Below are 1,153,433 nucleotides of genomic sequence, written 5' to 3'. Positions count from 1 at the left end.
GCAGGGCAGCCCAACAACTCAATAGCATACTGGGAAAGTTCTGGTCAGTGGTCTGTTCTTATGACCCAGTAGGTCAGTGGATCGTCAGCTGGAAAGCTCTCCATCTCTGTTTTGGCCCCGAGGTAATCATCAATCATGTGATGCAGATGCTGCCGATGGGATGTGGAAGCTGACAGAGTGCAGAGGATAAAATCTCTTTAGGACATGTTAATGAGGATTTTATTTAAGTTTTTCCTGACTCCAGTAGGTTACAGTGTCATCGAAAACGTTGTTTTGAGTCTTCTGTTGGTCAAGAGAGGAGCGTCAGAGAAGCCGTCCGCCTAAGGGAGGCATTTCAGATTTTTTTTAGTCCTTGTCGCCCAGAGCTGTCAGCTTCCACATCCCATTGGCAGCATCTGCATCACATGGTGGACGATTAACATGTCCACAAGAGATTTTATCTTCTGCACTCTCTGTGTGGATGGGAAGAGTTCTGCGACCTTCCCCTTATAACAGTGGTCAAGGAGGGTTGCCAACCAGTAATCATCCTTCTCCTTCATGCCACATATTCTTGGGTCCTTTTGCAGGCTTTGAAGCATGAGGTTGCCCATGCACCTCAAATTTACCAAGGCTTGAGAAGCAGACTCCTTTGGAACACTCAGGACGACAGCATCTGGAACTTTCTCCTCCCAGCCACGTACTACTTCCAAGGGTTCTTCGGTTGGAAAGCCATAGCTTACATATTGAAGAATGTCTTCCTCTTTTTCGAAGCCTATGAAAGTGCCAGAATCCTCCTCCTCATCCTCATCCCCTCTCTCCTCCTGTGTGTTCTGTGACTTAGTAATAAACAATACACAACAAAAAACAGATCAGCCCTTGATGGGTTAGTAAGTAATCACAGTCTTACAGCAGGCAATTGAACATAAATAGACCTAGTTTAATCAGTAATACATATGAAAGATGTGAAGTAGATAAAAAAAGGAATAAACAGCTTTACAGTTTCACAAAGGATCCATGGAGCAATGAAGGAGGAGTTGACAGCATTAGTGATGGACGAACTTCCGACGGGACGTTTCGCGAACGCGAAACGCGAACGGACACAAACGTTCGCGAAAACGACCGTTCGCCGCGGGCTCCATTGACTTCAATGGGAGGCGAATTTCGCAAACCTTTAGGTCGAATTTGCGGCCACGGGGTAATTATTAGGGGGTAGCACGTAGTCCCACCACCTGGACAATAGCATAATACATGTATGAGGTGAATTTGGGATCGATAACTACAAGCATTTTTTTTTTATTTGGGAAATTGTTCTGACAATTCAGGACTATGGAGCTAATGAAGGCAATGGAGGAGAGGGAAGGTCAGGGACCAGGGTAGGCAAACAAGAGGGTGCAGGAGATACAGAGCACTGACAGCAGCACCGTAATACAGAGCACTGACATCAGCACCGTGACATACAGCGCTGACAGCAGCTCCGTGACATACAGCGCTGACAGCAGCTCCGTGACATACAGCGCTGACAGCAGCTCCGTGACATACAGCGCTGACAGCAGCTCCGTGACATACAGCGCTGACAGCAGCTCCGTGACATACAGCGCTGACAGCAGCACCGTGACATACAGCGCTGACAGCAGCTCCGTGACATACAGCGCTGACAGCAGCTCCGTGACATACAGCGCTGACAGCAGCTCCGTGACATACAGCACTGACAGCAGCTCCGTGACATACAGCGCTGACAGCAGCTCCGTGACATACAGCGCTGACAGCAGCACCGTGACATACAGCGCTGACAGCAGCTCCGTGACATACAGCGCTGACAGCAGCTCCGTGACATACAGCGCTGACAGCAGCTCCGTGACATACAGCGCTGACAGCAGCTCCGTGACATACAGCGCTGACAGCAGCTCCGTGACATACAGCGCTGACAGCAGCTCCGTGACATACAGCGCTGACAGCAGCTCCGTGACATACAGCGCTGACAGCAGCTCCGTGACATACAGCGCTGACAGCAGCTCCGTGACATACAGCGCTGACAGCAGCTCCGTGACATACAGCGCTGACAGCAGCACCGTAAGCAGCCCCAGGAGGAAGTCAGCACAGCACAGGGATGGTGTGATCCCCTCATAATAAGAACCCCCAGGAGGAAGTCAGCACAGCACAGGGATGGTGGGAGCCCCTCATAATAAGAACACCCAGGAGGAAGTCAGCACAGCACAGGGATGGTGGGAACCCCTCATAATAAGCAGCCCCAGTAGAAATATGACACCGCTCAACCTCTTCAAAGAGGAGGGTAGGGGCATATAGTACGGTGTGCTTTTTTGGGTCAGGGAAGTGAGCCAAATGAATTAAGAAGGTCTGTGTGCTTGATTCCAAAAATTGTTTATAGACATATACATGGTCTACTGATCACATGTGTTGAATTCCTCCGAGATCCATGCCTCATTCATTTTTAGAAATGTGAGGTAGTTAACACTGTGGTGAGCTAGGCGAGTACGCTTATCGGTCACAATCCCCCCTGCTGCGCTGAACGTCCTTTCGGACAGGACACTGGATGAGGGGCAAGCCAACAGTTCGATTGCAAATTGGGCAAGCTCTGGCCAGAGGTCAAGCCTGCCCACCCAGTAGTCTAGGGGTTCATCACTCCTCAGAGCGTCCACATCGGCCGTTAACCCAATGTAGTCGGACACCTGACGGTCTAGGCGTTCCCTGATGCTGGATCCGGATGACACCTGTCGATGGGTCGGCTGAAAGAATGACCTCATATCCGAAGTCACCAACACATCTTCAAACCGGCCTCTTCTTGCAGGCGCTGTTGGATTGGTACCCGCAAATCCTTCTCTGGGAGTGGGAATTGCTCCTCTGCCAGCGCACGCAAAAGCAGAATGCAGCATTTCTCGAAGCAAGGCCTGGAAGTGCTGCATTCTGACAGCCCTCTGCGACGGCGGTAACATTTCCGCCATTTTGTGTTTGTACCGGGGGTCTAAGTACGTTGCCACCCAGTACTGGTCCTTGACCCTCATGCTTTTTATACGGGGGTCCCTATTAAAACACTGGAGCATGAAGGCCCCCATTTGCACTAAAGTGGAAGCGGTGTGGTGGCCTGGCTCCTGCTCATCATCCAGGATAATGTCGTCCTCTTCATTCTCCTCTCCCCATCCTCGCACAACAGGGATCCCAGAAAGGTTTAAAGCATGCTCTTCTTGCTCCTGCTCATCCGCCCCGGCACCATCCTCCTCTGACTCCTCATCAGACTCCTGTTGTTGACTTGTCTCAGATAGAGTAGCCCCCCCTGGGAATTCATCCAGCATTGCGACTTCCTCATCTTCCCGCTCCTGCTCCTCCACAGCCTGATCAATGACACGACGCAATGCACGCTCCAGAAAGAAGGCATAAGGTACCATGTCACTGATGGCGCCATGGCTGCGACTGACCAGTTTGGTGATCTCCTCAAATGGCCGCAGAAGTCTGCATGTGTCGCGCATGAGCAGCCACTGGCGCGGTGAAAAAAAACCCAGCTCCCCAGAACCGTTTCTTTCGCAGAGTTCATACAGGTAGACGTTAACTGCACGTTTCTGCTGGAGCAGCCTATCAAGCATATAGAAGGTTGAGTTCCATCGCGTCGGGCAATCGCAAATAAGACGTCTGACCGGCAGATGGTGTCGCCGCTGAATGTCAGCAAGGCGAGCCATGGCCGTGTAAGATCTTCTGAAATGGGCCGAGATTTTCCTTGCCTGCCGCAAGATGTCCTGGACCCCAGGGTATTTGACAAGGAATCGCTGCACGACCAAGTTTAAGACGTGTGCCATGCACGGCACGTGCGTGATTTTGCCCTGTTTCAATGCGCTAAGCAGATTGGCACCGTTGTCACACACCACTTTACCAACTGTCAAATTGAGCGGTGTTAGCCACTCATCTGCCTGTGAACGCAAAGCTGAAAGGAGTGCCGGGCCAGTGTGGCTCTTTGCTTCCAGGCACAACAGACGCAGCACGGCATGGCAACGTCTCACCTGGCATGTGGAATAGGTTCTGGGGAGCTTGGGCGGTGCAGTGGAAGAGACGCTAGCAGCGGAAAAGGAGGAGGCAGCTGAGGAGGAGAGGGAGGAGGATGGAGTAGGAGGAGGAGAAGAAGAGTCAGGCCTGCATGCAATCCGTGGCGGTAAAACCAAATCTACACGGGTGCCACGGGTTACATGCTTGACGGCCGTCAGAAGGTTCACCCAGTGGGCAGTAAAACTGATATACCTTCCCTGCCCGTGTTTGCTAGACCACGTGTCTGTGGTCAGATGTATCTTGGCACCGACACTGTGTGCCAGAGATACATTCACTTGCCGCTGAACATGGCCATATAGCTCTGGGATGCCCTTCTCTGAGAAATACTTCCTTCCTGGGACCTTCCATTGTGGTGTTCCAATGGCCACAAATTTGCGAAAGGCCTCCGAGTCCACCAGTTTATATGGCAGTAGTTGGCGGGCTATGAGTTCTGACAAGCCAGCCGCCAACCGTTGGGCAAGAGGGTTATCCGGCGTCATCATTTTTTTACGCTCAAACATTAGGCCCACGGAAGCCTGCCTTTTTGCAGAAAAATGTGAGCTTGGCGTGATGGAAGGTGGAGTGGAGGACAATTGTGAGGAGAGAGGAGAAGGAGAAGTAGAAGACGAGGCTGGACGGTGAGAGCCTGCAGTGTGGCTTTGTGTGTTCCGTTGCTCCCACTGGGCTCGGTGATGGCTGCTCATGTGCCTTCTTAAGGCGGTCGTCCCTAGGTGAGTATTGGGCTTACCGCGACTAACGCGTTGACTGCAAAGATTGCAGATGGCAACGCTATTGTCAGCAGCGGACACGTTAAAAAAAGCCCACACTGCGGAGCCATGTGCCGGTGTCCTGGGAGCGCCAGATGTGACCGTACATGGTCGATGACTCGCTCCTGATACATTTGCAGTCTGCTTTGTCCCTGCTGTGCAATGTAAGTCATTGCTGCTTCTCCTCCCTATCTGCTGGTCCATATCTCCCTCTGAACTCCCCTCCTCTTCCTCTCTTGTGGGCACCCACGTGACATCACTAGACACGTCATCATCAACGTCACCTTCCCCACCGCTATAAGTAGAGTAGGCAGCAACACCGGGGACCAACCTCCTCCTTGGGCTGATCTGGGTACTGGCGTCAGACTGCTGAGTAGCGCTTGTTGCTACCTCCTCTTCCTGATCCAATACCAAGAGTGGCTGCGCATCAGAAATGTCCTCTTGATATGGATCGGAAAATAATTCCAGTGACTCAAGCGGAAGGTATGTGGTGGTGGTGGTGGTGGTCGTGTTGTTGGTGGTAGTGTCTTTGGGGGTGCACATAGCAGAGAGTGAAGAAGAGGGTGCAGATCGAGAGGATGAGGAGGGTGCAGAAGAGTAAGGCTGAGCGAGCCACTCAACCAAGTCTGGTGCATCCTTTAAAGTAATTGAACGCACCTTCTGCAACTTCCCACTTTGGCTCAAGCCTGTTGCTCCTGCCCTACCCCTACCACCCCTGCGGAAGGGCCTGCCTCTTCCTCTGCATGTCATTTTTTAAATGACCCTGTGACAAAACTCTTAGTCCCTATACCGCTGAAGGACTGCTGCAGTATAGGTGAGCGGTCAGCAGTGGTGCACGTCAACCCTATCTATTGTGGACCGATAGCGGTCCTTACAGAACAGCAGACTGTACCGCACTCAAGCCTATGTACCGTAGCACCCTATACCAAGTTACCAGTCCTTATAAGAACTTTTGTGGACCAAGCAGGTTGTGTATTAGTGTTTAGCAGACTGTACGTCAGTCCCTATACCGCTGAAGGACTGCTGCAGTATAGGGCAGCGGTCAGCAGTGGTGCACGTCAACCCTATCTATTGTGGACCGATAGCGGTCCTTACAGAACAGCAGACTGTACCGCACTCAAGCCTATGTACCGTAGCACCCTATACCAAGTTACCAGTCCTTATAAGAACTTTTGTGGACCAAGCAGGTTGTGTATTAGTGTTTAGCAGACTGTACGTCAGTCCCTATACCGCTGAAGGACTGCTGCAGTATAGGGCAGCGGTCAGCAGTGGTGCACGTCAACCCTATCTATTGTGGACCGATAGCGGTCCTTACAGAACAGCAGACTGTACCGCACTCAAGCCTATGTACCGTAGCACCCTATACCAAGTTACCAGTCCTTATAAGAACTTTTGTGGAACAAGCAGGTTGTGTGTTAGTGATTAGCAGACTGTACGTCAGTCCCTATACCGCTGAAGGACTGCTGCAGTATAGGTGAGCGGTCAGCAGTGGTGCACGTCAACCCTATCTATTGTGGACCGATAGCGGTCCTTACAGAACAGCAGACTGTACCGCACTCAAGCCTATGTACCGTAGCACCCTATACCAAGTTACCAGTCCTTATAAGAACTTTTGTGGACCAAGCAGGTTGTGTATTAGTGTTTAGCAGACTGTACGTCAGTCCCTATACCGCTGAAGGACTGCTGCAGTATAGGGCAGCGGTCAGCAGTGGTGCACGTCAACCCTATCTATTGTGGACCGATAGCGGTCCTTACAGAACAGCAGACTGTACCGCACTCAAGCCTATGTACCGTAGCACCCTATACCAAGTTACCAGTCCTTATAAGAACTTTTGTGGACCAAGCAGGTTGTGTATTAGTGTTTAGCAGACTGTACGTCAGTCCCTATACCGCTGAAGGACTGCTGCAGTATAGGGCAGCGGTCAGCAGTGGTGCACGTCAACCCTATCTATTGTGGACCGATAGCGGTCCTTACAGAACAGCAGACTGTACCGCACTCAAGCCTATGTACCGTAGCACCCTATACCAAGTTACCAGTCCTTATAAGAACTTTTGTGGACCAAGCAGGTTGTGTATTAGTGTTTAGCAGACTGTACGTCAGTCCCTATACCGCTGAAGGACTGCTGCAGTATAGGGCAGCGGTCAGCAGTGGTGCACGTCAACCCTATCTATTGTGGACCGATAGCGGTCCTTACAGAACAGCAGACTGTACCGCACTCAAGCCTATGTACCGTAGCACCCTATACCAAGTTACCAGTCCTTATAAGAACTTTTGTGGAACAAGCAGGTTGTGTGTTAGTGATTAGCAGACTGTACGTCAGTCCCTATACCAATGAAGGACTGCTGCAGTATAGGGCAGCGGTCAGCAGTAGTGCACGGCAACCCTATGTATTGTGGACCGATAGCGGTCCTTACAGAACAGCAGACTGTAACGCACTCAGGCCTATGTACCGTAGCACCCTATACCAAGTTACCAGTCCTTATAAGAACTTTTGTGGACCAAGCAGGTTGTGTGTTAGTGATTAGCAGACTGTACGTCAGTCCCTATACCAATGAAGGACTGCTGCAGTATAGGGCAGCGGTCAGCAGTAGTGCACGGCAACCCTATGTATTGTGGACCGATAGCGGTCCTTACAGAACAGCAGACTGTACTGCACTCAGGCCTATGTACCGTAGCACCCTATACCAAGTTACCAGTCCTTATAAAAACTTTTGTGGACCAAGCAGGTTGTGTGTTAGTGTTTAGCAGACTGTGCGTCAGTCCCTATACCGCTGAAGGACTGCTGCAGTATAGGGCAGCGGTCAGCAGTAGTGCACGGCAACCCTATGTATTGTGGACCGATAGCGGTCCTTACAGAACAGCAGACTGTAACGCACTCAGGCCTATGTACCGTAGCACCCTATACCAAGTTACCAGTCCTTATAAGAACTTTTGTGGACCAAGCAGGTTGTGTGTTAGTGATTAGCAGACTGTACGTCAGTCCCTATACCAATGAAGGACTGCTGCAGTATAGGGCAGCGGTCAGCAGTAGTGCACGGCAACCCTATGTATTGTGGACCGATAGCGGTCCTTACAGAACAGCAGACTGTACTGCACTCAGGCCTATGTACCGTAGCACCCTATACCAAGTTACCAGTCCTTATAAGAACTTTTGTGGACCAAGCAGGTTGTGTGTTAGTGATTAGCAGACTGTACGTCAGTCCCTATACCAATGAAGGACTGCTGCAGTATAGGGCAGCGGTCAGCAGTAGTGCACGGCAACCCTATGTATTGTGGACCGATAGCGGTCCTTACAGAACAGCAGACTGTACTGCACTCAGGCCTATGTACCGTAGCACCCTATACCAAGTTACCAGTCCTTATAAGAACTTTTGTGGACCAAGCAGGTTGTGTATTAGTGTTTAGCAGACTGTGCGTCAGTCCCTATACCGCTGAAGGACTGCTGCAGTATAGGGCAGCGGTCAGCAGTAGTGCACGGCAACCCTATGTATTGTGGACCGATAGCGGTCCTTACAGAACAGCAGACTGTACCGCACCCAAGCCTATGTACCGTAGCACCCTAGACAGACCAAGTTACCAGTCCTGATAAAGAGCTTTGTGGAACAAGTGAGTTGTGAATGATTAGCAGACTGCAGCAGAAGGGCAGCAGTCAAGTATAATATTCTTTCTATATTTGGAAGAAAGAATATTATACGTGTACAAGCCTATTACCGTACCACTGATACCAGTCCTGAAAAGAACCTTTGTGGAACTAATAGTAACAGCAAGTCTTTAAAATTATCCTCACTGCCTGACACACTGCTTCCTGCCTGTCCCTATACAAATTGGCAAAAAAGAGTAGGCTGGAACGATTAGCTGGAACAGCTCTTTTGTGGACCTGATAGTAACAGCTAATGATGATGATGATGATGATGATGAAGAAAGACTAATCTGGCTGAGCTGTCCCTAAAATAGCAGCATACAGCGCTCTGTCCCTTTATCTAAACTGACAAAAGAAACTCAGGCTGCTGACCTAACACCTATACCAGTCCTGAAAAGAACTTTTGTGTACCAAATAGCTAGCGTTTTCTCTGTCCCTACTCCACACAGGATCCTTTCCCTACAGTGACAGAAGAAAGAATGTAAAATGGCCACCGGATCGGGTGTATTTATAGGTTAGGGGGAATGTCCAAGTGTCCATGAGCTGTCATGTCTCAATTGGTTGTCCTGTAACACATGATAAACGTGTCACGAAAGGTTAAAGTTCTTGTATACATTAAACACGTAAGTCCGCCGGGGCGAACGACGGAAAAAGGCGTTCGAACCCGCGGACGGCGAAAGTCGGAAATTCGCCGCGAAACGACCGCCGGGCGAACCGTTCGGCCATCACTAGACAGCATTGGGGTTTATAAAAAAACCTGGGCAGCATGGGGGGGGGGGGGGGGCAAAAAAAAATCCTTTTTTATCTACCTCACATAACTCCCTGTTTGACAACAGGATTGTTCTTTCATATGTATTACTGATTAAATTAGGACTATTTACGTTCAATTGCCTGCTGTAAGACTGATTACTTACTAGACATGTGCAGAGTAAAATATTTCGTTTCGGAATTTCGTTTTCGTCTGAAAACTTAATTTATTTAGTTACTCCCGAAATTCGTTTTTATTTATTTCATTTTTCGTTCAAAAATTGCATTCGTCCGAAAATCCACATGAATCACGGTCGAATCTGTCTTTGAAGGCTTATGGTGTCTGTCGAATGTATAAAGAAGATTCGACGGAGCTAGTATATAGCATACTTTAGAACCCTATTAAAGTCTATGGGACTCCAACGTTCAAAATCTAAAGTGCTCATTTTAAAGGCTAATTTGCAAGTTACTGTCCTAAAAAGTGTTTGGGGACCCGGGTCCTGCCCCAGGGGACATGGATCAATGCAAAAAAAAGTTTTAAAAACGGCCGTTTTTTCGGGAGCAGTGATTTTAATAATGATTAAAGTGAAACAATAAAAGTGTAATATTCCTTTAAATTTCGTAGGGGGGGGTTGTCTATAGTATGCCTGTGAAGGGGCGCATGTTTCTGGTGCTTAGAATTGTCCCTGCACAAAGTGTCATTTATGCAGGAAAAAAAGTCCTTTAAAATCACTCGCAGCTATAATGAATTGTCGGCTCCCGTAATACAGAGAACACTCATTGAAAGTCATTGATAAAAAAATAAATAAATAAATAAAAAAAAAAAAAAGCGTGGGGGTCCCCCAAATTCAATTACCAGGCCCTTCAGGTCTGGTATGGATATTAAGGGGAACCCTGCCTCAAATTTAAGAAAAAATTTGACGTGGGGTTCCCCCTAAATATCCATAACCAGACCCTTCAGGTCTGGTATGGATATTAAGGGGAACCCCGCGTCAAATTTAAAAAAAAATTGACGTGGGGTTCCCCCTAAAAATCCATACCAGACCCTTTATCCGAGCACGCAACCTGGCAGGCCGCAGGAAAAGAGGGGGGGGACGAGAGAGCGGCCCCCCCTCCCTCCTGAACCGTACCAGGCCACATGCCCTCAACATTGGGAGGATGCTTTGGGGGTCTGTGACCCCTCAAAGCACCTTGTCCCCATGTTGATGAGGACAAGGGCCTCATCCCCACAACCCTGGCCGGTGGTTGTGGAGGTCTGCGGGCGGGGGGCTTATCAGAATCTGGAAGCCCCCTTTAACAAGGGGACCCCCAGATCCCGGCCCCCCCCCTGTTTGAAATGGTAAGGGGGTACAAAAGTACCCCTACCATTTCACAAAGAAAGTGTAAAAAATGTTTAAATAAAACAAACACACTTTTGAAAAATTCCTTTATTAAAAATAAAAAAATAAAAAAAAGATTCCAGCGGCGGTAATCCACTCTTGCTATCCATCGACGGACGGTCATATCTCCAGCGATGTCTCATGTCATCCAGCGCAGCGCAGCATCCTTCTTCTGTCTCCGTGGAGGAGACACTACAGACATTCCGGCGGCTGACGTTTGTTATATACGGAGGGCGGGGCCACCCGTCACCTGACCCCGCCCCCCTCTGACGCAAGGGGAAACCCGGGGTTCCCCGTGACGTAGGGGTGACCCCGCCCCCCTCTGATGTAACGGAAACCTGCCTGTGTTACATCAGAGGGGTGCGGGTCACCCCTACGTCACAGGGAACCCCGGGTTTCCCCTTGCGTCAGAGGGGGGCGGGGTCAGGTGACGGGTGGCCCCGCCCTCCGTATATAACAAACGTCAGCCGCCGGAATGCCTGTAGTGTCTCCTCCACGGAGACAGAAGAAGGATGCTGCGCTGCGCTGGATGATATTAGACATCGCTGGAGATATGACCGTCCGTCGATGGATAGCAAGAGTGGATTACCGCCGCTGGAATCTTTTTTTTATTTTTTTATTTTTAATAAAGGAATTTTTCAAAAGTGTGTTTGTTTTATTTAAACATTTTTTACACTTTCTTTGTGAAATGGTAGGGGTACTTTTGTACCCCCTTACCATTTCAAACAGGGGGGGGGCCGGGATCTGGGGGTCCCCTTATTAAAGGGGGCTTCCAGATTCTGATAAGCCCCCCGCCCGCAGACCTCCACAACCACCGGCCAGGGTTGTGGGGATGAGGCCCTTGTCCTCATCAACATGGGGACAAGGTGCTTTGAGGGGTCACAGACCCCCAAAGCATCCTCCCAATGTTGAGGGCATGTGGCCTGGTACGGTTCAGGAGGGAGGGGGGGCCGCTCTCTCGTCCCCCCCTCTTTTCCTGCGGCCTGCCAGGTTGCGTGCTCGGATAAAGGGTCTGGTATGGATTTTTAGGGGGAACCCCACGTCAATTTTTTTTTAAATTTGACGCGGGGTTCCCCTTAATATCCATACCAGACCTGAAGGGTCTGGTTATGGATATTTAGGGGGAACCCCACGTCAAATTTTTTCTTAAATTTGAGGCAGGGTTCCCCTTAATATCCATACCAGACCTGAAGGGCCTGGTAATTGAATTTGGGGGACCCCCACGCTTTTTTTTTTTTTATTTATTTATTTATTTTTTTTATCAATGACTTTCAATGAGTGTTCTCTGTATTACGGAGCCGACAATTCATAATAGCTGCGAGTGATTTTAAAGGACTTTTTTTCCTGCATAAATGACACTTTGTGCAGGGACAATTCTAAGCACGGGAAACATGCGCCCCTTCACAGGCATACTATAGACAACCCCCCCCTACGAAATTTAAAGGAATATTACACTTTTATTGTTTCACTTTAATCATTATTAAAATCACTGCTCCCGAAAAAACGGCCGTTTTTAAAACTTTTTTTTGCATTGATACATGTCCCCTGGGGCAGGACCCGGGTCCCCAAACACTTTTTAGGACAGTATCTTGCAGAATCTTTTCTCTCTGTCAAATCTTTTTTCTCTGTCGAATATTTTCTCTATATAATCTTGGACTAATAGAGGTAAGGTTAGGCACATTCGAACACAGGTTCTATAGACACAGATTGTTGTCAGAGTCACGTCGAATCTCCTATTCTATATCGAACTGTTGTAACAATGAAAACGAAAATAAAGCATTTATTTATGTCGGATCTTTCGTTTTTCGGATTTTGTGCTTTCGTTATCGTTTGTCAAAACGAAAACGAAAATAGCTGAAATTCGGACGAAAATGCATTCGGACGAAAACGAATGCACATGTCTATTACTTACTAACCCATTGAGCGCTGGTCTGTTTGTTTTGTTGTGTACTGTTTATCATACCTTCCAGCGATGGTTGCCATCCAGCTGCACTGTGTTTAGACCCAATGCCATTAACTATGCTCTCTTCCCCTCATCCACATATGGCCATGTTTTAGTGCTGGTCTCACTTGTTGTATACCTGTGACATAGGAATGATGGTGTCTGGATAAAGTGGGCCTTGATAGGAAAGGAAGTCTTCCTCTTCCTCCTGCTGCTCTGCCTCCAGTGCTCTGTCTGTAATGCCACGCAGAGTCTGCTCCAGCAGGAACACAACAGGGATTGTGTCACAGATGCATGCACTGTCATGGCATTGTGAACGAAATATATCATCCCTGTCCATGCTTTCCAGACCATGAGTCAGCAGTAAGGTGGATTTTATGGCTGACTGCCTTGCCCAATGATGGCAGAACATTCCCTTTCACATGATGGCCGAGAGATGCAACGGCCTTACGTGAAAAGTAGTAGCGACTGGGAACCTGCCATTGTGGTACAACACATTGCGTAAATTCACGAAAGGGGGTAGAATCCACCAGGCTGAAAGGTAGAAGTTGGAGAGCCAACAGCTTTGACAAGCTTGCCTTTAGACACTGGGCATGTGGGGGGCAGGGACTGTATTTTTTTTCCGCTGCAGCAGATGGGGCAATTTACAGTCTACAGCTGGTGGACTGCTGCTGGCAGATGTGCTGCTAGGACCTGGGACACCCTGTGCTATACCATCATCCCTGTCAGTGGAGGCTTCTGAGAGATAATGACTCAGTATAGCAGGGGCAGACTGAAGTCAGTAAGGAGGAGGAGGAGGGACAGATTTGTGCCCCTTTTGTGTGGCTTTTAGGTGCGTGTGGTTGGACGTTAAATGCCTTGTTAAGTATGTGGTACCCAAATGGTTGGTGTTTTTGCCACGTTTGATGTGCCTGAGACAAGATTTTCAGATAGCAACAGTGTGATCTGCTGCAGATGTGCTGAAAAAGGCCCAGACAGCTGAACTCTGGGGAGTGGGCCGAGCAATAAGCTGCAGAATGTGATGGAATAGGGTGTCTGCTCTCTACTCTTTCTTAATGTCGGCACCCTTGCGATTGTGATGCCTCACCTTCAGTTTCCTCCTCTGCTCTATCTGGCACCCAAGTCGCATCAGTGACCTCATCATCATCATAATCTCCATCCATCTTCATCATTACCACTGGAGACAACTTGGCAATACGCTGCAGATTTGGCAACATGAATGCCAATTTGTCTACCAGTGTTCCTTCCTCTCTCTAGGCTCATGTTCCTGTCATTCTCAAACTCAGAACCAACATCTGAATTCAGTAATGGCTGGGCATCTTCAAGGAACAAGTGGTCAAATAACTCAGCTGACTCCTCAATGGCTGATGTTGGGGCTATGGCAGGAATAAATGTGGACAAGGAGGCAGGTTTATCCACTCTGGCAACTGCAGGGGACTACACACTTGTCTCTGCTTGTGTAACAGAGGATGAGGATGATGAGGAAGGTTTAATAAGCCAGCCCACCACCTCCTCTGCATGGTGTGGCTGGATAGCATTGGCAAACTCACTAAACAGAGGAAATGATGCCCTTCCTGAGGACTGACCACCACGTCCACCTTTTCTTGTGAACACATTTGTTGCTGGCCCCCTTAGAGTGCCAAGGGACGAATGTCTGCCTCTCGTTGTTGTACTCCCAGACATTATTTGGAGGGAGGAGGCAATGCTTATGAGCAAATGTAAAGAAGAAGTTGAAATCTGTACATAGATGCACTTTAATCAATGTAAAATGGTGTTTGGTGCACTATAATTTGAGTACTCATACTACACTGACACAATCCATGGATACACTATAATATACTGCAATATAATGCGCCGAATGTACAGTGATGCACAGAACTATATGGTGTTAAACTGGCAGTAATGCACAAAAAAGTATATGACGTTAAACTGGCAGTAAACCACACAGAATTATATGGCGTTAAACTGGCAGTAACACACAGAACTATATGGCATTAAACTGGCAGTAACGTACACAGAACTATATGGTGTTAAACTGACAGTAATGCGCAGAACTATATTGCATTAAACTGGCAGTAACACACACAAAACTATATGATGTTAAACTGGCAGTAAACCACACAGAATTATATGGCATTAAACTGGCAGTAACACACAGAACTATATGGCGTTAAACTGGCAGTAACACACACAGAACTATATGGTGTTAAACTGGCAGTAAACCACACAGAACTATATGACGTTAAACTGGCAGTAATGCACAGAACTATATGGCGTTAAACTGGCAGTAACACACTCAGAACTATATGGTGATAAACTGGAAGTAACGCACAGAACTATATGGCATTAAACTGGCAGTAACTCCCAAAACTATTTGGAGTTAAACTGGCAGCAACGCACACAGAACTATATGGTGTTAAACTGCCAATAACGCACACAAAACTATATGGCGTTAAACTGACAGCAATGCACACAGAACTATATGGCATTAAACTGGCAGTAACGCACGCAGAAGTAAATGGCGTTAAACTGGCAGTAAGGCACAAAACTATATGGTGTTAAGCTGTCAGTAATGCACACAGAACTATATGCAGTTAAACTGGCAGTAACACACATAGAACTATATGGTGTTAAACTGGCAGTAACGCATACAAAACTATATGGCGTTAAACTGACAGTAATGCACACAGGACTATATGGCGTTAAACTGGCAGTAACGCAAAAAATGATATGGCGTTAAACTGGCAGTAACGCACACAGAACTATATGATGTTAAACTGGCAGTAACGCACATATCTATATGGCGTTAAACTGGCAATAACACACACAAAACGATATGAAGTTAAACTGGCAGTAATGCACACAAACTATATGGCGTTAAACTGGCAGCAACGCACACAGGACTATATGGCGTTAAACTGTCAGTAATGCATACAGAACTATATGGCGTTAAACTGGCAGTAATGCACACAGAACTATATAGCATTAAACTGGCAGTAACGCACACTGAACTATATGTTGTTAAACATGCAGTAATGCACACAGAAGTAAATGGCTTTAAACTGGCAGTAACACACAAAACCTATATAGTGTTAAACTGGCAGTAATGCACACAGAACTATATGACGTTAAACTGGCAGTAACATACACAAAACTATATGGCTTTAAACTGGCAGTAACGCAATCAAATAGGCAGTGTTCCACTGAACTGTCCCTACTCTAGCTATACACTAATATAAAGATTACTGACACTCACTACACTGAAACTACCTGAGCTGTCCCTACTCTAGCTACACACTATGTAAAGCTGAATGATGGTCCTCCTTACTACACTAATACTATAACTAGACTGACACTTAACTAATATTCCACACTGACAATTGAAGCAAAATAGTACAGTATAGCACACTAACTAACTAATAGCACTGAACAAAGCCCTGTTCTATCTCTCTCCATGGCAAAATAACACTGAAAATGGCTTATAAGAATATGTTTATACTGTGGGGCAGGAATGAGCCATGATAGGATATAGTCATGATGACAGTGTCCAATCATGACTCTGACAGTGCTCTGTGCCCTGATTGGCTGAAGCTTTCACTGCTTCAGCCAATCAGTGCTTGCAATGCACTGTTCAGCACCGCAGTGCATTGTGGTCGGTACCTCTTATCAAGTATTGGATGTCATGGATCAATCAAACAGTGGGAGGGGTGCATAGACACAAATCCATCCTAGATAAAGGGAGACATGTCTTGGAGAAACAGGAAAATTGTTTCTGCTGAGGGTGTCGACAAAGCCACGGGTCTATCCACCCTACCTCCTCTATAAATTTCAGTAATGCCATTTGACAATTGCCCAGAGCTGTAGTGGGTGTGGGGCGTTTGTCTTATTCTTGGTTAAGATAGCAGTTTAGGTCTCCCGCTAAAGGTAGGGGAATCTCAGGGTTGCCCAGCTGGCATGTCGAAGCACTCTCAAAAGGGTGGCACAACATACATAAATGCAAGTATACACTTCAGTTGGAAAATATGACCCAGTATAATGACATTGTCCCACATTATCAATCAGTTTGTCATACTCCTAATAATCCAATGCACGGTGTACCAAAACACTCATCCTTCTTGAATAGGAGGTGTGTAGAGTGGTATGCCCATCCCACCCAAGACAAATTTAAACAGGACACAGTGTCTGGCACCAAATGGGTCTCCCGAAGTGCACAAATGGTGGTAAGTGCTTTTGGATAGCTGTAGAGATCATTTTTCACTCAAGAGGGCTTTGGACCCCTAATATTTCAAGAAACAATAGGTACAATGTTTATAGGGAAGCTGTTCAATGGGACAATGGATGGTGGGATACAATCCTGACCATGCATTGCAAGAGCACAGCAATGGACCGATCCTCAGGACCAAGGGGTTGGCATATCTCATAGAGCAATGGTAAGTGCTGGTATTTGAGATTGTGACATAGGGTATCGCATAAGGAATCCCTTATGACATGAAGTGAAGTAGCATACTCTGGAACAGTAAGAACACAAAACAGAAATGTAAACACAGGATTGTAGCAGAAAAACAGGGCTCTCTCTATCCAATGGGATAGACTGGATCAATTGGACTTCTTTGAACATAGTCCCTTTGAGCCAACAGTGAAGTAGTAAAAAAACAAAAAGAAAACCTGTAATCCAGAAAACAAAGTTATCACGGGGTCACAAAGGTTGACCTGTCTCATCCTCCACATTGGTTGCACTGGACTAACAACCATTTTTGTATAAAGTTTGTAACCGTAAGTAAATAAAGTGTTAAGGAAACATTTCGCTCTTATGTATCATGATATGACATGGACTTCCAGCCGATGTTGAGAAGTGACAAAGATGACAGGGATAAAGCTCTCTCATCCTTTGTAGACTTGAACAGGACACAACGTCAGTCCTCTTCTGCTGCCTCTCATCTGGCTTGCCAAAGGGTGTTTTCATTGGTATCCAGCCATGAGTATGCCTCTGCCACCGATTCAAAATAATGCGCCTGATCTCTGGCTATTATGCAAAGTTTGGCCGGGGAACGGCATGGGGTGCATAGCTTGAAGTTGCTGTAGTCTCTTTTTGACATCAGCGAAGCAGGTTCTGTGGCATTATACTTCTGCTGAGAAATCAAGGTAGAAGGATATTCTGGACCCGTTATATTGGATATTTCTACACTCCGGTCACAAAGGTTGACCCGTCTCATCCTCCACATTGGTTGCACTGGACTAACAACCATATTTGTATAAAGTTTGTAACAGTAAGTAAATAAAGTGTTAAGGAAACATTTCGCTCTTATGTATCATGATGTGACATGGACTTCCAGCCGATGTTGAGAAGTAACAAAGATGACAGAGATAAAGCTCTCTCATCCTTTGTAGACTTGAACAGGACACAACGTCAGTCCTCTTCTGCTGCCTCTCATCTGGCTTGCCAAAGGGTGTTTTCATTGGTATCCAGCCATGAGTATGCCTCTGCCACCGATTCAAAAAAGTGCACCTGACCTCTGGCTATTATGCAAAGTTTGACCGGGAACAGCATGGGGTACATAACTTGAAGTTGCTGTAGTCTCTTTTTGACATCAGCGAAGCGGGTTCTGTGACATTATGCTTCTGCCGAGAAGTCAGGGTAGAAGGATATTCTGGACCCGTTTTATATTTCTACACTCCACCGCTAAATGAAGGATAATTTCCTTGTCTTTGTAGTTAAGCAATTTAGAAAGGAGTCTGCGAGGGAGATACCAGTGTGGAGGCGGTACTCTGTGTGCACATTCCACCGAGTATAGGGGAGTGAACACCTCCTTACCACAGATCTCTACCAGCCAGCGCTCCACAAACTCTGTGGGATCCCTGCCCTCTGCCTTTTCTGGGAGCCCAACAATTTGGGAATTATTAGGTCCGAGGTGATTTTCAATATCCTCAGCTTTCAGCTCATTTGCATTGGCGAGCCTCGCTGTTAACTGGGTCTCTCTTATAAATCTATGTCTTCCAACTCACTAATGCGTTCCTCAGGTGCTGTTGTTCAATCTTTCATTTTTTGGAGATCATGGCAGATCAGCCCCATTTCCTCCCTTAACCTTTCAAAGTGTTCCTTTAAAGTGGAAAAAATTGCAAAAGTTGAGCCAAAACCCAAATATACTACCTACACGATAAAAAATATAATATAATAAATAAAAATAAATATAAATTATTCTAAATCACTTTACGTACAAAATAAGTGAATAAAATAACATAAATTGTAATTCATCAAATTAAGAAGAAAAAGTAAACAAAGTTCATAAAGAGGTCCTCTGTCGCAATTCTTTCCAGGACACCACGGTGACTCCACTCAAAACAGCAAACAAGTGCCCATCACCGAGAAGTGAGTATGCTTACCAGATGGAAGCTTAATCAAAAGCCTTGTATTCAAATCATCTGTGTCCTTCTCCTTATAGTTTGCGCTCATAGATCAGCTAACCCAAATGAATGGCAGCGTTCCCATAAACATATCCCTTGTTCAGCGATCCAAAAAAATGCTAACAGTGGCTCCAAAGAAAAGAGGAAACCCACATAGTATAACACCATTTGGATAATTTATTTAAAACGTGAATATTACACTTACATGGACATCCATTCAGATACAGCATAAAACAATAGAAAGCCGGCCGGCATTCAGAAGCCCGTCCTCCCCAGTGACGCCACCACGTTGCACACCTCAGTGTGAAAGCACTCGGGCTTTTACATTGGGATTGCAGTTGCGGCTTCTTTCAGGCGCTTTACAGGCACTTTTTTTTAAAGCTAAAGCGCCTGAAAAATGCCCCAGTGTGAAAGGGATTTCAGTGTGAAAGCACTCGGGCTTTCACATTGGGATTGCAGATGAGGCTTCTTTACAGGTGATTTTTTTAATGCTAAAGCGCCTGAATAACTCCTGAAAAATGCCCCAGTGTGAAAGGGGTCTAAGGATCTATTATAAATTTCAAAGGGGACCCCAGACAAAGAAAAAAAATTCAACCCCCCCCCCCCCATAATCCTTATCTAAACATTATGCAGGCATGCCACCTGTCCAGTCAGGAAAGGGTTCCCCTAAACAATACCAAGATGCGTGTCTTTAACAAGTAGAGTGTATCTTGTCAGGGGGGTTCCCCCCTATCAAGATGCATATTCCCCATATTGACAGGTACAAGGTCATCATTCTCAAATCCCTGACCCAGTACCTCTGAGGATCTGTGTGTGTGTGTGTGGGGGGGGGGGGGGTTTCTTATCAGGATCTGGAAGCCTTGTATAAAAGGGGCCCCAGATATCTGGCTACCCCCACATGAAAAAGTTAGGAGTACATAGAGCCCCTTGTTACTCATTAACAACAAAAAACAACAATATATGTAACTGAAACCCACAAGGGTTCTGTTGCATCACGTATGGTCCACGTCAGGCTCTCCTCTCGCCTACATGTTACATCACGATCATGTGACTTCATCAGGGAAAACCCCTTTGTAACCCGTAGGCGAGAGGAGAGGCTGACGTGTTTTGGATGTGATGCGATAGGATGCTCGTGGGTTTCAGTTTCACAACGATGTATGCTAGTTTTTACTACTTAACCACTTCAGCCCCGGAGCAATTAACAGCCTAAGGACCAGGGGTCTTTTTACAATTTCGCACTGCACTGCTTTAACTGGTAATTGCGCGATCATGCAATGTTGTACCCAAACGAAATTTGCGTCCTTTTCTTCCCACAAATAGAGCTTTCTTTTGATGGTATTTGATTGCCTCTGCGATTTTTATTTTTTGCGATATAAATGGAAAAAGACCGAAAATTTTGAGAAAAAATGATATTTTCTACTTTTTGTTATAAGAAAAATCGAATAAACTCAATTTTAGTCATACATTTAGGGCAAAATTTATTCAGCCACATGTCTTTAGTAAAAAAAATGTCAATAAGCGTATATTTATTGGTTTGCGCAAAAGTTATAGCGTCTACAAACTAGAGCACATTTTCTGGAATTTACACAGCTTTTAATTTACGACTGCCTATCTCATTTCTTGAGGTGCTAAAATGGCAGGGCAGTACAAACCCCCCCCCCCCAAATGACCCCATTTTGGAAAGTAGACACCGCAAGGAAGTTGTGGAGAGGCATGTTGAGCCCATTGAATATTTTTTTTTTTGTCCCAAGTGATTGAATAATGACACAAAAAAAAAAAAGTTTACAAAAAGTTGTCACTGCCTTCAGGATTTCTAAGGGTGCAAATTTTTGATTTCACTCCTCACTACCTATCACAGTTTTGAAGGCCATAAAATGCCAAAATAACACAAAACCCCCCCCAAATTACCCCATTTTCGAAAGTAGACACCCCAAGTGATTGAATAATGACACAAAAAAAAAAATAAGTTTACAAAAAGTTGTCACTAAATGATATATTGCTCACACATGCCATAGTTATATGTGGAATTGCACCCCAAAATATATTCTGCTGCTTCTCCTGAGTACGAGGATACCACATATGTGGGACTTTTTGGGAGTCTAGCTGCGTACGGTACCCCGAAAACCAATCACTGCCTTCAGGGTTTCTAAGGGTGCACATTTTTGATTTCACTCCTCACTACCTATCACAGTTTCGAAGGCCATAAAATGCCAAAATAGCACAAACCCCCCCCCCCAAATGACCCCATTTTGGAAAGTAGACACCCCAAGCTATTTACTGAGAGGCATGTTGAATCCATGAAATATTTTATATTTTGCCACAAGTTGCAGGAATTTTACAATTTTTTTTTTTTTGCACAAAGTTGTCACTAAATGATATATTGCTCACACATGCTATGGGCATAAATCAAATTACACCCCAAAATAAATTCTGCTGCTTCTCCCGAGTACGGGGATACCACATGTTGCAGACTTTTTGGGAGCCTAGCCACGTACGGGACCCCGAAAACCAAGCACTGCCTTCCGGATTTAAATATAAAATGCTACCAAAAAAAACTGTTAGCGATCGCAGGGATCGGGCCTGACTCTGCGATCGCTGCAGTTATGTGTTTAGTGTTTTGTAAGTGACAGTGATCGATCGATACTGCACTTGGGTGGGCTGGGCAGAGGGGCAAAACGCAGGTGCCAGCAGGTATCTGGGCTGATCCCGCTAACAATGCATTTTTTTGGAACCCTAAACTGCTGGGGACGCTAGTATAGATCTGATCAGATCAGATATTGATCTGTTCAGATTCTATACCACTACAGGAGGTTTATGCTTTGCGTGTGGGTGTTAGCGGTACTGGCACTAACCTAGCGCTGCCTGGGGCTACGCAGACCCTGACCGTAAAACCTAATTGATATCACCCGCCGGGTTATCAGGGGGTTAAACCTTTATTGGGTAATAAATGGTGGGTGCCCTGATGCTATAAAAAGCAAACTAACCAGAGTCACCCGTAACACTTATACGGTGATCACTGGTGAAAGGGTTAACTAGAGGCAATCAGGGGGTTCAAATTTTTATTAGGTAGTATATGGGGATCCCTAGCACTATATAAAAACCTGACGGGGAACCTAAATAACTAACTGGATAACCAGCGTCACCAGTGACACTTATACTGTGATCGCTGGTGAAAGGGTTAACTAGAGGCAATCAGGGGGTTCAAATTTTTATTAGTTAGTATATGGGGATCCCTGGCACTATATAAAAACCTGACGGGGAACCTAAATAACTAACTGGATAACCAGCGTCACCAGTGACACTTATACTGTGATCGCTGGTGAAAGGGTTAACTAGGGGCAATCAGGGGGTTAAAACCATTATTGGGTAGTATATGGGGGTACCTAGCGCTATAAAAACCTGGAGGTGAACCTAAAAAAATGACTAGCTACCTAGCGACACTAGTGACACTAATGCAGCGATCAGAAAAATGATCGCTTAGTGACACTGGCAAAAGGGGGTGAAAGGGTTAACTAGGGGCATTCAGGGGGTTAAAACCATTATTGGGTAGTATATCGGGGTACCTAGCGCTATAAAAACCTGGCGGTGAACCTAAAAAAAAACTAGCTACCTAGCGACACTAGCGACACTAATGCAGCGTTCAGAAAAATGATCGCTTAGTGACACTGGCAAAAGGGGGTGAAAGGGTTAACTAGGGGCAATCAGGGGGTTAAAACCATTATTGGGTAGTATATCGGGGTACCTAGCGCTATAAAAACCTGGCAGTGAACCTAAAAAAATAACTAGCTACCTAGCGACACTAGCGACACTAATGCAGCGATCAGAAAAATTATCACTTAGTGACACTGGCAAAAGGGGGTGAAAGGGTTAACTCTAGGGGCAATCAGGGGGTTAAACCTTTATTGGGGGGTGGTAGGGGGCTATCCTGGACCTAACACTAACTGCCCTGACAGTGTTTACTTTTACAACTGACACTGTGACTGGGGGGGGGGGGGGGTGATGGGGGATCGGGGGGGGGTTGTGTGCCTGTGTGTGCCTACATGTCAGTGTAGTGTTGGTGCACACTTACTTTCTGTCTTCTCCTCGTAGTCCGGTCAAAAAGACCGCCCGAGGAGAATGACATCACTTCCTCCCTGCCTGTGTATACAATACACAGTGGGAGGAAGCTTCTCATTCGCCAGGAGCGATCGAGAGGGGATGGCCAGAAACCAACGGCCATCTATTCATCCCGGATTGCTCCTGAAATGAAACAGACTGCCGTATCCAGCGGGAGGGGGTCCGATCGGACCCCCCACCCGCTGGAAGGCAAGCACGTACATGTACGTGCTTGTGCCTGCCGGTGCCATTGTAATGACCTACATTGGCAATACGGCGGTCCTTAAGTGGTTAAAGAGGAGTTCATCAGAGCAGTTACACATACTTTACCTATCCTAGAATCCAACAATGTTGGCACCCCAGCCAATGTTTCCACTGACTCTTGGATTGGAGATTTCACAAATTTCTCACTACTAATTTAAAACATAATTAAAATGATTCTGAACACACTCCTAAATTTGTAAAGATGTTTTTCTTCAGTAACAATGTTTATACAGTAAATTGTATCTATAGGCATATTCTGCATGATATGCTTATCTAGTACAGAACTTTTATGCCGCGTACACATGATCGGATTTCTCGTCGGAAGAAGATATGATGACTTTTCCGACAGGATTCCGCTCAAGTTTGCCTTGCACACACAAGGTCACGCAAAAGTTTGCTGAAATTACGACCGTCAACGCGGTGACGTACAACACTACAACAAGCCAAGAAAATTAAGTTCAATGCTTACGAGCATGCGTCGAATTGTTTCCGAACGTGCGTAGGAATTTTGCATGTCTGAATTGCCACAGACGATCACATTTTCGGATAGGAACTTTTCCCGACCGAAAAATTGAGAGCATGCTCTCAATCTTTTGCTGCCTGGAATTCATCCAGCAAAAGACCAATGGAGCATACACACGGTCGCATTTTCCGATGAAAAACTCTCATCGGTCTTTTGCAAGCCAAAATTCCGATCGTGTGTAAGTGGCATTAAGTGTATAGCTAGTGGGAAATTGTATTTATTTATTCAAAGTAAACTTAAATAAATGTAGACAAACCCTTGTGAATTGTTAGAACATTTTGAAAATTTTCAATTGGATACAATGGCTGCTTCAATAACTAAAAATAATGAATACTACCAGCAGAGTTTTTTGTTTAGCTGCAATGCCTCATAGTTTCAAATTTGATATATATTGGTTGAAAAAGATGGAGTTTGTGTTTACTGAGGTAGATGAGATGTAATGTTTTTCATTTGGTAATGTATTTTTTTCCCACTATCAATAGCTCTGATAACATATGGTAAATAGGATGACATTTTGCATTTTCCAGGGCTGTATAGCAAAGGTCATAGCAGTTAATATCCCAAACAGGACACACTCATAAAACTCCTGTAAAGCGCTCTGATCTCCAAAACTAAAACTATAGTTGTGATTAAAAGTGTGCTTTTTTAGTGTTTTTTTTCAAAGTGCATTTATTTACCAATTTTTGCAATGAAGTCTGCAGAGCGATCAGTACATTGCAGGTGTGATGTACAAGTGCTTGCAATGTTTTCCCCAGCTTCAGGTCCCTACAGGGGTACAGATGTGCTGGAGCAAGTGCAGCTTGAACTAAAGAGCAGGTAGAGGAAAGAGGGATTGCCAGCACAATCTGTATTATTCCAAGAAGAAGATAGGATTTGTAATGTAATGCAAACAATCCCAGGTTTAACTGACAAAAATGTGTGGTTGAAATGATGCACAACAGCAGTGTTAAATTCTAATCATTTAACTTTCTGGCAGACAAATTAGGCAAATCAAATGGGGGGGGGGGGGGGGGTGGTAGAGGATGCTGTATGCGTACATGCCTCATGTCACACTCCAAATATGGGTGTGATATCAAACATAATCTTTTAAAATAAATATACAACATATTGTCTATGTCTATTGCAGAAGACAACTAATAATTTAACCTCTATATACTGGAAACATTTTTTTTTTATATTAGTAATGCCAGTGATCAGTGACTTATAGTGGGACTGAAATCTGACACTAACTCCTTCCCAGCCAATGTAATTAGTACAGTGACGGTGTATAGTAGGGATGAGCTTCGAGTTCGAGTCGAACTTATGTTCGACTCGAACATTGCCTGTTCACCGAACAGTGAACAATTCGGGCTGTTCGCAGCAAATTCTAAAAGCCGCGGAACACCCTGTACAAGTCTATGGGAGAAATATAAAGTGCTAATTTTAAAGACTTATATGCAAGTCCTGGGTCCTACCCCAGGGGACATGTATCAATGCAAAAAAAAGTTCTAAAAACATAAGATGTTTTTTCTGGAGCAATGATTTTAATAATGCTTAAAGTGAAACAATAAAAGTGTAATATTCCTTTAAATTTCGTACCTGGGGGTGTGTATAGTATGCCTGTGAAAGGGGGGCATGTTTCTCATGCTTAGAACTGTCCCTGCACAAAGTGTAATTTCTGCAGGATAAAAAGTCATTTAAAATCACTCGCGGCTATAATGAATTGTCGGTCATTGAAAGTCATTGATAAAAAAAAAAAGGCCCTTTGGGTCTGGTATGGATATTAAGGGGAACCCCGCGTCAAATTAAAAAAAAAGTGATGTGGGAGTCCCCCCAAATATCCATACCAGACCCTTTATCCAAGCACGCAACCTGCCAGGCCTCAGGAAAAGAGGGTTTGGATGAGAGAGCGTCCCCCCTCCTGAACCATACCAGGCCACATGCCCTCAACATTGGGAGGATGCTTTGGGGTCCCCCCCAAAGCACCTTGTCTCCATGTTGATGAGGACAAGGGCCTCATCCCAACAACCCTGGCCGGTGGTTGTGGGGGTCTGCGGGCAGGGGGCTTATCAGAATATGGAAGCCCCCTTTTAAAAGGGGACCTCCAGATCCCGCCCCCCCGTTTGAAATGGTAAGGGGGTACAAAAGTACCTGCTAGCTTGGCGATGGGGACCTAGACTATATGACAACTTCAGAGTCATGTTAAGACATAAGTGTTATTATATTATATGTATAATCCCACAGCACCTTTGTAAAAAAAAAAACCTCACATTTACATTTCAGGCAAGAGGTATATTGTGTTTCTAACATATTTTGTATGTTTGTTTGTTTTTTTTTACTCATATTGGAGCTGATGTAAGATCAAGAGATGGGCTGAACTGATTTGGTGTTTTTTTTACTAGGGGAGTTTTTTTTTTCTTTACTTCTAGTTTCTGCATGGAAAATAGAGGACTGAAGGCAGGTAGATAAGGAGAAAGGATGGCAGACTGGTAAGTTGCACCTAAGCCCTTCAATTTTGGCACCACCTCCAGTGGTTTAGAAAAGGGGTAGGTAGCTTAAGGGCATAGAGGACGCTTTCATCCTTTCCACCATTCATTCAATCCCATAAGTCTAGTCTTGTGGACTGTTTTTTGGGGGGGAGGGAGACTATTTTTTTCTTTTAATCTAAATATTTTAGAAACCATAATTACAGCACATTAAAAAATAAAGACAAATCTGTATAATTGCATAGTGACAGATCAATGGTAGTTTGGATAATATTAACAAATGTCTGCTGACTGAAAACCAAGCTGATCTAAATCCTAAACTTGGTGGAACATGAAATTCTTCTTTATCTGTGAGAATAGTATTGCAACTGCAACATTACTTTTATCTCTGATGTTTGCTGCCACATCTGAAGTAATTGCAGTTAAAATATCTTATTATGTTTTGAATGCCTGAAGAATCAATTTATTCCTTTGGTCTGACACACTGCACCATGGTCAGTAAGAGTTATTAGACACTATGTGAATCTAACCTCATGTTCCTTTCTACTGCTGAATTTAATTCCTGATGTGGAGGTCTTGCAGAGTTACTTAATGTGTGGTTAATAATATAATGGAAAAGCTTTTATGTGGCTCAGAAAACCAGAGGGTTGTTTAATTGCTTGTCTTCCTAATGGAAACAGTGTAGGATTTAATAATTTACATTTTCATATCTCACAGTAAGTAAGAAAAGTAAAATTTGAGATTTTCAAGATAACATGCAACCTAAAGTATACAGTTCATAAAACTTGACATAAAATGATCAACATCAGAGAATCCTTGCATAATAAGTCACTACTTTAAGAATAGTTTAAGTTTTGAAAATGTTATTGTATTTTTCCATAAGAAAAATAACTCTCAATTTATATTAAAAGAGAACTATGATCATTTTTTGGCCATACTTTTCTTATGGGTCAAAGGAGTTCAAGGTTAGAGCCGCTGTCAACTGACATCAGAGACCCACCCCAGCGTTTAATGGTTTCCGACCATATTGTTGGGATCCACCCAGTTGACTGATTGACAGCTGGCTCAGTGTGCAGCTGGAGCCATCTGTGTCCAGCCCCGTATTCCAGAGAGCACCGGAGGGGCAGAGCATAGAGGAGTGACTGATAGTCACTGCTATCTGCTCTGAGAAGACCGAGAACTGAGTGATCAGTGGTTATGTGATTTTCTCAGTTCTTGGTCTTAGAGCTGATATGGGACAGTTGAAGCATCACACCAATGCTACAGCATAGAGGTGAGTGTGTGTGTGTGTGTGTTTTTTTTTTACTTAAAAGTGAGAAACCCCACAGTTACATTTGCCTTGCACACCTTTTCCAGAACAGCTTATTCAAAGGTGGTGCTGGGTACTTTTTGGGATAAGGGAAAGCGATAGAATCCCTGTAAGGATTTATTTTTCTTATTTTTTATTGTGGCCCACATTAAGGAAGCTTCCATAAACTGAGAATCTGGAGTCTAGCAAAATATTTTTTGTGTTTTCAAAAAATGGGAAAGGGATGGAAATGCTTTCAAGTCATTATTACTGTCTGTGTCTCCCCTTCCTGGTCATAACTACTCCTATTTCGTGTCCTGTTCCTACAGGAAGTGAGCTCCTACAGGAAGGTGCTTCAATAGCAAAATTGGCAACAGTATTTATTCCTCCGAATTCTATCCACGTTTTAACCACCTCAATACAGGACACTTAAACCCCCTTCCTTCCCAGACCAATTTTCAGCTTTCAGTGCTCACTCACTTTGAATGACAATTACTCAGTCATGCTACACTGTAACCAAATGAATTTTTTATCATTTTGTTCACACAAATAGAGCTTTCTTTTGATGGTATTTATTCACCACTTGATTTATTATTTTTTGTAATATAAGCGAAAAAAGAGCGAATATTTTGAAAAAAAAACAAAATTTTCTACTTTCTCTTTTAAAAGAAACCAAAAAAATCTAATTTTGGCGAAAATTTAAGCCAAAATGTATTCTACTACATGTCTTTGGTAAAAAAAAATCCTGATAAGTGTATGATCATTGGTTTGTGTGAAAGTTTTAGAGCCTACAAGCCATGCTATGCATTATTGAAAATGTATCAATCCTAATGCACTGATGGCCTATCTCAGTTCTTGAGGCCCTAAAATGTCAGGACAGTACAATAACCCCCCAAATGACCCCTTTTTGGAAAGAAGACAGTCTGCGGTATTTAGTAAGAGGCATAGTGAATTTTTTAAAGTTGCAATTTTTCCCCCACAATGCTTTGGAAAATTAAGAAATATATATTTTTTTCTTCACTAAATTATCATATTTACAAGATATTTCTCACACATGGTGCAGGCATAATTGCAATTACACCCCAAAATACATTCTGCTATTCGTCCTGAGTATGGAGATACCCCATGTGTCAGACTTTTCCACAGCCTAGCAACATACAGAGGCCCAACATCCATATAGCACCATCAGGCGTTCTAAAGGCATAAATTAGACATTTCATTTCCTGAGTACCTATCACATTTTTGAAGGCCCTGGAGCACCAGGACAATGGAATTACCCACAAAGTGACCCCATTTTGGAAAGAAAACAACCCAATGTATATTTTGTGAGGCATAATGAGTCTTTTGAACATGTAATTTCTTTCCACAAGTTTTTGGAAAATGTGGAAAGAAAATAAAAAACAATTTTTTTCTCACAAAGTTGTCAATTTAGAAGATCTTTCTAACACATAACATGTACATAGCCAAAATGACACCCCAAAATACATTCTGCTACTCGTCCTGAGTATGGCGATACCCCATGTGTCAGACTTTTCCACAGCCTGGCCACATACAGAAGCCCAACATACAAGTACCACCTTCAGGCTTCTAACATATAGCATGTACACACCAAGAATTACACCCCAAAATACATTCTGCTGAGCAAAGGGTAAAAAAAAGGCTCACCTGTGAATTTAGCAGGCAGGGACACCGTTCCAGAGCAGTCAAATCATTTTCTAGACAGCCAAAGGAAATGTTCAGGAATTGTCCAGGCAGCAGACAGATATGGAAAATTATGAACATGGTTCAGTACAGTCCAAGGTTTAGCAGGCAGTTCAGGCATAGGCATGTCCAGTTCAGGGGGCAGGCAAAGGCAGGGCCAGTTCAGATGGCAGCAGGTGGCACTTTGTACATTGGGCCTTGGTCAGGTAAGACCCGAGGACAGGGGTAGAGGCTTCCTTCTACCCAAATCTCTACGAAGCCTCCGAGTCTCCAGACCCTAATCCGAGAAAACGAAAAACCTGGAGAAAAATGTTTTCTCCACTTGGAAAACTTTTTCTGGAGCCCCTCACATGTGAGACCCCTGTGCTGTACAGTGGCAGGACAAATGATCAGTTCAGGAGGCAGGCAAAAAGAATGGTCATTTAACAGGCCGAGGTCAATTCATGTTGAAGGCAGAAACATGTTTGGCAGAAGCATAGTCATTTAACAGTCCGGGTCATACACAGAAATGGCAGAAAGTGGAAACTGGAAAGAAATCATCTTCACTTTACTAATAGTGTAGTAAAGTATGATAGCTTCGATAGCAAGTTCCAATGCAGAGGTCTGGCTGGGAGGGACAGTCTGGACAGTAGTATCGGGTGTCGCGGCAAATTCCTCTACTTGTACACACACAACATTTTTTGGGGGGTTTGCGACCTGTTTGGGTAGGAGGGAGGATGTCAGGAAAGTGCCTTTCATGGAGTCTGGATACTGCATCAGAGCGAATTAGTTGAGTGGGTTGGCCATGGGGATAGACAAGGGCTGTGATAACATCTTCTTGGAATCTTAGATAGGTCAGGGAACTTTGGGTGCTCTTAGAAAAAATAATATATGAATTGAAAATGGGCAGTTGCATCAAGTAACGGCGACTTTCTTGTACCAAAACAGTGATCTCCTGGTGGCCAAGTAGGGCCGCATCATCTGGTCATTCATATCCACCTCCCCATGTATAAGTTATACTCGTGGATACATTTTGGCTTCTGGATGGGGCCTTTTCTTCTCTGCAGTTCCAGCAAGGTGTCATTGTGTATTGTAGAAAGGATGTAGACATCTCTTTTTTTATCTCTCCACTTCACCGCTAGTACCTCGTCAGTCTGCATACTGGCCATTTCACCCTGTTTTAATTTCTTGGTGACCAATATCTGTGGGAAGCCTTTGCGGTTGGTCCGTGCTGTCCCACAGGCCACAGTTTGCTTTAGGTACAGATGGCGGAAAAGTGGGAGACTTGTGTGGAAATTGTCTACATATAGGTGGTAACCTTTCCCAAGCAATGGTTGGATCAGCTGCCAGACAATTTTGCCACTTGTTCCCATGTAGATAGGGCATCCAGGGGGGTTTAGCTGTCGGTCTTTTCCCTCATAAATTATAAAGTCATATGTGTAGCCTGTGGCCCTGTCACACGTCTTATAAAATTTTACCCCACGTCTGGCTCTTTTACTGGGCATGTATTGTTGTATTCCAAGTCGCCCAGTGAAGTGTAATAGAGATTCATCCACACAAATATTTTTATCAGGGGTAAACATCTGCTTGAAACTGGAGGAAAAAAAATTGATTAGGGGCCGAATTTTGAATAATTTATCGTAACTGGGATGATTTCGAGGGAGGCATTGGGCATTGTTATTGAAATGTAAAAATCTCATGATCATCTCTTAACGGTTTCTGGGCATAATTGATGAATAGACCGGCATGTGGTGGATAGGTTGGGTAGACCAGTAGGAATGGACTTCATTTTTTTTGTTAGCCCCATGTTGAGGGTTAGGCCAAGGAAAATTTTATATTCTTCCACGGTGAGGGGTTTCCAAAAAAAAGGATGGGCATAGGAAGAACTTGGATTGTTGGCTATATGTTGGCTGGCATATAGATTACATTGCTCAACAATGTCGGTTAGGAGATCATTGGTGAAAAATAAATGAAAATAATAAAGTGGGGTTACATTTTCCGTCTGTATCTGAGGGCCTGGCTGGGATGTAAAAAGGGGAATTTCAGGTTCTACTGACGTATTGAGGAACCAAGTTGGATACAGTAGAACATCTGGAAGGCTAGTATGGGCACTGCCTCGTTGATGGGATGCTCCGTTGCTAGCATCTGGCCTATCTTCAAGGAAGGTTGCAGAACTGCTGGTGGATGCCTGCCTATCCTGGAGTGCTGCGCTGCTGGTGGATGCCTGCATATCATCCTGGAGTGGTGCGCTGCTGTTGGATGTCTGCGCCTGCTCATTTCTCCCGTTTCTCCTTGTTAGGATTCTATCTTCCACAGTTTCCATCTCGGAGCCACTGCTTTCCACTGGCTCATAATCGCTATCCGAGTCTGATGGAGAGAGTTCCCCGCTACTCTCGTCCGACATACTCTGGAGTATCTGGAAAGCCTCCTCTGCGCTGTACGACCTTTTAGTCATGTTGACGGCAGATGTCAGATGGCGGACGGGAGATGTCTGATGGCGGGCGGGAGATGTCAGGTGGCGGGCGTCAGTTGTGTCTGATGGCGGGAGTCAGTTGTGCCTGATGGCGGGCGTCAGTTGTGTCTGATGGCGGGCGTCAGATGTGCCTGATGGCGGGCGTCAGATGTGCCTGATGGCGGACGGCAGATGTGCCAGATGTTGGCGGGAGGCAAATGTGTGATGGCGGGTGTCAGATGTGCCTTATGATGGTGGGCAGATGCGCCTGGTGATGGCAGTCAGATGCGCCTGGTGATCGCGGTCAGATGCTCCTGGTGATGGCGGTCAGATGCGCCTGGTGATGGCGGTCAGATGCGCATGGTGATGGCCGCCAGATGCGCCTGGTGATGGCGCTCAGATGCGCCTAGTGATGGCGGTCAGATGCGGCAGGTGATGGCGGTCAGATGCGGCAGGTGATGGCGGTCAGATGCGGCAGGTGATGGCGTTCAGATGCGGCAGGTGATGGCGGCAGATGCGCCTGGTGATGGCGGGCAGATGCGCCTGGTGATGGCGGTCAGATGCGCCTGGTGATGGCGGCCAGATGCGCCTGGTGATGGCGGTCAGATGCGGCTGGTGATGGCGATCAGATGCGCCTGGTGATGGCGGTCAGATGCGGCTGGTGATGGCGATCAGATGCGGCTGGTGATGGCGGCAGATGCGCCTGGTGATGGCGGGCGGCTGATGTGTCAGATGGCGGGCTGATGTGCCCACTGTTGGCGGACAGATGCGCTGTTCTGTATGAGAGGTGTTTTTGGGGACACTGTGTTTTTGGGGACACTGTGTGTTTTGGGGGACACTGTGTGTTTTGGGGGACACTGTGTTTTGGGGGACACTAGCTGGGTGATCAGTGGGTAAACAGCAGACAAACAGTTATAAACTCACTGATCTTCCCGGCTGAAGCACAGATCTCTCTTCCTCTCCTCACTGACAGGTTCTGTGTGAGGAGAGGAAGAGATGAGAGCAGTTACAACCGCTCTCTATTTACATTACATGACGACTGTGATTGGACACAGTCGTCATGTGATCAGGAGGGCCAATCACATGGCCCTCCTGTTGTATACTGCTCTGCAGTCTCCGGGGGTCTCAGGCAGATCGGGATCGTGCCGCTGCGCGGGCACGTGGCAGCGTGATCACCTGTTATCTGCCACCCATCCCCCTTTGTTTACCTTACAATGGCTGGGATTAGACACAGCCATCGTGCGGATCAGGAAGGCAAATTACATTGCCCTCCTGCCGATCCAAAATGCGGCATGTGCGGGGGACACGCGCGCATCGGGATTGCGCAGCTGCGTGGGAGGACGCTCGCGCGATCCCTCTACTTTGACAGGACGTTCAGGAATGTCTTGTCAGAGGTAGAGAGCTCCCACCCGGCCGTTTATATGCAGTGGCCGGGTGGGAAGTGGTTAAAAGACAAAAAAAAGTTTGGAGTTGGGTTTTTGAGGTCAGTGGTACAAATGTACATACTACATTCTAAAAGTATTTTTAGTGTTTTCTAATTTGATAATAAATCTCTGTTTATCAAGGAAAAGAAGGGAAACACTTTTTTGGAAGGAAAGGTTTCATGTTTAAGGCATGAAAAAGTTAACATCTGGATTACAAAACTAATTTACTAGGAGAGAAAGACAATTTGGGGTTTTAGGAATGATTTAGCTTTTTGCCTGCCAGAAGCAGAAAAGCTGCTTTTTGTGTGGTCTGCATTGCTTCTGTTACATTATAGAAGCACTGCTGGACTAAAGAAAAACGATATTTTATTAGAAAATAATGTATTGATTTAAAATGATAATTTTATGTTTACTGTAGGTAAAGCTTCAATTAAAATTATGTGTACACAAGCTCAGTACAGAACTGCAGTCTGTATCATCCAGAATGACACACATAGAGACCAAGATGGGGGAATATGCAGCAACTATTAATGACTTGGTGGATGCTAATGACAGCAAAGAGGATGGAGGTGATCAAGGCTAAAATGGCAGACATAGAGGACAGATCCAGAAGAAATAATGTAAAAACAAGGTGGGTCCCTGAATCTGTCCAACAGCGGGACCTACGCAAGTATTTCACCCAGCTATTCAACACAGTGATATGTCTGCCTTAGACCTCACAGTGGATAGAATTCACTGATTACCCAAACCTATCTCTCTGACAAAATCACCTAGAGATGTCATTTTGAGAGTGCATTTTTACCACACTAAGGAACGCTTAATGGCGGTATCCAGACAAATCCCCTCTCCATACTCTAACCTACAGTTTTTTGCCGACTTACGCTCCAAAAGTGCAGGAACCTGAATAACGTCACAAAAGTACTCAAGAACCATAAGCTAAACTATAAATGGGGTATATAAAGAAGCATTTATGGACAGAATCTAGAGACAGAGTATTGCATCCACATCCCTAAAAGTTAGCAAGTAAAATCAATTTGAAGGGAACAGATAAAAGCCTGTCCCTTAATAATAATTTGGACTTTTAAAGATGCATATGTCTGTCATGAGGCAAGCAAAACCTAAAAGGATATTTGAAAAATTTATTTATTACAAAAACTATACAAGTTAAAACGATATTAGTCATGAAACAGATGACCGAAACTGATACTCATGATGGGAAGGCTGAACAGGTGTTTGGGTATACAGAGCACTTGGTGCGTTTCACAGTTAGAATTACTGCTTCTTCAGGGCTGTTTCCCATGCGTCTGTATAGTTCAAGTTACAGAAATATTTGACATTAGTATCAACAAAAAATTGTTATACAAACACTGTAACAATATATATAACGCTTACCCAAATAGTCTGACATTGATCGTGTTACAGCATCGAGGGGAGCAGACAGCACTTTGCTATAAGGAGGCGATGTCAGAGTCACCTAGATGGTCTTGTGGATGCTGAACCATGTATGCGGGTAAGAAAGATCTAAAATATAGTGATATATATGTAGTAAGGTGCACTAGCAATCTAGGTTAGAACATCTAAGAATAGCTGAGTACCTCCTAAGTGCGGTTATATATATAGTAGGTTATTTGGGCATCCTATAAACAGGGTTTACACAATGATAAGCTTCATATATATAGAGTAAAGACTAATAATGGGCTTGGAATGAAAAAAGGTAGACATAATAAAGGAAGAGCTATAACTTGCTCTTACGGTGGATAATCATAATTATTACATAAGCCTAATGGCCAGAGCCCCCCATACATTCATGAAAACCTAAGATATATATAGGCAATGATACACATTCATTAAAATAGGGCCATGTATAATATACTAAATATCCAGTCCTAAGCTATAAATGGGGATTCCTGACGAAGCTCATTGTAACCAAGGATGGAACAGAGCATGTGATAGATTCAGTCCCTAAAGGCATGGCCCTGTTAAACGCATGGGGCATTGTTCCTGAATCCAGGACACAACCCCGTCAAAGTTGTAACCATACCAGAGCTGACCCTAAATGGCGCACAGTGATCAATTAGAATGCCCATACTCATACATAACCTGGTTAAGGGTACTGTTCACCCACAATCCTGCCCGCTTGGGAGGATTTCCCTCTGATCTGAACTTTTTTTTTTCCCCTTCTACATTTCTGAGTGAGTGGCTATGATCCACACCCAACCACTGTTTTCTGCTGATATTTGGCTACTTGCCACTGTTATCTTATTTTACTGTTACTGACCATTACAATAATGCACACTGACCTTTCTGACACACACTGACCATTACACTGATGCACACTGACTTCCTACCTGACACACACTAACCATTACACTGACCTACCTGACCCACACTGACCTACCAGATCATTATACTGACCCACACTGACCATTACACTGACGCACACTGACATACCTGACACACACAGATCCACACTGACCTACCTGACCTACCTGACCCACATTGACCTACCTGACCATTACACTGACCTTCCTGACCATTACACTGACCTACCTGACACACACTGTCTATTACACTGACTCATGCTGACCTACCATACACACAATGGCCAATACACTGACCTACCTGACCATTACACTGACCTACCTGACCCATACTGACCTATGTGACACACACTGACCATTACACTGACCTACCCGAACATTACACTGACCTACCTGACACACACTGACCTACCTGATACACACTGACCATTACACTGACCTACCTGACTCACACTGACCATTACACTGACCTACCTGACCATTACACTGACCTACCTGACACACACTGACCTACCTGGCACATACTCACCATTACACTGACCTACCGGACCTACCTGACCATTACACTGACATGCCTAACCCACACTGACCTACCTGACATGCACTGACCTACCTGACCATTACACTTACCTATCTGATGCACACTGACCTACCTGACGCACACTAAAAAGGGCTAACATCTTAAGAGAATTGAAGTACCTCAAAGCCAATATTGTTTTACTCCAAGAGACGCACATCTCTCAGGATTCAAATCTTAAAATCTGGTCAAGTGACTATCCAGTATGGTACTATGGGGACTCTCCAACCAAACGAGCTAAGGGGGTCGCTATAGGATTTTCAAGAGGAATAAAGTTCACCCCTGAAGAGAGAATAGTGGACCCAGAAGGAGTTATATAAAGAAATTTACGACCTGGAACAAAGTCATAAAAATACAGGAGATCATGGTGCAGAACTGGAAATTATTACAAAGAGAGAGGAATTAAAAGATGTTATTGAACAGGAAAATATAGCTCCTTTTTATCGGCTCAAGAAACAGAGGTACCAATGGGGAGATACGTTGAGTAAATATCTATCCAAAATATTAAAAAAGAAAATCAGGGCCAACTTTATTGAAAGTATACAAACCGGTAACAGGGAAAAGGTTTACTCAACCCCAGATATTGCCCGGGCTTTTCAAGAGTATTATGGGAAATTATACTCGATAAACCAAAAACATACCCCAGATAAGGTAAAAAAGAAGTTAGATAACACTAGAGCACTATTAAACGAAATTAGCCTGAAAAGAATACCTCCGGACAAATTTTTCCCCCTAGAGGATCCCATAACGGAAGCGGAGATAGTTAAAATTTTAAAAGAGTCACCAGCTGGGAAAAGTCCAGATCCCAACGGGCTGTTGACCGCATATTATAAAAAGTTTAGCTGCATTTTAGTGCCCAAAATGTGCTCGTATATGAACGGGATAGGCGTTGACTGGAAAATACGATGGGAAGCGCTAGAGGCCGTGATTACTATCATCCCCAAGGAAGGAAAGGACCTTTCATTGTGTTCTAGTTACCGGCCCATCTCCTTATTGAACGCCAACATGAAGTTGTTCGCAAAGATATTAGCTAACAGAATGAAGACGGTAATGAACGATCTGGTGCATACAGATCAAGTGGGCTTTATCCCAGGTAGGGAAGGTAGGGGTAATGGCATTAGAACCCTTCTGCAACAACATTTTATTTCTCTGCTGAATAATATCAAAACTTACTTAAATAATATAGCCTCCAGACAAAGGTTCTGGATTGGTAGGATAAACAGATTTAAAATGATAATCCTACCCAAAATATTATATAAAATGCAAATGCTACCAATCTCAATCCCTGATATATATTTAAAAAAAAGAAAATACGCTATTACGTAGGTTTATTTGGCAGAACAAAAAGCCACATATGAGTTTGGCGTTACTTACAAGAGATAAGGCACAAGGGGGCTTGGGGGTACTGGACATTAAAACTTATCACAACTCAATCCTTATGGCACGGGTGGTTGAATGGGTAAAAATAAATAAATTGGAAAGCTTGATCAGTAAAGTTAGTATCAGGAAAGTGATATGGATTCCGACATACATAAGAGATTTAGATGGACACACTCACATGATTACACGGACAGCTATGGCAATGTGGGACAGGGTACACAAAAGGGAAAAATGGGAGTATAATTCCCCACTGATACCACTAAGAGATACCCATTATTTTGCACCAGGGAAAGAGGTTTTTTGGAAGGTGGATTAAAAAAAAAGACGCACAATTAAAAGATATTATAAGCAATGGTAAAATATGCACTTTACAGGACTTGACTAATAAATAAGATGTTTTGGATATAAATAGGTGGAGGTATGCACAGTTGAAACACTTTGTGAAGTCCCTCCCCCAACCGATCAGGTTAGAGGACAGCCTGCTTCCACGAGAGCGGCTGTGCTTGGCTTCAGATGGCAGGAGAGGGATTTCGAGGGTTTACAAAATTTTGAATGGATTAAAAATATTGGGGCCCCCAACATTTATTAAAAAATGAGAGGAAGAGATGGGAACAGGAGGCATGGAGGCAGTTGTTTGTTAAATATTACGGATGATACATGCTATATCACCAGATTGTAGCTTGTTGGAAATTAATTTGAGAATTTGTTTTGCATGAAGTTTAAATGTTTTTAAAAATAATCTTAATAAAGAAATGGAAAAAAAAGGATAAAAATTAGCTGGGATAGGGGGCAACCCTGAGTTCCCCCCAGGCCTATCATTACAAGGCCCAGCTCGCGGCCCACGCAACTCGCACGCACGGGCACAACACTTTTTCCACAGTGGTACTTTCCTACCCTACCCAGCAGTTTCCACTAAACTGGCAGAGTACAACATTCCCTTTTAAAAAATACCTATAACTGTGGCATTTTTTTGACATGACCAAGCCTACCTCTCTTTGGCATAGAGACTACAGACCCTTTGAACTACTATGTAACAATGAAGAACCCCAAAGTCACTTGATCCCCACTGCCTATGCTCTCCTACTCTCAAAGCACAATGTTAAAGAGGACAAAATATTAAAACAATGGGAATCTGAACTGTTCATCGATCTAACCCCTACTGAATGGGAAGGTATATTCACCCACACTCATGAAAGGCTACATTAATGTCTCGACACAGGAGAATAGATACAAACTATTCTCCAAGTGGAATAGGACACCAGACAAGACCTACAACTTCCACCCCACTGTTCCTCCAACCTGCTGGAGATGCAATGTGGCAAGAGGCATCCTACTTCACATATGGTAGGAGTGCCCTCTCATCCAACCATTTTGGAGAGAAATCCATTGCTTAATCTCCCACATCACCACATACAACAACTGCACAATACTTGCTCCATCATTCCCCCGTGTCCTACTCTTCATATAAAAAATCCCTTATGCTACACCCTATCAATGCGGCGAACTTGTGTGTCCCGGTACTTTGGAGGACCACTGTACCTCCCACGGCAAATAAATGTATCCAACGGGTGGACAGAATTGCAGAAATGGAAAAACACATCTGCCAAGCGAATGATAATCCAACCAAATTTAATAACACATGGGCCTGCTGGCTACAATTCACCCCCCCCCCATTATGAGCAGGTTCCACAGACCACTCATCGAGCACCTTTGCCCCTTCAAATACCTCCTTTTAGAGCTGAACGCTTCCACTTAACACTGAACTAGGCGTTCCCCTCCGGTCCCTAACCCGACACAAACCTGGCCTCCACTGAGCCCAAGTGGAAGCACAAAGCTGAACAGTCACTGGATACCCCTCCCCTCTTACCCCTAGATAATTCAGCTCCTTCACGGGGTTATATGGTGGACCCTAATATGCCGTCCATGTCTACATAACATATCAAATCTCCATTGGTCCCCACCCATTCACAGCGAGGTCCCTATAGGGGTGAATGGTACCTGGGCTGGCCTTCGACGGTATATACATAACCACCGTTTATACCCCGAATCTCACAACCATCACAATCCTTCCACACAGAGTTGCGCTGGCCTCCTCAAACACTACTCTCACCACTCAAGATGCATTGTACTTCTCCAGAAACAGAGGCTCCTTAGTATTTTGCAACACCTGGTCTGAAATACAAATGTATTTTCTGTTTAGTTTGATGCAACCTATGTTGACCTATGTTCTCCTTCCAGAAAATATGTGAGTAAGATGATGCATTGTACTAGCCTCCTTACTATCTGCACTTCTATGTTTATATGTATATTGTACTTTATCTGTTAATCTGACAAACTTCAATAAAAAGTTATTGGAAAAAAAAAACATTTAGGACCAAATTGAACAAACTTGCTCAAGCTGAACTGCCATGGACAGGACGGTTAGCAGCCTTTAAGATGCAAATATTACCACAACTACTGTATCTATTTAGGACTCTACCAATCCCAATACCCAATTCTTATTTTAGCTTCCTAAAACCAATACTAAATAAATACCTTTGGCAGGGCAAGAGGGCCATATGTGCATTTAGCAGATGAATTAAACATAGAAAGGCAGGCGGAGTGGGTCATGAACATTTGCAAGATTATTATTTTGCGCCGATATTAGCGCAACTACAACACTGGTTACTTCCAAACTCCAATGCCCTATGGGTTTAATTGGAACAAACTCAGATTCCCAGAAGGAACTTACATGATGTTTTTACTAAGTGCACCTCATAATACCTCTCTTGATAACAAACTAGCACCACCCACCCTAGCATCCCTACGCTTCTGAGTTCATCTTTGCAAATAACAACAGTGGAGCGGTAACGTAACACTTTTAAAACTCCCCAGTCCCCATATCTGCACTTTCCCAACTCATCCCGTTAACCTTAATATATGGAAGGAGAAAGGGATTACTCACTTATAAGATATATTGGAAGGCCGATTTCTTAAATCTTTCAGAACCTTACAAAGAGAATACATTCTACCCCCCAAAGAACAATATAAAATACATGCAAATAGCTAAAAAGAATACACAACTCCAGCCAACACTCCCTGCGAAAATAACCCAATACTATCAACAACCCCCAATCTTACACTAATCATCTACTCCTGCCTACAAGAAAAAGACATCTGCATTAAATCCCAATCAATGATTGCTTGGGAATAGGGAAAGAATACCTGGCGCAACATTGGAAGAAAACGTTACATCTCATTTACACCTCCCCTAAGAGTGAAAATTTCTGGGAACTGCATAAAAAAATACTACTGCCCTGGTACTTGATACCACACCGCATATCTAAGATTTACCCCAATGCCTCCTCAGAATGCTGAGAATCTGTGGTTCTTCTGGCACATTAATTCACATCCTGTCCAAAATTTTGCCTACTATGGACTCAGGTAGAGAGAATAATATCTAAAATTATAGGTTTTAACCAAGCATTATCCACATGCATGGCAATCCTATCCCTACAATTGAACTCTATCCCACAGAACTGAAATATGCCATTTACTAATAGCAACACGTTTAACCATACTCAGACACTGGAAAGAAACAAAACCCCCAGAAATTGCAGAGATGAGCCAAACAACTCACCCACAGCACTTACGAGGTCCTCTTCTCATCAACCACGGCGAATTTTGAAACAATTTTGCAGAACTGAGCTCCCTGGTTCAAATGATACTCAGATAGAGTTATTTTCTGAACTTTTTAGTTCATGTCTATAAAGCATAGTCTGACCTAATAAATAGGGTCCCTATCCCCAAGACTTGCATGGTCTTATAATATCTCAGGGATAACCAATAACACTCTGACTGGAATGTTGAGGTAAAGTTAAGTTTTGTATTTTGTTTATTTTCTTTTCTTTTCTGTTTGTGGTCAATACCCTCTGTATACAACTTGAATTGCTGGAACATTACAGACAGGGAATGACTCAGGCCTAGTGCTCACCCACTGTGACACATAGAGAAAGATCATAAGTGGTTGAACTGATAGCCATCCTCCCCTATAATTGGAGGAACAATCACTTTACTTTCCTTGTTAACAACAATTTAAAAATTGTATATAATCAGAAATGTGTCATGGATTGAATGTGACCACAATATAAGTTAAGTTTTACGGTACCTTGTCTGATTTTCCTTCTGTAAACTGTAAAATTCAATAAAACTATTTAGCATAAAATTATTTTATTTGTAATTCTTTATTATAATTACATCCATTGCTGTAGCTTTTACTTGAAACCCCACCTGGTTATTCCATATGGGAGCAAACAGCACCTCTTCAACATCCTCAATCCTCTGAGGACCACCTACGCTGGAAAATAAGGAGGGGAGTCCCAGCCATGGTGCGAGGAACTAGGGGAGGTGACTCCCAAAGATGCTTTGCTTAGATCATTAATGGTAATATAAAATTAGTTTGTAACATCTAATAAGGTGAATGATGTAACAAAAGTGTTATATTCACCTTGTTTGTCTTGGTGGCCATTGCCACTGAGACAGAATATGCTGGGAAACCCAAAGCTTTAAAGAACAAAATGTGCAGGTAGATCTTCTAATGTGGACACCTGTTCTGGTGACAACTGTATTCCTGTTGACTCTGCAAGTCAGGAATTGAATCCAAAATTCCCCCAGCAGGAAAACAGCAAAACAATAAACTGACAGGGGTTTTATCCATTGCCTACCCCCCCCCCCCCCCCCCAAAAAAAAAGTTTTCCCTATACCTAGAATTTATTATTATGAAACTAAGCTATTATATAGAAATGTGACAATGACCCTTTATTTTTCTACAAAAAGAATAAAAGTATTGTCAAATAAAAAGAAATGTGAGGATGACATATTATATAATATTGTGAAACTGAGCTAAATGCAGTAATGAGCAGGTCTAATATAATGTGATGTAAGCTAGTATATAAAAAAACTTTTGTATTGTAATATTACATCAAGCTGATGCAATATGACTATAACATATATAGTCATGTTATACCGTGATAATTATTTTTTAATGTAACACTGAGCTGGTATATGATAAAATGGCACTGAACTGGTGTATAACAATATGGCATAGAGATGGTATATGGTAATGTGATCACATGGCTGGCACAGATATAAACTTGATGCAGCATTTTTTTCAGGAAAAGTAAATAATTTAGTAAATAATTTAGCCCTCGAAAAATTGAATTTTCTGACTCCAGTGCATAAGATTTTATTTAGTCAGAAAAATAATGTAAGCATTTCAGGAAATTAAGCTAAAAGCTGTATTTGCTGCTTGGCCAGAGCAATAAGTAGCAGCCTGCTTAACATGCTGATGGATGATTAAAAGGCTTGACTCCGGAGACATATGAAAAGGTCTGTTGATTATCACCATAAATGAATACATAAAATCAAGCATTTAGTTCACTGATAGAAGATATGCTGCAGCTAATTATTAATTGTAAGTACACAGATCTGTCTAATGTTCTATATGCCAAGTCAGTAGTAAATGTGAATGGAATATCATTACCATGCTCTTGCTCTGCAGTAGAGAAGGTCTACATACTTTTTCATTTAAAAACAATGCTGTTGTGATTACAGTTCATTATGCATGAGTGATAGGCCTCGCTCATATGTCCACACACAAGAAAAAAAGCAAAAAAGAAGAAATTGAAATGCACTTTATATTGAATTATCATTACAACACCGCAGCTGGAGAAAATAAATTAACCTTTTGGCTCTGACAGCTCTTTCAGGCTGTACATATAAAACCAAGTTCTATGTTGATATTATGCCCATGCAGAAGAATTGTAAAGAAGAGAATAAAACATTTTGGAAAATCCTCTTTTCTGTCAAAATGTAATTTTATTTAATTTCTATTTAATTTTCATTTTAACTCCCTTGCTGGCAAGTTACTATAAAAATTTGGATGTTCTGTTAACTACTAAAATCAGGATGTTCAAGCCTTAGGAGCATGTAGAAACATCAAGCAATGTCAGCAAGTTGCTGTGCTTTTCTCATAATTAGAGATTTCAATGATATTAAAGTGATTGTAAAAGTAAAAAAAAAATGTCTATACTTACCTGCTCTGTGCAATCGAATTGCACAGAGCAGCCACGAACCTCCTCTTCTCTGGTCCCCTGCTGGTGCTCCTGGCCCCTCCCCTCTGTCCAGTGCCCCCATGGGAAGCTGCTTCCCATGGGGGCACTCATGCTGCTTGCACCCAAGCCCTGGTGCTGTGTCCATTGACACAGACAGAAGGACTTGGGCACTCCCCCCACTCCCTCATCACTGGCTTTGATTGACAGCACTGGGAACCAATTGCTTCTGGTGCCTCAGCAAAGCCAGTGAGACTGGGAAGTGAGGGGCGAGAACAGCTGCAGATGTGCAGGGCGTTAAATCGAACGAGGACTCTTTTTAAGTAAAAGGAGGGGGGATGCTGACACCTAAACATGTTTTACCTTGATGCAAGAAATGCATTGAAAAAAGGCTTGTTTTTTTTTTTTTTTGCTTTTCCCAAAAAATGCCATCTTCTGGAATTGGAGGAATTTGGGAAATGCGTCAGTTGGAGACTGTGTTTGACGTCATCGCAGCTGGCTGGACAGGTGACACTGCGACTGGTTTGTTTTTAAAGCTTGATTTCTTTGTCTCAATGTAAGTGTATTTTTAATGTTTCTAATAAATACACCTTACTGGTTCACGCTATGAGGCTTCTCCCTATCTTTTATATACTGCTGTTGTGGACAATACACTATTTTTTTGCACAAGCACTTTATTGCTTTTCATCTGACATTTGGTTTTGTCAGATGTATTTTTAGGTTGTTTATTACACCATTTTGAACAGCGCACCATTTTTTATTATTTCCACTTAATCCCCATTTTCAGGTTGCAGCAGTTCAAGTGTGATTTATTATTTGTTTTTAGTATTGTGATTTAGTAACTATGAGCTTTATATGAGTTTTACCTTTTTTGTGCTTATTTGTGTTTGTTTTATGTTTCCATATATCAAATTTTTATATACATTTGGTTGTTATGCCATATAAAGTTTCCCTGGGAGGTTTGATATGGTACACAATGTAGAATAGGGATGTTGGCAATATGTAGCTTTGCATAAGACCCAGTATCAGTTTTAAACCTGTGTGTCATTTTTATCACTTTGTGTCCCCTTCTGCTAATAGGAACATGAAGTGAGGGAAAATCTTTCCACTTCCAGTCCAATTGACAGATATCAATCAGAACAATCAGTGAGGCAAAATCCTCCCAATAAAATATAGATGCAAATTTAAAAAAAAAGTCTAGTAAAGTGTTACTTATTTAACATCTCTGTTAGGTTTTAATGGTTTTCTGGGTCCCATGTCCATTGATACTCTATCCAGGTCACATGTGGCAGACAGAACGGAAAGTGAGAGAGATCTCTTCATTAGCTTACAGACATGATTTACCTAATAAACATTTTGTCTAAACTAGACAAAGACAGCATTTAAAATTAAAGTAAAGAGTTTTCAGAGTGCTGGGTCCCAAGGTGCAATATGCGCTATAGTATCATAGTGTGCTGTGACCATATATGTATAGTGTTTTTCATAGCAATAATAGTGCAAAAACAGTTTTCCCTTCCACATAGAAGGTGTAGTGTGGGGAGATTAAGCTCTTGTGGTAAATGTGTTTGTAAGTGAGATCTCATCAGTCCGAACTGTATTTTAAAAGGCTTGGCAGCCCACTTTTATTGAAAAAAGGCAAAGCAAAGTCCAACACAGCGAATGATTCACATAAAGTTTCCCAAATAGGTATTTTTCCAGCTTTATCAGTACAACAGATAGCTGAAAATGGTAGCCCACCTGGCAATGCTTCAGCAGCACCCCTGTTCTTAGCACTGGTCTCCCAGCCCACTGGTTCTTCAGATACACTTAGACACAGCACCTCACTCATCCCCTGGCAGGAGCACACCACTATCTTCACAAAACAGTTGTATCCCTGAGCTAGCCTCAAGCTTGACTTATAACAACCCTGCACAGCAGTGTACTCACATAGGCTTCAGGCATCCAGTAAAATCCGGACACAGGATTGAAAGTTAAGCCCTGCCCAAGATACTTTGGAACCCTCAAGCTTCAGGTCCTAATTTGTACATACCAAACCCGGAGAAAGCTTAAAGCATAGCATATCATATCATAACAAACACTCTGGAGCTTTGCATTGAGCCTTACTGCTAATCCTATGTGATTTCTATCTTTATAACCTAATCTTACATTTGGCAGGGTCTTGTACTGTCACAAAGGTAAGGAGTTAACCATGTATTTGACTAGCTTCAATCTGTCAATAGCTGGACTTTCGCTATTTAAATTATAAGTTGCCTGGCTGGTCTGAAACAGTTGGGTGAACAGGAAGTGACTTAGCAGTGAGAGGATCTAACAGAAAATGATAAGGGACCATTTGACTTTTGGGAGAGACCAGAGATGATCAGGTTGAGTAGCCATTACCATATATTCTGACCAAGCGAGGGCTCCTTGCCCTTTTAAACAACCATGGATCAGCCATTAGAACTTTTTGCCAATTAAAGTTAAAGCACATTGTTTTATGTATATGGTGCAGATTGTTCCATTTGAATGCAGTGTTTGGGTGGCTAGAATCACCCTTTCACATTTACAGATTGCCCTATCACCCATTTTTATATCTCATTTTATGTAAATGCTTACACTGTACTTTCTTTGAATATAACTGTACAGCCTGAGACAAATAATTAGCAAAGCAAAACATGTAGTCAAAGTATGCCCTCTGTTTTATAGAAGATTGATGATTGGCTGTTATTTGGTATACTGTAGCCTGGAACTGTGTCACAGAAAGGGAGCAAACTGTAACCTATACGCTATAAAAAGCTGTATAAAGACTAGAACAGTGGTTCTTCCTCACATTAAAAAATCCCTCCAAAATTTTAGGTATAAATAATACCTGAAGTCATTCCTTCTTTAACAAATTACGCAGCATATTATTTGATATGATAACACTGTCACTTGTGCAATATGTGATGCCACAAATAATTGTATTAGGGATTGTATCATTTCACTTCATATTTGTCAGGGCTGGGCTCAGCCCTTCTTTCTCTGAGCTGGCCCCTCAGCTGTCGGCTAGTTGCCAGCTCCTATCTCTCCACAGTGACTCACCTGTTGATGATATTCTGCTCGTCAGACCTGCCTACAAAAGCAGTCCAGTCCAGATGATCTCTGTCTTTGCCTTGGTCACATCTCTAGAGATTCTCTCCTGTGTTCCTGTTAAAGACTTGCTTGACTGACATTCCTTCTGTCTCCAGATCTAGCTTGCTGTTCTACTACACTGTTATCTGGCTCCCTGACATATTGGCTTGTCTGACTATCCATTCCGGTTCCTGAACTCTGGCTATGTTTTGACTACGTTTGCTCTGTTTACCTTTTTTTATTATTATTAAACAAGTGTGATTTAACCACTTAAGCCCCGGACCAATTTGAAGCCAAAGGACCAAGCCCCTTTCTGCGATTCGGCCCTGCGTCATTTTAACTGACAATTACACGGTCATGCGACATGGCTCCCAAACAAAATTGGCGTCCTTTTTTTACCATAAATAGAGCTTTCTTTTGGTGGTATTTGATCACCTCTGCGGTTTTTATTTTATTTTTTGCGCTATAAACAAAAATAGAGCGACAATTTTGAAAAAAATGCAATATTTTTTACTTTTTGCTATAATAAATATCCCCGGAAAATATATAAAAACACATATTTTTTCCTCAGTTTTGGCCAATACGTATTCTTCTACAAATTGTTGGTAAAAAATCACAATTAGCGATTATTGATTGGTTTGTGCAAAAGTTATTGCATTTACAAAATAGGGGATAGTTTTATAGCATTTTTATAAAAAAATGTTTTACTAGTAATGGCGGCGATGAGCGATTTTTATTGGGACTGCAACATTATGGCGGACACATCGGACATTTTTGACACATTTTTGGGATCATTGTCATTTATACAGCAATCAGTGCTTTTTAAATGCACTGATTCCTGTGTAAATGACACTGGCAGTGAAGGAGTTAACCACTAGGGGGCAGTGTAGGTGTTATGTATGACGTTATGCGTTTTTTTATTGTAGGGGGCATGGCCTGGCATGTGACGTCACTGATCATCTTTCCCTATAAAAGGGAACAGGCGATCGGTGACAGCCACAGTAGGAAGCACGGCGAGAGGTTTTTTACACAGACCTCTCCTTATTCTTCAGCTCTGTGACCTGATCGCGGGACACCAGTGGCGATCAGGTCCGCTGGTTCCGCGGCCACGGTCACGGAGCTCAGGACCGGGTTGAGAGCGCCCCGTCGGTGGCGCATTCCCGACCCACAGCTGGGCACTTAAAAAGCAACATACAGGTACGTGCTTGTGCCCAGCCGTGCCATTCTGCCGAAGTACATCAGCGTGAGGTGGTCCTTAAGTGGTTAACTGTACTTCTGTCTCAGTCTGGTATATAATTTTTGACAGTAGACGAAGGCCATGAATTCAGAAATGCAGTCAATCCACTTGTTGGTAATACTTTCTCAAGATTGAATGAGCAGGATCACCACATGGATCAGTTTGCCATGGTGTTACAAATGCTCCTGAGTCACACAGAACACCTCACTGTGGCTGCTTCGGTACAACCTGTGTTGTAGTCCATCCCTGCTGCTGCTCTAGTCTCTATGCAGGCACCTGCCTCAAGTATTGCCTCTATAAGAGGTATGTCTGATTCCGCTCTGCTTCCCCAGCAATTCGGGGGCAATCCAGTCAAAAGAGGTTTCCTCAACGAGGTTGAGATATACTTTGAGATGCTGCCCCAGGTGTTTCCCATGGATAGAAGCAAAGTAGATTTTGTGATATCTTTGCTTTCTAAGAGAGCCTTGGTCTGGGCAAACCCTCTATGGGAGACGCAAAAACCTGTTGTCTTGAGTTACCCAGAGTTTGTGGTTTCTTTTAAAGGAGTATTTGATGTTCCTGCATGCTCCGCTTCTGCTGCCAAATGCCTCTTGTCCATCAAACAGAGTATGAGAACTAGGAGCAAGAAGAGGGGGTAAGGTCGCGCTATGGAGCAATTAGATATAGTTCTGGTAAGAGCGGCCTCTATTAGATTTCTACCCAATATGGGTGGAACAATAAAATGAAATAAGAGGGAAAAATAGACTTGGCGCTATACCATTTTAGACTCAAAATAAATAAATAATTAGAATTTGCATCGATTTTCCAGCGTGCTGGTAAATAATAAAAATTAATAAATGAAAATAAAAGAATAATGGTGAAAAACTCTCCGTGTGATGCCTAACAGCAATCTGTAGTAATTATTCTTATATATATGCTTTTCAATAAATATAAATAAACCATAAAAATCAATAAGCCATAGTAAACTAATAAAACATGCAATTCCTAAAAAAATTAAAGTGCAAGTGCCAGTGAAAAAATTTGTGCCAGTGTTTGAATGCACAAAAATCAATTACAAAATAACAAAATAAATGTCCAATCAATTATCTGTTTTGCATATCATATGTCCATTAGTGCACATATTAAATATCATGTGGCGAAAAGTCCATGAATAAATGAAATAAAAATATAAATAAAGCAGGTGAACAAAACCTGGGAAGTTATAAAAATTGAATGATGAATATTGAAACGGAAAAAAATGTGATAAAAATTGATTATGAAATTGATGATAAAAAATTGTGAAAAAACTGTGAAAAAATTGTGAAAAAAATGGAAAGTCAGACAAACCTGACAAACCTGATTTCTTTTTATGAAGAGGTAAGTAAAACCTTGGACAGAGACATGGAGGTGGACGTGGTATACTTGGATTTTGCAAAAGTGTTCGATACAGTTGTGCACACACGGCTCATGTGTAAGGTAAAGTCTACAGGTTTGGAAATATCAGTTTGTAAATGGATGGAAGACCGAATTCAGAGACTAGTGGTTAATGATTCTTACTCTGAATGGTCTAAGGTTATCTTACCTTACTTTTTAATATCTTTATAAATGATATTGGGTCTGGGATCAAAAGTAACATTTCCATCTTTGCAAATGACACCAAGCTATGCAGTGGAATAACGTACTTACAGGATGTCTCCAATTTACAAGCCGACCTCAATTGGGCAACTATGTGGCAGATGAGGTTTAATGTTGATAAATGTAAAGTTATGCACTTGGGGGCTAAGAATATGCATGCGTCATACATACTAGGGGGAGTAAAACTGGGGGAATCCATAATGGAGAAGGATCTGTGTGTTTTGGTAGATCATAAGCTTAATGATAACATGCAATGCCAAGCTGCTGTTTCCAAAGCAAGCAAAGTCCTTTCTTGTATTAAGAGAGGTATGAACTCCAGATAGAGAGATATCATTTTGCCCCTGTTCAAATCATTATTAAGATCTCATCTATGAATATGCAGTTCAGTTTTGGGCACTAGTTCTCAAAAAGGGTATCGGGAAACTGGAGAAAGTGCAGAGAAGGGCAACCAATCTGATTAGAGGCATGGAGGAGCTCAGCTATGAGGAAAGGTTAGAGGAACTGAATTAATTCACTCTTGAGAAGAGGAGAATAAGGGGGATATCATCAACATGTTCAAATATATAAGGGGTTCATATAGTGAACTTGGTGTTGAGTTATCCACTTTACGGTCAACACAGAGGACACAGGGGAAACTCATTACGTCTAGAGGAAAAGAGATGTCATCTCCAAATATGGAAAGGTTTCTTCACAGTTAGCCCTTGTACACATGGTTGGAGATTCCGACGGAATGTTTCCTATCGGACCGTTTTGTCGGATATTCCGACTGTGTGTGGTCTGCATCAGACTGTTTCCGTCGGAATATCCGACGGACCAAGTTTTCCAACTTGCCGGTAAAATTTTCCGACAAAATGCTCCTATCGGACATACTCTGATTATGTGTAGCCTACTCCGACGGACAAAGTGCCACGCATGCTCAAATCAAATTCCTAGACCAAAGCTATTGGCTACTAGCCTGAACGTAGTCCCGTCGTAACTAAATAACATCATCACGTTATGTACAATCAGATTTTCCATCAACTTAGTCTGACCGTGTGTATGCAACCTAATTTCCGGACCTCTGCGGGAATTAATCAGTCGGAATTACTCAGACGAATTTGGTTGTCGGAATCTCTGACCGTGTGTACAAGGGCTAAGAGTTGTGAAAATGTGGAATATACTCCCACCAGAGGTGGTTCTGGCTAGCTCAGTAGATTGCTTTAAGAAAGGTCTGGGTACTTTCCTAAATTTACATAATATTACTGGGTACTAACATTTATAAGTTAAATTGATCCAGGGAAAATCTGATTGCCTCTCGGGGGGATCAGGAAGAACATTTTTTCCCCTGCTGTAGCAAATTGGAGCATGGTCTGCTGTTTTTTTTGCCTTCCTCTGGATCAACTGTGGGTATAGCATTGGGTATATTGGATTGTACGATATTTTTTATTTTATTTTTTATTTTTTTTATAGTTGAACTGGATGGACGTGTGTCTAACTATGTAACTATTTAAGTGCAAATTCCATTATGAACAGGTTCAATTCCTGGGTTATGTCATTTCCACTGCTGGTTTTTTGATGGACCCAGAGAAACCTTCAGCAGTCCTACAGTGGCCCCAACCCATGGGTTTATGTCTTCTGCAGTATTTTCTTGGCTTTGCCAGCTATTATCGGACATTTATTTGTAACTTCTCATCTCTGGTCAAGCCCTTGACTGATATGACCAGAAAGGACGGTAATCCACAGTGTTGGTCTCCATAGTCCATTAAAGAGAAAGTAAACCCTGATGGGTTTACTTCCTCTTTGTCTCCCTGAAAGGGTAAAGCATAATGGGCTACTATGCATCACATAGTAGCCCATTATATGTCACTTACCTGACACAGGAGCCTGCAATGTCACCGCTGTCCCCTCTAGCACTGAGCCTCCATCTTCTTCCGGATATCGCTGCTTTGGCCTCTCACAGCGCCGGAGCAGCGATGACGTCACTCCCGCCCATGGTCACGGGAGCCGCGACTAATGGTATATCGCCATTAGTAGCGGCTTGCTCAGTGCACCTGCGCACCGATGTCTACGGCGCATGCGCCTGTCTTATTGTAAATATCTTCTAAACCGTGTAGGTTTACGAGATATTTCTTGGACCTACAGGTAAGCCTTAATCTAGGCTTACCTGTAGGTCAAAGTAGTTTGTAAGGGTTTACAATCACTTTAAAGGCCTTTGAGAGTCTCAAGGCTGACTTTGTTTCTGCTTCTGTGTTGGCACATCTTGATCCTATGTTACCTTTTATCCTTGAGGTTGATGCTTCTGAGACTGGAGTTGGCGCCCTTCTGTCTCAACGTCCTACCTCTGAGTGCTATGCATTCTTGTGGCTACTTTTCCAAGAAATTGTCACCTGCAGAGTGCAATTACAAGATTGGTGACAGAGAGCTGTTAGCGATCATTTTAGCTCTGAAAGAATGGAGACATCTCCACGAAGGTACCACCGTGTCGGTTCTCATTTTTACTGACCAAAGAATGTCACATTCATGTCTGAGGCTAAACACCTCTCTCCCAGAAGGGCGCAATGGGCTCTTTTCTTGTCAAGTTTAAATTACATTGTCTCAGAATTTAAGGGCTGATGCTTTGTCACGACAATTTTCCTCCACTTCCAAGATGGAGTTGGTTCCAGCTCCTGTGATTCCTCCTGATTGTATTCTGGCTACAGTTCTCACCAGTCTCACTTCTCCTTTGGGTAACTAAATTCTTGCTGCTTAGGTCCATGTTCCTCCTGAGAAACCTCGTGACCGCTGCTTTGTCCCAGAGAGTCTTCATACTGCCATGCTCCAGACTTACCATTCTCCCAAGGCTGCTGGCCACCCTGGGAAGAATCAACTCTTTTGGGCCATTTCCCAAAAATTTTGGTGGCTTAGTCTACGTGCTGATGTAACTGCCTTTGTTCTGTGTGTGCTCAGAGTAAGACTCCACGACACCTTCCAGTGGGCCTCCTACAACCCATACCCAATGGAGAGAGGACCTGGATCCACCTGGCTATGGATTTCATTGTGGAGTTACCCAACTCCCAGGGTAATGCAGTTATCCTTAAGGTGGTTGACCGGTTCTCGAAAATGTCTCATTGTATTCCACTTAAGAAGTTGCCCACTTCTAAGGAACCGGCTTCTATATTTGCTCAGGAGATCTTTCGCTTACATGGGCTATCCAAAGTGATTGTCTGGGACAGGGGTAGGCAGTTTGTGTCCCGGTTCTGGTGAGCCTTTGTGCGCAGTTGGGAATTCAGCTTGCTTTCTCCTATGTGTATCACCCGCAGTCTAATGGGGCTGCAGAATGAGCAAATCAGTCCTGGGAGCAATTCCTACGTTGCTATATTTCTGACCATCATAACAACTTGTCAGACCTTTTACCATGGCGAGAGTTCGCTCACAATAGTGTCTTGAATTCTACTTCCCTATTGTCCCGGTTTATGGAGAACTATGGTTTCCAACCTTCCATGTTGCCTGACTCACTTGTTCCGCAGAGTATTCCTGCTTTAGAAGGGCATCTCAGTGGTCTTCGTTCCACTTGAGCACAAGTCCAGGAGGCTTTGCGACATGCTAATGATAGGTACAGACTCCATGCAGAATGCAGACACATGTCTGCGCCTTCTTACCGGTTTGGGGACAGGGTCTGGCTATCATCTTGCAACCTCCGACATCTTGCTCCCTCTCTGCAGTTTGCACCTCAGTTTACTGGGTCTTTCCATATTCTTTGCAGGATTACCTCAGTGGCTTACACATTAGACCTTCATTCTAATATGCAAATGTATTTCATGTCTCCTTACTAAAACCTTTGGTCTGAAAACACTTTACCCCCTCAGTGCCTCATCCTCACCCTGTACAGGTTGAGAATCATGAGGCCTATGAAGTACAGTCCATTAATGACAAGCATAAGTTCCCTGAGTGCATACAGTACCTGGTGCATTGGAAAGGGTACGATCCGGAGGAATGCTCTTGGGTCTCATTTTCAGACATACATGCCCCTGTCCTCCTCCGTGATTTCCATAGACATTTTCCCCTCAAGCATGGTGGTCCTCCGAGGGGGAGGGGTCATTGAGGAGGGGGTACTGTCAGGGTTGGGCTCAGCCTTTCCTTCTCTGAGCTGGCCCCTCATTTGTCGGCTATGTCTCCACAGTGACCCACCTGTTGAGGATATCCTGCTCATCAATACTGCCTACTTAACTGTCCAGTCCAGATGATCTCTGTCTTCATCTTGGTCACATCTCCCATGTTCCTGTTAAAGATTTGCTTGGCTGACATTCCTTCTGGCTCCAGAGCCTGCTGGGGGTTCAGCTATGCTTTTCTCTGGCTCCCTGATGTTTTGGCTTGCCTGACTATCCATTCCAGTTCCTGAACTCTGGCTATATTTTGACTACGTTTACTCTGTTTACCTTTTTTATTATTATTATTAAACAAGTGTTATTTAACTGTACTTCTGTCTCAGTCTGACGCATGGTTTTTGACATTATCACTGAATAAAGGATATAGCCACTAAAGCAACATGGTTTTAACCTCATGTTATAATCCTTCATTGCCATGCTTTTTACTGCTGTAACAGTATTGAATGTAGAATAAACATTACACGTACAAAAAGGTCACAATGCACTTAATCCACCTGTATACTGCCCATTTTCCTAAATTTGGGCAGAAGTTGCACCAACTCACAGCAAAGGATAAACCAGGAAGAAAATTGCATGCAAATTTCATTCATTTAGTCTTTCACGCCTTATACATCGTGTATTCAGGCAAAACTTTGCATAAACATTTATTCATGGCTCACTTTGGCACTTAAGCAACGTAAGTAAATGAAGTAGCTTCCGTGTCCTATGCTCACACAGAAGGGATGCACACTATTGATCCATATTTCCTGGCAGTGATCTATCACTAGGAAACCAAGTTAAATCATTGTCGTTGAGAAGAGGCATTACTAATTAGCTGACATCTCCAAATAGCTCTTCAGCTGAATTAATTCTTGCACTTAGATTCCATGTTTTATTAATGTTGTAGTCCAATTTGCAATAAAGTCAGTGTGTAATGAGGGCTTATACATTTAATATTGATTGTAATACCAGCTGGTGACAGTTTTATGGTGCTTCAAAGACAGTAGAACAAGTCATAAATACAATGTATGAAGAGAGGGGTGTGTAATAGGTAGCATTATTTAGGTGAACAAAATTAGGGACTTTAAAGATTATAATACATATTACTTGTAACAGATGAAAAAAAAATGTCAGTTTTGTAGGGATAAATATGAATATTCTGCACTCAGCATTCATATATATATATATATATATATATATATATATATATATATATATATATATATATATATAAAGTGTTATATAAATTTCACACCTACAAATGAATTTTAAACAAAAGGAAAGACCCAGCGTTAGGTTTTGTTTCACACCTGTCTCACTGTCTTGTTCCCTTTCTCTATGTAAATAACAGTATAACATTTTGTTACTCTGTTAACAATTTTGAGACTCGCTACTATACATCACAGGCAATATTGTTTTGTGATCTAACAGTAAAAAAAGTTACAGCAAAGCTCTAAAAAATAAGTTTTTTATCTGTACTTGCAATAATACTCAGTAAAACATGCATTTTACTGCACAGCAACTCATGATCCCCAATGCTGTACAGTCATTCTGATTGGTACTCCAATGTATGGTACCCCAATGGCTCTATGTGTTTTTTATGTGATTTGTATGAGAATGGGCAGGAGAGTTTACTACAGACATGTGCAGAATGAAAAAAATTGTTTTGTATCATTTCGATTCATAATTTGGACATTTTTAACGTTTCCCCTTAGACATTTTAATAAATCACTGCTCCTAGCTGAATTACATTTTTAAACTTTTTTTCTTCTTTGGTACATGTTCCCTAAGACAGCACTACAACCCCCTTCCCCCTATGCTATTTTTTAATACCCCTTGCCTATTAGCCTAGGAAAGGGGCATTTATAACTTGACAGATTTGGCTCCCATTAAGTTCAATAGGGTCCGGGTTTGTTATCCAAACTTCTTTGAAGTTTGTCAAACCCTGTTTAAACTGAACCCAGGGCATCCCTAGCAATATTGAGACAATTTAATTTGCAGAGGAAATCTCTTCTCAATAAATTATAGAAAAACATATCACTTAAAAGATATGCTGCTGAAGTACTTAATGGGCCAATTTGTACTGGCAGCAGTTTTGTCTCTTGGAGTAAAGTTGGCTACACACATATAGATTTATCAGATTCTTCCATCCACATGACACAGCACAGATTGCTAAACCTCCCACAGTGGTTATTATATTTTTAGAGTCGATCCCATCGACTGTCAAAGTCTGATCTGTTCTGATGACGATTTTCCACGCAGCTCCTTAAATTATTAATTCGAATGATATAAGGTGGAAGGAGGCTGGCAGGGCCACCTACTGATTGTAAAAAGAAAAAAATTGCGCTGGACAAAGAAAAAGCAACTTATAGCAGTAACACCACGTGATATACACACCAATACCAATAAAAATCAAAAAAAGGGCTGCACTTATGAAAATAATGAGTTAATTAAATAAATTGAATGAATTAAATAAATACACTAAAAATGAATCAATTCATAATGTAAACCGTAAATTAATGAATAAGATATCTTGTGAATCAAGAATAAATTACTGATACTAATGAACATTAATACCAATATTAATAAACAGTGAATGAATAGATGTCAAATACTGTGAATCAAAAAATGACAAAAATAGGGAAAAGTTATTCATAAAAATAATCATAAAAAAATGAATTGAGGCCCCCATATGGTAAAGGTTTTCAATGCGCTCGGCCGGACTGCCGCACCCCCTCCGGATATGCTTAGGGCACATATTTCGTTATTCCAAAGGAAGGGAAGGACCCGGCGGAGTGCGGCAGTTACCGGCCGATCTCATTGCTAAACGTGGATTTAAAACTTTTCACTAAAATATTGGCCTCCCGTCTACAATCGCACTTACATCAGCTGGTACATTTGGACCAAGTAGGGTTTATCCCCTCGCGTGAAGCGAGAGATAACGTAATCAAAGTATTAAACTTGGTACACTTTTCCAACCAAACAAAATCCCTGAGTGTCTTTTTAAGTACGGATGCAGAAAAGGCATTTGACTGAGTCAATTGGAGATTTATGTTCGCGGTATTAAGACACATGGGGGTGGGAGAGGGTATGCTACGGTGGATTGCTGGGATATATGCCTCCCCACAGGCTTTAGTGAAGGTTAATGGAGTTTTTTTCAGAACCATTTAAGATCTCAAATGGAACCCACCAGGGCTGCCCTCTCTCACCCCTATTGTTTGTCCTTTCATTAGAACCACTATTGAATAAAATCCGACAAAACCCGGATATCCAGGGACTCCAAATAGGGGGGCATAACTACAAAATATCAGCATATGCGGACGACCTTTTGTTTTCCCTATCCAGACCACACATCTCCTTACCAAACCTTATGGAGGAAATTGTAAGATATGGGGAAATATCAAATCTAAAAATAAATTATATAAAATCGGAGGCAATGGGGGTAGCTCTGCCCATAGGGGTACAACAGACTATACGGCCTAATTATAGCTTTAAATGGGTGAATGTAGCACTTAAGTATTTAGGTACATATATACCAGATAAGATGGAAAAGACTTTTACAGTAAATTTCCCCCGTTACTACAGGAAATTCGGGTACTATTCGACAAATGGAAACAGGGATTACACTCGTGGTTTGCCAGATGTAATATTATAAAAATGAACATACTGCCAAAACTGTTATATCTATTTCAGACCTTACCTATAGATATTCCAACACCTTTTTACCGCCAGATAGATACTCTTTTCACTAAATTTATATGGGCAAACAAACGACCAAGGATCAATAGAAACATCATGAGAGCTCCTAAACATTACGGCGGCCTGGCAGTACCAGATATGTTTAAATATTATCAGGCAGTACACATTGGCAGAGTGATAGACTGGTGTAGACATACATAATCTAAATTATGGACAGAAATAGAACAAAAATGCATTTCAATACCCCTACGCAGAGCAATCTGGTGTTATACAACATTACCAGAATTGCTTAAAAAACACCCACTTATAGGTCCAACGTTGCGGATAGGGGCTAAGATCTGTCGAAATCCTCAATTCTCTACAACAAATTCACCACTATTTCCCATTCTGGGTAACCCTAGTTTTTTACCGGGAATGGAACCAGGAGCATTTCAGGGACTTATAGAAAGGGGCTATACGCAAGCATCGCACTTTCTACAATTGGAAACATGGCCTTCGATCGCCACATTGACGCAACAAGGAGGTCGATATGAAATACATTTTTGGGAGGCATTACAGTTGCGCCTTTTTTTTCAAACATTAGGACCGGCGACGAACTATCAAAGACAACTGACAAAGTTTGAGATATATTTTGAGGAGAAAGAGCCCCTTTCACAGGTAATCTCTAAGATATATGAATTGCTGAATGCCCCTCAGAAGGTTTTAAAATGCCTGGAATTGAGAAATGGGAGAAAGACCTGGGAAAGACTTTTTCACCCACACAACGGCAGAAGATTATATATCTGGCATTGAACTCATCGATCTGTTCGCGGACTCAGGAATCTAATTATAAGATATTGACACAGTGGTATTATACCCCGTCAAAACTCTGTAAGTTCTTTCCAGAGGCTTCTGACCGTTGTTGGCGGTGTAAAAAGGAATGGGGGACTTTGATGCATATATTTTGGCAATGCCCTAAGATAAGACAATATTGGCTAGAAGTACAAAAGATCTCTCAAAAATTTACATCATACCAGATCCCAGAAGACCCGGCCTTTTTTTTGCTTCACTGCACAGAAATACCTTTACAAACATATAGGAAATCGGTGATATGCCATCTAGTTAATGCAGCTAAGGTAGGAATTGCACTCAGATGGAAAGACCCCAGACCACCTTCAATTGCAATGTGGCTAAATAGAGTAAGAAATGTAGGTGCCATAGAGGACTTAGTTCTCTCTGCCCAAGATAGAAAGGATCAATATGATGAAACTTGGAGATCTTGGAACTCATTTATGAATTCTGAGGAAGGGAAGAATCTGATGGGGAACATAGCAGAGGAGTGAGTCCGCACGTACTTGAATGCGTTTGAACCCCCCTATGGGGGCTGGGAAGTACTTGTCTCTTGTGGGGGGGTGGGGGTGAGGGGATAGAGGAGAGGGAGAGGAGGAGGGAGGAGGGAGGGGTGGGGGATGGGAGTAAATAATAATAATATTTTTTTTTTTTTTTCCGTTAGTTGGGGCAATGGGAAAATAGATAAAAGATGAGGGAAGTCTGGGGGAGTTATAACCGGGGGAAATAAGAATTTTAATGGATAAGAATGGAATAGATAGATAATATATATAAATTGGAATATGCAATGTGTAAATGAAATAATTTGGTTTTATTTATATAAAAGAAGAGGAAAATGGAATATGCTCTATAGGATATAAGATATATCTATGTGAGAAATGAATGTCTTTGTTGCTCCCTGTAATTGTTGTTCCACCCCTCTGGACTTATGTGATATAAATAAAGAAAGTTTAAAAAAAAAAAAAAATGAATTGAAGAAAAAATTGTCCACATAGAAGTAAAAAATAAAATAAAAAATATATAAATAAATAAATAAATTGTAAATGAAAATGATCAGTCCACAGTCCATGAGGAAGTCAAGTGACGGCTTGAAAATCTTTCCACATTAAAGTGACTTATGCTGAAAAGATCCCACTCCCAAGTGAAATGCACACATACCAGCTGTGAAAGCTTAAACGCATATGACCATAACCCGGCCGGGACCTTTTCCTCAGAGTATTCTCTCCAAACGATCCAATCACCAAACGATCCAATCGGCTACTCCTCTGTAAAGGTCTCCCAGCCCTACTCATTCAGCTCTCCACTGGTACCAATGGTGTGGCAAAGGGTAGATGAGTATTTACTCAAAAGAATAAAAAATTGAGCAATCATAGGTAAAACCCATAGGTATTTTATTTAGGCATAGTAAACACTGCAGCGTATATACAAAAAAACTTTAAAATTGACATAAAAATGTAGCTGGCCGGCTACAAAACACACGCCCATGCTAATAAACAGACGGATGTAGCGCGCGGTGACGTCAACATGCCACTCCTCCCTCTGATTGAATCTTAGCTGGTTCTTCAGGAACCGAGTGAAAGAAAAAAGAACAGCTGTAAATTACAAACTGTATTACCCCATACACACGAGCGGAAATTCCCCCAGCAAAAGTCCAATGTGAGCTTTTGGTCGGAAATTCCAACCATGTGTATGCTCCATCGGACTTTTGCTGGCAGAATTCCCACCAGCAAAAGATTGAGAGCAGGTTCTCTATTTTTCGGTCGGAAAAAGTTCCTAACGGAAATTCCCATCATCTGTACAAATTCTGATGCGCAAAATTCCTATGCATGCTCGGAAACAATTTGACGCATGCTCAGAAGCATTGAACTTTCTTGGCTCGTCGTAGTGTTGTACGTCACCGCGTTCTTGATGGTCGAAAGTTCAGAGAACTTTTGTGTGACCGTGTGTATGCAAGCTAAGCTTGAGCAGAATTCCATCAGAAAAACCATCCAAGTTTTTTCAGATGGAAAATCCACTCGTATGTACGGGGTATAAAAGTAGGCAAAACTGTGACCAAGCAGCGTAGTATAAACAAAGTCTAATGGCAAATTGTTAAACATTTTATGGAATAGCATCCATATAGATATGTCATTATCTTCCAAAATGGAAAAAGCACAAAACATATATACATACAATAATAAAAACAATCCCTGTGGTTGTTCAGGGAAGGGGAGGTTCCCAGTAGATCATCTAATAGTTGTTGACATTGATACTGATATCCAATGGATTTACAGCAGCTTGTTATTATAGAGACTGCAATGACGCAGTATATTCAGATTGCATTCTCTAATGCATTGATGTCTCAGTACAGTCATATTAATTAGAGAGTAAGTGATTCAAATTACGAAGTAGGTATTAGGTGAGTATGTTATGAGGAATCATATAGTAATGTTGCTTAAAATCTAAATATTCGTTCCAAAAGATTGGAAATAGTAGATGGAAAGATGGGAGATGGTAAGAAAGTAATTTCTTATGGCTTAAGGCGACATTTCCTGCTAGGACTGATAATTAACAATTTATGATAGTTGGTATTGAGAGATAGAGACAGAGATTAATGAGGAAAATAGCTGAAAGTAGTTATGGCACGATAATAATGTTGATTTTACCTCTATGAGTTTATTCTATAGTAGTGTAGATAGTTCAGCCTTCCTCATATAAATACCATGTTTCCAACAGTCTCTCATATAGATTGTCCAAGTTATTCAAACTTTATGGAACACCAGGTGAATATATCTTAGATGCAAATGAGTGAGAAGGGAGCAAGTCAAATGAGATAGAGTAGCAGTATTGTGATACTTAATATCGAAATTGAGTGATACAAATGGTGACACATATTGAATTGTGTCAACATTTGACAATAGGGATACTCACCTAATACCTACTTTGTCATTGGAATCACTTGCTCTCTAATTAATGTGACTGCACTGAGACTCCAATGCATTACAGCATCCAATCTGAATATACTGCGTCATTGCAGTCTCTATAATAACAAGCTGCTATAAATCCATTGGATATCAGTATCAATGTCAACTATACATTATTAGATGATCTGCTGGGAACTTCTCTTTCCCTGAACAGCCACCGGGATTGTTTTTATTATTGTATGTATATATGTTTTGTGCTTTTTCCATTTTGGAAGGTATTCACATATCTATATGGATGTCATTCCGTACAATTTGTAACAATTTTTTTTATTAAACTCTGTTTATACTATGCTGCCTGGTCATATTTTTACCTACTTTTACATTTTGTAATTTACAGCTGTTTTTGTCTTTCATTTGGTTGCTGCTCTGGCATAGATCACACCTAATTGGTGAGTCAGCGAGTAATTAACTCTTCACACTTTGGGTATTATTTACCCATTTCTTTATATTCAGTTCTTCAGGAACCAACCTAAATTATCCAACTACAGCTGAATATTACCTTGCCATTCAAATCCCTCAGCTCATTTCTGGAGTCTAGAGTTAGATTAGCAGTTGTACAGCTTGTACTGCCTCCAAAGCCACAGGAAAGGTAACTATTAACTGCTTGCCAACTGTATACTGTACATCTTCTCTCCGGGTCATTGGCGTGTATGCGTGCAGCCTGCTGCTATTTAATACAGCGGGAGCTGATCTACGGGCACAGCAGACTCGATGTCTGCTGGTACCCACCAATCATTGGGCTGAGAGTCAGAACACCAATCTGCCTTTGTAATCAAGGCAGATTGCCGTTCTGTCAGTAGGAAAAGGCATTGATCCTGTGTCCCTGCAAAGCAGGAACATGGATCAGTGCCTTCCCATAGTAAAAGCACCTCACCCACTGTGAGAGAACACATTGTTAGGCACACAGTTAACTCTTTGATTGTCCCTGATGTTAACCACTTCCCAGCCAGTGTCATTAGTACAGTGATAGTGACTATTTTTAGCACTGATCACTGCATTAGTGTCACTGATCCCCAAACAGTGTCAGCTAGGTGTCCGTTTGGTCTGGCACAATATCAAAGTCCCTTTATAAGACCCTGAAAGCCGCCATTACTAGTAAAAAAAAATTTTTTTATAAAAATTCCATAAAATATTCCATAGTTTGTAGACACTATAACCTTTGCATAAACCAACCAATATACGATTATTGGGATTTTTTTTTTCCAAAAATACGTAGCAGAATACATATTGGCCTAAATTTATGAAGAAATTAATTTTTTTTATTTTATTTATTTATTTATTTTTTAATTCTCAGTCTTTTTTGTTTATAGCGCCAAAAAAATCATGATCAAATACCACCAAAAGAAAGCTCTATTTGGGGGAAAGAAAGACATACATTTTATTTGGGTACAGCATTACACGAAAGCTATGATGGTTTTTCCGATGGGATTCCACTCAAGCTTGTCTTGCATACACAAAGTCACACCAAATTCCGACCATCAAGAACGCGGTGACGTACAAGACGACTAGAAAAAGGAAGTTCAATAGCCACTGTGCCACCCTTTGGGCTCCTTCTGCTAATCTCATGTTTATCTCGTGTTAGTCGAAGTTTGGTGAGAGATGATTCGCGCTTTCCAGAATCGTGCTTTTTCAGATCTTTTTACTGCTGTTCAGTTTGTGCTTGTGGGTTTGTATCCATCTTTCAGTGCATGTAGTCAGTTCGTATCTGTTTTTCAGTGCGTTCTTGTCCGCTCATTACTGATTTTCAGCTTGCGCTTCACAGACCTTGCTGTTCTTCAGTGCGTTCTGTTAGTTTATTATGACCAACTTCAAACTGCCCTTTTGTCTTCTGTGTCTGCTGTGATTTCCATCTTTGATTTTGATGTGAATTTTTCTAAATAAAAGAAGGCAATTTTTCAAGAGTGCGGCTGTCCAGAATCAGTTCCTGTTTATTAGTTCGTTCTGACCAGTGGACCGTTTTGAAGCCATGTCGTGGTTATGCACTCGTCGCAGAGTTTGTGCTGTGTGGGGGCTTGGTGTTGGGGTTCTTGCTTTGACCCAAGCCCAGTCCATGAACAGGGTGGGGAGGAGTTCATGGACCAAGAATTGGGACCAATTCTCTCATATGCCTTTGCTGCGTGAGATCCAGGAGAATAACCCTGATGATTTCAGAAAATATCTCCAGATGACAGACCCCTTTTTCACCATCTGTTGGCTTTGCTCACCCCTTATATTACGAGTCAGGACACCTGCATTCGGCAAGCCATCACTCCGGAGCAGAGGCTCGTTGCCACATTGCTGTACTTGGCGACAGGGAGAAGTCAAGTTCTCAACAGGCATCTCCCCCCAGGCTCTGGGGATCATTATTCCAGAGAATGAATGACTCATTGTCCAGACCTAAATTGGTGGAGTAGGACCTAGTTCCGGCATGTTTGGCAGCCCAGAAAACGTAGACGTGTCCCACTATCCACACCACTGTTTTGTTGGAATATGAAAAAGAAAATTCACAATGTTAGCAAATCAGGACATACATATAATTTATACCTGCTACTATCCCAGCGACCTATCTTCATTCATTTATCTTCCGGGAAACCCAAAAATTCTGCTGTAGTGGCCGCCCCTATTCTAAATGAATGGGAAGAAAAGCTGAAGCCCAAGAGGTTAAGGCATTTCAAGCATGAGGCCAAAACAGCTGAAAATTGGTACCTGGACAAGGAAGACGTGTCTTGGTGAATAAAAAATGAACCATCAGCAACAGGTCTGACTGACGTGTATCTAGATACGTATAATACCGGAAAAATCGCTGGATTAGTAGAACTGGACAAAGAAAAACATTGACCCTTACCTACTGGACACGAATTAGACCTACAAAGGAAGAGATTAACCGACTAATTTTTTAACATCACATGAGAACTACGAAGATAACAAGATAGGATAAGGACTTCCGATTTACGGCCGTAAACTCTCCAATCCTGAGGGCTCCAAAAAAGGCGACTGAGAAGGCAGCTCTGAACAGGAGCAGCTCAAACTTAGAGGAACATACTGACTGCAAAGCTTCTAAAAGGTCCAAAAGCAATTTGACAGAGATGGTGCGCCTATTATCTCGGGAAGGTTTTGACCTCCTGAAACCTTTCAGAGTTTGACTAACCTGAAAGGAAGAAGTTAGGGATGGAGAACCCGTGAACTTTAGAAAGAAAGACACTCCCGCTAAAATCTTACTCACAGATTCCAGACTAAGTTCTGATTGTATCAAGAAAGACAAAAATGCTAATGCCATGTAAGAGGACACGTTCAATTCATCCAAACCTAAATTTCTGCAAAAGGCACACCATCTCAACCATGAAAGCTTATAGTCTGACCATGTCTTCTTAGACACAGAATTTCTGAGGTTGGAAAGTATCAGTTCCAAATTAAGCCCCAAAGGAAATCTGGGCAAGGAGTTCCATTCTGATCTGCTGTTGGCGCCAAGTCCCGAAACTTCTCAAACTGTGAACGAGATAAAGCATCAGCAATGTTATTACTTATCCCAGCTATTTGTTCATCCTTTAACCATATGTTAAAACCAGTGGTGGCTGGTGACGTTTTTAGATGGGGGGGCGCCAGACCCCGCCCATCATGACGACGCCCATTATTTTTGGCCCCTCCCACTTCTCATAAACCACGCCCCTTATGTAATCCACCTAATCCGTCCCCTGTATTCCACTTCCTTCCACCCATAGTGTCACGAGTATACAGCTCAGATCACAGGACAGAGTATACAGCCCCAGAATCACAGGACAGATTATATATCTGGATAAAATATTGAAAATGTCAATGTTTAAACCAACTGTTAAAGAATGCAATAAAAGTACCATGAATCAGTGATTTTTTTTTTACAACAGCAAACAAACTTTATTGTACAACAAACAACAAAAAGACTCATGCTCGGTTCACACAGGGGCGACTCAGATCCGACTTCAGGTCGCCCCTAGTCGCCTCAGGTCAGACAACATTTAAAAATCAATGTAAGTGAATAAGAGCGCCCCGACTTCAGAAAAGGTTCCTGTACTACTTCAATCCGACTTGTAGGCGACTGGTACCCATTGATTTCAATGGAGGTCGCCTCCAAGTCGGATCTCCGTCTATACGGAGGCGACTCTGACAGAATTATCAGCTCTCAAGAGGGAACTCCATGCCAAATTTATGAAAAAAAATTGGGGTGGGTTCCCTCTCCGAGAGCATACTATGCCCTTAGGTCTGGTATGGATTCTAAGGGGAACCCCCTACGCCGAAAAAATGGTATGGGGTCCCCCCAGATCCATACCAGACTCTTATCCGAGCACGCTACCCGGCCGGCCAGGAAAGGGGTGGGGGACGAGCGAGCGCCCCCCCCCCCCTCCTGAGCCGTACCAGGCCGTGTGCCCTCAACATGTTGATGAGGACAATGGCCTCTTCCGACAACCCTGCCCGTTGGTTGTCGGGATCTGCGGGGAGGGGGCTTATCGGAATCCGGAGCCCCCTTTAATAAGGGGGCCCCCGGATACCGGCCCCCCACCCTATGTGAATGAGTATGGGGTACAATGTACCCCTACCCATTCACCTGTGGAAAAAAGTAAAAATAAAACACAACACAGGGTTAAAATAGTTTATTGCACAGCTCCGGGGGTCTTCCGTCTTCGGGAGTCTTTTCGCCGGACTCCTCTGCTATCTTCTGCTCTTTTGCTAGCTCTTTTGCTAGCGGAGGAGCCCGACTTTCTTCTTCACCGCTGCCCTCTTCTTCCAACTTCGGGGGTCTTGTCCCCCTCTTCGGTTCTTCTTGCCGGGCCACCGCATCTTCTTCCAGCTCTTTTACTAGCGGTGGCCCGGTCTTCTGTCGCTGCCGTCGCCACTGCCGCCTTCCGTTCTTCTTCTTCTTCTTCTTCTGGAGATGTTGACTCAACGCTCTCTCCGGCCGCAATGCCAGGGAAGCGGTGCGCGGCGACTTATATAGGGACAAGGGGCGGGGTCACCGGTTGATGTCACATGGTGACCCCGCCCCCTTACGATGTCACAGTCCCAGCATCCTCCGGGACAAAACCCAGTTTAAAAAGGTAGAGAATGCTTCAAAATAAAAACAAGACCATGAGAACCCCATTGGAAGACATTTATCAAAGTAAAATTGACCAATAAATTGAAAACCCAGTGAATTGAAGCCTTGAGGATGGACAGGGAGAAGGCGAAAGGCAGATTTAATGTTGGCCTTAGCCAATAAAGAACCTTGACCAAACTTCCTTAACAGAAATAAGGCTTCATCGAATGAAGAATATTCCACTGGGGCTTCCACATCGGAGACTTCATCGTTTAAAGATGAGTCCAAAGGATAAGAAAGGTGGTGTATCATATGAAAGCAGCCACTTTCTTTTTTTTTTAGGAACTATTCCCAGCGGAGACAACTGAAAATTTTGAAATGGAGAAGAGGAAAAGGGGCCTGCAATCTTGCCTTTCGCTAACTCTTTGGATACTTTTTCTTGAACTACCGAAGCATAAGTATCTGCTGATTTCAAATTTTGCACCATAGTGCAACCTGCCCCTTTAACCACTTGCTTACTGGGCACTTAAACCCCCCTCCTGCCCAGACCAATTTTCAGCTTTCAGCGCTGATGCACTTTGAATGACAATTGCGCGGGCATACAACAATGTACCCAAATGAAATTTTTATCATTTTTTTCCCACAAATAGAGCTTTCTTTTGGTGGTATTTAAATACAGCTGGGATTTTATTTTTTTGCTAAACAAACAAAAAAAGATGCAAAAAAAAAAAATCATGTTTAATAGTTTGTTATAAAATTTTGCAAACAGGTCATTTTTCTCCTTCATTGAAGTGCGCTGATGAGGCGGCACTGATAGGCTGCATTGGTGGGCACTGATAGGCTGCATTGGTGGGCACTGATAGGCTGCATTGGTGGGCACTGATAGGCATAGTTAAGGCGGCACTAATAGGCACAGATAAGGTGGCACCGATAGGCACAGATAAGGCAGTACTGATGGGCACAGATAAGGCGACACTGATGAGCAAAGATGGGCACAGATAAGATAGCACAGATGGGTGGCACGGATGGGTGGCACTAAGGGGCACTGATAGGTACCACTGATAGATGGGACTGATGGGCACTGATAGGTGGCACTGATAGGTGGCTCTGATAGGTGGCACTGCTGGGCACTGATGGGTGGCACTGATGGGCACTGATGGGCACTGGTAGATGACACTGATGGGCATGGATATGTGGCACTGGGGTGCAGCACCGTTGTTGAGGCAGATTGTGGGCACTGAGGGGTGGCACTGTGAGCACTGCTGGGTGGCACTGTGGGCACTGCTGGGTGGCACTGACGGGGGGCACTTATTTTTTAATGAGGTGGCACTGGCAAGGGGCAGGTGGGCACTGGCAGGGCTGGCCGTGATCGCCCCTCAGGGGGCGCGCAGGCCGCTCGTGCACAGGATGACGTCAATAGACGTAGTCCCGGCAAAGGAGGTCCGCGCTGTAGCCGTCATTCGGCTATAGCGCGGGTCTCAAGTGGTTAAATGCCGGGACCAAAAAAACATTCTTGAAGCCTTCAATTAGTAATTATATAAAAATCAAATAAATGGTGTTGCGCTACCTCATAAAATCTAATTATACTACAATCTCTTATACTAAAAAAATAAAGCAGTTGTGCTACCAAAAATGTAATTTCTGCCTATTAAGTAGGTAAAATATACCTTAAATTAAACAGTTATATATTATACAGTATATCAAAATAGTTCCAACTATATAAAGTGCCTTAAACAAATGCAATCGTGAATGATCGAATATATGAATATAAAGTGTCCAGTGCTTAAATTAAATAGCAGCAATAAATATCAAAGTGTCTTGTGCATCCAAAACATCTATAAAAGTAATTCAATCAAAGGACTGTGTACATTCCAAACGTGGCACACACCATGCAAAATCAACAAAAAGAAACAACCAATAAAGAAAATAGCTCAAAAAAATTAAAGTCTATGTTGTGAACTTGGAGTGAGTAAAGTGACCAGTGATTGATTCAGTGCTTCTCCAAAAGGGTTGCCAGAAAACGTGTCTAATCCTTATTCTGAGTGTTTCCATAGCACATCAGGTGAAATGGCCCCTTACCTTACTGCTGTAAGGTAAACAGCAGAACAGCCCAATAAAGAAAATTCAGGGACTGTATCCCCCTTTCCTAGCAGGTAAGTGCTGGCCCCCACGGTTGGTATTTTCCACACAGATCTTTTTGTATCTGCAATTTGTTAGGAATTTGCATTGTCCTTCATTAAAGGCAAAGCAAAAACCTTTACGAAGTACACTCTGAGGATTGATAATCTAAGGTAATGTAAGGAGTGAACTGAGGTCTCGGTGGTAACATAAGATTTAACCACAAGCCCACATCCTTAGACCCCCAGTGTAACGAAGGATGTACTGCTAGTTTTTGTCAGAAGTTTTCATCATATGTAAACCATGCAGATCTGACGAAATGGCGAAAGGCTTCTGCAATTATATCCAGATGTTGAAATAGACCTGAACATTTTCCAGGGAAACGTTCGCCCATAACTGCAGCATAAATGCAGAATGCTTGCAACCAATTCTGGAAGGTTTTAGGTATAGCCCTTTTTCTATCCTCCTCAGACCTGTCCCCTGGCTGTTTGCCAGTTTTATACAAAAATTATTTTGAAGCAGGTAACAAAGATAGTATATCAAGGAATTCGCCCCTCCAAATCATATCCCTTACTACCTTAGGCAAATGAAAGCCCAACAGGGACAATACACATGGAAGGGGCTCTTTAAAAGAAGATTCCCCGGCCATTAAAGCCGTGGGTCTGAGGGGCAAGGGAGAGTTAACCGACATTGAGGGGTTAATGGCTTTAGGGCAAGAAAACACATCTTTATCCTGAGTGGATTCATTCAAATCTTGCCATATAGAACCAACTTCATTCGCATAATCTGGAAATTGTATATTATCTGTAGCACCATAAGAATGTGCCCCTGAATGTATAATATCCATATCATTATAAACTGTATTATCAGCACCAGTGACCTGTGCCCTCTGACATAATTTAGCAGCAACATTATTCTGCTGCACTTGTTCTGCACCAATAGGCTGTGCTCTTGAATTTGTTTTAGTATTCATTCTTTGAAAACCATTCCCTGCAACAGAGACCTGTGCTCCTTGTGTTTTCATAATAACATCATCATCAGCACCACTAACATGTGCCCATTTGAATTGTTGTAAAACATTATATAAAGCATCAACCAAACATGAGAATTCAGAAGCATGAGACACCACACATTTCTCACCTTCACTAACATTTGGGAGCTGCTCACTCAATACCTCAGCTGAAGACTGAGTAGCGCTGTTCCGCCTCAGGCGAGGTGCACTCTGTAGTGTTAAATCATTAGCTCTCTCACCGCCTGTCAGCTGAGGAGAAGCAGTTAGTCTCTGATGTTTCTTCTTTTGTCCTGGCTGCTGTCTTGTCCTGCCCCCGGCTGGGGCCGACATTTTTTGTGTTGTAGGGGGAGTTATCTGATGTGGAGCCGAGCCGCTCTCCTCCCCAAGGCACCACAATAGCCACTCCTCGCCGTCTCTACTCTCCGCCTTCTCTAACAGGCGGCATAGGAGAGACTCACAGCTGCCCGGGGAATGGCGCAGGAGCTGAGCTGTGCTGTGGTCCGGTCCAAGCGGTCTGTGGGAACACAGCTCCAGGCACTTTTATAGGCTCACTCAGCGCTGGCTTCAGCAACCGCCAAAATGTACCAATCAGCTGTTCTATTAACTTGACCAATCCCATGGCTGTTGCTGCCCAGGGGGGAAACTGCAGTGACCAATGGCAACCTGCAAAATAAAAGAGAGCAAAGCAGACTGCTGATCCCCCTTTGAGCTATCCCATGTTGGTCCAGCATATTGCTATGACCTTTCATTCTATGTATTTAATGTTTGCTAATGTATTGTATTTCTTTCCTCATTCCCTAATTACCATGATTGTAATATGCTGCGAATGTCCCCATTTATCCTCATGCATGCTGTAATCTTTTAATGCTCCTTTTTTGCCCTACATGCATATTTGCCTTCACTAACCTCCCCAGCATGCTATCCTGGGCCCATACACACCTATAGCCTAGTCACTTAACAATGTATTTTGTCAGCTCCATAGTAGTGCTTTACCCTAAACATCCCTAAATGTGTATAATATTATTGTTGTCCTTAAATTCAGGCAGTGTGCCAGCAATTTTTTTTGGCTCTCAAACTCATTTAGAACCCCTCCCCCCCTAAAATGTTTACAACGGGCCATGGGGGGGGGGGGGGGTGGAATCTGATAAGTAGACCCTATCCTTTTGCCTTTAAATACTCCTTAAAATAAATGTTATACGGATGTTGGCCAAGAATGTTTGTGTCTAATCTGCTTGCAATGTTTATGTGCAAAATTACATTTTTTTCTTCTTGTTTGACTCCACAGTTTCCTTCAATGCCACAGGAATGGCAGACTGTGGCCTCCCACTTTGCTCATCGTTGGGACTTTCCCAACTGCGGAGGGGCAATCGATGGGAGCACGTCCACATCATCCTACCACCCCACTCAGGGTCATACTATTTTAACTATAAGGGGTTTTATAGTATTGTGTTAATGGTGGTGGTGTCGGCGACATATGAGTTCCTCTATGTGGACATGGGGAAGCATGGTCGGATGTTGGATGGTGGAGTCTTTGCCCAGACCAAGTGCTATGGACGTCTCCAGAGTGGTGGCTTGGGATTGCCACCTACGGAAGAGAATGTTGGAGGACTACATTTGTTTTTATCGCTGATGAAGCATTTGGCCTGGTTAATGACATGGTGAGGCCATTCCCCCCAGAGGACCCTCATCCCGCAGAAGAGGATTTTTAATTACAGGCTGGCTAGAGCCAGAAGAATCGTGGAGAATACCTTTGGAATAATTGATAGCCGTTTCTGCCTATTTCTTATGTCAATTAACATGCCGGAGTACAAACTTAAGCACATTGTTTTATCCTGCTGCATACTGCACAACTTTTTAAAGCAAAATTCACCTGGTTCATGAGAATCCAATGACGGCCCTGGAAGCTGACCGTCCTGGATTGCCCCCCCCAAAGCGCCTGTGAAGTGCGGCAAAAATATGTGGAATATTTTATGGGTAGGGGGGCCATTGCTATGCCAGCTAATTTTTAAATATTTTCCAAAAAAATAAATAAATTGATATGATAAAAGCTTGATTTTGATTTACTGCGTGTGTTTCTTTTATCTGTCTCCTAGGTTATCCTAGTGCACTTGTAGTAGGACAGTTTGTTTGTTAGTAGGCAGGTACATTTAAAAAATACAAGGTCAAATTAACAAGGGACACCCACACCAATCTCCTTGAGCTTTAAAAATACAAGATAATAATATTGTTGTGGAAACTTGACACACAAAAAAAAAATTATGGAGATGACTAGAAACAAATTTAAAAATAATCCAAAAAAAATTCTAAACATTATTATGGAGATCTGGCTTAAAAAAAGAAAAGAAAAAAAAAAAGATTATTCATGAGATCACGAGAAATAATAAAGAAATACGTTTTTTGAAAACTGTGTGAATATGAGCAGCAAAACAAGAGAATGCTGCAAGAGACTACAATACATTGGTAAAAGCATATTTATTATTGATGAGATGAATAACAGGGTAAAAAATATGCATGATAATGATAAATTCCATTGAATAATTAATCTGTACAATCATACTGAAAGATACAAAAAAATCTGTAAATAACCGGATAATAGACAAGAATACAAGAATACAATAGACAATCATCATGTCTGTTATCCAGTTATTTACAGATTTTTTTGTATCTTTCAGTATGATTGTACATATGAATTATTCTATGAAATTTTTCATTATCATGCATATTTCTTACCCTGTTATTCATTTTGTCAATAATAAATATGCTTTTACTAATCCATTGTATTCTCTTTCAGCTACGCGCTTCATGTAAAGTTCCAACTTTTCGTCCTCTCTCCCCCTTTTTATTGCCAAAAATAGACCTATTTAGGTCACTGCCTCATATAAAGTCTCAAAAACACAACAATTTTTTCTTGCATCTAAATGACATTTATAATTCAACTGTTACTCACTGGCTCATTTCTATCCCTGTAGGAGACGTGTCTCATATAAACTTTATATTAACTTTTTACCTTTTTTTTTTTTTTTTTTATTTGCGTTGCACTGCCCTTTATGTTTAATATTTAAGGTTGTTTGAAATTTACCTTTAAGTGTTCAGCTGGCAATACTACATTTGAGATTGCAAGTATTTTTTAAGTTTAATTGTGCTGAATGACATGTCTGATCCATTGGACAACCTTACCTTGTATTTTACTTCTTGTGAACCTTGAACTCTGCTTCCTCTATGAACTTTCTGATTGAAGCCATGTCTCTGTACTTCATGTTTGCGAGATTATTGTGCTCTCTCCAGCTGATGCCTTGCTCCTTTATGTACCTGCAGCTGTCCTTATATTTGCTACCATTTGTCATCGACCCTTGGCATGTTCATCAACTAAACTTACTTGTGATCCCATCGAGTTTTGTACTCGATACTGCCATTGGCTTGTTCATTGGAAGTTTGAGGGCCATGGCCTGACATTGCCATACAGAAAAACTCAACTCCACCATCAGGACCAGATAGACCCCACGCCTTGGGTGCGCCTGCATCCTCTGCTAAGCAGGTCTGTTTGTGTATTAATCCAACTGACTACTATTGACCCCTCAGCTGCTACAGTCACTGGCCTCTGATCCTGACTCCAGACCATGACACCTTGGCTGTTCAGATGAACTTTGGCCACTGGTCATAATTGGATAGTGACGTCACTGCTATCTCTGGCCCTTTGCTTAAAAGAACAGGGTTCCCAGTGATGTTAGAAAGCCAAGGGGAGAACAGACACTAGACTCCCTCCTTTCCTGGCCAGCCAGGTCTGGTATGGATTTTTAGGAGGACTGCATGCATTTTTTGTAAAATCAAACCAGATTTAGTGGGGGACCTTGTGCATTTTTTTGTCTACAAAAAGTGCTGCAGAAAGACTGACATTTACAAAAGAAAAAAGTTTTCAAATTGCCAGTAAAGCACTTTGACATCTGTCATTGACAGCTTCTTTGTTTTAAGAAAAAAACAGCAACAATATCCCACTAAAGCCCCCCTAAAACAATGCTCCTGGTTGAATGTATTTTTTTTCCCTTTTTTTTTGCATTGGTAAATGTTTTCAAGGGCAGTGCTTACCCTCCACATGTTATTTTTTGACACTCCCTTCCCTATTAGCCCAGAAAATTGCCATTTTTTAATACCTAGATTTGTCTCACTTTGATTTCAATGGAGTTTGGACTAAGCCTCCAAACTTCTTTGAAGTTTCCTTAGCTTCCCCTAGACCTTATGTACATTTAACCCTCACTGAAGGGGTAGATTTCGTCAAATTCCTGGAGTTGGGCTTGGGGGTCTGTGCATTAATAATTTTCTTTGTGAAATTCTCAATGAATACAGTCCTAGTATGGACTTTTGGTGGTCCCACACTGTTTGTGGTTCTAAAGGTGGTGGTTCCAAAGGCAAAAGTTTTTTTTTTACTTAATGCATTCTCTGCATTAAGGTAAAAAAAAAAGAAACTTCTGTATGCAGCCCCAGACCCCACCCCTTTTTACTTACCTGAGCCTGATCTCGGGCCAGTGATATATACTAGAGCAGAGGCTCTCTCCCTCCTCCTTGGATCAGATACAGCAGTGAGAGCCATTGGCTTCTGCTGCTGTCAATCACAGCCAGTAAGCAGGAAGTAGGGGCAGGGCCGAGCTTCGCTCTGTGTGTCAATGGCAGCTTGCTATAGGAACAATCAATGGGGGGGAGCAGCCAGGCGCTCTGGCGGGGGACCCCTGAAGATGATAATCAGGGCTGCTCTTTGAATGCTCTTTGAAATACAACTGACATGTTTGCAATCTTTATTTAAAAAATCAAGCATTTGCATTCACTTTTAAATCCATACCAGACTTGAAGGGCCTGGTACCTGGAAATCCTCGACTGACAGCTGAATGTGCTGGGCAGGGATAAGTCACTGGTTGTTAAAATGCTGGTAGGTACCCACTCATTAACAAATGGAAGCCCTGGGCAGGAAGCTGCACATTTAGCAGCGGTAGTAATAAGCTGCTAAATGTTTCACTTTCTGAGGCAGCTATAGGTCCAGCTCAGTTGAACTTCATGCACTTTGTACACAGTACAGAGTTCCCCCATATAGTATTTCCTCTTTTGGTCAAAAGTTTTATGTTCAATATCTTTTATTTTAGTAATAAAAGTCAGAATTACAAGCTTACATAAAATGTACAATATCCAGAAATAAGTACAAATGGTACAAAACCAGGCATGCCAATATGTACAGTCAGTGGTGTATTTAGGTTTTTGTGCTGCCCTAGGCCTGACTAAACTCGCGCACCCCCTAATTTAAATATGACCCACCCCTTCCTGTCAAGGGCACACTGCTTCCTTTTTAAGACCCACCCTGTCATGTGGGAAGAGGACAGAGGGACGCCGTGGGAAGAGGACAGAGGGATGCCGAGGGATGAGGACAGAAAGGGACATTGTAGCGGTCAATAAGGCCTAGAGGATAGGAGGTTAGGCACTTCCTATTGGCTCAGTCCCTAGGAGCAGTAATTGATAATGGCCAACAGGCCTTCTTACGAGACTTGGCAAAACCACAACAGTGATCCATCTGGCTGGACGTTCACTCACTCTGGGTTGCCCGGGGTGACTCTAGTCAGTAGTGTAGCATGTGTGTACCATGGCCATGGCTTGATGTTTCTCCCTCTCTGCTGGTGCGAGTAAAACGTGGCTCTCTCTCTGATGGTACGGTTACAGCGTGGATCCCTTTTTGGTGGTGCGGTTACAGCATGGCTCCCTCTCTGCTGGAGCAGTTACAGCGTGGCCCCCTCCCTGGTGGTGCAGTTTCAGTGTGGCTCCCTCTCTGGTAGTACAGATACAGTGTGGCTCCCCTTTTGGTGTTGCAGTTACAGCGTGGCTCCTTCTCTAGTGTTGAGGGTACAACGTGACTTCCTCTATGGTGGTGCGCTTACAGCATGGCTCCCTCTCTGGTGGTGCAGTTACAGCGTGGCTCCCTCTCTGGTGGTGTGGTAACAGGCGTGGCTACCTCTCGGCTGGTGCGGTTACAGCGTGTCTCTCTCTCTCTGATTGTGCAGTTACAGAGTGGCTTCCTCTCTGGTGGTGCAAGTACAACGTGGCTCCCTCTCTGGTGGTGCAGTTACAGTGCGGCTCTGATGGGGTGGGATGACTGCACCCACTACAACTGTTTCCTGGTGTCACTCAGGTGTGGGCCACCCCCTGAACCCCCATAGTAATGCCATTGGATTTAGATGTACTTTTCTGATGGCAACCCTGCGTGCAGGAGCCGGGAGGAGGACGTGGGTGCTTTTTTCTTGCGGAGGGGTGGCTATTTTGTTTCTCCCCCACAAAGTGCCGCCCTAGGCCTGGGCCTTGTCGGCTTAGGCCAAAATACAGCACTGTGTACAGTTAGGGCCAGAACAAGGGGTGGGCAAGAGCATGGCTGTCCTAGGCACTGTGGTATCATAAGAGATTGTGAGACACCATGAGGAGTTTAGGGGAGGGAATTTGTGTTATCAGGTTTAATTTGGGGGGGGTGACATGGGGAAAGAAATGTTCTAGCAGGGGACATTTCTGCAGGGAGATTTGTGCTTGGAGAGGACATTTGAGGGGTAGAAGATTTGTGCTAGAAGGAGGAAGTTTTTGGGGGGGTGGGTTTGTGCCAAAGGGTGCAGATTTGTACTGGGAGAAAAGGGGGATTTATGCTTATTAATTCTGCCATTTTCACCCTGGGCTCAAGAAGACCTTGTCACGGCACTGTGTTCAGTAATCATAAAGATTAGAAGTACATAGCATCAGTTCCCAGGAAAAAAAAGTATATAATATCAATGGTTAATGGCCTTAGTTATGTCCCATTATTCCTGGTTTCTAAAAAATTTACCCCTCAATGAATTTTGACCTGTAGGTAATAAAATAACAAAAAGTACAAGGGAGTGATAGAAAAGAAAAGGCAGAAAGAAGTAGAAAAGAAAAGGACCTGGAAGTTTTGATAAAAATGCAATATAGTTGCACATACAATGTATTTACGAGGCTCACAGTTCCTTGCCTTTAGTGATAGAATTCTTTCTCCACTGTTTGAATGTTTTTTAACTCTTTTGATCAAACATTCTTAAGGCTATTTTCTCTTCTCTCAAATGTTAAGGAATGTTAATTCTTTCTGAGAAAGACGACAAACAGAAACTGACATTTCACACATTTTACAAATCTTATGGAGGGAGATTTATTAAAACTGAAGTACTTAGAAACTGGTGCACCTGCGGATGGTAGCCAATCAGCTCCTAAACTTCAGCTTGTTCAATTAAAGGGTAACTCTATTTTCATGGGAATAAAAAAATAGTAAATAATAAAAAAAATAATAATACAGCATATACAATTGCAACACAAGTCATATTGTTATTTAATGTTTTCAAAATTACCTTTTCTGTTCAATCTACAGCTCTGTAATTTTCTGTAAAATGCAATGCAATATGGTTAGCTGGAGGTTTTCTGCACACAGATGTTGTACAGAACACCCTTCAGAAATGTAATTTCCTGCTTGTGTGATTGGCTTACTGATTTCCCCAGAAGTCTGCACTAAGATACAAGTCAGATTTTGAGTATCCCCTGCAACAAAAATGTAATTTTGGTGAGATATTCCAAAGGGAATTCATGTCTAAAGGGTTGCAGACCATGCAATTTTCCTCATTAGAGCCCTGCAGGCACAGCAGCTGGTTAGTTATTATAAAATCACTGCCATACAGATTCATTATGCACATGTACACAGACAAACAAACAGCTGTTTCTTCAGAATAACAAAATGTAGGAATCTACAACAAAGTTTGTTAAAAATCCTTGCAATGTACACAGATCACCCAGAGCAGAATGTTTTTGTTTTTTCTTAACAAAACTGGAGTCACTCTTAAAGCTTTGACAATAAAACCTTAAAGTTGATTGGTTTCTATGCAGAGCTGCACCAGATTGTGCATGCTCTAATTTTAGTAAATCCCCCTTAACGGTGTTATTTGTGACGCAGGAAAATGCTGAGACGCTCACAAAGAAATTTTTGCATATATAGATCCCTAAAAGTTCACACAATCAAAATCTTTCTTTTAACTGGGAAATTGGCCTTGTTTCCCGACCCCCAAGAAAGTTGGGTATAGTTGTATCTTGAGCAGTTGCAGTAACCAAGGGCCATTATGTCACTGCTCTGACCAGTGATCAGGAAGCCAGAGCATCTTGCTCTGCATAATGGCACTGTGTGGCGGCAGCTTTGACAAACAAGAATTGTTTGTCAAATTTACTTAAATTGGAGACCCCAAAACAACTGTACAATTCTTGTTTGTCAAAGCTGCTGCCACACAGTGTCTTTTAACAGAGCAAGATGCTCTGGCTTCCTGATCACTGGTCAGAGCAGTGACGTAATGCCCCTTAGTTACTGCAACTGCTCAAGAAACAACTGTACCCTTTCCAAGCCAGGCTGGCTTTCCCAGGGCTTTCCACAGGCGTAAGAGAGCATCAAGCTGGGGAACATAGATCCCATTCATGATCATCCCTTTGCGTCTCTCACGATATGTAAATACAAATTAGATGTGAAAAAAGGTTTAAAGCAATGACACATTCTAATACGATTATTTACAATAAGGTAATCCTTTTTGCATGTTTATCCATAAAAGCATTGATAAGAATATACAATCCCATTAAATTAAACTGGGCTAAAGTAAATTACACAAACCAAACATATTGCTTTGGTTGGAGTTCTACTTTAGTTAACATTGACTATTTTAACTTAATATCACTCATTTTCACACAGTAGGAATTATGCATGAACATTTCCAGCTGCAGAAAAGGGAACATAAAATCGGAGCAGAAAATAGAAGCTGCTTGATCAGAGAAAAAAAAATATACTGAAAGCAACTCTGGTTGTTTCTGATCATTTTCAGATTCTCAGTTGTAATGCCATTCTGCACACTCCTATTAAAAGACCACTCTATATAAATTGTAAATAGTCCTCTGATTTATATTGTTGGTGCATTTCTTGATTAGTTTTTACAGTTGCTGTGCAGCGCAGTCTGCTTATATATGCAAATGTATTCAAATGACTGACATCCTGCTAAACGACACAATTCTCATTACAACTATTCATTTATGACAAAACTGCTATGCCTCACCATCACTGATCTCCTAACTGGTTAAGTCATGGAATTTGCACAGATGCTGTCTGAATGTTAAAAATATACAGAACAGCAGGAAACCTACTGGAATGACAAAAGAAGAAACATATCGCTGTTTTACAGCCACCAAAGAACGCCAAACTACTAAAAATGTAATTTATTTTAATTGATGATACATATCTATGCATATTTCTCAAACTATATTGCTTTTATGTACATTCTAATTTTTTTTAAGTAACAAAATAATTTCTATTAAAAAAAGCTTAAAACATTAGTTTGCATTGAATTCTACAAACTGCCTTAAAAAAAAAACCTCCTGGGATAGTTTAGAAATAAAAACATAAAAACAAGTAAAACGCATACTTGATAACGGAAAGGCCATATTGTGATTGGTTATTTGTAGATTTTCTTGTTTCCCTATTCCCTGTAAACTCCAGCTTTAGAAGGCAGTAATCAATGTTCAAAAGGTAACTTTATGTTTAACAAAAAAGTTATATTTGCAGACTACGCCCTGGTAGAGTGCTTTTTGCATTCATGGCATTTTAAAATAATTTATTCACATTAGATTTGAAGTTACTGATCGGAACCAAGGTTATGGGATTAGAGTTTCAGGGTTATAGGAATAGGAAGGCCCTTGGTCATTGTCCAACTGTTAGTTCACTAACTTATGGTTCCCGTTAGCAGTCTTACAGGACTGCGAGCTGTGGAAGGGCAGGGCGTCCGTGTCAATGGGGGTCAGTCTGCCCTGGGTGCCACAGATTCAGGGAGGGGGGGGGGGTGTTATGCCAATGTACTCATCTTCCCCTCCTTTGGTCCTCCTCCTCCAGCGGCCTCTGTAAGAAGATCCTGCCTCCTATAATACACACTGGAATTGTTCTGCCTATCACTGGAGTCTATGAGGCGGGACCTTCTTACAGCAGCTGCTGGAGGAGGAGAACCGAGGGAGGGGAGGATGGGCATGCTGGCATGACCCACCCTCCCACCCCTGGGTAAAAGCCTTATTTTAGTGGTTGTTCACGAGACACCGACACAAAAATAGTAACTATAGGGTTGCCACCATTTGTTCAAGTCAAACCCGAACATTTTGGCAGCACACAACATTTTTTTTTTACAGTAAAAACTATACATATATTTTGCAAATAAATAACATTTATAACAATATGAAGTTTAGCACAAGAGTCCCTCTTTACAGCTGAATCCACAGAGTTCCCCTTTTAAGTCTGAATCTGAAGTGTTCCTCTTTTACATCAGAATACTCAGAGTTACCCTTTTACATATGAATTTCCAGAGTTCCCCTTTTACATCTGAATCCGCAGACTTTCCCTTTTACATCTGAATCTGCAGAGTTTCCCTTTTACATTGGAATCCGCAGAGTTCTCCTTTTACATCAGAATCTGCAGTGTTCCCCTTTTACAAAGGAATCCACAGAGTGCCCCTTTTACAAAGGAATCTGTAGAGTTTCCATTTTACATCTGAACTCACAGAGTTCCCTTGCACTGTAAGGGAGAACTCTGGGGACTCTAACATAAGGGATGCTCTGGGAACCCTGATTTATGGGGGAAAACTGAGAACTCTGATGTACCGAGAGGACTCTGATGTAAGAGCGAACACTGTGGCCTCTGGTGTAAAGAGGAACTCTAATATAAGGGGTACTCTGAGAACCCTGATTTACCTTAGTGTACTCACTCAGAGGAAGGATAGAGAAGGGGGGATACTTCAGTCATAGACAGGGATGGATGGTGAGCTCACTCCAGATGTATCTGAGGCTGCTAGACTTCAAATCTCCAGAGGATAGAAGAGGTTGTTTCAGATCCCCAGATCCAGATCTCGATCCTGTTGACTCAATGGGTTAATAGCCTCAATAGGCTGCGGTCTTTTTGTTTCCCAGTGCTTGGTAGAATATGCCAACCTATACTGGTTATCCGTCTTATGGCCTTATGATGGCCCCTATTTCTTAATTTTTTCTTAATCATTTCTTTCTCAATATATTAATATTGGATTTTTGATTTGACTTACATACCGTATATACTCGAGTATAGGCCGACCCGAATATAAGCCGAGGCCCCCAATTTACCCCCAAAAAAACTGGCAAACTTATTGACTCGTGTATAAGCCGAGGGTAAGACATGCCTGTCCATCCCTGTGTGTGTGTCCGTCCATCCCTGTGTGTCCGTCCATCCCTGTGTGTCCGTCCATCCCTGTGTGTCCGTCCATCCATCCCTGTGTGTGTGTGTGTCCATCCATCCATCCATCCCTGTGTGTGTGTGTCTCCATCCATCCATCCATCCATCCCTGTGTGTGTGTGTCTCCATCCATCCATCCATCCCTGTGTGTGTGTGTATCCATCCGTGTGTGTGTGTGTGTGTGTGTGTGTGTGTGTGTGTGTGTGTGTCCAGCCTACCTGTGTCCCGAGCCTTTGTCCCGAGCCTCCGTCCCGTGCCTTGCCTCCTTGCCTCCGTGCCTCGCCGCCGTGCCTTGCCTCCGTCCCGTCCCGTGCCGTGCCTTGCCTTGCCTCCGTCCCGTGCCCTCTTCGTCGGCGCCTCGGCGGCCATTGTAAAATTCAAAAGCTGCGCCGCCGCCTTCGCCTGTGATAGGCGGAACACTGAATTTCCCAGCAGCCTGTGTTCCGCCTATCACGTACATCGTATCATCCTCGTCCGTAGTACGAGGATGATACGATGTCCGTGATAGGCGGAACACAGGCTGCTGGGAAATTCAGTGTTCCGCCTATCACAGGCGAAGGCGGAGCCGGAGGCGCGGCTTTTGAATCCTAGAATGGCCGCTGTCTGTCTGCTCGACACGCTGATCGAGCGGGCAGACAGCGATGACTCGAGTATAAGCCGAGGGGGGCACTTTCAGCCTCAAAAAAGAGGCTGAAAATCTCGGCTTATACTCGAGTATATACGGTATATTTTTTGTTTTTGTTTTTGTTTTGTTTTTCATTTTACATATGAAAGATTTTTCAGTTAATTTTGCTTCAATATTTTTTCTTGATTTTTCAACGAATTTAAATGCAGTTTCCATAATGTTACCATTTCTCAATTTTTTTTATCTATTATATTTCAGTTTGGAATCTTCCTTAATAATCCCATCCAGGATTATTAGGATTTAGTTTTTGTTAGGGCTAAAATATACTCCTTCTATCTCATACCCTTGTATTTGGTAACTGGCTTTTCTTATCCTCTGGGATAGTTCCCTGCGTTCCCCAATTGCTACCCTCAAATAGTTAATATTAATAGCGGACAACTGATAGTAACCAATGTATCCTTGGAGGTTGATTTTTTCTCCCCCCAACAATCAGGTTATATGGACACATATATTTAACCTAATGTATTTGATATCTAGTATGATCTTCTGTCCCTCACGATCTTGTCATTCATTTTCTTTTTATCTTCTTCTATCACCCCCTTTCCCGAAGGTAGGTTCACCCAAATATTGCTCAGGACTATCAGATATTATATTTCACAAATTCATAATCTCATGGCCCCCTTAAATATATTATCTCTGAATGTAAATGGGCCCCATTATCCTTAAAAATGTACCAAAGCTTTCTGCTCCTTTTCTACTATGAAGGCACACATTTTATGCCGTTGAGAAACACATTTTACAACTCAATCCAATCCTAAATTCTTTAGTGCACTATATCCACATGTATTTACAGCCTCCACTGCAACCAAACAGTGTGGTGTACTTATTGCCTCCATTGCAATATGCCTTTCACAACTTTAAAAGAGCTTAAGGATCCAGAGGGTAGACACTTAATCCCTAGAGGTAATTTAACAGGTTCTGCTGTTACAATAGTATCCTATTATGCCCCTATTAAAAGACCTATATCATTCCATTCACATCTTTTGCAGGTGGAGGAAACCCACAAAATAGGCATAGTAATTATATTTGGAGATTCGAACCAGATCTTCCTGTCCTTCTAATGCCGCGTACACACAATCAAACTATCTGGCGGAAAAGACCGGGCCACCGCTAGTAAAAGAGCTGGAAGACGGAGCCAAGGCCCGGCAAGAAGAACTAAAGAGGGGGACAAGACCCCGAAGAGGGGGATAAGACCCCCGAAGTCGGAAGAAGACCCCGGGTGGTGGCAACGAAGAAGAAAGCTGGGCTCCTCCAATAGTAAAAGAGCTAGTAATAGAGCAGAAGATAGCGGAGGAGTCCGGCGAGAAGACCACCCCAAGACAGAAGAAGACCCCCGGAGCTGTGCAATAAATAATTTTAAAACCTTGTGTGTTGTGTTTTATTTAAATTTTTTTCACAGGTGAATGGGTAGGGGTACATTGTACCCCATACTCATTCACATAGGGTGGGGGGCCGGTATCTGGGGGCCCCCTTATTAAAGGGGGCTCCTGGATTCCGATAAGCCCCCCGCCCACAAACCCCGTCAACCAACGGCCAGGGTTGTCGGGAAGAGGCCCTTGTCCTCATCAACATGGGGACAAGGTGCTTTGGGGTGGGGGGGCCGCTCAGGACGGGGGGGCGCTCGCTCATCCCCACTCCCTTTCCTGACCGGCCAGGTAGCGTGCTCGGATAAGGGTCTGATATGGACCTGGGGGGGGACCCCCGCGCCGTTTTTTTGGCGTAGGGCTTCCCCTTTAAGTCCATACCAGGTGACGGGGTCAGCAACGTGTCAATCTCGCGGCGACATTTACTTCCTTCGCTAGTCCCAGCTACCTGGGGCCACGCTCAAAATGAACTGACTTTTCTCCGTGCGAGAAAGTCTGTTCATTTCAAAAGTATGGCGGACTCCCTAGTGCTCCGGAAAAGTCCAGTGTGAAGGCAGGTCCACTCGTTTGGAAATTTGGAGGACTTTCCAGCGGTTTGTCCGCCAGACATAGTCTGATCATGTGTACGCGGCATTAGACAAATCTCCAAAATCCCAATTGAACACTCCCAATAAATATTCCTTTTCACAACTCATTGCGAAACACAATCTAGTAGACTCATGGCGGGAATTGAACCTTATCAAGTGACAATATACACAATATTCATATCTACACAATTCAGTCTAACGAATTGACCATGTGTTCTTAGATCTACATTGTATGGGAAGGATTTCATCACTCTATTCTCAATTGCTTACTAAACCTGATGCATCTCCACTCTCTTATGTGGCCAAATGGGAAAATTATCTATGTCATACTATTGATACAGCAGAATGGTCTGAAATACAGTGGTGTGAAAAAGTGTTTGCCCCCTTCCTCATTTCCTGTTCCTTTGCATGTTTGTCACACTTAAGTGTTTCGGAACATCAAACCAATTTAAACAATAGTCAAGGACAACACAAGTAAACACAAAATGCAATTTGTAAATGAAGGTGTTTAATATTAAAGGTGAAAAAAAATCCAAACCATCATGGCCCTGTGTGAAAAAGTGATTGCCCCCCTTGTTAAAACATACTATAACTGTGGTTGTCCACACCTGAGTTCAATTTCTCTAGCCACACCCAGGCCTGATTATTGCCACACCTGTTCACAATCAAGGCATCACTTAAATAGGAGCTGCTTGACACAGTAAGGTCCACCAGAAGATCCTTAAAAGCTACACATCATGCCGAGACCCAAAGAAATTCAGGAACAATTGAGGAAGAAAGTAATTGAGATCTATCAGTCTGGAAAGGGTTATAAAGCCTTTTCCAAAGCTTTGGGAATCCAGCGAACCACAGTGAGAGCCATTATCCACAAATGGCGAAGACATGGAACAGTGGTGAACCTTCCCAGGAGTGGCCGGCCACCCAAAATTACCCCAAGAGCGCAGCGACAACTCATCCAAGAGGTCACAAAAGACCCCACAACAACGTCCAAGGAACTGCAGGCCTCACTTGCCTCAGTTAAGGTCAGCGTTCATGCCTCCACCATCAGGAAAAGACTGGGCAAAAATGGCCTGCATGGCAGAGTTCCAAGGAGAAAACCACTGCTGAGCAAAAAGAACATCAAAGCTCGTCTCAATTTCTCCACAACACATCTTGATGATCCCCAAGACTTTTGGGACAACATTCTGTGGACCGATAAGACAAAAGTGGAACTCTTTGGAAGGTGTGTGTCCAAGTATATCTGGCGTAGAAGGAACACTGCATTTCATAAAAAGAACATTATACCAACAGTAAAATATGGTGGTGGTAGTGTGATGGTCTGGGGCTGTTTTGCTGCTTCAGGACCTGGAAGACTTGCCGTGATAAAAGGAACTATGAATTCTGCTGTCTACCAAGAGATCCTGAAGGAGAATGTCCGACCATCTGTTCGTGTACTCAAGCTGAAACGAACTTGGGTTCTGCAGCAGGACAATGATCCTAAACACACCAGCAAGTCCACCACCGAATGGCTGAAGAAAAACAAAATGAAGACTTTGGAGTGGCCTAGCCAAAGTCCTGACCTGAATCCTATTGAGATGTTGTGGTATGACCTTAAAAAGGCCGTTCATGCTCGAAAACCCTCTAATGTAACTGAATTAGGACAATTCTGCAAAGATGAGTGTGCCAAAATTCCTCCAGGACGCTGTAAAAGCCTCATTGCACGTTATCGCAAACGCTTGGTTGCAGTTGTTGCTGCTAAGGGTGGCCCAACCAGTTATTAGGTTTAGGGGGCAATCACTTTTTCACACAGGGCCATGATGGTTTGGATTTTTTTTCACCTTTAATAATAAACACCTTCATTTACAAATTGCATTTTGTGTTTACTTGTGTTGTCCTTGACTATTGTTTAAATTGGTTTGATGTTCCGAAACACTTAAGTGTGACAAACATGCAAAGGAACAGGAAATGAGGAAGGGGGCAAACACTTTTTCACACCACTGTATGGTCCATAACAAAATCTTTCTCACGGAATGTAACAGCTGTTGAGACTGCATAAAAAGTACTCACACGATGGTTCCACCTAGAATCTCTAAATATATTCCGGATCATTTGGCTTCCTGTTTTTGTGGCTGTTCAGAGCTGGGTTTACATTTATACATATGGTGGAAAAGTCCAGTGGTACAAGAATTTTGGAAAACAATTTTCATGCCTACCTCGGCAATGTTCAAGAGCACTATTACACCTGACCCAGCATTGGCCTTTGAAACTTAAGACCGTAATTTCTACAACAAAAACAGTTTCAATTATTAATACAGCTCTTAATAGCTAAACAGACTATAGTTAAAGCTTGGAAAACACCCATGAAACAAACTCTGTTGCATGCAAAGATGGAAGCTTTAGATAAAAACAGTCTAAAAAGGTTTAATAATCTATGGAAACCATGGATGAAACTGCTTGCCACCAGACTTTGAAGAACAAGTACTTTTACCATAGTAAATGAGGATTTAATGTGTAGATATATCATTACCTTCTGGGAGTAACCTACCTTTGGGGACCTCTTATCCCTCCCTCTTCCTACTTGTTTTCTTTCCTCTCCTTGTTTTAAACCCCTTCCCCTCCTTATTTTTCAAATTAGCTTTTTAATGCAGGTAAACTCCACTATAGTTGGTTGATATACCATAATATTATGTTGATAATAGGCCCCTAATCTGTGGTAGATTAACCATAATGTTCCACTATTTAAAAGAGCACCAAACATATTAGCGACTCTACATAAATGTATATATAAAAGGTAGATTCTTGTTTAGATAGATGACTTAATTTATTGCATTGTTCTCTTTACTCATTACATTCAATGTTTTCTGATAATCTTTAATAACATACTTGAACAATGGCTCTAAAGTAAATAACAGGGACAAATAACCAAAAAAAACAAACACATTTGGCTCTTTAACCGCTTAAGGACCGACTCACGCCGATATATGTCGGCAGAATGGCACGGCTGGGCACAAGCACATACAGGTACATTACCCTTTAAGTGCCCAGCCATGGGTTGCGCGCGCCGCCGGCGGCGCACTCGTGACCCGGTCCTGAGCTCCGTGACCGTGGAAGCATGACCCACAGACCCAATAACCGCCGGTGTCCCGCGATCGGGTCACAGAGCTGAAGAACGAGGAGAGGTAAGTGTAAACAAACCTCTCCTCGTGCTTCCTAGTGAGCCTGTCACTAATCGTCTGTTCCCTGTCATAGGACGATCAGTGACGTCACACACCAAGCCACGCCCCCCTACAGTAAAAAAACACACACACTTAATCCCTACACTGCCCTCTAGTGGTTAACCCCTTCCCTGCCAGTGACATTATTACAGTAATCAGTGCATTTTTAATCGCACTGATCGCTATATTCATGCCAATGGTCCCAAAAATGTGTCAAAATTGTCTGACGTGTCCGTCATAATGTTGCAGTCACCGCCATTGCTAGTAAAAAGAAAATTATTAATAGAAATGCCATAAAACTATCCCCTATTTTATATAGGCTATAACTTTTGCGCAAACCAATCAACAAACACTTGTACATTTTTTTTACCAAAAATATGTAGAAGAATTCATGTCGGCCTAAACTGAGGAAAAAAAATTATTTTTTATATTTTTGGGGGATATTTATTATAGCAAAAAAATTGGTATAGCAAAATTCAAAATTGTCGCTCTATTTTTGTTTATAGCGCAAAAAATAAAAACCGCAGAGGGGATCATATACCACCAAAAGAAAGCTCTATTTGTGGAAAAAAAGGACGCCAATTTAGTTTGGGAGCCATGTCGTACGACCGCGCAATTGTCAGTCAAAGCGACGCAGTGCCGAATTGCAAAAAGGGGCTTGGTCCTTTAACTGCAAAATGGTTCGGGGGCCTAAGTGGTTAAAAATGCAAGTACATAAAAATACCAATTGATTCCAAATAGAAATCTAGTAAGCTCCTAACTCCTGTAATGACTAGACAATACTGCTTCTGCTGCAAATCCTAAGCAGTGTTATCAGCACTGAGTTCTGCCCTGCTATACTACAGATCCCCCATGTAATAAAGATGAAGAGAGGGGAAGGTGCTTAGAAGTCAAAATTAAAAAGTTAGCCTTCTACAGTGACAATACAGCACCTTCTTAGAGACAGTACACAATGTCACTTCCATCCTTGGACAGAAAGTGCACTACAGGATCACTATGTGAAAATAAAGGGAAAAAAAGACGGAAAAACCTAATGCAGCTACCACCTCGAAGGACTGATAAACTATAAAATATTAAATGTTTGTCCTTGGGTTTAGATACAATTTAACAGCTTCAGCCCCGGAAGCTTCCTGATCAGAGCACTTTTTAAATTTGGCATTGCGTCAATTTAACTGACAATTGAGCTTTCATGCAATGCTGTACCCAAACAAAATTAGCGTCCTTCTTTTCCCACAAACAGAGCTTGCTTTTGATGGTACTTGATCACCTCGGACAGATTGGACACTTTTGACACATTTTTGGGACCATTGACTATTTTATATTTGGGATTGGGACCATTGGCATTGCTATAAAAATGCACTGATTACTGTGTAAATGTCACTGGTAGGGAAGGGGTAAACACTAGGGGGCGATCAAGGGGTTAACTGTGTTCCCTAGTTACTGTTTATGTATGGGGATGGGACTGACTGGGGGAGGAGATGTATCGCTGTTCCTACTTAGTAGGAACAAACAATGTCTCCTCTCCCCTGACAGAACAGGGATTTGTGTGTTTACACACACAAATCCCTGTGCTGACTCTCATGCCCGCGATCACCTCCTGGCGGCTCTTAAAGGGGAAAACATACCCATACAGGGTTTCGTCCAGGTGTGCCGTTCTGCTGACGTATATCGGTGTCGGCAAGTGGTTAAACTGTATCTAAACCCAAGGACAGAAATGTATTATATAAGACATAGCATCAGATTTTTTTTTTTTTTTTTAAGAGCATGTATGCTAGGCAGGGATGAACTTCAGGTTCAGGTCAACCATGGGTTAGACCTAAACCAAGCTGTTTGCAGTTAGTCAAATTGACAATCCAAATGGCCAGATTTGGTCAGTTGGTTCACTTATGGAACAATCAGCTGGTGCAGCCAGAAATCATTAATTTAGTGGCAGTATTGCTATTGACACTAAATGATAACTTTTGGGTCAGCAGCCAGCACAGCTGATGTCATTGTCTCAATATGACCATATTTGACCAGTGATGTCAGCCCACTTCAGACTACCACTACCACCAAGCCAGAGATATAAGGAAGAAGCCTTTTTTACTGTCAACATGAATACAGGTGCCTTACTGGGAGGCCTCCTCAAGGCAACTTCACAATGCTGAGGGTATGTATCTTGAATAGAATGCAAATCTAATATCTTCACACTGTCCAGTGATGCATATCCAGAAACAGTCACAATAAGTGAAGTCCCAATGACCTATGTACCCAACTGCTCATCTCCCAACATAAATGACAGCTCCCCAGCCAGGTGCTGAATTTCAATAAAGCAGCTTGCTATGCTAGTTGACATCATTGACCATATGTGGCTAATGACATCACTCTGGATCCCTTGGCCACTTTGTTTACAAACAGAAGCCAAATTTTTTTTTTTTTTTATGTTAGTTCTACTAGAGTACATTCTACAGGTGCATAACTTCACATGCAGGTTTAAGGCTTCCCCTAAGCATTTTATTTTTTAAGGAATTGTGTGATTTAATGTTGCCCTTCAGGCCTTTATTAAAAGGGCTTCTCCCTTCTAAACAGAATTTTTATTTTGCCTTGGTACATCCTCTAGGGTGGTGCCCAGCTACCCTTGCCCTTTGTTTGATTTTGGGAGGTCCCCATGCTATTTTTTAAACAATTAAAAACAAGCCAGCAGGAAAATGTAATTTAGCAGCAAATATTTTTTTCTACAAATGTCACGATTGCTTGTGTACATCTTACAGATGTGCCACTTCACAGGCAGGTGTAAGGCATTCCCAAGCATGTTATTTAGTGTATTTTTATTGTTGCCCATTAAGTCGCATTAAAAAACCTGCTCCCCACTAAATGATATTTATTTATTTTTGCAGTCCCCCATTGCAGTGTTCACCTACCCATGCCCCTATTTAAGAAAAGCTTGCACCTTGGCTATGGAGAATATGGAGAAAAATTACAAGATACAGCTCCTATAGGCTTCAGTGGGATTTGCGTCCTGTGTTCATCATTTACAGATTTGAGGCTGGGTTCACAAATCATCCTGCAAACCACACGCAAGACAGTTTGCTTATCATTAATGCATATATTGTATTACTTCTTGCAGATATCAAAGTTCTACCCCTGAGAATAATGTCTTCTCTTAGGATGGAGTTATCTTTATTCAGATACTTTACAGGCAGAGCATCTATCTTCTGGACTGAGAGGCTGGTTCAAAGATGACACAATAATGTAAATCCTGGTTCCTGTGTAATTCTTTTCTGTCTTCACAATTGTCTGACCCAGATCAGTCCTGCTGTAGCCTATCCCCTTAAGACTACAAAGTTACAATGTTGCAGTCTGATTACTGAGGAAGAGGATACTGAGAAAATGCTACCTCCTATCTGCAACAGATTGATGACACCAGCTCAGTCTAGGTTAAGTCACTGGGCTGGAGCTAAGAGATTTTTACAAGATTGTCTTTTGTCTTTGAGATTTACCAAAACCATGTAGTGCAAGGACCTGCCTGATTGCATACACATTGAAACGCCTAAGGTTTGACCTCATATTATATGGTTTTGGTAAATCTGAAGGAAAAAATCAGCTTTAAATGGGCCTTTAAAAATAACAGCCATCACTATGTAAGACTGTCATGTTATGCCACGTACACACGATCAGACTTTCCGGCAGACTTGGTCCGACGGACTGGAATCCATCGAACAATTCGATCGTGCATGGGCTCCAGCGGACTATTTCTTCCAAAAAGTCAGACGGACCTAGAAATCAAACATGTTATGCCACGTACACACGACCAGACTTTTCGAGGGATTAAGTCCGACAGACTTTCGAAGGAGTTCTGACAGAGTTCTGGCAGAATTCTGACGGACTTTCCGAATGAGTGGACTTGGCCACACACAATCACACCAAACTCCAACGGATTCGAACGTGATGACGTACGACTCGACTCGAATAAGGAAGTTCATAGCCAGTAGCCAATAGCTGCACTAGCGTCGGTTTTAGTCCGTCAGAATAGCATACACACGAGCGAATTTCTCGGTAGGAACTGGGTCCGGCAGAGTTCTGGCCGAAAAATTTGAAGCATGTTTCATTTCTAAAGTCTGTCAGACTTTTGCGAATCAAAAGTCCGTTGCAGCCCACACACGATCGAATAGTCTGCTGGAATCATTCCGTCAGACTTTGGATGTTGAAAAGTCCGGTCCTGTGTACGGGGCTTTACAAGTCTGTACGTTTGTCTGTGTGCTAGTCCGGCGGACCAAAAATGACGCATGTTCTGAAGCAAGTACAAGACTTAAGCGCACGGTCTGGTAAAACTAGCGTTCGTATTGAAGCTAGCACATTCCTCATGCTGCTAATTCTGTGATCTTTTAATAAAGTGCATTCTTTTCTTGTTTATAATGCTAGAAGAATGAAGTTGTTTTGCTGCTTATATTCACACAGAGTTCTCACAAACTTCTTTCTTCACTATTTATCCTCATCTCATGACTAATATTCTAATTTTTAAAAGCCACATCTCCATAAATAATGTTTACAAATCATTTTAGACTCATCTTTTAGAATTTTAGACTTCAACAAAATATATTTTCCAATTTTTCAAAAAAATAAAAAAAATTCTAGTGATTTACATTTTCATTTTTTTGGGCGTTTCAAGTTACCACAATAACATTATTATGTCCTATTTTTTTTATGAACCTTAATGAGGTTGTTGTCCCTTGTTAATTTGATATAAGGGGATTATTTACAAAAGGCAAATTTATTTAGCACTACAACTGCAAAGTGCACTCGAAATTGCACTGATAGAGCACTTGGAAGTACATTTGAGTGGATCTGAGGGGCACATGCAAGGAAAAAAAATAACTTATAAATTTTAGCTGCACATGATTGGATGATAAAATCAGCAGAGCTTCCACTCATTTCAGATATATCCCTCAGATTTACAGTGACTGCACTTCCAAGTGCACTTGCAATGCCATTTCAAGTGCACTTTGCACTTGTAGTGCGAAATGAATTTGCCTTTTGTAAATAACCCCCATAGTCTTTTTGACATGTACCTGCTTACTCACAAAAAAACTGTTCTTTTTGAATAAAAACACATAGTAAATTTGTTTTTGAAAATAAAATTTCTATTTATTATGGTTAACAAAATAAAGAGGAAGGCAACACTGGAGACACTTTTGGAATTTGCAAAGCCTTTTGTCCCCCAGGGCACACATCAACTCAGTGGCCAACAAAATTGGGATCTTGCGGAGTCAATATAATAGGGAGCACAATCTGGTCCAGGACTCCCAGAGATCAGGGACAGCAGCAGATAACATCTATGTCCCCAGGCTGTGGTACTACCACAGCCTGCGTTTTCTGTCAGACCAGACTGAAGCCAGACAATCACTTCTGATTCTTCTGTGCAGCCTTTGCTCCATGCGGCCCTGCAGCCTTCCCTCCATGCTTCTCTGCAGCCTTCCTTGGAGGCTGTGCCTCTGTTGGTGTACAGGTGGCGGCAGGAGGGGGAGGAGGAGGAGGAGGAGTAGGGGCTTCATTATAAATGAGAGGTTTCTGCAAGCTCGCCCCTCAAACCCTTCTGAAGGGCCTCAGAAAAAAGCCCCTCACATAGGAGGCGTTTGCCCTTCTCCAGCTCCATCAACCTCGTGGCCAAATATGTACCACAGGCCTCTTCAGCATTGGGGGGTAGTGAGGAACTGGCTGGCTTCCCGAATGAGGGCAAGTGATTCCTCTTTAGTTCTTGTCATCTTCCTGGGCCTTCTGGTAGGAAGGTGGAGGATAGGCAGCTAGCATTCTGTGAGGCTCCTACTGGGCCCAGCCTCCTCCTGCCTGCCACTGGTCCCGGCCTCCTCCTTTCTACCACTGGACATGGCCTCCTCCTGACTGAGCTCATCCTGTGTAGAAAAAAGGGACATAGTTGTATTTTTTGCTTCATCAACCACACACAATTTTCAGCTTATGACTTGCAAATTGAATTTTAAACAAATAGAAAAGGCTATCATTTTGACCCCAGCATTTTTCAAGCTGTTCACCAATATTTTAACAACATTTTTGGCCACTACTGTCTAGTAATATTTATACATAATAATTTTTGGGATTAAATTATTTATTTGTAAGCAATTCAAACATTTTAGTTTACATAATATTAGAACAATCAATATTTCCCACCAAAAAATATACCTGGCTCCAGCTGGGCGCATCCACTTCTTCAAGGGTGGAAGGGCCCAGTTCTTCCTGGGATGCCTCAGCAGGGGTGGAGGGAAGGGTGGAGGGAAGGGTCAAAAGTGATTGCCTCGCTTCAGTCGGGTCATCGAGAAAACTGAGTTTGTTGTAGTACCACAGCTTGGGGACATAAACCTTATCTGCTGCTGCTCTTGATTTGAGGGACTTCTGTTTCTTGTGCTTCCGCCTATACATATTTGTCAGGGAATTAGTAGACCAGACTGTGTGGACTGCAAAGAGGAAACCAGAAATAGGGATGGCCTTGCGGTTCGCAGCAAATTTTGCTTGTTCGTGATTCGCCAAACCGGCGGACTTCTGGTGCTGTTCGCGCGGCGGACATATGCGTTTACATTGTGAAGAACTTTGAACTATGGGGTACAGGACAGCCAATTGAGACATTTCAGCACATGGGCAATTGGACATACCCCCTACCTTATAAATAGACCTGATCTGGTGGCCATTTTACATTCTGTCTTTTGTCAGTGTAGGGACAGGACGCTGTGTGGAGCAGGGACAGTCAGTTTAATCACTAGCTATTACTATTAGGTCCACAAAAGTCCTTTTAAGGACTGGTATAGGTGTACAGTATATAGGGTTGTAATACACTTAGAATGTACTTTCTTTCAAATATACAAAGTATATTCTGGTGCACTGCTGCTGACTGCTGTGCTGCTGAGTGCACTGCTGACCGATTCTGCAGCTGTCTTTTGTCAGTGTAGGGAAAGGATGCTGTGTGGAGCAGGGACAGTCAGTTTAATCACTAGCTATTACTATTCGATCCACAAAGGTCCTTTTAAGGACTGGTATAGGTGTACAGTATATAGGGTTGTACATGTATAATCTACTTTCTTTCAAATATAGAAAGTATATTTTGTTGCACTGCTGACGGCTGTGCTGCTGAGTGCTGACCGATTCTGCAGCTGTCTTTTATCAGTGTAGGGACTCAGGGACAGTTTGGTGTTTGGAGCAGGGACAGTCTGCAAATCACTAGCTACTAGGTCCACAAAGGTCCTTTTAAGGACTGGTATAGGTGTACATTATATAGGGTTGTACACGTATAATATAATTTCTTTCAAATATAGAAAGCATATTATAGTGCACTGCACTGCTGTGCTGCTGACCGATTCTGCAGCTGTCGTTTCTCAGTGTAGGGAGGGACAGTTTGGTGTTTGGAGCAGGGACAGTCTACAATTCACTAGCTACTAGCTAGCTACTATTAGGTCCACAAAGGTCGTTTTAAGGACTGGTATAGGTGTACAGTATATAGGGTTGTACACATGTAATATACTTTCTTTCAAATATAGAAAGCATATTATACTTGACTGCTCAGCTGAGTGCTGCCCGATTCTGCAGCTGTCTTTTATCAGTGTAGGGACTCAGGGACAGTCTGCAAATCATTAGCTACTAGGTCCACAAAGGTCCTTTTAAGGACTGGCATAGGTGTACAGTATATAGGGTTGTACACGTATAATATACTTTCTTTCAAATATAGAAAGCATATTATAGTGCACTGCCTGCAGTGCTGCTGACCGATTCTGCAGCTGTTGTTTCTCAGTGTAGGCAGGGACAAGTGGTGTTTGGAGCAGGGACAGTCTGCAATTCACTAGCTACTAGCTAGCTACTATTAGGTCCACAAAGGTCCTTTTAAGGACTAGTATAGGTGTACTATTTGGTGTGCAGTATATAGGGGTGTAGTACATGTATAAAATAATGTGTCTGCTGAGCGGTTCTGCAGCGATACTACAAAGAGTGACAAACGCAATTAAAAAAAAGTATTATAACTGGTGTGATAGACCAGTGGCCCCCCCAAAATGACCGATTGAAGAGGGGTGTTATATACCTTCTTCCACATACATACTGCACTTCTCTAGAGACTTTTTCCACAGGGTCATTTAAAAAATGACAGGCAGGGGAAGAGGCAGGCCCTTCCCCAGGGGTGGTAGGGGTAGGGCAGGAGCAACAGGCTTGAGCCAAAGTGGGAAATTGCAGAAGGTGCGTTCGATTATGTCAAAGAATGCACCAGACTTGGTTGAGTGGCTCACTCAGCCTTACTCTTCTCCACCCTCCTCATCCTCTCGATCTGCACGCTCTTCTTCACTCTCTGCTGTGTGCACCCCCAAAGACACTACCACCAACACCACCACCATATACCCTCAGCTTGAGTCACAGGAATTATTTTCTGATCCATCAAAAGACATTGCTGATGCGCAGCCACTCTTGGCATTGGATCAGGAAGAGGAGGTAGCAACAACCGCCACTCAGCAGTCTGACAACAGTACCCAGATCAGCCCAAGGAGGAGGTTGGTCCCCGGTGTTGCTGCCTACTCCGAGATCCCTAATTATAGTGGTGGGGAAGGTGACATTGATGATGACGTGTCTAGTGATGTGACGTGGGTGCCCAGAAGAAAGGAAGAGGTGGGGAGTTCAGACGAAGATATGGACCGGCACATGGCTTCGCAGTGTGGGCTTTTTTTAATATGTCTGCTGCTGACAATAGTGTTGCCATCTGCAATCTTTGCAGTCAACGCATAAGTCACAGTAAGCCCAACACTCACCAAGGGACGACCGCCTTAAGAAGGCACATTAGGTGCCATCACCGAGCCCAGTGGGAGCAACGGAACCCACAAAGCCACACTCCAGGCTCTCATCGTCCAGCCTCGTCTTCTACTTCTCCTTCTCCTCTCTCCTCACAATTGTCCTCCACTCCACCTTCCATCATGCCGTCCTCACGTTTTTCTGGAAAAAGGCAGGCTTCTATCGGCCTAATGTTCGAGCATAAAAAAATTATGACGCCGGATAACCCTCTTGCCCAACGGTTGACGGCTGGCTTGTCAGAACTGATAGCCCGCCAACTACTGCCATATAAACTGGTGGACTCGAGGGCCTTTCGAAAATTTGTGGCCATTGGAACACCACAATGGAAGGTCCCAGGAAGGAAGTATTTTTCACAGAAGGGCATCCCAGAGCTATATGGCCATGTTCAGCGGCAAGTGAATGTATCTCTGGCACACAGTGTCGGTGCCAAGATACATCTGATCACAGACATGTGGTCTAGCAAATATGGGCAGGGAAGGTATATAACTTTTACTGCCCACTGGGTGAACCTTCTGAACCTTCTGACGGCTGTCAAGCATGTAACCTGTGGCACCCGTGTAGATTTGGTTTTACCGCCACGGATTGCATGCAGGCCTGGCTCTTCTTCTCCTCCTCCTACTCCATCCTCCTCCCTCTCCTCCTCAGCTGACTCCTCCTTTTCTGCTGCTAGCGTCTCTTCCGCTGCGCCGCCCAAGATCCCCAGAACCTATTCGACATGCCAGGTGAGACGTTGCCATGCTGTGCTGCGTCTGTTGTGCCTGGAAGCCAAGAGCCACACTGGCCCCGCACTCCTTTCAGCTTTGCGTTCACAGGCACATCAGTAGCTAACACCGCTCAATTTGACAATTGGTAAAGTGGTGTGTGACAACGGTGCCAATCTGCTTAGCACATTGAAACAGGGCAAAATTACACACGTGCCATGCATGGCACACACCTTAAACTTGGTCGTGCAGCGATTCATTTTCAAATATCCTGGGGTCCAGGACATCTTGCAGCAGGCAAGTAAAATCTCGGGCCATTTCAGAAGATCTTACACGGCCATGGCTTGCCTTGCTGACATTCAGCGGCGACACAATCTGCCGGTCAGACGTCTTATTTGCGATTGCCCGATGGAACTCAACCTTCTATATGCTTGATAGGCTGCTCCAGCAGAAACATGCAGTTAACGACTACCTGTATGAACTCTGCAGCAGAACAGGTTCTGGGGAGCTTGTTTTTTTTCACCGCGCCAGTGGCTGCTCATGTGCGATGCATGCAGACTTCTGTGGTCACTTGATGAGATCACCAAACTGGTCAGTCGCAGCCATGGCACCATCAGTGACATCGTACCTTATGCCTTCTTTATGGAGCATGTATTGCATCGTGTCATTGATCAAGCCATGGAGGAGCAGGAGCAGGAAGATGAGGAAGTCGCAATGCTGGATGAATTCCCAGGGGGGCTACTCTATCTGAGACACGTCAACAACAGAAGTCTGAAAAGGAGTCAGAGGAGGATGGTGTCGGGGCGGATGTGGAGGAGCAAGAAGAGCATGCTTTAAACCTTTCTGGGATCCCTGTTGTTGTGTGTGGATGGGGAGAGGAGAACGAGGAGGACGACATTATCCGGGATGAGGAGCAGGAGCCAGGCCACCACACTACTTCCAATTTAGTGCAAATGGGAGCCTTCATGCTCCAGTGTTTTAACAGGGACCCCCGTATAAAAAGCATAAAGGTCAAAGACCAGTACTGGGTGGCAATGTACTTAGACCCCGGTACAAACACAAAATGGCGGAAGTGTTACCACCATCACAGAGGGCTATCAGAATGGAGCACTTACAGGCCTTGCTTCGAGAAATGCTGCATTCTGCTTTTGCGTGCGCTGGCAGAGGAGGAATTTCCACTTCCAGAGAAAGAGTTGCAGTTACCAATCCAACAGCGCCTGCAAGAAGAGGGCGGTTTGAAGATGTGTTGGTGAATTCTGATAAGAGGTCATTCTTTCAGCCGACCCATCGACAGGTCTCATCCGGATCCAGCATCAGGGAACGCCTAGACTGAAAGGTGTCTGACTACATCGGGTTAATGGCCGATGTGGACTCTCTGAGAAGTGATAAACCCCTGGACTACTGGGTGGGCAGGCTTGACCTCTGGCCAGAGCTTGCCCAATTTGCAATGGAACTGTTGGCTTGCCCCTCACCTAGTGTCCTGTCCGAAAGGACTTCAGCGCAGCAGGGGGGATCGTGAACGATAAGTGCACTCGCCTAGCTCACGAAAGTGTTGCCTACCTCACATTTATAAAAATGAATGAAGCATGGATCTCGGAGGAATTCAACACATGTGATCAGTAGACCATGTATATGCATAACTCTATAAACAATTTATTTAATCTAGCACACGGACCTTTTTTCTACCTTTGGCTCACTTTCTTGTACAAAAAAAGCACACCGTACTATGTGCCCATACCCTCCTGTTTGAAGAGGTTGAGCGGTGTCATATTTTTGGGTCCCGCAGTGAGTTGCTGGTTCAGTGCTGGTGTCAGTTCTCTCTATCTCGGTGCTGGTGTGATGTCAGTACTCTTTCTATCATGGTGCTGGTGTGGTGCTCTCTTTCTCGGGGGTGGTGTCAGTGCTCTCTGTCTCGGTGCTGGTGTCAGTGCTCTCTATCACGGTGCTGGTGTCAGTGCTCTCTATCACGGTGCTGGTGTCAGTGCTCTCTATCATGGTGATGGTGTCAGTGCTCTCTATCTCGGTGCTGGGGTCAGTGCTCTCTATCACAGTGCTGGTGTCAGTGCTCTCTATCACGGTGCTGGGGTCAGTGCTCTCTGTCATGGTGCTGGTGTCAGTGCTCTCTATCTCGGTGCTGGTGTGATGTCAGTGCTCTCTATCATGGTGCTGGTGTCAGTGCTCTCTCGCTATCTCGGTGCTGGTGTCAGTGCTCCCAATCACGGTGCTGGTGTCAGTGCTCTCTATCCCGGTGCTGGTGTCAGTGCTCTCTATCACGGTGCTGGTGTCAGTGCTCTCTATCTCAGTGCCGGTGTGGTGTCAGTGCTCTCTATAACGGTACTGGTGTCAGTGCTCTCTATCACGGTGCTGGTGTCAGTGCTCTCTATCACAGAGCTGGTGTCAGTGCTCTCTATCACAGAGCTGGTGTCGGTGCTCAGTCTCTATCCCTGTGCTGGTTTCAGACAGTGAGGGAGATAGCAGCGGAGAAGCCAATCAGCAGGCAGTGCCAGCACCATGGCTGAGGATCAGCACTGGACTGGCACCTCCGGACCACCGCAGTGGAGCCCTGCATAGGTGGGGTAAGGGCCAGCCAGAGGGAGGGCTCAAGCATAGGTTGGCACACTGGGACACTGGCACAGGACTGCGCTGCCCTGACTGTGGCACTGATCATGTCCTGCACCCTCTTCATAGCCTGCCCTGATCTTGCCTCTCCTCCATGGCCTTCATGCGCTCCTGAATTGTCAAAATTTCACAGATAAAAAAAGAATGCTTGTCGTTGTCGATCCCAGATTCACTTAATACTTTTGTTATGTCAGTGTCCATGTTGTGGGACTATGTGTGCACAGCTAGTAAGTATTTTGTGGCTGAAAATATGACCTTGAGGTTTTTAAGGTTCGCCTGCCACTAAAGTCAATGGGGTCCGCCGCGAACTGCAACTTTTGGCTGCGTTCGCAAAACTTCCCGTCGGAAGTTCGTCCATCACTAACCAGAAACACATGTAAGTGAATAATAATAATAATGGTGTTTATTTAAATAGGTGACAAGTAAGTGAATATAACAGTGCACAACCAACCCAAACCCGCAAACAATAATATATACAAATAATGAGAAATACCAGAATCGTATCAAAAGCCAGGCCGAGGTCATACACAGGGGGGTCTGCAGATGGGTAAGGATGGGAAAACAACAGGACATGGTGAGGACGAATGGATGGGCTGCAGAGGAGGGATCCAAAGCAAACCGGAGGGACAGGTCCAGGATGGGATTGGAATAGATCAGGTCAGGTCAGATGAAGGCTCAATGTCAGGATCCAGGGAGCGAGATACCAAGGCAAGCATGTGTGGGCCTGCCGGGTATTTATAAGACTGCAGTAATTGTCCTCAGGTAACACCTGAGAGCAGGAAGTGTTGCCTGTTCCATCCGCTGGTGGACACCAGTACTGCGGCCCAATGATGACATAACACCAGCAGGGAAAGTCTCTCCTGACAGTTACAAACTGCCAGGAGACCTCTGCTGGTGGACCTCAGTACTGCACGCCAAATGGTGGACGGACCCTTTCCTGACAGTACCTCCCCCTCAAAAGGAGTGGCCTCCAGACGCTCCAACTGGCTGAAATTGTCCATAGTCTATGGCGTCAAGTAGAACATTGGATGGGGGTATGTCAGGCTGGGCAAAAGGCTCTTCAGGCAGGGCATCAGGTACATCAGGGCAGACAGCGGGCTCCGGGTCATCGAGCTGGGCAGTAGGCTCCGGGTCATCAGGCTGGGCAGCAGGCTCCGGGACCTTAGGCTGAACAGCGAGTACCGTAAGCGCAGGCTGGATCACAGGCACCGGCTCAGCAAGCTGGGTAACGCGTCCCAGTTCAGCGAGCTGGACAACGGGCACTGGTCCAGCAAGCTGAATAACGGGCACTGGCTTAACAGGCTGGGTGATGGACTCTGGTTTAGAAGACTGGGTAGTGGGCACCGGTTCCGCAGACTGGGTAGTGGGAACCGGTTCCACAGACTGGTTAATGGGCACCAGCTCCACAGACTGGGTAACGGGCGCCAAAACTTCAGGCTGAGACATGTGATGCATTTTCCCACCCTTCTCTCTTCCTTGTGCAGTGGGAGTATATACATAAAGATTATCAGGAACTAGCGTGGAGGAAAGCCCCGGAAACCCCAAACATTCAGATCCAGGAGGAGATCCAGGAGGAGATTTAAGGCCACCAACATGGCCTTTGAAGAAATGGTGGAGATGGTGGATATCTTGAGGAGGGAGAACTATGATGGCAAAAATGTTCCGTACTCCCGATCCAATTTGCTGAAGCACCAAATAATGTCCTCAGTTTTGGGGTAGGGCGGCCTAAAAACCAATTAAGAAAGCGCTGGTCTGACCTTAAAACGAGGGAGTTGGATCAGTTAGGAAGAATCAAGAAGGTGCTTAATTAAAGTAAGTACTTGTTGTTTGTTCTTATTCTGATACTTAACATGCATGCTGATCCATGTACTTTTCTTTATACTATTCCGTTTATATGATCGTTCGTAAATATTGTTTGTTTGCCAATACATACAATGTCTGTAAATATCGTTTGTTTGCCAATACATACAATTTATTTAGCTAGTACAAGGTTATGCCTGCATTTTGGTCTGGATAATTTCTCTTATTAAGTTTATGATATTGTTGTGTAGATGTCTTTTAAACTAGAATGATTTTAAAACCTGATTCAGTATAATGTAAGGAGGGGACACAGCAACTGTTTCTGGACTCAGTTTCAGTGTCTGAAACCCCAGTTTAAGGTAATCTATTTATTCCTGCATATTTCTGAATACATATTTTTTCTTAAATATCTTATATTTGGGGGATGTTCTGGTTGTGGAAGGGCAATTTTCCACCGACAGCACCCGAAGATTAATTGGGTAGATCATGGCCTGGAATGGGCACATTGATGAGATGCGCAATCAGATAGACAGGATGAGAACTTGGCTGGACACCATGCAGCAGGAAATGAAGAACATGATCAATGTTTTGGGGAAAATCTAATCCCTTTTTCCCTAAAACCTAATTGATCATGTTCTTAATTTCCTTTGTAAATGAGAACATTGTTCTTTTTTTATATTTTAACTATTTTAAACGCCAAATTTTGAAGATGCACATGGTGTGTCAACATGTGCTATCTGCCATCAGGGGATCTCAATGTATGCGTTTTGTGTTTGCAACCCCTTCCTCATAATGCTAGTAGGTGAGAGGAAGGGATTGCACCCAAAAAACACATCCATTGATCCCCCATGATGGGAGATAGCACATTTAGACTCCCAATTTGTGTGTATCTTCAAAATTTGGCTTTGACATGTTGAACTTTGTAAGTTCCAGAGTTGGGTATGTTTTATAAAAATAAAAAAAAACATGTTTTAGAATACAAATTAAAAAAAAATAAAAAAAATGTAAAAAATATTGTTTACCAAAAAAAAATTTTTTTTTATATTGAGTAAAAAAATATAAAACCCACAAAAAAAACATTCAATGACGTTTAAAAAAAAAAAAGGCACGTTTGAATATGCACACAGTAACAAAAATTTTAAACGACAACAATGTGTGCGGCTTCTTCTTTCAATGCTCAATACCAGTTTTGTAATTCATTTTGTGCTTTCAGTGACAAAGGGGCTTATTTACTAAAGGGAAATCCACTTGGCACTACAAGTGCACTAGGAGAACCTAGGAGACAGCCAAAAAGGAAAGCGAACAAGAAGAAAAACTCGAGATTTTATTATAAAAAAAGTTTTTTTTATTAATCGAAATGTTAAATATGTTCTGGCATTGCAATGCCCGCCTACCATTAACATAATTTACATATCTGTCCCGCACTTGACGGGCAGTTTGGGGGGCCAAACCAGTACGGCCAGTATCCAGGCCTGTGAGTACAGATTCTGCAAGTCCGGCCTCAGGCCCAACTGAAGTAAGATATGTTTGAGAATGTTTGTGTAAAAAATTATGGAGTATGCAACAGCATAGGATTATGTGATTGATTTTATAGTCCGCCATATTGATGGCTGAGAGAAACAAATGGAAGCGGCTGGCCATTATCCTGAAGGTATTCTCCACAACTCTTCTGGCGCTGGCCAGCTGGTAGTTAAAACCCCTCCTCTCCGGGGTGAGGGTCCTTTGGGGGAACTGCTTCATCAGGTGCTCGCTTAGACCGAAGGCTTCATATGCGATGAAAGCAAAGGGGAGTCCCTCAATGTTCTCGGCATCAAGTGGCAATCCCAGGCTACCAGTCTGGAGACACTGGCAGAACTCCGTCTGAGCGAAGACTCCTTCATCCGACATCCGGCCGTTCTTCCCCACGTCCACGTACATAAACTCATATTGCGCCGACACCACCGCCATCAACACTACACTATAGAACCCCTTGCAATTGAAGTAGTAAGACCCCGAATGGGGTGGTGGCACAATGTGAACATGCTTCCCGTTGATCGCCCCTTCACAGTTGGGAGAGCCCCAACGGTCAGTGAACTGGAATGCCACAGTATGCCATTCCTGTGTCATGGAAGGAAACTGTGGAGTCAAACAAGAAAAATTATAAAAGAATTATAAGCACTTTTAAACCTAACTTTGCAAGTAGATTACACAAAAACATTTTTGCATAACAGCAGTGTAACATTTTTTAGAAGTAGTATTTAAAAAAAATATATAAGGCCCACTTATCAGATTCCTCATCCCCTCTGATGGCCCATTTAAAAAATTGTATGGGGGGTGGGGGAGGGTTCTAAATGATTTTAAGACCATACATTACACCTGAAGACATTTGAGGGGGTGGGGGGGTTCTAAATGATTTTAAGACCACGCATTACACTTGAGGACATTTGAGGGGGTGGGGGAGGGCTCTAAATGATTTTAAGACCACACATTACACTTAAAAACATTTGAGGGGGTGGGGGAGGGTTCTAAATGATTTTAAGACCACACATTACACTTGAAGACATTTGAGGGGGTGGTTCGGTGAAAACAGTACAATGGAGCTGACAATATACATTGTTAAAGGGGCTAGGCTATAGGTGTATATGGGCCCAGGATTGCATGCTGGGGAGGTTAGTGAAGGCAAATATGCATGTAGGTCACAAAAGGAGTATAAAAAAACATGCATGTATGAAGATAAAGGGGACATTCACAGAAGATTACAATCATGGTAATTAGGTAATGATGAAATGAATACAAGACATTAGCAAACATTAAATACATATAATGTAATGTTAAAGGATGAAACTTACCTTAATATAGTCCTTCTGCAGGAAATAAATAATGGCAGAACAGGTCTCTGGGATAATGATCCCCAGAGCCTGGGGGGAGATGCCTGTCGTGAACTTGAGGTCCTGAAGGCTTCTCTCTGTCACTAAGTACCGCAATTTGGCAACTAGCCTCTGCTCCGGAGTGATGGCTTGCCGCATGCAGGTATCCTGCCTGCTGACATAAGGGGTCAGCAAAGCCAGCAGACGGTGAAAAACAGGGTCCACCATCCTGAGATAATTCCTGAAATCCTCAGGATTATTCTCCCGGATCTCACGAAACAAAGGCATATGTGATAATTGGTCACGCCGGCGCAGCCAATTGTTTGTCCATGAACTCCTCCTTGCCCTGTTCATGGGCTGGGCTCTGGTCAAAGTATTAACCCCAACACTAAGCATCCACACAGCACGGACTCAAGAATAAGTACGTCCATGCACCATGGCTTTCAAAACGGTCGGCTGGTAAAACAAACAAACTTATCCGAAAGCACTGAAGAACAGCAAGGCCTGTGAAGAGCAACCTGAAGAACAGGAATGAGCAGACCATAATGGCCTGATATACAGGTATGAACTGACCAACACGCACTGAAAACCAGATAAAACCTTACAAGCACAAACTGAACCACAGAAAACGATCGAAATAAGCTGAAGTCTGAAAAGCGTGAATGGTCTCTAACCAAACTTCTACTAACATGAGATAAAGACGAGATTAGCAGAAGGAGCCCAAAGGGTGGCGTACTGGGGCTTGAACTTCCTTTTTCTAGTCCCGACGTACAGCTGTACGTGCCGTACCTCACCACGTTCGAAACCGAACAGACTTTTGGAGTGATCGTGTGTGGCCAAGTCCGTTTGTTTAAAAAGTTTGACCTCTGCTGCAAAGTCCATCGGAAAGACTGTTGGACCTAGTCCGTCGGAAAGTCTGATCGTGTGTATGCGGCATTAGTCTACATCAGGCTTTAGAAAGGAAAGAATTCCTTAAATCACTTTGCTATAGAAACCTCACAACCCAGAAGTGTTGCCAGGAGTCATGAGGCCACCCCAACTCACCAGTACTCAGAAGGACCAACAACTCTTTGCTAGCTCTGATCCAGGAAAAAGTTCTCAGCTTAGATACTGTATGCAGCCCTGGCACATACGAAATGGCTGTTGTCATCTCTTTGCTTTTGCCTCTGACAGGCTATTTATTTAAGAAGCATTTGTGACTGCATTTTAATCTTGTTCTAATAAATTGGTTTATTTTATTTAATGCAGAATATTGTTGCACCCTTTTCTTCTTATATATTTATTAACACAGATCAGTAAAATTAAAAGGTCCACTTTAAAGTTTAAACATTTTCATATTTATGTTATAATACTAACAAAATAAATAAATCCTGTGAATATTACAGTAAATCACAGGCAAATACATACTGTTAGATATACTTAAGCCTTTCTTTGTATCTTTGGAAGTCTATGTCTGCTAACCAACACAGAAGAAGATTTATATACATATTACACTGGGGTAATCCATACACCCTAATGAACTATGGAATACTTACAGCGTCTTTCCTGCAATATCATAAAATCCCTTCAGATATTATTAATTTCCTCAAAAAAGCTAGGAATCACTAAAAGTTTTCATTAATTGACATAATGTAATTTAAATAAATTATACACCTCTCTGTGATCACTTAACATGAACTGCTGACATCTTGTCTTTGCTCTGTGAGGTGTATAAATCATCCTTCCACATTCATTTATTGTGTAACAGAGATAATAAAAAGCAAGGTCAACTAGAGTTAAAAAAGCATAGTGGGAAGATGTATATGGCATGTCCAGACGAGACCAGGATGTGACAGTTAAGCTGCTGAGCTCAAGCTATGCTGAATATTAATATTATATCTTGCTGATTAATCAGCGCTGCTGAGTTCAAAACGGGGCCAACATGATCTAACAACACGTATTGCACTTAAAAGCATTTGCAAGACATTTTTTACGCCTTTGACAGTGTTTATTTTGAGTGTCCAAACTTTGTTCCAACCATTCTTGCTCTGTGCCCCAAACATGGTTCCACCCTCCCACTACTTAGCAAAATTTACAAGAGTTATTAAGTAAAATGTCATGTTTCATTACCTTGAATTTTTAGGCTACCAATATACTGCAGCATCAGAGAGACAAGAAGTTATATTTATGCAGCCCAGGCCGATGACCCTTTAAGGGGTAGGAGCCCTAGAGACACACCCACTTATCCCAAATTAGTGAGAGAAATTAGGAAGGAGGACACTCGGTTTGAGAAGATGAACAAAGACTTTACCACTGCTGCAAGACTTACCCAAAATTGTGCTTAGATAGAAAAGATGTTTCCTGAGGAAGATAACAGTGAATCTGTCTTCAAGTCAGGCTCTGGAACATCATTGGATACTATAAATGAAGTCATAAAAGTAATACAGATGGATTCTACCTGTAAAGCCAATCAGAAGACTTCAGGAGGCCAGAGGAAAAGTGTTAATTGGGAGCAGAAGTCCACAACAGATGGAATTGGAATATTATGGAGGCTGGGGAAGATAGAGAAAGTGTTACAGCAAGGAGAGGTGGCCTGCTACTGTGCCTCAGTGAAGTCAAGGTAGAGCAAGCTACCTAATGTTTTACTGGAAACAGACTCAAAAAAAGAGACAGACTCCAAGCTCTTGGCAAAGCTATGGGCCTGGATACTGCTTATCCAGATGAACCCATTTCACCTTCCATTCTGGTAGCAGATGAGAAGATTACATTCTGGCAAAATGTTTGATTCTGGCAGATACTTTAACATCACTAGAACAAACTCACTGTCCAGCTAATGAGATGGCAAGAGTTGTTCTCCAAGATTGATTTCAACATGGGGTATGTAAAGAGTACTCAGCATCTCATATGCTAACAGTTAAATCATCCCTTTAGACAAAGGTCATGGCGGATTCCATTAGGACTGAAAAAAAGTAGGCTCATCTGAGAGCCTATATTCTTCTCCAATAGTAGTAATCCAAAAGAAGAATGGCTCGATAAAAATGTGCATTGATTACAACACTCCTAATCAAAGAACTATCCCAGATCAGTATACCATCCCACCAATAGAAGATGTACTCCAATGCCTGTCTGTAGACAAATGGTTTAGTGTACTGGATTTTAAGGAACAGATACTACCAGATCCCAGTGCTTCCTGAAGTCTGTCTTCATCAGCGCAATAGGTTTCAACAGAAAACCACAAGGTTTAACTATGGCCCCATGACATTCCAATGACTGATGGAGTAATCTGCAGGAGATATGAACATGCAAAGTCAAGATCCAATGGAGTTGATTTGTATTACAGGAATTGAGTCATAAAAAAAATGTAATTTTAAGGGGGGGTCCCCACACAAAATGCACAAGAAACTTAGAATCCCTATGATGTCACTAACTAACTATGGTTGGTCGGTTGGTTGTTTTTTCAGTTGCCAGGCACTGTTTATCACTGGAGGAAGTTAATGAGAATGGATTTACATGGATTTTATGTTTTATTAAAAGACTTATCCAACAGCGGCATTGTGTTTTTTTACTGTTTTTATTTTTTTTGTGAATGAATCGTTGTTATGGGGGGGGGGGCAGTATTCAGGGGCACCCTTAATGTTAAAAGGGAATTTTGTTAATCCCCCCTCGCAGACCCCCAAAGCATTCAAACCTAGATTGTGGAGAGAAACCCTTGTTCTCATCAACATGGAACATGGTGTTTTGCCTAGGGGATAAGGTACCCCCAATGTTGAGGGCCTGGCAAAGCACCTAGTCTGACATGCTTATGAGTCAGGCTCGAAGACCAGTTGCTATAGCAGTAGCAGGACTTCCACCAACCAGGTACACAGGCACGCACCCTGGCGAATGACCCGAGGTGCGAAGCCTAAGTACTAACCAGTGTTCACCAGAGTTCCTGATGGTGGAGATGGATTTTGCTCCATGTTAGTACTAGGTTGCAGTCCTCAGAATCAGCCCACCAGGAGGTGAGAAAACCGGGGTCCAGAAATTGATAAGCAGGTAAGGATCCAAAAGAAGCACAGTCACTAAAACAAGCCAAAGGTCAATATCTAGTAGTTTCATGTTGGGATCAGGCAGAAGCATAGTCAAGGAACAAGCCAAAAGTCGATAACGAGTAGTAGCAAAGTTTGGACGGCAGCAGGAAAGACATGAGGAAGATACTGGCTGAAGAGAGCACAATAATCTGGCAAACAGAAAGTGCAGAGCCATGGCTTAAATCAGGAAGTCCATGTAAGGAGCAAAGAGTTCAAGGTTAAGCAGAAGTCAAGGCACAAGGCAGAATTACCCAATGGATCAGACAGGATGCTGTCCAGCATCTCAGGTAGCTCATTGTCAGACCCAGCAGAGGTCCCAGGTTCAAGTTCAAGTCTTCCCATAGCCCCTGAGTTGGCGAGGACAAGGATCTCTTCCTCACAATCCTGTCCCTATTGTTTTGAAAGCATATGGGAGGGGTTTACTAGAATCTGGAAGCTCCCTTTAAAAAAAAAAAAGATACAGCTACCCCTACATGAATGAGTAATTCCACGTACACACGACCGGACTTTTCGAGGGACAAGGTCCGACAGACTTTTGACGGAGTTCTGATGGACTTTCCAAATGAATGGATTTGGCCACACACAATCACACCAAAGTCAGACGGATTTGAACGTGATGACGTACGACTGGACTAGAATAAGGAAGTTCATAGCCAGTAGCCAATAGCTGCCCTCGCGTCGGTTTTTGTCCTTCGGACTAGCATACACACGAGCGGATTTCTCGGTAGGAACTGGGTCCGGCGGAGTTCTGGCGGAAAAATTTGAAACATGTTCCATTTCTAAAGTCTGTCAGACTTTTGCAAATCAAAGTCCGCTGCAGCCCACACACGATCGAATGGTCTGCCGGAATTGTTCTGTCAGACTTTTGATGTTGAAAAGTCTGGTCGTGTGTACGTGGCATTAGAAGTATATAGTACCCCTACTTAGACACAAAAAAGTAACCCAGAGTAAAGATAGCAAAATTCATATTTTGGCAGTGATGTCATCGCCGCTATCCCCGCTTCTTTGTTTATGTAGCCAGGGATTCACGATCATGTAATGACTGGGATGGTACCAATGGATTGGTATAGAACCATATGCCCATATTTAACCTTCAATACATTCCTGCCCAAGCCAATTTTCAGATTTCTGCGACGTCGCTGTTCAAATGACAATTGCGTGGTCATGCTACTCTGTACCCAAACAGAATTTTTATAATTTTGTTACCATAAATAGAGCTTTCATTTGGTGGTATTTGAGCACCTCTGCGTTTTTTATTTTTTGCAAAACAAATAAAAAAAGACAGAAAATTCTGAAAAAAAATAAAAGTTTTGCTTTTGTTTCTGTTATAAAATTTGTAAATAAGTATGTTTTCTCCTTCACTGATGGGCACTAATAAGGTGGCACCGATGAGGTGGCACCAACAACCGGGCACTGACAGGCATCGACGATGGGCACTGATATGTGGCACTAATGGACACTGGTAGGTGTCACTGATGGGTGGCACTGGTGGGCATAGATAGGCACTGATGAGCACACATGGGTGGCACTGGTGGGCACTGATATGCAACACTGATGGGCAATTAAAGGCTGAAAAGATGGGCACTTATGGGTGCCACTGATAGGTGACACTGCTGGGCACTGATGGGCACTGATAGAGGGCACTGCTGGGAAATTCTGGGCATTGATATGTGGCACTGATGGGCACTGATACACGGCACTGTTAGGCATCCCTGGAGGCATTGGCAGTGGTAGGCACTGTGAGTGGGCACTGATTGGCAGCTGCCTGGGCATTGATTAGCAGCTGCCTTGGCACTGATTGACATTTCCCTAGTGGTCTAGGGGGGCATACCTGGTGGTCCAGTGTGAATGGCCATCCTGGTGGTCCTGGGCAGGATCTGAGGGGGGCTGCGCTTATAAACAATCAGCACACACCCAGTCAGGAGAGCCACCAATCGGCTCTCCTCTACTTGCGTCTATCAAACGTGAGTGAGGAAAAGCTGTCGGAGGCTCTTTACCAAGATCAGTGTAGCGTTGTGTCAGACTGATACACCGCACCACCAATCGGCACGATGCGCGCCCCCACAGGCGCGCGGCAGCTGTTATCCTGCAGGACATCATATGACGCCCAGTCGGGATAACCGAACCACCGCCCGGCCGTCATTCTGCTAAAAGCTGGGTGGGAATTGGTTAAAAAGGGATCAAAGTCTTTACCAAGTAACTGTAGACCTGTTAGCTTAACTTCTATAGATGGGAAGATACTGGAGAGTTTAATAAAACGCCACATAGACGAGTTCTTTCTGGAAAAAAATATTTTAAGCAACAGACTGCATGGATTCAAGACAGAAGTTGTCAAACAAATCTGATATATTTTTATGAGGAGGTAAATAAAACCTTGGACAGAGGGGTGGCTGTAGATATGGTATTCTTGGATTTTGCAAAAGCGTTTGACACAGTTCCCCACACACGACTAATGTTTTAGGTAAAGTCTATAGGCTTGGGAAGATCAATTTGTAAATGGATAGAAAACTGGATAAAGAAACAAATTCAGAGAGTAGTGGTTAATGATTCTTACTCTGAATAGACTAAGGTTATCAGTGGTGTACCCCAAGGTTCAGTGTTGGGATCCTTACTTTTTAAAATCTTTATAAATGATATAGGGTCTGGGAATAAAAGTACAATTTCTGTTTTTGCAGATAACACCAAGCTATGCAGTGGAATACATCCTTACAAGATGGCTCCAATTTACAAGCTGACCTCAATGTACTGTCTAATTGGGCAAGTTTCAAATGAGGTTCAATGTTGATAAATGTAAAGTTATGCGCTCTATAATAGCATGCAATTCTAAGCTGCAGTTTCCAAAGTGAGCAAAGTCTTTTTTTGTATTAAGTGATGTATGGACTCCAAAGAGTGAGATATCAGTTTGCCACTGTACAAATCATTAGTAAGACCACACCTGGAATATGTAGTTCAGTTTTGGGCACCGGTTCTCAAAAAAGGATATCGGAGTACTGGAGAAAGTGCAGGGATGGGCAACCAAACTGATAAGAGGCCTGGTGGAGCTCAGCTATGAGGAAAGATTAGAGGAACTAAATTTATTCTCTCTCGAAAAGAGGAGATTAAGGGAGGGTTTCATCAACATGTACCAATACATAAGTGGTCCATATAGTAAACTTGGTGTTGGGTTATTCACTTTAGGATCATCACAGAGGACAAGGGGGCACTCTTTACATTTATAGAGGAAACAAGATTTCATCTCCAAATACGGAAAGCTTACTTCACAGTAAGAGCTGTGAAAATGTGGAATAGATTCCCTCCAGAGATGGTTCTGGCCAGCTCAGTAGATTGCTTTAAAAAAAAGTCTAGATTCTTTCCTAAATGTACATAATATAACTGGGTACTGACATTTAAAGGTAAAGTTGATCCAGGGAAACTCTGATTGCCTCTTGGGGGATCAGGAAGGAATGTTTTTCTCCTGCTGAAGCAAATTGGATCATGCTTTGCTGAGGTTTTTTGCCTTCCTCTGGATCAACTGTGGGTGAAGGATTGTGTATATGGGAATGTACATTTTTGCAGTGGTGATACTTAAAGTGTTGGCATACCTTACTTGCTGACCATCAGTTTGAATAAAATTACATTTCTTACTGGTGTGCTGGTCAGTGATTGATTTCAGGGTGGGTCATCACAGGTAGTGATGGACGAACTTCCGACGGGACTCTTCGCGAACGCGATCCGCGAACGGACCCTATTCACTTTAATGACAGGCAATCCTTAAAAACCTCCAGGTAATATTTTCAGCCACAAAATACTTACTAGCTGTGCACACATAATCCCACAACATGGACACTGACATGCCAGAAGTATTAAGTGAATCTGGGATCGACAACGACAAGCATTCTTTTTTTATCTATGACATTTTGTTAATTCAGGAGCGCATGAAGGCCATGTAAGAGAGGCAAGGTCAGGCCAGGCTATGAAGGGGGAGCAGGAGATGATCAGTGCCACAGTCAGGGCAGCGCAGTCCTGTCCCAGTGTCGCAGTGTACCAACCTGTGCTTGAGCCCCTGACCCCTCCCTCTGCCCGGCCCTTACCCCCACCTATTCAGGGCCCCACTGCGGTGGTCCGGAGGTGCCAGTCCAGTGCTGATCCTCAGCCCTGGTGCTGGCACTGCCTGCTGATTGGCTTCTCTGCTGCTATCTCCCTCACTGTTTGACACCAGCACTGAGATAGAACACTGACACCAGCACCGCGATAGAGACTGAGCACTGACACCAGCACCGAGATAGAGAGCACTGACACCAGCACCGTGATAGAGAGCACTGACACCAGCAACGAGATAGAGAGCACTGACACCAGCACCAGGATAGAGAGCACTGACACCAGCAACGAGATAGAGAGCACTGACACCAGCACCAGGATAGAGAGCACTGACACCAGCACAATGATAGAGAGCACTGACACCTGTCGGCCTAGGCATTCCCTGATGCTGGATGACACCTGTCGATGGGTCAGCTGATAGAATGATCTCATATCGGAAGTGACCAGCACATCTTCAAACCGCCCTCTTCTTGCAGGTGCTGTTGGATTGGTAACTGCAACTCTTTCTCTGGGAGTGAGAATTCCTCTGCTAGCGCACACAAAAGCAGAATGCAGCATTTCTCTAAGCAAGGCCTGTAAGTGCTCCATTCTGACAGCCCTCTGTGATGGTGGTAATATTTCCGCCATTTTGTGTTTGAACTGGGGGTCTAAGTGCGTTGCCACCCAGTACTGGTCCTTGACCTTTATGCTTTTTATACGGGGTCCCTGTTAAAACACTGGAGCACGAAGGCCCCCATTTGCACTACACTGGAAGCGTTGTGGTGGCCTGGCTCCTGTTCAGCATCCAGGATAATGTCGTCCTCCTCGTTCTCCTCTCCCCATCCACGCACAACAACAGGGATCCCAGAAAGGTTTTAAGCATGCTCTTCTTGCTCCTCCTCATCCGCCTCGGCACCATCCTCCTCTGACTCCTCTTCAGACTCCTGTTGTTGACGTGTCTCAGATAGAGTAGCCCCCCCTGGGAATTCATCCAGCATTGCGACTTCCTCATCTTCCTGCTCCTGCTCCTCCACGACTTGATCAATGACACAATGCAATGCACGCTCCATAAAGAAGGCATAAGGTACCATGTTACTGATGGCTCCATGGCTGCGACTAACCAGTTTGGTGATCTCATCAAATGGCCGCAGAAGTCTGCATGTGTCGCGCATGAGCAGCCACTGGCGCGGTGAAAAAAAACAAAGCTCCCAGAACCTGTTCTGCCGCAGAGTTCGTAGAGGTAGTCGTTAACTGCATGTTTCTGCTGGAGCAGCTTATCAAGCATATAGAAGGTTGAGTTCCATCGCGTCGGGCAATCGCAAAAAGACATCTGACCGGCAGATTGTGCACCGCTGAATGTCAGCAAGGCGAGCCATGGCCGTGTAAGATCTTCTGAAATGTGCCGAGATTTTCCTTACCTGGCGCAAGATGTCCTGGACCCCAAGGTATTTGACAACGAATCACTGCACCACCAAGTTTAAGTCGTGTGTCATGCATGGCATGTGTGTAATTTTGCCCTGTTTCAATGCGCTAAGCAGATTGGCACCGTTGTCACAAACCACTTTACCAACTGTCAAATTGAGTGGTGTTAGCCATTGATCTGTCTGTAAACGCAAAGCTGAAAGGAGTGCAGGGCCAGTGTGGCTCTTGGCTTCCAGGCACAACAGACGCAGCACAGCATGGCAAAGTCTCAACTGGCATGTCGAATAGGTTCTGGGGATCTTGGGCGGCGCAGCTGAAGAGACGCTAGCAGCGGAAAAGGAGGAGTCAGCCGAGGAGGAGAGGGAGGAGAGAGTAGGAGGAGGAGAAGAAAAGCCAGGCCTGAATGCAATCCGTGGCAGTAAAACCAAATCTACACGGGTGCCACGGGTTACATGCTTAACGGTCGTCAGAAGGTTCACCCAGTGGGCAGTAAAAGTTATATACCTTCCCTGCCCATGTTTGCTAGACCACGTGTCTGTGGTCAGATGTATCTTGGCACTGACACTGTGTGCCAGAGATACATTCACTTTCCACTGAACATGGCCATATAGCTCTGGGATGCCCTTCTGTGAGAAATACTTCCTTCCTGGGACCTTCCATTGTGGTGTGTTCCAATGGGCACAAATTTTCGAAAGGCCTCTAGGTCCACCAGTTTATATGGCAGTAGTTGGCGGGCTAACAGTTCTGACAAGCCAGCGGGCAACCATTGGGCAAGAGGGTTATCATTTTTTTTTTTTTTTTTAAACTTAATGTTTATTGAGATTACTGAGAGAAAAAAAAGAAGTACATAGACATCACCAAATGGGCATATCCCGGTGTAAGTATAAACAGAGATGATAATAAATGCAAGGTATTCAAACAATCATAAAGGAATGAAGAAAGAAAAGTAAAGATAGGGGGGGGGGGAAAGGTAGAGGGGCACAGTTACATACGTGACTAGGGTTAGTCAGTTATCGCCGAACAAAAAAAGCAAGTAAGTCCTTAATAAGATATAGACGATGGGTATGATCATAGTATAGGAGCACTCCTCGGATTAGTAATCCAGAGCTCCCAGGATTTGCGAAAACGACTTGTGGAGTGGTTAGCTTTGGCAAAATAATGTTCCATCTGAAAGTTCTGGTTAAGGATTTGAATGACTTCTTCCAATGTGGGGGGGAGGGCTGTTTTCCATCTTCTCGCAATTGCGAGTCTGGCTGCAATAAGTATGTGGGTAACCGGAGTGCGAAGGTGGTTAGGCCAGGCAGGGATGTGAAGTCCTAGTAGAAGATCCAATGGGGATAGAGAAAGGGTTACTCCAGAGAGTGAGAGAATTAAGCTCTTAACTTTGTCCCAGTAGTTTCTCAATAGAGGGCATTCCCACCAGACATGTAGTAAGGAACCGATCTGGTCGCAGTTCCTCCAACACTTGGGCGAGGTGTTCAAGTATATTTTGGCAAGTCTTTCAGGGGTAAAATACCATTTATGAAATAGCTTCTGTGTGGATTCCCAGTGATTGATGCAGCGGGATAAACGTAGTGGAAGTAGAAGGGCTTTCTGCCATTGTAGCTGCGTCGGTGGCTGGTCTGTAAGGGGAGACCAGTATTGCATGCTGGAGGAAAGAAGATCCGAGTGAGGTTCGGTAAGGAGTTTGTATATCACCGAGATCCCTTTGCTTTTGGGAGTTTCAAGATTATAATGCGTGAGTAAGGGAAGCGTCAGAGTGTCCAAGGATGAGTAACGCATTTTGGAGAGCATAGACCTGATCCTTAGGTAGAGGAAGAAGGTTTGTTTGGGCAGTTCGTATTGTTCCATGAGACATGTAAAGGTTTTCAAGGTGGAGCCTTCAAAAAGCGATCCAAGGTAAGTTAGGCCTCGGTTTGTCCATTCTGAGAGGGGTAGGTCCGGGGAGAGAAGTTGAAGTGCATCAAGGGGTAGTTTAGGCAAGGTCTCCACCGAGATCCCATTCGTTGATTGTATTAACGCTGACCATGTTTTCCTGGAGGCCGTGATGGTATCAAGTGGGTAGCGCAGGGGAGGGAGCTTAAGCCAGGTGGCTGCAAGCAGAAGCTTAGCGTTCGTGTCCAGTATGGTTGATTCGATCTGTTTCCAGTTTGAATGACGATTATCCGACCACCAAGTTTTCAGTTGGTCTAGAATGGAGGCTCGGTAGTAGGCCTGGACATTGGGTGCCCCTAGCCCTCCAGAATGAACTGGAGTCAGGACTATAGACTTCTTTACTCTAGGACGTCTCTGCTGCCAGATGAAACCGTTAAGAATCCCTTGAAGTTTTTTGAGTTGGTGTTGCGTCATAGGGAGGGGTATGGTTCGAAAAAAATATAGGATATGAGGCAGCAGATACATTTTAGCCTGAGCTATCCTTCCAGCCCAGGAGGCCGGGAGTCGGCTCAGGTCTTTGATGAGGCTAGTAAGTTTGCCCACGAGGTCTTCGAGATTGGTTCTAAGTAGTAGTCGACTAGGGGATGTCAAATGAATTCCCAAGTAGGGGAGAAAAGAGTTCGGGGCCCAGGCAAAGGGGAAGGTGGAGGAGATTGATTTTGACGTATGCGGGTCCAAACCAAGGTTCAGCATGAGGGATTTGCTATGATTCAGTTTATACCTGGATATTCTACTGAATTGATCTAAAACTGCGTGCACCGCAGGAAGCGAGGAGAGGGGGTCAGTCAGCGCTATGATTACATCATCGGCGTAGAGGCCAATTTTGTGATCAGTATCTCCGATTTTTATTCCAGATATCTTTGGGTCTGATCTTATCTTCTGTGCTAACGGCTCCATCACTAGGGCGAAAATCAGTGGGGATAGTGGACACCCTTGTCTGGTGCCGTTGGTGATTTGGAAAGGTTGGGAGACTACTCCCGATGTCCAGATGCGTGCCGAGGGGTGGGAGTATAAGCCCATTATCGCTTTATGAAATGTGCCAGACACTCCAAATTTGTGGAGGACTGCCTCCATATAGGGCCAGTATACCCTGTCGAACGCCTTCTCTGCGTCTAATGCCAGAAGCAGAGAAGGCGTTCCAGTATGCTCCGTCCACTGTATCAAGTCGATAAACCTTCTAGTACCGTCGGATGTCTGCCTGCCAGGCACAAATCCAACTTGATCAGGATGTATGAGTTGGGGAATAACAGAAGATAGTCGTTGTGCGAGTAATTTAGCATACAGTTTTGTGTCTGTGTTGAGAAGGGAGATAGGGCGGTAGTTGCCTGGATTGTCCGGGGGTTTACCTGGTTTGGGGATGGTGACTATCAAGGCATCGAGGGATTCTTTCGGCAGTATTCCTGTGGTGGCAAACTGATTGTACATGTCACATAAATGGGGGACTAATAGTTGGGAAAACCGCTTGTAATATTCACTAGGAAGTCCGTCGGGGCCTGGAGCCTTATGTAGTGGGAGGTTTTGGATCAATTTGTGGATCTCGGAGTGTGTAAAAGGAACTTCCAATTGTTTGAGTTGTGTCGGGGATAGAGAGGGGAGGGAGATAGAGGATAAGAAATTGGCAATGTCGTGTTGGGAGGGGGGTGGAAGCGGGTCTGAGCCTGACAGATTGTACAGTTTCGTATAAAAATGTCCAAATTCATTTGCAATATCTAGCGGGTTAGTCATGCGTCTGCCCTGGGAGTTAGTGAGGTGTGTGATTTTTTTGTTAGCTAATTGCTTCTTAAAGTGTCTAGCCATATAGGCCCCTGGTTTATTGGCTGCTGAGTATGTCAGCTGGCGTAGTCTTTTAATGTAGTAGTCGAAGTTTTTACGAAGGTGGTCACTAAGCTGGAGTCGGAGGTTTTTGAGTTCCGAGGAGACGGCCTTCGATGGGGATTTCTTGTTGGTGAATTCTAGGGACCTGATTTTAGTCAGGAGGGATTCTGTCATGCGTGAGTGATTTTTCTTTGCCTGGGAGCCAAGTTTAATAAAAAGACCTCGTAGGCAAGCCTTATGTGCATTCCATACTATCGAGTGATCAGAAACTGAGTTGACATTTTGTTGGAAATAAGTCTCAATCTCGGATCGTATTGCAGTTTCAGAGTTAGGATCGTTAAGGAGGGAGGCGTTGAGCCTCCATACTGTGTGTTTGGGTGTTTGAGAAGGGGAAGCCAATTTAATCGTGACCGGAGCGTGGTCAGACCACGATATCGTGCCTATGTGGGAGGATTCAATAGACTGTAGTATATGTTTGTCTGCGATAAATAAATCGATACGAGAGTAAGACTGGTGGGGAGGGGAAAAGAAGGTGTAATCTCTCTCCAAATCATGCATGCATCTCCAACCGTCATATAAGTCCTCACGTTGGAGGAGAGAGGCCAAGGCTGAGGGCCTGCATCTTGAGAAACTGGTAGTGTCTAGCGTATGGTCAATAATTTCATTAAAGTCCCCGCAGATTAGCAGAGGGGAAGATCTGTAAGGTGCTATTTTGGAGAGGAGGGTGGAATAAAACTTTCTCTGGGCGCCATTAGGGGCATAGATATTGACCAGAGTGAGAGGGCGACCGTCAAAGGTGGCTGAGAGGATGATGAACCTGCCATCTTCATCGCATTCACAGTGGTGTAGCGTGAAGTTAACGCTAGCGCTCACAGCAATCATAACTCCCCTCTTCTTTTTCGGGGCGTTAGCGAAGAAGCAGTGGGGGTATTTCTTGTTGCTACACTGGGGTGGTTTGGATTTAGAGAAGTGTGTCTCTTGGACGCAAAGGATATCCGCATGATGACCCAGTGCTTCCTTCCATAGTAGATTACGCTTAAAAGGAGAATTGAGGCCTTTAACATTTAGTGAGGTGATCGTGAGAGACATGATAAGCCTTTGGCCAGGGAGATGCAAGCAAGCAGAGAGAGACCACACCAACCAATGAACACCAAGCAAAAAGAACAGAGAGGTTGAGTAGGCAAAAAAAAGAAAACAATCACAAATAAAAAGAATAAAGATGTCAATGAACTGGTATATAACAAGATATAACAACGTATAACAGTGAGAAATATCACAAAAAATATGTGCGCAGCACACTAATAACCTGGGGGTTGGAGGGAAGAAACAGAAGGTATAGTGCCCAGGCTGGATATGACAGCTCTAGGGGAACTGGGATATTAGCATAGTCAGGTCTTTTCTGCCATTTTGGTCGCGGCACGTCTGGTGGGTCCAGAGGGTGGGCCGGAGGAGTTAGACTGATCCGTGCCTCCCGGGGGAAGAGGGAGGAAGCCCCAATTGGTCAATTTTTTATATCCATCTTTCGGGTTAAGGATTGGAACAATTTTCTGCTGATGGGTGACCAGTAGTTTGGTAGGGAAGCCCCATTTGTATGTTATGTTTTTCTGTTGGAGGATGGAGGTTACCGGGGAGAAGGCCCTACGCATCTCCATTGTGGCCGGTGACAGGTCAGTGAAGAGCTTAATGGAAGCGTAAGGGGCCGGTAAGGACTTCAGGTTTCGCGCGGAAGAGAGTATTTGTTCCTTGACCTGGAAGAAATGTATACGGGCCAGAACATCTCTGGGGACGTCATCTGGGAGACGTGATGGTTTTGCAATTCTATGGGCCCGATCTATGATCATGTCTCGTGCGGTCAGGCGAGGAAGTAAGGACGAGATGAGTTGTTGTAAATATGGGGTCAGGTCGCATGGCATGACTGATTCAGGAATGCCTCTAAATTTGATATTATTTCGTCTGGATCGGTCTTCCAAATCGGCCAGTTTCATTTTTATGTGTCGGAGTTCTTCCGTATGGTGGTCCTGCACATCTAGCATTTCATTGTGTGCTTTAGAGTATTCCTGAAGATTTTCTTCAAGAGCGTCAGTGCGTTCCTCAATGCAGTCAATGCGGTCATGCATCTGGGAAATGGAGATCTGTAACTCCCTGTGCAGGTCTTGCTGCAATGTAAGAAGCATATTCTTCAATGTGGATTCAGACACTGTGCTGTCTGAGGCAGGCATGGCCGCCAATGAGGGGGTAGAGTGAGAAGTATGTGTCCCGGCCACAACTGCAGACCAAAGCTGCTTTTTGGCATGTGGAGCTTTGTTTGGGGAATGTGCTGGGGAGGTAGCCAGTCTCTTACCTCTGTCAGCCATGAGGTCACCTGGGGGCTCCACTGGGGGAGGAAGAGTGTCCATGATGTCCCTGCAAGCATCCGGAGCGTCCTCCTGTGCTGAGTGCAGTGCAGTGTGATGGCCCAGCGAGGCCGCGGAGGCAGCGTGCTGCGTGTTGAGAAGGTCGGCGCCATCTTGGGCCTTCTGCATAGCGGCGGCTGTCGGATAAAAATCCGTTAAGCGGCGGGGTTTGGGCGGATTATACCGCGATTTCGACATGCCCCGTTCGTCCCTGCTCCTTCCCCGCTCCGGTGGTGTGGACTGGGGAGAGGAGAGTCGCTTCGTGTTGCCGGTATCCAGGCCGTGGAGCGGAGCTCGGATCTCAGGTAGCCATCCCGGTCCGCAGCAGGCCACGCCCCCGAGGGTTATCATTTTTTTACGCTCAAAACATTTGGCCCATGGAAGCCTGCCTTTTTCCAGAAAAACGTGAGGACGGCATGATAGAAGGCTGGTTGGAGGACAATTCTAAGGAGAAGGAGAAGTAGAAGAGGCTGGACGGTGAGAGCCTGGAGTGTGGCCTTGTGGGTTCCGTTGCTCCCACTGGGCTCCGTGATTGCAGCTCATGTGCCTTCTTAAGGTGGTCGTCCCTAGGAGAGCGTTGGGCTTACCGCGACTTATGCGTTGACTGCAAAGGCTGCAGATGGCAACACTATTGTCAGCAGCGGACACGTTAAAAAAAAAAAGCCCACACTGGGGAGCCATGTGCCAGCGTCCTGGGAGCGCCAGATGTGACCGTACATGGTTGATGCCTTGCTCCTGATACATTAGCAGTCTGGTTTGTCCCTCCTGTGCAATGTAAGTTCCGCCTGCTTCTTCCTCCCTATCTGCTGGTCCATCTCTCCCTCTGAACTCCCCTCCTCTTCCTCTCTTGTGGGCACCCACGTGACATCACTAGACATGTCATCATCTACGTCACCTTCCCCACCGCTATAATTAGAGATCTCGGAGTAGGCAGCAACATCGGGGACCAACCTCCTTGGGCTGATCTGGGTACTGTCATCAGACTGCTGAGTGGCGGTTGTTGCTACCTCCTCTTCCTGATCCAATGTCAAGCATTTGAAATGTCTTGTGATAGATCGTAAAATATATGGTGGTGGTGGTGTTGGTGGTAGTGTCTTTGGGGTTGCACACAGCAGAGAGTGAAGAGGGTGCAGATCGAGAGGATGAGGAGGGTGCAGAAGAGTAAGGCTGAGTGAGCCACTCAACCAAGTCTGGTGCGTCCTTTGACGTAATCAAACGCACCTTCTGCAATTTGCCACTTTGGCTCAAGCCTGTTGCTCCTGCCCTACCCCCGCGGAAGGGCCTGCCTTTTCCTCTGCCTGTCATTTTTTAAATGACCCTGTGACAAAAGTCTCTAGAGAAGTGCAATATATATGTGGAAGAAGGTATATAACACCTCGCTTCAATCTGTCGTTTTGGGGGGCCACTGGTCTATCACACCAGTTATAATACTTTTTTCTAATTGCGTTTGTCACTCTTTGTAGTATCGCTGCAGAACCGCTCAGCAGTCACAATGCTGCATGGTGGAAATGCACTATACTCTGCTTTCTATAATTGAAAGTATTTTATACATGTACTACACCCCTATATACTGCACACCAAATAGTACACCTATACCAGTCCTTAAAAGGACCTTTGTGGACCTAATAGTAGCTAGCTAGTAGCTAGTGAATTGCAGACTGTCCCTGCTCCAAACACCAAACTCTCCCTCCCTACACTGAGAAACAACAGCTGCAGAATCGGTCAGCAGCACTGCATTCAGTGCACTGTCATATGCTTTCTATATTTGAAATAAAGTATATTATAAGTGTATTACAACCCTATATACTGTACACCTATACCAGTCCTTAAAAGGACCTAGTGAATAGAGATGGCCTTGCGGTTTGCCCGGCGGTTGGTTTGCAGCAAATTTTGCGTGTTCACGATTCGCCAAACCGATGGACTTCTGGCACTGTTCGCACGGCAGACATATGCGTTTACATTGTGAAAGAACTTTTACCCATGATGACACATCCATCATGAGGTACAGGATAGCCAATTGAGACATTTCAGCACATGGACAATTGGACATCCCCCTACCTTATAAATAGACCTGATCTGATGGCCATTTTACATTCTGTCTTTTGTCAGTGTAGGGGGAGTGTCAGGTCACCTTGAGGCGAGGTGACAGATGAACACCGTAGGGATCAGGAGTGCACCGCAAGGTTGTGGACCCTACGGCTGACTGCTGCGGATGGGAGACAGATCCCACTGGGGTTAGAGCGTAAGATTCCCTGGGGCGCGGAGTCTAAGAGCCAGCAGGTGTTCACCAGCGCCTCTAGTGGTGAGGATGGACTTGGCTGCAACTGGCTCCAGGTCGCGACCCCCAGGGTCCCCCAGCTCACACCCACAGTAGGCAACAGGAGGACAGGGATAGTGAGGGACAAAGCCAAGGTTGGGGCCACAAGCAGACAGGAATAGTCAGGGACACGCCAAAAGGTCAGGATCACAGGCAAACAGGGATAGTCAAGGATACGCCAAGGTCGGTAACGGAACAACAGAAGAGCACACGGCAGGAAACAGGAAGCTAACACACAAAGGTTGATCAGCAGCGTTGGCCTGCAGTGCACAGGTTAATATAGAGCTCCCTGATAGGAGCTAGGGTGGAGCCATGCCAGAGGATGGATTACAAAAGCAGACAGGTGAGGGTCGGCTGGTCTCTAGATGAACACATGGGAACAGGTAAGCAGACAAACTATTGCATAACCATGACAGTACCCTCCCTCTTACGAGGCCTCCCCCTCCCCCGCCTGGGTCCAGGCTTGAAGGGAAACTCCAGATGGAACCTCCTGAACAGACTAGGAGCAAAGACCTCAGATGCAGTGATCCAAGACCTCTCCTCAGGGCCAAACCCTTTCCAATGTACGAGGTACTGAAGAATGCCTTTACGGAGACGGGAATCCAAAACTTGACTAACCTCGTATTTTAGATTATCCTCAGACTGGAACCGAGGTAGGGAGAGGATGAGAGGACTTGAGGACTAAAGGCTTCTGAGGAATGGGTAAGGGCATGAGAAGATCAGGAGCCTGAGCAAGGTTCCCCAGAACCTTAAAGATGAGCTGGGCATCCATAGCAGGACCACCAGACTGGGCAGAGGTCAGTGGATCCCTGAGGTCAGGTTGGTTAGAAAGTGACATGTCACAAGAGTCAAGCTGGATAGCTGAAACACAAACAGAATCCAGAGAGCCCTGAGAAAAAGATTGAAAACCCCTCCTGGCCGAATGAGGTATTCTATCCAAAGGATGGATTGAGCCTCTTAAACGGGTTTGAACGGACATAGTAGCAGTAGGGTGAGGCCAGGTCACAGAAGGTCCTGAACAAGAAGCAGGAAGCTCATTGGGCATGGGCTGGACTGGCATAACTGGTGCAGAGGCCGACTGAATAGTATTGTCAGGTGTAGCGACCATCTCAATCGTATTACAGGGCAAAGCAACTGTGGAACTTGCAAGTTAGCCTGGCTGTGAGTCCAAGGGAGATTAGGGACAGGCAAAGGTAAATGGTAATGCGAACTGGAGTGAATGATCAACTCAGGTTCATAGGTGGGCCTCTCATCCAGAGTACCACATGACCTAGAGTGCATCAGTCCGACTATTGCAGGACGCATCCCAGAGATCGCTATATACAGCGGGAAGAGCAAAAGATACTGGGATGGTGGTAACAGGAAGTTTCTCCTTTGGGGTACCCTTGAGTAGGCAGGAAGAGGAACAGGAGGAACCCCAAGCCAGTATCTGTCCAGCAGACCAGCCAACGTGTGGAGAATGGAGCCGTAACCAAGGAAGACCTAATATGATAGGAGATGAAGCCTTAGGTAAGACAAGGAAGGATATCCACTCCTGGTGGAGTGTCCCTACTGACATCTTAACAGGAAGAGTCTGGAAGCGGATAGGGCCCCCTGGGAGAACAGTGCCATCAATCGCCATGACCACCAACGGCATTGTAAGGGGCAAAAGGGTAAATCTCATGGAGGATGCAGTTTCCCAATCCATGAAATTGGCAGCGGCTCCGGAATCCAGATGTGCTGAGACCGAACGAGAGGAAGCACCGTCATGAAGCAACACAGAAAGGAGAAGACGAGAAGGTGAAGGTGATATTTCAGGGTCTAACTCCACCTTCCAGATGTATTAGCCTTGAGCGTTTTTTTCGGACGAAGAGAACAAATGCAACGGAAATGACCTTTGGCCCCACAATAGAGGCATAGGCCCAGAGTTCTGCGCCTAGCGTGTTCTTCGGGAGATAACAAAGTCCAGCCCAACTGCATAGGTTCCTCGGTAGGCAGGGGGTGCTCCTCGGATCGAAGAGAAGGGACTGGGAGCTCAGGCTGCCTAAAGAACGGGGAGTGCTGGCATCTTTTTTCCAGGGCCCTCTCCTGAAAGCGAATATCGATCTGGTTACACAAGGTGATGACACTGTCCAGATCAGCAGGAAGGGATCTTCCTGCTAATTCATCCTTCACTCTATCAGAGAGGCCATGTAAAAAGGTTGCAACTAGGGCCTCATTATTCCAGCTCAATTCAGCTGTGAGGATACGGAACTGAAGAGCATACTGTCCCACAGACGCGGACTCTTGACGGAGACGTAAAAGAGCGCTAGCCGCTGAGGAGACACGACCCGGTTCCTCGAAGATATTCTAAAAAAGTTTCAAGAAATCAGACAGGCTAAAACCCACTGGATCATTCAGTTCCCACAGAGGGGCAGCCCAAGCTAGCGCCTCGCCAGACAGGAGAGATATGATATATGCTACTTTTGCCTGATCGGACAGGAAGTTTTGGGACTGAAGCTCAAAATGAATTATGCACTGGCTAAGGAACCCCCTGCAAGCCTTGGAGTCCCCAGAGAAACGGGACGGAGCTGGCAGTAATAATGCATGCGTGGATGCGACTGGTGCGATAGGTGCAGCTGCTGACTGTACTTGAGGCTGCAGGTTCGGGGTTCCCAAGGAAGCCTGTAGCTGCTTGAAGCGGGAAGCCAGATCTTGAAGGAATCGCATCACCTGGGTCTGATGCGATTCTTGGGTCTCAAGTCTGCGAACTAAGCCCTGCAACGGATCGACTGTAGGAAGCGGCACGTCAGCCGGGTCCATGGCTGATCAAACTGTCAGGTCACCCTGAGGCGAGGTGACAGATGCACACCGTAGGGATCAGGAGTGCACCGCAAGGTTGTGGACCCTACGGCTGACTGCTGCGGATGGGAGACAGATCCCACTGGGGTTAGAGCATTCCCTGGGGCGCGGAGTCTAAGAGCCAGCAGGTGTTCACCAGCGCCTCTAGTGGTGAGGATGGACTTGGCTGCAACTAGCTCCAGGTCGCGACCCCCAGGGTTTTCCAGCTCACACCCACAGTAGGCAACAGGAGGATAGGGATAGTGAGGGACAAAGCCAAGGTCGGGACCACAAGCAGACAGAAATAGTCAGGGACACGCCAAAAGGTCAGGATCACAGGCAAACAGGGATAGTGAAGGACAAGCCAAGGTCGGTAACGGAACAACAGAAGAGCACACGGCAGGTAACAGTAAGCTAATACACAAAGGTTGATCAGCAGCATTGGCCTGCAGTGGACAGGTTAATATAGAGCTCCCTGATAGGAGCTAGGGTGGAGCCATGCCAGAGGATGGATTACAAAAGCAGACAGGTGAGGGTCGGCTGGTCTCTAGATGAACACATGGGAACAGGTAAGCAGACAAACTATTGCATAACCATGACAGGGAGCTTGCTGTGTGGAGCAGGGACAGACTGTAGTGACACAAATCACTAGCTATTAGGTCCACAAAAGTCCTTTTAAGGACTGGTATAGGTGTACAATATATTGGGTTCTGGTGCACTGCTGCTGACTGTTGTACTTCTGATTGCTGAGTGCACTGCTGACCGATTCTGCAGCTGTCTTTTATCAGTGTAGGGACTGAGGGACAGTCTGCAAATCACTAGCTACTAGGTCCACAAAGGTCCTTTTAAGGACTGGTATAGGTGTACATTATATAGGGTTCTGGTGCACTGTTGCTGACTGCTGTGCTGCTGATTGCTGAGTGCACTGTTGACCGATTCTGCAGCTGTCTTTTGTCAGTGTAGGGACAGGACGCTGTGTGGAGCAGGGACAGTTGGTTTAATCACTAGCTATTACTATTAGGTCCACAAAGGTCCTTTTAAGAACTGGTATAGGTGTACAGTATATATAGGGTTGTACACATGTAATATACTTTCTTTCAAATATAGAAAGCCTATTATACTTGACTGCTGAGCTGAGTGCTGCCCGATTCTGCAGCTGTCTTTTATCAGTGTAGGGACTCAGGAACAGTCTGCAAATCATTAGCTACTAGGTCCACAAAGGTCCTTTTAAGGACTGGTATAGGTGTACAGTATATAGGGTTGTACACGTATAATATACTTTCTTTCAAATATAGAAAGAATATTATAGTGCACTGCCTGCAGTGCTGCTGACCGATTCTGCAGCTGTCGTTTCTCAGTGTAGGGAGGGACAGTTTGGTGTTTAGAGCATGGACAGTCTGCAATTCTCTAGCTACTAGCTAGCTACTATTAGGTCCACAAAGGGGTGTAATACCCGTATAAAATACTTCCAAATTGTCAGGGAACTCACCGTGTGAATGTCCGTCCCCGTGTAGCAGCAGTTTATTTTCGTTCCAAGGGCCATGCGCGGTGTCCCCGTTAGAGGCGAACGAGTTCCGGAACGAGCGGATGCATGCTCATGCCAATACAATCACGTGGACGCACTCGCACCAACCGAACGTATGTGCGTACTCACGCACACACTACCACGTCCATCAATCCTGGCACATCTAACCATATATAAACAGGGTCCTGACCTGATACCAGTGCTGGATCATCTTCAGCTTGTCCCTGAGATACCTGATCGTTGTTTGTACCTGTGACCTTGTTCCTGATTACTCGGCTTGCTCGACTATTCTTTTGGATCATCCCTGCTTACTACTTCCTGGATTATTACTGACCTCGGGTTGGACTTCCTACTTCGGCTTGCTTCCTGATTTTGTACCTCACTGCCAGCACGTTACCAGACCAGCCAGTTGCCAACCTTGCTTGTTCCTGACGTGCAGTGTTTTCCTCATACCTGTTTGGCTTCCTCTGAATACCTCCGGTGACCAGTCTACTCCTCTTCCTCCGTGAGGATCCAGTGTCTTCAAGCCTTCATCTTCAAATCCGCAGGCACCTGCACCCTTTTGCTGCCTCATCAACACTCCCTGTCCCCACTTCCAGGGGTGTTGAGACCGGAACCGTGCAAGAGGCCACCCCCAGCAGTCTGACTCTGTAAGGTACGTGACACAAATATAGAAAGCATAGTATAGTGCATTTCCACTGTGCAGCATTGTGAATTCTTCACTCTCTGCTGTGTGCACTCCCAAAGACACTACCACCAACACCACCACCACCATATACCCTCCGCTTGAGTCACAGGAATTATTTTCCGATCCATCACAAGACATTGCCGATGCGCAGCCACTCTTGGCATTGGATCAGGAAGAGGAGGTAGCAACAACCACCACTCAGCAGTCTCACGACAGTACCCAGATCAGCCCAAGGAGGAAGTTGGTCCCTGGTGTTGCTGCCTACTCTGAGATCTCTAATTATAGTGGTGGGGAAGGTGACATCTATGATGACGTGTCTAGTGATGTCACGTGGGTGCCCACAAGATCTCTGTGCTGGTGTCAGTGCTCTCTATCACGGTGCTGGTGTCAGTGCTCTATACCACGGTGCTGGTGTCAGTGCTCTCTATCACGGTGCTGGTGTCAGTGATCTCTATCTCAGTGTTGGCGTCAGTGCTCTCTATCACGGTGCTGGTGTCAGTGCTCTCTATCTCGGTGCTGGTGTCAGTGCTCTCTATCTCGGTGCTGGTGTCAGTGCTCAGTCTCTATCGCAGTGCTGGTTTCAGACAGTGAGGGAGATAGCAGCGGAGAAGCCAATCAGCAGGCAGTGCCAGCACCATGGCTGAGGATCAGAACTGGACTGGCACCTCCAGACCACCGCAGTGGAGCCCTGCATAGGTGGGGGTAAGGGCCGGGCAGAGGGAGGGGCTCAAGCACAGGTTGGCACACTGGGACATTGGCACAGGACTGCGCTGCCCTGACTGTGGCACTGATCATCTCCTGCACCCCCTTCATAGCCTGGCCTGACCTTACCTCTCCTCCATGGCCTTCATGCGATCCGAAATTGTCAAAATTTCACAGATAAAAAAAGAATGCTTGTCGTTGTCGATGCCAGATTCACTTAATACTTTTGTTATGTCAGTTTCCATGTTGTGGGACTATGTGTGCACAGCTAGTAAGTATTTAAGTATTTTGTGGCTGAAAATATGACCTGTAGGTTTTTAAGGTTCGCCTGCCATTAAAGTCAATGGGGTCCGCCGCAAACTTTGCGGTTCGTGAACTTTTGGCCGTGTTCCCGAAACGTCCCGTCGGAAGTTCGTCCATAACTACTAGTGAATTGCAGACTGTCCCTGACTCTCTGCTCCAAACACCAAACTGTCCCTCCCTACACTGAGAAAAGACAGCTGCAGAATCGGTCAGCACTGCAGTGCACTATAATATGCTTTCTATATTTGAGAGAAAGTATATTATAAGTGTATTACAACTTTATATACCGTACACCTATACTATTAAAAGGACTTTTGTGGTCCTAATAGTAATAGCTAGTGATTAGACTGACTGTCCCTGCTCCACACAGCGTCCTTTCCCTACACTGACAAAAGGCAGAATGTAAAATGGCTGCCAGATCAGGTCTATTTAAAAGTTAGGGGGTATGTCCATGTGCTGAAATGTCTCAATTGGCTATCCTGTACTCCATGATGGATGTGTCATGGGTCAAAGTTCTTCACAATGTAAACGAATATGTCCGCTGCGAACAGTTCCAGAAGTCCACCGGTTTGGCGAATCGCGAATGAGCAAAGTTCGCCGCGAACCGGCTGCCGGGCGAACCGCAAGGCCATCCCTAATCACAGGGACATTGAGGAAAAAAGCAACAATCCAACCACTCCATAGAAAGGAAGTTCTACATTTAATTAGAAAAAATAGTGCAGTGCCTAAATTGTTCTGAGTATGCTACATTTACGATGGGATGATGTTTGATTGGTTACAATAAGTTCAATGTACTTCATTGTTTTACATAATTGCTGGTTACCAATGTAAAAATGCCTTTGAAAAGTGATCCACCACAGATCCCTTTTCAGAGGTATGGCAAAAGCTACAACAGCAAGTGAATTCCTGTGCATTGTCCCTGAGAGATATACAAGTTGCTAGGTGATTCAGCAATTCACTCAAAATTACAATACCAGTTTAGGGTGGCTGACCCATTAACTAAAATAAACACAATTTTTCAGAACTGGTAAATAAAATGTATAGCACTTAGAAATCTATTTTCAGGTCCCTGATTAGTGTGTAAAAACTGAAAATGTCCCCACCCCTTTAGACAAATAGTAAATCCTGAAAGAAAACTTGTCAGACGTGACAAAGCTCTGCTTCTGTTTCTAAGAAATCAACTGTTCAGTTTCAATGACCAGCTGAAGTATGCTGATGCTACTAATAGAGTGAATGTATCTAAATCCTTTAACGTGCACATTGACAAATTACTGTAACAAGAAATGCTTTTCTTGCTGTACTGCCCAATTACCAGTATATTGACATGTCCTTTGTGTAAATATAAGACATTACAAGAGTAGGCACAACCAGGCAATTAATCACAATAAGAATTACAGTGGATGCAGCACAGCAGGTTTAGAAATCTAACCAGTTGGCCTCAATCGAGAGTGGAAGAGCTCTTGAACCAGCTAAAAAATATATTCAGAGGTAATACTTCAAGATGTTAGCATTCTGAGAAAATATCCTAAAATTCTGAAATATTTCAGTATAATGACTAATTACTTCACTGAAGTGATTGGATAGCATTGAGTAGCTGGTTACATAGAATTTCTGGACATATCAAGCTGCATCCATGCACCTGGCAGTTAGTAAATGTCTCAAAGCTGTAGAAACAATAGAAACGGCAGCATCTCAGATCAATTTATAGCAAATATGAGATACACACACAAAGAGAAATACATTAAAACAATGCACAAATTCCCCAGAACCAGCTCTTGCTAGTGAGCACATAACACTTATGCCGCGTACACACACATCGGACTTTCGGGCAGACTTGGTCCAGAGGACCAGAGTCCGTCGGACAATTCGATCATGTGTGGGCTCCAGCTGACTTTTTCTTCCCCAAAGTCTGGCGGACCTAGAAATAAAACATGTTTAAACCTTCCCACTTTTATATTTTATATTTTTCAGTATGGGAAGAAGGCAAACAGAGGTAGTGTGATGCTTTGGGCAATGTGACGACTGGAAACCTTGGGTCCTGCCATTCATGTGGATGTTACTTTGACAAGCACCTACTACCTAAACATTGTTGCTGACCAAGTACACTACTTCAAGGAAACGGTATATCCCTGATGCTAGTGGCCTTTTTCAGTGGGAAAATGTACCCTGCCATACTGCTAAAATGGTTCAAGAACAGTTAGAGGAACACAACAAAGAGTTTGTAGTGTTGACATGGCCTCCAAAATCTTCAGATCTCAATCCAATTGAACATCTGTGGGATGTGCTGAAAAAACAGGTCCAATTCACGGAGACCCCACCTTGCAACATACAGGACTTAAAGGATCTGCTACTGATGGATTGATGCCAGATACCACCGTATACCTTCAAAGACCTAGTGAGATCCATGCCCCAAAAGTTCAGGGGTGTTTTAGCTGGAAATGGGGGACCTACTCAATAATAGGTAGGTGATCATAAAGTTATCGCTGATCACTGTATATAGTAATACCTATACTGAGATCAGGTTTACCTGGAGACAGACACATTTTCTTTTACATAGTTGCATAGTTAGTCAGGTTGAAAAAATAGTCCATTTGTTCAACCAATAAAAAGGGGGGGGGGGGGGTCATACAATCCCATATACACAATCCTATGCCCACAATTGATCCAGAGGAAGGAAAAAACCCAGATCCAATTTGCTCCAGCAGGGGGGAAAAAATCCTTCCTGATCCCCCGAAATGCAATCGGATATTCCCTAGATCAATTTTACCTATAAACGTTAGTATCCACTTATATTATATACATTTAGGAAATAATCCAGGCCTTTTTTTGAAGCAATCTACTGAGCTGGACAGAACCAGCTCTTGAGGGAGACCAGATGGTATGAGAGCAGGTAGTATGCGTATGAGAATAATGCAGAGGGTATTACTGCAGATGCAATCTTTGGGAGAGGGCTTGGAAAGTGTGGGAGTTAAGAATACATGTTCCTTTTTACACGCTTACATATTCTCTCTGTTAGACCCCTGATACCTCAGATGCCATCAAATACCAGGGACAGAAAATTCCTGATCTGCCTCTTAAGCAGTCCTACACAGACTGGAAGTATAACCTGGAACTTCTCAGTGCTGAGTACTTGTGGGATCTTTGCATGCAAGAAGGCCAGTGATTGGGAAAGTGTGAAGTTGACTGGCAACAGAAGAACCAAGACAGTTGAGGGGGTGTTAAAAAAAAGTGGCCAAAAACAGTCTACACTGTACATGTGCTTGTATGTCTGCCTTTGTTTCCAGCCACTTTCCTTTTCTGACTATAGGATTTAAAACACTGTCCCCTCTCACAGCTCCCGCACACCGGCCTCTAAAACCAGCCTTTACAGCGGCGATTTCACCCGAAAACCTTCAGGCAGCCTCCCCCATCACACCGGCTCCACGATGGACCGATTCGTGGAAAAATCCGGGCCGCGATCGTATGCGGCCGCCACCGCGCGGCAGGCCTCGCCGCAAATCGAGGCCCCGGCTTCGGCCTACCCGGCTCCGGCCTGCGCGGCCCCACCGGAGGACACAGCACAGCGTATGGAGGTAGGCGATCACACAGCAGGCCAGACAGCATCAAGAGACACACCATCCCCACAGTCTCCTGCTCATCCATGCCTGGCTGGCCATGTTACACCTCTTCACACGCAGCAACCCCTGCTACCTCCACCATTACAGGACTGTAATACTGAACTACTGGCACAGGCTGTGGCTGCTCTCCTCTCCCCTATGATAGCTGCCTCAGTGGAAAAAGCCATCAGTACAGGCATACAGAAATTTCAAGCCCAACTAGGGGAACACACTTCTAGGTTAAATGAGGCTGAAAATCGCATCACCAACTTGGAGGAAGAACTCTATCAGACGCAGTCCCTGGAACAAGCCCAGGACAGAACCAATAAATATATCCTGGAAAAGCTCGACGACCTCGAAAATAGATCCAGGAGAAGCAACCTGCGATTTGTGGGCATTCCTGAATCGCTGCCCCAGTCTACCTTGTCGGACCTTTGTTCGCGCCGCATCCCTGAGGCTCTGGGTCTCGGGGGGCCCTACACAGTGGAACGAGCACACCGTGTGGGAGCTTTCAACGCCAAACGCAAATCCCCGCGCCCGATTATAGCTAAATATCTCAATTACTCAGACAAGACCTCTATTTTGCAGCAGTACCGACAATCCAGATCTCTTCAGCTTGATGGGACCAAAATCTTAATCTTTGCCGACTACTCGGTGGACGTCTCCAAGAAACGAAAGTCTTTCCAGCATATCTGCATGGAACTCCACCAACGTCAAATGAAATTCACCCTGGCATTCCCGGCGATTCTGCGGATCAAAGCACCTAACGGCGAACAACTCTCGTTTCATGACCCTGATGAGGCGACCCGCTTCCTAAAATCATTACGCTCTGGCCTACACCTCAGCCCCACACCCAAGGCAGCTCCAGTCAACCGAGCCCTGGACCAAAGAAGCCCACGGAAAGACTCTCCCAAGCGTTTCAGGGCTGCGGGCCCTGCCCAGCTCACCCAAACCCCACGTTGAAGGGCTTGGATACCCTACAGGTTTTCTTTTTCACCTCTCTCCCGGACTTTAGGCTCTACGCCAACCCTTCTCTCGCCTGGATGAAGTGACCCGTTATGAACTGTTCCCCTCCTGGGCCGTTCACACTTCTCAGGTAGTATTGGGGTAAAGTAAGGGCTCTTTGAGCCATCCCGCTCTATCACTTATTCCTCCACACACACTGTACAGTTCCTCATCTCGGATGAATGTTTTCATGTTCTCCTGGTTCAATTGTTTATTATTTTACTTTTCTCCATTGTTCCACTGCTCGCATTTAATATTGCTTGTATTGCCGTTTACGAATTTGCAACTCCTTTTCCCCTGGGGTCTCATCTGTGCAGATCGCCAGGCACATCCTAGATCCGGCCTGGATTGATGGCTCACCCCCCCATTCCTCTTCTGTAGGGCAGTAGTACCTGCATTAATCATGGGGCTTGGTTATGGGAGCTGATCTACACAGTGACCCCCATGCGGAAAAAAGTGAAGTTAATGATTGTTTATGTTTGCTCGCACTACCTGGCATTTACACCCTCCCCCCCCCCTCCTACTCCACCCTCTTTTCCTCCTCGCTATGCCTACTCCTATGCAGTCCCAACTCGCTCAGCAGGACATGTTAGCCCTCCACTATTTACTGTCATCTTCCTTGCAGCTCTCTAGGCTGACCGCAATAAAGATTTCACTACGAACCTGTTGTGTCTCCTTTGACGATCCATCATGCTTCAGATAGTATCATGGAACGTGAAAGGGCTCCGTTCCCCATCAAAAAGATTGAAGGTACTGAGGCACCTTAAAAGGCTTAAAACAGATATAGCGTTGCTTCAGGAAACCCATCTCTCTTCAGCCGACTTTGTCCGGATGAAGAAGCTATGGGTGGGTGATGTAGCTGGCTCTGAAGCCGTTGGCCGTAAGGCGGGAGTACTTATCCTCATTAACAAGACTCTCCCCTGTCAGATCTTATCTACTGACACAGATCAACAGGGCAGACTCCTCTCTCTCCGGGTCCGCATAGGATCCAAAGAGCTTGTTATATCCAATATATACGCCCCGAACAACCCTACAAAACAATTTTTTAGCACGTTAACTAGTTGGCTCCTGCGTTCCCCTCACCTTCCACAAATTGCAGGGGGCGATTTCAACTCCGTTTTTCACCCGGTTGACGACAGGTCCTCGTCTCCACGCTCAGCCACACCCCCAGCCTCTACTAACCCCACGAGCCTGGCGTCGACGATAGGTTCCCTCCACCTTCACGACATCTGGCGATTACACCACCCGACCGACCGTGAGTTTTCCTTTTACTCCCACCCGCACAATGTATTCACTAGAATCGACTACATCTTTTGTACGAACGACCTGATACCCTTGCTCCCTGAAGCGGACATTCATGACATAGCTATATCAGACCACGCACCCATCTCGGCGACCCTGAAAACCCCAGACGTACACCCCAACCCTAACATATGGCGCTTTCCATCCTACCTTCAACACAATTCAGACTTTCAGTCATACATGGAGAAGGAGTGGGCAATTTATACACAGACCAATGCGATACACACTGATAGCCCCAACTTGTTTTGGGATGCTGGTAAAGCATTTCTCCGGGGACGCATTATTTCTTATGCATCCTCATTTAAAAAACACGCCCTTCACAATTACAAAACTTCCAGCTCCAGATTGCATCAAGCCCAACGAGAACTCTACACTAATGACTCTCCCGAAAACCGGACGGCTTGGCACTCACCAAAAAAACATACCTTGACGCTTCTTTGCACAAATTCGGCAACAAAGCTGGCAAACTTCTTGCCAGACTTTGCAAAGGACCCTACCGCCCGACGGTCATTCCATCCATTCGCGACACGGACGGTCGCGTTGCAACCACCCAGAAGGGCATAACCGCAGCAATGCTACGATACTACTCTGCCCTCTACTCGGCAGACCCTATTGACCAGCGCACGGCACGAGACTTCCTCTGTAAAGTCGAGTTGACCCGAATATCCTCCGACCAACTCAATGAGTTGAATGCCCCCATCTCCCCTTCGGAAATTTCCTCCACAATTCGGACCCTAGCCTCCTCCAAAGCCCCCGGCCCTGATGGCCTGACAGGCGAATTCTATAAATCTCTAGGTCACTTGCTGACTCCGACTCTCGCTACAGTCTACCAATGCATCTGGTCTGGCGGTACTTATCTACCCTCCGGCAACCAAGCGATTATCAAACTGCTAGAAAAAAAAGGGAAAGACCCTGGGTCGTACAGACCCATTTCGCTCCTAAATCTTGATGTCAAGATCCTTTCTAAAATAGTAGCCAACCGCCTAGCCAATATCATCCCCTTCCTGATTCATTCCGCCCAATCAGGTTTTGTTAAGGGTAGAAGAGCAACTATTAATATCAGGAAGGTGATGATAGCACTGGAACACGCTAGATGTAACCCTAAAAGTGATATGGCCATTATTACCCTTGATGCCGAAAAGGCTTTCGACAATGTTAACTTTGAATGGCTGTCCATGGTTTTGGGTGAGATGGGCTTCTCGGGCCCATTTCTTCACTTAATCAGCGCTATGTATACCTCCCCAGCAGCTAGGCTTGTTGCCGCAGGCCTCCTATCTGACGAATTTTGCCTGCATAAAGGAACCAGACAGGGCTGCCCTCTATCCCCTCTCCTTTTTAACATTGCTATTGAGCCACTTTCTAGGTACTTATCAACTGTAGCCCCCTTACATGGGATCAAAATAGGGTCTCACGAACTAAGAACGTCTCCCTTTGCAGATGATGTTCTTGTTTTCTCTGCCGACCCGTCCGCTGACATGCCCACGATCAAAGATACTTTTGACCAATTCAGAAAATGCTCGGGATTGCGTATAAATTACTCCAAAAGCAAGATACTCCCCTTGGGCTCCCACCCACATCCAATATGGGCGCAAAACTAAATTTTTACAATAGCAAAAATGCATATTACATACTTGGGCATAAAAATAGGGAGACTACCCTCTTCTCTCTACCACCTGAACTACCCTCCCCTCTTTGCCAAAATTATGCATGAATTTGAAAACTGGATGGATCTGCCTCTGTCGCTTCTGGGAAGGTGCCATTTAGTTAAAATGGTCAGTTTCGCAAGCCTATTATACCCCCTTCAGACGATCCCACTAGAATCCCCAAAGAATATTGGTTGCATGCTTACTCATGTTTAAGTCAGAACATACCACCAAGGGGTAAAACACACTTACCTTATAACAGATTCAACTTTCTGGCTAGCAGAAGTCAATCTTTTCACAAGCTTAGAGAATGCTCCTTTAATTAGGAACCTGTGACTTCACAGCTAAGTGCCAAAACAGACACCATTCTATCTAAATCTAAAGGCCTGTTACCCCAACATTTGATATTCCTAATATGTGTCTGTTGTACTATGTACTTGTGTTAAGAAAAGTATCCTGTTCTGTTTGCAGTTCTTCCTTTCAGTGAAATATCTGGATATCCTGCCTTCTATTTTAAACTGAACAGCCTATTTAGTTTTCCAGCACAGCTTGTCTGTCCTCCAGTGGTCAAGACTTGTGCAGATACCCCACCCCTTATTTTGTGAAGATTCTCACAATTCTGTGAGTTCTGTGACAAATATTCACTATGTCCTGTGAGAAGGTTCTGACGTGTCAAACATTTCACAGAGCCCGCCTTCTGAACTACAGAGGTGCTGAGATTCAGTAGGTGGAGTCAGTATAGAAATCACTGCTTGCAGGCAGCAAGGTATCATGGGATATGTAGTCCTTAGAAATTGAAACTGAACAGCAGAAGGGAAGCCGCAAAGCGTGTAGGGAATCCTGAAAGTTGTGAAAAGAGATGGCCAGCAGAGATTTCTGCAAGTAAGTAAGCTTATATTGAATTGCCAGTAATAACTATTGTTTGTATTGTCATTGCAATGCAGATGTTATAAAATTAAAGTGTATGCTGTGACCATTGAACTCCTGTTAGTATAATGACTGCAGCTGATGATCAATGTATTCTGACAGCACTGCTGCCAGAACAGAATGTCCCAGTGAGATAGATCCTCCATTCACCTTGTTTGTATGGTTGGAGGAAACTTTATTCTTTCTCTCTCAGTCTGCTGGCTGAACAAAAATAAATAAATCATCTAGATTAGCTTGAGAGTTTCTTCAGACCTTCTTCAGAAAATACAACATTCCTGACCCTCTAATTCAAAGGCTGTACTTTTATTTTTAAAGATGATGTTTGTTATTTTTGCTTGTAATAAAAGCACACTTATACAATAAAGTACCTATTAAAAACGAATACAACATGTATACTGTTTTGTATCAGCAATTTATAATATACTTAGTGGAGCCATACAGAACATGCATGCAGTGGGGGTTATTTACAAAAGACAAATCCACTTTGCACTGAAAGTGCACTTGGAGGTGCAGTCGCTCTAAATCTAAGCGGTAGATCTGAAATGAGGGGAAGTTCTGCTCATTTTATCATCCAATCATGTGCAAGCTAAAATGCTGTTTTTTATTTTCCTTGCATGTCCCCCTTGGATCTACAGAGACTTTACTTCCAACTGTACTTTCAGTGCACTTCCAAGTGCACTTGCAGTCCAAAGTGGATTTGCCTTTAGTAGATAACCCCCAATGTGTACATCGTCACAGGTTTGATCAAAATAAATAATACTAAAAGGGTTGTGGTCCACATACCCAGTAAGGGGAGATTGGGTCCAAGGGCTTTATATTTCATCAAAGCATTTTGGGGAGCCCGTAGTGGTGTACATACTACGTTGATATAGAAGAAGAACAGACTTAAAGTGATTTTATTTTCTATTAAAATTACAAGCATGTTATACCTGCTCTGTGGAATGGTTTTGCACAGTAGAGCCCAGATGCCCCTCTTCTTGGGTCCCTGACTGGAGCTCCTGGTCCCTCTTTCCTGATGAGTGCCCCCACACCAAGCAGTTGCTATGGGAGCAGCCGAGCCAAGCTGCAGCTCCTTTTCTCTCCCGATTGGCTGTTGTGTCTCAGCCAATTAGAGAGGAGAGTCCTAGATGGCCGAGTCACTCATGGACATTGCTGGATAAAGATGGGGCTCAGGTATGTAATAGGAGGGCTGGGGTGGGGCTGCTGCACACAGAAGGCTTTTTATTCTAATGCATAGAATGCATTAAGATAATAAAACATTCTGACTATGCAACCACTTTAATTAGTTGTTTCCATTCCAGTAGAGTTAGAGGAAAGCTTCCCAGGTAATTGGGATATTATTTTTGCTTAGAAATAGAGTCATCTCAATAGTTTTTTTAGTATGTGAGCTAACCCCAAGCTGCTCCACCAAACCTAATAAACATGGCTTCACTTTATGCATCAATGATCTGGAACAAATATTCAACAAGTAATATCAGAGCACCAGAATTGTACAATGCCAAAAACTGCTTTCCAAGCAAGAAATGAAGAATGATAGCCAGGCAACTGGAATTTTTACTAGACACACTGATGGTTACTGGACACACTGATGGTTGTTCCATTCTTCTACACAATCAAGACCATGGGTCAAGCCACCCACTGTGCTAAGTTGGCCCTATTATGTGATTCCTGTTCTATACCTCCATATGTGTGGCTTCCTGCACTGTCCACAATTTACCGGCAAGACTGACCTGACAGCGCCCTCCCAATGCATTCCATGTTTGGCCAGAGATGATTCTATGGTTATTTGATGTTCTATGGTTATTTGATATGAATATCATTATCTCTTGAAGAAATGAACATTGCTTCACGAAACGCATTCACATTTTTGACATTGCCTGCTCATCTTTATGTACTTAGAATGCTGTTATACAGTACTTTTTGTATACAAAGTGTATGTTTCCTTTAGTATGCTATTGTATTTTATTAAGCTGTTTTTAATGTTAATATATTGAATGTGAATAAAAATTAAAATTTTTTTACTACTGTGTTGTTTATTTTGGCATATCTCCTTTATAGTCCCATGGGCATGTTTCACTTATGAGAGCTCTCATTTATTTAGGGACTGAGCTGCACCTACATCCATGCACTTTGGCTTTTTATATTTTCTTTTCTAAGGAAGTCACACACAATTTTTTAATTTAATTGATGTGCGATTTGATCAATTAGATAGCTATAACTTCCCCTCCAAATTATTTACACTCAATTTAATTTGTATTTTAGAAAATATATTGATTAGGCCAGGGCAGAAAATTACTGATCGTTTTGCATCAACCTTCAACGCTAAGATGATTTGTTCATGAATTGGATCGTATTTCAATCAATCAGATTATGAAATGACATGGTAGAATCAGAGATACAATCAATAACTTATAATCAAATCTTAATCATCAATCAAAATTAACTTCCTCATGTGTGGCATATCAATTGAATGGGTTGCTGACTAAAGATAGACAATTCATCTAGAAAGAGATTGATCAGAAAAGAAACCAATAGCCAATATTAGGACTGAATGAAGGAATATGGGAATCATATAACATATAACAATTAAAAAGAAAACATATTTTCATTCCTACATCATTTTATCTGAACATTTTAGCCATATATAAGTTTCTCAGGATGGATAAAACATTTCTGATCCTGCTTATCAACATCCCTTTTCCTTCAACTGTCAACATTTGCCAGGAAGCTATAATTAATATACCTAGGATTTCTATATCAGTCATTGAACCGCTTCTTGTCATAATTATCTGAGCATGTTTTGACAATTTTTGAACTATTTTGATACTAGCCTGAATGCTGTGAAAGGATTGACAATGTAGGAGCAGACAGCTAGATTAATGAATCAAAGTGATTTATAAAGATAGCTTATTGACAAGTTTTAGCATCTGAAGACATTTAACTAACTACATTTCTTCATACATGCAATACTTCTATTTAGGTAGTTTACAAATCTACATTTTTACGAAGAGCCTGATCTACTTCTGTTCTCTGTGTACCTTCTTTTTTATTTACTTGTAAGGTATTTTTCACTGCTAATGGGTAAAGTCAGTATAGTGTTACTGCTACAAATCCAACCGCACACATTTCAAACACTTAGTCATTTTGAAAGAAGCTCCCAGGCAAACAAGACCTTAGTAAACACTGAGAACAGTTCATGTTTCTGCCAGATATGATACTTTATAGGGTGATAGAAAAACATCTGATGATAATAAATAATTTGCTATTGATTGCCTATCTTTCAAGTCTAGCAGAGCTGCAGAGAAGTAACCCCATAGTTGCAATATTAAAATATATACCATCTTTTCTTGCTTAACCCATTTGTAGTTAGAGTACTTTATTGTTTGTATCTAAAAGAGGGTTCAGGTCAAAATACAGAATTTGCTAACATATGCTGTGTCAACAGCTCGTTATGTCTGTTTACTTCTTTGTTTCTGCAAACACAATTTGACAGAAAAAAATATAAAGATTTTGGGCCTGTATGAGCAGCAATTGTCTCTCTACAATATACCTGCAAGAATTTGTGTTATGGATTAAACACTTTTGAAAACAAGTGTTTTCACAGTGTTTAGTTATTTCATACAGATCAAATAACTAGGGACATATTTTGATATGCCTGTGCATAGAAACCAACCACTTGCTGTTCATACCTCTGGCCTGTAGATGTCACTATTTACAGTTGTTACATGTTATACTTTCAATAATCTTACAAGTTTTTTCCAGTTCCTGTTTCTGTGATTATATACTCATCCCAACTTTTTGATATGGGAATGAGGGACACTTATTGGCAAAAGTGTGTAGATATAGGACACACACCGTGACCCATCCCCCCCCCCCCCCCCCTTAAAGGAAAATTGTACAAAACAATTACTGATTAAACCTACAAGTGCTTTTTCTAACCATAAGAAAATTATTCTGGACAGCTGCACATCCTATAATCCTTTTTTGAAGCTTCATATTACAAGTGGTTGATAGATGGAGCAATTGACAAAGAGGTAGATGCATTTTGTGCAAATGTTAGCGCTTATTCATGACTAAGCGCTAACATTTGTGCGAAATGCATCTACCTCTTTGTTCCCTGCTCCATCTGTCAACCAGTTGTAATATGAAGCTTCAATAAAAAGGATTCTTGAATGTGCAGCCAGAATCATTTTCTTATGTTACACAGCATGCAAGCTGGGCTAGCACCTGACTAGTGTGTGTGGGGATTTACCAGAGACTCACTCACAGATTTTTTTTGCTTTTTTACCACTACTTTTCCTTTATTTTGGCTTTTGGAATTTACAAATGCAGCAATTTAAAAACTGGACAAATGGTTTAGCACTGGAAAACACTTTTTGATAGATGAGTAGTGCATTTTAGATACAATTATATAGATCACACCAAAATGAAGGATAAATGAGGAGGAAAGAGGGACAGAGGGACTTTGTTATGAATGAGGGACAGTCCCTCAAAATCAAGCACAGTTGGGAGCTTTGCTCATGGAGTCCTAAACATGTTCATAAAGCACTCTATAACTACTTTGCCCAGACTGTTGGGAACAATTCTGTTGTAACCCAAGAACCACACAGAAGAAACTACTATAGAGCAACAAATGCATGTAGATCTGAGTGGAACCTGTCCTGCAAAACTGCAGGGTCATGGCAATCTTCTTATAGCCTAGGCCATCTTTATGTAGAGCAAGGGTAAGCAACCTCGGCCCTCCAGCTGTGGTGACACTACAAATCCCATCATATTTCTGCCTCTAGGAATCATGTGTGTTTGATGTGTGCTTAATTTAAGGGTCTTGCAATGTATCATGGGTCTTGTAGTTTTAAAACAGCTGGAGGGCCGAGTTTGCCTAAACCTGCTTTAGAGCAACAATTCTTTTTTCAGATCCTCAGAGAGTTCTTTGCCATGAGGTGCCATGTGGAACTCCCAGTGACCAGTATGAGAGATTGAGAGCGATATAACCAAATTTAACACACCTGATCCCACCCCCACTCACACCTGAGACCTTGTAACACTAATGAGTCACATGACAACGGGGAGGGAAAATGGCTAATTGGGCTCAATTTGCACATTTTCACTTAGGGGTGAACTCACTTTTGTTGCCAGCCGTTTAGACATTAATGGCTGTGTGTTAAGTTATTTTGAATGAACAGCAAATGTAAACAGTTATACAAACTGTACACTCACTACTTTACATTGTAGCAAAGTGTCATTTCTTCATAGTTGTCACATGAAAAGAAAAATATATACAAAAATGTGAGGGGTGTACTCACTTTTTTGAGATACTGTATATATATATATATATATATATATATATATATATATATATATATATATATATATATATATACATATATACAGTATATATATAAATATATGTGTGTGTGTATATTTTTTGGTATAATGTTCAATATAAAACATTTCCTTTTAAATTCTAAATAAACATATAAAAAAGAAACTACCATCCATACCATAGCATACACATGGTCGGACAAAGTTGTCGGAAAATCTGATTGTACATAACATGATGACGTTATTTCATTACGACAGGACTACGTTCAGGCTAGTAGTCAATAGCTTTGGTCTAGGAATTTGATCTGAGCATGCGTGGCACTTTGTCCGTTGGAGTAGGCTACACATGATCGGAGTATGTCCGATCGGAGCATTCCAACTTGCCAGTAAAATTTATTTAAAATACTTTTTTTCCTGCACAAATGACACTTTGTGCAGGGACAGTTCTAAGCACCAGAAACATGCGCCCCTTCACAAGCATACTATAGATACCCCCCAGCTACGAAACTTAAAGGAATATTACACTTTTATTGTTTCACTTTAATCATTATTAAAATCACTGCTCCTGAAAAAACGGCCGTTTTTAAAACTTTTTTTGCATTGATCCATGTCCCCTGGGGCAGGACCCGGGCCCCCAAACACTTTTTAGGACAGTAACTTGCATATTACCCTTTAAAATAAGCACTTTAGATTGTGAATGTTCGAGTCCCATAGACTTTAATAGGGTTCTAAAGTTCACACGAAGTTTAGGTCTGTTCGCAGGTTCTGGTGCGAACCGAACAGGGGGGTGTTTGGCTCATCCCTACTAGTGACATAATGATTCGCACACAGGAACCAACAAAGACCACAGATGAGTGTGCTGCTTAAATATCCCCTGGACTCCTCCCATAAATTCAGGCCACCATACTGGCCTTCTTATATATACCATTGATCCAAGTGGTTATACTGGGATGATGTCAGCAGTGATTCCAATATTGTGTTTCGCAAGGGGTGCACTCACTTGTGAGATACTGTATATATATATATATATATATATATATATATATATATATATATTTATATATATATATATATATATATATATATATATATATATATATATATACATACATACACTTTTTTTTTTTAAGATAACGTTTCTGGAGTGTTTAAAGGCTGTGATGAAACAAAATCTGTGTGCTGAAAGACTTTTTGTATTCACTTGTTATGTTTAATTAAAGTACCCTCTAATCAAGAAGAAAATGAATCTCTCATTTGTAATCCAAGTATGAATTCCTGACATAAATTAGTGTTGACGTTCAGGCTTTTTCCTAGATATTTTCCTAGATATTGCTGGAGTGATTTTTGATGGCATCATTTGCATTCCTAAATTAGAAAACAGTTTTCAAAAATACCCAGGCATACAGTATATTCCTGTCATTTTATGGGATACATATGTAGCAGTCACCTGTGGGTAATCTCTGAAACCCTACAGCAATTTGCATATTTCTTAAGCATTAAGTTTTGTTTTCTGTACCCCCTGTTGCCCTTGGAAACAGCCCCACCATTTACATGAAGTTGACAGAATAATGCAAGTTTTGCTTCACTGAGCACAATCTGCAGATAGCACGCAGTCTCTGTTTGAGTTTAATACAACTGGTTATTAAAAAATAAAAATCTAACCAAGTAAAGCAATTAAAAAGCAGCCATATATCAGAAAGTGACAGTAGTTGTATTTGGCTTCTGCTTATACACAGCAGATTCTTAAACAATGTGCATAAGTACAAACACAAATTTTCTTCATGTTATAGCATTTTTCTGTGTAATTTATATATTTCAAGAAGCCAAAGGGTTGTTACATATGCAAATTATATTACTGTTACAGATACGACTACATGAATCACAGAAATTAATCATATGAATTACAGTATATTGTATAAAATATAGAATGGAAAATATTGGCATTTCTTTACTAAAGAAATAGAGACTGCTTACCCAACAAAGTGAATGTACTTTGAAAAGTATATGTTAACAAAGTGAATGTTAGTATGTAAGGTGAACTTGTATTCATTTTGACTATGCAATCATATGTGAAGGAAATAAAAACACAGTTTCAAAGCACAGTTTCATCATATTCATTAACATTCACTAACATTCCACTTAGCAAAAAAAGAAAATCACTATGCTAGGTGAACAGCCTCTAATTTTTAGTAATTAAACCTCAGTATGTTGAAATGACATCTAAGTGCTCCTGTATGAAGTCTCAACAAGTCTAACATTTAGGTGTCCGTTTAGTATATTTTGATATTTTACATCTCTCGAGTTCTCTGCTCTTCTCTGAGATATTTGTTCTCACCCATGTGGCAGTTTAATATATCATGTAGATCACTTCTCCCACTGAGAATAGAAGTGATCTACAAACGCTCTGAGAACCCTGAACGGCTTCTGTTTCTGTAATCTCACAATAGCTCAGGAGATTTCAGTATCAGAATCCCAAAGTGAAATACGAAGCACTCCACATACACTGCACATATTAAGTTAATAATAAAGATATAATCCCCCTACCCAATAAACAGACACCCCATAACTGTAAAACATTCTAATTAATACATAACATATGTGCATATTTATGCGAATGGTGTATTCTGAAATGATAGTACCCTATTTGTCATGCAGATATGCACCATTCATATAAAAACAATAAATATATATATTAAATAGTTCAAAGTAATTAAAAAAAAGCATAACAATAAAAATATTAAATTAACAATTAAAATAATAATAAATAAATACATAATAATAATAAATATATATATATATATATATATATATATATATATATATATATGTGTGTGTGTGTGTGTGTGTGTGTGTGTGTGTGTGTGTGTGTGTAAAGTATATATGGCGTTTTTCACACAGGCGTATTAACATATACACTTATGCAAACGCAGTGTGTACTGGACTCATCTGATGCTCTGAATTTTACAGCCACCTTGCGTTATCAGCGATGCATCATCTGCGCAGCTGTCAAAATTACAGCATCAGTTGTACTTCTGTAGCCACAACACTGCCTTTATATATATGCCTATATATATGTGTATATCTGTGTGAGTGTATGTGTGTGTGCGTGTATATATATATATATATATATATATATATATATATATATATATATATATATATATATATATATATATATATATATATACAGTGGTGTGAAAAAGTGTTTGCCCCCTTCCTCATTTCCTGTTCCTTTGCATGTTTGTCACACTTACGTGTTTCGGAACATCAAACCAATTTAAACAATAGTCAAGGACAACACAAGTAAACACAAAATGCAATTTGTAAATGAAGGTGTTTATTATTAAAGGTGAAAAAAAATCCAAACCATCATGGCCCTGTGTGAAAAAGTGATTGCCCCCCTTGTTAAAACATACTATAACTGTGGTTGTCCACACCTGAGTTCAATTTCTCTAGCCACACCCAGGCCTGATTATTGCCACACCTGTTCACAATCAAGGCATCACTTAAATAGGAGCTGCTTGACACAGTAAGGTCCACCAGAAGATCCTTAAAAGCTACACATCATGCCGAGACTCAAAGAAATTCAGGAACAATTGAGAAAGAAAGTAATTGAGATCTATCAGTCTGGAAAGGGTTATAAAGCCATTTCCAAAGCTTTGGGAATCCAGCGAACCACAGTGAGAGCCATTATCCACAAATGGCGAAGACATGGAACAGTGGTGAACCTTCCCAGGAGTGGCCGGCCGCCCAAAATTACCCCAAGAGCGCAGCGACGACTCATCCAAGAGGTCACAAAAGACCCCACAACAACGTCCAAGGAACTGCAGGCCTCACTTGCCTCAGTTAAGGTCAGCGTTCATGCCTCCACCATCAGGAAAAGACTGGGCAAAAATGGCCTGCATGGCAGAGTTCCAAGGAGAAAACCACTGCTGAGCAAAAAGAACATCAAAGCTCGTCTCAATTTCTCCACAACACATCTTGATGATCCCCAAGACTTTTGGGACAACATTCTGTGGACCGATGAGACAAAAGTGGAACTCTTTGGAAGGTGTGTGTCCAAGTATATCTGGCGTAGAAGGAACACTGCATTTCATAAAAAGAACATTATACCAACAGTAAAATATGGTGGTGGTAGTGTGATGGTCTGGGGCTGTTTTGCTGCTTCAGGACCTGGAAGACTTGCCGTGATAAAAGGAACTATGAATTCTGCTGTCTACCAAGAGATCCTGAAGGAGAATGTCCAACCATCTGTTCGTGTACTCAAGCTGAAACGAACTTGGGTTCTGCAGCAGGACAATGATCCTAAACACACCAGCAAGTCCACCACCGAATGGCTGAAGAAAAACAAAATGAAGACTTTGGAGTGGCCTAGCCAAAGTCCTGACCTGAATCCTATTGAGATGTTGTAGTATGACCTTAAAAAGGCCGTTCATGCTCGAAAACCCTCTAATGTAACTGAATTAGGACAATTCTGCAAAGATGAGTGGGCCAAAATTCATCCAGGACGCTGTAAAAGCCTCATTGCACGTTATCGCAAACGCTTGGTTGCAGTTGTTTCTGCTAAGGGTGGCCCAACCAGTTATTAGGTTTAGGGGGCAATCACTTTTTCACACAGGGCCATGATGGTTTGGATTTTTTTCACCTTTAATAATAAACACCTTCATTTACAAATTGCATTTTGTGTTTACTTGTGTTGTCCTTGACTATTGTTTAAATTGGTTTGATGTTCCGAAACACTTAAGTGTGACAAACATGCAAAGGAACAGGAAATGAGGAAGGGGGCAAACACTTTTTCACACCACTGTATATATATATATATATATATATATATATATATATATATATATATATATATATATATATTAGGGGTGCAACAGATCGTCACTGATCCGTGATTCGAATGGGTCACCTTGTTCGGATCGGCACACGCAGCGATCCGCGGTCTCGGCCTTAGGAAAGGTCGCGGCTTCGGCCTAGCTCTGGAGCGGCAGCTATCTTGGTGCACCCATCAGCCGTTTACGATTTGATCACTCTGTCAAATGATGGAGCGATCACTTGTAAACAAACGTCGGTTCCTCTCTCCCTTCTGTAAAGTGGAGGGGAGAGATCTGATAGAAGCAGCGCTGTGGGCTGGATCTGTAGTGTCCACAGCGCTGCTCTGTAACAATTGCAGTCACAGTCATCCCTCCATACTCTGCCAATACTCTGCAATTCACTGCCAATACCGTGCCAATAGTCTGCCATACCCTGTCAATACTCTGCCATACCCTGCCAATAGTGCTATACCGTGCCAATACCCTGCCAATACTCTGCAATGCCCTGCCATGCCCTGCCAATAACGTGCCAATACTCTGCCAATACCGTGCCAATACTCTGCCAATACTGTGCCAATACCCTGCCAATACCGTGCCAATACTCTGCCAATACCGTGCCAATACTCCGCCAATACCGTGCCAATACTCTGCCATACCCTGCCAATACTGCCATACCCTGCCATACCCTGCCAATACCCTGCCAATAACGTGCCAATACTCTGCCAATACTCTGCCATACCATGCCAATAGTCTGCCATACCCTGTCAATACTCTGCCATACCCTGCCAATACTGCCATACCCTGCCAATACCCTGCCAATAACGTGGCAATACTCTGCCAATACTCTGACAATACTCTGCCATACCGTGCCAATACTCTGCCATACCCTGTCAATACTCTGCCATACCCTGCCAATACTGCCATACCGTGCCAATACCCTGCCAATACTCTGCAATACCCTGCCAATAACGTGCCAATACTCTGCCAATACCGTGTCAATACTCTGCCAATACCGTGCCAATACCGTGCCAATACTCTGCCAATACTCTGCCAATACTCTGCCAATACCGTGCCAATACTCCACCAATACCGTGCCAATACTCTGCCAATCCTCTGCCATATCCTGCCAATACTGCCATACCGTGCCAATACCCTGCCAATACTCTGCAATACCCTGCCATACCCAGCCAATACCCAGCCATACTCGGTAATACCCAGCCATACTCAGCGATACCCAGTCATGCTCAGCCAATTATTATTTGCCGATCCGAAAAATGATCCAATCCATGACTCTGATCCCAGGAACGATCCGTTCCGTGAGTTTTTTGAAAATATATATACACACACAAATATAAATATATACACACACAGATATATATATATATCTGTATGTGTATATATATATATATATATATATATATATATATATATACACATATAAATATATGTGTGTGTGTGTGTGTGTGTGTGTGTGTGTATATATATATATATATATATACATATATATACATATATATATAATCTCTGTGTGTAATTGTATAGTTAATGTATTTGTAACCTGCTGTTGGTGTATTTTTCACTGCAGTTAAGAAAGTTTTTACTTTCATTTTTGGCCACGGGAGAAGGAAGAAGCTATTCTCTGGCAGAGATCTCCTGATATCTCCACCTCTGGGCTGGAGAAGCCAGAAAGGAGAACTTGAAAGAGAAGCACAGAGATAAAGTGGCATCTCTGTTTACTAAACATGCAGTTTCTGTTGCAGTCAATGCAGCCATTCTGTGTTCTGAGATGAGAAGAGAAAAAATTGTTCTCCAGCACTCATCTCGGAATATTAAACCTGCAATGCTCTGAGATAAGCAGAGATCATCCTGATCTCAGCTTATCACAGTTTACTAAACGGACACCTTAGAACCTCATAAAGGAAACTTCTTCTATCTCATTTTAGTCAGCTCAATCCTCTATTATTTGTGTCTTACATGCTCCCCTCCGAATATCCATTAAAGATGCTAGAAAATACTATACTATACATACTAGAAAATATTATACTATATAGATAATTTATATTCTGATGCGCTTTTTGATGGGAATAAAATCACCATTTCCATTTAAGTCTTTGCTACTTAAAAAGCTTGGCTATGGTAGTGTTGATTGCAAACATGGACCCCATTTTGGCTTTAAAGTGCATCAGTAAATTTTCATATCTCCCACTCAGCAGAGCAACTGAAAGGGAAATTGGTAATGTAATTGAATGTAAATTGGTAATAACACATTTTAAGGTGCAGTATAGGGATGGCCTTTGCGGTTTGTCCGGTGGTCGGTTGGCGGTGAATTTTGCGTGTTCGCGATTCGCCAAACCGGCAGACTTCTTGCACTGTTCGCATGGTGGACATATGCGTTTACATTATGAAAGAACTTTGACCCATGATGACACATCCATCATGGGGTACAGGAGAGCCAACTGAGACATTTCAGCACATAGACAATTGGACATTCCCCCTACCTTATAAATAGACCTGATCTGGCGGCCATTTTACATTCTGTCTTTTGTCAGTGTAGGGAGAGGTTGCTGTGTAGAGCAGGGACAGACTGTAGTGACACAAATCACTAGCTATTAGGTCCACAGTAGTCTTTTTAAGGACTGGTATAGGTGTACAGTATATAGGGTTCTGGTGCACTGCTGCTGATTGCTGTGCTGGTGATTGCTGAGTGCACTGCTGACCGATTCTGCAGCTGTCTTTTGTCAGTGTAGAGACAGGACGCTGTGTGGAGCAGGGACAGTCACTTTAATCACTAGCTATTACTATTAGGTCCACAAAGGTCCTTTTAAGGACTGGTATAGGTGTACAGTATATAGGGTTCTGGTGCACTGCTGCTGACTGCTGTGCTGCTGATTGCTGAGTGCACTGCTGACTGATTCTGCAGCTGTCTTTTGTCAGTGTAGGGACAGGACGCTCTGTGGAGCAGGGACAGTCAGTTTAATCACTAGCTATTACTATTAGGTCCATAAAGGTCCTTTTAAGGACTGGTATAGGTGTACAGTATATAGGGTTCTACACATATACCTTCTTTCAAGCCTATTATACTTGACTGCTGACCGATTCTGCAGCTGTCTTTTATCAGTGTAGAGACTGAGGGACAGTCTGCAAATCACTAGCTACTATTAGGTCCACAGAGGTCCTTTTAAGGTCTGGTATAGGTGTACTATTTGGTGTGCAGTATATAGGGGTGTAATACACGTATAAAATACTTGCACATATAGAAAGCATAGTATAGTGCATTTCCACTGTGCTGCATTGTGACTGCTGAGCGGTTCTGCAGCGATACTACAAAGAGTAACAAACGCAATTAAAAAAAAAGTATTATAACTGGTGTGATAGACCAGTGGTCCCCAAAAACGACAGATTGAAGAGGGGTGTTATATCGCTTCTTCCACATACATACTGCACTTCTCTAGAGACTTTTGTCACAGGGTCATTTAAAAAATGCTGGTGTGGTGTCAGTGCTCTCTATCATGGTGCTGGTGTGGCGTCAGTGCTCTCTATCTCGGTGCTGGTGTTGTCTCAGTGCTCTCTATCATGGTGCTGGTGTGGTGTCAGTTCTCTCTATCTCGGTGCTGGTCTCAGTGCTCTCTATCACAGTGCTGGTGTGTGTCAGTTCTCTCTAACTCGGTGCTGGTCTCAGTGCTCTCTATCACGGTGCTGGTGTCAGTGCTCTCTATCTCGGTGCTGGTGTCAGTGCTCTCTATCACGGTGCTGGTGTCAGTGCTCTCTATCTCGGTGCTGGTGTCGTCTCAGTGCTCTCTATCATGGTGCTGGGGTGGTGTCAGTGCTCTCTATCTCGGCGCTGGTCTCAGTGCTCTCTATCATGGTGCTGGTGTGGTGTCAGTGCTCTCTATCTCGGGGCTGGTGTCAGTGCTCTCTATCACGGTGCTGGTCTCAGTGCTCTCTCTCTATCTTGGTGCTGGTGTCAGCGCTCTCTATCACGGTGCTGGTGTCAGTGCTCTCTATCATGGTGCTGGTGTCAGTGCTTTCTATCTTGGTGCTGGTGTCAGTGCTCAGTCTCTATCACGGTGCTGGTTTCAGTGAGGGAGATAGCAGTGGAGAAGCCAATCAGCAGGCAGTGCCAGCACCATGGCTGAGGATCAGCACTGGACTGGCACCTCCGGACCACCGCAGGGGAGCCCTGCATAGGTGGGGGTAAGGGCCGGGCAGAGGGAGGGGCTCAAGCACAGGTTGGCACACTGGGACACTGGCACAGGACTGCGCTGCCCTGACTGTGGCACTGATCATCTCCTGCACCCCCTTCATAGCCTGGCCTGACCTTGCCTCTCCTCCATTGCCTTCATGCGCTCCTGAATTGTAAAAATGTCACAGATAAAAAAAGAATGCTTGTCGTTGTTGATCCCAGATTCACTTAATAATTTTGTTACGTCAGTGTCCATGTTGTGGGACTATGTGTGCACAGCTAGTAAGTATTTTGTGGCTGAAAATATGACCAGGAGTTTTTTAAGCTTCGCCTGCCATTAAAGTCAATGGGGTCCGCCGCAAACTTTGCGGTTCGCAAACTTTTGGCCGCGTTCACGGTTCGCATTCGCGAAACATCCCGTCGGAAGTTCATCCATCACTAGTGCAGTACTTTGCAGATTATTTCACTATTGTTTAATGTTTCTTAGGGTATAACAGTAAAATACCCAAAAAGAAAATTGTCTAATTTTTGCTGTATGTTGTTTGGATTTGTTATAGTGCAAACCCACTAATTTTGCTTTGAAACCAGATTCAGCATACTTTAGCCCTAATTCATACTACTGAAAATGTGCTAACATTATTTCTTTTTACTTAAAAATATTTTTTAAGACTGCCAAAGGACTGATGTCTGATGCTGACAGGTTCTGCAACATCCCCAGTTCCAACAAAGAGATGCCATAAGTTGTATTATTTACCTACTCCTATCTCCAGCTTGGAGAGCTGGTTTATCAGTCCTTAGGACATGTAGTAAGGTCCCAGGCCTTCTTTGATCTAACGAGAAGCTCCAGGGCCAGGGATAGTTGACATCCTTCATAGTGAGAAAACTTTTCCGTGGAAGGGAGTTTAATAAGACACATGGCCCCTCATTAAGATTAGAATAAAAGAGGTTTAACCTTAGACTGTGTAGAGGGTTCTTTACTGTAAAAGCAGCAAGGATGTTGAATTCCCTTCCACAGGTGGTGGTTTCAGCGGGGAGCATTGATTTTCAAAAAACAATTAGATAAGCACCTGAATGACCACAACATACAGGGATATACAATGTAATACTGACATATAATCACACACATAGGTTGGACTTGATGGATTAGTGCCTGTTTTCAACCTCACCTACTATGTAACTATGTAACTATGGTGGGTGCAGTGTAGTTAACGGCATTGGGCATCAGACACTTCTTGAATGCAAAAGAACATTTATTTCACCTAACAAACTTTTTGGGGGAGACAGGGGTAGGGCCAGGACACCCTTAGGTAGTTGCAAGATTAACTGGCAGACTCTGAGACTTCAATAGGAGGACAGCCATGCAGGCAAAGGCATCCAGCAAGATACCATATCTGCAGGTGTAGGAATGCTGTCTCCTACGGCAACAGTTTTTAACAGTTCCTAACACAAACGCAACAGTTATTTCACTTTCACTGCAATCGCACCTTGTATTTCTTCAGCCCATTAAGCTCCCAGTCTCTCACTAGACCCACTGATTCACTGCCCCTGAATCCCTTGAGCTCCTCCAATCTTTACGGTGGTATCTCCCTCAAGTGTCACCCCTGCCTTTCTGCTGAGTCTCTAGCTTGGCACTCAAGATACCTCTCAAGCTTCACTCCACAGGCCTGCTCGGTCCCTGGCTTGACACACAAGGCTGTTGTGTAAGCGTTACCTCCACTGGCTGGGTCCCTGGCTTGATACCCACTGACGTTTCCCAGTTCTTCATTGTCCCTGATTGGTGAGAATGCTGCTCTGTTATTTGCTTCAGTTACTCACTGCGGTCCCTGGTAAACAGGCAGATAGTCCCTTACTGGGGAAAGCTTCCCCTCTACCTCCGACCATGACAGGTTCTCTGACCGGCAGAACCATCACTTTTGGTTGGACTTCAAGCTGCATGCCCAACCCTGCACTGCTCTCTTACTTCTAGATAGGCCCTCAGACAGCCTAGCAGCCAGATGTGCCTGGGATAGGCCCCATCTCTGGACTAGAAGCCGGGCAATACAAAACACGTCCACCTAGACAGCTGTCTAGGTGACACAGAACATAGATCACCTGACTCCACCCAAATATATAGGTTCTCCCAGCATTGGCTGAGATACCCCATATACCCATAACCTGACTTTCCGTTGCCCTTCACATATCTAGTACCACCAAGTACCTAGCCACCTAGAGGTAGAAGAGAAAAGTGCAGCAAGGCCAAACTTAGGAATAAATCAATAGATCTCTAACAATCAACCAGGAAAATTATTCCTGGCAAGTAAATTTGTGAGGAGCAACCCTGCCTAATCTCTAGGGTGCTACAGGACATGGGCCAGTGATGTCACAGGGAATCTTGGGAAGATACCTCCGTACATTTTCTTGCACATTTAAAACTATTCCTTACCTAAGATTCCACAAAAAAGTAAATTGTAGAGTCTTTGATCTTTGAAGAATGTATATAAATTAATACAAAAACAATTTTTCATAAATGGAATCTGTCTGAAAAATACAGGTTCTGCACTATGGATTAAGAGCTCACAATTGGTTCTAAAAAAGAAGCTACTGTTCTTTAAAGATACAATGTCAATGTAAACCCTCCCAGCCATGTACTGTATATTCGACAGTCCATACTCCTCTACCACCTCATTACTGCAAAAATTTAGCCTGTGCAAGCTCTAGTGTTGAATGGTGTCATATGTGCAATGGTCACATGCTCCCCTATACATAGATGCCCGACTACTGTAAGTTAGAACAATGGAGAAATGTTTCCTACAAAAGCATGAATGTGGCAAGGAGAGGTGTGGATATAGGCGTATGCATGGCTTGGGAGTGGAGTGATCAGTAGACACTGTCAATTTGCTCTGAATGAAGAAAACATTTGCAAACAGCACTTCACATTAAAATGCACCATCTCTTGTTAGTAAAACCAGTAAGATATATTTACTTAGGGTAAATAGACTGTTCACTTTGCAAGGAAATCTTCCCCAGAGTTTAGTGTGATGAAATTTAACTTTGCAAGAATACCCAATTACGGTCAAGAAAAAAAAAATCAGAATTTTTGCTTGCACATGGTTAGATGAAGGAAGTCAGCAGGGCTTCCCCTCATTCACTAAGCTCTGGGGCACATTTCCTTAAACAGTCTATTTGTCTCTAGTAAATCAATATCAGTGAATATGCAATAAATGTCAGGGTATCCAGGTCCCAGGCTGGAAACTGTGTCTCTTTTCCCTGGCAGTTTTGTTATTCTGTTTCCCTCACTCAAGCCAGGCTTTAAAGATCAGACTGAATCCAGTATTTTTCTTTCTGCTTTATATTGAAGGATAAGTACCTTGGAATTAGCCCTTGTCCAATAAAGAATAGTGCATGGCAGGAATTCAAAGTCAGCTCTGGGAAAAAAAAAAAAAGCATTAATAGAATATGTGCTTTCTTTGTTTGATCAATGTTCTCCTCGGTGCACACTGCATGCTTGCTTAGTGAAATGAGCAAAACTACATTACTGTCAACATCATCATAGCTAATCACCAAGGAAATGACTTTATGAATTCTTCTAATTCACTTTTCTCTCCATTCCCCAAGTGACAGGATTAGTGATCACATAAGCTTAGTTCTGACAACGATTCCTCCCTCAAAAGATTAAACACATTTGTCTTGCAATAAATGTGCATGACTTCAGAATTTGGATGCAAGAAATATCACCAGAATGGTCAGTTGGAATCCATATTGCCTGAAAGGCACACCTTTTACGAAACTGTTTCACTGTCAGTCATTTTTGAAACTGCTAGTCTGTTTAGATATTGGAAATGTAGAACTGAATCAGACAGTTTGAGCTTTCAGCATAATTTAGTTAAAAAATATAATGTTACATAAAGCCAAAAATATTTGGCTGCACCATCTGGCAAAAGTGTCTAGATCACAATACTGGCTGAAAATAATTACAAATGTTTTGGAAAAATGTAATAATTCCCATGTATTTCAACTGTATTTAGATGTTTGTCTTGAGTTTATTTAACAACTAAATCTGCCAATACCATAATCCCAATATCCTGGGCTGATGCTGATCAAGGTACATTAAACCTTGAGGAGCAGATTCCTGAGGAGAATCTAAAGCAAAGCTTCACATTTACCTTCTGGAGCCCTGCTGATTTCAGGGTAAGGGGAATAAGCTGCAAGCGGTTAAGAGGGGGGTGAAAACTTTGACACTTCTCAATTCTGATTTGGAAGTAGTTCAAAACAAGCTTACTGAATGTCAAAAACAGATTAAACGCAAGGGGCTAAAGTAATTGCCAAACAAACGACTTGTATAGCGCTACCTATTCAAACTGAATTGCCTCAGAGTGCTTTCTTGCCACCGGTGTCTGTCTGCAGCTTTTATGTGGTCCTTTAACCTGTAGGATCCCAACACACTTGCAACATTGACATACACATACAGCCACTTTTTTTGGATAGGGTCTAATTAACCTACCAGCATGTCTTTGCAGTGAGGGAGGAACCCAGAGTACCTGGAGGAAACCCATGCAGGCACAGGGAGAACATGAAAAATCCAGGCAGATTGTGTCATGGTTGGGATTTGAACCAGCAGCCCTATTGCTGCTAGGTGAAAGTGCTAACCACTACACCACTGTGCTGCCTAATTTTATAGTGTATGGTCTACAACGTGTACAGCGGTAACCGGGTCTCTTTAACCAGCGAACCAATTAATAAACAGTTTGTCTATATGTCTGCTAACTCAATGACTTTTCTTTTCTTGCTTGGAAATATTTAAGCAATAGTTTCCAGCTTGTCTACCCACTTTGTACGTTGAGTAGTTTGCATCAAAATAAATTTCCGCTAAGAGCTATAAAACCTAAAATGTAAGTCCTTTTAAATCAAGTGCATTAACACAAAATGAAAAATATGTACATTTTATGTAGTATTAATCTTATGCTTCTCTTTTAACATGCAAAATGTGTTTAAAATGGGTCTGTTTAAAAAGGAAATACATTGTATTGTTTTGGAGTGATATATATGATATATTGTTTGCTTGCTTTTATTCAGGGAATGGAATAATAAATCCATCTCTTATGAAGTGGATATTTAGTTATTGGTGTTTCTTTATTAAATAATTTGATATCTTTATTCAACAGAACATAAAGCATAACTAGAATTTTGTTTAATGGGACATATAGATAATCTGTCACTCCTTCCCATATTCAGTTACCTATGTACCCTTTTATAAATAAAATAGGAAAAATGTTTTTAACTTTCTATTTTACAAGGCATTGTGTTTCTCTTGTTTCAAAATTAAATAGGCAGGTGATAAAAGTATTCAATCTTCTAATATAGCAGGGAACAATAATAAATATTGGTGCCTTACAGAACATCTACAAAGCATAGCATGGAAAATAGGATTAAACAATAACTATTGAAAGACAAGTTGCTGTATTAACCCCTTGCAGACCGCCTAATGTACATGTATACTGTGGCAGGTCTGCTCTACTGCGCAAAATCACATACCAGTATATCATTTCATGCAACAGCCAATGGGTGGTGTGCACGTGCCGCCGGAGGCGCAACCGCGCACTGATTGGATAGAGGGGAGGAGCCAATCAGTGGGTTCAGTGGACCTGATGTCCACTGACCTACCGCGATCGTTCCTGAGAGAGGCAGAACAGTGGTCTACCTATGTTAACAAGGCAGATCACCTTTCTGTCAGGGGAGAAGACAGAGATCTTGTGTTCCTGCTAAGCAGGAACATGGATCTCTGTCTTCACCCAGTCAGAGCAACCCCCACACAGTTAGCACCTCCTAGGGACACATTTAACCCTTTGATCACCCCTGATGTTAATCCCTTCCCTGCATGCATATTTGTAGCACTGATCACTGTAATAAAGTCACTAATCTCCAAAAAAGTGTCAAAAGTGTCAGTTAGGTATCTGATCTGTCTGCCGCAATGTCACAAGGCCACTAAAAATTGCTGATTGCCACCAGTACTTGCAAATAAAATAAAAATGGCATTAAAATATCCCATTGTTTGTAGACACGTTAATGTTTGCGCAAACCAATTTTTACCAAAAATATGTAGCAGAATACATATTGGCCTAAATTGATGAAAAAATACGATTTTTTCAAATTGTTTTATTGGATGTGTTTAATAGCAAAAAGTTAAAAATATATTTTTTTTTTTTTTTTTTAAATTGTCTCTCTTTTTCTGTTTATAGAGCAAAAAATAAAAACCACAGAGGTGATCAATTTCCACCAAAAGAAAGCTCTATTTGTGGGAAAATAAAGACATCAATTTTGTTTAGGTACAGTGTCACACGACCGTGCAATAGTCAGTAAGTATAACGCAGTGACGTATCGCAAAAAATAGCCTGGTCATTAAGGGAGTAAAACCTTCAGGGGCCAAAGTGGTTAAAGAATAGAAATTGTTCCCTTAGTTGGCTAATAAGACAAGGCCATGTTCACTTTATCCAATCACTCGCAAACCATTTTTTTTTTAATTGCCTTACACATGCTTGAATATTCAAAGCTTATATTCAGCTTATTTGCTAAATGATCAGCCTCTGTTACTTAAAGCGGTTGTATACCCACACGTCTAAAAAAAAAAAAAAAGAAAAAAAAAAATCCTGCAAGGCAAAGGCATAATGAGCTAGTATGCACCGCATACTAGCTCATTATGAAATACTTGCCTTAGATTAAAGCCCCTGCATTGCAGCCCAGTCTACACCGAGGGAGCTGACATCTTGCCAGTGGCGTTTCTCCCGGGTTCTCGGCTCCAGGGCTGTGAGTGGCCGGAGCCGCTATGATGTCACTCCTGTGCATGTGCACGGGAGCCATCTTACCGGCAAGGTCCGGCAGCATCTGCCGGACCTTCAGCCGGCATTCAGAGCACCTGTGCCACTGACATCAGCGGCTGCATGCAAAGGGAATATCTTCTAAACCATGCAGGTTTAGGATATATTAATTTTACCTACAGGTAAGCCTTATTACAGTACACGTTTACCTGTAGGTAAAAATAACATATTAGGGTATACACCACTTTAAGTGAATCAACCCTACTGCTCTGGAAATCAGAGTGCCCCTAAAGCAGGACGATTGGGTTGTAACTATTATTATTATTTTTATTAGAGAAAATAAGGTATAAGTAAGGGGAATCTGTTAGAAGGACCAAAATAAACTCCTGCATGAAGCAACTATCTGCAATAGCCTTCATGACCCTACAGAAACAGTCACATCATAAACTATTCTCACTGGCAAAGTCCATCATTTCCTGTGCAGAATTTCATCCACCCTATCTCCTGTTTTTAAATATTGGCCAGCAGTAGCAGCTAGTGTTTCAAATTTTGGGGGGGCTCAAACAGACTGAAAAATTCTGAAAAACACTGAAAAAAACCCCATCAATTGTAGCCTCACTGTGTCCATCAAATGCAGCCACTGTGCCCATCAAATGCAGCCACTGTGCCCGTCAAATGCAGCCATTGTGTCCATCAAATGCAGCTACTGTGCCCATCAAATGCAGCCACTGTGACCCCAGCACCTTCCCTCGTCTGCCCACCTGCTTGCTCGCTGTCTGACCGGCACTTACCCCATCTTGGTGGCGGGTCAGGCAGCAGGTGATGGCAGCGAGCTGTGGGAAGGACAGTGGATCAGGTGGTAGCTCCTGTGTCCTCCATGCTTCCTGCATGCTTTTCCTCCCGCTAGGCATCCAATAGGAGCGCCTGTCCTTTCATGCCAATCAGATGATGGGTATGGTGACCGTGCTTCCCGATTGGTGGAGAGGAGGTTCAGTTTTAGAAAAGTGAATATTAATTTGCTTTTCTAACACACCTGGGTGTGCTCCGAGTGCAATGCTCTGTGCTCCGAGTCTACCTTATTTTGAAGCCTATTAGAGCCTATGGCTCTAATCAGGTGCTTAAAAAATACAGCTCCGCCACTGTAATTCAGGTGCCCGGTGTTCTAAAGGGGGCCAGATGTCTGAATGGGGGTGGCCACGGCAGCCATGGATAGATTCATGCTATACATGAATCTATCCATTAAGCATATAAGGGGTTGCCTGGAGAGAGGGGGCGGCGCCCGGGCTGCCCTAATGGACAGGCCTCCACTATATGGTCATTAAAGTTACCTATTATAGCAAAATGTCACCAGAAATGTGTAAAGTTGGATCCCCTTTAAGTGGAAAGCTCAAACACTGGAAGGTTCAGAGTGTTACCTGTCAAATTGGCCTAAGATTTTGCAGTGACAGGAGCTTATGAGAGGTAACCCCTAGGTGCTTACAATTCATACCTATATTATTGCATCCCCACAGACAGTCTCTGTAAAGAAGGCAAAGGAACCTCCTTTAAAGACATTATTGTCAGACTTTTCTGATAATCATCCAATGTTCGTGGGTTGTCCTGGATTATTGCCTCAAGCATGAACTATACCCTAATAGCTAAGATGACAACCAAGCAACCAGCATTTTTAGAAGAAAGTCAGCAGTGATAGTTGATATATTACTTATGACAAGTTTCCTTTTAATCAAGGGGGAATATGGATATCTCCTATCTCCCAATAGGGACATCAACAAGGGAAGGTGAGCATGGGGACTATTACGGGGCACATAAGGTATTTTTGTACATAAGAAATTAATGTCAGAACAATATATCATATTTAAAAAGACAATTTATTCAAAAAAGGACATATAAAAATATTTTTTTTTAATAAATTGTCTTTTTAAATATGATATATTGTTCTGACATTAATTTCTTATGTACAAAAATACCTTATGTGCCCCGTAATAGTCCCCATGCTCACCTTCCCTTGTTGATGCCCCTATTGGGAGATAGGAGATATCCATATTCCCCCTTGATTTAAACTAGTGGGATGAGGGTGCACACATATAGTTATACAACTACTATATCTCTAAGCTATTCCTTTTTTCCAAGTTTCCTTTTAAGTATTATGCCGCGTACACACAAGCAAACAATCGGGTGGAAAAGTCCGGCAAACTCAAGTCCGCCGGACAATCCCCCCGTGTGTAGCCTCCGGCATACTTTTTTGACCCGAAAGTACGGCAGACTTAGAAAGTAGTTTTGCACTCCAATCCTCCCCCCAGACTCGCATTTCGGCGGACAATCCGGCCGTGCGTATGCCAGTCCGCCGTACTTTTGAAATGAAAGGACTTTTCCCGCCCGGAGAAAAGTCCGCTCTTTTCGAGCGGGTCTCCAGGTAGGCGGGGCCAGCGAAGGAGACGTTGCTGGCCCCGCCACCTGGTATGGACTTAAAGGGGAACCCCCACGCCGAAAAAATCGGCGTGGAGGTTCCCCCCAGGTCTACATCAGACCCTTGTCCCAGCACGCTACCCGGCCGGCCAGGAAAGGGGGGACGAGCGAGCGCCCCCCCTCCTGAGCCGTACCAGGCCGTGTGCCCTCAACATGGGGGGTGCCTTGGGGAAGGGGGGGCTGGGCGGCCCCCCCACCCCAAAGCACCTTGTCCCCATGTTGATGAGGACAAGGGCCTCTTCCCGACAACCCTGGCCGCTGGTTGTCGGGGTCTGCGGACGGGGGCTTATCGGAATCCGGGGGCCCCCTTATTAAGCCCCAGCCCCCCACCCTATGTGAATGAGTATGGGGTACAATGTACCCCTACCCATTCACCTGCAAAAAAAGTACAAAAAAAACACAACACAGGGTAAAAATCGCTTATTGCACAGCTCCGGGGGTCTTCCGTCTTTGGGGGTCTTCTCGCCGGACTCCTCCGCTATCTTTTGCTAGCTCTTTTGCTAGCGGAGGAGCCCGGCTTTCTTCCTCACCGTCGGCCTCTTCTTCTGACTTCGGGGGTCTTGTCCCCCTCTTCTGGGGTCTTGTCACCCTCTTCGGTTCTTCTGCCGGTCTTCTGTCACCGCTGTCGTCGCCACCGCCGCCGCCGCCTTCTGTCACAGTCCCAGAGGATGCTGGGACTGTGACACCATAATAGGCGGGGACATCATCCGGTGATGTCCCTATATAAGTCGCCGTGCATCGCGTCGGAGCCATTGTGAGCGAAGGATGCGATGAGTCAACATCTGAAGAGAAGAACAGAAGGCCAGAAGGCGGCGGCGGTGGCAGCGACAACAGCGGCGACAGAAGACCGGGCCACCGCCTGTAAAAGAGCTACAAGAAGGTGCGGTGGCCCGGCAGAAGAACCGAAGAGGAGGACAAGACCCCAGAAGAGGGGGACAAGACCCCCGAAGTCGGAAGAAGAGGCCGACGGCGAGGAAGAAAGCCGGGCTCCTCCGCTAGCAAAAGAGCTAGCAGAAGATAGCGGAGGAGTCCGGCGAGAAGACCCCTGAATACGGAAGACCCCCGGAGCTGTGCAATAAACGATTTTTACCCTGTGTTGTGTTTTTTTTGTACTTTTTTTCGCAGGTGAATGGGTAGGGGTACATTGTACCCCATACTCATTCACATAGGGTGGGGGGCCGGTATCCGGAGGCCCCCTTATTAAAGGGGGCTCCCGGATTCCGATAAGCCCCCCGCCCACAGACCCCGACAACCAACGGCCAGGGTTGTCGGGAAGAGGCCCTTGTCCTCATCAACATGGGGACAAGGTGCTTTGGGGTGGGGGGGCCGCCCAGCCCCCCCTTCCCCAAGGCACCCCCCCATGTTGAGGGCACGCGGCCTGGTATGGCTCGGGGGGGGGGGGGGGCGCTTTCTCCTCCCCCTCTTTCCTGGCCGGCCGGGTAGCGTGCTCGGACAAGGGTCTGATGTGGACCTGGGGGGAACCCCCACGCCGATTTTTCGGCGTTGGGGTTCCCCTTTAAGCCTTACCAGGTGGCGGGGCCAGCGACGTCTCCTTCGCTGGCCCCGCCTACCTGGAGACCCGCTCGAAATGAGCGGACTTTCCTCCGCGTGTGTGGGGGCGAGTCCGTTCATTTCAAAAGTACGGCGGATAGTACGGCGGACTTAGTACGCCGTATTAGTCCGCTGAAAAAGGGCCGTGTGTGGGCAAGTAGCCCGTTCAGAAAGTCGGACGGACAGTCTGGCGAGAAGTCCGCCAGACTAAGTCCGTCGGATAGTCCGCTACGTGTGTACGCGGCATTATACAAATTTTTTTAAATGCCAGAGATTTGGTGGTGACATTCATGTTCTATTTTGAAAAACATGGCTAGAAAGCATTAATCATGTCTTTAGTGTATTTTCTTCTCCTGCACTGCATTTTATTGAATTCACTTTTAAATATCCTTTTTTGGACTATAGACGAATATTCATGGTTCATTTCTGGAAATGATATCACAATGCACTTTTAAATATTTTTTTATATATATTATAGGCTTACATTTCTGTCTGAATAATACCTATAGTCTTCCATCTCAGCCAAACCTGGTTTACAATGGAAACTGTGGCTACTGTCTCCAGTGGTCTGCTTAATCTTTTACTCCATTGAGTTCAAATAACACACTTGCCCCTAGATATTTTTGATATTTTTGTTTTCTACATGCCGAGATGACATTGATCACGCACAAGACTGATGGAGGAGAAAAATCCTATTAGAATTGTGCTTCATAAAAAGAAACATGCTGTCTGTTCCCTAAGGCTGTGAACTGAACCTCATAAACTTTCAATTTCATGAAGCAGGAAGGGGCCAAGGCCAAGCAACCATCACAAGATGAATTTTCTCTAACACTGTAGATTGATTCATGTGGAATGTCAAGTATTTCCTATTAGTAGTATAAAAGGCCAAAGGTGTTGCTTGTCACTTGTGCATAATTGATCCTTATTTACTTGGCACGTTTGCTTGCTATACAGATACTGTTTGAAGGTCTGCTCCACATTAAACCATATATTTGCTGGCTGCCTTGTATATCCATCTTTTATTGTTTTGTAGGGTGGCTGCCAATAAAAGAAAAGGTTTACTGAGTAACACTTCAGAATCATAGTGTAATGCTGTGAAAATTTAGATAATAGCTAAGGATAGTGGCTGGCAAAAGAAATACAGAAAGTCAGTATTGTTTCAGCTAAAATGTTGTCTTTCTGGTCAAATTTTAAAACATTTAGAACATCAAATGCATTTATTTCATTTGATTATTTTGCACCAACAAATTTTACAAAGATTTACAGACTATCAAGAACTATTCAAAATGTGGTGTAGTACATATTTGCTATTTTTAAATATGAAATCAAGATATTTTTTTAATTGCTCCTTTTTTTACTAGGGGAAAGATAACAAGCAATTTCACCTACCTTATCTCATACTCCCGGGTAAACCCTCTCCTTTTCCTGGCACTGAAAAAGTCATTGTGTTGGCATACAATGCTCATTTGTATTTAATGCAACAACTACATCAATATCAGTATTCAGTAGAGATATACTCTTCAGACAGTAGATGGCAGTGTTTATAAGTGTGCAGCTGCTCTATGGTAAACTCTATGTCTTTTCTCTGTGTAATAAAGTTTCCTGTTTTTGTTTGTTATGAAACAGCAGATGAACACACAAGGACTGTGTACTGTCTGTTCTGTAAGGCTATATACTGCATTTTGTAACAGGTTATGGGCCCAGGCATAGCCCAGAGAAAAGCTGAGAACTCAGGCATAACACAGGAATAGCCAGCTACAGCAGAGATGTGCAAGATACAGCAGCAACAGAAAGAACAAGGGCAAGTTTATGGATGAATATAAGCGTAAAACAGAAAGCATTACCAGTGACAGTGCTTCTGATGGAGAGTCTGCTTTACAGATGAAAAATAAGAATAAAAACAGTAACATGCAACAAGAAACACAGGAATGTTTTGTGGGCAAGAAACAAGGTGATTTTAAAGCAAATTGCAGAATCTGGAAAGCTGGAAGGCAAAAACAAACAAAACTACAAAAGGCCAAACATGTGAAGGAAGAATCTGATTGTGCTTCAGATAATAGATATGTTTTTCAATCCAAAAGTACCACTTCATCTTTACAGGCATGGTGTGTTGTTTCAGGAGCTACTAGTCACATGAGAAATGACAGAAATTTCTTTATTCACATTAACCAGAGTAAAAAGAAACAAACATCACAGCTAATGGGCCAATAATGGAATCAGAAGGAATATGAGATGGTTTTCTTTACTGTCCTATTTCCCAGAGTGTCACCAGAAAGATACTTGTGAAACATGTCCTCTATGTCCCTACTTGTGAAACTTATCTTTTTTCAGTGAAGAACTTCACAAAACAAGGCAATGTATTGACCTTCCAAGATGACAGTTAAACATCATAAAAGGGGATATCTTATTTGCAAAGGCTAAAATTAAAGATGAACTGTATCAGCTGAACTGCAATGAGGTTTGTAACGACACCCCGAGTATGAAAGGGGTTAAAGCCGTTTAAGACATTCCATTTCCAAACACAAAGACAGCTACCCAACACTCCGATCAGCCGAACAAGAAACCCATACGAATAATTCAAGTACGAGACGAGGCTCTGTCTTGAGGGTCAAACAGGAATGAATTTTTATTTTGAGATCTCACACAAATATATACAGCAGGATGAAAGTACAACCTCTCACCAGAAACCTAAGTAACATGAGCTAATTATCTAATCCTTTAGACAGCCTAGGTGACACAGAGATATGACCTTTAGGACAGACTTCACGTCTCCTAGCTCACCAACTATACAATACACATTATCATATATCTCAATACAGAACTCCTTCATACAATTGCAGGGTTAATTAGCCCAGACAGCAATGGCTGAAAGAAAAGCCACACTAGACTCATTTACATGATAGCAGACACAGACAGAGACAGGTGGCTGGAATGGACATCAGCATCTCCTAACAGTATTTGTCCCGGCATTATGAATCAGCCACTATTCCTAATATGGCAGATACAGGGTTCATTATATTCTTGGTCCCCCTGCACCCAAAAGTGACTCCCGTCACAAGGTGGTTAATGTTCACACTTTAAACAGTATAGAAAGATGAAGACAGCATATATACAAATAAAACATATGTAGGGAGATTTTATTCATCTCTGTGTATCATCTGAGGCTGTTCACTTCACTGGGTATATGTGAGGGTTTACATCCACTTTAAGTCTTTGAGAAACATTAGGAGAGCTTCCCTGGCCTGCCTGTATTGCCTCCTCCCACTGGTCCTCCTCAAATGAGCCATTGCCAATAGACCAGAAACTCTCCACCTTGAGAGGATAGCCATCAAGAAAGTGAACTAAAAGCATAGCATAGCTTTGTGAAATTAACCCCCCAGTGGTGTTTTGCATCATACTGAAGTTTGGGGTATGAGACTGACTCCATATAGTTGCATCTCCTTGGGCCCTTACTGCATGCTGCAACTGTAGATAGTAGACCAACATAGATTGAAGCAAACTAAGTTGGTTTTGCAAGTCAGTGAAGGTCTTTAGTGAGTCATTCACAAAAATTTGGCATAAATGTATAATTTGGAATTTCCCCAATTTATGACTATTTGCACAATCTTTACAGTCCAAACTGTTATTTATTTTTTCGTTTTGGATGGGGGAGATAGAACATGTGTCATGTTTGTGATAGTTGTGTCCCTGCTAACTTTTTTTTCTTATTTTAATAAGTTTTTATTGTCAATAACATGCAAAATTACATCACAAATACGAAGGTGAACAATAAATGTCAAGTGTGACATAAAACTGATGTCGGTTACAGAGATCTTTGGATTACACATACAATAACTGTTAATAATAGACTGTTAATCTTATCACTCCCCCAGGAGTATATCTCACTGGTGACTTTGAATCAAAGGTGTTTATCTGCTCTTAATTGATAGCAATTGGTCAATCAGCCTCTATGTCTACAGTCTATGCTTATGTTGTTAAGCAGTCAAGGTACTGTCTATCCTAGGTCTCTGAATAACCTTTCCATGACAGTAAAGATAATCATAAATCATATGGTGCACTAAAGCCCCATACACACTATCAGATTTTCTGCTGAGTTTTTCCTTTAGAAAAATTAGATTTACCAAAACCATATAATATGAGGTCAAACCTTAGGAGTTTCAGTTTGTATGCAATAAGGCAGGCCCTTGCACTACATGGTTCTGGTAAATGTGAAGGAAAAAATCAGCAGAAAATCTGATAGTGTGTATGGGCCATAAGAGGTAGTGCATTTTTAAGGAAGGAAGAATAGTCTGAAAGCAGAGAGGAAAGAAAGAAGGCAGAGATATCAAGGAAATTAGCCAGCCCCTCATGATCCCTCTCCTGAGTCTCTTTCTATATTAATTTGAAATTCCTATATAGGATGCCCAGGGTTCCCATGTTGCCTTGAACTGAGCAGCTGAGTCCGTCAGAGAGCTGACCATTTTATCTTGTGTCATCACCCAAGAAATTTTTCGTTGGCTGCTGCCACGGAGACGTTCAGTTGTTTCCAGGCTCATGCAATGGTAAGTTTTGCTCCAAAAAGAAAAAAGAAAATTAAATTCTGGATGGCTTTGGTGGTTTTAGAGACAGGGGCATTTAGTAATGCTATGCAGAGATCTTTGGGGACCTGACATCCAGTAACCTTGCGTATCATGTGAAACAATCTGTTCCAGAATCCTTTGATTCTCGGGCAGTCCCACCATATGTGAATCATGGACCTTGAAAGAGTTCAGCCTCTAAAGCATTGAGTAGAGGCAGAAGGGAACATTTTAGCTAACTTGGATTGGACTAAGTATCACCTAGTTAACACTTTAAGATTTGCTTCAATCAGGGCAGTTTTGTGCATACCTTTGTAAGATCAGAGAAAGTTTATATTCCCTTTTAGTTGGGTTCATCTCCCTCCAAGCGTCTGCCAGCCCACATTGAAAGATTAATTTGGCCAAATTGAGGCTCCTTTTGGGTGGGTGGGTGGGTGAGTTGAGAGCCTGGTGGTCTAGGTTTATCCAACCCCTGATCTAGAGCTGTGTTTGAATCACTCTCCAGAGGTCACACCACTCACCACCCGCTGATGCGCTTTGAGGGGACCAACCCCTTTTCTTCGAAGCAGAGGGGTTGGTCCCCTCGAAACGTGTCAGAGGGTAGTGAGTGGTGCGACCTCTGGAGAGTCCAATTCATCTAGTATCCGATGCTGCTATTTGATGACTACTTGTACGGTCTTACTGCAAGATTTTATACGATCGTTTGTGAGCAGTTTTCTGTTTTATTTCTTCAATAAACACGTACCTAAAGGGTAATGCACAAGGCCGATGCACCCTCTCTTTTTCTCTTCTCTTTTTAAGCAAGGGAATGTCTGGGATAAGGTCCCTGATAAAGTCCTGAACTGCAAGTGTCACGTCTGTGACGGACTCCGGGAGACCCCTTAAACAAAATGTATACCTTCGAGATCTGTTGTCGAGATCATCAGTTCAAGATAGAGCTTTTTTTTGTGTCTAATTGATCCTAGAGAACTTGGATATGATCTGAGTTCTGGTTAATCCTAGCTACTGTGGAGTCCAGTTTATGTTCCATTGCTTCCATTCCATCTCTTAGGTTCTGGACATCTGCCTTTATATCCCCAGTAATTTTAGCTGCCATAATGGAGAGACCTTTGTCTAGTAGTTCTGACGGTTTATGGAATATTAATCAGTGTGTCCTAGCTGATAAGTCCTGGCTGCTGGGAGGAGGCCGGATAGGCCTCAGCAGATGCCATGGGGGAAAGCATATAATCCTCCAGAGTGTGCCCTATGAGTGACGCTGTGGAGGCTGGGGAAGGTGTCACTGTGTGAAGGTTACTCACGGATGGGCCCGGAGGTGCTTGTAGTGAATCCAGGATCAATGGAAGAGAAAGTTCTTCCTCCATTTCTGCACATGTTTGTGCCTTGGCCACCATCTTGGATATGAGCAGATCCTGTTCTGGGTCGAATCGCGGCCGCAAAAACCTTCCGGGAACTTTTTTGCATGTTCCGGCTCCCGGGGGTTCCCCAATGTTGCAGCGTGGCCTTAGTCTGTCCTGCTAGCCACAGGCTGCTGTGAGGTATTTTCCCCAACTTCCTATTTAGTCTGACAATCAGAAAATAGACAGAAAGTGGGGAGATTTTACTTTTCGTAGTGTCCTGTCAAATACATGGGACAGAATAGATAAAAATAATGAGTACACAAACAACAATAACAAGACATTTAACATTGACTGACTAATTATTTTCAAGCATTGATGCATACTGTGGGCCATAGATAAGAGGGAGGTGGGCACAAACCTGACCAGAGGGTCAATTTCATGGGCATCAGGTCAAGCAACCAGAGGTTATAACTTTCAGTATATCTCTTGCATAGTGCTCCAGGTCTTGACTCCGGTGCCCACCATGTTTTTTTGTTTCCTGTGGCTGTTCAACAGGTTACTTTTGACCAGACACATTTTTCTATACATGAGGAGGGAGATCTAAAACAGGGCACACACTATCAAGCCATTCCTCCTCAGCATTACCACCCCCATGCTTTCCTGCTAGCAAGAGAAGCTGAAGAGACAGCCATCAGCCATGTCACCATCCACAAGGGAAAATTATTCTGTGTGTGTATGTATATACTGTATGTTTGTGTATGCAGTGTTTGTGTGTGTGTGTGTGTATGTGTGTGTGTGTGTATGCGTGTAATTGTGTATGTGTATACAGTGTATATGGGTATTACAGTGTGTTTTATGTGTGCATACACGGTATATGGGTATTACAGTGTGTTTGTATGTGTGTATATACATTTTGTACAGTGTGTATATATGTGTGTATATGCAGTGTGTGTGTGAATAGGGGATGCTGCTGTGCTATGGGCTAAGGGGTGGTGGTAAAAAAAATCAGTTCCTATGATCTCTACATTACATACATATAACACTTGCACTTTGTACATTAGATACACCTGACCCCTACACTCTCTACAATAGATACATTTAGCCCCTGCACTCGTCACAGGACATACTACTGACAACTGCACTCTGTACATTACATATTTCTGATCCTGCACGCTGTATGCAGATACACGTTTTAGGCTCCTCCCACAATTTTGCCATATGCACAATTCTCCTCTGGGTGCCACTAAATCCTAAAATATGAGGGCGTTGAACCCCCAGGAAAAAAAAAAAATATCTATGGCCCTGCCATACTGATGCTGTTAAACTTGGTCTAGGCATTTAAGCTCCTAAAAACTCTTGTCACAAAAAAATGAAACTTCAGTTTCACAAAGCAATTCTCGAGTCAATGTTTTAAATAAAAAATGAAAACAGCATATCTGGCTGCAAAATTTACCTCCTCTCTGACACTGGCCCCCATAATACATAATCTCCACCACAAGATGTCCTCAGTCTTCCAGGTTGAATGACACTGAGCTGTGAGTTCAGTATAATAACGCAGAGTGTGGCATTGACATAATAATGATATATAAAATAAAAAAATAAAGTCCATTGTCCTCTGCTTCATTGAGGACCACCCAGTGCTGGCCTTAAAACACATAGAAAAGGTACGTTAAAAAAACAATAATAATAATTAAATAAAATACACGCATGGAGGTTGAGGGAAGGGAGACTCCAGGAATGCCCCCAATGGGGCAAAAAGTTAGGTTTAAAGCTTAATGACAAATTTAATTCATGAATTTTGATAGTGAATTCTAACAGAAAACAGTCAATTCGTTCTGAAGGGTCTTTTTTTTTTTTAGTTTGGAAAGAACTGTGGGGAAAAAAAATGATTTTACTTTTCAAGAATATAATAATCATATCAAAACAGCACAGTAATCGAGAGCACAATCAGTATCCTCTCAAATGTTTTCACAAATACCATATGCATCAATAAAAATATGCTGGAATTTTTAAAGGCAGGTTTATACAATTGTTAAATGCCTGCTACATTGTCTGCATGTGCTTCTATTTTCTTGCTGTTTTCTGTGCTACTCTTTTTATAATCCCCTTGAGAGGTTTTGATTCTCATCGAGTGCAGAATCCAAAAAAAATACACATTTTTCTGACAGTTCACACAGCACTTTGGCCACAGAGGATCAGTCATCCTAAAAATTTATATGTGTTGGTTTTGATCTTTTCAAAAGGTGTGCTGCCTGACTGTAAACACAGCTTTCTGCGCAATAAATGGCTTTTCTGTCAAGACACAGCACAAGGCTGTATATAAATCGCCCAATTTCAGCTCTGAAGGCACCAGCCAATATATAGGCATCAGTTTTGTACTGCATTGTGTTGGTTAACTTGTTTTGCAGTGTTTCACCTATGTAAAATTTTACGTACAATTTAGCTCTAAAAAATGTAATACTAGTAATTTGTTTCAAACAATAAAGGTATTAATATAATACAATAATTATTACTATTATGTAATTCAGCCGGTACTACCTAGGCACAAACATAACATGCACATCATACTTAACCACTTCCTTACTGGGCACTTAAACCCCCCTCCTGCCCAGACCAATCTTCAGCTTTCAGCGCTGTCGCACTTTGAATGACAATTGTGCGGTCCTGCAACACTGTTCACACAAATAGAGCTTTCTTTTGGTGGTATTTAATCACCATTAGTTTTTTTATTTTTTGCTAAACAAACAAAAAAACTGAAATTTTGGAAAAAGAAAACAAAAAACATGTTTCAAAGTTTGTTATAAAATTTTGCAAACGGGTTATTTTTCTCCTTCATTGATATTCGCTGGTGAGGCTGCACTGATGTGCACTGATGGGCTGCACTGATGGGCACAGATAAGGCGACACTGATAGGCACAGATAAGATGGCACTGATGGGTGGCACTGACAGATGACACTGATGGGCACTGATGGGCAATGATAGATGGCACTGATGGGCACTGGTAGGTGGTATTGATAGGCAACACTGGTAATGATGCACTGATTTATAGGCGGCACTGCCTTAGTGTGAAACGCGTCAGCTGTTAGCATCTTTCTCTGTGATGTCATTTGCAGTGTCCTAAATATTATTTGAATAAAGCATAGTTTTAGCATTGGAGTGCAGCCGTCCAGAGTTCTGTCATAATCCACATTATCTGCATGCTGTGGCTCGCACCTGGATCCCTTCACCTGGAGCATTTATCTCTGAGTTCCCAGGACCTGCCTTTGAGCGGTGGTGTATATCTCAATGCCTTAGAAATACTTCACTTAGGCTTCATGCACACTGGAGCTCATAAATGGCAATTTTTTGGAATTTGGTTTTTTTTTTTTTAAAAGCCCATAAACTCCACTCTATGTTATCCTATGTGTCCATGCTCACATGGACGTTGTTTGATGTTTATCAGCAATGGATCTGTTTTCTGAACGCCATAAAATCGCATTCAGGAGCCAGACACCGGTAAAAGGTGTTAAACGAGGGTTAACGCTGTAAAAAGGGCATTAAGCCTCGTTCGGCGTTTCTCTGCCTCTATTCAAAATCAATGGTTTCCTATGGGAGCCCATTGATTTGAAGTAGCACCAGAAGTCAGATCATCATGATCTGGCTTGTGGTGCGACTTGTGTACTGAGGATGAAGGGGAACTCCGCCAAAATGAAACAAAATTGGCGTGAGGTTCCCCCCTTGGACGGTACCAGACCCCTCGGTCTGGTATGGATTTTAATGGGAGCCCTCTTCACTGAAAAAATGGCGTGGGGTCCCCCCAAAAATCCATACCAGACCCTTATGCGAGCACACAGCCCGGATGGTCAGGAAAGGGAGTGGGGACGAGCGAGCGAACCCCTCCTGAACCATACCAGGTCGCATGCCCTTAACATGGGGGGTAGATGCTTTGGGTCGGGGGGCATGCGGCCTGGTACGGTTCGGGGGGGGGGGGGGGCGCTCGCTCATCCCCATCCCATTTCCGGACCGGCCGGGCTGCATGTTCGGATAAGGGTCTGATATGTATTTTGGGGAGAACCCCCACGCCTTTTTTTCAGTGTAGGGTGTTCCCCTTAAAATCCATACCAGACCGAGGGGTCTGGTATTATCCGAGGGGGGGAACCCCATGCCAATTTTTTTTTTCATTTTGGTGGGTTTCCCTTTCATCCTCAGTACACAAGTCGCACCGCAAGTCGGATCATGATGATCTGGTGCGACTTCTATTCAAATCAATGGGCTCCCATAGGGAACCATCGATTTTGAATAGAGGCAGAGAAATGCCGAACGAGGCTTAATGCTCTGTTTACAGCGTTAACCCTCGTTTAACACCTTTTACCGGTGTCTGGCGTTTCCAGTACAGCTCTTGAATGTGATTTTATGGCGTTCAGAAAACAGCCCATAAACTCCAATTCTGATAAACATCAAACAACGTCCATGTGTGCATGGACACATAGGATAAGATAGAGTGGAGTTTATGGGCTTTTAAAAAAAATGCCCAAACTCCAAAAAAAAGGCAGTTTATGAGCTCCAGTGTGCATGGAGCCTAAATGTGTGCTTGCACAGAAACTGCAGTATTTTTAAAAATGTTATAATGCATGCAGGCTTATCAAAATGCAAGGGAGGAACACAAGAAAATAGGTACTTTAAAACTAGACCCAGTGGGGTTGATTTACTAAAACTGGAGAATGCTAAATCTGGTGCAGCTGTGCATGGTAGCCAATCAACTTCTAACTTCAGCTTGTTCAATTAAAGTGGTTGTAAATGCTTGAGGCTGCATTCACATTTCAAGGCGGGCATTCTTACCACGATTTTTACAGCATTGTTGCCGCGATTTTGTACAGGTCACCAATGTAAAAAGCAGAAAAACGCCTGTAATCTGCCCCAAAGAAGCTCATGTTCTTTTTTGAGCTTAAGCCCTGGTTCACATCAATGGCACCATCCTAATTGGTGCGATGCCGCATCTGCAGCACTGCACTGATTTCAAAGAATTGTTTCTGTACTACTTTTTGCAGTTTTGGGCTGGGATTTATATCGCCTGAAGTGGCTGAACTTGGGACTGACATGCGGAAGTGAAATTGGCTTCATTCCCTCAGCTCAGTGTGAACCTGGGTTTAGGGCACTTTCGCACTGGGTTGTTGGGGATGTCGGCAGCAAAGCGCCGTTATTTTTAGTGGCACTTTTCAGCCACTAGCGGGGTGCTTTTAACCCCCCCTAGCATCTGAAAAAGGGTTAAAAGTAGCAGGCGATTTGGCGGTGCTGCCCATTGATTTCAATGGGCAGGAGCGCTTTAGGAGTGGTGTATACACAGCTCCTATAGCGCCTAAAAGATGCGGCTTGCAGGACCATTTTTTAGCATCCTGTCAGTGCACCACTCCAGTGTGAAAGCACCAAGGCTTTCACACTGGAGTGACAAGAGAGGCACTTTTCAGGCGCTTTGTAGGTGCTATTTTTAGCGTTATAGCTCCTGTAAAACACCTCAATGCGAAAGTAGCCTAAGGTACTTTTCAGGAGTTTTGCGTCAGGTGACAAATGCTCAGATGTGAACAGGTGCCATTGAGATGAATGGGATTTTGCTTGTTGGGTGTTTTTCAGACTCTTTTGGGCATTTTACACGTGTTTTATGAGCTGAAAATGCTCAGGTGGGAATGAAACCAGTCTGCAGCTCCCCCCTCAGCCTACCCCTAATACTTTCCTAAGCCCTATCTATCCTCTCCCATGTCTCTCCATAGTGATTGGCTGAGATGCAGGAGCAGAAGTCATTGGCTCCCAGCTGCTGTCAATCACAGCCAGCAAGGTGGGAGCAGGGGCCAGAGCGGGAGCCAGGGCTGAACTGTGCTTTCTGTGTCTTATGAATTCTGGATGGACCTTCTGCACACTGCTATACACTCTTTCCAGCAAACTATGCAATGAAAAACAGGGATATTTAGTTCACACATATTGCAATACATGTTTAAGCTGGCCAACTGCAACAAAGTAATCCCTCTTCTGGTCAGTCCTACACTGCTGTGTCACTGCAAATGCTACGGTGGGCACCATGCCAACATGGGGCATAAAGACTTTTCTCTGTGTCTTATGGGCACAAGTGCCCCCACAGCAAATGGCTTGCAATGGTGGCACTCGGCAAGTGGGAGGGACCCAGAGCGCTGGTGGGGGACCTGAGAAGAGGAGGACCGGGGCTGTTCTGTACAAAACCATTACACAGAGCAGGTAAGTATGACATGTTTGTTTGTTTTTTTAATAAAAAATTTTTTATTTACCATCACGTTAAGCTTTGACAAAAGAAAAATAAATAAATACTGGAAGCAGACTGGTTTCTATACAGAACTGCACCAGATTTTGCACTCTCTGGTTTTAGTAAATCAATCCCAATATTTTTATTATGGAGCTTTAAATTAATATTAAAATTAAGTTAATTAATTAACTTAATTAAAATTAATTAAAATTAATATTATGAAGCTTTAGGTGTCTATGTGTACGTGACTTCTGATCTCTGTCTGTATTTTCATGTTCTAATACAAAGTTATTTTTCTAAGGATAATTTGTAGCACTTTGTTTCACTCTTGGCAGCAACTCTGGACTATGTTCATTTTGGTCAATCAGGAGAAGAGGAGAGGTCATTTTACACATGCATTGTGATTTGTTGTTTAGCATTACTTATTTCATAATTTGGCAGCTTTTTTTCCATAAGAAATAAAATAAGAGAAACAGTTTGATTGTGCTACAGCTGTAGCGAAGTTGAAGAATTTAAAACAATCTACTAGCCAGAATGAAAGAGATAACAGTAATAGCAGAAATATAGGCCTCATTCACACAGGGAGTACAATAGCGTAGTGTTCCATGCACCCCTGTGCACGCAATCCTATCCAGGTCAATTTGCACACAGTGGCATCATGGAAAAAGCCACTGCTCCCAATTTGACTTGTGCGGGTGCGGGTTCCTATTACAAGGAATGTAAACATCCCTTGTAAAAAAAAAAGCATGACAGGTCCTCTTAAATATGAGATCTGTGATCAAAAAGACCTAAGATCTCATATTTGGACTTAAATGCAATAAAAAAAAAATTGTCATTTGAAAAAATGACATTGAAAAAATGTGCCTTTAAGACGTATGGGCAGAAGTGACGTTTTGACGTCGCTACCGCCCTGCTATGGTATGGAGACGGGTGGATGCCATCTTACCTTCACTCGTCTCCATACCCAGCCATGGATAAGACCACGATTAGTGAACTAGCTATTACTGCTACAGAAGAACTGTGTGTTTATCAGGTGCCTAGACCTCTTGAATGTACACAAGTTGCAGGATATGTAGCTGTAGTTCTTACTGCAGTTTACTGTCCATGTTCTGTCCTTGTTCTGATCTTTAAATAGACCTTCTGGTGCCAAATCAGGAATTGGGCATGTGCATCCATGGGCATGCTGGTCATGTAGTGTGCCTATACACATGCGGATGCACATGATTCTAGGCCTACGGTCGCATGCAGGATTGTGTGCATGGTTAGTCCATTGTATCAAGGCAGTATGCTGACATAGGCCATGTGTGTACCCCACATCTTTTCTTTGCTCCTAAAGAAGAGCAATTGGGGCGAAAAAGGAAGGTACATATGTGAGCCCAAGGAGGGCGGCTGCTAGGTGAACCTCTCACGTTGTTTTGTATAGGATAAACACAAGTTTACTTTAAAGGCTAGGTCAACTAAATTGAACTTTTTAAGAGATATAAAAATATCAAAGTCCTTTTGTCCTTAATATGTTACTAAACCCAGGACCCTGTATTCACTATATCTGGTCTCCCATAGTACACAGAACATGGAAATGCAATTATTTTAGTAAATATATACTGCTAAATACCTTTTCTCATCAGCAGTATATAGCAGTCTTGTGATTTCTATCAGTGTCCGACCCAGCATTGGTTAAGGCTGGGTTCACATCTAAGCTGCATGCGGCTCACAGCAGGGGTCCGGTGTGTCCCCGTTCGCCATTTCAGACCCAAACCTTTTGGCTGAATTGGACCTGAAACAGACCAAAAGACGCACAGGACCCGGTACAAATTCGCATCTGAGCCACAGCAGAGATATGTGAACTGGCTCCATAGAGAGCCAGTCACAATCTCCTGCTATTGCGAAATGGATGCGGGGAACCCGCATCCAATTGGCACTAGTGTGAACCCAGCCTAAAGCTTGTAGGATGAGTTTTCATTCTCCTCTGACTGTCCTATGAGGCTGCAGGACCCCTGACCCTCTGTGCTGGTTGGCCCTGTGCTGATCACATACACCCTCCCAAAACGAAAAAAATAAATAAAAACTCTCTAGCAGTACACACCAAACTGAGCATGTTCAGAGTGCCTCACAGGGCTCTATTCTATCAACAGGGGGATTGGGGACAGAAATAGAAGGGGAGGATCAGAGGAGACAGGATCAACTGCCTTTTTACACAATGCAGTGGATTAACCCCTTAGGTTCCACAGTGAGTATAACACGCATGCTTTACTGCAAATACAGATTGATTTTACTGTTGTGGGTTTAGTAACACTTTAAAATTGTATTTCAGGAAAGGGTTAACCATGTAGTCACATTGCTAAAGAACTCTTTTTTATGGATGTCCTCAGCTAAACCACCAAAAATCTTATCTCCAACTCAGACAAGCTGTTTTCATTAAAGTGTCTTCAAACACCAGACATTTTTTTGGGCTGCTTAATATTTACAATACCCCAATCCATCTTTTGTTCACTTGTGTAATAAACTATCATCCCTTATTCCAAACCCAATGACTTCACGATTTTGAAATGTTCACCTTGCGGCATTTAAGATCTACCTCCACAGCACTTTGGTAATTTTTTAGCCTTGTTATTTATGACAAGTGCTTATAAAAGTTAAATATGTGGAACAAAGCCTTGAGGTTATGCAGAAGGCCACGGCCTGTGCTCAGAATGCTCAATGTGCGTTCTGGATTTCCTAATGGCCCTTGCAGTGCTTTTATTGCTGTTTTAACTTTACATTTAAAACACATTCCTTGTATTCTTTTCCCTCGCATTATGAAAGCCAGCACACATTTTTTTTAAAGTCAGTTTGAATTGTTCTGGTTAAATCATTTTCCAGCTGTGTTTAATCCCACATAATACTATTTTTGCCTCAACTGTTCTTCTGCAAAGTTTACTGTGTAGACCTGCCAGGGGTGTGTGCTCATAGGACTGTGAATATAAAATAACCAATCTCCTGTATAACCACCATGATAACTTGGTACACAGCCAACTTCATTGACCTGACTGCATCATCAACTGCTCAGGCTTATACAATGCTTATCATATAATTCAAGTGTCCTTCCATATTTACAAAGGTCATTTATGATAGCGAAAAAACTGCAGTCGCGTACTATGCAAAAATGGAAGCATTTTCAGGCTTGCATTAGTTGCTATCTGGAGACTGAAGGTGGCTAACAGGTTGGAGACATGCTTTTGATCATTTTGTCCTGTTGCTGTATGAGTGTGTTTTTACCTATACTGGAAAACAAAAAATACATTTTAGGGATGACTAAATAAGATTTTTTTTAATTTTACAGTATATAATGTTCTTATTTTACCATTAGGCAAAAAAAGTACCTATAGACAGACTGGGTGTGGGCAACAGGCTTCTCGTGATCTACCTGTTGATAGCAACCATGTGGCTTGTAGATTGTTACTTCACCATCATGGGTATTGCTAGCATTGGGCACCAGTTTACATATCCCGCATATTTTGCCTGGTGCCCCAGATACCAAAAGAACTGCAATCTATGTTCACTGGTGCTATGGCTGCCGCACATGCTGCTTCTGGGCAGCCACAGTTCTATACATGCACAAGGAGGGCAGCATTAAACAGGGTGCAGTCTGTCATGGCACTCCTACTTAGGATCATCACCCTCCTGCTTTCCCATGATCAGGCGCATGATCAGGGGAATCCGCGTAAAAAAAAATGATGTGGGGATCCCCCCAAATATCTATTCCAGAACCTTTAGGTCTGGTGTGGATTTTAAGGGGAACTCCACAACAATTTTTTTTTTAAAAATGGTGTGGAGTTCCCTCTAAAAATCCATACCAGACCCTTTATCCGAGCATGCAACCTTGCTGGCCACAAGAAAAGAGGGGGGACGAGAGAGTGCCCCCCCTCCTGAACCGTACCAGGCCACATGCCCTCAACATTGGGAGGATGCTTTGGGGGTCTGTAACCCCTCAAAGCACATTGTCCCCATGTTGATGAGGACAAGGGCCTCATCCCCACAACCCTGGCTGGTGGTTGTGGGGGTCTGCAAGCGGGTGGCTTATCAGAATCTGGAAGCCCCCTTTAACAAGGGGACCCTCAGATCCTGCCCCCCCATTTGAAATGGTAAGACGGTACAAAAGTACCCCTACCATTTCACAAAGAAAGTGTAAAAGAATGTTAAAAAAAAGACACACACACCAAAAAGTCCTTTATTAAAAATAAAAAAAATAAAAAGATTCCAGCGGTGGTAATCCACTCTTGCTATCCAGCGACGGATGGCTGATCTGATCCAGTGACGGGTGGTCTCTCCCTCCAGCACAGCGCTTCCATCCTCTGTCTCCACTGGCGGAGACACTGCGGGGACACTGCGGAGATCCCGGCAGCCTGACATTTCTTATATGAGGAGGGTGGGGCCACCCGTCACCTGACCCTGCCCCCCTCTGATGCAAGTGGGAAAGCCTGGCTTCCCCAATGACGTGTGGGTGACCCCGCCCACCTCTGATGTAACGGAAACCTGCCAGTTTTTCTCACTTGCGTCAGAGGGGGGGCAGGGTCAGGTGACGGATGGCCCCACCCTCCTCATATAAGAAATGTCAGGCTGCCAGGATCCCCACAGTGCCTCCGCCAGTGGAGACAGAGCAAGGATGCGCTGCGCTGGAGGGAGAGATCACCCGTCGCTGGATCAGATCAGCCATCGCTGGACCACAGAGAGATGATCATCCATCACTGGATAGCAAGACTGGATTACCACCGCTGGAATATTTTTAAATTTTTTTACATTTTTAATAAACTACTTTTTCAACGGTGTGTGTGTCTTTTTTAACATTCTTTTACACTTTCTTTGTGAAATGGTAGAGGTACTTTTGTACCCCCTTACCATTTCAAACAGGGGGGGAACTGGGGGCCCCCTTGTTAAAGGGGGCTTTCACATTCTGATAAGCCCCCCACCCGCAGACCCCCACAACCGCCGGCCAGGGTTGTGGGCATGAGGCCCTTGTCCTCATCAATAGGGATGAGCTCAGTGTTCGATTCAAATGCATGTTCGACTCGAACATCGATCATTCGTCTGTTCAGCGAATTCAGAAATTCGTGTGGCACAAATGGTCCACAATGCACAACGCCATTGCAGTACATTGCTGGCCCATGATTGGCTAAGCATGCACTGTGACCCCGCATGCTTGGCAAATCAGAGCGCCGGCAGCGAGGAGAGCCATTTATAGCTCAGGGGTTTAGTACACGCCCCCACACTATATAAGGCCGCCAACACGGCGGCCTTGAGTAGTGTGTTGGCGTGTAGGGAAAGAGCTAGATAGACAGGGACAGTGTGTTCTTTTCTCAGTTATCTGCAGGAGTTAGTGGGTGTTGTGTGCCTCCAGCGCAGTATACACCTGTATCTACCCTTTATTGCTGTTGCTCTCTAATACAGCCATCTGCAGGAGTTAGTGGGTGTTGTGTGCCTCCAGCGCAGTATACACCTTTATTGCTGTTGTTCTCTAATACAGCCATCTGCAGGAGTTAGTGGGTGTTGTGTGCCTCCAGCGCAGTATACACCTGTATCTACCCTTTATTGCTGGTGTTCTCTAATACAGGCATCTGCAGGAGTTAAAGTGGGTGTTGTGTGCCTCCAGCACAGTATACACCTGAAGATACCCCTTATTGCTGGTGTTGTCTGTTGCATAGCTTGCATATTAGCCTTTAAAAGTAGCACTTTTGATTTTGAACGTTCGAGTCCCATAGACTTTAATAGGGTTCTAAAGTTCGTACGAATTTTAGGTCCGTTCGAAGGTTCTGGTACGAACCGAACTGGTGGGGTGTTTGATTCATCCCTACTCATCAACATGGGGACAAGGTGCTTTGAGGGATCACAGACCCCCAAAGCATCCTCCCAATGTTGAGGGCATGTGGCCTAGTACGGTTCAGGAGGGGGGGGCGCTCTCTTGTCCCCCCCTTTTCCCGCGGCCTGTCAGGTTGCATGCTGGTCTGGTATGGATTTTTAGGGGGAACTCCACGGCATTTTTTTTTATTTGGCATGGAGTCCCCCTTAAAATCCATACCAGACCTGAAGGGCCTGGTAATTGAATTTGGGGGAATCCCACGCTTTTTTTTTTTTATCAATGACTTTCAATGACTGTTCTCTGTATTACGGGGAGATGACAATTCATTATAGCTGCGAGTGATTTTAAATGACTTTTTTCCCTGCAGAAATGACACTTTGTGCAGGGACAGTTCTAAGCACGGGAAACATGTGCCCCATTACAGGCATACTATAGACACCCCCCAGGTACGAAATTTAAAGGAATATTACACTTTTATTGTTTCACTTTAAGGATTATTAAAATCATTGCTCCCGAAAAAACTGCAGTTTTTAAAACTTTTTTTTGCATTGATACATGTCCCCTGGGGCAGGACCCAAGTCCCCAAACACTTTTTAGGACAATAACTTGCATATTAGCCTTTAAAATTAGCACTTTAGATTTTGAACGTTCGAGTCCCATGGACTTTAATAGGGTTCTAAAGTTCACATGAAGTTTAGGTCTGTTCGCAGGTTCTTGTGCAAACCGAACCGGGGGGTATTCGGCTCAACCTTACTCCTGACCAATGTACTCTGTGCATTACATACTCCTGACTCCTCCACTTTGCAGGGATTTACTGTAAATGTGTAATAAACAATCTGTATGTTACAGATTTCTGACCCCTGTACTCAGTACAATGCATACTCTTGACACCTGTACTTTTTACATTACATACTCCTGACCTATGCATTCTGTATATACCCCCTACATCAGGAGGGCCTTGCTAGGTTATCACCTAAAAAAAACATGCTGAACTCCAATAATCTTTGATCCCTTTCTTGTTGTTCCACCTCTCAAGAGTTGGACACCCCAGCTATAAAACAAACCAATTCAGTTCCTTAGATGTTGGATGTCAAAGTGAGAACAGCAATTCTAGCACAAGAGCTCCTGTTTAACTCTAAGCTGATGAACTGTAAAAGCTTTTAAACCATTACCTATGGAGATTTTTGGGTACCATAGTTTTTTGGGTTTTTTTTTGCGATATCACGGACTCACCCAATTTGAACTACTTTATATCCAGGCCAATTCTAACACTTCAATCCATATGTAGACAAGAACCCCCAAATGTAATATATAATTTTTTTTAGCAGAGGCCCTATAGAACAAAATGATGGGTGTTGCAATTTTATGCCACACAGTATTTGCCCATCGTTTTTTCAAATACATTTGTAGCACTAACCCCCAAAGGAGCTGCTGAATTTTTCTGGGCTTACCGATTACCTCCCTCAGCTCGTACTCGTTGTTCTTGTATAGGGGTTCCCGGGGTTGATGACCCAGTAACTGCAGAGACCGACACTTGAATTCCTTGTTAGGATTTTTATTTTGCATAAAACAGTTGAACAAACTCAGTCTCTAAGTTGGGAATAGAGGGCATCAGGGTAAAGTTTAGCTCAGGTGCTTGGAACTGCCGACTTCAATAAAAGTTTCTCTCTCTGTACACAATCCAGGGAATAGCCACACGCAACTGGATTCTTTAACTGTTGGATAAATCCTAAAGTTTGGGTTTAGCAGCCAACAGGTAATTCTAGCTTTTCAAAGTCTCTCACACAGACTTGGTTTGAAACTTTAGTTATAACTGGAAGGATAGAAGTAGGAACCTTTCTTACTGTACCAGAATCTTTCATCCGGCCTGGCGATACTGTAAGAATTGTGGATTAATTCAATGTCCATGGCAGCTCAGCTTCCAGGCTCTTACCGAGCAGCCAGCCTTGTGTGTGGCTCTCTTACTGAAGAGTCCTCCCCTGGTCGTGTGTAGAGTTGCTGGGCCTCTCCAAACCCGAGATGGCACTGGAACACCTCAGAATCCTCCTTCCAGTTACTGCACCTCGAACTAGCCAGTTCTGAGGCTTGGAAATGGATGGATCCGCACCCCAGGCCATGAGGGCCCCTGGGGGCTGGTCAGGAGGACCAGGACCATGGAATCAGCAACAACTTCTGGACCGGAACCCAGAACGTACTCGTTAGGAGTACCGGCGCTACACTTTTTTTTGGAAAAATACACTTTATTTAATAAAAAAATAAAAAAACACACAATATTTAGTAATTTTATAATTTTTTTTAGTATAATGTGAAAGATGATGTTGCGCCGAGTAGATAGATACCTAACATGTCATGCTTTAAAATTGGGTCTGCCAGTTGAATGGCGACAAACTATGGTGATTAAAATTCTCCATAGGTGTCGCTTTAAACACCTTTACAGGTTACCAGTTTAGAGTTACACAGGAGGTCTAGAATTAATGCTCTCTCTCTGACATTCATGACAATACCTCACATGTGTCGTGCACCGTGCAATCACCGTTTACATGTGCGTGGGAGTAACGTATGCATTCGCATTTGTGCCTAAGCACAGGGGGGCGGGGGTTCTTAAAAAAAATATTTATATTATTATTATTTATTTTTTACAAAACTTTCTTTTTTATACATTTTTTTTGGATTCACTTTTTTTCTATCACAAGGTATGAACAACATCATTTGTGACAGCATCCTCTTTATGGAGAGAACAGGGGTCTATTAGACCCCAAATCTCTCACCTGGCCTCCAGTGCAGCTGATCAGACACAGATTGGTCTGATCGGCTGCTTTCCTGGCTGCTAACGGCTAGGTAAACAAAGAGGCGGAATCAGAAGTGGTGACATACTCAAGTGGCAGTGGTGAGAGGAGGGTGGGACCCCCTTCCACCACCCGCAGAAGTGATCAAGTGGCTATTTAATCACTTAAATCACTTTTGCTTTAAAGGGAATCGCCAGGTTAAAATTTTCAAACTGGAATGATGCCTGTAGGTGCAGGCATCATCCCTGTATAACCGCTGCAACCAGAGGATGTCCATGGAAGTCCTACAGGCTGGAAGTAGTTAAGACTTGGCATGTTTCATGTCTATTTACTCAGCATAACTGTATATCTTATATTTTACCAAAAAAATAGTCGTATACTGTCTGTGCTTGCACTAAAATTAATTTTATTATATTTTTTCCTTAACATTTGCATTTAATAAACAGTTGCACAAATATCATGTAACATAAAAATATGCAACTATCATCTTTTTATTCTACAGGGCCTCTGCTTTCATAAAATGTATAATGTTCTGGGGATTTAAGTAATTTTATTGCCAAAAATGAAGATTTTTACAAGTGTGCAAAAAATGCTAAAAGTTTCTCTAGAGTTGAACTGGTTAAATAGATGATCTCCACTAAATCTTGGTACTGACGTATATAAACTACACAAGTAAGGTACTGACTAAATGCAACTAACCACAGATCTTAGGTATAGCTAGCAATACAGTTTAATAATTTATTTATTTATGTTATTTGTGCAGAATTAATTTAAAGCCCATAACCATTATGCACCACCTAAACTCATTGTTATTTCAACTTCACCTTTCACTAATGCATTTTGTCAAAAACTTCACTGACATAACCCAGTTTTCAGCAAAATATTGAGGCAATGAAAACTCTCACATCTTAAAACGAGGAACAGAACTCTGGAAGCTTTGCCGAAAAAAGGCAGGCAGTTGGCAAAGAAATAATCATCAGTACTGTCCGTTGTTGCACTATAGATGATCTTTCCCCTATTACCGAGTTACAATGCCCTGTACTGCCCTGCATCTCTGTGTGGAGGGAGCCATATAGATAAAGGCAGGGCTTTGCTTATTTATGTTAGAGCCTCCAGCAAGGAGAACAGTGAGCAGAACAATAGAGACATCACAGGATTTCCCTCCAATTCCCAAGACTAGCAGTAAGAGATAGCAGTTCCTTAGGTCTCACTATGCAAATATACAGTGGTAGCGGTATCCCCGTACAGGCTGCTGAGAATTGTGGAATGTCTGTCACCCTGCCCATCTCTGCATTCATTCTCAGGTACTCCAAGACATAAAGCAGTCAGTGAACTTTTTTTTTTGTTTGTTTATTGAGGGGTATAACTTGGATGGGGATGGGAGATATGGAATTCCCAGCTTAGATCAATATAACAGCAATTGGTTTTGGGACAACTATGTACACCCCCTGTATACACACCTTGAACTTTCTCCTGCAAAAACTTGATTGAAGCTCATCACTCCTCACTCCACCAGCACATCACTTGCTGCAGACTTTTACTCCTTGTCACCTCCAGCACTTCACTTGGTTCCCCAGGAACAGCTAGCACTAATTGTTGGTTAGGCCTGACACTGACTGAGACAGGCCTTAGCAAATGCCCTTTGCAGGCTCGGACCACGGTGTCAGAAACCATAAAATCAGACCGAGACAGAAGTACAGTTAAATCACACTTGTTTAATAATAAAAATAAAAAGAACAAACATAGACAAAACATAGCCAAAGTTCAGTAACCAGAATGGATAGTCAGCCAAGCCAGAAGTCAGGGAACAATGTAGTGGAACAGCAAGCAGGATCTGGAGCCAGAAAGGATGTCAGCAAAGCAAGTCTTTAAACAGGAACGCAGGAGAGTGTCTCTGATGTTGACCAAGGCGAAGGCAGAGATCCTCTGGACTGGACGGCTTAAGTAGGCAGGACTGATGAGCAGGATATCATCAACAGCTGTGAGAGTAACTGTGGTGAGATAAGAGCTGGCAATTAGCTGACAGCTGAGCAGCCAGTTCAAAGCAGGAAGGGCTGAGCCCAGCCCTGACACACAGGCCCCAATGTTGTAGCAGAAAAGTCATTGTGTTAGCTGCCCTACTATGGCTACTGATCCCAGTAAGCCCTATTCAGGCCCTACCAGCCCTCCTGACTTCAGCTGTCTCTTTCCACTGCCCCTTCTACCACAGTCCACACATCTGGTTCTGCACCCATCTCTGACTACAAGCTCCCTGTTCTCTCAAGTGTGCCTCACCAGTCCTCCTGACTGTGCTTCACTCACCAGCCCTCTTGGCTGAGACTGGTTGTCCTCCCTGGAGTCTCTTAGCAGTGCTCCCTCCCGCTGTCTTCTCATTGCTGTCTCTTGTGTCTTGGTCCAGGACCTCTTCATGTGTTCCTGAAAGTGGTCTCAACTGCACCAGAGCCAAGGCCCAAGGTCACACCCCCAGACTGGGGAGCTCCCTCAAAGCCCCCACGACAGCTTCCATGCCCTCTCACTCCAGCTCTTTCACCCGACAACTCCTCCCCAGCTGGGCTGAACCTGGGTATTTAAAGAGGCCCCCTAAGCATCCAGGTTGGGGATTGGTCAGGGCTCCCTAAACCACCCCAGGCAGCTCCACCTCTCCTCTCTTTCCAGAGCTTTCCAGCAATCTCTATAAAGAAGATGGCTGTCCCAGTGATGCTGCCAGTGAGTCACCAGCTGCTACCCTGAGCCACCCCCAGCCCAGATCAGATCAAAACAAACAGTCCTGGCTGCCAGCCAGGCCTGTCTAAATTTACCTGTCCTACAAATAATCCTACCTCTAGCACCTACCTACCGAGAGGGTACTACACAGCTATTAAGGTTTTTGCCACTGGAATATCTTGGCTCCTTGATATACTGGGATGTGCACTGCTAATTTTCAGGAGGAATCCTAGACAAAATGTATTTCTTTCTCAGGATACTGCTTAGGGAAAATTCGAATTTGCAATATTCCACATTACATAGCAAATCTAGCTTTTTAAAGCTGATAAATGTCTTAAAAACAAACAAAAAAACAGAAGCCTAAAAGAGTTACAACAGAAAAACACCAAGTAGTCCATTTTGGTGTCAATTTTGTTTTAAATCTTAGTATAGATCTGTGTTTATCCCTAGCATGTTTGAAACCACACAAAAGTCAGTACCCACAATACAAACTCATAAACAGATATTTGCAGGTGACCAGGTAAAGTATGTGTAGGCCCACTGAGAACATATTGTGTCAGTTGCACTTCAAGCTCCCAGCCACATTGGAACAGTATCTGTTACAAACAATAGTTTTAGTGTTGTGCTTAGCCATTCACAAAGCACGCCCGTAGCATCTTCACAGACTGTGCTTTTGTTCCAACAGCTTTACAAAATAGTTAAAAAATCACTGCGCCCAGAATTGGACTTTAAATGTAAGCTTTGAATCAATTGTCTCTGAATACCAACAGCCAAACATTCAAGGCAGACTAATCTCAGCAAAATAATGTGATTGCCCAGTTTGGAGCTTTTATACATTTTTTGTCCTCAAAATGATTACTTCTATCATTTGGGCATGCATGCCATAAAAAAAAATAATAATAATTAAAGTAAGTAAAAATCAAAGTTTGCAAATGTTTCTGTATTTGAAACTGCAGTGTGAAATGGCAAATACGCGATACATGTGGACAAGATATGGGATAATTGCTAGCGTAGTAGGGAATAGGATGGCAGATGTTTGATATTTCTAAACTGAATGATAAGAATAATAATTGCTAGCATTATTAGATTAAGTACTTTAAAGGCACAAGTCCCACTAAAAGGGTAACTCCCCTTTCCTGGGGAAAAAAAAATAAATCAAGAAAAAATTATATCGCGCATATAATTGTGACACTAATCATTTTGTAATTGAATGCTATTAAAAATCGCCTTTCCTTTTCAATCTGCAGCATGTAATTTTCTGAGAATACATTGCAATATGGCTACCTAGAGTTTTCTGTACACAGAATGTGTACTGACCACGCCCCAGAAACATAATTTCCTGCTTGTGATTGGCTCACCAATTTTTCCAGAAGTCTGCCTAAGATACAAGTCAAATTTAAGGCATCCCTTGCAACAAAAATGCAATTTTTTGAGAGATACTTTCAATAGGAACACGTCTAAAGGGATGCAGGCCCAGCAGATTTCCTCATTAGAGCCCTGCAGCTGCCACACCTGACATTTAATTAGAAAAGCACTCCCATTAGACTTAATCAGTACAGAGGCACAGAGAAACACACATGGATTTCTTCAGAATAACCAAAGGTAGGAATCTGCAACAAAGTTTGTTATAATCCTTACAATGTACATAGATCACCCAAAAGGGGAATGTTTTTTTCTCAACAAAAGAGGAATGTAGACTTTAACTAATACATAGCGGTATATTTTCACCCCTACCTACTTTCTATATTTGTTTTTTTAATGAAAGTTCTACCTTAATTATAGAACTCAAATTCCCAAAAAGTTGGGACACTGTGTAAAATTTACATAAAAACAGAATGCAATGATTAGCAAAGCTCATAAACCCATATTTTATTCACAATTAAAAATAGAATACATACAAATATTTAAACTGACCAAGTAAAAGCTGACAAAGTGCAACCCCAATTCCAACCCCAATTCCAAAAAAGTTGGGACGGGCCCAGGGTGACATTAACAACACTCTGTAAATGTCTGGGGACTAAGGAGACCAGTTGCTTGAGTTTTGGAAGAGAAACATTCTATTCTTGCCTGAGCATATGCTACTCTAAAACCTGGATATATCTTTCAGCATTGTTGTCTTTCCAGAATTGCAAGCTGCCTATTCCATATGCACCAATGCACCCCATGCCATCAGAGAGATGCATACTTTTGAACAGAGTGCTGATAACAAGTCAAAAGGCCCCTTTCCTCTTTAGTCTGAAGGACGTAGCACCTATGGTTGCCAAAAATAATGTCAAATTTCGATTCATCTAACCACAGAACAGTTTTCCACTTTGCAACAGATTATTTTATATGCACTTTGGCCCGACATTTGTGGATCATGTTCAGATATGTTTTGTATGTTGCATGATAGAACTTGCATTTTTGGATGGCATGGCGAACTACATTCACAGACTGTGATTTTTGGAAGTATTCCTCATGCAGTGAAGTCCATTGCAGGAATCAGGCCTGTTTTTAAATCAGTGCCATCTGAGGGCCTGAAGATCATGGCATCCAATATTGTGTTTCAGCCTTGTCCCTTGCGCACAGGGATTTCTCCAGATTCTTGAAATCTTTTTGGTGATATTATGAACAGTAGATGATGATATATTTAAATTGTTTGCAATTTTATGTTGAGGAACATTATTTTGAAATTGTTTGACAATTTTTAGACGCAGCTTTAAAGAGTGGCGAAACTCTGCCCATTGTTACCTCTGAGACACTCTGACTCACTTAGATGCTCTTTTTATACCCATTCAGGTTACTGACCCATTTCCAAATAACCCAATTAGTTGCAAAATGTTCTGCGAGCTTTTCCTTGTTAGTATCACTTACTTTGACAGCTTTTGGTTGTCCTGCCCCAACTATTTTGCTGCCATTAATTTAAAAATGACTTTATTTTTTTAATAAAATGGTACATTTTCTCAGTTTAAACAGTTGGTATGTTTTCTATTGTGAATAAAATATTGGTATATGAGATTTCTCTAATCCTAACTTTTTTGTAATTGGGGTTGTAAGTTTTTTTTTTTTTTTAGATGATTATTTTACATACTATATAACAACTGTAAAATCAGCACTAGCATTAGAAATATGTAAAATATTTTTGTACTTTGAGATGACTGAGGTTTAATATGAATGTGGATGTGGACTTCAATACTTGAAATGACATTGACCATAAACAGATAATGCAATAATTACAATAAGTATTTTTGACTTGACTTGTTGCATACTTGTCTTGGATAAGTGCCTCAGAAACTATTGAAATCAGTGTTGCATGGTAGCCGGGCAACTAGCATTTTCAGAAAACAGATAGCAGTGGTAGCTTTTATATATCTCTCAGCACAGGTTTTCCATATAAAAATAACTTTTGGCTCAACTTTTTGGCGTTCAGTATTCACTGATTAAGTAAACAAGGTGGCAGATTTTTAAACATGCATAAAGCCAAAACTAAAAGAACAGGAATAGGTTTTGTTTTGTTTTTGCTGTTTGTGTTTCATCAGGGAGATTTTCCTTGACCAGGGTAGATCAGAGGTTACCAGGTACTTATAACCTGGTATACTTACCCCAACTCCACCTTTCTCTAACTCTAAAAATAAATTACACAAAAAGTGGAGGTAAATAAACACCAGGCCTTTTATTACAAACAATATACAAAATAAATAACAAAAACATAACATTACAGTTCAAATGGTACAATATAAGTAAACTTGTGTCTGTTGCACCAATTAGCTAAGGTATGCCCTCAGCCGTAAAATACCACCTCTGGGACTATCCCAGCTGACCTCAGACAATTACCAGTGTACAACTACCTGGCTGACTAGACTAAATGGAGGACACCATACTGAAGATGGGTATGGGCATCAAAATAGTTAAGTGGGAAGAACGAGGAAGGGGAAATGTGCCTGTGTGCATGAGCCCTATCTGTGTACTTGTTTAGGGGCTGAAAATACACATATTTGAGGTGAAGGATAAGCATCATAGATAGACAGATTTCAGTTTCAATAGCTGTTAGCAATAACCATTTCTATGTTGCTCTAATTAAATGTTTTCTTTAACTAAAAAAAAAAAAAAAAATGATGGCATTTGCTCTGCAACAGATAGCAACTGACTTAAATGATAAATATTCTTTTTGACCACTTGGGGGCACTGTTTCCATTGTAAATGGTTTGTAAAGAGCAAAATGTTTTCCTATCACAATATATTTTATCTGAGTTTTGCCACAACTTTCATTCAAATTGGGTAATCGGTTGAAAATATAATTATATTATTTCCCTTACTAGATGTGTTTATTTAGCTCGACTGCATTTCTTATTCTGCCCTCAATTCATGTATGGAGAAAGTTCATCAGAATAATGTTTTCTCCTATAAAAATGCTCATCTTAACTAGTTAACCCATGTAGTTCTGCAGAATATTAAGTTTTTTCCCCTTAAAACTGTACTATAAAATTAGCCTATATAATAATGTTTGAGCATTAGACGTTCATTTGTGTTTGCCTTTGATGGTGTAATTTACTGTAGGCTATTCAGATTCTATTATATGTCCCCTCTCCATTGGATACCCAAAAATTCTGCTCTTGATAATAATAATAATAATAATAATAATAATAATAATAATAATAATAATAATAATAATAATAATAATTTAATCAAAAAAGAGAAATTGAATTTCAATGATGGAGTACATATAGGCAACTTTGGCAAACTCATATCATTGATTATTTAAGCATAACTTTAGATTTTCATTGCTGGGCAGACTTTCATAACCTGTGCAGCATCTAGTTATTGAGGTCCACTGAATTAGTAGTGGTTAGTGAATTAGAATTAAAACCAAGAGAAATAATGAATTGAAAAATATTTTTTTTTCTTTTGAATATATGCATCCAAATGTGTCCAGTCTGCATACAACTCATGAATCGTAATGGCCTAGATTATGATACTGCATTTTTTCTCCACAGGTCACATATACTGTGGTGGGGATCCCATTTGTATCTACAGTACTTGCAGGGTGTGCAGGGTTTTTGAGCAAATGTTTTCTCCACCCACTGTGATTTCACGTTCCTGATAAAGAATCTTAATATTATAGTACAGCTTCTGCATGACTGAAAATGACCCATAGCTAGAACCAAAGAGATCCGTTAGTACAACTTCATTTGTAACTAGTATGCTCTGTTGATCCCATAGTAGTGTAAAATCAAAGTAGGTCATAAACAGGCAAATTTGTTACCAAAACCAATGGGTGGTGGATCTGCAGTGAGCATTGTTTTTTTTTTTTTGTAATGCTAAAGATGACAGTAAAATTAGTAAATTAACAAAGTAAATTACATATGTCTCTTGTATACAGATGTTGCGCCCTCCTCCTTAGGCTGCTAGTCTAAATTTCGTTTTTCACTTCACTGCAGTCAGAGGAGCAGTAATCTTTTGTTTTCCTCTGGCCAGAGTTTCTTGGCTGGATGTTTGATTTTTCCCACCTGAATATAGTGCAGGGAAAGTCAAATGTCCATTATGAATATTCCTCAGCCAATCCCTGGAAGGAAGCATCCAGAAGGGAGATAATAAAAGTTTGGGAGGCCTTTCCAGAGTGTTTTTCCTCTGCTAGGAAGTTTCTAGGGATGAGCCGACCCCCCCCTCGGTTCACACCAGAACTTTCGAACGGACCCCAAATTCGTACGAACGTTAGAACCCCATTGAAGTCTATGGGACTTGAACGTTCGAAATTAAAAGTGTTAATTTTAACGGCTAATATGCAAGATACTGTCCTAAAAAGGGTTTGGGGACCTGGCTCCTGCCCCATGGGACATGGGTCAATGCAAAAAAAAGTTTTAAAAATGTCCGTTTTGGTGGGAACACTGATTGTAATGACGATTAAAGTGAAAAAAAGTGAAATATTCCTTTAAATATCGTGCCTGGGGGTGTCTGTAGTATGCCTGTGAAGTGCCACGTGTTTCCCGTGTTTAGAACAGTCCCTGCACAAAATGACATTTAATGGAAATAACATCATTTAAAACTGCTTGCGGTTTTAATGTTATATCTGGTTCCTGCAATATGGTTGAAAATCATTGAGAAAAATGGCATGGGTAGCCCTCCCTGCCCATTACCAGCCCCTTTGGGTCTTGTACGCATATTAAGGGGAGCCCCATACCCATATTAAAAAAAGGAAATACGTGTGGCCCCCAGGCCCTATATACTCAGAACAGCAGTATACAGGCGGTGCAAACAAGACAGGGACTGTGTAGGTTTGTTGTGTTAAGTTGAATCTGTTTGTAATTTTCAACTGGTACATTTTTAAAGTGTAGCTCCAGTCAAAAAAACTATTTTTAAGCTTTTTGGAAAACATAGGAAAGGGTTATCACCCCTGTATAATTTGTTTTGCTGTCTGTCTTTTTCAGAGCACGCAGACAGCACGCACAATCTCCTACCGCTGACTGCAAGCTCTATTTAAAACGAGCAAGATAGTTAGCTATATAGGTGGATATAGCGGTGTATACTGCGTTCAGAGCATGCAGACAGCACGCACAATCTCCTAACACTGACTGAAAGCTCTATTTAAAACGAGCAAGATAGTTAGCTATATAGGTGGATATAGCGGTGTATACTGCGTTCAGAGCACGCAGACAGCACGCACAATCTCCTAACACTGACTGAAAGCTCTATTTCAAACGAGCAAGATAGTTAGCTATATAGGTGGATATAGCGGTGTATACTGGGTTCAGAGCATGCAGACAGCAGACACAAGCTCCTACCCCTGACTGCAAGCTCTATTTAAAACGAGCAAGATAGTTAGCTATATAGGTGGATATAGCAGTGTATACTGTGTTCAGAGCACGCAGGCAGCACGCACAATCTCCTAACACTGACTGAAAGCTCTATTTAAAACGAGCAAGATAGTTAGCTATATAGGTTGATATAGCGGTGTATACTGGGTTCAGAGCACGCAGACAGCACACACAAGCTCCTACCGCTGACTGCAAGCTCTATTTAAAACGAGCAAGATAGTTAGCTATATAGGTTGTATATAGCGGTGTATACTGCGTTCAGAGCACGCAGACAGCACACACAATCTCCTAACACTGACTGAAAGCTCTATTTAAAACGAGCAAGATAGTTAGCTATATAGGTGGATATAGTGGTGTATACTGCGTTCAGAGCATGCAGACAGCACGCACAATCTCCTAACACTGACTGCAAGCTCTATTTAAAACGAGCTAGATAGTTAGCTATATAGGTGGATATAGCGGTGTATACTGGGTTCAGAGCACGCAGACAGCACGCACAAGCTCCTACCACTGACTGCAAGCTCTATTTAAAACGTGCAAGATAGTTAGCTATATAGGTGGATATAGCGGTGTATACTGCGTTCAGAGCACGCAGACAGCACGCACAATCTCCTAACACTGATTGAAAGCTCTATTTAAAACGAGCAAGATAGTTAGCTATATAGGTGGATATAGCAGTGTATACTGGGTTCAGAGCATGCAGACAGCACGCACAAGCCCCTACCGCTGACTGCAAGCTCTATTATAAAAGATAGATATATCGCTAGCTATATAGGTGAATATAGCAGTGTATACTGCGGTCAGGGCACGCAGACAACAACCACTACAGAAGAGCAAGAACGAAAAATCGTCCGATAACGATTGGTGTATACTGTGTTGAAGGTACACAGAACACCCACTAACTGCTACAGATGCCAACACACTACACAAGGCTGCCGTGCTGGCGGCCTTATATAGTGTGGGGCGTGTACTACACAGCCTGAGCTATGATTGGCCCCATGCATCCTGCCTGTGGCCAATCATGGCTCTCCTATTTAAAACGAGCAAGATAGTTAGCTATATAGGTTGTATATAGCGGTGTATACTGCGTTCAGAGCACGCAGACAGCACGCACAATCTCCTAACACTGATTGAAAGCTCTATTTAAAACGAGCAAGATAGTTAGCTATATAGGTGGATATAGCAGTGTATACTGGGTTCAGAGCATGCAGACAGCACGCACAAGCTCCTACCGCTGACTGCAAGCTCTATTATAAAAGATAGATATATCGCTAGCTATATAGGTGAATATAGCAGTGTATACTGCGGTCAGGGCACGCAGACAACAACCACTACAGAAGAGCAAGAACGAAAAATCGTCCGATAACGATTGGTGTATACTGTGTTGAAGGTACACAGAACACCCACTAACTGCTACAGATGCCAACACACTACACAAGGCTGCCGTGCTGGCGGCCTTATATAGTGTGGGGCGTGTACTACACAGCCTAAGCTATGATTGGCCCCATGCATCCTGCCTGTGGCCAATCATGGCTCTCCTCGCTGCCGGCGCTGTGATTGGCCAAGCATGCGGGGTCACAGTGCATGCTTGGCCAATCATGAGCCAGCAATGCACTGCGCCATCGCAGTGCATTGTGGGCCGTGAGCGCCACACGAATTTGGCGCGAACGGCCCATAACATTCTGAATTCGCCGAACGGGCGAACAGCCAATGTTCGAGTTGAACGTATGTTCGAATCGAACACGAAGCTCATCCCTAGAAGTTTCTAGTTCTCCTGGAGCTGCTGTCCCCAGGAGAGAGCTAGTGAGAAAAGAAAATGCAGTCTGGGCCTCAGCAGGTGCTAGGCTGAGAATCTGGAGAATATTTCTAAAGGATTCTTCCTGGAGGGCACTATCCTGAAGGCCTGGTCTGGTGAAGGTTTTTTTTATCTCCCTCATTAATGATCTACCTGTGGAAGCTGGGTAGCAGACAGCTTCTGAGACATCGTGAGTCAGACCTGATTTTGGGACTTTAGTGCTTGCCTGCTCAGTAGCAGCTGGTGTTCCGTTTTTTTTTTTGGGGGGGCAAGCAAAAACCCCTACCCATCCCGCCAGCCCCATTTGCCAGCCCCGCTCCCTCTGCACTGTCAGCAGCCCCGCTCGCCAGCCCTGCTCGCTAGCCCCCCTCCTCCGCCAGCCCAGCACTTACCCCATCCAGGTCCTGGGCGGCTTCAGCTGCTTCCCCGACTTCTCCTTCTTGCCAATCTGGTCGCTTCTCCTACTGGCTAATCTGGTCTCAAGACCCGCAACCTGAGAAGCGGGAAAACAATAGCGAATGTTGTTTCACTATTTTCAAAAGTGGGTAGGCTTAGGGTGCAGTGCTCTGTGCCCTGAGCCCACCCTTTTTTAAGCCAGTCAGAGCCTCCGGCTCTAATCAAGTGCTTCAGGAAAAAAAAAAACATAGAACTCTATGCATCCGGCACCCTGCATGGGCTGCAGCTGTGCCTGTTACATATATATATATATATATATATATATATATATATATATATATATATATACATATATATATATATATATATATATATATTTTTTTTTTTTTTTTTTATAAACGAAATTCGAATTTCAGAAGCCATTGTAATTGAAAAAAATAATTTATGCTCTTCATAAAGATGGCCTAGGCTATAAGAAGATTGGCAAGACCCTGAAACTGAGCTGCAGCCAAGACCATACAGCTGTTTAACAGGACAGGTACCACTCAGAACAGGCCTTTCCATGGTCGACCAAAGAAGTTGAGTGCACTTGCTCAGCGTCATATCCAGAGGTTATCTTTGGGAAATAGATATATAAGTGCTGCCAGCATTGCTGCAGAGGTTGGAGGGGTGGAGGGTCAGCCTGTCAATGCTCAGACCATACGCCGCACTCTGCATTAAATTGGTCTGCATGGCTGTCGTCCCAGAAGGAAGCCTCTTCTAAAGAAGATGCACAAGAAAGCCTGCAAACAGTTTGCTGAAGATAAGACATGGATTACTGTCCTGTGGTCTGATTACACCAAGAAAAACTTATTTGGTTCAGATGGTGTCAAGTGTGTGGCGGCGACCAGGTGAGGAGTACAAAGACAAGTGTGTCTTACCTACAATCAAGCATGGTGGTGGGAGTGTCTTGGTCTGAAGCTGCATGAGTGCTGCCGGCACTAGGGAGCTACAGTTCATTGAGGGAACCATGAATGCAAACATGTACTGTGACAGAGCATGATCCCCTCCCTTCGGAGGCTGGGCCGCAGGGCAGTACCCCAACATGATAACGACCCCAAACACACCTCCAAGATGAACACTGCCATGCTAAAAAAGCTGAGGGTTAAGGTGATAGACTGGCCAAGCATGTCTCCAGACCTCAACCCTATTGTAAATCTGTGGGGCATCCTCAAACGCAAGGTGGAGGAGTACAAGGTCTCTAACATATTTACAAAATTGGGGGGTGTACTCACTTTTGTGAGATACTGTATGTGATTCTGCTCCTAGGGGGTGCGCGCACCACCAGTGGACCACTTCTCCTGTGCGTAATCACAGCTGATCTGTGGGTGCTGGGCCATGGATGTCTACCAGCACTCGCTGATCCTCGGGCAGAGACATAGAAAGGAGCTCTGCCTGTGTAAACAAGGCAGAGTTCCGTTCTGACAGAGGAAAGATGATAGATTTTGTGTCCCTGAATAAAATCCATCCCTTCCCTTAGTAAAAGCAGCACATATAGTACACAAAAACCCTGGCTAGGCCCACAGTTGACCCTTTGATCGCCCTAGAAGTTTATTCATTCCAAGCCAGTGTTATTAGTACAGTGAAATGGCATATTTTTACTGCTGATCACTGTATTAGTGTCACTGGTTCCCGCAAAGTGTCCAAAAGTGTTAGTGTCCGATTGTCCACCACAATAAGGCAGTTTGGCTATAAGTCATTGGTTACCGCCATTACTAGTATTAAAAAAAAAAATAATTAAAAATTTCAGTATATATACCATAGTTTGTTGACACTATTTTTTGGCGCAAACCAATTAATATACGCTTATTGGTAATTTTTTACCAAAAACATGTAGCAGAATACATACTGGCCTAAGTTTTTGAAGAAATTAGATTTTTTTTACATTTTTATATTGGATGTGTTTTATAGCAGAAAGATAAAATATATATATATTTTTTGCAAAATAGTCTTTTGTTTATAGCATAAAAACTAAAAATTCAGTGGTGATCAAATACCACCAAAAGGAAGCACTATTTGTGGGAAAAAAAATGACATCAATTTAATTTGGGTACAGCACTGCATGACCGCGTCATTGGCTCACACTGCTGTCAATTACAGCCACTGAGTTAATTAGGAGAGAGAGGGGGCAGGTCCAAACAACAGCTCCATGTGTGAATGGACAGGCGGAGTCGTGGCTCGGGAACAAGCCTGCTTAGGTGCCCCCATTGCAAGCTGCTTTCCCTGGGGGCACTTGGCAGGAGGGAGGCTCCAGGAGTACCGGTGGGGAACCAGAGAAGAAAAGATTCTGACTAAGTTTGTAAATTATCCAATACCTCAAAGGTCATCTTGATAAGATCAATTTACAAAACAAGGCCAAATAGATATTTCAATTAAATTCAAGAGCCTCATACAGACTCTATAAAGGCTTCTCTTTGCACCTTTCATTAACTGACCCTATAATGCTCTTTAAGAAGTAGAACACTACCACAATAGGCAAAATGAGATCAATATGTATAGTGGAATAGTGTATTATAGGGTTCATATAAAAGCAATATTGATATGAAAATAATATCATATACCTTAAGCATATTCAATGTGCTTGCCATTTTAATAAATATGAAAATTATTTAGAGAAATACTTAAATAATAGAGGGAGACAATGTAGATATAAGCATACAGCCATAAAAAGCCCTCCAACATATTAAAATGCAAATTCTCTGCCAGAAAATAAAGGGTGGGTGGATTTGGAGAGGCATCTGTAAGAAGAAAACAAACTGAAGAAGAATTGCATCAAATACATAGCGCCGAAAGGAGCTGGATGTGATGACATTACATGTATAATAATGCACGCTACCTGACACAGCATTCATGGTGACAAACATCATCACAGTGACTTGCGTCCATCTGGTAGAGAGGGTATAAATAGTACATAGGCTCCAAGAGACAAGGTATTTGGCTGTTTATATCTGCAAAATACACTTTACAATTGATGGAGCCACAAAATACTGAAGCATGTAGGGTTGGGTTATGTGAAGCACTTTAAATATTTGTAGCCCACCATAGTCCTATCTTCCCTCTTAGAACACACACAGCCAGGCACATGGAATTTTCATCCTCAGGCTCAGAGAACAGTCTAGGGGTTCTTTTGGGTTTTTATTGAAAAGATAAACTGGGGTGGGGAAGGGAGCATGGGATACCCTGAAAACTGTAGAACTGAAGGACTTCTCAATTACTGACTGCACTGCATAAATCTGAATGTCCCACAGGATCTCTATGCTTTTGATGACCTGTACTCCTTCCAGAGTTAAAAAGATACACACAGTCACATTCCTTCAACATTTACAATCATCTACTCACTTAGCCAGTGGGTAGGATCACTGGTTGCCTCCTCCCAATATCCACCAGGCTCTTCCTAGTGAAGGAGCTGTAGATTCACACCTCCATAAGACAGCTGGACTCTTTCCCACAACTTCCACCTGGCTCTCTCCAGTGAGCTTCCTCCAACCGAACTTGATCCCTGGACACAGATCTATGGATAGCCCCCCCAGCTACATCTAGCTGGGACCTTGGTATTTTCCTCAAGGCTTCCTCCAGGATCCTGCACAGGGGTCTCTTCCTGCAGGACTAGACCCAGGAACCCTGCACTTGCTGTTCAGTCCTCAGACAATTTTTTGGGCTTTCTCATGACCTTCTGGGCAGTCAGTTAGAGCCAAAGTATGTCCCTTAGTAAATAATAGGAGCAATTTTCAAAGGAGCTCAGGAACTCTAATGAAGAGTATCTACAGGGATGATATATATTTGCTCTATTGGTTTGGAAAAAGTTAGAATAGCTCAGATCCAGATTTAAATAAAGGGAGAGGCTGTGTCTCTGCCAGAAATAAGAGAATATTATTGCACGGTTGCCATCAAAGGTTGGCACACAGAGAGGTATATGAGATGAAGATGAGTTATACATGGACAATGTATTTACACACTAATATGTAGACCACCACCTGACAACTCACAGTAATGTAGAGCAATACAGCAGTATGTACAGCACTGCAAAGCGCTGTGTAGCACAACCGCAAACTGTCAGCTTTTCCTATCTACATCAACAAAAAGCTGCTTTTTGTATGGAGTTCAAAATCCAGAAAGTGCATTAATGACAGTTGGTTGCTATGGCAGTAGACAGCTGCTATAGTTCACTAGATCGGCAAACCACGAAAAAACCTGGGTTTGCCTCTAACTGAGTTAACTAATTAATCATCTATTAACCTCACCCTGAAGCTAATCCCTGCTCCAAATCACTCCCTGACACAGCTCTATATATTAATTGCAGTATTATTCTCTCTACCCTAACTCGCGTTTGTTGTTTCAGATTCACACTTGACTGAGCCCTCTTTTTCATACCTCATATCTAAAATTTCTGTTTTTGCCCCCTCACGTTGACTTGCACAAATGTTTTGAAATACAACTGTAGCACTATCCTCGCAGGAGCAGCTATTAGTTTTGGGTCCTCTGCACTCTATAGCCCTAGACACTTGTCTGGTAACTTAAAGCAGATGTACAGGTTGGACTTGATGGAAGTGTGTCTTTTTTCAACCTCACCAACTATGTAACTATGTATGTAACTATGTAACTATGTACAAAGATTGCACACACCAACCTTTTTGGAAGATAAGCAGACTTTATTGGCAGACCAAAATTAGAATATTACAAAGCAGATTGGTGTGTCAGTGTCAACGCATGTAAACAGTACAACACAAATACAATGCAATAAACTCAGATACCTCTTAGGGCCAAACTCAGTATGTACTGCAGTATTAAGAGAGTAAACAGTAGTTATCCAAATGACAGAATACACCCCAAGTGACAAACACAAACAGAGGTAATTACAAACAGGGGTGATTACAAATAGTCACTTGAGAGCTCTCAGACAAGGTGCTAGCCCTATGCCCAGTTTCTCCAGGCTGACATAACTGCATTTGGGCTGTGCAGGACAAGCAGAATACGATTTTGGACCACCCCATGCATCTTTCTATCCTAGGAAAGGTGGATTGGGAGTCAGGACTAAGGATGAGCCGAACACCCCCCTGTTCGGTTCGCACCAGAACCTGCGAACAGACCTAAACTTAGTGCGAACTTTAGAACCCTATTAAAGTATATGAGACTCGAACGTTCACAATCTAAAGTGCTAATTTTAAAGGCTAATATGCAAGTTACTGTCCTAAAAAGTGTTTGGGGACCCGGGTCCTGCCCCAGGGGACATGGATCAATGCAAAAAAAAGTTTTAAAAGCGGCAGTTTTTTCAGGAGCAGTGATTTTAATAATGATTAAAGTGAAACAATAAAAGTGTAATATTCCTTTAAATTTCGTAGCTGGGGGGTATCTATAGTATGCCTGTGAAGGGGCGCATGTTTCTGGTGCTTAGAACTGTCCCTGCACAAAGTGTCATTTCGCAAGAAAAAAAAGTATTTTAAAATCACTTTCCATTGTCGGCTCCCGTAATACAGAGAACACTCAATGAGTGTTCTCTGTATTAGCCGACAATTTATTCATTGATAAAAAAAAAAAGCTTGGGGGTTCCCCTAAAATCAATTACCAGGCCCTTCAGGTCTGGTATGGATATTAAGGGGAACCCCGTGTCAAAATTTAAATTTTTTTTTTTACGTGGGGGTCCCCCTAAAAATCCATACCAGACCCTTTATCCGAGCATGCAACCTGGCAGGCTGCAGGAAAAGAGGGGGGAAGAGAGAACGCCCCCCCTCCTGAACCGTACCAGGCCACATGCCCTCAACATTGGGAGGATGCTTTGGGGGTCTGTGACCCCTCAAAGCACCATGTCCCCATGTTGATGGGGACAAGGGCCTCATCCCCACAACCCTGGCCGGTGGTTGTGGGGGTCTGCGGGTGGGGGGCTTATCAGAATCTGGAAGCCCCCTTTAACAAGGGGACCCCCAGATCCCACCCCCCTGTTTGAAATGGTAAGGGGGTACAAAAGTACCCCTACCATTTCACAAAGAAAGTGTAAAAATGGTTAAATAAAACAATACACTTATTAAAAATAAAAATAAATAAAAAAAAGATTCCAGCGGTGGTAATCCACTCTTGCTATCCAGTAACGGATGATCATCTCTCCGGGGGCGAGTGATGGCTGATCTGATCCAGCGACGGGGGTTCTCTCAGTCCAGCGCTGTCCATACATGCATTCGTCTTCTGTCTCCACTGCGGAGACACTGCGGGGATCCCAGCGCTGACGTTTCTTATATTAGGAGGGCGGGGCCACCCATCACCTGACCCCGCCCCCTCTGACGCTGGTAAGGGAAGCCATGGGGTTCCCCAGTGACGTATGGGTGACCCCGCCCCCCTCTGATGTAATGCATAAATGAATTGTTGGCTCCCCTTAATACAGAGAACAGTCATTGAAAAAAAAAAGCGTGGGGTTCCCCCAAATTCAATTACCAGGCCCTTCAGGTCCGGTATAGATATTAAGGGTAACCCCGTGTCAAATTAAAAAAAAAATGACATGGGGTTCCCCCAAATACCCATGCCAGACCCTTTCATACCACCCCAGTGTTTCCTTTAGTCACGCCCAGCAAAAAAAAAAACTATTTCTCATAGGGGGTAATCAAGGGGAGATCTCTGCATGATCTTTTTGCCTATAGGCAGCAATAATATAAAAATAAAAAAATAAAAAATGTATATATCCTAATACTACGTTAATTATCTTCTTTCATGGGAGCCTTGGATACTGGGAAGCCACGCATTCTCTCTGATCAGTCCTGCTGTTTTTAAACGAATATTCTGTTATACTTACACAGCACTCTATTTGGTTATGTAAGTATAAACAGAGAAAATAACATATTACTATTTTTTGTCTACTATGTTTCTGTTCTAATATCCTGTCATTTATATCCTTCACTAGAATTATACTTCATGCTTTATCTCCATCCCTGAAGAAGGAGATCACATTAGCTCTGAAATGTGTAGGGTGATTAACTCTGTAGCTGATCATACCTTGTATAGGTGATTTGCTTCATTGTACTGTATAATGTTGTGTATAAATCTATTTTTACATGGTTTTATATCAATTCAATGGATACATAAAATTGTTCTTATTCTATCTTATTGTTGTACGTGCCTCTAAAGTCCACCACCAGGGGTCTTTCTGTTTTCTGTAGTTTCTATATTGGATGTGGTGTCATGGTTATGCAGTAATCTTTCTCTGTTTGCTTACCTCCCCTCATGTGTTCAGACTAAGAGGCCAGCCACTTTCACCTGGTGGTTTTTATAACCTCTCCTCTAAGCATGGCTCCACCCCAGGCCCTATCAGGGAACCCTATATTAACCTGTGCACTGTAACCCAGCGGTGCTGATCAACCATTGTGTATCATTGTGTGTTTGGCTTCCTGATTCCTGCTTGCCATGACCTCTACGTTTGTCTCTGTTACCGACCTTGGCGTGTTCTCAACAATTCCTGTCTGCTTGGGACCTTGACCTTTTGGCATGTCCCCGACCATCCCTGTCTGCCTGTGACCCTAAACCTTTGGCGTGTACTCTGTTGTTCCTGTCTGCTAGTTGCCCTGACCTCTGCCTTATCCCCTTACTATCCTTGTCGTCCCAGCCTGCTGCTTCCTTCTTCTGTAGTCTACTGTGAGCTTGAGCTGTGAGACCCTAGGGGCCGCGACCTGGAGCCAGACTGCAGCGAAGTCCATCCTCACCACTGGAGGCTCTAGCGAACACCTGCTGGCTCTTAGACTCCGCGCCCTGGGGAATCCATGCTCCAGCTCCCATTGGGATCTGGGTTAGTGATCCTGTAGACCTGTGACCTGAATCTCCCTGGGTACAATCCGTAGCAGTCAGTCCTAAGATCCACTACCTAGCGGTGCACTTCCGACTCCTACGGAGTGCATCTGTCAGCTGGTCTCAGTTGACCTGACATGTGGCACAACAATTCTACACAGCATTGCAGTTCTATATTTTATCGTCAACACCTTCAGTCATATATTCTCACCTACACACACACACACACACACACACACACACACACACACACACACACACATATATATATATATATATATATATACGTTTTTTATGGTGGTTTTTTTATTTTTGTATTCTGCTACTTGGACACATTTTTCGATTATATTTCTGCTTGAATGCAACATTACTGCACAACACTTTTATGACTGAATCGGTGCACTTTATGGACTTTCAGATGCTATCTGAAAGGGTTTGGACACTATATACATATTAATATGTGGGTTTTTTTTTTTTGCACTGTATACGTTTTTTGTGATCAAGGGTAATGTTTATGGCTGATTCACTTATGGTGTATATACATATATTTTCATAGTAACCATTATTTGGTCACACTAGATTAATTACACATATATCAATCGATAATATTGGAGAAAGGAACTACAAGGGATCACCGGTATGAGAGTGGTGCAATCTGCTTAGTGGGTTACACTGTGCACCTGTCCACCTGCACCTACTCTGAGGTTATTGTGCCCCTGTCCACCCACACCTATTCTGAGGCACTACCCCCATAGGGGTTCCTTTCAAGCACCTAGGTGTGGATGATAGGTGCTAGGGTTTTACACCTGCTTTACTGTGTACCCTTACATCTGCGGCCTTTAGCCATTTTTTTGTGTTTTCTAATGCAGGTAGCGCCACTGACCCAACTTTTGCTGTGTTTTTTTTTTTTTTTTTCAGGTAAGTTCCACATAATTTGCTAATATCCGATGCATACTAACACATTATGGCTTTATCTTGCAGGCTGCAAAAAAATAAATACACACACAGTGGTTTACTACAGCTTTAAGCCCCCTACACATGGGCCAATTGTCAGATGGCATTGGCTTTTTCAATATAAACCAGCTGACATTCAGCCCAGGTGTACTGCAGCCGTTCCGACAGAAGCCAGACATTCAGCCAGCTTCTCTCAAAGGAGCATGACCTAAACAGGTCTGCCGATCGACTCCAAATCAGCATCAATGACTGAGAGTACTGACCGGAGTGTTCTATCAGAACTTTATAGAACAGCAGAGGATATCGCTGTACTAACATTGAATTGTTAGTGCAGCGGCTCCAACCTGAGCTGTCAGTTTGGTTTTTTTTTTGTTCACCCTGCTGGGTTGAATGAAAATAAACTAGCAGTGTGTACTAGGCTTTCCTTTTGCCTAGGTAGTCTCTTTTTTCCATCTCCCCAGGACAATGTCTGTCCTGCTAAGAAATGTCCATTTTCTCTCCACTGTTTGGACATGGTTCCTGCTGTGAGAGTTTACCTAACGGAACAAATTCCTTTTGGTCACTTCTCACGGGTTTCTTATTCTACTAGAGTCAAATGGATTAGGCAAGTCTGCGTTCAAGCCTTTGCATTGAGGGTAAAAGGTTCTACCAGGGGCGGACTGAACATTGGGCCACTCGGGCACTGCCCGAGGGCCCCCTTGCCACTAGGGGGCCCCATCAAGGTTGCCAGCTTCAGTAAAACCAGGGTCAGTATGTAAAAACTTTTTTTTACATCTGTCTCTGAAATATCCCTTACGAACATCCTTTTGGTCTAAAAATCCAGAGATTATAGCTGCCCCACCTCTCCAGTACCTTCTCAGACAATAGAAACATGTCTGTGTATACTGAGTGATTGTATACTGTGTGTGTGTATACTGCGTGGCCCCATAACCTCTGATTGCCTGGGGGCCCCATAATCTTCTATTGCCTGGGGGCCCCATGAGTTGTCAGTCCACCCCTGGGTTCTACCCTTTCCTGTTAAGGTCCTCTCTACCAGCTTCATAAAGGTCTCTTGGATTTTTCAGCACCAGGCATCTGTTTTACTAAATGAATAGGCTCATATAAATAAGGACCTTTTGTAACAGATGGACATTTTTTCATCCTAACAATGCAACTATGCAACTATAGCATATGTAATTCATTTGTAGGGCATGTATTAGGGCATCATTATTTTTTTAATTGTATAGTACAGTACATACAGTACTTGCAAATTTCCTTGTTTTCATTATTTTATACTCTCATATGCAAATGAAAAGATCAAAAAGCCATTTGCGAAGATTTTGTTAAAAAATTTAGCAGTTCTGTTATTGAAGGAAATTTTTATAGAAATACATTAACTTGAAGGCATTTGTAATAAAGTTTCAGTAAGCAAATTATTCCATTAAAATACTAGAGTGACAAAGGTGAATATTGCTTGTTTAATATATCTGTCTCGTGGAGAGAAATATTTTAAGTTTGACAGATCCAAGATTATAATGGGCACAATAGATGTAGAAAATAAAACTTTGGTAACATGAATTCTCAAAGCTTGGGTTTTTAATAACCACAGTTAATGTCATCTTGATCAGATCAATCTATATAAAAGCATTTGATTTAGAGTTTGCTCCTTAGCTTAATGCTTAGATCACTGTATCAATTGAATCATTTGCTATTCTATCATGTTTTTTAGATTTACAGTAGACAGTTTCCAGTATAGCTCCAGGCAGCACTCTAACGTGAATTGCTATAGCTTTTCCCTTCAGATGGATCCAAGGTGCTATGGGTTTTTACTGAAATGTAACAGTGATCAAGGAGTATGTCAAATAATACTGAAACAATGCTAAAAATGACAACATATCATGTAGTTTGTACTTTGCCCACAATTCTTTTTATCTTACTTGATACTAAGAATACTTTTTTTGCAGGAAGGTAAGGAAAGAAATATGGAAAACACTCACTAAAGGCCCGTACACACTGACTATTTGAAAACAAACATGGAAATTAGCTGTTTTAGGGCAACATCCGACTTTTTCGGTTTTCATCTGACAAATGTTGGATGTGCGAACAGACAAACTTTTCGACAACGTAAGTCCGATGGAGCAAAGTCCGATCGCGTGTACAGAAAACCACCGGATTTTACAAACTCACATGCTCAGAACCAATGCAAAAGATCAGACAACGATACAGAAGTTGACCAAAGGTGGCGGTAAAGAGCAGAAAAAACACGTGATTTGGTGAAAGCTGGCTGAAAAAGTCAGACAGGTAGCCAGGGCAGAACTTAGGGTGGTGGGGGCCCCTGGGCTTGAGTCACTTTCAGGCCCTACCTTCTATGCATTACCGCATTTATCGGCGTATAACACGTGTCAGAGTATAACACGCATCACAAGTTTAGCAGGGAAGTTTAAGGAAAAAACTTACATTTAAATGCCCATCAATGCAGCCTTATCAGTGTCCATCTGCAGCCTTGTCCATCCATCTGCTGCCTTGTCCAGTGTCATTGCAGCCTTGTCAGTGTAGCCTTGTCATTTGCAGCCTTGCCCCAGAGTCCTGTGTATCTCGGCGGCTCTTGGGTCCTCTCGGTGGCTCTCAGCAGCTCTCGGGTCCTCTCTGCGGCTCTCGGGTCCTCGGGAGCTGAGAATAGCCGAGTGTACTTGGATCGACTCACAGTCACGCTCAGTCCCTATGTTATGTCCATCATAGGGCATGACTGTGAGCAGAGCTGAGCCAAGTACACTCGGGTATGTATCTCGGCAGGGCACCCAGGGCCCCCTATTGGGCGGGGCCCATGGGCTTGAGCCCAGTCAAGCCAAATGGTAAGTCCAGCCCACTGCTGTCAATCTCACTGACTTTGATTGACAGCAATGAGAGCCAATGGCACCCACTTCTGTGTCTAAGCTAATCAGGAGGGAGAGGCCCGAACAGATGAGCCTCTCGTTCAACATTGCTGGATTGAGATGAGGCTCAGGTAAGTATGAGGGGGCTGAGGGGAGGATTCTACACACAGAAGGTTTTTTTTATCTTAATGCATAGAATGCATTAAGATGAAAATACCTTCTGCCTTTAGAACCACTTTAACCATTTCAGCCCCGGAAGATTTGGCTGCTCTATGACCAGGTCATTTTGTTTGCAATACGGCACTGCGTCGCTTTAACTGACAATTGCATGGTCGTGTGATGCTGTACCCAAACAAAATTGAGGTCCTTTTTTTCCCACAAATAGAGATTTCTTTTGTGGTATTTGATCACCTCTGGAAAAAGGAAATTAAGGCCTGGTGTGACCCCTCTGACAACTCCATCCCTAATAGTGCACAAAAAAATAGCCCTGGGACTATAGATGAGGTGAGAGAGGTTTAGCCAATGTTCACAGTGAACACTGAGACAAAGTCAATTTATTTATTTCAAAATGTTATGTAACAGAGTGGCAGCAACAATGATTGTGAGTTACCCGGCATAATAGCCAATGCACACAACAACACAGATGAAAGTAAATGTACAAAGATTTATTACAAGTGTTATACACTACATCAATGAGCAACAATAAAACTTAGAAGTTGCTAGGTCAGTAAATACACATACACAATAAGAAGATAAATAAAATGTACATACATATAAACAGGGAAGTATGTAAACATAATGCAGACATCAATAATACCCAGCATGTACCAGCATAAAACAAGCATCAATAAAGCCCTATGCATTTCACGAGACCCTGCTCGCTTCTTCAGGGGCAGATGCATGAATGTTGTATCTGCAATGTAAATGATAAGATCAATAGATGTATATTGTTGATAGATGGGGGCAGATGGAATGATTGGCAAGAGAGATCTGAAACAGAGACCTCATAAGGATGTCAAAACACCAGAGGATTTATTGAACACTATTAACATGCATCGGTAGTGGTGGTGGAGTGACTTGTTTCACACTCTAGTGCCTAATTATATGGGCCCTATGATTAAGTACAATGGTTTAAAACGGGGCAAAGTGCTCTACTATTAATGCTTAGACATGTGCATTTGTTTTCACCTGAATGCATTTTCGTCCGAATTTCAGGTATTTGCGTTATCGTTTTAACAAACGATAACGAAAGTGCAGAATCCGAAAAATGAAAGATCCGACATAAACAAATGCTTTATTTTTGTTTTCATTGTGACAACAGTTTGATACAGATAGGAGATTCAACTTGATGCTGACAATAACAATATGTGTCTATTGAACCTGTGGTCGAATGTGCCTAACCTTAACTCTATGAGTCCAGGATTATTCTACATAGAGATAAAAGAACATAGAGATAAAAGATTCAACATAGAGAGAAAAGATTGTAACCAAAGAGGAGGAGCAGTAAAATAGCTAGAACTAAGTACACACGTACAGCCAACTTACTTTCACTTACGATTGCTAGCAGAGAGACACACACACTGAATCATTTCAGAAGACAGTCAATCTTAGCTGGTCCGTTTGTCAGAGAACCTGAATTATTTAGAAATTAAGCATAAGCACAGCAGCAGAACAATAGTGAAGCAAGCTACAGTTCAACTCAACTTTTTCATAGTAATCTGCTGCTATTGTGTTAGTGTTGTGAACTTGATAGTGATACTAGTGTTGCTAGTGTTGTGATAGCCTCAGAGGCTGCCCGTGTTGTTGGGGGGGATTTATTATTATAGATTCTATATTATAGATTGAGATTCTGTATACCCTATCCCGTTACCTGTCTGATCAGTGATCACTATCACCTGTCCATTTTCTGTTTGAACTATATACATTCAGCATGAACGACAAATATTCTACAAAAGCAGCGAAAAACATACAAACGTCAATTCTTTGGCTTATGGTGTTTGTCGAAAGATCTAAGAAGATTTGACGGAGCAGCTAAACTATACGGAGTCATACAGATTTGACCTTAATTAATTTGGATTTTCGGATGAATGCAATTTTTAACGGAAAAAACTAAATAAATGCATTTTTCGGACGAAAACAAAATTCCGAAAAAAAATATTTCAGTGTGCACCTGTCTATTAATGCTGATGTGTGCTATTTACTTTGAATAAATCCGTGTTTGGATATCACTCTGCAAGCCTGTTCTTTTTTTCAAATGGGGCATTTCCAGCTGGGCAAAGTAATCTGGCAGTGTACTAGAATATGAAAGGGGGTCTTTATACAGAGAAAAGTGACAAGTTCACTTTATTGCCAGCCCTTGTAGCTGCCTATACGTATCTCTCTTTGGCTCCCCCTTCTCTCCATTCAGCCTAGGGAGCTAAGTTGTTTAGTTTGTACTTTCGGGTATGAGTGAACATATAACTCACACCCATGACAGTAGTGGTTCATCTTGGAACTTACACACTGGTTCCTCTTCTTACTCCTATGGGAAAATAGAGCAACAAGCAGTAAAGCAGCTGCAGGTGGCAACTCTTTAGTGAACCTGTTTCTTTTCCCGGTATGCCCAATTCCTGCTAAATATTTTTCAAACCATTCGTTGGAGTATAGAACCATTGCTGTCTGTTTCCCAATTTAGGAGATTTTCTCTTAATTCCTAAGCAATTGATCATTGATAAAGAAGAAGTAAACTTCCTCTGCAAACTTTTACCCATAGGTAAGCCTATAATAAGGCTTACGTATAGGTATTAAAAATATCTCCTTAACCTATACAGTTTAGGAGATATTTCCAGTGCATGCAGCCAGTGACATCACTAGTGCATGTTCTCTGAAGGAACGGCCCAAGGGTGCTGTTCCTTCTGAACCCATGCCGTGAATGGCGGTGCATTCGCGTGTCATCATGGCTCCGGCCAATCACAGTGCCAGAGCCCGCAAACCTGGAAGAAGCTCCAGGAAAGATGTCGGCCGTGACAGTGGTGTGGGGACCAATGCAACAACTTCGTTTTAAAGAGGAATTTCAGTCTGCTCACATAATTTGTAATAAAAACATCTTTGCCATTCTGAAGCTTCCTATCAACCACTTTGCATGTAATTGTATATATACTCAGTGGTTGCCCGTGCACTGTGGATGCACAGGCACCGCCCCCCCCCCCCATCCATGACGGGGATGAGAGGGGGTGGTACATTTTGAAGCACCTGATTAAAGCCAGAGGCTCTAATAGACTTCAAAATAGAGTGGGATTAAGGTGCAATTGTATGACGATAGCAATTCATTTTCACTATTTTCACACTAACCTTCCTCCCAATCAGAAGGCAGGGTGTCAGACCTGTTTCCTGATTGGCCAAAGCACCAGGTCACCCTATTGGATGCCTGACACTTAGGAAGAGGAGCGGAGGACACCCACTCGCCACCGCTCTTGTGCACTGGCTTAGAGAGGAGCTGCTGCCTGCCTGCGGTAAGTGTTAGGGGGGTCTGTCAGAGCTGCACATGCATGGGGGGTTGGGGGTGCTGCTAGAGCTGCGAGCCCCTTGAGTGGAGGGGTCACTGTGCACAATGGCTACATAAACTGGGCACAAGTGGCTGCATATACTGGGTGCAAGTGGCTGCATTTGATGGGCACAAGTGGCTGCATTTGATGGGCACAAGTGGCTGCATATACTGGACACAAGTGGCTGCATTTGATGGGCACAAGTAACTGCATATACTGGGCACAAGAGGCTGCATATACTGGGCACAAGTGGCTGCATTTGACAGGCACAATTGGCTGCATATACTGGGCGCAAGTTGCTGCATTTGACGGGCACAAATGGCTGCATTTGATGGGCACAAGTGACTGCATATACTGGGCACAAGAGGCTGCATTTACTGGACACAAGTGGCTGTATTTGACGGGCACAAGTGGCTGCATTTGACAGGCACAATTGGCTCCATATACTGGACACAATTGGCTGCATATACGGGGCACAAGTGGCTGCATATGATGGGCACAAGTGGCTACATATACTGGGTACAAGTGATTGCATTTGACGGGCACAGGTGACTGCATTTGATGGTCACAAGTGGCTACATTTGACGGGCACAGTGGCTGCATATGATGGGCACAGTGACTGTATTTTGTGGGCACAATGGCTGAATATGCTGGGCACAGTGGCTGCATATGCTGGGCACAGTGGCTGAATATGATGGGCACAGTGGCTGCATTTGCTGGGCACAGTGGCTGCATTTGCTGGGCACAGTGGTTGCAATTGTTGGCACAGTGGTTGCATTTGATGGGCAAAGTGGCTGAATTTGATAGGCACAGTGAGGCTGCAATTTATGTTTTTTTTTTAAAGTATTTTTCAAAAAATTTCAGTTTGTTTGCAAATTCCAAAAATTACTGTGATTCTGTACTTGCCAGATATGCTTCAGAAATCTCCCTCCATTGAGTCTAACCATTTTAATTGGATTTACACAGACACACAGAGGCACACCTCCAGCTCTGCAGCTCTCATTGGCCCCCTTATGACTCACCCCTCCTTCCTTCCTGGCTAACTCTCACGAGAGTTAGAGAGAGCTGTGAATGATGTCATAAGCCTAGGCTTTTTACCAGACAAGAAACAGGAAGTGGGCTGTATAAGGTATTTACTGTATAAGGTATTTACTGGCAGAATTTTTTTGTTTTTACTATTGTTTTTACTATCCAAAGTTAAACCAACAAGGGCAGAGGTTTTAATAGATGGAAAGTAAAAAAAATGACTGAAGTTCTGCTTTAAAGCGGTAGTAAACCCGCACATTTATTTTTATTTTTTTAAACCTGCAAAGCAAAAGGCATAATGAGCTAGTATGCACCGCATACTAGCTCATTATGAAATACTTACCTTAGAACGAGGCCCCGACATCTGGCCCGATCCACGCCGAGGGAGCTGAGATGCTCCCTCGGCGTTTCTTCCGGGTATCGCGGCTCCGGCGCTGAGAGTGGCCGGAGCCGCGATATCGTCACTCCCGCGCATGCGCGCGGGAGATTTCATTCCGGCCGGCCGGCCACTGCCGGATTTTCAGGCCGAGAACCCCCTTGTGCGCATACCGAGGGGAATATCTCCTAAACCGTACAGGTTTAGGAGATATTTTTTTTTACCTACAGGTAAGCCTTATTATAGGCTTTCCTGTAGGTAAAAGTTAAAAAACTGAGTATACAACCACTTTAAGGTAAGTATTTCATAATGACCTAGTATGGGGGGGGGGGGGAGGGGGGTTTCAGAGCTTTACAGCCTCTTTAAAAAGGAGTACAAAGTAGCAAAGAATAAAAATACATCTAGTAAAGTGAGGAAGATTAGCACCCTGAGTTCCTGTCCAAGGCATGAGTAACAAGAGGGTATTACAGTATTTAGAACTTGACAGAAAAAAAATCACCAAAGTTCACCAAAATAAAAGTAACTTTTAAAAGCTGACAGGGGTTCTTACCTTACCAATGCCCCTTTCACACTGGGGCAGGGGGCGTGTCGGCAGTAAAGTGCCACTATTTTTTGCCGGCACCTTACCATCAATTTTGTGTTGCTATTCGGCCGTTAGCAGGGCGCTTTCACCTCCGCTAGCGGCAGCAGCACTTTGCCGGTGGTATAGCCGTGCTGCCTATTGATTTCAATGGGCAGGAGTGGTATACACACCACTCCTTCGCCGCTCCAAAGATGCTGCTTGCAGGACTTTTTTAGTGTCCTGCCAGCGCACCGCTCCAGTGTGAAAGCCCTCTGGCTTTTACATTGGAGACACAGGAGCTGCTTTTTTAGAGCACTTTGCAGGTGCTGTTTTTAGCTCTGTAGCGCCTGCAAAGCGCCCCAGTGTGAAAGGGGTCTTATACTACCTACAACTTACAAGCTTGGCTTGCTTTGGATGTAAGTATTAGGCCATTTTTACACGGCGACACTTGTAAACTGTAAAACACTAAGTGCTTTTCAGGCGCTTTTGAAGCGCTTTCCTTTCATTTCAATGGAAAGGGGTGTTTTTTCAACAACCTGCCAGCTCACTGCCCCAGTGTGAAAGCATTCATTGATTTTAATGAAAATAGATTTTCGTGAGCTTTTCAGGCACCTTTTTTTAGCACGAATGCATCTGAAAAGCACCTCAGTGTGAAAGGGGTCTTACTGTTTTCACTAAAGACTGTCATACAGACGCAACTCTAAAAAAAAATTACAGGGTTTTGTGGCCTCGGTCTGTACAATTCATCTTTCAGTTCAATGACAATACAACCGTAAAGTATATGCAAATCAATTCCTTAAAGTGTCACTAAACCCACATCATAAAACACTATCAATAAATGCTGTATTACATGCTGTTCATACTCACAATGAGATTTGTTGTCTGTATTTTGCCAAAAACCTGGTTGGTCCTGCTGTTGTCTATCTCCACCTTCTGTTCGTGTCTCCAATTCAGCTAGTGATTTTGCAGCTGTGGTGGCAACTCTGTACATGCTCAGTTTTCAGTGAATTTCTATGCTGAGCATTTCCTCCCAATCATATCTGAGCAGCCCATGTGACTACAAAGTCTCCCATGTGGGTGTATACACAGTGGTAAATGACAGCTCACCCTCTCCCTCTTCCTCCCTGTCCACTAACCAACTAAGCACAATGGGGGCAGGATATTACATGTAGATTCATGGAGGCTTCATCTCCCTATGCCATGACGCAGCCTGTGACTGGCAGAAATCCACCATGCCATGTTATTTTCCAGCAATAATTGAAATTTGATTTCAAATATATATTTGTATATGCTCTATACCTGCATGAACTGTCACCAACACCTCAAGCCATCATTTCAGCACAGCAGTGGCACCTGTTTCTTTTTTGGCCATCAGCGACTACTTCCTGCCTCTTGGACTGGGACCACACTGACTGGGGTTTAGCAGCCCCTTGTGGGGGAACCTCCCTGTGGTTCTCTGTTGGTCACCCCCTGCCTGGAAATCTCCAAGCTGGCATCACGCAGGACAGTAGCACATCATTTCCCCTTCTCTTGCTTTTTAATGTGGGTGCAGAAATATCTTAAGCTCTCAAGCAATAATTTTTGACATACCTTCAGTCATGGTCACAATCCTTTATACCCCCGAAGAAGAGTATTATCTATTCTAAACTTGAAACGTTGAGTCTTTTTTGTTTGTATAACCACATACAATGGAATCATGTATGAACCTTATGTATTGCATGTTTATTTTTTGACCAGATTTTGTGCATCCTGTATACCCACTTGTTGATCTTGATTTTGTATTCTCACCTGTCTACCTTAAGACTACAGTATGTTCATCTACTACCGCCTTTAAATAAATCTCTAATGCCATGTACACACGGTCGGACATTCCGACCACAGAATCCATCTGATTTTTTCCAACGGATTTTGACCGAAATTTGTGTTGCATACACACGGTCGGACAAAGTTGTTGGAGAATCTGATTGCTCGGAATGCGGTGACGTTCCTTTCGTACGACGGGACTACGTAGAGGCCAGTAGGCAATAGCTTTCGTCTCGTAAGTTTTTCTGAGCATGCGTGGCACTTTGTTCATCGTAATTCTCTACAAACGATCGGAAAAAGTCAGAACGGATTTTTTTGTCGGAAAATTTTAGATCCAGCTCTTAAAGTCCGATAGAGCCCATACACGATTGGATTTTCCAACAACATAATCCGATCGGACTTTTTCCATCAGAATTTCCGACTGTGTGTACAGGGCATTATACTCATACCTACGCCTTTACTTTTTAGAGTAGTTTACCTTTTAAAGTCCCACCAGAGGAATAACTTTTCCAGTATACATATTCATTGGGATGTGCATAAATTTTACTCTTTGGGGTCAAACCAGCACCATCCTCCTATCCCTACAATATATATTTGCATGACAATTTAAAACAGTTTAATGATATGAATTCTTTATTTTTACTCTGTATCACAAAGGTTATTTTTTTTCCATTTAATTTTGAACATGTGACCAGCAGCAGAGGACTAGAAGCTCCTCCTGCTTATGTTTCCCTGCATACAGGCTGAGAACGATTTGGGTCATGTGACAGCTGTATATCGATTAGGAAAAAGGTACTTAGATTTTTTTTTATTATTATAAAAATAATTACAGTGGACAGGAAGTGGCTGCAAAGAGGCTGCAGAAAATGAACAGCACTGAAAGACAGCAACAGATTAAAAAAGGTGAAAACAATACTTTATTTAAAGGCAATTGTTTATGATGCATAATATTTTGGGAATCTAGATGTCATTCAGTTAGCATTTACATCTAATTTAATGTGAAAAAACCCAAATTGGTAATGTGAAAAACCTAAATTGGCCTCAAAATGGAAAATATACAGTAGTTTGAAATGACATGTTGGAAAATCATTCTCTCTGGACATATTTTGCTCAGATGGATTGATGAGAATAGATATCTGTACTCTGTAATGATCTGCGTAATATGCTGGTGTTAAATGAATATGGGAGATAAACTAATATATTAGTCCTCCATGGGAACAATTTGATGATAGTGTAGATCATTTAGAAACATTCTACGAATATCCCAAAAGCATTCACAACTTTACATCTTGCACACGAAACACAGTAGTTGATCATTTTCTTTTCCTTGCTCATAACCCTTTGCAGAAAGGGTTTTAAATCATATGCATGCAGTCTCAAAGCCTCCAAAGCAGAAAACAAAAGACTGAAGCCTTCTGCGATCTAGCTGGCATCTTGAAGATTTTGTCATTTGTCACTGAGTAAAGAACAGAATGGAGTACTTTTAAAGACATCCTCCTTAAAGATTTGCTATTTTCATAATCTGCCTCACAAGAAAAGTAATTGTACAACCAACATATTTTTCATTTTACTTTTAAAAGAGTAAGCAAGAGTTAAAGTCATCGTAAACCTTAGTTTTTTTTAAAATAACAAACATACCATACTTACCTCCACTGTGCAGGTCATTTTGCACAGTGTGGCCCCGATCATCGTCTTCTGGGGTCCACCGACGGCGCTCGGGGCTCCTCCCTGCATCGGTGAACCCCCTGGGAGAGGCGGTCTCCCGAGGGGTTACCTTGCGGGCATGCTCCCGAGTCCAGCATTTGCATGCATAGACACAGAATGCCGGACTTGCCCCCCCCCCGGTGCCCGCGTCATTGGATTTGATTGACAACAATGGGAGCCAATGGCTGCACTGCTATCAATCTATCCAATCTAGAGCCGAGAACCCCCCAACACGTTTCTGCCGAGGGAGTGAAGGGGTCAGGTGAGTAAAACGGGGGGGGGGGGGGGCGGTCACTGTCAGAAGTTTTTATATCTTAATCCATAGGATGGATTAAGGTGAAAAAACATGAGGGTTTACAACCCCTTTAAAATCCCTATCAGGTTATTATTTACTGGAGCCGACAAGGCTGCATACATATGGGCAAAGCTCCATCTACTTTTGATCAGAGGACCAGAGCAAAGCTATAAAGTGTTGCCTGCACAAGAGCCCATTTCCCTTTTCTCCTCACAGAACTCACAACCAGTGTAAAGTAGAGAAACCCTTACTATCAGGGCCAAAACTAGGGGAGGGTAGGGGAGTCATCTGCCCCAGGTGCGACATTGAGGGGGGCGCCACAGCTGGTACCAATCCTCCTGCTTCTCCACCTTTACCTTCCGTTCAAAGACCGCTGCACTCATCGCCCTTCTCTGGTCCCCCTCCCCCGCAGCGCTCACCTGTCTGCTGCAGCAGGGAATCTAGATGGAGAGCAGGGGAAGGAAAATACAGAAGAACAACTGCAGAGGAAGGTTATGTTACAACTGTGTGTGGCTGCCTGTCTTGCCGACTTCTGAGGATCATGTCTTCATTCAGCCCACACTGCACAACTCGCCAGGAAGAGGAGGTGAGCGCTGTGGGTGGGGGCAACAGGGATGCAAGGGCGACTAGAGGTGCATAGGGGGGAATAGAGGAGCACAGGTACCATAGGAGCATGGGGGCAGAGGAGCACATGGGGGACCAGAGGAGCATGTGGGGGACCAGAGGAGCACAGGAGGGACCAGGGTAGCATGTGGGGGACCAAAGGAGCATGGTGGGAATAGAGAATCATAGGGACCAGAGGAGCATGGGGGAAACCAGAGGAGCATGTGGGGGACCAGAGGAGCACAGGGGGACCTGCAGAGCATGTGGGGGACTAGAGGAGCATGGGGAGAACAGAGGAGCACATGAACCAGAGGAGCATGGAAAGGACCATAGGTGCATGTGGGGGACCAGAGTAGCATGTGGGGAACCAGAGGAGCACAGGGGGGCCAGTGGAGCATGTGTGGACCAGAGGAGCATAGGGGGAATAGAGAAGCACAGGTGACCTGAGGAGCACATTGGGCACCAGAGAAGCACATTGGGCAACAGAGGAGCACAGGGAGGACTAGCAGAGCATTTGGGGGACCAAAGGAGCATAAGGGGAGAACAGAGGAGCCGGGGACCAGTGAATCATGGGGGGACCAGAGGAGCACATGGGGACCAGCGGAGCATGTGGAGGACCAGAGGAGCATGAGGAAAACAGAGAAGCACAGGGACCAGAGGAGCATGGGGGACCAGAGGCGTACATGGGGGACCAGAGGAGTATGAAGGGGACCAGAGGAGCACAGAGGGGACAGCAGAGCTTGTGGGGAGAGGCAGAGGAGCATGGGGGGACCAGAGGAACACATTGGGGCCAGAGGAGCATGAGGGGGACCAGAGGAGCACAGAGGGGACCAGCGAAGCATGTGGGGGACCAGAGGAGCATGGGAGGGACCAGAGGAGGATGGGGGAATAGAGGAGCAGGGGAGACCAGAGGAGCATTTGGGGACCAGAAGTGTACAGGTGGGACCAGATGAGCATGGGGGATAGAGGAGCATGTGGGGGACCAGAGGAGCATGTGGGGGACCAGAGGAGCATGTAGGGGACCAGAGGAGCAGGGGTGAACAAAGGAGGATGTGGAGGTCCAGAGGAGCACAGGGGGGACCAGAGGAACACAGGGGGAACCAGAGGAGCATGTGGTGGAACAGAGGAGCATGTGGGGGACCAAAGGAGCACAGGGGGACCAGAGGAGGATGGAGGGTACCAGAGTAGCAGGGGGTACCAGAGAAGCACAGGAGTACAGAGAAACAGGGAAGCAGAGGGGGAACAGAGGAACGGGGGAACAGAGGAGCATGAGGCACCAGAGGAACATGTGTGGGGCCAGAGGAGCACAGGGGGACCATAAGGAGCATGGGGGGAGGTGACAGACAGCTGACTCAACAGCTATGGCCTGGGAGTTTCTCACTTTCAAGCCTAATCTTGCCCCGTTATGGGGGCACCAAACTCATTTTCCACTGTGTAAAAGAATGTCTAGCTTTGAAACTGCTTACCACCTTTTGGTGGTTGCCCACACATGTTCCCCCTTTGTTGTAGTACAGTCCCTGACCTTGGATGCTAGAGGCTCCAAAAAGGCAGGGAACCTCTTCTGTGGATCTTTTGGGGTGAAAAACTGTGGTCTTCAGTCCCACATACAGTAGTGCAACCAGGGCTATCTTCCTTGGAAGTGCTCTCCTTGTCTGAAGTTTTCCCAGCCTACCTTTCAAAAAGTGAGCGGATCAATGGAGCCATGCCACAGAATTTCCAAGACAAGTATGCTTTCTTGTTGTTTGGAGTTTGTCTGTTATGTCCTCAGAAGTTGTGTGTTATGTCTCCTCTGTGTTTCACTGTGTGCATTCCAACTGCCATTGCAGAATGAAAAAGGAAGTGAATACATTTCAGGGAATGATGCATCTCTCTGAGCATGTGAAGTGGACAGAGCTCACACTATAGTCATCCTGGATTTAGACAGTCACTGCCCTTGTGGCCATCTTGGGTGTGGGCAAACTCTGCCCAGGATCCATCTTGGAAACGGGTGATAAGAACAGGTTGGCCCGGAGGCGAGGATAAGCAAATGAATGGAGAAAATTATTTTCAAAAACCAGTGGCTTTACAGATATGGTGTCTGTATGTATCAGTACACCCCGTAGGAGCTGCTGAGTATTATTGTCCTTCTGTCACCCTGCCCCAGTCAGGCACACACTTGACAATCATCCAGAGACATGAAAGCAGTCCTTGCAGTTTGCTTTTGTATTTTATTGAGGGAGATTGAACTTGGTTAGGCATGAGATGCCCATGGAATCAAAACATCAATGATTGAGACTTTTTATACATCCTGTATATACAAATCTTCTTTTCTCCTCCTGCTCATCACTTCCTCTCTTTCCTTCTCCAGACTAGCTAGCACCTTAGGCCTGACACTGGCTCAGCCAGACCTAAAGCAAATGCCCTTTACAGGCAGGGACCGTGGGCCCCTATGGTGTAGTAAATAGAAAAGTCACAGTGCTAGCTGCCCCGGTGGCTACTGCTCCCAGCACCACCTCTTCAGGCACTGACAGCCCTCCTGGCTGCAGCTGCCTCGCTCCACTGCCCATGACAACACCATCCTCCAGGCAGGCTCTGCACCCACCCCTGGGGAGCGCCCTCAAAGGCCTGACAGCCTAAGACTCCATCTCAATTCTTCCACCCGATACAGTGCCCCCTTAGCTAGGCTGATCCTGTGTATTTAAGGAGGCCTGTCCCCTTCCAATCCAAGTTGGGGATTGGTCAGGCTTTCCTATAATACCCCAGGTGGCTCCACCTCCCCTCCAGCCTCTCTTTCCAGAAAACACTGGCATAATCTAGAAAGAAGTAGGGGGTCCTAGTAATGCCACCTGTGAGTCACCCAGCACTACTCTAAGCCCCTACCAACCCATATCACAAAATACACCCAGGTTTGACTACCAGACAAGCCTGGAAATTGACCTGTCCTAGCACATTAGGGGGTGCTACACATAGGCTAAAATTTGCAAGCTAACATGCCTGTAGATGCAAACACCACATTAACGGCCATTTACTATTACCACTAGTACAATATATACAGTATATATATATATATATATATATATATATATATATATATATATATATATATATATACAGTAGCTCACATTTTTGTCAATATTTTATTATATCTTTTCATGTGACAACAGATGACACTTTGCTACAATGTAAAGTAGTGAGTGTACAGCTTGTATAACAGTGTAAATCTGCTGTTCCCTCAAAATAACGTAACACACAGCCATTAATGTCTAAACCACTGGCAACAAAAGTGAGCACACCCCTAAGTGAAAATTTCCAAATTGGGCCCAAAGTGTCCATATTTTGTGTGGCCACCATTATTTTGGTGCCTTAACCCTCTTGGGCATGGCACTCATCAGAGCTTCACAGGTTGCCAATGGAGTCCTCTTCCACTCCTCCATGATGACATCACAGAGCTGGTGGATGTTAGAGACCTTGCGCTCCTCCACCTTCCATTTGACTGTTTGCAAGCTTTCTTGTGCATCATCTTTAGAAGAGGTTTCCTTCTGGGATGACAGCCATACAGATCAATTTGATGCAGTGTGCAGCATATGGTCTGAGCACTGACAGGCTGACCCCCCACCCCTTCAACCTCTGCAACAATCCTGGCAGCACTCATATGTATATTTCCCAAAGACAACCTCTGGATATGATGCTGAGCACATGCACTCAACTTCTTTGGTCTACCATGGTGAGGCCTATTCTGAGTGGAACCTGTCCTGTTAAGACAGGAGTATGGTCTTGGGTACCGTGCTGCAGCTCAGTTTCAAGGTCTTGACAATCTGCTTATAGCCTAGGCTATATTCATGTAGTGCAACAATTATTTTTCAGATCCTCAGAGAGTTCGTTGCAATGAGGTGCCATGGTGAACTTCCAGTGACCAGTATGAGAGAGCGAGAGCGATAACACCAAATTTAACACACCTGCTCCCCATTCACAAATGAAACCTTGGAACAATAATGAGTCACATGACATCGGGGGAGGGAAAAATTACTAATTGGGCCCAATTTGGACATTTTTACTTAAGGGTGTACTCACTTTTGTTGCCAGTGGTTTAGACATTAATGGCTGTGTGTTGAGTTATTTTGAGGGGACAGCACATTTACACTGTTGTAAAGTAGGTACTCCTGCGCTAAAAGGAATTTGTAATATATTTGAACGATAGGTGCTGCATACACCGTAAGGACCAAACTCGTGTCCAAATATGTGTATAGTTGTAAAAAGGGGGAATGGTGTTGCGCTTCTAACAAAATATTGTATATATTTTTCTTATAATAGATTATTAAAATATTTGACTATACTTCAAACTAGCAAACGTCCATCAGCGTCATCAATAAAGTGCCAAAGAGCAGATGGAATAATATCCTGAATTGAATAGCATATATGTTAAAAAAGAATATAAAACATATATCAAACATGTGCGATGCTGCATAAAAAATAAAATATAAAGTGTCACTGCAAGTGATTCTAAAACTGTGCAACATATACAAAAAGTGAATGGTTCATAAAGGTGACTTATTTTAACATAGAAAAAATTAAGATTATGTAAATATAAATGAAAAACGAATAAATAAATAAATAAAATGCTTTTAACAGACTGAGTGTAACAAGTCTTAGTGCAATATTGGATGTTATTCCTTGGTTCAAAGTGCAACAATGGTGCAGGTGTGCAAGTGTTTCGCAGGAACAATGTGTGCTACTATCTTGACATTTGGTGATACTGTGCCTTTAAGTGCAAAAAAGGTTAAATCTTCAGTGTCACTGACACCCGTGGTTAAAATGAATGATTACCTTACTGCTGTAAGGTAAACAGCATGTAGTGAGATATTATAAGGGTAGGGGGGTCCCTTCGGATCGATCCTTTCCTAGGCGTTCGTACACTATATGGAGTGAAGCCAGGGGGGAAGGAGGGATGGTCCTTTCCCTTTTTCTCTCTTTCCACTAGGCGTTTAAATGTCTTGGATCACTCAAATCATTAAGGTGCTCGATTAAAAAAAGATGAAGAAAAGGCCCACCATGGTGTAGTATTTTGAAAAGGGTATACAGTTTTATTTAGATATAGTCATAAAAACTCACATTTTCTTATGCAAGCAGAGCGGTGTAAAAACGAGCGCCGAGCTCGTGTCTGGGCGTCTATTCCGGTGTCTGATTTGCCTCTGGTCTCCTACGCGTTACGTCACAACACACGTGACTTCAACTGGGATGAGGCTTATGGGCAATGTAGTGTATTTAAATAGGCTCAGCTAATTCCGTCTTTTCGCGGCCATTTTCTTGTGGATCATGTATAAACCAATGGAGCGGCCATATTCCTGTAGACCATATGCAAACCAATGTAACAACCATTTCTTTGTGGTTCACATTATGGGCTACAATCGCGGCCATTTTCTTGTGTATTTCTCGTTCATGCAAGTATGTTGCAATGCCAGGGAAGAAAACTTCCGGTCTGAATGTCTAACAATACTTTCGGTGTCAGCAGAGTATGTTACGCTGTCAGTGGAGAAACACACATAGCCGCAATAATAATTTATAATGAATGGGTTATGTTAGACTATGTAGCCAGATGATGTTATTTCCAAGCGCGGCATTTTAATAATATTCTCAGGGGGGTGACAGAGACCGCAATAATCTACAAATTTATTTATTAAAAAAATATTTAAAAAATTCTAAAAATATATATAGTAAAGTAAATTTATATTATTATCATAATTCGAGTCAACGTTCATATTTGTGTTTGTATAGATATGTTTACACTTATATGTATATACATAAAAATACAGATATACATACACATAGAGATACCCAAACTCAGGGGTTCCAAATATATAAATATTAGAGAGGTTAGAAAAAATTATTACAAATATTTTAAAAAATTATTTTAAAACATTAGGAATATTAAATATTTTAAAAAAAATATTAAAAATTAATTTATTAATTTAGAAAAAAATATTAAATAAATAGATAGACTCCGGAAGCGACGTTCAGGCAGGGGGGCATGAACAATCAATAAAAACAAATAATCATATTAAATATTAATATCGAGAACATTTAGAGAATTACTTAAAAATCGTTAATAAAACAGTTGAGGTCAAATTCTATATTTAACCCACGGGGGGTAAGTGTATCAAGAGTAAAAATCCATTTTGATTCCATCTGGCTGAGGGTCCTAACCTTGTGTCCCCCTCGCCAATGTTTTTTGTACGGCTCAATACCCCAGAATTTCAAGTGTGTGGGGTCCTTCCTATGATGTGTTGTGAAGTGTTTAGAAACACTGTGCTTATCAAAGCCTTTTATAATATTTTGTATGTGTTCCTTAATCCTAATTCTGAGAGTTCTTTTCGTGCGACCGATATATTGTAAGCCGCAGCTACATTCCAGTGCATAGACTGCACCTTCTGTGTTGCAGCAGATAAAGTCACTGATCTCGTATGAATTTCCAGTGCTAGTAGATGTGAACTCGAATATTTTTTGTGCTGGCTTCTTCGTTTTCTCACAAGCAAAACAACGTTTGCATGGGTAAAAACCCTTCCCTGTGAAGAAGGTGAAGCCATTAGTTGGAGAATCTGGTAAATTTTTCACTATTTTATCTCTTAGTGTCGGGGCACGTTTATAGATACATTTCGGTAGAGAAGGAAGAATAGGTTTCAGATGTATATCATTAAGTAAAATGTGCCAGTGTTTCTTGACAATATTCTCAACCTTTTTATGTTGCGCATTGTAATCCAAGATAATAGCTACATTATTGGGCTTCCCATCTATTTTACTTTTATCCTTAATTAACTCTTTGCGATCCATTTCGCTCACTTCACGGATTCTGTCTTCAATATGGTTAATCTTGTAGCCTTTTTCTATGAATCTATTATCTATTACCTTGGCTTGGTCGAGGAACATCTCTTTTTTGCTACAGTTCCTTCGTAATCGCAAAAGTTGCCCTTTTAGTATGTTCCATAACCAGTTAAGGTGGTGGCAACTCATCATGGGTAGATAGCTGTTTCTATTGACGTTTTTAAAGTGCGTTTTAGTGCTCAAGATATTTTCATCTTGTGTGATATCTAAATCTAGGAAGGTTACCTGTTTCTGGCTAATATCCCATGTAAGGGTTATGTTACGGTCATTTATGTTTAATTTTTCCAAAAAGCTAACAAGGCCTTCTTCTTCTCCTTTCCATATGATAAAGATATCATCAATATATCTTTTGAACACTACTAGCTCAATAGGTGTATTTGTAAACACTGTTTCTTCTTCCCATTTTGCCATAAACAGGCCAGCTACACTGGGTGCAAATTTTGCACCCATTGCTACGCCCGTTTTCTGATGGTAATAGTTCCGGTTATGCCAAAAGTAACTATTCTTGAGACAGAAGTCCAAACATTTGATTAAATATTTCCTTTGTGAGCATGGTAATTCAGAGTGTTTCCTTAAGCCCCATTTGGTAGCTTCACATGCTTGATGGTGGTAGATAATCGTGTATAGTGAGGACTAGTGATGGACGAACTTCCGACGGGACGTTTCGCGAACGCGAAATGCGAACGGACCCAAACGTTCGCGAAACCGACCGTTCGCCGCGGGCCCCATTGACTTCAATGGGAGGCGAACTTTGCAAACCTTCATGTCGAATTTGCGGCCACGTGGTAATTATTAGGGGGTAAAACGTAGTCCCACCATCTGGACAATGACATAATACATGTATGAGGTGAATTTGGGATCGATAACTACAAGCATTTTTATTTTATTTGGGAAATTGTTCTAACAATTCAGGACTATGGAGCTAATGAAGGCAATGGAGGAGAGGGAAGGTCAGGGACCAGGGTAGGCAAAGAAGAGGGTGCAGGAGATGATCACCAGCAGCGTGACATACCGGAATGACACATGCACCGTGATAGAGGCATCTGACAGCAGCACCGTAATACAGAGCACTGACAGCAGCACCGTGACATACAGCGCTGACAGCAGCACCGTGACATACAGCGCTGACAGCAGCACCGTGACATACAGCGCTGACAGCAGCACCGTGACATACAGCGCTGACAGCAGCACCGTGACATACAGCGCTGACAGCAGCACCGTGACATACAGCGCTGACAGCAGCACCGTGACATACAGCGCTGACAGCAGCACCGTGACATACAGCGCTGACAGCAGCACCGTGACATACAGCGCTGACAGCAGCACCGTGACATACAGCACTGACAGCAGCACCGTAAGCAGCCCCAGGAGGAAGTCAGCACAGCACAGGGATGGTGTGATCCCCTCATAATAAGAACCCCCAGGAGGAAGTCAGCACAGCACAGGGATAGTGTGATCCCTTCATAATAAGAACCCCCAGGAGGAAGTCAGCACAGCACAGGGATATCATAAGCAGCCCCAGTAGAAATATGACACCGCTCAACCTCTTCAAAGAGGAGGGTAGGGGCATATAGTACGGTGTGCTTTTTTGGGTCAAGGAAGTGAGCCAAATGAATTAAGAAGGTCTGTGTGCTTGATTAAAAAAATAGTTTATAGACATATACATGGTCTACTGGTCACATGTGTTGAATTCCTCCGAGATCCATGCCTCATTCATTTTTAGAAATGTGAGGTAGTTAACACTGTGGTGAGCTAGGCGAGTACGCTTATCGGTCACAATCCCCCCTGCTGCGCTGAACGTCCTTTCGGACAGGACACTGGATGAGGGGCAAGCCAACAGTTCGATTGCAAATTGGGCAAGCTCTGGCCAGAGGTCAAGCCTGCCCACCCAGTAGTCTAGGGGTTCATCACTCCTCAGAGCGTCCACATCGGCCGTTAACCCAATGTAGTCGGACACCTGACGGTCTAGGCGTTCCCTGATGCTGGATCCGGATGACACCTGTCGATGGGTCGGCTGAAAGAATGACCTCATATCCGAAGTCACCAACACATCTTCAAACCGGCCTCTTCTTGCAGGCGCTGTTGGATTGGTACCCGCAAATCCTTCTCTGGGAGTGGGAATTGCTCCTCTGCCAGCGCACGCAAAAGCAGAATGCAGCATTTCTCGAAGCAAGGCCTGGAAGTGCTGCATTCTGACAGCCCTCTGCGACGGCGGTAACATTTCCGCCATTTTGTGTTTGTACCGGGGGTCTAAGTACGTTGCCACCCAGTACTGGTCCTTGACCCTCATGCTTTTTATACGGGGGTCCCTATTAAAACACTGGAGCATGAAGGCCCCCATTTGCACTAAAGTGGAAGCGGTGTGGTGGCCTGGCTCCTGCTCATCATCCAGGATAATGTCGTCCTCTTCATTCTCCTCTCCCCATCCTCGCACAACAGGGATCCCAGAAAGGTTTAAAGCATGCTCTTCTTGCTCCTGCTCATCCGCCCCGGCACCATCCTCCTCTGACTCCTCATCAGACTCCTGTTGTTGACTTGTCTCAGATAGAGTAGCCCCCCCTGGGAATTCATCCAGCATTGCGACTTCCTCATCTTCCCGCTCCTGCTCCTCCACAGCCTGATCAATGACACGACGCAATGCACGCTCCAGAAAGAAGGCATAAGGTACCATGTCACTGATGGCGCCATGGCTGCGACTGACCAGTTTGGTGATCTCCTCAAATGGCCGCAGAAGTCTGCATGTGTCGCGCATGAGCAGCCACTGGCGCGGTGAAAAAAAACCCAGCTCCCCAGAACCGTTTCTTTCGCAGAGTTCATACAGGTAGACGTTAACTGCACGTTTCTGCTGGAGCAGCCTATCAAGCATATAGAAGGTTGAGTTCCATCGCGTCGGGCAATCGCAAATAAGACGTCTGACCGGCAGATGGTGTCGCCGCTGAATGTCAGCAAGGCGAGCCATGGCCGTGTAAGATCTTCTGAAATGGGCCGAGATTTTCCTTGCCTGCCGCAAGATGTCCTGGACCCCAGGGTATTTGACAAGGAATCGCTGCACGACCAAGTTTAAGACGTGTGCCATGCACGGCACGTGCGTGATTTTGCCCTGTTTCAATGCGCTAAGCAGATTGGCACCGTTGTCACACACCACTTTACCAACTGTCAAATTGAGCGGTGTTAGCCACTCATCTGCCTGTGAACGCAAAGCTGAAAGGAGTGCCGGGCCAGTGTGGCTCTTTGCTTCCAGGCACAACAGACGCAGCACGGCATGGCAACGTCTCACCTGGCATGTGGAATAGGTTCTGGGGAGCTTGGGCGGTGCAGTGGAAGAGACGCTAGCAGCGGAAAAGGAGGAGGCAGCTGAGGAGGAGAGGGAGGAGGATGGAGTAGGAGGAGGAGAAGAAGAGTCAGGCCTGCATGCAATCCGTGGCGGTAAAACCAAATCTACACGGGTGCCACGGGTTACATGCTTGACGGCCGTCAGAAGGTTCACCCAGTGGGCAGTAAAACTGATATACCTTCCCTGCCCGTGTTTGCTAGACCACGTGTCTGTGGTCAGATGTATCTTGGCACCGACACTGTGTGCCAGAGATACATTCACTTGCCGCTGAACATGGCCATATAGCTCTGGGATGCCCTTCTCTGAGAAATACTTCCTTCCTGGGACCTTCCATTGTGGTGTTCCAATGGCCACAAATTTGCGAAAGGCCTCCGAGTCCACCAGTTTATATGGCAGTAGTTGGCGGGCTATGAGTTCTGACAAGCCAGCCGCCAACCGTTGGGCAAGAGGGTTATCCGGCATCATCATTTTTTTACGCTCAAACATTAGGCCCACGGAAGCCTGCCTTTTTGCAGAAAAATGTGAGCTTGGCGTGATGGAAGGTGGAGTGGAGGACAATTGTGAGGAGAGAGGAGAAGGAGAAGTAGAAGACGAGGCTGGACGGTGAGAGCCTGCAGTGTGGCTTTGTGTGTTCCGTTGCTCCCACTGGGCTCGGTGATGGCTGCTCATGTGCCTTCTTAAGGCGGTCGTCCCTAGGTGAGTATTGGGCTTACCGCGACTAACGCGTTGACTGCAAAGATTGCAGATGGCAACGCTATTGTCAGCAGCGGACACGTTAAAAAAAGCCCACACTGCGGAGCCATGTGCCGGTGTCCTGGGAGCGCCAGATGTGACCGTACATGGTCGATGACTCGCTCCTGATACATTTGCAGTCTGCTTTGTCCCTGCTGTGCAATGTAAGTCATTGCTGCTTCTCCTCCCTATCTGCTGGTCCATATCTCCCTCTGAACTCCCCTCCTCTTCCTCTCTTGTGGGCACCCACGTGACATCACTAGACACGTCATCATCAACGTCACCTTCCCCACCGCTATAAGTAGAGATCTCGGAGTAGGCAGCAACACCGGGGACCAACCTCCTCCTTGGGCTGATCTGGGTACTGGCGTCAGACTGCTGAGTAGCGCTTGTTGCTACCTCCTCTTCCTGATCCAATACCAAGAGTGGCTGCGCATCAGAAATGTCCTCTTGATATGGATCGGAAAATAATTCCAGTGACTCAAGCGGAAGGTATGTGGTGGTGGTGGTGGTGGTCGTGTTGTTGGTGGTAGTGTCTTTGGGGGTGCACATAGCAGAGAGTGAAGAAGAGGGTGCAGATCGAGAGGATGAGGAGGGTGCAGAAGAGTAAGGCTGAGCGAGCCACTCAACCAAGTCTGGTGCATCCTTTAAAGTAATTGAACGCACCTTCTGCAACTTCCCACTTTGGCTCAAGCCTGTTGCTCCTGCCCTACCCCTACCACCCCTGCGGAAGGGCCTGCCTCTTCCTCTGCATGTCATTTTTTAAATGACCCTGTGACAAAACTCTTAGTCCCTATACCGCTGAAGGACTGCTGCAGTATAGGTGAGCGGTCAGCAGTGGTGCACGTCAACCCTATCTATTGTGGACCGATAGCGGTCCTTACAGAACAGCAGACTGTACCGCACTCAAGCCTATGTACCGTAGCACCCTATACCAAGTTACCAGTCCTTATAAGAACTTTTGTGGAACAAGCAGGTTGTGTGTTAGTGATTAGCAGACTGTACGTCAGTCCCTATACCGCTGAAGGACTGCTGCAGTATAGGGCAGCGGTCAGCAGTGGTGCACGTCAACCCTATCTATTGTGGACCGATAGCGGTCCTTACAGAACAGCAGACTGTACCGCACTCAAGCCTATGTACCGTAGCACCCTATACCAAGTTACCAGTCCTTATAAGAACTTTTGTGGACCAAGCAGGTTGTGTATTAGTGTTTAGCAGACTGTACGTCAGTCCCTATACCGCTGAAGGACTGCTGCAGTATAGGTGAGCGGTCAGCAGTGGTGCACGTCAACCCTATCTATTGTGGACCGATAGCGGTCCTTACAGAACAGCAGACTGTACCGCACTCAAGCCTATGTACCGTAGCACCCTATACCAAGTTACCAGTCCTTATAAGAACTTTTGTGGACCAAGCAGGTTGTGTATTAGTGTTTAGCAGACTGTACGTCAGTCCCTATACCGCTGAAGGACTGCTGCAGTATAGGTGAGCGGTCAGCAGTGGTGCACGTCAACCCTATCTATTGTGGACCGATAGCGGTCCTTACAGAACAGCAGACTGTACCGCACTCAAGCCTATGTACCGTAGCACCCTATACCAAGTTACCAGTCCTTATAAGAACTTTTGTGGACCAAGCAGGTTGTGTATTAGTGTTTAGCAGACTGTACGTCAGTCCCTATACCGCTGAAGGACTGCTGCAGTATAGGTGAGCGGTCAGCAGTGGTGCACGTCAACCCTATCTATTGTGGACCGATAGCGGTCCTTACAGAACAGCAGACTGTACCGCACTCAAGCCTATGTACCGTAGCACCCTATACCAAGTTACCAGTCCTTATAAGAACTTTTGTGGACCAAGCAGGTTGTGTATTAGTGTTTAGCAGACTGTACGTCAGTCCCTATACCGCTGAAGGACTGCTGCAGTATAGGTGAGCGGTCAGCAGTGGTGCACGTCAACCCTATCTATTGTGGACCGATAGCGGTCCTTACAGAACAGCAGACTGTACCGCACTCAAGCCTATGTACCGTAGCACCCTATACCAAGTTACCAGTCCTTATAAGAACTTTTGTGGACCAAGCAGGTTGTGTATTAGTGTTTAGCAGACTGTACGTCAGTCCCTATACCGCTGAAGGACTGCTGCAGTATAGGGCAGCGGTCAGCAGTGGTGCACGTCAACCCTATCTATTGTGGACCGATAGCGGTCCTTACAGAACAGCAGACTGTACCGCACTCAAGCCTATGTACCGTAGCACCCTATACCAAGTTACCAGTCCTTATAAGAACTTTTGTGGAACAAGCAGGTTGTGTGTTAGTGATTAGCAGACTGTACGTCAGTCCCTATACCGCTGAAGGACTGCTGCAGTATAGGGCAGCGGTCAGCAGTGGTGCACGTCAACCCTATCTATTGTGGACCGATAGCGGTCCTTACAGAACAGCAGACTGTACCGCACTCAAGCCTATGTACCGTAGCACCCTATACCAAGTTACCAGTCCTTATAAGAACTTTTGTGGAACAAGCAGGTTGTGTGTTAGTGATTAGCAGACTGTACGTCAGTCCCTATACCGCTGAAGGACTGCTGCAGTATAGGGCAGCGGTCAGCAGTGGTGCACGTCAACCCTATCTATTGTGGACCGATAGCGGTCCTTACAGAACAGCAGACTGTACCGCACTCAAGCCTATGTACCGTAGCACCCTATACCAAGTTACCAGTCCTTATAAGAACTTTTGTGGAACAAGTGAGTTGTGAATGTTTAGCAGACTGCAGCAGAAGGGCAGCAGTCAAGTATAATATCCTTTCTATATTTGGAAGAAAGAATATTATACATGTACAAGCCTATTACTGTACCACTGATACCAGTCCTGAAAAGAACCTTTGTGGAACTAATAATAACAGCAAGTCTTTAAAATTACCCTCACTGCCTGACAACACTGCTTCCTTCCTGTCCCTATACAAATTGGCAAAAAAAGAGAACGATTAGTGGTTACTGGAACAGCTCTTTTGTGGACCTTGATAGTAACAGCTAATGATGATGATGATGATGATGATGATGAAAGACTAATCTGGCTGTCCCTGTAGCATACACCGTCCTTTCCCTTTCTCTAAACTAACAAAAGACACTCAGGCTGCTGCAAGAATCAGCAGCACAGCAAACCTATCAACACCTAACACCTATACCAGTCCTGAAAAGAACTTTTGTGTACCAAATAGCTAGTGGTTTATCTCTCCCTACTCCACACAGGAACCTGTCCCTATCTTAACAGAAGAAAGAATGTAAAATGGCCACCGGATCGGGTGTATTTATAGGTTAGGGGGAATGTACAAGTGTCCATGTGCTGTCATGTCTCAATTGGCTGTCCTGTATCACATGATAAACGTGTCACCAAAGGTTAAAGTTCTTGTATACATTAAACACGTAAGTCCGCCGCGGCGAACGACGGAAAAAGGCGTTCGAACGTGCGGACCGCGAATGTCGGAAATTCGCCGCGAAACGACCGCCGGGCGAACCGTTCGGCCATCACTAGTGAGGACACATCGGCCGTTGCTAAGGTCCATGGTCCTTCATGATTAGGTAGATCCTCTAGGATTTGTAGTATCTGTTTCGTGTCCCCTAGGTATGCCTTAGTCCTTTTAACTGTAGGTTGCAAAAAATTATCAATATAAGCACCCATTCTTGCGGTGAGAGAGTCTATTCCATTAACAATCGGTCTATATGGAGGATTCTCTTTATTTTTGTGGATTTTTGGAAGAGAGTAGATCACAGGGGTGCGGCATGCCTCTGGGATAAGATATTGGGCTTCTTTCTTGTTTAATATATTTTTCTTTAGGCCAAGATGTACAACTAGTTTGAGTTATTTTCTACATTTAAAAACCGGATTACTTAAAAGTTTAAGGTAGGTATCTGTATCGTTGAGAAGGTTTTCCATTCCATCGTTGTATTGTTTTTTGGATAAAATAACGATCCCTCCACCCTTGTCAGCGTGGCGTATTACAATATCCTTTCTTTTACTCAGTTTTTTGATGCCGCATCTCATGAATTTTGGTTCTTCTTGCTTCTTAATTTTTTGTGATTTTAGATCTTCAACTATGGTTTTCTTAAAAACATCTATAAATTTATTGTTACTAATCTGGGGGTTAAAAAACAGATTTGTTCCTCAGTATGCTATGTATTATTCCTTGTTCGGTCATATTGGTCCGAGTCTTGATTGGGTTACTTGCAATATATTTTTTGATATTAAGGTTTCTAACATATTTTTGAATACCTATATAGGTCTGGAATATATCCAGATTCCTAATAGGGGCATATTTCAGGCCTTTGTCAAGTACACCAATTTCTTCTGTTGTTAGTGGTATTCCACTTAGGTTAAAAATTCCTTCTCCTTTTATTCTCTTTTTCTCTTGTTCTCTCTTTCCTCCTCTTCTGCCTCTTTTCTTCCTGGACTTCTTCTTATTTCTCTGGGTTCTTCCGTCTGTCTTGGGCTCCTTCTTATTTCCCTCTGTTCTTCCATCCGTCTCGGTGGATAGTGTTCTGCTCCTCTGCCTAAAAAAAACCTATTGTCTTCAGGTTCTGGGTAGTAGGTCTGGAAGTATCTATCGTCTCTTTCTTCTTCTGGATAGTCCCGTAATGGGGCATAGTAATTATGGGTAGGTATATGGTATATGAACGGCTATAGGCCTGTGATGGGCCATGCAAACGTTGTTTTGCTTGTGAGAAAACAAAGAAGCCAGCACAAAAAATATTTGAGTTCACATCTACTAGCACTGGAAATTCATACGAGATCAGCGACTTTATCTGCTGCAACACAGAAGGTGCAGTCTATGCACTGGAATGTAGCTGCGGCTTACAATATATCGGTCGCACGAAAAGAACTCTCAGAATTAGGATTAAGGAACACATACAAAATATTATAAAAGGCTTTGATAAGCACAGTGTTTCTAAACACTTCACAACACATCATAGGAAGGACCCCACACACATGAAATTCTGGGGTATTGAGCCGTACAAAAAACATTGGCGAGGGGGACACAAGGTTAGGACCCTCAGCCAGATGGAATCAAAATGGATTTTTACTCTTGATAAATGAGTTGATGGGTTAAATTTAGAATTTGACCTCAACTGTTTTATTAACGATTTTTAAGTAATTCTCTAAATGTTCTCGATATTAATATTTATTATGATTATTTGTTTTTATTGATTGTTCATGCCCCCCTGCCTGAACGTCTCTTCCGGAGTCTGTATCTATTTATTTAATATTTTTTCTAAATTAATAAATGAATTTTTAATATTTTTTTTAAATATTTAATATTCCTAATGTTTTAAAATAATTTTTTAAAATATTTGTAATAATTTTTTCTAACCTCTCTAATATTTATATATTTGGAACCCCTGAGTTTGGGTATCTCTATGTGTATGTATATCTGTATTTTTATGTATATACATATAAGTGTAAACATATCTATACAAACACAAATATGAACGTTGACTCGAATTATGATAATAATATAAATTTACTTTACTATATATATTTTTATAATTTTTTAAATATTTTTTTAATAAATAAATTTGTAGATTATTGCAGTCTCTGTCACCCCCCTGAGAATATTATTAAAATGCCGCGCTTGGAAATAACATCATCTGGCTACATAGTCTAACATAACCCATTCATTATAAATTATTATTGCGGCTATGTGTGTTTCTCCACTGACAGCGTAACATACTCTGCTGACACCGAAAGTATTGTTAGACATTCAGACCGGAAGTTTTCTTCCCTGGCATTGCAACATACTTGCATGAACGAGAAATACACAAGAAAATGGCCGCGATTGTAGCCCATAATGTGAACCACAAAGAAATGGTTGTTACATTGGTTTGCATATGGTCTACAGGAATATGGCCGCTCCATTGGTTTATACATGATCCACAAGAAAATGCACTACATTGCCCATAAGCCTCATCCCAGTTGAAGTCACGTGTGTTGTGACGTAACGCGTAGGAGACCAGAGGCAAATCAGACACCGGAATAGACGCCCAGACACGAGCTCGGTGCTCGTTTTTACACCGCTCTGCTTGCATAAGAAAATGTGAGTTTTTATGACTATATCTAAATAAAACTGTATACCCTTTTCAAAATACTACACCAAGAAAGGACCATCCCTCCTCCCCCCCCCCCCCCTGGCTTCACTCCATATAGTGTACGAACGCCTAGGAAAGGATCGATCCGAAGGGACCCCTTCCCCTTATAATATCTCGCTACATGCTGTTTACCTTACAGCAGTAAGGTAATCATTCATTTTAACCACGGGTGTCAGTGACACTGAAGATTTAACCTTTTTTTGCACTTAAAGGCACAGTATCACCAAATGTCAAGATAGTAGCACACAGTGTTCCTGCGAACCACTTGCACACCTGCACTTTGGACCAAGGAATAACATCCAATATTGCACTAAGACTTGTTACACTCAGTCTGTTAAAAGCATTTTATTTATTTATTTATTCGTTTTTCATTTATATTTACATAATCTTAATTTTTTCTATGTTAAAATAAGTCACCTTTATGAACCATTCACTTTTTGTATATGTTGCACAGTTTTAGAATCACTTGCAGTGACACTTTATATTTTATTTTTTATGCAGCATCGCACATGTTTGATATATGTTTTATATTCTTTTTTAACATATATGCTATTCAATTCAGGATATTACTCCATCTGCACTTTTGCACTTTATTGATGACGCCGATGGACGTTTGCTAGTTTGAAGTATAGTCAAATATTTTAATAATCTATTATAAGAAAAATATATACAAAATTTTGTTAGGAGCGCAACACCATTCCCCCTTTTTACAACAGCACATTTACACTGTTATACAAGCTGTACACACACTGCTTTACATTGTAGTAAAGTGTAATTTCTTCTGTGTTGTCACGTGAAAAGATAGTATAAAATATTTACAAAAATGTGATGGGTGTACTCACCTTTGCGAGATACTGTATATATATATATATATATATATATATATATATATATATATATACCTCCTAACTTTTGAACTTCAGAATGCGGGCAAAGTTTTAATGGTGGAAGGGGCTTAAGTGGTGTAGTTAAACAAAACCCAGCTCTCTCATCTATCACAAATGCCCCCCCCACCCAGCTCTCTCATCAATGCCTCCACCCTAGTGTTCTCAGCAACCTCCCCAGCTCTCTCACCAATGCTCCCCATCCTCTCTTACTAATGCCCCCCAGATCTCTCACCAATGCCCCCACCCTAGTGTTCTCAGCAACCCCCCCCAGCTCTCTCACAAATTCCCCCCTCCTCTCTTAACAATGTCCCCCAGCTCTCTCACCAACTCCACCCTCCTCTCTTACAAATGACCCTCCCCCTGCTCTCTTAGAAATGCAGAATGGTAGGTGCTTTTTTTTTTTTTTAAGCACAGTCCCGTTGGCATCTCAGTGTCAGGACTGTAGCATGGCTCCTGAGGAGGAGTTTCACAGCACTTCACCAGCTTCATGCCACAGATGGGGAAAGCCCTGATAGGTGGGAAAAGACACCTCCAGCATCCCCAATGTGGGCAGTTGTGGTGCCGGGACCCAGGGCACCCACCATAAAATGTGGGCCATGTTCCCCCTGGGTGCCTGGCGCAAACACACAGAAGCAGGTGGAGCGATTCTGTGTGACAAAGAGTTCCACTTACCTTCCACAAGCCGCTGAGAGCCGGCATCATGGCTGCTGGCAGACAGGATTGGGGCATCTGGTACACGGGATCAGGGCCGCTGGCACACAGGATCGGGCCACTGGCAGACAGGATTGGAGCAGCTGAGAGCTGGCATAGGCACTGCTGAGAGGCAGGTTCAGGAGCTGAAGACAGGGGCAAAACTGAGAGGCCTGAAAATGATGTCATCGGTGGCTAGGACGCCGGCGGTCCTAAACAACGGTGACTGCATTGAGGAGGGAGGGAGCCGAGATTGTGACCAGATCTTCTCCTTGGGACTTACTTTAAATCCCTGGACAGTCCTGCAGAATCTGGGATGGTTGGGAGGTATATATATATATATATATATATATATATATATATATATATATATAGCACCCTCCTAGATAGGTGCTAGGCTAGGCTGCGTGTGATTATTTTGGTCTGTTCTGTGTGTAGCACCCCTTAGTGTAGTGTGCTAGGTATTGTACATAGATCTTCTGTAGTGTAGGTAAATTGTTTGGCTTGGCTGGCAGCCAAGCTTGTGGGTTTTGAATCTGGCCTTTGAGGAACAGTGTCTCTGTAGAACAGCTTAGAACAATCAGAGATGCTGCTGCGGGCAAGAACACCTGTGATTTTCAGCAGAAGAAGCCAAGTATAGATTGAAAAGTCTTCTCTGGATCTATATGTTAACAAATGTAAACATATAAACAATAAATTCTAATAAATGTCCTTTCTACTTTCTCCACTCTTGGCTTCCGCATATTCTTTCAAGGTGTTTTTTCCCAATTCCTGTGTCAAAATGGTTCACTGTTACAAAACCTGTTCTGTATCTCAAAGTTCTAAGAGTTTGCATTCAGATGCAAGTTTGTGCTTTGCATTTTTTTGATTATATATTTTTTACTTTATTGTCAACAAATTGTGTAAGCTGCTATTTACTTTAAGGTTCCAAGGGTTCAAACATGGGAGTGATTGGAATGTTTTAAGTTCATGCATAGGAATATACCAAATCTGCAATTGCCTTCTTTTACCTGGGATGTCCCTGCAAATACTGTATGGTCAAACACTTCCAGATGGTGGGTATGTTTCATCCCTCCCAAACATTAGGAATTGTATGTGGGTAGTATTAGATTCTAGTTGCCAGTTTTTCTCTCTCCACCCAGCCCCCAGACTCCTCCGCCACTGTCATCAGTGAACAGGGGAGACCAGGAGGCATCATAGTTCAGGATGGAAGGTGGGAGGAGGAACTGGCCAAATTAACTTTTTAAGTTAAACCACAGGTGATTGTTTGCTAAGACACAGAGTGGTCCTAAGCAACTAATTACCAGCTTGCTAACATGAAAAGTCAATCTGCCAGCTCTCATCCTCTGCCCAGAACTGTGCTGCCTTTCAGTCTCTGCTGTGTACACCGGTAGGGCACTGCTGTGAGAGGGAAGGGGAAGCAAATGTTACTGCTATAGGGGAAAGGGAAGGGGGCAGAGGCAGAGGACACCACTGTGTGTGTAGGGGATGATGTAAAAAGGGGCAGAGGACACTGTTATGGGACCCTTTACATCACCCCCTATTCCAGAATCCTACATTCTGAGCACAACACACTCCTGAACCCTGCATTCTGAGTGCAACACACTCATGAACCCTGCATTCTGAGCCAACACACTCTTGAAACCTGCATTCTGAGTGCAACACACTCCTGAACCAGGCATTCTGAGCGCAATGCACTCCTGAACCCTACATTCTGAACGCAACACACTCCTCATCCCAGCATTCTGAGTAAAACACACTCTAAAACCGGGCATTCTGAGTACAACGCACTCCTTAACCTTGCATTCTGAGCATAATGCAATCCTGAACCCTACACTCTGGGCACAGAGCACTCCTGAGCCCTGCATTCTGAGCACAACGCACTCTTGAACCCTGCATTCTAAGCAGAACACATTTCTGAACTCTGCATTCTGAGTGCAGCGTACTCCTGAACCCCTGCATTCTGAGCACAGAACAATCGTGAGTTCTGCATTCTGAGCATAATGCACTCCTTACATGGCATTCTGAGTGTAATGCACTGAGAACCCTGGATTCTCTGCATAACGCACTCCTAAACCCTGCACTCTCTTGTAATACTTATATTATTTATGCCCGGTGATCTTTGACTCCATCAGTGTTGTTCAAGTAGATATCCATCTCTCGAAGGTTGCCTACCTTCATTGTGTTAGATGATCGATGACTTGGGTTCCTCTGCCATTGGAAATTTGTGGTAGATAGGAGCATTCATGCAGCAGTGCCAGCACAGGTACCTCAGGATTTGGGCCTTCAAGGAGAGGGAGCATTACTGGTTGCCTAATGTTTTTCATCAAAGTTATAGGGGAAAAATTGCAAGTTTCATCCTGTCATCACATAGGGAGCAAAGATGCACACTCAGGAACAGGTATGGCAGAGGAACCTCTTAATGTTCTTTTCCAGAGAGTGGTAGGATTCTCATGTGAAGCCAAAGTAGCTTGCATCATCTAATTGGTGAAAGGAGGGGCAGCAAGGGTGGTGGCTACCTAAATGAGGCTTTAAAGTCATTCTTTAATATGAATTGCACAGGCCTGGCTATTGGCAGTAGATACAAGCAGTGCCTAAACTATAGGATCTTTGATTATATAGGATCAATGGTGGATGTGGACACCCTTATGCCGCGTACATACGGTCGGATTTTCCGACGGGAAATGTTTGATGGGAGCTTGTTGTCGGAAATTGCGACCGCGTGTAGGCCCCATCGGACATTTTCCATTGGAATTTCCGACAAACAAAATTTGAAATCTGGACAACAAAATCCGTTCTTGTAAATTCGGATCGTGTGTACACAATTCCAACACACAAAGTTCCACGCATGCTCTGAATCAAGTAGAAGAGCCACACTGGCTATTGAACTTCATTTTTCTTGGCTCGTCATCATTTTTGTATGTCACCGCGTTCTTGACATTCTGAATTTTGTGTGACTATGTGTATGTAAGACAAGTTTGGGCCAACATCCGTCAGGAAAAAATCCATGGATTTTGTTGTCGGAATGTGTAATCGTGTGTACGAGGCATTAGAATGGATGATCTCCCTGACATTTAGGTGTCCAGGGTGAACCAATGACCTGAACAAACAATTAACGCAGTGAGTGGTTTTGTGACAGAAAAAAATGATCTGCCTGTCCCCAGACACAGAGATTTTAGAAATACTGTCTATGCAGTATGTAGACTATTCTTTTGATTTAACAGCAAAAAGTAAACACTTTTTTTGTAGTTTTCATCCACAGATAAACAGGAATGTAGTTAAGCCAATGTTGTCTGCAAGAGAGTGTAGAAATAAAACAAATGCTTTGTGTAACATTACTTCTATTGCAACCTCAAAATATAAAATGTATTTTGTTCCTCCAAACTTAATAGCGATGTGGTTTAGGTAGCGTGGACTAAAGGAAATTGTAGAAATGTTACATACTGTATATTGTGTGTAGCATAACACTTCCGTTTTAATCAAGAAGACATAAACTTTATATTTCTTATGGTCCTACAAAGCTATTTGGAGAGTGTGTTTAGACAAATAAGCCTTCATGAAATTGTGGAAATGCTACATATGTTGAGTGTGGCCTAATAAATCTATTTTAATCGGAAAAAAAGAAAGTCCAGTTTTTGTTTTCACCTCCAAAGCTAAATAGGGAATTGATTTGGGTATTGAGCCATACAAGAAATTGTATAAATACTGCTGATAGTAGCATATTAATTCTGTTTAAATTAGAAGAGCTAAATAGGGATACAGTTTAACCAATAAAGCCTATCATAAATAATACCTATGCAGTGTTTACAATATTCCTTCCCTTTTAAAGTGTGAAAAAAATATGTTATTGTATATATTTGAAAGGAAGGGCTGCATTCATTGTGCCAAATAAAAATGTGGCTTACTCAACTGCTGAAATGCTGCCTATGTAGTCTGTGAAATATTTTTTTCCCCTTTTCTGTGACATACAGTATATAAATTAGATTGTAATTATTTTTGATGAAAAGTTGCATAATGTGTGTCCCTTGCAAAATGCATCCCATGCTAACTGCGTCAGTGCTGATTGTGAAGTCTGCATGATATTTCTGCCCTTTGTCTCATAAAAAAATTTTTTACTTTAAATTGTATTTCATGATAAAACCTGCCTTGTGTCTACCTCTGATGATATGCAGTGTGCCTTGTCTCTGAAACGATATACAGTACTTTCATTTTAATTTCTTGCATGGGAATAACAGATTCATCTCTCCCACTTCCATTGCGCCTATTAAAACTGCCTTCATGATGTGGAGGGTGTCTATGAAATAAGGCAGGGAGGCTGGCATACCTCAAATTAAAGAGATGCTGGCAGAGATGTTGGCTAAGGTTGAAGTATTGCTGAAAACAGACATTGCGGCAGTTAGATCAGACATTGGGCAGGTTCTTGGTCAAGTAGAAGAAATGGAGGAAAGACTGTATATATATGACCAAAGGTTGGAGGAAATGAACGAACAGATGAAGTCCCTTCAGAAAGTAAATAGATCTCTCCTATATAAAATGGAGGATCAAGAAAATCGAGGCTGACATAAAAATGTATGCATAAGAGGACTACCAGAGTAGTATAAACCTGATGAATTAGCAAAGGTGATGCAGGAACTGTTTAACCCTATGCTGGGGAAAGAAACAGAAGAAATATTGAAAATCGAAAGAGTTCACAGGATCACAAGGTATCAAATCCAGGGGGGTTGATAATCCAAAAGATGTAATAATTAGGTTCCATTGCTCAGGCTCCTGCAGGGTGGAGGACCTCAAGGGAGGGGGGGTGTTGGAGTGGTAGGGAGGAGGGGGGATTGAATTGGGGCTTCCGTTTTATTTTATTTTTTTCTCTTTCTCTTTTCCTCCTGTGCCCTTAGAATCTCTATGCGGGGAGGGGGAGAGAGAGGTCTGACAGCCGTTCCCTACAAGGAATTATGGCTACATTAAACTTAGTAACATATAATGTAAGAGGCCTAAACACCCCTGGTAAAAAGTATAAGGTGAATAAATAGTTATACTATTATGGAGCGAATGCGGCTTGTCTTCAGGAAGCACATATTACACATGCTTCAGGGAGTAGGCTGTCCTCTGTGCTTTTCCCTGCGTGGTTCTATGGGGACTCAACATCAAGTCGCTCATGAGGGGTGGCTATAGGATTTGATAAAATTACAGTGTTTGTGGTAGGGGAGCTGCTAGCAGACCCGGAGGGAAGATTCCTCTTTATAAAGGGGAAATTATTCAAAATGGAATGTACTTTGGCAAATATTTACTCCCCAAACAGAGAAGCAGATAGGTTTCTGAGAAAAATTCTGAAAAACTGATGGAATTCAAAGAAGAGAAACTGATAATTACAGATTTTAATATGTGTATAGATCCATGGCTAGACACCATGGGGGATAAAGAGGTTATTTTCAGAGCACCAACTAGTGGATGTTAGGGGGATTAGACACCCAGAAGCTCGGGACTATACATTTTATTCTTCAGTGCATGGGTCATTCTCAAGAATTGATTATGTATTAATAGAACATCAACTGCTGCCCTCTCTTAAAAATGCTGACATTAAAACCATCACTCTATCTCAGGGATATGCAATTAGTGGACCTCCAGCTCTGGTAGAACTACAACTCCCAGTAGGCATAGCAAGACTCTGACAGCTACAAGCATGAGACCCAGAGGCACAAGCATGATGGGACTTGTAGTTTTGCAACAGCTGGAGGTCCACTAATTGCATATCCCTGCTCTATCTGATCATGCCTCAGTAGTGGCTTAATTAGAAGTTATAGCAGGCCCCCCTACAGGGAGGTTGTGGAAACTTAACAACTCTTTGATCCAGGACTCTGAGGTAAATAGGACAATAAAGCAGGAGTTGGAAGATTTTTTATCCATTAACGATACACCGGAAATCTCAAGGGTTACTATGTGAGAATCACACAAAGCTTATATAATGGATATATTAATAAGTATTGGAGAACAGAAAAAAAAAAGAAAATTGAAAGAAGATTAATACCCTTCTCAGAGAGATACATGAGTTAGAACAACAGGCGAGACCCAAGGGCATTCCAGAGGAGTTAACAGAAAAAAAAGAAGAACTGGCAGCATTAGTAGAGCAGGGGAATAACTAGCCTTCCATATAGTTGATAAAGAGATATATCAGTGGGGCAACAAACCTGGGAAATCGTTAGCGAGGGCAATAGGGGACAAAAAGAATCTTTCATACCTAAATTAAAAAATGACAAAGGAGAAATAATGAACTCATCCCCTGAAATAGCGAAGGCTTTTCATTTATATTATAGTCGGCTGTATAATGTGAGACAAAAAGAAGAAAATAGGGGGAGTAGGGAAGAAATTCAAGAGTACTTGTGGGGCCTAGACCTTCCAATATTGCCTAAAGAGGAGTTGAAGTAACTAGAGGTCCCAATTACGCAGGAGGACGTATTAAAATCTATAAAAAATATGGCCCCGGGAAAGAGTCCGGGCCCCGACTGGTACTCTATTTTTGTACAATAAAAGGTTCCAAAAATGATTGAACCCCACATTATGCGATTACCTGAATGCATTGGCAGAGGGGGAAAACTTACAGGAAAAGTCACTGCTGGCCTATATAACATTTATTTTGAAGAAGGGTAAGGATCCAGTGGCACCTGAGAGCTATAGACCAATATTACTGTGTTAAATACGGACATAAAGGTTTTCACAAATATAATTGCAGGAAGACTAAAACCATTACTGCCAAGATGGATTTATAGCGACCAGGTGGGGTTTGTGACAACTGTCTCAAGTCCCTGTTTCTCATACATGAGGTAAGTGGAGCCCCGGTCATACTACTGCAGGTAGATGCCGAAAAGGCTTTTGACAGACTGGGGCTTCATGTTAGGAACCCTAAGTCACCTAGGTATTGGGGAAAGGATGATGCAATGGATATCTGCATTTTCTTATCATCCAATAGTTAAAATTAAAATAAACTGAAGTCCCCCCCCCCCCCCCCGGAACTGTTTATTGGTACAAGGCAGGGATGTCCCCTCTCACCAATCTTATTGCAATGGAACCCCTGCTAGCTGTGATTTTGAAAAAATGCAGATATCAGGGATGTAGCGGATGACATTTTGGACAAAGTGTCATTCGATTGTAAATTTAGTTTTTGCCTCAGAACGGTAATGGGGTTCTGAGGGTTAATTATGTAGGTTAACTTTGACATCAGTTTGACTGGGCTGTGTTAGAGTTCTGCCTGGTCATGTGTACAGTGAGGTGCACATGAAAGGCCAGAACCAGGCCTGGTTGGACGTTTTGGGTATCAACTTTCTCTGAGCCAATCAGTGGGTGTGCAGGGCCCTGCTGAGTAGTCTGGTGAGGGGTATTTAAGATGTTGAGGTCACATGTTACGTGTGGTTTGTTCGTGAGGCCCGAGTGGTCTGTTCCTGTTTCTAGAGCGGGGTATCCCCGTGAGGGGTCCCGGTCACAGGAACGTTCGTTGCTCCGCAACATGCTTTGGGTGACTAACCCCAATAGACCCGCCTGGTCTGGGGTAAGGATCCGTCTGTTCCCGAGTCTCGGAACTGGCTGGTTTTCGAGGTGTCCGGGTGTGCTCTCGGCTTGGAGGGGCACCGCAGCTCATGTAGGCGACCGGGGGAGGACTCTTCGGAGGAGGGCCAACAAGCTGGCTTCCTGAGAAGTGCCTGGTTACTGAGTTGTGAAGGACACTGACGAATTCACGTTTTTTCCAGTACTACCAAGGAGACAGAGAATGTTCCAGGTACTGAGGAAAAAGGTTCCTGTTCACTTTCAGTTACAACTTGTTCAAGGCCAAAGATTTCACAAGTTCTGAGACAAAGTGCTGATTGCCATAATCTCTAGCTAGAGGTTTGTTCAGCTTTGAAGTGCCCAGCTGCGAGTGGCTACTCTCTGGGTGGTACTAGAGACTTTTTATATCTGCAGTTCAAGGAGCCTGAGTTTTTTCATCCTTGCCCTCTGTTCCCATATGAGACTGTATTGTTGGATGTTACCCCTGCAAATAAAAACCTTTCAAAAGGACTTTATTGGTGTCAGCGTCCAAATTTGTTGGGTATCAACCCTGAGAAACCCTAGACATGGAAGAACAAGCCAAGTGGAGGTAACCGGTAAGCCCAAAAAGTTAAGGCCGCCCTGCAAAGGGTTATGGCCGCTACACGTGGGGGCTCGCAGTCCGGGATTCTCAGTTACCTCGCAGGGCCATGAAACAGAGGGTGAAGAATGTTTTTTTGAACTGCGCCATAAAGATTAGCACCATTTTGGAGAGACTTTCACTGAGGTGCGTAAGCATGGGAGGAGCCTGTACCGAAAGCCAGCGAAATTACACAGGAGCCATCACCCAGTGGGAGGAGGCTAGGCTGATCTATTCTATGTCGCACATGCAGCCAGCACCTGGACCCAGGATGCCTACAGTGAGGGGTCCAGTGAACGTGCAAATGCCTGGTACAGTGATCACAGATACAGGCATTCGGTTGCTGCCGCAGGGGCCGTTTGTCCTGTGCAACATCGGGGAAGTTGAGGCCCTCGGGATGTTGTGCAGGAAGTGTGATGGGTTGGTCACAAACCCTTGGCCGTTCTCGAGATGTCTGAAGTGTGGCGATTATGTGTTCAGGGTCGAGCAGCTTACCGTGCAACCCGGGCCTTCCGATACAATTGGGTCATGGGCATTTCCACGGAGGAGTCTGTTGGGTATGCCTCAGTGTCGTCTTTTGGGGCCCAGACTGCCAAGAGGGATCCTACTCCTTCTGAAGCTTCGGAGACCCTCACAGAGGTTGAGGACGTAACCCCACGCAAGAAGGTCACCGCCGCAGCATCGGTCGCCCAAGCAGAGGAGCAAAGCAGCAAATCCCGCCACCGCAGAGGCAGGCCTGCCTCCTGTACCCCTAGGCCAGATATCTGGGGGAAAGTTTTCAAGTGCAAGCCTCGGGGAACTGCAAGTGCTGCTATGGGAAACTACTTACCTGCAGGAGATTCCTCGCCTGACTCGCCGGTTGAGACCAGCTCTGACGAGGGAGATGACTGGTACTTCGAGCCGAAGTTGCCATGAGTAAAAGGTTTTAAACTTTTAAAGCTTTTTAGTTGAACTAAACTGTTGCTGGTGCATGGACACTGCCCGAGAATGACGAGGTCATCAGGCCCCTGAGACTTTTATAGACGGGTGGCAACAGAGTATGGACTTGACCTCTCTTGTGTTCTTCGGGGAAGTCATGGACATTGTGAAAGAAGTGACATACAGAGGATGTTCGGGACCACTCAAGGATCTCAAAGTCACTGCGGAAGACATCTTTCACATGGAAAATGTTGAACGGATTTCAGGGCTGTTTGTTGCATTGGAGCTATGGTCAGCACACCTATAGTGACAAAGTTGTGATATGCAGGCTCGATAAAGAGAGTGCCATATATTTCATCACCATCATTGATGCACAGGGAAAAGATCTAACTTTGCCTGATCCAAGGTTTTATTGGTGAACTGTTCCTAGAGTCAAGTCTTTGAAAAATTTTGCAGAAAAGAAAAAGAATTTCTTTGTGTCTTCAGTTTTTCCAGTGTTTTCTGCAAGTTACAAGGACTGGGGGTAATTAGGCAGGTGGTTACTACAGGAACATGCACATCAAGTTCTACAGGCTTTTTAGCCCACCGTGCTCTGTTTATTGATAGACTTGTAGTTACAGCGGCTCTGACCACCAGGTGGCGTGAGTCGGCAGGAAAGGAACAGTAATAGGCAAGAACTTCTTCTCTCACAAGTCGTTAGAAAATGTTAGCGAGAAATTTCATGTGTCTATGAAGGAGGACGTTCCATTGTATTAACAATGGAATTTCACCCTTCAAGGCAAAATGTATAGTGTACAGTGTTGTCTTTTTGAATTGTGTTTTCTTTCAGGATGCATCGAGATCGACTGTCAAGCTCATCGGCGGTGGGTGGGTTTTGTCAATTAGCTGGGTGGTATATGTACAGCATTGAATGTGTTATTGTGAAAAACGTTGATGTTTGAATATGATTTCCTTTCCTTCCTTTCTCCAACACCCAAAGAAAAAAAAAACTCAGGCACTGCATAGTTTTTTTAGGATAGGATTTTTGCCCTGGTTGTTGCCTAGACGATGGGGACATCGTCTAAATAACTGGGGGGATGTGTTGTGGATGAAATTTTGGACAAAGTGTCATTCGATTGTAAATTTAGTTTTTGCCTCAGAACGGTAATGGGGTTCTGAGGGTTAATTATGTAGGTTAACTTTGACATCAAAGTTAACCAAAGTTTGGCTGGGCTGTGTTACAGTTCTGCTTGGTCATGTGTACAGTGAGGTGCACATGACAGGCCAGAAGCAGGCCTGGTTGGATGTTTTGGGTATCAACTTCCTGGGAGCCAATTAATAGGTGTGCCAGGCCCGCTGAGGAGTCTGGGGAGGGGTACTTAGGATGTTGAAGTCACGTGTTACGTGTGGTTTGTTCGTGAGGCCCGAGTGGTCTGTTCCTGTTTCTAGACCAAGGTAGCCTTGCGAGGGGTCCTGGTCATGGGAGCGTTCGTCGCTATGGAACATGGTTCAGGTGACTAACCCCAATAGACCCGCCTGGTCTGGGGGTAAGGATCCATCTGTTCCTGAGTCTCGGAACTGGCTGGTCCGAGGCGCAGTAACTGAGGGAGGATTCAAGGCGCCCGGGTGTGCTCTCGGCTTGGAGGGGCACTGCAGCTCGTGTAGGTGACCAGGGGAGGACTCTTCGGAGGAGGGCCAACAAGCTGGCATCCTGAGAAGTGCTTGGTTGCTGAGTTGTGAAGGACACTGGCGAATTCACGCTTTTTCCAGTACTACCAAAGAGACAGAGAAAGTTCCAGGTATTGAGGAAAAAGGTTCCTGTTCACTTTCCTTTACAACTTGTTTAAGGCCAAAGATTTCACAAGTTCTGAGACAAAGTGCTGATTGCCATAATCTCTGGCTAGAGGTTTGTTCAGCTTTGAAGTGCCCAGCTGCAAGTGGCTACTCTCTGGGTGGTACTAGAGACTTTGTTATATCTGCAGTTCAAGGCGCCTGAGTTTCTTCACCCTTGCCCTCTGTTCCCATACAAGACTGTTTTGTTGGATGTTACCCCTGCAAATAAAAACCTTTCAAAAGGACTTTATTGGTGTCAGCATCAAAAGTTGTTGGGTATCAACCCTGTGAACCGCTAGACGTGGAAGAACAAGCCAAACGGAGGTAACCAGTAAGCCCAAAAAGTTAAGGCTGCCCTGCAAAGGGTTATGGCCACTACACGGGATAGGGAGTATAAGGTAGCTGCATACGCAGTTGATGTGCTATTTTATATCTCCAACCCCAGGATAACAATACCAAATGTACTAAAGGAACTGGGCAGATACGGGAAATTAACAAATTTTCAAATCAATATATCAAAGTCAGAGATATTAAACATAACCACTCCAAAGGAGGAACAGAAGGCAATTCAACCGAAATTCCTCTTTGTATGGCGTAAAAAGGAACTTGGATACTTAGGAATAAAACTGACAGCATCATTGGCAACTTTATACACAGCTAATTATATCCCTATGTTGAATAAGGTTAAAGAACAACTCAACTACTTGAGACATAAACCTCTCTCATGGTTAGGGAATAGTGATGGCCGAACGGTTCGCCCGGCGGTCGTTTCGCGGCGAATTTCCGACATTCGCGGTCCGCACGTTCGAACGCCTTTTTCCGTCGTTCGCCGCGGCGGACTTACGTGTTTAATGTATGCAAGAACTTTAACCTTTGGTGACACGTTTATCATGTGATACAGGACAGCCAATTGAGACATGACAGCACATGGACACTTGTACATTCCCCCTAACCTATAAATACACCCGATCCGGTGGCCATTTTACATTCTTTCTTCTGTTACGATAGGGACAGGTTCCTGTGTGGAGTAGGGAGAGATAAACCACTAGCTATTTGGTACACAAAAGTTCTTTTCAGGACTGGTATAGGTGTTAGGTGTTGATAGGTTTGCTGTGCTGCTGATTCTTGCAGCAGCCTGAGTGTCTTTTGTTAGTTTAGAGAAAGGGAAAGGACGGTGTATGCTACAGGGACAGCCAGATTAGTCTTTCATCATCATCATCATCATCATCATCATTAGCTGTTACTATCAAGGTCCACAAAAGAGCTGTTCCAGTAACCACTAATCGTTCTCTTTTTTTGCCAATTTGTATAGGGACAGGAAGGAAGCAGTGTTGTCAGGCAGTGAGGGTAATTTTAAAGACTTGCTGTTATTATTAGTTCCACAAAGGTTCTTTTCAGGACTGGTATCAGTGGTACAGTAATAGGCTTGTACATGTATAATATTCTTTCTTCCAAATATAGAAAGGATATTATACTTGACTGCTGCCCTTCTGCTGCAGTCTGCTAAACATTCACAACTCACTTGTTCCACAAAAGTTCTTATAAGGACTGGTAACTTGGTATAGGGTGCTACGGTACATAGGCTTGAGTGCGGTACAGTCTGCTGTTCTGTAAGGACCGCTATCGGTCCACAATAGATAGGGTTGACGTGCACCACTGCTGACCGCTCACCTATACTGCAGCAGTCCTTCAGCGGTATAGGGACTGACGTACAGTCTGCTAATCACTAACACACAACCTGCTTGTTCCACAAAAGTTCTTATAAGGACTGGTAACTTGGTATAGGGTGCTACGGTACATAGGCTTGAGTGCGGTACAGTCTGCTGTTCTGTAAGGACCGCTATCGGTCCACAATAGATAGGGTTGACGTGCACCACTGCTGACCGCTGCCCTATACTGCAGCAGTCCTTCAGCGGTATAGGGACTGACGTACAGTCTGCTAAACACTAATACACAACCTGCTTGGTCCACAAAAGTTCTTATAAGGACTGGTAACTTGGTATAGGGTGCTACGGTACATAGGCTTGAGTGCGGTACAGTCTGCTGTTCTGTAAGGACCGCTATCGGTCCACAATAGATAGGGTTGACGTGCACCACTGCTGACCGCTGCCCTATACTGCAGCAGTCCTTCAGCGGTATAGGGACTGACGTACAGTCTGCTAATCACTAACACACAACCTGCTTGTTCCACAAAAGTTCTTATAAGGACTGGTAACTTGGTATAGGGTGCTACGGTACATAGGCTTGAGTGCGGTACAGTCTGCTGTTCTGTAAGGACCGCTATCGGTCCACAATAGATAGGGTTGACGTGCACCACTGCTGACCGCTGCCCTATACTGCAGCAGTCCTTCAGCGGTATAGGGACTGACGTACAGTCTGCTAAACACTAATACACAACCTGCTTGGTCCACAAAAGTTCTTATAAGGACTGGTAACTTGGTATAGGGTGCTACGGTACATAGGCTTGAGTGCGGTACAGTCTGCTGTTCTGTAAGGACCGCTATAGGTCCACAATAGATAGGGTTGACGTGCACCACTGCTGACCGCTCACCTATACTGCAGCAGTCCTTCAGCGGTATAGGGACTGACGTACAGTCTGCTAATCACTAACACACAACCTGCTTGTTCCACAAAAGTTCTTATAAGGACTGGTAACTTGGTATAGGGTGCTACGGTACATAGGCTTGAGTGCGGTACAGTCTGCTGTTCTGTAAGGACCGCTATCGGTCCACAATAGATAGGGTTGACGTGCACCACTGCTGACCGCTGCCCTATACTGCAGCAGTCCTTCAGCGGTATAGGGACTGACGTACAGTCTGCTAATCACTAACACACAACCTGCTTGTTCCACAAAAGTTCTTATAAGGACTGGTAACTTGGTATAGGGTGCTACGGTACATAGGCTTGAGTGCGGTACAGTCTGCTGTTCTGTAAGGACCGCTATCGGTCCACAATAGATAGGGTTGACGTGCACCACTGCTGACCGCTGCCCTATACTGCAGCAGTCCTTCAGCGGTATAGGGACTGACGTACAGTCTGCTAAACACTAATACACAACCTGCTTGGTCCACAAAAGTTCTTATAAGGACTGGTAACTTGGTATAGGGTGCTACGGTACATAGGCTTGAGTGCGGTACAGTCTGCTGTTCTGTAAGGACCGCTATAGGTCCACAATAGATAGGGTTGACGTGCACCACTGCTGACCGCTCACCTATACTGCAGCAGTCCTTCAGCGGTATAGGGACTGACGTACAGTCTGCTAATCACTAACACACAACCTGCTTGTTCCACAAAAGTTCTTATAAGGACTGGTAACTTGGTATAGGGTGCTACGGTACATAGGCTTGAGTGCGGTACAGTCTGCTGTTCTGTAAGGACCGCTATCGGTCCACAATAGATAGGGTTGACGTGCACCACTGCTGACCGCTGCCCTATACTGCAGCAGTCCTTCAGCGGTATAGGGACTGACGTACAGTCTGCTAATCACTAACACACAACCTGCTTGTTCCACAAAAGTTCTTATAAGGACTGGTAACTTGGTATAGGGTGCTACGGTACATAGGCTTGAGTGCGGTACAGTCTGCTGTTCTGTAAGGACCGCTATCGGTCCACAATAGATAGGGTTGACGTGCACCACTGCTGACCGCTGCCCTATACTGCAGCAGTCCTTCAGCGGTATAGGGACTGACGTACAGTCTGCTAAACACTAATACACAACCTGCTTGGTCCACAAAAGTTCTTATAAGGACTGGTAACTTGGTATAGGGTGCTACGGTACATAGGCTTGAGTGCGGTACAGTCTGCTGTTCTGTAAGGACCGCTATAGGTCCACAATAGATAGGGTTGACGTGCACCACTGCTGACCGCTCACCTATACTGCAGCAGTCCTTCAGCGGTATAGGGACTGACGTACAGTCTGCTAATCACTAACACACAACCTGCTTGTTCCACAAAAGTTCTTATAAGGACTGGTAACTTGGTATAGGGTGCTACGGTACATAGGCTTGAGTGCGGTACAGTCTGCTGTTCTGTAAGGACCGCTATCGGTCCACAATAGATAGGGTTGACGTGCACCACTGCTGACCGCTGCCCTATACTGCAGCAGTCCTTCAGCGGTATAGGGACTGACGTACAGTCTGCTAATCACTAACACACAACCTGCTTGTTCCACAAAAGTTCTTATAAGGACTGGTAACTTGGTATAGGGTGCTACGGTACATAGGCTTGAGTGCGGTACAGTCTGCTGTTCTGTAAGGACCGCTATCGGTCCACAATAGATAGGGTTGACGTGCACCACTGCTGACCGCTGCCCTATACTGCAGCAGTCCTTCAGCGGTATAGGGACTGACGTACAGTCTGCTAAACACTAACACACAACCTGCTTGGTCCACAAAAGTTCTTATAAGGACTGGTAACTTGGTATAGGGTGCTACGGTACATAGGCTTGAGTGCGGTACAGTCTGCTGTTCTGTAAGGACCGCTATCGGTCCACAATAGATAGGGTTGACGTGCACCACTGCTGACCGCTGCCCTATACTGCAGCAGTCCTTCAGCGGTATAGGGACTGACGTACAGTCTGCTAAACACTAACACACAACCTGCTTGGTCCACAAAAGTTCTTATAAGGACTGGTAACTTGGTATAGGGTGCTACGGTACATAGGCTTGAGTGCGGTACAGTCTGCTGTTCTGTAAGGACCGCTATCGGTCCACAATAGATAGGGTTGACGTGCACCACTGCTGACCGCTGCCCTATACTGCAGCAGTCCTTCAGCGGTATAGGGACTGACGTACAGTCTGCTAATCACTAACACACAACCTGCTTGTTCCACAAAAGTTCTTATAAGGACTGGTAACTTGGTATAGGGTGCTACGGTACATAGGCTTGAGTGCGGTACAGTCTGCTGTTCTGTAAGGACCGCTATCGGTCCACAATAGATAGGGTTGACGTGCACCACTGCTGACCGCTGCCCTATACTGCAGCAGTCCTTCAGCGGTATAGGGACTGACGTACAGTCTGCTAAACACTAATACACAACCTGCTTGGTCCACAAAAGTTCTTATAAGGACTGGTAACTTGGTATAGGGTGCTACGGTACATAGGCTTGAGTGCGGTACAGTCTGCTGTTCTGTAAGGACCGCTATCGGTCCACAATAGATAGGGTTGACGTGCACCACTGCTGACCGCTCACCTATACTGCAGCAGTCCTTCAGCGGTATAGGGACTGACGTACAGTCTGCTAATCACTAACACACAACCTGCTTGTTCCACAAAAGTTCTTATAAGGACTGGTAACTTGGTATAGGGTGCTACGGTACATAGGCTTGAGTGCGGTACAGTCTGCTGTTCTGTAAGGGCCGCTATCGGTCCACAATAGATAGGGTTGACGTGCACCACTGCTGACCGCTGCCCTATACTGCAGCAGTCCTTCATCGGTATAGGGACTGACGTACAGTCTGCTAAACACTAATACACAACCTGCTTGGTCCACAAAAGTTCTTATAAGGACTGGTAACTTGGTATAGGGTGCTACGGTACATAGGCTTGAGTGCGGTACAGTCTGCTGTTCTGTAAGGACCGCTATCGGTCCACAATAGATAGGGTTGACGTGCACCACTGCTGACCGCTCACCTATACTGCAGCAGTCCTTCAGCGGTATAGGGACTGACGTACAGTCTGCTAATCACTAACACACAACCTGCTTGTTCCACAAAAGTTCTTATAAGGACTGGTAACTTGGTATAGGGTGCTACGGTACATAGGCTTGAGTGCGGTACAGTCTGCTGTTCTGTAAGGACCGCTATAGGTCCACAATAGATAGGGTTGACGTGCACCACTGCTGACCGCTCACCTATACTGCAGCAGTCCTTCAGCGGTATAGGGACTGACGTACAGTCTGCTAATCACTAACACACAACCTGCTTGTTCCACAAAAGTTCTTATAAGGACTGGTAACTTGGTATAGGGTGCTACGGTACATAGGCTTGAGTGCGGTACAGTCTGCTGTTCTGTAAGGACCGCTATCGGTCCACAATAGATAGGGTTGACGTGCACCACTGCTGACCGCTGCCCTATACTGCAGCAGTCCTTCATCGGTATAGGGACTAAGAGTTTTGTCACAGGGTCATTTAAAAAATGACAGGCAGAGGAAGAGGCAGGCCCTTCCGCAGGGGTGGTAGGGGTAGGGCAGGAGCAACAGGCTTGAGCCAAAGTGGGAAGTTGCAGAAGGTGCGTTCAATTACTTTAAAGGATGCACCAGACTTGGTTGAGTGGCTCGCTCAGCCTTACTCTTCTGCACCCTCCTCATCCTCTCGATCTGCACCCTCTTCTTCACTCTCTGCTATGTGCACCCCCAAAGACACTACCACCAACAACACGACCACCACCACCACCACCACATACCTTCCGCTTGAGTCACTGGAATTATTTTCCGATCCATATCAAGAGGACATTTCTGATGCGCAGCCACTCTTGGTATTGGATCAGGAAGAGGAGGTAGCAACAAGCGCTACTCAGCAGTCTGACGCCAGTACCCAGATCAGCCCAAGGAGGAGGTTGGTCCCCGGTGTTGCTGCCTACTCCGAGATCTCTACTTATAGCGGTGGGGAAGGTGACGTTGATGATGACGTGTCTAGTGATGTCACGTGGGTGCCCACAAGAGAGGAAGAGGAGGGGAGTTCAGAGGGAGATATGGACCAGCAGATAGGGAGGAGAAGCAGCAATGACTTACATTGCACAGCAGGGACAAAGCAGACTGCAAATGTATCAGGAGCGAGTCATCGACCATGTACGGTCACATCTGGCGCTCCCAGGACACCGGCACATGGCTCCGCAGTGTGGGCTTTTTTTAACGTGTCCGCTGCTGACAATAGCGTTGCCATCTGCAATCTTTGCAGTCAACGCGTTAGTCGCGGTAAGCCCAATACTCACCTAGGGACGACCGCCTTAAGAAGGCACATGAGCAGCCATCACCGAGCCCAGTGGGAGCAACGGAACACACAAAGCCACACTGCAGGCTCTCACCGTCCAGCCTCGTCTTCTACTTCTCCTTCTCCTCTCTCCTCACAATTGTCCTCCACTCCACCTTCCATCACGCCAAGCTCACATTTTTCTGCAAAAAGGCAGGCTTCCGTGGGCCTAATGTTTGAGCGTAAAAAAATGATGACGCCGGATAACCCTCTTGCCCAACGGTTGGCGGCTGGCTTGTCAGAACTCATAGCCCGCCAACTACTGCCATATAAACTGGTGGACTCGGAGGCCTTTCGCAAATTTGTGGCCATTGGAACACCACAATGGAAGGTCCCAGGAAGGAAGTATTTCTCAGAGAAGGGCATCCCAGAGCTATATGGCCATGTTCAGCGGCAAGTGAATGTATCTCTGGCACACAGTGTCGGTGCCAAGATACATCTGACCACAGACACGTGGTCTAGCAAACACGGGCAGGGAAGGTATATCAGTTTTACTGCCCACTGGGTGAACCTTCTGACGGCCGTCAAGCATGTAACCCGTGGCACCCGTGTAGATTTGGTTTTACCGCCACGGATTGCATGCAGGCCTGACTCTTCTTCTCCTCCTCCTACTCCATCCTCCTCCCTCTCCTCCTCAGCTGCCTCCTCCTTTTCCGCTGCTAGCGTCTCTTCCACTGCACCGCCCAAGCTCCCCAGAACCTATTCCACATGCCAGGTGAGACGTTGCCATGCCGTGCTGCGTCTGTTGTGCCTGGAAGCAAAGAGCCACACTGGCCCGGCACTCCTTTCAGCTTTGCGTTCACAGGCAGATGAGTGGCTAACACCGCTCAATTTGACAGTTGGTAAAGTGGTGTGTGACAACGGTGCCAATCTGCTTAGCGCATTGAAACAGGGCAAAATCACGCACGTGCCGTGCATGGCACACGTCTTAAACTTGGTCGTGCAGCGATTCCTTGTCAAATACCCTGGGGTCCAGGACATCTTGCGGCAGGCAAGGAAAATCTCGGCCCATTTCAGAAGATCTTACACGGCCATGGCTCGCCTTGCTGACATTCAGCGGCGACACCATCTGCCGGTCAGACGTCTTATTTGCGATTGCCCGACGCGATGGAACTCAACCTTCTATATGCTTGATAGGCTGCTCCAGCAGAAACGTGCAGTTAACGTCTACCTGTATGAACTCTGCGAAAGAAACGGTTCTGGGGAGCTGGGTTTTTTTTCACCGCGCCAGTGGCTGCTCATGCGCGACACATGCAGACTTCTGCGGCCATTTGAGGAGATCACCAAACTGGTCAGTCGCAGCCATGGCGCCATCAGTGACATGGTACCTTATGCCTTCTTTCTGGAGCGTGCATTGCGTCGTGTCATTGATCAGGCTGTGGAGGAGCAGGAGCGGGAAGATGAGGAAGTCGCAATGCTGGATGAATTCCCAGGGGGGGCTACTCTATCTGAGACAAGTCAACAACAGGAGTCTGATGAGGAGTCAGAGGAGGATGGTGCCGGGGCGGATGAGCAGGAGCAAGAAGAGCATGCTTTAAACCTTTCTGGGATCCCTGTTGTGCGAGGATGGGGAGAGGAGAATGAAGAGGACGACATTATCCTGGATGATGAGCAGGAGCCAGGCCACCACACCGCTTCCACTTTAGTGCAAATGGGGGCCTTCATGCTCCAGTGTTTTAATAGGGACCCCCGTATAAAAAGCATGAGGGTCAAGGACCAGTACTGGGTGGCAACGTACTTAGACCCCCGGTACAAACACAAAATGGCGGAAATGTTACCGCCGTCGCAGAGGGCTGTCAGAATGCAGCACTTCCAGGCCTTGCTTCGAGAAATGCTGCATTCTGCTTTTGCGTGCGCTGGCAGAGGAGCAATTCCCACTCCCAGAGAAGGATTTGCGGGTACCAATCCAACAGCGCCTGCAAGAAGAGGCCGGTTTGAAGATGTGTTGGTGACTTCGGATATGAGGTCATTCTTTCAGCCGACCCATCGACAGGTGTCATCCGGATCCAGCATCAGGGAACGCCTAGACCGTCAGGTGTCCGACTACATTGGGTTAACGGCCGATGTGGACGCTCTGAGGAGTGATGAACCCCTAGACTACTGGGTGGGCAGGCTTGACCTCTGGCCAGAGCTTGCCCAATTTGCAATCGAACTGTTGGCTTGCCCCTCATCCAGTGTCCTGTCCGAAAGGACGTTCAGCGCAGCAGGGGGGATTGTGACCGATAAGCGTACTCGCCTAGCTCACCACAGTGTTAACTACCTCACATTTCTAAAAATGAATGAGGCATGGATCTCGGAGGAATTCAACACATGTGACCAGTAGACCATGTATATGTCTATAAACTATTTTTTTAATCAAGCACACAGACCTTCTTAATTCATTTGGCTCACTTCCTTGACCCAAAAAAGCACACCGTACTATATGCCCCTACCCTCCTCTTTGAAGAGGTTGAGCGGTGTCATATTTCTACTGGGGCTGCTTATGATATCCCTGTGCTGTGCTGACTTCCTCCTGGGGGTTCTTATTATGAAGGGATCACACTATCCCTGTGCTGTGCTGACTTCCTCCTGGGGGTTCTTATTATGAGGGGATCACACCATCCCTGTGCTGTGCTGACTTCCTCCTGGGGCTGCTTACGGTGCTGCTGTCAGTGCTGTATGTCACGGTGCTGCTGTCAGCGCTGTATGTCACGGTGCTGCTGTCAGCGCTGTATGTCACGGTGCTGCTGTCAGCGCTGTATGTCACGGTGCTGCTGTCAGCGCTGTATGTCACGGTGCTGCTGTCAGCGCTGTATGTCACGGTGCTGCTGTCAGCGCTGTATGTCACGGTGCTGCTGTCAGCGCTGTATGTCACGGTGCTGCTGTCAGCGCTGTATGTCACGGTGCTGCTGTCAGCGCTGTATGTCACGGTGCTGCTGTCAGCGCTGTATGTCACGGTGCTGCTGTCAGCGCTGTATGTCACGGTGCTGCTGTCAGCGCTGTATGTCACGGTGCTGCTGTCAGTGCTCTGTATTACGGTGCTGCTGTCAGATGCCTCTATCACGGTGCATGTGTCATTCCGGTATGTCACGCTGCTGGTGATCATCTCCTGCACCCTCTTCTTTGCCTACCCTGGTCCCTGACCTTCCCTCTCCTCCATTGCCTTCATTAGCTCCATAGTCCTGAATTGTTAGAACAATTTCCCAAATAAAATAAAAATGCTTGTAGTTATCGATCCCAAATTCACCTCATACATGTATTATGTCATTGTCCAGATGGTGGGACTACGTTTTACCCCCTAATAATTACCACGTGGCCGCAAATTCGACATGAAGGTTTGCAAAGTTCGCCTCCCATTGAAGTCAATGGGGCCCGCGGCGAACGTTCGGTTTCGCGAACGTTTGGGTCCGTTCGCATTTCGCGTTCGCGAAACGTCCCGTCGGAAGTTCGTCCATCACTATTAGGGAATAGGGAGAATAAATGCATTAAAAATGAATATTCTGCCAAAGTTATTATACATATGTAGCACTGGCACCTGACGAGCAGGCACTATGGTTTTTGAAAAGTTAATTTGCCTGAAGCCACAGTTGGGTTTCGGGACTATTTCTCCAAATTTCTGGTTTCAGTACCAGTCCAGCTGGGTTGCACTGGGTTCTCATTGACCGCAGGTGTCACTGTCACTGCCGGCAAGAGTAGAAACGCATTCTAGCTGGGTGCATTGAATGCCACTATTCTCTCTGAACCAGCCCAGTGGGAGTATTTTCCTGCTGTGCATTCTGGGGGGTGGTATTTAAGGTACCGACGCCATGTTGGTGGGGGGTACTTTTTCTGCCCGTTTGCTTCTGGCGGTCCTCCTGACCCAGCCCCATGGCCCTCCTGGCCTGGGGTGCGAAACTATGCATCCTGAGTCTCTGGGCCGGCTGGCTAGAGGCGACGCAACTGCAGGGACAGGCCCGAGTGATCCAAGGGTGGCCCGTGCCATCTCATCTGAAGGGAGAGGCCCAGAAACTGAAGAACCTCAGGGGAGGACTCTTTCAGGAGAAGACCCTGCGCAAGGACGCAACCTGGATCAACACTCATATGGTATCGCCGGCTTGGCTGAGAGAACCTGGTACCGTATGTCAGTTCTTAAATTTTATCCACATCCCTCAGTAACGCTCAAGTGTATTTCACAAGTCTGTGGCAGAGACTTTGTTGAGCATCGCACCGCCTGCTAGGCCCAGTAAGAGAGGTCTATCCGGGGATTGATAAATCCAGTTGTGAAACTCTGGATTTTCTCTAAAGACTTCCATTTTGCAATCTAAGTGCCTGAACTCACTCCTAACCCTCTACCCTCTATTTAGAGACTTTGCTTTGTTCTAAATATATAACCCAAAAGAGGATTCCGTGTCAGTTTCCACATTCTTTGGACCATCTACCACGGGAACCCCAAGACAGAGAAGCAACCAAATGAGGTAAGCCCAAATAATACCAGCAGCTCCTTCGGGGGTTAGTGCTACACATATTCCAAATGATCCCAATAAGAGTCCCACATGAATACTTTGGGAAATTAAGAGCTATAGTGTTAAAATATATATATGGAGGCACAAGCATCCTAGAATTTCATATTCAGCACTTGTAAAGGGAAAAAAGATAGGGGGTTAGTAACACTGAATTTCAAGAAATATTATCAGGGAATTATTATTTCATGGATAGCAGAATGGACACCAGTGTTAGTCATCTTACTTTAAAAAAAGTAATTAGTTAAGTTACAAATTACTTCTCCCAAAAAGTAATTGCATTAGTAACTCGGTTACTACATTGGAAAAGTAATTAGTTACTCAGCAAAGTAACTGTGACAGGGGTGGCAGCGGTGGTATTTGAGGGGGTGGCAACGGTGGTACTTGAGGGATGGCAGCGGTGGTACTTGGGGGGGTGGCAGTGGTGTTGGTGTACTTGGGGGGTGGCAGTGGTGGTGGTGGTGTACAGTACTTGGGGGAGTGGCAGCGGTGGTGTACTTGGGGGGGTGGCAGGCAGCGGTGGTACTTGGGGGGGTGGCAGCAGTGGTGGTGCCATCCTCTCCCACCACCACCTCTGCCTCTTACTGATCCCATCCCCCATCACCATTGATCTCATCCCTACCGTATCCCCCCATCACCTCTGTTGTAGAAGTGATGATGGGTGGGTAGGGATGGGATCAGTAAGAAGCAGAGGTGGTGTAGGACTTGGGATGGATCGATTGCACTGCAATTCAAATTGTTAGACAGTCACTTACTTGAATGCCTCCAGAGATGCCTTTTCTCATTGGGAGAGAGAGAGACCCTCCCCTTCACTCGATTGATGTCAGCTGGTCAGCTGACTTCATTTTTCAGTGTCCGCCCCGCCTCCCTACATTCGCTCTCTCTGGATAGGTGGGGCGGGATGGGGTGGTCCAGACAGTCTCTCTGAGTCTCAGCCTCTTCTCAGTTCAGCGGGTGAAAGCTCCCCTCCCCGCGGCGTAATGAACGGCTAGGCAGTGCGGCCATGGCGGGCCTCCCGTGCGGTAGATGTAATTGCGGTAATGCCGCCCGAGTAATGGGAACTGAGTTACCATGAGGGGAAGTTAGATTACTCATTACCCTCTAAAGTAACTCTGTTAAATAACTCAGTTTATTTTAACTGAGTTACTTACATCACTGATGGACACATAATAGGGAGGGGAAAGGTTGGGTGGATATTGAAATGGCTTAAAGTAAAGTAGATTTAGGGAAGATGGTGTAGATCCCACGACAATATTGCGAACTAGCGAGTAACACAAATTCACTAACTAAAAATATTTTTAGGATATGGGATGGACTGAGTAAATTTGAATAGAAAAAACGAAAGGGGCTATGGACTTTATAGGCACAATCACAAATAATTGGTTAAAAAATAATTTTATTCATACATATATCAGAGAAAATATTTAACATAGCATTAAAAAACATAGACAGTTATTATAGTTATATGGACTGAGTAAATTGTATCACTGGCAAAGCAATGCACCCTTAATTTCTTTGTTAGACACAAATTATTTTAAACCTGGGAAAAAGGACTAAAAGTAAAAGAGATTGCTGCTCACAGGTGCAATAGGTAACACTCAAATGTTGCTTCTGTGAGGTGGGGTGCAGGCTCTGCCACTGCAGCATAAAACTTGGAACAGAGAATCTTCGGATGGGCAGCACACCCACACAGAAAGTAAAGTATAGTCTTTATTGAAGCATAAATATTAAAATCACTGGATGGGTACAGGCAGGGGAAATGCAGGTAGGTTGGGAAAGAGGACTATATATACTTTACCAGATGGGCAAGAAAAGAGGAAATATTAGATGTGATGAAAGGGAATAGATTATGCACATTCACTGAAATTACACAAAAATGGGGGACCAGGACCATTAGATAGATGGAGATATACACAAATACAACACTTTGCACAAACACTTCCACAACCACTGCAGGGAAAAGGAAACATGAGGTTAATAGAGAAATTGTTTTCTTTCCCTCGGTGCTTAGAGCAGAGTATATTCAAAATATATAAATATTGATAGAGGAAACAGAACCTAAATACCCACCCTATTTGAAAATGGGAGGAGAAAATAGGTGCCTTACGGGATGAGGAACATGGGTGAAGCTTTTAAGGCTAGCTTGTTTTTTCCTATAGTGATGTTAAGACAACAGAAATGTGATACAAATTATTAGTAAGGTGGTATGTTACCCCAAAAAGAGCACAGAAAATGAGTGCAGCGGCCCCCTCAACCTGCCGGAGAGGATGTGATGCCCTAGGGACCTTTGCACACCTATTGTGGGAATGCGCAAAGATCCAGCCTTACTGGGAGAGAATTCTAGGTAGAATCTATCAAATAACAGGGGAACATATCCAGAGAGATCCTTGGAAAAGCTTGTTCCATGATACGGACCAAACAGTTGCTCAATATAAGAACACCTTAATTCCACATCTCCTAAATGCAGCCAAAAGCCTGATTCCAAGATTATGGAGAACTCCCAAAGCCCCTTCTATGAAGGAATGGGCAGTAAAGATAGATTGGTTGAGATCAATAGAAGAAACAATACACACAATTGAGGACTCCGTAGAAGTAAGCTTTTAGCGCTGACACACTTTGAATGACAATTGCGCGGTCATACAACACTGTACCCAAATTAGCTTTTTATCATTTTTTTCCCCACAAATAGTGCTTTCTTTTCGTGGTATTTAATCACAGCTGGGATTTTTATTTTTTGCTAAACAAACAAAAAAAATGGAAATTTTTGAAAAAAATAAATCATGTTTAATAGTTTGTTATACAATTTTGCAAACAGGTAATTTTTCTCCTTTATTGATATGGGCTGATGAGGCTGCACTGGTGGGCTCTGATAGGCTGCGCTGGTGGGCACTGATAGGCACAGTTAAGGCGGCACTGAAGGGGACAGATAAGGCGGTACTGATTGGCACAGATAAGGTGGCACTGATGGCCACTGATAAGATGGCACTGATGGGCCCTGATGGGTAGCACCAATGGGTGGCATGGATGGGTGGCACAGATGGGTGGCATGGATAGGTGGCACTGATGTGCAGCATTGTTGTTGAGGCACTGATCGTGGGCACTGATAGATGGCACTGTGGGCACTGATGGGTGGCGCTGGTGGGCACTGGTAGGTGGCACTGTTGCCTATTGCTAGGTGGCACTGGCAGGGGGCACAGGTGGGCACTGAGGATCTGGCGGCAGCTTGCCGTGATCGCTACTGATGTCCCTCTTAAGGCCGCCAGTGTTCGGCTTTTGTTTTCTCCTCACGCTGTCAGTGCGAGGAGAAAAAATAGCAGATTATCAGCTCTGTTGACTGACATCTGATCACGTGGTAAGGGGTTGGGATCCAGCGAGTCTCATAGACTCACTGATCACAGAGCGCGCCACGCAGCTCTGCAGGGAGCTCGCCACGCAGCCCTGCAGGGGGCACGCAGGCCACCCGGGCACGGGAGGACATCAATAGACGTACTTCCGGCAAAGCAGGTCTGCGCTGTAGCCGTTATTTGGCTATAGCGTGGATCTGAAGTAGTTAAAAAATCAGTAGAATATATTGAGGCTTAGGGGAATTGGGGGAAATAGGAGAGGACAGAGCTCAAGAAGAGGCTAGAGTATATAATAGGATTTGTAAGAGGGAAAAAATGCCCTAGAGAGATACGGAGGGGGTGGGGAGAGAGAGAGGTGGGGGGCGGGGTGGTAGGGTTTTTTTATTTATTTCATTTATGGGAGGTGAGGACGTTGGGTTTATATATATTTAAGTAAAAATTAAATGATATAGTGATGAGGCTGAACGGTGGAGACACCTATTTTGTAATGACATTGTTTACCCTGTAAAATCTATATTAATAAAAAGACAATATGCAAAAAATAAATAAAACATGTTGTCTCTTGTATCAAACATAATACACTGTCATTTTTATTTCTCGATTAAAGCCTAAATTCCCCTTTTGAGAAAAAAAAATGCACATTTTTTTGCAGGTAAAAGGAGCCCGCAGAGCATTGCACCCACTATCAGCAGATCGTGAGTGCAATGTCTGGCTTCTGCAGACTCTCAGGATAGCTGTCTGCCCATACCCCTGATATGGGCAGGCAGTTACTTGAAAGTAGGAAGATCAATGAAGTACAAGGACATTCACCAGCACCCTCGTAGAGAGCACTACACCGTCAGTCGCAATGGCTGGCGCTACTTTAAGGTTAATGCAGACACAGGAAAAAGTGGCAATGAGTCTCAGCAACCATCTGAATGAGCCCTTAGCCTTGAAAATGGGCAGAATCGATTTTGAAGATTCACTCTCCATTTACAATAAGTGGCGGTTCACACTACCGCAACCTGGGATCCGACTTGTCAGACCTCAAGTCGCCCCAAGTCGCTTGACATCGGAAATTCCATTGAAGTGAATGAGAGCCATCTTAATGTACACTACTGAAGTCGCTCCGACTTCAGAAAAGGTTCCTGTACTACTTTAATCCGACTTCTAGGCGACTTGTACCCATAGAATTCAATGGAAGTCGCCGCCAAAGTCGCATCATGTCTTAACTGAAGCAACAATACAGGAAGAGAAAATTGTTTTCTCAGGCAAACCCCTCCCTCCCCCTTCCCTCCCACAGAGCTGATTGTTGTTTGATTAGCCACTGGAAAGTCGCCTGTCCTGGAGGCGACTTGAAGTCACCTTGGAAGTCGCCCCAAGTCGCCTTGTAAGTCGAGCTGTGGTGCTCGCTCAGGTCGCGTCCAGGTCGCCTCGCAAAGTCGTGTTGCCTCTGTGTGAACCGGCACTAAGGTTTAATTTAAAGTTTGCATTTTTCAGAATTTAGGATGAGTTTGTCAAAGGGCCCATAAACTGAAATTTTCTCAACACTAGCAATAAATGCCTGTACCATTAATTACCAATAGTACAATGTTTACATTGGCAGTAGTAACCTTTTTACGAACTTGTTCATGTAATGTATATTCACAAATGTGTGCATGATGGCCATTTGCAGTGGAATGTGCATACAAGATACTGCAAACGATAACACCATGTGGGACAGACTCATAGCAGCAGTACCACCCACTTTGTGGCATACAAACATTTTCCAGAATGCTGGCATTTTCAGAAGGTCAGCAGGTGTTGCTTTCTGTAGAGGCAAACCTAATGATGCATTCATTGAAAACTAAATGCCTGACCACCTTGACCCTAATGATGGCGCATCATAAATTAGCATTCATATTGAGTGTTGTCCACCGTGTACAGACAGCCTAATCATCTGTTCAACATGCATGAGATATATCCAACATTTCATGGCGTCAGGCAAAACACACATCCGTGTTAGATAGTGTGACATGTAAGTAAAAGGGTTCATTATCCTTCCTGCAAAGGCAATAGTAAGTTTTGTATCACAAATTTACTGTATTTTCTGGAATGCTGAACATTGTACACATGTAATAAACATGAAAGAATATTTAGGCAAACCGGAGAATTTTGCATATCTTTTGGTTTTGCCTAAATAATTCCATATATACCCTTCTGATGTTCAAAGATTCCAGCAATTCAGGATCAGTTAATCATGATTACTAAACTCTATGATTGCCTACATATTGCAAAAGTATGTACAAATGTATTAAGGCTGGGTTCACACCTATGCGAATTGGATGCTTGTTTTCCAGCATCCAATTCGCATAGAAGGAGAATGTGACTGGCTCTTTATGGAGCCAGTTCACATAACTCCGCAGCAGGTCTGGTGTATTTTGCAGGAAAAACGTGTGCCTTTTTTGGTCTATTTTCAGGTCTGAATTCAGCCCAAAATTCGGGCTGAAATCAGACCTGAAACAGTGAACCAGCATGCCACAGACCCCTGTTGTGCGACGTATGCAGCAATGAGGTGAACCCAGCCTTAGACTATTCAAAAATGCTCTGTTTACCTAGTTTGCCAGTTGGATTTATGTGTAAATTGATTACATGCTAACTGTTAAGTTGGCCTAGGAAATGTTTGTAATAACCCTTTTGGCAATGGTAGTTGTCTGGCTATCATGCAAACCCTCTTTCTTTGATACATAGGTGGGAGATTTATTAAAATTTGAGTGTGCAAAATCTGGTAAAGCTTTACATAGAAACCAATCAGATTCTAGGTTTTATTGTTGAAGCTTAATTGAACAAGCTGAAGATAGAAGCTGATTGACTACCATGCAAAGCAGCATCAAATTCCGAGTGCTCCAGTTTCAGTAAATCTCCACCCTTGGTTTACCAATCTGGAACAAGTATGCAGATAAGGGCTTCTGACTATATTATCATACGGGTAAATTTGGCAAGCGACTAGTGGTGGTCAGCATTGCGTATTTGGTTCAGATTTTGACAGGCAGTATTAGTATTTAATGATTCAATAAGGGTAACAAAAAACAGGCTAGGACTCAATCAAACACCCCATCTTGGTATGGTAATACATAATTATAAAATTGTAAATATGTTACTTACAAAATAATTTTATTGAATTAAATTAAAAGAAAGACACAATTTCTAAAAATTCTTGGTAAAGGGGTTAAAGACAATCAACCACAGACACCACAATTTTTTTCCCAATTGAGTGTACCCTGATCTTATATCTATCATAGGGTGCTAGAAAAGTTCTGTAGCCAAGAGAGCAGTGCTTGTTTTTTCTGGTTTGTTCAGGGTTTCATAGACTGGGGGTTTGATTGCTTCCCCCTGCCTCTGGGAGAAGCTTCTGGCCAATCCTTGGATAGGAGTGTCCAGAAGGTGGATAGGGAGGTGATAAAGAGTATTAAGTCCATAAGAAATGGTTCTCTCTCCCCAGGAGGCTGCTGACCCTCTGGGGTAGCCTGTGTACTGTGTAGCTATTCTTGAAGCCCCAGCTGTGTCAGGCTGAAGGCTTGGAGTTATCTCCCTGAGGAGCTGGCTGTGGGACTTCACCATATTGGTCAAGTCTGGAGAAGGATTGTCTCCCTCACTGGATTTAGTTAAGCGTAAGCTGTGCAATTGTTCTGGGGACTTTTGAGTAATGACAGCTCTCATAGGGTTTCAGAGTACTGGCCATTTCCCTATTCTCAGTAGAATCCCGGAGTGTGAGCCTGGAGAAGAGTATCCCCCTGTTTACTATACAGTATTTTGGAGTATCTCATGCCTTATCCCCTTTGTTTAATGTTTTTAGAGCAATACATTTTAAGAAAAAGAAATCCCCAAGACTGAATAAAACGCAAAACACTCATCAAAATATCAAATAAAGTTTAACAATCACAAACACAAAAAAACGAGGTTGCAGCACATAAGGTTTCCAACTTTACAACATAAAAAAACGAATTAATTTTTATAATACGTGACAATACATTTGAAATCACCTGTGAACATTGTATGAAATGTATTAATCATATAAGGTATAATAAACATGAATGTATCCCAACAAATGTCCTTGAACACAATCAATATATCTATCTAAGCTGTATATCTAGAGCCAATGTTTAATAGCATTTGTTAGTTATAAAATATCTAAGGACATGCCTGTGATTTTTTATATGTTTTGTTAATTTTCAGTTCTGCATCATGTGATGGGAAAGTTGGCATAGTATAATCTGCGCAGCACAGGAAACATGTTGTGTTCATTAGGGATCAGCAAATTTGCTCAGGTTAGATTAGCGAGGGGTTTGTCAAATTATGCTTGAAATATACAAACCACAAATTTTATAGCAAACCTCACTAAAGTCTATGCTGGGTAAATCTCAACACTAAATTCTGTCAATTTTTGAGGCTAATAAGCAAGTTATTTTTCGCTAAAAAGGGTAATCAGGAGTTAGGCACTGCCAATACCAAATTTTAATATGACTTTGATACACTTTTCAATTACATGCTTGGGAGATTCCCTTAAGCTGCTTGCAGTCTTATGGAAGATCACAAATTTCACAGGCAACGCAAGCCACACCATATTCTGGAATCACCTTTTTAGGATGTGTAAATCATTTTGTACTTTTACATTTAGCACCCTGCTTTCATTTGAGTGAGCTTGTACAAAGGATTTTTAGGTAATTTTTAACTGGGGCACTGGAATTTCTATCCAGCAGTAATAGGCCTTCTAATAGTAGAAGTAGCAACCATTACAGAACATAGGAAAATTTATAGTTAAAAATAAATAAAGCTAAAGCCCTCAACTTTGAACAGATGGCCAGTGGCACAACAATTTAATTATATAGTTTGTTAACTTGTTTTTACCTTACCAAAATTTAAAATAGTGCACAAATATACTTTAAACCACAACTACACATTCCCCAGAATCCCCCACATGGTGATTGGGCTGTAAATAGCAGAGACCAGCCTAGTTGGCAATTCCTCTGCTGAACTTGAATAGTCTTTTTCCTCTCAGGCACCCAGCATTATAAGCTAGAACACTGGAGTTATAGCTGGGGGGGGGGGGGGGGGGGGTGGATTTTGGTCATAGACTACCTGGGGGGTAGGGCAGGTAGCAGCAAAAATAAAATGCAGAATCATATGGCTATAGGCTGCCTGCCCTTCCAAAAATAAGAACCATTAAAAAAAAAATAACAGACAAGCCTTCAAAAAAACGTAGAGGTGCTGCTACATGGAAGTAATAAGTGCTGAGCATTACGAATGTGACCTATTCCTACTCTTCCTCTTCTTCCACCTCTGCTCCTCTTTGCCTTGGGACATTTCATCAAAATACACTATTTCAATGAAAAGTATTACAGAGGAAAGGCTTGAAATCATTCCTGAGAGTTAGTGAAGCTTTTTTCAACTATTCTGTGCCTGTGCTCTATTGATAAAAAATAGCCACTCAATACCTGGGGACAATAGAATTTTATTGAACATGACGTTTCATGTTTATTGGCTGTGTATTGTAATGATTACCTGTTTGCTGCAAGTGTATTATTAAAACTACCTACTTTTTTGCCTGTGTAATATCACAATTGCCTGCTTATTTTTACCAACTGCCTGTTTTTTGCCCACACAATGTCATAGTTACTACTCACAGTAATTGTAGAAATTGCTTATTTGTTGCTACTGTAACATATTGTCACAATTGCCAACTTCTTGCCCATGTATTATAACAATTGCCCATTTGCTGCCCAGATATTGTCAAAATTGCCTATTTGTAGCCTACATATTGTCATTATTGTCTGTTTATAGCCCACATACAGTATTTTACCATTTGCCAATATATTATCAGCCGTGCCATTTTTTTGCCATTGAACTGTCAAGTCAGTGCTGAATTTTTAGAGGACCATAATGCTGTCTGTTTCTGCTAGCTGTTTCAGTAATGCCCAAATCTGGGCCACAGAAACAAATACCCTTGCCCTGGTTTCCCCTTCCCAACATACACATATAAGATTTAGTCACTTGTTTTGTCTAGAAAGATAGAAATTAACATTAATTCATTACTCCTCACTTCCGTAACCTTTCTCACAGATGCACCACTGGTCCAACACCCAGATTGCAAGCATTTGTGCTGCAAGTTTGAAAATGACTGCTAAGCTATTCCTAGACATGCCAGGCTTCACAAGTTTGTTGCTCAATTGCAGCAGGTCTGCATTATATGACTGCAGATCAACTTTATTTGCAAACATTCTGCCAGTCTGCTGCAAGTTCTGGTTCAGTTATGTTGTGAAATAGTCATCCCACCACAGGGGTCACTGTGACTTGCAGAACTCTTGTTGTAGACTCATCACTGCAACTTTTCTCTTGCTAGAGACTTGCTTCACACATGTGCTTCAAATTGGAACTACAACTTGTGCTTCAAGTGCTCTGCAAGTGTACAACTTGCCAGTGAAAGTGTGCAGCAAGTTAACAGACTTACAATTCAACACTGCCACAAATTTGTGATAAGTTATCCTTGCTATCCGGGCAAATCAGGCCACAGACCGCTGACGTCCTTTAATAAGTAGTGGGTTCTGAGGCATAGTGGGTTCAAAATGGTGAAAGTCATTTGGCGCCAGACACTTCTTGGATGCAAAAGAGGTTTTATTTTATTTTAACAGTTCCTTTTTATATTTTGCAAGTGAAAGAGGGTTAGGGCCAGGACACCCTTAAGTAGTTGCAATTTCAATAGGCAGACACTGAGTCTTCAGTAGGAAGATAGCCGTACAAGGAAAGGTCCCAGCAAGGTGCCACTTCTGCACATGCAGGTTTGCTGTCTCCTATGGCACCAGTATTTAACAGTTCCTAATGCAAAGTTCAACAGTTCTCGTAACTTCTCTACAATGTCCACTTGTAGCTCTTCAGCTCCTTGGGCTCCTAGTCTCTCACTGGACTCTCTGATTCACTGACTCTAAATCCCGGGAGCACCTCAGTCGTTACCCACACTTCCCTGCTGGGTCCCTAGCTTGGAACCTCAGATACCTTTCAAGCTTAACCCCTGCTAACCGGCTTGGTCCCTGGCTTGACACACGAGGCTGCTTTGCAAGCCTCACCTCTGCTGGTTAGGTCCCTGACTTGATCACCACCTGTTTCCCGATTCTCCACCGTGCCCATTCAGAGAGAATGTTGCTACGGTAATTGCTTCAGTTACTCACTACGGTCCCTGGTAAAGGTGGTTGGTCCCTTAGTTGCGACAGCTTCCCTTCTACCCCCGGCCGGCAGAACCATGACTTTTAGTTGGACTGCAGCCCTCAATCCCAACCCTACGCTGCCCTCTTACTTCTGGATAGGCCCTCACACAGCCTGTTAGTCAGATGCCCCCGGGATAGGCCTGATCTCTGGCCTAGAAGCCCAGGGCAGATGACACATGTCCACCCAGACGGCAGTCCGGGTGACACAGAACATAGATCTCCTGACTCCACTCTAATAAATAGGTTCTCCCAGCAGGCTAAGGGATTCAAGAAAACCCCTGCCCATTGGCTGAGATATTCCGTATACCCATAACTTGACATTAAAATGTCCTTCTCACATCTAATGCCACCAAGTGCCCAGCCACCTAGTGGCAGAAGAGAAAAGTACAACAAGGCCAAATTTAGGTTGAAATTATTAGATCTCTAACAACTATCTACAGTAGCTACCCCTGAATGGAAATTTTTGAGGAGCTCCCTGACTAAGCCCCAGGGTGCTATGCTTGTCTTTACCACTCCTTAGGTCACAGATTCTATGACATTATCACATGCAATTCAGGACCTACAGTCCTATATTGTACATGAGGTTGGTGAGGACCAGCCCACATCCTGGGACACTAGAAGAGAGCAGGTTGCCAGTGGAGAATAAAAAAGTATTTCTGCTTGGGGTATCACAGGGCACATGGAAGCATATTTTAAAAGATTGGTCCTTTTTTTTCTATATGTATTTTACCTAAAAAAAAAGTGCCTCGTGGAGAAAGTAGAAACTAATTTCAGCAAAATTCTGGTAAATGTTAATGTTTCAGTGAAATCAATTTAATTGAAATCACTCCACTCATTCCTACTCTCCTCCCTTCCCTTGGTGCAAAGGACACTGACTTATGGATCTATTATCGTAGGTACCAGCAGTGGAAATCTTACATGGCTAGTCTGGTATTTATGGGTTTCAGTTATGTCTCCCCTTGGAGACTGCTTTTATGACATTGCTAAACATACATTTTCTGTAGTGAATAGGTTAATAATGTTTAATTAAAATCCCTTTGGCAGGAGTTAGATCTAAGAATCATGAACATGACTTCAGCATGTACCATGAACATCTGGTGTGAGGCTGCAGGATTCCTTTCCAAATACTACACTTCTGATACATTCTTTTGATGGAAAAAATATGTTAAAACTGAAATCCAGAGACAGAAAGAGTGGTCCTGTGGGATTTAAGGCTTTTTATTTAAGACTTTCCTTGAAAAGAGTGTGCTTCTCTTACTGCAGAATGTCTGTAATGAAAACCATTGCTCATTATCGCACATACTTCTCTTCAACACAATGCATTTTTTCATTGGATTAAAGGGTTGGAAAAAAAAACCCACCAGGATAACTAATGGAAGATGTTATACATAAAAATAATGCAATGCATTTGTAACTGCCGCAGTGAGAGAATTAAACCTTGTATTTAAAAGTGTGCACAGATAATAAATAATAACTTTTTTCATGTTTTTTTAATACAAGGTCTCTAAATGGAAGGCCTATTTGTTCACAAAGTAAGACTGAACTGTTTATGTTAATGTGTATACCATATATAATTGTCAGAGGCTATTGAACTGTTCTCAGATAATTCCATTAAGAAAATGAAGAAGTTGATTTAATCTAATTCTCCAGCCTTGTTAATAACCCTAGAAACTATCACTTTCATTCATTGAAAACCTTTTTTTTTAACTTTCCATATAGCAGAAAATGTATTTTAATCACAAAGCTAAAGTTTCTCACCTATGTCCAGCTTGAAAAGTTCACAAAAAAAATGATCTCATGAAGGAAAAGAACCTCCTGTATCAAGAACTGCGTTACTAGACAGAGCCATAAAATTTGGCACCAAATGGTTTGCCTGAAACAGCTTGTACACAAAAAATATGAACAATGTTTGCTGCTTAGACCTGTGTTTTTGTTAAAGTATTATAAGCAGTTTTCAAGTAAGTCCACTATGCTGACCAAAAGGCCCGATTGCTGTGAAAAGTTGTCAGGTTTTGTGAAAAATGCCCTTTTCAATATGTACCAAAGCTGTTCCTCAGTTCCTACTTATAAAAACATGTTACCATGAAAAAATAGCCTTCCATTGATTTCTCATATTTTGGGGACCCTTCAAAGACTCATTTAATATTTGTGTGGCTTTACAGAAAAGATAATACACTTGTAACACCCTCTTAGTTAGGGTAATGCTTAATGCTGCGTACACACGATCAAATTGTCCGGCGGAATTGGTCCGGCAAACAATCCGGCAAACAATCCGCCGGACTTTATAACGAATGGACTTGGCCACACACGGACGCTCCAAAAGTCCGGCGATTTCTAACGTGATGGCGTACAGCACGTACGACGGGACTAGAAAAAGGAAGTTCAATAGCCAGTAGCCAATAGCTTTCTTCTCGTACTTGCTTCAGAGCATGCGTCATTCTTAGTCCGCTGGACTAGCACACTGACAAATGGATTGCCGGCTGAAAGCCAAGTCCGGCGGACAAATTTTGAATCAAAACTACTTTCTAAGTCCGCCGGACTTTACGATGAAAAAGTCCGCTGGCGCCCACACACGATCGAATTGTCCGGCGTACTGTGGTCCGGCGGACTGAGTCCACCGGACAATTCGATCGTGTGTATGCGGCATAATAGGTTAGTTTAGTTTGGCTCCGCTGTAGTCAGTGGAGCAGTGGTTGATTAGTTTAGCCTGCTTAATGTTTTACAGGCTGCTATTCTGATTATTCTCACCTGTATTCTAGAGTGTTCTAAATTCACTTGGGGAGGAAGGAGATAGAGGCAGCTTGGATATTTATGTGGATCCAGCCAACCCCTTGGGTGGTGTACCCAGTAGGTAACCGGAGAGCCAATAAATAGTCAGAGGCAAGGAGCACGAGGGGAATGGGTCCTAGGTTCAGTTCTGCAAGAGGAGACCCTGCCTAGGGGCCTCTGCCCCTGAAGCAGTCCCCTGGAATGCTGTTTGAGGGTCATCAAGGTCCCAGTTCTAGAAAAGTTGGGAGGCCTATGTCAAGCCTGGTTGGGGGTTCTGGTCTAGAAAACTCACTGAAGTGTACACAGCGAAAGTTTGAGGAGAGGTTCTAGCTGTCCTGTTCTATTGTGAGTTTTATTTCTTCCTGAAGAGTGTGTGGGGGATTTTAGGAGGAGGCAACTGATGATGCTGTGGCATTGTGAGTACTGACCTAAGTTCAGACCCCTAGTGACTGTGTGCAAATCTCTGTCCCCAATGAAGGCACCAGTCATTATAAAGTCAGGAGTAAATCATTTGGGAATTCTATCTTATCTGCTTCACCCATCTTGTTACCTAGTGAGGTATCAGAAGGAGCAGTGTCTTCTAGAAATTCATAGTTCTTTTGGGGTATTCCATGCTCCCCCCATCCAAGTTCCATCTGGAATAAAGATATAAAAAGACATTACCTGGAATGTTGTCGGGCCAGATAGAGAGAAGAGAATGCTTTGTGCCTTGCTGAGTTTTCACAAAATTTGTGGAAGGAATCTGTGCATCATCAGCAGCTCCTTAGGGGGTGTCCTACCTACTTCTTTGGACAGACACATTCAGGAAAGTTTTAAATTAATAGTAAAGAAAAAATAAATAAACCAAAGACAACCATAAAATGTACAGTATATCAGGTAATAATTATGCTCCCCTTTGCAGGCTATGGATCCAGCTCTAACCCCTCCTGCCCTCTGTTTCTCTAAAACCTGCTGTCACTATAATGGTTGTGGCATAGGCCATACTAGGTCCCACATCAGCTCACATTATGACTGTCCTTTAGATTAACAGAATAACTATTCAGCCCTATAAGCTACCCCCTCTTCCCACTTATCCCACTGTTTCTTTCTTCTATCATTTAGTCACTGTATGATCTTCCCATCCCAAGTTACTTTAGTAACTGTATGGCATAAACAGGATATGCATAGTATTGCAACAGTTGTGTGCTTCATTAGTTGTGAACAGTCAAGGGGCCTGTGTAAGGCTAACTTCCCCCTCATTTATCCACTGGCCAAATAAGAATACTTATTACCTGTGTATCAAATGACAACTAGATAGAATTGAGCAGGTCTTTAACACGTTAGAAGGGGATCCCCGTACATATCTGAGCTACATCTAGTATAAATGTCAGCTGTACAGCCTGCACGAATTGAAAGTACATCCCTGTGCTAAAACATGGAGAGAACAGTGGCAGCATAGTGGGGAAGCTTTTCAGGTCACATCTTAAAGAAAAGATGCAAATTTATCGTTATTGTCTTAGAACAAAGACAGGCAGATCATTCATTGGTTATGGAAATAAGGGATCTATTCACATTCACTGAAATCAGTGTCTTGCCAAAACTGACACCACATTTTGCCATTTTGCCCTATTCAGTGCCCTATGCACTGTGGCAATCTAGATAACATTCAATTAATTTTATGTTAAAAGAACACCATCTATAATTTGATATATAGCCATATACATTACATTTTGTAGAATGTGAGATTTACCATTGTTTGAATCGTGCCTGGTTATTCACAGATCCACACTATAATGTCACTTCTTCCATTGAATTCCATTAAGTTCAGCAGTACCAATCAGTATTGTAATTTTGAAATCGATTATAGGTCACTTTTTGGTAGTACAACTAAAACTCATCTATATAATTTAGTCCCTAAGTCTTTAAAATAAATTACATATAAACTCTCCCAAAGCAGAAAAATAGTTAAAACCTTTGAATACGATAAAAAGCAGCACCTCGGTGGGTAGCTGTATTAGAGATACATGACACCCTTTTCTTCTGAATACTATTTAAATGACTGCTTATTATCTAATTTAATTGCAGAAAACCATGTGCCACTGTACAGGAGAGCAATCAAATTAACATACTTTGTAACCGTGATCAGAGATAGGGATTCATTTCAGCAGTATCTCTAACTAAGGAATGTAAATCACTGTCATTGCAGATTTTGTTAATCTACCTTTAGAGAATATTACATGACTGCTTATTTTTAAAGAGACAACGCAATTGCATATGTGCCACGGACAAAGTGGCAGGTATGCTCAGAATAAATTACTAGACAAAAGCTATTGGCTACTGGCCTCTTTATAGTCCTGTCATACGTGGTTTACGTCACCTTGTTCTGAATGATAGGATTTTCCGACAACTTGTATGCAAGTTTGAGGCCAAAATCCATCAGAAAAAATCAGACAGATTTTGTAGTCAGAATGTCCAACCGTGTGTATAGGGCATTAGCCTCTGTCATGGTTGTCCCTATGTTTTATAATGGATTAAATAGAAGATTTAACCCTTTCTAAGTCTGATATAATACTTAATTATGTGATTCCTTACTCCTGATATTAACTTGAGCTCTCTGTCACCTAAATATCTCTCACACTCTACTGTGCTTGAAATATATAAAAAAAAAAAAAAAACTGTGCATATGTGGGAATTTATTTATGCCAACTGGGAGATTCCATGTGCATAAGTTAAACCAAAGCATATAAAAACATATATTTCTTTTATTTGAACAAAGAATAAATATGTGTGACTCATGGACAAACCAGTCAAAATCTATGAATTAAAACAATAATCTCAAAATTAAGGTAGTGGATTGCATTCTCAAATAACATAATATTGGTCTACCTGTTTCACGGACACTGCCACTTCTTCAGGACCAAGGATGCTAATTCATCAGACTTAATAATCAAAAATGTATAATATAATTCCAAATGTTCATACAAAAAGAAAACCCCATATAAATCAAATACTTAATCAAATAAATAAAAATAAACCTATCCCACACATTAGGGAAATAAAAACTTATCATCAAAATGCAACGGTTGGGAAGGGCAAGCCAATAATTAATGATGGCAGCTGCAGAAAAATGCCTGTGCTCCATTTCCCTACAAGAAGAGCTGCATGGCGCACACGCATGCGCAGATATGCGAATGACGGTGCACGTGCACGCAGGGGGATGTGTGCACATACATTGTGACAGTTCTTGGAGCCAGAATCGACATTTAAAGGCGACTGATGCCCAGGTTCAATTCTGTCTGGTCTACAGCGTTTCCTGTGACACCTGCTACCTGTTATTCCAGAAAACCTGCTCCAACAGACTCTTGGCTTGTTCCTGACTTCTCCTGCTATATGCTTGCATCCGATCCGGCTTGTACTTGACTCCGCTTCTGCCTCTCCCCTGGTTACCTCGCTGCCAGCCTGTTACCAACCCGGCTTGTACCCTGACTCCACTCCAGCCACCACATCTTTTCCTGATCTTCCCGTTTGTGTATAACACGGCTTGCCTTACTGTCTGATCCTCTCTCCAGCCTGCCAGCTGTTCAGCTCAGCCTTCTCGCTGAAATCTCTCCACGGCATCATCGGAAGTTCTGACCAGCCTCTACATCAGCGATCCTGCCAAGCACTTGTGCCACTCTGCACTCCCGAGCTCCTTGTCTGCTCTATCAGGGGTTCTCCAGTCAGAGGTGTAAGAGAGGCCTCTTCCTCTTCATAAGGGGCTCTACAACCAGGTACGTAACAGTGACATATATGTGAAACTCACAAGTTTCACATATATGCAGCTGTTACATGCCACTTTTTTTTTTTATTATTACAAATGCTTTTATTAGGAGTTTAAGGAAAACAAACAAGTCTAAGGCTACATGCATACTGAAGTTCATAAACGTAAATTTTTGGGAGTTTTGCCATTTTTTTTAACAGCCCATAAACTCCCCTCCATGTTATCCTATGTGTCCATGCACACATGGACATTTTTGGATGTTTACCAGTAGTGGAGTTTATGGGCTGTTGTCTGAATGCCCTACAATAGCATTCAGGAGCTGATTTTCTGACCACAAAAAAAAAAAGTAAAAACTTTAAACGTGCATAAACTGCGTTTTTTGTGATGTCGGAGCTTAAAAAATAAAATAAAAATCCTGTGCATACAGGAAGCAAAGTTTGACCTCCCATCCTCCCCTTTTGGGCACACTACCTCCCCTCTTGCTGCACACACATCTGATGAGTCTTGTGCAAAATGGCAAAGGACATTTGACAGTCAAAGCTCATTGCTGCAGTGCAAATGCACCCTGCAGTTTGGGACTCACCCTTGACATGGGAACTGTTTATCCAAAAGGGACAACTGGAATGAGATCTACCGCAGCCTAACAAAGAAATGGGTTGAAATGAGCAATAGGCAGAAGATAGATTTAAGTAAGTACATATGTGTGCATGAATGTAATGTTTTTCTGTGTATGTTGTATATAGTTGCAAAAATGCTTAATAAGTTCCTTTTTTTTCTCAGGCTTTGCAGTCTCGATGGCAGTCATTAGCAGACCCAAAAAAGGAGGGAAGTGAAAGATAAGCACCTTCAAATATTAGGCCGCACTCCTTAGCAGAAGAGCTTTTGGAGTCAAGAGCGTAAGTCATTTTTATTGCAGGGAGGGGCCAGTGGGGTGAGGTAGCATTGGCATTGAGTGTATTTTTATGTAACATTGTTAACAATTTTTTTTTTAATATTACATGTCCATGTGCATTTTTTTTAAATATTTTTTTTAAATATTTTTTTAACATTTTAAATAATCAACTAATATTTTAAAATTTTTCAAACCAATAATTTTTTTACATTTGTTAAAATTAAGTCAATTCAAAATAAAAAAAATAAATAAAAAAAATGTAAAATTAAATTTTCAATTTATTCGATTTTTGTAGGGCTTTATTTTGTAAATTTTACAAAATCATATGTAATTTTTTTACCCCAAAAAAAAAAAAAAAACATCAATTTTTTTAAATAACTAAAATGTTGTTTTTCTTAAAACTGTTTTAGTTACTGTAGTCACAACATTTCTGTTATCTTTATTAGAACCACATCCAACTGGAATGCTGATACAGAGGCATATGAAGAAGATGATCAGAGAGAAGGAAGTGTTGCACAGGCGACTGTTTCCCCAAATCTTTGCACATTGTCCCCACTGTCAGAAGTTGGTAGTATGGATCTGGCAAATGAGCAGGTATATTTCTTATTGTAATCATATCTATCTATCTATCTATCTATCTATCTATCTATCTATCTATCTATCTATCTATCCATCTATCTATTATCTGCTTTGTACTTCATAGGAAACTCCAGTTCTCAATGCACACTCTTCCAGAGGACAACAGCAACCAAACAGAACAATGCATTATACAGCTGATTTCTGATTTGAATAAACAGAAAGTGATGTGTTCATGGACCACAGTCATCCTTGTGTGACTTTCTGTGGCAGACTATTCATGCTGCTTTCAGATCTTGATGCTGAATGGGAGAAGCAGTACATGGAGAACATGTACACATATGTGTTGGCCTGTAGGGTGGCGCAAAGGAGTGGAATGCCAACACCACCCATTTTAGTTTCTCCATTTGTCAACATCTCAAGCACTGCTTCTCCTGTTCAATCAACTAGTGTTTCCAATTCTGAAATAGTGCCTGCTCCCTCTTCCACTGCTCCTCCTGGTCCACCAATGTACAGTGGGGATCAAAAGTTTGGATATCCCAGGTAAAAATGTGTATTAATGTGCATAACGAAGCCAAGGAAAGATGTAAATTTCTCCAAATGGCATCAAATTACAGATTAGACATTCTTATAATATGTCAAAAAAGTCAGATTTTATTTCCATCATTTACACTTTCAAAATTACAGAAAACAAAAAAATGGCATCTGCAAAAGTTAGGGCACCCTGCAGAGTTAATATCTTGTACTGCCCCCTTTGGCAAGTATCACAGCTTGTAAACGCTTTTTGTAGCCAGCCAAGAGTCTTTCAATTCTTGTTTGAGGTATCTTTGCCCATTCTTCCTTACAAAAGTGTTCCAGTTCTTTGAGATTTCTGGGCTGTCTGTCACGCACTGCTCTTTTAAGGTCTATCCATATATTTTCAATAATGTTGAGGTCAGGAGATTGTGAAGGCCATGGCAAAACCTTCAGTTTATGCCTCTTGATGTAATCCCCCGTGGATTTTGAGGTGTGTTTAGGATCATTATCCATTTGTAGAAGCCATCCTCTCTTTAAATTCAGCTTTTTCACAGATGGCATTAAGTTACCATCCAAAATTTGCTGAAATTTTATTGAATCCATTTTTCCTTCTACTCATGAAATGTTCCCTGTGCCACTGGCTGCAATACAACCCAAAAGCATGATTGATCCACCCCCATGCTTAACAGTTGGACAGAGGTTCTTTTCATTAAATTCTGTGCCCTTTCTTCTCCAAACGTACCTTTGCTCATTCCGGCCAAAAAGTTCTATTTTAACCTCATCGGTCCACAGAACTTGTTTCCAAAATGCCTCAGGCTTGTCTATATGTTCATTTGCAAAGTTCAAACGCTGATTTTTGTGGTGAGGACGTAAAAGAGGTTTTCTTCTGATGACTCTTCCATAAAGACCATATTTGTCTCTTTATAGTGGAATAGTGTACCACAACTCCAGTGTCTGCCAGATCTTTCTGGAGGGATCGTGCAGTCAAACGTGGGTTTTGAATTGCTTTTCTCACAATCCTGCGAGCTGTTCGGATATTTTTCTTGGTCTTCCAGATCTTGCTTTAACTTCCACTGTTCCTGATGACTGCCATTTCTTAATTACCGGTACATTCTGAACAGAGAATATTGACATCTGAAAACGCTTTGCTATCTTCTTATAGCCTTCTCCAGCTTTGTGAGCGTCAACTATTTTCAGTTTCAGTTTTCTAGACAACTGCTCAGAAGAACCCATGGTGCTGATTGTTGGGGCAAGGTCAGATGAGTCTGGCCATTTAAAACCTTTGAGATTGACATCACCTGGTCTTCGCAGACCATGATTGAGAACAATCCATGACATTGGCAGGTCTCAGCTTTGCAAAGGGGTCAGTGCATGCTATAAATTCTGCAGGGTGCCCAAACTTTTGCAGACGGCATTTTTTTGTTTTCTGTAATTTGTGTAATAAAGTGTAAATGATGGAAATAAAATCTAACTTTTTGACATATTATAAGAATGTCTAATCTGTAATTTGATGCCATTTGGAGATTTATCCATCTTTCCTTGGCTTTGTTATGCACATTAATACACATTTTTACCTGGGGTGCCCAAACTTTCAATCCCCACTGTACCACTCCACCAATGTGGCAAGTCCCTCCTCCACTGCTCCTACTGGGCAACCCATGTACCACTCCTCCAACGTGCCAAGTCAGCCCTGACACTGGTCAAGGTTCCCCTTCTGCCTACTCATACAATGTGCCCCGTCTCTCCTTCTACTTACAAAAGTGCCTCCTCCAAGCATGCCACCCCCACCTCAACACCAGGGACATTGATTTATCACCACTGATCCCTCCAATTCACCGTGCCAGGAATCCCAGTGTGAATATCCTGTTCATGAATAATTATTATTTTTTTGAGTAAAATTGTGTTTTTTGAACATGTCACCCATTTTATCAACATTAGATAAAAAGTTTTTGGCCAGTTGATGGTCAGTTGTTATACTGGCTAACTGGTTTGACCTCTTTTTTTTTTTTTTTAAGTTATTGAATTACACTTATTAAAGAAGTAATTTGTTAGCATCATACTGTTTGCTTGTATTATTTTCCATTACCAAATAAAAAAAATTGCCATTTTTTTGCAACATGGACTGCTGCAGACGTTGCCAGAAACATGATCACTGGCAAAATAAGGAAATGTTAAAAAAAGAAGCTAAAAGATCAGAACTTTATTGAGATGTAAACAACTTTATTTATATTTACTCAACTTTGTTGAAATTAAAAAAAAAATTTAATATTTTTAATCCATGAGAACACTCAAGATAAGTGTCAAATAAAAGGCTAGTATCAAGAAAAATTAAACTAGACATATTGGTTTTGCCAGGCCAAACTACCAGCAGGGGAAACAAAAAAATTGGCAAACTGCTTTCTGATGTTCATAATTCTAGCAGTGCTGCTCAAGTCCATGAATTGAATATCATGTGCTGGGTTTGAGGGTGCAGGTTCTGTGGAGACTCTCTTGTTGACAATTAAAAAGTTATGCAGCACGCAGAATGCTAGGATGACTTTTATAGCATTCTTCACATCAAGCTGAGTGGCGGAGAGAAGTACATGCCACTTTGCTGTACGTACTCCAAAAGCGCAGTCCACAACACGTTTGGCTCGGCTTAGTCTATAGTTATAAATTCTTTGCCGTTAAGTAGGGATGAGCCGAACACCCCCCTGTTCGGTTCACACCAGAACCTGCGAACAGACCTAAACTTCGTGTGAACTTTAGAACCCTATTAAAGTCTATGGGACTCGAACGTTCACAATCTAAAGTGCTCATTTTAAAGGGTAATATGCAGGTTACTGTCCTAAAAAGTGTTTGGGGACCTGGGTCCTGCCCCAGGGGACATGGATCAATGCAAAAAAAAGTTTTAAAAACGGCCGTTTTTTCAGGAGCAGTGATTTTAATAATGATTAAAGTGAAACAATAAAAGTGTAATATTCCTTTAAATTTCGTAGCTGGGGGGTATCTATAGTATGCCTGTGAAGGGGCGCATGTTTCTGCTGCTTAGAACTGTCCCTGCACAAAGTGTCATTTGTGCAGGAAAAAAAGTCTTTTAAAATCACTTGCGGCTATTGTCGGGTCCCGTAATACAGAGAACACTCAATGACTGTTCTCTGCATTAGCCGACAATTCATTCATTCATTGATAAAAAAAAAAAAAAAAAAAAGCGTGGGGGTTCCCCTAAATTCAATTACCAGGCCCTTCAGGTCTGACATGGATATTAAGGGGAACCCCATGCCAAATTAAAAAAAAAATTGATGTGGGGGTCCCCCTAAATATCCATAACCAGACCCTTCAGGTCTGGTTATGGGTGACCACGCCCCCTCTGATGTAACGCAGGTTTCCTGCGTTACATCAGAGGGGGCGGGGTCACCCACACGTCACTGGGGAACCCCTGGCTTCCCTCTCCAGCGTCAGAGGGGCGGGTCAGGCGACGGGTGGCCCCGCCCTCCTAATATAAGAAACGTCAGCGCTGGGCTCTCTGCAGTGTCTCCGGAGTGGAGACAGAAGAAGGATGTATGGACAGTGCTGGACTGAGAGATCCCCCGTCGCTGGATATGATCATCCATCGCTGGACCCCGGAGACCCGTCGCTGGATAGCAAGAGTGGATTAGCACCACTGGAATCTTTTTTTTATTTTTTTTATTTTTAATAAAGGAATTTTTCAAAAGTGTGTTTGTCTTATTTAACCATTTTGACACTTTCTTTGTGAAATGGTAGGGGTACTTTTGTACCCCTTTACCATTTCAAACAGGGGGGGGCGGGATCTGGGGGTCCCCTTGTTAAAGGGGGCTTCCAGATTCTGATAAGCCCCCTGCCCGCAGACCCTCACAACCAACGGCCAGGGTTGTGAGGATGAGGCCCTTGTCCTCATCAACATGGGGACAAGGTGCTTTGAGGGGTCACAGACCCCCAAAGCATCCTCCCAATGTTGAGGGTATGTGGCCTGGTACGGTTCAGGAGGGAGGGGGGGCCGCTCTCTCGTCCCCCCCCTCTTTTCCTGCGGCCTGCCAGGTTGCGTGCTCGGATAAAGGGTCTGGTATGGATTTTTAGGGGGACCCCCACGTAAATTTTTTTTAAATTTGATGCGAGGTTCCCCTTAATATCCATATCAGACCTGAAGGGTCTGGTTATGGATATTTAGGGGGACCCCCACGTCAATTTTTTTTTTTCATTTGACACGGGGTTCCCCTTAATATCCATGTCAGACCTGAAGGGCCTGGTAATTGAATTTAGGGGAACCCCCACGCTTTTTTTTTTTTTTTTATCAATGAATGAATGAATTGTCGGCTAATGCAGAGAACAGTTATTGAGTGTTCTCTGTATTACGGGACCGACAATAGCTGCAAGTGATTTTAAAAGACATTTTTTCCTGCACAAATGACACTTTGTGCAGGGACAGTTCTAAGCAGCAGAAACATGCGCCCCTTCACAGGCATACTATAGATACCCCCCAGCTACAAAATTTAAAGGAATATTACACTTTTATTGTTTCACTTTAATCATTATTAAAATCACTGCTCCTGAAAAAACGGCCGTTTTTAAAACTTTTTTTGCATTGATCCATGTCCCCTGGGGCAGGACCCGGGTCCCCAAACACTTTTTAGGACAGTAACCTGCATATTACCCTTTAAAATTAGCACTTTAGATTTCTCCCATAGACTTGTATAGGGTGTTCCGGCTTTTCGAATTTGCTGCGAACAGCCCAAATTGTTCACTGTTCGCTGAACAGGCGAACAGGCAATGTTCGAGTAGAACATGAGTTCGACTCGAACCCGAAGCTCATCCCTACCATTAAGTAAGTCCATTTCCACTATATGGGTGCATTAAATGTTCTGCTAAGACAAAAGCTTCATCGGCTACCATCACAAGTGGAAGACTGGGCTCTGTAGTGCCCAGAAGTGGCCTACAAGAAGGAATCCCTATCCGTCTTTCCTGTATCTGATGACCCAATGCAGACTCCTGGAATATTCGGGCATCCCCCTGACTCCTGTAGGCCCCCACATCAACAAATGTGAAGCGCGAATTTGCATCCACCAATGCCGTAAGTACAACTGAAAAGTACTTTTTACAGTTTAAATAACGCGAACCGTGTTTTTTTCACTTGGACATGCATTTCCATCCAGAGCTCCTATGCCGTTTGGAAACTGTGTCTTTTCCTAAAATTCCTTAGCCTCCTCTTGGTGTAATTTAAAAAAAAAAATGCCCAAAAACACTGGAACTAAAAAATGCACATAAAAGAGATTAACAAATGCTGATAAAAGCGCATTTTTCAAGCAGCGTTTTTCTGCCAGCAATCTGACATCCAGAAAGAGTTTTCTAGCGTTCATGGAGCCTTACAACATTGAGGCAATCAAAACAGTGATGAGTACAGACATATTTATTTATAGTTTTTCTAAAGCAGAAAATGCCTCTCATAATGCAACATGATAATTAAGGAACTAAAACAGACTTAAAGTAAATAAGGAGAGAACAAGAAAAAAAAGAAAAACACACAAAGAAGAGAACAAGGAAAAAAAAAAACAGTAACCCTATGTTCAGGATAAATTAGGTACTGTCAGAGGTTTAATTGCAGAATCACCAATATATCTAGGCAAGAATATTCCAGCCTCTATAATGTAACAAGTTAATAATATATGACCAGGCAGACCATTTGTGGTTGAATATGTGTATGGTATCCATAACTGTAAAGTGGATCCTTTCCATCATTCTGACCAATTACATGTGTTGCATAACTTGAGACCAGAGAACTGAAGGGGATCTCCAGTTTAGGGCTATTAGACAGTGGATAGCATTAAATAAGGTATGAACTAACCTCTGGTCAGGGGGGTGGGACCTCAGGTAGATCAGCAAAGAACAAGCATATGGGAAAAGCGAGAGTGGTAATAGACCCTGTAATACAGGCTACAACTGAGGAGGCTTGTTTCCAGAGGGGTTTAATGGCCTTACAGCTCCAAAAAATGTGGAGGTGAGTATCTCTGTCTGTGCATCCCCTAAAACAGTTGTCTGGTACCGATGTGTACATTATATGAGGCCTGACAGGGGTATAGTGCCAATGGGTATGTAGCTTGACAACTGTTTCCTTGACCGCAATAGATTTAGTTCCCTTGTGCATGTTGGACAGCAATTCCTGCCAATCATCCGCAGAGTACTCCTGGCCAGTTTCAGCCTTCCTCTGTAATATGGGTGATGATTTGGAAAGAAGACCCCATCCATTATATACTAATAACATGGTGCCATGGTCCCTAGAGGCACTGTTGCACATCTGCTCAAACACCGTGGCAGAACTCCCAGCATCCTACATGCCACCTTTTTGAGGGTAAAGTGTTACTTTTTCTCTCCCCAATGTGTAGCATAGGTTTATTAATATTACTTGGATTAAATATTTTTGTATCTCCTTGATTTATATTTTAATTTTGTATGTACATTTGGAATTTTATTGTATCATTTTTGTTTTAGAGCTTGTACATTTGTGATGATCAGATCTGATGAAATAGCGTCCTTGGTCCTGAATAGGCAGCAGTATCTGGAATACCCATAGACCAATGTTACATAATTCTAAGATGCAATCTACTCCGTCTGCCTTAATTTTGAGATCATTGATTTAAATTCATAGATTTTTAGTCACATTTTTATTGATTCTGTGTTCAATAAGAGCTTCTGTCACTGGAGAGCAGACCGTATTTGTTTCAGAAAAGGTATGTATAGCAATTTCTTCTATATAAAAAAATATACCGTATATAAAATAGTGTCCATATTCAAAAAATGTACATATCAAAAATTAATAAATCAAAAATACATTGTGAAAAATTGGTGAAAATCCAAAGAACTTAGAATCACCATAAATCCTTCACCAAAGTGATGAAGTGAGAGTTTCACACCATTATAGAATGAGGTTCACCAGATTGTATAGATTTCAATCGCATATGAAATGAATCTTGCTTAAAGCAGATGATAATCCAAAACTCTGCTCAGATCTTTGCAGATTAAGGATAGATAATAGCTCTCTCAAGATGTAGAGATAAAATCAACACAGAGCCTCCAATAGTGTAAAAACCTCTAAGGTAGCAGTTTTAATGAAAAAAGTACTGCTCTTACATCAAAGTTAAAAATAATTGTCTTTTTGTTACATGCCGGGGGCCTGTGTGCTGCATCTCAAACCTCTCCTTGCCCGCACTCACAGATCGCACTCTCAGCATCAAGATCCAGTTCCCAGGTGGCCATGTCACTAACACGCTTTGTCACATCCGACTTCATCACAGGGGGCATGACTAAGTCAGAAGTGACAAAACGCGTTAGTTGCATGGCTACATAGCACTGGATCTTGACACTGAGAGTGTGATCTGTGAGTGCCGGCAAGGAGAGGTTTGAGATGCAGCATGCAGGCACCGGGCATGTAACAAAAAGACAATTATTTTTAACTTTGATGTAAGAGCATTACTTTTTTCATTAAAACTGCTATCTTAGAAGTTTTTACACTATTGGAAGCTCTGTGTTAGCTCTCTCTACATGTAGAGATAAAATTATCATTTAATTTCAGTCTGGAAAGATCTGAGCGGAGTTTTGGATTGTCATCTGCTTTAAGCAAGATTCATTGCATATGCAATTGAAATCTATACAATTTGGTGAGCCTCATTCTATAAGGGTGGTTGCAGAACTGGCACTTGATCACTTTGGTGAAGGATTTATGGTGATTCTAAGTTCTTTGGATTTGCACCAGTTTTTCACAATGGATTTTTGATTTATTCATTTTTTTGATATGGACATTTTTGGAATATGGACACTATTTTATATACTCTTTTCACATATTTTGCATATTGTCATACTGAGCCTAAGCAGGAATTTCAGATGGCATTCAAGCAATTGTGGGAATGTAATGTGTATGTATAGCCAAACTCCTTTTTTTGTTTGGAACACTTTTGTGTTTATTTTTTACTGTTCCAATTGGGAGAGTTCCCTTAACTTCCTTTCCAATAGACAGAGTAAGAAGTGAGAGAAAGTCACTATAAAGGGATGGTAATTCCCTTCTTGGATATTTATTAACTAAACAGGTTTAACTATGTATTTGTATCAATGTTTTCACTTAATATTCACACAACTTTCACTATTTGAAAAACTGGTTGAACAGTGTGTGAAAATTCTATAAATCATAGATAAAAAACGATAAACAGGCAATCATGCAGTTTATTGGAGAAAAAATATAATAGGGGAAATTACTAGCAGCATATTTTTAAAGCAGTGAATGTGACATTCACCAAACATACATACAGTAAAACAGTAAATCAATTACTCAAATTTAAAAAATATAAGCAGAAGGTACACCTGCAGTGACTTTTGCAGAATATCACATTGTTTTTAAATACAGTTTGCTACCAAAAAAGCTGCTTAAAAATAAGTTTTATCAAATTAGTATGTCTTTTCTGACTTTGGTAAAGTCGTTTTCAAATTTTACCATTTTCCTGCCAGTGTTCCTTTTAAATTCATCTGTATAAAAGATTAGCATTATGTTTGATTACCTAATTCATTCTTTACAGTTGAAATTTTTCCAAATCTATTATTATTCCCTTCCATAAAGCATGAATCTGACTAACTCAAGGCTTGTACAGGTAAATAAAAGGCAGAAAAAAGAAAAAAAGAAAAACACATGTACATCTTTGAAATGTCTCTAAACAAAATGTTATCAGGCTTGCCATGGCCTCCAAAATCAGTGTACCATTTTTCCAGCGTATAATGGAAATCATATTTTATTCAGCCCCAGTAAATTGGAACCTGTCTGAAGTATATCTCTAAAGGTCCCTTTGGGAGAAATGTTTTGTTTTATTCTTGTGGTACAATTTCCGCTAATGTTTTCCAGTAGTTTGAAGAAAAGTCTTGATGCTTTGCCATGGTAAAAGTATGTATTAAATCGGTTGTAAAGTTATAATAATTTTTTTCTTAAAATAATGAACATGGTAAATTTACTTGCTCTGCGCAATGGTATTGCACAACGTGGCCCCAAACCTCCTTTTCTAGGGTCCTCCGCCAGCGCTCTACAATCCTCCTCTTCTCTGAGTGCTCCCATAGCAAGCCGCTTGCTATGGGGGCACTCACATGGGCTTGTTCCCGAGCCTGCCTGTGTGTGTGCACAGACACACACAGTATGGCTCAGCCTGCCCCCTGTTCCCTCCTCACAGGCATTGATTCACAGCAGGAGGAGCCAATGGCTGCCACTGCTATCTCTGAGCCTACGAAGAAGTGAGAGAAAAAACAAGCGCTTCTGCAGGCAGGCACAGGGCTGGATCAAAAGAGGAACTGGGTAAGCATTTAAAGTAGGAGGGGGGCAATTGAGAACGGATCATGAAAGATGTTTTACCTTAATGCAGAGAATGCATTATGTAAAAAAAATGCATGCATTTAGAACCATTTTAAATTCTCACATTACATTAATTTCTTTCAGTCAACTCACCTAAGAAACAATTCAGATCACATTTATGAATCTATGCATATAAATGTGACAGTGGCTTCTTTTTATGAAGCTGAATGAGCACATAAAGCAACTTTAAGGGCCGTTCCAAATAATATCAATGTATTAATATAACCTTTATGTTTGTTTTTTATATAAATACCCTGATTTTTGTTTTACAAATAAACATTTACTACATGACAATGGATTTTTAAAGCAATCTGTGTTACCTAAAAAATATGGCATATCACAAGTATTTCCTTTTCAGACATGTTGTCCTTCACTAAATCCTCAGACAGAGCTGTCCAATAAGGCACATTTCTGCATGTCAGGAGGGAACGCACACAAAACTGCAGGATGCTACGGCACTGCCTTTCCATGCATTGCGATTAAAAAAAAAGGGCTGCCCTACCCACAAAATGCACAGATCTGAGCAGAGCCTACAGGTGGCCATAGATGGACCAGAATTCAGCCGGTTCAGCAGTGTCCTGATCAGCCATACCATCCCAGACACACCAGTGCAGTGTTCTGATCAAGCACACTAGTGCAGTCATTGTAATTCAGCCACATCTGCCCCAGTGTTTCCATTACAGCATTATGGCATCACCAGAGCTAGCCATATCCAAAAAAACTTTACACAAGTAAGAAGGCCTTTCAACTCATCAGCATGACAGAACCCATTTAATGTCATACTCAGGAGGAGTAGCAGAATATATTTTGGGTGTAATTCTATGTAAATGTCCATGCTGTGTGTTAGAAATAACTTATAAATTGACAACTGTGTGTAAAATTTGTTTTCATTTTGTTTCCACATTTTTCAAAAGCCTGTGCCAAAAAAATGACATATTCAAAAGGCTACTAGAAAATACTTTGGGGTGTTTGCTTTCCGAAATGTGGTCTTTGTGTGGGTGTTTCCACTTTCTTGGTGCTCCAGAGCCTTTAAAAATGTGATAGCTAGTCATGAAATTATATGTGTGATTTATGCTCTTTGAAAGCCCAAAGGTGCTTCTTGGATTTTGGGCCTCTCTGTGTGGCTAGGCTGTGAAAAAGTCTCACTCATGTGATATCGTCATACTCAGGAGGAGTAGCAGAATGTGTTTTGGGGTGTAATTCTTAGTATGTCCATGCTATGTTAGAAATATCTTATATATTGACAACTTTGTGTCAATGTCCACATTTTCCAAAAACTTGTGGCAAAAAACGACATGTTCAAAAGACAAATTATACCTCATAGAAAATCCCTTGGGGTGTTTTCTTTCCAAAACTAGGTCATTTTGTGGGTATTTCCACTGCCTTGGTGGTCCAGGGCCTTAAAAAATGTGATAGGTATTCTGGAAATGAGATCTGTAATTTATGTGTAATTTATGCACCTTGAAAGCCCAAAGGTGCTCCTTGGATTTTGGGTCCCTCTATGCATCTAGGCAGTAAAAAAAGTCTCCCATGTGGTATCTCCTTATTTGGGAAGGGTAGCAGAATGTGTTTTGGGGTGTAATTGCAAGTATGCCTGTGCTGTGTGTAAGAAATAAATTGTTAAAATTAACATTTTGTGAAAAAAAATACAAATTTAATTTAATTTCTTCATTATCCAAAGTACTGTATGAAGAAAATACAACTTCAAAACGTTCACCATACCTCTTACAAAATACCTTAAGAAGTCTACTTTGCAAAAAGGGGTAATTCTTAGACATGTGCAGAGTAAAATATTTCGTTTCGGAATTTCGTTTTCGTCCGAAAACTTAATTTATTTAGTTACTCCCGAAAATCGTTTTTATTTATTTCGTTTTCGTGCAAAAATTCATCCGAAAATCCACATGAATTACGTTCGAATCTGTCTTGGAAGAACAATTCACCTGACCCCGCCCCCCTCTGACGCAAGGGGAAACCCGGGGTTCCCTGTGACGTAGGGGTGACCCGCACCCCTCTGATGTAACACAGGCAGGTTTCCGTTACATCAGAGGGGGGGCGGGGTCACCCATACGTCACGGGGAACCCCGGGTTTCCCCTTGCGTCAGAGGGGGGCGGGGTCAGGTGACGGGTGGCCCCGCCCTCCGTATATAAGAAACGTCAGCCGCCAGAATGCCTGTAGTGTCTCCGTGGAGGAGACAGAAGACAGGATCGCTGCGCTGGAAGAGATGAGACATCGCTGGAGAGATGACCGTCCGTCGCTGGATAGCAAGAGTGGATTACCGCCGATGGAATCTTTTTTTTATTTTTTTATTTTTAATAAAGGAATTTTTCAAAAGTGTGTTTGTTTTATTTAACCATTTTTTACACTTTCTTTGTGAAATGGTAGGGGTACTTTTGTACCCCCTTACCATTTCAAACAGGGGGGGGCCGGGATCTGGGGGTCCCCTTGTTAAAGGGGGCTTCCAGATTCTGATAAGCCCCCCGCCCGCAGACCTCCACAACCACCGGCCAGGGTTGTGGGGATGAGGCCCTTGTCCTCATCAACATGGGGGCAAGGTGCTTTGAGGGGTCACAGACCCCCAAAGCATCCTCCCAATGTTGAGGGCATGTGGCCTGGTATGGTTCAGGAGGGAGGGGGCCGCTCTCTCGTCCCCCCCTCTTTTCCTGCGGCCTGCCAGGTTGCGTGCTCGGATAAAGGGTCTGGTATGGATTTTTAGGGGGAACCCCACGTCAATTTTTTTTTAAATTTGATGCGGGGTTCCCCTTAATATCCATACCAGACCTGAAGGGTCTGGTTATGGATATTTAGGGGGAACCCCACGTCAAATTTTTTCTTAAATTTGAGGCAGGGTTCCCCTTAATATCCATACCAGACCTGAAGGGCCTGGTAATTGAATTTGGGGGACCCCCACGCTTTTTTTATTTATTTATTTTTTTATCAATGACTTTCAATGAGTGTTCTCTGTATTACGGAGCCGACAATTCATTATAGCTGCGAGTGATTTTAAAGGACTTTTTTTCCTGCATAAATGACACTTTGTGCAGGGACAATTCTAAGCACGGGAAACATGCGCCCCTTCACAGGCATACTATAGACAACCCCCCCTACGAAATTTAAAGGAATATTACACTTTTATTGTTTCACTTTAATCATTATTAAAATCACTGCTCCCGAAAAAACGGCCGTTTTTAAAACTTTTTTTTGCATTGATACATGTCCCCTGGGGCAGGACCCAATCTCCTATTCTATATCGAACTGTTGTAACAACGAAAACGAACGAAAATAAAGCATTTATTTATGTCGGATTTTCGTTTTTCGGATTTTGTGCTTTCGTTATCGTTTGTCAAAACGAAAACGAAAATAGCTGAAATTTGGACGAAAATGCGTTCGGACGAAAACGAATGCACATGTCTAGTAATTCTGGGCATATTTTTACTGCCCTGGCATTTTAGGGCCTCAATATATTAGACAGTCAGTACATTAGGACTGATTAATTTTCAAGTATATGTACTTTACACAGACTAAATAAAATACAGTGATTTGGGCTAATTTGCCAAATAAGTGTAGCAGATTAAACTTTGGCCTAAATGTAAAGAAAGATTACTTGCTAAAACAGAAACTAAGACATTTTTTTCAACATTTTCTGTACATTTTCATTTATATAACAAAAAATAAAAACAAACTAGTGGTGATCAAATATCACCAAAAGAAAGCTCTATCTATTTAAAAAAAAAATAATACAAATTTTAATTTGGATATAGTGTTGCATGCCTGAGTATTTGTTATTCAAAGTGTAGCAGCGCTGAATTCTGAAAGTTGGCCTGGGCAGAGGGTGAAAGTGTCCAAAATTGAAGTGGAATCAGCACTTTCAGTATATGTTATACTTTCCTACAAGCCTACTATTGCAAAATCTTAATTGTGATGTCTAAATGGCTCTGTGCAGTATCTGGTCCAAATCTTTAGGATTCTTCAGAGTTGTACCACCTCATCCAAGTCATGACCTCATCTTGTCAGGCTGTGGCTAGGCTTTAAATTGAGTTGAATGTAAGCTTTTATGTGGTGGATACATCAAGCTGGCTGAAAAGTATTGCAGGCAGCATAAATGGAGCAAGATAACCTATACTGAAAGCACTGAAGGGTCAGAGGTGGGGCAGAAGGGGATAAGTTCCACAAATGCTTTAAAATGTCCTGTCATATTTTCAAGTGTATTTGTGAAGACTGCTAAGGGTAAAGCCATTATAATCATTGCTCCAGTAATCTCAAGCAGTTAAAAGAACAATAACAGTTATAAACTGTCCCTTCAAGTATTGCTTATTTTAAGTGACATATATGTCTAGTTGATACGTGGTAACCACAGTATTTAATGTCACTTTCCGAGGTAGCAACTGCTGATAAATTAGAACAATCTGAAATTGCAGTGCAGACAATATAATTATGAAGCTCTGATTGTTATGAATCCAGATAGTGCTTTCCTGGGAAAGTAGAATACTATCCATCAAAAAAACTGTCATCTTTCATGCTGTACTTTTAGCTGTGGCATATAATGCAACATTTAGGGTTTACATTCTAAGCTTGTTTCAGTCATTTACTTTTGAATTGTGGCAAAACCTAATGTGCTTTTATATAAATGCACCTATAAAATGCTAATTCTATTCCAGTATATTAAAAAGACTCATTCAGGGCACAGGGACAGACTCTAACGTACTTGTGCTCACTGTCCCTATACTTATCAGTTGTTCTGTTGCCCTGCAATTCTAACCTGGTATAGTCCCAATGCCGGATGATGTCAAAGCTTACACTGGATTAAAGGTTAATTTCCTTACTTAAAGTGTTTGTAACCTTACACTATCATTCACTGCCAGCCCCTCTCTTTTATGTCTTTTATGCAGCCATAACATACTGTGTAAGTGTTTGTTAAAAATTAAGCCTCTAAATACCTTTTTTCAGATATCTTTAGGCCGGTCACATGATTCCCGGGCGCTCTATTCCTTCAATCTATGGGCAACAGCGGGAGGGGCCGAGATCACCCTCTGATGTCAGCCTGGGAGGTCACGTGACCGCTGTGCTGGCTGCTCAGCCCCTCCTGCTGTAGCCCTTAGATTCGGGAGGACAGCGGCCGGGTGTCACATGATCAGCCTGAAGATACCTGAAAAAAGGGTATTTAGAGGCTTTGTTTTCAGCAAACACTTACACAGTATGTTATGGCTGCATAAAAGAGAGGGGCTGGCAGTGAAGTTTCCAAAAGTTTACTTTACTACTAACAGTGGCGGGAGGGGGGGTGGAGGCGGCTCTCACACACACATACACACACACACATACACACACGAGTTGATAGGCAGGGAGAGGGGGAGAGATGTGATCAGCGGATGGCAGAGGCACGTAAACTGACCACGGTAATTAGGGCTCAGCAACCCTGATTACCGTGGTCAGCATACAGTTGGGGACACAGGAGCAGGCAGGATCAACCAGGCTACATGTAAAAATCTGTATTTTTTTGCTAGAAAATTACAAAGAACCCCCAAACATTATATGTATTTTTTAGCAGAGACTCTGGAGAATAAAATGGTGATCATTGCCATTTGTTACATCACACGGTATGTGCGCAGTGATTTTTCAAACACAGTTTTTTGTTTTTTTTTAATCCACTTTAATGAATTTTAATGCAAAAAAACCTGCAATAAACAACTAATTTTTGAAACATATAAAAGATTATAGCCACGCTCACCCTTTGTGCTTCAGCATTCCTTTATTATATATATTTTTTTTTGCTAGCAAATTGTTCATTTTTAACGATACGTTTACTTTCGTATGGCTCGGTGGAGTCATTTTTTAGCACTTAAAACCATTTGGTTGAATAAAAATTAATTTGTTCAAACTTTACTACACGATTTGGCGCACTTTTATTTTTGTTTTTATGGTGATATGATGCTTCGAGGCTTTTGAGAGGACCAGAACGGACTTGGTGACTACGCGATATTCGAAGGTGTGGGTGTCTTCCGGCTTCCTGTATCGAAACTCCTACGTATTCGCAGCCGCGCAGACCGGCTCACGAGAGGATCCGAGCTGATTCGGTGATTGCGGGATATCTGAAGGAGTGGGTCGTTTTTCCGGCTTTCCGCATCGAACCGTCTAGGTGTCCGTATCTGCGTATACCGACTGGTGATCTGGTAAGCCTCCATTCATTACTGATTTACAGCGGTGAAGGGTCCACGTGGTCAAGCACTATTTTTGTTTGAACAAACAGGATCAACTACACTTTTGTTGTTTATTCACATGGGACATCATTTACACTGTGTAGCACTATTATACACTTTTGAATTTTTCACTTTTTTTAAATGTATTGGAACATTTGAGTTACAGACAAATGTTTTTTATTTGATAAACTGATTTTTGAAAATACTTTTCACTAATGATTTTCACTCCATTTTGATTCACAATATTTAGATTCTCATTATTTAGGCTTTTTACCTAAACTCACAAATTTTTGTATTAAGTCACATTTATATTTAGAGGTTAAGCACTACACTTTTATCTTTACTCTTTTATATAAAAGATGATGTTACACCGAGTAAATAGATACCTAATATGTCATGCTTTAAAATTGAGCTCAATCACAGAATGGCGCCAAACTATGATACTTAAAAATCTTGATAGGCAGCGCTTTCAATTTTTTTACAGGTTACCAGTTTAGAGTTACAGAGGAGGTCTAACACTAGAATTAGTGCTCTTGCTCTGATGTTTGCAGCAATATCTCACATGTGTTGGGAAAGTACCGTTTACATATGCGGTTGTGACATAAGTATGTGTTTGAATATGTGTGGGAGCACGAGGGGAGGGAGGTGCTTTAATTTTTTTAATTTATTAATTTATTTATTACACTGTCCCTTTTCATTTTTCTTTTTTTGATCTATTGTATTCCTATCACAAGAAATGTAAACATCCTCTTCTGGAGGGGTTATGATAAATGGCCCTCACCAAACAGGATATTGCGCTAAACCTGTAGGTAACTAAGAGAACCAGAACCTTTGCTAAGTGTAAGCCCTTGTACACACGGTCAGATATTCCAATGGAAAATGTCTGATCGGACCCTGTTGTCGGATAATCCGACAGTGTGTGGGGTCCATCGGAATTTTTCCGTCGGAATATCCGATGGACCAAGTTTGAGAGCTTGGCTATAAAATTTTCCGACAACATGATCGGATGCGAGTCAGTTCCGATCGTGTGTAGCCTAGTCCGACGGACAAGGTGCCATGCATGCTCAGAATAAATTCTGAGACGGAAGTGCTCGGTCAGGTAAAACTACCGCTCGTAATCGATTTAGCACATTCGTCGTGCTGCAATGTTAAAAATTCTTTAATGCAGAGCATTCTCTTTTTCTTTACAATGCTACAAGAATGAAGTTGTTTTGCTGCTCATATTCACACACACTTCTCCCAAACTTATTTCTTTATTCTTTTTCCTAATTTCATGACTACAATATTTTAATTCGTCACATCTCCCCAATCATTTTTTTTTGGTTTTAAATTTGGTGGTTGTTTTTTTTAATCAATATCTCCTTTTTTGACAGTTTGCTCATCTTCGCAATTTTGTTGGTGTGTTTTGTATGTCAACTTACCACAACACCATTATTATCTTTTTATTTTATTGTTTTCTTTTTTAATCTAGAGGAGGTTGTTTGGTGTTAGTGCCCCTTGTTATTAATTTGACTTTGTATTTTTGAAATGTACCTGCCTACTCACAAATAAACTGTCCTTTTTTAAGTAAAACACATAGGCAAGTATTTCTTGACCCAAAAAAAAACTTTATTTATGTGTCAAAAAAATAAACAGGAAGGCAACACTGGAGAAACTGATAATAATTTGAAAATGCAAAATTGGTGGCCTGAGGAGTACATATCTCAGGGAGAGCAGTCTGGTCCAGAAGTCCAAGAGATAAGGAAGAGCAGATGCCATCTATGTCCCCAGGCTGTGGTCCTACAAGAGGCTGCATCTTCTGTCAGACCAGACTGAACCCAGGCCATCACTCTATGGTCTTTCTTAGGCACTTCCCTCCAGGCTTCCTTACAGGCTCTGTCTCGGCTCCTGTAGTTTTGGCAGGAGGAGGAGGGCGATGGTCGACCTCCCGGCTGGCACTTGCCACAGCCTCCTCCCAGCTGAGGTCTTCCTGTGTATGAAAATGGGACACAGTTTTATTTTTTTGGTCATCAATCACACAATCTTGTGCTTGTGACTGTTGCAAATTGAATGTTAACAAATAGAACAGACTATCATTCTGAGCCCAGCATTTTTCATTCTTGTCCCAATAATTTTTGGTCATTACTGTCTATTGATATGTAAACCACTTTGTTAAATCACAACTTACTGATCAAAAATAATATCTAGTTAACATCATTAAATGTACGACAAGAAATATGTTCAACAATGCTATACATGTCTCAAGCTGGGCCCCTCCACATGTTGCTGCCTGGAAGGTCCAGGTTGGACGTTGGAAGCCTCAGCTGGGGGTGAAGGAAGCCTTGAAGGAAGATGGTAGAGTGATGGCCTGGGTTCCCCCTGGTCTGCCAGAAAATGCAGCCTCTCGTAGTACACCATCCTGGGGATATAAATGGCATCTGGATCTCCTGATCTCAGGGAATTCTGGAACTTCTTGCGCTCCCTCAGATATGTACTCCTCAGGGCACCAACTTTGGCCTTCACATAGGTCATGTCTGCCATGGGGACCATGGTCTTTACAAAACCAAGCAGTTTCTCCAGCGCTGCCTTCCTCTTTCTTAGGTCCTTAGAAAAGGGGTTGTTCATCTGCCACAGGCAGGGCAGCTCCCTGAGTAGATCAATGAATAGCCCCATAAAATTAGATTTCTGGAAGGGATCCATCTTGTCTGCAAGACACAACACAAGACAAACCTTAATAATAATGTCATGCTAAACTCTCCTAATCTTGTCCCGACATAGGCCTATATAGAAGCAGTATAGGCTAGTGATGTACCAAGTTAAAATTGTACCTTCGTGTGAACGATCGGCGCGTCAGCGCCTCAACTCTGCTCGCAGATCGTACGTACGACACACGCGTGTTGCGTTTTATATACAGTGCGCATGCGTGAAACTCCGCCTGCCCCTGACGTTCTTTCTAGACTATTCCCCACCCCTTCTTTTTCAGCACACTGGGGAGAGCACATGGCGGAGACACAGCAGGTGCGAACTAATAATTCCACTAACGAGGAGGAGGACGAGGAAAGCCCACAGCCAGAAACGTCCCGATCCCAGAGGAGAAGATTTAAGGCCTCAAATATGTCTTTTGGAGAGATGTTGGAGATGGTGGACATATTGAAGAGGAACGACTATGATGGGAAGTATGGACCTTACCCAAACCCAAATATCAGAAAGGCCAAGATCATGACTAAAATTGTGAAGATTCTTCAGAAGAATTTTGGGGTATGACGATGCAAGGATCAACTGAGAAAACGCTGGTCAGAACTGAAACTGAGGGAGCATGATCAGTACAGAAGGATCAAGCGAGTTCTTCAAAAAAGTAATTTGTCTTGTGTTCATATTATTATTATTATGCTTGCATACTGCTCCATGTGCTTTGATTTAATGTTGTACAGTTTAAAATGGCCACTTTCGCATTCATGGGTTCAATCGTTCGTTAGCCCACTCCAAAACAATGTTTTGCCAACTTGCACTTGACTACATTTGTTCACACAACAGGTAAGTAAAATTCCAGCTTTAGAAAGTGTCAAAAATAATGTTTTCACCTTTGAACTCTGCCAAAAAAACACAATTGTACGACACTTCCAAGCAATGTTTCATATTCCTATTTCTGCCCTCTGTATGCTAAGTATTCCTTTTTTACATTCTCATAGGGGAGAGAAGGCTCGGGACGTCTGAGGACACCAGGGACCCTACACCTCCCAAAGAAGGGGAAATATCAACACCAGAAGCAGAGGAGGAGGAATATGGAGAGATTGTCGAAATTGGCAAAATTGTCACCATAACAGGTGAGTGTTGGAGACCACAGCTTCAGGTAAGCTAATCAATGTATGGCTGCATATTGATAATACACGGTGTGTTTTTTTTAGTTTTTAGTTTTTTTTTTAGCAGAAGAATTGCATTTTACCAGTGAAAGTGCCCAGATCCTCATTGAGGAGATAATGGGGTGCAATCGCGATTTAGAGAATATACAGAAGAACATCATTGATGTTTTGGGGAGAGTCTGAAACACCCCAAACTAGCTAGCATTGATTTTATATTTTTAGAAAAGCCAGATTTGGAAGATGCACACAGTGTGTCAACATGTGCTATCTCCCATCATGGGGGATCAATGTATGTGTTTTGTGGATGCAACCCCTTCCTTGCTACTAAAGTGGCTGAGATGAAGGGGTTGCATCCCCAAAACACGTACATTGATACCCCATGATGGGAGATAGCACATGTTGACATTAGGCATGGGATCAGGAGGAAACTGGCCACTTTTTCATTCTCAATTTGTGTGCATCTTCTAAATTTGGCTTTTCCAGGGGTGACACCCCATCCGATGAAGGCAATATCAGCACAGTTTGTACATACTCATGTCTGATATTGTCTTCACTTTTCAAAGTTGAACTTTGTAAGTTCCTGTGTTCTGTATGTTATGGTTTGATACATACCTGTTTACACAAAAACACCAAGTTATAAAAATGTTACCCAAAATAATGTTTTCTATACACCAAATATGTTGATTTGTTGTAAAAACCCTTTTCTAAACGCACATGTGAATGTGCTTTGAGTAAAAAGTAAAATTATCAACAATGTGTTGCTTGCTTTTTCAATGTGCAAAAGCAGTATTGGTAGTAAAGTTGTTGTTTTCTGTGGCAATGGGTGTTATTTACTAAAGGCAACTCCACTTTGCACTCCAAGTGCAGTTTCAGGTGCACTTTTGCAGTGCACTTGTAGTACATAGTGGATTTGCCTTTAGTAAATAACACCCACAGTGATGTTTAAATTTCCCCAATCACGCCATTTTCATGACCCCATATATTTCTACCATGGTGCTGAAAATGAGCAATATTTTTGTCAGTAATGCACTACATACATTATCAACAAAAACAAGGTGTGTGTGTAGCAGACCCACAACATAATAAGATTATCTGAAGAGGAGACTGTCACCTCATCTTGCTCTGAACTTGGGTTCACACCAAAAACACCTAGGAGACACCTAAAACAAAGCCAAGCAGTAAATAAAAACAAACATTATTGGAGTTTCAAAGAAAAGTTTATTAAAAAAATGCCTCTCAGACATTGTCTGGCATATCAATGGCCTCCCTACCCACAAAGTACTCCATGTATTGGTTTCTGACCTCGCGGGTGCTTTGGGGGGCAAGCCAGGATGAGCAGCTTCAAGGGCCATGAGGTTCACATTTTTCATCAAGTCTACATCAGGGCCAACAGATGCCACATAGTTTACGGAATGTTTTTTCATAAAATTGAGCAGAACGCAGCAGGCAAGCACAATATGATTTAGTTTATATTCTGCCATGTGTATTGGCGTCAAAAATAGGCGGAACCGGCTTGCCATTATCCCAAAAGTGTTCTCCACTACTCTACTAGCTCTGGCCAGCCGCACATTAAAGATCCTCTGATCCAGGGTGAGGATCCTCATCGGGAAAGGCCGCATCAGGTGGTTTGCCAGAGCAAATGCCTCATCCGTGACGAAAACGAACGGGAGTCCTTCTACATTCTCCTCTGGAGGTGGCAAGCCCAGACTGCCACTCTGGAGACACCAGTAGAATTCTGTCTGCGTGAACACTCCACCATCCGACATACGGCCATTTTTCCACACGTCCACATACAGGAAGTCATACGTTGCTGACACCACTGCCAACATCACGATACTATTATACCCCTTGTAATTATAATAGTAGGACCCCGAGTTGGGGGGTGGGATAATGCGAACGTGTTTCCCATCAATTGCACCTCCACAATTGGGAAAGTCCCAACGGCTGGCAAAGTGGGAGGCCACAGTCTGCCATTCCTGTAGCATTGAAGGAATCTGTGGAGTGAAACAAGAAAAAAAAAATTGTAATTTTGCACATCAACATAGCAAGCAGATTAGATACAAACATTTTTGGACAATATCAGTATAACATTTTTGGAAATGAGTATTTAAAGCCTAAAGTATAAGGTCCCCTTATCAGATTCCTCACCCCCCCCCCCCACCCCATCTGATGGCCCATTGCAAAAATAAGGGGGGATGTTTTAGACAGGCAACCCTCTCAACTTCATTGAGAGCTGAATGCAGAAATAATGTGTGATACTTTGGCCAGTCCCTCCTTACTTACACTATTGGCAGCCCACCGGACATGTAAGAAGTGTCATAATACAAAAAAAAGGAACAACTGGAAGCACATTTTGACATTCTGCTATTACCTATCAAGATAATAATAGGAGAGAAAAAAACAACTTGTGAATTCATCCATAAATGACCAGAAAAAAGGTAGGTATAGTGCGTATTGGGTTTGGCAAAGTCAGCAGATAGAGGATTGCTATCAGCTGACCTAGCAGTTGGGGGGAGTTTGGCCCAACCAAAAAAAAATTCTGGCACTCTGCATGAATTTAAGCACACACATAACATTTGTACACATTTTAGGGGGTGTTTAGGGGAAAGCAATACTATGGAGCTGACAAAATACAATGCTAAGTGACTAGGCTATAGGTTTATGGCCCCAGAACAGCATGGGGAAGTTAGTGAAGGCAAATGTGCATGAAGGACAAAAAAGGAACTTGAAAAGCTTCCAGCATGCATGAGGACAAAGGGGCACAGCATATCAATTAGAGAATGTTGCAATCATGGTAATTAGGGAATGAGGAAAGAAATACAACACATTAGCAAACATTAAATACATAGAATGTGATGTTAAAGGAGAAAACGTCCCTTCATATAGTCCTTCTGCAGGACCTGTATGATGGCAGAACAGGTCTCTGGAATAATGATTCCAAGAGCCTGGGGGGAGATGCCTGTCGAGAACTTCAGGTCCTGAAGACTTCTCCCTGTCGCCAAGTAGCGCAATGTGGTGATGAGCCTCTGCTCCGGAGTGATGGCTTGCTGCATGCAGGTATCCTGCCTGCTGATATAAGGGGACAGCAAAGCCAGCAGATGGTGAAAAATGGGGTCCGTCATCCGGAGATAATTCCTGAAATCATCAGGATTATTCTCCCGGATCTCACGAAGCAAAGGCATGTGCAAGAACTGGTCACACTGGAGAAACCAATTCTTGGTCCTTGAACTCCTCCTTGCCCTGTTCATGGACCGTGCTTGTGTCAAAGCTAAAAGCCCAACACCAAGCCCCTGCACAGCACGAACTCTACGAAGAGTACATATACGAAACATGGCTTGAAAACAGTCGGCTGGTCAGAACGGACAACAGAAGGCACCAATAAACAGCAAGGCCTGAAAGAACGAACTGAAAACCAGAAACGAGCAGACAATAAGCAATGAAAATCAAAGTGTACTATATACCAAGATATAGTCCAAAATGACCAACAAATGCTAACTGACTACACGCACTGATATAAGTAGATACGCACCGACAAGCACAAACTGAAGAGCAGTAACGATCTGAAGCACAAATCTGAAAAGCACGAATCGTCTCTAACCAAACTTCTACTAACACGCGATAAACACGAGATCAGCAGAAGGAGCCCAAAGGGTGCCGGACGTGGTGCTGAACACCACTTCCAGACAACTTCCGGACTAAATCCGTCAGAATTAATCTGACGGATTTGGTTGTCAGAATGTCCGACCATGTGTACAAGGGCTAAGAATGGGTTTGATAATAAGATTAGCAGTGCCTCCACCAAGGACAGGGCCTCTGTGAGAAGATAAGATTCCCTTCTTGGGAAGCTAACAGGTAATATAAACAAAGTAATTGAGAGATGAAGAAATACTGTAGCCAGCTTATAACATTGTTAGAATCCGAGAACACATTAACAACATAAAAAATGGATTTAATAAAGATAGTGTATCAAGGCATTTTAGGGACTAACATAAAAAAGATTTATCGGTCATAATTATATAGACAAAATTAAAGGTCATTGGAGGGGGGGAAATAAGAAGAAAAAAAGTCTCACAAAATGAGACAAAATGTTTTTTTTTGCTTAATATCCTCCAACCCGAAGGGTAATTATAATTGGACCATGACGGGTGAAAATATAAGAAAATGTATCCATTCATTTGATCTGAGGAATATGAGGGTAAATGGTGGAAGTCTAGTTGTGAGTTCATAAGAAAGAGATACAATAAATTGGGTTATTAACACTGCAAATACAGATCCAAATGGAAATTCCACTTTATATGATCCCCGAGACCAACCAAAAATGGCCACTAGTTAAGTGGCTGGATTAGTCAGGTCACCACATGCTATATAAAGATAGGAAGTGTAGCAAAATGGCGCCACTCCAGATGACGTATTGATAATGAAATGCATAGGGTGGAACTTCTAGCATCTTTGCGTCACTTCTGGTTTGAGGCAGTGGAATGTGAATCGTCCCGGCTTCCTGGTTTTTAAGATGTTTTAAACATACAGAGAGGATGTGAGTATTTTCTTTTAACTGTGTGCACTCAAACAAACTTTTGGAAAATGGTATTCTATGGGAGCATCTTTTTTCTGCATGTGGGTAACACGGATGAACATTTAAAAGAGTAAAGCACAGAGTGGTCTCTAAAGGTTTGGATCTGGATACTGCAGCACAGTGGCAAACACTGTGAACATGAAATACCCCTTCGAGGGGATGAGTATTTCCGGTGAGTGCAATACCTATAGGGGGCACCATAAGAAACAACAGCACAAAGGACACAATTGAAGATCTCCTGTCACTTTCTGCATAAAGATTTTGTGTTTACAAAAGGACTGTATATCAACTGTTTCACAAAAGCTATATATATATATATATATATATATATATATATATATATATATATATATATATATATATATATATATATAGTCACTGGTTAGAGTGTGTCATTGGAGCACTCAGATCCCTGTTACAGGATTGTGTGTTTTTTAGAACAATGCCGCACCTACTCTTTCAATTCGTTCAGCCTATAACATTAACCAAAAGTTTATATATACACACAAGTATAGGAATAATATGAGCTTCATATATTAAAATGTTAATAATAGTACATACATCCAATGTACAACTATGTAATATCAACAGAGCCTAACAAGAATCCTGGAGGAAATGTGCACACTGCACACAAACCTGGGTATATATAGTTATTAATAGTGATACCTCCAGATGAATGTTGCATCATAGTCCAGTTACAGGGACCCTAAGGATGGTCATGATGCAGCATCTGTCTTGGTGTCCAAGACCTGAAGACAGAATCAGTGATAATGGGGAGACCCTCCAGTCATTGTCTAACCTTTCCTTGGAATCAGGGGCGGATCCAGAGTCTAATCTCGGGAGGGGCACTGCTATAAAATATGTTTTTTGGGGGGCAATTTATATGGGAAATGGCTGGTATTGGCGCTTCAATCATTACGGCACCATGGTTGTTATGGTGTCAGGATGATTGAAGCGCATTATTTCTATTAATACATTGTAATATAAAATTAAATGGTTCAACTCACCATATTGCAGAATCAGTGGGAGCCCTGAGGATGTCACTTGCCATGTCGCCTGCCACCAAATGTGGATTGTCACTTGTCACCAAATGCGGATTGTTACTTGCCACGTCACCTGCCACACATTGCGGATTGTCACTTGCCACGTAGCCTGCCACACATTGCAGATTGCCACTTGCCACGTCACCTGCCACACATTGCGGATTGTGACTTGCCACGTCACCTGCCACACATTGCGGATTGTCACTTGCCACGTCGCCTGCCACCAGATGCGGATTGCCACGTAGCCTGCCACACATTGCGGATTGCCACTTGCCACGTCACCTGCCACACATTGCGGATTGTCACTTGCCACGTTGCCTGACCCACATTGCGGATTGCCACTTGCCACGTCACCTGCCACACATTGGGGATTGTCACTTGCCACGTCACCTGCCACACATTGCGGATTGTCACTTGCCACGTTGCCTGCCACACATTGCGGATTGCCACTTGCCACGTCACCTGCCACACATTGCGGATTGTCACTTGCCACGTTGCCTGCCACACATTGCGGATTGCCACTTGCCACGTAGCCTGCCACACATTGCGGATTGTCACTTGCCACGTCACCTGCCACACATTGCGGATTGCCACGTCACCTGCCACACATTGCGGATTGTCACTTGCCACGTCACCTGCCACACATTGCGGATTGTCACTTGCCACGTCACCTGCCACACATTGCGGATTGTCACTTGCCACGTCACCTGCCACACATTGCGGATTGCCACTTGCCACGTAGTCTGCCACACATTGTGGATTGCCACTTGCCACGTAGTCTGCCACACATTGCGGATTGCCACTTGCCACGTAGCCTGCCACACACTGCGGATTGTCACCTACTGGTGGTCTTTTGTTGGGTCCCAGAGTGAAGATAGGCAGCAGAGAGATGATGCAATCTCTCTGCTGCACACAGCTTCCTACACAGTGAGGGTGGAACTGGAGGGATGCAGGGCAGTGAGAGATGATGTCATCTCCCTGCTCCCCTGCCTGCTGGCTTCCTGATTGGCCAGCAGCCCTCCTAAGCCGCCCAGCTGACCCCCCCCTCACCCGTCCACTCAGCGCGGGTACCCGCGGAACCGACCGCGATTGGACCCGCGGAACCGGCGCGCGGGTACCCGCGGAACCGGCCGCGATTGGACCCGCGGAACCGGCCCGCGGGTACCCGCGGAACCGGCCGCGATTGGACCCGCGGAACCGGCCGCGATTGGACCCACGGAACCGGCCGTGCTGTCATTAGCTGGCGGTATTCTCGGAGGGGGCAATTGACCCGTTGCCCCCCCCCTGGATCCGCCCCTGCTTGGAATGCAGATTTGCACCAGCAGAAACCAAGGTGTGTCTTAGTCCTTAGTAGCTTCTAATCTGTCATGCAATCAAACCTCTAACTAACAAGTGGCCATCAAATGCCTAACCTGCCCTATACTGGTGATTGATCCCTAAGCTTAAACTAGCTATAGATTCCCAGACCAGAATGGACAGTGTTACTTAACTACTTGCCAACCGACTCATGCTAGTATATATCAGCAAAGTGCCATGGGTGCGCAAAACATTGTACTTGAACATCACTCCATCACCATGGGAGCATGCCTGCGGGTCCCATGGACTTGATGTCTGCTGATGGCTCCCGATTGTGGCATGGAGGGGCAGAACGAGGAGATGCCTATGTAAACTAGGCATTTCCATGTTCTGCCTAGCAACATGACAGGGATCTACTGCTCCCAATGATTGGAAACAGTGATCTCTGTCATGTTCTAGTAAGTCCATCCCCACTACAGTTAGAACATACTGAGGGAACACACTTAAAGGGGAGGGCCACCCTGAAAAACAAAAAAATGTTAAAAATTACAAAAAATCTAAAAAAAAAAAAATGAAAAAAAATTTTTTTTTTTACTTACCAGAAATGCCTGTTGCTAGGCACTTTCTCCTAATCTTCCTCTTCCTCCTCCGCGGAGATCTTCTGTCTTCTGTCTTCGTCGCGGCGTCTTCTGGGTAATGAGTCACGCTGTGTTCTGGGAACTGTGTGTTCCAGAACACAGCGCGTCCCATTCAGAAAGCGCTGCGGGACTCGCGCATGCGCAGTAGCTGCGGGACTCGCGCATGCGCAGTAGGAAACGGGCAGTGAAGCCATAAGGCTCCGCTGCCTGTTTCCCTTACAAGGGATGGCGGCGCCGGGACCCGAGAGCCGAGGGACGGGTCGGCCTCGGGCGGCCGACATCGCGGGCGCCCTGGACAGGTGAGTGTGTTTATTAAGTCAGCAGCTGCAGTGTTTGCAGCTGCTGACTTTTTTTTTTTTTTTTATAACCGGCCCTCCACTTTAACCCCTTGATTGCTCCCTATTGTTTAATCCCTTCCCTGCCAGTGACATTTACACAGTAAGTGCATTTTTATAGCACTGATCGCTGTATAAATGCCAATTGTTCCAAAATAGGGTCAAAAGTGTTCGATCTGTCTGCTGCAATGTTGTAGTCCCATTGAAATTCGCAGATCGCCACCAATATTAACAAAAAAAATTAATATGAAAAAAGCCATAAATCTATTCCCTATTTTGTAGACATGATAACTTTTGCACAAACCAATCAATATACACTTATTGCGATTTTTTTACCAAAAATATATAGAAGAATACATATTGGCCTAAAAAAAAAAAATGTTATACCTTTTCTTGGGATATTTATTATAGCAGAAAGTAAAAAATATTGCTTTATTTTCAAAATTGTCTTTCTTTTTTGGTTTACAGCGCAAAAAATAAAAACCGCAGAGGTGATCAAATACCACCAAAAGAAAGCTCTATTTGTGGGAAAGAAAGGACGTCAATTTTGTTTGGGTACAACTTCGCATGACTATGCAATTGTCAGTTAAAGCGACACAGTGCCATACCACAAAAAAGGACTTGGTCAGGAAGGGGGTAAATCCTTCCGGGGCTGAAGTGGTTAAAAGTGGTCAATTTTTTTTGAGTACAACTTCGCACGACTGCGCAATTTTCAGTTAAAGCAGCACAGTGCCATATCGCAAAAAAGGTCAGGAAGGGGGTAAATCCTTCTGGGCCTGAAGTGGTTAAAATAATAAGAGCTGCTTATAAACTCTATTGCAATAAACAGGTTCATCTACTAGCATATAGCAACATACAGCAAGGTGACCAGTACATATGCATATTGTATCACAGACGTAGTAATCTGGTATAGTGTATGTAAGATAACAACAAGGTCACAACAAATATACACTACTTCTGTCACCAATGTGTAAATATATACAGTATCTCACAAAAGTGAGTACACCCCTCAAATTTTTGTAAAAAAATTATTATATCTTTTGATGTGACAACACTGAAGAAATTACACTTTGCTACAATGTAAAGTAAGGAGTGTACAGCTTGTATAACAGTGTGAATTTGCTGTCCCCTCAAAATAACTCACACAGCCATTAATGTCTATACCACTGGCAACAAAAAGGGAATATACCCCTAGGTGAAAATGTCCAAATTGGACCCAATTAGCCATTTTCCCTCCCCGGCGTCATGTGACTCATTAGTGTTACAAGGCCTCGGGTGTGAATGGGGAGCAGGTGTGTTAAATTTGGTGTTATCGCTCTCACTCATACTGGTCACTAGAAGTTCAACATGGCACCTCATGGAAAATAACTCTCTGAGGATTCTATGCGTCATGCATTGATGATAAGCAGCGCAGCTATTTTAAAATACAGACAGAGAGGGTGGAAGATCCCTACACAAGCAATATAGCAGTCTAGAATTTATACACAGAAAATTGGTATGGCCACTGACAAAATATAACAACAAAATACATACAAGCAAATATTACTAATAAAAATGAGCTAAAGCATTGGTGGTAGGTTGACGGGATCTGTTCAGTTATTTCTGTAATTGAAACCTGATTAAAAGTTGAATGTGCCATGTGTGTTGCTATGGCCAGCATGACGGTATACAAAGAACAAGTTTCAATCCCAGTTAGTCCACAGCTACCCAGTTATAGCCACAATCAAAATGAATTCAGTCACTTTTTTTGGGTAGCAGCTTTTTTTTTTTTTTTTTTTTACAATGTAACTCTTCAATGGTACTTTTAATTAAATCAGCCTGAGGAACTGATAATCACCAGCTAATTTATTTAATTTATTGTGGAAATGTTTTGTTTACAGGACATAAAATACAAATTTTCATTAAGCTAGAAATAAATAAAAGACGAAATAATAATTGCACTATATATCTAAGATTTTGTCCTTATTTAACTGGAAATCCTCTGTGGAGTTTTTAACCTTCAACACTAAAGCCTCTCTGTCGGACTTTCCTTCTTTATGTGTTGTGAAATATCACTAACCATACCACACATTTGAACCCTTGGTGGACCCATCCATATTTCCATGTGATTTGGCATTTTTCCAGAAGAGGATTTTTCCCATTGTAAAAAAATAAATGCCAATCAAAATAAGGGCTCATTTGTACTTGCCTCCCCTCTGAAAAGCAAATCTGGTTCGGTGGGGGTACATTTGCAAAGCAAAGCATCATAGATGCAAAATGTGTACAACCCTCTACAGCTTCTGTGTTAGCTTAGGGAAAGAGGGCAGGTGGGTGGGGGTGGTGAAATCACAGTTCAGCCACCTATTTTTACTGCCACGGGCAATAGGTGCCCTAAAACACAAGAAAACTATTGTACATGAAATGAAAGTGGTTGTAAAGTCAGAAGGTTTTTAGGCATTCTATGCATTAAGAGAAAAAAACCTGTGTGCAGCAGCCGCCCTCCAGCGTCCCCTAATACTTACCTGAGCCCTTTATTCTCTCCTCCCAGTACAAATCACCAATATATATTCAAATCATAGAGTGCTTCATAGTACACAAATCTGGCAGGGATTTGCATATGAAATAGCTGTGGGCATGGTGTAGCAGGGGCAGAGCCTACACATGACTCTGGGACTACAGTATAAACGAAGGACAGTCCCACACAATCAGGGACTATTGGGAATTATGTAGAATACCAGAAAAGAGGACCCTTACCTACCTAATCCCTTGCACCCTGGCAGCAGATGCTCAGCTCTTCTCCACGATGCTCCAAATTGTGGGCATTCCCTCGGCATCCTCACATACAATACAGAGCTGTTGGCGCTACATTGTGCTTGATGACATCAGAGTGCCTGCGATTGCTGGAGCCCCTTAGAGATGAAACTGCAGAGGCTGGTCTTATAGTAGGGAGGGTGCCTGCGGGAACAAGGGATTAGGTAAGTAAAAAAAATTGCAAATAAAGAAAAAATAATATAGCTTGTACAATTGTGATACAACTCATATTGTAATTGAATGTTATTAAAAATTACCTTCCACAATCTGCAGCCGCTGAAATTTTCTGAAAATGCAATGCAATTTGGCTACATGGAGTTGTTCTGTACACAAAATGTGTACAGGATGTCCCCCAGAAACATAATTTCCTGCTTGTGATTGGCTCACTGATTTTCCCAGAAGTCTGCACTAAGATACAAGTCAGATTTCAGACATCCCCCGCAACCAAAATTTAATTTTTGGTGAGATATTCCCAATAGGAACACGTCTAAAGGGATGCAGGCCCAGCAGATTACCTCATTAGTGCCTTGCAGCTGCCACAGCTGACTGATAATTATGAACCACTCCCATTAGATTCACTTACGACATGTACACAGACAAACACACAGGGAAGTCTTCAGAATAACAAAAGGTAGGAATTTGCAACAAAGGTTGTTATAATCCTTGCAAAGTACATAGATCACCCAGAGGGGAATGTTTTTTTTTTCTCAACAAAAGTGAAGTTAAACTTTACGTAAGCATGTACAATGCTGTAAAAACAGCCTATGCCTTTCGGACATTCGTCTTTAGTCGTGGCTTTTCTCTACTCTGGTACATTGGAGGTATCGGCAGCCTTGAGGTCTGAGCACCGGAGCTGTTAAGTGGGAAGGTTGTAGCCCCTACACAGATGTTTTCCCTTGATTTAACTCTTGCAGTCAGGGACCGTCGCCAAGGAATTTTTTGGCTTTTCATGGTTCAGTTTTAAAACAATAGGACAGAAAGTGTGACACTGACAGGATTGCCAGTTTAATGTAAAAACCATGATAAAAGGAAAGAAATGCAGTCACCAGATCTAAGGACTGGTAGCTGCAATGTGTAAAAGTCTCACACATGTGGTATCGCCGTACTTGGGAGTAAGAGCAGAATGTGTTTTGGGGCGTAATTTGTGGTATGCCACAGCATATGCATACCACAGGCATTGAGCTTTTATTTCTCTGCCTAAAAGCTTGAAGAAGCTTGTGTTTTCTTGTGCTCTTTTGCATGTTTTTATTGAGCTTTTTCAAGTTTTTTGGAGCATAAGAGTTTTTTCCATAAACCCTTCCCTCAGCAAATTTTTTCTTTTTTAATGTGTGTTTTTTCAAGCTTTTTTGTGCTCCTTCACACTTTTTCGCACATATTTTGCCATGTGAAAAAACGAGTGGCAAATGCTGCAAAAAAACATGTAACCCACAAACCGCCAACGTGTCCCATAAGCCACATATAGCACAGCCCATTTAAATCAGCAGGCTGCCCTATGCGTGTCACAGGAAAAACGAGACACAAAACAATCGCTCCCACTATGCTAGATGTGAATGGGGCCTGAATATGAAATTGGTGCGATAACACCAGAACAACAAGGCTCCACTCAAATCTGTGTGTTTCCTTGCATCTAAGAAATGTGCTGCACCAAAAATCGCAGTAGAAAAATGCACCAAGCTCTGCTCTTAAAAAAAGTTCTGAAGCTTCATTGGGGCGATTGCTGTGTGTAGGGCAGTCCATTCAGATGGGTGGGCTACCCTATGTGTGATGAGTGAAAATGCTCCAAAACACCTCCCCCTCACTAAAAAACAAAAACGCATGTGGGAATGCGAGTTCCTGCTATGCATAGTTATGAACGGGGTTTGACAGCTGAGTATGTCTGTCCACTCCCTTCTATGTACTTGTATAAAGATCGCCATACACTATGCAATCTGTATATTAGGTATTTAGAGAGAAGGGTGATCACTGATTGTTGTTCATTTAAAAAACGTGCACCTTGGAAAGGTGGATGATGCAGGGTGTGTGCTAATGAGGTCAGCTGGTCAACTCCTTCCTGTGTCATAACCTAAAGTCTGTAAGGAAGTAAGACAGAAGCAATAGATACGTTTGGAATCATGGATGGAGGACAGTAAGGTACATGTCTGTATATTTTATGGAATGCTTTGATATTTTTGCAAAAAACTACATGAATGCTATATTGGTGCATAGGGGGGCTGGCTTTAGAAGAAAAAAAAGGTGAACTTAGCCGTTAAGGTGAAAAACCACAAGGGTTTACAACCCTTTTAATACCACTCTACTTTTACCCATACAGTCAATATTTGGAATCTGTGCTAATATTCATGCCCAAAATGCCCATGCACCAGTATTGTGGATGGAGCTGAGTGAGATGTCACTAGTACTGCTTGGCAGCAGGCCTGTAATCTTAGTAAATAAGGCTCTATTTGTACCATCTTACATCCTGTCAAATTGTTTTGCTGCGGCTAATAAAATACCAGAAAATCAAAGCCGTGCCAGTAGCCGCTTTACTCATATTTTGTTTCCTGAATAAAAGAAACAACAGAACACATTTTCCTTTCACAGCGAAAAAAACATTGTAACATCCTATTAGCACATCCCCTATCTTTCTTTTGTTTATGTTTTGAAAGTCCTGTTAGCTATTCTTTGTGCTGTAGTAGTGAATATGTTAACACCTTGTAAATAAAATTCTTAGAGTTAATTATAACACCGGTGTAATGCTTTGTGAGAGCTAACGGATGTGCTTAAAAAGCCCCCACAGACTATTTATTTCTTTGGTTTATTCTCTACAATGAACTTTTGATTAAAAATCACAGTCTATGGAATCGATGGCTCCCACTAATTATAATGTGTTCTTCTCCAGCTACTCCATAAAAAAAATTTTCGTTAACTATTTGAGCCCCTAGAGCCCTGCCTACACCCCACTTCCTCACTTTGCTCCAATGGGCTCAGAATGGATTTCCCAATTTAGAGATGTGCAATTTCAGTCAGTACTAACATATTATAGTTTTTGTTTTGTAGGTTTTAATTAGGAAGAAATGGGGAAGGATTAGGAAAGAATGCATTTTGCTGTAATTATTCCCCGCACAACGTTTGCATAATTAGTACAGTTATAATTGTTCAGCACAATTATATTTTACTTAATATATAATCAGCAAAATCTTCTAACTGCAAGAATACCGCGTAAATGTGACTGTGATGACATTTAATATGTAATGGTATATCTCAAAGTTAAAGTTCACTTTACAAATTAGAAGAACTTTTTTTTGTTCTTGACGTTGCATTGTAATTTCATTTAATTGCATTTCGTAAATGTGACAGTTAAAATGATTGTAAACGATCACCTTGTAAAACAACCCATTCAGTTTAAAATAAAAATTAAAGGCAAAACATTTTTGTATAGATATAAAAAAAAATTATAAATACCCTTTTTTTTATTTTTTTTAGAAATGATCTCATTCCCTCTGTTCTCAGCTGCATAAGAGTTGAGGAAAGGAGAAGCAGTGGTACACTGGGCTTCCCAGTGAATGGATGTGCAGTGGGGGCGTGTCAGGACAAGTCTGATCGTTGGAGGAGAGTACACTAAGTTCCCAGTATAGCTAGAGAACTGAGCATGGTGTGCTCGCCTGCTGAGTGTGATCAGTTTTTAATAGGAAAGGAGGGGGGAGCAGGAACACCAGGCATTTCACATATAGGAACCAATAAAAAGTATACTTTCTCATACAAGTACATGGTACAGCAGGCACATATCAGAAATAAGAAGTGTTAGGGTAACAGTTTTTTTACATTCAACCAGCAGACTGAATGAATTACTGATTTGGTTTCTTCATTCAAACACTCATTGTGGATAAGGGAATCCTTCCAATGAGTTATAGTATCCTGACTGTGGGGAGACTTTCCAGCCATCAGAACACATCGATCAACTCTGCCAGCTATAGTCGGTTCCTGCCCACACATAGATTGAAATTGGATTGGTCCCTGATGAAAAGGCAGAATTTCATGATTTAGATGATCAAGTCAGGTTTGTGTCAACTGGAAAAAAAATTGACAATGACCCTCTTAAGTTGGCCATAGATGAGTTAATGTTGTCATTCAATCAGAGAGTTGAATGAAAAAAGCTGACTTGAATCGAATGCCTGGATTGGGGAATCTTCCCACCAAGGTTTGCATTCTGACAGTGGGGAGGCTCGATTGCTTTTCAGAGGAGCAGTAGTATATCTGCACATGTGAATACATCCATACACAGTGCATTACTGTACTGGGCATTAAAGGACATAATAACATATGTTAGCACACAATTTACTAAGATTGAAGCATACAACATTTGTAGCAGCCGTGAATGGCATCCAATTGGTTTATGGCTTTAATTTTCAAAGCTTACCAGAACAAGTTGAAGCTGGAAACCAATTGGCTACCAAGCCTGGCTGGTTCAGATTTTGTCTGCTCCAGTTTTAGTAAATTGCCCCCCCCCCTCTTAGAATGCACAGGTGCAAGGCAATATTGAAAGTTTCCCATTCTGTTGATTTGAATAGCACCCCTAAGGTAATGCATCTTAATGTAGCACCCCCTAACCCCCAGAGGCAAGTGGAGTACCCCCAGAGACAGGAAAGGCTAGCTGAAAGGTGGGCAATATGTAACAATTGGGTACCAGTCACTTTAACCGCTTGCCGACCAGCCGCCGCCATTATACTGCAGCAGGTCGGCTCATCCCCGCGAATCGGCGTAACTATACGTCGGTCCCTTTAACAGCTATAGCAGGCGTGTGTATGCACCCGCTGCACAGCAGGGGAGTTGATGTGTGTGGCCGGCAGCCCCAATGCCCCCCCGCCACCTGCAATCACTCAACAGAGAGCCAGAACGGGGATCCCTCAATGTAAACAAACAGATCCCCATTCTGACAGGGAAGTACAGAGTGATCTCTATTCCTAGTGATTAGGAACAGCGATCTATCTGTATTCCCAGTCAGTCCCCTCCCCCACAGTTAGAAACACCTCCCAGGGAAAACATTTAACCCCTTGATCACCACTAGCATTAACCCCTTGATCACCACTAGTGTTAATCCCTTCCCTGCCAGTGTCATTTATACGGTAATCAGTGCATTTTTATAGCACTGTTCGCTGTATAAAGTGTCAAAAGTGTGCTGTCTATTTGCCTTCACTAACCTCCCCAGCATGCTTTCCTGGGCCCATATACACCTATAGCCTAGTCCCATTGTATATCGTCAGCTCCATTATACTGCTTTCCCCGAAACACATCCTAAAATGTGTCCAAATGTTATGTGTGTCCTTAAATTCATTTATAACCCTCCCCCACCCCCCAAAATGTGTCCAAATATTGTGTTTCCTTAAATTCAGGCAGAGTGCTGGAGTTTTTTTTTTTTGCCTCAAACCCTCCTCCTCCCCCCGCATACAATTTTATCAATGGGCCATCAGAGGGGGTGAGGAATCTGATAAGTGGGCCTTATATTTTTGTCTTTTAAAATACTTTAAAATACTTTAAAATACTTTTTTTTGTGTAATCTGCTTGCAATGTTATGTGCAAAAGTACTTATATTTGTTTTCTTGTTTGACTCCACAGTTTCCTTCAATGCCACAGGAATGGCAGACTATGGCCTCCCATTTTGCTGACTGTTGGGACTTTCCCAACTGTGGAGGGCCTATAGATGGGAAGCATGTCCACATTGTGCCACCACCCCATTCGGGGTCTTACTATTATAACTATAAAGGGTTTGATAGTGTAGTGTTAATGGCGGTGGTGTCGGCACACTATGAGTTCCTCTATGTGGACGTGGGGAAGAATTTCCGGATGGAGGATGGAGGAGTCTTTGCCCAGACAGAGTTTTGCCAGTGTCTCCAGACTGATGGCCTGGCATTGCCAACTGATGCAGGATAACATGAAAGGACTCCCCTTTGTCTTTATAGCAGATGAAGCCTTCAGTCTGGGCAAGCACCTGATGAGGTCATTCCCCCAAAGGACCCTTAACTAGCGGCTGGCCAGAGCGAGAAGAGTAGTTGAAAATACCTTTGGGATAATGGCCAGCCGGTTCTGCCTGTTTCTGACAGCAATCCATATAGCGGACTACAAAATCAACCATATCATCCTTTGCTGCTGCATCCTGTACAATTATTTAAGGAAAAATTCCCTGAATTATCTAGCCTCAGTTGGGCCTGAGGCCACACTTATTACTGACAATTCACTGACGGGCCTGGATACTGGCTATACTGGATTGGAACCCTGAAGCGCCCTTGAAGTTCGGGAGAAATATGTTAATTATTTTATGGGTAGGGGGGCCATTCCAATACCAGACAATGTCTAAAAATTTTAGTAATAAAAACATTTTTTCAGATAAAATGTAAAATTTTCTTTATTGCTTGCTTTTCTTTTTGGCTATCTCCTAGGTTCTCCTAGTGCACTTGTTATGCCAAGTTGATTTTCCTTTAGTAAACAAGCCCCATTGTCACAGTAAACACAAAATTACTTACAAAACTGGTATTGTGCATTGAAATAAGAAGCCACACATTATTGTATTTCAAAATGTTTACTCTGTGCACAATCACACATGTGCATTTAGAAAATTTGTTAACATTTTTATTTTTTTTCACAATATTTTTAGTTTTTTATATTTTTTTCTCAATATATATATATATATATATATATATATATATATATATATATATATATATTTTTTTTTTTTTTTACAAACAGGCATGTTTTAAAACATAACATACACAACTTAAAAGTTCAACGTATAAAAACTGAAGGCAATATCAGACATTATAGTGTCAAAAATGTCTTGATATTGCTGTAAATCTGATGGGGTAATGCCACCCCTGTAAAAGCCACATTTTAAAGATACACACAAATTGGGAGTCCAAATGGGTAATGTCAACATGTGCTATCGCTCATCATGGTGGCTCAGTGGACGTGTTTTGGGGTGCAACCCCTTCCTCTCACCTGCTAGAGTTATGAGGAAGGGGTTGCTCCCACAAAACGCGTGCATTGAGATCCCCTGATGGCAGATAGCACATGTTGACACACCATGTGCATCTTCAAAATTTGGCTCTTAAAATGTACACTAAAAAACTTTTTGGGGGAATATAAAAAGAAAACTAAAACATGTTTGGATTCGAGGGAGAAAGGCATTACATTCTCCCCAAAACATCGATCATATTCTTCATTTCCTGTTGCATAAAGTTAAGTCGATTTCTCATCGCGTCTATTTCCCATTCCAGGTCATAATTTGTTGGATGAGTTCTTGGCAGCTTCCTCTTCCACAACCAGCACATCACGTAAAATTGTTGAAAAAACATGTATTTAGAAATATGCAGGCATACATAGATTACCTTAAGCTGGGGTGTCAGACACTCCCCTAGTGGGGTGCCCATCTTGCCCACTTCCTCCCCTCTCCTTCCTCCAGATCTTCGGGGGGGCTTGGGCTAATTTGCCAATCAGATTGGCAAGGTCGGGGTCTTTGGTATCCTCTGACTGTTGTCTGAGTCTTTTCTCCCCTATGAGAATGAAAAAAAAGGTATAGTTAGCACACAGATATTTGAGTCCAGAAATAGGAATATGAAGGGGTGTACAACTGTCTGTTTGGGAAAAGATCCAAGTTGAAGACATGATTAAAATTCACTTTTTACCAAGCTGGAATGCTTACCTTTTTTGGCCAAGTTTCACAGATGGAGACACCCCAAGTATCCACTGGAGCCCCTGTGTGGGTTACCCTAAAAAATGTGCTCCGGTGTCCCACACTAGTGCTCCTGAGTCCAGATGTGTAAACAGCTGCTGAGTGTCCTCTCCTTACATTCTACTGAATCAAGTTCATTCATTCAAATTTCAAAGACATCTAGACAACAATGTCCTAAACTTCTTTTAATAGGACAAATTAGCATGACCAAAATGTAGGTATAACCCTGTACCAGCTAAATATATCATATTTATTGGCAAACAAATGATGTTTCCTACAAACGATGTTTTCTACGGTCAATTACTGTGCCCACGAAGATGAAAGTAGCAATTAGCACTGAGCAGCATGCAAGTTAATAATCATAATAGGAACACACGACAAGTACTTACTTTTTTGAAGCACCTTCTTTATTTTTCGATACTGATCCGGCTCCCTCAGTTTTATGTCGGACCAGCGCTTCCTTAATTGGTCTTTGGACTGTCGTACCCCAAACTTGTGCTCCAGAGTGTTCACAACAGTCGTTATGATCTGCGCAAGATCTCCACCATCTCCACCATTTCATCAAAGGCCATGTTGGTGGCCTTAAATCTCCTCCTCCTGGATCCGGACATTTGGGGCTCCGGGCTTTCCTCTTCGCTAGTGGAATAATTTCCAACCACCTGTGTCTCCACCATGTTGCTCCTACTGTGTACCGAAGAGAGAAGGGGAGGGGAATATTTGTGAAAAAGAATGTCAGGGGCGAGCGACGTGGGTGGAGTTTGACACATGCACAGTGTGTATAAAGCTAACACGCATTTGTCGTACGTACAATCTGTGTGTGTGTAGGATGAACTAACGGAAGTGGCAAGCCTGCTAAACTAAGGTAAAATTTGAACTTGGCCCATCACAGTGGCCTATACTGCTTCAAGATTGAGGCGTATAATGGGATAAGATTATGAGTTGTTTAGGATGACATTGGTGTTTTTGTCTTATCAAGCTAACACGCATCTGTCGTACGTACAATCTGTGTGTGTGTAGGATGAACTAACGGAAGTGGCAAGCCTGCTAAACTAAGGTAAAATTTGAACTTGGCTCATCACAGTGGCCTATACTCCTTCAAGTTGGAGGCCTATATTGGGATAAGATTATGAGAGTTTAGGTTGACATTAGTGTTTTTGTCTTGTGTATTGTCTTAAGGAAAAAATTTATCAGTTTAAGAACCCAGAATTTCTGTCTAGTTTTATTGATAAGTACAGGGAGATGTGGAATCTGTGGGAGGTAAAAAAGTTTATATTACAATAAACAAGTAAGGAAGGCAATGCTGGAGACACTTATTTGTGAAGACTCGGGTCCCCGAAGCAAACATGACATTTTTGGAAACAAAATTTGGATCTTGATGAACATGTATACGAAGGAGCACAATAAGATCCAGGTTTCATGAGCTGAAAATTGTGTGTGATTGATGAAGCAAAAACTACAACTATGTCCCTTTTTTTAAACACAGGATGAGCTCAGCCAGGAGGAGGGCCTGGAAAGCATCAGCCAGGAGGAGGCTGTGCCCGGGGGCAGCCAGGAGAAGGCTGTGCCCAGTGTCAGCCAGGAGGTGGCTGGGCCCAGTAGGAGCCTAAACCAATCCCAGTTGCCTCCCTTCTGCCTTACCACCAAAAGGCAGGAAGGGGAAAATTACAGAGGAGGCAGCACTGGGCCTCATTAGGGAAGCCAAACATTTCCTCAGGAGCCCCCCCCCCCCCCCCCCCAATGCTGAAGAGGCCTATGGCTGCTATCTAGCCACCAGGCTGCTGGAATTGGAGAAGGGATTTATTTATGATGCCCTTCAGAAGGGGTTGAGGGGCCAGCTGACTGATCACAGCCACATACGTGAGCTTGCCCAGCCTCCTCCTCCTCCTCCTGTCAAAGTCATCTACCAGAGCCACAGCCTCCAAGGAAGGCTGCAGGGAAGGCTGCAGGGAAGAGAAGAAAGTGATGGCCTGGGTTCAGTCTGGTCTGACAGAAGACACAAGCTGTACTAGTACCACAAACTAGGGTCAGATATGTCATCTGCTGCTGGTCCTGATCTCTGGGATTCCTGGATCAGATTGTGCTCCCTATTATATGGAATCCTCAAGCTACCAATTTTCTTTTCCACAGACTTGTTGATGTGTGCCATGGGGACAAAAGGCTTTGCAAATTTCAAAAGTTTGTCCAGCGTTGACTTCCTCTTTATTTTGTTACCCAGAATAAATGGATATTTTCTTTTCACAAAATACTTTCCTACATGTTTTTCTTCAAAAAGGACAGTTTGTTTGTGAGTAGGCAGGTACATTTAAAAAAGACCATGTCTAATTAATAAGGGACACCAACCTCCTTGAGGTTAATAAAAAATATAAGATAATAATGTTATTATGGTAACTTGACACTCCAAACAAAAAATTATATGGAGATCACTAGAAAATAATTCATAAGTCATTGTAAAATAAATCTTGATGAAATAAAAAAATATAAAAGACGAGTATAAAAAATAATTGTAAACATTATTATAGAGATCAGGCTTTTAAAAATTAGAATATTAGTCATGAAATAAACAATAAACAATGAAGAAAGAAGTTTGTGAGAACTCTGTGTGAATATGAGCAGCAAAACAATTTAATTCTTCCAGCATTCTAAAGAAGAAAAGAATGTGCTGCATTAAAAGATCTCCCGAATTAGCAGTATAAGTAATGTGCTAGGTCCAATACAAACACTAGTTTTACCACACAAGCGCTTCCGTCTCATACTTGCTTCAGAGCATGCATCGTTTTTGGTCCATCGAAACAGCATACAGATGAACGGTTTTCCTGATAGGAATTGGTTCCATCAGAAAGATTTAAAACATGTTCTATTTCTAGGTCCATCAGAATTTTCGTTAAAAAAGTCAGATGAGGCATATGCACGATTGGAATATACAATGAAAAGGTTCTGTCTGACTTTTTTTGTCGGACATTCCGTTCGTGTGTACGCAGCATAAGTCTCCTACTGGTTGGCTAGAGGAAACATAAATATTCATAACTCAGTATTACTGTCGAATCTCACACTATTACCAGAGGAATCAGTGACACCTACTGGCAGTAGAGAGAAACCACAGCTACGCTGAGTTTAGGGCAGTATTTCTTAAACTTTTTTCATTCAAGGCACCCTTTAACCACTTCAGCCCCGGAAGATTTGGCTACTGAATGACCGGGACATTTTTTTCAATTCACCACTGCGTCACTTTAGGTAACAATTGCACGGTTGTGCAACACTGCACCCAAACAAAAGTGATGTCCTTTTTTTCCCACAAATAGAGCTTTCTTTTGGTGGTATTTGATCGCCTCTGCGTTTTTTATTTTTTGCGCCATAAACAAAAAATGAGCAACAATTTAAACAAAAAAAACATAATATTTTGTACTTTTTGCTATAATAAATATCCCCCCTTTTTTTTTTAAAAACAAAAACACATTTTTTTCTCAGTTTAGGCCAATATGTATTCTTCTACATATTTTGGGTTAAAAAATTTGCAGTAAGTGTATATTGATTGGTTTGCGCAAAAGTAATAGCGTCTACAAAATAGAGGATAGATTTATAGTATTTTTATTATTACCGTATATACTCGAGTATAAGCCGAGATTTTCAGCCTCTTTTTTGAGGCTGAAAGTGCCCCCCTCGGCTTATACTCGAGTCATCGCTGTCTGCCCGCTCGATCAGCGTGTCGAGCAGACAGACAGCGGCCATTCTATTCAAAAGCCGCGCCTCCGGCTCCGCCTTCGCCTGTGATAGGCGGAACACTGAATTTCCCAGCAGCCTGTGTTCCGCCTATCACGGACATCGTATCATCCTCGTACTACGGACGAGGATGATACGACGTCTGTGATAGGCGGAACACAGGCTGCTGGGAAATTCAGTGTTCCGCCTATCACAGGCGAAGGCGGCGGCGCAGCTTTTGAATTTTACAATGGCCGCCGACGAAGAGGGCACGGGACGGAGGCAAGGCAAGGCACGGCACGGCACGGGACGGGACGGGACGGGGGCAAGGCAAGGCACGACACGGGACGGATGCAAGGCAAGGCACGGCACGGGACGGAGGCAAGGAGGCAAGGCACGGGACGGAGGCTCGGGACAAAGGTAGGCTGGACACACACACACACACACACACACACACACACACACACACACACACACACACACGGATGGATGGAGACACACACAGGGATGGATGGATGGATGGATGGAGACACACACACACAGGGATGGATGGATGGATGGATGGAGACACACACACACAGGGATGGATGGATGGATGGATGGAGACACACACACACAGGGATGGATGGATGGATGGACACACACACACACAGGGATGGATGGACGGACACACAGGGATGGACGGACACACAGGGATGGACGGACACACAGGGATGGACGGACACACACACAGGGATGGACAGGCATGTCTCACCCTCGGCTTATACACGAGTCAATAAGTTTGCCAGTTTTTTTGGGGGTAAATTGGGGGCCTCGGCTTATATTCGGGTCGGCCTATACTCGAGTATATACGGTACTTATTTTTTTATTAATGGCGGCAATCTGCGATTCTTATTGGGACTGTGACATTATGGTGGACACATCGGACACTTTTACACATTTTTGGGACCATTGGCATTTATACAGCGATCAGTGCTATAAAAATGCACTGATTACTGTATAATGCCGCGTACACACGGTCGAACTGTTTGACGTACTTAGTCCGTTGAAACACACTTCAGCGGACAATCCGCTCGTGTGTGGGCTTCAGCTGACTTTTTCAGCGTGCAGTCCGGAGTACAAAGAATTTCGGTTTTTCCAAAAGTCTGTCCGTCGTACTTTGGTTTCAGCGGACAATACGGTCGTCAGTATGCTAGTCCGACGGACTAAGAATGGCGCATGCCCAGAAAGGATTTACAGGGCTTTGCTGTGTCTTGGACTTCCTATTTCTAGTCCCGTCGTACGTGCTGTACGTCATCGCGCAAGCTTTCGTCGGACTGTTTATGTATCCGTGTGTGGTCAAGTCCGTTCAGTGGAAAGTACGCCGGATTGTCGGTCGGCTTGTATGACGGACTAAGTACGTCAAACAGTTCGACCGTGTGTACGCGGCAGAAATGTCACTGGCAGGGAAGGGGTTAATACTAGGGGGTGATCAAGGGGTTAACTGTGTTCCTATGTGTGTTTCTAACTGTAGGGGGAAGGGTCTGACCTAGAGGAAGTAATGGATCATGTTTCCTAGCTAATAGGAACTCACAATCTGTCACGCCTCACAGAACAGAACAGGAATTTGTGTGTTTACACACACACACACACACACACACACACGTCCCTGTTCTGCCTCTCTTGCCTGCGATCACTCATACACATGCCCGCTATCCCGATCCCACGAGCCGACGTATAGCTACGACGGTTCGCGGTATCGTGCCGACCTGCTGCAGTAAATTGACGGCGGCTGGTCGGCAAGTGGTTAAAATTATACACAATCTTGAGGCACCCCATTCTAAAATATAAAAAAAAATGTAACTAATAGTTTCACATAATACTTTCACACATGTAAAACACCCAAAATTAGAGATGATTTTTACAAAGTCATATACTTTTGCACAATGATATTTACTAGCATCCCGGTGTTTCTCTTCTCCCTCAGTTTCTCTTCTTTGGCTAATGAGACCCCAGTGTCTCCACCCAACCTATGATTTCATTGGTTGTTAAAGAGGAAGTAAACCCTTATGGGTTTACTTCCTCTTTGATTCCCTGCAAAGGTAAAGCATAATGGACTACTATGCATCTCATAGTAGTCCATTATGAGTCACTTACCTGACACAGGAGCCAGCGAAGTCACAGCTGTCCCCTTGTGTACGGAGCCTCCATCTTCTCGTTGGGTCTCGCTGCTCCGGCGGTGTCATTCGACGAAGCTGCAATGACGTCACTCCCGGTCATGCGCACAGGAGCTGCCACTCGCAGCATACCGTTGATAGCGGCGCGCTCAGTGCGCCTGCGTGCCGCTGTCTACGGTGCATGCGCCATAGACAGCGGTGCCTGTGTATTGGCAAATATCTCCTAAACCGTGTAGGTTTAGGAGATATTTCTTGGACCTACAGGTAAGCCTTAATCTAGGCTTACCTCTAGGTCACAGTGGTTTGTAAAGGTTTACAACCACTTTAAAGTAGAAGTCCACATTAACACTAGTCCCTGCATCTACAGACATCCATGATCTAACACTAACCTATATAACCATGTAAAGAAGAAATGAGTATACATACATACATTCTTTGAAGCCAATCCGGTCTCCAGAGGTGGACGCTCTGCAGAGAACATGGCCGACAATGGCTGTAAAAGGAATGGGAAGTGACGTCACCCATAGAGTTACTATGGGGCTTCCGTTGTCGGCTGTGTCCTTTGCACCCGTCTCAACAGCGAAGCCGAAGCTGACAGCTCAGCGTGGGATCAGGTCAGATCAGTTTCAGAAAAGGTATGTATACTGATTTCTTCTTTACAGGATTAGATAGGTTAGTGTTAGATTGTGGATGTCTGTAGATGCAGGGATTTTAGTGTTAGGGTGGACTTCTACTTTAAGAAGCTGACCCGCACGGTGCCTAAGGTTGTAATAGTGTACTATAAAAATGTGTGGCTTTGTGTAACTTGATCCACCTGTTCACTTGTTGACAATTTGGGGAAAATTGGCACAATTTTTAGGCATTTTGCCAAACTACCCCTGAAGAACCCAGAAGGTACCCTGGTTGGTTGTCCCCTGGTTTGCTTAGGAGGCAACCAAATGAGTAAATAGACTATAAATCAGCTTGTGCTGACTACTAGTGATGGACGAACTTCCGACGGGACGTTTCGCAAACGCGGACCGCGAACGCAGCCGATAGTTCGCGAACAGTAACGTTCGCGGCGGGCCCCATTGACTTCAATGGGAGGCGAACTTTGCAAACCTACAGGTCAAATTTGCAGCCACAAAATAATTACTAGCTGTGCAAACATAGTCCCACCACATGGCCAATGACATAACACATGTATGAGGTGAATCTGGGATCGACAACTACAAGCATTCTTTTTTTATATGTGAAATTGTTGTGACAATTCAGGACTGTGGAGCACATGAAGGCAATGGAGGAGAGGGAAGGTCAGGGTAGGCAAAGAAGAGGGTGCAGGAGATGATCACCAGCAGCGTGACATACAGCAATGACACCAGCACCGTAATAGAGTGATCTGACACCAGCACCATGATAGAGAGCACTGACATCAGCAGCGTGACATACAGCAATGACACCTGCACCGTGATAGAGTGATCTGACACCAGCACCGTGATAGAGAGCACTGACATCAGCAGCGTGACATAAAGCACTCACACCAGCACCGTAATATACAGCACTGACACCAGCACCGTGATATACAGCACTGACACCTGCACCGTAAGCAGCCCCAGGAAGAAGTCAGCATAGCACAGGGATGGTTGGAGCCCCTCATAATGAGCATAACACAGGGATGGTGGGAGCCCCTCATAATATGCACAGCAGAGGTACAGCCCCAGGAGGAAGTCAGCACAGCACAGGGATGGTGGGAGCCCCTCATAATAAGCAGCCCCAGGAGGATGTCAGCATAGCACAGGGATGGTGGGAGCCCCTCATAATAAGCAGCCCCAGGAGGAAGTCAGCACGGCACAGGGATGGTAGGAGCCCCTCATAATAAGCAGCCCCAGGAGGATGTCAGCATAGCACAGGGATGGTGGGAGCCCCTCATAATAAGCAGCCCCAGAAGGAAGTCAGCACAGCACAGGGATGGTGGGAGCCCCTTATAATGAGCATAGCACAGGGATGGTGGGAGCCCCTCATAATATGCACAGCAGAGGTACAGCCCCAGGAGGAAGTCAGCACAGCACAGGGATGGTGGGAGCCCCTCATAATATGCACAGCAGAGGTACAGCCCCAGGAGGAAGTCAGCACAGCACAGGGATGGTGGGAGCCCCTCATAATAAGCAGCCCCAGGAGGAAGTCAGCACAGCACAGGGATGGTGGGAGCCCCTCATAATAAGCAGCCCCAGTAGAAATATGACACCGCTCAACCTCTTCAAACAGTAGGGTACGGGCATATAGTACGGTGTGCTTTTTTTGGACAAGGAAGTGAGCCAAATGAAGAAAGAAGGTCTGTGTACTCGATTAAAAAAATTGTTTATAGACATATACATGGTCTACTGGTCACATGTGTTGAATTCCTCCGAGATCCATGCCTCATTCATTTTTAGAAATGTGAGGTAGTTAACACTGTCATGAGCTAGGCGAGTACGCTTATCGGTCACGATCCCCCCTGCTGCGCTGAACGTTCTTTCGGACAGGACACTGGACGAGGGGCAAGCCAACAGTTCGATTGCAAATTGGGCAAGCTCTGGCCAGAGGTCAAGCCTGCCCACCCAGTAGTCCAGGGGTTCATCACTTCTCAGAGCGTCCACATCGGCCGTTAACCCGATGTAGTCGGACACCTGACGGTCTAGGCGTTCCCTGATGCTGGATCCGGATGACACCTGTCGATGGGTCGGCTGAAAGAATGACCTCATATCAGAAGTCACCAACACATCTTCCAAATGGCCTCTTCTTGCAGGCGCTGTTGGATTGGTACCCGCAACTCCCTCTCTGGGAGTGGGAATTGCTCCTCTGCCAGCGCACGCAAAAGCAGAATGCAGCATTTCTCGAAGCAAGGCCTGGAAGTGCTCCATTCTGCCTGCCCTCTGTGATGGCGGTAACATTTCCACCATTTTGTGTTTGTACCGGGGGTCTAAGTAGTACTGGTCCTTGACCCTTATGCTTTTTATACGGGGTCCCTATTACAACACTGGAGCATGAAGGTCCCCATTTGCACTAAAATGTAAGCGGTGTGGTGGCCTGGCTCCTGCTCATCATCCAGGATAATGTCGTCCTCTTCATTCTCCTCTCCCCATCCACGCACAACAACAGGGATCCCAGAAAGGTTTAAAGCATGCTCTTCTTGCTCCTCCTCATCCACCCCGGCACCATCCTCCTCTGACTCCTCTTCAGACTCCTGTTATTCACTTGTCTCAGATAGAGTAGCCCCCCCTGGGAATTCATCCAGCATTGTGACTTCCTCATCTTCCTGCTCCTGCTCCTCCACAGCTTGATCAATGACACGACGCAATGCATGCTCCATAAAGAAGGCATAAGGTACCATGTTACTGATGGCGCCATGGCTGCGACTGACCAGTTTGGTGATCTCCTCAAATGGCCGCAGAAGTCTGCATGCGTCGCGCATGAGCAGCCACTGGCGCAGTGAAAAAAAACCCAGCTCCCCAGAACCTGTTCTGCCGCAGAGTTCATACAGGTAGACATTAACTGCACGTTTCTGCTGGAGCAGCCTATCAAGCATATAGAAGGTTGAGTTCCATCGCGTCGGGCAATCGCAAATAAGACGTCTGACCGGCAGATTGTGTCGCCGCTGAATGTCAGCAAGGCGAGCCATGGCCGTGTAAGATCTTCTGAAATGGGCCGAGATTTTCCTTGCCTGCCGCAAGATGTCCTGGACCCCAGGGTATTTGACAACGAATCGCTGCACGACCAAGTTTAAGACGTGTGCCATGCATGGCACGTGCGTAATTTTGTCCTGTTTCAATGCGCTAAGCAGATTGGCACCGTTGTCACACACCACTTTACCAACTGTCAAATTGAGCGGTGTTAGCCACTGATCTGCCTGTGAACGCAAAACTGAAAGGAGTGCCGGGCCAGTGTGGCTCTTGGCTTCCAGGCACAACAGACGCAGCACGGCATGGCAACGTCTCACCTGGCATGTCGAATAGGTTCTGGGGAGCTTGGGCGGCGCAGCAGAAGAGACGCTAGCAGCGGAAAAGGAGGAGTCAGCCGAGGAGGAGAGGGAGGAGGATGGAGTAGGAGGAGGAGGAGAAGAAGAGCCAGGAATGCGTGCAATCCGTGGCGGTAAAACCAAATCTACACGGGTGCCACGGTTTACATGCTTGACGGCCGTCAGAAGGTTCATCCAGTGGGCAGTAAAAGTGATATACCTTCCCTGCCCGTGTTTGCTAGACCACATGTCTGTGGTCAGATGTATCTTGGCACCGACACTGTGTGCCAGAGATACATTCACTTGCTGCTGAACATGGCCATATAGCTCTAGGATGCCCTTCTCTGAGAAATACTTCCTTCCTGGGACCTTCCATTGTGGTGTTCCAATGGCCACAAATTTTCGAAAGGCCTCCGAGTCCACCAGTTTATATGGCAGTAGTTGGCGGGCTATGAGTTCTGACAAGCCTGCCGTCAACCATTGGGCAAGAGGGTTATCTGGCATCATAATTTTTTTACGCTCGAACATTAGGCCCACGGAAGCCTGCCTTTTTGCAGAAAAACGTGAGCTTGGCGTGATGGAAGGTGGAGTGGAGGACAATTGTGAGGAGAGAAGAGAAGGAGAAGTAGAAGACGAGGCTGGACGGTGAGAGCCTGGAGTGTGGCTTTGTGTGTTCCGTTGCTCCCACTGGGCTCGGTGATGGCTGCTCATGTGCCTTCTTAAGGCGGTCGTCCCTAGGTGAGTGTTGGGCTTACCGCTACTAATGCGTTGAATGCAAAGATTGCAGATGGCAACGCTATTGTCAGCAGCGGACACGTTAAAAAAAGCCCACACTGCGGAGCCATGTGCCGGCGTCCTGGGAGAGCCAGATGTGACCGTACATGGTCGATGACTCGCTCCTGATACATTAGCAGTCTGCTTTGTCCCTCCTGTGCAATGTAAGTTATTCCTGCTTCTTCTATCTATCTGCTGGTCCATATCTCCCTCTGAACTCCCCTCCTCTTCCTCTCTTGTGGGCACCCACGTGACATCACTAGACACGTCATCATCGACGTCACCTTCCCCACCGCTATAAGTAGAGATCTCGGAGTAGGCAGCAACACCGGGGACCAACCTCCTCCTTGGGCTGATCTGGGTACTGTCGTCAGACTGCTGAGTGGCGGTTGTTGCTACCTCCTCTTCCTGATCCAATGCCAAGAGTGGCTGCGCATCAGAAATATCTTGATATGGATCGGAAAATAATTCCTGTGACTCAAGTGGAAGGTATGTGGTGGTGGTGTTGTTGGTGGTAGTGTCTTTGGGGGTGCACATAGCAGAGAGTGTAGAAGAGGGTGCAGCAACCCTATGTACTGTAGTACCCTATACCTTACCAGTCCTTATACGGACCTTTGTGGAACTAGTAGGTTGTGAATGATTAGCAGACTGTACCTCAGTCTCTATACTGATAAAGGACTACTGCAGCAGAAGGGCAGCAGTCAGCAGTAGTGCACCTCAACCCTATATATTGTGGACCTATACCAGTCCTTAATGAATAGCAGACTGTACCTCACTCAACCCTATGTACTGTAGTACCCTATACCTTACCAGTCCTTATAAGGACCTTTGTGGAACTAGTAGGTTGTGAATGATTAGCAGACTGTTCCTCAGTCCCTATACTGATAAAGGACTACTGCAGCAGAAGGGCAGCAGTCAGCAGTAGTGCACCTCAACCCTATATATTGTGGACCTATACCAGTCCTTAAGGAATAGCAGACTGTACCTCACTCAACCCTATGTACTGTAGTACCCTATACCTCACCAGTCCTTATAAGGACCTTTGTGGAACTAGTAGGTTGTGAATGATTAGCAGACTGTACCTCAGTCCCTATACTGATAATGGACTGCTGCAGCAGAAGGGCAGCAGACAGCAGTAGTGCACCTCAACCCTATATATTGTGGACCTATACCAGTCCTTAAGGAATAGCAGACTGCAGCTCACTCAACCCTATGTACTGTAGTACCCTATACCTTACCAGTCCTTATAAGGACCTTTGTGGAACTAGTAGGTTGTGAATGATTAGCAGACTGTACCTCAGTCCCTATACTGATAAAGGACTGCTGCAGCAGAAGGGCAGCAGTCAGCAGTAGTGCACCTCAACCCTATATATTGTGGACCTATACCAGTCCTTAAGGAATAGCAGACTGTACCTCACTCAACCCTATGTACTGTAGTACCCTATACCTTACCAGTCCTTATAAGGACCTTTGTGGAACTAGTAGGTTGTGAATGATTAGCAGACTGTACCTCAGTCCCTATACTGATAAAGGACTACTGCAGCAGAAGGGCAGCAGTCAGCAGTAGTGCACCTCAACCCTATATATTGTGGACCTATACCAGTCCTTAAGGAATAGCAGACTGTACCTCACTCAACCCTATGTACTGTAGTACCCTATACCTTACCAGTCCTTATAAGGACCTTTGTGGAACTAGTAGGTTGTGACTGATTAGCAGACTGTACCTCAGTTTCTATACTGATAAAGGACTACTGCAGCAGAAGGGCAGCAGTCAGCAGTAGTGCACCTCAACCCTATATACTGTGGACCTATACCAGTCCTTAAGGAATAGCAGACTGTACCTCACTCAACTCTATGTACTGTAGTGCCCTATACCTTACCAGTCCTTATAAAGGACCTTTGTAGAACTAGTAGGTTGTGAATGATTAGCAGACTGTACCTCAGTCCCTATACTGATAAAGTACTACTGCAGCAGAAGGGCAGCAGTCAGCAGTAGTGCACCTCAACCCTATATATTGTGGACCTATACCAGTCCTTAAGGAATAGCAGACTGTACCTCACTCAACCCTATGTACTGTAGTACCCTATACCTTACCAGTCCTTATAAGGACCTTTGTGGAACTAGTAGGTTGTGACTGATTAGCAGACTGTACCTCAGTCCCTATAATGATAAAAGACTACTGCAGCAGAAGGGCAGCAGTCAGCAGTAGTGCACCTCAGCCCTATATATTGTGGACCTATACCAGTCCTTAAGGAATAGCAGACTGTACCTCACTCAACCCTATGTACTGTAGTACCCTATACCTTACCAGTCCTTATAAGGACCTTTGTGGAACTAGTAGGTTGTGAATGATTAGCAGACTGTACCTCAGTCCCTATACTGATAAAGGACTACTGCAGCAGAAGGGCAGCAGTCAAGTATAATATTCTTTCTATATTTGTAAGAAAGAATATTATACGTGTACAAGCCTATTACCATACCAGTCCTGAAAAGAACCTTTGTGGACCTAATAGTAACAGCTACTGATTAAACTGACTGTCCCTCACTGCCACACACAGCTTCCTGCCTGTCCCTATTTAAACTGACAAAACACAGGCTGCTGGAACAATAACTTGAATAGCACTCAAAACTATATCCTGTACTACTTTACCATACCAGTCCTGAAAAGGGCTTTCGTGGACCTAATAGTAACATCTAATGATTAAACTGACTGTCCCTGCTGCACACAGCGTCCTGTCCCTCTCTCTACACTGACAAAAGACAGGCTGCTGCAACAATCACTAGCACAGCAGTGCCTCAAACCTATATCCTGAACTACACCTAACACCTATACCATGATACCAGTCCTTAAAAGAACTTTTGTGGACCTAATAGCTAGCGATTTGGGTCACTGAAGTCTCTCCCTGCTCCACACAGCAACCTCTCCCTATAGTGACATACGAAAGAATGTAAAATGGCCTCCGGATCGGGTCTATTTATAAGTTAGGGGGAATGTCCAAGTGTCCATGTGCTGCAATGTCTCAATTGGCTGTCCTGTACCCCATGATGGATGTGTCATCATAGGTCAAAGTTCTTTTACACAGTAAACACGGAAGTCCGCCGGGCGAATGGCGGCAATAGTCCGCCGATCGGGCGGACGGCGAACAGCCGAAATTCGCCGCAAAACGACCACCGGGCGAACCGTTCGGCCACCCCTACTGACTACAACACAGCATGACTAAATTTAGACAGGCCCCCCAGTTTAGGACAGGATGGCTACCTAAACATGTGTTTGAATTTTTCCTAACATGGCACACTTCGTGTATATGTGAGAAAATACTTTTTTGAAAAGCATTACTCTTTGCACTGAACCACATTTTGCTTGCGTTGCAAAGTACAGTATATTGTAACCTGAATACTGTGAACAAGCCCTGCCTAGGAAGTATGTGCTGCCTGTGAGCTGAGGTAAGCTGCTTTCATTACAGGCTTGTGAAATAGGTGGTATGCTTTTTTGACAGATTTTCTTTTACTATGTTAACAAAGACAACCTTCTGAATACCAAATAATACAAGCACAGTTTACAATATATAAGATTCCCCTAGAAAAGATGATGCAGGTTACAATATGCTGCAAAGCATTTCTGCCGAACTAGCAGGTAAGGGCTTATTGTAATGCTAAAAAAGTATATCCCTGTCTAGAGGAAGCCTCATAATGGTAGTACAATGTGATTATGGAATAATAATATATATCAGGATGAATATATTTAGCAAATGTCTCACTGAGAACAACAGGCAACGAGACATCCACCTGTGCTCAAATGAGTTCTGTGAGCCGATGGGACCTGCCACGGTTGCCTTCCCAATTCAGATGCCAAATGCTAACGGCGCACACTCTGTTAAAGGAAATCTGCACTGCAAGAAAACACGGAGGCTGCCATTTCTGACCTCTCCTTCTAAAAAAAATGCTAGCTGTTTGGCTCTCGTGATGATCTAATAGCTTTAATGCTTTCTGAGTCACTGAGCAGGAACTAATATGTGGATTAGGAGTTCTGATTTCAGTCTGACTTTCTTATCCAAATGCTTTTATGTCAGCAACTCATTAGGGGTTGATTTACTAAAACTGGACTGTGCAAAATGTGGTGCAACTCTGCATAGAAACCAATCAGCTTCCAGTTTAGTGATTGTAAACAATCACATATACCCAAGTGAAGTGAATAGCCTCAGAAATCTCCCTGCATACGTTCTACTTGTACAGTGAATATAAAATGTCTACACATGCCTGTTAAAATGTCAGGTTTCTGTGATGTAAAAAAAACTTTTCCCACCTTTAATGTGACCTATAAACTCTACAACTCATTTGAACAAAAAAGGGAAATCTTTTAGGTGGAGGGAAGTAAAAATAAAAAAATAAAATAATATGGTTGCATAAGTGTGCGCACCCTTAAACTACAGTATTTATTGGCATATAACATGCACAGGCATATAACACGCACCTTCATTTTAGGAAGGACGTTTAAGGAAAAAAACGTACATTTTAAATAAAGAACTTTGAAGAAAAATAAGGGTCAGTGCCCATCAATGCAGCCTCACCATTGCCCATCTGCAGCCTGATCAATACCATCTACAGCCTCACAATTGTCCATCAATGCAGCTTGATCAGTGCCCAACTGCAGCCTCGCAATTGCCTATCAATGCAGCCTGATCAATACCCATCTACAGCCTCACAATTGTTCATCAATGCAGCTTGATCAATGCCCATCTGCAGCCTCACAATTGCCCATCAATGTGGCTTGATCAATGTCCATCTGCAACCTCGCAATTGCCCATAATTGCAGCTTGATCAATGCCCCTCTGCAGCCTTACCATTGCCATCAGTGCAACCTGATCAATGCCCATATGCAGCCTCACCATTGCCATGAATGCAGCCTAATCAGTTCCCATCTGCAGCCTCACCTCAGATTACTGCTGCCTCAGAGGGGACAGGGGGGACGGGGGGTGGGGGGGGGGGGGGGCGTGACGGGCGCCATCAGATTACATAAAGCGAGAATCTCCTGTTTATTCAGCGGCCTCTTTAATACAAAGTCTTGCCTCCTGGACCAGCTTCTATGATAGACACAACACTGGTCCAATGCCAGCCCAGGAGATGGGAATTCCTATTACAGAGGCTGGCTGAGTAAATAGGATATTCTCGCCGTATGTAATCTGACGGCTCTTGTCCCCACCCGTTCTTTCCTAGGCAGCCCAAACTGCAGGATCAGAGTATAACACGTACACACTATTTGCACCTGATTTTCAGGGTGAAAAGGTGCATGTTATACACCAATAAATACAGTAATCCTTTGTTGAAGCACCTTTTGATTTTATTACAGCACTCAGTCTTTTTGGGTATGAGTTCATCAGCATGGCAGCATGCCCACTATTCTTTGCAAAAACACTCCAAATCTGTCAGTTTGCAAGGGCATCAGCTGTGCAAAGCCCTCTTCAGATCACCCCACAGATTTTCAAATTGGATTCAGTTCTGGGCTCTGGCTGGGCCATTCCAAAACTTTAATCTTCTCCTGGTGATGCCATTCCTTTGTTGATTTGGAGGTATGCGTTGGGTCGTTGTCATGCTGAAAGATGAAATTCCTCTTCATGTTCAGCTTTCTAGCAGAAGCCTGAAGGTTTTGTGCCAATATTGACTATTATTTGGAACTGTTCATAATTCCCTCTACCTTGACTAAGGCCCCTGTTCCAGCTGAAGAAAAACAGCCCCAAAGCATGATGCTGCCACCACCATGCGGTGTTCATTTGGTGATGTGCAGTGTTGTTTTTGCACTAAACATATCTTTTGGAATTATGGCCAAAAAATTCAACCTTGGTTTCATCAAACCATAACACATTTTCCCACATGCAAAATTTAGCCGGGCTTTGATGTTTTTATTATTTATAAGAAAAGGCTTCCGTCTTGCCACTCTACCCCATAGCCCAGACATATGAAGAATACGGGAGATTGTTGTTACATGTCCCACACAGCCAGTACTTGCCAGATATTTCTGCAGCTCCTTTAATGTTGCTGTAGGCCTCTTGGCAACCTCCCTGGTCAGTTTTCTTCTCATATCTTCATAAATTTTGAAGGGACTTCCAGTTCTTAGGTAACGTCACTGTTGTGCCAAATTTTCTCCACTTGATGATGACTGTCTTCATTGTGTTGCATGATATATCTAATGCCTTGTAATTATTTGTAACCTTCTCCTGACTGATACCTTTTAACAGGGGTGGACTGGCAACTCATGGGGCCCCCGGGCAATAGGAGATTATGGGGCACCCAGGCAATCAAACATTATGGGGCCACACAGTATACACAAACACAATATACAATCACACAGTATACACAGACATGTTTCTATTGGCTGAGAAGGTACTGGAGAGGTGGAGTAGCTATAATCTAAGGATTTTTAGACCAAAAGGATGTTGGTAAGGGACATTTCAGAGACAGATGTAAAAAAAAAACACAGATTTTTACATACTTTCCCTGGTTTTACTGAGGCTGGCAACCCTGATGGGGCCCCCTAGTGGCACGGGGCCCTCGGGCAGTGTCCGAGTGGCCCAATGGTCAGTCCGCCCCTGCCTTTTAACAATGAGATCCCTCTGATGCTTTGGAAGCTCTCTGCGGACCATGGCTTTTGCTGTAGGATGTGACTAAGAAAATGTCAGGAAATGCCTACTAGAACAGCTGAACTTTATTTGGGGTTAATCAGATGCACTTTAACCCTTTCATGACTAAGCCTATTTTTGGCATTTGGTGTTTACAAGTTAAAATCCATATTTTTTGCTAGAAAATTACTTGGAACCCCCAAATATTATATATATTTTTTTAGCCGAGACTCTAGAGAATAAAACGGCGATTGTTGCAATATTTTATGTCACACGGTATTTGCGCAGCGGTGTTTTAAACGCAACTTTTTGAGAAAAGGGACACTTTCATGAATTAAAAAAAAAAAAACAGTAAAATTAGCCCAATTTTTTTGCATAATGTGAAAGATAATGTTACGCCGAGTAAATAGATACCAAACATGTCACACTTTATAATGGCACGCACTTGTGGATTGACGACAAAGTATGCACTTTCTTTGCTTCGCGAGCTCGCGAGGACGACGGGCACTTTAAACATTTTTTTTATTATTTTTTTATTTTTTTTATTTATTTTAAAATGACTAAATTGTTTTAAAAAAAAAAAAGAAAATTGATCACTTTAATTGCTGTCACAAGGAATGTAAACATCCCTTGTGACAGTAATAGGTGGTGACAGGTACTCTTTATGGAGGGATCGGGGGTCTAAAAGACCACCCACCCCTCCTTTACACTTCAATGTATTCAGATCACCGAAAATGGCGATTCTGAATACCGTATATTTTTTTTAAACCGGCGCCATTGGCAGCCGAGTAAACGGGACGTCGCTTCCGTGTTTACTATAAGGAGACTGAAACAAAGCTGATTACGGCTTCGTTCCAGTTCCTCCCCAGCGGCCGGAGGCATCACACACGGAATCGGTGCTCCCGATCGAACGGGAGCACCGGTAACAGCGGCGGGAGGCGGCGGGAGGGGGGGACGTCCCCTTCCACTCCTCCGGCATAACAGCCGAGCGGCTTTTAGCCGCATCGGTTGTTATGGCTGGAAAGCCAATCGCCTGCTGAAGAAAATGGTACCGGGATGATGCCTGCAGGTGCAGGCATCATCCCGGTATACCCCCCGGAAGCCAAGTACGCAGATCTGCGTACGCTCGGCGGGAAGGGGTTAAATGATGGCAGGTGTGTACTGATTCCTATTTAACATTCATTGGATTTGATTGCTTAATTCTGAACACAGTTACATCCCCAGTTATAGGAGTGTGAGCACACTTATGCAACCACATTATTTTTTTTTTTTAGTTTTACTCCCCCCCCTAAAAAAATTCTGTTTGCTTTTCTATTAAGTTTTACAGTTTATAGATCTCATTAAAGGTGGAAAAAGCACTGAAATTATTTATCTTTGTCTATTTTTTTTTACATCACAGAGACCTGCCATTTTAGCAGGCGTGTGTAGACTTTTTTATCCATTGTATATCTGCTGCCTTCCCCTTTCTACACTCCTTTGAAAGTGCAGATTGTGTTAGAAAGCATCCTTCCTCTTTCAGCAGTGGGTGGGGAGTCTGTGCTTACATTGTGTGTAAGCTGATTGGAAGAAAGGGATACACCCCCCTCTCCACATAGGCAGAGGAATGAAGGAACGTTCAGGGTTGTATTCTGAAGCTCCCTGTTAATCTCCCTCAAAGCTGACACAAATTTTCAGCTACTGTTAAATTCTGTGTTGGAGAACTTGTCAGAAGTGACTCTGCTGATAACAGAGGAACGAAGCATTAGAAAGAAACGGCACTTAGAGCTTTGGAGAGAGATAAGTAAACACTACAGATATATGCGCTTAAGTCAAATTTCATGAATAGGGTTTACAACCAATTCTATGCATGAAGGTAAAAAAACCTTCTGTGTGAAGTGCCCCCCTAATACTTACCTTAGCTCCATTGCAATTTAGCAATGTGCACGGCACCTTTGGCTCTCCAGGTACTCTCACTCCTCATTGGCTGTGGCAACAGCGGGAGCCAGTGGCTGGCAATCACAGCCAGTGAGCCAATGAGGAAAGAGAGGGGCGGGGCTGACCCTTGGCTCTGTGTGTGAAAGGACACGCAGAGCTGCGGCTTAGGAGCACGTCGGCTTGGGTGCCCCCACAGCAAATTGCTTGCTCCATGGAGACTCATCAGAGAATCCGGACTGCTCTGTGCAAAACCATTGCACAGAGCAGGTAAGTGTAACATGTTTGTTATTTAAAAAAAAAAAACAAGCCTTTAGGCCTCTTTCACATTGGGCAGATCCGTTTTGACGGACTCTGCTTGCTCAGCAGAGGATCGCTCAGAGCAAGCAGATGACAGGTCTGTCTCCGCTCACTGTGCAGAGACAGACCTGTCAGACTCCCGTTCTCCTATATGGGGAGATTGGAATAAAACGAACAGCCTAGATGGATGGTGAACGTATCACCATCCGTCTGTTTTCAGCAGATCTTCTAGGATCAGATATCAGCGGATACATGTCCACCGACATCCGTCTACCTATAGAGGACAATGGGTGGCCCAATCGGGTCCGCCTGAAAAACAGAAAGGCGGACCTGATCGGTCTGAAGTTAGAAGCTGACTGGCTACCATGCACAGATGCACCAAATTTAACATTCTCCAGTTTTAGTAAATCAACTCTGTAATGTACTGAAGCCAGAAACAGGCAACTAATACTCTCCTTATTATTACAGATATTTATATAGCGTTGACAATTTACACAGAGCTTTACATCCCGTGCATTCACATCAGTCCCTGTCATCAAGGAGCTTGCAATTAAAGGTCCCTTCATAATATGCATACACACATACTAGGGTCAAAGTAGACATGAGACAGACAACAGACATCAGAATGTCTTCGGAGTGTGGGGGAAAAGCAGTGAAAACTTCATGCAGATAGTGTCCTGGATGGGATTTGAGCTGGGGACCCCATTGATGCAAGACTGATGACATATAGGTGACTGCGCTGCTAGCGATCCTGTCACTGACAATTCGTCAAAATCACCAGCATCAGGATTGCTAAGAGGCTATTTTGTCCCTATGGAATCACTCCCTCTGTAACTAAGATAGCTAGATGTTAATCCCATCTCTATCGTTCGGGCAAGTGACAGAGTGACATTGTGCTGCATGTGGCTACAAAGGGTGCAATTCCATATGGACACGCAAGTGGCTGTGGCAGAATTGCCTGTGTGCCATCAGCCACTGTGCTTAAAGTAGAACTAAAGGCAAAACTTTAAAAAAAAAAAAAAAAACTTGCCATATGTGTCCCATTGGGTAGATTTCCCTTCACTTCCTGTCACATAGCCAAATCAGGAAGTGGAAGAAAATCATTCCAAAGTAGGAGAATCTCTGGTTGTCCCCAGGGTCAGCTCAGCATAACTAGTGTCCCCATTGGAAAAGTTATACTCTATTACTTTTCTGGGGACATCCCAAAATATGGGGTTTTCTTTTACTTTCACTTTCAATGATAGCGGTAAACTTGACAAACAGAGAGGATGAATCTCCCTAACTGGACACACACAGCAACAAAAACTGACAGGGGTTCTAATCTCTCTGCACTCTGTCCAAAACTGTTTTGCCTTTAGTTATACTTTAAAAGACGGTCAGCGATGGCAGGACCCAACCTTCTCTCAGTACAGGTTTACTTTAACCAGTTACTGACTGCCACACGCCGATATACATTGGCACAATGGCAGCGGTGGGCAAATGGGCGTACCTGTACGTCCCCTTTAAAAGCCGGGGATAGCAGGTGCGTGCCCGCCGCCGTGTACAGCGTGACCGTGCCCGCGGGACGGCAGACTCAATGCCCACCGGTCTCCCAGCGATCGTGTCACAGAGCCCCCACACAGTTAGAATCACTCCCTAGGACACACTTAACCCCTTTATTGCCCCCTAGTGGTTAACCCCTTCAGTGCCAGTATCATTTACACAGTAATCAGTGCATTTGTATACCACTGATAGCTGTATAAATGACAGTGGTCCCAAAATAGTGTCAAAATTGTCCAATGTGTCCGATGTCCAATGTGTCCACCATAAAAATTGCAAATCACGCCATTACTAATAAAAAAAATAAAAAAATAAATAAACAAAAATGCCATAAAACTATCCCATATTTTGTAGATGCTATAACTTTTGCGCAAACTACTCAATATACGCTTATTACGATTTTTTTTTACCAAAAATATGTAGAAGAATACACATTGGCCTAAACTGAGGATATTTATTATAGCAAAAAGTAAAAAATAATGCTTTTTTTTTTTCAAATTATCGCTTTTTTTGTTTATAGCGAAAAAAGTAAAAACTGCAGGGGTGATCAAATACCACCAAAAGAAAGCTCTATTTGTGGGAAAAAAAGGACGTCAATTTTGTTTGGGTGCAACATCGCACGACGGCGCAGCTGTCAGTTAAAACGACACAGTGCTGAATCGCAAAACGTGCTCTGTTCAGGAAGAGGGTAAAATCTTCCGGGGCTGAAGAGGTTAAGCTTTGTCCCCTTTTCTCTTACAACAATTGCTTGTCAGTCACAGGGAGATTTACAGACAATGGAAATCACTCATTATAGCCCCTCTACAGCTCAGTTATCACAAATGATTCTCACAACTGTCCCATCATTTTGCTGTTATGGACACTTTAATTCTTTACTGATACTCCTCAGAGAACACAGCATCCATCAGGACCTGTTTAACTGAATAATCCCTTGAAATGAAAACAGACACTCCTACTATTTTGTTACAAATTGATTCGCTTTGAAAATATTCCAGGGACAAAAAAACAAAACAAAACGGGCTTCTTCAGATTAAAGTAACTATATTTTATTTTATTTACATTTCTTTGTATTTTTGTTATTATTTTTCTTTCTTTCTTTTTATTTACTTTTCTTTATTTTTATTTTTTCTTTCTTAGTATTTTTTTATTATTTTTATTTTTTTATTTCCCTTTACTTTTATTTCATTATTTTTATTTCTTTGTCTTTTGTATTATTTTTCATTCTTTCTTTATCTTCCTTTATTTCTTTCTTTTTTTTTTCCTTTTTGGTCTTTATTCATATTTCATTCTTTTTATTATTTTTTCTTTCTCTCTTTTTTTAAAAAAAATATTCTTATAATTATTTTATTATTATTATACAGGATTTAGATAGCGTCAACAGTTTGAGCAGGCAAATTATGTTGATTTATTTTTCGTTGTTTTTATCTTTCTTTCTTTCATATTGTTATTATTATTTTTGCATATGTATTTAGTGCCAACAGTTTGTGCAGTCAAACAGTACAGTTACAATATGATTCAATATTTATATTTCTTTCTTTTTTTATTTTATTTTTATTTAGTTTTGGTCTTTATTATATTCTCTTTTTTTTCTTTCTTTTTTAATTATTATCATTATTTTTATTATTATTTTACAGGATTTTTATAGCAACAACAGTTTGCGCAAGCAAATTATGTATCTTTCTTTCACATTGAATTTGTAAAATGTATTTATAGTGTTTTTTTATATATCTATACAAAAATGTTTTGCCTTTCATTTCCATTTTAAACTGAATAGAATGTTTTACAAGGTGATTGTAAGTTTCTCTCTTTATTTAAAGTATTTGTTACCCCAGCATTTCATATTACAGATATGTGTCTGCTGTACCATGTACTATATTGTATGAGGAGGTATCCTGTTCTCTTTGTTTTCCCTTTGTGTGAAACCCCTAGTGTGCCTGCCAGCCCCTCTGCTTTCCTTTTAAAAAACTGACCACACTAAGCAAGAGAGCACATCGTGGTCAGCTCTCTAGCTATGCTGGGAAGACTTGATCAGACTTGATGAAGACTTGTCATGACACCCCCCCATAGCCTTTCACTGGGAAGCTCAGTGTGCTCCTGCTTCTCCTCCCCCAGCTCTTATGCAGCTGAGAACAGGGGGCGTGATCACTTAAAAAAGGGAAAACAGTATTTATAATGTTTGTCTTTAAATCTGTACAAAAATGTTTTGCCTTTCATTTCTGTTTTTCTGAATGTCTCTCTCTCTTTTTTTTTATATGAATTCTGCACGCTTTACAGATAAGCAGTGGCATATGTGACAGCAGAGAATAGCGCAGTATGATCCTGTCCCCTCTTCTCCTTTCCTTCAGAGAGGATCTCCTTACAGATCACCCCGCAGTGAAAGGGTTACTCCAACTAAGCTGCGCTCATTGAGCTGTTTGAATGAACACATCCACAAGTATGGCACGAGGCCACGCCCAGCCCCCCGATCCGGCCGCTGATTGGCTGCCCGGCGTGTCATTCGCCTTCTTTTTACTATGAAATGGGGAGAGTTGGTGGGTTTGAGAAGGAGAGCGGAGGAGCAGACAGGGGAGGGATGTGCAGCCAGCGGGGGCCACCAGCATCTGAGCACAACAACTTCCCCAGCCTGGATCCATCATCCCTGTGCAGCTGAGTGCTGAGATCACACTACCGGGGGGCCAGTCTATGGTGATGGGGAATAGAGAAAGTTCTCATCAGACCACATCTTCTCCAACAAGTCCTCCTCCTCATCCTCCTCCTCCTCTTCTGCCATCAGCGATGTGGGGAGCCTGGCTCCATCCGATGATGGGAAGTCATCAGCATCCAGCCAAGGATGGACAGTAGAAGAGGTCCCTCCCTGGTGGTGAAGCTGGCATACCTGTGAAGTTGAAGCTTTGTGTTGGACTAGGAGCACCTCCAATGGTCAGGGACTAGGAGCACCTCCTATGGTCCGTGCCTAGGGACTAGGAGCACCTCCTATGGTCAGGGACTAGGGGCACCTCCTATGGTCAGGGACTAGGAGCACCTCCTATGGTCCGTGCCTAAGGACTAAAAGCACCTCCTATGGTCCTAGGGACTAGGAAGCCTTCCATGGGACGATCGGGCATGCTTGCTGCAGCTATGGGCAGCTCAGGATTGTGGAACTGGAGCCTGGCCACCCTAGTCAGCCTCATCCTTTCTATGCTCTTCTGCAGAGGTAAGTGATAGATGGTCCTCTTGCTTCAGGATAGGACCTGGAGAACTTAGACATGCCAAGTAAGAGGGATGAAGGCATCCAATCACTGCTTGCTAAATGGCTCCTAAGCCTGGTTCCTCTTAATTGTATTACATGTCATTGATAGGTGGTGTTTAGTATAAAGCATGTCCTCCCAGCATCTCATCTTCTTAATGCTACCCAGCCTGGGCACACTATTACTTTAACTTAACCCCTTCACTGACAAGTTTTGCAAGTAACTGTTGAAAACGTTGCTACATTTACAACCCTCTCTTGATCATCACCCAGGCTTGGATGCAAGTATCAGACAGAATCAGTTTCTGCTTTTTATGCATTAAGGATGTCAGATCTGCTCTCATCTGAGTGACAAGAATGCTCCCTAAAGATGAAGGATGAAAACAAGTGACAGTTTTCATGCCTGGGATAGCAGGGGGCTTTGCTGGTCCCATCACATGATGTTTAGCGGTATACAGTGGTGTGAAAAAGTGTTTGCCCCCTTCCTCATTTCCTGTTCCTTTGCATGTTTGTCACACTTAAGTGTTTCGGAACATCAAACCAATTTAAACAATAGTCAAGGACAACACAAGTAAACACAAAATGCAATTTGTAAATGAAGGTGTTTATTATTAAAGGTGAAAAAAAATCCAAACCATCATGGCCCTGTGTGAAAAAGTGATTGCCCCCCTTGTTAAAACTTACTATAACTGTGGTTGTCCACACCTGAGTTCAATTTCTCTAGCCACACCCAGGCCTGATTATTGCCACACCGGTTCACAATCAAGGCATCACTTAAATAGGAGCTGCTTGACACAGTAAGGTCCACCAGAAGATCCTTAAAAGCTACACATCATGCCGAGACCCAAAGAAATTCAGGAACAATTGAGAAAGAAAGTAATTGAGATCTATCAGTCTGGAAAGGGTTATAAAGCCATTTCCAAAGCTTTGGGAATCCAGCGAACCACAGTGAGAGCCATTATCCACAAATGGCGAAGACATGGAACAGTGGTGAACCTTCCCAGGAGTGGCCAGCCGCCCAAAATTACCCCAAGAGCGCAGCAACGACTCATCCAAGAGGTCACAAAAGACCCCACAACAACGTCCAAGGAACTGCAGGCCTCACTTGCCTCAGTTAAGGTCAGCGTTCATGCCTCCACCATCAGGAAAAGACTGGGCAAAAATGGCCTGCATGGCAGAGTTCCAAGGAGAAAAACACTGCTGAGCAAAAAGAACATCAAAGCTCGTCTCAATTTCTCCACAACACATCTTGATGATCCCCAAGACTTTTGGGACAACATTCTGTGGACCAATGAGACACAAGTGGAACTCTTTGGAAGGTGTGTGTCCAAGTATATCTGGCGTAGAAGGAACACTGCATTTCATAAAAAGAACATTATACCAACAGTAAAATATGGTGGTGGTAGTGTGATGGTCTGGGGCTGTTTTGCTGCTTCAGGACCTGGAAGACTTGTCGTGATAAAAGGAACTATGAATTCTGCTGTCTACCAAGAGATCCTGAAGGAGAATGTCCGACCATCTGTTCGTGTACTCAAGCTGAAACGAACTTGGGTTCTGCAGCAGGACAATGATCCTAAACACACCAGCAAGTCCACCACCGAATGGCTGAAGAAAAACAAAATGAAGACTTTGGAGTGGCCTAGCCAAAGTCCTGACCTGAATCCTATTGAGATGTTGTGGTATGACCTTAAAAAGGCCGTTCATGCTCGAAAACCCTCTAATGTAACTGAATTAGGACAATTCTGCAAAGATGAGTGGGCCAAAATTCCTCCAGGACGCTGTAAAAGCCTCATTGCACATTATCGCAAACGCTTGGTTGCAGTTGTTGCTGCTAAGGGTGGCCCAACCAGTTATTAGGTTTAGGGGGCAATCACTTTTTCACACAGGGCCATGATGGTTTGGATTTTTTTTCACCTTTAATAATAAACACCTTCATTTACAAATTGCATTTTGTGTTTACTTGTGTTGTCCTTGACTATTGTTTAAATTGGTTTGATGTTCCGAAACACTTAAGTGTGACAAACATGCAAAGGAACAGGAAATGAGGAAGGGGGCAAACACTTTTTCACACCACTGTATATCCCTGCTTGATATGTTCCCTGTTCTCCTGTTGGCAAGCTTTGGTGGCTTCCTATGACCTAAGGGGATTACAGATAAGAGGCTGCTTATTGTTCAGCATGTTTAAATCCCCTGCCAGCCTTTTTTCCCATGGTACTTGAAGACACCCTTCTACAAGTTTTTGCCCTGGGTACCTGGAGAAGGGATTTTTGCCTTTTTCTGTGTGCATGTGTTTAAAGATTTTTAAGTCATCAGCAGAAGAACTCATTTCTTTTTAACAGGGACATTGCATGCGTCAATAAAGAATAATATAAAGCCACTTACTGTATATCTGCACAAGAAGTAAAATACAGAGTTTTATTTTAGGGACCATTTGTCCAATACCTAATGCACATGTGTTAACACACATGTATGTCACGCGCTGAGGTGTGCTGCATTAAAGCAGTATACTGAAATCAATGGGCTTCCAACTCCTAAAAATATCAAAGTCGTCAGACATGTCCAATATTTTTGCCAAAGCACACTATAGTACTTTGCCATGCTTTGCAGTGGGTTGCAACGCACGCATGTTGTGGCGCTATTCAAAATGAGTGGGGGCTCAATGCGTCAACGCATGTAACATGTGATGCGTTAATGTGCGCATTTCTGAAGCGCGTAGATGCAAAGCGGTCCTTAAGGTATGGCAGCCTTAGCAATTGTTAGCTTATTATCCCTAAAGTACAGCCTGGGCAACAGAGAAAATAAGGTGGAAGTTTTCTGCACTAGTTTTATAAATGTCCTTATGGTCATCTATCTATCTATCTATCTATCTATCTATCTATCTATCTATCTATCTATCTATCTATCTATCTATCTATCTATCTATCTATCTATCTATCTATCTTTTCTGTTAACAAACAGGTTTACCTACCTGATATATTAACTTCTGAATCAATCTGTCCATCCACTGTCTATCCATCCAGTATCTGATTGGCTATTCCTGTTCTATCTACCTTGTGTTATCCAGCAGGTGCACCTAATGAAGTAGGCATTGGGGTAGATTTTCATGAAACTCGGGGGGCACAAAATCTGGTGCAGCTGTGCATGGTAGCCAATCACCTTCCAGGTTTTATCGTCAACGCTTATTAGAACAAGCTGAAGTTAAAAACTGATTGGTTATTATGCACAGCTGCACTGACTCTGTGCTCCAGTTTTAGTAAATCTCCCCTATCTATCCTATCTATCTATCTATCTATCTATCTATCTATCTATCTATCTATCTATCTATCTATCTATCTATCTATCTATCTATCTATCTATCTCTCTTTATCTTTCTATCTCTCTTTATCTTTCTATCTCTCTATCTCTCGTTCTATCTATCTATCTCTCGTTCTATCTATCTATCTATCTATCTATCTATCTATCTATCTATCTATCTATCTTGTACCTCATTGGCTACTTGTGTTCTATCTATCTTATGTTATTGGGCAGGTGCACCTAATGAAGTAGGCATGGAGTCTATCGACCGTTTGATCAATCAATCCTTTATCTGATTGGTTATTTGTGTTAACAAAAAGGCATACCCGATATAACTTCTGATTCTCTCTATCAATCCATCTATCCTTTATCTGATTGGTTAATTGTATTAACAAGCAGGCATATGTGATATAATAACTTCTGATTAATTCCATCTATCTTTCCATAATGTATCTGATTGGCTATTTGTGTTCTATATTGTGTTTTTGGGCAGGTGCACCTAATGAAGTAGGCATTGTCTGTCTGTCTGTCTATCGATTGATTGATCAATCCTTTATCTGATTTGTTATTTGTGTCTATCTATCTATCTATCTATCTATCTATCTATCTATCTATCTTTCCATACTGTACCTAATTGGATATTTGTGTTCTATCTATCTTGTGTTATTGGCTGGTGAAATGAATGAAGTAGTCATTGAATCCTATTTATCTATCTATTTATCTATTTATCTATTTATCTATCTATCTATCTATCTATCTATTTATCTATTTATCTATCTATCTATCTATCTGTTTAATATCTCTCTGGCCCCAGAACGCCATCGCCATGGCATGTGCCCAATGTACCTGTGCAGCAAACTGCAGGTGGGAGGTGTATTGTTCTGCTTTGGGAGACTAGTAAAGATCCCTTGTTACATTGTTACACACTATTATATCGTTTTTTTTATTGCTCATGAATTTAAAGACTACCATTTAAGTTCTCAAATAAATGTGGAAGCCACTGTAAAAAAAAAAAATAAAAAAAAAAAAATGTGAGCTGAAGGAATGTACTGCCCCTAAATGCATGATCCAGAGCCATTGTCAAGATTAAACAGAATACTTTAAACACAGGCAAGAGAAAAAAAAAAGAAAAGTGAATTGTGGTTCTCAGTTTTGTGAATGGCGTATATTTTTGATGGCGATGAGATTGTCCAGTTAATGTTATCCCCATCTGGTAATATGAGAAACATGACATAGATGATTGCACTTTATTCTGCTTATGTTGTGTAGCTGAGAGCATGAAACGACCCACATCAGCATCCCGGTGAATGTTTTAGCTGAATGTTCCATCCTGATAAGCACTTTCACTTATTCCGTTAGCTGCGCACTTATAAACGTGCCAGAGCTTCACTTGTAAAGCATGCTATTTAAAGGGCTGCAATTCATAAGCATTATTGGAAATGTCTTTATTCTGGAGTCCCTGTGTGCTAGATAAATGACACAAAACTACAGCTATAGGTAATTCACAATTCATTTATATGATGAAGCTGTGCCCCTGATATTGCTTGGCCACCTACAGCCATACATCAGCCTTATCTGCTATAGATGGATGATAGGAAAGGGAAATGATAGGAAAAAGAAATAGGCGGATTTACAGAGTAACATATAGTATATTGGTTCATAAGGCTGTAACATGAACTCATCCGTGTTTTCTAGTATTTTTATGTGTTGTCTGTTTATTGACCTGAAAACAAAAATGCAAGGAAAAAGTCTGTCTGCAGGTCATATGATCTGGTCCATGTGAATAGGATAAAACACACAACATTACTATACGTTTTATGGGGTTTCAAACTGCCTGCCAATGCAGCAAGATTATGGCAGGCCATGTTTTCTGGGATGCACAGGATTACAGCCCCAAGATGTGATCAGGGTCGGTTCATTTCAGTTGAGTTCCTGTTCATGTTGCGTTTTCCTTTCGGTAGATATGACATTCCACTGCAGGGAACTTGAGAGACTTGAGATCCTCACAGTTTATTTGGGGTACTTGCAATGGTTAGACTTTTACTATTAATCTAATTATGGATTGGGGTAATTTCAGTTTATTGCCCCTCGTAATTGGAGGATTCTTTACTACTGTGTGTGTAAAGCAGTATTAAACCCAAAAGCAAACCGTTACAGGGATACCCCACTTTTAAGTACACAATGGGATTTATTTACTAAAGCTGGAAAGAGCAAAATCAGGCTCACTTCTGCATAGAAACCAATGAGCTTCCAGGTTTTATTACCAAAGCTTAATTGAACAATCTGGGGTTAGAAGCTCATTTGTTTCTATGCAGAAGTGAGCCTGATTTTGCACTTTCCAGCTTTAGTAAATAAATCCCATTGTGTACTCAAAAGTGGGGCATGCCTTTATTATATTGCCATTTAACAAAGCTTAGAAGTGATGGCTGAATTATTTTTTATTTTCATCTGATCCAGCCAGTAAGTCTGTTGTTTTACGATCTGAAAGAGAGCTTGTTATGTTGAATCTGTTAGATGGATGATATTAACAATTTATCACTGACAGGGGTACTTGCAATGATCAACTTTTATTTATACATGTGAAACCTTTATCCCAAAAGGAAAAAAAAAAACTGTTGCTGTAACTGCAGTGTAAGCTGGAGTTTGGCTTCAGCTTGTAAGTGTATCTAAATCTGCTAGTATATATAACAATCTCCTCTCCCCCCCGACTAACAATGCTGCTGTCCAAGGGTGTCCCCTGTGCTCCTTCATCCAGAGTGGGGTGTACTCTAATACAGGAGGTGTATTACTAGCCAGATCTCCAAGTAAAAAGAGAGTGCGGGGGGAGCATAAAAAAAGAAAATGTTTGCAGCCACGGTATCTTATGATTGGTAAGCTGCAATATATTTCATTTTTGGTTTTGGGTTTAAAACTGCTTTAATCACTAGCCGATCAGCCACAACCTACCGCGGCAGGTTGGCTCATCTGGGCAAATCGACATAGCTGTAGGATGCTCCTTTACGGCGTGACAGCAGGCACATGCCCAGCGCGTGTGCCTGGTGGGCACAATGACTGACGGGCACCCGCAGTCGCTTTTGACACAGCGAGAACCAGGATCAGTGTGGGTAAACACACAGATTCCAGTTCTCTCAGAGGAGAGGAGACAGATTGTATGTTCATACTAAGTATGAACAACGATCTCTTTCCTCCCCTAGTCAGTCCCACCCCCCCTACAGTTAGAACACACCCAGGGAATACAGTTAACCCCTTGATTACCCCCTAGTGTTAACCCCTTCCCTGCCAGTGACATTTTATACAGTAATCAATGGCTATTATTAGCTCTGATTGCTGTATAATTGTCATTGGTCCCAAAATAGTGTCAAAAGTGTCCAATCTGACCGCCACAATATCGTAGTCCCGATAAAAATCACAGATCGCCGTCATTACTAGTAAAAAAAAAATAATAAAAATGACATAAATCTATACACTATTTTATAAACACTATAACTTTTGCGCAAACCAATCAATATACGCTTATTGCGATTTTTTTTTCCTTATTACCAAAAATATGTAGAAGAATACTTAAAGGCCTAAACGGAGGAAAAATATTATTATTTTTTTTAATTTTGGGATATATTTATTATAGCAAAAACTAAAAAATATTGTGTTTTTTGTTTTGTTTTTTCAAAATTGTCGGTTTTTTAATTAGCACAAAAAAGAAACAAATGCAGAGGTGATCAAATACCACCATAAGAAAGCTCCATTTGTGGGAAAAAAAGGACATCAATTTTGTTTGGATACAACGTCGCACGACCGCACAATTGTCAGTTATAGCGCCACAGTGCTGAATTTCCAAAAATGGCCTAGCCAGGAAGGGGGCAAATCCTTCCGGGGCTGAAGGGGTTAAAGTGACTCTACAGTCTGTTTAGAAAAATTATACTCAAGTATGTATTCTTAAAGTGTTAATAAACCCACAACAGTAAAAGAGGTTAATCCCCTGCATTGTGTAAAAAAGCTGTGTGACCCTGTCTTCTCTGAGCCTCCCCTTCTTTAAATAACTCCAACCAATCTACTGACAGAACAGAGCATTAGGAGTCAGGCTGCACATGCTCAGTTTGGTGTGTATTGCTAGAGAGTTGTTTTTTTTCTTTTTCTTGGGAGAGTGCATGTGATCATCACAGGGACAATCAGCACTGTCCAGACAGAGGGTCAGATGAAAACACCACTTTAACCAGACATTGATACAAGTCACAAGACTGCTCTAACTGCTGATAAGAAAAGGTATTTATGATGTACCTGTTAAGCTAGAGAGATTGATATTGCTACATGAACATGTTGAAAATGTTCTCCCTGTATGATATACAAGTGTTATCTGTTTGTTTTGCCATCACGTTATATGGATATTTGTAATGTCTCAGCCTTTCAATAAAAAATATCTTAAAAAAAGAAAAGGTATTTAGCAGTTTATATTTACTAAAACGATTGCATTTCCATGTTCTGTGTACTGTGGGAGACCAGATATAGTGAATGCAGGGTCCCGGGCTTAGTGACATTTTAACTTAAAACAGTTCCTTTTGCTCTCAGCCTCCACACTGCATACTAGCACATTATGACAGACTTGCCTGAAAACATAGTCTTCCAGTGGCGCAATGTCACCGCTGTAGGCAATTTCATCTTCACCCAGTCTTCCCTGCAGGTTCACAGGCTTTGGCGGTATGATTGGCCAAGCCGCGATTAAATTACTCCTGTCGCTTTTTACGGCACAGGGCTCTGAAGGAACGGCACGAGTGGCATGCGTCGGTGACATCACCGGCTCCTTCTAAGGTAAATATCACCTAAACGGTGCATGTTTAGGAGAAAGTTGCTGTACCTATAGGTAAGCTTTATTATAAAAGTCAGCCAAGTTTACTCTCTCTTTGAAGCGGAGTTCCGCCTGGAGAAAATAAATTAACAGTCAGCAGCTACAAATACTGCAGCTTCTGAATTTTAATATAAGGAAACTTACCTATCCAGGGAGCAAAAAGCCAAAAGTGGTATTTTTCATCCAATTTTCGTATTGTGTGTATGAAACTTAACTGTTAGTACATAAAAAAAAAAACAATCCTACGGTAATTCTCGGAATAATCAGCATTCATTCAATTGTGCTTCCATGGAAATGTGAACATCATGTTCTGATCTTTATTGGGGAATGTTATTTTATATATAGAGTGTTTATGTGGTGAGTTTACACTTTTCATTGAGCAGAGTTTAGATAACACAGGGTTAAACGGAAAGGTCATGAACTAACTGCACATTATCTGGACAGAATGCTTGGGGAGATAGTGATATGTTCCTGCTTAGGAGATGTATGTTAGCTTGGGGGGCTGCAAACTCTGCAGGGCTCCAACACACACTCGCTGCTATTCCAGCCCTTCACATATTTCCACATAAACGTCCCTCCTGGCATTAAACTTTGCCAGATATTGTGCTCAGCGTACCACCCCAAACTGATGTTCCTCCCTCAGCTCACCTCTCTCCCTGCATGTCCTGTGAGCATAATAGCTGATCTACCCATCAGCTAGACCTGATCTACCCGTCAGCTAGCTGTGATTGCCTGAATGGTCAGGTGTGCGGCATTTACTATTGCAATCTGTGTCGCCAGCTGCTGGTGTAGCACCTACCACACAGCTCGCATACTTCAAAGCCTTGCAGGACATGGCTGCTAATGGGAACTGAGTTCCTGTTGTGGAAAAAGTACAGGATCTCCGTTCCCATGACTTGAGTCCTGGCTATTTGCCTTTAGTAAACCAACCCAACATAGTTTTAAAATGCACCATACAGCAGCCTAGAGGTTTCTTATCTGTACCGTAAAGAACATACTTTAGAATATTTATGTTACAGTCATATGCATCAAGCAACTCATAGGATCCAAAGTAGGATGTATTTACCCTAACCAAACAAACTAGTGTCTAAATAAGTAATACACATTGAGCACAAATAAGCATTCACCAGTAAACTCTGTTAAAATTCTTATGCAAGTACTTGCAGCTTACAACAATAATGCTGCTGGCACATGTGCACTGACACAAACTGAAGCAACAGTACATATGTGCCGTTGCTTCAGTGAGTGTGCCGTTCCCGCACACATGTGCGGAGTGATATCATCGCGGCTCTGGCCAATCACAGCGCCGGAGCCGCGATACCCGGAAGTAACCCGGGAGTGATGTCGTAGCCGAGTATTACATAATGAGCTAATATGTAATGTAGGGATGAGCTCAGGCGTGTTCGCATGGTCCACGTGCTGAGCCTGCCAGGAAGTCAGCACAGAGCTGTGCTAATCACAGGAAGTGAGACATTGCCCTGATGTGCGGCTGCAGGGATCGGGCAATGTCTTACTGCCTGTGATTAGCGCAGCGCTGCGCCAACTTCCTGGCGAGCTCAGCACGTGGACCATGCGAACACGCCTGAGCTCATCCCTAATGCTATGCATACAAGCTCATTATGCTTTTGTCTTGCAGGTGTGTTTTTTTTTTAATATGGGTTTACAACCACTTTAAGGCTACTTTCACACTGAGGCGGTTATCATGCCCTTTAGCACTAGAAATCGCCTCTGAAAACCGCCTCCCATTAATTGCAGTGTGTTTTTTTCACATTGGGGTGGTGTGCTTGCAGGACGTTGCAAAAAGTCCTGCAAACAGCATCTTTTGGGCAGTTTGGTAGCAATGTAAATAGCGCTCTCAAAACACCCTGCCCATAACAATGAATGGGCAGCGCTTCCAAAGTACATGAAAAGAGATTTGCAAGCAGCGCAAAATGGGACTTTTTTTGGTAGCAAGCGCCCGCTAGTGGCCGAAAAGCGCTGCTGAAACAGCACAAAAGCACCACAAAAAACTAGCCAGGCGCTGCCAGTGTGGGAGGGGTCTAAATCCAAGTGTTTAATATCAGTTTAATCTTGTGCATGATACTTTGATTAGGCATTGAGAATGCAGAAGTAGTGTTCTACGTCTCCTAAATAATAGGTTATGCAATGCATGTTTTCACAAAGCCAAACAGCAACAGTTATTGGATATAAGATACCGGATTGGCTTATGGGAACCAAGAATGTGCTTGAACTTCAAAGCGAAGAAGAGATTAAGCCAAGAAAGGTATGTAAGGTTTCGCTTCCAGGACCCCTTAATATTTTAAAAGGTTTCCCTGAGAAACAATTCAGCATTGTGAGAGCATCTCACTCTTCAGGAATTAGGATCAGCTTTAGCTCAGCTTGCTGTTTGGAGGGCGGTGATTGTGCCAGAATCCACCAACACCAACCACAGCTGCTGAGAGTTCCTGATTATGGCTCATTGAGATAAAAGGGGACGATATTAATTTCCTGCAGAGAGCGAGGAACACTGTCTACAGGCAGCTTGATTTTCTAGTTCACGGGCTGTTCTGAAAGGCCGTACAAACTTATTACAATGTCAGCGTGCTTGAGTTCCAGGAGAGCTTTAATTGAGTGATCCCGGCCCCCCTCGCCCAGCTCACAAGCCCTCTCTGGGCTTTGCCTGGTGAACTGGAGGATTAAAGCATTTAGACGGATGTGGTTCTCACAAGCGGAGAACTGATTCCGACGTCTAGAAAAGAGCTCTTTCACTTAATTAGAAGTGCGTGAGTTGCACACTGTCAACACACACAAACATACTTGGCGGTATTATTTTTTATTTTTTCCTCGCTGTTTTAAACAAGGAATAATGAAGTCTGGAGAAGCACTAGTTAAGCTGTTTTTGATTGTCCTGAATATCTACATGTACATCTGTATGACCTGCAGAGAATTGCTCAGTCTTGGAATCCACCCAATTAGGAATAATAACTTGTATGATCCTTAGCAGACTGGAGAAGGCCTCTTGTACAATGATGTAAATACTTATATTTATACATTTATCTTGTGGGCAGAGGCTGCCAGAAAGATCCTAGGTTAAAAAACGTGCAGGCACAGAAATGTGAGTATATACGGCAGGGATATACAATTAGCGGACCTTCAGCTTTTGCTAAACTACAAGTCCCATCATGCCTCTGCCTTTGGGTGTCATGCTTGTGGCTCTAAGAGTCTTTCTATGCCTCATGGGAATTGTAGTTCTGCAACAGCTGGAGGTCCGCTAATTGCATATCCCTGATATACGGTGTAAAATTCATTTTCATCCACTACTAGCTGCCAGTGTTTCAACTTTCGCATATATTCATATAAGTTACATAGTCAGGTTGAAAAAAGACACAAGTCCATCTAGTTCAACCAATAAAAGCCCAGCAAAGCATATATGTATAAAATACTAGACTCGAGCATAAAAATTGCCATTTTTTTTTTTATGGCTCTGAACACATTGCTGCATTACGGATCTTTTTTGTATTGTTCCATAGACAACAATACATCTGTGATCAGATCAATAGAAGAAAAAAACGCTACAAATGCAACATTTTTCCACTTGCTTTCAAGAGACCTAAATCTTTCAGATTCACCGACCCAAATAGTTACCGTATTTATCGGCGTATAACACGCACTTTTTCCCACTTAAAATCGTGGGAAAGTCGTGGGTGTGTGTTATACGCCGATCCCCACTGTCTGTGAGGCTAAAATACCGAGCGGCGCCGAAAAAGACCGAGCGGCACCGAAAAAGACTGAGCCATCTGGTCGGCTCCGCTCGTAGTCCCGCCTCCCTGCTGTTTCTGGAGCGAGAGCTGCCGAAAAAGACCGAGCCGACTCTACTGTGTACTCGGCTCGGCTCGGCTTGCAGTATGGGTGGGACTGCAAGCCAAGCCGAGTACACAATAGAGTCGGCTCAGGATATTTAAAAATTGGCAAGGCTGCAAATGGCGCTGGGCGAGCTGGAAATGACACTGGCAAGCTGCAAATGACACTCTGCAAGGCTGCAAACAGCGGTGGGCAAGCTGCAAATGACACTGATCATTCTGCAATTATGGACAAGGCTGCAGATGCACACTAATAAGGCTGCATTGACGGGCATTTAAATGTAAGTTTTTTTCCCTTGAACTTCCCTCCTAAAACTTTTTTCCTTAAAATGCCCTCCTAAACTTGGGGTGCGTGTTATACGCCGGTGCGCGTTATACCCCGATAAATATGGTACATTGTTTTACCATGTACTAGAGTCGTCTTCTCTTTTTTCAGGCTAGATTTACTCTTTATATTGCCACAAAAGATGCGATTTTCTGAATTTGTATTGCACATTATGACATTTAGGGGGTTATTTACGAAAGGCAAATCCACTTTGCACTGAAAGTGCACTTGGAAGTGCAGTCGCTCTAAATCTAAGGGGTAGATCTGAAATGAGGGGAAGCTCTGCTGATTTTATCATCCAATCATGTGCAAGCTAAAATGCAGTTTTTTATTTTCTTGCATGTCCCCCTCGGATCTACAGCTACTTAATTTCCAAGTGCACTTGCAATGCAAAGTGGAATTTCATTTAGTAAATAACCCCCATAGTTTATGCAGTTTTGGTTCAATTCGCAAGTAAATTTTACTACATTTGAATTCATTATAATAAATAACAGGTTGCACATAGATGCAGTAAAATTCTCAATGGCTCTGTTCACTTTAGCTCCAGCAACGTACTGGTATGCCGTTGGATTTGAGTGGTTATACCAGGATGATGCCTGCAGCTGCAGGCTTCATCCCGTATTGTTTTTTTGAGCTGATGTTTGGCTTTCTTGTAAAAGCAATCCTAGTGGCTAATCAGCTGCTGGGTTGTTTTTGGAGGCAGCGGGTGGGGATGTAACCCCCCTCCCATTGCCTTTTGTGGCTCTCCCATTCCACTGGGAGACCCAAGCAACTAGCTGACACTTCTGCCAGCTGACCATAGAGGTAATCATTGTAAAGCACTGCGTAAGCTGTTGGCACTATATAAATCATGTATAATAATAATCAGAGACTGGTTCAGCTCTGATCACCTCTATGATATAGGAAACTGGAAGAGATGATCATTCATCACTTCCAGTTTCCCCGGATGTAAACAGCGCTATTTTTAAATAGGGAAAGCATTTGAATCTTGGCGTGATCAAATGCTTTTAAGGGCAGAGGAGACATCTGCAGTCTAATAGACCCCAGATCTCTCTGTAAAGAGTTCCTGTCAGTGCCTATTGTTTTTTCAGGGAATATTTATATTTCCTGTGATGACAATAAAAGAGCTCAAAAAAGAATTAACCATTTGCACGGCTGCGCAAATGGGTGTACAGGTATGTCCCCTTTAGGAAGCGTCATTGTGGGCAGGAACGCCCGCTGCATGCACTGTGACTGTGCACGCAAATTCAATGTCTGCTAGTGTCCCACGATTGTGTCAGAGTGGCAGAACTGGGAGATGCCTATGTAAACCAGGAATTTCCCAGTTCCCAGTTCTGCTAAATGACAAGACGGAGAACACTGCTCCCTGTCATCGGGAGCAGTGAACGCTGTCATATTCTAGGTAGCCTATCCCCCCACCATTAGAATCACTCCCTAGGACACACTTAACCCCTTGACTGCCCCCTAGTGTTTAACCCCTTCCCTGCCAGTGTCATTTGTACAGCGATCAGTGCATTTTTATAGCACTGATCGCTGTATAAATGACAATAGTCCCAAAATTGTGTAAAAAGCGTTTGATGTGTCCACCATACTGTCACAGTCATGGTAAAAATCACAGATCGCTGCCATTACAGTACCAATAAAAAAAAAATGATTATAAAAATGCCATAAATCTATTCCCTATTTTGTAGATGCTATAACGTTTGTACAAACCAATCATTATACTCTTATTACAATATTAAAAAAATGTAGAAGAATATATATCGGCCTAAACTGAGGAAAGAAATCGTTTTTTTATATCTTTTTGGGGATATTTATTATAGCAAAACGTAAAATATATATATATTTTTTTTTTTTTCAAAATTGTCGCTCTTTTTTTGTTTATAGTACAAAAAAAATACACAGAGGTGATCAAATACCACCAAAATAAATCTCTGTGGGAAAAAAAGCGACGTCAATTTTGTTTGGGTGCAATGTTGCACGACCGTACAATTGGTGGTTAAAGAGCCAGTTAAAAAAAAAATAAAAAATACAGCAATAGTTCCACATCAGATTGTGGGCAGTAATTCTAGCACCAGACCTCCTGTGTAAATTTAAAGTGGCAACCTGTAAAGGCTTTTAAAGTGTTGCCTATTTATGCCGTTTGTCGCCCTTGCACGGGTGTGCACAATTTTGAGGATTTATATTGTTTATTAAATTTCACAAAATACAAAGTATGTATAGCAACTACATCCAATACAATTCTTGGATGTCATACAGATATAGGCAGCATGAACAATGACGATATTAACAACAGTAACTTCGGCACATAGTTGTATCTGAATCAGAAAACAGGTACTAGCATATGTGTAACTCAAGGGTGTGCCTTGGAACATAGTACAGCAGTAAAAGTGGGGTAGAGGGTAGGGTAATGAAGGGAGGGAGAGACAGATAAAAAGAAGGGAAGAAGATGGGGGGGAGGTTGGGGTGTGGGAGGGAAGGGGGGGGGAGGTTTTGAGAACAAAGTATGGAGTGATGACCCAGCAATCACAAGTAAGTTAACAAAAACGATATTCATCAGGAACAAAGTCAGGTTATCTGGGATGAGTACCATTTGTGCCATGGGAGCCATTGGGCCTGGGTTTTTGCATAGGATGGTAAGCCTCTGGACCCAATCAGCTCGTATGTATAGTGAGAGTGCACTAGTGTGGTAACGTCTAGGATGCTAGGTATAGTAGAGGATTTCCAATTTCTGGTTAGAAGTAGTCTAGTTGCCAGAAGGATATGAGTAAGGACTGTGCGGCATGTATGAGGGACATCGTCCGGAAATATGTTGAGTATAGCAAGTTGCGGAGACAGAGAGATTGGAACATTGCATACGTCTCGAATAAGTTTCGTAACGTCTGACCAAAGGAGATTAATATGTGGACATTGCCACAGAATGTGGAGTAAAGTACCTGTATAGTTGCAGTTGCGCCAACACAGTGGGGTAGTGCCGGGTTGAAATTTAGCGAGTCTATGGGGAGTCATGTACCAGCGAAGAGTGATTTTTGACGTCAGTTCCCATAAGCCTGTGCACCGTGTGGCTTTGTATACAGAGGTAAAGGCTTGTTGCCATTGGGCGTCAGAGAAGTGGAGAAGTGTGTCTGATTCCCAGTCTAGGAAGGGTTTGGATTTGAAGAAGATATTTTTCTCCTGTAACAGGGGGTAAATAATCGATATACCTTTATATGTGGAATCTTGTTTGAAATAGTAATTCCATAGTTTTAAGGGTATTGCACCCTCTAATCGGGTGTGTGTGGTCAGACAGGAGCGTAATCTATGATAATTGAAAAAATCTGACGAGGGTGCCCCATAAATGGACTGGATCTCAGGGAAAGATTTGTTATCCGTGAGGGTCCTAAGATCATTAGTGTGGGATGCCCTGGATGTGAGCCATGTAGGGATAGTTAGATCAGGTGATAAGATTTGGAGGGTCTGTAATGATACCGGTATGTCTTTCATAGGGAGGGATGACCATGTGTTATTGCGAAGTATTTTCCATGCAGAAAGCGATGCTTTTATGGTGGGTGAGTAGATGCTGAGATTTGTCACCGAGACTAGGGAGCTAAATAACCAGCTTTTGAGGTCGGGACCAGGTGTGGCACAATTTTCTATATCTCCCCATAGCGTAGTATGGGGGGGGTTAGTCCATTCCCGCAGTTGGGAGAGGATGGTGGCCAAGTAATAGTCCCGGATGTCTGTATATCCCATACCCCCAGCATGCTTATGTTTGAGAAGTTTGGAATAGTTGCTTCTAGGTTTTTTATCTTGCCACATGTATTTACTAAGAATAGATTGCAAATAAGCTAGGTATGATTTAGATAAGGGGATGGGAAGGGTGCGAAATTGATATAGAATTTTAGGTAATGTGAGCATTTTAAACGCAGCGAGCCTACCCGACCATGAAAGTTCAAATTTGGCGAGGTTGGACAGATCTTTGATTAACAATTGTTTGGTTTTAACATAGTTGGCTTGAAACAATCTAGACACCGATTTAGTGAGTACAATGCCTAAGTACGGTATTCCTTGGTCAGCCCAAGGGTATGCATATTGGTTTCTTAGAATATTGCTAGTGACAGCATCAAGGCCCAGTTCTAAAATATATGATTTGGTTTCATTGACCTTATAATAAGAGACGGAGCCAAAGGTAGTTAAAACATGTTGTACCGAAGCCAGGGAAGTCATAGGGTTAGTAAGCATCAATATGACATCATCTGCAAATAAATTTATTTTGTGTTCTATGTGGCCTATTTTAAAGCCAGAGATGGTTGTGCAATTTCTGATGTGTGCCGCCAGGGGTTCCATGATCAGGTTAAAGATAAGTGGTGATAAGGGACAACCCTGGCGGGTACCATTGGTAATTGGAAAAGCTCGGGAGGTTATTCCGTCCGTGTAGACTTGTGCCGATGGAGAAGAATATAGGGCCATAATTGCTGAAAAAATATGACCTTGGAATCCAAATTTTTTAAGGGTAGCTTCTAGGTAAGCCCAATGGACTCTATCGAACGCCTTCTCTGCGTCTAGAGATAGAAGCAGAGAAGGCGTTCTACTAGTCTCAGCGTGATGAATTATGTTAATCAATCTCCTTGAAGCATCATAAGTTTGTCTACCCTTCGTGAAGCCAGATTGATCAGGGTGTATCAAAGTGGGCATAATTTGGACTAAGCGATTGGCTATGAGTTTAGCGAAGATTTTGGTGTCAGTGTTTAGGAGAGATATTGGTCGAAAATTTTGTGGTGTGTTGGGCTCTTTCCCTGGCTTCGGTAGAGTAATTATCAGAGCATTAAGCATTTCATTGGGAAGAGAAGAGGAGGAGGCAGCGTCATTGCACACTTGGGATAGGTAGGGAGCCAAAGTAGTACTGAATTGTTTATAGTACTCATTAGTTAAGCCGTCAGGCCCTGGTGATTTGTGGGAAGGCAAGGTTGATACTATGTTTTGAACTTCTAAGTGTGTGAAGGGGGTGTTCAGGTCAGAGATGTGTTGTTGTGATAATGTTGGTAGGTCGATCGTTTGAAGAAAGGAATTGATGTCAGCAATAGAGGGTTGAGTGGTGTTGGGGTCATCTTTCAAGTTATATAAAGTATGGTAGTACTGGCTAAAGGCATCTGCAATAGCTTGAGGGTCTAGAAGTTTCTGCTTTGTGGTTGGATGAAAGAGATGATGTATTCTAGATTTAGCATAGTGACCCTTGATCCTTAGAGCAAGTGCTTTCCCCGCCTTGTTACCTGTAGTATAATAGTGTGCTTTGAATTTCGTGTTGGTGCGAGTATGATATTCTAGGAGTAAATTTCTAAGTTCCTGTCTAAGGAGGACTAACTGGTCTTTTGAATTAGGGTCTGGTGTGGTTTGGTTTTGAACATCGAGTGCATGAATTTTGGCTATTAATGTGTCTAGACGCTGTGATCTCCTCCTCTTCTCTCGAGCAGAGAGTTGCATTATAATCCCTCTGACGAATGCCTTATGAGCATTCCAGAGGACAGTATTACTGGAGACTGAGCCAGTATTAAGGGTAAAAAACTCTTCAAGCTGGTTACGTATGTACAAGGAGTGTTCCGGAGAGTGAATGATGTCCGCATTCGCTCTCCATACCGTATGCCGTGGGGAGTTCAGATGATCAGTGACAGTTAGTGAGATCGGAGCGTGGTCCGACCAAGTGATCGTACCAATTCCTGATTCGGCGGAGTTGGTCAGCGTCCATTTATCTACAAGGAAGTAGTCAATTCTCGTGTAGCAGTTATGTCTGTGGGAAAAAAAGGAGTAGTCTCTTTCGGTGGTATGTTGGCATCTCCAGATGTCGTATAAGTCGTTGTTCCGTATGAAGGTAGTCATAGGGGAGGATAGCCTGGAGGAACGGGAGGAGGCATCCATGAAATTATCTGGAACTATGTTAAAGTCCCCACAGACAATGAGACATCCCTGTCGGAACTTGTTAAGCTTGTTCATCAGTCTAGAGAGGAATTTAATTTGGCCCGTATTGGGAGAGTAGACGTTAACGATAGTATATCTGGTTTTGTTGAGGGTACAATCCAGGGCTATATATCTTCCATCCTCGTCCTCCATGCTATTGTGGAGGGCGAAGGTGACAGTGTCTTTTACCGCTATCATAACCCCATTACGTTTGTCAGGTCCTGAGGAGTGAAAGATGTGAGGAAAATGGCGATTGGAACAACGGGGGCTGTCTAGCTTTTTGAAGTGGGTCTCTTGGAGGCAGAGGACATCACATTTGGATTGGAGAGCGGTCCTCCACATGGAGGATCTCTTCGCTGGGTGGTTAAGTCCTTTAGTGTTAAGGGATAGAAATTTCGGCATTGTGCAGGTCAGGTGCAGATGTCAGGCGTGGTGGTCGGTACTTACAGTGAGTGAGGTTCTCTATAAGATGTCAGATGGTGTCCGGATGCGGGTTCCTGTAGCCGGAGCAGGTGCAGTTCTCAAAACAGAGGCAAACCAGGGAAGAGGAGAAGCAGGAACAGTGGAAAGAAAGGGTAGAAATTAGTACTTCAGTAGTGGTAGGCAGAACAATAAAGAGGTACTTAATACTGTAGTGCAGAACAGCCAAAAAAAAAACACTAGGCTGTTGAAACTATGCGGGGTGAAAGTTTATGGATAACACATCTCGAGCAGGGCACCAACCGGAGTAATGTGGTGCAGAACATGAATTGAAGCGGGTGAGCATCGCCAGCAGTAAAGATTCAGCGGGCATTAGGCGGTTGTTTAGGATATAGAGGCGGAGAAGGCCCTTTACGGTTGTTGGACTGTACGGCAGGCTCTTCCGGGAGAATATCCCATTGTTGTAGAAGCTTTATGCCCTCAGGTACTGATGTAATAATGTGTTTAGACCCATTCCTGGTTACAATGAGTTTAGTCGGGTAACCCCATTGATAGGGGATTTTGTGGTTGAACAGCGGTTTGGTAATCGTTATCAGCTGTTTGCGCAGTTGTCTGGTGTGTTGAGACAGATCCGCAAATAGTTGTAGATCAGAGAATGGTTCCGGTAGCCTATTCATATGCCGGGACTTGAACATTAGCTGATCTTTAGCATGATAGAAGTGCACCCTCATCAGGACATCCCTGGGTATGGTGTCAGCCAAGTGCGACGGCTTAGGGATGCGGTGTATGCGATCAATAATGGTCTCCATCGGTGACAGATCAGGTAGCAGTGTTGAGATCATTTTCCTGGCGTAGGTGTTAAGGTCATGAGGTAATACCGATTCGGGGATACCCCTGATCTTGACGTTATTACGTCTAGAGCGGTCTTCGAGGTCCGCCATTTTGGATTTCATCCATTTTTGTTCGTCATGTGTGTGGTCTTGGGCATCCACTAGGTCATTAACCGTAATAGTCAGGTCACTCATATGGTGTTCAATACGTTGGATTTTTTGCCCCATATGTAGCATATGAGATGAAAACTGGGTAAACATGGATGATAGTTCATTATGTATAGAAGATTGCAAGGAGATGAGCATCTCCTTCATAGTAGTGTCCAGGACAGGCTGGTCTGATGTGGGGAAGGCCGCAATAGCTGAGGGCTGGCGTGTGGGTAAGATGGATGCAGGGCTTACCTCAGAGTTGGGCCCTGCAGAATCCATTCGCATCCGCGCTTTGGCAGGGCTGTTACTGGCTGAAGAGGGAGAATTCTGTGGAGATATTGCAGGGGAGTGCTGCTGGATGGATATTGCAGATTTGTCCGCATCAGAGAGGTCAGTGTAATCCGAAGGTTTTCTGACAGGGCCGCGGGCGCCATCTTGGATTTCTGTGTCAGGCGGCTGAGTAAAATAATCGGTCAATTTCTTCGGCGTCCGGTATTCCTTCCGCTTTCGGTTCGCCTGAGGCATAGCTGGGCTCTTCGGTAGTCACCCGGTCGTGTTAGGGAGTTCGTACGTGTGCTCTGTACGGCGATGCTCCGTTCGAAAGTCCGGTCGGTGCGGGAGCTGAGGAGTCAGACGTCCATCCTGCTCGGCGGTTAGCCACGCCCCCCGGGTGTGCACAATTTTAAAGCGTGACATGTTTGGTATCTATTTACTTTGCGTAACATCATCTCTTATATTTTTCCAAACAATTGGGTAATATATTGCATTTCTGTGCATTAAAATGAAAAACTGCTGAGCAAATACAGTGTGACATGAAAAAATCGCGACAGCCACCATTTTATCCGCTAGGGTCTCTGCTTTAAAAATATATATCATATTTTGGTTTGTAAGTCAATTTCTAGCAAAAAATACAGAATTTGACATGTAAACAAAGTGCCAGAAAATGCTTGGTCTTAAAGTGGTTAAGCAGAACTTCCCTGTGCAGTATGGCTGCACCCGCACTGCATGGGTTAACTGCTCGTTTGTTCTAGGGGAGAGGACATTGGAGATATACTTACCTGACCTGTCCAAACACAAGACTGATCCGGCACCCCCAGACCTGTTTTGAAGTGGTTGGGCATCGTGTTCCTACAACAAGAGATACAATTTGAAAGACTTAGCAGATTGACAATACTAAAAAAAAAAAAAAAAGATTATACAGAAGGGACATTGGCAAGCATATTTTGCCAGATAGTTACATAGTTAGCCTGGTTGAAAAAAGACACAAGTCCATCTAGTTCAACCAATAAAATGGGAGAAAATAAAAATAAAAACATAAAAAAAATGAAATAAATCATACAATCCTATATACACATACACAATCCTATACCCACAGTTGTCTATCAAAATGCTTGTTAATCACGTTACTTGTAAACCAAGGTTCCACTCTATGTCAATAATATCATGTTGTTGGCAGAGAATGGCTGGAGGATGAAGCCCGTCCTTTTTTTTTATTTTGTTTTTTTATTTTTTAATATGTCTTGAAATCTCCAAGAAATAGATTTTCCTGCTCTATTCTTGTACATCTGGGGTTTTTGGGCATTTCTGTGCACCTGTCTATTGCAACATCTCCTGTTGCAGCCTCCATTACAGGGGGGGGACAGGGCTGTGGAGCAGGGTGTTCTCCGCTCCCCTCTCCTATTTTCCTTGGCCAATCAACAAAAATCAATAATTATACAAGGCATGAATTACCCACTATTGAATGTAAATAAGTGTTGCTTTTTAGTTCTCTGGCAACAACGGGTAGGTGCAGCGAACACTCTGCAGATAATGTCTTGCCCGGTACCTGTGGGAAGAGTGGGACACCAGAGGGTGGGAGCACAGTGGAACACAAAGAACCAATATATCAACCAAGATATCAAAGGACCTCAAGGAACTCAAAAAGCTAAAAATAGATATAGTGGAAAAAAAGGCAATAAGATGTCAGACAATCTGACAAGCAGAAGCTGTTACTTGAAGATGGAAAAAGGTATGCCCCAATAAGTCACGTGTTTCAGGAACACCATGCCCACAAATTACTGCAGCAACAAATCACACTTTGCATGGTACTCTTTCTTTAGCAGGAAATCTGTCACTACCATAAAAGATCCCCCTTACCAGGCCAAATGATCCCAGCTTTTCCCCTAATTTTCCCCTAATTGCAAAATCTCGAGTACAGAACCAAGAACTCAAGTACACCTACCCTTTGAAACCATTCAATCTTTATTATTTTTATAGATCTTTATAATCTTTTATTACATGTTTTGAAGACTCTGCTGTGTACTTGAGGTCACAGGTCTGTACATCTTACATAACAATCACTACAAATTAATCGGCCTATTTTAGAAGTTTAGTGGGAACACTCAAAGGTGGATGGGAAGTCAAGAATTGTTGGCAAGTATGTCACCTCTTTAGAGTCTGCAATACTTTACCTAGACTGACATACCTGTTTGGGCAGACAAAAACTAAAACAAATATCCTTGCCCAATGATACACATCTCACAAGCACACACAGAATAAACATTACTCAGAAAAGGATAATCTACAATGTTTTCATGGCCACCGTTGACTTGATTAGACATTTCAAATGAGATTCACTTTTTTGGTTTAAAGACTTTTAGGGCATGATCTTAAATTCATTGGATTAAAAAGAGAACCTGCCACCTTAAACTTTGGGGCATCCTATGTGGGATTTGTCAGCTTTTGAAATGAGCTCCTGGGTAGCCCCTTACACATTTAGTACTTAAAAGCCTCACAGAAATGTTCACATCCTGAAGGAAGTGTTTAAAACAACTGTACAAATGCAGTAACAATTTTGGGGCCTCAGTGTGACCCTATAAATTTGACATTTACAAAAATATTACCATATATGTTAACAGTCTTGGCATACCTCCGGATTCTGCTGAGCCATCCCGAGATTTTAACTATATCCTGCGGATCTCGGCTGGAGCCCCGGAGCACAGTGCGGGAACAAGTTGCGGTTTTGAAGCACATTTGAGGCATTCTTAATGGCTGCAATTTGTGCTCACACACTGCACTCCTATCAGCACTTTATGCCTGTGCTTTGCTTCTCTCCCACCCCCACAGCTGTTGGTTGCTAGGACCTCCGGCGTCCTAGAAACTGATGACACACTTTGGAGGCGTGCACAGCAGGAGGAAGCCGCCACTGTGCAGCTTTGCTATGCCTCCCAACTCCGTCTGTCTTCAGCTCCCACTTCCTATCCCACTCCCTTCAGTTACGTAGAACTTTGCATGGGCTTCAGCCAGGTGATGTATTGGGACTTCTTCTACCGGAAAGGTAGGAGGACACCGCCCCTGCACCAGGCTGCTCCCTCCTGGGAATGAAGGAGGACACTGCCCCTCCTCCAGGCTGCTCCCTCCCTGGGATGAAGGAGGATACCGTCCCCGCTCCAGGTTGCTCCCTCTCAGGGATGGAGGACACTGTCCCCACCCAGTAACCTATGAGTAGAGTATACTCTCTGCCACTGTCAGATTCCCAAAACCCCAACACTGCAGAAAAGAATACATATGTACCCAGCACCTGAGCAAGTATAGTGTGTGCACGGGTGTGCTTCTACTGTCACACTTTCCCCTCCTTCCACACTGCCCAGATGCCCTCCTCCTTCCACACTGCCCAGATGCCCTCCTCCTTCCACACTGCCCAGATGCCCTCCTCCTTTTGCACTTCCCAGGTGCCCTCCTCCTTTCGCACTGCCCAGGTGCCCTCCTCCTTTCGCACTGCCCAGGTGCCCTCCTCCTTTCTCACTGCCCAGGTGCTCTCCTCCTGCCACACTGCCCATGTCCCCTTTTCCTTTCACATTGCCCAGGTCCCCCTCTCCTATCACCCTTCCAGGTCTCCTTTTCCAATCACACATCCAGGTTCCCCTTTCCTATGAATATCAATAAATAATGTTATTATAACTGGCAAATCTACCACTATGGGTCTTATTTTTAAAAACTGTAATGTGAAAGGAGGGGGCTTCTGATATGAAGGGGACTCATAATATCAAAGGGAGGCTTCAGATATGATAGGGGGACTTCTGGTGTGATGGGGGGGGGGAACTCTGATAAAAAGGGGGACTAAGTATACCTAATATTGGAAATAATTTGTTTCTCAGCCCCTAACTATCTTTGTGTATAAATGCAGGGTTTTTTTAGTCTAGGTTTATGTAAGTTAGTTTCTCACTCATAGCACAGTAGCCTACATATTCCATATGTAGCTTAAACTCTAGGTAACCATCCTCTTTTAGACTATGCAAATATTCAGCAGACTTTAGCTTGTCCCTCATTCTCAAGTTCCAAAATTGGGAGGTATGGTCTTGGTGAGGAATAGAAATGCACAATTCATTGATATTTTCGTACTTTCCTCTTCATTTTTTATTTTTGTTGCTGCCTGCTTTTTATTTCTGTGCAAAAAACATAAGTAATGAGTCCATTAAGGGGCCATTTTAGGATAAGAACAGGCCTAGGATGGTCAAAAGGATGAAAGGAGCCTTTGTAACCATTAGGAGATTTTTAAGCCAATTGCACCCCTAAAAACCACCTTCTTAACGCCTTCTTTCATTGACCCCAATGCATGTTGCTGAAATAGGTCACCAATAAGACCAACATTTTGGGAAAATTAAAGTTCTCAATTTAGGTCATTCCAAGTGTGGAAGCCTTGGACAGCATGTTCCCTTGAAAAGGTAAATTTCAACCTATTATTAGTTTTACTTTTCCAACCAAGCAAAATCTCAATATAGCTCTGTTAGCATTTTACTGTATGTCATCTACAGATTAAGCCATTAAAGTGGTGCAAAAAGCAGTGGAAATTTGCTTTCACATTACATCTGGTAGACCAATTACATAAAGGAGGTATAAGATTGCACAACCTTATCAAAGTCAATAATCCTGAAAAATGTATATGTAATTTCACTTTTAAATAAGAAAAAGGGGTATTTTTTTTGTTGATTTGACATCTTTTTGACTGTAAGATGGAATTGCCCTTGCATCTATTGTGATTACCTGTTTAACTATGCATTAGTGAAATTTGCTGATGCTTTCAGCCCAATTAATCTACTATGCCTGAATTTGCACAAAAGTACAGATTGTGATGTTGCTGAAATTTCACTGAAGCAGGAACTCTCAATTTTGCTAATTAGACTGCTTAGGCAAAATGTGCGTGGAAAAGAAGTGTGTTTCTTGGGGTGTGTAATTAGAGCAGTTCAGTTTTATTTAATTTAACGTTCTTTGCATTTTTATCACTTTTTTTTGTTTATTTAATCGTTATTTGTGTACGACCGCTTTAAATGTTTGTTTTTAACTTTGCTGTCTTTTTTTTTTTGCTAATGAGGGTCTGCTTTTGGTACAAGAAAGCCAGTTAAAGCCCACTGCATACAAGCTAAAAAATAAAATCCCTTTTTACAGTGACTCTAATGCATTTAGCTAAAATAGGAACGTTTTCGTCAAAGTTTTGGGTAACTGAAAATTGTCAACTTCACCTACGCCTAATGTCTCATGAATATTTCATGTATTCACTACTCCTGGAAGTAGACACTGGAATGTCAGTAACATTTATATAAGTAGGTCTGATGTATACACAAAAGTGTATATTCACACCTGCGCTTTTTCCTGACAGTGTGTAGAAGCAAGAAAATCAGTTTGGGGGGGGGGGGGGGGGGCAGCGACGGGAGGCAGCTCCATTGAAAGCATTAGAAGGCTGCTGGTTCCCGCAGCTAATTGCAGCCACTCGTATGTAACTGCTTTGCAGTGATTACCTAGTCGCCCTGGATGGAGACTGTCTGACTGCATCTGCCAATAATAGACACATTAACACAACGTGGTATAATCCATATTTTGTGCATTGATGTTCTGTAGGACCATTCATTGTAAAAGGCACCCCAACACACCTGTGTTCTGCAATGTGAGGCAATGCACTGTTATGCTTTGTATTGCTTTGTGCTAGCGAAAATGCTGCAGAAGTCATGTTTGGTCTATTGTGGTGAATTCAGGAGCTTGTTTAAATTAATAGGCTGCTTTAACACAGCAAACATTGCCCCACAGCGTAATGCATGTTAAAATAGTTGTAAACCCTTAGATATACCCACTGAAGGGACTAGCCTCAGGTGAAACTGATTTTAGACTGCACAGCATATAGCAGGGTGCTGGGTGTTATCTGAAACCTGAACGCATTGAACGCACACACCGCCCTCTACACAGTAACATAGGGAAAAATGCACAACTGAGGCTCTCAATCAACTGCTGTGTGCTGAGGGGGGCAGATGGTAGTCAGATAGCAGAGGAATGACAGAGTAAACAGAAATTACACTAGGTGCTTTGGCTAACACTACACACTGTGCTTTGGATACCACTTGCACACTGTAGAAGGATCTACTATATTCACTTTTACAACCACTTTAAAGCACTGCAGCTGACCACTCTGATGTAAATGAGCCCTAAAAGTAGCTAATGGTTCTTTGTAAGTAAAAATATTGCATTTTATGTATTTGCATGTCTGTATTGCTGCTGCATTCAATTGATTCTGAGTAAATTATAAAATTATAGTAAATTATAATTTAGTGCCAAGAACATCCCAAAAAAGGTTCTTAGATTCTATAGATTCTGGACAATGGGTCTAATGAAGAACCGAACACTTGGCACTGTATGCTTTCCAAACTGCAACAATGCTGCCAAAGGTGCAGTGCATAGTAAGGCAAAGATCAATGTAATAAGTTCATTGCTCCCAACTGTCCCTGATTATGAGGGACTGTCCTCGATTCGGAGGAATGTCCCCTGCCCTGTCCCTCTTTCCCCCTCATTGTCCCTCATTTTGGTCTGATCTATATAGGTGTGTATATATAAGTTGTGTTTCCAAGGTTCTAAACCTTTCATCCAAATTCTAAATTGCTGCATTTGTAGGTTTCAAAAGCCCATATAAAGGAATAGTAGTGGTAAAAAAAAGCCCTTGTGGATTTAGTTAATCTTTTTTTTTTTGGTTAATTCTCCTTTTTAAGTTGGTGTGGCAGGAGGTGTGTCCTATGCCTACATATGTTTGCTGGTAGGTGTCCCTCATTCCCATCTCAAAATGGTGGGAGGTATGCCAATTCAGTAATTCATAGATACCAATCTCAAGGACCTCAGTTGTGTGAATTTAAACCTGATTGGTTTCTTGGAGAATTAGGCCCCTTTCACACTGGGGCAGTGGGTGCGTCGGCGGTAAAGCGCCACTATTTTTAGCAGCGATTTACCGTCAATTATGCGGCACTATTCGGCCACTAGCGGGGTGCTTTTACCCCCTCCAGCGGCAGAGAAAGGGTTAAAACCACCACAAAGCGCTGCAGCAGCAGTGCTATGCCGGCGGTATAGCCGTGCTGCCCATTCATTTCAATGGGCAGGAGCAGCGTATACACTCCTTCATCGCTCCAAAGATGCTGCTTGCAGGAATTTTTTTAATGTCCTGCAAACGCACCACTCCAGTGTGAAAGCACTCGGCTGGGGAGACAGGAGCGGTGCTTCACAGGTGCTATGCAGGCGCTATTTTTAGCGCTGTAGCGCCTGTAAAGCGCCTCAGTATGAAAGGGGTCTTAATGTTTTTTTGTGTGCAGTTGATATGAATTGGCTATGCCTGATCACCTGGGGAAATAGTCAAAAAAATATATACAGCACATTAAAAAGAATACATTTATAAAAATATACTAGTAGCTATAATGCAAAAAAGATAAGAATGTTAAAAATATCTTTTGAAGTTCTTTGAAATACACGCTATGGCCCTTAGCCCTCCTTAATTTCCTTGATTTTGAATTCCAGGTTTGTACTGGCAATTTTAATGAATCTGGGCCTTCTCGCAAGCCTTGGGCTACTGTTATTGCATTTTATTAGCTGTCACTGCTTGCTATGTTTTACTGCACTTAACATGTCATCACTGCCCTGCACCACAATTCTGAATATGCCCAATGATGTAATAATGCATGCTTTGATTGGAGAGAGTCTGCAAAGGCACCATAGCTGAGTGAACCCCTCTAAATCTAATTTTAACATTAGAAAAATTCAGCAGTCTTCTGCTTAATTTTCCTTGAGAGAGAACGCAAATCATGAAGTGATGCGTAACCACCATTCCTTCCTCGCATGTATCTAAAAATACATCCTTCTTGTAGCAATTGTACCTCTAGTTGGAAGGATTGCTTTTGGGATGTTTTCATCAGTTTCTTATTCATTTGTCTAGCCCCAGTACCAGGATTTATTGACATGCACTGCCCTACTCCAGCTAATATTCAAGTGTGTTTAGAAATTCGAAGGCTCTTTTTCACTTCCATCTTGAAGGAAGCTCTTAATTGGACAAGTGAAGCGTCTTGGATTGGTGCTGTGTCTGTCCTCTGGTTTAAATCTGTCGGCTGCTGTCACTTAAACAAGCTTTCTCTGCTGATTTAGATATTTTCCTTCCTCTGATCAGCTTGTTTGTGTAACTAGAGGTGACAAAATTGGTGCATCTCAATAAAATAAAAATAAAAATTACTTATTAACATTATACTATGTGTTCATTTATGATCATATATAATTAGGAAATAATATTCTAAATAACTTTTGATTTTTATTATTATTATTATTTTGCTTTCATATCAGTACTTAAAACAGAACTTTACCCAAAAGAGTAAGTTCTGCTGTTCCCTCCCCCATTATTTGGAATTATTTATTTATTCATTTTTTGGGGGGGCGGACAGGTACCTAGGTTTGACAGGTACCTGCACCCACATCCACTTGGATCACTGCAAGGAGTCACAGCCAGCTTCCCACTGTTAACATGCCGGTGCAGAGGAGCTGAAGACTGGCAAAGAACCAGCCCGGGTAAGGATGGCGTTGGTTCCCTAGCCAGGTGAGTAGCTGTTTATTAAAAGCCAGCACTTAGTTTTTGTGGCGGCAGACTTTTCATTTTTTGCAGAACTGACCGAAGCTCTTCTTTGGTTTGTAGAGTGTTGTATAGAATTTATACAGTTTTTAAAGTGGTTCTAAAGGCTTAAGGTTTTTTACCTTCATGCATTCTATGCATGAAGGTAAACAAACTTCTCTATGCAGCAGCCCACCCAATACTGACCTGAGTCTGATCTTCCTCCAGTGCTGTGCACGAGAGCCTCGGCTGTTCCGAGACTCTCCCTCCTCACTGGCTTAGACAGCAGAGGGAGCCATTGGCTCCCGGTGTTGTCAGTCCCAGCCAGTGAGCCAATGAGGAGAGAGAGGAGCGAGGCTGAGCCGAGGCTCTGTTTATGAATGGAAATGCAGAATAGCAGCTCAGGAGTGAGCCTGCTTAGATGCCCCCATAGCAAGTAGCTTGCTCTGAGGGAACTTGGGAGGAAGGGGCCATCAGCACCAGCAGGGGACCCGAGAAGAGGAGGTTCGGGGCTGCTCTGTACAAAATCAGTGCACAGAGCAGGTAAGTATGACATGTTTTGGATTTTAATGTAAAAAAAATCTGAAACTTTAATATCACTTTAACTTATTGAGCATTTTCTTTGATTCCATTTAAATCCAAATTGAAGTTGCAGAAATTGATATTCAGTAAGACAGATCTTGTAGTAACTTTTTTTATTTTATTTTTGTGTTACCTTCTTTTTTTCTGTTATAACATTTATGCAATGTGTCTAAATGTAATTTTCTAATTGATTTGGTCAGACACATTCCTATTTCTCAGCAATACAGGCATACCCCACTTTTAAGTACACATTGGGGTTTATTTACTTAAGCTGGAAAGTGCAAAATCAGGCTCACTTCTGCATAGAAACCAATGAGCTTCCAGGTTTTATTACCAAATGTAATTGAACAAGCTGGGGTTAGAAGCTCATCGGTTTCTATGCAGAAGTGAGCCTGATTTTTGCACTTTCCAGCTTTAGTAAATAAACCCCATTGTGTACTTAAAAGTGGGGTATGCCCAGGGCAGGACTTACAATTGGGCTTGACTGGGCTCAAGCCCATGGGCCACGCCCAATAGGGGGCCCCGCCGAGATACATAGCCGAGTGTACTCAGCTCAGCTCCACTCACAGTCACACCCAGTCCTGACCTATGATGGACGTAACACAGGGATTGGGAGTGACTGTGAGCCGAGCCGAGTACACTACTCTTGGCTCCGCTCGGGACTGCTAGAGGATTCGAGAGCCTCCGAGAGGACCTGAGAGCCAACGAGAGGACTCGAGAGCCACCGAGAGGACCCAAGAGCCGCCGAGATACACAGGACTCTGTATCTCGGCGGCGCCATTTTTAAACTTCAAAACTGCAATGACAAGGCTGCAAATGACACTGGGGCAGGGCTGTAAATGACAAGGCTACACTGACAAGGCTGCAAATGACACTGTCAGGCTGCATTGATGGGCATTTAAATGTACGTTCTTTCCTTAAAATTCCCTCCTAAACTTGGGGTGCGTGTTATACGCCGGCACAAATTATACGCCGATAAATACGATAATGTATAGAAGGTAGGGCCCAAAAGTGACTCAAGCCCTGCCCTGGGTATGCCTGTATAGAAGTGTATAAGGAGGCACGAGGAATGTGCACCTTACTCATCTATGCCTGCAAAGATTTCAGGAAAAGGAGAGCAGAAAATGCAGTTCCACTAAGAGGTAAGGTTATTTTTATTGCATTGCCAAGCAAACATCAATTTAAAAAAAAAAACATATTTCTAGACTAATGAGAAGGAGGGCATGAGACTTTAGTAACTAAAGACACAACTTTTTTCATTTTGGATGGAGTGGAGAGGCAATAGAACAACTGTCAGATATATGTTGCTGTCTGTGTCCTCTTTAGAGAGATTCATCCTATTTGTCCTTCTTACCATAATCACTGAAAGTGAAAGAAAATCCCAAATGTTGGGTGGTCACCAGAGAAGAAACACCAGTTCTGGTGATCCTGGTGACAACCAGGTATTTCCTTCACTTTGAAGGGATTTCCTTTCACTCCCTTTTTGGCTATGGGGCATGAATCCAAGGGAAATTTCCCTAATGGGACGCAGATCACAAACTTACCACTTGACAGGGGTTTATTTGAATCGCAAAATGAAAAAAAAAAAGCTTTGCCTTTACTTTAAATAAAAATACTGTTTTTATTATAACCTTATTGCGTATAGTGATTGTATATATGAAATTATTCATATGTTCTTAAACTAATATGCCACCCTCATAGGCTAAATTCATTAGCCTAGCTCTAAAATAATTGATTGATTGCTGAATGTGGTTCTTGTTGGCACAAATCTTTTGTCCTCGATCCTGTAAGGGAGATAGGAAGAACAGTAAAAGGATACTTCCTTTCTGTCTCCTGTACTTGTACACCAATCTCTATATTTGCTCTGCCCATGAAGCTGGTCACCATGCTATAGTGATCGTTTTGTAAGAAGTAATGGATTATGTCACTCATTGCCTTTGTCCCAGTCAATAACTGTAGAGAGGTGGGCAAAGCAAGTTAAAGTGAGAATTTTAAGTATAAAATCAAACAATAGATAATTTTATCCTGGATTCAAAGACGAGATCTGGCACAATTCTATATGCATATTTAAATGTATAAATCATGTATGAAATTTGCACTCTACTTATAATGATTAACTTGACACCCAAAACTGAAACTTTTATGGACTGCCATACATTTTAGTGTATGGTGGCTATGCTCAGGGGCTTCTTACAATGCATCATCTGCCAATGCATTATCTTCCAATGCAACATCTGCCAATGCATCATCTGTTGAGTGATCAGAGAGGCAGCATGTCATGGCACTGCATGTATTGTTAGTTATCCAATCCCTGATGAGCTTGTCATCCGTGGCTTAGACCCCGATTTAAATGCAGAGCAAGCTCCTTGAAGGGTCTTTGCGTACAAGCGGTTGCCTGAGTCTGAGGTGCTGGGCTGGATTCAGAACAGAGAGCCTTGACCCTGAGGCCACCATATGCTATTTCATCTAAAGAAGACCAAACCCATACTGGTCCTGCTCCCCAGAAGAAAGAGCAGGGGAAAAAGGAGTTACACTAGAACTTTTCCTGATCCAATGCTCCAGTCTCCCACCTGGTGTGGGGAAAACACAGGAACCTTTCATTGTTGCATCTACTTCAGTAAGCGTTGTGATATACAAGCTCCATCCTGTGTCTGAGATAGAGGTGCTACAATTTACAAATTCTACCCTCCTGCTGCTACGGTTTGCAAAAAATGTCAGACATCCATGGTCTTGGCTGCCTTTTCAGCAAGAGATCTTAATAAGTGAGCACAATGTCTGGGGATAATGTTAACCACTTTAGCCCAGAAGAATTTACCCCCTTCCTGACCAGAGCACTTTTTGCGATTCGGCACTGCGTTGCTTTAACTGACAATTGCGCGGTCGTGTGGCGTGGCTCCCAAACAAACTTAACATACTTTTTTCCCACTTAGAGCTTTCTTTTGGTTGTATTTGATCATCTCTGTTTTTTATTTTTTGCGCTATAAACAAAAAAATAGCGACAAGTTTGAACAAAAAAACATTTTTTTTTTTTTACTTTTTGCTATAATAAATATCCCCAAAAAATATTTAAATTTTTTTTTTCCTCAGTTTAGGCTGATATGCATTCTTCTACATATTTTTTGGTAAAAAAAATCTCAATAAGCATTTATTGATTGGTTTGCCCAAAAGTTATAGCGTCTACAAAATAGGGGATAGTTTTATGGCATTTTTATTGATATTTTTATTTTTTTTACTAGTAATGGCGGTAATCAGCAATTTTTAATGGGACTGCGACATTATGGCATACACATCAGACAATTTTGACACATTTTTTTGGACCATTTATATTAGTACAACGATCCATGCTAAAAAATTGCATTGATTACTGTAAAAATGTCACTGACAGTGAATGGGGTTAACCACTAGGTGGCACTGTAGGGGTTAAGTGTGTCCTAGGGAGTGATTCTAACTGTGAGGAGGGGAGGGGCTGTGTGTGACACATCATTGATCACCGCTCCCGATTACAGGGTGAGCTGATCAGTGACAGTGTCACTAGGCAGAATGAGGAGATTCTTGTTTACATTAGCATCTCCCCGTTCTTCCTCACTGTGAGACGATTGCGTGTATTCCCGCAGACATTGGGTTGTTCTGAAAGCTAGCTGTGCTGCTGCTGGGCAGGATTGAATGGATCACAATTATACTTCAATTCTGCCCAGTTAAATATGCAAACCAGTGTGAAGAGGAAGAGTCCCACCCGCCAATCCCGCCCTCCCAGTGCCCTGCTCTCTGTGAAGTGATTAATTTACATATGAAGGAAACACCTAATAATAAATTCTCGTAGCCCTTCCTCTGTAGTCTTGCAGTAAGCCATTATTCTTTGGCATACTGCAAGAGAGTAATAAGGGAGGAGGTATGACACATTTACTCTTTTCACCATCCACATGAAGACCCAGAAACACCCACAGTAACCAAGTACAAGTGACTTCCATAGCCCACCCTGAAACTACAGAGGCTCAAAGGATCAAGGGGCATGTAGTATCAGGACTGGAAAAAGAAGGAAATAGGAAGTCAGAAGTTTGAAATTCAGCCAGGAGGAGGAGTGACATCACAGACACAGAAGCTTGCGGTATACAGCTTAAGGAGGTAAGTTACACACAAACTGACGCTGGGGTTGTGATTCATTTACATGCACAATGCATCAGTGTTTTTTTGTGGAGGAAAAGATGGAGCTCGTCTTTAAATATATTGAGGATCATATTTCTGATTCTTTCTCTAGTTTTCATCTTAGAGGAATTTATGTTCACTGTCATAGACTCTGAAGAGGTTGTAAACCTCTCTGTGGAAGTTGTACCTCTAGTTATTCTAAGCCTAGAATAAGGCTTACCTATAGGTACTGTAAATATCTCCTAAATGTGCACCGTTTAGGAGATATTTACTGTGTTTTGCACTGATGATGTCATCAGCGCATGCACTGTGAAAAAACGCCCCCCCCCCCCCCCCCCCCAGTGCCGTTTCTTCACAAACGAGTGCGGCTCCCACGCGCATGTGCAGGAGTGATGTCATGCGGCTCTGGCCAGTCAGAGCCGTAGTTCGCTGTCCCGGAAGGAAGAGGGGCGTACATGGATGCGGCCTACAGCGAGGATTGGAAAGGGCTTCCTTTGCAGGTAAGTGTCACATAATGTGCTAGTATGCGATGCATACTAGCACATTATGCTTTTACTTTTTAGGATCAGAGGAAGGAAGTAAAACCCATCATGTTTTACTTCCTCTTTAACCTCCCTGGCGGTATGATTCAGTCTTGAATAAGGTGCTGAAAGCGGTACAATTATTTTGCATGGAAATCTGGCTTTTATTTTGTAGTCCTGTAATTCTTAGGAATAACGCTCTGAAATCTCTTCAAACCAGAGTCTAGCGGACATCCCGGGTATGATAAAGTTTATAATATAATAAAGAATAATAAAAATTATTCAATAATGTAATCAAATCCAAAAAAAATTAAAAAGGGACATGTTTTGGTTGCTATGGACAATCTCCAAATTCCAAGCAGTAAAAAGCAGTATTTATAATATAAAAGTGCATGCAGGGCATTGCACAAACCACTAGGGACAAAGGGGGTGTGTATTTTTTACTACAGCACTGTAATCTGTAAGATTACAGTGCTGTGTGTGTTTTGTGCCTTTTTACATTTTTGAATTTGCCGCCGTTCTCCGCTCCCGTGCGTCGTAACGTCGCAGGGAACGGAGCTCGGCGGCATTCGGCACTGTGAATCGAGCGCAGGACAGCTCGATCACACAGCGCGGGGGACATCGCTGGATCCAGGGGACAAGGTAAGTAACGTTACCTGTGTCCTCCCCTGCATCGAGCGGTGCAAGCCCGAGACTGGCTCGGGGTTACCGCTATTGTAATTAAAATTCCAACCCGAGCCAGACTCGGGATTACCGCTAAGGAGGTTAAGGCATAACTTCCTCTATCCCAGAGAACAGACATTGCTTCTACATCCAAGAGAAAGGAAATATTTCAATTTGAAATATTTCAAAGAGAAAACTACCAAAGGGTAGGTACAAAGGGAAAGGACATTGGGGTTGATTTACTAAAGGCAAATCCACTGTGCACTTGGAAGTGCAGTCCTGTAGATCTGAGGGGAAGATCTGAAGTGAGCAGAAGCACAACTGATTTCTATCATCCAACCATGTACAAGCAAAAATGCTGTTTTTTTATTTTCCTTGCATGTCCGCCTCAGATCCACAGCGACTGCACTTGTAGTTCACAGTGGTCATGCCTTTAGTAAATAACCCCCCCCCCCCCCACTCCAACTGGCTAAGAGAAAGGACATTGCACCAACTGTCCAAGAGAAAGGACATTGCTTCTGAGAGGGCATTTCTTTAATTTTCCAAGAGAGGGGATATTACTTTCACTGTCCAATCGAAAAACCTGTGGAGAAAATGTATTTATGCAGGAGAGGGTACTATTTGCACTCTCCAAGATGAATAACATTACTTCCCTTGTCCAAGAGATTGGGCATTACCTTTATTCTCCAAGAAAGGGGGCTTTGCATTTACTCTTCAGGAGAGAAGTCATTACTTTAGTTGCTCAAAAGAGAGGACATTTCTTCCAATTTCAAAGAGAGAAGACATTGCTTCCACTGCCCGAGAGAGAAGTCATTACTTCCACTGTCAAGGAGAGGGCATTATTTTCAACTTTCCAAGAGAGGGCATTAGTTCCACTCTCCAAAGAATACAGCATTACTTTTACTCTCCAAAAGAAACAACATGACTTCCATTGCACAAGAGAGAGTGCACTGTCAAAGAGAACATTACTTCAATTTTCAAAGAGAAAGGACGTTTCCACTGTCCAAGAAAGAGGACATGGCTTTCACTCCAAGTAAAAACCATGGGGGACATTACTTCCACTGTCCAAGAGAGAGGACACAACTTACATGCTTCAAGATGGAGGGCACTACTTCCCTTGTCCAATGGAAAAGACATTACATTCACTGTCCAAAAGAAAGGGCATTCCAAGAAAGCACATTGCTTCCACTCTCCAAAAGAAATACAATATTTCCACTTTTCAAAACAGAAGGAATTATTATCCACTGCCCAAGAGATATGAAATGACTCCCACTATCCAATAGTGCAATTTACTTCTACTGTCCATGAAAGAAGACATTATTTTCATTGTCAAAAAGAGGAAACTTTACGTCTGCTGTCCAAAATCGAGGACTTTATTTTCACTGTCCAAGAGAAAGGACATTACTTCCATACTCCGAAGGCAAAATGCATTCATTTCATTATTCAAAGGAAAGTATATTACTTCCACTATCCAAAAGATAATACATTTTAAAAGAGAAGGCATTGCACCCACTATCCAAAATATAGGTCATTACCCCCACTGTCCATGGGAGAGGACATTACTTCTACTTTGCAAGAGAAAGGGTATTCTGCTCTTTAAAAAGGGCATTACTTCAACCGTTCAAAAGGGAGGACATTACTTACACTCTTCAAGAGAGGGAATTACTTTTTTTCCAAGTGAGAGAATATTATTTCCCAGAGAAATTACATTACTTTTACTTTCTAAAAGAGAGGACATTACATCCACTGTCCACGAGCGAGGACATTACTTTCACTCTCCAAGAGAGAATTTATTACTTTCACTGTTCAACTGAAAAGACATGTTTTCCACTGACTAAAAGGCATTGCATTACCATGACAGAGGCTATGACAACAGATCAGGGGCATTTGTTTATTTTTGATTTTTTTTTATGGAGGATTTTAAGACACTGGTCCTCAAAGATCCCAAGTGCAGAAGCTGCAAATAAACCTGTATCAGAAATATGTACAATTTGTTTTTTTTTTTTTTGTTTTTTTGTAGAAAAGAAGGTCCTATTTAAGTCCCAGTTCAGGGACAATCTGTAGTGCTAGTAATTTCACATGTGCATATGACAGTGGTAAGTCAATCAAATTGACTTTGTACTCTTTACACGTGGGTAAGAGTTAATAAATCGTCTGGAAGTCCTTAGAAAAAAAAAAAACATAGAAACTTTGAAAGATAATGTTTCTTACATCTGCTTGATGCTCCATTGCCCTTACCAGTTATCAAATGTACTGGACAAAGGATAATTCCACAAAAAGTCAATTGAAATTATCAGATATTTTCTCACATTAGGGAATCTTTAATATTTATTAAGTTGATCACCAGTACTGAAGGCAAGAAGCTGAAGCACTGTGTTTATCATAATACAATCCTTCCATGAATGCTGTAGACAATGCTTAACAGAGATTTCACACCTGAACTGGTCCGAAAATGCATAGTTGAATTGTTTCCAGTTGTTTACATGCATTCTGTTTTCTACGTAATCATCTGTTTTCAAAATGAACTGCTTAAGTTGTTTCTTTATGTATAATCACTAATATGTAAGTAGGAGAGGAATGTTCCATTTCATTTTTAACTAGAATTGAAAACAATTCTAGCTTCTGTATTCTGCACTCTGTTGTTTTGATTGATTGGCATTTAACTATGTTAACTAGCAATTGTATGTACAGGTATGGAAACTTCTATTTGGGAATCCATTATACAACACAATCTAAATGGCAAGAAGGGGAATATAAAAAAGAACAATTGACACTTTTGTTTAAAAAAAAAAAATGAATTCATACACATTTTTATTCTAAATTAGTTGTGCAGAATACTGCTTAACATTTAATAGCTAAAATAATAGTGGTGTGGCTGAGGAAATGGGCAATTCTTCAGCACCTTTTAAGTATTACAAAAATATCCCTCAAGCTTAAAGTCCAGAATAATCTGCATAAATGATCCTGTACTTGCAACTCATTTTGTGTACATGCAGAGAATACAGTAGAGGATTGTGGCCAGCGATGTACCCAGACAATATAGTAGGAAGACTTTACAAGAGCACAATAGACAAGGCTCGTGTTCTTCAAGGACTTGCCTCAGTGGAAATATTAAAGCGTATCTGAACACCTCCCTTATAGTAGAAGGCAAAACATTTTATTTTGGATAAAGTAAGGAACAGCTTTACCTACTGTCAGTTTATTTTTATTGCCATCTGTGTCCCACTGGGGAGATTTCCCTTCTCTTCAGCCCTATAGCCAAAACAAAAAATGAGAGGAAATCCCTCTAAGTGAGATGATCCCTGGTTGTCAGTGGAACTAGAGTCCCCATTGGAAGATTTCCTCTTTCTGTTACTGTTCTGGGGCAGACGAAAATTTGGGATTTTCTTTCACTTTTGCTTTTAGTGATAACTGTAAACAGGACATATAGAGAGGGTGAATCTCCCCAATGGGGGCACAGACAGCAATAACAATCTGACAGGTATTCTAATCCCTCTCCGCTCTCTACAAAATATAAATATACATTTGCCTTTAGTTATACTTTAAGAATTATCTTTATAAGATAAATATAAGAGCTGTATTGAACTATGTTGTACTGCAATTTACATAAATAGGGCTGTTCGCTGGCTATGGTGAGAAAATGTGCCCCAAGTAAATAGACACCATTCACTTCTTCTTAAAGTGGAAGTAGACCCTTCTATCGTTTTCAGTCAAGGAAGCTGCCATCTTGACCTCCTAATAATTCTTTAACTGCCATAATGCTGCACATGTGATCAGTTATGACTCCAGCCATTGGATGGTTTGAAAGTTAGCATTACCGGCATGCCGGGAATGTAAGTGTTTTTTTGAAACTAGGTCTACTCCCGCTTTAACACTCCTATGTGTTAAAGGACAACTAGTTTTTATTAACCTCTATTTCTGCCAAGACAGTATGCAGCTTCTATTCAAAGCTGGAAAAGTACCAGCCTCCCTGTTGATCATTGGTTTGGCAATGTGCCAATTGCTTTACTACAAATTATTTAACAACTCTGCTACACCTGTATGTTTGGCACAATGGTACAACGATATGTAAAGGGTGTAGAATCAACACACAAGTCAGGACCTCATTTTACATTCTGCTGCCTTAACACTCCTGAAGCATACACCATATTACCAAAAGTATTGGGGCGCCTTTACACGCACATGAACTTTAATGGCATCCCAGTCTTAGTCCGTAGGGTTCAATATTGATTTGGAGCTTTACCAGCTTCAACTCTTCTTGGGAGGCTGTCCACAAGGCTTAGGAGTGTGTCTATAGGAAGTTTATGAGCGAGTTTGGGGTGGAGGAACTTGACTGCCTGGAAATTAGAGCAGGGACTGTGAACCAGGCCTTCTCATTCACATCAGTGCCTGACCTCACAAATGTGCTTCTGGAAGAATGGTCGAACATTCCTATAGACACACTCCTAAACCTTGTGGACAGCCTTCCCAGAAGAGTTGAAGCTGTTATAGCTGCAAAGGCCAACTCAATATTAAACCCTACTGACTAAGACTGGGATTCCATTAAAGTTCATGTGAGTGTAAAGGCAGGCTTCCCAATACTTTTGGTAATATAGTGTATGTCCTTTCATGTAGGCTCCTAATACTTTCTTACCAATCATTTTCCATAAGCTGTCCCACAGTCTAAACGTGTACAGACTGAAGAAAGATAGTAGGTGGCTGCAAGAGGCTTGAAATGTATGTAATGAGTGCTAATACTGGGTATAACCACGAGTATAACCACGAGTTCTATGAGGCAGAAAGTGAAAGACAATTAAAGTATATATACATCTTATGCATGCCTATTGGTGCTGCTCCTCTCCCCGACCATGTGATGGTCCTACTCAAGCTGCATTTTCACGTAGAAAAGGATATGCATTGTGAATATGTGGTTCTATAATGTAATTTTTTTGTTTTTTTTTCAATTGCTATAGGATTAGTTTTTTTAATGGATGAAAATTAACTATTGATGAAAACCAATGTATGTGTTTGTGTTTTTTTTTTTTTTTTCCATTGCATTGCAGCATTGTAAAGCGTTCATCAAAATACAAACAAAGGTTTTTCATAAGCAAAAATTGACTATAGGAATCTAATATGAAATCCGAATCTTATCCACATTCACAACAACCAGTCTCCACTGCAATATTTGTTTTGGAATCACGTTCACATTATACAAATTTAACCCGCAGAATAAATAACCACTGCTGAAGATAATATGATATTGACTTCTTGGGCTGTGTTAATTTCCATTGATCAACACAGCATGGAGAACTCGTGCAGAATGTGACAGACCTCCCACCACCGGCACAAATAGTTGTTCTATGTAATATTGCTTTGTTAACTCAGAGGGGGTTCTCTTTCGGGCTAGATTTATCTAAATTCCTGGATAGATTATTGGATGTATGACTTTGCAGTGCTTCTAAATAATTTAGGATTGCCAGTAGGGCTTTGCAAGCTATTGGTTTTCTCTCTGGAATAACAACTATTTGACTTTTTTGTATCATTGCACAAACATTAATACATTATAATAAGGTAATCCAATAACCATGATCATTCACCATCCCCAGACAAGGGTTATAATCTATCAGCTCAAAGCAGTTGACAGTTGCTTTAAACTTTTAGTTCCATAGCTTCTACACTGCAGAAGTTTGCCTAGGCAATGATGATAGCTACGATACAGAAAAAAGGTGCATGTGGCTGCAAGAGTTGGGGCTCATTCATATAGGATGCTTAACAGGCAGCTTTTTTGCCTTCTGAGTGGTGCAAAACCCTAGATTGGGAAAGCTGTACTAAACTGAAAGGCTCAATATACATTTATGTTTGATCGGTATGCAGAGGCGTAACTACAACCTTCAGGGCCCTGATGCAAGAAATCGTGAAGGGCCCCCCCACCTCTCGTCCTGGGGCCCTTTATTACAGTCCCACATTTGCCCCCTTTCTGCCATCTTGGGCCCACCCCCACCGTGGCAGAACACCAGGGTCGCAAGTGCAACCTTTGTGACCCTGGTAGATCTGCCATTGTGTACCACCTGTATTTAGGTAGTGCCATAAAATGTTATTGATTTTACTGGTATGTAAGACCTGCACTGCCAGCATTTGAAAGGCTTTTAAAAAGGATGTTACTGACAGGCTCAGTGAGCAGACCCTCAGCAGATCACCCATGACAGGAGAACCAGCATATCCATTGCTGACCCCAGGAACATGACCCACAGTGGTGCAGGAGGAGAGCTCTGACAGCAAGTGGCTCACACTAAGGGCACTGATGGAGGATGGAAGGTCAGACTGGCAGCATTGGGCTAGCAGCAATGGGGAGTGGCGGGGGGCAAGTTGGGCAGCGGTTATCAGTACCAGCTGAGCCAATGCAATAATTTTTGGCTACAAAGGCGAAGGTGCATTTTGATTTTTGAAGCCCTGCCACCCCTCTTCCCTCCACAATGCAACCCCCCACCCTCACTTCACATTCTAACCTCTTTGACATTACGCCTGTATTTGTGATGGGGTGCAACGTGTACAAATCCACCCCCACCCAATCACCCTCTCTGCAAAAATCCTCTCGCAAATTTCTAGCACAGATCCTGTCCCCCAGGTCCTCCCTTTCAGTACAACCCTTTCCCACCATCCTGGGTCAAACTCCCCCAGCATTAAATTCTTTCCCTCCATGCCAGCATAAGTATTCTCCTCAGTTCTGTCACAAATCATACTACTCAAATCCCCCTTCCCAGTACAAACCCCCCAAAACACAAATCCTCTCTACTTCTAATACAAATCCATACTTCTAAACTGTCCCGGTTTTGGCGGGACCTTCCTGAGATACAAATGAAATCCTGTGTGTCTGGACTAGGGATGAGCTTCGTGTTCGAGTCGAACGTACGTTCGACTCGAACATTGGCTGTTCGTGCGTTCGGCGAATTCCGAACGTTTTGGCCGTTCGCGTCAAAATTCGAGTGACGCGCGCGGACCACAATGCACTGCGTTGGCGCAGTGCATTGCTGCCCGATGATTGGCCAAGCATGCACTGTGACCCCGCATGCTTGGCCAATCGCAGCGCCGGCAGCGAGGAGAGCCATGATTGGCCACAGGCATCCTGCCTGTGGCCAATCATAGCTCAGGCTGTGTAGTGCACGCCCCACACTATATAAGGCCGCCTTTAAGGCGGCCTCCTGTAGTGTGTTACTTTGCATCTGAAGCAGTGGGTGTTCTGTGTACCTTCAACACAGTACACACCAATCGTTTTTGGCTGATTTCCTATCTTGCTGCTGTGTAGTGGTTGTTGTCTGTGCCCTGACTGCAGTATACACCACTATATTCACCTCACCTATATAGCTAGTGATTTAGCTTTAACCACTTAACAACTGCCCATTGCCGATTAACGGATTCAGGGCGGTTGTTTAACTCAGAGAGGCCGTTAATTAACGGCCTCCCAGAATTCTGCTCTCGCGTGCCCCGAGGTGTGCGCACTCGAGAGCATCCGTGACCGCCGGGTCCATAGGACATAGGCTCATAGCGGCCGTTTACCACGTGATTGCTCCGTCAAATGACGGAGTGATCACTTGGAAACAAACCGGCGTCATGTTATGACGCCTTTTCCTCCCTCCCCTTTCTGTACCGATCGGTACAGCGGAGGGGAAAGAGATCGGTGTCAGCAGCGATGTGGGCTGCATCTGCAGTGCCCACATCGCTGCTCACCAAATTTAACCCCTCAATTCCCTGCCAATACTCTGCAATACCAGTGCATACTCTGCAGTACCCTGCCATTACTCTGCAGTACCCCGCCATTACTCTGCAGTACCCCGCCATTACTCTGCAGTGCAGTACCCCGCCATTACTCTGCAGTGCAGTACCCCGCCATTATTCTGCAGTGCAGTACCCTGCCATTACTCTGCAGTACCCCGCCATTACTCTGCAGTACCCCTCCATTACTCTGCAGTGCAGTACCCCGCCATTACTCTGCAGTGCAGTACCCTGCCATTACTCTGCAGTACCCTGCCATTACTCTGCAGTACCCTGCCATTACTCTGCAGTACCCCGCCATTACTCTGCAGTGCAGTACCCTGCCATTACTCTGCAGTGCAGTACCCTGCCATTACTCTGCAGTGCAGTACCCTGCCATTACTCTGCAGTGCAGTACCCTGCCATTACTCTGCAGTACCCCGCCATTACTCTGCAGTGCAGTACCCCGCCATTACTCTGCAGTGCAGTACCCCGCCATTACTCTGCAGTGCAGTACCCTGCCATTACTCTGCAGTGCAGTACCCTGCCATTACTCTGCAGTACCCCGCCATTACTCTGCAGTACCCCGCCATTACTCTGCAGTGCAGTACCCCGCCATTACTCTGCAGTGCAGTACCCTGCCATTACTCTGCAGTACCCTGCCATTACTCTGCAGTACCCCGCCATTACTCTGCAGTACCCCGCCATTACTCTGCAGTGCAGTACCCCGCCATTACTCTGCAGTGCAGTACCCCGCCATTACTCTGCAGTGCAGTACCCTGCCATTACTCTGCAGTGCAGTACCCTGCCATTACTCTGCAGTGCAGTACCCTGCCATTACTCTGCAGTACCCCGCCATTACTCTGCAGTACCCCGCCATTACTCTGCAGTGCAGTACCCCGCCATTACTCTGCAGTGCAGTACCCTGCCATTACTCTGCAGTACCCCGCCATTACTCTGCAGTACCCCGCCATTACTCTGCAGTGCAGTACCCCGCCATTACTCTGCAGTGCAGTACACTGCCATTACTCTGCAGTACCCCCATTACTCTGCAGTAACCCCCATTACTCTGCAGTACCCGCCATTACTCTGCAGTACCCGCCATTACTCTGCAGTACCCCCAATACTCTGCAGTACCCTGCTATTACTCTGTAGTACCCCGCCAATACCCCGCCAATACTCTGTAATACCCTGTCATAAATTGCCATACCCAGCCATACTCAGAGATACCCAGCCATACTCGGTGATACCCTGAAATACCCAGCCATAGACGCCCCCCACCCCTCACCGCCCTCCGGTGCTTCTACCAACTCGCCAGTACGATCAAAGCCAGAATCTTTTTTTTATTTTTTATTTCAGGCTTCCCAGCCTAGAGGTGAGATGTGGGGTCATATTGACCCCCCAGATTTCACTGTAAAGAGGACCTGTCACCCCATATTCCTATTACAAGGGATGTTTACATTTCTTGTAATAGGAATAAAAGTGATCAAAAATATATTTTTGGGAAAAAAAATGTCAAACTAAAATAAATAAAGTAAAATGAACAATAAAAAAATAAAATAAAAATTAAAGCGCCCATGTCCCCATGTGCTCGCATGTGCCACACATGTGAGGTATCGCCGAGAATGTTAGAGCGAGAGCAATAATTCTAGTCCTAGACCTCCTCTGCAACTCAAAACATGTAACCAGTAAAAAAATATTTAAAGCGTCGCCTATGGGGATTTTTTAAGTAGCGACGTTTGGCGCCATTCCACGGGCATGTGCAATTTTGAAGAGTGACATGTTTGATATCTATTTACTCAGCATAACTTCATCTTTCACTTTATGCAAACATTGGGCTAACAAGTGGTTAATAATAGAGCTTGCAGTCAGTAGTGTTAGGAGATAGTGCGTGCTGTCTGCGTGCTCTGTACCCAGTACATACCGCTATAATATAGGGCAGGCCCCTACTTTCAAACATCCAACTTACAAACATCTCCTACTTGCAAACGCAAGGAGACAGCAGCAAGTGAGATGAAAAAAGATGGACGACAAAACAAATTATACAGGGGTGATAACCCTTCCCTATGTTTCCCAAAAAGCTTAAAGATAGTTTTTTTGATTGGAGCTACACTTTAAAAATGTACCGGTTGAAAATGACAAACAGATTCAACTTAACACAACAAACCTACACAGTCCCTGTCTTGTTTGCACCGCCTGTATACTGCTGTTCTGAGTATATAGGGCCTGGGGGCCACACACATTTCCTTTTTTTAATATGGGTACGGGGTTCCCCTTAATATGCGTACAAGACCCAAATAGGCTGGTAATGGGCAGGGAGGGCTACCCATGCCATGTTTCTCAATGATTTTCAACCATATTGCAGGAACCAGATATAACATTAAAACCGCAAGCAGTTTTAAATGGTGTTATTTCCGTTTAATGTCATTTTGTGCAGGGACTGTTCTAAACACGGGAAACACGTGGCACTTCACAGGCATACTACAGACACCCCGCAGGCACCATATTTAAAGGAATATTTCACTTTTCTTTTCACTTTAATCGTCATTAAAATCAGTGCTCCCGCCAAAACGGTAGTTTTTAAAACTTTTTTTTGCAGTGACCCATGTCCCCTGAGGCAGGAGGCAGGTCGCCAAACCCTTTTTAGGACACTATCTTGCATATTAGCCGTTAAAATTAGCACTTTCCAATTCGAACGTTCGAGTCCCATAGAGTTCAATGGGGTTCTAACGTTCGTACCGAACGCGGGGGTCGTTCGCAAGTTCTGGTGCGAACCGAACCGGGGGGTGTTCGGCTCATCCCTAGTCTGGACTAAGGGTCTGTTCACACCAGAATGCCTTGAGGGAAACCTGCGTTTCCCACACTGCATTCAAAATGCACTGCCAAAGCGATCTGCAGCGGTTGTCAACTTAATGACTCCCCAAATGCCTGCACCAGATTGTATGACCAACAGTACCATGCAATCCAGTTGCAGTGCGTTTTGTAAAGTAGCACATGGACAGCTCTTGGTGCAGACCAACACAATTTTAGCCTATTCAAATGAAAGGGTTGAAATCGCACAGCACCTGGAAGGCATGTGTATCGCTTAAAAATGCAGAGTGCGTTCCTTTGTGATTCGTGGTGTGAACTGGCCTCGAGTCCTGGAGTGATTACCCCAAATCTCTAGCGAGGTGCCCGGAATCCCAGAAACCATGATCATCTCCTCAATAGCAGACAGCCTCTCTTTGAAGGGGGGAGGGAGAAAGTTGTCAGAAAAGGATACTTGCAGTGATTTGGGGGTATAAGAGAATGCTGTATGTGCAAGGGGGCATTTTAGGAGCAGAGAGAACTGGTGCTGGGGGGGGGGGGTCATATTTTTTATTTAACCCCCCTTCTAGCACAAGTTCTGTCTGCTCCCAAAGTGCCCCCTTGCACATACAGCATCATCTTATCCAACCAAATCACTGCAAGTATGCTTCTCTCACAACTAGAACAAATCCAAGCACACTGCACATTGCCCCACTAGTGCGCAGTGCACCCATTCAGTGCACATGGCATATCCACTGCACAAATCCAGTGCGCACTGCACATTACATGGCACCCATCGAGTGCACATTGCACATTCAGTGCTCACTACATATTGCAATCAGGGGCGGATCCAGGGGGGGCAACGGGTCAATTGCCCCCTCCGAGAATACCGCCAGCTGATGACAGAACGGCCGGTTCCGCGGGTCCAATCGCGGCCGGTTCCGCGGGTACCCGCGGGCCGGTTCCGCGGGTACCCGCGGGCCGGTTCCGCGGGTCCAATCGCGGCCGGTTCCGCGGGTACCCGCGGCCGGTTCCGCGGCTCCAATCGCGGCCGGTTCCGCGGGTCCAATCGCGGCCAGTTCCGCGGGTACCCGCGCTGAGTGGACGGGTGAGGGGGGGGGGCAGCTGGGCAGCTTAGGAGGGCTGCTGGCCAATCAGGAAGCCAGCAGGCAGGGGAGCAGGGAGATGACATCATCTCTCACTGCCCTGCGTCCCTCCAGTTCCGCCCTCACTGTGTAGGAAGCATCTCTCTGCTGCCTATGTTCACTCTGGGACCCAACAAAAGACCACCAGTAGGTGACAATCCGCAATGTGTGGCAGGCTACGTGGCAAGTGGCAATCCGCAATGTGTGGCAGACTACGTGGCAAGTGGCAATCCGCAATGTGTGGCAGGTGACGTGGCAAGTGACAATCCGTAATGTGTGGCAGTTGACGTGGCAAGTGACAATCCGCAATGTGTGGCAGGCTACGTGGCAATCCGCAATATGTTGCAGGCAACGTGGCAAGTGACAATCCGCAATGTGTGGCAGGTGACGTGGCAAGTGGCAATCCGCAATGTGTGGCAGGCAACGTGGCAAGTGACAATCCGCAATGTGTGGCAGGTGACGTGGCAAGTGGCAATCCGCAATGTGTGGCAGGCAACGTGGCAAGTGACAATCCGCAATGTGTGGCAGGTGACGTGGCAAGTGACAATCCCCAATGTGTGGCAGGTGACGTGGCAAGTGGCAATCCGCAATGTGGGTCAGGCAACTTGGCAAGTGACAATCCGCAATGTGTGGCAGGTGACGTGGCAAGTGGCAATCCGCAATGTGTGGCAGGCTACGTGGCAATCCGCATCTGGTGGCAGGCGACGTGGCAAGTGACAATCCGCAATGTGGGGCAGGTGACATGGCAAGTGGCAATCTGCAATGTGTGGCAGGCTACGTGGCAAGTGACAATCCGCAATGTGTGGCAGGTGACGTGGCAAGTAACAATCCGCATTTGGTGACAAGTGACAATCCACATTTGGTGGCAGGCGACATGGCAAGTGACATCCTCAGGGCTCCCACTGATTCTGCATTATGGTGAGTTGAACCATTTAATTTTATATTACAATGTATTAATAGAAATAATGCGCTTCAATCATCCTGACACCATAACAACCATGGTGCCGTAATGATTGAAGCGCCAATACCAGCCATTTCCCATATAAATTGCCCCCCAAAAAACATATTTTATAGCAGTGCCCCTCCCGAGATTAGACTCTGGATCCGCCCCTGATTGCAATATACCACTCTTGTGCACACTGCCCTGATCCAAAGTGCACTGCCTGTCACACAGCACACATCCAGTGCATGCTGCTTGTTGCACAGCAGTACCCATCCATTGCATACTGCACATTGCACTGTAACCATCTAGTGCAAACTTCACAATGCACCCAGCAAGCATCCTCCTTTGACAACTAGCTCCCTTCCCTGCCCCTCCCCACCTCCTTCCCTGCAAGTACCGAGCATTCAGAGTCAGTACGAACCTTAATCAGCATGTCCCATCCCGTTGAGTGCTGTGTCCTTTCTCCCCCCCCCCCCCCTCCTTCTGTCTGTGACAGCCAAGCCGAGGCGGAGGGGGAAGGGAGTTTTAGTCTGTATGTGAGGCAGGACGAGGGAGAGATGCTGCTATACAGGGTAATCGTAGCATTGGAGACCTGAAACTTCTCACACAAGCCGGGAGCCAGTCACTGGAGCAACTACCAGAAGTCATTACCAGCGGTGTTAGAGCTCACCATCCTTGCGGTCAGTACATCAGGCGCCGGACCGGAAGTCTTTCATGCTTGTCTGGGGCCCCCCCCCCCCACAGTGGCAGAACACGTGGGCCCAGTCGCAAGTGCGACTGTTGCGACCCTGGTAGTTTCGCCACTGTCGGTATGGCTTCACCTTGCCCCTGCCCAAATATTGTATGCAACATTGAGTCACTCAAAGCCACAAAAGTTCATCACTTGTGGTATCTATGTTGTGCAGTAATGGATTTATTTTCCATTTAGATGCTCTTATTAACCTATGAAGGGTAAAAGTGTTAAAAGACAACCTTTTGGACACCATAAGTAATTAGCAAGACTACTTTACAACTGCCATAATATTTGCTCTAGGTTCTCCCAAATCTGTGCCTGATTTTTTCCCTTTAAGAGGATGGAGCATTGGCAAGTAGAGGTGCATATGAAATGTTCAGTAGTAGTATAGCTGGTTTTAGGGCCACTCTTGGCAATGGCAATCCTGAATGCAGTTATGTGGTATGGACATGTTATATATATATATGTGTGTGTGTGTGTGTGTGTGTGTGTGTGTGTGTGTGTGTGTGTGTGTGTGTATGTATTATATTATTATATTCATTATTATAATATTCATTGTTATATTTCAGTGCTGCTGATTTTTTACAACCACATCCTCTATGTATATGTTGAATGGTGTTGCGCTACACAATTGGTACAAATAGATAAATTAAATAAATAAAGATATATATGTCAATATACAATGTGCAAATGATCATATATTAACTGTTATCTCTTTCAAATAGTGAGTAAATGCTCCTAAACGCATGCAATCTATCATATAATCCCTCTTCCACTAAAGTGCATCTAGTGACAATAAACAATAAAGTGCATTCAGTACCAGAAAATAATACATATAATCAAGTTGTCACTAGATGCACTTTAGTGGAAGAGGGATTATATGATAGATTGCATGCGTTTAGGAGCATTTACTCACTATTTGAAAGAGATAACAGTTAATATATGATCATTTGCACATTGTATATTGACATATATATCTTTATTTATTTAATTTATCTATTTGTACCGATTGTGGAGCACAACACCATTCAACATATACACATTTTATCTACATAGGGGAGGGTTTGAACCCCTGTCTGTGTTTTGCTGCAGCTACAATTTTTCTTTTTTCCTTGTTGTATTTTCCTTGAAACATTGAAACTTACTTGAAACATTGTGGCGCGAGGATAATCTATAATTACTACATCCTCTATGTGCAGTACAGTGATGGCTGCATGGTATTTCACAAGGCATGTTTCCTAATAGTAAGAACAGCTGGGTGTTTGTTTTTCAATGTACGTCAGCATGCAATAGCTTGCAATCTCAAATAAAAGGCTTTTATGAGAGACCAGGGCAGAGTGTTGTCATCCCATAGCACTAAGTGCCCAAACAAGAACCCTAAAGTGGTTGTAAAGGCAGAAGGTTTTTTATCTTAATGCATTATATGCATTAGTATAAAACAAACCTTCTGTGTGCAGCAGCCCCCCTAATACTTACCCATCTCCACCCAGCGTTGTTGCACAAGTGCCTCAGCAGTCTGAGACTCTCTCTCCTGATTGGCTGAGACACAGCAGCGGTGCCATTAGCTCTGGCTCTGGCTGCTGTCAAGCAAAGTTCAGATAGCCAATGAGGAGAGAGAGGGTGCAGGGCCAGGCCTTGGCTCTGTGTCTGAAAGGACATAGGGAGCTGCGGTTCGGCTCATGTGCTCTCATAGCAAGCTGCTTGCTGTGGGGCCCCTTTACGGGAAGGAGTGCCAAAAGCGCTGGCGAGGGACCCAGGAAGAGGAGGATCCAGGATTCTCTGTACAAAACCACTGCACAGAGCAGGTTTGTTATTCTTAAAGAAAAAAAAGAGGTGACTTTATTATCACTTTAATGTCAGTATCACCAGCTATTATTTTAGTAAAAGCTATCAAATTCAAAAAGATTTTTTTGAAGACTTTATTGTCAATTAAGCATAGCTTCTAATGCCGCGTACACACGGGCGGACTGTATGGCGTACTTAGTTCGTCATACAATCCGACGGACAGTCCGTCGTACTTTCGACTGAACGGACTTGACCACACACGGATACCCAAACAGTCCGTCGAAAGCTTGCGTCATGACGTGTACAGCACGTACGACGGGACTAGAAATAGGAAGTCCAATACACAGCAAAGCACCCTTCCGCCGTGTAAATCCTTTCTGGGCATGCGCCATTCTTAGTCCGTCGAACTAGCCTACTGACGAGCGGATTGTCCGCTGAAACCAAAGTACGACGGACAGAATTTCAAAAAATTCGAAATACTTAGTACGCCAGACTGCACGCTGAAAAAGTCAGCTGAAGCCCACACACGAGTGGACTGTCTGCTGAAATGTGTTTCGACGGACTAAGTACGCCATACAGTCCGCCCGTGTGTACGCGGCATAACTGTCCCTGATTTGGAGGGATTGTGTCTGATTAGGAGCAATGTCCCTCTGTCCCTCATTCCACTTCATTTGTCCCTCATTTTGGTCTGATCTATATAGTTGTATATAAAACGCACTTTTTATCTTTCAGAAAGTGTTTCCCAGTGTTAAACCTTTCATCCAATTTTTTAATTGCTGCATTTGTACATTTTAAAAGCCAATATAAAGAAATAGTAGTGGTAAAAAAAGTCCTTGTGGATTTACTTAACTTTTGTGGGGTTAATTCTCCTTTAGGCCCTTCTACACACAGTCCGAGATTCCGACAACCAAATCCGTCGGAGTAATTCCGGAAGAGGTCCGGTCGGACTAAGTTGTCGGAAAATCCGATTTGTACATAACGTGATGACGTTATTTTGTTACGACGGGACTACGTTCAGGCTAGTAGCCAATAGCTTTGGCCTAGGAATTTGATCTGAGCATGCGTGGTACTTTGTTCGTCGGAGTAGGCTACACATGATCGGAGTATGTCCGATAGGAGCATTTTTGTCTGAAAATTTTACCGGTAAGTTGGAAAAGTTGGTCCATTGGATATTCCGACAGAAACAGTCTGATGCAGACCACACACAGTCGGAATATCCGACAAAACGCTCCGAAAAGGAAACATTCCGACGGAATCTCCGACCATGTGTACAAGGGCTAAGGGGGTGTGGCAGGAGGCATGTCCTATGCCTACATACATTTGTTAGTACATGTCCCTCATTTCCATCTCAAAATGTTGGGAGGTATGATTAAGTATTAACATTTTATCTAGGCAACAGACTTGAAGTGTTGTCTAGGGAATAAAATAAAGAGTGGGAATGGAGTTCAGATGTGTGCAGAATATATGGATTATTAAAGAGCACCATAACAAACAATGACGGCCATTGCAAATGGTAATTGCTCAAACACCCTGTCACCTTTTATTTCCTTTCCTTCTATCACTTCCTGGCCTGACTCCTAGTTTGCTTGGTTATAAAAGACTTGCTGGAAAAAAATGCCCACAGAATAGCAATCAACGCCCATAGGTGAGCACAGGCAAGCAACACATGTGAACGGAATCAGGGTAGAGAAAGAACTGCAGCAAGGTGGTATAAGGTGGTATTAACTACCCCCAATTACGTTTATCTATTAGGAGTTATTGACACATTGGACATTGATGCAGGCTTCTCAATGCTCTTAGGTGGTGAATTAAGAAAGTCCAACAGAGCATTATTTCTACTTGGGACTTCTACCATTTGACCCATGAAATTTCCTGCAAGAAACAATATATACTCTGAGGACACCTATTAGTGTTGCATATCGGAGAGACTTCTCTGCATGATTATCTGGATCTGGAAGGAACCCCACTTGACGGGTTAGCTGAGGAAGTGGATCATGTTTGGAGCCACTTGAAGATTATTATTGTGTGTATTTGACCCTCTGTAATAGGGTGGTCAACTGTATTTGGTAAGAAGGTGTGTGTGTTGATGGTGGAGGTGGCGGTTTCTATTGCATTGTTATATTTTATAATATATAATGTGCTCTTTTGGTAAATTATAAGCTGTAGAAATTACCTCAAATGATTTTGGGTTTCAAGAGTCTGGGTCATATATAGACTGCAACTGTCATTGTGTTCCCAACAGGCTTTATGTTGCAAGCTTTGAGGGAACATGTGGTTACTATGTATAGGCAGATGTCTGGATACATAAGGGGAGATGCCTAGTTTTTTGCAGGATTCCCTCAAAGTTATGACTGTATCCCAGATCAGTAAGTTATGTTTGGGGGGATGGGCTCACTAGAACATGATATAGATCACTGCTCCCAATCCCTGTCATGTCACTAGGCAGAACAGGGAAATGCCTTGTTTACATAGGCATCTTCCTGTTCTGCCTCTGCGTTCAAATATCGCGGGCCACCGACGGACATCAAGTCCACGGGAACTGTGGGCATGCACATCCTCTAGCCGGCGATGAGGGAGGAACATACGGGTACGCCCATTTGCACAGTCATGCCATTCTGCCGACGTACATTGTCCTGCAGTGGTCAGCAAAGCAGTTAAATCACAATTGGTGTCTGTGTATAAATAGTCAGAGTTTGTTAGCTCTCATTTAGGATGTCCTAAGCAGGCTAGACACTGAGGCATGAGGAGGTAGAAAAGAACAGTCAAAAGACCTGGGTAACACAGTAATAGAACTTTATAAAGATGGAAAAGGATATAAAAAGATACCCAAAGCCTTGAATATGCCATCCAGTACTGTTTAATCCCTTATTAAGAAGTGGAAACCAAGCCAAGGTCAGGTAGACCAAGAAAGATTACAGCCACAACTGGTAGAAGAATTGGCCAGGATACAAAGAAAAACCCACAGGTAACCTCAGGAGAAATACAGGCTGCTCTGCAAAAAGACTGTGAATGTTTTTAAAGAGGAAGTAAACCCTGATGAGTTTACTTCCTCTTTTTTTTCCCTGCAAAGGTAAAGCATAATGGACTACTATGCATCGCATAGTAGCCCATTATGTGTCACTTACCTGACACAGGAGCCAGCGAAGTCGCGCTGTCCCCTGTAGTCCACCGCATCCATCTTGCTGGTGGCGTCTCGCAGCTCCGCCGCTGTCATTCGGCGAAGCCGCGATGACGTCACTCCCGCGCATGCGCACGGGAGTCGACAAATGCGGCAGCTCCATTTTTGGAACTGCCGCGTTCAGTGCGCCTGCGCGCCGCTGTCTACGGCGCATGCGCCGTAGACAGCGGTGCCCGTTTTCGGGCAAATATCTCCTAAACCATATAGGTTTAGGAGATATTGCTTGGACCTACAGGTAAGCCTTAATCTAGGCTTACCTGTAGGTCAAAGTGGTTTGTAAGGGTTTACAACCACTTTAAGGAGCACAATTCACTGATACACAAAAAAGCCCAATGAGGCATTTCACTGTGTTGTTGGGCATATTGTAACCAGGATTTTTTGTGGAACTTGTGTAGTAAAGGCTTCTTTCTGACAACTTGACCATGCGGCTCTATTTTGTTCAAGTATCGTATTGTGCTCCCTAAAAACAAACACACCATCTTTTTCCAGAGTAGCCTGCATTTCTCCTGAAGTTACCTGTGGGTTTTTCTTTACATCCCGAGTAATTCCTGTGACAGTTGTGGATGAAATCTTTCTTGATCTACCTGACCTTGGCTTGGTATCAAGAGAGATCCCCAAATTTTCCACTTCTTATTAAATGATTCAATGGTACTGACTGGCATATTCAAGGTTTTGGATATCTATTTATATACTTTTCCATCTTTGGAAAGTTTCATTATCTTGTTACGCAGGTCTTTTGCTCTTTTCTGCTCCCCATGGCTTAGTATCTAACCTGCTTTGTGCATCCATGTGAGAGCTCATTGACTATTTATACACAGACACTAATTGAGATTTAAAAAGCCACAAATGGGGGAAATGAACCTTAAATTTCCATTTTAACCTGTGTCTGCCACCTTCTGTGTCTGTACCAAGGCCAAACATTCCAGGGTATGTAAACTTTTCATCAGGGCCATTTGGGCGATTTCTGTTATCATTATGACTTTAAAAGGAGCTAAAAAACTGTGTGATAATAAATGGCTTCATGTGATCTCTATCCTTGAATAAAAAACATTTATTTTTTGGCATGATTAGTCATATTTTCAATATAAATGCCAAAATGTCACAATTTCTGCCAGGGTATACAAACTTTTAAGCACAACTGTATGTGTTTCGTTGGCGTGGGGTTAATCACTTATACACAGGCTGCTAACGGCACGTAGACAGTTCTTGACTTTTCTATTGGAGTGTATAACAGTATTCAGTATCCTGGAGACATCCTCTATATGTTGATTTGTAAATCAGGATTTTATATAAATTATTTTTAAATAATACAAAACATGTTATTAACCGTGTTAAACAATGGTGAATAAATGTATCTGCAAACTGTGAATTTTGTTACTCTTGTGAACATATGCATGCTGTTTACTATAGTGTGGAGAGAATCATATAATTAATGACTCACTATCACCTGGTTTTATTAATTGTGTGATCTCTGCAGACAGATATACCCGCTATTCAAGAGAATCCAAAAATGATGAACCTGGAATTCTCCTGATTTCGGCCTCCTTATTTATCAACTTTTAAACTGTCAAATAAATCAAACTGACCAAAAGCCATTAGGCTGCCCTTTAAGAGACCATTGAGCACATTGATTGCAGTCAAGTAAATTACCATAGTGATGTAATAAAATCTATTATTCTAAGATTTCCTTTTTGTATGCAAAATAATTATGGCAATAAAATGCTTAATTGTTATTAATATGTTTATGTTTAGTTTAAAGCTGAGCTTGAGACAAAAAATGAAATATATTGCTGAAAAACACACATATAAAAGATTTGGATTTCGGTCCATCAATTTTGTGTTCATACTTTCCAAACAGTGCAGCCAGGACAGTTACACCACTTTCTATGTTAGGCTACTTTCACACTGAGGCTCTTTGCCGGTGCTATAGTGCTAAAAATAATGACTGCAAAGCGCCCTGAAAGAGCCGCTCAATTCACTCCAATGTGAAAGCCCCGAGGGCTTTCACACTGGAGCGGTGCGCTTGCAGGATGGTCAAAAAAGTCCTGCAAGCCGCATCTTTGCAGTGCTATAGGAGTGGTGTATTCACCGCTCCTAACGCGCCCGTTCCCATTGCAAACAATGGGGCAGCCTTGCATACCCGCCGACAAAGCACCGATGCAGCGGCTCTTTGCGGGCAGTTTTAACCCTTTTTCGGCCACTAGCGGGGGTTAAAACTGCCCCCCACCCGCAGCGAGCAAATAGCGTTTTTGTTATGCATTAAGATAAAAAGCCTTCTGGGTGCAGCAGCCCCCTAATGCTTACAGTACCTGAGCCTCATCTTGATCCAGCAATGTTGCATGAGAGACTCTGCTGTCCAGGACACCCTCCTCATTGGCTTAGACAAAAGCGCGGTGCCAATGGCTCCTGCTGTCAATCAAAGTCAGTGAGCCAATGAGAGAAGAGGAAAGAGGAGAGAGAAGAGAGAAGGTGTGTGGGGCTGGGCCATGGCTCTGTGTCTGAATGGACACATGGAGCTGCAGCTTTGGTGCCCCCATAACAAGCTGCTTGCTGTGGGAGCACTCAACAGGAGGGAGGGGAAGGACCCAAGAAGAGGAGGATCTGGGCTGCCCTGTGCAAAACTACACAGTGGGTAAGTATTTTTTAATGGGAAAAAAAATTGACTTTAGTATCACTTGTAAGCTGGCTACACGTTATACAAATTTCTTGTACAATTTTACTTTAGATTTACCAAAACAATATAATGTGAAGTGAAACCTAAACACTTTCAAATTGTATACAAACAGGCAGGCCCTTGCACTACATAGTTGAAGGCAATTCTAAAGGAAATTGAACAAAAAAAAATTGTATTATGTGTAGTTAGCTTTAGACATGGTGGGCAATAGTTTTCTTTTTTTATGCAAATTATGCCCATTATCATTTGATAATCCTGAAAATAACATACATCCTGTCCTTGACTGGCACTCCTTGTTCCTATATTGTCTGTGAAGGGAGCCATTGTTGTCAATGGTGCTATTGTTCATGTCTGTTACAAGTATGATGAGATTATTATTTACAGAAGAGAGATTCAGTTTGCTTGCAGGAATGCCATGGACACTGCATTTTGGTAAGATCAGTAGGTCTTTCCTTTTTTATCCATTTAGCTTTTTATTTTTTTTATTTTTTTATGACCTTTAAACTATAGTTTGAAATTCCAAAAAAGGTGGATCACTGTGTAAAATCTACATAAAACAGAATACAATAACTTGTACATCTCAAAAATCCATATTTTAAAGAATAAAGGGTTTATTATATTTGAGGCACATATGCACAAGTTTACAAACTGCTGCTTTATTCACATCAGAATAAGAATAGGTAACAATTAGGGTTGAGTGAACCAGAACTGTAAAGTTCGGGGTCGTACCGAACTTTTGGATTTTTGGGTCCCGAACCCGAACAATTGACTGTATGTTTGGGTTCAGGTTCGGTGTTCGGCAATGTAATGGCGCATTTTAAAAAGCCCTGCAGCAGCCAATCAACATTCGTTTAACTGGTGTGCCCTTAGAAGCCATTACAGCCATGCCTACTAATGGCATGGCTGTGATTGGCCAGTGCAGCATGTGACCCAGCCTCTATTTAAGCTAGAGGCACACAGCACAGCACGTCACTCTGCTTTAGACAGTGTAGGGAAAGGTTCCTGGCTGCTGCTGCTGTGAGGGAGAGAATTACATGATAGGAGTCCTGATTCTGAAATCTACTCTAATTAGTCAGCGATTACAGTGCACTGAGAGAAAAGATAGACAGTGTAGGGCAAGGTTCCTGTTGCTTTGAGGGAGAGAGAATTATCTAGGAGTCCAGATTCAGAAATCTATTCTAATAACTCAGTGATCTACATAGATTTACCTGGTTGGGTTGCAGTGCACAGTCTTTTTACACTGCCATGAGCCCAGTGCCAGAGAAAATATAACTTTTATCTGCAAGCTCAGTGCACAAGCACTGCTTATGTTACTGTGAGATACACCCTGTACATACTGTGGGTGTATTCTGCTCTTCCAAAAACACCCATTTACAGTGCCTTGCGAAAGTATTCGGCCCCCTTGAACTTTTCAACCTTTTGCCACATTTCAGGCATCAAACATAAAGATATAACATTTTTATTTTTTGTGAAGAATCACCAACAAGTGGGACACAATTGTGAAGTGGAACGAAATCTATTGGATTTTTGAAACTTTTTTAACTAATAAAAAAATGAAAAGTGGGGCGTGCAAAATTATTCGGCCCCCTTGCGTTAATACTTTGTAGAGCCACCTTTTGCTGCGATTACAGCTGCAAGTCGCTTGGGGTATGTCTCTATCAGTTTTGCACATCAAGAGACTGAAATTCTTGCCCATTCTTCCTTGCAAAACAGCTCGAGCTCAGTGAGGTTGGATGGAGAGCGTTTGTGAACAGCAGTTTTCAGCTCTTTCCACAGATTCTCGATTGGATTCAGGTCTGGACTTTGACTTGGCCATTCTAACACCTGGATACGTTTATTTGTGAACCATTCCTTTGTAGATTTTGCTGTATGTTTGGGATCATTGTCTTGTTGGAAGATAAATCTCCGTCCCAGTTTCAGGTCTTTTGCAGACTCCAACAGGTTTTCATCCAGAACCTGTATTTGGCTGCATCCATCTTCCCCTCAATTTTAACCATCTTCCCTGTCCCTGCTGAAGATAAGCAGGCCCAAACCATGATGCTGCCACCACCATGTTTGACAGTGGGGATGGTGTGTTGAGGGTGATGAGCTGTGTTGCTTTTACGCCAAACATATAGTTTTGCATTGTGGGCAAAAAGTTTGATTTTGGTTTCATCTGACCAGAGCACCTTCTTCCACATGTTTGGTGTGTCTCCCAGGTGGCTTGTGGCAAACTTTAGACGAGACTTTTTATGGATATCTTTGAGAAATGGCTTTCTTTTTGCCACTCTTCCATAAAGGCCAGATTTGTGCAGTGTACGACTGATTGTTGTCCTATGGACAGACTCTCCCACCTCAGCTGTAGTTCTCTGCAGTTCATCCAGAGTGATCATGGGCCTCTTGGCTGCATCTCTGATCAGTCTTCTCCTTGTCTGAGCTAAAAGTTTAGAGGGACGGCCAGGTCTTGGTAGATTTGCAGTGGTCTGATACTCCTTCCATTTCAAAATGATCGCTTGCACAGTGCTCCTTGGGATGTTTAAAGCTTGGGAAATCTTTTTGTATCCAAATCTGGCTTTAAACTTCTCCACAACAGTATTACGGACCTGCCTGGTGTGTTCCTTGGTCTTCATGATGCTCTCTGCGCTTTCAACAGAACCCTGAGACTATCACAGAGCAGGTGCATTTATACAGAGACTTGATCACACACAGGTGGAATCTATTTATCACCATCAGTCATTGGACATTCAGAGATCCTCGTTGAACTTCTGGAGTGAGTTTGCTGCACTGAAAGTAAAGGGGCTGAATAATTTTGCACGCACCACTTTTCAGTTTTTTATTTGCTAAAAAAGTTTAAAATATCCAATAGATTTTGTTCCACTTCACAATTGTGTCCCACTTGTTGGTGATTCTTCACAAAAAATTAAAATTTTATATCTTTATGTTTGAAGCCTGAAATGTGGCAAAAGGTTGAAAAGTTCAAGGGGGCCAAATTCTTTCGCAAGGCACTGTAGGGCAAAAAAAATAAAATTTTGCAGTGTTTTCTGCATATGTGAAGGTGTGAGTTACACAATTTATATATTTTTCTTCTATTGTGCTATTCCAAAAAAAAAAATTAGGGCAAAAACATTTTTTTTGAATAGCATTTTCGTTATTTCTGTAGCTCTGAGATACACCTTTTACATACTCTGGGTGTATTCTGTTATTGAAAAAACACCCATTTAGTGCAAAAAAAACTTTGCAGTGTTTTCTGCATATGTGGAGGTCTGCGTTACACAATTTATATATTTTTCTTCTATTGTGCTATTCAAAAAAAAAGATTTAGGGCAAAAACATTTTTTGGGAATAGCATTTTTGGCATTTCTGTAACTCTGAGATACACCGTTTACATACTCTGAGTGTATTCTGCTATTGCATAAACACCCATTTAGGGCAAGATCCTAAATTTGGAAAATATGAGGAGAACGTCAAAGAAGGGACGTGGCTCCGGTCGTGGTGCTGCTGGTGGAGCTCCTGTTGCAGAGAGAGGATGTGGCCGATCTGTGCCAGCTACACGCACAAGTGAAACACCTTCCTCAGGCGTGAGGAGGCGACAGAGCCTGCAGCAGTATTTGGTCGGGCCTAATGCGGCTGTACAAATGTTGAGGCCAGGACAAGTAGAGGCGATAGTAGATTGGGTTGCTGACAGTGCCTCAGGTTCCTTGACATTGTCTCCCACCCAGTCTCCTGATGAAAGATCAGAGTTGGCACCTACAGCCGATGTCAATCAGTCTTTCACATCACCCCCTTGCAAATCAGTCAAGCAGTCTGAGCCCCAAATCATGCAGCAGTCTCTTCTTCTTTTTGATGACTCTGTTAGAAGGGTTTCCCAGGGCCATCCACCTAGCCCTGCCACTGAAGTGGAAGAGAATGTGTGCACCAATGCCCAACCACTTCTGTTTCATGATGAGTACATGGGAGGACCATCGCAGCACGTCTCGGATGATGACGAAACACAGGTGACAACTGCTGTTGCTTTCACAATTGTGCAGACTGACAAGGAGGGCAGGGGTGAAGACTGGGTGGAAGATGATGTGGAGGACGATGATGTCCTGGACCCCACATGGAATCAACATTATGCAGGTGACCAGTGTAGTTCGGAGGAAGAGGTGGTGGTTGCACAGAGCCACCAGCACAGCAGAAGAAGGAGCAGGGTGCAAAAGCAGAACGTCCATCCCCTAGACAGTACGCCTGCTACTGCCCATTATCCTCAACTCTAGTAACAATCTTTCATGGGTAATATAAAATATCACATGTATGAGATAATGGAAATGAGCAGGAATACAAAAATGATCCTACAGGTGTCAGGTTCAAGCAACCACTGTGCATAGTTCAAAGTGAGTTCATTGAAGAGGGTTCAGGCCAGGTAACTGCTCAAGCTCTGATTATGCAATGGAAGATGCATTTTCTCAGTAATGCCGTACTTATAGAAGTCTGGTGTAAATCCTCATTCAAAGCCACTTATATATTTAGACTGAGGGAGAAAAGGGAAGGAAGGTAAGGAGAGGGAGCAAGAAAGAAGAGAGTAAGTGGGAAAGGAGAGATGGAGGTGTCTGACGGGAGGGAAAATTGAGCTAGGCAAAAAGAGGGCTTCAAAGTGTCTTTTTTTTTTTTTTTTTTTTTTTTTTAGGAAGGGAACGTTTGGATGAGTTAGACAAATCTATTTATGTAAACCACAAGTCCTGGAATTTTGTCATCCTTTTATTGACATCGGCAAGTAGCTCCTCCATCCTACTAATATAAATTTAGTTCAGTAACCTGTCCTCTGGGGATCGCGACATGACCTGCCAGTAGAAATGGAAACAGGTCCTTCTTTATGTTTTAATGAACCCAGGGATCAAAGACAGGAGGGCTGACTCTGATGTTTCCAGCCATGCTCTACCCATGATTAGATGGCTTTGATGAAATATAGATTTCGAAATTTGTCTGATCTTAGGGCAGGACCACCACACATGGAGATGCCACCTGGCTCTCCACATCTCCAACGTTGGTCTGAGATCGACAGGATAATCTTGTTCAGCATGACCGGGCTACAATACCACCTGGTAGGTGTCTTGAAATTCCTCTCCCTTTGTCTACAAGTATATGATTAGTTTGAAGGCAAAAAGAGAAGCTTTATCCTAGGCTTCTGATGGAAGAGCATGTCCCAGTTCTCGCTCCCAGTCTCGTGCATAAAAGGGCAGAGTGGGGAAGGTGCTTGATACGAGGGTGCCATATAGTTTAGAAATGGCTTGTGAACACTTTGCGCCAGATAGACATACAGTTATGCTCAAAAGTTTGCATACCCGGGCAGAAATTGTGAAATGTTGGCATCAATATTGGAAATATGACTGATCATGCCAAAAAACTGTCTTTTATTTAAGGATAGTGATCACATAAAGCCATTTATTATCACTAGGGCTGCAACAAATTATTTGTTTTCATAATCAATTAGTTGGCCGATTATTGTTTTGATTAATCGGACAAGAACCTTAAAATAAAGCGTGATGTATAATTTAATTTTACATATTTGTTAATATGTAAAGTTTAAAATAAAAGGCAATTTATTCTTAAATATCTACATGCAGTGGTAAATTAAAATATCCAGGTATATGGTTAGGGAGCAAAATCTACATTCCACTCTGAGAATAACAGACAGAAGAGATATACTGTATCTACTATTAGAGGTTGAATTGGGTAAATATCATCACTCAGATTTTATTCAAAGAAAAAAAAATTAGACTGTTTTGGTGATTTTCAGACAGAACTGTAATATATTTTGTATGACAAACTCCCTTGTCATAGGCAGGTGGCTTAATAAAAGCTACCCAAGCCCGCTGTCACTTATGCTGGCCATACAAAACAATATCTTTCTTCAAAAAAAATGTAATTTTAAGAACATTCGTTTGATTTTCCGATCATTAGTGGGCTCAAATCGATGATCATTTTCTACCATTGTGATGGGAAAATTCGAAAGAGCAGAATAGAAAACTTCTTGGTCACAGGAATGTTCAGACAGCGTATGTGGTTTTCTTTCAGAAATTACATCAATTTTAAAATTGAATGGTAAAAGTGACAGTTTCTTTCATTCAGCGAATGTAAAAATATTTTTCGTATAAATATTCTCGCCTGGAAATTGATACGTGTATAGCCAGCATAGGGCTCGGTTCACACCTTTTGCTTTTTGCTGTGCATATTTGCACATCCGATTTTGCTGTGATTTTTTTTTGGGCAATTTAAAAACGCAAATCACAGCAAAAGCGCACTACATGTTTTTCTGCAGCTTCTCCATTGAAGTCTATGGAACCAAAAAAGCACAGTTTTTGGGCGAAAAAAAGTAATTGACCCTTTCCAAATACGCAGCGGCTGAAAAAAGCATAGATGCGGACGTGTACCATAGGAAACCATGTTAAATGAACTGTAGCGCGTTTCTGCAAAAAGCACCCAAAAACACAGAGGCAGAGGTGGGAAGCAAGCCTAAAGCCCCGTACACACGAGCGGACTTTTCAACATCCAAAGTCCGACGGACTGAGTCCGTCAGACTATTCGATCGTGTGTGGGCTGCAACGGACTTTTGACTCGCCAAAGTCCGAAGGACTTTAGAATATGGAACATGCTTCAAATTTTTCCGAAGGAACTCCGCCGGACCCGGTCCCTTTGAAAAATTCGCTCGTGTGTATGCTATTCCGACGGACTAAAACCGACGCTAGGGCAGCTATTGGCTACTGGCTATTAACTTCCTTATTCGAATCCAGTCGTACGTCATCACGTTCGAATCCGTCGGAGTTTAGTGTGATTGTGTGTGGCCAAGTCCGCTCAGCCGAAAAGTCCGTCAGAACTCCGTCGGAACTCCGGCAGAACTCCGACGGAACTCCTTCGGAAGTCTGTCGGACATAAGTCCTCTCGTGTGTACGGGGCTTAAGACATTTAGTAGCAGCAGGATGCTTTTTTTTTTTTTTTGTATCACCTGTCATAATGGGGTTAAAAAAAAAATTAATTAGACCTTTGTAGTACAAAAAGAGCAGATAATCACTACTGTAAGGGGTTTATGTATACTGTGAAACAGTGAAAGTAGTAATACATAATACTTATATCATATATATATAATATTAAATACATTTTTTCTATAATTCGCGACAAACCTTCATAAATGAATTTGTGCAACAATTGCCTACAGTGTTAAACTTTGATATATAAAGTGACTTTGTGAAAACATCGAAAAAATCATTAATTAATTATCGCGTTATATCATATTAATAAATAGTCCACTGTGTTAGGTTGATTTTCAGATGTGAGACTGACATACGATACACGCAAAAGTCGTGGTTCAGAAAGATGTAACCTCTACCTCTACACACACTCCCGCTTACTTACTCCAAATGATCTCCTATTACAGGTGATCAAATGCGCTTTTGGCTTAATACCCAGCCCGGTCCTTTAAGGACTGGAGCGATAATTCCAGCATCCTCCAAGGTATTGTCCTTCAAAGGCACATATTGCCAGTTGATCCCCATAAAAAGATGAAAGCTTCCATAGTGTAAAATCTTATGTAACTTTATTAAATAAAAAGGAATATTGCACTTGCAATTAGAACGATAAAAAAGTTGCAGTATAAACAAGCCAGCCAGGTCTCGATTGCAGCCCGTCACCCAGGGACCTGCGTGAACGAGGTGACATCAGCATGTCGTTCCTCCCTAAATACACCCAGAAGCAGTGGCGTCGCTAGGGGGTGGCTTTTGGGACTATAGCCCCGAGTCTCTACGGGGTCCCCAAGGGGTGGGGAGGCTCTCTGGGGACCCTGATATAAGAGGAGGGCTCTCTGGGGACCCTGATTTAAGGAGGAGGCTCTCTGGGGCCCTGATTTAAGGGGGGCTCTATGTGTGTATATATATATATATGTATATGTGTGTGTGTGTGTGTATATATATATATATATATATATATATATATATATATATATATATATATATATATATATATATATATATATATATATATATATATATATATATATGTATGTATATGTGTGTAGGAAGGCCAGTATGGTGGCCTGAATTTATGGGAGGAGCCCGGAGGGTATTTAAGCAGCCCGCTCGCCTGTGGTCTTTGTCGGTTTCCGGTGCGCGGCACGACGTCACTAGGCCGACACTTCGAAACTCATTGGCGTCCGTGAGTTACCGTTTCTTAGTTGTTTGAGGTCCTCGTTCCCGTTTGCAATTCACGTACTAACGCGTCGATTCGGCTGTCGCAGGTAGGGTTTTTTCGGTTGACTTGTCATTTCATACATTGTAAATGTCTCGTCACTAAACCTCGATATCAAACTTGTGAGTTATTCGTAAAACCCTACACACAGCCGCGACGTCTGTCTACTACTCGTAACGTTATCATACTAAACATTTCTTTGGTGTTTGTGTACCTCACACCGATGCAAAGACACAGCTTCGTTTAGGCGTGTCTCACTGTTTTTTGCTCCACAGACTAATCGATGTTTCTCGTGGATTTGATGGACACCGGTCAGTGCCATGTCAAGGCCGAACCATTTCAGCCATTTCAAACCATTTCAGATAATTTCAAATCATTTCACTCTCACCTACCGCGCTCCAATTCGAATCCAGTCGCATCCACAATGCACCGATTCGTCCCAGTGTGCCCCAGTTGCTTTTTCGGCCTCATTTCAGTACATGCTCCAGAGTCCCATTTGTTGAGTCACCGACTCATGCCTCTGTCATGGTAAATCATTTCACTGTCACGTATCACGTTCCGATACGAATCCAGTCGCATCTATGATGCACCAATTCGTCCGGCGTGCCCCAGGTATTTTTCGGCCTCATTTCAGTACATGCTCCAGAGTCCCGTTCGTTGTCAGTCGCAGGTTGCAGCGCACGATTCGTGCCTCTGTCATGGGAAATCATTTCACTGTCACGTATCACGTTCCGATACGAATCCAGTCGCATCTATGATGCACCAATTCGTCCGGCGTGCCCCAGGTATTTTTCTGCCTCATTTCAGTACATGCTCCAGAGTCCCGTTCGTTGTCAGTCGCAGGTTGCAATGCACCGATTCGTGCCTCTGTCATGGGAAATCATTTCACTGTCACGTATCACATTCCGATACGAATCCAGTCGCATCTACGATGCACCAATTCGTTCCGGCGTGCCCCAGGTATTTTTCGGCCTCATTTCAGTACATGCTCCAGAGTCCCGTTCGTTGTCAGTCGCAATCGCGGCACGACCGATTCGGGCCTCTGTCATGGCAAACTTTTGTCACTCATTTCACTGTAACTTACCACGCTCCGAATCGAATCTAGTCGCATCCGTGATGCACCGATTCGTTTCGATGTGCCCCAGTTGGTTACGGCCTCATTTCAGTACATGCTCCAGAGTCAGGATTCATTATCGGTTGCAGGTTTCGGTTCTCTGATTCATGTCTTTGTCATGGGAAATCATTTTCACTGTCACGTATCACGCTCCGATACGAATCCAGTCGCATCTATGATGCACCAATTCGTCCGGCGTGCCCCAGGTATTTTTCTGCCTCATTTCAGTACATGCTCCAGAGTCCCGTTCGTTGTCAGTCGCAGGTTGCAACGCACCGATTCGTGCCTCTGTCATGGGAAATCATTTCACTGTCACGTATCACATTCCGATACGAATCCAGTCGCATCTACGATGCACCAATTCGTTCCGGCGTGCCCCAGGTATTTTTCGGCCTCATTTCAGTACATGCTCCAGAGTCCCGTTCGTTGTCAGTCGCAATCGCGGCACGACCGATTCGGGCCTCTGTCATGGCAAACTTTTGTCACTCATTTCACTGTAACTTACCACGCTCCGAATCGAATCTAGTCGCATCCGTGATGCACCGATTCGTTTCGATGTGCCCCAGTTGGTTACGGCCTCATTTCAGTACATGCTCCAGAGTCAGGATTCATTATCGGTTGCAGGTTTCGGTTCTCTGATTCATGTCTTTGTCATGGGAAATCATTTTCACTGTCACGTATCACGCTCCGATACGAATCCAGTCGCATCGTGCACTAATTCGTCTCGGCGCGCCCCAGGTATTTCAGCCACATTTCAGTACATGCTTCAGAGCATGCACGATTAACGGACAGTCGCAACAGCGGCATGATCGATTTGTGCCTCTGTCATGGCAATAAAAATTATTTCACCGCCACGTACCGCGCTCCGTTTCGAATCCAGTTGCATACATGCACCGATTCATTACGGTGAGCCCCAGTGCTTTAGCCTCATTTCAGTGCATGCTCCAGAGTCCGGTTCATCATCAGTCACAGTCGCGGCACGACCGGCTTATGCCTCTGTCATAACAGGTTTTTTCATTAAATTGACCGTCATATATCGTGCCCCGATTCGAGTCGGTCGCATCCAACATGCACCGATTCGTTCCGGCGGGCTTCAGTTGTTTTCATTTGTACGACCGATTTATATCGGATTCATTCCATACACATCCAAGAAACAACTTCTTGCAAATCGCTGCTAGCACGCACCTAAGCATACACTGCCTGCAATCATTGCAAACACATTTCCAAGCACAGACTTCTGGCAATCGTTGCAAGCATGCATTCAAGCATGGACGTCTTGCAGTCGTTACAAGTACGCATTCAAGCGTAGACTTCTTGCAATCATTGCAAGTACGCATTCAAGCGTAGACTTCTTGCAATCCTTGCAAGCACGCATCCAAGCGTAGCCTTCTTGCAATCGTTGCAAGCACGCATCCAAGCATAGACTTCTTGCAAATCGTTGCAAGTACGCATTTGAGCATAGACTTCTTGCAATCATTGCAAGCACGCATTCAAGCATGGATGTCTTGCAGTCGTTGCAAGTACGCATACAAGCGTAGACTTCTTGCAGTCGTTGCAAACACGCATCCAAGCGTAAACTTCTTGCAGTCATTGCAAGCACGCATCCAAGCGTAGGCTTCTTGCAATCATTGCAAGCACGCATCCAAACATAGACTTCTTGCAATCGTTGCAAGCACGCGTTCAAGTGTAGACTTCTTGCAATCGTTGCAAGCACGCATTCAAGCATGGACGTCTTGCAGTCGTTGCAAGTACGCATACAAGCGTAGACTTCTTGCAATCGTTGCAAACACGCATCCAAGCGTAGACTTCTTGCAATAGTTGCAAGCACGAATCCAAGCATAGACTTCTTGCAAATCGTTGCAAGCACGCATTTAAGCATAGACTTCTTGCAATCGTTGCAAGCACGCATTCAAGCATGGACGTCTTGCAGTCGTTGCAAGTACGCATACAAGCATAGACTTCTTGCAATCGTTGCAAACACGCATCCAAGCGTAGACTTCTTGCAGTCATTGCAAACACGCATCCAAGCATAGACTTCTTGCAATCATTGCAAGCACGCATCCAAGCGTAGACTTCTTGCAATCGTTGCAAGCACACATTCAAGCATAGACCTCTTGCAATCATTGCAAGCACGCATTCGAGCATAGACCTCTTACAATCGTTGCAAGCAGATGTCCAGGCACAAACTTATTGCAATCATTGCTAGCAGGCAGTTCTGGCTAGCTCAATAGATTGCTTTAGGAAAAGCCTGGATACTTTCCTAAATGTACATTATATAACGGGGTACTTATATTTATAGGTAAAGTTGATCCAGGGAAAAATCCGATTGCCTCTCGAGGGATCAGGAAGGAATTTTTTCCCCTGCTGTAGCAAATTGGGCTATGCTCTGCTGGGTTTTTTTGCCTTCCTCTGGATCAGCTGTGGGTGTAGAATTGGGTATGTCGGGTTGTGCGATATTTTATTTATTTGATTTGTGGTTGGACTGGATGGACTTCTGTCTTTTCCGACCTGGCTACCCATGTATCCTACCATAACTCCTTGGAATCGTTGCAGGCACGCATCCTGGCATAACTCCTTGCAATCGTTGCATGCACGCATCCTGGCATAACTCCTTGCAATCGTTGCAGGCACGCATCCTGGCATAACTCCTTGCAATCGTTGCAGGCACGCATCCTGGCATAACTCCTTGCAATCGTTGCAGGCACGCATCCTAGCATAACATCTTGCAATCATGGCAAGCATGCATCCTGGTGTAACTCCTTGCAATCGTTGCAGGCACGCATCCTGGCATAACTCCTTGCAATCGTTGCAGGCACGCATCCTAGCATAACATCTTGCAATCATGGCAAGCATGCATCCTGGTGTAACTCCTTGCAATCGTTGCAGGCACGCATCTTAGCATAACATCTTGCAATCATTGCAAGCACGCATCTTGGCATAACATCTTGCAATCGTTGCAAGCACGCATCCAAACACACGTTCAAGCACAACTCCTGCAGTCTTCGCAAAGCACATGCGGTAATACGAATTTCTCACAGTCACTACGAACACTTCTCCAGTGACAAACTCCCGCGCAATTGTCGCAAGCACACGTTTAAACACAACTTTTGCAATCATGCCAAGGCTCGCGACTTAGCATAACTTCTTGCAATCATTCTTTTGCAAGCACATTCTCAGTGGCACACAAACTGGCTACACGTCGTTTTCAGCAGCACTTAATTGGCCACTTGTCTCCTGTGGCTTTTCTTACAAGCCACTCACCGTTTTCTGTCTGTCTCTCCCTTAGGACAGTTGAGTTCAACTTCCGTCCTGCACCAGGATCGTGTTGACACACGCAACTGGCTTCTTCCTGTAACACGCTCAGGCTATACCTAGCCAGCGTTCAGCATTTCTTATCCTTACAGGGCCCGGAGAGCCATCTGTCTTTACGGCCCATACAGTAAGATCCCCACTATGAGGCATCCAGAGGCATCAGCCCATAGCCAACGGCATCGCTCGCCCATCACAACTGCCATCTTTAGGGACGTATAAAATCCTCGCATATTCCCCAGTCTAGTCATCCAAGTGGCCATCTACCTGGCCCTTTGTGGTTTTCCATGGCCTAGCCAATTTATTGTTGGTAGCACTGGCAGCCAGGTTCTACACAGACACCACCTGACGAATGTTCAAATCTGCAATACGTGCCATTCCCCAGGGTCGATCTTTGTCACGCCTCCTAGTCTTCCTCTCACGGACACAGGACCCCTCTCAGATCCTTAATTTAGATGCCGTGGCAATAGCAGACCTATCAATGTCGGAAGGTTCCTTACTGCATGGATTGGTGTAGCGATGTTTAGACCATCTACGATGCCCCTGTCACCCCTAGTAGTGACAGATGCCGCAGCCTCCACAGGCTTCGCTGCAATTTTTGGCCACCACTGGTTTACAGAACCATGGCATCAGGGATACTCCTAAACCCCGGGTTTACCTGGACTTCCTCCCTCTTCAAGCTATACCCGGTCATGACAGCCTCTCGACTCTGGGGTCATGTCAGGACAGGGCAGGCTGTGGATTTCACCACTGACAACTGGGCCGAGGTTCATCTTGTTGATGAAGCCAGGTCTGGACCGCTCTCGGTTGTGTCCTTCCTGCGCAGACTGCTGCAGTTATCTTGGCGGCACCAGTTTAATGTCCATTGTATGTTCATTCCAGGCCTTCAGCAATCCCGCAGGCCAAGTTCTGCATAGTCATCACTTGGCTCGCTACCAACACCATTTCATCCTCCACCTTGCAGTGTCTAAAAACCCAGCAATCTGGCTCCAGGATAGACGTCCATTTCTATAGAACAAGCAGTGCTTGGTGTCGAGTAACCATACTCGACTACCTACTGTCACTCCTACCGGAACGCGTAAACTCTAGTCCTCTATTGCCTTTTCGTGCTAACACTTGTGTACCTGCCAGTTTCCCAAACACATGGGGTTCTTCTATGCAGCCTACACCTCGACCCCGGTCCATACCGTGGTCACTCTTTAGTATTTGAGCACCCTTGGCAGCATGTTGGCATGGGTCCCAAGTCACGTCATTGAGAGACTAAGCAGTTGGAACCCTGCCTACCTCGCCCGGTACATCCCCAATCCTCGGGTGGAAATGGCACAAGCATTCACCAAACTTGCTCAACTAATTAAGCTAAAACTAATAAAACTACACCCCTACCTGAATGTTTTTGCCCCCTTATTTTGGTATACCGACCATCAGACCAGGGCACACTTCAGGTCCATTTCATGTTGTTAATCTTATGGTAAGTCTATTTGTTCATATCCGTATCGGCCATAGGGCTTCGACCATAAGTAGGAAGGCCAGTATGGTGGCCTGAATTTATGGGAGGAGCCCGGAGGGTATTTAACCAGCCCGCTCGCCTGTGGTCTTTGTCGGTTTCCGGTGCGCGGCACCCACCCTCCCATCCCCTTTTCAGGGCATTTCTCAAATTAATTTCTCTTCACAAAATATTAATTTCTAATCTAGGGTATGCCCCCTTATTTTGGTATACTGACCATCAGACCAGGGCACACTTCAGGTCCATTTCATGTTGTTAATCTTATGGTAAGTCTATTTGTTCATATCCGTATCGGCCATAGGGCTTCGACCATAAATATATGCGCACACGCACACACACACACGTATATTATATATATGTGTATGCCCGCCCAAGCGTATTACTTTTTTTACTACGCTGCTATGGGCTCTAGCCCCAGACATTTTGTAGACCTAGATACGCCCCTGCCCAGAAGTAGGATATATGGGCATTTTAACTCAGACATGAAGCTATATGAAGCTATATGAAGGGTGGAAGGGACATAGAAAACAAGGGGCGGGGTCTTCGGTTGATGTCACATGGGTTGATGTCACATGGGTTGATGTCACATGGCGACAGTCCCAGCATCCTCCGGGACTGTGACATCGTAAGGGGGCGGGGTCACATGTGACATCAACCGAAGACCCCGCCCCTTGTCCCTATATAAGTCGCCACGTGCCCGGTCCCCGTCATTGTGAGCGGAGGACTCGGCGAGGCAACATCTGAAGAAGAATCAGAAGAGAAGGACAGAAGAACGGAAGGCGGCGGCGGCGGCGGCAGAAGACCGGGCCACCGCCTGTAAAAGAGCTAGAAGAAGGCGCGGTGGCCCGGCAGAAGAACCGAAGAGGGGGACAAGACCTCCGAAGTCGGAAGAAGGGCGGCGGCGAGGAAGAAAGCCGGGCTCCTCCGCTAGTAAAAGAGCTACAAGAAGATAGCGGAGGAGTCCGGTGAGAAGACCCCCGAAGACGGAAGACCCCCGGAGCTGTGCAATAAACTATTTTAACCCTTGTGTTTTTTTTTGTACTTTATTTTACAGGTGAATGGGTAGGGGTACATTGTACCCCATACTCATTCACATAGGGTGGGGGGCCGGTATCCGGGGGCCCCCTTATTAAAGGGGGCTCCCGGATTCCGATAAGCCCCCCGCCCGCAGACCCCGACAACCAACGGCCAGGGTTGTCGGGAAGAGGCCCTTGTCCTCATCAACATGGGGACAAGGTGCTTTGGGGTGGGGGGGCCGCGCGCCCCCCCTTCCCCAAGGCACCCCCCATGTTGAGGGCACGCGGCCTGGTACGGCTCAGGAGGGGGGGAGGCGCTCGCTCGCCCCCCCTTTCCTGGCCGGCCGGGTAGCGTGCTTGGACAAGGGTCTGATGTGGACCTGGGGGGACCCCCACGCCGATTTTTTTCGGCGTTGGGGTTCCCCTTTAAGTCCATACCAGGCTGCGGGGCCAGCGGCGTATCCTTCGCGGGCCCCGCCTACCTGGAGACCCGCTCGAAATGAGCAGACTTTTCTCCGGGCGGGAAAAGTCCACTCATTTCAAAAGTACGGCGGACTGGCATACACACGGCCGGATTGTCCGCCGAAATGCGAGTCCGGCGGTAAGATTGGAGTGTAAAACTACTTTCTAAGTCCGCCGTACTTTCGGGTCAAAAAAGTATGCCGGAGGCTACACACGGGGGGGGGGGATTGTCCGGTGGACTTGAGTTTGCCGGACTTTTCCACCCGCTTGTTTGATCGTGTGTACGCGGCATTAGGCACAATTCTAACCAGAGTTTTTCTTCCAAAAAAATACTTGATATGATTGTAGCCATATTAGTGCAATTGTGACAGAGAAAGTTGAGTACTGTCCGTGATACTTTTTTTATTTGCACTAACATACAATTTTTCAGGACAAGCTTTGGGGGTATGTCCCCTTCTTCAAGGTCCAAGCAGTCTTCCACAAAATAAACTTAAACTCTCCCCTCCCAGATACAGATTCATCAGTCCAGGAATTGCCTCACTCTTTGCTTCTACATTAGAGCCTTGTGGATTGTGGTATCCTTCTTTGAGGTAGTTCCATTTTCTAAGGCTGTCAATTTTTTTTTCTTCGATCTGATAGGGGTCAGCCTTGGACATCCTGGGAATAATTAGAAGTTGTGCACAATGCACCATGGCACATTATGTGTGTGACAAAAGGGATTTATCAGTGGGTGGAATTTAAAAATGTGAGCCTACTCACTGTGTACACAGTAGCATGTGTCAAAGTTATACCCTTACTGTTAAAGAGTCTAACAGCCACGTGCAAACCTTAGCAAAGTCATTAGTAAAATATAAAGTCTTTCATTACATATGCTTCTCTGCACATAATCTACCTGTAGAAAGAACCTCATTACCACTTAGTGACTGTCCTGCATACATCCACTATGGCAGGGAAGGCCACTGTGCACTCTAACACTTACCGTATCTGGTACATAATCAGCACTTCCTCGTAAGGCACGTGCGCATTTGCCTGCTACCCCGGCTGTGCTGTGATTTGTTATAGCACAAGCCAATCAGCAAGGTCCCGGGCAATGATTGATCACCAGGACCTGCTGATCATCTTTGTCATTCATGGAAGAGAGCTCTGTATTGGCACACAACACAGAGCTCTGTATACTGGCAGGTGATCTTGCTGTTTTTTTTTTATTCCCTGCAGGGAAAAAAACAAGATTGCTTAGTAAAAGCAGCACATTACACACATTACACATTGTTAGACATACAGTTAACCACTAGTTTGCCCCTAAATGTTAACCCCTTTCCAGCCAGTGTGATTAGTACAGCCACAGTGTATAGTATTCGGACTGATCACTGGTTGTCAGTGTCGGTTAATCAGCTAGTGTCGGATTGCTTACCACACTATCACGGTCCCATTTTTAAAGTGATTGTAAAGTCCTCTCTTTTTTTTTTGTTACAAATAATAAACACATTATACTTACCTGCTCTGTGTAGTGGTTTGGCACACAGCAGCCCAGATGCTCCTGACCCCTCCCTCCTGTTGAGTGCCCCCACAGCAAGCAGCTTGCTATGGGAGCACCCGAGCCAAGCCACAGCTTCCTGTGTCCATGCAGACACTGAGCCATGGCCCCGCCCCTTCTCTTTCCTGATTGGCTGACTGTGCTGCTGTCTCAGCCAATGAGGAGGGGAGTCCCAGGCAGCAGAGACAATTTTACAACATCGCTGGATCTAGAGGGACCTCAGGTAAGAGTGAGGGGGGGCTGTTGCATACAGGTTTTTTATCTTAATGCATATAATGCATTAAGATAAAAAAACTTCTGCCTTTACAATCACTTTAAGTTGCTGATCACCGCCATTACTAGTTCTAAAAAAAATAAAAAAATACAAATTCCAGTATATATACTATTGTTTGTAAATGCTTTAACTTTCATGCACACTATTTAATATACACTTATTGTGATTTTTTTTTTTTTTGTTTACAAAAGACATGTAGCACAATACATTTTGGCTAAAAAAAATTTTTTTTTTATTTCATTGGCTAGGTTTTATAGCAGACAGTCAAATGTTTTTGACCCCAAATTTGATATTTTTTCATTTTATATAATAGAAAATAAAAATCCAGCAGCGATCAAAATGGCACCAAAAGAATTTCTACTTGTGTAAAAAAAAAATGATATATAATTAATTTGCGTACAGTTTTGCATGACCACGCAAATGTCAGTTAATGTAGCGCAGTGCCGAATAGCAAAAAATGGCCTGGTCATGAAGAAGGTAAAACCTTCCGGAGGGCAAGTGGTTAACATAGTAAGTACATAGAAACCAACAACTGTTGTACAATATAAAGAGTGCAGTAGTCAGGAGTATATAATGTACATAGAGTGCAATGGTCAGAAGCATTTCATATACAGCCCGGAGTACAAAGTGCAATGGTTGCCATAAACAGTCTTCTACAAACCTGAGGCATGCTGGAAGTAGGTAGAGTTATACAATCCTAGGCACTGTTTTTTGTTTGCCAGTTTTCATATCCCCCTGTATGTGACAGTATACCCCATTAGTCTATGAAACCTGTGTCCCTCAAAGAACTTCAAGAAATGTATTTTATGATGAATGCAACAATCTATTTTTTGCCTGGAGTTGAAATTTTAGGAATGTGTATTCAAAGCTCCACTATACAAATGTATAAAGCCTAGATTTTGTTAATGGTTCTTACATTTAGCAGTAACGCCATTTTTTTTTCTTTTTGTTAGAGAAAACTGAAATGTCACAGCAATTTGCTTTTCACAAGCCTAGATATTAGTGCAGATTCTAAGCAGTGCGGAGCATAAAATCTTGCTGGCTACATTATTTATCAATGAACCAAATTAAATGTGTTAAAGAGTAGTTATTTTCTTTCTCTTTAATTATCATAACTCAGATTTATGTTCTTGCACTTTTAACCTCTCAAAACAATCTCTTCCTAATTTTTTTGTGGTACCGGCTTAGCGTTTTTTTAATCAGAGCCATCCTACAATAAACAGATTTGATTTGTAATGTGTTTTCTTCAGGGAATACCTGTCTAAAAATGTATATGAGTACCATACACTGGGCTTGAATTAATAAAGGAATAGAGGCTTTTCACTTAGAGTGAATATTCACATTGGTTAGTGAATAAGGTTTGTTTTGTGTGTTGTTCTCATCCAATCATGTGCAAGCAAAAATACCGCTTTTTAAAATATTTCTAAAAATTAGTACTCAAAGTTAACATAGTTTCACCTAGTTTACTAGCCTAATTAAACATTTACTTTGCAAAGCCATTATTTATTGTTTTAGGCTGGGTTCACACCTATGCAAAGTGGATGTGGGTTTCCCCATATCCAATTCGCATTAAAGGAGACCATGACTGTCTCTCAATGGAGCCGGTTCACACAGCTTCGGGGAGGCCGCGGTCTTCATTGGAAAAGGGTCCTGTGCGTCTTTGGCTCTGCTTGAGGTGTGAATTTGGGCAAAAATTCTGACCCGATTCGCACCTAAATTGGTGAAGAGGGAAGCACCGGACCCCAGCTGGGACCCGCAGCTGCATCAGAGTGAACCCAGCCTTAAACTAACATCATCACCTGTGAAGATCCTTAAAGTATAGCTCTTAACAATTATATTGTCCTCAGATGTTTCTGTGGGATACAAAACACCTCCCCCTATGTTATGCAGAAGAGGAAAAGGGGAGATGTTGTCCAGCCCTGTCCAAGGGTGACAGCATTGTTCCTCTACAGTTATAATACTGTGGGTGTAGTTACTTTTATAGACAATCCTGTAATCACTATTTCGATAGCAGCAGCAGCATGTAGGCAATCTCATGGCAACCATGATTGTGTTTCTTTTTTAAAGTATAACTAAAGGCAAAACTTTTTTAGAGAGAGGGCTTAGAACACTTGGAAAATTCCCCACACTGTTGTCGCCAAAACAGCAATACAGCAGAAATCTTCCAATGGGAACATTGGTCCTGGTGACCCTGGTGACAGCCAAGGATTCCCTGGTGGGATTCCCTCTCACTTCCTGTTTTGGCTATACAACTGGAAGTGAAGAGAAATCTCCCCAATGGGACAAAAACTGATAGAGGTATTAAAATCTCCCTAAAAATGAAAAATAATTATGTTTGCCACCCTCTGAACTCGCCCTTGTAACCAGTTTTCAATCCATGTACTCACCCATGCCAACGGACCTTATTTTGTACAGTAAATGTTTATGGGGAACTGTGTCAAATGCTTTTGCAAAGATACATTTTTCCAGATACACCACATCTACGGGCCTTCATTTATCTAGATGGCAACTCACCGCCTCATAGAAGGTTAATAGATTGGTTTGGCAAGAACGATTCTTCATGAATCCATGCTGATTACTGCTAATGATACCGTTCTCGTTACTAGGGATGAGCTTCGTGTTCGAGTCGAACGTACGTTCGACTCGAACATTGGCCGTTCGGCCGTTCGGCGAATTCCGAACGTTTTGGCCGTTCGCGTCAAAATTCGAGTGACGCGCGCGCGGACCACAATGCACTGCGTTGGCGCAGTGCATTGCTGCCCGATGATTGGCCAAGCATGCACTGTGACCCCGCATGCTTGGCCAATCGCAGCGCCGGCAGCGAGGAGAGCCATGATTGGCCACAGGCATCCTGCCTGTGGCCAATCATAGCTCAGGCTGTGTAGTGCACGCCCCACACTATATAAGGCCGCCTTTAAGGCGGCCTCCTGTAGTGTGTTACTTTGCATCTGAAGCAGTGGGTGTTCTGTGTACCTTCAACACAGTACACACCAATCGTTTTTGGCTGATTTCCTATCTTGCTGCTGTGTAGTGGTTGTTGTCTGTGCCCTGACTGCAGTATACACCACTATATTCACCTCACCTATATAGCTAGTGATCTAGCTTTAACCATTTAACAACTGCCCATTGCCGATTAACGGCTTCAGGGCGGTTGTTTAACTCAGAGAGGCCGTTAATTAACGGCCTCCCAGAATTCTGCTCTCGCGTGCCCCGAGGTGTGCGCACTCGAGAGCATCCGTGACTGCCGGGTCCATAGGACCCGGCGCATCACGGTAAACGGCCGCTCATAGCGGCCGTTTACCACGTGATTGCTCCGTCAAATGACGGAGTGATCACTTGGAAACAAACCGGCATCATGTTATGACGCCTGTTCCTCCCTCCCCTTTCTGTACCGATCGGTACAGCGGAGGGGAAAGAGATCGGTGTCAGCAGCGATGTGGGCTGCATCTGCAGTGCCCACATCGCTGCTCACCGAATTTAACCCCTCAATTCCCTGCCAATACTCTGCAATACCAGTGCATACTCTGCAGTACCCTGCCATTACTCTGCAGTACCCTGCCATTACTCTGCAGTACCCCGCCATTACTCTGCAGTACCCCGCCATTACTCTGCAGTGCAGTACCCCGCCATTACTCTGCAGTGCAGTACCCTGCCATTACTCTGCAGTGCAGTACCCTGCCATTACTCTGTAGTACCCCGCCATTACTCTGCAGTGCAGTACCCCGCCATTACTCTGCAGTGCAGTACCCCGCCATTACTCTGCAGTGCAGTACCCCGCCATTACTCTGCAGTGCAGTACCCCGCCATTACTCTGCAGTGCAGTACCCTGCCATTACTCTGTAGTACCCCGCCATTACTCTGCAGTGCAGTACCCCGCCATTACTCTGCAGTGCAGTACCCCGCCATTACTCTGCAGTGCAGTACCCTGCCATTACTCTGCAGTGCAGTACCCTGCTATTACTCTGTAGTACCCCGCCAATACTCTGTAATACCCTGCCATAAATTGCCATACCCAGCCATACTCAGAGATACCCAGCCATACTCGGTGATACCCTGAAATACCCAGCCATAGACGCCCCCCACCCCTCACCGCCCTCCGGTGCTTCTACCAACTCGCCAGTACGATCAAAGCCAGAATCTTTTTTTTATTTTTTATTTCAGGCTTCCCAGCCTAGAGGTGAGATGTGGGGTCATATTGACCCCCCAGATTTCACTGTAAAGAGGACCTGTCACCCCATATTCCTATTACAAGGGATGTTTACATTTCTTGTAATAGGAATAAAAGTGATCAAAAATATATTTTTGGGAAAAAAAATGTCAAACTAAAATAAATAAAGTAAAATGAACAATAAAAAAATAAAATAAAAATTAAAGCGCCCATGTCCCCATGTGCTCGCATGTGCCACACATGTGAGGTATCGCCGAGAATGTTAGAGCGAGAGCAATAATTCTAGTCCTAGACCTCCTCTGCAACTCAAAACATGTAACCAGTAAAAAAATATTTAAAGCGTCGCCTATGGGGATTTTTTAAGTAGCGACGTTTGGCGCCATTCCACGGGCATGTGCAATTTTGAAGAGTGACATGTTTGATATCTATTTACTCAGCATAACTTCATCTTTCACTTTATGCAAACATTGGGCTAACAAGTGGTTAATAATAGAGCTTGCAGTCAGTAGTGTTAGGAGATAGTGCGTGCTGTCTGCGTGCTCTGTACCCAGTACATACCGCTATAATATAGGGCAGGCCCCTACTTTCAAACATCCAACTTACAAACATCTCCTACTTGCAAACGCAAGGAGACAGCAGCAAGTGAGATGAAAAAAGATGGACGACAAAACAAATTATACAGGGGTGATAACCCTTCCCTATGTTTTCCAAAAAGCTTAAAGATATTTTTTTTGACTGGAGCTACACTTTAAAAATGTACCGGTTGAAAATGACAAACAGATTCAACTTAACACAACAAACCTACACAGTCCCTGTCTTGTTTGCACCGCCTGTATACTGCTGTTCTGAGTATATAGGGCCTGGGGGCCACACGCATTTCCTTTTTTTAATATGGGTACGGGGTTCCCCTTAATATGCGTACAAGACCCAAATAGGCTGGTAATGGGCAGGGAGGGCTACCCATGCCATGTTTCTCAATGATTTTCAACCATATTGCAGGAACCAGATATAACATTAAAACCGCAAGCAGTTTTAAATGGTGTTATTTCCGTTTAATGTCATTTTGTGCAGGGACTGTTCTAAACACGGGAAACACGTGGCACTTCACAGGCATACTACAGACACCCCGCAGGCACCATATTTAAAGGAATATTTCACTTTTTTTTTTTCACTTTAATCGTCATTAAAATCAGTGCTCCCGCCAAAACGGTAGTTTTTAAAACTTTTTTTTGCAGTGACCCATGTCCCCTGAGGCAGGAGGCAGGTCGCCAAACCCTTTTTAGGACACTATCTTGCATATTAGCCATTAAAATGAGCACTTTCCAATTCGAACGTTCGAGTCCCATAGACTTCAATGGGGTTCTAACGTTCGTACCGAACGCGGGGGTCGTTCGCAAGTTCTGGTGCGAACCGAACCGGGGGGTGTTCGGCTCATCCCTACTCGTTACTAAAATCTTGTATATTCCCTTATAATCCCCTCAAAAAGCTTACATACTATTGATGTTAGGCTAACTGGTTTGTAATCCCCAGGGATGTATTTTGGGCCCCTTTTAAATATTGATGCTACGTTGGCTTTTCACCAATCACCTGGTACCATTCTAGTCAGTAGTCTCAGTAAAAATTAGGAACAATGGTCTGGAAATTACTTGACTGAGTTCCCTAAGTACCCTTGGATGCAAGCCATCTGGTCCCTGTGATTTATTAATGTTAAGTTTCCCAAGTCTAATTTTAATTCTGTCGTCTGTTAACCATGGAGGTGCTTCCTGTGATGTGTCATAAGGATAAACACTGCAGTTTTGGTTACAAAAGCCCCTCGATTCCCACGGGAAGACTGAGGAGAAGAATAAATTCAACAACTTCACTATCTCGTCATCCAATGTGACCAGATGTCCTTCCTCATTCTTTATGGGGCCAGTATGGTCTGTCCTTCCTTTTTTACTGTCTACATACTTAAAGAATTTCTTGGGATTTTTTTTTCTCTCCTCTGCTATGTGTCTTTCGTGTTCTATCTTAGCCGCCCTAATTGCACCCTTACATTTCTTGTTGCATTCCTTATAAAGTCTGAATGCTGATGATGATCCCTCAACCTTGTATTTTTTGACGGCCTTCTCCTTTGCTTTTATATGAATTTTTACATTGGAGTTAAGCCATCCAGGACTTGTGTTAGTTCTTTTAACCACTTAAGGACCAGGCCTCTTTTTCAGACTTGGTGTTTACATGTTTAAAACAGTTTTTTTTGCTAGAAAATTACTTAGAACCCCCAAACATTTTATATTGTTTTTTTTCTAACACCCTAGAGAATAAAATGGCGGTCATTGAAATACTTTTTTTCACACCGTATTTGCGCAGCAGTCTTACAAGCGCACTTTTTTTGGAAAAAATTCACTTTTTTTAATAAAAAAATAAGACAACAGTAAAATTAGCCCAATTTTTTTTATATTGTGAAAGATAATGGTACGCCGAGTAAATTGATACCCAACATGTCCCGCTTCAAAATTGCGCCCGCTCGTGCAATGGCGTCAAACTTTTAGCCTCAAAAATCTCCTTAAGCGACATTTAAAAAATTCTACAGGTTGCATTTTTTATGTTACAGAGGAGGTCTAGGGCTAGAATTATTGCTCTCGCTCTACCGATTGCGGCGATACCTCACATGTGTGGTTTGACCACCGTTTTCATATGCGGGCGCTACTCACGTATGCGCTCGCTTCTGTGCGCAAGTAAACATCCCTTGTAATAGAAAAAAGCATGACAGGTCCTCTTAAATATGAGATCTGGGGTCAAAAAGTCCTCAGATCTCATATTTGGGCTAAAATGCAAAAAAAAAAAAAAAAATGAAAATCTGACATTTAAAAAAAATATACCTTTAAGAGGTCAAAACGTCACTTCCGCCCTACTATGGTATAGAGACGAGTGGGGGCCATCTTAGCCTCACTTGTCTCTATGCCCAGCAGATGAAAGGACCCGATCGCCTCTGCCGCTACCGGCGGCTCCGGTAAGCGGCGGAAGGTGCGGGAGGGCGGCGGGAGGGGGGTGGCTCCTCTCCCACTGCCGATAGCGGTGATCTCGCGGCGAATCCGCCGCGGAGACCACCGTTATCGTACAGCCGACCACCGCCTGAAGAGATGGATATCTCGGTTGTGGCAGCAGCTGCTGCCGTTACTGAGATATCCCTCTTCAAATATAGGACGTACATCGTCGTGCGGCGGTCGGCAAGTGGTTAAATGTATTACCCAATGGGATGCATTGGCTAATGACCTTATTTAATATGCTTTTAAAGCAAACCCATCTCTCCTCCGTGTTCTTTATTCCTAAGATTTTAACCCAATTTATGCCTTTTAACAAGGTTTGTAGTTTAGGGAAGTTGGCTCTTTTGAAATTCAGTGTCTTTGTATTCCCCTTATGTTTCCTATTTGTGTGATTTATACTGAAGCCAATTGACCTGTGATTGCTGTTTCCTAAATTTCCCCGTATTTCCACATCCGTGATCAGGTCTGTATTGTTGGTAATCAGTAGATCCAGTAACGCTTTATTTCTATTGGTGCGTCTACCATCTGAACCATGAAATTGTTTGATGTGGAAGAAGCCGTCTCCCCCAAATATTGAACTAACTAGTGAATTCTACCCCTCCCCTATATAAAGGTGCCTATTCTCATAGGGGCTACCTTAAGAAATTTGAGTGTGGGTAAGGTGCACCCCTGCACAGATCGTACCACTAATGCAATTTTTGTATACCTTAATGAAAAAAATAATAAACAGTATAAAAAACAAAAGTATAACTAAACCTCCCTGTCCTTTGGAACCAGGGAAGCTGTAATCTTAGCCTCTGTTTGATCTGTAGTTGCCATGGTGCTGCACATGTGATCAGCTATGATATTAACCATTTGATGGTTTGACAGTACACTAGTAACCAGGCATGTAATGGCCATCAGGACTACCAGGAGTTTCCTGGTGGGCCGATGGCTCAGTGGGATGCTTTCAGTGACAGCCTGTCACCTAGGGCCCACTGCTGCCTAGCCTACCTGGGAGGGTGCAGGCTGACCTGGATAGAACAGTTTGCCAGGCTGGGCGGCCAGCGTGGCTCTGCTGGAATAGTGCTGACTGACTCTGATGGCCTGTAGTGTCACTCACTGTGTGTGCGCCTATGCATAATGTGCTGCTGTTCAGTGTGCAGGCCCCATGGTCCATCCGGGCAGCGCCGTCTGTGTGCACCATTCGGATTGGTGGTGAGTTGCCACCGCCCACCAGACCCCGCCAATCGCTGTGGCCTCGCTGGCCCTGTGTGCCCAGGACAGATGCCGTGCCAGCCAATGAAGTGCAGACGCGGAGCTCTGTCCACTTCAACATGACGTCATCCCCTCCTCTAGGCTCCAGTCCTATACACGACAGATCAGAGGAGCCCACCCAGTCCCTGGCTGTCTGGACTGTCCCACCTGAATTGCTGAAGAGTCTGAAGGAGGCTGCAGCATTTAAAAAGAACAACCTTTACTTTTGAAGGGAACTGTTCTGGCCAAATTATAGGGTGGGTGACCGACAACAGAATTCCTAAAAGCAAGCCTGGATGGCAAATCCCATATTTCAATCCCAACAAGCTACATTTGAAGATGTCCTAATAGCTATTCTCCACAGATTGTGTCTGTCATCTTCACCCCCCTTGTCAGCTTCCCACCACCCCTTTTCAGCTTCATCCCCCTTTCAGCTTCCTACCACCCCACCCCACCCCTGTCATCTTCATCTCCATTGCCAGCTTCCTACCACCCCACCCCTTGTCATCTTCATCCCCCTGCCAGCTTCTTACCACCCCACCCCTGTGGTCTTCATCCCCACTGCCAGCTTCCTACCACCCCACCTCCTTAACTAGCACTTGTACTGGTGCGCGTCACATATGATGGATGCAGAGACAATTTTATTTCTTCCAGTGATAACGCGGACAGAAAGACATTTGTCCTTCCAGTGAAACCACCAATGCAGGGACTTTTTTCTTTCAGTGACACCACAGATACTCAAAGTCCCTGCTCACCCATAGTGCAGTGACCTGTGTTTTTTTTACTTACAGTGGAATGTTTTTACTTTTTTTTTTTTGCACAATTGCGTGCAGTATATATGCTGTATTAGTGCGTTTGCAAAATTAAAGTGGGCCGGTCTGGATGAAGTCCAGGGACAAATTTTTGTCCCGATCCAGCCCTGCTAGCAACTGTCACCGTTATAATTCAAAGCATGCCTTGAATGTAATTGTTTGGGAAATGGTTTATTTGATGGGTTTAGGATTCACTTTCTTGCTATCACAGCTTCATTTGTGTCAGGTCTAAACACTACTTAGTTTAAAACTGTACCCTAAGAATTAGAATTACAGATTTAAATACTTGTTCCACGCCATTGTTTCTGAAAGTATTAAACCAATTGATCAAATTCGGAGCTAGATGAATAGTTTAGGAAAAAAAGTCAGGGATGGCAGCTCTTCTAAGCTATAAATGTATAGCCCAACACTCCTATTCTCAAATGTGATCAAAACAAACTATTTATATAAAGATATGGATTTACTAAAAGCAAATAGACTTTGTGCACTGTTCACTAATTGTCCCTAGAGCTTAGTTATTGTGGTAAAGCTTTACTTTGTAAAGAATACCCAGTTAGGTCCAAGGGTAAAAAAGCAGCAATTTTGCTTGCATGTGATTGGATGATATAAATCAGCAGAGCTTTGACACATTCACGAATCTCTGGGGAAAATGAGTGGAATTGTACTTGCAAAGTACACAGCCTATTTGCCTTTAGTAAATCTTCCCAAAGCCTCTAAACCATCAAGCACCAATTGAATTTATATATCAAATACTGAAATAAACAAAAAAATAAATGTAAACAAAATTAATTTATTGGGTGTATGTATGTATATATGGTTTTGTAGATAAACATGAACTGTATGACAAAGGATTCCCAGAGCACTATGTTCTATCTAAAAAGACATCACAGCAGTAGGTCCCCGCTGGCACATTCCCCTGAAACTTGTTTTTGCTGACTCATTTACAATGTGTGTATGTTTCACCTTGAGCTATTGATATCGGTACACTTTAGGCTTTTTCTATCAAAGAAGCAAATTAGAACCAGGAAAGTGTAAGTGTAAGCCTAAAGCTGTATCGTCTTGTTAAAATTAAGACTTCTGATTATTTTTATGCAGTTTGTAAAATTGACTGTACTAATAAAAAAAAGGCAAATATTTTTCAAATGTGTATTTTTATATATTGATGATAACAAAAAGAAAACTATATACAATACCACTATGCATTCCCTTTTAGCCAATTCCAGTAATACGTGTCGAATGTAAAAATAATTTGTTCGAATAATATGGAAGCTGCCACTGCACACTTTTTATAAAGGTGCAGAGCATACATTTTATATACTTCTATCCTGACATATCCCATTCCTAATTAAATTATAAATATACAGTGCATGTTTCTGTCTGGCAATTTTTTCATAAAGTCGCATTTTACGAGTCTACATAAAATGATTCTTACATATATGTACATGTTATGTTCTAAGACTAAAATACTTTGTAATTGGGACCTTGTACAAAGTTCCATGGAGACCTGCTGTAAAAGACGTTGTGTTTCCAACAGCATCTATTTTCATTGCCAGTAACATAACACTGGAAATAATTGGAAAGAATTCACTACTGAGCAGAAAATAGGTCATCACTTACATGTCAGCACATAACAGAACAAGGTGTGAACAGGACATGTGGAAATGCATTGGGTTTATTATCGTTAGTGCCATTTATAAAGTGTGTGGCAGGATCAACCGTAGTAGAAATTGGCATCCTATCAATACAGCTGTCAGTGTACTCTAATCTAATTAACCCCTTGCCAACAGATGTCAAAGGCCAGGACTTTAATCTATTGTATTAAATGTTAACTGTCTGTTACTTTCTTTAAACTGAGACTGTACTGTATGTTTGATTTGATGTAGGTAAGGAAATGGGTCAGACAATATAAATCTACATATTTTTTACTTTCTTTTCAATGTTTTATGTGTGTGCCTAATGCTAAGCTGTTCTCCTGTGGCTCAACGATGAATCTGTGCATCAAACATGTACTTATAATGCAATATTAATTTAAGATGAATGATGTAGCTTTGGGAGAGAGACACGATATAGTTCTTTTTTTAAACAGCTAGTATTCAGTAAATATAGGCATGTAGCTCATTTTTCATGGCTTCATTTGTGTGTCAAGCTATGGGTATTTATTTCGAGTTATGGGACAGCAGATCTATCCACAAAGGCCATACCAGTTCTTGTGCGACCTTGAAGTGTTTATTTAACCAAAGCCATTTTTATGGAACGGTTAGAACCTCTGCCCATATTTTATTGCTGTGCCCCCACTGGAGATGTTTATATTCTACATTTATCTTGATGAACCTGGTCACTGATACAGAAAGTGATGGAACATCCAACATTTTAGAGTTGTTACCAGAACAAGAGCCTGCAATATCCTTCCAATGGCGACCGCTGTAATAGTTGCAGTTGTCTAGGAGAAGAATTTCTCTTACATTGTAGAGATTCCTTCTCGCTTTCTTTTACATCTTTGGGATAGAATGTGAAGGAAAATACCACCAATTGGACACAGACAGTAAAAAACAAACTGATGGGAGTCCTTAAGCTTTTCTTACTTTATTCAAACCTGAATTTTTTTTTCTACTATACATATACAACGAATTACAAGAAATTAGTGGACTTTAAAGGTGCAAGTAGACACAAATATATTTAAAAATCTTCAACATTTATTTCACTTTACATTGTTAAAATTCATCTGATAAAATTAATCAGATATCACATTTCATGTAAAAAAAATTGATGCTTCCACATGACATGTTTCGCCAAATTTATTAGACGCCTTCTTCATGGAATGTTTTATTTATTTTATTTATTTTTTCCTAAATTTTGTATAAAACAATGGAACAATTTTGTATGCATTATTAAAAAGTTTGTTTATGTATAAAAAGTATAAAATTTGTATGAATCTTTTACTGTTCTATTTAGCTTGATGCATATACTCCTGAAGAAGCTGTGTAATAAATTTGGAGAAACATGTCGAGTGGAAGCATCAATTTTCACATGAAATGTGATATATGTGTTTGAACCCATTCATTTTATCAGATGAATTTTAACGATGTAATGTAAAATAAACGTTAAAGATTTTTAAATGTATTTGTGTCTACTCACACCTTTAAAGCCCCCTAATTTCTCGTAATTCTTTGTATTTAATACTGGAATGTGTGTCAAATTACTCTTTCTTCGTTCAGAACTGAATAGTAATGATAGCTGTACATATACTGTAACTAGGTATTCCCTTATCTCTTCTATATTGCCATACAAACTTCCTTTCTCCTGCCTGTTTTGGCCAGCATAGCAAGAAATTAATGCAGATGATCAGTAAATGGTCTGTCCCTTTTTAACTTCTCATAGCCATAAAAGCATGTGGACAGTGCTTTAAAGTATGATGCATAAAAGGTAAAAACAATCGGATATTTGCTTGTCAGTTGCCAAAGTAGAGTTGGACTAGTCAACATCAAATAATACTAAAAATAATAATTGTCTATGATATTTTCTGTTGCTTTAGAAATTGATGCATTGAAACACATTGCTAGCAAAAAATACTGTCATCCTATTTCTAAAGATATTCTTACAAAAAAACATGTATTTTTTTTTTTTAAATGGCAGTTTCTACAGGTTAAATTGATAAGTAAACTACACATTTTAGCCAGGTAACACTACAGCTCCAACTAAATAAGGATGTTCTCACAGTTTACATTATTCTGAGCTTTTAGGAAACCACTGCCAAAGGACATACATTCTTTCAGGCTCAGTAGGAGGGCAGTAGGATTTATTTATTTTTTTAACCCTTGCTGATTTCCACATGACAAATTATATTCCAAATTTCAGAAGCAGAACTGAATCTGATTGGTGGTTGTGAAACTCTATACAATACTGGGCTTCTTTTTTATAACACCAGGCTTTTTGGGCGGCACAGTGGTGTAGTGGTTAGCACTCTCGCCTAGCAGTAAGAAGGGTCGATGGTTTGAATCCCAACCATGACACTACCTGCCTGGAGTTTGCATGTTCTCCCTGTGCCTGCGTGGGTTTCCTCCAGGTACTCTGGTTTCCTCCCACACTCCAAAGACATGCAGGTAGGTTAATTGGCTTCTGTCCAAAATTGACCCTAGTATATGAATGGGGACCTTGGATCATGGGCTCCTTGAGGGTAGGGACCGATGTGAGTGTGCAATGTACAAGGATAGGGACAATTGTTGACACTCACTCAGGTTGAACTGGATGGACTTGTGTCTTTATTTAACCTTACTAACTATGTATGTGAGAAGCAGTAATGTGGGTGCACCAACATCACCAGTAGGCATGTCCCAGGGTCACCATATTACCAACTAAAGGGATTAGAGGGGACTTGTGCATTACAGCACTACCTGAATAAAAATTTGAAGAACTGTTTAGGTAAACTGGATTTCTTGTATGCATTATAAGTCTTGTTCCTTTAAGGAATAAATATATTCGTACAAATGTACATTGACATTCAATGTTTTCAAACAAAATTTTAATGAAAAAGGTTAGTGAAAAAGCAACAGACATACAAATTAGATAAACACCGATTATTTGCTATATGTAATTTCACAAATTGCTGACTATTATTATAAGTTGTAACCTTTTGTTTGTTAAAAGGTGAAAGGAGGCTACAGCACGACATTTTCTTTAACAAAATAATAACCATCAAAATCTCTAGGGAATAGATGACATTAGTCTAATTTTGTCTAATGGGCAGATTCAATACAGTAGTAAAACTCTTCCACGTTTCAGAAATGTACGCATTCCTTGTTACCTTTTTATTTATTTATTTATTTTCATTAAAGTCACTAAACCCAGTTCACTAAGGCTCAAGAAAGGAGCAAGTAGCAAAAAAAAACTGCTGAAAAAGAAAAAAAAAACCTCAATTCCATCCCCCTGTGTTTAAAACTAACTACACATTTAAATATAATGTTACTGATAAAAAATTAAACCAGGTACCTCTGTCTTTTGTTTTCCTTATACTGGACAATTAAGGTAGTGTCAGAGTCACTTTAATGGAGAGCTTCATGAATTATCTCTGGAAAAAACAGCAGGAGGTAAGTAGAATGTATTAATTATACTTACCTCCATGCTGTCTTTGCCAAGATACAGCTCTGCCAAAATTGAAGCAAAGGCATGCTCTTTGCTCAATGTTTCTAGGCCATGCACTTCTACTAATTCTAATCTCTGTGATTTTAATAATGGAATTGGTCACAGCAATAGAAATCTACAGGGCTGCTATTTGCAATGACTTATGCTATTCAAAATGAAGCAGGTACTAGAAATAAAAAAGCATGTAGACTGGTCGCATTGAGCTAGTAGTACCCCTGTGCTCCTTTTACAGTTTTATAAAGCTGGATTTTGGAATTAACAGCATAGAAGTATGTATGGACATTTAGAAATGTGTAATTGATTCGAAGAAATAGATCAAAACGATTGATGAAATATGGGCCATATATAAAAAAAAAATATATATATATATATATATATATATATATATATATATATATATATATATATATATATATATAGTATTAGACCAATTTAGAGAAGTATTAAAACTCAATTATAGACTTACAACATTGTATCTCTTTATATCCTGTACCCCCATGTGTTACGATTTGTGGTTGACTTTTGCTTGGCAATACTGCTCATTGCTCCCACGTGTTCTATACTAGTAGAGCTGAGTAACAGACACACCCCTTAGTGAAGTGTCCTCATACAGACCTATGATGAAGAGACAGAGGGGGGGTGTGTCTGACCAGGATCTTTACTGATTATTGTTGATTTCTAAGAGCACTAGGTCTAACTGGTGTCTACTGGATTGCACAGTCATATTTACACATTATTCAGAACTACAGCAAATGAAATTGTGATCTCTGGACCAATGTAAATAGAGGTTGTAAGTGCAATGTCTATCCAACTGTATATTTTATTTCTGGAATTGCAGTTGGGCTTTAAATTTGCAGAAACATTTGTGATAAATATAGGCAATGAAGCATTTGCTTCTGAAAAAAGGCTTGTGAGTTTCTGTGTCCACATCAATGCTCTTATTGTATAAATTATATGTATTTGTGATTAATCATAGTTTTATTTGGAAGATATAAAATCTACAGTAATTTTCCAAATGAGGGTAGAAAGGGTGATGTACTGTATGTGCATGTAGACTATCCTTATTATATAATTCTGTGCTAAAGGCCCCAAGAAAAAAGTAGGATTAGGTAGCACAGACCTTGAAAGTATTTATTTATAGACATTGACCATGTAAGTTAAGTGTATCTTACTAATCAAATTTTGATCAAAGTTATTGCCTCCATAAATGCTAAAATTGTGTATCCAAACATTTAGAATGCTAAATAATGTTGTATAGATATACTTTTCATTTGTGTCACTAGCATTTCTTTCTTAACAATCTAAACCTGAACAATCTAAAACTTTGTTAAAGGCAAGTAATGCCAGTTTTTTTTTTTTTAAAGGATTGGTAAAAAAAATGCAATGATTTGAAGAAAATTATTTTATATATAGGCAGCACAGTGTTTGACACTCTTCAACTACATTGGCATTTATCTTACGGAGTTGAAACATTTCCTATTGATTCTGTTATTTTTCACAATTAAAAGGAGAAGTTTGGGGCATTTAAAAGAAAAAAAGCCTCTATACTCACGTCTATGCTGCAGCATTGGTCTGTTGCTGCAGTTGTCCCACATCTGCTCTAAGCCAGACACTGGAATGATCGCATGGTTACTGAGCACTGTCTTGTTGGATTGGAGAGCAGTGACTGTTAGCCACTGCTTTCCACACTGCCTCTCCAGCGCTCACTGGCACACCAGGGTGGAGAAAGGGCGGGTGCAACTGGTTTGGGCTCTCAGTTGCTCGCCACAGCCAGCTCGTAGTCAGGCAGCTGAGTGGTACTGACAATACTGTTGGGAACCTTCAAGAGCCGGAGCTGCCCAATGTAGACACCATGGAAAATCAATCTGCCTGAGCTATTCGCCAATGAGCAGTCTAGTGTTCCAGGGAACTTAAGAGCTTGAAAAGCACTCCATGACCTTCACATTCAGATGCTTACATTGCCTTGAATGTTATTTGAACATTAGAGCAACAGCATATACAATGGCCTTTATGTGCATTTGTGTGATCCTGGCTAGAGGTGATGCTTTCTACAGAAATTGGGTTCCTCCTCTACATTATTTTATATTACAAGAAAAAAAAAAATACATTGGCTAAGTTAAGTTGATGCAGTTAACCCCATATGGACATTCTTCTGGATAGGTAAAATAACATGTGTTTTCACAATGATATATTTTAACAACTTTGTAAAGAGAAAAAATATTTTTACATTTGGTCCCTGTACTGCCTTAGTTTAGATTAGAACATAGACTATTTTTGCATTCCAAGTATTCTTACATATAGAAGGTCCTACTGTTTTGCAAGGAATACTCTGCAGGTAGTGTCTGCTCAAAGATTGTGTCATGTTGGATGCCAGCTATATGAAACTGCTGGCCACCCTTTTTACTGGCTTTGTGGTTCTTCTGATGTAAACTCTTGAACACATTACATTTATGGAATTTTTTGCCTAATATGCATACATGTGTGCACTGACAATTTAGCATGTTTTTAAATAAAATATCACATCTGTACTGTTGTAGGCAGATATTCTGATTTGTTGCATTACTGCAATACAACAAAAATGGCATAAGCCAACGAATAGTTTTCTATAGTCATACTCCTGGTCCTACACATAATGGAAGATAAGTATATTCCTGCCTTTCTTTTTCTGTATCACTGGGGAATACCCATACATCCTTCTCCTGCTCCTTTTGGCTCATATTCTTACCCCTCCTCATTGTTTTGCCTTCTTCATCTACTCTCTGGATCAATCCCTACTCTTCTCCACTCCCTGGATTCATTCTTGCTCTACTCATTCCTTACTAGTTGGAATATTATCCCACTCCCTCTCCTTTCCTATCTTAAAGGGGAACTCCAGGAAAAAAAAAAATTCTGGGTGGCAAATATTTAAATCTTGTGAATTGCCACCTCCTGGATTGCTGCCTGTACTTTGCAATTTACAACTTCATAACATCATTGGTGCTGGAAATGTATTTGTAGCCCAGCAGATTTTGCAAAAAAGTTTATTTTCTAGAATGTTACAGGCCTCTACAAGACTATTTTGTGTGAACAATTCTGAATAAATTAGATATATATGATAATATTATGAAAGCTTTAGAAGGAAAGGTTAGAGATGAAAATTGTTTTACGAGAAAAAGCGTAAAGGTGGGCGGGGAGTCTACTGACATCACGACTCCACCCACTGAGCTCTGGATAACAGACCCACCTACAGAATCTGCTGTTTTTCAGGTCTCATAACAGACATGGGGGAGACATTTGACAGGTAAGGATACATGCAGGAGGCATGTATATCCTTATAGTTAACCACTATGGCAGTAGTTTAGAAAGGATGCGAGTGGGTTTACATCCAAATTAAGTACTAGGTTGTGCACTATCTGTGCATCTTAAGGTTTAATTTTCAGTGTTTTGAATAGAATGTAACATTAACGGTGCAAATATTGGAATGTGCAGGCACGCCTTACAATGGGCATGGCTTTGATCATTTTAATGAAACGTATTAATTGTTTTGCATGTCATAATTTTTAATGACTTCCACTGCATGGGGAAAATTTTATTTATCATATATTTCCTTGTTTGCTCCAGAAACTAGTAACTTGTGTAAATAAGTATTAAAATGTACAGTTGTGACTGATGGGGACATACATTTTTAGATGGTGGAAGCATACACGGCAGACCTTTACCGATTGCCATGAATGGAAGTATTGTAATTTATAAACACTTTAGTTACATAGTTACATAGTAGGTGAGAGCGAAAAAAGACACAAGTTCATCAAGTCAACCAATGTGTGTGATTATATGTCAGTATTACACTGTATATCCCTGTATGTTGCAGTTGTTCAGTTGCTTATTTAATAGTTTTTTTTTTAACTATTGGTGCCCCCACTGAGACCACTGCCTGTGGAAGGGACTTCCACATCCTTGCCGCTCATACAGTAAAGAACCCTCTATGTAGTTTAAGGTGAAACCTCTTTTCTTCAAATTTTTATGAGTGGACACATGTCTTGTTTTCAATCCATGTACTCATGGTCCATGCCAACAGACCTTATTTTGTACAGTAAGTTTTTATGGGGAACTGTGTCAAATGTTTTTGCAAAATCCAGATACGCCAAGTCTATGGGCCTTCCTTTATCTAGATAGCAACTCCCCTCCTCATAGAAGGTTAATTGGTTAATCAGTAGATTGGTTTGGTAAGAACGATTCTTCATGAATCCATGCTGATTACTGTTAATGATACCATTTTCGTTACTAAAATCTTAAATATGGTCCCTTATCATCCCCTCCAAGAGCTTGCACACTATTGATGTTAGGCTAACTGGTCTGTGATTCCCAGGTATGTATTTTGGACCCTTTTTAAATATTGGTGCTACATTGGCTTTTCTCCAATCCACTGGTACCATTCCAGTCAGTAGACTGTCAGTAAAAATTAGGAACAATGGTCTGGCAATTACTTGACTGAGTTCCCTAAGTACCCTCGGGTACAAGCCATCCTGTTCCTGTGATTTATTAATGTTAAGTTACCCAAGTCTAATTCTAATTCTGTTAGCCATGAGGGTCTTCCTGTGATGTATAACGAGGATAAACTATGCAGTTTTGGTTACTGAAGCTCCCCGATTCCCTCGTGAAGACTGAGGAGAAGAAAAAATTTGATACCTTCGCCATTTCCCCATCCTTTGTAACCAGATGTCCTTCCTCATTATTTGTTGGACCAATATGGTCTGTCCTCCCTTTTTTACTGTTTGCCTACTTAACCACTTTCAGACCGGACCATTTTGCTGGCTTAAGACCAGACCACCAATTCAGCACTGCGTCACTTTAACTGACAATTGCGCGGTCGTGCAACGTGATTCCCAAACAAAATTGACGTTCTTTTTTTCCCACAAATAGAGCTTTCTTTTGGTGGTATTTGATCACCCCTGCGTTTTTTATTTTTTGCGCTATAAACAAAAATAGAGCGTCAATTTTGAAAAAAATTCATTATTTTTTACTTTTTGTTATAATAACTATCCCCCAAAAATATATAAAAAAACATTTTTTTCCCTCAGTTTAGGCTGATACATATACTTCTACATATTTTTGGTAAAAAAAATAGCAATAAGCGATTATTGATTGGTTTGCACAAAAGTTATAGCATTTACAAAATAGGGGATCGTTTTATGGCATTTTTATAAAAAAATTTTTTTACTAGTAATGCCGGCGATCAGCGATTTTTATTATGACTGTGACATTATGGTGGACACATCGGACATTTTTGACACATTTTTGGGACCATTGTCATTTATACAGCAATCACTGCTATACAAATGCAGTGATTCCTGTGTAAATGACACTGGCAGTGAAGAGGTTAACCAGTGGGTGGCAGTGTAGGGGGTTAAGTGTTCCTAGGGGTGTGTTACTAACTGTGGGGGGCTGGGCTTTGTTTTAGTGAACACTGATCTCTGCTCCAATCACATGCAGCAGAGATCAGCGTCACTTGTTGCTAGGCAGAACGGGGAGAGGCTGTTTACAACGGCATCTTCTCGTTCAGCCGCCCCGTGAGATGATCACGGGTATGCCCGCGGCGATCGAGTCCACGGGAACCGCGACCGGACTCACGGGGGTCCCGACCGGCACACGAGCGCACCGCCGGTGACGCACTCACGATGACAAGGCAGCAAAACTGGACGTACCTGTATGCCTGCCTGTGCCATTCTGCCAACGTACATTGGCGTGCGCCGGTCGGGAAGTGGTAAAGAATTTCTTGGGATTATTTTTTTTGTCCTCCACTAGGTGTCTTTCGTGCTCTATCTTAGCCGTCCTAATTGCACCCTTACATTTCTTGTTGCATTCTTTATAAAGTTTGAATGCTGATGAGGATCCTTCCACTTTGTATTTTTTGAAGGCCTTCTCTTTTTCTTTTATATGCATTATTACATTGGAGTTAAGCCATCCAGGACTTTTGTTCGCTCTTTTAAATTTATTACCCATTGGAATGCACTGGCTAATGCCCTTATGTAATAAGCTCTTAAAGCAAACCCATCTCTCCTCTGTGCTCCTTGTTCCTAAGATTTTATCCCAATTTATATCTTCTAGCAAGGTTCGTAGTTTTTGGAAATTGGCTCTTTTGAAATTCAGTGTCTTTGTGTTCCCCTTATGTTTCCTATTTGTGTGATTTATACTGAAGCCACTTGACCTGTGATTGCTGTTTCCTAAATTGCCCCATATTTTCACATTCGTGATCAGTTCTGTATTGTTGGTAATCAGTGGATCCAGTAACGCTTTATGTTTAGTTTGTGCGTCTACCATCTGACCCATGAAATTAGGAATTTAGGAACTGAAAAGCCTTAGACGAATGCGTGGTTCCTTTCTGCCCAGTCTGTGTCTGGATAATTAAAATCCCCCATTATGATAACACTTCCCATATTTGCTGCTAATCCAAATTGTGATAGGAAGTCCTATGATAGCATGTTCTCAATTTTCCCGACGGAAATTCCGATCATGTGTATGCAATTCGACATGCCAAAAATCATGCATGCTTAGATTCAACTACGAGACAGAAGCTATTGGCTACTGGCTATTGAACTTCCTTTTTCTAGTCCTGTCATATGCGTTGTACGTCACCACATTATAAACTATCGGAATTTGGTGTGACCATGGGTAGGCAAGATGGCTTGAGCTGAATTCTGTTGAAATTTCGTCTGGAAAACCATAAGAGCTTTTTCCAATGAGAATTCCGATCGTTTGTACGTGGCATTAGACTCTTGTCACTGAAACACTAGAAACCGTTACCTTTTTAGTGACAGCTCATCATTTGATCACAACTGATTTTTGCACCACTTTTTGTTGCTGTAACAGTGGTCAGTAGGACACCTAGTGAGAGTAAATATCCCTATCAGGGACACAAACAGCAATAGAAACAAGACGTTTATTCTAGCCCCATGCAATCATAAGCAAAGAAAGTTTTGGATTTAGATACATATGTCACGGTTATGTTCGCTTTTTGTAATGGTCCTGCCATTTCCATGCACTTTCCCAGTTAGTGACAACACATCATTGCCGATCCTCTGGCTGTTGCATTGCCACTTTTAGTGCATATGCTTTGCCTGCTGCCCATTGGGAAGCAAATGACTTCTGCATTTCTTCTCTTCAAGCTACCACGCATGACAATTTTTGTCAATTTCGAGACAGCTCCAACTTTTATAATGACTTCTGCTCCTTCTACCCTCTGCCCCATGTAATTCAATCAAACCATGTTACTGCAACAGCCTTAATTATGGACAAGCATGGGAAAACGTCTTGCAGTGACATCTGCAGGATGCTTCAGAGGTTTCCTACTTGCTCCACCCACCAAACATGCGAAACAGAGCAAGTGAAAAAACGTAACATGAACGGTATATATAAAAATGAAATTAAGGGATTTGGAATTACTTTTTTTCATTCTGGTCTAAATGCAGTTGTTTACAATACTATATTAAATGATCCTGTATGTGAAGTGAGGACTGTATGTTTGACACTTATGTTACATCTCACACTGGGGTGGCGAGTCCGTTAGCACTAAAGCTCCACTAGTGACGCTTTACTGGTGCTTTTCGGCCTCTAGTGGGGCACTTTTAACCTCCACTAGCGGCCAAAGAAGGGGTTAATAGAGCCTGTGTTGCTACTCTTCTGATTCGCTTTTCAGGAGTTTCGGAAGCGCTGCCCATTCATTCCAGTAGGTAGGGGCAGTTTAGGAGCACTGTATACAGCGCTCCCAAACCTCCCCAAAGATGTTGCTTGCAGGATTTTTTTTCCTGTCCCACAGGTGCACTGCCCCAGTGTGAAAGCACTCAGGCTTTCACACTGGAGTGGCATGAGAGGCAGTTTTCAGGCGCTTTACAGACGCAATTTTTAGTGCTAAAACGCCTGAAAACTGCCTCAGTGTGAAAGTAGCCTTAAAGGTTCATTCACACAGGCATATGCGGGTTTCCTGCATGGAACATATGTTCTTGCTAGCAGAGCTAACAAAAGATCCTGCTTAAAATATGCACCTAAAATGCACAGGGTTAGATGCCTACAGCATTTCTGTGCATACGTGTATATGGCTTTATGTGCGTACTTGAATTTTCATGCATGCATGCTTATAATCTACAGCTCTCTGCTTTTTTGCACTCTGCTAAATGCAGCACATAATTTCATTTTTAGACGCAGTGTTTAGCGCCATGTATTCCTATCATGCTGAATTTAGAGGCTTATGCAACTATATGCTGTATGCCTCTAAATGTGGTGTTTTAGACACCCGTGTGAATGAGCCCTTATTGGATTACACGTTCCCTTTTATGCTGCAGGCTTAGTGATAAATGTAAAAGTTCTTTTAAGTTGCAATATAAAATATATGAGAATAATCCTAACAACTGCTGTAAAAAATCCCCCTTTAACCTCAAAATTTCTATTAAATGCAAGCTAAAAGTTAAAAGTTGTAGCTAACATCAGTCAAGAAAATCCTTTGACAACTTCTACGTGCAGGGAATATATTCCAATTAGAGATCGTTTGGCCTGTGTGGTTAATGAATGATTAATATCTTGCAGTGCTGCACATGTCAAGGATATGTTTTACACATTATAGATTTCTTTGCATACTGTCTGAAAGTCAATCAACCCTTGATCATAAAGAGGTCAAAGACACATTGCGGCTTCAGCCATCTCTCAGCCCTATAATGGAAATAAAGACAGATTAATTTGTTTTTAAACGTCTGGATTTGTTTATTTCTTTTTATTGTTTAGGCATTTTTTAAATTGTACTCCACTAAAGGATTTCTTTCATAAAAGTTTTTAATAGAAGTAATCAAATAATTTATAATAAAAAAGTTTTTATCGGCATTATGTAGCTGGGTTAAAATGTACCTCAGTCCCAGGTCAACCCATGTGCCCAGTTAGCGTTAAACTGTTGTTTTTAAAAGTTTTGGATATGTCAGGGTTTTACTGCTGTGTTATTGGCTGAAAGTGGGGTTGACTCAACCACTAAAAACTGTCATCAAAGAAGTTGGTACCACAGAAAAAAAAAATCTCCCAATGAATTCACCTATTCTAATATTTGTCAAAAGTCCCCATCGCCTTTTCAATATTTAATGCCCTGTTTCAGGGACAGCAAACGGTCCTTGTAGCAGTATACTCAAGCAGCAATAAGATGTTAAAGTATCTAAGCCATCTCCAATCTGTCTATGGGTTGGCCAAAATTCTGCTTAAAGAGGAACTGCAGTCTGCTCACATATTTTTGTAATAAAAACATCTTTGCCATCCTGAAGCTTCCCTCCAACCACTTTGCATATTATTTTATATATACTGTGATTCTGTAATTGCCAAATATGCTGCAGAAATCTCCCTCCACAGAGTCTGGCTGCAACCATTTAAACAGTGGGCAGCTGAAGCTGCTGCCTGTTCACTTACTGGATTTAAACAGACACACAGAGGCACACCTCCAGCTCTGCAGCCCGGCAGCTCTCATTGGCCCTCTTGTGACTCATCCCCTCTCCCTTTCTGGCAAACTCTCACGAGAGTGAGAAGGAGAGTTGTGCATGAGGTCATAAGCCTAGGCTAATTACCAGACAAACAGGAAGTGGGCTGTATAAGGTATTTACTGGAGTTAAACTAATAAGAGCAGAAGATTTAATAGATAGAAAGATGAAAAATTACTGAAGGTCAACTTTCAACCCCAGAATATAAAGGAGGTTATGTAGCTGACCATGAAGGTGGCTGATTAGTATAAGTGATTCTGACATTTTAAGAAGGAATCCAAAAAAAAAAAGAATTATGACTTAACACTTTCTGATGATCAGCTGCCTACATGGAGCTTGGAGTGTAGCCACCAAAATGCCTATTTCTTAGGCAAACTACAGGCAAGACACGCTGATGAATGTCTCTCCTATATTCTACCTCCTTCCTCCCAGTGGCACGAATAGTGACTACTCACTCTCCGCCCTCTTCCTCCTTAGCCAGTACTCAATTATGCCCACTGTGCTGTGTGTTCTTGAACAAATTCACAGCTCCCAACTGTCCCTGATTTTAAGGGGACTGTACCTGAATCGGAACAATGTCCCTCTGTCCCTCTTTCCTCCTCATTTGTCCCTCATTTTGGTCTGATCTATATCATTTTATATAAAATGCACTATTTTTCAAAAAGCATTTTACAGTCATAAACCAATTTCTTATTAATTCTAAAAGCCAATATAAAGGAATAGTAGTGGTAAAAAAGCACTTGTGGTTTTATATATATATATATATATATATATATATATATATATATATATTTGTACAATTCTCCTTTAACCGCTTCCCGCTTCCCAACCAGCCGCCACAGCTGTACTGTGGCAGGTTGGCTCCCCTGCGCAAGCTATCACGTCGGCTCTTTAAGATGCTGTAGCAGGCGCACGTGTGCCCACAGCATGTCCCCAGAGCCGATGCTCGTGCCCCGCGATCACTCGTGACAGAGCGAGAACCGGGATCTGTGTGTGTAAACTAGGGATGAGCTTCGAGTTTGAGTCAAACTCATACTCGACTCGAACATTGCCTGTACGCTTGTTCACTGAACAGCGAACAATTTGGGGTGTTCGTGGCAAATTCGAAAAGCTGTGGAACACCCTGTACAAGTCTATAGGAGAAATTTAAAGTGCTAATTTTAAAGGCTTATATGCAAGTTATTGTCATAAAAAGTGTTTAGGGACCTGGGTCCTGCCCCAGGGGACATGTATCGATGCAAAAAAAAGTTTTAAAAATTGTAGTTTTTCTGGGAGTAGTGATTTTAATAATGCTTAAAATGAAACAATAAAAGTTTAACATTCCTTTAAATTTTGTACCTGGGGGGTGTCTATAGTATGCCTGTAAAGGAAAAAAGGTAATTTAAAAGCACTCGCGTCTATAATGAATTGTCAGCTCCCCGTAATACAGATAACAGTCATTGAAAGTCATTGATAAAAAAAAAGCGTGGGGTTCCCCCAAATTCAATTACCAGGCCCTTCAGGTCTGGTATGGATATTAGGAAGGAACCCCACGTCAAATAAAAAAAAATTATGTGGAGTTCCCTCCAAAAATCCATACCAGACCCTTTATCCGAGCAGTACAACCTGGCAGGCCGTAGGAAAAGAGGGGGGCGAGAGAGCGCCCCCCCTCCTGAACCATACCAGGCCACATGCCCTCAAATTTGGGAGGATGCTTTTTTTTTTTTTTTTTTTTTTTTTTTTTTTGCATCAGTATACAGCACGCCATGGTCTCTCTTCATCAAATTGTGGCCAACTTTGCGCCCTTGTTACCTTAGTTCCTTCTTCTTATCGCCACCATTTTGCCTATTGGCAGTGCTATTTTCACATCACATGCAGATCCCTTTTTTTTTTTTTTTTTTTAACACTTCCTCTGTTTAATTCTTTGTTTATTTTATTAAGGTTTCAAAGAAGAAGTATATTACAAAAAAAAAAAATATACTACCCATTCCATTTTCGTATCTATCCCCGGCCCCCCTCCCAGACCCGCTCCCTCCCTCCCCTCTCTCTCTCTCCAACTCTCCCCCGCGCTCCCCCCCTCATTTCCCCTCGGATCCACTCATTCTGAGATATTCCCTTGTTTTTTTATACTCCAGCCATTTTTCCCACTTACTGAGGTAGGATTCCACTTGGTCCCCTCTTCTAGATATTGATTCCTCCATTGATCTTACCCACTCTATTTTGCCTAACCATTCCCTCATAGATGGGGGTTCGGGAGTGCCCCATCTCTTTGGGATCAGGCTTTTTGCTGCAATCAGTAAGTGGGGGGTCAATGAGTTTTTATATTCCCCCAGTGTTTTGTCAGTGTCGTGAAACAGGCATGTCCATGGTTCCTTCTTTACCTCTTCCCCTGTTATTCGGAAAATATTTTCTATAATTTTCTCCCAGTATGGGCCAATCTTTCCACACTCCCACCATATGTGTGCAAAGGTTCCCACCTTATCGCAGCCCCGCCAACATAGTGCTGATATACCTGCTCTCCTCTTATGGGCTCTTTGTGGGACAACATACCATCTTGCCATTAATTTAAATGACATTTCTAATGACATATTGTCCCTAGATATTGTACCTGCTATTCTTAAGATCTTCTTTCTACGTTCCTTATCCCCCACGGTGCCCAACTCTTCTTCCCATTTTTTCAGGTATAGTGGTTCCCCTGGGTCCTCTTCCTCCTGTAAGATTTTATAGATTTTGGACATACTTTTTTTCTTGCAGCTCGAATCCGAGAGCATTCTCTCCATTGGTCTGAGATCTCCTGTCCCTCGGAGTGGCTTAGGCAAAGTCTGAACAAAGTGTTTAATTTGTGCATATCTCCAGCTATCTAAATTCCTACTTCCCCATCTTTGTCTTATTTCTCCTAAAGTGCAAAATCTGTCCCCGTTCATCACATCTTTCAGTAAAATATCATCTTTTTTTGCCCATCTAGTGAAGTAAACAAATTCCTCCTTCCCTGGTTTAAAAAAACTTGTGTCTAATAAAGAAATTAAAGGTGAGTTGTACTGCCAGTGATTTGATTTGCCCACTTTATCCCATGTTTTAAACAAATTAGTAGTTAGTGGATTAGTGCTCCTCCCCAAATCGCGAAAATCCCTTGGTATCCAGATCCTCTTTCCTAGATTAACTCCACTTTGTATTTTCTCTATATTTACCCACCCTTTATCCCCTTTATCATACACCCAATCCACCACTCGTGAGATTACTGCTGCCTGATAGTATCTTCTAAAGTTTGGGGCTGCTAATCCTCCTCCTACTTTCCCCCTTTCCAGAGTCGCATAAGAGATCCTGGGATTCCTACGTCCCCATATGTATTTTAAAGTTAGAGTTTTAAGTTTCGTGAAGAACTCCTGCGGAACTTTTATTGGGATCATTTGGAACATATATGTTAATTTTGGCAAAATGAACATTTTTAACGCATTTACTCTCCCTATTAATGACAAGGGTTTATATCTCATACTTTTAAAACATTCTTTAACCTTATTTAATATATATGTATAATTGGCCGCGTATACGGATGACAATGTGGGCGTAATTCTTACCCCCAGATAACTCAGCTCCTCCCTACACCAAATGAAGGGGAAAGAGCTCTGGAGTTCCTCTTGTTCTTTTTTAGGTACTGTTATGTTCAGAATTTCGGTTTTTGATATGTTGATCTTAAAATTTGTCAACCTCCCATATCTATGGATCTCCTTAATTATATTTGGGAGAGTCACCCTGAGTTCTGAGGCATAAAATAATATGTCATCTGCATACGCAGACACCTTATACTCTTCTCTACCAATTCTCACTCCCCTTATATCTTCATTTTTCCTAATCGAGACCAACAAGGGTTCCAAGGCCAGAACAAACAGCATTGGGGACAAAGGACACCCCTGTCTGGTTCCATTATATAGCTTTACTACTGGGGAAAGGTTACCGTTAATTTTTATTTTTGCCGTCGGGTGGGAGTAAAATGCTTTTATCCATCGCAATGTTTTTTCTTTTAATCCCAGATGCCCTAAGGTCTCGAACATGAAGCCCCAGTCGACCCTGTCAAATGCTTTTTCAGCGTCCACTGATAACAGGGCGACTGGGGATCCGCTGCTTTCCACTCCGTGGATCAACATGAGGGTTTTAAGGCAGTTATCTCTACCCTCCCTTCCCATGACAAACCCCGTTTGATCGCTATGGACCCATTGGGGTAGTAATGGTTTTAGCCTTTCTGCTATTACTTTTGAAAATATCTTCACATCTGTATTCAGAAGAGAGATCGGTCTATAACTCCCCGGGGTTGTTGGGTCCTTCCCCTCCTTTAATATCAAAGTTATGTAAGCCATCAGTGCTTCTTCCCTAAGTTCTTCCCCTTCTGCGACTGCGTTCATATACTCGCATAGTTTGGGCGCCAATATTTTTTCAAACTTTTTATAATAAAGGATTGGAAACCCATCCGGGCCTGGACTCTTCCCGATTGCCATCCCCCTTATTGCCCGCACCACCTCGTCTACCGTTACCGGGGCGTCTAACCTCTCTAACTCATCCTCTGGAACTGTAGGGAACTCTATTCCTGTTAGGTACTCGATAGTATCTTTTTTATTCCTGCTTTTCTCCTTTCCCTGTCCTACCTTATATAGCTGGCTATAATAACCATGGAAGACCGCTGCAATTTCGGGAGTGGAATGCTTCATTTCCCCCTTTTCATTTTTTATTTTTGATATGAAGGAGACATTTCTTCTCTCCCGCACTACTCTTGCTAACCATTTCCCAGATTTATTCCCCTCCTGGTATCTTATACTCTCTGCCCAGTGATTGACTCGCACCCTTTCCTTCTCCATGAGTCCTTCTAATTCTAGCTTCTTATCTTTTAGTTCTACTCTCTCTGGGATCCCCTTTGGTCTTGTTCGTTGCTCCAATTCCCAAATCTCCTTATTTAACTCTTGTAACCTTTTCCCTGTTTCCCTCTTTTTCCCTGTCCCGATGCTTATTAAAATTCCTCTTATAAATGCTTTGTGGGTCTCCCATATCGTACCCCTCGTAACCTCTGGGGAGTCATTTCTTATAAAGAACTCTTCCAGCTCTGTTTCAATCCTACTTCTAGTCTCTAGGTCCTGAATTAGCGCTTCATTTAATCTCCATGTCTCTCTTTTGGCCTGGTCTGTTGCTAGCTCCAGCTGTACCATAACTGGGGCATGGTCAGATAGGGAGATAGGTTTTATTACTATATCTTTGAGTGCTGGGAGCATTTGATGTTCAATCAGTACATAGTCGATTCGTGTAAATGTCCCATGCACCGATGAGTAGAAGGTATAGTCTCTGCTATTTGGATGTTTAATCCTCCAAGCGTCGACCAGCTGAAATTCTAAAAGCGTAGCCTTTATCTTTTTATATCTAAGCCCCGACCATCGGGGGGACCCCGCAGAAGAGTCCACCCGAGGGTCGAGGCACATATTCAGATCCCCCGCCACTATCAATTTACCTTTTCTGAACTCTGCCAATAAATCCAGGGCCTTCCTTAGGAATTTATCTGGGTCCCTATTTGGGGCATATATGTTCGCAAAAGTGTATACTCCATCCAAGATTCTTCCCCTTATGAACAAAAATCTCCCTTCCGGATCGGCCATTTGTTTCTCAACTTCAAACCTGACACTCCTCTCGAATCCTATTGCTACCCCCCTCGCGTAGCATGTAGTAGAGTCGCCATAGAACCATGTAGGGAACTTCCAAGATGTCAGTCCCCCTCTGGTCTCGTGTGACATATGCGTTTCCTGCAGACAGATCACATTCGCCCCATATAATTCTAGCTCCTTGTTTACTCTAAACTTTTTTTGGGGAGTGCTTATACCCCTCACATTGTATGTTATCAAATTCAACCTTGTCATATCTTACTCATCCTCCTCCCCTCCCCCCACCCCCCGCCCCCCGCCGGGGGTCGACGCGGGGAGCGAGAGGAGGGGGAGACGAGAGAGCGCGAGAGAGAGTACATGTCCCCTATTTGAGAGAGAGATTGCCCCCCATCCCACCCCCCCCTTCCTCCCACCCGCTACCCAACCCCCTCCCTCCCTAACCCTCCCCCATCCCCCTCCCCCCCTCCTCCCTTCAGAGGAGTGAACAAATTCCATTTTTGTTCCTCGCATAGGTGTCCCGGTGACCCGTAGGTCACCTTTTTGCCCGCCTAGCTTTCTTTGGGAGGGCCGCCTCAATCACAGCCTATCGAAGCACCCGCGCCCTCCCCCCCACCTCCCGCCCCCACCCCCCGCTCCCCAATGATGGTGATTATACCCCGTCTCTCCCCCCCCTATCCCCGACCCTGGACCACTGCATAGCCCCACTATTTCCGTTGTTCCCCCCCCCCCCCTCCTCCCATCCTGGAATTGGTGGTGGAGGGATTTCTAGCCTATTACAAAAGTCCGTTAAGTCCTCTGGGAACCTTAATACTGCAGTGCGGCCGTCTCTCCTTCCCCTAAGACATGCTGGAAATCCCCATTGATAGGGAACGTTTAATGACCTCATCAGATCTGTCAGGGGTTTAAGGAGCCTTCTTCTCCTCAATGTTTCCCCCGCCAGATCTGAGAATATCTGTATCTCCGATTCCTGGAACATAATCTTGTCCTTCCTTCGGATATTCCCCAGTACTAGCGCCTTTTCCTCATAGAAATGAAATCTGATTATTACATCTCTTGGTTTTCCTGTGGCTTGGGGCCGATAACCCAAGACTCGGTGCACTCTATCTATTTTTAATATTTCATCCTCCGCTCTTCCTAGGATAGGATTAAACAGGTCCCGCATCACTTTAGGAAGTTCTTCATTTTTAAATTTTTCTTCCAAACCTTTTATCCTTAAGTTTTTCCTTCTTCCGCGGTTTTCCTGATCCTCGATTTTATATAGGATTGTCCTATTTATTTTTTGGGCTGATTTCACTTGTTCGCTTAGGTCCCTCAGTTTCTGTTCATACCCATTCATTCTTTCCTCCATTTCCTCGACCCTGCCTAGTACTAGACCAATGTCCGCCCTTATCCCAGCTATATCGGATTTAAGTGAAGTTTCTACTTTAGTCAATGCCTCTGTAAATATCTCTTTCAACATGCCCAAGGTCGCTTGTGGCTCCGCCAGCACTGGGTCTCCTTCTATGTCAAATTGAGTTTCAGGTTGAGTTTCGGGTTGGGGAGGGGCCTCTCCTTTTCTCCCCAGTTCTTCCCTTCTTTTGACCTTATCTTCTTCTCGGGAGCTAACCCCCCCCATCCTAGTGCGAGTTGAGCATAAGTCCTTAGGTTTTTCCGCTCCCCGCCCCTCTCCCATCTCCATAGTTTTACTGATGCCCGCGCCTGATTTTCTTAGTGTCTTCTGGCTGGGGGTTTCCTGGCTGTTTTCCGTCGTACTTGTTTCCCCCACCAGATATCGTTGTATCCCCCCAGGACTAGTAGGTCCCGCCCCTCCCCTTTTATTCATTTTCCCCCGCATACTCCTTTTGTAGTGGGTCAGCTCCAGAGACTCAAGGCCTTTTTCAGGGCCAAGGTCCTTTTCCTTTTCCTGTAACTCTTTGTGGGGTACCGGTTGCTTACATCACTTTCTAGGAGCGGGGCACTTCTATCAATTAGGGAGAGGTGCTGAAGAGAATTATTTTGCGTGGGAGTTTTTTTTTTTTTTTTTCCTTTCTTCCCCTTCCCCGTTCCTTCTTTCACGAAGTGGGGGGCGCACAATGATGTAGTTCTTCCCCCTTATGCCAGTCTGCCAACAGGCGACAGCAGATGGGCAGTGGGCTTCCCTTTTTGTCACAGGTATATGGCGTAGTTCAGTTCCCGCGTCAATACCAGCATTTACCACCTGTGTCTGCCTGCCGGTCCACTGTCGAGTAGGCAAGGGGGAAGATAGTCGCAAGCGAGCGCTAACCGTCCTCACTACTTTATGCCTCTGTATGAGAAATGTATGCAAAAGAGAGAGAAAACTCCACACTGCATGGCTGTTTGTCTGCCCTTCATATATCCATCCACCTCACACAACTTCTCGTCCTACAGGGTTTATATCCAACTGATCAGACAAGATTAATAGCAATCCAGTGGTCTGGTAGTGAGCGTCACACTGATAGCATTCATTAGGAGGGTTATAACTATTCGCCTTATCACTTTAAAAAAAAAAGAAGCCATTTTCATCGGTACTTTCAGTCAGTTTTAGTGTGTAGCGATATATAAGAGATCAACTGTCCATTCCCCCTTCTTTCATCCAGATTACTTGCTCACCTCACCGCTCCGCTGCTCCTCTGCTCTGTCACTGTTATCTGATCCGAGACCTTACCTGCGCGTGAGGGGGGGTAAAGATGTCCGTGGAGTCAGGTCGGCTCAGTGGAGAGGGGGGGGGGGCACAGGGCTCCGCACATTGCTGCCGTCCTACCGCTGTGTCCCTGCTTCACAAGGGAACGCTCGCTCTGCTCGCTCTCTCTGTGCTGTCTTCACCTGGGGCGTCCGCTCTGTCTCGTACAGGCGAACAGCTGATGGCAGGCGGGCGGTGCGGTCGACACGGAAGGCGGGAGGCGGGGACGACGAGGGAAGAGGACGCACGCCGCTCCGGCGGCTGCTACGTGTCAGCGGCTCCTCCCATCCCCCCTCTGGGAGGATGCTTTGGGGTCCCCCCCAAAGCACCTTGTCCCCATGTTGATGAGGACCGGGGCCTCATCCGCACAACCCTGGCCAGTGGTTGTGGGAGTCTGCGGGCTGGGGCTTATCAGATCCTGGAAGCCCCCTTTAACAAGGGGACCCCCAGATCCCACCCCCCCGTTTGAAATGGTAAGGGGGTACCCCTACCATTTCACAAAGAAAGTGAAAAAAAATGTTAAAAAACACACATACACCGTTGGGAAAAGTCCTTTATTAAAAAAAAAAAAAATGTTAAAAAAGTTTCCAGCGGTGTTAATCCACTCTTGCTATCCAGCAATGGATGATAATCTCTCCAGGGTCCAGCGATGGGTGATCTCTCCCTCCAGCGCAGCGCATCCATCCTCTGTTTCCGCCGGTGACACTGTGGGAATCCCAGCAGCCTGATACTACTTAGCTGAGGAAAGCGGGGCCCCCCGTCACCTGACCCCGCCCCCCTCGGACACAAGGGAAAAGCCGGGCTTCCCCGGTGACGTGGGTGACCCCGCCCCCTCTGATGTAACGGAAACCTGCGTTACATCAGAGGGGGGCGGGTCATACAGTGTTCATGGTGCAGTGTTCATGGCAAATTCGAAAGTAGTGGAACGCTGTTAAAGTCTATGGGACACTAACATGAAAAATCAAAAGAGCTCATTCTAAATCAGGGATCCCTAAACGATGGACCACAGTCCAGATCTGGACTGAGTGACAATCCTGTCTGGATGAGGTCCACCACTTAGCAGTAGGGATGAGCCAAACACCCCCCAGTTTGTTTCGCACCAGAACAGGCATAAAATGTGGATGAACATGCAAATACCATTAACGTCTATGGGACACAAACATGAATCAAAAGTGCTCATTTTAAAGGCTTATATGCAAGTTATTGCCATAAAAAGTGTTTGTGACCCGGGTCCTGCCCCAGGAGACATGTATCAATGCAAAAAAAGTTTTAGAAACGGACGTTTTTTCAGGAGCAGTGATTTTAATAATGCTTAAAGTGAAAAAATTAAATTTAAATATTCCTTTAAATTTTGTGCCTGGGGGGTGTCTATAGTATGCCTGTAAAGTGGCAGAGTTTTCCCTTGTTTAGAACAGTACCACAGCAAAATTACATTTCTAAAGGAAAAAATGTCATTTAAAACTGATCGTGGCTGTAATGAATTGTTGGATCCCTTCAATATAGATAAAACTCATTGAAAGAAACGGCATGCCCCCCCCCCCCCCCAGTCCATTACCAAGCCTTTTGGGTCTGGTATGAATATTAAGGGGAACCCTGAACCAAAATTAAAAATTTTTGTGGAGGTCCCCCAAAAATCCATACCAGGGAACCCTGCGCCAATTGTTTTTTAAAAAATGGCATAGGGGTCCCCCTAAAATCCATACCAAGGGTCTGGTATGGATTTTAAGGGAAACCCTGTGCCAAAACATAAAAACAAAATGGCGTAAGGATCTCCCCTCAAAATCCATACTAGACTCTCATTCAAGCACGCAATCTGGCAGGCTGCAGGAAAAGAGGTGGGGACAAGAGAGCGCCCGCCCTCCTGAACTGTACCAGGTCACATGCTCTCAACATGGGGGGGTGATTTGGAATTGCCCCAAAGAACCTTGTGCCCATGTTGATAGGGACAAGGGCCTCATGCCCACAACCCTTGCCCAGGGGTTGTGGGGGTCTGCGGGTGGGGGGAGTATTGGAATAAGGAAGCCCCTTTAACAAAGGGACCCCCAAATTCCGCCCCATGTAAATTTCTAAGGGGTACATTGTACCCCTGCCAATTCCCCCAAAAAAGTGTCAAAACTAGTAAAAATCACAGGAGACACAAAAAATTAAAAATTAAAAATGTCCCGTGATATAAAGCCATCTCACACTGCCCAATGAACTGAAATTTTTTTAAAAATAAAACCGCAACAGCTCTGCCTCCATGGGAGGCTCCCTCATACTGCTGTGGTACTGTTCTAAACACGGGAAAACTGCGCCACTTTACAGGCATACTATAGACACCCCCCGGTACGAAATTTAAAGGAATATTATACTTTTATTGTTTCACTTTAAGCATTATTAAAATCACTGCTCGCGAAAAAATGTCTGTTTTGCCATGTCCCCTGGTGCAGGTCCCAGATCCCCAAATACATTTTATGACAATAACTTGCATATAAGCCTTTCAAATTAGCACTTTTGATTTTTCATGTTCGTGTCCCATAGACGTTAGCGGTGTTCATTCGTTTATCCGAATTTTTTGCCTGTTTGCAAGTTCTGGTGCAAACCCAAACGGGGGGTGTTTGGCTCATCCCTACTGCTAAGTGGTGGACCTCATCCAGACAGGATTGTCACTCAGTCCATGTCTGGACTGTGGTCCATCGTTTAGAGATCCCTGATTTAGGGAGTATGAAAAAGGCAGAATTATTTATCTTATTCCTCACTCCTTCAGGCTGACATTATTACAATGCATGTAAGGAGGAACATGTCAGCGGCTGGGGAAACAAGAAAGAGGGTAAGTATTCCTAATTTTTTAATCTCCCTCGGCAAAACGAGCATTATAACTTTACCATAGGGGAACTACCTGAAAGCAATGTTTCAAAGTTTACCTGAGTTTAGATTCAGCTTTAAAGTTCACCTTTACAGAAAAAAATAATAAATGTGCATTATTTTTTTCTTTGAGGAACCTGGAAAGCATTGCACCCTTGATCAGATATGTCCCCTGGCTTTCAGCCCAATTGTTTGAAAGCTGCAGGACATGTTAGCGGACTATTACAACTCATTAAAACTAAACGAAAGTCTTTTTTTCCCCTGGTGGAGGTGGTATTTGTAGTTTATTCATTCACAGGATACTGTGAATAAATGACAAGGCTGTGTGACAGCAGGGGCAGGGAGAAGAACCCCCGCCCGTTTTCTCAGGGAAGGGGAGGGGGCAGGACCTGGAACATGTTACATGCTCCACCCCAAATACGGGTGGAATATATAACATGTTCCAAAGGTGAACTTATCTCTTAAACCTGAAATCTGTGTAAGTTTAACTCTTGATCCACTGCAAGGGTCAAGTGTCCATTGTTGTCTAGGGGAACATTAAAGTTTTACGTACCTTATTCCTTATAATCCAGCAGATGACACTCTCCTCTTCCCTAAAATGCACCCAGAATACCCTACCAAAAACAAGGAAAAGAAAAGAAAAATAATTTTTGCTTGCATATGACTGGATGATGGAAGTCAGCAGAGATTCACCACATTCACTAAGGAAAAAGCACCCTGCAACATGAACAGCCTGTTTACCTGGTGGGACACGAAGAGGCATAGACTCACGTGGCAGTCTATGCCCAGAAGTGGGTGCAAATACAACACCGGAGGGGAGGAGGGTTCTGAAAAGTGGAGGTTCAATTTTTGTGTGAACCTCCGCTTTAAGCAAAAATATTACATTTGTACATATATTTGTATTTGTAAATGTACATTTTGCAATTATGTACCAATTCTAATCTTAAAAGTATGGTATTATATTTAGCCACAGACCATATTTTACAGATCAGTAAATATTCTCAGAATTTTGTGAATGGATATTTTATAATTGTGGCTTTGTTATATGTTTGTATATCCTACTTTTAAAGTGTACATACACTATATTGTCAAAAGTATTGGGACCCCTACCTTTACACACACATGAACTTTAATGGCAACCTAGTCTTAGTCTGTAGGGTTCAATACTGAGTTGGCCCATCTTTTGCAGCTATAACAGCTTCAACTCTTCTGGGAAGGCTGCCCACAAGGTTTAGGAGTGTGTCTATGGGAATGTTTTACCATTCTTCCAGAAGTCCATTTGTGACACCAAGCAAAACAAAACAAAAAAACTCACACCATAATCCTCCCTCCACCAAATGATTTGAAGGAGGGCCCAATACTTTTGGCAATATAGTGTGGACAAGCGAGTTTGGGGTGGAGGCACTTGACTGGCCTGCACAGAGTTCTAACCTCACAGCGGAGACTGGGAGCCAGTCCTTCTCGTCCAACATCAATGCTTGACCTCACAAATGCGTTTCTAGAAGAATGGTCAAACATTCCCATAGAATCATCTATGTCATTAGATCATTATAATATATATTCAAATATGGTTATGAATCAAATATTTAGTGGTAGTTTTTTATTTTCTGGTATTTCTCTAATAGCAAGTACATTCTCAGATTTTGGATGTCTTTTTTATTGGTAAGAATCCAGAACCCACACCATTTGAAAGTAACCTCTCCCCTGGGAAGCAAGGTTGACGACATTTTCTGAGCTCATGTATTCAAACTCTTTAAAGAATTTGCTTAAATCAAATCATTTGCTGTTACAGAAACCCTGTAGATTTACAAGAAGCTTGACCTGGCATTTCCATTTCAAACGATCTTATGCCTCCATGGAATATCAACAGTGACATGGGTGAAAAAGGACAAAGCAGAAGCATATTACTTGATTAGCCCCTAATTATGTAAATGATCCATTTCACCACCTCTGCTAAAGTGATTTCTTCAGCAACAAATCAGTAACTTTTATTGACTTACTCTAACAAAGTTGACGTTGATTCTCATTGTGGCATTGAGCACATAATATTGATAAATTTAGCTATAAGGTTTTATTTTTCTTCAAGGTTTTAAACATAAAATATCAGGGTTGTGGGATGCATGATAAGAACTGCAATAGACAGGTAGATAGATAGATACATAGATAGATAGATAGATAGATAGATAGATAGATAGATACATACATAGATAGAAAGTAGGGATGAGCCAGACACCCACCCCCCCCACGTTTTGGTTCGCAGCAAAAGATGCGAACAGGCAAAAAATTTGTTCAAACACTAACACTGTTAAAGTCTATGGGACACGAACATGAATAATAAAAAGTACTAATTTTAAAGGCTTATATGCAAGTTATTGTCAGAAAAAGTGTTTGGGGACCCGGGTCCTGCTCCAGGGGACATGTATCAATGCAAAAAAACAGTTTTAAAGATGCCTTTAAATTTCGTACTTGGGGGGTGTCTATAGTATGCCTGTAAAGTGGCGCATGTTTCCCGTGTTTACAACAGTCATTTAAAAGTTCTCGCAGCTATAATGAATTGTCGGTCCCGCCAATGTACATAAAAGTCATTGAAAAAAACGGCATGGGATTCCCCCACAGTCCATTACCAGGCCCTTTAAGGAATATTAAGGGAATATTAAGGGGAACCCCGAATCGAATAAAAAAAATGTGTGGGGTTCCCCCAAATTCCATACCAGGCCCTTCAGGTCTGGTATAGATACTAAGGGGAATCTCGTGCCAAAATGTAAACAAAATGGCGTGGGGTCCCCCTCAAAATCCATACCAGACCCTTCAGGTTTGGTATGGATTTTAATGGAAACCCCGTGCCAAAATGTTTAAAAAAGTGGCATGGGGGTCCCCCCAAAAATCCATACCAGACCCTTATCTGGGCATGCAACTTGGCAGGCCGCTGGAAAAGAGGGGGAACGAGAGAGCACCCCCCCTCCTGAACCATACCAAGTCATATGCCCTCAGCATGGGGAGGGTGCTTTAGGGTAGCCCCCAAAAGCACAGTTTCCCCATGTTGATGAGGATAAGGGCCTCATCCCCACAACCCTTGCCCGTGGTTGTGGGGGTCTGCGGGCAGGGGGCTTATCGGAGTCTGGACCCCCAGATCCCAGCCTCCCCCCGTGTGAAATTTTAACGGGGTACAAATGTACCCCTACCATTAAAAAAAAGTGTGAAAAAGGGTAAAAATTACATGACACAACTTAGGACAAGTCCTTTAAAATTGAAAAATAATTTGAAGTGCCACAGATTTTTAGGAGGGTTGCGATCTGTTCTCTGACTGGGCCATTGTGGGGCATTCTGCTTTTTGTTCCTAGACTACTCCGATGTTATTTTGAGCTTGTGTTTAAGGTTGCTGTTGCACTAAACATAACTTGCTTTAATTTTCTTTAATTTTTTTTTTCCTTTTTGTGCAATATCCAGTCTTCCGTTTTAGCAGGATGTTTAGTCCCTGCTGAAAGCAGCAACACAGTATAATGTTAGTCCATCTCCACTTCACTATAATTGTAGGGTATGGGCAGTGTTAAGCCTCGTACACATGATCCGATTTTCTGTAAAGTGTCGACCAACAAACATGTTTGTACTTTAGACTTTTGTCTGATGGACCTGTGTACACACGATCGGAAAATCTGACAACAGGCCGTTGTCCGCAGAAAATTTATAAGCCTGCCATCCAACATTTTTCTGCGGAAAATCTGATTGTCCGATGGAGCGTACAAACGGTAGGATTTTAGGCCAACAGTCTGTCAACACACAATTCCCATCGGAAAATCCAATTGTGTGTACAATGCTTTTGAGACTTGGGTAGCACCTATTGTTTTGATCTGTGACCAGAAAACCATTTCTCAGATCAAAATCGGCCATTTTATTTATTTTTGTCCTGTGGCAAATTTCAAACTTTGCCACGTAGTTGAAACCACCCTCCAGCAGAGGCCAGCATTATACAGAGCTCTTGGTTTGATTGATTTGTTCACCTTGCTCCATTCTGGAACCATTTGTTTCTACTTCATAGACGTGCCAATGGACCAATGTGTATTTTCAACACAGGCAGCTTAAGGATTTCACACGCCATCTCCCAACTTGAAGTATAGCTAATAGAAAAAAAAATATCATTTTAGATAGTGTGAAGAAGGATTAGAACACCTTTCAGGTTTTTAATGTTTCCTGTGTCATGTTAGAGAGATTTGACCTGTCACCAGAACAGGAATGGGGAAATCTTCCGAAGCTGACACTAGTTTTGGTGACCCTGATGAAACCAGGAGGCATTTCCCCCCATGTCCTATTTTGGCAATGGCACGGAAAATTTCCCATGTAGGATGCAGATAGCAAACATAAAACTGAAAGGGTTATAACCCTCTCTTACTCTATACAAATTTAAAAAAAGGGTTTGCTTTAATTTAATTTTACTTTAACCCCTTCACGTCTAAGAGTAAAATAAATCTTAATGCCTAAGCAAAATTTTTGCAACTTTGACCTGTTTTAGTAAAACCGTAAATATCATCACAACTACTTTGTGCATCCTGGTTTATTATTCTTTGTTTTTTTGGAGGACAAATTGGACTATCATTTGGTGGTAAATGGTTATGGATATCTCCTGATTTTATTTATTTTTTTATATCAAAGGAAAACTGACCCAAAATAGTAAAAAAATATATATATAACTGTATATTTCTTATTACTACCATAACCTACCACCAAAGAATAACCCAAATAAATTCTCCTGCTCCTGACGATCACAGCAATACCACATATGTGTGTTATTTGTTGTTTGTACCCATTGTGCGCATTTAGCTTTTTTTTTTTTTTTGTCCTACCTAAAACACACTGACCCTAATTTAAAAAAATAAAAAAATCCTGCCCAACATATACTGACCCTGACCTTTGACCCTTACTTGACCCAACCACTAACTCTGGCACTTTTTGGGAACACTCTAATGCAAGAGGTTTGTTACTAGCCAGGCAAAAACAGAGGGGAAAAGCCTATAAAAGAAAACAGATGCAGACACTACATCCAAAGACAATAGATTACATTTTTGGTGCTGGATTTAATATGGCTTTAATGTTGTTTTAAACCTCAGACATTCAATTTGAACAAAGCATACCCCTCTATACTGTGTATATATAGGATTTACTTGTCTTAAGAGAACTAAGCATAATTTCTGTCTGCTGCTTTGTTTCTCTGCTATCAGTATGAGTCACTTCTGACAAGTTTTCCTGAAACCAAGAGAAAAATGGTGACAGGGGAGATAGCTCTGCTCCTGCGTGGAGGGGGTGCATCCCTTCCCTCCAATCAGCTCTCGGAGCTCTCCTCACTGAGCTTTGCAGAGTAAAACTTCAGCTCTCTGTTCCCTTTTTCTAAACTCTCAGACAAGCTTTAAAAAGAAGACTGCATATAGACAGGTACAACTTACTGTATGTTGAAGGATTTGTTTAATTTCTGTGTATCACCTGAGACCGGTCACTTCACTGAGTAATATGTAGGGGTTTACAATACAACCACTTTAAGTGCTTAGGTATAGGTTTTTGGTTAAATGTTGAGGGAGCTTGAAAGTTAAGATATATATTGTCTTTTTATGGACCCTGTAAAGGTTTCTACAGTCATGAAATTATCTGCAGTTGAAAGCAATTTATTGATTCATAAGCTCTGCTATATAATAATTGTCGCTTTCTAGAAACCAGCAGGCACATTAAAGTATAACTCCATTATTTTAGACTTCTCTCCCCTCTGTTATTACCAGTCATTTTTAGGCACAATGACATTCACATCATCCTGCCCATTTTGAACACAGCTCCCAACTGTCCCTGATTTTGAGGGACTGTCCCTGATCCCTCTGTCCCTCCTTTTTTTCTCTCATTTTGGTCTGATCTATATAGTTGTATATACAATGCACTATTTAGCTTTCAAAAAGTTTTTCACAGTGCTAAACCTTTCATCCAATTTCTAAATTGCTGCATTTGTAAATGTCAAAAGCCAGTATTAAGGAATGTGTGTGTGTGTGTGTGTGTGTGTGTGTGTGTGTGTGTGTGTGTGTGTGTATATATATATATATATATATATATATATATATATATATACTGCTCACATAATTTGTAATAAAAACCTCTTTGCCATTCTGAAGCTTCCCTCCCACCACTTTGCATATTTCATATATCCTGTACTTGCCAAATATGCTGCGAAAATCTCCCTCCACTAAGTCTGGCTGCAGACATTTTAACTGTGGGCAATTGAAGCTGTTTCCTGTTCACTTCCTGGATTTACATAGAAACACAGAGGCACACCTCCAACTCTGCAGCTTTCATTGGCCCTCTTATGACTCATCCCACCTCCCTTCCTGGCAAACTCTCACAAGTATGAAAGAGTTGTGCATGATGTCATAAGCATAGGCTAATGACCAAGCACGAAACAAGAATTGGGCTGTATAAATAAATGTTTTACTACCCAAAGTTAAAACAACAAGAGCAGAAGATTTAGTAGATGGAAAGATGAAAAAATGACTGAAGGTCCGCTTTAACTAATCTTTTGTTTTGTATACTTCTTAAGGAAGTGTGGCAGGGGGTGTGTACTATGCCTAGATACTTTTTCTAGTAGGTGTCCCTCGTTCCCAACTCCAAAAGTTGGCAGGTACGTGTGAGCCCAGTCGGTCATTTATGCTCCCGCTGGGGGACACGTCATCACGCAATCTGGGCTCACAATACTGACTGAGCACTGCTTATACATCATTGTATGAGTGCCCCTAGTGGCTAAAATGCAGAAAAAAGTTATAAATAGTTTTATTTTTTAATTTCAAAATTCCAGGGGGTGGGAGAGGCGAGTGGAAAGTATGTGAGCGTGGTGGTTGGGATGCTGGAGTTCCAATTTAAACATTTAAAAAAGAGTTGCATGCAATGGGTTACTTCAATTGCACATCTAAGCAGATGGGTATATATACATGAAAAAGTCGGGTTGCTATTGGTAAATGCAATTTTACATCTAATTGCTCCTTGCATTTTTATAATAAGCAAACATGTATTCTTTGTGTGACTTAAATTATATTGCATATACCTTTATTTGCATTTAACTTGATATAACTTTATATTCATAAACAGCCCTTGCCTTTGATATTTTGATATCCTTTGCTTGTTCTGTCCTAGACAAAAAAAGGATACTGCTGTGCAATGAATTACAGCTATGCAGTCTCTCTGGACGTTATTAGTATGGAAACAGTTGTCTGTAGGCCTCGCCCAGATCAGTGGCTCTGTCCCTGCAGGAGGAAAGGGCGTGTGGCTGTGACAAAGCTGCATATAAAACTAATGATATGATTTTACAGAGGTGGCTGTCTTATTTTTTCGATTATCCATTTAAGTTTCCATTAGAAACGAAAACCTCATAAACTGGCAGCTGAAGGTCTTACTGAAATTGCAAATGCTTGAAAGGCTCCCGCAATTTAATGTTACCACTCAAACAATACAACATGCCAGAAGAAAACTGTGAAAGTGAATGTTGCTTAGCTGTTAAGTAGTGATGGGGCAAATCTGCTCAGGTTCAGTTTGCCAAGGCTTCAGTAAATCTTATTTCAATTTGGCACGCCTGAATTTAGAAGTGAAATCTTTTAAAATTTTGGCAATTTTTTAGAACTAATAGGCAAACTGTTCTGAAAAAAAAAAAAAGCACGGAAAACTGGAGCACAATTTACTAATTATCGCATGCGTTATAACAGTCACGTGACCACTTAATGCATGGGATAGTGAAAATGTAAATTCACTATTGCTCGTATGTGGTATTGAGCGCAGACACAAAATATGTTCGTTAAATACTGCATAAAAAGGCATTAAAGTCAATTCACAAAAGGTAATACATAAATAAGTGCATGTAGGGGTTGTAAAGGTTGTAAATGGGTTGTAAAGGTTCATGTTTTTTCATCTTAATGCATCCTATGCGTTAGGGTGAAAAAACACCTGGCAGTCACCGGCCCCCCACGTTTTACTTACCTGAGCCCCTTCATCTTCTTCGGTGGGGACATGCCGTCCTTTCCACAGAGTCCTGGCTTTGATTGGTTAGATTGATAGCAGCGCAGCCATTGGCTCCCACTGCTATCAAGCAAATCCAATGATGCAGGCGCGGGGCCGAGTCATACATTCAACTTCTATGGATGCTGGATGAATGACTCGGGAGCGTGCCCGCAAGGTAATGCCCTCGAGAGTGCTTTTCCTAGGGGGTTATCTGATGTGAGGAGGAGCCACGAGAGCCCTCGGGGGACCCCAGAAGAGGATGTTCGGAGTCACTCTGTGCAAAACAAGCTGCACAGTGGAGGTAAAAGGATGCTTTAGTATCACTTTAAGTATTGGTCCAAGCTTGCGATAACTATGTGATTACTATGGCAATGGTCAGACATCCCCACCCCTCCAGTCATTGGTTTAATAAAGTGGTGGGAAAGTTCAAACTTGAGCAGGAGTCAGCTAGATTTTAATCAGGAGTTGTTTTTGGAAGCTGACAGATGGCATAGCAAAGATGATGGAGCCATTTGAATCCAGTCCTCTGGAATTTAAAGCAATGCAGAAGAGGAAGAGGAGAAGATCTTAAGTGGTCCTTTTAAAGGAAATACGTTTTAATGAGTGCACACTGCTGGATCAATTCATGGATGCTGATACCCTGCAGAAGTTCAGGTTATTTAAGCAGTTCAGGTTATCCAAGCCACTTATCATGGAGCTTTATACCTAACTCATAGGGTACTTTGAGCCCTTTGGAAAAGCATCATATCAAAAGCTTGAAATAACTTACTGCACAGTTTCATGCAGTATTTAAGGCATACTTCGGAAAGATAATGCATGCAAGATTTTAAGGAGAGTTTCTTTGTGAATTACACAGGTTTTTTTCTCCTGAACGTTGTGGGTTACATTACCGCATACTCGGATGCAGTAAAATATCGCTTAGTGCTAGTTCACACCCGACGCAGTTCCGTTCTGTTCCGTGTGCTTTTTTTCTGCACAAATGCATGTACAGTGTTTTCTATGTATTCCAATGGCTCTAGTTCACAGCATGCAGTCAGCTTTTGGTCAGTTTCCAGTGCAAAAACTAACTAGAAACTGAAGGGAAACTGACTTTATGGTGTGAACTAGAGCCATTGGAATACATGGAAAACACTGTGCATGCATTTTGTGCAGAAAAAAGCACACAAAACTGCATGGAACTGCATCTGGTGTGAACTGGCCCTTAGTGAATTGTGCCCAGAGTCTCCACAACAACATAAGTGAAACTGATTTTTTTCTTTCATGATTAGCTTGTCCTTCATTTCAGTATGAGAAAAAAAAGCTTTTTTCAAGTACCTTTAGCAGCTACACATGATTTTTCATCAAATGGTAATAGATCCTCTCTGAAATTAGTTAGTAGTTTGTTGTGGCAGAACAATTACAATAAGGCAGGGGTGGCCAACCAGTGGCCCACTGAGCCCTTTGATGTGGCCCGGGACCTCATGCTCCGGAATGGCAGGTTAGCAAGCCCAGATCGCAGGTTGCCGACCCGTCATACCACAGCATTGGTGTTCTGAATGAAGCTGGTAGTAGAGGAAGAAATTACTGCAGAGCAGAGCCCATAAGCCAATGCTTCCTGTACAGCGCCGGATTTTGCCACAGGCTCATCCGTACCACACCAGTGTTCGTCCTGACGGTGCTCCTTGCATGTTAGGCGCTGTAAGTGACCAGGCTGTGTAAAAGTGGCATTGCCATACTCAGAAGTAGAAAAATTTATTTTGGAGTGTAATTTTTGCTATGTACATGGTGTGTGTTAGAAATATCTCATAAACTGACCACTTTGTGTAAAAAAAAAAAGAAAAAGCATTTTTCATTTTCTTTCCACATTTTCCAAAAACTTGTGGAAAAAAATGACATTTTCAAAAGACTCATTATGCCTCCTAGATTATACAGTTAGGTTTTTTCTTTCCAAAATGGATCATTTTGTGGGCATTCCATTGTTCTGGTGCTCCAGGGCGTTCAAAAGTATAATAGGTAGTCAAGAAATTCAATGTGTAATTTATGTCCCTAGAACACCTGACGGTGCTCCTTATATGTTGGGCCTCTGCATGTGGCCAGGCTGTGTAAAAGTCTCGCACATCGCCATACTCAAGAGGAGTAGCAGAATGTGTTTTGGGGTGTAGTTGCAAGTATGTATATGCCATATGCGAAAAAGAATCTGTTAATATGACAATTTTGTGAAAAAAATTTAAAAATCTTAATTTTGCACTGAATTGTGGGAAAAAAATGACAACTCAAAAACTCACCATGCCTCTTACTAAATATCCTGAAATGTCTACTTTCCAAATAGGGGTCATTTGGGGGGTATTTGTACTGTTCTTGCTTGTTAGTGTCTTAAGAAATGAGATAGGTCGTCAGTACATCAGGTGTGATCAATTTTCAAAGTCTATAACTTTCACAAAGACCAAATAATATACACTGATTTTGATTATTTTTACCAAAGATATGTAGCAGTATACATTTTGGTCAAAAGAAAAATTACAAATTTTCTAAATTTTATAACAGAAAAATGCATTTTTTTAAACAAAATTTTCAGTCTTTTTTCATTTATAGCACAAAAAAATAAAAAAACACAGTGGTGCATAAATTCAACCAAAAGGCTATATTTGTGTGGAAAAAAAGGACAAAAATTCCACATGGATACAGTGTAGCATTACTGAGTAATTGTCATTCAGAATTTGAGAGCACCGAAAGCTGAAAATTGGCCTGGTTAGGAAGGGGGTTTACGTGACCAGTGGGCAAGTGGTTAAAACAATGACCCACTTTTTGTTTTTTTTAAGGGAGGATCTACATAAAATAGCAGTTTACCTAAAATAAAGATCATATCAACATAAGATCAAAACTAATATATCCCCCAAATAAATAAAAAACTTGAAATATATCTCTCTGAAACAAAAGCCCATTAAAAGAATAGCCTTGCAGAAAAAAAAACTGCTATGGATGGGATAGCAGCTAGTTACTGCTGACCTCAAATCAATGACAAAACAAAATGAAAGACAAAAATGCCCCCAATTATAAGAAAAAAAGGTACTAAAGGGGGTTTATACTAGACTTGTGCGCAATGGAAAATTTTGGTTCGTTGTCATTCGTAAAATACATAATTTCGTTCTGCTATATTCGTTATGTTACGTTAATACGTTTTCGGATAATTCGTTATTATTCATAGAGTACCGATATTCGTTATACTGAATCTCAGATCCTGTCGATTTCATCCGTTATATGTGCTATAATTTTGTTCATATTCGTTGAAATTCCATATTTATGTATGTATATACATTTGTGATAATGATTTGTAGTTTGGAAAGTCGTTTGTTTATTGACTCTTTTAACACACACAATAGCAACGTCTCTTCTCCTCGGTTCAAATACAACACCCTTCTAACTCAGTTCTCAGCAATGCACTTTGCCAGTAATCCAACCTCCAGCACAAAATGAATCAGCTGATTGGACTATAAGATTTATTTTGAGCTGACCTTTTGTTTCATTAGATCTTTAAAGAATTACCGAATCATGTCGAATTCATTCGTTATATCCGCTATAATTTCTTTCGTATTCGTTGTAAATCGTTATTTTTTTATTTGGACATTCGGATGCATCCGAATGTCCGAAAGATGCAAAATTCGGCCGAATTTTGATTTGTTACGAAACTAATTGCACAAGCCTAGTTTATACCCAAAGAGTTTGAAATCAGAAAGAAGTGACCCAAATCTCACCATGTAGCTTGTCCTGTGATTTCCCTAAAACCACTTCCAATTCACTGATGCTGTGACTACTCCTTGCATCCCCCCCCCCGAAAGCGAGAGTACTGACTCATTAAAAATCCCCTTTTTGGCCCTTCCAAGCTTGCCGACCAAAGTTCAAGAACATGTAGTGCATTTCTTTTTAAATTCTCCCAGGCGAATCTGAACAAAAAATTACTAGAACCGCATATCTTGAACCAGTAAGATTCTATTGGTAAGCCTTCTTATAAGTGCTTCAAGCTTACAGTTGCAAGCTCATTCCCCTTTTCAAGGACTGCTAGGCTGTATACTCAAAAAAGGGTTTGTTTTGGAGGATCCAACATTTTTTTTTTCTAATTTTGCGTAGGGTTTCTGGTTTAAATAATTTGTGGAAGGGATCCCCTACTTAAATTTTTACCAGTATTTCATCTAGTATAAGGGTCTGGTATAGCATCCAAGAACTGTGATTTTGGCAGCAATTTTAACAGCATTTTTTTCTCAGGTTATGGGCTTTTTTATTAATTCACTTTAGTCATGACTAAAATGACTGCTTCCCGCCAAACAGATTTTTTTTTTTATTTGCTTTGGCACATGCTCCCCCCAGGGCAGTGCCCTGCCCCCATGTAATTTGTTTTACAATCCTCTGCCTGTTAGCACATTTAATGGCCATTGCTGCTGTCAACTGTATGTGCTTGAACGGAAAAGCCTAATTGGATAACTATTGAACAGAAGGCGGTTAATAGAGTCCCACTGGATTTTGTTAAATGCCAGTTAGCAAAGTGTAGGGTGCCTATACTTGCCCCTACTCTATCTAATTCTTTGGCCATCTGGGATCAAGTGCAAAACAATAAGAGGCTAGTCTCACCCTTTCACTGGTTACATCAATGTTTCTCAACTCCAGTCCTCAAGTACCCCCCAACAGGTCATGTTTTTAGGCCGTAACAACTGAAATGACCTGTATATATTTTTTATTCTATTTTATTTATCTATTTATATTCTATTTTATTACATTTTTTAAATAAAAATGATTGAAAGTGAATGGCCATTGCTGATTTCTAAGACTCAGCTCCCAATGACTTCAATGGGGTTTGAAATCAGCATCTAGACTTCAGTACAGCTTGCCAAACCTGCTTCAAACTAAACCCAGGTACGGTACGTTTGACTCATCAATACAGAACACTAAGCTGCAATTACTGTAGTTTAATGTATGTAAACTAACTTTTTGTAAAGATATTAAATCTTTTTTTTTAACAAAATTACGGCTCTTTTTTGAATGCATACTTTTTTTAAACTAGACCTATACTCAAGGGTAATTTTATTTATTTTATCCCCCGCCCACCCAGATTTTGTATAGACAATTTTTTTATTATTTTATTATATAGATTGTATCTTAAAGCTGATGTCCAGGTTTACTTTCACTTTAAATAGTTTATTTGGACCAAGCTGGCCTAAAAAAAAAATTCCTTCACTAACATGTCTATCGTGCGGGTGCAGGGTATATTGTATAAACTGTGTGTTGCCTGAGCCACAAACATTACACTACACTGTATTCAAGGTGTGAGACGAGACCTTCCTGTCATGGCATGATGTAGATATTCACCAGCATACCAAGGATTATCGAATTTGTCCAAACGTTTTTTTTTATTCAAGAATGATCACATCACAAAACGGTGTAGTGCTTCCGGTCTTGGAGATCGTGATGTCATCAGCCCACCTCTCTAATCAATCAGAGGACACTTTGTAATCATTGATAGAATACAAAGCAGGTTATGAATGGTTGAGTGCCACTCAGCCCAATGCTATTTTGTTCCGGGTGCGAGACAGGAATGTCTTGTCTCACACCCTGAACACAGTGCTATATACTGTATGTAGCTGAGGCTGTACCATTTATACAGTGTGGCCACTGGCCACACATGTTGGTTAAATTGTTTGGGCCACAAACAAACATCATGTGCTAGATGATAAAACAACCATGTTCTAGATGATAAAATGTACAACATGAATATTTGGTATACCATAGATCATATGATAAAAAAAAATTGATACATATATCTTTAGGCTAGAATTTACATAATAATATAGCATTTCAGTGAATCTACAGTATTTAAAACTAATTTATAGAAAAATAAACTATTACATTAAAATAGAACTATTTTTATTTTAAAAATATTTTAATCAATTTAAAATGATTGTGTTTTAGTTAAATATTGCATTGATATCGATTACTATATTTGATATTTTCGTTGTTATTTGTTCTATTTTGTCACCCCTGAAGATAACCACACACCCAGGATTTTTTAGTGTGTTGAACTGTGATAATGAATACCAGACTATAAAGGCTAAAAATAATGCATGTAAATGGTTAACGTGGACCATGCACTAAAATACAAGGACCAATTATTACATATAAACTCTATGCCCAAACTAAAAGCACTGTATGATGACAAAAAAAACTTTAGGCAAAAAAAATATATATGCGTACCTTATCCCTGGCACCTAGGCAAAGGTGATGTCATGATCCCCGGAAATGCTAAAGATCACAATTGTTGTGAACTAACACAATTGAATTTTGTATCATTTCCTGAGATTTTAGATATCCCACATTTTCAGGATCTCACTTGTTTGTGAGGTAGAGTAAGGTAGAGTATGCGTGACAATCACTCTTGCAAAATTCACATATGCTTTTTAAGCCTCATGCACACTGAGCATTTACTCAGCAACAGACAACTTTAATTGCATTAAACATTTGAATGTTAATTGATTCAATTGGTCAGAACTGTGTTTCTCAACCTTTTTTCAGTCAAGGCACCCTTTGAAATTCTGCACAATTACGAGGCTCCCCATTCTAAAGTGTAAAAAATTAAACGAATAGTTTTACATAAAAAAAGCCACATCCATGCACATAGTACACTCAACGTTACAAATTATTTATTCTACCAAAGCAAATATACCTTTGCACAGTGGTATTGACTTGCAGTCCAATGTTTCTCTTTTCCCTAAGTTTTTCTCACTCACTCATCAATTGTGGCCCCAGTGCTGATAGAAAGGGGCAGAGGAGTAGCAAACAAGGATGCTGTTCAGGCACTTGACATCCTCCTTATCAACAGATTACATCATTGGTTGTTAGGATGTCGGCAACTGAACGGTTATGCACAAAGAAATCCTATGGCTTATATACAATTTATAAGCAATTTTTAGCCATTTTGCCAAGGCACCCCTGAAGGAACCTGAATGTTCCCCAGGGTGTCTAGGCACCCTGGTTGAAAAAGGTTGGGCCAGAATATTAATTTATTCTGGCCATTGGAATAATTAAATGCACAAGCGTGTTTAGGTGTGTCAAGCATTTTTTTTTCCTGCCTGAGGCCGGATTCACACTGGTAGACAAACGCTCCGGCATTGGGAGCTCATGTCGCATGACGTGTGCAGATCAATGTTTTCCTATGGGAGCCGTCTTAACTGGTCCGGCACAAGCCGGTCCGACTTTGGAAATGCTCCCTGCTGTCGGACTTTGATCCTACTTCAGCCCACTGACTATCATTGAAGTAGGATCAAAGTTGGATCCTTGTCCTAACCATCCGACATTGTGTTATTTCCTGCCCCCTGCTGTAGCCCCTCCCATTGTGTGTTAGTATGACTTGTCCTTTGACCAATCAAAACTATCTGAAAAGTCGGATCAAAGTAGTGTCCTGTTCATGAAAGTTGGATGGATGTAGGACCAATGTAGGACCGATGTCACAGAGCAAAGTAGGATGAAAGTTGTACTACTGTCGTGTAGTATAGTGTGAACCCGGCCTGATCTCCTAATTGCGCTGGTGATGTTTTTTTTGTTTTTTTTTAAACCTGTAAACGCTCATATTCTGTAAAAGCCTATGTGTGCATAGACACATAGGCTAACATAGAGGTTCATTTACAGACAGAAAAAGGCAAACACCTGTAGAAGCTGTGTTTTTTAAACCCATTGAGCATAAAAATATGGTTAGTGCTTAGCTTCTCTGCTCACATTGTTACTAATCAGCATATACCATGCACTTTTAATTTGGAGACTTGGATTCTGTTGTAGAGTTTCAATTAACCATTAACTATGCCATCTTTCTGCCCTGCAAAATGTAATCAAAATATGTTCAATCTACAATGTGTTAAAAAAAGAAAAAAAAAAAAGAAGAGTCATTGGCTTTCATAAAGCACTTGTGTGGTCTCATGGAATGAAACATTCTACATGAAAACAAAGTTAACATTGCCTTTTATAGCGTATTACGTGAGTTTAAGATGATTTGCAGTTGTCATTTTCTGCAGGAACACGGAAGGCACAACATTAATATTTAATAGCATGTGAGATTTATAGCAAGTTGTAAATTAGTGTATTGCCAAATGATCAGGAACACAGTGAAGTTTAATAGTAATAACAGTGTTCTGTGTTCATCTCCTGAATAAACAAACAGGCATTATTATGTGATGTAGATTATATAGCACAGCTCAAGGAAGGCGAGATTGTGGCATTATTTTTCAGCATTGCTGTATAGGTATTACAACAAATTTTTAACAGCTGTAAATTCGAAAGACACTTATATGTCTGTAATGTATCCATGAAACAAGATTCACCTGTGCATTATTTATCACAGCTGATATGTTCTCAATGTAAGAACTACTGCCATAAGTCTACAAATCCGTAGTGAGGCCCAGGGGCCCGGTGCAGCCCCTACACACCCTACTCTAGCCAGAAACCATGTGCCTAATTGGAGACGGACCAATACTGCTGCACTAATATACATCATGTTTTAGCAACAAACAGAGAAGTGACTAGCAGGATCATCATTACATGCATGAGTTCAATGGGTGAGATTGATGCCGCATACACACGATCGAATTGTCCGGCAGACTTAGTCTGACAAACAATCCGCCGGACACTCCGAAAGTCCGGCGATTTCTAACATGATGACGTACAGCACGTACGACGGGACTAGAAAAAGGAAGTTCAATAGCCAGTAGCCAATAGCTTCCTTCTCGTACTTGCTTCTGAGCATGCGTCATTCTTAGTCCGCCGGACTAGCACACTGATGAGTGATGATGTCCGCTGAAAGCCAAGTCCGGCGGACAAATTTTGAGTCAAAACTACTTTCTAAGTCCGCCGGACTTTACGATGAAAAAGTCCGCTGGAGCCCACACACGATCAAATTTTCTGGCGTAATGCGGGTGTACGCGGCATTAGGCTTCTTTCACATGGCCAATCCATTCAGGTCCGCCTGTCAGTTTTTCAGGCAGACCTGAACGGATGCTCCATAGAGGTCTATGGAGCGTTGGATGTCAGCGGTGACACATCCACTGACATCCGACTCACTTCGATCCGAAAAAGTGTGACGGAGGAAAAACCTACTTTTCCATCCGTCATCGGATCAGATGATGAAGGACACTGCAGTCCATCATCATCTCATCTCCCATAGGGGAAAGCGACACTGAGACACTGAAATCGACGGAGCGATCCGGGGCAGATCACTGATCTGCCCTGTGTGAAAGGAGCCTTACTAAAACTGGTGAATTCAGAATCTGGTGCAGCTGTGCATGGTGGCCAATCAGCTTCTAACTTTCACTTGTTCAATTAAGCTTTGCCAATAAAACCTGGAAGCTGATTGGTTTCTATGCAGTGCTGCACCATATTTAGCACACTCCAGTTTTAGTAAATAATCCCCTATGTTTCTGTACTATGAACAGTAAATCTATCACAAATGCACCTCTGACCTTGACTATATTGAGGTAAGTGATCTATATTTCCTATAGGGCCACAAGGCGTTCCTACTTGGTACTACTTGCCATTTATATAAAGTAATTGTACAATAATAGTAATGTAAGAGACTTTATGTAAATATGTTAAAGCTGAACTTCATGGGGCTATAAAAGACAAGCAGTCCAAATGCCTGAGTTCGAATCAGCTTCTATCAATCCTCTGTACCGCAGAGCTTATACCAGGGAAGGGAGAAGCAGCACATGTAATCAATCAGATATGCTGCAAGGAATGTGTTTATATGAGTAGAGAGCAGAGTGACAGCAAAACAAACAAATTCTGATGCTTCTCCTTAGGCTGCGTACACACGCGGGGACTGTTCGCCCAACTTTGTGTGGGCTTTCAGCGGACAGTTTCAGCGAACAGTTTGCTGAACAAGGTTTTTCGGAATTTTCGAAAAACTGTCCGCTGAAACTTGGTTTCAGCGAACAGTCCCCTCGTGTGTAGGCTTGTTCGTCAAACTAAGTTCCGCGCATGCTCAGAAAGGATTTACACGCCGAAAGTTGTAATGCAGTGTATAGGACGTTGTATTTTCCGTCCCGTCGTACGTGCCGTTCACGTCATCGCGCACGGTTTCAGCAAGCTGTTCGTTCGTCGTGTGTGGGCAAGTCCGTCCATGCTAATTTTGAGCGGACTGTTTGCTGAAACTGTTTGACGGACAAAGTTGGGCGAACAGTCCCCGCGTGTGTACGCGGCCTTACACTCTTTAGTCAAAGAAGATTGGATAGACAGAAATACAAATTCTTTAGAAGGTAAAAAAAGCTTCTTTAATATGTGTTTAATCTGTATATTTAGCTGCTTGTGTGTGGTTTGGCTAAAGGCTGGGTTCACACTGAGATGCGAATTGGATGTGGGTTTCCCTCCGCATCCAATTCACATAACAGGAGATGGTGACCGGCTCTCTTTGGAGCCAGTTGACATTTTTTCGAGGTGGCTGCAGAGCGGCTTGCACAGGAGTCCTGTGCATCTTTGGCTCCATTTCAGGGCCGAATTCAGGTCAAAATTTGGCCCTGATTCATCCCTGAAATAGAACAGGGATGTGCCAGACCCCTGCTGTGAGCTGCATCAGTCTGCAGTGTGAATCCAGCCTTAAGGTTTAACCACTTGCTGAGCAGCCGCTGCAGTTGCGACAGGTTGGCATGGCTGCGCAAATTGGCGTCATTGTACATGGGCCGCATTAAGAAGCTATAGGGTTGTACAACGTTGTTGCCAAAGCACGTGGCTGGTGGCCGCGACATTCGCCAGCCAGCTGTGATCACTCCTCAGAGAGCCAGAACGGTAATCTGTCAATGTAAACAGACAGATCCCCATTCTGACAGGGGAGTAGAGAGATCTGATGTTCCTAGTGATCAGGAAAAGCGATCGCTCTCCTCCTTTAGTCAGTACACTGCCCCCACAGAAACACATCCCTAGGGAACACTTTACCCTTTGATCATCCTCTAGTGTTAACTCTTTCCCTGCCAGTGACATTTATACAGCAATCAGTGGCTATTTTTAGCTCTGATGGCTGTATAAATGTAAGACAAGTATTCGTACAGGCTGTATAAATGTCACTGGTCCCAAAAAAGTGTCAAATGTATGATCTGTCTACCGCGATGTCGCAGTCCTGCTAAAATTCTCAGATTGCCACCATTACTAATAAAAAATAATAAAATAATATAATAATAAAAAATAAATAAATAATAAAAATACCATAAATCTATCCCCTGTCTTATAGACGCTATAACTTTTGCGCAAACCAATCAATATACGCTTATTGAGATTTATTTTATCAGTTTTTTTACCAAAATTATGAAGAAGATTACATATTGGCCTAAACTGATGAAAAGATATTTTTTTGGGATATTTATTATAACAAAAAGTAAAAAATATATATATATTTTTTTTTAAATGTTGCTTTTTTTGTTTATAGCACAAAAAATAAAAACCGCAGAGGTGATCAAATACAATCAAAAGAAAACTCTATTTGTGGGAAAAAAAGGACATAGATTTTGTTAGGGTAGAGCTTCGCAGGACTGCGCAATTGTGAGTTAAAGCGGCACAGTGCCATATCGCAAAAAATGGCCTGGCCATTAAGAGGGCAGATTCTTACGGTCCTTAAGTGATTAAAGTGGATATAAACACAAAAGGCTTTTATCTTAATGGATTCTCTGCATTTACCTGAATCATGTGTCCAGCTGCAGCCCCACACTCTTTACCTCATCTTCCACAGGACACACTAAGAGCAATGGGAACCATTGGCTTCTGCTGTTGTCAGTCATATCCTGGGCTGGTAGACACACACAGCCCAACTTGGTAGCACACCAGCACTAGTGCCCCTTCAGCACCTGGCTTGCCTAAAGGGGGCACTCAGAAAAGTGGAGGAGGAGGAAGATTTCATGGAATGCAGGAGCCAGCAGCTCAGGGGACAAATCGCATTAATACTAATGTCCCTTTTTTTTTTCTTTCATAAACTCTAGAGGCTGTTTTAAAACAGCACTTTAGACCCTGCACTTTTTCCTTGCCCCATATAAAAATGGCAGCTGCATTGGTTGGGGCAGAAAGGGGACAAAGTCATTACAATGAGAACAGAAAGTGCAGTAAAGGACTTTTTTAGAAGGTTGGGAAAGTACTCTATCGAGTCTTAATTGCTATGTGTCTCCACTAGGAAAACCTAAAGCGGAGTTCCACTAAAAAAAAGTAAAGTCAGCAGCTACAAATACTGCAGCTGCTGACTTTTAGTAATTGGACACTTACCTGTCCCAGGGTCCAGTAATACAGGGGATCGAAGCCCCGCTTGTCTCCCCCTCCGCTTGACGGCTCCAGCATTGTAACGGTGGATGCCCAGTTGTGGCTTCACAGCTGTGTACCCACTGCACATGTGCGTGCCACGCCGCGCGTCGTCACTGGTCACGCAATCGTCTGGGACTGGTGATGTATCCCAGATGATTGCCTAGAGGGAGGGGGCAGAGCTGATCTCCCTTCGGTCACAGAGGGAAGTGACGTGAGGAGTTGAGATGAGTAAGGAGGCATATTACAAGGGACCCCCTAGCAACAGGCATTAAGAGGTAAGTAAAAAAAAAAAAAAATCTCAAATTTAATTTTTTTATTATTTCATTCACACAAATTTTTTTTTTTTTTGGGTGGAACTACACTTTAACTAATTTCTCATTTGGTCATTAGGACTATGTAGAGGCAAGGTAAAACCTCTAGGGGGAACAAGTAGCAATTAAAACCTGGCAGCTCTGCTGACTTACATCATCCAATCATATGCAAGCAAGGAATTCTGGCTTTTCTGTGCTTTCACTTGCAGCATGATCTAGCCAGGCAACAAGCATTTTTAGTAGGAAGTCTGCAAAAGCAGACCTGAAATTTTGCTCATGACAGATGCACCTTCATGACCTATTTTGTATCAAGTAAAGGCTTCCATTGACATTTGTGAAAGCCTGAATGAGAGGAAACAACTAGAGATTTAAGAAAGTCCAGTGCTATCTGTTTGCCATGATTGTCACGTTAAATACATTAAATACATGGCAATAGGTCTATATTTCCCTGGCTGCAAATCAGCTCTGTCTGAAATTTCTTGTAATGAATTATTTGTGGTAAGATGTAATTACTTATTCGTCATTAGGCAGCATAAACTTTGACTTACAGAGGCATACAGCATTTCACAGGAATGCAGGGTATGATTGTTCACAAATAGTCCTAGCAAAGATAATTTCAAGATAATGAAAAGGGATATCCACCTGCCTATAATTGCGATGTTTCATAGCGGGATTAGGATTCTCTTTTGTACTCTTGATCTGATACAGAAAGAGGGAATTAAGCATCTTTCTGTAATTCTCAGTAATGACATGACATGTCAGACACGTGGGTAGAAACTTAATTACATCTTATGTTACAGTTTAGCCTTTGCAAGTTATTGTTGAGATTGCTGCCAGGCTAATATAAGGGGCCTGGTTCTTCTGTTGCCAGCTGGTTCCCGGCAAGGTGTCGCTTTCTTTATATCATTGCCTTCAGCCTGATTCACTGCTCTCTGCCCTATTGAGGCCCCCAACATAATCTCATAACATCGTATGAAATATAATACTCCGGTAAGCTAGACTTTTAGATATTATTTAACCACTTGCCTACCGGGCACCTACACCCCCTTCCTGCCCAGGCCATTTTTCAGCTTTCAGCGCTGTCGCACTTTGAATGACAATTGCGCAGTCATGCTACACTGCACCCAAACACATTTTTTTATCATTTTCTTCACACAAATAGAGATTTCTTTTGATGGTATTTAATCACTGCTGGGCTTTTTATTTTTTACAAAAAAAAGACCAAAAAAAAGTGAGAAAAAATGTTTTTTACCTTTTTCTGTCAGTAAAGTTTGTAACTAAGTAATTTTTCGCCTTCACTGATGTGCGCTGATGAGGCGGCACTGATGGACACTGATAAGCTGAACTGGTGGGTATTGATGAGGTGGCACTTATGGGCACTGATGAGGCGGCACTGATGAGAAGGCACTAATATGCCACACTTATGGGCACTAATAGGTGGAACTGATATGTGGCACTGATGAGCACTGATAGGTGACACTGATGGGCACTGTTAGGTGGCACAGTTGGGCACTAATAGATGGCACTGGTGAGCACTGATAGACAGCATAGATAGGCGGTACTGATGGACATTGATGGGTGGTACTGATGGTCGACACTGATGGGCATTACTGATGGGCATAGATTGACAGCAGTGATGGGCATTGATGGGCAGCACTGATAGGTGGCACTGATTGCCAGCACTGACTGGCATCACTAATGGGCACTGATTGGGCACTTGTGGGCAGTGGTGGGCACTGTTTTTTGCCACTGGTGGGCACTTATAGCTGGCATTGGTGGGCAATTGTGGGCACTGCTTTGTGACACTTTTTTGCACTATTGCAATCAGTGCCCTGATTACATTCCTACATGTCCCCCTGTGAGGAGATGCCGCTGGTCGTCTCTCGTCTCCTCACACTCTGTCAGTGTGAGGCGAGGAGAGCCGATTACCGGCACTTCTTTGTTTATATGTGACCGTCTGTGATTGGACACAGCCGATGACATGGTTAACGAGCCGCAGATGCGGCTCTTTACAGAAATCGTGATCGCGCAGTGACCTAGGAACACAGTGCAGCCATGATCACTGTGCTGCACGCCCCAGCAGGCACGTGAGAGCATTCGTTCTGGGATGCCGTCATGTGCGGCATCCCAGAACAAGAGTCGTACCGCCCCACCATCATTTGACGGTGGGCAGGCGGCGAGGAGTTAAAGTGGTTTTAGAGCCTAATCATTTTTACCTTAATGCATTCTCTGTTTAGGTAATAATATAACCCCCCCCCCCCCCCCCATTATACTTACCTGAGCCCTCATCCAATCCAGCACTGCGCCCATCAGGCATCTGCTGCTGTCTGTCAAATCCTGAGATGAAGGAGCAGGGGGTGGGGCCAAGCTGCCCTGTCTCTGCCTATGGAAGCAGGCAGCTCCGCATGGGATTTAGCATGCAGGCGTGCCACAATAGAAAATATGCCTAAACGCATGTAAAAAAATAAAAACTATGGCTACCAGTCTTTCATGGATATATCTGTGGTCAGACCACATAAAGGACAACATATGCAAGAATAGGTAATTTGTATGACAGTCATTAAGATAAGTTTTAAATCCATTGCAGACTAATTTCTTTGGTGGAATGTTAGAGGGGTTGGAGAAAAATATGGAAACAATATATGATTTGTTGGTGTGAAGGTGGCAAGATGTTTCGCTTTGAAAGCAGAACATTCTTTTGTTTCTGCTGTGTGATGAGACACCTAGCTAACAGGTGGGAAGCCTTACTTTTGTCATTCACTGCGTGCACTGCTAATAATACAGTTATGTCAGAAGTTACTGAATTTTCAAAGAAGACAAATTGTTGGTGCCCGCTTAGCTGGCACCTCTGTGACTGAAGTTGCCAATTTATTTGGGGTATTGTGAGGTACAATATCAAAGGTTATGACGGCATATACAGTTTCCGAGAGCACAAATCCTGAAAAGCATAAGCACAGTCGACATGGTCAACTGACCGAAAGAGACAAAAGGAAATTGAGCAGGATTGTGACCTGGACTTTTGCATGAAGAGTGGTATCAGATTCCATTATCCAACATCCAAGACTTAGATTTGTCAAATCTCAGGAGAATTGAGGCTGTCTTGAATGCCTCAGGCAGTCCAACAACATTTTTGGTAATGATTTTGTTTTTTTACCATATTTGTTTCCATCATTTTGTCCAACCCATATATATATATTGAAGTTTGCTTCCAATTTTTATTACTTCCAAAGGTTCTGTGTGTCTGATTGTTGGATCATGTAAATGAAAATTTGGCAAGGGCAATTCAAACTGAGCATAATATGAAAATGGCACTAGCAAAGGTTGAATAAAAAGCGATCACTGGGCTTAGCTAGGCAGTGCAAGGCTTGCAATTTGTACCACTCCCTTCAGTGATTTGAGTCTGAGAGCAGTCAGATAATGCACAAATGTGCTAGCACCCTCTGAATTCTATGGCCCAGTGGTGGCCCTGTAATGCAGAGTGCAGGGTAGCCGCCCCCTAATCTACATGCAGAGAGCACTATGCCCCCAGGCCACCCAGTTGTGTGACAATGGCAAATTAATATTCACTATAGTCCTCCTGATTCTCCCCCCGGGCATTTAGGAAGACCAGTCACCCGATTGGCCGAGAGGAGAAGCAATCCTATTGGCCTCTGAGGAGGAGACGCCTCCCGGAGGAAGCGCTGCCTGTGACCTAAATGGGGTAAGTGCGGGGCTGGTGACCGACCGACTGGGGGGTGCATGCGACCCACCCACCTGATTGACTGGGGGGTGGCGGCGGGTGGATATCAGTAGAATAAGAGAGCCACAATAACTAACTTCCAAGAGATAGTGGCAGTAGTAGTTTAAATAATAATAATACAAGAGGAATAACAAAAAAATGTATTGCCTAGAAACGATTACCACATTTGAGCAAATCATGCCTAACTAGCTTAGCCAAAGCCATTTTTTTTGTCTGACAGTGTTAGCTTTCAAACAGCTGACTGACTGATTTGTGATTTGTCCTACCTAAAATGGGGTACAAAGCATGGATTTGTTGCACATTTAACACCAATTCCACCTAGAGTACTTTATAAGGTACTCAGGCACTTCCCTCCACCGTTTTGTCTACAGTCATTCTTTTCAAGATTATACAACACTGTCCCCTTTTAAAATGTCTGCCTTATTATCAAATTGGGAAAGAAACAGAAACTGGTGGTATGTGCCAATATTTTCCATGCAGGATCCATGTGAAACAGTATATCAAGACTGAGCCCTGAAGAGCACATTATATACTTTTGGGTCACATCTTAAAAAGGACCAGCATTGTATAGTTTTAAAAAGTATGACTTTTATGATTTTTATTTTCTATTGTGACATGATGGCACTGATGTATGTTTTTCACTAGGGTGGTTTGTTTATTGATTATATATTAGGTTTTCAACACTAGTGAGTGCTGTACCTAATGTTTGTTTGGTTGATATATAGTATATCCAGGAGGTAAATGAAGGCAATGTTCTATATGAAATAGCACAATGTTGAAATCTGAACAATATTATTTTAAAGAAATCGTTCCCTACAACTATTACAATTTACATGATGTACCAATACATTCATTTGCATACCAGTTACAATTCTCTGCTTTGCCTAACCAACAGGGGTCAATATTCTAATATTAGATCATTATAATATTAGTTTTAGATGAAACAGCAGGAAATTCAGAGGTTCTGACCTCAATACACACCAAAGGATGTCTATCTGCACATTCACATATTTGTGTTGCATCAATTATATCTGTGTTTTGCAACAGGTGATCAGCTTTAGCAGTTTTCGCCTTTCCCTTTGAGCTGTTTGCTGCTCCCAAAGTCTTCACCAAGGTACTTGCCCTGATTTTGGCTCTGCTCTTTAGGGTATCCATATTGTGGATGTATCAGTCCTTTCTGTCACCATCAACCAGCGTCCAATGGTTGGACACTCTGGTGATGTGGCAGAATCAATTCAATCTGATTGATGCCCCTCTAGATTTTCCCCTGCCTGCTTCACTGAAAGAGGGCATCCATGTGAAGAAAGAGGGCATCCATGTGAGTGCATGGTATTCTATAACCCAAGCTCCCAGCAGATGCACCGTCAGCTCTTCCGGTTCATTCAGACCTCTTGTCTCAAGGGCCAGTGTTCCATCCTACTTCTTAGTCGCCGACTAAACAGCATTGTTGTTAAAGCTATTGTTGTTAGGGACAGGGGCTTCTTGAGGACTAGGAAGTCAACTTCTTGTAAAATCGATCATTACACCTGGAGGACATACCTAGCTTGGTGCAAATGAAGAAAAGTCATCCCACTCTGTGGGACGTATCCTGTCCTTCCTGCAGTCTTGTCTGAACCAAAAAGTAGTCTTGAGTACCAATAAAGGACAAGTTCAACTTTCATAACATGTTACATCGATATTCAGGGGAAAGGACCGCCCCGCTACTTCCTCGCTCCCCTGCTGGGACAGCGGGTGATTTTCTCCACCTGCCAGCTATGTTTTTTAAAAGCATACCTCATTCACAGTCCTCTGTGAATGGACAACTACAAGTCCTAACAGCCTTAGCAGCTGTTGGTTTGTAGTTCTTAATTAACTACCGTGAGTGATGTGGTTGTTCATTGATTCTTCCTGTCATGGTGTACAGATACACTGACAGGTCTACAGGAGTCCTGCACGGCATTAGCAATCTGCTGATTGCTGATGCGATGCTTTACAGGCTCCTAAAACATAAAAATAATAAATGCACGTTTTTTTACCTACAAAACAATGTGCATTTATTTTTTGTCAAAAGGTGAATTTATCCTTTTAAAGGACAAAGCCCTGGCCATTCTGTTTCAGAGACCTTTGGCTTCTCACTCTCTAGTTAGGGCCTTTGTGCAGGGAGTAGTACACATATCTCCTCCTGTTTGTTCATTGTATCCTACGGGGTCTTATTCTGAATCTCTTGGCTCTTCAGAAGCCTTCCTTTAAGCCTGTCAGACATATTTTCTTGTCTGACCTTTTTCTTTCTCTTTTTGCATCCTCAAGTAGTGATGGACGAACTTCCGACGGGACGTTTCGCGAACGCGAAACGCGAACGGACACAAACGTTCGCGAAAACGACCGTTCGCCGCGGGCTCCATTGACTTCAATGGGAGGCGAATTTCGCAAACCTTTAGGTCGAATTTGCGGCCACGGGGTAATTATTAGGGGGTAGCACGTAGTCCCACCACCTGGACAATAGCATAATACATGTATGAGGTGAATTTGGGATCGATAACTACAAGCATTTTTTTTTTATTTGGGAAATTGTTCTGACAATTCAGGACTATGGAGCTAATGAAGGCAATGGAGGAGAGGGAAGGTCAGGGACCAGGGTAGGCAAACAAGAGGGTGCAGGAGATACAGAGCACTGACAGCAGCACCGTAATACAGAGCACTGACATCAGCACCGTGACATACAGCGCTGACAGCAGCTCCGTGACATACAGCGCTGACAGCAGCTCCGTGACATACAGCGCTGACAGCAGCTCCGTGACATACAGCGCTGACAGCAGCTCCGTGACATACAGCGCTGACAGCAGCTCCGTGACATACAGCGCTGACAGCAGCACCGTGACATACAGCGCTGACAGCAGCTCCGTGACATACAGCGCTGACAGCAGCTCCGTGACATACAGCGCTGACAGCAGCTCCGTGACATACAGCACTGACAGCAGCTCCGTGACATACAGCGCTGACAGCAGCTCCGTGACATACAGCGCTGACAGCAGCACCGTGACATACAGCGCTGACAGCAGCTCCGTGACATACAGCGCTGACAGCAGCTCCGTGACATACAGCGCTGACAGCAGCTCCGTGACATACAGCGCTGACAGCAGCTCCGTGACATACAGCGCTGACAGCAGCTCCGTGACATACAGCGCTGACAGCAGCTCCGTGACATACAGCGCTGACAGCAGCTCCGTGACATACAGCGCTGACAGCAGCTCCGTGACATACAGCGCTGACAGCAGCTCCGTGACATACAGCGCTGACAGCAGCTCCGTGACATACAGCGCTGACAGCAGCTCCGTGACATACAGCGCTGACAGCAGCACCGTAAGCAGCCCCAGGAGGAAGTCAGCACAGCACAGGGATGGTGTGATCCCCTCATAATAAGAACCCCCAGGAGGAAGTCAGCACAGCACAGGGATGGTGGGAGCCCCTCATAATAAGAACACCCAGGAGGAAGTCAGCACAGCACAGGGATGGTGGGAACCCCTCATAATAAGCAGCCCCAGTAGAAATATGACACCGCTCAACCTCTTCAAAGAGGAGGGTAGGGGCATATAGTACGGTGTGCTTTTTTGGGTCAGGGAAGTGAGCCAAATGAATTAAGAAGGTCTGTGTGCTTGATTCCAAAAATTGTTTATAGACATATACATGGTCTACTGATCACATGTGTTGAATTCCTCCGAGATCCATGCCTCATTCATTTTTAGAAATGTGAGGTAGTTAACACTGTGGTGAGCTAGGCGAGTACGCTTATCGGTCACAATCCCCCCTGCTGCGCTGAACGTCCTTTCGGACAGGACACTGGATGAGGGGCAAGCCAACAGTTCGATTGCAAATTGGGCAAGCTCTGGCCAGAGGTCAAGCCTGCCCACCCAGTAGTCTAGGGGTTCATCACTCCTCAGAGCGTCCACATCGGCCGTTAACCCAATGTAGTCGGACACCTGACGGTCTAGGCGTTCCCTGATGCTGGATCCGGATGACACCTGTCGATGGGTCGGCTGAAAGAATGACCTCATATCCGAAGTCACCAACACATCTTCAAACCGGCCTCTTCTTGCAGGCGCTGTTGGATTGGTACCCGCAAATCCTTCTCTGGGAGTGGGAATTGCTCCTCTGCCAGCGCACGCAAAAGCAGAATGCAGCATTTCTCGAAGCAAGGCCTGGAAGTGCTGCATTCTGACAGCCCTCTGCGACGGCGGTAACATTTCCGCCATTTTGTGTTTGTACCGGGGGTCTAAGTACGTTGCCACCCAGTACTGGTCCTTGACCCTCATGCTTTTTATACGGGGGTCCCTATTAAAACACTGGAGCATGAAGGCCCCCATTTGCACTAAAGTGGAAGCGGTGTGGTGGCCTGGCTCCTGCTCATCATCCAGGATAATGTCGTCCTCTTCATTCTCCTCTCCCCATCCTCGCACAACAGGGATCCCAGAAAGGTTTAAAGCATGCTCTTCTTGCTCCTGCTCATCCGCCCCGGCACCATCCTCCTCTGACTCCTCATCAGACTCCTGTTGTTGACTTGTCTCAGATAGAGTAGCCCCCCCTGGGAATTCATCCAGCATTGCGACTTCCTCATCTTCCCGCTCCTGCTCCTCCACAGCCTGATCAATGACACGACGCAATGCACGCTCCAGAAAGAAGGCATAAGGTACCATGTCACTGATGGCGCCATGGCTGCGACTGACCAGTTTGGTGATCTCCTCAAATGGCCGCAGAAGTCTGCATGTGTCGCGCATGAGCAGCCACTGGCGCGGTGAAAAAAAACCCAGCTCCCCAGAACCGTTTCTTTCGCAGAGTTCATACAGGTAGACGTTAACTGCACGTTTCTGCTGGAGCAGCCTATCAAGCATATAGAAGGTTGAGTTCCATCGCGTCGGGCAATCGCAAATAAGACGTCTGACCGGCAGATGGTGTCGCCGCTGAATGTCAGCAAGGCGAGCCATGGCCGTGTAAGATCTTCTGAAATGGGCCGAGATTTTCCTTGCCTGCCGCAAGATGTCCTGGACCCCAGGGTATTTGACAAGGAATCGCTGCACGACCAAGTTTAAGACGTGTGCCATGCACGGCACGTGCGTGATTTTGCCCTGTTTCAATGCGCTAAGCAGATTGGCACCGTTGTCACACACCACTTTACCAACTGTCAAATTGAGCGGTGTTAGCCACTCATCTGCCTGTGAACGCAAAGCTGAAAGGAGTGCCGGGCCAGTGTGGCTCTTTGCTTCCAGGCACAACAGACGCAGCACGGCATGGCAACGTCTCACCTGGCATGTGGAATAGGTTCTGGGGAGCTTGGGCGGTGCAGTGGAAGAGACGCTAGCAGCGGAAAAGGAGGAGGCAGCTGAGGAGGAGAGGGAGGAGGATGGAGTAGGAGGAGGAGAAGAAGAGTCAGGCCTGCATGCAATCCGTGGCGGTAAAACCAAATCTACACGGGTGCCACGGGTTACATGCTTGACGGCCGTCAGAAGGTTCACCCAGTGGGCAGTAAAACTGATATACCTTCCCTGCCCGTGTTTGCTAGACCACGTGTCTGTGGTCAGATGTATCTTGGCACCGACACTGTGTGCCAGAGATACATTCACTTGCCGCTGAACATGGCCATATAGCTCTGGGATGCCCTTCTCTGAGAAATACTTCCTTCCTGGGACCTTCCATTGTGGTGTTCCAATGGCCACAAATTTGCGAAAGGCCTCCGAGTCCACCAGTTTATATGGCAGTAGTTGGCGGGCTATGAGTTCTGACAAGCCAGCCGCCAACCGTTGGGCAAGAGGGTTATCCGGCGTCATCATTTTTTTACGCTCAAACATTAGGCCCACGGAAGCCTGCCTTTTTGCAGAAAAATGTGAGCTTGGCGTGATGGAAGGTGGAGTGGAGGACAATTGTGAGGAGAGAGGAGAAGGAGAAGTAGAAGACGAGGCTGGACGGTGAGAGCCTGCAGTGTGGCTTTGTGTGTTCCGTTGCTCCCACTGGGCTCGGTGATGGCTGCTCATGTGCCTTCTTAAGGCGGTCGTCCCTAGGTGAGTATTGGGCTTACCGCGACTAACGCGTTGACTGCAAAGATTGCAGATGGCAACGCTATTGTCAGCAGCGGACACGTTAAAAAAAGCCCACACTGCGGAGCCATGTGCCGGTGTCCTGGGAGCGCCAGATGTGACCGTACATGGTCGATGACTCGCTCCTGATACATTTGCAGTCTGCTTTGTCCCTGCTGTGCAATGTAAGTCATTGCTGCTTCTCCTCCCTATCTGCTGGTCCATATCTCCCTCTGAACTCCCCTCCTCTTCCTCTCTTGTGGGCACCCACGTGACATCACTAGACACGTCATCATCAACGTCACCTTCCCCACCGCTATAAGTAGAGTAGGCAGCAACACCGGGGACCAACCTCCTCCTTGGGCTGATCTGGGTACTGGCGTCAGACTGCTGAGTAGCGCTTGTTGCTACCTCCTCTTCCTGATCCAATACCAAGAGTGGCTGCGCATCAGAAATGTCCTCTTGATATGGATCGGAAAATAATTCCAGTGACTCAAGCGGAAGGTATGTGGTGGTGGTGGTGGTGGTCGTGTTGTTGGTGGTAGTGTCTTTGGGGGTGCACATAGCAGAGAGTGAAGAAGAGGGTGCAGATCGAGAGGATGAGGAGGGTGCAGAAGAGTAAGGCTGAGCGAGCCACTCAACCAAGTCTGGTGCATCCTTTAAAGTAATTGAACGCACCTTCTGCAACTTCCCACTTTGGCTCAAGCCTGTTGCTCCTGCCCTACCCCTACCACCCCTGCGGAAGGGCCTGCCTCTTCCTCTGCATGTCATTTTTTAAATGACCCTGTGACAAAACTCTTAGTCCCTATACCGCTGAAGGACTGCTGCAGTATAGGTGAGCGGTCAGCAGTGGTGCACGTCAACCCTATCTATTGTGGACCTATAGCGGTCCTTACAGAACAGCAGACTGTACCGCACTCAAGCCTATGTACCGTAGCACCCTATACCAAGTTACCAGTCCTTATAAGAACTTTTGTGGACCAAGCAGGTTGTGTATTAGTGTTTAGCAGACTGTACGTCAGTCCCTATACCGCTGAAGGACTGCTGCAGTATAGGGCAGCGGTCAGCAGTGGTGCACGTCAACCCTATCTATTGTGGACCGATAGCGGTCCTTACAGAACAGCAGACTGTACCGCACTCAAGCCTATGTACCGTAGCACCCTATACCAAGTTACCAGTCCTTATAAGAACTTTTGTGGACCAAGCAGGTTGTGTATTAGTGTTTAGCAGACTGTACGTCAGTCCCTATACCGCTGAAGGACTGCTGCAGTATAGGGCAGCGGTCAGCAGTGGTGCACGTCAACCCTATCTATTGTGGACCGATAGCGGTCCTTACAGAACAGCAGACTGTACCGCACTCAAGCCTATGTACCGTAGCACCCTATACCAAGTTACCAGTCCTTATAAGAACTTTTGTGGAACAAGCAGGTTGTGTGTTAGTGATTAGCAGACTGTACGTCAGTCCCTATACCGCTGAAGGACTGCTGCAGTATAGGTGAGCGGTCAGCAGTGGTGCACGTCAACCCTATCTATTGTGGACCGATAGCGGTCCTTACAGAACAGCAGACTGTACCGCACTCAAGCCTATGTACCGTAGCACCCTATACCAAGTTACCAGTCCTTATAAGAACTTTTGTGGACCAAGCAGGTTGTGTATTAGTGTTTAGCAGACTGTACGTCAGTCCCTATACCGCTGAAGGACTGCTGCAGTATAGGGCAGCGGTCAGCAGTGGTGCACGTCAACCCTATCTATTGTGGACCGATAGCGGTCCTTACAGAACAGCAGACTGTACCGCACTCAAGCCTATGTACCGTAGCACCCTATACCAAGTTACCAGTCCTTATAAGAACTTTTGTGGACCAAGCAGGTTGTGTATTAGTGTTTAGCAGACTGTACGTCAGTCCCTATACCGCTGAAGGACTGCTGCAGTATAGGGCAGCGGTCAGCAGTGGTGCACGTCAACCCTATCTATTGTGGACCGATAGCGGTCCTTACAGAACAGCAGACTGTACCGCACTCAAGCCTATGTACCGTAGCACCCTATACCAAGTTACCAGTCCTTATAAGAACTTTTGTGGACCAAGCAGGTTGTGTGTTAGTGTTTAGCAGACTGTACGTCAGTCCCTATACCGCTGAAGGACTGCTGCAGTATAGGGCAGCGGTCAGCAGTGGTGCACGTCAACCCTATCTATTGTGGACCGATAGCGGTCCTTACAGAACAGCAGACTGTACCGCACTCAAGCCTATGTACCGTAGCACCCTATACCAAGTTACCAGTCCTTATAAGAACTTTTGTGGAACAAGCAGGTTGTGTGTTAGTGATTAGCAGACTGTACGTCAGTCCCTATACCGCTGAAGGACTGCTGCAGTATAGGGCAGCGGTCAGCAGTGGTGCACGTCAACCCTATCTATTGTGGACCGATAGCGGTCCTTACAGAACAGCAGACTGTACCGCACTCAAGCCTATGTACCGTAGCACCCTATACCAAGTTACCAGTCCTTATAAGAACTTTTGTGGAACAAGTGAGTTGTGAATGTTTAGCAGACTGCAGCAGAAGGGCAGCAGTCAAGTATAATATCCTTTCTATATTTGGAAGAAAGAATATTATACATGTACAAGCCTATTACTGTACCACTGATACCAGTCCTGAAAAGAACCTTTGTGGAACTAATAATAACAGCAAGTCTTTAAAATTACCCTCACTGCCTGACAACACTGCTTCCTTCCTGTCCCTATACAAATTGGCAAAAAAAGAGAACGATTAGTGGTTACTGGAACAGCTCTTTTGTGGACCTTGATAGTAACAGCTAATGATGATGATGATGATGATGATGATGAAAGACTAATCTGGCTGTCCCTGTAGCATACACCGTCCTTTCCCTTTCTCTAAACTAACAAAAGACACTCAGGCTGCTGCAAGAATCAGCAGCACAGCAAACCTATCAACACCTAACACCTATACCAGTCCTGAAAAGAACTTTTGTGTACCAAATAGCTAGTGGTTTATCTCTCCCTACTCCACACAGGAACCTGTCCCTATCTTAACAGAAGAAAGAATGTAAAATGGCCACCGGATCGGGTGTATTTATAGGTTAGGGGGAATGTACAAGTGTCCATGTGCTGTCATGTCTCAATTGGCTGTCCTGTATCACATGATAAACGTGTCACCAAAGGTTAAAGTTCTTGTATACATTAAACACGTAAGTCCGCCGCGGCGAACGACGGAAAAAGGCGTTCGAACGTGCGGACCGCGAATGTCGGAAATTCGCCGCGAAACGACCGCCGGGCGAACCGTTCGGCCATCACTATCCTCAAGGTTCTTGCAAGGGTCTCTCTCTCTAAAGGTATGCTTAAGGGCTATAGTCTGAAGGATATAAAGTCCATTCTATTAGATTGGTTAGTTCTTCATGGACTTTTCAGCATCTTGCATTTGTTTCTCACCCGGCTTCTGTTTACATGTTTAAAGGCTAAGTTCACCTTTGTGAAAAACATAATAAATGCACATATTTTAGATTGAAAAACAATGTGCATTTATTATTTTTTTGTCACAGGCATCTGCTGAGCATTGCTCCTATGATCAGTGGATCATGGGTGCAATGTCAGGCTCCATCCATACACAGCCTGCAGCTCTGTTGCCTGTATCACCATACAAGTTTAGTTACAGAGCTGTAGGCAGTGTGAATGGACTACAATTATGCTGATCAGAACGCTTGTGGTCCATTGAAACTATAAGTCCATCTACTGTGGTGGAAGATGGTACTTGTAGTTTATTCAATCACAGATTGTTGTCAAAATTATGTGGCTGTGTGCAGAACCCCACGCGGCTGCTCTATTTTCAAAATGTTGCAATATGTGTGGGGAGAGAAACCTCCGATCACTGTAACTGGCAGGGGGCTCTGACCTAAATACGGGTGTAATATGTAACATGCTCCTAAAGGTGACCCTATCCTTTAAGTTCTACCTGGTGGATGTTCAACCCTCCTCTGATGCCATTTTCCGATATAAGGTGCTACACGTTGCTCTGAGTCTTTTGATCCCTTCTTGACCTGGTTTTTATGTGGACCTGTTGGAATGGTTCTCTGTGTTGCCTACCCCTCAGTTGAAATGCTTTTGGGTGTCTCAGATGCAATGATTTAAAGAAGCCTGTGCACTGTACTTTATGAACAGGAAAATATGATTTTTTTCCTTTTTTTTACAGTACAGGACACAGGACCCTCCATTCTGTTCTTTAGATCTCTCTATCTCTTGCTACAAAACAAGGGGTTATACATGTGGGGATGTTCAATCATCAAAAGGTAGGTGCATATAACCCAGTGTTTCTCAAACATTTATTTGTCTTGCTGCGTACCAAAAAGATCTAAATATTTTCATGGCACACCTGAAACGATTTAACAATCTTTGTGGCGAAGAAGTTATTGCTTTTTACATATATATTTCATTTTAAATTTTATGTAAAGGATGTGCCTGCTTTGGAGAGCAAATCAGATTGAAGCGATTGTAATGTTCTTTGTGCTTCCGCTTGCTTCCTTGCTTTTCATTTAACAGTTTCTCTTTCAGAGTTCCAGACATGATTAAGTATTTCTCAATCGCTAAACAATGAACAAACTTTATTTATAAGCATCAAAGTTGGAATGGGTTGGTCTCTATTTTTATAATACAATTAGAGCGATCAAGTTCTCCCGAGATCTTGCACAAGTCTTTCGTTACGAAAGGAACCAATAAATGACAGAAATTGCGTTTTCATATATGTTACTTTTTAACTTTTCCAACATCGATATACCATTTAATTTTTCGATATGGTCAAGGCTTCAAAACGCTAACCATTTTAATATTTTTCAAAACTCCCAGGGCACACCTGGAAATCTCACATGGCACACAGTTTAAGAATCACTGATATAACCCATAATAATTTGAAGAAGTCACTGTCCTGTATTGTAGTCCAGGAATTAGATTGTACTGGCAAGTCAAAAATCTATTTATTCACCTCCTATTGTTGATCTTCATGCTGAAGTCTTAACTATGAAAGATCATTGTCCTCCGCAGTGGGAAACGGAGCAACCATATGTACACTTGCACACCATTCTATCTGTGGATGTTAATTAGATCATGACTTGCATAGAGTAGATTCATTTTGATGGCATTATTAAAATATGAATAGCATGACATGCTTTGTTACAAATGTTAGCGTGGTGAATTAAGACATGCTCAAGACTCACGCTAGGTTTCAGTTATAATTGCAGATACAAAAATAGAATTGTTAAATCATGTCATTCTATAATGCAGTAATTTTACATTGTCAATATTTTGTCACGGGGAAATAAGGCTTACACACTTAGACCCCATTCACACCTGAGCGTTTTGTAGCTTGAAGCCTGAAGCTACAAAACGCTAGAGGGGAAAAAATCTATTATTCTCAATGGAGATGGTTCACATCTCCACTCCATGTCGCCTGAAGCCGAACGCCTGAAGCTCAAACAAGTTCCGGACCCTTTTTTGTCGCTCGAATCGAGCAGATTTGGGCGTTTTTCTTCTTTTAACATTGGGGACCTTTTGCCCTGTACAAAATCACGGCAAATCGCGGTAAAAAACGCCGCAAAAACACAGCAAAATCGCGGTAAATTTGCACGATTTTCTGCTTGAAAATGCTACGCTCAGGTGTGAATGCAGCCTTAAAGGATAAGTGCAATTCTCCCCTTTGTTTGACCTGAATGAACCCACCCACCTTCTAGGTGCATGTTTACCTTGATCTTACAGCCATGGCTTTTCTGTTTTCTTTCACATCCAGCATCACACGTCTTCACTGTCCTAGCTATGCCTGCACTTCTATGGGACTGTCCCAGGCCTTGGGACACAACCCCATATAGCTCTATGGGCCACTAATGAGCAGGCACAGCCAGGCCAGTTTAGACTTGAGCCACTGGATGTAAGCAACAGCAGAACTGTGACCCTCAGATTGAGGTAAGTACATATCTGTAGACCGAGGGGACTAGATTAGGTCAGGGGAAGGGGTAAAAGGATATATATATATATATATATATTGTGCACTTTACTTTAAAGGCAGTTTGTAGCTTTTGGCAGAAAATATTTTCTTATGTATTTTCAATTTCACCTTTATTCTTAGAAAGTCTACAGAATAGGGGGTGAGTAACCTATGAGCCTACCAAACCAATTTACTTTCTTTCCTCAGAAGGCAGCACTTGTGGTATATTGACAATACATATATATCCACAGGAAAACTGCATTAAAGAGACGTTATGGATGATGAATTAAAGTTGGAAACTATAAAATTCATTTACTGGAGAGGTTCCAAGATTTCCCTGTTGCTCTACAACTTATGACTGTTCAAATCATTGGTATACAGTTACCTTAACAGAACATGAATCACATGAGCAGCAGTAATGGGTGCATAGCTGTTGTGGTATCAAAGTTTGTAGAAAAAATTTAAGTAATTTCAGGAGCTATTGTCACATTTTAAATTCATTTCTCTGCATCCAGTGACACATGGAACCCCTGGGGAATTGCGGGCACAACCCCTAAATTCCGTTCAAGATGGAAGGAATTATATGTAGGTCCTATTTGTAGCTTGTGCTCATGGATTCAACCTAGAAATTTATGCAGAATTTATATTGACAGGTAACACAAAAAGCTCAAGTGGTAACCAAGTTTAACCTGTCATACCCATACCAAAAGTGTGTAAAGAAATTCCAACAAAGATTTTAAAATGCTTTGAACCTCTAGATGGGGGCTGAACCTTGTTCCATCTCAGTTGAAATGAAAAATATGTTGTTGGAAGCTATCTACTTTGAAGCAAATGTAATCCCTAGCTTAATGATATTTAGTTTGATAAAGCACCATGTGTTAAAAACAATTTGCAATTAAAAATAAAAATCTAAAACTTTTTTTCATGTTCTGTGACATGTTTGTGCTGCACGTCTCCTGCATCCACTTATGGTACTTTCACATCGGCATTGAATTCTAAAGCAGTCTTTTTATTAACACATCTATAATGTTAAACAAGCATATTGTTTGTGTTGCACAGGCATTCATATTACATCAGGTAAAACTTCTCAAACACCCTGTGAAATTTAAAAAAAAATTGTTTACAAGGCCAAATGATCATTTTGGATGTTTTGCAACTGCACCTTAAACGCATTGTAAATGCCATGTGTGTGCAGTACTTGTGATGGGTTTCAATAAAACTAAATGGAGCTGGTTACAAAGGAACGGTCAAGAAGCTGTAGAAATGTGTTTCTATAATATTTTATTAAGGATATTTGAAGCGATAATACAGAAAAAATAAGAACATGGAAAACCAGAGGTGGTTACCAACCGCCTATTGTATATCATAACTATAATAGTGATTTATTGATTAAACCAAACATAGTGATGAAGAATTATATAACTGCACTTTAGTGTGCTAAAAATATATAGGGTAATAACAGATGTTATAAGGTGAGCATGTACATTGTCTCTCCGAGGCCAAGAGGGCCTGATTTTTTAGAGAGGTCAAGTCCATATTAAAATTGATTATGGTGTGGTGTCATGATTATGCAGTGATCTTCCTCTGGTTGCTTACCTCCCCTCATGTGTTCTGACTAAGAGGCCAGCCACTTCCATCTGGTGGTTTTTATAACCTCTCCTCTAAGCATGGCTCCACCCCAGGCCCTATCAGGGAACCCTATATTAACCTGTGCACTGCAAGACAGCGGGGCTGATCAACCATTGTGTATTCATTGTGTGTTTGGCTTCCTGTTTCCTGCTTGCCGTGTGCTCTACGTTTGTCTCTGTTACCGACCTTGGCGTGTTCTCAACGATTCTGCTTGTGACCTTGACCTTTTGCATGTCCCTGACCATTCCTGTGTTCCTTGTGACCCTGAACCTTTGGCGTGTACTCTGTTGTTCCTGTCTTCTAGTTGCCCTGACCTCTGCCGTATTCCCTTACTATTCTTGTCGTTCCAGCCTGCTGTTTCCTTCTCCTGTAGTCTACTGTGAGCATGAGCTGTGAGACCCTAGGGGCCGCGACCTGGAGCCAGACTGCAGCCAAGTCCATCCTCACCACTGGAGGCTCTGGTGAACACCGGATGGCTCTTAGACTCTGCGCCCTGGGGAATCTATACTCCAGCTCCCATTGGGATCTGTGTTAGTGATCCTGTAGACTTGTGTCCTGAATCTCCCTGGGTACAATCCGCAGCAGTCAGTCCTAAGGTCCACTACCTAGCGGTGCACTTCTGACTCCTACGGAGTGCATCTGTCACCTGGTCTCCGGTGACCTGACATGTGGATTGAGCTGGTTTCTTGAGACAAGAGGTTGGTTAGATATATATAGGGTAATGGAGGTCTTTTGGGTAGTCTTTGGGGTAACGCGTACTATAGGGTAGTAATTATAAATATCAAAGGATATTTCCAAGGTTGACAGTCCTGCTGGCAGCCTCGGTTATATACATTAGCTGGGTTGGGATAATAATGGGGTGAGATATAGAGAGAGGGATGATCGTGGGAAGAGGATGAAGAGAGAAGTTGAAAATGTGGAGGGGTATAGAAGCAGGGGCGGAAGGGGTTGAGAGGGAGGTAGGGAGGAAACAGGGGGCAAGTGCCTCCTACCTGACCCTGATTTATGGCCTATTCAGCCTAGGCTGTCCCATGGTCCTTATGTAGGTTAAGATTGGATGGTGTGGAGTCAGAAGAAAAGAAAGAAAAACCCAGATATGGTCCCATTTCTGTTGGATTTGGGGTCCATGGTTTTGGTACAATGAGTGGTAGTTCTAAAGTGGGACCAACAAAACCAATAGGTGCTGTGTTTGGAGATGTTGTCATGGGAGATGGCTATGAGCTCCTCTGTTTTGGTAATTTTGTCAATTCTCAGGAACCATTCTTTGCTTAGAGGGGCCCATGATTTGCCTCACAAGACTGGTACACACAGCTTGGCAGCGTTTAGCATGTGCATAGCTAGGTATCTGAAGTAAAAGCGTCTGGGTGTTGATGTGTGATGTAATAGGAATTGGGCTGGCGAGAATTCTAATGTGAGGGTAGAGACACTTGAGATTATGTTATGGACTTCAGTCCAGAATTTCTGAATGATGGGGCATGGCCACTAGATGTAAATAAGAGAACCTGGTTCGGAATGACATCTTCAACATAAGTTGGATACAGATGGTGCTAATTTGTGGATAGAAGTCAGGACTCTGTACCATCACATGAGGACCTTGTAGCCATTTTCCTGGGCTGATACATTTACCGATGTTTACAAATATTTGTTCTCAGTGTGGTTAATTCTTTCTCACAGAATTGACACTGACAATGTCTTGTTTTTTGTGGGGTGTTTGGTGAAGAGTAATGAGTATATGGTTGAGACTACACGTCTTTGTGGTGTGGTTTCAGAGCATATTGATTCTAAGGGAGTAAGTTGATGGGAAAAGTGAGGTTTGCAGTTTGGACCCAGGAGAAGGTGTTGTATTTGAAGGTAGGTCCATAATGGGAACTTATGATCTTTCATTTGTGATGCCAAATCTTCTCGGTTTCAAAATGTAGCTCTGTGGTAGAAATGTTTAGGCATAACATGTTTGTGTGGCCATGAGTTAGATAGAAATTGTTCGGATATCCCTGGACAGAACTCGGGATTAAGATGGAGCGGGGTCATGGGATATCTATACAAATTTGACCCAACTGCTTTTTGTTCAGCGCCTGTATGAAAGACTGTCTATATGCATGCAATATTGTGATGGCTTCATATTTTTTAGGGTAGGTTTCCTAATGGTGACAGTAGTGAAGCATGCATAATTTGTACGCGCATGCCGCGTACACATGATCAAACTATCCGGTGGACGTAGTCTGGCGGACTGTCCGAACGAGCGGACCTGCCCACACACAGGACTTTTCTGGTGGACTAGGTCCACCAGACTATCCGCTGTATAGTCCGCCGGACTATCTGCCATACTTTTGAAATGAACAGACTTGCCCACACACACAGGAAAGTCCGTTCATTTTGAGCGTGGCTCCAGGTAGACGGGACTAGCGAAGGAAGTCAATGTCCCCCCCATTATGATGTCACAGTCCCAGCATCCTCTGGGACTGTGACATCATAATGGGCGGGGACATCACCCGGCGACACCCCTATATAAGTCACTGCACGCCGCATCCCTGTCATTGCGGCCAGAGACGGCGACGAGTCAAAATCTCAAGAAGAGAAGAACAGAAGAAAAGAACAGAAGAACAGAAGAACATAAGGCAGCGAAGACAGCTGCAACAGAAGGCCAGTAAAAGAGCTGGAAGAAGGAGCGGAGGCCCGGCAAGAAGAACTGAAGAGGGGGACAAGACTCCCGAAGAGGGGGACAAGACCCCCGAAGTTGGAAGAAGATCCCCGGACGGCAGCACCGACGAAGAAGAAAGCCGGGCTTCTCCGCTAGTAAAAGAGCTAGCAAAAGAGCAGAAGATAGCAGAGGAGTCCGGAGAAGACCCCCCAAGACGGAAGAAGACCCCCGGAGCTGTGCAATAAATTATTTTTAACCCTTGTGTGTTTTCACAGGTGAATGGGTAGGGGTACATTGTACCCCATACTCATTCACATAGGGTGGGGGGCTGGTATCCGGGGGCCCCCTTATTAAAGGGGGCTCCCGGATGCCGATAAGCCCCCCGCCCGCAGACCCCAACAACCAACGGGCAGGGTTGTTGAGAAGAGGACCTTGTCCTCATCAGCATGGTGACAAGGTGCTTTGGGGTGGGGGGCGCTCAGCCCCCCCTTCCCCAAAGCACCCCCCATGTTGAGGGCACGTGGCCTGGTATGGCTCGGGGGGGCACTCGCTCGTGCCCACTCCCATTCCTGACCGGCCGGGTTGCGTGCTCGGATAAGGGTCTGATATGGACCTAGGGGGGATCCCATGCCGTTTTTTTGGCGTAGGGCTTCCCCTTTAAGTCCATACCAGGTGACAGGGCCAGCGACGTGTCAATGTTGCCGCCTTCAGCAGCGACATTGACTTCCTTCGCTAGTCCCGGCTACCTGGAGCCACGCTCAAAATTAATGAACTTTTCGCCATGCAGGAAATGTCCGTTCATTTCAAAAGTATGGCAGACTAGCACACACATAGCCATATTGTCAGTCTGGCAGACACATTTTGAGTCAAAACTACTTTCTAAGTCTGGACTTTTGTGTAAAAAAAGCCCACACACGGGCGGCTTGTCCGGCGGATTGTTTGATCATGTGTACGCGGTATTAAAAACCTGCATGACAAGGTGACCATGCAGGAGAACAGCAGTCAGCCCAAAACAGGGAGTGCCAGAACAAGGACCTTCATGGCGATATCACCAAGTATTATTAAAATAAAGTCTGTTGATGTAAACATTTTAGAAATATTTTGAAATTGTGATTAGGATTTGCATATAATTCAACTAACAAAGCTTGATTTGTAGATTCACTTCAAGATTTGCTTATTTTAGTAGAAATTAAAACTTGCACAGTCTATTTTGGCTAGGAAGGGTAATCAACACTGCCTAAAAGTTTAGTAACATATTTGCCAATAATTTTTTATATTTTGGAAGCCTTGTATCCCCTGAAATACAAGAAAATGCTAAAAGAAAGTGTGACAGTAGGACCAGTTCACATTTGTGTAGTGTGGTGTAAGTGCAGTGCAATTAAAGCTGGCCATAAAACTTTCTTTTGAAAATCGTAACTAGGAATTTTCGTTCAAATTTTGCATCTTATTTGAGTGATCGAGCATGTTGAGAATTTTTTGTAAAAACATCAATGATGGAAGAATCGTGCGAGAGATATAATCAAAAAGAAATGCGCATGAGCTATGATCTGCAAAATTTGTTTATTTAGGCTATGCAGGTGGTGCCGTTGTGGGACCCGCACAAATTCCCACACCTGCAACCACCCGAAGAGTGAAAAGCAGGACCTGCAGATGTTTGCCATTAATCCTAATTAGAGGTCGACCGATATATCGGCCGATATTTGATGCTTTTTAATTAATGGGCATCGGCCTATTGTGCTGATATAAAAGGCTGATTATAACTTCAGCGCGACTTGCTAATGACTTCTGTAATAGAAGTCAATGCAAGTTGCCTGAAGTCTTCCATGGAGCAATGTTTATACTTATGAATGGACTGAACTTCCTGTGTAGGAGTTCTCAGTTTAACCATTTAAAGATTAAATCTTTTCTGACACTTGTTGCTTACTAGTAAAAATCCTCTCTTTTCTGCTAGAAAATCACTTAGAACCCCCAAAAATTATATATATTTTTTTAGCAGAGACCCTAAGAAATAAAATTGTGGTTGTTGCAATATTTTATGTCACACGGTATTTGCACAGAGGTCTTTCAAACACAATTTTTTTGGAAAAAAATACACTAATGATTTAAAAAATAAACGAAAACAGTAAAGTTAGCCCATTTTATTTCGTCCAAAAGTTTTGATTACTTTTTTTTGTGTATTTAATGTTTAATATATACTGTATACTGTATTTATTAGCGTATAACACTCGCTTTTTCACCCTGAAAATTGGGTGCAAATAGTGTGTGCGTGTTATACGCCGATACTGCAATTTGGGCTGCCTAGGAGGGGACGGGACGAGAGCCATCAGATTACATACAGCGAGAATCTCCTGTTTACTCAGCGGCCTCTCCAATAGGAAGTCCCGTCTCCTGGGATGGCATTGGACAAGTGTTCTGTCTATCATAGAACTTTGTATTAAAGAGCCTGCCGAGTAAACAGGAGATTTGCACTGTATGTAATCTGATGGTGCTCGTCCTGCCCCCCTTCCTGTCCCCTTCAAGGCAGCAGTAATCTGAGGTGAGGCTGCATTCATAGCAAAGGTGAGGCTGCATATGGGCATTGATCAAGCTGGAATGATGGGCAATTGTGAGGCTGCAGATGGGCATTGACCAAGCTGCATTGATGGGCAATTGTGAGGCTGTAGATGGCATTGATCAGGCTGCATTGATGGGCAATTGTGAGGCTGCAGATGGGTATTGATCAAGCTGCATTGATGGGCAATTTTGAGGCTGCAGTTGGCATTGATCAGGCTACAGATGGGCAATGGTGAGGCTGCATTGATGGGCACTGACCCTTATTTTGCTTCAAAGTTCTTAATTTAAAAAAAATTCCCTGAAACTTCCCTCCTAAAATGAAGGTGTGTGTTATACGCCTGTGCGTGTTATGTGCCGATAAATACGGTAGGTTTTTATTTTTTTTTAATCTAAATTATACATACAAGTGAATTGATTTGAGATTTATTTTGTTTAATAAATGTTTAAATGTAAGAAATTCTCTGTATCACTTAAGGCTGCTTTTACACTGGAGCGAGCAGGCGTTGACAGTAAAACGCTGCTAGTTTTAGCAGCACTTTACTGTAACTTTAGCGGTGCTATTCGGCTGCTAGCGGGCCACTTATAACAGAGCTAGCTGAGGAAGGATTTAAATGTGCCTGTGAAGCACTGCTGCCAAATCGCATTGCAGGCGCTTCGGCAGTGGTGCCCATTCATTTCAATGGTCAGGAGTGGGGATAGAGCAGTATACACCGCTCCAAAGATGCTGCTTGCAGGACTTTTTTTAACGTCCTGCCAGCGCATCATCTCAGTGTAAAAGCACTCGGGCTTTTACACAGACTGCAGGGGAGCCCTTTTGCAGGCATTTTACAGGTTTTTAGCCCAAAAGCGCCTGAAAAATGCTCCAGTGTGAAAGGGGTCTAACTGTTAGATTTTATGAGATGAAGGGAAGAAAAAGGAAAAAAAAAATTGACCTAACATATCAGCCCAAAAAAATCGTCATCATATATCGGCCATCGGCCGCCTCAATTTCTAAATATCTGCATTGGCATCGGCCAGAGAAATACCAATATCGGTCGACCTCTAATCCTAATGGCACACAACCCGCACTGGAAATTGCACTAGCACTGGGAACTGCACTGTAGTTGCGGTTCTCTGCAGGTTACGATTTACAGAGCAGTGCAGGGACTTCATTCCTGGGCTTAATAGGGCACAGTAGACCATTCAAATGAAAGGGCTGTCATGCCCGAGCAAATCGGTGCCGCGTGGCCCGCACATGTGTTAAACCTAGCCTTAGTATTTCACAACCATAAACTCACATAGGGTCACCAATATATTGGGGCACTTGCTTTAAAAGTAAGATGGCAGCTAACTCACCACCAATGTAACAGGGGTACTTCTCACACTTTAAGGGGTACTTCACTGGCAAGTCAGATATTGGGCATCCCTTGCAACAATAATGTAATTTTTGGTGGGATACTCCGAAAGGGAAATCATGTCTAATGCATGTCTAACGCATGTGAATTGAAGTCCACTCTCTGCTGACATCACAGAAATCAGTCTAGGCACCACGTCATCCTGACAATGGGAGTCTGGATCCACCAGGTGCCTGGACTGACACCTGCCTCAGCCTCTCAGTGAGCTGCTGAGAGCCTGAGATGGCCGCTCCCCACCCTTTCACAGCTCAGAGCACTAGTGAGCGAGGAGGAGCAGAGCGGAGAACTGCTGATTGACAGTCAGCAGCTCTTCTCGGGGAGCTGTGAAAACCGAGCCATCAGCGATGTTCGATCGCCCAGTTCTCACTGTAGAGGCGCCGGGGACAGATGCAGCATCGGACTGATGCTGCATCTACCTAGGTGAATATGATAGAGGAAAAACCCCCAAACCCATACTTCTCTTTTAACAACAACTTCTTCCAGTCAGTGTTGTGGCTGGTGGGCTTGCATGCTGTGCAACACATTCTCCTCTCTGTCTCTCTTGGGTACGGTTCGTAGTCAGGAATCCACCCTACTACTTGTTAAAATCACTACTACCAGTTATTTGTATTGGAACTTAAGAAAAGTATTCACTTTTGTTTTGTCAGCACCCTGCACACAATACGACTAAAGAAAAAGGACATAAAATCTCTCAATGTTTGCTCTTCAGCACCATTGTGACATCATTGCCCCTGTGCTGATCTTATGAATTGACCTTGTGCAGCCTTCCCAGTGCACTAACACATAACCATTATATTGTTTAGCATAATTACCAATAATTATGCATAATAAAAGGGCATTTTCATTTTGGCACACAGGTCATTGCCATCAGGCTTACAAAGTTCAGTGGCAACAAGAAAACCAAGACAATGCTCAACATTATCTGCTTGACCTTAACATTAGCTCATTGTAAAAGACGGTCCACAGTGGAGCAGTTTTATAAGTGTATTTAAAACGAAAGCAAAAATTTAGCTTACCAGTTTTCAGAAGTGTTTTTTTTTTTAACTTAATTTTTAACTGGTTATTCTGTCAGTAAGGCCGCGTACACACGCGCGGACTGTTCGCCCAACTTTGTCCGTCCAACAGTTTCGGCAAACAGTCCGCTCAAACTTAGCATGGACGGACATGGCCACACACGACGGACGAACAGTTTGCTGAAACCGTGCGCGATGACGTGAACGGCACGTACGACGGGACGAAAAATACGACGTCCTATACACTGCATTATAGCTTTCGGCGTGAAAATCCTTTCTGAGCATGCGCGCAACTTTGTTTGACGAACAAGCCTACACACGAGCGGACTGTTCGCTGAAACAAGGTTTCAGCGGACAGTTTTACGGAATTTCCGAAAAACCTTGTCCGTCCAACTGTCCGCTGAAACTGTCCGCTGAAAGCCCACACACGAGCAGACTGTCCGCCCAAACACTGTTCAGCGGACAAAGTTGGACGAACAGTCCGCCCGTGTGTACGCGGCCTAACACACTACCTCTTCTAGGATAGGAATGCTGCCTCACCTTTTTGTATCATTACTAAGGGTGGGTCAAACAGACGTTCGGCAAACATATCACAAGTTTAGATGCTGAATCCAAGCCCCACTGAAGTCACTGGGAGCCAAATCTGTAAAAGCAGTTATCCCCATGTTCACTGTTAATAACAAGGGATTTGCAAAAAAATGGCATGGAAGGCTGGGCATTACCCTGGGGGACTTGCACCAATAAAATATATGATACGATATATATATAGTGTATCAGCCCTCAACATTTCCACTTGCTTGCTTGCAGAAGCAGTGCGGCCTTTTTTTTACAGGGCATCAGAGCAGCCCCAGGAACAATTGCCTCTTGCTCTGATGCCCTGTAAAAATGGCTGCACCGCTTCTGCCAGAAGTGATCAGCCAGGAAATTGTTGGGAGGAGAGCCGGCCGGATGACACAGAGAGAATCTCCCTCTGTGACACGTCTTGGATCTGTAATGCTGGCCGCTGTCAAATAGACATGTGCAGAGTGAAATATTTAGTTTCGGAATTTAGTTTTCGCCCGAAAAATAAATGTATTTAGTTACTCCCGAAATTCGTTTTTTTCATATATTTATTTGTAAAAAAATAGATTTTCCTTCTACTTCACAATTATGTGCCACTTTCTGTTGGTCTATCACAGGGGTTCTCAACCTCAGTCCTCAAGTACACCCAACAGGCCATGTTTACAGGTTTTTCTTTATCTTGCACAGGTGCTTTAAATCAGAGTCTATGGCTTGGTATTTTGGACAGCTATTTTATATATATATATATTTATTTTATAATTCCCAAAACATGGCCTGTTGGGGGTACCTGGGGACTGAGGTTGAGAACCACTAGTCTTTCACATAAAATCCCAATACAATACATTTACTATTTTTTTGTAACATCACAAAATGTGGAAAATTTTGAATATTTTTTCAAGGAACTGTATATACAATTTGTGGGCTCTATTACTTTCACACATACTACACTTATTTGGGTTATTCTTACAAATGAAATGTAGCAGAATACATTTTGACCTAAATTTACAAAGCAATGATATCTGCAAAGTTTTATAACAGAAACTACATGACTTGTTTTAGAATAGACTTTTTTTTTTATTCTGTATTTTTTCATTTATATAGTAAAAACACAAAAGCCCAGTGGTGATTAAATAGCACCAAAAGAAATCTATATCTATCTAAGAAATGATAAATATTTCAATTGGGTATCGTGCTGCTTGACTGAGTAATTGTCATTCAAAGTGTGACAGCACTGAGAGCTGAAAAAAATGGCCTGGACTGGAAGCCGTTAAAGAGAAAAATGACAATAGTAAACACACACACACACACACACACACACACACACACACCCACACACACATACATTTGAGTCCATTATTAAAATCAATTTTAAAAAATCCAGCATTGTAAACCTATCAATGACATTGTGCAGTGATGCAGATCCTTATCAAATATAATGAATGACATCCGCCAATTACCTGCTGATTCTGCCAACCTGTCTTCCTACTTGTTTTTTGTATTGTCCTGATAGGATCTGCAACAGTGCCAAAGGTTAAAGTTAAATTCAGTGACATTAGTGGTCATGTCATGTAAGTGAAAACATAGCCCATATATACTGGGGTGGGCAACTACAACATGACTAATGAGGTTTAATGGGGAAAAAATGTAAGGTCATGCACATGGGGGCTAAAAACATAACTGCAAACTACTCTCTAGGGAGAGAACATCTGGGAGAATCAAGGATGGAGAAAGAGCTTGGGGTTCTTAACAGACTGAGCAATCGTTTGCAATGTCAAGCTGCAGCTACCAAAACCGGCAGAATTTTAACATGCATAAAAAAGGGGATATACTCCAGAGATAAAACTATAATCCTACCACTTTGTAGAGCTTTGGTTAGGCCACATCTGTCCAGTTCTGGTCACCAGTCCTAAGAAGGGATGTGCTGGAGAAAGTCCAAAGAAGGGCTACAAAGGGGACCTCAATTATGAGGAACAACTACAGGCACTAAATATCTTCCTTCCTGGAGAAACAATACTTTAGAGGGGACATGATAGCAATTTACAAATACCTCAATGGTGATGCCAACGTAGGAAAAAAACATTTCAGTTTCAGGGAGTGTAATGCCGCGTACACACGAGTGGACTTTTCAACATCCAAAGTCCGAAGGACTGAGTCCGTCAGACTATCCGATCGTGTGTGGGCTGCAACGGACTTTTGACTCGCCAAAGTTCGAAGGACTTTAGAATATGGAACATGCTTCAAATTTTCCCGAAGGAACTCCGCCGGACCCGGTCCCCTTCGAAAACTCCGCTCGTGTGTATGCTACTCCGATGGACTAAAACCGACACTAGGGCAGCTATTGGCTACTGGCTATGAACTTCCTTATTCGAGTCGGGTCGTACGTCATCACGTTCGAATCCGTCGGAGTTTAGTGTGATTGTGTGTGGCCAAGTCCGTTCGGCCGAAAAGTCTGTCAGAACTCCGTCGGAATTCCAGCAGAACTCCGACGGAACTCCTTTGGAAGTCTGTCGGACATAAGTCCGCTCGTGTGTACGGGGCTTTAGAGGACTCTGGCCCACACAATGAGATTGGAGGAGAAGCAGATTAACCGTAAACTGCTCAGGGGTTTTTTCACTGTCAGGGCAATAAGGATGTGAATCTCTTCCACAATTGGTGATACAGGGATATGGGAAATAATTACCAAAACTGACACATGTGCACCTACACAGGTTGAACTGGATGGACTATTGTCTTTATTCAACCTTGCCTACAATTTACTTATGTATATAAAACTATCAGTCTAAAGTTGGCTATACTATAGAATTTAAGGCCTCTTGCATACGATACTCCTTTTTAAGCCTCTATTTTTTTCCAGGCATTTTTTACAGTATTTGCGTGTATTTTCGCGGCTATGTGTTTGTGCAATTTTGCGCAATTTTACAAGTATGAAACTAATTCCCACGTTAATAATATGTTAATGGACACGATTTTTCTATTTTTTACATTTTTTTTACAGAAGAATACACGCCACTTGTTTAAACGCCTGTGTACATAGGCACATTACAAGTAATGGGCTGTATTTGAGCAGAAAATATCTTGACTGGGAACACAAAAAACAATAAAATCTGATGGAGGTTCTATACCTTCTTTACTATGACAGGTGACTTCAGTCTCATGAAGATGCCTTGTGTTAAGCTTGTTCAGTCTGGCTGCATTGGAGTATACAAAATGCAATCTAAAGTGAGATGTAGTAACAACAATGTTTCTCAGCGTTTCTACAGTACAAATGAATAGCAGAAATTTCTATAGTTCTAGAGGTTCACTTTAATGTGGTGAATGAGGCAAGAAGGAGCAGGTCCAGGTTTTCAACTAGGAATGTAGGTCAGTATTTATGTTCCACAGTGTACCTAATATTTAAGACCACTTTAGATAGCTAAGCTGAGGTAATATACAAGCACCATAAGGTTAGCTACACAAATATCTAGCTGTATTCATGGTTGAGAACATGTACCTATGCTCTGCCATTTTCACCATCCTATTGTTTATCATGATTAACAACCTAATGCTGTGTACACACGGCCAGACGTTTTGACAGCAAAGGTCCAACGGAAAGAAATTCGTCAGATAATTTGATCGTGTGTGGGCTTCATTGGACCTTTGCTGTCAAAAAATCAGACTGACTTTAGATTTAGAACATGTTTCAAATCTTTCTGATGGACTCGAGTCCGGTTGAAAAATCAGTTCGTCTCGTTCTGGACAGAGGTTCACAAGCTGATAACCGATATCTCAACTTTTCGATTAGACCTTTCCCCTGCTCAATTCTTACTACATTATTCCAACAAACCCTCACGTTCTTATTTTCAATCTCTGGCTATGCACATGGTCAACGCTGCTAGATTGTGCATTCCTTGCAAATGGCGCACTCCCAACCCTCCATCACTGATTGACTGGTTCCATCGAATTGATATGATCATGTCAATGGAGGACCTTATACACCAAGCACATGATACTCCTACAAAATTCACGACTATTTGGACATGTTGGATTCATTTTAAAACAACAGACCAATACAAAAGTATTACTCAAAATAACCCTGCATGACCACTAGTATGTACTACTTTGATTCTCATGTTCCTTTTCATGACGCTATCTTACTGTATTGTGAGAAGCGCTTTACAATACATGTGTTTCCCGACTTTATACTATATATTCTTTGGACGGGGTTTTTTTTTTTTTTTTTTTTTTTTTTAGACATAGCACTATATTATCTTATTGATATCTCACTTAGCTATAGAGGCTACTGTTATACCTATGCAAGAGGACTTACCCACACTTAATGATTCAAAACGCCATAGCAGATTCCGAGTGTTCTAGCAACTTACAGGCATATCTACAGATGTCTTTAAGGAAGCTGATAGGTGACAGGCTACTATCAATTACAAAGGAGGAGAGGCGAGGAAACCCACACACTGATGTTTAGGCTACGTTATATATTATCCTAGTAGGAGACAATTTGAACTGTCTGTATACTACGGGGCCGTACGGACCCTGTTCCTTCTGTTCTTTAAATATGTTCATTGATTTACTAGCTTTCATATGTTTGTACATTGCAATAATTACCTACCCAACAGCGGCTGCGTCCGCTGACATACTATGGTATTTTTTTTTTTTAACTGATCATCTGCTGTTAATTGATCAGTTGTTTAACATGCTTGTACTGACTTATATTCTTCAATAAATATTGTTTTAAGAAAAAGGAAAAGGAGAAAAAAAAAGAAAAAAAAAAAAGGGAAAGGAAAAAAAAAAAAAAGAAAAATCAGTTCGTCTGTATACTAGTCCGACGGACGAAAACCGACGCTAGGGCAGCTATTGGCTATTGGCTACTGGTTATGAACTTCCTTATTCTAGTCCGGTCGTACGTCATCACCGTCAAATCCGTCGGACTTTGGTGTGATTGTGTGTGTCCAAGTCCGTTTGCTTGGAAAGTCCAATGGAAGTCCTCCGAAAGTCCGTCGGGAAGACCATTGGACCTAGTCTGCAGGAAAGTCCGGTCGTGTATACACAGCATAACTGACCAACAGAGATGTGCAGGAGGGGGTTAGATATGTGGCAAGTTTCTCAGCTCGTAGGCCTTATCATGGAAATATTTGAATACCAGAATGGACTTGAGGTGGGTAGGCAGTTGGCACTGCTTTACTTTAAGGTATTTTAAGTGAACTTACAGACTTTAATACAGCTGCGTTTTATCCCTGGAGATCCCTTTGAAGATCACTAATGCACTTTATGTGTTATGTTGAACTTTAGAATTGGTATGCTTTCTTTCTTCTAATAAATTGTATTTGTTTAAAACTGATATTATTTAGAAACATTTCCAAGTTTGTCTAGATAATTTTAGCTGCTTTTGATGTCAACTTGAATAGCTGTTGCATACACTATATCTTTAGCAGTCCCCTAGAGACGTTAAGAACAATTCCATTTTAATGGATCTTAAACTTATCAGATGGTAATGCCATTTTTATGAGCTGCTCAAAGATCATGTCCTTCTACATAAGAGGGCTTTGTTCTGGAGCACAGTTTAGCCACGGGGCATTTTTTTGCCTTATCTCTTTGGCGTCCATGACAGATTGTAGTTAAAATGATCAGAGCAGTGATGGATGCTTCTTGATATAGAGAATCATGCTCAGGCCTTGTCCCAATAGCAGTCACAAACTGTACCATTGCTGCTTTATACTGTAGATACGACAAACTTGACATTTGTGCACAAAGAATACCGCACAAGTCTTAAATTGTGCTGAGCTGAGATCCAAAGGCTATTAAGAATTCCCAGGGGATGTCTTACATCTAATGTTAACAAGAACAACATTTTCAAGGTTTGCAGTGCAAATCTTATGCTCTGTAACCTTGTTCTTGTTATAAAGTGTACTTCTTCTCATTCAGTGACTTCTATGGGTTTTTATTTTCATTCTTTTCCCCATATGCAGTATTTGTGGTAATGTTATTGCTAAAAATATTTTCATATTAGGCTTGATACATATCCGATAGCTATACATTGGATGCACAGGACAAATGTTTTTTTTTTAAACTTAAATGTAATGAAGAAAAAAGTTACTGTACACTGCCTGTCAGCATCTGACAACTTTAAAGAGGGTCTAAAGGCTGATGGTTTTTACCTTATTGCATTCAGTGTGCAGCTGCACCCTCCGGCCCCCTAATGCCGTGTACACACGGTCGGAATTTCTGGCAGAAAAAGTCAGACAGAATCATTTCATCGGATATTCTGATAGTGTGTGGGCTTCAGCGGACTTTTTTTTTTCAAAAATTCTGACGGACCTAGAAATAGAACATGTTTTAAATCTTTCCGACTGAATCAATTTCTATCAGGAAAACCTTTCGTCTGGATGCTGTTCCGACAGACTAAAAACAACGAAAGGGCAGCTATTGACTACTGGCTATTGAACTTCCTTTTTCAAGTCCCGTCATACGTTTTGTATGTCACCGCGTTCTAAACGATCGGACTTTGGTGTGATCGTGTGTAGGCAAGTCCGTGTCAGCGGAACTCTGTCGGAACTCATTATCATCAGCTCATTACCTTCATCAGAAAAACCGCTAGAGTTTATTCTAACGGAAAAAACGGCCGCGTGTACGCGACATAATACTTACCTAAGCCCGATCCCAATCCAGTGATGTGCATGAGAGCAGCGGCTTTACTGGGTCTTTCCCTCCTCATTGGCTCAGATACAACATCAGGAGCCATTGCTTCCGCTGCAGTCAATTGCAGCCAGTGAGGAGGGAAGAGGGGGCATGGCTGAGCCACGCTCTCTGTGTCTTATGGACATAGAGGGCCAACCCAGGGGCCAGCATGCAGGAGTGCCCCCTATAGCAAGTGGCTTGCTGTGGGGGCCCTCAGCAAGGGGCAGGGGCCAAGAGGGCCAGTGGGGGACCCAAGAAGAGGAGGATCAGAGCTGCTCTGTGCAAAACCATTGCACAGAGCAGGTAAGCATGACATGTTTGTTTAATGTAAAAAAAAAATACCTTTACAATCACTTTAATGGTAAGCTGGTCAAATGCAATACAGACTGATTTAGATTTACCAACAACTCTGTAGACAAGATAGCCAGCTTTAAAGTGGAACTACATTCAGTCATACACAGAACAATTGCACATTTTGTCACACAACGGCCAAAGCGCTCTGCTCCAACAATTGCAGAATAAAGCTGGAATCTCTCTTGTTGCCACCACTAATATAGACAGTATAAAGAACTGCATATAGCTTCATGTACATGTAGTAGAAAATTATTAGTTTGAAATACAGAACCTTTTATGGCATCAGTCTATTCTGCAATGAAACCCTACCTGCACATTTTTTTTTTTAATATAAAAAGCTTAATTTCCGCTTTAAACATACTTTGGGCCAGCAATGAGGCTGAAATTGAAACTCCACCTAAAAGTTTTGTTGTTGTTTGGAATAATAGAGGTTTAGGCATGTTGTGAACCTCTTAAATTGCTGCCTTTGTCCTCTTTATGTTAGAACACCCCTCATTTCCTTATACCCCCCCAATTCCAACTGTCTTCATTTTACAGGACTATCCTGGGATTTGAATCAAATTCTGGGGTCTTGTAGACCCAGCCCATGTCCCATCACTGGGTGCTGGAACATTCCAGCATCCAATGCCAATATCAGATCTCTGACAAGCACTGCGCCCATACCAGAGTGTGAGGAAATCTATCCCCAGTTCCTATTTTCATTATGTCAAGCCTGAAGTGAAAACATGACATGACACAGAGCCACCAGATGTTCGATATAGATATAATAACGTCAAACATTTTTTTTCTCCCATGCACCAATGACACCAGACATTTTTAGCTCACTGAACAATCGCTCCAAGCATTTTTCTTCCACTGACCGATAATGCCAGACATTTTTCTCCCATTGACCAATAACACCAGGTGTTTTATTCCCACTGACCAATGACGTTGGGCATCTTTTCTCACATTGACCACCAACAGCAAGGCGTTTTCTATTTCTCCCACAGACAGGCAGGCACTGTGTTACATAATCATAGCTTCTGCAATCTTTATGCTATGCTGCATGTTACATGCTCTGGACCAAAGTGTTTAGTGTTTCAACAAACAGTTGCTCTTAAGTAGACTCAAATGCTTTGATTAATTTTCTCTTTAAAGTCTGTTAAGACGGCATATGTAATGGAAGAGGTTTGGAAATAACATGTTGTTGTGACGTTTATCTGTGTCTGTACAGAATATTGCTTGTGGCTAAAATACAGAACACTTTGTGGGTTCAAGGACTGCAACAAACATGTGTAGTGTATACTGTGCATAGACTCTATTTACCTATGCCTCTTTAAACTACGCCCAATATTCACCACTATGTAGCTACCCCTTAAAAAAAAAATAACTTTACCGGCTAAGAAAAGGATTTCTTCTTATGCCCCGTACACACGAGCAGAATTTGCGTCGGAAAAATCTTGGATGTTTTTCCGACGGAATTCCGCTCAAGCTTGGCTTTTATACACATGGTTACACAAAAGTCTGAACTTGCGTCTGTCAAGAACAAGGTGACGTACAAAACACTGTGATGCACCGAGAAAATGAAGTTCAATGCTTCCGAGCATGCGTTGAATTGTTTCCGAGCATGCGCAGGAATTTTGTGCGTCGGAATTGCTACAGACAATCGGAATTTCCAATCTGAACTTTTTCCATTGGAAAAATAGAGAACCTGTTCTCAATCTTTTGCTGGCGGAAATTCTCCCAGCAAAAGTCTGATGGAGCATACACACGGTCGGAATTTCCGACCAAAATCTCACATCAGACTTTTGCTGGTGGAATTTCCGATCGTGTGTACAGGGGATTAGTGTGTTAGGGTTGGGCTTCCTATCAGATTTGTATTGCTGTTTGTTTCCAGCAGTCTGACAATCCGTATTCCCATTGAACGCGTCCCTGGAATGAGCTCTTAAGGTACTTTGTGCTGTAGAAACCTCCAGATGGATACTGGAAACTGTATGATAATGTAAATATTCGCCAGCACACCAAAGATTAAATTGATGATCCTTGGTGTGCTGTTGAGTATCTACATTATATTACAGCAGTCTGACATGCTCCACAAAGTGATCCAATCACTGCAGCACTGTACAGGGGGCTGTGGTGGATTACTTGAGATTTGAACAGTTTCACTTGTGCGTGGAACTTTACTCTCTCAATCGATTATTTGAATCCTTATGCTACTTGCCTTAGTACATTAATATGAAGAAATATTATATTTACTTTTTTTTTTACTTTCCTTTATTCACTTCCTGGTGTGTGGCTTAAAGTGTTACTAAACACCCAGTAATATGAAAATAGTTCACCTGCCAACCCCCCCCCCAGTGCCTACAGCTTATAAATATTCTTCTTACATTAAAATAGTGATAAACTGCACAGTTTATCTAGTGCTGAGAGTTCTGGTAGGAGGAGATTTCCACTGCAGCCTGTATACATGCCCACATGTGTGATGTCAATATCATGTGACCTGGCTAGTTCAGCTCAACAAGGAAATATTCTCTACAGCATAAAAGACACAACTGAGCATGTGCAGGTCAGCTACTCTGTCTGTGTAAGCTTCCCAAAATAGACAGTGCGGGATGGAAGGGTCTGTTCATACAGGATAAAACAGCCTTTTTACACAGTGCAGCGTATTAACCCCTTAAGATCCACAGTGAGTATAACAAGCATGCTATGCTGCATATACAGACAGATTTTACTGTTGTGGGTTTAGTAACACTTTAAGCCAGAATGATGTCATACATCTCAAGAGTCTTCACAGCATTTTTTTCTTTCATCTGGAGAAGGGTCTTTCTCAGCTAAGCACACCCTTCTGCGTGCATGCAGATGGATTCCAGGAAGTAAATGTTACACGAATCATCTGCCCTTACTCAAGATGGTTATGGCTAGGAAAGCTAGGGTGGTGATTTCTCAACAAAATAAAGCATGAAGACATTGATGGGTTACTTTGCTCTGAATATCAAAATTAATTAAATGGCGTTTTCAGTTCTTTGTGCTAAGAGCCAGTTAAATTTCACTTGAAGCAGCAGTCCGAATATTCTGAGTACGGTCAGCCCAGGGAATTTTGGTAAAGGTTGCAGAATGCTAGTATATTAAAAAAATTCAAAAACACTGACACATCCTTACTGTTTATTAGGCCTGTTTACATTACAATAATTACGTTTAGGGGTTTAATTTATGTAATATATATCTAGGCAAATAATGGATATGGTGTATAACCCACACTTCACTGATTGTTGGCAGACACGATACAACATTCCTCTGCTGCTATAGATTTAGCTTCAAGAAACGTGCAAAGGTGGTGCTATCTATAGCTGGTTTAGGTTTACACTGCTAAGTGTTTTGAGATGATACTGCCTTTTTCTGTTTCCAGAAGAATTGCACGTGTTGGCTGTCAATTCAAAATTGAGTTGTGGAACTTTATAAGTACCTTGTGACAGATACTAAGCTCTATGGCTTCCGTTTGTGCTTTCTTCCCTTGAAAAGGTACTGTACTTAAATCAGCCAGTTGGAGTGAAGATGGCTTTTATCCAGCAGAGAATTGAGGTAAACAAAAAATGTTGTCAGTCAAAGTGATCTAGCACACAAAGCCCAAACCACTGCTGCACTATAATCATAGAAAGCACATACTCAGAGGTCAGCCCTGCCACTTTAAAAATAATTTCATTCCATCTAGAACGTAAAAAGGAGGATATGCTGAAAAGCCACAAACATAAAAACAGAAAATCATATAATTTACCATTTTTTCTTCATAATGCCCTTATAAAATAAAGCAACACCTGCAATCTATTTTTCAAAGGCACAAATATAGCTTGTAGGATTTAATGTGAAAAGCATGTAATTATGAAATGCATTTCTCGTGTTCTGTACTAAATGGCATTGTGAAATGAAACTTGTAATGGAAAATTCTCACAAAGCAAAAGGAAGTTGGACCTTATTAAAAACTGTGTGCAATGATTTCCAATAAATGGTGTAATCATTTTTTTTAGTTTAATCTTAAATTTACTGTAAACCTTGCAAATTGAAAATAATTGACCTGATGGAATTAGAACTGTCATGGAAACCCCAGCCGCTCGTTTCTGTAAAATATAGACCTAGACTTTCAAGCCAGTTGCAGAATTTGTCATGCATATTTCTTATGAAATGTAACGGTGCAGAAAGATCAGATTTCCTGAGCCGCTGTAAAATGGACTTTCTCTAGTAGTTATCTGAAAACGGTAAACAAAGCTGCTCAATAATCTTTCTGTACAGATACCTCTATATGCCCTGCATTTCGAAATGACAATGTGCCTCTAATCAGATAACGTCTGAGGTATAGTGTTTCAGGGGTCAGCTATAATGCTGTGGGTGGAAATGACTAATAGAACACCTTTAATTAAAAATAACAGCCCTATAATACACACAGAAAAATTCTTCTTCCAACCATTTTATCAACATACTGAATTTTCTTCTCTCTGTCTTAGTATTTTTCCAGGGCAGAGAATACTATCTGCATGCTATAGTTGGATACCATTAGATGCATGGAGGGTTATTTACGAAAGGCAAATCCACTTTGCACCGCAAGTGCACTTGGAAGTGCAGTCACTCTAAATCTAAGGGGTAGATCTGAAATGAGTGAAAGCTCTGCTGATTTTTATCATCCAATAATGTGTTTTTTTTATTCTCCTTGCATGTCCCCTTCGGATCTACAGTGACTTTACTTCCAAGTGCACTTTCAAGTGCAAAGTGGATGTTACATAGTAAATAACCCCCATGGTGTATATTCTTCTATTATAAATCAACTATTTTGCATTTATTTCTGAAAATATATCTCCCAATTGCTAACTAAATCAGAATTTCAGAACCAGGAAATATTTTTAAATTTCATTGCCCAATGCCTAAAATTAAGGTTTCACTGCAATATACACCTTCTACTACTACTACTACTGTGATGTCCTCTGTAGACTCATAGCACCCAAGTCTTTGTCGGGACTTCTTCTGCATTGAATGACAGACCTTTGTCATTTTAACCATTTTTGGGAGCCCGAGCTGTCTTAGGAATGCCCTCTAGGTGTGGGCCCTCACGCCAGCCTGGGCTCACAGCTGTAAGTGTTATTCTCTGTAGCATTTAAGATACCATACCCTGGGGCTGGGGCAGTAGAGGAAGAACACTAGGGTGTCATGTGACTAAACAGAAGACAGCTCCAATTCAAATTTCAGGTTAGTGTAGAGCAGGATGATGGTGAGAAAGCCTAATATGGGTTTTACGCAAATGTAATTAACAAAAAATATGGGCAGCTAATGAATACATGTACATCAGTAGAAGATGAATGAATGACAAGATGAACAATTAAAATAATCTATTCAGTACCATAAAGATAGAGAGTAGAGGTAGTACTAAAGTAGAGCGAACACCCTGCCAATTTGGGCATTCTCTGAACAGGGCAAACAGCCAATGTTTGGCCCAAACTCATGCTCGGGCCGAACTATTCGCCCAACACTAGTGATCACTTATAAAAAAGGGAAAAAACTGTATTTATAATTTTTATTTTATATTTTACACTGAGTTGTTTTACAAGGTGATCTTTACAATCACTTTAACAGGCTCTGTGCATGCCTATGCATGTGCATGATATTTGGCACAATTTTATGCGTGCACAGATCAGGGTTGCCAACTGTCAGTAAATTCACGGCCAGTTTGTCAAATCCATGATTTTTGCATCTGTCAGTGAACGCCCATTACGGACCTACAGTCTGCAGGTCCATAATAAACATTCACAGACAGATGTAAAAATCATGGATTTCACAAACTAGCTGTGAATTTACTGACAGTTGGCAGCCCTGGTGCAGTTATGCTGTGGCCTCTGCTAGATCCTTTAGACCCACAGTATGTCTGTGCATGTGCAAGATTAGCGCAGATATCACACACCATATGTCATCTTCACCTATAAAAATTAAAATAGTACATTTACTGTTCAAAAAAAATCTAATTGCCCAAGGTGGAGGGGAGGAGTCAGAGGAAAGGGAGTGCTTTTCATTGGTGAAGGTCTGCTTTAATATAACACATTTTTAGGAAAAAATAATTATGTAAATTTTCCTTGTTCCATTCTGACCATGCCAAGCACAGAAACAAATTTGTCAGTTTGCATCCCTCAGCTTTCTGTTTGGAGCTACAACATGCTGTGTCAACACATGACATGCTTGTAGTCCAGTAGTCAGCTCTGCTGACACCCTGGCCAGCCCTGATTTGCTTGATTGGAAGCATCTTTCTCCACTGTTCTGCATGCCATTCTGCTGCCTGCCCTCAGACAATGCATATACATCTTCTGCAAATCGGAATAGGGATGGGCAGAGAGGCTTTATGTTCATATGACTGCAGAATAAAACTACCAAAATAAGGCATACATATGATTTTTCTTTGTAATGGAATAAAAAATTCCTTCACATAAAAAAACTAAAATAGGCCATGCAAGTTTTATGCCATAATGTACATCATATTAGCAAATTATGGCAGACTTAACTGCCAAGCAATCTCCTTCAGCTCTGCTGCATCAGTCACAAGTGCTTCCATCTTGGCCATCTCCTAGCCTTCCTTGCAAGTTCAGAATCTTCAGCTGCTTGATTGGCCGATTGGCTGATTGGCCGATGGCAATAACATCATTCCTGTGCATCTGCATGAGTCACATCACCTCGGAAGAGAACGAGTACATAAATGTTGCGCTCTGCATGTTCAACTCAGTGTACATAAATTCTGACAAGAAGGGAAAAAAGGTTTATTACAGAAGATATCAATAGGGTCTCATCTGTCATAAAAATCCTGCCATTCAAATGTTTTTTTATTTTTTTGTTTAATTTGGCTTTCAAATAAAAGATTTTTTTCGGGAATTGAAAATCGTTTTTTTTAATGTACACTAAGAGCATTCTTTTTTTCACTTTACATACATTGCTGCTGCCTGGCCTTTAGTCAAATGATGGCCAAGTGGGAACTTTCCCATCCTGGGTGGATGTCATATGAAGTCCTCCCAGTCACACGCCCAAGGGGCCATGCTGCAGTATGATTTGTCGCCCTGTTTGATAACAGATCAGTGTACCAGGCCAGTGTCAGAACCATGTGATCACTGTGACCAATCAAAATGATCACATGACAGTTGTACACAATAAATGGCTTTCATTCATAGCCATTCATTGTGTACTGTTGTGTTAATCTCTGTGATTAGTCACAGTGATCACATGGTACAGACAGGGAAACTCATAGTGTACAATGTGATAGCTGTGGCCAATCACAGCTTCACAATAGTAGAAAAATTAGTAGCCACCAAAACAATCTATCTATCTCAAACAATGCAAAAAATATAATTTGGGTATAGTGTTGCATGACTGAGAAATTGTCATTCAAAGTTTTACAATTCTGAAATCTGAAAATTTACCTGGGCAGGAAAGGGGTGCTGGTACTGTGGTGGTTAAAATGCCACTAGCAGAGGTGCAGTAGTTAGAATGTCTCAGTATTGCAGATTGAGGCTTGCCGCAACAGACACTCACATTGGTAGATGGAAAAGTGATGAAATTTTGATAAGACTGCTGTATCATTGTGATTTTGTGCTGAATTTAGATGCATGTCTTCTAGGGTGATGGGGCTGGGGAGATACCAGTTAGCTATACTTAATCGTAGCACAGTCCAAGTAGCATGCTGCTTCTTTATAATCATGTTGAGATTTGTAACACATTTTATTGTTTATTTCAAACACTGAAAATAAATGCAATAATACTTCTGATTTTATTATTTGCATTGAAAGAATTGTCAACTCTTTTGAGCAGTATGCTATATAAATCGGTTCTCCTGGCATATATACAAACACACATCAAAACAAACACTTTTTTGTACTTCCATGAAAAGTAACGATGGTGCTACTCTTGAAATGCTATAAAGGATAAAAATGTTGGTGCTGTATTAGAATAAAGAGGATGCCACCTTCAGCATCTTCAGAAGATCATCTTGAGAGGTCATTGGTACATGCAGTAAAATATCTGCAAAGGCAGTGGGATACTTTTAGCAGTGTTACAGGAATTGATTGGAATTTAGGTGCAAAGTGAATTCAAAGGGAAATGTGACAGCCACTTTTATTGGTACAGATATGAAAAAGGATCTAAAATGCAGCCTATAATATTTTACAATATTTGGCAAATTTACTAATAGAGATTTACTATGGTAAAAACCACCTTGAAATCACATGCAAAGATCTTTTTTTAATTAAAGTAAACTCTACCTTTTCACCTCAGGAATTAAAAGTCATTTGGATGCTTCCCATGCGCTCATACAATTTATTTAAAGCTGAACTGCAGGCAGATATAAAAACTCCAATTAACACAGTTATATATGAATTAAAAAATCATTAGATGCATTTAAATGTACCTGGTTTAAGTATCTGACTGTGTCTTAAAGCAAATCTTTTCTGAAGGGCGCGGCAGGACTGCCGTTGTTAATCCCCTTCTAAAGATGCTTATTGTCTGGCTAATACACTAAATTCAGTAAGCCCTGGGTCACTGATATGGGACAAGAATGCATAGCTATAAAGTCAGAGTAAAGTCAGATATCCTTATTTGTATACTTTTTACACTTAAGAGACTCCCCGTCTCTATCAGATTTCCTGTAATACTGGCCTCTTGCATTCCCATGTGCAGCATAAAAGCCAATTGGGATCTGTTGCAATGCAATACAATGTAATGTATATAGCAGAGGACGCCTATTAAGCTGAAACACGTCGGGTGGAGCCACATCTGTGATGTCATCATGCACAGGTCTGCTGGGGGAGACTCCAGCCATGCCTGTGGAGTGTTTTTATCGCTGTCATATGGTTTCATCTATGTAAGTGAAATGCAATTTTTTTATAATAAACCCTATTGTTAACATACTACTCAATGAGGCTTCTTCTGCCTCTATGTGAGATATATGTGGAGAGCCAGTTTTATGTGCTTGATCTTAGCCATCGGATATATCCTGCGGTAACTCAGCACTGAGATCATTTGATTATACCTGGTCTGCCAAACCTGTGGATAAGAGCGGGGGGCTTTCTTTAGAGGAGCGAGTTAGATCACTATAATTTGAGATCATATCTATCTGGTAAGAGGCCTTTATTTATGTAGGGATTGCACCTCTTGAGCACCTTTACACAGTTTTGTTTGTCTGTGTTCATCTTTATGCACTGCGACCATCACATAAAGATTTGGACCTGTTATTTGGGACTTTTCACATTTATGTTTAATATTTTTATATCAATTAGCAATTATTAAGATTATTTATTTTGAGATTTATATGAATTTATTATTTATGCCATCATATATATTTATACACTTTTAAACTTTTTGGTATCTTATTAAAGCATTATTAAGTATTCATTTTTTGGGGGGCTATATACAATTTTATGTTTGTTTATTAATGCAGTGCAATGTGCAGAGAGGGAACATGCCAACAAGAGGAGAGACCATAATATAGGATTGATAGATCACCGTGCTGCTGCTCCTCATTGCCAAGTGAGAAGGCTGGGGGTTATATTCTTGACCTTAAAATTATAAATCCTTTGGCAGTTAAAGTATATGTCAAGCCACAAACTTTAATTCTAGTTTTGGATAGAATGGGAAGGATCAGAATTCCTGTTGGGTTTTTATCTCCACCTGTTGACAGTGCTTTCACCAGACAGAAAGTGAGAAAAAATATGCAACAGGGTTACAGAGAGAAAACAAAGATCTAAGAGATTATTCAGAATCCCCTACCCTAACCTCTGGCAGGCATTGACTGCAAACCCTGATTGAATGCTGGTTTCCCAGCATGACCTTTTCGACAGGTGCCAGTCGTTGCAGCAGCTTCAGTTGAACAGACAGCGGTATACAGATGGTTCCGGCTGAAGTGGCTAATTTTCAGTCTGTTTACACCCTGCTTAGCATTTATTCATAGTTACTTTATATAAATGCATTTGTGTGCATGTATTTTTCCCATATATCGCTGGCATATTATACAGCTCTTTACAGAATACACAGAATCACTCACATGGCTGTCTGCCCCCATAAAAGTTCACAATCTAATGTCCCTATATTAGAAAATTCACTTGATAGCTGCTCTTTATATAATTGTATTAAATATAATTTCAGTAAATCTATTAACATATTATAGATGGCAGCTTGTTTTGGAATCCCCCTTGCATAAAACGCAGATACCTCCAGTCTGTAGCTTAAGCAGGACTCATTTGTGAATTAAACCCCTTTCAGAGTCCTACTGATTCTCTAAGCTAAATAGATCACCATGGTGGGATAAAGAATTAGACAAAGCCTTTTTTTGTTTAGTAAGATCTAAGAAAGGAACCCATATCCCCTGTTCTTAAACATCTCTCAGAGCCATTCATACAATGATAATAAATTCATTCTCGCCCTTTGTGAGTTCATCTACTGTGTGGTGTAAAGAGAATAAGCGAACAGAGAAAAATGGAATCAGAAAAGAGAAAACACTTTAAGCTTCACGTGTCTGAACAAATGCATGGTCCTGCCAAAAGCCATGTTATGTTTTTTTTTGGAATTTAAGTGGAAATGCAAGATGTATTTTATTTTAGCATAGATAACAGGACGTGGGAGGAAATCTCTACAAATGAGAAGTCTCCTCTTAGGTCTAATTAACACATACATTGCCCTCTGAAGAGCAATATGCAGTAAATTACTTTTTAGAGGGCTTTAACAGGTGGTGAGGAGGCACCTTCTTACTGCCTCTTCTAACCCCTAAAGTCTGCACGAAAACACCAAAATTATTGAGGTACAGCCTCATTCACTTGAATAGGTTGCATTTGGCAATCAGTAATGTGACAAGTAATATAATTATTTTCATGCTGCAAAGCAGAGCAGGGCTGCAGCAAGTTTATAACCCCATGCAGCTGTCTTTGCAGTTTAAGGGGATGGATGGGAAGCAGCAAAAATTCATTTCAACCCCCGACTGCAAATGTAAACTTAGCCTTAGACAACTGTCACAGGCGTTCCCATTGGAAGATTAACCCTCACCTTATTTTTTAGTGATTAGGGATGAGATGAACGTTACCTGGGTTAGGTAAAGATTACTAAAGTCTGGGTGTCTATTCCGAACCCCATTTAAGTGAATGGAAGCTAACTGTTAAAAAAACAGTAATGGTAATGTTCTAGGGCAGCACAGTGGTGTAGTGGGTAGCACTCTCACCTAGCAGTAAAAAAGGGTCGCTAGTTTGAATCCCAACCATGACACTACTTGCCTGGAGTTTGCATGTTCTCCCTTTACCTGCGTGGGTTTCCTCTGGGTACTCCAGTTTCCTCCCACACTCCAAAGAGATGCTGGTTGGTTAATTGGCTTCTGTCCAAAATTGGCCTAGTATATGAATGGGGACCTTGGATTGTGGGCTCCTTGAGGGCAGGGACCGATGTGAGTGTGAAATATACAGGGATAGGGACAATTGTAGACACTCACTCAGGATGGACTGGTGTCTTTATTCAACCTTACTAATTATGTAACAAGGCATTTTAAAACAAACAGCATTAGGGACTGGACACTGCCCTGTGAAACATGTATCAAAGGAAACATTTTTTAAAAAAATTCAGTTGCTGGGGAGGATGTGATACTTTTATTTTTTATTTTTATATTAATGCTTTAAATGGAACATTAAAAATGTGAAATTCCTTTAAAAAATGTGCCTGGGGCATGCCATAACCTGTCTGTAAAGTGGCACATCTATAATGTATACATATCTACTACAGAAACTGACATTTGAGGCTCGTACACATGATACGAATGTCAGAAGAATTTCCTCCATTTTTGGATCGTTAGTATGGTGCTTTCAACAGCCGATTCCGGTTTTTCCTCTGACAAAAGCTGGATGTGCAGACTATACATTTTTTGTCGCACGTGAACTCAACGTCCAATTTTCTTTTCATTAGTATGGTTTTCGTACAGAAAAAATCGTAAGAGTGAGACTACGCATGTTCATAAACTAAAGAATACATACAAAACTAGTCAACACATTACTTCTGAAGTTGTATGCTGTCGTACCAGAATTTTTGTATGGAGAGTAACCTCTACACTTTTGACATGAGACACTAGCATGCAGCAAAAAAACTGATGAACGGTCGTCCAAAAATCTAATCGCATGTACGAGGCTTTACAAAGAATTAAAATTGCTGTTGGTAAATTATAGCTCTGGGCTCCTTGCTTGTGTTTGTAAACTAATGGTCAGGTGCTCCCTTCATATGTTCTGGATGAGTCTGGTATAAATGTTAACAGGCAATCCCACTCAAAAGAAAAAAAAGGATGTTCAATTCTCCCGAAAAATACATACCAGACCCCTATTCTTGTGAGGGTTTGGTATAGATATCAAGGGGGACGCCACTCAAAAAAAAAAAAAAAAAATGACGTGGTCCCTCCCAATATTCATACCAGAGGCATTGGTGTAGTATGAATTTTAAGGGTAAATGTCACAAAAAAAATCATTGAACCCTCCCCCCAGAAATCCATAACAGACCCTTATTTGAGCATGTAGCCTCGCTTGCCAGAAATGTGTGTGTGTGTGTGTGTGTGTGTGTGTGGGGGGGGGGGGGGGGGTGGAAATGGAGGTGAGTGTGCATCTTGACCCTCCTGAACCATACCAGGCCACATGCCCTCAACATGGGATGATCACTTTGGAAAATCGCCTTGTTCTGATGTTAATAAGGACAAGGGCCTCTCACCACAACTGTGGCTGTGGAGATCAGTGGGTGGGTGAGTTATCAGTTTTTGTCAGCTACAGGTTTTCAGTGATGAAAACTAAACAAAAAAAAAAAGTCAATTGAAGAAAACTATGATGAAAGCCAATTCCAATTTTCATTTTGTCGACTAAAATCTCCCTCCAGTACAATTTAGTCAACTAAAATCTACAGGGTTTAATTAAATTGTAATGCATTATTTAAGCATTTCTCTAAAATGTCCATACTTTATATGTCCAAAATTATATACTCTTAGGGTACAAATCTAATAATCTCATAAACAAACAAAAATATTGCTTTTGAAAAACAAGTGCAACTTTAAAATATAAGAAAAAGCAAAACACTGTAAACTCTATTGGCTGTAATGCCAGGCTGCAAGTGGGAATGGGGAAGTAATTGGGAGTGAAGGAGTGCACAGGGCAGGGCCAAAAAAAAAATGTAGGTGCCTCTCAGGTAGAGAGGTAAAGTCCAACCAGACCGCTGTGTGCAAGCAGGGACAGGGAGCTCATCCTATGTCAAATTAAAAAGATCCATAAGCTTCACTTCATGAAGCAGACCCATGTGCACGAAGTGAGAAGAATGGCAGCCTCAGTCCGGACTCCAGCCAGGCTATACCCCAATGCACTTTGCCCCACCCCTTGGAGCTTAATCATGGGGATGTAAATGGGAGTGAGGGAGTACACAAGGTAGGGTGCATTATACTTTGGGGATTGGGAGGTGGCCTGCAAGTAGGGATGGGGAGGTAAATGGGTGTGAGGGAGTGCACAGGGCAGAGAACTGGATGGTCTAGGGAGGCTGTTATTTTACATAATGCTAAGCACTGCTACCTTTCTGGGAGGGGACCACATCACATCCAGTCAGACACCAAGCCAACGGAGGAGTTCCTCTTCTGTGGTTTGCAGGGCATTGTTCCAAAACTCCCAGGCAACAGGCAGACAATAGAGCTTGCTGATAGTCAGGGGGCTAGGGCTTTAACAGACAGACAAGGCTCTGAGGAAAGAGGAAGTTCAGGTGGGTACTGGTGATTTTAGTCGACTATAATGTACTGAGGATTTTAATCGACTAAAACTCAAACAATTCAGATGACTAAAATATGACTTAAACTGCCATTTTAGTCAAAAGACTATATTGAAATTTGATGTCAGAATTAACAGTGGTTATCAGAAGCCCCTTTTAACAACAAGGGGGCCACAGATACACAAATACTGTCTCCATGTGAGTGAATTAGGAGTACATAGTTCCTCCACTCATTCAAACAAAAAAAATTAAAAATCAAAAAACAAAGTTTTTCACAGGACCCATGATGTAAATCAATTAAAGCCATAAAGTTGTCTAGCAGTGCAGATCCATGTAAATCTTAGAGAGTGACACCTACTGAACCTTGCCACCAACCACCAACACAATCCACACCCCACGCTCCTTTACCCCTGAGAGACATCTCCCTGTCCTTAAAGTAAACAAATCAATGTTATGCATGGGTATATTTGATCAATGTCATTGTCCAAGTAGGGGCATGTGGCCGTGATGTCCGCTTTATCTCTGCCCCTTTTTTATTTATTAGGCAGAGATTCCCAGAAAGCAAATTAAGGGGGCCGGGGGACGTCGCTGGTTGTTAAGGACATGGCAGATGCCAGCACCCACTGTTTCTTTAACAACGATTGACAGGAAGCTGTCATATATCGTAACGCAAGAATAAAATGCTACTATATATGATGTTCGGCTTATGCCATCTGAGTAATAAACAAAACCGCAAAGTTGCAACAGTTCAAACCTGTATACAGGCTGAAGCAAAATCTTATCCTTAGTGACATTGTCTAAATTTTGGATTTTACCATCCCCTTCTGTTTCACTGAAAATGGTCACCAGGACAAATAAAGAGGGTGAATCAGCAGAAACACAGACAACAAAAACCTCTCACCACTCTATCCAGAACAAAAAAAAATAGTTTTGCTGATTCATGTACATGGTGGATTTTGATTGGCTGCAATGCTTGACTTTATTCAGCTTTTTTGTTACTCGAAAAATATTATTTAATAACCCAATGAGAGTGCAATTCTAGCATTGGAGATGTTGGTAAAGAAGTACATAGTGCCTTTATTTGTAAAAGCTTTGTTACTACTTTAGCTCCAGTGTTGATGTTGTTCCTTACATTGTGAAATTAAACTATGATAGTATCAGGGTGAACTCAGCCATTAAGAGAGGCCAAGTAGAAAATTACTTTAACCAAGAAGGTCACAAAGGAGTGGCTGAAGACCACTTGTTTCCACTGAGATACTTGCTGCCTCAAAGCGACTTTAAAAAACAATGCTAAATTTATAGTGTTTTATATTTGCTTGTTTGTTTGTGTCTAATGGTCAAAAACAGCATTTTCCAACAATGATGCAACATATCATGGTAGAGTTGTACTGCACATTGAATCCAGAGACATGGGCTTGAAAAATGTAAAAGGGGACATTGGCTAGCACGTGTTCTATTTTCTCAATTCAAAAACTGAGACTACCTTTATGCAATTTTTTTTTCCCTTTTTTTTTTTTCCATTTTCACCTGGTCATCTTGCCAATCCCTTCCTGTCTTAGGGTGACAACTAACTACACTGTATCTATAGGGGAGCACTGTTGTCATTCTAGGCTGCTTGCTCCTCATTTTGACTGAAAAATATCAAATAAGTAAAGGTTAACTACAGATGGGCATTGGGAGGGAATGGGTGATGTAAAGGGTGAGTACTCCTTGAAACAGGGAGCCACTGCTTCTCAATCACATGACTGCACTGGAGCAAATAATAAAAGGCTTTTATGAAGGCTTTGCAGCATAGTTTGGAGGATGATGGGGAACAACACTTTTAAGAACACCGACAGCCTTAAAGTGATTGTAAATATATATATTTTTCCTATAAAAATAACGAACATGTTATACTTACCTGCTCTGTTGCAGTGGATTTGCACAGGGCAGCCTGGATCCTCCTTTTCTTGGGTCCCTCTTCTTTGATCATGGCCCCTCCCTCCTGCTGAGTGCCCCTACAGCAAGCAGCTTGCTATGGGGGCACCTGAGCCGAGTTACAGCTCCCTGTGTTCATTCGGACACGGCGTCCCGGTCCCGCCCCCTCTCTATGGCTAGCTGACTTTGACAATCAGGAGGGAGAATCTCGGACAGCTGAGACACTCGTGGACATTGCTGAACAGAGGGACCTCAGGTAAGTGTGACGGGATTGCTGCACACAGAAGGCCTTTTATCTTAATGCATAGAATGCATTAAGATTAAAAAAAAACTCGTGCCTTTACAACTCCTTTAATTTACACATTAAGGGGAGCAGAGGCAGAGTGCACAGGAAGTTATAGACTCACTAGACTTCTGCCGAGATCAACAGATCAACATGCTTATTTGCTGACATATGAAGAAATAAACAACATCTATTTCCAGGTTGGATCCACAGCTGTTGTGACGGGTAAGCCTTTGGCACTTCCTGCTAGAAGTTTGAAAATATGAAGCTTTTATTGCAGTCCAATGCCTCCATATTTATGCTGTGCACTTTTACTAGAACAGAAAACGAGGGGAAAGCTCTGAAGTGGAAACTCAAAAAAGCGATAACAAAACAGTTTTTGATGGAGGATATTGCTTTCTGTATCTGTCCCACTGAAAAAAATCCCTGAACACCCTGCCTATCAGGTTTTGACAGGGTGTCACTGCAATAGAAAGTGAGGGGGATCCCCTTTTTTCAGAGCTTGGTAGCATCCAGGTATTGGGTCACTTCAGTTGCTTCTAGTTCCTAAAATGTGACCTGATTATTATTATTTTTTTTTTTGAGAAGTGAGGTGCACTTCATACAGTTCCAGATCCAATTAAATGTGAGTGTTGCAATGACTTTCAGTGTTTGTTAGCCAGATGTTAGCAAACGTGCTGCATTGCAAATCACCAAAATACATCACCATGTACTCAGGAGGCAGGAAATTCAACAGGTTCCCAAACCACGTAAGGCTAGAGACTAGGAACGGCTTCTGTTCAGGAAGGCACACTGAATCCTTGTATTAAAAATAATCGGACCAGCAAGCTTAAATAATGCACATCGCTTTACATTCTTGTTGGAGGTTAGATAATGTATTAATAATTGGATTAATAATTACTTAGGCCACTTTCACACTGAGGCGCTTTACATGCATTTTAGCATAAAAAATAGTGCCTGCAAAGCACCTTTAGAGCGCTAGCAGGGGTTAAAAGCACCCCGCTAGCGGTGGTAAAGCACCACTAAAACTAGCAGCACTTTACTGCCGATGCTTTCACTGCCCCAGTGTGAAAAGAGCCTATGGGTTAATTTGGAGCACACTGATGTGCTCACACATCCAAAGTCTGTTTTTAGAAACCCCCACAATCTAATAACATTCAACAGGATGCATTTTGTACAGTCAAAATAAAGAAATGTTCACATTCCAGCGTTCTTTAGCATTCATAGCTTACTTGAAAAACAAATGATCTTCCACTGAGCAGCACACAATGAGGCCTGTTGACATTTCTAAAATCAAGGCTATAACGTTAAAATATTTCAGTTTTTGACAGCTGTGAGTGGATTGATTCACTAACGTACAAGTCAAGGCTACCACTGGAAAGATCATTGCAAGAAATTTTCTGCTGGAGGCCGTTAAAAGATATAATATATGTATGGGATATTCAGCACTGAAATGTGCAAAAGTAGGACTGACTGTTTAAGTTGGTCACAAATGGTTTGATTTCAATAGATTGGTTTGGATGAGCATACTACACAGCTTGTGTTTTTTTTTTTTGAAAACTAAAATCATGTGGCCCGATTATTTTTACCCCTTTCCACCAAGGGGACGCATATAAGCAGCTTCACTGAACTGGGCTTTTTTCCACTGGGCAGCATATATGCACACCTCTTTTCGCTGGGAGCACACCATATAGCACACTCACAGCACAGAAACTGGGCACTCACTGAGAGCCCTGGGTCTCATACTAATGATCGGGACCTGGGACTTCTGGTTCTGGGTCACTTGATCGCTGTGATAGCCTCTGATTGGTTATCACAGTCACTGTTCAGCCCACCCATGTGTTTACTTCCTCTTCTGAATGGAGAGGAAGATAAAAAATAAAAGTGTGTAAAAAAAGAAAGAAAAAAAAATAGCTAGATCAAGGTTAGATGTAGGTCAGTGCCAGGGTTAATATTAGGGTCAAGGCAAGGGTCAAAGGTTAAGGTTGGGGTCAAAAGTTGAAGTAAAAAATCTGAACCAGTGGTAGGATTTAAAAAAAAAAGTATTAAGTTAGTGTCAGTGTGTTTTGGGTAGGTTAAAAAAAAAGCAAAATACACACCATTGTTTCTGGGCCATACTACGAGTACAAATGACAAATGTCGACATATGGGATATCACTGTGATTGTAAGGAGCAGGAGAATTTATTTTGGGTTATTCTTTGGTGGTACATTATGGTTATAGCAAGAAATATACAGTTGATTTTTTTTAATACTTTTTTTTTTTTTACTATTTTGGGCTAGTTTTCCTGGGACAAAAAACAAAACAGGAGATATTCATTGCCATTTACCACCAAAAGAAAGCCAAATTTATCCTAAAAAAAAAAAGGTATAATTCACCTGGATATACAAAGTAGTTGTGATGAAATGTACAGATTTACTAACACATGGCAAAGATGCAAAATTGTGTTTAGGCATTACCAAGGAATTCAAATGTGTTCTGCCCTCAGTCACTGAGGGGTTAAAAAAAGAGTCCCTTGCAGAATTAAATAATTTAGTTAGTATAAAAATATGGAGTACAAGGCTCGCCCTTAGGATCCCAGCATCATTACCTGGTCCAAGACTCATTCTGAATGTGGTTTTTACCATTTAAAAGTAACAGATCTGAAGCAAGCATGCAATGCACTTCATGTATGCAATGAACTTCACTTGCTACACACTTGTTTCAGGTCTGTGACACAAATGGTAGCATCACTATGTTCAGCACATCATCTTTTTTTTTTTTTTTTTTATCCAAACTTTTTTATTGACAAGAATAATAAGTGACTGCACATTGTAGTAAAAAAAGAATATACATTACAAACAATAGCACAAGCATTGTACATAAGGTATGCAGCAAAATAAAGACTATCACATCATAGTTGGTACATATAGAAAGTTTTGTAAAGAAATAAATATAATAAAGAGAAAATACAAACAAAACAACCGGAACTTGTTGAGGGACAATTGCTCAGAATGGCATATTTTTTTTACTCTTGGATATCAAACTCAGAGAAATTCCCCAGCTTAGGCCAAAACAATTGTAACTCTTGGTGGGTTCAAAATTGTAACAACCTATCCTATTTCCAACTTAACCACTTGCCTACTGGGCACTTTCACCTCCTCCCTGTCCAGGCCAATTTTCAGCTTTCAGTGCTCATACTTTGAATGACAATTGTGTGGTCATGCAACACTATAACCAAATTAACTTGTTATAATTTTTCCACACAAATAGAGCTTTCTTTTGGTGATATTTAATCACTGCTGGGTTTTTTATTAAGTTTCTGTCAGTAAATTTTGTAAATAAGTAATTTTTCTTCTTCACTAATGTGCGATGATGAAGTGGCATTGATTAGCACTGATAGGTGGCACCGGTGGACACTCATATGTGGCATGGATAGGTGACACTGATAGGCAGTACTGATGAGCACTGAAAGGCATCACTAATGGGCACTGATTGGTCTTTACTATAATCAGGACACTGAAAGTCAGTGGCCTGATTATCTATCCTCGTCTCCGCTGGGAGGAGATGCCACTGATCGGCTGTCCTCACCACACACTCTGTCAGTGTTATGGCGAGGAGAGCCGATTTATCTTTTCCTCCCTAATTTCTTCTACTTTTCTCACTCTAATTTTTTGCATCTCTATCCTTTTTTTAATTAACTATTTATTTGTTGCGCTTGTACCTTTTTTCTTTCTTTTCCTTTTTCACTTCATATATTTTTTTCTTCCCTCTGTTTTACATTACCTTCTTTTTCTGTTCCTTTTTCTTTTCCTGTTCCTACTCATCTTTATTTACACTTTTCTGTGCCCTCCATTACTCCTTGGTCCTGACTTTCTCTTCCACTCATTTTTTCCCTGTATGTACTCCCGCTCTGGCGTCTCTGCTTCTCTCTGTTCACTCATGCCTCTTCACACCCACTGTTTCCTTCACTCCACTTGATTGGACGCAATCTGCTTTGATAGGTGGGGTGCCCTGATGTCACACGTTTCCATGGCATCGGCGGCCCTAGCCCAGCAGCGTCCCCCTTGCTTAGCAATCACCAGCTGCAGCGCGGTCGCTGTTTCAATTGGATCCAACCTGCTGCCTAGCAACCACGGATGCCTGCACTGACACCGATCTGTATACAGATCAAGCATGATATACTGATGTGCCTGATCATCAAGTCTGCTTTGACTGTCACTAGGGATGCACACATGAAGGTCTGCATAACATTAGACATGTGCATTCGTTTTCGTCCGGATGCATTTTCGTCCGAATTTCAGGTATTTTCGCTATTGTTTTAACAAACAATAACAAAAGTGCAGAATCTGAAAAATGAAAGATCCGACATAAATAAATGCTTTATTTTCGTTTTCATTGTGACAATATTTTGATACAGATAGGAGATTTGACATGACGCTGACAATAACAATCTGTGTCCATCGAACCTGTGGTCGAATGTGCCTAACCTTAACTCTATTAGTCCAGGATTATTCTACATAGAGAGAAAAGACTTGACATAGAGAGAAAAGATCACTGCTGGAATTGGGTGGGGGAAGTAAAATAAAAATAATGATGATGATGAATGTTATTGACTGATTGTAACCAAAGAGGAGGAACAGTAAAATAGCTAGAACTAAGTACACACGTACAGCCAACTTACTTTCACTTACGATTGCTAGCAGAGAGAGACACACACTGAATCATTTCAGAAGACAGTCAATCTTAGCTGGTCCGTTTGTCAGAGAACGTAAATTATTTAGCAATTAAGCATAAGCACAGCAGCAGAACAATAGTGACGCAAGCTACAGTTCAACGTAACTTTTTCATAATAATCTGCTGCTATTGTGTTAGTGTTGTGAACCTGATAGTGATACTAGTGTTGCTAGTGTTGTGATAGCCTCAGAGGCTGCCCGTGTTGTGGGGGATTTATTATTATAGATTCTATATTATATATTGAGATTCTATATAGATTCTATATACCCTATCTTGTTACCTGTCTGATCAGTGATCACTATTACCAGTCCATTTTCTGTTTGAACTATATACATTCAACATGAACGACAAAGATTCGACAAAGCAGCGAAAAACATACAACGTCAAATCTTTGGTTTTTGGTGTCTGTCGAAAGTTCTAAGAAGATTCGATGGAGCAGCTAAACTATATGGAATCATACAGTTTAGCTGCTCTGTCGAATCTTCTTTGAACATTCGATAGACGCCATAAGCCTTCAATGACAGATTCAACCTTAATTAATTTGGATTTTCGGACGAATGCATTTTTTAACAAAAAAAGAAATAAACAAATTTCGGGAGTAACTGAAATAAATGTATTTTTCAGACAAAAAAGAACTATTTCAGAGTGCACATGTCTACATAACAGTACACACAGGTTCGTAAATATATCAATATAATACCTGCCAACTTTTGTTTTCACAAGCCTGTTGTGACACCTAATTTAACTTACCAAGCTTTTGGCGGGACTTGTGTCTTCACACCTGTCAAGGGGTGGGTGGATTTTTGTTTCTTGCTCTCTTTTGATTGGTTGATAGTTATTTAAATACTTTACACTGTTACCCCACATTTATCATATGCCTGACGAAGGGGTCAGACGAGACTCCGAAACGTTGTACTGTTCTTGTGATGTTATCATACAATAAACAATCTATTTGGATGCTACTTCATTGATCCATGGTGTGCTGGCAAATATGTCCTTTGTGACTTTCTGAACCAGTTTCCAGCTTGGTTGTTGCTGCAGCACCCAAACTTTTGAGAGCTTATCCAGGAATGTGTGCGATGGGAATATGGAGTATCACATGGTTAACCTCTCTGGCGGTATTTCAGATTTTAGGTGCTGAAAGAGGTGCAATTATTTTGCATGGAAATTTGGCATTTTATATTGTAGTCCTGTAATTCTTAGGAATAACTCACTTAAATCTGTCCAAACCAGAGTCTAGTAGACATCCCGGGTATGATAAAGTTTGAAAAATCAAATCATAAATTATAATATAATAAATAACTATAAATAATTCTACCAAATAATAATATAACAATAATACAAATTATTCAATAATGTAATCAAATCAAAAACACTGAAATTTGCTCAGTTTCAGAATTGTCACTGTCATTACTTTTCAATATATGATGACGGATCTTCTCACTTTCGCTCAATTCTGCGAGTGATTCAAATTTATTATCGCTGTTTTCTAGCTGGTCTAAAACCATTTTTGATGTAAAGGGACAGTTTTGGTTGCTATGGACAATCTCCAGTTTCCAGGCATAAAGAACAGTTTTTATATTATAAAACTGCATGCAGGGATCTGTACAGAACACTAGGGACAAAGGGGATGTGAAATAATTACATACAGCAATGTAATCTGTAAGATTACATTATACTGTATGTAATGTGTGTGTTTCACTTTTTGAATTTGGCGCCGTTCTCCGTCCTCGTGCATCGCAACGCTTGCAGGGAACGGAGCTCGGCTCCATGATAGATCGAGCGGAGGACGGCTCACTCGTACAGCGGGGGAACATCGCTCGATCCAGGGGATAAGGTGAGTAAACTCTCCCTGGATTCAACGATGCGGTCCCGAGTCTGGCTCGGGGTTACCGCTAATTGTACAAAATTTTCCCCCTCGGTAATACCACCAGGGGGGTTAAGGAGCCACGTCATGGGCTCTTTACTGAGATCAGGTTCACGCCGTGTCTGAGAAACAAGGCGCTGCGGCCCACAGGCGCGCTAGTGTGGGGACGAGAGCCGCACCGTTCTTCCATCATTTAATGGTGGGCAGGTGGCAAGAGGTTAATCAGCTTCCGTGTCTTTTTGGGGGCACATATTGGTTTATTAGTTGTTTATAAATGAGCCTAGGCTTCTCAGCAGTCATGGTTGTTCAGGTAAACAAAATTGATCTGTGTTTACTATGTGTTTACTATGAATACCCAATCATGTGCAGATAAAATTAATAGGAACATTTTTTTTTTAGATAAACTGATAATTAAATCCTGGTCCTTTCCACATTATACTTCACTTATTTCTAGTCTACTCCTGTTAATCTGAATGATCTTGACGTTTATAAACTTGCTTTGTGAAGATCCTCACACATGTACTTCCTTAAATTTCATTTCACAGAGGCCGCCTACTGAACTACATAGATGCTGAGAGGAGGAGTTTCAGGAGGCGGGGTCAGTACAGTGATCACTGCTTGCAGGCCGCAAGGTACCATGGGGGCTTGTAGTCCTTAGAAACTGAAAGTAAACAGCAGTGGACAAGCTGCAAAGCATGCAGGGAATCCAGGAAATTGTGGAAAATGATAACAAGCAGATAGGCAGAACACGCAACATAAAAAAAAAAATTCAAGTAAGCTTATATTAGGTTATAACAAATTAACTATTGTTTGTATTGATATTCCAATGGGGATGTCATAAAATGAACTTGTATGCTGTGCCTATATTACCTTTTAAACTTTTTTTTTTTTTTTGTAAATCATCATCATTAATTTGTATTTTTATAAAATACTCCACCTAGCAAGTCACATTTACTTTGTCACACAAGTCTCACTGTGACATAAATCTAAAATGCTTAGGCAACCTAACTGGCATTCCAATCAATTTACTGAACTGCTCTTTTATAAACCCAATGGCTACAAATAAAAACGATATGCTTTTTGATATATATATATATATATATATATATATATATATATATATATATATATATATATATATATATATATATATATATATATGTATGTGTGTGTGTGTGTGTGTGTGTGCGCGTGTATATGTGTGTGTATATGTATATATGTATATATATATATATATATATATATATATATATATATATATATATATATATATATATATATATGTATATATATTATTTATAAAAGAATCTAGAATAAAGAATGCACTGGTGTACTGTATTCAAGTAATATATTAAAGACCACAACACGGTATCATATTTGTTATTTCACTTATTACATCTTAGTTGTGGTGTCGAAGCTTCTGAACACTCTCAGCCCCACCTAAATAATCCACTATCTTTTTAGTTTTTACTCATTTATGGGAAAATAAGCAGGGACTTAACCATGTCTAATTTTAAGAGTAAGGGGACAAGGATCTGGCTCTGGGTTAGTCAACCATGCTCTAATTTCGTAGCCTTTTCAACTCTTGAAGGGGTAGAACACTGTGTCTGACTTTGTAATGAATCTTACAGTCTTTTTGGTGACTCCACGGGGAAGCTTTTGTGATCGGAGGTCTCTGAGAATCTGCGGGACACACATGATGCACACCCTTGTCCAGGTCTGAGACCTTATATGAACTTTCAGCAAATGTATTTTTGGGGAATCAGATATAGAGACATGCAGTTTGTCGTTTATGTTCACACAGGCCTTATATTTAGTCATAAAAAAATAGGGATAAAGACTGAAAGAAAGCACATGTTACTTTATTGTGGTTTTATCCTTCTTTACTTTTATTTAACTTTAATCCTGCTTTTAAACAACCCTTGCAAGTTCACATAGTCTTCATTCCATTTCCAGTCCTTTCATTATTCTGGAAGCCTTTTCACTGGTCACTACACAGATTTGAAAAGGCAGATTCATGTGGACAGAATTCTAAATGCTGCAGTGTGCTTGAATTTCCCTACAGTCTTTAGAAAGAAAAGAATGGATTAGAAATGGATCAAAGACTGAATCGAAAGATGTCTATCTGTGCATACACATAGAGAAATATAACAAGCTGATTCAATTAAGGAAAGCAGTGGGCAGTTAGAATGTGACATTGTCCACCTTTTTACTATAATGTGTATTCTCCAGCTAACATAGTAAGTGGAGCCATGTTATGCTTTAAATCCTATCTTATCCCTTGCTATCCTATCCCTATTCCATCCATATTATTGTGTGTTATAAGGACAAAATGCAATATCTAATTTTTCATGCTGAATTATTTTGCCATAAAGAGGGATTTTAGTCCAGTATCACATATACCAATTCTGACAGGCCAGAGACCTGGATTGTAAAGCCCCATACACACTATAAGATTTTCTGCTGATTATTTCCTTCAGATTTACCAAAACAATGTAGTGCAAGGGTCTGCCTGATTGTATACAAATTGGAAATCCTAAGGTTTGACCTCATATTTTATGGTTTTGGTAAATCAGAAGGAAAAACTCAGCAGAATAACTGATAGTGTGTATGGGGCTTAAGGCTCCAAGTATGATAAGCATTGTTTGATTGTTTGCCCTCCAGTCTTTTCATCCCTTTCTATTTCCCGTCTGCTTTGGTATTGCTTTTCTCAGTAGTCCCCATTTTCATTATTTTTTCCCCTATCTCTTCCAACCTGTTGTCTTTGGAAGCCACATGTCTTCTGCTCTTGCTCTCCATCAGCCTTCTTTCTCCTTATGACTCTCCATTTTTATCCTCTGTCTGCTGTCAACTTATGCACTCACTTTGCCCATTATTCCCACGCTGTTTTGTGCTCTGTAAATTCTTGCCCCATTCCAATTACTGACATGCTTATTTTCAGCTCCTTCATTCCTCACAACATGTTACTGCATTCTCTTGTCCCCATTGTCATTCTTTGGGTCCTTCCTTTTCCTCTTGTTGTTAAGTTCTACAGCTCACTTCTCTGCTCCTCCTGCCTGTCTGCCACTAGTCATCTGCTCATCTTGTCCTCTTACTTCACCCTTTTGCATCATTTTTTTATGTCCCACCTATGTCATTCTCCTACACCGCTTTCTTGTATCTATGCCCCTTTCTTTTCCAACCCATAGTCCTCAGCATCTCCTACGTGTGTTTTTCGAAGCCTATTTCCTCTTTAATGGCTCATTCATAAGATAATGCAACCACTAAAAAAAGTCTACTTTGTGATCAAAACAACATATTTGCCCCTTGAGAACTTGCAAAGATGCATTTAAGAGTAACTCCACTTTAGCAGGAAAAAAATTGGTAATTATCATAAATAATAATTTAAAAAAATAGTATATACAGTTGCAACACAGGCCATATCATAAATTATTGTTATCACAAATTATTATTTTTATTATTATTATTATTATTTTCTTTTCAATCTGCAGCACTGTAATATTCAGTACAATAAGGCAACCTGGAATGTTCCATACACAGCTGGTGTATGGAACACCCCCAGAGATGTAATATCCCGCTTTTTTTAATTGGATTGCTTAAATGCCCTGAAGTCTGCACTAAGATACACAGTAGATTTTATATATCCTCTGCAACAAAAATTTCAGTTTTGCTGAGATGCTCCTAAAGGGGTAATCACTAAAGGAATGCAGATTCTGCCACTCTCCTCATTAGAGCCTGCAAGTACATCAGCTGATCAGAAACGAAAAAGTCACTCCCTCTCAGAAACTGCTGAAAACATGATCTAACCAAGAGATCACCTTCCAGCAGAAACAGGTAGGACCCTGCAACAAAGTTTGTTAAAATCCTTACAATGTACATTGAGAGGATTTTTTTTTTCTCAACAAAAGTGGAGCAACCATTTAAAGTGTTACTAAACCCACAATAGTAAAATCAGTCTGTATAAGTAGTAAATTATGCTTGTTATACTCACTGTGGAAACTAACGGGATAATCCTCTGCATTGTGCAAAAAGGTTTTTTGATCATATCTTCTCTGATCCTCTTCTTCCACAGTCCCCAAACCATCTCCTGATACAACAGAGGCTAGGGGACATACTGCACATGCTCAGTTTGATGTGTATTGCTATAGGTTTTTATGTTTTTATTTTTCCTTGGGAGAGTGCATGTGATCGAACAGCACTGTAAACACAGAGGGTCAGGGGCCCTGCAGTCTTATAGAACAATCAAAGCAGAATGAAAGCCCCTCCTAAAAGCTTTAATCAGACACTGATAGAAGTCACAAGACTGCTCTAACTGCTGATGAAAAAAAGGTATTTAGCAGTTTATATTTACTAAAACTATTGCATTTCCATGTTTTGTATACTGTGGTAGACCAGATACAGTGAATGCAGGGTCCTGGGTTTAGTAACACTTTAAGATTCTAATAAAAAATGTGTTAAATATTAGAAAATGTGAATATATTACAGTTTTACAGTTTTTTGTTCTATTCTTCATGTGGCTTTAGCATTGTGCGACTTTATCGTGTTTGTTCATTTTCTACCTATAAAGTATGGTATTTCATAAACTTTTTTTCAGCAGGAGCATTTTTTTTTTTTTTTTTGTGAAGCACTACTCAAATAAAATGATCTTTTGTTAAGTCAATAGTCTAAACAGTTATCTAAAGAACCATTTTTTATCCTAATTATTAAATTGGTATTAAACCCAAAACTAAATATATACTAATATATAACTAATATATACTGCTGTTTACTAATCATTAGTTGTGGTGACTGCATTCATTTTCTTTTTCCAGGCTTTGTCTCTTCAGTTCCCACCTGGCAATCAGCCCAGTAACACACCTCCTGTATTAGAGTGACCCACTCTGGGTGAAAAAGCAACAAGGGCACTTTTGGACAGTAGCGTTGTCGGTCTGGGGAGAATGTTAGACAAACTAGCAGATTTAGATAGACTAACAAATTAAAGCTACACTCCAGCTAACACTTTATAAGCAGTTATAGTAACAGCATTTTTGGCATAAAGGCTTTACATCAGGCGCAGCCCGTCCATTAAGGGCGCACGGGTGCCGCCCATCCACATGTCCGCCCCTTTCAGGACACCAGCGCATGGATTCCAATGCGGGGGGGCTGTTTTTTTGAAGCACTGATTAGAGGCAGAGGGTCTAATAGGCTTCAATATAAGGTGGGCTTTGGTCGCAGAGAGTGTGGTTCGATCCCACCCAGGTGTGTTACAACAGTGAATGACTATTCTCTGTTGTAACACTGATCCTCCTCCCGGCCAATCAGGAAATGGGTTTTGACACTGACTGAAAGGACAGGGGATCCTATTGGATGCCTAGGAGGAGGAAGGGAGGAGCCGCCATGCAGAAGAAGACTCACTGCACCACGCTGCCTGCCACCCACCACAATGCCCCTGGGGGGAAAGTGGTTGCTTGCCGTCTCCCCCCCCCCCCCCCCCCAAAAAAAAACACCAGCTGCCACTGCTTTACATAAATAAAAATTGATCATTGTAAACAACCCAGTCAGTGGTAAATGGTTTGTCTCATCCCTGCTACATCTGCATAGCAGTTTGTTCTTGTGGAAAACAGCAGACTTAGCTTTATATACACAGGACATTTTAAAACCTCCCCTGAAAGATTTAACTTGACAGATAGTAAGTCAGTTTGGCCACATTTACATTACGCGTTTAGCTGCGTTTTGAGTTTAGGAGCGTTTTTTTTTCTCAAATAGTCAAAAATATATAAAATGGTATAAATGGAATATACCACCAACCAACGCAGATGGAGACTTATTAGTTAATTAATAGGAGCGACACGTGGTGTTTGAAAGTAAACAAATAATAATTAATTAATTAATTAATTAAAACCACGCTCTCTATAACGTGTAACTCCAAATCAAAGTAAAAAATATACAGTATCTTCATTAAAAACGCCTGTAAACAAAACGTGGATAAACGCGAGTTACCGCATTTACATGCATTTACAAGCTGTTACAGGCATTTGGCGTTTCAAATGCCTCTGAACATCCGCCCTGAATGCATTTTTTTGCGTTTCAAAAAATGCTTCTAAACTCAACTGCCTAGAAACTACTGTAAACGACCCCGTGTACATGTACTGATAAGATAACATAGAGGAGAGTTCAGGGGCTGCTGAAAAAAATGCCCAACTGCTCCCAAACGTCCGTTTATCAGAAGCAGTGTACATGAGGCCTTACTGGCCAGATCATCAGGTGAAATTAAAGGTAGGAAAGTCTATAAAAGAAAAAGAATGCAGTCACCACATCTGAGAGTTGGTAAGCTAAAATATAATAAATGCTTGCTTTTGGCTTTAAAACCTCTATAATTTGGAAAAGATAACCTTGTAAGTTTTGCAGAGACAGGGAACAAACTTTGTTAGAAAGAATGATAATAAGAGTTCCCATAATGCCATGTGATATAATCTCATTTGCCAAGCAGGAACAAGCACACTCTTTCTTAAAGACAGTTCCATGAGGTAGGTCTTCTTCATATGCTGAATACCTAAATTGCATCATGCATTAATGTGTACACAGCATTATACAAAATGGAAAAACATTACAACTGCACTTGCATTCTTTGCTCACTCAGCTTCTCATCATTAGCATAACTGTTGCTTTAGGAAGCATGTTTTCATTCACTGCAGCCCTGGTGTGGCAGTCAAAGAATTAATTACTCTATGCAGGAATTGGACTCCTTTTAAAGAGTTTCACAACTTTAGCTTTTAATGGTTCTCTGTCCCCCGCTGAGGCTATGCTCCAACTTGTCAAAGCATTTGTTGAGGGTATATGGGTCAGTGCTTTGCAATAGGCAGACAGAGCTCCTGAAGACGTTGATTTCAAAGTCTTGATTTTCTTCAAGTTGGGCAACGGGGAAAGAAAATTGAACTATGAGGCCAAGGTCAATGTTTGTTCAGAAGAACACAGAGGAGAATTCTTTAAAGAATTGTCGCACTTACACACTGGTGTCACTTTATGGATGTAGTAATCAAAAAGTGCTATTATTTCGTATATGAATTACAGGTGGCAATCTGTGGACATTCTATTGAAAAGAAAAAAAGAGGACAAAGGAATGCATTATATTCATTCTATTAAGCTGCTTTAGGATGTGTCTGTTTAATGTAAAAGAGAACTAAAAGATTTGAAGGCAAGGTTTGCTTTAGTCAAACCTAATATATTTTATATAATATTTCATTATCGTATCCCTTTTTCTACCCCAACATAGTTTTTGTTTAGCCCAGAATTAAAGGGGTCGTAATTTTGTAAAAAAATTAATATATATATATTTTTTAATAACAAATATGTTATAGTTACCTCCGCTGTGCAGCACTGGTCTTCTGGGATCCCTCGGCGGCTGACTCGGCTCCACCCCACAAGGACTTCTCACCTTCATGCGAGCTCCCTCACATGGTCAGAAGTACTTGCGGGCACGCTTCCGTGATACAGCTGGCGGCCATAGCTGCTCACTGTATTACTCGGTCCCGCCCCCCGGCGTGCTGCGGCATTGGATTTGATTGACAGCAGAGCAAGCCAATGGCTGCGCTGCTTTCAATCCATCCACTGTGACCAATCCACGGCCGAAAAAAAAAAGAAATTGGCCATAATATGTGTATGTGTATGTCAATGTTGTATGTGTTGTAAGTGTGTCGGGACCCTACAGGTTAAAGGACCGCGTTAAAAGCTGCAGATGGACACCAGTGGCAAGAAAGCGCCCTGAGGCGATTCAGTTTGCATAGGTAGCGCTATACAAGTCACTCACTCACTCACTCACTCATTCAGGCTGAGCAGCGAAAAGGATGTCGGGACGAGCGCAGGACTTTCGAGGGGTCAGGTAAGTAAAACGGGGGGTGGGGGGTTGGCAGGCATTGTCAGATGTTTTTTCACCTTAATACACCATAATTTCACCTTAATACAGAGAATGCATTAAGGTGAAAACTTTTACCTGTACAACCCCTTTAAGTACTTTTTAATCCTGCTTTTATTATTCCTGCAGATAGCAGAGAGAGAGAGAGGAGAGATCAGAGAGGAGCCACACTCTGTGTTTTCAGCCAAGTACACCCTATATTGGGATGTGCTTGGTTAATTTTTAGTATCTGTGGTTTACAACCACTTTAAATAGCTAGCACATGATTAGATATTCAAAGTGAACACATGTTCTATAAAATCCAAATAATTATGTGCTTCACATTCATTGCCCACCACTAAACACCCATATGCAGGGGTTGCCACCAACTAAGACCACACACAGTTTGGTGATTCAGCACTCATGCCCTCCTTAACCGCTTAAGGACCGCCTCCTGCACATATACATCGACAGAATGACACGGCTGGGCACAAGCATGTACAGGTACATTGCTCTTTAAGTACCCAGCCGTGGGTCACGAGCATGCCGCCCGCACTCCTGACCAGGTCCTGAGCTCCGTGACCATGGCCGAGAGACCAGCAGACCGATCGCCGCTGGTGTCCCGCGATCGTGTCACAGAGCTTAAGAACGAGGAGAGGTCTGTGTAAACAAACCTCTCCTCGTCCTTCCTACTGAGCCTGTCACTGACCATCTGTTCCCTGTTATAGGGAAAGACGATCAGTGATGTCAGACGCCAAGCCACTCCCCCTACAGTTAAAAAAAAACCACACACACACTTAACCCCTCCCCGCCCCCTAGCGTTATCTCCTTCACTGCCAGTGTCATTTACACAGGAAACAGTGCATTTAAATAGCACTGATTGCTGTATAAATGGCATTGGTCCCAAAAATGTGTCAAAAATGTCTGATGTGTCCGCCATAATGTAGAAGTCACAATAAAAATTGCTGATCGCCGCCATTACTAGTAAAAAAAAATTAATAAAAATGCTATAAAACTATCCCCTATTTTGTAAACGCTATAACTTTTGCGCAAATCAATCAATAATCGCTAATTGCATTTTTTTTACCAAAAATATATAGAAGAATATGTATCAGCCTAAACTGAGGAAAAAAATGTTTTTTTACAGTATACATTTTTGGGGGATATTTATTATAGCAAAAAGTAAAAAATATTGCATTTTTTTCAAAATTGTCGCTCTATTTTGGTTTATAGCGCAAAAAATAAAAACCGCTAGAGGTGATCAAATAACACCAAAACAAAGCTCTATTTGTGGGAAAAAAAGGACGCCAAGTATTTATGGCAGTGGGGGGTGGGCACAATTCAACAACTGGACTTATTTTTACCTTTATGCAGGGAATGCACTAAGTTTAAAAAAAATGTCCTGCCATTAGAACCACTTTAATATTTGATTGAAATATTAGCTAGAGATAACATTATAAGAACAATCACACAATTGCAAAATGCTTTGACTTTTCAATAAAATGATCCAATGTTGATTTATATGGGTCCAATTTATTAACCACTTACAGACCGGACCATTTTGCTGGTCAAAGACCAGACCACTTTTTGCGATTCGGCACTGTGTCGCTTTAACTGACAATTGCACGGTCGTGTGACATGGCTCCCAAACAAATTTGACGTCCTTTTTTTCCCACAAATAGAGCTTTCTTTTGGTGGTATTTGATCACCCCTGCGGTTTTTATTTTTTGCGCTATAAACAAAAATAGAGGGACAATTTTGAAGAAAAAACGCATTATTTTTTACTTTTTGTCATAATAAATATCCCCCAAAAATATATATAAAAAGAAAATTTCCCTCAGTTTAGGCTGATACGTATGCTTCTACATATTTTTGGTAAAAAAAATCGCAATAAGCTATTATTGATTGGTTTGCACAAAAGTTATAGCATTTACAAAATAGGGATAGTTTTATGGCATTTTTATTAATAGTTTTTTATTATTTATTTTTTTTACTAGTAATGGCGGGCGATCAGCAATTTTTATTGTGACTGTGACATTGCGGCGGACACATCGGACATTTTTGACACATTTTTGTGACCATTGTCATTTATACAGTAATCACTGCTATATAAATGCAGTGATTCCTGTGTAAATGACACTGGCAGTGAAGGGGTTAACCAGTGGGTGGCAGTGTAGGGGTTAAGTTTTCCTAGGGGTGTGTTACTAACTGTGTGGGGGCTTAGCTTCCATTTAGTGAACACTGATCTCTGCTCCAATCACATGGAGCAGAGATCAGCATCACTAGTTGTAGGCAGAATGGGGAAATGCTGTTTACAAGGCATTTCCTCCATTCAACAGCCCCGTGAGACGATCGTGGGTATGCCCGCGGCGATTGAGTCCACAGGATCCACGACCGGACTCACGGGGGTCCCGACCGGCATGCGAGCGCGCCGGCGGCGGCATGCGAGCGCGCCGCCGGCGGCACGCTCACGATGGCAGGGCGGCATTGAAGATTGGATGTACCTGTACGCCAATATGCCTGCCCGTGCCATTCTGACGTACATCGGGAACTGGTTAATCACACATTTGTGGCTTTTTTCCCCCAATCTTATAGTAGTTACCTAATAATGCAGAAGATTTTGAGTATTCCATTGTACAAATAATTTTCCGACCAGACTGGTCACATTGGGGTTGATTTATTAAAACCAGAGAGGGCAAAATCTGGTGCAGCTTTGCATGGTAGCCAGTCAGCTTCTAACTTCAACTTATTCAATTAAGCGTTGAGAAAAAAAATCAAGAAATTGATTGGTTTTTATACAGAGCTGCACTAGATTTTGTACTCTCCTGTTTCAGTAAATCAACCCTTTTGGTCAAGTTTTAAAATTATGTATTTTAATTATGTAAAAAGATGTCAATATACATAATTACATTGAAAACACCTATCTGACTATGGACTGCCAATACTGAATTAGCATCTTCCCCATATATACTACCCTAGTGCACCCCACCAGCCTGCTAAACATATTTCATATAGGTATACTTTTTTGCGCTCCCTGATTGCTGAATTTTCCGATGGGGTGATTGCAAGTTAGAAGTATTCCATCATAACCATGCGGCATGTAGATTAATCAATTTGTTCTTTAATATAAAATATTGTAAAACTAGTCATTGTTATCTTCACATTTTTGATTCCTACGTGCATAAAAACATCCCCTCTTAATATAAATTAAGTGAATATTTCTGTAGAAGAATTTTAAAATGTTATTAGAAGCTCCATTAGGACCCAGAACCATTATTATTAGGTCATCATTATGGTCCTACTGAGATGTTAAAATTGTAGTGTCAATGTTAGTTAAATACAGCAGACATCCTTTGTACACTGTACACAAAGCCTCACATTTGTAATTTTGGTTTTGTTCACAGTAAATAATCTTTTCATTTGTTAGAAAAAATGAGGGGCAAATTCTTGGGCAATACATAAGCTTTTCCTTCGCCATACCATCCTAATCCTTAGGTTACCATAGTGGAAGGAAGTACTTTAATAAATTGTCTCCAGCCATTCATACAGTGTGAGAAACAAGCCAAGAGCGTATAATATAAAATGGATTTAAATGAAAGTTTTGACAGTAACCATCATTCTTTTTTTTTTTCCTTAAACCTTTTGTTATAGGAAAATCTTTGTTCCAAGCAAATAAACAGTTCTTTTGAAAAGATAATAAAGTACAGATTTTTAAAATTGGCAAGCTGGACATACAAACAATACAAAAATGCACATAAAATATTTTGTAAATTCAAGTAATTCACTAGATATGTTTCCATTAACTAAAACACAATGCCACCATTTAATCACATTAGTGACTATTATCCATTCAGTTAAATTGGATAGAAGGACTCAAGGACAACTCCGGCCAGGATAAAAACACGCACAATAGTAGGTTGTTTGAACTTGATTTTGTTTTTATTATATCAAACTGCAGCAGCATTTGCTTTTAGTGTTGTACATCTATTCACAGCAGCTGTAACATTTTTTTAAAGCCACCATTATCAGGCTCTAAACATTTCTAAGATTAAAAAGAGCGCCTTGTGGTATCTGCAGGTATGTGTACTTTTCACATTGATCCCCTTATCCCTGTGAAGTGCTCTATGGTGCCCCTAGACACAGACTGAACATTGGTCATGTGGTTTTACCCAATCAAACTAAAGCCCCACCAATTCTAATGCATACGTCTTTCTTCTTTTTAATGGTAATTGCAATTGGGAAGCTTTTTTTTTTTTTTTTTTTTTTTTTATGAACCTTGCTAGACTGTGCTATGGCTAGAACAAAAGCATGGCTATTTACCAATATGACCATCTGTGCTAATATCTAAGTAGCTACAGCAGCTACAAGGGCAACAATGCTGCACTTATTTTTACTGCAGAAGGAAGAATGTGGTCACCCTATCAAAGGCACTGCCTATCCAATTGTTGTACTAGCAGAATGAGAAAAATTATTTACAAACTGTTCCACCGGGTACTTAGAGAAACAGAGAGCTTACATCATGTATGTGCTTTTATGGTTTGAACAAAGTTTTGATACTTGACATTTGAATAAGAGAAGTGGGGATTAGAGCTAGGAGAGGCTAAATCTCAATTTCACAAGGCAATAGGCCTCTTGAACAGCTTGGGCTTAGAAGTTAAGGAGGCTTCGCAGGGACACAGGGGTTAGTTGGAAAAGTCACATAGGTACTTGCAGGAACACACAAGGTGTCTGAACTTTAGTATTCTTGGCATGTTAGAAATTATTTATACTAGTTGACATAGATGAAAAAAATAAAACTGAACATCTGATGAAAAAAATGTAAAAGTGGAGCCAATGACCCTCCAATTGACAATCCCCACCTCTCTTAAATTGAATTGCACGTGTTGGTCTAAAAATATGAGGCCTCGCCCTCTTCCCTTTGCTTGCTACTAACTAGTCCAACCACCATCCATTCAAATGTATACCACTAGACTTAGCAATGTTAGGTCTCTCTCAGTTTATACTAACATACTGTTCATTGCCTTTCTTGATTTTCTTGACGTGTTGGCCAAATGTTGCAGCCATTGTTCTTGTTAATCACATTCTCACAATAAAAAAACAAAAAACAGAGGTAACCTTAAAAGTGTCACAATAATAATTAAGACATATAGGCAGCAGAATTTATAAGCGATCTTAACTTTTTCTAAAACCCAAAGTTGGGTTTCCTCAGTGTTGGGTCTCTCTTTAAACAACAGAAGACGCTGTAGTAAATAGAGCCAAGTTCAGTTTTTTTGGGCTCATTTACATTATTGCAGGGAATAAACATACTTGCTTTTCGTGCATTAAGGTAACCCATTCATTTTGAAATGGACTGCCAATACACAATGCAAAAAAAAGGAGCAAACAGCATGCACCTCCCAATGCCCTTGAACATGGGAGGGTACCATGCAAGTGGGGGGGGGGAGGCCAAGCCTTTATCCCTTTGCAAGGACCCTGTCCCCATTTTAAGGGGACCAGCACTTCATCCCCATATCTGGCCCCCAAAAGGGATTTGAGAGGGTTTGCAGGGGGTGAGGATTATTGAAATATGAAATCCGCCTTCATGGAGGAATGAGTATGGCGTAAACATTTTATATGTAAACGATGTTGCCATCGTAAATCTAGCATCAGTCATGTCATCCAGCAATGTAGCTTCAGCATCAACCATGATAGCACACCTCTTTGACAACCCAATGTTCCCCTGATCTTGCCCAACTCACTGCACTACTACTAGGCAGGATTCAGGATGCCAACTTTGTCCAAATATGTTTACGGCAATAATTAAACAATGATATAATTCAGTCTCCCCAGCTGGTTGGTTTACAGACAGCACCCAACTGGGAATCTGTCATTTTGAAGCAGTAGTGTGACAGGGCAAGACTGTAGGTTGGTGGGGCAAAATTGTCAGGCAGCAGGCCATTATGATTGATTCTGTATCTACATGTGATTGGTACTAGATTTACATTGGGTGAACATTGTTTCCACTTGCTAATGTATTGTAAATAAAGATGATGGTGTGTTTATTTACATTTAATCCTTTCTGGGAATGAGTAATAAGGAGTACTTTTGTATCACTGCTCATCCAGGGGGAAGGTGGATATCTGAGTTCCCCTTTACTATAAAGAGGACTTTCAGATTCTGTTACCTCCCACACAAAAAAAGCAAAACCTTCACATCCATTTGGGGACCAGCTTTGGGGATGGTGCTGTTGTCTCTTCATACACTTTAAAACAGATCTCACATTGTTTTTGAAATGGCTGTTTGACCATTAGAAAAAATAAACAAAAACTCTTGGGGCTCATTTACTTAAGCTTCATCCTCTGAAAAGCTTTTTGACATTTGAGACCATTTGACAAGCAGTGAGGGGATGTTGCCTCCTCACCATCTGTTTTAACCCCAAGAACCCCACACCACCGAGCTTGGCCTTATTTGACCGTTGTCATTGCCCAAATATGTCCATGTGGCTGTATTTGGTTAGTACTGTCTGCGATATCACCTCCCCGTTGTTGAAATGGTCAGAGATTCCCAGCCAATAAATTAATTGGGTCAGGTGATGTCACAGTTTACACCCACCATTCATTAACAATCATTGACAGCAATGAAGTCGTCGTATATAGCCATGGTAGAAATATGAAATATAACATTCAGCCAAACCCAGCAAGAAATCTGCTGTTCAGATGTATGCCCAAACAATAAAAGTTTGGTCTGAACACAACCTTGAGTTCATCTCTATATCTTACATTAATAAAAGACAAACAAGGTGCTTAAGGGTTGTGACTGTACAAGTATATTTTATATAAACATTGGAATAGCAATACAAACAATAGCTATATTTGATATTCCAATATAAGCTTACTTGAAAATTCTCCTTTCATGTTGTGAGTGTTGCCCGTCTGCTGGTCATCTCTTACCACAACTTCCTGTATGCCCTGCTCTCTATCCATTCAACCCATCCCAAAACTACACAAAAAAGTTTTGGCTATACATAAACTTCTATGCATACGCTGCAGTTACTGTTTACTTCTAGTTTCTAAGGACTACATGCTGTATCCCAAAATGAATGCTTGCTGTTTTGCTCAGTTGCCCATGGAATTAATACTTTAATACATATAGCTGTGATGATCCTTTCATTTGAAAATTTAGGGGTAAACACTTTCACAAATTGCTCTTTTCTTCTGTATTTATGTTCTCAAGAAAATGTTTTTTTCTGTGGCGTGATTCTCTTATTGTAAATGTAGGAGTTTGAAAAACGTTTCTGCACTTTAGTTCATGTTCTTTAATGCACAATGATTTCAGCAATGGGTTGTCACTCTACATCAATCGACACAGCAGGGGCCTGGCTTTAGGTGGGACATGTGTTACTTGGCGGGGTATAAGGTACCAGATTTGGTAAAGGTGCCTGGTTTTATGTGCCTATAGACTTCTGAGATATAACTCTGGATCTGATGCCTAATTATATTTCTAGCCTATTTGTCCATGATTAATATATGTTCTGTTAAAAGCACAATGTGGTTAAAGTGCACTGCTGCAGACATAGAATTTGTTTAGCTATAAAAGGGGTACTTGTGCCTGCCTGGCTGTTATCTTAGAAGACCACACATCTCACAGAATCCTGTCATAGGTTTCCAAGTGGAGCCGATAGAAACAGTAACTGAGCTTTTTATCCAGCATGGTCCAGCATGGCTCAAATGCTCCATTGCAGTACTGAAGAATAGACTGTATGTGAAGTGATGAGAGATTTTCTTCTCACAAGATTACTGTGCCAGTGTTTGGCTTTGATCAGAAAAGCTTTAGTAGTAACTCCAATATGGAATTAATGTTCCTCAGTTGTTCTTCTGATGTTTAAAATGTACCAGTTCACTGTTATGTTCCTAGCTGTAATTTGGAATTATATTACAGGCAGCACTTAGAAAATACAAACAGCATCTATACCAGGGCTTCTGCAATTGGAATATGTTTTTTCAGTGACATATTACACAGAACACTACAAAGGCAGAAAAGACAATGTAGAAAATCATTTTTTGTGTTCTATAAAAACAGTTCACACAGATTTCTTTCCAGTTTTTCTGTCCTAATTATATAGCTTATCAGAACCTTTTATCCATAAATATGATATTTATATGCCAGTTATGGTAAACTTTACATCCGCACAAGAATACTATTTACTGTCTTCTTGGTTTGTGAATACCAGCCAGGGCGCCAGCATCTAAGTATGGATCTAAATCTGACATTCCACTGATTTAACATCGGTTTTTATCATACACTTTGAAAAGCAATTGTAGCCCGTTCATAGCCAGGTGTGCACATTTTTTTTTAAATTCCTTATTTAAAATCTAACTCTAGGTTTCTTGTGACTTTAATAAGTTTGTTTGGGCCAAGCTTAACTAACATATGTGCCTGCTGTGAGCATTCGATAAACGGTATTCAGCATCAACTACATACAGTATAGAGCTCTATTTCCTGGCGAAGGGATGAGGACTTTCCATCCCACTCCCAGGAAAATGTAGCTGATGCTACACACAGTTTATGCAGCATTCTCAACAGGTACATTTGTTGGTGAAGCAAATAGTTCATTTGCACCAAGCTCATCCAAACAAACTATTTAAATTTGCAAGAAACCTTAGGCTTTAGAAGCTCAACCAAACTATACAAATAATATGGATATCAAACAGCCAGAACTGAAATAGATAACATTTGTAACATATATTCTTACACAATAGATGAGAAAGATATGGGGTGAAAATGGCTCATATGTGGCACAATTCCCTATAAGTGGTACATGGGTGCAGGATCAAGTGGATTACTACTAAAAGAAAAAGATTCAACACAAGGGGAACATTGTGTTAACTGTAAGTTATGTCCCTTGTGCTGATTATTCTATTTTTGTTTTTGGCTTCACTTAGGCTTTAAATGTTCAGAAATGTTAATGGAAACTTCCATCACCAAACCATGTGCAAGCAATAATACTGTTTGCAAAGATTGGGTAATCTTTTCAAAGTGAATTTTCACCACAATTACTAAGCTAAGGAAAAATATATTTGCAAAGTTAAAATTCCCTTGCAAAGTTAACACTTTTTTGCCTAAGTAAATAAACACCCTTGAGTTGTCCAGGCTGACTGTTCATGTGTCTGCTTTAGTTTACGTACCCCAATGTATAGTAATATGGACTGATTTCAATCAATGTAATGACAATAAAAAGTTAAATTTCCCTTATCAAAGATAACTAGAATAACATAATTTTAAATAATACTAAAGTTTTGATTTAAGAACTTTTTGTAAGTTAAGTACTGGGGGGGACAAGTGTTAATTTGCAAATATGTATAATGAATAATATTAAATATCATAATATACATATTTTAACTGACTATAAATTGACCTTGTCTGGGTTAATTCTTAAGGTTTGCTGTTCCATTTCCCCCCTTCCAATATATAGTAGAATTACTGATACACTTCCAAGTATGTAGTGTGCCTAATTTAAAAACACATTTATAATTAGCAATATGCTGATTTTTGTCTCACAATTTTTTTAATTATTTATAATAGAGCTCGAGTTTAAATATCCACATTTCAAATTCAAAAAACAATTTCTATATAAATTGATCTGACTGTTTTAAAGTGTATCTATGGTCAAAATGTAAAATCATATACTCATCTGTACATTGTATTTCAGTTATTTCTAGTCTAATCCTATTTACTTGAATGATATTTAATTTTGTAAACTTGCTTTGTGAGGATCACTAAATATTTACTTCCTTGAATTCTTTGACACTTATTCATTATGCCCTGTTAGCAGGCACTGCCTTGTTATACATTTTACAGAGTCTGCCTTCTGAACTATATATGAGTTTCAAGAGGCAGAGACAGTACAGGAGTTATTGCTGGTAGGCAGCAAGGTACCATGGGATATGTAGTCCTCAGACATTGAAAGGAAACGGCAGATGAGAAGCTGATAAGAATGCAGGGAATCCCGAAAGTTATGGAAAGAGATGGCCAGCAGACAGGCAGCACTCACAACATGAAAGGAGATTTTTCAAGTAAGATTATATTGGATTGTGAAAAATAACTATTGTTTATATTGTTACTACAATGCTCAAAGTGTGTGTTGTGACCACAGATCTTGTTTAAAGATATGATTAATTGTACTGCTTTCTGCATAGTAGAAAGGGTAGTGAGAAGTACTGAATTAGAGCTTGTTTTGAATGCATTAGCACAAACAAATTAACAGCTAGTCTACTAATTCTGTTTTAATAAGACTTTTATTTTTGAGGTCAAACTAATTGTTTTCCTCTCGTAAACACATGCAATGCTTATTATAAAGCTAATACAATAATGTTTTGACAAGCTTTTACTAATTATATATATATATATATATATATATATATATATATATATATATATATATATATATATTTTTTTTTTTTTTTTGAGGGACCAACACAATGTTGAGCAGAATTGCTACTTAAAGAGATGTTGCCAAAACGCATTGTATGAATGAGCCCTTGCTGGGAAGGCCATAATTTGGAGAGTCTTGCTTGTTTGGAGGTGTAAAGAAAACCTGGTTTTCATTTTGATCAAATATTAGGTTTGAAAGCCTCCTACTGCTGTAAACCCAGTTGGAGACAAAAATCAGATGAAACACGTTGTGTTTTCTATGTCTGGCACAGTGTTTTAGTATGTCTAAGGCTTATTCCAAGGTGAAAAAAATCATGGAATTACATAAGGAATGGTTTCTTTTGCCCTTACTCTGCTGGAGATTAAATCCAGCAATTCAGGATTCTTTTTGTACTTTAATAAGAGCATTTCCAGAATCAATAATTTTACTTGCATGAAATGTGTACTAATAAAAATACTACTAAAACAATACAAAACATTTGCATTACAAGCATTCACAAGAGCAGACATGATAAAAATTACAATAATAATAATAATATTAATATCACCAAACATTGTATTCTGTTCTGTTAATGATGTATTAAATCAGTTTTCCAACCTAGTTGAGATATACAAGAACAGCTACTGCTGACCTCCTTCTGAAAATGTTATTTGTTTGGCTGTTTTGGTCAACCAGTGGCTTCCATACTTTTTCTGCCACTGATCTGGAACAAGTATGAAGATGAGGACAGTCAGACAATGGTTAGAGGTCTACTTGTTCTCAGGCAGGACCTAAATTGACACTAAAGTAAAAGTAAAAGGAGGTAGAAGAAGGTGAAAGGAGGGGCATAGGGAAGGGGAACAACAGGCAGGGGGTTTGACTCCTCGGCCACCACCAGAAGTCTTATTTTGTCTATATGATAACCTAGTGTTGTATGTGGAGGGATGGAAGTGGCGAGCATGCTGTTGGTATGCTTGTGGTTTGGGACCTTAACATATTTCCCCTGTACTCGTCCCTTGGTTAGGGGCGGGAGGTCTGTGTTTGTTTGGGAAGTATGGCTTGAGTTTTCTTTAGTTCCGTTGAATTTAACCTGTTAGTGCGTGACATCATTGTTTGTGCGACCCATCACTGTTGTGTAGTTATCTGTGGTTCGGAATTGAGTCCAGCAGGCCCAAGTGTGCAAGAATTTAGATGGGGCATTTCTAGCTATATGAATTAGTTCTTCCTTTTCTGTAATTCTATTGATGCGATTGAACCATTCTGAGATGGTTGGAATATGAGGTGAACCCCAGTGTATTGGGATGCACATATTGGCAGCGTTAATTAAATGCATTACTAGTGATTTGCTGTATGCATGAGCCAATATAGTGGAGTGATGGAGGAGGAATTGAGCCAGGGTCTGCTCCAGAGCATATGTGGAGATTTGTGTTGTTAGTTTATGGAGTTGTGGCCAGAAATTTTGTAAAAGGGGCATGACCACCATATATGTATTAGAGTACCAGGTTCCCTGGAGCATCTCCAGCATGTGTTAGGAATGTTAGGATCATATTTGCTGAGTATTACCCTAGTGCGGTACCATTGTGTCAGGGTTTTATAGATATTTTCATGGATCGAGATAATGAGTGATCCTTTGTGTGCGATTGTAAATATTCACTCCCATTGCTCTTCTGTTAATTCTAATTGCATATCCCTTTCCCTGCTTGGACACATTTTCACTGAGTTAGGGGCCGTATCTGCAAAAAGCATGTTTGGACATGCCTGGTAGAAAGGCCTGGTTGGACTTACGGGGGATGAGAGGCCCTGGGTTCGTAGAAAGATGTTTTTCTTACATACCTCTCTGAAACTGCACAAAGTTGGGTAAATCAGCAGGTGCTCTATCAGTGCTAAAGGGATGTATTATGGATCCAGGGAGTAGATCATAGCGGTAAAGATGAAAATACATTTTCAAAAGTCAACCAGTCTTTACACATATGATGTACTGCCCAGTCTGTGATTCTGGCTGAGTGACAAGCTCAGTTATTTTTCAAATCTGGAAGGCCGATTCCACCTTTTGTTTTGGGTTTAATTAATTGATCAGTTAATTCTTAGGCAATTTTGTTTCCAGAGGAATTTTACACAGCAGCGTTTGTAAGCCTGAAAAAAAGTTGGAGGGAGCTTTATGGGAATTGTTTGGAGGACGTATAGTATGTGTGGGAGAATGTTCATCTTTAAGATTGCTGAAAAATGAGGTTTGTCCCATTTGCGTAATTCATCTGAAATCATTTTAATTAGCGTTAGGTAGTTTTTGGTGTATACGTCCGAAAGGTTTGGTGTAATGTGAATGCCTAAGTATTTAATTGCATCGCTTTTCCATTGGAAAGGGGAATTATTCTGACAATGTGTTACTAGTAACTGTGGGAGGGTAATATTTAGAGTGTGGGATTTGGCAAAGTTGATTTTGAAATTAGATATTCAGTGAAAAAGCTCAAAGTCTTTTAAAAGATGTGGGATTGAGGTGTGCAGGTCTCGTAGGGAAAGTAATATGTTGTCTGCAAAGGGCTGCTAACTTATAAGTTTGTTCTGCTATGGGTATGCCCTTTATGGCTTTATTGGCTCAAAAACAGCATAGGAGAGGTTTTAAGGTCAGAACAAAAAGGATAGGGGACAATGGACAGCCCTGCCTCGTCCCATTTCGTATGGAGAAGGCATTCCACAGGTGGCTGTTGACCCGCACTCTGGCAGTTGGTGTTGTGTATAAGGACATGATGAGATTAAACATTGGGTTTTGTAGGCCAGTGTGTTATAAAACCGATCCCAGATAATCCCAAGCCAAATGTTTGAATGCCTTCTCCGCGTCTAGGGATAGAAAGAAACCTTTACATTTGTGTTTAATCATCCAATAGTGTAGATTGAGAGCCTTAGTGGTGTTGACCCTAGCTTCTCTCCCTGGGACAAATCCCACATGTTTTTTTTTTTAGTAAGTGGAGTAAAAGATGGTTTGGCAGAATTTTCGCAAATAATTTTACGTTCAAATTCAGTAGAGATATCTGCCTGTAATTAGATACTGATGTGGCGTCCTTTCCCTCTTTTGATATTAGTGTGATGTGTGCTTCGAGTAGTCTGTGAAAGGGGAGCGTGGACGAAGAGAGGGAGTTGAAGGTCTTAGGGAGCAGTGCCATTGTTATGTCAGCAAATTTTTTTGAAGTAGGTTGCTGTGAGACCACCTGGGCCGGGTCTTAAAGGGGTTGTAAACCTTCAAGGTTTTTCACTTCAATTCATTCTATGCATTGAGGTGAAAAACCTCCTGTAATGCTGCGGCCCCCTCGAGCCCCCGTTTTTGCTTACCTGTACCTCCTTTATCTCCCCGGGGACAAGTACACCAGCAAAAGCCAGTGTCTCAGATCCTAATTGGATGGATTGATAGCAGCACAGCCATTGGGTCCCGTTGCTGTCTATTAAATCCAATGACCCGGGTGCCAGGAACAGGGCCGAGTCATACATTCAGATTCTATGGATGCCAAATGAATAACTTGAGAGCGTGTCCGCAAGGTAACCCCCTCGGGAGAGCTCCTCTCCTAGGGGGTTTTCTAATGCGAGAAGGAGCCACGAGAGCTTCAGAGGGACTCCAGAAGAGGCTGTTCGGGGCCACTCTGTGCAAAACGAGCTGCAAAGTGGAAGTAAGTATGATATGATTGTTACATGCATACCCCACTTTTAAATACACAATGGGGTTTATTTCCTAAAGCTGGAAAGTGCAAAATCAGGCTCACGTCTGCATAGAAACCAATGGGCTTCTAACACCAGCTTGTTTAATTAAGCTTTGGTAATAAAACCTGAAAAATCATTGGTTTCTATGCAGAAGTGAGCCTGATTTTGCACTTTCCAGCTTTAAGAAATAAACCCCATTGTGTACTTAAAAGTGAGGTATGCCTATATGTAAAAAAAAAAACAAAAAAAACAAAGCTTTAGTGTCACTTTAAGTTGTTTGATCGCTACTTTAAATTCGTCTTCTAAATTGGGTTTTTCTAGATGATGGGCTTTTTCTCTATCAATGGATTTAGGGCAGTATTTTTTGAGGAAGGTTTTAATGAGTGAATTCCGTGTACCTGGAAGTCCCAAAGACTGTTGTGGTAAATTGTATAGTCTAGTGTAAAAGGATTCCAATTAAGATCCAATTGTTGTTTCTTCCATTCTATCCATCCTCATGGCTATAGAGTGTATGTCTCGCTGAGCTCTGTCACTGAAAAAGCATGGCTTTGATGTCCTCAGCGACCGAGCGGAGGTCCTGCAGATTGAGTGGATGCGATGCGGGGGTGGCAGTGTACAAGGGCTGCAAATGATATCTGCCTAAGGGACTGAGGCTAGAGTAGCGTTTGGACGCTCCGGAGGCCCGATTAGGAGCCACAGCCTTGCGTGGCTAGGTCTGGAATATCTACGAGATGCTGCAGCTCATCTGTGTGCCAGAATCCCAGGGCAAGTCTCTGAGTGAGCGGGAGCGTACCTGGGGGGGGGGGGTTCCCGTTTGGTATCCCCATGATAATAATGGGTGATTTAGGCTCTGCTCAGCTGATAGCTGTACCTCTGTGTCCAGATCAAGCAGCCATTACATTCTGGGACCAGACCACGCCCCATTGGGGAATTTTTTTACCCTTCGTGTTTTCAGTAAAAAAAAGCCCTCCGCACTACATTGGGCAAATATGAAATGGTGAAGTCAAGTCCAAACAAGATCACAAAACTTAACACCTTTTTGATTCCTTAGCAAAAAATAAGGTATATTGATTCGGAGTATGCAATATAGTGTGATGATGACTAGGCAGATCAGAGCAGGTTTGGATGGATTACTATTATTGTCCAGCAACACAAATTGTACTTGTTAACTTTTAGAAGCTTTTAGAAGCCACCCAGCCTAAGAAGACAAACAAAGAAAAATGTTTGCCTCATTAATGATGTATACAATATAGTGCACATGCTATACATATTTAATGTTTCTTTTTATTTTTATGTAACTGCTGGTCACAGAACATAAAATATAGCTCCACTGATTAACATGGTTTCACTGATACTGTAGTAACAATAAAGCCAGCACTGGAGATTTAAATTCTTTCCTTCCCGAGGGAGATTTGTCTGGTCCAGACCACACATTATGTGGCCACTGCACAGGTGCATGTCTGAATTGCTGGTCATATTACAGGGGAATAACGGATGTGGTTTAATGTTCTGAGCTGCTTTCAATGGCACCTTTGAGATCACATAAGAGATCATGAACTCTGCCAAAAACACAACAAAGACCAGAGTTGTTGCATGATTTACATGGATGGTCAGGGAATGTTTTGTTCGAGAAAAAAAAAAACTGGCATTCCACACTCCCTATTTATCACAGCTGTAACCTTATTCTATTTTTGGCAGCCATGCTTTAAAAATGTACAGTATGTATACAAAATCCTATGGTATTTATGTTTTAGTAGCATTGCCAATAATTTCCAAAAGTAAGAATGAGTAAATATTTCAAATCTGTTTCAAACCTACTTTTGATTCCCATGTGTTCAAAACTGAAGGATGAGTAGTGTATAGAAGTAGAACCTTCACAGTGCTATTTGTTCTTCACCACCTGCTGATACCAGTAGTTATATGTAGGTTTCCTCTTCAAATCTTGAAATTGGAAAAAAAAATAACTGCAGGCATACCTTAATATGAACAACCAATCTACAGGTTCCCCCACTCCCATTATATATTATATTCTAAAAAAAATCAGACCTCAAATGCAGTCTCACTTTACACCGCCCAGTTTACAGCTGTGGCAGCGTTTAGATTGAATTTTCTTACTGTACATGTGTTCCAATGTGTAGGCATGACTACAAACGCTATAGGAATGAATAGGTAAGGTGAGTTGGAGCAGTTCCTTTACATATAAAGGAGATAACTGGTGAGAAGATAGATAACAACATACAGACATGTTTATTGCACGACTCCAAAACCCCAAAGAAACAATATATGAAAACAGTAATCCCAAAACTTTTGAATGCTGCAAATGGACAGTAGATGGGGAGTGTGGAAAAAAATTCAAAACCTCAGGCGAATATTGGGAGAAGATGTTGGCAGGAGGAGGGCCCTGAGTTAGAAAAAGAGTGTGCCGAGAACGCAACAAACCAAAATAGAGGAGTGGGAGGAGGGGTACGGGGTGGGGAAATGGGAGGGTAATGTGAGAATCGTAAATAGGGGTTTGAGGTTTTGTACAAAAGAAAATGAAATTTTCTAAATAAATTTTCAAAAATTAAATATATATGCCACAATGATGTGAAAACGAGAAGGCGCGAAAATTGAACTGTTAAGTTGAAACAAGTCTCTCAAAAGAGTTCACTGAAGTGGACAAAAAAAAAAAAAATGAATAGGTAAGGTGAGTTGGAGCAGTTCCTTTACATATAAGCACTGTAGTGACTAGTCTCAAGTGATCAACAGATATGAAAGAAATCACTCCTACATAAGTTGTATCTATGTATCTGCAGCCTTCTCTTCTCTACAGCCTCCTAAAGCACACATTTTACATAGCCTTTCTCAGCTACATTAGGCAGGGATTGAGAAGGGAGGGGAGTGTAATCTCAGAACTGAGTGGATGAAATGGACATACACTCTTCTATACAGTCTCATGAGGAAACACGCACATCATTACTTGCTGTGTACTTCTGGGATTGTCTGGTTTCAGGATAGACACCAGTAACTCATGCAGATAGCAGAGAAATGACAGAGCAGACAGAAAGAAAGATATGCTTTGTTAATGCACACTACAGTGTAAGGGCCCTTTCACACGGATGTGTCCGTGTACGGGCTACTCTTTGCTCAGCAGGGATTGCTCTGCCGATCTCTGCTGAACAGGCAAATGACAGGTCTGTCTCTACACACTGTGCAGGGTCTGACCTGTCAGATGGGGGATCAGATGAAGACAGACTGTAGAGTCCATTTTCATCTGATCGGCCAGACAGATGTAAGATATGGTTTCCATCTGTCGCACTTTAGCGGATCAGAGCGGGTCGGATGTCAGCTAAAAAACTGATAGGTTGACCTGAACATCCGCCAATGTGAAAGGGGCCTAAGGCAGTGTAAAGTCCATTCCTCCTCTCCTGTGTCTGCCACATAGAAAATTGCTTGCTATAAATACTGTAGCTGCTGAATTTTAATAAAAGGACACTTACCATCCAAGCTGATTCTTTGCCAGTCTTCAGGTTCCTGGGTTCTGCATGTTTACTGTGGAAAGCTGGCTGTGACTCCTTTGAGGCTTCACAGCCATTTCCCCACCGTGCATGCGCAAGTTGATCTGAATCGTGTGAATAATCTCACAACCCCCTGTGACCTGCGATGTGTCTCAGGAGGTTGCAGGCCTTGGGGTGAAATCACCTAGGCAAGCACTCAATTATACCACTTTGAATTAGTGCAGTGAGAAGCTGTATTCCTGTGTTTTGGAAAATGTGACAAGCGCCTTCTATAAGGTCATGACTCACCAAAGTACAAGAAATCAAGGAGACGGTAGACCTTTTGGCCACAGAGAGGGGCATGCAGGACAAATTTAAGTCTCTGTTGTAAGACAGTGAGGATATTCAATAGTGGGAGAAGTAACCCCACACACACACACACACACACACACACACACACACACACACACACACACACAGGTTTTTCATTGATTCATTTGGAGAAGGCCATCTGCCCATGGTAACCTAGGTAGCCAACATGAAAACACTACTCTCTGGTGAAAAAAATAGCCAGTGTCTGGCCTTTGTGGTCTTGGTTAACTTTTTTCTATATTGATGTGACTCTACATGTTAGAATGCATTTTTGGCAGCACATCTGTCAGCATGGGGTGGAGGCCAGTGTTAATTTTTGGCAGCAAATTTAGATTCAGTTTTATCGTTTTAGTCTTATGCCCCAAACACACGGTCGGATTTCCTGGCGGAAAATGTGCGATCGGATCATGTTGTCGGAAAATCCGATCGTGTGTGGGCTCCATCTGACTTTTTCCGTTGGATTTTCCGACGCACAAAGTTTGAGAGCAGGATCTAAAATTTTAAGGCTCTGTTTCCACTAGTGTGACTTGTCATGCCACTTTGGACGCAAAGTGGCATGACAAGTCACATCCCATTGATTTCAGTGGCACCCGTTCCCATCTATGAAAAACTTTTCAAAGTCGCATAGATTGTAACGGGTGCCATTGAAATCAATGGGCTGTGACTCATGCGACTTTGTGTGTCTAAAGTCACATGACAAGTCACACTAGTGGAAATGTAGACTTAGTGTGATGGCCTGTACTATTCCTTTAGTGTATAGTGATCATTGTAGACTGTGAGCTGAGACCCCAGAGCACTCCCATTTACACTGACAGTTCCCCTTGCGTCCAGAGCCCTTCTCCTGTGCTAGTCTTGGTTCAAAACTCTGAACAGCCATACTGTATATGTGCACTGCACCTCTCAATCCCCCCTCTGAATCCTGTGTGGATGGGTCCCCTCTGGATCCTGTGTGGATGGGTCCCCTCTGGATCCTGCGTGGATGGGTCTCCTCTGGGTCGCGTGTGGATGGGTCCCCTCTGGGTCCTTTGTGGATGGGTCTTTTTTTATTTCTTCATTTTATCATGAATTAAGATGTACTATGCATCCTTACTGAGAGAACACTGGGCAAGAACCTATGATCAGCACCTCCCATCCTGTATACTCCCACTGGCTACACAGGAACAGTGTCCCTCCCTGGAAGTGATGTCACTAGCTTTCAGTAACCACACCCACTTGCTGCTCTTAGACTCAGAAGGAAGCGCAATTGAAGTCATGTGACAAGCACTGGATACTGCAAAATAAAGGTAGAAAAACTGGGATTTATTTCATTTTGAGACATAAGGCTGAACTTAGCTCACATTAATGATTGCAGAGGAGAATTTAAATATTAGTTTTTACTTCCACTTTAAAGTGTGTGTGGGGGAAAAGGGGGCAGGAAGAGAGGCATCTCATATTTGACAAGAGGCATGCCTTTGCATTTTTTTTTATCTTAGTACTTGTTGAATTATTATATTAAACAGCTACAGATAAATGTAGAAGACTGCCTAAAAAACATTGTACTGTTTGCAACAACCTTCCCATGGATGGCTGTCATGTTTGGTTTGCTGATTTAATAAACACGTATGTCCCTAGGAAGAATTATGCTCACCATATCAGGTTATTATTACAAACAGCCTTAGGCATTCCGAATAATACATATGCTAGCCCAACACTCATGAGGTATTTGAGTGTTTGCAATGTGTGGAACACATGCTGACAGCATGTTTGGGCGACCCTGGAACTAATGCCATTTCACACATACGCGTGATCTTGTAAATGAATAAGTCTTCTCTGCACCTGTGTAATTGTCTGAAACAGGCTGAACACCTGATGTGTCAAAGTTTAACTGTCAGGGTCATTCTCCCATGCTTGTAAAAGATGGATAAGGTTATTGAGGTTTTCACACATTTTGTGCTGGAACGATTAAGATTAGATGATTAGACTCATAGCTCATTCTTTATAAAACTACCTTTCATCACATCGTATCCTTTATCCAACTAATTGTATGATACTGGCTTCCCAATCCCAACGCCTGTCTTAGTGATGACTGTATAAAGATAATAATGATAATACCTACAGAAAAAAGCGTATGCCATCTTTAGGCAGATTTCATTTTTTTTAAAGAATATATGTTATAATCATTAGGTTACAGAAGCACTTTTTTTTTCTTAAATTTGTACCTTTCCAGGATGCTTAAAATTACAGCTAAAAGCTTCATATACTAATGAGATTTAAGTAAAATGAATATTTTAGGGCATATTTATAAAGCAGTGAATGTGTTATTCACCTTACATTCACAAGAAGTGTATCTTCTTGCTGCATGTTTTTTGTTTTAAATTACAAGTGCTTGATTCACCTGCAGTGAATGTTTGCTGAATGGCACGTTCAATACAGGGCAAGGACTGATGTGAATGTACAATTTATATGCAAAAGCAGTGTGTAAATTTGAAAACGCTATATAAGTACCTAAAATGAATAAAATTAATTTAATGCTTTATAATTATGATCCTGTGTATTATTTCTCTGTGAGGAGCACCGCTTCTCTTCAAGGCTGGGTTCACACTATCGTGAATTGCATGTGTGTTTCCTTGCATCCAATACATATAGCAGGAGACTGTGACCAGCTCTTTATGGAGCTGGTTCACAGATCTCCGCTGCATCTCTGGTGCAAATTGCACAGGAGTCCTGTGCGTCTTTTGGTCCATTTCAGATGTGAATTTAGCCAAAAATTCAGGTTGAAATTGGAACTGAAACAGTGAACAGGGATGCACCATCATCCGGAGCATACTGCAGTGTGAACCCAGCCTAAGTGCCCGTTCACACTACCGCGACTTGTCAGGCGACTTAGCCGCCTGACAAGTCGCGCTCCGTTCTGTACTATGGAACCGTTCTAATAGGAGCGACTCAAGTCGCTCCGACTTAGAAAAAGGTTCCTGTAGTATTTTCGGGGCGACTTCAGGCGACTTGCATTGACTTCTATACAGAAGTCATTTTGCAAGTCGCCGCTGAAGTCGTGTGCAGGTCGCGTCTGTGAGACGCGCTGCAAGTCGCGTCGCCCCCTGTGTGAACGGGCACTAAAGTGCAACTAAATTTCCACTATGATACACTTAATTATGATACCCGTGATCTTGTAAATGAATCAGTCTTCTCTGCACCTGTGTAATTGTCTGAAACAGGCTGGACACCTGATGTGTCATTTTGATCAGAGTCATTTGGGTCATTTCTGTTGTGATTATGATTTAGAAAGAGTAAACAGTTGATTGATAATAAATAGCTTCAGCCAAACACTAACCATGAGTGAAAGAAAAGTTTTTGTGTTATCACTCATGCTCTCTGAAAAATGGTCAAGAAATCATAAATTCACCCATGTAAACTTATGAGCACAACTGTATATTTCTTTTTAACCACTTCAATACCGGGCACTTTTACCCCCTTCCTGCCCAGACCAATTTTAAGCTTTCAGCACTGTTGCACTTTGAATGACAATAAACAAGCATTTTACTGAATGAAATGTGATCACTGTGACCAAAACAGAGCTAACACAATTGTAACAATGAATGACATGAATCAAAGCCATTCATTGTTTACAAGAGCCAATGACAGGGTGCACTGGCTCTATATGACCAAGGTGCTGGAGTCCTTTGGTTTCTCTGATTTAGCTTTATCCACGATTCTGGCCCTGTATTCGGAACCCTCAGCCAGGGTTTACACATCAGGCATCCTCTCGACCCCATTTAAAATATCGAATGGTACCAGGCAGGGGTGCCCTCTGTCACCTCTAATATTTAATCTATTGATGGAACCCTTAGCTATTGCTATTAGAACCCATCCGACTATTAAGGGCTTCCCTCTTGGTAACCAGACACACTCTATTAGCTTGTTTGCGGATGATGTAGTTGTAATCATGACAGAGGTGGGCCCCTCCCTGGCGGCAGCGCATGCTACTTTGAAATTGTTCGGACAAGTGTCCTACTATAAGGTGAACGCTAATAAGTCTTATATCCTAGGATTGGGTATTGATAATTATACTAGCAGCAAGCTCAGGGCTCAATTTCCTTACGTCTGGAGCGCCAGGGGAATTAAATATCTTGGAGTCACTTTGACTGAAAATTCGGAAAAGCTGGTCGAAGCTAATTACACGCCATTTTTGAATGAACTTCCCCTGAAGCTCCAGACAATCAGCAAGTTGGAAATGACATGGTCCGGCCGATTAGCGGCCTTCAAAATGATGGTACTCCCCCAGTTCATTTATTTATTTAGGGCTCTGCCCATCCCAGTGCCAAGCGCCTTTTTCCGCACAGCACAAGCTAAATTGAATGCTTTCCTATGGCAGGGGAAAAGGGCGAGATGTGCTTTCCACAAACTGCTTAAAGCCAGGCTGGCTGGGGGAGTGGGACATGTGCTTATCCAGGATTATTACGTTGCGGCAGTTCTAGCTCAATTGAAATGCTGGTTTCTAGAGGACCATGTCCCCCGTTGGAGGGACATGGAATCATACCAATCTCCTAATGGAAGGCTGTGTGACTTACTTATGTCTAGCAGATTCATGCAACGCTTCCCGTCACACTTGCCACCCACTGTCAAGGCAACATTACAGACGTGGAATCTCTTTCTTAAGGATTCCTCAACCACAACCCCGATCAGAGTCGTACGGCATTCCATTACGAGCTTACAAGTATTGATCCCGAATTTACACATTGCCCATTGGGTGCCCAGGGGAATCGCCTTGATGGATGATTTGAAAATTGGGCCTGCCCTTAAAACTTTTCGCACTCTCCAGATTGAATACGCTTTGCAGCCGAGGGATCGCTATGCATATGCCCAAATCGCGCACTTATTGCAGAACGTTGGGGACATGTCTACTGCTATCCCTCAGCAAGTTTATGCTTACCTCCATAATTCAAAGACCTCCATTCGAGGTATCTCTCTATTCTATGGTTCCCTACACCAGAAGAAGGTCTTTCTTAAATCCCCCTCTATGAGAACTTGGGAATTAGACTTACAAGAGCATTGGACCATCGAACAATGGCAGACCGCTATAGCGTCTGTTTATAGAGCCACTAAAAGCGTAAATCTATGGGAATTGTACCAGAAAATCTTGTTGCGGTGGTATCTAACACCCACAAGATTGGCTGGGTTCGACCCGAGCAGGTCGCCTCTTTGTTGGCGACAGTGCGGGCAGAAGGGATCCCTACAACATATTCTATGGGCCTGCCCAAAACTAACAAAATTCTGGAGGGATGTTTTTGAAATTATAAGTGGCGTCTTAAGTACACACAGGAGGGGCGATCCGGGTCTTGCACTCCTATCCTTAGGTATAGATTCATTCCCCCACTCACATAGACACGTCCTGTCTCAAATTCTACTAGGGGCACGATTAGAGATAACGAGGAAATGGGCAAACCCAGACCCTCCTATTGTAGCGAAAGTAATCGAAACAATTAACTTACATGTTACGTATGAAATTATGTTTATGGCTTCCCAGAACAGTCTCCAATCTAGAATTCAAATCTGGCGGCCTTGGGTGGAATGGTATAAACAATACGGTAATAGGCGCAATACCGTGTAAATGGCAAATGGACCTGGGTACCTACACCTCTTTGATCTCTTTTATCCTCTTTCCCTCTTCATCTCTATTCTTTCTTACTTGTTTTCCTTCTCTTTTCTTTGTTATTTCGCACATTGATGCTGATGCACATTCATGATTACAGATCCGACTGGGATGTTTGAGTATTCTCTAAGAGCTAGTTTGGATATAGGTTGAAGCAAGTTAGAGGTTAAATCTGCTGCTGCTGTCAAATGTTTCACCATTTATTTGCATTTTGTGAGGAGTTATAGGGCGGGTCCTCGACCTCCGGCTGCAGTGTGATCCCTTTTGGGGCGGTCGGGGGCAGGGGACCCATAAGGCCTACGATTAACAGAGGCGTAGCTCGGGGTGTGCGCGGACGCCTCGAGCTTAGCCCAGCACTATTTTATGAAGATTCTCCTACGTTAATGTTACTATTACTGTCTTACAGAAGTTCTTATGTGTAACCTCAGGTTTTATATGTTCTGATTACTGTCTATAAGTCGGCTGTACTAATATTCGCTGAACATCATTTGTTATATGCATGTTTCATGTAAACTTTCTTAAAATTTAATAAAAAACTATTGAAAGAAAAAGAGCCAATGACAGATCACATCTGCTGTGCCTCCAGAATGGGCCATGTGCAAGGTTCATTTGGGGAGGATGTCATATGATGTCCATCCAGAACGACTAAAGTCCCGGTTGGCTGTCAAATTGCTATAGACTGGGAGGTTACTGGTTAAATTAGTAATTTCTTATTTTCCCATTCAAATACAGGCAGTCCCCGGGTTACAAATAAGACAGGGACTGTAAGTTTGTTCTCAAGTTGACTCTGTTTGTAAGTTGGAACAGGTACATTTTTTAAGTGTTGCTCCAGCCAAAACATTTATTTTTAAGCTTTTTGGATAGCATAAGGAAGGGTTATCACCCCTGTAACATTTGTTTTGCTGTCTGTGCCCCTGTTCAGAAGATTTCCCCTCACTTTCTGCCCCAATGACAATTGGATTTTGAAAATGTGGGTTTTTTAGAGAAACAAGGATTAGTGATAAAGCATCAGTAGAGACACTTTTTTTTCCCATATTAACTCTTACAGGAGAGAATTTCCCTTCCTAGGGGTAGATTTCCTCTCACTTCTTGTTGTCTCCCTCCATTTGTAAGTAGGAGTCGTTTGTAAATCGGATGTTTGTAAGTAGGGGATTTCAGCATCTGTACCTACTGCCTCTTTGTATCATAAACAGTTGCCCTTTTTGTTTTGTTTTTTAATACTTTTTTCACTTTTTTTGTGATTTTTATTTGTTTCTCTGTTTTGCAGCTTCTTTGCAACCTCTTCCTGTGTGCATGCACTACAATGATGGGTGGGTTCCATGATGATAACCGTGAACCATGCCTACAAAATGTGTGTTGAAATTAATCAGCAGAAAACTTCAACCAGATTAGATGCAAAATATTGAACCAAATCTTGCAATGACAAAGGCTGCAAACTATGCTGTCAAATCAATCCATTAAAGAGGAAGTAAACCCTGATGGGTTTACTTCCTCTTTCATTCCCTGCAAAGGCAAAGCATAATGGACTACTATGCATCACATAGTAGCCCATTATGTGTCACTTACCTGACACAGGAGCCAGCGAAGTCACCGCTGTCCCCTGTAGTCCGGCGCATCCATCTTTTCGGTGGGGTCTCGCAGCTCCGCCGCTGTCATTTGGCGGAGCCGCGATGACGTCACTCCCGCGCATGCGCATGGGAGCCGACACGTGCGGCAGCTCCGTTGTTGGAAATGCCGCGCTCAGTGCGCCTGCACGCCGCTGTGTACGGCGCATGCACCATAGACAGCGGTGCCTGTCTTCGGGCAAATATCTCCTAAACCGTATAGGTTTAGGAGATATTTCTTGGACCTACAGGTAAGCCTTAATCTAGGCTTACCTGTAGGTCAAAGTGGTTTGTAAAGGTTTACAACCACTTTAAGGAATGGCACATTTTCAAAAAGGACCTTCAGTAGTACAGGATCGTACAGCTCTACCTCTGGTATTGTTGTGTACCTCAATCAATGCAAAATATGTAACCAAGTATCCTATATTGATGAAACAGGACTGGACAGAAAATACTAAAAATAATGAATTCACACAGACGCACTATAAAATAACATATAGAAGATGATTGCTTCACATATGTGGGACATCATTCCCACATCCAGACTACTGTATAGAATGCATAAATGTTTGGGTTTTTGACCACCTTAATACTGGACATTTTCTACCCTTTCCTGTACAGGCCAATTTTCAGCTTTTAGTGCTCTCACACCTTGAACGACAATTACTCAGTCATGCAACAAATTACATTTTTATCATGTTTTCTTTTAGCGATATAGAGCTTTCTTTTGGTGGTATTTAATCACCACTGGATTTTAGATTTTTTTCCTTTATAAGGTAAAAGATATAAAAGATTTTGAAAAAAAAAAGTTTTTCTTAGTGTCTTTTATATTTTTTTGTCAGAAATTTAGGCCAAAATGTATTCTACTACATTTCTTTGTTACAAAAACAAAAAAACAAATCAGTGTATATCATTCAGTCTACAAACTATGGTATATATATATTTAATATTTTAATTTGATCGAAAGGGCCAGAAATGCCCGGGCAGTACAAATACCCTCAAAATGACCCCTTTTTGTAAAGTAGGCAGTCGAAGGTATTTAGTAAGTGACATTTCTGGCACATTTTTTTGGGAAAATTAAAACAATTTAATAACATTTGTTTTTTTGTTTTTGTAACAAAGTTGTCATTTTAACATTTCACAAAGTTGGCATTTCAACACGTTTATGCCTGTGCTCACACACAGCATAGGCATACTTAGAATTACACCCCAAAACACTTTTCTGTGTCTCCTGAGTATGGCAATACCAAATGTGTGAGACTTTTCTTACATCATAGATAGAAAGAGGGGCTCAAAATCTATGGAGCACCTTTGTGTTTTCAAGGAGCAGAAATTACTCATCTCATTTCCTGACTACACAATGCATTTTTGGAGGCACTGGATTTCCAAGACAGTAGAAAACCCTGCTGAATGACTGCATTTTGAAAAGCAAACACCCCAAGGTATTTTTTGAGAGGCACAAAGAAAATTGTCTCCCTCGGGACTTTATTGCAGTCAAAAGTCACAACAATATGTAAAAAGAAAACACTTTTTATTGTACGAACATTATATTCATAAAATTACTCAATAAAAGCATATTCACATACTCTGGTTTTATGATGTACATCCACAAAATATATACTCCTAATTTTTATGCATATACTGCTCAGTACAAAAACATTGTAATACATTTTTTTGCCACAGCTTCCCCATGAACATCATGTTCAATAACCAGGATGTACAGGAGGTTGAAGAAAGGAAGAACAAAAGAGACCCTGTGGTTCCCAGAATGCAGTTGTCTGCAGGGGATGGCTAAGACTGGTGTCTCACAAAAACATAGTCAATCAGACAGGCAGATGGGCCAGTTCAGATGCAGGCAGAGACATAGTCAGCAAATAGGCAAAGGATCAGTCCAGGCAGAAATGTGGTCACAGTACAGGTGACAGGCAGAGACTGCACTGGTGTGGTGATGATTAGGAACATTGTTGCTGGCTGTACTAGTCTGGTGACTGGTATAACGGTGATCAGGGACACTGTGAGTGGTGTGGCAGTGATTAGAGATGTTGTGAGAGGGTGGCAGTGATCGGGGACAATGACTGGTGTGACAGTGATATTACACCCTGTCACCAGAGCAGTGCAGTGTTACCATAGGGATTTTGTTTTTAACTAAGATTGCTTATACAGCCATGATGGTTGTATAAGCAGTCTTTTCTGACAGTTCTTGCTGTAATTGGTCCCAGCAATCACGGGGTCCAGGGAGGAGCACTGGTGCTCAGTACCTGGATCAGTGATCCGGTGGACACAATGGTCACAAAATCACACTGATGCAGACCATGGGGTGTGAATGAGGTGCAGATATTAGAGGACATAAGGGTAAGTACCCACAGATTGACGCCTGTCCCGCCTGGCCATTCATATATGCAGTAGCTTGGTGAGAAGCGGTTAAAGGCAACTTAAAAATTGCTAAGGTAAGAAGCACTTTGAACTAAGAATGATAATTCTTTTTGACACAGGTGATGATGGACTAAATTTTGTCCTCAGTTTTCTAAATTGCTATGTAACAGTTTGGCAGCATGCTCTTTGTAATAAACTCTTATATAAACACCTCAAAGTTACACATGGTAATAAATATAACAAATGCGATTATGATTTTCCTACAATTTAGATGCAATTGTGATCTCTAAGCCCCCTATTAATTTCTCCTTTGCTTGATAATGCTAGTGATGGTGGGAGGAGTTCAGCAGAGTTAGCATGTAATTTCCTTTCACTGAGCTAGCTTCTGCATCTCCCACAGGGAATTACATTTCCCATGAGTCTTTATGCCTTGTATCACGCCCAGTCTATTTTACATTCCCCTGACCCCTGTGATTAATAAGCACCCTGAGGTGACACAGAACGTTCACGGTGCTCTGGAGCCAAAATGTTTATAAGTGCAAACATTTTTCACAACATGATTTGAATATATGTGAGATGAGTTAAAACAACAGATGTGCTCATTTATTATAAATGTTTAATTTTCTTTTATTGGAAATAAAATCACAGAGGATTTTTTTATTTGTATAAAAGTGTTTAGAATAACTTTTAATTGTTTTTAATATCATTAATATTATCTAATATCATTATTATTATTTAATACTAGTATTAAAATGTATTACCTGCACATACTTGTGGCTGTTGTCCCCTGTTACACCTAGAAGCCAAGCAGACTAGAACAGGCTCAGTAAAGATAGGAAGGAGTGGGCAGGGCATGGGCGGGAGTGGGTGGGGCATCACAGGGAGATAGTGAAGGGCAGTAGGAGGAGCCTTGCCAGGACTTATGTAATTCCTGAGAGCAACTCCCCCAATGATGACATGACGGCACGTTGTAGTCTATACAGAACGGCATCACACAAAACGGCACAACGGAGGCATTCAGAAAAAAGGAAGCACAGTTGTCTCCTGAGTACAGCTGCTGGGGGAAAAGGTAAATATGTGATAATCAATGTCCGGACTTTCCAAGAGACTAGGTCCAACAGAATCAGTCCATCTGACATTCCGATTATGTGTGCGCTAATCCGATTGTTTTAAAAAAAAAATAAAAATTAGATGGACCTAGAAATAGAACATGTTTCAAATCTGTCCGACGGACTCAATTCCTATCAGGAAAACCATTCGTCTGTATGCTGGTCCGACGGCCCAAACACGACACAAGGGAAGCTATTGGCTACTGGCTATTGAACTTCCTTTTTTATTCCCGTCTTACATCATCACTTCCAAAATGAACGGACTTTCAAAAAACTTGGTCCATTCATGTGTGGGCAAGTCCGTTTGTTTGTTTTGAAGTCCGTCGGAACTCTGCCGAAAGTCCGTCGGGAAGACCGTCGGATCCCGTCATGTTTACGCAGCATTACTGTTATTTGAAAAACAACTAGTGACAGGTTACAGCTTATATCACATACTTTTTTTGTTTTTGACCATAGTTTTTCTGTCCATAGATGGGTAGAAATTTGAACAAAAATTTGAAAGAAAGTTCAGTCTTTTTTTATTCATTAGTGGGTCAAATTGACATTTGTTTTCAATTGTCATAAAGAGAAAATTCAAAGGAGTAAGATGGAATTTTTTTTCTTAAGCGGATGTGGTTTTCGCTCAGTAAAGTTCCTTTTATTCCGAAATCAAAATTAAAAGCAAATGAAATCTTTTGAATGATTTTCAAATTTTTGGAGGATTTTCTGCGAATTTTGGTAATAATTTAAGACTTTTCCTAAGAATATTCAGTAGAAATTTTTTCATCTATAATCTCCCTCATTCCATTGCCCACTCCTTTTTCTTTATCTTACCAACTATCCCCGATTTTTTTTTCTCAGAGATGGTCTTTGTTAACATTTTTCTAAAACTCTGTGGATCAGTACTGCTTGGACTGAGCACAAGGGAACACCCCAAAATGTTGTCCTGAGAATTTAAATGTTCGTGCAATTAAATATAGTATCACAGACAGTATTTTGTTGTTTTTGTTGTAAGTGCACTAATGCAGCTATAGACACCTTAAGTTATTATTGTACACAATTCTTGGACTACGATACACTATGCTGTTGATCTAGTTTTTCATCATGTCTTAATTAAGATAACTGTCAGTGTCAATAGACAATGTACAAACATGTCTGTACTTTGGTTTATGCAGTACGAAAGAAAACCTAAATTAATTTGCATGATAAACTGCATTGCATGCATATTTCTGGCTAATGTATCTTCCACTAACCTTTCAGTTAGTGAATGGGGTATTTTATAATTGTCAGACTGAATGAATATGCTTACCATATCACAAACATTAATTGTAAAATTGCAATCGTGTCTGCTTAAATACACTGTTTAAAAAAATTAAAAGGACACTTTTTAATCAGAGTATAGCATCAAGTCAATTAAAGTCCTGGGATATTAATCTGGTCAGTTTAGTAGCAGAGGGGGCTGTTACTCAGTTTCAGCTGCTTTGGTGTGAATGAAATTAACAAGAGGTACACTAGATGGGCAACAATGAGACAACCTCCAAAACAGGAATGGTTTTACAGGTGGGGGCCACTGACATTTTTTCTCCCTACTCATCTTTTCTGACTGTTTTTCACTAGTTTTGCATTTGGCTAGGCTCAGTGTCACTACTGGTAGCATGAGGAGATACCTGGACCCTGTAGAGGTTGTACAGGCAGTCCAGCTTCTCCAGGATGGCACATCAATACTCGCCATTGGCAGAAGGTTTGCTGTGTCTCTCGTAAGAGCATGGCAGAGATTCCTGGAGACAGGCAGTTACTCTCAGAGACAGGGCCATAGAAGGTCCTTAACCTATCAACAGGACCAGTATCTGCTCCTTTTTGCAAGGAAGATCTAAGGACTTACCTAGGTTGGAGTCCATGGTGCAAAGATGTACGCTCACCCTTGCAAATAGACACAGCTCACGGTAACAAAGAGATAAGCTACCTGGGCTGTGAATCTGTGCACGGGGGCTTGACAAAAATTTGCCAAAGGATTGTCCAGGTAAAGCCATAGTCAGGGATTCCAGAAGTCAGAATAAACGATAAACAAGCCAGGGTCAAAAGCCGGGGTCAGTCTTGGAACACTGTAACTTGAACACAGGAGCACTGGAACACAGGAGCACTGGAACACACAGGAGCACTGGAACACACAGGAGCACTGGAACACACAGGAGCACTGGAACACAGGAGCACTGGAACACAGGAACACTGTAACACTTAGGCAAAACAAGAGACACACGGACCTTTGGCAATGATAGAGACAAGAGACCCAGCTGAACCAGGAGTGACAGGTACAGAGTATCGCCCACAGTACTTCATGCAGAACTATGCAAAGCTGGAAAGCAGGCTGAAAGGAACTGAGGTGTGGCTCAGAGGCAAAGCAACAGAAGCACTAACCAGGCAGTCATAGGTTCAATACCTCTTCGAGCCACTTTGGGCATGACTACGTCTGGCCGTCTGTATGGCACAGTAGGGACCATGACAGAGGAACAAGATGAGCACTGCTCAACTACAAAATGACCTCCAGCAGGCCACTGGTGTGACCAAACAATTGGAAACAGACTTCATGAGGGTGGCCTAGGGGCTGATGTCCCCTAGTGGGTCCCGTGCACACTGCCTGGCATAGTGGAACTTGATTGGCATTTGCCATTGAACACCAGAATTGGCAGGTCTGCCACTGGCACTCTGTGCTTTTCACAGATGAGAGCAGGTTCACCCCGAGCACAGACATAAAAGGGGCTGGAGAAGCCTTGGAGAATGTTATACTGCCTGTAATATTGTTCAGCATGACCGGTTTGGTGGTGGGTCAGTGATGGTCTGGGAAGGCATATCCATGGAGGGACTCACAGACTGCATTAGGTATCGGGATGAAATCCTTGGACCCTTTGTCAGACCCTACGCTGGTGCAGTGGGTCCTGGGTTCCTCCTGGTGCACAACAATGCCAGGGACCTCTGGAACATCATGTTCCAGTGCATCCGACAATGCCAAGTTGCACCTCAATCTGTTTAGGAGCTCAGTAATGCCCTGGTCCAAATCTGGGAGGAAATACCCCAGGACAACATCTGTTGTTTCATTAGGAGCATGCCCCAACTTTGCCAGGCATGCATACAAGCATATGGAGGCCATACAAACTACTGAGTACCATTTTGAGTTGCTGCACATAATTTTTTCACTTTGATTTTTGCAGTGTCTTTGAATTCAGCCCCTCTGTAGGTTGATAATTTTCATTTCCATTAAACAATGTGACATCCTTTCCTTTCCTAACACATTACCCAGTCCAGTGATATTTTTTTCCCCATTGAGATCTGATGTGTTTTCAAAGTGTACCTTTTAGTGTGCATAAATCGGGTTGGGGCAGAATTCATTATCTCAAACGAATACCACATACCTGAATTTCTTATTACTATATATGTGTTTTGAACTCTGGTAATGGACTTAACCTCTCCTCGCTGGTGCCTCCTGGCCCTGTAAGAGGTTTATGACGCCGGAAGGCGGGGCTTAAGAGCATGTGACCGCTGTTATAGCTGTCACGGTGGTCACATGATCCAAAAACTGCCTGCAATTGGGAGCTTTTGGTTAAGCGCCGGTAACTTTGTCAGGGCGCATACCGCGTGTGTTCTTGGCACAAGATTAGGCACAGAGGAGCCGCATATTTGCGTGCGGTCGGCGCCAAGGGGTTACAATGGAACAGTTCTGTTTTGAAGCCCTAAACCTGAAGGAAATACAGCTGTTTTTTGAATTAGTGTATTTTGGCTCCTGGTTCTCGAATGCTGCATGATATTGACCGAAGACCTACAGAGTCTTCCAGAGCAGGGCAGGTTGACTATTTTGAAGAATTACGTTATGTTTTAGAGGATTGTGTGCTGGGGGTTAATGCCAGCAAAAATGTTTAGTTTAGCTTAGAATAAATTGGAAATCGTTAGAACCTCTTGCCAGGTGTTCATAACTGTTCATAACTGTTGGTGAGTCCATTTACCATCTGTCCCTGTGACACCAGGAAAACAACCTAGGGGCACTGGTATCACAGAGACAGGTAGAAACTAACAGCAAAACATCCTGACAGAGGTTTTTATCCTCTTTACTAAAAAAATGTACTTTAGATGATGTCCTCAGAAGAATTTAATTTCACGTCCTGTTTTTCTGACACCCTGTCATCATAACAGGAGATGAGAGGAAAATATCCAAATGAGGACATAGACAGCAATAAAAAACCTGACAGAGCTTCTAAGTAATCCTTAGCTTATCCAACACTACATTAGCATTTTGTGCACAATTAAGAAGTATCATTATTTATTCATTGTTTTTATCACCTTCCTGTCCAGCCTCGGCATCCATTTTACTGGGTCTTTATTCTCAGAGAGCAGGAAAGACTGCCCGATTGTAGCCCTGCTGTGATTGGCTGTCACAGTGGTAACGCCATCGACAGCCAGTCCCACTGGCTCCTGATCATCATTAGAGACCACTAGCTTTTGACAGCTAAGTCACTGTGCTGGTAGCACTCATTGAACGTGCTCTCAGCACAGAAACCTCGGACATCCATGGGTGCATATATGTGGCAGGTGGCTGTTAAATCCCATCCTCTCTGCCACTGTATTATGTGGGCAGTAACAGGTTAAACTAGTTTATTATTTATTGTGTTTATACTAGTTGCTTTATTTGAAGTGTGTCATTGTCATTGAAAGTAAAATATATGAAGCACTGGATTTCCATATCAGTTGTGAAACATGGTTATGTCAAGTCCTACAAGAGACATCATTTTACTATAATCCCTAAGTAATATCCATTTACTGTAGCTAACTTACAGCATTGAAAATTACCTTGATTTAAAATACCAAGTACCATGCTACAAATTCGACAGAGTTGCCCTTTTATTGCCAGTACTGCATATTTCCTGAATCTCTGACTGTATTTCAGAGTCTATAACTTCCTTACTCTCTGTGGTATATACATTAATCACTATTACTCTATATAATTAATAGCAAAGATCCTCTTGTTATGTTATCCTGGAATGACATTTGATTCCAAAACATGGCTAGTTATACATTTCACTGCACTGACATGTCAGCCTGGTGAAGATGAGTCTATCAGACATGTCCTGCCTGTCATTATTGATAAGGTGAATGAATCCTATGACCTTCACAGACCTTTACTTTTGAGAAGCTGGTATACAAATCTTTAAGGTCAACAAATGATTGAGAGAAACCATAAATTGGAAATGAGACAGTTGGAGAACAATATAATGAGTCAAAATGTTTAGAGAAGTGTTGAATATACTGATAAAGGTGTTTAATAGCTGTAATGGAGCTTTCTATAGCTTGCTGGATATTCCCACAAAACACAGTAATAAGAGATTTGCCTTCATAATTTCATGCAGATACCTGCAAGGTGACCAACTCAGTCATAATGAAGTTTGGAGAAATGGGAATGACTGCACATTGGTTGCAAAGCTTGTCCAGTGTGTAATAATGCAGGCAGGCCATAGAATATGTAATTTTCTTCCACCACAGGTGAAAGGTAAAGTAACCAATTCCCCCATCAACGCAGTTAGTTTTGATGGGGGGGGATCCCTCCTACAGCACAGGGAGCCTTACCTGCTGGCAGAACAGAATGATTAGAATAGTAAAGGGCCTCAGCCTTGAACCAGGGGATGTGGCTTAGGACTGGAGTTCAAGGCTGAGGCTGTTCACATTCTTGTACACCTGTTGAGCTAGTGGTGTGTGGTGTCTTTCATCCCCTCATGCTTCACTGCTTTCTGCATCAAGCAAAAGACTGCCTTACATTGCTGTGAGACACTGGATTATTTACCAGCAAAGCACCTTGAGCGTCAATATAAGTAGTTACAAGGTTTTGTGAGTACAATAATTCATGTTGCCAGTTATAGCTGGTGGCACTAGTAATTTGCAAAAAACCCACCAGGCCCATCCAACTGACACAACAAATTAAGCTGGTCCCTGCTGAACTGGCTGAATTTCGATCCATGTATGTCCCACTTAAGCCATAGCACAATGCTAGCATTTTATATTTAGTAGATCTGCCCCATTACATGAACCAGTGCTTGAACATCAGACCATAAATAATGCAGAATTATTGGTGTGACTTTTAAAAGAAAAGTGTGGGATTTCAAAATAACAAACATACATACTCTTCTAGGTGGATGCAGCATCGCTTCACCTCTACTCCAGCGATCACTGGCGCACCAAGCTGTGGAGGAGGTGGGAGTGGCTGGCTCGGCTCTCAGCACCATGCTGAGAGGTTGAGCCTGCTGTCGCTCAGGCATCTGGGTGGATCCCAATATTATAAATACTTTGTCCTTTGTTTCCCTTCCCCAATTTATGGTATTTGGCTGATTCTCTCTTCTCAGGGGGAGGTTTGGTAAAGTGGTGGTCCCCATATATTTGGTACAATCACTCAGCCCATCTGCAACAATATGTCATTTTCACAGAACCTGGCGATGTGGGCTTATTGACCTACAAAATGATTTTTGTACCTGCCAGGACCCCACCATTTGATCAGCATGTAAACAACCAAAGACTTTTAAACAAAAGTCTTTGCTAATAATAAACATAAAAAGGCTGAAGGGTGGGGTTAACCAGGGCAGACTGTTAAGTTATAATTGTATAATACGTTTGTTGACAAGATATGCCTCTGTATGGCACTGTTCTACTAACCACGACCAACGCAGCATCGTTATATTGACTCCTTTACTGCGATCCGAAAGGGTCGTGGCAGCACTTTTTGTTCTTGATGTTTACCTGTCTCGCATGCTTATATGCTTTGACTCTTTCAATAAAATCTTTTATGGGAAAAAAATAGTTATAATTGTATAGCGTGTGGAATTGTTTTGTGGATCTTGTATGATATTAAACGGTTTATGGAAGCGTATATAAATTGTATTTTTTGGATCAAGCTTTTTAAATAACTAAAATAAAAGATATAAGAATTTTCTTTAATTGTCTCATAGTTTCATAGTTTCATAGTTAGTAAGGTTGAATAAAGACACCAGTCCATCCAGTTCAACCTGAGTGAGTGTCTACAATTGTCCCTATCCCTGTACATTGCACACTCACATCAGTCCCTACCCTCAAGCAGCCCACAATCCAAGGTCCCCATTCATATACTAGGGCCAATTTTGGACAGAAGCCAATTAACCTACCTGCATGTCTTTGGATTGTGGGAGGAAACCCACGCAGGCACAGGGAGAACATGCAAACTCCAGGCAGGTAGTGTCGTGGTTGGGATTTGAACCAGCAACCCTTCTTACTGCTAGGTGAGAGTGCTAACCACTACACCACTCTGCTGTCTGCGTTATGGATTTACTTTGCCACCTTAGACGTCACACCAATAATTATTTATTGTTTGAAGTAATAGAAGGGATGTTAGTGCATGATTGTGAAGCCCCAGCTTGATCAGTGCTTGAACTTGACTCTTCAATATAAGGCATTTAATATCTGTACTTTTGGTTTCCTTCTGTCGGCTTTTTGTTCTTGGTCGGGAACGTGTTAACCATATCTTACTCTTACACTTTCACATTACTCCTAATCAGCTCTATCTTTTTACTTCACAGCCTAACAATTCCTTCTAGTTTAGATTCGGTATTTCCTTTGTAAAGCGGGAGTGGTTGTTTTGAGATAAGAGATTACAGAGGGAGCGCAAAAATCATTTGGTTGAGTTAATTGGAGGGCAGAAGTCTTCCTTGTGTTGTGGGTCGTTCGCTGTATTTTGCTGTCACAGACTATATATCTGATGTCTCAGTGTCATCTATAAAATACTCTAAGCATCATGCCCTCTTTCAGAAGTCCTTTCACAGTAAGAGACCTTTCACTGGTAGTACTGGTGTTAATTCCCACTGCTATCAAGGTCAAAGGATATTTATTTATGTAGGGCTAACTTCTAAAAATTTCTGCAGGGTAGGAACAACTATCCATAAGAAATCAATTAGGGTTCCAAGCTTAGAGAGAAATGCGAGCAGCTTGTCTGCTTAGCCGAACAGCATGGGGCCTTGCTGATCAGGCATTCAGTCCCAGGAAAGTATCATGCAGTTCATAGTAATTAATTGCTCTGGAGGGAATTGCTGAACACAGACATAATAGAGAGAGGGATAGGACTATAGAAAGCAAGTGGGAGGAGACGAGGCCGGTCTAGTAAATGGTGCCTGATACATTGCTAATGAATGCCACTGCCAAACACAATATCATCCCACCAATGTCTATAAATAAACCTGCAAATGCTGTGTAGGTTATGAAATATGATGGCATGGATTAATGCCTAGGAATCATTACACCTTTTAGTTTAAGGAAGAGCCAGCCATGTAACGCAGTCAATAAATTATATACATTTCAGAGATATATACAACCAATGCATATATATATATATATATATATATATATACACTGTAAAAAATATAATGGAGTTGATTTACTAAAGGCAAATAGACTGAACGCTTTGCAAGGGAATTTTCCCTTTGCTTATTGAAGTAAAGTTCCACTGACTTCCATCATCCAAATGTGTGCAAGCAGAAATGCTGTTTTGTTTTTTTATTATTTACATTGCACGTGATCTGGTACTCTTTGTAAAGTACATTTTCACCACATTCACTAAGCTAAAGGAAACTTCCCCTGCAAAGGAAACAACCTATTTGCCTTTAGTAAATCAACCCCAATCAGTAAATGTGGGTTCCATTTATTTTATTAATTTATAGAGGACCAGTTTATCCTGTAATTTTTTTTTTTTATATATATACAAAATAGCTTTCTTAATCAATAGGGTTAATTTGGGCTAAATCTCTGGTGTTACTCGTACTCATATTCAAAATATTTTTTGTGGTTTGTCCTTGATATTTCACATGAAAGACTTAAATAACTAGTAACACAAATAGGTTTTTTTTTTGTATTTATTTTACAAATTTATACAGCACTGACACTTTTCCATAGCAAAAAAACATAGCAAAAACACGTAATAATTGTGTAACTGACGTACAAAGAGGCTTACTATGAATTTCCCTACTAGATGCATGCACACAAAGTGCATGGGTCACAGAGGGAAACCTAATGCAAGGGCTCCAAGAATGTTTGAGCTAATGGGGATGAGCAAATTGACCTGGGTTATGTTCTCAAACTCCTAGTAAAGTTCGACCATTGTGAACTTTAATTTGAACCCCATTAAAGTCTGTGAATCATGAAAACCAATTCTGGCCGTTTTCAAGTCTAATGGGCAAGGTGTGGTCAAACAAAGGGCATGGAGAGCTGGGCACTGCCATGTATCAATGCAAAAAAAAAAGGGTGGCCTTAATGTGGTTCTTCCTTTTATGTGACTTAAAGGTTGATGTGAAAAATTAAATTTCCTTCTGTGTTACAGTATGTTTCGGAGATATCTTTAGGCTATATATGGTGTTACATACACGTACAATTCTGACAGTCAGCGTCAGTGGCACAGTAATTGCATATTTTGGATGTGCAATTTATTTCTACATGTGAGTGTGCAATGGTGTCAGTGCTGTATAAATTAGTAAAATAAATACAAAAAAATACCTGTTTGTGTTACTAGTTATTAGGGCCGAAACAACTAATCGATTAATCGACAACTAATCAATTATGAAATGAATCGATTACTATTTTCATAATCGATTAATCGGCCACTAACATAATGGGGTTAAAAAAAATTTAATTAGCCCTTTATAATACAAAAAGAGCAAATCGCTACTGTAAATATTACTTTCACTGTCCCATAGTAAAAAATGAACCCCTTACAGTAACGATTATTTACTCTTTTTGTACTAATTTTCGTTTTTTTAACCCCATTATGTTACTAAACATCTCAGTCCTGGGTCGCACCTCTGTGTTTTTTGGTGCTTTTTGCAGAAACACACTACAGTTCATTTACATGGTTTCCTATGGGACACGTTCACATCCATGATTTTTTCAGCTACTGCGTATTTGGAAAAGACAAGGACTTTTTAACACAAAACGGTGCTATTTTGGTTTTTCGGATCAATACACTTCAATGGAGAAGCCTCGGAAAAGCAATGTAATAATGAGTTTTTGTGGCAATTTGTGTTTTTTTAATCTGCCCAACAACAAATTGGCCAAAAAAATATGTAAAAATGCAAATCGCAGCAAAATTTGCATTTTTTTTTTTTAAGGTTATTAACCGATCAATCGATTAATCGAAACAATAATTGGCCAACTAATCGATTATGAAAATAATCGTTAGTTGCAGCCCTACTAGTTATTTAAGTTTTTAAAGTGAAATACCACGGACAAACCACAATTTTTTTTTTTAATAACAAGATGAGTACAAGTAACACCAGCGATTGAAGTAACACCAGCTATATAAATGAATAAAATAAATGGAACCCACATTTACTGATTGGGGTTGATTTACTAAAGGCAAATAGGCTGTTTCCTTAGCTTAGTGAATGTGGTAAAAATGCACTTTACAAAGAATACCAGATCACGTGCAAGGTACATAAAAACAAAAAACAAAAAAAAAAAGCATTTCTGCTTGCACACATTTGGATGATGGAAGTCAGTGGAACTTTACTTCAATAAGCAAAGGGAAAATTCCCTTGCAAAGAGATCAGTCTATTTGCCGTTAGTAAATCAACCCCATTATATAATTTACAGTGTGTGTATATATATATATATATATATATATATCACTTTTAAGTACACAATGGGGTTTATTTACTAAAGCTAGAAAGTGCAAAATTAGGCTCACTTGTGTATAGAAACCAATGAGCTTCTAACCCCAGCTTGTTTAATGAATCTTTGGTAATAAAACCTAGAAGCTCATTGGTTTCTATGCAGAAGTGAGCCTGATTTTGCACTTTCCAGCTTTAGTAAATAAACCCCATTGTGTACATAAAAGTGAGGTATGTCTGTATATATATATAAAATGTATCTGTTTGCTTCAAGTCTCTCCAAGGCACACTGACAGTGTATATGACTGACTATAATTATAGCACTGTTTAGAAACACTGTATAGTATAGCAGCAACTATCTCTCCCTGCAGACACTCTGTGGTGCTATTTACTGCAGGTCTCCTCAACACACACTGAGAAAATGCTGCTGAGAACACTGACTTTTATAGGGAGGGAGCTAGAACATAAGAAACCTCCCATTATTGGCCCTTCTAAGCCACCTTACCCCAATTCAGAGGCCAGGAAGTGCATTATTGGTATTTGTTTGCTGTAGCGGTGAATGGCTGCATTACCTATAGGTACTGTAAATAGCTCCTAAACAGGTGCCGTTTATTGAGATATTTACTGTATACTGCACCAATGATGTCATTGGTGCATGTGCCTGAAGGAAACAGTCACTCGTGCTATTTCTTCAGAAGCATGTGCCGTGACCGGTGGCTTATGAGTTTAATGTCTATATATGTTGTCTTCATGTTGATGGGTTTTAGAACGAATGTCTACAAACATGAACTCCTTTACTATCCGTATAAATTACAGTTGTAAAATAACAAAGCGATACACATTTCACAACAAAAACTCATATTTCATTTAGTATTGGTAATTATGATAATCATTTTTTTTTTTTACTTTTATTTGAAAGAATCTGGTACTAGATATTGGATGACTTTTGGTTGCTGTATACCCCTAAATATTTTTTTTTGGATTGGGCCAAAAAGAGACATCTGAAACTTAGTAGTTAGACATCCCCAGCCACAGCACCTTGTATTAAAAGTAATATTCAAAACAGATTATTTGCTTCATCAGAATACTGGTTAACTGATATAATGGGAGACTGAGGCTCTGCTAAATTCATATTTATTTATTTATGACTTTAATAAAATTCTCCATAAGGATGTACTTGTGCAATAGTAACTTGTAAATGTAATGTAAATTTCTTTTAACATTTTAACATTAACATTTTGTATATGTTCTGTTGCTTTTGTTTATTATTTTCCTTTTAGTTTTAATTTTGTTTTCTGTTTTTCATAGTTACACAGTCTAGAGGGGCCCTTGACAACTTCCAGAGGTTTTCAGCACCATCAACATATCTACCTGTAAACTATCGAATAACTACAGCAGAAACTGCCTTTCTCATGAAAGAGAACAACCAGGATTTTATGAGGAATTCTAGCTTGCAATCAAGGGTAGAGACTTTCTTCGTTCATAAATCTCGAAGAACTCCAATATTGAATGCTAGCTATGGACCCTTCTTTGCTGAGCGGGACATTTCAGAAGACCTTCTGTTGTCCTCTCAGGTATTTGCATCCAACAAGTTTACCTTTAACTGGAATCTAAAAACGTATCTAATCAATGATAAAGTATACCCCAACAAACCAAAAGTCCAAGTTCTATTCTATATTGCTGGCAGAGACTGGGATGATTATAGTGACACAGAAAGGCTTCCATGTTTAAAATTGTTTGCCTTTCGAGAAACCAGAGAGGCAAAGGGGAGCTGCAGGTTGCAAGGAATTCTTGGATTATGTGTAGCAGAACTTGATTTCCAGCCCTCCTGGTTTACCTCACCCCCTGTTGTTACAGGTCGTAAGAGAAACCAAGAGCAGCCCGATGGTATTCCTGTGGAACTTTACTATAGCATACATTCAGAAGAAGCAGAGTGCACAGCTGAGGAAGCAAGGAAAGGAAATTCCATTCGCCCTGGTAGAGACCAAGGGGAAGATTCCCTTTCCCACCTACAGAGGATTGCCACTATAACAATATATCGTAATCCAGAAAATTCTCAGCTTACAGAGCTCAGGTTGGACAGCAATGTTGCTCTCTGGCTACCATCAAAGCCTACTAAACAAGGGGAAATCTTACATGTATACATCACAGTTGCTAACAATTCAACATTGGATCAGTTTACACTAAGGTATAGTATCTATATTTTCTAATAATATATAAAACACAAATCTGTTTGGTGGAAATGTTTATACAGTGCCATGCAACTACTGACATCCATCAATATCATCCTATATTAGACATGAAATTCGTTTGGGTCCAAATGTAAATTCAGACACATTTTTGGTTATTGGGAAATTTGGATGTATCTGAATCTCTGAATGAAATGGTAACTAATGTCATTGCAACTTGTATAATTTTGTTTTGTATATTAGTTTTCTAACAAATTCCAAAATTTTGGGTTAGATTCCTATTTTTATTAGCCACGTGGGGACAAGGGCATCTTCCCCACAACCCTGGGCAGTGGTTGTGGGGGTCTGCAGCTGGGGAGCTTATCGGAATTGGGGGGTGTAGGGCCCCCAGATCCTGCCCCCATGTGAATGAGTATAGGGTACACAGTACTCCTATCCATTCACCAAAAAGTGTAAAATGTGAATAAAGACACAGCACAGTTTTTGACAATTCCTTTATTTACCTAAAAAAAAAGGAAAAAACTTGTGTTGTGTCTTTGTTCACTTTTTACACTTTTCTGGTAAATGTGTAGGTCATTTTCATTCACATAAGGGGGCAGGGTTGGGATCTGGGGGCCCCTTGTTAAAGGGGGCTTCCAGATTTTGATAAGATCCCTACTCGCAGACCCCCACAACCACTGCTACGGGTTGTGGGCAAGAGACCTTTGTCCCCATCATCATGGTGACAAGGTTGTTTGGGGTGCATGATGAGGGCATGTGGCCTGATATGGTTTAGGAGGGGGGGGCTGCTCATTTGTCCTCACCTTTGCTGGGTTGCATGCTCAAAAAAGTGTCTGGTATGGATTTTGGGGGGACCCCATGCCATTAAAAAAAAAAAAATTGGTATGGGGTTCCCCTTAAAATCCATACCAGGCCCTTTAGGTTTCGGGGGGCCCACAGTGTTTTTTTCCTGATTTTTTTCTATTGCCAGTATTACATTTCAGCTCTCAGCGGAGAAGCCGCTGACAGCTAATGAGTCATCAGATAAGGACGTGTTCACACAGAATTCGAATTCGATTGTTCATTTTTTGACTCTTCCAAATTTGAATCATTCTGAAAATTTGGAATTCACTAGAAAATTTATGAACTAAACTAAATTAAACAAAACTAAACTAAATGAATTCCGAAATGAATCAATAAAACAAAATTAGTAATATAATGAATCTATATGAAACAAAACACATTTTTCCATTCTGCACATGTCTATTCTATATTGGCCATCTTCTGTTGCAGTGGTAGAATATTCTGCTTGCTTCTGTAAAAAAAAATGTGGTGGTAGTATACAGATCCAGAATTCATGAAAATCTGTTCATCTAGTTAAGGATCATCTTTTTTTTTGCTCATACAGAGCCAATGTGAGGGTATGCGCATGAGGCTTTCATTGGAGGTTTTTTTGTTGTTCATGAAAGTAGAAAAGTAGAAAATTCCATAAAAGTAGAAAACTTGCTTGCTCTAATTAGGACATAGGGAATGATCATTGTTCTTTCATAGTAAAAGGTAAGAGAAATGTGTGTTTGCTAGCTATTATTATTCTTAATTAGATATCATGAGGTTTTGGACCATATTTCGAATTGGGTCTCAGCAGAGTTCAGCTTTTCCACCATCATCACATTGCATTTTCTGATATAAAAGCATCGATTACAATTCCTGACAATAGCAGAATTACATGTATTGCATATGTGTACAATGATAACAGAATCTGACTTTTCCAAAACACACAGATAAATATATACTAATACTTTTATTGTAATAATTATTGGTATTATGACAGATATAATTATTTGGTGACATAGATATAAACATTCATAAATAAATATTAAGTACATGGTCAGTAATTGGGTTGGTCACAGCTTGAGCATAGGCTGTGTGCTGTGTGTGTGGAGTGAAGGATTTATAAACATGGTTTAAACATTTTTTCTATCTTAATATATACAATCGGTCTCCATTTGCCCCTAGTCAAACCTGGAAAGTCCCACCGGAGATGTCTTTACGTTTTTTTACTGCCGTTTGTCTCTAAAAAAATGTTTTTGCTCAAAATGATTGATTGAAAAAAAAATGTTCCCCTCTTTATTTGTGTTTGTCAGTCCCTTTTACAATTCCGACCTTCACAATATCCCTTTTATTAACAGTTTTATTTATATTAATTTTGCTCCTGTGTAGCTTTCTTAGTGATATGCTCATCGGATTTCTTAACCAAATCAGACACTAACCACCAATGCCCGATCTTTTTACATTTCTTAGGGCATCTCCTATGTTTATAGACAAGTTCCTCTCATCTTAAATTAAGATGAATTGCTTTAATCTATTGATCTGTCTTTGGTGTAGAGTTTGATATCCATTTTTTGCAATATAAGTTTACGTGCCATGTACATAGTTTTCAGCCACATCACTTGTACCTCCTCTGGGAAAGTATCTACCGGCATAATCCCTAACAATGCTACTTTTAGATTGGGCTGTACTTGTGTAGAACACATGGAATTCAAAATATCAAATATGGATTCTCAGTAGCGGTGCCGTTTGTGGTATTGCTACAGCATTTGTATGAGTGTACCAGTACCGTTTATACATCTTGGGAAATTAAATGTGGTTGCTTTACCCCAAGAGTACAGTTTTACCGGAGTATAGTGAACTCTGTGAGTAATGAATATTTGAGTCATACATTGTGCAGAGGATAAGGATACCTTAAATGCATTTTTCAAGGCTTGCCCGCATTCCTCATCACTAAGTGTCTCTACGTCTCTTTGCCACTGTCCATAACTAACTTGTGAATTGATTCTTCTTATCATTTTAAAAGAAGAGTATATATTTCCCATTAGTCCCTGTTTATCATCTCTAGTAGTAACTGCTATAGTTAAGAATAATGAAGGATTATAGTTTAATATAAATGTCTTTGTTTGAGACTGTAGGGCATGTCGTAGATGTAGATATTGAAAAATAATTTATTAAGCAAATTATATTTCTCTGCCAGTTCATCAAATGATATCAAAACATTATTATTGTAGAGTTGGCAAAGAAACAGAATGCCTGCCTTTTTTGATAACTCAATTTTTTTTCGCCACTTTCGCCACTTCAGGCAGTTCTGGATTATTCCATATGGGCATATATTGTGTGTAACCCTCATACTGAGTTTCTTGTTGAACAGTGGTCCAAGTCCTATGTAACAAGTAGAATGTAGGGTGTTTGTGTTTGTTAAAAAATTGATCGGTAACTATTAACTGCATTAATGGATTTATTGGAATTTGGGAAAAATTATTTGTTGTATAGGATCCTCACAATCTATAGTGTTCCATCCATTTAATTGCTGAAGTTGAGATGACAGATAATAAAGTCTGGCATTAGGGACAGTCAAACCTCCTTCATCCTTAAGCAGCTGCAAGGTTTCCAAGCTGATCTGAGGATGTTTATATCTCCATATAAGAGCTCTAAACAGAGTATCTATTTGTTTAAAGATTTTCCGTGGTAACCAAATGGGGCAATTATGGAGCAGATATAATAATTGTGGCATCCAAATCATTTTTATTAAATTAGCTATACCTATTGTCAAAGGTAATTTTCTCCAGATTTTTCCCACTTGCCCAAGCCACTTAAAGTGGTTGTAAACCCTTACAACACACTTTGACCTACAGGTAAGCCTAGATTAAGGCTTACCTGTAGGTCCAAGAAATGTCTCCTAAACCTACACGGCTGTCTATGGCACATGCACCGTAGACAGCGGCACACAGGCGCACTGAGCGCGGCACCGTCAACGGTGAATATGCCGCGCGTTGCGGCTCCCGTGCGCATGCGTGGGAGGGACGTCATCGCAGCTTCACCAAATGACAGCGGCGGAGCAGCGAGACCCACCGAGAAGATGGATGCGTTGGACTACAGGGGACAGCGGTGACATCGCAATGCATAGTAGTCTATTATGCTTTACCTTTGCAGGGAATGAAAGAGGAAGTCAACTCATCAGGGTTTACTTCCTCTTTAAGTAGTGGGGATAGATTCCTCTCCACATTGTACTTACTTGTGATGTTATATGTACCCCTAAATATTTAAATGTAGCAACTACATCAATGTGGGAGGCAACAATTTGCAGAGTCACCAAGGGGTCCATTGGTAGGAGTACTGATTTGTCCCAATTTATCTTAAAGTCAGAAAAAGAGCCATATGTTTTAATTAAATACATTACTGCCTCCAATGAGCACAAGGTATCTCCCAGGAATAAAAGTGTATCATCAGCATATAACACGATTTTGTCCTCTTCTATAGATCTACAAAACCCAGTAATATTTTTTGACAAATAGAAGCAGCCAGTGGTTCTAAAACTAAAGCAGACAACAAAGGTGATAATGGGCATTCCTGTCTTATTCCTCATTGCAATGAAAAAGGTGCTGATATATGTCCATTTACCTGCACCTGTGCCACTGGGTCAGTATAAAATAGTTGGATCCATCTTATAAACTGGGGTCCAAAACCACATTTTTCGAAACAATACCAGAAAAAGTCCCATTCTAAGCTATCAAAAGCTTTAGCCGCTTTAAGCGACAATATAGCTCTATTATCCAAGTTTTCCATTGGAACCTGTATGTTAAGAAATAAACTCTTTATATTCACTGCTGTGGATCTATTTGGGATAAAGCCTGATTGATCCTTATGCACTATCTTGGAAATTATTTTTGTCAACCTAGTAGCTAATGCTTTTGCCAATAGTTTCACGTCTGAAGTAAGTAATGAAATTGTACAACACATATAAATGCGCAACCAAAATATTATGAATAAATGCCACATAGGTGTTGAAAATTAATGCCACAATGTAGTTAATAGTGAAACAATTAAATTAATGCCACAATGTGATTAGTAGTCCATAGCAGATACCACTCTGTATGATCCGATGGAATTGGATTGTTCAGAAAATATAACAATTTCTCCATTTGCCCCACATTTCAAGAGGGACAATCAAACAACAGCCAAATAATTTGAAAGACCAAATGGCTGCTTACCAGATCTGTTGGATCTCAGGTTATAGAGATCATATAAAAGTGTGCAGGGATCAATTAGCCTGGGACGGTGTGTTCATCCATTCATCCGATATCCGAATACTCTCCTCCAGAGACAACTCTCCAACTACTGCAGTATGCTTCCAGGGACCTTTGACAGGGTAACATCGCTTATTATTATTATTATTATTATTATTATTATTATTCACTAATTATACACTATTTAAATAGCACCAACAGTTTGCGCAGAGCTTTACAACATTGGGGGAAGACAGTACAATTACAATACGATTCAGTACAGGAGGGATTAGCCCTGCTCATTAAAGCTTACAATCTAGAAGGGAGGGTCAAGTGGAAGAAAGGGTAGTAGCTGTGGGGGATGATCAGATGGACAAAATTAAGATACAGTTATTAGGTGTGGGTAGGATAGGCTTCTCTGAAGAGGAGGGTTTTCAGGGATTGTCTAAAAGCTAATACAGTAGGAGATAGATGGACAGATTGGGGTAAGGAGTTCATAGGCTTGGAGAGGCTCTTGAAAAGTCCTGGAGACGAGCATGTGAGGAGGTGATGGGAGAGCTAGAGAGCAGGAGGTCTTGAGAAGAACAAAGAGAATGATTAGGTTGGTATTTTGAGATTAGGTCAGTGATGTAGCTGGGGGCAGAGTTGTGGACTGCTTTGTAGGTAGTTGTTAGTATTTTGAATTTAATTTGTTGGGTGAGTGGAAGCCAGTGAAGGGATTGACAGAGAGGAGTAGCAGAGACAGAGCGTTACTGCTATACAAGTTTTAATAGAAATCAACAAAAGCTGATGAGATCTACAAAGTTGTTCGTACAGTTTCAGTAGGAGAAATTTGCAATTCCACTATTTATGACATTGGTGTTTGGGATTTTATGATTGCAGATAAGAGATGACCTGTATTTTCCCCATCCTCAAAATAAGGTTGCTGAAGAAAAAATGTTTCTGCTCTGCTTTTTTTACGAGAGATACCAGAGTTTATCTGTTGTTTTTGTATCCATATCTGCTTTGTTTCTTTAGTAGGGTTCCCTATATATTGAAGTTCCGCCTTTAAAATGTCTTCTCTCACTGTATCTTCCCAGGCTCTAGACTTTTTTTTTATCCTAGATATTTGTGACATGGGCAGGCCTCCCATATAAGCCTTTAATGAGTCCCAATAGATCTGTGAATATGCAGTGGGCTTATTAATAGTGCCATAAGTCAAAATATGGTTGATTTTCCATAAAGTGCTAGTGTGGGTTAAATTTAAAGTCGACTTAAGGACCATTGGAGACCATTGGAGAATGATTGGATAATCCTCTAGCTGCATATGTAACTTCAGATATGACAGGTAACATCGTTGGTGAAACCAGTGCCATATCTATTCTAGATAGAGTCCCATGGGTACTAGGGAAGCAAGAGAACACTCTCTCTTTAGGATGATGCATTTTCCAGAGATCCATAAGGCCTATCTCCTGGATAAATCCAGAAAAAGCAGCACATACTGAATTTCTCACTTTCAAGCTCAATCTATCTAAGGAGGAGTCAAGATAATTGTTAAAATCTCCTATTATTAACCAAGGAACTTCCATTTCATCAGATGTAAAGTTCTATAGCTCTTTAATTGCCTCTGATGAATATGGGGATATATATATATATATATATATATATATATATATATATATATATATATACAGTGCCTTGTGAAAGTATTCGGCCCCCTTGAACTTTTCAACCTTTTGCCACATTTCAGGCCTCAAACATAAAGATATAAAATTTAAATTTTTTGTGAAGAATCACCAAGTGGGACACAATTGTGAAGTGGAACGAAATCTATTGGATAACTTAAACTTTTTTAGCAAATAAAAAACTGAAAAGCAGTGCGTGCAAAATTATTCGGCCCTTTTACTTTCAGTGCAGCAAACTCACTCCAGAAGTTCAGCGAGAATCTCTGAATGATCCAATGTTGTCCTAAATGACTGATGGTGATAAATAGAATCCACCTGTGTGTAATCAAGTATCTGTATAAATGCACCTGCTCTGTGATAGTTTCAGGGTTCTGCTGAAAGCGCAGAGAGCATCATGAAGACCAAGGAACACACCAGGCAGGTCCGTAATACTGTTGTGGAGAAGTTTAAAGCCGTATTTGGATACAAAAAGATTTCCCAAGCTTTAAACATCCCAAGGAGCACTGTGCAAGCGATCATTTTGAAATGGAAGGAGTATCAGACCTTGCAAATCTACCATCCCTCTAAACTTTCAGCTCAGACAAGGAGAAGACTGATCAGAGATGCAGCCAAGAGGCCCATGATCACTCTGGATGAACTGCAGAGAACTACAGCTGAGGTGGGAGAGTCTGTCCATAGGACAACAATCAGTCGTACACTGCACAAATCTGGCCTTTATGGAAGAGTGGCAAGAAGAAAGCCATTTCTCAAAGATATCCATAAAAAGTATCGTCTAAAGTTTGCCACAAGCCACCTGGGAGACACACCAAACATGTGGAAGAAGGTGCTCTGGTCAGATGAAACCAAAATCAAACTTTTTGCCCACAATGCAAAACGATATGTTTGGCGTAAAAGCAACACAGCTCATCACCCTCAACACACCATCCCCACTGTCAAACATGGTGGTGGCAGCATCATGGTTTGGGCCTGCTTTTCTTCAGCAGGGACAGGGAAGATGGTTAAAATTGAGGGGAAGATGGATGCAGCCAAATACAGGACCATTCTGGATGAAAACCTGTTGGAGTCTGCAAAAGACCTGAAACTGGGACGGAGATTTATCTTCCAACAAGACAATGATCCCAAACATACAGCAAAATCTACAAAGGAATGGTTCACAAATAAACGTATCCAGGTGTTAGAATGGCCAAGTCAAAGTCCAGACCTGAATTCAATCGAGAATCTGTGGAAAGAGCCGAAAACTGCTGTTCACAAACGCTCTCCATCCAACCTCACTGAACTCGAGCTGTTTTACAAGGAAGAATGGGCAAGAATTTCAGTCTCTCGATGTGCAAAACTGAGAGACATCGACTTGCAGCTGTAATCGCAGCAAAAGGTGGTTCTACAAAGTATTAACGCAAGGGGGCCGAATAATTTTGCACACCCCACTTTTCATTTTTTTATTAGTTAAAAAAGTTTCAAAAATCCAATAGATTTCGTTCCACTTCACAATTGTGTCCCACTTGTTGGTGATTCTTCACAAAAAATAACATTTTTATATCTTTATGTTTTAAGCCTGAAATGTGGCAAAAGGTTGAAAAGTTCAAGGGGGCCGAATACTTTCGCAAGGCACTGTGTGTATATATATATATATATATATATATATATATATATATATATAAAATTAGTTAAGACATATGACCTTCTTTACATAGGGCAGTACACAAAAATATATCAGCCCTTTGTAACCCTGTGTACCTACCTACAGGAGAAATCCAATTCATTTGCTAGCAATATAGATACTCCTCTAGAATAAGTGGTATATGTAGAATGATATTGTCTTTTCTTTTTTCTATTGCACTGATTTCAAGTGATTTAATTTATGTATGTTTAGATGGGTCTCCTGATGGCAGATAATAGACGGAGACACTTGTTTCAGTGTAGCAAACATGGCTTGCATTTTCCTGGGTCACTAAGCCCCCTAACATTCCAAGATACTAATACTTACATATTGTTCCTATATTGACCTTTTGGGACATATCCTTGGAAGTAGTATTTTTTTATGAACAATACCAGGGCACTTATTTAAAGTGCTTTGTAGGAAGCAAATTTCAATATTTATTTTAACCAGCTGACAAACGCATAGACAATATCTATGTAGAGCATCATAAAAAATCCATATTCATAAAAAATAAACAAATAAGACAAAGAATCCCTCAAACTTGTGCAAATCATATGCAGTATGTTTCCCTGATGAGCTACCCCCACCCATAGACTTCCTCTAGATGGCTCTGTATGGAAAACCACAAAGTGCACACCTAATACATTTTTACCATCCTCTAACAGAAAACCTATAAAAACAAAACCTACAACCTAACACATAACCCTAGATACCAAAATTGAAAACTAACAACCAAACATTTCCCTCAGGAAAACAGTATATAGAATCCATTCAGGGGTTAACTTAACACTGGACTCACTCCTCCTCCCCCCCCCCAAAAAAGACATGGCCAACTCTCAAAAATAGAGATAAAAACAAGAGAACAGGGTGGTAATGCTATGCAGTTATGGAGCCACATCCAGTATTAGAAGCAATAGAAAATCCCCCTATGGTGTACTTTAAAGGCACACTAAGTTAAAATTGAAAAGTATTGAGAGTTTTATAGTACAACAACTATTTATTCATAATTAAACATAGTAACTAAAATATGCATATAGAATATATAAACAGTTCATAACATTGTCACCATATTCTGAAAAGACACATATGAAATCCTCTTGCACCCACGTACAGTTTTCTCCTTCAGGCGTGTATGAAGAGTAAAATATATCTATAACATAGTTGAAAAACAATAAATGTCTGACAATATAAAATTGTAATGAAAATAACGGTTGTGAAAATAATTAACGAGTACACTTACATATGTTTTTTTGGTGACAGGGGGATTCAACATTCCATCATATTGTTTGTTGGCTCTCTACTTCAATAGCATACGTATCAGAAGAGGTTTTTTAAGACTATATGGTGTTTCAAATCACCCAGGGAGCTGATTCCCCACTCCCTCCAAATCCCACAGAGGGGGAGTGGCCAGGAGAACTCACTGGGGCCGGAAGTGGAGGGATCCTGCAATAAAAGGCATAAATCATTTTGGGGTATAATACTAATCAGGGACAAAAGGTATATTGGTGAAGTTGTTTGTGTATTTATCCCCTCAATCTTATTTTTAAACATGATTGTGTACCTGAGTATTGCTGATGACACTCAACCAAAGAAGAAGAAGAGGTTCTATTTTAGAAGAGGTGATATCAACTAGAAAGATGCATAATACGTTGAAAATTAATTAATCAATTGTTCAACTATATCTAGGTGTAATACAACAACAATAAAATGTTAGGGAGTATAATGAGGGTAAACGATAATATATTTAATTCTATATAGTATTAAAATAGCCCATATTTCAGTATGTTAATCTAAACTATGATATAGTTATGGGTGACCTTAAGAGTCAACAAACACAGTTCTTACTGATATATGTATCTTTCCTGTTTTTAAACGTAATATGATAAAATGTTGAATTCACCCTGTCACCAAAAAACATATGTAAGTGTACTTGTTAATTATTTTCATAACCATTATTTTTATTGCAATTTTATATTATCAGACATTTATGTTATAGATATATTTTCCTCTTCATACATCCCTGAAGAAGGAGAAAACTACTCTGAAATGCGTTGGTGCAAGAGGATTTCATATGTGTATTTTCAGAATATGGTGACAATGTTATGAACTGTTTATACATTCTATATTAATATGGATATTTTAGCTACTATGTTTAATTATGAATACAGATTTTTTGTACTATAATACTCTCAATACTTTTTAATTTTAACTTAGTGTGCCTTTATAGTCCACCATAGAGGATTTTTTTGCTAAAAATAGAAATAAAAGGTAAGGTAAGGTGAGGGGGCTGGGGGAGGGGGGGAAGTGGAGGGAGAGAGAAAAAAATAATAGATTTTCCTCACCTCCCCCCCCCCCCCCCACATACTACACCCACCCAATGCACTATCCATAGTGCCTATACAGCCATTCAATAGCTGGCTGTGGGTTGTATTCTTAATTTAGCAGAATATTGCATTGAGTAAGTGCAGAGACTGCAGTCTCTTTTTTACAGCTTGGAATTTAGCCCACTGTTTTTGAACTTCAGGAGAAAAGTCTGGAAAGAACATCATTTTAATTCCGTTAAACATGACTTCCTTCAAATTTCTAGCTCTTCTTAGAATGTGATCTCTATCTCGTTGGTTAAGAAAGAAGTCGTATTATGAATGGTGGAGGGGTGGGGGGCTCCTGCAGGTAATGGCTTACTTGGTACTCAATGTGCTCTTTCAACCGAGAAAGATATAGAAAGAAATTATTTTCCAATCATCTCCCAAATCCATGTTTCCACAAATTTTGTTGGGTTTGCTCCCTTAGATTTCTCTGGGAGACCCACAAGCCTTATGTTGTTACTTCAAAAACGATTGTCGAGATCTTCCAACTTATGGGCATTAGCATCAGATTTTTTCATTGCTTTTTTAACAACTTTGCCAAATGGCTGCGTTGAATTCTTGAATTCTTTGACCCGGTTTTGCAGTACAGAGGTTCTCTCCCTTATTTTCTGTACGTCGTGACGCAAGAAACTAAATTCTTTGAGCTCCTGTACCTGACTGGTCACATTACCTATGGAGCTCTGGCATTGTTGTATTGCCTTAAACACATCTAGTAATGTAGGCTCTATTGGTGTTATTGATGTTATGTGCATATCATTTGGCTGTTTATTAATATGTGTTTTACCACTTTCTTTCTTCTCTTCCACTTCGCCAGCCTTTTGAGATGAATATTCTGAATGTTCATGGATTTTAGCCATGTCAGTGGAAGAAGCTACCATTTCTTCCTCAGCCATCTTTATTTTCCCCGTTTTTAACAGCAATGCATTTTTTGCGAGTTTTGCTGTTGCGGCTGTGGCTTTTTTAACCTTTTCTTTTGTGGGTTTTCCACGTTGTGTTTGTTGGGGGATTCTGTCATCCTCCTGGAGGCATCGGTATTAAAAGCCCCCTGCCCCTCCTTCCATATTTTGACTGCTCTGTTACCACCTTTTGTTTTTTCATTCTTCTTTTTCTTCCTGTTATCCTCTGTTGTCTTTCTTCCTTTTTGTTTTTTTATATATTTTCTTTTTGTCTTTTTTCCCTTCCCTTCCCTTTTCCTGTCTTTCTCCTTTTCTTTCTTCCTTTCCTTTTCTTGTTTCCTTTTTTTGCTTCTTTGTTTGCTTCTTCCTTGTATCACCATTTTTTTTGTTTGTTTATTTTCTATTGATTTCAAATTACAGTTTTTAATTACAGTTCTTACTATTTAAAATTTACCTGCTTATGTAGTTGGGTTCTTCTGGATTCTGTCGAGTTCTTACAAATGTTTCAGATTTCTAATGATAATTGCTGATTCTCCACTTGGCCCCTGAGCAGGAGTCAGGTGCCGGTGCCGGCACCAATCTCTCTCCTCGTGTTAGTCCAAAGGCTCCCAGAGTGGATATGCTCCAGAGCACCATCCACTCCCACAGATTATGAAGGACTCGGCCAGCTCCAAGGACCGATACCCTCCAATTCCTCCACCACAACAGACAAACCTGGACTCCAGTGACTCCGAGCAGCACCTCCAGACACCTTTGAGGCCCCAGCTCCAGGCCAGGCACAGCACGGACACAGCAGGTACGAGCTCCGATGCGGTATTGGCACGTATACAGCTTTTGTTAAAGAAAATAAGTCTCTTTTGAAGTAGAGGGAAATTCAGAGATATGGGTTTCCTCGAACAGAGAGAGACAAAAAACAGCAAACAGTGGGAAAGTCTCGAGAAATCTCTTTTTTTTTTCAATGAGACTTATTCAAACACATTCAGGGTGTTAGCCAGTAAAGAATGGAAGGGACGGAGCACGCCCTATACACGTCCTCTCACTCTCACATCCACATCACTCTAAAACTGTTCACAATTACGGAATAATTAAATTATTGATTTCTGCACATACCTTAACACTGATTTTGATATAACAAGATTTGGTACATATCATTCTTTGATGAACTAGTTTAACAGAGAAATGTCCCTAGACAGTACTTTTTTGTGCTGGATTGAAACTAAGCATTTGTAGTCACATGATAAAAATGTTTGCATTGGCAAAAATCGGATAATTATGAGAAACAATAATTCCCTTGCTTTCCATATTTCCTTGAATTGCTTAATAATGCAATGAAGGTCAAACAAGCAATTAAACAAAAGACAACGCAGAGGTAGACACTCAACACATCACTGGAAGGAAAGATTGCTAAGATGTTCTGATACTATCTCAGACAAAAATTTGCATTAGGACAGAGTAAATCCAAACCTTGTTTTTTTGCCTCCCATGTTAGCTGGAAATTACAAAGAAATGCACAGGAAATGAGCATCTTTAGTTTCCAATTTGCAAGACAAGATTTCAATTAAAAACTCCTGACAAACATAGGGAATTGCCCTTTAGTTTACCAAAAGCAGAATTACACTGCACCTGAGCACCACAAACCAAAAAATGCTATTTAATTCATGTTTAACCCTTTCATGACTAAGCCTATTTCTGACATTTGGTGTTTACAAGTTAAAATCCGTATTTTTTGCTAGAAAATTACTTAGAGCCCCCAAACATTATATATATATTTTTAGCAGAGAATCTAGAGAATAAAATGGCGATTGTTGCAATATTTTATGTCACGCTGTATTTGTGCAGCGGTGTTTTAAACTCAACTTTTTGGAAAAAGAGACAATTTCATGAATTTAAAAAAATGAAACAGTAAAGTTAGCCCAATTGTTTTCTATAATGTGAAAGAGGATATTACACTGAGTAAAAAGATACCAAACATGTCACGCTTTATAATCGCACGCAATCTGGGAATGGCGACAAACTACGGTACCTAAAAATCTCCATAGGCGACGCTTTAAATTTTTTTTAAGGTTACCAGGTTAGAGTTACAGAGGAGGTCTCGTGCTAGAATTATTGCTCTCGCTGTGACGATCACGGCGATACCTCACATGGGTGATTTGAACACCATTTACATATGCTGTGAAACTTTCATATACGAGCTTGTGGGGGCGGGGGGCACTTTAAAGAAATATATATATATATTTATTTTTATATTATTAAATTGTGTTTAAAGAAATAAAATAAAAAATTGATCACTTTTATTGCTGTCACAAGGAATGTAAACATCCCTTGTGACAGTAATAGGCGGTGACAGATACTCTTTATGGAGGGATCGGGGGTTCAAAAGACCCCCAATCCCTCCTTTGCTCTTCAAAGTATTCAGATTGCCATTTTCTGTGATTCTGAATACTGTATATTTTTTTAAAACCAGCGCCATTGGCCGCCAAGTAAACAGGAAGTGATGTTGTGACATCACTTCTGTGTTTACAATCAGGAGACTGTTACAGGCTGTCCCTAGCCACTGGAGTTGTGGACTGAGGATCGGGTCTCCCGGTGGGATAGGAGGCCCGTTCAGAGTGGTGGGAGGCGGCAAGAGGGGGGGGGCATCCCCTCCTGCTCCTTCGGGATAACAGCCGAGTTGCTTTTAGTTGTTAGCCCTGGAAAGCTGATCGCCCGCTCTAGAAAACAGTACAGCAGCTGCAGGCATCATCCCAGTATAACCCCCGAAGGCCGAGGCCGCACATCTGCGTACGCTCACCGGGAAGGAGTTAATATTTAAAGCAAATGCACCCCTCTATCTTTGTGTCTATGCTTTATTCTGATGATGAATTACTTCTAAAAACACCCCGTAGCATTTTTGGCCTTGGCAATCTTGAGCAAGGGCAGCTAATTTATGTAGCATTTACTTCCTGGAACCATAGCTGTGTTTAGCTGGGAAAACCCCTGCTCCCCTCCTGAAAACTCATGGGATGTATGACATAATTTGGCTAGACCTGGAAACAAGGAAATAACTGAAAAGATGTAAAAAAAAAAAAGTTTAAAACACGTAAATATTATACACTTTCCTATGTATTTACTAATGCTAGCAGCATACAGATTAGAAATAATCAATGTTGATTAAGAGAGTGAAGTTCCAATTTAAGTATTTCCTTCAGAAAGCCATATTATGATTTTTCAAATTAGTAATGTGATTACCTGATATTAAACTTTGTATTGAATTTGAACATGTCAGCAAGAATTACAAAGTGCCTAGTCTTTGATGATGGATGTACAGATGAGTGCATAGGTCAGTTAACAAAATGGTTTTCATATTGGTGCTAATTAGCAGATAAAAGAGAATGCAAGGGTCCCTAGCACTCAGCGGGACCCTATAAGACAGTACAAAGGGCCTAGGTTTGCCCTATTCTTTGTATAGCAGGATTTTTTCCCCTAGCAACAGTCCCAGAATGGAACACCCTCCCCTTTTCTCATCAAAGTTTTTCATCATGGTGTTTATTTAGTGATGGTTTAGTCATCCAGTATATCTGGATGGACATTGTGACTTTATTGGATTTGATGTTTTCAAGTTATGCCAAGATGGCTGGATTTTCATTTAGTATGTTATTAGGTATTCATTTAGGGTTACCCCTTGAATTACACCATGGGCAATAAAATAATCCAATACAATTGTTGAAATAAATAGTTGTGCATGTTGTGTTATTATTTATAAAGTTTATAAGTTGGCTCTGTTGTGAAGTCCCATGCAACAGGCTGAAAAGTGATACAGACTGCAGAACTGAAGTCTCTTAAAAAGGAGATCACCCTTCTGGTGCTATGTGGTCAAACCAGCTCCGAGGTAACAGAGTAGAATATATACAATGTTTTTCAAAAAATGTTCTGTATCTATTGATTTGGCTGTAACTAACCTTTAATTTAATGTGGTCTCCTGAAAAGAAGCAAGTGAATACTAACCTCTCCCGCTGCCTGTGCCACCAAAAGCCACCCCGATGAAGAGGAATTTTCTTAAATAATCTCTATGGAAATCAATATTTCCAGTAGATTTTGTCCCCATGTGTGCTTAGTGGTTCCTCCCACTAACCCCCCCACCCCGCATTGCTATATTCTGTTGTGGTATGGGTGTATTCAGCTGTGCAGGCAGCGGAAAAGGGTAGGCATTTACATGTTTTTAAGGACACTTTTGTTGCAATTTCAATTAAGTTGAAGTCCAAGGCTTTTATGATAAGCAAAAGCATTTTTGCTTGAACATGATCGGTTGATGAAAATCAGCAGAACTTCACCTCATTCCCTAATCTCTAGGGAAAATACCCTTACAAACTGCAACTTTCCTTGCAAAGTGAACAGCTTATTTGCCTTTAGTAAATCAACCCCAAAGCTTCAATTTTCTTATATATGCATGTGACATATTTTGTTGCAGTTTTTTACATACAGACAGTGATTGGCACTGCCTTTAGAAAAAGAAAATGCTTCTCCTCTATAATGAATTTTCACACTGAAAACAATAACTGATATGGGAGAGCAAATGGCTATTGCCATCACTTGTTTTTCTTTCTCTGACTGGTTGCTTATAGTATATGACAGTCCCAAAACAGTTTATTTTCTAGCTTTGGATATAGGGGAAAGATCTGTCAGGTTTTACTGGTATCCAGGGCTATATTAGGGGGATTTACCTTCACTTTGTGGTAAAATGTTGTCAGTAGGACAGGAAATACAAGTATATATTGATAATGAAGCCCAATATAGCAGTAAAAACCGGACAAGAGGTTTAAAGAAGAAGTCTCACTTTGCAGGGGGAACAATACACATTATTCAAAATCAAAATATATGTGCTAAATAACAGGCTTGTAAATAAACAACCAGGGAATCCTGGGTGAGGTCACGTCTCTGATGACTACAAGTACCTGTCCTTTTTTTTTTCAGCTTTGAGGGAATTTAAATCAGCTCTTATTACAGTACTGTACAACATAGGCAAGCTCTCAACCCATGAGAGATGCTATGTATAGGTGCTGTGAGTACAACCTTTTTTATTTTTTAACCCCTGCGAGAGGGTTGTAGGCATGGAGCTGCCATTGAATAATGTCACCTTTCTACAGTACAAACAAGCTGACTTCTGTGCCAGAAGTTACACAGCACCTCTGCAATAACACTCACTAGAGCACAGATTTACTTACTCCTGTGTGAACCACCTTTTACACTTTTTTATCTTTCTATGTAAATAAAAGTTTGGATACTTTGTTTAAATGAGTTACGGTACTTGGCCAGCATACGGGAGAGCTCAATGTACATAAAGAGAATGCTGAAACATCCTAGGCCTAAAGGCGGAAACAATGGTCCTGGGATAGAATGTGCAGCCTCTTTGCCTTAGCAAGCGTTCTGTCCTGGACAGCAAGGTGGCCAACACGTTGGAGGATGCCTAGAGGGCTATCATGAAAGGGATATGTTTAAGCCCATCTCTGAGCCCCCCTATTTCTCTTCCACCTATTTACAACATAAAAAAAACCCTTCCAACTACCTTTTTTATTTACCTGAGTCTGTCCCCACTTGATTGTCTGTGGCATCCTTTCTAGGAGTGGTGACTGTCAATCACTGCAGCAAGTACTGGGCACAGCATCAGTGGTTATACATAGCAAGTCCAAAGAGGATAACAATGCCAAAGAACAACTGAGAGCCTTATGCTGTGGATCTGTACAGTGTTCCCAATTGGTGTTTGGGAATAAATCAGCCAGGGGTTCCCAAGTCACATCACTGTCCAAATATGGTTACCACCACGCTAAACAAAAATCATTGCCACCATATTTGTCAATCACATCACCCAGGATCCCCTGACTGGTTTGTGTTTGGTTTACCTAAATAAGACAAGTTGTTTTGATTGAACTATGAACAGACTGGGTTTGGGTAAAAGTCATGTTTGACCCAATCCTGAAGCTCATCCCTACTGAGCACTTGCAGTGCAAAGATCTTGTCTCTTTAACTTTTTTCATTCTGAGGACCTGGGCTTTCTCCACCTCTCCAGAAGTCCTGCTACTCAGGGCCAGCCCTACCATAGGACCCAGTGGGCCCATGATCCCAGACAGCATTTAAAGAGGGGCGGCACAGTAACCCGTTCCAGCTGTCTACCCAGATTTGACTGGGCTGATGTGAAATATTGTACCCAATGAGTGTGCAGTCCGTTCTGCCTGTGAGACAGTATCACACTGAGGCAAAATTGATGCTGACAGAGCCGCTCAGTTTGTGACACAGTCATGTAATGTAACTGAATGCCGAGAGAGACCAGCTCTCAAAAGTAAGCGTTGATGTCAGGGTTGGGCGGGACCCAGCAGCTATCAAACATCAGCCAAGGGGATGGGCGGGCCGCTACATGTCTGTGGCCCTGCCCCCTTTCTTAAGCAGCCCAATCATTGGCTGGTGTTTGATAGCTGCTGGGTCCCACCCACCCCCCAAATCACTGCTGAATTTTGACAGCTGGTCTTTCTCTGCATGCAGTTACATTACATGACAGTGTTGCACACAGTTTCACCAAGCTTCAATATTGGATGCATGTGAAACTCCCACTCCTTTACCAGTGCCAATCAGTGCCACCTGCCAGTGCCAATCAGTGCCACCTGTCAATGCCAGTGTCACCTAATATCAGTGCCAACCAGTGGCACCTGTCAGTGCCAATCAGTGCCACCTAATATCAGTGCCAACCAATGCCATCTATTAGTGCCAGTGTTTCCAATCAGGCCAATCAGTGGCACCAATCAGTACCACCTAGCAGTGCCCTAGCAGTGCCCATCAGTGCTGCCAATCAATGCCCATGAGTGCCACCTATCAACGCTCATCAGTGCTGACTATAAGTGCTGCCTATCGATGCCCATCAGTGCTTCCAATTAGTGCCCATAAGTGCTGTCAATCAGCGCCACTAAATGCTGCCGCTATAGTTATAGCATCTACAAATTAGGGAATAGATGTATGGCATTTTTTATCTGATTTTCTGATACAATTTAATTTTATTTATCACGATATAAAGTAATGAATGTAGGGGCCTTTTGGTGGGAGTGATTTTTTTATTTTTTTTGGTGGGGGGCATTTGATACTTGGGCCCAGGCAGCACAATGTGTTGGGTGGGCCCTGCTGCTACTTCATCTTCATTATATCACAAGACATCAGATCACTAACCATCGGGGGAGCTCTGACATCAAGAAGCAAATCCCTGCTCTTTTACCAAGTGGTCATTTCTACACAGATACACAATGATGAAAGAAGCATGATAAGTTAGTAAAATGGAAGTAAGAAAGAAGTATGGAGCCAAGGGCTAATACTGGTGACTAATCTATTGTTTGTAGCTTGCTTTTTTAAATGTATTACATCTTTCACTGTACAGGTCTTCTTTAAGATTGATTTATATTTTATTAAACACAGGATTCCGCACTTAGGTAAGGGTATAGCTGCAGCCTACCCAAATAAAGACACCACAAAGTAGTGTTCAAAAAACAAATGATTACAAAAAGGGGAATGGTGCTGCTACAAAAATTGTGGAAAATAGCATATGTGTCACCTAATCACAACGATTTGAAAATTGATATGTGACACTATGAGATCTATATGGGATAGTGGAAAATATGTGATGGTAAGTCCCTATGTAGTGTGATAAATCATATGCAAAAACCGATAAAATCAGAAAGGAAATAAAAACCTTATTCACACGTGGGAAGTGTAAGTATCCACCATACGATTTATGGCTAATAGCATGTCCTAATTGCTATATAAAAATATGCATATACATAGCAGAGTGACCCACTAAAACCAAATGAATCAAAAACAAGAAGGTATATGGAACAAATAAATAATAAGAGTGACAATTTAATTGAAGAATCGAAAAAATTATATGCAAGCACAGCAAGTAAAAAGCACAAATATGTGTATAAAAATAAATGTGATAAATACTCAATCCATATATGAGATAATATGTATAAGAACAAGAAAAAAGTCTCGACTGCTAACATAGTTTGAGGAATACTGTACAGGGAGTGGTATATTGAATCAAACTCTTTAAAAAATAAATGTATTGTTGAGTGCACCCTCTGAGGACTTTCAGTTGCCCTTTTTTATGAGATGGGAGGTGGAGGTAGGCAGGGTTTTCTCGGAGGAGCAACAGAATAAGATATTACATAACACATTTGAATCCTCAGTTAGTATAAGAATACAAGAGACAAGTTTTAAATATTATCACAATGGTACCGCACCCCGGCTTTTCTACATAGATGCTACCCTGACATACCAGACAACTGTTGATGATGTGGGGAAAAAAGAGGGATGAAAGTCCATATTTTTTGGTCCTGCCCCAGAATAAAGGATTTCTGGAGGGAGGTCTGAAAAATTGCCCAAAGGTTTAGTGAGCAGGAGATTCCGGAAGACCCAACCTTTTTTTACTACAAGATACTGTTATTCCGGTTAATCTTTATAAGAGATTGGTTCTATGTCATCTCCTGAATGCAGCAAGAGCATGTATCCCAGCCCTTTGGAAACAGACACAACCTCCATCAGTAGGGATGTGGCTTAAAAGGGTTGTTGAACATAATAGAAGACTTGGTTTTGATGTCTTGGCAGAAACGGGGGGTCTATCTGGAAACATGGTCCCTGTGAAATCATTTTAGATACACAGAGGAGGGAAGATCCCTTATAGATGTGGATTGAACGGATGCTATTTGGGTGTTGGGGGGGAGGGGGGGGGACGTGATGGGGGAGAGACGGGGAGGGGGGGAGGTTATTTATTTATATTTTCCCTCCCCGCTTTTTTTTTTTTTTTTTTTGGATATAGGGTGAATATAAGTGATGACCCCCTGGATACAGGAACTTGATCAGAGCCTTGGGGGGGGGAGGTTGAGGCGGGTTATCCATCTTTATGTTAGAGAAGGAATAATGGTTTTGATTCAAAATTATACGAGTAAGGTTCTAGAGAGGAGACTATCAAGTATAACAATAGATAGAGTATAAGATACTACAGTATGTCATCTAGTACATAGAGATGGTTATCATATAATGTTTGATGTGTATGGAATATATTTTGTTCTTTTGATTTAAAAATAAAAATAAAGGATTAAATATAAAAAAAAGAGAAAAAAAAAAAGTATCTTAATATTAAATATCCATATTCCCAATAAAATGCCTTGTGCTGGTTTTCAAGTGTTGCGACTTTATCTCAACTTCTGTGCAACAAACAATAAAGCGACTTGTGCTGGTTTTCAAGTGGTGCGACTTTATCTTGACTTCTGTGCAGTTATATGCATTCGCCAGAAGCCCTCACCCCTACAGGGGTAAAGAGCGCATAGTAAATGGAATCTCCAGTCCTGGTGTCCCTGGAACCGATATGTTCTCTCGCTCTGGAACAGGGTGCATATAATGCGGTATCCACATAAAAATAAGAAATGGGCATCCATAGTGTAAATCCGAAAACTTTTTTTTTTTACACGAATAAAGATTAAAAAACAGCTTTCCAGAAGCATAGAAGATAAAAGGCTCAAATTGCCCCAATAAAATACAAAGCATATGGACAAGTTCCTAGGTCTGGGCAGCGTGCGCTCTACAGAACGTAACCAGGGAACCAGACATGACGTTGACATGTACCAAAGCCCTGTTTTGCACATTTCGTCATAGGACGTCTTCTGAGGCATGATATTTTATGCCTATAGTTAGGTTGGTACTGCTAGGATATGGGTAGTGTTGGGCTATGGTTCTCCAGGAGATTTTTTCTGACTTTTTCTTACACCTCTTCAAAAATTTTGTCTAAATTTCACCACCATTTTTTACCACTTTTTTGATTTTAGCAAAGTATACTGGCAACATCTTTTAAGTAGGTAGATTTTACTATTTTTTTTCTTGCTTTTTAAAAATAATCTGATCTGTTTTAAAGGGCAGATAAATGTATTATATAAGGGTTTTATCAACTATTGGTTTGATGCTTTTGCCCCAACTGCCACTTGCATTATCAATAAACGTAGCTCTCCAACTCTTATTTGTTGTAATTTGCATGTTTTTGTTCACCTACTCTAACCTCACAAATCCTTTAATTTTAAAGGAAACTTTCCCACCGGATATACTGTATTTATCAGTGTATAACATGCACAAGCATATAACAAACACCACAATTTTAGGAGGGAAGTTAAGGAAAAAAAAATACATTTTAAATAAAGAACTTTGAAGCAAAATTAGGGTCACAGCTCATCAAAGCATCCTGCTCAGTGCCCATCTGCAGCTATTAAATTGACCAACCATGCAGCCTGTTCAGTGCCCATCTGCAGCTTATAAATTGACCAACAATGTAGCCTGTTCAGTGCCCATCTGCAGCCTCACCTTTCCCATCATTGCAGCCTCGCCAGTGTCGGATTATCCCTGCTGTCTCCAAGGGAAGAGGAGGAGCGAGCACCACTGAATTTCACAGAGCCACAATCACCTGTATACCCGGCGCTCCAACACTCACAGCCATGCTTCCTGGCCCTGCTCATATGCTAGACAGAACAGTGGCCCAACGTGGTGCCAGGAGGCGTGGCTGTGAGTGACAGAGCGCAGGGTACACAGGAGATTGCAGCTCTAATTCAGCCTGTAACGGAAACCTGCGTTACATCAGAGGGGGGAGGGGTCACCCATACATCATTGGGGAAGCCAGGCTTCCCCACTAGCGTCAGAGGGGGGCGGGGTCAGGTGACGGGTGGCCCCACCCTCCTCATATAAGAAACGTCAGGCCGCCGGGATCCTGCAGTGTCTCCGACAGTGGAGACAGAGGAAGGATGGATGGACTGCGCAGCGCTGGACTGGAGGGAGAGATCACCCGTCGCTGGATCCGATCAGCCATCGCTGGACCCCGGAGAGATGATCATCCGTCGCTGGATAGCAAGAGTGGATTACCACCGCTGGAATCTTTTTTTTTTTTTTTTTTTTTTTTTAATAAAGGACTTTTTCAAATTATTTAACAATTTTTTACACTTTCTTTGTGAAATGGTAGGGGTACTTTTCAAACAGGGGGAGCCAGGATCTGGGGGTCTCCTTGTTAAAGGGGGCTTCCAGATTCTGATAAGCCCCCCGCCCGCAGACCCCCACAACCACCGGTCAGGGTTGTGTGGATGAGGCCCTTGTCCCCTACATGGGGACATGGTGCTTTGGGGGGGACCCCAAAGCATCCTCCCAATGTTGAGGGCATGTGGCCTGGTACAGTTCAGGAGGGGGGCGCTCTCTCACCCCCCTCTTTTCCTGCGGCCTGCCAGGTTGCGTGCTTGGATAAAGGGTCTGGTATTTATATTTAGGGGGAACCCCACGTCAATTTTTTTTTTATTTGACGCGGGGTTCCCCTTAATATCCATACCAGACCTGAAGGGCCTGGTAATTGAATTTGGGGGAACCCCACGTTTTTTTTTTTTATCAATGACTTTCAATGAGTGTTCTCTGTATTACTGGAGCCGACAATTCATTATAGCCGCGAGTGATTTTAAATGACTTTTTTTCCTGCAGAAATGACACTTTGTGCAGGGACAGTTCTAAGCACGGGAAACATGCACCCCTTCACAGGCATACTATAGACACCCCCCGGGTACGAAATTTAAAGGAATATTATACTTTTATTGTTTCACTTTAATCATTATTAAAATCACTGCTCCCGCAAAAACGGACATTTTTAAAACTTTTTTTTGCATTGATACATGTCCCCTGGGGCAGGACCCAGGTCCCCAAGCACTTTTTTAGGACAGTAACTTGCATATTAGCCTTTAAAATTAGCACTTTAGATTTCTCCCATAGACTTGTACAGGGTGTTCAGTGGCTTTTCGAATTTCCTGCGAACAGCCCAAATTGTTCACATGAGTTTGACTCGAACTCGAAGCTCATCCCTAATGTATAACTTGGAAAATTAATAAACTTTTAAGTTAAAAAAAAAAAAAGTTATAAAATAAAGGTACGGCTGGTTTCATCATGCCCACAAGCATTAACTGGTTCCAGTGAATGCTGAGTTACCAGCATTAACTGCTCGTTCCCACGCATGCCCAGTTATACGGAGTGCCGTAAACTGAGCAGGTTACCATCGCAACGAGTGGTGTCGTCAGAAGTTCCCATCCTGTTGTGATGGCAATCAAAAATATACACAACAAACACAGATGAAGCAAAGGTCAGTACGAGGAGAGAGAGCAGAGGATCTCACGAGATTTTGTGGCGGCGATCCGCAATGACTCCTGGAAATGCTGACACTTAGCTCCCAGGAGACAATGCGCCGCCGGGGAAAAGGAATGTACATGCTTACTCCCACAGAAGTAACAGACAGGAAGTGCCACAATAAAGACAAATTATAAGGTAAATACAGCACAATTCTTTTGGTCATTTGCGCATCTATGCAATGCACGAAAGGGGAAAGAATTAAGTCAGTAATTTGTGTGGACCTCCGCTTTAACCCTCTTGGGCATGGAGTTCACCAGAGCGTCACATGTTGTCACTGGAGTCCTTGTCCACTCCTCCATGACGACATCACGGAGCTGGTGGATGTTGTACACCTTGCTCTCCTCCACCTTCCATTTGGTCTGGAGACATGCTTGGCCAGTCCATCACCTTTACCCTCAGTTTCTTTAGCAAGTCAGTGGTCATCTTGGGGGTGTGTTTTGGGTCATTACCATGTTGGAATACTGCCCTGCGGCCCAGTCTCCGAAGGGAGGGGATCATGCTCAGCTTCCGTATGTCACAGTTCATGTTGGCATTAATGGTTCCCTCAATAAACTGCATCTCTCTATTGCCAGCAGCACTCATGCAGCCCCAGACCATGACACTCCCACCACCATGCTTGACTGTAGGCAAGACATACTTTTGTTTGTACTCCTCACCTGGTTGCTGCCACACACACACACACGCTTGATACCATCTGAAACAAATACGTTTATCTTGGTCTCATCAGAGCACAGGACATGGTTGCAGTAATCCATGTCCTTATTCTGCTTTTATTCAGCAAACTGTTTGCGGGCTTTCTTGTGCATCATCTTCAGAAGAGGCTTCCAGCCATACAGAACAATTTGATGAGGTGTGTGGAGTATGGTCTGAGCACTGACAGGCTGACCCCCACTCCTTCAACCTCTGCAGCAATGCTGGCAGCACTCATACGTCTGATTCCCAAAGGCAACCTCTGGATATGATGCTGAGCACGTGCACTCAACTTCTTTGGTCGACCATGGCGAGGCCTGTTCTGAGTGGAAGCTGTCCTGTTGAACCTCTGTATTGTCTTGGCCATCATGCTGCAGCTCAGTTTCAGGGTCCTGGCAATCTTCTTATAGCCTAGGCCAGCTTTATGTAAAGCAACAATTCTTTTTTTCAGATCCTCAGAGAGTTATTTGCCATGTTGAACTTCCAGTGACCAGAATGAGAGAGTGAGAGTGATAACACCAAATTTAACACACCTGATCCCCATTCACACCTGGGACCTTGCAACACTAACGTGTCACATGACACTGGGGAAGGAAAATGGCTAATTGGGCCCAAATTGGACATTTTCACTTAGGGGTGTACTCACTTTTGTTACCAGCGGTTTAGACATTAATGGCTGTGCTTTGAGTTATTTTGAGTGGACAGCAAATGTACACTGTTATACAAGCTGTACACTCACTACTTTACATTGTAGCAAAGTATCATTTCTTCATTGTTGTCACATGAAAAGATATAATAAAATATTTACAAAAATGTGAGGGGTGTACTCACTTTTGTGAGATACTGTATTTACAACATTAAAAACATTTTAAAAACCCTACAACTACATGTTTTATTTACCCGAATCTGTCACCACTCGACCTTCTGTGGCGCCCTTTCCTGGAGTGGTGACCATTGCTCCATCAATGCAGTTTAAGCTTGCTGCCAATCGGTCTTGTTTCTGTCCCTTAGCATGACATAATCATGCTGCAGCTAGGGTCATCAGAACACATATACACTCTGTTGATGGACAGCCAATGGAAAGTGCCCAGGCAGAAGGACGTTCCCACTATAATCTAGAAGAAAAAGGCTCTATAACCAGTGTTTCACGTGAATATGGATTTAGGTGGGTATTTGGCAATTAGGTAGTGGGAGTACTGTTTAGTGAGGGGGGTTGGTATTGGTACAGAGATCAGTTTTAGCCCTTGTACACATGGTCGGACATTCCGACAACAAAATCCGTCGGATTTTGTCCGAAACTGGTGTTGCATACATATGGTCGCACAAAGTTGTCGGAAAATCCGATCGTACGTAACGTGATGACGTTATTTAGTTACGACGGGACTACGTTCAGGCTAGTAGCCAATAGCTTTGGTCTAAGAATTTGATCTGAACATGCGTGGCACTTTGTCCGATCGGAAATTCTCTACACACAATCGGACAAAGTCCGATCGGATCATGTTGTCTGAAAGTTTTATAGCCCAGCTCTAAAACTTTTTCGGTCGGATATTCAGACGGAAACAGTCCGATGGAGCCCACACACAGTCGGATTATCCGACAACACGGTCCGATCGGACATTTTCCGTCGGAATGTTGGACCGTGTGTACAAGGGCATAGGTAGGAGTTCAAGAAGATTTCCTGAAGATGCTCCAATGCTTCTGCATATGGTCCAGCTTTATAAATAAACACCCTAGATATATTTTCACTATTTCATCCCTGGTGTGCTTCCCTATTTTTATTGAGTAGAAGCTGGAAAGTACATTCATAAGGAAGAAGAATTTTTGCCACTCTTTTCAGTGATCCAACTGTTTGGTTTCTTTTGTACATCGCTTTTTGACATTATCACTTTACATGAGATACTGGCCAAATGGCGATATTTTAGCAACAAAGAATGTTAATTTGTGCCTAGATTTGAATTAAAAAACATATGCTATTTTTATAAATATGTTTTACATCTGCAATTTCTGCCAGCAATTCTGACTGTGAGAAAAAGTTCATTAATTTTCCTATTCACACAGCAAAAATACTGTATATTTAAAAGAAATGGAAAAGCACAATTGTACAGCACATTTTAATTATAATGCTTGTGCTCGGATCAGTGCCAGTTACCCCATTTAATTAGGTGGTAGTAGTTTGACTTTTTTTTTTGCTGTGAGAGAATATCTTGTTAACGTCTTAAAGTCTTAATGAGATTTCATCACACAACTTGTAAGTTCTGAGAAATGTAAATAGGGTGTATCTACTGCAGAGTATAAATCTAGAGGGAGCTGCATTAGTTAAAAGATTTCTCCTTCTCTTCTGCAAGACATGTCCCAGAGGATTACTGCAGTTAAAGTGTTTATAACTCGGCGCACTGAGAATTAAACAGATGGGCAATGATTTGGAGCAAATGAGACCTTAGAGATGTAAAACATTCACACAGTTCATCCATGATAAAAACACTATTATATTTATAACATCTTATATGTTTGAGCACAGGTCATGAATGAAGTGGGAACATGACCTAAAACTGCAACTGTCATAATAAGTTTACAGAGACTGCTTTTTGAAAAAATGTATTTGCTTAGTTACAACAGTCTTTGAATTGGGTCTTGTGAACAATACAAACACCACGGAGTCTTCTATATTATTATTCCCGTGTGCAGTTCATGAACAAATACAGCAGTTGAGCCTTTTCTTCTGCTCTAATGACCCTGACCTCTGTAATGTAATGACTCATTCTTGGTAAGCATGTTATAGTAATATTTTGTATACTAGGTTACCACTAGCTATATGACTTGCAAAGATAAGCAGTAATGCTTTAGCAAATTTTTATACAGGAAATTTACAAAACAATATATATGTGGATTTTACTATGTATGTGTGTTATTTTTTTTACATTAGTTTAAAAATTTTAATGTTATAATTGTATCAGACAATTATAGTGTTAAACAGAGGCACACTAGGCTCCATTCACAAAGTGGTATTTCCCTCTTTAAAATTTGTGGTAAAAGAGCTTATAGCGTTTAAAAAAAGAGAAGAAAAATGGAGCTAATCACAAAAAATGCTACTAAAATACTGCATGTGGTATTTCATTGAAATATGTGGTATTTATTGCATGGAACCATGCGTTATTTTATCACAATGTGCAATTCAGTGGAACAGATATAGTGGAGAAGAATTAGAACTCCTGTCAGTTTTTATTGCTAATAAAGAGGTAAAAAGTTTTAAACCGTAGAAATATGCCAACTCACTAAGTCTGTGCGGTCATTGCAGCATATGTATTAATACAAACAAAAAAAGTGACTAGAATACTAGTCAAAGGGAAGCTGCTTTCATAGGACACACGTGGTATATCAAAAACAGGGGTTGTGGGGGTCTTAGGGTGGGGGTCTTATCGAATCCCCCCTATGTAAATGGATATTGGGTACATTGTATCCCTACCCATTTAACCAAAAAAGTGTAAAAAAAGTAAAAATTACAGGAGACAGTTTTTTTCCAAATCCTTTATTAAAAAAAGTGTCCTGTGATGTTCATCCATCTTCAAGCATGGCACCCGATGAACTGAAAAATAGAAGAAAAAAAAAGCTCCGCCTCGATGGGAGGCATCCAGCTGACTGCTGTCTCTTGGCTTTGACAGCTTCTATATAGGCAAGGACGGGGACACCCAGTGACGTAAATGGGTAACCCTGCCCCCTCTGACGTCACATGATGTCAGAAGGGGCAGGGTCACCCGTTACATCATTATGGCGCTCGCAGCAGAGCGTGCTGTGATTGGCCAAAGCATGCAGGTCGGGGGCATACTTTGGCCAATCATCAGACAGCAGTGCACTGCGATCTTGCAGTGCATTATGGGGCATTGTGCGGCACTTGAAATTGCTGTGAACGCCCTATAATATTCACTGTTCGGCGAGTGAACAAACAGCCATTTTCTCTGTCCGGTGTCATGTGACTCGTTAGTGTTACAAGGTCCCAGGTGTGAATGGGGAGCAGGTGTGTTAAATTTGGTGTTATCGCTCTCACTCTCTCATACTGGTCACTGGAAATTCAACATGGCACCTCATGGCAAAAAACTCTGAGGATCTGAAAAAAAGAATTGTTGCTCTACATAAAGATGGCCAAGGCTATAAGAAGATTGCCAAGATCCTTGAGTTGCAGCACAGTAGCCAAGACCACACAGCAGTTTAACAGGACAGGTTCCACTCAGAACAGGCCTCGTCATGGTCTACCAAAGAAGTTGAAAAAAAGAGGGGGACCGTACATGAACACAGGTGGGACTTTAAATGAGGCACAAGCTGTGTGCCTCCATCCCTAGTACAAATGGGAATAAAAGGGGAATTTGGGACTTTAAATGAAGTTCTAGACCAGGTGGGAATATAAAAGGAAACACATGTTTATTAACACAAGATGTGCTGTGATAAAGTATCTGCATTCTGGAACCGTACATAATGATACATGCATGTCATGGACACTAGAGACACATATTCATATCAACTTGGAAACTCATGGTGATATGTCAAATAAATACAGAGCATGGACATCAAGAGTACAAAGTAATATCAACTTGAAATACATGGCAGCATGAACATATAATGAACAGTTCCCATGATTACATATATATATATATATATATATATATATATATATATATATATATATATATATATATATTTATGGCCCAGAGCCCTCTGACCGATACGGATAAGGATGACAAACAAGGTTAACATAAACTCGCTTACCTGAAATGGACCTGAAAGTGTGCCCTGGCCTAACGTAGGGTATACCAAAATAAGGGGGCATACCCTAGATAGAGAAATGAGTAATAAATGAAATGAAAATGAAATGGAGTGAAATGAGTACTCACCCGAGGAGTATAATGCTTGAGAAATGCCCTGACAGGGGATGGGTGGGTGGGTATCGCGCACCGGAACCGACGAGGGAGCTAGGCGAACGGGCTGGTTATATACTCCACCGGACTCCACCCATAATTCCAGGCCACCATACTGGCCTTTCTATTTATGGCCCAGAGCCCTCTGACCGATACGGATAAGGATGACAAACAAGGTTAACATAAACTCGCTTACCTGAAATGGACCTGAAAGTGTGCCCTGGCCTAACGTAGGGTATACCAAAATAAGGGGGCAAAAACATACAGGTAGGGAATGCATTTATTGATTCGAGTTTGTTACTGGGTGAGCTTGACAAAGGCCTGGGCCATCTCTACTTGCGGATTGGGTATGTAACGGGCAAAACAGGTGGACTTCCATCTACCCAACTTTTTGATAACGTGGACCGGGACCCCTTGGCGGGAGGCAGTTGAAGCAGCTCCGATACGAAATGAATGTCCGGATTAGTGAGCCGGATTGAGGTGAAGGATGCCCAGGAGTATCCTGACATGCTCCATGAACTGGGCTGCGTTCAGTGGCTTACCGTGAAATGGCAGAAGCGGGCCAGTTCCTGGTTGATCGGCCAGAAGGGTCAACAAGCGGGTGAGAATGGCGACCGGGCACCAGCGGTTGTTGGTTTTATAAAAATGTATGTCCGTACCTGGGCCAAGCTGCTGCGTCTTGGATACTGCTATATGTAGGATGAAATGGTCTCCGTGCCTGACCAGGTGGTGCTTGCACAGCATGCGAGCTGAGGGGCTACTGGAGGTAAACTCGCCTGGCCGTAAGAAGCCGTAGAAGGCCAGGTGTATGGCTGCTTGTATAATGATACTAGTGTGGAGCCCGAAAGGTGCAGTGGCCAGAATATCAGACATGTTTCTGAAAACGTCTCCTGTGATAGGCAGGCGTTTGGCGGAGGCCGTAGGCTGGCGTTTCTGGATGCCGCGCATGACAGCCCGAATGGCGTGGAAAGTGAACAAGGAGGGTTCGGCAGGGTCCTGGAGGGACGTAAAATGTTGTACCCCGGCCAGGTATAACCGGATCGTGTTAAAGGATAACGCCAAGTCCGAGTGGCAATGGGCAATGAAGGTCAGGACTTGCTTGACCCGGGAGGTCTCTGTGGAGTGAGATGTTAAGAAACGGTTAAAGGCCCTCCAGGCTGTTTGATAGGCCTTGCGGGTATTGTCTGAGAGGGAGTGATCGATGAGTTGAGTTGCGGCTACTAGGTGAGGGGTTAATCCAGGGTCAGTTGAGACCAGTCCGGGATAGCTGCTGACGTTGGTCCGGCTCCGGGCACCTGATCAAAAAAGGAAACTAAGTTAAAGCGGGAGAGGGCGTCCGCTGCCCGATTACATTTACCGGGGATAAAGGCACAATGAACGTTAAATTGAAATAATAACGAGAGCTGGACCAGTCGCCGCAGGAAGGACATAATCTCCAGAGACTTAGACCTGCCTTTGTTAATGATTTCCGCAGTGGCGAGATTGTCCGTTGAAAAGGTCACTGTTTGACCCGACCAACTGCGGCCCCATGTGTGGGCAGCGGCTACGATGGGGTACAACTCGAATAGGGAGGACGTCTCGGTGAAGCCCGGAATTGCCAGTATCTGAGGAGGTCAGGGGGCTGCGAGCCAGAGGTGGCCAAAAATTGCCGCAAAACCCGTGGAGGCCGCTGCGTCGGTCACGACCTGAGGTGAAGAGGAGGACACGGAGGGAATGAACAGGGACACGCCATTCCAGGACGTTAGGAATTCCTCCCACATGGCAAGATCTGCTATAGCTGCGGGGTCCAGGCTGAGGACGTGCTCCGGGTCTTGTGAATGGGACAGTAGGACTAACAGGCGCGATACGAATGCGCGACCTTGAGGGATGATGCGCATGGCAAAATTAAGCATACCGAGAAGGGACTGTAGCTGCCTCTTGGTGCAAGTTCTGGTGCGGGTGAAGTCCCTCATGACCGTCCTGATGCGGCTTAGTTTATCCGGGGGGAGGCTGGCCTGCATAGTGCTGGTGTTTAAGCTGACCCCGAGAAAGGTGATTGCCTGCGCTGGGCCCTCCACCTTGTGCTCAGCAATGGGGACGTTAAGGTTATTGAAGACCACCCTTAGTTTATCCAGATCCCCTGGAAGGGAGCCAGGTGACTCGATCAGCAGGAAGTCATCCAAATAGTGTATGACTCCCTGGCACTGGGCTACGTGCAGCAAGATCCATGCGAGAGCCTGCGCAAACGAGTCGAAGAGCCAGGGGCTACTCTTGGACCCGAAGGTTAGCTTAGTGGCAAAATAGTAGAGCTCCCTCCACTTGATGCCATGCCAGCACCAGAGAGATGGATGGATAGGAAGGAGCTTGAAGGCGTCTGAGATGTCGGCCTTGGAGAGCCATGTTCCTGTGCCTGACTTGAGAATGGCCTGGATGGCCGTGTCTACTGATGCGTATTTAAGGGAGAACTCCTCAGAGGGAATAAGGGAATTAAGACTGGGGACAGAGGAAGAATAAGGCGCTGTCAAATCATAGACCAACCTGAGTTTATTGGAGAACTTGCCCTTGACAAGCCCAATAGGGCTGACTCGCCAGGTGTTAAATGGGGGCTTTGTGAAAGGGCCTATGACAAAGTCCCGGTCTAGCTCTGCCTGTAATAGCTGGTCGATGGCTTGTACATCCGTGGCTGCTGACCGCAGGTTCTGGCACTCGTGTGTAAGGTGAGGGAGAGAGACAAGTCCTGTATGAAAGCCCTGAGTGAAGCCCTGAACTAGGTAGGCGGCAAGTGAGGGGGTGGGATGATTGGCGAGGTAGACACTGAGCCACAACACGTTGACCCGGCTTAGTCAAGATCTTTTAGCCTGCTTGACCTCGCACATGAGCCTGGGATGAGCTCTATGACATCGTGTGCATACGTGGAGCAGCCTGCACTGACTGAAATTGCACGACCCGCTGTTGTAGTTGTTGCAGATGGCTGCGCCTCCCATGGTCTTGACCGGGCGCCCCAGTTTATCTGTCTGCGGCAGGCGTACCGGCGCCGGTAGGCCCTGGGCAGTACCTGAGGTCGACGGACCGTCTAAGGGCGGGGCTGCCACTGAGCTGGCACACCAAGTCGCGGTGTGAGTAGCCGACTGGCAAATGGCACAGAGGGGAGACCGCAGCCCCGCGAAGTGTCGGCAGAACAGCTCGGTGTCCATGACACTCCAATCAGTAGGTATCTGAAATTGGGAGAGCCTGGCGGCCGCCTTAGCGGAGAAGGAGCGGTGATAGTCATAAAATGAAAAACCACCGTATTTATACCCCAGGTCAACTACCACGTGGAGGTAACGATCCAGTTCCTCCCTCCTGCCGGGGGAGGCCGAGCAGATGACGTCCCTCAGCATGCCGAAGGCCAAGGTGAACTCGGTGACAGAAAGCTTCCTGTCCAGCCTGGGGTCTTTGGCTTTGAGGACCACCGACACGTCCCCCCAAGTGTAAGCTTTGTTTTCTGCCAGCTCATGAATGGAGATAAGAAGTGAAGCCAGATTGACGTCCTTGCCCTCTAGGATGTCCTTCCTGATGTTGGCTGATATTAAATGAGAAGGGTACACTACTGGTGTACACCCGGGGGTACCTGCGCTGGTGTTATCCACTGCTTGTGAAGCTGGTATTGGAGGAGAAACGGATGGGCGGGTCTCGAGGAGGGCCACCCGACTCTGAACCTCTGACATTGAGGTCGTCAGAGATGACACCAGAGTGTGGAGCTGCGTGATGGAAGCAGCGATAGAGCCCAGGGAGGCCTGCTGGGCACTATCCTCAACCGCGGCTGGGGGAGGAAAGAGGAGCCCGTAAAGTTCGGCCTTTCTGGCTGTAGCTGGAAAGGGTACACCCCTGCGCCTTAATTCGGCTGTTAGCCTGGGAATGGTCCACGCTCTGAAGGACCTTTGGCTGCCACTCTCTGAGACAAGAGAAGGGGACAACGGAGCCGTGTAGTCCTCGCTGCCAGCCTGGGACATGGTGGCAAAATCCAGGCTTGGTGAGCCTATTAATCCCTGGGTCCGGGTTTTCTCCTGTACAGAACCTATGAGGGTGACATGGATTACAAGACTCGTAGGAGACTCCTGAGAAAACATTTTTAAAGAGAAGGATACTACCGCTCGTAAGCGTTTCCCTCCCAGATGACCCTCTCTTACCTACGGAGGCACCGTTCGACCAGGTGCAGGTTGGACCTACTGAGAACTCGACTGATCTGAGGAGATGAAGGTGAAGTTTTGTTTGAGAATCCTACACCTAAAGAGAGATGTCTAGCTAACTAGTGGAGGTGAGACTGGAAATGTGATAAATGACATAAATGAAATGAACGGACAACCGAAATTTGCTCTTTAGAATAACGTACATACGACAACAGAGACGGGACTTGGTTGCGTCGCCGATGCAAAACAAAATTTTCCTTTAATTCTTTTGAGGCAATTCAACAGTGAAATGAGGCTGATGATCAAGGCCCCCCGATAGAAATCCGGCATTGAAGAGTCAACTGGACTAACCGGGAAGCAGTATGTGACCGTGAAATGAGTGGATCCGCCATGACAGAGATCTGAATCGCCATGCCACAAACTTGCGACCGAGCACGAAACGGACTCTGGAGCATGTACTGAAATGAGGCCATTCCTGGGGCACGCCGATACGAATTTAGTACACGGAAGTGACTATTCGTACCGGAACGTGATAAGTGAAATGAAATGAAAACCCATGACAAAGACATGAATCAAAGGACGAGCCCATGAACCCAACAGAAGAATCCTGTCTTTGGAGCATGTACCGAAATGAGGCGTAATAGCTGGGCGCACCGGAACGAATCGGTACATAACCAAATGCAACGGGATTCGAATCGGAGCGTAATAAGTGACTGAAATGACATCCCATGACAGAGACAAGTTTCAACGACTGGACAGATGGTTACCACAAAGAATCCGTCTCTGGAGCATGTACTGAAATGAGGCGTAGCAGCTGGGCGCACCAGAACGAATCGATGCATAAGGAATGCGATGGGATTCGAATTGGAGCGTAATAAGTGACAGAAATGATAAGCCATGACAGAGACAAGATTCAATGACTGGACTGATGGTTTACAATAAAGAACCCGTCTCTGGAGCATGTACTGAAATGAGGCGTAGCAGCTGGGCACACCAGAACGAATCGGTGCATAACGAATGCGACAGGATTCGCTTTGGTGCGTAATAAGTGACAGAAATGATATGCCATGACAGAGACAAGTTTCAACGACTAGACTGATGGTTGCAACAGAGAAACCGTCTCTGGAGCATGTACCGAAATGAGGCGTAGCAGCTGGGCACGCCAGGACGAATCGGTGCATAGCAGAATGCGACAGGATTCGAATTGGCGCGTAATAAGTGACAGAAATGATATGCCATGACAGAGACAACATTCAACGACTGGACTGATGGTTACAACAAAAGAATCCGTCTCTGGAGCATGTACTGAAATGAGGCGTAGCAGCTGGGCACGCCAGGACGAATCGGTGCATAGCAGCATGCGACAGGATTCGCATTGGCGTGTAATAAGTGACAGAAATGAAAGCCATGACAAAGACTAGAATCAAGGACCGTGCTTGAACCTGCGAGTGACTCAGTCTCTGGAGCATGTACAGAAATGAGGCCGAACCCTGGGGCACTTCGAAGCGAATCGGTGCATTGGAGATGCGACGGGATTCGCATCGGAGCGCGGTAAGTGACAGAAATGATGAAATGACTTTAGAAATGGTAGAAATGAAATGATCCGACATAACAGACTGAAATGATTGAAACGACTCGAAATGATTGAAATGACTGAAATGATTGAAATGAAATGAAACGAAATGACAGACATAGTACAAACAGCATGAAATGATTGAAATGCTTAAACTTGTTCGGATTTGAAACGGTCCGACCGTTTCATGATTTTGAACAACATTAGATTGCCATTGGCCAGAGTGCTCAGTTTAACGTGACAAGCAGACGGCTGTAATTTCGAAACGGTTCGATCGATTCGAACATAGAAATGATCGGGGGAGTCGTTCGGTTTAGCAGCGACGTGCTACGAAACGAGGTGCCTGGTGGCACGAACGGCATGTACCGAAAAAGTGATAACGGCTTCTTTCGAAGAAGGGGTAGTGACATGAAATAACGAATACGAGTGCCACAGTTAAGACGTTCGTGCAATCTAGAGTGAGTGGTTCGTGAGTTCAGGAATCTAGTTTACGTGACTTTGTAACACATGAAATGAAATGGGTGCCGAAGCCCTACCTGCGACAGCCGGCCCAGACGTGTTGTACGACAACGGAAAAATTTTGATTTGAGTATAGCGACTCAGACGGCAATCAGACGGACGCTGACGAACGACAAGGCTTTGTCGACACTAAGGCGGACGGAACAGCGTGGAACTCACGAACCCGGCTCACTGAAAGGTCTCGAGGATAGTCGGCCCTTGATTTCTGACGTATCAGATATCGCGCACCGGAACCGACGAGGGAGCTAGGCGAACGGGCTGGTTATATACTCCACCGGGCTCCACCCATAATTCCAGGCCACCATACTGGCCTTTCTATATATACACACATAACATTCCTTGGAGCGGCACTGTGCATGAAAAACATGAAGTAAAAAATGTAACCCAAAGTTGCTTTTGAACCAGTGAATAGTTAGGTTTGCTGATGTTAGAATATGTTGGCATCCTGGATATCCTGACGCGTTTCGTGTTAATACACTCATCAGGGGCGGATGCTCTCAAAGTGTAAAAAGTAGTTGGTGGGGATAGATGGAATGATAAATGGGGGAAAACTGGAGGGTGTCCGTCCCGGAAGCTGAGGTGATGGGGCCATGTGTATGCTAGGACGCAAGCATAAAACTTATCAAAAAGGGCAATTAGCCCCACTTAGTTGAGCGCTGGAATGGTAGTCGAGTAATAGGAGCGCCATAAAATCTGGATGTCTAGCATCAAGGGACAGGCAGGTCCCTGACTGATATGGCATACTCATATTAGGACAAGAGAGAGTGTGTGGATGGGCGTGATATACCCCGCACACATGGCCGCACGTTTTTACTTCATGGTTTTCATGCACAGTGCCGCTCCAAGGAATGTTATGTGTGTATATACATATATATATATATATATGTAATCATTGGAACTGTTCATTATATGTTCATGCTGCCATGTATTTCAAGTTGATATTACTTTTTACTCTTAATGTCCATGCTCTGTATGTATTTGACATATCACCATGAGTTTCCAAGTTGATATGAATATGTGTCTCTAGTGTCCATGACATGCATGTATCATTATGTACGGTCCCAGAATGCAGATATTTTATCACAGCACATCTTGTGTTAATAAACATGTGTTTATATTCCAACCTGGTCTAGAACTTTATCTAAAGTCACAAAATTCCCCCTTTCTTACCAAAGAAGTTGAGTGCATGTGCTCAGCATCATATCCAGAGGTTGTTTTTGGGAAATAGACATATGAGTGCTGCCAGCATTGCTGTAGAGGTTGAAGGTGGTGGGAGGTCAGCCTGTCAGTGCTCAGACCATACTCCACACCATTGTCTTGCAGGGTTTACTACTGCTTTAACAACACATGGGTTTTATCCTTTTACTTGTCCCTTCTTATAAACATGGCCCCTAGACACTGTGCCTTTTCCTTTCCCCTTCAGGCAGTTGTTTTCTTGCAAGATTCCTACAAATTTTACCCAGGATTTACATTTTTCCTATTGAATTACATTTTGAAAAAAGGGTAAATCCTGGGGGAAACTTGTGTGAATTTTCTGTGTAAACATTTATTAATAGACCCTGTAATCTCTTCCGCAAAGGATCTGCACCACAAGCTTTGCTACCTGTGATAAAGGCAACTAAGAGAATCAAGCCCCATAGAAATCCAGTAGATTTGGCTGATTTGTGAGAAGATTGGGAGCTTGGGCACTATGGCGTTGACATTGCAGAGGCTGAATGAGCCTGGAGATCATTACCACCAAGAACTAGGATGCCAGAGTGACTGGGAGGATTAATGGGTACATTTGTCAAAAAACTTTACTTTAAAAATAAAGGGCACAGATACATTGGAAAAAAATATTAGGGATTCTTTACTCTTTTTTTTTTTTGGTTTACAACCTTTTTAACTTTAATAATATCACTTTACAGAGTGTTGCATAATTATCTTCATCTTTTGACTATTTTGTTGGTCTATTCAGTATACTAGTTTTCACAGAGAGAGCAGTGGAGGATTGTAGATCCAAAAGCAGAATGAAACATATAGATAAAAGTCCATTATATCTCAGAGAAAGGCGTAGATTATTTTACTTAATAAACCTTACATATTTATATGGTAATTTTCACCTCACACCTCGTGCTTGATGGCTTGCTTTTTAATATGTAAATTACAGTATAAATTCATCATTATATTGAAATTTTGCAACCTAGCAACCCACGAGCTTTCAGCACATTCAGTGTATGGAGAAAGAGCACCGTCAGATTAGCTTTTCAAGGCTCTATTTGTTTGTTTTGAGCTTTATATTTTAAAGAAGAAAAAATAAAATATTTGCAAATGGTTTCCAAAAAAGTCAAATGCGCTATTCACATTGTGTATATAAACATTTTCTATTTAATTTCATGCAAGAATGGATTTGCTGGATGGTCTTTTTTTCAAGAAAAAAAATAAATAAAAGTAAACTAAATTCTACTTCTTAGAGCATCCCCCAAGTAAATGTTTTTAGGTTGCTCACATATATTATAATACCATGGTTCAAACACAGTATACAAATGGATGGCAGCATTAAAATTGTTATTATTTGTATAAAGAAACACAAATTCATTAGACAACTACTCCAGATAACGAGTAAACTCTAGTCAGTTAACTGAAAATGCTCTCTAGAAACCACTACAGCTGTGTTAAAGCCAAGAGGTCCAACATGGCCCCCCAATGTGTAAGCATCATGTCTCAGCAGAAATGACCCCCCCCCCCCAAAAAAAACAGCACTAATCAACAAGCTCACCCCCTAAGCATAAATTCCTTCTGCAAGCCAACATTCTCCCAAAACAAAAATGCAAAAATTTCCCCTCCTCCCAGTTCAAATCCCCATCCCAGCACAAATCTGTCCATCCCCCCAATCCCACCTTCCAGCTCTAATCCCCCAATTCCAACCCCACCCAAAAAACATCATCTCTCCTAGCATACATCCTGTTTCCCCCAAATCCCTCCTCCTAGCACAACCTGGTTCAAAGTACCCTTCCCGGTACAAATCCCCCTCCACCCCTCCTAATACAAATATCCTCCCCATCTCCCTCCCAGCACAAATCCCTCCCCCCCTTAATCCTGCCTCCTAACACTTCTCCTACCCATTCCTCCATTTCCTTCTTCCAACACAACCACCCCCCCCTCCACAAATTACACTTCCTAGCACAACCACAGCACTCCCCTAGATCCGGTCATGAGGTCCAGTGTGTCTAAAGAGAAGGTAGTGCTGGAAACATGTAACTTACATGACTGCACATTTGCAGGATATCAGTGATTATAGGGAGGGAGCTAGTAAAGACACTCATAGTTTCATAGTTAGTAAGGTTAAATAAAGACACCAGTCCATCCAGTTCAACCTGAGTGAGTGTCTACAATTGTCCCTATCCCTGTATGTTGCACACTCGGTCCCTACCCTCAAGGAGCCCACAATCCAAGGTCCCCATTCATATACTAGGGCCAATATTGGACAGAAGCCAATTAGCCTACCTGCATGTCTTTGGATTATGGGAGGAAACTGGAGTACCCGGAGGAAACCCACGCAGGCACAGGGAGAACATGCAAACTCCAGGCAGGTAGTATCGTGGTTGGGATTCGAACCAGGAGAGAAAGTTTCCTTTGTGACTCCAGATATGTACTAGATAACTTGATCCCAGAAAATGTAGATGTTAGGGCATAACCAAAAACGGCGTAGGAGAGAAGGTCAATGGGAATCACAGAGAGGACAGCGAAAAGCTTGAGAATTATCCTTGTCTAAAAGAATTGGAATGAAGGCCCTGTGGCTAAGCTTAAAGTGAGATTCTTGCCAACATTCGTTTACAGTCAGTCTCTGGATTTTAAGGTATCCTGCCAGGATTTTGTCCACAAGAGAATTATCCAAGAAGTCCTCGGTCTCATTGCGCATACTGGTCAAGCTTATAAAGAGGCTTACCTATAGGTAATGAAAATATCTCCTAAACGTATACAGTTTAGGAGATATTTGCATTGCATACAGCCAGTTACATCACTGGCGCATGCGCTCTGAATGAACGGCCATGGGTGTATAGTCTTCTCTAGGTCCAGCAGTTTGTGAAAAATACAGGTCCTTGACACTAGAATGAGAAGTAACTTCTACCAATATATAAGTATCTGGGAGACACTTCATGAATTACTGATAGTTTTACTTTTAATTTTCCCTTAACAAGGTATTTATTTGGGTAATCTCTGGTTACATTTTGAATGTTTGCATGAAGACACAGACATGAGTGTGGGCGGCACAGTGGTGTAGTGGTTAGCACTCTCACCTAACCACTACACTGGAGCGGTGCGCTGGCAGGACGCCATTGAAATCAGTGGCGCAGCGCGGCTATACCACCGGCATAGCGCTGCTGTAGCAGCGCTTTGTGGTGGTTTTAACCCTTTCGCGGCTGGTTTTTAACCCTTTCTCGGCTGCTAGCGGGGGTTAAAACTGCCCCGCTAACGGGCGAATAGTGCTGTCAAAACAATGGTAAAAAGGAGCTAAAAATAGCACCCCTTTACCGCTGACACCCAGGCGCTGGCAGTGTGAAAGGGGCCTTATGTACAGCTCTCCCACATATACTACCTGCTAAGACAGTTGCTTTCCTCTTTTATAATGGACACACTTTTGCTGGTACTTAAAATTGTTAAAGTGTTATAGTTAAATAATTATTAAAGTGGACCAGGAGTGAATGGTCAAAGCGATCACCTATATTTGCAAAGTGCAGATAATATTGTTATTTTAAACATTTTATAAGCTGACAGGGAATGATAGAAAGCTTCCTTACCTTAGGAGATAATTCACTGTGTTCAGTGTTCAAAAAAAACATTGAAAGACCTTTATTTCATTCTGTTTTTTTCTTTTAACATTCCAAAGTCACAGCAAGTAATATGTGTAAAATGGAAGTAAAAAAGGAAAACTGATGTTTTTCCCAGAATTACTGAGTTAGGAATTTAAAAAGGGTGCTAAAAGGAGAATCTTGGTATGAGGCCATTCAAACATGACTGTAAAACTTTTATGTCTTAAACTATGCTGTGCTCTTATGCCCCATACATTGTTGTCTCACAGCAGTTTTCAGCTTGAGAGAGCAATCCTATTTTAATATACTTTACACCAAAGAATATGGATTGTGATTTAAGGTTATTTGTCACTGGAAATAAAAGTAGGGTCATTCGTCTTTTTTTTTCTTCTTTAGCTCTTTATGTTTTAACAGTGGATATTTGCACTTTTCTCTTTATTTAGATTTATATTTTCTGCACCAAGTAAAGAGAACTTGCCCTGAGTCAGCCCACTATTTTATCTATTTTTTCCCAGACCTTTAATGTTTGTAAATTTTTCTGTAAAGAAGCGTAAAGAGCAACGTCAATCAACTAGTAAAAGGGATTAGTTACTTGCCAACGTTATCAAGGGGTCTTTGAAAATCAGTCCACTTGCCATTTACAGTGTACAGATAATGTATTTGTAGAGGGACTATACTAGGGAGATGAATAGAAAAGAAGTGGGTGGGAGAAAACAATTGAATCCAGAAGGAAAGTGGAGGGTGCAGAGGGTGACACCATTTTTATAATTATCTTATTACTGGTAGTGTTTATACTACTGGTATAACTGATGTTGTACGTATACTCGAATACAGTCAGTTTTTGGTGTTCAACATAGAAACCTATGCATGTGAAATGAAGCATTAGGTCAGCTTAGAGTCTAATAACATGCACTCAGCTGAAAGTCTGAGTAGAAAAGCCTGCCCTCTGCCAGCATGCTTCAGAGAAGGTACCTTTTTCTTTGTGTGGATGCAGTGGTCATTGTGGAGTGCAGATATGCCCTCTGCCATGTCCAAGTTTTAGGGGGTTATTTACGAAAGGAAATTCATTTCAAAGTACACTTGAAATTGCACTGAAAGTGCACTTGGAAGTGCAGTCGCTGTAGATCTGAGGGGGACATGCAAGGAAATTTTTTTTTTAGCTTGCACATGATTGGATGATAAAATCAGCAGAGCTTTCCCTCATTTCAGATCTACCCCTCAGATTTACAGTGACTGAACTTCCAAGTGCGCTTGCAGTGCAATTTCAAGTGCACTTTGCACTTGTAGTTTGCACTTGTAGTGCAAAGTGGATTTGCCTTTTGTAAATAACCCCCATAGTGTAGGGGTGGTGTTTTTTACGAAGTACCGCTTTTCCACAGAGAGAAAAACTATCTCTGAAAATTTTGAATGTCTTTTGTTTTGATGACATATTAGCAACAACTTACAAAGCCACCCACAAATCTGTCCACAACTACATCACCAAACTCATCTCATCTCATATCTAAATTGTACACTTCCTCTCCCAATACCTCCTCCTCTTTTCTAACTCCCACATCACCTCCTCTCTTGGTCGTTTCCAGAACTTCTTGTCAGGACTGGGCTACACCCCCCCCCCCCCCACTCAGTGCTTAGCCAGCCCCTTTGGGCTGTTTAAACTGTCTTGTTCATTTCGCACATGCCTTCGCCTTGGTCAACATATTTGAAGATTCTTTGCTGTGTTCCTGTTAAAGACTTGCCTGGCTGACGTCACTTCTGGTTTCTGATCCTGTTTGCTGTCTCTGACTACGCTGATCTCTGGCTTCCTGATTTACTGGCTTGCGCTGACTACCCACTTTGATTACCAGACCCTGGCTATGTTTTGACTACGCTTAATATTTGTTCAATTTTTACCACTATATTAAAAGGTGTGATTTTTACTGTATTTTTTGTCTCTGTCTGATTCATGTTTCCTGACACTTCTCCAAAATCACTACCATTCCTTGGATCCCCAAACACCCCAAATTGTATGGTTATCTCCTACTCCTGCTTTTAGGCTATCCCTGAAAAATTGTCTCTTCAGTCAAGCCCATCCTGCCTCTAACTAGCAACTGAATTTTACTTTTTCCATCAACTCATCCCCTCACAGCTACTACCCTTTGTATTAAATTCCCTTTTCTTTAGAAGGTTTTTTTTCATAACCCTATTGTCTTGCATTTTATTATAACTGTACTTTGTGCCTTTATTTAGCAATTCCCTGCATAAACTGTTGGCGCTATACACCGATCTGTCATACAATTATGACCACCCACCTAATATTGAGTATGGCCCCATTTTGCTAAAACAGCCCTGACCCATTGAGGCATGGACACCAAAGTAGTATCCGCATGAATGGCAGGACCCAAGGTTTCACAGCAGAACATTGCCCAAAGCATTACACTGCCTCTGCCAACTTGCCTTCTTATACCGCATCCTGGTGCCATCTCTCCCCAAGGTAAGTGACACACATGTACCCAGCTATCCACATTATGTAAAAGAAAACGTGATTCATCACATCAAGCAACTTTCTTGCATTGATCTGTAGTCCAGTTCTGATATGCATGTGACCATTGTAGAAGCTTTTGGCTGTGGACATGGGTCACCATGAGCTTCACAGACCCCTACACAACAAACTGCGGTGCCCATTTTTTTTCTGCTTTCACCATATCAACTTCATGGACAACATGTTCACTTGCTGCCTAATATATCCCACCAATTTTCAGATGCTATTGTAATGATATTCCCTTTTCCTGTCAGTGGTCATAATGTTATGACTGATCGGTATATATATTCTGATTGATTTAAACTCAAATATTGATTTAAACTCAAAGTTCAATTGGGCTTCAATATATTTTTTATGCTAAAAGCTCTTTAACGGTACATGCATGTTTGAATGTAGGATGTATATAAAGCTCTTCACTAAAATGTAATGTGTAAGAATATTTCTATAATATGTGGCTATCTGGAAAAATTTGATCCATTTGCAGTTTGATAGAGACCATTTTGGCAATATGAAAAACATCGCAGGAATAGATGAAGAAAAAAGAGGGGTAAAACTCAGATTGATGTCTATCATGAGTTATCTGTAGTGGTACAATAAAAATAAAATGGCATAAATGCTGCATAATTTAAGGTGACATTGATTCTGAATGTTCCATTGAAAGCAAATGGCCGTTTGAAAGTAATGGCTTCTCACAAACCCCATAGAAAGTAATTGATTTTGCCTGGTCTGTGCAGGTGAAATATGATTGAGAAAACCAAAAGAAAAAGCACTACTAACAGAATAATACTAACCTCAAAATGTTGAAAACACTGCAGCAAACCTTACTGGCACTGCTATACAACTATGGCAACACACTCCTTTTGTATCTATGTATTTTGGTATGTAAACATGTATATCTAAAGTATATTTATATTTTATATTTTGCATAAAGCCTGCTGTGGTATAATTGGTCTAAAGACACACAGCACTTAAATGTGCTGCATTGTATTGTCATAAAAAATGTGCTGTTCAAAAACACAATATAAAATGCAAACGAGTATTGAAAAAAATGAAGACTGCGTGCAACTCTTTTGTTTCGTTAATATATTTTAATATGCATCGTAAATACAGATATACTGAATTTATATAAAATGTAATTATCCTTTGTTTTTGGTCTTAGTGCTTTGAGAATGAGACATGTATGTGTAATTTTTAGAATATATTCTTGGTGCACAACGTTTTTAACTATTTGCTTGTGGTACATTTTGAACATTCAAACAGATTGTACGCACTTCCTACCTATTATATTTCACAACCCTCTCCCATACAAATTTATTAAGCATGCTTTTACTTACTGATATTTTTCTATGAAAGGAATGCCCATCCATTTCAGTCCTGCTTACTGGTAGATGTAGCCAGCAAACCAACCAAAGAAACACACACACGGTGGCAAAATATCTTAAGCAGCAGTACCACAAGACACTCATTATAAACTAGTATGCACCTTGAGAAAAGTGCATTGATATATTCCCAACTTTAATCCATGTAGGTCCGTTTGCTCATCTGAAGTGGATACTGATAACTTCCCAAATGATACCCAAGTAATATCTTAAAGTGATTGTAAACCCTCACTTTGTAAAACAACCCATTCACTTTAAAATAGAAAAGAAAGGCAAAACATTTCTTCTTAGCCTTCTTTTGCTATGCTATGCTTTCTTTATGCAATGTGGAGAAAGAAAAGAATGGTTCAGAAGAACACCTGAAGTGGGCTCCTAGAAGTGGTGAGCAAAGTAGCTTTCTGTATTCTGACTCTGAGACTGATTAGTGTCTTTCTCAAGAGAAAATCTGTAGTAAAGGTTATCAACAGCTCATAGCCCATAATTGTGCCATGTAAAGAGGGGATAAAATACTGCGACCAAATCAATACAAGCTTGGCTGATGATCAGTGACTATAAACCTCTTCCTTTAAGTGAGGCATTTTCTTTTTACATGGTAACCAGCAGAACACGGCACACACTATTTCACTTTTGTGCCATGATTCGAACTAAAAAAGCAAGCTAATGTGCCTAGGGGTTTTATTTTTTCGGGCAAACTCTGGCAAGGTTTCTGTGCTCATTCCCTATTTCTCTAAGCCCTTGTACACACGGTCGGACATTCTGACTAGTGATGGCCGAACGGTTCGCCCGGCGGTCGTTTCGCGGCGAATTTCCGACATTCGCGGTCCGCACGTTCGAACGCCTTTTTCCGTCGTTCGCCGCGGCGGACTTACGTGTTTAATGTATACAAGAACTTTAACCTTTGGTGACACGTTTATCATGTGATACAGGACAGCCAATTGAGACATGACAGCACATGGACACTTGTACATTCCCCCTAACCTATAAATACACCCGATCCGGTGGCCATTTTACATTCTTTCTTCTGTTAAGATAGGGACAGGTTCCTGTGTGGAGTAGGGAGAGATAAACCACTAGCTATTTGGTACACAAAAGTTCTTTTCAGGACTGGTATAGGTGTTAGGTGTTGATAGGTTTGCTGTGCTGCTGATTCTTGCAGCAGCCTGAGTGTCTTTTGTTAGTTTAGAGAAAGGGAAAGGACGGTGTATGCTACAGGGACAGCCAGATTAGTCTTTCATCATCATCATCATCATCATCATCATTAGCTGTTACTATCAAGGTCCACAAAAGAGCTGTTCCAGTAACCACTAATCGTTCTCTTTTTTTGCCAATTTGTATAGGGACAGGAAGGAAGCAGTGTTGTCAGGCAGTGAGGGTAATTTTAAAGACTTGCTGTTATTATTAGTTCCACAAAGGTTCTTTTCAGGACTGGTATCAGTGGTACAGTAATAGGCTTGTACATGTATAATATTCTTTCTTCCAAATATAGAAAGGATATTATACTTGACTGCTGCCCTTCTGCTGCAGTCTGCTAAACATTCACAACTCACTTGTTCCACAAAAGTTCTTATAAGGACTGGTAACTTGGTATAGGGTGCTACGGTACATAGGCTTGAGTGCGGTACAGTCTGCTGTTCTGTAAGGACCGCTATCGGTCCACAATAGATAGGGTTGACGTGCACCACTGCTGACCGCTGCCCTATACTGCAGCAGTCCTTCAGCGGTATAGGGACTGACGTACAGTCTGCTAAACACTAATACACAACCTGCTTGGTCCACAAAAGTTCTTATAAGGACTGGTAACTTGGTATAGGGTGCTACGGTACATAGGCTTGAGTGCGGTACAGTCTGCTGTTCTGTAAGGACCGCTATCGGTCCACAATAGATAGGGTTGACGTGCACCACTGCTGACCGCTGCCCTATACTGCAGCAGTCCTTCAGCGGTATAGGGACTGACGTACAGTCTGCTAAACACTAATACACAACCTGCTTGGTCCACAAAAGTTCTTATAAGGACTGGTAACTTGGTATAGGGTGCTACGGTACATAGGCTTGAGTGCGGTACAGTCTGCTGTTCTGTAAGGACCGCTATCGGTCCACAATAGATAGGGTTGACGTGCACCACTGCTGACCGCTGCCCTATACTGCAGCAGTCCTTCAGCGGTATAGGGACTGACGTACAGTCTGCTAAACACTAATACACAACCTGCTTGGTCCACAAAAGTTCTTATAAGGACTGGTAACTTGGTATAGGGTGCTACGGTACATAGGCTTGAGTGCGGTACAGTCTGCTGTTCTGTAAGGACCGCTATCGGTCCACAATAGATAGGGTTGACGTGCACCACTGCTGACCGCTCACCTATACTGCAGCAGTCCTTCAGCGGTATAGGGACTGACGTACAGTCTGCTAATCACTAACACACAACCTGCTTGTTCCACAAAAGTTCTTATAAGGACTGGTAACTTGGTATAGGGTGCTACGGTACATAGGCTTGAGTGCGGTACAGTCTGCTGTTCTGTAAGGACCGCTATCGGTCCACAATAGATAGGGTTGACGTGCACCACTGCTGACCGCTGCCCTATACTGCAGCAGTCCTTCAGCGGTATAGGGACTGACGTACAGTCTGCTAAACACTAACACACAACCTGCTTGGTCCACAAAAGTTCTTATAAGGACTGGTAACTTGGTATAGGGTGCTACGGTACATAGGCTTGAGTGCGGTACAGTCTGCTGTTCTGTAAGGACCGCTATCGGTCCACAATAGATAGGGTTGACGTGCACCACTGCTGACCGCTGCCCTATACTGCAGCAGTCCTTCAGCGGTATAGGGACTGACGTACAGTCTGCTAAACACTAATACACAACCTGCTTGGTCCACAAAAGTTCTTATAAGGACTGGTAACTTGGTATAGGGTGCTACGGTACATAGGCTTGAGTGCGGTACAGTCTGCTGTTCTGTAAGGACCGCTATCGGTCCACAATAGATAGGGTTGACGTGCACCACTGCTGACCGCTCACCTATACTGCAGCAGTCCTTCAGCGGTATAGGGACTGACGTACAGTCTGCTAATCACTAACACACAACCTGCTTGTTCCACAAAAGTTCTTATAAGGACTGGTAACTTGGTATAGGGTGCTACGGTACATAGGCTTGAGTGCGGTACAGTCTGCTGTTCTGTAAGGACCGCTATCGGTCCACAATAGATAGGGTTGACGTGCACCACTGCTGACCGCTGCCCTATACTGCAGCAGTCCTTCAGCGGTATAGGGACTGACGTACAGTCTGCTAAACACTAATACACAACCTGCTTGGTCCACAAAAGTTCTTATAAGGACTGGTAACTTGGTATAGGGTGCTACGGTACATAGGCTTGAGTGCGGTACAGTCTGCTGTTCTGTAAGGACCGCTATCGGTCCACAATAGATAGGGTTGACGTGCACCACTGCTGACCGCTCACCTATACTGCAGCAGTCCTTCAGCGGTATAGGGACTGACGTACAGTCTGCTAATCACTAACACACAACCTGCTTGTTCCACAAAAGTTCTTATAAGGACTGGTAACTTGGTATAGGGTGCTACGGTACATAGGCTTGAGTGCGGTACAGTCTGCTGTTCTGTAAGGACCGCTATCGGTCCACAATAGATAGGGTTGACGTGCACCACTGCTGACCGCTGCCCTATACTGCAGCAGTCCTTCAGCGGTATAGGGACTGACGTACAGTCTGCTAAACACTAATACACAACCTGCTTGGTCCACAAAAGTTCTTATAAGGACTGGTAACTTGGTATAGGGTGCTACGGTACATAGGCTTGAGTGCGGTACAGTCTGCTGTTCTGTAAGGACCGCTATCGGTCCACAATAGATAGGGTTGACGTGCACCACTGCTGACCGCTCACCTATACTGCAGCAGTCCTTCAGCGGTATAGGGACTGACGTACAGTCTGCTAATCACTAACACACAACCTGCTTGTTCCACAAAAGTTCTTATAAGGACTGGTAACTTGGTATAGGGTGCTACGGTACATAGGCTTGAGTGCGGTACAGTCTGCTGTTCTGTAAGGACCGCTATCGGTCCACAATAGATAGGGTTGACGTGCACCACTGCTGACCGCTGCCCTATACTGCAGCAGTCCTTCAGCGGTATAGGGACTGACGTACAGTCTGCTAAACACTAATACACAACCTGCTTGTTCCACAAAAGTTCTTATAAGGACTGGTAACTTGGTATAGGGTGCTACGGTACATAGGCTTGAGTGCGGTACAGTCTGCTGTTCTGTAAGGACCGCTATCGGTCCACAATAGATAGGGTTGACGTGCACCACTGCTGACCGCTGCCCTATACTGCAGCAGTCCTTCAGCGGTATAGGGACTGACGTACAGTCTGCTAAACACTAATACACAACCTGCTTGGTCCACAAAAGTTCTTATAAGGACTGGTAACTTGGTATAGGGTGCTACGGTACATAGGCTTGAGTGCGGTACAGTCTGCTGTTCTGTAAGGACCGCTATCGGTCCACAATAGATAGGGTTGACGTGCACCACTGCTGACCGCTCACCTATACTGCAGCAGTCCTTCAGCGGTATAGGGACTGACGTACAGTCTGCTAATCACTAACACACAACCTGCTTGTTCCACAAAAGTTCTTATAAGGACTGGTAACTTGGTATAGGGTGCTACGGTACATAGGCTTGAGTGCGGTACAGTCTGCTGTTCTGTAAGGACCGCTATCGGTCCACAATAGATAGGGTTGACGTGCACCACTGCTGACCGCTGCCCTATACTGCAGCAGTCCTTCAGCGGTATAGGGACTGACGTACAGTCTGCTAAACACTAATACACAACCTGCTTGGTCCACAAAAGTTCTTATAAGGACTGGTAACTTGGTATAGGGTGCTACGGTACATAGGCTTGAGTGCGGTACAGTCTGCTGTTCTGTAAGGACCGCTATCGGTCCACAATAGATAGGGTTGACGTGCACCACTGCTGACCGCTGCCCTATACTGCAGCAGTCCTTCAGCGGTATAGGGACTGACGTACAGTCTGCTAAACACTAATACACAACCTGCTTGGTCCACAAAAGTTCTTATAAGGACTGGTAACTTGGTATAGGGTGCTACGGTACATAGGCTTGAGTGCGGTACAGTCTGCTGTTCTGTAAGGACCGCTATCGGTCCACAATAGATAGGGTTGACGTGCACCACTGCTGACCGCTCACCTATACTGCAGCAGTCCTTCAGCGGTATAGGGACTAAGAGTTTTGTCACAGGGTCATTTAAAAAATGACATGCAGAGGAAGAGGCAGGCCCTTCCGCAGGGGTGGTAGGGGTAGGGCAGGAGCAACAGGCTTGAGCCAAAGTGGGAAGTTGCAGAAGGTGCGTTCAATTACTTTAAAGGATGCACCAGACTTGGTTGAGTGGCTCGCTCAGCCTTACTCTTCTGCACCCTCCTCATCCTCTCGATCTGCACCCTCTTCTTCACTCTCTGCTATGTGCACCCCCAAAGACACTACCACCAACAACACGACCACCACCACCACCACCACATACCTTCCGCTTGAGTCACTGGAATTATTTTCCGATCCATATCAAGAGGACATTTCTGATGCGCAGCCACTCTTGGTATTGGATCAGGAAGAGGAGGTAGCAACAAGCGCTACTCAGCAGTCTGACGCCAGTACCCAGATCAGCCCAAGGAGGAGGTTGGTCCCCGGTGTTGCTGCCTACTCTACTTATAGCGGTGGGGAAGGTGACGTTGATGATGACGTGTCTAGTGATGTCACGTGGGTGCCCACAAGAGAGGAAGAGGAGGGGAGTTCAGAGGGAGATATGGACCAGCAGATAGGGAGGAGAAGCAGCAATGACTTACATTGCACAGCAGGGACAAAGCAGACTGCAAATGTATCAGGAGCGAGTCATCGACCATGTACGGTCACATCTGGCGCTCCCAGGACACCGGCACATGGCTCCGCAGTGTGGGCTTTTTTTAACGTGTCCGCTGCTGACAATAGCGTTGCCATCTGCAATCTTTGCAGTCAACGCGTTAGTCGCGGTAAGCCCAATACTCACCTAGGGACGACCGCCTTAAGAAGGCACATGAGCAGCCATCACCGAGCCCAGTGGGAGCAACGGAACACACAAAGCCACACTGCAGGCTCTCACCGTCCAGCCTCGTCTTCTACTTCTCCTTCTCCTCTCTCCTCACAATTGTCCTCCACTCCACCTTCCATCACGCCAAGCTCACATTTTTCTGCAAAAAGGCAGGCTTCCGTGGGCCTAATGTTTGAGCGTAAAAAAATGATGACGCCGGATAACCCTCTTGCCCAACGGTTGGCGGCTGGCTTGTCAGAACTCATAGCCCGCCAACTACTGCCATATAAACTGGTGGACTCGGAGGCCTTTCGCAAATTTGTGGCCATTGGAACACCACAATGGAAGGTCCCAGGAAGGAAGTATTTCTCAGAGAAGGGCATCCCAGAGCTATATGGCCATGTTCAGCGGCAAGTGAATGTATCTCTGGCACACAGTGTCGGTGCCAAGATACATCTGACCACAGACACGTGGTCTAGCAAACACGGGCAGGGAAGGTATATCAGTTTTACTGCCCACTGGGTGAACCTTCTGACGGCCGTCAAGCATGTAACCCGTGGCACCCGTGTAGATTTGGTTTTACCGCCACGGATTGCATGCAGGCCTGACTCTTCTTCTCCTCCTCCTACTCCATCCTCCTCCCTCTCCTCCTCAGCTGCCTCCTCCTTTTCCGCTGCTAGCGTCTCTTCCACTGCACCGCCCAAGCTCCCCAGAACCTATTCCACATGCCAGGTGAGACGTTGCCATGCCGTGCTGCGTCTGTTGTGCCTGGAAGCAAAGAGCCACACTGGCCCGGCACTCCTTTCAGCTTTGCGTTCACAGGCAGATGAGTGGCTAACACCGCTCAATTTGACAGTTGGTAAAGTGGTGTGTGACAACGGTGCCAATCTGCTTAGCGCATTGAAACAGGGCAAAATCACGCACGTGCCGTGCATGGCACACGTCTTAAACTTGGTCGTGCAGCGATTCCTTGTCAAATACCCTGGGGTCCAGGACATCTTGCGGCAGGCAAGGAAAATCTCGGCCCATTTCAGAAGATCTTACACGGCCATGGCTCGCCTTGCTGACATTCAGCGGCGACACCATCTGCCGGTCAGACGTCTTATTTGCGATTGCCCGACGCGATGGAACTCAACCTTCTATATGCTTGATAGGCTGCTCCAGCAGAAACGTGCAGTTAACGTCTACCTGTATGAACTCTGCGAAAGAAACGGTTCTGGGGAGCTGGGTTTTTTTTCACCGCGCCAGTGGCTGCTCATGCGCGACACATGCAGACTTCTGCGGCCATTTGAGGAGATCACCAAACTGGTCAGTCGCAGCCATGGCGCCATCAGTGACATGGTACCTTATGCCTTCTTTCTGGAGCGTGCATTGCGTCATGTCATTGATCAGGCTGTGGAGGAGCAGGAGCGGGAAGATGAGGAAGTCGCAATGCTGGATGAATTCCCAGGGGGGGCTACTCTATCTGAGACAAGTCAACAACAGGAGTCTGATGAGGAGTCAGAGGAGGATGGTGCCGGGGCGGATGAGCAGGAGCAAGAAGAGCATGCTTTAAACCTTTCTGGGATCCCTGTTGTGCGAGGATGGGGAGAGGAGAATGAAGAGGACGACATTATCCTGGATGATGAGCAGGAGCCAGGCCACCACACCGCTTCCACTTTAGTGCAAATGGGGGCCTTCATGCTCCAGTGTTTTAATAGGGACCCCCGTATAAAAAGCATGAGGGTCAAGGACCAGTACTGGGTGGCAACGTACTTAGACCCCCGGTACAAACACAAAATGGCGGAAATGTTACCGCCGTCGCAGAGGGCTGTCAGAATGCAGCACTTCCAGGCCTTGCTTCGAGAAATGCTGCATTCTGCTTTTGCGTGCGCTGGCAGAGGAGCAATTCCCACTCCCAGAGAAGGATTTGCGGGTACCAATCCAACAGCGCCTGCAAGAAGAGGCCGGTTTGAAGATGTGTTGGTGACTTCGGATATGAGGTCATTCTTTCAGCCGACCCATCGACAGGTGTCATCCGGATCCAGCATCAGGGAACGCCTAGACCGTCAGGTGTCCGACTACATTGGGTTAACGGCCGATGTGGACGCTCTGAGGAGTGATGAACCCCTAGACTACTGGGTGGGCAGGCTTGACCTCTGGCCAGAGCTTGCCCAATTTGCAATCGAACTGTTGGCTTGCCCCTCATCCAGTGTCCTGTCCGAAAGGACGTTCAGCGCAGCAGGGGGGATTGTGACCGATAAGCGTACTCGCCTAGCTCACCACAGTGTTAACTACCTCACATTTCTAAAAATGAATGAGGCATGGATCTCGGAGGAATTCAACACATGTGATCAGTAGACCATGTATATGTCTATAAACAATTTTTGGAATCAAGCACACAGACCTTCTTAATTCATTTGGCTCACTTCCCTGACCCAAAAAAGCACACCGTACTATATGCCCCTACCCTCCTCTTTGAAGAGGTTGAGCGGTGTCATATTTCTACTGGGGCTGCTTATTATGAGGGGTTCCCACCATCCCTGTGCTGTGCTGACTTCCTCCTGGGTGTTCTTATTATGAGGGGCTCCCACCATCCCTGTGCTGTGCTGACTTCCTCCTGGGGGTTCTTATTATGAGGGGATCACACCATCCCTGTGCTGTGCTGACTTCCTCCTGGGGCTGCTTACGGTGCTGCTGTCAGCGCTGTATGTCACGGAGCTGCTGTCAGCGCTGTATGTCACGGAGCTGCTGTCAGCGCTGTATGTCACGGAGCTGCTGTCAGCGCTGTATGTCACGGAGCTGCTGTCAGCGCTGTATGTCACGGAGCTGCTGTCAGCGCTGTATGTCACGGAGCTGCTGTCAGCGCTGTATGTCACGGAGCTGCTGTCAGCGCTGTATGTCACGGAGCTGCTGTCAGCGCTGTATGTCACGGAGCTGCTGTCAGCGCTGTATGTCACGGAGCTGCTGTCAGCGCTGTATGTCACGGTGCTGCTGTCAGCGCTGTATGTCACGGAGCTGCTGTCAGCGCTGTATGTCACGGAGCTGCTGTCAGTGCTGTATGTCACGGAGCTGCTGTCAGCGCTGTATGTCACGGAGCTGCTGTCAGCGCTGTATGTCACGGAGCTGCTGTCAGCGCTGTATGTCACGGTGCTGCTGTCAGCGCTGTATGTCACGGAGCTGCTGTCAGCGCTGTATGTCACGGAGCTGCTGTCAGCGCTGTATGTCACGGAGCTGCTGTCAGCGCTGTATGTCACGGAGCTGCTGTCAGCGCTGTATGTCACGGAGCTGCTGTCAGCGCTGTATGTCACGGTGCTGATGTCAGTGCTCTGTATTACGGTGCTGCTGTCAGTGCTCTGTATCTCCTGCACCCTCTTGTTTGCCTACCCTGGTCCCTGACCTTCCCTCTCCTCCATTGCCTTCATTAGCTCCATAGTCCTGAATTGTCAGAACAATTTCCCAAATAAAAAAAAAATGCTTGTAGTTATCGATCCCAAATTCACCTCATACATGTATTATGCTATTGTCCAGGTGGTGGGACTACGTGCTACCCCCTAATAATTACCCCGTGGCCGCAAATTCGACCTAAAGGTTTGCGAAATTCGCCTCCCATTGAAGTCAATGGAGCCCGCGGCGAACGGTCGTTTTCGCGAACGTTTGTGTCCGTTCGCGTTTCGCGTTCGCGAAACGTCCCGTCGGAAGTTCGTCCATCACTAATTCTGACAACCAAATCCGTTGGATTTTGTCCGACGGATTTTGTCTAATGGATTTTGTCCGAAACTTTTGCATACACACGGTCGGACAAAGTTGACGGAAAATACGATTGTACATAACGTGATGACGTTATTTCCTTATGACAGGACTACATTCAGGCTAGTAGCCAATTGCTTTAGTCTAGGAATTTGATCTGAGCATGCGTGGCACTTTTGCCGTCGGAGTAGGCTACACATGATCGGAGTATGTCCAATCGGAGCATTTTGTCCGAAAATTTTACCGGCAAGTTGGAAAAGTTGGTCCGTCGGATATTCCGATGGAAACAGTCCGATGAAGACCACACACAGTCGGAATATCCGACAAAACGGTCTGATAGGACACATTCCGTCGGAATCTCCGACCGTGTGTACAAGGGCTAAGAAACTGTCCCCTGGGCATAAACAAGTAAGCACCACCTGTGTGTATGTGTATGCATGTATATATATATATATATATATATTCTTCAGGGAACACCTGCTAATAATTATGTACAGCTCAAAGTACGTTAGTATGATGATCAGTAAGAACGATGTTCCTTACATTTGGGAAGAATACCCCACTCTGGCTCCCCCCCCCCCAAAAAACAAAAAAAAAGCTAAAATGAGATGCAAAACTTGCTTACTGCTCAAGAAATACCTAGCAACCTCTGCAGGAAATCTGGTTGAGAAACCCGGATACAGTATATGCTGTATACAGTATATATAAATCTTTGTTTTATAAAGGAAAATATACAGTGGTACACCATATCCTGATTATTAATTCATGCAGCTCGTTATCAACAGGATTCCATATTTCTTCTGATTGTCAAGTATCTTAGACCCACTCTGACAACAAACTACCAAAATGTGATTCATTAGTACAATCTGTTTAACTGAGAAGGGGTGTACTTGTTAATCAAGTGCATCTTTGTATTTAACATTCTTCCTTCGTTGAACTGCTTGTACTTCCAATGCTCCTCTTAAAAAATAAACTTTTAAGAAAGAATAGCTAAGATTTTATGCAAGCACATTTTTAACTGTGATTTGATTTATGAAGTTAACCATTCATTATCCCAGAACTTTTGCTTGTTTGCTCGACTTTCTGTATAAGGAGAAATATACTACAATACTCTTGGACTGTACTTGAGGTACACATACCCTCTACCCCTGCTACTAATATACTGCAAGTGTTTTTGTAAAGCTAGATCTGAAGTTCACATCATGTGGATATGTACAATAATCTAGAGCACTCTTAGAGGACTCTTACTAATGTATGCCATTGCCCTCTGCAACTACATGCAAATGGGATCTTCACTGAATTCCATGCACTAAGCAATAATTCAATGTGAATCTAGGTTTAAGTTAACAATTTTTTTCAACATTACAAATACATTTGAATACCTCCATTAAATAGTGTTCTGACAAGAAAAATACTTTTTCCAACTCGGCATGTAGAGGGTCACCTTTTTAACTTTTAGTAAAATCACTCATGTGGTGCTTAGCACTGTCATCCTTAAAGCAGAATGTCGGTCATTTTTTATCTATTCTATTAAATCTTCTGCTCTTGTTGTTTTAACTTTGGATAGTAAAACATTTTTTTTTTCTGCAAGTAAATAACTTATACAGCTCACTTCCTGTCTCTTGTCTGGCGAAAAGCCTAGGCTTATGACATCATGCACAGCTCTCTATCTCTCACTCTTGTGAGCATTTGCCAGGAAGGGAGGGGGGATGAATCATAAGAGGGCCAATGAGAGCTGCAAAGCTGGAGGTGTGTGTCTGTATAAATCCAGAAAGTTAACAGGCAGAAGATTCGGCTGCCCACAGTTAAAATGATTGCAGTCAGACTCAGTGGAGGGAGATTTCTGCAGCATATTTGGCAAATACAGAATCACAGTATATATAAAAAAAATATGCAGTGGTTGGAGGGAAGCTTCAGAATGGCAAATATGTTTTTATTACAAATTATGTGAGCAGACTGCTGCTCCTCCTTAAGCAATTGATGTTGGAAGTCTAAAATGGCACTGTCCACAGTTAGAACTTCAATAAAGATCATGTGATAACCAATCCCTTTGGTCAGACCACCAGTAGTAGTCCTTTAAATCCCTCATTAATTAAAATAGAGAATAAAAGATTCTTCCTGAGTCAGCCTTGTTTTGGGAGGGAGAATGCACAGGGTAACTACTGGCCACAAAAGCAAAGCCACAAAAGTGATCAGCATATATAATTAATTGACTGATGGTATGGAACATACAGTGTCTCTCCCTTGAGATTGCTCATGCTTTTAGAAACTTCTTCTTAGATTTCTGTAGCAGAAAAGTATCCTATGTTGATGACCTGAGTAATGATTTGGATTCCGTTACTCTTCCCTCTCTATCTGAACAGTACCAATTTATGCTGGAAGCCCCTATAACTCCTTGAAAGAACAGGCTTTATCAGCCACCTCTACTAATAAGGCTCTGGGTGCTAATGACCTACTGGCAGAAATATATAAAATCTATGAGGAGGTTCTGCTCCCAGAGTTATTAACGATTTTTAATACAGCCTTTAAAGAGATAACACTACCACAATCAATGAATAAGGCTCTCATAATTTTCATTTTAAAACAAGGAAAGGACCCTCTGTGGCCTGACTCATATCAGTCTCTTTCTCTTTAAACTCCAATGGTAAGCTGTGACCCATTTTACTGCTAGGTGAGAGTGCTAACCACTACACCACTGTGCCGCCCTTAAAGATATAATACAAAAGTTATAATACAAAAAAAAATAAGAGGATTAAAAGGGCCCTGTTTAGAATAGCTTACAGTCTAATAGGGTGGGACAGGTGGTACAAAAGCTTGTAACTGTGGGGAATGAGCTGATGGAAGTAGTAAAAGATTAGTTAGAAGCTTGATAGGCTTCCCTGAAGAGATTAGTTTTCAGTGATTGCCTGAAGGTAGCAAGAGTAGGGGATAGCTGGAAAGGTTGAGGTAGTGAGTTCAAGAGGATAGGAGAGGCCCTGGAGAAATCCTGGAGAAGAGCATTGGAGGAGGAGATGAGGGAGCTTGAGAGTAGGAGGTCTTGGGAGGAGCAGAGAGGACGGTTTGGGTGATATTTGGAGACAAGATTGATGATGTAGCGGGGCAGAGTTGTGAATGGCTTTGTATGTTGTGGTTAGTATTTTGAATTTAACCACCCCAAAAAAACACCCTACAGAGTCAACAGCCACAACCCAACCAGCAGGCTGGGGCTACAGGGGTAAGAAAAAGTCAAGGACAGAGCCAAGTACCAATGCCAATGGAGGTGAGCGAGCTAGGTGGGAAGCTCCAGGGACAGGAGGTGGAAGAGACCCTAGGGTCACCGCCTGGGTTTGGAGCTTCAGGGGACCCTGAGCCATCACTGAAAGAGGTCCTGCAGCCAGTTAATTCCTGCAGAGTTTCCCTGAATGAAATGACTGTCCAACTTAGAACAATTCAGGAAGAGCTTTCCTTTGTCAGGCATGACTTATAAAAGGCCCGGAAGAGGACTACTGCCTTGGAGGGGAGAGTGGGCTGACCCCCCTCAAATGGGAGATGAGAGCTATAAGAGAGCAGATGGTCAAACAAGAGAGTAAAATGAATTAAATGGAAAACAGGATGAGAAGAAAGAATGTACGGATAGTGGGGCTTCCTGAGCAAAGTGAAGGTGCAGACCCAGCTGTTTTCCTGGAAAAGTGGTTTCGAGATACATTTGGGCAGGAGTCCTTTACACCATTTATTGCAATAGAGAGAGCACACAGGGTCCCCACTAGGCTCCCTCAACCTGGAGCTCCCCCGAGGCCTTTATTGGCAAAAATGCTTTACTACAAGGATAAAGTGACTATAACACGCAGAGCTAGATAAATGGGCAATATAATGTACAACAGCAGGGTGTCTATATTCCCAGATTTCTCACCTGACCTTCAAAAGTGGAGAGCTAAATTTGGGGATTCACCACCCACTCTTCACGGTAGCTAAGTCACACATAACCTATCTAGGCATCAATATAGGCAAAACTCTGTCCACTCTATACACTCTAAACTCTCCCCCTCTAATAAAAAAAAAATCACACAAGAACTGGAGAGCTGAATGGATCTGCCTCTTTCGCTTCTGGGGAGATGTCACCTATTTAAGATAGTACAAATAGGTCTAAACTGGTTCTCTAAGGCCTCCTGCTACTCTAACTATCCTATGAAAGCAATTATGGTCCACCCATATTCTCTAGCAGCTCTGCTGCACTGCAAATGGAAATCTGTTTATCCAGACCTGCAACACAACATTTTTTTTAAGAGATACAGCCCCAGTCACTAAATTTCCAGATATCTACCAATTCAAGGCAACCCTATGTTCCCCTCGGGGATAGACAACAAAATCTTCTCCCTATGACAACACAAGAGTCTTACTGAGTTCTCGTCCCTGTATGATCTGGAGTCTGGAACGCCTCACTCCTTTGCTGCCATAGCCAGCAAATTCTCCTTACCTAAGTCCCATAGTTTCTATTACTAACAATGTATCAGCTTCATCCATGCCCCATGTGGGACAGAAAGTCACAGATTCTGAAGAACTCTACTAGACCTTCTACTTACAAATGGTCTGTATACTATCTCAGACATATATATATATACCTTTGATCATTGACGCTACTCCTCCCCTATCTTCCACATCAGTGACAAACTGGGGCAGAGGTTTTACGGATGCTAATTTACTCAACAAACTACTGCAAGGCTACAACAAAGTCCTTCAGCTGATCCCCAGTGAATCTTGGAGAGAATCACCAATGAAACTACTTCATCAAACTTACATACCCTTTTTATCCGAAAAAACAACCCACAGGCCGCCTCCTGCCCTCTCTGTCACCAGCCAAAACCTTCCCTAACCCATATATCTACCTTCTGGAACCAAGTCATATCCAACATTAATGGGGTTACCCTACTTCAACTTCCAAAGGACCCCTTCCTTCTAATTTTTGGCTATTGGGACAAACAACTCCTAACATGGTCCTCAAATATCCACACACCACACAAGGACTAGAGTCTAATTTGCCTCTTAGTGGCCAGGGGAGCCATTTTTAAAAAATGTACTTCTCAGACTGAAAGTCTCACAGATTACAGTGGTGTGAAAAAGTGTTTGCCCCCTTCCTCATTTCCTGTTCCTTTGCATGTTTGTCACACTTAAGTGTTTCGGAACATCAAACCAATTTAAACAATAGTCAAGGACAACACAAGTAAACACAAAATGCAATTTGTAAATTAAGGTGTTTATTATTAAAGGTGAAAAAAAATCCAAACCATCATGGCCCTGTGTGAAAAAGTGATTGCCCCCTAAACCTAATAACTGGTTGGGCCACCCTTAGCAGCAACAACTGCAACCAAGCGTTTGCGATAACGTGCAATGAGGCTTTTACAGCGTCCTGGAGGAATTTTGGCCCACTCATCTTTGCAGAATTGTCCTAATTCAGTTACATTAGAGGGTTTTCGAGCATGAACGGCCTTTTTAAGGTCATACCACAACATCTCAATAGGATTCAGGTCAGGACTTTGGCTAGGCCACTCCAAAGTCTTCATTTTGTTTTTCTTCAGCCATTCGGTGGTGGACTTGCTGGTGTGTTTAGGATCATTGTCCTGCTGCAGAACCCAAGTTTGTTTCAGCTTGAGTACCACGAACAGATGATCGGACATTCTCCTTCAGGATCTCTTGGTAGACAGCAGAATTCATAGTTCCTTTTATCACGGCAAGTCTTCCAGGTCCTGAAGCAGCAAAACAGCCCCAGACCATCACACTACCACCACCATATTTTACTGTTGGTATAATGTTCTTTTTATGAAATGCAGTGTTCCTTCTACGCCAGATATACTTGGACACACACCTTCCAAAGAGTTCCACTTTTGTCTCATCGGTCCACAGAATGTTGTCCCAAAAGTCTTGGGGATCATCAAGATGTGTTGTGGAGAAATTGAGACGAGCTTTGATGTTCTTTTTGCTCAGCAGTGGTTTTCTCCTTGGAACTCTGCCATGCAGGCCATTTTTGCCCAGTCTTTTCCTGATGGTGGAGGCATGAACGCTGACCTTAACTGAGGCAAGTGAGGCCTGCAGTTCCTTGGACGTTGTTGTGGGGTCTTTTGTGACCTCTTGGATGAGTCGTCGCTGCGCTCTTGGGGTAATTTTGGGCGGCCGGCCACTCCTGGGAAGGTTCACCACTGTTCCATGTCTTCGCCATTTGTGGATAATGGCTCTCACTGTGGTTCGCTGGATTCCCAAAGCTTTGGAAATGGCTTTATAACCCTTTCCAGACTGATAGATCTCAATTACTTTCTTTCTCAATTGTTCCTGAATTTCTTTGGGTCTCGGCATGATGTGTAGCTTTTAAGGATCTTCTGGTGGACCTTACTGTGTCAAGCAGCTCCTATTTAAGTGATGCCTTGATTGTGAACAGGTGTGGCAATAATCAGGCCTGGGTGTGGCTAGAGAAATTGAACTCAGGTGTGGAAAACCACAGTTATAGTATGTTTTAACAAGGGGGGCAATCACTTTTTCACACAGGGCCATGATGGTTTGGATTTTTTTTCACCTTTAATAATAAACACCTTCATTTACAAATTGCATTTTGTGTTTACTTGTGTTGTCCTTGACTATTGTTTAAATTGGTTTGATGTTCCGAAACACTTAAGTGTGACAAACATGCAAAGGAACAGGAAATGAGGAAGGGGGCAAACACTTTTTCACACCACTGTAAATGGGTTTTACTGTTGCTACTCTACAGGGAAATAATATAACCACAGACCTGAACCACAATACTTCCGGGAAACACTTCTATCTGATATGGAAGACCTTCATGTATTCTATATTGCCCCAGGAAGAAATAGACACTTTGATAGCTCATTCTCCTACCACAGGGGTCACCAAATACTTTATAAGGAACACACCCCTTAATATCTTCTCTCTCTCATTAAATTAAAGGGTATCAAACTGTAATTTGCTCTTGATCTATATTTCCAGACTCAGGTGCCTTATATTGAAAATGTTGAATGCAGGTGACAGGGGACATTGTCCTGTCATGCGTACCATGTCTTGTATTGTTTAACTCTTTCAATAAAGTCTATTGAAAAAAAAAAGGTGAAGTCCTGAAATATATTTGTAGAACAAGCTGGGTTAGTGTCGGCCACGCTCCTTAATAACCAGCTTTACAAAGTTTCACCCATATGCTTTGCCCATATAGGGCGCAGAATGCACTGTGCAGCCTGCAGTGTGTTGCAGGTGCAAACAACGGCCAGAAGTCCTGCAAATTCAGGTGTTCCCCGAATGGGGCAAACAGCCAATGTTCGGCCCAAACTCATGTTCAGGCTGAACTGTTCGCCCCTCACTAATTATCAATATTCAGCAAGTTATATGAGACCACAGACCAGCATACCTACACTACTTTCTAGTATCAGTAGAAATCTTTATTGGACATTGGGCTTTTTGTTTTGCTTGCAAAAGAGGCAAGCGAAAACCAAATGAAATGTCCATGACTGCAACTGGTTAGGCCCCTTTCACACTTGTGCAACTTGTCCTGCGACTTTGGACTGCAAAGTCGCAGGACAAGTCGTACCATTCATATCTGTGCAACTTCATGTTGCAGCGACTTCAAAGTAGTACTACTTTGGTCTGACTTTGATGTGACTTGAGGTCCATAGACCTCAATATTACACAGGCATTGCTTCAAATCGCATTAAAATTGCATAGAAAAATTGCGGTAAAATTACAAGACTTTCATGTCGCCAAATGTGAAAGGGGCCTTACACAAATTCTTTAATTTGATTTACAGATGTTTGGAAATCTCTCTGCAGTGACTCATAATATAAATGACTTCGAAATATCTGTATGTAGCAGCTATCATATTACAATAAGTCTGGCTTTTAGGCTGACTATGGCTTCTTTCACATGAGGAGTCCAATCAGGACCCCCTGTCAGTTTTTCAGGTGGACCTGACTGGACAGCCTATTCACCCCTAGTGGATGAAAATGGACTTGTGTCCGTATACACCTGCCTACCTCCAATCTGATCCAGTCTGCTAAAAAAACAAGCAGAAGGTACGTTCTTCTCTGACTAGGTCATAGCTCCTAACTGTCCCTGGTTTCAAGGGACTATCCCTCATTTGTCCTTTATTTTGGTCTGATATATATACAGTATGTAGTCTGGTTTCTGGGCAGGCAGTTTCTACACCCCATTTATACAGGATTTATACAGTCTTCTTGGCTTGTAGTCTAATGTACCTATAACATAAATAGCAGTACCACACAACTTCTAAAGCCCCATACACACTATCAGATTGTCTGCTGATTTTTTCCTTCAGGTTTACCAAAACCATGTAGTACAAGGGCCTGCCTGATTGCATACACATTGAAACCCCTAAGGTTTGACCTCATATTATATGGTTTTGGTAAATCTGATGGAAAAAATCAGCAGACAATCTGATAGTGTGTATGGGGCTTTTAAGGTACAGATACTAAGTTATTTCAATAAAAGTCAGAGGGACAGTCAAAAAATTATCCAACATGTTTTGGGGGTCCAAAAAAACCCTTCATGAGTAGACATGTGCAAAAGGAAAAAATTAGTTTAGTTTCGTTTCGTTTTAATTCGTTAATTTATTCATTTCGTTTAGTTATATTCGTTAACTTCCTTAAATTCGTTTTCGGATTTCGTTTAGTTTTCTACCGAATTCGAAAAATCGGCCACATTCGAAAATATTTCAACCAAATTCGAAAATATTTCTACCGGATTCGAAATGATTTCAACATGATTCGACATTATTTCAACTGCATTCGAAAATATTTTGTGACCCGACTTTAGGGCCATGTATCTCGGGGTCACTTGGTGCTAGAAACTCCAAATTTGTATATGTTGTATATGTTGTATGTTGGATACTATTGTGTTTGCATACCAAATTTGGGGTTTCTAGCTATAAGTGACCCCGAGATATGTGGCCCCAAAATCGGGTCGCAAAATGTTATTCTCTGCTCTGATAACTAATAACATTTTGCGACCCGATTTTGGGGCCACATATCTTGGGGTCACTTATAGCTAAACTCCAAATTTGGTATGCAAACACAATAATACTAGCACTACAACATATCCAAATTTGAAGTGTCTAGCACCAAGTGATCCCGAGATACATGGCCCTAAAGTCGGGTCACAAAATATTTTCGAATGCAGTTGAAATAATGTCGAATCATGTTGAAATAATTTCGAATGCGGTTGAAATAATTTAGAATCATGTCGAATTCATTCAAATTCATTCGTTATATTTCTTTCGTATTCATTGTAATTAGTTATTTTTTTATTCGGACATTTGGATGCATCCGAATGTCCGAAAGATGCAAAATTCGGGCGAATTTCGATTCGTTACGAAACAAATTGCACAAGCCTATTCATGAGGACTTGTTTGTCAGCAACAACAGGGCCTATGCTTATTTATAATGGAAGAAATGCAAATTAAGGTCCAGTTCACTACAAGTCAACTCACATTGTTATCAATCAATCCCTAACTTTTGTTATGTAGGGTGGCAGGACACTAACTGCAGAAAAAAAGTTATTACTTGCTCTGCTGGAAGGACTTAAAGTGGGAGTCTGCCGGGAGTGCGCATTTTTTATTTTATTTTTTAAAGCCCGCAGCTACAAATACTGCAGCTGCTGACTTTTAAAATATTGACGCTTACCTGTCCAGCGCGCCCGCGATGCCGGCACCCGAAGCCGATCTCTCGATCGTCTCTCGGGTGCTGCCGCCGCCATCTTGGGTATGGGAATCAGGAAGTGGAGCCTTTCGGCTTCATTTCCCGGTTCCCTACTGCGCATGCGCGAGTCGCGCTGTGCAATGAGGATGGACCCGCTGCCTCTGGGATCTGTGTGTTTCCCAGCAGGCAGCGGGGGACTTTCGGAAAGGGGCGTAATCATGGAGTTGGCAACAACTTCTGGACCGGAACCCCAAACCACGTGACTTCAGCACCTTAAGTACCCCATCCCGGATTATGCAGTGAGACAAACGCGCCCACTGATTGGTTCCGAGATATAAATTGGTACCCAATGTGTCCAACCAGACTGCGTTCTATAGACTCCCACAGGTGTACAACCCCACCTATGACCAGGCAGAACTTCTATACAGCCTAGCCAAACTGATGCCAAAGTATAATTTAGCACAATTAGTCCCAAAACTCATTACAGTTTTGGTCAAAAACAAAATTTAAATATATAGCGCGTACTCGTTAGGATTACCGACGCTACACACATTTGTCTTCGGAAAGTCTGACAGTGTATACGCTGAATAAGTCTTCCAAAACAACACTCTTATGTCTGCACACATGCTTCTTTCAAAATCCTAACCCCCCCCCAACTTCCCAACTTTCCCTTACATCATATCCTGTCCTCTGCTTAGCTTCTAAACCAGGGATAGGCAATTAGTGGACCTCCAGCTGTTGCAAAACTACAAGTCCCATCATGCCTCTGCCTCTGGGTGTCATGCTTGTGGCTGTCAGAGTCTTGCTATGCATCATGGGACTTGTAGTTCTGCAACAGCTGGAGGTCCGCTAATTGCATATTCCTGTTCTAAACCAATCGACTGGTTTATTTGTATATCAATGGGGGGGGGGGGGGCCTGGCTTCTTAGCACAGCACATGATCTTAAAAAAATATAACTATGTAATCTAACCAAACAAATACTGTTAGGAATCTTCTCTTGCGATCAGTCAAAACTCCAGATGTATTGAGAAGCAGACAATTTATTTCTGATGTGGCCCACAAAAGGGAGACAAGCTTACAAGGCAGAAGTTGCAGTAAGAGTCCCACCAAAGAATGTGTCTCCCCCCTCCTCATACCTACTATGATACCACCTCTACGCTTCTATTGGCTGAGGAAACATAGATAGCGTGCCTGGTACACGATGGTACTTTATTTTGGCTAATCAGTGTTTCCTTTACAATCTTATGCTACCATATATAGTTAAACCTAGTCATCCTACAGCTTACTATGGAGTTAGTTAAGACAAAACAATACAACAAGTTAATACAACAATGTGCTCAGAAATAAGTTTTAAAAATCAGTCTCAGGGTTATTGTTTTTCTAATAGTCACACAATAAACATTTAAAACTTTTCTAACAAATAGCTTTCCTATAAAATCACCTACATATTCATAGCAACACATGCTACCTAATTAATGAATTAATTAGTTAATTCATAGTTAGACAATATGCCTATAACATGCACAAGCCAATTATCCTTTCTCGCAAAATGCATGTGTTCAATACGTATGTAATAAGTAAACTAAACAGTTACTCAACTTAGAGATGGCATCAAGATATAATGTCCTTCATGATTCTTTTCTCAGAGTCCAACAACTTTCTCCAAAGTCCTCCAGCTTCTAGCAGCCATGTCTTGTTTTTGTCTGCCTGCATGCTTCTATCAAAATTCGAACCCCCCCCCCCCCCCCCCAACTTCCCCTTACATCATATCCTGTCCTCTGCTTAGCTCCTACCCCAATCTGACTGTTTTATTTGCATATCAATGGATGGAACTTGGCTTCTTAACACAGCACAGGATCGTAAAAAATCAAACTATGCAATCTAACCAAACCACTACATTTGCTATAATATCACCTAAATATCCATAACAACACAACAGGGTATCTCTAAAAGGTATTGCTTTCAGTGTGTCCCCCCAGAGGTGCTTTACCTTCCCTATTTGTCCTTATTTGTTATAATGGGAAATTCAATATTGTATGGTTGTCACTGAAACAGGTAGTGAGGGTAATTTTTTTACTCAAGACATGTTCTGGTGACAGCAGTCTAAGAAGCTATTATTTCACGTTCAAGAGACATCAATTACCTTCCTGATGTGTCTGTCTTGGACAGTTGGTTAGGGTAAATATCCTCCATAGTAAAGGGTTCTAAGCCATTCCCCACCCTATACAAAGTGAGATTATCTGCTGTCTATGTCATATCTACATAGGTTTCTCTTTCAGACAATATCTGCTCTTAGGAGATACAATCTTGAAGCAATATGCACCAACATTTCAATATGCTTTGTAGTTTCATTTCTCCAATCTCCACCCATTCATTTCTAGAGCTATAGTAAAGTCTCCAGCAAACAAATATTAGTTATAGTTATAAACTTCCATTTTATTGCTTCCATTTTTTGTTCGGGCACCTCTAAAAGCTTTTCTTATGGATGTCTCTCAGAGAAAATTGCACAAATCAACTCTTCTTTAACCAGTTGTCAGCTGGAGGAATTTGCCATTTTTTATGTCAAACTATTTTTGAAAGTAAACTAACATTATGTATTATAAAATAATGTTTGTTTTTGCTAAAAGATATACCTTCACACTGATACCCTAAACACTTTCCAAGCTGCTCACATAAATTCAAATCTGCACTGTTGCTGCCCTTGCCATAGCAATTTAGTACTGCAGTTTTCATCAAGCTCTGACACTTCCAGGAGTGTCAGAGGCTTCTTGTGCCAGCCAGCTCTAACTGTTCCCTGCCTCTTGGTCCTGACATCACCAGCATGTTTGGCTGCTGTCTCTGGCGCTCTGTGAGTAGCAGCAGTGCACAGGTACAGGTGCTGTATGCTTCTGCTGGGTTAATTAAATGTCTTATGAATCCAACTTTGCTCAGTTCACTCATCCCTAGTGGCATGTGGTTGTAATTTACTCTTGTTTATTACCCACAAGATTGATCAGATTTTCTTTTGCTGATTGTGATTATTAATTGGATTTTATGGGTTAATATGCCATGCACATCAATATTTCTCTGTGCGCTTCCTTATTTGCCTACAGTGTACTGTAAATGAAAATATGTGTGTGTGTGTATGGCTTGTACACACTATAGGAAAATTGGGTGAACATTTTTATCCACAGAATTTTCGTACGATTTTTGTATAGTGTGTACACAACTTTCCACAGCCGATTCCGAATTTCCGTAGGGAAATTCCCGAAGGGACGAACTCCAAAGTTTTTCTCATATGGGAACAGAATGAATGATTTTCATTTAATGTGTACTGTTTTTGTTGCGATTTTCGTAAGAAAAATCTCAAAAGAAAGACTGTGCATGATCAGAAACAATAAACAACAAAAAAAGCCTTTGTCATACGAAAATATTCGTGGGAATTTTCATAGAAATTTTTTTTTCATCAGTTCCGATTTGCTGTGAAACATTGAGAAAAATCGGACAAACGTTTGCCCGATTTTCTTATGGTGTGTACCAAACTTAAGACTGTGTGACAGAAAGTTCTTCAATGAAGTTTGCCTTCAGCAAAATATGAGAAGCATGTTCTTTTTACAAGCTCTGCAGTGGAAAATGTTAATTGTGTTGCCATAGAATGTACAGTGGATTGACATATTCTTTCCTGCATCAATATAAGAATACAACAAAATTGCTTTTTAAAGAAATTCTATGGAAATGGATCTCTAGGGATCTATGTGTATCATCAATAATTCTTTAGTGTAAGATGTTAGTGACATGTAAATAAAACATTGTGATAGTCAGAACTCATTAAGGGCCCGTTCACACCAGCAGGGGTGTGTGATAATGTGCACTGGTGTGTGCTTTGCATGTGTGTTGTTTTGTGTTTTTTTACTTTCAAAATATTTTATTTTACGATAAAGGCACTTACATACGTATAACAGTATATAAACAATCTGCAGCAGGGAGGGCCTGCTGTCACAATGTAAGTAATGAAAACAGGAGACATTAGTGAAAGACAGACACTATCAAAAGGGTACAGTCGGCATGCCCTTCCTCATTGAGGGGCTAAATAAAATAGAGGTAAACAGAGGGTGACCCCCCAGGGAGAGCCCACCAAATAGAACCATTAGGGGTAGCCCCCAGGAGCCCCCATCCCGACACCCCTAATAGGGAACTTGCTGTGCCAGGATGAGGGAGTATCCTCCCAGGCCCCCCCCTCTCAGAGGGATAAAACAGTTGGAGGACCGTCCGCAGTGGGCACCGCAACATTAAATTGGACTGTACGGTGAACCTGTCAATTACAGCTCTGTTGAGCAAACCAAAAACTAAGAACGTCTAGAAGGACAGAGAAAAGAAGAGAGGAGGAGAAGAAGAGGACAGAGGGGTAAGGGGATGTAAGCTATGTCCTGAAAGGGTGGAAGGTTATAGCGGGAGAATGTTTAGCATTCAATGTAAGAGGGGGCGCTTTAGGGGTGAGGTCTGGTCACTAGAGGAGAGCCTGGGGGTACCCCAGGCAGCAGAGAGATTCCCAAATAACGGGCCCAAGGGTCCCACTCCTTTCGGAATTTAGGTGTGGTATCTAACAGAATACCTGACAGTTTTTCTTGGGACATTATCCACGATATCTTCCTCTTAACTGCGAGGAAGGAGGGTCTGGGTTGCTTCCATGCGGAGGCAATCGCAATTTTGGCTCCTAATAGGATAAAATAAGTTAGTTTCTGAGTGTTACCAGACATCAAAGGAACAGGGGTATTGAGTAACGCAACCTCTGGAGTTCTCGGAACCCGGCAGCCTGTGACTAAGTAAATCAAGTTGAAGATTTTAGTCCAGAACGATCGAAGTCTAGGGGATTCCCACCAGATGTGGATCATGGAGCCACGAAGTTGGCACCCCCTGAAACATAAGGGGTTAGCCGTGGGGTATATTTTGGCTAGCCTGACTGGAGTGAGGTACCACCTGGTTATCAATTTGATGCTAGCCTCCATTAGTGAGGTGTTTTGGATCCCACGAAAGGATCTGGCTAGGGCCAGCTGCCAGGTTTCAAGACTGCCAGAGGTCTGGAGATCAGATTCCCATGCCGTCATATAGGGGGATTTGCCCGTTGGGGATGTGAGAGCCGCGTAGATCACTGAAATACCACCCCTCTGCTCCCCGATCCTACCACACCAGGCTTCATATTCAGTAAAGGAAGGAGGAAGGGGTTTGTTTTTCCAAAGTGAGTTCAAAAAGTGAGATATTTGTTGGAAGCGGAACCTCTCTGTGTCTGGTAGCTCTAAGTGTTCGATACAATAAGCTAGGGAAATCGGACCCCTGGAATTGAAAAAGTGACCTATCCGGTATAGTCCCTTGTCCAACCACCATCTGAAGGCCTCAATGTCCAGACCAGGGGGGAAGTCATGATTACGGAACATGTGAGCAAGGGGTCTTAAAGTGGAGACTAGGGAAGGCTCTTTGCGAAGACCGTCCCATAGGGCGCAGGAGTGAGATAGGGATGGGGACATGATGGGCGGCCTGGCTTTGGGCGGGCACCATAATAGAAAATCTAGTGTAAAGGAGGGTACAGAACAGCGTTCTATGGCCTGCCAATCCAGTTTCTCGTATTTGGAGTAGATCGAGGAGAGTTGGGCTAGGCGAGCTGCAAGGTAGTATTTGTGGAGGTTAGGCAAACCCAACCCCCCCCTGCGTCTGTGTAGGAAGAGCGTGTTTTGTGGTAGGCGGTATCCCTTATTACCCCAGATATATTTCAGTATTTTGCTTTGCAGAGAACAAAGGTGGTCCTTCCGAACTGGTATTGGCAGGGCTCGAAAATAGTAGAGGATTTTGGGGAGAAGGGTCATTTTTATGGAGTTAATCCGGCCAAGCCAGGATAGTTCGTGTTTAGACCATGAGGAGAGATCAGTTTCCAGCTGTCTATATAATTTGGGGTAATTGTGGGCATATAACATCTCTATTTTAGGTGTAAGGGAGATACCCAAGTATTGGATGGCTGTGTCACTCCATTGGAACGGAAAGGATTGTTTGAGTGAGAGGACTTGGTGGGTGGGGAGAGAAATATTCAATGCCACAGACTTGGAGTAATTAACCCGCAAGCCTGAGACCTTGGCAAAGTCGTCCAGTACCCGGGATAAGTTGGGCAGGGTTGTGAGGGGGGAAGTGAGGAACAACAGTATGTCGTCCGCGAAGAGTCCACATTTGTGCGTTTGACTGCCGCATTGGACACCTCCAATGTCTATGTTGTGGCGGACTGCGATCGCCAGTGTTTCAATGGCTATTGCAAATATGAGGGGGGATAGGGGGCACCCCTGTCTGGTCCCCCTGGTGATGGGAATTGGCTCAGAGAGGTATCCCTGCATTCGAATTTGGGCCCTCGGCTGGGAGTATAAGGCCCGTAATAAGCCCAGGAAACGAGCCCCAAATCCCCACCTGTCAAAGAGCTGGAAGATGTACTGCCATGAGACCGAGTCGAAAGCCTTCTGAATATCTAAGGAAAGGAGGAAGCCAGATTGTCCGGGTCCCCCTTCCCAATTAGACTGCAATATGGAGATAATATCAATCGCCCTCCGAATTTGATCAGGTCCCTGTCTGCCGGGAATAAAACCAACTTGGTCTTTGTGGACGTAGCGTCCGATGAAGGAGGCTAGCCTATTGGCCATAACTTTCGTGAGAATTTTGAGATCATTATTAATAAGGGAAATCGGTCTGTAGTTGCTGACATCTTCCAAGTTCTTGCCAGGTTTGGGAATGACCGTGATATATGCCGTGTTAAGGTGGGGATCCAGGGGGCCTCCATTAGCTTTATGATTGCCGAGATTGGCCAGGTAGTGATGGCCGAACGGTTCGCCCGGCGGTCGTTTCGCGGCGAATTTCCGACTTTCGCCGTCCGCGGGTTCGAACGCCTTTTTCCGTCGTTCGCCCCGGCGGACTTACGTGTTTAATGTATACAAGAACTTTAACCTTTCGTGACACGTTTATCATGTGTTACAGGACAACCAATTGAGACATGACAGCTCATGGACACTTGGACATTCCCCCTAACCTATAAATACACCCGATCCGGTGGCCATTTTACATTCTTTCTTCTGTCACTGTAGGGAAAGGATCCTGTGTGGAGTAGGGACAGAGAAAACGCTAGCTATTTGGTACACAAAAGTTCTTTTCAGGACTGGTATAGGTGTTAGGTCAGCAGCCTGAGTTTCTTTTGTCAGTTTAGATAAAGGGACAGAGCGCTGTATGCTGCTATTTTAGGGACAGCTCAGCCAGATTAGTCTTTCTTCATCATCATCATCATCATCATCATTAGCTGTTACTATCAGGTCCACAAAAGAGCTGTTCCAGCTAATCGTTCCAGCCTACTCTTTTTTGCCAATTTGTATAGGGACAGGCAGGAAGCAGTGTGTCAGGCAGTGAGGATAATTTTAAAGACTTGCTGTTACTATTAGTTCCACAAAGGTTCTTTTCAGGACTGGTATCAGTGGTACGGTAATAGGCTTGTACACGTATAATATTCTTTCTTCCAAATATAGAAAGAATATTATACTTGACTGCTGCCCTTCTGCTGCAGTCTGCTAATCATTCACAACTCACTTGTTCCACAAAAGTTCTTATAAGGACTGGTAACTTGGTCTGTCTAGGGTGCTACGGTACATAGGCTTGGGTGCGGTACAGTCTGCTGTTCTGTAAGGACCGCTATCGGTCCACAATAGATAGGGTTGCCGTGCACTACTGCTGACCGCTGCCCTATACTGCAGCAGTCCTTCAGCGGTATAGGGACTGACGCACAGTCTGCTAAACACTAATACACAACCTGCTTGGTCCACAAAAGTTCTTATAAGGACTGGTAACTTGGTATAGGGTGCTACGGTACATAGGCCTGAGTGCGTTACAGTCTGCTGTTCTGTAAGGACCGCTATCGGTCCACAATACATAGGGTTGACGTGCACTACTGCTGACCGCTGCCCTATACTGCAGCAGTCCTTCAGCGGTATAGGGACTGACGCACAGTCTGCTAAACACTAACACACAACCTGCTTGGTCCACAAAAGTTCTTATAAGGACTGGTAACTTGGTATAGGGTGCTACGGTACATAGGCCTGAGTGCAGTACAGTCTGCTGTTCTGTAAGGACTGCTATCGGTCCACAATACATAGGGTTGCCGTGCACTACTGCTGACCGCTGCCCTATACTGCAGCAGTCCTTCAGCGGTATAGGGACTGACGCACAGTCTGCTAAACACTAATACACAACCTGCTTGGTCCACAAAAGTTCTTATAAGGACTGGTAACTTGGTATAGGGTGCTACGGTACATAGGCCTGAGTGCGTTACAGTCTGCTGTTCTGTAAGGACCGCTATCGGTCCACAATACATAGGGTTGCCGTGCACTACTGCTGACCGCTGCCCTATACTGCAGCAGTCCTTCATTGGTATAGGGACTGACGTACAGTCTGCTAATCACTAACACACAACCTGCTTGGTCCACAAAAGTTCTTATAAGGACTGGTAACTTGGTATAGGGTGCTACGGTACATAGGCCTGAGTGCGTTACAGTCTGCTGTTCTGTAAGGACCGCTATCGGTCCACAATACATAGGGTTGCCGTGCACTACTGCTGACCGCTGCCCTATACTGCAGCAGTCCTTCATTGGTATAGGGACTGACGTACAGTCTGCTAATCACTAACACACAACCTGCTTGGTCCACAAAAGTTCTTATAAGGACTGGTAACTTGGTATAGGGTGCTACGGTACATAGGCCTGAGTGCGTTACAGTCTGCTGTTCTGTAAGGACCGCTATCGGTCCACAATACATAGGGTTGCCGTGCACTACTGCTGACCGCTGCCCTATACTGCAGCAGTCCTTCATTGGTATAGGGACTGACGTACAGTCTGCTAATCACTAACACACAACCTGCTTGGTCCACAAAAGTTCTTATAAGGACTGGTAACTTGGTATAGGGTGCTACGGTACATAGGCCTGAGTGCGTTACAGTCTGCTGTTCTGTAAGGACCGCTATCGGTCCACAATACATAGGGTTGCCGTGCACTACTGCTGACCGCTGCCCTATACTGCAGCAGTCCTTCATTGGTATAGGGACTGACGTACAGTCTGCTAATCACTAACACACAACCTGCTTGGTCCACAAAAGTTCTTATAAGGACTGGTAACTTGGTATAGGGTGCTACGGTACATAGGCCTGAGTGCGTTACAGTCTGCTGTTCTGTAAGGACCGCTATCGGTCCACAATACATAGGGTTGCCGTGCACTACTGCTGACCGCTGCCCTATACTGCAGCAGTCCTTCAGCGGTATAGGGACTGACGCACAGTCTGCTAAACACTAACACACAACCTGCTTGGTCCACAAAAGTTCTTATAAGGACTGGTAACTTGGTATAGGGTGCTACGGTACATAGGCCTGAGTGCGTTACAGTCTGCTGTTCTGTAAGGACCGCTATCGGTCCACAATACATAGGGTTGCCGTGCACTACTGCTGACCGCTGCCCTATACTGCAGCAGTCCTTCATTGGTATAGGGACTGACGTACAGTCTGCTAATCACTAACACACAACCTGCTTGGTCCACAAAAGTTCTTATAAGGACTGGTAACTTGGTATAGGGTGCTACGGTACATAGGCCTGAGTGCAGTACAGTCTGCTGTTCTGTAAGGACCGCTATCGGTCCACAATACATAGGGTTGCCGTGCACTACTGCTGACCGCTGCCCTATACTGCAGCAGTCCTTCATTGGTATAGGGACTGACGTACAGTCTGCTAATCACTAACACACAACCTGCTTGGTCCACAAAAGTTCTTATAAGGACTGGTAACTTGGTATAGGGTGCTACGGTACATAGGCCTGAGTGCGTTACAGTCTGCTGTTCTGTAAGGACCGCTATCGGTCCACAATACATAGGGTTGCCGTGCACTACTGCTGACCGCTGCCCTATACTGCAGCAGTCCTTCATTGGTATAGGGACTGACGTACAGTCTGCTAATCACTAACACACAACCTGCTTGGTCCACAAAAGTTCTTATAAGGACTGGTAACTTGGTATAGGGTGCTACGGTACATAGGCCTGAGTGCGTTACAGTCTGCTGTTCTGTAAGGACCGCTATCGGTCCACAATACATAGGGTTGCCGTGCACTACTGCTGACCGCTGCCCTATACTGCAGCAGTCCTTCATTGGTATAGGGACTGACGTACAGTCTGCTAATCACTAACACACAACCTGCTTGGTCCACAAAAGTTCTTATAAGGACTGGTAACTTGGTATAGGGTGCTACGGTACATAGGCCTGAGTGCGTTACAGTCTGCTGTTCTGTAAGGACCGCTATCGGTCCACAATACATAGGGTTGCCGTGCACTACTGCTGACCGCTGCCCTATACTGCAGCAGTCCTTCAGCGGTATAGGGACTGACGCACAGTCTGCTAAACACTAACACACAACCTGCTTGGTCCACAAAAGTTCTTATAAGGACTGGTAACTTGGTATAGGGTGCTACGGTACATAGGCCTGAGTGCAGTACAGTCTGCTGTTCTGTAAGGACCGCTATCGGTCCACAATACATAGGGTTGCCGTGCACTACTGCTGACCGCTGCCCTATACTGCAGCAGTCCTTCATTGGTATAGGGACTGACGTACAGTCTGCTAATCACTAACACACAACCTGCTTGGTCCACAAAAGTTCTTATAAGGACTGGTAACTTGGTATAGGGTGCTACGGTACATAGGCCTGAGTGCGTTACAGTCTGCTGTTCTGTAAGGACCGCTATCGGTCCACAATACATAGGGTTGCCGTGCACTACTGCTGACCGCTGCCCTATACTGCAGCAGTCCTTCATTGGTATAGGGACTGACGTACAGTCTGCTAATCACTAACACACAACCTGCTTGGTCCACAAAAGTTCTTATAAGGACTGGTAACTTGGTATAGGGTGCTACGGTACATAGGCCTGAGTGCGTTACAGTCTGCTGTTCTGTAAGGACCGCTATCGGTCCACAATACATAGGGTTGCCGTGCACTACTGCTGACCGCTGCCCTATACTGCAGCAGTCCTTCAGCGGTATAGGGACTGACGCACAGTCTGCTAAACACTAACACACAACCTGCTTGGTCCACAAAAGTTCTTATAAGGACTGGTAACTTGGTATAGGGTGCTACGGTACATAGGCCTGAGTGCAGTACAGTCTGCTGTTCTGTAAGGACCGCTATCGGTCCACAATACATAGGGTTGCCGTGCACTACTGCTGACCGCTGCCCTATACTGCAGCAGTCCTTCATTGGTATAGGGACTGACGTACAGTCTGCTAATCACTAACACACAACCTGCTTGGTCCACAAAAGTTCTTATAAGGACTGGTAACTTGGTATAGGGTGCTACGGTACATAGGCCTGAGTGCGTTACAGTCTGCTGTTCTGTAAGGACCGCTATCGGTCCACAATACATAGGGTTGCCGTGCACTACTGCTGACCGCTGCCCTATACTGCAGCAGTCCTTCATTGGTATAGGGACTGACGTACAGTCTGCTAATCACTAACACACAACCTGCTTGGTCCACAAAAGTTTTTATAAGGACTGGTAACTTGGTATAGGGTGCTACGGTACATAGGCCTGAGTGCAGTACAGTCTGCTGTTCTGTAAGGACCGCTATCGGTCCACAATACATAGGGTTGACGTGCACTACTGCTGACCGCTGCCCTATACTGCAGCAGTCCTTCATTGGTATAGGGACTGACGTACAGTCTGCTAATCACTAACACACAACCTGCTTGGTCCACAAAAGTTCTTATAAGGACTGGTAACTTGGTATAGGGTGCTACGGTACATAGGCCTGAGTGCAGTACAGTCTGCTGTTCTGTAAGGACCGCTATCGGTCCACAATACATAGGGTTGACGTGCACTACTGCTGACCGCTGCCCTATACTGCAGCAGTCCTTCAGCGGTATAGGGACTAAGAGTTTTGTCACAGGGTGATTTAAAAAATGACAGGCAGAGGAAGAGGCAGGCCCTTCCGCAGGGGTGGTAGGGGTAGGGCAGGAGCAACAGCCTTGAGCCAAAGTGGGAAGTTGCAGAAGGTGCGTTCAATTACTTTAAAGGACGCACCAGACTTGGTTGAGTGGCTCACTCAGCCTTATTCTTCTGCACCCTCCTCATCCTCTCGATCTGCACCCTCTTCTTCACTCTCTGCTATGTGCACCCCCAAAGACACTACCACCAACAACACCACCACCACCACATACCTTCCGCTTGAGTGCAAATGGGGGCCTTCATGCTCCAGTGTTTTAATAGGGACCCCCGTATAAAAAGCATGAGGGTCAAGGACCAGTACTGGGTGGCAACGTACTTAGATCCCCGGTACAAACACAAAATGGCGGAAATGTTACCGCCGTCGCAGAGGGCTGTCAGAATGCAGCACTTCCAGGCCTTGCTTCGAGAAATGCTGCATTCTGCTTTTGCGTGCGCTGGCAGAGGAGCAATTCCCACTCCCAGAGAAGGATTTGCGGGTACCAATCCAACAGCGCCTGCAAGAAGAGGCCGGTTTGAAGATGTGTTGGTGACTTCGGATATGAGGTCATTCTTTCAGCCGACCCATCGACAGGTGTCATCCGGATCCAGCATCAGGGAACGCCTAGACCGTCAGGTGTCCGACTACATTGGGTTAACGGCCGATGTGGACGCTCTGAGGAGTGATGAACCCCTAGACTACTGGGTGGGCAGGCTTGACCTCTGGCCAGAGCTTGCCCAATTTGCAATCGAACTGTTGGCTTGCCCCTCATCCAGTGTCCTGTCCGAAAGGACGTTCAGCGCAGCAGGGGGGATTGTGACCGATAAGCGTACTCGCCTAGCTCACGACAGTGTTAACTACCTCACATTTCTAAAAATGAATGAGGCATGGATCTCGGAGGAATTCAACACATGTGATCAGTAGACCATGTATATGTCTATAAACAATTTTTGGAATCAAGCACACAGACCTTCTTAATTCATTTGGCTCACTTCCCTGACCCAAAAAAGCACACCGTACTATATGCCCCTACCCTCCTCTTTGAAGAGGTTGAGCGGTGTCATATTTCTACTGGGGCTGCTTATTATGAGGGGTTCCCACCATCCCTGTGCTGTGCTGACTTCCTCCTGGGTGTTCTTATTATGAGGGGCTCCCACCATCCCTGTGCTGTGCTGACTTCCTCCTGGGGGTTCTTATTATGAGGGGCTCCCACCATCCCTGTGCTGTGCTGACTTCCTCCTGGGGGTTCTTATTATGAGGGGATCACACCATCCCTGTGCTGTGCTGACTTCCTCCTGGGGCTGCTTACGGTGCTGCTGTCAGCGCTGTATGTCACGGAGCTGCTGTCAGCGCTGTATGTCACGGAGCTGCTGTCAGCGCTGTATGTCACGGAGCTGCTGTCAGCGCTGTATGTCACGGTGCTGCTGTCAGCGCTGTATGTCACGGAGCTGCTGTCAGCGCTGTATGTCACGGAGCTGCTGTCAGTGCTGTATGTCACGGAGCTGCTGTCAGTGCTGTATGTCACGGAGCTGCTGTCAGCGCTGTATGTCACGGAGCTGCTGTCAGCGCTGTATGTCACGGAGCTGCTGTCAGCGCTGTATGTCACGGTGCTGCTGTCAGCGCTGTATGTCACGGAGCTGCTGTCAGCGCTGTATGTCACGGAGCTGCTGTCAGTGCTGTATGTCACGGAGCTGCTGTCAGCGCTGTATGTCACGGAGCTGCTGTCAGCGCTGTATGTCACGGAGCTGCTGTCAGCGCTGTATGTCACGGAGCTGCTGTCAGCGCTGTATGTCACGGAGCTGCTGTCAGCGCTGTATGTCACGGAGCTGCTGTCAGCGCTGTATGTCACGGAGCTGCTGTCAGCGCTGTATGTCACGGAGCTGCTGTCAGCGCTGTATGTCACGGTGCTGCTGTCAGCGCTGTATGTCACGGAGCTGCTGTCAGCGCTGTATGTCACGGAGCTGCTGTCAGCGCTGTATGTCACGGAGCTGCTGTCAGCGCTGTATGTCACGGAGCTGCTGTCAGCGCTGTATGTCACGGAGCTGCTGTCAGCGCTGTATGTCACGGTGCTGATGTCAGTGCTCTGTATTACGGTGCTGCTGTCAGTGCTCTGTATCTCCTGCACCCTCTTGTTTGCCTACCCTGGTCCCTGACCTTCCCTCTCCTCCATTGCCTTCATTAGCTCCATAGTCCTGAATTGTCAGAACAATTTCCCAAATAAAAAAAAAATGCTTGTAGTTATCGATCCCAAATTCACCTCATACATGTATTATGCTATTGTCCAGGTGGTGGGACTACGTGCTACCCCCTAATAATTACCCCGTGGCCGCAAATTCGACCTAAAGGTTTGCGAAATTCGCCTCCCATTGAAGTCAATGGAGCCCGCGGCGAACGGTCGTTTTCGCGAACGTTTGTGCCCGTTCGCGTTTCGCGTTCGCGAAACGTCCCGTCGGAAGTTCGTCCATCACTATGGCCAGGTGAGGGGCTAGCGTGTTGGCAAAGGCTTTATAGTAAGGGATCGAAAGACCGTCGGGTCCAGGGGCGGAGCTTTTTTTAAGATCCTTTATGACTCCCAGTATCTCCTCTGCCTGGAAGGGGGCTTCCATAACTTGTTTGTGAACGTCCGATAAGGCAGGGATGGGGAGTCCCTCCAAAAACTTTGGAAGGAGGTTATCTTTGGGAGATGGGGGGCTACTGTAGAGAGAGGTGTAAAAGTTCTGAAAGGCATTCAGAACTGTGACCGGATTAGACGTGGGCGGGAGTCCTGCGCTTCTGATCCGAGGGAGGGTGCTCAGCTTGGTTCTAGGGGATAGTCTATTAGCCAGGAGTGTGCCTATTTTGTCCGCCTGTGAGTAAAACTTGTGGCCAGACCACCTAACCGATTTTTCTGCTTTCGTGGTGAGGGCGAGATTGAGTTCTAAGCGAGTCTTGTCTAGTATGGAGGTGGGGGTGCGGAGGGGGTCCTTTTTGTGAAGAGCTCTGAGTTTAGAGTATTCTTCTTCTAGCTTCAGGATGGTTGATTGCCTTTCCCGTTTTATTTGTGAACCTAATTGCATGAGTTTACCCCTAATAAATGCTTTGTGCGCCGCCCACAGGGTTTCGGGGGAGACATCAGACGTTGCATTAATAGAGAAATATTCCTGTAGTGCTTTGTCGAGATCCATAACTCGTGATGGCTCCGAAAGGAGGGATTCATTTAACCTCCAATGCCTGGGGTGTCTCCCACTCGAACCCCCCAGGGCCGTCACAATCACCAGCGAGTGATCCGAGACCACTGTGTCAGTGATGGAGGCTTTGAGCATCCTGGGAAGGAGCGAGGAGGGGACAAGTATGTGGTCTATCCGTGCATATGATTGGTGTGGCGCTGAGAAGTGAGTGTAGTCTCTCTTTGTGGGGTTTAATTCCCGCCAGACATCGGATAACCCATGAGCGTGAAGCAATTTGGCGATCCGTAGGCTTGCCTTCGTGGGCCTGGTTAAGCGGGCATGTGAGGGGGAGGATTTATCAAGTCCTTGATCAAAGGCGACGTTAGAGTCCCCTCCGACAATAACCGTTCCCTCTAAAAGAGGTGCTAAGGTGCGCAGCAGGGATTCGAAGAATTTGGCCTGACCCGTGTTCGGGGCGTAGTAGGAGACCAAGGAGTAAAGTTGGTCCCCCACAGTGCCCTTTACAAGTAAATACCTGCCCTCCGGATCCGCTTTTTCAAAACTTTTATTGAATTTGCATGTTTTGGCAAACAAAATGGCCACCCCCCTGGTCTTGGATTCCGCGTTGGCTAAGTAGAACTGAGGGAAGTGAGCATGTAGGAACTTGGGACTATACCGGATAGGAAGGTGGGTTTCCTGAAGTAGAATTATATCTAGTTTTAGGGATTTGTAGTAATCAAGGGCTTTTCTCCGTTTGATGGGGGAATTAAGACCCTGAATGTTATGGGAGGCTATCTTAAGCCTAGCAGTCTGTGGATCAGCCATGGAGCAGAGGGGGAGCCCAGCATCTGAAAGCGACCTCACTTACCCAATCCATAGCGGGGTTCTCGGTAGGGGCATTGGGATCGGTGGCCCGAGGTTGTCTCCCAGGATACCATGCCGACTGGGTTAGCTCAGCCCAACCTGAGGAGAAAAAAAGTAGTGTCATGTAAACATTCAACGGGGGTAGCTTACCATCAAGGGGGGAGAGAGGAGGAGAAAGGGCAAGGAAAGAAAGGGTTCCTGAGAAGAGAAAGAGGAGATCAGGGCAGGAGACACCCCCCGAAATCCCAAGAAAAAACAATGTAGACAACCGACCCATAAGGTCAGAAGTCCCGACCCTCAGACGCCTGGGAAAGGCCGAGGGAGGGAGAGTTACACATGTGGTCCCTCGCGGAACTGGGGACCCCTAGTCGGGTAACTACCCGAACTGTGAAATGAACATTAAATAACAATAGCATATAAGCAGCAATGTAAAAAAAAAATTTTTTCTTGAGGCACGGCTAAACAAAATGATTAGAAGACACTGGGGCTAAACAATGAATGCTGTTCTTTAGGCAGAAGGTAGGATGGTATATCCAGGGAGGGTGCTGGGGAGTGAAGCCTCCTGGAAAATCCTCATAGCAGCCTTAGGGCCCATTGCGAGGGGACGCAAAAAATATGAGGGGTTACGGGCAGTCCAGTAGATGGACGAAGTACTGCATAGCGTCCCGGGATATTGAAGGCAATGGGGAGAAGAGTAGCACAAGTCCTAGGCAAGGGGAGGGCAAAAAGGGTTGGAGGGCCAAACTTTCAATGTTTGGGGAGCAGTCCTCCGGCCCTCTCCAGGACCTCGGACGGTCAGTCGCAGAATGGAGAGTCTGAAAAGGGGTCTGGATGTTGCTCAGGTGGGTGCATTATCCTTGACCTTCTTGGCTCTTCCGGAGGTCCACAACGGGGATTGTGGGCTGTTAGGAGTGGGCCGTTTGTTGGAGCCTTGGCTAGGGTTGGAAGTGTCCATATCAGCTTCTTGAGAAATGATTTTCAGCCTGGTGAGGAGCTTTTCCCCCTCGGGGAATGTGGAGAAAGCAAAAGACTTCCCTTTGTCCGTGAACCTGACCACAAATGGGAATGCCCATTTGTATTTTATGTCTTTTTGTGACATTGCAAGCAAGAGGGGTTTTAGAGCTCTCCGTCTCTGTATAGTGGAGGGGGAGAGGTCCGCAAAGATCTGAACCTGGTGACCCTGGTATGTGACGTGTTGCAGGGATCTGGCTCTCTTCATAACTTCTTCTTTCACCGAGAAGTGATGTGGCTTGGCCAGAACATCGCGCGGGGTGCCATCTTTCCTAGGGGGGCCGAGGGTTCTATGGACCCGGTCAAGTTCAAGCTTAGTAGCTGGGATGTCAGGGATTAGCTGTTGAATGAGGTCTTGCACCGCCCTGGACACATCAGTTATTGATTCTGGAAGCCCGCGAATTCTGATGTTATATCTGCGTGACCTATTTTCGAGGTCATCGATACGGGCCATGGCTATGTCCAATTGCTCCTGTACTGAATAAATGTGCCTGGAGTTTTGGATGGATCTGGCTATGGTATCCTCCATTTTATGTTCGATCGTTTCGATCCGGGAGCCCAGGTTAATAAAATCAGCTTTCAATTCCCCCGTGATTTGCAAGGCAGTTTGGGAGAGGCCTCTTTCTAATAGTTCAGAGAATTTGCCAAACAGGGCATCCATGTGGGAGACTGGGTTTGCATGAGCAGCCTCATGGGGGGCCATGGCGGCCTGGGTAACCCTGTAAGTCCCCGCTGGGGAGGGGGAGAACTCCTGGATGGTGCGTTCCAGCAGAGAGACCGTGGAGGCCGGGGACGGTGTGGCTTCCTTGGGGAGACCCCTGGGGTTGCCTGGGGTGGCGTGGAGAGGAGGGAAGTCTGTATCTGACCTGAAATCCACTGTGCCTGCGGATCTGTGATCCTGAGACAGGAGCTGTGCTGCGGTGGCCATCTTGGATTTCTCCCTCACTTCCAATGAAGCGAACAGCGGGCCCAGATTGCGTTTAGCCAGTCCACCGGTCATTCAGTAATGTGCCCCAACACTTCGGGAGTCCGTCCCTATAGCTCGGGAAGCGGAATGGTAGCCGCGTCGTGCGGTAGGGGTTCCGTCGTTCCGCGAGGCAGCGGAGCTTTAGATGATCGCGGCCATCTTGGAAGCCTCGCGCATGCGCCTTGTTTTGTGTTTTTGTGTTTTGTTTGTGTTTTATTTACTGTATTAACAATTCATTTAACTCTAAGTGCAGCAGTGCATTGCGATAAAATGTGTGCCTGCATCCTTTTATCACAATACACTCGCTCAGATTGTTGGTATTAACAGGCCCTATACAAAGAAAGGATTTTTGCCTTGTCTTTGCATTGGGATGGAACTGGGCAATGCTGCCCAAAAGGGCTGGTGTGAACTAGCCCTTAAGGATGACATTGAAATTAAGCAGCTTTCACTATCTGGGTTCTACAACTTGAATGCAACATTACAGCTGCTTCCAACATTTCTGTTAGACATAAAAGGGATATTTTCTTCCACATCCAGTCTGTAGGTAACAATGGGACCTTTGCCATGAAGTTGTATAGATCTGGATTGCTAATTTCTGACAAGTGAAATACAAAGGTACTGAGTGGGATAGGTCATGACATACCAGATTTCAGGTATTACTGCAGGAAAAAAGTGAAATTGCAGCTTATCTTTTTGTTTAACAGATGTGATGGTTAGGCATTTCTGATTTCCTAAAACCTGGGTCAGAAGCAGTTGAGCATTGTTAATTTAATTGGTTATGTATGGTGGAGTGGCATATATTTCATACATTAATTTGTTATAGACTGAAATATTTTCATGTGCAGCCAAGAGATTGAGCTGTCAGATTCTTTTCATGTGTTTTCCAAGGTCTCCTTATCTTCTCTATTGGAAGAAGCCTGTTGTTTACAGATTCCAGCAGTTCAAGCTAAAATTTGTACACCAAGTCAGAGCAGTGGTTCTTTAGCCTCCTTTCAGTTGGCTTTGTGCAAAGTTTCAAACATAGGCAGAGGGACCATTTTAAATGGAGGGCAGATATCACTCTTCAGTCACCTCCATCCTATGCCCTGCATCCCATGTTCTCCTCCTCCATCCAATATCCTCCTCCTCCATCCCATGTCCTATATCCCATGTACTACTCCTCCATCCCTTGTCCTCCTCCATCCCATGTCCTCCTCCATCCCATGCCCTGCTTCGCATGTCTTCTCCCTTTTCCTCCATCCCATGCCCTGCATCCCATGTCCTCCTCCATTTCATGTCCTGAATAAAAATGTTAATTAAAGGGGTTATACATAGTTACAGTCTTTTTTTGAAGAAGAATTCCCATTTCTGTTCTGTGCCCATTGATGCCAATATTCTCTCCCAGTCTAGGTCCTGGAGAGCAGCCCTCATCCTTGGAAAATTTTCTCTCTAGAGCAGTGGTGGCTGTCTTCAGGTAAATAGCTCCTAAACCGTATAGGTTTAGGAGATATTTCTTGAACCCACAGGTAAGCCTTAATCTAGGCTTACCTGTAGGTCAAAGTAGTTTGTAAGGGTTTACAACCACTTTAAAGTTACTACACTCAGATTGGCACTGCTCTTTTGTCTTTTATGACTTCAGAATCAGCAACAGGTCAAATTAGGTAATGGAAATGACATTCCATCACCTGTGCATGCTTTCCACTGCTACCAGGTTTGCTCATCTGACTGAACACCTGCAGTCAGATGAAGCTGCAGCGGACATCTTACTACACCCAGCTACGTCTTGAGTAATTTTAGCAATAAAATATAAATATATATAAATAAATATAGTATGTTGACATCTGTGATGTTGTTTTCATGTTACATTTTGAAAGAAGCTGGATGCCAGCAGTAGGAAGGTGGCGGAGGTCATGTAGAGACACCCCACACTGCTCAGCACTAAACCTTTAGGCTTTCAAAATTAAACATCCAAACAGCATCGCAGATGTCAATATACTATATTCATTTATATACATGTAGCAGCCATAACACGTTGCAGGGTGGTCTTGACTTATTGGGCTTACCAGTTACCTTCTCTTGGCCTGCTCTTCCGCATCTAGGGGTTCCCAGGGTTGATACCCAACGACTTGAACACTGACACAGATAAAGTCCTTTAACAAAGGTTTTATTTTGCAGTAGTAACATCCAATAACACAGTCTCTTGTAGGAACAGAGGGCATGGGTGAAGAACTCAGGCACCTTGAACTGCAGGTCGAGCAAAGTCTTGACTTCCACCCAGAGAGCAGCCACTCGCAGCTGGGTACTTCAAAGCTGAACAGATCTCTAGCCAGAGATCATGGCAGTCAGACTCAAAACTTGAAAAAATCCTATGAACGTGTACAAGTTGTAACTAAGGGTGAGCAGGATCCTTAGTACCTGTAACATTTCCCGTCTCCTCAATGGCACTAGAAAAACATGAATTTGTCAATGTCCTTCCCAATTCAGTAACCAGGCACTTCCCAGGATGCCACTTGCCGTCCCTCCTCTGAAGAGTCCTCCCCTGGTTACTTCCATGAGCTGTGGTGCCTCTCCAAGCCAAGAGCATACCCGGACACCTTGAATGCTCCCTCAGATACTGCGCCTTGGAACAGCAGGTTCCGAGACTCGGGAACAGACGAATCCTTACCCCAGACCAGACAGGTCTATCAGGGGCCTCTAACAGGAACATGTTGCAGGATGCCGAACACCCCGTGACCGGGACCCCTCCCAGGGCTACACCGGTCCTGGAACCAGAACAGACCACATGGGTCTCACGAACACCTCTCTTTAAACATGTGACCCACACCTCTTAAGTACCCCTTCCCAGACTCCTCCGCGGGCCCTGGCACTCCCACTGATTGGCTCAGAGAAGGCTGGTACCCAAACATCCAACCAGGCCTGGTTCTGGCCTATTATGTGCACCTCACCGTTCACATGATGAGGCAGAACTTTCCAACACAGCCCGGCCAGACTGATGTTAAGGCCAACCTTTGTGATTAACCCTCAGAACCCCTACTGTTCTGAGGCAAAAACTAAATTTACATGCGTACGACATTTTGTCCAAAATGTCATCCACTACATACGCTTACTTAATTGCTAACATTATTCTGAAAATCAAGACATAGCTGGGTGTATTAAGGTGTCCGCTGCCTTTTTCTGGCTGTATGTGTTCTGTCAGTTGAAAAACCCTGGTAGCGGATGCTCAGGTGACGGAATGTCACTTCCATTACCTAACCTGACGGGTCACTGATTCTGCCCTGAAACTAAAGAGGCTCAAAGGATCATGGCACATGTAGTATCAGGACTGGTAAAGGAAGAAAACAGGAAGTCAGAGAACTTTGAAATTCAGCGAGGAGGAGGCGTGACATCACCGACACAGAAACTTGCTGTATACAGCTAAAGTAGGTAAGTTATACACAATCTGACAGTGGGGTGGTCATTCATTTACATGTACAATGCATCTGTTATTTTGGGGAGGAAAAGCTGGAGTTTGGCTTTAAAACAATTGCAGTCATCTAGCAAACACAATAGAGAATGATTCCTTTACACTTGGAGCTGTATTGTTTGTTGCCTTGCACTTTCAAATATCTATAGCTATTTATCTTTTTCCCTTTGTAATGTTTAGTTTTTATCTAACAGCCCAATTGAATTTACTATGAATGAATGGCCGATTTTCTTTTATATTAGGCTTACAGCACCTGCTGATTTAATAGAGAACCAGCTACGTTCACTTTGTAATTAATGCAGTCATGCAATATTCTTTAATATAAAACAATATAGAAAAATGAGCCTAAATATTTGCCTCCAGTAAGTGGCTGGCAGCCTGCCACCAATGCCTCTGCCATCTGAACTCTAATGTTGTGCTGTATTATTAAAAACAAAATTTTCTGAGTTTTCTAAACAAGAAGAAAATATTTTTCCACTCTATGAAACTATGTATAATCAAAATTGCATGGAACAATTTTTCAGCAAAGTCATATGATAAATAAAAAGATATTGGATACTTTTATCCTTTGATATTGCATTTGTTTTGGCTTATTTATGACCTCAATACTAAAGTGGACCTAAAATCTTCTTTACAAAAATGCCCCCCCCCCCTCTTTACTTGGCTTCTGGCTAACTCGAGCACATAATAAAAATGCTGATATAATTACCTATAATCAGAATTGGGTCTCTCTACAGTCAATAGTACACACCAGTACCTTTGCATCAGGCAAACTTGACCCAGAGCCATGGCTGGTAAGGATTTTATTGTGTTTAACCGCTTGCCAACCAGCCGCCATCATTATACTGTGGCAGGTTGGCACGGCTGCACATATCGCTGTAGCTGTACGTCGGACGCTATAAGAGCAATAGGATCGCCCACAGCATGTCACAAGAGACGATGTGCATGGCCAATGGCTCACAGAGAGCCAGAATGGGGATCTGTCAATGTAAACAAACAAACCCCCGTTCTGACAGGGGAGGAGAGAGAGATCTGCTGTTCCTAGTGATTAGGATTAGTGACCTCTCTCTACTCCCTGTCAGTAAACTCCACCCACAGTTAGAAACACCTCCCTAGGGAACACTTAACCCTTTGATCGCCCCTTAGTCTTAACCCCTTTCTTGATAATGCCATTTATACAGTAATCAGTGGCTATTTTTAGCACTGATCGCTGTATAAATGTCACTGGTCCCAAAAAAGTGTCAAAAGTGTCAAATCTTTCCCCCGCAATGTCGCAGTCCTGCTAAAAATCAAAGATCGCCACCATTACTAGTAAAAAATAAAATTTATAATAAAAATGCCATAAACTTATCACGCTATAACTTTTACGGAAAACCAATCAATATATGCTTGTTGGGTTTTTTCTTGTTTTTTTGTTTTTTTTACCAAAAATATGTAGAAGATTTTTGGGTGGCAAAAATATGAACGCAATCTATACACTGGGGGGAAAACCTCTGGGGGAATTTAGGATGGAATAGGACCTGGGGGTCCTAGTAGATGATAGGCTCAGTAATGGCATGCAATGCCAAGCTGCTGCTAACAAAGCAAACACAATATTGGCATGCATTAAAAATGGGATTCATTCCAGAGATAAAAAAATAATTCTCCCGCTCTACAAGACTCTGGTCCGGCCGCACCTGGAGTATGCTGTCCAGTTCTGGGCACCAGTCCTCAAGAAGGATGTACTGGAAATGGAGTGAGTACAAAGAAGGTCAACAAAACTAATAAAGGTATTAGTTATGAGGAAAGGTTGTGTGCACTGAACTTGTTCTTTCTGGAGAAGAGACGCTTGAGAGGGGATATGATTTCAATATACAAATACCGTACTGATGACCCCACAGTAGGGATAAAACTTTTACGCAGAAGGGAGCTTAACAAGACTCGTGGCCGCTCATTAAAATTAGAAGAAAAGAGATTTAACCTTAAACTACGTAGACAATTCTTTACTGTAAGAGCAGCAAGGATGTGGAATTCCCTTCCACAGGTGGTGGTCTCATCGGGGGGGTGGGGGGGGGGTCATTGATAGTTTCAAGAAACTATTAGATAAGCACCTGAACGGCCGCAACATACAGGGATATACAATGTAATACTGACATATAATCACACACATATGCTGGACTTGATGGACTTTTTTCAACCTCACCTACTATGTAGCTATGTAACTATGTAAGAATATATATATTGCCCTAAACTGATGAAGAAATGTGTTTATTTTTTATTTTTTGGGGATATTTATTATACCAAAAAGTAAAAAATATATATATATTTTTTTCAAATTTGTTGCTCTTTTTTTGTTAATAGTGCAAAAAATAAAAATCCCAGAGGTGATGAAATACCACCTAAAGTAAGCTCTATTTGTGGGAAAAAAAGGACATCAATTTTGTTTCTGTACAATTTTGCACAACCACGCAATTGTCAGTTATGCCCCGTACACACGAGCGGACTTTTCGACATCCAAACTCCGACGGACTGAGTCCGGCGGACTATCCGATCGTGTGTGGGCTGCAACGGACTTTAGCGAAGCTAAAGTCTGACGGACTTTAGAAATGAAGCATGCTTTAAATTTTCCCGACGGAACTCCGCCGGACCCGGTCCCCTTTGAAAAATCCGCTCGTGTGTGTGCTACTCCGACGGACTAAAACCGACGCTAGGGCAGCTATTGGCTACTGTCTAGGAACTTCCTACGTCGAATCCAGTCGTACGTCATCACGTTCGACTCCGTCGGAGTTTGGTGTGATGGTGTGTGGTCAAGTCCGTTCGGTCGAAAAGTCCGCCAGAACTCCGTCGGAACTCCGGCGGAACTCCGGCGGAACTCCTTTGGAGGTCTGTCAGACTTAATCCCTCTCGTGTGTACGGGGCATTAGAGCTGCGCAGTGCCGTATTTCACAAAAAATTGCCTGGTCATCAAGGGAGTAAATCCTTCCAGGGCTGAAGTGGTAAAAATGATAAAAGGACATGTGTCTATGACACAAGTAATAGTGCATGTAAAGTATGCAGCATGTACATATTTTGACAGGCTTGTGATTAGGCCTTGATATCTACTCCAGCTAAAATATAGTTTAGACTTTGAATACTCTGGGAAGTGTTTATAACATTTGTCAAATTTTTATTGCTATCTGTACCCCTTGGGGAGATCACTTTTCTTCCTGCCCAAGTACCAGTGACTGGAATACAAAGACAAAGTAAAACTAATTAAAAAAAAGTGTTACAGCTGTGATACTAAAGTCAAATTTTTTGTGAAAAAATAACAAACATGTTATACTTACCTTGTCTGTGTAATGGTTTTGCATAGAGCAGCCCAGATCCTTCTCTTCTCAGGTCCCTCTTTAGCACTCCTGGCCCCTCCCTCCTTTTGAGTCCCCACACAGCAAGCAGCTTGCAATGGGAGCACCCCGAGCTGCAGCTCCCTGTGTCCATTTGGACACTGAGCCGCAGCCCGGCCCCACCTTTCCCTCCTCATTGGCTTTGATTGACAGCAGTGGGAGCCAATGGCCAATTGATCAGGTCGGCAGTCATTATTTCTTGAGCTGGAAGACATCATCTGTGAATAGATTGCTGAGGCCTTTGGTTGTGCGCAGGGTGGATATTCAAGTATTTGCCCTTGCAATCGCACCACAGAAGAATTTAAAGAATCACACCGCTGGCTGGATGGCTATCTTCGGCGAAATGAACTGTCTCTAAGAAGATCGACAACACTGTTCAAGCTGGGAGATACTAAAGTTGTTTAATTTGCAATTGCATTCATGTTCTTTGTTGATGGTATTGACTTTTCTAAATACCAACTCTCCAACATAATTGCTATGGATGAAACTGCAGTGTTTATGGGCCAAGGATCTCAAATGACAATTGATCAGAGGGGAGCCTCATCAATCTACGTTCCCTCCATTGGTTATGAAAGTGCATGTGTTACCTGTATTTTGGCAATTCATCTGGATTGAAAGAAAGCCACGCCTCTAATCATCCCAAAGGGCAAAAAACATACGTTTGAACATGTTTTAGGCATTTATGTTCTTGAAACTGAAAAAGCCTGGTGCACACAAGCAGTTATAAGGAAGTGGGTTGATTTAATGCTGCCACTTGTTTTGAGAGGTGGCCAAATAGGTCTGCTAGTCTTGGATTCAGCCAGCACACACCGTGCAAAATACACAAAGAACTTACCTGCAGAGAGAAGAATAGATCAAATAATGATTCCTGCAAGAATGACTGCTTATCTCCAGACTCTTGATATTGCAATAAACAAGCCATTCAAGGACCATCTGCACATGAAAATCAATGAATACACTGAAAATAGATTGGAGAGAAATCAGCAGGGAAACTTTGTGAAGCCTAGCCTGCAAGATGGGTGAAGAATTAATGGGATAAAATCACTGACCACTGTGTTGGCAAAGCACTACAAGCAGGCTACAGTACATGGACAAGAAGTACTCATTTAAGGAGAGTTCTATTGCTGTACATAGGCCCACTGGTTCAAAAGGCAATGGAGATGTAAGAACTTCAGGCCAAAATTAGGGATTTGGAGCGTTATCACGATGTTCCAGAAGAAGATGACTGTATTTAAATAAATGTAGATTATTGTTTATGCCGTAAATAAATATGTCATCCCCTGAAAAAAAAAACGTAGTGTGTTTTTTGTGGGCAAAATGAATTAATATAAGACCCGGTCTTATTTTCAGGGAAATACGGTAGCTGGTGTGCTAATTTGTTGACATACTCTGCACCACAAGTTGTGTGAGCAGGAAGAATTTCTACCAAAAGCAGGTGGTATAAATGCCTTCCTGTAAACGTTATCCTTTTTGGAGTTCGTTAAGTATTGAAATAAATAATATGGTATCCACCAATTTGTTTAGATCATTTGTACAGCCAGCCCTCATAAATCATACTGCAGAGGGGGCTTCTATAATACATACAGTATCTGAGCAACTAACACACACACATGTAAACCTCCATACTAACAGCTCAAGAATTCCTGAGTATTTCATTTGGGATACAGTAAGAGGGCAGGTATAACCGCTGTTTATTTTTTTCCATCTGTGTCCTATTGGGGAGATTTGCCATGACTTCCTGTCCAAAAACAGGAAGTGAGAGATAATACCCACACATTAAGGGAATTCCTTGGGGACCCCTAGGTCACCAGAACTATTGCCTGTATTGGAACATTTCCCCTCTATTAGTTTTTTGGGGACAACCCAACATTTGGGGGTTTCTTTATTTCCACTTTTAATGATAATAGGACAAATGGGGTGAATTTGCCTAACAGAAGCATAGGCAGCAATGAAAACCCAATAAGGTAGATGTTCTAATCCATCTCCACTCTGTCCAAAACAAAATAAAAAGTTTTGACTTTAGCGAAACTTTAAGTGTGTATTTCGATAATATTATTTTGACGTGAACCTGTCTAGTGTCATAAGACCAGCTTACGTTGTGTGGTTACATCGTATTATGTCATAAAGTTAGCAGCTGCCTCATTACTCTTGTTTGGTGTAAAACCACCAAGTAATAACACGCATGTGCTCCTTAAAGCTGGGTTCACACTATCGCGAATTGGATGCGGTTTTTATTGCATCCAATTTGCAATAGCAGGAGATTTTGACTGGCTGTCTATGAAGCCGGTTCACATATCTCTGCTGTGGCTCCGGTGTGAATTTGCCAAGGAGCCTTCTGCGTCTTTTGGTCCATTTCTGGTCCAAATTTAGCCAAAAAGTCGGGCTGAAATTAGATCTGAAAAGGTGAATGGGGACACACCGGACCCCTGCTGTGAGCCACATGCAAAGATAGTGGGAACCCAGCCTTAAACTTATAGTGGTTGTAAGCATTTTTTTATCTTAATGAAAGATAAAAAGCCGTCTCTGTGCAGCAGCCCCTCCTAATACTTACCTGTGGTCCACCTAGATCCAGTGATGTTGCACGGTAGACTCAGCTGTCCGGGACTCCCCTCCTCATTGGCTGAGATAGCAGCATGGCCTCATTGGCTCCTGCTGGTGTCAGCCAGTCAGTGAGCCAATGAGGAAAGAAAGGATATGGGGCTGGGAAAGGCCTGGACACAGGGAGCTGTGGTTTGGCTCCAGAGCCCCCATAGAGAGCTACTGGCTGTGGAGGCATGCAACAGGAGGGAGGGGCCAGAAAGGCTGATGAGGGAACAGAGAAGAATAGGATTTTGGCTGCTCGGTACAAAACCAATGCACAGAGCAGGTAAGTATGAAATGTTTGTTATTTTTAACAAAAAAAAAAGAAACTTCAGTATCACTTTAAAGGGCATAACATCCAATACCGCAGGTGTATACCTCATTTGGACTGTCATTACGATACCTGCTTTCTGGCTATGTCATCATGCCATTCTGCAAATGATAAGGTTTCCAGCAGTACAGAAAAGGCAAATGTTATCTACCAATTTTGACTTTCATTTTGAGAATCTGTGTTATTTATAATAATGGGAGCACAGAGCTGTCTTTTATGATTACAGGAGATGCCACATCTCTCGGTTTGAATGACAAATCTGGTCAGCTTAAGCTGAATGGTTCTATCACCCACAAATGACACATCTGATAATGCTTTGAGACAGGTCTCAGCATCAAAGTGAAACAAAAAGGTTTCCATTCACTCTTTGAGATGGAAAGAAAGAAACCCAAAGTGAATTTTAATGAAGTTTATCTCAAAATGGCATCCTTAATTTAATAATTGCTAAGCCCGTAATACTTCTACCTGATCCATTTTCTTGCCTTTCTGAATGTTATAGTTTAACATATGTGTTGCTGCAGGGCTCCTACTAAAGTGCCAATTAGTCCTAGTACACAAGTACGCTGGATCTTTCTAAACTTTGTTTCCTGCCTCTGTTGTTTGCAGTGGTACCTTCAAACAGCCTCCGAACTGGTGGCATTATTGTCCCATGATTACCTTGCACACTAATAATAAGCAACCAGAATGGATTTTGCCGCTGGTGATATGCTCAGTCTATTGTATGTGGCATAATTGACTTCACACAGCCCGGTCACCCTGCAGTCCTCACAGCTGCTTAACAGCCAACTCATTCTGCATACGTATCACTTTGCAGATGGGTAAAATACATGTTGGGCACGGTGTTGGATCTTCAAAGACTTACACATTTTCAATGAAATTAGGATATAAACACCACAGATAACAATCATCTATTCTGACAGTTATTAACCTGTATAAATTCTCAGAGCCGCAGTTCCTTTTACTGTGAATTTGATCGTTCTGCAATATAAAATAAAGCATTTATGAATTATTTGTGTATAACCATAACACATCAGCTAATGGGTATTGCAAGGAAAATATAATACTAATATAAACATTCTAACATAAAAAGGTTTTAGGCAAACATTGAAATTGGGGTTAAGGCAAAAGTCTAGCTGTAATCCTATTTTCTATGAGTTATCCATTATAAACTCCATAAGCCCTTACTGTAAAATCATGTATGTCTGCAAAATTGTTCTGTTCTCCCCTATTACATGCCAATTTATATCACTTGGATGGTTGGATCTGGGTCCAGGTGTCAAAGGTTGGTCTCTACCTGAGATTCTGCCATGCAGAAGATTTCAGTAATTGTTAAGCATGTGAGCATTTAGTTACCGACGGAAGCTGTGCTATACCAGATGGGGAAGAGAGGGGAGCGAGTGTTGTTACATGGTCTGCAGGTAACAGAAGGAAATTGTTGCTAGAAAATCATTTATTCTGTTACTGTAATGCCCTCAATCAGACTCTCCCTAAACAATTTGCATTTTTTGCAGACAAAGTAAGGCAATCTAAAAGAGACGGAAGACATAATATAAAAATATGGCTAACACTTACAGTATGCTGTTAAAAATGCTCTGGTAGTATACTCTAGCAGACTTTCCCAGAAACATTCAAACTGCTTATAAACCCACGTATAAAACATGTTAAAAAAGAACTCCAGTAAACAGCTGAATACATGTATCTGAACTTTCTTATCTGAGAAAAATGTATGTAATTCAGTTTGACTGGTTGTAATCAGTAGGATCCCTGTCAGATAGCATAGTCAGGTTGGTGACCTTCCTTGACTCCACAGCAATTATGCTGAAGGGACTTGCTGACAGGAGGAGAGAGCAGAGTGAGTGTTCTTATAGCTTATGAGTGTGTTTGCCCTCTTTCGTGGTCAAGTCTGCTGTCTGAAAGGGGTACCTGATCACAATGGTTAAAAAGAAATCCAAAAATCCTTTGACAGTTGAGAAAATTCATATTTTTGTATTTGAAATGTATTTAGCTGACTGCCCAATGTTTAGATTTAACTTGACACTTTTGGCCTCATGCACACTAGGAGTAAAAAATTACACTTTTTTTTCTGCCTTTTACATCACTTCTATTTGCAGTGCGGCTGCATCCTGGCACATTTCTTTGTACCAACTTCTTCGAAGGGCTAACCCCTTTGCTTTATGGCAACCAGAAGAAGTCACACGCCATCCCAGAAATGACGTAACAGCTTACACAGAGGAGCCATGTGAGACACCAGGGAACCTACATGCTGACAGGAGGCTGACTTTCACATTGAGTTGTTTGTCTATGGAAATGTGATTTATTGGGCATTGTCTTTATTTATGTTTGTGATTATTTTTAATGAGGTTACATACATGTTAAATAGATTTATGATAATACACTCTCAGGGATTTTTTTTTTTTCTTTCGCCTAACTTGCCTAACTTTTGCATGGATTGATTGGATGGATTGGATTGGGATTGAAAGAAAGTGCATATGGAGGAAGTGATTAATCAAAAAGTGCATTATGCTGATCATTTTAAATTGTGAGGCATAAGGATCTGGTGAGTGCTAGCCCCTGTTCCAGTAATGTCCCAAGGCCTCCTTCCGCAGGCCTGGCACAAATTGTGGGTTCCCCAAAATGAGGAATAATGGGGGCTCTAATGATGAAAGCTTCCCTTTGGAAATAAATTTGTAACACATACTTATCGTAGGACCTATCAATGGGTTTGTCTTAACCGCAGATGATGCATCACGATGCTCTATGTAATAGGGCACTACTCTATGCTTGCTCCAAGCTTGGTCAGATCTTTAGGTCCCCATGTCAACACAAGTCAATTATACGACTCAATAGGGTTGCTTGACAGTATTTATACAAATCAGGTATTGCCAGTCCATTGTATTGTTTAGGAAGGGTCAACAAGGATCTTCTAATCCTTGGGTGTTTCTGTGCCCAGATGAATCAGGTGAGGAGTGTGTCAATCTGTTTAAAATAATGCCTAGAGTTAATAATGGATAATGCCTGGAATAAATATAGGAACTTTGGCAAAATATTCATTTTGACTATATTACCTCTTCTAAACCAGGAGTGGAACTTCTCCAGGAGACATCATACCTTTTGTAAAAGTGGTGGGAAATTAAGCTTGAATGTATATGAGAGGTCTGCTGGCCTACGGATACCTAAATTATTTAGAGCTTGATCAGTCCATTTAAATTTATAGCTGGATTTCAATAATCTCAACAATTTTTTAGGTATTGTGATTCCCATGGCCTCTGACTTAGATAGGTTGATCTTAAAGTACGATAAAGAGTCATATCTCTCCATTTCAAGATAGATATTAGGAAGGCATATCATTGGGTTAGTCAGTGAAAAGAGCATATCATCAGCATAGGCCGAAATCTTATGCTGAGTTCTTTCAACTGTCGATCCCTGAATGTCTGGGTTTGATCAAATCCTACAAAGGAACGTTTCTAAAGAAAGAGCAAAAAGAAAGGGCGTTAGTAGGCAACCCTGCCTAGTCCCATTGGTGATCTTGAAGGAATAAGACAGAACTCATTGACTTGAACACTTGGCAAAGTATAAATGCTTAGAATCCATTGAAGCATATTGTCTTCCACCCCTGCATTTCGTAGGATCCAAAAAATAAACTGCCAATTGACCCGATCAAAAGCCATCTCTGCATCCGTCCCAAGAAATTCAGTGCATTAATAGTATTGTACCTTGCTTCCCACATCGGGACACACCCTACTTGATCCAGATGAATCAGAGAAGGCAAAAACTTTCAGATCTGCATTTAGAAGGGATATTGGCCTATAGCTTCCACATTGCATGGGATCTTTTCCTTCTTTAGGAATTACCGTGATAAGGGCCTTAAGTGATTCCATATGGAGGAGACTCCGATTCCCCAGACCATTAAACATCTTTACAAGATAAGGTCCCAGTATAGGCAGGAAGTGTTTGTAATATTGAAATGTAAAACCATCTGGGCCAGGTACTTTACCTGTTTTAGCCCCATTCCCTGCCTCCTGCACCTCCCCTAAAGTAATTGGTACTTCCAATTCCTGTTGTGCTATAGACGTCAGGCTGGGCATTACAGATAATGCTAAATAATCATCTATTCCTGACTGTGTGTATGTGGTGGGGGGAGGGGGGGGGGGGAGTCTGACTGTAAGTTATGAAGAAAAGAATAGTAATCCCCAAATCTTTGAGCAATTTGTCTACTTAATGTGAGCTTTTCACCTTCAGCCCTTGTAATCACTGGTACGTAGGTCATCGGTTGTTGTTCCCCCAGGGTTTTAGCAAGTACTTTGCCACATTTGTTGCCAGACTCATAAACGTGTTTACGTCCAATCTGTGTTGCCCTTTTAACATTTAGCTTTAAACATGAGTAAGTCAGTAACTTGTCTACGAGCGATTAAAAGTTCCCGTTCCATGTCTGAGGAGGGAGCATGTTTATGAAGTGATTCTAATCACTGTATATCTCTTACCAAGGATGGTAACTTTATTTCCCTCTCTCATTTAATCCTAGCACCATGTTTTATCAGTACTCCCTTAATCACTGCTTTATGGGCTTCCCATATCACTTCAGGAGCACATTCTGTGGTATCGTTGGCCTGAAAATAACATGTCACCTCCACTAGAACCTCTTCCATCAATACGGGAATATGACTTATGCGATGGTGAATAATAGGAATAATCTCTCTACATTCCCCAGAATGTAAAAGGCACCACACATCTAGAAGTCTTGCTCCTTGAAGTGCCCGAGTGATCCGTTTCCGTGAACCTGGCAGAACTGACAAGGTACCTATGGAAGTATCTCCCTGAGGTATCAAGAGTATATTAAGATCTCCTCCCAAGATCAACTGGCCCTCCCTGAACTCCTCTAGTTTATCCAAGATATTTCTAAAGAAAAAATCCTGTTGTACATTAGGGGCATAGAAAGATGCCACAGTTACCCCCACCCCACCAATCCTACCTTTAAGAAATAAATATTGGCCCCCAGCGACCACAAGACTGTATAAAGGTCTGTGTAAGACCATGGGATCTTACTAGAAATCAAAATAGATACCCCCTCAACTTGGCAACAGAATTGGTGGCATGATAAGCCAGCGGGAAGTCCTTAAGCGGGGGGGGTGACCTGGGGGGTGTCTATAGTATGCCTGTAAAGTGGTGCATGTCTCCCGTGTTTAGAACCGTCTAACAGCAAAATGACATGGCATTGATGGCATGGCAATGACAAAAATGCGTGGGGGTCCCCTTAAATTCCATACCAGGCCCTTCAGGTCTGATATGGATATTAAAGGGAACCCCGCACCAAAATGTAAAATAAAAATGGCGTGGTGTAAACGGGTGACCCCGCCCCCTCTGACAACACGGGGAAAGCCATAGGGAAGTCCTCGTGCGTCAGGGTGGCCCCGCCCTCCGTTATATAAGAAGTATCAGAAGAACCAAAGCATCACACACGGAGGAAAACACCCACTGAGGCAGATCGTGCGGACGGAACGGAGAAGAAGCTGGAGCAAGATGTGGGACGAGAAGAGCGGGGGAAGAAGAAGATGAAGAAGAAGATGAAGAAGAAGATGGAGAAGAAGAACAACAAGGAAGACCAGAAGAAAGAAGATGAAAGAAGAAGCACAAAGAAGAAAAATTTTATAAAGGACTTGTCAAAAACTGTCTTTTGTCTTTTTTAACCTTTTTGCTTTTTTTTTGTGAAATGGTACCAATACCAATTCAGACGGGGGGGTGGGATCTAGGGGTCCCCTTGTTAAAGGGGGCTTCCAGATTCCTATGAGCTACCTGCCCACAGACCCCCACAACCACTGGGAAACGGTTGTGGGGATGAGGCCCTTCTCCCCATCAGAGCAGACAACCAAAAAAAGGGGGGGAAACTCCCCAATACACGTCACACTATAATTCCGACAACAACTAACTATAGCCTCTTGGAGTGGGTGCTATATTGCAGTCTCTCCAAGGGATATCAAAGCAATTTGCTTTATGCACTCAACCCATTACCTCTGTACTGTATGAATGCTGGCATAATTGAGGAAAGTGATTAAGCATGACCAAGAGGAGGGAGTCCCCGGCTGTCTTTTCCAGCCCCACTAAGAGAAAACAAAAATGAAAACAGCAGCCATGCCTTTAAATATTTACTTTAAATCTATCAATCAAATCAACTTATCATCTATTATGAAAATCCAAAAATAAAGAATTATTATACTTATAATCTAATATAATATAAGAGATTTAACATTGTATTCAGAGAAACACCTTTAACCTGAAATCAGGGACAAAGTGTGATTGTTTTACTTCTTCTCATATATGTCTCAGAATTATTATTTCCGACACCAGTTCTAGATATGTGGGGGAGAAGCAGGGGGGAAAAGAAAAAAAGGGGGAGAACCTCCCATCCCTACATGTCCTTACCCTCTATCCTATCTTCTCCTTGCCTATCGTGCATAGTGTTAAATTTTACCCTCTGTTAATATCATAGTCTCAATTTAGATAAACCATAGTGTAAAAATAAATAAATAAAAAATAAATAAATAAATAAAACCCATTAAAAAAAAAACAACCCCATCCTTACCATACCCAATAGTATCACGCTCCTAAATATGAATTTATTACCGCACCCTCCTGCCCATTCATACCAGTATTATCCCATACCATATACTCAAGTGACCCTCTGTATTCCTATATGTTGTGTGTTTAGTGCAAACAAAATCAGTGTCCAAAAAGTAATCATTTTAAAGCGCCCTCATCCCTGCATGCTTGCACACAGAAGAAAACGCATATATACGGCATGCGTACATATGTAAACGGTGTTCAAACCACACATGTGATGCATCGGCGTGAACGTTGGAGCAAGAGAAACAATTCTATCCTATGACCTTCTCTGTAACTCTAAACGGGTAACCTGTAAAAATATTTAAAACGTCGCCTATGGAGATTTTTTGAGTACCAAAGTTTGGCGCCATTCCACGAGTGTGCGCAATTTTAAAGCATGACATGTTGGGTATCTATTTACTCAGCGTAACATCATCTTTTCCATTATACAAAAAAATTGGGTTAACTTTACTGTTTTTTTTTTTCTTTAATTCATGAAAATAAATTTGAAAAGTTGCTGTGCAAATATTGTGTGTCATAAAAAGTTGCAACAACCGCCATTTTGTTCCCTAGGGTCTCTGCTAAAAAAACCACACATATAATGTTTGGGGGTTCTGTGTGATTTTCCAGAAAAAAAATTATGATTTTTAAAAAGGAGAGGAGTGCCAGAAAAGGCTTGGGCGGCATGTGGTTAATATGTAGTCTTAAGGAAAGAAAGGAAAAAGGAGACATGACTAAATCCTTTAAATGCATTTCAATAAGGTTCAAGAAGGCAGTATTGTCAATATGACGTTAAGATCAAGAACACAGAGTCATGACTCTAAACTAGCAGTACAAAAGTTCAAAACTAACTTTTGAAAGTATTATTTTACAGAAAGAATAGTTGATATTTGGAACAGACTTCCATCAGAGATAGTGAATTAAGGTGGCCATACATGGACGGGAAGTCATCTGGTTCAGCAGGATCTGGTTGAATTTTGCTCTGTCGAATGGTCCTGCTGGAAAACCAGTATTCAATCAGCATATGCATCCAATGGCTGTGGTGCTGATCTGTGTATTCTGACAGGGGGTTAGTCCCTGCTGGCAGAGCACAACATTGCAGCTGAAGAGATTTCTGCATCCACATCACTTGTGTGGATGTGAGGATCTAAGCTTTTTTCCTATTCAACCTGCTGGTTCAAAAAAAACAAAGAACCTTATGTATGTCCAGCTTTAGTCAACAGTAAGTGAATTAAAACATGCTTGGGAACAACATAAATCCATACTTGGACAAAAAGATAACAAAAAAAGTGGCAGACTTGATAGACCATGTGGTCTTTTTCTACATAGAGATCTACTGGAGAATTTTCTAAAAATAAATATGCATATCATAAAATACATATGTATTACATATACAAGCTTCACATTTTTTTATTTGCATTCACAAAGGTTCTATAAATGTTCATATTTCTAAAGCAAATACAAAAAACAAGCATCCACACAAAATTTTAATTGTTTTTATTTTAAAATATGCTTTCAATTGTCTAAATCAGTACCCTCAAATGTTTTTTTTTTTTTTTTTTTTACAAAACAATGCTTACACTTCATGAAAAGTAATACAGGACACCCAGATTGTTTTTATTATTTTACAGGTCCTAAATGTATTTTCTATTAAAGAATACATATAAAGTGTGTAAGGGATCTTCCCGGGGTAGGGTGTGTTTGGACACAGTTCAAAGCAGACTTGGAATATATGAAGCAGATCTTGGCGTTTATTCGTGGTACAAACAGTCCAGCAAACAAAACATACAGCAACACCGTGCTTTCTAAGTACAACAAAATAAACAAAAGACCTAGCCCGGCTGGGCGCTTACTAACAGGTTCTTCTCATCTATCTGACATTTATAAAGACAGCGTCTTTTCGTCTGGATATCGCAGGGTGGGTTTTAGCTCCAGCAGTGTCTGTGCTTGCAGCTTCCTTCAACATACAGGCTGTTCATTCCCTGGCTGGGAGCAAACACCTGCAGGCCTTGCAGAGCCTTTACCTTCCCAGGCTAATTAGGATCAAAGCTCACCTGATCCCAAACCCAGAACTGGATCGGGGGATGTGGAATGACAGGTCCCTCTACCAAACCTACCTGCCATTCCATATAAACCCAGGCCCGGCAAAATTACTTAACCACTCAACAGCATATCGCTGCTGAGAAACTGATCCATCCTGGATTTACCATCTCACACTCTGTCGCAACCTAGGTGAGATGTACACCCCCTCGATCACTTCTCCAGTGACATGTCTACATATCCCCCCCCTCTTTTTCAGACCGGAGGGCTGAGCCTTTTGTCCCCACAGACAACTTACCCTCGACAATGCATCAGCATTTGCCTGTAATTTCCCTGGCCTGTGTTCCACAGTGAAATTAAAGTTTTGTAGGGACAGAAACCATCTAGTCACTCTTGCATTTCTCTCCTTGTTTAACTTCATCCATGTTAGGGGGGCATGGTCTGTCACCAACTTGAATTTCCTGCCTAGCAAGTAATACTTTAAAGCTTCTAGAGCCCACTTTACTGCCAAACATTCTCGCTCCACAATGGCATAATTTTTCTCGGCCGGGGTTAGTTTCCTACTCAAGTACGTCACTGGATGCTCCTCACCATTCACTACTTGTGAGAGTACTGCACCTAAGCCTGTGTTAGAGGCATCTGTCTGGACCAGAAATTCTCGCCTGAAATCGGGGGTGATTAACACAGGTGGTTGGCACAAGGCAGACTTAAGGCTTTGGAAAGCCTTCTCGGCCTCTGGGGTCCACGTGACCATTGCTGTCTTTCCGCCCTTTGTCAAGTCAGTTAGTGGAGCAGCAACTGAGGCAAAGTTCGGCACAAATCTACGGTAATACCCCGTAATACCCAGGAAAGCTCTAACCTGTTTCCTTGTCAGGGGTCTAGGCCAATTCTGTATTGCCTCAATCTTATTTAGCTGTGGCTTAATCAACCCTCTCCCAATAATGTAGCCCAGATATTTGGCCTCTTCTAGGGCTAGAGCACACTTCTCGGCATTTATGGTCAACCCCGCATCACTTATGGCATCCAACACGGCCTGTACCTTACAGAGGTGACTTTCCCAATCAGGGCTAAAAATGACCACATCATCGAGGTAGGCAGCTGAGTAATCACGATGTGGTCGCAGAATTAAGTCCATCAACCTCTGGAAGGTTGCAGGCGCTCCATGTAACCCGAATGGCATCACTACATACTGGAATAGTCCATCAGGGGTAGAGAATGCCGTTTTCTCTTTAGCCTCAGCAGACAGTGGAATCTGCCAGTAGCCCTTTGTGAGATCGAGGGTGGTTATGTACCTGGCGTTACCCAACTTCTCAATTAACTCATCTACCCTGGGCATAGGATACGCATCGAACTTGGAGATCTCATTCAACTTTCTGAAATCGTTACAGAACCTCCAAGTTCCATTGGGCTTTGGGATTAGCACAATTGGGCTGGACCATTCACTCTGGGACACCTCAATTACCCCCAGAGCAAGCATACGTTTTACCTCGGCAGATACGGCTTCCCTACGTGCCTCCGGTATCCTATAGGGCTTAAGGTTTACTCTGCTTCTAGGCTCAGTTTCAATGTGATGATGGATGAGGTGTGTACGCCCTGGGAGGTCAGAGAACTTGTTTTTGTTTTTCTGTAGAAATTCCTGAGCCTCCTGTTTCTGTGACACTGATAGAGTATCACCTACCTTGACTGGAGGGATTGGTTGTGACAAATTATTAACAGTATTTGTCGCCACCAAGGATTCCCTGTCTTTCCAGGGCTTGATCAAGTTTATGTGATAAACTTGGAAAGGCTTCCTTCTACCTGGTTGGTGCACCTTGTAGTTCACCTCACTGATCTTTTCAACAATTTCATAAGGACCTTGCCACTTCGCCAAGAATTTACTCTCAACAGTGGGGACTAGTATAAGGACCCTATCGCCTGGGTTGAATGTCCTGATTCTTGCGGACCGGTTGTAAATCCTACTTTGGGCCTCTTGAGCCCTCTGGAGGTGTTCCCTTACGAGGGGCATTACAGTGGCTATACGGTCCTGCATTTGTGCTACATGTTCAATAACACTCTTGTATGGGGTGGACTCATTCTCCCATGTCTCTTTTGCGATGTCCAGTAGACCCCTAGGGTGACGACCATAGACCAACTCGAATGGTGAGAACCCGGTGGACGCTTGGGGCACTTCCCTAATAGCAAACATGAGGTAGGGTAATAAATGATCCCAGTCACGACCATCTTTTTCCACCACTTTCTTCAACATATGTTTCAAAGTTTTATTAAATCTCTCCACCAATCCGTCCGTCTGGGGGTGGTATACAGAGGTACGGATGTGTGAGATTTTAAATAGTTTGCATAACTCCTTCATTACTTTCGACATAAATGGCGTACCTTGGTCAGTTAGGATTTCTTTGGGGATCCCAGTCCTAGAGAACATATGAAACAACTCACGTGCAATTGTTTTAGATGCAGTGTTTCTTAAGGGTACAGCCTCAGGATAGCGGGTCGCATAATCCATGACTACCAAAATATACTGGTGTCCTCTAGCTGACTTTACAATGGGACCCACTAAATCCATGGCAATACGCTCAAAAGGCACCTCTATAATAGGGAGCGAAACCAAAGGACTGCGAAAATGAGACACTGGGGCATTAACCTGACATGTGGGGCACGACTCACAGTATTTTTTAATGTCATCATATATGGCCGGCCAAAAAAATCTCTGGAGAACCCTCTCTCTCGTTTTGTCAGTCCCCAAGTGTCCCCCAAGAACATGGTTATGAGCCATGTCAAGCACCTGACGCCGGTACGGCTTAGGTACCAGAAGCTGTTCCACAATCTCATCCTTAATCTTATTGACTCTATAGAAAAGATCATTAGTCACCGAAAAATGTGGAAATCTTTTTTCAGCATCTGGTTCCTGAGGTACCCCGTTCATAACAGTAACCTGCTCTCTCGCATTTTTGAGAGTGGGGTCCTGTAATTGTGCAGCCCCAAAATTATCCCTAGACACCTCTAAGTCTAGTATATTTTGCTCAGTGGGAGGATCCTCCTCCCCAACCAGGACCTGCAAAGGAAAACAATCATTTTCATCCTGCATACTTTTATCATTCACAGCGGACAAGGCAACCTCCTTAGAGGTATCCTCACTCCTTTTGGGGATTTCTCTTTTTTCCCAGAGAGCCCAGAATAACGGAAAATCGCGGCCCAATATTACATCATGCATGAGGTTTTTAACCACACCCACTTCATATTGTACGGTGCCTTGTTTAGTCCCGACTTTAGCCCGCACTATAGGGTACACTTTTGTATCACCATGTATGCACACAACACTCATATGCTTGTTAGGCTCTAAGTCCCCAGCCACCAGGCTAGCATGCACCAAGGTTACGAGGCTTCCTGAGTCCATTAACGCTTTAACAGGAAAGTCATTGATTGTGATGTTGCAGATTTGCGGTTCAGTCTCTAGTCCAGGAACTGCAGCACAAGATGGTTCCGCAAATAGCGACTGGCGCCGGCTAGCGTCACATTCCATGGGTTCAGAGGTAAGAGGGCAATGGGCAGACACGTGTCCCGCCTCATGGCATCTCCAACACTGGATAGGGGCTGGTCTCCTTGGCAAGGAGTCCTTTTTAGAGCCCCTTAGCCACCCGGGACCATCACCAGTCTTTTGTCCCTGAGACACCACTTGAGCCCTTATCCCTCCATCAGCAGCCCTCCACACTCCCCCAATAGATGGAAGTCTCTTACCAGCTGACGGCACAGGTCTGGCGCTCCGGGGAGGTGAAGATGCTGCAGGAACATCACGGAGGTAGTCCTCAGTCGCCTGGAACCTCTCCACAAGGTTGACAAGTTCGTTTGCATCCTTAGGATCACCTTGTCCCACCCAGCGTTGCAGGTCAGTAGGAAGTGCTCGGAGGTAGCGATCCATCACGATCTTCTCTAGGATTTGTGCAGGAGTAGAAGTGTCTGGCTCCAACCACTTTCTTGCCAAATGGATTAGGTCATACATCTGGGACCTCGCTGATTGGTCCAGACTGTAGCTCCAGTTGCGTACCCTCCGGGCACGGACCGCAGTAGTAACTCCTAGTCGGGCAAGTATCTCCGCTTTTAGCCGAGTATAGTCCTTGACCTCTTGCTCACTGAGGTCATAGTAGGCCTTTTGAGGTTCACCTGTTAAATAGGGCGCAATTACCTCTGCCCATTCAGCGGCTGGTAACTTCTCTCGCTCAGCCACGCGCTCAAATATTGTTAGAAAGGCCTCAACATCGTCCTCAGCAGTCATCTTTTGCAGCGCTTTCTGCACAGTCCTTCTCCCAAAAAAATTTTCTGGAGCGGCTCCCTCCACTGTGGGTGGATTAGCAACCACAGGCGCCTCTCGATTTGCTATCAGGTGCTCGAGAAGTTGTTGTTGTGCAGCCATCATCTGCTGTTGTGCAGCCATGGACTGTTCATGTCGTTTATTGGCCTCTGTCTGAGCCTGCTGTTGTTGCAAACTCACTTGCATAAACTGCTTCAGCATCTCCTCCATGTTGCTGGACTGTTCTTGGAGTTTAGATGCAGCTTTCACCCAGGACATAAGCAGCTGTAGCCAAGTCTGTCCACACCGTTGCCCCTAGCAACCGTCTGTTGCCCGCATTCGAACACCAATTGTAAGGGATCTTCCCGGGGTAGGGTGTGTTTGGACACAGTTCAAAGCAGACTTGGAATATATGAAGCAGATCTTGGCGTTTATTCGTGGTACAAACAGTCCAGCAAACAAAACATACAGCAACACCGTGCTTTCTAAGTACAACAAAATAAACAAAAGACCTAGCCCGGCTGGGCGCTTACTAACAGGTTCTTCTCATCTATCTGACATTTATAAAGACAGCGTCTTTTCGTCTGGATATCGCAGGGTGGGTTTTAGCTCCAGCAGTGTCTGTGCTTGCAGCTTCCTTCAACATACAGGCTGTTCATTCCCTGGCTGGGAGCAAACACCTGCAGGCCTTGCAGAGCCTTTACCTTCCCAGGCTAATTAGGATCAAAGCTCACCTGATCCCAAACCCAGAACTGGATCGGGGGATGTGGAATGACAGGTCCCTCTACCAAACCTACCTGCCATTCCATATAAACCCAGGCCCGGCAAAATTACTTAACCACTCAACAGCATATCGCTGCTGAGAAACTGATCCATCCTGGATTTACCATCTCACACTCTGTCGCAACCTAGGTGAGATGTACACCCCCTCGATCACTTCTCCAGTGACATGTCTACAAGTGGTACAAAAGGAAAAAAAAAACGAAGCACAGTAAATATAAGCCCATGTCATTTTAAAAACACACATACACACACGCTATTTTTTTGTTTTGTTTTTTCACAAATGTAATAATCATCTATTTTGTTGACTGTTCATTCTAGAATGTTATTATTCATATTCAATCACCTTTTGTCTTGCAGGGAAACCGATATTTGTTTATTCACTACAAGTCCTAAATTTATTTTCTATTAAAGAATACATATAAAGTGGTACAAAAGGAAAAAAAAAACAAAGCACAGTAAATATAAGCCCATGTCATTTTAAAAACACACATATACACACACACACTATTTTTTAGTTTAGTTTTTCACAAATTAAATAATCATCTATTTTGTTGACTGTTCATTCTAGAATGATATTATTCATATTCAACCACCTTTTTTTCTAGCAGGGAAACAGATATTTGTTTATTCACTTCAGTATCACAGGGAATGATAAGTTAATTTGCTGAAGGCATATTCTGTGCCTGGTTTATGCTGAGAATGAGAATGTGTTATCCCAAATTGATTATTTTTCTGACTTCAAAGGGGGAAACATTTAGCCTATTGAATCTAACAAGTTCATTTCCCGAAAAAAAAAAAAAATATATAAGAAAGGAAGTAAAACTTGGTCACGTAATATCAGTTTATGTCATTGTTGCTGAACAATTCACAAACATTGTACAAATTGGAAACTTTTACTACTGACACATGTTGCTTTCATACCTACCAATGATTTTGTGGCTAATGTTGGCAGTGACCTTTCAGATGTTCTAAGCAATAATTATTGCTTTAGCAATTAAAGAGAATTTCAAAGCCTATAAAGCTTAGCGGATTTAATTACATGCCCTGGAGCCCATCTTTACAAATAAATATTGAGTGAAAAAATATGGTCAGCAATAAGAAAGCAAACTTCATCATGTATGTAATGAGCTCTCTTTTTTTTACCATGTACCTTACATCATGTTTTGTCCTAATACTTCGATTAAACCTGCCTTTAACTATCATATTATCCCAGCTTGCTATATATTATGTGATGATGATTAACGCTGTACTCAAATAAAATGTATGCCCCTTTTCCCCACAAATAGTGCTTATTTTGGTGGTATTTGATCACCTCTGTGGTATTTATTGTTTGCGCTATAAACAAAAAAAGGCACACAATTAAAAAAATAAATATTTTTTTTTTTACTTCTATAAAAGATATCCAATAAAAAAAAAAAAAATCAAATGTCTTCATAAATTTAGCCCAATATGTATTCTGCTACATATTTTTGGTAAAAAAAAGTTCAATAAGCGTATATTAATTGGTTTGCCCAAAAGTTATAACATCTACAAACTATAGGATATTTTTATTTATTTACTTTTTTGCTAGCAATGGCGGTAACCAGCGACTTATATCCGGACGATATTGTGGTAGACATTCTGACACTGACAGTTTTGACACTGTTCCGACCCCCTAACCCTCCCTTATCTACGCCTCTTGTGAAGAAGGACACCATAAATCTGGAGTAATGACTATAGCTGGTAACAGCACTGGGTGATCACCTTGAAGAAAGAAAGTTCACATACTGTTTTGTGGCTCAAAACTTGGCTACAGGAAATATTTATTCATCATGATTTTACAGTATTTTGTCAGAGTACAGGTTAGGGGAGTAGATGTGCAGGGCTCTGGTGTTCAACCTTTCCCTTTCATTACAGTGCGTGTTTGAAGAGCTATGGAAAAATCCAAAACTATTATCCTTTTGAGTTTATACCAATACTATTACAACTTAAATTTTTGCCAAGTCAAAGGTGTTATTGAAAGGGATGTTAGTCTTAAATAGATCAACGGAAGTTATTAAAGGCACATTCCCACTTATCTACTATGTGTTTGAAGCTCCTCTCTATTGTGTTACACAGATCTCATACACTGTGGAAATTATCAGTCTAGACCAGTTTTGGGCTTAACAGCCTGAAATCCTCAAGTAGAATGTAAGCACAGAAAGCTTTCTCAAAAAAATAATGGCTAATGGTGAAGAGTTCTGCACCAAGCATTATTACATACTACATTTCTAGTTGTTTTGTCCTTTTAAAGGCCATGCAGGTATATAAAAATACCTTTTGATCTGACTTCTAGTCTGGATTGACAACAAACAGCAATTTTGTGAGCTAAGTAGTGTCAGACCTGTCCAGTTTTTATTTGCTCAAGTAAAACATAGACATTTATTTATTTTTTGTAGTCAAGACAAGAACTAAGAGGAATAATTACGTCCTTTGGGATAAAACAGTAACACAAGACTCAAGGCTGAATTTCTGACATGATCAACACGTACTTTTTGTACCTTTTGAGCAGATATAACAAAACACTTCCAATGGTATATGAAAAACTAGTGAATAAGAGAAGTTTATTGTTAGCCCTTGTACACATGGTCGGACATTCCGACAACCAAATCCGTTGGATTTTGTCCGATGGATTTTGGCTGACACATTTTGTCTGAAACTGTTGCATAGTTGCATACACACAGTCGGACAAAGTTTTCAGAAAATCCGATTGTACTTAACGTGATGACGTTAATTTGTTAGGACGGGACTATGTTCAGGCTAGTAGCCAACAGCTTTGGTCTAGGAATTTGATCTGAGCATGCGTGGCACTTTGTCCGATTGGAATTCTCTACACATGATCGGACAAAGTCCGATCGGATCATGTTGTCGGAAAATTTTATAGCCCAGCTGGAAAACTTGGTCCGATGGAGCCCACACACTGTCGGATTATCCGACAACACGGTCCGATCGGACATTGTCCATCAGAATGTCCGGCCGTGTGTACAAGGGCTTAGAGTTTACATACAATTTCAGAATCTGGACCCCAGGAAGAAATCCACATAATGTTGGGATACAAGCTTCTGCAGTTTTCCAGGTGAATCCAGGACAATGGGGTTGATTTACTAAAACTGGAGAGTGCAAAATCTGCACAACCAACCAACCAAAATCTCTGCACAACCAACCAATCAGCTTTCAGTTTTTTTGTTAAAGCTTAATAGAACAAGCTGAAGTCGGAAGCTGTTTGGCTGCATTGCACAGCTGCACACGATTTTGCACTCTCTGGTTTTAGTAAATCATCCCCAGTGTCCCAACAAGTAAACAGTGCTGTTAACCACCATGCCATCCACAGCCGCCTTATTTTTTTAGCAAAGGTAATATGTGGTATTCCATCACGCTGTCCTTAAACAAAGCATTTTTAAAATGAACAGTTTTCCCTTTAAACTGTTGACCTTTTCTTCTTCAGACATTTTTGCTGATGCAAAAAAAAATCCCTTATTTAAAAGGAAAATCACAGGAGGAAAATTATAGGTCCCGTTTGTTCTGTGTATAGGAACTTGGCAGCTAATTCACCTAATGATCCAAAAATGCTTTTAAAATATGATCATTTTTATGGTATTGAAGTAACAAGGAGAAATTGAAACCAAACCTTCCTTAGATTACACTATACAGCATTTCATAGGAATGTTATCATGAAAGGAATCAAATGATTCATACTGTCTTCTATATCAAATGTCCAGACAGCATAGAGAAAGAAAATGTATGATTTTTTCTGAACAACCTCAGACAACAAATGTTCTGAAATTTATTAGGCTCTGATAGAATAAAAACATGATACAAACCTAAACATTCTTATAGGAATGATATCAGCGGAGGAAAAATGTGTGTACATTTTATTAGAAAGATTCCCTATGCTCAGTCTAACAGTATGGAGTTTGTGCATTCTCATGATCTTTAGGTAGCGGGGTTGAATTTTAAGAGTTTGTTTACTTAAAGTGGTTCTAAAGCCTAAGCATTTTTTATCTTAATGCATTAAGATAAAAAATGTTTAGGCATCAAATTTAGCCCCTCAACCCCCCCCCCCCCATACTTACCTGAGCCCTCATTCGATCTACACATCTGCAGCTCTTCTCTCCCCTCACTTCATGGTCTCACTGGATTTTCTGGGACCATTGGCTCCCAGTGCTGTCAATCAAAGCCAGTGATGGGCAGAGCAGCGTGGCTTGGGGGCAAACACACACAAGTGCCCCCATGGGAAGCAGCTTCCCATGGGGGCACTGGACAGAGAGGAGGAGCCAGGAGAGTCAGCGGGGGACCTGAAAAGAGGAGGTTCAGGGCAAATCCATTGCACAATGCAGGTAAGTATAGAGAGGTTTGTTGTTGTTTTTTTATTTTTATTTCGATTACAAACGTTTTAAAGCAGATCTATACTCAACTGAATTCAAGTATAAAAATATAAGAACAAGACCATGCCTACCACCAAAAAAAAGGGGACATAAGAATAATAACAATAAGAATCCGCTGCTACTCTAATGTCCTGATAAAACAAAGACCTCTTGAGTATAACAACACATCTAAGGTAGCAGTTAATTCAAAGATGCTTATCCAATAACAATGTGCAAAAAATGTTGCAAAAATTTTAAATAACTATTGCATACAGTCTATAATTCATGTAAGAAAAGATCATACATAAATTGCAATATGTGCATAAGTTGCATAAGTTGATACATCAAATGTACAATTAATTCAAGTGATAAATGAACATAGACAGCGCTATGTCAAATACTGCAATCGAGTGTAAAACGTGCATATAACATACATTTTATGTCCATATGCTTAGAATGTGCCAATGCAAAAAGATAATAAAAGTCCAGGTAAGAAGGAAACAGAGCGTGTATCCCAAGCTGGAAACCAAAGGGGGTTTGGTATATCTCCATCACAGTGCAGGAAAGAGATGAAAAGCCGCTTACCAGAACACCATGACCATTTAATTACGAATGGTCATAATGTGCATAAATTCAAATACAGATTCTTCTCATAGCAGCTGCTGATGGTCAGTGTCACAAGCTCCTCAAGCACCTCCTCAGTCCTCACCCAGAAAGCGACATATACCAAAGAAAGGGTCTTCACATAGTGTAAAACTGTCACAAATGTTATTTACCGTATTTATCGGCGTATAACACGAGTTGGCGTATAACATGCACCCCAAGTTTAGGAGGGAATTTAAAAGAAAAAAACTTTTAGGAGGGAAGTTTAAGGAAAAAAACGTACATTTAAATGCCCATCAATGCAGCCTTGTCCGTGTCATTTGTAGGCTTCAATTTAGCCTTGTCAGTCATTTGCAGTCTTGCATTTAGCCTTGTCAGTGTCATTTGTAGGCTTCAATTTAGCCTTGTCAGTCATTTGCAGTCTTGCATTTAGCCTTGTCAGTGTCATTTGCAGCCTTCCATTTAGCCTTGTCAGTCGTTTGTAGCCTTGTCTGTGTGTTTGCCATTTAAAAATGACGCCACCGAGATACAGAGCGGATATCCTGTGTATCTCGGTGGTGCTCGGTAGTTTTTGGCCGCACCCGAAAATAGCCGAGAACGGCCGAGTGCGGCTGGAAATAGCTGAGAACGGCAGAAGATAGCCGAGAACGGCCAAGTGCGGCCGAAAATACCCGGAAGCCGCCGAGAGCGGCAAAAAGGCTTACAAACAGCGGGGATCGATGCACCCCCGATTTCCCCCTTATTTTACAGGGAAAAAGGTGCATGTTATACGCCGATAAATACGGTATTTACATCCAGATATGCTTATGCAATCAAATGGGCTTTAGGCCTGTTTCACATGGACTTCAGCTTGTATTAGATCTGTGTGAACAGCAAGCTTTGATAAAACATTTGCAGAGCTTTCAGCAACCTTTGTTAAAGTTTTTAAAGTCCCATTCAGGTGCAGTTTGAAAATGTTGAGCACAGATCCTAAAGGGAGTATTAATTGCCACTTGCAGATATCGCCTAAAATTGTCCCCTCTGCTCCTCCCAGGACCTCCTGCTCTCTAGCTCCCTTGTTACCTCCTCTTATGCTTCAGGACTTCTCCAGAGCCTCTCCCATCCTCTGGAAATCCCTGCCCTGGTATATCCGATCAGCCCCTAACCTGTCCACCTTTAGGAAATCCCTGAAAACTCACTTATTCAGAGAAGCCTATCCCACATCCACCTAACAACTGTCCCCGAGCCACCCCCATCAAATCATTCCCTGCATCTATTACCTTTTGTACCACCACCCCCTCCTTTTAGAATGTAAGCTCTATGAGCAGGGCCCTCCTGTCCCTTCTGTATTGAACTGTTCTGTAATTATGCTTTCCCCCCTCTACAAAGCGCTGTGTAAACTGTTGCCGCTATATAAATCATGTATAATAATAATAATAATAATAATGTCACAGATTTATTCAAAAATTGATTAAATTCAATATTTAATAAAGTTCTACAAACAATACCCCACAGTGACAACATGAAAAGAAGTTTGTTTGAAATCTTTGCAAATTTATAAAAAAAAAAATTACATGTACATGAGTATTCATAGAGGGTTATTTTCCAAAGGAAAATCCACTTTGTACTGCAAGTGCACTTGGAAGTAAAATCGCTGTAGATCCGAGGGGGACATGCAAAGGAAATAAAAAACAGCATTTTTAGCTTGCACCTGATTGGATGATAAAATCAGCAGAGCTTTCTCTCATTTCAGATCTACCCCTTAGTTTTAGAGCGACTGCACTTCCAAGTGCACTTGCAGTGCAAAGTGGATTTGCCTTTCCTAAATAACCCCCGTAGTGTTACTTTATCCAACGTTTTGTTTTTGTGTCTAATGCTGAATACACACGACTGTTATTTCCGTCAGAATAAACTCTGATGGTTTTTCTGACGGAGTACCACTGAAACGGACTTGCGTACACACAATCACACCAAAGTCCAATCGTTTAGAACGTGGTGACTTACAATACGTACGACGGGACTAGAAAAAGGAAGTTAAATAGCCAGTAGCCAATAGCTGCCCTTGCATCGTTTCTGGTCCGTCGGAACAGCATACAGACAAAAGGTTTTCCAGATAGAAATTGATTCCATCGGAAAGATTTAAAACATGTTCTATTTCTAAGTCCATCAGAATTTTGAAAGAAAAACTCAGCTGAAGCCCACACATAATTGGAATATCCGATGGAATGATTCAGTTGGACCTTTTCTGCTAGAAAGTCTGACCGTATGTACGCGTCATTAGAGTGATGAAACATTAGGCCAATCATTTTATTGCTGTCTGAGGCTCTGTTTTGAGAGATTTCTCTTTTCTTCCTGCCCAGGTGACTACATAGTCCATGGGAGAGAAGCAATAAAAAAATGACAGGATTTCTAGCCTTCCACTAATCTACTACCACAATAAATAAATGAACACACACAGACATCAATAAAAACCTAGCAGTAGTAAAGGTGGTAGTGAATTTGAATAGATTTTGCTGAACAGTAAATTAGTGTTCCGTCCCTCATTTTCCTCATCTGAGTTTTGACATTCATACCCTTCAACCTGTCCTGTATCTTTCTTCTGATAGACTCCGAATGCACAGCCAGCTCATTCAGCCCTTGCACTGAGGTGGTGGATATGCTCCATTTCCATTACATCTGTTGCCTTATGAAAAAGTCATAACCTCTGTTGCACTCCCCCCCTGTGGGCCGAAGGAACCTTTCCCCGTTCTGCCCCAAAAATGGATAGAGTTTCACTTTAATTTCTCCTTTATTCATGGTTATTTCTTTATTCCACAGCAAACACTGATATCATTTAGAGTACTTTTTTCAATACGCAGCCTGATCTACAGTACATATTCATCATTTTGTACATCCATTCCTCCTCCTGACTCCAAACTAGACAGTGACTTGTAACTGAAAACTTACTTAAAGACATTTAAAACAAATGTGTTTTTTGCTGTTTTCAATTTCAGCTGCTTATCAGCATTCAGGCTCTGGCATTTTAGAGGCTTTGGATTTAATAAACAAAGAGGATAAGAGCATGCTGCCAGTGGGAATATAATATTATTTTGAAGAATGGTATCCCACTGTTAGATATGCAGCAGTGAGCATATTGATTTCTCCTGTGTTGGCTGTAGGTACGAGACTTCCTTCTCATACTATTCCCTCACTATGGAAGAAATTCTTCTTTTGTGTCTGCTGTTACTGTAATAAAAATGGAATCCTGGGTTAGTGTATCTTTCATCCAATGAAACAATTGAAATATGAAGTCTTTTCAAATCATATTGCTGCTCGGATTTTTTTTTTTAGCTAAACCAATATTTACAGTCTTATTTAATAGAACAACCCAGGGCATTAAAGTGGTCTTAACAGACTGCTAACACTTTAGGGCTCTTACATTTGTGTGCCAGATATGCAACTGATTTTAGTGCCCATGTTTACTTACCTGCACCCCGCAATATTCTCATGGGAGAACTAGTGTATCTAAAAGACTAGTGCTACCTGCAAACAGCATGTAAAGTTTGGAAAGCACTCTGAATTTATACGCAGGGTAAGCAGATATAGAGTTGGGTGGGCATCAGAAACACTGCCTCTTTACTACACTTATTTGCAACCTTAACCTCCTTAGCGGTAATTCCAAGTGTGGCTCGGAGTGAATTTTCACTACCAAAAGTGGTAACCCCAAGCCACGCTTTGGATCGCATCGTAGGATCCAGGCAAAGTTACTTACTTTGTCCCCAGGATCCTGCGATGTCTCCCCGCTGTGTGTGCGAGCTGTCCACCGCTGGATCTATCACAGTGCCGAGCACCATTCCCTGCGAGTGTTGTGACGCACGGGGATGGAGCATGGCGCCAAATTCAAAAAGTTAAAAACATATAATACATACAGTACTTTACACTGTAATCTTACATATTACATTACTGTATCACATTATTTCACCTCCATTTTGTCCCTAGTGGTGTGTCCAGTGCCCTGCATGCAGTTTTATATTATCCACTTAAGCCTTGACCATTTGGCTGGCCAAAGACCAGTATATTGATTGGTTTGCACAAAAGTTATTGCGTCTACAATAGGAGATAGTTTTATGGCGTTTTTATTAATAATTTTTTTTATACTAGTAATGGCGGCGATCAGCGATTTTTATCGTGACTGCGACATTATGGCAGAGACGACGCACAATTTTGACACATTTTTTGGACCATTAGCATTAATTCAGTGATCAGAGTGATTAAAAATGCACTGATTACTGTAAAAATGTCACAGGCAGTGAAGGGGTTAACACTAGGGGGAAGTGAAGGGGTTAAGAGTGTCCTAGTTTGTGTTCCAACTGAAGGGGGATGGGGACTGTGCAGGGAAGATAACAGATCGTCTGTTCATACTCTGAACAGACGATCTGTCAGCTCTCCCCTCAGAGAACAGGAAACTCTGTGTTTACACACACAGTTCCGAGTTCTCTGTGTGCCCCGAGCTATTGCGGGAGCCTGATGGTGACCGCACTCACATCCGCGAGCAGGGGGCCGTGCGCTCCCCTAGTGGCTGTCTATGATACCAACGTACCATGGCAGCCGAGCCATATTGCTGCTGTATAACTGCGGCGGCTGGTCGGCATGCGGTTAAATATACTGTTCTTTCTGCCTGGAAACTGGAGATTGTCCATAGCAACCAAAAACATCAAAAGCGGTTTTAGACCAGCTAGAAAACAGCAATAATAAATTAGAATCACTCGCAGAATTGAAGGATAGTGATTTGTGGGGAAATCCGTCATCAAACACTGAAAAGTAATGACAGTGACAATTCTGCAACTAAGCAAATTTCTGTGTTTTTGATTTGATTACATTATTAAATAATTTTTATTATTATTATATTATTATTTGTTATAATTATTTATAATTATTTATTATATTAGAATTTATGATTTCATGTTTCAAACTTTATCATACCCGGGATGTCTACTAGACTCTTGTTTGGACAGATTTAATGAGTTGTTACTAAGAATTACAGGCCTACAATATAAAACGCCAACTTTTCATGCAAAACAACGTACCGCTTTGAGCATCAAAAATCTGAAATAATCATACCGCCAGGGAGGTTAAAGTCATATGTCCTATGCATACATTATTGACACTAGCAAAAGGAATAAAAGCAGGTGCTTACAAAAATGTATTTGGAGGGAACTCGCAGATGTGGTATATTCAGAAGTGGACTTCAATGACCCTGTTCCCTCTGTGATGTGCATTTTCCTCTTAGTCAGACTTTAGGGCTAAAAAGCAGCCTATTGGCACACAATATCTAACTTTTGAGCATGCATTGGGTATGTCTGCTCATATTTACAAACTCCATTCGGTATCCACAGTCATTTTTGAATAGCAATGCTCACAAAACCAAATTTTCTGTTTTTGTTTTTTTAAATTTTTTATCTGTTCTTGTAAGAATATTGTCCCCATATGTAAATTAAATGTAATATCAAGAAATAGGAATGTACTACAACAAAGATATATAAATACTTTAATGCTAATCTGTCTTCATATAAAAAAAACCTCAGGTGATTAGTACCGATGATAAAACAGTGGCTCTAAAGGACATGTGAGGCAACGTTTAGCAGCTTAAGCCATTGCTGACATTGCTGGCTTGGTTCATCAAGTAAAGATATCATGGGAAAAAATGTTGCATGATTTATTAAAGATGTAAAAGTTTCAGACATTATAAACACACTTTTTTTAACAGGCATCAGCAAACAGACAAGCTGGTATTCTCCTAGCCATTCAAGCTGATTCTAGCCGATATATTTTTCAACTTTTTGAGTTGCTTTCAGAGGCATCTTGCAAAAAGCACACCCATTAGCCTGCATTCACAGTGTATTCCTAGTGATTTTTAACCTTTCTTCCAGGTGTTTCTGCAAGTGCTTTTGCACTTCTGTCAAGTTTCAGACATTTTTTCCTGGGCAAGGGAAGAAGAGCAATTATAGCGGAGGGGAGGTGTTTTTTTGGGCGCCAAAAGACCCTTTAAAGTATATTGGGGCTAAAAACGGCTGAATACATCAATGGCACCGGCCGCACACGAATATGCAACCTCTCGGCGGGTGGGCCTTGGCACCAAACTGACGCATATTTGCGTGCAATATTACAAAAACACCTGTGTCGAGAGTGCCTGCCTTGCGCACTCCCATCACAGTTACCGGAGGCTAACAGAAAGCTCCTAATCACTGCTTGCGATCAGGAGCTTTCCGATAATCTGACCACCATGACACCCATAAATCCTGTCCCGTCTCCCTGCATCCTAAACCACTTAAAGGGCCAGGAGGCGGTGGGGTTAAAAAAAATCTCATTTAATTTTGAGTGTAGGGTGTAATCTAGTGAACAGAGTAATCTATAAAGAATGGAATTCTACATGTTGATCATAGCCAGGCATGAGGAAACAAGCTGAAAAATGATAAAGCTGAATGAATATCAGCACAGGGAGTGCACCCTGAAAACTTCTCCATCCCCCTTCTCCCCACTTATCTGGGAAAAGGGGTCTTGATCCTTTACCCCTTTACTGGCTGAACAAAAAGTGGGAAGAAAAGCTATTAGTCTAACTCTAGTAGAGCCTTGGACCAAGTTAGCCATCAATTAATTCAGACATTTTGGCATTTCAGTAATACTTTTTGTTTGCAACATAAAATATTAAAGATGCAAGCTGCTTCCTAGTGTCTAATTGTAAAAGATGTAACACTTTTTTTTCTATACCCCAATCTGTGTCTCCTTCTTTGGGTTGAAAAAAAGGTGAGCTCAGGGTTCCTTCATCTAGAGATAAGTAACTAAGAAGTTAAGGTGAAAAAACATCTGACAATACTGGCCCCCCCAGCCCCCCAGTTATACTTACCTGACCCCTCGAAAGTCCTGCGCTCGTCCCCGACATCCTCTTCGCCGATCAGCCTGGCCGCTGATTGGTTACAGTGGATGGATTGAAAGCAGCGCAGCCATTGGCTTGCGTTGTTATCAATCACATCCAATCACGTGGCGTGCCGGGGGGGGGGGCTTTGCAGTTTTTTTATGATAGCAGGGCACAGCCACAACATAATCTCCTAATAGCCAGTGAAGGTAATTGTGGGTGGAGGTCTTCTTCATGAAACATGACAGGAATGGATTTAGTGGCTCACCAGTAAGGATGAGCCGAACACCCCCCTGTTCGGTTCACACCAGAACCTGCGAACAGACCTAAACTTCGTGTGAACTTTAGAACCCTATTAAAGTCTATGGGACTCCAACGTTCACAATCTTAAGTGCTAATTTTAAAGGATAATATGCAAGTTACTGTCCTAAAAAGTGTTTGGGGACCTGGGTCCTGCCCCAGGGGACATGGATCAATGCAAAAAAAGTTTTAAAAACTGCAGTTTTTTCAGGAGCAGTGATTTTAATAATGAAAGTGAAACAAAAAAATAATAAGTGAAACAATAAAAGTGTAATATTCCTTTAAATTTCGTACCTGGGGGGTGTCTATAGCATGCCTGTGAATGGGGCGCATACTTCCCATGCTTAGAACTGTCCCTGCACAAAGTATCATTTGTGCAGGAAAAAAAGTATTTTAAAATCACTTGCGGCTATATTGTTCGCTCCCGTAATTCAGAGAACACTCAATGAGTGTTCTCTGTATTAGCCGACAATTCATTCATTCATTGATAAAAAAAAAAAAAAAGCGAGAGGGTTCCCCTAAATTCAATTACCAGGCCCTTCAGGTCTGGTATGGATATTAAGGGGAACCCTGTGTCAAATAAAAAAAAAAAATTGACGTGGAGGTCCCCCTAAATATCCATACCAGACCCTTCAGGTCTGGTATGGATATTAAGGGGAACCGCGCCTCAAATTTAAAAAAAATTGACGTGGGGGTCCCCCTAAAAATCCATACCAGACCCTTTATCCGAGCACGCAACCTGGCAGGCCGCAGGAAAAGAGGGGGGGACGAGAGAGCGCCCCCCCCCTCCTGAACCGTACCAGGCCACATGCCCTCAACATTGGGAGGATGCTTTGGGGGTCTGTGACCCCTCAAAGCACCATGTCCCCATGTTGATGTGGAGAAGGGCCTCATCCCCACAATCCTGAGCGGTGGTTGTGGGGGTCTGCGGGCGGGGGACTTATCAGAATCTGGAAGCCCCCTTTAACAAGGGGACCCCAGATACTGCCCCCCCTGTTTGAAATGGTAAGGGGGTACCCTACCATTTCACAAAGAAAGTGTAAAAATGGTTAAATAAGACAAACACACTTTGCAAAAATTCCTTTATTAAAAATAAAAAAATAAAAAAAAGATTCCAGTGGTGCTAATCCACTCTTGCTATCCAGTGATGGATGATCATATCCAGCGACGGGGATCTCTCAGTCCAGCGCTGTCCATACATTCGTCTTCTGTCTCCACTGCGGAGACACTGCGGGGATCCCAGCGCTGACGTTTCTTATATTAGGAGGGCGGGGCTAATCGGGGGTTTAGGGGGACCCCCACGTCAAATTTTATTTTTACATTTGACACGGGGTTCCGCTTAATATCCATACCAGACCTGAAGGGCCTGGTAATTGAATTTAGGGGAACCCCCACGCTTTTTTTTTTATCAATGAATGAATGAATTGTCAGCTAATACAGAGAACACTCACTGAGTTTTCTCTGTATTATGGGAGCCGACAATATAGCCGCAAGAGATTTTAAAAGACTTTTTTTTTTGCACTTTGTGCAGGGACAGTTCTAAGCACGGGAAACATGCGCCCCTTCACAGGCATACTATAGACACCCCCCAGGTACGAAATTTAAAGGAATATTACACTTTTATTGTTTCACTTTAATCATTATTAAAATTACTGCTCCTGAAAAAACTGCAGTTTTTAAAACTTTTTTTTGCATTGATCCAGGTCCCCAAACACCTTTTTAGCACAGTAAATTGCATATTAGCCTTTAAAATTAGCACTTTAGATTCCTCCCATAGACTTGTACAGGGTGTTCCGGCTTTCCAAATTTGCCGCAAACAGCCCAAATTGTTCACTGTTCGCTGAACAGGCAAACAGGCAATGTTCGAGTCGAACATCAGTTCGACTTGAACTCGAAGCTCATCCCTACTCACCAGTAGAACATATCTGTGCAAATTGCCTTGTCACTAATTAAACCTATTATGGCAAACCTGACATATATCATATAAACAAACAATAATGCCTTGTACACACGGTCGGACATTCCGACAACAAAATCCGTCAGATTTTTTCAGACGGGTTTTGTCCAAAACTGTTGTTGCATACACACGGAAAATCCGATCATTTGGAATGCGGTGACATTCTTTGCGTACGATGGGACTACGTAGAGGCTAGTAGCCAATAGCTTTGGTCTTGTAATTTGTTCTGCGCATGCGTGGCACTTTGTTCGTCGTAATTCTCTACAAACGTTCTGATTTTTTTGTCTGAAAATTTTAGATCCTGCTCTCAAATTCAGACGGAAAAAGTCTGATAGAGCCCACACACAATCGGATTTTCCGACAATATAATCCGATCTGACCTTTTCCGTCGGAATTTCCGACCGCGTGTACAGGGCATACGAGTGTAGGTATCTGTCTCTCAATCAATATAGTAAGACTATAATAAGACTTTGAAAATACTTATAGAAAGTATAAGGACTTGATACTTCCATAGTAACATGTATTATAAAACCATATCCTAAAACCTGGTTAATAAATGATATATGGCAGTGGTAGGCACACTTTATAGCAGTGTTATGGCTTATGTACAAAAATGATGTAAAACTAAAGTTGCAATTACAACAGTAGCAATGAATCAGGCGTTAGCTTTCATTCTCTTATCTGCACTAGAAAAATGGTATCGCCAATCTGAAGGTTGCAGAAAAACACACCACTCCAGCTACACTCTGTATGTACGAATCCCAGCATTTTTGCCAATGATTAGCAGAACAAGCTTGCACAATGTGCTTCTTATTTGTGTATTTGGCATAGGCAAAGCAATGTACTTGGCTGTAACTGTACAATGTGTTATGTATTTGTGGGTTAAATATTTCTGGAAGCAGAATTCATGGCATAAATGCCATGGCCTCTGGTGTATATAACATCATTGTTTATACTCCTGTACATAATTTGCTGTCAGAATAGTGTTTCTAAGCTGTATACAACCTTCATTCTCCTTTGAATATTTCTGTTTCATAGAATAGGTGTATTATTGCCACATTTGTAACCTATTATCTGTGTTCAGATGACCTGGCATGCTAGTTGATTGTTATAGGCTTTAAGAATAGACAGATTTGATGCACAGCATGAATCTGCTGCAATGTGTGTTTACTGTTGGAACATTACAAATCTTCATTTCTGGGTCAGGCAGTTATACTTTACAATATTATAACAAATGATCCCCGGTATCTGTAAATGTCATATGAAAATGTAAAGCACATCTCTAGACAAATATCAACCTCCTCACCCAACCCTTCCCCCTACCCAGGGCAGGACTTAGGGTGGCGGGGTCCCATGGGCTTGAGTCACTTTCGGGCCCTACCTTCTATACATTACCGTAATTATTAGCGTATAACAGGTGCTGGCGTATAACACGCACCCCAAGTTTTGGAGGGAAGTTTAAGGAAAGAACTTGCATTTAAATGCATATAAATGCAGCCTTATCAGTGTCCATCTGCAGCCTTGTCCACTGTCATTGCAGCCTTGTCAGTGTCATTTGCAGCCTTGTCCGTGTAGCCTTGTCCTTTGCAGCCTTGCCCCAGTGTCATTTACAGCCTTGTCATTGCAGTCTTGAAGTTTAAAAATGGCGCCACCGAGATACAGATTTCTGTGTATCTCAGCAGCTCTCGGGTCCTCTCGGGGGCTCTAGGGTCCTCTTGGCAGGTCTCGATGGCTCTCAGGTCCTCTCGCAGTCCCAAGCGGAGCCAAGAGTAGCCGAGTGTACTCGGCTCGGCTCACAGTCACGCCCAGTCCCTGTGTTATGTCCATCATAGGGCGGGACTGGGCGTGACTGGGAGCCAAGCCGAGTACACTTGGCTATGTATCTCGGCCCCCTATTGGGCAGGGCCTGTGGGCTTGACCCCATCAAGCCCAATGGTAAGTCCGGCCCTGCCTCTGCCCCTGCCTCCATGGTATGTTCATTTTTTTTTTAAATACCTTTTTTACTGATTGAAGTGTGACATTACTTGTCCCTCAGTGGCGCCTCTTCCCAGGAGTGGAGACCAGTGATCCTGTACTGTAGTTTGTTTCAAATAGGAGCTTTGTATACCAGGCTCTTAAAGTGATTGTAAATGACTCAGTTTAAAATAGAAATGAGAGGCAAAACATTTGTGCACAGATATAAAAAACACTATAAATACCTTTTTTTCCCCATTTTTATAACATTTCCTCTGTTCTCAGCTGCAGAAAAGCTTGGGGAGGAAAAGTAACAGCGCTTTGATCTTCCCAGTAAATGGCTGTGGGGGGTGGGGGGGGGGGGTCATGTCCGGACTGTGGTGTGTTCTCCTGCTTAGTGTGGTCAGTTTTTTAATAGTAAAGCAGAGGGACTGGCAGGAAAACCAGGGATTTCACACAAAGCAAGCAATATAAAGGGAACTAGATACTTTCTCATACAGGTACATTGTACAGCAGGCACATACTGTATAAGGAATATGACATGTTGGGTGTACATACACTTTAAAGCTGAAATCTGGGCAATTTTTTATTTTTTTTTACCCACACTGCATGTTAATTGCTCATTTTAGTGTAGGGGTTTGGAAATGCGACATATGCTCACCTAATCCCTCAATCTTCCCAGAGCAAGACCGGTCACTGCAGTTCCTGCCTCACTGCGTTCTAGCAGTCTTTTGCAGTGGACTGTTCCTGACGCCATCTGTGCATAGACCAGCTCTGGACATGAAAACAATCCACCGCTGGACTTGGGGCAGTGCCAAGTTCCGGAGAATAAAGGATTGGGTGAGTATAGGCACAATGTTCACCCCTGGATAAAATGAGCAGTTAACCTATGCAGTGCAGGCACAGCAAAAAAAATAAAAAATGCCCAGCTTTAAGTATTAATCTGAAATTTGTAATGCCACATATTGGATAAAGGGGCTAGAGTAGAGGGCTAATGCATTATTGCTAAAAGCTGGTATATGTCCACTCCACTCACCAATTACAATAAAACATTGATTAGCTGGATCACAATGGATTAAGATTTGACATTTTCAGTACCCATTCCCTGAAGTTCTTTTGCTGAAGACAATGAATAAGCTAAATGTTTTTGGGGGAATTTAGTTTTTGATCAAATTTTTATTTTTAATAAAACCATGTTTCCTGCCTAATTTGAGCAATTTTGGTTTAGTTGTTTATTTATGTAATGAAAATGGTCATGGCATAGCTAGATGTCTACCCCCTGACTCCAGTGAAAATATCTTTTTCACTGCTTACATGTTATCTAAAAATTACAGTTGATTGAAGGTCTCATTGACCATTTAGAGTGTGTAAACATTCCTAGCTCCACATGCACTAGCCAATGCATGGAAGGCAGTCAAGTTTAGTGTGTTACATGTGTTTAGAACTGATCATAAATATGGGCATTTTTTTTTTTCTTTGTGTTAAAAGAAACTTGTGAAAGAACTGCTACAATCCCAAACTAGAAACAAAAAAGCTGTTGGAAAAAACTTAAATCAGAGAACATAGAACCATTGCTATCCATCTCACCATCCATTGTTAAGAACATGCAATCTAATAATGAGTTATTTTGAGGGGACAGCTAATTTACACTGTTATACAAGCTGTGCACTCACTGCTTTACATTGCATCAAAGTGTCATTTCTTCAGTTTTGTTATATGAAAAGATATATTAAAATATTTACAAAAATGTGTACTCACTTTTGTCAGATACTGTATCCAGCGACACACCCCACCCAACCTTCACGCAGCCAGCGGTGCTGACTAATCCAGGGGGACCCTAATGATAACTGTGGCAATCAATTCTAAAGCACCCCGCTGTCTGCCCAACACTTACCCCAGCTTAGTGGCGGGTCAGGCAACGGGTGAATGTCAGCAAGATGTGTCCCAAGAGCAGCTCTGCTTCCTCTCATAGAGACGCTGTGTGTCTCTTCTCTCCTCCTTGCAAGGCTTCCAATAGAATTGCCTGTACTGTCAGGTGACGTGTACCATACCCGCTTCCCAATTGCCCAGGAGGAGGATCAGTGTTGCAACAGGGAATATTAATTTGCTGTTGCAACATGCCTGGGTGGGCTCAAGATGCATGCTCTGCGACCTGAGCCCACGCTATTTTGAAGCTTATTGGAGCCTATGGCTCTAAGCAGGTGCTTCAACCCCCCCCCCCTGTGGACGCTGTAATTCATGGGCCCGGTGACCCAAAAGGGGCCGGACACATGAATAGGGGGCGATGGCAGTGGGGTGGAGAGGAGAGAGGGGGCGGCACTCGGGCGCCCCTAATGGACGGGCCGCCACTAATCTAATGCCTGTTACTCACAATAAGATTATCAGGCGAATGGTTGTGTTTTTTTTTTTTTTTTTTTGCATGCTAGTCTCCATATCAAAAATGAAGAGTTTACTAAAGTTATGAAAATTCTCATACGACAGAATAAAAATTCGGAAGTGGTGTAATGTGTTGTAGTATATTTGTATTGTATTTTGAACGACATCTGTAGCGTTTCAACGAAAATCATACGATCTGATATTGTACAGAAATATTTTCTTGCTTGTCCTATTGGATAATTTCACATGAATTGTCATGATCAGCTCTCGAAAGCTATGTACTAATGATCAGATTATTGTATGATTGCTTTAAAATCGGTATTTTTTGTACGATTTTCTGATCTGTGTACGGGCTATAATGTGCCTACTAAAGTCATGCACACACATATCAGAAGATTGCCATTTTGATATTTTATGCATAACAATCTGCAGGAATTTGCAAAGGCATAGTATATGGTTATATAACCTTGTGGTAATACATTGCAATTAGTCTAAAATGTATAATTTACAAATACTTTACTGTTAAAAAGGACTTGATTTTCAGATGTCTGTTGTGAGAAGGATGGGAGTCAGCAGCCATGTTTTACAGTATTTGCAGTACTATATTTTCTGTTGTCCATGACTGTATTCTTTAATTCCTTTGTACAGGGCATCTATAGCCTACAAAACCTAAAGCTGAATTTTGGTCAGCCTTTAAGATTAACTTTTGGGTGCTCCCCCAGAATAGTAAGGGTTACATTCTTGTTTAGTCAGGGGTGTAAAGTAGAGGAATACATACATACAAGCTCTTCGCTTGTGCTCCAGTCCTAAGATATAAGTGGACCTTCAAAGTTACAAGAAAGCACCTGCAGGACCAAAAAAAATGGGCAGCTTTGATGGACTATTCATCCATCATAAAATTGGCGGTGCAAAACTCTGTAATCATGAAAATAAAGGTATTTTTCAGCTTTACACCCCAAAGACTAAAGGAGCATTTAACCATAACTGTCTTGGGAGGGCACCTATGATTTATTTGTTGATCAGGGTTTAGCTTTTAAGTTTTATTTAACAGCTTTTCAATGTTTCTAAAAAAAAAAAATTGCTATCATTCTACACAACTGTCCAACACATGACCTCTAATAATTTAATTTTATTATTCAAAGTCTTGCTGTAATGTTTGGGATAGACTGTTTTCTGTAGTGAGTTAGATATAAAGCATTTCAGAGCTTATAGCACATAAAGGCATTCCATTATATTGCAGAACTCCTGGCTTACCTTCAGATGCTCATTGGCTCGGTGTCAACTTGTGTTTTCTATTAGAGCTGAAGGAGTATGCTCCATGGAGAGGCTTGGAGAGACTCTTAGCAACTCACATACTATTATTCTTCGATCAGTACTAACCCGCTGATCCAAGCTAAATAGCACCCAGGTGACAGATTTTGTGACTATTATGAGTGTGTAATGTTTATCTATGCTCCAGGCACAATGTTAACAGGTTGTAAATCTGGACAGATTAAATACACCACTGTGAGTTATTCCTAGTCTGGAAATACATCAGTCTCACTATATATACTATATATCATAGATCTTTCCTTTTGTTCCTTTCTGACAGCAAGTCTTCCTTTACAGCTCCTTTCCACTGTCTTTCTATGTGCCTCTTTACTTATTTTCTGTATTGTATTATCTAGTTTGACTCAGACTTATATATATATATAGAGATATATTTTATTTGCTTGGACAGTAAACCAAGAAGTTATAAAGCAATTTACATACATAGGGTTGGTACTATGGCAGAAGGAAAATAAATTCTCTTTTGAAAGCAGTTCAATTTTTTATTAGAAGTACTCTTATACCCGGTACACAGGATCGGAAATTCCGCCAGCAAAAGTCCGATGTGATCTCTTGGTCGGAAATTGCGACCATGTGTATGCTCCATCGGACTTTTGCTAGCGGAATTCCAGGCGGCAAAAGATTGAGAGCAGGTTCTCTATTTCTCCGACTGAAAAAGTTCCGATCGGAAATTGCGATCGTCTGTACCAATTCTGACGTGCAAAATTCCTACGCATGCCCGGAAACAATTCAACGCATGCTCGGAAGCATTGAACTTCATTTTCTCAGCTCATCATAGGGTTGTACATCACTGCGTTCTTGACGGTCGAAAGTTGAGAGAACTTTTGTGTGACTGTCTGTATGCAAGCCAAGCTTGAGCGGAATTCCTTCGGAAAAACCATCCAAGAGTTTTCCGTCTAAAGCTCCGATCGTGTGTACGGGGCATTAATCTGTCAGTGAAGAGTCTTTTCAGAAAAAAGTTTTTGCTAACTTGAATGGATTTTTTTTTTTTTTTAACAAAGAAGAAGGTACAAACAATCAAAGAAGAGAGTAGGTTAAAAAACACTGCATATTTGGAATACCTGCTCCTGGCCAGCAACACTGTGGTATTTCAGCACAACAGCCACTTGAAAAGTTAACATACCTGGCACAGACAGAATTCATGAAAATGTCTCAGAGGCAGTGAGAAAGCATCATAGAATGTGCCAAAATCATGTTCCTGTCTGTAATTTTAGTGCAGTGCTTTGCTATTTGAGTAAATCTGGAGCTCCACTCTTATCACACTTTGGCACAAATGCAGTTTCATTTGTTGCACATCTCCTCTGAGAGGGACTAGCGACAAGTCCTTTATTAAAAAAAAAAAAAAGTCCCACAATGTAACTAGATCACAGCATCCGATCACCCTAGAAAATAAAAAATTTTGACCGAGTAGACTGGGGATTCATGATGGGTACCCTAAGGGGAATGGGGTTTGGTCCCAAAATTTTGAAGTGGATAAAGGCACTATATAACAGCCCCAAGGCAGTGGTAAGAGTTAATGGGGTACTATCAACAGCCTTCAGAATGAACAATGGGACTAGACAGGGGTGTCCGCTGTCCCCCCTATTGTTCGTTCTGGCATTGGAGCCACTCCTGGAGACGATAAGGAGAAACCCAGATATAAAGGGGGTTGAGATAGAGGGGGAAATACATAAGACAGCCGCATTCGCGGATGATATTCTGTTTTATGTATCCAGCCCACGAATCTCCATGCCAAACTTGTTAAAGGCTTTACAGGAATACGGAGAATTATCTAACTTTAAAATCAACCCAAGCAAGTCAGAAATCTTAAACGTAAATATAAATCCGAGAGAAGAACTTGACATTAAGAGAGAATTCCCATTTCTATGGCAAAAGGAAATTAAATATTTAGGGATTAAACTGACTGCATCAATAGAAAAAATGTACCTAATAAACTATATCCCCCTTCTAGAAGAATTGAGAGAAGAAATAAGGAGAATGAGAACAAAGCCCCTGTCATGGTTAGGAAGAATTAATGCCTTAAAAATGATTATTCAACCTAAAATCCTTTATAAATTTCAGCTATTACCAATATATATCCCCCCCCTATATTTTAAAATGATAAATTCTTTAATTTCTAAATTTATCTGGAACAACAAGAAACCTAGAATCCCACTGAAGACTTTGCAAAAGGGAAAAGACGAGGGGGGTCTGAATGTCCCAGACTTTAGAAAATATTACGAAGCAGCAGTGTTAACACGGGTGGTGGAATGGGCAAAATTAGAAAGTAAAAAAAGATGGGGAAAAATAGAACACAGTTTATCAGGCACAAATTTAGGTAGAGAAATCTGGACTCCTTTAAAATATAGATCACTAGGGAAGACAACACCTTTGGTCACAAAAAATGTGTTTAGAGTATGGGAGGGAATACACAAACATAATAAGTGGAAATATAATTCCCCTTTAATTTATTTAAAAGATAATGATTTTTTTGCACCTGGTAAAAGTACAATAGGAGGGAAATGGATAAAACAAGATAATATGCAATTACGACACATAATTAAAGAGGGGAAATTGAAAACACTAGCAATATTACAGAAAGAAAATGATTGGATGGATTTGAATGAGTGGCGATACCTGCAGCTTAGACATTTCGTCTCAAGACTACCACAACCGCTTAGAGATGGAGAAAATTTGACTGCCTTGGAGCGGATATGTGAGGGGAAATCCCCAAGGGCAGGTATTGCCCAGCTTTATAAGGTCTTGAGACGGGAATGTGAAGCGGAGGTACCAACTTTCATTCAAAAATGGGAAGAAGAGATAGGAGCACGGGGTGAAAACCAAAATATAGAAAAAATATTGAAGATGGTGCACAGATCCACGGAAAATAGTAAGATGATAGAAACAAATTATAAAATTTTAGTAAGATGGTATAGGACCCCAGATATAATGGCAAAGTACCAGGAGGGACAATCTGGGAAATGTTGGAGGAATTGTGGACAAACGGGAAGTTTGGCCCATATATGGTGGGATTGTCCCAAGATTAAAGAATATTGGAGAGAAATAATAAGATATATAGAAGTAATAGCTAAAATACAGTTACCTGAGAACCCATGGTTATGCCTATTCCATGCAGTAGATACCCCAATTAAGGAGTATAGGAATTCCCTCACAAGCTCATTAATAAACGTGGCAAAAAGCCTGATTCCGAAAAAATGGAAAGAAATAGAAGCACCCAAAGTAAAGGAATGGCTAGGAAAAGTTGAGGAAATGTATAGTATTGAAGGGCTGGGAATGGAGGAAGAAAGAGAAAGAAAGAGATTCCATGTGAAATGGAAATACTGGAAAATCTTTAGACAATCTATGATTTTTAACGAGGTAATGGGTCGGTAGGGGTGGGGAGAGGGGTGGGAGGGAGATATTTTAGAAGAACTCGAGAAGTAAAGAAAGAAAACCAGGATAATGTGAAAAATTTAAGGGCATGAATGTATTTTGGTCCTATGGTTTTCTTTTATAATACTTGATTATGTTTTGTACGCAACTTAAATGAAAAATTTAAATAAAGAATAAAAAATAAAAAAAAAGAAGTACTCTTATACCCGGTACACAGGATCGGAAATTCCGCCAGCAAAAGTCCGATGTGATCTCTTGGTCGGAAATTGCGACCATGTGTATGCTCCATCGGACTTTTGCTAGCGGAATTCCAGGCGGCAAAAGATTGAGAGCAGGTTCTCTATTTCTCCGACTGAAAAAGTTCCGATCGGAAATTGCGATCGTCTGTACCAATTCTGACGTGCAAAATTCCTACGCATGCCCGGAAACAATTCAACGCATGCTCGGAAGCATTGAACTTCATTTTCTCAGCTCATCATAGGGTTGTACATCACTGCGTTCTTGACGGTCGAAAGTTGAGAGAACTTTTGTGTGACTGTCTGTATGCAAGCCAAGCTTGAGCGGAATTCCTTCGGAAAAACCATCCAAGAGTTTTCCGTCTAAAGCTCCGATCGTGTGTACGGGGCATTAATCTGTCAGTGAAGAGTCTTTTCAGAAAAAAGTTTTTGCTAACTTGAATGGATTTTTTTTTTTTTTTTTTTAACAAAGAAGAAGGTACAAACAATCAAAGAAGAGAGTAGGTTAAAAAACACTGCATATTTGGAATACCTGCTCCTGGCCAGCAACACTGTGGTATTTCAGCACAACAGCCACTTGAAAAGTTAACATACCTGGCACAGACAGAATTCATGAAAATGTCTCAGAGGCAGTGAGAAAGCATCATAGAATGTGCCAAAATCATGTTCCTGTCTGTAATTTTAGTGCAGTGCTTTGCTATTTGAGTAAATCTGGAGCTCCACTCTTATCACACTTTGGCACAAATGCAGTTTCATTTGTTGCACATCTCCTCTGAGAGGGACTAGCGACAAGTCCTTTATTAAAAAAAAAAAAAAGTCCCACAATGTAACTAGATCACAGCATCCGATCACCCTAGAAAATAAAAAAATGAAAAAAGCTCTGCCTCCACGGGAGGCTCCCACTGACTGCAGGCTTTTTGCAATAAAAGCTGTTATATACCTGAGGGCGGGGCCACCTGGTGACATAAATGGATGACCCCGCCCCTACTGAAGTTACGTGACGTCACATGATGTCAGAAGGGGCGGGGAGTCACCGGGTGGCCCCGCCCTCATCTATATAGCAGCTGTCATTGCAGAAAGCCTACAGTCACTGAGTGCCTCAAATGGAGGTGGTGTTATTTAAGTTTTATTTTTATTTTTTCTCAGGTCATCGGGTGCTGTGATCGGAGATGGAATTACATCGTTGGGACACTTTTTATTTTAATAAAGGACTTGTCCCAAACCGTCTGCTGTCATTTTTACCATTTTGACACTTTTTTTGGTGAATGTTTTAGGTTGCAATTTACCTGATACCCACTCACATGGGGCGCAGGATCTGGGGGTCCACTTGTTAAAAAGGGCTTCCAGATTCTGACAAGCCTCTTGCCCGCAGACCCCCACAACCACCAGGCAAGGGTTGTGGGGATGAGGACTTGTCCCCATCAACATGTGGACAAAGTGCTTTGGGGGGGACCCCAAAGCATCCTCCCCATGTTGAGGGCATGTGGCCTGGTACGGTTCAGGAAGGGGCACTCTCTCATCCTTTTTCTGTGGCCTGCCAGGTTGCATGCTCAGATAAGGGTCTGGTATGGATTTTGGGGGGACTCCTACACCAATTTTTGTTTTTCATTTTGGTGCAGGTTCCCCTTAATAATCCATACCAAAACCAAAGGGCCTGGTAATGGACTTGGGGGGGGGGGGGGGCAATGCCGTTTTTTTCAATAACTTTTATCTATATTGCCGGATCCAACAATACATTACAGTCCTGGGAGTGGGAGGGTGGATAATGCTGGGTGTGTGCTAATGAGGTCAGCTGGTCAACTCCTTGTCATAACCTACAGTCTGTTCAGGAAGAAGACATTTCTAATGGATACATCTGGAAACATGGATTAGGACAAGAAAAGAAAGTGACTCTAGATTTAATGGAAAGCTTTGATATTTTTCCCAAAAAAGTACATGAATGCACTATCGGTGCAAAGGGGTGACGGAATTTAGAAAAAAAAGTGTACAAAGGTGAACTTACCCTTTAACCATTTCAATACCGGGCACTTTCGCCTCTTCCTGCCCAGGACAATTTTGAGCTTTCAGTGCTGTCGCACTTTGAATGGCAATTGCACTGTCATACAACACTGTACCCAAACAAAATTTTTATTATTTTCTTCCCACAAATAGAGCTTTCTTTTGGTGGTATCACCTCTGCGTTTTTTTTTTTTTCTAAACAAATGAAAAGAGACCGACATTTAAAAAATATTTTTTCTTCGTTTCTGTTGAGTCGCCACTGATGGGCACTGATGAGGGGGCACCGATGAGTTGTCACAGATAAGGTGGCACTGATGAGGAGGCACTGAGATGTAGAATAGATGGGAAATGATAGGCGGCACTGATATGCAGCACTGATGGGCACCGATAGGTGCACTGATATGCAGCACTGATTGGCACTGACAGGTGGCACTGATTGGCACTGACAGGTGGCACTGATGGGCACTGACAGGTGGCACTGATTGGCACTGACAGGCGGCACTGATGGGCACTGACAGGCGGCATTTATGGGCACTGACAGGCGACATTGATGGGCACTGACAGGCAGCACTGATGGGCACTGGCAGGCGGCATTGATGGGCACTGACCAGCGGCACTGATTGCCACTGACAGGTGGCATTGATGGATACTAATAGATGGCACTGATGGGCAGCACTGATTGGATAGGTACTGACAGGTGTTAATGCTGGGCACTGATTGGCACTGTGATGGACACTGATTGGCACTATGGTGGGCACTGATTTGAACTGTTGTGGGCACTGATTGGCACGTTATTGGGCACTGGCAGGGGGTTATGATGGGGCACTGACTGGGCACTGATTGGCAGCTTATGGGTACATTTGATGGGGGCTGTGCTGATAATCAGTGTGCTGATTATCAGCACAGACCCCCCTACTGACAGGGTGAGCCGCCGATTGGCTCTCTCTGTCAGCACGGACCGAGAAATGCCATTTACCGACACTTCCTGGTTCTCGCAATGATCAGCTGTGATTGAAGACTCACACATCATACTAGCCGTGCTGCGAATGCCTGCGGGTGTGTGTCTGCATGTTATTCTGCTGGATGCCATATAACGCCCAGTCAGGATAACAGAACCACTTCCCAGCCATCATTCTGTTATAAGCCAGGCGGGAAGGGGTTAAGTATTTATCAACACATCATTTCAACACAGAGTTTCCAAATTTAGCTTTTGCACCTGAAATCTAAGGACCCTATCATTAAGGCTGGGTTTACATATATGCAAATTGGATGTGTCTTCAACCACATCCAATTCTCATGACATGTGAATGTGACCGCCTCTCAATTGAGCCAGTCCACACATGTCCGGAGGCCGCGGTGCAGTTTCAAAAAGGGTCCTGTTCGTTTTTGGGTCCGGTTCAGGTGTGAATTGTGTGTGTGTGCATGTTTGTTTCTTCAAATCTTTTTAAAGAAGTGATTTTTTTTTTTTTTAAGAAAAAAAGTAAGCACAAAATTGTGTGCAAAAGCAAATAGTTGGCTCAAGTAGCCCTGATTAATGATACAGTGTACAGTCCCATGCCTTTTTGAATAATTCTTTGCAAACACAGAGGAGTGTAAAGAGGCCTGACTTCCACCATTAAGGTTCTATGCAGTTTTACTAGACATTTAAATAAGCTGTCCCAAATCAGATTTTCCACTGCCAATAACTTAGCAAGGGTAGCCGAAATCTAAAATGTAAAAACAGATTTTGCAATGTGTCAACCGGCTGTAACGTTATGGTACCTTCCCGCAAGTGTGACAGATTTGAGGTGACAACACAAAGTACTATAATATATCCACTTCCAACCTTCGGCTTTAGTGATGTTATCGTGCATGACAAAGCTTGGAACTTAAAATAAAAGTAAAGTTTTTATTTATGTGATTTAAGACTGATTTTGTAATTTACTAAGTGATTCTGACTGGTTAATACCATTGTAGTTTTCCATCGGTGATTTCACAAACAATGCTTCTGATTAAAGGAAAGTCTTAACTAAAGAACCAAGTATTTGTTTGGTGTAATCCTAATTATGTGGTCTATTTAAGTACATGGTTACCAGAAAAATTTCCAGAATTGAAACGGAAAATAAAGATATTAGTGATTGTATATCTTTTTTGGAAAGGTTTGTTTACTAGCTCTTAGAGGAAGTCATGCTTCATTACCATACACATATTTGTAGAAGTCGAGGGAACGCTCTATACTCATAGAATTTTAGTTTTTTTCTGCATCATTGATGTTGGCTTATTTCCATATAGCTTCTAGAGATGCATAGAGTGAAATGACTTAAGTGCCGTGTTGCTGCATTTTCTGTTTACAGGCATAAAAAGGCAAATGGAATGCTGATATCATAGAATAAGAATATTGGTCACCTTATAGTAAACAGTATACACATTTAACAATAAAGTGTTGCGCTAAGCAATCAATATCCAATATCCATGTATAAAGTGCCAATATAAATATTGTAAATGCATATCTGTGTATGAAGTGCCAATATGAATATTATAAATGCATATGTATAAAGAAACTCATATGCCTTATTTACCATATGTCATAACAAAATACTTAATTCACAGATTTTATTGAACAGACTACATTGTTTCCTCAGCAGATGTGTTGAATGAAATACCATGAGTAATAATAACAGTTAGAGATGGGCTGAACACCCACCTGTTCGGTTTGCAGTAGAACTCCCAGGCAGGGGAAAAGTTCTGCCCTGAACTGCAAACTCCATTGAAGTCTGTGGGAGCCAAACATGAGAAATCAAAAGTCCCTATTTTGAAGGCTTATATGCAAGTAATTGGCCATAAAAAGGGTATGGGGTTCTGGGTATTACCCTGAGGAACATGTATCAATGCAATGTTTTTTAAATCAATCGTTTTTAAAAGAGCAGTGATTTTAATAATGCCTAAAGTGAAACAATAAAAATGAAAAATTCCTTGAAATATAGTGCCTGGGGGTCCCCTTAGTCTGCGTGTAAAGTATTGCATCTATAGCATAGTATAGAACCTACTGCAGCAAACATGAAATTTCTAAAGAAAGAAAACGAGTCAAATCACATTTAACTTGACTCCCGATTCCCGGTCCCCCCCCAGTCTATACCAGTCTCTTTGGGTCTGGTATGGATTTTAAAAGGAACTCCACACCAAAATATAAAATAAAAAAACAGGTGGGCCCCCAAAATATATACCAGACCCTTATCCGAACATGCAGCCCAGCAGGTCAGGAAAGTGGGGGGGTTTAACGGATGAACCATACCAGGCCAAATACCCTTAACATGGGGGGTGCTTTGGGGCCCCAAATCACCTTGTCCCCAAGGGCTTCTTCCCCACAACCCTGGCCAGTGATTGTGGAGGTCTGCAGGCAGGGGGCTTATCAGAATCTGGAAGATCTCACCCCCATGTTTATGAGTGCATTGTACCCCTACTCATTACCCCAAAAAGCTGTAAAAAATAAATAAAAACACTACAAGGGTTTATTAAAAATATTAAAAAGAATTTTAAAAAATGTCCCCCAATGTGAATCCATTGCCAATCACAATGCCCACCACACCCTTGGACCCGAAAAAAGAAGGCAGACTGCCAAACACCGCCTCCGCCATCTGGCAGTTCTTAAATAGGTAAGGGGCCCCCTGGTGCCATCACCTGGTGGCTCCACCCCCTCAGGATGTCACCGACCACCAGAGCCCCCCTGCCCCAAAACACCCACCTTCCAAGTTGAGGGCATGGGGCCTGGTATAGTTCAGGAGGGGTTCACGCTCAAATACCCCCCCCCCCCCCCGGCATGCTCGGATAAGGGTCTAATATGGATTTTGGGGGGACCATGCCATTTTTTTAATTATTTTGTATTGCTGGAAATCTTTTTTTTTTCTTTCAGCTATCAGTGGGGGAGTCTTTCCTTGTAAAGGACACAGGGGCCGGCTTCCTGGCTCCACTTCTTAACAACATATTGACTGTGCGCTTGGCAGGTGAACATCCTGAATGTGAAATTCGAGGGTTCGGCGATGTTCATCCCGAATGTTTGCTTGGCCGAATAGTTTGCCCAACGCTAGTAACAGTCAACTGTAAAGCTGAATTATGTACCATAACATTATAACTGGATTATTACTAATGATTTGGGTTATTGCTATAAGTTTTTCAAACACACTCAAAGGAAGTAAACATAGTTTGTAAAATACATTGACCAGAGTATTACCCACTAGACATGTGCACACTAAAATATTTTGTTTCGGAATTTTAGTTTTCGTCCGAAAAATTAATTTATTTAGTTACTCCCGAAATTCGTTTTTATTTATTTTGTTTCGTTAAAAAATGCATTCGTCCGAAAATCTGAAATAATTAAGGTTGAATCTGTCATTGAAGGCTCATGGTGTCTGTCGAATGTTCTAAGAAGATTCAACGAAGCAGCTAAACTGTACGATGCTGCAATCGTACATTTCCGGCCGAATGTTCCGCCTACAAGCTATAGTAGAGTTCTAATGTTGTATGACACTAGTAATAATTCTATTTATTAATTATTATTACTAGTCAACCAACATTAGAATCCTTCTATAGCCTATCTATAGCCTATATGCGGAGCATTTGACCATAAATGTCCACTCGCGGTGACTGCTTCGTCGAATCTTCATGTCGAATCTTTGACTAATAGAGTAAGGTTAGGCACATTTGACCTTTTTTGCTATTGTCTCTATAATGTTAAATCTTTTCTCTCTATGTCGAATCTTTTCTCTCTATGTAGAATAATCTTGGACTAATAGAGTTAAGGTTAGGCACATTCGACCACGGTGGACACAGATTGCTATTGTCAGCGTCATGTCAAATCTCCTATCTATATCAAACTGTTGATATGCTGTTTCGGTTTTTGGATTCTGCACGTTAAAATACCCGAAATTCAGACGAAAATGCATTCGGACAAAAACGAATGCACATGTCTATTGCCCACTTCCCACTAGTCTCTTCAACATCATCTTGGAATTAAGTACAAGAGTATTGCCCACTTCCCACTAGTCTTTTCAATATCATTCTGGAATTGTGCTATGGTAGTCTTATGCATGATCTGGTACAAATTGTGTAATCTGGCTCTGAATTGGAAGGCATACCAGATCTCATATTTTCTGGTAATATTTTAACAAATGGGTATTGATATAAGTTTTTTAAACACACTTAATACATCCCCTGAGGAAGAAAACATTTTAGTTTTTGAAACACATTGAGGACAGTATTACCCACTTCCCAACAGTCTATTCAATGTCATCCTGGAGTTAATTATTGTGGTAGGACATAGGGTGAATAAAGTATATGGCAGGTGATAAAGGCATTCTTATGCATTAGTTGAAAACACATTTTGGAATCTGGTTCTGAATTGGAGGGCATACTAGATCTTATATTATCTTGTAATATTTAAACAGATGGTCATTATTAGCTGACTTTTTAATATGGATTTATATGAATAAAATAATGGTTTTACAAAATGTAGATTGTCAGCAAATTAGAGAATATCATTTAAGAGAAAAGAGTCAAAAATGTTGTACTGACTCTAGTTCAAAAAGTAAAAAAGTAAAATATAAAAACGTGAAATAAACAGCAACTGAAATTGTTGCTGAGTGCTGACACACACAAAAAGGTATCTTTCCCTGTAAACACTCTGATTTATTTTTCCCGATCGACTCCAAGTCTAGCCAACACACTCTGTCTATGAATATAGGACTTTTCAGTGGCACTATATAAAAAGAAAGAAAATGTCTCTCCCTGAAATCACTGTGTGATCTTTCGCTATGTACTCCAAGTCTTACAAACACAAGCACACACTGACTGTAAATATATGAATGTATAGGATGCCAGAACATTTCTCCCTCAATTACGAGGAACGACTACAAGCACTAAATGTATTCTTGCTGGAGAATCAATGCTTGAGAGGGGACATGATAATAATTTAACAAATATCTCAATGGAGATCCCAGCGTAGAAAAAAACGATTTAATCTCAGGGAGTGTAAGAGGACAAGGGGCCGCACAATGAGATTGGAGGACCTTAAGCTGAGTAGTAGGTTTTTCTTTGTCAGGGTGATAAGGATGTGGAACTCTCCTCCACAATTGGTGGCATCCGTGGGGTATTGATAATTTTAAAATACTCTTAGACGTGCATCTTAAAGAACATAACATACAGGGATATGGGAAATAATTATAGACACTGGCACACGTAAACCTACACAAGTTGAACTGGTTGGACTATTGTCTTTATTCAACCTTACCTACTATGTAACTATGTAATGTAAATATAGCCATTTTCAGAAATCGGCAGCAGCAACTAGCTCCCCCTGCACAGATTTTGTGATCAATCCCCATCTGCTCCAGGAACGTCCAAAACACAGAAAGTGTGTCTGAATGTAAGGCATAATGCACACAGGACATTCAACTCTCCTAGAAGCCAGCAGTGGTTTTGCAGAAAAATTGCCTAACGCTTGTAGAAGTGTCTAAAGCTTTTTCAAGATTTTTGGAGCTTTTACAGGCTTCTTTGGTATTATTTCATTTAATTGCCCAGAATAAATAATTTATTCTGGCCATTGAAATTAATTAATGTTCAAGCACTAGCTTTTAGATGCGTTTAGCAGCTTTTAGCATCTTGTAGCAACTTTTAGTAGCATAAAGGTTTTTTTCTGCCCAAACTCTGCTGCTCGTGGATGCACTGGCAGTGTTTTTTTTCCTGCTTCTCAGGCTTCATGTACACTGGCAGCTCCTGAATGCGGGAAAATGCAAAACGCGGTAACTACGCAAATCGTGTTTTTGACACAATTTTACAGTGATTTTGCAGTGTTTTGAATTTTCCCGTGCCTGCATTTAAAACATTCCTATCCTAAATGTCATTCTTCCATGTTCAGGAGAGGGGGGTTTAACCTCACCTAAAGATGTCAGTTACTAAACTGTGCTAAAAGCCTATGTGTACATGGACGCAAAGGCTTTTATGGAATTGAGTTTAGGAGCTGACAAAAAAAATAGCTCTTAAACTTAAGTTTAGGAGCTGCTGGGAGCTGCTTGCATACAAGAAGCCTAATGCCCTGTATACACAGTCGGACTTTCTGACGACAAAATCGGGACTATAAAGAGGTCAGTAGCCAATATCTTTTGTCTCGTAATTTATTCTGATCATGCGTGGAACTTTGTCGAAATTGTCTACACATGATCGGAATTTAATCTCCCTAGCAGTAATCCCGAGTCTGGCTCGGGCTGGGATTTCAGTACCATAAGCGGTAACCCCAAGCCAGACTCGGGATCGCATTACTGGATACAGGGAGTACACATGGAGAAGTTACTTACCTTGTCCCCTGGATCCAGCGTTGTCCTCCGCGCTGTGTGAGCGAGCTGTCCTCCGCTCCATTCACACAGTGCCCAAGTGCCACTGAGCTCTGTTCCCTGCGATGTTACGGCGCACGGGAGCGGAAATCGGCGCCAAATTCAAAAAAGTAAAAACACACAAAACACACACAGTACTGTAATCTTACAGATTACAGTACTGTATAAAAAATACACACCCCCTTTGTCCCTAGTGGTCTGTCCAGTGCCCTGCATGCACTTTTATATTATAAATACTGTTTTTTCTGCCTGGAATTTGAAGATTGTCCATAGCAACCAAAAAGTGTCCCTTTATGTCAAAAGTGATTTTAGACCAACTAGAAAACAGCGATAATAAATTATAATCACTTGCAGAATTGAGCGATAGCGATTTGTGGGGAAATTCGTCATCAAACACTAAATCTAATGACAGCGACAATTCTGCAAATGAGCAAATTTCAGTGTTTTTGGATTTGATTACATTATTGAATAATTGTTATTATTATTTATTATATTATAAACTTTCTCATACCCCGGATGTCTGCTAGACTCTGGTTTGAACAGATTTAAGAGAGTTATTCCTAAGAATTACAGGACTACAATATAAGACGCCAAATTTCCATGCAAAATAATTGTACCGCTTTCAGCACCTAAAATCAGAACTAATCATACGGCCAGGGAGGTTAAACAATCGCATTTTGTTGTTGGAAAATTTGAGATCCAGCTTTCAAACTTTGATTGTCGGAAATTCCGACGGAAGAAGTCAGATAGACCCCACACACGATCAGATTTTCCGACAACATGATCCGATCGCACATTTTCCGTTGGAATGTCCGATTGTGTGTACAGAGCATTAGGCTTCATGTACACCAGGTCAACATTTCTTGTCATCATCGGAAAACGCAAAATGCTGCAAAATCACACACATGAAAAATGGACAAATAGGCTTCTATGGAGTTGAGTTTAGGAGCTTTGCCAAAAAAACGCAAAAGCTCATAAACTCAAGTTTATTGGCTGCTAGTGTACATAAAGCCTAAAAGCTCCGGCCACTAAATGCTGTTAAAGCCTATGTGTGCTCGGACACATAGACTAACATAGGGACGTTTAGAGGCAGTAAACAAAATGCCAGGGCCCATACAAGCAGCTGTAAAATAGATGCTAATAGAGCAGTACAACCAGCCCCATTGTATCGCCCCCCCATCAGCTATACAGTGGGGCTTGGGCATCAGTCTTCTAAACGCCCCCCCCTGCTCCTACTTGCTTACATCATTTTTTAGCCCCAGTGATACTTCACAAAGTAAAAGTAATCCTAATGGCTAAGAAGACACTGGATTACTATTACAGGTGGTGGAAGGGGGTCCCACCAACACCTTTACTGCTTTTAAGACCAGTAGCATCTACTACTGGGACACAGTGAGAAGGATAGATGTCGTTCCTCCTAACGTGTGATGTCAGAAACCGGAAGTGATAAGGATTTTATCAATTCCGGTTTCGGACTCATGTAAAGAAGCCATTGCCAGGTTGAACAAGCATCTGATCAAATGGATCTATGTTTGATCAAATGCTTTGAAGGCCAGAGGACAGATATGGGGTCCAAGAGACCCCAGATCTTTCCATAAAGAGGACCTGTCATGGCCCATGCTATCACAAGGGATATTGTTCATGCCTTGTGAAAGTAAAAGAGAAATAAAAATTTAAAGATACAATGTAAGATTTAAAAAAAAAAAAAATTATTTGTAATAAAATACAATTTAAAATAAATTTAAACTGCCCCCGCTCCTTCATGCTTGTTAACTGCAAATGCATGCATTGGCTCCACATGCATATGTAAATGGCAACAAACCTGCATTTAGTTTCAAGCCAAGCTCAGGAGTGGGGTCAAAAGTGTGGTTCAAGGGGGCTCCATCAAGTAGGCTGTACGGGGGCCCCATGATTTCTAAAAATGATCCAGTCTGCATGGGAACGTAAAACACAGTATTGTGGATATGTTATTGAAAAAATAATTGGTCTAAAGAAATCTTATAAAAACCATGCAGCCTAAGAAGCACCACCACCCAAAGGTGTAACACAGCTCAGATCCTTTTTAGGATGGTCTAATTGGTATAGTCGATTTGAGCCAAACATAGCAACTGTGCGACACCTACTGAATTGATTGCTGCAGAAAGGTCAAGTAGAAATACCGTGAACAATGTAAAAAAGCACTGAAAGAAATAAAGAACTGGGCAGCAATCTCAATGTTCTTATGAATTCCAGTCTTTCCTTGCTGATAAAATTAGAGTGCAATGCTTCCTCCTAAAGCAACTGTATTATTCAGTGTTCTCCAAGACAGAAGTAAAAAACCTTTAGCATTTGCTTCCATATCACTGTTCTAGCTAAGAATGTCATTATGCCCATATAAACAAAACTTTTAGGGGTTGATTCACTAATGGCAAATAGACTGTGCACTTTGTAAGTGCAATTGCAATTATTTTCCTCAGAACTTAGTAAAGATGGCTGCTGATTTCCACCATCCAAGCATATGTAAGTAAAAACTACGTTTTTGTTTTGTTTTTCCTTGCACCTAAACAGGTATTTTTTACAAAGTGAAGCTTTACACATTTACTGAGCTCTTAGTAAAATGAATGCAACTGCACTTAGGCCCCTTTCACACTGGGGCGGTATTCAGGCGTTACAGCGCTAAAAATAGCGCCTGTGTAGCGCCTGAAAAAAAACGGCCCCTTTAAATCCAGTGTGAAAGCCGGAGGGCTTTCACACTGGAGCGATGCGCTGGCAGGACGGTGAAAAAAGTCCTGCTAGCCGCATCTTTGGAGCGGTGAAGGAGCGGTGTATTCACCGCTCCTAAACCGCTCCTACCCATTGAAATCAATGGGACACCGCGGCAATACCGCCGGCAAAGCGCCGCTGCAGCGGCGCTTTGCGGGCGGTTTTAACCCTTTTTCGACCGCTAGCGGGGGTTAAAACCACCCTGCTAGCGCCCGCAGACCGCCGCTAAAACGACGGTAAAGCGCCGCTAAAAATAGCGGCGCTTTACCGCCGACGCCGCTCCCACCCCAGTGTGAAAGCAGCCTTACAAAGGGGGTTATTTACTAAAGGAAACTCCACTTTGCAATGCAAGTGTTGGAAGTAAAGTCGCTGTAGATCTGAGGGGGACATGCAAGGAAAATAAAAAGCATGCATTTTAGCTTGCACATGATTGGATGATAAAATCAGCAGAGCTTCCACTCATTTCAGATCTACCCCTTAGATTTAGAGTGACTTCACTTCCAAGTGCACTTGCAATGCAAACTGGATTTGCCTTTCATAAATAACCCCCAAAGTGTACATTCTATTTGCCTTTAGTAAACCAACCCTTTAATCTTGTGGGGGGGTTTAAAAAATTAGATGGTTCCTATATTACGGAAAGTGTGTTTCCGACCATCATAATTGGCTGTAATACATCACTAAAAAAAAGTGTCTGCAACAGCTGCCTCATGAATGTGGTGCTAATATACTTTATACACATATGAAGATATGTCTGCCTATACTAATTTTTTAACTCGTGGTGAAGACACTTCTGAATCATTTCTGAATATTTCAGTGTACCTGAGAATGGACATCTCCCTCTGACTTTTCATATAATTTAGGCACCATTCTAACACAAATTTAATGCCGTATTAAACCCAAAAGTAAAATTTAACAATTTATTATTTTGCAGCTTACCAGTTCCTAAATGTGATGGATGCATTTGTTTTCTTTTTTAGCCTCTCTTTCTTCTATTTTCATCTGGTGATCCAGCCAGTAAGCCTGTTGTTTTTCAAAAGAACAATCTCTCTTGTAGATGTATTAGTTACAGGGATGAGACAAACCATTTACCATTGACAGGGGTACTTAAAGTGATCAGCTTTTATTTATTTATGTAAAGTTTTTATCCGGAAAGGAAAAAAAATTTCTGTAACTGTCTATAAAGTGTTAGCTGGAATTTGGCTTCATATTGTTAGTTTATCTAAATCTTCAAGTCCATCTAACACTCTCCTTCCCCCAGACTGAAAATGCTGCTGTCCAAAGATGCCCCCTGTGCTCCTTCGTCCAGAATGTAGACCGTAATACAGGATATGTGTTACAAGCCTGATCAGTAGGTGCATTTTGGGGTAAAAAAAGCCTGATGATTGGTAGGCTGCAGTATGTTCCATTTTTGGTTTTGGGTTTACAAGAGAATTTCTGCATTTTTTTTCAAGAATCATACTTGGTCCCCCGCTGGCTCTTAAGACCCATACACACTATCAGATTTTTTGCTGATTTTTTCCTTCAGATTTACCAAAACCATATAATATGAGGTCAAACCTTAGGAGTTTCAATTTGTGTGCAATCAGGCAGGCCCTGGCACTACATAGTTTTGGTAAATCTGAAGACAAAAATCAGCAGAAAATCTGATAGTGTATGGGGCTTAAGACTGAGAACTGGGCAATTAAACACTGCTGATCACTCGGTTTGCAGAGCTCTGCGAGTAGAGTGCTGGTGACTGTTAGTCAGTAGCTCTCTGCTCTGCCCTCCTGCGCTCACTGGAGCACTGGCCTGTGGAGGGGGTGGGAGCGGATGGCTCCAGCTCTCAGCGGCTCACTGAGAGGCTGAGCCAGGTGTTTGTCCAGGGTTTTGGGTGGACCCCAGCCATATGGTCTCGATCTTGCCCTAGCCTGGACCAGCTCTCTGTCATCAGCCAATAACAGGCTTAAGCCCGCTGTCTGCTGAAAACAGGTCACAAGCATGCAGAACGTACTGTGAAATGCTATATGATTCACAGGAGAAGTACAGCCAAATGAGCTTTGGCTGTACGTTTCCTTTAACACTGCTTTAAAGTATTAGTTTACCTGTAAAGAAAAAATGTAACTAACTAGTGTAGACTAACACCATACAACCTCCCCCCAGAATTTGAAATCCCCGCTCTTCTCCCCTTTCTCAGCGCAGCACTTTCAGGATGGACCAGAGCAATGTACTGTGACAGCAGTGACCAATCAGAATAATACGCTGAGAATAGGGAGAAAAGCAGGAATTTCAAATCCTCAGACCTCTGGACACACTGACAGTTCAGCAGACTGGGGGGGAGGGGTACGGTGTTAGTTCACCTTTTTAATTTTTTTGTCTGTGAAGGCGAACAAACACTTTAAGCACTTCTTAAGGACTAGACATAAACAGACACCACACACTGGCCCTCTGTTACTTTGAGTAAATGTGAACAGATCAGTTTTGAGAGATGTGTCATCTGGAGAGCTTTGTTATAATACCTAAAAAGTTTCAATGCAGAGTAACTGTTAGAATATTATTCCAAATTCATAATACGTGTAGGTGTTATATTCATGGCAAGCTTGCAAAACATATTTGGTTTTATGATTAGTCATAATAAATACAGTATGTGTGAATGACTTTGATCAAATGTTCAGTAAAATAGATCTTCATTTGAAGCTGAGTCAGTAATATGCTAGAAGTTTCTGGTGTAGCTAGTTTAACCACTTCAGCCCCGGACCATTTTGCTGGTCAAAGACCAGACCACTTTTTGCGATTCGGCACTGCGTCACTTTAACTGACAATTGCGCAGTCGTGCGACATGGCTCCCAAACAAAATTGCCGTCCTTTTTTCCCCCCAAATAGAGCTTTCTTTTGGTGGTATTTGATCATCTCTGCGGTTTTTATTTTTTGCGCTATAAACAAAAATAGAGCGACAATTTTGAAAAAAAAACACATTATTTTTTTACTTTTTGTTATAATAAATATCCCCCAAAAATATATAAAAAAACATTTTTAAGTTAAGGCCGATACGTATTCTTCTACATATTTTTGGTAAAAAAATTGCAATAAGTGATTATGCCCTGCGGCGATCGAGTCCGCGGGACCCGCGACCGGACTCACGAGGGTCCCGACCAGCATGCGAGCACGCCGCTGGCGGCGCACTCGTGATGGCAGGGTGGCATTAAAGATTGGACGTACCTGTACGCCAATATGCCTGCCCGTGCCATTCTGCCGACGTACATTGGTGTGCGCTGGTGGGGAACCAGTTAAGAATGACATATAAGGTATATGGTATAGAATGTCAAGGGAGGTCCAGAATAGACCAGTATTTATGTAGTTAGAGGAATAATACATACAGTCATGGCCGAAATTGTTGGCACCCCAGAAATTGTTCCAGAAGATCAAGTATTTCTCGCAGAAAAGTATTGCAGTAACACATGTTTTGCTTTACACATGTGTATTCCCTTTGTGTGTATTGGAACTAAACAAAAAAAGGGAGGAAAAAAAGCAAATTGGACACAATGCCACACAAAACTCCAAAAATTCTTGGCACCCTTAACTTAATATTTGGTTGCACACCCTTTGGAAAAAATAACTGAAATCAGTCGCTTCCTATAACCATCATTAAGCTTCTTACACCTCTCACCCGCAATTTTGGACCACTCTTCCTTTGCAAACTGCTCCAGGTCTCTCTTATTGGAGACAGACATTTTAAGATTTCTCCAAGGTGTTCAATGGGATTTAGTTCTGGACTCATTGCTGGCCACTTTAGAACTCTCCGGCGCTTTGTTGTTATCCATTTCTGGGTGCTTTTTGACGTATGTTTGGGGTCATTGTCCTGCTGGAAGACCCAAGATCTCGGATGCAAACGCAGCTTTCTGACACTGGGCTATACAGTGCAACCCAAAATCCTTTGGTAATCCTCAAATTTCATGATGCCTTGCACACATTCAAGGCACCCAGTGCCAGAGGCAGCAAAACAACCCCAGAACATCACTGAACCTCCATCATATTTCACTGTAGGTACTGTGTTCTTTTCTTTCTTCCGTTTTTGGTAAACAGTAGAATGATGTGCCAAAAAGCTCTATCTTGTAGACTTGTGCACAACGGAAAATTTTGTTTAGTTTCGGTTCGTTGTCATTCGTAAAATACATCATTTCGTTCTGTTATATTCGTTATGTTACGTTAATACGTTTTCAGATAATTCGTTATTATTCGTAGAGTGTCGAATTCGTCCGTATTAGTTGAAATTCGCTATTTATGTATGTATAGACATTCGTGATAATAATTCGTAGTTTGGAAAGTCGTTTGTTTATTGAATCTTTTAACACACACAATGACAACGTCTCTTCTCCTCGGCTCAAATACAATACAACACCCTTCTCATTCAGTTCTCAGGAATGCACTTTGCCAGTAATCCATCCTCCAGCACAAAATTAATTAGCTGATTGGACTATAAGATTTACTTTGAGCTGCCCTTTTGTTTCATTAGATCTTTAAAGAATTACCGAATCATGTTGAATTCATTCGAATTCATTCGTTATATTTCTTTCGTATTTGTTGTAATTCCTAATTGTGTTTTTCGGACATTCTAATGCATCCGAATGTCCGAAAGATGCAAAATTTCGATTAGTTACGAAACTAATTGCACACGCCTACTATCTTGGTCTCATCTGTCTACAAGATGTTTTCCTAGAAGGATTTTGGCTTACTCAAGTACATTTTGGCAAACTGTAGTCTTGCTTTTTTATGTCTCTGTATCAGCAGTGGGGTCCTCCTGGGTCTCCTGCCATAGCGTTTAATTTCATTTAAATGTTGACATATAGTTTGCACTGACACTGATGCTCCCTGAGCCTGCAGGACAGCTTGAATTTCTTTGGAACTTGTTTGGGGCTGTTTATCCACCATCCGGACTATCCTGCGTTGCAACCTTTCATAAATGTTTCTCTTCCGTCCATGCCCGGAGAGATTAGCTACAGTGCCATGAGTTGCAAACTTCTTGATAACATTGCACACTGTGGACAAAGGCAAATCTAGCTCTCTGGAGATGGACTTGTAACCTTGAGATTGATATTTCTCCACAATGTTGGTTCTCAAGTCCTCAGACAGTTCTCTTCTCCACTTTCTGTTGTCCATGCTTAGTCTGGCACACATAGACACACAATGCAAAGACTAAGTGAACTTCTCTCCTTTTTATCTGCTTTCAGGTGTGATTTTTATATTACCCACACATCGTACTTTCCCCAGGTGAGTTTAAAGGAGCATCACATGCTTGGAACAATCTTATTTATCCACAATTTTGAAAGGGTGCCAATAATTTTGACCAGCCCATTTTTGGAGTTTTGTGTGACATTATGTCCAATTTGCTTTTTTTTCCTCCCTTTTTTATTTTGTTCCAATACACACAAAGGGAATACACATATGTATAGCAAAACGTGTTACTGCAATAATTTTCTGTGAGAAATACTTGATTTTCTGGAAAAATTTCTGGGGTGCCAACAATTTCACCCATGACTGTATTTGTTTGAATACTGTTAAGTTGGGACGAGCATAGTCTCAGTCATAATTAATAATATTAATATGTATTTACTTATTGTAGTTAAAGTTGGTAATATGCGTTAATTTTATTCATTATATTACATGATCAGCACATTAATACAAGTACAGAGTGTTACATGTGAGCTTGCCAATCAATATCCATATATGGATCTGAGTTAGTACCTCCTCTAGGATGGCATTATGTGTGCCATACAAGGTTCTGAATTTTGGTGAGTTTATAACGTTTACATGTAACATATAAAGCCAACACTTCAATATTGAAGGACATACAAACACCCTCTAGGAGAGAGGTACACACACACACACACACACACACACACACGAAAGACTACCCAATCTCCTGTCAATTGCACAAACTCTTTGATGAATTGGAACAGCTGCAATCTCTCAGAACTGAAGGCAACGTCACTTTCTGTTTCTTTTTGGAGTCAAAACAGCATGGAGACAAAAGGCAGCAGCCATGAAGCACACATGCTTTCATAAGCTTATTACAGTTTATAACTATTTATCCCAATTTCATATATTTTTACCTACACTGAACTATATTATATGTTTTACATTGTATTTATGATGCCAACTGTGTGACAATAAACTCACACTTTGTTTTAATCATCCAGAAATGCCCTTGTGATACAAGAATATTGTGTATATACTATTCTTCAGTAACTAACGAACTGCAGAAGAGACATGTAGGACTAGTAAACTAGAGACATCTAGGACTAGTGGTCTGAAGTTGACCAGCAAAAAAATCAGCTACGCAACCATGCCCCAACCAACTACCAGCTTATTTTCATCCTTCAGTGGATGAAGCTTCATGTCATCACATAAGAAATTGCCAATTAAAGGGTATGTTAGAATGAAGAGAATACTGTAGAGGAGGGAAATCAAAGTGTAATATGGTGGGGATACAGAGTGCAGAATACCAGGCTGCAGAGGGCTCAAATGGCAAACAATGTATTTTGGAGTTTTCTCATTCATCATTTGAGAAATATTGAATATACCTCTAATGTCGCATACAAACGATCGGAATTTCAGTCAGTAAAAGACCGATGAGAGCTTTTCATCGGAAAATGCGACCGTGTGTATGCTCCATCTGAATTTTGCTGGCCAAATTTCCACCAGAAAAAGATTGAGAGCAGGTTCTCAATTTTTCAGACGATCGTGTATATACAATTCTGATGCGCAAAAACTCATTCATGCTCAGATTCAACTATGAGACGGAAGCTATTGGCTACTGGCTATTGAACTTCCTATTTCTAGTCACATCGTACGTGTTGTATGTCACCGCGGTCTTGATGGTTGGAATTTGGTGTGATTCGGAATTCCGTCAGGAAAACCATCAGAGCTTTTTCTGACCAAAATTCCGATTGTGTGTACGCAGCATAAGGACAAATGTCCTCCATTCTCCACAGCTGTATCTCATGTATCTTGGTCTTCATCGTACCCAAGGTAGCAACTTATGATCATTTGAGCTAAGATGTTCTTTAGTAAAATAATGATTGCATGGGCTATCCTTAACAATACTAACTGATACTGACTTAACCTGTAAATGTGTCGTTTTATTTTCCTTTTCTTTACAAAAATCATATTTTCAATGTTGGCATCTAAAAATAGACACCTTTTTTTTGCTTTTTGTTTTATATTTATCCTTGCAAATTCCACATTTAATGAATATGAAAATGTCCCTCTCTTAAGTATTTGGTTAACTACCAAATTGGTTTTGTTTTACATACTAATTTACCCAATGAAGAGCTATAATTGATTTTTTTCTTTTATTCACTTGATGGAAATTGCATGTGACTTACAATTAACGACACATGTTTATAGCCTGCCAAGATTTTCACTTGTTGATGATGACTACAGAGCAGACTATTAAAAACAGAAAACAGTGGGAGAGGAATACATTAATTTGCCAAATACACAATGAGGGAACTGAAAGTTATGCAGAAAGACCTCTTCTGCTTCTTGTACACTCTTGGCCTCCCTCCCGCTTACCCACTTGCCTGCAGCAGATTCCAGCTGCCTCACATATAAACACACAACACCTGAGTCACTATATTCTTACATTTCTCCTATAGAATAGAACCCAAGTCAGTGTATTTCACAGCTCTCCTTCAGAAAAAAGAAAAACCTGAATCATTTTTTTCATATACAGTATATCCTAAAGAAGAGAAAGGACATTAGCTATACTACTGGAAAAGGGTGATAATGAAGGGGAAATTAGAAATAAAAAAGGAAGAAGGCTTATTTTTTTTTTTAAATTGGACAATAGGACGGTGAAAACGATTGAAAACACTTTTTTTTTTTTAAATGAATAGTTTATGTTAGGAGTATGGTGAAACCACTGATTGCTTATACCTGCATTTAAATTTTAATTTTTAAAAGATATAATTTCCCAAGTTGATCTTTGCTTAAAATAATGCATTATTTAATAGCAGGTCAGTGAGATAAGCACAGCTTGTGGTTATGAAAAAGCGGTGTATGAGTACAGGTTTTTTGTTTGCATACTAAACTATACTTACATTAGAATCATCATTAATTATTGACATTGTTTTTGACTATATGAGATAAACAGATATGAAAATAGGCATATTTTGAATATTTACGCATGCTTTTATTACTGTTCCAGTGACTGCCTTGTCCCATCAGCATTTCATAATGGGTGAAAGTCCAGAACATTTGGCGAGCCATCCAATCTATTAATTATCTGAAAAAGTTCCAAAAAAAGAAAGTAAATATATCTGTGCCTACAGCTGCAAACATATCTAATTAAAACCAACTTAAAACCATACTTTTAAAAATGTATTGTACTGCCTCTTTCAAATAACTTCTCTTGATTGGGTGCCTAATAGCTGAGAATACCAACATGGTATGTAGAAGCCCAAAAACTGAGAACAACATTTTTCATCATTCTAGAAGCATCAAATATCTCATGCATTACTCTTTTTTTCCTCTTTCTAATAAAAGTTTAAAAAGGTTTATTCAGTTATTCAAATGTAATATAACAATGTACTCTAGAATTGTTATGGTCATGATCAAACTAGAACCGTGGTGGACTCACCACTCATTTCAGCTTGCTAGATAGTAAAGCACAAGCATGACATGAATACAGTATTTCACGCAAAAGACGAACAACCACCCATATTTTAATCCTTTCACAAATCACAGATTCAGCTCCAGCTTGTAAGCACCATCAGCCAGAATACACATGCAAATGTAATGTCATAGCCTGGACGCTCCACCCTTTTTTTTTTTTTTTTTACAGAAATGACATTTTTTCTCCTAAATATAATTGGTCCCACAGCAGTTATGTTCCAGTCATATGTAGAATCTTACAATAAGACCCCTTTCACACTGAGACACTTTACAGGCAATAAAGCGCTAAAAATAGCGCCTGCCATAGCGCCTGTAAAGAGCCGCTCCTGTCTTTCCAGTGTGAAAGCCCTCAGGCTTTCACACTGGAGCGATGCGATTGCAGGACCGTAAATCCAGCAAGCTGCATCTTTTCAGCACTGTAGGAGCGGTGTATACACTGCTCCTACAGCGCCCCTGCCCATTGAAAACAATGGGGCAGCGCCGACAAACAGGCAGCAAACCGCCACTGCAGCAGCACTTTGTGGGCAGTTTTAACCCTGTTTCGACCACTAGCAGGGGTTAAAACCACTAGTGGCCGAATAGCGCTGCTAAAACTATGGCAAATCGGCACTAAAAATAGTGCTTCTTTACCATCGACGCCCCCAACGCCCCAGTCTGAAAGGGCTCTTATGTTTATCAGCTTATTGTCAAGCTTGAATTTGGTGACCTTTAGGCCCCTTTCACACTGAAGTGTTTGTAAACTGCCAGTAAAACACTATGCACTTTTGAAGAGCTTTTTCAGGCGCTTTTGAAGTGCTTTTATTAATTTAAATGAAGAGGGGCATTTTTTTTCACCAGCAGCCATTGCCCCCCACTGTGCTGTCCTCAATACTTTTCTCACTTTGGTGTCCATTTATGAAACTGTGAACAGCAGTGATTCCGAGGATTGCTGCTGATCTCAGTTCATAAACCATTTATGAAACAGGGATGATCAGAAGAGACTATTTAGTTTATTAACATGAGGTGGGCCGTCTGTCCATGTACTGTAGACATGTGCATTCGTTTTCGTCCGAATGCATTTTCGTCCGAATTTCAGCTATTTTCGTTTTCGTTTTGACAAACGATAACGAAAGCACAAAATCCGAAAAACGAAAGATCCGACATAAATAAATGCTTTATTTTCGTTGTTACAACAGTTCGATATAGAATAGGAGATTCGACATGACTCTGACAACGTGTCTATAGAACCTATGATCGAATGTGCCTAACCTTACCTCTATTAGTCCAAGATTATATAGAGAAAATATTCGACAGAGAAAAGATTTGACGGAGAGAAAAGATTCTGCAAGTTACTGTCCTAAAAAGTGTTTGGGGACCCGGGTCCTGCCCCAGGGGACATGTATCAATGCAAAAAAAAGTTTTAAAAACGGCTGTTTTTTCGGGAGCAGTGATTTTAATAATGATTAAAGTGAAACAATAAAAGTGTAATATTACTTTAAATTTCGTAGGGGGGGGTTGTCTATAGTGTGCCTGTGAAGGGGCGCATGTTTCTGGTGCTTAGAATTGTCCCTGCACAAAGTGTCATTTATGCAGGAAAAAAAGTCCTTTAAAATCACTCGCAGCTATTATGAATTGTCGGCTCCCGTAATACAGAGAACACTCATTGAAAGTCATTGATAAAAAAATAAATAAATAAATAAAAAAAAAAGCGTGGGGGTCCCCCAAATTCAATTACCAGGCCCTTCAGGTCTGGTATGGATATTAAGGGGAACCCTGCCTCAAATTTAAGAAAAAATTTGACGTGGGGTTCCCCCTAAATATCCATAACCAGACCCTTCAGGTCTGGTATGGATATTAAGGGGAACCCCGCGTCAAATTTAAAAAAAAATTGGACGTGGGGTTCCCCCTAAAAATCCATACCAGACCCTTTATCCGAGCACGCAACCTGGCAGGCCGCAGGAAAAGAGGGGGGGACGAGAGAGCGGCCCCCCCTCCCTCCTGAACCGTACCAGGCCACATGCCCTCAACATTGGGAGGATGCTTTGGGGGTCTGTGACCCCTCAAAGCACCTTGTCCCCATGTTGATGAGGACAAGGGCCTCATCTCCACAACCCTGGCCGGTGGTTGTGGAGGTCTGCGGGCGGGGGGCTTATCAGAATCTGGAAGCCCCCTTTAACAAGGGGACCCCCAGATCCCGGCCCCCCCCCCTGTTTGAAATGGTAAGGGGGTACAAAAGTACCCCTACCATTTCACAAAGAAAGTGTAAAAAAATGGTTAAATAAAACAAACACACTTTTGAAAAATTCCTTTATTAAAAATAAAAAAATAAAAAAAAGATTCCAGCGGCGGTAATCCACTCTTGCTATCCAGCGACGGACGGTCATCTCTCCAGCGATGTCTCATCTCATCCAGCGCAGCGATCCTCCGTCCTTCTTCTGTCTCCGCAGAGGAGACAATGCAAGGATTCTGGCTGCCTGACGTTTCTTATATACGGAGGGCGGGGCCACCCGTCACCTGACCCCGCCCCCTCTGACGCAAGGGGAAACTCGGGGTTCCCTGTGACGTATGGGTGACCCCACACCCCTCTGATGTAACACAGGCAGGTTTCCGTTACATCAGAGGGGGGCGGGGTCACCCATACGTCACGGGGAACCCCGGGTTTCCCCTTGCGTCAGAGGGGGGCGGGGTCAGGTGACGGGTGGCCCCGCCCACCGTATATAAGAAACGTCAGGCAGCCGGAATGCTTGCATTGTCTCCTCTGCGGAGACAGAAGAACGAAGGATTCGCTGCGCTGGATGAGATGAGACATCGCTGGAGAGATGACCGTCCGTCGCTGGATAGCAAGAGTGGATTACCGCCGCTGGAATCTTTTTTTTTTTTTTTTTTTTTTTAATAAAGGAATTTTTCAAAAGTGTGTTTGTTTTATTTAACCATTTTTTACACTTTCTTTGTGAAATGGTAGGGGTACTTTTGTACCCCCTTACCATTTCAAACAGGGGGGGGCGGGATCTGGGGGTCCCCTTGTTAAAGGGGGCTTCCAGATTCTGATAAGCCCCCCGCCCGCAGACCTCCACAACCACCGGCCAGGGTTGTGGAGATGAGGCCCTTGTCCTCATCAACATGGGGACATGGTGCTTTGAGGGGTCACAGACCCCCAAAGCATCCTCCCAATGTTGAGGGCATGTGGCCTGGTACGGTTCAGGAGGGAGGGGGGGCCGCTCTCTCGTCCCCCCCTCTTTTCCTGCGGCCTGCCAGGTTGCGTGCTCGGATAAAGGGTCTGGTATGGATTTTTAGGGGGAACCCCACGTCAATTTTTTTTTAAATTTGACGCGGGGTTCCCCTTAATATCCATACCAGACCTGAAGGGTCTGGTTATGGATATTTAGGGGGAACCCCACGTCAAATTTTTTCTTAAATTTGAGGCAGGGTTCCCCTTAATATCCATACCAGACCTGAAGGGCCTGGTAATTGAATTTGGGGGACCCCCACGCTTTTTTTTTTATTTATTTATTTATTTTTTTATCAATGACTTTCAATGAGTGTTCTCTGTATTACGGAGCCGACAATTCATAATAGCTGCGAGTGATTTTAAAGGACTTTTTTTCCTGCATAAATGACACTTTGTGCAGCGACAGTTCTAAGCCCCAGAAACATGCGCCCCTTCACAGGCATACTATAGACAACCCCCCCCCTAAGAAATTTAAAGGAATATTACACTTTTATTGTTTCACTTTAATCATTATTAAAATCACTGCTCCCGAAAAAACGGCCGTTTTTAAAACTTTTTTTTGCATTGATACATGTCCCCTGGGGCAGGACCCAGGTCCCCAAACACTTTTTAGGACAGTAACTTGCAAATTAGCCTTTAAAATTAGCACTTTAGATTTTGAACGTTGGAGTCCCATAGACTTTAATAGGGTTCTAAAGTATGCTATATAGTATATATACTAGCTCAGTCGAATCTTCTTTATACATTCGACAGACACCATAAGGCCGCGTACACATGCGCGGACTGTTTGCCCAACCTTGTTCGTCAAACAGTTTCGGCAAACAGTCCGCTCAAAATTTGCATGAGCGGACTTGCCCACACACGAGCGGACTGTTTCAGCAAACTGTTTGCCAAACAGTTCGCTCAACTTTTGAAATGAACGGACTCGCCCACGTAAGGAGGAGGCAAATCCGCCCATTTCGAGCGCGTGTACAGGTAGGCGGGGCCCGCGAAGGAGACGTCGCGGGCTCCGCCGCCTGGAATGGGCTTAAAGGGGAACCCCAACGCCGAAAAAAATCGGCGTGGGGGTTCCCCCAAAGTCCACACCAGACCCTTGTCCGAGCACGCTACCCGGCCGGCCAGGAAAGGGGGGGCGAGCGAGCGCGCCCCCCCTCCTGAGCCGTACCAGGCCGCGTGCCCTCAACATGGGGGGGTGCCTTGGGGAAGGGGGGGGGCCACGCGGCCCCCCCACCCCAAAGCACCTTGTCCCCATGTTGATGAGGACAAGGGCCTCTTCCCGACAACCCTGGCCGTTGGTTGTCGGGGTCTGCAGGCGGGGGGCTTATCGGAATCCGGGAGCCCCCTTTAAGAAGGGGGCCCCCGGATACCGGCCCCCCACCCTATGTGAATGAGTATGGGGTACAATGTACCCCTACCCATTCACCTGTGAAATAAAGTACAAAAAAAAACACAACACAGGGAAAAAATATTTTATTGCACAGCTCCGGGGGTCTTCCGTCTTCGGGGGTCTTCTCGCCGGACTCCTCCGCTATCTGTGTGTAGCTCTTTTACTAGCGGAGGAGTCCGGCTTTCTTCCTCCCCGCCGCCGGCCTCTTCTCCCGACTTCGGGGGTCTTGTCCCCCTCTTCGGTTCTTCTGCCGGGCCACCGCGCCTTCTTGTAGCTCTTTTACAGGCGGTGGCCGGGTCTTCTGTCGCCGCTGCCTTCCGTTCTTCTGTCGCCGCCTTCGGTTCTTCTGCCGGGCCACCGCGCCTTCTTGTAGCTCTTTTACAGGCGGTGGCCCGGTCTTCTGTCGCCGCTGTCGCCGCCGCCGCCGCCGCCGCCGCCTTCCGTTCTTGTTCTTCTTCTTGTTCTTCTTCTTCTTCTCCTGGAGATGTTGACTCGACGAGCTCTCCGGCCGGAATGCCAGAGCCGCGCTGTGCGGTCACTTATATAGTGACAATGGGGCGGTGTCACATGGTATATGTCACATGGGTTGGTCACATGGGTTGATGTCACATGGGGACTATGACATCGTAAGGGGGCGGGGTCACCATGTGACCAACCCATGTGACATATACCATGTGACACCGCCCCATTGTCACTATATAAGTGGCAGCGGAGCGTGTCCCTGGCATTCCGGCCGGAGAGCTCGTCGAGTCAACATCTCCAGGAGAAGAAGAAGAACAACAAGAAGAAGAACAAGAACGGAAGGCGGCGGCGGCGGCGGCGGCGGCGACGACGACGACGACGACGACGACAGCGGCGACAGAAGACCGGGCCACCGCCTGTAAAAGAGCTACAAGAAGGCGCGGTGGCCCGGCAGAAGAACCGAAGGCGGCGACAGAAGAACGGAAGGCAGCGGCGACAGAAGACCGGGCCACCGCCTGTAAAAGAGCTACAAGAAGGCGCGGTGGCCCGGCAGAAGAACCGAAGAGGGGGACAAGACCCCCGAAGTCGGGAGAAGAGGCCGGCGGCGGGGGGGAAGAAAGCCGGACTCCTCCGCTAGTAAAAGAGCTACACACAGATAGCGGAGGAGTCCGGCGAGAAGACCCCCGAAGACGGAAGACCCCCGGAGCTGTGCAATAAAATATTTTTTCCCTGTGTTGTGTTTTTTTTTGTACTTTATTTCACAGGTGAATGGGTAGGGGTACATTGTACCCCATACTCATTCACATAGGGTGGGGGGCCGGTATCCGGGGGCCCCCTTCTTAAAGGGGGCTCCCGGATTCCGATAAGCCCCCCGCCCGCAGACCCCGACAACCAACGGCCAGGGTTGTCGGGAAGAGGCCCTTGTCCTCATCAACATGGGGACAAGGTGCTTTGGGGTGGGGGGGCCGCGCGGCCCCCCCTTCCCCAAGGCACCCCCCCATGTTGAGGGCACGCGGCCTGGTACGGCTCAGGAGGGGGGGCGCGCTCGCTCGCCCCCCTTTCCTGGCCGGCCGGGTAGCGTGCTCGGACAAGGGTCTGGTGTGGACTTTGGGGGAACCCCCACGCCGATTTTTTTCGGCGTTGGGGTTCCCCTTTAAGCCCATTCCAGGCGGCGGAGCCCGCGACATCTCCTTCGCGGGCCCCGCCTACCTGTACACGCGCTCGAAATGGGCGGACTTTCCGAGCGGGAACAGTCCGCTCATTTCGAAAGTACAGCGGACAGGCCCACACACGGGCGGACTGTTCGCTCAAACACAGTTTCAGCGGACAGTTTTTCGGAATTTCCGAAAGACTTTGTCCGTCCAACTGTCCGCTGAAACTGTCCGCTGAAAGCCCACACACGGGCGGACTGTCCGCCCAAACACTGTTCAGCGGACAAGGTTGGGCGAACAGTCCGCCCGTGTGTACGCGTCCTAAGCCTTCAAAGACAGATTCGACCGTAATTCATGTGGATTTTCGGACGAATGCAATTTTTGAACGAAAAACGAAATAAATAAAAACGAATTTCGGGAGTAACTAAATAAATTAAGTTTTCGGACGAAAACGAAATTCCGAAACAAAATATTTTACTCTGCACATGTCTAATGTACTGAGCAGTGATAATTTATCAGTGCTTAATAAACTGTGAATTTCAGTGAATTTCTGGTATTGTAATCTCGTTAAGTCTCACAAGATTCCAGTATCAGGGGGCATTGTCCACTGTTTGAACCATTTGTAGATCACTTTACTTCACAAAAGTAGAAGCAATCTACACGGCTTCATAAACTAGCACCCAGAGGAGAGAGATCTCCTCTGTGAATGCTGGAGAATGGAGCAGTAGATATTTTCCACTGCTTCATAAATGGACACCGTTGCCCAGAGTCATCATCTCCTTCTTTCTTTCTTCCTTGCATCACTGATTGCATTATATTATTATTCACCTAGCTTGTTTTTCCAATAGATCTAGCTTTGTAGGTTTTCATAAAGCTTGAATCTCCCATGTGCCTTCCTTTCAAGTGTATGAAGTTGTTTCTTATCCTGCTGGACCAGACACTGTAACCATTTGTACACAATACCTGTTATCTGCTGTCTTTAGACAGCACAGTTCACAGGTAAAAGGCACAGAGCCAATTAGAATTGCTCTGTGTCTTGTGATTGCATTGATTGCCAATCACGTTGATCACAAATATAAATGCAGCTTGGGTTGATATTTCATAGCCCTTTGCTGTTATTGCTCCACTTATCTCCTTTATTCCTCCTCTACCAGTGCTTCTCTGCCAATTCGGTGAATACCACTGCTTTCAATGATCACCAACAAAAGAGGGACATGTAAGCTCCGTGTGTGTGTGTGTGTGTGTGTCTGGAGGGGGGGGGGGGGGCAGGGGGTACATTGACTACCACTAAGCAACTTGAAGATTCCCTTGAAAAGTAAAAATCCCTTTGCAAAGTGAATATGTTCTGGTATTTTAGTAAATTGCCATATTACTGGGCCAAGAAATCTCTGAGTGAGGTACTATTTTACTACTAGCCCCCTCCACCCCCCCACCCCCCCCCACCACCACACACACACATTTTAAATAATGCCGTACATACCTTTAAAGGTCTTCGGAACACTGATGTCAAGGGTCCTTCATATTCTCCTCTAGCAGTGGTTGTCCTTACTCATACTTCTAGCGGTGCTCACATTATCTGTGAGCACCATTCAATGGGGCCTAAGGGGGTTTAACTAAACTGAAGTTCTGCTTTCAGGATACATGGGACCCTGTGCGCCCTCTATTACTGGCACAGACACGACTGTCTCACAGATATTTCACCCAGATCCTGCTCTGTACCTGGTAAGGTTTAAAATAAGTAATGTGAGTACCAGACTACACTGTCTATGGAACATTCTGTTATTACAATATAAAACATCATCCATCCTAATATAACCAAAGCAACACTTGTGATTTAACATTGTAGAGGTTTTGGAGTGTAACCAACAAGCCAGTATGATCTAGCCTGTGACTTTAAAACATTCAGTGAGAATAAAACCAATGCTTGTGGCATGATAGCACTTTTGTTTAAAGCACAGTTTTAGATCTAACCATGCAGGCCCAATGTATAAATCTGAGATGAAATAGAAAGTCTGTGGAGGAGCAGATGGAAAGTGCCAGCTGTGACACAAATGGAGCTATTCTTCCAGTTTAAGACTTCTGCAAAGTAAAGCAATTCGTGTCTTGAATGGCACAACTTCAGCGCCTCTTGAAACTAAGCATTTTGTTTTCCATACAGCGTTTCACTGTGTACGCAATAATTACATATTATATGATTTTCAAGAATAACATCAGTACAATACTTAGTTCACTATGAGCCCCATGTATAAAAGTGACTGAAAGAAAAATATCTGTGTAGCTCACAGCAGCTAACTAGATTCTTCTTTCCATTTCTTTCGTCCCTTTCCTGTTTCTAGGACAAGTTAAAAAGGTAAAAGCTGAACAGTTGCTATAACTAACACAGGCATTATTTTTTTAGCCATTTTTTTAGTGCAACAATTTTTTTTTTAACATGTTGAGGCTTCTTAAAAAAAGAAAGTTTTAAAGTGGAAGTAAACCCTTCTATCATTTTCAGTCAAGGAAGCCACCATCTTGGCCACTAATAATTCTTCAACTGCCATAATGCTGCACATGTGATCGGTTATGACACCAGCCATTGGATGGTTTGAAAGTTTGGTAGAGAGCACAACCAATGTGAACGTTAGCATTTCCGGCATGTCAGGAATGTAAGTGTTTTTTTAAACTGGGTTTACTCCCGCTTTAACTAAATAAAACATGATATTAAAGCTGTTACTAATGCAACAAAATTATCAAAAAGTTACAGAAGGGCAGAAGGACTTATCCTTCTTGGAGAAAATGATGCTCTTGGTTCTCTCCTGTTTCGAGCACATGTCCAAAAGTTCATGTAATTGGTCTAGTGAGCTCTGCAAAAGGAAAGGATAAAGTGGATGTAAACCCCCACATATACCCAGTGAAGTGAACAGTCTCAGATGATACAGAGATGAAACAAATCTTCCTACATAAGTTTTACTTGTACGGTATATGTGCTGTCTTCTACATTATAGACTGTTTAGAAAGTGCATATCATGTTAGAATTTTCTCTTCCTGTTCCCCCATTGGGTGTGGATTCTTGGCATATACTGTGTGACAACTGATTGGAGGAAAGGCCCACACTCCTCTCCACATAGGCAGAGGAAGAAAAAAACGTGCAGAGCTGTGCTGTGAATAGATCAGCTGTCTGCTAATCTATATCTATGCACCATCCCGACACTAATTTCAGGCTGGTTTTAACTCTGTTGTCGGAGAGCTTGTCAGAAGTTATCAGGCTGATAACATAAGAACCGAGCAGCAGAAAGACATGAGACTTACAGATAGATGTGCCCAGGTCAAATTTCATGAATGGGGTTTACATCCACTTTAATATTGGTTGTTCTTTCTCCTAAAGTGATATTACATGTTTATTTTTTTTTAAATAGTTTTGCACAAAGCGGCTCCTATCCTCCCCTTCTGGGGTCCACCATCGATGCTCCTGACTCCTCCCCCTTATAGTATCCCCCTAGCAAGCAGTTTGCTATTGGGGAGTACTTTTGCAGGTTTGATCCCAAGCCACGTTGTGGATTTGATGGACAGCAATGAGAGCCAATGGCTCCCACTGCTTTCACATAGTCCAGTGAGGATGGAGAGACAGACCAGTGCTGCTGCTCTCATGCACAGTGCTGGACCAAGATCATGCTCAGGTAAGTATTTTTGGGCACTGTGGGGGAAACTGAGACTAAGTAAGCACATTAAATGCTTTTAAACATGGCTGCATAAACCATAAAGGAACATTTAATATATTTCAGTAGTTGTTTGATGCTTCTAAACTTCTTAAGCCCCATACACACTATCAGATTTTCTATATTATAATATTAGGTCAAACCTTAGGAGTTTCAATTTGTATGCAATCAGGCAGGCCCTTGCACTACATGGTTTTGGTAAATCATAAGACAAACATCAGCAGAACATCTGATAGTGTATATGGGGCTTTAATCGGACCTCCTCATTTGACCGGAAGCAGTTGATACATGCTTCTACTCACTCTGATGGCAACCCCCTCAACCTTGTATTCTTCTACTTATGCATTCTTTGCAACCTCTCCAAGAATCCTTTTCCTCTCTCTGATCATCCCCTTGTTAGTTTCGCTCTCTTTCTGTCTTCCACCTCTTCTCTCTCCAACTGCCCTTCTCTTCTCTATTCTGCTACTGACCACCTCTATGACAAAATCTCACCCCTGTCCTGCCCCAATCTAGCCACTACTTTCTACAATAGATCCCTGTCCTCCACCTTGGATAAGCTCCCCCTCCTCACTACACACAGAACTAGGCCCGGTCCTACAACCTTGGCAAACAGATGACACCAGAAGTCTCTTGAGCACCTGCGGCATTAGACTAAAGCCGCGTACACACGGGCGGACTGTCTGGCCAACTAAGTCTGTCAGACAATCCGACGGACAGTCCGTCCTACTTTCGAATGAACGGACTTGACCACACACGATGAACAAACAGTCCGTCGAAAGCTTGCGCGATGACGTGTACAGCACGTACGACGGGACTAGAAATAGGACGTCCAATACACAGCAATGCAACCTTTCGTCGTGTAAATCCTTTCTGAGCATGCGCCATACTTAGTCCGTCGAACTAGCCTACTCACGAGCGGACTGTCCGCTGAAACCAAAGTTGGACGGACAATATTACGGAAATTCCGAAATACTTAGTCCGCCAGACTGCACGCTGAAAAAGTCAGCTGAAGCCCACACACGAGCGGACTGTCCGCTGAAATGTGTTTCGGCGGACTAAGTTGGACAGACAGTCCGCCCGTGTGTACGCCGCTTTAGTCTCACAAGGACTTACAAATATAAATCTGCCCCCCAAAAAATAATTCTTGCCTCCACACTGCCAAGCAAACCTGTTTTATCACTCTTATGAACACCTTCTAATCCATTCTCCATCATATCTTGTCTAGCTTTATTTCTCTATTTGGCCCCCCACTGCCTCCACCCACATCGATAATAAGATTGATATGATTCGCAATCAAATCCCCACTGTTCAGATATCCCCCCCCCCTTTAACACCTGATGTCCACAGGTACAGTCAACACTTCCCTTATTCAACACCGCAACTATAGACAAGTTGCCCACCCAACCATCTGTCCCCTGGAGCCTATTCCCTCTCAAATACTGCAGTCGCCCTCTTGCTCTATCGTACACTGTCTAACACACATCTTTCCCTCTTTTCTGGCATCTTTCCCAACTCTCTAAAACATGCAATAGTCACCCCCATACTTAAAAAAGCCCTCCTTGAACCCCACCAATCTTAACCACCTCAATACAGTGCACTTACACCCCTTTCCTGACCAGACCAATTTTCAGCTTTCAGCGCTCTCACAGTTTGAATGACAATTACTCAGTCATCCAACACTGTATCCATATGAAACTTGCGTCCTTTTTTCCACACAAATAGAGCTTTCTTTTAGTGGTATTTAATCACTAGTGGGTTTTTTATTTTTTGTGCTATAAATAAAATAAAACGTAAATTTTGTGAAAAAAATGCTTTTTTCTTTGTTTCTGTCATAAATTTTTGCTAATTAGTAATTTTTCTTCATGAATTTTGGCCAAAATTTATACTGCTACCTATCTTTGGTAAAAATAACCCACATTAGTATATATTATTTGGTCTTTGTGAAAGTTATAGAGTCTACAAACTATGGTGCCAATCACTGAAAATTGATCACTTCTGATCAGGCCTTCAGTACATCAGGTGTATCTCATTCCTTGAGACACTAACAAGTCAGGAAAGTACAAATACCCCCCAAATGACCCCTTTTTACAAAATAGACATTCCAAGGTATTAAGTAAATAGCATGGTGAGTTTTTTTAAGTTGTAATTTTTTCCCACAATTCTTTGCAAAATGAAGATTTTTTTTTATTATTTTTTTTTTTACTAAATTGTCATATTATCAGGTTATTTCTCACACACAGCATATGCATACAACAAATTACACCCCAAAATACATTCTGCTACTCTTCCCGAGTACGACAATACCACATGTGTGAGGCCGCGTACGCACGGGCAGATTGTCTGGCCAACTAAGTTCGTCAGACAATCCGACAGACAGTCCGTTCAAAATTTGCATGAACGGACTTGACCACACACGATGAGCAGACAGTCCGCTGAAAGCTTGCGCGATGACGTGTACGGCACGTACGATGGGACGAAAAATTCGACGTCCAATACACTGCAATGCAACCTTCGCCGTGTAAATCCTTTCTGAGCACGCGCCAAACTTAGTCTGTCGAACTAGCCTACTCACGAGCGGACTGTCCGCTGAAACCAAGTTTGGACGGACTGTCTTACGGAAATTCCGTAAGACTTTGTTCGTCAGACAATCCGCTGAAAAAGTCCGCTGAAGCCCACACACAAGCGGATTGTCCGCTGAAACACTGTTCAGCGGACTAAGTTGGGCAGACAATCCGCCCGTGTGTACCGGCCTGAGACTTTTACACAGCCTGGCCACATACAGAGCACCAACATTGATGTAGTACCTTCAGACGTTCTACGAGCAAAAATGACGCATCTCATTTCTCAACCACCTATTACATTTTTGAAGGCCCTGGAGTACCAGAACAATGGAATTTCCCATAAAATGGCCCCATTTTGGAAAGCAAACACCCCAACGTATAATCTGTGAGGCATAATGAGTCTTTTGAACGGTTAATTTTTTTCCAGAAGTTTTTGGAATATGTGGAAAAAAATTAAAACGCATTTTTTTTTTACACAAAATTGTCAATTTATAAGATATTTCTAACACATAGCATGTATATAGCAAAAATTGCACCCCAAAATACATTCTGCTACTCTTCCCGAGTATGGCGATACTACATGTGTAGGACTTTTACACAGTCTGGCCACATAGAGAGGCCAAACATTGAAGTAGTAAGTTCAGGCGTTCTAGGAGCATAAATGACACATCTCATTTCATTCCTACCCATCACACTTTTGAAGGTCCTGGACCACCAGGACAGTGAAATTACCCACAAAATGACCCCATTTTGGAAAGCAAACACCCCAATGTATATTCTATGAGACATGGGCTTCAAATAGGTACTCGGGTACTCTGATGGCCTGGTGACAGGTACTCGGGTACTCTGATGGACTGGGACAGGTACTCGGTACTCAGATGGACTGGAACAGGTACTCGGGTACTCAGATGGGCTGTGACAGGTACTCGGGTACTCAGATGGGCTGTGACAGGTACTCGGGTACTCAGATGGGCTGTGACAGGTACTCGGGTACTCGGATGAACCGTGACAGCTACTCGGGTACTTTGATGGGCTGTGAAAGCTACTTGGGTACTCGGATGAACCGTGACAGGTACTCGGGTACTTTGATGGACTGTGACAGATACTCGGGTACTCTGATGGACCGTGACAGATACTCGGGTACCATGATGGACTGTGACAGGTACTCAGGTACCCTGATGGACTGTGACAGGTACTCGGTACTCTAATGGACTGTGACAGGTACTTGGGTACCCTGATGGACTGTGACAGGTACTCGGGTACCCTGATGGACCGTGACAGGTACTCGGGTACTCTGATGGGCCGTGACAGGTACTCGGGTACTCTGATGTGCCGTGACAGGTACTCGGGTACTCTGATGTGCCGTGACAGGTACTCGGGTACTCTGATGGGCCGGGACAGGTACTCAGGTACTCTGATGGGCCGGGACAGGTACTCGGGTACTCTGATGGGCTGGGACAGGTACTCGGGTACTCAGATGAACTGTGACAGGTACTCGGGTACTCTGATGGGCTGTGACAGGTACTCGGGTACTCAGATGAACTGTGACAGGTACTCAAATACTCTGATGGACTGTGACAGGTACTCTTATGGACTGTGATTGACAGGTACTATGAGGGGTGGTGACAGGTCCTCTTTATTGGGGGGGCAATCAGTGTGCTTGATGTGTACTGTAGGCGGTAACGAGATGTTACCGCAATCTCCTCCTCACACACGATCAGTGTGTGAGGAGGAGAACCCGGTAACATCTCGTTACCGTGGTTTGTTTACATTTTAGTGATCGGCTGTGAAAGGATCATAGCCGATCACGTGGGTAAACAGCCGGCCAATGGCTGTTTACCAGCGTCGGTGACGAGCAGTGTTCCCGGGGAACACGCCGACGTCGCCGTGCACGCACAGCGCGCTCACGATTGCGCGCATGCGCCGTGCACAGTCGGGGTGTGACCATCTGTGATCGCCCGTGACTTCATCACGGCCGATCACGTGGTAAACAGCCATAACCAATGGCTGTTCACCCCCTTCGGTGGCGAGCAGTGTCTCCGTGACGCGCCGCCACCGAAGAAACAGGGATGCGCGCACACGATCGCGCGAATTCCCTGTTTAAACGGGAGGCCGTCAGATGATGGCCTCCCGCCACAATAGGTGCGCCGCCTGGCCGTCATTTGACAGCCGGTGGTCAGCTACTAGTTAACAACTTGCATACCATCTCCTTGCTCCCTTTTTCCTCCAAACTCCTTGAATGTCTGGTCTACAACCGACTGAGCCACCACCTCATTAAGAATACCTTTTGATCCTCTTTAATTTGGATTTGATGCCCTTCAATCTAGATTTCACCTTCAACACTCCACAGAAACTGCTCTCCTAAATCCTAAAATGTTTAAATGATTTACTAACGGTTAAAACCAATGGACACTATTCTGTAATCTTACTTCTGCACCTTCAGCTACCTTTGATACGGTTGACCACCCTCTCCTCCTCAAAAAACTTTACTAATTTGGGCTCCATGACTGCGCTCTTCGTTGGTTCTTATCCTACCTATCCCACCGCACCTTCAGTGGCCCTTACAATTTCACTTCCTCCTTTCCTTTTCCTACCTCCGTCAGGGTCCCCCCGGGGTTCTGTTCTTGGACCTCTCCTATTCTTGATTTAGACCTCCTCCCTGAGTCAGCTGATAGCTTCTCATGGCTTTCAATATAATTTCTACATTGACAACACCCAAATCTATTTCTCTACCCCTCAGCTCACAACATCAGTCTCCTCACACATCACTAATTTACTGACCGACATATCAGTCTGAATGTCAAACCACTTCTTCAAACTCAACCTGTCCAAAACTGATCTCATAATATTTCCTCCCCCATATGCCCCTTCTCCTGACTTCTGTGTCATGGTCAATGGCACAACCATCAATCCATCCCCGCATGCCAGGGTGCTAGGTGTAATCCTGGACTCTGACCTTTCCTTTCAGCCCTACATCCAATAACTTTCCAAGGCTTGCCACCTCAACCTCCAACATCTTCAAAATAAGCCCCTTCCTAACCGACACCATGAAGCTCCTAATCCACTCCCTGCTTATCTCCTGCCTTGACTACTGTTACTCTCTCCTCACTGGCTTACCTTTACATAGGCTACCCACCCTTCAGTCCATCATGAATGCTGATGCCAGACTATGCATTTTACCAACCTTTCAGTGTCTGCCCCCCCCCCCCCCCCCATCCATCGTTCCCTCAACTCTGATCAGTTTCCCAGTCCCGATTGCTGAAAAATATCTCCACAGCATGATGCTGCCACCACCATGTTTCACTGTGGGGGTGGTGTTCTTTGGGTGATATGAGGTGTTGGGTTTGCGCCAAGCATAGCTTTTACTTTGATGGCCAAAAAGTTAAAATTTAGTCTCATCAGACCAGTTCACCTTCCTCCATACATTTTGGGAGTCTACCACATGTGTTTTCGCAAACTCAAAACGTGTCATTTTGTTTTTTGCTGAAAGTAATGGCTTTCTTCTGGCCACTCTGCCATAAAGCCCAACTCTATGGAGTGTACGGCTTATTGTCATCCTATGTACAGAATCTCCTGTCTCTGCTGCGGAACTCTGCAGCTCCTCCAGGATTACCTTAGGTTTCTGTTTTTTATAGCCTAACCCTGACTTGTATTTCTGAACAACATTGTCCCCTATTTGTTTGGAGAGTTCCTTGGTCTTCATTTGGTTAGTGGTGTCTCTTGCTTAGGTGTTGCAGCCTCTGGGGCCTTTCAAAAAGGTGTGTATATGTGATGACAGATCATGTGACACTTAGATTGCACACAGGTGGACATAATTTCACTAATTATGTGACTTTTGAAGGTAATTCCAGCACCAGAGCTTTTTATGGGCTTCATAACAAAGGGGGTGAATACATACGTACATGCAAATTATCAGATTTTATTTCTGAATAAATAGTTTTATGTATATATGTTTCTAATTTTACATCACCAACTTAGACTATTGTGTTCTGATCCATCACATATAATTAAAATAAAAAAAAAAAAAAAACATTGAACTAAAGGCTGTAATGTAACAAAATAGGTAAAAAGCCAAGGGGGGTGAATATTTTGCAAGGCACTGTATTTTATTCTTGCATCATGTTTAATTATAGAACCACTTAAAAATGAAAGCAATATTACTGTATACAGATGAGTGACTCATACCACTCGCTTGTTGCCTGTACACCCCACTCCATTAGCTGATGTAGAAAATATACTTGTCCATTTTGAGGGAGAAAATGGTTACTTAAGATTTGATCCCATCAGATGTCTCTACAATAAATGTTTTTTTTCTATATTATTTCAATATTTTGAAGTATTTCTGTGCTTGGAGTTCTATAAAACAATTGCTCTATTAACTCATAACAGACTTTGGATGATGGTCTCAAGTAAAGTGTCTATAGACATAGAAGAGCATGCATTGACCATGGTGTATATTATATATATATATATATATATATATATATATATATATACAGCACTGCTCACCACTCCTACTATAATTATACATAAAACAAGAAGAACTCAAACCCATATACTGTATGCTTGTGAAGTGATAAACCTTTTTCAAATATATTACAAAATAAACCAATATATCAGTCTCAAGTGCTAAATAATATAAAACCCATTTCTTATCAGTCTGTGCAAAAAATTTCCAATGATTTACTCCATTCATTCTCCACTGCAGTGCCTTACTCAAGATGTGCTCTTATCCTGAAGCAGGGATATGCAACCTTGGCCCTCCAGTTGTGGTGAAACTACAAGTCCCAAGAGACATTGAAAGATTCTGATAATCACAGGCATGACTCCTAGAAGCAGAGGCACGATAGGATTTGAGGTTTCACCCTAGCTGGAGTGCCAAGGTTGCTTACCCCTGCCCTAAAGGAATGACCTGCACAAGTCATTATAAGCCTTTTTTTTATTATTTCCCCTTCCTTGGATCCAGGTGTTCCAGATAGTGTCCACTTTATCACAATCAGTCAAGACAAGCAGAGATATACCATGTAGTGTTTTCCATTTGTTAAAACCACACTTTTAATAGAAAACAATAAAAACACACTCACCATGTGCACATACTGTAGGTAAACCGCAATGTCACTAAAACATGGTCACGTGACTTCATCGGGTGGCACTGCACTTCTTGTAAACAAGTTTTTTTCACCACACAATTATATATGTTTTTGAGTTCTTTTTTGTTTCATGTATGAATATAGTAGGAGTATATATATGGAAATAAACCACACTGGCAGACAGAACTTGCACTACATATCTTGCAGAAGAATGAAAGCAATCAGGGCAGTTTTTACTTAAATGTTTCTAGATGAGTAGTATAGTTTATTGCTTTGTTAAGCTCGGTGTATCATGCTATATGAATGTACATTATTATTATAATACAGGATTTTTATAGCACCAACAGTTTGCACATCACTTTACAATGTGAGGGCTGGCAGTACAGTTACAACACAATTCAATAGAGTAGGAATCAGATGGCCCTGCTCATTAGAGCTTACATATCCAAAGGAAGGGGTCAAGTGATGCAAAAGGCAATAACTGTGGGGATGAGCTGATGGAGAAAATAAAGTTAGTTAGGTGGAGGCAAGATAGGGTTCTATGAAGAGAAATGTTTTCAGGGATCACCTAAAAGTGGACAGAGTAGGAGATAGTCCCTACAGATTGGAATAGGGAATTCCATAGGAAAGGAGAGGCTCAGGGAAAGTCCTGAAGGCAAGCATGGGAGGGGCTGACAAGGGAACTAGAGAACAAGAGGTCTTGGATGGTACAAAGAGAATGGTTCGGTTGGTATTTTGAGATGAGATCGAAGATGTAGCTGGGGGCTGAGTTGTGGATGACTTTGTAAATTTTTGTTAATATTTTGAATTTCATTTGTTTGGAGAGTAGCAGCCAATGGAGGGATTGGCAGAGAGGGGGGGGGGGAGGGGCAGACACTGAAAGGTTGGTAAAATGCATAGTTTGGCATCAGCATTCATGATGGACTGAAGGGTGGGTAGCCTATGTAAAGGTAAGCCAGTGAGGAGAGAGTAACAGTAGTCAAGGCAGGAGATAAGCAGGGAGTGGATTAGGAGCTTCATGGTGTCGGTTAGGAAGGGGCTTATTTTGAAGATGTTGGAGGTTGAGGTGGCAAGCCTTGGAAAGTTATTGGATGTAGGGCTGAAAGGAAAGGTCAGAGTCCAGGATTACACCTAGCACCCTGGCATGCGGGGATGGGTTGATGGTTGTGCCATTGACCATGACACAGAAGTCAGGAGAAGGGGCATGTGGGGGAGGAAATATTATGAGATCAGTTTTGGACAGGTTGAGTTTGAAGAAGTGGTGTGACATTCAGACTAATATGTCGGTCAGTAAATTAGTGATGTGTGAGGAGACTGATGTTGTGAGCTGAGGGGTAGAGAAATAGATTTGGGTGACTCAGGGAGGAGCTGACTCAGGGAGGAGGTCTAAATCAAGAATAGGAGAGGTCCAAGAACAGAACCCCGGGGGGACCCTGACGGAGGTAGGAAAAGGAAAGGAGGAAGTGGAATTGTAAGGGCCACTGAAGGTGCGGTGGGATAGGTAGGATAAGAACCAACGAAGAGCGCAGTCATGGAGCCCAAATTAGTAAAGTTTTTTGAGGAGGAGAGGGTGGTCAACCGTATCAAAGGTAGCTGAAGGTGCAGAAGTAAGATTACAGAATAGTGTCCATTGGTTTTAACCGTTAGTAAATCATTTAAACGTTTTAGGATTTAGGAGAGCAGTTTCTGTGGAGTGTTGAAGGTGAAATCCAGATTGAAGGGCATCAAATCCAAATTAAAGAGGATCAAAAGGTATTCTTAATGAGGTGGTGGCTCAGTCGGTTGTAGACCAGACATTCAAGGAGTTTGGAGGAAAAAGGGAGCAAGGAGATGGTATGCAAGTTGTTAACTAGTAGCTGACCGCCGGCTATCAAATTACGGCCAGGCGGCGCACCTATTGTGGCGGGAGGCCATCATCTGACGGCCTCCCGTTTAAACAGGGAATTCGCGCGATCGTGCGCGCGCATCCCTGTTTCTTCGGTGGCGGCGCATCACGGAGACACCGCTCGCCACCGAAGGGGGTGAACAGCCATTGGTTATGGCTGTTTACCACGTGATCGGCCGTGATGAAGTCACGGCCGATCACAGATGGTCACACCCCGACTGTGCATGGCGCATGCGCGCGATCGTGAGCGCTCTGCGCGTGCACGTCGGCGTGTTCCCCGGGAACACTGCTCGTCAACGACGCTGGTAAACAGCCATTGGCCGGCTGTTTACCCACGTGATCGGCTATGATCCTTTCACAGCCGATCACTAAAATGTAAACAAACCACGGTAACGAGATGTTACCGGGTTCTCCTCCTCACACACCGATCGTGTGTGAGGAGGAGATTGCGGTAACATCTCGTTACCGCCTACAGTACGCATCAAGCACACTGATTGCCCCCCAATAAAGAGGACCTGTCACCACCCCTCATAGTACCTGTCAATCACAGTCCATCAGAGTACCTGTCACAGTCCAGGCACCGTGTCCTTCTGACTTAGGAAGTCTGGATTCGCCAGCTGCCTGGACTGATGGCCGTCTCAGGGAGCTGCTGAGAGGCTGAGATGGCCGTTCCTGCCCCTCCACAGCTCAGTGCTCCAGTGAGCATGGAGCAGCAGAGCAGGAGAGCTGCTGTTTGACAGTCAGCAGCTCTCCACTCCGGGAGGTGATAGAATCGAGCCTTTAGCAGTGTTCGGTGGCTCGGTTCTCAGTGGAGAGGTGGCGGGGGACAAATGCAGCATCGTTCTGATGCTGCGTCCACCTAGGTAAGTATGAATGTACAAAAAAAAACATACTTCTCTTTTAACATGACCACCTACTTCTTTGGAACTTTTATGTCAACTATTGGTGTAGTCTACTCATACAATATCGCTTTTATATGGTTTGATACATGTTGTTCACTTCCCTTTTTAACCATACTAATTGGTTGAATACAGTACACACAAGCTAGATGGTATTGCTGCCCTCACACCTTAAATAGGATGGTTTGTAAAATTCCAGACAAATGTTGGAGATGTGGAGGAAAGACCATCATGTATCCTATTTGGTGGGATTGCCCAACTTAGGGCTTTCTGGACCCAAAACAAAAAAAAAAAACCTCAAGTCATCTTTGGACTAAAATTTGGCCAATATTACTATTCTGCTTCATTGTTCTCCTGAGGGCTTGTTGGGAGAAAACTGAACTAAGGACCTGCAGTTAAAGGAAGTTCCTGCTTCAGGCATACTGTTGATCTGTCCTCCCTTTTCCACTCCTCCTACCTCTTGAATATTATCTCACTGATCATTAGATCACCCATCATCAGAGGAGCAGCTTTGACATGAGGAAGCAAAGCCCTGTTCCTCTACCAAGAGACACTACGTGAAACAAGGCATAGTAAATCAATAATGGGAAGCGATCAGCTGCAGGGAGCCTACAGTAAATCCTGTTGCCTCATTGTTTGACCCCTGCTTTGCTTTTTTGGGGCTCAACTTCAATGGCACTGTTGCTCTTTAAATCTATCCTTCCACCTTAATGCAACCTTTAACCTAACCCTAATTTAAACACCCTATTTACTGACACTAAGCAAGTTCTCCTTACAAAGATTAGCTTAGTCCTGTAAGCTAACATATTAGAATTAAGCCTTAAAGAAACAGATCAAGCTATATATGTTGGACCATTTACTGATTCTTTTAATCAGACCGTTAGGCAGCCAACACAGGCAGTTAGGCAGCTAACACAAGCAGGGTGGTCAGGAAGAAGTTGGCTACAGGCTGGTGAGTTTACCATCTGTTGTAATAAAATAAAAAAATAAAATAAAAAAGAAGGTTTAAATGGAATCTAGGATGGAAAAGGATCTGGGGGTAATAAAATAAAAAAATAAAATAAAAAAGAAGGTTCAAATAGAATCTAGGATGGAAAAGGATCTGGGGGTCTTAGTAGATGACAGGTTCAGCAATGGCATGCAGAGCCAGGCTTCTGCAAGCAAAGCCAACAGAATTTTAACATGCATTAAAAAGGGGATTAATGCCAGAGATAAAACAATAATAACTCTACAAAACTCTGTTTCGGCCGCACCTGGATTATGCCGTCCAGTCCTCAGGAAGAATGTGCTGGAATTGGAGAGAGCCCATAGAAGGACAACAAAGCTAATAAAGGAGGACCTTAGTTACAAGCAAAAGTTACGGGCACTGAACTTATTCTCTCTAGAGAAGAGATACTTGAAAGGGGATATGATTTTAATGTTCAAATAGCATACTGGTGACCCCATAAAAGGGATAAAACTTTTCTGCGAAAGGGAATTTAAAAAGACACGTAGCCATTCACTAAAATTAGAAGAGAATCGGTTTAACCTATAACTGTGTAGAGGGTTCTTTACTGTAAGAGCGGTAAGGATGTGGAATTCTCTCCACCACTGCGGAGAATTCTGTCCGCAGTGGTTTTAGTGGGAAGCATCCAGAATTTCAAGAAACTATTAGATAGGCACCTGAACGACCACAACATACAGGGATATACAATGTAATACTGACATAAAAGCACACACACAGATTAAATTTGATGGACTTGTGTCTTTTTTCAACCTCACCTAAAATGTAACTATGTATCTATGTAATTATAGTTTAAAAACATAAAGCTTGCTGGACCCAAAGACATTTTACAGAGTGAAGATCATGTCAGTCTTATCTGATTGAATTTTTGACTATATCACAAATGTTTTTATCCAGAGTGGTGCTGTGGACATCTTGATTACAGCAAAGCATCTGATACAGTTCCATCTTATGATCTCATAAAAATATTTTACTTGCTAGAACTCAATCCTGATTGGTTCAGTAAATACGCAGTTAGCTAAAGGACAGATGACAAAGTGTGGTTGTAAATAGGGTTTATTTGGGGAAGAGCGGTGTACCAAAAAGCCCTGTACTAGGTCCTGCTCTGTATAATCTGTTTGAAAGTGACATAACTGCTGATTTATTTCACAAGGTGTGTCTTTTTTTGCACATGACACAAAAGTGTGCAAAAAAGTGTTGACATCCCAGGAAGTGTTTTGGCATTTCTGAAAGACTGTACAAAACAGTGGAAACCGCTATCCGACATTTCTAAATGCAACATAATGCACCTAAGGGAAAATAACTCTCCTACAGAGTACAATATTTGGGGTACAGGGTTGGGCAGAACTACAGGGAGAGAAAAAGATGTGGGGTTACTTATTTTAGATGATTGTAAATGAGCAAATAATGTATAATGTAGCCTGGTAGTGAGAAAAGTGAATGGAATTATTTGATGCATCACTAGAGGGATCAGCAGCAGGAGGAAGGAGAGTCTGGTTTCTCTATATAGATATTTAGTTAGACCTAATTTAGAATACTGTGTCTTGACCTCTCCTACAATAAGATATAGCATATCAGGAGAAACTGCAGGAACCTAATATGTACAGTACAGTCTTGAAGAAGGAAGGAGCGGGGGCATAATTGAAATCTTTAAATACATTATGGATAAGACGGTTCAGGAGAGCAGTATATTTAATAAGAAGCTCAAGAACATAAGGACATGGACTCAATCTGCCTGAGAAGCCAAACACCAAGTGCCAACAAAGTGCTGTCGTGATACCTAGCAGACCTAAACAGACATATTTTTTCTTTAGGGAGAAGTATACATATGGGTGGAGTTCACTTGGATAAGTGTTGATTTTTAGCAGAATTCCAGTAATGGAGAGAAATGTTTACTGAGCATCTGAGAATCATTTAGCACCACATCCCTTGTATAAGCGAAGCAGATCAGAGAAGAATTTGGGGATTTTTAAAGGTGCAAAAATCCACCAAAATATAGAAAAATATAAATGTATTTGAAAAACATTAAAAGCAATATGAAGACATGAATATGTGCAAAATGATCATACAATACATAAACAGGTGCAAACTGATTGAATCTCTACATGTTTCGCCATACCAATGGCTTTTTCAGGAGAATTATTATCAGGCACTGTACAAATGATCAATAAAGAGTCAAAAATAGAAAAAATATTTTTTAGAGAAAGACAAAGAATATAACAAATACAAAATGTACAACTATACATTTTAAATTTCATTTCCTGGGTTGGCAAAACTGAGCGACAACAAAACTTAGGTCAACAGATTACCTGTGTATTCAAAGAGTAAAAATGTAAAAGATTTTGAAGGCTCCAGAGTTATTGGTGTAACTATATATATTTATATGGAAATGCAAAGGATAATCAACATCAAAGATAAAGATCCACTAATCCAATGAATAGGGCAAAAAGGCCTACCTGAGAAAAAAATCTTGATGACAAATTCCAAAGAAAAGCCAGGAGGGGTATGGAGGGGAGAAATAAATAGTTTTTTTTTCTTAGAGCTCCAACAATTCAGAGGCCACCTTTTAGACCAAGAACAAATAACCAAATCAACACAAATAAATCTCTCATCAATAAACCATTACCTCCAAGGTAGCTTAGTTACCTGCAATGAAAAACCACCACAATATTTTCTCCCCCTCTTATGCTGGACCATCAAAACTAACTGTGACTGGCATCCTTTTATATCCCCCCTTCACTGCCCCTATGGAGACAATTTGGCACCAACAGGGGGGTGAGGACATCTTATTGCGCCAGTGCGTATGTGGAGGGTGCGCCGGAAATGGCATTGAGACATCAAGGACGCGAGTATGTGCCTACTCATAAAAGAGATCTGGATAAAATTCTCCTTCAACGTGAGACCAAATGGATTCATTCCCTGGCAGCCACTGTCCATCCGGGTTTGAATTAATCCATCAGCTTTAAGCCTTTTCTGTTGGTTAAACTTGGCCATTATCTATGAGATGTATTTCTCACCAATCATATTTGTATAGTAAAAAATATTTTTATAATTTCAATTTTGCCTGTAATTAACCTGTAACCTGGATTGGCACATTTATTTGATTGTGCCTCATGCTTATATAGGTAATTTACTTTAGTTTAGGATTTGATTTAATTAAAGTCAATATTGGGCCAATGAGTTGTTTTTGTCTATTAATAATATATGATGTTTCTCTTACTTTGTGACATTTGAATATACAGTTATCTGTTTGTCAATTTGATTTATTAGGGCTTGGATCTGGGCTAGGTGACCATATGGACGCCCAGTGCATAATTTTTTGTGGTGTCTGCTTCCTTGGACTCCACTAGATGGCGCTATTTGCCAGTTGCCCATTCCGTGTACTCCATCACATCCTGTGGTTTTTATCATCTTACGCGCGGTTGTAGAGGGCGGCAGTTTAGGTTTTCCCCTGATCAAGCCTCCCTCTGGACATTGGTATCATCATGGCACCGGCTGCACTTTTTTACCTGGGACGTCCGACGCCAATAGGGTGCCTACGTCAGAGTTGTTTATTTCTAACATCTGATTTTCTTGATGCCCAACGTGGTTAACATTTGCCATCATTTCTGGTGTGTGACGTTTGGTGGTTTTTGATGCTCTTGTTCTTGGCGGTTTTTACATTATTTCCGGTGCGTCCTTGACGCTCTGATGTCATTTTCGGGGCATCCTTGATGTCTCAACGTCATTTCCAGCATGACCTCGGCATGTACACTGGCACAATAAGGTGTCCTCACGCCACTTTTGGCACCAAATTGTCTCCATAGGGGGGTGGAGGGGGATATACAAGGATGCCAGTCAGAGTTAGTTTTGCTGATAAAACATAAGAGGGGAGAAAATATTGTGGTGGTTTTTAATGGCAGGTAACTAAGCTACCTTGGAGGTAATGGTTTATTGGCTCTTATCCTTGATTGATGGGAGATTTATTTGTGTTGATTTGGTTATTTGTTCTTGGTCTAAAAGGTAGCCTCTGAAGTGTTGGAGCTCTAAGAAAAAAACCCTCATTATTTCACTCCTCCATTCCCCTTCTGGTTTCTCCACCTATCCGAGAAGGGAATAATGGGAACTGTCTTTGGAACTTGTCATCACAATTTTTAGCCTCAGGTAGGCTTTTCTGCCCTATTCTTTGGATTAGTGGATCTTTATCCTTGATATTGATTATCCTTTGTCTTTCTCCATAGATGGACCATTAGTGGGCATCTTTTTATACATCTCTCTCTCTCTCTCTCTCTCTCTATATATATATATATATATATATATATATATATATATATATATATATATATATACATATATATATATAGTTACATCAATTGATCCAAATGGATTCATCCCTATGACTCTGGAGCCTTCAACATCCTTTAAATTTACTCTTTGAATACACAGGTAATCTATTGACCCAAGTTTTGTTGTCGCTCAATTCTTGCCAATCCAGGAAATTAAATGTAAAATGTATAGTTGTATATTTTGTATTTGTCATATTCTTTGTCATTTGTACAGTGCCTGATAATAATTCCCCTGAAGAAGCCATTGGTATGGCGAGACATGTAGAGATTCAATCAGTTTGCACCTGTTTATGTATTTTATGATCATTTTGGACATATTCATGTCTTCATATTGCTTTTAATGTTGTTCAAATAAATTTATATTTTTCTACTTTGCGTTGTATTTGTGCACCTTTAAAATCCCCAAATTATTCTCTGATATGCTTCGCCTAGAATTACAGTAATGTTTGTAGTTGTCCTTATAAATTAAAAAATATAAGATAAACAACAATTTTCATACCGTTTGAAGGACTGGAAAGTGAACGTGTACAGGCTTTAGTTGTAATCTTTCTAAAACATATTGGAAAATGATAGCAAATATATAACTGGGAAATATGGCAAAACTTTCACCGCAGCACAGGTTAGTGCATTATCAAGAAGACCCTAGGTCACTGTAATTATATTGCATTAAAAAACAACTACTGCCATAGTCTATTTGTTGCCATGCTATTAAATACCTCTGTGGAAAGGCCTACTGGGGCTTAAAATAAATTATATGCAATGTTTGTTTAGCAATTAAGGTATACAAACAGTAGCAGAATTAGTAATTTAGCAGTGTTCCAAAATTATACATTTTATAAATTCTGTAAAAAACTGAACTGCAAGTTTTAAAAAAAAAACTTAGAACACTGGATAGGTTAATTTAGCTTAATTTATTCTTTCTTCTTCATTATATTATTTATATAGCACTGTGCTTCAAAGAGGAGAGAAGGTCAAGCATTTTAGCCCTTGTTCTGTTCTGAGTGCATCCATGTAAATGCTTAGAATTTGCATTGTTTTACATATTCAGCTTCTTACCAAGGGCCACCTCAAATTCTTCAGTATGCTTAGAGCAGATAGTTAATATGTATGTGGTTGGACAAGAGCAAGGCAGAAACCAGTGTTTACTCTAAAATATTCTCTGTACTTCCCGGATCATTGAATATAATGTTTATGAGGCTCATCTTTATCAAATATTAATATTTTGTCTTCAGTCTTCTATTCCAGCTTTGGTACATGCAACATGTACTGAACAAGACCCGAGATGAGTAAGATTAGCCAAACCTATTATAACAATGTCCAATCTGTAATTCATTGTTTTATATAGCACATAACTATGCTCTAAATATCAATAAATGCCATCTCTATTCAAAAACTTGCATTTTGATTATGTGTGATTGTGATCATGATAAATCACATGCTCTTATATCTCAAGGATTGGACTGGTGGAATTCTCAGTTCTATTTAACGTATATGATCATTTCTAAGCCAACTGATAGTGTACACTTACCTGATCATTTATAATATACAATAATATTTAATTAACTCATTGCAATATGCTTATATCTATCATACTGAAAAGGTTCACTATAACTATAACAGTTTGTAAATAGGATTCCAGTACAAAGTCCATATACCTTTTTTTCCAATTGCTCATACTGTGTTTGTGTAATATTTTGGTGTTTGCTCCACACTGCATTGTGAGAGCCAAGAGATCCATGGGAAGAACAAGCACTGAAAATTAGCAATAAAGGTCTGCACACCACAATTAACCACTTCAATACCAGGCACTTTCCGCCCTTCCTTGCCAGGACAATTTTTAGCTTTCAGCGCTGTTGCACTTTGAATGACAATTGTGCGGTCATGCAACACTGTACTCAAACAACATTTTTATCATTTTTTCCCACAAATAGAGCTTTGTTTTGGTGGTATTAGATCACCTCTGCTGTTTTTAATATTTGCGCTATAAACTAAAAAAGACCGACAATTTTGAAAAAAAGTGATGGGCACTGATAGACAGCACTGACGGCACTGATAGGCGACACTGATGACACTGATAGGTGACACTGATGGCACTGATAAGCGGCACTGATGAGCACTGATAGGTGGCACTGGATAGGCAGCACTGATGAGGAGCTACTGACAGGCATTACTGAGTGGCACGGATTGACACTTTGATGGGGCACTGACAGGCATTACTGATGGGGCACTGATTGGCACTTTTTTGGGCACTGATTGGCACTGTTGTGGGCACTGATCTACACTTTTATGGGCACTGACAGATGTTTATAGGGGGAACAGGCTGGCAGGTGATGGGCACTGATTGGTAGTTGATGGGCACCTTTTGATTGGGGCTGTGCTGATAATCAGTGTGCTGATTATCAGCACAGTCCCCTTCTGACAGGGAGAGCTGGCAATCGTCTCTCCCTGTCAGTGTGAACCGAGGAGAGCCATTTACCGTCACTTCTTGGTTCACACAATGATCAGCAGTGATTGGTCACAGTTGAACTCATGGTAAGAAGCCTCTGTCGGAAGCTTCATACCATGATTACTGACAGTATCAGTTATTTAAACCCTTAACCCCCAATCACAAAATCCACCATAGTTCCCAAGGCATTAACCAGTCCAGTGCACTGGAAAAGTCTTACGGCTGAGTCACTGCAACATTAACATATATTCTTCTTTCTGTCACTGCTCACTGACCTAATCCAAGCAACATGCACGCTCCCTCATGGTGCCTCTATCACTCTTCCTGTCCTAGTCTCTGAATGACATCATGTCAGCAGCAGGGACTAGAAATGATCTGTCCGGCAGGGTTCACTCCCCCTGATAGAGAAGTGTATGTAATGGATGTCTACTAGTGCTGAGTGCAGAAGGCACACAGGGAGGGTTCATGCACTCGGCAATCCACTGGAGCACTGCAAGGGCACGTTACAGGGTCTGACTTCGGCAGTGAACTGTGTACCGATGTACATGTTAAACCGCCATCGGGCAGACATTAGCCGGCACTGCCCACACTCTTATCACTTCACGGCCCCCTTGTCCTGCTCTTGGTGACATCACTCTGGCAGGTGTTACCCGGGTGTGGCCTGCACACCCCGACCCCATTGCAACACCACTGACAACTGGTACAGATAACCAAGTATAACATCAAGCATAAAACAAGATATTCATTTCAACATTTCAAGGATGTAAAAAACCCCTTTTCTCAAGAACCTCCTAGCTGAGGAGGTTCCCACAGGTAGGAGGTTACTGAGAAAGGGGGTTTTTATATATATAATGTTGGTTTGGATTTTCCTCTGGCTCAGCTTTCCTTTTCATTAAACTATCAAGGGTACTGTATTTCTGGACAACAGCTCTTTTATGTTTTTTTTTTAAACTTCTTTTTTATTATTAACAATCATTACAGACAGGCAATGTACAACAGACATTTTACATCATGGTGTAGAATATTCCCATGTCATAAACATGTTATCATTAAAGTTACTACTCCGAACACCATTTCTTTCAATCTTATTTTCCCTGTTCTTTATTTATACAATAAGTGTGTACTTTTCTCCCCCCTCCCTCCCCCTATTCCCCAAACAATAATAAACAATCAAACTTCTGCACGCACATGCTGGATAATCAGTCTATCATTAATTCTAAGCTCAGATCCATTTCCATAGGCCCAAGAGAGCCTCTATAGTATTACTCTCGTGAAGGTCAGGTTCAAAGTTCAGGAGTTCCACATGTCTCCACCCTTTCCACCCAGTCTCCCCATATTTTAAGAAACTTCCCTGTCCTTCCCCTTGTCTCGTATGTTATTTTGTCCACTGGTATATCCTGATTAATCAATGCTTTCCATCGGTTTAAGGAGATCATTGCGGTTTGTGTCCATTGTAGAAGTATAGACTTCCTAGCATAATATAATAGAAATCGCAGGAACTGTTTGCGGTAACTGCTAAGTTCCACCTCTTCAAAAACTGAGAGGAGACACCATTTAGGACTACATATATTTGGCAGGTCAAACGTGACCGCAACAAAGTGGGTCACTTGAGACCAAAACGGTCTTATTTTCTCACAGTCCCATAGCATATGTAGCAAGTTTCCTTCCCCTCTACCACACTTATGACACATTGGACTAGGTATTTTCCGCATTCGAAAGAGTCGCAGGGGGGTGTAATATATCCTGTGAAAAATACGTATCTGTATTATTCTATCCTTGGCGGAGATAGCAGTGCTAAAATATGTATCAAGGAGTTCTTCCCAGTTATCCTCTGGGAGATCAGGTATATCCCTCCTCCAGTGTTGTTTCAGAATTTGTAATCAAGTAGCCCTAGGTTCATTCAGCACCTTATAATAAGTGGAGACTAGTTTTACATGTTCTGGGCACACTAGCACCCCTTCTAACGTAGAGTTCTAAAAAGAGACATTCCTAAGTCCCAGTTGGGAGTTAGAGGCATGTTTTAGTTGTAGGTATCTAAATCTCCAGGTCTCAGGTATACCCAGCTCCTGTCGCAACATGGGGAATGGTTTAAAGACACCTTCCTCATACAGTTGGTGAATGTATTTTAAGCCCTTCTCCGCCCATCTGTCTGCATCAGGTAAATCATAGAAGTGTGGAAACAAAGGATTATTCCATATGGGTTGATTGGGTGAGATCGTGGGTTGGGCCTCAGGCACCAATACCTGACATAGTTTAAAGATTTTGAGAGAGACCTTGATCATCTCTGTACCTCTCCTCCCACCAACCCTTCCCCTGAATATGACATTCAATAGAGCTTCATAGGAGGAAAGAGAGGCTGCCTCTGCTGCAGTCGCAGCATTATTCAGTTGTGGGAACAGCCACCAATGTACGTATACTAGTTGTGAGGCATAGTAATACAATCTCAGGTTTGGCAACGCTAGTCCCCCCTTATTTGTGGGTAATTGCAGAGTAGTCAGTGCTATTCGTGGATTCTTAGGAAACCAAAGGAATGTGGATATTAAGGAGTCAATCTCTTGAAAATCGTTTTGGGCACATAGACCGAGCAGTTTGCTAGAATGTATAATAGTTTGGGGAAAAACACCATTTTAAATATATTAGCCCTCCCCATCAATGTCAGAGGTAAGTTAACTCAGTTATTAAGTTTAACCTTAAGGGAGGCTATACAGGGGAGAAGATTATCTGAGATATACTTCGTAATTGGTAACTGGACCATCACTCCTGGATATTTAAACTTTGTGACAATCTGCAATGGACAATTCTGCGGTAAGTCAACAGGAGAGTCCGAATCTATTGGGAACACAATGGACTAAGTCCAATTAATTTTCAGCCCGGAGTATGTGCCAAAATCAGTGATTAACTGCAGCAGCTTGGGGATTGTAAATTTTGAATTCAACAAATAAAGCAGCATGTCGTCGGCATATAATGATATACTCTTCCAACAAGCCTATCCACATTCCCTGCAGCTCCGTAGAAACTCTTAGCAACCTAGCAAGAGGCTCCACTGCCAACGCAAATAGAAGGGGTGATAGAGGACATCCCTGCCGGGTGCCTCTATGAATTCTAAAGGGTTTAGAAATGGTACTGTTAAGTCGAAGGTGGGCAATGGGCTGGTCATACAATATTTTAATCCAGGTAATAAGATTGTGTCCGAATCCAAATTTTTCCATAATGTAGAGGAGATAAGGCCATTCCACAGAATCAAACACCTTATGGGCGTCCAGGGACACTATTGCTCTAGAGACTGTTAGTGCATTTGGGGCTTGGAGATTGGTATATAATCTGTGTATGTTACTATAAGTAGATCTCCCTGGGATGAATCCGGTCTGATCCGAGATTATTAGAGTGGTAATTACAGAATTTATTCGGGCGGCTAAAATTTTCGATAACATTTTTAGGTCCGTATTAATTAGTGAAATCGGCCTGTATGATTCACAATAAAGAGGGTCCTTGTTGGGCTTGGGGATTAATACAATGAGTGCTTCTTTCATGGATGGGGGTAGGCCACGTTGTGTAAAAATGGTGGAGAAAAGTTTACACAGTCTAGGGGCCAGGATTTCAGCTCTTAAGCCCCATACACACTATCAGATTGTCTGCTGATTTTTTCCTTCAGATTTACCAAAACCATATAATATGAGGTCAAACCTTAGGAGTTTCAATTTGTATGCAGTCAGGCAGGCCCTTGCACTACATGGTTTTGGTAAATCTGAAGGAAAAAATCAGCAGAAAATCTGATAGTGTGTATGGGGCTTTATATGTTTTAAGTGTAGCTCATTGCACTCATATTATGTTTCGATACTTTGTATTCAGTTTCAGTTGTATGTATGTATGTAAAGTGCTGTGTACATTGACAGTGCTATATAAGTACTAATGATAAATAAATAAATAAATATTACAAGGTGATTTACACAATGGATAGCACTATTTATGCTCTCTGTCTCCTTCAACGCTCCCTCTATCAAATTTTAACTATGTGTAGGGTTTAGGGGGCATTCATCATAAAGGGTTGCAGCTAGAAAAAACTTCCAAATAACTAGCATATTCAGTTTATAAATACATCTACAGTGTATGAACTATAATTATTATAGCGATTCAAGATGGTCTATATGGGAAAGATATTTTATAATGAAATCATTATTTAGATATGAAAGGAGATAATGTATATACACGTTGATGATAGCCAATGAGACAGGTTCTATGACTAATTCAAGGTTCATTTACAAGTAATCTTTATTCGGATGTTGCTGATAATAGATGGGATGATTTAATGGCTACAATCCTGCTCTTAGTTTTTTCTGAAGATATACTGGTCTTCAGTAAATGTGTCCAAATTTCACTATGGCTATGGCAAGTAAGAATTAAGCTGAAAAAAAAAGATGGAACTTCCCACTCTATTGAGGTAAAATAATAAATCAATGTGATATTGTCTCTGTCACCACAGGGCCAAGGTGAAGAAAGGTGTCAACATTCTGAATGTGAAGATCAGTGATGCTCGGCAGTGGGATGTTAAGCAAGAACTGGGAAATGGAGGGAAACATTCCACCACAACAGTAGCCTGTCAAAGAATAGGACCAAGCCCTCGTAACAGGTAGGGTGCCATTCCAACGTGCATCAGCTTGAGTTGTATCAATAACTGTTAAAGCTATAGAGGGGCATCATAAAAGCACTTTTGTTAATGGTGCCTCCATCTGCTTACAGGCTACAGTACATTCATTTCCATAAAATGAATTGGCTTTTGCTGCTCCTGACCACATATTTTCACAATAGTAACTTTATTATCCTTTCCCTCTGCATCTGCGTCTTTCTTTGTATGCCATCTGGTTGATATGGAGCCAGGATCATTCCATTCAATATACTGTATTTATTTTTTGTATGTTTCATGGTATCACAATAAACTGCGTCCACTGTATCCATTATAATGACTTCTAACAACAAATGCCAGTTTTTGAATGCGGGTGGAGAGAGGAGGCAGATGTCATCCCTAACACCCTTTAACCGTCTCATTTATTGCATTCAGTGTGGTTTAAAGCCTAACTTTATTTTATGATAAATTTCAGATTATAAGACAAAGCTATGCATCAACCCAGTGTTAATATTTTGTATTACTTACCCTGTTCTACAGCCATATTCCTTACATTCAGGTTTAATGAAGTGAATCTTTCAAAATCAGACTTTTCATTTCCACACCATTAATATTGTTGTGGCCTGCATCCCCTGCATGAGGAGATATCATTATTACCAACTCCACCTGCAGACTGATCGAAGACACATTGGAGTGGTTTACAAAAATAGTAGAGGCTGTTCTCTTGGCAAGGTAAATTTTCACTTTGCAAAGTGTATGTTAATATTGTTAAGTGAATAAGCTGAAGTTATATTCACTATACAATGCACAATCACGTGTGACAAAAAATAAAGAACTTGAGTCTATTCTGTGGATGAGTTCACTTATTACAAAGCCCTTTGTGCTTGGGCAAAAGGAGGTGAGGAGCAAACACAATGGCTATATGTGACTCTGTAGCCCCAGGAGCTGAAATCGGAGGGTCTAGACCCAGAATGCTGAATGTATTGCAAAAATTATGCTCCTAACACTCAGAAAAAAATGTTACAGTGAATTAAAGAAATATTCCTTCACTACTCTAAGATTCAACTACTTTTTAAAATGTAAGTCCAGGGAGGTGGCCCAACGCTCATTGGACTTACATATTACAAAGTAGCTAAATTCTTGGAGTTCCCCCTGCCCCCCCTGTTTTTTTTTTTTTTACCTGCTAATATTTTTATTTTGCTTTTATTTTTCAACTTTCTTTAATAGACCAGGATGTCCAGCTAAAGAGGAAGTTAGTGGGTTGAGGCAAACCATTTCAAGCTGACAGGGGTGCTTACATGCAATCAATTTCTAGTGCAAAACTGGCATCTTCTGAGCAAATCAGCCTCAAAAGAAAACTCAGAGGCCAAGAGGCCTCTCACCACAGAAGGCAGTCTCTGAATTCTTACCCCTGCAGCCACCATCCAACCGCAGTAGTTATCTGTCCTCTCCTGAGCAGTATGGTATCAGATGGCACCAGTGGACTCTGTTCACACACTGCTATCCCCCTCTACACTCTTGTGGTGCTTTTTTTAAGCCACAGATGTTCTTATTTCTTTCTCTCCAGGCTGACCTCCACTGCCTTTGGCAGTTGTAGGCCTACCTTCCCTTCTCTGTGAGTTGTATACACTTATCCTCAAAGATTATACCTAAGTTTTGTTTGCATAACCTTTGTCCAGAGGTCCTACCACCTAATTTAGTCATTATAGCACCTTTTACACTGTTGTGCTGTGGTAATGCAATGCATACTTACTCACTTTCCTAACACATATGCAGCATTGCAGTCTTATCATTGGGGAAGACTAAGCAAAGGCTTCTTCTTGCCTACAGCAGACTGCTTAAAGCAGAACATCAGGGACATCAACTTAGCTTAGAAAAAGTTACTCAAAGTGCAAGTCAAAGTCAAAGTGCATGGGGCATCTTTGCAACATCTCCACAACGCACATGGTTACAGCACAGCAGTGTGGCATTTAGGGAGTTAAAACAGGCAATGAGTAGGTAACATCACCTCCTTACTGATTGTCAAACACCTATGAAAAACACATAAAAGGGTTTCTGCTAGAAAATAATATAAGTAATAGCATAGATTCAGGAAAGACCAACATTGTCAAATAAATCTGTTAAGCCCCATACACATTTTGTCCTTCAGATTTACCAAAACCATATAATATGAGGTCAAACCTTAGGAGTTTCAATATGTATGCAATGAGGCAGGCCCTTGCACTACATGATTTTTGTAAATCTGAAGACAAAAATCAGCAGAAAATCTAATAGTGTGTATGGGGCTTAAGACATTTCAATACAGCCTCCTTTAATGAAGGTACTAGGAAGAGAGACCTAGTGACTTCTCCTGAATTGAAGATAAATGTGGAGCAATGTTCGTTCTCCATAGAGAAGATTTTAATAATGGAGGCATCTACATACAAAGTGTACTCTATGCATTAAGGAATCACCTGGTTATCTGTGTATATTTTTAGTAACATGACTACTTTTAAGATAAATATTGCAAGAGTTAATTTAAGGTAAAAATGCATGCAGTATTTATCTCTTAGTGAATTGAGCCCCATATGTAATATGATAACGTGCTGCATGAATACAAACAATGTCAATCACAAACAAATGTAGCCTGTCCTGTTGCAGCCAAAAGTGTGCTCAACATGTATAGCAAAAAAAGAAGTGGTGTGAAGTAGGGTCAAATGGCAAGTCAATAGGAAGGGCTACACAGGAAAGAACTGCAATTGATTTAAGGCCACTGCCATTTTGCCAAAAGTAGTCTATACCTGTTACATGCTAATTCAGATGTCCCAACCATATGCATTGGATTTTTATATTTATTAATGGACTTCTTTTCTTATTATAACGCTTGGGGTGGTGCAGCATTGTTAGAGAACTTTGTTGTTGTTAATGGGTAAACTGTTGACATGCAAATTCCTTAGTGCTCCCTATCAAAACAGAGGGCATATGTTGGAAGTTCAACACATCAAACCTGAACAATGTAAAATTTTCTAGGTAGTGTAAGGGATCATGTTCACTACGTGTGTGCCTTAACATGCTCATTTTATCCCAAGCTGCAAGGTTACCATAGGTAAAACAGTCCCAACACATATACTGTGTTTATAGCAACAGCAGTGAAAACAAGTTAACTTTGATTATTTCCAAGGAGCAACAGAAAAGAGCTTCAACAGTCTCCACACATGAAAGAGAAAATACAAGTATATATATAAAAAAAAAAAAAAAAACACGGACTGGCGAGGGAAAGATCCAATCTAAGTTTTTAGTGTCTGTTTCTCTGCAAACTATCATAAAATAAACTGTTTGTGCAAATAAAAAAAAGTATTGTGTATTGTACTCAACTATAACATATCAAAAAAAAAAAAATTGTTAAAACTGAAAGGAGCAAAACACTGGGGCTACATGCCGATGACAGAAAATCTTTTAGATAACAGCAGATATTAAATCTTACATTGTACGCCAGTAACATACAACTCGAACAGAAGGAAAACGTTCTTGCAGCAGCTATAAATAAATACAAATAAAAGTAATACAAAGATTTCCAGTTATTAAATAATAGGGTCATGTATAGTATGTGCAGGCATCACATCAGAAGTGAGGTAGATATGGCATGAGTCAAGAATTTAGACATGCAGTTTATTGCAGATTGAGTGTTCTCAAACACGAATCTGTTTACTTTCAATCACTACCATTATATATAATCACTACAATGCTTCTGCCAGGCCTAGCTCTGGAATTCCTTCATTCAGTAATGTCAATCATTTCCCGTGCCCAGGACTCTACGAAAGGACATAAATTACAGGTGGGCATGATAAAAAAAAATCATAATTTTAAAAAGTGTACGCTTGAGGGCCTTAACGAATGGCTTGGCATATAGATCTAACTTAGGGCCTGCTCATACCAATGCCTTGCGGTAACACACGTCTTACTACAACATGTAGTAGTGCACTGTAATGCCAATCCATTTGACTAGCATACTAATGCACCTGTGCTGCAACAAACAAGGGGAGATTTAGACCCCTTTTACACTGGGGTGGTGGATCCATTAGCGGTAAAGCGTCGCTAGTTTTAGCTTCACTTCACCGTCATTTAAACTGCGCTTTATGGCTGCCAGCGGAGTGCTTTTAACCCCTGTTAGCACCCGAAGAAAGTGATAAAACCGCCTGTGTTGCGGCGCTTCCGAATAGCTTTAAAGGGCACTTTGGAAGTGCTACCCATTCATTCCAATGGGCAGGGGTGGTGTAGGAACCAACACTTGAGCTGGTTTTATTCATTGCCTTGTGTGTGCTTTTATACTGAATATACAGGTGAAACTTGAAAAATGAGAATATCATGCAAAAGTTCTTTTATTTCACTAATGCAACTTAAAAGGTGAAACTAATTTATGAGATCATTACATGCAAAGTAAGATAGTTCAAGCTGTGATTTGTCATAATTGTGATGATTTGGCTTACAGCTCATGAAAACCCCAAATCCACAATCTCAGAAAATTTGAATATTACATGCAATCAATAAAACAAGGATTGTACATAGAACTATATCAGACCTCTGAAAAGTATAAGCATGCATATGTACTCAGTAGTTGGTTTGGGCCCCTTTTTCGAATATTGTGAAAAGATGCAATATTCTAGGCTCAAAGTGTCCAACTCTAATCAGCTAATTAAGCCATAACACCCGCAAAGGGTCCCTGAGCCTTTAAATGGTCTCTCAGTCTGGCTCAGTAGGAATCACAACCATGGGAAAGACTGCTGATCTGACAGTTGTGCATAAAACCATCATTGGCACCCTCCATAAGGAGGAAAAGCCTCAAAAGGTAATTGTAAAAGAAGTTGGATGTTCCCAAAGTGCTGTATCAAAGCACACTTATAGAAAATTAGGTGGAAGGGAAAAGTGTGGAAGAAAAAGGTGCACAAGCAGCAGGGATGACCGCAGCCTGGAGATGATTGTCAGGAAAAGGCCATTCAAACGTTTTAGGGACATTCACAAGGAGTGGACTGAGGCTGGAGTGAGTGCATCAAGAGCCACCACACACAGAAGGATCCTGGACATGGGCTTCAAATGTCGTATTCCTCTTGTCAAGCCACTGCTGAACAACAAACAACGTCAGAAGCGTCTTACCTGGGCTAAAGAAAAACAGACCTAGTCTGCTGCTCAGTGGTCTAAAGTCCTCTTTTCAGAAGAGAGGAAATTTTGCATCTCATTTGGAAACCAAGGACCCAGAGTATGGAGGAAGAATGGAGAGGCACACACTGCAAAATGCTTGAAGTCCAGTGTGAAGTTTCCACAGTCTGTGTTGATTTGGGGAGCTATGTCATCTTCTGGTGTTGGTCCACTGTGCTTCATTAAGTCCAGGGTCAACGCAGTTGTCTACCAGGAGATTTTGGAGCACTTCATGCTTCCTTCCACAGACGAGCTCTATGGGGATGCTGACTTCATTTTCTAGCAGGACTTGCCGGATGTCCACACTGCCAAAAGCACCAAAACCTGGTCCAATGACCGTGGGATTACTGTGTTTGATTGGCCAGAAAACTTGCCTGACCTGAACACCATAGAGAATCTATGGGGCATTGCCAAGAGAAAGATGAGAGACATGAGACCGAACAATGCAGAAGAGCTGAAGGCTGCTATTGAAGCATCCTGGTCTTCCATCTCAGCAGTGCACAGGCTGATAGCTTCCATGCCACACCGCATTGAGGCAGTAATTGCTGCAAAAGGGGCCCAAACCAACTACTGAGTACATATGCATGCTTATACTTTTCAGAGGTCTGATATAGTTCTATGTACAATCCTTGTTTTATTGATTGCATGTAATATTAAAATTTTCTGAGATAGTGGATATGGGGTTTTCATGAGCTGTAAGTCATAATCATCACAAATATGACAAAAAACGGCTTGAACTATCTTGCTTTGCGTGTAATGAGTCTGTCTCATATATTATGCCGCATACACACGACCGGACTTTCCGGCAGACTAGGTCCGACACGCTTCCTGACTGACTTTCGGCAGAGTTCTGATGTACTTTCCAAACAAACGGACTTGGCCACACATGAACGGACTAAGCCTCTTCATAAGTTTGTTTGTTTTGAATGTGATGATGTAAATGGGACTAAACAAGTAAGTTCAATAGCCACTAGCCAATAGCTAACTAATAACCAGCACACAGACGAACGGTTTTCCCGATTTTAGTTCGTCAGAATTTAGTCCATCAAATAGATTTGAAACATGTTCTATTTCTAGGTCCGTCTGCAGGAAAGTGCAATCATGTGTACGCAGCATTTTTTTAATCTTTTAAGTTGCATTAGTGAAATAAATTAACTTTTGCAGGATAGTCAAATTTTTAAAGTTTCACCTGTATACAGCAGTGCATTTTTGTACAGAGCTACACTATCTAGTCTACTTTATTTCTCTCCTCATGTTTCCTGCTGCCCTCATTTTATTGTTGAGTTGATTGCAATCTGGGTTGTGATCCATGCCAAGCTGGTCATGTCTATCCCATGGACACTTTCATGACATATAAGTGTGCCTCCGTTGGTAGGCATCACATATTTCTGCTAAGAGGCACTTGTCTCTTTGTGATGGTGCACTGGAGTTGGTGCGTCTGGAATATTGATGTGCACATGTAATTTTTCACTGGGCACATGGTTATTCAACTTTCATTTCAAATGATTGCATATTTATTTGACTGCTTTTTGCATTATTCACTGTGAAGTTTATTTAAGAGGACAAGTTGTTTGTTTTAGGTTGAGAATTTAAAGGGCTGAAAATTTTAATCTAAAGCACAACACAATTTTCCCTATTTTGAGAGCCTGCCCATTTATGTCACAATGAAGGAAGGGAAAGGAAGGAAAATCAGTGCAAGCAATCAAGAAAGGAGAGAGGCTGCAGCAAGAGGAAACACAGGGAGTGTGAAAATCTCACTGAACGCCAATGTCGTGGGTTTGTTTTGTAGGGATTTAAAATGCCACTGACCAACAATAATTGTTGGAATGCTTTGAGTGTTTCGCGTTTATTCATTACCTCTAGCTGATACACACAATTCTTTTCCAGAGAACTGTCTTCCTCTAACAACAGTAGAACTTGAACTTTACTTCAGTGGGTAACTTTTAAAGGATAAGCACACCTTAACCTACGCAATATCGACATGTTTCGTCATTATGTCAAACAAAACCAATAAAAATTCCCAGCTCAACTTACCGCCCAGCCTGCAACCAACTGAATTATCCTGACTAAAAGTATGCATTAAAAACAGAGATTTAGCTTGGACACATGTGCAAATACATGCATAAGCTGCAGAGCCACTTCATGGCACCCCAGTATTATCTGCAGTCCTAACTCTAAATTTGAAGAGACTCCACAGTAGAAGCACATGCACTATAATGGATAGGCAGAGGTCAGGTGAGCTTGGAGGGAGCCCATCCCTCCTTAAAGGCATAGGGGCACACTGGACACCCAGCATACAGCATAATGGCTATGAAGGTGCCCAGTGCATACCCTCACCAGTATTCCAACAGTACAAACAAATGGCCACTGCCCCCACCTATAACTAACTTTTGCAGCAAGGAGCACATGAAAGGATGATGCATGTCAAACATAGTTTGCACACATTTGCAAACACATGTGCAAGCTGCAGAGCCACTTCACTTTACCCCAGTATGTTTCTTCATGACAAAATGATTATCAAATACCATCAAAGAAAGCTCTATTTGTAGCCGAGTATTTGTCAGTCAAACTATTGCAGCAATGAAAACTGAAAAATTGACTTAACTGGAAGGGGGTGTAAAATGCTGGTATGGAAGTAGTTAAGCTTGTTTACATTTGGGCTCCACATCCCCTTTGATTAATAATTTACAGTTATTATTTTTCTTTTCAAATATGAGGGTTTTGAAGGCCCTTTCAAACCTATGCATTGTGGAAACAATCGGGAAAAAAAGCTTCAGATGCACTTATCCTTGTGTATTGGCAGCCTAGTGAATTTAATGGGCTGCCTAACTGCAATGCACGTCAATGTACAATCATAACACAACATGCCAAATCAGAAAGGTGTGAAGGGGGCCTACAGACAACCTGTGTTTAGAAAAATGTGTAGGCTGTCATTGCTGACCTCATTATCAAAATACTTGCAATCTGTCTGCCTTCAATGCTTTCTGAGTCATTGAAAAACAAGACAGAATTCCTTAGCCAACTCCATCATTAACCTCAAAAGAAATGAAGCCAGTGTATCAACATGACAACCAAGCAATTAGCAATTTCAAAAGGAGAGGACAGCAGTGGTCTCTCAAAATAGGCTACTTTTAAAAGTAGAAAAATTGTAACCCGGGCAGATTGTTCTGAAGTCTGTATGATTTGTTTTTACCAATTCAGCCACTTGCAATTGGTGTCCTGGTGGGCCCCTATTAGGTATTAAATTAAGTGAGGGACCTGGAGCAGAGACATATTTTATACTTTCATGTTTTTTATTAGTATCAGCTTTTTATTACAAACTTAATACAGTTTTACAGGATGTAACAGGATACCACTAATTCAGTGAAGACTAACATAATTTATCATTTAAAAAGACTTCACAAAGATAAAACAATATCCTAAATATCAAATGGCCATAGCCTGGTGGAGACACTGCTTTTATCTGCTAGTGCTAAGACAATTATAGGCATTTCTAGACATAGACTATGCTTACCTTATTTAACTATTACTCTCTTGGTGTTTCCAACAGTGTGTCTTTTAAGTAGTCCATACATGTTTTAATACATACATGGCTATATTACATTTAAAGAATCTTAAATGCCTAATGTGGAAACATCAACTGGTTATTTTATGCATATGTGAACAACAAAGGCATTAAAGTACTTCAAAACTCATTTTCATATTGAAAGCTCAACCCCTAGGGAACAAGATGTAATGTTCCCCCAATTTTTAGCAGCAGATAGAACACACTACAATCACTGTATCATTTACATAATGTCTAATTAACCTATGAAAAATGGTAAGCACTGATTATGCAAATTAGTGCTAATGTCCTAATTACCATTGACGGCATTAGCCTATGTAAATGCTTCTCTTATTTTTATTAAGCTAGGCCGGTATTGTATTTCATGTTGTTTCATTTAGTGAATTACGCACCGATTATTCCAGTTAGGGTAGTCTAAATGCAACATCCTCAGCACATAGTCAGTCTTGCTTGATCAGAAACATACTGTACAGTTTAACAAATAACAAGGTTTCCAGTAATTAGTTAAGTATAATTAGATTTGTTTTAGGCATGTCTCCCACTGGGATGTATTTTGTTTCATCTGATGATGGAGAGTGAGCTAAGGCATCTTTCATAATTACATGTCTGACACAAGCACACAGCAGTGCTGTATGGTGTTAATCTTCTTGTACCAGTACCATGTTTATGTGTTCTAGGAAAGTAGTATATACAATTGACTTGCAATCAGACTCTCACATTAGAAGGTGCCTGTCAGTTATTTTTATGTACAGATGAAAGATATGAACTAAAAGGGTAGTTGAAAATGTAACATTGAGATACATACAAGGAGGATATCCCACATGCTTAAGTAACACATTTTTTCATCCAGACATTGCTGTAGTACACCAGTCCACCCCAGTTCACTTTGTTTGTTATCTGATGATTCTGGTACACAGTCGCTGGTAATCCTGGAACTGCCTTTCATACACAGCATGACGGATGTACAAAACATTCAATCCTATATTTCTCAAAGCTATCAATCAACCTGCCATGGGAGTTTGAATGTAAGTGATAATGCTGGAAGTAAGGAAATCAGAAGTTACATAGAATCATTTTTAGGAAATATACTTTCACTGACAGTTATGGACCCGTGTGTTTTATTCTGCAGGGGATTACACATTGGGATATATGGGGGGAACTTTCCGACTTAAAGCGGAATTAAACTGCATTTTATTTCTTTATCTAATTGGGCCCTCAGGTGGGTTATGCCATAATGTCCTAATGTGCACTGCATATTATCACATTCTGACAGACTTACCTGTCATAATGTGCTTTGCAGCGCTGCACTGTTACTGATCTCCCCGAGTGCTTCCATCTTCACCTAGTCTAACCTCCAGATTCCATATTCAGCCTATTCAATTGGTTCTAAAAGCAATCTTCTTTTTTTTTATCTTTATGCATTCTCTGCATTAAGGTAAAAAACCTTTAAGCATCCAAATAATATTTACCTATGCTCAATCTTGATCGACCAATGTGCTTGTCTTCTCTCCCCTCTATCACAGGAGGCTCGGCAACAGTGGAAGCCATTGGCTTCTGCTGCTGTCAGTCAAATACTGTGAGGAGGGAGCTGGGAGCCAAAGTGCACTGCGTGTGTATCAGTGGATGCATATAGCCCAGCTCAGGATTGAGCCTGCAGGTTTTCCCGATAGCAAGCAGCTATGGGGGCACATTTGGAAGTGAATAGGCCTGGAGCGCCAGCAAGGGACCGCAGAAGTGAATGTTTACCATTGCACAGAGTAGGTACGTTTATCATGTTGGGTATTTTTGAGAGAAGTAACCTTCTGCAGTACCAAGTAACAATGGCATGCTTCCATCTCGGGTGAATTGTATACAAAAAAGTGGGCAAGTGGGACTTTAAATGAAGCATGTCAATTGAAAATAAAAATAATGCATACATGTGAGTAGATAAAATGATTTAGATTTTATTTATAATTTATAATCAATAACCCCTAGGGGTAGTCCATGATCTGAATGCATACAATAGTAATACAGTAATATAAATACAGATATAAACTTAAGATATTTTCATAATAATAATAAGAAAATCTGGAGTACAGACAAATCAATGGACATGGATGCAGTTCATATCAGAAATACATAAATTACCAATCAAAATCATAAAATCACATGAATGAGTACAAACTCTATAGGACAAAATTGATATTATCAAGGATTAAAATAAGCTTAACTGGGCATCCTTAGTTTGAGAAATCGATGCGTTTCTTGGCTTATTGCAAGACATCAGGGGTGTGATGCATGTTTTTACTAAAAAAGCAAATGAATATGACAAATATTAATATATATGTGGAACCTCGGTTAAACAGAGAGACAGTATCAAATTGATCCACTTAATTGAAAGAATTACTTACAATATAGCCCAAAAATTGGGCAGAACTTCCAGCAATGGGGACTGTTAGAGCTGAGATATAACCGTCTCATCCGGGGTTGAGGCAGGGTTCCAACCACCCCCCCCCAACAATGTCAGGGGGCAGGCCAGGGGAAACAGAAGCTGACCGACCCAGACGGCCTCAACACTAGTCCACTACGTCCTGAATGTGTATGTATTACCCAAATCTGTGAAAAATAAAAAAGAGAAGTGTGATGTGTCACAAAAAAGAAAAAAAAAAGAAAAAAAACAACAAAACAAAAACAGTGTTGGATTGAATGTGTTGAATATCTAATTACTGAAAAATGCGTGTCTGTATTTATATTACTGTATTACTATTGTATGCATTCCGATCATGGACTACCCCTAGGGGTTATTGATTATAAATTAAATCTAAATAATTTTATCTACTCACGTGTATTCATTATTTTTATTTTCAATTGACATGCTTCATTTAAAGTCCCACTTGCCCACTTTTTTGTATACATGTTTGGTATTTTAATAATAAAAATAATAATAACAAAAAATGCCTCTACGATCACTTTTAATGGCCGGCCCATGATGACGTTATTCTGCGCGAACTCTCTGGACTGCCACTGTGGTGAGTGTGAGGGCTTGTCCCCTTTTTTTCTGGAAACCTGGTGTATGTATGTTTCCTCTTGACTTTCCTGCTGTTCTCTAATCCACTAACAGCTCCAGAGTGGCTTGCAGTATTCCTCCTTTTGTACCTGATGCTGACAGCTTGAAACACTCTTCCCTGTTTGAGACCCCATGTTCTTCAAAGGCTTTATTGGCTCCTTTATGCAACAGATCTCTACCATATGACGACACAATCGTAATTTTTATGCATTATGCTCCAGAGTCTCTGATTTGTCTGCAGCTGCTTTTACACATACAGGTCTAGATGACAAGCAGTCTAATATATTTTTGGATGATTTGTGATAACTCCGAGACTTAAGGTTATCAAAGTGGAAGGATGTTTTTTAGCCTTTTCAACTGCCTGAAGTGAAAGCATTTCAGATGCATGCTGCGTGAGAGATATGGTGTCCAGGGGCTACAAAGTAGAATTTAGAACTCTAGCTTCATGCTATCTCCCAATGTCCTTCAGTGATTGCCAGACCTCCACTCTGCCCTAGCAAATCTCTTCTCTCACTGAGTCATTGCCCCCAAAAGGAGGCATTTGACCCATTTTGGACCATACAAAAAAAAAAAAAAAAACAACACTTTCCTTCATGTGTAGCACCCTCAGGTGTGTACTAGTTGTTAGTGCAGGTTTTTTTAGTGTGGATTTGTTAGTGTAGGTACATTTAGTCAGCTCAGGGCTAAGCCTAAGCTGTGAATCTGGATCGGGGTTCAGTGAGTCAGGGCTGGATGATTCATCCTTCATCCTGACAGCTCCTCTGGTGCTTCTCCGTGGTCTAGGAGGTTGTAGAAACTGCTAGAGTTGGTGGATGGAGGTTAGGAGGGGTTGACTTGAATATTTATGAGGGCCTTGGCCAATCCCCAGTAAAGGGCTGGCAGGGGGCAAGGCTTACCTCATAAATAGGCATGAGCTATGTCAGCAGTGGCAGTCGGGTGGAAGGTGGAGATATAGTGGTGTGGAGAATGTCGTGGCACTCTGGGAGGGAGGGGTGACCTTGGGCCAGGGCTCAGGTTCTGGAAGAATCCTGCCACAGCACATGGAGGAAGCACTTCCTGGAGGCATGGGAGCAGGAGAGAGGACAGTGTGAGTAGAGCAGCACTACAGGGGACTTACAAGGGGGGGGGTGACTGCCACATGTAGCCAGTTCTCCCTGAAGACAGTGGTGTGTCAAGTCTTCATCCCTTCCCTGGCAGATCTCCTGCAGAGTAAGTGGCCTGGTGAGTGTCAGCCTGGAGGACTGTGGAGGAAATTTAGCCTGGAGGGCTACTGAAAGGGGTAGCTGCAACCATGTGGGTTAGCAGTACCTTAAGAGGTGGTGCTGTGACCAGTAGCCACAGGAGGGAAAGTACAAGCCTATCACTGTATTTGGCTAAACATCTGGGGGCTTTGAGTTCTTGCCTACAAAGGCCCATTGCTAAATCTTACTGTGCCTGTCAGATCCACTTGCAGTGATCCAGCTGCAGTCTGCAAGCAAGTGAAGTGCAGGAGGAGTGTCAAGGAGACTGTATATAGTCTGTATATATACTGTGTATAGGAAGGTGTCCCTGAAGTTGTTGCCAAAGGTATGTTGCTGAAGTCAAGAGTGCATTCCATAACCTCCCATCCCCATCCAAGTTATTAACCCTCAATAAACAACAAAAAAATCACAGAATGTTCTCTGGTCTCTGGAGTGCCTGTGGAAACTTGGTGTGCCTGGCTGTGTGGGGTGCGGGATCCAAGTTTATCTGTATCTGCAGCTCCTTAAGTAGTGAGCTACACATGTAAAAAAGTTCCATAGGGAATATATCTGATCAGTCATTTCCTCCTTCTGGGAGACTTTCTGGGCTCAGTGGACACCAAGTTTCCTGCTTCCATTTTTCCAGTGCGCCCAGTGGTGATAGTATCCACTAAGCTGTTCAGACTCTCCGAAGGTTCAGTTGGATCATTTGGAATTTTGGAATCAACCAATGACGGAGTATTAAAGTCTCCTTCTAGATGCTACTCAGTCTACTTCTACAGGAGAATTCTTGACCTTTTGTTCCAGGTTCAGATTCTGAAGTCTAGGAGCTAGTAGACACACAGCACACCAGAAAGCCACTACTCCACTCACTCCTGACAGGAGCGTGACTAATTGCAGTAGGAACTTATGGCTCTTCTGCTCCGGTTTCTCCTATGAAATCAAAAAGTGAAGGGAGCAGCACTGTGGCTGGCAGCAGTGACATGGAGCCAGGTAAGAATTTAAGGATTGTGGAGTAGGACAAGTAGTGGGGTGTTTTTACCTGAATGCATTCAGGTAAAATATCAATAGACTTTAGCAAAACTTTTGGCTTTTGTGTGTTCGTTGTTATCAAACGCTCTTTGTATTGTGGGAATTTATGTGTGATGACACGTAGCATCCTTCACATCCTATGGAAAAATATTTATATTGAAATATGCTTTCACAGAGTGACACTGTGAATACACAAGGTAATAATGTGCCAACGTCACAATATTACTTATAGAAGGAAGAAAAACGAATTGGTTGGACTTTTAAAGGCATATAGATAACAGGTCTAAAAATGGTTACATTTATTAATCAAATATATAAAAAAAAACATAATTACATATAAAGAATAAATAAAATTGGTATTGACACACCTTTAACACACCAGCTCTGACACCAGAAAATATAATATCAAATGATAGTAACACAATACAAAACCACATCCAACAACAAAAACCAGAATGATATTTTAGAGGTTCGGGCTCCAGGTAAAGATGTGGGTATTTTGAAAGTATTGGGTCAGAGTGTGAGTCCGGGCGTAGATAAAACAGTCAGTGGCTTGACATATTCTGCGTGAAAGTACGCTTCTTCAATACTTTCGAAATAACCACATCTTTACCTAGAGACCGAACCTCTAAAATCTCATTCTGGTTTTAGTTGTTGGATGTGGTTTTGTATTGTGTTACTATAATTTGATATTATATTTTCTGGTGTCAGAACTGGTGTGTTAAGGGTGTGAATACCAATTGTATTGATTCTTTATATGTAATTATGTTCTTTTTTATATATTTGATTAATAAATGTAACCATTTTTAGACCTGTAATCTACGTGCCTTTAAAAGTTCAACCAATTCGTTTTCCTTCATCCTTCACATCCTAACATCCCATACACACTGTTTGAGAATAGTAAATGAAGGCTCCATCAGATGTGTTTTAGGAAGAATCTTGTCCTCAGCAGTTTCCAACAACAATGTGGTAGGCTACTATTATTTCCTAGTCCATTAAACTAATATAGACTATAAGCATAGCGGCTTTTTTTTTCCAGACATAAAAAAAAAAAACCCTGATGTTCATTAAAAAAGTAGTGTGGTCAGTCCACATTGATCTTTATCAAACTGTGTTGTTCATGAATTATTTTAGTATAGAATATGAACAATTGTTCTCTAAAACATGATATGCTGTCTACACTTTGCCATTGCCAAGTCTCATAACATCTTTATCATTCTAGTCTGTTAGTCTCTAGACTTTGCTGCTGCCCTCTGTACCAGAATGAGGTAACGCCACTAACAAAAAATGAAATGAAAAGTGCACACAAAACCTTAAAGAATAAATACATACATAAAATAGTATAAAGTCATCGTAGTCTTATAGGAAGGACCTTTTCTTTTTCCCAATTACTGGGTCTATATTCAATATTCAAAAAAAATACTGAAATATAATATTATTCAATCTATAATATATATCAATACTACTGCTAACTAAAAACCGGTATGCCACTTCCATACTGGATAAATTGTGAGCTAATAAAATATGAATTTGCTTATCTGTATTAGCTGCAAGCTTTGGGGCATATGATTGACACAGGTGGATATTTTGCTGAGTTCATATACCACTTCTGGATGCAGCAACACTCTGTACTATAGTTACATAAAAACAAAACAACTGAGTGCCCAAAACTCAATAGAAATGCTTACCCTGGACACACTCAGATGAGTGGTTACATGAGAACAGTGGTGGTGCTGGTCATTGATTTGTACAGAATACATATTTAACAGCCTCCGCTGGAAGCTCCTGCTGTATATATACAGTATAGATATATACTATATTGTCAAAAGTATTGGGACACCTGCCTTTACACGCACATTAATTTTTATGGCATCCCAGTCTTAGTCTGTAGGGTTCAATATTGAGTTGGCCCATCCTTTGCATATTTAACAGCTTTAACTCTTGGCTGTCCACAAGGTTTAGGAGTGTGTCTATAGGAATGTTTGACCATTGTTCCAGAAGCACATTTGTGAGATCAGGCACTGATGTTGGACAACAAGGTTTGGCTCACAGTCTCCCCTCTAATTCATCCCAAAGGTGTTCTATTGGGTTGAGGTGAGGGCTCTGTGTGGGCCAGTCAAGTTCCTCCACCCCAAATTCACTCATAAATGTTTTTACAGACTTTGCTTTGTGCACTGGTGCGCCGTCATGTTGGAACAGGAAGGGGCCAATCCCAAAACTGTTCCCACAAAGTTGGGAGCATGAAATTGTCCAAAATGTTTTGGTATGCTGATGCCTTTAATTGTTCCCTTCACTGGGACCAAGCCCAACCCTTGAAAAACAACCCCTCATTTGGACCAGTACACATAGCAAGGCCCATAAAGACATGGATAAGCAAGTTTGGGGTGGAGGAACTTGACTGGCCTGCATCTCAACCCAAAAAAACACTTCGGAATGAATTGGAGCAGAGACTGCGAGCCAGGCCTTCTTGTCCAACATCAGTGCCTGACCTCACAAATGAACTTTATATATATATATATATATATATAGAGTATAGCATCAAGTCAATCGAACTCCTCGGATATTGAACTGGTCAATTGAGTAGCAGAGGGGGCACAGTCTCAAGAGTATGGAAGAGATTCCAGGAGTTGCTCTAGGAGAGCTGGCAGGGTCATTGAAGGTCCTTAATCCATCAGCAGGACCAGTATCTGCTCCTTTGTGCAGGAGGAACAGGATGAGCACTGCAAGAGCCCTACAAAATGACGTTCAACAGGCCACTGGTGTTAATGTTTCTGACCAAACAATCAGAAACAAACTTCATGAGGTTGGTCTAAGGGCCCAATGTCCTCTAGTGGGCCCTGTGCTCACTGCCCAGCACCGTGGAGCTTGCTTGGCATTTGCCGCTGAACACCAGAATTGGCAGGTCTGCCACTTGCACCCTGTGCTTTTCATAGATGAGAGCAGGTTCCCCCTGAGCACATGTGACAGAGATGAAAGGGTCTGGAGAAGCTGTAGAGAACGTTATGCTGCCTGTAACATTGTTCAGCATGACCGGTTTGGTGGTGGGTCAGTGATGGTCTGAGGAGGCATAGCCATGGAGAGATGCACAGACCTCTACAGACTAGATAATGGCACCCTGACTGCCATTATTTTTTTCAGGCTGAAATCCTTGGACCCATTGTCAGACCCTACGCTGGTGCAGTTATTCCTGGGTTCCTCCTGGTGCTTTACAATGCCCGGCCCCATGTGGTGAGAGTATGCAGCCAGTTCCTGAAGGATGAAGGAATTGAAACCATTGAATGGCCCTGTTCTCTCGTCTGACCTAAGTCCAATAGAACACATCTGGGACATTATGTTTTGGTCCATTTGATGCCACCAGGTTGTACCTTAGTCTGTTCAGGAGCTCAGTGATGCCCTGGTTCATATCTGTGAGGAAATACCCCAGGACACCATCTGTCGTCTCATTAGGAGCATGCCTCAACGTGGTCAGGCATGCCTGCAAGCATGTGGGGGCCATACAATTTACTGAGTACTATTTTAATTAAATGAAATTTCAGCAAAATGGCTAGCCAGCTGCTACATGTTTTCAATTCGATTTTTCGAGGTGTCTTTGAATTAACTTTAATCTTCATCAAACAATGTGGCATCTTTTCATTCCTAACACATTACCCAGTTCATATGAGTATAGATATCCAGCATGATATTTTTCCCCATTGAGATCTGATGTGTTTTCAAAGTGTTTCTTTAATTTTTTGAGCAGTGTATATGTATATTCAGTATATATATATATATATATATATATATATATATATATATATATATACAGCTATGTGAAAAAATAGGTACACTCTATGGAAATATTTGACTTTTTTCAACATATTCAAACAAGCAAACAGTAGGTCTGTATTCAAACAGTGCCTGCAGATAAATATGATATACTTGAATAAGAACAAAAGTAAAATTTTCCTTTTCAATTATTTATTTACAAACATATCAAATTATAGTAGTGTACTGTGAAAAAGTAAGTAGACCCTTGGCATCAAAAGCTGGTATTGCTCTCCTGTAGGAGAAATTACATTTTGCATTACGTGCACAAACATCAACAGCATTTTTGAACACTTCTCCATTAAAAATTCCTTTAGTCACAATGTATTTGGGGGTTTCCTGGAATTAACTGTCCATTTAAAAATCCCCTACAATATATAAATGGGAATCAAAGCATGACTTTGACTAGAGCACTCCACAGCCCCTTTGTTTCTTCTTGTTGGGCCATTCCTTGGTATTTCCAGTACAACTTAAACTTTTGGACAGATGGCATCACACTCTCATCAAGCATGTTTGGATATGATGCAGACTGTATAGCTGACTTATTGACTGCAAGCTGCCCAGATTTGAAGCCGCAAACCATGCTTCACAGTTGTTAGGGAGGTTCTTCTCCTGAAATACTTGTTTGGTGGCAAAATTGTCTACTGTCCAAACAATTATTTTATTGATTAGTCTTCAACATGTGGTTCCAAAAGACCTGGTATATGTACAATGAAAACCTACAATTTTGCTCTAATGTTCTTTTTAGACAGCATGGTTTTTTTTTATTATTACAATACCTCTCATGCAGGTTGAATTTCTGCAATCTCTTTCTATTTGTAGATAAATGCACTTTCACTCCAACTGTTACAAGAGTTACCTGAACATCCCCAATGAGATTCTGGGGCTCTTAGAGATTTATTTTAGCAGCAAATGGTCAGATCTTGAATTTGTTGAGCTGACCAGTCTTGAACAAATTAGCAGTTTGTTGTATTCTATGCCAATTGTAGGTTATTTTCCTTACAGTGCAATGATTGATTTCAAATCATTTTGCAATCTTTTTAAAGCCTTTTTTAAATCAATCACATCAAATCACCATAGGCATCCACAACTTTCTTTCTGAGGGCCTTGAAGAGCTATATTGATCTTGGCATGATGATACCATGCATGCTAATAGAAAGTTAATACCAAAGAGAACACTAGACCCTAGATGTCTGAGGTTTAAATAACACTGGTTGCACCCGCATACTCCCTAAAGAGGTTTTAATAATTGTCACTTAATATGGATTCTAGTTTTAGGATTTGAAGGGGTGGTTGTCAATGTTTACCATTTGACAAATTAATTGTTAATATAGATCTTTAAAATGAAAACACCATGTCAGTTTTAGGTGTCATTTATTCAAGAATATCAGATTTGTATTTTTGTTCATTTAGATCAGAAAAATGAATACACCTCAGTGGTAGCCCGTGCATTGTGGGTGCACAAATGCGCCACTCCCCCTGACACCTCCCCCGCCCTCCCTATTCATGTGCCTGGCCCCTTTCAGGATGCTGGACACATGAAATACTATAGCGGGGATAGGCAGGGTGTGTGTATTTTGAAGCACGTGCCAGAGGCTCTAATAGGCTTCAAAATGGGATGGGGTCATGGAGCACTGTGTCCCAATCCCATCCTGTTGTTTTGCATAGCAAATAAATTTTTGCTATTTTCACATTAATGTTCCTCCCTGCCAATCAGCAGGCAGGTCAGTGAGACTTGTCTCCCAATTGGCCAAAGCAATAGTCGATCCTATTGGATGCCTAACACTTTGGTGGAAGAGGAGACATGGTGGAGGAACCCTGAGGAGCCGAGCGGACATATGAGCCACAGCCACCACTTCCCACCACTACACAAGAGGAGGAGGAAGCCCCGTCACTCCAGGAGAAGAGCAGATCCCTGCCACATGAGCGGTAAGTGCCGCCAGACCGGCCGCGAGGGGGTTAGTGAAGTAACAGCCAAGCTGGGGGATGCGCCTGCCTGCACCCCCTCCTCAACGACCCCTCCCCCTCGGAGGACCACCAGGCTTGAGGGGAAACATCTATGGAAATCACAGAGGAGGACAGGGGCATGTACGTCCGAGGATGAGACCCAAGAGCGTTCCTCTGGATCATATCCTTTCCAATGCATCAGGTACTGCATGCGCCCACGGAACCTATGGGAGTCATCAATGGACTGTACTTGATACTCCTCATGGTTCTCAAACTGTACAGGGTGAGGATGTGGCACTAAAGTGGTAAAGCGGTTGCAGACCAAAGGTTTTAATAAGGAGACATGAAGTACATTTGAATTACGCATATTAGAAGGAAGGTCTAATGTGTAAGCCACTGCGTTAATCCTGCGAAGAATATGGACAGGCCCAATAAACCGAAGTGCAAACTTCAGTGAGGGAACACGAAGTTGGAGGTTGCGAGATGACAGCCAGACCCTGTCCCCAACCTGGCAGGAAGGCACAGGCAGGCATCTGCAGTCAGCATGGAGTCTGTACCTATCATTAGCTTGACAAAAGCCTCCTGGACTTGTGCCCAACTGGAACGAAAACCACGGAGATGCTCCTCTAGTGCAGGAATACTCTGCGGAACAAACAAGTCAGGCAACATGTGTGAGCAAATTCTGCCCATAGTAAAAGATCTGACCAGTTGTTATCATGGTCAGAAATATAGCAATGTAGGAATTGCTCCAAGGACCGATTGGCTCATTCTAAGGCCCCATTAGACCACGGGTGATATGCAGAGGAGAAAGCAAGCTGAATTCCCAACTGTGCACAAAAGGCGTGCCAGAACCGGGACACAAACTGACTACCCCCATCCGAGACAATCACCTTGGGTAGCCTATGTAAGCGAAAGATCTCCCGAGCAAAAATGGAAGCCAGTTCCTTAGAAGTGGGCAACTTCAAGTGAAATACAATGACACATCTTTGAGAACCGGTCAACACCATAAGGATAACAGTGTTGCCAGTGAAATCCATAGACAGGTGGGTCCAGGGCCTTTCTCCATTGGGTATGGGTTGTAGGAGGCCCACTGTAAGGTGTAATGGAGTCTTACTCTGAGCACACACAGAACAGGCAGCTACGAAGGCAGTTACATCATCATGTAGACTAGGCCACCAGAATTGTTGGAAAATGGCTCAAACAAGTTGATTTTTCCCAGGGTGGCCAGCTGCCTAGGGAGAATGGTAAGTCTGGAGCAGGGCACCAGAGTAGCAAAGGAGAAGTGAGACTGGTGCGACCCGTAGCCAGAATATGTTCAGGAGGAATCACAGGAACCGGAACCGACTCCAACCTGGAAGTAGAGGAAAATTGTCATGACAAGGCATCACCCTTACATTCTTAGGCCGCGTACACACGGGCGGATTGTCTGTCCAACTTAGTCCGCTGAACCGTGTTTCAGCGGACAATCCGCTCGTGTGTGGGCTTCAGCGGACTTTTTCAGCGGACTGTCTGACGATCAAAGTCTTACGGAATTTCCGAAATTTTGTCCGTTCAAACTTGGTTTTGTCCGTCCAAACTTGGTTTCAGCGGACAGTCCGCTCGTGTGTAGGCAAGTTGGACGGACTAAGTATGGCGCATGCTCAGAAAGGATTTACACGGCCGAAGGTTGCATTGCAGTGTATAGGACGTCGTTTTTCTAGTCCCGTCGTACGTGCTGTACACGTCATCGCGCACGCTTTCAGCGGACTGTCTGCTCATCGTGTGTGGTCAAGTCCGTTCATGCAAATTTTGAACGGACTGTCTGTCGGATTGTCTGACGAACTTAGTTGGCCAGACAATCCGCCCGTGTGTACGCGGCCTTAGTTCTCGAGTAACAATGAGACAATGTAATTGAAACTTGACAAGCAAAGAGCCCATGGCGCCCTTCTGGGAGAGAGGCATTTAGTCTCAGACAAGAAAGTGAGATTCTTATGATCAGTAAGAATGAGAACCGGCAGAGTGGAACCTTTGAAGAGATGTCTCCATTCTTTCAGGGCTAAAATGTTCGCCAACAGCTCTCTGTCACCAATCTCATAATTGTACTCCAAAGGTACAATTTATTGGAAAATTAGCCACAAGGATGCATAGTACTCTCAGAGGTAAGACGTTGAGGCAGAAGGGTGCCAACACCAGTCTCAGAAGCATCAACCCCAAGGATAAAAGTTAAGGTAGGATCAGGATGTTCCATCAAGGAGCAGAAACAAAGCTAGCCTTGAGACTCTCAAAGGCCTAAATGGACTCCGGAGACCAAGTCTGTGGGTTACCCTCCTTTCTGGTCATATTAGTCAGGGGCTTGACCAGAAATAAGAAATTATGAATAAACTTCCAATAATAGTTGGCAAAGCCCAGTTGGCAAAGCCCAGGAAACGCTGCAGAGGACGCAAACCCACGGGTCAGGGGCCACTGTAGGATTGCCGAAAGTTTCTCTGAGTCCATCGAAAAAAAACAGCAGTGAAAATGAGCCCAGGAATATAACCTGTTCACAATGGATCTCACACTTCTCCTGTTTATAGTAGAGATTGTTCTCTCTTAATTTTTGAAACACACAATAGACACCTGTGTGGTGGCTCTCCAGGGACCTGGAAAATATGAGGATATCATCGAGATAAACCACCACACGTAACTGCAACAAATCGCGGAGGACATTGTTAATAAATTCCTGGAAAACTGCCGGGGTGTTCCAAAGGCCAATAGGCATTACGAGGTACTCATAATAGCCTGTTCTGGTATGAAACTCAGTTTTCCACTCGTCGCCCTCCTTAATCCTCACAAGATTGTATGTCCCTCTCAAATCAAGCTTCATGAAAACGGTTGCCCCCTTGAGGTAACGGAATCGAATAGGCATTCTTAATTGTGAAATGACGATTGAGACCCCTATAATCAATAAAAGGTCTCAGTTCACTACTTTTCTTCTTCACAAAGAAGAAACCAGCACCAGCAGGAGTTGAGGATTTGCGGATGAAACCAGTGCGTCTGCAACATACTCCTCCATGGCCTTATCCTCCAAGACAGACAAAGAGTAAACCCGGCCACAAGGGAGTATGGCACCAGGTTGAAGGTCAATTGCGCAATCATACGGCCAGTGTGGAGGACATCAAAGACATTGCTAAAATCGTGGTACTCCTCCAGCAGGGAGGAGAGTAAAAGGTGCACAGGACCTTGGCTGCCTTCTGGAAGCATGTCTCACTGCATTGTGGTGACCAGGTGAGAACCTCAGGACAGAGCCTAACAAAAGGGGGGTTGTGCCTCTGTAACCAAGGATAACCAATAACCAGCGGAAACTTAGGTGAGGAAATAACTTAGAATTGGATTATCTCCGGGGGGGGGGGGGAGAGCCTCTACGGCCATGGACAAGGGAACTGTCTCATGAGTCACATGGACAGGCTGTAGAGGTCTCCCATCAAGAGCCTCAATGGCAAGTGGAGTATCACGCAGCTGCAGCGGAATCGAATGCTTCAATACAAAGGCAGCATCAATGAACAGCCCCAGAGTCGATTAGAGCCTGTATTTCGATGGACGACTCAGCCCTAGAAAGGGTGACCAAAACCAGGGGCTTATCCTTCTGGATAACTGGGGACGAAACAACGCCACCTAAGGTCTGTCCATGACAGGACCTCAAGGTTCGGGTGTTCCCTGGACGGGTAGGACAAGACTTCAAAAAGTGACCTGCCTGGGCACAATAAAGGCACAATCTCTCCCTCCTCTTTAAGGTTCTCTCATCCGCAGAGAGACGCGTGAAGTCTAAGTGCATGGGTTCATCTTCACTGACCGACTCGGTACCAGGAGGCATGGGAGGTGAGGAAGACATGGGTGGGACTGCAGAGCTCTGAAGCAAACGTACAGGAGGCTTCCGCTAGCGCTCCTTAAGAGAGTTTTTCTCTGAGTCTGGAGTCAATAAGGATGGCAAACGTGTTAAACTTCTCCAGCTCAGGGGGTATATCTTGGGCTGCTATCTCATCCTTGATGAAATCCAAGAGACCATGAGAAAAAGCAGCCACAAGGGCCTCATTGTTCCAAGCAACCTCTGCTGCCAGATTATGAAATTCAATGGCGTAGTCGGCAACAGTTCTCGTATTCTGTTTTATGAACATGAGGCACTTGAAAGCATAAGTGGAGCATGCAGGAATGTCAAATACCCTATTAAAGGAGGCCACAAACTCAGGGTAACTCAGGACAACAGGTTTTGGCCTCTCCCATGGAGGGTTTTCCCAGGCCAAGGCTCTCTCAGAAAGCAAAGATATCACGAAACCTACTTTGCTTCTGTCCATGGAAAATGGGGCAGCATCTCAAAGTATATCTCAACTGGTTGAGAAACCCTCTGCATTGAACTGGATCACCCCCAAATCACTGGGGAAGTGGAGCGGAACCAGACATACCTCTTATAAAGGTAATACTTGAGGTGGGTGCCTGCACAGAGACTGGCGCAACAGCAGGGATGGCCTGCAACGCAGGTTGTACCAAAGCAGCCACAGTGTGAGATTCCAGGTGAGCTGTGCAACTCAGGAACATTTGTAACTCTATGGCAAACTGATCCATGCGGTGATCTTGCTCATCCAATCTGGAATTTTTTTTACCAACAAGTGGATTGACTGTATCTTCTGAATTCATGGCCTTCGACTACTGTCAGAAACCATGAAATTAGACTGAAACAGAAGTACAATTAAATCACACTGGCCATACTCAGATTTATTTATTTTTTTCAATCAGCCTGTGTGCTGAGCAAAAAAAGCCAACAGATTCCCCCATTCAAGCTATACAGTGCACATGGACAAACCTCCTGCTGCAGCTGTTCTATTCCGACATCCAGCACCAGCAGTTTGCCTGAACAGTGGCTGCTTCTGGTATCCAGATGCATCAGTGGCTGCATCTGGATACTGTTTTTCTTTTGACTCTTTCAATTTTTCAATTAGAAGATGCTGGGTGGGAGGGTGGCATTAGAACCACCCATAAAGCGAATTTCAGCAAGGTCATCAGGACCTGGCCGAAATGTGCACAGTGTTGGCTTAGGTGACCTGCACAAAAATTGTTTTTATTTCTAACATCTAGTCAGATTAATTCTAAATTTCTCCATATCTGTTTGCATTTTTAAGCCAAACATAAATTGACTGTTATACTGAACCAGGTTCTTCTCTCACCAGGATCACAGCATTCTGTATGATAAGTACTATACCAACACTTGCAGTGTATGTATACGTAGAACTTGTTTTAGTTTTGTTTTTTCCCAAAAAGTTTTATTTTGGTTTCATAAAATAACAAACCAACTTTTTTTAGTTTTAGATAGAGCAGACAAGGATTAGAACCCCTGTACTATTTTTGTTACTGTCAGTGTCCCCTGTAGGTCACCCTGTCTATTGTCCCTGGTCACCATTGTCACTGATATTGAAAGTGATGGCAAATTCAACTATATAAAGCATGGGTGCTCAACCTGCGGCCCTCTAGTTGTTGCAAAACTAAAAGTCCTATGAAGCATTGCAAGCTGCTAAGTTACAAGCATGACTCCCAAAGGCAGAGGCATGATGGGAGTTGTAGTTCTGCAATAGCTGTAGGGCCACAGGTTGAGCGCCCATGATCTATAGGGTATTTACTCTCACTTCCTGTTGCCTCCTGGGGGCAGGAAGTGAATGGAAAGGGAATAGAAATCTGCCTAACAGTTCACAGACAACAACAAAAAATAAACTGAAAGAAGTGAAAGGTGTTTTGACCCTTCTTCACACTATCTAAAAAAAAAAAATATGTACTCTTTAAAATGAAAAGTGGACTTTACTGTAGTATCCAGGTGGACACATGTATTGCATAACAGCCTGTCAAATTCTCTGTACTTAATTGTATTTGATTGGTTTGGTTTGTATTTAATTGGTTACTGTGTGGGGACTTATTATGGCATTAGATTCATGTACTATATACGAGGGTATGAAAACAGATCCGTTACTATTTGCCTATATCCATCATTCAGAATTGAACCTGCCCTAGAAATGTGGAACCTAAAAATTAACATACACTTTGCAATCTAATTTTGCAATGTCCTATATGGTGCCTTGAAAAAGTATTCACTCCCCTTGAAATTTTACACATTTTATTATGTTGCAACCAAAACCGTGAATGTATTTTATTGGGGTTTTATGTGATAGACCAACACAAAGTGGCACATAATTGTGAAGTGGAAGGAAAATGACAAATGGTTTTCAATTTTTTTTACAAATAAATCTGTGAAAAGTGTGGTGTGCCTTTGTATTCAGCCTCCCTGAGTCAATTTTTGTAGAACCACCTTTCACTGCAATTACAGCTGCAAGACGTTTTGGGTATGTCTCCACCAGCTTTGCACATCTAGAGAGTGACATTTTTGCACAGTCTTCTTTGCAAAATAGCTCAAGCTCTGTCAGATTGAATGAAGAGCGTCTGTGAAAAGCAATTTTCAAGTCCTGTTATAGATTCTCAATTGGATTTAAGTCTGGACTGTGACTGGGCCATTCGAACGCATGAATATCCTTTGATATAAACCATTTCATTGTAGCTCTGGCTGCATGTTTAGGGTCCCCCATATGGCTTCTCGCAAACTGAAAATGGGACTTTGCGTGGCTTTCTTTCAAAAATGGCTTTCTTCTTACCACTCTTCCATAAAGGTCAGATTTGTGGAGTACATGGCTAATAGTTGTCCGTGGACAGATTCTCCCACCTGAGCTGTAGACCTCTGTAGCTCCCTCAGAGTTACCATGGGCTCCTTCTTTGATGAATGCTTTCCTTGCCCAGCCTGTCAGTTTAGGTGGACGGCCATGTCTTGGTAGGTTTGCAGTTGTGCCATATGCTTTACATTTTCAGATGATGAACTGAACAGTGCTCCATGAGATGTTCAAAGCTTGGGATATTTTTTTCTAACCCAACCCAGCTTTAAACTTCTTCAAAACTTTGTCCCTGATCTGTCTGGTGGAATAATAGTGGGAGAGTTTGGGACTTTAAATGATGCACATGGTCTGTGCCTCCATCCCTGGTTCAGGTACAAAGGACTCAGGGACCTTAAATTATGATTTGTGGGGGTGAGATAATTAGAAAGTATATTTAATTGGCATATGGAGTCCGACAATACATAACAATAATGCACATGATAGAAAAGGTTTTCATAAGTATACACACACATACATGGTATTGACCTCATGAATACATTACATATACATGTCAAAGGGACGGCATATAAAATTGACAAAATATTTAATGGGGTAAAATAAATTTTTGCAGATTCATATGTAGGGATGAGCTTCGAGTTCGAGTCGAACTCATGTTTGACTCGAACATTGCCTGTTCGCCGAACAGCGAACAATTTGGGGTGTTCGCGGCAAATTCGAAAAGCCGTGGAACACCCTGTAAAAGTCTATGGGAGAAATCTAATGTGCTAATTTTAAAGACTTATATGCAAGTTATTGTCATAAAAAGTGTTTGGGGACCAGGGAGCAGTGATTTTAATAACGCTTAAAGTGAAACAATAAAAGTGTAAAATTCCTTTAAATTTCGTACCTGGGGAGTGTCTATAGTATGCCTGTAAAGGGGCGCATTTTTCCCATGCGTGGAACTGTCCCTGCACAAAGTGTCATTTATGCAGGAAACAAAGTAATTTAAAAGTACTCGTGGCTATAATGAATTGTTGGCTCCCCTTAATACAGAGAACAGTCATTGATTAAAAAAAAAAGCATGTGGTTCCCCCCAAATTCAATTACCAGGCCCTTCAGGTCTGGTATGGATATTAAGGGAAACCCTGCGTCAAATGAAAAAAAAATGACGTGGGGTTCCCCCCAAATATCCATACCATGCCCTTCAGGGTCCCTTTATCCGAGCATGCAACCTGGCAGGCTGCAAGAAAAGAGGAAGGGACAAAAGAGTGCCCCTCCTCCTGAACCGTACCAGGCCACATGCCCTCAACATTGGGAGGATGCTTTGGGGGTCTGATCTCGCCCTCCTCTGATGCAAGGGGAAACCCGGGCTTCCCCAGTGACGTGTGGGTGACCCCGCCCCCCTCTGATGTAACGGAAACCTGTATTACATCATCACTGGGGAAGCTTGGGTTTCCCCTTGCGTCAGAAGGGGGTGGGGTCAGGTGACGCGTGGCCCCGTCCTCCTCAGCTAAAACCTGTCAGGCTTTGGGGATTCCTGCAATGTCTCTGGTGGAGACAGGATGGATGCGCTGCGCTGGACCATCGGGAGAGATCACCCATCGCTGGACCACGGAGAAGAGATCAGGCATCGCTGGACCCCAGGGAAGAGATCAGCCATCGCTGAACCGGGGGGCTCATCCTTATTCATATGTATACACATCATCTAAATCGCACTATGCAGCATAAACAATGGTAAAAAACATATGATCATTTGGTTGTAAAAAATTAGTCTAAGTAGATTCCTATCAATAGGTGTAAGAATGCATCCTAATAGCCCGATGCATGTTTCATGGATAATATCACTCTTCAGGGGCAGATGCATGCAACTCTACAAAAAAATATGATAATATAATAATGAGTAGACCAATATGATCAGCCAAAATACCCATCAATGGGGAGAATGTGTGCAAGAGAAAAGGGAGAGAGTTAATCATCCCTCTAAGTACTTACATCATGATAAGTCTGGAAAATGGGGGACAAATGGGCCTCCGACGCTCACATTTTTTTTGTTCCTAGAGCTCCAGGACCCTCTCTCTAATAGGCTGACCAAGTTCATATGCCAATATTTAGTTTAAAGTCTTTTGTATAAATTTTGTATGTTTAACGGTGTTTCAGAAAAGATTTTAATTTTTCATACCAAATGACTGATTTAGCTTTTTAAATGTGCTACCTACAATTAGCTCTAAGAATACTTTTCCTGTGTCTGAGTCACCATCTATAAAATGCAACTATTAATCATCTCCCCTCTTTGCCAGTGTCGAACAAAATGGCCTTGCAGAGAAATATCCATTTAAAATGGTTCAAACATAGATTTATTTTGCTACATAACAACCTGCAGTCATACATTTAGAAGATAGAGGATGAATGTTCAGGATATGGAAAATGGTTACCCAGTTTTTCACCAGCTTGATTTGGTTGCAGAAACTATCCTACACCTAATGCAATTTCATAATATGGATTTTATAAAAAAAAAAAAAGAGAAAAAGATTCTAAATGTGCAAGATAAAGGGGAAAATTTACTAAAAAGTAAATTTTTCACTTGGCCAAGTGGACATGTATTAACTTTAAATACTCAATATTGCAAAGGAATTGTTTCAAAATTGAAATTTACTGTGCAGGTGACAGTGTAATTAAAATAAATGCAGGTACAAGGTAAGTGTACTCTTTTATTAAATTAACCGCCTAGGGTTATTCCTTATTATTTTGGTGTTAGAAACACAGACATTCAATGTTCTTACAATAATGGCCTACACATCTTTGAAAACTAAAGGGAAAGGGTGGAGGAAGGTAGGATATTGTACTACATACACCACAAGATGACAAGGGCAGCTTCTCTTGCACCTCCAGCTTCCAAGGTGGGTCTGAATTTGATTGTTGGCTGTGTTTCTCACAGCAATGTTTTTTTTTCTTACATATACATTCTCTATGTGGAAGTCAGCAAAGAGAGTATTCCAGCATCGCCAGCAGTGCATTCTAAGATCATCAGATGATATGCAAAAGGACCTTGGGGAGAATTGTGCTATAAAGCAATGTCAGAATGAAAAACTACTAAGACTACTAAGCAAATTGGCAATACTACCTGTATGCATCTCCAGTTCTATTTTTTTAGCTTTGGATGATGTGTAATGTAATTATTACACATAAGCGTTCTATATTGAAAAAAAAAAAAAAAAAAAAAAAAATGATGTGTTTGTCATTAGAATTTAACTTATTGATTTATTTGTCCATGCTTACTAAAAATTGGGTTCAGCTTAAGGAGGGTCTACCTCTGTCTGACTAAAACGCCTAAACACAACTGAATTGTTTGGATCTGTTTTGTGCATGAATGCTCAGGGGACATCTTTATTTCTCTTCTTTCATCCAAGAACAAAAATAAATAAAATGTGTCATGCAATACTTCCACATTATAGATGTTCTTGATTTACGTTTTATTAAATGACCCCCTTATTTCTTAGTGCAGTCCTACAAAATAAAGCTGTAAACCCAAATACATCCCTTCACTTACAATTAGAATACAATGTAATGTATTTTTGACTGAACACCCTTTTGATCTGTCTCTATATACTGTTTTGCTCTGCTCAGACAAGGTTCACAGAGGACTGAAATTATGATCTATTTAGGACATGGAATGGTTAGAGATATACAGAGCTAGGGTTCATTAACTGAGCATCCACTGGCTGTTCCAAGGGCAGCTGTCCACAAAGCAATGCGCTACATGGATGAAGGAGCAAATGTGTACCAACAATTTCTGTGTGTTTGTCTGATGACTAATGTCTTGTATGATGCTGCATGAAAAAGGCCAGGCTTCATTTTAAAATATTCTGCTGTCTCTCATTCATTTGGAAAGTGAAGCTGATATTTCTGTGAGTTAGGAAAAGGGCTTTGCAGTGCCCTGCTAGACAGATGGTCTAGAGACGCAAGCCTTTGGGCATCTTTAAGTATAGAGGCTGTGGGGATAAACTGCCAAACCCAGATATGGGAACCCATCTGTCACCATCCCTATAATGTCACCACTGAAGCAACATAAGAATGTTTGACGTTCAGTAGTGTTTTTCTTGAAGGGCAGCAGATCACAAATTCTGCTTACACAGTGGATGCTGTTATGAGGATGAAGACATAATTAATCACCCGTCTAGCTTGCTTTGTTATCTCCAAATGATGTTATATCCAGAGCCTCATCTTACTGTAACAAGCAAGTGCTCTTACTTTGGATGTGTCCAGGGAATGTAGTAATCAAGTGCTTGCAGTAACATTGTAGCCATTCTTCTTTATAACTCCACATCTCAGATCTTGCTCATTATAGCTGCATAGTATAATCTAGTCTTATACATTACATTGCACTATGCATATGGGTGTTTTTAACTCATGACATTCAACTCAAAGTGTAAGCCCCTCTTTTGTTCAGAGTCTTTCGGGTCATTTAAATAACTTTTGTGTAAGCGTCTCATGAAAATGTTTACATTGTCTGTATATTTGGTACAGTTGTTCATGTTCTTTTTGCACATAATACATTTTACATTTTTAGGGTAAGCAAAGTGTGATTAAATCATTCTGGCGGCACACATTATGTTTGCAAAACTACCATGTTGTAATATAAATGTTTATAATATTTAGACTGTATCTTAGAAACACAGAAAACTCACAAGGCAAAATGGTCCATCAAGCCTGCTGTTATTTATTGTATTCATTTATTTATTGGTTTATCTATTTATTTGGGTTATATCCATGTTTATTAGAAAGCATGTTAAAATGCTCTACTGTTGATTAACTTATTATCTCTGCACTTTGCTGAAAGTCTGTTCCAAGCATTCAATATCATTTCTGTAAAATACTATTTTGAATCTAGTAAGAAGCATGGCAATGCTATTTACATTTTGTGTGTTTGTGTGTGTGTGTGTGTGTGTGTGTGTGTGTGTGTGTGTGTGTGTGTGTGTGTGTGTGTGTGTGTGTGTAATGCCTTGCTACCAGAAAAACCATAATGGATGATCCAGTCCTGTGTATCAGAAGCCACATTCTGCTTTCCTAGCCAAGTGTAATTTGCGGGGCTCAGTCCTACTATGACTCAGGAGCCCTCAGTAATGGAAAAGTCATTTTGACATTTTGACAGCCAGGTCTTACTATGTGTGTCAGAAGCTCCTGGCTGACAGGAGTACTTTAAATATTAGAATAGATAAGATTTGATTTGACGCAAACATTAACAGGTCAGGCATATAACATGTAACTACAACAATTTTTCTATATTAGCAGGAAATATCCCATTTTGGAAGGTCAGCTAATTGCAACAAGCATAAAAACATGCTGAAGCCGACTGTTGGCTGACCTCAAGAGTAGGTCCAGGCTTAGGAAGGATCGTGAACACATGGTCAGAATCTGCCCAGAACCCTGGACCGGCACCTGGCTCAGCCTCTCTGCAAGCCACTGAGAGTCTGAGCTGGCCACTTCCACCCCTCTACAGCTCAGAAGCGGGGGGGGGGGGGGGGCAGAGCAGAGAGCCGGCCACTGACCGTCACCACCTCTCTTCTCAGGGAGCTCTGAGAACCGAGTGATCAGCAGTGTTTGACTGCTCTGTTCTCAGTGTTAGAACCGGCAGGGGACAGATGCAGCATTGGAGCAATGCTGCATCCAGCTAGGCAAGTATGAATGTAAAAACAAACCTATACTTCTCTTTTAAACAAATAATATTGCAGTAGATTGCTGCATTTTCTGTAATGTTAATTCCCTTCTAGAAAAGATTAATACAAGCATGGTTCAAATAATATACTAATATATTTAAATAATTGATCTCCATAAAATAAGGTTTTGAAAAGATATATCTTTATTCTGAGTATACATCTAGCTCCAGTTAGCAAGTTCAAATATTAAATATTACCTTCATAATCTGATCTGTCTTGTGTTCATATTGTGTCATTTTTTTCTAGGAAAGGGGGTGGGGACGAGCAAGCGCCCCCCCCCACCTGAGCCGTGCCAGGCCACGTGCCCTCAACATGGGGGGTGCCTTGGGGAAGAGGGGGAGGACGTGGGCCCCCCCCCCCACCCCAAAGCACCTTATCCCCATGTTGATGAGGACAAGGGCCTCTTCCCGACAACCCTAGCCGTTGGTTGTCGTGGTCTGCGGGCAGGGGGCTTATCGGAATCCGGGAGCCCTCTTTAATAAGGGTGCCCCCGGATACCGGCCCCCCACCCTATGTGAATGAGTATGGGGTACAATGTACCCCTACCCATTCACCTGTGAAAAAAAGTAAAAAAAAACACAACACACAAGGGTTAAAATAATTTATTGCACAGCTCCGGGGGTCTTCCGTCTTCGGGGGTCTTCTCGCCGGACTCCTCCACTATCTTCTGCTAGCTCTTTTACTAGCGGAGGAGCCCGGCTTTCTTCTTCGCCGCTGCCGCCCTCTTCTTCCGACTTCGGGGGTCTTGTCCCCCTCTTCAGTTCTTCTTGCCGGGCCACCGCGCCTTCTTCTAGCTCTCTTACAAGCGGTGGCCTGGTCTTCTGTCGCCACTGTCGCCCTCTTCTGTTCTTCTGTTCTTCTCTTTTTTTCGGCGTAGGGGTCCCCCTTTAAGTCCATACCAGGTGACGGGGCCAGCGACGCCTCCTTCGCTGGCCCCGGCTACCTGGAGACTCACTCAAAATGAGTGGACATTTATCCACGCGGGAAAAGTCTGCTCATTTCAAAAGTACGGCGGACTGGCACACACACGGCCGTACTGTCCGCCGAAATGCAAGTCTGGTGGACAGATTGGAGTGCAAAAATACTTTCTTAGTCTGCCAGACTTTTGGGTAAAAAAAGTCCACCGGAGCTTACACACGGGCGGATCGTCCGGCAGACTTGAGTTTGCCGGACTTTTCTACCGGATTGTTTGATCGTGTGTACGAGGCATAACAGGGTCCCAGACAGCTGTAAAGAGTCTAAAAACATATTTGCTCTTCCATCCAAAATTGAAATTGATAAAAAGAGGTGGGGAAAGTTACACATTATGAGTTATTTCAAGAAAGAATCTGCAAACTAATTATAAATTTGTCTGGGCTAAGCAAAACCCCACTAGTTATGGGTAATACCTTAATTTGCCTGACTACATGGAACTAATAGAACAAAGTTATGTCATTGTGCTGTAATTTGCTTCTACCCATATTCCCATTACTTATTTTCACTATAAGGCTACAAAAGTAATTACAGGATGCAGCATATGATAACATGAGCTACCAGTGTTTCTTATTGCAGTCCCTTGAGTTTGACATCTGAAGTGAGTAAAGCAAGTATAAAAGAGCAAATATACCTCTGCAACCTCCTCATCTATGCTTGGTTGCCTAAGATTTATGCCCACATAACCACATACCTATGACGCTAAAATAACCTCATGATATTGAGATTAAATATATGTGAGAGATTAGCAGACACCACTTTTATTAAGACATTAAATCACAAATGCAGGTTCCCAAGAAAGAGCTTACAGTATGTTACACAAACACATCACTTTACTGATACTGTATGCAAGTTGAAAACTATCCATGTTATTTTTTTTAGCTTTTTAAAGTCAATGTTTCATGACTACATACATCAGGAAGATTTAAACAAGGACAAAAGCACAAAGATGCTCAGAGGACTCAGGTCCTAATGTGTCCCATGATGGAACACAGCCAACACCTGAACTACTTCTACTGGTTGTGTGCAGTAAGAGAGCTGCTTTCTAGTTAGTTCTACAACCCAAGAAGGCAGCAGATTGCTGAAGACCAATAATAATAAGTGGAGGCGCAAAAACTTAAGACCATAAGTAACCCAATAAAGGATCTGTAATAAATATGTAATAAATCTGTAATAGATCTGTGATAAATCTGTAGTAAATGCACAAAGGTGGGAAGGGGTTAAAAGTCCAGTGCAAGCAGGGCTGCCATCATATTAGAACAGAAACCGGGTTCCAGGAACCTGCAAGAAAACAAGGAGAGATGCGCCTCTGGGTGCAGACGTTTAAAACAAGCTTTAATGAGCATATAGTACTCAACTCACATTTGAGCAGAATGTGACAGGCTTTATGGTAGAAAGACTGTAATGTAAGGGTGGCGATTCTGGATCATGGACCTTCTTTTCCTCCGTCAGAACGGTCTTGTAGATGAGATGTCCGCCGCTTGATGACCACAAATAATGGCTTCCTGTCGATGCACTGCAAGAAGGAATTTGGTGGTTATTCCTTTCTGGGGTCACCCAGTCGCTGAAGCTCAATTTATAACCAGAATTTGGGTCAGCCCGACCATTAGAAAAAAAGCAAAGTGCATGCATAAAACAAAATCATCATTCTATAATTAAACCCATTAAAATTGACATATAAAAACAAAATAGCCTGGGATCCCCCTTAAAGTGGATGTAAACCCTCTCCTATACCAAGTGAAGTGAACAGCCTCAGATAATACACATGGATGAAACAAATCTCCCTGCATAGTTTCATATGTATATTTGCTCTCTTCAGCTTTATATATTCTTTAGAATGTTAACCTCATGTTAAAAATGTTCTCTTCCTGTTCAGGACTGGGAGTGGAATCTTGGCATGAAGCCAAGACAGCTGATTGGAGGAAAGACACACACACCCCCTCTCCACCTAGGCAGAGACTCTCAGAGCTCTGCTGTGAATCGGACAGCTTTGCACTAAGTCTATTTATAGCAATTTCCCACGACACAAACTTCAGGCTCCCATCTCAGAAATTGTCAGAAGTTATCCGGCCGATAACAGAGCTACTGGACAGAAGAAACACATGGGACACAGTGCTTTGGGGAGGGATAAGAAAAACTACAGATATATGTGCCCAGCTCAAATTCCATGAATTGGGTTTACATCCACTTTCATATCTATACAAGAACCTTATCCAGACATGCAGGCCGGGTGGTAGGGAAAAGGAGGGCAATAAACTTGTGCCTGTCAACCTTGTGGAGGCGGAAAGCCTCTCCCCCCTTTGCAAGGCACCTCTCCCTAGTTGCAAGCCTCATCCCCACATCCATACCCTCAGATATTGGGATTTGTGGGGGGTCTTATAAAAAATCTGGAAGCCCCCTTATAATTAAGTGCCCCAAAATATACCAGAGGAATGAGCATGGGTTATGTCACAGTTACCGTAAATGCAGGTGGTCAGACACTATAGCTGACTACTGTGTTCTTCACCTATAGCAGCCTCCTTTCCCATCAGGCAAGCAGGCCTACCAGTGCTTTGTTGCCCCCCAGATCTTATACACAATGCTACAGTGTCTGGCTACCAGGCCAAGGCTGGAGCAAACTGAGCAAAGCAAACAGGTATTTGCAGTTGGCAGACAGGCAGGGTGGTTCAATGACAGTCCAGGTAAAAGGCAGGCAGAGTTTAGAGAATCGTCCAATATCCAGTCTGAGGTCATACACAAGGAAATCCAGTTGAGCAGAGCAGGGCAGACAAAAAGGGGGCTTGATCAGATATTACACACATAATCACTCTGCATCACAACCATGAGAATGAATGTTTGGCTGGCTTAAATCAGGTCTGGTTTCCACCCAGAGACCAACCACAATAATCACCTCGCAGGTGAACAAACATACAAGTAGAAAGCCATAGCCAAATCCAGGATGCTGGTATGAGGAGCAGGAGCGCTATACGCTCCTGACAGGTTACATGAGTAACATTTATTACACGTTCTTCCAAAAAATTTCAAAAACAAGAAAAGACATAGACACCATGACATCTTGATAGACACCATGATAAAGTCCATTATTGCAAATTTAAATTACATTGTCTAGTGGTGTTGATTCAGCATAAATTACAATGCAACCACAACAACCTGGTACCTGATGATGTTGCCCCTCTCCTTGGATTTCTTTTACTTATATAGTGCTGTCAATTTATGCAGCGCTTTACATTTTTTTTATTTTATTTTAAATAGTAAATGTAAATAAATGGCTCTACATCACGTGTAAAGATATATATATATATATATATATATATATATATATATATATATATATATATATGGTATTAGTACTATATACTTGCAGAAAGTAATAACAATACACATACCTTCACACTACTCTTGGGTAGAATCAGCTGATGTGAGAAGATTCTAATTTTGCTCAGAGATGCTGATTGACAATATAAATGCAGACACGTATATGCTAAGTGAGTGACATGCAAATACTCTCTCATATGCGTACAAAGATAAACCAAGCTACAGCACATGCTGTTCTTCACTGCTGAGCCAGCAAGCTTCATTAACATGAAGGAGATCTGTGACCCTGGATATAAAATAATAATTCTGGTATAAATTGGAGGCCCTGGTGAGTACAAGTGTTTGTTTGTGCTTCTCGTCGAGATAGACCACTTCCTTAACACCAGCAATGAGAACACTGCTGCGTTGATGAACAAACTGAACATTTGAGATACTTTCCCACAGGATGGTTCACAGCCTTCCTACACTGTGCTACAGGGGCTCTGGCACTTGCATGCAGTATACACCTATGCATTACATCCAGCTGACAAGGTGGTGGACCTTTCCTTTGAGCTTTTGTTTCCATCCACATGTTCTAGATTCAAGATTTAAACCATAATCCTTAAAATTGCTCACTTATGCTATAGCAGGATTTTATACGTGATCACATTTTCTAAACAGGTTGCATAAAAAAGAATAGCTCTTGAAATTAAGCCTGAATGGACATCTTCACTTTTAGTAACTCCACACTAAAAAAAAAGAAAAACACTGATCACATGAACATACATATTTAAACACTTAACTATATAATTCCCTCTTAATGTGAACATTCAAACAAGCAATATACAGTCTAAAGCAGTGGTTCTCAACTCCTGTCCTCAGGACCCACTAACAGGCCAGGTTTGCAAGATAACTGAAACACATGACAGGGGATATAATTCGCTGTTCAGTGATTGCAGTATTCTAGTCTGCATCTCCCCAAGGTAATACTTAAAATCTGGCCTATTAGTGGGCCCTTAGGACAGGAGTTGAGAACCACTGGTCTTAAATCAGCCAATCAGCCTACCAATAAAATATTATTGCTAAGATATATAAGAAGGATGCCAACTTCTTAGGTTTCAGGTACTCTAAATAACAAATGTTTTTATTGGGCAAGAAAGCAAAACATTGGTGACAGAAGAAATGTTGGGGTAAACTATAGGAATTTGAAGCTAGAAAGCTCAGGATAGTCTTGTGCTGGAGTTTGGCATGTTTTCAAAGCCTTCCCTGAACCTACTGAGAAAACTGAAACAATTGACCATAGAAGATCAGAAGTATTTTGGATGTTGTTCCTGTTGTTTTTGTTTGTTTTTTTAACACTAAGTCATAAGACTGCAACAGTGACCTAATATTATAATGTAATTTGCCTAGCATGACCTACCTCAGAGCATGGGATTTGTTTCTACGACATTCAAGGGCCGCATGGCTCTTGCATGTGAGAGGATGATGAATAGCAATATGTATAAACCGACATGACTCAATGGCCCAGATCATAAGGCAGTATGTGTGTTTAGTGATTTCATGTATTTTCTGTTATAGAAAACATCTCCAGTATGATTGTACTGGCCTTTAGGTCATGACAGGGCATGCTGGAGTAAAGAAGTGTGCCTACTTTGTTCTCAAGCCATTGATCTTGCATTGTGATTTAAATGACTAACGTGTTGTGTGATCTATCATGAAATGGTTTTGTGGCACATCATTTTCTAATTAGTTGCCCTCCCATCTACAAACACAAGGTGGCTTGGGCTTGCTGCATATTCTTTCATTACAGCGCAACCTGGGATAATATTTCTTTGACTTCTGTTGTTGTAGATCACACAACTCCTGCCTGCGCTGCTCAATGATCCAGGGAAATCATAGCACTGTGGCTTAATGCGCTGACTCTACAGTTGTATCGGAGCCAGATTTATACATCAATAGCCAAATTTGTACATTAATAGTAATATTAGGGAAGATAACACCTAGAAATATATAAATCACTCCACACTACGTCTCTTGTAACATCTGTTAGGAGATCAAGGATACAGAGTGGAGACCTAAGTTGCTTTTATGGTTGTTTGTCAAAATCAAAATATTGTATACTTTATTGTACTTAATGCAAAAGTGCATTTTTAAATAAATCCACATCTCTCCCTAAAAAAAACTTTGCAAAATGGCTAGAGGTGGAAGGGAGAAAGGGGATAAGCAGTGCATTTCCAAGCATGTGTCCTAATGCAGAGTGAGCATTCCAAGGCATCCTCTGCAGCCAGGGCCATCGTAATAGCATCATGGGTCCCTGGGCATAGTAATACATTGGGGCCCTACCAGGGAGATGACGACCTAAGGCGCGAGTAGCTCACCTCTGAGGAAAATTGGGTGCGGCTGAATTATGCTAAATATTGGGTGTGGTGTTTTAGTCTGATTAGAAACAACAAATAAACACAATGTGGGAATTATTCCAGATTAAATTCACCCCCCTGTACGGGGAGCAGTGTGTAGAGACACTGTATATGCTTCTCCCCATACACTGGCCCCCTGTCCCCTGTATAAACTGTTCCTACTCCATGCCACAAATGCCTTTCCCAGCCTGTCAGTGGCTTGTATTTATTTATGCCTGTATGTTGCTGTTGAGCTTTGTTCACATACGCACACTTAAGCCTACACCCATGCAAGGGCCATGTTTGCCTACATGGGCATGAGAATGCACAGGTGTTCCGTGCATCCCTGTGCAGGCAGTCACATTCATGTCAGTTAGGAAGCAAAAGTTGCACAGACAAAGCCCCTGCCCCGAACTTGAAATCCATGTGGGTATGGGTCCCCGAATCCACACTGAGTTTGGGGACAAGAACCCGTATAGATAGCAAATTAGGAGCAGTGGCTCTATCTGTGCAGCCACTATGTCCCAATTGACATGAATGGTACTGCCTGGAACAACTGTGCAACACATGCCTGTGCTGGCAAGCACAGCCCTCACATGGGTGTATGCTTAAATATTAGACATGTGCAATTTGTTTATTCCGAGATATCCAAATTAACGAAAACCCGCGTAACAAATTTTTTTGAATATTTGAAAATACCATTTTCCAAAATCCGGAAATAATAACTAACTAATAATTGCTTAACTATTACTAACTATTAAATTATAGGTATTGGAATTTTCTTTCAAATTTGGCTGTTAGTGAATGTAACGAATACGAATTTATCCCAAGTTACGAATTATCCAAAATAATGAATGCCGTATTTAAATAAATGAAACGTAACACATAATAATAATAAATAACAATAATAACAACAAAAACGTATTATTATTATTTATGATGAATTTGTTTAGATGCAGCATTTGTTATTTTGGATAATCTGTAAATTTTTATTTGTTTCATTCACTAACAGCCAAATATGAATGGAAATTCCAATACCTATAATTTATTAGTTAGTTATTATTAGTTATCCTTTCAAATTTTCGGATTTTCTTTCTTATTTTTGGATTTTAGAATGTTTACATTTACAAATTTATGAATTTACAAATTTTTTAATTTATGAATTTACTAATTGTGATCATAACGAATGACCCGAAACACAAAGAAAAAAACAAATGAAACGAAAACAAACACATTTTTCAGCAGTGCACGTGTCTATTAAATACGCCCCTAAACAAGGCCTAACAGTAATGTACATTCATACACACATGTGCATATAAATATATGTATGCACACGCATAAATTCACATACAGTGCATACCTACGTACATATACACACGCACAATCATACATACACACTCACATATGTACACACACACATGCATAAACTCACACACATACATACACACTCACATGCAGAAACTCACACACATATATATACATACATACTCACATACATACATACACACTCACATGCACACATACATAAACCCACACACTTACATTCACATTCATATACATACATACACACTCACATACATAAATTCACACATGTACATACACACTCACATGCATACATACTATACATAAACTCACAAACTTACAACACACTCACATACACAAACTTACACACATACATACGCATTCACATAAATATATAAATAGCCTTTTGAAACACCAAAGCTTGCTGTACCTTGCTGACCAGTGTTTGGCACCTGCACTATAAGATGCTTGTGTACACAGTACTGCATGGAAGGGAGGTAGGGCAGGTGAGGACTCATATGGCAACTTTCCCCTTGGACATCTCTGCCCATTACTGCCCGCTCCAGCTCTGAAGTTCAGTGTTTAAAGATAGTTAGCTGTTGAGGTTGTAATAGAATACTACAAATAAATAAAACTTTTCAAGAATAGGCAGCACTGCTTTTCCTCCTCCCTGCTGACAGGAGTAGTGAGTGATGCTGCTGTCATCTCTCCTGTCAGCTTATAGTGGCAGAGCCTCATGAAAGATTATCATGCACCCATGCACCTGGAGCCCCTGGACAGTGCCCAGAGGGGCCCATGCATTAAGACAGCCCTGCTCGCAGCTCTAATTGTGAAATCGCCTGTCAGATATCAGAATGCTACAGCAAATAGTTCATGAAGACTATGGGGTTAATTTACTAAAACTGGAGAGTGCAAGATCTGATGCATTGTAGATAATAAGCTTTTTAACTTCATCTTGTTTAATTAAGCTTTGACAAAAAAAAAAAAAAAAAAAACTGGTTTCTATGCAAAACTGCACCAGATTTTTCACTCCAGTTTTAGTAAATCAAGCCCACGTCTTTGTTAAGCCAAACTGTTCATACGGTTGTTCACTTATCAGGAAAGATTGTTCAATAGGATGTATCAGAAAATAGGGCTTATCAGCCCCCCTGAAAAAGTGGAGATAAAAAGTAATTAGAGGCAGTCAGAATGAGAATTTGCTCATCTCTGACCCTATGTGAACTGAGCAGCCTGTGTCAATGGGCTTTAGTTCATGTTACAATTGCTTCTCTCCCCATACAAGTTAATAAGGATGCAAAGCAGGTTGACATAGCTTAGTAGGGGGCCAAATGCTGATCAATAAAAATTGGACTTGTTTCCAATGTTATTAATAGGAAAGGCCTGTATTTTCTCCCAGAAAAGGTGCCAACCTTAACTGTAGGTGAAATACTCATGTCAATAATAAACTCTGAACAATCTCAGAAGCATCTCAAATTGATCTCAATTTGACGCTGCAGAGTTTCCTGAGTGGTGTCCTGCAGACAAGTACTAGATTCTATGGCTGGCGTGAAGAAGAGTGATAAGCTGCTAGTCTGTTAGACAGACTTTTTTTAGCAGCACATTGGGCACTGGGTAGGGGTGATAGACGATAGATCTGGAGCACCAATGTATAATATAAACTACATTTTTATTAGAATACTGACAACACAAAAAGGTCAGGTTTCTCTATATCAGCACAAGCAGAAAAACCTTAAAGCGGAGTTTCGCGGAAAAAATAAATACAATAAAAGTCAACAGCTACAAAAAGTGTAGCTGCTGACTTGTAATAAACAGTCCAGCAATGCGGTGTACAAATCCCTGCTCCTCTACCCCTCCTCTCCAAGTCGCTAGCATTCTTACTCTGGGTGCCCGACTGTGGCTTCACAGCTGGGCACGCACTGCGCATGCGACTCTGCATGCTGTGAATGGCCAGACAATCTTCTGAGACCTGTGAAGTGTCCCAGAAGATTGCAGGGAGGGAGGGGCAGAGGAGAACCTCCTTCCTCCTGGGGCGCCGTGGAGCCCCGGGAGGAAGTGGGAGCTGGATAAAAAGAGGGTACCCCCCCCCAAAATTATTATTATATTATTATTATTATTATACACGATTAAAAAATAGTGTATTTAAAAATGACATGCCAAGTATGGCATGTCAGGGGGTCACCATCACTTAAAGTGGAAATTTTTGGGTGGAACTCCACTTTAATATTCTGGGTAACTAGCTCAAAATATGTAATGCATACATTTATATATTAATTAAACTGACACTAAGCTTTGGTTTAAACAAATCTAGTATGTATGCTTTAATTCCTTAAAGCTTCCTTCAGATACATATACCGTATCTCACAAAAGTGAGTACACCCCACACATTTTTGTAAATATTTTATTATATCTTTTCATGTGACAACAAAGTGAACTATACAAATAAATATCGCACCGTGAAAAGATAGCAGCCAGCACAGCAGTGATTAAATTTGCAAAAAGTGTAGAGTAGTAAAGTAAAATGCAGCGCTAAATTAAAAGTATAACTAAAATAAATGTACAATTAATTTGAATACAATGTACAGAAATAAAGACAAGTGTTCATAAGTGAAATATGGGGACCGAAATAAAGTCCAGTGAAATGAATAACAGTCCAATAAATCATACAAGTGTAGCAAAATATGAGTGTCACATAAAAATTAGAAAAATTGATAGAAGATCCACCACTAAAGTCACCAATCGCTTACCGGAAAGGATTGAATTCAGATAGGTGTACACCTAATGAGTCAATCAGGCTATTGTAAGGTACCCGGATTGATTCAGGTTCTCAGTATAAACGCAACTTCTAGACAAGTGTTCATAAGTGAAGACAAATGTACATATGTGAAATATGGGAACCATACAGGTCTTAATGTAAAGAACCAAAATAAAGTCCAGTGAAATGAATAAAAGTCCAATAAATCATACAAGTGTATCAAAATATGAGCGCCACATACATTTTAGAAAAATTGATAGAAGATCCGGAAGGATTGAACTCCTAGTTCGATAGGTGTACACCTAATGAGTCAATCAGGCTATTGTAAGGTACCTGGGATGATTCATGTTCTCAGTATAAACACAGCTTCCAGAGGGTGCTCAGAACAGTGGATGTCAGCAGGTGGGATAATAAAGGGCAAGCAACCCAACCAATTAGATATAAAAAGATGAAGGATGGCACATAGCGTAATTCCGTATGGAATGGGTAAAATGTAATAAGCAAATAAGAGGATTACACTCACATTTCCAAGGTGAAAACAGCGCTTGTAAGATAGTAACAGTGGAATCAGCATATCATCCGACGCGTTTCACTTCATTAGGCAAAATATTATTATTATTATTATTTTTTTTTACACTCTGTCACTAGTCAGTGTCCTTGATCAATGCCACGCCCATTTTATGATAATGCTGTGCTGCACTAATGACAGTATGTAAAACAAAATCTTAATTTTCCAAAAAATTGTGACAAATAAATACAACTTCAAAATACTCGCCATTCTAAAGACCAGGGCACCAGGGGTGGCATTTCCATGGCTTATGCATCACTACTGGCCTCACCTCTAAAACACCCATATATATTAGCATAGGAAAGGGACCTTGATATTGAAATAGAGCATGAGTCCTGGTATTCTAGGCTTCAGGTCGCTTACAAGGGTATATTGAATGTCTCCTTAATAGAGGCAAGTGTAAAAGTTTTGACAAGGGGATATCTGGTCCCTACTCGCTTGGCTAAGATGTACTCGTCATCATCTCCACACTACTTTAGAGGGTGTACTTTATGAGGTACTATGCTCCACATATGGCGGGAATGCCCCCAAATTAGGAGTTATTGGAACAATGTCTTTTCTGTTATATGCAAGATAATTGGCATTGAACTAGAACAACTACCCTCTATTGATCTGCTGAATGATGTTCAGGCAATATGTCGCACCCCATGAGACATTTGGTTTATTGTATGCTGCTGGAGGCTAAGATCACCATTGCTGCTGCATGTAAGTCTCCCTCCATATCTGTCCAACACATGAAGCATAAGATATCCTGGATAATCTTACGTGAGAAAGCGGCTAGTATTATCAATGATAAACGGGGACTCTTTGAGCAAATGTTGGAGCTCTGGGCAAATTACATCAAGATACCCCTGTCACTTGCACTTGGTTGACCATATGGCTCTACTGTCCTCCATGAGTTCTAGGTCTTTCTTTATCTTTCTTTTCTCCTCTCCCTCTTGTCTTTCTCTTCTCCACTCCTAAGGCATTGGTTTGCTCTTTCTTCCTATGAAGCAATTCTTTTAAGTCAGTCAATCCAATGTGTACACAGCAGATCTCTCCTGATAACATCAGATGTATTTTTTAACCTTCTCTGACCCTTTGGAGTTGTAATCCTTTATGTTCTGTTAACCCTGGTACTGTCTGTATTTTATTACGTGATTTTGCTGACCTGTACATTGGTTGGTTTGTTCAATATGCATTACTTTTTGCTCCCGAAACCAATAATAAAAATCTTTGTATGAAAATACTTGCTATGCCTCTTATTAATACATTGGACTGTCTGCTTTCCAAAAAGGGGTCATTTGGGGGATATTTGTACTGTCCTCACATTTTCGGGCCTCAAGAAATGAGATGGGCGTCAATACATCAGTATTAATCGATGTTCAGATATACTATATATACCAAAGTTTGTGGACTCTATAGCTTTCCTACTAAAAATAGATACTGATTTGAGTTATTTTCACCAAATAAATGTAGCAGAATACATTTTGGGATAGATTTATGAATAAAGATTATTCCTTTGCAAAACACGTTTTGTTTAAAAAAAAAATTGGTCTTTTGTCATTTATTTAGCAAAACATAAAAATAAAAAAAATCCAGCAGTGATTAAATAGCACCAAAAGAAAGCTCTATTTGTGTGAAAAAATATGATAAAAATGTCATATCGGTACAGTATTGCATGACCGCACCATTGTCATTCAAAGTGTGACAATGCTAAAAGCTGAAAATTGGATCGGGCAGGAAGGAGGTGAAAGTGCCTAGTATTGAAGTGGTAAAGTGGCGGATGTGTATAAATTGTTTTTAGTGAGTAAGGATATCATTTAGTGTCACTTTGAAGAGCAACATCACTCTCCCAATGAGAATGGCTTTTTCCCCATTTACCTTTATTGCCTTTTTTATGCTTTAATAATATACTTACAAGCTCAACAGATCCAACATTTTCCTGTTCTCTTCTCACAGGCACCCTGTCCTGCAGCACCATCTTTGTTTATGTGATGGTAAGCCAGCTTCCTCTGTACTGGTTCCTGCAGCTGGTCCCCCAAGATAATGAAAAAGAAAAAGGGGAGGGGGCATGGGATAGGAACAAATGAATGAACAAAAGCAAAGGGGAGGGAAGGGAAAAAGGAAGAGGAGAGGGAAGAGAAGAGGAAGGAAGGGAGGTGGAGAAGAGTGATAATGAATTGGGGGGGGGGGGACAAAAAGAAAGAGCTAGAGGGAAGAGGATCTTGGGTTGAAATACACTTTCAAATAAAAAAAAAAATAATTTAATGAAGGGATACAACTCTAGATAATGTTTTGGTAACTTTGCCTTTTGGGTATTTATTTTCTCCTATTGAATAGTGTTTTAAGAAGTACCGTATAAACGGCTGTATGTCATTTGTGTTTCTAGAGCAGTTTATCCTAATGAAATTTCAACTGGTTTTAAGAATTATTGGTCATCAGTGGTTTTTAATAAGCAGTCCTAAAGCCATTGTTGTCAATAATGTTGGGTAAATATGGATCTTCCAGTACAAACAGGAGCATAACATCTTCATGAGTGGAGCTTTGTAAATGAATTAGTGACACCGGTCATTAGAATTGAGATTTTCTACGTACAGTATTATTAGTAGGCTCTGATAATCTGAAGAAGCAGATTATTAATAAACCACTTAAAGTACACAGTATGTATAGACACCACAGCAAGGGAGAAGAAATATCTCCAAATTGATGAAAATGTTAGACAGTTGTCTTTGGGAAAAAAATAATCTCATTAGAAGATTTCCCCTCAAGTGCTTCTCTTATGACAACTCAATTTTTATTTTCTCTCAGATTTTTTTATATCTCACCACTCTATCCAAAGCAAACAATAAAAAAGAAAAATCCGACTTTAACAAGAGCAAGGTTTTTACCACAGGGGTTGATATAAGTACATGCCACCTCGAAAAAACCTATGGAGTTACTACCAAGCAGAGTGCAGGCTTGTGGTTCAGCACTTTAACATAGGGAACAAAACAAACTGCAATAATGTAATACTTTTTTGTAAAGCCTTTTATTGGCCCTTAAAACCACCACTATCCTTTTACAAGTACGTGGAGATCAGCATCACATATAGATTTTTGCTTAATTTTAACCTTTTTTAGGTTATCCACAAACATGCAAGGGGTTCAGAATTACAGACACCATTTATCTGCTCTCAAACAGCTCTAATGATTGGTAATCCAAAATTAAACTATAATGGTTTTTGGTGAGTTAAATTTCAACTTTTTTTTACAGTTCTGTAAAGTTGTTTTTTTTCCTTATTTGTATAAATCTTTATTAATCTATTTGTGAAATCAGTGAAAGCAAAGGACAGTATCCTAGTGGAAAAAGTTTTCTAGGGCTGTAATAAAATGTCTTTTGTTAAAGAAAAATTGCTTAGTTATCATATTTTATTCTATTGTATTGCTCTTATGGCCATGTGACTTCACTACCTTCTTCCTTTCCTTTTTTTGCAAGTGTGGGAGGTTTGTTTTAAACACAGAGACAGGCAGCTAAATGATATTTATAACAGTGGGGGAAGCCACTGGTTATTAGGTAGGGGGATTTAATGCAATGGGGGCATGTCTGCAGCAGGGAGAGCAGGTAAGAGAATTATGTGTAAAGCGAGGGTAAAGCTACTTGTACTGAAGTAGAGGGCACATTCAGAGTCATATCTGCAGCAAGGATAATGGACAGTAGAATGGCATGTAGGACAGTGGAAGAAAGCCACTGTCAATCAAGCAGAGGGTGTGTCTACAACAGGGATGAAGGGCAGAAGAGAGAAGAAAGCCTCTGCTGATCCTATAAAGCAGGGATTCCCAGGGTCATGGCAAAAAAAGCTAACTACAGGACTATAGGCACACTATGTGTCCGCATGGCATCCTGTAGCTAAGATCAGCAAGCTCAGGGATGCAAATTGATCACTCCAGCACAGATAAAATGTCATGATTGGTGTAGTCACTTTGCCTTAGGAAAAGAGGAGGACTGGCAAGTTTACCAAGTATTTACTACTAAATGGGCGCTTAATGGAATAAGAAGCATATTGTACAAGCTCATTTATTAATGAAGAGGAATACACAACTCAAATAATCAATGTAGGTTTAATATACATTTAAAAAATAAACAGTTAATACATGGTGCTGCCATGACATTGTGGAAATGATTTACCAAAACTGGTGCAAAAACTGGTGCAGCTGTCCATGGTAGCCAATCCGCTTCTAACTTCAGCTTGTTCAATTAAGCTTTGACATAAAAACTAGAAGGTGATTGGTTTCGATTTTGAGCTCTCCAGTTTTAGTAAATCAACCCCAGTGTTTGTAAAGCATTCTGGCATCAATAGCAGAGTTTCAATTTGAGATACTTAATTGGCGCTCTAAACAATGTTGTGTGAACCAGAGAAAAGGAGTATCTGTTCCTTTCTGCCTGCTAACTCAACCTATCAAATTATTATCTACAAGGAACTAAGGAAAATCAAAAAATCTTTAGTTGACTCTAGACCACCTTTTGATAGTTGCATCTCGTAAAAATATATATGTATAAAAAAATAGATGCACAGAATTATCTGACTAAAGAAAAATGTTTTATACTTTTTAAGACAATAAATAAATAAAAACTCTAAACATTCTCTTTCAATGCAGTGTTTAGCTTGGCCAAACATGTTCTGTTTATATCAGTGGAAGGGATAGGCGTGGAATGACGCATGTAGGCACTGCCAACTCATGCTTATTAAAGGGGAATATTACTCTATCCAATCACTCCCTCTCAGTTCCTGTAGCCACAATCCTAGGATTAGATCAAAAGGAGAAACAATATTAAGTATTTACCAGTGTATCTGTTTTTTTATATACATCAGTAAAAACTGTTGTATGTATTATACTTCCATTTGGCTTTCAGTCTGAACATTTGGCAGTTACTATAGTGTGCAGCCGGTCCACATCCTTGGTACCTCCTGCTGTGAGGAAAGGTCATCTATCCCAGAAGAGGCTAGTGAGTGCATTATATGGATAAAGGTGTGAATACGTATTCTTTTGGGTGAACAGCCACATGAGATGTCTTTATTTTTATTTCGTGAGACTCTTTTCATGCATAAAAAAAGTAAAATACCATAACCTGCAGGTGACCAGCACTCCATACGAAGTAGTTCATGAGTAGCTTTGTTTTGCTGAAGGGCCTTGTTCAGAACATAATATACTGCAGTTTTCCATGAAAGAAATGGGTTAATACCTGTCTCTCATACACATTCATAAGATCATCTAATGAAGAAAATGGTGCGTAAACAAATTTTCCTCTCCTAAAAGCAGGAACATCTGCTGGAGCCATGAACAGATGAGTTCAGCACTGGGGCACCGAGCAGCTGGGAGATTCCATGTCACCGGTCATTGACGCTGCACTGAATGGGTATACATCAGCCAGACAAAAATAAGGCACTTACAATGCTCTGCACACAATGAAAAGAGATTGTGCACTGCTCTGTGTCTGGAGAGGCTGAGAGCAAATCTTCTGTGAGTCAGACAGAGAAGCAAGGCAATGCTGGCCCTCCACAGTCATCCAGTCACACCATTTATACAGTATATGATGAGCTGGGGGAAATAAATTATGACAAGAATGCCAGAGTCATATAACTGTAATGTAAATATGTAAATAGCTGAAAATACAGCAAGTAGCATATGCCCCGAGTTACATCTGTTTACTGGACCACACGAATAAGCAGTTGTGACATACAGAATTCACTAGTGTATGTGGCTGGTTATTGCTAGGCAAGGTAGAGCAAAAAAAGTCCATATATTAAATCTATCTCCACTAAGAGATTAATAACATTTTGAGACTCAACTACTTCTGTTACAACTACTCAACTACTACTACTATGTTTTGGGACTAATAGTGATATTTTTGTATTACAATTAGTCTTATTGAAGTTAAGCTGACATGATTTTATTATCTCACAATAGCCTCAGCCCTGCCAAGCACCCTGGCAAATACCAATATTGCCAAATATCAGTGTCTGCACTTTTGTCTATTTTTTTCTGTGCTCCACTTCACAGCTAATAAAGTATATTCTGTTTGCGGACTGTAACAGTTCCAGTGCTTGTGTGGCAATATCTTGTCTAAGCTAAAGTGTATCTCAACCCCAAAAAAATGTATATACTATATTGCAGTTTATCAGTCCTTGTGGTGAGGGCATTCAATGTACATTTGCTGTTTTCTTTCCTTTGGGATCCTTTACTCCTTGGTTGGGGAGCGATTAAGCTAGGTCTTTAGGATATCCTTATCCACCCCCCCTTAAATTGCAAAGGCAGTCAGACACTGGTGTAGACATGCCATAGCCATGATGCTTTGCTTAGCAGACACTGAAAAAAATGATCCCTCCGTCATGTTTCTGCCGTCAGTACTGCCAACAAGTATGACCCATTTAAGCAAGTAGACCTGTGCCAAAATCTCCCTGCAGCCATGTGTAATGCACAAGGTTGCAGCATGATGGTGCAATATTTACAGAATTAAAATAGGCAGTGAGGAGGCAACCTATGGATTTTAAGGTGTACCCCACAAAAAAAGCAAAAGAAAATGGTGTGCAACCCGTGACATCATTGACCAAATATGGTTACCTGGAAGACAGAATCAGACATCTTGGGTGGTTGGCAGATTTTTTGTTTCGATGAGTCATTGGGCATTGTTTATCATGATTGGAGAGAATTTGCATTGCTGGATAATGTGACTGATGATGAATTTACATTGTGGAACATTTTGGGGGGAGGGATTTTTTTTAACAAAGGATATGTCAAAAAGTGTGTGTCTTTATTTAATTTTAACATTTATTTTTGTGAAAATGTGGGGGTACTGTATACCCATTACTTATTCCCATGGGGGGAGCAGTATGTATGGCCCCTTATTTTTAAAGGGGTCTTCAAGATACCAGCAGACCCCCATAAGCACCAGGGTTGTGGGGGAGAGGCCCTTGTCCTGACCAACAAGGGAAGAATATGCTTTGCCAGGAGTACTAAAGAGCAGGTAAGGGCAGCAGTTCAGCACCAGGCAGTGGAAGAACACTTCATTCTCAATAGCAGACCAAGTGTAGGACATTTAGTGGCTCCTGCTGAAGTGAAGCCCAGTAGAGGACCATTTCCAGGTACTGGTAAGCAGTACCATTGCATTCCAGCACAAATTGAGGATTGGATGATGGATGCATTTATAAAATTAGCATTTTGCATGATTCTGAAGCAGGGAAAGTCTGTTAACTGCATATAACAGCTTCAACTAATTACAATGCCAAAGATCACAATAGGAAGTTGTAACAGTGACCACTGAAGAAAGAGACACTGTCCACACATCATTCATGACCTCATGAGTAGGATTATCCTTCATGGCATAACTAGTCTGTTTTCTGTTTACAACTTTTAAGTAATTAAATCCCTTTTAAAAATTTTTATTGTTTGTTAACCATGACATATGATAGCCTAGTCCCATCATCTATATGGGATAGTGGTTTATTCTTATTAACAATGGTAGTTTTACATTCAGCTCCTATTATATATGGTGATGTTTCTGAGCATCTGCCAATATTGAACATATAGATGAATTGCAGAGTAGATAGCTCACTGGTTAAAGACACTGACTGAAAGATTTATTTTAAGTCCTGATCTGAATCCTTGTGTCAGCTACTTGTGTCCTTGGGCAAATCAATCTATTTGTCCTCATCTCAGACATCAAAATTTGCATTGTAAACTTAAGCAGGAAGACAGGCCTCACAAATTCCTGGAATGTAGTTGCGTTCAAATCTGTATAAAAGAAGTCTTTGCGTGAGTTGTTTTAGAGCTTGGTCTAAGCTATCTAAGCTAACTAGATCAGTCTAGAATGAGGAAATTCTCACTACACATACTTTATATCAGCCGTGATATATTTTCTTTGTTGTTTATAGCACACCCATTCAAGAACGTAGCTATAAGCCTAACAAACTATACTACAACTGTTAGGGGGCCCAGAAGCACAGGAGACCCAACTTTGCCAAGTTACATATCGATTTGGGCAGTAGAAATGGCATTTGACCCTTTCATATAGTTAAAATGACATTCCCTAGTTTATAGGCATAACATGAAAACAATTATTATTCTGTATCGCTTGAATAATAAAGCGTTATGCACATTGGTGTCATGCACATTAAAATATTCCTATCTGTGCTGGATCGTTCTGCCAGGATCTGGCACAAAAGTCAAGTATAATTTTTTTTTAGTTTTGGTGTATAATTACATGTGTTTATGGACGTTTGCAGGCATATGGCTTTTAGACGCATATGAGCATAAACCTGTTCTACTGCCCAGAATATCCATTTATTCTAGCCACTGGAATACATTTATTTGTGCAAGGATTCATATCCAAACAAAACAATGTTCAAGGGCAAAATGGCTGAAACAGGGCTGGGTTCAAAAGCATAAAAAATCATAATTAAAAAAGGCCATTTAAAGCTGCATATTTTTTATTTTTTTTTGCTTGTGTGCATGAAGCCCAAGATTACAAAATCACCCCCAGAATTGTGTGGTCTGTGTGTAAAATACCTATGTGTATTGATGTAAACTTTTGGGTGGAAGTAACTTACATTTATAAAAATCCTTGCATACATTTTTTCCCTGACCGGAAATTTTCAATCCAGTAGACATGCTTTATTGACAGTTCTTTCATTTGTCTCCCATAATAACAACCTAAAATTGTTATAACATCCTTGGTCTTTAGTAAGCATTGCACAGCAATGAATCTTGAAACCTTTGAGCGGGATAGAATTGGTCCATTTGTTTTTCGCATGTGTCTCTAATGCTGTCCATTTTCTCTTGTCAAACAAGGTCAGACTTTGCAGTTAAGAGACCTTGTCTTTTTCATCAGCGGTTGTCCAGGAACAGAGTAGCATTATTTTGTTTTATTGATGAGTGTTTCTAAGTTTATCTTTGGCCTTTTTATTTTTGCATTGAGGTTGCATTAACACTTTTCTTTCAGCAAATCAGACAGAATCAAGGTTGTTATTGCCATAAGCAGTTATTATTCCTCCTCTACCTGCAGGAGACTGCAAGGCCCCCCATGTGTTCCATTAATCTCTCCTTGACAACTAAACATTGGCTGCATGAAATCCAAACACTTTCATTCAATCACTTGTATGATCATTGCAGTAACATATTAAAGCCATTGTTGCATTTTATAAGGTTAGCTTCCATGTGGTAAAAATGCTCAGTGGTTGGGTTATTAACCCCTGGGAAATGGTGGCCTAATGTGGGATTTCCATAGTCCCTGCCAGTATGGTGTGTACTGATTATTCTACATACTGCCTGCTATCAATTTAGATCTTTTCTCAATAGTGTTAGATGTATACATAAAGAGCATAAAGATTGCAGGCCTTCTGGTAAATGCATATTATGGATGTCTTTTGGACATATTTCAATAATGTATTTGCCAAAGGCTTTTATGTCCAAGGAAAAGATATGATTGATACCATGTCACTTATCGGCAACCACACTAACTACATAGTTTCTTCAACAACAAAGATGGTTGGCAACCGTAGTTTAACTTAAGTAGTTGCATTACTTTGTTTATATCTCTCTTGAATGGTTGTTCTGTATGTTAGCAGCTATGCAATGTCTCTATCAATGCCTGCATGAAGAAGAATGGAATATCCTTTGGAAGAGTTTACACACATTTTAGTATGAGCTGCAGTCTTTTTTTGCATCGTTATATTGGTCTATCTTGGACCAAAATACAGTAACTCTACATATAACATACATATAGAATCATTGTGGAAGCTAAAAATCACTGTAGTAGTAACCACTACTACAATGATTACCACCGTTTTCCAGGTACAATGCCGATGGTCTGCCCTACTGTATAGTGAACACAGGGGGCTTGCTCGGCACAGGCACCATTAACATAATAACTTGCATTTTCCTCAATTAATCCATGGTGTTTCCTGATTGGATAAGGTGGAGAGGTGGGACAGTGACCAAAAATGCAAGGCATTATGTCAATAGAGCCCATACCAAGCAAACGTTTCTCTGTGTTCACCATGCAGCTGTTTTAACCCGGACCATTGTAACTATTCAAAAACATCCATATCCAGAATTCAAATTAAGTGCCGGTTCACACTGCAATGATGTCCGACATCGGATGTGATTTGCACTGCACCGCACATCACATGCGATGTCTGTGCAATGTGATTTTAGCCATACAGATAGTATGGCTGAATTTGCATCGTATTTGGACCAAACTCGCACAGGACCCTTTTTGGGCCGCAGCAGAATCAGATCACCTGGATGTTGATCTGATTCCTGTCCGAATTTGTAGATCGCACTGCGATATGCAAACTAATTTTGGGGTGAAATAAACTTTTAATTGACACTTCCAGCAGTTCGCATAGGGCAGTGTGAACTGCTGCTGGGAGTCATGTGATGTGGGAAACCGCAGTGGATTTGCAGAGTTCCCACATCGCTGCAGTGTGAACCAAGCCTTAAGGTGTATCTTCTGTAAGTAAATGATTGGATGAAGAATGGTGTTTAGTAGCACCAGACAAACCCTTAATATTTAATGTGATAATTAACACTTTCCCAATAATCATTTAATAGAAAAAAATCAGGCAAATAGTATATGTGATGTGGCCAGAAACCACCTATAAATAGATATGTTTTCTGCTTGCAATTCAGTTATGATGGTACAAGTGAATACTAAAATACAAGTGAAGCAGTCATATTATTTATGTATTTTATTTATTTCAGGTACTTATATAGCGCCGTCAATTTACACAACGCTTTACATATACATTGTACAGTTTACATAGTATAAAGGAAAAATAGCTTTAAACACCTGAAACAGATAAAAACCAAAATTCCAACCATGAGTTTGATTACGCAGAACCAAATAAGCAAACTATTACATGCAGAATATCCCTTAGGGGTAAAGAATGGCTTGGTATTCTGTGTGACACACCTCAAAAGGACTGATAATTAAGTCTCCAGAGCAATGAAGGGGTAACTGAGAAGGGAAACAAAAGAATAAGTGAACTAAACAAGCGTAAATTGCATGTAAAGATTAAACTTTGTGGTAAGTGGTTAGACTATTTGTCATGCTTTTATTGTTACCTGGGTCCCATTTGGAGACATTCACCCCTCTATTTGTCCCAACAACCACTGTCAATGAGACAGAAAGAGATGGGGAATCCAAAACTTTAGAGGTGATTACCTGACGGCATTTGAAGTGATTGTAAAGCTTATTTTTTTATTAAATAAAATAATAAACACGTTATAATTGTCTACTCTGTGCAATAGTATTGCCTGAACCTGCTCTTCTGTGGCCTCCCACCAGCGCTTCAGGCGCCTCCTCTTTTTGGAGGGTCACCATAAGAAACCAATTTTTTTGGGAGCGCACCTGCAGGCTCACTCTGAACCGAGCTGTATGCATCTAATAACACACAGTTATGCCACAAATTTCGACAGAGTTCCGCTGAAACTGTCATGTGTACCCACGATCACACCAAAGTCCGATCGTTAAGAACGTGGTGACGTACAACACGTATGGTGGGACTATAAAAAGGAAGTTCAATAGCTAGTAGCCAATAGCCTCCGTCTCGTACTTGCTTCCAAGCATACATCGTTTTTGGTCCGTTGGAACAGCATGCAGACGAACAGTTTTCCCGATAGGAATTGGTTCCATTGGATAGATTTAAAACATGTTCTATTTCTAGGTCTGTCAGAATTTCGTAAAAAAAAGTCAAATTCTCCTACTAATCACTGTCTGAATAAAGAAATAAAATGCATGGGACCAGTAGGGCCACAAGGTGCCATTTGATATACTAATATTTTGCATCCTTATCCTGTCTGAAGCAAAATCAGGGGGTATACACATTTTAAAGCCAATTATTGTTAATTATCCTTAGGGTTTCTGGGTATTCATAGGATAAATTATGTGTTTCCGGAGATTAAAGTGAAACTCAAGCAGCAGGGTAAATTTACCCATACCTTCTGTTGGGTGTCCTTTATCAGTAGGACAAGAACTGAGGGGAAATCTACAATTGCAGTTATATCTTTACATACTGTAGTAAGGTTGAAAAAATCCATCTAGTTCAGCCAGTAGAAAAAAAAAATTTGACAAATAGAAAACCTCCACACTCAGAACCCCACACCCACAGTGGATCCAAAAGCAGGCAAACAACCCTATAAAGCATGGTCCTATTTTCTCCAGTGGGGGGGGGGGGGGATATATACTTCTTCATCCCTAGGGGAAATCATATTTTCCCTGGATAAATGACTCCTGACGGTATTAACTATAAATGGTAAAATCCAGTTAAATTATGTGCATCCAACTCTTTTTTTAAAACAATCTATGAGCTGGCCAGAATTAGTTTTTGAGGTAGTCTGTTCCACATTTTCACATCTTGTACTGTGAAGAAGAAGGGAGGGGGAGAGAGAAGCGCCAAAACCGCTTATGGTGCAGTAACGATTATTTCTAAGGACGTAGATTTTTGATTTCACTCCTCACTACCTATCACAGTTTTGAAGTCCATAAAATGCCAAGATGGCTGAAAACCCCCCAAATTACCCCATTTTGGAAAGTAAACACCCCAAGCTATTTGCCGAGAGGCATGTTGAGCCCATGGAATATTTTATATTTTGGCCCAAGTTGTGGAAAAAATTACAAACTTTTTTTTTTTTTTTTGCACAAAGTTGTCACTAAATGATATATTGCTCGAACATGCCATGGGCATATGTGGAATTACACCCCAAAATGCATTCTGCTGCTTCTTCTGAGTACGGGGATTTCACATGTGTGGGACTTTTGGGGAGCCTAGCCGCATACGGGGCCCCGAAATCCAAGCACCGCCTTAAGAATTTCTAAGGGCGTCAATTTTTGATTTCACTCCTCACTACCTATCACAATTTTGAAGGCCAAAAAAATGCCAAGATAGCCCCCCCCCCCCAAATGACCCCATTTTGGAACGTAAACACCTTGAGCTATTTGCTGAGAGCCATGTTGAGCCCATGGAATATTTTATATTTTGCCTCAAGTTGTGGGAAAATTACAAACATTTTTTTTTTTTTGCACAAAGTTGTCACTAAATGATATATTGCTCGAACATGCCATGGGCATATGTGGAATTACATCCCAAAATACATTCTGCTGCTTCTTCTGAGTACGGGGATTCAACATGTGTGGGACTTTTTAGGAGCCTAGCCGTGTAACGGGGCCCCGAAATCCAAGCACCACCTTAAGAATTTCTAAGGGCGTAAATTTTTGATTTCACTCCTCACTACCTATCACAGTTTTGAAGGCCAAAAAAATGCCAAGATAGCACACCCCCCCCCCCCCAAATGACCCCATTTTGGAAAGTAAACACCCCAAGCTATTTGCTGAGAGGCATGGTGAGTATTTTGCAGCTTTCATTTGTGTTTGAAAATTAAATTTTCAAAACTTTGTGACAAAAAGTGAGATCTGCAAAATACTCACCATACCTCTCAGCAAGTAGCTTGGGGTGTCTACTTTCTAAGATGGGGTCATTTTGGGGGTTTTGTGCCATCTGGGCATTCCTGTGATAGGTAGCGAGGAGTGAAATAAAAAATGTACACCCTTAGAAAGCCTGAAGGCAGTCGTTTTCGGGGCTAGGCTCCCAAAAAGTCTCACACATGTGGTATTCCCGTACTCAGAAGCAACAGAATGTATTTTGGGGTGTAAATTCACATATGCCCATGGCATGTTTGAGCAATATATCATTTAGTGACAACTTTGGGCAAAAAATAATAAAATAAATTCTCTTTTTCCCGCAACTTGTGTCAAAATATAAAATATTCCATGGGCTCGACATGCCCCTCAGCAAATAGCTTGGGGTGTCTACTTTCTAAATTGGGGTTATTTGGGGGGATTTTGAACTGTTCTGGCATTTTATGCACAACATTTAGTCACACATCACCCACTCTCCTAACCACTTGAAGACAAAGCCCTTTCTGACACTTTTTGTTTACATGAACAAATATTTTTAATTTTTTTGCAAGAAAATTACTATGAACCCCCAAACATTATATATTTTTTTAAAGCAAAGGCCCTACAGATTAAAATGGTGGGTGTTTTTTTTTTTTTTTTTCACACAGTATTTGTGCAGCGATTTTTCAAACCCTTTTTTTTGTGGAAAAAACACACTTTTTTAAATGTTAATTCACTAAAACACACTATATTGCCCAAATGTTTGATGAACTAAAAAAGATGATCTTAGGCCGAGTACATGGATACCAAACATGACATGCTTTAAAACTGCACACAAACGTGCAGCGGAGCCACTTTAGATTTATGGAGGAGATGTACTGCTAAAATGACTGCCCTCGATCTGACCTTTGCAGTGATACCTCACATGCATGGTGCAATTGCTGTTTACATATGACGCCAGACCGACGCTTGCGCTTGCCTTTGCGTGAGAGGAGGGGGGCAGAGGTGTTTATTTTATTATTATTTATTTTGCTTTTCTATTTTATTTTTAAACTGTTCCTTTCATTTATATATTTTTTTTAATCATTTTTATTGTTATCTCAGGTAATGTAAATATCCCCTATGCTAGCAATAGGTAGTGACAGGTACTCTTTTTTGAAAAAATTGGGGTTTTTTGACCCTAGATCTCTCCTCCGACCTCAAAGCATCTGACCACACCAAGATTGGTGTGATAAAATTTCCCAATGGTGCTGTTTATATCCGGCGAAATATAAGTCATGAAATGCTTGTAGCTTCCACTTTCATAGGCCATAGAGATGAATGGAACCATTCTGGTATGTGATCAGCTCTATGGTCAGCTGGCGGAACCACTGGCTGAATTCTCAGGTTCCCCGTTGGGACAGGAGAGCAAGAGAAAACCCTGGAAGATGGTGGGAGAGGGGGCATTCCTTCCCACTGCTTGTAAAAGCAATCTAGAGGCTAATTAGTCGCTAGGTTTGCTTTTACATTAAATCCTACCACTGGCTGAAAAGAATGATACCAAGATGATACTTAAACCTGCAGGCATCATTCTAGTATAATCACTCAAAATCCCAGCAATATCCCAGTACAGTGCTGGTCCTTGGGAATATATTGGAATCTTTTTTTCGTGCAGCCTGTGGGCTGAATGAAAAAAAAGATTGATCGGTGGGTATGCCCGCCATTAGAATACCTCCCTTCATCCACCCACTTCTAATGATGGCATACATGCACCATTTTATTTTGAACTGTGGTGGTGAAATCACCTCCGACAGAGCTGGAGTCATGCTGCAGCTGAATGGTCTAAAAAATATAGGCCAAAGCATGGGGGCATCCACCCCAAAAGTTAGGAGCAAATCGCTCCTCCACACCTGCTGCCCCCATGCTTCGGCATATATGCTCTTTTTTTTAACTATGTATCGGGGGAGCACGAGTATCGTGGGAGCAAAGACCAGGATTGTCAGGACAGCGGGGACAATAATAACAGGTGTCATGCCTATATCCGAATAAGGGTGACACCAAGTCCCACACAAACTTGCCAGCGCCTCATATGTAGTCAGGGCAATTTGTCGGCTCTACGTGACTATCGCTTCCCTTGTAAACCATAAAACTACATGTATAGCCTGTCACAGAGCTTATACATCTTGACCCATTATCTGGCACGCTTGCTGGGAAAATACTGATTGAATGACAAGCGTCATAAAAACCTATTCAGGGACTCATCAATGCAGACAACTTGATGGGGAGTAAACAAGTCTGCAAAACATTGGTTGAAGTGGTTTACGAGGGGCCAGATTTTGTAGAGCCGATCGTATCCAGGGTCTCCATGAGGACAACAGAGTTTATTGTTGTTGAAGTGCATGAACCGCAAGATCTGCTCGTATCTAGCCCTGGCCATGGAAACAGAGAACACGGGCATATGGTGAATTGGGTCAGTGGACCAATATGACTGCAACTCACTCTTTTTGGTTATGCCCATGAGGAGGGATAGGTCCAGAAAGGTCTTAAATTTTGAAACCGTAATTGGTTTCCAATCTCTGTGTTGACCAGCGTACAAATTGCTTTTGTCCAAAATAGATCTATAGAGCTCCTCTGTGAAAAACAGCAAATAAAAATCAAGTGACGTAAAATCAACTGTTTCCACCTGAATGCCGAGTTGGTCAATGAATGGGGGAAGTACGGGTGCTGCAGAAGTGGTGGGTTCCCAATTAGAATTGGCGAATTCTGCAGGAAGGGAACTATGGGCTCGATGGGCCCGTCTTTGTCTTCTTGGTGGCAGTGGGACACTACTCGTGCTTGCCACCTCACCAGCTTGAACTGCAATTATGGGACTCGCCACGTCACAATGTGTTACTGCAGTGCTGGTTTAACTACGACCAGGGTGGACTAGGCCGCTGGTGCTTGCCAGTTCACCAGAAGGAATAGAGGCGCTAGTACTTCTCTGCTCCATACGAGAGTCCTGCGGTTCTTGCACCTCAACAGCAGAAGAAGATTGGGGTCTGGTGCGCCTGACCTTGGCAGGGACCACAACTCCGTCGTCAGAGCTATCTGTCATGGAGCTGCTGTCGTCTACAGGATCATATTCTGAGCCTGAATCTGACAGATGAGTGACTTCCTCTTCCTCTTCACTATCTGTCATGCTCAGAAACATGTAGGCCTCTTCACTAGTGTACCTTTGATTTGCCATTTTGGGCTCTAAATTTAGTGGTACACTGGTGAGACTCACAAGTAAAAAAGCTCCTGTCAGCGACTGTATCAAAATGCTACCAAAAAAAACCTGTTAACGATCGCAGGGATCAGGCCTGACACTGCAAACGCTGCAGTTATGTGTTTAGTGTTTTGTAAGTGACAGTGATCGATCGATACTGCACTTGGGTGGGCTGGGCTTGGCTAGGCGGAGGGGCAAAATGCCCTGGGCTGATCCCGCTAACACTGCGTTTTTGGGAACCCTAAACTGCTGGGGACGCTAGTATAGATCTGATCAGATATTGATCCATTCAGATACTATACCACTAAGGAAGGTGTATGCTGCATGCGTGAGTGTTAGCGGTACTGGCACTAACCTGGCACTGCCTGGGGCGACACAGACCCTAAAACCTAACTTATATCTCCCGCTTGGTGATAGGGGGGTTAAACCTTTATTAGGTAATAAACGGCGGGTGCCCTGACACTATAAAAAAATAACTAACCAGCGTCACCCATAACAAGTTATACAGTGATCACTGGTGAAAGTGTTAACTAGGGGGCAATCAGGGGGTTAAAACCTTTACTAGGTAGTTTATACCTAGTAAAGGTTTTTTTTTATAGGGTCAGGTACCTGACCCTATAAAAAGCTGAAGGCGAACCTAAATACTTACCTGCCTAACTAGCGTCACCTGTGAAACTAATCAGAAAAACGATTGCTTAGTAACATTGGCGACAGGGGGGTGCTCAAGGGGTTAAACCTTTATTAGGGAGGGTTAGGGTGGTACCCCAGACCTAAAGGGGCCTAACACTAACTGTCCTAACACTTATAACAGTCACAAATGACATCAATGCAGTAATCAGCAAAAAAAAAACTACTATTGATGTCACTGTGACAGGGGGTGCAGGGGGGTGATCAGGGGGTGATTGGGGGGTGAATAGTGTGCCTGCGTGTTCTACTCTATGTGTAGTGTTTGTGCACTCACTTAGATGTCTTCTCTCCTCGGAAGCCGGAATGAAAAGGCTTCACCTCATTTTCTCTGCTTCTGTTTGCATTACAGAAGAAGAGAAAGTTTGTCATTGGTCAGGAGCAATCGTGAGGGGGTGGCCATGAATCAGTGGCCTCCCCCTCAGCACAGATCACTCCTGAAGGCATTCCGATTGCCGCTGCCACCGGGGAGATTGATCGGGCACCCCACCCGCTGGGAGGCAGGGGCATACAGGTACATCCATATGCCTGCCTGTGCCTTTCTGCCGACGTACATCATTGTGCGGTGGTCGGCAACTGGTTAATAAACCCCAATGTCTCTTAAGGATATTATGGATACAAAGTGAATATGGATGATACTGTGACACAAATGGAATTCTCCTATCATTTCTATAGTGATGCCTATTCTCTGCTAAATATACACATTCCTTTTTAACAAATGAAACTGGATAATCTTGCTTGACAAGCCTGGTTTCCATTTCATTATATCTTACTTCACATTGTTGATTCTTTTAACCCTTGTAACCCCCCCCCCCCCCAAATGACCCCATTTAACCCTCCTAGATATCAAATTAAACACCCCATGGGGGCTAAAACTCCTATTGTGTAATAACAGATCACTCTCTATGTTTGTACCATTTATTTTCAGCAATGTGTTCAACAATTAAATCTCCCTATTGATATACAAGACATTCAATTTCAGACCTGGGACTAAATAATTGATATACTAATCAAACAATAAAAGGGTTCCATTGTCGCCATCCCACACTGCAAAAATATCATCAATAAATCTGAACCAGCCCTTACAGTGTTCAGTAAACATTTTATTGTTTTAAATAAACAAGGTCTCAATCATATTCATAAATATATTTGCATACGAGGGTGCAACATGGAACCCATCGCTGCCCCTTTAACCACTTCCCGCCTGGAGAAGCAGATTGACGGCCAGGAAGTGGTTCTGTTATCCTGACTGGGCATCATATGACGTCCAGCAGGATAAGATGCTAGCACATGCCTGTGGGGGCACATAGCATGGTGATCGCAAGTGTGTACTGTCAATATGACAATCTGCATCACCGATCGTGGTAAGGAACCTCTGGCAGAGGCTTCTTGCCACGTGATCAGCTGTGACCAATCACAGCTGATCATTGTGTGAACCAGGAAGTGCCGGTAAACACCTTTCCTCGGGTTCACGCTGACAGGGAGCGCCAATCAGCGTCTCTCCCTGTCAGAGGGGGGTCTGTGCTGATAATCAGCACATTGATTATCAGCACAGGCCCCATCAGATGTGCCCATGAGCTGACAATCAGTGCCCAATAGCTGTCAGTCAGTGCCCCCTCAATAAAGATTTTCAGGGCTCACCACAGTGCCAATCAGAGCCCACCACAGTGCTAATCAGTGCCCATCACATTGTCAGTCAGTCCCCAGCAGTAACACCTGTCAGTACCTCCTCATCAGTGCCGCCCATCAGTGCCATCTATTAGTGTCCATCAGTGCCATCTGTCAGTGCAAATCAGTTCTATCTATAAGTGCCAATCAGTGCCACCTATCAGTGTTGCCATCTTACACTGCAAAAATATCATCAATAAATCTGAAACATCCCTTACAGTGTTCAGTAAACTTTTTATTATTTTAAATAAATGAGGTCTCAATCATATTCATAAATATATTTGCGTACGGGGGTGCAACATTGGAACCCCTCGCTGCCCCTTTAACCACGTACCTCCCGGCCTATAGCCGATTGACAGCCGGGATGTGGTTCTGTTATCCTGACTGGGTGTCATATGATGTCCAGCAGGATAAGACGCTAATGTGTACCTGCGGGGGTGCGCAGCGCAGCAATTGCAAGTGTGGCATGTCAATCTAACACGTCGCACCTCCGATCGTAGTAAGAAGCCTCTGACAGAGGCTTCTTACCACGTGATCATCTGGGACCAATCACAGCTGATCATCACGTGAACCAGGGAGTGCCCACCACAGTGCCAATCAGTGCCCGTCACAGTGTCAATCAGAGCCCACCACAGTGCCAACCATTGCTCATCCCAGTGCCAATAAGTACCCAGCAGTAACACCTGTCATTACCTCATCATCAGTGCTGCCCATCAGTGCCATCTATTAGTGTCCATCAGTGCCATTTGTCAGTGCACAGCAGTACCATCAATCAGTGCCACCTATCAGTGCCCATCAGTGCCACCTGTCAGTGCCTATCAGTGGCCATCAATTCTACATATAAGTGCCTCCTCATCAGTGCCGCCTCACCAGCGCCCGTCAGTGAAGGAGAAAACTAAATTTTTATGACAGAAACTAAGAAAAACGCTTTTTTTCAAAAATGTCGGTCTTTTTTAGTTTGTTTAGCAAAAAATAAAAACCCCAGAGGTGATCGAATACCACCAAAAGAAAGCTCTATTTGTGGGAAGAAAATTATAAACATTTAGTTTGGGTACGGTGTTGTATGACCGTGCAATTGTCATTCAAAGTGTGACAGTGCTGAAAGCTGAAAATTGTCCTGGGCAGGAAGGGGCGAAATTTCCTGATATTGAAGTGGTTAAGCTGCAAATAATGGGTATCTTCAAGAACAATTTTAAACAATGCAAGCAGAAAATCAATTTGTTTATCATTATAACACTGTGACTATACCAGCAGCTGCCAGCAGGCTTCTATACCCAGATCATGTGAAATAACAGTGTAAAGACTAGAGACGTCCCAAGTGACTAGAAAAGAGTCAGGTGCCACTTGTGTATTCATATTTCTCAAAAAAATCACCAGTATCATGTAAATATGATCTGGTATTGATTACCAGTGGAGTGAAACATCTATCCCAATATTGCACTATTGGAGTGGTAACTGACACTGTTCCAGACACTAGAGGATGGCCGAGGGGATTCAAAAGGTCTTTATGAATCTTTGGTAATATATGCATTACCGGTGTGATAGAATAATCGCATATTAAACATTTCTGGATGTCATTATCAATAATACCATCTTTAACCACTTAAGGACCGCCGCATGTAATTATATGTCGGCAGAATGGCATGTACGGGCACAAGCACGTACCCGTACGTGCTTGCCTTCCAGCGGGTGGGGGGTCCGATCGGACCCCCTCCCGCTGGCTGCGGCGGTCCATTTCGCTTCAGGAGCGATCTGGGATGAGGGGATGGCCGTTGGTTTCTGGCCATCCCCTCTTGATCGCTCCTGACGAATGAGAAGCTTCCCCTGCCTGTGTAGTGTAAACACAGGCAGGGAGGAAGTGATGTCACTCTCCTCGGGGCGGTCTTTTTGACCGGACTGCGAGGAGAGGACATAGTAAGTGCACCAATCACTACATTGACACGTAGGTACACATAGGCACACAAATCACCCCCCGATAACCCCCCCCGATCCCCCCCCTCCCAGTCACAGTGTCACTGATTGCAGTGATCATTTATTTACTGATCACTGTATTTAGTGCCAGTTGTGACAGTAAAAAGTGTCAGGGCAGTTAGTGTTAGGGTCCAGGGTAGCCCCCTACCCCCATAAAGGTTTAACCCCCTGATTGCCCCTAGAATTAACCCTTTCACTCCCCTTTTGCCAGTGTCACTAAGCAATCGTTTTTCTGATCGCTGCATTAGTGTCACTGGTGCCGCTAGGTAGCTAGCTATTTTTTAGGTTCACCGCCAGGTTTTTATAGCGTTAGATGCCCCCATATACAACCTAATAAAGGTTTTAACCCCCTGATTGCCCCTAGAGTTAACCCTTTCACCAGCGATCACCGCATAAGTGTCACTGGTGACGCTGGATAGCCAGTTAGTTATTTAGTTATTTAGGTTCCCCGTCAAGTTTTTATATAGCGTCCGGGACCCCCATATACTACCTAATAAAGGTTTTAACTCCCTGATTGCCCCCAGGTAACCCTTTCACCCCCTTTTGCCAGTGTCACTAAGCGATCGTTTTTCTGATTGCTGCATTAGTGTCACTGGTGCCGCTAGGTAGCTAGTTATTTTTTTAGGTTCACAGCCAGGTTTTTATAGCATTAGTTACCCCCATATACTACCCAATAAAGGTTTTAACCCCCTGATTGCCCCTAGAGTTAACCCTTTCACCAGCGATCACCGTATAAGTGTCACTGATGATGCTGGTTAGCCAGTTAGTTATTTAGTTATTTAGGTTCCCCGTCAGGTTTTTATATAGCTTCCGGAACTCCCATATACTACCTAATAAAGGTTTTAACCCCCTGATTGCCCCCAGGTAACCCTTTCACCCCCTTTTGCCAGTGTCACTAAGCGATCGTTTTTCTGATTGCTGCATTAGTGTTACTGGTGCCGCTAGGTAGCTAGTTATTTTTTAGGTTCACCGCCAGGTTTTTATAGCGTTAGGTACCCCCATATACTACCTAATAAAGATTTTAACCCCCTGATTGCCCCTATAGATAACCCTTTCACCAGCGATCACTTATAAGTGTCACTGGTGACGCTGGTTAGCCAGTTAGTTATTTAGGTTCCCCGTCAGGTTTTTATATAGCGTCAGGGACCCCCATATACTACCTAATAAAGATTTTAACCCCCTGATTGCCCCTAGTTAACCCTTTTACCAGTGATCACTGTATAAGTGTTACGGGTGACTCTGGTTAGTTTGCTTTTTATAGCATCAGGGCACCCACCATTTATTACCCAATAAAGGTTTAACCCCCTGATCACCCCGCGGGTGATATCAATTAGGTTTTAGGGTCAGATAGGGTCTGCGTTGCCCCAGGCTAGGTTAGTGCCAGTACCGCTAACACCCACGCACAAAGCATACACCTCCCGTAGTGGTATAGTATCTGAACAGATCAATATCTGATCCAATCAGATCTATACTAGCGTCCCCAGCAGTTTAGGGTTAAAAAAAACGCATTGTTAGCGGGATCAGCCCAGATACCTGCTAGCACCTGCGTTTTTCCCCTCCACCCAGCCCACCCAAGTGCAGTATATATATATACATGTATATATATATATATATATATATATATATATATATATATATATGTACATGTGGTATCCCCGCACTCAGGAGAAGCAGCAGAATTTATTTTGGGGTGTAATTTCACTTATGCCCATAGCATGTGTGAGCAATATATCATTTAGTGACAACTTTGTGCAAAAAAAAAGTTTGTAATATTCCCGCAACTTGTGGCAAAATATAAAATATTTCATGGACTCAACATGCCTCTCAGTAAATAGCTTGGGGTCAGGAGAAGCAGCAGAATATATTTTAGGGTGCAAATCCACATATAACTATGGCATGTGTGAGCAATATATCATTTAGTGGCAACCTTTTTTTTTTGTCATTATTCAATCACTTGGGACAAAAAAAAATATTCAATGAGCTAAACATGCCCCTCAGCAATTTCCTTGGGGTGTCTACTTTCCAAAATTGGGTCATTTGGGGGGGGGGGGGTTGTGCTATTTTGGCATTTTATGACCTTCGAAACTGTGATAGGTAGTGAGGAGTGAAATCAAAAATGTGCACCCTTAGAAAGGCAGTGATTGGTTTTTGGGGTGCCGTACACGGCTAGGCTCCCAAAAAGTCCCACATATAGGGTATCTCGTACTCAGGAGAAGCAGCAGAATATATTTTGGGGTGCAATTTCACATATAACTATGGCATGTATGAGCAATATATCATTTAGTGACAACTTTTTGTAAACTTTTTTTTTTGTCATTATTCAATCACTTGGGAAAAAAATAAAAATATTCAATGGGCTCAACATGCCCCTCAGCAATTTCCTTGGGGTGTCTACTTTCCAAAATAGGGTCATTTGGGGGGGGGTTGTACTGCCCTGCCATTTTAGCACCTCAAAAATGAGATAGGCAGTCATAAATTAAAAGCTGTGTAAATTACAGAAAATGTACTCTAGTTTGTAGACGCTATAACTTTTGCGCAAAGCAATAAATATACGCTTATTGACATTTTTTTTACTAAAGACATGTGGCTGAATACATTTTGGCCTAAATGTATGACTAAAATTTAGTGTATTTGATTTTTCTTATAACAAAAAGTAGAAAATATCATTTTTTTTCAAAATTTTCAGTCTTTTTCCTTTTATATTGTAAAAAATTAAAATCGCAGAGGCAATCAAATACCATCAAAAGAAAGCTCTATTTCTGGGAAGAAAAGGACGCAAATTTCGTTTGGGTACAACATTGCATGACCGTGCAATTACCAGTTAAAGCAGTGCAGTGCAAAATTGTAAAAAGATCTCTGGTCCTTAGGCTGACAATTGGTTCGGGGCTTAAGTGGTTAAGAGCTCTCAATATCACTTATTTTAGACTGAACCTGAAAAACAGGACAAGAGTCCAACTGTTTATAAGTATGCATATCTGATAGCTGTCCTAATACCTCAGCTTCATACCACGGGGTGTCCATAACTATAATTTCTCCCCTCTTATCGGCCGGTTTGATAACAATATCTCGCTGAGCCAACAAGAAGAACAGAGCTTCACTTTTTTTTGTGACTAAATGTGTTCGGTATATGTTCCAATTTAGACCTATCACCCAAAATGGAATCAATTTCCGTATTTACTTTATCAATGAACACCTCAACGGCAAAGCATGAGATAAAAGGTATAGTGGTACTTTTAGTTCTCAAATTTTAATTCTTAATAGACAATGGTAATACACCAAGATCTGGTAAACCTTATTTCAAGAAAAATAAGCTTTCCATCTAAGTTGCCTATAAAAGCAATATAAATCCTGTCTCAACACAAATGTGTTATTTTTTTTTTCTCTGTTCTCAGTGTCCATTAATGGTATAGAAGAGATATTATATACCACATTGTCCTCTAATGCCTCAGACGTTTCTGGAGTCTGGTTTTTATACCCCTGGATACTTTTCTTGTATAGTTTTCCTCCCCTCCTGATGCGTGAAAGGCATATGTAATATATGCAATAAAATGTCCGTTTGGGTTACTAGCCCATTAGTAACTTTTTTAGGATCCCATAATACAGGGTCATACCCATATCTTTTTTTTTCATGCACAACTGGACTACGGGTGTAGATTTTATTTGCCTTGTGATCCACTTTAATAAAATATTTTTTAAATTATTATTTTCCACATTTAGTATGTGTATAAGTAGTTTACTGTACATAGATTAGGATTTCTTCTAAAGTCAGTGACCCATATTAACATTATGTAATTAGTCTGTTTGCTGCCAGTTGACCTGTACAAATGTGTCCAAAGTTTACTGTGTCAACTAGATATGAAGAGTACAGTGTCTGCCTCTAAGGCACATGTCAATGATGGTTTAAATTGGTGCCTCTGTGCAGTGAGACGTGGTTTCCAGGAGCTGAATTCAGTGAAATAAGAAGAATGGTGTTTTTGACACTCTGCTGTAATCGATGAGGATGCAGATTGTAAAAATCGGTGAGACAGGGACTGCAAATTAGAACAGAGAAAGTCAGTGGGAGATTACTCATCCAATATAAGAAAGCTGTTCATCACACAACTTGTTCTTGCATATATCGTCCTGGTTTCCATCCTAACGGGGGAATCAGTGACCCGTTTATATAATATGAATTTTATGGATTAATTTACCAGGCAGGCTATCTTGCTATTTCAGCTTCCCCGGGGCAGTGAGAATTATTGAGGTGAGTCCAAACCTACATTAGCTGCAACAACTAAAATGTCTGGATTAGTTTAAGAAAAAAATCCCAAGAAGGGGGCAGAGAAGCAGTGGAGGGCAAGAAAAACCTGATTTCTTTGGATGTTCATTGCTGAATATGCATTTGGTAAATAAGCTGAGACTTGTGTATTCAATGTATCATCTCCAAAGCAAAATCACATTTCTCGGATTAAATTCTGTTGCTCTGCCTCTTTAGATCATGTTTTAGCATTTCAGGATTAGTTCAAATAGAAATTCACTTTTTCTAATTTTTGACCCTTTAACCTCCTCCTTGCTGGAGGGCCCATAATTGACTCTTTAATTTCATAAAATAATTTCATATGAGAGGCAAATGTTCTAGCCTAAACTAAAATGTACTGAAATCATTTCCATAATTTGAACATCAAATGTAAATTATTTAGGAAGTTATTAAAGAAGTTCCCATTTGATTCCCAACATTATTATACAGGAAGTGATTAGCTTGTTCCAAATTGAACACATTGAGCAGCACACACTAGGTAGGGGAAGTTTGTAGAAGACAGCTTTATTATTCACCTAAACTTATAGCATTGACATTTCTAATAAAGGGTAAAAAGGGCATTTGCTGTTGGCCAGCCATGACAACTTGACAGCTACATCCTGCAGTAAAAAAATGTGGTTAGCTGAGGCTCTATAGAGGTCATCACTCTTTAGGATAATAAAAAAGTATAGGTATATCTTTACTACCAGGTACATGTGCAAAAATGTTAAATGCTATAGTGACACGTTTTGTTTGAGAATTTCATCTCTCAAATGCAAGCTTTTCTCTGTTATTCTCAGACTTCCTGCACATATGTTTGTTCTCCGTGCCCCCCTTGTGTTTGTGAAAGTAGCCACCCTTTACTGATCACCCCTAAGATGGACTACCGGTCTATGTGTAGACACGTTCAAATCTATGGCAATTGTAGTACACATTGAGTAGAGCATGGGACCAGACATAACAGCACTGTTCGCTCTATACATGTAGCTATGAGGTGCATCAGTGGAGGATAGGGAGCGTGCACAGGACAACAAAAAGAAGCCTGAAAACAATGCTAAGAGACTTAAAAAAACATAGCCATGATATACTTAATATTTTAAAACAACTGATAAAAAAAATTGAGTTTGATGTCACTTTAATACTTAACTACTTCCCACCCATGCCATTGTAAAATGACTTTCTCTCAGAACCCTGTTGTTCTGGGAGGACGTCACATGATGTCCTCCTGATAACATGCCACGCTCTGCACTGATCTGTCACCCACTTTGTCCACCAGACACAGCGAATGACTGATCACTGCACCAGCCCACTGACAGTATCATGTGCTCACTGTGATCAATCACAGCAGATCACATGACAATTGTAAATAATGGATGGCTTCCTTTCATGGTATCCATTGTATACAATTGTGTTGCTAGCTATGATAGGTCACAGTGATCACATGGTACAAACAGGGCCAATCACAGTCCATTTGTACCATATGAAACCCCACACATAAAAAACAAACAAAAAACAGCCCCCCCCCCCCCCCAAATCCATACCAGACCTTTATCCAAGCATGCAGCCTAGCAGGCCAGGAAATGGGGGGCCAAGCTAGTGTCCCTCCCGAACCATACCAGGCCACATGCCCTCAACATGGGGGGGTGAGTGTTCTGCCCCTCCACCCCAAACCACCCTGTTCCTATTTTGATGGGTACCCACGTATCCACAATACCGGCCTATTCTGGCACTTCTCTCCTTCATGTAAAAATCATAATTTTTTTGCTAGAAAATTACTCAGAACCCCCAAACATTATGTATGTTTTTTTTTAACAGACACCCTAGGGAATAAAATGGTGGTCACTGCAACTGTTTATCTCACACATTATTAGCGCAATAACTTTTCAAATGCCTTTTTTTGGGAAAAAGCGGTTTCATGAATTAAAAAAGAACAAAACAGTAACGTTAGCCCAATTTTTAATATAATGTGAAAGATGATGTTACGGCAAGTAAATAGATACCTAACATGTCACGCTTTAAAATCATGGAATGGCGCCAAACTTCATTACTTAAAAATCTCAATAAATAACGCTTTACATTTTTTCTACAGGTTGCAGGTTTTGAGTTACAGAGGAGGTCTAGTGCTAGAATTGTTGCACACGCTCTAACGCACACGACGATACCTCACATGTGTGGTTTGAGCAGCGTTTACACATGTGGGTGGGACTTACGTGTGCGTTCGCTTCTGAGCATGCAGCTAGCAGGGACAGGGGCATTTTACATTTTTTTAAATTTATTTTACTTCATTTTTTTTTATTTTTTCGATGTTTTTTACATTTTTTTATCACTTTTATTCCTGTTACAAGGAATGTAAACATCCCTTGTAATATGAATCTATGTGACAGGTCCTCTTTATGGAGGGATGCGGGGTCAATAAGACCTCACATCTCTCCTCCAGGCTGGAAAGCATGAGATTGGGAAAAAAATCACCCATCTCATGCTGATAGCCGTGCTTTATTTATTTCCAGGTACCTGGGCCTCCGACGGTCATAGAGATGACTGGTGACCATCTGGTCATCGGAAATCTCTATTGTCCTCATCCAGCACCGGCTGATTCTTTCTCTGGCCCCCGATAGCACGGGAGAGCCGGGAGAAGCACCGGATGGCGATGGAGGGGGGAAGTCACCTATAAGAATGATCAAGCAGTGGAACTGCCGCTATGATCATACTTACTGTGCACAGAATCGCCGGCTGCAAAGAATGATATCTGAATGATGCCTCTAGATGCAGGCCCGGTATTCAGGTGGGTACAAGGGCCTCATCCCCACAACCCTGGCTGGTGGTCCCACCCCAGGGCACCCATTCATCTAAAGAGCGCAAAAATAAATAAAAATAGGCAGTTTTTGACAATTCCTTTATTAAAAATAAGGACAGTGTCTTCTGATGTAAATCCATTGTTGATCACAACACTGATGCCACCACCAGACCCGAAAAAGAAAAAAGTGCTCCACCGTTAACTAAGGCAAACTGCCAAATGCCTGGCTTGCTGTTTGACAGTTCTTATATGGGTATGGGGCGGAGCCACCTGGCGGTGTCACCTGGTGGCGCTGCCCCCTTGTGATAGAGGCAGTGTCACCAGGTGACGTCGCCAGGTAGCCCCGTCCCTACCTATATAGAATCTGATAATCAGCAAGTCAGGCATTCGGCGGTTTGCCTTAGTTGACAGTGGATCTTTTTTTTTTTTAGGTCCAGCAGTGGCATCATCATCATGATTGACGATGGATTTACCGAGGGACACTGTTTTTTTTATTTAAATAAAGGAATTGTCAAAAAACGCCTCCTGTTTTTATATATTTTTACACTTTTTTGTTGAATAAGAAGGGGTACTACATACCCCAAACTCATTCACATGGGGGGCTGGGATCTGGGGGCCCCCTTGTTCAAGGGCATGTGGCCTGGGATGGTTCAGGAGAGGAAGCTGCTCGCTAGTCCCTCCCTTTCTTGGACTGCCAGGCTGCATGCTCGGATAAGGGTCTGTTATGGATTTTAGGCAATTTAAATGTGATTTGACTTTTTTTTGCTTTAAAAATTGAATCTTTGCTGTTGCAGTACATGCTACAGATGCACCCCTTACAGGCAGACTAAGGGTACCCACAAGCACTATATTTAAAGGATTTTTTTATTTTTATTGTTGTACTTTAAGCATCATTTAAAAAAAATGTTTTTGCATTGAAACATGTCCCCCAGGGCAGTACCCGGACCCCCATACCCTTTTAATAGCCACTAACTTGCCTATAAGCCTTCAAAATGGGGACTTTTTCTGTATGTGGAGGTTAAACTCCTTTTCCTGATAGTGTATTTCCACTGGCATTAAACTGTGCAACTTTCCATAGAATTTATTAAATAAACCATTTTGTGCAAGGTTATGTTGCCCTGAATCCCCTCTTCTTTAAGGTAAATACATTCCCTTCAGTTAATCGTTTCCATTTGCATGCATGATGTCAATAGAAAAGACATTTCTTTTTGTCACTTTATTAAATAAGTGATAAGTGATATATTGCCTGTATTGATTTAGAAATATAGAACATTGGCAGCTTATGTATGACAAAGGGAGCTCTCCATTAGTTTTATCTTTCACATAGGCCTAAAGTCTAATATCATTATATTATATGTCATATTAGTGTTTGTGTACTCAGGGCTCACAAACAATGCACTAAAGTTTAGAGACTATATACAACAGTATAACTGAAACTTTTAGAAGCCCATCACCAGATAAATAAATGAGGTTTAAATGGTACATCAGTTTCTACACTCGTCAGTCTTATTTTCAAACACCTCTTCCTTAGCCATCTTGCAGTATAAGGGATCAAAGTCACAGTTTCCTCCACTTTTTGTCCTCCACCAATAGGACTGGGCATTTTTCCTTGCTCCTCATCTTCTTGGGCACTGATTCCTTCACCGCCTCATGAGTTCTTCTGCCTCTGAAGCCTGTGTGAGGTGACCTGGCCACTGGAAGTGTTGCCTCCACCAATAGGAGGTGCTCACATTCAAGCGGAACTAAACTTTTTGATATAATGTTTTCAAAAATCAGTTACTGGTAACTGTCACATTTAGTTGTACTCTCAACAAAACTGGCAAACCATCAAATGGCTGGTGCCATAACTGATTACATGTGCAGCACCATGGCAGTTGCAGATCAAAAAGACGATGTAAGCTTCCTTGGCTGAAAAGGGTAGTAGGGTTTAGTTCCACTTTAAACAAGCAGTAATGCGGACACCTGGCCTCAGGTAAGAAAAATTTATATTTAGATGTAATACCAGCAGTTAGTGAGCATATTAGTACATTGTCCCTACTTTAAAAGGACCAATCAGGATTGGATTTATGTTACATTCTTTAATGATCATAAATTCGGAGTTATATTTACCTACTCTTAAGTCTGTGGGCTCAATTCACTAAAGCATATCAAATGCAGTTACACATTTTTTCCAAATATTTGGTGATACTAAAAAATTCAATTTATTATGCCTTAAAAAGCAAAGACCCTGGGCAAATATTGCATAAAACAGCATTAAAGTCAATTCACTAAAGGAAATTCTTACATAAATGCATTCATTACTAAACTAGTGGTTCAGGCATGTGGAATTTTAGATGTATATAAAATATCAGCTGGTTGTTAAAGAGCCAGAACCCAATGTTTCCTTAACAATTATAACTCATCTGCTGTCAGTGGGAAAGTAAACAAAAGAAGAGCTGGCGCTGATATTTAAAAAAAAAAAAACAACAACAGTGCGGGGTCCCCCCTAAATCAATACCAGGCCCTTCAGGTCTGGTATGGATTTTGCGGGGAACCGCACACCAAAAATCAAGAAAAAACTGGTGTAAGGACCCTCTGAAATTCATACCAGGCCCTTATCTTGGCATGTAGCAGATGAGGAAAGGGGGGATAAGCGAGCACCCTCCCTTCTGAACCATGCCAGGCCACATGCTCTCAACATGAGGGGGTGCTTTGGGGGGCGACTACCGCGCAAAGCACCTTGTCTTCTTGTTTCACCAAAAAAAGGCAAATTAAATAAAAACCCAAAGCCAGTCTGCACCAATGATTGGTTCCCACCAACTGACAGCTCTATGACCCCCTGTGACATCATTGACTGGGGCATGCTGGGGGCACTTGCTCTCCTATCCTTTTCCTGACCTAGGCTGCATTCTTGGATAAGGGGCTGGTGTGGATTTTGGGGGACCTCACACAATGTTTTTTGCGGTGAGTTTCACCCCAAAATCTATACCAGACCCAAAGATACTGAAAGTTTTCACTACTAAAATACCTCATCACTTCAAGAAATAGCACATGCAGTATTTTGGCGTTTTGTGAAACCACTATGAGCTATTTTACCACTGATCTTAGAGTGGCAGATAGTGTTTAATGAATTGAACCCTGTGTGAGAGAGTCAAAGGTCACCTGAAATATGGCTGTTTCTGCCCTGTCACAATTATACTTTAAATCCAACTTCAATCAAAACATTTTATTTTGTTTTGGATGGAGCAGGGAAGGGTTAGAGCCCCTTACAGATTTTTAATGTCATATATCTTCCTTTTCGGGAGATTTATCTTCAGTTGCTCTTAGGAAAATATCTCCAAAGGGTGCATGGGCAAATAAATAAACAAGAATGCATTTAGTATATTGAATAATGGGTAGACCTTATGAAAATGTTTTCCTTGCAGGTTGATGGTCGGCTCTCTTGTAAAACAACCGCAATGGCTAACAAGCCACTCAATTGTTATTACGAGCAGCAGGAGGGGACATTCCCCTGCCACCCGCCATCTTCTGCCGCTCACTCAGGCTCTTCCATTTCACCAGACGTGCTGGCTAGACCGAGACCTGAAGAAAGCCAGGATTGGTTGTGATCTAGTCACCGCTATGGTAACCCGGAACTGATGGTATGACATCACTTCCGGTTTACCAACATCTCAACAGCCCCATTTTTTGAAAATGTAAAGATCTTGGCATTTGTGCAAAGGAGGGATTTTGGATCTTATAGACCCTAGATGTCCCCATAAAGAGTACCTGTCACGTCCCTATTGCTGTCACAAGGATGTTTACATTCCTTGTGAAAGCAATATAAGTGATAAAAAAATAAACAAACTTAAAGCAGCAGTGTAAGAAAATACATTTTAGTTCAAAAAAAATAATTAAAGTGCCCCGACCCCCCATGCTAGCGTGCAAGGGCAAACATATGCGTCTGTCCTGCACGCACACAAACCGACATAAACCCACACATGTGAGGTATCGCTGCCAATATCGGATCATGGGCAGTAATTCTAGCATAGGACCTCCTCTGTACATCTAAAGTGGTAACCTGTAAAGGCTTTTAAAGCATCGCCTATGGATAGTAAGATGTTGTTTGTTGCCATTGTGCGGGTGTGCGCAATTTTAAATCGTGACATAAGAAAATTAAAAAAACTGCGCCAATGATCCTATTCGATATTACAAAACCACACAGAGAAATATAAATAGGGAATTGATAGCCCACACAGAAGATTAATATATATTACCTAACAAATATATGTTACCTAAAAAATATTTTACATTAACATTACACAAATACAGCTGCAAGAAATTGTGAAAGAAGTAAAAATAACATATAGCAGCTTGCAAAGAGCTGGGACAGGAAAATAAAGTCCATGTTGTCCATGCTTATCAAGTCACCGCGGTGGATCCAAACACAACTATAAACAAGTGCCCAGGTAACATATATTTGTTAGGTAATATATATTCATCTTCTGTGTGGGCTATCAATTCCCTATTTATATTTCTCTGTGTGGTTTTGTAATATCGAATAGGATCATTGGCGCAGCTTTTTTAATTTTCTTATATTTATTCTAGTGTGTGTATCCCACTTAGAGCTGCAGCCTTTATTTTTCTTATGTTTTAATATTCTTTATATTCCTTTTTAATAGCTACATTTTTTCCTGAGCGCAGTTTATTTTTATTTTTTAAATCGTGACATGTTTGGTATCTATTTACTCAGCGTGACATCATCTTTTATATTTTGGGTTATGTATTGTATTTTTTTGCAGCAAAATTGTAAAAAAGATAATTTTTTGCCCAAAAACTATGTTTGAAAAACAGCTGCACAAATAAAATGTGACATTAAAAAATGCAAAATACACCAATTTATTATCTAGAGCCTCTTAAAATATATAATATTTGGGGGTTCTAACTATTTTTTAGCAAAAAAAAAACCAGATTTTCACATGGAAACAAAGTGCTAGAAAATGGCAGGTGTTCAAGTGGTTAAAACGTACATATTAAATTGGCAGCTCCAGGTAGCAAGGCCTTTTGTATACAATTCCTAAGTTGCCCAGTGTTATATTTTACATGGAATAACACAAGTAGAGTGTGATAATTAGCTTCTTCCCTCTGGTGTTGCTAAGAAAACCATGCAGAATAAATGAGGACGACTGCCTGACCACATTTTGCTTATATTAGAACAGTGATGGCGAACCTTGGCACCCCAGTTGTTTTGGAACTACATTCCCCATGATGCCCAACTACACTACAGAGTGCATGAGCATCATGGGAAATGTAGTTCCAAAACATCTGGGGTGCCAAGGTTTGCCATCACTGTATTAGAATATAATAGCTAGGGCAGGGGCAGAGAGGAAAGCCAGGGATTGTTTTAATTTTTAGACATCTAGAACTGTCAATGTTTTTAGCAAATAACACAGAATTACCAATACACTTTTATTGCAGGATGAATGTTAATTACCATTAAATGTAACACAAAGATGATACATCTTAAGATCAACATTTTTGTTGCTGGTATTGAACCTGAAAAAAGTTTGTTATATCATTCAAGCAAGCACATCTAAATTGTGTATGATAAGGGATTTTTTGTATTTACAGATAACACATCCCACTCAGTCTTTGTCCAAAAATACATTACAATCATTGTTCAAATTTTATTGTTCAAAACCCAAGACTAGATCCCATAAAGCACATTATTTATTCTATGTTGAGGAATTGCTGACACGTCTGTCAACAATGATACAACTCATCCATCACCTGTGTAATTTAATAAAATGATGCCTTTTCTTAAAGTTTGTGACATGGCATTCGTTCTTCCTGGACAATGCTCATTACACCTTCCTTGTTTTAGCCAGACCTCAATATTTCCTCACTGCCACATTATGAAACTCTGCCAAATAAATAGGAGAACTATCCCATCCATCACTGTTTAATTTCATGCCTTACAGAGAATAGTACTCGGCACGCACTACAATTCTAACAAGCCCTTGTAAACTTCAATGGTAAAGGGTTAGACTCTACCAGGAATTGGAACTAGAATCTGTCATCTTCTTCCCTTGTCAACCTACAGTATTCCTCATCCCCTAAGCTTTACGTTGTCTTAAACTCCCTATATGCCACTGAAATTCATAGAAGTCAGTTTTTTAACCCATTCATGTGTCTGACCCAAATGCCTATGGTCAAAGTCATTTTTCACTGACAAAGAAATGCATTTTCTAATAAGCCATCTGTCTCTCTCTTTCCTGCCTTCTCTACTTGGGCCCTGTCCTACAGACGCATTCATTGTGTCTGTTTTTGAGAAAGGCATCCTTTTATGAAGACACTTGTCACTTGACAAGATATTCCCTAGCCCTAATATGTCTCTCACCCCCTCCATTGAAAGAATGGTAAATTCCGTCACCTGTTCACTAAATTATACTGTGTAGGCCAGTATGAAGTGTCAGATTAATTATGTGTGAGGAAACAGTGTGATACAAAACCCCGGGGGTTCTAAACACATCTCTATAAAAATAAATGGTAACCTTTTATTATGATGCATTTCAAATGAATGAGTCATAAAAATAAAAGCAGTTTCTATATTAATTTTAGTAGAGCAACTATCAAAGGTTAGATTTTTTTTTTTTTTTTTTTGTAATGCTAAATTATTTGGCACTTTTGTCATTTCCAGCAGAAATGGGGACAGGAGGAGAAAATGTACATTATATATAATTTCATCTCTATGCTTTTACATGTCCTCATCACCAAATGTGTAACGTGCTGGAATCAGGGTCTGAGGCCGGTAGCACACACCAACCAGCTGGATAAGCACAGAAGCAGGTTACCCTAGCAGATGACACAAGCTCGTCTGAGGTGTGGAGCCTACGTACTAATCTGTGTTCACCAGAGCTCTTGATGGTGCAGATCAGTTTTGCTGCATGTTAGTACCAGGTCGTGGTCCTCAGGATCGCCCCACCAGGAGATGAGAAAGCTGGGGACCCAATAACACATATAGCAGGTAGTGATAAGCAGAAGCGTAGTCAATAAACAAGCCAAAAGTCAGTAACAAGTGGTTTCAGGTTGGGATCAAGCAGAAGCATAGTTTGGGAACAAGCCAAAGATTGGTAAAAAGTGGTAGCACAGATATGGATGGCATCAGGAGTGGCAAGTGCGAGGTATTGGCTGGAGAGAGCACAATAATCTGTCAAATAGAATTTGCAGAAATATGGCTTAAATCAGGAATTTCATGGGAGGAGCAAATAGTTCCATGTTCAAGAAAAATAGGGTTCAAGGCAAAATTATTGAAGGGATTGTCCAGGGAGCTGTCCAACTCCCCAATGGCTCAGCAAGAAGAGACATCACCAGACAGCCGAGTTCGCAGGTTCAGACCCAGGTCCTGACATAATACAATTGCATGTTCCTGTCATTTTCCAAGCCTGCACTCTCACCTTGGTGCCAACCTACACCAGTCCACCAACTATCCCCTAATTATTTATTCCAGAGTAATATTGCCTTCCAGGAACATGTTGAGATATAACATGCAGTCTAATATATTGCAGTTGCCTATTCCAACAGGTTGCAATGATACTGTATCGTCTGTTCCCCTTTTCACAATATTGCATCACCCTTTGCGACATCCTCCCTTCCTTCACTTTACCATTTTACCATAGTGCCATCTCTGTGCTGCTCCATTTAAGTATTCTTTTGTATTGGTTCATTGTACCACCCTTTGCCTTCTCCATGGCAAGAACAAAAGTATTTTATTACAACAGGAAAAGTTTATAACACCCATCAGGATTGTATGTCTCTGTCTCCCAGTCTCAGGACACACACACCCTCCTGACATCATCAGAACAAGAATTAATGGTAAATCTTCCCAGTGAGGACAAAAAGTACCTCTTACCTATGTATCAAAGGGTTTTGACTGGAGGACAGTGAGGACAAAATCTAACTTTTACGTATGTATCAAAGAGTTGTGACTGGAGTTGAGCTGATACTTAATTTGAAGATCAGCAGTATGCTCGGTTTTGCAGATGGCAGTGGTTTTCTAAAGGGTGCCCTTTTAAAAGGGCAGGTTTGTTTCCCTGTTCTTCTCTCAAGGCTTAAGAAAAGTTATTAGTGTAAAGCAGTGATGTTTGGCAGTCCTTAACAATACCTTACCACACTATGTTAAACTTTGGAAAGTACACATCATTTGGCAGTGGCAGCAAGACTTTAATTTGGTAAAGTGTGTTTAACGAACACATCAAACAATGTGCTTAGGATTTTTTCTATTTTTTTCGTAGAACTTGATTAGTAATTATGTCAGTAGAGATAAGCCAGCAAACATCTGCTGAGGATAATGTTAGAGTAGATATACGTTTGCATTTTTCAGAGAACTGCAGCTGACTTGTTCGTGTATGGATTTTTTGTTGTGTTTTGAGACGAGGGCTACAAAAGTCTTCTTCTTTAGTCTCTGTCCCCGTAGACAAAAGAACACCGTAATATGTTGCGCATAAGCCATCTATCTTGCTAAATTATAAAGTTTATCTAAAACCAAAACTTTTTTTAAGTTCTGGTCTTGAGTAATCAATTGTTAAAACCCCTGTTGCCTTTTTTGTCCCATTGGGAAGACTTCCCATCACTTCCTTTTCTGAAGACACAATACAAACTGAGAGGAAATCTCCTGGGGTTAAGTGAAGATAGAAGAGGCCAGTTTCACTAGGAGGGGAGTAAATAAGCTCCATATAGAAGCCTGACGTAGGCTCTGGATATTTCTTTCTATACATCAGAAGGGAAGTATACCTTTTTCTAACACCAATTCTTATGTTATGAATTTATATGCAAAGTCAATAAAATCACACTGCCTCTGACTGTGCTGCAATTTGTTTTCCTTACTGGAGGCTCTGACATGAGGAAGCAAAGTCCTGCTAATACTAAAATGGCTACCACCACACATGAAGAACAAAACACTACAAGCAGTGGGGACAGACCACAGGCAATACTGGTGACTGTTCATTTGCCCTCTGCCTGTCCTTTTTGGGTGAATCTTTCCAGAGTTTGTTTTTCTTTAACTGAAGTAAACATGAGAGGATCTAACTTGAGCACATGCGTATAAATTCCCACATGCTCATTTATTAATACTCATAAAAAGTGCAGCTACACTTTAATGTAAACTAAATTAATCTTCTAATTTCAGCAAAATTGCAGTGTTTGCTAGGTTACATTAAAAAGATGATAGCTTTCACTCTCTTTGGCCTTTTAACAAACTGTGAAAGCTAAAAGCTAGTTTGTCTTGCTTTTGCTCTGCAAAACCCACAAATGAAAGTAGGGAATATGGTGAGAGGACCTTAAAGTGGAAGTAAACTCCCCTATCGTTTTCAGCCAAGGAAGCTGCCATCTTTGCCTCTGTTTAATCTTCAACTGCTATGGTGCTGCACATGTGATTCGTTATGACACCAACCATTGGATGGTTTGATAGTTTGGCTGAGAGCACAGCCAATGTGCAGTTAGCATTCCCGGCATGCCTTTTTTTTATTTTTTTTTAACTGTTTAAATCGATGGGTTTACTTCCACTTTAACGGGGCTTTAAAATGTAATTAAAAGGTCAGTTTGCTATCATTTTTATTTTTTATTTTATTTATTTATTTATTATAGATATTCTTACATAGTTACATAGTTACATAGTAGGTGAGGTTGAAAAAAAGATGCAAGTCTATCAAGTCCAACCTATGTGTGTGATTATATGTCAGTATTACATTGTACATCCCCGTATGTTGCGGTCGTTCAGGTGCTTATCTAATAGTTTCTTGGACAGCATACTCCAGGTGCGGCCGGACCAGAGTCTTGTAGAGTGGGAGAATTATCGTTTTATCTCTGGAGTTAATCCCCTTTTTAATGCATGCCAATATTCTGTTTGCTTTGTTAGCAGCAGCTTGCCATTGCTGAGCCTATCATCTACTAGGACCCCCAGGTCCTTTTCCATCCTAGATTCCCCCAGAGGTTCTCCTCCCAGTGTATAGATTGCATTCCTATTCATGCCACCCAAATGCATTATTTTACATTTATAGCATTTATTTTTCTTATAGCACTGACAATTTTATGCAATGCTTTACATACTGCATATTCACATATGTCCCTGCCCTCAAGGAGCATACGACCTATTGTTGTTACCTCACATACAGTGCATATGGATTCACAGCGCTTCACTTTGTCTACATTTTATGTTACAGCCTTATTTTAAAATGGATTAAATGTATTATTTTCCTCAAAATTCCACAAACAATACTCCATAATGACAAAGTGAAAGATGTTTGTTTGAAATCTTTGCAAATTTACTAAAAATAAAAATCACATGTGCATAAGTCTTCACAGCCTTTGCAGTGACACTCAAAATTGAGCTCAGGTGCATTCCATTTCCACTGATCATCCTTGAGATGTTTCTATAACTTTATTGGAGTCCACCTGTGGTAAATTCAGTAGATTGAACATGATTTGGAAAGGCACACACCTGTCTATATAAGGTCCCACAGTTAACAGTGAATGTCACAGAACAAACCAATCCATGAAGTCCAAGGAATTGTCTGTAGACCTCTGAGACAGGATTGTATCAAGGCAAAAATCTGGGGAAGGGTACAGAAAAATGTCTACTGTATTGAAGGTCTCAATGAGCACAGTGGCCTCCATCATCTGTAAATGGAAGTTTGGGACCACCAGGGCTCTTCCTAGAGAGGGCCGCCCAGACAAGCTGAGCGATCAACGGTGAGGGGACTTAGTCAGAGAGGTGACCAAGAACCCGATGGCCACTCTGACAGAACTCCAGCATTTCTCTGTGGAGAGAGGAGAACCTTCCAGAAGAACAATCATCTCTGCAGCACTCCACCAATCAGGCCTGTATGGTAGAGGGGCCAGATGGAAACCACTCCTCAGTAAAAGGCACGTGACAGCCCACCTGGGGTTTGCTGAAAAGAACCGGAAGGACTCTCAGGCCATGAGAAACAATATTCTCAGGTCTGTTTAAACAAAGATGGAACTCTTTGGCCTGAATGGCAAGCATCTTGTCTAGAGGAAACCAGGCACAACTCATCACCTGCCAATACCAATATCAGTGAAGCATGGTGGTGGTGGCAGCATCATGCTGTGGGGATGTTTTTCAGCAGCAGGAACTGGGAGATTAGTCAGGATTGATGGAAAGATGAATGCAGCAATGTACAGAGACATCCTTGATGAAAACCTGCACAAGAGTGCTCTGGATCTCAGGCAGGGGTGAAGGTTCATCTTCCAACAGGACAATGACCTTAAGCATATATAGTAGGGCCAATTTACACAGAAGCCAATTAGCGAATCAACATGTCTTTGGCATGTGGGATGAAACCAGAGTACCCAGAGGAATCCCAGGTAAACACATGCAAACTTGGTGCAGATAGTGTCCTGATTGGACTTTGGACCGGAAACCACAAAGCTGCAAGGCAGGAGTGCTAACCAGTAAGTCCCCATGCTGAATAAGAGTATTAGTAATATTAGTACCTGGCATTATATTTTTTCTACCACATTTTGCATTTGATATGATCCATTAAACTACCTTGGGCCCTGTATTTTCTTGAAATAATGTTTTATTCTAATAGTGTATGTTGCTCATAGTGAAAAATGCATAAAAATTGTCAGGTTTGAAGGGTAGATGAATCCTAATCAGTCTAGGTGTCAATTCTTAAATATCATGTATTCTTTAAATTGTAATCTACACTAGAATAATTGGAGCTAGATTCAGTTTGGTTATGTGAATGACACACTCACCTTCCTTCATACAAATTCCTATAAATTAAATCTATCTTCCAAAATGGTCACACAAGAGATTTATACAACAAGCATGTCTATAGACTCTGTAAATCAGGACATTGCTGGTTGTGCTACAATGTGACAAATAATGTTAACAGAAAAAAAGTTGGAACTTTAGAAACTACAGGAAGCTTATAAAGCAGTGATTTATACAATTTAATATATCAGCGATTTAAAATGTCAGAAACAGACATTATTTTTCTGTTTATTGTTTCTCTACTTACTGTATTTTTTTCTTAGCTGCTTTCTATCGCAGTGAGCTCAACCTCAATTCTTACATGATATTCCTGTCCATGGGGCTCAAAGGAGAATCAGGATTTTATATGGCAACACTGTCAGCATTTTTCTTCTACAAACCAATAACCAGCTTTCATCCACTGAATATAATCACTGCTCTACTAGTTCTCTTATTAGCTCGATATCATGAAGTTGACATTGTTGATCATCTACACAACTAACATTCTCTAAGTAAGACAATGCTGTAAGAAATATGCAGGGAAATTATTATTTTTTTTCACTAAATCCAGGTTTACTATAAATAAACTGTTATAAAATTCTTATGTATGAAAAAACATCAGATTGTTGTTTTCTGATACTGATATCACTGTAGGATCTTTAGTCTATGGTGCAGAGGATCCCAATGCATAGCTGATAAATAGTCACATGCTTCCTTATACCTGCAATGGTGTGTATGTGTGTGTGTGTGGGGGGGGGGGGGGGGGTTGCAAAGAAAGGGGAGCATATGTATGAGATGGGCTAGCAAGATACTTTGTTATTTTACCCTGAATGGGCATTAGGCCCCTTTCACACAAGGATGTCTATGAGCAGTGCACCCAGGAAAGACCGGCCCAGCATCCAGCCCAGCATCCCGCTGACCACTGTACCAAGTGGATGCATTTCGGGCTGAAAGTCCAGAATGCAGGAGACGTCCGATGATTTAAATCCCTGGGAGAGACGCACATCCCAGTGTGCAAAGGGCCTTAAAGTAGTGTTGCTGTTAGAATTAGGGAATGGTTGAGGGAAAGGGTTAGAACTCTCTCTAGAACTCCAAAGATAAAACGATAATTCTCCCGCTCTACAAGACTCTGGTCTAGCTGCTGATAAAGGGTCTGGAGGATATTAGTTATGGGGAAATGTTGCGAGTACTGAACTTATTCTCTCTAGAGAAGAGACGCTTGAGAGGGGATATGATTTCAATATACAAATACCATACTGGTGACTACACAATAGGGATAAAACTTTTTCGCAAAAGGGAGTTTAACAAGACTCGTGGCCACTCATTAAAATTAGAAGAAAAGAGGTTTAACCTTAAACTACATAGAGGGTTCTTTACTGTAAGAGTGGCAAGGATGTGGAATTCCCTTACACAGGTGGTGGTCTCAGTGGGGGCATTGATAGTTTCAAGAAACTATTTGATAAGCACCTGAACGACCGAAACATACAGGAATATACAATGTAATACTGACATATAATCACACACATAGGTTGGACTTGATTGACTTGTGTCTTTTTTCAACCTCACCTACTATGGAACTATGTAACTATGTAACTTTAGGATAGGACACTAACCTCTGTGTTTGAAGCTCTGCATTGAAGACTATTAGTGCCAAAGTCTCGACACTGAAAGCTAACATATTATAAAACAAGCTCTAAACTAATCATAACACCAACCAGGGTATGGATGCAGGGGGGCCGAGAATGCAACTACTCTTTGGGCTATGGGTTTATGAAGCTCAACAGTACCTGTCTTTCCCACTTATTTACCCATGACTGTCCTTTACCTTCTTTTCCGTTTCATTTAGAAGCTTTACACCACTTATTAAACCTACAGAAATATAGACAAAAAGAATAAAGAATTATATTTAAAATGAGCAGATTGAAGAGGACCCTATTTTTTATTTATTTATTTATAAGGCATGATGGGTCTCTGTGCCAATTTTCATGCAAGGGACTTTGGCTTTTATTACAACCATATACAACTCTCCAGTGTGGTGTTTTGCAGAAATGCTTGCATTACTACAACTTGCATTGTGGTGCCATTTAACTTTGATGCACATGTGTTGCAGTGCACTATAGTGCATGGTGGCACACTACCTTGTGTTGTGGTGCACTGCATTGCAAAAAACAGTACATGCCCTTTTTTTTTTTATGTGTTGGTGTATTCCTAGCCCATTTGAATAGGCTGCATTAATGCAACTCATGTTATGCATGAAAAAAATATCCATTAACACAACACACCAGAACATCAAGGTGTGTACGGGTCTTTATACTGTTTAATAGAATGTCCTATTGTTTTCCTGCTAGATCACTTGCTTAAAATGAACTTGTAGTTAGAAAGAATAGTGACAACCATTACTGATCTCTAATTCGTAATATTATAGTTTCATAGATATCAGCAGAGTAATGACATGAGTATTTTAAAAGTCACTAATCTAAAATAAATATACACGCGTGGCCACCTCGGAGACTTTTACTTTGCTGCATGTTGTGGATTTGCATAGCAAGAGCAATTCTACTTTGTTGCCCTATTGTATCCACTGTTGTGTTCCAGTGTTACTTTTGTCCTACCTAAAATGAAGGAAGAAAGACACCAGAGGAAGCAAATGCAAAATCTGGGAAACATACAGGAGAGCATAAAAACAGTATAAGAGAGCAATGAGATAAGAAATCAGGATTCCATTTCTTGTATCTTGGGGAAGCTGGAATGCCATTCTCCTGCATCTATAGGATGCCTAAAATGATTGAGGTAAACTGGCTACAATATTCCAACTTGTACATAGGGAAGACTGTAAATTGTTGTGACTTTCTTTCAGATCTCTGAAGCTACATTAACATTCGCTGCACTATTATACTGTATAGCTATTTAGAAGTTATTGGAATAAACACTGCATAGCTACCTAGAGGGTTCTTTACTGCATGCCCTTGTACACACCGTCGGACATTCCGACAACCAAATCCGTTGGATTTTGTCCGATGGATTTTGTCCGAAACTGGTGTTGCATACACACGGTCGGACAAAGTTGTCGGAAAATCCGATCATTCAGAACGTGATGACGTTATTTCATTATGATATTCCGGATATGCTTCCGGATATTCAGACAGAAACAGTCCGATGGAGCCCACACACGGTCGGATCATCCGACAACACGGTCCGATCGGACATTTTCCGTCAGAATGTCCGACCGTGTATACAAGGGCTAAGAGCAGTAAGAATGTGGAATTCTCTTCCACAAGCAGTGGTTTCAGCAGGGAGCATAGATAATTAAAAAAAAATATTAGATAGGCACATAAACAACCTTAACATACAAGGATATACAATGTAATATTCACATAAAAGCACACACACAGGTTGGGCTTGACAGACTTGTGCCTTTTTTATACACACACACACGGTGGTTTCCCTGTCACGTGGAAGCACTTTGACTTAAAATATGCTACATTCCTGTTTCTTTTTCATGCTCCCAAATAACATGAGATCGATTTTTCAGATATCCTTTATCTTTTGGTATGGGCAATTTTGACCATTTAGAATCCCTTTCGGAAGGGACCAATAAAGAGCAAATCACTTTGATGGATTTGTGAGATACCTGTTACTTTTTGTTTAGTGTATGGAATGCATCTGCTGACTTTGTACTACACATGTAGGGAAAGATTAAAGGAAATTGTTCATTAAGGGCTTGCTGTGTGTGAACACAACTGACAATAAAGAACTGTGAATGTGATTGCTTTCCAGCCAACTGGTTGTATTACTCAAATAAAAAGTCAATGACCGTTTTCCCTATGTATGGGCACTTTTGTATAGGAGGAAAAGCTGTAAACTGGAAATACTCTATCCTTTTTCTCCCTAATTTAGACTTCAGTCAGAACCGGTGACTTGAAACAGACAATAGAGAATAAATATGAATATTGCCCTCATTTCATGGTCACCTACTATGCAAATATGAAGAGAAGGAAATTTGTCTAATGTGGCCAGAAAAATAAGAAGCCAGATAAAAATCTGATATCATTTCTTTTCCAATCTTCTTACAGATGCATTCTAGGTATGCATGTTACCTTCTTACTTGTGGTGCCAGCCACAGAACCAGTGTTCATAACAGCACTCTTTGATTACATTTTTCTGTTGATAAATATGTTAATAAAAACACATTTCATTTTGAATTACTGTATCTCTTGCATTGATCTTTGTGTCCACCTTTGAACATTTTGTGCATACAATGATAATATCATCCATACGTTTTCAGCTTTGGCCGGGGCTTTATGAAAGTGCGCTGCCTTGTCAGGCTCTCTCTTCCTTGAAGCCGCTTATCATTTTCTTCACGTCTCTAGCATTTGTCTTCTTGAGATATTGAGGACACATCAGTCTGCTGTGGCCTGACAGGCGGACGGCAGCACCTGAGCTTCAACTATCCAAACTGATGACCAGCATCGCTAGATGAGCAACGTTTTATCTGTAAGCACAAACAGGGGTTATTTAAAGGTTGCAATCAAGTCACAAGGTTAAACCACTCTCAGCCTGCATAGTAAGGGTGAAAATTAGTTGCAATGCATTCAGACCCAATGGCTCAGCATATGCATTATCAAGTATAGCCATGGTATTAGTACATTATCAGATATTTGCATAATGTATAAGATGAAAAGAAGTATTCAGTAACCCTTTAGTGATTTTAGGTATTTCATAGTGCTATGAACCTAACAAACCTAACAATGTGTTTTTTTTTCTCATCGTCTGGTCAACAAAAAAAGAAAAGTTGGGTTTCCTTCTCTTTACCAATGTTTTCTCTCAAGATTTACCTTTTCTTATTTATTTTTTTTACTACTTTTGAGAAAAATGCTCAATCTCCACCCTACCTTGACTGGTTACAGAGAAGAATCTATCACCTGTGTATGCACACAAATATTTCTGAGGTCTGACTATACTTTATAGTCAAGCTTTGAAGCCCAAACATGATTGCTTGATACCCCCCGAGACCCCTACTGTGATGCACCTCTACCCATCCATTTTCTTTGATGTCACTTAGTGTGCATGGCAGTTACTGTTTAGAAAGCAGATAGTATTCCTCCTGCATGAAGGACCTCTTTTCTCAAGTATAAATCTCAAGTATAAATCTCAAGTATAAATCGGGCCCCTGTACCCCTCCACATTGGGATTTTTGACATGAGCTGCCCCACGTTTACAGTGTTTAGTGCTGTTTATAACCACTGTATAACAGCATTTTTCTGGCTGTACATAAATAATCTATGTTGTGGAGGGTGAAGGCAGGATTTTATTAATTGCCTCAATTTCCTATGTATTGTCTGAACTGCCTAGGTATTTCAACTGTTTCCTACAGCTGCCCATGTATTGGTCCACTTCCCCATATACAATATCTAACAGGTACATAGGCCAGGTGTGCGCGAGAAGCTTTCCTAACCGTGGAGCACACATGACCCTCAGGGTAAACCCTGAGTCAGCGTGGGAGGTAGGGTCACAGTGCAATAGAGCAACAAGTGAACATCAGGTTCTGCTACAAATTGGGGAAAATGAAGACACGTGAAATGTTTGTGCAAGTGTACGGAACAGAAGCTGTGAGCACAAAATGTTTTTATGGCAGGTTCAAACGTTTTCATGATGGTAAGGAAATGACTGAGGATGAGCCACGTTCGGGTCCATCGTCAACAAGCAGAACACCAGACACGATCAAGCGAGTGCGACAGAGTGTGACAAATGCTGGCACGGGATCAGTAACTGACTCTACAATTGATGGCGGAGGAATTAGTAAGGATCCGGTGCGCACCATCACCATCACCATGCAGGTAAGCAGAAGATCCATTCTCAGTTTGTGCCGCACAAGCTGACAGATGAACATAAAGCAAACCGGATTGAAACCTCTGGAGATTTCATTGCCATGTGTGACCAGGACCCATCGTCACAGGGGATGAGACCTGGTGCTATAAGTTTGATCTAGAATCCAAGCTGCAATTGATGGAATGGCATTCACCATCTTCCTGACCCTGCTGACGTCTTTCTTTTTCCCCGCCTGAAGAGCGTCATGAAAGGTGCAATTTTTGCGGCTGTGGAGGCACTCCAAGAATGTGTGACAGCAGTTCTGCAATCGATTCCTAAAGAGGCATTTGCCAACAGTTTCCAGAAGCTTTATGAACATTGCCAAAAGTGTGTTGTGAAGGATGGCAATTATTTTGAAGGCCAATAAAGGTCATTTGTTTGTATCTTCTGTTTTGTTTGTTTTCTGATACCATTCCCTGAACTTTTTAGAGACATCTCGTACTTGGGCCTGTATTGCCATGTTTTTGAAATATTATCAGTCAATTAAGTATTTCCACAGTTTTCCATGTCTTGTCACAGCTGCTTCAGAATTTTGGTTATGCCACTACCAGTTCTGTACAACATAGTATACATGTATGTATGTATGTGTACTGGGGTAAGTGATATAATTTATGCCCCTGTTTGCTTTGTGTGTCACGGAGTAGTTATTAAAGTATATTAATTAGTTTTCTGTGGTTATGCGTATTTATGCTATAGTTTATTATAGTAGTAATAATAGAATAGGCATTTTGGGTGATTACAATGAAGCATTCTCTCATCAGTAGTTGAAATCCTTTCCATTTTAGTAGCTGTACAAAATTGTAACCTTGAAGCTATTAAAATCGAATTCCACTTGTGTTTCGGCAAGTTTCTATTTAGAAATAAATTGATTACGCTAAATGTCATTTGGGAGGTGTCTGCATTTTGTATAAGAACCATGTGAACACATTTTCTTCCTTTTATTTTTTCTGGGATTGTATGGCTTATCTTGGGCACTGAACAGATACACCTGACAGATGAAGTACCCACAGGCAGATGATCATCAGTTACAGTCAGTCAGGTTACAGTTACAATGTCTCTGGTGACACAGAGCAGACACCCCGTGGCCAAGAGATGATAACAGGCCAGATTGGATTTTCCCAGCTAATTACTACTAGCCAGGGGTGTCTGCACACTGCCATAGCACACAAGCTTGTGTGATTTTAGTATATTTGTTCATACACTGTTCCAAAAGACAACAAATCATTCAGAGATCATGCATGAACAATTTGATTTCACTGTAATGTATTTGGCCTTTACTGAAGCAATGCATTATGTGCTTGAAATAAAAAGGCATAGGCGGCTTGGGACCAGAATGCACCATATGGGAAAAATAGTGGGATCATTGAGAATGTCTAAAATGTACAGTAAAGTGAATAAATATGGAATATGAATTTAAAGGAGTTTTTTAGGTTTTATATATTATCTTATATATTCCTTAAAGCAGAACTAAACTGTAACAAACTGAAAACTATATTTAATTCATGTTAATTCATGTTTAATATTCAAAACAAAGCCACCCATCCATCCATGTCTTCATGCTTTATTTTGTTAAAGAGGAAGTAAACTCTCTCACTCTGATGCTTCTTTTAATTTAGTCCATTATAATAAGTAATTATTAGACTATAGCCACTGTAATCCAGCCCAAATTGCATATTACTTACTGTTTAAAGAAACTTTAAAAAACTTGTTTCCAGGGGTTAGGCAGCTCCATCTTAAGTATTGTTTTCTGAGTCCACAGTGGAGTGTATTTCCGCTCCTTACATTAGCACTTCCTGTACTTTTAACCAAGCCTCCTTCTCAATCCAATGTTTCTATGGCAACCCTGCTTCCCTGTTCATAGCTTACTTGTTTATTTCATAGTATTTACTTGTGCCGATGTCTAATGTTTGCCTTTGTCAGACTTATCAGCTTCAGCAAGTGTAGGCTTTATGTGAGGTCACATGGTGTGTAGGAGGAAGCTCTGAGTGATTAGCAGAGTTCAGTTTTGTGCTGTAGGAAGTCATGATAACAGATAGATAAGACATAGAGAGTGTGCCTTAAATCAGGGGAGATCTGGGCATGCTCAGTGACTTCATTCTACAGAACAACAAGGATTACAACAATACTAAGCAAGTAAGGAGATATCTACATGCAGCGTTCATTAGGCTTTTTTATGCTGAGGAGGGTTTACAACCACTTTAAGAAATCACTTTGAAAAAGCCCACTAGCATTTCTAGCTGGGGCCATCTTGAATAAGGGTAGATGATTCATGTAGCATTTGCTTTCTGGAATCCATTTGACCTTAGCTCAGGCAGGAGGTTGTGCTTAGCTGATAAAGCTCCTCCTCCCCTCCTCCAGATGAAAAAAAAAAGCCCATGAAGATTCCTGGTATGTATGACATAATTTTGTCATAGGCCAGAAACCAGCAGGCAAATAAAAAATTGTAAAAAACAAAAACAAAACACGTAAATATAATATACCTTCATATTTACTAATGCTAGCAGCATAATTGATGTTGATTGAGAGAGTTGAGTTCCACTTTAAAACATGTTTAGCTTAGTGCTATTAAACATATCGCAATATGTAATAAAATTGTTAATGTTTCAAAAAACGTTGTTTCTATGCATGGTTTTTAAGGGAAGTCATGTTTGTCCTTTTTACCTTCACCCACACCTTGTACTTAACTATTCCTGTTTTTCAGTGAACAGGTGGATTGATTATACTAGAAACGCCTAATGGTTTTAATGTTTCTTCAGCAGGCATGTCTACTTTATGTACCGATCTCCCTAGTGGAAGGATCAAGTTTTTGTTGCCCCTTTTACATAGCTGTATGCTAAAAGGTAGCCACTGTCACTTTGTTTTTACAATAGGAAACCCTAATTCCGCTTGTGTTAAGCCTCTGACATTTGGAAAGTCCATTGTACTGGATGACATCTTTTAAGTGTAATATCTATATCTACTTTCAGTCCACCCCACCATTCTCTCCACCACAGGGACTCAGCAGAGTTTTAGCTTGTGATGGAATTTCTGCTATTAAGTTGATTCCTCCCAGGATCCTGTTCATTTCCAACTTTGAGCTTAGTGTTCAGTCTGCTTGTGAAGTATGTGCATTAAATTGGTAGTCCCACCAGATATCCCCAGCCCAGGAGTCAGCCCATTAATACCTTTGATTTGACGAATCCCTTTAGCTCTTTTGTGCTTGTACTGTTGAATGCTGAAAGAGATGGAGTTGCAATAGATACATCTTGGAGAGAGAGTGAAGCTGTCATAGCAGCATTATATCTTGTATTAGAGAGAGGAGACATATGAAATAAATCTTTGCCAAAGAAAGATAATGGAAATTCATCACTTTAGTCTGAGTTATTTCCCCAGATGTTCAGTGTTTTGCGATATTTGAATAACTTGTTTGAGGAAATTTGTCTGTGATACATGGACGTGGTCTATTTTTCAATAGGAAAAAAAAAGTTATATGGCATTAAACTAAATGCTAATTTTATTTTTGTCAAAAGACAGTTTGAAAAGAGTACTATTTTTAGCAAGTTATCATTATGATCTATTTCAAAACATTTAGTAGATGTGATGGAAAATGTTAGGAACATGCAATGCATTTACAATAACTAGAAATTGTATGCAGAAATCCACCCAAAAATGACACACCAAATTGCCCACTGACTTCTTAATTTTTAAGGGAGTCCACCTGTTGTACTTCTTGGCTCTCCCCCAAGCCAAAAAGCCATGGCCCTTTCTCCCACTTCCTTCTTTGAACTGTAAGTAAAAAATTCACCAAAAAGAGTGAGACCTATTTGAAACACATTAAACAGGTGGAGATCCAACGGGAAAAAACCCTCAATATACCTTTCAGCATCCTCAAAGTGGTATGTTGACATCTAAGGTATACAAAGTGAACTTAAAAACTTTTTTATGATTCATACTTACTTCGGCGGATGGAGCACCAGACCGATGCTGCAGCTGTTCTTCTGCCACCTCTGCACCGAGAACCGAGCCACCGAACACCGCCGTTGGCTCGGTTCTCACTCGTCCCCATGAGGAGATCTTCTGATTGTCACTCAGCATCTCTCCTCTCTGCTCCTCCACGCTCACTAGAGTGCTGAGCTGTGGAGGGGTGGGGATAGGCTGTCTCAGCAGCTCGTTTAGACACTCTGACTGCCATCAATCAAGGCAGCTGGCGGATCCAGACTTTATTAGTCAGGATGACGCGCTGCCTCAACTGATGGCAGTGACATCAGCAGAGAGAGGACTTCAGACCTCTCTCTGCTGACAACGGTTCACAGGAGTGCAAACCGAATTGCACTCCTGTGACCCATTGGAGAAGCCCAGCCTAAAAAGCTCAGGCTGGACTTCTCCTTTAAAGCCCATCTCCAAATTAACCATTAAACATGCAGATGAAGTGCATATATGTCAGGACCTGTGTCATTGCTTCGGCCACCTGCTGGTGACAATGTTGATTGTAGTACCAAAGGGTGTAGTTCTGCTGGCCACCAGCGGGTGTCTCCCAGCAGATGGACATACAGGTAACCAGGCTGAACCTGATATGGACTATTGGGAATATATAAGCCTGCCCTTCTCTGAGGCTCAGGGCTTTAGCATCTTTCTGCAAGCTGTGACCCTGCCTGAGCCTGATCCGTTCCGGTTCCTAGTTCCCTGATCCGGAGACCTGTTCCCCTGCAACCTGCTTTCTGCTTCCATTACTGGCTACCTGCTCCCCTTGTATCTGTCTGTCTTCTCATGTGTATTCCCCCACTTGTATTTTATTAGTTAGTTAGGTTATTACTTGTTTTTCTTTTTGTTACATTCAATTTTCACTTACTTAGTTATTGATTTACTGATGTTGGTATTGAATGTGTGTCATTTTTCTAATCAACATATGTTTTACTTATCTGTCTGGTCCTGATTCCTTAACTACTTCCCACCCGGCCAATGTACATATACGGCCGGGTGGGTGCCCTCTCCTTCTGAGTGGACGTTCAGGAACGTTCTTCAGAAGGAGGGGGTGGCAGTGGCGATATCCCAATGCGCTTGTGTCACCCGGACACGGCGCATCTCCGATCGGATTAACCTTCAATTAACCTTTCAATGATCTTAATGTTATGGCTGGTTGTAGTATAGCCAGCATTGTCCCTGTAAGTACTCTACTCTAGAGATCTACCCACAGCTGTTCTGCATTATTAATGCATAGCATAACGTGGCATGGCTACACATTTCTGACTACTGCACTGCCTGCTCTTTGGGCTGCTACAGTAGTAAATAAAAATATTGGTGACAATCATCCAGACTCTCTTCATCTGTTATCCCTATAATCTCAGCATAGTACTTCCAATTTCTGTACATTACCTTACAAAGTGGTCACTTTGACTGAAAGCCTTTTCAATCTTTTAGCTTACAATTTGTTATTATTGAATGAATGCATAACTGAACTGAAGGCTCTTTGATATACAATATTATATTGGCTATTGTTGTAATACTCAAGGTTTATCTTGCCCTGCATTTCACACTGGAACACATACAGCCTTGCCACATCACCCAGTAAGACTGCATTGTTGTTAAAGTAGATCAAAAGACAAACTGCTAATTAAATTTTAGATAGAGTAGAGTATGTTTTTTTTCATCTGTGTAACACTGAGAAAGTTACCCTTTACTTACTGTTTTGTAGGCACAACAGGAAAAAGGAGGAAATTCCCTAATGTAAAGGAAATCCCCTCCTAGACAGTTAACACTGGAACAAGGACACCCATTGAAAGATTTACCCATTTTTTGTTCTAAAAACAACTCAAAATTTCAGATATTCCTTTACCTAGGAAATTAGAGAAAGTGGATCTCCCTAGTTGGGTCATAGATAACCATAAAAATATGAGAGGGTTTTGGGCCCATTTGTAATGGGTCCGGGGCCTTGGGTCCCATGATCTTCTTCTTTCCCTCATGATAAGCATTAAAAGGTCATGTTGTCATGGAATAGAACTTCAATTGATGACAAATTTGTAGCATGATGTGATTATGATTTATTTTGTTCCATTCATTCTCTATGTATAATGTGGGGACCGTCTTCCCCCATTTGGTGCTGAATAAAGTTATATTTGAAAAAAATAAAAAAATATATGAGAGGGTTTCTTACCCTTCCTTGTGCCACCGAAAATGAAGATTTGCCTTTAGATATGGTATTTGTAACACAGTCCTTTTTTAATCATACTTTAAATCTCCATATGCATACTGGTACCATCCATCATTTAAAGTTGATCTCCTTGTTTCCTGTCATTTTAAATTGTTTGGACCAAGCTGGTCCAAATTAAGTATTTCCTTCACTAAGTGCAGCACTGGCTCTAAACATTGTATGTACTGCATGCAGCTTCCACTACATACAGTATACAGTGCTGGGTTCCAGCTATTAGACAAATACTTGCCATCTCATACCCAGAACAATATAAGAGTCAATTTGAGGGCCATTCATATGCAGCTTTGTATTCTGTGAATGAATACAAAGCTTCTTGTGACTGGCTGAGTCAGAGAACGGGATGTCTTTCCACCTCAGTCAATCACCCAGTAAGACTGCATTGTTGTTAAAGTAGATCAAAAGATAAATTGCTAATTTAATTTTAGATAGAGTTGGGTATGTTTTTTTTCCATCTGTGTAACACTGAGAAAGTTACCTTTTACCTGTTTTGTAGGCACAACAGGAAAAAGGAGGAAAATTCCCTAATGTAAAGGAAATCCCCTCCTAGACAGTTAACACTGGAACAAGGAAACCCATTGAAAGAAGCTTTGTATTCATTTACAGAATCTGTCTATGAATGGCTGAGCACCGTTCAAACCAACTCTGCATTGTTCTGAGTGCTTAGAGCCAATGCAGCGCTTACAGTGCTTAGAGCCAATGCAGTGCTTGCAGTGCTTGCAGTGCTTAGAGCCAATACAACACTTAGTGAAGGTCCAAATGAACTATTTAAAGTGACGGGAAACATGGAGATTAGCTTTAAATCCTTTATTTCATATATCTATTCAGAAAAAAAAAGATATCTATGTCTTACAAATATAATATATGCAGCTTTGAAATGTTTTGTATTTTAACAGATTATCAAACATAATTTAACTTCACATGTATTGCTCTGCTGCTAGCAGTTTACTACTGATCAGCGCTACATTAATTCAAATTTTGTTAATCTCTGAGTGCACGTCTATTATTTTTTATCGCAAGAAGTGGTTTATTCTGAACTCCTTTAGTCAGATCATTGCCCAGTTTTCATACAATAAAAGTAAGGATTTGTCCTATAAATATGAGAATCATGAATAGATTTTAAAGTGGCTCCCAAGATCCATTTGGCAATATACTGCGCAAAAAATGCAGCCACCCTTTAAAATTACTGACATGCATAAATTAAATAAACAGTTTTAGAAAAACAATTTTTTTTTGCCATTTACATTTCAGCTTTAATTCTCATGAAACATTACATGCCCTTTACATACAGTAAGTAGAGGCTCTAGAACATATGTTTTAATACAGCAAGTCCATATATCATTTATTCTGGAACTGGCTGAAGACCAATTGATCCATGAGATTTGAAACTTGTTCCACTGTCGCTCTAGGGCTATCAACAAATTTCTTGTTCAGTGCCTCATCCAGCATCAGATTTTGTACTGTTTTTGTTTTTTTATATATATATTGATCTAATCATAGGCCAGTGGTCATTGTATTCTATAATAAAAATGGATCTTGGAATTCGTTTTATCCCAGCAGCCCTAAACTGCTTAATTTTTCAATTTTAGTATTGTGATCGACCTTTCTTACCCATGTTTTATATAAGCTATATGTTTCAGCTGAGACTTGTAATACGCTGATTTTTATTTCAGGGATAGATTTTTTGTCATTTATCAAGCAGAGCTGAAGTTACAGGGAGATGTACGAAGCTATTATGAGGCTGTTCAGGAACAGCGCTTTGACACTAGCTCTGTGCTAATTACTGTTACCTCAAATAATGGAGTGATAAAGACACATTTTACAAGCAATGAAAGTGCTATTAGAAACTTGCCTGTGATTATGCAAATGACTACTAATTGGCATATTACATATAGTGGATCTTATTAAGTTATTCTTGGATTACATTTTTATCATCTTATAATATGTTCTTCTCATTATGCATGTTAAACTGTTACTTTTACAAAAATAAATACCACCTTTACCACCTTTGCATTGCTGCATTCTAGCAGAAATATACTATAAGCAGTTACAGGGTATTTGATATTTTGGTTTGGTCAGATGCCAGTGGATTTAAAGTAGATGAATACTGTATGTATGTATGTATGTATGAATAATGCGTAAATTATTTATTTTAGATTTTTTTTTTTATATATACGTTGTTTATATATAGATTTGTAAAAAAACAAATCGTTTATTGGGATACATTTCCCCTGCACTGCAACGCAGCATATAAACACACCACATTTCAATCATACAATTCCATTCACTCAGTGGTATGATGCCTAATGTGCTGTACGGTGCAAAGTTCCCTGAACACTACCTTACCCTATAAGCATTATGTGGACCTTAGGATGCAATTAACATGCCTAATGGCATAATGTTATTAAACATGTGCGCTTGAGTTGAACCCCTGCCCCACATTTCCCACATGGCACCACAGAAAAAAATCAGCTGTACAATACTTCAACAAAGTGTGGGCATAGGAAAGAGGGAAGGGGGGGGGGGGGGGAGAGAGAGTTCATTGGCACAACGTTTTTGTGAGACCTGTGTAAAACGGCTCATAATTGTGTAACTATAGTAAAAAAAATCTTTCCTATTTGCAATTATATATTCAGCTTGGCAATAGCACTGCCAGTTGTAGAAACTGTAATGATAATAGGTAGCTTGTTGAGTTATTTTCTTTATAATAATGTTCCCTGTGATTTAATCAGAAAGGATGTTAGAGGGTGGGCATGAAAGCATTGAAATTGGAAATTTGACCCCTTCAATTTATAACTAGTTTGCAGCTGCAACTACTTGTAGCAATGCTGTTTTTGAGAATGCTTGCAGAGATTGTGCCACCAACCTTGTATTTACTAAATTTGTCAATCTCTGTTATATTTAAAAAAACAATAAACAAATTTGACGAGAATGCTTGCAGAGGAGCACAATGGCAAAGTGTTGAGTGCATTTAGGCAGATGCAGTCTATATTCTACACCGCAGGTGGCGCTCTTCCACAGCGACAATGCAGATGGGGAGGAAATCAAGAGTAATCTAATTCCTCTATGATTTCCTCTGTCACAGGAATGCAGCTATCCAAATGGATGCTGGCACTCCTGGTAGCTTTGGTGGCCATCTTGGGTCAAGCAGAGTCTATTTAAGCCGATATAACAAAAAAAGTCTCCTGTACTCAAGGGTGATACAATGGCGTTGGATGTTACACAGGATTGCTGTAGCGCCCGGCAGATGCACAAGCCTTGCTGCCCTCCAGGGGTTGGGGGGAACCCAATGGAAACACTGTAAAAGAACAAAAAGAGGGTCAGTGCATTACCCAAGGGATGTTTATTAATATAGGATAAAAAGATATATACCTTCCAGATGGCTGACACGTTTCAAGGGGAGGAAGAGGGGATCTCCCCTTGAAACACGTCAGCCATTTGGATGGTCATCCAGCTTGTTGGATTCAGTCTAGGTGACCTGGTCGCTGTGTGCCAAATATTTTTATTACTGTTTTGTTTGTGAGCCTATCTCTTTTTATCTTATATTAATAAACATCCTTTGGGTAATGCACAAGGCTGGTGCATCCTCTTTTAATTCTTTTACAGAGTCTATTTAATGCCCTGGCTTCTGGGTTTAGCACGTCAAAGATAAAGTGTAAGCGCTCAACTTATATATATGTGTTTCTTAAAGTGATACAAAATCATACGTGCTCCTGTGTATCAAAATATATATAGAATAACCCCAAAGAAAAAAAAGGGGATAATACTGTATTGCAACAAAAAATAAGAAAAAGATCTATAAAGTGACCTATGAATATATATGTGAACCAAAATGGGGACTGTGTGGATATTAATCCCAGTGAAAAGGAAAACCAAACAGTAACTATAAATATATGCAAATATAACTATTAACAGTAATAAAGTCCATAAGCAAACATATAGTCCATATGGAAACGTGCAAGATGTCAATCCAAACGTGTTGTGATAACAGCCAGGATTCTGTGGTATTATGACCAAAGAAGATGATATTTCACCCTGTGACGATCCCACCACCTTATAGGGTACAGGCTTACCGGATCTAGATGACCCTAGCAGACATACGCCTCAGGGGTCAATCAAAGCTTATGGACGTTTATTCACTTCCGGTACCTGTGTGATCATGGATGCACACTTCCGGTTTCGTGTTGCAATTTGAGAGAGGGATCGACACGCCTCCATACCCATCTGTGAGTTGTAATAAACGCAAACTTATACAGGGGGATGGCCCCCTCTTTTTGCTATTCATTACATTATTATATTAAGTAGGTCCCCTTCTTTTTTCTACACATCAATGTGAATGGGTGGAACGCATCCTTGTTGAGGCGTGGAACGCACGCCAGGCCGCCATTTCCATTCTAACCGGAAGTGGAGCTATTACTATCTCCAACCATGCCTTTCAGGCCCAAATAGATTGGATACATGGGTGGAACGCATAACAACGGAGGCGTGGAACGCACGCCCGTCCGCCATCTTGGATACACCGGAAGTGGGCATGATTGTGACACATGGGGGAATGACATCACTTTATTGTGTAAGTACCTATATAAGGCAGTATGTCAGTAGTGGGAGCCCACCCCAGATGATGACCTGTAGGTCGAAACGCGTCGGGAGGACTCCGCTACTGCCATTTTTTTTCTGACATGCTTTACTGTTCACCTTGGAAATGTGAGTTTGAGCAAATTTTTTATTAAAGGTTTTTTATAAAACGTTATTATGCCATGTTGGCCTTGTTTCTTCATCTTCCATGCCTGAGTCGTTGTCGGATTTGTATATGCATATGAAGAACAGTGATTACATCTAGTCGTTTGTGGGGATCGTACATGGCACGATTGATACATCCAATCCTTGGGACCATTTTGGCTAGGACCATAAGCTTTAAATGACCCCTGAGGCGTATGTCTGCTAGGGTCATCTAGATCCGGTAAGCCTGTACCCTATAAGGTGGTGGGATCGTCACAGGGTGAAATATCATCTTCTTTGGTCATAATACCACAGAATCCTGGCTGTTATCACAACACGTTTGGATTGACATCTTGCACGTTTCCATATGGACTATATGTTTGCTTATGGACTTTATTACTGTTAATAGTTATATTTGCATATATTTATAGTTACTGTTTGGTTTTCCTTTTCACTGGGATTAATATCCACACAGTCCCCATTTTGGTTCACATATATATTCATAGGTCACTTTATAGATCTTTTTCTTATTTTTTGTTGCAATACAGTATTATCCCCTTTTTTTTCTTTGGGGTTATTCTATATATATTTTGATACACAGGAGCACGTATGATTTTGTATCACTTTAAGAAACACATATATATAAGTTGAGCGCTTACACTTTATCTTTGACATGTCTCCCAGCTAAAAAGTCCCTAATTTTAGCGTGTCAGCAGCTTACAGCTTATTTTTTACCCTCCTTTTTTTTCAACTTTTCTTTTTGTTCAATTTGCGCAGTATTGTTGTTGAATAGCTTTTTCTGGGTTTAGCACGCATTTTTTCAAGTGACAGTGTAGGCACAGGATACCTGTCTGTCAGGAAGAGTGCTTAGCATCATGGAAAGTTTCTGGAGGAGTAGGGAAAGTGCAGGGAAAAGCCATCCTTCCTGGAAGCCTCCCCATTTGGGTTACGGACCGGTCAGGCTGCATTCCGCTCCTCAAGGCAGACACAGTCTGCACCTCTGAGTCTTCAATCTACTTTTCTATAGTTTTACAACTTGTAAGTGCTCCTGGCCGGGTAGCCTTCCTGCCAGGTCGGCTGTGTGTTACTGGACTTCTGTTACAATATATTCCTGTTACTGCACTTGACCTCCATGTTTTTCTGCCCACAGCATCATGCTGCACCTACCCACATGCAGAGTAGAGCCACAAACTCTGAGACAAATGAACCCATTTGAACAGAACACACTAATGGTTAGCTTACCAGGTACAACAAAATGATGCCTGGTAGTGTCCTGTTTAAGTACTCAAGCAAACAGACTGGTGAAAATCGCAAGTCTGAAACACTAAAGCCGCGTACACACGTAGCCGTCTGTCCGACGTACTTAGTCTGGCGGACTTCCCAGTCTGCTCATTTCGAGCGGGTCTCCAGGTAGGCGGGGCCCGCGAAGGATACGACGCTGGCCCTGCCGCCTGGTATGGACTTAAAGGGGAACCCCAACGCCGAAGAAAATCGGCATAGGGGTCCCCCCAGGTCCACATCAGACCCTTGTCCGAGCACGCTACCCGGCCGGCCAAGAAAGGGGGGCGAGCGAGCGCCCCCCTCCTGAGCCGTACCAGGCCGCGTGCCCTCAACATGGGGGGTGCCTTGGGGAAGGGGGGGCCGCACGGCCCCCCCTCCCCAAAGAACCTTGTTCTCATGTTGATGAGGACAAGGGCCTCTTCCCGACAACCCTGGCCGTTGGTTGTCGGGGTCTGCGGGCGGGGGGCTTATCGGAATCCGGTAGCCCCCTTTAATAAGGGGCCCCCGGATACCGGCCCCCCACCCTATGTGAATGAGTATGGGGTACAATGTACCCCTACCCATTCACCTGTAAAATAAAGTACAAAAAAAACACAACACACAAGGGTTAAAATAGTTTATTGCACAGCTCCGGGGGTCTTCCGTCTTCGGGGGTCCGTTCTTGCCGGGCTCCTCCGCTATCTTCTTGTAGCTCTTTTACTAGCAGAGGAGCCCGGCTTTCTTCCTCGCCGCCGCCCTTCTTCCGACTTCGGGGGTCTTGTCCCCCTCTTCGGTTCTTCTGCCGGGCCACCGCGCCTTCCTCTAGCTCTTTTACAGGCGGTGGCCCGGTCTTCTGTCGCCGCTGCCGCCGCTTTCCGTTCTTCTGTCCTTCTCTTCTTCTTCTTCTTCTTCTTCCGATGTTGCCTCGCCGAGTCCTCCACTCACAATGACGGGGACCGGGCACGCGGCGACTTATATAGGGACAAGGGGCGGGGTCTTCGGTTGATGTCACATGGGTTGATGTCACATGGGTTGACGTCACATAGTGAGAGTCCCAGCATCCTCCGGGACTGTGACATCATAAGGGGGCGGGGTCACCATGTGACATCAACCCATGTGACATCAACCGAAGACCCCGCCCATTGTCCCTATATAAGTCGCCACGTGCCCGGTCCCCGTCATTGTGAGCGGAGGACTCGGCGAGGCAACATCTGAAGAAGAAGAAGAAGAAGAGAAGGACAGAAGAACAGAAGGCGGTGGCGGCGGCGGCAGAAGACCGGGCCACCGCCTGTAAAAGAGCTAGAAGAAGGCGTAGTGGCCCGGCAGAAGAACCGAAGAGGGGGACAAGACCCCCGAAGTCGGAAGAAGGGCGGCGGCGAGGAAGAAAGCCGGGCTCCTCCGCTAGTAAAAGAGCTACAAGAAGATAGCGGAGGAGTCCGGCGAGAAGACCCCCGAAGACGGAAGACCCCCAGAGCTGTGCAATAAACTATTTTAACCCTTGTGTGTTGTGTTTTTTTTGTACTTTATTTTACAGGTGAATGGGTAGGGGTACATTGTACCCCATACTCATTCACATAGGGTGGGGGGCCGGTATCCGGGGGCCCCCTTATTAAAGGGGGCTCCCGGATTCTGATAAGCCCCCGCCCGCAGACCCCGACAACCAACGGCCAGGGTTGTCGGGAAGAGGCCCTTGTCCTCATCAACATGGGGACAAGGTGCTTTGGGGTGGGGGGCCGCGCGGCCCCCCTTCCCCAAGGCACCCCCAATGTTGAGGTCACGCGGCCTGGTACGGCTCAGGAGGGGGGGCGCTCGCTCGCCCCCTCTTTCCTGGCCGGCCGGGTAGCGTGCTCGGACAAGGGTCTGATGTGGACCTGGGGGGACCCCCACGCCGATTTTTTTCAGCGTTGGGGTTCTCCTTTAAGTCCATACCAGGCGGCAGGGCCAGCGATGTATCCTTCGCAGGCCCCGCCTACCTGGAGACCCGCTCGAAATGAGCAGACTTTTCTCCGGGCGGGAAAAGTCAGTTCATTTCAAAAGTACGGCGGACTGGCATACACACGGCCGGATTGTCCGCCGAAATGCGAGTCCGGCGGTAAGATTGGAGTGTAAAACTACTTTCTAAGTCCGCCGTACTTTTGGGTCAAAAAAGTATGCCGGAGGCTACACACGGGGGGATTGTCCGGCGGACTTGAGTTTGCCGGACTTTTCCACCCGCTTGTTTGATCGTGTGTACGCGGCATAAGGCACAATTCAGACCTTTCTGGTCTGGTGAGGTGTTAAATCCTCTTATTTCACACATTGATATTCACTGAGTGGAGGCAGCCTGTTCATTTAAATGGTCTGCCATAGCATTAAACTGGAACAGTGAACTTGCCTATAGTATTTTCCCAACAAATCACTACAAGGCTCAGAGTGCAGGAGTCAGAAGTATGTAACTTACAGATTACAGGGATCAGGGAAATGTACAACACAGAGTGCATGTGTCAAGGGAACATAATGTACAGAGAATAAGGGGCAGGAGTAAGCAACACACAGAGTTCAGTAGTCAGGAGTATATATTACACAATATTGCAGGAGTCAGGAGTATATAATGTACACAAATGTGATAAATAGCACAATACACAGAGTTTGGCAGTTAGGAGTACCTATTTTGCACTTTACAATACAAATTCCCTATCGCTGAATATTTGTCCCATATTGCCCCATATATTGCATATTCCTAAATGCTGCTCCATGTAAACTGTGCTACACAAATAATTGATTTGCTAAAACCAGAGAGTGCAAAATCTGGTGTGGCCGGTGCATGGTAACCAATCAGCTTTTAACTTCAGCTTGTTAAATTATGCTTTGACACAACAAAAGAACTCAGAGATGATTGGTTTAAATGCAGATCTGCACCAGATTTTGCACTGTCCAGTTTTAGTAAATCAACTCCTTTGTATACTGCAGACCACAGGTGCTCCCAACATACAGAATTCAGTGATCAGGACTTGATGCAGGCAAAGCAAAGGAAAACCAAGTATTTTAAATAATTACTCAGTGTTTTTCCTTTACACAAAATAAAGTATATTTTATAGACATGTGCAGAGTAAAATATTTCGTTTCGGAATTTCGTTTTCGTCTGAAAACTTAATTTATTTAGTTACTCCCGAAATTCGTTTTTATTTATTTCATTTTTCGTTCAAAAATTGCATTCGTCCGAAAATCCACATGAATCACGGTCGAATCTGTCTTTGAAGGCTTATGGTGTCTGTCGAATGTATAAAGAAGATTCGACGGAGCTAGTATATAGCATACTTTAGAACCCTATTAAAGTCTATGGGACTCCAACGTTCAAAATCTAAAGTGCTCATTTTAAAGGCTAATTTGCAAGTTACTGTCCTAAAAAGTGTTTGGGGACCTGGGTCCTGCCCCAGGGGACATGGATCAATGCAAAAAAAAGTTTTAAAAACGGCCGTTTTTTCGGGAGCAGTGATTTTAATAATGATTAAAGTGAAACAATAAAAGTGTAATATTCCTTTAAATTTCGTAGGGGGGGGGTTGTCTATAGTATGCCTGTGAAGGGGTGCATGTTTCCCGTGCTTAGAATTGTCCCTGCACAAAGTGTCATTTATGCAGGAAAAAAAGTCCTTTAAAATCACTCGCAGCTATAATGAATTGTCGGCTCCCGTAATACAGAGAACACTCATTGAAAGTCATTGATAAAAAAATAAATAAATAAATAAAAAAAAAAGCGTGGGGGTCCCCCAAATTCAATTACCAGGCCCTTCAGGTCTGGTATGGATATTAAGGGGAACCCTGCCTCAAATTTAAGAAAAAATTTGACGTGGGGTTCCCCCTAAATATCCATAACCAGACCCTTCAGGTCTGGTATGGATATTAAGGGGAACCCCGCGTCAAATTTAAAAAAAAATTGACGTGGGGTTCCCCCTAAAAATCCATACCAGACCCTTTATCCGAGCACGCAACCTGGCAGGCCGCAGGAAAAGAGGGGGGGACGAGAGAGCGGCCCCCCCTCCCTCCTGAACCGTACCAGGCCACATGCCCTCAACATTGGGAGGATGCTTTGGGGGTCTGTGACCCCTCAAAGCACCTTGTCCCCATGTTGATGAGGACAAGGGCCTCATCCCCACAACCCTGGCCGGTGGTTGTGGAGGTCTGCGGGCGGGGGGCTTATCAGAATCTGGAAGCCCCCTTTAACAAGGGGACCCCCAGATCCCGGCCCCCCCCCTGTTTGAAATGGTAAGGGGGTACAAAAGTACCCCTACCATTTCACAAAGAAAGTGTAAAAAATGTTTAAATAAAACAAACACACTTTTGAAAAATTCCTTTATTAAAAATAAAAAAATAAAAAAAAGATTCCAGCGGCGGTAATCCACTCTTGCTATCCATCGACGGACGGTCATATCTCCAGCGATGTCTAATATCATCCAGCGCAGCGCAGCATCCTTCTTCTGTCTCCGTGGAGGAGACACTACAGACATTCCGGCGGCTGACGTTTGTTATATACGGAGGGCGGGGCCACCCGTCACCTGACCCCGCCCCCCTCTGACGCAAGGGGAAACCCGGGGTTCCCCGTGACGTAGGGGTGACCCCGCCCCCCTCTGATTTAACGGAAACCTGCCTGTGTTACATCAGAGGGGTGCGGGTCACCCCTACGTCACGGGGAACCCCGGGTTTCCCCTTGCGTCAGAGGGGGGCGGGGTCAGGTGACGGGTGGCCCCGCCCTCCGTATATAACAAACGTCAGCCGCCGGAATGCCTGTAGTGTCTCCTCCACGGAGACAGAAGAAGGATGCTGCGCTGCGCTGGATGATATTAGACATCGCTGGAGATATGACCGTCCGTCGATGGATAGCAAGAGTGGATTACCGCCGCTGGAATCTTTTTTTTATTTTTTTATTTTTAATAAAGGAATTTTTCAAAAGTGTGTTTGTTTTATTTAAACATTTTTTACACTTTCTTTGTGAAATGGTAGGGGTACTTTTGTACCCCCTTACCATTTCAAACAGGGGGGGGGGGGCCGGGATCTGGGGGTCCCCTTGTTAAAGGGGGCTTCCAGATTCTGATAAGCCCCCCGCCCGCAGACCTCCACAACCACCGGCCAGGGTTGTGGGGATGAGGCCCTTGTCTTCATCAACATGGGGACAAGGTGCTTTGAGGGGTCACAGACCCCCAAAGCATCCTCCCAATGTTGAGGGCATGTGGCCTGGTACGGTTCAGGAGGGAGGGGGGGCCGCTCTCTCGTCCCCCCCTCTTTTCCTGCGGCCTGCCAGGTTGCGTGCTCGGATAAAGGGTCTGGTATGGATTTTTAGGGGGAACCCCACGTCAATTTTTTTTTAAATTTGACGCGGGGTTCCCCTTAATATCCATACCAGACCTGAAGGGTCTGGTTATGGATATTTAGGGGGAACCCCACGTCAAATTTTTTCTTAAATTTGAGGCAGGGTTCCCCTTAATATCCATACCAGACCTGAAGGGCCTGGTAATTGAATTTGGGGGACCCCCACGCTTTTTTTTTATTTATTTTTTTTTTTTTTATCAATGACTTTCAATGAGTGTTCTCTGTATTACGGGAGCCGACAATTCATTATAGCTGCGAGTGATTTTAAAGGACTTTTTTTCCTGCATAAATGACACTTTGTGCAGGGACAATTCTAAGCACGGGAAACATGCGCCCCTTCACAGGCATACTATAGACAACCCCCCCCTACGAAATTTAAAGGAATATTACACTTTTATTGTTTCACTTTAATCATTATTAAAATCACTGCTCCCGAAAAAACGGCCGTTTTTAAAACTTTTTTTTGCATTGATACATGTCCCCTGGGGCAGGACCCGGGTCCCCAAACACTTTTTAGGACAGTATCTTGCAGAATCTTTTCTCTCTGTCAAATCTTTTTTCTCTGTCGAATATTTTCTCTATATAATCTTGGACTAATAGAGGTAAGGTTAGGCACATTCGAACACAGGTTCTATAGACACGTTGTCAGAGTCACGTCGAATCTCCTATTCTATATCGAACTGTTGTAACAATGAAAACGAAAATAAAGCATTTATTTATGTCGGATCTTTCGTTTTTCGGATTTTGTGCTTTCGTTATCGTTTGGCAAAACGAAAACGAAAATAGCTGAAATTCGGACGAAAATGCATTCGGACGAAAACGAATGCACATGTCTAATATTTTATTGATTTCCAATGTGCCTTTGAGATTGCAAGAGAATTATACTTCTCCCGGAAGAGTACATTTCCTAGCACAGCTCCCTTCCTCCTTGCACATCATAGTCCTCTCCAATTCTGGAAATGTTTTTTTAGTCTCTGTCCTAGCCAAACCCCCCCCCCCCCCCCAAGTACAAACTCCCTTAAAATCAATATCTTCCCTAAACACCTAAAAGTTATCAGTTTTGAGTTGTTAGCTTGTATGTGTGACTCATCTTTGCATTTTGGATTTACTTATTGACTTAGTTACCGGTGTTGGTGGTCCTCACTGGTACTCTGCCTGTCCTGACTGTGGCTGTGTTTTCTGATAACATGTTTAGCCCTGTTGTGGTTTGGTTTTGATTACCCCCCTCCCCATGACTACTTTTTTCAGCACATAAGGCCAGGGTGAAATTTAGCTTTATAAGAGCACAAAATATTTACCTCAACTCTAGAATCTCCTCTTTTACATATAACAGTTATTGTTTTAGTGGTCCTAACCTGGCTTAGAATATTATAAATGGGGAAAAGTTGTGAGGCCAATAATTCCATGGGGTAAATCCACCTTTTTCCAACTATGGCCTGCTGTGTCTAATGATGAACCCGTCTCTGCATATGCCACTTTATTGCTGTCTGAGTTCTTGCTGGTGAGATTAACCCATTCTGTTTGTTTTAGTGACCATTGTCATCAAGATTTAACAATTGTGCCTACCCAGAAGGACAAACATTCTCTACTTTATCCAAAGCTAATAAGTTTTGGCTTTAGGTGTAATTTAATTCTGCATTGAAGTCCTTCTCTTTTTTTCTGCTATTTCCTGTGCACGAGTCTAACAATAATTGAACAGTCTCATGCCGTATGTAGATAATAAACTGATCTGTGAAAACCTAAACATTTTGTTGTATGGGATGTGATGGTTCATTTGATCAGTGGCAAGTGTCTGGTTTTTCAATTGATCGCAATTGTTTATTTTCAAACCCATCATAAATGAATAAAAGTGTTTTTTTTAGAAAAAGTATTTTCAAAGGCAATGGAATTCAAATTATTTTTCCATTGTTTATGAAGTGTAACATTAACAGAAATGTTTCAAGACAAAGCGCAGATCAATTTAACTTTGAGAGGTCAGGGTATTTTATTGGGTAAATTGTGTGAGATGATACACGAAGTGACATACTTTCTGTTAAGAGCAGTTTAAGCACCAGCTTCTCTATTGATAAGTATGAAATGTTTTGTGGAAAAAATAAAAACCCTGGACTAAAAGCATCAGTTATTGTTTGCAGAAGATTAATTTAGTAAGGGCCTGTAATATAGCAATTTATGAATGCATAAAATGGGTTTGTTGATTTGCCTACCAATTTATCTATTTGTTTAGAATTAGATCTGCAGCACTGTATCCAAGAAGACATATGCTGTACAAGACTGTACTGTTTAGGAACATCAAATAGCATGCCTTTCTGCCAGAGATAGAAAAACTAGGTTATGGTAATGGCTTCCAGAGGAAGCTGGACTAAGGCCACTTAGAGATGGGCAGTTCCCTCTTCGAGAATATCAGGCAGTGATATATCTGCCAACCCTTACTAGGAAAACACTCTGACATATGCAATATTTCACAACGTTTTATAGCACTGAGAAAATGTCTAAAATGTATCAATCCCATGGAGTGAACACTTTTTATTTTGTTTTAATATCTCAATTTTTGGTTAGCCACAAAGTGAAGCCAGTTAAAGGAGAACTATAGCGAAAGCTATTTGGGGGAGTTCATAAAGGATGGCATAGACAGCCTTTAGAATACACCAAAAGTGTCGGTGCTTGCTCCCAATTTATGTAGATAGGGAAGGATATGTCACTAGCACACCAGGGATCTCCAAAAAAAGAGACCAGGGCTTTATTTCATGATCACATCACAGCTAAAATTTGCCACACAGCAGCCCATCAACAGGCAAGGCACATAGAGCCTGATGGGGAAATGTGAGACTACTTTACTTTTGATTGACAGCACACAGGAGTGAGCAGATTCTTAGCCACTATTTAGTCAAGAATTGGCTTTCGATTCCACCCACTGCTGTATGTCATCAATCAGAAGTGAAGTGGACCTGATGGAGAGCTAGTCTCTCAGTTCTTTATTATTGCCAGTTTCCTAAACTAAGAACTGGTGGTAATTCCAGAACCAGAGGGTAATTCCAGATTCCAGGAATTTGTTACTGCCATAGCGACAGGTTCTTAAAGTAAGAACTGCCTGGATTTGTCATACATGTTGGTAATGTTACTGACACTTGCACAATTACTTGCCGGAATTAGGTACAGGTTCTTATGGTAACTACCGCCAGAAAAGTATTGTTAGGGCTGTTTTGAATTTCCCTAAATGTATTCTGATAAGTGCATGTGGTTCATACATATAATGATCGCATTAATACATGAATTCCTTTTTTTTTTTTTTTTTTTTTTTTTAATGTTGCATATTTTTACTTTTATTTTTCTCCATAGTTACATGCTGTCCAGTAAAAATAACAGTGTTTATAGTTGCTGCAAAAATTGTTTTACTTCCTTCCTGGCCTGGCCAGCTCCAGCATAATTTTAACTGGGTATTTACACCCAGGGTTGGTTGAGGACTTCCCAATCACATGATCACTGTGATTGTCTGTCACAATGGTCACATAACGAGGGGGGGGGGGGGGGTCCTGCCTGGTCCTGATCATTACTACAGACTCAGAGCTGTCTGACAGCTTGGTCACTGTGCTGGGAGTGTGCTCTCATAAGAGGAACCTCAGCAATCCATGGATGCATATGTGCAGCATGTGGGCATTATGTGGGCAGCAACAGGTTAAGTATATGTGAACCCAGTTACTATAGATTTATGTAACATGGTAATGTCATTTCATAAATCATGTTCAATATTTTTACATCTGAAGCTTTCATTAAAATAATATCCAGTGATTCTGCCATGAAGGTCAATTTTCAGGCACTGCTTGTATGGGATAACAACACTGTCTCCCAATTGTACTTCTGTGTTGCCACCTTGTCACACAGGCTTTTGATGGAGACTACAAATGCCCATTTCAACACTATTTACATAGACATGATCGACTGTTGTGCCCATCAGGAAACCCAGATGGAAAGTGGCTGCAAAAGACTGCAGGGGATTAGCAACACAGAGATGAAACTAAAGATAAAAAAAGATGAAAACCTTTTTTTTTTAATGCATCTGTTTAACAAAGTGTTTTAAAAAAAAAAAGCAGGTGACATGCAGTTTGCATCTACTTTAATCCTGTGAATAAAATGTAACAATTATAACCACCCCTGGAAGGGTTTTAGTTTGTTGCAACCCTTGACACTATTGCTGGACTGCTTGGTCTGCATGCAATAGTTAAAATATGCAAAATAAAAAAGGCTATTATTATTCTATCATTACAAATATGAAATGCAGACAGTTTGTAGAAAGCAATATATTTTTTCAATAGAGGTCCTTCAATATTCATAACTATGAATGCTATTCAGGTATAGGAAATCTGACACATGCACTATATTCTGCTCATATCAGTCACAATGTAGACTTGAAGTTACTGTGTAGCATTTGAATATGAGTCCCAAAGTGTAAATATAAGTCTATTGTAAGTAATTCCCTGTAGATGAATCTGTCTGATCTGTGCTGCATAAGTTGCCCAGACAAGATCAATATGTTTGATAGTGTAAGAGAGCATGTTAGGGTTGATAGCATGTCAAGCAAGCTCCCACTGGCAAGAAGAAAATAGATGACATGACAAGACCTTTGGCCCCTTTTGTTGGGTTTTTGTCAAAGCTGTGAGTATTGTTAAAAAGGTTTCATCCACTTTATTTTACATCAAAACAGATCTAACAGTGAAGGCTTTCTCTGCTCAAACTATTTATATGACATTATGTTGAATGCCTGCATGGAGCATGTATTTATCTGGAGCCCCGCAGAAAATATCCTATGGTTGTTGAATGAACATGAAGGTATAATATGGCATTATATAGCAGGATAATGATAATGAACCTAGTGGGAGGTGATCCTTTAGAAAATTACATTTCCCCTTACTAGAAGGCAACTATTTTAAAATGCTTCTCAGAAGCCAGTAATCTGTATATCTCAAACAAAATGTCATATTATATATACTGATTTTGCTGTAATTTGTCCCCTGAAAGGCAACACCTAATCCCATCTCACCCACCCTGTTAATCATGTGCTCACCTAAGTTCACCATCAGGGTCTCTTGCTGGTGATATGTCCAACCACGGGGGATGGTAATCCAGGGTTGCAGATCTGCCTGTACTGACTTCACCACTGATATTCCTCTTCTGGATCCTGAGAGAAGAGCTAATAAGAAGTGACACAGACATCCAAAGAAGGACCTCATCTCTTGTAAACAGAAGAGAGATTTTGGACTGGAACGTTATGCTACTGCAAATTTAGGTGAACAAAATGGCATTTTTTTTAATGGCAGGAATAAGTTAGAGCAGGCGTTGGGAGGGTGTGTGTAAGTTTGGGGGGGAGACCTGGAGTTTAGCGTCAACATTTTTGCTCACCAAACTTTGCAATTTACAGACAAGAATATAAGATGTTGGCTTCAAGGACAGTTATGGGCATTGATCTTTTTTAATATACTCATATATTTTTATTTGTATATATATATATATATATATACATATATTATGGCTTATCAGTTTTTAGTTGTAGTGGCTTTATTAGTATTTCCCTTTTAATTTTGACCTGGTTATTCTACTAGTAACACACTTCCTTTCCTAGGATGAGAACCCTACCTCACAGTACTTTATAGAGGAACAGCATTGTCACACTGGGGCAGGAATACATAACACCTCCCCTCACTCCCTCCCTTCCCTGCCTTTCCCTTTAACTCCCTTCCCTGCCTTTCCCTTTCCTTATCTTTCATTCCCTTCATTTCCTTTGTCAGTTGAAAATTTCACAGGCCAAAAAGTTAATTACTAGGGCTAGTTTGGGTAAAAAAAATAAAAAAGAAGTCCCCCATAACCCAGTAGCCATAATCTTCAGGCAGTTAATACAGGAATTTGCCCTTTTATTCGTTTTTTTGGAAAACAAAAATAAAAACCAAAACAATACAAGGAATAATACATTTAAGGAGGTTTTTTTGGGGAAGACTTGAAGCCTGAACTCCCCCCCCCCCCCCTCGAAAAAGAAAAAAAAGGTCCCCAGGCTCTATGGCTGATAGGCAGAAAATAAACTTGTTGTTTTCTCAGAATCTTAATAGGTTCTGTTATGGGCACTGGAGCCCTGAAACATTGTAGAGCTTTGGGAGGGATTAAGCCCCATTTCTATATCCACATTTAACCCAGAGATATGTATAAATGTGAGGTTGTAGGCAGGTTGAAACTTGTATAGTCTATTGAGTCAGCAGCTGGCTCAGGCTGGGGAAGGTGATTAAATGTGTCTAGCTAGGATGACTGATGTCCAGAAGTTCCAAGTTGCAGATTTCATCCAGTTTAGTGTATTCCAGCTTTAACCTGTGAGAGCAATCATTTGGCCCTGCTGAAGAAACTAAGGCTTTCTGAAGATATCCAAGCCATGGACAATGCCATAATGGACTTTCACCTCATGGATGTATGCCTGGGCTATTACACTATTCTAGTTAGGATCAGGGGAAGGATGATGTTCATGTTGACCTGTTCTAATGCATTTCCTCAGTAAAGTTATATTAACTGTTATGAACCTGGTCCCCCAAGGGGTGCATGTTGGTTTTGTCATATCTAAAGTACTTGGATCTGTAAAGCACTATAAGATATGATGTAAAATAGCTGCAAAAGGTTCATACTTGGCAAAACAGGAAGAGGAGTATGGTTGCTATGGGTAAACAAGTGAAGCCACAAGCTACAAGCAAGCGGTCGTTAAGCATGGTATCTGGTAAGGTCTGGCAGAACCTCCAGTAGTGAGGGAGTCGTTATTAGGCTCCCTTTCTTACTATCCAATAGCAACAAGATCTGAACCCACATCCCGGAGATCTATAGCCTGGTCACGAGGTATGGGAAGGAATGAGTTAAGTGAGAGCATGCATGAGGTCCATGCTAGGTGCTCAGCGGGACCCCATTCTGTAACTGGGAGTGAGGTAACAGAGGGACACTGGACTGGTGGAGTGGGTACAAGTCACATTGTGTAGTGACATGGGACAAGTCACTTTTCAGAGGAAACTACGTTTATTACTGTGCACAGTGAAGGCTATTCTCTAAGTCGGGAAACTTCCTTATTGTTAGGTTTTCACATGGCCGCAATCTCCACGTGGTCCTTAATGAGCATGCTCTGCAAAAAATGTTCCCCCCCACATGCACAGGCACAGATGACCCTGCCCACAAGCTAACTGATAGTTGGGGCTCTCTTTCTCTTGCTCTTTCTGCTGTGGTAGTCTGCTGCTGGGTGAAAAATCTGACTGCTGGCAAAACTCTAAAAGTGTACAAGAGCTGCCTGTTTGTTTTGGAGAACCTGTTAGGGGGCACCCTGTTAATCACTAACTGACCTGAGTTCAGTTAGTGGTTCGGACAAGCAGATGTTTTCTTTGGTTTATGCTGTGAACTTGCTGTACAAAGACAAAGTATTCTAAGAGCACTGTGGGTTATCTAAAGAGCTCTATTTCTGGATGGCATTCTCAGAGTGAAACTTTAGACTTAGCTGTCACTCATGTGACTCATACATTCCTGTGTAATGTTGATAAGATAATTTCAGCAAGCAATTCTAACTTTTGCTCATCACCATTTCATCAGCCATTACATGTCAGCACCAGTCATAGAAAAGATTTATGATTTGTGCAAATAGTTTTTTTGTGAGCTTGCAACAACTTTGCATAATTAGTTGTATGGTTATATGCCTGTAAATGCATTTTAGGGTAAAAAAGGAATACATTTTCTCCATCTTTAAATATTTTTATATTTGTTGTTATATATTTCAAGAGCTTGTCTTGTTTTTACTACATGTAATACTGTGTGTTAAAAATGATCATCACAGTCTTTAAAGAGCTATAAAATCTAGAGTACTTGGTGCCTTATATGGAATAAGTAATAATAACATTTTACCAATCTGTATGCACAGTAAAAATAAACCACTATAAGTTTTATACTCAAAGCTACATTACTTATACAGAAATGTCCAAGATTGTGTTCTCAGAATAAAAGGTACTGCTAGAAAAGTTGACGTGTACTGGAAAATTGCTCCTGATTGATACAACTTTATTTTAAATAGCTGGATTTCTGATAAATTCTTGCATCTTTAATACAAGGCTAGTCTTTCCTGTCTTCCATAAATGGTTTGGTAGTTTCAGATATTGTTACAAATACCTGAGTATGTAAGGATTTAAACCATAGCCTATGGAGGCAAGGCTAGTCAGTAACACATTCCCATGCTTAATAAATGGTCCCAGAATGTAGCCTGCCAATTAGATCTGGCTAGGTTTTTATTGTTGCCCCTACACAGTTGGTACATTTTTGTTGGTGGTGTACTTTCAGTTTACTCACACTGGATTGGTAAACTTAGAACTTATAACAGAATAGAACAAATGTTTGCCCTGTTCTTTTTAGTCATATGTTCTATTTCAGTCAGTGCCCATTGTACAGCAATGTCATATGATCTTTTTAGAATGATACCAAATCAGCTTAGCTAATTGGAGTAGGACAGTTGTTCTGGGGGGGGGCAGGGAGCATAAATGCGGCCCTAGCCAAAATGCATCGGGGCAGAGTTACATGCTGACGTCCAGTCGCCATTGCTCTTGGAGCTATACTACTGTCATTTTTTAATAATGAAAATACTATACTATACTTCCCACATAGTGCCTGATATTTTTCACAGGTCGTCCCTGTGAAGAAAAATGCTGGAGGCCTGACAAACTCTGGAATACTTTAATGGTCATCTGTTGATATGGGTGGTGCAAGTTTATATCAAGTGAGTGCATACGGGTTTGAAGGACACTTTGGGTGTTGCATATCCCTCCAGTGGTGGAAACCACTCCTTAATTCTGGAATACTCCAATTGTCCTCTGTTGACATGTGTAGTGCAAGTGTATATCTCGTGAGTGGATAATATTTTTGGCTTGAAGGATGCTCTGGGTGCTTCATATCTCTTTGGTGATGGAATTTAAGGAACGAGACACCAATGCTTCCACACAAAAATAACTTTTTTTTTTACTTCAGTGGTGGATCTTTATTTCACTTAGTAGGCCTTTACATCAAAGTCTTTTTGTTTTTTGAAAATTATCTGGACACTTCATGTATTTATGTCACTTGTTAACAATTATTGACACAAATTTGTTAGGTGTATCATTTTGCGCCATACACATTTGAGCCCAGCATTTTTTAGAAACATAAATCCAGCCATGCCTACAGGATGCTTTAACCACTTTTGTATAATGAGGAAATTCATCCAATGAGCAATGTTTTGTCTGATGATTGAGGAGAATTTATCGCAAGAGTGGTGGCACTTTGATTATGGGTGGAGCACTACCACACGGGTAATACTAAGAAGTTCACAAAGGATATACACTGATGGACTGGTGTTTTTCAAGGCACTGAAGCAGTACACAGGAGGACATTCATTTTGCATGTTTTCACTTGATTTTTTTTATTTAAATGTATCACATTTGTTATTAATTTAAAGTGTTAATTAAATATATTATATAGGACACTTGGGTGTAGGGATAACGCGGCACTAATAATATTTTGAATGCAATTCTAGGTTAGTTACCATTTTTTGTTTAACAACATTGTGCAACATTTATACTTAAAACTATGATAAATATTTAAATTTATTAGGGAGTAATAGCCAGTATTTTAAATATAATATCTCTCAGGGTAGCCTATATACATGGTGGGGTTGCAGCTCCAGGTTTTTGCTATCAGGCGGTAATTCAGTTAAGCATTCAATCTCAGGTTCCATTAGGACAATGGAGGTGGGTGGAATTATGCTGAAGTAATACTTGTGGTGAAGGTAATAATTCACCTGCATTAGGATTCACAAAGGTCTGTCTTGTCAACAGATTTTTAACAGGGGATGAACTAATCTGCTAACTATATAAATTGCATACTATTCGTAGAATGCTGTCTTGTAAGCCAGAGGTTGTGTGAGCTGGGGTACCCTGTTCTAGATTGGACCATCATAGGATGTAGAAGTGGACCTGTTGAGTTCAGTACCTGAGCACCCCTAAATAATTTGTCTTGTGAGATAGGTCATAGGACCAGATTTAACAAATCAACAGCAGAGCAAATCTGCACAGATTCGCTTATCAATAATCACAACTCTTAGCATTTACTGCTGGAATTTTATATACCCTAGAAAAGTATGCTAATATTATTGACTCCTTCAGTCTGCAATGCCTTTTGCATTATTAATGTACTCTAACAGCTACAAAAGAGACATTACTGATGGACACATGCAAGAGTTGATGAATTATAAGTATGAATAAAACCAGTACATTCACTCTGTTTAAATGTTTAGGCAGACTCATACATCATTTAAACAAGCTAAGTCTATCCGTTTATATTGCCACTGGGATGTATATAACATCATAATTGGAAAAATAATACTCTTTTTACTGTCTTGGGTAATTGCAAAACGTAATTATATTTGCGTTAATGAGAAACCACCATCAATATTATTGGACAGCCATAAAAAAGTGATAGCAGCAATGCAATTTTGCCTAACATGCACATATGGAAATCAAGACGTATAACATATCAATACTCCATAGAAATAGATAGATGTTACCTGTTATATTTCTAAGTGGCAAAAGACTCAGGGACTTAAAGCAGTGTTCCGCTTAAAAAAAAATTAAAAGTCAGCAGATACAAATACTGCAGCTGCTGACTTTTAATAATCGGACACTTACCTATCCCAGGGTCCAGCAATGCGGGGGATCGAAGCCCCGCTCGAGTCCCCCTCCACTAGGCGGCGCCGGCATTTTAACTGTGGGTGCCTGGCTGTGGCTTTACAGCCAAACACCCACTGCACATGCGTGAGCCACGCCACGTGCCGTGACTAGCCACGCAATCATCTGGGACCTGTCACGTGTCCCCGATGATTGACAAGAGGGAGGAGGGAGAGGCGATCTCCCTTCCTGCGCCGAGGGAAGGGAGATGTCAGGAGCCCAGGCGCCAAAGGAGGCAGACTACGAGGGACTCCCTATAAACAGGCATTTTTTTTTTTTGGGTGGAACTCCACTTTAATATTTACAATGTTTGTTAATTCAACATAATATAATTGTTTTATAAAATATTTTATAAAATATACAGTCTTATATTTTAAAAATAAGTCGCTCTGTTATCAGTAAGCATCAATTAGGGCTAGCATCAGAACTGTATCTCTACCCAGACAAGTCCAAAGTAATACTAGAGCAGCACTTTATCAGCAGTCCCGTTCAAGAGGAGTCAGTCATTAGATTGACTCTTCTTGAACAGGAAAGACATAGATGATCCTTCTGAACCGGCCCCATTTCAATCCATCTATGGCTAGTTTTACTTTCAAACATTGCCACTACCATTTTGCCTACCATCTAATGTTTGCAAAACAGGAGTTCCTTTTCAGATTTGTTGAAAAAGTATTAAACTGAGAGTGATGGAGTGATTGGATCTGATTTTGACCATGGCAGAAGTGGTTGGAACACACCTTGAAATTAAGTTGGCTGCATAGGGATGGCATTTTGGTCAAATCCTGCTAAATCAACCAACATTTTATTCATGGGAGGCTCTTTCGGAATTACAGGGCTACAGGTGCAAAATTCTCAACAAAACAGCATCTGCATCCAATTAGATGCAAGCATTGTTCAGGTAGTATGACAGCCACGGGTAAAGGCTGTCAGAGTACAATAGCCGACACTGCAGATTCACACAGATTCACAGATGCAGATTCACATTTATTCCCAGCTTTATGATGTATATTTAAATTGGGTTGTCAATGAAAACCTATCCGATGAGAAATATAATTAGCTGTTTCACCTTCATCTTCTGATTCAGCTTTATTATTTTCTAAGTCACTGTCTCAAGACAATCATGCAGATCAGGATTTGTTGACTTACAGCAATACTAGTAGTGGATTATAGATTCAAAAAGTATTGAAGAAGCTCCAGGCAGCTAGCATTTTCAGAAGGAGGTAAAAAATGCAACTCCGCATTCTTCCACTGGTACCAGTTTTCTTTAAATAGCAAAAATATGCTTCTATTTCCTGCTCAAACCTTGTATCCATTTCTTTTTATCTTGGCTTGGTAAGTGCAATGATCATGATCAGGCATTACTCACTTTTTTGCTCAGTTTCATGGAGAGCTCACAGGGGACAAACAAATTCCCTGGCCGCAGTTTCTCAGCTCTCCAGACAGTTTTGACTGTATAAAATCCCAGCCATAGCTATTAAAATGATCGTATTAGCCATTACAGGGTTTGGAACATTCTTTACACAGAGAAATTAACACTGTAATTGTTCAAATAGTATATTAAAGCAGTGTTTCTAAACTCAGTTTATTTTCTAGGCTTTAGGTAGAAGCACATATCTGTTAATTAAAGTTTTTTTTGGGCTTAACCGATAGAAAAATAGAAGAGTGCCGACAAAACAAAATCCAATGTCCCATTTTTTTATTTTATTCATATATGTTTTTTTTTTTTTGTTTAACCACTTCAGCTTCAGTAAGGATTTACCCCCTTATTGACCAGGCCATTTTTCGATACGGGTCGATTTAACTGACAATTGAGCAGTCATGCGATGCTGTACCTAAACAACATTGATGTCCTTTTTCTCCCAGAAATAGAGCTTTCTTTTGGTGGTATTTGATGATCATCTCTATGTTTTTATTTTTTGTGCTATAAGCAAAAAAAGAATGAACATTTTGAAAAAAAACAAAATTTTTTACTTTCTGCTATAATACAAAAAATATGTAAAAAAACAACTTATGCATCAGTTTAGGCCAATATGTATACTTTTACATATTTATGGTAAAAAAATCCCAATAAGCATATATTAATTGGTTTGCGCAAAAGTTATAGTGTCTATAAAATAGGGGATCTATTTAGGGACTTTTCATTTTTTTATAGTTTTTACTGATAATGGTGGTGATCTGCGATTTATAGTGGGACTGCGACATTGCGGCAGAAAAATCTGGGGGACCAGTGACACCAGTATAGCGATCAGTGCTAAAAAATGCACTGATCAATGTATAAATGACACTGGCAGGGAAGGGGTTAACTAGGGGAGATCAAAGGGTTAACTGTGTTCCCTGGGTGTGTTCTAGCTGTGTGGGGGATGGGCTCACTGGGGCAACACAGAGATTGCAGTTCCTGATTACTTGGAACAGCCAATCTCAGTGTTGTCCCCTGTCAGAACGGGCATCTGCCTTGTGTTCATAGGCAGATCCCCATTCTGCCTCTCTGTGGCGCGATCGCAGTTTGCTGGCAGACATCCCATAGTATCTCATGCACAAAATGACATACAGGTACATAATTTCATGTGGCCAGGTTGCCCTGCTGCAGTATATGTGTGGTGGGTGGTCCGGAAGTGGTTAAGAATACTGTAGATCTATGGTTGTCACAAGCATGTTTGAATCCACTTGCTGATGACTGATGCACTACCTCTGCTAGAGGCCTATTCCAAGCATCAACAACTAAAATATTACTTTCTAATACTAGTTTGAGGTCATGTCCCCATGTTCTTGATCTTGGCTTCATATTGAAAATGCTGCCCTTCTGAACTATATTCACTCGGTTGACCTGTGTGAACCTGTTCTATCTTGTTAATATATTTTTGTAAGTGAGGTCTCCACTACTTTTGTAGTGCTGGTCAATACTGTACCCCCAATATTGTACTCTACTAAGAGATTTTATTCCCTAAGTGGAATATTTTATAATCCTTAATACGTTAGCTGTTATAAAGTCTGAAACATACAGTACAGGCATACCCCACTTTTAAGTACACCATGGGGTTTATTTACTAAAGCTGGAAAGTGCAAAATCAGGCTCCCTTCTGCATAGAAACCAATGAGCTTCCAGGTTTTGATACCAAAGCTTAATTGAACAAGCTGGGGTTAGAAGCTCATTGGTTTCTATGCAGAAGTGAGCCTGATTTTGCACTTTCCAGCTTTAGTAAATAAACCCCATTGTGTACTTAAAAGTGGGGTATGTGTATACAGCTAGAATGCTCAGGTTCTAGTTAACTATATCCCTTTCGGCCCCTCCAATGCCACATCAGGCTTTTCTTTCAAATGCCTGGGGTGCCCTGGGCCTTTCTCCATCCTGGCAATAGCTTGGTTTTGTTTCCTTACAAGAGAACGCAAAAATATTTTAATATCCCAGATTTGTTTGTCTGATTATAAATATACCTTGACATGTGTGTTGGCTTAGAGCAGTGATGGCGAACCTTGGCACCCCAGATGTTTTGGAACTACATTTCCCATGATGCTCATGCACTCTGCAGTGTAGTTGAGAATCATGGGAAATGTTGTTCCCAAACATTTGTGGTGCCGAGGTTCGCCATCACTGGCTTAGAGGTACTGTGGATCTTCTGCCTCATTCTGATGTTTTTCATTCTCTGCCTTTGCTGTTATCTATACCTGTCTTTGTGTTTCTCTCACTTCCAGACATATATTTCCTATGCTTTACTCCATCCACTCACTTACCTGGGTATCTCAGAAGGCTTGTCATAAACAGAGATTAGCCAATCTAATTCAAAATCCGCATAGGAGCGGATAACCTGTTCTCCGTTTAATTGGCATTAGATGTTTTTTCCTTTATTTTTTAAGTGTGACATTGTTCCACAGAGCCTGCTACTACAGAGGTAAGTGAAGGCTTGTATATATCTCCAATAACAATCTGAAGCACAGGGCTGTAAACTATCCAGTTGTAGAACTACAAAGATGGTTGATGATGGATTTTGTGTGATAGATATGTCCACTGATGAAGTGTGTGCAGTGTGTGGATCAAGGCTAAGTCATAACCAAGGTCAGGTACAGATTGTGTCTCCATCATACTCTCCGGCAGTGATGACAAGCACACTGGCAATTAGTTCCATTATTTCTATTTCTAAGCTGTATTGTTTACTGATAATGGTGTTTGGGGGATCCATTTTATTATTTGTCAATGGTCAAAAGACTATCACACTCAGTGGTTTGTTCCAGAGCTAAACTAGAAAGAATTCTATATTTTACTTTTTCCTTGCCATAGACACTAATGAGGAGTATTTATACTCCTGTGTTGTTGCTGGACTCCAAAAAATATTAAAAAATTCACTCAACTATTGTGTTTTTTTTTACTGTCAATCTTCCTGTGCAGACTACCACGCCAAGACTGGTGCTCTGGTGGTGTCTCTGTAGAGAAAAGTATAAAATAATTATATTTTTGTATTTTCTTCGCTGCTTTGATGATGCATACTACACAAAGCAAAAGTTCTAAAGTTCTATAATGTTCTTTTCTCATTAGCTTCACTGTAGGGCTCATTGTAATGATGCTGCTATAGTTCTGCCTCCTGGAAAAGAAAAACGCTTTAATAAGATAATGTTATTCTTTCCTCTTTTATTGTCAGCCTTATAGCAGATTATAGAAACACATAATTATGTACATTAGAACACAATGTTCCCACAAATGTTCAAACCTTGAGTCTAGTTCTAGGACAAGACCATGTGCCTTGAGAAATTTTATGACACCATGGGGTTGGATTAAGGTGACTGATTTGCCCATGTGGGTATAAATGGTGGGATATGTTCCTGGCTAGCTTTAGGTTTAAATCATGCCAGCATTAATCCCTGGTGGTTGTTTGGAAACAAACAGGCTGGTTATCTGTCATTTAGCAGAGACAGCAATACTGCTGCTTATTGAGAGATGCCCATCCAGCTTATTTTTGTAAACAAACCAGCTGGGGATTTCGGGTGATGTCATGTCCAAATTTGGTCAATGCTGTCACCCAGCATTCCCAGCCAGTTTTTAATTAGATACAGAAGCATGCCAGGAATCTGTAATTTTGCACCAGTGCAGTGGGGTAACATCATTGGGTGGTTGGTCATTGTGGCTGAGGGGCAACTTTGTTGGTCGGTTGTAGCACCCTCGTGATTGATGAGTATTTCCACCACTGTATGACATGGTTAACATTGGATTTACATTAAAAGGCCTTCTTTTTTTATTGGACTTTGCCTAAGGTGTTGGTGTTTTTATTTACTTTTTCTACCAATCTACCCTGTACTGTTTCCCATAGGGGCGGCCTGGATATCTGAGCGCCCTTTCATTATAAAAGAGGCTTTTGATGTTTTCCCACAAACCCTGACATCCTCTTGGGGCATCAAATGTGGGATTAAGGCCTTTGTGTTCCTAACATTGAGATAGGTACATTGCAAATGGGGAGGAGGTAGGTTAACTCCTACTACCTCATAACTCCTACTGTTCTGTATGATGTGCAGCTCTGAAGCATCCTCTAACCTTGTTTGTTTTTAAAGAATTTGTCAATTTCCAATGTGGCTGTTTAAGTAAAAGACTCTTCCCGGTAAATAGTATTTTTTTGTGTCATTTGTTTGCATTGGTACATGCTGCCAACGCCGCTGTTTGCGGCTTTCTATGGTATATATTTATTTCTTGCATTGCTAAATCTGCTATATTTGTAGCTTTTTCCTGCTTGCTAGTAGAGTCTGTTGGGGCTAATGATACATTGACGACACTGATTAGCTCTACTTAGTATACTGTGCGCGTTGCTCTATTGCAAAATTAACATTGCCTTCCATAAAGCATCCTGTACTTTGTAAAAGATGTTTCCACTCCAAATACAGATTTTTCTTACATGTGTTTGCACAACAGGGCTAACATAGCACAGTGATCCTTTTCCATATTTAACACCTGTAGAAAAATAAGCATTCAATCATAGGCAGAATGCATGCATCAAGCTGTTTATGGCAGGCTGAGAAAATATCTGCTTTTCCAGAGACTGTGAATCAAGGAAACGGCAGCGTTTTGAAAGCCAAAAAGCACATTGCTAGCAGCTCAGATGCCAAGGGTAACATCAATCGTCTGATGTCCGCAAGAAGATTATAGAATTTGGAGTGATTTGTATTAACTTCTGCCTCAATCCAACCTGTTTCACGGCTTCAGAACAGTACAATTTATTTTCTTTTAAAGGTTGGTGTATAACATCTCGAACTTAAGTTTTATGGACTTCAAAACATTTGGCGCGTACGCTTAACCATCCAGATACACAGAACAAGGGGACTGTTGGGGTGTTAAACCTTTTATTTATAGCAAATCAGAAACTTGGACAGACATCACAGTTACAGAAATTCTAATCCTTTACAAATTATATTTGTTCGTGTTGTATTAAGGAAATAGCCAATAATGAATAATGGTAAAATGTAATCTTTTGCAGCTCTGAGGAAAAAAGGAAACAAGCTTTTTGAGATTGTCAAATGTCACAAATGACAAAGCTGAGATTTATTTTGTGAAAGTACCGTATTTATCGGTGTATAACACGCACTTCTTTCCCCCTAAAATCAGGGGGAAATCGGGGTGCGTGTTATACGCCGATCCCCCGCTGTTTCTATCCCCGGCATTTTCGGCTATCTTCGGCCGTACTCGGTTATCTTCGGCCATTCTCTGCTATTTTCGGCCGTTTTTGGCGGCTTTCGGAAAGCCGAAAGCTGCCGAGAATGGCCATGTGTGGCCAAAAATAGCAGAGAATGTCCGAAAATAAGCGAGAACGGCCGATTGCGGCCGAAAATACCCGAAGGCTGCCGAGAATGGCCGAGAACTACCGAACGCCGCTGAGATACACAGGACATCTGCTCTGTATCTCGGCGGCGCCATTTTTAAATGACAAACACACTAACGAGGCTGCAGATGACTGGCAAGGCTGCAATGGAAGGCTGCAAATGACTGACAAGACTGCAAATGACTGACACGGCTGCAATGCAAGGCTGCAATTGATACTGACAAGGCTGCATTGATGGGCATTTAAATGTAAGTTTTTTTTCCTTAAACTTCCCTCCTAAAAGTTTTTTTCTTTTAAATTCCCTCCTAAACTTGGGGTGCGTGTTATGCGCTGATGCATGTTATACGCCGATGTGTGTTATACGCCGATACATACGGTACTTGTGATTCTGCATGCTTAATTAATGATGCAATTGCAACATTTAAGGGCATTTAGCATATATTACTTATTTTTAAAGATGAACTTTAGATAAATAACTAAATAAAAAGTTGAAATCTAAATTCATTGACTGTTTTACCTGCCAAAGGATTGGTACTTCAATGCAGTCTTGTGACACAGGTACCCCTGCCATCAGAACATCCATATCCTGTATTCCCAGAGACTTCTCTGCATTACAGCCAAGTAGTACAACCTGGGCTACGGCCTAGCATAACCTGGGATTAGTAAATTCAAGAGCATGAGAAAACTGGTGAAGTTAACGCTCTACACTCTTTTGCATGAACCTTTCAACATTGGGTACATAGCTCTGTCTTATCAAACACTGCCTTGCTGACTTAGGCTGGCCATAGATGGAACAATTTTCTTTCCTACAACCAAAGGCTTAGTGTTGATGGTGGAAAATATCTCCCATGCCATTGTGTTCTCCCATGGGGGGTGAAGTCACTTCCACTGAGAGAACAGAGTGATTATTGCTAGCAGTTATAATAGCTACTACCAATAATTGCATGCACTGCAACATCAGACAGGCTTGTTGTACCCAAGTTGATCAATTGATCGACTTGGGTACATTCAGCCTGCCAATACATGATTCAAGTTCCTGCTGACCTGGTCGACATTTGAAATGTCTATGGCCAGCTTTAAAGCCTGGGGTGCAGGGGATTACAGGAGGATGAAAACTTTTGACAAAGTTTTGAACTTGATTAACAAATGAAGACAGTCTATGCTTTTTCCTTACTTCTATCTATAGAAAATGGTAAGGTTGTTGGCTGTTCTATCTAGAACTGTCATTATCAGAGAAGTAATGTCATTTCTTATGACAACTAGCAAAATGCTAACAATTCTTGGTAAGCTGTATGTATAGCCAAAACTTTTTTCAGTTTTGTATAGGGCAGGGAAGAGTTCAAACCCCAGTCATCTTGTGCCCCATTGGGTAGATTTATCTCCACTTCATATCGTAGAGGTGCAACAGGAATTAGTGGAAAATCTGTATAAAGTGAGGGGTGTTTTCTTTCTAGTTGCGCTGGGAGCAGTGTTAATTTAGCTGACTAAAACGGCGAATTTTTTTTAGTAGACTAAATGACTAAAACATTTTAGTATACTCAATAAATACTATTTTAGCTGACTAAAATACGACTAAAACTAAAACAATTGAGATGACTAAAATATGACTAAAACTAAAAGCAATTTTAGTCAAAAGATTAAAATGAGACTAAAAATAAAATGCCATTTTAGTCAAAAGACTATGACTACAACTAAATTGCAATTACTGAAATGTACTGGAGATTTTAGTCGACTAAAACGTAGGACATTTTAGTCGACTAAAATATACTGGAGATTTAGTCGACTAAATATGACTAAAACTAAAACAATTGCAGAAGACTAAAATGGGACTAAAATTAAAATGCCATTTTAGTCCTAAGACTAAAATGAACACTGGCTGGGAGAATTCCTTTCACTTTTCATTTAGGTGACAATTCAACAATTTGGGATTTCTCTCAATTTGATGTCTTAGCCCTTGTACACACGGTCGACGTTCCGACGGAAAATGTCCACTCGGACCGTGTTGTCGGATAATCCGACGGTGTGTGGGCTCCATCGGTTTGTTTCTGTCGGAATAGCCGACTGACAAAGTTTTAGAGCTGGGCTATAAAATTTTCCGACAACATGATCCAATCTGACTTTGTCCGATCGTTTGTAGAGAATTCCGATCGGACAAAATGGCACGCATGCTCAGATCAAATTCCTAGACCAAAGCTATTGGCTTCTAGCCTGAACGTAGTCCCGTCATAATGAAATAACATCATCATGTAACGAACGATCGGATTTTCCGAAAACTTTGTCAGACCGTGTGTATGCAACACCAGTTTCAGACAAAATCCATCGGACAAAATCCGACGGATTTTGTTGTCGGAATGTCCGACCGTGTGTACAAGGGCTAAGTGTCAATGATCACCAGTACAAAGAGAGAGGGTAAATTTCCTCAGCAGGGACACAACGAAAAACAGAATTTCAACAGGGGTTCTATTTGTTCCCAATTCTAGTCAAAACAAAAAAAAGTTTTAGTTATACATAGACTTTAAGGCTGGCCATAGATTATGCAATTCCTAAATTCACTGACTGACTGTGTTGATGAAGTGAGAAGTTTCCCCACTGTCAGAATGCAATGATTACTGCTGGTGGTTAAAGCCACTGGCAGTGATCGTATATATATAAAAAAAAATCAAAATGGTTATACTGAAGTCAATCGATAGGTACAACCAGCCTGCCCATAGATGGATCAAAACTCAGCTGGTTCCTGTTGAATCTGACAAATTTTGATCCATCTATGGCTGGCTTAAGTTCAATGGGTGGGGGATGAAGGTAGCTGGTCTTGCCTAGGGCACAAATGAGGCAAGCACCAGCCCTGGGTTGGAAAGCAGAGTTTCACTTAAAAGGTTTTCTGTCTTTAGATGACAATACAATCAGATTTCTCTTACAGCTTGTACAGTATTCTTGTCATTGATATGCAATAATGTTTGTCTTAAAAAGCAACGTATACAAACATGCTTGTGCCCAGCAGTGCCATTCTCCCATTGTATATGTGCAGGAGTCGGTCCTTAACCACTTGCCGACCGCCGCACGACGATATACGTTGACAGAATGGCACGGGCAGGCATATGGGCGTATATATACATCCCTGCCTTCCCGCGGGTGGGGCGCCCGATCGGGCCCCCCCCCCCCCCCCGTGCCTGCGGCGGTCGGTATTCGTTCGGGAGCGATCCGGGATGAGGGGGCGGCCATTCATTCATGGCCACCCCCTCGCGATCGCTCCCGACGAATAGAAATGCTGCGTGACATCACTTCCTCTCCTGTAATGTAAACACAGGAGAGGAAGTGATGTAATCTCTCCTCCGTGTCGGTATTTTTCGTTCCGGCACCGAGGAGAGAGGATCGGTGAGTTGCACCAACACACTACACGTACAGTAGAACATGCCAGGCACACTCACACCCCCCCCTTCACCCCCCGATCACCCCCCCAATTACCCCTGCCCCCCCAGTCACAGTGACACCAATTGCATTTTTTTTTTTTTTGCATTGGTGTCATTTGTGACTGTAATAACTGTTAGGGCAGTTAGGGTTAGCCCCCTTTAGTTCTAATGTACCCCCCCTAACCCCCCCCAATAAAGGTTTAACCCCTTGATCACCCCCCGTCGCCAGTGTCACTAAGGCTGGGTTCACATTGCAGCGGTTTATGAGAATGAATGTGATTTGCACCGCACTGCAGTGCAAATCACATCCGATCTCTGTGCGATTCGAGTTCAGCCATACAGATAGTATGGCTGAATTCACGCCGCACCCGCCGCACCCGCCGCAAATTCGCACGGGACCCTTTTTTTTGGTCCGCAGTCCTGCGATATGCGAACTGATCTGGGGGTGTCATTAACATTTCACTGACACTCCCAGCAGTTCGCATAGGGCAGTGTGAACTGCCGCCGGGAGGCATGCGATGCGGGAACCCGCCGTGGATTCGTGGCGTTCCCGCATCGCTCCAGTGTGAACCCAGCCTAATAAGCGATCATTTTTCTGATCGCTGTATTAGTGTCACAGGTGACGCTAGTTAGGCAGGTAGGTATTTAGGTTCGCCGCAGCTTTTTATAGCACCAGGGACCCCCATATTCTAACGCATAAAGCCCCCTGATTGCCCCCTAGTTAACCCTTTCACCAGTGATCACCATATAACTGTTACAGGTGACGCTGGTTGGTTAGTTATTTTTTTATAGTTTCAGGGCACCTGCCATTTATTACCTAATAAAGGTTTAACCCCCTGATCACCCAGCGGGTGTCATTTGTGACTGTAATAACTGTTAGGGCAGTTAGGGTTAGCCCCCTTTAGTTCTAAGGTACCCCCCTAACCCCCCCAATAAAGGTTTAACCCCGTGATCACCCCCCGTCGCCAGTGTCACTAAGGCTGGGTTCACATTGCAGCGGTTTATGAGAATGAATGTGATTTGCACCGCACTGCAGTGCAAATCACATCCGATCTCTGTGCGATTCGAGTTCAGCCATACAGATAGTATGGCTGAATTCACGCCGCACCCGCCGCACCCGCCGCACCCGCCGCAAATTCGCACGGGACCCTTTTTTTTGGTCCGCAGTCCTGCGATATGCGAACTGATCTGGGGGTGTCATTAACATTTCACTGACACTCCCAGCAGTTCGCATAGGGCAGTGTGAACTGCCGCCGGGAGGCATGCGATGTGGGAACCCGCCGTGGATTCGTGGCGTTCCCGCATCGCTCCAGTGTGAACCCAGCCTAATAAGCGATCATTTTTCTGATCGCTGTATTAGTGTCACAGGTGACGCTAGTTAGGCAGGTAGGTATTTAGGTTCGCCGCAGCTTTTTATAGCACCAGGGACCCCCATATTCTAACGCATAAAGCCCCCTGATTGCCCCCTAGTTAACCCTTTCACCAGTGATCACCATATAACTGTTACAGGTGACGCTGGTTGGTTAGTTATTTTTTTATAGTTCCAGGGCACCTGCCATTTATTACCTAATAAAGGTTTAACCCCCTGATCACCCAGCGGGTGTCATTTGTGACTGTAATAACTGTTAGGGCAGTTAGGGTTAGCCCCCTTTAGTTCTAAGGTACCCCCCTAACCCCCCCAATAAAGGTTTAACCCCGTGATCACCCCCCGTCGCCAGTGTCACTAAGGCTGGGTTCACATTGCAGCGGTTTATGAGAACGGATGTGATTCGCACCGCACTGCAGTGAAAATCACATCCGATCTCTGTGCGATTCGAGTTCAGCCATACAGATAGTATGGCTGAATTTGTGTCGCACCCGCCGCACCCGCCGCAAACTCGCACGGGACCCTTTTTGTGGTCCGCAGCAGAATCGGATCACATGGGTGTTCACACCATGCGATCCGAGTTTGCAGATCGCACTGCGATATGCGAACTGATCTGGGGGTGTCATTAACATTTCACTGACACTCCCAGCAGTTCGCATAGGGCAGTGTGAACTACCGCCGGGAGGCATGCGATGCGGGAACCCGCCGCGGATTCGTGGCGTTCCCGCATCGCTCCAGTGTGAACCCAGCCTAATAAGCGATCATTTTTCTGATCGCTGTATTAGTGTTACAGGTGACGCTAGTTAGGCAGGTAGGTATTTAGGTTTTTATAGCGCCAGGGACCCCCATATACTACCGAATAAAGCCCCCTGATTGCCCCCTAGTTAACCCTTTCACCAGTGATCACCATATAACTGTTACAGGTGACGCTGGTTGGTTAGTTATTTTTTTATAGTTTCAGGGCATCCTCCATTTATTACCTAGTCTCACTAGTGTACCCCTAAATTTAGGGGTGTCTACTTTGCAAAATGGGGTCATTTGGGGGGGGTTTGTGCCATCTTGGCATTTTATGGCCTTCAAAACTGTAACGCCCTTAGAAAGCCTGAAGGCGGTGCTTGGTTTTCGGGGCCCCGTACGCGGCTAGGCTCCCAAAAAGTCCCACATATGTGGTATCCCCGTACTCAGGAGAAGCAGCAGAATTTATTTTGGGGTGTCATTTCACATATGCCCATGGCATGCATGAGCAATATATCATTTAGTGACAACTTTGTGAAAAATAAAAATAAAAATAAAAAGTTTGTAATTTTCCCGCAACTTGTGGCAAAATATAAAATATTCCATGGACTCAACATGCCTCTCAGCAAATAGCTTGGGGTGTCTACTTTCTAAAATGGGGTCATTTGTGGGGATTTTGTGCCATCTTGGCATTTTATGGCCTTCAAAACTGTAATAGGTAGTGAGGAGTGAAGTCAAATATTTACGCCCTTAGAAAACCTGAAGGCGGTTCTTGGCTTTCGGGGCCCCGTACGCGGCTAGGCTCCCAAAAAATCCCACACATGTGGTATCCCCGTACTCAGGAGAAGCAGCAGAATTTATTTTGGGGTGTCATTTCACATATGCCCATGGCATGTGTGAGCAATATATCATTTAGTGACAACTTTGTGAAAAAGAAATAAAAAAAAATTAAAGTTTGTAATTTTCCTGCAACTTGTGGCAAAATATAAAATATTCCATGGACTCAACATGCCTCTCAGCAAATAGCTTGGGGTGTCTACTTTCTAAAATGGGGTCATTTGTGGGGGTTTTGTGCCATCTTGGCATTTTATGGCCTTCAAAACTGTAATAGGTAGTGAGAAGTGAAATCTAAAATTTACGCCCTTAGAAAGCCTGAAGGCGGTGCTTGGTTTTCGGGGCCCCTTACGCGGCTAGGCTCCCAAAAAGTCCCACATATGTGGTATCCCCGTACTCAGGAGAAGCAGCAGAATTTATTTTGGGGTGTCATTTCACATATGCCCATAGCATGTGTGAGCAATATATCATTTAGTGACAACTTTGTGTAAAAAAAAAAAAAAAATTTTTTTTTGTCATTATTCAATCGCTTGAGGCAAAAAAATAAAATATTCAGTGGGCTCAACATGCCACTTATCAATTTCCTTAGGGGGTCTACTTTCCAAAATGGGGTCATTTGGGGGGGGTTTGTACTGCCCTGCCATTTTAGCACCTCAAGAAAGGAGATAGGCAGTTGTAAACTAAAAGCTGCGTAAATTGCAGAAAACATACCTTAGTTTGTAGATGTGACAACTTTTGCGCAAACCAATAAATATACAGTTATTGACTTTTTTTTTACCAAAGACATGTGGCTGAATACATTTTGGCCTAAATGTATGACTAAAATTGAGTTTATTGGATTTTTCTAATAACAAAAAGTAGAAAATATCATTTTTTTTCAAAATTTGCGGTCTTTTTACGTTTATATCGCAAAAAATAAAAATCGCAGAGGCAATCAAATACCATCAAAAGAAAGCTCTATTTGTGGGAAGAAAAGGACGCAAATTTTGTTTGGGTACAACATTGCATGACCGCGCAATTACCAGTTAAAGTAGCGCAGTGCCAAATTGTAAAAAGACCTCTGGTCATTGACCAGCAAAATGGTCCGGTCTGAAAGTTGTTAAGTGGTTAAGAGGCCAGCCACTCTCACCTGGCTGCTTAAGTAATCTCTCCTCAAAGCATGGCTCCACTGCAGCCCCTATTAGGGAACTCTATATTAACCTGTGAACTGCAAGCCAGCCCTGCTGATAAATATTGTGTTTTTTGGCTTCCGTGTGCTACTTGCTGCGTGTTATACGTCTGATTCCAGTTACTGATCTTGGCTTGTTCTTGACTATTCTTACCTGCTTGTTACCCTGACCTTTGGCTATCTCTTGACTATTTTTACTTGTTTCCCCCGACTATCCTTTGTTGTCACAGTCTGCTGCTTCCTCTCTACCTTCCTGCACTCTACTGTGAGCGTGAACTGGAATGCCCTAGGGGCTCACGACCTGGAGCCAGACTGCAGCTAAATCCGTCCCCACCACTAGGGGCCTCTGATGAACACCCACTGTCTCTTAGATTCCGCACCCTGGGAAATCTAATGCTCTAGCTCCCAGTGTCGTCCGTGTTGGTACTACAGAGTACTTGTTCTTCTGTATCCCCTAGAGCTCCATCCGCAGAATTCATAGGGTCCACTACCTTGTGGTGTACTCCAGACCCCAACAGGGTGCATCTGTCACCTTGACTCAGGTGACCTGACAATTCTGCATAGAAAAAGTGAATACATTAGCTGCCTTAGGGATTGCGCAAGGAGTAACAGGGATATCATGATGCAATCCCCCTGATTCAAAATTCTGGCTAGTGATCATACTGATGTTTTCCCTTTCCTGATCTACAGTATACTTGTATAACATGACCCTACAGGTCCTCTAAAATTCTGAACCATTTTCCATGCATCATTTTCTTGCACTATAATTGTCTCTGTCTATTGTGAAAGCTAAAGGAAGAAGAGGAATGGGTATATATAAAGCATAAAAAACATCTAGAAGAGACCATTGTGTAAGGACAATAAGGGGCAGAGGCATCTAGAAGGTCTGATGGGCTTAGTACATCTCCAGCTTTGGAGCTCAGAGGCAGATGCCCTATTCTTCTGACTGGTTCTCTTTGTGGATAAAGTAACAAAAAACTGCTAAGCAGTAGACTAAAGCAAGGTGCTTTTTACTCATCATACCGTCTTTGAGTTGTTCAGGAAGAATATATACTATGCCAGAATCACTGTGCTCTAGTAAAAAGCTCCATATAACTTCATTGATTCCCGATTGATGGAGTCATTACCAATTGGTTGTAGAGAGGTTTCGGGAATCATTTCTGGCCAGCAAGCACAGAAGAGGCTTTTGAAGAAGGTTGAAAGTCAGGTGATGCTATTTCATCATTAAGACATGAAAGGACTAGTATATAAGTCAATGTTTTATTTCAGGGATTGGTATTACGTCTTTACATTTGCCTGCATTTCATTTTAATCAGTTTTTTTTCTCAAAAAAAAAAAAACCTATGATAATGTAATATGAATTAATAACAAGTAAACAATTGCCGTAACTTCTCAAAAGGTTTATTTTTTCGGATTAAGCAGACCTCCCAATTTTAGAATTCTATAGAGATGGGGATCGGTGGTGGTCAGTAGGGATGAGCTTGGTGTTCAAGTCGAACGCATGTTCAACTTGAACACCGGGTGTTCGCCCGTTCGGCGAAGCCAGAACTTTGTGGGCAGTTTGCGCCATATTCGTATGGTGCTCACGGCCCACAATGCACTGCGGCATCGCAGTGCATTGCTGGCTGATGATTGGCCAAACATGCACTGTGACCTGCATGCTTGGCCAATCACAGCGCCGGCAGCGAGGTGAGCCATAATTGGCCACAGGCAGTATACCTATGGCCAATTATAGCTCAGGGGGTTTAGTAAACACCCCACACTATATAAGGCCGCCTGCACGATGGCCTTGTGTAGTGTGTTGTGGCGTTCAAAGAGAGAAGGATAGGCAGGGACAGTGTCTACATTTCTTGTGATTGAACCTATCGCAGTTACAGTCGGTGTATTGTGCCCTCTGCACAGTGTACACCTGAAGCTACCCCAATTTCTGGTGTTGTTCTGGTCCTATACCACAAACAGCTGCAGCAGTTACAGTCGGTGTATTGTGCCCCCTGCACAGTATACACCTGAAGCTACCCCCAATTGCTCGTGTTGTTCTGGTCCTATACCACAGGCAGCTGCAGCAGTTACAGTTGGTGTATTGTGCAACCTGCACAGTGTACACCTGAAGCTACCCCAATTGCTGCTGTTGGTCTGGTCCTATACCACAGGCAGCTGCAGAAGTTACAGTGGGTGTATTGTGCCCCCTGCACAGTATACACCTGAAGCTACCCCCAATTGCTCATGTTGTTCTGATCCTATACCACAGGCAGCTGCAGCAGTTACAGTCGGTGTATTGTGTCACCTGCACAGTATACATCTGAAGCTACCCCCAATTACTCGTGTTGTTCTGGTCCTTTACCACAGGCAGCTGCAACAGTTACAGTCTGTGCATTGTGCCCCCTGCACAGTATTCACCTGAAGCTACCCCCAATTGCTCATGTTGTTCTGATCCTATACCACAGGCAGCTGCAGCAGTTAGTGTATTGTGCCCCCTGCACAGTGTACACCTGAAGCTACCCCAATTGCTCATGTTGTTCTGATCCTATACCACAGGCAGCTGCAGCAGTTAGTCGGTGGTTTGTGCCCCCTGCACAGTATACACCTGAAGCTACCCCCAATTGCTCATGTTGTTCTGTTCCTATACCACAGACAGCTGCAGCAGTTACAGTTGGTGTATTGTGCTCCCTGCACAGTATACACCTGAAGCTACCCCCAATTGCTTGTGTTGTTCTGGTCCTATACCACAGGCAGCTGCAGCAGTTACAGCCGGTGTAGTGTGCCCCTGCACAGTATATACCTGAAGCTACTCCCAATTACTCGTGTTGTTCTGATCCTATACCACAGGCAGCTGCAGCAGTTACAGTCGGTGTATCGTGCCACCTGCACAGTATACACCTGAAGCTACCCCCAATTACTTGTGTTGTTCTGGTCCTTTACCACAGGCAGCTGCAGCAGTTACAGTCGGTGCATTGTGCCCCCTGCACAATATACACCTGAAGCTACCCCCAATTGCTCATGTTGTTCTGTTCCTATACCACAGGCAGCTGCAGAAGTTAGTCAGTGTATTGTGCCCCCTGCACAGTGTACACCTGAAGCTACCCCAATTGCTGGTGTTGTTCTGGTCCTATACCACAGGCAGCTGCAACAGTTACAGTCAGTGCATTGTGCCACCTGCACAGTATGCACCTGAAGCTACCCCCAATTGCTCATGTTGTTCTGATCCTATACCACAGGCAGCTGCAGCAGTTACAGTCAGTGTATTGTGCCCCCTGCACAGTATACACCTGAAGCTACCCCCAATTGCTCGTGTTGTTCTGGTTCTATACCACAGGCAGACACAGCAGTTAGTGTATTGTGCCCCCTGCACAGTGTACACCTGAAGCTACCCCAATTGCTCATGTTGTTCTGATCCTATACCACAGGCAGCTGCAGCAGTTACAGTCAGTGGATTGTGCCCCCTGCACAGTATACACCTGAAGCTACCCCCAATTGCTCATGTTGTTCTGTTCCTATACCACAGACAGCTGCAGCAGTTACAGTTGGTGTATTGTGCTCCCTGCACAGTATACACCTGAAGCTACCCTCAATTGCTTGTGTTGTTCTGGTCCTATACCACAGGCAGCTGAAGCATTTACAGTCGGTGTAGTGTGCCCCCTGCACAGTATACACCTGAAGCTACCCCCAATTGCTTGTGTTGTTCTGGTCCTATACCACAGGCAGCTGCAGCAGTTACAGTCGGTGTATCGTGCCACCTGCACAGTTTACACCTGTAGTTACCCCCAATTGCTTGTGTTGTTCTGGTCCTATACCACAGTCAGCTGCAGCAGTTACAGTCGGTGTATTGTGCCCCCTGCACAGTATACACCTGAAGCTACCCCCAGTTGCTCGTGTTGTTCTGGTTCTATACCACAGGCAGACACAGCAGTTAGTGTATTGTGCCCCCTGCACAGTGTACACCTGAAGCTACCCCAATTGCTCATGTTGTTCTGATCCTATACCACAGGCAGCTGCAGCAGTTACAGTCAGTGGATTGTGCCCCCTGCACAGTATACACCTGAAGCTACCCCCAATTGCTCATGTTGTTCTGTTCCTATACCACAGACAGCTGCAGCAGTTACAGTTGGTGTATTGTGCTCCCTGCACAGTATACACCTGAAGCTACCCTCAATTGCTTGTGTTGTTCTGGTCCTATACCACAGGCAGCTGAAGCATTTACAGTCGGTGTAGTGTGCCCCCTGCACAGTATACACCTGAAGCTACCCCCAATTGCTTGTGTTGTTCTGGTCCTATACCACAGGCAGCTGCAGCAGTTACAGTCGGTGTATCGTGCCACCTGCACAGTTTACACCTGTAGTTACCCCCAATTGCTTGTGTTGTTCTGGTCCTATACCACAGTCAGCTGCAGCAGTTACAGTCGGTGTATTGTGCCCCCTGCACAGTATACACCTGAAGCTACCCCCAATTGCTTGTGTTGTTCTGGTCCTATACCACAGGCAGCTGCAGCAGTTACAGTTGGTGTATTGTGCAACCTGCACAGTATACACCTGAAGCTACCCCCAATTGCTCGTGTTGTTCTGGTCCTATACCACAGGCAGCTGCAGCAGTTACAGCCAGTGTATTTTGCCCCCTGCACAGTGTACACCTGAAGCTACCCCAATTGCTGGTGTTGTTCTGGTCCTCTACCACAGACTGCTGCAGCAGTTACAGTCGGTGCATTGTGCCCCCTGCACAGTATACACCTGAAGCTACCCCCAATTGCTTGTGTTGTTCTGGTCCAATACCACAGTCAGCTGCAGCAGTTACAGTCGGTGTATTATGCCACCTGCACAGTATACACCTGAAGCTACACCCAATTGCTTGTGTTTTTCTGGTCCTATACCACAGGCAGACACAGCAGTTACAGTCGGTGTATTGTGCCACCGGCACAGTATACACCTGAAGCTACCCCCAATTGCTTGTGTTGTTCTGGTCCTATATGACAGGCAGCTGCAGCAGTTACAGTTGGTGTATTGTGCCACCTGCACAGTATACACCTGAAGCTACCCCCAATTGCTTGTGTTTTTCTGGTCCTATAACACAGGCATCTGCAGCAGTTACAGTCAGTGTATTGTGCCCCCTGCACATTGTTCACCTAAAGCTATCCCAAATGCTGGTATTGTTCTAGTCCTATACCACAGGCAGCTGCAGCAGTTACAGTCGGTGTATTGTGCCACCTGCACAGTGTACACCTGAAACTACCTCAATTGCTGGTGTTGTTCTAGTCCTATATCATAGGCAGCTGCAGCAGTTACAGTCATTGTATTGTGCCACCTGCACAGTGTACTGAAGCTACCCCAATTGCTGGTGTCTTTCTAGTCCTATACCACAGGAAGCTGCAACAGTTACAGTCAGTGTATTGTGTCCCCTGCACAGTGTACACCTGAAGCTACCCCAATTGTTGGTGCTGTTCTAGTCCTATACCACAGGCAGTTGCAGCAGTTATAGTCCTCTCTGAAACCTGCACTGAGAGGAATGAAGGTGTATAATCAGGTGTGTCACAGCCAAGTACTTGCGGGCACTCTGCTAGCAGTACACCGACGTCCGATTGTACCAGGCAAATTTCCCTGCCCCAGCTGCTGGACCGTCAAAAGAAGTTCACTCCCAGCCATCCACATGCCCAGCGGTTGAATGCTAGCTCGGCTAAATTGCCAGCACTTCAACTGCTGCCTTTTCAGTTGGTAGACTCGGCCCCCTTCCGTGAATTTGTGCAATGTGCGGTTGCTCAGTGGCAGGTTCCCAAATACCACTTTTTCTCACGGAAGGCATTTCTGGCTCTCTACCGGCATGTGGAAGGCAATGTCCATGCCTCGCTGGACGGGGCGGTCAGCGGTAAGGTGCATATTACCGCTGACTCATGGTCCAGCAGGCATGGCATTGCCTATCTTTCACAGCGCATTGAGTCACTCTTCTGGCAGCTGGGAAGGATGCAGGACAAGGTGCAGTAGTGTTGGAGGTTGTTCCACCACCACGCCTCCAAAATGCTACTGTTGGTTGTGACACAACTTTCTCCTCCACCCCTTCCTCTTCTTCTTCCTCCATGGCCTCTTCATGTGCTTTTCTCTCGGAACCAGTGGTGCTCCATAGGCGTTCAAGGGGCTACGCAAGTACGCAGGCAAAAAGATGCCATGCCATGCTTGCGCTGGTGTACTTGAGGGACAGGAGCCACACTGGGGCAGATATTCTGTCAGCTCTGCAGGGGCAGGCTGAGAGGTGGTTGACGCCACACAAGCTTAAGCCAGGAATGGTGGTTTGCAACAATGGCACCAACCTCCTCTCCGCCCTCCAACAGGGACAACTGACCCATATGCCCTATCTGGCTCACATCCTTAACCTGGTGGTGCAGCGGTTCTTGGGCAGGTACCCGGGCTTACAGGATGTCCTGAGGCAGGCCAGGAAAGTCTGTGTTCATTTCCACCATCATATAATGGCAGTGCTCGGCTGGCCTAGCTCCAAAAGGAGTTGAACCTGCCCAAGAACCGCCTTATGTGTGACATGCCCACCAGGTGGAACTCAACGTTGGCCATGCTGCAGCGGCTGCACACTCAGCAGAGGACCATCAATGAGTACCCATGCGACTACGGCACTAGGACAGAGTCAGGGGAGCTCGGTTTTTTTCCCCATGCCATGATCAGGAATGCATGCAGGAATGCATGCACTGTCCTGTCACCATTTGAGGAGGCCACGAGGATGGTGAGCAGTGACAGTGCATGCATCAGTGACACTGCACCTCTGTCCACCTGTTGGAGCACACGCTGTGTGGAATAATAGACCGGGCGCTTGAGGCCGAGGCCCTCTTTATTCAGACAGTGTTCCTGCTGTCCCACTGATCACACAGGAAGAGGACAAGGAGGAGGAAGGGGAGGAGGAGGATTGTGTCAGCATGGAGGTGGAGCCTAATCTGGGACTCTGACATCATAAGGGGTGGGGACATCGCCCGGTGACCCCGCCCATTGTCCCTATGTAAGTCGCCTACACAAAAAAAACTTTGGCCACACTTTCCAGGGAATTAACCAAGCTTCCTGCATTATAATTGCACAGGAAACTGTCAGGAGTAGTAGAAATTAGCAGATAAACTGGTTTGCAGTCTGTCTGTACCACCCATGGCAGTTTCTATTTCAGAGTGCAACAGAAACAAGTGCAGGTCTTCTCTTAATTAACAGAAGGAATACAGTAGGTTTCCATATGGGAAACGGACCCAGTTTTCCCACCAGGTATGTCTTCTGATGCAGTGTCTCTCTGCCCGTGCAGTGACACTACATGAGCAGAGCCTGCAGGGTTAACAACCTTCCTCCTCGCTCGCACTGTGACCTAAGCAAGGGGCGAGGATGGCATAGAGTTCAGAGCACACATCTCCATCTCTTGTTTCCCTGTGCTACCTGTCACAGACATGACAGAACAGATAACCGATCACTCCTAATTAATGTGTTACTAAACCCAGGACCTTGCATTCACTATATCGGGTCTCCCACAGTACACAACACATGGAAATGCAATTATTTTAGTAAATATAAACTGTTAAATACCTTTTCTCATCAGCAGTATATAGGAGTCTTGTGACTTCTATCAGTGTCTGGTTAAAGCTTGTAGGAGGAGTTTTCATTCTACTCTGACTGTCCTATGAGGCTGCAGGACCCCTGGCTGTCTGTCTGAAGAGTGCTGATTGGCTCTATGCTGATCACATGCACCCTCCCAATGAAAAAAACTCTGTAGCAATACACACCAAACTGAGCATGTGCAGAGTGACTCTAAAGGCTCTGTCTTATCAGAAGATAGATTGGGGAGAGTGGAAGAAGGGGAGGATCAGAGAAGACAGGATCAAACAGCCTTTTTACACAATGTGGAGGATTAACCCCTTAGGTTCCACAGTGAGTACAAAAAGCATACTTTACTGCATATACAGATTGATTTTACTGTTGTGGGTTTAGTAACAGTTTAAGAAAGGGGTTTGCACTCCTCTTGTTAGCATCTGCTCCATTATTTATGTTTGGAATGAGGATTCAACCTTGTGCTTGCAGCACTCTTTGTTAATTACCCCCTTTGTATATAAGCAAAGGAGGAAATGTTTAATATATTGCAGCTCACTTGCTATTAGATGTGGTGACGGCATTCGTTTGCCGTACAAGACGTTTTTGCTTCTTTTTTAACTTGGTGATTCTGGTGACCAATTCCCTGTTCTAGGGTGGCAACACACTCACTGCATTATATGTATGGATGAGCAATGTTGTAATTCTAGGTTGCTCAATCCTGATTTGAACTACAGAACACCTCCCCTTTCCCTATCTCCATTATGAAGGAGGGGGTAGTGTTCTGTGATCCACTGAGAATAACTGGGCAAGTTGATAACACTATATAAGATTTCAGTGCAGAAAACACAGGATGGAAAGTTATGAAAACATTCATACCGCCCAACTTTTTGAGGTGGGAATGAGGGACACCTACTTGCAAAATATGTAGAAATAGGCCACACACCCTTTCACGCCCACGTAAAGGAAAATTAACCCCCCAAAAAGTTTAGTTAAACCCACAGGGGCTTTTTTTTTGTATTATTTACCACTACTATTCCTTTATATTGGCTTTTGAAATTTACAAATGCAGCAATTTAGAAATGGGATTAAAAGTTTAGCACTGAGAAACACTTTTTTTTAAAGATAAATAGTGCATTTTTATATACAACTATATAGTTCAGACCAAAATGAGGGACAAATGGGAAGGAATGAGGGACAGAGGGACATTGTTCCAAATCGGGTACAGTCCCTCAAAATCAGGGACAGTTAGGAGCTATGAAACATTGGATTTCTGACAGGACCAACAGGTAATTGTTATTATTTGTGGACTCTACAGATATAAGAAACACTTTTATTGGTATATGTAGTAGAGCAAGAGGAAAGCGAGTCCATTGTTAGGGTCTACATACACATTAATAACTGGATAGTCCAGCTGACAGTGACACTCTTTTATGTTCTTGAAAGGACACAGACTCTTGAGTGGAACCTCCTCCAAGACTTTTGATCCATTATGATACTGGAGTTTATTTTTTTGTGCTCACAGCTGCCGTACTAGTGTACCAACAAGCAGTTTGATTTACTTTAAATCACAGGAATGGTATTAGCTCAGTTGTCTTGGCAAAAATAAAATGATAGGATACAGTTGCAAATTTAATTTTTTTTGGGTTTTTTTTGTAAATATTTGAGCTGTTTCATGTTTTCACAGTTTGGGATTATCTAAGGTGAAAGACACTTTAGATTAATTAAGTTTTTCTGTAATTAAACTGGTACTGCACATAATTACAATTCGGAACAGATTTTTTTTTGTTATAAGTCTTCAGAATGTTGACTTGATCACTTGTCTGCAGGCTGCAGTGAGCTATTTTATGCTTTAATGAATATATTTGAGCGGAAAAATATGTACAGTACACAGAGGATGGTGGATGAGTCTTAATATTATTAGAAGAGCCAAATGTATATTTACTTCTTTCTGGGAAAAATTTAAGTTTAGTACTCCAGTATCTGCTTTCATAGAACAGAGTCAATCAGCACTGTCCAGACAGAGGGTCAGGGGTCCTGCAGCCTCATAGGACAATCAGGAGAGAAAGAAAACTCCCCCTATAAGCTTTAACCAGACACCGATAGAAGACTGCTCTATGCTCTAACTGCTGATGATAAAGGGTATTGAGCAGTTTATATTTAAAATAATTGCATTTCCATGTTCTGTGTAGGGATGAGCGGAACAGCCCCCCCCCCTCCCCCCCAATTCGGTTTGCACCAAAACATGCGAACAGGCAAAAATTTGTTCGAACATGCGAACACCATTCAAGTCTATGGGACACGAACATGAATAACCAAAAGTGCTAATTTTAAGGGCTTATATACATGGTATTATCATAAAAAGTGTTTGAGGACCTGGGCCCTGCCCCAAGAGACATGTATCAATGCAAACAAAAGTTTTAAAAAACGGTCCGTTTTTCTGGGGATTTTGAGGGGGACCCCCACGCCATTTTTTTTTTTTACATTTTGGCACGGGGTTCCCCTTAATATTCATACCAGACCTGGCATGGAATTTAGGGGGACCCCCACACATTTTTTTTTTTTAAATCTTGGTTCGGGTTTCCCCTGTGGGGAAATCCCCATGCCGTTTTTATCAATGAAATTTTATGTGTATTGCGGACCGACAATTCATTGTAGCCACGAGTAGTTTTAAATGACTTTTTTTTCCTTTAGAAATGTCATTTTGCTGTCAGACTGTTCTAAACACGGGAAACATGCACCCCTTTACAGGCATACTATAGACATCCCCCAGGTACGAAATTTAAAGGAATATTACACTTTTATTGTTTCACTTTAAGCATTATTAAAATCACTGCTCCCGATAAAACTTTTTTTTGCATTGATACATGTCCCCTGGACATGTATCCAGGGTCCTCAAACACTTTTTATGACAATACTATGCATATAAGCCTTTAAAATTAGCACTTTTGATTTCTCTCATAGACTTTTAAAGGGTGTTTTGCGGCTTTCGAATTTGCTGCGAACACCCAAAATTGTTCACTGTTCGGCGAACTGGCGAACAGCCAATGTTCAAGTCGAACATGAGTTTGACTCGAACATAAAGCTCATTCCTGGTTCTGTGTACTGTGGGAGACCAGATATAGTGAATGCAGGGTCCTGGGTTTAGTAACACTTTAAACTGGCCATACACTTGTAGAATTTCCTTCAAAATTGTTCATTTCATGAAAGTTCATTTGTTTTTAAACATTAATTAGGTCAAATTGATATAAATTTTTTCCTGCAGTGATGAGAAAATTCGAAGAAGCAGGATAAAAAATGTTCTCAAATGTACATTATTCTAAAAGTGTATGTGGTTTTCATTCAGAATAGTCCATTTATTCCAAACTGAAATGTGAAAAGCAAACAAATGTTAATGTACTTTTGAATAATATTCGTTATATTTTTAAAAGTACTTAGAAATGATTGTACGAATGTTCATATGAAAATGGTTCGAAAATCTGCTAGTGCACAGCCAGCTTTAAGCCAGCTTTCTTGTGAATTCCTCTCTTTCCCCATTTGGCTGGATAGCTTTAGGGGTTGATTTACTAAAACCAGAGAGTGTATTATCTGGTGCAGCTCTGCAAAGAAACCGATCAGCTTCCATGTTTCAGCCCCGTTCACATTGGTGAGATTTGACATGTCAAATGCCAAACGCATGCCAAATCACAGGCTATTGCCAGCAACAGCACTGTCCAAATCGGTGCAACGCTGACTTTGCGGCACTGATTGCCAAAAGTATTCACAAAATTAAATACCACTGAGGTAAACCTAAATTGTTGCCAACATTCCATCAATTTAGGACAAAACAAACAAGGTACCCCCCAATACAAAGGGACTTTAAAGCAATGCAAATATATAAGTACGTATTCAAATATAATGTTTTATTATTATATATTGCTGAAAACTTGGTGCATACATCACCATGAAACAATATATCCAATACATATTCAAATATGACTATAGATAAGGCTGGATGTAGTATGGATGTTCTCCTAGTACTATTCCCGACGTGTTTCAGGAACAATGAAGAATCTTTTCTTCAGAGGTATTCCATAGAAAAAATCATGAATTTTCCATACTCAGCCATACAGCCCGCCACACTTGTCATAGATAAAAACTGAAATAGAAATTCTGTAAACACCAGGGTCACAGTGGTATCCCTCAAAGTTGTCCTCATCCAGGTGACATCAAGGCTCCAGATGCTCCTTGCAAGGACCCCTGATAAGAGGAAACCCCAAAGTCGCTGCCAATATTCGAGATGGATATCAGAATTATGTATAAAAAACTCTAAACTGCTGAATGTCTTGCCAGCTGTTAGCAGAGAAAAAAGATGGTTTATCGTGGGAAGAGGAGATACTGTAAGAATCACAGCCTGAAGTGACCCAGAGCAACAGCATCCAAGTCTCTTTGTATTGGGGGGGTACCTTGTTTGTTTGATTCCCAAAAGTAGTTCCTGCACTACTTTTGGTGACTCTAGAGATAAAACGAAAATTCTCCCGCTCTACAAGACTCTGGTCCGGCTGCACCTGGGCTGCACCTGGGCTGCACCTGGAATATGCTATCCAGTTCTGGGCACCAGTGCTCAGGAAGGATGTACTGGAAATGGAGTGAGTACAAAGAAGGGCAACAAAGTTGATAAAGGGTCTGGAGGATATTAATTATAAGGAAAGGTTGCGAGCACTGAACTTATTCTCTCTGGAGAAGAGACGTTTGAGAGGGGATATGATTTCTATATACAAATACCATACTGGTGACCCCACAATAGGGATAAAACTTTTTTGCAAAAGGGAGTTTAACAAGACTCGTGGCCACTCATTAAAATTAGAAGAAAAGAGGTTTAACCTTAACCTACATAGAGGGTTCTTTACTGTAAGAGCGGCAAGGATGTGGAATTCCCTTCCACAGGCCGTGGAGGGGCATTGATAGTTTCAAGAAACTATTAGATAAGCACCTGAACGACCACAACATACAGGGATATACAATGTAATACTGACATATAATCACACACATTTGTTGGACTTGATGGACTTGTGTCTTTTTTCAACCTCACCTACTATGTATGTAACTACTATACTATGGGGCTGATTTACAAAGCATTTGCGCCATGAGAAGCGGCGCATGCCGACACGCAACGGCCGTTTTTGTATTCACAAAACATTTGCACCTGTAACACAGCGCAATTCCCTATTTACTATCATGTTGCCGGAGCACGGGCAGCCGCGATCTGTGCGCCACTATAGACCTGGAGCACAGCATCTTCAATTCAGAATTAAAAGAAGCTGGAAGTGAAAATATTATGGGGGTGATGTGGGGTGATGTGAGGAAGTATAGATATGACTGTCCAAGTAACAAATATGGCCAAAATAGGACGGAATATTAACTTTCTCTGAGCAAGCCTGCTGCGCTTGCAAATACACTGGAACTGCGTGAGATCATTTTATGCACTGCTCATGCGCAAACGGCATTTGCACCCGTTCAAGTGTTCTGGTTCACTGCACCGCCAAAATCTTAGTAAATGTCAAGCCACGTAGGTTAATTTGCATAAGTTGAACAGGCGCACCTCTCGACTTGACTTTTTTTGCACTGGTTCACTTCTATGGGTTTTTTTAAGGCTATTTGCACACAGGTCATGTTAGTATTAAGAAAAAAAAATGTGTGGGGGTCCCCTGAAATTCCATACCAGGCCCTTCAGGTCCAGGTTGCGTGTTTGGATAAGGGCCTGGTATGGATTTTGAGGGGGGCCCCCACACCTTTTTTTTTGGCGCGGGGTTCCCCTTAATATCCACGCCAGACCTGAAGGGCCTGGTATGGATTTTGAGGGGGACCCCCACGCCATTTTTTTGGGTGCGGGGTTCCCCTTAATATCCATACCAGACCTGAAGGGCCTGGTATGCTCTTGAAGGGGAACCCATGCCATTTTTTTTTTTAAATTAAAGTCACCTGGCCTGGGGCGTCTTAAAGTCGTATTGTAAGTCACCGCAAGTTGCGCTGTGATTCACACTCAAGTCGTGTCCAAGTTGTCTCCCAAAGTCGCGCTGGAAGTCGCGTTGCCCCTGTGGGAATGCACTGTTAATGATATGGTGCTCGCTATTATGAATTGCACCGGCATAGTATGTGTTGTGCTTATGCGTGCGCCGGTTCATACGCTCACTTGAAAATTTACCTGGCGCACAAATAGAGGTATGAACAGGCGCAGCGCATTCATCTTAGTAAATCAGCCCCTATGTATGTATGTAAATTGCCCCTAAAACTCGCAATGCAATGCTGGTTTGAAATCCGCATTCAGTGTGAATGAGGACTGTCAAAGCTTAATTGAACAAGCTGAAAGCCGATTGGCTACCATGCACAGCTGCACCAGATTTTGCTCTCCAGTTTTAGTAAATTAACCCCATACTGGGGGAAAACAGAGCAAATGTTCTGAGGCTGCATTCACACCTGAGTGCTTTGTTGTCAGGCAGAAAGTCATGCATTTTTACCGTAATTTTGTCACGTTTTTGCCAAGATTTTGCACAGGTCAAATGGTCACTAACTTAAAAAGCAGAAAAACGCTGGTAATCTTCTCAAAAAAAAAAAAGCTTGTGTACTTTTTTGAGCTTCAGGCTACAAAACGCTCAGATGTGAACAGGGGCCATGCAATTTTGTTTGTTTATGCGTTATTCGAGCATTTTAACGAGCTGAAAATGCTCAGGTATGAATGCAGCCTTAATAAGTCAAAGTTTGTCACTACACCTAAAACCGATGACTAGAAGAATAGAAAACCAGTAGTTCAGTTATATGGAGTGCATGGAGCTAGAACAGTGAAGGTACACTATTCCACCAACAATGATGAGCACGCTGAGGTTGATTTACTTAAATAGAAAATGATCAATTTCAAAGAATACAGAATCCATGTGCATGAATAATAATAAAAAAATGATTATTGCTTACACATGACTGGATGATTGAAGTCAGCACAAATTCTCCTCATTTACTTAAAAAAAAAAAAAAAAAAATCTTTTTACAAAGTGAATTTTCATATAACTTAGTAAATTGAGTTGCATTGTGCTGAATTCAATCAGATCACACGAAAGGAAGAAAATCCTTTTTTTATTTTCCTTGCATATAATTGGGTGATTTAAAAATACTGCAAAAATAAAAATGCTCTGTTCCCTTCATAAATCAGGGTCACTATGTAGCAACAATAATTATTTGGCCATTACATATTACTATGAGAGGGATTTGCTAAAACTTGAGCATGCAATATCTGGTGCAACTCTGCATAGAAACCAGTCAGTGTCCAGATTTTATTGTGAAAGCGTAAACGGGTTGTAGTCAGAAGGTTTTTTTTTTTTTGTTTTTCTTAATGGATTTTATGCATTCGAATAATAATCCTTCTGTGTGTAGCAGCCGTCCCAGAACCTCCCTAATACTTACCGGAGCCCCATCTCTGTCCAGCAATGTCCACGAGTGTCTCCACTGTCTGGGACTCTCCCTCCTGATTGGCTGAGACACAGCAGCTGTGCCATTGGCTTCCCTTGCTGTCAATCAATGTCAGTTAGCCAATCAGGAGAGATGGGGGGCAGGGCCGGGATGCAGCTTTGTGTCTGAATGGACACAGGTAGCTGTGACTCGGCATGAGTGCTCCAATAGCAAGCCACTTGCTGTGGAGGAATTGAACAGAAGGGAGGGACCAGGAGCACAGGCGAGGGACTCGGGAAGAGGAGGATATGGGGTGCTCTGTGCAAAGCAACTGCAACAGAACAGGTAAGTTTAACATGTTTGCTATTTTTCTAGAAAAAAAAAAACACAAGACTTTACAATCCTTTTAACTGAACAAACTGAAGTTAGAAGCTGATTGTCTGCCATGCACAGCTGCACCAGATTCTGAGTGCACCAGTTTTAGTAAATCTTGCCCCGTGTGCCACCCCTGGCAGTACTTCCATCCCTGCCCATGGCCTGTGATGGCTATGCAGAAACCAAGCCCCACATAAAACAAATGTCTCCTGTTTGCTGCAATGTTATCGCTTAAAATAATTACAAAGTTTTTAAAAAACTTCTAGAACTGACAGACGTCTTTTCTTCCTTTGGTGTTTTGTACGTGCATGTTTCGGCAAATCGCAGAAATCACATGCACATTAAGCAGGCAAACTGTTCTGTCACTTGAATTAGGGAAATGATTGTCAAAGCATGGCTTACATCGTTCTCAGTTAATGGGAACCAAGAGATTTATGCAGCTAGGTGGAAAAATCTTTGAAGTTAATCATAATAGTAGGGAGAAACGAGGACAGTTGTTATTATTATATGTGCCAGTTTTGCTGATTTTTGTTTACTAAATATGTATACCAGTATATGTATTTGTATTTAAAATGTTATATAGTATATAATTTATATTGACTCAAATCTAACACGCAACATATTAGCCTGTCTCTTCAAGTATGAGTCAAGAGAGACAAACTGTTATAAAGAGCAGCAATCAATAATAAAACCCCGATGCTCCCAGACACTTCATCATGGCTGAAGCTACAACTGACACATCACTTGTAGCAACAATACACTTGGATGATTACAGGCATTCATTTGTGGAACTGTACAAGGGTATGCCAGTACAAGTGTTCTCATCCAGTCATTTAAAGCGGTATTATACCCAAAAACAAACATTTTTTACATTGCAGCTTACCATTTTTTTAGATTTGGTGTCTGCATTACTTTTCTATTTTTTTTTTGGCCTTTTTACTTTATTTTCACTTGGTGATCAGGGCCAGTGGTTCTCAACCCTGTCCTCAAGTACCCCCAACAGGCCATGTTTGCAGGTTTTCCTTTATCTTGCACAGGTGCTTTAGATCAGAGTCAATGGCTTGATATTTTGGACAGCAATTTTAGCTAAGAGAAATTTGCAAAACATGGCCTGTTGGGGGTATTTGAGGACAGGATTGAGAAACACTGATATAGGCAGTAAGTTTGTTGCTTTTCAACAAAATAAGCTATCCTACAGATGTAGTAGTTAGAGGGTTGGGGCAAACCATTTAACACTGACACTTTTTAAAATGATGTGAAACCTTTATCCCAAAAGGAAATAAAACTGTTGCTATATCCTCTTATGAAGTGTTAGCTGGAGTTTGGCTCCAATTTGTTATTGTATCTAAATCTACGAGTACATTTAACACTCCCCCTCCCTTGGTCTGACAATGCTGCTGTACAAAGGTGCCCCTGTGCTCCTTCATCCAGAGTGGGGGTACTCTTAATACAGGAGGTGTGTTACTGGCCAGATTACAAGATAAAAACAGAGGGGGGGGGGGTCTAAAAATAATGCAGTTAACACATGTAATGAATGATTGGTGAGTGCCAATATATTGTATTTTTGGTTTAACGCCACCTTAAAGAACTTGTTTTGTCTAAATTTGCAGTTTTCATATTTCATTTATTATGGTAATAAGCAGTGTTTTTGAATTCTGGTAGAGACAGTTTTATTGTCTTTTCTATACAGTAATATTGATATTTTTTGAAGTGTCCCAAAAAGGGGAATAATTCAGAATGAACGGGCTTCACATAATATGATCCTACAGGAATCTCCAAACTTTCTACAAAAAAGGAAAGTTTAACGTCCTTCAGGCTTTAGGGGGGCCAGACTGTGCTCATTGGGAGTAAGCAATGGCCGATCTTTGGTATTTGGCAGGGAATAGTTGGTGTCAGTGGAAGGAATAGTGCCCCATTTTTGTTGTCAGCGGAATACTGCCTCAAGGGCCAGATAGAGCCAAGCAAAGGGCTGCAGTTTAGAGACCACTGTCCTACATCATCTTCTCTTTGTAGACTGAAGTGTCTTCTCCATTCTTCACCATCTCTTCTGCATAATTGAAATACGAATGTTCAGTTAGCCCACTGAAGCTGCATTCACTTCAGTTATCCAATCGTTTACAAAACAAAATTCCTATTTTTTAACTACCACTCATGTACACTGCTTTGACCAGAGCAGTTTTTACTTATTAAATTGCCAATAATGTTGTCATTACTTACGATGCTGAAATAATGCATATAGTGTTTTCTTTAGCCCAGATAATGCTTTTTAGCAAAATAGTTTTGCAAAAAAATATATATATTTGTTTTATCTATTCAATCTGAGGACAAAAAGACATAACAAAATTAAAATTACACTTCTTTTTTTCTAGTTTGAACGTGTTCATTTTAAAACATTTAGTGTCACTGTATGTAAAATGTGTTTTCTATAATTGTTCCCATTTTAATGACACTAAAAGTACATTTGTGATACAAAGCATAGGGAAATTATTTTTCCGTGAATAAAAGCGTTTTTTGCTTGCTTGTTTACATTTTTTTAATTCTATTTTTTTTAAAGGCTACAGAATCAAGAGAAGCAACTGAACGAAAAAGTTTTAAAGTTAAACCATCATCTGCAAAAAAATATAGCTTAGTAGGGTTTGTTGTGGTTAACCAGGGCTTAATAAGGGATTAAATTGGTGCAAATCTTTTTTTTTTTTTTAATTTGCGACATTTCCTTAACTGACATTTTGTATGGTTTATGGGAAATGCCATTAATCTGCACATAAAAGGACACATCTAAATGCAAAACTATAACTGTTACATTGTATTTATAAATAAAGCTTGCAGTGCTCTGAGGTTTTGCTTTTATTACAGGGCAATTTCAGTATAATTTTTTAGCTAGTTTACAGAACTTTGGAGCTTTTGTGACGGAGTAGGACCAGGTTTGTCCAAGGACCAAAATTGGTTAATTCCTCCTAACCTGGTCTAAATTACTCTTTTACCCCTTTAGAAGTTAAACATTAAAGTGATAATAAACCCTAAAGCAAGCACGTATTATATTGTAGCTTACCAGTTCTTAGATGTGATGTCTGCATTAGTTACCTTTTAGGCATTATTTCCTTTATTTTAACCTGGTGATCTAGCTGTCCTGTAAATGTAGCAGTTAAAGGGCTGAGACCAACCATTTAACACTGACAAGGGGTGCTTACAATGATCAGCTTTTATTTATGTAAAGCCTTTAGCCCAAAAGGAACAAAACTGTTGCTATATCTGCTTAAAAAGTGTTAGCTGGAGTTTGGCTTCAATATGTTAATGTATCTATCTAAATTTGCTAGTACATCTAACACACCCCTCTCCCCAGACTGACAATGCTACTGTACAAAAGTGTGCCAGTTGTTCCTTTATCCAGAGTATGGGGTACTCTAATACAGGTGGGGTGTTACTAGTTTGAACAGGTAAAAACAGAGGGAAAAAAGCCTAAAAAAAGAAAACTACTACAGCCACCACATCTAAGAAAAATAAGCTGCAATATATTACATCTTTGGGTTTCAGTTGAAAGTGATTGTAAAGGCAGGAGTTTTTTTTTTAATCTTAATGCATTCTATGCATTAAGATAAAAAACCTTCTGTGTGTAGCAGCCCCCCTCAGCCCCCCAATACTTATCTGAGCTCCATCTCTCTCCAGTGATGTGCACGGCTGCCTAGGCCATCTGGGACTTTCCCCTGAATAGCTGAGACACAGCAACGGCGCCAATGGCATCCGCTGCTGTCAATCAAAGTCAGTTAGCCAATCAGGAGAGAGAGGGGGCAGGGCTGAACCGCGACTCTATGTCTGAATAGAGACACAGAGCTGTGGATCGGCTTGGATGCTCCCATAGCAAGCTGCTTGCTATAGGGGCACTCAACAGGAGGGAGGGGCCACGAGAGCAGGCAATGAACCAAAGAAGAGGAGGATCCAGGCTGGTGCTCACTCTAGTACTGATTAGAGTTGGGTGAACAGTTTGGGCCCAGAAAAAGTTTGGCCCGAACATGGCCTGTTTGTCCATTCAACGACCACCTGAATTTGTGAGGCGCTCGGCAAGATGTTCGCCTGCCGAGCGCCCCACAGTAAACTGCACACTGCGCAGTGCATTCTAAGCCAGGGCATAGTTAATAGCTGGTTGTTAAGCAGAGGTGTCAACGAGCTTAAAAAAAAAACATTGCCGGGAATAGAAAAATGTGGGGAAAAAAATATTTGGGTCCCCCCAAAATCTGTACCAGTCCCTTATCCGAGCATGCAGGCCAGGAAAGGGGGGAGCTAGCGACCACCCCCCTCTTGAACCATACCAGGCCACATGCCCTCAACATGGGGGGTGATTTCTGCCCCCCCACCCGAAAAGCACCTTGCCTCCGTGTTAATGGGGACAAGCTCCTCTTCTCCACAACCCTGGGCTGTGGTTATGGGGGGTTTGCGCTCAGGGGGCTTAACAGATTCTGGAAGCCCCCTTTAATAAGGGGGCCCCCAGGTCCTGGCTCCCCCTATGTGAATGAGTATTGGGTACATAGTACCCTATACCCATTCACAAAAAAACTGTCAAAAATAAATAAAAACACAAACAGACAGTTTTTGACAATTCTTTTATTAAAAATTAAAAAACAATGTCCCCTGATATAGATCCATCATCCACCATGATACCCACCACCACCGCCGAAAAAAGGAAAATAAAATGCTCTGCCCACAACAAAGGATAACCACCATCTGCCTGCTTCACCGTCTGACAGTTCTTAAACAGGTAAGGGGCAGAGCTACCCGGTGGCACCACCCTATGTGATGTTACCGACCCAGCATGCACTGATCGGTGATGTCACATGGAGTGGTGTCACCAGGTGACATCACCAGGTGGCTCTGCCCCTTACCTATTTAAGGCCTGTTAGATGGCAGAGCAGGCACACGGTGGTTAGCCTTTGTGGAGGGTGGAACATTTTTTCTTTCTTTTTTTGGGGTTCGGCGATGGCAGAAGCGTTATAATTGACAATGGATCTACAGCAGGTGGACATTTATTTTTATTTTTAACCAACGCCCAGGGTTGTTGGGAAGAGGCCCTTGTCCCCATCAAGAGCCCCCCCAGCCCAAAGCACCCTCCCCATGTTGGGGGTATGTGGCCTGATATGGTTCAGGGGGGCTCGCCCCCCCCCCCACCTGACCTGCTGGGCTGCATGCTCGGTTAAGAGTCTGGTATACATTTTGGGAGAGGCCACACCTTTTTTTTTTTGGCATGGGGTTCACTTTAAAATACATACCAGACCCAAAGGGCCTAGTATTGATTGGAGGGGGACCACATGCCATTTTTTTCCACATTTTTCTATTGCTGCCAATGGTATTGTATTTCTGGCAATTTAAACGTAAGTTTTTTTATATACAGAATGTCAGTTTTTTAAATATAGTGCCTGGGATTCCCTTAGTCTGCCTGCAAAGTGGCGCATATGTACTGTGTATAGAACCTGCCGCAGTAAAAGTGAAATGTATTAAGAAAAAAAAAAGACTTTAAAACTGCCCGCAATAAAATACCATTTCTGGTAATACAAAAAACTCCATGCCAACATTTGAAAAAAATGTGTGGGGCTCCCCAAAATCCATACCAGACCCTTATCCGAGTATGCAGGTCTGGCAGGTCAGGAAAGGGGGAGCCACCTGGCTACATTACCTGGTGGCACCGCCCACGTGTGATGTCTCCGATCAGTGCATACTGGGTCGAATACATTACATGGGGCGATGCCACCAGGTGATGTCACCAAGTAGCCCCACCCCATGTGACGTCACCAATCCAGCATGCACTGATCAGAGACATCACACGTGGGCGGTGCCAGCAGGTTATGTCGCCAGGGGGCTCTGCCGCCTACCTAATTAGGTACTGTCAGATGGCGGTTAGCCTTCGTTGGCGTTAGAGCTTTTTTTTCAGTTTTTCGGGTCCGGCGGTGGCAATGGCATTGTGACTGATGGATCTACATATGGGAAAAAAAATTTCAATAAAGGAGATGCCAAAAGACTGTGTGTGTGTTTTTATTTCTTCTTGACACGGTTTGGTGAATGGGTAGGGGCACTATGTACCCCATACTCATTCACATAGGAGAGCGGGATCTGGGGGATTCCGATAAGCCCACTGCCTGCAGACCCTGACAGCCACAGCCCAGAGTTGTGGGAAAGAGGCCCTTATCCCATTCAACATGGGGACAAAGTGATTTGGGGTGGGGGTATGGTTCAGGAGAGGGGTTGCTTGTTCGTTCCCCCCCTTTCCTGCTGGGCTGCATGCTTGGATAAGGGTTTGGCATTGATTGGAGGGGACCCCCCATGCCGTTTTCTTTAACATTTTTGTATTGCCAGCAATGGTACTGTATTTTATTACTGCTAATTTAAATGTGTTTTTTTTTCTATAAATTTCAGTTTGGCTGCAGCAGGTTCTATACATCATACAGATGTGCCACTTTACAGGCAGACTAAGGGGACCCCCCCCCCCCGGCACTATATTTAAAGGAATTTTTCATTTTTATTGTTTCACGTTAAGCATCATTAAAATCATTGCTTTTGTAAGAACAATCTTTTTTAAAAAAACTGTTTGCATTGATACATGTCCACCAGGGCAGTACCCAGGCCCCCATACCCTTTTTATGACCAATAACTTGCATATAAGCGTTCAAAATGGGGACTTTTTATTTTTCAAATTCGGGTCCTATAGACCTTATTGGGGTTCAGGTCCAAACTGTTGCGATGTTTTAGAGTACTGGTGTGAACGGGGGATGTTCGACCTAATTCTAATACTGATCACATGAAACAAAGGGTGGAGCTTGTACAAAGTGCATGATTTTTCTGATGTACCCAGGGTCACATGATGTCTTGTAAAATGAAATACATACTGTAGATGTTCAGTAGTCATAATAAAGTGTAAATGGACAATGATTTTCTACAACTTGTCCACTATGAAGGCTGGATAATAACTAACTGAGCAGCATGAAAAAATAAGCAGGGCATAGCTAAGGAATAAACAAACTAATCTAGGCAGATTGGATTATACCATTTCACAAGCATTGCATTACAAATTGCAGTTATACTAGTTTATCACTAGGTGTCAATACAAAGGTATTATACATTACATCAGTGTTTCTCAACTTTTTTCAGTCAAGGCACCCTTTAGAATTGTGCAAAATCACACCAGTCTGAGGCTTCCTTCTGACCAGGAGGTGCGTCTAATGTGCGTCACATTAACTGCATGTCATGTTTTTTTTAATAGTCTATGCATGTGAAACACACAATAAAGTGTCAGCATAATTTTTACAATCATGCCACACCAAATTGCATGTTACTGCAGTAGCATTTTTTTGTGAGTTTGAACCCACATTCAATTGCTCAAGGCAGCGCATCATTTTGCATGCATTATCACACCGCACCTGGTGTGAAAATGCCCTGAAATGTTGTTTGTAAGGCAATGTTTAGTGATCTGTAGGTTTTAAATCCTCTCCCCCCAAATCCCCCCTCTAAAATCTAAAATCTCCCCTTCTAGCACTCAAGGCTATAATTAATTGCCGTCTCCTGGTAATACAGAGAACAGTCATTGAAAGTCATTGATAAAAAAAAAACCAAGGGCCTCATCCCCATAATCCTTGCCCAGTGGTTGTGGGAGTCTGCGGGCGGGGGGCTTATCGGAATCTGGTAGCCCCCTTTAACAAGGGGACCCCCAGATCCCGGCCCCCCCTGTTTGAAATGGTAACGGATACATTGTACCCCTACCATTTCACAAAGAATGTGTAAAAAATTGTAAAAAACACACAGACACCGTTGGGATAAGTCCTTTATTAAAAATAAAAAAAATTAAAAAGATTCCAGCGGTGATAATCCACTCTCGGTATCCTGCGATGGGTGAGCTCCTCTCTGGGGTCCAGTGATGGATGATCTCTCCTCTCCAGGTCCAGGATACAACGATGATGTCCAGCACAGTGCATCCTGTCTCCACCGGAGACACTGCAGGAATCCCGGCAGCCTGACAGGTCTCTTAGCTGAGGACGGGGCAACCCGTCACATGACCCCGTCCCCCTCTGACTCAAGGGGAAACCTGGGCTTCCCCAATGAGGTGAGGGTGACCCCGCCCCCCTCTGATGTAACGGAAACACTCCAAATTGTTCGTTGTTTGGCGAACAGGCAAACAGGCAATGTTCGAGTCGAACATGAGTTTGACTCAAACTCGAAGCTCATCTCTACTCCTAGCACAAATCCCTTCCCCAGCATAAATCCTCCCTCCTTCCCATTCCCCCCTCCTAGCACAAATCCCCCAAGCACAAATCCTCCCCCCTCCCAAATCCCACCTCCTAGCACAAATCTCCCAGTACACATCATTCATGGTCCCCCCTAACACAAATCCCCAGCACAAAAGCAATAGACAGGTGGAAATCGTGGTTTTCCTTTTTCTCCAGCCTCCTATAATAGAGGCAATAAGGTTGTTGGATTCAAACGTACGCCTTTTTCATTGTTAGATTTGTACATTTAGTTAGCTGTATATTTGCTGCGCAGAATGTGGGAATTATTTGACCAAAATAATGTCTGTAACTTTTTCTAATAGCACCTTTGCATAAAGCTACAGCTCTGATATATTGGGTAAACTCTTCATTACTGAGTCCAGCTTGCTTAACCCTTTCATGACTAAGCCTATTTTTCGCATTTGGTGTTAAAATCCATATTTTTTGCTAGAAAACACAAACATAATATATATTTTTTTAGCAGAGACTCTAGAGAATAAAATGGCGATTGTTGCAATATTTTATGTCACACGGTATTTGCGCAGCGGTATTTTAAACGCAACTTTTTGGGAAAAGGGACACTTTCATGAATTAAAAAAGAACGAAACAGTAAAATTAGCCCAATTTTTTTGCACAATGTGAAAGATAATGTTACGCCGAGTAAATAGATACCAAACATGTCACACTTTATAATTGCACGCACTCGTGGATTGACGGCAAAGTACGGTACCTAAAAATCTCAATAGGTGATGCTTTAAATGTTTTTTACAGTTACCAGGTTAGTGTTACAGAGGAGGTCTAGTGCTAAAATTATTGCTCTCGCTCTGACAATTGCGACGATACCTCACATGTGTGATTTGAACACCGTTTACATATGCGGGCGCGACTTCTGTATGCGTTTTCTTTGCTTCGCAAGCTCGCGGGGTCGGCGGGCGCTTTAAAATTTATTTAATTTTTTTATTTTAAAATGAATAAATTGTTTTAAAAAATAAAATAAAAAATTGATCACTTTTATTGATGTCACAAGGAATGTAAACATCCCTTGTGACAGTAATAGGTGGTGACAGGTACTCTTTATACTTCAATGTATTCAGATCGCCGAAAACGGCGATTCTGAATACTGTATATTTTTTTAAAACCGGCGCCATTGGCAGCCGAGTAAATGGGAAGTGACGTGTCCACTATTAGGATACTGGAACAAAGCCAATTACGGCTTCGTTCCAGTTCCTCCCCAGCAGCCAGAGGCATCAGAGCTTGAATCTGTGTTCCCGATCGAGCGGGAGCACCGGTAACATCGGCGGGAGGCGGCAGGAGGGGGGATGTCCCCTCCCGCTCCTCCGGCATAACAGCCGAGTGGCTTTTAGCCACTTCGGTTGGTATGGCTATATAGCCAATCGCCTGCTGTAAAAAACGGTACCGGGATGATGCTTGCAGGTGCGGGCATCATCCCGGTATAACCCCCGGAAGCAGTGACTTCCAAGTTAACAGATGCTTAAACAGCCCTGGAGAATACTGGGCTTATTATACAGTACAAATGTAAGTTGCAGTACGCAGATCTGCGTACGCTCGGCGGGAAGGGGTTAAATATATTACAAAGGCTTGTTTTCTATCATGCTGTTTGTGTAAGAACTCCAGTTTCATGTTTCAAAAAGACAACTTTTTTCCTGGCAATATTATAATTTCTCAATGCTTGCTCTGTTGTTAGTTTTAGCTAGATAACACAACTCCTTAGTTTCCATCGGACATTATTTCCCTGATGTCTGTAACATAGATATCAAAAATGGAGATTGTGGAATAATCTGCTATACACCAGCCAATATCCCAATCTTGAATATGGTACAAAATTTCCCCTTAGGGGAGGGACTTTTTAGGCATAGACTGTGAGACACTCAATTTAGTGAAAAAGGTGTAAAGTAATTTTATGTAACAATTATCAAAAACAGTGATGCAATACTCATACAAAGTATTGCATCACTGTTTTTGATAATTGTTAAATAAAATTACTTTATACTTTTTAACTAAATTGAGTGTCTCACAGTTTATGCCTAAAAAGTCCCGCCCCTAAGGGGAAATTTTGTACCAATGTCCTAACAGAGATGTCCAAATATATCCAAAGTATTCTTCTGCTTATACCACAGCACTTTTTGTTATAAATGTTTTGTCTAAAAAACAGAAGTTGGCATGGTGTCCTTCCAGCTTATCACCGATCTCTCATCCCAGCTACATTCTTTCATGAGATTGCAAAGGAAGGGGTCACATCTGCATACATGGCACACACAAGAGATAGAACTAAAGGTTCCAGCATTCTCACACATACACGAATATCTCTCTAGAATTGCTTACATTTTTCCCATTTGTACACAACACATGCATATCATTCTCTCACTTTCTTTTAACTCTTTAATATTTCCCGGCTTAACTTCTGCTTTCCTTATTTTGTTCTGATATCCTTTGCATCCCATGTATTGTACTCCCATACTTCACATACTCTAGCTTCTATGATTCTATGATCAGATGGGCAGCCATAGTGCTCATTCAATCTTCCCTCTCTGACAATATATAAAGTATTCTGTCTTGACTCTCATTTCTCAGTTTTAACTTTACTAGTTGTGGTGCCTGACTCCAAATTCATCACACAACTTAACATCAACATGTCCTTTTCTGTCTAGTGTTATCTGTCACCCTTGATCCATCTTGCTCACATAGATAGATGTTTCTCTAGCTGTTTACTCTGCATGATTCTTAGTCCCTGTGGACTTTGGTAAACCAGTTACCCATTGTGGATCCATGTCCACTTTAACCATTAATCTAGCGGCTCAGTATAGGCAGAACTGCACCTTTGATTCATATATTTTATAGCGCTCCTCTTGTGCTGGGAATTTTTGAGGGTCTCTTACCCTTCATTCCCTTACTTAATTAAATGCCCATAATGACTGGCCAGTCTTCTTTACTTGTGTCTATACTCTCTTGCCTCTAAACTACTTTATCTAGCAGATGTGTACTACATATACCTGTGAACAGCACTATTCTTCCCTTATCTATAACACTCCGATGGACAGTAGACAGTGACAACAAAACATATAACCACCAATCAATACAGTTCCATTAAGGGGAGTAAAATAAGTACCCTTTGTCCCGAAAATGCCTTACTGATCAAGGAAGTCTGATAACTCAAATGTAAGCAAAATGCTTACCTCAGTTGGCTGATTATCAGAAATTCCCAGATCGTCTCAAGCTCCTCATTTCGGATTCTCAGGGCCATCTATAAATCCTCCTCCTAGACAAAGCTCGCCATCTGACCCAGACATTTTATAGATAGGCAACTCCTATCCTCATATTGCAATACATATAAAATAGAATACAATTATATACATAACTTACAAATTTCCATTAGACTTCAGTACCATGTGTTTTAGTGAGTTTGAACCCACATGCAATTGCTAAAGGCAGCGCATAATTTTGCATGCATTATCAAATTGCACTTGGTGTGAAAATGCCCTAAAATGTTGTTGGTAAGGCAATGTCCAGTGATTTGTAGGTTGTAGAACCTCTCCCCCCAAACTCCCCTACTAGCACTCCCCCCCCCCATCTAGCTCAAATTCCCCTTCTAAAATCCAGAATCTCCTATCACAAATCCCCCCCTCATAGCACAAATCCCTTCCCCAGCATGAATCCTCCCACCTCCCCATCCCCCCTCCTAGCACAAATCCTCCCCCAAGCACAAATCCTCCCCCCTCCTAGCAGAAATCCCCCAGCACACATCATTCAGTCTCCCAAATCCCCCCGCCTAACACAAATCCCCAGCACAAAAGCAATAGACAGGAAGAAAGAGACAGGAGAAGTTGTGGGCTGTGCTTTTTGCTGTAACGCACTGCATGATTGTGCCATACATTGTAACATAGTTTCCTGTGGAAAATAGTATGTCCAAATGCATCAACATTAACAAACTATTTTGTGCAAAAGAAAACAAGCATTACAATTGTATGTGTTTTCAGAAATTACAACAGCTGCTGTACCTAATTATTGCCTTCTACATGTCTTGTTTTTTTTATTTGTTGGTTTATTGGTTGGTTGGTGTTACATTTGTTGGTTTTCATTGTTCATACAATATGAAAAAATGTTGATTTAAGGCTTTAAAATATGAATAATTCTCCTTAAAGTCTTGTTTGTTTCTAAAGATGTATTGGTGGAATCCCTAGTGCTGAGCTGTGGTTTTATCAGCTAAACAGCTGTGTTCTATTGATTTTTTATTTATGTTCCCAGTGCTTATAGAATGAAAATTTCCCACAAAGCTATTAATGAAAAGCTTAATAGCCAGCCATAATTATAATATGTTGAATCCAGTCTTGAGCATAAAATCTACAAGCAGAAAACCATTAGAAATATGCATTACTATTTTTTTTGTTTTGTTCTCACTTCTCTAAACTGATGAAATACAAAGTTTCTGATATAAGTCAGGACTCATGCACAGCGAGCTTAAAAAAATGCTGCTTTTAAGGCCTTTTTTTCATCCTTTAAATGCATTATTTTATCATATGTGAACACTAGGGAAGAGCCGAACAGCCCCAACCACCCCCCTCCCCCCGGTTCGGTTCGCACCAGAACCTGTGAATGGGCCGAAAGTTCACGTGAACTTTAGAACCCCATTAACGTCTATGGTACTCGAATGTTAGTAATCAAAAGTGTTAATTTTAAAGGCTAATATGCAAGTTATTGTCCTAAAAAGGGTTTGGGGACCCGCATCCTGCCCCAGGGGACATGTATCAATGCAAAAAAAGTTTAAAAAACTGCATTTTTTTCATGAGCAGTGATTTTAATGATGCTTAAAGTGAAAAAAAAGTGAATTATTCCTTTAAATATCGTACCTGGTGGGTATGCCTGTGAAGTAGCATGTGTTTCCCATGTTTAGAACTGTCCCTGCGCAAAATGACATTTCTAATGGAAAAAAAGTAATTTAAAACTGCTTGCGGCCTTAATGTAATGTCTGGTCCTGGCAATATGGATGAAAATCATTGAGAAAAATGGTATGGGTACCCCCCCCGCCCCATCCCATTATCAGCCCCTTTGGGTCTTGTATGGATATTAAGGGGAACCTCGCACCCAGATAAGAAAAAGGAAAGGTGTGGACCCCAGGCCCTATCTACCTTGAACAGCACTATACAGGTGGTGCAAACAACAGGTTTGTTGTTAAGTAGAATCAGTTTGTAATTTTGAACTGGTACATTTTTAAAGTGTAGCCCCAGCCAAAAAATATATGGAAAATATATGGAAGGGTTATCACCCCTGTAACATTTGTTTTGCTGTCTGTGCACCTCTTCAGAAGATTTCACCTCACTTTCTGTCCCAATGATAAATGATTTTTGAAAATTTGGGTTTTTTAGTGAAACAAGGATTGGTGATAAAGCATCAGTGGAGAGGAGACAGGCTTTTCCCATATTAACTCTTACAGGAGAGAAATTCCCTTCCTAGGGGTAGATTTCATCTCAATTCCTGTTGTCTCCTTCCGTTTGCAAGTAGGCGTAGTTTGTAAATTGGATGTTTGAAAGTAGGGGCCTGCCCTATATACTCTGCAGAAATTTGGGTCTTAGGTGTTGATGTTGCCACAACACTGTAAGCCCTCACAGTTACTCTTGGGGGGCGCAGGAATGGGCGCTGCTGTGAAATATTAGATCAAGAATTGTAATTACATGTCCCTGTTGAACAGGGGCAGAAAAATTGGGCCTTAGGCACTGGTGCTGGTCCCACAACACAGCAACCCCCACAGATACTCTAGTTTGAGCGCAGGAATGAGCCCTACTGCAAAGTATTTAATCAAAAATTGTAATTACACATCCCTGTTAACCACTTTCAGACCGGACCATTTTTCTGGCTTAAGACCAGACCACTTTTTGCGTTTCGGCACTGCGTAGTTTTAACTGACAATTGTGCAGTAGTGCAACGTGGCTCCTAAACAAAATTGATGTTCTTTTTTTCCCACAAAAAGAGCTTTCTTTTGGTGGTATTTGATCACCCTTGCGGTTTAAATTTTTTGCACTATAAACAAAAATAGAGCGAAAATTTTGAAAAAAGCATAATTTTTTACTTTTTGTTATAATAAATATCCCCCAAAAATATATAAAAAAAACTTTTTTCCCTCAGTTTAGGTCGATACACATTCTTCTACATATTTTTGGTTAAAAAATTGCAATAAGCGATTATTGATCGGTTTGCGCAAAAGTTATAGCGCTTACAAAATAGGGGATAGTTTTATGACATTTTTATTAATATTTTTTTTTTTTACTAGTGACGGCGATCAGCGATTTTTATTGTGACTGCGACATTATGGCAGACACATTGGACATTTTTGACACATTTTTGGGACCATTGTCATTTATACAGCAATCACTGCTATACAAATGTAGTGATTCCTGTGTAAATGACACTGGCAGTGAAGGGGTTAACCAGGGGGTGGCAGTGAAGGGGTTAAGTGTTCCTAGGGGTGTGTTACTAATGGTGGGGGGGCTGGGCTTTCTTTTAGTGAACACTGATTTATGCTTCAATCACATGGAGCAGAGATCAGAGTCACTTGTTGCTAGGCAGAACGGGGAAATGCTGTTTACAACGGCATCTCCCAGTTCAGCCTCCCCGTGAGACGATCGCTAGTGATGGCCGAACGGTTCGCCCGGCGGTCGTTTCGCGGCGAATTTCCGACATTCGCGGTCCGCACGTTCGAACGCCTTTTTCCGTCGTTCGCCGCGGCGGACTTACGTGTTTAATGTATACAAGAACTTTAACCTTTGGTGACACGTTTATCATGTGATACAGGACAGCCAATTGAGACATGACAGCACATGGACACTTGTACATTCCCCCTAACCTATAAATACACCCGATCCGGTGGCCATTTTACATTCTTTCTTCTGTTAAGATAGGGACAGGTTCCTGTGTGGAGTAGGGAGAGATAAACCACTAGCTATTTGGTACACAAAAGTTCTTTTCAGGACTGGTATAGGTGTTAGGTGTTGATAGGTTTGCTGTGCTGCTGATTCTTGCAGCAGCCTGAGTGTCTTTTGTTAGTTTAGAGAAAGGGAAAGGACGGTGTATGCTACAGGGACAGCCAGATTAGTCTTTCATCATCATCATCATCATCATCATCATTAGCTGTTACTATCAAGGTCCACAAAAGAGCTGTTCCAGTAACCACTAATCGTTCTCTTTTTTTGCCAATTTGTATAGGGACAGGAAGGAAGCAGTGTTGTCAGGCAGTGAGGGTAATTTTAAAGACTTGCTGTTATTATTAGTTCCACAAAGGTTCTTTTCAGGACTGGTATCAGTGGTACAGTAATAGGCTTGTACATGTATAATATTCTTTCTTCCAAATATAGAAAGGATATTATACTTGACTGCTGCCCTTCTGCTGCAGTCTGCTAAACATTCACAACTCACTTGTTCCACAAAAGTTCTTATAAGGACTGGTAACTTGGTATAGGGTGCTACGGTACATAGGCTTGAGTGCGGTACAGTCTGCTGTTCTGTAAGGACCGCTATCGGTCCACAATAGATAGGGTTGACGTGCACCACTGCTGACCGCTGCCCTATACTGCAGCAGTCCTTCAGCGGTATAGGGACTGACGTACAGTCTGCTAAACACTAATACACAACCTGCTTGGTCCACAAAAGTTCTTATAAGGACTGGTAACTTGGTATAGGGTGCTACGGTACATAGGCTTGAGTGCGGTACAGTCTGCTGTTCTGTAAGGACCGCTATCGGTCCACAATAGATAGGGTTGACGTGCACCACTGCTGACCGCTGCCCTATACTGCAGCAGTCCTTCAGCGGTATAGGGACTGACGTACAGTCTGCTAAACACTAATACACAACCTGCTTGGTCCACAAAAGTTCTTATAAGGACTGGTAACTTGGTATAGGGTGCTACGGTACATAGGCTTGAGTGCGGTACAGTCTGCTGTTCTGTAAGGACCGCTATCGGTCCACAATAGATAGGGTTGACGTGCACCACTGCTGACCGCTGCCCTATACTGCAGCAGTCCTTCAGCGGTATAGGGACTGACGTACAGTCTGCTAAACACTAATACACAACCTGCTTGGTCCACAAAAGTTCTTATAAGGACTGGTAACTTGGTATAGGGTGCTACGGTACATAGGCTTGAGTGCGGTACAGTCTGCTGTTCTGTAAGGACCGCTATCGGTCCACAATAGATAGGGTTGACGTGCACCACTGCTGACCGCTCACCTATACTGCAGCAGTCCTTCAGCGGTATAGGGACTGACGTACAGTCTGCTAATCACTAACACACAACCTGCTTGTTCCACAAAAGTTCTTATAAGGACTGGTAACTTGGTATAGGGTGCTACGGTACATAGGCTTGAGTGCGGTACAGTCTGCTGTTCTGTAAGGACCGCTATCGGTCCACAATAGATAGGGTTGACGTGCACCACTGCTGACCGCTGCCCTATACTGCAGCAGTCCTTCAGCGGTATAGGGACTGACGTACAGTCTGCTAAACACTAACACACAACCTGCTTGGTCCACAAAAGTTCTTATAAGGACTGGTAACTTGGTATAGGGTGCTACGGTACATAGGCTTGAGTGCGGTACAGTCTGCTGTTCTGTAAGGACCGCTATCGGTCCACAATAGATAGGGTTGACGTGCACCACTGCTGACCGCTGCCCTATACTGCAGCAGTCCTTCAGCGGTATAGGGACTGACGTACAGTCTGCTAAACACTAATACACAACCTGCTTGGTCCACAAAAGTTCTTATAAGGACTGGTAACTTGGTATAGGGTGCTACGGTACATAGGCTTGAGTGCGGTACAGTCTGCTGTTCTGTAAGGACCGCTATCGGTCCACAATAGATAGGGTTGACGTGCACCACTGCTGACCGCTCACCTATACTGCAGCAGTCCTTCAGCGGTATAGGGACTGACGTACAGTCTGCTAATCACTAACACACAACCTGCTTGTTCCACAAAAGTTCTTATAAGGACTGGTAACTTGGTATAGGGTGCTACGGTACATAGGCTTGAGTGCGGTACAGTCTGCTGTTCTGTAAGGACCGCTATCGGTCCACAATAGATAGGGTTGACGTGCACCACTGCTGACCGCTGCCCTATACTGCAGCAGTCCTTCAGCGGTATAGGGACTGACGTACAGTCTGCTAAACACTAATACACAACCTGCTTGGTCCACAAAAGTTCTTATAAGGACTGGTAACTTGGTATAGGGTGCTACGGTACATAGGCTTGAGTGCGGTACAGTCTGCTGTTCTGTAAGGACCGCTATCGGTCCACAATAGATAGGGTTGACGTGCACCACTGCTGACCGCTCACCTATACTGCAGCAGTCCTTCAGCGGTATAGGGACTGACGTACAGTCTGCTAATCACTAACACACAACCTGCTTGTTCCACAAAAGTTCTTATAAGGACTGGTAACTTGGTATAGGGTGCTACGGTACATAGGCTTGAGTGCGGTACAGTCTGCTGTTCTGTAAGGACCGCTATCGGTCCACAATAGATAGGGTTGACGTGCACCACTGCTGACCGCTGCCCTATACTGCAGCAGTCCTTCAGCGGTATAGGGACTGACGTACAGTCTGCTAAACACTAATACACAACCTGCTTGGTCCACAAAAGTTCTTATAAGGACTGGTAACTTGGTATAGGGTGCTACGGTACATAGGCTTGAGTGCGGTACAGTCTGCTGTTCTGTAAGGACCGCTATCGGTCCACAATAGATAGGGTTGACGTGCACCACTGCTGACCGCTCACCTATACTGCAGCAGTCCTTCAGCGGTATAGGGACTGACGTACAGTCTGCTAATCACTAACACACAACCTGCTTGTTCCACAAAAGTTCTTATAAGGACTGGTAACTTGGTATAGGGTGCTACGGTACATAGGCTTGAGTGCGGTACAGTCTGCTGTTCTGTAAGGACCGCTATCGGTCCACAATAGATAGGGTTGACGTGCACCACTGCTGACCGCTGCCCTATACTGCAGCAGTCCTTCAGCGGTATAGGGACTGACGTACAGTCTGCTAAACACTAATACACAACCTGCTTGTTCCACAAAAGTTCTTATAAGGACTGGTAACTTGGTATAGGGTGCTACGGTACATAGGCTTGAGTGCGGTACAGTCTGCTGTTCTGTAAGGACCGCTATCGGTCCACAATAGATAGGGTTGACGTGCACCACTGCTGACCGCTGCCCTATACTGCAGCAGTCCTTCAGCGGTATAGGGACTGACGTACAGTCTGCTAAACACTAATACACAACCTGCTTGGTCCACAAAAGTTCTTATAAGGACTGGTAACTTGGTATAGGGTGCTACGGTACATAGGCTTGAGTGCGGTACAGTCTGCTGTTCTGTAAGGACCGCTATCGGTCCACAATAGATAGGGTTGACGTGCACCACTGCTGACCGCTCACCTATACTGCAGCAGTCCTTCAGCGGTATAGGGACTGACGTACAGTCTGCTAATCACTAACACACAACCTGCTTGTTCCACAAAAGTTCTTATAAGGACTGGTAACTTGGTATAGGGTGCTACGGTACATAGGCTTGAGTGCGGTACAGTCTGCTGTTCTGTAAGGACCGCTATCGGTCCACAATAGATAGGGTTGACGTGCACCACTGCTGACCGCTGCCCTATACTGCAGCAGTCCTTCAGCGGTATAGGGACTGACGTACAGTCTGCTAAACACTAATACACAACCTGCTTGGTCCACAAAAGTTCTTATAAGGACTGGTAACTTGGTATAGGGTGCTACGGTACATAGGCTTGAGTGCGGTACAGTCTGCTGTTCTGTAAGGACCGCTATCGGTCCACAATAGATAGGGTTGACGTGCACCACTGCTGACCGCTGCCCTATACTGCAGCAGTCCTTCAGCGGTATAGGGACTGACGTACAGTCTGCTAAACACTAATACACAACCTGCTTGGTCCACAAAAGTTCTTATAAGGACTGGTAACTTGGTATAGGGTGCTACGGTACATAGGCTTGAGTGCGGTACAGTCTGCTGTTCTGTAAGGACCGCTATCGGTCCACAATAGATAGGGTTGACGTGCACCACTGCTGACCGCTCACCTATACTGCAGCAGTCCTTCAGCGGTATAGGGACTAAGAGTTTTGTCACAGGGTCATTTAAAAAATGACATGCAGAGGAAGAGGCAGGCCCTTCCGCAGGGGTGGTAGGGGTAGGGCAGGAGCAACAGGCTTGAGCCAAAGTGGGAAGTTGCAGAAGGTGCGTTCAATTACTTTAAAGGATGCACCAGACTTGGTTGAGTGGCTCGCTCAGCCTTACTCTTCTGCACCCTCCTCATCCTCTCGATCTGCACCCTCTTCTTCACTCTCTGCTATGTGCACCCCCAAAGACACTACCACCAACAACACGACCACCACCACCACCACCACATACCTTCCGCTTGAGTCACTGGAATTATTTTCCGATCCATATCAAGAGGACATTTCTGATGCGCAGCCACTCTTGGTATTGGATCAGGAAGAGGAGGTAGCAACAAGCGCTACTCAGCAGTCTGACGCCAGTACCCAGATCAGCCCAAGGAGGAGGTTGGTCCCCGGTGTTGCTGCCTACTCTACTTATAGCGGTGGGGAAGGTGACGTTGATGATGACGTGTCTAGTGATGTCACGTGGGTGCCCACAAGAGAGGAAGAGGAGGGGAGTTCAGAGGGAGATATGGACCAGCAGATAGGGAGGAGAAGCAGCAATGACTTACATTGCACAGCAGGGACAAAGCAGACTGCAAATGTATCAGGAGCGAGTCATCGACCATGTACGGTCACATCTGGCGCTCCCAGGACACCGGCACATGGCTCCGCAGTGTGGGCTTTTTTTAACGTGTCCGCTGCTGACAATAGCGTTGCCATCTGCAATCTTTGCAGTCAACGCGTTAGTCGCGGTAAGCCCAATACTCACCTAGGGACGACCGCCTTAAGAAGGCACATGAGCAGCCATCACCGAGCCCAGTGGGAGCAACGGAACACACAAAGCCACACTGCAGGCTCTCACCGTCCAGCCTCGTCTTCTACTTCTCCTTCTCCTCTCTCCTCACAATTGTCCTCCACTCCACCTTCCATCACGCCAAGCTCACATTTTTCTGCAAAAAGGCAGGCTTCCGTGGGCCTAATGTTTGAGCGTAAAAAAATGATGACGCCGGATAACCCTCTTGCCCAACGGTTGGCGGCTGGCTTGTCAGAACTCATAGCCCGCCAACTACTGCCATATAAACTGGTGGACTCGGAGGCCTTTCGCAAATTTGTGGCCATTGGAACACCACAATGGAAGGTCCCAGGAAGGAAGTATTTCTCAGAGAAGGGCATCCCAGAGCTATATGGCCATGTTCAGCGGCAAGTGAATGTATCTCTGGCACACAGTGTCGGTGCCAAGATACATCTGACCACAGACACGTGGTCTAGCAAACACGGGCAGGGAAGGTATATCAGTTTTACTGCCCACTGGGTGAACCTTCTGACGGCCGTCAAGCATGTAACCCGTGGCACCCGTGTAGATTTGGTTTTACCGCCACGGATTGCATGCAGGCCTGACTCTTCTTCTCCTCCTCCTACTCCATCCTCCTCCCTCTCCTCCTCAGCTGCCTCCTCCTTTTCCGCTGCTAGCGTCTCTTCCACTGCACCGCCCAAGCTCCCCAGAACCTATTCCACATGCCAGGTGAGACGTTGCCATGCCGTGCTGCGTCTGTTGTGCCTGGAAGCAAAGAGCCACACTGGCCCGGCACTCCTTTCAGCTTTGCGTTCACAGGCAGATGAGTGGCTAACACCGCTCAATTTGACAGTTGGTAAAGTGGTGTGTGACAACGGTGCCAATCTGCTTAGCGCATTGAAACAGGGCAAAATCACGCACGTGCCGTGCATGGCACACGTCTTAAACTTGGTCGTGCAGCGATTCCTTGTCAAATACCCTGGGGTCCAGGACATCTTGCGGCAGGCAAGGAAAATCTCGGCCCATTTCAGAAGATCTTACACGGCCATGGCTCGCCTTGCTGACATTCAGCGGCGACACCATCTGCCGGTCAGACGTCTTATTTGCGATTGCCCGACGCGATGGAACTCAACCTTCTATATGCTTGATAGGCTGCTCCAGCAGAAACGTGCAGTTAACGTCTACCTGTATGAACTCTGCGAAAGAAACGGTTCTGGGGAGCTGGGTTTTTTTTCACCGCGCCAGTGGCTGCTCATGCGCGACACATGCAGACTTCTGCGGCCATTTGAGGAGATCACCAAACTGGTCAGTCGCAGCCATGGCGCCATCAGTGACATGGTACCTTATGCCTTCTTTCTGGAGCGTGCATTGCGTCGTGTCATTGATCAGGCTGTGGAGGAGCAGGAGCGGGAAGATGAGGAAGTCGCAATGCTGGATGAATTCCCAGGGGGGGCTACTCTATCTGAGACAAGTCAACAACAGGAGTCTGATGAGGAGTCAGAGGAGGATGGTGCCGGGGCGGATGAGCAGGAGCAAGAAGAGCATGCTTTAAACCTTTCTGGGATCCCTGTTGTGCGAGGATGGGGAGAGGAGAATGAAGAGGACGACATTATCCTGGATGATGAGCAGGAGCCAGGCCACCACACCGCTTCCACTTTAGTGCAAATGGGGGCCTTCATGCTCCAGTGTTTTAATAGGGACCCCCGTATAAAAAGCATGAGGGTCAAGGACCAGTACTGGGTGGCAACGTACTTAGACCCCCGGTACAAACACAAAATGGCGGAAATGTTACCGCCGTCGCAGAGGGCTGTCAGAATGCAGCACTTCCAGGCCTTGCTTCGAGAAATGCTGCATTCTGCTTTTGCGTGCGCTGGCAGAGGAGCAATTCCCACTCCCAGAGAAGGATTTGCGGGTACCAATCCAACAGCGCCTGCAAGAAGAGGCCGGTTTGAAGATGTGTTGGTGACTTCGGATATGAGGTCATTCTTTCAGCCGACCCATCGACAGGTGTCATCCGGATCCAGCATCAGGGAACGCCTAGACCGTCAGGTGTCCGACTACATTGGGTTAACGGCCGATGTGGACGCTCTGAGGAGTGATGAACCCCTAGACTACTGGGTGGGCAGGCTTGACCTCTGGCCAGAGCTTGCCCAATTTGCAATCGAACTGTTGGCTTGCCCCTCATCCAGTGTCCTGTCCGAAAGGACGTTCAGCGCAGCAGGGGGGATTGTGACCGATAAGCGTACTCGCCTAGCTCACCACAGTGTTAACTACCTCACATTTCTAAAAATGAATGAGGCATGGATCTCGGAGGAATTCAACACATGTGATCAGTAGACCATGTATATGTCTATAAACAATTTTTGGAATCAAGCACACAGACCTTCTTAATTCATTTGGCTCACTTCCCTGACCCAAAAAAGCACACCGTACTATATGCCCCTACCCTCCTCTTTGAAGAGGTTGAGCGGTGTCATATTTCTACTGGGGCTGCTTATTATGAGGGGTTCCCACCATCCCTGTGCTGTGCTGACTTCCTCCTGGGTGTTCTTATTATGAGGGGCTCCCACCATCCCTGTGCTGTGCTGACTTCCTCCTGGGGGTTCTTATTATGAGGGGATCACACCATCCCTGTGCTGTGCTGACTTCCTCCTGGGGCTGCTTACGGTGCTGCTGTCAGCGCTGTATGTCACGGAGCTGCTGTCAGCGCTGTATGTCACGGAGCTGCTGTCAGCGCTGTATGTCACGGAGCTGCTGTCAGCGCTGTATGTCACGGAGCTGCTGTCAGCGCTGTATGTCACGGAGCTGCTGTCAGCGCTGTATGTCACGGAGCTGCTGTCAGCGCTGTATGTCACGGAGCTGCTGTCAGCGCTGTATGTCACGGAGCTGCTGTCAGCGCTGTATGTCACGGAGCTGCTGTCAGCGCTGTATGTCACGGTGCTGCTGTCAGCGCTGTATGTCACGGAGCTGCTGTCAGCGCTGTATGTCACGGAGCTGCTGTCAGTGCTGTATGTCACGGAGCTGCTGTCAGCGCTGTATGTCACGGAGCTGCTGTCAGCGCTGTATGTCACGGAGCTGCTGTCAGCGCTGTATGTCACGGTGCTGCTGTCAGCGCTGTATGTCACGGAGCTGCTGTCAGCGCTGTATGTCACGGAGCTGCTGTCAGCGCTGTATGTCACGGAGCTGCTGTCAGCGCTGTATGTCACGGAGCTGCTGTCAGCGCTGTATGTCACGGAGCTGCTGTCAGCGCTGTATGTCACGGTGCTGATGTCAGTGCTCTGTATTACGGTGCTGCTGTCAGTGCTCTGTATCTCCTGCACCCTCTTGTTTGCCTACCCTGGTCCCTGACCTTCCCTCTCCTCCATTGCCTTCATTAGCTCCATAGTCCTGAATTGTCAGAACAATTTCCCAAATAAAAAAAAAATGCTTGTAGTTATCGATCCCAAATTCACCTCATACATGTATTATGCTATTGTCCAGGTGGTGGGACTACGTGCTACCCCCTAATAATTACCCCGTGGCCGCAAATTCGACCTAAAGGTTTGCGAAATTCGCCTCCCATTGAAGTCAATGGAGCCCGCGGCGAACGGTCGTTTTCGCGAACGTTTGTGTCCGTTCGCGTTTCGCGTTCGCGAAACGTCCCGTCGGAAGTTCGTCCATCACTAACGATCGCAGGTATCCCCGCGGCAATCAAGTCCGCAGGACCCGCGACCGGACTCATGGGGGTCCCGACCGGACTGTTGGCCAAAAAATTGGGCCTTAGCCACTAGTGGCGGCGCCCAGAACCCAAAATTTTCTTAGAAGCTATCAACATGATCATTGAGGAGGAAGAGGATAATTACTCAGCATAACAGGATAGTCACTCAGCATCAGCATATGCAGTCTTGAAGCATCAGCATCAGGTGCTTGGTAGCTGGTGGTGATCTAAGACTGATTCATTTTTATGAAGGTCAGTCGATCAACTGAGTCGATGGACAGGTCCTGTGATCGGTTACAAAGCCTCCAGCAGCACTGAATGTGCATTCCGAAAGAACGCTGGATGCAGGACAGGCCAGTAGCTCAATTGCATACTGTGCAAGCTCTGGCCAGTGTTCCATCCTCAAGACCCAGTAACCCAGAGGATTTTCGGTGGGAAAGGTGTCCAAGTCTGATCTTGCCCCTAGGTATTCCTGCACCATGTAAATCAGGCGCTGGCGATGGTTGCTGGAACCGATCATACCTTGGGGCTGTGGACTAAAACTTTGTCTGAATGCATCGGTCAGGCGGCCACCTTCTCCACCGCTCCTTCTGGGACTGACCGAAGCCTTAGCAACATATTGTCCAGAACCAGGAATTTGTAACCTCCCAGGCTCTGGAAACGCGTTGCATAAACCTTTCTGCAAGGCCTCCCGAAGATGTTTCATCCTCTGTTCCTTCTGTGATGGCAAGATAAGGTCCGCAACCTTACCCTTGTAACGTGGATCAAGGAGCCAGCCAGTAATGTTCCCTCTCCTTGATACCACGAATACGAGGATCCGTCTGCATGCTTTGCAGGACCAGGGAGGCCATGCAGTGTAGGTTTGCTTAGGCATTCAGTCTGGAGTCCTCTGGGTCACTAAGGACGACATGATCCGCAGCCACCTCCTCCCAGCCACGTACAAGTCCATGGGTTTCTTGGGACTGTGAATGATCCCTTGAAGACTGCTGCTGATGCTGAGTGCTAGGCTCCACCTCCATGCTGACACAATCCTCCTCCTCCTTCTCCTCCTCCTCTTCCTGTGTGATCGGCGGGCCAGCGGGAACACTGTCTGGATAAAGGGGGCCTTGAGAGGTAAGGAAGTCTTCCTCTTCCTCCCTCTGTTCTGCCTCAAGTGCCATGTCCATTATTCCAGGCAGAGTGTGCTCCAACAGGTGGACAACAGGGACAGTGTCACTGATGCATGCACTGTCACTGCTCACCATCCTCATGGCCTCCTCAAATGGTGACAGGACAGTGCATGCATCCCTGATCATAGCCCACTGGTGTGGGGAAAAAAATAAGCTCCCCTGACCCTGTCCTGGTGCCATAGTCGCACAGGTACTCATTGATGGCCCTCTACTGCCTATGCAGCTGCTGCAGCATGGCCAACATTGAGTTCCACCTGGTGGGCATGTCACAGATTAGGCGGTTCTTGGGCAGGTTAAATTCCTTTTGGAAGTCAGCCAGCCAAGCACTGGCATTATATGACCAGCAGAAATGCACACAGACTTTCCTGGCATGCCTCAGGACATCCTGTAAGCCCGGGTACCTGCCCAAGAACCGCTGCACCAAGTTAAGGACGTGAGCCAAACAGGGAACATGGCTGAAGTGTCCCTGTTGGAGGGCAGAGAGGAGGTTGATCCCATTGTTGCAAACCACCATTTCTGGCTTAAGCTGGCGTGGCATCAACCTCTGAGCCTGCCCCTGCAAAGCTGACAGAATATCTGCCCAAGTGTGGCTTCTGTCCCCCAATCATATCAGCTCAAGCACCGCATGGCCTGTGTACTTGCGTAGTCCCTTGAACGTCTACGGAGCACTGCTGATTCCGAGAACAAAGCACAGGAAGAGGCCATGGAGGAAGAAGAAGAGGAGGGGTGGAGGAGAGAGGTGTGTCAGAATCACCAGTAGAAGCATTTTGGAGGAGTGGTGGTGGAACAACCTCCAACACTACTGCACCTTGTCCTGCATCCTTCCCAGCTGCCAGCAGAATCCCCCAATGCGCCGTGAAAGATAGGTAACATCCCTGTCCATGCCCGCTGGACCATGAGTCAGTGGTAATATGCACCTTACCGCTGACCGCCCTGTCCAGCGAGACCAGGACATTGCCTTCCACATGGCGGTAGAGAGCCGGAATCACCTTCTGTGCGAAAAAGTGGGGTTTGGGAACCTGCCACTGAGGCCTGTGGTATTAATTGGATCAGAAGAACACCAGCAATTGTCTTCAGGTAGCTTTAGGTGCACACTGGGCAGAGAACACAGTACACTAACTGTAAACACTGCAGCTGCTTTCCTACCGGTGGTATTAATAGGATCAGGAGAACACCAGCAATTGTCTCCAGGTAGCTTTAGGTGCACACTGTGCAAAGGACACAGTACACTAACTGTAAATACTACCACAATCGCCTGCCTGTCTGTCAATATATTAGGAAGAGAATAAATATATATATTAAGGCATCAACTTACCAAGACATTTTGGACGATTTCATGCTCCCAACTTTGTGGAAACAATTGGGGGATGGCCCCTTGCTGTTCCAACATGTGCACAAAAAAGGTCCATAAAGACATGGATGAGCAAGTTAAAGGTGGAGAAACTTGACTGGCCTGCACAAAGTCCTGACCTCAATCCAATAGAACACTTTTGGGATGAATTAGAGCAGAGGCGGCGATCCAGGCCTTCTTGACCACATCAGTGCCTGACCTCACAAATGCGCTTCTGGAAGAATGATCAAATATTCCCATAGACACACTCCTATACATTATGGACCATCTTCCCAGAAGAGTTGAAGCTGTTATAGCTGCAAAGGGTTGACCAACTCAATATTGAACCCTACAGACTAATGCCCTGTACACACGGTCGGACATTCCGACCACAAAATCTGTTTTTAGACGGATTTTGGTCGAAACTTGTGTTGCATACACACGGTCGGACAAAGCTGACGGAAAATCCGATCGTTTGGAACAAGGTGACGTAAATCCCGTATGATGGGACTTTAAAGAGGCCAGTAGCCAATAGCTTTCGTCTGGTAATTTATTCTGAGCATGCGGCGGCACTTTGTCCGTCGGAATTCTCTACACGTGATCGGAAAAAGTCTGATCAGATTTTGTTGTTGGAAAATTTTAGATCCAGCTCTCAAACTTTTTCCGTCGGAAATTCTAACGGAAAAGTCCGATAGAGCCCACACACAATTGGATTTTCCGACAACATAATCCGATCTGACTTTTTCCGTCTGAATTTCCGACCGTGTGTACAGGGCACAAGACTGGGATGCCAATAAAGTTACTGTGTGTGTAAAGGCAGGCATCCCAATACTTTTGATAATATATTGTATCTAAAGGCACCTGAATGCTAGAAGCCCCTAATATTTGAGCATCAATGCATTTCAGTGGCCAAAATAAATGTATATTGCGGCCAATGGAATTCATTAATGCTTAATGCCAGACACACCTAAACATGTGTGCAATATGTGACTGTAAGATACTAAAAGCCATTTGACTTTCAACTTTGATCAGCTGTGGTCATTTTGATTATCTCAGCTTGAAAAGAGCTTTCCTGGAGCATTTCAGTCCCTGGTAGTGCAACTGAAGCCAACAATCAACTATGGGCGCCACTGTCAAAGATCTCTGGGATAAAGATGCGGTTCAGGAGATGGATACAAAAAAAATCCAAAGCCTTTATGAATGCCTAGAAGCACAGTGGTCTATTTTTAGGAAGTCAAAGGTATTTGGTACAACACAGACCCTCCCTGTAGGACTCTTGCTATGCCCTTAAGCACACCTGTGGAGCTAATATCCCTGCAATAATTGAATTGCTCATCCTATCTATCTGACACGCTATTGCATTTTCAACTGGGATTACATCTAACTGTGACTGGTCCTGGGTAATATATGTAACTGAGTACAGGTATGGTATTCCCTAATATTGCAGTGGGTATATGAAAACTTTCCCTGGACAAACTGCATGTGTGTAGACATCCTTCACTTGAGACCCATTACAGCATGTTTCTCAGGAGCTGATAGCCTGTTTAAGGCATATAGTGGGATGTACATTTACCACCATATTCTCACATGAGTAGCAGATCATATCAACAGCTCCCTGAGTCCAATCTTTTTGGATGTCACCAGCTATGACAACAAATCATTCTGCCTTATGGGATCTTCGCATGTGACAGCTGTTATTTCTCACATAACCCTTTTTGCTCCTCAGATATATAGCTCCAAGCTGTCATAATTTAGAGGCACCATGTCAGGTCACCTTGAGGTGAGGTGACAGATGCACACCGTAGGGGTCAGGAGTGCACAGCAAGGTTGTGGACCCTACGGCTGACTGCTGCGGATGGGAGACAGATCCCACTGGGGTTAGAGCGTAAGATTCCCTGGGGCGCGAAGTCTAAGAGCCAGCAGGTGTTCACCAGCGCCTCTAGTGGTGAGGATGGACTTGGCTGCAACTGGCTCCAGGTCGCGACCCCCAGGGTCCCCCAGCTCACACCCAAAGTAGGAAACAGGAGGATAGGTATAGTGAAGGACAAAGCCAAGGTCGGGGCCACAAGCAGACAGGAATAGTCAGGGACACGCCAAAAGGTCAGGATCACAGGCAAACAGGGATAGTCAAGGACACGCCAAAGTCGGTAACGGAACAACAGAAGAGCACACGGCAGGTAACAGGAAGCTAACACACAAAGGTTGATCAGCAGGGCTGGCCTGCAGTGCACAGGTTAATATAGAGCTCCCTGATAGGAGCTAGGGTGGAGCTATGCCAGAGGATGGATTACAAAAGCAGACAGGTGAGGGTCGGCTGGTCTCTAGATGAACACATGGAAACAGGTAAGCAGACAAACTATTGCATAACCATGACACACCATATACACATTTTTTTTCTTCAATATCCCCCCGGGGGCCATATACACACAGTTCGCCTTAATAGTTGTTTTTTTCTGGATTCATTTTTTGCTCCATCCCTTATGTGGTCATTACCACTGGCAGTCTCATGGTTAGTCGGCGCCCGGACCCTTACTTGTTTTGTTTGTTTTTCTTTAACTCAACAAACCATAAACCAGTGTATACATTTATTGTCTTTCAGCTAACTATTTATTTTAATGGGAATCATAAAAACATTTTTCTATGTAATTTCTAGATTCCAGTATTGCCTTTTTGCTACCTTAGTAGCCGCTTTTTTCTTCCCATCTGCAGGTTCGCCCAATTTTCTTTTTGGTTGTCAAAATAGTAGCCTGTGCTCGAAATTCGCCAACCTCAGTGCAATTACACCTTAAACACAAATATTGGCTTGTTGGAACTGCCCTAGGCCAAGATGCATGATGGCAACTATCTAAAGGAATATAAGAGTTTATATCTGTAGGTTTAAAAATGTGAAAGTAACAAATCTATTCCCTTTAATCAAAATTTTAAGATCCAAGAAATTGACCTCTTATAAACTAGTCTCATAGCTCAGTTGAATCCTCCTGTTGTTATTACTCAATGAGCTGATGCACTCATCCAAATCAGGGCCACTGCCATCCCATAGGAGGAGGATGTCATCTATGTACCAAGCCCACAGCACCACATGGGGTCTCTGTTTGGGCATAGACAACATCCTCCTCCCACCTGGCCATAAAAAGATTTGCCAAACTAATGCATATTTCGCTCCCATGGCTACACATCTATCCCGGTGAAAAAAATTGATTTTCAAACCAAAAATAATTGTGTGTTGCCGTATATTCCAAATACTCCATAATAAAGGACACTTGACCAGCAACCTGAATCACGATTTATGTAATTATTTACTGCTGTCAGGCTAAGATCATGGGGAATAACTGTATACACTAAAGATATGTCAGCTGCCACCATCCACAGTCCTGGTTTAGGTCTGTGGTTGGATAACACATTTATAATGTGTCTGGTATCTTTTTTTTCCAAATAACAGTTTTTATTTTTGTTTTTATATACACAGTACTACATGAATAAGTACAATGCATTACAGGTATAATTGAGTATTTTGTGGCTATTTGTTTAATGCTAATGCTCTAGAGCTGCTAACAACATAATGCAGTAGATTTGCAAAAGTAAACATAGGAGTCACCTCTTCCAGTTTATCGCCACTAGGCAGCGAGCTCTTGTGAGGATGCGCCAAACAAGTTTCTTATGGGGCACTGGGATTTTCAGTGGCGACAGACCTAATATGAAAAATTTCAGAGTGATAGGGATCGATCCTCTGAGGAGGCAGACCAACAATTGCTGTACCGACGTCCAGAAAGGAGCGATCAGGGCACAACTCCAATATATATGAAGGAGGGTGCCCTTATCTCCCAGACATCGCCAACAATGATCTGAGCTGGTGGGGTAAATGGCGTGAAGGACATCTGGAGTCATATACCAGAAATACAGGATTTTGTATATATTTTCTTTGTAGAGTGTACAGAGTGAGCTTTTTGCTGCCTAAGACCAAATCCTCTGCCATTGTTCCAGGGGGATCTCCTCACCCAAGGCCCTTTCCCACTTGACCATATAGGCATGCTTGCCCTTAGTATCCGAGGGATATGCATTCAGAATTTTATATATGTCAGATATTAGACCTTTCTGAGCAGAACCTGCTAAGACCAAGGTTTCGAAATGGGGTTGGGGGGAGAATTGCAGATTTGGTGTGATGGTCAGTGCATAGTGGCGAATCTGAAGGTACCCATAGAACACCTGACACAGCAGGTCAAGGATAGTAGTCAAGGATAGTAGTTTACGGGACCTGGGGTCCACCAGGTTCCCGAAATGGAAAAGATTCCGCGAAGCCCAGGGCGTGGACATACGATGGGTGAGGCTATCTGGCACCTTGGGGTTACAGACAAATGAGGTCAGGAGCGAGCTTTCCGAGGTCAATTTATGCTGTTGGATCAGTTTACACCATAATCGCCTAAGTAAGGTCATAGGGCCCAGCATGTGATTGGGTTCTATCTCTGCATTTGCATTCCATAATAAGTTGATCGTGTGCACTGGGGCCAGTCAAATTTTTTCGATTTCCATCCACTTATTATAGGAACGTTGAGTGAACCAGGAGTCTATCGCTTTCAGCTGGGCTGCCTGGTAGTATTAAATAATGTTATGGAATGCTAAGCCCCCATCTGAGCGTGCTGCCATTAGTACTGAGCGTGGTATCCTGTGCCTTTTATAATTCCATGTGTATTGGAGTAAATAATTTTGAAGCTTCTTCAGGTGACCGTAGGGTATTGGGATTGGCAGGGTTTGGAATAGATACAGTAATTGTGGGAGTATTGTCATCTTTACGGAGGCTATTTTCCCTAACAGGGAGATGTGATGTCTTTTCCATTGTTGTAGGAGGGCCCTTATGGATCGATGTAGGGAGGGGACATTTTCCTGGTATAGAGTGGAGAATTTTGGAGTGATGTGGATCTCCAGATATTTTAGTGTCCTGTGTTTCCAGGTGTAGGTAAAGTTAGCCTATAAGTGATTTATTTCTGCCTCTGGTATGTTTATTGGGAGGGCCTCTGATTTAGAAGTGTTAATTTTGTACCCGGAGAGTGAAACTCCCTACCGCTGGCTGAAATGCCTTTTATATCTGGGTTCCCATGGATTGTGGCTTCTAAGGGGTCCACGCAGAGCGTGATGAGCTGGGGGACAGCGGGCACCCTTGCCTGGTGCCATTCGTCACTGAGAACTGGGGAGAGATAGCATAAGGTGTTTTAACTTAAGAGGCGGGATTAGAATACAAGTGCTGGATTGCTCGGAGAAAGGGACCCTGGAACCCTACGTGGCATAATGTGGTGAACAGGAAAGGCCACCCAAGGTGATCAAAAACCTTTTCGCCATCCAGGCTTAGCAGCAAGGACTGCATGCCCCCCCTGTTCGCCACTTCGACCAGGTCTATAATTTTCCTGGTATTGTCTCCCGCCTGACGGAGTGGGACAAAGCCCACCTGGTCTTTGTGAATAAGCAAGGGGAGGACCATATTCAGGCGGAGTGAAATCAGTTTGGTGAAAATTTTAAGGTCCGAATTCAAAAGAGCTATAGGTATGTAGTTGGCGCAGAGGGAAGGGTCCTTGTCTGGTTTGGGTATAACCGTAATAAAGGAGCGCTGCATGTCTGGTGGGACGGGGGTATCTCGGAGAAAAGCATTAAACAGTTTGTACATGTATGGGAGCATACGAGGGAGAAATTCTTTATAGTATTCATACTGTAGTCCATCTGGTCCCAGGGCTTTATGGGAGGGAAGGGATTTGATAGTCTGCTCTAGCTCTTCTTCCATAATCAACGCATTCAGGGAGGCTAGATCCTCGGGTTGAAGTTGGGAAATCCCACTTTTCTCGAGATAACGTTGCATACGCTGGGAGAGTTCGGGGGACGGGGGATTGTGGGGGATATCCGGCCTATTATAGAGATCTTTATAGAACTCTGCAAAGGAATGGGCTATTTCCTCAGGATGTGATAACAGGGATCCAGAGGAATTTTTAATTTGATGGAATGTAGTAGCATGGGTGTTGTCCCTTAGGTTCCTGGCCAGGAGGGAGTGCGCCTTGTTGCCCTTATCATAGTAAACTTGTTTTAGCTTAATAAAAGCTTTCTCCACTCGTCCTATAGCCAAGTCACAGAGGGTAGCACGAAGGGAGGAGATTCTTTTAAGGAGGGTCAGGGATGGGGAGCTCTGCAGGCAGTGTTCTAGGGCCTTGAGTTCCTTTTCTGTTTGCTGTTTTAGGGCTTGTGCATTTCTCTTCATGGCGGAAGACAGAGCCATACATTTACCCCTCATTATCACCTTGTGAGCCTCCCATAGAGTGGAGGCAGTCAGATCAGGAGTGTTGTTTTCTGCAAAGTAATGTTTTAAAGTGGTGTCTAATTCTGTCTTGGTGGGAAGATGTTGGAGGAGGAACGTTTTAAGGTGCCAGTTATAGGGTCTGCGTTAAGGGGTACCTAACTCCAGTGTTAGCAGTATGGGTGCATGGTCTGACCATGATATTGGTAGTATTCGCGCTGAGAGGTTCTGCCTTAGGATGGGGTGGTTGACAAAGAAGTAGTCTGCACGGGTGTGTATGTGGTGGGGGGCTGAGTAAAATGTGTACTGTCGGTCACACGGATGGAGGACCCGCCAGGCATCAAAAAGGGCATAACGTCTAGTTGGCTTTTGGAACAGCCTTGAATCTCTGATAGTTCAAGCCAAGGATGCCCTGGGGTCCACCACATGGCGATCTGAGATTTCTGAGTGGATCAGGTTAAAGTCTCCCCCCATTATCAGTATGCCATGTTCCCGTTTAAAAAGACGGGCACACGCCTTGGTTAAGAACCTGTTCTGTTGGACGTTTGGAGCGTAAATCGCACAGAAGGTGACTTCCTGTGATTGCCAACTACCCTGAAGGATAATAAAATGGCCTTGGGGATCACTGTAATGGTCAGAGCAAGTAAAAGGGGACCCCTGCTTTATAAGTATGGCGACCCCTGCTTTCTTATGCGACCCCGAAGAGAGGTAGCTCTGGGAGTAGTATTTGGAAGCAAACGCAAAGGAGCCCCCTTTATCAAAATGAGTTTCCTGGACCATAACAACATCTGACCCCAACTGTCTAAACTCCCTCAGTGCCAGATGCCTTTTTCTGTTGGATTTCAGGCCATGGACATTTAAGGACAGGATCTTAGCCATGGGAATAGATTTATGGGACAATGGAGATACTTATCTGCTGAAGCCGTCATCCTGGTGCTACAGTTCCGGAGCAGGCACCCCGCAGGAGGACCCCCAGGCAGGATTTGGAGTCTTTCCGTAAAGCCATGCGATGACAGGGGTGTAAGAAGACAGTAGGAGAGCTAAAGAAAAAGAAGTCATTAGTTCAAAGAAACAATGGTTACATGTGCACACATTAACACACAACCTTTGGAGGCCAATGGGCCAAGGTCAACAGGGCTTCCCACGCGCTCCCCCAACCCAAGACCCAATGGGAGAGTCAGGGGGGCACAGGGGAACCCCAATTCAGTCATAGAGTGCAAAAAGAAATCACAAACAGGTGTGGTCGTGAACTCAGGGGGTGGATGAGGTATGGAAAGTCTCTCTCTCTAAAGTCTCATCCAAGACTCGCCCATTGTGCTAGCTTAACATAAAATTAGGGCGACGGGAGAGGGGAGGATTGACATGAGGATTATTTCAGTCAAAGTTATCAGATAGACGTGGTTAGCTGGGCATCGGGTAGGCTCGCCCCCTGGAAGGCAGCGGGGCCCTGGGTCCTCCGTTGTCATGTCTGGCCGGTTTTCCAGATCCGCCTGGTGCTTGAGATCTCTTGGTTGGTGGGACCCTCTGCCAGACTGAGGGTGGTGGAGGTGGTGTAGTCACCAAGTCCCAGTCTGGGAGTTGAGGGACAGTAATTTCCAGAACATCACAGAATGCGGTCAAGTCCTCCGGGTATAGTAAGACGGCCGTTTTGCCCTTATGTTTGGCTGTAAGACTAAACGGGAAGCCCCAGCGTGCAGTGCAGTGTGTGCAGTAGTGGCTGAAGAAGCCTACGTTTCTGCAGTGTAATCCAGGAAAGCTAAGTGTTTAAGTCCCGATTGGAGGGCTTGAATCTCCGAGCGGCAGGTGGATTTCACATCTTCTATAAGCTGTCTGAAATCATCTTTGGTGGGCATCGCTTGCAGATAGGAATGCCATTGGGGAGGCAAAGGTTGGAAATGGGCTACCCCCATCTGTTGGTGTGGGTGGCGGGAAAGGGAAGGTGACCTCAAGTAGAGCCATTGAGGGGTGCGGATGCCTGAACGAGGAGGTGTCTGGTCCCATAAATCAGACCAGACAGGGTCTGGGGCAAGTGGAGGGGCCCTCTTTAAATGCCCCAGGTGGTGGAGGTGGGGCGCCTGCCATCTGTGCATAGGTGGCAGGAGAGTCAGCCTGGATATTGGGGCGATGAGGGTCCCTGGATCGAGACAAACGCCGCACTTTGGGAGATGACGGCGCTGCTGGGGAGGTCACCTGTGCGGCCTGGGGTCCCATTATTCCATATGCAAAATGCAGGTGTAGTGGCGGGTGATCCGGTTCTGGGAGAGCTGAGAAATCTTCTGAATTGCCCGAGGGTGCAGAGGAGCCCGGTTCCACCCCATGGAGTCCAGGATCTGATGCCATCCGCAGCATGGAGTCCAGGATCTGATGCCGTCCGCAGCAGCCGTGGGAATGCTTCAGTACACTGGGTGTACTGCTGCTGTGGGTATACCAAGATGGTGGCCATCGGGCCTAGTGATAAGGCCTTGGGTGGGGGATTCTGCTGGTTTGGGGGACTCACCACTCCCGATAGATTGCTGGCTTCTCCCCCGATGTTCGCCGGCAACTTCCAGCCTGTGAGGCTCTGGAGCTGTGGCTATGTAGAGGGGGTGTGCTGCTCCTGGTGCAGAGGACAGAGCTGCCCGGTGCCATCTTGGCTGCTCCGTCTGGCGGCATGTCGGGCAGAGTGACATAATTTCGGAGGTCTGTGGAGGTTGGGGATGACCCCCTAGCTACCGTGGAGCGGGTCGTCCGATTCTTGCCCATGGTTTGTTGCGGGAAGGTCCCCTAAGTCGCTTGATGGTCACGGGCTGAGAGAGAGCTCAGGCTTCAAGCTGCCATTCAAGACGAGCACCGGACATGCCCGTGTCTGGTATCTTTTATGTACAAAAGCATTTTTTGCACAAGAGGATGGAGATAATAATCAATGTACCTGCCCAACCTATAGGGGGCAAGGTGGGGGCAATTTCCATATTGTGCCACGGTATAACAACCAAGGACAGGGCCCTCCTCCTTTCTATGGTAAAGGTCGGAATCATTATCCTGTACTTAATCATCAGGGGAGACGGAATGATGAACCGGACTATAATTACAATATTACTACTCAGAATAGGTTTTTCCCATTGAGAGATAGAGTGATCCCCAATAATGGATATGGACAGGATTATTATAGACATAATTAGAATACCTTTAATGGTAATGGTGGTAGTGCCTGACCATATGTCTCCATATGTCTCCACAAATCCTGTAATGGGAATTGGAGTGACCAATATAATAGGATTTTCCCAGACCAAATCAGGGTATAAAACCACCAGTCGAAACAAAGTCGAAACAAAGAGAGGAACTAGAGGGGTAGGTGGCTACACTCAAAAAAGAAGGTAAATAGAATCGGAATATACAATTCAAGTAATCAAGTTTTAACTGACTCAGAAAAAGCAGTTTTGGATAGGGAGTTTGAGTGTTTGCTCAGCCTAGGAGGCTAAGCAAATTTCAGACATATATGGATGTACATAAGTTTGTGTGGATATCAGTATCAAATGTTACTTAAAACCAACCCTGTCAAGTAGAATATGGTAATTTCATCTGAGTTTCCACATTCCAACCTTTCCCATGCATCTTTATTTATTCCCTCTGGAGTACTGGCCCCTTCCCTTAAAATGTTTTTTGTGATGTGGTCCTAAGGGATTTGGATCAGATGAAAGTTCAGAATGCCAAAATGCAAAAAGATTTGGAGATTTAGATTCCTTATGCAATAATAAGGAATTGGTCACCCGGCCAGGAGACAAAGGGGGTGACTTATGACATAGATGTATAGATAGTAGGAGCTATAGAAAAAAATGTCAGTCATTTTTTGGTTCTTATAAATATATTGTTTTCCCTTTTTTGCACAGTTTGGTTTATGCAAGTGCTGTAAAAAATATTTTTCGGGCAGAATGTTAGATGCTGTTTAATATGTAGCCTCTAGGGTGTGCCCGTTTAGATAAGGTGGAATGACCCCGTGCGGTAAATTCATGAAACTTCCTGGTACCTATTAGTGTTAAAAGGTTATAGATAGTTATATAGTTACTCAATGGTTTTGTTTTTGCCTTCTATACTTATATTATGACATTGCTACTCTCTCTATGGTAATCCATTTTTTAGCCCTTTTTTCGTTTTCCCTCAGAATATTATATACTGTGGTTCTATGTCCGGTGTATAATTGTGGGATTTCTATTACCTGATATGTTTTCTTAAATGTGATTGGCCATCTAGGGTTCAGATGGAGGAGTGGTTAGGTTGTATAGTATATAGTGCAGTTACTCGGCGTGCTGCCCGTGCCCTGGACAACGTCATCTTATGACGAAACGTGAAGGGTGAAGCGACGTGCTCATGTCATCACACTTCTTGGATCCCAGAAGGATGAGCAGCCACAAGTAGCCATCCAGCTGTTTCTAAGTTTAATTTTTTTTTACCTACAATAAAGCTTTAAAGGATATATTACACTATGGCGAGTTTTTTTTATGTTTTAGCGATCATCTATGATACTGTCACCTGTGTACAAGTTCTGTATGCCCCAAGGAAATCCTAGGATGTTATTAAAGGCCCTGGCTGGGTTTAGAGCTATATGAGTCCATATAATCTGGTAAGCGACCATATTGCCTAAGGTGGAGGGGATTGTCACAAGAATGCACTACTGCAGGTGGCAGACAGTGTGGATGCTATACCAGGATCTTATCTTCACTTTTGTGACTTTTTTCTTAGTTTTTTTCTTTTAGTGCTTGATCAACAATTTATTAGCGTAACTCCTTGTAGAAATTATTGTTTGGGACTGTGTTATATCTCACAGCGGAGTCTGCCGCTTTGTTTTAATGTAGCTACATTTTTTATAATTGTTTAATAGTGCAGTTTTATATATATTTTTTGTTTAAAAATCCTTAGTTGTGTGACAGCTCCAGTGGCAGGGAGAGAGCTCAGTTGAAATGAAGACAGTGTGTCTATGTGAACTCTCGAGCTTTAGTGCACCTCTGTATGTGATATTTGCACCAAAGACATTTACCTGCTTCCAAGAGGTACATTATTTTGTCGCCCGAACCAACATTTGTTTTGCAAATGCACATCAGAATTTCAAGTGTCATAAACATGCTTTATGAATTCCCATCATTCATTTATGAATTGGTTTGTGGGTTAACACTTAATCATATGTCATCATTCTGACTTTCATTCCTTTATAAAAAGATCCTTGAGTTTGCATTCCTTTTAAAGTCATCAGTGTCAGTGCTAATAAAGTCCTTTTTGCTTTCTCCTAGGAGTAACAGTCTATTTACAGAGGTCGTACAGATGAACTTTGAGATCACCAGTTTCAGTAGCCTTTCCGGCACTCAGCCCATCTCCTGGCAGCTAGAATATCCTGGAAAACCCACAGCTGATCTGGTTCTGTCTGAGGTCTTCATTAGTCAGAAGGATATTCTGGGAATTGTCCCCCTCTCTATGGTAAGAAGTATTTATTTAATCAGAGAAGCGCATATCGTAAGCAGAAGAAGAAATGAAAATAACTACACAGGGATTACCCAATACCGCATTGATTTCATTATTTCATTTTTGTATTTATTTTTATAAAACTGTGATTTAGAAAGCTAATCACCAGGCGTGTCAAAGTGTGCTTTATGTGTTTTATGCAGCTCTTTCTCCTTCTCTGCAGCACTCAGTGGCTTGAGGATACAAATATCTGAAGGCACCCCCAGCTATTCTTTAGTTCATAATTTACACTCTTTTACTTAGTTTTGCAGCTAAATACTTCAGGAAATGTTTTATGACCTTTCTCTGGGATTAAATATTGCAAGCTGTATTTTTACTATAGCGTTATAGTGATTCTAAAAACTCCAATGCTTTAGTAAAAAAAAAGAGGTTTTTACTTATCGGCTCTGTGCAAGGGTTTTGCCCAGAGCAGCCCAAACCTTCTGTTCTGGAGTCCCCCGGAAGTGCTCTTGGCTCTTCCTTTTCTATGTCTGTCCACATACTACCCCCGCCCCCTACTCGCTGAATTTGATTGACAGCAGAAGGAGTCAATAGCTCCCATTGCTATCAATCTGCCCTGTGAGACCTGCAGATGGGTACAGCACTAGATCAGTATGAGACTCAGGTTCACTTTCTGTCCCTGTGACACCAGCACAAAAGAGAACATGTTTCATAAGGATGGCAAGGCATACAGTGATAAAAACCTCATAAAGGTTCTAAACTCCATCCAAAACAAAGATTTTTTTTTAGCTGGAGTAAGGCAACCCATAGATGAGTCTTTTTTTTTTCATTCAGGAGGAGTCCTTTTTACTGAACTATTGTATTCTGACAGTGAGGAGACGTCCCTGCCATCAGAATAGACTGATCAGTGCTGCCGGCTATAGGCTGGAAAAATCTGACAGGGTGGCTGAACAGAAGTCGACTTCTGTACAACCTCCCTGCCCATACATAGATCAAAATTTGGCTGGTCCCTGCTGAGCCAGACAAATTTTGTTCCATGTATGGTGGTTTTAGTCTTTGAATTAAACCTAAAAATGTGCTACAAATTTTTACAGTTGACCTTATGATGACCAGCAGGTAACATAGGGTACCAGCATTTATCTTTCCTGTAAACAAAGTTATTTGCAGATAGTTATGTCACCTGCTTGAATCCCATAGATTTTGAGGAGTGGGGATGGCAGTATGCCAATGTCTGCATCTGACAAATTATCAATCCCCTAAGAAACCTCTCATCTGAACCAAGTACTGCCAAATAGATAGAGGGTGTCATCCTAAACCCCCTATGTAAATATCAACTTTCAAGAGTCAGTATTTGCATAGGTACATTTGGGGGTTTAATATCCAAAATTAAAACTTGCACATGCTTTAAAAATATATCCTGGGTGCTTGCATGTTCCATCAGATGTCAGGAGGTGGTGGGCCAGAGCTGACATCAAGTAACATGGTTCCTGTCAGAGCTCACTAGTTCACAATTGTGTCCATGTGACATCTGATTGAATATGCAGATGATTTGAAAGGGTGCTGATATGAAATGTAAGTGCCAATATATCACATCACTTTAGCTAACAGGTACACTTTTATATTGGCCTGTACTTGTACAAAAATGTAAGGCCGCCCATAAATGGGTTGAATTTCAAAAGAATTTTCTTTTGAAAATCTTATCCAAGAATTTTCATTCAAATCCCACACCATTAGTGGGCTGCAGCAATGGCCGCATTTCATGCAGCCATCGAATGCAAGTGATCAGGCATGCTGGCATTTTTTTTGAAAAACAAACAATTTTCTAATCAATGATGGGAGAATCATGTGAGAAATATAATTGAAAAAGAAATGACCATGAGTGCAAGAAAAGAAAATTCCCAGAAACAAAAGAAGATTCCTGCAAAATTTTTCCTGTTGCAACATGAACTGAAATTGAAGGCTTGGTTGTTCAAATTTTTTAATCAATGGCGGCACCATTGAAAGCCCCCTATGCAGTTCCAGATCCCCTGAATAGTACATACCAACATTAATTTTCAAATGCTGCATTCCAATACATACAGTATGCAGCTATGGAGGGCTCACTGAAAAACCTGAAGGCTCCTTGACCCCCCTCCATCTTGTCATTTACAAGATGGGCCAAAAGTTACAAGTGTGTGCTCCCTAGTGGCCCATTCAAACTGAGTGCATGCGCAGTGTGCTCTCTCCTGCTCTAGTTGCAGGGGCTGAGAAGGAACAGTGGAATTTACTATTCAGGGGATCTGAAATTGCATTGGGGAATTTGTGTAAAATGTTGAATGAACTTTCACTTTTAGGTTTTGTAATTTGAAAGAGTTTGAGTATAGGAGTATTTTGTAGGAGTGTTTTGTAATTTCTGTTTATTTGCCATGGCCCTCCTTTACAAATAATATCCTTTCAATATCCCTCCCTATAGCATATTTGTCACTCTCCCATGCTAGCTATGGTGAGTAGGTGAACCTGACTGCAGTAACCGTATATCCTTCTACTAGAAGTTTACATATAATAGGAGTTTAAATAAAAGAGCCCATTGATGTGGCCTTAGTTAAATGTTTTTTTTCTCTCAATAAGTATGTCAAGGCTTTTACAGACAGCTGACAAACAAAGGTGATGTTTAAATTAACATATAGTACAAATAAAATGGCAGGTATGAATCATTTATTTTAATTGTATTTATTTCTGAATGAATCTTATAGACAGTTATCAAGATAATAATATTATCCACACTGACTGTATAATGTTTCTTTGTCTGTATATTATACACGTTCCATATGTGTTTGTCTCCCGCAGGTAGGTGTATGAGAAACTACGTTTCAGAACTCTGCTGTAGGTTGATTCAGTAGGCAGGCAGAAATAAATTGTATACTTATTTTTCTATAAACCTGAAAGAGTCAGCATTTCCTGAAAGTAATTTGATACATTTTCCAATGTGAAGTTCCTCAAAACCTCATTTTCAACTCTTCTTCCAGTGAATTAGGATTCAGAGACCCTCTTAAGACGCACGCTGATGTCCTGCTGTATTTGACATTGCTTTCATGTAGCCAGTACCCTCCACTCCTACTAAATTCAGCCCATTTATATCCATTAGTTGTGCTATGACATCCCTCAAGCTATTCTTTGCTGCACATAACAAAATACAAGAGAATCAATTATTTGCTAGTACATTACAGTTGGTTGCAGATTCATCTTTAAAGGATGATTTGGGGAGTTATATGGTTTATGGTATTTAGAGTCTTTGAAAGTAATCTAACAGGATAAAATCGTATTAAGGTCCTTTCATTAATCCCACATGTTCCATTCTTATTTTATGAGCTAAAAAAAAAAACATTTTACTTGACAACATTCTGCTCCAGCTTCAAGTCTTCGGGTAGAAAAGAAATGGGACGCTTCAACATAATGTGCAAAAGCTTCCTTAGTATAAATAGTTTTTCGTATGTATCTTTTCATATGTTATTCATATTTTATAATTGCTGGTATGTTGTGAAACTGCACTAAATGTAATTCCTTACTTATAAAAATTACATGTGTAGAACAAATATAATCTACTGCATGCCTAAAACAGTTGTATTGTAAATATTCCAAGGCACTCAAATACGGAATTAGGTGCTGATCTGTGGCATGAGGGTCACATGTGGCCTTTTGCCACTTGTGTTGCAGCCCCTGGATCCCAGTGGTACTTAATGGGAGTGGAAACATTGAACTATATAGTGGTTGCAATGATATTGATCTTTGACAGTCTCATGTAACATGTCCCCCCACATCTGTAGCATGTACACAGACTCTGACTATCTCTTATAAATTAAAGTGATTGTAAAGGCACAAGGTTTTTTACTTTCATGCATTCTTCTGCATGAAGGTAAAAAAACATTCTGAGAGCAGCATCCCCCAGCCCCCATAATACGTACCTAATATTTACCTGAGCCCCCTCTCAATCCAGTGATGTCCACGAGATCCTTACCTCTTACACTCCTGATTGGCTTTTGGCAGCAGTGGGAAAGCCATTGAGCCAATCAGAAGACTGAAGGGGGCAGGGCCGAGCCATGGCTCCATGTGTGAATGAACACACAGAGCCGCAAGTCGGGCACGTGCCTGCTTGGGTGCCCCCTACAGAAAGCTGCTTGCTATGGGGGCACCCAGCAGGAGGGAGGAGCCAGGAGCACCGATGTGTGACCTGAGAAGAGGAGGATCTGGGCTGTTCTGTGCAAAGTCATTACACAGAGCAGGTAAGTATGACATCTTTGCTATTTATTTTCACTAATAGTAATACAAACCACATTAATATAGTGAAAGACATAAGTGAAAAAAAAATATATGAATTATAAGTCAGTTTAACCACTTAAGGACCAGTGCTTAGCCGTGGGTCGGGAGTTCGCCACCGGCGGCACGCTCCTGACCTGGTCCTGAGCTCCGTGACCCTGGCCATGGGACCAGCAGACCCGATCGCCGCTGGTGTCCCGCTATCGGGTCACAGAGCGGAAGAACGAGGAGAGGTCTGTGTAAACAAACCTCTCCCCATGCTCCCTAGTGTGGTTGTCATCGATCATCTGTTCCCTTTTATAGGGAAAGACGATCAGTGAAGTCACATGCCTACAATAAAAAAACATGCTTACAATAAAAAAAACACATAACGTCACACATAACCCCTACACTGCCCCCTAGTGGTTAACTCCTTCACTGCCAGTGTCATTTACACAGGAATCAGTGCATTCAAATAGCACTGATTACTGTATAAATGACAATGGTCCCAAAAATGTGTGAAAAATGTCCGATGTGTCTGCCATAATGTCGCAGTCACAATAAAAATCCCTGATTGCCGCCATTGCTAGTAAAAAAAAAATAATAATAAAAATGCTATAAAGCTATCCCCTATTTTGTAAACGCTATAACTTTTCAATCAATAGTCGCTACTTGCGATTTTTTTTACCAAAAATATGTAGAAGAATACGTATCAGCCTAAACTTTCGCTCTATTTTTGTTTATAGCGCAAAAAATAAAAACCACAGAGGTGATCAAATACCACCAAAAGAAATCTCTATTTGTGGGAAAAAAAGGACGCCAATTTTGTTTGGGAGCCATTTCGCACAACCGCGCAATTGTCAGTTAAAGCGACGCAGTCCCGAATCGCAAAAAGGGGCCTGGTCCTTTGGCTGCAAATTGGTCCGGGGCTTAAGTGGTTAAAATGTTCAAGGAGCAGTCCCATTCAAAACTGACATCCACCACTGTGTAATGAGGAGTGTCAGAAAGCTTCTATATTCACCATGTGGGCCATCACCAGTAGTTATATGGACTCTTACCAGAATCTATGGACTCTATTATGGAGTCAGATAGGCCTGCAAACAAGATTCTAGTATTTGGTGCTGAAACCCAGGTGGTTAGATCTGATCCTCATGATACCTCCAGTTCCTCAGGATAATAGTGGATATATCATGATGATGATACAAGATTCCTCATAGAATCCAGACAGATGTGCCCACTTAGTGTGTGCATCCATAAAACATATTATGCCGCTCGGCCAAACGGATGGAGGAGGCCTTTTTTGTTTTTAAAGTTGACCACCACTGTCATAGATCATGCTGACCCAAAAAAAATCAATAAGACAAGCTTGCATTTCTTGGTGTTATCTGACTTTTCCATTGTTTCAGGCCAGAGCCTCACCTTGCTACCTTTTGTTTGGCCACCATTATTTTCCAGCACTGCCTTAACCCTCTTGGTTGCCGCCACACGCTTGACATCCTCTGAACCAAATAAGTTTACCTTGGTCTCATCAGACCACGGGACATGGTTCCAGTAATCCATGTCCTTAGTCTGCTTGTCTTCAGCAAACTGTTTGCTGGCTTTCTTGTGCATCATCTTTAGAAGAGGCTTCCTTCTGGGACAACAGTCATGCAGACCAATTTGATGCAGTGTACAGCGTATGGTCTGAGCACTGACAGGCTGACCCCCGACCCCTTCAACCTCTGCAGCAATTCTGGCAGCACTCATACGTCTATTTCCCAAAGACAACCTCTGGATATGACACTGAGTACTTGCACTCAACTTCTTTGGTGGACCATGGTAAAGCCTGTTCTGAGTGGAACCTATCCTGTTAAACCGCTGTATGGTCTTGGCCACCATGCTTCAGCTCAGTTTCAGGGCCTTGCCAATCTTCTTATAGCCTACGCCATCTTTATGTAGAGCAACAATTCTTTTTTTCAAATCCTGAGAGAGTTCTTTGCCATGAGGTGCCATGTTGAAGTTCCAGTGACCAGTATGAGAGCGATAACACCAAATTTAACACACCTGCTCACCATTCACACCTGAGACCTTGTAACACTAATGAGTCACATTACACCGGGGAGGGAAAATTGCTAATTGGACCCAATTTGGACATTTTCACTTAGGGGTGTACTCACTTTTGTTGCTAGCGGTTTAGACATTAATGGTTGTGTGTTGAGTTATTTTGAGGGGACAGCAAATTTACACTGTTTGCAAGCTGTACACTCACTACTTTACATTGTAGTAAAGTCTTCAGTGTTGTCACATGAAAAGATATAATAAAATATTTACAAAAATGTGAGGGGTGTAATCACTTTTATGAGATACTGTGCATGTTTCTTAGAATTCTAGTTCCAGTGTGTAATATTGATATGTCAGTTACTGTATGCTTCTCTACTTCATTTAGCTACTGATAGTTTACTATGTAGTTTATGTTTGCATTCTAAAGCATATACATAAATATTGTACAATATGTTAGCAAGTTATATAGCATAATAATTTGTGTTCACAAAAAAAATTTAGCTATGTTTTTGTTCAATGTAAACTTTGAACAAGATGTATAATAATTATCTTTGTAAATCATTTATTAACAGGCCCATGCAGTGTTTGCTATTCAGAGTAATTGGCCATAGTAAGTGTGTCTTTTAATGGGAGATTCATTGCATGACCTTTTCTAGGTTGACTTTAGTAGTTTTTCTCCCTCATGCTTTGTGCTTACCACACAGCATTGCAGTCTGCGATCCCCAGTGCATATCTCCCCTGTTTAATCACACTCTTGTTAAGATGGATTCATTGCTAAACCTTCAGTGGCTTCATTAGGAACATGTTTACTCCTACCATATGGTAAATGCTCTGTGGAAGAGTGGAGACAGGTTCTGTTACGCTGTGTAACATATTGTCATGGTGTACACACACGTTCAGCAAAATAATTACTCTATTTAAAGGAGCATTCACTCTGACGACAACATATGCTGACAACCTCTGCTTTATATTTTCCTAATTTCACATTTTTTTGCAGAGTAAGGTGACCCACTGGTCTCATCTGGGGATTATGGAAACATCTGGACATGTTTATTTGGGCTATACTTTAAAGGATGTAACTGGATGAATTCCAGCTTAAAAATCAAAGTACATGTCTGGAGCCATCCTTGATCCAAGACATTGTTCCCTATGATTGAATAAAACAATTAACCATTCAGAGGTTGAAATTTATAGCTTGACAGTTTCCCATAATACAAGACATTTAAGTGCTATGGTGAATCTCCATAGGATTTGTTTATTCTGCATCCAGAAATTACAAAAAGTAGTCATTACATTCAACAAAGAAAATCTGGCATGGGTATGAGCCCTTTTGACTACATTTGTATTTTTTATATTAATTGTGGTGATATGGGGAGGGAGGTTCCTATTTTTTTTTTAGTCAAAGGATTATGATTTTGATTTTTTTTTTTTCATGTCACCATGCCATTGTAAATCACTACATATGTCTAAGGAACTAGATGTCTACTGTTTTTCATTGTTTTATGTAGTGTCCCTTTTTTTTCATAAAGGTTGGTATATAAATGTTAGGAACCCTGCACACTCCCAGATTGCTTCCTATAAGTATACCAAATTATTTGCCTTGATTGTGAGACTTTTTTCACTCAAAACGTATGAAAATATATAGCTTTCTGACCCAGACTTTTACAACAAAGTGCTCTGCATACACAGACACATGTTATGATTGTCATTAATGCTAACTTCACTGCTCATCTGCCTTTCCCAGCACAATTTATACACGTTGGAAAGCATTGCATTGTGATTTTATTGTTTTACCCTGCTGTGCCACAACTGGCAAGAACGTGTGCAACTTGCCATTTCTGCCCACAGGAAGTGGGATCATCAGTTCATGTCCATCATCTCAGATTATCTAATATGATAGTCACTCATGTCTGATTATATATTTTGTATTTTTTTTTTTTATAAACACAGAATGTGTATTCTTGCTATATTTATTTTGTTCACTGTTTTTCTTCTGTATAGTAATTCATGTTCAATATTACATAGCTGGTAGAGACTGAGTAGATAAGGGGGCTCTTCCTGCACCTCCTCCCTAGCACTTATGAAGATGGTGACAGAGCATGAGAGGGCACAGAGTAGCATGAGTGATAGAGGAGCAGGCTGTACCAGATCTGTGTCGCTGCCTGGCTACCAGATGTGTAGAGCAGAGAACTGAGGATTACAAAGCAAAAACCAAGTGCAGGAACACTGTGGTACAAGTGCAGGCTACAGAAACAAGATTAATACCCTCCTGCCCTGCTTATAGCAGAATGATGGCCGGGTGGTGGCTTTATCATTCTGAGGATGTCAGGGCCATGCAGCAGAGCAATCTGTCACTGACTTTGTCCACCAGACATGTTGACTGATCAGTGTACTGGCTCACTGGCTGCTGGTATCATGTGATCACTGTGACCAATCACAGCAGGTCACATGGCTGTTGTCAAAAAAAGTGATGGCTTTCTTTCATGCCATCTATTGTGTACAATTGTGTTGCTAGCTGTGATTGGTCAATGTGATCACATGGTACAGACAGAGCCAATCACAGCCCATTTGTACTATGTGATTAACTTTGATCAATCACAGCTAATCACAACAAAACAAATTGAATGAATCAGTTTCATTCAGTAAAATGATTGCTTAAAGAAATGTAATTCACTGCTACAAGCAATCATAATGTGTAAAAATAAAAAACCATGATCACTTACCCAGAGTAGTACAATGTTACTATGGTAACAATATATTGTTCTGGTCACAATGTGTTAAAAAAAAAAATATATATATATATATATATATATATATATATATATATATATATATATATATATATATATATATATATATATATATATATATATAATAATAATAATAAATTTTATTTATAATGCACTTTCCATCAAAAGACCTCAAAGTGCTACATAATTACAATAAAAACAAACAAACCGCTTAATTTACAAAACATTTATATATATATATATATATGTTTTGTTTTTTTGTACTGTCACCAGTCAGTGTCTCTGATCACTGGCATGCCAGTTATATGATCACACTGTTAAGGAATGATGACCGTATGTAAAAAAACAAAACAATTGTGATTATTTTTTTCTTCATTTTCCCCCAAAAAAATGGCAAAAAAGACTACTTTAAAAAATTCACCATGCCTCTTACTAAACACCTTGGACTGTCTACTTTCCAATAAAGGGTCATTGGGGGGGGGGGTATTTGTACTGTCCTGGCATTTTAGGGCCATGTGAAATGTATTGATCATTTTGGCCTAAATTTCTGAAGAGCAATTATTTATTTGCTAAATTTTACAGGAACAAAGAAAAACGAACCTGTTTTCAAAATTGTCAGTTTTTTTTCATTTATTTAGTAAAAAATAAAAAAAACCCAGTGGGGATTAAATACCACCAAAAGAAAGCTCTAGTTGTGTGAACAAAATTATAAAAATGTTGTTTGGGTACAGTGTTTCATGACCGCACAATTGTCATTCAATGTGTGAAAAAATTTACCTGGGCAGGAAGGCGGTAAAAGTGCTCGGTATTAAAGTGCTTAAGGCAGTTTTTCAGGGTAGACACAGTCAAGCAAAAAAATCAGGCAACAGAGACAGTGCCAGGGCAATACTGAGGTCAGGAACAGACAAACACCATAGGAGTACATTTAGGAAGCAAGACAAGTCAGCAACAGTCAGGCAAACATGATACAAGGCAGAAGGAAGTAAGCAGTCCAGAAGGCAAGCCAAGGTCTCAACCAAGAGGCAGAAGTCCAGAGGTAGATTGGGAGGCAAATCAGTTCATGTACAGTGAGGCAACATCAGTAGATCAGGTTTCAGATAAACAGGAGCAAGCTGATGACCACTCAGCAAATTATTTGCACATTGCTTCAGTTTATATATGCCACTGGGTGCTAATACCAGTAAAAAGTGCACACACAAATTTTTGTGTACCCACACACAGAAGCATGCGCACACCTCCTCACTAATGCACATTTAGCAGTTATCCTATGCACAAACGTATACATATGCACATAAACCCATGCTTATTCCCTTACAATGAAGTGAATTCAGTCTTCCTTACAGTGAAATTGTGTCTTTGCCTAGGGGCATCCTATAATAAAGACCAGTCATTGCTGTTTTATCTCTTGTGAATGGTCTTGTATCTGACTCTTGTTAAATCAGGTTAGGAAGTCTCTAAACAAGACATTTGGATGATGAGACAGTGAGTCCAGATCTTAAAATAAGATAAATAGGTGCTTTATTATGTACACTGCAGTGGAGATACACACATATTCAGCACTACCAGGCCAAACGAAGAAGGAAGTGTCTCTGACTTAAAAAACATAAAGTTTAACATTATATACTTTATGAATATGCATAAGCACTAGGTGTGTTATAGGTGTGATTGTATAGTTTATAATTCAGCAGTATCTGGTCAGGTTTTGGTATGAAGGCCTATTTTGAGCAGCTTTCTGGGTTCTTATCAGTAGTTTGTGTTGTCACATATTCAACAGTTTCAATTACCCATGTATATATAAATAAAACTCAACATTATCAGACCCCTATAATTCTACTAATTTCCCTGCTCTTGACCCCTATGGAGGGGTCACTACCATATCTTCCCTACCTAGTATGATACCAGTGGGGCCACAGTACTACTTCACATCTATGTAGAGTAAAGCTCTTCTTAGGGTGTATGTGAATACATATATTTACATGCCGAGATGGGTGATACTTCGCATCACCCATCTCGGCATCATACGAATCTGCTAATCTGACTATTTGATAACACTCTATCTCTTCCTTGGGGTCATCTTCCTCAGTTCTAACTTTCTAACTGCCATTGTAGTAATCCTTGTATTTCACATTTAGCACACCTGAAAAAAAAAAAAAAAAAGAAATCCTATAATGATGATTCCTATGAGGACAAAACAATATCTGTGGAATCTATAAAAATGTACCATTTCTAAACAAAGTGTAATCTGGGTTTGTCATATTTCCTATCATAATGTCACATTGTATACCTCTTTCCCTTACTAAACAAGGGTCTTTTTCCAAAGGCCTTAAGTTATATTTAACATAAAATGTATTTTCACAATACTAGAACATTTGTGGTATTTCTAGACATACTGGTATTTTGGGCTGTTTTGTATAGCTTAAACTCAAAATGAAAGTAAATGGGTACCAGGTGTGTGCCTTTTTTTAACTATCTGGCCTATGTGAACATATCTAGTATTTACTCAAATGACTCCTTATGTCTGCTAGCAAGTGTAATTTGTACAGGTGATTTTCCTCTAGCCTTGACTGCTAAGATCAAGCAAAGGCATAACAGTAGTTTACTCATCTTTTGAAATTAGCTGTACTTTCTTGCAATGGCTGGCGTGTATCCACATCACTTTACAGCTGTAGCAGTTGTCAGGAGCACTTGGAAGGGTCCTCTAAACTTTGGGTCCTTTAAACTTCACAGAGTGCAATAGTTTGATGTCTAGGACTTTTAATTTGCTAACTACATTGTAGTCATGTGTAGGTTAAGTTTTCCAATTGAGATAATATCTTGCCGTGGCTGAGCTGAAAAAATATAATTCCACTGAATAATATTGGACACATCTCTGTACTGCACAGGAGATGTAACCTCAATTGCACACTGCCTTTACTATAGCTTATTAAATATATGCACATGCCTGTTGACTTGATGATGGATACCACAATTCAATATACAGTATAAAGAAGTCCTAAAACAAATAAATAAGAAAATGCATTGTCTGTATCGTTGCTTCATTTCTACATGTAGGTTTTAGAGCTAGATATTTTTTCTGCAGTTTTGTTGCAATTATTTATGGTATATGAACCAGAGAGTAACTTTTGTTCTGACACCAGAAAATGGAAAAACAGTATTTCAATTTAGTCACACTATGGTAGACATGACAACTTTCTACTCAACAACTGAGAAAAAAGAACCTACAGGCACATACATATCTCTTAATGTTGCATAATGCAAAATCAGAGCGTTTTAACCCCACTCCTATTTACTTAAACCAGGGGTTTCCAAACCTTTTAGTATGAGGGCCACATTGCATATTTTAAACATATTCGAAGGTAAAAAAAAAATCAGTTATTTACATACAATGTGAGAGGTAAGGAGGAATCTGGGGTATGGGGAGACTGATGGGGGCACAGATGTAAGGAGGGATATGAGGGAGACACAGATGTAAAAAAGGAAATTTGAGGAGGACACGGATTTAAAGTGGTTGTATAGTCATTTTTGGGACTTTTACCTACAGGAAAGCCTATAATAAGGCTTACCTGTAGGTAAAAAAAATATCTCCTAAACCTGTACGGTATAGGAAATATTCCCCTCGCAATGCGCCGCTGACTACAGTGGCTCATGCGCACAGGGGATTATCGGCTGAAAGTCCAGCAGATGCCGAACCCTGCTGGGAAGAAATATCTCACGCGCATGCGCGGGAGTGACAATATCGTGGCTCCGGCCACTCACAGCACCGGAGCCGCGATACCCAGAAGAAACGCTGAGGGAACATGTCAGCTCCCTCGGCGTGGATCGGGCCAGATGTTGGGGCCTCGTTCCAAGGTAAGTATTTCATAATGAGCTAGTATGCAGTGCATACTAGCTCATTATGCCTTTTCCTTTGCAGGTGAGTAAAAAAAAAAAAAAAAAAAAAAAAAAACATCAGCGGGTATACAACCGCATTAAGGGAGGACTTACAGAGTCTCCCCACATTTGTGTTCCCAGTTAGTCTCCTCCACATCTGTGTCCCCATCAGTGGCTCCCCCACCTCTGTGTCCCCATCAAAAACAAACTTTTATACAATAAAAGTAATAAAAAAAAAAAAACATTTATTATATTGCATTATAGATATGGCTGCGTTTGTTTTCCTTCTTCAGACATGTTTCCTTCATTTTCACCTGGTGATCCTGCAAATTACATACCTCCCATCTTAAAGTGACAATGCTCATTTTATTGGATTTATGGAGGAGCAGTATTGTAACCCTATGACAGGAACATTTTGGGGACTATAGCACACCTTCCTCTCTTCACTTTACGGCACTGCGTTATTTTAACTGACATTTGCGCAGTTGTGCTTCACTGTACCCAAATACATTTTTTGTCTTTTTTTGCCTCCCACAAATAGAGCTTTCTTTTGGTGGTATTTGATCACCTCTGCGTTTTTTTTTTTTTTTTTGCTCTATAAGCAAAAAAAGACTGACAACGTTGTGCTGTAATACATACCAAATACAAAAAATTAAAAATTCTAGTTTCTTTATCAATTTAGGTTAATATGTATTCTGCTACATATTTTTGGTAAAAAAAAATCCCAATAAAAATATTGATTGGTTTGCCCAAAGGTTATATTAACTTCAATCTATAGGATATTTCTATTTATTTATTACTAGTAATGGCAACAATCAGTGACTTATAGCAGAACTGTGATATTGCGGCAGACAAATGAGTGATTTGATTTACAAATGATCAGTGTTAAACAATATCCACTGTAACTGTGCTAATGCCACTGGCAGGGAAGGGGTTAACATCAGGGGCAATCAAAGGATTAAATGCTTGCAGAGGTTGTGCTTAATTACTGTGGGGGAGGAGCTTTGACTTGGGGAAGGCAAAGATCCATATTCCTGCTTAGCAGGAACACATGTTCTGTGCCTTCCTTCTGACAGTATGACAATCTACCTTGTTTACATAGGCAGATTGTCATTCTGCTGTGTGCCCTGTACAATTGGCGGGTGCCAGCAGACATCAAGTCTGCAGTACCCACTGCTGGGACCCAATATGTATAATCACAGTAGGAGCGGGTCACTTACGCTATTCTTCTGGAACACAGGTGGAACACAGTTGGACCATGATCGGCGTGCCTGCCTGGTTCCATGGGCTTTTGAAAGTTTACCTAGCTGTAAGTGCATACTTTGTTTTGAATAATATATAGTTACAAACTACACCATAAGGAGTTCTCTCTTCTCTCTTTGATATATGATAAACCTTTGTTGGTGGATCTTTCAAATTTTGGGGGCCGTTTTCCATTGGAGGATACATTTCCTTGCCATCCATGCACATTTGACTATCTGTAATGGGGGTCGTGTCAGTTTGGTAAGTAGGATGTTTGCCTAATAATTGGTGGAAGGCGGCACTATATATTTTTCACAGAAACAAGAATACTTCACTCTCACTTGATTGAAGAAAATTGGTGGTGGTCTACGGACTTTACATTGTATTTATCTGCACATGTCAATATGGTTTATCAGCACAGTATAGAAATACAATTCATTTAATTTATTACATTTATTTATTACAATTTATTTAATGTATTCTATTTCTTTTTCACTTTTTTTTCACTATGGGTTGTTCTAAGTACCATTGTAATATGTAATCATTTGTAACTGGTTCAGGGTACACGGCTTCACAAAAAGGTTTTTTCAACCCTATTCATAATTGAGTACATGGAACCCACTGCTGGACTCCCGCTGTGTATAATCATAGTGGGAGCAGGTCACCGGTGGCACATGCGCGTGTCACAGACCCAGAAGTGTCAGATCATGTACTAGGTCTGTGATCTGGCCCCGGAGTGGCCGTCCTGCCACAGTATATTTGCAATGGGCAGTCATAAGCTGGCTAACCATAACATTAGGCTCGGTTCACATTGGGGCGATCTGTCAGGTGACTTAGCCTTCTGACAAGTCACACTCCATTTAGTGCAATGGAACCATTCTAATCAGAGCAACTCAAGTCACTCTGACTTAGGAAAAGGTCCCTTTACTACTACGGGGGCGATTTTGGAGCGGCTTGCATTGACTTCTATTACAGAAGTCGTTTGCAAGCCATGGTGAAGACTCATTGTGGGGGCAGCTTCAGAGTCAGGTGACTTTGAAGCTGCCCCAGTGTGAACCGAGACTTAGTGGATCTGTTTTGTAATCTTTACAATAACATTATTTGAGTTAACACTGTAGAGTGTGCAGGACAGAATTTCTTGCAGAATCAACAGGTGTAATTTTGCACGTATCCAACAGATTTAACAAAACACGTCTAATGATCTGTTTACCAGACCAAAGGGGAGCAAATGAAAGAAGTTCCTTATTAGGGTTTATATACACTTTACACTACACGCCTGCAATAGAAATATATAGCTCTTAGAAAAATATTAAAACTTAAATCTAGCTAGAAATAAGAGTCACACATACTGTAAATACAGCTTTCTTATCATCAATATATAAATAAATGTATTTTTTAAATGCAAGCAGTGTAACTACCTGATGTACCTAGTGTCATGACTGGAGTGTGAGAAGAAGCCACAGAAGGAGCCAATCAGTTCACATGTTGACAAGATGCATGCTGATAGGAGGAAAGGGCAGAGTGACAGAGGTTAGCTCATCAATGTACTGCCTCTCCTTTCACTGTCCAGTCAAAGGCGGGGGCAGGTCCAGGATAGTGTGGACTCAGAGGCGGTAGGTTGAATGATATTTGCTATATACAACTATACAGCTAAAAAATCTAAAGAATGGGTCAAAAAAATAAAAAATCCAAACGTGGAAATAGCAAAAGTCTCTTAAATGTCCGTGTATAATTCACAGATGTGTGAAAAAGGATCCTACACCTCCTTCTTAGAAAAACCGTGCAGTCACCACGTGATATCCCTCCACCAAGCGAAATGGACGCTTACCGGATTTAGTGGATCCACTCAAATTTATATTTGGAGGATCATATAAGCTCGTACATATATGTAGACTCCTTCACTATTGCGTTTTCCAGAGGGACTTCACTGCAGCCTGATTTTATACTGAAAAGCGCTTAACCTTCTGTATACATGTGAGTTTAATAATTTTTTTTATTAAATTGTTTATACGAAACGGAATTACACTATTGTGGTCCCTGCTTTTCTTTATATGTGCTCTATTATCCCTGTGGACCTATATGGCTGGAGATAAGTTACCTTTTTGAATGGAGTAACCACATTTGAAATCCCTCTGGAAAACGCAATAGTGAAGGAGTCTACATATATGTACGAGCTTATATGATCCTCCAAATATAAATTTGAGTGGATCCACTAAATCCGGTAAGCGTCCATTTCGCTTGGTGGAGGGATATCACGTGGTGACTGCACGTTTTTTCTAAGAAGGAGGTGTAGGATCCTTTTTCACACATCTGTGAATTATACAGGGACATTTAAGAGACTTTTGCTATTTCCACGTTTGGATTTTTTATTTTTTTGACCCATTCTTCAGATTTTTTAGCTGTATAGTTGTATATAGCAAATAACATTTATATGGGATTTTGTTTGGTGTGTGCACTATTTCACATTGAGAATATTTGCTGAATATATATATTTTTGCAATATTGGCAGTAAATATGCCATGTTTTTAAAGCGCTACACTTTTATATAATATTTATCACGTCACATTCTATACCTTGATGTTGTGTTAGCAGCTGTTTATGTATTCTTTATATATATATATAAGAATAGCGCAGTGTTTTGTCTTTAAAAAAGGTAGGTTGAATGATGCCTAACCATCAAAAAAGTGTGGTAGGGGAAAGCTAATTTCAACAAAAGGGGCATTTTTATTTTGAATGGTATTAGATTCCATCTTGTTATTTTTGTCTGGAGTTCTGCTTTAGCCCTTAGCATTATTCTGTGAGTGTATCAGATTTTACCCATATGATCATAGATGTCTTGGAAGGAACAAAAAATCATCTATAATACAAAATACTGAAATCTTTCAATGGAAATTTTTTTCTGCTTCCAAAGATGATCAAAGATGTATTTATTTTGTCAGTATCCAAAGTCATTGAAGGTGTGATTATCTTTGTTTGTTTTATTGAGACCCATTCATTAAAACTGTGAAAAGAAAATAAGCTTAAGCCTCGGTTCACACAGGGGCGACTTGTCCAGGCGACTTCGCCGCCTGACAAGTCGCGCCCCGTTCTGTACTACGGAACCGTTCTAATAGGAGCGACTCAAGTCACTCCGACTTAGAAAAAAGGTTCCTGTACTACTTTTGCAGCGACTTCGGGCGACTTGCATTGACTTCTATACAGAAGTCATTTTGCAAGTCGCCGCTGAGGTCGCGGCAGGTCGCGGCGCTGCAAGTCGTGCCGCCTACTGTGTGAACCGAGCCTTAAAATCGACTTGCTGCCTCTAGTGATCAATCAAAATGGTCATTTAATTTTTCCCTAAAGGGTACCCCAAAACCTGATTGGTTGCTAATGGTGACAACAATTCACTTTGGATCAGTGTTCTCCAGGTATAAGCCAGCCCCTTGTGATAAAGTCCCGGTTATTATATCACCATTCTGTAATTCCCGAACACCAATATTTAAGGCATTCCTAAGTGGAATTGATAAATCTTCAGTATTTTTAGCTACAAGCTAATTGCTTTATATCCAAACTCTATCACAGATCTGCCTTTGGTCTGGTAACTCAAGGTTCAATAAGTGTGCTGTGCCCAGAACTCCAGTGATTTTTTTTTCCTTTAAACAGCTGACTCAGAGGACACAGTCACCTTCACTCCAGGATTGTTCACCTAATAACTCACAGTGCAGGAAATTTCATAGATTGCATTACTTCTATATAAATGTATATTTTTTACATAAAATATATTTCATATTTCTGTCTGTTTGGCTTTGCTGCTTCCTGTCCTAAAACACTTTATTTTTTTTTATTAAACAACCTATTTAGCTTAACTTTAAATTATAGCATACTCTCAGCAAACCCGAAGGTTCCTGCAGATAGGAGTATTTACTTATTTAATCCCTTTATCAACAGCAACAGTGAGAAGTTCTCAGGGGTTTATGAACACATGACTTGTGGCATGGTGGCTTTACCGAGCTCAGATAAAGGCAATAGTTGCAAGATCATTAATGACATAATATTTTATCCGTCCAGGGTCCCCTGTTGCATGATGTATCTAGCAGCAGGGAATCGCTGAGAAGCCTGTATTCATGATGATGAGAATAGAAGTAGTCATTGTTAAATATAGAAACCAAGCTAAAATGAAATGATGCTGATGAGGACCTCATTTGCAGATTTATTGGTCGCTTGTGAAGAAATTATAGAAACCAGAACTTACAAACATTGAAAGCCTAAAACTGGATATAAATGTTGGCATGACAGTTTAGGTCTCGATGAACTTGCCAACACCTGCCAATGAACTCTGAGGCCCTATTAAACACTTGGATGATTAGGAATTGTGGCAAAATACGCAATGCGCATTTGGGTGCCATTCATCCTAAATGGCACCCCAATTGCGATGGGATTTTCCCATGACTTCCTTGCAACAAAATGTGCAAGAATCATGGCAAAACATGCATGAAATAATACGCCTGGCTCAGGGCCAAACCTTGGTCCCTAAGCTTCTTTGTTGTAACAAATGAGCATAAGGTAGCTCATTCAAGTGAATGGGCTGCCCTATGCATAACATGCAACATTGCATGAAATTTGCACAAACAAAATTAAAAGCAGGCACACGAGTTCCCTCTATGTGTAGTGTGAATGGGGCCTGAGAAGAACATTTTAAAAATGATGTAAATTACAAGCATGAGCATTTGTTTGAAAACAGCCTAAAGAATGTTGTTTAAAAAGTAGTTCAACATTTCATTTGCTTTTAACATCAGTTTAGGTGTGAATGAACCCACAAACACTGTTAGATATTTGTATGACAAAATATTTCTATACTGCTCCTTTAAATTTTGTCATTAGAGTGGTTGAAAACTAACAACAATTTGACCCCACTAATAACTTTAAAGCTGGGCTCCAGGCAAAAAACTGAAAATACAGTTAAAATACATATACAGTATAGAAGCAATTTTACTTAGGAAAGATTTGCAGTTCTGTACATCCCATCTTGAGATTTACACAACTCTTCCAGACCTCAGAGCTGGTAACCTGAATAATCTCTATTGCAATCACAGGAGTTGTAAACCCTTGTTTAAAAACAAAATAAAAAAAACCTGTGTATACTTACTTGCCCTGTGCAATACTTTTGCACAGAACACCCCCTATCCTCTTTCTCTGGGGTACCCCACGGAAAGCCGCTTTCTATGGGGCCACCCATATGGGCTTGCTCCTGAGTCCTGCTGCTGCTGCGTCCATTGACACAGACAGCGGGACTCAACCCCGCCACCAGCTCCCATGTCACTGGATTTGATTGACAGTAGTGTGAGCTAATGTCTCCTGCTATCAATCTGTGTAATGAGGAAAGAGACAGCGGCTGGAGCCCCTGTGCTCATGCACATCGCTGGATAGGGCTCAGGTAAGAAAAAGGAGGGGAAGCTGCAGCACAGAAAGTTTTTCACCTTAATTCACAGAATGCATTAAAGTGAAAAACCTTGAGGCTTTACAACCACTTTAAATAATGTTGCCTCCCTCAGCCTGTGATCGAAAAGCAAATAAGTAGAAGCAGCAAACGAATGAGGCCATCCCTCTCTTAAGCTGGCAGTAGATGGATAACATTTTGAATGAACATTCTTAAGAAAAGTCTCCTATGGTATACAATTCTTATTGCACACATAGCTGCATTGGTGCTTGTTTTTTTATTTTCCTAGAGCTTAGCTTTCATTTTAAATACTGCCCTAACCTTCCCTATACACCTTATTCCCTTTTTATCCAAGTCTGATAACATGTGAGATAAGCAAGACGATGTCCCTTCAGGAAAGCCAGTAGTATATTCATTTTATGTTAAAAAAAAAAAAGAAGAGAGGTGGTAATTTACTTGTTAATAAAATAGAGACTTAAAGCATTTGTTACCCTACAAAAAAAATGTATCCTGTTCCCTAAAAGCACGTTATACCACACAGTGCTTGTGCTGTGTAATTTGGCCCCTTCTATCACCCGAAATACTCGGCTGACCCTGCCTGGCTATGCCTTCCCCCATGTAAACTGCTGAGCCCTGACACCGTGTTCAGTTTACCCGCCTTCGGCATCCTCTGTCCTCTCTCCCCTCCCTGCCTGTCAGCTCCATCCACTCTACGATCCTCTCCTCTTGCTGCTTTCAAATCTATAGTATAAGCATGCCAGCCCATCTGTTAAATAACAATATGTGTCCCTGGGCCTGTGCTGTATAAAAAAGATGGCAATTATACCTTATGTCAGAGCGTCTCATGGCACTCGCGTGACCGCTCAGCTCTCTCTCTTTTCTCCTCCCCTCCTCTACAGCTGACATTAACAGGAGTTCTGGGCCCCTCCCACTATAGCTGTCAGCCGGGGAGAGGAAAGAGCCAAACAGTCACGTGACTGCTGGAAGATGCTTTAATACAGGTAGAAATCTGCATCTTTTGTATACAGCACAGGCACAGGGACACATAATGTTATTTAACAGATGGGCTGGCATGCTTATACTATAGTAGATTAACAATCGCTTTAAATATACATTAAGTTTTGGATATTCTATGAAATACAGTATAATGTGTGGCTAAACAATATTGTATATATTATATAAAGTAGTTTTGCTGTAGGCGTTAAATTAAATTAAGGCTCATATGGAATGCCTACCACTGTCAATGCTTGTTTTAGAGTACATTTAGAAAAAGCATCTTATCAGACATGCAGTCTTCAGAGACCTTGACAGGTACACATTATTCATCAAAATAATAATCAAATGGACTTAAGTAAGGCTAGTGTAAAAAGGATGTTCCCGAAGCTTCCTCATACGCTGCATAGTAAAGTAAACTGTGAGTGCTGTGAGAGTAACAGTGTGTAAGAGAGTTGTCTGCAATAACAGGAACTGACAAGATAATGTGCCACTCTGGCTAATAGCAGCAATAGACGATAAAAGCTAAATGAGATAGTCATTTCTGCACTAAAACTGAAATCTGTCATTTTTGTCCAAAAGCTTTCAAAGTGTATGATAACTTCTTAATTTTTATAACGCCTTCACTGTGAGGAAGAGAAAAGATGAATCTTTCTCTAATCACTCACAAAAATAATCTGAACACACAAAAAAAATCCTAAAATGCATTGATCTTTACAATTAATGTTGGCATTCTACAAAACAGTGTTTTCGAAACTTTACTCAGTTGGGTGACACCACTAAATCATGTTTAGAATCAAATTTCCACCTGTATTATCACTGACCACATGTCCCACAAGCTTTTCTGCGCAAATTCCCTTAGCTTTACAGTGTCCTAACTACTGTGACACTATATACTACCAGTCACATTGGTCCCAGACTTTAGAATACACTATTCATCCAAACATGGACAGCATATTATTTTCTATTCCAGCATTTACTGAGAATGTGTATTGTAGGGATTTGTTTTGGTTTGGGTCAACAAAGAGTTTGACCAGAACACTAGGCTTTTTACCTGCATGCTCTCTATGCATCCCCAGACTCCCCCAATACTTACCTGAGCCCGATCTCAATCCATCAATGCGCATGAGAGCAACTTCTCTACCAGCTCTCTCCTTTCTCTTTGGCTCAGACAGTCGGTGGGGGGGGGGGGGGCAGAGTCAGTTTTGCGTGTCAATGGACATGGAGAGTGGGGCTTGTGAGAAAGTATGTACCAATGTCCCCATAGCAAGTGGCTTGGGGGGGTGGAGCTCAGAGTGCCGGCAGGGGACCCAAGAAGAAGAGGATCAGGGTTGCCCTGTGCAAAACACAGACCAGGTAAATATAGCATATTTGTTGCTTTTAAAAAAAATTACCTTTTAGTATCGCTTTAAGGTCTGCCAAATAGGAAAACGTAATGCTCAAATTTGGCCCATTCAATCGCTTCAAGCTCTGAATGCTGCTGCAGCAAGTGATTAATTACATGGAGATGTCATTATTGCCACTAAATGAATGGCTTTCTAGCCCACCTGTGGGCTTGTTTCACATAGTAAACAAGACAGAGGGTATTCTAGCTAATGTTTAATTGACCAATAGTGTTGTTTTCTCTTTTGTTGCCAGCAGTTTAGACATGGCTGTGTGTTGAGTTGTTTTGAGGGGGCAGCAAATTTTCACTGTTATACAAGCTGTATACTAACTACTTTATATTGTTCATCCATATCAGTCCCTGCCCTCTAAGAGCTTACAATCTAAGGTAGCTAACTCACATTCATACATACACATACTAGGGCCATTTTAGACACAAGCCAAATAACCTTCCAGCCTGTCTTTGCATAATTGGTCAATGGCACCAGCCAGCATCATCTGCTGGCTTGTTAACATTCAGTAGCTGGCCAGTGAACTGCCATTCACAGTTATCCAAAAGAAGGATCATCATGCAGAGGCCATGATTTTTGTGTTAGGGCATTGTTCGTCATGTATCATGGATCTATATTGCTGGATGGTGTGATTGATGATGGATTGACATTGTGGAAATTTCTAAACTCCTACATATCAAGTGGGCCAAGGATGTGGGGAAAAGCCCTTGGCCCCATCAACATGGCAAAGGGGGGCTCTGGCAATATTCCCGTCTTCTGTTAAGGGCATGTAACCTGGCATAGTTCAGGATGGGATGGGGGGGGGGGCACATACTCCTCACTCCTTACTTTCCTGGTCAACCCAACTACATGCTTGAATAAGAGTCTGCTATGGATTTTAGGAAGGACCCAAAATATTTTTTTGAATGGGGTCCCTTTCAAAATCTATACCAGACTCGCATCAAGGACAAGGTTCAAGTAATTTTTTGCAGGGTCCCTACATCATTTTTTTATGCTTGTTTTTGCATAGGGCCCTTCTTAATGTTCATATCAGACTCTAATGCCACGTCCACATGATCAGACTATCTGGCGGACTTGGATAATCCGCCCGTGTGTGGGCTCCGGCTGACTTTTTCTTCCCAAAAGTCCGGCGGACTGAAAGAAGTTTTGACAATTCGCCCGTCTGTGTGCTAGTCCACTGGACTTTTGAAATGAACGGACTTGCCCACATGCGGAGAGAAAAGTCCATTCATTTGGAACTAGCGAAGGAGGTCAATGTCGCCGCCTCCATCGGCAAAATTGACTCCTCGCTGGCCCCGTTACCTGGTATGGACTTAAAGGGGAAGCCCTACGCCGGAAAAACGGCGTGGGAGTCCCCCCAAAGCCCATATCAGACCCTTATCCGAGCATGCAGCCCGGCCGGTCAGGAAAGGGTGTGGGGACGAGCGAGCACCCCCCCTCCTGAGCCGTACTAGGCCACGTGCTCTCAACATGGGGGGTTCTTTCACCTTAAAGCACCTTCTTCCAATGTTGATGAGGACAAGGGCCTCTTCCCGACAACCCTGGCTATTGTTTGTCGGGGTCTGTGGGCGAGGGGCTTATCGGAATCCGGGAGCCCCCTTTAATAAGGAGGCCCCAGATACCAACCCCCACCCTATGTGAATGAGTATTGGGGTACCATGTACCCCTACCCATTCACCTGGTGAAAAAAAGTGTAAAGAAAAAAACACAACACATGTTTTTAAGATAATTTATTGCACAGCTCTGGTAGTCTTCCCTCTTGGGGTGTCTTCTCGCTGGACTCATCCGCTATCTTCTGCTAGCTCTTTTACTAGTGGAGGAGCACGGCTTTCTTCTTCGTCGTCGCCACCACCGTCCAGGGGTCTTCTTCCGAATTCGGGGGTCTTGTCCCCCTCTTCGGTTCTTCTTGCCGGGCCTTCGCTTTCTTCTTCTAGCTCTTTTACTAGCGGTGGCCTGGTCTTCTGTCACCACTGCCTCTACTCATTCACATAGGGTGGGGGTCGGTATCTGGGGGCCCCCGTATTAAAGGGAGCTCCCGGATTCTGATAAGCCCTCGCCCACAGACCCCGACAACCAATGGCCAGGGTTGTTGGGAAGAGACCCTTGTCCTCATCAACATGGGGACAAGGTGCTTTGGAGTGGGGGCCCCCCTTCCCCAAAGCGCCCCCCCTTGTTGAGGGCACGTGGCCTGGTACGGCTTAGGAGGGGGGCGCTCGGACGTCCCCACCCCCTTTCCTGACCGGCCAGGCTGCATGCTCGGATAAGGGTCTGATATGGGCTTGGGGGGGACCCCCACGCCGTTTTTTCGGCGTAGGGCTTCCCCTTTAAGTCCATACCAGGTGACGGGGCCAGGGAGGTGTCAATCGCGACATTGACCTCCTTCACTAATCCTGTCTACCTGGAGCCGCGTTCAAAATTAACTGACTTTTCTCCGTATGTGGGCAAGTCCATTCATTTCAAAAGTCCGGCGGACTCCCGCCATAGTCCGACGGGTTTGTCTGCCGAACCTAGTCCGTCAGAAAAGTCTGGTCGTATATGGGCAGGTCCGCTCGTTCGGAAAGTCCGGCGGCATTAGGCTGCGTTTAGACTTGAGGTTGGGAGGCGGCAAAAATGTGCAATTGAGCCATGTCTTTGCTGCCTGCCAATGGCCCTGCCCATCACTTCTATCACAGTCTCTGAATTTAAGACCTTTTTGGGCCTATCCCTCTTCATGGGCATAACTAAAAAAAGTGAGTTGCGGTCATATTGGTCCACTGACCCAATTCACCATATGCCCCTGTTTTCTACCTTCATGACCAGGGATAGATACGAGCAGATCTTGCGATTTATGCACTTCAATGACAAGGAACTCTGTTGTCCTGACCCTGAATATGCTTGGCTCCACAAAATTTGGCCTCTCGTAACCACTTCAACCAACAGTTTGCAGCCTTGTTCACTCCCGATCAAGTTGTCTGCATTATTGAGTCCCCAATTAAGTTTTCTGGCCACTTGTCATTCAACCAGTATCTTCCCAGCAAGCTTGCCAGATATGGGGTCAAGATGTTTAAGCTCTGTGACAGGGTAACAGGCTAAACATGTAGTTTTAGGGTTTATGAGGGAAAAGATAGTCAAGTGGAGCCAGAGAACAGCCCAAATTACTTAGGGAGTGCTAGTTAGATTGTGTGGGACTTATACTTGTCATACTTATTCGGAAAGGGGTACCATTTGTATATGGACAATTTTTACACAACTTTTCCACTTTTTAGTCACTTGTTTGATCATGTAAGTGGCACATGTGGCACCCTGCAATCTAATCACGGGGGCTAACCCCAGCAGATTTTATATTCCCATCTTTCGCTGGAGGAGAGAGCCTGCTTGAGAAGTAATAATTTGCTTGCAGTGAAGTGGAGAGATTCATGGAATGTTTTCGTTCTGTTCTCCCTTCACGCAGACACAGAGGTCCAAATTCAAATGGCAACTGGTATTGCTGAGAAACCCCTCTCTGTTCATGAATACAACCTTAATATGGGAGTGGTACACCTCAATAACCAGTTGATGGTGCTGTACCTAATTGCCCAAAAGGCCAGACGTTGGTATGAAAAAGTGTCTGTATACTTATTCCAATTGGCTCTGCTGAAGGCTTGTGTGCTATACAAAGCATCAGGATGAAATGGATCCTTCCTTAAATTCCAGGAAGAGATCGTCACAGCCCTTCTGTTTCCAGACAGTGCTGTGCCCCAACTTCCCAACACAAATGTAGTAAGCCAGCTGCATGGGAGGCATTTTCATCCCTGGTACCCCTACCCAACAATCACCCCAAAGAAGATGTTGTGTCTGTAGCAAGCGAGGATATAGGCATGATACCCGCCCTGTGGCCCCCCTTTTAGAAGCAGCACGCCCCCCACCCCCCCCGTCGTCTTCCTTGGTTTTCTCTGGCTCTCCTGTCCCACCAGGGAAGCTGATAATGCAGCCGGTGGCTCCTCCAGCTGACCATGGAGCTGATTGAAAATCAGAACAGTTCCAATCATCTCTATGGCCTAAGAAACCTGAAGCTATGAGCATTTCATGACTTTGGTTGCGCCAGATGGGAAATTGGGAAAGCATCTTATCACACCGACCTTGGTGTGGTCAGATGCTTTTAGGGCAGAGGAGAGATCTAGAGTCTAATAGACCCATTTAAAAAAATATATAATAATAAAAGAGTACCTGTCACTACCTATTGCTATCATAGGGGATAGCTACAATTTCAGTGATAACAATAAAAATGATTTTAAAAAAATGAAAGGAACAGTTTGAAAGTAAAATAAAAAAGCAAAATAAATAATTAAGAAAAAAAAGCACCCCTGTAACACCCCCCCCCCCATGCTCGCGCGCAAATGCGAACGCAATTTCACGATGCATGTGAGGTATCACTGTGAACGTCAGATCGAGGGCAGTAATTTTAGCAGTAGACCTCCTCTGTAAATCTAAAGTGGTAACCTGTAAAGGCTTTTAAAAATTTATGTAGTTTGTCGCCACTGCACTGTCCTACACAATTTTAAAGCATGTCCTGTCTGGTATCTATGTACTTGGCATGAGATCATCTTTTATAATTTATCAAACATTTGGGCAATATAGTGTGTTTTAGTGCATTAAAATTCAAAAAGTATTTTTTTTAAAAAATCACTGCGCAAATACTGTGTGAAAAAAAAAAATGCAACACTCACCATTTTAATTTGTAGGGCCTTTGCTTTGAAAAATATGTATAATGTTTTGGGGTTCAGAGTAGTTTTCTTGCAAAAAATAAATAAATATGTTTCCATGTAAACAAAAAGTGCCAGAAAGGGCTTTGTCTTCAAGTGGTTAGAAGAGTGGGTAATGTGTGGAATAACCTTCTAATGTTGTGCATAAAATTCCAGGACAGTTCAAACAACCCCTCATGACCCCTTTTTAGAAAGTTCTCAAAAATGCCATGGGCATATGTGGAGATTCACCCGAAAATGCATTCTGCTGCTTTGGGGATACCTCATGCGTGAGACTTTTTGGGAGCCTAGTAATGTACAGGACCCCAAAAACCAATCAGAAAGAGGCCCTTGTCCTCATCAACATGGGGACAATGTGCTTTGGGACAAGGCACCCCCCTATGTTGAGGGCACGCAGCCTGGTACGGCTCAGGAGGGGGGGCACTCGCTTGTCCCCACCCCCTTTCCTGGCCGACCGGGTAGCATGCTTGGATAAGGATCTGATATGGACCTAGGGGGGACCCCCACGCCGATTTCAGCGTAGGGATTCCCCTTTAACTCCATACCAGGTGACGGGCCCAGCGATGCCTCCTTTGCTGCCCCGGCCACCTGGAGACGCGCTCAAAATGAGCGGACTTTCCTCCGCGTGTGTGGGCGAGTCCGTTCATTTCAAAAGTATGGCAGATAGTCCGGTGGACTTGGTACATTGGATTAGTCCGCTGCAAAAGTGTGTGGGCAAGTAGCTCGTTCGGATAGTCCTGGCGGACAGTCCGGCGGAAAGTCCGCCAGACTAATTCCGCCGGATAGTCTGCTACGTGTGTACACGGCATTAGAAATCCTGAAGATAGTGATTGGTTTTTCAGGGTCCTGTATGCAGCTAGACTGCTAAAAGTCCTACACATGTGGTATCCCCGTACTCAGGAGAAGCAGAAGAATGTATTTTGGGGTGTAATTTCACATATACCCATGGCATGTTTGAGCAATATATAATTTCAGTGACAACTTTGTGTAAAAATTTTTTTTTTTTGGTCATTTTTCAATCACTTGTGACAAAAAAAAAATATTCAATGTGCTCAACAAGCCTCTCAGCAAATTCCTTGGGGTGTCTACTTTCCAAAATGGGGTCATTTGGGGGTATTGTACTGCCCTGCCATTTTAGCACCTCAAGAAATGAGATAGGCAGTCATAAACGAAAAGCTGTGTAAATTCCAGAAAATGTCCCCTAGTTTGTAGACACTATAACTTTTGCACAAACCAATATATATATATATATGCTTATTGAATTTTTTTTTTTTTTTTTATCCAAGACATGTGGCTGAATGCTTTTTGGCCTAAATGTATGACTAAAATTGAGTTTATTGTATTTTTTTATAGCAAAAAGTAGAAAATATATTTTTTTTCAAAATTTTTGGTCTTTTTTCGTTTATATTGCAAAAAATAAAAAACGCAGAAATGATCCATCAAAAGGTAACTCTATTTGTGGGAAAAAAAGAACGCAAATTTTGCTTGGCTACAGCATTGCATGACCATGCATTTACCAGTTAAAGCAGCGCAGTGCCAAATTGTAAAAAGTGCTCAAGTGGTTAAGTTTGCATTGATACATGTCCTCCATTCCAGTTCCCAGCTACCTATACCCCCTTTTTTTTTTTTACTTTTTTTTATTGTAGTTTTAAATTGTAGAACCTCTTGAACATACCCAGGCTTGGAGACACAAAAAAAAAAAAACTTAAACAATAGAAGCATTATAGGGTTGTATGCTCAATCCATCTATACAAATTGGGGTGCAGGAGTTTTTCCCTGCCATCTTCAGTGGCAAACACATTAATGAGATGTCCTCTCTCCTAGAATCCAGTCACTTAGAAGATCATCTACCCTGTGTGGCAGAAACACAAAGTTCCGCCATTTAAGGAAGAACAGATCGTACATCCTCAAGCTCATTAGTCATCCAGAGAATATGCAGTTGTATCTGCAGACTCCATACAGATATTCTACATTTTATGGAACTTCTTAGCGCATCCCCATGACAGATAAGTGGGCTTGTACATTGGTAGGGCTGCATTAACTGCACCATCAGTGGGACTTGAATAGTGGTAACTGTTAGAATATATGTGATGACCTTATTCCAAAACAAATTTACTTGTGGACAGGTCCAGAAAACATGCATGAAGTCCGCTGTGGGTGCGGCGCATCGCCAACACGAATCTGGAATATTTGGATATATTTTATGTAATCGTGTGGGTGTAAAATACACTCTATGTATGATTTTGAATTGAATCAGTCGGTCCCTCACGGAGACCAACTGTGAAAAGGGGCATGTCCACACCTCCTCCCAGTCCTCTGTGTCCATTGTAGGAAAGTCTTCAACCCATCTGGCCCTGAGTTTCAAGTCCCCTATGTACATTAGGTAGTAGTTCTTTGTATATAATGGACAAAGGCTTAGTCATAGATTTGTCTCTGAGCAAATCCTCCAGAATCTAAGTATATAAATCCACTTGTGAGTTCTCCAATTGAGTATTGAAAGCGTTTCTCAGTTGCAGATATCTAAACATATGTGACTTTGGTAAATCATATTTTTACTTCAACTTGTCAAAAACCTGAAGCTGACCCCCATGAATATCTGACCCACATATTTAATGCCCTTGAGTGCCCAGATGTTTGGGTCAGGTATGGAGATAAATGCTGGCAAGACTGGGTTGTGCCATAGAGGGGTATGTGGTGAGATATGCCCAGCGGGCACAGGGTGCAGGGAAAGTGCAGCAGCCCATGCCCTCAGGACAGCCTACATAGCTAGTGTGAAGTGAAAAGGCGCTCAAGTTCCATGGTAAAGCACATTCCTCAGTGTCTCATAGGAGCCCAAACAGGCTGCCTCTCATGCCGCAGAGAAAGGAAAGCAAAGTTGTATTTTTATTAGGCGGAACACTTTTTTGGGTATCCACACAGGGGAATGTTTAAGAACATAAAGAAAAACAGGCAATAGCTTCATCTTAAATAAATTAATTCACCCAATCCAGGAAAGTAGGGAGATGGGCCCAGGCCTTTAACCTGTCCTTCATAGTTTGTACCAATGAAGCTAAATTAAGCATGTAGTAGTCAGCTGGGGATTGAGAGATATGAATGTCAAGATATTTAAACTGACTTGTCCATATCAGTGGGAGAGTGGGGTCCGCCTGGGATCTTGCCGCATTGTCAATTGGCAGCATTTGGGACCTCTCCCAGTTAACTTTAAGCCCTTGTACACACGGTCGGACATTCCGACGGAAAAAAGGTCCGATCGGACCATGTTGTCAGATAGTCCGACTGTGTCTGGGCTCCATCGGACTGTTTCCGTCGGAATATCCGACGGACAAAGTTTTAGAGCTGGGCTATAAAACTTTCCGACAACATGATCCGATCAGACTTTGTCTGATTGTGTGTAGAGAATTCTGATCGGACAAAGTGCCACGCATGCTCAGATCAAATTCCTAGACCAAAGCTATTGGCTACTAGCCTGAACATAGTCCCGTCGTAAAGAAATAATGCCATCACGTTACGTACGATTGGATTTTCCGACAACTTTGTCCAACTGTGTGTATGCAACACACGTTTCGATGGATTTTGTTGTCGGAATGTCCGACCGTGTGTACAAGGGCTTAGACCCGAGCAGTCAGTAAAATCAGAAAGAATGTTTAGTGTCTCCCGAAGAGAAAAACCAGGATCATTTAAGAAAAGAATGAGGTCATCTGCATACACCCCCAGTTTTTAATGTATAGAACTGACCCGGATGCCCTTGACCTTGTCAGACTGTCTAATAGCAGAGGCAAGTAACTCCATCACCAAAGCAAAAAATGGCTGGTGACAGTGGGCAACCCCTGCCTCGCCCCCTTCCAATTGCAAATGGGGGTGAAAGGGCACCACCCAGTTTAACCTGCGCCATTGGAGATCTATATATAATGTTAATCCATCTGCAGAATTCTATCCCAAATCCCATAGTTTCCAGAGCCAAGGACATATAAGACCAGGCCACTGAATTGATTGCCTTATCTTTTTTTTATAATGCGACCAGTACCCATCTCAGATGAAGGCAACTGTAGATGTGTGAAAACTCTGTGTACATTAATGTCCATTGACTTCCCTGGCATGAAGCCAGTTTGATCAATGTTGACCAGAGATGGGAGGATTGTCTATAACCTGGTAGCCAAAGGTAAGTGTAGAGATTGGAAGTACTCTCTAAGCCTCTCCTCAAGCCAACGAGGGACCGCTGCATAGAGGTTCTCATAGAAGTTACGAAATTCATGCAGCGATTTATTCAGAGTCTGAGACTACCTGCTCGTCAGGGCTGCAAATCTCAGATATCACTGTTTGCACTGTTTGGTTTCTGTGACAAGATTTGCCAAGTTTGCTATTCTTGTCCATAGAATGTATTTATAACTAGGTGCATCGCTGTGACAAGATGTAGAGACAGCACTCTTCTCGCATCTGTTAACTGGCTGAAATGATTAGGAGTTGGGGAGACAGAAAAGGTTTTGGCAGCCTTAGATTCACCCCGCTCAAGCTGCTGAACCTGGGAGGACATCTCAGAATGAACTGCTTTGATAGCTGAGATGTAGTCCCCCCTGGTATTGGCCTTAAAGGCCTCCCAGACCATCTGTGTGGAGGCAGAGTTCTGGTTTAGGTCCCAGTATTGTTTCTAACTTTGAGGAAACCTTCCTCAACCGTAGAGTCCTGCAGCCACTTGGTTGCCAAATGCCAGGAGTGTGCTCTCCTGTTCCCTGACAACACCAAGGTAACCTCCACCGGGGCATGATCGGAGAGGCTCACAGATAAGTACGAGGCCTCCCGCACCACCATCAGACCACATGGGTTGCCAAAAACCAGGTCGATCCTGGAACCGGATCTATAAGTAGTAGAGTGAAAGGAGTAGGCCCTAGTGTTATGGTGTTTTCATCTCCAGATTTTGGTGTAATTAAAGGTTTTTGCCCAATGGAGTAAATAAGGCGTGTAGACCCTGTTAGGATTAGATGAGTTTAGGGATGGGTCTATAGTAAAATTAAAATCCCCAGCTAAATAAAGTCTAGAAAATTGTAAGGTGGCCAGTTTTTCATACATGGTGTACAAGACACGCTGGTTAAAGGGCGGGGGGACATATATATCAGAGCATACACAATCCCTTCAATCTCTTGCAGAAGAATAATATATTGACCCTCTGAATCAAGTACCAGATGCCTAACCTTGTAGGTGAGGGATTTGTTTAAAAGTATGGCCACTCCCCTTGCATAACTAAGTCACGAGAAGTCCAGAGGATGGTGGTGTTGCCAGATTTGAGCGAGGGGTGTTTCCTGGCTTCAGAAAGGTTCCTGTCCCTGTCTTGATAGTTAAGAAAGTGGATCAGAAAGGGTTGGGGGAAGTTCACAGGAATCACCCGGTCTGTAGGGACCTGGTGAGCTCTCTCAACCACATAGGTGGGGGAACATCCATGAGCCCCAGCAAGCTTTTGAAGAATTCCTCAGCAAATTCTGCTAGACAATCCCCCTCCTATCCCTCAGGCAGCCCCAGGACATTATTCCATCTTAGTCGGTTTTCAGCAGTGGCAGTGGCAGTGGCAGTAAGATCTTCGGATCACAGATATTCTGGATTCAGATTCAGTTATCCTCCCCCTCATTTTGTCAATGTCGTTACAGATAAAAATTTTGGAAAAAAATACTGCGCTAAAGAAATCTCTCAACAATCAGTCTAAATATCTAAAGGCTGTGATTGATACGATGTGATACACACCTATAAAGCATATAAGTCAGGAATTTCAACCGCGCTCACAATTACAAAAATCAAAAAAAATATATCTAAAACCTATAACAGAATAATATGTATACACTATAACTAGTCAAAAAATATAATACAAAAACCCAACTAAGTGAATAATAAAAATATACTCTATAACTCATACAATAATCAAGTGAACAAAAAAAAAAAAAAAAATATATATATATATATATATATATATATATATATATATAGTGCTCAAAAATTATATATAAGCAACAGTTCCTCATAAAGACGTTGTAATGAGCATACAGTGGTAAAGTGCACAGAATTTTTGTGAACAATCAGAAATATTATGAATAGAGTGCTCAAAAATTATATATAAGAAAACAGTTATTCATCAAGATGTAATCGTGGGCATAACAGTTCAATAATCATAAGTGTTTCTTCTCAAGAAATCCTATGCGGGTGCAAGAGAGAGAATTTCCTTCACCAACACCGTGCTGATAAATGGTAAAAATGCGCGCTTACCAAATCCCAGAATCAGAAAGGCATTTGATATCAGAAATCGTAGGGGTCATCACACAGGGACATCACCTCGTTTTATCAGCACGGTGTTGGTGAAGGAAATTCTCTCTCTTGCACCTCGTCCCCCTCTTCGGTTCTTCTTGCCAGGCCTCCGCTTTCTTCCTATAGCTCTTTTACTAGTGGTGGCCCGGCAAGAAGAACTGAAGAGGGGGACAAGACCCTCGAAGAGGGGGACAAGACCCCCGAAGTTGGAAGAAGACCCCTGGACGGCGACGAAGAAGAAAGCTGAGCTTCTCCGCTAGTAAAAGAGCTAGCAAAAGAGCAGAAGATAGCAGAGGAGTCTGGGGAGAAGACCCCCCAAGACGGAAGAAGACCCCCGGGGCTGTGCAGTTGTGTTTTATTTACATTTTTTTTCACCAGGTGAATGGGTAGGGGTACATTGTACCCCATACTCATTCACATAGGGTGAGGGGCCGGTATCTGGGGGCCCCCTTATTAAAGGGGGCTCCCGGATTCCGATAAGCCCCCTGCCCGCAGACCCCGACAACCAACGGGCAGGGTTGTCGGGAAGAGGCCCTTGTCCTCATCAACATGGGGACAAGGTGCTTTGGGGTGGGGGGGCCGCAGGGCCCCCCTTCCCCAAAGCACCCCCCATGTTGAGGGCACGCACCCTTGTACGGCTCAAGAGGGGGGTGCTTTTTCACCCCCACCCCCTTTCCTGACCGACCGGGTTGCATGCTCGGATAAGGGTCTTTTATGGACCTTGGGGGGGGCCCCCACACCGTTTTTTCAGCGTAGGGATTCCCCTTTAAGTCCATACCAGGTGACGGGGCCAGCGATGTGTCAATCTCGCTACCAAAGTTTTGAGTCAAAACTACTTTTAAAGTCCGCCGGACTTTTGGGAGAAAAAAAGCAGCCGGATCCCACACATGGGCGGATTGTCTGGCGGACTCTGGAAGCGCCCACAAGGTCCCCCGCCTCAAGAAGGAACATGTACAGGCCCATCTGAAGGTTGCTAGTGAACATCTAAATGATTTAGACAAAAACTGTGAGAAAGTGCTGTGGTCAGATGAGACCACAATTAAGCTCTTTGGCATTAACTCAACTCGCTGTGTTTGGCGGAAAAAAAATGCTATAACCCTAAGAACACCACCCCTTCAGTCAAGCACCAAGCAACCAAGAAACAATATGCTTTGGAACGGTTTCTCTGCTAAAGGTACAGGCCAACTATGCCCCATTGAGGGGCCAATAGACAGGGCCAGGCATTGTAAAATCTTGGATGGTTCATGGATGGGTCTTCCAGCATGACAATAACCCAAAATATACCCCCACGGCAACAAAGGAGTGGCTCAAGAAGAAGCACATTAAGGTCATGGAGTGGCCTAGTCAGTCCCCAGAACTTAATCCTATAGAAAATGTATGCAGGCTGAGGAAGCTTAAACTTCGAGCTGCCAAGTGACAGTCAAGAAACCTTAAGGATTTAGAGAAGATCTGTAAAGAAGAGTTAACCAAAATCCCTCCTGAGATGTGTGGAAACCTGATAACCAACTACAAGAAACAAATTACCTCTGTGCTTGCCAACAAGGGTTCCTCCACCAAGTACCAAGTCATGTTTTGCTTGGGAATAAAATAATTATTTTACTCACTGAACTGCAACTCAATTTATAACATTTGTATCATGTATTTTTTCAGGATTTTTAGTTGACATTCTGTCTCTATCATTTAAAAAACATCCATGCCAAAAAAATCTGCAGGGGGTAAATTTATTATTTTCCCCACTGTAGTTTTTGGATTATGGGTGGAAGAGTTTGAATCTCTGTGAGGTTTTTACCACTGTCCCTGTTGTGTAGATTTCTTCTCACTTCATGTTCAGCTATATCTGGAAAAATACGTAAGGAAAAATTATACAGCTAAAAAAGTTTAGCTGAAAAAGCTAAAAAGTTTTAATTTTTTTTGTAGAACGGGAATGGATTTAGACTGTGTCAGGTTTTTTTGCTGTCTGTTACATCATTATGAAGTTTTACTTCTCATTCCTGTGTTCAGTGACAGATGCCAGCTGGAACAGATTAGAAACATCTGTAAGAACACAGACAGCAATATAAACCTGACAGAGGTTCTACCCCTTCCACACTCTATACTTGGGGACACCAAACTATGGGTCGTGGGCCAAATTTGGCCAGCAATTACATGCAGCTTGCAGCTAGACATAGGTCTTCAGGTCAATTTAGAATCTCTATTTCTCCCCAGCAATCACCCACTTGGTCTCCCCGGCTGTGCTGTAATTCTACTGTTCGTTGCAAACTACAAGCATTTACAGGAGAATTGCACTTGCTCTGTCCAGACCTGATTCACCTTTGTCTGCTGCTACTGCCACCCTCCCTGGCTGTCCAGGCTCCCAATAATAAAGATGTGTGAAGTAATGGTGAACTCTGATGGGAACTCTTATCTAAGGTGACATACTGATCGGGACTATGATGTACGGGGGTCTCTGGTGGGCTCAAGTTTATTTGGAATTGCTTAGCTTTGCTTTAATTAAGTTTCTCTGTCTTGAATCATATCAAGCAGGTTACATAAAAAGCACCAAGTAAAATGATTCAATTATTTAAAGTTTATTTGTTCATTTTTAAAACTATTTTGTCTACTTTAAACCTAGAACACCGCACTTGTAAAACTGGAGACTGCAAAGCTTTCCTTTTCACATAAAAACAAAATCTTTTTTGACAGTACTAGCTTGGCACACACTTGTCAAAAGTGACACCCGTAAATAAGAAAACAGAACATGTTAGATATTAAAATCTTTACTTTTGTGAAAATCTGTAAGAATATTTTTGTTGAACAAGACAAATCCAGACAGATCCAGGGCATGTACCATTTTAATTTAATTCAGTTATACCCTATGCAGCTGAAAAGAATCATGGATAATTGCATTGTGTTTAGTTTGATCACAAATAATAATGATTTAATTCAACATGTACAATGTATTAATATTGTAGCGGAGTTATAGTTCTTAATAGTGATTATAGATGGCATTTGACAGTCATCTAATGGGTTATTTTATAATTGTGCCTGTTGAGTGTATAGTCGTAGATTGGTTAATATTTTCCATGCTCAGGGCAATTTTAAACATGGATACATTTTTCATGAGCCGTCTTTACAGTTCAAAGGAAACTGCCTAGGGCTACTGGCTAGGTGCATGTAGTGGGTGAAACATGCACTCCTCTCTAAAGTAGCAAAAAAAGCTGATGGTATTGGAAGGACATTGGAGGGTTTACAGCAAAGTTTCTTCTTACTGCAAGCAAGCAAAGTATTGTTTCACAGGTATATTTTCGATATTTCGATATAACAAATTGCACAGACACAAAGTTATATACACATGTAGGTGTATCATGCACACAAATGCATGTGCTATTTTCTTAGTGACCACTAGACAGCAGTGTTGTACTGAATGGTACAGCATTGAGTGTACTTGGCCAGGGTAGTAAGCCATTATAGACTGCTTTTACAGTACAGTGGTAATAGGAGCAATTGGGTAGAGTAAAGAATAACTAATTGAGAATATTTAACTTCTATTATCATATAGATAACATCAGTAATATAAGGAAATATTAATCCGCATGGCACATTCTTTTTATTTTTTTATCCAGAAGAACTTGCAGCAATATCCTGTTTCAATGGGTGTGATAATTTCTCCACACTTCTTTTGATATCTTTAACCTTTGAAAATAATACAACAGGATGTGTCGGATTCTCCTGACTTTTAATGTTGCCAGTAATAAAAGAGATATGGAAATGCGACTGTAAAAGGAGACTCATTAAAATCCATTACTGGTCAGGTATGCCACTTCAAGGCAGGACATTCTTTTTCCTAAATTAAATGTCACAACTCTAAATAATAAAATATAATGTTTTATCCCACTCGATGAGGTTTTCACCTAAAATCATTCTTAAAAATGTCCATTTCCTGACATCAGTAACAAATGACATGGCTGTAAAATCCACTACATTATTAGGCATTTAAAGTAACCACTTTGTAACAGCTGGGTGAACAAAACTGACAGCAACACCAAAGTCATTTAATTTTATAAAATGTATACTACAATATCTCACTGTACAATTTTAATTTAGATTTGCAAAACTTCTTCAGCACAAGGTAGATGAAAGGTGACTTCCTCTACAAAAGTTTTTTTTTTTTTATGTTGTTGCATGGGAAAGAAAACCTTTGCTTTATACCCATTCAGGGAAAAACAAAATGATTCTTTTGAATGATCCTTCCTCAGCAGCAAATAACCACTTCCTTTTGGTCCTCCACCTCTGCATTTTGTGAGGAAAGGACTGGGTAACCCCCAGGTTGGAAAAGTTGTAGCTTACACGGGGCTAAGGTTCCCCTGCGTGAAAATGCTGCTTGGCCCAGCACTGTCACAGAGTGAGCGGCATGATGTTTTATGCTCCAAGTATTCAACAGAGAGTCAAGGGAGTGAGGAAGGAGCAGGGAAATGTAAGTACTGCTGGCAAGGAGGGTGGCAGGGGGTGGGATTAAAGCAAACCTGTTGTTGTTTTTTCTGAACTTGTGGGCATGGGCAAAAATTAGCATGAAAAAGTAAGTGTTTCTTCATGGCGTCTCATTGGTAGTGTGGCAGCTTTCCTATGCTTTACTATGCTTTAAACGAAATAAGACAAAGGAAGTAAAATAAGCTCCATCATTGACATTAGTGACTGTAATAATAACCCCCAGCAACCGGTTTTGGTAGACATAATAATAACAACCCCCAGCATTGACATCAGAGGACACAATAATAACCCCCGTCCTTTCTGTCAGTATAATCTGAATCCCCAGCGTTGGTGTCAGTGGATGCAAACACAATCTTCAGGATTGATGTCAGAGGACACAATAATAACCCCCAGCATTGGCATACGTGGATGCAATAATATCCCCCAGCACCCCTGTTCCTGGGAGAAAGAATAAACCCCACTTTCATTGATGGTCACTGGGAACAAAATGATTCAATTTCTTTGCTGGTTATTGACAGTAATATTACTCCTTTCCGCTCTTTAAATGGTGGTCATTGGAAGCACTATTAACTTTCCCTGCATTGGTAATCAGTGGCAGTATAATTAACCCTTGTATACCAGGACCATTTTTCTGTTTTTGTACACATGTTAATATGAACATTTTAGGCCTGAATCCCTCAAACGGTGTACATTTTCTGAAATATATGTTTCTGAAAACAATGGATAATAAAATGGTGATACTTGCAATTTTTATGTATAATAATACACGTTTTTCAAATGCAAATCTTTAATTAATTGGCCGACTTTACAGTGTGAGGAGTAGTAAAAGAGAACTGCAAATTAGGGTACAGAGCCTACAGTTATATTATATGAAACATTAACATATGTCAGTGTTTCTCAACTCCAGTCCTCAAAGTGCCCCAACAGGTCATGTTTTCAGGATTTCCCTCAGATAAAATGGCTGTGGTAATTGCTAAGGCAGTGAAACTGATCAAATCACTGGTGCAAAATAATGGAAATCCTGAAAACATGACCTGTTGGGGTGCCTTGAGGACTGGAGCTGAGAAAGACTGACATATGTTGATAACAATATTAACATCAAGTTGATGTTACATATACAGTATATTTAAAAAATAAAAATAAATAGCAAGGCTGTTTATAATGAAGATATCCAGTCACATAGGTACAGTAAACATAGATAAGCAAATCACCAAGGCCTCAATGTGCTTCAAGTGAACAAACGATTTTTGTTTTTTATTTGTACCTGAACATTTGGAAAGAGATTACATTTTGGGAATAAACTTTACATGATGCTAGATGAGCTTAAATAATTACATTTAATGATAACAGAAAAAGATAAAAGGTCCATTGTCTTGGCAATGTAGGTCACTTGATATCAACCACAAGAAGTATAGCTAAATTATATAAAAGTGCACACTGGGAAGAGTGGTCCCTTGGCACCCAGTGAATGTGCTCCAGTTTGCTTGCCAATTTCCCTTTATCTTGTGGGCCTGCAATTTTACTGCCACCTCAGTCGTGTTTAACTAATTATCACTTTTTATTCAAGGGGCTATATTTAATTGCTATGAATACTGCACTTTAGGCTATACTCGTTGCAGTGTTTTAATCAATTAGCCTACTACTGGTCTAGCTATGTTTTACCATATGATGATGTGACAAAAAATTGAAAGATGAGCCGTGAATGTACAAATGTTTATACAACAATGCATTCATTTGAAGTCTACGCTCAATTCTATATTCCTATTTGAGGGAATTTCATAGTTCATACCCATGATATTGTTGTATGAATGGACTTTTCAACTTAGTAGAAATTTTTTGTTTATGAAGTTTGCGTGAGTAAAAAACTCAGTTTTGTCTCATCAAACTGGTGCTCATATTGATACAGGTTGTGAAGATGCTAGAACTGAAGTGTTGATAATAGCTATTTTTGAAATTTCAAGGGCAATTTCATCTTCTGGAAAGTGGCCCGGCTTTGCAAACCATTTGACCCAGTGCTCATATTGGTATTAACATCTCACTAGCATCTAATGAATGAACATTAGCAAAATCACCTGGCACATTGGTCTGGCCACCATTAAATCTCCCAGCTTCCCTAAACACATCACCCTGATTATATAGAGTGTAGCTGTGTTTGATTCTTCCACATGCTTTCTTATCTATTACCCAAACAAATACATTCATAGCATCATTTGTTTTGTATCTGTCACACACATTATTATCACCCCATACCTTTAATTAGTACATTAAACTTAACATTTTCCTTTTGGAACAGCCAAGCTATTTGCTGTAAAATGAACACTTCAATTACCTTACTTGCAATGGAAGAAGTGTAATTAACATTGTCTTGAGGCTAATTTTTATTTATGCCGCAATCCTTCAAAGATTATACAGCTTTTCCTTCCTTGTCATCGCATTTAGCTTGTTTGCACTTTCAAATGCAGATAATTAATTCAGGCTGTGCTACGGTAGTTAGCTGGGAGTAAATATGAATTATGAAATCATTTCAGTTTGTCTGCACTACATATTCCCTAGCAATGCTTCAGGATAGTGTTTAATGCTACACAGGCTTAATACCAAGTGAATAGCAGGAAGGAAAACTGAAATTGAGCCCTCTGTTCTTACTTGGCTCTGAACTGATTCTAGAGGGAAAATATGACTGTTCCTGCAACACATGCCAAATCCAGGTAATGTCTATTCCTCCCAAAGAAAAGGCAAAGAAAAAAAAACATTAAAAGAAAAAGGATAAGAAAGGGCAAAAATCAGGGTCGGATTAACATAGGGGCTATTGGAGTTGCAGCTCCAGGCCCCCGCCTTAAAATTGGCCCAGCCAGCAGTACAAGCCTAATTTCTCCTTTCCATAAATGTCTATGGGACCGGAGAAGCTATGTATAAATGTAGAGGTGTCTCGCTGCATCTGTGTTAGCTCACTGTGGTTATTACAGTGCACAGTTTACCACTGCACAAATGGGAAAGGAGAGAGGCTGGGTCGACTCTGCCTTCCACCCCCCCTCTCTCTCCCCTCTCCCTCTGTGAATTCCATGTAGTGAAGGAGCCCTGCGGGTGGGAAATTATGAACAGAGCAGCCAGCAGATAAGGTGAACACGAGATCGGAGTAATAAGCTTCCGACCATCCAAGTGTGAGCACAGTCCTATTGATTTCTACTAGGTTGCTTGTTTTTTCTGAAAATTCACCAAAATTCCTGCATTCTGCATCTTTGGCACACTGTCAGAAAATTTGACAAAAACCTGCAACCTAATATAAACCAATAGGACAATAGGTCAATACACAAGCAGCACAAACTGCAGCATACCATGGCTTGTACACACTCCCCTCTGTAGAACTTGGTCTGATCAATACTCCTAGCAATAATTGTATGCCGGCCCTGTCCCTTATACCCATCTGGGCAGAGTCCCAGAGGGAGTGTCTCCGGCTGCTGGTGGCAAGTGGTACACTGTATCTGGTGGCAGGCTGCTGGTGGCAAGTGACACACTGTATCTGGTGGCAGGTTGCTGGTGGCAAGTGGCACACTGTATCTGGTGACATGCTTGTGGGTGGCAAGTGGCACACTATCTGGTGGCAAGTGGCACACTGTATCTGGTTGCAGGCTACTGGTGGCAAGTGGCACATTGTATCTGGTGGTAGGCTGTGGGTGGCAAGTGGCACACTGTACCTGGTGGCAGGCTGTCAGTGGCAAGTGGCACACTGTATCTGGTGGCAGGCTGTCGGAGGCAAGTGGCACACTGTATCTGGTGGCAGGCTGCTGGTGGCAAGTGGCACACTGTATCTGGTGGCAGGCTGCTGGTGGCAAGTGGCACACTGTATCTGGTGGCAGGCTGCGGGTGGCAAGTGGCACACTGTATCTGGTGGCAGGCTGTGGGTGGCAAGTGGCACACTGTATCTCATGGCAGGCTGCTGGTGGCAAGTGGCACACTATATGGTGGCAGGTTGCTGGTGACAAGTGACATACTGTATCTGGTGACAGGTTGTGGGTGGCAAGTAAGACACTATCTGGTGGCAAGCGACACACTATATCTGGTGGCAGGCTGCTGGTGGCAAGTGACATGCTGCATCTGGCAGCAGGCGATGGTGGCAAGTGACACGCTGCATCTGGTTGTAGGCAGCTGTGGAAAGTGATACGCTGCATCTGGTGGCAGAATATGGGTGGCAAAAGACACACTGCATCTGGTGGCAAGCGAATGTGGCAAATAACAAGCTGCATCTGGTGGCAAGTGACAAGCTCAGGTTCCCACTGATTCTGCATTATGGTGAGTTGAAATATTTCACTATCTGTAACAATGTAGTAATAGAAATAATGGAATTTGATCATTTGATTTTAAGTGCTAAAACCAGCCATTTGCCCAACAAATGACTCCCCGCCACTGATTTCCCCATCAACTCCGAGACTACATCCCTCACCCTCATCTTTTTTTGGGAAGGGGTGGGGGATTGTCCCTGAATGGCAGTTTGGATATGTGGTCACCCAATATTGCTGCTGGTGAAAGACCACAAAGCAGGTGGTGTTGCTGCTGCTCAGAGGCTGCACGGCTGGTATTATTGGTGAGAGTATATTTAATTTGTTTTAGCAAAAAATTGTTTGCAATTTAATTTTGTTTCCTTAAAAAGACTCACCAAAATCCCCAGCACCAGGCCCATGATGCATTAAATCTGGCCCTGGCAAAAATAATCTGTATGCACAATCATCTACATGTGTTTGAGTATGTACCATGCATATGTAATTAAAAATAACTGATTCATTAATCTTGTAGTCTTTTATCTGCATACTAATATAATGATAATGCATCTATTCATAATGGTCCCTTCCCTAAAACTAGCTCAGATATAAACAGAGTTGGGATGTGATATAAAAAATGTTTGCCATTCCCTAAGCCGCATATCAAGCTGACCCTCAAACAAGTGTTCTTTTTCATCTCTGTGAAGACTGTATTGCTTTATGTCACCACAAAGTCTTTAGGATCTGTGGCATATAACAATTTTTAACCAGGGTAAAAGGAAACTTTACTAAAGACAAAGGACGTGGTAACTACTGAACACATTAAGTTTAAACATATAGAGGTACATAGTTTTGTGCATCTGCCAAAATAAAAACTATGCTATCAAATAAATGACATTATGCTAAAGTCAAAGCGCAGTCCTGAAAACTAGTAGATTTTCTCATAAACCTTCTGCTGTGTGTACACTGCTGTAACCCATTCATAGGGTAATTTTACACTGGCAAAGCTTTTTAGGACACAACCCTTGAGTGTCCCTACAATAACTCTACCCAACTCCATGAGCCTTGGTTTTTTGTTAGGTACTAGACCTCTTCTCCCCTATGGAAAACATCTCTCTTAGTGAGCTAGTTTATTATTTTATCTTGATTCTTCAATCAACTCTTCGATCAACATCTCATGGTCTACTATTATAGTAATAGAAGCAGTGCATTTAGATCAGTGTAACCTATGTTTAACCTTTGGAACCATACCTGGACCTCACTTTGTAGGGATGGCCTGTAATGTTGCTTTGAGCACTGGATCCTGCATTGGTGGTTACCTCTTTGTGCAACGTATGCAGTTAGTGCAGTCCATACCTATGGAATCCAGTCCCTGAAGACCCCTTTAAAGGCCTACCCACCTCTATCAAGAACTGTAGGTCTTGTTACACTCTTTAGTAAATTTTACTCTATTCACATTGGAAATAATGTTTACTATATATACTGTATACACCTCCAAATCTGCTTGTGGAAATTGTTTTGTTTTTATCATGTCTCAAGCCACGTCTTTCTCCTGAAACATGATTCTCCCAGAAGGACAATCTTGTATGACTCGAAGTAGGCTCCAACACTAATTCCAGTTTGAATTTATTCTGTCTCATAGATAGAAGATGGGCAGCTTTTTGAATCCCTGTTGTAGTTTTTGTCTTTGTTTCTTGTGAAAGTCAGCATGCTTTAGAAAAGTAGTTTCACAGGATTTCATAGCACACCCATTAGCAAAGCAGGAGTAACTGAGATGGCTTTTTTCATAGACGGAAATGTGCTATGTGTGGATCAGCACCTATGCGGAATGTCTTTTTTAAGGAAGTTTTGCAACCTGGACCATTCTGTGAACTTGTCCATTGTTTGATAGACAATCAAAGTCCATTGGATAAAGGAATCTAAGTGCAATTTCTTAATATGATACACAAGTACATATCTCTTGCTGGAGAAAAGAATGGAATTACTATCCAGACCTGAACTCATGATCTGTTGTGTCTGGCAGTGGCTCTTCCTACTGAATAACCTAAAGCTCTGAATAGCTCCTTGCCTAATCTCTTTAATCTCCTCAGTATTTGTTCATTCCCACTTCTTTGCTGAACTCTGAGCAAATTGCTCTTCACTTGAACTTACCTTACTAACTTACTAAGCCATGCCTCTGCGCTTCCTGTTTGCCTACAATGGTTACCTTGCTCTTTGTTGCTACTCCTTTGAGGTGTACTTATTTATTACTTTAGACCCTTGGCTGCTGATTCACTGACTACTCTTTATGGGTCTCCATTTCAAACCTGATACTTTTTGATACTGACTTTGGCTTGATCTCTGACTATACTTCTGCTTGTTCCTATGCTTTTACTGCTACCTGGGTACCTAACCAGGTATGTTAATAACAACAAACGTGCCTGCTGTTTCAGCTACTCCGGGAACTCCGAGTCTTATCCAAAAACATGACAAGTGTTGCCTGAGTCTATTCCTCTTGGAAAAACTATGCTGTGATCTTTAATATATAGGCATGACAATGGTGAAAAGATGTTCCTTACTTGGATTGATGACATGTGATAACACCTTATTTATCAAAATAGGCAGTTTTCAAGCTGCTAATGATGTGCTCATTTTTCTGCTGTACCGTTGTGGGATATCATGTTTCTGTATGCCTAGGGAGTCACAACACAATCACTCTGGAAATAGTAATAAAAAGAGCAATACCATTTCCCTTATTTTATTCTTTTAATATTTCTTGTTTCTAAAAGGAACAATGCGTATGCTAGAGGGCCTTCCACTGCTGATGTACAGAATTTTACAGGTGAAAAGACATAAAAATAGAAAGTTTCTAATCATGGCCATGAACATATTTTTTTCCTTTAGAAAACTGTTTATTTTATCTATGGTTATTGTATTTATTTGTATTTATCATAATTATTATACATGTATTTCTCTTAATTCTGTACTATATTATGTATTTTTCTGTGTAGTACTTTATTTTTTATTTAAAAATTCGAAATATTTTTATTTGTGCCCCTTTCCTCTAAATGTGTTTTGCTACAGACTAATATAATTTAGATTGCAACATTTACTATTCTGTTTGTTGTGATATAATTATTTAACCACTTAAGGACCGCCGCATGGCAATGTACGTCGGCGCAATGGCACCAACAGGCACAAGCACGTACATGTACGTGCACGCCTTCCAGCGCGTGGGGGGTCCGATCAGACCCCCTCCCGCTGGATGCAACGGTCCGTTTCGCTGCAGGAGCGATCCGAGATGAGGGGATGGCCGTTGGTTTCTGGCCATCCCCTCTCGATCGCTCCTGGCGAATGAGAAGCTTCCCCCGCTGTGTATAGTAAACACAGGCAGGGAGGAAGTGATGTCATTCTCCTCGGGCGGTCTTTTTGACCGGACTGCGAGGAGAACAAAGAAAGTAAGTGTGCACCAACACTACACTGACGTAGGTACAGATAGGCACACAAATCCCCCCCCCCCGATCACCCCCCGGATCCCCCCCCCCCTCAGTCACAGTGTCACTGATTGCAGTTATCATTTATTTACTGATCACTGCATTTAGTGTCAGTTGTGAGAGTAAAAACTGTCAGGGCAGTTAGTGTTAGGTCCAGGGTAGCCCCCTACCCCCCAATAAAGGTGTAACCCCCTGATTGTCCCTAGAGTTAACCCTTTCACCCCCTTTTGCCAGTGTCACTAAGCTATCGTTTTTCTGATCGCTGCATTAGTGTCACTGGTGCCGCTAAGTAGCTAGTTATTTTTTTAGGTTCACCGCCAGGTTTTTGTAGTGCTAGGTACCCCGATATACTACCCAATAATGGTTTTAACCCCCTGATTGCCCCTAGTTAACCCTTTCACCCCCTTTTGCCAGTGTCACTAAGCACTTGTTTTTCTGACCGCTGCATTAGTGTCACTGGTGCCGCTAAGTAGCTAGTTATTTTTTTAGGTTCACCGCCAGGTTTTTATAGCGCTAGGTACCCCGATATACTACCCAATAACGGTTTTAACCCCCTGATTGCCCCTAGTTAACCCTTTCACCCCCTTTTGCCAGTATCACTAAGCAATCATTTTTCTGATCGCTGCATTAGTGTCACTGGTGCCGCTAGGTAGCTAGTTATTTTTTTTCGGTTCACCGCCAGGTTTTTATAGCGCTAGGTACCCCCATATACTACCCAATAATGGTTTTAACAGCCTGATTGCCCCTAGTTAACCCTTTCACCCCCCTTTGCCAGTGTCACTAAGCAAATGTTTTTCTAATCGCTGCATTAGTGTCACTGGTGCCGCTAGGTAGCTAGTTATTTTTTTAGGTTCACCGCCTGGTTTTTATAGCGCTAGGTACCCCCATATACTACCCAATAACTGTTTTAACCCCCTGATTGACCCTAGTTAACCCTTTCACCCCCCTTTGCCAGTGTCACTAAGCAAATGTTTTTCTAATCGCTGCATTAGTGTCACTAGTGCCGCTAGGTAGCTAGTTATTTTTTTAGGTTCACCGCCAGGTTTTTAAAGTGCTAGGTACCCCCATATGCTACCCAATAATGGTTTTAACCCCCTGATTGCCCCTAGTTAACCCTTTCACCAGCGATCACCGTATAAGTGTCACTGGTGACGCTGGTTGGCCAGTTAGTTATTTAGGTTCCCCGTCAGGTTTTTATATAGCGCCAGGGACCCCAATATACTACCTAATAAAGATTTTAACCCCCTGATTGCCCCTAGTTAACCCTTTTACCAGTGATCACCTTATAAGTGTTATGGGTGACTCTGGTTAGTTAGTTTGCTTTTTATAGCATCAGGGCACCCACCATTTATTACCCAATAAAGGTTTAACCCCCTGATCACCCCGCGGGTGATATCAATTAGGTTTTAGGGTCAGGGTCTGCGTCGCCCCAGGCAGCGCTAGGTTAGTGCCAGTACCGCTAACACCCACACGCAAAGCATAAACCTCCCGTAGTGGTATAGAATCTGAACAGATCAATATCTGATCTGATCAGATCTATACTAGCGTCCCCAGCAGTTTACGGTTCCAAAAAAATGCATTGTTAGCGGGATCAGCCCAGATACCTGCTGGCACCTACGTTTTGCCCCTGCGCCCAGCTCACCCAAGTGCAGTATCAATCGATCACTGTCACTTACAAAACACTAAACACATAACTGTAGCGTTTGCAGAGTCAGGCCTGATCCCTGCGATCGCTAACAGTTTTTTTTGGTAGCGTTTTATATTTAAATCCGGAAGGCAGTACTTGGTTTTCGGGGTCCCGTACGTGGCTAGGCTCCCAAAAAGTCCCCCACATGTGGTATCCCCATACTTGGGATAAGCAGCAGAATTAATTTTGGGGTGTAATTTCACTTATGCCCATAGCATGTGTGAGCAATATATCATTTAGTGACAACTTTGTGCAAAAAAATAAAAAAATTGTAATATTCCTGCAACTTGTGGCAAAATATAAAATATTTCATGGACTCAACATGCCTCTCAGTAAATAGCTTGGGGTGTCTACTTTCCAAAATGGGGTCATTTGGGGGGAGTTTTGTACTGCCCTGCCATTTTAGCACCTCAAGAAATGAGATAGGTAGTCATAAATTAAAAGCTGTGTAAATTCCAGAAAATGTACTCTAGTTTGTAGACGCTATAACTTTTGCGCAAACCAATAAATATACACTTATTGACATTTTTTTTACTAAAGACATGTGGCTGAATACATTTTGGCCTAAATGTATGACTAAAATTGAGTTTATTCGATTTTTCTTATAACAAAAAGTAGAAAATATATTTTTTTCTCGAAATTTTCGGTCTTTTTCCATTTATATCGCAAAAAAATTAAATCGCAGAGGCAATCAAATACCATCAAAAGAAAGCTCTATTTGTGGGAAGAAAAGGACGCAAATTTCGTTTGGATACAACATTGCATGACCGCGCAATTACCAGTTAAAGCAGTGCAGTGCGAAATTGTAAAAAGACCTCTGGTCCTTAGGCTGACAATTGGTCCGGGGCTGAAGTGGTTAAAAAAACATTGTTATTTCTATTTATTGTATTATATCATTCATTTATTTACATCTGAGGATTTCCTGTTCACTGACATGTAATTAATTATTATTTGTATTATATTATTATTATCATTATTATTATTATTATTATGTTTTGTAGTCAGCCTGTTGAATGTACATTATTTTGTTTTTTGTTTGAGGTAACAAACAGAATAGCACACTGAAATTTTGAGGTCCTAAATTAGTAAATCCTGTAAGTCCTGTATAGGTCCTGGAAAAAATAAGAAACACCAGTTAAAACTGTAGTAAATAAATTCTGATGTTTCCTAATTAGGTTCACTCATTGGCTTGTTCTCTCCCACAATTGTATAATGAGCCTTAGGCCCCTTTCACACTGGGGCAGTTTTCAGGCGTTACAGCGCTAAAAATAGCGCCTGTGTAGCGCCTGAAAAAAACCGGCCCCTTTCACTCCAGTGTGAAAGCCGGAGGGCTTTCACACTGAAGCGGTGCGCTGGCAGGACAGTGAAACAAGTCCTGCTAGCCGCATCTTTGGAGCGGTGAAGGAGCGGGTGTATTCACCGCTCCTAAACCACTCCTACCCATTGAAATCAATGGGACAGCGCGGCAATACCGCCGGCAAAGCGCCGCTGCAGCGGCGCTTTGCGGGCGGTTTTAACCCTTTTTCGGCCGCTAGCGGGGGTTAAAACAACCCCGCTAGCGCCTGCAGACCGCCGCTAAAACTACGGTAAAGCGCCGCTAAAAATAGCGGCGCTTTACCGCCGACGCCCGCACTGCCCCAGTGTGAAAGGGGCCTTAGGGGCAGTCTTACTGAAATGTGGAAGGGGGCAGACCAGGGTTTGACTTTTCCAGATGATGAATGTGGATATTAGATATTAGACCACCTTAATTTTTTGGAACCAGTGACATTTATAGCCACTGATTACTGTGTAAATGTCACTGGCAGAGAAGGGGTTAATACTAGGGGGTGATCAAGGGGTTAAGTGTTCCCTAGGGAAGTATTTCTAACTGTGGGGGAGTGTATTGACTAGAGGAGAAGACAAATTTATTTTTCCTGATCACTAGGAACAGCCAATCTCTCGCTATTCCCCTGTCAAAACAGGGATCTGTCTGTTGACATTGCCAGATCCCCGTTGTGGCTCTCTGAGGGCGGACATCGCGTCTGCCAGCCACGCGCATCGGCTCCTGTGTCACACCCCCTACGGCACGTGCGCCCCCTATAGATTCTTAAAGCGGTGTACAGTGAGGGATTCACGCAGCCGTGTCAACCTGCGGCAGTACAACTGCCTCGGCTGGTTAGCAAGTAGTTAATTAACAACATTTTTAGAATGTTAAAATGTGTCCATAGTGTTAAAAATAGAGTTTGTTTAATCATAAAGCCTTTCTTACCTTTGTATCAACGCTGTCATTTTTTAACTTAAAGGGACTCAGAAAAAATATAATAAAGATGAAAAAAGAACTCCCTGCAAGGCAAACAGTCTTGCTACCTGTGTTGCCACGCTCTGCTGCATTGATAAGAGAGCTACATGAAAGATCTTCTGTATCTGACATACAGACAACCGCACTGTATTTTATGGTTTCCTCTGCCAGCCCCTACACCACCATAGCAAACAGAAGTGATGTAGGATCAGCAGAAACAACCACATGTTGGTTGATCTACAGGAAGCTCTTGTTTTCATCATAAAGGTAGTATCAGGGTAGTAACAGAGTTGCTTTAAATTTACTCTGCACCAAAAATTTAAAACATGCATTCAGGCACAGACACAGGTTATCTGTTCAGAAGCTTTGTGTTTCACCCCTGGCTTGGGATTATTTTCAACCCACTAGTCGGAAGGAAAGAAAATGGAAGGAAATTACTCAGCACATGCCTCCGAAAGGGCAATCCTATTCCCCTTATGAGATGGATTCTAATGTATACAGGTATGTAAGTGATCCACCTTCTCACATCCCAGCTTCCTCTAGCGCTCAGAACCACAGGTGCCAAAGCCTGAGGTAACATGAATCAAAAGAGGGGAAGTTGGCACTCGGAATGCCATCCAACAATGGTTATTCTTTATTGCAAAAACATGTATAACAGTTGTAAGACAGCCAGCCCATTTCATCCGTCAGGCCTATCTGGATTCTGAATGCAATGATTTACTTAAAATGCACAGAATATGTGTGAATGGGGCTGTGGTTTGGCCGAGCAAGGAGATGACTGCCTGAGTGAACATCTCCCACCTATGTCTATCTTTTATCATCATTACCGGAGGTAATTACTATATATTTTTACACAAAACAATGGGGACAGCATCCCGACAGACCTAAGCATCACGGTCCCGCTCTCCCCGTGAAACTACGGGAAACTTAAGCCAGAATATCCCTGAAATGTTCAGGACGCAGAGGGGCAATATGGTGTCATCCCGCCACAGATCCTCACAGACATCAGACCTACAAGTAGCGGGGCCAAAAACTACACCCCAAATGTCACCTCAGACGATGTCAGGAGAACAAGACAACCCTCAACAACCCTACCCCAACATGCATGATCTGAGGACCATTGCTGCTGACATCAAAGACACCCTGTCAGCCGCCATTGCTGAGCTAAGATTGGACATACACACACTAAAAGACAGGGTTCTTGAAGTTGAAAAAACTGCAGCACAACATGACAATGTCCTCCGCAAGACCACGAGAAAGATTGATACTCATACATTGTAGTTGTGGGAAGTACAACGTCACATTGAAGACCTTGATAATCACGGTCGCCGCCATAACCTCAGAATTAGAGGCATACCTGAGGCTATTGACTCTGAACACCTGACTCCTGCAGTGACTGACCTGTTTAATACCCTGCTTAACAGGCCACGTTAGACCCACATTGAGATGGAAAGAATCCATAGGGCACTATGTCAGAGTCAGAGAGACCGATCCCCCTAGGGACATTATCTGCTGTATCGTGGACTATAAGTTAAAAGAAGAAATCCTGAGGCAAGCGAGGGGTAAACAACAGCTACAACATGACAGCACACATATTCAGATCTTTCAGGACTTATCCAGCATTAGTCCAGCATTACCTCACAGCATCGTAGGGACCTGAAACCATTACTTGAGGTTCTACGTGCACATGGGATACAGTATAGGTGGACATTTCCTTTCTGTTTTTCGGCTACACACCTAGGCCGGATGGCTCTACTGAAAGTACCAGAAGACTTGTGCCCATTCTGTGACAGCTTAGGCATCCCCCTGGTGGATGTCCCTAATTGGTACATGGAATACCGCCATTACACTGCAGGAGACTCCCACCACAGGAAGAACCAATGGATGCACAGGATACACGATACCGCAGGAGAAGATCCCCATTGGGCACCAGACCACACACCGCTCAATGTGGTGCTTATCATGGGCACAGCCCCGCTGACTCCCCACAATCTCGGAGAGCCCGCAGAGATTGCTCATTGCTCTGTGCACAGGAATTAAATTGCCTCGCTTGGCTTCGTTGAATATGTTATCGCGGTTTTCTCTCACATTTCCGGGACTGTTTTTTTTTTTTTACACTTATAAGAACAATGAATTCATATAGAAGACTGTCATTACTACACTGGCTACCTGATCTGTACACTGGCACAGAAGGCCGGTGTTGCTGCCTCTTTTCCCCCACCGAGATTATCTGACTACTTGTATAGGAGGTGTCCACTCCCACAGGAACATTATTGGTATCCACCTCTAATGCGAGTATCACTAACCTTAAGCACATTGGACTCCATGTCTCTCCTGGAAGGAAATGCCTGAACCATTCTACTAAGAGACAGACTCAGGTCCCATGTACATGTTGTTGGTTACAGTGGACGGCCCCTGAATTGCCCTTATACTTTGCATTATCCCAGTATCCCCACATAGCATGTACTGTTCGGACTGGGTAATGTATATTGAGCATGTGATTTTGTTGTAAATGCACCCTCTTACTATATAGGGTATATGCTTAAATCACTTAAAGGCAGACGCACAGGGGCATGTCACAACTGAAAACTACTGACGCAGGATAATGTTTGTTGGAATGTATTCATCTTCCTGTAGATGGCTCCTACACCTGTACAGGCATAAAACTGATGGGCAGATTAGGATGGCTTAGCAAATGTCCCCTCCCATAACTGTTTAATGCCCACTATTTCAGTGTGCAATTCCCAGGGTTCATCTGGTCCACCCCTCCACCATCGTACGCTCAATGTTTGGCTATCCCTACACTGCTCCTCCACTAAAATGAATAGGAGGTAACAGAAAGCAGTTCATACTTAGAACCAGTTTACGCTAAGCTATACACAGCTATCTTATTGCCCGTAGATAGGTGACATGGATAGATGTTATGATAGACGTGGCACAAATTGTGACGATCGTCCAGATACTGCCGGCAAAACTCTGATTACCTCCACCGATCATCCTCTATACCTCTTAGCAAAGGTCCGTCCGATATTCCTACAAATATGGGGACACTCAAGGGATACAAAACAAACACGTAACAGTCCCTTAGTGGGGCAGGGGTACAATGATGGGAGGAAGAGTAGGATCACTGATGGTGAAAAATGGTTCTGTTTTTAGCAAACCCTGAGTTCTAACTACAGGTTTATAGTCAATAATTTTCTAGTTGGAAATGTCTAAATGTTCCTCCTTTGAAATGTTGTAATGAGTATTACGGTTTTACTTTGCTATATTTGACGTACCATATGCTTATGGGGCTTGAGAAGCCTGCACCACACCACCCAATACCGCACATTAACCGTGCCATCTTGTTTATGCTACCGGAGAACTACTCTCCTTCTGCATCTTAAGGTCCTTTACTCCTCCCAACACTTCCTGCTATACGGTATGTACGGGCAATTCTATGACCATTTTAAGACCCCTATTGCTATATCCTCCACTCTTTTGATTTGATAGATGGCAATGGCGGATCAACCCTCTGTGTTGAAAGTTCTCCTGTGTTTGGTACTTGCCAACTCCCACAGTGCAGTGAAAAGGTCTAGACCTGTTTCTGGAACAAATTCCACTGGTAGTTCACTGTACTTACCTGGCATATCTCGAAGTAGAGTAGGTTAGCTAATTACTCCTCTCCCCCTTCCCACTTTGCACGGCCTCTTTGGTTAAATGGATACACAAATGGCAATAGACCTCATCCACAGAACTCTCCTCACTTTTTCACACACTCCGCTTCTGACAATCCCCCACCAATATCATGGTGGATGCATAAACAAATAAACATAGAACGAATGGCTTGATCAAGAAACTGCTCAATTCTCAGGTAAAGCTATGCTCGCTGAATATACGTGAGTTAAACACCTCCAAGAAAATGTCCCAGTAACTTTATACGCTGCAGAAAAGCAAAGTACAAATAGCGTTCATCCAAGAAACTAATTTCCGCTCCAATAATATACCCAAACTCTGCAACCATCATTACCCCACAGTCTATCATACAGCTAATGATACCTCTAAAACTAAGGGGGTGGTCATATTAATATCGAAAAACTGCCCATCCCATTGCATATATCTGAAATCAAGCAAGATATTAATGGTAGATATCTATTTCTTAAGGGAACACTATACAACAAGCCCATCACCCTAGCAAACCTATATGCTCCTAAGAAACAATAAGTCCCCTTCTTTCGAGAAACCCTACAGCTGCTCAACGAATTTTATTCTGGCATTCTCATTGTAGGTGGGGATTTCAATGTTGCGCTCAATCCGACACAGTACTCCTCCACTGGGTCCTCCTCCATGCCCTATAAAGCTCTAAGAGCTATCAAAATACACCTACAGGAATTGACATTACATGACACATGGCACACGTTACACCCAAGCAACAGAGACTTTTTTTTTTAAGAAAAACAAGTTTATTTGTAATAAAGTAAAACATAAAGGCACGGTACATGTTATGTAATACAGTATAAGGATATAAAATAGGCACAAGCAGATACAATATCCTGGCTATCCAATGAACCGAGTACTTTTGTGCCTTCAAGAATGACCCCAGAATGTATTTCCTCTCACTGCATTATGGACACTTTGTTTATCTGCCATTATACAATATGACACAATTCCCATGTGAGATTCTAGATGTCACTTGACCCGAGTGTACATGCAGGTGTAATTGAGATATTCAGAGCACGTATCGGAGGTGCCGAGCCACCTGTCCCAAACTTTGTTGTATTTGGCCAGACAGCCCTGTGACAGTATATAACTTTCTTATATGGTAGATTTATATTTATTTCCCCTATCCAGGCATGGACAGTGGGGGGGGGGGGGCATTTTGCATCCAGTGTTTAGCTATTAGTTTCCTAGCACTAAAGAGGGTCTCATATAGGAATGTGGCTAGGAATGTATCAATAGTGGTATCTGGGAGTAGGCCCAATAAACAGGATTTGGGGTCTAGCTGTATGGATAATCCCATGCGATCGTGCAGAGATTGTATAATTTGTGTCCAGTAATCCTGGATGACTGGGCATGTCCATATCAGGTGGTAGAATGTGCAAGGGTGGGTCGCGCATCGCGGACATCGTAGGTTTTGATTGGTATGGTATTTGTCAATTCTTGCTGGGGTAAGGTAGGATTTGTGTATAATATATAGTTGAGTCAAATGGTCAGAGAGTCTAGGAGAGACCCTTTTAGTGTTTTCCAGGATCTCATCCCAGTCTGCTTCTTCCATTGGACCTACATCCTCCTTCCATCTATTCTGGCTCAATCTATAATCCGTGATACTGATGGAGTTCTTAATATATTATAGAAAGCGGATATCAATTTGGAGGGGTTCTCACCTATAGTTACGTCTACCATGGATAATGTATGCGAGTTTGGGAAACCATCTGCAAATTGGGCTTGGAGGGTATACCTCATTTGCACATATGTAAATACCATATGTGAGGGTAGTTCAAACTCGGCCTGTAATGACTGAAAATGTCTTACTCCAAGTGGAGTGATTACCTGGTGTAAGTACAGTATTCCCCTAGATGCTGCTGCCCGGAATTAACAATAATTCCCTTAATTGTGGATTGTGCCACAGGGGTGTGTGCGAATGGAAGGAGTCAGCCCCCATCAGTTTGAGCGCGATCTCCCATATGCGTTTATGGTGGGATAATAACATGTTTCAAACAAACGCTCCTCCTCTGCTTCTCCTGCCTCTGAATAGTACTTGTAAGGGGGAGTGTGTGCTGCTGTTTGGCCTATTGCATGTCAGGGTTTAGTATCTAGGTCCATCTGTTTTGTGAAGGTGATAAAAATTAGACAATTGGGAACCCCCCTCCCCAAAGAGGCAGGGTTTTTGAGGGTATTCCACGCCAACTTATGTCTACTGGATCCCCATATGAAAGTATTGAGAATACTGTGAAGCGTTTTGAAGATCTTTAAGGGGATTAGTACCGGAGAGTGCCAAAATATGTAGAGGAATTTGGGGAATAGGATAATTTTAGTGAGATTGATCCTTCCCATCACTCCTAATGGGAGTCGGGCCCAGGACTGCGTTCGAGTTTTCAAGTAGGTGAATAGCGGTTCTATGTTATTGGTGATATATTATAGGGGCTCTCTGGTAATGTGTATTCCTAGGTATTGTATATATGCCACCCTATGCAACGGGTGGGATGTGGCATCGTTTGTTGGCGGGGACAGGTCTAGGGGTAATATTTGTGAATCCTGAGTACTTTCCAAAGTCTTCAATAGTTTGAAGGGCAGTCTGCAGAGACAGGTCTGTATCCTCTTTATAGAGAAGCATGTGGTTCGCGTACATGCTCCATCAGGAAGCCCGACTGAAGACCATGGATGTCCAGGTTCATTCTAAGTGCGTTGGCGAGTGGTTCTGCGGCTAGGGCGTAAAGTATCAGGGATAACGGACAGCCCTGTCGAGTGCCTCGCCCCAGAGGGAAGGGGTCAGACATATGCCTGTTCACTGCCACTCGGGCCTCTGAGGAAGTATAGCAGTTTAACCCATTTAATAAAATTTGGTCCGAACCCAAAACACTTCAAACACTCCCACAAGTACCCCCACTCCACAGAATCAAACGCCTTGGCGGAATCTAACGCTATCACTGCTCTGGTACCCACTGTCTCATGGCACGCTTGAAGATTCATGTGAAGTCAGCATACATTAATGGCTGTGTTTTTACTGGGCATCAATCCCGTTTGGTCAGGATGGATAAGGGATAAAATAATTGGGTTAAGACAGGTAGCTGGTACTTTTGCTAATATTCTAGTGTCTACCTGCAATAATGATATTGGGTGGTAGTAATCAGGGTATTAGGGATTATTGCCTGGCTTTGGAAGTATGATAATCACTGCTTGCCGAAGGGACTTGGGAAGGAATTCAGATTCAAATATGTAATTATACAGCTTCAGGAGTTCAGGGACCAGTATCTCCGAGTATGATGCGTAAAAGTCTAATGGTAGGCCATCCTGACCAGGGGCTTTAGCGGGCGCAAGGTATGCAATTGCCAAGGCAACTTCATCACGGTGAGAGGGGGCTGCCAGGTCCATTACCTGAGTTTCAGATAGTTGAGGGAAAGTTATATGTTGCTGAAAGGCTCGGGTCTCCTGTATAGTGACATCTACTTGGGAGGTGTATAAGTTAGCATAATAAGAGCAAAATGCCTCGGCCACTGACGGTGGGTACGTAATAGGTATGTTTTAGGAGTCCATCAGGGATACCATCACCGGTGGCCCAGCATCAAACAACAGAGACTTTATGTTTTACTCTTCGCCCCACAACAAATACTCCAGAATTGATCACTTTTTTTTTCCCAGAATGATTTAACACTTCTCACAAAAGCGACCATAGACTCTATGGTCCTCTCAGATTATAGCCCCATCTCCATGACACTGACTATACCATGGTCTCGCACCACAAATTCGATATGGCGCCTCGATAACTCTCTGCTGACAGACCTAGACATCACACAAAAAATCTGAATACTTGTCAATAATGTCCCCGAGGACTCCGGATCAACTATTACCTGGGCTACACATAAATGTGTAATGAGAGGGGAATTTATGTCGATAGCTGCTCATAGAAACAAGCAGAGATAGAATCATATCACCGCTTTATCCATTAAAATTCACACACTGGAAAGGTAACATAAATCATCCCTAGCCACTAAATCGCTCACAGAACTTTTACAGGCAAGGGAGGGTCTCTGAGAGGAATTAAGTAAATGCTGAAATGCAAGTACATTTTGACACAAAAACTGTTCTATGAGTTTAGCAACAAATCAGGGAAAATGTTAGCTAGAGCAATACAGCACAAAAAGGCATCAACAACCATGCTGAAGACCCCGCCGGAAATACTTTTGTATCCCCAGAAGACATTGCCACCCAATTTGTCAAATACTTTTCCAAACTTTACAATTTACCCCAGCAAACACGGTAGATCACGCTATATCAGACAGGAGGCGATCACAAACTTCCTGATACAATACAGTGCACCACCTATTTCCCAAGAAGATTTGGCGACTCTAGACTGCCCTATCAGTATCGAGGAAACGACAACAGCCTTAAAACAACTTAAAGCGGAGGTCCACCCTAAAATGGACCTCCGCTCATCGGAATCCCCCCCCCCCTCCGGCGCCACAATCGGCACCTTTCAGGGGGGAGGGGGGTGCAGTTACCTGGATAATCCAGGTAACTGCACCCACTTCCGGGCTAGCTCTCTGCGGAACGGGGCGTACGTTACGCCCCGTTCCGCAAGCGCCCGCCCCCTTCAGCAAGTGCCCCGCTGCCTGCTGGGAAACACACAGCTCCCAGAGGCAGCGGGGACCGTCCGGATTGCGCCGCGCGGCTCGCGCATGCGCAGTAGGGAACCGGGAAATGAAGCCGAAAGGCTCCATTTCCTGATTCCCATACCCAAGATGGCGGCGGGACCCGGCAGCCGAGCGAGCGATCGGCTTCGGGTGCCGACATCGCGGGCGCGCTGGACAGGTAAGTGTCACTATTTAAAAGTCAGCAGCTGCAGTATTTGTAGCTGCTGGCTTTTAAAAAAAAAAAAAAAAAACGCGGAGTCCCGGTGGACTCCCGCTTTAAAACGGGTAAAAGTCCTGGACCAGATGGGTTGACTGTAAGTTACTACAAGACTTTTCACAAGATACTCACCCCTCATTTTACGAAAGCATTTAATTCTTTATCCTCGTCCCCACATGTAAACAAAGACCTATTAGAAGCCCATGTCACACTAATACCGAAACCTGTCAAAGATGAAACAATAGTGTCCAATTACAGATTCATCTCCCTCCTTAATGTAGACATAAAACTCTATGCCAAGATTCTTGCGAGCCGAATACTTCCTCTCATCCCTAAACTAATATCCCTTGACCAGGTTGGTTTTATTCCTGGTAGAGAGGCCAGGGATAACACCATAAAAGCTCTCAACATTCATCATTGGCTCTCAAGAGGTTTCTTTTTGTCACTCGACACGGAGTAGGTGTTTGACAGAGTGGCCTGGGACTACATGTTGGCAACATTGCAGGCAATGGGGTTTCCTATACACTTTCTCAAAATGATATAAGGACTGTACTGTTGCCCCACGGCCAGAATAAGGTTCAACGGCCGCCTTCATCATCTCGAATGGTACACGTCAGGCATGCCCACTATCCCCTCTCATTTTTATTCTCACTTTAGAATCCATCCTACGCAGGTTCAGGGCAAATCCTGATATTAAAGGAATTGATATCCTTAATAAAAAATATAAAGTAGCGGCATATGCGGATGACATCCTCCTTTTCCCCTCAGACCCATTAATCACCATACTCAACCTACTTAAAGACTTTGCCCTTTTAAACAAATTATCCAACTTGCAAATTAACTTTACGAAATCTAAAGTCCTTAATATTTCTCTCCCTCCGACGCTAGTGACACAATGCAGGACAAACTTCCCTTTCAGCTGAGAATCACATGCTCTCACCTATTTGGGGACCCAAATACCGGCTAACCTAGATGAACTTTATGAAAGGAATTACTTACCAATATTACAAACTGTACAAGCGGATCTCCTCAAATGGACTTCGGGCCAATTCTCCTAGTTTGGGCGAATTGCCATCCTAAAGATGAACATTCTACCCCATCAATTCTACCAATCAAACTCCAATCAAACTCCCCGCATCATTTTTCACAACATGCAAAAGACTATGCAGAAACTTTATCCACAAGACTGGGCTGGGATAGAATGACTATCCCCAAACTGAAAGGTGGCTTAAGCCTCCCTGACATCCATGAATACCATTCAGCATTCCATCTCACAAGAATAATCAATTGGCACGTACACAAACTCACCAAAGACTGGGTTGATATTTTTAACAGGTCCCTCTCTCCCACCTACCGTGGATTGATGCAAAGGCAATGCGTAATACTCCAAGCACCTGTTAACGGGGCCACACGCTCTACATTTTCAGTGCAATCTCCCAGAAACTCAAGTGGAACCCCTCTCCGGGCCCGTTGACTCCATTAGATGGTAACCCCGACTTCCCACCTGGGGTATCATTAGGTAACCCAATTCAGGATCACGTAGCACATTCACTGAGGGCCTCCCAATTCTTTCAAAATTATACACTCCTCCTATTTAATACTCTGCTCTCACACTTCTCAGACTATCTCATCCCATTCTATAAATTCCTTCAAATTAAACATTTTCTGAATAGTGCCAGACCTATCACACAGTGGTTCAGAGACCAAACTCCTTTTGAAGCATTCTGCACTTGTACGACTCCTCAGAGACATCTTATCTGGGTGGTTTATTCGCTTCTATTTAGTGAACACAACCCTAAACACAATTCAGTTGACCAGATATGGGAGAGCAAGCTCAGGTTGGACCTACCTAGAGAAGAATGGGAAAATATTTATGAAAATATTCATAAAGGCTCCATCAACATCTCAGCACAAGAAAACTGTTACAAAATATACTCAAGATAGTATCGAACGCCTGATAGAATTCACCTATATCATCCATCTGTTTCGCCATTGTGCTGGTGATGTGGTTCTGATGTGGGTTCTCTACTCCATATCTGCTGGGATTGTCCACATATAAAATCATACTGGGAAAAAATTCACGATGCAATCTCCCACATCGCAACGTATACTTTGGCTTTTATGCCGACTCATTACTTATTGCATCACACTTCGATTCCACAATCTACCTATAAAAAATCTCTTGTGCTTCATCTATTAAATGCAGCTAAACAATGCATACCATTATACTGGGGGAACACTAACCCACCTACACTAGCTGACTGGTTCAAACGTATAGCGAAGATATCAGGGATGGAAGACTTAATCCATCAAGCCAAAGACAACCCAACAAAATACCAAAATACTTGGGCTTGTTGGCTACACTTCAGGGAATCCCCAAAGTTTCAGGAGCTTCTCCACAATCCTTAACTTCATCTCACCATGGAAGAGAACTGACGTTCTTCATATATGAATACTTTTAAGTTAAAGTTGAAACATCCACCGTATCCGCCATGTCTGCCCACACACTTCTTCAGACACCTCACAATGATATTCTCCTTTCTCTCACCCGGAGGTGAAGCCTTCTGAATACATACTTGAGGCAAACACACGTTTGCTATCCGAAGTTTACATAGCCTGGCAAATAGTGCCAAACTCACGACGTTCCATGACGGCTCCTTCCCATAAAAATTACCAACACTTTTCCATATATCTTATTATACTTATAAAGGCATGGGATATGCTAACTCACATTTTTGGCATAGAGGGACAAAATATATCAATATGTAGATCAACACTGTTGACACAACATAAGATAAACTTCTGGCCCTCTACCCCATACAGCGTGGTTCCATTAGGGGTGCGGAAGTCGAGAGTAGGCTTCTCTTGATCTACTTGATCGATTCTAACACACCCTCTAAGAATCGAGCTACGAACGCTCATTACACTTTAAATCCTGATATGTGACAATACATCGTCATTTAGTTTGCTACATTCAGTTAATGGTTATAGATTTAACAATGTTATGTTAAAACACTGTATGAGGAAATTGGAAATATAAGTATACCAACTGTATACATTGTAATGTCAGGTTATGATTTACTGTCAATGCTTTATCTTTATCAATAAAAAAAAAAAAAATGTGTGAATATGTTACAAATATTTAGACACAATAAAAGTGAATAGGGCACCTGGACCAGATAGCACACACCCACGGATCCTAAAATAATTAAGCTCTGTCATTTAAAAGCAATTGTTTTTAATATTTAGGGATGCTTTAATGACTGGAAAATTACCACTGATTTGGTATTGGGCCAGTGTGGTACCTATAATTAAAAAGAGATGAAAGTCTTTACCAAATAACTATAAACCTGTTAGTGTAACTTTTATAGTTGCAGTAAAACCTTGGACAGAGGGGTGGCTGCGGACATGGTATACTTGGATTTTGTAAAAGTGTTTGACATAGTTTCCCACACACGTTTAATGTGTAATGTAAAGTCTACAGGCTTGGAAAAATCTGTTTGTAAATGGATTAAAAACTGGCTAAAAAAACAAATTCAGAGAGTAGTGGTTAATGATTCATACTATGAATGGTCTAAGGTTATCAGTAGTGTACCCTAAGGTTCAGTGTTGGGAGTGGGACCCTTAATTTTTAATACAGGACATTTTTAATGATATGGGGTCTGGGATTAAAAGTACAAGTTCAATCTTTGCAGATGACAAAAAGCTATGCAGAGGAATAACGTCCTTACGGGATGTTTCTAACTTACAAGCTGACTTCAATGCACTGTTTAATTGGGCAACTATGTGGCAGATGAGGTTTAATGTTGAAAAATGAAAAGTTATACACATGAGAGCTAAGAATATGCATGCATCTTACATACTAGGAGGAGTAAAACTGGGGAGAATCAATGATGGAGAAGAATCTGGGGGTTTTGGTAGCTCATAAGCTTAATAATAGCATGCAATACCAAGCTGTGGTTTCCAAAGCAAGCAAACTCCTTTCTTGTATTAGGGGAGATATGACTCCTAAGAGATATATTATTTTGCCCTTGTAGAAATCATTAGTAAGACCTCATCTGGAATATGCAGTTCAGTTTTTGGGACCAGTTCATAAAAAGGATATCAGGGAACTGGGAAAAGTGCAGAGAAGGGCAACCAAACTAATAAGAGGCATGGAGGAGCTCAGCTATGAGGAAAGATTAGAGGAACTGAATTTATTCCCTCTTGTGAAGAGGGGATGTGATCAACATGTACAAATACACGTTCCTTCAGATTTACCAAAACCATATAATACCATATAATATGAGGTCAAACCTTAGGAGTTTCAATTTGTATGCAATTAGGCAGGCCCTTGCACTACATGGTTTTGGTAAACCTGAAGGAAAAACTCAGCAGAAAAACTGATAGTGTGTATGGGGCTGTAAGGTCATCACAGAGGATAAGAGGAAGAGAAATTTAATCTCCAAATATGGAGAAGTTTCTTCAAAGTAAGAGCTGTTAAAATGTGTAATAAACTCCCTCAAGAGCTGGCCAGCTCAGTAGATTGCTTTAAAAAGGCTTGGATTTTTTCCTAAATGTACATAATATAACTGGATACTAACATTTATAGGTAAAGTTGATCCAGGGAATATCTAATTGCCTCTCAGGGGACAAAGAAGGATTTTTTTCTGCTGCTGGAGAAAATTAGTTAATGCTTTGCTGCCGTTTTGTTGTCTTCCTCTCTATCAACTGTGGGTATAGGATTGTGTATATAGGATTGTAACTATGTACATAAGTTTTACTTGTTTATCTGTAGTCTTTTCTTTTCTACATCCCTTCAAAGTGCTGAATAAATAAAGTAAAAACCTTCTGCATCTGCCAGTAGTACAGAGGAGGAGGCTCGGAGATGGAGTTAGAGCGCTTGTACAGTATGTGAGAGCTTATTGAAGGAAAGGGACACCCCCACCCCCTTCACACACTGCAGAGAAACAAAGTAACCTTGCAGAGCTGTGTTGTGAATAGACACGCCGGGTGCTGAGCTCTCCTTCCCCATCACCATTTTATCTCTGTGTCTGGACAACTTGTCAGAAGTGACACACACTGATAACAGAGGAACAAAGCAACAGAGAGAAATGACCCTCGGAACTTTGGAAAGTGACACAAAAAAAACTACAGATATATGTACTATGTTCAGCTTTCATGACTGTGGTTTACAAACAATTTAAAGCTAAATTGAACTTTGAGTTTAATTCAGCTAAATACATTCCAGGTACATTATAAAACAAGGTGTGTGAAGCCTTTCAGCTTGTTGTCTTTAGAATGCAGCCAAAACTTCATAAGAAATGTCTGCCCCTGCCAGCATGCTGCAAAGAAAGGCCATTGCATCCTTTGTGAAAGCATTGATCTATCTGCAGAAACCAAACAATCCACCTCATGAGTTATACCCCTAGTTCTTAAATCAGTAAATGTCATACTCAATGTTAATTGGAGAGCTCTAGCTCTGATTCAGTAAGGGGGTGTTAGACCTCTGCAGAAAGAAGACCACTGCTTCCACACAGAGAGCAAGAGTCCATCTCTGCAGTATGCTGGCAGGACAAAAGCTTTTCTTTTCATAATGTTCCTGCAATACTTTGCACGTCTTTTGTTTTTATGCACCTGGAATGTACATAAATATGAAATACCCTTTTATTTGAACTTCAGGATGAATACCTTTTTTCTAATCTTTCACATTCACCTTGTTAGCCATCTATTAAATATTAAAGACCATCAAGAAACATTGTCTTTGTCACGCTTTGCTAGACCAACAAGTAATATGGTACAAGTTTAGAATAAAAGAGAGAATGTTTTCTAACCATTGTTCACCCCGGCAAAAAATTTTCTTCTAAATTACGAAAAAAAGACTTGAGAAATATATAATTTTTTTCCTTTTGATATTTTCTCTCTTGGCAGAAGCAAGAGTTTTAATATTAACTGATAAGGTAATTGAATTTTAGTAATACAGGCAATTCTAATACCGTACATCAAAGCACTGGTTAGTTTGAATAATTTTTTCTATGCATTTCTATTAACCGTGTGTACTTCAAAGATGCCATGTCATGAGCCAGGCTTCTGAAATTGCAGACAGCTTTAGGCCACAACATTTCCTGATTTCAAGCCTATTTTATTTGGCTGTCCTCATGCTAACTATAAATAAAAAAGTAATAATTCAGATGAACATCCACTAAATAGGCCAGTCAGAGTATGCGCTGTTCCTAATGAAGTTAGGTCAAGGAAAAGGCACCAATATAACGTACTGGACACTGATAAAATATGGTCTGTGTAATGTTCTAGAGAAGATTCTGAAGCACAGCAGTAGCTTTGTGCATAGTGACCTTTTAGAAGCTATGTTTAATCTTATATCTTATTTCCCTTATTTATTATTTCAGAGTATAAATTAGGATTATTAGAATAGTGTTTCATGCTAACCAAAAATAAGCTGTGCTTTTTTTTTTTAATGCCTAGTACAATCACGATACTGCTTCCATAAAAAAAAATAATAATCAAAAGCTACATTTTCTAATTTAATGTGGTGTAGTACAAATCATTATTTTAATGTGAAAATGCTGAAGCTGGCCATAGCCCAACAGATTTGACCTCTTAGACCAGCTTTTAAACTGCTGGATTTTGTCAAGGCTCAGTAAACACACTTATGGCTAGATAAGTAATAATTTCTTTCCTGAACTCAAACAAACATTGGAATCATATGGGGCAAGTAGCAGTCAGAGATCACAACAGCAACACATGTGGACAACTGCAGTAGCCATTAGATTACACAGAGAATTTCTGTTATTCATTTTTTCCATTCCAATATTATGGACATTGATATTTGTTTTAGCCTATTTAAAGATTTGCTTATCTTAATAAACCATATAGTTCAACTAGTAAAGAATAGGACCCAGATTTTTTTATATGATCCTGTATCCTGTCTGCCTTGTTTAAGCAGAAATTAGCAGAGGTGATAATGATTACAGCTTTGTAATCATTATTACAGCTTCATATGTATTTTTAAATGCAAGCAATGTTAGAACCTGCATTTGGCCTGGTATTAGCCTTGTGCAGTCCCTGTAGAGTAGAGCTAGAATGGAGAGAAAGTAGTCAATCAGTACGTGTACTGACAAGAAGCAGGCTGGTAGGGAGAGAGAGCAGAGTGACAGAGGTAATCACTCTGTTGCTTCTCCTTTCCCTGTTCAGTAACAGGCTTGGGTGGGTCCAGGACAAGCTGGGCTCAGAGGAAGTTGGTTGAATAATGCTAGCCATTAGAATGATCTAGCACCAGAAAAAGATAATTGAAGGAACAGTCCCTGAATTGCAGTTGCATTTTGCAGCAGAAGCTGGTTTTGTTATTTTACCCTTTAATGAATAATTCATTTTCATTAGTTATTTTTTTGCTGGAATTCTGCTTCAAGATTTTTGGTCAGGAGAACATAAAGTGTGATAGGCTATTTACAAGGAAAAAAGGCCAGATAGGCAATTCATTAGCGTACAAATCTGGATAGGTGATTTATGAGGACATAAGTGTGTATAGGTGATTCATAAACACAGACAGGGGGGTGGTGATTCATGAGGAGAGAAGGCCGGATAAGTGATAAAATGTTCATTTTTAATATTTTGTTGAGAATCCTTTACTCGCAATGACTGCCAGAAGTTTTAAACCCATCGACACTACCAAAGACTGGGTTTCCTCCTTTCTGATGCTTTGCCAGGCTCTAAATGCAACTGTCTTCAGTTGTTCTCTGTTTGTGGGTCTTTCTGCTTTTAGTTTTGCCTTCAGCAAGTGAAATGCATGCTCAATTGGGTTGAGATCAGGTAATTGATTTGGATATTGCAGAATATTCCACTTCTTTTCCTTCAAAAGCTCCTGGGTTGCTTTTGCAGTGTGTTTTGGATCATTGTCCATCTGTGCTGTGAAGCACTGTCCAATCAGCTTTGCTGCATTTGGCTGAATCTGGGCTGACAGTATATCTCTAAACACTGCAGAATTCATCTAGCTGCTTCTCTCTAGTGTCACATAATCAATAAACACAAATGGCCCAGTGCCACTGCAAGCCATGCATGTCCATGCCATCACACTGCCTCCACCATGTTATACAGATGACCTTGTGCACTTTGAATCATGAGCTATTCCAAACCTTTTCCACACTTTTTTCTTCCTGTCATTCTGGTACAGATTAATCTTAGTTTCGTTGGTCCAAAGACTGCTTTTCCAGAACTGGTCTGGCTTTTTTAGATGTTTTCAAAGTTTGCAAAGTCTAATCTGTCTTTTCTATTCTTCAGGCTTATAAATCATTTGCACCTTGTGGTGAACCCTCGGTATTTGCCCTTGTGAAGTCTTCTCTTGATTGTAGACTTTGACAATTATAAGCACACAACCTGGAGAGTGGAGTGTCCTTCAATTGCCTGGATGTTGTGAATGTTTTTTCTTTACCATAGAGAGGATCCTTGCTATCACGCACCACTGTTGTCTTCTGTGGACGTTACCGAGCTAACCAGTGCATTCTTCTTTCCTCAGAGTGTAAAAAATTGTTGATTTGGCCACTCCTAATGTTGCTGCTATCTCTCTGATCAAATGCTATATAAAAGTGTAGCTCTACACTTTTATATAGCATTTGTTTACCTTACACTCGACACCCCAGTGATGTGTTAGCAGCTCTCTTGTGTGTTTCATATATTTTATATATTTTTATATATTTTTTCATTTTTTAATAAGAATAGCGCAGTGTTTTGTTACAAAAATATCTCTCTGATCAATTTGTTTTGTTTTTGAAGCCTTACAATGGCCTGTTTCACTTGCATAGACAAATCATTTGAACACATGATGTATGTTCACATAAATAGATTTCAAAATGCAAATACCACACTTAGAATCAACTCCAGACCTTTTACCTGCCTAATTAATGAATAAATAATAAAGGAGTAGCCCACACCTGATCATGAAACTGCTTTTAAATAAACTGGCCCCTTGAAAAATGGGGGAGGACTATTCTTAAGAGCTGTAATTCCTAAACCCTTCCTCCAATTTGGATAGGCATATCCCCAAATTAAACCTGAGAGTGTGCACTTTCAGACCATTATATAAATATAGCTTTAATATGTTTTGGTAAATACCTGAACATTTTTTAAATTGTGCATGTGTCCAAATATATATGGACCTAACTGTATAGGTAAATAGGTGATTCATTAAACCAAAAAGCTGAACAGTGAGGGGGAGGGGGGGAGGTAATTAATGAGGAGTGAAGGCTGGATACATGGTTCATCAAGACATAGGAGTGGATAAGTGATTCATGAGGATATAAGAGTAGATGGGTCATTCATGAGGACATTCATAAGACTAGAAAGCTGTATAGGGGGTTTATGAAGAAGTAAGGGTGGATAGGTGATTCAAAAGGCTACAAGGGCAGATGGGTGGTTCATGAGCACAGAATACTGTTTGTGTAATTTATGAGGACAGAAGGGAGGATAGATGAAGGCTAAATGGGTGATTCATTATGACAATGGGCTCCATAAGGGATTCATTAGGTCAGATGGCTGAATAGGTTATAGGTGATTCATGAGGCCAGAAGGCTGGGTATGTGATTTATGGGGACAGGAGACAGGATAGGTGATTTATGGGTACAGAAGATTGGATAGGTGATGTGTAAGGACAAAAAGTTCTATAGGTGAATTATGAGACCAGAAGGCCAAATAAGGGATTCACGAAGACAGAAGGCTAGATAAGGGATCTGTGAGGTCGGTTGGTTAGATATTTGACATAGTAGATCGGCTAGCTTTACCTTAGCAATATCTAAGTGTTCCCAGTCAAATGTATAGACATATAAACCCATCAGAATATTGCTTTCAAATATGTACTTGTACTTTTAAAAAATACAGACTTATTTCTGAAAATGTTAGTAGCCAGACTGCCATTAGCTTCAGTAGTATCTAAGCCTGACCTGGAACAAATATGCAGCAAGTAATGTCAGAGAGTAGGTAAAACTGATCTACATGCTGGTACTAGGTCAATGATACCAGATCATCATGCCAGGCCGTCAACCAATGTTTTCAGAAGAGGAGGTCAGTAATGGCAGTACAGATGTCCTTTACATAAAGCAGCCTCAGTGGAATCCTTACAGGGGTCATATAGTTGCATTCTTCAGATCAGTTCAACTTGCTGCTTCCAGCTTTGAGACATTCATTACTGAAAAATATTCCTTCACCTATCACAGATAGAATGTCTAGCTGACCTGGCAGGAAAACACATTTCTGTTGCTTGTAACTGAATTTGCGTTTTTCACGTCATTACCCATATCTCAAATCTATGACCTATATCATTACCCAAGCCTCATGACTATAGATTGAATGCTAGCTCACATGTCCCTCCAGAAGCTGGTAAACTGAATATAAACTGTGCCTTTTGTCCTGTTGTGCTTGTTAATTCCACTTGTTCTTAAAGCAAATCTTCACCCATGCAATAAACAACTAGGTAGGGTAAAGTTCCTCTTTAAGTTAGCATTTAAAGTGAACCTGTCGCCAGAGTTGAAGAGCAGACTGGCACAATGCATCTTTTGTTTACATTTTTGAAGCAGAGAAAACGCAGAGGGGAGATCACTAATTCATGCCTGCACACTACAAACAATAGATTTTTTTTTAAAGTACCATTAATATGGTAACTGATTATCAAGCACAGTTATGAGCCTTGTCCAATTCACAGCTGTAAACCAAAAAATAAAATAAAAAGGGATAGCTTATTGGACCACTTGATCCTTTTGATGATAAATTCCCTTTAAAGATAACCTAAACCACTACAATACAATGTTAAAACCATATACAGTATCAAAGATGGCACAAAAATTTGTATAACATCAGAATGAGCCCTAATGCTGGCAATTATAAGTCCTTCGGAAGTCTGATGTGATAAAGACAAAGAACCACCCATGGTAGCTGCAGCACCTCACTTTGGTAGGGACTTGAGTAATCCTACTGTTATTGAAACAAAAGAAGAGAGGGTGTAAGCGTACACTTTATTAATAGTATATTAAGAATTTCATAGCTATATGCACTCACAGTGCTCAATAAAAGCAAAGGATATCAGATGATATGTGTCAAGTTAATCCTTCCCTACAATCTGCTATAGGTGTGTGGAGAATGGTTTGCAAAGTTCGGCAGGGATGCTGCCGGGCAAGCAGAGTTAGGTAAAGAAGCAGCTGGGTGGATGGAAGGCACCCTGCCCAGTCTCTCTGGGCTGGAACAAGCAGATTGATACAGGGAAGCATCTGGAGTAATCTGATGATGTCACACGCAATGTACATGGGGAGTGTAGCAATGTGTTTTGAGGAAATCATATTCCTTTGTCAAAACTTTAGCAGATCGTAGGGAAGAATTGGCATATTTTTTGCTTTTTTGTGCATATATACAGTATGAGTATCTTAATATATTATAAATAAATGAGGAAGGAATTTAAGGACCCTAAGGACCCCTTACCATCTACCCTCCAATATGCAGATGGCGATTTTTTTAGAACCTACATCCACTGACAAACTTTTACAACCGAACACGATACATGAGAAAATAGATGTATATGTGATGAGACCAGACCAGTAGGTGATGATAATTTTGAGATCATTAATCTACTGATGAACTCATGACTTTACATCTGACAAACTCACATTACTTAAACTGGGACTTAACTTCTGCCCAGAAGTGAACATGGATAATTTCGAAGTAGTCAAAGATCTGAATTTGTTCGCTCATAAATTAAATTTAAAACATCAATTTTAGAGCGCCAAATATATAAATGATGAACCCTTGGGAGATTTTAACACATTCAGGCTACTTGAGTTCACTCGCCTTGAATGCCCTGCCCTCAAAATCCTCAATGAAGTGAGAGCTGTGACGTTAATTTTGAAGTCCTTATGAACAATGAGGACCTTGATGTTCCAATGGAGCTGAAAGAGGAACCTACATTATGTCCATTCAATATAGGAACAAATTGGTGAAATTCCCAGCCCAAAGTAATCCAAGGGTCAATGTCTTCCTTAAGTTAGTTATGAGGGATTTGGAGACACTTTGTTCTAATTAGGAATGTAGAACATATAAAAATAAGGTATACGTTCGACATTCTCCTGTTGTTTTTTCATAGGGAAACCCTGAAAAAACAACAGGAGCATCGGAAGATTGTGATCAAGCCCTCTGATAAGGAGGACAATATTTGTCAGCATGACACAGGATTCATAAGTATAAATGTGTGACAAGATTTTGTCCAATTGTGCATGATATACAAAAATGTCCCCTCTTATGATAACTAAGTTTCAACAGGAATTCTGTAACCTTGTTGATAGAGCTTTTTGACAGAATATCATTACTAAAGACACTAAAGATTTTTTCATCATTACCCATCCAGTAACCCATACGTTTTATGCTCTCCCTAAAACACATAAAAACGTATGTGATCCTCCAGTGTGGCCTATCATGTCGGGCATCAAAAGTATCAACTTGCAAAGCAAGAATACTTGTGGACAATTACTTAAACCTCCAAGTGGAAAGTTTATGACATATCTAAAGGACACTCTCTATCTGCTAATGATTTTAGAGGGTATGAATTTAGAGGCAGATACTTTATTAGTATCAATTGATGTTGAAGCCTTTTATTCAATGAATTGCTGCATTTTATATTGACGCACAATGCGTTTCTGTTTGATGGCACCCACTACCTCCAGGTGCAGGGGTAGCTATGGGCACTACTTGTGCCCCTTCCTATGCCAATCTGTACCTTGTCAGTGTACTTCAGCCACATAGCCTTATGGTGGAGGTACATCAACAATATCCTCATCCTCTGGACAGAGCCTAGAGACACATTGACCCAATTTGTAGATACACTAAACTAGTATGATTTCAGTCTACGTTTTAAGTTAAACATGGATGTGCACACCATAGCATTCTTGGACTAAAGCCCCGTACACACTATCAGATTGTCTGCTGAGTTTTTCCTTCAGATTTACCAAAACCATGTAGTAAAAGGGCCTGCCTGATTGCATACACATTGAAACTCCTAAGGTTTGACCTCATATTATATGGTTTTGGTAAATCTGAAGGAAAAACTCAGCAGACAATCTGATAGTGTGTACGGGGCTTTAGACAGCATTAAGCTTCCTGATGGCTCCATCATTACCAATCTCTATAGAAAACCTACAGCATGGAATTCTCTCCTCCATGCTTCTAGCACCCATCCTAGGCACCTAATAAAAGGTATACCTGTGGGGCAGTACCTTTGGGTTAGAAGAAACTGCACAAGTGATGCTGATTTTAAAATTCAAGCCAATGGATTAAGGGATAGATTGCTAGAATGAGGATACAGTCATAAGGCGCTCAAAGGAGCCTATAAAAAAAAGCAGTGGCGAGTCCATGTGAGCTCCTCCTGTTTCAGGGGGACCATTTATCTGAAGAATCAGAATCAGACCCATTGTGAAATTTAACCAACGGGGGACCACATGTTTGCTATCTTGCATGAGCATTGGCATCTGCTCACCCAGGATATCACTATCAAATATTTTGTGGACCCTAATCCACACATTGCTTTTAGAAGAAGTTGTTCGCTGAGAGATAATCTCACAGCAAGCCATTTTTATAGACAACATTGGGCGGATCAATGTGGGACAAGCCCAAAGGGCACATAACGTTATGGACATCACAAATATTGAAGCTTTATCAATCAACTCAAGGATCCTTTGGTAATTGGACCTACTACCATCTGGCCCAGACATTTTGTCAATTGTGAAACAAGGGGCATAGTTTACTTACCGACAGGAGGATGTAATGTGTTCTATGTGGGTAAAACAAAGCGTACACCATGGCAATGTATTAAGGTACATGTAAGTGATATCAGGGATGGTGTCCCTGAGAGCCCATTGCAAGCCATTTTAATAAATGCAGTTCATGCAATGTGATACCCTCTGGTTTATTGCAATTGATAATTATACATCCAAAACCCCGGGGGGGGGGGGGGGATTCGATAATCACATTTTGCATTTGGAATCATGCTGGATCTTTAATCTTAAAGAAAACTACCCCCTGGCTTAAATGGTTTTGTAAGCTATACCCCTTTTCTTTACGATTAGCGCCCTATCCATCATTGGGTTATGTTATACTTATTGGATCTTTGCACTATACATTCACCAGGTCTTTTCTGGTGGTTTATTTAGAGATAGGTTATATGCCCTCTCATGGTGAGAATTTTTTTTGTCCTTGTTTTTTCCTTCCTCCCTTTTTCTGCCTGTTTGTTCACCTGCCTGTCTGTGTGTCTGTCTGTTTATTTGTCTGTCTAGTGGTGTGTGTGTATTGGTGTCACGATCTTTGATGCATCCGTGCTAGATCTCCATTGGACATTTGATAGTATATGGCAGATATTATATTTATGCTATTTCAGAGATCTTCCTTCAGCCATGAGACATTGTTCTGATGGAAGTTCTTGTGGGTCGATTTGACCCTGTGTTGTTTTTTTCTGTCCTTTAATGAGTACTGTTTTTGCTGATTGGTTTGTGGTGATGCGCGGACTGGAGTTTTTGTTTGGGATATGCGGTGGGTAGGAGGGGGTCTACCTGGCCAGTGATGTGCACCTCTGGGGGGTGCTTTCCCTGCGTTCCATTTGAGACTGTCTAGTTGTGCTCTCGCATTGAACGCACTTCCGGTCGAGTGGCCATCTTGGATAGAGGAACGCTGTTTCATGTCTTGTGTTGTGCATGGATGCACTTGCCCCTTCCCCCTGAGCGTTCATTTGTATTGGAGATGTCCTTTTTGGGTATCTATTAGGTGAACATCTGTATGTAGGACAGTCAGTTTGCATTGAGTGATTTGTGGCACCCCTTTTTTTTAATCCATAAGGATGGGCTGTAATAGGCTATTCTTTGGTTTGATTTGTTAATGGAGAGAGGACCTGCCCAGCACCCTGACAACCGCCCCTTCCTTTGGGTGTATATATAGGGGCAGGTTAGCTTTGGGGACTTTCAGGCTGGACTGCAGGTTCCTCGGGACACCTGGATATTTATTTTTTCTGTCCCCTCCACATATGAAAGGTATTTCCATGCATTTTGCAGAGATGGGAGATATCTTTACCCTTTACTCGTGTCATTGGTGGGTGATATATCTCTCAATATTGGAAAGCATTGTTGGCTGGATGTCTGTTTCTTTGGTCTAGTCTACAATGGGTGGTGGTTTATCCCAGGTACTGATATGTATATTTATTTGTTATTAGAATAAGGATGCTTTGATTGACTGAGCCATTGGATGATATGCAATTGTTGCAGGGATTATCTAACCTCTGATTGAATTTCGAGTGGCTCATCATATCCAGGTGGGTCATGTGTGGTTTTTACAACACAGCAGTGAGTTTGATATGATCTTTTTTTTTTTTAACACATATGTGTAGTACTTTATACCGGTCTTTAAATATAATGTGCTCTTCTGCTTTATTCTTCCAAGGTTTGAGGGTAAATACCATGTATCCTCTGATATAGCTGAGTTTCCTTCCCTGTATTTTGGTGGTTGACTGAACATTTTTTCTTTGTACCTCAAAATTGTCTGGCCCATCCAAACTAAGGGGATACCGATTTTGGACTTTGTGGAGTGCTGTGGTTGTTTTTTTTTCTGGCCTTGTTTTTTCCTCCCTGCCCCCCTTTTATTTTTTTTCTTCCGTTCCATATTACTGCTGTATGTTGATAATGTTTATATTTGTCTATACGCAGCATAGGTTTGGAGTTACAGTATATTCTATGGAATGAAGCCCTGAGGAAGCAGCCATTGTGTCGGGAAACATGGCAAGCTCCATACAACACCCATTTGACATTATGCTGTGACAAGTTTTTATATTATTTTTTTTATATTATACCATTTGATGTTTTGTTACACATGTGGTAATTTTATAGATATAGGGGACTCTTCGTTAGCCCCCTTTATGTATTTGGATATGTATATTTCAATAAACATTTTTTTTTACGAATTTATGTGTATGCTATATCATCAGGGAATTGCCACTTAAATGCCCACTTCCTTACATTCTCTACTGTCTCCTTATTATTAATACATTCTACACTTAGATGCTACTGCCCTCTTTCAATTTCTTGTTTTGTTTGCAATGTAATAGTAGCTTTTTCTGAAAAAAAAGAAAAACACAATAGCTTGCCGCTTGATTTAATAATTGGAAGTTTGTATAGAAATAAGTGTCAAGATTACTTTGTTTTCATATGCTGAATGGAATCAGCTTCTAATTATAAAATGTAAATAAACTAAGTTTATAAATAGGCTAAGTTGTCGAATATGAACAATATTAATGGCTGGTTTGCTTTCTTTCAATTTAATTGAATGGAATTATAAATTATACAAAGTAAACAGAACCTGGGCACATTTTCACTTCCCTGCTGCTTTTCTCAGATTCATTAAAAATTAAACCAGCCAATCCCCAAATTAAAGACTTCACTATTTATTTCTACAGTGTTTTATATATGATTGAGGAAGAAAAGTTAATTCTAAGATGTACTTATTTTTTGTTTCCCCTTAGAGCAGTTTCTTCAAAAGGGTTTCATTGAGTTAGAGAGAGTTTTATGTGAGAGCTGTCCAAGGTGCTGACTGCTGACTGACTAAAGCAATGTGAAAAATAAAAGGTGTGATAATATTAATAACAACATTTCTCATTCACTGAACAGTGAACTGGTTGCCAGATAAACTGAAAGTGAATATAGATTTGTATCCATTGTCTGCTTTACAGTTTCCTACGGGGCTCTTTGTCATGCTGTCTCACAACTCCTCTTTTCACTGCTTTCTCCTTCTCAAATCCAAATGTACATCACAACCTGCTGATACTCATTCTATTAGTAACCTATCTGCCCTTAAGCTGCAACTTGTGCTAGTAAATCCTCTACTTCTACATTTTTTATTGTGTCAGGCACCCCACCGAGTCTGAATCTTCTTTTGTTTTGCCTACCCTGTTGCATCTTCTCTTTTACCATCCACTGCAATGCCCAAACCTTATCTGTACATAAACCACTAATATTGAACCCTTTGTTATGCCACCCACCTCACTGTCTCTGAATCTGTTGATTGTACCCATCCTTCTCCTTCTGGATTTTCTTCTCTTATTGCAGTATGTGTATCCATCAAGGTATTTTTTAAATAGTACAAGGGGAAAGTTACCTGTAAATGAAACCGTGTAAAATGTGTACATTATCTATACATAACGAATAACACATTACATACATAGTCACATACCCTGTTTCCCCTAAAATAAGACCTAGCGTGAGTGTCGGTGATGGCTGCAATATAAGCCCTACCCCCAAAATAAGCTCCACCCTCTTTCCCCGAAAATAAGCCCTACCCTGAGAATAAGACATAGAAGGACTTTAACTAGGGCTTATTTGGGGGGTAGGGCTTATATTGCAGCAATCGTCGACAATCACACTAGGTCTTATTTTAGGGGAAACAGGGTAGTAGGTGAGGTTGAAAAAAGACACAAGTCCATCAAGTCCAACCTATGTGTGTGATTATATATCAGTATTACATTGTATATCCCTGTATGTTGTGGTCGCTCAGGTGCTTATCTATCTCTTTTTTGCATCTATCGATGCTCCCCACTACTGATACCACCACCTGTTGGAATAATATACAGTATATATATATATATATATATATATATATATCACTGTGCAAAAAAACACTGTAAATTAGGAATGCTTTAAAAAAATAGAAGTGTTAATAGTTTATTTTTCTCAATTAACAAAATAGAAAATAAATGAAGAGAAATCTAGATCAAATCAATATTTGCCTTTGCCTTCAAAACAGCATCAATTCTTCTAGCTGCAATTGCACACACATTTGAAGAAACTCGGCAGGTAGATTGTTCCAAAAATCTTGGAGAACTAACCACAGATTTTCTATGGATGTAGGCTGCCTCAAATCTGCCTTATCATGCAATCCCAGACAGACTGAATGACGCTGAGATCAGGGCTCTGTGAGGGTCAAACCATCACTTCCATAACTCCTTGTTTTTCTTTACACTAAAGATAGTTCTTAATGACTAGGGATGAGCTTCTTGTTCGAGTCGAACATACGTTCGACTCGAACATCGGCTGTTCGCCCGTTCGGAGGATTCCGAACATTATGGGCCGTTAGCGCCAAATTCGTGTGGCGCTCACGGCCCACAATGCACTGCGTCATCGCAGTGCATTGCTGGCTCATGATTGGCCAAGCATGCACTGTGACCCCGCATGCTTGGCCAATCACAGCGCCAGCAGCGAGGAGAGCCATGATTGGCCACAGGCAGGATGCCTGTGGCCAATCATAGCTCAGGCTGTGTAGTACACGCCACACACTATATAAGGCCGCCAGCGCGGCGGCCTTGTGTAGTGTGTTGGCGTCTGAAGCAGTTAGTGGGTGTTCTGTGTACCTTCAACACAGTATACACCGATCGTTATCGGCCGATTTTCGATCTTGCTGTTGTGTAGTGGTTCTTGTCTGCTTGCCCTGACCAGTATACACCGCTATATTCACCTCACCTATATAGCTAGTGATCTATCTTTTATAATAGAGCTTGCAGTCAGTAGTGTTAGGAGCTTGTGCGTGCTGTCTGTGTGCTCTGTACCCAGTACACACCGCTATATCCACCTACATAGCTCTTCTCTATTTGAGCCCACTTGCCATCTGCAGGAGTTATTGGATGTTGTGTGTGCCTCCAGCACAGTATACATCTGTATATACCCCTTTATCTCTGGTGTTCTATAATAAAGGCATCTGCAGGAGTTAGTGGGTGTTTTGTGCCTCCAGCACAATATACACCTGTATCTACCCTTTATTGCTGTTCTCTAATAGAGCCATCTGCAGGGCTTAGTGGGTGTTGTGTGACTCCATTACAGTATACCCTTTTATCCCTGGTGTTCTATACTAAAGGCATCTGCAGGAGTTAGTGGGTGTTGTGTGCCTCCAGCACAATATACACTACCCAACTGCTGTTTTACCCAACTCCCTTCAGGCCATTACCATGTCTGGAAGGCTAGCAAGGAGAGGCAGACAGGCGCGAGCCGATAAAAGAGGGCAAGCAGGCTCTGTGTCTAGAGACAACAGTGCTGGTCGTGGACGCGGTGCATTGTCATCAGCACGTGGCCATGGGACACGCTTGTCCTTCTTTTCGGCAGCTGGACATGTTGAACCGCAACATGCCAATGACTTGGTAGAGTGGATGACCAAGCCCTCTTCATCCTCCTCATCCTCTCTCACCCAGTCTCAGGGTACTAGCAAAGCAGCTGCCAACGCATCGTCTTCCCTCCTCTCAATGTCATCATCAGTGACTCCTTCCCTAGACCCACCACGTCCTCCTGAGGAGTCTCCAGAACTCTTTGAGCACAGTGTTGGGTACATGCTCCAGGAGGATGCCCAGTGTTTTGTAGGTTCTGATGATGACACCCAGCTAGAGGAAGGCAGTAGTGTGAATGCAGAGAGAGGGGATGCTCAAGAAGGACAGCAATCTGGCAGTCATGTTCCACAAGCTGCAGCATATTGCCAGGTTTGCTACAGCGATGAAGAGGGAGGGGATGATGAGGGCACTGACTCCACGTGGGTGCCTGGTAGGAGAGAGGAGGAGGAGGAGGAGGCACATGTCCAACGAGGCAGGATGCCCTCCGGGGGCCAGCTTAGGGGCAGCACACCGACTGAATCACACTGCAGAGCTCCGCCTGTGCAGGGCGCTGCCTCTGCGCGTTATTCTAAAAGTTCTTTGGTGTGGGCCTTTTTTGAGACGAGTGCATCAGATCGCACCGCTGCTATTTGCAACATATGTCTCAAGCGTATCTCGCGTGGCCAAAACATCAGCCGCTTGGGCACCACAATGCTTGACCAGACATATGTTGACCTGCCATGCAGCTCGTTGGCAAGCGTACCTCAAAGACCCACACCAAAGAACAAAGCGGACCTCTCCTTGCTCCTCATCAGCTGGCATCTCCAACCCCACTAGACCTTCAGTCCTCTCTGAAACCTGCTCTGAGAGGAATGAAGGTGTAGAATTAGGTGTGCCACAGCCAAGTGCTTCCGAGCACTCTGCTAGCAGTACACCCACGTCCGATTATAGCAGGCAAATGTCCCTGCCCCAGCTGCTGGACCGGCGAAAGAAGTTCACTCCCAGCCATCCACATGCCCAGCAGTTGAATGCTAGCTTGGCTAAATTGCTAGCACTTCAACTGCTGCCTTTTCAGTTGGTAGAATCTGCCCCTTCCGTGAGTTTGTACAATGTGCGGTTCCTCAGTGGCAGGTCCCCAAACGCCACTTTTTCTCACGGAAGGCAATTCCGGCTCTCTACCGGCATGTGAAAGGCAATGTCCTTGCCTCGCTGGACAGGGCGGTCAGCGGTAAGGTGCATATTACCGCTGACTCATGGTCCAGCAGGCATGGACGGGGACGTTACCTGTCTTTCACGGCCCATTGGGTCACTCTTCTGGCAGCTGGGAAGGATGCAGGACAAGGTGCAGTAGTGTTGGAGGTTGTTCCGCCACCATGCCTCCAAAATGCTACTATTGGTTGTGACACACCTCTCTCCTCCCCCCCTCCTCTTCTTACTCCATGGCCTCTTCCACTGTCCTCAGAACCAGCGGTGCTCCGTAGGCGTTCCAGGGGCTATGCAAGTGCGCAGGCAAAACGATGCCATGCCGTGCTTGCGCTGGTTTGTTTGGGGGACAGGAGCCACACTGGGGCGGATGTTTTGTCAGCTCTGCAGGGGCAGGCCGAGAGGTGGTTGACGCCACGCCAGCTTAAGCCAGGAATGGTGGTTTGCGACAATGGCACCAACCTCCTCTCCGCCCTCCGACAGGGACAACTGACCCATGTGCCCTGTGTAGCTCACGTCCTTAACCTGGTGGTGCAGCGGTTCTTGGGCAGGTACCCCAGCTTACAGGATGTCCTGAAGCAGGCCAGGAAAGTCTGTGTGCATTTCCGCCGATCATTTAATGCCTGTGCTCGGCTGGCTGAGCTCCAAAAGGAGTTGAACCTGCCCAAGAACCGCCTTATATGTGACATGCCCACCAGGTAGAACTCAACGTTGGCCATGCTGCAGTGGCTGCACACGCAGCAGAGGGCCATCGATGAGTACCTGTGTGACTACGGCACCTGGACAGGGTCAGGGGAGCTTGGTTTTTTTCTCACCACGCCAGTGGGGCATGATCAGGGATGCATGCACTGTCCTGTCACCGTTTGAGGAGGCCACAAGGATGGTGAGCAGTGACAGTGCATGCATCAGTGACACTGTACCTCTTGTCCACCTCTTGGAGCATACGCTGCGTGGAATAATGGACAGGGCACTTGAGGCAGAACAGAGGCAGGAAGAGGAGGACTTCCTTGCCTCTCAAGGCCCCCTTTATCCAGACAGTGTTCTTGCTGTGCCACCCATCACACAGGAAGAGGATGAGGAGGAGGAAGAGGAGGAGGAGGATGATTGTGTCAGCATGGAGGTGGAGGCTGGCACTCAGCATCAGCAGCAGCAGTCTTGTAGGGATGATTTACAGTCCCAAGAAACACGTGGATTTGTACGTGGCTGGGAAGAGGTAGCTGCGGATCATGTTGTCCTTAGTGACCCAGAGGACTCCGGACCGAATGCCTCAGCTAGCCTACGCTGCATGGCCTCCCTGATCCTGCAAAGCCTGATGAAGGATCCTCGTATTCTTCAGATCAAGGAGAGGGACCATTACTGGCTGGCCACTCTCCTTGATCCGCGGTACAAGGGTAAGATTGCCGACCTTATCTTGCCATCGCAGAGGGAGCAGAGGATGAGACATCTCCGGGAGGCCTTGCAGAAAGGTCTGTGCAACGTGTTCCCAGAGACTGGGAGGTTTCAAACTCCTGGTCCTGGACAACGTGTTGCTGAGGCATCGGTCAGAAGGAGCAGTGGAGAAGGTGGCCATCTGACTGTTGCTTTCAGACAATTTTTTAGTCCGCAGCCCCAAGGTATGATCGGTTCCAGCAACCATCGCCAGCGTCTGATTTACATGGTGCAGGAATACCTAGGGGCAAGGTCAGACTTGGACACCTTTCCCACCGAAAATCTTCTGGCTTACTGGGTCTTGAGGATGGATCACTGGCCGAGCTTGCACAGTATGCAATTGAGCTACTGGCCTGTACTGCATCCAGCGTTCTTTCGGAACGCACCTTCAGTGCTGCTGGTGGCTTTGTTACTGATCACAGGGTGCGCCTGTCCACCGAATCAGTTGATCGACTGACCTTCATCAAGATGAATCAGTCTTGGATCACCCACAGCTACCAAGCACCTGAAGCTGATGTAACCGAATAATTTTTTTTGAAATATCACATCCCTTCAAGACTGCCTATGCTGATGCTGAGTGACTGTCCTGTTATGTTGATTGTCTATCCTCTTCCTCCTCCGCTGATATGTTGGAAGAACATTTCTGGTTCTGGGTGATGCCATCAGCCCAATTTTTCTGCCCCTGTTTAACAGGGGCATTTAATTACAATTTTTGATGCAATGCTTTGCAGCAGGGCTAATTCCTGCAATAAAACTAGAGTATATGGAAGAGGTTGCAGTGTGGTGGCACCAGTGCCTAAGGCCCAATTTTTCTGCCCCTGTTTAACAGGGGCGTTTAAGTACAATTTTTGATGCAATGCTTTGCAGCAGGGATAATTCCTGCAATAAAACTAGAGTATATGGGAGAGTTTGCAGTGTGGTGGCACCAGCACCAGTGCCTAAGGCCCAATTTTTCTGCCCCTGTTTAACAGGGGCGTTTAATTACAATTTTTGATGCAATGCTTTGCAGCAGGGCTAATTCCTGCAATAAAACTAGAGTATATGGGAGAGGTTGCAGTGTCGTGGCACCAGCACCAGTGCCTAAGGCCCAATTTTTCTGCCCCTGTTTAACAGGGACATGTAATTACAATTCTTGATATAATATTTCACAGGAGGGCCCGTTCCTGTGCCCACCCAGAGTAACTGTGAGGACTTATAGTGTTGTGGCACCAGGACCACAACCACCAAAGGTCAATTTTTCTACCACTGTTCAACAATGGCATGTAATTATAATTCTTGATACAATCTTTCACAGCAGGGCACTCCAGCGCCCACCAAGAGTCACTTTGAGGGCTTACAATGTTGTGGCAAAACCAACACCTTGTTCCGCCATTTCTGCAGAGCATATAGGGCAGGCCCCTACTTTCAAACATCCAACTTACAAACATCTCCTACTTGCAAGGAGACAACAGCAAGTGAGATGAAAAAAGATGTACGACAAAACAAATTATACAGGGGTGATAACCCTTCCCTATGTTTTCCAAAAAGCTTAAAAATAGTTTTTTTGACTGGAGCTACACTTTAAAAATGTACCAGTTGAAAATTACAAACAGATTCAACTTAACACAACAAACCTACATAGTCCCTGTCTTGTTTGCACCGCCTGTATACTGCTGTTCTGAGTATATAGGGCCTGGGGGCCACACGCATTTCCTTTTTTTAATATGAGTACGGGGTTCCCCTTAATATGCGTAGAAGACCCAAAGGGGCTGGTAATGGGCAGGGAGGGCTACCCATGCCATTTTTCTCAATGATTTTCAACCATATTGCAGGAACCAGATATAACATTAAAACCGCAAGCAGTTTTAAATGATGTTATTTCCGTTTAATGTCATTTTGTGCAGGGACTGTTCTAAACACGGGAAACACGTGGCACTTCACAGGCATACTACAGAAACCCCCCAGGCACCATATTTAAAGGAATATTTCACTTTTTTTTCACTTTAATCGTCATTAAAATCAGTGCTCCCGCCAAAACGGCCATTTTTAAAAACATTTTAGGCATTGACCCATGTCCCCTGGGGCAGGAGCCAGGTCCCCAAACCCTTTTTAGGACAGTATCTTGCATATTAGCCGTTAAAATTAGCACTTTTAATTTCGAACGTTCGAGTCCCATAGACTTCAATGGGGTTCTAAAGTTCATACGAATTTGGGGTCCGTTCGAAAGTTCTGGTGCGAACCGAACCGGGGGGTGTTCGGCTCATCCCTATTAATGACATTGGCTGACACAAAATAGATACACTGCATCCCCAAGGTTTCTCCCAGGCAAAGGCTTTAAAGCAAACTGGAGCTTCAATATGTGCTGTTCAACCTCTTTAGAAGAAGCTAAAAGAAATGGGCAACATTGAGGATCACAGATGCAGTGGTCAGCCAAGGAAACGAAATGTAGCAAATGAAAGACAGGTTATGCTTACTTCCCTTTGACATCTTAAGATGTCCAGCAGTGCCATCAGCACAGAACTGGCAGCAACCAGTAGGGCACTTAATAGATGAATTGCAGCCAAACAGCCATACTTCCAACATGGAAACAAGGTTAAGCAACTAAACTATGCATGAAAACATAGGAACTGCAGAAAAATGGCTGCATGTGCTCTGGACTGATGAGTCAAAGTGTGAAATATTTGCTGCATCAGAGGGCATTTGTTCACTGAAGTGATAGTGAGTGGTACAAAAATGTGTGTCTGCGGACAACAGTGAAGCATGGTGGAGGTTCCTTGCAAGTTGGGGACTGCGTTCCTACAAATGGAGTTGTAGATTTGGTCAGAAACAAAGGTGTCCTCAATGCTGATAAAATATAGGCAGATATGCATCATGCTATACCACCAGTGAGGCATAATATTTGGTCCCAAGGTATTCTGTAACAGGACAATCAAACATACAGCCAATGTCACTAAGAACTATATTCAGTGTAAAGAAGAACATGAAGTCCTGGAATTGATGGTTTGGCCCCCCACAGAGCACTGATGTCAACATCATTGAGTCTGTCAGGGATTACATGAAAAGACAGAAGGATTTAAGGAAGCTTATATCCACAGAAGATCTTACCTGTAGGGTTCCTTCAAAAACTGTGTGCAAGTGTAGATAGAAGAAATTATGCTGCTTTGAAGGCAAAGGGCGATCACACCAAAGATTGATTTGATTTGGATTTCTCTTCTGTTCATTTACTTTCAATTTTTGTTAATTGTGAAAAATAAATTATTTCTGAAAACAATCGTAATTCGTAGCATATTTTCACATCCGTCTAAAACCTTTGCACAGTAGTGTATATATACAGAAAGAGATAGAGAAAGAGAGAGATTATAACAATAAACTTCTATTTGTCTATTAAACTAATAAAAAGAGTTTTATTACATTTGTTCGATACGTGCATAAAATACCTGTTGATCCTGCCAGACATGAGCTGCACATGTAACTTCCGATCTCTGCCTCTAAAATCCCCCTCCCCTTTTCACTCACCTAAGTTTTGGAAAGGGAAAACGTGGGAAAGTGTTCTGTAGTTCAAATCAGGAGTAGCACAAAGGAGTTGATTTACTAAAGAAAAATAGGCTGTGCACTTTGTGAGGGAATTTGCACTTTTTTTTCCCTTAATGTATTTTGTCACTCCATACACAGCTTGGTACAAACTCCATCGAGTTTCTTCATCTATAAGCCAAAATACAGTTTCTATTTTCTTTGCAAGTCATTGGGTATTCTTTGCAAAATGTAATTCTCTTTCTTAAACAACCTACTTGCCTTTAGTGTTTTATTTGCAGGATCACAAGGTGATAAATTCCAAAAATGTGCTGTACTGTCTGGGTCACCTTCTATGTCTGTTTTCCTACTGCTTCTTGATCACAAGCAGCTCAGGTTTTTGTCATATGTCACTTGGTACTAAACATACATAATAGGGATGCATTGATACCATTTTTTTACAACGAGTATTGATACTTTTTTTTTTAGAATTGACCAATACCAATTACCGATACCTACCACAGCAGTTTTGTTTACACTGCAGTTGTCAGCAATGGTACAAAACGTTGAAAAGTTATTTACAAATGAAATAAATAAAAAAAAAAAAATTAGCATTTTTGTCAATGTGAAACATTTAAATATATTTTAATGGTGTAAAAATATTATTTAACAAAGAAAACAAAAAAGTTATAATTATTAATCATTTATAAAATAGAAATAGAACAAATAATAAATAAATCAGCAGGAAAATAATTAAATGGAGACGAAAAATAAGGAGTTAATTAAGGCTGATTAGAGTATAATTATTAATCATTTATAAAAATAGAAATAGAACAAAAAAATAAATAAATCAGAAGTAAAATAATAATTAAATGGAGACAAAGAATAAGGAGTTCTTTAATTAAGTCTCACTCTCACTCCCGCTGCACACTGCCCACGGGTCGGGTGGACTTGATGCCCGCCGGTGGGCATCTAGGTCGCCAGCAGGCATCAAGTCCGCCCGACCCATGGGTCCACCGGCGACCTAAGATCGTCTAGTACAGTGGCAGAATGGGGATCTGCCAGTGTAAACAAGCAGATCCCCATTCTGTCAGGAGACATGACAGAGATCTACTGTTTCCAGTGATCGAGAACAGTGATCTCTGTCATGTCCCAATGAGCCCACCCCCTCTACAGTTAGAACACACCAAGGGAACACACTTAATCCCTTGATCACCCCTATTGTTAACCCCTTCCCCGCCAGTGTCATTTTTACATTGAATTTACAGTGAATTTTTATAGCTCCGATCAATGTAATAATGTCAGTGGTCCCCAAAAAGTGTAATTTGTGGTCGGATTTTTCCGCCACAATGACACAGTCCCGCTAAAAATTGCAGGTCACCGCCATTACTTGTAAAAACCAAAAAATTGGTTGCGCAAACCAATCAATATACACCTAATGCGTTTTTTTTTCAAAAAATATGTAGAAGAATATACATCAGCCTAAACTGATGAATAAATTCGTTTTTTTTAGAATTTTTTGGGGATATGTATTGTATCAAAAAGTTAAAAAAATTGGCGTCAATTTTGTTTGGGTACAGTGTCGCATGACGGCGCAATTGTCAGTTAAAACGATGCAGTGCCATATTGCAAAAAATGGCCTGGTCATTAAGGGGTCAAATCCTTTCGGTCCTTAATCGGTTTAACTGACTTCCTCTGCAGATTGAAGTTCATCCCTTTGATCTGAAGATGGATAAAAAGAAAGATACAAAAAGAAACAATGTTTTTTTTATCTTTCTGTTTCAGTGGCTGAACAATGTTGTTGATTACTCGACTGCTTTTTTTCTTTTTGTCAGCTCCAATTGCTCGGACTTTGTTTACACTTCAGCTGTCAACAGGGGAACCCCACTGACAGCTGAATGAGTTATCAGTTGTAAGGCTTCATGCACACTGAAGCTCAAAAAAGCTTTTTGCTGGAGAAAACGCTGGATGAAAAACGTGCTTTTAACAGCGTTTTGTACTAGCGTTTATATGCGTTTTCAATAAAAATACACAGAGGACACTCCAAAAATCCCACAGTGTATTCCAAACTCCCACAATGCACTGAAAAAATAAAATGCCGAACACTAATTAACGTGTGTTTATGATCGTTTATAAGTGTTTTTGAGCGTTTATCAGCGTTTGTCGTGTTTTGGCAGTGAAAAACGGCACTTTGAATGCAAATTTCTGGCGTTCAGAAAAAAGCCCATAAACTCCACTGCTCATTAAAGCTAAAAAACGTCCATGTGTGCATGGACACATAGGTTAACATAGAGTGGAGTTTATGGGCTTTTAAAAAACATGTCCAAACTCCAATAAACTGCAGTTTATGAGCTCCAGTGTGGAGCCTTAAGGATGCGATGGCCTGTTTTTTTTTTTTTTACATTTCAGTTGTCAGTGGGGGAATCCTGCTGACAGCTGAAAGAACTGAGCCTGAAAGTATCGAAGCATTTTCACGAGTACTGATACTCATGCAAATGCTTAGTATCAGCATTAATACCTGTATTGGCGTAACACTAATACATATTGTTAAGCCCCATACACACTATCAGATTTTCTGCTGATTTTTCAGATTTACCAAAACCATGTAGTGCAAGGGCCTGCCTGATACAAATTGAAACTCCTAAGGTTTGACCTCATATTATATGGTTTTGGTAAATCTGAAGGAAAAAATCAGCAGAAAATCTGATAGTGTGTATGGGGCTTTAGGCTTTGGATACGTGAGCTTTGTCACCCAAAAAACATACTAATAGAAGAAAATGGATTACAGGGTGTAATGGGGAGTGGGGTGTCAAAAACAATGTGTGTGTTTTTTTTTTTTTTTACTTAGGTATTTTTTTTAAATCTTTTAACAAATAGATTTATTATTATGATTTACTTTTGCAAAAAATTTTGTGTAGAAAATGTGGTGGTTATTAGTGATGGCCGAACGGTTCGCCCGGCGGTCGTTTCGCGGCGAATTTCCGACTTTCGCCGTCCGCGGGTTCGAACGCCTTTTTCCGTCGTTCGCCCCGGCGGACTTACGTGTTTAATGTATACAAGAACTTTAACCTTTCGTGACACGTTTATCATGTGTTACAGGACAACCAATTGAGACATGACAGCTCATGGACACTTGGACATTCCCCCTAACCTATAAATACACCCGATCCGGTGGCCATTTTACATTCTTTCTTCTGTCACTGTAGGGAAAGGATCCTGTGTGGAGTAGGGACAGAGAAAACGCTAGCTATTTGGTACACAAAAGTTCTTTTCAGGACTGGTATAGGTGTTAGGTCAGCAGCCTGAGTTTCTTTTGTCAGTTTAGATAAAGGGACAGAGCGCTGTACGCTGCTATTTTAGGGACAGCTCAGCCAGATTAGTCTTTCTTCATCATCATCATCATCATCATCATTAGCTGTTACTATCAGGTCCACAAAAGAGCTGTTCCAGCTAATCGTTCCAGCCTACTCTTTTTTGCCAATTTGTATAGGGACAGGCAGGAAGCAGTGTTGTCAGGCAGTGAGGATAATTTTAAAGACTTGCTGTTACTATTAGTTCCACAAAGGTTCTTTTCAGGACTGGTATCAGTGGTACGGTAATAGGCTTGTACACGTATAATATTCTTTCTTCCAAATATAGAAAGAATATTATACTTGACTGCTGCCCTTCTGCTGCAGTCTGCTAATCATTCACAACTCACTTGTTCCACAAAGCTCTTTATCAGGACTGGTAACTTGGTCTGTCTAGGGTGCTACGGTACATAGGCTTGGGTGCGGTACAGTCTGCTGTTCTGTAAGGACCGCTATCGGTCCACAATACATAGGGTTGCCGTGCACTACTGCTGACCGCTGCCCTATACTGCAGCAGTCCTTCATTGGTATAGGGACTGACGTACAGTCTGCTAATCACTAACACACAACCTGCTTGGTCCACAAAAGTTCTTATAAGGACTGGTAACTTGGTATAGGGTGCTACGGTACATAGGCCTGAGTGCAGTACAGTCTGCTGTTCTGTAAGGACCGCTATCGGTCCACAATACATAGGGTTGCCGTGCACTACTGCTGACCGCTGCCCTATACTGCAGCAGTCCTTCAGCGGTATAGGGACTGACGCACAGTCTGCTAAACACTAACACACAACCTGCTTGGTCCACAAAAGTTCTTATAAGGACTGGTAACTTGGTATAGGGTGCTACGGTACATAGGCCTGAGTGCAGTACAGTCTGCTGTTCTGTAAGGACCGCTATCGGTCCACAATACATAGGGTTGACGTGCACTACTGCTGACCGCTGCCCTATACTGCAGCAGTCCTTCAGCGGTATAGGGACTGACGCACAGTCTGCTAAACACTAACACACAACCTGCTTGGTCCACAAAAGTTCTTATAAGGACTGGTAACTTGGTATAGGGTGCTACGGTACATAGGCCTGAGTGCAGTACAGTCTGCTGTTCTGTAAGGACCGCTATCGGTCCACAATACATAGGGTTGCCGTGCACTACTGCTGACCGCTGCCCTATACTGCAGCAGTCCTTCATTGGTATAGGGACTGACGTACAGTCTGCTAATCACTAACACACAACCTGCTTGGTCCACAAAAGTTCTTATAAGGACTGGTAACTTGGTATAGGGTGCTACGGTACATAGGCCTGAGTGCGTTACAGTCTGCTGTTCTGTAAGGACCGCTATCGGTCCACAATACATAGGGTTGCCGTGCACTACTGCTGACCGCTGCCCTATACTGCAGCAGTCCTTCATTGGTATAGGGACTGACGTACAGTCTGCTAATCACTAACACACAACCTGCTTGGTCCACAAAAGTTCTTATAAGGACTGGTAACTTGGTATAGGGTGCTACGGTACATAGGCCTGAGTGCGTTACAGTCTGCTGTTCTGTAAGGACCGCTATCGGTCCACAATACATAGGGTTGCCGTGCACTACTGCTGACCGCTGCCCTATACTGCAGCAGTCCTTCATTGGTATAGGGACTGACGTACAGTCTGCTAATCACTAACACACAACCTGCTTGGTCCACAAAAGTTCTTATAAGGACTGGTAACTTGGTATAGGGTGCTACGGTACATAGGCCTGAGTGCAGTACAGTCTGCTGTTCTGTAAGGACCGCTATCGGTCCACAATACATAGGGTTGCCGTGCACTACTGCTGACCGCTGCCCTATACTGCAGCAGTCCTTCAGCGGTATAGGGACTGACGCACAGTCTGCTAAACACTAACACACAACCTGCTTGGTCCACAAAAGTTCTTATAAGGACTGGTAACTTGGTATAGGGTGCTACGGTACATAGGCCTGAGTGCAGTACAGTCTGCTGTTCTGTAAGGACCGCTATCGGTCCACAATACATAGGGTTGACGTGCACTACTGCTGACCGCTGCCCTATACTGCAGCAGTCCTTCAGCGGTATAGGGACTGACGCACAGTCTGCTAAACACTAACACACAACCTGCTTGGTCCACAAAAGTTCTTATAAGGACTGGTAACTTGGTATAGGGTGCTACGGTACATAGGCCTGAGTGCAGTACAGTCTGCTGTTCTGTAAGGACCGCTATCGGTCCACAATACATAGGGTTGCCGTGCACTACTGCTGACCGCTGCCCTATACTGCAGCAGTCCTTCATTGGTATAGGGACTGACGTACAGTCTGCTAATCACTAACACACAACCTGCTTGGTCCACAAAAGTTCTTATAAGGACTGGTAACTTGGTATAGGGTGCTACGGTACATAGGCCTGAGTGCGTTACAGTCTGCTGTTCTGTAAGGACCGCTATCGGTCCACAATACATAGGGTTGCCGTGCACTACTGCTGACCGCTGCCCTATACTGCAGCAGTCCTTCATTGGTATAGGGACTGACGTACAGTCTGCTAATCACTAACACACAACCTGCTTGGTCCACAAAAGTTCTTATAAGGACTGGTAACTTGGTATAGGGTGCTACGGTACATAGGCCTGAGTGCAGTACAGTCTGCTGTTCTGTAAGGACCGCTATCGGTCCACAATACATAGGGTTGCCGTGCACTACTGCTGACCGCTGCCCTATACTGCAGCAGTCCTTCATTGGTATAGGGACTGACGTACAGTCTGCTAATCACTAACACACAACCTGCTTGGTCCACAAAAGTTCTTATAAGGACTGGTAACTTGGTATAGGGTGCTACGGTACATAGGCCTGAGTGCAGTACAGTCTGCTGTTCTGTAAGGACCGCTATCGGTCCACAATACATAGGGTTGCCGTGCACTACTGCTGACCGCTGCCCTATACTGCAGCAGTCCTTCAGCGGTATAGGGACTGACGCACAGTCTGCTAAACACTAACACACAACCTGCTTGGTCCACAAAAGTTCTTATAAGGACTGGTAACTTGGTATAGGGTGCTACGGTACATAGGCCTGAGTGCAGTACAGTCTGCTGTTCTGTAAGGACCGCTATCGGTCCACAATACATAGGGTTGACGTGCACTACTGCTGACCGCTGCCCTATACTGCAGCAGTCCTTCAGCGGTATAGGGACTGACGCACAGTCTGCTAAACACTAACACACAACCTGCTTGGTCCACAAAAGTTCTTATAAGGACTGGTAACTTGGTATAGGGTGCTACGGTACATAGGCCTGAGTGCAGTACAGTCTGCTGTTCTGTAAGGACCGCTATCGGTCCACAATACATAGGGTTGCCGTGCACTACTGCTGACCGCTGCCCTATACTGCAGCAGTCCTTCATTGGTATAGGGACTGACGTACAGTCTGCTAATCACTAACACACAACCTGCTTGGTCCACAAAAGTTCTTATAAGGACTGGTAACTTGGTATAGGGTGCTACGGTACATAGGCCTGAGTGCGTTACAGTCTGCTGTTCTGTAAGGACCGCTATCGGTCCACAATACATAGGGTTGCCGTGCACTACTGCTGACCGCTGCCCTATACTGCAGCAGTCCTTCATTGGTATAGGGACTGACGTACAGTCTGCTAATCACTAACACACAACCTGCTTGGTCCACAAAAGTTCTTATAAGGACTGGTAACTTGGTATAGGGTGCTACGGTACATAGGCCTGAGTGCGTTACAGTCTGCTGTTCTGTAAGGACCGCTATCGGTCCACAATACATAGGGTTGCCGTGCACTACTGCTGACCGCTGCCCTATACTGCAGCAGTCCTTCATTGGTATAGGGACTGACGTACAGTCTGCTAATCACTAACACACAACCTGCTTGGTCCACAAAAGTTCTTATAAGGACTGGTAACTTGGTATAGGGTGCTACGGTACATAGGCCTGAGTGCAGTACAGTCTGCTGTTCTGTAAGGACCGCTATCGGTCCACAATACATAGGGTTGCCGTGCACTACTGCTGACCGCTGCCCTATACTGCAGCAGTCCTTCAGCGGTATAGGGACTGACGCACAGTCTGCTAAACACTAACACACAACCTGCTTGGTCCACAAAAGTTCTTATAAGGACTGGTAACTTGGTATAGGGTGCTACGGTACATAGGCCTGAGTGCGTTACAGTCTGCTGTTCTGTAAGGACCGCTATCGGTCCACAATACATAGGGTTGCCGTGCACTACTGCTGACCGCTGCCCTATACTGCAGCAGTCCTTCATTGGTATAGGGACTGACGTACAGTCTGCTAATCACTAACACACAACCTGCTTGGTCCACAAAAGTTCTTATAAGGACTGGTAACTTGGTATAGGGTGCTACGGTACATAGGCCTGAGTGCGTTACAGTCTGCTGTTCTGTAAGGACCGCTATCGGTCCACAATACATAGGGTTGCCGTGCACTACTGCTGACCGCTGCCCTATACTGCAGCAGTCCTTCATTGGTATAGGGACTGACGTACAGTCTGCTAATCACTAACACACAACCTGCTTGGTCCACAAAAGTTCTTATAAGGACTGGTAACTTGGTATAGGGTGCTACGGTACATAGGCCTGAGTGCAGTACAGTCTGCTGTTCTGTAAGGACCGCTATCGGTCCACAATACATAGGGTTGCCGTGCACTACTGCTGACCGCTGCCCTATACTGCAGCAGTCCTTCAGCGGTATAGGGACTGACGCACAGTCTGCTAAACACTAACACACAACCTGCTTGGTCCACAAAAGTTCTTATAAGGACTGGTAACTTGGTATAGGGTGCTACGGTACATAGGCCTGAGTGCAGTACAGTCTGCTGTTCTGTAAGGACCGCTATCGGTCCACAATACATAGGGTTGACGTGCACTACTGCTGACCGCTGCCCTATACTGCAGCAGTCCTTCAGCGGTATAGGGACTGACGCACAGTCTGCTAAACACTAACACACAACCTGCTTGGTCCACAAAAGTTCTTATAAGGACTGGTAACTTGGTATAGGGTGCTACGGTACATAGGCCTGAGTGCAGTACAGTCTGCTGTTCTGTAAGGACCGCTATCGGTCCACAATACATAGGGTTGCCGTGCACTACTGCTGACCGCTGCCCTATACTGCAGCAGTCCTTCATTGGTATAGGGACTGACGTACAGTCTGCTAATCACTAACACACAACCTGCTTGGTCCACAAAAGTTCTTATAAGGACTGGTAACTTGGTATAGGGTGCTACGGTACATAGGCCTGAGTGCGTTACAGTCTGCTGTTCTGTAAGGACCGCTATCGGTCCACAATACATAGGGTTGCCGTGCACTACTGCTGACCGCTGCCCTATACTGCAGCAGTCCTTCATTGGTATAGGGACTGACGTACAGTCTGCTAATCACTAACACACAACCTGCTTGGTCCACAAAAGTTCTTATAAGGACTGGTAACTTGGTATAGGGTGCTACGGTACATAGGCCTGAGTGCGTTACAGTCTGCTGTTCTGTAAGGACCGCTATCGGTCCACAATACATAGGGTTGCCGTGCACTACTGCTGACCGCTGCCCTATACTGCAGCAGTCCTTCATTGGTATAGGGACTGACGTACAGTCTGCTAATCACTAACACACAACCTGCTTGGTCCACAAAAGTTCTTATAAGGACTGGTAACTTGGTATAGGGTGCTACGGTACATAGGCCTGAGTGCAGTACAGTCTGCTGTTCTGTAAGGACCGCTATCGGTCCACAATACATAGGGTTGCCGTGCACTACTGCTGACCGCTGCCCTATACTGCAGCAGTCCTTCAGCGGTATAGGGACTGACGCACAGTCTGCTAAACACTAACACACAACCTGCTTGGTCCACAAAAGTTCTTATAAGGACTGGTAACTTGGTATAGGGTGCTACGGTACATAGGCCTGAGTGCAGTACAGTCTGCTGTTCTGTAAGGACCGCTATCGGTCCACAATACATAGGGTTGCCGTGCACTACTGCTGACCGCTGCCCTATACTGCAGCAGTCCTTCAGCGGTATAGGGACTGACGCACAGTCTGCTAAACACTAACACACAACCTGCTTGGTCCACAAAAGTTCTTATAAGGACTGGTAACTTGGTATAGGGTGCTACGGTACATAGGCCTGAGTGCAGTACAGTCTGCTGTTCTGTAAGGACCGCTATCGGTCCACAATACATAGGGTTGCCGTGCACTACTGCTGACCGCTGCCCTATACTGCAGCAGTCCTTCATTGGTATAGGGACTGACGTACAGTCTGCTAATCACTAACACACAACCTGCTTGGTCCACAAAAGTTCTTATAAGGACTGGTAACTTGGTATAGGGTGCTACGGTACATAGGCCTGAGTGCGTTACAGTCTGCTGTTCTGTAAGGACCGCTATCGGTCCACAATACATAGGGTTGCCGTGCACTACTGCTGACCGCTGCCCTATACTGCAGCAGTCCTTCATTGGTATAGGGACTGACGTACAGTCTGCTAATCACTAACACACAACCTGCTTGGTCCACAAAAGTTTTTATAAGGACTGGTAACTTGGTATAGGGTGCTACGGTACATAGGCCTGAGTGCAGTACAGTCTGCTGTTCTGTAAGGACCGCTATCGGTCCACAATACATAGGGTTGCCGTGCACTACTGCTGACCGCTGCCCTATACTGCAGCAGTCCTTCATTGGTATAGGGACTGACGTACAGTCTGCTAATCACTAACACACAACCTGCTTGGTCCACAAAAGTTTTTATAAGGACTGGTAACTTGGTATAGGGTGCTACGGTACATAGGCCTGAGTGCAGTACAGTCTGCTGTTCTGTAAGGACCGCTATCGGTCCACAATACATAGGGTTGACGTGCACTACTGCTGACCGCTGCCCTATACTGCAGCAGTCCTTCAGCGGTATAGGGACTAAGAGTTTTGTCACAGGGTGATTTAAAAAATGACAGGCAGAGGAAGAGGCAGGCCCTTCCGCAGGGGTGGTAGGGGTAGGGCAGGAGCAACAGCCTTGAGCCAAAGTGGGAAGTTGCAGAAGGTGCGTTCAATTACTTTAAAGGACGCACCAGACTTGGTTGAGTGGCTCACTCAGCCTTATTCTTCTGCACCCTCCTCATCCTCTCGATCTGCACCCTCTTCTTCACTCTCTGCTATGTGCACCCCCAAAGACACTACCACCAACAACACGACCACCACCACCACCACCACATACCTTCCGCTTGAGTCACTGGAATTATTTTCCGATCCATATCAAGAGGACATTTCTGATGCGCAGCCACTCTTGGTATTGGATCAGGAAGAGGAGGTAGCAACAAGCGCTACTCAGCAGTCTGACGCCAGTACCCAGATCAGCCCAAGGAGGAGGTTGGTCCCCGGTGTTGCTGCCTACTCTACTTATAGCGGTGGGGAAGGTGACGTTGATGATGACGTGTCTAGTGATGTCACGTGGGTGCCCACAAGAGAGGAAGAGGAGGGGAGTTCAGAGGGAGATATGGACCAGCAGATAGGGAGGAGAAGCAGCAATGACTTACATTGCACAGCAGGGACAAAGCAGACTGCAAATGTATCAGGAGCGAGTCATCGACCATGTACGGTCACATCTGGCGCTCCCAGGACACCGGCACATGGCTCCGCAGTGTGGGCTTTTTTTAACGTGTCCGCTGCTGACAATAGCGTTGCCATCTGCAATCTTTGCAGTCAACGCGTTAGTCGCGGTAAGCCCAATACTCACCTAGGGACGACCGCCTTAAGAAGGCACATGAGCAGCCATCACCGAGCCCAGTGGGAGCAACGGAACACACAAAGCCACACTGCAGGCTCTCACCGTCCAGCCTCGTCTTCTACTTCTCCTTCTCCTCTCTCCTCACAATTGTCCTCCACTCCACCTTCCATCACGCCAAGCTCACATTTTTCTGCAAAAAGGCAGGCTTCCGTGGGCCTAATGTTTGAGCGTAAAAAAATGATGACGCCGGATAACCCTCTTGCCCAACGGTTGGCGGCTGGCTTGTCAGAACTCATAGCCCGCCAACTACTGCCATATAAACTGGTGGACTCGGAGGCCTTTCGCAAATTTGTGGCCATTGGAACACCACAATGGAAGGTCCCAGGAAGGAAGTATTTCTCAGAGAAGGGCATCCCAGAGCTATATGGCCATGTTCAGCGGCAAGTGAATGTATCTCTGGCACACAGTGTCGGTGCCAAGATACATCTGACCACAGACACGTGGTCTAGCAAACACGGGCAGGGAAGGTATATCAGTTTTACTGCCCACTGGGTGAACCTTCTGACGGCCGTCAAGCATGTAACCCGTGGCACCCGTGTAGATTTGGTTTTACCGCCACGGATTGCATGCAGGCCTGACTCTTCTTCTCCTCCTCCTACTCCATCCTCCTCCCTCTCCTCCTCAGCTGCCTCCTCCTTTTCCGCTGCTAGCGTCTCTTCCACTGCACCGCCCAAGCTCCCCAGAACCTATTCCACATGCCAGGTGAGACGTTGCCATGCCGTGCTGCGTCTGTTGTGCCTGGAAGCAAAGAGCCACACTGGCCCGGCACTCCTTTCAGCTTTGCGTTCACAGGCAGATGAGTGGCTAACACCGCTCAATTTGACAGTTGGTAAAGTGGTGTGTGACAACGGTGCCAATCTGCTTAGCGCATTGAAACAGGGCAAAATCACGCACGTGCCGTGCATGGCACACGTCTTAAACTTGGTCGTGCAGCGATTCCTTGTCAAATACCCTGGGGTCCAGGACATCTTGCGGCAGGCAAGGAAAATCTCGGCCCATTTCAGAAGATCTTACACGGCCATGGCTCGCCTTGCTGACATTCAGCGGCGACACCATCTGCCGGTCAGACGTCTTATTTGCGATTGCCCGACGCGATGGAACTCAACCTTCTATATGCTTGATAGGCTGCTCCAGCAGAAACGTGCAGTTAACGTCTACCTGTATGAACTCTGCGAAAGAAACGGTTCTGGGGAGCTGGGTTTTTTTTCACCGCGCCAGTGGCTGCTCATGCGCGACACATGCAGACTTCTGCGGCCATTTGAGGAGATCACCAAACTGGTCAGTCGCAGCCATGGCGCCATCAGTGACATGGTACCTTATGCCTTCTTTCTGGAGCGTGCATTGCGTCGTGTCATTGATCAGGCTGTGGAGGAGCAGGAGCGGGAAGATGAGGAAGTCGCAATGCTGGATGAATTCCCAGGGGGGGCTACTCTATCTGAGACAAGTCAACAACAGGAGTCTGATGAGGAGTCAGAGGAGGATGGTGCCGGGGCGGATGAGCAGGAGCAAGAAGAGCATGCTTTAAACCTTTCTGGGATCCCTGTTGTGCGAGGATGGGGAGAGGAGAATGAAGAGGACGACATTATCCTGGATGATGAGCAGGAGCCAGGCCACCACACCGCTTCCACTTTAGTGCAAATGGGGGCCTTCATGCTCCAGTGTTTTAATAGGGACCCCCGTATAAAAAGCATGAGGGTCAAGGACCAGTACTGGGTGGCAACGTACTTAGACCCCCGGTACAAACACAAAATGGCGGAAATGTTACCGCCGTCGCAGAGGGCTGTCAGAATGCAGCACTTCCAGGCCTTGCTTCGAGAAATGCTGCATTCTGCTTTTGCGTGCGCTGGCAGAGGAGCAATTCCCACTCCCAGAGAAGGATTTGCGGGTACCAATCCAACAGCGCCTGCAAGAAGAGGCCGGTTTGAAGATGTGTTGGTGACTTCGGATATGAGGTCATTCTTTCAGCCGACCCATCGACAGGTGTCATCCGGATCCAGCATCAGGGAACGCCTAGACCGTCAGGTGTCCGACTACATTGGGTTAACGGCCGATGTGGACGCTCTGAGGAGTGATGAACCCCTAGACTACTGGGTGGGCAGGCTTGACCTCTGGCCAGAGCTTGCCCAATTTGCAATCGAACTGTTGGCTTGCCCCTCATCCAGTGTCCTGTCCGAAAGGACGTTCAGCGCAGCAGGGGGGATTGTGACCGATAAGCGTACTCGCCTAGCTCACCACAGTGTTAACTACCTCACATTTCTAAAAATGAATGAGGCATGGATCTCGGAGGAATTCAACACATGTGATCAGTAGACCATGTATATGTCTATAAACAATTTTTGGAATCAAGCACACAGACCTTCTTAATTCATTTGGCTCACTTCCCTGACCCAAAAAAGCACACCGTACTATATGCCCCTACCCTCCTCTTTGAAGAGGTTGAGCGGTGTCATATTTCTACTGGGGCTGCTTATTATGAGGGGTTCCCACCATCCCTGTGCTGTGCTGACTTCCTCCTGGGTGTTCTTATTATGAGGGGCTCCCACCATCCCTGTGCTGTGCTGACTTCCTCCTGGGGGTTCTTATTATGAGGGGATCACACCATCCCTGTGCTGTGCTGACTTCCTCCTGGGGGTTCTTATTATGAGGGGATCACACCATCCCTGTGCTGTGCTGACTTCCTCCTGGGGGTTCTTATTATGAGGGGATCACACCATCCCTGTGCTGTGCTGACTTCCTCCTGGGGCTGCTTACGGTGCTGCTGTCAGCGCTGTATGTCACGGAGCTGCTGTCAGCGCTGTATGTCACGGAGCTGCTGTCAGCGCTGTATGTCACGGAGCTGCTGTCAGCGCTGTATGTCACGGAGCTGCTGTCAGCGCTGTATGTCACGGAGCTGCTGTCAGCGCTGTATGTCACGGAGCTGCTGTCAGCGCTGTATGTCACGGAGCTGCTGTCAGCGCTGTATGTCACGGTGCTGCTGTCAGCGCTGTATGTCACGGAGCTGCTGTCAGCGCTGTATGTCACGGAGCTGCTGTCAGCGCTGTATGTCACGGAGCTGCTGTCAGCGCTGTATGTCACGGAGCTGCTGTCAGCGCTGTATGTCACGGAGCTGCTGTCAGCGCTGTATGTCACGGTGCTGCTGTCAGCGCTGTATGTCACGGAGCTGCTGTCAGCGCTGTATGTCACGGAGCTGCTGTCAGCGCTGTATGTCACGGTGCTGCTGTCAGCGCTGTATGTCACGGAGCTGCTGTCAGCGCTGTATGTCACGGTGCTGCTGTCAGCGCTGTATGTCACGGAGCTGCTGTCAGCGCTGTATGTCACGGAGCTGCTGTCAGTGCTGTATGTCACGGAGCTGCTGTCAGCGCTGTATGTCACGGAGCTGCTGTCAGCGCTGTATGTCACGGAGCTGCTGTCAGCGCTGTATGTCACGGTGCTGCTGTCAGCGCTGTATGTCACGGAGCTGCTGTCAGCGCTGTATGTCACGGAGCTGCTGTCAGTGCTGTATGTCACGGAGCTGCTGTCAGCGCTGTATGTCACGGAGCTGCTGTCAGCGCTGTATGTCACGGAGCTGCTGTCAGCGCTGTATGTCACGGTGCTGCTGTCAGCGCTGTATGTCACGGAGCTGCTGTCAGCGCTGTATGTCACGGAGCTGCTGTCAGCGCTGTATGTCACGGAGCTGCTGTCAGCGCTGTATGTCACGGAGCTGCTGTCAGCGCTGTATGTCACGGAGCTGCTGTCAGCGCTGTATGTCACGGTGCTGATGTCAGTGCTCTGTATTACGGTGCTGCTGTCAGTGCTCTGTATCTCCTGCACCCTCTTGTTTGCCTACCCTGGTCCCTGACCTTCCCTCTCCTCCATTGCCTTCATTAGCTCCATAGTCCTGAATTGTCAGAACAATTTCCCAAATAAAAAAAAAATGCTTGTAGTTATCGATCCCAAATTCACCTCATACATGTATTATGCTATTGTCCAGGTGGTGGGACTACGTGCTACCCCCTAATAATTACCCCGTGGCCGCAAATTCGACCTAAAGGTTTGCGAAATTCGCCTCCCATTGAAGTCAATGGAGCCCGCGGCGAACGGTCGTTTTCGCGAACGTTTGTGCCCGTTCGCGTTTCGCGTTCGCGAAACGTCCCGTCGGAAGTTCGTCCATCACTAGTGGTTATTGCACCAATAATGGAAATAGATGCTTATTACCTTTTATAACATACCAATAACAGGAACAAAGACCCTTAATGGTAAATGTGATGGATTTGCTACAATTTTGTTTTACCAAGAGATTTGTAACTTTGTAACCAAATTATTCCTAAGGCCATAAACTGTGGCGGATTGTGTTTTGTAGCTGTCACTTCTCTTTCTCATTCTGTCTAAGTTAATGTTAAATTAGTACCTAAATTAGTCCCACTTGAATGCTTTGCAGCCTACCACTGAATGGCAATTGTCTGCATACCAGTGCTAAGAATTAATTGGCTTATTCCTTAGAGTAACATAAGCTCCCATGTAAAGAGCATCCTGGTTTTGTTTATAATAATGTCACTTATACACCGTATTAGTTTTATGAGCTGGCAGGAAAGTGGGACAAATCTCTTTTGTAGATTTGGAAAGTAGAAAGAGTAGGTGGTATGCATATATTAAGTGCTCATTAACAATCTGTTTCATTAACCCTTTGGTGTTAATTGGTATTCTCAGCCTAACCTTTTATTAATTACAGACTGCATTAGATGAAAGCATTTGCTTTTACAGTGGATGATTTATTAATTAAAAAACTACTTATGAATGAATCAACATATGGTCAATGTATTATAAACAAAGAACTAAGAGTTGTGCTGTTTATGTATTAAGGCATTATATCTTTTTTTCTAGCATAATAAAACTGTTGTATGTCAGTCGTGCTGTGTTTGCAGTTGTATTAGACAGGATAACCAGTCAGGTTTGATGAGGGGGGCAAAAAGGCATCAAATCAAAAAGAATTCTGCTCGGATACTCTAAAGCACAACATTGCCTTATTAAAACAGCAGCTATTTATGTATCATCACTTCCATCACAAACACAAAAAACAAAGAGTTTATTTCTCATTAAGGGACAGTGTATGCGGCAATGAAAATCATTCTTTTATGCTTCAGTGGCCGATTGTGCATTCAGAACTGTTGGTGTATAGCACAAATATGCCATTTATTTATACAACATGTAAGTGTCTCAGTCTTGGTGGCCATTATCAGTGCTATATATGTTTTTCCAATTGTTTTAAAAATACAGCTACAGAGAGGTTTTGATCTTTCTGCTTTCAATACAAACAGAAACCCAAGTGAAAGCACTCATCAGCCCTAAAAGCCTACTTACTGTTGGCTTTCTACTGGTAAAGAGTGACTATAAAATTGATCCTTTACAGAAACCCACTGGAATTCAAAAATCTATAACTATAAACGAAAAGTTACAATTCTAGAATGCTAACAAATTGACACTTAAAGGCTTACTTAATGAAGTAACACAAAATGTTGAATGTGCAGTGTAGTCAATCATAGCAAGCAATTACATGTGTTTTTATAACTTTGATTATGTACTGGAATGGAGTCATTCCATGCTGCATGGATCAATTGCATTTTGTGCTGTTATGGTTTCTAGTTATATTTGGCTGGAACACTTTATCATGTGCACATTTGGAACTGGCCTTCAACAAGTAACCTCAGAGCAAAGCCTGAATTTCTGATCTACATAGATATTCAAAACCAGAGGCACTCTCCTTATTTATCACAGAACAGGTTCCCTTTATTTGATAAGGCAAAGAATACCATGAAAATGATCTTACCCCACAGCAACTACAAAGATTGCTGTAGTATCTTTTTGTGAGATTTTGGATCTCGAGCATTCCCAGGATCTTGCTGGAAACCCCGTGATATCACCCTCACCTAGTTCCCTCAGGCTGAAGCTGGAATGTAAAGTAAATATATATTTTTTAACATTTCTATGTACCATTGTTAAGTGTTCTTACTTAGGAGGCAAGGGTCTAACTACTAAGTAGACACTTTCAGACCAGGCTCACAGAACATAGGTTGAATAAAGATGGGCACCATTCAACCTGAAAGAGGAATGTCATCTAGTGGAGGCAGATAGACAGTGGCTGCCTGATAGACAGTGAGTATTGCAGCGATTGCTGGGCAATGCTGGGCAATGCTGGGCAATTTTAACTTAGAGTTCTGCCTTCATTTTGGAGTTAAAGTTAATGTATAAATTTGTTTTTTGTTGTTACTAAAGTCCTGAAGAAATGTGAAAATATTTAAGGAAAAATGCTCATAGTTTCACAAATACAATTTAGTCTTTCTGTTTTTGTACAGGACACAGAGATTTTAAATACTGCTATTCTTACGGGAAAAACCGTGGCTGTACCAGTTAAAGTTGTTTCAGTTGAAGAAGATGGATCTATAACGGATATATCTGAACTGGTGGAATGCAAGTCTTCTGATGAGGACGTTGTTAAAGTAAGTAGCTCTGTCTTGTCATTGACAATGGTAATGTATGTAAAATGTCAGTCATGAAAATTTATTTGAGATACTTTCTTTTCAGAAACATTTTTCACATCGCTTTTCCTTATACTAGAATTTCTACAATATTCAGGAGTAATTACGTGACTCTCTGCCCCTAACCTCCTTTCTCTGTTTTACTTCCATTATTCTGACCACTCAAGAAGCTCATGTCTATACTATCTCAACAGAAATTGCAATCTGATGAATGTGTATAAAATTAATATGTACACCCAATAGTTTTAATAATTGTTTCAATATCTTTATCAATGTCATTAATTATATATCATTTTCAAGTACCAATTAAATAGCTTTTGATGGATTTTGCCAAATCAAATTGAAGATAACATTTTTCAGAAGGCTTTTTGATTATTTTTTTTTTTCAAGCTGATTACATGGAGAATTCTGAAATAATCAATTTTTACTTTGGTTAACTTATTCCTAGAAACTTCTAGATTTGAAAGTGATCAGACTGGCGCAGATACATTTTCTAAAATGTAATGTTTTAGGACTGAAGCAAATTAATTTTCTGTCTATACTGCATAAAATGATCATATCAGATGTCTAATCAATTAAAATAAATCTAGAAGTTAAGCAGGTAAACAATGTTCTGTGCATTTCTTATGGTCAAGAGATGAGCATTCACTTAAAAACTTTACCTGTTTGCTATTCTTTTCTCCATAATAAGTTGGCACCACTTTCTGATACATTCCCCTTTCTTCTGTCTGCTCTATTTACAGTGCCTTGCAAAAGTAATCACCCCCTTGGCATTTTTCTGGTTTTGTTGCCTCACAACCTGGAATTAACATGGATTGTTTGAGGATTTGCATAATTAAATTTACAGAACATACCCACAACTTTGAAGATGTTTTTAACCACCTCAATACAGTGCACTTACACCCCCTTCCTGTCCAGACCAATTTTTCAGCTTTCAGCGCTCTCACAGTTTGAATAACAATTATTCAGTCATGCAACACTGTATCCATATCACATTTGCATCCTTTTTTCCACACAAATAGAGCTTTATTTTAGTGGTATTTAATCACTAGTGGATTTTTATTTTTTGTTCTATAAATAAAAAAAAGTAAAGTTTCTGTCATAAAATTTTGCTAATTAGTAATTATTCTTCATAAATTTTGGCCAAAATTTATACTGCTACATATCTTTGGTAAAAAAATAACCCACATTATTGTATATTATTTGGTCTTTGTGAAAGTTATAGAGTCTACAAACTATGGTGCCAATCACTGAAAATTGATCTCATCTGATCAGGCCTTCAGTACATCAGGTGTATCTCATTCCTTGAGGCGCTTACAAGTCAGGAAAGTACAAATACCCCCAAAATTACCCCTTTTTAAAAAGTAGACATTCCAAGATATTATGTAAGTAGCATGGTGAGTTTTTTTAAGTTGTCATTTTTTCCCACAACTCTTTGCAAAATTAAGATTTTTTTTATTTATTTTGTATTTTTTACAAAATTGTCAAATTATCAGGTTATTTCTCACACACAACATTTGCATACAACAAATTACACCCCAAAATACATTCTGCTACTCTTCCTAAGTATGGCGATACCACATGTGTGAGACTTTTACACAGCCTGGCCACATACAGAGCACCAACATTGAAGTAGCACCTTCAGGCGTTCTACGAGCAAAAATGACACATTGGAACAATGGAATTGCCCACAAAATTAACCCAATTTGGAAAGAAAACACCCCATTGTATTATCTATGAGGCAGAGTGAGTCTTTTGAACGGTTCATTTTTTTCCAGAAGTTTTTGGAAAATGCATTTTTTTTTACACAAAGTTGTCCATTTATAAGATATTTCTAACACTTAGCATGTATATAGCAAAAATTACACCCCAAAACACATTCTGCTACTCTTCTCAAGTATGGCGATACCACATGCGTGATACTTTTACACAGCCTGGCCAAATACAGAGGCCGAATATTGAAGCAGTATCTTCAGGCGTTCTAGGAGCGTAAATTACACATCTCATTTAATTCCTACCTATCACACTTTTGAAGGTCCAGGAGCACAAGGACAGAGGAACTACCCTCAAAATGACCCCATTTTGGAAAGCAAACACCCCAAGTATATTCTATGAGGCATGGGCTGCAAATAGATACTCGGGTTCTCTGATGGGCTGGTGACAGGTACTCGGGTACTCTGATGGGCTGGTGACAGGTACTCGGGTACTCTGATGGGCTGGTGACAGGTACTCGGGTACTTTGATGGGCTGGTGACAGGTACTCGGGTACTCTGATGGCCTGGTGACAGGTACTCGGGTACTCTGATGGCCTGGTGACAGGTACTCGGGTACTATGATGGCCTGGTGACAGGTACTCGGGTACTCTGATGGCCTGGTGACAGGTACTCGGGTACTATGATGGCCTGGTGACAGGTACTCTGATGGCCTGGTGACTGTTATTCAGGTACTCTGAAGGGCGGTGATAGGTACTCAGGTACTCATATGGACTGTGACAGGTATTTGGGTGCTCATATGAACTGTGACAGGTACTCATATGGATTGTGACAGGTACTCAGGTACTCAGATGAACTGTGATCGGTACTCAGATGGACTGGGACAGGTACTCGGGTACTCAGATGGACTGGGACAGGTACTCAGGTACTCTGATGGACTGGGACAGGTACTCAGGTACTCTGATGGACTGTGACAGGTACTTGGGTACTCTGATGGACTGTGACAGGTACTTGGGTACTCTGATGGACTGTGATGGGTACTCAGGTACTCGGGTACTCGTATGGACTGTGACAGGTACTCGGGTACACTGATGGACTGTGACGGGTACTCAGGTACTCATATGGACTGTGACAGGTACTCGGGTGCTCATATGGACTGTGACCGGTACTCAGATGGACTGTGACAGGTACTCGGGTACTCAGATGGACTGTGACAGGTACTCAGGTACTCAGATGGACTGTGACAGGTACTCAGGTACTCGGGTATTCATATGAACTGTGACGGGTACTCTAATGGACTGTGACAGGTACTGGGGTACTCATATGGAGTGTGAAAGGTACTCAGATGGACTGTGACAGATACTCGGGTACTCTGATAGACTGTGTCAGGTACTCAGGTACTCGGGTACTCTGTTGGACTGTGACAGATACTCTGATGGACTGTGACAGGTACTTTGATGACTGGTGACAGGTCCTCTTTATTGGGGGGCAATCAGTGTGATTGGTGTGTACAGTAAGCGGTAACGAGGTGTTTGCGCAATCTCCTCCTCACACACGATCTCGTTACCTCGGTTTGTTTACATTTAGTGATCGGCTGGGAAAGGATCACAGCTGATCCCGTGGGTAGACAGCTGGACAATGGTGACGAGCAGTGTTCCTGGGAGCACACCGCCACCGACGTGCACGCGCAGCACGTTCACGATCGTGCGCATGCGCCGTGCACAGTGGGGGTGGAACCATCTGTGATCGGCCGTGACTTCATCACGGCCGATCACATGGTAAACAGCCATACCCAATGGCTGTTCGCCCCCAGTGAACAGCCTGTTCAACTTCCAGTGACCAATATGAGAGAGTGAGAGCGATAACACCAAATTTAACACACCTGCTCCCCATTCAGACCTGAGACCTTGTAACGAGTCACATGACACTGGGGAGGGAAAATGGCTACTTGGGCCCAATATATTACAGTATATACAGTATATCCAGTATATTCCAAAAATGTGAGGGTTGTACTCACTTTTGTGAGATACTGTGTATATATCTTTATATATATAGTGCCTTGGAAAAGTATTCATACACCTTGAAATATTTCACATTTTGTCATGTTACAACCAAAAACGTAAATGTAGTTTATTGGGATTTTATGTGCTAGACCAGCACAAAGTGGCACATAATTGTGAGGTGAAAGGAAAATGATAAATGGCTTTCAATTTTTTTTTTTAAATATCTGAAAAGTGTGGTGTGCATTTGTATTCAACCCCTCTGAGCCAATACTTTGTAGAACCACCTTTCACTGCAATTACAACTGCAAGTCTTTTTGGGTATGTCACTACCAGCTTGCCACATCTAGACTGAAATCTTTGTCCATTCCTCTTTGCAAAATAGCTCAAGCTCTGTCAGATAGGATGGAGAGGGTCTGTGAACAGAAATTTTGAAGTCTTGCCACCGATTCTCAATTTGATTTAGGTCTGGACTTAGACTGGGCCATTCTAACACATGAATATGCTTTGATCTAAACCATTCCATTGTAGTTCTGGGTGTATGTTTAGGGTCGTTGGCTTACAACTGTTCCGTGAAGCCCTCAGAGGTTTGTTAGAGAACCTTTGTAAACAAACAGCATCATGAAAGCTAAGGAACACACCAGACAGGTCAGGAATAAAGTTGTGGAGAAGTTTAAAACAGGGTTAGTCTATAAAAAAATCCCAAACTTTGTACATCTCACAGAGCACTGTTCAATCCCTCATCCAAAAAATGGAAAGAGTACAGCACAACTGCAGACCTGGACATGGCTGTCTACTTAAACTGATAGGCCAGGCAAAGAAAGCATTAATCAGAGAACCAGGCAAATGGCCCATGGTAACTCTGGAGGAGGTGCAGAGATCAACAGCTCAGTTGTGAGAATCTGTCCACAGGACAACTATTATTCGTGCACTGCACAAATCTTGGCTTTATGGAAAAGTGGCAAGAAGAAAGCCATTGTTGAAAGAAAGCCCAAAATCCCATTTCAAGTTTGCAAAAAGCCATGTGGGGGACAGCAAACATGTGGAAGAAGGTGTTCTGGTCAGTTGAGACCAAAATTTAACTTATTGGCCTAAAAGTAAAACACTTTGTGTGTCAGAAAACTAACACTGCACATCACCCTGAACACACCATCCCCACCATGGTGATGTCAGCACCATATTGTGGGGATCCTTTTCTTCAGCAGGGACAGGGCAGCTGGTCAGAGTTGATGGGAAGATGGATGGAGCCAAATACAGGGTAATCTTAGAAGAAATCTTAGAAGAAAATCTGTAAAAGACTTGAGACTTGGGCAGAGGTTCACCTTCCAGCAGGGCAATGACCCTAAACATACAGCCAGAGCTACAATGGAATGGTTTAGATCAAAGAATATTTTGGTTTAGATCAATTGTTTTGAGATAAAGCATATGGTTTAGAATGGCCAAGTCAAAGTCTAGATCTAAATCCAATTGAGAATCTGTGGTGAGACTTGCTGTTCACATACTCTTTCCATCCAATCTGACAGAGCTTGAGCTATTTTGCAAAGATGTGCAAAGCTGGTAGAGATATACCCAAAAAGACTTGCAGCTATAATTGCAATGAAAGGTAGTTTTACAAAGTATTGACTCAGGGGGGATGAATATAAATGCACGCCACAGTTTTCGGGTATTTATTTGCAACAAAAAATTTGGAAACTTCACGATTATGTGCCACTTTGTGTTGCTCTATCACATAAAATCCCAATCCCACGTTTTTGAAATACTGAAATACATTGCGGTGCCCTTAGGAGGCAATCAAACACCTAGTGTAATATAGTGCCACATCCTGAATAATCTGAATGTTGTGGAAATAGGAATAATGGACTTTATAGACACATTTAAAAGTAATGATAAATTTAAAAAGTTCACATAAAAATCACAACAAATATAGACAACAATATGTAATAAAAAATACATAGGATGCAAAGTGGTTCCCCTGGAGGATATTAAAGAATATACTTCCTGTGTGGCAATACTGTAAATACCGGAAATAATTCAAGAGGAAACCAATCTGAGAGGAATATATATATCAGTGTGGGCATATTTCTGGTATTTCCAGGATTGCCACACAGGAAGTATATTAGTATATTCTATACTATCCTCCAGGGAAACCACTATGTATTTTTCATCACATGTTATTGTCAGTATATGTTGTGATTTTTATGTAAACTATTAAAATGTATCATCACTTTTTTTATGTGCCTATAAAGTCCATTATTCCTATTTCCACAGCATTAACGTTTTTGGTTGTAACGTATATATATATAATTGTATTTTTTGCCAAAATGTTTGCCACTGAGCATTTGGATCATGCCTTCATGTCCAACCACCCTCAGATGCCTAAGCCAAGCTTAAGGCTTCTACCCCAACACTTATTTTGTGTCTCTGTCTTCTGCTTTTATTAGATAAAACTGAAGAAAACTAATATACAGCATTTCATTGCTCTTTGCTAGAAAAAACAAGATTACATGTACATGAGATAAAGTGCTAGACAAAGAAATTGCAGTAGCCTATAACTCAAAATCATGGAGGAAGGTAGACAAAGCCATCAACAAATAAACCAACCTTTACATTTGGAAAAAAGTTATTTTAGAAGTACAGTAATGGGAGTCTGCATGATAAATATATGAACGCTGCCCAGTGCATTCTCCTCACAGGCCACAAAGGTTGTTTGTAATGATCTCAATGCATTTGATGTAGCTTCAGTCATTCAATTGTATGATTAAAATGGGGTGTTTCAAATATAATATCACTTGTAGAAAATAAAATGACCCAGTGAAGGTTAGTCAGCAAGGATAAGTGAGGCAAGAGAAAGAATAATTAAAGTAGAACTATAGGCAAAACCTTTTTGTTTTTTTGGATGTGAGGGTTATAACCCACGTTAGTTATTTTTGCTATCTGTGTCCCATTGAGGAGATTTACCTTCACTTCCTGTCCTATAACCAAGATAATAAGTGAGAGGAAATACATGCAAATTAAAGGAATCCCCCAGGTCACCAGAATTAGTGTTCCCTGTTGGAAGATTTTCCTGTATTATTTTTCTAGGAACAACTCAAAATGTAGGATTTTCTTTTACTTTAATTTTCAATGATAATGGTAAACCGGACAAATAGAGAGGGGGATTCTCCCTAATGGGGACAGCAATAAAAACTGACAGGTGTTCTAATCTTTGTGCATTCTATCCAAAAACAAAAGAAAATATGTTTTATCTTTCTAGTTCCTTAGTACGCCCCTGACATTTTTGTAAATATTTTATTATATCTTTTCATGTAACAACACTGAATAAATTACACTTTGCTACAGTGTATAGTAGTGAATAGGGAGCAGGTGTGTTAAATATGGTGTTATCGCTTTCACTCTCTTATACTGGTCACTGGAAGTTCAATATAGCACCTCATGGCAAAGAACTCTCTGAAAAAAAGAATTGTTGTTTTACATAAAGATGGCCTAGGATATAAGAAGATTGGCAAGACCCTGAAACTGAGCTGCAGCACAGTGGCCAAGACCATACAACGGTTTAATAGGACAGGTTTCACTCAGAACAGACCTCACCATGGTCAACCAAAGCAGTTGAGTGGATGTGCTCAGCGTCATTTCAGAAGGTGTCTTTGGGAAATAAACGTATGAGTGCTGCCAGCATTGCTGCAGAGGTTCAAGGGGTGGGGGGTCAGCCTGTCAGTGCTCAGACCATACACCACGCACTGCATCAAATTGGTCTGCATGGCCTCTTCTAAAGATGATGCACAAGAAAGCCTGCAAATAGTTTGCTGAAGAAAAGCAGACTAAGAAAGGACATGGATTACTGGAACCATGTCCTGTGGTCTGATGAGACCAAGATAAACGTATTCAGTTCAGATATTGTCAAGCACGTGTGGAGGCAACCAGGTGAGGAGTACAAAGACAAGTGTGTCTTGCCTACAGTCAAGCATGGTGGTGGGAGTGTCATGGCCTGGGTTGCATGAGTGCTGCTGCCACTGGAGAGCTACATTTCATTGAGGGAACCATGAATGCCAACGTGTACTGTGATATACTGAAGCAGAGCATGATCCCCTCCCTTCGGAGACTGGGCCTCAGGACAGTATTCCAACATAATGACCCCAGACACACCTCCAAGACAACCACTGCCTTACTAAAGAAGCTGAGGGTAAAGGTGATGGACTGGCCAAGCATGTCTCCAGACCTAACCCCTATTGAGCATCTGTGGGGCATCCTCAAATGGAAGGTGGAGGAGCGCAAGGCCTCTAACATCCACCAGCTCTGTGATGTCATCATGGAGGAGTAGGAGACCCTGTGACGCTCTGGTAAACTCCATGCCCAAGAGGGTTAATCCAGTGCTGGAAAGTAATGGTGACCATACAAAATATTGACACTTTGTGCCTAATTTGGACATTTTCACTTAGGGATGTACTCACTTATGTTGCCAGCTGTGTGTTGACTTATTTTGAGGGGACAGCAAATTTACAATGTTATACAAGCTGTACACTCACTGCTTTACATTGGAGCAAAGTGTAATTTCTTCAGTGTTGTCACATGAAAAGATATAATAAAATATTTCCAAAAATGGGAGGGGTGTACTCACTTTTGTGAGATACTGTAGATAAAGCGATAGATAGAGAAAAAAAAATAATATTTAAAAACAAATCACAACTTGTTTATTGTTTGTGAATCCATTCTAGCAAATATAACATTTATTTACCATTTTCACTGAGCCCACAAGACAATGTAAAGCTGAAGTGCTTTGAGAGTTGGCACAGTAAGCCAAGGCCTCCTCTGTAGTGCTGCCTCCTGTCCAATACAGAGTGATGCCAACTGCACTCCCCCTTTTATCCCAGTCAGTGGTCTCCAGAGTGAAGCCAGCAGCAGGAAAGAAGAGATCAGAGACCAGGTCAGTGTGAAGCAATTCAGGGTTCTGGGTCTGGGTCGGCGCTGCCGGCAACCCACTCCAGCCGTAATTGGATACAGAGGAAGCCAATCAGCGGGTCCGGTGGACATGATGTCGGCTGGGACCCGCTGTTCATTAAGAAGAAAGGTAGAAAGGCAGTCTGCCTATGTAAACAACGCAGATTGCGTTCTGTGAGAGGGGAATGTGCTGATCCTGTATTCCTGCTGAGCAGGAACATGGATCTTTACATTCCCCCAGTCGAAGCACATCCCCCACAGTTATCAATCACTCCTAGGGAACACATTTAACCTATTGATCGCCCCTGATGTTAACGCCTTCCCTGCCAGTGTCATTTGTACAGTAACAGTGCATATTTTTTAGCACTGATCACTGTATTAGTGTCACTGGACACCAGGAAGTGTCAAAAGTATCATTTAGGTATCTGATTTGTCCACTGCAATATCGCAGTCCCGCTGTGTCAAAAGTGTCATTTAGGTATCTGATTTGTCCACTGCAATATCGCAGTCCCGCTATAAGTCGCTGATCACCGCCATTACTATTAAAAAATAAAAAAATATCCCAGAGTTTTTAGGCTCTGTTACTTTTGCGCCAACCAATTAATATACACGTATTGGGATTTTTTTTTTACCAAAAATATGTAGCAGAATACATATTGGCCTAAATTGATAAAGAGATTCGATTTTTTTAATTTTTTTATTGGGAATGTTTTATAGCAGAAAGTAAAAACTATATATATATATATATATATATATATATATATATATATATATTTTTTTTTTTTATTTTTTTTATTTTTTTTTTTTTTTATTTTTTTTTTTTTAATTGTCTGTCTTTTTTTTATATAGCCCAAAAAACTAAAACTGCAGGGATGATCAAATGCCACCAAAAGAAAGCTCTATTTGTGGGAGAAAGAATACATACTTCTTTTGGGTACAGCTCCACATGCCTGCGCAATTGTCAGTTAAAACTGAAGTGGTTAAATCAGGCATGAGGAGGTGAGACTGTGCCCAGTGATCTTTGACTTCTGCCATGCTGTTTGGGTAGATCACTACCTCTTTAAGGTTGCCTACCCTTATCTAAGGGTTTCTGAAAAATAGGATCCATTAATAGCCTCCAGAAAGAAAAAAAAAAAGAATATATAAATAGACTGCCGATGCTGCTAAGGATTTACAGTACTGGGGGAGCAGAGAATGAAGATCTGCATTCCTGTTCTGTTTCACCTATGTACATTGTAGGATTAATGCCTGGGACACAAGTGATAGGGCTTAGTACAAGGTCCTGGAGCTAGTGATGAGACGGTGACACGTCAGAACTGCCTTGGGAAGTGTACATCTTCATGCTTGCTTTTGTATAAAGAAGAAACTATTTCTAATGTAAATTAATGTAAATGGCCCACTCTTTAGTTAAGCACAGTGCTACACATGTTTCTTGACTTGACATTGCTTGTTGAAACATATTTAATATCCTGGCTACCTAGAGGATATTGAACATCCTGCTCATCAAAATCTGACCTCTGGGATTCGCAGAAGTCATGTCATGTCATGTCAAATTGTACATTAAAGAAACACTCTTTTTTTTTTTGCTATAAAATAATACTATCTGCTATTCCACTGGGCTAGATGACACAGCCATACATTTAATGGTGCTAAATAAAAAACCCAAGGCGTATTCTTCTTAAATCAATCTCTGTTTCATCTTTCGTGACTGGGAACAGATGAAAAAGATAAATATTGCTCTTTATATACAGCTCAATCTCTTAATAAATGTGTGTCTTAAGTCTAAAATGTGACTGCAGTGCTTTGCAGTATTTATGTAGTTAAAAAATTGATATTTAAGCTATCCCAACATTTTTCTTTTTCTTAAATATAATGCTTTTCATGTATGCAATACACATAATAGATGGTATAAATAACCATTATAGATAAAGCCCATGGTCATAAACAGATTGCTCTGCCAACTGCTGCCATGTAAAAACTTACCATTACCCCCTGCTAACAGTTTTACGTTCTTGTGTCAAAGCGCTTTGGCCTCTAGAACACTAGCCGTAGGGTTCATATTAATGGGCCCTCACGTCAAAAGCTGTGTTTTCCTTTCAAATGCATGCAGCTGCAATAGAAAAAGAAAAACTCACCATTTGCCAAGAAAAAGCTGAATTTGACTTGCTTTGCCTGCAATATAAATGTACCCTAAATAAAACGTACCCATTGCGCCTGGAAAGCACTTCGGGAGAGCTATAACACAAGTGTTTTTAACTCCTTCTTTGGGGTTAAAAGTGCCCGCTATTGGCTGAAAAGCAGTGCAAAAGTGCTGCTTAAACACTGGTAAATCGCCGCTAAAACTAGCAGCACTTTACCACTAACGCCCGATGTAGCCTTAAAGTGGAGTTCCACCCAAAAATGGAACTTCTGCTTTAAGTACTGGGGACCCCCTGACATGTCACATTTGGCATGTGCTTTTTTTTGGGGGGGAGCGGGTACCCAGTTTGGACAGGCACCCAGCTCCCACTTACTCCCCTGGTGCTGCGGCGCTGAACGAATTTAGACAAATTTGTTAATTCGAAAATTTCCAAATTTCCACATTTTTCCCAATATTCAAAAATTCGTAAATTTCACATTTTGGAAATTCAGAAATTCTAAAATCCAAAAATTCATAAATCCAAAAATGAAAATGAAAATCCGAAAATTCAAAAATAGAAAATCTGAAATAATAGCTAACTAATAATAACTTAACTATTAATAGCTAATTAATAATAACTGAACTATTGCTAACTATGAAATTATAGGTATTGGGATTTCCTTTCAAATTTGGCTGTTAGTGAATGTAACGAATATGAATTTATCTGAAGTTATGAATTATCCGTAATAACGAAAGCCGTACTTTTCCCTGTCACATGTAAAAAATCCTCTCTTAGGCAGGAAACTGCAGAGTAGGACCACTGCTTTCTGTGTGTAAACAGCAGTCTCTCTGCAGTGGTCTGACACATTACCTGCTTAGTCAGGCCTATAGCTCTGCAATTAACAAAGAGCATGAGAGCAGCAGTTCTTCATTACAGCCTATTGACTAGTACAGATCATTTTCCTGAGAGATATAAAAATAACAAGACATTAACCCGTTCTGCTGCACATGCAATATTTTAACCACTTCCAGACCAGCCGCTGCGGTTTTACTGTGGCAGGTTGGCTCAGCTGGACAAAACAACATTACCTTATGTCGCTTCTCCTTTTGTCCACTAGGGGTGTGCACCCACAGCTTGTGCCCAGAGCCAATGCGAGTGCCCAGTGGCCACGATGACTGCCAGGCACCCGCGATCGCTCGTGACAGAGCTGGTAAACGCACGGATCTCTATTCACTCAGGGAAGAGGAGACAGATTGTGTGTTTATACTAAGTATGAACACCGATCTTTTTCTTCCCATAGTCAGTCCCATCCCCTTATAGTTGGAACACACAGGGAACACAGTTAACCCCTTGATTGCCCCCTGGTGTTCCCTTCCCTGCCAGTGACATTTATATAGTAATCAGTGCATTTTTATAGCACTGATCGTTGTATAATTGTCAGTGGTCCCAAAAATGTGTCAAAAGTGTCCAATTTGTTTGCCTCAATATTGTAGTCCCAATAAGAATTGCAGATTACCGCCATTACTAATAAAAAATAATAATAATAAAAATGTCATAAATCGATACCTTTTTTGTAGACACTATAACTTGTGCGCAAACCAATCAATATACACTTATTGCGATTTTTTTAATATTCAAAAATATGTAGAAGAATACATATCTTCCTAAACTGAGGAAATAATGTGTTTTGTTTTTTTAAAATGTAGGATATTTATTCAAGCAAGAATTAAAAGATATTGTTTTTTTTTTTTTTTTTTTTAATTGTCACTCTTCTTTTGTTTATAGCTCAAAAAATAAAAAACACAGAGGTGATCAAATACTACCAAAAGAAAGGTCTATTTGTGGGAAATAAGGACGTACATTTTGTTTGGGTACAGTGAAGCACGACCGCGCAATTGTCGGTTAAAGCGATGCAGTGCCGTGAGCAGCCAAATCTTGCGGGGCTGAAGTAGTTAAGCTAATTTAATATGAAACTTGAGTTTAAAGTGTTAAGTGATGAGTTTAGCGGTTAGGTTACATGGTAGACATTGGAGCGCAAATAAAATATAAAGGTTTTAGTCTAAGGGTTAATAGAATTCAACAGAGGCTAAATGTTAAAGTAGATCTATAGGCAACTTTTGTTTTCATTTTGAATAGAGCAAGGGTGGGTATAACCCCTGTCAGATTTTTTTTTGTCATCTTTATCCCATTACATATTTTTCACTTCCTGTGCCATAGCCAAATAGGAAGTTAGAGGAAATCCCAGCAAATTAGGAGAATTCCTTGGGGACCCCCAGGTCATCAGAACTAACGATCACTTTGGAAGATTTCCCCTCTATTACTTTTCTGGGGACAACCCAACATTTGGGGGGGGGCTCAGAACCCTCCTTTAATTTAATTTCTTTGAGTTATTGGCAGTGTTGAATTGTAAGTCTTGTTAACTTGCTGCACATTTCATTTTTACTGGCAAGTTGTACACTTACAGAGCACTTGAAGCACAAGTTCTAGTTGACACTTTTCAAATCTGTGGCAAATGTACATGACAGGTCTCTAGCAAGAGCAAAATTGCAGTGGTGAGTCTACAGCAAGAGTGCTGCAAGTCTACAGCATGAAGATTCAGCCACAGTGACCCCTGTAGTGAGATGACTGTTGTACAACATAACTGAACCAAAACTTGCAACAGACTTGCAGAATATTTGCAAAGATAGTTGATCTGGATCATTCAATGTGGACTTGCTGTAATTGAGAAACACACTTGTAAAGCCTGGCAAGTCTAGCAATAGCTTAGCAAGTCAGTTTCAAACTTGCAGTTCAATTGCTTTCTATCTGGGAACCTTTTTCTTTCACATTACAGTGCCTAAACTGTGCCTGTCCTGACCATTGCTTATTCCTTTAGACTTTACTTCTGTCTTCTAATTTTGTACTTTGCTTTATACACAGACCACCTCCTTTAGTCTTTCCAAAGTCTACAGTCCTATTCACTTGATAGACAGAGCAGCAGGCCAGCTCAATGGCCTTATCAGGTATAGAACCATCCAGCCAGGTCTCTGTGAGGACAGTCACACAGCTATTTAATTTGTGCATAGTAAACCTCAGCCGGAGTTCATTCATCTTGTTTAAAAGAGATCGGCAATTACTAAGAAAAAGACTTGTCAACACAGGTCTTGTACTAGCTCTCTTACCCTTTTTCTGTCTCATATACCTCTGTTTCCTCCGTTGTCTCCCAGGAAAAACATCAGCACCTCCACTAGTTCCTTTGGACGCTTTAGCAGCAGCCCCAGCACACTCAGCTAAACATGAGCTCTCCAGGGGAATATTTAGTGTGCTGCACCTCCACTGCTTAGCTTGTTCCTCTGCCAAAACTTCAGCTACTTCCACAGTCACCCCAGCCGCAGCAGCCCCAGCTTGGTAATAGGAAGGTTTGTGCTTGTGCTTCCTCCACTGCCTTTCTTGTTTTCCTGTCAGCACTGCAGCAGCTGCCATGGCATCAATTGCAGTGTCAGCACACTTCCCAAGGTGCTGAATCTCTGGCAAAGCTCCTAGTAGGACACACAGGGCACACACTGGGGCAGTCAGTGTCAAGGCAGGTGGCTGAACAGGACACAAAGCCAAAGGCAGTAAAGTATAGTCCTGGCCTCCCATAGTACATGCAGTACACACAGCATTTTCCTGCCTGCAGCAAATAGCCAGCTACTCCTCTAGCTCATAGCAAACAGTTCTCCTCTCGCACTACTGTACAGAGCACCCAGCAGCTGCAACTGCATTCACCACCATCTTTTTTCTAGTATCGGTAACAACATCTATTTGCAGTTGAGTAAATAGAAAGTCTGCAACCTGAAAATAAAACAAAGAAACTCATACAGTCTTTTGGTCGCTCCAGCTAGAAACTCTGAGAGAGCTCATGTGTTGCAGTAATTTTATGATGCCTCTATGCACTGTCAATATGTGCCTGCAAACATTTTTTGTCATGTTCTCTTGTGTTCTGATATCGGAACCTTGCATAGTAAATATTTCAGGAAACTTTAGTGTTGCATCAAAAAAAAAAAAGCAACTCCTGTAGTGTAAAATAGCTTACCATCCAGGAAATGCCACATGGAAACACTCTTGCCTAATAATATACCTAGAAATACCATGTGGGCAAGACTGGCTTTGCCATATAGGGACTCTCCATCTGTTTTAAGTTCATATATGGGCCAGATATATGTGAAAAAGACTGTCTGGGGTTTGAATTTGTACTGACCTAGTCTCCCCCCTGCCCCCCTTTGAGTGCCTTGAGAGTACCTTCTTTGGGGTCCACATGGCTCTCATATACACCTGTACCTGGATGCAACTGTAAGGCTGGCTTAGCCCTTCCTTCTCTGGGCTGGCTGCTCAACTGACGGCTAATTACCAGCTCTCATCTCTCTCCACTGTTACCAGCTGTTCCTGATCTTGTTTGTCTGACCTGCCTGCTTAAAGCTGTCCAGCTCACATCACATCTGCCTTCGCCTTGGTCACATCCCAAGAAACCATCTCCTGTGGTTCTGTTTAAAGACTGGCTTGCTAAAATCCCTTCTGGCTCTTTATCCTGCTTGCTGTTGCTCTACTTGGATCCCTGACTTCTGGCCTGGCTGATTTCCTGATCTGGTTATTGAACTCTGGACTGGCTGACTACTCGATCCGGTTACTGGACTCTGGCTATGCTTGACTATGCTTTTTCTATTTACCTTTTTATTTAATAAACAAGTGTGATTTAATTGTACTTCTGTCTAGGTCTGATTCATGGTTTCTGATAGTACTCAAAGGCGATGAATTCCAAAGATATAGTCAATCCACTTGTTGGTAATATTTTTTCCAGATTGGATGAGCAAGATCACTGCATGGATCAATTTTCCATGGCGTTACAAACACTCCTGGGTCACACAGCTCACCTGGAATCCCCCACGGTGGCTGATCCGGTTCAACCTGAGTTGCAGGACATCCCTGCTGCTGCACCAGTCTCTGTGCAGGCACCCGCCTCGAGTATTACCTCTATAAGAGGTATGTCTGGTTCTGCTCCACTTCCCCAGCGATGATCTAGTTCAATGCAGAGGGTTTCTCAATCAGGTTGAGATATACTTGGAGATGTTGCCCCAGGCGTTTCCCACGGACAGAAGCAAAGAAGGTTTCATGATATCTTTGCTTTCTAAAAGAGCCTTGGCCTGGGCTAACCCTCTATGGGAGATGCAAAAACCTGTTGTCTTGAGTTACCCTCAGTTTGTGGCCTCCTTTAAAAGGGTATTTGACGTTCCTGCACGCTCTGCTTCTGCTGCCAAGTGCCTCATGTCCATCAAATCAAACAGAGTACAAGAACTGTTGCCGACTACGCCATTGAATTCCATACTCTGACAGCAGAGGTTGCTTGGAACAATGAGGCCCTCATGGCTGCTTTTTCTCATGGTCTCTCAGATTCCATCAAGGATGAGATAGCAGCTCGAGATATATCCACTATGCTGGAGAGCTTGATCTCGTTTTCCATCCTCATTGACTCCAGACTCAGAGAAATACTTTCTCTTAAGGAGCGCTTGCGGAAGCCTCCTGTATGTTTGCCCCCGAGCATTGTAGTCCCACCCATGCCTCCCTCACCTCCCATGCCTCCTGGTACCGAGTCGGTCGTTGAAGATGAACCCATACACCTGGGCTTCACGCGTCTCTCTGCGGATGAGAGAGTCTTTAGGAGGAGGGAGAGATTGTGCCTTCAATGTGGCCAGGCAGGTCACTTTTTGAAGTCTTTTCCTACCCATCCAGGCAACGCTCGAACCTTGAGGTCCTGTCATGGATAGACCTTAGGTGGCGTTGTTTCGTCCCCAGTTATCCAGAAGGATAAGCCGTTGGTTTTGGTCATCCTTTCTTGGGATGAGTCGTCCATCGAGATACAGGCTCTAAACGACTCTGGAGCTGCAGGCCTGTTCATTGAAGCTGCATTTGTTTCGCAGCACTCGATTCCGCTGCAGCTACGTGACACTCCACTTGCCATTGAGGCTCTTGGGAAACCTTTACGGCCTGCCCATGTGACTCATGAGACAATTACATTGTCCGTGGCCGTAGGGGCTCTTCACCATGAGATAATCCAATTCCAAGTTATTTCCTCACCCAGGTTTCCGCTGGTTATTGGTTATCCTAGGTTACAGAGGCACAATCCCTCTTTTGATTGGCTCCATGCTGAGGTTCTCTCCTGGTCACCACAATGCAGTGAGACATGCTTCCTGAAGGTATCCAAGGTCCTGTGCACCTCTTCACTCCCCTCCGTGCCGGAGGAGTACCGCGATTTTAGCGATGTCTTTGATAAAGGTCAAGCCGGTAGTTTGCCTCCACACCGGTGGATTACCACCGCTGGAATCTTTTTATTTTGTTTTTTATTTTTAATAAAGGAATTTTTCAAAAGTGTATTTGTCTTATTTAAAAAAAATTTACACTTTCTTTGTGAAATGTTAGGGGTACTTTTGTACCCCCTTACCATTTCAAACAGGGGGGGGCGGGATCTGGGGGTCCCCTTGTTAAAGGGGGCTTCCAGATTCTGATAAGCCCCCCGCCCGCAGACCCCCCACAACCACCGGCCAGGGTTGTGGGGATGAGGCCCTTCTCCACATCAACATGGGGACAAGGTGCTTTGAGGGGTCACAGACCCCCAAAGCATCCTCCCAATGTTGAGGGCATGTGGCCTGGTACGGTTCAGGAGGGAGGGGGAGCCGCTCTCTCGTCCCTCCCTCTTTTCCTGCGGCCTGCCAGGTTGCGTGCTCGGATAAAGGGTCTGGTATGGATTTTTAGGGGGACCCCCACGTCAATTTTTTTATTATTTGATGCAGGGTTCCCCTTAATATCCATACCAGACCTGAAGGGCCTGGTAATTGAATTTGGGGGACCCCCACGTTTTTTATTTTTTATTTATGTATTTATTTTATCAATGACTTTCAATGAGTGTTCTCTGTATTACGGAGCCGACAATTCATAATAGCTGCGAGTGATTTTACAGGACTTTTTTTCCTGCATAAATGACACTTTGTACAGGGACAGTTCTAAGCACCAGAAACATGCGCCCCTTCACAGGCATACTATAGACACCCCCCAGCTACGAAATTTAAAGGAATATTACACTTTTATTGTTTCACTTTAATCATTATTAAAATCACTGCTTCCGAAAAAACGACAGTTTTTAAAACTTTTTTTTGCATTGATACATGTCCCCTGGGGCACGACTTAGGTCCCCAAACACTTTTTAGAACAGTAACTTGCAGAATCTTTTCTCTCTGTCAAATCTTTTTTCTCTGTCGAATATTTTCTCTATATAATCTTGGACTAATAGAGGTAAGGTTAGGCACATTTGACCACAGGTTCTATAGACACAGATTGTTATTGTCAGAGTCACGTTGAATCTCCTATTCTATATCGAACTGTTGTAACAAGGAAAATGAAAATAAAGCATTTATTTATGTCGGATCTTTCGTTTTTCGGATTCTGTGCTTTCGTTATCGTTTGTCAAAACGAAAACGAAAATACCTGAAATTCGGACGAAAATGCATTCGGACGAAAACGAATGCACATGTCTATTGACCAACTCCCGAGGCAACACTGTTATCCTTATGGTGGTTGACCGGTTCTCAAAGATGTGTCATTGTATTCCACTTAAGAAGTTGCCTACCTCTAAGGAACTGGCTTCCATTTTTGACCTTTCGCTTACATGGACTACACAAGGTGATTGTCTCGGACAGGGGCAGTCAGTTTGTCTCCCGGTTCTGGCGAGCCTTTTGTGCACAGTTGGGAATCCAGCTTGTGTTCTCTTTTGCGTATCACCCGCAGTCTAATGTGGCCACAGAGCGAGCAAATCAGTCCTTGGAGCAATTCCTAAGTTGCTATATTTCTGACCACCATAACAACTGGTCAGACCTATTACCATGGGCAGAGTTTGCTCACAACAGTGCCTTGAATTCTGCCTTCCGATTGTCTCCATTTATGGTGAATTATGGTTTCCAACCTTCCATGTTGCCTGACTCGTTTGTTCTGCATAGTATTCCTGCATTAGAGGAGCATCTCCGTGGTCTTCGTTCCAATTGGGTACAAGTCCAGGAGGCTTTGCGTCATGCTAATGATAGGTACAGACTCCATGCTGACCGCAGATGCCTGCCTGCTCCTTCCTACCAGTTTGGGGACAGGGTCTGGCTGTCATCTCGCAACCTCCGGCTTCGTGTTCCCTCACTGAAGTTTGCACCTTGGTTTATTGGGCCTTTTCATATCCTTCGCAGGATTAACCCAGTGGCTTACGCGTTCGACCTTCCTCGTAGTATGCACATCTCAAATATGTTTCATGTCTCCTTATTGAAACCGTTGGTCTGTAACCGATTTACCACCTCGGTGCCACGCCCTCACCCTATTCAGGTTGGAAACCATGAGGAGTATGAGGTACAATCCATTGTTGACTCCCGTAGGTTCCGTGGGTGCATACAGTACCTGGTGCATTGGAAGGGGTAAGGTCCGGAGGAACGCTCCTGGGTTTCATCCTCAGACGTACATGCCCCTGTCCTCCTCTGCGAGTTCCATAGACGGTTTACCCTCAAGTCCGGTGGCCCTCTAAAGGGAGAGGTGTCATTGAGGAGGGGGTACTGTCAGGGCTGGCTTAGCCCTTCCTTCTCTGGGCTGGCTGCTCAGCTGTCGGCTAATCATCTCTCTCCACTGTTACCAGCTGTTCCTGATCATGCTCGTCTGACCTGCCTACTTAAAGCTGTCCAGCTCACTCACCTCTGCCTTCGCCTTGGTCACATTACAAGAAACCATCTCCTGCGGTTCTGTTTAAAGACTGGCTTGCTGACATCCCTTCTGGCCCCTTATTCTGCTTGCTGTTGCTCTACTTGGATCCCTGACTTCTGGCCTGGCTGATTACCCAATCTGGTTATTGAACTCTGAACTGGCTGACTACTCGATCCGGTTACTGGACTCTGGCTATGCTTGACTACGCTTTTTTCTATTTACCTTTTTATTTAATAAACAAGTGTGATTTAATTGTACTTCTGTCTCGGTCTGATTCATGGTTTCCGACAGCAACACTCCTCTTCTGAAGAAGCACAAAGGGAAATGCATTGAGATAAAATATTTTTTCAAAGCTAATATTTGTGATCATTTTACAATCTTGTTGCATGCTGTTATCACTATTTAAGATCTTGGGGGAACAATTATAGTTGACTGAATGAATCAGATTATATCATGCTTTATTTGGGTTCTTAAGGGATTAGATTACAGGGGTTATATATACACTGTATACACTGTGTATATATTTTATTGTAATAGGGTTATTTTTTATTTAATTTTTTTGTCTCAATATAGCCATTTTAGTCTAAAAACAAACAGATTTTAACATGTGTGCACTATTGATTTCTTTGAGAGATGCATCCACAATCCCAGAAATCTTTTTCTTTTTGCCCAGAGGGACATATATGTTATCTTTTATTGTCATCGGGAAGTGATGGTAAAAATCCTATACCCCTGGCACTGTAGTATCTAGTAAAATAGCTATTTAAAAGAGAGCCTTTCTGTGCAATACATCTAACAATTATCTTATATTAGGATGAAATAAAACAGATTTCTTGTCCACACAATGGTCATAGACAATGGTCATAGGCCTTTTTCACCACTGCACCAAATCACCAAATAAGTTAATATCAATATGGCATATTGTCCTACACTACTATAACTATGCTATAACTATATAATGTTATGTCCGTGGTAAAAAAAAAAAAGTACCGGTATATATAGTACATATATATATATATATATATATATATATATATATATATATATATATATATATATATATATATATATATATACATGTTAAAAATGAAGTATGGTAGCAATGCATCCCTTTTATTGAAGTCCATTTTAAAAAGTGACCCATTATTTGTCCTCTGTTCACCTGTTAGCAATGTAAATAGCTTTGACAAATGATGCATGGTGAGTTGTGTATGACAATGATGGATAATGCTTTGAACGTTTCAGAATTTGTGCTACCATACTTGATTGGTGACACAGGGAAACTGACAGCCTGTCACAGAATAGTTTGTAGCCTCAAATTTAACATCTTGTTAGTTAGAGTGGATTACATATCGCATTTTATGTTGTTAAAGCAAAATGTATATACCAAAAGTGAATCTTGCTCCTTTTCATTTCTGAAGCACAAAATAAAACAAACACTATCATCAAATAATATACATTTTCTATTAATATACCAAGAATTAGGTAGACGTGTGTAACCCCGCTCTGACCTAACCAGTGTATTGATGCACCATATGCCATCTCAGTATTTATGTTAATGAATGAGAATTTTGCGTGCTCTACATATTTTTCCTATTTTCAGTCAATGTGTTCATTTTATGGTCTGTATTATATTTGAGGTCAAAACAAGTTGTCAACCAATCACAAAATGAACTATAGGAATGTAAAACATAAGCATGTACTGGATAACAAGGCTGGTTCTTCCATGATGCTAAAAATCTTTTCTTGTGCTACTAGAGACAGGTTCTTGTCCATCTAATAATAAATCATTTTAGCGTATAAAATAGGTTGCGGTATCTTATAGGGAAATACATTTCAACATCTGATCTTACACATTGAAGGTAAGAATGAGACAATAGAATTGATTTGCTGAAGGCAAAAAGACAATGCACTATGCAAAGTTGCCTTCTACAAGGGCAGTTGCTCCAGAGCGTAGAAAAAGAGGCAAGGCTTCCGTTTGCAAAGAATACCCAATTACGTGCAAGGAAAAAAAAACAGCATTTTTGCTTGCACGTGATTGGATGATGGAAGTCAGCAGAGTTTCTGCTCATTAACTAAGCTCTGGAGCAAGTTGCAGAGTGCAACTGCACTTTGCAAGGTGCACAGTCTTTTTTCCAATGTGTCAAACTGATTGGGAAGTACTGTACGAAAATTGCAAATTTAAAACCGAACGTCTTTGAAGTCTATAGAAAGGGGGGGGGGGCATATCTTGAAAATCTGTTCTGCCTATTTCACAGTTAATAGGCAAAAGATTACCAGAAAAGACACGAGGAGCTGAGTACTGCCAGAAAAAAAAACTGTGGGTAGAGTTTTTTAATACTTTAAAACTTCAAGGGCAACATAGGGAAAACAACAATACTTTTAATGACATGCTTGGGGCTTGGGAGATGTCTGTAAACTGTAATCTGTAAGCTGTACATGGTATGGAACAGTAAGATTTTCATAGAGAGCGTCAGCAGCACCAAATTCTGACATATTTTGGATGTGTAATTAATATTTTAACGTTTACATTATTCCTTGGTTTGAATACAGCAGCACCCCAATTTGATTAATTGACACATGCTATGACACCTTATTTATCCAGAGGTAATATGCTGGAATTTACATATTTGACTATTTGACTATAAAGCTAAAGCCCTCAACTTCATATCAATTGGGGCAAAACATATAATCGCATTGTGAGCTTATTTTGGCAGGACCAAAATGTATTGTCTTAATTGTCCAAGGACCATGAAGTCAGTACATCCTTCTGAACCGGAACCCCGAACCACGTGACATCTGCATCTTAAATACCCTCTCCCTGAAAGCACAGCAAGAGCGCCACTCCCACTGAGCAGGCTCGGAGAGAGAGTAACTAAAGCACCCTACCAGTCCATGGTTCCATGCATGCCAGAAGAGACAATGCCCCCGGTGGTCAGGCTGAACATCTCACAGTCCAGTCAGACTGATGCTGAAGTCCAAATTTAGACAATTTTACCCAAACCAAACTGCAGTTCAGGTGTAACCTTAAATTTGAAAAACACTTCACTTGAGGAGCCAGCCCCACACACTCCCCCTGCTAATTTAGATGATGTCCTCATCGTCTGGGAAAGACAGGAAAAAAAAACTCAGAGATAACAAACTAGCTCTATCCAAAAAAAAACTAGAGTACCTGAACGTTGGGGTAGGAATGGGAAGAGGGAAGGAAAACAATAAACTTTCCAGTATTGTGTGAAGACATTGTTTAAACACAGAATTATCATACATAAAGATTACCACCCAAACCTGTCTACCTAAACCACCCATTCTCCGGAAGCTTGATAGATGCTCATTGGTGAATCCTAAAAGAGAAAGAAAACATGCAAACAATACATTATAAACAGACTATTAGAAGCCAGGGTTCCATCCAATCTCAATGGATCCCTCTCTTCTAAACCTTAAAACTTTTAAAACTTCTTTTTTTTTTCTTATAAAACAGTGCTAATTGCGCCGACTCATGCCACCTAGTGGTATGAGCTGCCAAGGTGCAGTCTCTTCCTAGAACAGGTTGTGTGTCCAGTAAAGTAATCTTGACACGGAAGGGTTTTTTCTGTTTAACTGGCCATGTCTAACTACCCCATAGTTATGTAGTTCCAGCAGAAAATGCAAAAAGATAAAGACCAAGAGAAACTCTCCTTGCAAATTCAAAGACTTGACTGAGGAACAGTTCAAAAGTATAAACAGGGATCAGGCAAAGTAAAATCTTACCCCTGTGCATCCACAGTGGTAATGAAATAAACGGCACTGTCTTTGTCTGGTCTGCAAATCACAATTTTGTTTCCATAAATGTGCTGACCATAATTCCAATGCTGTAGACATCCGACAAACCATTCATACAGCTCCTTTCAGTAGGCATCCTGGGTCCTGATACAGACTGCACCCCCGGAGCACAGTACATTCTCTGAGATTTTCTCTTCAACACTTTAAGAGAGAAAAAAAAACTAGACTAGCTTCTTCTCCTTCCGCAACACACTCTCACGCAGTGCCTTGTGCAGGAAAAGAACAGCGCAGACTCCGTCCACTGATTGCTTGGGCTGTGTAAATTTGCGGGCTTTTCAGCAAGGGCTCCTCCCATGTACCTCATTGAAAGTCTGAATAAAGATGGCGCTGATGGCGCAGTTCAAAAACACAACCCTCTGTCCTATATTTTACCACGGGTACAGTACAGTAACAATAAATCCCAGACTGCAAGCCCCCACATGTAGCACTAACCCCCGAAGGAGCTGCTGGTTAGATTGGGCTTACTGTTACCTTCTTTTTCCTCACTACACATCTAGGAGTGTCCCATGGTAGATGGCCCAGTAACTTGAGAGACTGATGACAGATCCACTTAAATGGATTTTATTTGCAAAAACCATAGACAATGAACAGTCTCTTAAAATGGGATCAGAGGGTTGGAAAGGAAGTTCAGGTACTCTTAGTGTCAAAGTCAATATTAAAGAACTTGCTTACTTTGGCTGCATCCAGAGAATAGCCATTCACAACTGGATGTTCACTCAAGTTGCACAGTCCCTCTCTCACCAAGCCTAGCAGCCAACAAGGTGCTTACTCAGGAACAAGTCTCTGCCACAGACGTTGTTGCAGAACATACAAGGATAAGTCTCTGCCACAGACGTTGTTGTAGAACACGTAGGAAAACTAAACTTGTAGAACACTCGTGTGATACCTGGATCATTCAGCCCACTTTGCTCTTGCTAAGAAACCAACCTATACGTGACCTTCTTCTGAAGAGTCCTCCCCTGGATTGCATGAAGTCACTGGGTCTCTCCCAAACTGGAAACGGCACCTAAACACCTCATAATCCTCCTTTAGTTTCCTTGTCTCGGGCCAGCCAGCCCCGAGACAACAAGATCTGGTGGATCTGCACCCCAGGCCATAGCCTTCCTGGGTGCTGGTCAGGAGGACCAGGACCATGAAGTCAGTACATCCTTCTGGACCGGAACTCCGAACTACGTGACATCCACATCTTAAATACCCTCTCCCAGAAAGCACAGCAAGAGCACCACTACCACTGGGTGGGCTTCGAGACAGAGTAACTTAAGCACCCAACCAGACCATAGTTCCATGCCTGCCAGAAGAGACAGTGCCCCTGGTGGTCAGGCTGAACATCTCATAGTCCAGTCAGACTGATTCTGAAGTCCAAATTTCAATAATTGTACCCAAACCAAACTGCAGTTCAGGTGTAACCTTAAATTTGAAAAACACATAGTGCATGCTCTTCAGGAGCCGACGCTACATGTCTCATAAATTCTCAAAACAGAGCACATAAAAACTTCAAAATTACAACTCCCTAATCCCCCCTCCATTCCCATATCCCTAATTATTTCTAAATTATTTCAAATAAATATTTCTGGTCTATGTTTGCTTGAAATTGATAGCATACATTATCTAAAGGAGCCAAGTATGTTTGGCTGGAACAGAGGGCATGGAAGACATTAAGGGTCTAATGGAACCTATCTCCATAAAGAGTAACTTTCTCCTGCCCAATGTTATCACATGGGGGCCCCTTTGTGATAGCAATAAGTAAAAGAGCACCCCATAACCTATTCTATTTATTTCAGAAATTGCAGTCCTCATTAAACCAGCACTTGAAGAGGGGGGAGAAGCTTTTTAAGTGATTCGGGTGACCTTGCACTCTTTTGTGTTTATAATAAACTACTGAGAGAAGGAGAGAGCAGAAACATCAACTAGCTATTTCTGCTTCTTCCTTCTGTCCAGTCACAGCCTAGGTGGCTTGAAGATAACCAAACAAAGGTGCTTAACTGCAGCAGAAAAAAGTTAGATTACGAAGATAGCTCTGTTGTCTTTCTGAACTGTGTAGATACCCAGGCGAACAAAGATATAAATTCTTTGACGGATAAAAGAAATCACATAGAAGTATTTTAACTGTGTATTTAGTAGCCAGGCTGGAGTTCATCTTTGAGGGATCACAGACCTACAAACTTTACTGCTGTAGTACCAGAAACGTTAAGTCTTTTCTTCTGTGAATTTGGGGAATTGAAAGCTTGCCAACACATAGAAGCCTTCTAATGTAAAATACACTATACCCTTGGGCCAGCTAGTCACAAGGTATGTCTCTTCTAAAACTGTTCCAACAACTGCAGCTGTGAGCTGCCACTAAATATGATTAAATCACATTCTGACTTGATAACTTAGTTTAATCGAAAACTGAGGCTCTTCTGTTCTGCTGCTAGCAGCTACTATAAGTTCTAATTCCACACCAATTCAGTGCAATGAAATGTTTCTCTTGAACTGCCACTTCAAAGAACAGACACCCTTTTCTCTAATTACTGTATTTTTCTCATGTGTTGATTCACTTCTAAAAGGCTTGATCTATAACAGTCATAATGCTGGAAAGGCTATGCTGAACGAGCAGTCTAAAGATTATAAAATAACATTTTATATTATACAAACTCCTCTAAGCTGAGCAATAGCCATAAAATAGATGGCCTCATGAAGGTTTGTATGACTATTAGTTGTAGCAATGAAAGTGAAATCACTGTGTTCTGGCTTCTGTCTTCCTTCGGAGTGTCTGGATATAATTGTCCAGCGCATACAACTGCTGATGAGAATAGCAGAGGTTGGCAGACACCATACAATAGCCTAAGCACCTCAAATGTTTCCCTTGTGTGCACTAAAGGACTCAGCAGCTCTTCAATGACTCTTCTCCTTCCAGAACATTAAGGGGAAAATGGAAAAAAAGCTGGCTTTAACAAACCTGCTGAAAACTCATATAACTTCTCAGATGGTTTAAGCTGTATGGCTTAAAGCTCAGTAACTATGAAGTAGCTGAAAAGCAGAAGCCAGATTGCAAACTTTAAATTTAGCGCACCAGCAATTAAATCTAAAACACGACTTACACTCAGTGTAAACATAAATATAATATGTGTGACATTAACAACTTCCATGCCTTCTAGTTCATATAAAGTAACAACACACCTAAGATACAATACAATAATTACTTCCTACTTTAAACTAAAGCCTCGCTTTGGGCATCAGAGTATATGATACATAATTAAAACTTCATCATTGTAATAAAAATACAAATATAAACTTACTATATAAATCTCTCTTCATGTTATAAGTTTTGCCTACCTCTGGCCATCACTTTCCACAACTTTTTGGATCCTGTGCCTGCTTTGTGGCTTTTCCTCTGCTCATTACTTTGTTTTATTATTAATATTATTATTAGGATTTATATAGCGCTGTTTAGGCAGCACTTTACAATATAAAGGGAGAGAATACACGGACAATACAGTTCAATAAAAGAGGGTTAGCATTATCTTCAATCTCCAGTGGCATCACTAGGGTTTGTGTCACCTGGTGCGGTAAAACATGGTGTCACCCCGCCCCCCCCATTGTCTAAATAACTATGTGCAGAGTGCCCCTCACCCCTATATACCTCTTCCTAGCACAATTCCTCTTCCTCCTTTCCTCATCCCCTTCCTCTCATCACAAATCCCCCCCCCCAATATTCCCCCTCTTAACAAAAATTCTCAACCCCATATACCCTCTTTCCCTTTCAGCACAAATCCCCCTCTCAACACAAGTCAAATCCTCTTTTTTAATCCCTTCCTGCCAATCCTCCCCTGCAAGCACAACCCCCACCCCAATACAAAGTCACTCGCCTCCAGATTTTCCCATAAAAAACCTCTTAATCCCTCTCTGAATAAATCCTTCCTCTTATTGCTCAAATCCTCAGATACCTGCCCCCAGCACAGACTTACTGGTTATCAGTTACTGGGACCTCAGCGCCAGGAGATCTCCTTCCCAGGCTCCTCCTCCACTCCTGTCAGAAGACATGCCAAAAGCAGAGGAGGAACCTGCAGGAACTTCCCTCTGCGCTCTGACACTGCTGGCTGGGGCAGATACCAGCTGCTAAAGTAACGGCAATCGCTGCACTGGAGGCCCGGGGACACTGTGCAGGAGATGTTGTCAAATGCTCCATGCTAGTGATCGCCGACACTGTAGCAGCCCACTGGCACCCCCCCATGCTCGCACACTGCGCCCGAGACTGGAGCCCTTCCACCCCCACCTAGTCCCAGCCCCTGGTGTCACCCCTTTGATTGGTGTCACCCGGGTGCGGTCCCCGCACCCTCATAGCAACGCCACTGTCAATCTCTAAAGACTGCATTTGCCATGGTACTTTGCTGCCTGCCAGCAGGGATTCCTGTACTGATACATCTCCTCCTCTCAGCACCTTAATAGTTTAGAAGGCAGGCTCTGTGAAATGTGTGACACAAGCAGTTCATACTCACAGGGCATAGTGTGGGTAATATGTGTCACAGAATTCCAGGAAGTAAATGTATGGGATTCTTCAAAAAGTAAGTTTTAAAACTTCAAGATCACTCATATTAATAGGAGTAGACTAGATAGATTTACAGGAGTTGGAGAAATATGGAAACACCAGGTAAAAAAATGAATTGGTACCTAATATGGTGTTGGACCATCTTTGGCATCCAAGACACTCTGAATTCTCCTGGGAATTAACAACTATAAGTCTTGGATGGTGGATTATGGATGCCACTCTTCAAACAAAAACAATTCCAGTTCTCACAGAGATGCAGGAGGAGGAAAACAAGCCCGAGCCTTGTGCTGCAAAATTGACTATAGTGGCTCTATGATATTGAGGTCTGGCGATTGCAGTGCCCAGAGAAGGTGCAAGACTTTGTCTGCATGCTCATCACACCATGATTTGACAACACCAGTTGTATGAATCGGAGCATTATCATCTTAGTTAAAGGCGCTATCTTCGGAAGGTCTGCATAATGGGGCGCACATGGTTGGCCAAAATGTGTACATAGTCACTGGCAGTGACTCTACTTTTCAAGGTGATAATAGGGCATGCAGAATACTGAGATAAGGATACCCAAACCATGATTGCACCGCCACCATGCTTTACTGTTTGCGCAAGACAGTCCTAGTCATAAGCTAGGGATGGTGTTCCCCACACGTAAACACGGATGGTGGTTAAGAACAGTGTGAAGCTCGATTTATTGGACCATATTACAGTCTTCCATTGATTAGTATTCCACGATTTAGGCATTTTGCACCACTCTCTCCTCTTCTAAACATTAATATAGGTCACACATGACTCCATATTACTAGCAGTGCACACTATAAATTAGGAAAGTGAGGCTTCTCACTTGTTAGCTAGGTGTAGCTACTCATACAGGGGAAGCAAGAAAATATGAGGAAAGGGAGGGTAGCCTGTTTTAAGGCCCCCCTTTCCCTCATGGGATGGTGGTGGTAAGAGTTTCAAGACTTCCATTGATTGTTTTCAATGGCGGGGTTTGTGATAGGTAAAAAAAGGTCACCTGATTAGGAATGTTCTGGAGGTTCTGGGAGGGTCCTCTAGGATAGGACATTTAAGGTCACCTAACCCCCCCCAGACATTCCAGAAATTTTTAGGACCCCTATTTAAGCAGGAGGCTGAGGGAGATCTTTGCCAGTTGACATAGGGATATTTGAAAAGCGCCCCTCTGATTTTGGCTGATTTTGTTTACAGTTTTAAATTATTAATTGATTGAAAGGGTTATGGTGAAGTAAGAATTGCTTATATTTGTGAAAGCCAATAAACAAGGCGGCAGTCATTACTATTCCAGTTTGGTGTGTCTAGTGTTCTTTATAAGCTTGGAGTTTATGCCGCCTACCGTCCCATGGTACATCACTTCCACTTTCAACATTAAACATGTCATCACTTTCACACCTACAAATCAAAAAAAAACATACCTAAACTTCAGGTTTGAGCAAGTTGTGTAATGCAGAAAATCCTTTAAGTCTTCTACAGCAGCAGAGTCCCTCCATACTCCTGATTCTTCCTGTTACGTACATCTGAACCCCAGTCTGTCTTTTCAGTTCTGTCTAGATTGGGAAAGCCTAAGACTTGTTATAGGAATCTATTACTGTCCAATACTGCTGGCTTTATTCTTGGATGTGGTCCTCTTTCTCTGCAATCTTCTCCTCTCCCAATGATGGGTGGTCCTTAAAGTATATTTTATACTTTTGCAGCCAAGTAGAGATGACACCTACTTTATATTTGTTACATGTCCCCATTCACATAGCTTTGCTGAAAGAAATGTAACAATTGTAGCTTACTTTTTTTAGATGCTCTATTCTGGACCCTTCAGCATGTATAAAAATCTTGGGTAGTTCTCCTTGGCTATGAAGAGGTTTGCCATAATTAACCCTGTCTTTGCTGTAATGAAAATCTTTATTGCCAATTGTAACTAGATGTGGACACTATCTGTCTTAGCAAAGTATTAATGGTGTAAAGACTTGGCTTTTTGCATTGCATGTTAATGAGGACAGACTTAGGACAGAATAACTCTGAGATTGTTCACCTCAAAACCTTGCAGTCAGTCACGACATTTCCTCCTAAAAACCTACAAAAGGTTAGAAATATGGAAGTGGAAATACAATTAAAGAAGGCAGAGAGACACTAACCTGATGACTTCTGCATTGCTGTCTGTATCATACAATTGCCTGTGAAGAGCACCCTTAAAGGGGTTGTAAAGATTTGTTTTTTATTTTCTAAATAGGTTCCTTTAAGCTAGTGCATTGTTGGTTCACTTACCTTTTCCTTCGATTTCCCTTCTAAATGTTTTTTTTCTTTGTCTGAATTTCTCACTTCCTGTTCCTCCTCAGTAAGCTGTTCAGTAAGCTGTTCTGGCTGACTAAACACCTCTCGGATGATGGTGTGAAGTTTACTGAGGAGAAACAGGAAATGAGAAATTCAGACAAAGAAGAAAAACATTTAGAAGGGAAATCGAAGGAAAAGGTAAGTGAACCAACAATGCACTAGCTTAAAGGAACCTATTTAGAAAATAAAAAACAAAGCTTTACAACCCCTTTAAGGGAGCAGTCTTTGACACACTACACTGATAGTATGTCCCCAGTCTCTATAAAATGTTTAATGACAGAATTGGTTTACTGTGGGAGGACAGCAATAGAGAGGAGGTTGAGATGCATTTCATTAGCAGTTAACATTAAACACACACGCTCACACACTCACCTATCCTGTCTACCCAGTAAAAAAATCTGTGTAGTTACCTACTTTTAATCTGCTCCACCTAGTCATGTGATCCTGCAGCTCTGGCTTCCCTATGTCATGGCTGCTGCAGGGAAGATGTAATATTAGGTAAGTACGCACATCTTTTTTATACAGGCTAGGCAGGATAGATAATAGAAGAGGAGAGGGAACATATTTAAGCATATTTATGATTACTTTTCTTACACTTTAATGAATTCACAACTTGTCTCTTGTCTGTAATATATGTTCTAAAACAAACAAAAAATAAACCAATGATTGTGGTTTCCACTCTTCTCACTATATACTGCAAGCAGTACAGTATGTTGTTTGGCTTCTCAAAAAGTCTCGCAAACTGCTTTTGGCATGTCCTTAACCACTTACGGACCGCCCCCTGTCATTATATGGTGACTTTGAAGTGGAATTTCGTTGTTATGGCAGCAGCTAGCTGGTATCCACTTCTTCAGCAGGCGGTCTGCTTTCATATAAATGTGGTCTCAGCGGCAGAGCCGCCCCTCTCCCGCAATGATCCGGTGCCCTCCGCCGCTTACCAGAGCTGCCAGCAGCAGTGGAGGCAATCAAATCCTTCTCCCTGTGTGGTATGGAGCTGAGTGAGGGGAAAATGGCCCCCACCAGGTTCCATACCATTGCAGGGCAAAAGTGACATCAAAACTTCCACCCATAGTTCTTAAATGGACTTTTTTTTTTTCAAACAACATTTTTTTTTACCCCAGGTCTCATATTTAAGAGGTCCTGCCATGCTTTTTTTCTGTTACAAGGGATGTTTACATTCCTTGTAATAGAAATAAAAGTGACACAATTTTATTTTAAAGAACAGTGTAAAAATAAAAAAGTAAAATAGATAAGAATTTTTTTTAACCTGTCCCGCCATGCTCGAGTACAAAATGGTGTTCAAACCACATATGTGAGGTAACACCGCGATCGTTAGAGCGAGATCAATAATTCTAGACCTCCTCTATAACTCAAAACATGCAACCTACATGCAAAGAGCGGGCACAATTTTGAAGTGTAACATGTTGGGTATCAATTTATTCAGCATAACATAATCTTTCACAATATACAAATAGGCCCAGTTTTAAGGTAATTAATAAGAATTTGGTACATAAAAGCTCAATGCACACTAGCTTTCTTTTAAGCAAAAAAACGCTGGAAAAAACACTGGTAATAGCTTTTTGTAGTGACATTTTAGCAGTATTTTAGGAGCATTAGCGTTTTAGTAGCATTTTTGCAGTAAAAGAAAAAAAAAAGCTAAAAAAACACTATTAGTTAGACATGTGTATTTGTTTTCGTCGGAATGTATTTTTGCCCAAATTTCAGGTATTTTCGTTATCGTATTAACAAACGATAACGAAAGTGCAGAATCCGAAAAATGAAAGATCCGACATAAACAAATGCTTTATATTCGTTATATTGTTACAACAGTTCGATACAGATAGGAGATTCAACATGTCGCTGACAATAACAATCTGTGTCTATCTAACCTGTGGTCGAATGTGCCTAACCTTAACTCTATTGGTCCAGGATTATTCTACATAGAGATAAAAGATTTGACATAGAGATAAAAGATTTGACATAGAGAGAAAAGATTTGACATAGAAAGAAAAGATTCAACATAGAGAGAAAAGATCACTGCTGGAATTGGGTGGGGGAAGTAAAATAAAAATAATGATGAAGATGAATGTTTTTGGCTGATTGTAACCAAAGAGGAGGAGCAGTAAAATAGTTAGAACTAAGTACACACGTACAGCCAACTTATTTTCACTTACGATTGCTAGCAGAGAGACACACACACTGAATCATTTCAGAAGACAGTCAATCTTAGCTGGTCCGTTTGTCAGAGAACCTAAATTATTTAGCAATTAAGCATAAGCACAGCAGCAGAACAATAGTGAAGCAAGCTACAGTTCAACTTAACTTTTTCATAATAATCTGCTGCTATTGTGTTAGTGTTGTGAACCTGATAGTGATACTAGTGTTGCTAGTGTTGTGATAGCCTCAGAGGCTGCCCGTGTTGTGGGGGGGATTTATTATTATAGATTCTATATATTGAGATTCTATATAGATTCTATATACCCTATCTTGTTACCTGTCTCATCAGTGATCACTATCACCAGTCCATTTTCTGTTTGAATTATATACATTCAACATGAACGACAAAGATTCGACAAAGCAGCAAAAAACATACAAACATTGATTCAACGGAGAAGCTAAACTATATGGAGTCATTCAGTTTATCTGCTCCGTCGAATCTTCTTTGAGCATTCGACAGACACCATAAGCCTTCAATGAAAGATTTGACCTTAATTAATTTGGATTTTCTGACGAATGCAATTTTTAACGGAAAACAAAATAAATAAAAACAAATAACTAAATAAATGTATTTTTCGGATGAAAACTAAATTGCGAAACAAAAAAATGCTAATAACAGCTTCTAGGAGCTAAAAAAACACTAGTGTGCATGGAGCCTAAATTTCAGCACCAATATATTGAACAAGTGTAAAATTTCATTCTCCTTATCTATACAGTATATACCGTATATACTCAAGTATAAGCCGAGTTTTGCAGCACATTTTTTTGTTCTGAAAAAGCCACCATGGCTTATACTCGGGTCACTATGTCCATCTGCAGCCCTATGCACCTGATCTCCCGGCGCTGTGACATGCAGTCTAGTCGGTGGCCGTGCAGTGTAACAAAGATATGCGGAACACTGACTCACTGCTGGGAAACTGAATCAGTGTTCTGTCATGGACGAGGAGGAGGCAGGGCTTTGCTACACTGCACGGCCACCAACTAGACTGCATGTCACAGTGCCGGTGTTCTGGAGATCGGAGGGCAGATACATGAGCCTGCAGATGGACACAGTGGGGCATGCAGATAGCACACTGGGGCATGGATATGGCACAGTGAGGCATGAAGATGGCACAGTGGGGAATGCAAAAAAAAAAAAAAGGAATTGTCCCCCAAAATGGGGTTTTCTAGGCAGCAACAAATTAGAAAAAAATATATATCAATATTTAAAAATAGAAAAAGCTTTAATAGGACATATAAGTATCAGGAATGACAATAGTAATGAATTATGAGCTATGATCCAGGAGGTAGCAGCAAAACAGCATATATAAAGCTAAACACAGTGTTAGAGATATCCGCGGTAGGATGGCGTCGTTTGAATGAAGCTGACGCATTTTGACCCCCACGGTCATCTTCAGAGGATTAAGTGCTGTAAAGAAGTTTACATTTATTAAAATATATCATTATAATCACTTAGACAGTAGTGATACAACATCTTACTGTTTTGCATATAGTTACCAATCACATATGTTTAGCAGTTTCTCCTGAATTTAAAATCCTCTCAAGTTTTCCACCACAGCGGTCCCAGCACGGGTCCCTGGTCGGCCGGCACACCACGGATAAGGACAGAGGCGCCACTGTGAATCTTGCGAGGAGTTACATGTATGGAAAGTCCCCCAAAGCCAAAATGTGGAGTGTGAGCGCAAGCAAGCCGCGCCTGCAGTTTGGGCATCAAATGGTAGCATCGTCAGTGCATTCCATAAGCACAGATTAAATTATATCCGTTTGTATTATATTAATATATATTTTTTAAAAGTGTATATTTTTCGTAAGGCCAGTGGTCTATACTTTTTCACTAAATGGAATAATAGTGATAATAAACGAATTACTGACTCAAATGATTTAAGGGATGGTGGAATAAAATAAATGAATAATAAAAAATAAAATATACAAAAATGCGGACTAGTTTAAAAATAATTTAAGAGACTAAAAGGAGAAGAAAAAATCAAATAAAAAATAAAAATGTTTTATTTATATTAAAAAACCCTGGGGAAATTAAGAAAGGAAAAATGGAAGGGGAAGAAAAGAAAGAAAAAGAAAAAAAGAGTGAATAAGAAATAAGATGAAATATAATAAATAAATTGAAATGAAATAAAAATAAAAAACCCAAAATCGTATATAAAAAGTTATAAGAGAAGCTATTACAATTGGTGAGTGAGAAAGGATTGTGTTGTATGAAGTAAGGGGAATATATGGACTTAAATAAGGGCGATTTAAAAAAAAAAATCAGGCTAATAACAAAATTATTTAAAAATTCACAAAGCAGTCATATCATAATGGGAGGTGAGGTGGTGCAGTGATGAGAGGGGAGGGTGCAGTGAAAAAGTAAAATGTGAAGCATAAAAAAAAAGGAAAGGGAAAGAGGAAAAAAATAAAAAAAGGGGGAATGCAGATGGCACAGTGAGGCATGGACATGGCCGACCCGATGGCACAGTGAGGCATGGAGATGGCACAGTGAGGCATGGAGATGGCACAGAGGTTCATGCAGATGGCACAGTGAGGCATGAAGATGGCACAGTGAGGCTGAAAATGGGCACAGTGAGATGCAGATGGGCATTGTTGACCCTCTTTTCCACTTACAGTAGCGGCTGCATTTCCTACCCTAGGCTTATACTCGAGTCAATAATAATTTTCCCAGTTTTTTGTGGTAAAATTAGGTGCCTTGGCTTATATTCGGGTTGGCTTATACTCGAGTATATATAAGGTATATTATTGTTGTCGCCATCATATTAATATTAAACATCAAGCTATCGGTGCCACAAAAATTATGCTGAAATATTTGACAGGAATACAAGTGAATTAAGGTTTTCTGTGCGCTGGCAAAAAAAAAAGAAACTCCTTTGCAAACCAACTCATGGAATTTTTCTTCTCAATCACACAATTCAAATTAAATCATATATGACCTACATTGCTATTATCCACATCTGAGCTAAAGTTAATACAACAATGTGCAGTATCTATATTGTAACAAAGGAGGCTTGTCTCAGATGACCTTGTACACACACTGCTGTTTTATTCAAGACCATTTCCCAGGTGACTTGCCATGCTTCTTACTGGTAGAATGTCAGCATATCATTACATTATTGCTTGTCTTGTTTATTCTTTGTTAAATTTACTTTAAGAATTAATTTTAAATGCTTTGTCTTCCTCTGAAAATATTGGTTTAATCTTTTGTTCTTTAACATTTAATAAAAAGCACACGCAGAAATGGAAAAAAAAAAAAAAAAAGTTGTACAAGAGTTCTGAAATATGCCAATTCATTTGTTTTATGGTATTGTCCCTCCTTCTAGAAGCCTATATAAAACAGATTTAGGGCTTCATAAAAAACACAGAGAAATACATTAATGGACAATCGATTCCAAGAAGCAGGCAGGAGAGAAGAGAAAGCTAATCTACGGCAATTTGTGTTCATGCTTGCATAAAATACTGATCCTGCTTGCTGGGTCTGAAAAATGCATGAAGGATATTTGAAACAAATAATCTTTTCTTTTCTATGACTCCTTCCCTCTTTGAATGACCACACTCTAGGATTCAATGAGGCAGGTTGTGCTCAAACACTTCTGTTCAATGTGATAATACCATTTTCATTGTACAACTTCTAAGCTCCACTTCTACAGCATCATTTATTACAAGATAAAAATTTATTGGTTCACTGTGCAAAGATCAATCCATCTATCTTATTTTTTGGCTATGTTATCTATCATAAGTTCATAGATGTAAAGCAGTACAGAACCAGTACTAAAAACGGTAGTAGTACAATGTATTGATACTAATTATGGTACAATTCATTTTGGTAAAAATAATTGTAGTAGTATAACAGGAATGTGGCTGCAGACATCATAATTATCATAATTATATATTGAAGGGAAGCTAAAGCCGCAGTGGATCTCTTCAGCATTTGCCATAATGTGCATCTTTTTTTTCTTTTTAAATGCATATTCTTTTATACAACTTTGTGTTATTAAATACCTATCTTATATTATATATATTATGATACTAATACATATAATATACAGTAGATGATATGGATATATTGTTGCTATAAACAGTATATTATGCTTTTTTGTAATAATGTTTGTATACATACTGCATATTGTTGCTGTACATTTTTGGTGTCTTTAAGCACTTTAATACAGGGCACTTTCACCCTCTTCCTGCCCAGGTCAATTTTACAGCTTTCAGCACTGTCGCACTTTAAATGACAATTGTGCATTCATGCAAAATTGTACCCATATTACATTTTTATCATTTTTTTAGCACAATTAGAGATTGCTTTTGGTGATATTTATTTACCACTGGATTTTTTTTTTTTTAAACAAATGAAACAAGACCAGAAATTTTGAAAAGAAAAAAAATATTTTTCTTTGTTTCTGTTATACAATTTAGCAAATAAGTAATTTTTTCTTCTTCACGCATGTGCACTGATGAGGCTGGACTGATGGGCACCGATGAGGGTGCACTGATGAGCACTGATTGGCACTGATGAGGCTGCACTGATGGGCACTGATAAGGTGGCACTGATGGGCACTGATGATGTTGAACTGATAAGGCAGCATTGATGGGGCTGCAATGATTATCAGTGTAAATGGCCCATGTAGCTGGAAAGCTGCTTAATGGCTTTCCATTCCTCATACACTTACAACGCTGAGGAAAGCAAATGCTGATAACCAGCATTTTTTTACATGTGATCGGCTGTGACTGGACACAGCTGATCACATGGTAAAGAGCCTACGTCATCGGCTCTTTATACCTATTGGTGACGCGCTCCTCCAGGGGCACACATGAGCAGTGTAATGTGAAGGATGTCATATGATGTACAGTCAGGATGACAAAGCCACTGTGCAGCCGTCATTCTGCTATAGGCCAAGTGGGAAGGTGTTAATATGGTGTCTGTATTAAAGTGGACATTGTTAGCATCGCAAAACACATTGGCAATGTTTATATGTATTTCATGACCAATAAAGATTAGCCCTTGATGTAAAAGATTTTCTCAAGCATTCACTTCCATATGGACACCTCTGCAGAGCAATAACCATTTTTTGGAGGTTTGTTTCTTTACAAACATTCGTTCATGTACTATGAATAACTGCTGTTGATGTAACTTCTGCACATACATACTGGAATTACATTATTTGAGGGCCTGGCTCCATTATTGCATCTTACAGATGACAAGAGTAGATCAGGAGTGGACACTGCATCATGCATGTGCCATGGGCTGTGTACACACAAAAAAACTTGCTAGCAGACAGGTAAAGGAGTTTTTTGGGCAAAAGAGACAGAAATTCTGCTAGAAAAGTCTGCTACCTGCTTGAAATATTTTCTTTCGTTAAGTTTAGTTCTGCTTCTGGTGGAGGAGAGTTTTCCCAACAAGGCCCCAGGCCCGATGGGTTCTGCTTGAAGTATTAAAAATGCTTTGCATTTTTTGGCCCAACTGTTTAGAGTGGGGTTTAATTTAAGGGGGGGTGGGGGTGGGGGGGGTTGTTGCCAGCAGATATCCTCTGAGCCAGCATCACTGTAATTCCTAAGGAAGGAATAGATCTGATGTCAGTGGATCAAAGGGAGGTATTCTTGCAATTCTATGTGCATGTGTCTGCATTTATAGAGCACTTATGGTCATTTTCTATTTCTGTAGGAGTAGCAAGTAATATATGTAAGACATGTGTAAGGCTCTTATTTATTAGTGTATTAATTATCGACCAATTTCTTTGTTGAATGTCGATTTAAATTGTTTACTAAAATCTTAGCCACCAGGATCTTACCCTTGATTGTCAGGAAAATGGCCATTGAAGAACTGTCCCATATCCAGCATAGGCGCATATGGAGAACTTTCATGCACGCTAGTGTGCGCATCACGAACCGGCACACTCAAATGCATGATGGAACGAACAGGCGTACACGCATGTGCAATAGCACGCACATAGCGTGACGGATACTGGCACCCACTGGCCTATTTAAAACTGCTGCTGTAAGCATAATGTTGCTGGAATATCGACAGCCCCCTGTGTTCCCTGTGCCTCTATATTCCTGATTTCTGGACTCCCCATTACCAACCTGGCTTGCCTTGACCCTGTTTCTTCGGACTATAGCAGCACCTGGCAAACAGTGCTTATTTGGGTACTACACTCCCTGTTCCAGCTCCAGGGGTGTGTTGCACTTCGCCACAAGGGGAGCCCTCTCAGCACCTTGGCCTCCAACTGATATGTGACAGTATAATCCAGCCATGTCTGAGGCCGACGGAGGTGCTTCCCCAATAGAGGCTTTGTGTCAGCAGTAGGAATGGGCGATTGGTTCAGACCAGGCATAAGTTCAGGCCGAACTTTGGTTGTTCGAATGTTCAGGTGAACGCCGAACAATATGCGGTGTTCGGGGCAAATTCAAAAGCCGCCGGAACACCGTTAAACTCTATGGGACATTAGCATGAACAATCAAAACTGCTCATTTTAAAGGCTTATATGCAATTTATTGTCATAAAAAGTGGTTGGGGACCCGGGTCCTGCCCCCAGGGGACATGTATCAATGCAAAATAATGTTTTAAAAACAGTTTTTTCAGGAGCAGTGATTTTTTTTTTAGCGCTTAATGTGAAACAATAGAAATGAAATATTCCTTTAAATATCATGCCTGGGGGGTGTCTATAGTACTGCAGCAAAAATACATTTCTAAAGGAAAAATTGTCATTTAAAACTGATTTCGGCTGTAATGAATTGTCGGGCCTCGGCAATATAGATAAAACTCATTGAAAAAAATGGCATGCCCCCTCCCCCCCCAGTCCATTACCAGGCCCTTTGGGTCTGGTATGAATATTAAGGGGAACCCTGAACCAATTTTTTTTTAAAATAATGGCATATGGGTCCCCCCAATATCCATACCAGACCCTTTCTGAGCAGACAACCTGGCAGGCCACAGGAAAAGAAGGGGAGACGAGAGAGGACCACCCTCCTAAACCGTCCAGGCCACATTCCCTCAACATGGGGAGGGTGCTTTGGAGTCTGACCCCAAAGCACCTTGTCCCCTTGTTGATGGGGACAAAGGCCTCATCCCCACAACCCTTGCCTGGTGGTTGTCGGGGTATGCGGGTAGGGGGCTTATCATAATCTGGAAGCCCCCTTTAGCAAGGGGACCCCCAGATCCCGGCCCCCTCCTGTTTGAAATGGTAAGGGGTACAAAAGTACCCCTAACATTTCACAAAGAAAGTGTAAAAAATTGTTAAAAAAGACACACACACCACTGCAAAGGGCCTTTATTAAAAATAAAAAAAAGATTCCAGCTGTGGTAATCCACTCTTGCTATCCAGCGACGGATGATCATCTCTCCGTGGTCCAGTGATGGCTGATCTGATCCAGCGATGGGTGATCTCTCCCTCCAGCGCAGCACAACCATCCTCTGTCTCTACCAGAGACACTGCGGGGATCCCGTCAGCCTGACACTTCTTCACTGACGTACTCCTCTGACGCAAGGGCTTCCCCAATGATGTGCAGGTGACCCCGCCCCCTCTGATGTAGCAGAAACCTTGTTAAAGGGGGCTTCCAGATTCTGATAAGCCCCCCGCCCGCAGACCCCCACAACCACCGGCCAGGGTTGTGGGGATGAGGCCCTTGTCCTCATCAACATGGGGACAAGGTGCTTTGGGGGACCCAAAAGCATCCTCGCAATGTTGAGGGCATGTGGCCTGGTACGGTTCAGGAGGGGGGGAGCTCTCTAGCCCCCCCACTTTTCCTGCGGCCTGCCAGGTTGCGTGCTCAGATAAAGGGTCTGGTATGGATTTTTAGGGGGAACTCCATGGCATTTTTAAAAAAAATTGGCGTGGAGTTCCCCTTAATATCCATACCAGACCTGAAGGGCCTGGTAATTGAATTTGGGGGAACCCCACGCTTTTATCAATGGCTTTCAATGACTGTTCTCTGTATTACGGGGAGCCGACAATTCATTATAGCCGCAAATTATTTTAAATGACTTTTTTTCCTGCAGAAATTACACTTTGTGTAGGGACAGTTCTAAGCACGGGAAACATGCGCCCCTTCACAGGCATACTATACACCCCACCCCACCCCCCCCCGTATGAAATTTAAAGGAATATTACATTACATTTTATTGTTTCACTTTAAGCATTATTAAAATCACTGCTCCCGAAAAAACTGTAGTCTTTAAAAAAAAAATTTGCATTGATGCATGTCCGCTGGGGCAGGACCCAGGTCCCCAAACACTTTTTATGACAATAACTTGCATATTAGCCTTTAAAATTAGCACTTTTGATTTTGAATGTTCGAGTCCCATAGACTTTATTAGGGTTCTAAAGTTCACACGAAGTTTAGGTCTGTTCGCAGGTTCTGGTGCGAACCGAACCGGGGGTTGTTCAGCTCATCCTTACCAAGGACCTCAGCATACCTACCCTTCTAGTGCTTCCAGCCTGCTACAGCCATCTCCTGGTGATCAGCTCTTCGGACTACAGCAGCCCCTGGCAAACCATACTTCTTTGGGCACTACACTCCCTGTTCCATCTCCAGGGGTGTGTTGCACTTAGCCACAAGGGGAACCCTCTCAGTACCTCAGCCTCCAACCGGTAAATGACACTAATTCAAGAGCACATACGTTAAAATCAGGTTGGCTTGGCCAAATATCATACCAGTACAGCTAATAATGCTATCCACTGGGTGCATAAGAAGACACTATCACATACCTCTGGTTGTGCTGTTTAACCTGCTATAATGGAAACAGGAGCTTTCTTTTTTTTAGGGTTACAACCACTTTAAGGCAACACAGCTGCATTACAGTGCTCTGCAGTGCATTACAAAAAAAACAGTTAGGCCTCATTCACATGAGGCGGATCCATTTAGCAGAGTCCGCTAGCTCAGCAGTAGATTGCTCCATTGATCTCCACTGAGTCAGCGGATGACAGGTTCGTCTCTGCTCACTGAGCGGGGAGGGGCCTGTCAGAGCGCTGCTGATTCCTATGGAGAGATCGGATGAAAGTGGACAGCATGCCCGTTTTCATCAGATCTCATCTGATCTGATGCGCCAAGATGGATGGTGAACGTATTGCCATACGTCTGTCTTTAGCGGATCAGGTGGCAGATGGGTGTCAGCGGACACATCTCCGCTGACATACGTCTCCCCATAGGAGTCAATGGTTTGCCCTCTTGGATCAGCCAGAAAAATGGACTTGTGGATCTGAGCGGGCTTGTCATGTGAAAAGGGCCTTATGTGTGATCTGTGCACAATTTGTGTATATCATGCTCATTAAGGTAAGGCCGGGCGGAAATATTAATAGGGCGTTAATATTTTCTATTGCAGAGTAGTTGACAGAGTACATACATCTTTCAATTTGCCCATATTTGTTGTTGAGGATTTTGCTATGTCAGTGAAGAGCAATGGCTTAGCCTTAAGAACATCTGGGTTATTTCTCTGCAGAGTTTGAAGAATAATAGGTTAATCCAAGAGAAGTTTTGCCAACAGACTCAATATGTTCTAGGTAATAGAAATTAGATACGATCAACGTTTGAGGACAGACTGAAAACAAGTTTACCCTGTTCCATGCATCACATCTGAAATTCTGGGAAACTTTAATTTGTCCATGAAGTTGGGCAGCCTCCCAGCAGGATTGGTAAATTGTCATTTTGGAATACCTTTGTAGACTAGTGTTTCTTTACAGATAAGAGCTATGTAATTTTTCTTTTTTTGGAATAATACTGTCACACATTTTTCAGCAGCATTAGACATTACATTTTAATAAATCATGTATCAATCCGACTTTTGCATACAGAGGAGCTCAGCAATACATGTAACCCCATATTCTACTTTGGCTGTATATATGTTTAGGCATCTACTAACAAATGCCAGCTGATGTCACAATACATACAACAGTTTCCTTTCTTGGAGACATTTTACATGCTCCCTTATGCTGCTTTTTATGTCCTTCCATCCTCCCATGTACCTGCCTAATATGTTACTCTTAGTTAGGCCACTTTCACACTGAGGAGTTTTACAGATGTTTTAGCTCTAAAAATAGCACCTGTAAAGCGCCTGTAAAGCGCATCTCCTGTGACTCCAGTGTGAAAGCTTGAGTGCTTTCACTGTGGAGTGGTGCGCTTGCGGGACATTAGATAAAGTCCTGCAAGCAGCGTCTTTGGGGCGGTTTAGGAGCAGTGAATACACTGCTCCCAAAATGCTCCTGCCATTGAAATCAATGGCCAGTGCTGCTGAAGTGCCTGCAAAGCACTTCAGCAGCGGCGCTTTGCGGGCACTTTTAACCTATTTTCAGCTGCTAGCGGGGGTTAAAAGCCCCACCGCTAATGGCCGAAAAAGTGCTGCTAAAACGACAGAAAAGCGCCACTAAAACTAGCGATGATTTACCGCTAACACAGCTGACGCTTCGGTGTGAAAGTGGCCTTAGAAATGGTCGTATCATCAGACACAATTCTTGTAAAACATATTATAAAAGAACAGAGGACTCTTTAATTTGCATTCATAGTCATACTAGATATTCACAGTGCTGCTTATGGCTGTCATTACACTTAAGCCAGTTTTGCACCTATTTATTGACTTGACATTATAATTATCCATGCCAGAAACAATGCACTTTGTAGGTGCCAGTTTTCCCTAATAGCTCACAGTATTTCTCCCTTCTTTCTATTCAGTGTGCTTTAAGCATAAGCATAAATTTCTGTTACATTTATAGAGAGGACTAAGAGGCTATAATTATGCCAGTGGTGCAGCTGAAAACATACAGCACAGTGATGAAGGTATGTGGTCCAGGCATCAAGTAAAGGAAGGTTTTGGGGCAGGAACAAATAAGTCCATCTGTTAATTTTTCTCATCAGCAATCAACAGAAATAAAATTAAGATTCCTTAATATGTACAGCTGATACAAACAAAGGATTACAGGAGAGTTCTACTACCTACCTGCCAGGTATAGGGGACCATGTCAGTGTCCCTCGTGTCTGCACCATCCCTAGTTTTAAAGCTCTTTGGCAGCTAGGTAATTGCAATGCAAGTTTCACCCAAATAGTGTAGCTTTCCTTCTACTCCAATGCTATATAATCTAGTCAGCTACCATATAAACATTAACACCTACCTCCTATATTGATTACCAGTAGCTGATATCTATGGTAAGTCACTATAATATATCCAAATCCTCTGCCAAAGGCAAATAAATAAGAAGATTTTCTAATATTTAACAGTCATATAGACCATTTCAAGCTCGAAAGCCCTCAGGGGTTTTTAGAATATACAGTTTATATATTAGATTATCACCCAGAGGTTTGCAGGAAAGTCTTACTACCTATGTCCTGAGTGTGGCTGACCTTCTCAGTCTCCCTTGCATCTGCACCAACCCTACTACCCAGTTTAGAAGCCCTGCGGCAGTTAGATAATTGTCCTGCAATTCCCAAGCAACTGATGTGGTTTTCCTTTCAGCCTGTGTAATTAAAGCCTGCCTGGCTACCTTCTCATGTCTCCACTGCCCCTCTCCCTAGACAGGGTCACCTCACATAGTGGGGAGCTCCTTCTGCTTCACTCTACTGACCTGCACCCATCAGCTGACTTTCTCCTCCAGACAGTTTCAGCCTCCCGACATGGCATCTGTCTCTCTGTAGCTGAGAACTCATGTGAAAGGTCCGCTGTGATGATAGGACAGTCAAAACTAGAAGCGTCAGGCCCCCCACAGTTGTGGAATGCCCGCACAACAACTTATTGTTTGGGGTCTGCCGCTCGGGCCCCCTACATATGTGTGGACTGTCATACCAACAGCAGTGCAGCCGCTTAATGGGAGCATCAGACCAATTTGCCTTTTGGGCCAGTCTGGCCCATAAGACTAGTGCTACACTAAAGAGTGCAGCGCAAGCCGACTGGAACTCTTTTCGTGATGCCCCCCTGCAAAGTGCCACCCTAGGCCTGGGCCTTGGCCTATGCCAAGATACAGTGTTGTATGTAACCAGTGGGTCTGCAGTGGGCAGAGCCTAAAGGGGAAGCTGAGACAATAGTTCTTCATCAGGTTCACTCTTGTCTTGTAATTGACAGCAGGCAGTGGGCAGATTCTGTAGCCAATAGCAGTCTGTTTGTGTCTTTGGCATCAACCCCAATTAGAAAACTTTCCACCACTGTTCCACGTGACAGGTGCAGCAGCAGGAAGGAATCAGCATTGCATTGAGAATGGCGTGTCCATATAGACCAGGGGTCTCAAACTAGCGGCCCTCCAGATGTTGCAAGTCCCATGAGGCATTGCAAGGCTGGCAGTTACAAGCATGACTCCCACAGGCAGAGGCACAATGGAACAGATGAAGAGATGCCAGTTTGAGACCTCGATATAGATGCTTGGGATTCAATGAGCCTCCACACTCTGTGCATGCCCCAGATTCACCTACCTGTGTACAACAGGTGCATAAATCTGTTGTTCGCACTAACATTTGTCATGTGGAGGCATGTTGGAATTTTGAAGCGTGTTTTAGACCCTATTTATGGAGTTCCTTGACTGTGTTTTTCATAGAACTTTTGAAGCTGCATAAAGACATATGCTGATGGGCTTTGGACCTGTGTTGATGGCAGCAGTTTGAGATAATTCAGAATTCATTGACATTTCACTTTTCAAAGTACATTTTCCCTTATTTTAGTGAATGAGGTGACAATAAGTTTACATTTACATTTAAAAAAAGTAAAAAAAAAAAAAATAATGAATGCACATATTTTTAGAGGTTTTCTAAGGAGCCTACCAGAGCATTGCACCCATGATTAGTAAAAGGCTCCTGCATTCTCTTCCTACCGCTCTGCACCTGTACCTTATGGAAGTCGGCACAACCTTATTTACTAAGCTAAGATCTATTTGCAAGGAAAAACCTCACTTAGTTTAGTGACAAAGGGGAAGTTGTGCTGTCTTCTAATCTTCAATATTTTTTTTGGATCATTTTCCTTAGACGGAGGCACAATAGAGGAGTTGAGTGTAATCTGAGACCTGATTGGAGGGAAGGGACACCCCCCCTACACAATTTCACTGGGCTGCATGCACAGCTGAGGCTGTGAATCACAGGCTGCGCGCTGAAGGTCCCCTCCCCTATTCCACTCAATCCCTTGGAGTCAGCTTAAATTGTCAAAAAGGACTTATGCAGATAGCAGAGAAACCAGACTGCAGACAGAAATCACTCTCTGTGCTTTGGATTGATGTACACACTACAGAAGGATGTGCTATGTTCATTTTTTATGTCAGAGGTTTACAACTACATGGACATGGACACTGCAAGAAGTACCCTCTCATCACAAAGACGAGAAAAAGGAAGAATTGGACCCAACCTGACACATGATCTGGATTTAGGTAAGTAATTATGGTTTTTAGATATATTTAAAAAATTAATTATTTAGGGCAGGTGGAGTGGGTAGGGAAAGGGTTTCTTTCTTGAAATTAGCTTTAACCTCTTCAGCCCCGGAAGAATTTACCCCTTAATGACCAGGCCATTTTTTGCAATACGGCATGTGTCGCTTTACCTGACAACATGCAATGTTGTACCCAAAAAGAATTGATGTTCTTTTTTCCCCACAAATAAATCTTTCTTTTGATGGTATTTGATCACCTTTGCAGTTTTTATTTTTTGCGCTATAAGCAAAAAAAGACTAAGAATTTTGAAAAAAAAACTATATTTTTTACTTTTTGCTATAATACATATCCCCAAAAATTTTTTAAAGTTAGAAACACCTCCCTAGGGAACACTTAACCCCTTGATTGCCCCCTAGTGTTAACCCCTTCCCTGCCAGTGACATTTATACAGTAATCAGTGGATATTTTTAGCACTGATCGCTGTATAAATGTCGATGGTCCCAAAAAAGTATCAAAAGTGTTCGATCTGTTTGCCGCAATGTCGCAGTCCCGCTAAAAATCGCTGATCACTGCCATTACTAGCAAAAAAATAAGTAATAATAAAAAGGCCATAAATTTATCCCCTATTTTGTAGATGCTATACATTTTGTGCAAACCAATCAATATACGCATATTGCGATTTATTTTTACCAAATATATGTAGACTACATATTGGCCTAAACTGATAAAGACATTAGGTTTTTTTGGGGGGGGGGGGATATTTATTATAGGAAAAAATATTGTTTTCTTTTTTTCAAAATTGTCACTTTTATTTTGTTTATTTCACAAAAAATAAAAACCACAGAGGTGATCAAATACCACCAAATGAAAGCTCTATTTGTGAGAAAAAAAGGACGTAAATTTTGTTTGTGTACAACGTTGCATGACCGCGCAATTGTCAGTTAAAGCGACACAGTGCCGTATTGCAAAAAAATGGTCTGGTCATTAAGGGGGTAAATCCTTCCGGGGCTGGCGTGGTTAATGATTGTATTGATGTATTGTATGTATTGATCTATTGATGTATTGATACATAGGGGAGCTGGAATTTAGAAAAAAAAAATAAGTTAGCATTTAAGTGCTTAGAGTTCTTTAACGAAATGTAAATTCAGCTGAAACAAAGAACTGAGACACAAATGCCACCTAGTTTTTATCAAGTATTTTTTAATAACTGTGCTCTGAATAGAATACTTTATAGGATGCTAAATTTGAAGTCTCAGCTAACATTTTATCTCCTAACTGAAACTGTGTGACACATTAAGCAGTGTGCATACTTAGCAACACTCCGAGCGCCATTATGTTCTCTGGTACAGGCCAAAGGTTACACCACTCTGTTTTCTAAAGATAAACCTGTCTTGCATATACACTATGATAAATGACATACTGCCTTGAATTGAGACATATTCCCTGGATGAAGAGGCTCTTTAGAGAAAAAAAAAGACTATGTATTTTTAGTGTCAGTATACAGAAATAACATAACAAAAGACCAGCTTTCATATCACACCACAATGTATTGTTCTACAGATGAAGCTCTTACCACAAAGTTGTACTGATTGGCTTTCCACATCTAGCGCTGCTTCCCTGCTCATCTGCAAAGTATGTCTCATTAGAAATTCAGCAGAGGACTGCTGGAAGTGTCTAATGTTTGCATAACATACCAGGAGCCCCATAAATAATGTGCAAGCTTCTAGTCACACCTCGGAATCAGGCTGCTGACACACAAAGCAATGCAATTGCATTTCTGTTGGCAGATTTAGTTAAAAAGACTTTCATTAAAATGTTGCACTTTGTATCATGTTGCTGTCTTCCGGAAAATTGCATTATAACCTTGTTTTTTTTTTTTTTTTTTTATATCTGCAAGAGTGTAGGAGAATATAAACTTCTAGAAAAGCCTGTGGACATCCAACGTTTACACCATTACATAGCTGATATGAAATATAGACACAATAAAACTGCACATAACAAACACAACATAAAATATTAAAAGTTCACACAAAAGCTGCTGCACACTAATGACTTCAATCCTCCAAAAAGTTGATTCAGGACTTGCACTCTGACAATTCCCACTCATAGCCACTCCTGTCTGAAAGGTTTCACCCAGATTGGGCTTAGTCTTAGTGGGAGAGGCTGAGTGGAGATTGGAGCAGAGCTCTATACAGATTATCCTGTAACAATAGAATATTAATATTTGCAAACTAAAAAAAATAAACAAGTGTTGAATTGTGGCATAAACCACAGGAGACAATTAATAGACTCAGTTGGACAAAACAGCCTGACACTGCATTGTTCCACCGCCTGACATTTTAGGCAAGCAGTTGGGTAAGATCGGGTCCAGGGACCAGTATGAGAGAGTGAGAGTGATCATACCAAATTTAACATACCTGTGCCACATTCACATCTGAGACCTTGTAACACTAACGAGTCGCATGACACCGGGGAGGGAAAATGGCTAATTGGGCCCAAATTGGACATTTTCACTTAGGGGTGTACTCACTTTTGTTGCCAGTGGTTTAGACATTAACCTCCCTGGCGGTACGATTATTTCGGATTTTAGGTGCTAAAAGCGGTACAATTATTTTGCATGAAAATTTGGCGTTTTATATTGTAGTCCTGCAATTCTTAGGAATAACTCACTTAAATCTGTCCAAACCAGAGTCTAGCAGACATCCCGGGTATAATAACATTTTGAAAAATGAAATCATAAATTATAATATAATAAATAATTATAAATAATTGTACCAAATAATAATATAACAATAATAAAAATTATTCAATAATGTAATCACATCAAAAACACTGAAATTTGCTCAGTTGCAGAATTGTCACTGTCATTACTTTTCAGTATTTGATGACGGATCTCCCCACAAATCACTATCGCTCAATTCTGCGAGTGATTCTAATTTATTATCGCTGTTTTCTAGCTGGTCTAAAACCATTTTTGATGTAAAAGGACAGTTTTGGTTGCTATGGACAATCTCCAGTTTCCAGGCATAAAGAACAGTTTTTATTACATAAAACTGCATGCAGGACACTGGGCAGACCACTAGGGACAACGGGGATGTGAAATATTTACATACAGCAATGTAATCTGTAAGATTACATTATACTGTATGTTTACTGTTTGTTTCACTTTTTGAATTTGGCGCCGATCTCCGTCCCCGTGCGTCGCAACGCTCGCAGGGCACGGAGATCGGCGATGTGATGCATCGAGCGAGACACGGCTCGCTCGTACAGCGGGGAGACAACGCTGGATCCGAGGGAGAAGGTAAGTAAACCTCCTCCTGGATCCAGCGATGCAGTCCCGAGTCTGGCTCGGGGATACCACTTTTGGTATGAAAATTCCACCCCGAGCCAGACTCGGGAATACCGTCAGGGGGGTTAATGGCTGTGTGTTGAGTTATTTTGAAGGGACAGCAAATTTACACTGTTATACAAGCTGTACACTCACTACTTTACATTGTAGCAAAGTGTCATTTCTTCAGTGTTGTCACATAAAAATATATAATAAAATATTTACAAAAATGTGAGGGGTGTACTCACTTTTGTGAGATACTGTATACGGTTGTGGTTTGCAGTCTGGAGCGTTTCTGTTCACCGATTCAGGTGCAAATTCAGTGAAAAATGCCGGACTCAAAAATGCACAGGACCCTTTTTAAAACTGTATCGGGGCCACCCCGCACATATGTGAAGCAGCACCATTGAAAGCTGATCACATTTACATCCAATTTGCATATATGTGAACCCAGCCTAATTACCATTAGGTGGTTACGAATAGTGTTTTATCTTGTGTGCTCACTTGGATCTACAGTAATAATTCAGAGGAATTTCCTTTTTCACACCCTTGCTGGCCAGGGCAGATAAAGTCATATCTGTTGCCGAGGCAATCACAACTTCTATAGAATGCTGCAGGGTTACTACCTCTGTTGCCTTTTCTTGGCTAACAGCTGGGTTATTCTTTTGCAAAAAATGTAAGCCAACTGCCAATCCCCTTTTCTTCTTAAAATCATGGATCTGTGTCAATGTTACGTTACACTATGAAGTAGATTGATTTTGTTTCTTGCTTTAACCATGTTGTTGTACTAAAAAGGGGTGGGAGTCCTTATGGTGGTACCTTAATATTGCAATTTTTTATCAAATGTTGCCACATATATAATGGCATGAGTTGGGTAGCTTGACTACCAAAAACAGTGGGCTCCATTCAGAAAGTGGTATCTTCCTCTTCTTTTTCTCATGGGATATCCAGTGGGATGGATACAGTGGAGAAGAATTAGAACCTCTGTCAGTTTTTCTTGATAATCAAGAGGTAAAATGTTTTAACCTATGTAAATATGCCAAGTCACCAAGTCAGTGCAGTCCCTGCAACATATGTATTAATACAAAAGAAAAAAGGGGACTAGAACACAATGACACGCATGCGTGCGGGAGCTGGCGTTTTTGGCATGGGCTGGGAAAGCCAGACCTTCAGAGCTCATGCCCCGATGATCTCAAGGGATGCATGTGCTCTGAATATCTAGTAAACTGGGCGAGTTTAGGAGATATTCACAGTACATACAGGTAAGCTATAGTATAGGCTTACCTGTGGATACAAGTGGTATCTTTAAAAATGTCAAATGTTGAATAAAAGTTTATCAAAAATTACACACTTATATACATACCCTTCTTCCACCAATAAAAAATACACCATTGCCTTTTTTATTGGTGGCAGAAGGTTTTTTTTTTATATATGTGTGTAATTTTTGATACTTTTTTCCCCTGGTAACCTCTGGAGGAACTCTGGTTTTGAAACCCTGCTTTAAAGTCATTTGTGCTGTGATATATGACAAAGTCATTGCTATATATTTGGACACATCTGTTTTTTCCTGTTAGCCATTGTCCTTCTCTGATGTTCTTGAAAGTGACAACCCTCTCCTAACAGCTTTGTAAGAATACTTGTCTATAGCTAATCCCATTCTGTCTAGAGAATATTTGAGCCAAAGATATCTCTAAAAAATAATTGTGAATAAGCAAAGTATCCCCACTACATATGACATATGTTCTAACAAGGGATTAGAGTATTATAATATGCTTGTTTAGTGCCTTAAAAAAGTATTCATACCCTTTGAAATGTTCCACGTGTTGTCATATTACAACCAAAAACTTATATGTATTTTATTGGGGTTTTTTTATGATAGACCAACACAAAGTGGCACATAATTGTGAAGTGGAGGGAAAATGATACATGGTTTTCCAAATTTTTTACAAATAAATATATCTGAAAAGAGTGCCATGCATTTGTATTCAGACCCCTTTACTTTAATACCCCTAACTAAAATCTAGTGGAACCAATTGCCTTCAAAAGTTACCTAATTAGTAAATAACTCTGGAGGAGCTGCAGAGATCCACAGCTCAGGTGGGATAATCTGCCCCCAGGACAACTATTAGTCATGCACTCCACAAATCTGGCCTTTATGGAAGAGTGGCAAGGAGAAAGCCATTGTTGAAAGAAAGCCATAAGAAGTCCCACTTGCAGTTTGCAAAAAAACATGTGGCTGACACAGCAAACATGTGGAAGAAGGTGCTCTGGTCAGATGAGACCAAAATTTAACTTTTTGGCCTAAAAACAAAATGCTATGTGTGGTGGAAAATTAACACTGCAATACACCCTGAACACACCATATCCAGTGTGAAACATGGTGGTGGCAGCATCATGTTGTGGGGATCCTTTTCTTCAGCAAGGATAGGGAAGCTGGTCAGAGTTGATGGATAGATGGATGGAGTCAAATACAGGGCAATCTTAGAAGAAAGTCTGTTAGTCTGCAAAAGACTTGAGACTGGGGCGGAGGTTCACATTCGAGCACGACAACGACCCTAAACATACAGCCAGAGATACAATGGAATGGTTTTGATCAAAGCATATTCATGTGTTAGAATGGCCCAGTCTAAGTCCAGACCTAAACCCTAATTGAGAATCTGTGGCAAGACTTGAAAATTGCTGTTCACAGACACTCTCCATGCAATCTGACAGAGCTTGAGCTATTTTGCAAAAAATTATTTGCTAAATTGTTACTCTCTAGATGTGCAAAGCTGGTAGAGACATCCCCAAAAAGACTTGCAGCTGTAATTGCAGCGAAAGGTGGTTCTACGTAGTAAGACTAAGAATAAGACCACAAATGCATGCCACACTTTTCACATATTTATTTGTAATATGTTGAAAACCATTTATCATTTCGCTTCTATGTCACAATTATGTACCTGACGTCATCAGATTCACATGACCCCTAATGACATCAGACGCGATGACGAAATGCGTTGGGTTATGCAATACGTCACACATCACTTCCGCCATCGTGCTGGAGCAGGTGGAATGCAGCTTGGCGTATTTCCATTTTATGTGCTTTTTTTACTTGAATGAATATCGCTGATGAGAGGTGTCTGCATCGGTGGTCACATCTTGACATCACTGGTGAGAGATGTCTATATTGGTGGATACATGTCAATATATTGTTCTGCTTATCTGACAGCTGTCATGGGTGTCTGATGGATCTGGTGAGTAGAATGTTTGTCTAAACTGGTGGAAGATGGCATGTTCTATTTCTGTCACTGAATGCATTCATCACTGGGCACTTGATTGAAGAATTGTTAGTGGTGGCTGTTTTTGGACTTTATTGAAAATTCCTATTCACATTTGAACATTATTTGATCACACCTTTTTTTTATATATTTATTTGTATTTTTCTTCATATTTGTAATATTATTTATACATTTGAGAGCGATATAAAATTAATTATTGATTTTCCTTTTACTTTGTGTTGGTCTTTCACATAAAATCCCAATAAAATAAATTTACTTTTTTTGGTTGTAACATGACAAAATATTGAAAATTTCTTTACTTTTTCAAGGCACTGTACATTGTATTCTGTTTCGAGTGATTGGAAAGTGTGCAGCAAATTATGGATATGCTTATATATACACAAAAAAGTTTCCAAAAATCTTGAGAAATGACTAAAGGAAATACACTATATTACCAAAAGTATTGGGATGCCTGCCTTTACACGCACATTAACTTTAATGGCATCCCAGTCTTAGTCCGTCTTAGCCCCTGTACACACGGTCGGAGATTCTGCCAACCAAATCCGTAGGATTTTGTCCATCAGATTTAGTCTGACGGATTGTGTCCGAAACTGTTGCATACACACGGTCGGACTAAGTTGTCGAAAAATCCGATCTTTCAGAACGTGATGACGTAATTTCATTACGATGGGACTAGATTCAGGCTAGTAGCCAATAGCTTTGATGTAGGAATTTGATCTGAGCATGCGTGGCACTTGGTCCGATCAACATTCTCTACACATGATCGGTTTACGTCCGACCGGCCCAGTTGGTCGGGAAATATTTCCAACATGTTGGAAAATTGGGTCCGACGGAGATTCGGACGGAATCAGTCCGATGCATACCACACACAGTCGGATTATCTGACGACATGGTCCGATAAGACGCATTCCGACGGATTCTCCGACCGGGTGTACGCGGCATTAGTCTAGTTTAATGCAGTATTTACTGACAGTTTTTAAAGTTTTGTGGTAAACACTGCAAAATGGTATAGTGAATTGACAGTTGCAGGATTGCATGCAATATTTAGGGAAAATGTGTCCTGACATACCGCATGCAATTTGGTTTTGTGAATGGAACACAATGTGCTGTATTTAAAATATAATGGTTTTCATCATATTTCATAGCCGTAGACCAGGCATCACTAAATGGCAGACCGGGTCACTGTCCCATCTGGACCACCATGGTCCCACCATTTAGCAGCCAGTTCTTCCCCCAGCCTCTGCAGCTGTCTTTATTAAAGCAGAGCAGAAAGATGGAGGTAGAACAGTTGTGAATGGAGAGTGGGAGCTGCTGGAGTTAACTTTTTAAGTTAACCATCAGTTTAAATCATCAGTTTATTGATATTAAAATGTAATTCCGGCTGCAGCTCCTGCGCTCTGTTCAGAGATGTCCTGTCTCCAGCTCTCCGCTCCACTGTACACCTATGAGGGGGTAAAGCTGTAGGGGGCTGCGATATGAAGTGGTAGGGGGCTGTGGTGAGAAGTGTGGGGAAGAGCTGTAGGGGGTGTGACATGGGGGACAAAGCTGCAGGGGGTGCGAATTTGGGGACAGAGCCACAGAGGGGTGAAAAGTGGGAGACAAAGTTGCAGAGTGGTGCGAAGTGGAGGACAGAGCAGCAGAAGGGTGTGAAGTGGGGGACAAAGCTGCAGGGGCTGCAAAGTGGGGGACAAAGCTGCAGGGTGGTGACATTTTGGGGACAGAGAAGCAGGGGTGGTGAAGTGGGGGACAGAGCAGCAGGGGGGTGCAAAGTGGGGGGCAGAGCTGCAGGGCGCTGTGCTGTGAAGTGAGGGAAGAGCTGCAGGGGTCTTTGATGTGGGGCGGGCAGAGGACAATGCTGTCGGGATCAAAGCTGTGAAGGGGGAAGAGGACACCTTTTTGGGTGGGGCAGAACTGTAAAGGTGGAAGAGGACACTACTGTGGGGGAGGGGGGTGATGTGAAGGGGGGCAGATGACACTACTGTGGTGGGGGGTGATGTGAAGGGGCAGAGGACGCTACTTTTAATTCAATATCCCTGCTGTAGACAAAAAGATAGAGCCTTTATAACACAGCCTCATTTTTCTGAACAATTTAAGCACCACACCATACCGTTCCACACCCAATAATATCGGGGAAATATTAAAGTAGTATTAAGCCCAAAAACAATAATGTACTATAATTTAGCATACCAATCATTTGATGTGGTGGCGGCAGTAAGTTTCTCTTTTAGGTTTTTTTCCTCCTTTTTTTCACCAGGTGATCTGGCCAGTAGGCCGGCCATACGTTGAGAGCATTTCTTTCCTGCAACCACTTGATTCTCCCATCAACACAGACAGTGTTGATGTTTGAATCCCTCTGGCCGGCCAATTGTCTTCTCCGGGCAGGGAAGGGCGGGGGAACTTGGCACATTCAGCCTGCCCATTCAAGGGTTCAAATCTTGGCTGGTTGCTGCTGAACTGGCCGAGATTCCAACTGTGTATGGCCGGCCTAACACACCTCCTGTATTAGATAAATAGAAAGATCCCCTAACAAGGAGATCACAGTACGCCCCGGTACAGCGGGACTTTTAAGGCAGACCAAAATATGAGTAAAAAATATATTACAAATTTATTCACAAAAATTATACACAAAATAGTTTTACAGAACAGTATAAAAATCCATACATATATCAATGCATGAAATCATACATATAAATATATATAGTCTGCACAACATCAAAGGTTTCATATATGGTTTTATAATGTGAACTCCAAAACGCCTGACATGTTTCAGGAAAACATTCCCTTCTTCAGTCTTAAATGAACAAAACAACTGAGAATAAATCTCATAAATCTTTGTGAGATTTATTCTCAGTTGTTTTGCTCATTTACAAATAAATGACTACAGCTATTTGTTCTCCTTAGATATGCCTCTGAAGAAGGGAATGTTTTCCTGAAACATGTCAGGCGTTTTGGAGTTCACATTATTAAACCATATATGAAACCTTTGATGTTGTGCAAACTATATATTTCTATGTATGATTCCACGCATTGATATATGTATGGATTTTTATAATGTTTTGTAAAACGATTTTGTGTATCATTTATGTGAATAAATTTGTAATATATTTTTTACTCATATTTTGGTCTGCCTTAAAAGTCCCGCTTTACCGGGAGTACTGTGATCTCCTTGTTAGGGGATCTTTCTATTTACACGTTTTGGGATGTTGGCGGCAATGATATTGGAAAGTTTGATGCTTTCCTTTATCTGTTATATAAACACCTCCTGTATTAGAGTGCCTACATTCTCAATGAAGGGGCAACAGAGACATCTTTGGATAGCTGCATTGTCAGTCCAGGGGAGGGGAGTGTTAGATGTGCTAGCAGATATAGATAAACTAACAACCTGAGGCCAAGCTCCAGCTAATACTTTTTAAGCAGTTACATCAAACAGTTTTTTTACTATTTGGGATAAACGTTTTGCATTAATAAATAATAGTTGATCAATGCAAGCATTTAACTGCTTCATCTGCAGGACAACTTGTTCTGTTGGAAAAAAAACCCAGACCTACTGACAGGATCACCGGGTAAAAAATATCAGAAAGAAAGCTTAAAAAAGGAATCTAATGCAGCCATCACATCTAAGAATTGGTAAGCTGCAATATAATAAATGTTTGCTTTTGGGTTTATTACCACTTTAAAGTTGACATATCTGCAAACAAACCAATATCCAAAAATGAGAGTGCGTACCAAATGCAATTCCTTTCCTTCTGTGGTTGTCATTCTATGGCTCACTGTGGTCTTTTAATGAGATAATGGAAGAACAACAGGTAAAGTGTTTATATATGCACAGTTTTGCTACAAATGTGATACTGTATAAAGAACAATCATCTAGGAAAAGATCATTGCATAGAAACTTTCTGGGCCTGTGTTGAAAGGGCCTTCATATTATCTTTAAAGTGAATAGGTTTGCTTCATCTCACTTCAAACTATATCAAATAAGACACCATATAGTGCAATCTACACCATACCAAGTTTGATGTACATGTTCTATACATCTTTGATAAAATACAGTATAAACAGTAGATACATGGCTATAACTAAATAAAGCAACACTTATTACTGCCAACCTTCTGAATATTGCTTTGTTGTTCAGGTTTCAGAAAGATGTGACTATGTGTTTGTCAATGGGAAAGAAATGAAGGGCAAGGTTGGAGTGATGGTGAACTTCACATACCAATATCTGAGTGCACCTCTGCAGATTACCATCTGGGTTCCTCGACTGCCTCTTCAGATAGATATCTCTGACACTGAACTCAGCCAGATTAAAGGATGGAGAGTACCTATTATTTTCAACAGGAGGTGGGTCTGCCTCTGTTCTTGAGCATCTTATATCAATCAGACCACATGTACACAGTAAACATAAAGATTTCATGTCACACTTGGTTATATACCGTAATCATTACTGGGGACACACAGAATTGGTAGCGGTGACTATTTAAATGACTATATATTAAAAAAAAAGTTTTTTTTGCATAATGTTTAATGAAAATGAACAATAAAAAATATATTAAAAAAAAATATATTTTTCCTGATAATGATTCCCAATTTTCCCTCATTTATTTGAATACAAAACCACTACATCCATAAATCTGTAGTGAAAACAACTAGTGCTTATAAAATACAATAGTATACTAGTATTTACATTTTTTCTTTATAGATCTCTCTGCAATATTTTAACCTTTACGTGTTGGTAGACTTATCGTCTGTTTATACAGATATTTAAATGGAATGCAATAGCAGCTCAAAACAATATCAGAAGCAACTCAGAATTTACTCAAATTTACCTCAAATGCAATCTGCATGCACCTGAATGCATAGTGCATTTGCCTGTCTACACCCTTAAACCCTTAAATACTGTATGCAGGACACACTAATAAATAATTTATTAGCATCCAATAGAGGATCAAAGCAATATATACCATGCAGAATACATGATCTAAAGAATGAGTGTACAGTATTTATGTCATTATTTAGATGTATTTGAAGACAGATATTGTACATGTGCCAAATCTAAATGGGAATCTTCCTATATACATGAGCATATATTTTTCTGTTTGTTGGTCAATACAGCAATGCATAATTGTAATCATTAAAATGTAATTCTGCAGGCCTACAAGAGACAGCGATGATGACGATGAAGATGAGCGCAGGGGAAGAGGTTGTTCACTTCAGTACCAACATGCAATGGTTCGGGTACTTACTCAGTTTGTAGCTGAAGACCCTGGCCCTCTTGGGCAGCTTGTTTATCTGTTGAGTTCTGATTGGCAGTTTGATGTGACAGATCTGGTGACAGATTTCATAAAACTAGAGGAGCCTCATATTGCAAAACTACAAGATGGAAGATTGCTTATTGGGCGAGAGGTTGGAATGACAACAATACAGGTATGTGAGGTGATTTTATTAAGAAGCACACCATAAATTTAGAATAATGGAGCTTCTTGTACAGCATTTAAGCAATAAAGGAATTATTGGACTACAAAAAATAAAAATAAAAAGTGAATGCACATGTGCGCATAAGGCAAAGTTAATTAGAGAAAAGCTCGGACAGACATTAGTAATCAATCTAACTAGAAGAAAATCCTTTCGGTAGCTTGTATCACTGTATACATCTCCAGCAGTTTAAGCCACGGAAACAGGTTATAAGGCCTGTCTAATCTGCCAAGATACAGCCAACTTTATTAAATTTAGGAACACTGCTTTTAAAGAGGAAAACAACACTAGCTTAAGATAACTAATGTATCACTATTTAATATCATAAATAACAATTCATTGCCATCTAAAAAAGTGGAGGAAAGCTAGTCAGCAAGTAAATAAAATATCCAGATGCAACACCTATGTTATAGATACTGCTCCTACAGTGGGGCAAAAAAGTATTTAGTCAGCCACCAATTGTGCAAGTTCACCCACTTAAAAAGATGAGAGAGGTCTGTAATTGTCATCATAGGTATACCTCAACTATGAGAGACAAAATGTGGAAACAAATCCAGATAATCACATTGTTTGATTTTTGAAAGAATTTATTTGCAAATTATGGTGGAAAATAAGTATTTGGTCAATATCAAAAGTTCATCTCAATACTTTGTTATATATCCTTTGTTGGCAATGGCAGAGGTCAAACGTTTTCTGTAAGTCTTCACAAGGTTGTCACACACTGTTGCTGGTATGTTGGCCTCCATGTCCTCCATGCAGATATCCTCTAGAGCAGTGATGTTTTGGGGCTGTCGCTGGGCAACATGGACTTTCAACTCCCTCCAAAGGTTTTCTATGTGGTTGAAATCTGGACACTGGCTAGGCCACTCCAGGACCTTGAAATGCTTTTTACGAAGCCATTTCTTCATTGCCTGGATGGTGTGTTTGTGATCATTGTCATGCTGAAAGACACAGCCACATTTCAATGCCTTTGCTGATGGGAGGAGGTTTACAGTCAAAATCTCACAATACATGGCCCCATTCATTCTTTCATGTACATGGATCAGTCATCCTGTTCCCTTTGCAGAGAAACTGTTCCAAAGCATGATGTTGCCACCCCCATGCTTCACAGTAGGTATGGTGTTCTTTGGTTGCAACTCAGCATTCTCTCTCCTCCAAACATGAGTTGTGTTTCTACCAAACAGTTCTACTTTGGTTTCATCTGACCATATGACATTCTCCCAATCCTCTTCTGGATCATCCAAATGCTCTCTAGCAAACCTCAGATGGGCCTAGACATGTACTGGCTTAAGCAGGGGGACACGTCTGGCACTGCAGGATCTGAGTCCCTGGTGGTGTAGTGTGTTACTGATGGTAGCCTTTGTTACATTGGTCCCAGCTCTCTGCAGGTCATTAACAAGGTCCCCCTGTGTGGTTCTGGGATTTTTGCTCACTGTTCTTGTGATAATTTTGGCCCCACAGGATGGGATCTTGCATGGAGCCCCAGATCGAGGGAGATTATCAGTGGTCTTGTATGTCTTCTATTTTCTAATTATTGCTCCCACTGTTGATTTCTTCACACCAAGCTGCTTGCTTATTGCAGATTCAGTCTTCCCAGCTTGGTGCAGGTCTACAATTTTGTTTCTGTTGTCCTTCAGCAGCTCTTTGGTCTTCACCATAGTGGAGTTTGGAGTGTGACTGTTTGAGGTTGTGGACCGGTGTCTTTTATACTGATAACAAGTTCAAACAGGTGCCATTAATACAGGTAATGAGTGGAGGACAGAGGAGCCTCTTAAAGAAAAAGTTACAGGTCTGTGAGAGCCAGCACTCTTGCTTGTTTGTAGGTGACCAAATACTTATTTTACACCATAATTTGCAAATACATTCTTTCAAACATCATACAATGTGATTGTCTGGATTTGTTTCCACATTTTGTCTCTCATAGTTGAGGTATTCCTATGATGACAAATACAGGCCTCTCTCATCTTTTTAAGTGGGAGAACTTTCACAATTGGTGGCTGACTAAATACTTTTTAGCCCCACTGTATATCCTATAGAGGTCATTAGGTGAGAAAACAACCTAAAGTAAAATAACTGCCACTTCAGGAAATTAGACAAACAGCACCAAGTAATGTATCATTATTTTTTTTCATCTAAGGCTAGAATTTTAAGATTCTGTTGATTAGAAATTCATATCACTTGAAAATGTCTGCAGTAAATATTTTCTGAACTTTCTTGAAAATAGAGAAAATGGAGCTATATGTAAATTATTTGCTATTTTTTCATTACTGTATAATAACACAGTGCCAAAGAAAATACTGATTTCTGTTTATTTTAGCTCAGTGGGAAGGAATCTATAAATAATGGATAATGCTGCTTGTTATTAAATCAGTCTCTTTGTGCATTGTAGGTGATGTCCCCTCTCTCCGATTCCATCCTAGCAGAAAAGACAGTGACAGTGCTGGATGACAAAGTGACAATAACAGACATCGGAGTGCAACTTGTCTCCGGACTGTCACTCTACCTTCAGCCCAGCACAGCAAATAACAAGGCTGTTGTAGCCACCTCCGTGGCCCAGGAACTGCTGCACACTCCTAGACAGGTAGCGTCACGATTCTGGAATGTCATGGCCACTGATAAGGCAAAGAAGGTTAAAGGAAATTCGATCTTATTGTTAAGATTGTGGTAAAGCCTTCACATTGATATTACCAATATAAAGTGTTCGTCCAAACAAAACTTAAGTAAAAGCTGAACTCCAGGCAAATGTAAAAGACACAAAGCAATGCAGCTCTGTATTCATTATTAAAGTAGTAAATCATTTTGAAACTAGTTTAACTACCTGAATTTGACTTGGTATCAGCCTGTTGCAATCCCCTCTACAGCAGTACTAAAACGTGGGAAAGGAAAGGGGAGTTGCAGGCAGCCAGTCAGGTGTGCTGCATGCATGTATTCAGAAGGAAAGCTGACAGGAGAAAGTGTAGAATGAGGGGAGGCATCAAATGTTCAGTAGAAAGGCTGACACTGTATTTCTTAACTTCTTAACTGCCCGTCATTGGTTGGCACAGGATGACACATGTGCAAGAGACCAGTATGGCATTGTAAAGTGAGCATGCAATAAATGTCTGCCTGCTCACTGGTTGATTTGCTAAAACTGGAAAGTGCAAAATCTGGTGCAGCTGAGCATGGTAGCCAATTAGCTTTTAACGTCAGCTTGTTCAATTTAGCTTTGACAAAAAAAATCTGGAAGTTGATTGGTTTCTATGCAGAGCTGCACTCAATTTTTTTTTCTTGCCAGTTTTATTAAATCAATCCCACTGTTTCTTTCAGCAGAACTTTAGTTCCACTTTGAATACTGTCACCCACACCATCAGCCTTTGCTGTCTTTAAAATATGCTGCTGCTGAAGAATCTGTCAGATGCTAGGTCCTCCTCTGCAATTCTCTGCACTTTTCAGTGCTATCTGCTAACTACTAAGCCACTACAGGACAGAGCATCAGCGTGGGCATGGCATGGAAATAAGCTTTAAAGATAGTGAAGATAAGAGGCATAGGTGGCAGGACAGATAAGCTTTAAAAGCCTTCTGTCTCATGCAGAATTTTTCCTTTCATTTAGGCAGCAACAGAGTAACTTTAAGGCATTTTTTTGTATTGCTCATTGCAATCAAACAGCTTAACTCCTTCATGCTGGCGGTATGCATATATGCGGCCTCTGGAGGGATGGGCCTTAATGCCATGCGGCCGTACATATGCCTACCAGAATATAAACAGAGCTATGCTGAGAGTGCACACCCTGCTCAGTCCCGCCACAGTTACCGGCAGCTAATGGAAAGCTTCCAATCTCTACTTTAGATTGGGAGCTTTCTGATCATGTGACCGTTGTGACAGCCAATCACAGCAGTCACATGATCATAAACCCTGCCTCCCAGCACCAGAAACCTCTTAAAGGGCCAGGAGGGGCAAGCGCTAAGGGGTTAATTAATTTGTTTTGCAAAAAGTGACACTAACTGTTTGGTTTCATGAAGAAGAAAACTTTTACCTTTAGCATACTTTTCTTACATTACTGCCCATAAGCATTTCTAAGCACCATCTCTTAGAAGAATGTAACTGATAACTTTAATGTCTTTTTTTTTTTGTTCAAATGTCACAAGCACAGATGATTCAATATATAAATTAACTGTAAGTATACATGTTTACAATTTCCATAACAAAAATGTCTTGGGAATCACATGAAGTGTCTCGTATTCCCAATAGAAAAGCCTTAAACTAAAAGAAAAAAGTTGCCATGATTTAGTGTAGTGTCCTTCAGAAAGCTGTTTCTGCAAATCCTATGAACCACATCAATAAATCCAGTCCTATTTCTGACAAGGTTCTCCAATTACTATCAACAGATCAAGATGGATTGGAAGCTGCTTATCTGAAGGGGAATGAAAGAGATGCCTGCCCTCATCCCGATCACTTAGTGGCAGGACTGACAGATAGTTGTGTTTGTTAATTACTAAACAGCTACATCTCATTTTACCTGATTGGAAATAGCATTGCCGGCCTTCATTTCTGGCAGTTACCTTTATTAAGCACCTGCTTACTGCTTGTCAAGTCAATACAAAATGTTACATTGAAGCGGAGGTTTTTCCTAACACAGTGATCAGACATTGACTTTTTCTCCACAACCACAAAACGAATTCAAGAATGAGCTTGCTACTTCCTTCTGAAATGTAAAATCTAAAGTTGAATTCTGTCTTTTTTCATTGATGCCTGAATATAGCAGAACCTGTGATTTGCATATTTTTGTATTCATCTATCTGCATTCTGACCTGTGTGATCTGCGGAGTATCACACAGGGTGGAAATCTAGGCAATCATAACTCATGAAATGTAATTAGGGGAATAAAAAATATCATCAGATTTGGAGATTAGCTTGCTCTTTACTACCATCATTTACTTAATAGCATCCTCAGAACAGCATATTTTACTGCTTTCGGTCATTTAAAAGTCAACTAAAACACAGAGGGGTTGATTTACTAATGGCGATTAGGTTGTTTACTTTGCAAAGTATTTTTTTACTTTACAATGGAATTTTCCCTTAGCTTAGTGAATGGGGTAACGCTTCAATGACTTCCATCATCCCTATCTCACATACATACTTGGGACAATTTATACAAGAGCCGAATAACTTACTAACATGTCTTTGGAGTGTGTGAGGAGACTTAAGAACTGGGAGGAAGCCAATAAAAACACAGGGGATGTGCAAACACGATGCAAACAGTGTCCTGGCCAGGATTTAAAGTGCAAACGCCATCCGGATTTAAACTCAGACAGTAGTGGTAACCAATAAGACACTGTGCAACCTTGTTTAAAATCTCCACAGTGCAATGAAAATCCAGTACACAGATTGTCAACCTATTGACAGGTCTTCTGTTGATATGAATGTAATTTGGGCCAGGTATGGACTGGTGGGGAAGCCTGATTTCAGTTCATTATATCATAAAAATTCTGGCTGAAGGGCTTCATAAGGATAAATGCATTACTCAGACAAAATTATCAAGGAAATTTGTCAGTTGCAGAGCATAGATCATTAACCTTAAGATCACAAACCTTAAAATATAGGCTACAAGGGACATCCAAGCAGAAATTCATCTAAAAAGGGAAGTTATGATTATCCTCCCCCTCCTCTTCCATTTTTGTCAGCGGGTACCTATATTGCCTAGGCAATCCCACTTCCTTCCCTGCCCACAACCTCCTGGGGCATGTCACAGGTCCCAGGTCCCAGGAGGATTCTGGAGTTGCAAGGCTGAACCTGCACTTTAAAGAGCCACTTTACTGTAGACTGGTAACTGTATGTGGTTAACACCCATGTTTATAGTATATGAATATGAATGCTTTATTTTTTTTATTTTTAAGCCTTTATATTTTTCTTATTCTTTACATGAAGGTCACGCTTATGGTGACTAAATATTGCCATCCTAAATTCAATACCTTTGAGGTAAAACTTGTAGTTAATGGTAGTCCTGTTTTTGGAACAAATATTTTAAAAAGCAGTATTCTGCCCCATTTAGTATACATTGCTGAATGAAACAAAACATTTCTAATTTTCTGTGAAAATAAGGTTGAAAAACCTCTTTAGTCGCGCACCCTAGACCAATAAAAATAATAATACATACAAATTAAATATAACTACAAATTTAATACAAATTAAATACAAAGAGCAGCCTGTAGTGAGACCAAAGGCCTAAATGTGAAAAAGAAATAGAAATTAATTGGATTGAATTTACATACCATGCTCATAAACTACATAACATTGTGTGAGTAATATAAAAAAGTCCATAAACCACCACCAAAAATCTTACACCAAGTGAGAGTGAAGTAATTTCTGTATTCTGTGAAGAATAAGGTATTGTTTTCCACCGATTCATTAGCAAACATCCTACTCACCAACCGATATGACACCCATCAAGCAAGTTTTTTGGAAATTCAGAGTGCAACCATTTCTTTATTTTATTCACAATGCCCCCCTTGGCAGATGAACATATAAATCAAGCTCAAAGATTAAATAATACATCCTAATGTTCAATATAGTCCACAAGATTTCGTATGCTCTCATCAGATAAAATAACCCTTCATACATAAGTCAGAATAAAGCCTGATGAGAACAACTATCTACATGTGTCTTTTACTTCATCAACCTCCACTTCTCCTCAGGTTATTTCTGCATCAAAAAAGGCAAGATAAACCAAAAGCAAAACAAAAACAACAAAAAAATATAGTACAGTATGTACCAAAAAAATTACAAAGCAGCACTTAATTATTATCCTCACATTTAATAATTCTGTGTGCACTTTTTAAATCACCCAGTGCTATCAATACAGAAACTATTCCCTTAGGCCGCGTACACACGCGGGGACTGTTCGCCCAACTTTGTCCGTCAAACAGTTTCGGCTAACAGTCCGCTCAAACTTAGCATGGACGGACATGGCCACACACGACGGACGAACAGTTTGCTGAAACCGTGCGCGATGACGTGAACGGCACGTACGACGGGACGAAAAATACGACGTCCTATACACTGCATTATAACTTTCGGCGTGAAAATCCTTTCTGAGCATGCGCGCAACTTTGTTTGATGAACAAGCCTACACACGAGCGGACTGTTCGCTGAAACAAGGTTTCAGCGGACAGTTTTTCGGAAATTCCGAAAAACCTTGTCCGTCAAACTGTCCGCTGAAACTGTCCGCTGAAAGCCCACACACGAGCGGACTGTCCGCCCAAACACTGTTCAGCGGACAAAGTTGGGCGAACAGTCCGCCCGTGTGTACGCGGCCTTACACAATCTACCTTACCAAACATAAAGTTTCCTCTGGCATATATCATAGATTCACAAGTGTTTTCTTTCCACTAGGCGCTCATACTGATAAAATCCTGTTGTAGTACCAAAATTCAATAATGGTATAATACAATTTATAAACATCAATATTATTCCCCCACAAAATGTGCTCGCATTTCTATGTGCAATAAGGTGCCAAACCATCCACTTTCCATGTGAAGAAATGTGTATTCATGCATCCGCTCCCTTATAGTGCACCTTGCCAAACCATGTGTTCACTGTATAAAGGGCCATAGCTGCGCTTTCAAATCCAAAATAATCCACCATTTTTCTCCACAGATGCTCTCAGACAATATAAGTGGTAATACCATGTAAAAAGAATGTACCAGAGTCATAGGGTAGTATTTAAGCAGATAAAAGCATTTATTCCACATCATTGAACAAAGCGCATCAGGAGTGACATCAGAAGCATCATCAGAAGCACTACCGGAACCGAACGTAACCCTTTCAGCCATCTTGCATGTGGGCTGTGTATAGTCTCCTGTATATGTAAGCATATTGATGTGGACTAAAGTCTTTCAACTGATTAAATGCTACACTTTGGTCCTTATTAAATTATTTTGACATGGTATTAGCACTTATATTGTCTGGGGGCATCTATGGAGAAACATGGTGGGTTATTTTGGATTTGAAAGTGCAGATATAGCCCTTTATACAGTGGCCACATGATCTGTAAGGTGCACTATCTATTGGGGAGTGGATGCAAGAATACACGTTTCTTCACATGGAAAGTGAATAGTTTGGGACCTTATTGCACATATAAATGTGAGCTAATTTTGTTTAATATCATGATTTTTACATGATATTATACTATTAATGAATTTTGTACTATGGGATTTTATCAGTAGGAGCACCTGATGGGAAGAAAATGCTTGGGAATAAATAATACATGCCCAAGGGACTTTTTTTTTTGTTTGTTAAGGTAGATTATACAAGATCTGCACCAGTAGCATTGGGTGATTTAAAAAGCAAATCAAATTATTAAATGTGAGCACAATAATTAAGTGTTGGTTTGTGATTTATATTATATTTTTTGCTGTTTTTATTTTTGCCTTTGGTTTATCTTGCCTTTTTGAATGCAACAATAATCTGAGGAGAAGTGGAAGTTGATAAAGTAAAGACAAGACACATGCAGATGGTTGTTCTCATCAAGCTTTCTTCTGACAATAAAAACTGGAAGCTTACTGGTTTCTATGCAGAAGTGAGCCCGATTTTGCACTCACCAGCAAGAGTCCTGTAATTACAAATTTGTGCATACTTGCCAAGAATCTATGGGGTTGATGTACTAAAGGAAAATCCACTGTGCACTATAAGTGCACTTGGAATTGCAGTCACTGTAGATCTGAGGGAGAGATTTTAAATGAGGAGAAGCTCTGCTGATTTCTATGATCCAATCACCTGCAAGCAAAAATGCATGTTTTTTATTTTCCTTGCATGGTCCACTCAGATCTACAGCAACTACACTTCCAAGTGCACTTGTACTACACGCGTAGTATACTTGTAGCACAGCAAATTTTGCCTTTAGTAAATAAACCCCTATGTGTGAAGGGTCATTTTGTCTGGTAAGAGCATATAAAACTTTGCGGACTATATTGAACATTAGGACATAATATTTAAGAACTGGTCTTGATTTATAAATTTAAGGCATTTTCAAGGAATAAACTTGATTGAAGCAAAATGTAAAGCTTTCCAGAGGAACAAAAATAGTTTAACAGAATCATGTTGAACTAGTAAGGTTTCATTACCAATTAAATTTTTTGGAGCAAACAAACTCAATGATTTCAGTAAAGCTGGAATTAAAAAAAGTGAACCACAAAAACAGATTAGCTTAAAGAAAAATCTGCGACTTTGCAATTTGCTGTGGAGGTACTCGGGTCATAGAGCTCTGAAACTTGGTGAAACTTGGTGAATTGTCACAACACTTTATCAACTTTATTTGGTGGGGAATTTACTAATAATGTTTGTAACTATTTTTTTATTTTCCATCAGCTTTGTTCGAAAATCAAAGTTACATAGGCACATGGATTCAAATAGTCACATGTGCTTCAAGTTCAACCAAAAACATTATTTTATTTTACTATGCTAGAATTTTTTTCCAAAAATCCACATTGATGGCTTTGACTTCTTCATTCACTAGTGCTTTATAGAGTCCTCTGGTAAATGAAAGAAAACAATGTGATAATAAATAGTGACAGCTATTGTAGTGAAACACTGAAAATCAATGTATTAAACATGATGATAAATGATAATTAGAAGTGCTCTTACTGTAGTTAAAGCCTGTGAGCAGAATTGTAACTGCATTCAACAGATTGGGGTATGTGATTATTATCAAACATTGTGACTTTGCTGTGAATGTGATTTTCATAAAATATTCACAGCAGGTGAATCTTCCTGGTATACTTTTTTAAATGACAACTATTGATTTCCCTGTCCTACAGTGATTATTTTTGGTGAATGTCACATTCACAGCTTTACAAAATGTCTCTTTGTGACCCTGGAAACTGTGTATGCCCAAGATAGGGTATCATATTGCTTAAGTGAATCTCCATGTAAAAACCTGAAAATCAGTTCCCTCAACTCCACTAAAATAAGAATATGTATCATGTTATTACATTTTTTGATACTTATGACTCCAACTATTAACCTCACATTACTATTTGTTTTTATTCTTTGTGTGCATCACACATAGTAGACAAGCTACCTAGTTATTTCATTGCTTATTCTGACAACATATTTGAAGTGTATGTATAACCAAAATTATTTTTCTATTTTTGGCTAGGGAGTAGGAAAGAATTAAAACCTCTGTTGGGCTGTTTTTTTAAAGAAATTAGCATTTACTTCCTGTGCAGAAGACACGACAATAAATAAGAAAAAATCCCACCAAACTGAAGGGAAAGCGCATCCTTGTCACCATAAAATGTGTTGCCATTGACTTACGCTCACTGGTCTGGTGACAGCTCTAAAATGTTTATTTTTTCCTCACATTCCATCATGGTAAAAGTAGTCACCTAGACAAATAAAGGGGTGGATCACCCCTGCAGAGACACAGACAGTAACACAAACTTGACAGAAGATTTAACCCATTTCCAACTGATCCAAAGCTAAAAACTGAAAGTAAATATACCCCCTACAGACACTTTTAACCCAATTGAAATCTCATTAAAATATATGGTAAGTGCTTAAAGTTCTACTGTTGGTTTGTTTGCGGACTCATCTCCAGCTCTCCTAAATTAGCCTGTCCCCCAAAAGTCAAGTAGGTGAGGACTGACCCCCTGATGAGTGAGAGCTACAGCTCTCCAAGCAGCACAGAGAATAAGCATAATGCCGATTGTTTAGCTCTGTCTCAACGGGTAGTGTGTTTTGGACCACTGTAGACAGACGTCTACTCTCAAACTGAGTGTGCTGGGCCTAATTTGCAGACAAATTGTAGAGGACAGGCTGATTTAGGGAAGTTAAAGCTGCTTTAGTAAACAAACCAATGGACTTTAAGACTTTAAGTACCTACTATTTTACTAAATCCTAAATGTATTTATATCATTTTTAATCAGGCTTTACATACCCAAATGAACAGTTATTAATTTATACCAGAATGTATTATCTAAAAGATAATGTGTGCATTTTGTATGGATTTTTCAATATTTTTCAGTATTCACTATTGACTCGTTTTGCGAGCTTGAATTGGCTGATGAATTGCACAGTCAATTTTACCAAAAATCATTAGATCACTTTTACATGGCAGCAGAAAATTTAAATTCATCAAAATACAATTTGCATTGGAGATTCCTATAAGCAGGAGAATTCATAAGGTACAGCTGTCGATAGAACATGATTTATATGTGCTGTATTTTAAGGTTGCAAGGTAAAAAAAAAAAAAAAAAGAGCAGCTTAAAGGATGCTAGTGAATGCTACTTTTTTATATCTATATCAAATGAAGTATCACTCAAGTGAAGAGTCTCAGCCCCTATACTGATTCAGCCTTCACCTGTTCACATAATTGTTCCCTAATTAATATAATGGTTTACCCTTATACAAAACATGAAAAGTAGAACTAACTCACAACACCCTCTGACATCTCTGGTCCCTGAGGCACTTACCTCTTTGGAAGATTATCTTCTGCCACCCGTGGCTTCTGGTGTAGCTGTCTGGGTATTTGAAAAATGCAGTAAACAGCCCAAAGGCTATGTAGTAACATAATTCTCCCAACAGTGAGTGAACATAGGTTGGCACTGCCACATGACCATGGAGAATCTCTCTGAGCTTCCATCGTTCCAAGATGTCATCCCAAAAAAAAAAAATGGGTGCTGTTTCAAATGCCCGGACTGCTGAAATCAGCTAGTGTGGCCAGTGAAACATAATAATCCAAGAATGTAAGTGAAGTGGGGACCAAGGATGTGGGGTAGGTGTTATGAGTTAGTTCACCTTTTTATGTGTGAAAATGTGAGGATAGATGCTTATCTATGACACACAGGGGTTTATTTAATAAAGTTGGAGAGTGCAAATCCAGGCTCATGTCTGCACAGAAATTGATCAGCTTCTAACCTTGTTAAATTAAACCGGAAAATAAACCCATCCATAAAACAGTTTCAGTTACAGCACGTGCTGGAAATGTAACACTCCCATTGGTTGTAATATCAACCAAACTGTCAAACAATCCAATGGCTGTTGGTATGACTGATCACATGTGCAGCGTCATGGCAGTTGCAGATTAAACAGAGGCAAATATGGCAGTTGCCTTGGCTGAAAGTGATAGGGGGGTTTACTTACTATTTAAGTTTTGACAATAAAACCTGCAAGCTGATTGGTTTCTATGCAGAAGTGAGCCTGATTTTGCACTCTCCAGCTTTAGTAAATAAGCCCCACAGAGTCCTGTAATTACAAATTTGTACACTTGCCAAGAGTCCATAGACTTTTTTTTTATCTATGCCCTCTATTCCAATGTACCATTACTTTCCCCAGACGTAGAGGTGTGGAAGACCCTGGCACACCTTGGTGTTGACATATTTTAAATCCATGCAAAGGCAATATAAGACTTTCTTTTACAGGATTATGAACATTTATAGTTGTACTGCTCTACCTGTGGGTGTTAGTATTTTTGGTAGGGTTAAATTTAAAGTTACCTTAGATCAACTAAAGGAAAACACATGGGTAAAGCTCACGTCTAGAGCTGACTGATTGCAGGAATACCTACACATATTTAGTAATTTCATAAATGTGAGACACAGTTAAATGTTATCAATTGTTTTTTGTGTTTCTTTTTCATATATTTGCTTAGGATATGTATTCTTTCTCTTTTAGGAAGCAGTGGTCAGCGTTTGGATACAGTTTAGTGATGGAGTTGTAACACCTCTTGATATCTACGATTCCAAAGACTTTTCCATATTTGCAACATCCCTTGATGAATCCATTGTTTCCACTCAACAAAGTAGTTTAATTAAATTGCCCATAGTGATAGCAGAAGGGGAAGGACAAGGGGCTCTGGTAAAGGTTGACTTCATGATTTCTGAATCTTGCCAAAAATCTAAGAGAAAAAGTGTTCTTGCGGTAGGAAATGGATATATCAAGGTCAAGTTTGGGCAAAATGATGCAATTTCTCCTGGTGGGACTGAGTACGATGAGGAAGATATTGAAAATCACACCAGTGACCGCAGACAAAAAACTACAGACCAAGACCGTTATGGTAGCGATGGGAGGTATGATGGCTCTGTTCTAGAACGTGATAAAAGTGCCATACGAAAAGGAAGTACTACTGCTAGATCAGTGTTAAACAATAGGATGTATGGGAACAGATTTTCTGAAGATAGTCCTCTGCAAAACATCCCAATAGATTTTACCAATTTTCCTGCCCAAGTAGACTTACCGAAAAGCAATGGAGAGGCAGAAGACAATGACCTCATGCAAGCACACAGAGGCTTGAGTGATCTAGAGATTGGAATGTATGCATTACTTGGGGTTTTCTGCCTTGCCATCCTAGTGTTCCTAATTAACTGTGCCACATTTGCCCTGAAATATCGTCACAAGCAAATGCCAGTGGAAGGACAAGCAAACCTGACTCATTCTCATGACTGGGTATGGCTCGGTAATGAAACGGAGTTACTAGAAAGCACACCAGATATATCCCCACAGCAAGATGAGCACACCACCATCATAGACCGAGGGATTACCTTAGAAGAGAGTCATCATCTTTTCAATGGTAATACACAAAAGAATGTGCAGAGCCACTCACATCGATCAGGAGAAGAAACAGAAAAAACTGTGAAAAACAAGAAAAATGATCCCTTACATTCCCCAACTTCAAAGAGAAAGCGAGTAAAATTTACTACCTTCACCACAATCCCTGCTGATGACAGTTGTCCCACAGTCAAGTCATTATTGACAGCTAACGAAGATGATATTAAATGGGTGTGCCAAGATATGGACTTGGGAGAATCCAAGGACCTCAGAAACTATATGCAGAAGTTTAAAGATAAAATATAAATAGCCAGTTGACATGATGTTCTGCAAATATCAATGCCTTCAAGTTTTTTTATGATTTATTGTGATTATGAAGGACCACTGGGTTCTCCAACCCCATGTGTTCTCTAACACATAGATGCCAAAATGTGCATAGTTTTCTAAGACAGAGCAAATATTAAGTTAATGAAAATCAGATGGATGTATAGACTGGAAGGGAATGAGTCAGCAAATGAATGTTCTTATAAAATTCACAAGATTATAAAGTAAAAAAAAAAAAATCATGCATACAGTGGAGGTACCAAAAACCGTTTATAAAAAAAATTAACAAAAACTGTGAAAAAAACAATTTTATATTTCTAAGAAATGTAACTAAAGGACAATATGTAAAACAATATTTTCACAAACCCAGAAAGCATTCCTTGCCCCATTTCTGTAAATATGTATAATAAATGGGGGAGGGAGACTATGTCAGTAAAAGTTTTTTTGTGTTATTCAAATTCTTGCAAGGGCCTGCATAGAAGGTTATTTATGATGGTCCATATATACTGCTCGTATCTATCCATGTCTTCCCCCATAAAGCATTAATCCCAGTGGAGTCAGTTAATACAGAATTTTCTTGCATAAAGCAAAAAGCATAATACAGTGTGACCTTGTAATTGATAGCAACCAATACAAATGCATTAATTGAATGGACATTTATGTGTAAAATCTGATTGGCTGCTCTGGTTTTCTTTTTTAATTGAACAAAGCAGCATTTGAACAATTTTCAGGCTAATACCATATTTGACTGTATGATCATCTGACCTACCAGCAATGCACAATGACCTGATGGTACTAGAATATTATTCGTTTTTTTTTTTTTTTAGTGGATGCTGTTAATGTGAATATACTGAGTTAATTCATACATGTAATAGGTGAGGTAGTGATGCCATGTAAACCTATAGTAACCAATGAAATTCCAGCTCAGTTTAGGGTAATAAGAACAATGGCAGATTATTGCAATGGGTTTCTGTACATTACACATGTTTTAATAAACAATGGCCTACAGAATGTCCACAGAAATGAATGATGCCTACCAGAGAAGGCATCTCAATAAATGCTTATGCACTAAATGGTAGAGTATTTAAACTCAAGAAAGACATGACAGCTAATCTGAGTCAAAGGTTTTGGCCTACTGGTGCTACAATGTCAATGCATCTTTAAGCCATGTATTTGAGAATGTTTTCAGGGATAAATTAAACATTTCTGAAGAGCTAAAGCTGATCAGGCACTTTAACTATAAAGTACAATGACCCACAAATATATATTACTTATTCTGTGATTTAAAATGGAGATGTTTTTTTGCCTTTCATATCTTGGCAGAATAACAATGTTACATTACCACAGCACAAGCTGCAAACTCAGGATAAGACATACTAGTTTGCAGTCTCCCCGTTCAATCATTCTGTTGTACACAGAAGTCTTCAGAACCTGGTGGAAGCCAAGATACAGTAGAGATACAAAAAAACACAGTCACTTCCAGCGCTAATAGGTCTTCCAAGGTGTGGAGTAACAGATGTCAGATAAAATGGTGGTGTGAAAGATATATATGGTATCCAAAACTGGGTGGATGCTTCCTTCCTCAGATTGGGTAATTCAAAAGGAACTACAAGAAAAACAGAAATGGAAGGCGTGCACACCTAGTGCCTTAGCAAAGATAATTTAACCTCCCTGGTGGTATTCCCGAGTCTGGCTCGGGGTGGAATTTCAGTACCACGAGCGGAACCCCAAGCCAGACTCGGAATTGCATTGCAGGATACAGGGAGAGTTACTTACATTGTCCCCTGGATCCTGTAATATCCTCCCCGCTGTGTGTGCGAGCTCCTCCGCTTGATTCACACAGTGCCTGAGTGCCGCTGAGCTCCGTTCCCTGTGATGTTACGACGCACGGGAGCAGAGATCGGCGCCAAATTCAAGTAAAAACACATACAGTATACTGTAATCTTACAGATTACAGTACTGTATAAAAATTACACACCCCATTTGTCCCTAGTGGTCTGTGCAGTGCCCTGCATGCACTTTTATATTATAAATACTGTTTTTTTCTGCCTGGAATTTGTAGATTGTCCATAGCAACCAAAAAGTGTCCCTTTATGTCAAAAGTGATTTTAGACCAGCTAGAAAACTGATAATAAATTAGAATCCCTTGCAGAATTGAGCGATAGCGATTTGTGGGGAAATTCGTCATCAAACACTAAATCTAATGACAGCAACAATTCTGCAACTGAGCAAATTTCTGTGTTTTTGGATTTGATTGCATTATTGAATATTTTTTATTATTATTTGTTATAATTATGTATAGTTATTTATTATATTAATAACTTTATCATACCCGGGATGTCTACTAGACTCTGGTTTGAACAGATTTAAGTGAGTTATTCCTAAGAATTGAAGGCCTACAATATAAAATGCCAAATTTCCATGCAACATAATTGTACCGCTGTCAGCACCTAAAATCAGAAATAATCATACCGCCAGGGAGGTTAAAGCGGTTCTGCACCTAAAATAAAAATATTAAAAGCCAGCAGCTACTAATATTGCAGCTGCTGACTTTTAATAAAATCACACTTACCTGTCCCAGGGTCCAGCGATGTCGGCGGCAGGTGATGAGCGATCGCTCGTCTCGCTGCTGCCCCCGCCGCCATCCTCTGTCAGGGAATCGGGAAGTGAAGCATTACAGCTTCACTGCCCGGTTCCCTACTGCGCATGTGCGAGTCGCGCTGCGCGTCTCTTATGGTCCCCCGCTGTGTCTCTGGGAACTGTGTGTTTCCCAGAACACAACGGGGGGGCGGGGCGTCTGCGGCGGTCTGGCCGGAAGTGGGTGCAGTTACCTGGATTATCCAGGTAACTGCACCCCCTCCCCCCTGAAAGGTGCCGATTGTGGCACCGGAGGGGGGGAGGGATCAGATTAGCGGAACTTCCCCTTTAGGGTGAAGAACCGCTATAATAATAAGAAATCTTTATATAAAAGTGGGTAATCACAAAATGCAACTGACAAAAGGCCATAAAAACAGGCCTAGCTGTGAGGAAGGGGGGTACATCCCCGAAACACGTTAGCTGTAGCCCATGTTCTGTGCATGTCCATGCACTGTTGTTATGACCTTTTGTCAGTTGATTTTTTGAGTACCCACTTTTTTATATAGATACCTTATTATTAAATTATCTTTGGTAATGCACTATGTGTGCGCACCTTCCATTTCTGTTTTTCTTGTGAAGCCAGGAAACACTTGGATCCATAATTCCTAACGAGCCGAAGAGTCACATGTCATCAAATCTGCAAGATATTAAAAGAAAGTGGGGTTAATTTACTAAAGGAGAAGAGAATGTTCATTTATCAAACTAAATGTTTATATCAGCTTTGTAAATATGGTGAATCTTTGTTCTCTTTGAATACCCAGTCATTTGTAAGGAAAATTTATTATTTTAGCTTGCACAGGATTTAAAGGGTATTTATGGCCAAGATGTAAAATCCTATATTCATTAGCACATTGTACCACAATTATTTACAGCCTACGTCTTTTAATCTGAATTAACTTGAAGTTTGAAGATTATTTTTTCTGAATCCCAGACATTTACTTCCTTGAATTCTGTAACTTGTGTTCACTATGCCATGTGAGTAGATACTGTTGTGTCACACATTTCACAGAGCGTGCCTTCTGAGGTGCTGAGAGGAGTTAGCATAGGATTCACTGCAGATAACAAGTTAATATGGGATGGGATATGAGATATCGATGCCACTCCAAGCGTGTTGGTGTCTCAATAACCCACTTCCCACTCACAACTTCAGGTGCAGGCTCTGCAATGGTGTAGAAAATTGAAGAAAACTGCTGAAAGGCTGCACTCCGAATAACACCTTTTATTCGTGGCAAAACAGTGTAGAAGATCCAAAATCTCTTACATCATGGTGTTGAAAGGTACAGACAGGCTAACGCGTTTCACATCAATATAGATGCTTAATCATGCTATTATTTTTCAACACGGGATGGGATATGTAGTCCTTAGAAATTGAAAGTAAACCAAAGGAATGACCAGAGGAGAAGCCACAAAGCATGCAAGGAATTCACAAAATTGTGGAAAGAGATGGTCAGCAGGCAGTCAGCATTCACAATATAGGAGGAGATTTTTCAAGTAAGCTTATTAGATTGTCAAAAATAACAATCAGTTGTCTTGCTATTACAGTTCTGATATTTTAAAATAAAGATAAAGGTGTGTGACTATAGGTCTTCTTTCAAGCCAACCTCATGTTTTTATTTTTTACAGGCATAAGGCCAAAAAATTACAGACATACAACTCTTTCCACAGACACATTATCAAGTCTACTGTATAATTATTATAATTTCAGTTTTTACAATAGCAGCAGTAGTAACACTGTGCTGATGTTTTCAGGTACTTAGTAAGGTTGAATAAAGACACCAGTCCATCCAGTTCAACATGGGTGGGTGTCTACAATTGTCCCTATCCCTGTACATTGTATCTCATTAAGATGCTCATTTATTATATTATTATTTATTTAAGGTACCCATATAGCGCCGTCAATTTACGCAGCGCTCCACACATACATCGCACACTCACATCTGTCCCTACCCTCAAGGACCCCACAATCCAATGTCCCCAACTCACATTCATATACTAGAGCCAATTTTGTTGCAATAGGTTTTTATTGTTAAATAGAACAACAGTTTACAAAACATGTCAATAATAAGTGGCAGTAGGGCGAGATGCCCCCTAAAAGACAAATGCATCATACTGGTAAAGCATATAATGAGAAAACAATTAAGAAACATATCCCTCCCCAGACCATGGTTGCAATATAGAAGGTAAGAGAATAAACCTTGACCAGTCCGAGAATGAGAGCGCGTGATAGCAGTAGTACATTCAAGAAAAAGGGGTCAACGAGGCCCCCCCCCGATTCGTGGGGACCCGGAGACCCCCCCTTAACACCCTCCACCCGGGGCCGAGACGGGCCCAGGGAAGATCGCCCAGCCGCCCCAAATGGGAACACACTGCGACTGGGCAACTCCCCAGAGCCCCCCACCCCCCAGCAAAAGGGACAGGTCAGCCAACTACACTGGTTATGCATTTGAAATATAGCAAGTGAGAACTATGAGTTATGCAACTGAATGAGGCACAAGTGATATATACTCTATATCTGGGAGGAAGAACAAAAGAACACAGTAGAACAAATGAAGATTTCCTTTCAGCGTATAGATTAAGAAATCCAATAAGTGAAATGTTAACTAATCACAAAGAATATTTGCAGCCAAAGGGAGCATCCCCTACAGGGAGGGGAAGAGGGGTAAAGGAGGAAAAGGGGATAGACAAAGAAAATAAGAGCAGGGAAAGTAGAGGAAAGAGGCAATTAGCGCAGAAGAGTGTAAAAGGAGATAAAGGGAGGTGGAGAAGGTCGTCCGGAGAAGTGAGCGACAGCCAGGAGTACAGCAATTTCAGTGTGGGAGGGAGATCCCAACAAAAGATGGCCAAGGTTCCCAAGTATGATAGAATTTCTCAGAACGATCCAAGATTACACCGCCCATTTTTTCTTGATTCATGATCCAAGAAATTTTTTTCTTAGCTACTCTGGGTGATACAGAAGGCGTCTTCCAGGCTTTTGCCAGGGTAAGTTTGGCACCCAGTAAAATAAAGTGGATGAGGCGTTGTGTAATCTTGGGCGCTCCCGTGACTGGGAAGTTGAGAAGTGCAATGAGGGGTGATGGTAAGATAGGCCGTGAGGTAATTATGCTTATCCAGGAGAAAATTTTACGCCAGAAATGTCGAATCCTGGGACAGGACCACCAAACATGAAGCATGTCACCCCTAAGGTTACAGCCCCTGAAACATAGAGGAGATGCTGACGTGAAGATGTGGGCAAGTTTTGTGGGTACTAAGTACCACCTGGTGAGTACTTTAATGCTCGCTTCTATGAGACCGGTATTCATGAATGATGCCCTTGTATGAGTAGGAAAAATTCCTTTGCCAAGTCTCCAGGTTCCAAGATTGGGCTAAATCATCTTCCCAAGCCAACATGTAAGAGGTTTTGGACTGTTTGCCCGAGAGTGCCTTGTAAACCAGTGAGATCCCACCCCTCTGCTCGATGCCTTGCCCACACCATTGTTCATAAGGGGTAATTTGTGGTCCATCTGGGAAAGGTCTGCATTTTTTGTGAAGAAATGCGGAAATCTGTGTAAATCTGAAGAATTCAGATCTGGGCATGTCCAGTTTACTCACACAATAGGCCTTCGTTAGGGGGCCTAAAGGTCTGAGAAAGTGACCAATTCTGTAGAGCCCCTTATCTAGCCACCACTGGAATGCTTTGATGTCTAGGCCCGGGTAGAAGTCTGGGTTGTGAAATAAGTGTTTCAGGGGTTCTAAAGAAGAAATTAGGTGTGTGTTACCCCTGAGGGAGTCCCATAATGTGAATGAGTGGGACAGCGTCGGCGACATGATCGGGGGTCTGGATCTTTTGGGGCTCCATAGAAGGAAATCAAGGGTATGAAGTGGGACTGCCAGTCTTTCAATGTGTATCCAGTCAGGATGTTCCCATCGGGAGTAGATTCTGGAGAGCTGTGAAAGTTGTGCTGCTTGGAAATACCAGAGCAAGTTTGGCAGGCCCAGTCCCCCCTCTGTCCTCGATCTATATAGGACCGACTTAGCCAGTCTGCGTCCACCCTTCCCCCAAATAAATTTGATGACCTTGGCTTGGAAGAGCCCAAGGTGGCTTTTGTTTATTGGTATCGGAAGGGTTCTAAAATAGTAAAGTATACGCGGGAGTAATGTCATTTTGATGGCATTGATCCTACCTAGCCATGTCATGGGAAGCCCCGACCACTTTAGGAGATCTCTCTCTAATTTTTTGTACAGCGGCGGGTAATTAGCTTGGTAGAGGAGATCTATCCTTGGTGTCAGTTTTATCCCCAGGTATGTAATAAATGAGTTGGTCCAGGAGAGTCTAAAGCTATCTTGAAGCCTAGAGATGAGTGAGTCTGCTAGATTAATGTTAAGTGCTTGAGATTTGTTGTAGTTGACCTTGAGGCCAGATACCAAGCCAAAGTCATCTAGGAGGCGGCATAAGTTAGGGAGCGTTGTGAGGGGAGAGGATACAAAAAGTAGGATGTCATCCGCAAACAATGCGCATTTGTGAGTTTGGGAGCCACAAGATATGCCTTTGATATTAGGGTCGTTCCTAATAGAAATTGCTAAGGATTCAATCGCTATGGTGAAGATAAGAGGGGATAGAGGACATCCTTGTCTCGTCCCCCGTAAGATAGGGAAAGATTCAGAGTAAAATCCCTGCAGACGTACCTGGGCCGAAGGAGTTGAGTAGAGAGCCCTCAGAACATTGAGAAAATGCTCACTAAAACCCCAACGCTGTAAAGTTGAAAAGATGAACGACTAGTTAATAGAGTCAAATGCCTTTTGCAGGTCCAAGGAAAGCAAACAGCCTTGTCTAGGAGCTCCTTTGTCCCAGTTGGAGTTTAGGATAGAAATCAGGTCAATGGCTCTACGCGTCTGGTCAGAGCCTTCTCGGCCTGGTATAAAGCCAACCTGATCCTTATGGATATACAGACTAATGAAAGAGGCCAGGCGGTCTGCAAGGATTTTAGTCAGAATCTTTAGATCATTGTTGATGAGGGAAATTGGTCTATAGTTGGAAACTGCACTAGGGTCCTTGTCTGGTTTAAGGATAACCGTTACATATGCCATATTAGAAGAAGCTTCTAAGGGACCCCCTCTCCGAAGCTCATTGAAAAAACGAGCAAGGTATGGGGCTAGAGTGGTGGAGAAGGATTTGTAGTAAGGTATAGAGAAACCGTCCGGGCCAGGAGCAGAGTGGGGCTTTAATTTTTTGATCACTGTACAGACTTCTTCCTGTGAGATAGGGGCATCTAAGATCTGGTGATGGGAAGATTTCAAAATTGGGTTTTGTACCGTGTCGAGGAACTGATCGACCTGCGCTTGCGTCGGGCAGTCTTTATTACTATAGAGGGATTGGAAGAAGGAATGAAATTGTTCCATTATGCGTTGCGGGTTTTGGGAGAGGGTACTACCATTTATTTTGATTTTAGGGAGAGCAGTGTGTTTGATTTTTGGAGAAAGTCTACATGCTAAAAATGTGCCTATCCGATCTCCCTGGCAGTAAAATCGGGATTGATTCCAGCGGATCCATTTTTCAGCTCTAGTAGTGAGTGCCAAGTTCAATGAAGCACGAGCTGCATCCAGGTCCGAGATGGGAACCTCAGAGGGGCGAGCCTTGTGCCTTTTAGATAGGGCCGTGAATTCCTGCTCCAGTCTGACAATATCAGATTTTTGTGCTTTGTTAATTTGAGAAGCAATTTGGATAAGGTGTCCTCTGAGAACCGCCTTATGAGCAGCCCAAAGGCACGAGGGTCCAACCTCTGGGGTGTCGTTGACTTGAAAATAAGTTTTAATTTTGATATCAATCTCCGCCTTTCTGCCTGGGTCGCTCAAAATAGATTAATTGAGGCGCCATCTCCTACCGGGTCGAACCACTCCAGGGCGCCGGAAGGCTACCACCACCATAGAGTGGTCCGACCAGACTACGTCTTTAATGAAAGCTCTGTTTGTTAACGGAATGGTATGGGAAGTAGGGGTATGGTGGGGTCTGGAGAAATGGGTAAAATCCCTTAGGGATGGATTCATTTCCCTCCAGATATCAATCAGCCCATGTTGAGAGATTAGTTTGGCTATGCGCAGACTTTGTTTAGTGGGTCGAACAAGGCGTTTACCCGGAGGGCGTGCCTTGTCCATACCCGCGTCAAAGGCCGTATTCGAGTCACCCCCAAAAACTACAGTCCCCTCCAATAAAGGTGACACGGTGTCCAGTAGATTCTTGAAGAAGGCATATTGACCTCTGTTGGGGGCGTAATATGAAATGAATGAGTAGAGATGACCATCTAGCTCTCCCATCAATAGGAGAAATCTACCTTCTGGATCTTTAAGTTCTGACTTGAGAGAGAATGTACATCTGTTGGAAATAAAATTACCCACCCCCTTTGTTTTATCATCTGCAGCCAGTGAGAAATAAGAGAATTTGGAGTGGATAAAGGAAGGATGGAAGCGTTTAGGGAAATGGGTTTCTTGCAGAAGTGCTACATCAACTTTTTGGGAGTGAAAATGTTGAAATATTTTCCGACGTTTGGCTGGGGAGTTTAGGCCTTGGGCATTATGAGTGATTAGCTTAAGGGGAGTTTTGTCTGGGTCAGTTACCGCCATCGAGCAGAGGAGTGAGAATACCCCGATAAACAAAGGCACTTACCCTTAGTAGACTCATAGACCAGGACAATATCAGACCGGTATGTGACTTCAGCTTGCATGTATGAAGACCATGCACTCATTCTCCAGACGACTTCTAGGGGAAAGAAAGAATAGAGGATGAGCAAGACAAGGGGATAGAGAGGTACAGAGAAGAGAAGAAGGGGGACAAACATGACCCCCGATGCGGGCGGAATAAAATACCACCTGCAAAAGAAATACAAAATCCTCCCTAATCTCAATCCCAAAGGGGATAAAGACAGAGAGTAATCCTGACCAGATTAAGGGTGAAGGGTCAATACCGAGTTTACTAGGCAGGATGGGGTGCATGAGCACCACCCTAGCAGAAAGGACCATCTAAGAATTTTAAACAAAATGTAACTGTCAAAAAGGCCCCAGGACCAACGTTAACGTGAGAAATTGTTTGAGTCTCCCCAAAGTCCAGGAGAGAATAAAGAAAAACAAATCAGGAGAGGAAAAATACTTGAGTGTGGCAACATAAAGTTGGTAGAAAAGGGGTAACCAGCTCCCCCCATCACAGAGGGAGACCTTGAGGGCCGCTCCCACCTATATGGTGAGATATAGTCTAGGCGATTTCCCCGCTCAAGGCCCCCGAGAGGGGACTAGTACCCCCCCCCAAAGTCCCAAAACTTGTACTGCAGACAGTTCAGAGTGAGTCAGGGAGGGATGTTGTCCTTCGATTTCTTGTATCTTGCAGGTTTCCACATCGAGTTCAGTGGACTGGATGGACTGGAGGGAAGTTGCCTTTTAGCCGAGTGAGGAGAGGGCTCCTGTTGCATAGCGATTGGGTCATGAGAGATGAGGCCGAGTCGTAGGAAAAGCTGTTCCCCTTCTGAAAGTGAACTAAAGGTGTAGGGTTTGCCATTGAATAACATCTTCAGTTGAAATGGAAAGAGCCACCAATATTTAATGTCCTTATTCATTAAAATTTGAAGTAGCGGTTTCAAGGTGTGTCTCTTTTGAATGGTGGAGGGAGATATATCAGCAAAGACTTGTAATTGGTGTCCCTGAAAGACGATCTTGGACAGGGATCTGGATTTCTTCATGACTGCTTCTTTCACTGTATAGTGGTGAGGCTTTACTACAATATCTCGAGGCAGGCCATCATCCCTGGGGGGCCTGAGGGCCCTGTGAGCCCTATCAAGCTCTAGATGGTGTTGGGGGATGTCAGGGAGCAGTTCTTTAATGAAGGCCTGTATTGTCTCAGGAACGTCCTTGTAGGATTCAGGGAGTCCCCTAACTCTAAAGTTGCACCTCCTATTTCTATTTTCAAGGTCATCTATTTTGGCATTGGCAGTATCCAGTTGCTCTTGTAAAACTTGTAAGCAAGCAGAGTTTTGATTTGTTCTGGAAATCGTCGCATCCAGGTTGGATTCAATAGTTTCAATGCGAGATCCAATGTTCTGGAGGTCTGCTTTAATGTCATTTGTGATTTTGGTAGCCGTATTCTGTAAGCCCCTATCCAGGAGGTCTGCAAATTTAGCAAAGAGTTCAGTCACATTGATTGGCTGCAGTAGGCCCAAATCCCCAGGCTGTGTTAGAAGTTGGGGCTGAGGGAGGTTAGCTTCCAAGGGCGGGAAATCCATGTCTGGGAATAATTGCTCCAGAAGGGACACTGTGGAGGCTGGGGAAGCCATTTCAGAACGATCGGTACCTGACTGTCGTTGCAGGGCAGGAGAGGGAGAGACTGCCAGCTGTGCCCCAGCCGAGTAGGCCGCGTCCGAGCGGTCAGGCCCGGCCGCCATTTTCGCCTCTGTCTGAGGAGAACGGGTCGCCTCGAAAGTCGGCTCGAGGTTTCTCCTGACAGCCCCGGAGTACATTGGGGAGATCCCTGATGTATCCGCTACTCTGCAGACGTGTTGTGGAGCGAACGTTGGTCCTCTGGGCGCCGTTATCAGTCCCGATCTGCCAGGGCGGGACGGAGCTCCGGGTCTATGCGGCCATCTTCGGAGCTGCTGCGCATGCGCCCCCACTAGAGCCAATTTTGAATAGAAGCCAATTAACCTACCACCATGTCTTTGGATTGTGGGAGGAAACCCACACAGGCACAGGGAGAAAAATACAAACTCCAGGCAGGTAAGCACTTTATGTATGTGATCTTCTATAGGCAAATTGTAGAGTGTATATACATGGAAAGGCAAAGGGAATAATTCATCATTAGTTCACATGTTGCACTAGATTGGAGCACAGAGTCACACATTTTTTTAATTAGTGGTGTCATTAGAGTACTTTATGTATGTGGTTTGCTACAGATATAGTCTAGAGTGTGTATATATGTGTAGAAACACACAGGTAATTATTTATTACTAGAAGTTAGCGCAGAGCTTTTTTTTTTTTTTTTTACTTATATAGTATATAATACATGTCCAACATCATCCCCCCATTACTCCACTCCACTGACCATCAATGCTGTGTTCCCTGAAAGAATATTAGACCTGTTTTGTAAAGTAATGTAATTTTCTCCATTTTATATATAATCATTAGTTTACTAGAAATCAAAAAAAAAGCCTATCATCAGACCTCCACAGACACAATTTGCTGGCTTAATTTTCTTAGTACACTATACAATATATATATATATATATATATATATACACTATATTGTCAAAAGTATTTGGGAGCCTACCTTTACATGCACATGAACTTTAATGGCATCCCAGTCTTCCAGTCCTAGTCCGTAGGGTTCAATATTGAGTTGGACCACCCTTTGCAGCTATAACAGCTCCTACTCTTCTGAGAAGGCTGTCCACAAGGTTTAGGAGTGTGTCTGTGGGAATATTTGACCATTCTTCCAGAAGCGCATTTGTGAGATCAGGCACTAAGAATTCCTGCCTTGCATTCTCCGCTCTAATTCATCCCAAAGGTATTTAATCAGGTTGAGGAAAGGACTCTGTGCAGGCCAGTCAAGTTCCTCCACCCCAGACTTGCTCATCCATGTCTTTATGAACGTTCTTTTGCTAAGCGAACAGCCTATAATGCTTTAGTAAATCAACCCCAGTGAGTCCTCAGAGCAGTGATTTCTTATTACACAGTTCAGTATCAGACAAACAGAGATTTACAGCTATCAGTGTCTACTGTGTGATATCTTTTGCTAACAAACAGTGCTCACGGAGTCCCTTTTTACAGTCTACATTTTTATTTAAAGAACAAAGAGTCTTTTATACAGCTTATAAACACATAAAAAAAAAGGTTTATCCACTTCCCAACCGCCTCACACAGATATATGGCAGCAGAAGGGCACGTACAGGCATATTTACGTACCTGTACATTGCCCTTTAAGAGGCAGCTTGGGCGCACCCGCTGGGAGCTCCTTGTCTGCGATCACGGGTCCCGCGGACACGATGCCAGCGATGCCAGCGTGGATACCCAAGATCTCAATGTCCACGGGGATACCCACGATCGTCTCACGGTGAGGAAGAACGGGGAGATGCTAATGTAAACAAGCATCTCCCCATTCTGCCTAGTGACACTGTCACTGATCAGCTCTCCCTGTAATCGGGAGCGCTGATTAGTGACGTGTCACACACAGCCCCTCCCCCCCACAGTTAGAATCACTCCCCAGGACACACTTAACCCCTACAGTGCCACCTACTGGTTAACGCCTTCACTGCCAGTGATGTTTTTACAGTAATCAATGCAATTTTTTAGCATTGATTGCTGTATTAATGCCAATGGTCCCAAAAATGTGTCAAAATTGTCCGATGTGTCTGCCATAATGTTACAGTCACAATAAAAACCACTGATCACCGCCATTACTAGTAAAAAAAAAAAAATTATCAATAAAAATGGCATAAAACTATCCCCTATTTTGTAGACACTATAACTTTTGTGCAAACCAATCAATTAACACTTATTGCAATTTTTTTTACCAAAAATATGTAGAAGAATAAAGGCTTAAACTGAGGGAAAAATATATTTATTATAGCAAAAAGTAAAAAAAATGTGTTTTTTCAAAACTGTCGCTATTTTTTTGTTTATAGCGCAAAAAATAAAAACAGCAGAGGTGATCAAATACCACCAAAAGAAAGCTCTATTTGTGGGAAAAAAAGGATGTCAATTTTGTTTGGGAGCCAAGTCGCACGACCGTGCAATTGTCAGTTAAATTGACGCAGTGCCGAATCGCAAAAAGTGCTCTAGTCAGGAAGGGGGTAAATTCTTCCAGGGCTGAAGTGGTTAAAAATGTATAATCTTTAGGGAAAAAAATTAATAAAGTTGACCCTAAACCGTTATAGCTTCCCTTCAAAGAATAGCAAAAAATAAGCTAAAAAACATTTTTACGTAGCTTTCTTAGTTCAAAGGTATTATTACTACCTAACAATAAACTGATAAATATTATATAAGCCATGATCTTGAGTCAGAGAGAAAAATTCTCATGCATTCTTTATACTACATTATAGAACAACTTTTATTGAAAAATATATACTGAAATCCTGATTTCAAACTATCATTATTAAAGATGCTGTATTTTATTCTAAACAAGGTGTGTGGAAGTTTCTACTCTGTGCAGGAAACTCACACCCAAAAATGTTTTATATATAGTCAATAAAAGATGTTTTATCCTACTTCATTATAATATTTGCAGACTTTCAAACAAAGTTTTCACCTATGAGCACCGCAGTGAGATTTCTAACATGGGAGGGGGCATTGGAATAGGCAAGATAAGAGGAGACGGGATAAAGTAAATTACTAGAGCACACACTATTACTGAGGGAGAGACGGCATTGAAAAACGGACAGTGAAAGATAGACTGATGCTGGGTGAACGCACAGAAAAACTGGAAACAGTAAGTATCGTATGTGACACATTCTCGCCTCAGGGAAGCCTGACTCTGCGATTCTATTTACCCTCTTCATCTGTTGTTGGGATAGAAAGAGAACAAGCAGAAGACTTTATGGTGTAACAAATGAGTCTGTGCACACCCAGTAGGCTCCAAATCTGCCATCCTGAACTTTTTTTACGAGTGGATAAATCTCAGGAACAGACTATATGAACAGTTGTTTTTGTCTGAATTTTCACACATTACACATGAAAATATGGATGGCTGGCACCAGTAACATAATTGGAAGTCTGAAGTGAACGTTGACTTCTCTACTCCTTTAGTAAATCAACCTCATTGAGTGGGAAATTACATGAATATTTTACTTTACAGTATAGAGGACTTGTGCAAAAGGCAATGACCAACACACTGCAACTATTCAGACATTTGTTACCACTGGGCCACTTAGAGCACTTAAAGAGGAAGTAAACCCTGATGGGTTTTACTTCCTCCTTTGCTCCCTGCAAACCCTACATATTAAAAGCATAATGGGCTAATATTTATCGCATACTAGCGCATTATGTGATCAACTTACCTGAAAACGAATCCTGTGCTGTCCCCTGTGCAGGCCACGTCCATCTTCACCCCTCTTCCTTCTGGGTCTGCACACTCTGGCCCTGTGACTGTCAAGGGCCGCATGCCATTAGTCACGGCACATGCTGGGGAAGAAACGGCACAGAGGTTTGTTTCTTCACAGTGCATGCACCGATGACATCATCGTTGCACTACATATATATATATATATATATATATATATATATATATATATATATATATATATATATATATATATAAAAATATATATATATATTATAACTTGTCATGTCATTAAAGCCTGGTTGCCTGGTTTCCTCCATGGCTGTTACGGTGGTTTTATAAGCGTGTACCCTGTGGGATCACAACAAATCAAGACATCCGTATTTGCAATCTGTTGGCAACTGATGAAGGAGTTAATGTATGGCAATGTTAGAATCAATGGCATTACAACTTGCACTGATTGATGAGCCACGGTGTTGTTTAAGCTGCATATGGGTGAAGCAAGGAAATCATCCAACCAATATAAACTCATCATCTATCAACCTTATTAAATTTACATTATAAGTTATTTCATATGAAAGCATGCATGAGTTGAGAGCTACATTCCATGGAAAATTATCATTAGAGAACTTAACTGTTCCACTGCTTATTTTGCTAATATTCACAAAAGAAACAAAGCATACAGTATTTGCATTCACCTGAGATGTCAGTAAAAAAAAAATATATATATATATATATAAATTTAAAAAGAATAGAAATATTGGGATCATTGTCCTGCTGCAGAATACATTTGGGGCGAATCACACACCTCCCTAATGGTATGGCATTATGGGTTAATAACTGCCTGTATTTCTCACCAGTAAAGCATGGCAGAGGTTTCTTGCAAGTTTGGGGCTGCGTTTCTGCAAAATGGAGCTGGAAATTTGGTCAGGATTAATGGTGTCCTTAATGCTAAGAGACATAGGCAGATACTTATTCATCACACCTTACCATCAGAGAGGCATGTGATTGGCCTCAAATATATTCTACAGCAGGACATCGACCCAAAACCTACAGCCAATGTCATTAAGAACTATCCTTAGCATAAATAAGAACAAGGAGTCCCGGAAGTGATGGTTGGGACCCCACAGAGCCCTGAACTCAACATTGAGTCTGTCTGGGATTACATGAAGTGATAGGAGGATATGAGGAAGCCCACATCCGTAGATGATCTGTGGTTAGTTCTCCAAAATATTTGGAACAACCTAACTTCTGAGTTCCTTCAAGAACTGTGTGCACCTAGAAGAATTGGTGCTGTTTTGAAGGCAAAGGGTGGTCACACCAATATTGATTTTGTTTGGATTTCTCTTCGTTCACTTTCCATTTTTTTAATTGACAAAAATGAACTATTAACACTTTTCTTTCTGAAAGCATTTCACACCTGCCTAAAACTGTTGCACAGTACTGTATTTCCTGGGCAACCTCGTGCATTTTTTTGTATGGTATGTACCTCCTTAAAATCCATACCAGACTATTTTTTTCCATTCTTGTTGAAGGATGCGCTACAGCTAAAATGACATTTACAAAGAAAAAAATATATATACTTTTTCATTTGCTCATACATGAGCAATAAACCACTCAAAGGGTTTCCAAAATTACATAGCAGACCTTTAATTTACAGCATTTTTTCATACCTGCCTAAAACTTTTTTCAAACTTTTATTTTATATATATATATATATATATATATATATATATATATATACACAAATATATATATATATATATATATATATATATATATATATATATATATATATATATATTCATCATATAATGAAACCTGAAAAAAATTACTTGCTTATTTAATAGCAATAGCTAGCAATAACATAGAAATTTGGTTGCTAAGAATTACTGCACTTTGCACATGATGTATCACCTTATTAACAAAAACATTACATAAACCCAAAATGTGCTGAAATACCATACAGCTGCAGTTTGTCTATGAGAATATTACACAAGTAGGGTTCATTAGTCAGGATGTTTGCAAACTAAGTTTGTATCAATAATCTTTTTATTTTAAATATATTTTTTGTGCTTGTACTTGCATTAAACATCCTGCCAGGTAAGAAGGAATTTCAATTAAAAAAATTCCTGTAACATGGTCGGGTGCTTTCACTGAATACGTTTGCCTATCTAGTTTAAAAATATCTTCAGCAGTAAGTCGCAGACTACGCTTTAATTTAAAAAAAATCCCATCTAACCTAATTTATTCTAATTGCACCTTCTTTGCGCCTATTAAATTTCAGCTAAATGCATAGCTGAAATACATATGGCAGAATTATTTTATTTTACATTTTTTATTTTATTTTGAGGGGCCAGTCTTGTGATCCAAGAGTTCCTGCCAGAAAGCACAGGCACCTCTTTAAGCATTACCGCAGCAGCACAGCCTGGTCACCGACCCTCTCCCAGCCTACTGACTGACCAATAAAGGAGCAGCAGAGCAGTCATACAGTCATCCATCTGCTCACACTCTTCTCTTCTCTTGTCAATGTGCTCTCTGTTAGCAATGTTCCCTACAGTAGAGCCTAACTGAGTCAGTGGTGGGCCTCCCTCTCCCAGTGTTGGTGTAGCTGTGCAGAGGATAACTTGATGTGGATAACACACATTTAATCACTTAAGCCTCATACACACGATCCGATTTTTGGCAGACAAAGCGCCAGGCATACAAACGGTACACAATTGTCGGCCAACAAAAACTAACATAGTGACTTACTATTTCAGCTCTTGAGCACCACCCTTTGGGCACCTTCTACTACTGTCGTGTTTGGTGAGCAGTGACTCTGAGCATGCGTGTTTGTACTTTTCACTTTTGTGTGACAGACTTGTGTACACAATAGGAAAATCTGACAACAGACCGTTGTCTGCTGAAAATTTACTAGCCTGCCATTTAACATTTGTTGGCGGAAAGTTGGACAACAATTGTCTGATGGAGCGTACTAACAGTCTGATTTTAGGCAAACATTCTGTCATCACACAATTCCCGGCTGAAAATCTGATCGAGACTTAACACCAGCTACAAGTAAAATGCAGGTGATCATTTCTTTTTTCCTAAACTGTACATATAGCCAAAACATTTTTTTTTTTAGTTTTCAAAAGTGTCCTGATTGGGTAGATTGACCCATTGGAATTTGTCCTGGTGGCCAACAATGAGACAAAAAGTAATGGGAAATATAAACTTTTAGGGTTGTCACTAGAACTTGTGTATGGGTAAATCTTCCAAGGGCAACACCTGTTTCAGTGACAACTGTCTAAAGCCCCATATACACTATCAGATTTTCTGCTGATTTTTTCCTTCAGATTTACCAAAACCATATAATCCACTCTGTTGTTATATTACAGTCATCTTAGTATTGTGTGCTGGGCAGTGTGTGACATCAAAACCTTGCCCCCTGCCTCCTGGAAGCTGAGAAGTAGCCTTTGATCTATGTGCTTTGAATGGCTGTAGAAATAAGTGTGTAGCAGATAAACAAGTACAACTCATGTAAGAGGATTTGCTTCTTCACTGTACATCACCCAAGGATAGTCACTTCAGTGGGCTTATGTAGGGGTTTATTATCAGGTTAACAGTAGAAAAAAATCTTACTGGGTTATTTGGCAGGGTTTACACTAAGGACCAATGTAATATATAAATCACCCTTCAATTATCTATTATTGAATTGTAACAAATTAACGGTTCAGTTGAAAAGAAAAATTAAATAGGTTTTCAGTAAAAGTGGCTGTTTTGGCAAAAATTTAAAAAATGAAGGTGAATTTATGGGGGGAAGTAGGTGGGGTAAGTGTCACAGATATTTTCTTTTACTACCAGACCAAATAGCAGACAGCAGCAAGAAGTCTCTGAAAAATGTAGCTTGGGCCCATTAATGCACTAGGAATACTAACCCTTCCCTATTCAATCCAAAATGAAACCAAAAAGTTTTGACTTTGGGGGTTATTTACTAAAGGAAACTCCACTTTGCACTGTAAGTGCACTTGGAAGTAAAGTCGCTGTAGATCCGAGGGGGACACGCAAGGAAAATAAAAAAACTGATTTTTAGCTTGCACATGATTGGATGATAAAATCAGCAGAGCTTCCACTCATTTCAGATCGACCCCTTAGATTTAGAGCGCCTGCACTTCCAAGTGCACTTTCAGTGCAAAGTGGATTTGTCTTTCGTAAATAGCCCCCTATATGTACACTTGACTTTAATACAAAAGTTATTGTTGTGTTCATCATTAGATTATTTAGCATTGATGAAGGAGAAATTGTAGAATTTCAATTTTCCAAAGAGACCCCAGTAGATTTTACCAATGTCCCACTATACATGTATTCATTAAAAGGCAATAGAGTGGCAGAGGAAAAATCATGCACACAGAGGACGGTGGGATGTAGAGATCTGAATGTATGCATTATTTTGGTGGGGGGTGTACTTTGCCATTTTAGTCTTCTTAATCACTTGTCCCTCATTTGTCCTTGAATGTTGGTGCAAGCAGATGTCACTATTTGAAGCCAAATGTAGCACTGTTAATGCACAGTTATTTAATAGCAGCAGCACAGTCAACATGTTTTGCATAACTCTAAGATATACATCAATATAAAGGTATCTATGTGCATGAGTGGAGTCCACAATATGAAAGCCATACATAACCTATGGATTTCCACTTGGCAAACACAGAACTAATGGATGAATATAAATACCTAAAGGTACAGTCTGTAATCTTGAATTCTGGGAATAAAACAAGTAATCCAGACCTGCGCTGTGACGTCTTGCTTTTCTTAACAGACTTGTGCAAGCAAATTAGAGAGCTTCATTGTACTTACATTTAATCACAGGCACTTTGAGGCAGAGCTGGAACAAGGTCATCCAGCGCCCAAGGCTAACATACCAAACTGTGCCCCTCGTCCTCTCTTATGTGCAAGCTCACCTGTTTTATCCTTATCCGATGTGCATGCCAAATTGCCATACCCACATATAGAGTGCAAGAGTCAGGAGTATGTTTTGTACAGAGTGCAGGGGTCAGGAGTATGTTATGTACAGAGTGCAGGGGTCAGGAGTATGTTATGTACAGAGTGCAAGGGTCCGGAGTATGTTATGTACAGAGTGCAGGGGTCAGGAGTTTGTAACCTATAGAGTGTAGGGGTTGTGAGTGTTTTATGTACAGAGTACAGTGGTCAAAAGTATATAACGCAGAGAATGCAGGGGTCAGGAATGTGTAATGTACCGAGTGCAGAGATCACCAATAAAAGTAATGAACGGCCCAAAGAACAGAGTGCAGGGTTCAGGAGTATGTAATGTACAATGTACCTAGTGCAGGGGCCAGCAGTATATACAAACCCTAGTGCACAGCACCCCCAATGATTTATTCTACTGCCTTTTCATAACACAGCAGTACCTCTGTGATGCATTTTGACAACACACACATATACAATAAACAGTAAATACACACTCGTATACACAAACACACATTCACATATATACACAAACTGAGACCCACATACATACATATACAGTATGTGGCAATTCATAGAGGGTGTCGTAGACACCCTTTGGAAATCTATTGGGGCACAGCACTAAAAGTGTAAGTGCTTTCACCAGATTCATATACAGTGGGTATAGAAAAAAGTCGCTCCCTGAAATGAGACAGACACATTTTTGTTTTATCCAGCTGAATTTTCTCAGTGCAACTTGTAACATCCAAGTGAAAGATATAACATCAAAAAAAAATTAAAATTAAAAACAGAATCACTGAGATGGAAAAAGGTAAACCCCCTCCTAAAATTGACTTATAAACTCAATCAGGTGTAGCTAATCACCTTCTCAATGGTAAATAAAGCAATTTGACTGAAGTCATTTCCCAAAATGGGCATTGCAAGGTACTGTATCGCAAAAATGGATGTACTGTGTGGAAAGTTGTCACATACACAACAGCTTTCCAGCACAGCCACTGTCTGTTCTGAGTACTGGCATACCTCTATACGTCACCTCAGATCTGGTTTTAATTACTACCAGTTGCCTAATTTGAGAACTGGTGGTAATTCTTTAAGAATTTGTCACTGCCATAAAAGTGTATATGTGTTGGTGTGTTATCAGCACTGGCATGTTACCAGCACTGGCACAAATGCTTGCCTAAATTAAATATGGGTAGTTCTTAAGAGAACTAATATCAGTGCCATTAGGGCTATATTGAATTCCCAATAATCTCTTCGAAAAAACATGCATTCATTCCTGGCTGACTTTCTTCTTTCAGTTAAATTCTGTCATGTGCAAGGTTGGCTTTCAGCATTGCATGGCAGAGTCTGGGGGGCAGAGCAAGTGGGACCTCAGGAGGCCAGACAGATATGACTTTCCCTTCAAGGTTTAAACTCTTTATGTTGGCCTGGGGAAAGCTATGGAGATTGCTAAGCAGAGCCAGTCATCAACTCACAACTCGGGTATTTTATGGATCATTTCTCCTATATGTGATTAGTAAGGAGCAGCTTGACATGCAGTACCCCCCTCTCCACACATGAATACCCTGTGCCCAGATCAGCTTTCCCTTCTGCCCCTAGCCTTGTCTGCGGGTACAGTTCATCACTCCACTTTCTTCTAGAGCATCTCAGGTATAGGGATGGCCTTGCAGTTTGCCCGGAGGTCGGTTCGCTGCGAATTTTGCGTGTTTGTGATTCGCCAAACCGGCGGACTTCTGGTGCTGTTCACGCTGCGGACATATGCGTTTACATTGTGAAAGAACTTTGACCCATGATGACGCATCCATCATGGGGTACAGGACAGACAATTGAGACATTTCAGCACATGGACAATTGGGCATCCCCCCTACCATATAAATAGACCTGATCTGGCGGCCATTTTACATTCTGTCTTTTGTCAGTGTAGGTAGAGGTTGCTGTGTGGAGCAGGGACAGACTGTAGTGACACAAATCACTAGCTATTAGGTCCACAAAAATCTTTTTAAGGACTGGTATATGTATACAGTATATAGGGTTCTGGTGCACTGCTGCCGACTGCTGTGCTGCTGATTGCTGAGTGCACTGCTGACCGATTCTGCAGCTGTCTTTTGTCAGTGTAAGGACAGGATGCTGTGTGGAGCAGGGACAGTCAGTTTAATCACTAGCTATTACTATTAGGTCCACAAAGGTCCTTTTAAGGACTGGTATAGTTGTACAGTATATAGGGTTGTACACGTATAATATACTTTCTTTCAAATATAGAAAGCCTATTATACTTGACTGCTGAGCTGAGTTCTGACCGATTCTGCAGCTGTCTTTTATCAGTGTAGGGACTGAGGGACAGTCTGCAAATCACTAGCTACTAGGTCCACAAAGGTCCTTTTAAGGACTGGTATAGGTGTACTATTTGGTGTGCAGTATATAGGGGTGTAATACACATATAAAATACTTGCACATATAGAAAGCATAATATAGTGCATGTCCACTGTGCAGCATTGTGACTGCTAAGCAGTTCTGCAGCGATACTACAAAGAGTGACAAAGCGATTAAAAAAAAAGTATTATAACTGGTGTGATAGACCAGTGGCCCCGAAAAACGACAGATTGAAGTGGGGTGTTATATACTTTCTTCCACATACATACTGTACTTCTCTAGAGACTTTTGTCACAGGGTCATTTAAAAAAATGACAGGCAGAGGAAGAGGCAGGCCCTTCCGCAGGGGTGGTAGGGGTAGGGCAGGAGAAACAGACTTGAGCCAAAGTGGCAAATTGCAGAAGGTGAATGAGATTACGTCAAAGGACGCACCAGACTTGGTTGAGTGGCTCACTCAGCCTTACTCTTCTGCACCCTCTTCATTCTCTCGATCCGCACTCTCTTTACTCTCTGCTGTGTGCACCCCCAAAGACACTACCACCAACACCACCACCACCATATACCTTCCGATTGAGTCACAGGAATTATTTTCCGATCCATCACAAGACATTTCCGATGCGCAGCCACTCTTGGCATTGGATCAGGAAGAGGAGGTAGCAACAACCGCCACTCAGCAGTCTGATGATAGTACCCAGATCAGCCCAAGGAGGAGGTTGGTCCCCGGTGTTGCTGCCTACTCCGTGATCTCTAATTATAGCGGTGGGGAAGGTGACGTCATGTCCAGTGATGCCACGTGGGTGCCCACAAGATCTCTGTGCTGGTGTCAGTGTTCTCTATCTCTGTGTTGGTGTCAGTGCTCTCTATCACGGTGCTGGTGTCAGTGCTCTCTATCTCGGTGCTCTCAATCTCGGTGCTGGTGTCAGTGCTCTCTATCACAGTGCTGGTGTCAGTGCTCTCTATCTCGGTGCTGGTGTCAGTGCTCTATATCACAGTGCTGGTGTCAGTGCTCTCTATCACGGTGCTGGGGTCAGTGCTCTCTATCTCGGTGCTGGTGTCAGTGCTCTCTATCTCGGTGCTGGTATCAGTGCTCTCTATCTTGGTGCTGGTATCAGTGCTCTCTATCTCGGTGCTGGTGTCAGTGCTCTCTATCACGGTGCTTGTGTCAGTGCTCTCTATCACAGTGCTGGTGTCAGTGCTCTCTATCTCGGTGCTGGTGTCAGTGCTCTCTATCACGGTGCTGGTGTCAGTGCTCTCTATCACGGTGCTGGTGTCAGTGCTTAGTCTCTATCGCGGTGCTGGTTTCAGACAGTGAGGGAGATAGCAGCGGAGAAGCCAATCAGCAGGCAGTGCCAGCACCATGGCTGAGGATCAGCACTGGACTGGCACCTCCGGGCCACCGCAGTGGAGCCCTGCATATGTGGGGTAAGGGCCGGGCAGAGGGACGGGCTCAAGCACAGGTTGGCACACTGGGACACTGGCAGAGGACTGTGGTACTGATCATCTCCTGAACCCCTTCATAGCCTGGCCTGACCTTGCCTCTCCTCCATGGCCTTCATGCGCTCCTGAATTGTCAAAATTTCACAGATAGAAAAAAAATGCTTGTCGTTGTCAATCCCAGATTCACTTAATACTATTGTTATGTCAGTGTCCATGTGGTTGGACTATGTTTGCACAGCTAGTAAGTATTTTGTTTCTGAAAATATGACCTGTAGGTTTTTAAGGTTCGCCTGCCATTAAAGTCAATATGGCCCGCCGCAAACGTTGCGGTACGCGAACTTTTGGCCACGTTCGCGGTTCGCGTTCGCGAAACGTCCCGTCAGAAGTTCGTCCATCACTACTCAGGTACTAAAATCTGGGACATGTGCTGGAAAAGCCCACCAAGTCACTTTGATCCATGCTATGACCTTCCCCCTCAGCTCTCTTTTGACCAATCTATTTAATAGGCAGCCTCACTGATAAGTTTTTTTCAGATGGGTGGTAAGGGGTGAGAGGAAAAGACCATAGTCCACAAACATAGTAGCTTGGTTAGTAGCTGCATCAAGCTCACCATACACATTACAATCTGACTGTACAATCTTTTACCAAATGTATGTAATATGAGGACCTACCTAAGAAATTCATTCAATATGTATCCAATTAGAAAGGGCCTTACGCCATAATCCACTACAGGCAATTGTACAATTGTGTAAAATTGTAAAGTGTATGGTGAGCTTTACAGACAACAGAGTTTCAGGATAGTTTTTGTTGAAGTGACAGCACAGCATTAGACAAAGATTGGGAGATGATCTCACTGCAGTAAATAAAAAAGGTAAGTGGAATTATTTTGTGTGATTTCTCCCAAATTTAACTTTCTCAGTGCCTGGTTGAATTATTCTTTAAATAGGATGGGTAAAATTGCCCATTTAATGCAGTTCTATTTCACCCGTTCTGCCTCCAGGCATGCTGTCTTACAAAGCTGATAGAAGGCAGTTATTATATATAGTTTATTATTCATTACAAACACTCAGAATCATGGACATGGTTTACTGCTGCTAGTTTGTTCCTGCCTTTCTGCCAGGTAGTGGATTGACATATATGGCTGTCAGAAAAAGTGCATATTGCATGAAAACACATAGGACACTGACAGCGGGTATTAAGCACCGCCGGTAAATCCTATTGGCTGTGTGTGTGTGACTGTGTACATATCTGTGTGTGTACATGTCTGTGTGTACACGTCTCTGTGTGTGTACATGCCTGTGTGTGTACATGTCTCTGTGTGTACATGTCTGTTTGTGTACATCTTTGTGTGTATGTCTCTGTGTGTGTACATGTTTCTGTGTGTGTACATGCCTGTATGTATACGTGCCTGTGAGTGTGTACATTCCTCTGTGTGTATATGTAGCACTTACCCAGAAGGAACTGCTGGTAATTGATTGGGCCTGTATTCTGCTTTTCCACCCTCAATAATTTGGCTCAACCCGCTTGACACAGATGTGTAATAGTGTTGGTGCGAAGACCCAATAACAAAGAACACTCCAATAATAACAGGTTACATACTTTTTACCTTTTGTTGTTACTTGGGTCCACCTGCTAAGAAAATTAATGAGCCTCACAACAATTGTAGTTAAACCAAAATATAGATTTACTGAATCAGGTTTAAACAATAAGTACAAGAATTGTATTGACACACTAGTTTGACACAATACTGAGATGAGTGTTTGTAAATGGCTATACTCAAGGGTTACCTAAATGACCCCTACAGGTGCATTTACAAGTAGGACTAATGTTCAGAGCGATAAACTCTTGGCACTGGGCACCTTCCCACTTCCAGCAACAGCCGTGCAGCCACTCTAAGCCCACGTACACACGGTCGGAGATTTTGCCAACCAAATCCGTCGGATTTTGCCCGTCGGATTTAGTCCGACGGATTGTGTCCGAAACTGTTGCATACACACGGTCTGGCCAAGTTGGCGAAAAATCCGATCTTTCAGAACGTGATGACGTAATTTCGTTACGATGGGACTACATTCAGGCTAGTAGCCAATAGCTTTGATGTAGGAATTTGATCTGAGCATGCGTGGCACTTGGTCCGATGAAAATGCTCTACACATGATCGGATTAGGTCCGTCCGGCCCAGTTGGTCAGGAAATATTTCCAACATGTTGGAAAATTGGGTCGGACGGAGATTCGGATTCAATGCCTCAGCCCCACTCACACCTGTATGCTCCCAGCCCCCTGTGGGGCTGGGTGTGTGGGGGGCTGAGGCATTGAAGGTGTGGGGGGCTGAGGCATTGAAGGATTTGGTGGGACGGCCAGTGGGCTGGACCCTGGGGAATGTTGGTGGTCAGGTTCGGGGGCAGGCCTAAAGCTGTATAAGGGGCCCCACAATTTCTGATGGCTGCCCTGTGCACCGGTAAATCCTATTATCTCTATCCATATTACATGTTACCTTACAATGTGTCAACCTTGCCATACAGCACTTTTGCTGTTATGCAATGCCAACCCACTACATAATATTCTGCATTCACAGATATTATGAACATAATATATACTGTTCATAACATAGCTAATCAGAGTACCTTATGAGCAGATTAAATTGTCTTGTCTGCAATTATCTTACCTTTAAAGTGGAACTATGAGCAAAATCAGAAATGACATACTACTGTATGATGAGGTCTGTCATTATACTTAACACAGCAGTTTTTATTTTTCTCTCCCATAACATAGTTTTATTACCTTTCCACACTTGTTAAGGTACCTTGTGTAGTGTGGCCATTAAAGTGGAAGTAAACCCTTCTATCGTTTTCAGTCAAGGAAGCTGCCATCTTGGCCTCTAATGATTCTTCAACTGCCATAATACTGCACATTTGATCAGTTATGAAACCAGCCATTGGATGGTTTGAAAGTTTGGTTGAGAGCACAACCAATGTGAAAGTTAGCATTTCTGGCATCCTGGAATGTAAGTGTTTTTTGAAACTTGGGTTTACTACCGCTTTAAATCTGATCTAACACAGCTCCTTCCTGGAACTGGCTGGTATGTGTGCTGGCAATGTGCACCTTACTTTAGCTGTTTGTTGGCTGGACACCCTTCTTTAATGACTATTGGAACCAGTGTAGGACAGGTTGTTGAATGTTACCAATAAAAAACTTGATTAGGGTTTTGACAGTTCCTTACCTTATCCAAAATGAAAACAAAAATTGACTCAAGGCTGCATTCACACCTGCGCTTCCGGAATGCAGACCGAAACACTTGTACTGAAAATGCAAAGAAAAATGCACATTGTGCTTGCAGTTTCATTATTTCCCAATGGCACCCCAAACTTGCCCTGTCTATAGACAGGGCAGCTCGGGAGTGAGCCGGCACAAGTGCCCCCACAGAAAGTTACTTTCTATGGTGGAAACTCAGCGAAGAGGAGAAATCAGGAGTACTGGTAGGAGACCCTAGAAAAAGAGGATTAGGGCTGCTCTATGCAAAACTATTGCACAAAGCAGGTAAATATAATATGTTTATTATTTTAATAAATAAATAAAAAATCAAGCTTTATAGTCCTTTTAGGCTTCATAACAAAGGCCCAAAACAATGCCTTGTGTAATAGTGGCCAAAACATCATGTGTGATTGTTCAGACTCTTTGTGCATAGGTCATTACTTTGCTCAAAATGTTCATTGTATTAATTTGTATTAATAAAGCATCGGCTTGTTTATCGTTTCTGTTTTGACGGACAGTACATTTCTTCCAAATATGAGTGTGAAAAAGACAAATGTCAAAGAGCAGTGGATCATAAATATTCAGCTTCCTCTGGGATACAAACAAACAAATAAACTAATTGAAATTGTCAATTTACCATGATCCATGCAGTGTTTCTACTGAAGTTTCTTAAAGCAGGCCCTATACATTTTGGGCGAATATTATAATAAATATATTTGGGAATATTTTCCTTACTTTCTCTATGTATATATTCATGGATAATGAGAAACATATCAAGAAACATTTCAACAAAATTTGTTTTCATGACATTTTAAGGGGGTCATTTTTGGCAGGCTTCATGTTATCTTAATTGGGCAGGATAAGCAGAATAGCACCTTCTGAAACTGGACCTCTGGAAATTAGGCCAGTCTGCAGACCCAATAATCCATGGGATCCTTTTATTGTGCATGAAGTAGCTGAAAGGGAAGCACCAAACTTTCTAATTTGTGGATTTGCTCTCTTTCTCTCTCTAGCTATATATCAGGCAGTCAGTTGGCATTACTCCAGAACAACTGCTAAGAAAAATCAGATTGGTAAAGCACAATGGCTGTGCAGGACTACTGTGCAAATCCTACTTAAAAAATTAACAAATATGTTGCACAGTGTACATTGTGATTATGTTGAATTGTGTGTCTACAGAGTTTAAGGCTGTAGATTTTCTCCAGGTGCTTCCTGGGAGCAAGTGGAGGATACATTCCACTTATAGTTGATAACTGACATTTCTTAGCAGACGTTCATGTGCAGCTTAAAGCAAATCATTTATAAGTTTGCCAAGTCTGGAAGGAAAGCTCAGTTTGTAGGTCTTCGGCAGAACCATAAGCAAACAGTTCTTTTGCTTTTACATTTTAAAAATGACTGTCAGATTACCCTTAGGTGGAGGCTAACAATAACAAATGGTGACTTTATATGTTCTGAGTCTATGTTTTTTGAAGGCTTATTTCTCATGAAAGCTCAATTTTGTACGTTTACCAAGCCCTATTTTACCGAAAGCATTGATGGGAGCTATCAAGGTTGAAACAGCTATATGCAAGGTGAAAAAAATGTATTACATGTAACTAAATATAACTAAAATAGGTGTCTATGCTATATATAATCTGTCCACTCTGCACAATTTGCCACAGTGACTTAACAGGGTTATTTGTATAATTCTGTTTACTATCACCAGAACAAATATCAGTATGTTAAAACTTGTAGGAAGGAGGAATGACTGGCCTAAAGGTCAAACATAGCCAATAGCCAGACATAGCCTGATGGACAAAATGCGTTTACTTTTTTGACTGTTGTCCACATGCAATAATAAAACAATGTTTTAGCCGACTTGCATGGCATCAGCCTTTCTCTTTTTTGCATGGATTACATGGAGGTCTGCAAAGACTTCCCAGGCTGAGTGCTGGGTTCTAGAGGCTCCCCAGGCATTACCCAGGAAGTAGTAGCTCAGATGCACCTGTTCCGTAGCCAATTAGCTCTTCCATATTAGGGACAGATTTCTATAAATGAAAGTAACTACACTAAGGAAAGTGTGCCATGGTGTTGGATTGATTGGTGAATGTTGTGAACATTGGGAATTTCTAAAGGACATGGGCTATTGTTAAACTTTTTCACATTCTTCAGCATCAGCTTCATTTGTTGTTCTTGGTATTCAGTCGAATGACAACTTAGTTCTACAAAGGAAGTTAGCATTTGAACACTTTCCCTCTGCCAGTCACTGTGATCACATGCCTGAATAGGGAGCCAGTATCCATATAATGACCACCCTGTATCCCTGACTGAGGTTTCCCTTCTGACAGAAATTTGAATAAGGGTGTACCTCCATACAGGAATACCAGTCCAATATTCACTATGAGTACAGGCCCAGCCCAAGGGAACTAAGAGTGAAGTGATACAATAACCAGAGGAGGGGTATGTTCACCTGTTTACCTGTTGCCCTTACCTACTGGGAGTGTCCATTGCATAAAGAGACTTGGTAATGGGACATACTTACCGGTCTGAATAGTTTTATGACTCACTTAGAACTAAGGGGTCATGGAAATCTAATGAGCTTTTTCTTTTAAAGGGCACGGAGTACAGAAATGGAAGAAACACTGTCTGGAATACAACATAAATTGTATCATGCAATACAGACTGTATTTTGATCCTTTGAGGACTTGACTCACTGTCACTTCTAGTTTTGGTTTGAGCATACTGTTATCACGTATACCATTAATGCAATAATAGTTTTAGTTCTGGTTTTGTATAAATGTATGTCTGAGTCACTAAGGGGGACTTGTGTTTGCCAGCTGCTGTCAGTAGAGGTTGAGAAATTGGTTAAGTGCAGGCTTCTTGCACATATACACAGCCCAGATCTTCTCTGAACCAGACTTATTTTACTACTAGAAAGAAGAATTTGGCATAGAACAGTATGCATGTCAGACTCCTGTGTATGTTTTGTGCAGCTGATTGGAGGAAAAACCTGCCATCTGCAGCTGTAACCACTGAATAACTATAATGTAACAATAAAGTTTATTTACTTTTCAGAATCATTGTAGCACGTTGTTACACTGGCTCTTCTGTACAGATTGGAACCTCGTCTTTCAAATAGTGGGTTTCAGAGGTAGCACATCCAAATGTACACTGCAGATATACACTTCCTATTTTGTTACAAAAATGAGGGGAAGAATACCTATTGGAGACACTCAGCAAATAAATTGAACAGAGGGTCTGATTCTCGCCCGCTATTCCAGCTTCTACAATGTATTACTGATGTCTGCTTTCCCAGCACTTCCTAGTCTGTCTGATATCTATGAAATAGAGGAAAAATATTTAAAAAGGGGGGAAACACAGCAATAAAAGTTGACAAAGGCTCTAACCCTTCCCCACTCTTTCAAAAACTTACAATAAATTGGTTAGATTAGAGTTATCTGTGTCTTTCAACCACAAGTGGTAAAACCCTGGTGTAGACAGATGCTGTTTTCCACTACTGAGGTGTCTGTATATAGGCGGAGTCATCTGCGCTCATGCACATGGAGTAACTCTCATGCAGGGAGCGCTAATCAATGCCCATGGCCAGCCGGAGACTGCAGTCATGTGAAGAATCAAACATTAAGGCAGTTCCCCGACTTAGAGATGAGCCTTCACCATGTGTGGCAATTAGAGTGCAGAGGTCCTCTGAAAAAGAGACTTGCTCTATGTCCCTACAGACTGTAACTTGTATGTTTGCATTAGAAGGGACATCCTGAGTCTGTGCCCACTCCACCAGTCCAGCGTACCTCTGTTACCTCCCAGTAACAGAATGGGGTCTGGCCGAGTGAGCACCTAGTGTGGACCTCATGTGTGCTCTCACATAACTCTTTACTTCCCTACCATGTGACCAGGCCATATATGTTCATAACACTAGTCAACACTGCTCTTGGTTACCATGGAAGACAGACCACTAGGGAGGAAGCCAGAACCTCAACTCCCTAACTACTGGAGACCATGCCACCTTTACCAGGTACCACTTTTAACAACTGGTTGCTTGTAGCTTTTTCTTGTATTTGGTTACACAAAGCAACTACACTCATGTTCTTGTGCCTTGTCAAAGTAACCTTTAGCAACGTTACTTCATACCCCATAGTGCTTTAGAGACCCAGGTTCTTTTGGAATACACCAGAACCAACACACACACATTTGAATAGCTTCAGACAAGGCTCATAATGGATAATGTAATCTTTATTGTTGAAATGCAGCATGGCAATGGAAAATGAATAACGTACTGTCCCTAACTAACATAACGTAGTGGCCCAGGCATACCTCCATGAGGTGAGAGTCCATGTAGGCATTGTCCTTAACTTGGATGCTGTCTGTCAATCTCGTTAACTTCAGCGCTGCCCTTACACTCACAGGTGTCTTTGTTCCAAACTCCAACTCCTGTTCCAGTCCGTACTTGATCTTGTCTGCCCCCCTATTTATATCACAGGTTGACCCACCAAAATCAAAAGCCCGGGAACTGGGCTGAAAATGTGTATCCCCTTCCCTAGCCTGAGTCGGCTGCTAACCATATTTCTTTCAAATTGCCTACATGTATATGAAAATGGTTGGGTTATCCAATATGGCTCAACTATGGGTTTATGATATTTTTCTTGTTAAATCATTTTTTTTTCTTAAAACCCTGCCCTGTAACATTACATACTAAAAATTGTGCACAATTTACGAAACACAAAAATTACAAAAGTCTCAAAAAGTAAAAGTATCTCCAAAAAATTGTGATGTATTACATTAAAAGTGCAAATCACTTAAAGCTACAAGACAAAGAATGAGACAGCTCAAATGATGTCTTCTGTACTGAGACCAGGTAATAGACGGAAAATAAATATGATTAGCAAAACTTTCAACAAGGTAGGTAAATTAACTGTGTAACCCCAAAACAAAAGGGAAAGAAATAAAAAAAGGAAGAAAGACAGAGTTGAGGATAAAAGGAGAGGAAAACATTTTAGGGGAAGAAGCACATTTGGGAGACAGGAAAAGAGAAAGTAAGTGAAAGAACCTGAACAAGGACCATCAAGGCAGTGTCCCAGAGTTTCATTTTAATGATAGAATTATAAATATTGAAGATTACATATTAAGATACATTAAAATTAAAGTTTATATGAGTTTTTATTCATTAGGTTAAAAATTACTTTAAGGGGTGTGGCTTAGCAGCGCAAGTGAATGGTGGCTTGATCCTGCAGCTCCACAGACAACCTGGCTCTAGCGACCACCCGGCTACTCCAAACAGGGTCACAAGTACTCCACCTCACTCTCGCAGCACACCAGCACTTTCTGTGATGTCCAAGCAGAAGAAGGAGTTCAAATCACTGCAGAAGCTCACAGCCTTCTTCTCTCCTCCAGGCCTGAGCAGCAATGAAGATGGCGCCAGCGGGACCCAGGGGAACACAGCACGGCTCTCCTCACTTCCTCCGGATAAGCTGTATCACAAGCTCTCAGGAACGATCTCCCCCACAGGCAAAACGGTGAGTCTTCTCCCCCTAACTCCCCCTCCATGGCCAGCCCTGCCAAATCAAGACCTAGAACAGAGGTACCAGAGCATGATCATGACAGTGCAGCCCCCTGCCTATTCTCTCTCCCTCCTCCTCAGCAACCATCACTGCTTGACTCGTTCCCTGCATCAGATCAGCCCCTGTCAGAACACACAATGAAGAATATGCTCCTGTCCTTAAAGCAGACTTTGCACACTGACTTATCCAAAGCGGTATCTTCCTTGTCTGTGTCTGTACAAAAGCATGACCACAGTATTAACACTTTAGAAACCAGAGTAGATGAGCTGCTCACAATGAAATGGTGGATGCAGTCACAGACCATGAGGATGAGATCCAACTAATCCGACTCAAATTGGCAGAACTGGAGGACCACTCTCGCAGGAACAACATAAAATTCTGCAATATACCGGAATCACTCCCCCCACCTGACCTGATGAAGTTCCTACACTCACTGATCACTGACCTGACTAATCGTGATTTGGAGATTGATAGAGCACATCAACTCCCTAAACCCCCCCATCTGCCACCATCCGCACCCAGAGATGTTCTAGCTCGCATCAATTTTTTCACGGTCAAGGACCGCATTATGTATGCAGCAAAATGCCTGGCTAGACTCCCTGAACCATTTTCCTCCATCAATCTCTATGCTGACCTCTCCAAAGTGACCACAGAGAATCGCAGGCAGCTCACAACAATCACTAAAGCCCTCCAGAACCACAAAATCCCCTACAAATGGGGATTATTCATCAAATTATCATTACTCATCAAAGCAAGACCTATGCCATGAGAACCCTCTCTTCAGGCCTCCAACTCCTGAAAGATTGAGGCATTATCCCAGGGGACACCCTTGATCCCAATGACCAGACCACTTCTCAAATGGAAACTGGAGGAACCTACCAACAAGTCTGAACTTTATCCAAGACCCTGTCTCTCATAAGCCAAAATTGCTGGGTACCTGCAGTACCACTCAGTCATAACCGTGTGCCTAGACTTTTGTTTGTAGACTTACCCGAATCAAGGTAGTCGACCTGCACTCATACAGGTTCTTTTTTAGCAGTAGTTACTGCCCACTGAGCTCCAAAGTTCTATCCTTTGGAGCTATTACTTTTTACTCACCTTCCACCTCACCCTAGTACCAGCTCCACAGCGAATATCTTTTTCCTACTGAATCATCTACATCCGTAGACACTCTTGTACAGTACTAGCCACCTCGTCATGGCTTTCAAACTGCTCTCAATAAATACGAGGAGCCTGAACACCCCCCAGAAGAGATCAGCACTTCTCAAAGACTCCAAGACACAAAAAGTTGATATTGTCCTAGTGCAGGAAATGCACATTGCCACTGCCAAAACCCCCCAATTCAAACTGAAAAACTATAGCCAGATCTTTCTAGCCTCAAGCCCAAAGAAAAAAAATGGAGTAATGACTGCCATGCGGGACTCCTTACACTTTAACCACTTAAGGACCAGGCCTCTTTTTCGGACTTGGTGTTTCCATGTTTAAAACAGTTTTTTTTGCTAGAAAATTACTTAGAACCCCCAAACATTTTATATTGTTTTTTTTCTAACACCCTAGAGAATAATATGGCGGTCATTGAAATACTTTTTTTCACACCGTATTTGCGCAGCGGTCTTAGAAGCGCACTTTTTTTGGAAAAAATTTACTTTTTTGAATAAAAAAATAAGACAACAGTAAAATTAGCCCAATTTTTTTTTATACTGTGAAAGATAATGGTATGCCGAGTAAATTGATACCCAACATGTCACGCTTCAAAATTGCGCCCGCTCGTGGAATGGCGCCAAACTTTTAGCCTCAAAAATCTCCATAAGCGACATTTAAAAAATTCTACAGGTTGCATTTTTTGCGTTACAGAGGAGGTCTAGGGCTAGAATTATTGCTCTCGCTCTACCGATCGCGGCAATACCTCACATATGTGGTTTGACCACCGTTTTCATATGCGGGCACTACTCACGTATGCGCTCGCTTCTGTGCGTAAGCTCGTCGTAACGGGGTGTTTTTAAAAAAAAAATTTTTTTCTTATTTATTTTAATTTATTTTATTTATTTTTACACTTTAAAAAAAAAAAAAAAAAAATGGATCACTTTTATTCCTATTACAAGGAATGTAAACATCCCTTGTAATAGAAAAAAGCATGACAGGTCCTCTTAAATATGAGATCTGGGGTCAAAAGGTCCTCAGATCTCATATTTGGGCTAAAATGCAAAAAAAAAAAAAAAAAAAAAAAAAAAAAAAAGAAAATCTGACATTTAAAAAAAATATATACCTTTAAGAGGTATGGGCGGAAGTGACGTTTTGACGTCGCTTCCGCCCTCCTATGGTATAGAGACGAGTGGGGGCCATCTTAGCCTCACTTGTCTCTATGCCCAGCAGACGGAAGGACCCGATCACCTCCGCCACTACCGACGGCTCCGGTAAGCGGCGGAAGGTGCGGGAGGGCGGCGGGAGGGGGGGTGGCACCTCTCCCGCCGCCGATAGCGGTGATCTCGCGGCGAATCCGCCACGGAGACCACCGTTATCGTACAGCCGACCGCCGCCTGAAGAGATGGATATCTCAGTTGTGGCAGCAGCTGCTGCCGTTACCGAGATATCCCTCTTCAAAAAATGGACGTACATCGTCGTGCGGCGGTCGGCAAGTGGTTAAATTACACCAAACCATTTTGGATCCACAAGGTTGATATTTGATACTGATTTGTGAAATTCAACCGAATCCCGTACACCTTAGTCAACGTTTATGGCCCAAATAAACAGCAAATTCGCTTCTGCAAACGTCTATACAAAAAAGTGACCCGTATCAAAAGAGGCAAAGTTATAATAGGAGGTGACTTTAATATAATTAGGGATACTGACATGGACACCAAATCAACCTCCCGTCACCAAAGACTTACCCTGAACCCATTTCTTCAAGCACATGGACAATACAACATCTGGAGATGCCACCATGGCTCAGAACAAGATTTCTCCTACTTCTCACCATCTCAATTGTCTTATTCCCTCATCGACTTTTTTCTGGTAGACAGACGCTTCAAGACATCACAGACTCAACAATTAGAACCATCGCATGGTCAGACCACACCCCTGTCACTATCACTGTGAGAGAGTGGAAAACAGGCCCATCTCGCATCTGGAGACTCAACACATCCCTTCTCATGGATCAGGGTACTATCCACAATATTACTGATGAACACTGTTCATTCATTGAACTCAATGATCAGCCGGACATAGACCAAGTTTTACTTTGGTCTATATACAAAGTGTACATGTGGGGCATTCTTATCAAATTGTATAGTAAGATTACAAGACAGAGGACGCAGCAAATTGAGGAGATACTATCCCAAATTGACCAACTAAAATTACTTTAAGAGCTATAGCCTTGATCATGTTTATTCAAAGACCTGTGGTAAAGCTAAGCTTATCAAGGATTGAAAAAATGTTAAGGGGTCCCCTCCCTTTCCCCCAGTACACAGAGCTCCCCCTCCTTCCTCTCCCTAGTACAGAGATTCCCCTCCTCCCTCTCCCCCCGTACACAGAGCCCCCCCTCCCTGTCCCCTGAACAGAACTCCCCCTCCAGCCTCTCCCTCTCCTCCCAATACACAGAACCCTCCTCCACTGAGTACAGAGCTCCCCCTGTTCCCTCTACTCTCCCATATACTAGTTCTCCCCTTCCTCCCTCCTCCCATCCTCTCCCTTCAGTACAGAGTTCTCCCCTCTTCTCTCTCCCTTCAGTACACAGTGCTCCCCCTCCTCCCTCTCCCACCACTACACAGAGCCCCCTCCCTCTTTCTCACACCAGTACACAGAGCCGCCCTACTCCCTCACCCCCCAGTACATAGAGACCCCCTTGCTTCTCCTTCCCCCAGTCTACATAGCCCCCTACTTCCTCTCACCCAGTACAGATTTCCGCACTCCTCCCTCTCCTACATCTTTCACCAGTGCAAAGTGCCCCCCCTCTTTCTCTCCCCCAGTACACAGAGCCTCCTGCTCCCTCTTCTCCAGTACACAGAGCCCCCCTCCTCTCACAGTACACAGATTCCCCTCCTCTACTGTCCCCCCAGTACACAGAGTTCACCCTCCTCCCTCCGAACCCCGTTCCCTACAGCTAGTTATGCAACCCTTTAGAGCACAGTTGCTCTTCCTGCACTGAAGGGGCACTAACTTATAGTCACAGAATCCAGAATGGGAAGCCGTTTCTGTGTTTACAAGTGGCAGGCAGTCAATGGGGAACACAGGGCTAGTGGCAGAGGTAGCAGTACCAAGTGCTGCAGTGCTCTGGACAAACAAAAACCCTGCTGCCAGGAGTGAGATTATTTGGGGATATTGGTATAAATATTTGGAATGGTATTAATTATACACTATACATTACACACTTTTTGTCTATATCTCTGCTTGTTATAAAATATATTCATGATATTCATTTTGCCAAATACAGGCCCCCATATATGTAAAAACTGTGTTAAAATTTTTTGCTATGCAAAGTAGTTAAACAAAGGTAATTGTTAGATAATAAAGGTTTATATTACCTCTATACTTTAAGGGTTAATCAGATCTGCAGCTTCAAAGAATTTAGCAAGGTGTGACTGAAATTTTCAGAAGATAATCAATTTACTGCTAGAAAGCAGCAATCCTTTGTAGTTCAGAATCAAAGTGGCGTTAAAGTGAGCTTCAGGTCCCAAAATTTGATTGTTAATGTGCTCAGCTTTTTGTCATTGACATAAAATGTATGTTGCACTCTGGGGTTATGATGCTGTGCTATCCATGTTGCTCAGTTGTGGCATAGAAACATAATCCCCTCAAAACACGGCTCTTAGCACACACCCCCACATTCCCCCTCCCAACACAAATTCACTCCCCCAAATCTCCTTGTGGTGCCCCCCCACCTCATATACCACAGTGCCCAGGACAGCTTCCCCTCCTGCCCACACTTTGTCCCAGCCCTACCTCCAGAATTCTATTAGAAAAAACTGATAAGATGATAAATATTATCTGCAATAATCTTAGAAATTCCTGTTGATATCATGGTAATGTTTTAGTCCAAATAGTGCCAGTCTCCATTTGCATGACTTTAAATATTTCAGCAGCTTGTGTCATGCTCCAACTTGGAGCCATAGGACTTTCAGTAAATAATTTTCCACCACTAATGTTATGCATATGTTTGCTATACATTCAAACTGGCAAATGGAATGCATTTTCTAATGTGTGAGCTTTTGTGGGTATTTATTGTTCAATGTTTAATTGAAGATGCAGTACACACCAATGTGCAGTACTTTCAAACTGACAAATAACTTGAAATTAAACATGTAGTAGATGCCACATGACAGATTGGACATAATAGTTAAATGATCGATAAAATGAATACAATGCAATCCAAAGGGTAATTTTTTGCATACAGCCAAATTATCCAGAAACTAGAATAGTGCTGTGGTTGATGATCTAATACTCATTAGAAGGTCAAAACAACTGCATGATGAGTTATTGCCTTCTGGCTGCTGCATAATTTGTTTTGCTTTATAGTCCATCAGAATTAGTTCACTAAATATTTTGCTACGATAAAATAAGTTCTAAAGCCAGTGATTGGCTTTTAATATGATGAACTTTACCTTTCACACTCATTTAAAAGTCCATATTAAAAGTATAACTAAAGGCAAAACTTTGGTTTTACTCTACTTTGTATAAATATAGCAGCATATTTTAATATAAAGTCTGGCTTTATATTGCCTTCAAAGTCCCAATTTATGTGGGGGTAATATTTCTCTTACTATATCCTACTAGGATGTTGGCAATGTATTTTCTCAGGCTCTCACCTCTGGTTTCTTTTGTCTTATTTTTCATTTTGGACAGAGTGGAGAGGGAATAGAATGACAGTTTTTATTGTTGTCTGTGCCCCTTTTAAGAAGATTCACCCACTCTATTTGTCCTGTTTGCAATTATCATTGAAAGTGAAAGGAAAAGAAAACCCAAAATCGTGGGTTGTCCCCAGAAAGTTAATAGAGGGGAAATATTCCAATGGGGACATTAGTTCTGGTGACCTGGGGGTCCCCAAGGAATTCCCTTAATTTGCAGGGATTAACTCTCACTTCCTGTTTGGCTATGAGACAGGAAGTGAAGCAAAATCTCTGAAATGGGACACAGATGGAGAGAAAAAACTGACAGGGGCTTTAACCATCCCTTACTCTATCCAAAATGGAACAAGTTTTGTCTATAGTTCTACTTTAATACAACAGTCTGACTGTAAGTAAAAGTATTGGGGATATATAAGTACTGTCATGTATATCCCTTAGGATAAATTGGAGGGGGCATAAAAAGACCCCTTAGCATGACATTTTTGCAGCGGCCTGATACTGGAGTGAAGAGATATGTGTGGCACCATCCTGTGAAGAAAAGGTTTGATATTGTTTTAATCCTCTCTATTTCTGATTGAGGGTGGAGTGGATTGTATACTACTGAATGTTGCCTTCTCACATTCATTGTTAATGTAGGACTATTACCAGCTTTTGAATTTAATTTTGGAAGTTTCATTTTTTCAACACGAGACAACTGAGAGTCCTCCTTTTTGGAATGAATATTTTAGAACATTGAGTTATAGACTTTGGATTTTCTGGTAAGTTCAATGTATTGGTTGCATTATACGTATGTACATACATGCATATGTATATATGTTTGCCAATTTGTTCCTAATATATATGTAGTGTGTGGTGGCCATTCTTCCCATATTCACAGGCTCATTGCCATTGGAGCTCCTATAACCCCATCTGTGGTGCACCAGATATCTCCAAATTATCAATGTCAATTATCAATGTCCTCTAGACAACTGAGACATTAAACTTTATTGATAGGATATTTATTATGTCAGGTAGGTTTATGCTGAATTTGGCTTTGTGGTCCCATGCTCTTTGAGAGCTTTTTGATGTGTCTATGGTTTGTATTGAGATGTTATATAATATACATACATTTTGTATGTCTCTAATATATTGTTCTCAATTCATAGTGACCATACATGCAGTACTTACCCCCTTGAGGAAGCCATGTTATAGCGAAACATGTGGAGCAAGAAAATAAGCAAGAAGAGACTGCTAAAATATGTCCATTTCATTTTTTATTGCGCCAATGGTATATTTGCTAAAAAGTTACTTTTTGTCACTCCTTAAAGTAATGTTGTTTAAAAAAAAAAAAAACACTGGTGTTTGTTCTTTATTGCAATTTTTTACTAGATCCTGTTCTGCTTTCCAATTCTTCAAATAACTAATAGAGGGATTATTATTACATTCCCTTAATGCTCTATTCAGTTGTATCATCAGATTCCTCTCCCATTCCTTCTTGTTTGCTTTGACAGCTGAAATTTGTTTCACAAATAGCCCGTGGGGATATGCTTTCAAAGCATCTCAGACTAGCAATGGAGAAGTGTTGAAATAAATCCACCCCCCCCCCCCAAAAAAAAATAAAAAAATAAATCTAGATCCAACTGAAAAAAATAGGAATCCAGGAACATTACCTTGAACAGCAAGTCTTAATAATAACATTACCCTCAAAGTTTGAGAACCACTGGTCTAAATAATTGTCACTAGATAATACATAAAACATTTTTTTTAAAAGATACCGTAAATGAGGGACAAGGCAGCTGTACAACGTAATACTCAGTAGAATTTGTGTATTTATTTCCTCTCTCTGTTTTGACATAGGTGCATTGTTCTTTTGTGAATATTGATTCATGCGCTTTGGGTGCTAAAACATTTCTATTTTTTTCCAGCAAGAGACATACAACAAGCTAACAATAACCCATTTAAAATACTAATGTGATTAGTAACTGATTATTGCATTAAAATATTAGGGATGAGCAAATTTCTCCACGTTTGATTCAAGTACAATTGCTTTAACTTACAGGTTTGGAGGATTTGCTAAAGCCGTGCATGGTGTTATGGAGCAGCATGATGTTCATGGATAGCGATGAGCTGAACTGTGTTCGGTTCAAGCAGGGTTATGCCGCATACACACGATCGGACTATCCGGCGGACTTAGTCCGATGGACAAACCGCCTGAGAAGCGGAGGTCTGCCAGACTTTCCAAACGAGTGGACCTGCCCACACACGACCGGACTTTTCCGGTGGACTAGGTGCGGCAGAAAAACCACCGGACTATGGCGGGAGTCTGCTGGACTTTTGAAATGAACGGACTTGCCCACACACGAAGGAAAGTCCGTTCATTTTGAACGCGGCTCCAGGTAGACGGGACTAATTAGGGAAGTCAATGTCGCCGTATTCGGCAGCGAGATTGACACCTTGCTGGCCCCGTCACCTAGTATGGACTTGAAGAGGAAGCCCTACGCTGAAAAAACGGTCTGATCGTGTGTACGCGGCATTCAAAGAAGTTTGGCTAACACACGTGCACCTGAACCCCACTAAAATCAATAGGAGTCGAATCTGTCAAATTAAAACATGTACCAATGCAATAAAAACAAAAATCATCAAGTGCTTTTTTAAATGCTTAAAGTGGAGTTCCACCCAAAAATGTAACTTCCGCTTTAAGGGAGGTGACCCCCTGACATGCCATATTTCTTGGGGGGGGGCGGTACCCTCTTTCCAGAGGGTCCCAGCTCCCACATCCTCCCGGCGCACTGCGGCACCAGAAGGGAGATCACCTCTCCCCCCTCCCATTCGGCAATCATCTGGGACACGTCACAGGTCCCAGATGATTGCCCGGCCAGTCACGGTGGGGCTCACACATGCGCAGTGGGTGCCTGGCTGTGTAGCCACAGCCGGGCGTGCACACTTACAATGCTGGTATCGCAAAGAGGAGGGGGAGACAAGTGGGGCTTCGCTCCCCCGCATCACTGGACCCTGGGACAGATTACATGTTTAGAGTTACAGAGGAGGTCTAGTGCTAGAATTATTGCTCTCGCTCTAACAATCATGGCATATGTAACCTGTGTGTATCTGGCTCTGACAACTAGCCCGTGCCCCACCAGCCATTGACCTCACTGCACGTCCCTGGTCTGTATGAAATCTCAAGTACATAAACTCATTGAACAAATGTTTCTTTTAACATGTGAGTACGTTTATTACAATAAATGATATGACCTTCTGATCTGAATCAGTATTTCCCCCATGACACCCTCAGGGAGAGAAATTTGAGCAGTTGTCTGCAGGCTATAAAAGGCTATAAAAGTGGAGCACAGACAAACCTGATTCTTACTGAGGTCCTGTCCATAACAGAGGAAGCAGACTGATACCTAGGGTGTAGCCGTCTTATTGCAGAGAGGAGATGAGAAATTATGCGTGCCCAGAGCTGTTGATAAAGAATCTCACTCTGCCACTTTCCCTCTGTCCCTAGGACAACATCTTGCTTGGTAGCCAGACCTCATTAATTAGTCTAAGCTGCCCAGAGTCTTTGTTTATATGTAAGCTGAAATGCATATATGTAATATATGCATGCTGAAAGCCCGATCGCTTTCCCTCTTTCTGCTGCGAGGGCCTGCTGCTGGGTGAAAGGGTTTAGTGCTGACAGAATGCTAAAAAGGTATGAAAGCTGCCTGTTTGTTTTGGTGAACCCATTAGGGGGGGTATCTTGTTAGGCAGAAACTGACATACAGTACGTGTAATTAGTGGCTTGGATGACCAGATGGTCTAGTGAACATTTTTGTCTCCTGAACACATCTTGCCTGGCAGCCAGACCTGAATTAGTCTAAGTTGTCCACGGGCATTTTTTATATGTGCGCTTACTCATGCTCAGAGCTCTATCGCTTTCACTCTTCCCGCTGACAAAGCCTGTTGCTGGGTGAAAGGGCTGAATGCTGACAGAATGCTAAAAAGGTAAAAACTGCCACAAATTAAATTAGTGGCTCGGATGAGCAGATAGCTGGTTTTATGCTAATGACTTGCTTAATGATGCCTTGCATTGTCACTATATTTGTTTCCTAACTTGCTAAATAATAGTGCAGGGCACACCTGCTTGGTCTGTTCTTGGTTCTTCCTTTTACATTTTAAAGGCTGTTTGCTAGCTTGATGAAAGAAACCAGTTGTTTAAATGTGTATGCACAGATTAATGAGCCAATCAGAGCAGTAATTAAACGGCTCCAGCTAATGCCACGTACACACGATCAGCATTCTCATTGGAAAAATCTCTGATGGTTTTCCCAACGGAATTCTGACGGAATTCCGCTCAAACTGTCTTGCCTACACACGGTCACACCAATGTCCGACCGCCAAGAACGCGGTGACGTACAACACATACGACGGGACTAGAAAAGGTAAGTTTAATACCCAGTAGCCAATAGCTTCCATCTCGTAGTTGAATCTGAGCATTTTGGCGTGTCGAAATTGCATACACACAATCAGAATTTCCAATGAAAAGCTCTCATCTGTCTTTTGCTGGCCGAAATTCCGATGTGTGTACGCGGCATAACAGCTCCATTAAATACATAGGGGTTGATTTACTAAAACTGGTACACTCAGAATCAAGTGCAGCTGTGCATGATAGCTTCTACTTCTAGCTTGTTCAATTGATCTTTGACAATAAAACCTGGAAGGTAATTTGGTTTCTATGCAGAGCTGCACCAGATTATGTACCAAACAGTTTTAGTAAATAACCCCCATAGTGTCTGCTATGCTGTGCTAACCTATAATGCTCTGGGGATCCTTTTCAATGTAGTAAATGATTACCTGTAAAAAGAAGATTGTATATAGATTGTGAAAGACAGATATAACACAGCAGTTTAAAATGCATACAATTTTATTAATTTGAACAATGGGAACCATTATTATTAATGGCCCAAAATCACTCATACCACAATCTGCACAAGGCTGCCTATTGTGAGAACTAAAAATGAGGTGATAAAATATATATTTAGAGTAAAGCTTAATAAAACTCTCTGGTTCCTTACTGCATCCAGGTTTCTAGAAATCTTGCACTTGTATGTTCACAGGTAGGGATGAGCCGAACACCCCCCGGTTCGGTTCGCACCAGAACCTTTGAACGAACCGGAGATTCGTACAAACTTTAGAACCCCATTAAAGTCCATGGGACTTGGATGTTCAAAATAAAAAGTGCGAATTTTAATGGCTAATATGGGGTAGCTTCAGGTGTATACTGTGCTGGAGGCACACGACACCCACTCTAACTGCTGCAAATGCCTGTATTACAGAAACTGAACAACACCAGCAATAAGGGGCAGCTTCAGGTATATACAACACCCACTCTAACTTCTGCAGATACCTGTATTAAAGAAACAGAACACCAGTAATAAAGGGTAGCTTCAGGTGTATACTGCGCAGGAGGCACACAACACCCACTGTAACAGCGCTAGGTTCCCAAGCAAAAATACACTGTCCCTGCCGATCTTGCTCTTTCCCTGAACGCCCACACACTACACAAGGCCGCCGTGCTGGCGGCCTTATATAGTGTGGTGCGTGTACTAAACCCCACTGAGCTATAATTGGCCTCCTGCCTGTGGCCAATTATGGCTCTCCTCACTGCCGGCGCTGTGATTGGCCAAGCATGCGGGGTCACAGTGCATGCTTGGCCAATCATGAGCCAGCAATGCACTGCGATGGCGTAGTGTATTGTGGCCCGTTCGGGCCACACGAATATGGTGCGAACTGTCCACAACGTTTTGAATTCGCCGGACAGGCGAATGGACCGCGTTCGAGTCGAACATGCGCTTGAGTCGAACACTTAGCTCGTCCCTATTCACAGGCTTGTAACAAATTTGTAACAGTCTGCCTTAAGAAAGGTGGAGAATCTGCATATGATCTACAGCCCAGAAAATGATTTTGTATAACCATAAACTTGCCAGAATAAGTTCCCTCTCTGTCAAAGACAATTAATAATTAGAATTAAAAAATGTGTATAAAACTGTGCCGATTCCCACTCACACAAGTGTTTCTGGATTAAGTGAAAAAAAAAACATTCAGGCTGGGTTCACACTTTTTTCTAATGCGGCTCACAGCCGGGGTCTTGTGCATCCCCGTTCACCTTTTCAGGTATGATTTCAGCCCAAATTTTAGGATGAATTCATATCTGAAATGGACCAAAAGATGCACAGGGCTCCTGTGCAATGCGCACCAGAGTTGCAACGGAGATATGTGAACCGGCTCCATAGAGAGCTGGTCAAAGTCTCCTGCTATCGTGATTTGGATGCAGTGAACCCACATTCAGTACGCAATAGTGTGAACCCAATCTAATTCCTCAATGGGAATACCTTGTGGCCAATTAAGGCTAAAGCTTGGTTCAATAAACAAATATACACACACAAACACTGACAGAGCTATAAACTCTAATAGTATGATATAAATATTAAAATATTAAAGGAGTTATCATGCAGTGCAATCATATATATAAATAAGAAAAGTCTGTAATATCCTGCTGCTAAAT

General features: G+C 42.3%; 1 protein-coding gene across 1 annotated transcript; it reads left to right on the top strand.

Annotated features, from left to right (window-relative positions):
- The first annotated feature begins 335,858 nt into the window (after positions 1-335,858).
- On the top strand, positions 335,859-1,109,923 carry TMEM132C (transmembrane protein 132C). The gene is made up of 9 exons (XM_077461819.1): positions 335,859-336,524; positions 568,532-569,411; positions 751,402-751,548; positions 936,437-936,620; positions 1,037,006-1,037,149; positions 1,093,668-1,093,873; positions 1,094,683-1,094,956; positions 1,097,394-1,097,585; positions 1,107,654-1,109,923. The coding sequence occupies exons 1-9, from the start codon at positions 336,392-336,394 to the stop codon at positions 1,108,830-1,108,832; spliced, it is 3,339 nt and encodes a 1,112-aa protein (XP_077317945.1). The 5' UTR covers positions 335,859-336,391; the 3' UTR covers positions 1,108,833-1,109,923.
- The last annotated feature ends 43,510 nt before the right edge of the window (positions 1,109,924-1,153,433 follow it).

The sequence above is a fragment of the Lithobates pipiens genome, unplaced genomic scaffold (assembly GCF_037356315.1).
Source record: "Lithobates pipiens isolate NorthernLeopardFrog02 unplaced genomic scaffold, aLitPip1_a1.2 Scaffold_3, whole genome shotgun sequence".
Lineage (NCBI taxonomy): Eukaryota > Metazoa > Chordata > Amphibia > Anura > Ranidae > Lithobates > Lithobates pipiens.
This window is presented reverse-complemented; position numbering and strand designations above follow the sequence as displayed.

Coding starts and splice junctions, on each gene's coding strand:
- TMEM132C (XM_077461819.1), top strand. CDS start 336,392: ATGGTCCTAGGGACTAGGAAGCCTTCCATGGGACGATCGGGCATGCTT. Junction 336,525..568,531: donor TTCTATGCTCTTCTGCAGAG/GTAAGTGATAGA, acceptor TGTTTTTCATAG/TTACACAGTCTAGAGGGGCC. Junction 751,549..936,436: donor GGACCAAGCCCTCGTAACAG/GTAGGGTGCCAT, acceptor GCTTTCTCCTAG/GAGTAACAGTCTATTTACAG.